Source organism: Misgurnus anguillicaudatus, chromosome 24 (genome assembly GCF_027580225.2).
Source record: "Misgurnus anguillicaudatus chromosome 24, ASM2758022v2, whole genome shotgun sequence".
NCBI lineage: Eukaryota > Metazoa > Chordata > Actinopteri > Cypriniformes > Cobitidae > Misgurnus > Misgurnus anguillicaudatus.
Genome location: NC_073360.2, coordinates 22,746,303 through 23,899,735, shown reverse-complemented (window position 1 = coordinate 23,899,735; position 1,153,433 = coordinate 22,746,303). Strand labels below are relative to the sequence as shown.

General features: G+C 38.5%; 24 protein-coding genes and 4 long non-coding RNA genes across 60 annotated transcripts in view; 19 read left to right on the top strand and 9 right to left on the bottom strand.

Annotated features, from left to right (window-relative positions):
- The window catches only part of myo1cb (myosin Ic, paralog b), a 61,845-nt gene extending 56,340 nt beyond the window's left edge, over positions 1–5,505 (bottom strand). Inside the window, exons 1-2 of one of the 2 annotated variants that reach the window (XM_073862564.1) lie at positions 5,368–5,505; positions 5,089–5,267 (exon numbers count right to left, since the gene is read on the bottom strand). In XM_073862564.1, coding sequence (XP_073718665.1) covers positions 5,089–5,181 — 93 coding nt within the window. In that variant the 5' untranslated portion in view covers positions 5,182–5,267; positions 5,368–5,505. Of the gene's footprint in view, positions 1–2,676; positions 3,035–5,088; positions 5,268–5,367 lie in introns of those variants that run through there. The other variant, XM_073862566.1, reaches the window with a different exon arrangement.
- A 2,781-nt stretch (positions 5,506–8,286) lies between these two features.
- On the top strand, positions 8,287–20,820 carry prpf8 (pre-mRNA processing factor 8). The gene is made up of 42 exons (XM_073862561.1): positions 8,287–8,445; positions 9,041–9,169; positions 9,274–9,442; positions 9,524–9,688; positions 9,777–9,995; positions 10,072–10,284; positions 10,368–10,493; positions 10,579–10,684; positions 10,766–10,956; positions 11,053–11,175; positions 11,270–11,576; positions 11,661–11,795; positions 11,906–12,035; positions 12,109–12,305; positions 12,415–12,621; positions 12,711–12,874; positions 12,956–13,082; positions 13,187–13,379; positions 13,515–13,702; positions 13,827–14,065; positions 14,155–14,301; positions 14,380–14,590; positions 14,675–14,791; positions 14,896–15,143; positions 15,278–15,457; positions 15,540–15,675; positions 15,757–15,926; positions 16,013–16,142; positions 16,230–16,376; positions 16,571–16,737; positions 16,873–17,058; positions 17,526–17,763; positions 17,844–17,972; positions 18,100–18,213; positions 18,341–18,514; positions 18,623–18,820; positions 18,921–19,156; positions 19,236–19,375; positions 19,464–19,606; positions 19,719–19,858; positions 19,948–20,150; positions 20,299–20,820. The coding sequence occupies exons 2-42, from the start codon at positions 9,049–9,051 to the stop codon at positions 20,451–20,453; spliced, it is 7,029 nt and encodes a 2,342-aa protein (XP_073718662.1). The 5' UTR covers positions 8,287–8,445; positions 9,041–9,048; the 3' UTR covers positions 20,454–20,820.
- A 171-nt stretch (positions 20,821–20,991) lies between these two features.
- rilp (Rab interacting lysosomal protein) lies at positions 20,992–30,243 on the top strand. Its single transcript, XM_055196689.2, has 8 exons — positions 20,992–21,701; positions 22,215–22,338; positions 23,907–24,028; positions 26,696–26,890; positions 27,972–28,132; positions 28,376–28,498; positions 28,587–28,688; positions 29,032–30,243. The coding sequence occupies exons 1-8, from the start codon at positions 21,357–21,359 to the stop codon at positions 29,171–29,173; spliced, it is 1,314 nt and encodes a 437-aa protein (XP_055052664.2). The 5' UTR covers positions 20,992–21,356; the 3' UTR covers positions 29,174–30,243.
- A 1,352-nt stretch (positions 30,244–31,595) lies between these two features.
- On the top strand, positions 31,596–35,956 carry LOC141361766 (uncharacterized). 2 transcript variants are annotated; one of them, XM_073863542.1, is made up of 7 exons: positions 31,598–31,919; positions 32,298–32,356; positions 32,532–32,633; positions 32,815–33,349; positions 33,545–33,763; positions 34,103–34,206; positions 34,288–35,954. In XM_073863542.1, the coding sequence occupies exons 1-7, from the start codon at positions 31,819–31,821 to the stop codon at positions 34,317–34,319; spliced, it is 1,152 nt and encodes a 383-aa protein (XP_073719643.1). In that variant the 5' UTR covers positions 31,598–31,818; the 3' UTR covers positions 34,320–35,954. The 2 variants fall into 2 exon arrangements, with proteins under 2 accessions (XP_073719642.1, XP_073719643.1); XM_073863541.1 differs by having other exon boundaries at positions 31,596–31,919; positions 34,103–35,956.
- Positions 35,957–37,248: 1,292 nt separating this feature from the next.
- scarf1 (scavenger receptor class F, member 1) lies at positions 37,249–42,752 on the top strand. Of its 2 annotated transcripts, XM_073863539.1 has the most exons (11): positions 37,258–37,738; positions 38,107–38,165; positions 38,934–39,035; positions 39,171–39,702; positions 39,908–40,126; positions 40,357–40,485; positions 40,590–40,693; positions 40,778–40,886; positions 40,978–41,102; positions 41,227–41,355; positions 41,565–42,752. In XM_073863539.1, exons 1-11 carry the CDS (start codon positions 37,638–37,640, stop codon positions 42,626–42,628), a joined length of 2,673 nt encoding a protein of 890 aa, XP_073719640.1. In that variant the 5' UTR covers positions 37,258–37,637; the 3' UTR covers positions 42,629–42,752. The 2 variants fall into 2 exon arrangements, with proteins under 2 accessions (XP_073719641.1, XP_073719640.1); XM_073863540.1 differs by lacking the exon at positions 40,357–40,485 and having other exon boundaries at positions 37,249–37,738.
- A 337-nt stretch (positions 42,753–43,089) lies between these two features.
- Positions 43,090–47,227, bottom strand: vtna (vitronectin a). 2 transcript variants are annotated; one of them, XM_055196687.2, is made up of 8 exons: positions 47,073–47,227; positions 46,493–46,612; positions 46,094–46,414; positions 45,743–45,882; positions 45,414–45,570; positions 45,179–45,331; positions 44,666–45,097; positions 43,090–44,587 (listed from the first exon to the last, which is right to left on the bottom strand). In XM_055196687.2, exons 1-8 carry the CDS (start codon positions 47,125–47,127, stop codon positions 44,466–44,468), a joined length of 1,500 nt encoding a protein of 499 aa, XP_055052662.2. In that variant the 5' UTR covers positions 47,128–47,227; the 3' UTR covers positions 43,090–44,465. The 2 variants fall into 2 exon arrangements, with proteins under 2 accessions (XP_055052662.2, XP_055052663.2); XM_055196688.2 differs by lacking the exon at positions 47,073–47,227 and adding an exon at positions 46,765–46,946.
- Positions 47,228–49,440: 2,213 nt separating this feature from the next.
- sarm1 (sterile alpha and TIR motif containing 1) lies at positions 49,441–60,913 on the top strand. Its single transcript, XM_055196685.2, has 8 exons — positions 49,441–50,529; positions 50,703–51,321; positions 51,488–51,700; positions 55,215–55,306; positions 55,427–55,753; positions 55,908–56,097; positions 56,397–56,518; positions 59,927–60,913. The coding sequence occupies exons 1-8, from the start codon at positions 50,075–50,077 to the stop codon at positions 60,045–60,047; spliced, it is 2,139 nt and encodes a 712-aa protein (XP_055052660.2). The 5' UTR covers positions 49,441–50,074; the 3' UTR covers positions 60,048–60,913.
- On the top strand, positions 56,532–57,843 carry LOC141361765 (uncharacterized). Its single transcript, XR_012367950.1, has 2 exons — positions 56,532–57,253; positions 57,614–57,843. It is a non-coding gene; the product is annotated as an uncharacterized lncRNA (long non-coding RNA).
- Positions 60,914–61,636: 723 nt separating the features above from the next.
- slc46a1 (solute carrier family 46 member 1) lies at positions 61,637–67,520 on the top strand. Its single transcript, XM_055196684.2, has 6 exons — positions 61,637–62,070; positions 63,463–63,854; positions 63,946–64,406; positions 65,456–65,539; positions 65,619–65,775; positions 65,888–67,520. The coding sequence occupies exons 1-6, from the start codon at positions 61,777–61,779 to the stop codon at positions 65,940–65,942; spliced, it is 1,443 nt and encodes a 480-aa protein (XP_055052659.2). The 5' UTR covers positions 61,637–61,776; the 3' UTR covers positions 65,943–67,520.
- A 15,040-nt stretch (positions 67,521–82,560) lies between these two features.
- foxn1 (forkhead box N1) lies at positions 82,561–89,815 on the top strand. The gene is made up of 8 exons (XM_055196679.2): positions 82,561–82,851; positions 83,853–84,167; positions 84,503–84,610; positions 85,245–85,372; positions 86,377–86,473; positions 87,522–87,729; positions 88,085–88,528; positions 88,682–89,815. Exons 1-8 carry the CDS (start codon positions 82,723–82,725, stop codon positions 88,957–88,959), a joined length of 1,707 nt encoding a protein of 568 aa, XP_055052654.2. The 5' UTR covers positions 82,561–82,722; the 3' UTR covers positions 88,960–89,815.
- On the bottom strand, positions 88,811–104,422 carry unc119a1 (unc-119 lipid binding chaperone a1). 2 transcript variants are annotated; one of them, XM_055196681.2, is made up of 5 exons: positions 104,195–104,422; positions 94,467–94,580; positions 94,189–94,288; positions 93,761–93,933; positions 88,811–88,950 (listed from the first exon to the last, which is right to left on the bottom strand). In XM_055196681.2, the coding sequence occupies exons 1-5, from the start codon at positions 104,307–104,309 to the stop codon at positions 88,919–88,921; spliced, it is 534 nt and encodes a 177-aa protein (XP_055052656.2). In that variant the 5' UTR covers positions 104,310–104,422; the 3' UTR covers positions 88,811–88,918. The 2 variants fall into 2 exon arrangements, with proteins under 2 accessions (XP_055052656.2, XP_055052655.2); XM_055196680.2 differs by lacking the exon at positions 88,811–88,950 and adding an exon at positions 92,615–93,545.
- A 6,881-nt stretch (positions 104,423–111,303) lies between these two features.
- Positions 111,304–114,526, bottom strand: crybb1l3 (crystallin, beta B1, like 3). Of its 4 annotated transcripts, none has more exons than XM_073862641.1 (6): positions 114,266–114,526; positions 113,707–113,780; positions 113,435–113,550; positions 112,800–112,932; positions 112,584–112,724; positions 111,304–112,148 (listed from the first exon to the last, which is right to left on the bottom strand). In XM_073862641.1, exons 2-6 carry the CDS (start codon positions 113,770–113,772, stop codon positions 111,978–111,980), a joined length of 627 nt encoding a protein of 208 aa, XP_073718742.1. In that variant the 5' UTR covers positions 113,773–113,780; positions 114,266–114,526; the 3' UTR covers positions 111,304–111,977. The 4 variants fall into 4 exon arrangements, with proteins under 4 accessions (XP_073718742.1, XP_073718743.1, XP_073718741.1 ...); XM_073862642.1 differs by lacking the exon at positions 114,266–114,526 and adding an exon at positions 114,134–114,210; XM_073862640.1 differs by lacking the exon at positions 114,266–114,526 and adding an exon at positions 114,032–114,086.
- A 1,164-nt stretch (positions 114,527–115,690) lies between these two features.
- On the top strand, positions 115,691–118,118 carry cryba1a (crystallin, beta A1a). Of its 2 annotated transcripts, none has more exons than XM_073862638.1 (6): positions 115,691–115,845; positions 116,412–116,478; positions 116,574–116,692; positions 116,949–117,090; positions 117,199–117,344; positions 117,677–118,118. In XM_073862638.1, the coding sequence occupies exons 2-6, from the start codon at positions 116,440–116,442 to the stop codon at positions 117,819–117,821; spliced, it is 591 nt and encodes a 196-aa protein (XP_073718739.1). In that variant the 5' UTR covers positions 115,691–115,845; positions 116,412–116,439; the 3' UTR covers positions 117,822–118,118. The 2 variants fall into 2 exon arrangements, with proteins under 2 accessions (XP_073718739.1, XP_073718738.1); XM_073862637.1 differs by having other exon boundaries at positions 115,737–115,840.
- A 1,264-nt stretch (positions 118,119–119,382) lies between these two features.
- On the top strand, positions 119,383–121,845 carry dhrs13a.3 (dehydrogenase/reductase (SDR family) member 13a, duplicate 3). The gene is made up of 5 exons (XM_055196671.2): positions 119,383–119,601; positions 119,739–119,857; positions 119,934–120,057; positions 120,411–120,737; positions 121,180–121,845. The coding sequence occupies exons 1-5, from the start codon at positions 119,475–119,477 to the stop codon at positions 121,437–121,439; spliced, it is 957 nt and encodes a 318-aa protein (XP_055052646.2). The 5' UTR covers positions 119,383–119,474; the 3' UTR covers positions 121,440–121,845.
- A 72,603-nt stretch (positions 121,846–194,448) lies between these two features.
- LOC129438109 (uncharacterized) lies at positions 194,449–247,467 on the top strand. 2 transcript variants are annotated; one of them, XR_012367580.1, is made up of 5 exons: positions 194,449–197,439; positions 203,991–204,055; positions 242,715–242,904; positions 243,001–243,122; positions 245,157–247,467. It is a non-coding gene; the product is annotated as an uncharacterized lncRNA (long non-coding RNA). The 2 variants fall into 2 exon arrangements; XR_012367579.1 differs by having other exon boundaries at positions 242,996–243,122.
- Positions 247,468–351,030: 103,563 nt separating this feature from the next.
- lhx1a (LIM homeobox 1a) lies at positions 351,031–358,771 on the top strand. Its single transcript, XM_055196670.2, has 5 exons — positions 351,031–351,907; positions 353,238–353,461; positions 353,987–354,261; positions 355,884–356,049; positions 356,885–358,771. Exons 1-5 carry the CDS (start codon positions 351,738–351,740, stop codon positions 357,262–357,264), a joined length of 1,215 nt encoding a protein of 404 aa, XP_055052645.1. The 5' UTR covers positions 351,031–351,737; the 3' UTR covers positions 357,265–358,771.
- A 28,607-nt stretch (positions 358,772–387,378) lies between these two features.
- Positions 387,379–481,772, bottom strand: LOC129438107 (uncharacterized). Its single transcript, XR_008642443.2, has 3 exons — positions 481,651–481,772; positions 480,887–481,030; positions 387,379–388,982 (listed from the first exon to the last, which is right to left on the bottom strand). It is a non-coding gene; the product is annotated as an uncharacterized lncRNA (long non-coding RNA).
- Positions 481,773–482,448: 676 nt separating this feature from the next.
- Positions 482,449–600,273, top strand: brip1 (BRCA1 interacting helicase 1). Of its 7 annotated transcripts, XR_012367904.1 has the most exons (25): positions 482,449–482,607; positions 482,918–483,043; positions 483,202–483,313; positions 483,660–483,860; positions 486,324–486,469; positions 486,551–486,688; positions 492,640–492,942; positions 496,504–496,725; positions 496,882–497,081; positions 499,457–499,589; positions 499,667–499,821; positions 500,251–500,419; positions 500,518–500,658; positions 500,869–501,030; positions 509,262–509,433; positions 509,503–509,624; positions 515,865–515,977; positions 516,095–516,177; positions 516,475–516,765; positions 517,386–518,087; positions 520,567–520,722; positions 521,516–521,614; positions 521,693–521,781; positions 521,861–521,917; positions 599,957–600,273. XR_012367904.1 is itself a non-coding variant. In XM_073863460.1 (24 exons), the coding sequence occupies exons 2-24, from the start codon at positions 482,951–482,953 to the stop codon at positions 599,984–599,986; spliced, it is 4,032 nt and encodes a 1,343-aa protein (XP_073719561.1). In that variant the 5' UTR covers positions 482,449–482,607; positions 482,918–482,950; the 3' UTR covers positions 599,987–600,273. The 7 variants fall into 7 exon arrangements, 6 of the variants coding, with proteins under 6 accessions (XP_073719561.1, XP_073719560.1, XP_073719559.1 ...); XM_073863460.1 differs by lacking the exon at positions 521,861–521,917; XM_073863459.1 differs by lacking the exons at positions 521,861–521,917; positions 599,957–600,273 and adding an exon at positions 551,208–551,339 and having other exon boundaries at positions 520,570–520,722.
- On the bottom strand, positions 554,449–576,591 carry tbx4 (T-box transcription factor 4). 2 transcript variants are annotated; one of them, XM_055196668.2, is made up of 9 exons: positions 576,172–576,591; positions 569,947–570,092; positions 569,515–569,609; positions 561,021–561,140; positions 559,371–559,518; positions 556,089–556,241; positions 555,911–555,999; positions 555,605–555,840; positions 554,449–555,501 (listed from the first exon to the last, which is right to left on the bottom strand). In XM_055196668.2, exons 2-9 carry the CDS (start codon positions 570,088–570,090, stop codon positions 554,852–554,854), a joined length of 1,635 nt encoding a protein of 544 aa, XP_055052643.1. In that variant the 5' UTR covers positions 570,091–570,092; positions 576,172–576,591; the 3' UTR covers positions 554,449–554,851. The 2 variants fall into 2 exon arrangements, with proteins under 2 accessions (XP_055052643.1, XP_055052642.1); XM_055196667.2 differs by lacking the exon at positions 576,172–576,591 and adding an exon at positions 573,741–574,141.
- Positions 585,329–593,343, bottom strand: tbx2b (T-box transcription factor 2b). Its single transcript, XM_055196666.2, has 7 exons — positions 592,411–593,343; positions 591,310–591,577; positions 590,018–590,164; positions 588,960–589,036; positions 588,655–588,821; positions 587,374–587,975; positions 585,329–586,755 (listed from the first exon to the last, which is right to left on the bottom strand). The coding sequence occupies exons 1-7, from the start codon at positions 592,770–592,772 to the stop codon at positions 586,312–586,314; spliced, it is 2,067 nt and encodes a 688-aa protein (XP_055052641.1). The 5' UTR covers positions 592,773–593,343; the 3' UTR covers positions 585,329–586,311.
- Positions 600,274–600,800: 527 nt separating the features above from the next.
- On the bottom strand, positions 600,801–890,280 carry bcas3 (BCAS3 microtubule associated cell migration factor). Of its 4 annotated transcripts, XM_055196654.2 has the most exons (25): positions 889,854–890,274; positions 889,114–889,202; positions 888,909–888,963; positions 888,548–888,623; positions 886,407–886,513; positions 877,234–877,315; positions 873,566–873,644; positions 853,884–853,991; positions 853,677–853,753; positions 851,268–851,344; positions 850,647–850,730; positions 844,880–845,050; positions 840,678–840,771; positions 820,809–820,942; positions 816,589–816,853; positions 796,017–796,167; positions 787,773–787,817; positions 777,023–777,147; positions 776,476–776,641; positions 775,932–776,032; positions 768,707–768,807; positions 765,278–765,474; positions 764,622–764,719; positions 621,020–621,187; positions 600,801–602,536 (listed from the first exon to the last, which is right to left on the bottom strand). In XM_055196654.2, the coding sequence occupies exons 2-25, from the start codon at positions 889,182–889,184 to the stop codon at positions 602,388–602,390; spliced, it is 2,781 nt and encodes a 926-aa protein (XP_055052629.1). In that variant the 5' UTR covers positions 889,185–889,202; positions 889,854–890,274; the 3' UTR covers positions 600,801–602,387. The 4 variants fall into 4 exon arrangements, with proteins under 4 accessions (XP_055052629.1, XP_055052630.1, XP_055052631.1 ...); XM_055196655.2 differs by lacking the exon at positions 787,773–787,817 and having other exon boundaries at positions 889,854–890,265; XM_055196656.2 differs by lacking the exons at positions 600,801–602,536; positions 621,020–621,187 and adding an exon at positions 704,438–705,702 and having other exon boundaries at positions 889,854–890,280.
- An 8,403-nt stretch (positions 890,281–898,683) lies between these two features.
- On the top strand, positions 898,684–923,654 carry ccdc9 (coiled-coil domain containing 9). Of its 7 annotated transcripts, none has more exons than XM_073863467.1 (16): positions 898,684–898,948; positions 900,992–901,048; positions 903,479–903,588; positions 903,817–903,961; positions 907,789–908,109; positions 908,252–908,335; positions 908,424–908,591; positions 911,133–911,314; positions 911,547–911,605; positions 911,780–911,827; positions 913,670–913,784; positions 914,927–915,056; positions 915,285–915,744; positions 916,671–916,793; positions 916,928–917,023; positions 922,358–923,654. In XM_073863467.1, exons 1-16 carry the CDS (start codon positions 898,841–898,843, stop codon positions 922,360–922,362), a joined length of 2,211 nt encoding a protein of 736 aa, XP_073719568.1. In that variant the 5' UTR covers positions 898,684–898,840; the 3' UTR covers positions 922,363–923,654. The 7 variants fall into 7 exon arrangements, with proteins under 7 accessions (XP_073719568.1, XP_073719565.1, XP_073719564.1 ...); XM_073863466.1 differs by having other exon boundaries at positions 898,685–898,948; positions 916,925–917,023; XM_073863464.1 differs by lacking the exon at positions 922,358–923,654 and having other exon boundaries at positions 916,928–917,253.
- A 7,556-nt stretch (positions 923,655–931,210) lies between these two features.
- Positions 931,211–960,579, top strand: kiaa0753 (KIAA0753 ortholog). 2 transcript variants are annotated; one of them, XM_073862718.1, is made up of 18 exons: positions 931,211–931,608; positions 931,873–932,175; positions 932,256–932,469; positions 932,536–932,643; positions 935,701–935,762; positions 935,840–936,061; positions 936,135–936,324; positions 936,414–936,583; positions 937,417–937,547; positions 937,629–937,766; positions 939,725–939,814; positions 940,057–940,144; positions 940,355–940,396; positions 940,493–940,663; positions 942,386–942,461; positions 942,661–942,778; positions 954,283–954,501; positions 959,367–960,579. In XM_073862718.1, the coding sequence occupies exons 1-18, from the start codon at positions 931,492–931,494 to the stop codon at positions 959,503–959,505; spliced, it is 2,598 nt and encodes an 865-aa protein (XP_073718819.1). In that variant the 5' UTR covers positions 931,211–931,491; the 3' UTR covers positions 959,506–960,579. The 2 variants fall into 2 exon arrangements, with proteins under 2 accessions (XP_073718819.1, XP_073718818.1); XM_073862717.1 differs by having other exon boundaries at positions 931,212–931,608; positions 940,490–940,663.
- A 2,197-nt stretch (positions 960,580–962,776) lies between these two features.
- pitpnm3 (PITPNM family member 3) lies at positions 962,777–1,089,943 on the top strand. Of its 4 annotated transcripts, none has more exons than XM_055196646.2 (20): positions 962,777–963,127; positions 982,535–982,630; positions 1,002,626–1,002,730; positions 1,026,983–1,027,053; positions 1,030,326–1,030,540; positions 1,050,598–1,050,787; positions 1,052,870–1,052,977; positions 1,055,623–1,055,795; positions 1,061,575–1,061,732; positions 1,062,565–1,062,735; positions 1,069,830–1,070,030; positions 1,072,328–1,072,476; positions 1,075,776–1,075,892; positions 1,082,134–1,082,250; positions 1,082,502–1,082,650; positions 1,082,908–1,083,057; positions 1,083,417–1,083,600; positions 1,085,324–1,085,452; positions 1,085,556–1,085,920; positions 1,087,691–1,089,943. In XM_055196646.2, the coding sequence occupies exons 1-19, from the start codon at positions 963,103–963,105 to the stop codon at positions 1,085,874–1,085,876; spliced, it is 2,829 nt and encodes a 942-aa protein (XP_055052621.2). In that variant the 5' UTR covers positions 962,777–963,102; the 3' UTR covers positions 1,085,877–1,085,920; positions 1,087,691–1,089,943. The 4 variants fall into 4 exon arrangements, with proteins under 4 accessions (XP_055052621.2, XP_055052620.2, XP_055052623.2 ...); XM_055196645.2 differs by having other exon boundaries at positions 1,030,323–1,030,540; XM_055196648.2 differs by lacking the exon at positions 1,002,626–1,002,730.
- On the bottom strand, positions 1,007,223–1,011,217 carry LOC129416302 (uncharacterized). The gene is made up of 3 exons (XR_012367948.1): positions 1,010,843–1,011,217; positions 1,010,075–1,010,107; positions 1,007,223–1,009,948 (listed from the first exon to the last, which is right to left on the bottom strand). It is a non-coding gene; the product is annotated as an uncharacterized lncRNA (long non-coding RNA).
- Positions 1,089,944–1,098,969: 9,026 nt separating the features above from the next.
- Positions 1,098,970–1,111,156, top strand: LOC129438095 (multidrug and toxin extrusion protein 1). 2 transcript variants are annotated; one of them, XR_012367485.1, is made up of 17 exons: positions 1,098,970–1,099,751; positions 1,099,914–1,100,015; positions 1,100,211–1,100,279; positions 1,102,756–1,102,904; positions 1,105,082–1,105,124; positions 1,105,307–1,105,351; positions 1,105,535–1,105,632; positions 1,105,775–1,105,872; positions 1,107,350–1,107,463; positions 1,107,712–1,107,779; positions 1,107,932–1,108,040; positions 1,108,188–1,108,263; positions 1,108,344–1,108,413; positions 1,108,620–1,108,687; positions 1,109,028–1,109,122; positions 1,110,639–1,110,735; positions 1,111,014–1,111,033. XR_012367485.1 is itself a non-coding variant. In XM_055196642.2 (17 exons), the coding sequence occupies exons 1-17, from the start codon at positions 1,099,611–1,099,613 to the stop codon at positions 1,111,022–1,111,024; spliced, it is 1,518 nt and encodes a 505-aa protein (XP_055052617.2). In that variant the 5' UTR covers positions 1,098,973–1,099,610; the 3' UTR covers positions 1,111,025–1,111,156. The 2 variants fall into 2 exon arrangements, 1 of the variants encoding a protein (XP_055052617.2); XM_055196642.2 differs by having other exon boundaries at positions 1,098,973–1,099,751; positions 1,108,620–1,108,752; positions 1,111,014–1,111,156.
- Positions 1,111,157–1,111,315: 159 nt separating this feature from the next.
- On the top strand, positions 1,111,316–1,140,199 carry LOC129438096 (multidrug and toxin extrusion protein 1). The gene is given in 17 exon segments (XM_073862652.1): positions 1,111,316–1,116,059; positions 1,116,231–1,116,332; positions 1,118,126–1,118,194; positions 1,119,228–1,119,376; positions 1,120,605–1,120,647; positions 1,126,141–1,126,185; positions 1,126,341–1,126,438; positions 1,126,576–1,126,673; positions 1,128,993–1,129,106; positions 1,129,361–1,129,428; positions 1,129,622–1,129,730; positions 1,129,872–1,129,947; positions 1,135,214–1,135,283; positions 1,136,992–1,137,124; positions 1,137,393–1,137,487; positions 1,137,862–1,137,930; positions 1,138,023–1,140,199. Coding segments are annotated over 17 exon segments (1,782 nt in total). The 5' UTR covers positions 1,111,316–1,115,918; the 3' UTR covers positions 1,138,326–1,140,199.
- A 1,711-nt stretch (positions 1,140,200–1,141,910) lies between these two features.
- On the top strand, positions 1,141,911–1,151,963 carry slc47a4 (solute carrier family 47 member 4). 2 transcript variants are annotated; one of them, XM_055196638.2, is made up of 17 exons: positions 1,141,911–1,142,201; positions 1,144,538–1,144,639; positions 1,144,738–1,144,806; positions 1,147,425–1,147,573; positions 1,147,686–1,147,728; positions 1,147,828–1,147,872; positions 1,147,962–1,148,059; positions 1,148,159–1,148,256; positions 1,149,690–1,149,803; positions 1,149,891–1,149,958; positions 1,150,292–1,150,400; positions 1,150,509–1,150,584; positions 1,150,754–1,150,823; positions 1,150,906–1,151,038; positions 1,151,131–1,151,225; positions 1,151,316–1,151,420; positions 1,151,498–1,151,963. In XM_055196638.2, the coding sequence occupies exons 1-17, from the start codon at positions 1,142,061–1,142,063 to the stop codon at positions 1,151,795–1,151,797; spliced, it is 1,815 nt and encodes a 604-aa protein (XP_055052613.2). In that variant the 5' UTR covers positions 1,141,911–1,142,060; the 3' UTR covers positions 1,151,798–1,151,963. The 2 variants fall into 2 exon arrangements, with proteins under 2 accessions (XP_055052613.2, XP_055052614.2); XM_055196639.2 differs by having other exon boundaries at positions 1,142,061–1,142,201; positions 1,147,456–1,147,573.
- The last annotated feature ends 1,470 nt before the right edge of the window (positions 1,151,964–1,153,433 follow it).

The window sequence follows — 1,153,433 nt, the reverse complement described above, 5'->3', positions numbered from 1 at the left end:
TAAACCTGTGTCAGAGGATCTCAGATGGCTTAGAGATGATCTAACACAATCAGGTTAATCAGTATGTCGGGGTAAGCAAAAACAAATCTCCTGAAACAACTTGTCAGCACAAAACCTAAAGTAATGCGAGCAGGTAAATCCTACTTTGCTCAATATATGAAAATCAGGGCTCCAGACTAACTTTTTTCACTAGGAGCACAGTGGCCCCCAACTGAAAATTTTAGGGGCGCAACCAGAAAATTTAGGGGCACACACCGTAAATCAACATGCTAACCAAATAATCACATTTCTACTATTATCCACTGTATTACAAATAAATACTTTGATGATAGATGCAGAAAGTACAATGTGCTGTTGCAAATTCAGTGTCACATCACAAAAAAAGCTCAAAGTTACTGGTCGGACATGTGCGACTGGATGTAAAATTCAGTGGCACACTCTCAAAATTTGGTGGCAGTCTGGAGCTCAGAAAATGTTTTTCACTTTTCTTACCGGTTCACTTATTTTCTTCTATTCTTTTTTGGACAAGGTACAATGTTGATATATACAAGTATGGACTAAAGGATTAATACAATAGACATGCACCACAATGGTAAAACTTTGAATACCCTGCTGTAGTATGTAAATATCAAAAATCCAAAGCACACGAATGTTATATCATCTGATCCTAGCACACTAGTCGTTTAGGGGTTATTAAAAAGAAATTAGAAATACTTTATACTAAAAGCCTTTAGTCTGGCTTTGCATTTTTCCTGATATGGAGCAGAATGAAGGCCAAGGGCAGGGCCCTCGATGGGAAATTTGAAGTGGAAAAGCCACAGCTAAATTAAGAAAAACTGCAGATCCGACAATGAGCTCATGACTCACCACAGGGCAGAAAGACATTTACTCACACAAGACCAAATTCTGAGAGTCTTGTGTCCCCTCCGACCTCCAACTTCCTCCAGTTCTCACACTGAAAACGTTATGAGAGCAAAACTTGCTGTACTGTAAACAAATACAATGCCTACATGCATGTATAGCACGAAGATCATAATATGCAAAATTTTTACATTACAGAATTGCTTTGGGCCTTTTTTTACTAATATCACACACAGACAATTTTTCTTTGTTTGTGTGATGCTATTCTGAGAGTAACACAAGATGTTTGGTGTGAAATGAATACAAACTTAGTGTACAACTTAATATTATATTTAACTGACAATAAAACAAATACATTAATAGCAGCCATAACAGTAATAGTTAGGTTTAATGCCTAATAAAGTAGACACCCGTTTATTTGAATGCTTGGTTAGCCCTGAAAACTTCCTGTTCTGAGAATCACACGCACAGGTGTATCCCCTATGAGAAGATCTCCGGGACATGCTGACAGCTGCTACTCGACAGACCAGCAATAAGGGAAGGGCTGGTGTGCACAAATGCACACATTGCACAACCACAATTGTCACCAACCCTCCCAGTCTGAACCAAATATTTTGCCACCTCATATCTCAACACCATAAACAGATGAAGAACACAACAGTGATCGGACGAATGCAAAACAGACTACACAAGAAGTTACTTCTGTTGGCATACGGCATACTGTACGTTTTATTGCTGGATGGAAAAGACTGTACAGTGTACATGGCTCAATAATGACAGACACAAAGCTAAGCAGAAAGTTAACTGTCTGGGGATGGGGAACAGCTGGAAAATTGTTTAAGTCTCCCTGCATTTAACCAAAACCCAGTTGCTATAATATGCTCTTTTTTGGAGCTCTACCTCAAAGTATTTCACTTTCACCCAGAGTGGCGAATCCATCAGTTTATATGAGAAGCACACTGTTCTTGGAAATGTACTATACAACCACTCTAAGTTTGTTTATAGTAATAATTCACCAAGGCATCCACCTACAAGCCTACTCAACTGGAAGCAATTGTTGTCAATTATAGTAGTTACACCACAACAAGTATTGCACAATAAATACATTTGCAGCCTCCTCCTGCGGCATTTCATTCTGCACATGTTTTGCAACACATGGATGGAGACATACTGTATCATGCCTTTCGGGTCACGACTACGACCTTAAGATATCACTAGCATACTTGTACATGCACCCTGACAAAGTACAGTATAGCAAAGTCCGCATACACACACAGTGGCATCTCTGATAGGAGGATTGAGTGAGGTTAGTTTGCAATGACAGATAAATACCAGCTGGTCTCCTTCAACTCAATTCTCAATGAGTGGACTGGAAAAAATGTGGTCAATCAAATCACTTCCAAATTGAACACAAAGTCTAAGCTTCGGAGATGAGGGTTTGTTTATATAGACGTCATTCATTTGAATAATCATCAGTGAATAAAAAAGGAGTGGTTGTTTAGATCTGTACGAGTCGTAGTAAAAATTAGCTGATCAACATGACACAGTGGTCGTGTCAAAACCTAGTGAGCCGCCACGCGGTATTGATTCAAAAAAATGATGCCTAGAATAGATAGAGATCTCACTTGGTTTAAACAAAGCGTGTTTCCCAAAATGAATATATCAACAAATGACATTAAATATAGTAATCGTTGAAGAAAGTCAGCACGCTGACACTCAACAAACACGCGTGGGAAATGTAAAGTCGCACGTCATAAAGGTTAAAATGTCACGCGTGCTTCGATTCAAACATAAAATGAATGCCGCGTCACTTACCTTGTTTAAACTACAAATCCAGAAATGTCCCAAAGCAAAAGTGCTTTATCACTGGACCACTGCATTCATTCCCGGTCAAATGCAGTTTTAGAGAAAGTAATTTGCTCTCAAACTCCGTCTTCAGATGTAATCTGGACCTTTGCCTCCTTTCTTGAATCTAACGACCAAAGACACTGAAAAGTCTAGACGTCCAATCTCTTAGATCACTTGGATTTAGTAAAAGTATCAGCACATTAATGTCTTAAATTAACAGGTAGTCATGCACTAGTCTAATGTGTGATCATGTATGCCATGATACACTGAGTAAGGGTGTTTGAAATATTACCTCCCTCCCTCGTCTCTTACTGACTCACGAAAGACTGTACCAGGAAGTTCCCGGCCAATCCCACGACTAAAATCACACGTGTATCTTTTTACAATTTTGCTTAACGCATTAATTAATATGTGTATGAGCGTTTTATGAGAATGAGGCGGTCATTTTGAAAGAAAAAAAAACTATTTTTAATTTAGTAATGTGCGCTGTTAAAAGCAGTTATTGCAGTTGACCTGCTTCCTCACTGAAGGAGTGCTTATTTTTAACAAATATGCTTGTTTGTGAAAATACGTGTGTGATTTTAATATAAAATAACTTCGCTTAAGGTTTAATACGCATGTCTATGATTATAATTATGTCTTTTAAATGTTAAACCAAGGTAAAGAAGGCGTTTCTCATAGGTATGCTTGGGTAACTGCGCACTCTACAGACAGTACTGAGGTATTGCACTACAGGGCTTACGTCGCAGCATCAACGTGAATGACTGATGTGCATTACGTCATTGCAGAAGAATCCACAGTGAAGCTACTTTAATCTGCTGAGGATTTTACCTTGACCTTCTACTTTTATTTTGATAAAATCAACCATTTATTTGAAAATGTTAGTGTGCCATTAAGTTCAACTATAAAAATGTGGTGTTGTTTCAACTCATTGCTAGGTCAAAAATTGTCATTTTTGGTTAATTTAACCTAAAGATTGGGTTTGTCAGTATTAAACAACCCAGTGCCTTACCGAATAAAAGTACAGTAAACCTCTGGGCATCTATTACACACATGGAAAACATGCCCTGTGAAAGTACAGCATTACATTTTATCAATGAACACTGCTGAAACAAAATCCCTCGTGTCAAGGTGACCTGTACCGTGTGTGGTACTGTAGGAAGGGGGTGTGATCAATTCTGCTCTCGGTTTTGGTCCATAAAAACCCTTGACCGGCACATTTTTGCAGACCAGCTGAACAGGGAGGAAAGATTGTATCCTGTTGACAAGGCAATGTTGGACAGACAGATTGTACTAAAGGGTGTGTCTATATCTCCTGTCACCGGTTGGGTGGAAATGGGCATTACGGCAATTGTTCCCGTTTTTATCAGTGATTTAAGTACAGCTTATCCTTTTTTTGTTAATGTATATAACGCTCTCTCTCTCTCTCTCTCTCTCTCTCTCTCTCTCTCTCTCTCTCTCTCTTTCCCTTATGCACTCACACACATACACTTCAAGGGTCATGTGACGTTTGGGGAATGTCAGGATGCCTTTATGGAATTTCAGTGTCATTTCCTTAACCAAAGTATTCCATTCAATCTACACTGAACTCAAGTGGTTCTCAAACATTTAGTCCTGTGAAACTATTGGATGATTTGAGATGACTAAATGGACCATGAAGTGGTTGAGTTAAAAGAAAAGTAGTGCTTACAAACTAAATAAGAATAGAGAACAAAGCATAGTTGACTTAAACGGGTGCGACATTGGTAGTCAGCCAACTTTTTCCTTTTTGCCAACCAGACTAGAAACATGTGGGGCTTATATAACAACGAAGTTCTACAAAATAACAAAAAAATAAAAACTGACCAATACTTGCAATACAGCACTGACTAGTACTTGCTTATTTGATTATTTTTTTTTACAATTTAAGAATTAAAAATTCATACAAAAATGTATGCATGAAAAACAATTATTCACAATTATTCGCGGTTTTTGTATATTCATGCTTTTTTCATTCATTTTTGCTTAGAATTATTATATTCATTATTTACTGCAATGAATAATGCACTGAATAATTAACACAGAATTGTAGTTTGGTATTCATCCAATTATCTTGGCATCACAGCATTTGTTTCTTTTGCTGTAGACACCCTGGATTCTCATTATACTATCACAGCAAGAGTTGCTTTTTTTAACATTTATGTGCTGACAATCAAAATCTTGTTTACAACAAGCCTCAGTTACAATAAAAAGCTTTGCTAAGTAAGCTTACAAAAAACCTTGATAGCAGCTATCACAATAAACAATTTGTTGCAGTTGCATTATTTGTCTGTTTAGTTATGCAAATTGCTTCCTGTATTGATAATATGAAGTAGCACCCAAAACACAATCTGCTCTTACCTTGGTGCAGCATTGACAGTAAACCTCTCCATTTTTCCCTGGAGGTAATATGATTTCTCCAGTAGGTATCAACTGAATCTGAAGCTCCATCATGTTGCCGGTGTGTCCCAATGTCTCTGTACAAGTATATTTAGCCACTTTGCATGAGGGAAGCTTCAACCCTCACTGGCACTCCTGCTCTATGGGATTCATGAGATATGATGAGCATCTAAGGTGTAAACAATGATAGCAAGTGAAGATGAAAATTTTTACCTGTTGCAGTATAAAGAGAAAAAATACCTTTTTGGTATAGATGTAAGCGGTGTGCAAAAATCGTCCCACAGCCAGACATGTGCTTTATTTGATGTTCCCTGCTTCTGAGCCGCTCTAAGCACTGAGAGTTTGCCGTCAGGGTTTCCTCTAGGCTTTAGCATCCTGTCCTCGACTTTCCTGGGATAAACACCGGAGGAGCCCACTCCATTTCCCCTGCACATACTAGAAGTACGTTGTAATCTATAGCGAAAGGGTGTGAATTTTCTATGAATTTTAACAATGATGACAAAGCATGAACTTATTGACCTTAGCATTCCATTAGGGCCCTATACAAGAGACACACACACAATAGTATCCTCTTTTTTTTCCTAGAGGGTTTTTAATCCCAGGGAGAGTCAGCCAACTTTGGCTTAACTTAGCACTTTACAGTATACGTTACATTATTAATATGCTCGCTTGTACGGTTTAACCGCTTTCTCTACTTCTTATATTATCTATTGATTTTCTGTGTTCTCCTCTACATCTTCTCATGTAAAGCTGCTTTGCAACAATTAACACTTGTGAAAAGCGCTATATAAATAAAATTGAATTGAATTGAATTTAAGCTGGATCAAGACAAAATAATTAATTAGAAAATATTAAATGCTATTACAGTCAGTAACACTTTAAATTTTAAGTAACACAGTTTAAACTTCATAAGCAATGAGTCCATAATAACATGCCATGCTGAGAATGTAATTATGTTGCGTGAACATTATAAGAGCATTACCAATGCTTAAACATTTGTATATATGGTTGCCAGAAATGTGATTGTCAATTGTAAATGTGTTTGTAAAATAGAGATTGTTGGGGGGGGAAATGACACAGACTCACATCCTCTGACCTGTGACACTAGCTGAGACGTTCATGATTTCTGGGCATCAACAGGAAAAGTGGCCTTGGCATATTCCCTTTGAATGGTCTAAATTTGGATAAAGCCACATAGTGTATCATGTACTGATATGCTGCAAATAGACCCTTGGAGATGTTATCTAATAACAGATTGTCAGACTGTTAATAGTTGAGTAATGGTATCCTGTTTGTAAGAGAGGGAAATCATGGAATGGGGAGGCTTATGGTACTGGATGTGATAATGGGTGAAGGGTAAAATAAGGTTGAATGGATTTCATTAGTGTTATTGGTGAAAGTGTCACAATGGTTATGTAAGAGGCCATTTAGAATAGCTCTCCTAAATATACAACATTTGAAATGGATCAAAAAAGTTTATCAAAATCCTAAGACAAGAATGGGTATTGTTCAAATTTATTTTTTATTTCGAACCCGTCTCATAAATTATCATAATACAATTTGTCCACAGAAAACTATTTATATCAATAAAAGTTCATATAATTCCTGTTAACAATATCACCTTTGATGAAGCAGAACATTTTAAAACAACTTTTCTGAAAAGTTTTGATCCACTTTAAATGTTGACTGGTGTGCATCTGAGATGACAATAACTGCTTTAACCTCCTAAAACCAGAGCTTTTGCTTTCACTTTAGATTTCTATCAGCTATTTGGGGTTAGGAAGGAACAATAAATATAATAACCAATTTTTTTTCTTTGAACATGAAGCAATGTAATTGACCATGTTTGTGTACAACAGGTTCACAGAATTAAGTATTATGGTGCAAACAACAAAAATGTGATGTCCACATATGTGGACAAACCAGGTCATAAGAGGATAAAGAAAAAGAGGAAGGACCAGATATTTCTGTCTCTGTATTCTATACTATTTTAAAAGCTTCTCTTTGCTATTTTAAAGGGATAGTTCACTTTAAAATGAAAATTCTGTCATCATTTACTCATCTTCATGTTGTTTTAAACCGGTATGAATTTCTTTTTTCTGATGAACACAAAAGAAGACATTTTGAGAAATGATGGTAAACACACAGCAGATAGTGACCATTGACTTCCATAGTAGGAATTTTTTTTTGGAAATATTGTGATAAATGATGAGGAAAATATTTTGATAAATGATGGTAAGCACACAGTTAATGGTACCGATTAAATTCCATCATATTTTTTATTCCTACTATAGAAGTCAATGGTCACTGCTGTGTGTTTACCATCATTTCTCAAAATATCATCTTTTTTCTCAAAAAATTGGATGAGGATGAGTAAATGATGACAGAATCATTCATGACAGAATTTTCATTTTAAAGTGCACTATCCCTTTAAGTGCATATTTTCTACAAACAGTGCTGTGACTACATCAGGAGCTAAGTCCATGGATATATTGTGACCCACTACGTTTAGAAAAATGTTGCACTATACATGTTTGTTGTCATGTTATATCTGAACACAGTAGGTGGGTAAAATTGGCAAAATTTAGGCTATTAAACTATTCTCCAGTTATCCACTGCAGCACCACCTGCTGGCCGGGTTGTTTTGTTTAGAACAGTGGATTTAAAATCTTTTGACTTCAAGGCCCCCTATCGTCCACAACATTTAATGCACCCTTCACACTTCCAATTTCACAAAAATGTAATAAAATATTCTAGAGCATTCTTAGCATAACTTGGCCGATGTAGCCTATATTTATAAAACATAATATACATTATAAAATGAATATTAATAAATTAACTGAATATATAAAATTCTGTCATCATTTAATCATCCATGTAGTTACAAACATAAACAAACGTATTTGTTCAACTGAACAGAAACGAATAGTAATTTTTTCTACTAGGAAGTCAATGTTGCTTCTGTTTCCTTCTTCATTACAAATATCTACAAATAGTAAAACTGTAAACGGCCCCTTTAATAAAACTTGAACTGCACCCTCCATACCAGAAGGTGGTGTAAAGGCAACTTAATCTGGTTTGCCAAGAGCCTAAAAACACAAAAGAAGAAGAAATCTTGCCCTGCGCATTTCCGTACGTCCTTTGTCGTAGCGACGCGGCACTTCCGTTTATGCGGAATCGGGAACATGCGTAAAGCGTATCTGTGAATCGAAAGCCTTTACGCACAACGTGCACTGTCGTTTAGTTGTGCGCCATTCCGCAGATCCAAACCAGCAGAGAACCTCATTCACTGGATTAAATTGTTTCAAGTCAACGAAGGTATTTTCTTATACACATACATCGCGTGGTTTTATTTGCCAAATCTAAAAATCACAGTTTTACTTCCGGTATTTTTTGTTTGCAGATAACGTTGGCTTGTTGTGTAATCTAAGGTTAGGCTAAGCTAAGCTAACATGCATTGTTACAACCGCAGAAGTTTAGCTACACAAGTATCGCAATTATTTGTTTAGTTGAGTTGCAGAATATCTAAGTGTATTTAATATTAATTTGAGCAGGAAATATGATCCAGTGTAACTTAAAAACATAACGTTAGGCCTGCTTGGTGCTGTGCAAAAAGGAAACAGTTCGGGCGCCACGGGCAAGTTAGAGATTTGTTGTAGTTTATATGTTTACCAATACTTGTATGTAATACGTAACATGATCTATGCTTTTAATTTGCAGTGTTGCTTTTTTGTTTTTATGGCGTGTTTTATATACAGCTTTTGTGGTGGTTGTTGACTCAGTGGTAAAATTATTTTCTTTATCTGTAGATATTAAACCAATTAAATGCTGTGACCATTTGCAAATCAATAACACGGTGTTGTAAAACCGTGTTTTTCCCTTTAATCTCACATTTTTTTGTTTTGTTTTGTAGAGGCTGCCATGGCAGCTGCGTTCCCTTACAGAGGTGTTCCTGGGCCGATGCCTCCAGGTGTTCCTCCACCACCTCCTGCTACTACTCAGATACCAGATTACATGACTGAGGAGAAACTGCAAGAGAAAGGTACGTGTACATGATTCTTTGTCACATTGCACCCCCTGTTTAAATAGTCATATGCATGCAAGTTGTGTTATGTTTGTGTGACATATACGATGCCTCTCTTGTAGCTCGAAAATGGCAGCAGCTGCAGGCGAAGCGCTACTCGGAGAAGAGGAAATTTGGCTTTGTGGACACCCAGAAAGAGGACATGCCGCCCGAGCATGTTCGCAAAATCATCAGGGATCACGGTGACATGACGAACAGGAAATTTCGTCATGATAAGAGGGTCTACCTTGGGTAAGCAGGCACATTTGCAGTCAAATTATCCAGGTTGTTTTGTTCGTAGTTTCATAAATATCTAATTTGACTTTTTTGCAGGGCTTTGAAGTATATGCCTCATGCTGTGCTCAAACTGCTGGAGAACATGCCCATGCCATGGGAGCAGATCAGAGACGTTCCTGTACTTTACCACATTACAGGAGCCATTTCCTTTGTAAATGAAATCCCATGGGTTATAGAGCCAGTATACATTGCTCAGTGGGGGTAGGTGATCACCAGGCCATCTTATAACGTAATCTGTTTTATGTTGCTATCTTATTATGTCAGATATTAATTTTTTCTTTTTCACCAGTTCGATGTGGATCATGATGCGACGTGAGAAGAGAGACAGGCGACACTTCAAACGCATGCGTTTCCCCCCATTTGATGATGAAGAACCTCCGCTGGATTATGCAGACAACATTCTGGATGTGGAGCCTCTGGAAGCGATCCAAATGGAGCTGGATCCTGATGAAGACTCTTCTGTTGCAGAGTGGCTCTATGAGCATCAACCCCTGAAAGATTCTAACAAGTGAGTTTTGGTGACAAGTATAAAAATATGGTTTCCCCGTTCCTCTTTGCTCATTATTTATCTTTTCCTTTCACAGATATGTGAATGGGACCACATACAGACGCTGGCAGTTCACTTTGCCAATGATGTCTACTCTGTACCGATTGGCCAATCAGTTGCTTACAGATTTGGTGGATGACAACTACTTCTACTTGTTCGACTTGAAGGCTTTCTTCACCTCTAAAGCTCTGAACATGGCCATTCCTGGGGGCCCCAAATTTGAGCCCCTTGTTAGAGACATGAACCTTCAGTATGTATTGTCTATTCATTCTGTAGCAAAGTCAGTTATGTATTTTCGGTACTCCGGAGGTTTAAAGTGTTGCGTGTTTGCAGGGACGAAGACTGGAATGAATTCAATGACATAAACAAGATCATCATCAGGCAGCCAATCAGGACAGAATATAAAATTGCATTCCCTTACCTGTACAACAACCTGCCACATCATGTGCACCTCACCTGGTATGAAATGTTGTCATATTTAATGCTCAGGTTTTGTTTGGTTAAGGTACTTGTGCTAAGCTACTGATTTGTGATTACTGTGTAGGTACCACACACCCAACGTGGTGTTCATCAAGACGGAGGATCCTGATCTACCTGCGTTCTACTTTGACCCTCTGATCAACCCCATTTCTCACAGACACTCTGTCAAAGTAAGTACAAGATTAGGTGGCTGTAGGATACATAATAATATCCATCTTTCCAAAAATGCTAATTAGGCCTCTTGTGTACAGAGCCAAGAGCCATTGCCAGATGACGATGAGGAGTTTGAACTACCCGAATACGTTGAGCCGTTTCTGAAGGAGACGCCCCTCTACACCGACAACACGGCTAATGGAATTGCATTGTTGTGGGCACCCCGTCCATTTAATCTTAGATCAGGAAGAACCAGACGAGCCATTGATGTTCCTCTCATCAAAAACTGGTTAGTGTTGAAAATCACATTTGGCCTTGTTACCTGTGTGAGGTCTGTTTTTGGAAAACTGAAGAATGAAAGACTTATGTGAGAGTTTGTGTTTAGGTATCGTGAGCACTGTCCTGCAGGTCAGCCTGTGAAGGTGCGAGTGTCCTACCAGAAGCTTCTGAAGTACTACGTGCTGAATGCATTAAAACACAGACCCCCTAAGGCACAGAAAAAGAGATAAGCAATGACATAGATGTTCAATTTCAGTTCAGCATGTATGGAACCGTTAACTTTGGAGTCTAACAATGCATATGTATTCATGTTTTACCAGATACCTGTTCCGGTCCTTCAAGGCCACCAAATTCTTCCAGTCTACAAAGCTGGACTGGGTGGAGGTCGGCCTCCAGGTGTGCCGACAGGGCTACAACATGCTGAACCTCTTGATTCACAGAAAGAACCTCAACTACCTGCACTTGGACTACAACTTTAACTTGAAGCCCGTCAAGACCCTCACAACAAAGGAACGTAAGAAATCCCGATTCGGAAATGCGTTCCATTTGTGCCGTGAGGTTCTTCGTTTGAGCAAGCTTGTGGTGGACAGCCATGTGCAGTACAGACTTGGGAACGTTGATTCTTTTCAGGTATGTGTGTAATGAATGCAGTTCCTGTGAAGCATCTCAAAATTCTGTTTTTCTAAAGCAATCTGTCTTTGTCTCTTGCTGTAGTTGGCTGATGGGCTGCAGTACATTTTCGCCCATGTGGGTCAGCTGACAGGCATGTACCGCTACAAGTACAAGCTCATGAGGCAGATCAGAATGTGCAAAGATTTGAAACATCTCATCTATTACCGCTTCAACACAGTGAGTACCATCCAAATCCTTTAAACATGTCACAATGCATCACCAGTACGCGTTACTATTTTAGAATTGGTGCTATAGCTTGTATCTAAGGTGGCTGATTATATTCATAGGGCCCAGTTGGAAAAGGTCCAGGTTGTGGATTCTGGGCTCCAGGATGGAGAGTCTGGCTGTTCTTCATGAGAGGCATCACGCCTCTTCTGGAGAGGTGGCTTGGCAACCTTCTGGCCAGGCAGTTTGAGGGTAAATTCTTGCTTATTCATTTTTACATACTATAATTTAGAAAGGCATGTAATAATTGGTTTATGTCTTTCAGGTCGACACTCCAAGGGTGTTGCCAAGACTGTGACCAAACAGCGTGTGGAATCTCACTTTGACTTGGAGCTGAGAGCTGCTGTGATGCACGACATCCTGGATATGATGCCTGAGGGCATCAAGCAGAACAAGGCCAGGACCATCTTGCAGCATCTCAGTGAGTCATGGAGATGCTGGAAGGCCAACATCCCTTGGAAGGTATACATTCATTGCATGACGTACTATCTATCCACATCATAGGATGCTTTTGCCTCATTATAAAATGTAAGCTTTTATTATAATAAAAATATGTTGTTCGTCATTTCAGGTTCCAGGTCTTCCAACCCCTATTGAGAACATGATCCTCCGTTATGTGAAGGCCAAGGCTGACTGGTGGACCAACACGGCTCACTACAACCGTGAAAGAATCAGGCGAGGAGCCACTGTGGATAAAACGGTGTGCAAGAAGAACTTGGGCCGTCTCACTCGACTCTACCTAAAGGCAGAGCAAGAGAGGCAACACAATTACCTGAAGGTATTAATCTTAAAAAGTTTAAGTTTTTAAGATGCGTTAACATTTTTATGAAAGGACACAATAAAGAATAATCTCATTTTGTCTTGTAGGATGGGCCCTACATCACAGCTGAAGAGGCCGTGGCCATCTACACCACCACGGTGCACTGGCTGGAGAGTCGGAGGTTCTCCCCAATCCCCTTTCCTCCTCTCTCGTATAAACACGACACTAAGCTGCTCATCCTGGCTTTGGAGAGACTCAAAGAGGCTTACAGGTCAGCCATGGCAGGTTCAACAGATATACAATGTGGGAAATTTTTAATTTCTCTGTCTGACTTGGCATTCTCTTTATTTAGTGTGAAGTCGAGGCTTAACCAGTCACAGCGTGAGGAGTTGGGTCTGATCGAGCAAGCCTATGACAACCCTCACGAGGCTTTGTCCAGAATCAAACGTCACCTCCTCACTCAGAGAGCCTTCAAAGAGGTTAGCACACATGCAGTATTTCAGTATATTTTCTAAAATGACAGTGGCCCTCCTAGCCTGTTCCTGGTCCTATCTTGCATCTAAAGTGGTGCTTTCCTTTGTAGGTGGGTATTGAGTTTATGGACCTTTACAGTCACCTTGTACCAGTTTATGATGTCGAACCGCTGGAGAAGATCACAGACGCGTACCTGGATCAGTACTTGTGGTATGAGGCAGATAAACGTCGACTTTTCCCACCCTGGATTAAACCAGCTGATACGGAGCCTCCTCCACTGCTGGTGTACAAATGGTGCCAAGGTCAGTGTAGATTTCACACTGGCGTACATTGTTTATATATAGAGTACAAATAGCAAAACTTGAGATTTTTGTTTAGAACGTGACCTAACTGTTAATATGTGTTTAGTAATTAGTAATTTTGATGGTTCCTTACAGGAATCAACAACCTGCAGGATGTGTGGGAGACAGGAGAGGGCGAGTGTAACGTCATGCTGGAGTCTCGCTTCGAGAAGATGTATGAGAAGATTGACTTGACACTGCTGAACAGGCTTTTGCGTCTCATTGTGGATCACAACATTGCTGATTACATGACAGCCAAAAACAACGTTGTCATCAACTATAAGGTTTGCTTCTTGCACATACTTTATCAAACTTAAATTTAATTTCTGTGCACTTGTAAAATTGAATTGCATAGTTTTGTTTATTTGAAACATGTTTGATTTAGCCTGCTGCTTTTTCTCTTTACAGGACATGAACCATACCAACTCTTACGGTATCATCCGTGGGTTGCAGTTTGCCTCTTTCATTGTGCAGTACTACGGGCTTGTCATGGACTTGCTGGTGCTGGGTCTGCACAGAGCCAGTGAGATGGCTGGACCTCCTCAAATGCCCAATGACTTCCTCAGCTTCCAGGACACGGTCACCGAGAGTGCCCATCCCATCCGGCTTTATTGCAGATACATAGATCGCGTTCACATCTTCTTTAGGTTGGAACTGCATACTGTTTCAGTGCTGGAAACTTTTTTATTAAAAGCTGAAAGTGTTTATGTTGATATTTTGGTTTCTTAATACTCAGGTTCTCTGCTGATGAGGCAAGAGATCTTATCCAGAGGTACTTGACTGAGCACCCCGACCCAAACAATGAAAACATTGTGGGCTACAACAATAAAAAATGCTGGCCCCGAGATGCTAGGATGAGGCTCATGAAACATGATGTGAATCTGTAAGCACTTCAGATTTTCATTTTATGAAATATACTACTGAACTGTATGTTCGAAATTAAACGTGATTAATCTATCAGGGGGCGTGCTGTGTTCTGGGACATCAAGAATCGCCTTCCCCGTTCTGTGACCACAATTCAGTGGGAGAACAGCTTTGTGTCAGTCTACAGCAAGGACAATCCTAACCTGCTGTTCAACATGTGTGGCTTCGAGTGTCGTATCTTGCCCAAGTGCCGCACCAGCTATGAAGAGTTTACACACAAAGATGGTGTCTGGAATTTGCAGAATGAGGTAAATAGGATACCACCCTCAAATTGAAGGCAACACATTTGTGTCATGAACTGGAGATAACTCTGTGCGTGTTTGTTTTTTTAGGTAACAAAGGAGAGGACAGCACAGTGTTTCCTGCGGGTAGATGATGAGTCAATGCAAAGGTTCCACAACAGAGTGCGACAGATTTTGATGGCCTCTGGGTCCACGACCTTCACCAAGGTATGAGCTGTAAAATTTTGGAAGTATCACCTTGTTTATATTAAATTGTTATTAATGGTGTTCCCCGTTTCTGCACATGGTTTACATAATATTAATTTTCATAGATCGTGAACAAGTGGAACACCGCTTTGATTGGTCTGATGACCTACTTCCGTGAAGCTGTGGTCAACACGCAGGAGCTGCTTGACCTTCTGGTGAAGTGTGAGAATAAGATCCAAACTCGTATCAAAATTGGGCTGAACTCAAAAATGCCCAGTCGTTTCCCCCCTGTGGTGTTTTATACCCCTAAAGAGTTGGGAGGACTGGGAATGCTTTCAATGGGTCATGTACTGATTCCACAGTCTGACTTGAGGTAAATCAATGGCTTTAATAAGTTTACTATTATGTCTAATTCAGCATTATGAAAGTATAACAAAATGGTATAAAATGAAATGCCTGAATTTGTGGATGTACAATGAAGCAAAATACATTTGTGTGTCCTCTTAGGTGGTCCAAACAGACTGACGTGGGCATCACTCATTTCCGTTCTGGTATGAGTCACGAAGAGGATCAATTGATTCCTAATCTGTACCGGTACATTCAACCATGGGAAAGCGAGTTCATTGACTCCCAAAGAGTTTGGGCTGAATATGCACTTAAGCGTCAAGAGGCCATTGCTCAAAACAGGTACTGTACAGGCAAAAATCTCCTTAGGTCCTCCAATGTTTATGTATTCAGCCATCCTAATATGTATTTGATTATCATACAGACGTTTGACACTGGAGGATTTGGAGGACTCTTGGGACAGAGGCATTCCTCGTATTAACACCCTCTTCCAAAAGGACAGGCACACGCTTGCCTATGACAAGGGTTGGAGAGTCAGAACAGACTTCAAGCAGTACCAAGTAAAGACTATTCCTTTCATGGAAATCAATCTTTGGGCGTTAAAGTGGTTCTAGAGATTATAGATATTTCTTGGTGTTTAGGTGCTGAAGCAAAATCCTTTCTGGTGGACTCACCAAAGGCATGATGGAAAACTGTGGAATTTGAACAACTATCGTACAGACATGATTCAGGCACTTGGAGGAGTAGAGGGCATTCTCGAGCACACACTGTTCAAGGGAACCTATTTCCCCACCTGGGAGGGTCTCTTCTGGTAAGCCTGTTTATTGTTCACCTATGTAGTCTGGGTTTTTTTTGGCAAAATGTTTTCTTACGCCGTGTTACTTGAATCTTCTTTAGGGAGAAGGCCAGCGGTTTTGAGGAGTCCATGAAATGGAAGAAACTCACCAATGCTCAGAGATCTGGTCTGAACCAGATTCCTAACCGACGATTCACTTTGTGGTGGTCGCCTACCATCAACAGAGCTAATGTATGTCTGCCTGATGCAGTAGAGCTTAGAAAATAATAGCAAACAGCCTGTATTTATACAATCAATTTCTTTTTTATGACTTTTTAGGTGTACGTGGGTTTCCAAGTGCAGCTGGACCTCACTGGAATATTCATGCATGGTAAAATTCCAACCCTCAAGATCTCTCTGATCCAGATCTTCAGAGCTCACTTGTGGCAAAAGATTCATGAGAGCGTTGTCATGGATCTTTGTCAGGTAAGGATGTGTCCAGGCAACTTTTAAACTATTAGGCAAAGAAGGTTGCCAGTCTTTATTTAACCAATAAACTCTGTTCTTTGGAGGTGTTACTAAAGTGTTACATGGGTTTCAGACTTTATGCTAAGCTGTTATACAATTGAACTGTTCAGAGTTGTGATGCCTGTCAGTAAGCTTTTGTTTGCTGTGTGTAGGTGTTTGACCAAGAGCTGGATGCTCTGGAAATAGAGACTGTCCAGAAAGAGACGATCCATCCCAGAAAGTCGTATAAGATGAATTCCTCCTGTGCTGACATTCTGTTGTTTGCGTCCTACAAGTGGAATGTCTCACGCCCTTCACTTTTGGCAGACTCCAAGGATGTCAATAAGAATATGTGAAAGTTGATATTAAGTTACATATATTTCAAGTTTTATACCCTGGCATCAAGTGTACATGCCAGTTAATATCCTGATTTATGGTATGATAAATAGATTCTTGTGGTCTTCTATAGGGATGTTATGGACAGCACCACCACACAGAAGTACTGGATTGACATTCAGCTCCGATGGGGTGATTATGACTCCCATGACATTGAGAGATATGCCAGGGCTAAGTTTCTGGATTACACCACAGACAACATGAGTATCTACCCATCACCCACTGGAGTCCTGATCGCCATTGATCTGGCATACAACCTGCACAGGTCAGTGTCTTAAAGGGACACTCCACGTTTTTTTTGAAAATGTGCTCATTTTCCAGCTCCCCTACAGTTAAACATTTGATTTTGAAAATAGTCCCCTTGGTAACTTTCAATAGCAGGGGACTATTTTCGGGCACTACATAATATCATTGCGCCTCCTGCAGCCATGTTACATCAGCAAAGTCTTTGATTATTACGGCAGAACGTTAAGTTTTAAATAGGAATTGTATCGAAACTCTTTGGTTATTTTTAAGTGTGATGCTAATGGTCTAATCCGATTCAATGGATTGTGCTAAGCAATGCTAAAAGTGGTACCGCCAAGCATATTTTCAAAAAAAGTGGAGTGTCCCTTTTAAATCATCAAGTGGACTATCAGTTTTAATAGCTTTTTCTGTGTAGGAAAGAGGATGGGAATATCAATGTCCTATTATTACTTTATTTATATATTTTTTCTTTCACTTTGATTGCAGTGGTTATGGAAATTGGTTTCCTGGAGCAAAACCTCTGATCCAGCAGGCCATGGCGAAGATAATGAAGGCCAACCCCGCTCTGTATGTGCTGAGAGAACGTATCCGAAAGGGTCTGCAACTCTACTCTTCAGAGCCCACTGAGCCTTACTTGTCTTCGCAGAACTATGGAGAGCTTTTCTCCAACCAGATCATTTGGTTTGTGGATGACACCAATGTGTACCGAGTCACCATCCACAAGGCAAGTAAACGCAACATATATGTTAAATGTCTAATCAAGATTGATGCTTATAAAGGTTTGTTTCTCAATACCCGTTTTAGACCTTTGAAGGCAACTTGACCACGAAACCAATCAATGGAGCCATTTTCATCTTCAACCCCAGAACTGGACAGCTTTTCCTGAAAATCATTCACACATCTGTATGGGCAGGACAAAAGCGTCTCGGACAGGTCAGTCTAATTCCTCCGTCTTCTTTGATTTCTCCATATGGTTGCTTGTTTTCAGGCAGTGGTCTGCACAAAGCAATGATGCATGCATTTTCAGAGTTATGCATTTTTAATTGGTGTGCTTTTGCAGCTGGCTAAGTGGAAGACTGCTGAAGAAGTGGCTGCTCTTATCCGATCGCTGCCTGTTGAAGAGCAGCCCAAGCAGATTATTGTAACCAGGAAGGGAATGTTGGATCCACTTGAGTTAGAAACCCCCACCATCATCAAACTGTGTTATATAATTGGCAATTATCGGTTGGAAACTAATTTGCTAACGTACTGAGAACTTACTTTAACGTGTTAACGGTTGTGCGTTTACTTTTTTTTTTTAGGTGCACTTGCTGGATTTCCCCAACATTGTAATCAAAGGCTCTGAGCTACAACTGCCTTTCCAGGCCTGTCTGAAGGTGGAGAAGTTTGGGGACCTCATTCTGAAAGCCACAGAACCTCAGATGGTCCTGTTCAATCTTTATGATGACTGGCTCAAGACTATCTCCTCTTACACTGTAAGTGCAGCGCTTTACTATTATTTGTTCCTTAATCAAATTTAGACATGTAGAAGCTTCTGAGGGCCATTACTATGAAGTCTTAAACTAGTATCTTCCTCCTTATAGGCATTCTCTCGTCTGATCTTAATCCTGAGAGCACTTCATGTGAACAACGACCGTGCTAAAGTCATCCTGAAGCCTGACAAGACCACCATCACTGAGCCTCACCACATCTGGCCCACTCTGACTGATGAAGAGTGGATCAAAGTTGAGGTGCAGCTCAAAGATCTCATCCTGGCCGACTACGGCAAGAAGAACAACGTACGTATTGACTTTGCAGACAATTAAACACGAATATGTCTTTTATGTGGGACCTTAAATGTGCCCGTGTTCTTAAACTTCATTTTGTTTCATTCACAACGTAAACGTGGCATCTTTGACTCAGTCTGAAATCAGGGACATCATCCTGGGTATGGAGATCTCTGCTCCATCCCAGCAAAGGCAGCAGATAGCCGAGATTGAGAAGCAGACCAAGGAGCAGTCTCAGCTAACGGCCACACAGACACGTACAGTCAACAAACACGGAGATGAGATCATCACCTCCACCACCAGCAACTATGAGACGCAGACATTCTCCTCCAAAACTGAATGGAGAGTTAGGTATGGATGGCTGTTCTGGTCTTTTTAGTTATTCAGAATTGCTTGGCCATCTTTCTCAAAATGTCTACTAATCTCACAGGGCCATCTCTGCTGCCAATTTGCACTTACGAACCAACCATATCTATGTGTCATCGGATGACATCAAAGAGACCGGCTACACTTACATCCTCCCCAAGAACGTTCTGAAGAAGTTCATCTGCATCTCCGATCTGCGTGCTCAGATTAGAAGTTAACATGCTTTCTGAGCGATGTATGCTCAATTGGTAAAATGTTAAGCCTTTCATTGACATTTGACCTCTTGCACTTTAGATTGCTGGGTATCTATATGGAACCAGTCCTCCAGATAACCCTCAGGTAAAGGAGATTCGCTGCATAGTGATGGTGCCGCAGTGGGGTACACATCAGACCGTTCACCTCCCCAACCAGCTGCCACAACATGAGTACTTGAAGGTCAGTATTCAACGACTTTATACACAAAAACAGGACTTGTGTTAGATTTAGGGTCAGCACTCTCTATCATCACATCTAAAATAAGTCTCTTTGCCATGTTGATCCTGCTTAGGAAATGGAGCCGCTTGGATGGGTCCATACACAGCCCAATGAATCGCCCCAGCTCTCTCCTCAAGACGTCACCACCCATGCAAAGGTCATGGCTGACAACCCATCCTGGGATGGCGAGAAGACCATCATTATTACTTGCAGGTACACCTCAAAACATTTCTATAGAGTGTTATCTTTACATATCATTTGATATGTGGATTCACACTTAAAAATTTGAATTTGTTGTCTAGTTTCACACCTGGTTCCTGCACTCTGACTGCCTACAAGCTGACTCCTAGTGGATATGAGTGGGGCAGGCAAAACACAGATAAGGGTAACAACCCCAAGGGTTACCTTCCTTCGCACTATGAGAGAGTACAGATGCTCTTGTCTGACCGTTTCCTCGGATTCTTCATGGTGCCTGGACAGGTTTCCTGGAACTACAACTTTATGGGTAAACACATCAATATTATTTAAATATTATTCAGATGCATTTTAAATGATTTAGACTTCCTTTTTATACTTCAGTGTTAACCTTGTGGAAGTTTATCAGATGACTGTTGGCACTAAGCTTTTTTTAACCCTTTCCATCCTTATTCTAGGTGTTCGTCATGATCCCAACATGAAGTATGATCTGCAGTTGGCCAACCCGAAAGAGTTCTACCATGAAGTTCACCGACCATCTCACTTCCTTAACTTTGCCTCGCTGCAGGAGGGTGAAATATACAATGCTGACCGTGAGGACATGTACGCATAATACCACAGACTATGACTGTATGTTGAACAAGCACCCAACAGGATAAAGCAATGCTTTTGTACTGTATTCTTTCATCAAAACTTCAGTTTGCAGTAATGCAAACAGTTTAAAACTATGAACTTGTCAACCTGTTTATTGCTTTAATGTAATTGAGTTTGGTATCGAGTTGATTTTTCACATTGCTGAAAGCATACTTTGTAAGATGTTAGCTTAAACTATTAATTCTAATCTTGGAAACATCTGAACTTTTTTTCATTGTGTTTTTATAAATCTGGAGTAATTTGTCTGTACCCTGTCACTATGTTGTGCATCTGTTGTACATTGTAGTTTGGGTTTAAATAAAGGTTACAACTTTTATAAGAATATACTCTTATTGTCATTTCAGTCATTTCATAAAATGAAGTTAAATGTTACCTAAACGAGAGAGTACAGACAAACTCGATCTGCATGCGCCTCAGTCATGAGCACGTGGTGCCTTTAAGCTCTCATGTTGCATTGGTTAGAAGAGGAGGAGACAACAACCATGGCAAACAAACACTGTGGGCTTGTCATAAATGTACCTCTGTTATGCTATTTTCTATGAAGCATTATGCAAACATACCCTGACCAACTTCCCACGCGTTTTGGTGCGGTGGGTGTAGACTGCTCATCTCCATGTCAGGACACGCAAAGCTTAGCACTCGCTAAACATGTCTGCTTGCTTATAATTCGCTGATATTTACTGAAGCGTATTAGCTGCTCGTCACTGTTATATATGTCGTTACACAAACAACCAAGGGCGAAAATGCGTACGCTTGTCAAAAGCGAAACTGAGAAAAATCTGCGTTTGGATTGAAGCGCGAGCGACATATAACGTTAGATCTGACTTCTCTACTGACTTTCGATTGTCGCGTGCAGATCAACATGGAGACCTGCGTCGATCAAAACCAAAATGACACCATCAAAACAAATTCGTGTTTCGAGAAGACGTTTTCGTCCATGACTGTGGACGATGTGTATGAAATCGCTAAAGTGGTGGGATTTGAGGTGGAGAAAATTATCGACAACTATGGCAAGGAAAGCGTGGAGGGTCTGGTGACTCGGATAGTGAAAGTGCTCGAGCTTTTGGAAAGTTTCGCGGCGAGGAATCAAGCACATAAATGTAAAGAAGAGGAGCTACTGAAGGCCTTTGAGACGATACACGTACAACAGCAGAAGAAACGACACGTGAAGGATTGTGATGAGACGAGCACCACATCAGACAGTCGGGTAAGAGTAGGAAAACATGATCGACATAGCGGTTGTAAAAACCAGCAAATGGTTGCGTAGTGATACATATTACAGCGGTGTTCGCATTAATGCTTATGAAATACGATTGTTACATTTTGTATATAATTTAGAATGCACAGACTACTATAAGCGATTGTAGCTGACTCCTGAATCCGTTTAAATACTCGTTGGCCGATTACGTTATAAAATATGTTTCGTTTTGTGTGAGAGAAACGTGGTGTATTAGTTTTATGCAGCTCTGCGCAGACTAAGCGGCGAATGACATCAAACGTCCGCGAGAGCGATCAAAAAGATAGGATTTTCATTCGCTCTCGCGGTACTTGGATGTGATCATTGTCATTTAGAAAGCATCATGGTTTATCAGCACACATAAACTCAAAACTAGTTTGCTGTCAAGTGCTGTTGTTAATATGGCATGGTATTGTTGTTAATGTTTTTATATCCGTGTGATTTATTAAACAGTTTAAATAAAACAGTTTTGGTTTGTTACAGGACTGGCATCAGAAAGAGCAGAAACTGAAGCAGACTGTTGATGGGTTGCAGGCTCAGGTGCAACTGCTAAAGGACGAAAACCAGGAGCTTCTGAACCGCTTGCAATGCACGCACTCGAAAGAGGGTGAAGTCATATTCGTTACCCTCCCTGTCTGTGAAATCCATGCTAAAGTCTCATCTAGTTATGAGATTAGGAGCATTAAACTTTGATTTCACTCATTACTTTCAATCGATCTTTGACATGGCCTTCTCGGTCAATATTGAAGATATTCAGGTTATTTTCCACAGAATTTTCTTTTATGGTAATGTTTAATGATTGTTTGTGGAAAACTGTAAATCACAAAAAATGACTTTAGCTGGGTTATCACAGACAGAGTCACATTAAACATGGTACAATTCCGGTATCACATGTAACTACCATTACTATTACCAACAACGGTGTAATAACATTGATTTACCATTTTAAAAATACTTGAATTACACTATATTGCCAAAAGTTTTTGGACACCTGCCTTTATATGCACATGAACCTGAATGACATCCCATTCTTAATCCATAGGGTTTAATATAGAGTTGGCCCACCATTTGCAGCTATAACAGCTTCAACTCTTCTTGGAAGACTTTCTACAAGGTTTAGGAGTGTGTTTATGGAAATATTTGACCATTCTTCTAAAAGCACATTTGTAAGGTCCGACACTGATGTTGGACGAGAAGCACTCGCTCGCAGGGTCCGCTCTAAATTTATCCCAAAGATGTTGTATTGGGTTGAGGTCAGGTCTCTGTGCAGGCCAGTCAAGTTCCTCCACACCAAACTTGCTTATCCATGATTTATGGACCTTGCTTTGTGCACTGGTGCACAATCATGCTGGAACAGGAAGGGACCATCCCCAAACTGTTCCCTTAGTTTGAAGTTGGGAGCATGAAATTGTCTAAAATGTCTTGAAATGATGAAGCATTAGGAGTTCCTTTTGTTGGAACTAAGGGGCCAAGCCCAAGTCCTGAAAAACAACCCCACACCCTATTCCCCCCTCAACCAAACTTTACACTTGGCACAATGCAGTCCGGCAAGTGACCTTGACCTTGGTTATGTAAGGCTTGGATGCAGCTGCTCGGCCATGGAGGTCTGTAGTATTGACTTCTGTGCACTGTGAGCTCTGTGATTTTATTTGGCCTACCACTTCATGGCTGAGTTGATGTTGTTCCCAATTGCTTTCATTTTGCTATAATTTTACTAGTCTAACAGTTGACCCTGGAATATTCAGTAGTGAGGAAATTTCAGGAATGGACTTATTTAACAGGTAGCAACCTATCACTGTACCACGCTTGAATTCACTGAGCTCCTTAGAACGACCCATTCTTTCACAAATGCTTGTAAAAGCTGTCTCCATGCTTAGGTGATTGATTTTATATACCTGAGGCCATGGAAGTGATTGGAACACCTGAATTCAATGATTTAGAGGAGTGTCCCAAAACTTTTGGCAATATAGTGCATTTAAAAACAAATCATAAATGTTCTCAATGGATGGATTGGGATGGAATCGTCATTTAAAACTTGACACTTTTGCATGATACCGTATGACACTTACTAATATAGTTTCATAAAAAAACATGTAAAGGAGTTGGTACTTGTAAGTCCTCACGTGAGGTTTCTGACAATAAAGAGTGACATTTCTCTCTTCATTTTTCTTCCAGATCGCACACAGCGGCAGGAGCGAGAGGTGATGCTCAAGCTGAAGGAGGTGGTCGATAAGCAGCGTGATGACATACGGGCGAAAGTTCAGGAGATTTCCAACATGTCCAAAGAGATCGAAGCTGTATGAATCTGCCTTTACATTACAAATGCATTGAGAGTCTCAATATCTCATTCATTCTTCATAAATCATAACTATGTCTATAGCCTTCAACCTATAACATGTTTGTAGACATAGCTTTTTGCAACATCAAGGTTATGTTTGTTGAATAAAACTGTGTCAACAGTGTCACCCACACTCCACCTGTGACACAAAATAAACATGCAAAGCTGAAAAGACACACCCTTTGTCGCAGCCAACAATATGTTCCTCATGAAGTATATTGAGCCTTAAGGCACTCTGGTTTTCAGATGTTATCATTTAAAACTGATATTTGTTTTACTTTGGTTATGAAACTGGTCGAACCTGCACACAGTGGACTGTTTCAATAAAAAATATTAGCAAAATCATTATAAATAACCATTTAACCCAGGGGTGTCAGACTTGGTTCCTGGTGGGCCGGTGTCTCTGCAGAGTTTAGATCCAGCCCTAATCAAACACACCTGATGCAGCTACCGGTAATCAAGGTCTTCAGGATTACTAGAAACTTCAAGAGGGATGTGTTGGGGCTGGTTGGAGCTGGACTCTGTAGGACACCAATCCTCCAGGAACTGAGTTTGACACCCCTGATTTAACCCATAGGCTGCGTCCAAATAACCACACTTGCGGTCTTGGCCACTTGAGAGCGCGTGAACGCGACAGGACTGTCCCATGTCTTAAAACTGGCAAAGTGCAGTGCCTTTAAAGGAATAGTCTACTCATTTTCAATATTAAACTATGTTATTACCTTAACTAAGAATTGTTGATACATTCCTCTATCATCTGTGTGCGTGGCGTAATAGCACTTTTGGGAGTACTTCGACTCGCCTGAAAAGTCCGCTCCCCTTCTCCCTCTCATAATGGGAGAGGGAGGGTGTTACTGCGTCGAGTCGAAGTACTCCCAAAAGTGCTATTACGCCATAAAATATAGTTCCTCTTTTAAATCTGCTTAGAAAAGCACAACGTTTTATTTTGTACCACCAAACTTGCTCGTATAACTACACGTCTTAAATAGGAAAAACGTTGATGTGTTTGGTCACTTCTAACTTTATTCTCTGATTGGTACCATTGAATGAATGGGGCTAAGCTAAATGCTATCGAAGTGTCGCAGCGCGCTCCAGCGCTTACGTGCACGCACACAGATGATAGAGGGATGTATCAACTCTTCTTATTTAAGGTAATAACATAGTTTAATATTGAAAATGAGTAGACTATTCCTTTAACGCACACTAAACCCACACTTTCTCGAAATACCGCTTTGGAGCGGTATTCAAAGCTAAGCGTATCCCGTCATGCAACATATTCAGGATGTAAATCATGAGACTTTTGCCCAAATCTCGCGAGATGTCGTGGAAACTTTTAATTGTAAGTTAATAAATGTATTTTACATATTTTGGTAGTGTTCCACATTTTATTGGTGCAAACATTATGTATTTTGTAAAACATCTGTAACCGGTTTTATAACATTAAAACTACATTAATGGTGTCGTTTATTCAGGGACTACCACATAAACAATAAACTTTAATAAAGCTACATGCACAAAATTAAGAGTTTTTTTACATGTGCAAAAAAGTGTAGATAATATTCTTTAAATGTTCATTTATTTATTCATTTGTTTGTGTTAATTTTATTTAAAGCAAACCTTAAAATATATATATTTTAAGTAGCCTAAATAGCCTAAATAAAAAATTAACACATTTTGGTGCAAATTGCTGCCACTGCCTGGATTGACATCTTAACACTTGAATCATTTTTACATGCATGCTTGGGATCTTTACGCCCACTAGAACACTTGGGCAAAATGCAGAAATACAGGAAATACGTCATGTAAGTATTTAAGCGGTCAAGTGCAAAGACCGCCAGTGTGGTTAAGTCCCCATTAAATCAAAACTAACAATTCGTATTTTTTAATGTAATATTCAATTTATCTGTGTAAGTAAAAAAATTCACGCACCCTCATAAACTTCAAAATCTGAAAATGGCAATCATTCTCTGATGATGTCAGCAAGACGGCTTGGGCGGGAGCATCCTTTTACTCCACCCCCTTTAACTGTCAGTCTGCTTCCATTTTAATTTCTGAATGAAACGCCTACTTTTCTGTATTCAATCGAAGGACTTAAATAGGGACTTGCAATCTACTTGATTACAAACTTTGGCTGCGTCCAAATAACCACACTGGCGGTCTTTGCACTTGACCGCTTAAATACTTACCGTTTAAATACTTACATGACGTATTTCCTGTATTTCTGCATTTTGCCCAAGTGTTCTAGTGGGCGTAAAGATCCCAAGCATGCATGTAAAAATGATTCACCCGATGGGACACAGTGGGAAAACACAAGCCACACCCACTATTTTCCACTTGTGACATTCTGTTTCAACACTGAAGTCGGTCGCGACTTCCGGTTCATGGGGACTTTAAAGTTCAGTTTAGTTTAGAATGTTAATAATTTATTAAAATTTTCATTATAAAATAAAAATATTGCATCTATTACACAAAAGTGTAAAGTTTTGAAAGAAAAAGTGAGTGGGCCTAATGTTTGAGAAGTGCACAAACTGTATTATCTTATTCACAACATTTAGTATTAAGGGAAATAAAATAAGCAGTTGATATTATGCAGTATCATTGAACATGTTTGTTTTGTGTTCTCCAGCTCCAGGAACAGCAGGATCGGTTAATAAAGATTAACGCAGAGCTCAGACACAAGCAGACCATCATACAGACACAGCTGAAGACTGCAGTGGAGAGGAAAGCTGACATGGAGGCCGACCTGTGTGAGAAACAGAAGGAGATAGAACGACTGATTTCACAGATAGAGAAAGCCAACGTCCATACTGCTGCTAACACGGTTAGCCATCAGCTTCCTCTGTGCACATTTCCTTTTTTGTTAGTCTAACTAACCAGCTAGCAAAATGGAATTGGGTTTGTGGTTTGCTTGGGTTTCTGTTTGCTTACTTCCTCAATGCTGGGTGGTATTAAGACCTCATTTTCACATAGTTTGGTCGGTATGCAAATATAGGTCATGTTTGCCTTCAGAGTAGTGAAATATGCAGCTTCCTTTCAGCCTAGAAAGGGATGTTTGATTCTGACATTTAAAGGGGCACTCCACTTTTTTTTGAGAAAAGGCTAGTTTTCTAGCTCCTCGTGGAGTTGAACGTTTGATTTTTGCCGTTTTGGAGTCCATTCAGCTGGTCTCCGGGTCTGGTGCTACCACTTTTGGCATGGCTTGGCATAATCCATTGAATCTGATTGGACCATTAGCATTGCGCTAAAAAGTGGCCAAAGAGTTTCGATATTTTTCTCTCTCTGTAGTTGCATCGTGTGCTAAGGCCAATGGAAAATTAAAAGTTGCGTTTTTTTTTTGCTGATATGGCTAGGAGGTATACTCTCATTCTGGTGTTATAATCAAGGACTTTGCCTAGAAAATAACAACTTTTAATTTTCTGTCGGTCTTAGCGCACGATGTAACTACAGAAGAGTCACATTTTAAATAGGAAAAATGTTGAAGATATTTGGTTATTTTTTGGCGTGATGCTGATGGTCTAATCAGATTCAATGGATTGTGCTAAGCTATGCTAAAGGTGGTACCGCCAGACCCGGGGGTCGGCTGAATGGATTCCAAAACTGTAAAAATCAAATGTTTAACTTTAGTGGAGCTGGAAAATGAGCATATTTTCAAAAAAAGTGCAGTGTCCTTTAACTTTGAATTGTGATCAGTGTTCAAACCATGAAGTATTTAAATGCATCATTTTAATTACATTTTGGAGCTAGTTATAATAACACCATTAAATAACATAGTATGTAATGTGTGTGTGAAATCATTCATACGTAATGTAATAGATCAGATCATCAGCTGTTTTTAGAAAACTGTTAAACATTTAAAGTGTATGACTCACACACCCATATATTTTCACCTTTGCCTCCATCAGAAAAAATCGGCCATTGACCTCACAGATAAGATGATCATTGACTTGAAAGATCCAAATCGGCCATGTTTTACCAAGCAGGAAGTACGGGACATGATTTTTGAGAGGAACGAGTTGAAGGCCAATCTCTTTTTAGTGAAGGAAGAACTTGCGTATTATCAAAGGTGAGACAGAACAAAATATAGGCTAACCCTGTCTGTGAAATCCAGGCTAAGGTCTCATAATTATCAATATAAAAGTTTTATTTAAATTTCAGTATAAAAAAAATCTGGTATATTTTCAATGGACGTTGTTTTAATAAACAGTGAAGCGCTATAGTCAGTCATATAAGCACTTCCTGTTTTAAATCTGTCACTTCCTGACAACTCCCTGTCTCAATCGGTACATGCGTTTCTCTGTGTCCTCAGGGAAATCCTGAATGACGAGAGATGTCCAGGTTTCTTACTCGATGCTGTGCGCTCTGCCATTAAAAAACAGAGAACTGTCATCAAGTCTAAAATGCTCGGCATACCTGTTAGCGAATGTAACGCGTAAGTTAAACAAAAGCATCCTGCATTATGGAGTGGCAAGTTAGTATGTGATCCTGTTTTGAGCACCTGTGCTTTTGTGGTTTTACAGTGATGAAACAGATGGTCCACTGTTTGAGACGAGCGGAGAGGAACATGAAGATAATGACACTGATAGCACAAACAGACCCCAAGAATCACGCATCAGAAACCTGTAAGTTCATACAACAGTACAGTAGGGCTTGCTTTTGTATAAAATTAATTTAAAGCAATTAAATAATTTAGTGATCCTAAAAATACTCAATTGTGAAACTATAACAATGTTTAGACAGATGTTTGTCTACTTTTAACGTACTAAGACCAAAAATAAAAGTTTCATTTCCACATATCGGTTTATTCTTTCATTTCACAGTAAATGCATAAGCGTCCGGGTAGTTTTGGAAATGCTGAAAAATGTTTTTAACAATATCATCCAGCCCTTGTAGAGACTGCCCTAGAAAATCCTCTTGTTTCACAGATTTTGAAACGTTCTGATTTCTTCTGCCTCAACCCTTTAGATTTGGCTTTCTTACGCGGTCCAGTTTTTCCCGGAGCACTGAATCCCAGTCTTCCCTCCCGACATCCAGCTCCACCTGGGAAATCCTTGAACCAGAGGAGCAGGAAAATGGGGAGGAGACACAGATCCTTTGCTCCTCCTAAACAACCTCACTTGTCACAATGAGAAGCTCTCGTTATCTGGGTGTGATGAACAGAAGATTGTATTAAAAGATTAAGGCAAAATCTTGGACTGATGGTCATACGAGAGGCAAGCTGAGATTGTCAGACCAACACTCACACACTTCCCATTATTGTGCGTGCAGTAGCATAATTAATTGGGCTTTGTAGCGCTTTCATAACTTTTACTCTGTTTAAGTGGTCCAATTGATCAACCAGAGGTGTGCATTTAGGGTGGGACTGACTGTAATAAGCATTGAGTGGGAGATTGGCTAGTTCATTTAACCAATGGCAGATGGGTGCCTGTGTGCTTGGGAGTATTTCTGTAATTATAATATATATTATAATTTTAGCAATTCAAGTTGTTGCAATCAGTGGCACACTAATTACTTCCCTTATAATGCTGCAGACCTGAAGCACTTATAAACAATGGAAATGATATACAGTATTTTAAAATTAGTACTCCATTGACATTTATTCATTTTCAGATGCTTAATCCAAAGCGACTTAACAGCCAACAGTATACAAAGCTATACAAACTTTACCTGGCGTTAGTACATGATAGACCACAGATGTCTAGGTAGAATTTGTTTTCAATTTGCTCAGAAGTGATACAGAATTTTACTAGGTATTTGTTAAAGAGAGTATATTTTATATGCTTTAAGTTTTAACCAAAGATGCTAATATGTATTGACATCATCTGAGATAATCGCAGTGAACCTTTTATGTCACAAGAGGGCATTCAAGTGTTTTGTATTGTGTTTTTTTATTCGTAATATGCATCCCTATGAGTATTTTACCCTAAAAATCTGTTTTGTACCCATTTTATAGTTTTTCAGTGTGCCTATACTATATGTATAATTCGATAAAAACAAATAGATTTAAAAATATTTTTAAATTCATGAGTAGGTCACCATATCTGTATTCAGCATTTAATGTTATGCAATATCAGTGGTGTGTCCATTTTTTAGTCCAAACACATGTCAACCTGTTGTTATAAAGCAATAAATGGTGTAAAAGAAAAGAATAAAATCCTTATAGGATTAAAGTGTTAATATAGAGTTTTTTTTCTACATTTTGCAGGTATTTGAATGTCATGCCAGTGCACTGGTTTTGTTTAAAAAGACAGTAATATTAAGTGATCTCTTAAAGGGATAGTTCACCTTAAAATGAAAATTCTGTCATCATTTACTCATCCTCTTGTTGTTGTTAACCTGTATGAACTTCTTTTTTCTGATGAACACACAAGATATTTTGAGAAATGATGGTAAACACAGCGATAAGTGACCATTGACTTCCATAGTAGGAATAAAAGAATATGATGGAATTTAATGGGTAGCTTTAACTGTGTGCTTGCCATCGTTTATCAAAACATTTTCTTCATCATTTAGCATAATACTTCCAAAATATTTTTTTCCTACTATGGAAGTCTGATATTTCTTTTGCAAGGACTTCTGGGTTGGTAGAGTGCGCGAAGCCTGCTGCAGTGCGGGCTTTGCCGAAGACCGCATCAAGGGTTAAGACTCGTAGACTAAGCGAGCATGCGCAATTTAAGGCCACGAGACCGAAAGTCCACATGAAGTGCGCCTTGTGGGTTTCCACAGGTCCTTGAAATCCTTGAAAGTTTGTGAATCTGGGGGGGGGGGGGGGTTATCAAGGCCCAGGGAAGTTTTTTTTACATACATACATACATAGATACAGGTCATTGAAAGTGCTTGAATTTATTTTATAAAAGAAGTTTTCTGGAAAAAATTCATATTATTCCCTGTGTAGTGTAGGATAATATCATAACAATTCTAGACTTTTAAAGCACACGTGCTAAACTGTTCACTTTAAATGCTTATATCTTCTGCATACGAATGTTGATTCATACCAAAATGCTTTTTTGCATAGTTGTGTTTGACACATGAAAACGTCTCGGGTTACGTATGCAACTCTTGTTCCCTGAGAAGGGAAAAAGACGCTGCGTCTCCGTTGCTATACTTTCTGCATCCCTGTAACGCTTTCTTTGGCAATATTTCAGATAGCGAAATACTTCCTGCTCCCTGTCTTTGTTGTTAAGCCTCACCATTGGTTGAATTTGATATACACATTCAGATGCACTTACCACTGGATGCGTCCCCAAAGTGTCAGTGCAGTGACGCAGCGCGAGTTCCCTCAAAAGGGAACTGTAACAAAGTATCTTAAAAGGTAATACGATGTAACCTTGCTCTCACTTGAAATGTGTCCCCACATTTAGTCCTTGAATTTGAAGGTATTGGACCTGGAAAGTCCTTGTAAGGTCCTTGGATTTGAAGTTAGCCAAGGTGTGGGAGCTCTGTTCCTAACAAACACACTTGCCATTAAAACACCCGGCACCTCCCTCCCAGAATTTTGGCCCTTGATTTTTGTCATTAAACAACCAGTGGCTTATTGAATTAGAGGAAGCAGCCTTGTCTTCCTTTGGAAACTTTCAGAGGAAACAAAGGGAATCGGGAGCTTATTTTACTACAGACCCGTAAGACAGAGACTGGAGAGGGAAACGAAGAAGTACCGGGTCTGTTCTGTTCCATAACTACAGAACCAACCACTGTACTGGTGCGGTGGTGGCAGAGGGGGTCCGATTTTGATTGGTCCTGTACAAAGCCAACATGGACATTTTTCTGACCTCATTTGGACTGATCCTCGTGTGTGTTCAATGCTCAGCTCAAAATCTCTCTCCGACAGGGAAAAATGTCTGCTTCAATTCCAGGTACTGATATCTAATGTTTTTTTTTTACATCTTCTTTATTTACTTTACTTGACTTGTTACTGGTTCTGTGTGTGTGTCATTCTAGCGATTTTGTCAGAAAACATGAAAGACACAAAGTTAATTATGAAGTATAAATGTTAGTCAATAAAATGTCCTTAGTTGTTTTTATACATTTCATTTTATTTGAAATGTAATAGGGTGAGGTCCATGCCAGGGGATTTAATGCAGGTTCTTAAACCCACATAGCCAATACAAAACAATTGTATTATAAAGTTTGTACTGAAAACATTTTAATGAAGTTAGATAAATGCAACATTTTCACTGGAGGTCTACAGCTTTTGGAGCACACATATATTTAATGATATATTTACTCAAGAGAGACTCTTCTCCAACATGTTGTTCTGGATGGAGCCAGCAGGGTGATGAATGTACAGTGCGTAAGTATTGTACATATAGTTAAATACATCCGTCTTCCATCCATGTTTGTTGTATTGATGATGCAGAACAGAAAGGACTTGTTTCCTGTAGGCCTGTATACATCAGTAGTTTTCTAGTTTTGTTATGGTTTTATCATCAGGTTCAGAAATCAAGATCTGTGTCTTGTTTTCTCAGCACTCTGTGAGGAAGAAAGAGCTTGTCTACAGGATGAAGTGTGTGTTTACCCTGGATTCTGCAGGTGCAAACCTGGATATTTTGGGTACCAGTGCACAACTCGTAAGTGAAGTTGTTGGTTTCAGGGTTTTGATCCTTCCTATGACTTTAATTACTGAGCGCCTTAATGTATGGTTCAGTTTCTTCATTCTTCATAATTTTTTCTTCTTTGATCTTCAATTCTTTCTTTGACATAAATGCATTTGATTACAATGCATCTACATTAATATTTTTTTCTTTGTAGCGTGTCCTCCTGAGTTTTGGGGGCCAGATTGTCGTGAGCTATGTCCTTGTCACCCTCATGGGTCATGTGACCCAGTAACAGGCGAATGCTCGTGCTTCCCCAACCGCTGGGGCAACCTGTGCCAAAACAGCTGCAAATGTGGACGTCATGGTAAATGTGACCCAGTCTACGGCAACTGCACCTGCGACGAGGGGTGGTGGACGTCCACATGTACCAAACCCTGTCAGTGCCACCCCGGCACATCCACCTGCGACCAAGCCACAGGCCGCTGTCTGTGTAATGACAACCTCTCCTGGGGCCAAAAGTGCAGTTTGCGCTGCAATTGTTTCGACTCTCCTTGCCAGCAGCACAATGGGGAATGTCAGTGCATCAATGGTTGGTGGGGTCCAACCTGTGACCGCCGTTGCAACTGTGATCTCCGCCATGCCGACTGCTTTCCGTCGGATGGCACCTGTTTGTGCCACCCTGGTTATAAAAGTCCTTACTGCAACATACCCTGCAGTGATGGAAAATATGGTAGAGGTTGTGAGAAGAGGTGAGTGCTTGGTGAGGGTGTGAAAAGCAAAGATTAAGGAATAGTAAAATTTTCCTCACCCTAATGTAATTACACTTTAAGTAGATTATATGGCATGTTTGATTATTCATATTAACGAAGCATAAATTTGTTTACCTAAACATACCTTATGTTATGAGGTTATTTGTGTTCTCATCTGCATGTGTGTATGAGTAGCTGTGGACACTGTGAGGGTGGCAGACCTTGTACTAAACAAGACGGCCTCTGTGATGCCTGTGAACCAGGATGGAATGGCACTCGCTGTGACCAGCGCTGTCCTGAAGGTTACTACGGTCATCGTTGCCAGGACTTATGCCCACAATGCAGAAACAAAGAACCATGTGACCCAGAAACTGGAGAATGCTTATCCTGTGACCCTGGTTGGACTGGACCAAGGTACAGATCTACCCAATTACTGTCATTGGGAATCTTCCCTATTGTACCCTGTTGTTTTCTGGCAAAATTCCCAGACAGGGATTAGCTTAAACCAGGACTAATTAGGAAATATAACTAGTTTTAACAAACATGCCTTACTTAAAACATTAATTGTGCGCCTTTTGATGCAAAACAAAGGGCCCTGATGTAAGATATGTTAGTGCAAGTTGTTGTCAGTTTGGAAAGCTCTTACATTTATTTTAGTCCAAGACTAGTCTAATCCCTGTCTGGGAAACCGCCCCATAATGAATTATCTTAAGTTTCACATTTGATTTCAATACAAATCACTTACTGTTGCAGCTGTAACAACACGTGCCCTCTTAACTCATATGGTGTCAACTGTTCTTCCGTATGCGACTGTGGGAATCTCGGCTGCCATCCCACCACAGGGGCTTGCCCAAACAGTATGTACAGACGCTACATAACATTAACACAGCTGGTATCTGCACACCTCTTATCTTTTTTTGTATCTGTGTGTTTACCAGGTAGCAGGGCAGGTCTCTTGGCAGACGCTTAATCCAAAGCGACTTAAAAGCCAACGGTATACAAAGCTATACAAACTTTACCTGACATTAGTACAAATAAACCACAAATGTCTAGGTAGAATTTGTTTTCAATTTGCTCAGAAGTGATAAAGAATTGTACTAGGTATTTGTTAAAGAGAGTATATTTTATATGCTTTAAGTTTTAACCAAAGATGCTAATATGTATTGACATCATCAGAGATAATCGCAGTGAACCTTTTATGTCACAAGAGGGCATTCAAGTGTTTTGTAATCATATCCTTCCCTATGTGTATTTGTCCCTAAGAAGAGTCTGTTTTGTATCCATTTTATAGTTTTTCGGTGTGCAAATATGTATAATTCAATAAAAAATAGAGTTATTTTTTTTTTAAATGCATGAGTGGTCACCATATCTGTATTCAGCATTTAATGTTATGCAATATCAGTGGTGAGGGGTTCTGTGTCCATTTTTTTTAACATATGACAACCTGTTGTTATAAAGCAATAAATGGTGTAAAAGAAAAGAAGCAAATGCTCATAGGGTGATTACAGTGTCAAATAGTGTTTTTCTACATTCTACAAATTAATTGATATCGTAAGCAATCCAAAAATGTTAAAAAAGAGAAAAACACCTTAGGAGAGAGAAAGATCCAACTATGAGAATGCCAAAAAGTTCAGATCCTGCTCATCCAAGTGTTAAAAACATTTAGTTCTTGCATTTGACTTTGTCGATTTACTCAGCTCTTTTGTGAGGTAAAACTTGTACTCAAGTGAGCCAGATTCAGATGGACTAGACTTTCTCTGCTATAACAACTCCTGTTGAATGTGTTTCTAGTCAAAGACAGGAAAACATTACTACTCTTTTCTTGTTATTGCAAACCTTGAGTTTGCATTATTGGGGACTTATCTACATGTGTATCATCTGTCAACTTGAAAAGACAATAAAACACCTAAGATGAATAGAAAAATAGGAACTATACTCTCAAACTGCTGTAATAATCAAGGACTTTGCTGCTGTAACATGGCTGCAGCAGGCGTAGTGATATTAAACACTGCCCGAAAATGGTCCCCTTGGTTATTTTCAATAGCAGGGGACTATTTTCGGGCCAGTGGTGTAGCCATGGGTGTGCCAGGGAGTGACGGTGCCACCCACAGTGGCAGCTTGCACACCTAAAAATGGATGGAGAATAATTTTTTATAGTTTTAATAAAAAAGTTTACTAAACTTGTGCTATTGTTGTTTCCTTAGAATATATATATTTCAACCCCTTGTCAGTTAATATTTTCAGTTATTATTTTACCCGACCCCTTGTGTCCATGACTATGTATCATGATTGTCACGTGACACGTCGCAGCCACAATAACTAACAGATGTATGCTATTCGTTTTATTTCGTTTTTCCTTTTTTTTATTAAAAATATTCACAAATTTGCTTACCATGTCAACCATCTGATATTCCGATTCTTCATTTAAAAACCTTTATAAATTATCTTGATCTATAACGTGATGAGCGCTGCAGTTCAGAGAGTCCTGTTAACTGAATTTACAGCACCTGAATTCCCCAGTTTCTCCCAAAATACATGACAGTAAGTGTCTGTTGAACTCGGAAAAGAATAGAGTATCGTTAGACTTTATAGTTCCGCTATGTGAATAAAACAGGTTGGCAAATTACATTTAAGATTGTTTTTTCTGCTTCCCTTCCATAGACATCCGTGTGTATTTTACAAACTACAAATGTATTGTTTTACTTGCACTTATGCGTATTTAAATGTCTAAAACATAAAATAAACATTATGTGGTTGGTTGAAAACACTGCATATTAGTTGTGATATATGACAAGCGCTGGCCGTGTCTGTCTCTGGCTCAGTGCCAACCAATGGCAAAAGCATTTGGAATATTTCTAATTCCGATACTGACCTTTGCCTGGCTTATTTGTCTAATAAATTGGTGCATTTGGATCTGCCTCTGCCTTCTCACTCATAACATTATGGTTATAGCATGGTTATATGCTTATGGTTAATAATTTTGCACAGTAATATGACAATAAATGTGGCACACCCAGATTTTCAGATGCACACCCAGAGTCACTTTTATGGCTACGCTACTGTTTTAGGCGCTTTGAATATCACTATGCCTGCAACAAAGTCTTTGATTATTACGCCAGAATGAGAGTAGTTCCTAGCCATATCTGCCTAGAAAATCACAACTTTTAATTTTACGTCGGTCTTAGTACACCATGTAACTACAGAAGAGCCAAGTTTTAAATAGGAAAAATATCAAAACTCTCAGTCTAATCAGATTCAATGGATTGTGCTAAGATATGCTAAAAGTGGTAGTGCCAGACCCGGAGACCAGCTGAATGGATTCCAAAACTGTAAGAATCAAACGTTAAACTCTAGGGGAGTATATTTTCAAAAAAAGTGGAATGTCCCTTTAAACTATTATGTTAGTAACTAACAGAAGTAGTAAAGGTTAGTATGTGTAAGAAAACATGAATTAAATGCAACACACATTAATTTTATTTTGTTAACTATAAAAACCTTGGTGGACACACATGCATCTTTCTATGGTTTAAGTCTAGTTGAACTTGTATGAGTCTTTAGGTGTTTTCTGATAGAAAGGAAGACTATGTTTCCTCCAGAGGAAATGAGAGATAATGGGTGCCCGTGTGCCTGTTAGGGTAATGTAATTCCAAGATCATTAGTTGTCTGTGACTCATCTATAATTGTAAGACCTTAAGAATGAAAAATTATCCCCAGTTGACCTTTTCTCTATTATTAAGTGTATATTATGTTTGTAAGTATGTTTGTTACTGAAACATAATGTAAACCAAAATAACCTTAAGGTTATAATGTCAGTTTGTTAGTGTGACGGTTCACCACAGAAGACCTTTTCTGCATTCTTCACACAGCTAGTCTAAAGTGATAATAATTAGGACATATGTTAACATTAGCATTATATGTGTTTGACAGATAAAGTAATAGTGTAGAGATAAAGATGAGATCATGCTTCAAAACAAACACACTTGCCATTAAAACACCCGGCACCTCCCTCACAGATTTCTGGGCCTTGATTTTTGTCTTTAAACAACCAGTGGCTTATTGAATTAGAGGAAGCAGCCTTTTCTTCCTCAGGAAACTTGCAGAGGAAACAAAGGGAATCGGGAGCTCATTTTACTACAGACCCGTAAGACAGAGACTGGAGAGGGCAACAAAGAAGAACCGGGTCTGTTCTGTTCCATAAGTACAGAACCAACCTCTGTACTGGTGCGGTGGTGGCAGAGGGGGTCCGATTTTGGTTGGTCCTGTACCTCCCTTGATACGAGACAGGGGGATGGACATTTTTCTGACTTCATTCGGACTAATCCTCGTGTGTGTTCAATGCTTAACTCAAAATCTCTCTCCGACAGGGAAAAATGTCTGCTTCAATTCCAGGTACTGATATCTCATGTTTTTTTTTACATCTTCTTTATTTACTTTACTTGACTTGTTACTTGTTCTGTGTGTGTCATTCTAGCGCTTTTGTCAGAAAACATGAAAGACACAAAGTAGATTATATGGTATATGGTATATAATTGTTAGTCGATTAAATTTCCTTAGTTGTTTTAATACAATGTTTAATTTTAAATGTTATATTCCAGGGGATTTAATGCAGGTTCTTAAACCCACATAGCTAATACAAAACAATCGTATTATAAAGTTTGTACTGAAAACATTTTCATGAAGTTAGATAAATGCAACATTTTCACTAGAGGTCTCCACCATTTGGAGCCCACATATTTAATGATATATTTCCTCAACAGAGACTCTTCTCCAACATGTTGTTCTGGATGGAGCCAGCAGGGTGATGAATGTACAGTGCGTAAGTATTGAACCCATCATCATACATATAGTTAAATACATCTGTCATCCATGTTTGTTGAATTAATGGTGCAGAACAGAAAGGACTTTCTGTAGGCCTGTATACTAGTGATGTAGTACTTGAGTCCGGTCCCGAGACCGATTTCTGCTTTTTCTGACGCGTCTCGGACTTGTTCCTTCAAAGACTCTTGATTCGGTCTCGGACCTCAGTGGGAGGAGGACTCGTAATTTCAGAACGAGTCCTCGAGACCAAGGCATTTTTTAATGTTCATATAAAAACACCACACAACACATTACAATAATAATAAAATGCAATGTTGACGGACATTATTTGAAAATGACATCCCATTTTGCAATGCAAAGATACTGTCATCAGAGTCGTTTATCTCTAAAAATAGGTAGCAGATGATGCATGTGGTAGGGATTTTTTAAATGATAGTTAAAGCATAGTCCATATTAAGATGTTAAGACAGCTCCCAATCTAGCTTAGTCTGTAGGCCTAACTCTTGATTATTAACTGGGGTGATATCCAATCATGAATATAAAAACTGACATGTTTTTATGGTCTTGGTCTTGACTCGACCTGAACTCCTAAAGGACTCGTTCTCGACTCAGACTTCTTCCTCAAAGACTCAGTCTCGACCCTTCAAAGACTCGGCCTTGACTCGGCATAGGCGGTCTCGTTCCCATCACTACTGTATATATGTCGGCAGTTTCTATAGCTTTATCTTTAGGTTCAGTAATCAAGATCTGTGTCTTGTTTTCTCAGCACTCTGTGAGGGAGAAAGAGCTTGTCTACAGGATGAAGTGTGTGTTTATCCTGGATTCTGCAGGTGCAAACCTGGATATTTTGGGTACCAGTGCACAACTCGTAAGTGAAACTGTTGGTTTCAGGGTTCTGATCCCTCCTATGACTTTAATTACTGAGCGCCTTAATGTATGGTTCAGTTTCTTCATTCTTCATAATTTTTACAATGCATCTATATTAACAATTTTTTCTTTGTAGCGTGTCCTCCTCCATTTTGGGGGCCAGATTGTCGTGAGCTATGTCCTTGTCACCCTCATGGGTCGTGTGACCCAGTAACAGGCGAATGCTCGTGCTTCTCCAACCGCTGGGGCAACCTGTGCCAATACAGCTGCAAATGTGGACGTCATGGAAAATGTGACCAAGTCTACGGCAACTGCACCTGCGAGGAGGGGTGGTGGACGTCCACATGTACCAAAGCCTGTCAGTGCCACCCCGGCACATCCACCTGCGACCAAGCCACAGGCCGCTGTCTGTGTAACGATTTCTACTGGGGCCAAAAGTGCAGTTTGCGCTGCAATTGTTTCGACTCTCCTTGCCAGCAGCACAATGGGGAATGTCAGTGCATCAATGGTTGGTGGGGTCCAACCTGTGACCGCCGTTGCAACTGTGATCTCCGCCATGCCGACTGCCTCCCGTCGGATGGCACCTGTTTGTGCCACCCTGGTTATAAAAGTCCTTACTGCAACATACCCTGCAGTGATGGAAAATATGGTAGAGGTTGTGAGAAGAGGTAAGTGCTTGGTGAGGGGTTGAAAAGGAAAGATTAAGGGATAGTTTACCCAAAATAAAAATTTTTGTCATTATTTCCTCACCCGACTATAATTCCGAATCCATCTGTGTTTGGTTACACTTTATCCCCCAAGCATACATTAGTTTACCTAAACATACCTTATGTTATGAATTTTGTGTTCTTATCTGCTTCTGTGTATGAGTAGCTGTGGACGCTGTGAGGGTGGCAGGCCTTGTACTAAACAAGACGGCCTCTGTGATGCCTGTAAACCAGGTTGGAATGGCACTCGCTGTGACCAGCGCTGTCCTGAAGGTTACTACGGTCATCGTTGCCAGGACATATGCCCACAATGCAGAAACAAAGAACCATGTGACCTGGAAACTGGAGAATGCTTATCCTGTGACCCTGGTTGGACTGGACCAAGGTACAGATCTACCCAATGCGTGTCATTGGGAATCTCCCCTATTGCACTCTGTTGTTTTGTGGCAAAATCCATTGTAGTCTTTTAACACTTAACAAGACTTGACCATGAGTTATCACTATTGTGCGTTGATAATGACCAAGACATGTAACCCTTAATTTATACATGTAACTCAATTTTGGATGAAAGCATCTGGTCAATAACTATGTCTATTCCATTTTCATGTTGGACAGATGTGACAAACCCTGCCCAGATGGCACTTACGGAGATAAATGTCTCTTCCTCTGTAAAACCTGCTTTCAGGGCCACTGTGATCATGTGACAGGAAATTGCATGTGTCTTCCTGGCTTCCAAGGGGAGAGGTGAGATTACAGTGATATTTATAGGTTGTTTTTCTTGGTGAAAATAATAATGAATTATCTAAAGTTTCACATTTGATCTGAATGCAAATCACTCACTGTTGCAGCTGTAACAACACGTGCCCTCTTAACTCATACGGTGTCAACTGTTCTTCCGTATGCGACTGTGGGAATTTCGCCTGCCATCCCACCACAGGGGCTTGCCCAAACAGTATGTACAGACGCTACATAACATTAACGCAGCTGGTATCTGCAGCACACCTCTTATCTTTTTCTGTATCTGTGTGTTTACCAGGTAGCAGGGCAGGTCTCTTGGCAGGGCTTTTGATTCCTCTGTTCATTTTAATATTTGCCCTGTTGTTTTGTTGCTGCTGTTGTGGAGGGTCAGTCGAAGGAAAGGAGAGGTATGAATTTGTCATTTTAAAGTTGTAGAAATAACGTGTTTTATTGTAATAAGCCATGAAACAAGCAACCTGTGCTTAACTCGTCCTCCAGCGTGGCGGTTGGGGATGGAGGTCCCGCAGTCCGCATGAAGCATCACGTGTACACTGTGCTGGCCAACGTGGGTTCAGCCATTCCATGTATCTCCATGTGGTCATCTGGTCTACCTAGGATTACAGGTGATTTTGTCTCTTTATTCGGTGTATGTCTGTTATGCAAAACGCACTACAATTCAGCATCATGTTAATTGTAATGTTTTGGTGAGCAGTTAAAATAAATGACTAATAAATGTCCTTATATTAGTGTCTCATCATGATCCCGAGCTTACCTTCAACCACAGCTTTATTGATCAGCCATCGTCCGGTTGGGTGACTGATTCATTTGAAACTGACGATGAAGGAGAGGCCATCTACTGTGAACCTCCTCGAGAAGGTAGAAGACTTGTTTTTATCCTAAAATGGCAAACCTATGGTCATATGTGACCCTGTCTGGAAATCCAGGCTTCAGATTAGGAGCATCAAAGTTTGATTTCACTTTTAGTTCTTTGACATGGTGTAACTTTTTCACAGAATGTTCTTTACATTATGTAGGATGATTGTATGTAGAAAAGATTAAATGTTTTTCTCTTGTTCCCAACTTAGATGTCGTAACTGTGGCCGGCGGCGAGCTCCAGGAGCTGAACTCCAAGTGCAACTTCTTCCTTGACCCATCAAACTTCAGCTCTGAGGACATGTCACAGGACTTTGGTATCCCACGTACCTCCAGCATAGCCAAATCCAAGCGCCCTTCGGTCTCCTTCGCGGAAGGGACAAAGTTCAGCCCTAAAGAGCGCCGCAGCTCCACCCAGGATCTGTCCGGTTCTGGAAGAAAATCCAAATCTTGGGGTGTGCTCATGCTTTCAGCTCTGCAAGGAGGTCAAGGGAACCATCCTGAGGTAGAGGCCGAAAAGACAGAGGATAAATCTGACACGAATATCTCCTCTGAGGAGCAAGGTGCTACCACTGAGACATCAGAAGCTGACACCACAAGGTACAGTTCTGGTCCCTCAAGGACTCACCTCAGTGTTCCTTGTGGGAGGCGACGAACCCTTTCCACCGCAAGAAAAAACACCCAGCCGCAGAGCTCCTCCGATGGGGGACAGGACACAGATTCAGAAGCAGAAAAATTGACAACTGTGTATGTGACTGTAGGTAAGATCGTTAAGCAAGAGCTCAGCTCCGAAGGCCCTGTGCAGGCAATGCTGCGCAGACTGGGTAGTCTTCAGAGACAGAAAGAGGTGGGCGTCCAGCCCAAAGGCAGGGGGCAGGCGATTACCAAGCCTCCAAGGAGAAAGCTGGGAGCACGGGCTAGCGCGTGGGAGCAAGCCACAGCGTCGGGCCAGACGGAGGTGGTTATGAGAAAACCTAGTCGCAAGAAGCACAGCTCCCTCAGCTCTCCATGTATAGCGGGGGCAACAGACTCTCCTCAGGACAACAGCGCACCTAAGAGGCCACTGTCCTCTATTTTGAAAAGTGTTCCTGAGAGTGGCGCGCATAGATCACTGATGGAACAAGACACTGAAACAAATGCTTCAGTAGAACATGAATATGAGACCGTTGCTCCATCAGATGGGGTCTCCACCTCTACTGAGGTTATTATCAATGAGACAGTTGTGGGTGAAGGAGAAAACGAACCTAATTATGAGAATGTTTATGTAAAACATTGATGTTTATATCAAATCTTACTTGCATTTTAAATATATATATGAATTAAATGGAAATAATTTTATTTAGGTTGTACGTATGTTGGTTTTGGAATTTTATAAACATAACTACACATAAATAGACAAACATTGTGAGAGTTTTTTTATATATTCCCATTATAGTTAGAAATTACATGTTTTTTATGCTTTTAATAATTTAATTTATAAAATTACATTTCAGTAGACAGTATTAAATCCCAGTTTTACTGAGAAAAGTTAATAAATCACTTTTGCCAAAGTAGTAATTACTCTAGATATTGTATAAGAGCTTAAAATGCTGATGTTAAAAGAAATTATGATCTTACACATCAAAATCCATTGCTTTTTTAACGAATTACATGAAATGTAAAATGTATAAGCCTATGTTTTTTGCAATGAATCAGTTTATATATATAAAATGCTACCTTAACAAATCACCACATATAGATCAGGGGTTGAACTTAGTCCCTATTGATTATGCTGACTATCTGTGACATTGACCTGTTCCTGAGATAAAAACAAACAGCTAATAATTTGAAATTGGATGGTGTAGACCCATGGTTACTCAATGGCCCAGATTTTACACCCCTTATGAAAATGAACCCTGGTTTTATTATAGTAAAAGTGTAGAACCATTGTTTTTGCCAAATTGATTATCATTTGTAAAGCCATGGTTAATTTATGGTATTCATTCATAGTAATCATTTTTTTTGTTTTATTTGTTGTAAAATCATGGTTGATTTTCTTAAGGGATCAAACATTACTTGGCCCATGCTGTCCACTTTCCTTAAAGAAATGCCCTGCAACTTACTGGATGTGAGCCACGAGTGTGTAATGGTTTTATCTTGTGTTCTGTTGCTTGGGTCTTTTATTTTGAAGTCTTGTTTCTGGTCTTTCATCTTGTAATCATGCCATGTCTTACTTCACCATTCACTTCCTGTTTGTTAGTATAATGCGGGTTTATTCACCAATGCACATTGCAAAGTATTGCCAGTGTAACACCTGCCTTACCAAGCGTTCATGGGTTTTGTAGTTTGTCTCTGGTTCATGTTTTTTTTTTGATGTTTTAGATTTTTACCTGTTGCCTGTTTATTGGATTACGTTTTTAAATTGCCCTATTTGGCTGTGTTTGCCTGCCCTTTGTCTCTCGCTCTTTCTCTCGCTTAGTGTAAGCCATAGATATATACACTAGATGTCGCCTTGGGGCTCTGAGCATGCGTCAACCGCCGCCATCTTAGAACAGGGGTCTTGTCATAGGAAGTATCTAGGTAAAGCTGCAATGTCCGCCTGTACTTTGAATTCATGGACGATGCCAGACTTTTGTGCTGCGCATGGATGAAAGGGCTACTAGCACTATGCATTACAGTTAGAAAAAGTAAATTTTCATCAAATCAAAACTTTTATTTTTTCCTGTACTAAATGCTAAATACATGTCTGACTGTTGAAACGAACCAAAAGAAAACCAAGAAAATCGCGTTCGTGACGATTTATGGTGATTTTATTTCCGTTACACCATTGCCTACAATGACTCTGATGCGGGATTCCCCTGTTTCAAGATGGCGGCTCTGTTTGACGCATTCGGTCCAATGAACTGTCGTAGCCAAGGCGACATCTAGTGTACATATCTATGAGTGTAAGCAGGCCCAAGTTACAGAATACTTCGCCTTTAACCAGAAACAAGACTTCAAAATAAAAGACCCAAGCAACAGAACACAAGACAAAACCATTACAGGTGTAGATTATATTTGAGAACAAAAAAATTATTTGATCACCCATCACTAAGACAGCTTATTTCTCCTCATATGATTCATATAAACGCCTCTCATCTCTTTTCTGCTAAAGATGTGTCTTTGCAGCCGAGCCAGTATTTGGCAATAGGTCTTGGGTATGGAGGGTTTGCAAGGTCAACTCTCTTGGTCCGTAGATTCACTCTGTAGTATTTATCTGTAAAGAGGAAAGTTGTCATATATGTATAAATTAAACAACATTCTAAAGCTGTGAAAATCATGTAAATTACAATACCTCCTCTGAAAAAATAGACACTTTGTAAGGGCTGTCTCCTGCGTAGTATGTCATAGGCTATATCTTCAGAAGGGTTGTATCTATCTCCATAACCATAATCGTTCCGTCTATTATGATACTCCCTGCGTCTGTCCTGTTCTTGCCACCTGCCCTGCTCAAACCTTTGAGCGAACTCCTGTCCTATTTTGATGCCCCTCTCAGCCCAGGTTTCCCAGTGTGGAGATCTATTCTGCCTTCGCCTGGATCCCCATTGTTGGCCCCTTTGCTGGCTCCATTGCTGGTCCCATTCCCTTCTGTAATTTCTGTCCTGTCGCCACCTTCCAGGCCATCTCGGAGTGACGTAGAGTCTGCCAGCTAGCACAGCATCCACAGGAGATTTGATGCCAATCCAGTCTTTGTCAATGAAATGATGGCCACCATGGTGCAATTGAGCTGGACAAAAGGAATCAAAATGTATATGTTTGTTTAATGCGTAGTTCTCATATTTATATTGCTCTAAAAATATAACTGTACCTCCACCGAAAAGCTGATTGAAGTGTTCAACCCATCGGTTGTAGTAAATATCAGTATATCTGCTGAACAGGGTTGAAGGAGATGTTAAAGACATCCTAGCACACTCCTCATGAGATGGCTGGTGCTTGAATTCATACTGGTAATACTGGTCTCCTACAAACAGGGAAGACGGTAAAATTAAATCAACATAAATCTAAATCTTGGGGTTAGGCTAAAGTTTTAGGTTAGGCCCAACCTTTAAAAAAATAAACCTTCTCTTTGCCACGATGGCTGTGGGCAGGAATGGCAAAGGCTGCATCCAGGTGGTCTGGTATTGGATCAAATCCAACAGATATATTTCGAGGGTAGTCTTCATCTAGAACACCATCATCAAACCTCCAGTATTTATTACCCTATCAATAATATGATATATGGTATAATATAATATATAACACCCCATTTACACAATATGAAACAATATATTTTACATGTATAAACTACAGTACATATTAATACTGTAGTACAGTTAAACATTTCACATTGTGTTTGAATATCTGAACAATATGAGTGTGAGTCCATCCATACTTTGAAGATATATGTCTTTCCCTGGCAGTTTATGCGAGTGAAGGCCGCGTCTATTGGACCTTTAATTCCCCAGACGTCTTGGATGAGCTTTGGATAACCAGGCAAAACTGATTTCTCATCCAGTTCGAAAAAGTATTCTCCTGGTGAATACATATCACAACATTTAAGGCATTTTAATTCTTAACTAAATGGGGTATAACAAGTACTAAAGAGAAGAATAAATATTGAACCATCATTCCTCCACACCACATAACAAATAATACCAAAAACACCATCTTTCACTTAGCCTACATTTTTAATATTAATTTACATAAACAAATTTCAACTTTACATGTGCCGTATGCCACTCACCCCTGAAGGCATAGATAGAGCCATTTTTGAGATGCATGAAAGCATCAAAAGGTCGTCCACTGCAGATCTCAGCATCAGGGTCTTTAGCTTTTGTTGGTGCTGGGTCTACAGTTGTGGGTGAGCTTGCAGTTGTGGTAGTACCTCTAGTTGTGATTGTTAAATTTGCATCAGTTTCGTCCAAGATTAGTGATAAAGGTCTCAACAGCCTGGTTGGTGATGGGGTCACAACTGTGTGCGGTGATTTAGAACCTACAGACACCTCTGTGCTGTTTGTGTCTTCATCATAGTCCTCAGGATAAGAAAAAAATGTGTCTCCACGAGCTACAAAAACAATGTTCTTGTTAGTTTTGATAGGATTTTGTAAAACTAGCATTACTTACTTGAGTGAGTTAAACTTACTGGTAATACGACAAATGGCATCATAATCCTCGCAGCAGCTTCGGTAGTATGTGCACATAGAGTCACACTGGCACTTTTTGGTGGCGTCAAAACCGTTTTCACATCGTTCCATACACGACTCTAACAGAAAGCATTTTTGAGATAACAAAAAACACACATTTTCTGACTGAAATCAATCAATGTATTATTAAAAGTATCAAGTTATTAAAAGTAACTTCTGCAATTCGTAACTAATTGGTTAAAATATAACCAGAAAACAGTTAATGTCTTACCTTACCCCGAGTCACAATGCTAAGCTAACAGTTTTTGGTTTCCAGATTAGCCAGGATGGGTTTCTTAACATAAATTTAACATTCCCTTTAGGTTCCCAGAATGTTACATGAACATTTTTGTTTTCTGGGTTTTGATAATAATAATTTGAGCTGCTGGTGTGTATGATTTGGCGGCTAATATCAGCATTTACTTCTCACGAAAAAGAAATAACTCCGCTAGTAACTTGCAATTTTATGATTCGAACAGAGATGGCGATAGAGAGACTAATATAAAGAAATGCAGTTTTATTAAACATATCAATCCATACCTTCATCCGCATATGTGAAGGTAATGAGCAGTCCCAAAAGCAGGATACACCTCATCCTGACGAATCTGATAGAGAAACTGGAGAGCTAAGACCACCAGGGCTGAGTTAGCATTCACAGATCAATACTGAGGGGTCGATTACCCTCTGTTGTTTACTTGACATGTTTGCAACATGTATTCCCACACGTGATTTGACTTGTATTATGTAACTGTGCGATTAATGGGAATGTATAAAACATTGATAATGCATGATTCAACTTGCATTATAGTCTATATCAGTATGTATCTAAAGAGTACCAATATTCTTTTCAAGAACAGCATGGGAGTGCGTTGGCTTGTCGCAATAAGCCTGACGTCTGCAAATAGTTAATGATTAACACAACAACTTGTCTACAGACAGACATTATAATGAATATCTCTGTCATTCTCAGCAGCACACATGCACATAAGACACAGTCTGAAACACTTTGCCCCTTTTGCTGTACCAACGTGATCGTCATTGCCATTCACTGTTCGTATAAAATTATAAATATACGATACATTGGCTATTATGGCCTCTGTATGCAATATAGATCAGTGGTTCTCAAACTTTTTCTGCGTGCGGCCCCCCTTGTATACGGTGCATTCCTTTGCGGCCCCCCCAAAGAAAAATTACTACGAACACAGTTCTAAAATGTAACATTTTAATTAAACAAAACATATTAAATTGTACAAAGTAGTGATGTTGGTGAGTATGCTTTTTTTGGTTTAATAACACAGAACTTATGATAAATTAATGTATTTTATAAAATGTCATAAAACTGGGGCCCCCCCTGGCACAGTCTCGCGGACCCCAGTTTGAGAACCACTGATATAGAATAGATTACACATGGCTTTAAAGTCGCCATGAAATAGAACAAGCAATTGTCCTATTTTCCCCTTGGTGATATTCGAGTAAAATGGCTTCAGAAATTAAAAAAGGTAGGGCTGGACTTGAATTCGTCCATTGAGAACTGACTGGATCGTTTGAAGTTGGGTCATTTGCTATTTGCTGCGATCTTTCCCGGACCATACCATATGACGGGAACTAAAGAGAGATCGTTTAAAAGAGGGAAGAGAATTCAGGTTTTTGAATTTTTTTTAAATAATGAAGCTCACAGATTAAAGTCTTTTGTAAAAATACCACAATATTTTAAAACAGTTTTTCTTTCAATTTCATTGCCACTTCAACATTTTACATCTTAAGGTTCGATTTACGATTTTACATTTCCTGTGGTGTGTAAGTGTGTATTAGTACATGTTAACGATATGCAAAAGCTACAAACCATAAAGTAAACTATGACGCGATTTATCGTCTCCACGTTAAATCTCTTTTCTTGTACAACAACAAACACACGGATTGTAGACAACAGTTTACTTCCTGGGATTGGTGATGTAGAGAAGACCGACATTATCATAATTCCTCCCGCTTCAGACTCACAGCCTGTAAGTTAACTCCTGTTAGCATTGCATTGTGTGCAAATCTTTCAAAAATGGTAAGGAGCGTCGCATTTCCGGCTGACGTCAGAGGTATTCAGGCTAATCATAACGTACAGATTAGCTGGCCAATCAGGGACAGTTCTGTACAAAATCCGTGCGTTTAAGGAAGACATGGAAATCTGGAGCTACAAAAATATACGTTATGTGGAAAAGAATTTTTTTTTACCATAAACCACGCGAACACATTGTAATACAAAATACACAAAATAACGTTGTTTTTTAGCAATGAAATAGGTGCTCTTTAAACAATTTCCGTTACGTTTATTTGTCGTCTTCCCTGCTGAAAAAAACAGCATCAAACCAGCATGGACCAGCATGGGAATTATGCTGGTCTATGCTGGTTTAGCTGGTGGTCACCAGCATACCAGCACCAGAACACAACATATGCTGGTATGACCAGCATGGGATGCTGGTGCTTATGCTGGTTTAGCTGGTGCTAATGCTGGTTTGAGCTGGTTTAGCTGGTGCTAATGCTGGTGGTGATGCTGGTTTAGCTGGTGTTCACTAGCAAACCAGCACCAAAACACAACATATGCTGGTCTTGCTGGTATGCTGGTTTTTTCAGCAGTGTTGAAATGTTTTCAGGCCTTCTTTGCCTGAAAAAATATAACCCAACAGCTGGATTTGTCCACATTTGACCAAACCATGAGTTGAAACAACCCTGCATTTTTAAGAATGAAAAGATTTATTTTCTTGAGAAATAAAATTCGCTTTTTAATAACGCCAAGTTGTTTTAATGTAAAAGTGCCATAATTTTTAACAGCTGACATGCTGTGTTATCATCATTCTCCAGCAGGAGGAGCTAAGCAGTGCACTACAGTGATGCTGAAGCTGATTCAATCTCCACAGCGCGTGTGTGATACACTGGGCGGGTCTTGACGCTGAGGATGACTGGGGAAGAATGCGCTCTATTAATCTTGGTTTATTTCTAATATAATAACATCGTTTTGCTTTAGAATAACCTCAAGGGGCTTTTTCGTAAGCGGCAACTAAAATATCTGCACACGTGACTAAAGGAAACTGAAAATACTCAACAAAACCGAATCCACAGACGCGGTGCATCAACACAACTAAACCGGCTGATGTCATTTAACCGTTTAACTCCTTTTTGTGTCTTATTTTCTTCTACGATCACACGTTTGTTAAAAGTCTTACATTGATAATTCATAACACCTCGATGGTTTTTTTTTCAAGACATGGACTCCTAAATCGCATTTTAAGTGGAGTAATAACGGCGCTTTGTCAAGGTTCTGATGTTTGTTTGTTTTTTATTTGTTGTGACGTCAGCGCAACGATACAGTTTGGTTGTTGCTAATAAATCTGATCGTTTTTGGCGCATCAGACAATAATGCTTTGTTTGGGAAGAAGTTCAAAGACGCAGGCCAAACCAATTTCTTAACATAACATAAACAAAGAAACCAGAGAACTTCTGTGAACATTCACGCAAAGACACTAAAGCAAATCGCATTCAGAAACAGCCAGTAGATGTTTTTGTCCGTCGTTGTTTATCTCAGTAAGATTTGCCGGCATTTCTCCATGTTTAGCTCAGACAGACTCACGGTTCCTGCATATGTCGGTCGACTGCATAACCGGAGGACGAGCTCTGACCCCAAGGCCGTCTCCCCGGGCATCAGTACCGATGTGCAGGCCGTGCTGGACGACACTCTTCCTGCACTGCGCTCCGCAATGAGAACATTGAAGTCTTCCAGAGATACAGGTGACGTGGACGAAACCCGTCGGGCCATCGCTGAAACTTTCCAGCTGGTTGAGGAGGCCTGGGTTTTGCCCACAGTTGGTCGACAGGTAGCGGAAGAGATCTGCAACAGAATACGGTTGGATGGAGGACTGGAGTTGCTCCTCCAGCTGCTGCAGACGCCTGCAGTGGAAATCACATACGAGTCTGCCAAGCTCCTTGAACAGATACTGGTCACAGAAAACAGGTTAGAAACATCTTTAATATTAAAGTGTATTAGTCATTTGACTTCAAACTTTTATTGTTTGGACAAAATAATTTGGCGAAGCACAACATAGTAGGGAATCTGGGTTTTATTCGAATATACAAAAATGCATAGAAAACTTAAAATGCTTAATTTTTCTTCATTATTCTTTTCAGGGACTACGTTGCACGTATGGGTCTGGGTGTCGTACTCAACCTGACCCGTGAACAGGATGATGCCCAGCTGGCACGAAGCGTGTCGGGTATTCTTGAGCACATGTTTAAACACACCGAAGAGACATCTGCCCAGCTCATAACCAACGGCGCTCTGGACACCTTGCTGTACTGGTGCCGTGGAACGGACCCAACCGTGCTGCGGCACTGTGCCGTTGCCCTGGCTAACTGTGCCATGTATGGTGGTCACCGCTGCCAGCGTTTGATGATCGAAAAACAGGCGGCTGATTGGCTGTTTCCTTTGGCATTCTCTAAGGAGGACGAGCTGATCCGTTTTCACGCCTGTCTTGCCGTGGCTATTTTGGCGGCTAATAGGGAGATAGAGAAAGAGGTGGTGAAGTCTGGCACTCTGGAGCTGGTGGAGCCCTTCATCGCCTCCCTAGACCCTGACGAGTTTGCACGCAACCTGCTGGACAGCACCGACAGCATGCAGGGCCGCACAGCCGCAGACCTTCAGCACTTGCTGCCCCTACTGGATGGTACACGTTTGGAGGGGAAATGCATTGCTGCGTTTTACCTTTGTGTTGAGACCAGTATCAAATCACGGCAACGTAATACTAAGGTCAAACACATTATAACTTTTCTAACATTTCTAGTGATAATGATGCTCGAAATCATATGAGTTCAGTTCAGATCTTTCTAATAAAATAATGATAAAAGAGCCTGAATGAACTATAGGTAGCTTTTGGCATGAATGTAAGTAATGTATTCTGGACCTTTTTACACAGATATTTCATGAGATTGGAGCTGTTCAGAGTCTTAAGAAAATCGTCATGTACTCCAGTAATGGCACTGTCTGCTCTCTGGCTAAGCGGGCGCTGAAGATGATGGGCGAGGACGTTCCGAGGCGAATCCTGTCATCCGTTCCCAACTGGAAGGTTGGAGAGGTGCAGACCTGGCTACAGCAGATTGGCTTCAGTTCATTCAGTGACCAGTTTCAGGTTTGTACACATTTTCCATTTCACGTCGAGCTGAATAGCCAACCACTCACTGTACCTTCAAAAAAGTCCAGAATGAGATCCAAATAAGATAAAATTATCCAAACAGTCTAAAATGCAAAAGAAAGCCTGCACACTCCAACAATATGAAAAACATGAGATGCAAGATATCAATGATATTCCCACTGCTTTCCTGGAAAGATAACAAAGTTAATGTGACCTTTCTCAATGCCTGATCACCTTTTGGGTAAAAATGACCCCAGTAATTAAAAGAGTGATAACAAAAAATGTATACATTTTTAATGACACAAATAATATAATATTTTTTTGTTTACTTCCCATCTATACATTAATGCTGTGTTTTGGGAGATATAAAGATTAGCTTACCTGTAAAATATAATTTTTTAAATAAAAAATTCACATAAATTTTTTGTCTAAATTTGATTTAAATTGTTTTAAGATATTGATCTAGATGTATGTGTTGAATTTGGCCATTTGGTGTTTAGAAAAAAACATAAAAGAATTACAATTTAGGAAAAAAATCATTTCGACCAGCAGATGCCCATAGAGACCCATTCATTTCACTGGATGTGGCCAACTGCTCAACATCAGTACTTTAGTGAAACATTTTGGGCTCTATCTTACACCCGGCGCAATGCGTGACGCAAGTGTCTTTTGCTAGTTTCCACCCTGCGCAATTATAATTTTCATGTTTAGTGCCGCGTTGTTTAAATAACAAATGCATTTGCACCCCTTTTTGCGCCCATGGGCGTTCTGGTCTGAAAACGAGGTGCGTTCAGGCGCATTGTTGGTGCGTTGCTATTTTGAGGCAACTAAAATAGACTACGCCATTGAACAACAAAAACCTGCTCTAAAATCAATGGAGCAATATATGTTTTTAGGGCCCTATAATTTCGGAATCGCGGAATTGGCTAATTAACACGGAATCTGGTATTAACGCGGAATTTTGCGGAATTTTACATATTTTGAATAAAATTATGTTTTTGTGTGGGAGACGAACGTATGTCTGGGGGAAATGCAGACCAGGGGAAGTAAATCTGGGCGACACGCCCCCTCGCGTCGTTTCAGACCCCCTCCAAAACACTGAAACCATGGCGAAGCGGCTCTCCACGACTCTGCTTTAGTCAGCGAAAAAATTAAGAAATTCGACCCTAAGCACTTAGTTCCGAGCAGGTCTCACATGACTTTTATGTGAACGGAGAACTGTTATTTTGGAAGTTTTGTCAACACTCTGTTCACGGTGAGCGCAAAGATACATGCACTCTCTCATCCACGTTTGTCTCACTGTACCTTGTTGTAGCCTCCTGCAACAACACTAAACAATGCATTGAATTGAGTTGTGTGTGCGCGCGCGTGTGCATGTGTATGTGCGTGTGTAAATGCATCTTTTATAGTCATTAAGTAATCCTGTTATCCAGTTTTTCCCCAAATCATTTACATTTTAATCATTAACATTAAAGGCACACTCTTTTTATGACTAAAATAAAAGTAAAGGGTAAAAAATATAATTGCCAAAAATTTAAATGGATAAAACGGAATTTGCAAAAATTAAAACGGAGAAAACGGAATTTGGGAAAAAATAAAACGGAATTTGGGAAAAAATAAAACGGATTTTATAGGGCCCTATGTTTTTTTCTTGTTATTTAAAGAGCGCATAAGTAATATGCGCCTAAACAGGACAACAACGCGGGTTTGCTTAACACATACATGAATGCGCAGCAGCACAAAAACGCTTTTAAATATGAAAGATTAAAGGATTGAATGTAAAAGATTATTATTGAGTCTCTTGGACATAAATGAGGACTAATTATGAGACGTTAGAAGGCACAAAGAGCTGCTTCACCTGTAGCCTGGTAAGTAAATAAATGCTTTGCTTCAAACAAATGCATCTGTTTTTAAATGTTTTTAAATGCTACCTCACGGATTTATTGTATATGATGACTCAGTCTGTACCTGTGGATATGGTGAGATGAGAAACATTTTTAAGTAATGCTTAAAAAATCTGATGCTGTCCAAGTGCTGAAACGTGCGGAGAGCCGTTTTTAAATTGTTTATCTAGTGTTTGTAACAAATAAAGTATTTTTACAGTAAAAACCTTTTATTACATACTTGTAAATTATTTTTGATGATATTGGATAGCCATTTAAAGCAATTAAAAGCCTGCTTTTTTACTTCCATGACTAAATGAAAACGGGTTTTAAAGGTTTTAATGAAAAAATAACAATTTCAATATTTAACATTAATCTTAAACTGGGGATCTTCTTCCTCCGCTTAGTTTTTCAGTTTACAAAGTCCGTCATCTAAATAGGGAATATACATAGCGCCAGCGCGCCTTTAAAAGGGGATGAGAGCTGAGACTCTCATTGGTTTATTGCAAGTTACGGCCAAATTACTCCCATTAATCATTAAAAAAATAGGACCAACCCTATTCGACCATGCGCTCGGCGCACAAACTATTTTTCCTGTCATTAAATTAGCAAAAGTGGATTCGGACACGCCCATTTAGATGTTGCACTGTGCGCTTTAGACAATGCGCTTAGATTGTTAAAATAGGGCCCTTTGTGTTAATTTATGTTTCTATAAACATTAGAAAGGACTTTAAAAATAAAATTATTTCAAATAGTAGAATTTTTTGTAGTTTTTGATGCATGTTGAAGTCTTTTGTTACAAAATGCCACAGAAATTTGAATGAATTTAAGTGTGAGAGTGTGTCTGTGTGTGTCTGTCTGTGTGTGTCCATATGTGTGTGTGTGTTGGTGTGTGTGTGTGTGGGTGTGTGTGTGTGTGTGTGTGTGTGTGTGTCTCAGAGGGTTTGTGTGTGTGTGTGTGTGTGTGTGTGTGATTTATTCTGGATGCATTGATTTTTTTTTGGGACAAATAATAAGGTTTTTTTTGCATTTCCCATTAATTTCATTTTTACCCCCAAAGGGTCTCTTTTGTTGAATTTTTTTTACACCTCTTTAGAACGACCGAATCAAGCGCAGTTTTTTTTATATATGAATCTTGACAGATAATCTGGAAAAGTCTCAAAATCTTATTCCACTGAGATGAAGGGAACCAAGTTTTTAAACTAAAGAAAAGTGGTTTGGGGTAGGATTGACCCCAAGGGACTTATTAGGGTTAAAGTTCCAATGTACCGTGGGATGGACACTGCATTATTTGACAGAAAACTTCATCAAATACAACAACGCAAAAACAAAAAGCTAAACATTTTACATATCTTTGAAAGCTGAGATTCTTATGATTCGAGTGATTAGTGTCCTTTTTTTTTTGCCTTTTTCAGGAATGCCTAATATATTTTTCTATTTATTTATGGGTTTTTGTTCATTTTTCTAGATTTCTTTTTAGTGTACAGCGTGTTTAGTAAACATTTAGATCTAGGTACTAATTTGGATCCCTTTGGTTTATGGTATAGGCAAATAATAATACTAAAAAAAGTTTGCAAGACATTTTTATCACTGAAAAAATTCATTGGTTTATGCACTGTGTGGCTTAGGAGCTACAGGTGGATGGAGATCAACTGCTGAATATCACAGAACAAGATCTGATTCATGACCTAGGCATGAATTCTGGGCTTACTCGAAAGAGGTCAGTAATTTATAATATTTAAAAATTTATGTTGACCACATTTACATAATTTCTGAAGCATTATTCCAGTTTTGCATTATATATTTTGTCATAACCTCTGGCATTTCTACCACTGTTCAGGTTTTTAAGAGATCTGCGTGTGCTAAAGACCTATGCCAACTACTCCACATGCGACCCCAATAACCTTGCAGACTGGCTGGCCGACATAGACCCAAGATTTCGTCAGTACACCTATGGGCTAGTTCAGTCTGGAGTAGATCGGAAATGTATCACCCATATCACAGACCAGCAGCTTCAGTCTGACTGTCACATAGAGAACGGTATACATCGTGCCAAGATAATTTCTTCCGCTCGCCGTCCTGTTAAACCCAGTTTAACTGATTCCCAGCCTGCTGGCCCTGATGTGTTCATCAGTTACCGTCGCACCACAGGTTCACAGCTTGCAAGGTTAGACAAGAACCTTTACAGAGCTGCCATTGTTCCATTTAATGACATTTGCAAAGGGATTGTGTTTTTATTTTGGTTTTAAAGGTACATTTGAATGCTCTAGCTGTAGCAGAAAATTAAATTCCTAACCCCAAGCTATTCGATTTTTCTGCAGTCTGCTCAAGGTGCATCTACAATTACGTGGTTTCAGCGTCTTCATCGATGTGGAGAAGTTGGAGGCCGGCAGGTTCGAGGAGAAGCTGATCACGAGCGTGCAGCGTGCACGTAACTTCATCCTGGTGCTGTCAGCCAATGCATTGGACAAATGCATGGGGGATGTTGCTATGAAGGACTGGGTGCATAAGGTATGATTTTTGGAGCCTACAGTACGGAGAACGATCTGTGAACAAATGCTGCAGTTTTATTAGACAACATGATAATGATATAATTTATAAAAAGTGTCACCAAAATTGGTATAATAAAATTTATTCTTAGAACAAGCCAAAACATCTCCCAACACCAAATAACAGCTAAAGTATTAAGTAATTAAAAATGTAGTCTATAGTTATATTTATGCCTACATATATGCATACTGTTACATCTCATTCTACATGTATGATATCTGCAATATAAGTGTTAACATTTTGATGTATATTATCCACAGGAGATCGTCACTGCTCTAAATGGAAAGAAAAACATTGTTCCTGTCACTGATAATTTTGTATGGCCTGATCCGGCCACTCTTCCAGAGGATATGAGCACCATTCTTAAATTTAACGGAATAAAGTAAGTTAACATGCTGTCTGACTAAACGTGTTGCGGTGAAGTACTCTATAGACATTTGCACATTGGCACATGCTTTTAATTTTTAACCTCTCTCTATTATGTTTCTGCAGTGCCTTGTAGTTACACCAAATTCACATTCAATAGCAGCCTTAAGGCGGAGTCCATAGCCGTGTTTGCACTATCGGGCTTCAAGCGGGCGTGCCAGTGCCTGCCGAGGCCTGTCGCGTTTGCATTGTCACTTCCGGGGCATGATCGTGCTTCACTGGTGCTTCGTTGGTGCTTAAGGCCCCGCTTTTCTGGCCCGCCGAAATCGTTGGGCCAAAGCGGACTTCTCGGGGCTAGGGGAGTGGTAAAGGTCTAAGGCGGAGTTTATCTGAGACTCTGGCAAGATGTGCATCCATCTGTCTGCAGATTTAAAACTTTAAATATAACCGGGATCACCAGTAATTGACTGTTTCACGGAAGATGCCTGCTATGTTTGTACTTCGAACTGAAGAAAATGATCTGCATATGTAAAAAAAAAAAAAAAACACGCGTTACAACGCCGAACTCGCCATGCTAAGGATCCGGCGCACACCGCTACCGGTTCGGGAGAAGTTTATAAAGTTTCGGGCACAGAACAAAGTGTTTAAAGTGCAACAGTGCTGAGAAATTAAAGATGTGTGTTGAATCATCATTTCATTGTCCATCACTCCATGTATTAAAGCGATCGAGTCACGATGGTATCTACATTCGGTGAGTTAACATGCTACATAACGTTTGCATACAAAACACTTAAAATACAAATACAAATGCTACATTACGTTTGCATACAAAACACTTAAAATACAAATAACGATTGCAGAAGTGTCTTACATGGGTCTTTGTTGTGTTTTTTGTGTTATAGTGTCATCTCTGTTGAATTTTTTAGTCAGCCCTTAGAAAAAGTAACCATGGTCTTATTATAGTCATAGCCATGCTTTCTGGTATTTTGGAGATTAATTAAACTCTTATATGAATGTAGCAAACTTTATATGTCGGTATACTGTATGTGTATTTACAAACCCTTTATACAAAACGTCACATGTGCTGCTTTCTTTTGTGTCCGTTTTACAGAAAAATTCCAACGTAAAGCTTTCAGTTTGTCATCCAGAAGATTTTATTTTGTATATGAGAGATGACACAGCAACAAATGCAAGAGTAGGTGATGAAACGAAGATGATGATGATGATGAGACGACAGGAGCCATGGATGTTGAAATCAGTCCGGAGGAGATGTCTTTAAATACACTGTTTGTGCACTGATATAAACTTCATATGTAAATAAAGTACCGTGTTATTACTACGGCTGCTTGTCAGTTTATTGAAAATGATTGCTTAATAATCACATCTGAAACACAGAAATGGTAAGATGCCACAAAATGGTAAATATAACCATCATTAACTTAACCACTGTAACATAGCTTTTTAAATACTTGTGTATATTCAGAGTTGATTCTTAACGAGTACATTTTCTAATGATTTCTCAAACGTTTTGATTTTTGAGATGCAAGTAAAGTGATTTTCAGTTCTATTCAGCTATTCGAGGCAGTTCTTTATAGACAAAAGTATTTATTGATTGACACATTATTGAAATAGCTATTAGACAGTTACCTTGTGTTTTATGTGATGCTCAACTACAAACGTTTTCATGATTAAAGATATCACACCTCTTATAATGTGTAAGTATTTACATCGCCATAGAACTATAATTACAAACGTAACGTTACATATTTAGACACGTGCATATTTTAAAATAAGATTATTTTACATAAATGTAAAACTAGGACTCGTTATATTCTTTAAAATATTGTGTATAGGCAATAGTATAATGGCACATTAGGTAGATGAACGCTTTATTTGTAATTACCACTTCATAAAGTTTACTATTGCTTATTGATCTGATATTGTCTCGTCGTGAGATCGCTCGTGTGCAGCCAACATAAACTTCCAAGAGTAACACCGCGGATGAAGCAAACATCTCTATCTTCTCATCTTGGCTTTCACCGTGCAAACAGCCGCCTCAGTCATTTTTCATTATGTGTGTTGTATGATGATGCGATCTCACTCCCGTCTCCTGTCAGATTGAAGTGACTTCCTCACGGTAAAACAGGCGGAGTTGTGTGACGTTACATCCAGGTAGGCGTATTAAGGGCGGGGTTTTCTGAACCGCTGCGGCGCTATTGGCTTGACAATGCAAACGCGTCGTGATTTTGGCTACACAGCTGGAGGTCTGAGGCTATTGGCTCCGTGAGGCCCGTTTGAAGCCCTGGCTCGCACAGGCCCGATAGTGCAAAAGCGGCTCATGATGTTTGAAAGCCAATGTTGATATTTGAAATCACCTAAACAAACACGCCCCTACCCCAATAGAATCTGGACCTTCTGTTGATAGACCCGCCCCACACATACGCAACCCGGCATTTGATTTGATTTGATTGGCTATAAGTGTGTTTTGGTAGTCGTCCCGTCTCCTTTTCCAAAGCGTTTTTCAAACTTCGTGGACTCCGCCTTTGGGGGGATAGTTCACCCAAAAATGAAAATAGTGTCATTGGTGACTAACCCTCATGTCATTCCAAACTCGTTCGTCTTCGCAACACAGTATAAGATGTTTTGTGTTTGGTCCGGGAGCTTGTTGACCCTTCGTTGGGAGTCTGCGCACGGGATACTGTCCATGTCCAGAAGGGTAATAAAGGCATCAGGGTGGTCCATGTGACATGGGTGGGCCAGTTGGAGTTTGTTGAGGCATCGAAAATACATTTTGGTCTAAAAAATAACAAAAATTACGACTTTATTCAGCATTGTCGTCTTTTCGCGTCTTTTGTGAAGCGCATGCGTGAGACTGAAGTTACTTGACTGCAGTGACGTGGATGACGTGTTATCCTCAGACATGTTTGCGAAGTTTGTTTTCCCCCCAAACTTACAGCGTGCGTCTCCATCAGACTGTAAACGAAGCCCGGGTGCACCAGATAAGACGTCAGCCGCGTCGTACATGTTGAACGAACGTTACGTATTTGTTGAAGACAAGTCGTAATTTTTGTTATTTTTGGACCAAAATGTATTTTCGATGCTTCAACACATTCTAACTGACCCACTGATGTCACATGGACTACTTTGATGATGTTTTTATTACCTTTCTGGACATAGACAGTATACCGTATGTAGATTTTCAATGAAGGGTCAACAAGCTCTCGGACTAAATATAAAACATCTTAAACTGTGTTTGAAAGATGAATGGAGGTCTTACGAGTTTGGAAAGACATGAGGCTGAGTCATTAATGACATTATTTTCATTTTTGGGTGAACTGTGCCTTTAAATGTGAATAGTCACATTTGTTAATTGTGCAGTAATCTGATTGGATAATGTGTTTCTGTAAATGTCTTCATTTCACAGGTGGTCTCACGAATATCAGGAAGCCTCTATTGAGAAGATTTTGCGTTTCTTAAATGGATGCCCCAACCGGGATCAACCAGATGCAGCAAAAACAGATAAAAAAGACCCACAGAAAAAATAAGACATTTATTGCCTTGTAAAACAACTTGTATGTATTTAAACAACTAATATATAGGCATTCTCAATGGCTGTCGTGTAACCAGAACACAGCCATTGTTTCTTTTGCTCGTATGCATGTACAGACGTTGGTCTACTGACTAATACAAAGGGACATTCATAGTAAGGTTCTGTGTTATTTACAGTAAGTTGTACATAACATGTAATGTTATTTGAAGCTACTATAATAACTAAAAATGTCCTTAACATATAATGCACTGACTGTACTCCCAAAATTGTGTTGGACGTTTCTTTAACTCAGGAATTTGCATTTCTGCATTATTAATTGACAGCATACTCACTATCCGGTGTTTGTAAATGGCGAAATCCTTGGTTCGGTTTCATTACTGATTAGACATTTCATTTACACAAATGAAAAAGCATTTTTTAAATATAATTTGCAATAGGTTATATAGGGGTCTGGAAATTGAAGTAAGCAGTTAATTACACCTGATTGACCACAGCTATGTCCACAAGGTAAAGAAAGGTCAATATTCAGTATATCAATGCCGTTTAAAAACAACTGATATTAACATGGTCATGCATCACCTCATACAGTATTAGAACATACATGATTTTAATAGTAACATGACTCTAAAGATGACTTTAGATGTTTTTTTAGGATTTGCCAGACTAATATGCAGCTACAATCTCACAGTAAATAAGCAGTGAAACAATACAAGTGAACTTTCACCAACACTTCAAGCTGTGCTCAGCTTTATTCCCAAAAGCTCCCTACTGTTGCCTTATGATGTTTGTCTGCCACGTGAAAGTGTTTAGGTATGAAATCTTTTTCGGAAATAAACGGCAATAAAATGTGTTTTGGAATAATCTCTTTATGTTTGTTTTTGCAAAAATTGTGCACGTTGCAGTGAATGTAAATGTTTTCTGATGACAAGTTCAGCCAAACAGGAAACATTACATTTTATTTTGGTCTCACATCCACATAATTCTCATTTGCTTTGCAGATTTTACTTCCACTCATGTATCATGAGCTTGCAGTATGGCTTTGAGATAAACAAAATAACCACACAGAAAGATAAAACATAAACATCAAAACCACATGATGCTGTTAGTGATCTAAGTGATTCCCAGCATTGCTGGTGTTTTACAATCACATTAAATTCTTATTAAAAAAAAGTAAAATATGTAATTTTATGTAGCCTACAGCTTTTTACTGAATATGTTAAGAACAATATGTATTGGTAAAACAATAGAAAATCAAATCTTAATAAAGACTTAAAAAATGTATTTTTAGAGGTTTTGCAGTGTCAGGATATCCCAGAATTGTATCAGTTGAACTGATTCAGTTCCTCTTTTCTTGGCAACCCAAGCCCCTGTACAAGTTCTGAACAAAATATACATAACCTATTAAACACGTATTTGTTTTGTCTTTATGTCTAAAATGGATATAAGCCTTAACATAATGTATCATTACGTCAATACGTTGATCAGAACCACAATGAGAAGCACAATGAGAACCCTTTTTATTTGACCAATATATTCAGTTACATGTGCATTCCAACAGGGGGTGCCAATAACACGGCCAACTTTTCTAACGCACGTGACGTCGGGTTCCGTAAATCACTTTCGGTTAGCTGTTTACGATGCATTGTTCATCGTACAGCTTTTATCAGTTATAATTTTTACATTTATTTAATGTACGCGTTGTGATAGGGTCAAGGGCTCACATCATGGAGAGTTCAGACACCAGCGCTATTCTTCCGGAGGACTCTTCAGATTCGGGTCAATCTAGCGAAGTCTGTTGTTGTTGTTTAAGGGTGCCCGAGGGTGCCAAACCTCCACCTTGCTCGTGTCCGTTTTTCGTGACCGTGGAGCCCGTTATGTTCTTGTCTATGTTCTCCATAGTTCTCCAAACGCCCCTATACATGCAGTACCTGTGGGATCGTATAAGTGAAGATGTGGGTTATAATGGATCAAAAGCAGGAGGGTGTAATGCTTCGATTATTGACGACCCTTTAGAGAAGGTAAAATCTTCCACTCAGATCCTCTGTCTAAAGAAAATATGTATTTTTAAATGAGGCATATCTTTGAAATAAGGTCTATACTCACAATCTAACCACTTTATTGACTAATCGTTTGCAGAATAAAAGTTTTTGTTTACATATAAAATGTGTATGTAATGTGTATAATAATTATGTATATATAAATGCACAAACATGCATGTATTTAAGAAAATATTTGCTTGTGTATAAGCATTTATAAATGTACATATATTTTATATAATATATAAATATTTATTATATCAATATATTTTTTCCTTAAAATTATACATGTTTTTGTATTTATATACATAATATTTGTTGATGTACTGTGTATAATAATTATTTAAACAAAAACTTTTATTCTGCAAATGAATAGTCGTGACTAATCATTAGACAGCATACATCTCAGTGTGGTTGTAACATGCAGGTCTGTAAAACTCAAATAAGGGTGATTCTCGCGAAATTAGAGGTGTCATGAAACATTTTGATAAAAAAAGTAAATGCATGTATCAAAATAAGAAGCATACGGTTACAAACATCTCTTCATGTACTATTTTGAACATGATTTTAAATGACATCATACAAACCAATTTTGCTGTTTTTTCCACATTTAAGGGGAACATTTTCATTACCGCAACGTGTCCATGACTGGATTTTGGATTCTTTGACATGGAAATATTTATCATTAAAAAAAAATAAAAAATAAAAAGCTTCAGTGCATGTTATACTATAAACATTTACATTAAAGAAACATGTGGTATTTGGTGATTATTGGTAAATGTAGAGACAATAATAAGGAATATAAATGTGTCCAAGACCAATTTTCTCATCCTCCGCAACTATTTTCAACCATTGTTTAAGCCCTCAAGGAACTAACATTTAAAAAATAAATTGTTGGAAGGGACATAATTGACTGTGACACCCAAGATGGCTACCAGGTAAGCAACTTTTTAGTTCTCATTACCGAAACATGAGTTTGTAAATGCATATATTAAATGTAATATCATGTTACGGTAATGATGATTTTTGATAATGATAATCAAAAAATGTAAATAAGTCTATAGGAAATATTTTCTAAATCCTTTAAAAATAATGGTTATAGTAAGTTCAGACCTTAATCTTATATGTGCAAAAACAAAAAAAAAAAACCTTCAAGGGCTTTTTAAAAATTCTGATGCTGGACACCTTCTAAATCTGGATTTTGTGAGAATCACCACATGTATTTTAAAACTTTTAACAGTGCACAAATGTTTTTGACCCTACATCATACAAAAAAGCAAACATTTTATAATTTATTGTTTTTAACTGTTGCAAAGTAGATGGACATCATTGCCACTGACAATAAAGTTAATGTTAATCATTTTCTTCATCTAGGAAGTGGAGACACTGACAGCCCACTGGAACCTGTATATCAATTTGGGTGGATTTCTTGTTGGCCTGTTTACTGTGACCTTACTGGGCTCATGGAGTGACCACGCAGGTCGGCGTCCGGTTCTGATCATCCCTTCCTTAGGCTTGGCTGTCCAGGCGGCTGTATATCTGATCGTAATGTATTTAAAGCTGCCCGTGTACTGGTTTCTCATCGGACGGATTTTCAGCGGCCTATCTGGGGACTTTAATGCCATTTTGGCTGGATGCTTTTCTTATGTGGCCGACATTAGTGGCAGGGGCTCACGCACCTTTCGCGTGGCAATACTAGAAGCTTGTCTGGGAATAGCTGGCATGTTTGCCAGTATCATTGGAGGACATTGGCGTAAGGCGCAGGGGTATCAATAAACATTTTATCCATTGCATTGCATCACATAAAATTTCAAAATATATACAGATGTTTTAATAGTTCACACTGTTTTCCTCTAGGTATATCAACCCTTTCTGGCTTGTTTTGGCCACAAACTTAGCAGCGGCTCTGTACGCCTACCTCTTTGTGCCTGAATCTGTTACCCCTGACCCAGATGCAAAACTCCTCTCCACCAGGCATCATCGGGCTGTCTACCGCCTCTACACATCTAATGAACAGCAGGGACGCAGGACTAACCTGTGGCTTTATACTTGCTGCTTCTTTTTGTTGGTGTCTGTACATTTAGGTTGCAGGGAGCTTTACGTGCTCTATGAATTGAGCGCTCCACTTTGTTGGGGTTCAGAGCTGATTGGCTATGGCTCTGCAGCCAATAATTTGACTTATCTCACCAGCCTGATTGGTCTCAAGCTTATGAAGTACTGTTTAAAGGACTTCTGGGTGGCTTTAGTGGCCCTTACTTCAAACATCACCGGCCTGATTGTAATTTCGGTCGCAAACACCACAGCTATAATGTTCACAGGTAAATCTCATTTTTTATCCCTGATAACAAATACTGTGTTGGATTTTCAGGTTAACATGAATTTAATCTCCATGTTGTTTTTTAAAGGAATAGTCTACTCATTTTCAATATTAAAATATGTTATTACCTTAACTAAGAATTGTTGATACATCCCTCTATCATCTGTGTGCGTGCACGTAAGCACTGGAGCGCGCTGCGACGCTTCGATAGCATTTAGCTTAGCCCCATTCATTCAATGGTACCATTTAGAGATAAAGTTAGAAGTGACCAAACACATCAACGTTTTTTCTATTTAAGACGAGTAGTTATACGAGCAAGTTTGGTGGTACAAAATAAAACGTAGCGCTTTTCTAAGCGGATTTAAAAGAGGAACTATATTTTATGGCGTAATAGCACTTTTGGGAGTACTTCGACTCGCCTGAAAAGTCTGCTCCCCTTCACTATTGTCTCATAATGGGAGAGGGAGGGTGTTACTTAGCCGAGTCGAAGTACTCCCAAAAGTGCTATTACGCCATAAAATATAGTATCTCTTTTAAATCCGCTTAGAAAAGCACTACGTTTTATTTTGTACCACCAAACTTGCTCGTATAACTACTCGTCTTAAATAGGAAAAACGTTGATATGTTTGGTCACTTCTAACTTTATCTCTGATTGGTACCATTGAATGAATGGGGCTAAGCTAAATTCTATCGAAGTGTCGCAGCGCGCTCCAGCGCTTACGTGCACGCACACAGATGATAGAGGGATGTATCAACAATTCTTAGTTAAGGTAATAACATAGTTTAATATTGAAAATGAGTAGACTATTCCTTTAACGATTGTAGGAGATTTCAGTTATCTACATTTACAAAGCAATAGTCACGAATCATTTAGCATACATGCTTATCTAGAGAGTGGACTAATGTGTTACCATTTAGATCTTACATCACAGTATAAAGGCCACTGTGATGTGTAAAAACATGCTGATGCAGCACCACACTGCCGCCCTGTGGCTACAGCGGTAAATATGCATCTAGCAGCTGAACTTGCCAATGTGTGTCTTTTTCCAGGATATGGTCTGTGTTTCCTTTCCATGGCCTGCACTCCGGTGCTGAGATCTAAACTGTCCAAGCTAGTGGATCCTTCAGAACAAGGTGAACCCGATAGCTTTCATAAATAAAGTTATAGACTAAATATAAAGTTTGTATTTAATAAACATTTGCTTTGACTCAGGGGCTCTTTTTGCATCGGTGGCGTGTGTTGAAGGTCTGTGCTCACTAGTGTCTAGTGCAGTTTTTAACTCCTTGTATCCGGCTACCCTACACTTCATGAGGGGTTTCCCCTTCCTTTTTGGGGCTTTGGTTCTCGTCATTCCTGCTGCAGTGATTGGGTAAGAATCTCTGAAAGGTTCAATCCAAGACATTATTTTAAGGTTTATTTACATTTTAGACAAAGACAAAACAAATACGTGTATTTAACTTTGTTGTTCAAAATGTGTACAGGGGCTTGGGTTGTCAAGAGAAGAGGAGGAACAGCGAAAGCTCTGGTACATCCTGACACTGCAAAACTCTGAAAACTGAAACTGAAAAGAAACCTTTTTTTTTTTTTATTGTGTTTTACCAATACGTATTGTTCTTGAGGGACAGGTTCGGTGTTTTGCACTTGGGGCCCGGTTTTCGGATTGTTTGTGATGAGGTGGAGCGGTTTTGACTGAAGTTTGGACGTGATGCTGGCCCGGGAGTTTTCGGGTGTTTGTTGTATCACCTCCCACCCCCACAGGGGCTGCGTAGGTGCACGGGAACAATCCTTCCTAAAATGCATTAAACTTTCATTTACAAAGACATGAAACTCACCGAGTGGTCGGGGGTGTTCACTGATGTGCTCACACGGGGATTGCTGCAAAAGATGCTTTCCAACAGTTGTTTTATTGTAGTTTTTGTCCAACTCCATTGACTTGTATTAGATGTACTGTGAGGTACGGTATTACTCCGCCGCCAGAAACAGAGTTGTTTGTATTCTTGCAATTGGCAAAGGCGGATTATCGGCACCACCTGGGCTGGAGTGTCTATTATTCAAGCTCTCAGCGGAAGAATATACAGGTGTGAGGCGTTTGGAAAAATAGGTCCACAAGTTTACAACGAATGCTACAACACCTGTTGGAGGGCATCTTTTGCGGTGATTTTTGTGTGGGCGTGTCGGTGAGCACCCCTGGCCGCTCGGTGGGTTTCACGTCTTTGTGGGCGAGGGTTTGGTGCATTTTGGGAGGGATTGTTCCAGTGCACCTGTGCACACATTGTGGGGGTGGGGGGGAGGTGGTGCCGCAGGGGCTGAGGATTCTCGGGCCAGCATCATATGTCCGGGTTTCGGTCGAAGCCGTTCTGTTTTATCGTGGACGGTCTGAGAGCAGGGCTTTGAGTGTGGAATACCGAACTTGTCCTTTAACATATTCAGTAAGGGGGCGTGCACACCAACGCTTTTACACCCGCGGCTGAAGCATGTTTTCAATTGTTTTCAATGGAAGCTCAGCATTTTTCAAATAAGCCAGCAGATAGCGGTTTTCTTCCGCGCTGAAAACCGGCGCCCGGCGGTTTTTCCGCACTCAGCGCTGGGCACCGAGAGTTGAGAAATCAAGTTCAACTTTGGAAGAAAAGCTCAGCTCGTCAATGTCAGTTCTCACGCGGCCGTCCAATCACAGTGGAGGTGGGGCGGGACAACTATCACAGCAACCAACCGTCTCACAGCCGACGTATCAGAGCTACCAAAGCGCTTAGCTGAAGAAAGCTGGCACTCAGCTGAAAAACAGCTGGCATTCGGCGTTGTCCAGGCGTTTTCAGCCGCGTTTAAAAGTTTTGGTGTACACAACCCCTAAAAAGCTGTACGAATGTGATGCATTGATAGTGATTGTGAAACATCAGCAGCAGTGGTTATTTTGTTTATCTAGAAGCCATACTGCAAGCTCAGGACACATGACCACATGGGTTGGGATTCAAGACATGAACTGAAATGCTTTCCCACTCTTCAAAAAATGTAAAGATGAAGGGATTTTTCTAAAACTCATTTCAATACCGTTTTTGTATTTCCGAAAAAGAAAATTTCATGGTCATTGTACATAAACATTTGACCTGTTCAGATTTCCATTTTCTACTTTGGCTCTTTTTTTATCTGTTTTTGCTGCATCTGGTTGATCCCGGCTGGAGCATCCCTTAAAAAATGCAGAATCTTCTCAATTAAGGCTTCCTGATATTCGTGAGACCACCTGTGAAGTTGAGACATTTACAGGAACTCATTATCCAATCAGATTACTCCACCATTAATAAATGTGACCATTTATTTAATGCTGCTTTTGAATGTGAATCTGATGTAGTCACTGAGGAAACATAATTTGGCACATGGGCCAAAGTGCAAATGTCTATAGAGTACTGCTGCAAAACTTCTGCATCAAACCTTATGCACCCAGTCCTTCACAGCAACTTCCCCCACAGAATAAACTTTTTTTTGACATTTAGCTTTTTCCTTTACGATAAATATATAAACAAACAAATAAATGAAGAATTCTTCTATCTCAGTTGCCAACATTATTTTGATATTTTCCCCAGTGAAATAAGTGGATCTTTTCATTTGAATTTCACCGTAATGGGATTTTACATGTTTGTAGCTCTGTATGCAAAAATGTAACCACATATTCAAAATCTCAAATCTCATATCAGTCAGCCACTAATCTAAGTATTTACAACAGATCATAATCTAAGTAATAATAGGTTTACAAAAGAAATCATTTTGTGGGGAATGTACCTGGTTTAAACTCTCAAATAGGATTTTTTTAAATACAGGTTTTATTGCTCACAGGAATTTAGAAAGATAAATGACTCTTCATGCAAACCAGTTTCAAAGTAGTTTGCTTTGTACTAATAACAACTAGAATTAAAAAATAAAGTAGTAAATGGTTTGCTATGTTCTATAAATTCTCAAGGAATATAACCACTGCATGATGAACAACACTTTGTATACACGCATTTAGATCTTAATGATTAATGGTAAACGAACTTGGCCTGCTGTCCTCGAAGGAAGCTCTGTACCTGAGCTGTGAACCTTCAGAGAGAGCGAACCTGAGGCCGGGACTCGGGGCCCAAGTTCAACCCCGTCTGCAACAAAACTGCGCAGAGGAAGAAAGATGGGGAGGAATGCCGGACAAATTGCAGCTGGACCCGGAGGCCGGAAGGCTGCCTTATATACGCCCATAATGATGATTGAATGTTTAGGCTCCTCTCGAACTACGAAAAAATAAATACATTTGCAGTTCACTATAGACGGTTTTAGCAGTAACAACATAAACACGCATATTTCGTGGTCATCACGGAACTTCCGGTTAACTCTGCGAAGAATAAATAACAACAAAGTCTTTTTAAAGTAGTTTATATAACAAGCAAAATAAACAACACGTAGATTACATAGGAACCCAAAACATTTGTTATTTTCGACAAGGTATTTGTTTAAGAGTTCAGTTTCAGCAACTAGTCAGACCATTAAACAAACAGAAACCGGAAGTAAAGTTCAGACCAGACGCTTTTCACGTCACCGCACGTGCGCCCGATGAAACAGTCTATACACCGACATGACATTTGTTTAATGTTATACTCATATCTTGAATATAGCTAGCACTTGTCTTCACTCGTTATCAAACACACTCAACTAGTTCAGATTAAACAAATGACTTAATGATCATATGAAGTCCTGATCCACTACTGTAAATATGAAGGTGTCTGTTTTTGTAACTTGCTGCATTAAAAATAAAACTCACAAAAAAAAAAAAAGTGTTTACATAAATTTAACAGTAATTTTTTCAGACTTTTTCTGTCCTTGTCAAAAAAATGTTTAACCCCACCACCCCTCCTTTGCTCCACCCAAGCTGTCAGTTTGTAACAGTGGGAAAAGGGCACTGTAAGTATGCCTGAGGCATTCTCATTTTACTTACTGTCTTTCATCTTTGTTGTTGTCTCTATAAATGTGAGCATTGTTTAAAAAATCTGTTAGGGGTTTGGCTTTTCGATATATTCTATATTTCATGTTTTTTATAAAACTTTATAAATCTTATATATAGGCTTAGTTTTAACAAGACTATAAAATCTGGTATAGGAGACAGGGAAACTGGTTTTAACCACCTAGAACAAATCTCATCTATGGACGGTTTCGGCAGTAACAACATAAACATGCGGCTTTCGTGGTAATCACGTAACTTCCGGTAAACTCCAACAACAAAAAATAACAAAGTCCTTTTAAAGTAGTTTATTTATATAACAAGCAAAATAAACAACACGTAGATTACATAGGAACGCAATACATTTGTTATTTTCAACGAGTTATTTGTTTAAAAGTTCAGTTTCAGCAACTAGTCAAACCACTAAACAAACAGAAACCGGAAGTAAAGCTCGGACCAGACGCTTATCTCGTCACCGCACATGCGTTCAATTTTCTGTAGCCGAGACCTAACTGTTAAAGCCTAGCCTGTGTAATACGCAAAAAACTAGCTTGAACTCAACCTCCCCATATCATTAACATTGCAACTATTTGCATTTTAAAGATGTTACAGCGTGAAACTGAGAAGTCATTCAAATATGCAACAGTCTTTTTGACCAATATTAATCTTTTAGTTGTGTTTTAAATATGACGTGGAACACAGAGCGCCTCCAGTGTCTTGTGTCTGTTTATGAGTGGCATTTGAAAGGAAACATCATTCAACATTTCCCTGAGGGTTCTGGTCTACAGTGGTCAGTCCTGTTAGGCACCTTTTCTCTTTCTTACTTTCTGCTGACTTTAAAACAAATGCACACTCTGTGGAATATATAGAAACCTTCTGCCAAAGCAGATAAACCTGTGGCTTTCTATAGGGATGAGCCTGAACATGCGTTGCTCTGCCAGCGCTGCCCAGCGCACACACCCCGAGGGCCTGATTGATGACTGAGATTCACATTAGGAATCAAGCGTGTCTTCACATTTCTGTTCATAAAGAAATTTATATGCTATATTACGTCGTGACAGGTTGTAATTACATTAGCCAAGTTTTTTGAATGGGCTATTATGTGTTGTGAATGATGGAGCTCTGTTTAGGGTCAACATCATGACTTTAAGATCATCTTCCATATGTTCAAGTATACATGCATGCTCGCAAAATGCTTGTTGACACAACATTAAAGTAAGCAAGTAAACAAAAAATAAATACAATTATAAATTATAAAAGAAAAACATTGATTTATATTCGTGTGCTGTGCTTCTCGTGCATTCAGCAGGTCCCGTCCAAATCCATCCCATAGGATTAAAACTACAAAGATCTTGATTGATTTGGAGCAAATGGAGGAAACAGGAGTCAAATCCTTTCATTCAGGGAGATGAGCTGGAGGTTGAGTGGATGAGGAGCGTGGGTGGGTGGACTACAGGCACCGTTAACCCCCATGACCTCGACTCATCTGGTCTGATCCACAACATCTGAGCGAGTGCATGGGTACATGATGTCATGATGATTTCTCTTAGAGAATGCTGGAGCCACACCTGGCCATTTATCATTATTCTTTAAAGTAATTATGCACTGCAGTGTTTATAATGTAACTTTTTAAGGAAATGACCTTGCTTTACATCTAAAGGCGAAACGGCAGCTGTTAAAACACGGTCATGATACATGCAAAATTATATTGCTATGAAGTTCAGCCAAAAGTGAATACCCACCTTTATAAGGCCAGGTGCTGCAGATGTTTTTGGGATTTCTAGTAATTAATCATCTTGGTCAGCAGAATAAAATATTAAATTAATACATATTTGCACATTTGTTTATATATATATTGATCACCCATAACATTATTTATTTATTTCATTTATTTATTTCATTTATTATACAGGAAAGAATAAAAAGTAACACCAAGGTACAATTTAAAACGGGCCTGACTCAGTTTAAAAACTGGTTTCCAGCAGGTTCCTGTTATGACCTGCCTAATATTGTGTAGGTTCCTCTTTTGCCACCAAAACAGCTCTGACCCGTCGAGGCATGGATTGGACTCCACTAGACCTTTCTATCAGAACCAGCATTCACTTTTTAGCAGTTTCAGCTACAGGAGCTCATCTGTTGGATCGAACCCCACGGGGCAGCCTTCGCTCCCCACGTGCATCAGTAAGCCGTGGCCGCCCATGACCCTGTCGTCGGTTTACCGCTTTTCATTCCTTGGACCACCTTTGATAGGTATTTTTAAAAGTAATGCATTAAAATATTAAGTTACTATCCAAAAAAGTAACAAATTGCGTTACTAAGTTCCTTTTCATGGAAAGTAATGCTTACATTACTTTTAAGTTACTTTTAAGTTACTTTTTCTTAATTTGCAGGTGTTTTTTTATGACTACAAAGTTCATTTTCATCGCAAAAATGTCAAGCTCTGGTCTGCCATCTCCATTTCTGACTGAAACTGTTCACGCATAGAGTGTGTAATTCTACGTTAATACATTCAGTTTAATGCAGTACATGTTTTTTTTTTTACATCTAATTAAACTGAAAAGTAATTTGCATTACTTTAAAAAAAGTAACTAAAATATTAATGTGTACATTTATAAAGTAATGCGCTACTTTACTCGTTACTTCAGAAAAGTAATATTATTACGTAGTGCACGTTACATAATTTGGACTTTGTTGTTTTTCCTACTTCTAACACATCAACTACACTTGTCCTTAAAGTTGATGTGTTAGCAGGAAAAATGGGTCTATTGGGGTCCATGCCTCGACGGGTCGGGGATGTGTTGGTGGCAAAAGGGGGATCTACACAATTATTAGGCAGGTGGTCATAATGTTATGGCTGAACAGTGTATATATATATTATTGGGAAACATATTTAATATAGATAACAAAAATAAACAGTGTTTTTTTTTAAACCATAAAGGAGTGTAATCTTGCCGGTTTACAGTCAAACCGCATACTTGTCGCAAATTGTTGTTCAGGGGCCTCATTTATAAAGCGTGCAGTTCTCACGCAAAGGTTGTGATCTATAAAATACAAACTTGACGGGAGAATGGGCTTACAGGGTGGGATCTGAGGATAAATCATATACGCACACTTGCAGGTGATCTGTGATTTATAAAGGGAACATTGCTTTGTTTTTTAAGTTTTAATATTTTTTGGCGTATGCCATTTTTGGGTTTTGTGCGTACGTAGACTTTTAGTAAGGATCCTACGCACAGTTTTACGCACAGACCCCAGGACACTACTAAACCCTGTCAAAAAATAAATAAATAAAAGGTTGGTTCAATTTAAAAAAGTAAGTTACCTGGTTGCCTTAATATTTTGATTTAATTCAACTTAAAAATATTAGTTGACAACATTTTACTTTTTTTACTTAAAGGTGCAGTGTGTAAATTTCAGCGGCATCTAGTGGTGAGGTTGCGAATTGCAACCAACGGCTTAGTCCACTGTTCACCCCTCGCTTTGAAACAAATAGAGAAGCTACTGTAGCCACCACCGGACAAACATGTAATTGTCGGAGACAACTTAGTAAAAAAGTTTGTCTGTTAAGAGCTTCTGTAGAAACATGGTAGCACAAAGTGGCAGCTTCCATGTAAGTGGACCCTCGGTTTATGTAGATAAAATCGTCTCATTTTAAGGTATTAAAAACATAATGGTTCATTATGAAAGGTCTTTATACACCCCTGATAATATAGTTTTGTATATTATTTAGCATTTCTGTCAAGAGATCCTTCTTAAAATCACACACTGCACCTTTAAATAATATTTTAATTAACTCAACATTTTTAAGCAACCAGGTAACTTCCTTATTTTATAAATTGAACCAACAAATCTTTTTTTTACATTAATGAAAAGGCTAATCTTTATCTCTGTTGACTTTGCATGAGCTGTAATACCAAACCAGTGAGCAGGAAAAGACAGGCTGCCATGTCTCTGTCAATTGTGCTTTGTGGTGCCATGTTTTGGTGCCAAACTATTCACTATGATCAGTTACCCTATCACAACCTCAAGGCATGTTATTTTAGGGGGTTCTTTGCAGAGCACACTACAGCAAGAATAATCAAGAAAGATAACTTGAAATATAATAGTGCAATGTAGTGTAATGTTTTGAAAAAGTGTTGCTGGAACATGTTATGGATTAAATACGACGTGTTGGAGCAATTCTGCACAATGTCGAGTTTTTAACAAGACACACGGATTCCATGGTCATTGGATTTTTTGTGTGCTGTCAACGATTACGATTTGCTGTTCCAAGCCTCACTGATTTATTAACACTGCTTTTTACCATACCATGATTGTGCAATGCAAATAAAATTTTAATTTTATCTTAATATTGTGTAATTGTGCCACGGCTTTGGTTTATAGACGGTTTTAGCAGCAACAACATAAACAAACTTTTGTGGACTAAACGCAACTTCCAGGAGACTTCCACATCAATAACAATAGCAATCTACATAAATGACAAGTAAATTACCTTCATTCATATATTATATATTATGCTTATCAACTATTACACTGAGCTAACGTCACTTTGTAAAATGAATGTATACAATGTTAGCTACAGGTCATTGAATCCTTGCCTGCCTGCCAAACCTCTCCGCAAAGCTGTGATCCATGCTCGCCGTCTCCCTTCGTCTTTAGCAGTGTTGGGGGTAACGCATTACAAGTAACGTATATTACGTATTATACCACGGGTCTGTTGAATGCTGCATTCTGTTTGGCTGAGAAATGTTCTATGGGTGTTGATTATTTTTCTGTAAACCGCACACCTAACTTGTCAAATGTCTTAAAAATAGGCACCAGAGCAATTTTTGTGGTAGCCGTGGTATAAGCGGAATAATTGACTCCGGTCCTTTGAATTATTTGAAAATAATGCACACCTCCGCTTTGCGTCGTGCCGCATTACCACCTTGGTGTGCATTATTTTCTTATAATTCAATGGCCCGGAGTCAATTATTCCTTACATAATATTACTTTTCTGAAGTAACGAGTAAAGTAACACATTACTTTTTAAATGTACACGTTAATATTTGAGTTACTTTTTCAAAAAAGTAATGCAAGTTACTTTTTAGTTTAATTAATTTGATAAAAAAACAATTATGTACTGAATTGAACTAAACGTAGTCACATTATGCACTCTATGCGTACACACCTGTGTGGGAACCGTTTGAGTCAGAAACTGAGATAGCAGGCCAGAGCTCGACATTTTTAAGATAAAATATATGAAATTTCCAACCCAGTCTCAAGGCAAGTCGTGTTATAGTAACGAAAATTTTGATTAATTTATTCGTGTTTAATGACACGAATTTCCGCTGTTTTTCGTGTCTCTGGAGACTAATGTCTTTTTCGTCCTTCCCAGCACGAATTTCTCAATGGCTGTTCGTGTCTGTGGCACGACTTTCTTAATCGTGTCATTTTATATATTTTTCTATTTTTTGACCATTGTCGCTTGGGGTTTGGGTTAGAATCACTTTCTGCCACTTCCTAACCCAAACCCCAACTCTAACCCCAACTCCAGGCGAGAATAGTTTTAAAAGCGGACGAAAAACATGTAGAAACAAATGCATAAAATAGCATCCTAACGCAAACCCGGAATCTAACTCTAACCCCAAACGACAATGATTTAAAAATAGAAAAGAACGATGAGAAAACAAAATATAAAATGACACGATAAAGAAAGTCGTGCTACAGACACGAACAGCCATTGATAGAAATTCGTGCTGGGAAGGACGAAAAAGACATTAGTCTCCAGAGACACGAAAAACAGCGGAAATTCGTGTCATCAAACACGAATAAATTAATCAAAATTTTCGTTACTATAACACGACTTGCCTTGAGACTGTGTTGGAAATTTCTGAATGCAGAAAATCGGTCATAAAAACACCTGCAAGGCCTGAAAGAGATCAAGCCCCAGCCAAAAAAAAGTAACGCAAAAGGTAACATAAGCATTACTTTCCATGAAAAGTAATGCAATTAGTTACTTTTTTTGGGAGTAACTAAATATTGTAATGCATTACTTTTAAAAGTACCTTTCCCTAACACTGGTCTTTAGCAAACCAAAATGTTTAATTTTTTTAACAAGGTATTTGTTTCGGAGATCAGTTTAGCCACAAGCCAGACCAATAAATAAATACAGACGGGAAGTTCGCTCGATGAAACCATCTATATAAAAACGAATGGCAAATACAGCCACTTCAGGTGTGCATGGATTACGTCACAACGATGATGGACGTTTTGACTGAGCACTGTTGAAAGACCTGAGAGCCATCTTTCACCACCCCCTTGTTCTCCCTAATTTTGACTGCCCCACATGAAAAGGCCCAGAGCTGGCCCACCAAGGAGCATAACATAACATTTTCAATTCTCTTCCACTATCACTATTTGCATTTCCCTCCACCTGGTTCATCCCCCCTTCTCATTAGAATATCATTTTAATACGGCAGCTTAAGAGAGCCTTGTTTCTGCCTCCCAGGTTCACTAGAAGGGTAGGGGAAGAATTCACCTGTATTGACATTCAGTTTCCCTCCCTCTCTGTCGCTCTCTCTCTCTCTCTCTCTCTCTCTCTTTAGATATTGGTCTCAGTTGTTTTTCTAGTCAGTAGTCAGTCAGCATAAAGGCAACATATAAAGCAAGAGATTTTTGGAAACATCTGCAGCCAGTTTGCAGGTACCTGTGTGGACTCTAACCGTCTAGATTTACGACAGTTTGGGCCTGGAAGCACCACACACAGTGGTAAGTTAAACTCCATGGGGCAGATTTCCAGACAGGGTTTAGATTAATCCAGGACTATGCTTTAGTTATATTAGGACATTTAAATATATATATACAAGTGTGCATCTTGAAACAAAACAGCAGCACTGATATATTTTATATATATGTCAATGTGTTTTTAAATTAAGCCAGCTCAAATATGCATTTCATTTTGGGACAAGGATAAGCCCTGTCCAGGAAACTGCCCCTATATGCAATTTGAGATGTGCACTATACAGAAATTTCTCTGTGCAAACTATCGTAACTTATAAATTCATATTAGTATATGTTTCTGGCTCAACTTTTATTAAGTTTTACAAAGAGCTATTCTTGCATCTGCGTCCACACACATGTAAATATTTGGTTTCTTATTAATCGACTTCTCCATCAAACACAGACACTATTGTACCACTGTATCCAGTTTGGCATTAATAAATAAGTCATCAAGAAATGTCCCTGAGGCTTCTTGTAAGACTGCAATATGTCTAAAAAGGAGAAGAGAAAAACATAGAGAGATAGAAGGCAGGTGCAGGGTTGTTCTCCTCTGGGTGCTAAATTTAGGCAGGGTGCCCATTCTCTTTAGGATCTGATATGGATTTGACATAAAAAAAAATGTTCTCATTAGTTTTGAGAGGCTCCCAGCTGCCAGTGACCTCCGCAAGATGCAAATGTGTGCGCACGTGCATGTGTGTGTGCATCAGAAAACCTGTTACAGCAGGTCTCCATCCCCACGGGTGTACGACGCCCACAAGTTGGCTTGGGGCCAAAGGGACTGAGCCTTTTAAAAATTCTCAGTTGAAAACATCAGTGCTGAGCCGAGATTTAATTTTACGAGGCATGACATGATAAATGCAATTCATTATTTAACAAGTCGTGTTATAAATACACTCTAAAAAATGCTGGGTTGTTTTTAACCCAGGGCTGGGTCACTATTGGACAGAACACACTGCCGGGTTAAAATGACCCAACTGCTGGGTTGTTTTAACCCAATTGCTGGGTTATTGTCAATCAACCATGTTGAAACAACCCAGCAGTTGGGTTAAAATAACCCAGCATTTTTAGAGTGTACATACCCTGGTGAAAATAGTGCCCCAAAATACACTTTATTTAGGTACACTTAGTACTGTTTTCATCCATAAATTTTGTACTTATTATATAAAAATGTTTCAGACACTTTTTTTAATGCACTAAAATCATAAGTGCACCGAAGCACTTACGTAGACTATATATTTGTAGTGTATAACTTTTAAACGTTTATTTAGCATAAAAAAGTCAAATGTAAAAATGAGACCCTGGACAACAAAACCAGTCTTAAGTCACATGGGTATATTTGTAGCAATAGTTAACAATTGTACGGGGTAACATTTTATAATTTTTCTTTTATGCAAAAAATAATTAGGATATTATGTAAAGATCATGTTCCATTTCCTACTGTAAATATATCAAAACTTTATTTTTGTGAGTGGACTTTATTTAGACAACTTTAATGGTGATTTGCTTAATATTTAGATCAATGGAAAGATTTTTCATTCAATTTTCAGATGATACATAAATCTCAATTTCATTATAATGATCCTGGTTTTGAGGTCCAGGGTCACAAATGTACTTGTTGGTATTTAAGTGTAGTTTTAGTACATTCAAGTATACTTAATTTTTATGGTTTTCAGATGCTTCACTTGTTCTAGCAAGTAATACCTTACGCGTTTAAAAGTAGTTCTTTATTTGACATGGAGTTCTTGAAAAAAGATTTATGTTTTAGTTATTAATTTGTACCGTAAATGTCAGTAAAATACTGCAAATGGTTAAATCTTGCATATCTTTCTGTTAAGGACAGTCATTAAAATCACATATTAGATATGACAGCTGTATTTAAAGTACATACTGATGATGGTCCTAAAGGTATGTTTAATGATAAAGCCGCAAATACTAATACTGGAAGCACATGTAATGCAGCAGGAAGATTTTATTGCTGGTTTTAATATCTTAACTATGAAGGCAGTGCTGGAAGGCTTACATTTCTGTCAAGTACAGGGTTTGGCACACATAGCTGTTTTTTGCACCCTGTCAAGACTATTGCATTTCATTAATAACTGCATTCAAAATGTATTTCATTGATATTATTTATTATACATGCACCGAAAAAGTGAAAAGTTTGATCAACTTGAAAAATTACTTCAATTGGTAAGTTAACTCCTAAAAACACATAAAAAAGTTTTTCCAACTAAAATTTTTCACTTAAAGTTTTTTTACATATAAGCTGAAATTTTTTACTTTTTTATGAGCTTCTAAATTAAGTAATTTTTAAAGTTGATCCAACTTTTTACAGTGTGATTGTTCTAAACTATAGATTAACTTCTAAATGCTACTTTAACAGGTGCATTGATAAATTAGTGGCTATAAGCAAAAGTGTGCTCCAAATACATACATATAACACATTAAGGACCATATTTTAACAATTTAAGCGCATGGTTTAAAGCGCATGGAGCACAGTCGTAAAGGGTGTGTCCAAATCCACTTTTGCTAATTTAACGCTGGTAAAAATGGTTTGTGTGCCTAGCGCACAGTCTAAAAGGGTTGTTTCTATTCTCATAATGAGTAATGGGCGTGGTTTGGGCATAATGTGCAATAAACCAATGAAAGTCTCATCTCTCATCCGCTTTAAAAGCTGGTAAGCGGGAAGCGGGTAAGCGGATTAAACTGGTTCAGCCGGTGGTCGTTGGTCACGCATCAGCTGGGCATCACGTTGAAGGACAGCCAGTAGATCAGTGGTGCGATGACCTTCACAGCAACAGGAACTGTTTGTCTCATTGTCCTCGGGGTCGAGGACGAGACAGGGAGACAAAAACAGAGTTCTATTAGCGTAGGGGCCGTTCGCATGTAATGCAAGTGTCATATATTATAGTGGTTTAAAAGTCAGCTCGGTTCCAGACGGCTAACTATTGCGGCAATAGTATATTACCCATATGAGGTATGTGAGTGCTTTGTTCTAGACAAACTAACTACTGCGGGAAAAGTACATTTACTGGACATTCGACTGTGTCTGATACTCGAACATTATTTGGTAAATCATTCCAGAGCTTAGGGGCCAAGTAGGAAAAGGATCTACCACCTTTCGACACTTTTAATAGCTGTAAATGTATGGAGAGGAGTTAGGAGTTAACAAATGTGTGGAGAGCCAAAACGTTTCAGCCCTCGGACACCACTGTGACTGTTTTAAAAATCAGTCGCTGCATTGCGCCGGATGTATGATAGGGCCCAAAATCTTGAAGAGGATTCTGCAACTTGATCACCTTGGTAAAAATGGGAAGTGTTGAGATTTGCCAAATGTACAGATTTTTTTCTCAGTGATCTGTGATGAAAGCCCTGTGTAGATAAACGGGAAGAAATCTAACCAATTACTTTTTGGATGAAGGCGTAGGAAGATGCACAGTCCATTTGAAACGCCACTCATGTGTAATGAGAATGGTTCCAGTGGGTGGGTGTGGCTGTATAGACATGCATGAGATCAGTTGAAAGTAAGATAAATGTTGATCAATCGCAAGATCAATCAATCTTATGAGAAAGTAGGGTATACTTTCAAAAATATAGAATTACACTTTTAGCTGACAGCACATTATAATCTAATACTTTTCTTATTTTTGCATTAGTGGATGGGCTGTTTCAGTATGTTATGTAATGCAATGAAGTTCATACATTTATTCATTTTACATGATTTGGCCCTACTGTATGTGCATACAAACAAATACATGTAGGTGAACTTTATACACAGATGAAAGACCTAATTCCATATGAGCAATAGATTTTGTTATCTTTAATTTTGGATGATAACTGTCATTTAAAAATATGATACTGGCACACAAAAAGCCTCATGCAGGAGACTATATCAATGAGAGCATTCCCATCTCTTCATTGTGTCAAATGCAAGTATAAATGTATACATTCAATACTACACTAAGCAAGCCTTAACTATCACATATACTCTGAATATATTTATACACTCACTGGGACGGTGCCTTTTAAAAAGGTCCTAATCTGTACCATTTTAGTACAGATATGTACCTTTGAGGTATGCACCTTTAAGTGCAAACGTGTACTTATTGAAAAGGTACATCCCAGCGACAACTTTTGTATCTTATTGTACCTTTATTGTGAGAGTGTATACTGTACAAAATGTAAGGCTTACAGATCATATATTTCAGCATGTGACATAAAGCTGGGTTATTACACTCATTTAGCTTTTAAACATAAACCCCATGACCTCTATACTCAGCAGTTTTCCGTTTTTCTCTCAGGAGTGGAAATGGTTTGGATATCGACCATAACAGGTCAAACTCCCTTTCCGATACTGAATTACACTCTATGTTTCAGATGGAGCAAAACTCCCCCATCTCCATTTCATTTCACTAACACACTTCTGCTTCTCCTTCATGGTTTGTTGGTGATTTTAATGAGTTTTTGGCCCTGACAAAACAGTTTGCTGACAGTAGAGCAACTTAAGTTTCCAGGAACAACTTACATTTTTTGTGGCTTTATGTTTAACCTGTTTATGATCGGATTGCATGGCAGTGAGATACTGTAAAGCAGTTCAGGCACATCTTAGAGAACATCGCTGTTATTGAAAATGCTTAAGAGACGGTTAAAAAGAGATTCTGCTTACAAGAAGTTGCACAATCGCCGCCCGTTAAAGTGTAGGTTTGCCCAAGGGCAAAATTACAAGAGCAACTGAATAACTGGACACATCAGAAATACCATTGTAACATATTATAAAAACTAGATATTGTTGCACTTGAATAAATATTTACTCAATTTCTTCTGTAAAATGCAAAACAGAGAAACTAGGCAGAATGTTAAAGGCTGAAAGCCTCAAGCCCCATTCACTTTTATTGCAGGCCATGGCTATTCAATTTCGATCCTGCAGGGCTCCACCAGAAGAAGCTAATGGAAGTCCACAAGATTATTTGAAAATTATTGATTAGGGTCGGAAGTAAACTCTGTGGGACACCATGCAAGCCTCCAGGACCAGATTGAATAGCCCTGGTATAGACCAATGAAATTATGTTTGTTGATAACAGATTTTAAAGGGGACATTCACATGACTTTTTTAAGATTTCAAATAAATCTTTGGTGTCCCCAGAATACACATGAAGTTTTAGCTCAAAATATCATATCGATCATTTATTATAACACGTTAAAACTGCCGTTTTGTAGATGCAAGCAAAAATGTGCCGTTTTGGATTTGTCCTTTAAAATGCAAATGAGCTGATCTCTGTACTAAAAGGCAGTGCCGTGGTTGGATAGTGGAGATTAAGGGGCGGTATTATCCCCTTCTGACATCACAAGGGGAGCCACATTTTAATGACCTATTTTTTCACATTCTTGCAGAAAATGGTTTACCAAACTAAGTTACTGGGTTGATCTTTTTCACATTTTCTAGGTTTATACAAGCACTGGGGACACAACTAGCACTTAAACATAGAAAAAGTCTAAAAGATTTTCATGATATGTCCCCTTTAAGGGTTCGAGGTGTCATGTTTAAGCATGTGGGATCTCATTACATGTTGCATCCTGTTTATGGGTTGTAACAGTAAGACCCCGAATGTACTGACAACTGCGATTAATAAAACTTTAGTATACAAAACAAAGTGTTTATTTGTACGTTTACATTTATGCATTTAGCAAACACTTTTTTCCAATTCAAGGTACACTTTTTATTAGAATGTGTGTTGAAATTGAATCCATGACCTTTGTAGTGCTAGCACAATGCTCTACCAATTGGGCTATATGGTAGAAGAATGTCATTTTGTGAAAGACTGTGATTGGCAGCACTAATGAATCCATTCATTAACCTACACATCAATCAATATGACTCATTTGATTAATTCATTGATTCATATGGTTAATTTCCAACCACTTTGGAATCTTGATCATTTGATTCTAGTTGGATCAAATGCCAAATAGCCCTGCCGCATGTTATTATTAATTTGAAGAAATCCCTTTAAATTAACTGGCAGCAAAATAAATGTTAAAAGATGTTGTTGTTATACATATAGAGCAGTGGCGGCTCGTGACTGCTCTTCCGAGGGGCGCAAATTCAAAAATATGTGTTCGGATTGTCATGTGTGTTTCTTTTATTTTCAAAATATGTGTTTGTTGAGTCATGTGAACCATGTGCATCACATGTTTTGTCAAAATAAGTGCCTGCTGCACACGCGTCAAAACAGTTTATGATAAAAGAGACGCTCAAGTTCACAAAATACACGCAAGATACTCCCTTAACAGTAAACTATGATTACGCATGAGATTATGCAAGCATCTGGCAAACGTAAGCGTCTCTTCTATCACAAACCCCTTAGACACGTCTGCAGCAGGCACTTATTTTAACAAGACATGTTATGTACACAGGTTCACTCGACGCGCAGAAAACATATTTTGAAATTACGAACCACACACATGACGGGCTACATACATGTTGGGACGAACTTCACATCGTGCACCCTCGAAAAAATAAGTCACCGGCCGCCACTAATATAGAGCTGATAAAAACCCTAATGACCCCATTTTGTGCTGTTAAAAAAAAGAGGCAGGTTAGGGACGATGTCCTCTGAGCCCCAGGGCCTGTCTTTCCCATCCACAAACTGCAGAAGCTCACCAATACCATCTCCAGGCCATCTACACAACTTTAACCACCTAGGGACACCCTGCTTCCAGATGCCAGAATCACAGGTATTTTTATGTTTTTGAACATCTGATAGAAAAATAAATTGATTGATTTAAACAATCCTTATGACACTTTATCTTCTTCTGATCTTAGATGAAAGAAACTGATAACACGTTGCTTCCATACATTAGTCACTATACAACAGTCTAGACTTTTCTATAGTTGCCGCTTTTAGCCTGCCAGCTGCTCTCCTTACGACACATTGTCAGAATTATTACAGTTTGATGAGTTTGTGAACCCTTGCACAAGGCACCATTCAAGGACACAGACCCTGCGGCAGAAATAAATGAAATTCATCCTGCCTTACATAAAATATTTTTGATTTAATATTAATTAATTATTGCCCACAGGGAAGGCTGCATGTTGCAGGACATGCTTTCATAGATTGTAAGGCAGATCAAAGATCTCTACATGCTTCTGCATTTCCAATGATTTATTTAAAAAAGTGCATACATAGAAATAAAGTAGAACATCGAATACTGTGATACTAAAATTAAGATGCGTAAAATGTTCCACTAATATTTCTATAGTTTTTCAAAAAACATATGCTTACAATGCCAAGATAAGGTAGTTAAATATTCTTTTGTATAAAATAATTATTTCAATTTTGCCCGCTCCATCTCAACATGCATGACAGCGTAATGGCAAATCAAATGGAAAAATAGATGTAGAGTGTTGGAGGGGCTCAGACTGTCGTATATGTTTTTTGGGGGTGTAGGGTGTTCAAGGATCAAAGGTTGAGTACCACTATAGCATTGTTGTGAAGAACCTTAAAGAAGTTTTAAATAGAAAAAAATATTGAAACTCTTTGGTCATTTTTGAGCTCGATGTACTGCCAGACCCGGATATCAGCTGAATGGATTCCAAAACGGTATAAATCAAATGTTTCACTCTAGGGGAGCTGAAAAATGAGCCTATTTTCAAAAAAAGTGGAGTGTCCCTTTAAGAGTGATATATTTTATATTTACATGTCTGCTCATGTAATATTTTGTTGCTCAATCTACAGTGTCACCAGAGCAATCTTGGGGAGGGATTTGCACCATATTCTGAAATAAAAAGCACTCCCTACAGGCAGAAGAATGCTATTGCAGAGCGCTTTCGTAGACACAGTGTAGATGGATCCCCTATCGGACAGGAACCGGGTCTGGCAGAGAGACGTCACTTTTATCCATATAGTCGCCAGTGCAGTGAAGGGACCGTTCCTCAGTGTCATCCCTTAAGATGTCTCAGGTTGGCTGGTAAACTCACTTCAGCTGTTGGACCGGAAGAACATTCACCTTGGACTCCATCGAGCTCTGATGTGGACACCTCCAGTTTTATGGTAAACCCAAGCAAGCTGTCTTTTAGTGCCGTTAGCACGTCTGCTATTGCTGAGAATTGATTAAAAATGTAAAGGTGTGCAGTAATATAGTTATCAATTTGGTGAATAGACTTAAAAAACAATTAGAAGCAAGGGCAAACAAAAATGAAATATCAAGAAAACCTTTATACATTGAACACTCATGCCAGCACACTTGTGAAGCCAGGGGCAAAAGACATGAAAGATGAAAATCTGCCAGGCAGATGTGCTAGCAGATGGCCTTATTAGACTTTCTAAAGAAGCATTAACATACAATATGTCAGCACCAAATAGATCATGATCTGCTCTTGGGGCAGGGAACTCAACAAACCTATAATGAGCCAGAGATGAGATCCGAAGAACCTCCCAGCTACACGTCAGTTACCCATCAGACGTACTGCACGCTCAGTCCTTTAGAACAACAGGTAAATCTAAATCTCAATAGACAGAGAATGATTGCAAATCTACATTTACATTTAATCCAAAGTATATACTGTGCAAAAGTCTTAGACCACCATGCCAGAATTAGATTTGGTGTTTTTGCAATGTTATAGTGATCATATATAATTGTTTCTCAGTCTCTTTAATAGAATACATCCACAAAATACAGGAAAATAGTATTAAAACTGTATGAAAATGTAAACTGATGTGTTTTTAGGGTAAACTCTCCTTCCACTTGAGTAATAGCAGGAAACTGCAGGATCTCTTAAACCTAAATAAAATTAAATCCTAATTTCTAATTTTAAAGAAATTTGTCTTTTTACTTCATTATGCTCAAAAATGCTCAAGAGAGGTCACAGTAAACACAGACGATCAGTAAAGACGACATTTAGTGAAAAAATTACATTTTTTATTTTTTGTACATATTTCCTGTATTTTCTTTTTGTCTCTTAATAAAATAGATTGAAAAATGAATATGGATGGACATTAAAACTTCTAAAACAACAAGTCTGGTGGTGGTGGCCTACTTTTGCACAGTACTGTATATTTAATTTGTAGATAAGTATATTTAACTTGGTCTTTAATGTGTCTTTCATGGTTTTTGTATACCATCTCCAGTTTTCAGGTGTGTACACCTCAAGGGGAATAGACAGTGTTTCTCAATATTGTAACCAAGGCCTGTCTTCACAAACATCTCAGGACAGTTCTGCCCCGCCACCGTATCCTAAACCTGTTTACTCTTATAGGTAAGCCTTTTCCTTTTTTTTTTTATTAAACCAACCATCATAATTACAAAATTGAACTAAAACAAATCATAAAAATAAACGACACTCCTTAAAATAAAGTACCTTAAAGGATTTTTTTGTCAGGTTTTATAAGGGATAATGGCAGCCAGTTGTTATCGCAGAAATCAGCCTAGACAATGTGATCACACTGAAGGGGCTTATGTAAGGAAAAATTGACGATGGACCATTAAATTATAAGAAAATAATGCACACCCATGCGGCACGACGTGAAGCGGGGTCAATTATTCCTCTTATAATATTTCTCTGGTGCCTATTTTTAAGACATTTGACCAGTTAGTTGTGCGGTTTACAGACAAATAATCAAAACCCATAGAACATTTCTGAACCAATCAGAATACAGCATTCAACAGACCAGTGGTATAATTTGCGATAACAATTGGCTGCCTGTACATTATTCCGCTTATTACACGGCTATTTACCTTATAAGTAAGGAACATTAAATATTGACTTAAAATATTTTATTTGCTTATTTTTAATGAATGCAGACCTTCCGCAAAAACTGTTTACTTTCGGTTTTAAGATAAGAAAAGACAATCAAATGTCACAAACATGCTATTTGGTTTAATCTTTGTAAATTTAATGTCATCTATGTTATTAAAATACATTTATATTTCATTTTTTTGCTATATTAAACTGCACAGATTTGCAGCATCCGGGTTACCGTGTGTTATTAGTTTTGAGCGGTTGTTATCTGGCAATAACAAATGTCGCCACTGGCCAATCAGAATCAAGCATTCCAACGAGCCGTGTAAACATGCAAGAACCTTTCTGTTGTGCAAAAGCTCCTTTGTAGAGTAGAAAGGTTCAACAGATTATATATACAGTATGAGAAAGAAGTCTCTTTTAAGATCCATTGACTGTACCAAAAATGGTCCAATTACTTTGCTTATTAAGCTTCTTTATTTTTAAAGGATACTTTAATTTATTGGGATGTTTCTTTATAGTATTCTCATCTTCCTGGCTCTAAGAAACAGCAAAACAGGCAGTCTGCCAGTAAGTGAGATCTACAGCTTTATGACGGATCATTTCCCCTACTTTAAGGTACATCCTTCATTATTTCATTCAAAACTGTTTATACATCTAATATACATTTATATGTGAAATATTGATATCCTCGAGGAGAATGCATGACTAATTTAACAAATAAAAAAACCATGCAAACACAGAGCTATGTACCCAAGCAATATAACCTGCAGGCATCGTGAAACATACCAGTCATGGCACGATTTCTATATGCCTGATGGTTCATTTTACTCTGCTTCTGGGGCTTTGCTGGTAGAGGAAATTAAACTGTAGGTGACATTATGTTGGCCCATCAATAAATACAGAGATCTGTATGGATTCCTATAACTTCTATTGACTTCAATGAAGAGATGTGAAGAAGCAAAGATGAAGGCACATTGTGTTACAGTGCCTATAGCATACTTTTCTCTATTTAAAACTTGACTCTTCTGTAGTTACATCGTGTACTAACAGCGACTAAAAATTAAAACTATAATCTCAAGCTGCCATAATCAGTGACTTTGCTGCTGTAACATGACTGCAGCAGGCGTAGTGATATTACACACTGCCCGAAAATAGTCCCCTTGGTTACTTTCAATAGCGGGAACTATTTTCAACCGCTGCGTAATATCATTGCGCCTGGTGTAGCCACATCAGCAAAGTCCTTGATTATTACGCCAGAATGAGAGTATAGTTCCTTGCCATATCTGCCTAGAAAATGGCAACTTTTGATTTTTCGTCGGTCTTAGTACACGATGTAACTACAGAAGAGTCAGTTTTAAATAGAAAAAATATCGAAACTCTTTGATTATTTTTTAGCGTGATGCTAATGGTCTAATCAGATTCAATGGATTGTGCTAAGCTATGCTAAAAGTGGTAGCGCCAGACCCGGAGATCAGCTGAATGGATTCCAAAATGGTAAAAATCAAATGTTTAACTCTAGGATAGCTGGAAAATTAGCATATTTTTTTAAAAAGTGGAGTGTCCCTTTAATCCAGATCAATTCCAGACTACATTCAGAACATTCAATTGTTGTCCATAACTACTATGACGTTTAGAGTCTCATATTTCATTTGTGGTTCAACAGACAGCGCCCGATGGATGGAAAAACTCTGTCCGACACAATCTCTCATTAAACAAGTGCTTTGAAAAAGTGGAGAACAAGAATGGGAACTCCTCTCGAAAGGGCTGCTTGTGGGCCCTGAACCCAGCCAAAGTGGAGAAGATGCAGGAGGAGCTACACAAATGGAGACGTAAAGACCCCATCACTGTACGGCGCAGTATGTCCCGACCAGGTGCGCAGAGGGGGCTTTTTCACATTACATTCATATTTTCGGTAGAATTAGGGAGCAATGTGGGCAACCTAAACTCTGATGCGTCTATGTTAAGATGTCATGTGAGGTCTTTGTTAGTTTAGAAAGTCCCAGATTATTCTAATTCACCCTATACTATATGTTACCCTGCATGTGAAAAAACATAGCTAAAGTCACCATTTGCTATAAAAGAATATATAACCTTAATATCTTTTAATATTGACTGAGTATGTTTATGTCAAATCAATGACTTAAATGAAATTTGGATGCTCCCAATCTCATAACTTTAGTTTGGATTTCACAGAAAATGAAACTCATTTTATGCTCCATATTTCAGAGGAGTTGGAACGTCTGCTTGGGGAAAGACCAGAAAAGTTAAAGACTCTTGGTGCTCACTTCAGTCTACAAAGCAGTCATACACATTCTCATCCATTAAGAGTTGGCATGTATCCATCCTATGGACAGCCACCTGTCCACGAGTCCAGTATCCAGCCTCAAAAGTCTCCCTACAGCCCCCTGTCCCCTCAAACAGTCCACCCACCTCCGCCCTACGTATCCCCAGAGCATTTAGCTTTCTCTTTCTACTCTCCTCTCTCCCAGCTTCCCTGCGCTAGTCATCCTCTGGATTCCCCCTTACCAGCCCACACCCCACCGAGCTACAGCACCGCCCTGCAGGCCAGTCTCGGTACTGCAGGGGGTATGCAAGAACTTCTGCTGGAGGGGGAAATGAGTAATGACGTCGATGCATTAAATCCTACCCTAACAGACCTACAATTACATGGTAAGGAGCTTACAGTGTTTATGTTTCGATGATGACATTTTAATAAAAAATTATTTGTTTGAATTCCACTGAAAAATTTACATTTTTCATATAATCTAATGTGTGCAGTGGTTCTTTCATAGTTTTATAGTTTCTCCTCATCTTTCTTTTAAGGACATCTTTGGGAGGAGCTAAGGAATGACAGCCTCGCTCCAGATTCCCTGGTAGTCATGGACACATCTCCATCACCACCTCACCTGAGTCCCACACAAGGTGGTGTAGAGTTCTACGGTCCTCCTTCTGGGGAGTTAGGGTCAGTGGGGAGTGAAAGTGGGGTGCAAGGCAGCATTTCTGAGCTGTACCTTGGGCTCTACACGACTTCTTTTTCCAGTGCAGACAGCATGCCAGGTCTCATCTCCACCTCAGGAAACACTCCCATTCCTCTGTTATGAGAATAAAACCTTCTAGGTTAATTTGTATACAGTTAATACAGTAATTGAGTCAATCCTGTATGAATAGGAACATTTAAGAGTCACACTTGTTAGCAAATAAGATTCTCAGTCCAAAACACTGACTTTGTGAATGTCAGTTTATACTTTTGATTATATTTCTATGCTAAATATTATCTTCAGTTGCTATTTTGGTCAATTTGGCCAAAACACCTGTAAGTATTTGCAATGCCTAAAATCACTTTTAAACAGGAAACTTGTGTAACAAGAATGTGGATTAAACTGTTAATGTCTTCATAATGTTTACTTTTTGTGCAAATGATATTGTTTTTCCCTATGATGTTTTGGTTGGTTAGATTTCAATGAGGCATTTCAGGCTTGCTGTGATGAATGAGTAGTATAATTTTTATAGTCAGTATTGATTTTTATGTTTGCATTTGCCATGGCAACCACAGGGGTGTGTGTGGTTGTCTATTTTTCTACCGTTTTCCCATATAAACGCATGGAAAGACATTAACAGCAAGTTAAAACAGCACTTCTGAATTGGCAGCAGCATATGTCACATTAATATCAGTGTGAGTTTGTCAAACAATCATATGCATCAGAAAAAAATCCAACAAAGCCTACTACGTCAATCTGGTGAGCACTTCTGATTTATTGCACTAGCAGAGTCAATATCAACACCAGATCTAAGTTATGAGGCTTTTGAGAAAACATCTGAAATTGGTTAACTACTGTATGCATTTTTCTCTAATCTATGTATACATAAATATATGGCAAATGTATATTACTGTAATTTATTTCTACCCTTGGTTTATCATATATTGTACCTTTATTTGTCTGCAATTTTAAGTATACTTTTTTAAATACAATTTTAGGTTTAAAGTATTATTTTATCTGAATTTCATTCTTATGCAAGAGTTTTATGAATAAAAAAACATCTCAACCTTAAGAACTTTTTTATTTTTCTCTTTTTTCCCCATTTTGACACACACAAAACATTTGACATAAAACTTTTCTACCACAATCTCTGACATAAGATGCTTTTAAAAATAAAGAAGATATTTTGATGCTATTAAAAATAAAGGAGATATTTTGATAAATGATGGCAACCCCACAGCTCACGGCGCCAACCGACCTCCATTAGTAGCAAAAACAATACCATGGAAGTCAATGGGTACCGCCAACCGCGCGCCCACCATCATTTATCAAAATATCTTTGTGTTTAACAGAATAAAGAAACTCATACAGGATTAGAACAACATGAGGCTGATTAAATGATGACAGATTTTTCCTTCAAAATGAATGTAACAGTATCTTAAAGGGACATTCCACTTTTTTGAAAATGTGCTCATTTTCCAGCTCCCCAGGAGTTGGACGTTTTATTTTTGCAGTTTTGGAGTCCATTCAGCGGATGTCCGGGTCTGGCGCCAGCACCCCCAGCATAGCTTAGCACAATCAATTGAATCTGATTAGACCATTAGCATCGTGCTAAAAATAACCAAAGAGTTTCAATATTTTTCCTATTTAAAACTTGACTCTTCTGTAGTTAAATTGTGTACTAAGACTGACAGAAAATTAAAAGTTGCGATTTTCTAGGCAGATATTGTTAGGACTTAGTACACGAGAGTCAAGTTTTAAACACTGAAACTCCTTGGCCACCCCTCAGCGCGATGCCAATGGTCCAATCAAACTCAATGGATTGTGCCAAGCCACGCCAAACGCGCCAGCATCAGACCCGGAGATCAGCCGACTGGATCCCAAAACGGCAAGTACCAAATGTTTAACTCTAGGGGAGCTGGAAAATGAGCACATGTTTTTTTAAAAAAAGTGGAGTGTCCCTTCAATATTATAATATAAATAAAACAAACTTCCTTATTCTTAAGGATTGGCCCAAACTCTAAGAATCTAAAACCCCTCTTTATCTCTTTACATAAAGACCAAATGGGTGATTCTCACAAAATCCAGACTTAGAAGGTGTCCAGCATCAGAATTTTTAAAAAGCCCTTGAAGCCAATTTTTTTGGCACATATAAGATTAAGGTCTGAACTTACTTTAACCATTATTTTATAGAGAATTAAGAAATATTTCCTATAGAATTATTTACATTTTTTAGATTATCATTATCAAAAATTATCATTACCGCAACATGCAATTGCATTAAATATATGCATTTACATGTTTTGGTAATGAGAACTAAAAAGTTGTCTAGGTACAATGACAATTTTTTTTACTTTTATCTGGACAGAAAAAAATAATAACTGCTTACCTGGTAGCCATCTTGAGTGTCACAGTCAATTATGTCCCTTCCAACATTTTTTTTTTTGAAAATGTTAGTTCATTGAGGGCTTAAACAATAATTGAAAATTGTTGCGGAGGATGAGAATTTTTTTCTTGTACACATTTATATTCCTTATTATTGTCTCTATTTACCAATGATCACCAAATACCACATGTGTCTTTACTGTAAATGTTTATAGTATAACATGCACTGAAGCTTTTCATTTTTTTTTAAATTATAAATATTTCCATGTCAAAGAACCCAAATCCAGTCATGGACACGTTGCGGTAATAAAAAATTTTACCCTTAAATGTGGAAAAAACAACAAAATTGGTTTGTATGATGTCATTTGAAATCATGTGCAAAATAGTGAGATAACTGTATGCTTCTTACATTGACAGCATTTACTTTTTTATCAAAATGTTTCAAGACACCTCATAAGTCTAATTTCGCGAGAATCACCCAAATGGAAGAAGAATGGGTGCAATGTAGGACTGCATGATATTAAAGAAAAATATTATGTGAAAACTTGCAAAGTTTCTAAAACCAATTAAATAATAATAAAGTACCTTTAAAAACTGAAAATATATCTCACTTAGCTTCTAACAGAGTTCTTCCTAAATGGTCCAAATGCACTGCACTGTGTATTGTACTGTATCTATAAATTGTTTTGTTTGTTTTTTCGAAACACATACACTGATTCAATCAGCGCAATCAGTTTGACAACAAATGGCAGTATGTAAATGGAGGTTCATCCTGTAGAATTACTGGCTTTGGTCTTTAAAATATACACAAAAAGACTGATCCTCCTTTAAATCAACATGCAATAAATGTGTACCTGCACGCTTATATACTTGAAAATAAACACAGTTTAAAGAGAAACTGTTTGTCTATAAAATACTCTAAAATGATTCTAAAAAACTGTGCACAAAATCAGAGACGTCAGTTTGGTTGAAAAGTGGTGGGGACAAAAGATCAGATGAAAAACATTACAGCAGGACAGGGAAAATATTGAATGACGGCGCAATAAAAATGGGCATAGTGTAGGCTGATCAACAACACAAAAATACCCTCAACGATGTCGAATCCACATGTAACAGTCCCTGCAACACCAGCTCAACCAAACAGTGCCAAAGCACCATACCATAACAGCAGCATGTTAAGTCAATGATTACAATAAAATTCATTACATATGTAAAAGAAAACACACTATAAGCACACAACGCAACATATGTGACCCTGGACCACAAAACCAGTTGTACACTGCAAAAAATATGATTTTCAAGAAAAAACGTTCTTAGCATTTTTATCCTGTTTTCAGTAAAAACATCCAAAAACTCTCAAATTAAGCTGCTTCTTCCTGATAAGCACAATGACCTAAAAAATAAGTCTAGCCTTTAGACAAATGTAAGTGATTTTGTGCACAAAAAATCTGCCAATGGGGCAAGCAAAAAAATCTTGAAAAATTTTCTTAAATACTAAATTCAAGAAAAAAATTGCTTACACCATCGACAGATTTTCTTGCTTGTTTTATGCACAAAATCACTTAAATTTGATCTTTTTGTCTAAAAACTAGATTTTTGCTCATCAAGAAAAATCATCTTAATTTAAGAATTTTTACAAATATTTTTTTCTTGAAAATCTGACTTTCTTACTTCGAATTTTTGTCTTGTTTTTAGTACAAATATCGACAAAAACTATACAATCCAAGTGAACCCGCGACTAAAACAAGCAAAAACATCTGCCAATGGGGTGAGAAAATTTTGCTTAATTTAAGTGTTTAAGAAAAAAGAAATCTTATTTTTAGATTTTTTTTCTCACCCCTTTGGCAGATATCCCTGCCCGTTCAATCACAAATTCACCTAAATTGTATATTTTTTGTCTAAAAACTTTCTTACGTCATTTTGCTCATCAAGAAAAAGCATCTTGATTTAAGGATTTTTTTATATTTCTACTGAAAACAAGACACAAATACTAAGTAAGAAAGTCATTTTTGCAGTGTAAGTTGCACATGTATTGCTTGATTTTCAGAACATTTTAACCAAATGCTTTCAAAAAGTTCCAATGCACAAAATGCACACCTAATATAGGGCCATTCTGACAACTTTTCTCATGCATGCACACTTACGCACGCACATGCGCACATGCACACACACACCCTGAGATCGGACTTTGCTGTGTCAGTCCATGTGTTCTTATGATCCACCGCTGTAGGAATAATCTGCCTTATTGTGCATAACAAGCTTGTTATCCACAAAGTAAAAGCTGTCAGACTGTGTCTCATAGGGGTGACGAATCATTTCGTGCACTATGGAAAGATGTAAGAAACACAATGACAAATATGTAAATCAAACACCAGCACATTCCCACACCAAGTATCATCCTATTACGTATGTGACATTTTTACATCTATGAAAACCATACATTAATGTGAATGGGTATTACATTTCTGTACATCGATTGGCTTGAAGGAGTATATGATGTCTGTGCATCTCAAACCGAGTGACCGCTAAAGACACTTACTTATTTCTTCAGAAAGAGGTGGAAACTTGTAGATGTGTTCGCATGTGTTTTTACTGCTGGGGATGCAGAAGCCAAACTCAAAGTCAAAGCTTTTTAGCAGCTGTCCACGAAAATAATGTCTCTCGATCATTCGAAAGTTATTTATGGGAACATCTCCTACAGTGAACTCCACCCTTTTAAAAAGATGATTTAGAAAAATGCAGCAACAACATTTAAACTTGTGTCTGAAAAGAGATGAGACCCAAAACATGTTTAATAAGCAGTTATTGGCATATACAGGTGAAGTATTGGCTAGAACAAGTCTTTATTTCACGGCCAGAATGCTGCCACTTAAAAATGTATTAAAGATGAAATCAAAATGATTTGAGTTTAACTTTATGAAGATCAAGTGTAATTCAGACACTGATTGCAACATACTTCATACTTACGTGGCACCAACCTGCCGTAGTCGAAGGAATGCAGGGGTGAACTGGTAACGCACAAAGCGTCCAGCGTTAGGGTCAAAGTCTTTTGTGTCCTCGGCACTCTCTGTGAATCACAAAGGCCATGGTGAATGAGCATTTGAAGGGCTCTTCTGGAATGCACTGCATCTAAATGGAAATCAGGGCTTTGTGGGGAAAATGACTTGCATTTAAATGAACATCCTATTAAGTTGGAGTGATGATGGAGATAGGATTGAATTTGAGAGTCCAGGCCTATGCGTTACCTGTGGCTGGGGGTTTGGAGATTTCAAAAAGGACTGTGCCGGTCTCCATGTCTCTGATTTTGAACCTGGTGAAGTCAATGCTGTGTACGTTCTGCTTCGGACCGCAGAGGTAGTCTGTGGAAACAAAACCGACTCTATGACATGCCCACTTCACCCGCATTATACATATGTGTGCATGCGTGCTGGGGATTGATAATGAATTGAGATTCACGCAAGCTAGCGTGCCTTCATCTGACGGATGCAAAAGATCAAATCCAGTGCGCAACCATGACAGCCAAAATTTATAGATAATAAAATATGAATGGAACTACCAGTTGTGGGGTTTTCTCCAGAGTACCATCATTTTGAAACACTAAGCTAACCATATTTTTATGACATGTATCTGTGTGACATGCAGTAGGTCACATGCATCAATAGAGCCATCAAACACATGCCTCAAGGGTCGATGAGAGCCGTACCTCGTGTGAAAGACTGCAGGGACAAAAAGGGCTATTTCTCTGATGTTGTATGTAAATGACATTGATGATAAGCACGTGACATCACTTACAAAAGCGGATACCATCCAAGCATTACAGATAGGGGTGTGCTGTCAGACAACACAATAATATTGATAAAACACACAAACAGCTATATTTTACAATTTTTTCATGTTTGGCCAACTCTAGTGCATGCATTAGTGACAAGTAGAGCAAGTTAAAATTATATAAAAATATTAGAATTTTTTTCCTTAATAGCATTTATATTCTGTGGCTTAACAAATAACACTCCTAAAAGTTCTGTTAACCCCTAAAAAAAAACGCCTAAAAATACACTAATTGTACCTGCTGTGTTGATTGTATCTTAAAAGGGTTTACATCATTCAATCAAGAATCTCAGCTTTCCAAATATATGTGACATGTTTAAACTGTATCCTTGTGTTTTTTGTGGCAGACTACCAGAAGAGACTTTTGAGGTATAAGAATCAGCTGTGTTAGCCGTCCTCTCCCTGTGCTGGACTTACCCTAAGAGGCTTACATTATTCACCACCACATGCAAGATGCTATAGGGATACTTTAATCTTTGAGAGAACAATTTCTATTCAGATAACATTGATGTGAGCTCATCACTGCAGACACACACACACACACACACACACACACACACACACACACACACACACACACACACACACACACACATTCTGGTTTCCATGTTTTGTGAGGACATTCCATAGACGTAATGCATTTTATACTGTACAAACTGTATATTGTATTCCCCTAACCTACCCCATTCCCTAACCCCAACCATCACAGAAACCCTTCTACTACTTCACATTTTCAAAAAACATCATTTTGTTTGATTTATAAGCTTGTTTCCTCATGGGGACATTTTGATGTCCCCACAAGGTCACAAAAATACTGGTATTCCTATCTTTGTGGGGACAATTGGTCCCCACAACGTGATAATTACCAGGTACACACACACACACACACACACACACACACACAAACACACATATATATATTTGTTTAATTTCTAAATACAGTAATACATATGACTGCAAAGTAACATTATAGGCCTAAACAAGCAGTCCCATTCACAATCCCAAGCTTTCTTTAAACAGATGGGCCAAGTGGGTTTAGCCACTCACTTGAGATATTTTTAGCTTATCTGCCTTTTAAGTGTGCAAGGCAGAGACAAAGAAAAGTGTGTATCTGCTAAGGAACGTTGAAACAGAGGCATGTTGTTGTTATTTAATAAAATTCTGTATTGCAAGTCTGATTCATGGTTTACACAAAAAGTGCAGTGGATAGACACAGTAAATAAAGTTAGCCTTATAAAATGCTGTGTTAACACTAAAACTTAGTTTCAATAATAATAGATTTTTATATATAGATATTTATATTAAACATGTAAGAAAGTATTATTTGCATACAAGTTACTTTTTACTGTCAGGACCATTGCTAATGTAGTATATATGAAGAGTTTGGTTCCAAAACCAGATAATTTTCAAAACATGTTTATTATTGTTATCATGTTTTTATTTTGTTTATAATATACTGCATTATAACAAACATATTATGATTATGATTGATCCAACATTATTCACCAACCACACAGGTTTATCCAGATATATCAGGCTTAACGTGCACATCTAAACAAAAACGTCTTTAAGAAGAAATGCCCAAAGCTTTAAGAGCAGTTAGAGTAAAACATTTATCTCATTTTTAATAAGAGAAATTAATAAATGATAACAAAAGCAACTTGTTAGTCATTATTTCATGAATCAGCCGCAATGCATATAGAAGTTAACCTTCCTTTACATCGCTGACTTTAACTCCTAAACATAATCAGCTGTGATGTTATTATTAATCCAATGTTTTTTAATCCAATTCATTAGTCAGACACCTGAATGTTTGACATAAAAAGAAAATCTGTTAGTGATGTCTCAGCATTAGGGTACTCTTAATGTACCCTTATACATTTGTATTTATAAATGTAGTAAATGTGTATAGGCTACTAACTAAATTTGCAATACTTTATTATTATTCCCTAGTGAAATATTCAATGTTGATTTTTATGGACTTGTGCCATAAAAACTGCAAAGTCATGTGATAAATGTAACAGTAATGCAAATGTTTTTCAGTAAGTTGTGGCGGTTTTAAAAGCCAGTTTTTTAAAAACTGTTCTCATATTGATGAACTGAACTTATTTGGTATCCGGCATTTGCATTTAACAGATTTGATCTCTGAGTGCCTTTGTTGTAGTGCCAGTAGTATTTTCATGTAGGAGGAGCAAAAAGCAAAAATTTGATAAAACACTTTTAATTTTTCTTGAAACTTGAATGACTGAATAAAGCAAAGACTTTTCATTATTGTTTCATTACAGTTGCACAACACAAATTCAAGCATCTGAAAAATATGAATAGCCTGCCTCTAGGTTTTAGAAAAGAAATACTTTTACACCATATGATTAAAACACCTGTTGATAAGCAATAGTACAATGAAATATTACTTCATGTAAAGGGAATGCATTTTAATATTATATATTTAACTGAGTAATGATCCTTTCAGCCCTACACTGTGACATCAATCAATGAATAACGATGTAAATGACCACAAAATATGTATGTGTGTGTGTGTCACTTTAAATGTGTTGTGTGCGCGCACGCACGCTCTTTACGTAGCGCAAGCTGTAACACAGGTAGAAGAGAGAGGCGCAGACGAGGAGCACATGGTGGTTCCCACATGCTGTTTATTAAAGTTTGGAATATATATTGTAAAAGTGGATGCACTTTACATTTTGGTTGATTTAGTACCCTTTGGCAAGCGGAGCGAGGTATGTGTCTTTATTGTGTGTTTTGCATGTTATATTTTAAAGTAATATATAATTTCGTATGTCACGTGTTATTGTCGAGCTCCTTTGGTTAATATCTCATGTATGTAATGATTTATTTGTCTTTTGGGTATCTGTAAATGTGTATTTGTTTAAATAATCTGTCATTTGTACATAAGTTTTGTATTTATGAGTATATTGTTTCTTTATGTAGTTTCACGGTGCAACAACGCAACGTTTCTCGAAGGCACGGTTAATGGCGCTCAAAGCGAGCGAAAATAAAAAGGATTAAGCACCCGTCGAAACTCTCTGTCTCGTTTGTCGATGCCAAGGGGCTGCTACAGTGAAACTCGACGCTTATCTGGACTGCATCACTTCGCTGCTGCCCTGTTCGAGAGAGTTCATCACAACGCCGCACGAGGATCAGCACGGCGCTGCGGACGTTTGCGCAGACACAGCAGATCGTGACGTCATTATAACTGCTTAAAGGGAAAGATCGCAAGGTGGTGGCAAGGCACCGTTTAACATTACAGATGAGATTGAGACTGTGAGTTAAATCGTTTTCCCACGTGAGCTGCATCCGTTCATTGGAACTCTGTAAGTTGACATGTTCAAATGAAATGGAGAATATTTTTTGGACTATTAAATTGAAGGATAAAACTACAAGAGACATTTAAATTGAATAAGTAAAATCACAAGTAAATATTCAAGTTTACTTGATTATTTAAAGACTATAAAAACTTGTGTGTTAAATTTGAATGTTGATTGTTGAAGATTTATCTTGGACATTTAAAAGGTCTTACACAAAGGTACAGTTAATTTTATTACTGTTTGTAAACACTGAAATTTCTGATCTATTACTAGGGACATATTTAAATGTTAAAAGTGTTTACTGTTGTGCATTTGTGTTGATTCTCCTTGCTAATATTTTTGAGTGCTTACATTTTAGAGGTCTGATGGAAATGGTATCACTTATAGCTTAAGTTGCCCAGTTTAAAGAAGTAAGCAAAATTGAAGAGGCCATGGAAAACCCACCTGAAAAGGAAGTTAAACAAGTTGAGGAGATGCCACTTCCAGCTGAAGAAATAAGCAACCAACCAGTGCAACAGATCAGAGCAAGCTCACGTGAAAGAAGCTTAACAGAGAAAGGTCGAGAGATGCATGAGCTCGAAGCAAAGAAACAGGAAAAGTCCTTCCATAAGACATATGAGTCCTGGAAGCAGGCTGCAAGAGAGGCTAGATCAAATTTGAAAACATTCTGTACACGTGAAGACCTGGATCAAATACAGCAGGACATTCAAGGCAGACATGATTCAGTCTATCAGCGATATGAACCAATTCTGCGTAACCACACTACCACTCCAGATATTGTTAAACGTATGGATGCCTGCGCTGCACTAACTGCAGAGATCACTGATCTTGTCAGTAAACGACTGGAAACATTTAATGAAAGTTACAACGAAGAGCTTGTGAAGGAAAGAGTAAGGCAGGTGCTGAACAAGGATGAATATGGATCAGTCTTTGGATGCACAGTAACAAACACAGTCGTTTCAGAGTCATCACTGGGATCCGATAACCAATCAAAGACTTCTAAAGTCTCAAGTAAGCGTGCTGATGCACAGGCAGAATTCGCAGCGAAACTGGAACAAGCTAAAGCTTTACAAGAAATTCACAATCAACAAGCTAAGCTTGATAAGATGGAGCATGATTGGAAGCTTTGTGAATCGAGAATGTTAGCGGAGATAAAGCAGAAAGAGGCTGAAATGCAGTTAAGGCTAGTTGAGGAAAAGAAACGGCTACAACAGCTACAAGTTGACAAAGAAGTTAAAGTTGCAGCAGCTCGTGTCAAAGTGTATAACGATTTGGAAGGCAACCTTCATCGCTATGAAGATGACGAAGGCCCTAGCATTCACACTGGCTGCCAAAGAACAGAGCTTACATCTCAACTGAACCCAGAAGCACAGTCGTTCCTACCTCAGCAAGCATCATGTGAAGGATATGAAGTTACATCACCTCAGGAAACTGCAAATCTAGCTCAAGCAATAGCAAACTCACTAAGCACACATCGGCTGCCAGTTCCAGAACCCACTGTCTTTGTCGGTGACCCTTTAAAATTCATAGATTGGAAGATGTCATTCATGGCCCTCATTGATCGAAAACCTCTTCCTGCTGGTGAAAAAATGTTCTATCTGAAGAATTACCTTGCTGGGGAAGCTCGCAAAGCAGTGGAGGGATATTTCTACAGAAACTCTGAGGATGCGTATCAAGGTGCCTGGAAAGTGTTACAGGAAAGGTATGGGAACTCGTTCGTAATCCAAAGAGCATTTCGTGACAAGCTGATGAGATGGCCCAAAATTGGAGCAAATGACCCACTGGCATTACGAGACTTCACAGATTTCCTACAAGGTTGTGTCGAGGCAATTCCTCACGTAAAAGGATTAGCCATCCTAAATGATTCTGAAGAAAACCACAAGCTGTTAAAGAAACTCCCTGAATGGATTGTGAGAAAGTGGAACCGAATTGTGGTGGAAGAGCTGGACACATCAGGTGACTATCCAAGTTTCAAATGCTTCACAGAATTTCTGCAAAAGGAAGCAAAAATAGCTTGTAATCCTATAACCTCTGCACTATTTGTGAATCAAAAGAACACAGATGAAAGGTTCCCCAAGCGTGCTAAGGCTCTCAATACAAAGGTTCAGGTGAAGGAATTAAGCTCAAAAAGACCAGAGACGTACAACTCTAAGCCGAAGACATCGTGCCTTTTCTGCAAGGATGAAAAACATCACATTGCTCAATGCACTACATTTGCTGGAAAGACTACTGAAGAAAAGAAAGCCTTCATTCATGAAACCCACCTCTGTTTCGGATGTCTCAGAAAGGGACACATGAGTAAAGACTGTAGAAGACGACATACATGTGGTACGTGTGGAAGAAGTCATCCTACCTGCTTACATGAAGAAAGGGATAAAGCTCCTTCAAAGGACCCTAAAGGGGCATCTACGAATGTTCAAGCAAGTGAGGAAGTTCATAAAGTCATGACCCACGCACTCACTCAATGTTCTCCTGCTACTTCCAGCATTGTGCCAGTTTTCATCTCTACAGTGGACGAACCCCAAAGAGAAGTATTAACGTATGCTCTACTTGACACCCAGAGCGACTCAAGTTTCATCTTGGAAGATCTTCTTGAAGGTTTGAATGTTGTCTCACAACCTGTGCAATTGAGGCTCAGCACCATGACAGCTGCTGACACGATCACTGCCAGTAAGAGAGTCTGTGGACTTAAAGTAAGAGGACTACAATCTGCATGTTCTATACCACTACAGCAAGCATACACAAGAGACTTCATTCCAGTGGACAAGTCGTATATTCCCACCAAGAACACAGCCCTTCAGTGGAGTCACCTCAGACACTTAGCAAGTCAGCTGTCACCACTTTTGAACTGTGAAGTCGGACTTTTAATTGGATTTGACTGCCCATCTGCTCTAGCTCCCTTGGAAGTCATAGTAGGTGGTGAGAATGAGCCTTTCGCTCAAAGAACTGTGCTTGGGTGGAGTATTATAGGCCTGTCTAATCCACACCTTGACCGACAAGGAAATCAGAGCTTTGTCCACCGTGTTGCAGTAAAGGAAATACCTGTCCCATCGCCCAATGATATCTTGAAAATTCTTGAGTCAGATTTCAATGAGAAAGCTTATGAGGATAAATGTGTGTCACAAGAGGATGTTCGTTTCATACAGCACCTCAGTGCCAATATTCATCAGAAGGATAATGGACATTACGAGCTTCCTCTCCCATTTAAGTGCAGTAGCCGACCCTCACTACCCAACAACAAAGGGCTAGCAACTGCTCGACTACAACACTTAAAGAAACGGCTCAAGTCCAATAAACAATATTATGATCACTACAAGGCTTTCATGGATGAGATGATCATCCGAGGTGATGCCGAACAAGTTCCAGCTATATCAAGCGGAGAGACGGTGTGGTACATCCCACACCATGGGGTGTACCACCCTCAGAAACCAAACAAGCTGAGGGTAGTATTCGATTGTTCAGCAAAGTTTCGTGGTATATCTTTAAATGACACTCTTCTGACTGGGCCTGATCTAACCAATTCCTTGGTGGGAGTGCTGTGCCGTTTCAGAAAGGAGCCTGTTGCAGTTACCTGTGACATAGAGAAGATGTTTCACCAGTTTCTCATCCCACCTGATGAACGCAATTACCTGAGATTCTTATGGTGGGAGGGTGGAGACTTGGAGAAAGAGCCTCAAGAATATCGCATGGCAGTCCACCTCTTTGGTGCCACGTCTTCACCTGGGTGTGCTAATTTCGGCCTAAAGTACCTGGCACAGCAGCACAAGGTTGACTATCCTTCAGCCTCAGCATTCATTGAGAAGAACTTTTATGTGGATGATGGGTTAACCAGTCTTCCCTCAACCAGTGAAGCCAAAGAACTAATAATGCAAGCTCAAAGAGTGTGTAAACATGGAGGTTTACGGCTTCACAAATTTAACTCAACTAAGGAAGACGTTCTGAGTTGTTTAAACCCGTCAGAAAAGGCAACAACATCAAAGCCTCTTGACTTTAATCTTGTAGCAACACCAGCTGGACGTGTACTCGGCATTCAATGGTCAACGAAGGATGACACATTCAGTTTCAGCATTGACCTTAAGGATCAACCATTGACTCGCCGTGGTATTCTGTCTGTTATAGCCTCTCTATATGACCCTCTTGGGTTTGTCGCCCCATTTATTCTACAGGGAAAGTGTATCCTACAAGAACTGTGTCGTAGAGGTACTGAATGGGACAACGAACTTCCTGATGACTTGCGTCCTCAATGGGTGGATTGGAAAAACGATCTCCTGAAACTCAAGGAAGTAGTAATAACAAGATGTTTTCACCTACATACTTTCAGTGACATAGTCAGAGACGGAGCAGACATCTTCAGTCGCTTAAGTCGATTCTTTTCTTGGTCTATGCTTCTGAGGGTGGTTGCAAGAACAAACAGATGTACCACAGTGATCATGTGACAGTTGAAGAACGTGAGAGAGCTGCTAAGGCGAGTCAAGTTGCAGTTAGGGGAGCGAAAACAAAATCAACGCTCCAAGCCCACAGTCATTGAAAGGCCCATACAAAAATTGGTGGTACTTATTGAACATGAGTAATCAGTGACTGCTTTGTGATACCATTGCATCAGACCAGGTAATTAAGTTCTATAAAACCTAACGTTTTAGACTTTACATGCATATAAACAGTTTGAAGGCGGTCATATTGATGTTCAGAAATCATGTTCTGATTCATTCACAGTTTGTTCTGTTCTTTCATCATCTCATAATTGGTGGGAGTGTAAATGACCACAAAATATGTATGTGTGTGTGTGTCACTTTAAATGTGTTGTGTGCGCGCACGCACGCTCTTTACGTAGCGCAAGCTGTAACACAGGTAGAAGAGAGAGGCGCAGACGAGTAGCACATGGTGGTTCCCACATGCTGTTTATTAAAGTTTGGAATATATATTGTAAAAGTGGATGCACTTTACATTTTGGTTGATTTAGTACCCTTTGGCAAGCGGAGCGAGGTATGTGTCTTTATTGTGTGTTTTGCATGTTATATTTTAAAGTAATATATAATTTCGTATGTCACGTGTTATTGTCGAGCTCCTTTGGTTAATATCTCATGTATGTAATGATTTATTTGTCTTTTGGGTATCTGTAAATGTGTATTTGTTTAAATAATCTGTCATTTGTACATAAGTTTTGTATTTATGAGTATATTGTTTCTTTATGTAGTTTCACGGTGCAACAACGCAACGTTTCTCGAAGGCACGGTTAATGGCGCTCAAAGCGAGCGAAAATAAAAAGGATTAAGCACCCGTCGAAACTCTCTGTCTCGTTTGTCGATGCCAAGGGGCTGCTACAAACGAAATGCAAATTTCACAGTTCAGCAGTCACAGACAGCCCAAAGTTAACCGGAAAATAACCGACGATCGCATTTATTTGTCAACTTAATACATAATTATCGTCAATCAGGGGCTCAATATATAGAAATAGCCATTCTGTTTATTTGCTGACGACTGAACCACATTATTGTTGTGATCCAACGCCTGCTGCATGGAGCGCTGTCGCTGTGCAGACCGTCGGAGTATGACACAAAAATACCGCGAGAGCGATTTGAAAGCTCAGCTTGCGCGATAGTTTGATGTCATACACCGAGCGGTCTGCGCAGCGCCACATGCATTCGAACACCGATTACGCTCTAATAACATTTCGTAGAATCACGGCGGAGGACAAAATACGCACGAGGCAAATCTGCCTTTCTCACTGCCAATGTGCAGTTGTGTACGTTTGCAGATATTTGCGCGTCAGCTCGTGCGGTTATATCATTAAGCTTTTCAGATATTTAAAGCGCGCAACTTACTGTCAGTGATTTTCTGCAGCCCCAGTACATCCTCCGGCGTGATCACTGAATGTTTTACCAGATCCTCTTCAGTCGTACACGGGACACCTGCGTCGCAGACTTGCTTCACTTTCATCTCTAAATGCGCGTTAAAATGCCACGCTGCCGTTTCCTCTTTCGCACCCACCCAACCTCTCTGGCAGACGCTGTTTGTTTGTTTCCTTTATGCTGCCTGGCTGTACGGTTATAGCCAATCAGGGACGTACTGGGACTGAAATTCAGCCCGGGACTTTAAGATGGAGAGGCCTTTTACGCGAGTGCCCTTGGTGCACGAGCAGGATTTTTTGCAGTTATTTTAATTCTAGTAGTGTTTTTATGGTATGAACTTGAAGAGAATCAGATTATGCTGAAGACCTAAAAGAAACTTTAGGATAACACCTGCCTCCTCAGGTTGTATAAGCAAGTCACCACTGCACTAAACACAACCAGGTCAGCAAAACCTAATCTCGAACACATAAGTCACAGTATACTGCTAACTACCAGCATGTCATGTGTACAGTCAGTTGGAGTGATAAAATTGTTACAATTACTCACACATACCCACTCAGATAATCAAAAACTACAATACAGTCCCATAAAATAGAGATTGTGTGTGTACATACTCACTTTCAACTCTCCCTGGCTCCACTTCCCCTGTGCTGGACCCTGCCTCTGCTTACTGATTGTACAGCTACATATGCATGAGAAGAACATCAGTAATAAATATGACTAAGAATAATTCCTTTTTTTAATTCAATCTGTGCTTTAGTCAGGTTATAATCTAGTAAGTGGAACTATTGCATTTTATCCTATATGTAAATATGTAATATTGTGCTGTATTTTTCTATTTGTGTGTCCTTAATAAAGCTTTGATTGATTGATATGCCTGCCCTGCTGAAAAAAAACAGCATCAAACGAGCATGGGAATTATGCTGGTCTATGCTGGTTTGATGCTGGATTAGCTGGTGGTCACCAGCATACCAGCATCAAAACACAACATATGCTGGTCTTGCTGGTATGCTGGTTTTTCCAGCAGGGTAATATGATTGCCTACCCAGCCCTGCACACTGACCCATCACTGTTTTTGTACTGGTTCCATTCTCCTCCTCCTCTTGTTCTGCTTTCCTTCCTCCTCCTCATCAATATGACTGCAAGAGTCATCATCAACCTGTCTCTCTCCATCAGTGACCTTAACAGCTAATAAACAGACATACAGGGATTCCTTAGACCATTTTACTGTTTGAACACAATGATGACGTGGAAACGTATGCACGCGCATGTTGGCAATGGAAGTATGGCAAGAATCAGCAGTGAAGCAACACAGACAGAGAAATATATATTTAAAAGTTGACTTTATCAAGTTTTTCAACACAGCTACCAGATCCGTGTACTATAGTGGAGTGAATAGAAGACGATAGCAGATGGCCAAATATAAAGTGACCATATATACGTATATTAGTATATTATTAGTGCAACCAAACGCAATTACCAGACATTTTGATGCTGGGAAACTGTTGTAAGAGCTGAATGGTGGTGCCAAACCCTGACAAAAGGTATTTCCTGAAGCCAGCAACAAATGGCTGAATCCACAGGAAACCGCTTCCTAATTCCTTGTTGAATTATCATCTGAAAACCTCCACAAAGAATTCACATCTACCCCCCAAGACAGTTACCCCATGGTGTGGGACAGAGTCACACCCGACCACACTTTCTTGTCCCCCTCTCCTCATGTTTTATAAAAGCAATACATTCTACATGTACAAAGAATGTGAAACTGGTTTTGTTTGGTGTTATATGAAGTGTTTTAATGCAAGTGGTACATTTGGGTTTATTAATATGACAACAGGATTCAAGGTTAATCTGTGACAATAAATAAGTAAACTTTACCTAATGTTGGGAGACAACTCCTAACTTAGACATGTTGACCAATCACCCACTGTATGTATATTAGGCTACACCCCTGATTTTACAACAACCAATCAGTACCAAATTCCTATATGCTTTGTTCTCTGGTTATTTAAGGAGATGTGTAGAAGATTTAGACGGGACTTTCAATATCTAGAAATGCACCCCCATGATGCTGTATCTTTGATATAGCATCATGTATTTTTATTTTATTTTGAGGAATCTGTAACCAGATCTTCATCTCCTTACCAGGTATGCAATGGTTTTTCGTTTGTTTCGTATATGAATTGGATTGTAAATTGGCTTCTGAATTATGTTTTACCTACCTGGTTAATAAATTGTTACGTTTTGCATTCATTCTAATTTGCTCTGTATTATTGACTCTTCTAAGTTACTATAAAGTATTACGATATCCTTTGTTACCACATATCTTTGATCGGAGTTAATTCATGTTAATTAAGTTCTACCTCTAACTAAGTTGTTACGCAGTCTTGTTTATATGTGGGCCATCAGGGTGATGAGTCATAACCTCTAATCATTGCCTTTACTTTGATTAAGTTGTATATAGTAATACTATATTCGGCTAGACGGTGCTATGCCCGAACCTCTGGTCATTGTAGAGCTTGAATTAAGTTGTATATAACAGATTGTGTGAGGCTATATGGATACGTTTTAATGAGAGTCCGTACACATGAAGCGGTATTGTTAAAATTGCTTTAGTCATGAACCTCTAGTTATTGCATGGTAGATTAATTATTTAACTTTCACTAAGTTGTTGGGTAATCGTATTTGTATGTGGGCTATCGAAGTGATAAGTCATAACCGCTGGTCATTATTTCTGCTATAATTAAGTTGTATATAGTAATATGATTGAACTATATTCGGCTAGATGGTGCTAAGCCTGAACCTCTGGTTATAGTGTGAATTTTGTACTAAGTTGTATACAAACGATTGCATGAGGCTATATGTGGACTTTTAGCAAGAGATCGCGGGAGCGGCATTGTTAAATTGTGTTAGTCATAACTTCTAGTACGGTCAAATATGTGTTCGGAATCTGCATAACGGCCGATGTGGACCGATACGACATGGGTAATCGAATGAATGAGTTCAATGTAAACATGAGGAAATAGAATGATCAAATGTTTATCCACATTCCACAATTACATCCATTTTGATTCATATTACAATACGTTTTATATCTTTGGAGTCAGATTATAAAGTTGCGTAACGTTAATTTGTCTTTATAAGCGCCGGAAAAGACCGAACGCGCTATAAAATTCGTTTGGATTCCGTCGTTGGGCCAAACGGATGGATGGGGCCATATTTGTTCCCCTTACACTGTTTTGATAAACTTACTGAGTTGCTAACACGTTAAAACCACTGGGGAACAACACCACTTCTGTTGCCAAAATACGCACGCAGGCTATTTCATCAATTTCATAAGCGGGATAATGTAGAGCGAGCGGTTCTTATAGCGAAAACAACCAAGCTCCGCTTTGCGTGGGGTCCTGATAAGCCTGTCGGGGTTGAATTCGCTATAACAACCGCCTCGCTCTACATTATCCTTATATATGCCTATATTTAAATGCAAATATAAATGATTTCAGTGTATAATAGATGCATCACTAATTGTGCACCTGTCCTGTCCATGCTGCTGGTCCTTCCTCATCTGCACCTCCTGCCACAGCGTCCTTTTGACTGCGAAAAAGGACTGTTAATTTGGCGCATTTAGCTGCCTCTTGTGCCAACATTTTTATGTTTTAGGCCCCACCCATTTCTTTCTCTTCTTTTCGCAATTTTTACCGTCTTGTCTATGTTGCATTCACACGAATCCAAACCTGACCAAAAGTAAACTCTTTTGATCGGCGCCTTTGAGCCAATCGGATGTGAGGAAAACCGAGGATCAGTCCAAGTTGGGAGGGGCCGCTCTTATCTCCCCTCAAGATTTGAAGAATTGGTTTGGCCCGGTCTGAAACAGACACAGCGTTCCGCTGCAGCTGAGCGCCTGGTCAGGCATTAAAAAAAAAAAAAACTTTTTGACCTCCGGCCGGTTCGGCCTGAAATGGACCGGCCGTTCGGGATTGCTCCCGGAACTCCCGATGGCCAGTCCGCCCCTGTAGCCAATTCACCTCCCCCAGCCAGTCTTCTTAACATATACACTGTCTACTAAATGTAGCCTATTTGAGCAAGTATGACTCGCTGCAGCCTGCGGTGGACATCCAACCCTGCCCACATCCAGGTGTCGCGCCAGATGCCACGCCCACGTCCAATACGTCACCGCGTGACTCCCATATATGGCAAAGCGTGCGTTCCCCACGGAAACCCGTTGATCCAATCGAAGTATGTTAAAGCAGTTTATTGCAATCTTAGAATCTAAATAAAAGGTTATATTTCGTTTTAACAATACACGTATTCTTATATTTGTAAACGATATCCAAACTAATATGACATAAATTAAATCTAGGCCACCCTCCCCCAATTTCATAAAAACATTATAAACGGAGCTAATTTCATTGGTTAAACAATAACATGTGCTTGCTTTACCTTATTCCTTTACAGCATGTAATGATATAAATTCCCATTTAATATGATCGATTGTAACATAGCCAAAACAAGTTTACATTTAAGTGGACATTACTTTTTAGTATTGTAAATTTAATGCTTAACATATTTTCATGAGTTTATTTTCATTTAATTTTCTAAACATTTGTTCCACTTCATCATAAAGTCTAAATATGTCAATTATAGGATCAATATGCAATAGCATACACAATATACATACATATAGACTAAATAGAGAAATTACTTGTTTTGATAGATTATATAAGATCTTTATTTTCACTGTACATTTGCAATGACATTCTGGTGGAGCAAGCTTCAGATGCCTTCATGATAAATACAAATATATATCAGTTTTCATGTTTAAAACTATACACAAGTTTCATACACTAGACTAGAAGCACTAAGCATGACTGTACAATTTACAATATTCACAACAATATTACAATATACAGTATAATCACAACGAAGTAGCCAATATAGTATAAAACACAACATAATACAGCATAGAGCATAAATGTTCATAGATGTAAACATTGTATGTTTCATTGTGCAATGAAACACAAAGTGGTTGTGTTAGAATTGACAGTGGAGCATAGACGCCAAATGTTAATAATGGAAACATTGTGTAATGAGACCAAAAGTGGCATGTGCTAGAATGTCATATTGCACTTTAGTAGAAGTTTAGTAACATGGCTTTGACTCTCAGAGGTTTTGTTCTTTAACAACCAGATACTTAAAGATAAATTAAAAGACACTTCTTGCTTCACTGGGCATTTCTTATATTTATTATTGAACAAGAATATTTCATGGCCCGTACAGGCCTTGTTCCTCATAACAGTTTGAAATAAACGTGTTCAGATCCTCCAGATATTCGAAAACAAATCCATCTGGAGAAAGACAGGCTCCATCACCTCTCCAAGGAATATCTTGCTGTGACTCTCTACCCCAGGACCATGCTGGACCAATGTTCCTTATGAACTTCCACTTTATGTTCTTTCTGTAATCCTGTAATAAAAAATAAATAAAGGTTTATTTGTGGAGCATGCAGCTACAGAGGGAGCTGAAGATGCCGTAAGTTCTTCTGTCATAAAGCATTTGGCATTTCCTTGCGTACTACAGTCTGGCTGCAGTTCAAACAGTAAAAATGGGATGTGGTCCTGCACAGTTCAGTTCTTTTTTTAGATAAAGTAACCTGTAAGAATGTATCAACAAATTTATCAACACTGTTGAACGTTAATAACGTGCATGTGTGAAGTTCAACTAGGCATATCAAGCTGTATGTGCATAAACTACACAAATGACTCACAGTTTTTAAGTTATCAATGTTTTACATTTTAACAATTTTTCAAAACAAGCTACCATTAAGTTTTATTTTACTTTGGCTTGACAGATATCTGATACGTAAAGTTAACAGCAGCAAAAGAGGTTACGTGCACCACAGTACAATCCTTGTGAATATATCGTATGATTTTATCAAGCATAAATATATGTATTAATATAAATAAATTTTGGAATTACATTAGGCTTTCGAAACAAATACTTTTACTTACCGACGTGGTAAACAACTTTAGTACTTCAACTTCGTGCTTTCTCTCTTCTTCGGGAAGCACCACATAAGGTACATTATCGCCATCTACTGTGTTGGAGTGAGATGTGAATGGACGTGGTAACTGACGTCACGCCTGGATGTGGGCGGGGTTGGATGTCCACCGCAGGTTGCAGCGAGACGCTACTCAATGGACGTGGTAACTGACGTCACGCCTGGATGTGGGCGGGGTTGGATGTCCACCGCAGGTTGCAGCGAGACGCTACTCTATTTGAGCAACCACTTGAAGTAAGCAGAATCAAAAACAGTGATGAACAGCATCCACTTAAAGCGAAAGGAAGTGTACAGACCATTCTGTCAAGTTGCTATTGTTTTAATATCAGTGACTCACGATGCCCTTTTCAGGATCTCAGGATGTGAGTTTCTTAAAGGGGACATTTTACCAGATTTAAAAAAAATGTCAAATAAATCGTTGGTGTCCCCAGAGTACAAATGTGATGTTTTAGCTAAAAATACCCCATATATAATTTATTATATGTTAAAATTGCCACTTTGTCGGTGTGATCAAAAATGTGCCGTTTTTGGGTGTGTCCTTTAAAATGCAAATGAGCTGATCTCTGCAATAAATGGCAGTGCCGTGGTTGGATAGTGCAGATTAAGGGGCGGTTTTATTCCCTTCTGACATCACAAGGGGAGCCTATTTTTTCCGCATGCTTGCAAAGAATGGTTTATCAAAACTAAGTTACTGGGTTGTTCTTTTAACATTTTCTAGCTTGATAGAAACACTAAGGACCCAATTATAGCACTTAAACATGGAAAAAGTCAGATTTTCAGGTCCCCTTTAAACTAAATCTATGAGTGTATAATATCTGAGAGATGAATGAAATTCTGACTTAAGAGTTTAAAAATACTTTTGGATTGTATTTCACGTTTTATTTACTTATTCATATGTATTTACTATTTTTTTTTACAATTTTGTAATATATATTTATTTATTTATATCACTTATTTTTCCCATTTAATAGTAACCATGTTTTAAATAGGGTTAAGAGGAATTAGAATGGTGCATACATAGAATATCTTACAACAATTGTGCTTTTAAAATTGTTTATTTCTGGTTGTTGGAAATGTGTTAGATGCCAGCATCCCTGAGAAAAGTGTGACAGGATCACCTCTATAGTCAGAAATAATGTGGGTTCAAAATGTGTTTATGGGAGGGATGCAATTAAAATGCAGTACTTCCTCTGTAAAGGATCATCACATTTATGAAGTGTAAATGTTAACAACTAGAAGCAGGTTGGGCTATGTTATGTCAAGTGAATATTTCTTAAAAAGGTTGGATTAAGAAGGAGTTAAGTTCCTTTATGGCAGGTTTAAAAATCATCATTGGATCAAATAAAGGTAAAATAATAATAAAGTTAAAACAGATCTAAAAAAATCATAAAAGGGGGTTGAGAAAAGAAAGGCTGTATAAATTAAAGTAAAACTATTAAACAAAGCATCGCATTAAAGCTGCACATAAGAACTATTCTCCTGTTTGATGATTTTACTATAAGAGGTTAAACATTAAATGTCTTTGTAAATAAGGTTGTGCCTTGTGGTAAACACATGCATGCCATAACACAACACAACACATGCTAATGGAGTTCATCATCACTGAGCAGCTCTTTGAAGATTATATTTCACAATGGTTCTTCCTGCAGGACTTTGATGTATCCACCTGTTTATGCTGTTGTAACTTGCTGTTATTGTTTATGCCTTCATCTCAAAGCATCCTCTGTGATGCATCTGCATGTCTCTTACTCTACGCACAGACTGGATCTGGGGGAAACTGGCGCCCCATTCGTTCCAGTGCTTATAGGATCCACACTCAAGCAGGTACTGGTATCCACGGTAACCAGGGTACTGATATCCAACCCACGTGGGTATGAAAGTAGTGATAAGTAATTCCACTAATGTGTAGCTTGAAGTTGATTTAAAAGATGCATAAATGTAAATGTTGAAATACTAAATTAAAGGGATAGTTCACTTCAAAAAATGAAAATTCTGTCATAATTTAATTACTCTCATGTTGTTACAAACCTGTATAAATGTTTTTGTTCTGATGAAAACAAAGGAATATATTTTGACTAAACTGATCAGAAGCCCCATTGACATCCAGGAAAAAAATAATACCATACAAGTCAATGGTGCTTCTGATTGGTTTAGTTACAAACATTCCTCAAAATATCTTCATTTGAGTTCAACAGAACAAATCAATACATACAGGTTTGTAACAACATGAGAGTGAGTAAATGATGACAGAATTTTCATTTCTGGGTGAACAATCCCTTTAAGGGGATGATAAATGACTTACGTTCCACCATTTACTTGGACGCTTGCTACTTTGTCCTGGAAGCCATAACACCACAAACTTGGGACATCCTCATCAGAAACCTCCATCTTACGACCATCAAAGTTCACACAGTCATACAGACAGATGTTATGATCTTTCGGGTCCTACATGGTGAAAGACGACGGAATTGTAGTGGTCATAGGTTCTTCAAAGCAATTTATAAAGACTGTTTGACCTACCATTCGAACAGGACGCACAGACATCAGGTGATCAGAGCGGTAACTATTTGACCAAGTGTCCCAGCGCGGATATTCTCCTTTCTCCAAAATGAACATCTCACCAGACATTTTCTGTTGATCATAACCTACCCATCTGCAGTATGAAGGACACTCATATATGGTCATATATACTTGACATCTTTAGGCAATGAATATAAAAGGAATTGTGAATAGAATTATGTCTGGGCAAAGATTAATCACGATTAATCGGATACAAAATAAAATAATTTTTTTTGCATTATATATATGTGTGTATTGTGTGTAATTATGTATATTTAACCACACACACACACATACATATATTCATTGAAGAATTTTTTATTTATATATCTTTTTTAATTTAAATTTTATGTAATATATAAAAATATAAATAAATATATATACACATGTAAATGTTTCTTAAATACATACATGAATATGTGTTTTATATATACATAATAATTATACACAGCACACATTCATATATTATGCCAAAAATCACTTTTATTTTGTATGCGATTAATCGTGATTAATCTTTGCACGTTATGATATACAAGGCCAATTTGAAAACTCTTATTTGTGTAATTGAAATACTCTTAAAAATAAAGATTACTCACGGCCCACACTCCACTCTGATGGATCCCACTCGGTTTAACCCCTCACAGATATTTTGACACTCTCCATTCAGCTCCATCATGCGACCTTGGAAATTCTCGTTCTCAAACAGATAAATCTGATCACACATATCGAATCAATACAACCAAAACATAAAACAGGTGTATTTTATATATTTCCATTGTTATGGAAGCTTGCTAAAGCATATGTTTTAGATATTAAATGAGCATGAGCATGATTAAGGCAAGAGCATCATGCGATAGGATTGACTTACTCTGTGTGAGCTCATTCCAGTGGCAAAACGACTCCCCATGCTTCCCTGTAGAGCAGTGTGAGACATGGCTAAAGCTGTCAGGACAAAGATAATAAAATCTTGTTTGTTACAGTCAGCTATGCCTCAAAAATGTTATTCAGAATTGAGCTATAGAGAAGTAAACACTGATGATACTCTTATAGGTAAATTGTTCGCCAATTGTCTATTTTAGTATCTGTTTATTCACGCAATCAAGGTTAACCCCCACTTATTTAAAGGGTAGGTGCAACATATACTTTAATCATCTCTAGAAAGCCCTTTCCAACTTAATCTTTCAAAACCGCACCAAAATAGTCAGGAACAGAGGTAGGGATGCCAAAATCCGAACGTACTTCGGATGGGTTATATATACATATATATATATATATATATATATATATAGCTGTACCTCTGGGGCAGAACGAGAGACAAGGCTATTGGATAAAAATGCTGGCTGTTTGGAGTGCAGGCTTATCTGTGTGACCCAGCTGACTATGCTCATTGCTTTGTTCCAGGCCACGGCTGGATGTCTGATGTCTACCTCCATCAGCAGAAAGAGCACGGCCCGTATCTTTTCAACTCTTTCCCAGTCTCTCATTCACTTTCTGTAGCACAGCCAGTAATGTGCTGACTTAGTAGATTGGCCGCAGCCCTCTCCATTGAGAGCAAAAGGGAGACTCGTTGTTTGGTGCAGTTTCAGCTTTCGTTGTATGAAGATTCAGCATTTTTCTGTCTGAATACGAATCACAAAAACTGGGGTCTTAACTTGGAGTGAAGTTTTTTGTACCCTATAATGACAAATGCAAAGAAAACATAAATAGTGCTTAACCCACACAGTGCCAAACATTTGACTATAGTACTGTGCAAAAGTTTTGGGCCACCACCTACAGACTTGTTGTTTTAGAAGTTTTAATGTCCATCCATATTTATTTTTCAATCTATTTTATTAAGATACAAACAGAAAATACAGGAAAAAAATTTAAATTAAATTTTCCGGACTAAATGTCTTCTTTTTCAGTGTGACCTTTCTTGGCACTTAACACATCTTGAGTGTTTTTTGAGCAGAATGAAGTAAAAAAGACAAATTTCTTTAAAATGAGAAATTAGGATTTAGTTTCATTTAAGAGATCCTGCAATTATTGCTCAAGTGGAAGGGGAGTTTACCCTAAAAACTTCACATCAGTTTACATTTTTATACAGTTTTTAATACTACATACAACTTTCCTGTATCTTCTGGATGAATTCTATTAAAGAGACTGAGAAATAATTACATATATAACATTGCAAAAACAACTAATTTAATTCTGGCATGGTGGCCTAAGACTTTTGCACATTACTGTATTGTATATTGAAACAACATGTATCTTTAAGGAAAAATGCAGTCAAACCTCCATGCAGCTATGCTTAATTAAACTTGTTCATTTATTTACAATTCACACTTCATTTCACCATGGTCCTCAGTGCTGCACCAGATCCTTAGCGCCGGCACATGCTTTGCATAAAGTCAAAGAAGTGGGCAGGACATGCATGTTGAATAGATTTGCTTGTACGGGCCTATGCATGTGTATGCATATGTGTTGGACAGCATGTGTGTGCGGGTATGTAAAGGCAGGCGAAAGCGGGTACCTTAAACAATCTGTGGCTGTCACAGCGTTGAGATAAGAGAGTAAGGATGACTCTTTGTGTAGCTAAAAAAAAATGAATTTATGATTATTTCGTTTCTTGAATATTTAGGGTTATATTTTAGTTCTAGTCATATTCTTACATCTTTGCTTGAATGGTGTCAGATTTAGGCAGCATGTTTGTGTCTCTGCAAGCATGCGTCGGTCACTAGTCATATGTAAAGGTATGCATGAAATCATTGTACCTGGCATGCACCCCAGTGGCAGATGCCAGTAGGCACAATGCCTCCCTGGCTACGGCAGATGGCATTGTGAGCAGGGTAAAGCCAAAGGCTCAGTCCAAAACAATGAGACCTGGGGCAAACTGCTGACTCCTGCCCGCCCTGCGGCCAGTTTTCCCATCCTGTCATGCAACATATAAATAGAGCCCCTAGTTGGAGGTCTGGGGACCGTTGTGTGGAGCCCCTGAGCACTTACAGCTGTTTTTTGCATAGGTCAGGTAAGCCCTTCATGTAAGCCTGTTCATTTTAGTCAGCTGGGAGGAACAACACAGCAGCACACAAACACCATTAAAGACCAAAACATAGCATAGCAAGCAAGCATATTTAGCATATGTAGCATGCATCTTTAAAAATATACTATAGCATATTTTGTAGAGTAACATGTGTTTAAAAAGTGCTTTGCATAACAACTGCGATTGCATTCTGTAACTACATTAAGAGATTTTAACATACAAAAGGTTCTGGGCTAAAGCTGATAAAGCATCTAATCTAATCTGTGTATCTGTGTAGATTTGCATGTTTTCAATGTGCAAAGTTTTTATATCGAATTCATCTTTTCACCCATAAATCATTTTGTCAACCATAAGTCTTTTATACTTAAATGAATTAGAAGTATCATTGTTATGTTTGGACGAGATCCTGTAAATCAGCTGATAAACTCAGTGATTTATTTTCTTTGGTTATGATACCGCAGCACCAATGACATTTGGCAACTACTGTTCCCTGTTTCTCTGCCTCAGGCTTTTCATACAATTCTCATAAATGAAATTCTTGTGTTCTTCAGGTTTATCGGCATTAAAATATCTTCTAGGATGGCTCTGCCTAATCCCATGCCAATGGGGCCATGGAAGGCAAGTAAATGCTTGATGATTGTAACAACGGTAATCAAAACATCTTGACACGAACGACAAGATCTCAAATAAACATCTCAATGTTTCTGGTGTAGCTCACAGTTTACGATCAAGAGAATTTTCAAGGCAAGCGCATGGAGTTCACCTCCGCCTGTCAGAACATCATGGAATGTGGCATGGACAATATCCGATCTCTAAAGGTGGAGTGTGGCGCGTAAGTCACAGACACACTATGTAGGCTATAAATCAGTGATTATATTATCGCAGGTACATGGTGTCCAAAGTCATTATTTTGTCAAAAGTATTTTTTTTAATAATTTTATTTCGTACATATTTCCATGTATTACAAGATGTTAAAGGCTATATTTTTAAGTACATTTACAAGTATAGCCAGTTCTGTATGCACACATATACTAAGGTGATGTGTGATGTTCTGCAATGCTCTCCAACTGTGTGTATGTTTTGAACAGCTGGGTGGGCTTTGAACACTCCAGCTTCTGCGGTCAGCAGTTCATTTTGGAAAGAGGAGACTACCCTCGCTGGGAATCTTGGAGTGGCAGCAATGCCTACCACATCGAGAGGCTAATATCCTTCCGACCAGTCTGCTCTGCTGTGAGTATGAGATAATGCCAGCTGATCCACGGGCTTTGACATTTCGAAAATGTCTGCATAGAAATCCTGTTAACTATCAAAAATAAATACAATCTGAATGTCATGCAGAATCACAAGGAGTCAAAGATTATCGTTTTTCAACGGGAAAACTTTATCGGACACCAGTGGGAGATGACTGATGACTACCCCTCCCTCCAGGCCATGGGCTGGCCCAACAATGAGATCGGATCGATGCAGGTGCAAAGTGGGGCCTGAGTACCATACTTCTCTCTCTTTTGTCACTTACATTACATACAAGCTATAGTTTTTATCAGTAGCCTATGTGTGTTCCCTGGGAATTAATCCCACCCTTAGGAAAATTAAACATGGTTTTACTACAGTTTAAAGCATGGTTACCACAAAATAGCCATAGTTTTGAAAACCATCGTTTAAAAAACCATAGTTAAACCATGGTTACTGTATTAAAATCATAATTTTACCATTAGTAATCAATACACACACAAAAATATGGTTACTACACTTTTACCACAATAAACATGGTTAATTTTCATGCGTTTGTCATGTGTCCTCTCACTATCTGTAGCTGGGTTTGTTACCAGTACCCCGGCTACCGTGGTTACCAGTACATCATGGAGTGTGACCACCATGGCGGCGAGTACAAACACTACAGGGAATGGGGCTCCCACGCTCAGACCTTCCAAGTTCAGTCTCTCCGCCGAGTTCAGCAGTGAGGGCGGGCCGCCCGCCTTCCTTCCTCCCTCCCCCAATTCCTCCTCCTCCTCTTCTTCCACCTCTTCCTCACCTCCACCCCTTCATTCTGATACCGTCATGCTCAGCTAGACCTGAACGTCTGGTGAATTCAGCAAACGTTTACAGTGCTTTCTTCATGCCATCGATTGAAAGAAAAGCGTGTCAGGAAGAACTCAGACGGGTGGCGGAGTGAGGTGACTCAAGCTTTGCTCCTCATCGCTGTCATGATGCAGTCTGTGCAAAAGACATCAATAAAGGGTACAAGCATGATAACAACCCATTGTGAGTGTGCTTATTATGCAGTGGGACATTTCACAAGACTTTTTTAAGATGTGAAGTAAATATTTGGTGTCCCCATGAAGTTCTAGTTCAAAATACTCCATAGATAATTTATTATAGCATGTTGAAATTGCCACTATGAGCATAAATTTTGCCGTTTTTGGGTGTGTCCTTTAAAATGCAAATGAGCTGATCTCTGCACTAAATGGCAGTGCTGTGGTTGGATAGTGCAGATTAAGAAGTGGTATTATTATAATAAGATCCTCTTCTAACATCACACAAGGACAGCCAAATTTCAATTAGCTATTTTTCACATGCTTGCAGAGAATGGTTTACCAAAACAAAGTTACTGTTATTTTTTACATTTTCTAGGTTGATAGACGCACTGGGGACCCAATTATAGCACTTAAACATGGAAAAAGTCGGATTTTCATGATATGTCCCCTTTAAAGTTGTTTAACAACAGGCAAACGTGTTGTCATTAAATAATATTTTATTTACTGATCTGTAAACACATTGTTAACTAGGCCATATATATTTTTAACAGTTAGTGCTGTAAAATTACAGTACATTTATATATGAGATCTCTTTAAAACAGTGTGAAAAGAATCTGAATAAAATCTTTTTTCTTTACTGCTGAAAAAAAGACAATAGAAACCATCATTGAAATTCTGTTGCATTTAATTGTAAAAGATAAAAGTAGTATTTTTGCTAGATTAAAATCTGTACTGTTTTATAGCAGGGTTTCGTTTAAAAGGAGCACCAACAATAACAGCAGTATAATGATTTGTTATGAAAAATATATTTATGTTCGCATACATTTAAGTTATTTAGTTAGGTTAATGTATATATTAATATATTAATACAGTATGCACACTTTTTTGTGCTATAGTATACAGTTCACCAATTTAGCCTAACTATGCCATCTAGCGTTTTTAATAAGTAAGTGCAAAGACTATTAGAAAACAAACAGACTCTTACTATGAATGGGAAAAGTGCAATGCAGAGTACGACCGCTCTGGACCGCTCCAGGAAGTCCTTTGCGTACACGCAGTACATAGGAGAGGGAACCTAAAACAACTTTACCTTAAAAACAAAATACAGTTCTAATCAATTTTAATATTTATGAAAAAATATAATGTTTTATTGTGATCTTAGACTGCGGTAAAAATACCAGTCTTTCAAAGACATGACTTGGTCTTGTATGACTGAGCTAACTGCCCGGAGGCGGCGCAAATTTGCCCGCCGAGTGCGATGACTTTCTTTAAGGGAGACCGGAAGAAGTTGCAGACAGTTATGTAAACAAACACACGTTGACAGAAGGAAGTAGAGGACTAAACACGCATTCAATCGAGATGTCTGTATTGTTAGCCGTGCTGGCAGGTGTCATCGCTGCATACATACTGATTTATTACAGTCTGTGTAAAGGAGCCAGATTTAAGAGCAACGCAACGCTAAAGGGAAGGACGGCAATTGTTACAGGTTTGATGTTTTTGATTTACAATATGATTTATATACGTATAAAGAATGTAAAACATACCTGATTTACGATATGTAAACAAACGTAAACACATGTAAACATGTATGGTTAATAAAGCGACATCAATGTATGAATGCAGGGAGTAACACAGGTATTGGTAAAGCAACAGCTTTGGATTTGGCCAGAAGAGGAGCGAGGGTGATTCTGGCCTGTCGCAACAAACAAAAAGCTGAAGCGGCTGTGTATGACATACGAAGGGTAAACTCATTGACCCCAACTTTATTTCAGGTATCATTGATATGGGTTTCTAAGTTAGATGTTTTATCTCCCACAGGAAAGTGGAAACTCGGAGGTGCTGTACATGCATTTGGACTTGGCCAGTTTGAAATCTGTTCGCAGTTTTGCGGAGACTTTCCTTAAAAGTGAACCACGACTAGACTTGCTTATCAACAATGCAGGTAACACTCTTCAAACCCAATATATAAATTGTCTCATATATATTCATCCTTATTCCACCCTATTTGTATGAGTTTTTCTTCAGTTTAAACTTAATTTTTTTAAATTAAAAATTCTGTCATGTTATCTTCTTAAAGGGGTCATAGCGTGAAAATCTAACTTTTCCCTTGTTTTAGTTCTTAATTGGGTCACCAGTGCTTCCTCAAAACCTAGAAAAAGCACAAACCAGTAACTTTGTTTTGGTACCCACATTGGTGGTGCTTGAGAAGAATCCCCCTCAAGATGTTGAGTGCTGCAGAAAAGCGCTATATATTTATTGTTATATACTATTATTACTATTGACTTTTATTTCTAGGTCTCATTGTATGCGGCAAAACAGAGGATGGTTTTGGCATGGCATTTGGCGTCAATCACCTGGGTCACTTTTTGCTCACCCTGTTGCTGTTAGATCGTCTGAAGGAGGCGGAGCACAGCCGTGTAGTCAACGTGTCTGCCTTGCTTCATCATCTGGGGTCTCTGGATTTCAACCTTCTCAACACACAGAAGGATCTGGTCACCGGCCAGTCGTTCTGGCACGCGTTCAGAGCTTACTGTCACAGCAAACTGTGTAATGTGCTCTTTACGCGAGAGCTCGCAAACCGCTTGGAGGGGACCAGCGTCACATGCTATTGCCTGCATCCGGGTGTGACACTCCTCAGTTATTGTTTGGGACGTTAAATCCTGAAGGTCATTGAAGCCCTAAGGGGATAGTTAACTCAAAATTGAACAATTCTGTCATTTTCTTATCCTCATGTTGTTACAAACTCGAATAGTTTGAAAGAGATGCATAACTTTATAAAGGTGTCAGTTTGAGGTAAGGTAAAGTCTTTTGAAGCCATACGTTAGTTGTATGGACTACTATAATGATACTTCAATGGTTAGGTTAGTATCTTATTAGAAGTTAAAAAAATTATAATTGACCATGTGCTTTTAAAATTACAGTCAATAGATGATGTCAAAAAATTTTTTGGGGGGGTGAACTATTTTTTCTTAAACATTATTTTTCCTAACTACAGTAAATTTGGGTTTTTATAGGATGCCATATGCAGTTTTCACCAATGTTTTTCTCTTCATTGTCTCATCAGGTGTGATCGCTACTGAGATTGGCCGGTATATGAGGCTGTGGCAAAGGCTGCTTGTCCTGCCCCTGTCAAAGCTGTTTTTCCTTGACGCTGAGGGTGGGGCGCAGACCACCCTTTACTGTGCTTTGCAAGAGGGCCTTGAGCCTCTGAGCGGACGCTTCTTCTCCTCCTGTGCGTTGCAGAGTGTTAGTGCTCTGGGGCGGGACGATGCCCTGGCAAGGAAGTTGTGGGAAGTCAGCGAGAGGCTGTGTGGCCTGTCGTGAGCGCGATCTTCCAGGTTTGTGCGACAGTAGAACTCTAAACCACAACTGTCAGCTGTTCATCTTAGTTAATTGGGTACATTTCTGGCCTCTGGGTAAATAAAGTGTAGCTGAATTGGATGGTTTTTATAATTCCAATATAATGCTATATGCAATAATATCGTTTATAATGGACACAAGCAACAAAATATGCTTGGAGAACCTAAGCTTTCATGTCTCTATGATATCTCATATTAATTGACATAAACTAACTAAATAACTTGTAAATTAAATTAAAATGAGTAGGGCTGGAGTTGGCATTTATATTCACTTTGGATAATTATTTTTGTATAATAGTTTTATATGTTATGTTTGTCATCAACTTTCTGTTTTACTCTTTTACATATAAAAGATGTCATTTATCGTCACACTTAAATAGTCTTATTCCTTCTAGTGTTTTATTATGACATTGCTGAGGATCCTGCACTTGTGCATTATGCTATTATGCCATCGGTTTCTTATGACCTGGACACTGACTTTACTGACAATAATGTCATGAATTTGTCCCAGCCTCTTAGCTTTGCCACGGCACTGAAGTATCCTTTTGGGACACTGGGTGGCAGTAGCGCGCCACACTCGGCAGTTCAACTCTGAGCGACCTGAAGAGTCTACCGAGACCTCTGTCAAGATAAAAATCATGCGAATAAAGTAGGCTAGATTACACTGAGAATTGCAAAAGTAATTTCATGTAATATTAGAGTTTTCCACTGAATGAAAGTGGGCGCCAGGGGCTACGGCCATTTATTGTGACGGCACAACCAAAATGAGTGGTTGTTATGTAGACCCTTACTTACCCATATTTATACTTCCTTGATGGCCCTGCACTAGTACGCAATAGTATATGTGCAAATATGTTTCTTTGACTGTTAAGTCAGTGTTAGTGTATTCTGTCTATATGGACTATAGTGCATAAGGTTACAAGCAGGTGTGCTCTGTATTCGCTTCTTGATGCCTCCAGATATCACAGATCTGTTCACTACAGTCGTATCGTAGATTCCACCTTTATACAGTGCAGTTGAGACATTGTGGAATATTGGATATGTTTGTTATTGACTATTTTGAATATGTTTATAAGCCAGCCAGAAGGTTTGGACTGGACACATCTCAGCCTCGTGTCTTGGTTGTAATGCACAGCAAGTCTGTAAGTACACAGTCTCGTTCGATTTGTTTTGTAGAAGCAAAACACATTGATGAGTGACGGCAGGTGTTTACTTTGGACGCACTCCCGAGCTCTTTGGCACAGTACTTAACTACTGGATTAGTGCATCAATTAGCAATCACTGCATGGGAGGAGCCTGATTGATCGAGACTGCTTCTGCTAGCCTGGGCGTAGGGCATGCTGGGGCACGTGAGTGTGAGCAGCTGTGTGTGTGTGTGACTGCACAACGGCCGGCTGCATGAGAATCAGTTCAAACTGCATGATAGCAGAATACATGTCCCTTGTTGACTTTGCGAGGCTAACATATCTTTTGTGTTGGCCATTGATGAGTACTATTTTATCAGTGTTTTAAGAGTATGCATACTAGAAGTCATACGGTTGATTTCCATGAGGAGTGTGAGTAATGAACTTTTAACATTGCTCTGATTGCTTAGGATGCACCATTGGGGTGTAACTATCTGTTTGACCATACTGTCTTTCACGTCACAGCTCAGGATAATTAATATTAAGGGGTTTGGAATTAAATCAGCAAATGGGCATTATTAAGATGCAATTTTCTGGGGGGATTGTCACATGATATTTATGGCTGACGTGGTTGGTTGACAACACATTTCTAAAGTTAAAATGTCTCATTCATGTAGCTCAGTTGGTAGAGCATTGCAATGGTTGTGGGTTTGATTCCAAGGTTACAGAAATAGGGGAGAGCAGGGGTGAAAGTACAGTTTTTCAGAAAAATGTAATTTTTAAAGCTAATGTTTTAGACAGAGATATATTTTTTTGCTGTGGTCAATAACTCACAAGTGTGGTCTATCAATACCAGGTAAAATTTTGAACAAATGTAAAACGACTTCAGTATAATTTCACTTTGAACATAAGTAGCGCATTGTTACTTTTGACCCTGTCAGCTGGGACGAAAGTAACACACTGGTGGGTCAAAATTAACACAACAGAACATGATCGATTTTTGTGTTACACTTGTTTTTAGTAAATATACATGGCTATGACCTTATTAATATGTAAATGCAAAAATTATGCAATTACCAGTACATTTTTATTTTAACTCTTTCACCGCCAGCGTTTTTAAAAAAAGTTGCCAGCCAGCGCCAGCGTTTTTCATGATTTTCACAAAAGTTTAATGATTTCCAGAAAATGTTCTTCTTCAAATATATAAACATACTATATACCAAATGAAAGAACAGACCCTCTGCTTTAAAAAACAAAAAACGTTTCATCCTACCTTCAGTAGTTCTTTTGTAATCAGCTTTTGAATATGGGTAGGTTTCTGCAAAAACACCACATTTTGAGCAAAAAGCAGAGATAATTCCATTTTTGTGACGGACTTTTCATAGAGATCCCATTCAGAGCGATCTTTAAAACAGACACGGACATGCAGCAGCTTGCCCATAGGGCAATACTTCCGGTTTTAAAAAGTTGCGGAAGGGCGCACCTAGTGGATAATAGCGATATTGCGGAAAGACGGAAATACTCGTCATTGGCGGGGAAGCGTTTTCTCTTGATTGACGAGATTTCTCGTCAATGGCGGGAAAAGAGTTAAATTTCACTTTTTTCAAATGTTTCAATAGCAACCTGACAGTACAAACTTAATAAATTCAAAATATTTTTTTTTAACAGTATGTACACTATGAAAATGAAATTAAATCAAATTAGGATAATATAAATTTTCAACTTAATGCAACAGTATAAGAAGCCGGACAAAAGTAACTTTTGTCCCGACAGGAACTCCTGACAATAAAACCGGATTTACTTTTATGTAAGTGAAACTTCAGGATGTCTTGCAGCACTAAATAACCTGTAGATTGATCAGTATTGTAACACATGAAACCAGAAACACAACGCGTTATAAGAAAAAAATGAACCGCTTTAGGAATTTACTTATCACGGTTAAAAACAGCTTTCTGGACCTATACGCGCAAAACGGTGATGAAATAATGCAATATTTGTCAGCTCTGTCAAGGGTTGCGTGCTAAAGATGCTGTCATAGTTTGGAATGCAAATGTAGTCAGGGTTCAGAGAAAATCACTTTGTTACTTTCGCCCCGGTTCTCCCCTACTTAAAAATGTTTACTTTGAATGCACTTAGATTTACAAAGTGATTTAAAGTTTTAGTAACAATTCCCTAAATGAGCAGTCGTTTAAAAAAAGTGTTGCCTGGTTTTCTGTGCAGCGGGTAGCAGGTGGTCAGGGGAGCAGGGATCTACGATCTGCATCTGAGGCGAGAGTGAAAGTCAAAGTGATGCTGGATCTCACTTTAGAGTAGCACGTGAGGTGTGAAATGAGAGGAGGGGCGGATGACAACATTCTAGAGAGCCATTCAAAATACAGCCTCCTTGTGTCACAGGCAAAGCCTTCCTGTTTTTCCTTTTCACCCTCCCTGTACGGAAATACCATCTGAAGGCGGTAAATAGAAGCATCCTTTGGGTCATGTTATTTCCACAGGTGCAATTAACACCCCCATCTGCTAATCTGTGATTAACGATGTTTACAAATATGCTGCACATGCCGGAGAGTGTCAGAATAGCAGCTCACACCTTCCGGTTGGTTCTTTCCTCCCTCATCACTCTTCCACCCCGCTATTGTGTTTTTGGGGTTGTAATTGCAGTTTGTGGTGGGAGATGACAGAAGGGTCCAGTGGTCGTGTGCATCGGCATATGACAAAAAAGGGGCTGGGATAAGAGCATATAGCATAAAATATTGCATATAAAGTGAATTGCATATTAGATATCTGATTATCTATGATAAGATTTGAATCTTTGATAAGATTGTAAACAACAGTGTTTCTGTAATCTACCAAAAACTTTCATTAGCGGTGCAAAAGTTGTGGGTTTGATTTCCTGCGAACATCACTTTGGATGAAATTTTCTGCCGAATACTTTAACCCCTTCAAATTTCAGTGTACCATGGGAGGGACACTGCATTATTTGACAGAAAACCTCATCAAATACAACAACTCAAAAACAAAAAGCTAAACATGTTGCATATCTTTGGAAAGCTGAAATTCCTGTGATTCGTATGATGTAACCATTTTAAGATACAATGAACACAGCAGGTACAATTTGTGTCCTTTTTAGGCATTTTTTAAGCCATTTTCAGCTATTTTAAATACTGGTCTTTTCAATGTAATGTTATTTATGCTTGATTTGAGAAAAAAAGAGCCTTAAACCTATCTGTTGCTTTACACTCGTATCACAGTTTACAGGGGGGGGTTAAAGCTATTTCCTGCATTCTTACTTATTAACATTGTTTAAGAAAGAGATGGATTCCTCATGCTAAACCTCAAAAAAGCAGTTGGACGCATGACAGAGTATTTCTGTGCCGAAAGTTTTTCGAACATGTAAGATATGTAACAATCTTGCTATATTTCGTTCATGTGCAATTTCAGTGCAGGAAGTACAGTGGAAGTCCTTATATGGGCACTTTAACCGTTTTGTGTTTGCTTCTATTAAAATGCAAATGAGCTGATCTCTGCACTAAATGGCAGTGCCGTGGTTGGATAGTGCAGATTAAGGGGTGGTATTATCCCCTTCTGACATCACAAGGGGAGCCAAACCTATTGCAGAGAATGGTTTACCAAAACTAAGGTACTGAGTTGGTCTTTTTTTGATAGAAGCACTGGGGAACCAATTATAGCACTTAAACATGGATTTTTTTAAATATGTCCCATTTAACACTGGATTTAATTGAAATGGGTCGGTCCCAACCTGGTCGTAAGTCGCAGGCGGTAAGTAAAACTGCATCAGATGTCTGTGTTTCGTTGGCAATCGGCGTGTAAGCGCATGTACTGTAATGTAAACGTCACAAACATGTAGTGAATCATAAGTTATCCAGAGATAGTGGGATGATGTTTTGTGTTTGTTGATCTGTTTTAATAAATATGATAAAACGAAAGACTTTTTGGATATATGCAGGATGTAATACTACTCGATTAGGTACTCAAGATTAACATGAAATTAACAGTGTGTATTATGTGAGCTTTAGCACTTATTTTTTGTCCCTTGCATGTGCACACATTTACCCATAGAAATGCAAATCTAATGCTTTTTGCACAGGACTGTTTTGTGCATTTTGTAGAAATTAATTAACTTGACACGTCAAATTTCTGATTGGAATAAGATTTAAAGATGGGGTAACAAAAATAATCTAAACGCATATTGTGTCCATGCACATCAAGTGGTTTTGCCACCTACACTAAGCCTAAACACTGGTTTCATTTTGCTATTGCTGACTTTATAAAAGCGATAAGCTTTTCATGAGAGATGATGCGTTACTGCGATTTTACAATGCGAAACGAAGTACCTAAAATCCGCTTATTATAACGCTTTAGTATTAGCTTGCCCTTTTGGTTTATGTTCTGTAGAGGCTGTGGAAAGATGCAGGGATGCGTGGGGTCAATACCTGTCATATAACGTTGAAAACTTTCCAAGTGATGCGCTGGTTTTAAGTACCCCGTTGATCTTTGACTGCGCCTGGAGACGGCAGCGCATTAAAACACAGACAAGCAAGTTATCGCTGGATTCATAAAAGCTTCATAAACATACATTCATTTACACCATTTAGGTAAATGAGCCCATTTTCCCGTTTTAGCAATTTGCTGTAATCTAATGAAGAAATGTAGCTTGCTGTGCGCTGCTCTGAAAGCATGCTGCTGTGTACGCCAGCCTTCTAAACGCTATCAATTAAACCGATGCAACAATGCTCCGCAATTGTTTTACTAATTGCCAATTAGCTACCTTGGAATAATGCACCTTTTTTGCTCGATTTCAGAGATTTACAGTGCGATTACTCATTTTCAAATGAGTACAAGATTGTTGCATAAAAACATTAGCTGTTTCCCAAAGGTGGAATTTGATATCTTGTGCCGTTATCAACACGGGGGACGAAACTGCATGCAGAATCAATACTACTACTGTATGTTTGCCTGCATTTATGTTTGTCTGAAGGAGGAAAGTCACTGTTCATCATAATCATAATCAATCATAATCACACATGACTGAAGCATTTATGAGCAATATTGACTCTCATTGTAATCTGTCATACGTCTGAGAATACGTAATGTATTGCCAAACAGCAGGCCGTTTAATAATTAGCCAGGAGGTCTTAAAATTTAATGGGGGCTTTGGTTAAATATGGGGAAAGAAATACTCTTCTGTATTATAATCACTAAGTCAAATCGTGACAGATATTCATTACTAAGCATCTTTAGTATCTTATAAATCACAACTAGAGCAACAGTCATGCTCTCTGTTTTTCACATGTTTAAGAATGCAGATGTCAGCCTTTAAATTGCAGCATCTCGAAAAGCTTTGTATTGTTACATAGTTACATTTTCTTTTCAAATGCCTGGTCAATTGCGGATCGGCCGGATATTCGCAGGTGATGAAAGAATTTCAATTACACTGAGACAACTTTGGTCGAAGAACGTGCACACGTAAAGTTGGTTTGTGGGTAAACAAGCAGGAATTTATTGACTGTTCAAGGCTTTCTTTTTGTTTGAAATCCACAGAAAATTGATAGAGAAATTCACAGTAAGCGTCATTATTGATCGGATACTAATTGTACTCCTTGTTGGCAAGCTGAAGAAAAACATGCTCCTCTTGCTGGCCAGACGGATCAGATGCACCTATCAGTGCACTAGATTCAAATAAGCAAACTTTGTATTTTACCCCATTTAAGCTCTTTCGAAAAAAGGAGTGTTTTAAGACAACTTAAGAGGGTCCTTTTTGATTGTATGCAAGTGGGTTTAAATGAACAAATATCATGCCGACTCGTACGCCAGGGGATTGGGGCTTTGACAACGGTGCTTTCGAGCCATTTTCTCAGGGGGGCTTAATCTGTTAATTAATGAGCACGGTGAACTAACTCCTCTTGGCTCAGGCGATGGCAGAAACATGCCAAAGCAACAAACACAAACAGATGTGCGAGGCAATGGGACGGAAAGCGAGATCGGCATCCCCTTCTCCGAGATGTGTGCGGCAAGTCGCGCGTGCTTCCGTGCCTCTCCGTGTCGTATTTTTAATTTCCCGTTAATGGTTTCTAATTGCTGCAGCTGCTGTGGTCTCAGTCTCTGGGTCAGTGTGCCTTGGCGCTGTTGCGAGGGTCTTTTATTTAGGGGTCCGAATGTGAATCGGGGGGACTGCTTTTAATCGCTAGCAATTTATCTAATAAGGTGGAAGATCCTTAACCACATGCGGCCGAGGTTTGTGGCACGGACTCCGAGCTGCGCGGGGAGCGTGCTCCCTGTTCTGAATCAAGAGTAGAGCTCAGGTAGGGTTTTAATTACGGTTCCCTACTTCCCTAGGCTCTTCAGATGCAAACCAGCGAGCCACTCGCAGCTGGGGCTCTCCTGTCCTCCAAACCCCCTACCTGATGCTATTGAACCTGAGAGGTGCTCTCATGCAGACAAGCGCAACATTGTTGTTTTACTACTCAATGACGATCAGGTGAGATGTACTGATTGGATCTGGGGGGCTCATTGATCTCTGCTCAACTGTGCATGTGGGCTTCCATCGCGCTCTTTGTGGTTTTTGGAGGGGGGGTTGATTGACCGTGTACGCAACAGCGGTACAAACGCAGATGCTTATATAGACATCAGTTTCGACAATGCAAGACTACGATCAACAAGTGTGGTGGGGAGGGAGGGCTGTGGTCCTGCTACCCACTTGACGAGCTTCTGTGGTGCAGGCAGCAGACGGGACAGAGTTATCAATATAATTGATCGGCTGTATTGATCAGGATGGGCAGTGGGGCCAGGGGAAGGAAAGGCCCGTTGGATCTCATCGGAGCAATTGTTTAGGGTCACTGACAAATTCAATTGCCTATCAGGGAGCGATCATGGAAACAAACGGCTGCTGTCGATGCAAAGGCCGGACCCTGTGGTAGCTGTCACTCAGCATTACTCCTGGTTTGGGAAAGCGCGAGGGGTTGTTTGCGCACATACATATGTCAGTAAGGTTAGTGGGCCACGGGAGGGCAAACTCTTGCCCCGACTGCCCACTTTGTCCTGTGTGTGGCCAGCAACTCTAAAACTTTATTCGTAAGCCAAATCAAAAGGGATTTACTCTGAACGGCCTCCAAAAAACACATGTGCCCTATTGTGACATTTGCAGAGTATGTGAGCGTTGGCTGGCACTGGTGACTGTAGTGTCAGATACTTCATTCGAGTTTCATGTTGGTGTATTTTAAAACTTTTATTAGAGTATTTGTTGAGTTTTAGTTGACTGTTAGCGTAAGGGTAAGGGTTACAATAGGTTGACGTGTACTTCTGTGTACTTATAGTCAGTCAGTACAATGTTTGTTATGGCATTATGACAATAACATATTAGTAGATATTTTGCACAGTCTACTAATGACAGTTCTTGTCTAAAGGGGGCATCAAAAGTGATACCTTATTTATACACTACGTGAAAAGCACGTCAGTTTCTGTATGGTCGTGTGACCTGCTGTTAAGGGCACCTGCTTTCTCTTCTCAGGGTGATAGACAAAACTCCTTGCAAGGTCCTAAATAGAAAGAGTGGCTTAGGGCTTTTCGTTAGCTAATTACGGAAAACAGGAGCTCCCTCCTCCTCCTCTCCACAGTAAGGTTTTTTGAAGGGGGGCGTTTTTGATAAGGTTTGCACTCTTGTCAACAAGCTCGTATTTAATTAGTGTTGATTGTTGTTAGCGTGTTCAATAGTTATTAAGTAGAGCTGGGAGGGGCCGTCACTAGATTGCATGCCCGGAGCTGTGACATCTTGTGCTGTTTCACACTCTGTCATGACATGGCGCAGAAAACGTGGAGGATGAGAACAAAATGGTTGTTTCCAAGAATCAGGAAACACGTAGATAAAAAGAATTTGCTTTTTATTGACAGGCCGAAAAGAGCTATATTTTCTTTATATTTATATTTATGCATATGGCAGACACCTTTATCGAAGTGTTTTACAGTTTATTGAAGTTATACATTTGATCAATATGCATGTCCTCAGGGATTCGAACATATGACCTTTTTGCTGATCGCACAATTGAATTTACCAATTGAGCTAAAGGAACACTGTATTTATAATTAACATAATAAACTTTAAATACTTCACACAAGTTCAATGTGCAGCATCAAGCCACTCTCAGAGCAATTGCAAGTCCTTGGAAGTCCATTTTTTACAGACTAACGAGAATGTTGACAGTAGCGCTCCAGTACTGGAAGTCTTGCTTATGGACTCTGTAGGTTTCTGCCTTTCTGCACACAACACATTACGTCTCGGTCCTGCTCGCGACCAGACGAGTACGCCTCTGCTTTCATTTAGAAATGTTGCACAAACCCGCAGACATGCGGATGAGGTTTGGCAGAAAATTATTTCTATATGTATGCATATTTCACTATATACACGACAGAGATGGACTAAAATATATCATTTTCTGTCTTTGTGCACCAGGAATTGTCTTGAGGTTCATTCTAAACTTCTGCTGTGGGGTGCATTTCCCGCTGTTCAGCTGAGCATATACCCTCATTCGAAGTCGGCGCGAGAAGCTCTGCCTATTAAAATGTAAATTCTCTCTCGGTGCAGCAGGCCCAGACTGTGGAACTCAGCGGGTGAAGAGGGTGTGTGTGTGTGTGTGTGTGTGTGTGTGTGTGTGTGTGTGGCGAGCTTATTTTCCAGCTTGGTCTGCTCTCTGGATGGGCAGGATTTGACAGTACAAAAATAGATGTGTTCGTTTTCTGTTGATGAATGCATAAACACCATTCACATGCTTTTCCATTAAAACAAAATGAAAATTAACTACCGTTCACCGTATAGCTATGCCACCGCTTTGATAACTTAAAAAAAATAAGCAGAAAAATATTCTGTATGTCACTGCCTTGAATATCTAAAGGGTTTTGTTTTGATACACATTTACATAATTACAAACAAACAGAATAATTTTGTAGTATAAATACATATTTATTTATTCATTCACTGTTATTCAATGTAAAAAAGCAATCGCTCAGGCATTTAGGGCAGTATTGTTAATGATCAGCTTTTTAAGCTAATATGCACCAGTTAGGCACACAAATGTAAACTCATATGCAGTCTTTAGGTACAAAAGTGTACCGCCCCAGTGTCACATTTAGTACCTTTCTTCTGAATTTTATTTGAAATAGCATAAGCACTGTGTGTCTTATTGAAGCTGATATTTGGTTAATATTTAAGTCCATAGAGAATAGACTTAAAGAACATACTTTTAAATAAATAAAAATAATAATCAATCTTTTGTGTAATATAAAACGCATTACAATCATATGTAGTTCTGCCAGTACCATTGACCACCATTTGTTTCTCCACTAGGTGGAGCTGTGATCTTTTGGTAGAGGACCACTATATGTGATGTGTGAGTGTGTGTGCGTGTGTGAAAGAGTGGACAGAAAGAGTTTTTTCTTTTTATATACCTGGTAGGCAGTGTGCAATTGCAGAGGCATACTTCCGTGACCCATTGGGTAATTAGAAATAATAGAGCGTACTGTGAAAGACCCAACATTCAGAATTAATCGATTACTCTTGTAGTATTAATGTATGACTGTGATTTGTAGTGTGTCCAAACCGAGAGTCACATGCGTTGCATTGGAGACCACACTGCGAAAGCCCCTATTTCAAAACAGAAGAAATAAAGTTACACATGCCAACGAATGCTAATATTGGGAACCAACTAGGTTTTAATTTGTAATACAGCATTCAATCTTTCACCTGACATGGCCTCCAAAGATGTTTGTAACAAAGTGAAATTGTACTGTTGGTAAATACATTTATGGCGTGGACATGTTAACACTGTCTCAAATTGTAGTCGATAGGGTTGTGGTTTCTTAATTTGTTCCTCTGCAAGTCATACTGCACCCGAATGCATATAGTAGTGTTGATGTTTGGATGATGCATTCGATCACATGACACAATATGACTTGATGACCTCACTTGTTGAAGTGAGCAATTCCCTGCAAACCGACATCACACACTGTGACAATACATATTAGATTAAGTACTTATTGACCGTTAAAACGGTACGTTCTATATACAGTAGTATAAATATGGGTAGCGTACATGAAATTCGTACGTACTGGTACAACCACCATGTTGATGCATAATGTGACATGTCGTCATAACAACAATTGAGATGTACTTCTATTCTGTTAAATAAGTGCAATTTAACTATTAAGAACAGCTGTTTTCCTTACGTTTTTAAATTTTAATATAGCCATGTTACTGCTATCTGTCATTTTTAGTATGACAACACCTCTTCTTCGTTGGGTGACTCCTCTCCTGGGGTAGTAAAGTGTCCATTGAATGCATACTTCAACATCTTGTACTTTTCGCATACTGTTTTTTACTACCCAGTCAAGGTTTCGTGATAGTCACGTAATTTTTTGATTCTTTTTTCGTGATATCACGAATTCCGTGTTTTTCGTAATCGTATAATGAATTCCTGTTTTCGTGTGATTATCACGTATTGGTTACTCAACTTCTTTTTCATATTTTTAAATCATTGTCACTTCGGTTTAGGGTTAGATTTGATGTTTGCATTAGAATGTTACTTTGTGTATTGGTTTATACTATTTTTTCTGATTTTTTTTATATGTCGCCTGGCATTAGGGTTAGAGTTGGGTTTGGTTAAGGATGTCATTGTATGTAAATCTAACCCTAAACCGAAGCGACAATAGTAAGAAAATGGGACAAAACAGTTGAGTAACCAATATGTGATAATCACACGAAAACAGGAATTCGTTATACGATCACGAAAAAATTCGGAAATTTGTGATAATATCACGAACAAATAATAAAAAAATTAAGTGACTATATAACGAAATTTCGTGAGACTGGGCTGGTTTTTTAATGCTATGAAATCGGACACACTACTCGCCTTGCTTACTGCTTTTCACCTGCTATGTAGTTTAGAAGTAGCCGATTTCGTTTACAGTGATTGTGTTCACAGAATTGCTCAATAGATCTCACAGAAACTTGTGTTATAGTCACGAACACTGTAGTCCATGGGGTTTTTTGTCGTGCCTTGAGCACGAATGTCTTTTTCGTGTCACTTGCACGAATTTCTAGAAATAGTTTTTTGTGTCAGTGGCACGACTTTCTTTTTCGTGTCATTTTATGTATTGTTTTCTCTTTTTTTCCTATTTTTAGATCATTGTTGCTTGGGGTTAGGGTTAGATTTGGGGTTTGGGCTAGGATTTTATGTTTTGGTTTCTACGTGTTTTTTTCTGGTTGTAAAACTATTCTCGCATGGAGTTGGGGTAGAGTTGGGGTTTGGATGTCTAAAAATATAACAGAAAGTGATTCTAACCCCAACCCCAAGCGACAATGGTAAGAAAATAGGAAAAAACTATGAGAAAACAATACATAAAATGACACAGAAAACAAAAAGACTTGCCACGTACGTGAAAAAATATTTATAGAAATTTGTGCGAGTGGCACGAAAAAGACATTCGTGCTTAGGGCATGAAAAAAGCTGAATTTCGTGCCATGGACACAAATAAATTAATCACATTTTTCGTGACTATAACACGACTTTCCGTGAGATCAGTTTGGATTTGTTTTTGATTGGACGGCACTGTTTGGTTTGTGCTCCAGTAAAAATAGGTGTTATTGCATACCAAATGGACACCAATGCAGTTCACCAAAACGAATGTTTCGATGTCTTATATTTTCCATGAGTCCTTGTTAAAGAGCGACAGGAATAACGCATAAGCTCATTTTAGATGCATTGCTGTCAATTGTCTCACAATAATTGCCATTGATTTAGCAGTTAGAATCTGATTTAGTCAAGGTTCTGTCAGTAATGTTCTTCAGGCTTTAGGTGCTGGAGCCTTTTCTTAGACATTGATAGTAATTAATCCGAGAAGATCTAGATAACGGGAGATTGTAGCCGCCTTATCGGCTGACTTTGCAAACTGAATATGCACCAAATGACCACATATACCTAAAAAACAAATAAGAGTTGTCACAGAATAGTTTAAAGCATTTTATAAATCTCTTTATTAGTGAAAATTACAATGTGCTAAAAATGTTTGTTTCTCTGCATAAAAGTTTATCCTTAAAATGATCTGTTTTGGATAAACTTTAGAGAGAGATAGACATAAGAGAGATTCATCCATTCACAGACCATCTAGAACAACCTGCAAAAACCATTTTCAGGCAGACTGAAGTGGAAAAAAAGAAATTGTTCGGCCATTTATTTGCGATAAAGTGTAGAGTGCGGTCCAATGGTGAACACGTCATAATTTCAAAAAGCCTGATCTTTTATGTAATTAGAGGTCATTTTAAGGAATAGCACTGTAGCCTGTTTTGAACAAGGCACCGTTCAACCTCAATTGTTGAAGACTGAACATCCAAAACTGAAAAAGTGAGGCCGAATGATTTTTTTTCAGGCCTTTTGAACCCAGACTTCAAACATTATTGTTTGCGGCTTTTGCTGAATGGAAGGCGGCAAATTCGGTGGTTATTGCTGATTGAAAAGGCACAAGCACCTCATAAAAGCAGTGAAGTACCCTAGAAAAAAGCGATATAAAATATTCCCCTGTCTGTCTCGTCAGAATACTGTCAGACGTTTGCTGTTGACGGCATCACCGTAACTCGACGACTTCATGTCCAGAAAACAGAAAAGATGTGACTTTATTGGGATATGATTTAATGAGGTAACTGATTTTTCTATACATACCTGACTGGCCTTGAGTCCTCATGGGGCTCTGTGGATGTTTCCAGAGCTCGTAATATTGTCAGTTTGTAACAGGCCATGTTCATAAGGTCATTTTAAATGGGTTATTGATTCAGTTTTTCCTGTTTACTATGTGGTGGCCATGAGAACTAATTATGTTGGATGTGTAAAGGTGTCTGTACACATAAGTGTAAGTATGTAATCACTCTGTTTAATTACTGATCTTTTAAACATCAGTGACTTGGATGTACAGTAGGAATGTGAACTGTGCCACATGTTATGTTTACTGTATAAATGTTTACTTGGCAGACGCTTTTCTATATATTACACTCACCTAAAGGATTATTAGAAACACTTTGTAATACTGTGTTTAACCCCCTTTCACCTTCAGAACTGCATTCTACGTGGCATTGATTCAACATTCTTTAGAAATGTTGGCCAATATTGATAGGATAGCATCTTGCAGTTGATGGAGATTTGTGGGATGCACATCCAGGGCACGAAGCTCCCGTTCCACCACATCCCAAAGATGCTCTATTGGGTTGAGATCTGGTGACTGTGTGGGCCATTTTAGTACAGTGAACTCATTGTCATGTTCAAGAAACCAATTTGAAATGATTCGAGCTTTGTGACATGGTGCATTATCCTGCTGAAAGTAGCCATCAGAGGATGGGTACATGGTGGTCATAAAGGGATGGACATGGTCAGAAACCATGCTCAGGTAGGCCGTGGCATTTAAATGATGCCCAATTGGCACTAAAAGGCCTGAAGTGTGCCAAGAAAACAGAAATCGAGACTCATCAGACCAGGCAACATTTTTCCAGTCTTCAACTGTCCATTTTTGGTGAGCTTGTGCAAATTATAGCTACTTTTTCAATTTGTAGTGGAGATGAGTGGTACCCGGTGGGGTCTTCTGCTGTTGTAGCCCATCCGCCTCAATGTTGTGCGTGTTGTGGCTTCACAAATGCTTTGCTGCATACCTCGGATGTAACAAGTGGCTATTTTAGTCAAAGTTGCTCTTCTATCAGCTTGAGTCAGTCGGCCCATTCTCCTCTGACCTCTAGCATCAACAAGGCATTTTTGCCCACAGGACTGCCGCATACTGGATGTTTTTCCCTTTTCACACCATTCTTTGTAAACCCTAGAAATGGTTGTGTGTGAAAATCCCAGTAACTGAGCAGATTGTGAAATACTCAGACCCGCCTGTCTGGCATTAACAACCATGCCACGCTCAAAATTGCTTAAATCACCTTTCTTTCCCATTCTGACATTCAGTTTGGAGTTCAGGAGATTGTCTTGACCAGGACCACACCCCTAAATGCATTGAAGCAACTGCCATGTGACTGGTTGATTAGATAATTGCATTAATGAGAAATTGAACAGGTGTTCCTAATAATCCTTTAAGTGAGTGTATATCAGTACTGTATGTGTGCTCATTGGGGATCAAACCCACTACCTTTTGCACTGCTTATGCAATGCTTACCATATAATCTACAGGAACACAAAATGTTTCTTTGCATTTTAACACCTTTTATTTATTTGTCAAGTTGGAAAGTGTATGCCCAGACAGATAATGCATACTTTAGCTCGACGGCGCACAATGAGCCGCAATATACGAGTAACAAAACATCATCGTTTACCCCAAAACATTCACTATTATTATCTTATTTTCTCTGTGAGCCATTACGCTTGTTTGGCGTGCGTTATTTTCGAGAGAGAGTTTAAAATCAGTGTGAGGTGAATTTCAGAATGTGCTTCCTGATAATGACCTAAGATTTCTCCAGTCCTGTTTTTCAGACGCTTCACGCAGAGCTCGAGGCCCTCCGCTTCTCGAAATACAAAACAAACACCCTCACGCGCACGTAGAAAAAGACGAGACTCCGGCGGGCTCGGCGCAGCTAAACGCATTGTGATTTATTGTGCTTTAATTTGGATGGCGTCTATTGTTTGTGGCTTGCGGAGGGTTGCCTGCTGACAGTAATTTCAGCGGTTTGTGTGGATTCTGCTCGAGCTAATAGCACTCTCTTTTACTCAGTGTTTGGCCCCGGTACGACAGAAGGAAACAGGAAATAAACAGCAGTTCCTATTTACCCTGCCAATTTCACTTGACGGCGCGCTGCGTATTGAAATGAACTGGGCAGCCTTCTAGTGTTACGGAAAGTATGGAGCCGGCAGTGGCAGAGATAGATTGTAGCAGGCAATTACGGCGGTCCGGCCTCTGATTAGAGCGTTGCCTGCTAGCCACTCAGCCTCACGGCCGCCTCTTATCATGATGAGGCCGGTATTGGTCCGGACATTGTTTGATTGCTTTCAGACACATTTACTAAATCCAACGCTCGCAACGTTTCCTGTTTCTTCATGCGCCGCTGTGCTCGCAAACTGCTTGGAATGTTAAACTTTCACCCTGTCGCTTTTCACGATCTGCTTCTTTTCTCCCTGGATGGCAGAAAAGAGATCTTCTCTTCCAGATCGCTTGCATTTTTGTGTCTGATTTATTTTCTGCTCTATTCTGCGTAGGAGAGGGGTTTAAATTGTCAGACTGTATATACACTTTGAACAGTGCCTTGCTACAAGAAATGACAAATGGTGACCAAACTGCAAACAGGGTAATAAAAGAGATTCACCAACTCTTTTTGTATCCTTACATCTCTCTCTCTCTCTCTTCTCTTACTAGACTCTGAGCAATCAGTCAGTTAGTTATATGCTGTGAAATAACAGACTGCCTTTGGCCAGCTGCTGTCTGTTTGCTGTAGGTTCTGTCTCATCTACATCATGTGTGCAAATGATGCAAAGCTTTCGATGCAAAGCTCATTTGAACGTGACCTCTCCAAATGGGTTTAACGCAGTGTGCTTTCACGTTATTGCGGCGATAGTTGCAGCGAAACGTTCGCTTTCTCATTGCCTAAGGGGTAACTAGTTGCTGGCTGCTTAAGTGTTTTGCATGCAGCGAGTTCTGGTTGAAAACTGTGCTAGATAGATTAAGGGAAAATGGCTTTGAAATGGGAAGTTTTAGCCTTTATGTATTTTATTTATTTTAGATTTCATTAGTGGTGGGTGATATAGAAAATTTATGATGATTTTTGCAGGATATAAAATTAGGAAAAATCGTGAATATAACATTGATTTTAATGCACATTTTATTTGCTCATTAAGCTGCCTAAAGACTGTGTCATTAGGATGGAGACGTGTCTTTGGTAGCAAAAATGGCCCCAAAGTCATTTACGAATAACTTCCTGAATCGGTTTTGTCTGATTCAATTTGTCTGTTTAAATGAATCGATTTAAAATAGACTCCACTACATGTTTGCGTTTTCAGTAAAGGAATTACTAAATATGTGAAGATGTGTAGGTATTGCTGTTCACATTTTTTTTTAAATGAAAAACTCATGCAAAATCCTCTAAGTGTGCCTGACCTGTTTTCTTGTAAATAATTTTTTTCATCAGTTTCAGTATTTAGGTTCAGTAGTCTCACTGTGGCAATGAAAATGTTATTAGTCATTAAAGGCGGGTGCGTTATTTTTGAAAAACACTTTGGAAAAGGGAGTCGGGCTGACTACCAAAACACACTTTTAGCCAATCAGAAGTAAGGGCCATGTCTACTAACCGACATTGTTGCCTGGGTTGCGTATATGGTGGGGGGGGTCTATCAAAAGAAGGTCCAGATTCTATAGACCCCTTCAAAGTTTGTAAACATTGAATGACTATCGGGTGCGCGCGCAGCATGGGGTCAAACTGTTCATACCATCCAGGCTTTATAATGTAATCTAACAGGGCTGAAAAATGATGACTTACCTCAAATGAAGTGAGCACTACAAACACAAGCCTCTTTGATATTTGTATTGTTCCAGTCTGCACGTTAATTGCTTGCAGCTGCAGATGTTGTATTTTTTTTTGTTTTTGAGATTCTGCATGAATCGCAAAAACTTAACGGAAGACCTGTTGCGATTTTCACAGCCCACAACGTAAGTAGGCATTTTTGACGATACCGAATAATACGCAACTCTATCTGCTGTAATGAATTTTCTGACCCTGACATGCGCAGTGAAAACTACCTGTGACGTGAATCGTGAAGGGGTCTATTGGGGTATGGGTGTGTTTGTTAAGGTGATTTCAAATGTCAACATTGGCTTTCAGAGATCATGCACCTCGCCTTTAATTGAAATGCCTTTTCAAATGTTACTTAAGTCATTTAATTGGAATTTAACACATTTGACTGTCTTTCGTTTTAAAACCCTCTAAGTGCATGCAAAAATCTTCTATGCACTTAGAGGACTTTGCTGAAAAATTCATGTAGTGTGCGTTTAATGGATTCTGCTAACAAACCATTTCTAAATGGCCCGAGGCCGGGATTAAGCAGATTTGAAGCAAAAGTTATTCATTAATTATTTATTGGTTCCTGAATTAAACATTTTTTTTGGTGGAAAACTGTTTTGAAAACAAGCCTCAATTATTTTAGCTTGTTTTTATTATATTGCCATTCTTGACATAAATACATATACTTAACACATGACACTTTCTATTTCACCTTAAGTTTACAAACATAATGACATTATACAACATTATGTTGCTTTATAATACATGTCTTATAATACTACATAATAGCTTATAGCCGTTTAAGAGAAGTCCTAGCATTGGTTACTTAAAACCGAAAAAGACCACTTAAAATTATTATTACATTATAAATAGGCTACATATAGCGTTGTGTCATATGGAGGCAATAATACAAAGGTGTTTATAACCAGATAATAAGTTTTCACTATTTTAAAACAATACCTGTTGAGAGAAAAGAAAGAGTTAGTTTAGGTATTGAAGATACAATGTCTCCCGCTGTGGCAGACTCCTCACAGTATGGTTTAGATAAAACTAGGATAAGTCACTGGCCGGTGCATATTTTTGGAGGTCGGCGCCCCGAATCCCTTACAAGAAGCAGAGTCCCGCCCCCGACTAGTGGGCTTAAAGGGGACATATCATAAAAATCTGACTTTGCCATATTCAAGTGCTATAATTGGGTCACCAGTGCTTCTATCAACCTAGAAAATGTGAAAAAGATCAACCCAGTAACTTAGTTTTGGTAAACCATTCTCTGCAAGCATGTGAAAAAATAGGTAATTGAAATTTGTCTCCCCTTGTGATGTCAGAATGGAATAATACTGCCCCTTAATGTGCACTATCCAACCACAGCACAGCCAGTTAGTGCAGAGACCAACTCATTTGCATTTAAAAGGAAATACCCAAAAATGGCACATTTTTGCTCACACAGACAAAGTGGCAATTTTAACATGCTACAATAAATCATCTATATGGTATTTTGAGCTAGAACTTCATAAACATATTCTGGGGACACCCAAAGATTTATTTGACATCTTAAAAAAGTCTTGTGAAATGTCCCATTTAACACTACAAATTGATAACCACTGAGCGTCATCAAAAACCGGTGGAGTAAGGGAGTAACTCCATTTCAGCATCTATGGCTACATTCATGGCCAAAACCAGTTACTAATCATGGTAACTATTAAGGGGGTCGCACACAGGACGCGCAGTTCTAAAAAACTCGAACACATTGCTTTCTATGAGTAAAAGCACACCGGCGCCGACAGGTGGCGCCTGTCCACGCCGTCCAGCTACGACTCAGGAAGTTGCTCAAATCCCTGTCGCACTCACATAGTTTTACATTAAATAACACCATTTTTGTCCCAAATCATTAACCATTAACATTGGCTGGTAACGTATATTTTGCATTTTGAAGTAGACGCTATCTGACGAAGCTCGCGCTATTTATGTGCACTTCCGGTTTACGATACCTCCGAGTTGTCCTAGATGCGACGCTAAGCTGCCCGGCCGGTGTGCGACCCCCTTTAGAGTTTATCAACACTCTAAAGCGGCACCCATGATGGGTAAATATTGGACAGAACACACCACTAGGTTACAATTGACCCAATGTGGGGTTGTTTTAGTCTAAACTGCTGGGTTACCAATGGTTGCATAACAACAACCCAGCACTGTGTGAATTGTTTTACCCAGCATTGGGTAATTTTAACCCAGCATTTGTTTTGTCCAATATTCACCCAGCATGGTTTAAAAATAACCCAGCCACCAAGGCATTGCATTAAATGGATTAGGAATGCCCCTACAATGCAATATAAACACATACTTCATAATAAATGTAACCACATATTTTTATTTTTAGCTATATCACTTCGCTGTAATGTTAGATTGAATTTTTTAAGAGAGATTATTATAAGAGACGTCATGGCTGTACCCATGAAGCTGCTTGTTCTGAAGTTGGCCCACCATCATCCTTACTGAGAAACTGTTAAACGCATGAACTCCCCGCGACAAACATTGCTCAAAGCCTACTGTCCACTCCTGCTGAAAAAGCAGTACGGTCAGGCTGATTTTAAACCCAGCCATGCCACAGAGTGCTGCTCCATTAACTACACTACCCATCTGCACCCTGCAGAAACAGTTGGGTATGACTGAGAAATAAAAACAGCTCACATTTACATTCACAAACCTCCCCGATAGGGTTGTGTCATAGGCCTTGTGCTCTGAATGCTCAAACACACAGTGGTAATATGCTTTCTCTTTATTTACACACGTGAACACGTGATCCTGCATGTTTCCAGACGATACAGCCAAGCTTTGCATTGGATATGGAGAAAAAGGAGCAAAAGATTTAAATTTCTTATCATATTGTACATGTATGTTATTATTGCCTAAATGCTTTTTTAAAGTAACACCACTGACTCCAGACCCCAGTCGCAGTCCCTCCAAAAGAAGAAAAGTCACCGTTAATAAACAGACCATGCAACACCAGCATATCGTCGGCACGGGTGGAGAAAGCTGCACGTGCTGATCCCAGCTGCGTATTCACCGCCACCCAAATTAATCCCAAGCAATTTTTTCTGCACCACTTGTGCTCCTGATAAAAAAAGCTACCATATTCAAATAACCAGGTCCCTGATGGCATTAAGTTCTTACAGTATTGGCCTATGGACTATACGGCATATACGGAGTAAAAAAATAACGACACGTCCCCAAAATGGCCTGTTGCACGTTTCTTGTTTCAATTTCAAGCATCTTCGAAAAGTGCTTGTAAAACTTCCTTTTAATAATCTTATTAACTCTAATTCATAAAGAATTATTTAAAAGCCATTGCAGTTCATTAGCTCTAGGTTTTCAGGTACAAAACAAGCTTTTAATAGTGAAAAGTATTTGAAAGAGGTCATAAGGGCCAGCAGTTACAGAGTGAATGGAGATATTAACAGTCAAGTAAATGAAATTAAACAGGTTAGCATACAGACTTGTTTCATTGCCGTCACAAGGTGAGAGTGTTGGCGCGGTATTGAAGGCAATCTTTTGTCTCATTGGCTGAGAGCAGAATGGTCAAGGCAAGGTGTCTCCTAATAATGAATATCACAGCTGCTTTAGATATAATGATGGGCACTTGGATGGGAAGCTGCAATGTGCAGTGCTCAGACAGAATAAGTATAAAGGCCACTTGAGTATAAAAACCCACCGTCCTATTATAGCCAATGTGCTGAAGGAAATAGTGTAATGATGACTGTCTTCCCATTTCAAAGATATAAAAGTCACCAATGAATAACACGACCACAAAAATAAATTTCTATCTGATGTGTTTTTTAATGCTTTTGTTGGACAGAATGGACCTTTTAAACAGGCAACCCAAGACAAAGCAGGACATGGGTTGTTTTCTAAATTCTATCAAATCTTTCAATGAGGTTTTCCTTGATCTCATTAGAAGAACTTCACAAAAGATCCAAAGCAAGCAACTTTTGAGTTTACCTGTACTGAATTCTCCCATTCTTTTTTGGTGGCATTCACAGCATAGGCTTTAACTAATGACTTGCCTTGAACTCTGCTTTTGTTTAATGTTTGTTTAGTAAACAGCGATTCAGATGAGCCCAAATGAAATTTGTCTTTCAAAAAGTGTTGCAGTTATATGTGGAGGCCATGAATCACCATCGCCCTAAAGCTTACAAGATAGGATACCAAAGATAGAGAGAATGAACCTCAAGGATGAACCGCATCACCCGTTCAGTCCAACGTTGGTTTTTGATGTTTGTCCAACGTTAATTTATGACACCAACCTGACGTAAAAGCTTGATGTCAGTCCAATGTTAATTCATGACGTCAACCTGAATTAACCAAGGTTATATATATCCAAGGTTAGTTTATGACGTCAAGCTGTTACATCAGGTCAGTCCAACGTTAATTTATGACGTCAACTTGATGTAACAGTTTGACGTTAGTCCAATGGTAATTTATGACGTCAACCTGATGTAACAGTTTGACGTTAGTCGAATGGTAATTTATGACGTCAACCTGACGTAAAAGCTTGACGTCAGTCCAACGTTTGTTTATGACGTCAACCTGATGTAACAGTTTGACGTCAGTCCAACGTTAATTCATGACGTCAACCTGACGTAACAGCTTGACTATAGTCCGAAGTTAATTTATGACGTCAGTCCGACATTAATTTATGACGTCAACCTAATGTAACAGTTTGACGTTAGTCCAATGTTAATTTATGACGTCAATTTGACGTAACAGCTTAACGTCAGTCCAACGTTAATTTATGACGTCAACCTGAATTAACAGCTTGAAGTCAGTCCGACATAACAGCTTGACGTCAGTCCAATGTTAATTTATGACGTCAACCTGAATTAACAGCTTGAAGTCAGTCCGACATAACAGCTTGACGTTAGTCCAATGTTAATTTATGACGTCAATTTGATGTAACAGCTTGACGTCAGTCCGACGTTAATTTATGACGTCAACCTAATGTAACAGTTTGACGTTAGTCCAATGTTAATTTATGACGTCAATTTGACGTAACAGCTTAACGTCAGTCCAACGTTAATTTATGACGTCAACCTGAATTAACAGCTTGAAGTCAGTCCAACGTTAATGTATGACGTCAACATGACGTAACAGCTTGACGTCAGTCCAACGTTAATGTATGACGTCAACATGACGTAACAGCTTGACGTCAGTCCGATGTTAATTTATGACGTCAACCTGACGTAACAGTTTGACGTCAGTCCAACGTTAGTCTATGACGTCAACCTGATGTAACAGTTTGACGTCAGTCCGAAGTTAATTTATGACGTCAACCTGATGTAACAGTTTGACGTTAGTCCAACGGTAATTTTTGATGTCAACCTGACGTAAAAGCTTGACGTCAGTCCGACATTTTTAATTTATAACGTCAACATGACGTAACAGCTTGACGTCAGTCCAACGTTAGTTTATGACGTCAACCTGACGTAACAGCTTGACGTCAGTTTATGACGTCAATTTATGACGTCAACTTAATGTAACAGTTTGACGTTAGTCCAATGTTAATTTATGACGTCAATTTGACGTAACAGCTTAACGTCGGTCCAACGTTAATTTATGACGTCAACCTGAATTAACAGCTTGAAGTCAGTCCGACATAACAGCTTGACGTCAGTCCAATGTTAATTTATGACGTCAACCTGACGTAACAGCTTGACGTCAGTCTGATTTTTATTTATGACGTCAACCCAATGTAACATGTTGACGCCAGTCCGATGTTGGTTTTCGAAGTCAACCTGACGTAAAAGTCTGACGTCAGGTCTCTAACAGCTTGGTCTCTATCTTAAGGATCCTTGCATCACAGGTGATGTCTGTCTTAAGCATGTTCATTATAGGGTTGTAAAGAAACCGGCAAGGCTTCGATGAGCAGCCACCTCAATATGAATTCAGAGAGGGTGAGATGAAACTTTCGGCCAGGCCTTGAAATGTATGGGTTAGAGGCAACACTGATAGCCCACTTGAGGGAAAATGAGCCAGCTCTTTTAAGGGAAAATAGTGATAGCACATCGATTGGGTCTGGAATGGTCTCTTGTGATTATTCAGATTGGCGTAACACATTCTGAAGCAGCGTTTTGGTCATTTCAACAGCACCTAATCATATAGCCTGTGTTTCACCCCATGTCGTTTCTATCTCAACTGGCTTTCAGAAGCCAAACACTCAAAAAAAGGTTACGCAGAATATTTTAACCATGGCAAGGCATTTTCTGTCTCATTCCCAGCACTGGACATTTTTATGTTCTCCAAAGTACAAATCTGTATGGAACGTATGCATATGGATGGTCACTCAAAAAAATGAAATGTTGGGTTTAATTAAAAATATTATGTCAACAGGTTCCACACAATTTGTTTAGGTAATCCCAACAAACAATTATTTGAGTTAATTTTACAAAAGAAGTTTAAGTAAACTTAACAAACCTTAGTAGAGTCAACAAATAAAAATTGAGTTAACTGTACATATTTTTTTATTAATGATGACATAAAATTTGAATAATGCCATTTTATAAACTCTTACCCTCTTAATTAGAATTTAAGTCCACTTCTTTATTTTATTACAGTTTATCAAACATATCACAAACATACTTGAAATGCAATGTAACATTCCAAACCGTTTGTTTGCTTGTTTGTTTGCTTGTTTTGTTCTTGACTCATATTTGGCCACTTATTACTCACGTACCTATCTAATGGTGCTACACTTCTGCAAGAGGGTGCAAGAACAACAATTACCCATAATACACTGCAAAATCCTCAGCGAGTGAGATGCAAGTCTGTATTGGGTTTTATCTGTTACTTTTATGCAACAATGTTATGCTGGCTGAACATATCATTTTTAAGAAAAGCTGATAAGTTACACTTTTTTGTTGAATGAACTAGATTAAATTAAGTTCACTTTGTTAAATAGATTTTATAAGTTATCACAACATGAAAGAATTAAGTAAAATTGGCAAATGTGAAAGTTCATTTTTTTAAGTGTATGCTACTTTTACTATTTTTTAAAACATTCATAATGCAGCAAATCATTTAGAGTTGTATAAATAATTTAATTTAATCAGTTAATTATATGTATATACCATTAATTAAAGAATTCATAGCATAAGCAGCCTAAATCAGGATTTTTAAACTGGGGTAACTGCAAGGGGTTCGGGATTTGATGAAAAAATCTAAGTTAAATCATAAAATGTTAATAAATAATTTAAAAATAAAAAATCTAAATAAAAACTTAGTAACAAAAAATATATTTGTTAATCTTCATGCCATGTGACCATTACACAAACAATAGGCCTATATCAGAAAATGGAGAACTTGTGCAAAATGGACAGATGAAGTCTAATTACAGATAATGATAACAACCCAGTAAATAACTACTGATAAAAAATTTTAAATGGATAAAAAATGTATTTTTATAATATTATTTATACTATTACTTAAAATTGTATGGGGTATATTATATATTATTTATTATAAGCGTGTTCGGGTGACAAAAATAAATAGTACACTTTTAAAAAATGCGGGGACAAAAAAAGCACAATCCCAGTCATTGAGTCAAATTAATCAAGAAAATTTTAATATTTTGACCAGCATATTGGGTTGAAACAACCCAGGTTAAATTTCAACCAAAAGAGTTGGGTTCATCCCCTTTTTACTTAATTCTGGGTTGAAATAACCCAGCATTTTTTAAAATTGTATTATTCTTGATTTAACACTTCATTTTTTGGATATTATTTAGTCATCTTAAAAATTAAACAACTTTTAACATTTATTTTAAAATATATCAAACATTACAAATGCCACGTAACGCCAAATCAATACGTTACATTTCGTGAGCAAGATTCTTTTAACGGCGTATGTTTTTATAGCCTATTTCTGCTGATAATACAAGCAGTACCAGATAACAGTGCCAAGAGGGTCAGCAGAATTAAGCAGCATTGGCAGCATTGGCTCTAGAAATCTGCATGAGAAAGCCTGCTGCGGATGCCGGCTTTGACAGAGAAGCCCACCTGAATGACATTTACAAATTACCCCGCTGAAAGTGCTCTGTCCCCTGACCCCTGCTCCTGTGTTCTGCACCCTGTGAGATTTGCTGCATTTTGTCATATAATTATGGTAACTCCCCTGAAAATACTGCCTCCCCACCACCTCACACACACGCGCGCACACAAAGCTGTAGTGAATTGTAATGCGTGATGCGATGCTGTCCGCACTGCCAGTCCTCTTGACAAGCTCGAGGGATTCAAAACCACAGCGGGGCAGAAAATAAGTGCAGAGAGAGAAAGTGGGAGAGTTGAAAAGATGGGCTGTGTGTAGGTGGGGATGAATCAGAGAGCAATAGGAGTAGGACCTTATTTGATCTGTATGAAACTAAAATATGTGTCCTGTTTTGTATTGTTAAATTGTTACCCTGATTCCTACCTCTTACAAAAAAGTATAATTTTATTGCTATATTTATTTATTGTTTTGTGGCTATTAAAGAACAGGGTAACAATGTTGTATTTGTTAACATTAATGTGTTAGCTAACATGAACTGAACAAAACGTCCACAGCATTTACTAATTTTAGATCTTCATGTTAATTTCAGCATTGAAAGATATTCAGAGATTGAAAGGAAATAGGGTCATTATTATAAATGAATAGTCAATAATAATAATAATATGACAATAATTTCAAGAATGTATATTAAAAAAAGCATATGGGTTAAGTATTTATTGCCTTTAAGGCTCTGTGCGGTTCCTATATCACATTCCAGGGATGAATTGTTGTTTCAACAGTCACAGAATCTGCCTGCCAATCGCGTTGGCTTTGCTTGCTTGTCATTCTTAGTTCTTTCTCACACGTCGCTTTTCTCTTGTTCGTCCCTTATATGTGTGTATGAGTCTGTGTGTCATTTTATTTTGGCGGCGTGTGTGCGTCTTGAATGTGTCCAAGAAAGAAATGAAAAGGATAATCTAATTGAACGACTTTAAAGGGCCTTGACTGTTTCATGTAGTCCTTTGGAACGGACGTAATTTGAACGCCGTTACCCGCCCAAGTACGTCTGCAGTGAAGGTCAGCTGTCTGCCAACGGGAACATGCAGAAAATGTAAAATGCATCTTTCTCTCTTTACCCTTCCTTGTCCCGTGGAGATAAGACTCACATAGACGAGTAAACATTTTGAGCCATGCAAGTAAACATTGCATTCCTCCTTGCTATGGAAAATCTTTCATTATTTTGGAAGAATCCACAAAATCATATATTTTATTCATCTGACAACGTGAGCTGACAAGTAATATACCTGATGGTTATTTTCAATTAGCTGTAATATTTACAGATGACTGGACCTTAGTGTAGCACAGAAATGTTTAATCAAACTTGATTGTGTGGCCTAGAGGCACATTTATACTACCAAAAAATAAAATTATCCGTTATCTGCATAGTTACACTTTTGTTTCAGATCTGACTGTCTTATTTATTAAACACATGTTTATTAAAAAAAATTTCATGCAGCATTTTTCCACATTCAGCCCCTGCTCTTTTTGTAAATACAAAGTCTTATGAACTTAATATTTTATGTTTCAAAGAAGCAAGTAATTTTGGTGGATGAGGGTACGAAAACGATGATAGACGTTTCATTTTGGATAAACTATTTCTTTAAGACACTCCAAAAAATATGGGTGCCTAAGACAAATATTGATTTTTACTCTACACTTTCATTAGCCCTCAGTAGCTAGTTCATCATGTGCATTAGTTACACTGATGGCTGACCTGTTTGGCCACTGTCAGTCTGTAGCTCGCTTGTGACTCCATTCTGTTGGTAGATTGGTTTCGTTTTTCTGTCTGCTTGTTGAGGGCCCGGAAAAGTGATGAGAATGCATAGGTGTGTGGCCCCCTGCCTTTAATATGCAGGGCGAGCCATTGGTGCTTATGTGTGCAATGCATCACTGTACCACAGTGGCCCTTTAAGTTCATTGAGTGCCACTTTGAATAAGACCCCTGCATTCACACAGTAAGCAAGATCTGCCTGAAAGATGGAGGCGTTTAAAGTGCTGAAAACTGTGATGGAGTAATACTATAGATTCTGTATTAAATCCCAGTCAAGTTCAGTTTGGGTGGAGGTGCTGACTGCTACTATATGCGATATACTGTTGAGAAAGCTACTTTGTAAAATAAATTATGAGTATTTATTTGTGCATTTGGCAGACATTGTATCCAAAGCGACTTACATTTTTTATCACAGTAGTAGGTGTGTTCCCTGGGTTCGAACCCATGACCTTTTGCGCTACTAACGCAATGCTTTACCAACTGAGCTATACAGGAACATCTCTGGGTATATTTAAATTACGAGTATACATCATAGTAAGGAAAGATACCATCAAGCGCAATGCAAGGAAATATGCGCAAAGATGCATTTGAGGTGAATTGTGCGTGTTTTTTTCGCTGCAATTGGGCAACCCACTTCACGTCATTCGCATCGCCCAGCGTGAGTTTCTTTTTGTGGGCCCTATTTTAACGATCTTAGTGGTCTAAAGCACACAGTCTAAACAGGTGTGTCTGATTCTACTTTTGCTAATTTGACGATGAAAAAAAATGGTTTGTGCGCCAAGTGCATGGTCAAAGAAGTTGTTCCTATTCTTGTAATGAGTAATGTGTGTGTTTTGGGCGTAACTTGCAATAAACCAATGAGAGTCTTATCTCTCACCCCCATTTAAAAGCCAGTTGCGCTGGCGCTATGTCTAATCCCTATTTAGATAACGGAGTTTGTAAACTGAAAAACTAAGCGGAGGAAGACGACCCACAGTGTAAGATTAAATTGTTATTTTTTGGATTAAAGCAACACTATGTAGTTTTTTTACCTTTAAATAATGTCTCTAAAATTATTTCAGTGATAGAACAACTTTTAACTGGACAAATAGCACGGTTGCTACAACCTGAGCAGCCTCCTAGCTGCTACAAGCACACTCTGAAAGTGGCGGTGGAGGGTAGGAAACACAGCCCCACCCCTCCCCCTGCCTGCAGAAGAGTGTCTGATACCAGGCACTGTTGCGCTTTTCAACCACATGGGGGAGCTGTAAGTCATTTTTACATGGAAACTACATAGTGTTGCTTTAAAACCTTTAAAAGCCATTTTCTTTTAGTCCAAGAGACTCAATAATAATTGTTTACATTTGAATCCTTTAATGTTTTATATTATAAAAAGGGTTGTGTTCTGCTGCGCATCCATGGGTGTAATGAACAAATACATGTTGTCGTCCCGTATTAGGAACGCGCTTATTAAATAACAATATTGCGCCATTGACTTTTTTTGTTGTTCAATGGTGTAGTGCAGGGGTCTCCAGCCTTTTTATGGGCAAGGGCTACCACAATGGATAAAACAATCTGGAGGGCTACTGTTTGATATAGTCTACTTAAAACTTTTTTGTTTTACTTGTTTATTTTATTTAATTTGACTTGTTTATATGTTTTAGTATTGTTTAAAATTTTAACATACTTAAACTAAGCCAAGCTAATATAGAAAAATATGTAATGAATAAATATTACAGTTGAGACTATTAATAGAATGTGCCACATTGGTGACCCCTGGTGTAGTGTATCTTAGTTGCTTCAAAATAGCAATGTGCCAACAATGTGCCTGAACACACCTCGTTTTCAGACCAGGACACCCATGGGCGCAAAATTGGGTGCAACAATGTGGCGCTAAACATGAAAATGATCATTGCGGCAGGTTGAAATTGCAAAAAACACTTGCATCGCGCATTGCGCTGCATTCCGCCGGTTGTATGATAGAGCCCTGTATGGTATTTACTCCCGCAAATCATTGAATTCTCGTTTGGTTTGTCCCTCCAATATGAACAAATAGTTAAACTACCAAAAGTAGCTTACTAAATTGTAGTACTTAAGTGGCCAATATCTCTTCTAAATATATATTGTTACTCTTCAATGATTTACTTTATTATCACATAAGGTGATAATAAATGTGATGTAGCATTATTGCATTTCACTCATAGTTAAATTAGTACATGTTTATAGTAGTAATACTAAGTGTTTTTAGTTAATAAGTTGCTATTTTAGTACAGTGTTGAGGGAAAAATAGGTTAAAGTCAACTCAGATTTTCCCATTAATTTTAAAAACATATTAATGGATAAAGTTGTCCTAAAGCATACTGTTGAATCATATTAGATCTTTTCATGAGCTACATGGCAAGTTTCCACTTCAACAGTGTCTTGTTCTTTCTAGCATCAGCATTTCTAAGTTTGATTTTCAAGGGCAAAAACTCCTAATCATCCCTACCCTGCTCTGAACAATATCTCTGATTCACAGCCCAAAACCACAGAAGAACAAGACCATTCGAGGAGCTCATGCGAACCTCCTTTTATCTCGTAGTCGTTTAATTTTTTTGACGATATTGTTTGAATGCTTTTCGTATTTCTCGCACGGGTTTATAAGTAGTTCTTTGATCTATTTCTGTCTTTTTTCTTGAGATGAAAAATACTTAAAGCTGCTTCGCCGACGAATTCCATTATTTGTTTTTACATCAAAAGTTTCATTAGTTATTCCATTAATCGAAGCTGCGTAAAAGGCTACAAAGAGTCATTGGGGAAGGAACAGTACGCTTTCGCTTACTTGGCCCTGCTCGGAGGAGAAGGGGAAGGTGTGCGGACAGACTAGTTAAAGCCCAGGAGGGGGAATGGAGGAAAAATCTAATATGAAAATGAAAATGTAAATGCGGGGGAAGCAGCGAGCGGTTTCTCCAGCTGGCCTAATCTTGCATCCGCGGGGCTCAGATAGCGATCGCTAACAGGAGGGCTCGCGCTGTGCTCCTTTGAAATGCAGAACGGCTCCGTGTGTAAATTGGAGCCACCGCGATGGTGCCATAAGATGACACGTCGAGCCGCGACCCTCTTGCCTGAACGGGGCCATATGCGGCAAAGGTAAATCTTGCACATCAGACAATTTCATTTTCAGCACAGAGGGGATGAGCAAGTCCAATGAATGGATCTTTTCAAATGATACTGCCCCCCTTAGAGGCATATCATCATTTATGATTGTATTCTAGTCAAGTAAACTCCCTCCGGTTAAAAAGAAAGACGTTAGTTAGTCTTTTCTCAGAACCACCTTGGCTGTCGTAGTTAACAACGGCATATATTGTATCAGCCTTATAGAGCCTGTCGCATTTCTGATCATGTTAAAAGTCTTCGTGTCTCCTTAAGTCTCCGGGTCCTAAACTTGTCCACGAACACACTCCGTAATCCATTTATCCAGTGTGCGTCGTGGCTTATGTGATGGGTTTTTGCATATGCCACTTTGTAACAGATCCCCTTTGAGCGACTCTATTTCACGGCTGCTCTTGCCATAACATGTGTAGCCTGTGAGCACTGCACTCATTGTATTTCACACTGGCTTACATACATCCGCACACATTGGCATGTCTTTTAGCAACAGCGGTGGAACTTGCTGATATTGAGCAGGCACTGCAGTTCATCCACACAGTTCCCTGCCCCCCGCTCTTCTCAGACAAATAAAATCGACAGCCTCAGCATTTCAGAATGCATTGATGAAGTCTCTGAGCATTTAGCTGCCGGTGGAGATTTCTAGTACCAGGGGCCTAAATTGTCAAATAGTAGTGTGATCTTTCAAATGACAATTTTGTTCTGACAAGGTACATAATAATTGCTTATGAACATTTTTTAAGTAAACAGAATATTTTTGCAATTATTTAAAATGCAAATTATATTTGTGAACCTGTCCAGTCCAGGCTAAAGTTTCATAATCTAATTATTATGTGATTTGGAGCATCAGTTTCATCATTGATTTCACACTGATTTCAAGGTTATATTTTCACAGAATTTGCACTCGCAGAAAAAAACGGTACAAGAAGGTACAAAATTTGTCGGTACCTTTTCAAAAAGTACCTAAAGGTGCATACAATTGTATGCAAAAGTTTGGGCACCCCTGACAATTTCCATGATTTTCATTTATAAATATTTGGGTGTTTGGATCAGCAATTTTATTTTTATCAATCAAATAACTGAATGACACACTAATATTTATATAAATTATATATATATATATATATATATATATATATATATATATTAGGGCTGTCAATAGATTAAAAAAATTAATCTAGATTAATCGCATGATTTCATGAGTTAACTCGCGATTAATCGCAAATTAATCGCACATTTTTATCTATTCTTAATTTACCCTAATTTAACACTTTTCAGGTTTTTAATATTCTAATCATATATACATATATAGATGCTTTATGCAAATGTATGTTAACAACAGCCTGTTTGCATTTTTAACAGAATCACCAGCCATTGTTTTGTATATGAATTTTCCTTTCAGAAGATTTTTCTTTCTCCATTTTTGTTTGCTGCTGCATCATTTGTGACCTGTGCTGGCAAGTTGAGTCAGAATTAGCAAATTTAAAAAAAATAGTTGTTCATATTTTGACATTCTCTATTAAAACATAGAACAATGCATGATTTGTTGAAATATAACAAAATATGACAGAACTACACCTGTTTGAAGTTGAACGTGTCAAATTACCACAAAAATTACCACAAAATTACCACATTCATACATTAAATTACCACATCAATACCTTAAAATCACTGGTAAAACTAATAGATTTAGCTCACACAAAGCAAAAACATCATCAATGTATGTTCAACTTTTTTTCCTTTTGTTTGATTGACATTGAGACAGATTGCTTAAAATCTAAGTGATCTAATATCATGTTACACATCAGATATTTTTACCCAACAGTTAACCAAACATTTACTTAAGACATAACAGATTATAGATCCTACCTGTGTGAACTCTTATCAAAACAGATATTTTTAAAACTGTAAGTTTGTGTAGATGTCTATATATCCGGGTCGCGCACTCACGCGTCTGTGTACACGCGCTTCAGATGTCAGGAAGTCAGGGTGAGGGGATCGCTTTTGAGTCTTGTCGCTCTTAATAACTCTTTAACAGTAATCAGGTACCGAACTTTATCTCTCTGAATGACTCTTTTAACATCACGCAACTTAAGTCCTGCAGTCTATTTTCTAAGTCATGCATAAAAGCGAAACAAAAATGAATTGAGACGCATCTTTGTATTAGATTAAGCATTAGGAGGACGGTAACGTTACACACCTCTCAGACATATAAATAAAGATCATTTCAGATGTCCAACGAGCATGTAGAGCATTGGATTTGCTAGACGATTTGCTTAATGTTCTTATTTCTATGAAAACCTTCGACTCATTTAGACAGGTTCACATTTGCCTGCGTCTCTGTTCATTCAACTATGGGCTGGACCAAGGGTCAAACAGAAATTGCGCATTGTGTTAATCGCCGTTAATAAAATTTGTTGCGTTAAAATGAATTTGCGTTAACGCGTTATTAACGCGTTAAATTTGACAGCCCTAATATATATATATATATATACACAGTATATATATATATTATAAATATATATTATAAATATATCTATATATAATATTATATATATATTTTTTCCCATATATATATATATATAGTTTAGATGCAAAACCCTCTAAGTGCGTAATGACCATTTTTTCAGGCGTTTACGTTTAGATTGATGAATTTCACTAGCTTGGCTAACACCAGACCAGTCTCATAGAGAATGAGACGTGGTCTGGGAACCATATGCTAATTTTCTCATATTTGAGGCGTGGTTTACGAATGCCCAGAGCCGTTTATTGGGCGCTACGAATGTCTATCAAATGCGTCTGTATGTAGCTCATAGCTAATCGTTTCAATTATACCAGATGACGTATGTAGAGCAATATCAATTCAAACGTAAACGACTTTTATCGGTACGTGTGCCCACAGCTGAAAGCTATGCAACTAAACCGGTAGCTGTATATTGTTATGAAAAGCAACACAACTTAGTGGCACTATGACAACCACAGTACAGGCATAAAGACAATATGATATTAATAAATACCACTTTTTTTATAAGTTTATTTTACTTTGTCGACGACGATGCCTAGCAGGATGGTCCTATAAAACTTTGTGGTTATCATGTCTTGCCATTTACAAACATCCTTCTTAGATATGAAGTTGTTTAACGCCAAAGTTGCTCTTTTTTAAATAATCTTGCGTTCAAAACTACTTAGAACACTATCTAAGGCTGCATTGAAAAGTAACTTTGCGTCTGCTGCCGTGTTATAACAAATAACAAAACTGCTTTGGTGTGTCGCATAGACGTCCTCATCGCCTTGCTTCCATTCTAGACTTGCAACGTTAATAAATTTGCGTGCAAGGCAGCATGGGGAAACCTAGGCTAGAATTTCACTTTAATGGGAATTAAAAAGTTTTTAGTCAGTAACTGAAATACCTTATTTTTCCAAATGTCACTTTAGGCATTTCATTGGTATTTAACCAATGTATGAAAAACCCTCTATTTCCTAAAAAATGAATAAAGGTAAAAGTCTTGGTCAACATGCTCATATATCTTTTAAACATCCTTTAACCGGGTAAAAAAAACGTGCACCTTGATGTATACGCATCGCAGTATTCAATTGTTCTTGTGTGCACTTTGCTGAAAGTCGTTCTGACGTTTAGTGGATTCTGCCAACTAATTGGTATTTTGCTATTATATACTAATTGCTATTATATACTAATTGGTATATAATACGTACCGAGAGCATTACATTGATTTTTGACAGAGGTGTGGTTTAGCGACCTATTCAAATATTCACTTGTGTGACAACTAGCCCAGTCTTCCCAAATGTTTATTTGACAGGGACAATACAACACTGTTAGACTTTTTATTGTATATATGCGGTAACTCACTAGCAACGTGTAACTGCCCCATTACAGTACCATAACTATACATGTTTTTTACAGTATGATGCCTTTACCGCAGTTCCATTTTACAGTATTATACCCTTACTGTTACCTAGTTTTAAAAAATATATTGCCTTGTAGGGAAATCAAACCTGGGTCGCTAGTGTCATAGGTCCGTAACACTACCACAGTGCCACAGAGTCACTTGATAAAAGTTACTCGCTACACTCCCCAAGTAGCCTCTTCTGTCACTCTCCCGACACTACGAGGAGCAAAATCTTGGCGTCACTAGTGTTTTAAAGTCTTAAGGTCAAATTCAAATCTGACGGTCAAGCATTTATCCATAATCCCTTTCTTGTTTCTATCTACAATTCTCAATAAATTGTTTACACTGCTGAAAAACAATTCACATTTAGAAATTTGCTTCACTGCTAAAAGCATAACAAATAAAATGTATTTCATTTCATAGATATATTTTATTTTTCCATTTTATATGCTTTTATAACAGTTTTATTCAACTACAGCAGTCTACCGCAAATTCAAAACATATAGTAAATCACTGTAAATTAAATGTTAATACCCATAATGCAATGCATATTACAGTAATGTACTGGAAAAAAAGATGGTATTTTACTGGGCATTTTGTGGTAAGTAACTGTAGAAATTACAGTTAAGTCTAACAGTGAAGATAAAACATGTATTAAATTCCACACAATCTGTGTCTCTGTGTTAATAATATATAAAAAACCCAAACAAACCGAAATATAGATGGTAAGAGGGTGAAATCTGTTCACAAGTTTTATTTTTTGCTACATGTAACAACATGTTCACACAATACATGTCATACTTTGGGTTTCGCCTTAACTCACTAGCGAAGTCCATTAGCACTTGACACATAAACTGCTAGGATGATTCCAACTGTGTCATCACATTTTGATAACAAGGCAGAGTCCAGCCCGTGTTAATGATGCTTTTCTCATTGGCCACTCCACCGTCACATTAATAAAACCCGTGCGGAGGAAAACAGCCATGGTGGTGTCCAGGCCGACCCCTCCTCTTCTTCCAGCCGCCGCGGTGCTGTGATGGAAAGTGACACTGTGATTGTGTGCGGGGCTCAGGCGCGCTGAGATGAGGGTGTCACTTCTGCCTAGTCTGATTGCCACTTTCGCGGTGCTACACGGAGGAGTTAAATTGAGGCAGAAAAGGTCAGAAGCCAGTGGTCATCTGCTCTCCTCTCTCCCAAATTACTTGTCCTCTTAGAGGGGAATGAAAACAGACAGGGCCGGCTTGGCTGCCAAGTGGAGATGATCCAAGAGCGGGCCAAAGGAATGCAAACTAGTAAAGGGGGGAGTTTGGGGGAGAGGTGCAAGCCGAGTGAACGGGAGAAATAGAATGGTAGGCGGAGAGAGAGAGAGAGAAAGAGAGAGGTGGGTGGCTGCACTGCGACGGAGCTGGAAAGGGCACCTGTGAAGGTCAGGCTGCACTGAGGTGTGGATGGTTGTGTGACTAGAGAGCGAAGTGAATCTGTCATAACCTGTTCTTGAAATAACTATGTAGAGCATTACGGTCATTGGGAGTTTTTTCAGCACCACGGACAGCAACTCTTGATCCCATGTGCTCGAGGTGTGCCCTAATGACTTTTCTGCGCACCCTTTCAAATACATTTCAGGTCTTGTAGGTTAGCTGGTTGTGCATGGTGTCTTTGACAACAGGGACATGGGTTTAATTTGCACATGTTACCTACATACTGCTGAAATGGATATTTGTAAGTTGTTTTGGATAAAGCTGTATAGCTTAATGGTAGAGCATTGCCTTAGCAGTGCAAAAGGTCATGGGTTTGAACCAAGGAGACACATACTGATTAATCTGGATAAAAATATCTGCCAAAGGCATAAAATGTAAATGTGAAAGTGTTGGTAACAATACAGTAAGATTCCATGCATTTACATTAATTAATGCGGTAGCTAACATGAACTTACAGTGGCCAAAAAAAAAAGAATTTCAGTATTTTTTGTTCTTTGTGAATTTTAGTTACTACCAATCAGAGGCAGACACTACTTAAAGCAACACTAAAGAGTTTTTTTTACCTTAAAATAACGTTTCCAAAAAAAGTTTCAGTCGTTCATCCACTCGAAACAGGGTGAACGGCACTTTCACATTCACTTTGCAGCCCTCTATCGGCCAAAACCGCGAGTGAAAACTACAAAAACTTGCTTTACGGCAGACCTACAATCCAATCAGAGCCAGCTTTGCTGCAGTAGGCTAAATTATTTACGACATTGGTAATGGACAATTTTGCTTCCAACCTGTAGGGGGAGCAAAGAGCAAAAACTCTTTAGTGTTGCTTTAAGTATTTTTACTTTCTACATAAAAGTACATATTTAAGTATTCATATTTTTTCAGTGTTTTTCTTTGGAAAACATGCATTGCGAAGCTTATTATCATAATTTTTACTCTACTACATTTCATAATTTCAAGTTTTTGGTTTATTTTTAATATGTAAGTACATTAAATATCTAGTATATTTTTTACTTTTACTTATGTAAAAAGTACCTTTACTCAAGAAAAGTAAAAGTACACAATTTTTATGTAATTGGGTATTAAATCAAATTTAAAATGCAATATGAAAGGAATACACAGTATGATTCTATGCTTTAGAATGTAGTGAACATTTTTAGTAAGTAAATTTTTTCCCAAGACAAACACTCTGATAAAGTACAAATGCTTGTAAAATGTACTTAAAATACTCAAGTAGTGTCCGCCTCTGCTATCAATAGTATTTGTCATTGTTTGCTTATTATTATCTGTGCATTAACGGGTATAATGTTGCAAATAGAACTTGGAATGACTAGACAGATGTTTATTCGCTACTAAAATGGCCAAATTTGTCCAATTTTTAATAATTTTAAGTCCTTGAAGCCCCCTTGGAAATCTGCTGAGGCCCCCCTGTTGGTCCCCTCAAACACTGTATAGACGGTTTCATCGGACGCACGTGCACTGACGCGATACACGTCTGGATCCGAACTTTACTTCCGGTTTCGTTTTTTTTTAATGGTCTGACTAGTTGCTAAAATGATCTCTTGAACAAATGGCTCATTGAAAATAACAAATGTTTTGGTTTATTACGTAATCTATGTGTTGTTTTTTTGCTTGTTATGTAAATAAACTAGGTTTAAAGAACTTTGTTGTTATTTATTCTTAGCCGAGTTTCGTGCAGACCACGACAGCCGCTTGTTTGTGTTGGTACTGCTGAAACCGTCTATAGAGGAATTGTTCAATGTTAAGTCATTAACTAGTGTAGTTAACAAATGAAGAGTTTCGTTGCAAAACGAGATAAATCCATTTTTTAACATTTTTGTCAAAACATGTTTATTATGTTATCATGTTGTTATTTTGTTTTTTGGTGCTACTTAGCTGTATTTTTTAAGTTGTGAAGGTTTAAATAAAAGCAAACCAACTGCAGTTGAATTGATATTAATTGGAATGCACAACCAAAAAACAAGATTTCTGAAAAATAAAAAAAGTTTTGCAACGAAACTCTTCAAATAGAACCTTATTGAAAAGTTTTACCGAAGCAAAATTTACAGAACTGTGCAAAAGGCCACCAAATTAGATTAGTTGTTTTTGCAATGTTATAGTGATCATATATAATTGTTTCTCAGTCTCTTTAATAAAATACATCAAGAAAATACAGGAAATGTGTGTATAGTATTAAAAACTGTATAAAAATGTAATCTGATGTGTCAAGTTTTTAGGGTACACTCCCCTTCACTTGAGCAATAGCAGGAAAATGCAGGATCTTTTGAAACCTAAATAAAATTAAACATAATTTCTAATTTTAAAGAAATTAGTCTTTTTACTTCATTCTGCTCAAAACGGCTCAAGATGTGTTTGGTGCCAAGAGAGGTCACACTAAACACAGACGAAGCCTAAAGAAGACATTTAGTCCTGAAATTTTAATGTTTTCTTTTTCCCCCTGTATTTTCTGTTTGTATCTCAATAAAATAGATTGAAATAGAAATATGTATGGACATTAAGTCTTTTGCACAGTACTGTATATATACAAATAATTTATACATAATTCCTATATGTATCAGCAAGCGTTCATGAGCTTTTTGTTGTATATTCTTGCATGTACAGGCCAGCTGTCTGTGAGGTTAGTCATCAGGACAGTGCACAATTAAACTTTCTCCCCCTTCTGTGATCTGACAGCCATTGCAACTCTGGCAATTAACCTGCTAATACACGACAGCCTCTCCACAGACGGCCCAGGGACCGGGGAAAGCCACTGGATTTGCAAAACAGGGCCAATTTTTCATAATGGACCAACACAGTGGATAAAGTAATATTCATATTTTTGTTTCCCAGAAAAGAGCTAAAATAGCCTCTGTTTTGAAGAGAAGCTGGAATATTTGATAAAACCGTGATGGCTGTTTGGTGTAGACAAACTCACTCGGCACACAATCACTTCCCACAAACCTTCAGCGGTTCTTGGTCGCTGAATTGTGATCAAGATAGCAGATAGGCCAGCCTGCCTCTGTGGTCTCTGTAGACCAGAGCGAATCTCCGGGAATCTCTCTGCGAAATAAAACACGGCTCAGAGTGAATTTGCTCGAAATCTCTAAGGACGAAGGAGGCTTCATCTTTTAGATCTTTGAATCGAAAACATTAAATTGTTTTCATGAGCAACTTATCAAATATGTGCATAACATACCCATAAGATACTCGCTATGCACCTTGCACTGGATTTGTGTACTGTGAATAGTAAAGGTTTAATTGCTGTCACTTTATGTTTCATAAGGCTGAACTGACTTTTCATTCTGACCTTGAATTCTTCGAATAGCAAATAAAAAAATGCCACAGACCTTGTGAATGTATGTTTATGTTGTGTATGTGGCAGGCGGATAGGCCAAGTAAAGGGGCAGGGCTGCATTCATCTGTGTTTGTGTGCGTTCCTGTGTGAGAATGCCCATCTTTGTGCACGAGTGTGTTTGTGTGGTCTCTAAAGCAACAAGATGGAGAATAAATATTTACCATCTGTGTTGCTCCCCCCTCCTCCGCAGATTCCAGCGTGTTTTATCGGCTCTGGAGTTCAGCCATGGGCTTTTTTAATTTTCTGCTTTTGTGTTTTTAGCCGAGATTGACAGGCCGCTTGCTCCCTGGAGCATTGTTCTATTAATCTGTTTAATATGCTACAGAAACACTTGAGCGCAGGAACAGGCAGTCTGGTAATGGAATCACAGCAGGTAAGACAGACTCGCCCATCCGATGGCGGCACGGGGCACCGTCCGCGTTACGCCGTGGCTCCGTGCAGGCGTGGCACCGTTCCGGGCATCGGAGGGGGTGTGCCACCCACCCCCCGCAGTGACCCTCTGCGGAGACAGACAGACGGACAGATGGCGGAACTGAGGGGGCCCTTTCCCGGAAAACGGCCACCTTCTGGGCTCTCTCCTGTTCTGAAAAGACCCCTTTTAATACTCTCTGTCCTTTTGCCTGTGTGCTCCAGGTCGAGGCATTTTTTTCTCTTCGTTCAGCAGTATCTAATGACCCACTTTTGGCAAGACGTTGGAATGGCATCAACTTCTTCGCAGGGCTGTTGAGTTGGTGGCAAAGCACTTCAATCAAGATTACTGCATATTAACCAAACTGCAAATTGGATTTGGGGTTTAGCTCATTTGCACGAGAGAAATTCCCAAACTTATCCACGGTGTTCGCAGTTGCATGCAGGTTGTTACGCATAAACTGTCTGTCTGGTATAGGAGGCAATTATTTGAAGGTTAAAGTAGTTTGTCAAAGCAAAACCTAACCAGCTGGGTTAGTCATCATAAGTCTATCAGATGCCGCGTATCGCAGCGAGCTTTGTATTGCCATGTCACATTATATAGTAACAATGAAACCCTGACACGTTATCAAGAGGCTCCTGATCTTTTCACTGCCAAGTAGAGATTAAAACCACTCATAGCACGCGTGGCCCCTGCGAGCCCGAGCGCCGTGATTGATACGGAGCCGATGAAATTAATTTAATACCGCTGTCTTTAACCCAGCTTCCAAATTTTAATCAGGTAATCAGAACTTGGATGCGTATCTAATCCCGCCGTCCGTCTATTTAAATGCGGCGGACTTTGTTTTTGAGCCCCGTCTCCGGGGAGCGGTCGGAAGCGGCGCTGTGTATTTTGACAGTATTTGTCAGTGCGCTCAGTTAATATGTCAGGTCGTATCTCCCCCCCAACTGAATGTGTATCAGTGGAATAAGGAGTGAGCCAAGACGAAATGAACCTCTAATGAAATGAGATCCCGGGAAGCCCGAGCAGTGTGAAGTGCGGGGCCCGAGATCAAAGAGAGCCACTGGTAATTAGAATACATGCTGAAGAGGAAGCCGGTGAGGAAAATCAGCATTTTGCTGGAAAATTACCTGTTGAGCTGTTAAATAAATTAGAAATGTCTGGGGAGTGATGGACCCCAGTTTCACTAAGCCAGACATTGGGAGCCGCTCTCATCTCCCTTAGGCGATACTCTATTCGCAAATATCTATTGCTCTCGCTGGATCTAATCTGAAGTTTTGTCATTTCTGCCTTCGGCTGAAGTTTTTATACTTCTCTACTTAGACTTGAACAGTGTGCTGCTAAGTTGCTCGCTAATGTTGATTAAAATAGTTTGTTGCACTTGGCATATGGGTAGTTAACGCATACGTTTCAGGAAAAGATTAGAAGAAAGATATATTCCCGTGACTGTTTTTTTAAATTATATTCTTTTGGCCATTTTTGGCTTTATTCAAAAGTAAGTGAGAAGAGGACAGGGAGGGGTATGGGATTCACAAATGACCACGAGCCAGGAATCGAATTCGGGTCGCTGAAAGTACGAAGCTCCACATGTCGGAGCACTGACCACTACACCATTGGCTCCGACTGCCTTGACTGTTTTTAACCAATTTATGTCATTGCTAGTTTGTTTTAAATGTAATGCTTTCTGATAACGCAGTTAAAAACAGGGTAAGGGAAGGGGTTAGGGTTAATAGAATAAGGGCCAATCTCATTTCTCTGTCTTACCCCTTCCCCTTTGCCCCTCGAAACCGAGTGAAGGGGAAGGGGTTCGTCAGATCGTTTGTCTAAAAAATGAGACACCACTCGAGTACCGTTTGCGTCACCTTCCCTTGCCGCTAACTGGCTGCTACGTAAACAGACAAGCGTTGACATAAACAAAGAAGATGCCGTAGTCTAAGGTTGTGGTATCGATTGCCTGAGCTGAGCTCAACAAATAGCACATAACTTAGCTGCTAGCTAGCGCCTTAACTAGCGATTCAAAACAAAAACATTACAATTAAAACCGCATGAACATTTTATTAGAAGTATCATAAAACATGAGTGTCATAATATAATCTCAATTAAACTGCAGAAAATAACGTTACTTTAATTTATGCGACTCCTTGACAGTTCGACGCTCAGCCATAAAACATCTCGATGCCGGCTCTCCTGAAAAATTCCTACGTTGATGTTTACCCTTCTCTTTCAAGTGTGGTCCTTATCACACTTCGTTTCAAGGGCTATGTATCCCTACCAATCGTCTCGCACAAGCCCTGAAAAGTGAAGCCAAAACGTCTCAATTGCCCCCAGTGACTGGTCCCAGTATAGGTCATAAACCCTGCCTCCCCATGTTATTCAATGGGACTTGAGACCAACTAAAAAAATGAATTACACTTCAATTATCTTTTTTCCGAAGCTGGTTTCTGTCATTTACTGTCGTTTTATCACGCTGATGTAAATTTAAATGTTTGTTTATAAAATAAGTTTATGTTTAGTTAGTTATTTAATGATATAAAAACGGTGGTGTCACGTCATGATTGACAGCTGTGATATCGTGTGATATGCGCATTCTTCGAGAGCGAGGGCGGGGTTTTGACTTCGCGCCTTCCCTTCCTGCTCACTACTGCGCATGACTGGTCCCGAAATCGCTATTGCGCAGACTCAAGACCGAGATGTCAGCGCCATATCGGGACACTGGCGGCTTCACTTTTCACAAATGGAAGTGAGCGAACAGGCGTCGTCCATCTTTTTTACAGTCTATGATCCCTACGCCTTGGCCCTAGCCCTTGATCAAACTGAGAATTGAGACGCCACTTCGCCTCACATGAATGCGCAAAACCGAGGGTAAGGTGTAAGACAGAGAAATGAGACGCACCCTTAGTTTGCCTGTAGTTACTTATATTAAGTTAAATGTCTGTTGGTACCAACACAATAAAATATTAGTAGATAATAAGCAGGCAGGCTACTAATACAAATTTTGTAGCTATTTGTCAACTGCCAGTCATTATAGTTAGTAAAATGTCTAAAGTGTTACTATACACTGTCAAAAATAAAGGTACAAAGCCGTCACTGGGGCAGTACTTTTTAAAAATGTCCTAATATGTACCATTTGGGTACAAATATGTATCTTTGAATTACTAATATGTACCTTTGAAGTACTAATATGCATTTTTTTGGGTACAAAGGTGTACCTTTTTGGAAGGGTACTGTCCCAGTGACAACTTTTGTACCTTTATTTCTGAGTGTTTATCTTGCGCTGTGACATGTTGGTAAATGCATATCAGATGGTAGATTATTGCTATAGGATGCATGGGAAAGATCATGGGTTTGAACACGGACTAATATGATGTATACCTTGAATGCAGTGTAAGTTGCTACGGATAAGTGTCTGTCAAATGCATGTAGCAAATAAAGATTTAATGTTTTATCTGAATAGAGATGAGGTCAAAAACGCATGCATCATAATAATAAAGAATCAGTAAAATGCTAAAATTGTTACTGACTATATTAGACCATACTGCAGGAAGGTCAACTTCTGAAATGTATTTCTACACAGACTATTATCTTAGATTGCACAATTGTTAATTTATACACCAGACTATATACTGCTTGCTTTCTTTTTAGTCGACAATGTTGCAGTATTGAAGGAAAATGGCTGCTAGCGTGAATTGACTTGTGTTTGCCTCCGGGGCTCTGTGCTGTCTGCTGTAGTGGGCCGGGCGACACGGTAAATGTCACTGATTGTCAAGCGTTCGTGCAATGGCTGCCCTTGCCAGAAAAAGTGCCGAGGTGGCAGATCCCGCCTTTGATTTAGACACTAAAGGCAGCCGAACAGCTAAAGCATTGAAGCATGAAGGTAAATTCTCATAATTCACCGCTGAAAGGTTAGCCAGTGGCTGACTCCTTCGTGGTGTGGGTAGCTAACAAATGTCACCTGATTGAAATAAGTACACCTGCCTATAGGGCTTTGGTGCCTTTACTTTGAAACTGATATTTATTTACAGCTTTTTTCTTTTTTGGGGGGATTACATTTAGACTGAAGCCAGAGAGATGCTTACTGAACGAACCAGACTCCTTTTTCTTCTCTGCACACAAGCTAAGGGGGTTTTGTTGTTGGCCATGCAAATAGATTGCTTTGGTCATTTTGAAATACTTTTGTGAAACTTGTATTTTGCCAATTTTGTGAATCGACCACTTGATAGTTACAAAAGAATGTAGATGGGTTTATATCCCGGTTTATCCTCTTTTTTTTGTCTTAGACATTGCAACTTGCAATCAAGCGGCTTGACAAATGAAATAACCTTGTGGCATCAGGTTATTCATATTCAATAGGTAGTCATATCTTATTGGCTGAAAAAGCAAACAACGATAATTAGGCAGGAGCCACTTGCTCCTTACAGCTCACTCTTGTTTAGGTTTTGCACAGGCTTCTGTTTGAATTTATAATAGTCATTGTGTGATCTGATTTTTTTTTACAGAATTTTTAAAGAATATTTTGTGTCACATATTAAAAATACTGCATAAATTTAACACAGCAGATATGACTTTTTCTTTGTTTACCTGATAATTATGGACCTTGAGTTTATTTGATCATTAACTCAATGTGTGAAATGTGTCATGAATTGAGATGCTTCTGTTTGATTCTGTAATTAGGAAGAAGACGACTGCTGTTACACACCTCTCATTATCAACTCATTTGTCAAGACAACATCTATTATTTATGTTTCGATTCTTATTTCCCCACACTGCATGGGGTCTTAAACCTTAGTTGATGTTGTTTAGTCTGGTCTAAGGCAAAACGTGTGTGCATGTGAGCCTGTAGTGGTTCGACTGGGGCTTTGGAGAGCCCAGCTGTCAGGTGGAAAATTTTGGAACTCTGTTTTGACATGGCTGTTGGTATGTGTACACCGATGTTTGGGCCAAGGCTTTATCAATCTCTACATGAAAAGAAAAGGCTTGGTGGAGGCTTTTCTCCCAACTATCAGACTTGCAAATCTGCCTCTGAAAACCCAGACCCCTAGGTGAGGTGACCTGGGGTGCTCCTCGCTCCTACATCCTGCGACCCGGAAATCGATCGAGCTCCGCCATATTGCAGCACAATGTATCTCAATTCTTTAATTGCACCACGAGGAGGTGAGGAACGACGAGTAGGAGGCTTTTTGAGGAGTCATGAGCGAGGATACACAAGTGTATCCTATGTGGAAGTGTTTTATCAACTAAACCTTACGCACGAAATCTCCTCCACCTTCACATTGTCACGTCTTTAAACACGCATAGATGTTGCTATTAATCATTAAATTATTGTAAATGTAGACTAATTTCAGAAAGTATATTTAATATTGATGTATAGACCACCGATCTATATCAGTGGTGGCCGGTGACTTCTTTTTTCGAGGGCGCTCGATGCGAAGTTCGTTACAACATATATATGTAGCCCGTCATGTGTGTGGTTCCTTATTTCAAAAAATGTGTTCTGCACATTGAGAGATCCTATATGCATCACGTGTTTGGTCAAAATAAGTGCCTGCTGCAGACGCGTCTAAAGGGTTTATGATAAAAGAGAGACGCTTGCGTTTGCCAGATACTCGCATAATCTCATGCGTAATCAGAGTTTACTGTTAAGGGAGTGTCTTGCGTGTATTTTGTAAACGTGAGCGGCTGTTTTATTATAAACGTTTTTTACGCATGTGCAGCCGGCACTTATTTTGACAAAACACGTGATGCACATGGTTCACATGACGCAACAAACACATATTTTGAAAACGCAAGCAACACACATGACACTCCAAACACTTATTTTGAATTTGCGCCCCTCAGATGAGCAGTCAGGAGCCGCCACTGATCTATACCACTGATTTACTGTACTGTATATAGAAACATATAATAATTTTAGAGCACTTTTAAGAATGTCTTTATTTTAATGTAGTAATGAACTCAAGTATGTATTTAACTTTATTTATTTTTTTGTTAAATATTTGGGTTTTTTAATGCACTTGATAATTTGATTATAATAGAGGATGCCATTTGACTTAATACTTTGTCTCCTCCGTCCTCGCGTCTTTCCTCGCTTGCATCCTATGAGGGTGGAGCTAAGACGCGATGAAAGAAAGCAAGGAAAGAAAATGAGGATGCACAAATAAGAACTGAGAAGCACCCCTGGGCTGGATGAAGGGAAATACTACGATAGCTTAATAACTGAGTGTTTGAAGAATTATATCAACATCTTAAACTGATGTGATGCATTTTTTTATTTTTGTCAAACTATGCAAAATTGCTATTACTATTATTACTATGATGAATGTCTAGTAGTGAAGTTTCCATTGCATATTATACACAACAATTATAGGGCCAATGCAATAGTTTGGTTTAAAATATAGAACCGTTTTTTCATAACGTTTTTGGACTTTTGGTAAAAATATGTTAATCTGAAGGATATCTATGAACTAGCGTGGTCAAAAACACAGATGAAATTAGCATTTTTCAAAGATAAAAGCATTCAAAACTTTCTTCCAATAACACGGATCAATGATTTTTATGACATCAGCCTGCACTTCAGCTTCTCATGAGATTACAAGCTGTGAGGTAAACTAAACGCTATTGCCTATTTTAAAGAGGAAGGAGCCACTCAATATGTCCCCCGTTCTAACTTCCTGTTTCAGTGAAATTTACATTAATGCAAAGCTGTGCATTTTACGACACCTCAGGGCAGTGGCGGATGCAGAACTTGACATATGGGTGGGCATGGATTAAGTCCGGGTGGGCCTGAATCTATGGGTGTCACTTTTGAATAAGAAACTATAACAAGTCTATAAAATTCGTCAAAACTTCAGAACACTAATTTAAACAGCATACACACACACCCGAACTGCACGTCACATTTTTGACATTATTGATACTTTAAATTGTAATGCAACGTGACATTTATTAAGCCTTTTTGGTAAAAAAAATATTGGGCTCTCATAGCCTACAAAAAAGAACCTGCACACAGTGACAGGAAATATAAATGAACCCAAAAAAACCTTATACTTTTTTAAATAACCTATTAAAGTGTTTTAATAAATACGGCTACTAAATGCTTAAAATGAAGCTTCTAACATCATATTCTCTTCATGCAAATCACTAAAAATATATTTTCGTTCTCACATATTTAAGTTAACTTACTAAATAAAGAAAGAAAAATGGAATTGCTAGAATAATGTTAGACTCTGGGGTTAAACGAAATGACAAATAAATAAACATTTAATATACTTTTTGATGAGCACAAGAGCAAGCCTACTCGTGAAGAGCGGAGCCGAGGAGCGCGCATATCAGACGTGAACGAAAGGAATAATGGATTTAATGCTTTCACTTTATTTCCTGACAGTTTCACTTGTTAGTGAGGATAGTAATGGCTAACAAGATTACGCCGAATTACATACACATAATTACCTAACTAAATCTGAGAGAATGCAAACACATTACAATATTTTTTCCTCCGCCCGACGGCCAAGGCGCATCATTTTTTTTAGCCCGACAGGAATTCGCCATAGCCGTAATGGACGTCGGGCAAGCGATTTTGCGAGGTTTGTTTTGTAGAAAGACTTTCTTTAAAGTGAATTTCGTTTTGTATAAATTGTATCTTAATATTAATCAATGTTTGATCAAACAATTGCCTCGATTTAATAAATAAGAAGCAAACCAAGAACGTCTGTGGTGTGGATTGAAGTGAACCCACTATATTTCCGCAGCCTACGTCTTTCTGCTTTAATGCATTTCTTAAATTAATGTCTCAATTACACAGTAGGCTTATAGGTTGTTATGATAGGCTATTTGTTGCTTAAAAGCAATAGGCTATATTGTATAAAGTGTAGCAATAAACGTGGCGTGACTTATAGTGCTGCTATATCGCTATATCAAACAACATCACTATGATCAGATGTTTTCTTTCTATTTTTACCCCGCTGTCATATTTGTTGTGTGTTTATGTTATTGAGAGAAAAGCGCGCAGCACATATTTATAACGTGTTGTTATTCAAAATACGTTTTCTACTTGCTTGCAAAAAAAGTTCTCAAAGTGATCATGGCTGAAAGCTGCTTGGGAATATTTCATTATAACGCAACATTCAACTGCTTTAATAGTTTTTAAATAGTTATCAGGCTTACTTATAATTTTACTGTTTTTAACATAACATGCAATAGATAAATTACACCACATAAAGTAGTATACATGTCTAACTATACAGAGTAGTATTTTTTACATTTCTGATTGGGCGGGCCAGCTGTCAATCTGGGCGGGCCCAGGCCCACCCACGCCCGCCCATAGCTCCGCGCCTGCCTCAGGGCTCTGGAAATACTAATAATATTGCACCTTTTCATATAATGTTTTCTTTATTAAACTTGTTTAGTCTCGTAGATATACTCTTATCTTTGTTTTGTAGTTTGTGTCTTAGATTTCTTCAGTATGTCAGAATACACAGTATTAGGGCTGCACGATTATACCGAAAATATAAATACATATTAATTTTGTAATTGTATTAATTATTGCTGATTAATAGATTTACATCGAAGTTTTGAAATGTTTTATTACTTTCTGTGAAGCAGCTGCATGATAAAATCAAAACATTCAAAACTAAATAATATAATGTAGATAACAAATAATTATAGGAGTTATGTTGTTGGTAAAAAATCCAAAACAATTTATAAATTTTAAAATCTCTGTTCACCACTGTATTTGGTGCCGAAACGCACAAAAATGAGCACAAATGGCCTGCTGTAATTAAGGCGTTTGGCAATTATGTAATTGTTTCACTCGCAATTGTAATCCTGATTAGTTTTTCGATTAATTGTGCATCTCTACACAGTATTTCTCTTTTCACGCCGTCACATACTCACAAACACGCACACTCAGGCAGCGTTGTGCACATGCAGAGCCAGTGAGGTGAGAGGTTCAATCCCTGATTGGTGGCATGCTCCACAGCCAGCCTCCATTGCCCCAGGCGAGGTAAATCCTGCTAGGCTGACAGAAAATTACAGCAGGGACCTGGAACAACCTGGGCTCCCTACAGACCTTAGTGTGCTAGGCGGATCTACCTCTGCAGCCAGGGTGAACCCACATGTACACACACACACACATACCGGCTGCATAAATGTGTGATACCCACAGCTTCATGCCTCATGGTATACAAATAAACAACGGCAGGCGAGAACAGTCTTCCACACCATGCAGTGAACCTACGTGCTCAAACATCTGTGATACTGAGAGCTCTCACTTTCATGAGGCAGCCAGTAAAATCTACACACTGTTTTGTGATATTTTTGATGTTTTTCCAAAATATAAATATTTACTCTCATGTCTTTTCAGGGCACATTTTAGATCCATTGATGCAAAGTGGTGCTGGATACTTTTTTAAGATTATTCGTATTATTGTCATCTGTTCCTTGCACAGAATTATTGTATGGCTTTAAAGGGATAGTTCACCCAAAAATGAAAGTAATGTCATTAATGACTCACTCTCATGTCGTTCCAAACCTGTACGACCTCCGTTCATCTTCTGAACACAGTTTAAGATGTTTTATATTTAGTCCAAGAGCTTGTTGACCCTTCATTGAGAATCTATGTCTACTGTCCATGTCCAGAAAGGTAATAAAAACATCATCAAAGTAGTCCGTGTGACTTCAGTGGGTCAGTTAGAATGTGTTGAAGCATCGAAAATACATTTGGTCCAAAAATAACAAAAATCACGTAACTGCACTAACGCAGATAACATATGACGTAGCTGATGTGTTATCTGGTGCGCCCCAGCTGTTTTTTTTTTGTGCGCCCGGGCTTCGTTTACAGTCTGAGGGAAACGCACGCTGTAAGTTTGAAAAAAAAAAAAACTTCCCAAACATGTCTGAGAATAACACGTCATCCGCGTCACTGCAGTCACGTGACTTTAGTCGTGTGCATGCGCTTAACAACAAACGCGGAAGAGAATGTTGAATACAGTCGTAATTTTTATTATTTTTGGACCAAAATGTATTTTTGATGCTTCAACACATTCTAACTGACCCACTGATGTCACATGGACTAGGGGAGAGCGGGGTAAGTTGTCACACGGGTAAGTTGTCACACTGTTCATAACTCCAACACTATAGAGGCTCTGTCTCAAAAATCAAATAGCCACTTTATGTGACTTCTTCTTCTATAGTCAACTTCCTGTTCACATGTGGTCAAGATCACTGTAATCTGAGGTTAGCACAATTTTCTTATTTTTCTGCTTAAAAAGTAAAAAAAAATCACTTTACATTTTATGCAATACAACTTTGTTAGGTGTGAATGTTTAAAATGATTATTTTGCACAAAATAGAGGAGACCGTAAAGTGTCTTTTGATACTTTAGCTAAAGTGATATGATGAGCTAAACTTGAGATTTAGACAACATTAGCACACAAGTAAGTATGGGGCAAGTTGTCTCAATGACTTTGGGGCAAGTCGTCACATCTGACAACTTGCCCCTGTACAAACAAACACATCGAACATGCTCAGAAAACATGATATAGAAAAGAATAAGCCTCAATCTAGCAAAAAGCTGTTTCAAAAGAAAGGGAAGCAGAAATCTGGACCTATGAAAAACAAGGCAGCTAAAAGAAGAAAAATCATGCAAGAGTCATCATCAGATGATGAAGAGTGCTTCTGCCTCGTCTGTGTAGAGCCATTTTCAAAGAGTCGTCAAAAGGAGACCTGGGTAAAATGTGTAAAATGCAACAATTGGGCCCATGATGCTTGCACCTCAGGCCAGGCAATTTATGTGTGTCAGAATTGTGATTCTGGAGATGAGTCCTATTAGTCATACAGGGCATCTGTTTTGTTCAGAGGTTAAACATGTTAAGTTAAGCAAGTTATCTGCAGCGTTCCATTCAGTTATCTGGTTTTATGTGAAAGCCATAGAACATTTGAACCAAAGTTCAAAGTAAAGTGGTCTTGCCACTTAATTGAAATGTGCATTAGTTGGATTGCAATAATTGTTTTTCCAGATTCTCCAGGCACGGATGTTTATATGTCCAGTTTGGTTTGAGTTTAAAAATTAAAATCAATATTCACAATTAAGTAGTTGTGTTCTTATTTTTAGATAATCTAGTGTGACAACTTACCCGCCCTAGTGTGACAACTTACCCTCCGATGGGGCAAATTGTCACAAGTGCACAGTCACTATTCAACAGTCTACAACTCTGTAATGAGATAAGATATAAAGATGTTATGAATACAACATATGTGCCCAAGACTTCCTTCTTTCATTTGGTATGAGATTTATACCATTTTGATGTATGGTGCTCAGTAAATGTTAGACAGTGTGAAAAGTGTGACAACATACCCCGCTCTCCCCTACTTTGATGATGTTTTTATTACCTTTCTGGACATGGACAGTATACCGTACATAGATTTTCAATGAAGGGTCAACAAGCTCTCGGACTAAATCTAAAACATCTTAAACTGTGTTCGGAAGATGAACGGAGGTCTTACAAATTTGGAATGACATGAGGTGACATTATTTTCATTTTTGGGTGAACTATCCCTTTAAGACTTGTAATATAACATATCATGTAGCATGTTAGATTTTTTTGGCTATATGGGCACATCTCAAACATTTTTATTTGTTGTGTTCAAATGCAAAATATTGTATAATAATATATTTTTTGAATTGTACTGTAAATAATAATGAATTTAGCCCTGACCTTGTTTTTACCCTAAAATCATCCCTAATCTCTGTTTTAACAATGACAGTTTAGTACACACATGTTCAGCCTCGCTCAAGCAGCTATCAAAAAAGACAACAGAAGAAAAAGACCCCAAGTCTTGTTAGCCTATTTGTTCCCACTTTTCGCTCTCACCGTTCCTCCCTCCCCCTCGTTTCCGCTGTCCTCTGTCCTGCACGCTAGGGACATTAATCCAGAAATCTGCATATGCGCTGCGCGCCTCGGGAGCCGGGGCTGTCCAGACACGCCGTCGTATGATTTCACATTGTTTTGAGCAAATTGCAGCTTCTGATGATGGGAATGTAATTCCCACCGAGCGGGTATGTGAAGGGGAGGAGGGGGAGAACCGTTGCCGAGGCAGCAGTCATCCCGTGGCACGGTGGTGCGTGTGCCTGCGTGGTGCCACTCATGCACACACTTCCTCACGCGCCCGCGTGCATCAGGGAGGGGGCGTCCAAATGCACCAAATTGCTTATACACATGTAAGCAAATATCCTCTCAAATTACTTTCTCTCTTCAGGCCTAAGCCCGCAATGAGGCTTGTTATTTAAGAAAGCAAAGGATGTGATTTTGTTTTTGCTCTAAATAGGCCTCTAATTTGAATTGCCTGCTGAATTACAGAAACAGGACACCAACCCCTCACGGGACCCGCGCCACCTCTTCTGCCAGTTTTTTTTGTCACGTTTAAATTTAGCTGATTTAAGGACAGATGTGGTGTGCAATCAGAGGCACCTTCAGTTTATTTCTGATGAAATTGGACTTTGCGCTAAGAGTGTTTGCATTTTGGGGTAAATTGCCACGTTTATTGGGGTCTTGAGTGCACCATCGTCTTCCATTTATACGGCAGGCGCGCGCACACATGGGACCGAGGGAAGCAGAGCCTGATTTGTTTAAACGGTGACTGTCTTTGGAAAATGATGTCTGTTTGAGTGTATAGACTCTGCGTGGCATGTAGGCAATCCATCCAGACAATTAGCAGAATGATTTAGACCACGGCAGCATGGAAAAAGCCACCAGCTGTGTGCATCATTCCAATCAGATGCAAAACACATTGGAGAAACAAGTTCGTCCCTCTTTATACACATCGCTGCTTGATATATTACTTTACTATCTGTGTCCCCGGACAACCATTTCATTCTAGGTAGATTAGTAACAACATACTGTATTACCATTCAAAGCATCGTTTTCAGTTGTTGCCTTTGCACTAATGTTATGGCTCATAATGATCCCCTTTGGTACATTTAGTGAAAGTGATACTGTAGTTAAACTACAATATTACTATTACAATATTATTATTATTATTATTCTTTTAAAGCAATCAGATTTTGCAAACACACATGCATTTTCAAAGTATTTTTTTGTAAAGTAAGTATACAGTAACTTAATATTTTATGCAGACGTATGGTAAGACTATAATATAAGGTGATCTTAGTTTTTTGTGTTTCCAGCGAAGAGTATGTTGTCTCCAAAATAATGGCTAAACCCAAAAGGCTATATAGCATCACATTAGGTTACTGTAGTAACCTTAAACAGGCTTATATAAGAGGAAAAATAGAAAATGGTAACCAGAAAGAAAGAGAGGGTGGGCGAAGTTGTCGGGCGGAGTGTGTGAGCTAGCCAGATGATAATGTGGCATGACACTTCTGAAATGAGACACTGGTTGCCATGGCAAAGAGGCAGGAGGGACAGTCTCTCAAGAGACCCAAATAAAACAAGCTGTAAATGATGTTTGATTAGAATTTAGATCATGTAATCGTTCGGGACAGGCCTTTTGTCAGCTGCTGTAAAGCCCAGGCTTTTGCAATTCTTCACAGAACGGCTTCTGCCACGGCACAAATACTCTCCAGCTCTTCCCATCTGTATCTCTTCCTCTTTTTCCATCTATTATACGCCTCTGTTTCTCATTATCTCACCTGTTTAACACATTGAAGTGATACACGTATATCTTCTCATGTTAGACAGCCACAGTCAGACGTAGAAAACAATGAATAATGAAATATATTTCAACGTACTCTAATGGAAAAAAAATGTGTAGAAGTAATTTTACGGCAATATTTTTTGTTGTTGTGTGGTGATGGTCTTATGCACAAATCCTTTATTTTTAATGTAACATAATATGAAGAGTTTGGATTCAAAACGCAATAAATCCATTTTGACTAATTTCGGTAAAAATGTGTTTTCTATAACAAGAAAGTGAAAAGATGAAAACCACTATTTTCTGTTATAAACTTTGACATAGCATCTTTAGGTTATAAAAACATAAAAAATTCAAATCCATAACTTGATTTTCAAAGATTTATTGTAAAAACTAATGATTTTTCCACAAAATGCAATAAATCCATGAAGTTTATTTTTTTCAAAATGCTATAAATATATTGAATCAGTATATAAATGTGCATTTATCTTTGCCATGTTATATTCATTTAGTTGACTAGTGGTACACACTGATTAAAAAAAAACATTAATGGCATTAACCAAATCCCTTACTTTGTCATAGTCATTGCTGCGGTTATACTTGGGACGTCGTCGTTTTTCACAGTGATCAGCTGTAAATTGTTTTGGTCCTGCTCGATTTTCGTTGACTTCAAGTAAAATTATGGAAATTTTTTCATAAGATCCCCTGGGATCAATGTGTTAGCATGACAGAAGCTTCATGCTGTCGGGAGAACAAGCAACCGGCTCCCGAGTGCCTCTCGCGTAAATTATTAGATGTTGATGGCTTACGTTTCTTTACCGTCACAGAAAACAACCACAGGTTTATCAATGCCATTAAAGTATTATTTTGTTTTTGTTTGTTTGTTGATCACGAAGTAAAAAAGTAGATGAGGAAAACTAGGTTTCCGTGTATTCAATGCGCCACCCACCATTGTTGTTTACAATGCGTGGAATGGTGCGCTGTGATTGGTTAAGCTGATTTATTGCATTCTGCAGACAAGGAGGAGTGGCGTTTATTGCGTTTTGTGAAAAAAGGAAGAAAAGATGACAGAATAACACGGCGGATATTGGATTTTGCGTAAAATTAAGAATTTACTTTTAAATACTGACCTGATATAATACTGAATTTGGCAGTAAACATTTTTTTAAAATGGCGTTTAACGCGTTTTGGAACCAAATGTAAAGCTTTGGTCAGTATACTCAGTCTTCAGATCTGGTTTGGTGACTGAATATAGACATTCAGTACTATACAGCTTCATTGTTTATGTTAAAGTCACTGCTTTCAATACCCGCTTACAGCAAAACTAAGCATCTGCGTGTTCTCCAAATGAGAAGGCTTAACATTCAAACTACATTCAAAATCCAATGAATCATTATTCATCCCCGATGCTATGCATGAAATAATTAAACTCTTACAGCAAGGTCACTCTGAATAGCGTACTATCATGTGCCAAACAAATTGTGCATAAAAACATGTTTTAGTTTCATAGAAACCCTGTAACCTAATACATGATGATGATATCAGTGATCAAAAGATCTCTTAAGGTGAATTCCTGTTGAAAAACTTCGATTAAGATCTAAAGAGTAATAACAAGGCACACCACTAAGCACCAATTAAACATCCAGGCTGCTGCATCAATTCAGCAAAAGATGATGTGTGAATATACATATCATGAAATCAGTCCAGGTCATGACCCTAAAGCCAAAAGTTTTATGCTTAGTGTTAGAATTGACACATTTAAAGTCTTTATAGATACTTTAGCCACAATACAATGACGAAATGTAAGATTATCATTAGATTCTCAAAAAGATGCTTACTAGAACTGCCTTCATAGATCCAGAGGAAAGGTCCTTGTGACACAATGATAGCTAAAATGTATAGTTTAAGGGAAAACACCACCATTTTTTATATTTTACTATGTTCTTACCACAACTTAGACAAATTAATACATACCAATCTTTTTTCAATGCGTGCATTTTTAATCTTTGTACAGCGCCTCGTAAATGTGTTAGCATTTAGCCTAGCATCATTCATTCCTATGGCTCCAAACAGAGATGCATTTAGAAGCCACCAAACACTTCCATGTTTTCCCTATTTAAAGACTCTTACATGAGTAGTTACACAAGTAGCCTAAGTATGGTGGCACAAAATAAAACTTTTTTTTGGAGCAATAGGAATGAATGGGGCTAGGCTAAATGCTAACACTTACAAGAAGCGCTGCACAAAGATTAAAAGTGCATGCATTGAAAAAAGATAGGTATGTATTTATTCATCTAAATTGAGATAAAACATAGTAAAACATTGAAAAACTGTGGTGTTTTCCTTTAAGTATCCAAAACTTTATGGGGCCATATCCTATATATAACAAAAATAGGATTCCATATCTGTAATTTTAAAGTAATTCTCAGAATGTATGTAACAAACAAAAATGGGACCCCGTCCATGAAATTTCTCCTCATGTCTTCTAAGGGGTTCAAACCCTCTAGCCCCACCCCACCGCCCCCAGCCCAGGAGTAATGAACTGCTTACCAAGCCTGAACTAATCAAGTCTGACTGCTCTCTGTCATTGTCAATTACACAGCAGCCTTCGCCAGAGAGAGCCTAACGGAGACTTAGCTACAAATTGAAAAGTAATGTGTGGAAAGGATGAGGTCGGATACAAACCCCCTGTGCTGGGCTGCCTTTTGTTCTGTACCGTGTTTAAAGGCTGTCCTCACATTTAAATGTTTTACACCCAGGACAGTTTTTTTGTTGAAAGTTTCCATTTTTGTAAACTTTGCTGAGTGTTATTGATTTGGGGTTTGGTTTGTCGAGGCTCTCGTGAAGGTACAGCGAGCCGATGTGTCCGCGACATGTTTACATTAGGTGTATGTACTTGAGCGACGAAGGATCTGTAGTGGACTCTTATGTGTAAATATATAAGCTCATGGAGAGCCGTGTTGGTCCCAGCTGTGTGTCTACCGTTCTCACTGTGTTTGGCTAATCAATGGCAGACATCATCAGTAATCACAGCAGTGTAGCTAAGTGACAATGCTTGCCAGGATAGACACGCACGCATACACACACTGATTTTTTTGTAGTTTTGATTAAAAAATATGTTACAATTCATTTTTATTGTTTATTTTTATTGATATTTAATCACCATGAAAATATACAGATTATGTGCACCATACATTGGCAGGAGTAAGTTGCTTTCTTAAAAATAAGTGAGGCTGGTCAGTTACATAAAAATAAAAATAAAAACCAGACAGATTAAACATAAAATGCAGCTAGATATACCATAAATATGCATGTGCTGAAGATTTTGGGAATATGTATATGGTATTCCAAACATCAAGAAACAAAGCATGCATGCCCATTTGCACATGTACAGTAGGATTAGCAGCATAATATTCAATTTTTATATACTAATTTCTTTGCAATATATAACTCAGGATTGTAGTGCTGAAAGAGTCCACACACACACACACACACACACACACACACACACACACACACACATTCTGGTTTCCATGTTTTGTGGGGACATTCCATAGACGTAATGCATTTTATACTGTACAAACTGTATATTCTATTCCCCTAACCTACCCCATTCCCTAACCCCAACCATCACACAAAACTTTCTGCTACTTCACATTTTCAAAAAACATCATTCTGTTTGATTTATAAGCATGTTTCCTCATGGCGACATCTAAATGTCCCCACAAGGTCACAAAAACACTGGTATTCCTATCTTTATGGGGACAATTGGTCCCCACAACGTGATAATTACCAGGTATACACACACACACACACACACACACACACACACACACACACACACACACACACACACACACACACACACACACACAGATGTTTCAATGTAGCATTAGATGTATAGCAGTTATATCTCCAGTGAGTGAGGCTATTGTGGACTCTTTTATCTTGTTTTATCCAATGGTGCTGTCACTCAATTCTATGTGTTCTGGGATTACAGAACAGGAGGTCATGATCACACACCTTGGCTAATAATACGAGCCGCTGGATTGTTTGCAGTGAAGCTCATTGCTTCATATTCATTTGCGGTGTGTGCGTGTATGTGTCCTTGGCATAAGTAAGAGAGATTTAATGCATATCTGGAATTTGCCCGTCCATGAAATCCAACAGTAGGGACAGATACCCGCTCTATTCATTACAAGCGCCCTGAGAATAAAGCACACCACCTTTCATCCGCTCCCAGCGATGTTATTTCAAGTAATTAACCTTAATTTGCCGAAAAGACGGAAATCTTTATTAGACCGTTACCACTTAACCAGACCCAGAGCCCACCGAAGTCTGTCTCCCTTTGCTCCAAATGGGGCCTCCATTTAATCAAAATTCATCCATCAGAATTCGATGTTGAATCATCTTTTAATTGGAAGTTACAATTCTGGTTAATAGCCTTATAATTCGGAGGCTACAGTAGTGGGACCATTGGGAGCCTCTGCTCTATTTTCAGAGGCTCCGCACCTTTGCATGGAGCCCAAGAGCTCATCCACATACAGTACCAGCCCACGGGGGCAGCAAAACCATCACTGACGGAGACTTTAAAAATTGGGTCAAACTGTCAAATCACGCCCACAACACAAGCGTCACACATACACTTGATTGGTTGCCTTTATGATGCTGTACCTGAACGTACCGAGTGGGGAAAATGTTTCGGTAGTCTTGTGCACTTTAGATATTGCTAGAACAATGTGTGTTGCGCGTGCGTGTATGCGTCAGAGTTAGAAGATTACTTAGCAGTTTGGGGATACATTTATCACATTTAATAGTATATTATTTTACTTAAATAACACTGAAATATACAATCATAGAGGATAAAAACTAAATTCTGTTCTAAAATGTTTAAGATTAAAAGATGACCTTATGAAACAGGCTTGTGAAGGAACAGTATTAGGTACTGACCTGGTACTGGCCACTTATATTCACATTATTGTTAACATCACTGTCTGAGTTAATAGCAGCGATAACGCTGCTTGTGCTGGTACCTGTTAGAACCGCAGACGCAGGTTTGCTTATGTACAATGTTTACTTTATCCTGGTGAAGTTCTGACTCACACATTCTTGGTCACCCCCATTCAAATTAGAAATGAAAACTTCCTATAGACGGCTATTATTCACGTGATTTGTCGAGATGATAGATAAATCAGAAAATTTACTTAGTGACCCCTCCCTGTAGCGTGATGTCATTACTATTAATCACCCATTCACTGACGCTTTGACTCGGGGATGCACAGTACCGGCAACAGGTGAGAAGTGCCGGAACGCAAGACAAATTCAAGCAATGACCGTATTGTTTGAATAAGTACCATGTTGCTGCAGAAGATGTGCTTTACAGGAATATTTAAAAGATTTTAGTTAAATATGAAAATTAATATAGTGAAATATAGGAATATTGTTTTGGGTTCAGAATACTTGCAGTATAAGGCAAAACCCTAAACATTCCTACTATACTTTTTCTTTATTATTAAAGTCGCTAGGAAAATAAAATGAAAAACTGTAATTTGTTTTGGAATATTGTGGTGTATATATATATATATATATATTTTTACAAATGACTTATCTGTGAGCTTTATTATTTTTTTTAATTCATTTGCCCTCATAATCTTTAATAAAAATTGCAAATCTCCTCCCCTCCTTAGACGATTTCTCTTTACTTCTGGTCATATGGTATGGAAGGTGGGCAGGGTCCGGGAGAAGATCCCAGCGATTAGCAATTAGCAACATGACCCAACTTCAAACGATCCAATCAGATCTCAATGGACAAATTAAAATCCAGCCCTGCCTTATTTCATTTCAGAAGCCGGTTTCACTCGAATATACGTCACCATGGGGAAAATAAGGCAATCGCTACTTCCGTTTTATAGCGACTTTAAGATTAACACTTCAGAAATATAATACGATTTTACGACACAAATGGAAATATGAGAGATATGACCACAAATAAAAAATAACTGTTATTATATTTTCCATTCTACATTTACTTAAAGCAACACTATGTAGTTTCCATGTAAAAATGACTTACAGCTCCCCCATGTGGTTGAAAAGCGCAACAGTGCCTGGTATCAGACACTCTTCTGCAGGCAGGGGGAGGGGCGGGGCTGTGTGCTCTACCCTCCACCGCACTTTCAGAGTGTGCTTGTAGCAGCTAGGAGGCTGCTCAGGTTGCAACATCAGTACAATTTGTCCAGTTAAAAGTTGTTCTATCACTAAAATAATTTTAGAGACATTATTTAAAGGTAAAAAAACTACATAGTGTTGCTTTAAGCTATAACCTGCAGATTGCTTCAGGTCTTCCCTATGTCTGTCCAAAAATGGTCCCTAGCTGTCACTGGGGCAGTACCCTTTAAAGAGAACATTTCACAAGACACTTTTAAAATGTAAAATAAATATTTGGTGTCCCCCGAGTATGTATGTAAAGTTCCAGCTTAAAATACCATATAGATAATTTATTATAGCATGTTAGAATTGCCAAAGCACTGGGGACCCAATTATAGCATTTAAAAATGAAAAAAGTCACATTTTCATGATATGTCCCCTTTAAAATAGTAGCCTACACATTTGCTCCTAAATGCAAATCACCTCAGAGGTACATATTGGTACCAAGGAGTGCATATTAGTACTGCAAAGGTACCAAATATATACATGTACCAAATGGTACACATTAGGACCTTTCTAAAAGGTCTTGCACCAGCACATTTGTCTACAATGTAATTTCAAGCATAAACCTTTAGATTTAAATGTCTTTGAGAAAACACACATTCAGCCAAGTGTGTCCAAACTTTTGACTCCTATTATATACAAAGTTGTTGTCATGTCATGGTTTGAAGCATCGCTGCTGAGTTTACAGATTTTCAGTAAAAAAGGAAAACAGCAATAGATGTTTGCCTATGCCATCTTGTTTTTCCTATGTGCTACACGCCACACGATTCAGTCAAAGAAATGGCAGATGTAGGAGCCCAACAAAGGGGGTGAGGTCAAGACCAGGTTCAATGTCAGGAAGTCTTTGGCGAGGGTCCTCACTGTGGAGGGGTGAAGTGAAATCCAGGAGGCCAGCAGAAACATGATATGTCTGCAGACCAACAACATTCTCTCTTTGTTTGCCTCTATCTTTCTTCTTCTCTTGTTCCTTGTGTCTACCTGATTTAGTATCGATCGGTTGGGGTTCGGCCAGTCAGAATGTGGCGTTTCAGAGGCCAAATGTTCAAGGCTGGAACTAGCATTCTGTCCATACATGTTTTTACTCTCCGGCTTTTAATTACCTTATTGCACAGTATTTGAAGGCCGGTGAGCGAGGAGGCAACAGCCCAATTCAGCCTCCACATTGTTCTCGGCTGTGGTAGAATAGAGAGAGAGAGAGAGAGACCTGACAGGACTGTTTGCTTTCAATTTTTTAGCTTGTAATTATCATATAATAATATATATCAGTCATAGTATATTATAATATTATATAATTATAATTATAGCATATGTGATAATTGTACATGCATAAGTTGTTTTTGCCACAATGGCAAAAACTTTAAGGGGTCCTACAAGCAGTTTAATTTTTTTGTAAAATATAAGTGCTTCATCATTCTTTTTTATTTTGAAGTAAAATGTGCCTTAGAAATTTTTATGACAGGTTATGTATGATGCAGCAGCTCCCATGTTGCATGGATGTCTCAACAAAAGTGTTTGTAAGCAGATGTGTGGGTGTGGAAATGTATGACAGAGTGCTATATATATGTGTGTGCATTTGTGTGTAAGTGTGTTTTCTTGTGCATGCTCTCTCTCTCTCTCTGTGTGTGTGTGTGTGTGTGTGTAGAGAGCTATACTCGTCTGCTGTAGGGTAATCTTTTACACTAGGCAGAAGAAGGCAGTGGAGGGTGGAAATGAGCTTTTCAGTCTCACTCCCTCCCGTATTCCCCCCTCAGACTCGCTTTTGTACCCGGTGCCCTCTTTGCCTTCTACCTCCATTCTTTCCACTCTCTCACCTCCATTGTTTTGCTCCCTCTCTCCCTCCGCGTGCATTCGGGCCGCTATCTGTGACTGTGAAATCGGAGCACGTGGCGTCACCGTACGCCGCGGCGCTGTTTAAAGCAAATCGGCGCTTGATCATTTGCTTGCCTGCTTTTCCTCTCATCAGTCTCTGCTTTGCTAAAAAAGTTTTCTTTTTCATATTCAGCTCCCCTTTCTCCGGTGACCTAGGCTTGCCCTCTAGGGGCTCAGGCGAATCACTGCAGCGGCACAGACGCCCTCATCGAGAGCGTGCCGAGGCGTCGGCTCCAGGAGCGAGGTCACAATGGGCTGCCTCCGACTCCCCCCTCAGAAGCCTCATTCAGCTCTGCACATATTAGAATAGTTCACAGGGTGCCCCTGCTTTCCAGGTGATAATGAAAGGCGTTCCAAAGAATGCTTTCAACACGACGGTTCCTCTTCACTGCTCCTCGCAAAGTAGCACACATTGGGGTATGAATATACCTCAGTGTGAGCAGTGCTTCTTGTTGAAATTCAATTTCCCCGGTATATTTCTTTAAGTGGACCGAAGGTCTATCAGAAAACTATCAATGCTTTTACGTCTCTCTGTTCTGGAAATGTCACTGTGTTTGTGCACTCAAAATGAAGGACTATTCAATTATAAGAATGGGATCTAATGAGAGAAAAACACAATGATGAAATTCATCTTTTAGGTAGGAAAAGCATACAGAACCAATTGTACTTTTTAAAGTTTTTTTTTAATGCTCGGATCCCTTATATGTTGGGCTTCTTCATAACAATGGCCTCACATTCTGTACTGCTATAGTTAACATGAAGAATAAAGTATTTACACAGCAGGGTCCGAACATCTATAACGCTAGGTAAAATGCATTTTTATGTATTTTTTCAACTAAATGGTTTGAAAGAGATTTGATTGAATTAGCATTAACATTAAAACTTAACATTTTGGGGTATGCTTATTTACTTTATTTATAGTCTGCCCTCAAGACAATTTAGGGTTCAATTAGGTTAAAGGGATAGTTCACTTTAAAATCAAAATTTTGTCATCATTTAGTCATCGTCAAACCTGTATGAATTTCTTTTTTCTGATGAACACAAAAGAAGATAGTTTGAGAAATGATGGTAAACACACAGCAGTAAGTGACCATTGACTTCCATAGTAGGAATAAAAAAAATGATGGAATTAAATGGGTACCGTCAACTGTGTGCTTACCATCATTTATCAAAATGTTTTCTTCATCACAATACTTCTAAAATATTTTTTTCCTACTATGGAAGTCAATGATCACTATCTGCTGTGTGCTTACCATGATTTCTCAAAATAGCTTCTTTTGAGTTCATCAAAATAAAATAAATTCATACAGGTTTAGAACAACACGACGATGAGTAAATTATGACAGAATTTTCATTTTAAAGTGAACTATCCCTTCAAGGTTAGATGATTCATTTTATCCCAGCATGATTGTTTCAGAAAGCATCTTGTGTGCTCCAATAGAGGAACAAAACACTTTATGCACAAATTTGTTTATTTGATTAGTAACCTACTGTATAAACAGTGTAGAACCTTCACATTTATCCTAAATATATTGTATTGAATTGAAATATATATTATTTTATGCAATAAAATGTACTTTCAACATTAATTTCACTGTAAAAAGATTTGGTCGAAATTACAGTATTACTGGCAGCTGGATGCCAGTAACTTACTGTAAATTTAAATGTATGTTATTTACTGGAAATAGTTTGTTCAAAGTTAAATGAACATTAAACATGAACAAGTCTTTGTCTTACAGAATAAAAATATAAAATAACAGCCTCATGCAAAGCATTCTGGGAACCAAAAATCCTCATCAACATTTTTCTGTTGTTTTTCCTTCAGATTTTGTTTCCCAGAATGCTTTGCTTGAGGCTGTTATTTTATTTTTATTCTGTAATGATAAAGACTTGCTAATGTTTAATTTTCATTTAACTTTGAACAAACTGTTGCAGATAATTAACATAAATTTAAATCTACAGTAAGTTACTGGCAACCAGCTGCCAATCTTGCCATCTTGCGTTTGAACCGCACCGAATAGTTTTATTTTAAGTTCTAAAACATTTCTAAAACATCTCTACTTTCAGCATACAAGTAATTCCTGACAGCTGAAACCCATCTTTTACTTATGACACTGTGGGCTGCTTCTGTTCTCTGAGCAGCTTCATTTCTCTTTCTGTCTGCTGTCACCAGCACCTCTTCCATCTTTTCATTTGCTTCCATCAGTGGTTCTCTTGCTCTGTCCATCTCTCTCTCTGTCCATCCCCCCTGTACTCTGTCTCCGGTCTGAGAGCGCTGACATGGCTGGCAAAGACAAAGTGCAGACGTCCAGCTTAAAAAGTGACCGCCCTGTCCTGCAGCCGCACAGCTGGGGAGCTGCGAATCTATCATGGCCAACTGCAGCCTGCCAGCCAAACACGCATACAGGACTTTTTTTGTAGGAGGGAGAAAGAAATGAGAGGAAAAAGAGAGAGTTGCCAAATAGTGTTGGGCCTGATTTACAGTTAAGTGGCACATGTTTATTTCACCGCCGTTATTAACAGCCTACAGCATTCATGCTGTCTGCTTAAACTGCACGATGCGCCATAGCAGAACCATGCTGCAAATGTATTTGTTGATCACGACCTGTGATCATTTTTAAATTGATGACCATTATCAAAGAAAAACAATGTTGTGACCTAAAAGTCTACCTATTTTTAGGTAATTTGGTATTAAATCTTTTTTGAAAATATGCTCATTTTCCAGCTCACCTAGAGTTAAACATTTGATTGGAATGTTTTGGAATCCATTCAGCCGCTCCGGTTTTGGCGCTAACACTTTTAGCATAGCTTAGCACAATCTATTGAATCTGATTAGACCATTAGCATTGCGCTAAAAAAACCCAAAGACTTTCGATATTTTTCCTATTTTAAACTTGACTCTTTTGTAGTTACATCCTGTACTAAGTCCGACGGAAAATTAAAAGTTGCGATTTTCTAGGCAGATACGGCTAGGAACTATACTCTCATTCTGGCGTAATAATCAAGGACTTTGCTGCCGTAACATGGCTGCAGGAGGCGTAATGATATTATGCAGCAGTCGAAAATAGTCCCCTTTGTATCTTTCACTAGCAGGGGACTATTTATGGCTGCTGCGTACACTGTATAACAATTCCGTAGAAATAACAATGTTATTGCAGCTGGGTTGCCGGTAATTTACCGTAGATTTAAATTTGTTATTTACTGGCAAGAGTTTGTTCAGAGTTGAATGAATTTTGAATATTGACAGGTCTTTGTCTTTACAGAGTAACACTATATAGTAACAGTCTCGTGCAAAGCATTCTGGGAACCAGAAATCATCTTCAACCTTTTTCTGTTTTTTTGCTTCAGATTTTGTTTCCCAGAATGTTTTGCTTGATGCTGTTTTTTTTTGTTTTACTCCGTAAAGACAAAGACTTGTAAATGTTTAACGTTCATTTAACTTTGAACAAAATGTTGTCAGTAAAAACATAAATTTAAATCTACGGTCAGTTACCGGCGACCCAGCTGCAATTTCTATGGAATTTTTTTTACAGTGAATACACAATGTAACTACAGAAGGGTCAAGTTTTAAATAGGAAAAAATATCAAAACTCTTTGGTTATTTTTTAGGGTGATGCTAATGGTCTAATCAGATTCAATGAATTGTGCTAAGCTATGCTAAAAGTGGTAGCGCTAGCCCCTGGAGTTCAGCTGAATGGATTTCAAAACGGTTAAAATCAAATGTTTAACTCTAGAGGAGCTGGAAAATGAGCATATTTAAAAAAAGAAAGAAGAATGTCCCTTTAAAGCACAACATAAGCCTACTGTATTCTGTATTCTTCCTACCGTATTGCATTTACAATGCCAAGGTCATGGTTACGATTCCCAGGCATCAGAAATACTGTAATACTAAACATGAAATAATGCATTCTAAATTTTGAATGCAAGTTGTTTTGGAGAAAAAACATCTGCCAAATGCATAAATGTAAATGCATCACTTCTGCTCTGCTTCTTTCTCTAAACATCCAAGGTTAATTTTAACCCAACAGTTGGACTCCCAGTCTGTAAAAGTCCAGCGAAAGGGATTTTCGTGATTTACTGTTATCTTCATAAAATCATTCTACATAATGTAAAGAACATTCTCTGAAAAATATAACCTTGATCTTTAATATTGACCAATTAAGGCAATGTCAAAGATTAAAATCAATGATTAAAATAAAATTTTGAAGCTTGTAATCTCAAATTGTATATTATAAGACTCTACCCTGGATTTCTCAGGCAGGTTCACATATTTGTCCAAACAATGGGTTAAAAACCCAGCATTCAAAGGCTTGGCTGAATCTTTAGCAGATCTGGACAAGAAAGACCAGTTTTGAGGAGTGTTCATAAGCAAGGGGATCATAGGTGGGTGTGCGGGGTGTGCTAGAAAGAGGCCGTGGCCGCCTTGTGTCGGGGACAGAGGGGGGGCATTAATCATTATTGGCGCACACCTCCGTCTATGCCGCACCCTGACGGCTCTTCCACCCCTGACATAAATCATAATTCCTCCACAATAGATCCCCTCTCCAGCATGCTGCGGAAAAGTCTGCTACTCTTATTGATTTTCCCTTTTTCCCTCCTCTGCCTTCCCTATCAGCACCTGCACCCCCTCCTCCATGTCCACTGTCACCTCTGCCAAGTCATTAGGAAACATAACTGATATGATATTCATAGAATACTAAATAAACTTTACGAGGAGACGGCGTTGCATGTTCTGCCTCCCCGCACCCTCACCCAACATTTTGATGCATGGGAAGCAAGTGTGGAAAAACAAAACTAATGATATAAAAATTACAAAGCATGCTCTGTGCTATTACACCTCTATTGATTTGTTTTTGAGGTGCACCTAGGCTTATAAAAGTTGCTGGAGGAGATGAGAGAGAGAGAGAGAGAGAGAGAGAGAGAGAGAGAGAGAGAGAGAAAGAGAGAGAGAGAGAGAGAGAGAGAGAAAGAATATGCCAGAGAATATGCTTTGTTCACAGACCTGGGCCAGAATTACAGAAAGAGTCAGTCTCTGTTGTGAGTGATACCAGGATTGCCTGTGGTGCTTTGGCCTGTTGATTTATTAACTTTTACCTAGTGACCACTATGATTAACCTTACAATGCATTGCATAATTTTGACACTTTGTAAAGTATTCCCAAAATATTGGTATTTATAATAAATATAAAGAACACGTTTTTTCATCATTTGCCGCTTTATTGAGATATTACTGAAAACCAGAGTATGTGGAATAGAAACCACTATGGGTTCCACTATTTTTAATAGGTAAATGAAAAAAAGACATGTAACAGAATGAATAAATAAATAAGCTTAAAGCAAGAATCAACAAAACATTTAACAAATAAATACAATGTTTCATGCAGGTGCAATACCTGTGGATGACTCCAACAAAATACGTTCAGCTTTTATATCATTGCCACGTTCCTAAAAGCATCCCCCAATCCCTGTTTTGATTTCTCTGCAGGCCGGATCCATGTGGATGTTGCAAGCACTTGACATGGAAGCAATTCAGGCGGTGCGGGCCGAGGCCTGGCCGGGATTAAAGCTCGGGTGGAGGGATATTAATGTGAAGCGGAGGGGACAAGGGCGCTCTCGTCCAATTACTCCGTACCTAGTCGCCACCATCCGGTCGCAAAACAACAGAAGAGGAAAGGATTAATTGCCTTGGACTCTGCCCCCACTACAGGCCCAATTACGGAAACATATTGGTTCCCAGCGTTGCCACAGACACTGCTGTGCTGGGATATTGTGTGAAATTTCGAACCGTTTCCAGAGGTCAGGACAAGTGGACTGAGGCAGAGGCTGAGAAAAGAGGTTGTGTGTGCGCGTGCCTGTGTGTCGTCTCGGGTAGCAGGTTGTTGATGTGACCTGTTATGGGTGGGCATAGAACATTATGATGGGAAGTTAAACAAACATAATCTGAACTATTTTTGCCCCGAGAATTTTCGGGTGTTTGTGTTTCACCTCCCACCTTTACAATGGGTTAAATGGTGCACTGGAACAATCCTTCCTAAAATGCATTAAACTTTCGTTTACAAAGACATGAAACTCACCGAGTGGTCAGGGGTGTTCACTGATATGCTCACACAAAAATCGCTGCAAAATACACATTCCAACAGGTGTTTTATCGTAGTTTTTGCCAACTCCATTGACTTGTATTAGATGTGCTGTGAGGTACGGTATTACTCCGCGCCGGGAACTTTGTTTGTATTCTTGCAATTGGCAAAGGCGGATTAGTGCCACCAACTGGGCTGGAGTGTCTATTATTCAAGCTCTCAGCGGAAGAATGTACGGGTGTGAGGCATTTGGAAAAATAGGTCCACAAGTTAACAACGAATGCTAAAACACCTGTTGGAAAGCATCTTTGCAGCGATTTTTGTGTGAGCATATCAGTGAACACCCCTGACCACTTGGAGAGTTTCACGTCTTTGTAAACGAAAGCTTAATGCATTTTGGGAGGGATTTTTTCAGTGCACCATTGGACCCATTGTGGAGATGTGGGGTGGGGCACAAACACCCGAAAATTCTCAGGGCAGCCGCACATGTCGAAATTTCAGTCAAAACCGTTCTATTTCATCAAAACAATCTGAAAACAGAGCTTTAAGTGTAAAATACCAAACTTGTCATTTAATCTAATAACCCTTTCAAAGTCTCATTTGTGTTGCTATTGATCATACTTAGTGTTATAGTTTCAACAAACCCCAACCCTAAGGAGTGTGTACACCAAGGCTGGCCGGCCTATGTTTTCGACTGTTTCCAATGGAAGCCCCGCACTTTTCAAAGATGCCAGCAGCTGGCGGGTTTTGTCCGTGCTAAGCGCAAACGCTGGCCGTCTTTTTCCACACCCGGCGGAATGACTGATATCATAGCAACCCAAGCGCTGAAAGAAACCCTGGCAAACGCCCACAGTTGGCATCCGCCTGTCGTTTATAGCTACCCAGTCTCACGAGGTTTTGTGATATAACGTATCACGTAAGTTTTTGATTCTTTTTTTTTTTGTTATTATCATGAACTTCCGCGTTTATTCGTGATTGTGTAGCGAGTTCCTGTTTTTGTGTGGTTGTCGCGTGTTGGTTGCTCAGCTGCTTTTTCCTATTTTCAAACCATTGTCTTTTCGGTTTAGAGTAAGATTTGGTGTTTGCAATAGAATGTCACTTTATGTATTGGTTTATACATTTTTTTATATGTCGCCTGGCGTTAGGGTTAGATTTCGGTTTGGGTAGGGATGTCATTTTATGTAAATCTAACCCTAAACCGAAGCGACAATGGGAAATAGGACAAAACAGTTGAGTAACCAATACGTGATAATCACACTAAAACAGGAATTCGTTTTACTATCAAGAAAAAACGCGGAAATTCGTGATAATATCACAAAAAAATAATCAAAAATTTACGTGACTATATAACGAAATTTCGTGAGACTGGGCTGTTTAGAGCAACGTTTAAACCCTTTGGTGTATATGCCCCTAAGTGTATTATTTTTTTTCAGTTACATCATCTTCACACATTAAATCTACAGTTTAATTGTGCCCCCTACCTGTACCGCCACTTTTATCTTTCAATATATATATATTAATATTGTGGTATTATTAACAAATGACTTATCTGTGAGCTTCATTATTTTAAAAAAAATTGTGTGTGCTCATAATCTTTAATGAAAAATGCAAATCTCCTCCCCTCCTCAAAACGATCTCTCTTCACTTCCAGTCATAAGTATGGCAGGTGGGCGGGGTCCGGGAGAAGATTGCAGCGATTAGCAATTAGCAACACGACCCAACTTCAAATGATCCAATCAGATCTCAATGGACAAATTCAAATCCAGCCCTGCCTTATTTCATTTCAGAAGCTGTTTCATTTGGATATCACCACGGGGAAAATAAGGCAATCGCTACTTCCGTTTCATGCCGACTTTAATATGTACTGTAGTATGCGAAGATTTATGAAATGAAAGGTCTACTGCTACACAGAGATTTCTCAGTATACTTAGATGAACACTTTTCTATCCCCACAGACGCTGAGATGCTGGCAAATTCAAAAAGTGAATAAATTAAAAATACCCGAAAAATGTACCCCAGCGTTATCTCGTCAATTAAGAAAAAAAGCTTCCCTGCCTATGACGAGTTTTTCTGGCAACCCGCAATACTGCTATTGTCTTCCGCAACTTATAAAACCCGGAAGTATCACCCTAGGGCAAACAGCTGTATGTCCGTGTATGTTTTGACGATCGTTCTGAATCTGATCTCTATCTAAGTCCTTCACAAAAATGGAATTGTCTCAGCCTTTTGCTCAAAATTCTAGGATGAAGGTAGGATGATTTTTTTTGAAAGCAGAGGGGCTGTTCTTTCATTTGATATATTGTATTAGAAGAACATTTTCTGGGCATTAAACTTTTGTGAAAATCTGAAAAATTCTGGCGCTGGCTGGCACCTTAAAAAGAAATGCTGGCGGGGAAAGAGTTAATATGAAAAAATCATAAAGCCTCAGGGATCAGCTCATTCAGTAAGTAAATATATATATATTTTTAAAATCTTTGTTTAACCATTTTTATTTGGTAGCCATGCGTACAACTATTCATTTAGTATATTTCGTTCCACTCCTAATATATCGATACATTTACTCTAAATAGTGCCAATCTTAAGTGCCTTCACCTTTTCTTTAATCTGTATTGATGGGAGAGGAAGACATTTCTCATCTTCAATAAATCGAATTAAATGAAGCCATTATACTATTTCCTAATCATGTTGTACTTGATCTGATAATAAACACTGTTGCCCAACAAATAGAGGCCGCGTTGAACCCAGTGGTATCAGTTCACCTAAAGCCAAAGTATGGCAGACTCTGGTGACCTCCTTAAATCTTACTTCCATGACGTGACAGTGATTCATTCCTGGCCTTATCATACATGCTGCTTCAGCAAATATGCTCAAGTATGAAAACACAATACACACAATACGCTTTAAATAATGTATTGATGAAAACATCATGGAAGCAATATGACAAATTGATATGCATGGCAAATTCGTGCAAAGGCAGAACATTTGCACCAGCCTTAAAATACAATAAGTGCAACAAGTCCAAAGATAAATAACACATATATTTTTTCATAGCAAGCAAATTAGACAGCTATATTTAGCTATTATAAAAACATGTTAAAAGCTAAGTCTGTATGATAAGCTTGACTTACTCATACTCATTACTGCTTGTGCCACTGAAGACATTGAATTGTGTGTCCCTTTATTTTTTATTTTAGTGGTCCAAGCAAACCATCAGTGAGCAGATTAAGTGTTAATATTGTTTGCCAACAAGGAACGCTATTTGCACTACTGTCTGCAATAAAATATCATTTTGCATTGACCTGAGCAGGCAGCCACGGTATGGCAGCCGCCACCCCCTGCCATACCCAATTGACGCCCCTGGTTGAACGCACTTCACTTGGCATGTTGACTGATGCAGAGTCCATGAATCCTGAATTAAATTGGATCTTGATTAATCTGAAATGTCCTTTCCTGTTTCAGAGCAATACGAATCTAATGAAACCCAAGCACTGCTCAAATAAAGCCATACATCCCACCCAGAACCACTGGATGGGTGATGGGTGAGAAAAAAATTACTGCAGCGTGAGAAAGTCGTAGCAGGGAATGAGAAAGACCAGGAGATGAAGGAGAAAACGCATAGCCCGGGCTGTGCTGCATTAGGCCTGTCCTTTAGTGTGCGTAGGAAAATATTGCAGGGATGAGATCCCTGTGTCGCCTCCGTGCCTTCAGCTCATTGCGCACACGGGTCAAGCCCAGAGTAAATCAGCCTGTGCTCCCCAGGCCCAATTTCCCCCGAGAGCTCCATCCTAGGCCCACTCAATTCAAGTAGGCTGTCCGACTTTCAAAAAGAAAATCAAGGAGACTCCGCCGCTGTGGACAGCCTTCCTCTCAGCAGAGTATAATGGAATTTACTGAACTTTTCTGTTTATCTGTCGCAGGAAATGCACATTGTATTTTCTCTCTCTCTCGCTTTTATAGAACACAAGCCAATTGAGTTGCAACGTGCCCCACACCTTAACGCGCGGAGGAGAGTGAAAACGTTATCATTGTGGCTTGGGGAATTGATGTTTGCGCACCTGCAGAGCTATGAGGTGTGCGGATGATGGCTGCCGTTCAGGCACGCTTCCAGCGTTGCGCCGCCGCGGTGACTAAGCACCCTCCTCTCGCTCTCTCGCCCTCCTCCATGCATACCCTAATGTGAATAATGTTTCTCCTCAAACTCCTCTGTTATAAATGGAGTGCCACTCCGCACAATGGCAAAGTCAGGGCTCGTATTGATTAACTCTCGTCATCGACTCCCACTTCCATGATTTATGATTGTCTGTTATTTTTGCATTAGCAATCAAATTCATCTTGTCTTTTTTTACTAGGGTCTGGCTGAGCAAACAGTAAACATTTTTAGCTTGCATGGCAATGCTCGCAGTGCTGGTCCATTAAACATGCTGCTTTCAAAGACTGCTCCCGAAGGGCCCTCAAGGGCCATTCAAGGGCCAAAATAGTACAAAAAGTACATTTGGTGAGCTCTTTTTTTCTGTGTTTAATACTGAACAAATATTGCTAGTGTATTATGGTGCCTTTATTTGAATTACAAAAGCATATACAACACTTCTTAAATGATAATGAAATGGAAAGTAATTCTCTTGTTTGTTATTGTAGCGCTCTAAAGCATTGTTTGGTGTGTATGGTTTAATCCTTTTGAGATTTATTGTTCTCTTTTTACATGATTTCCTCTGGGTTATGCTATTCATTTTATGTAGAATTACATATATTATTAGCCTAGTATTTTTCCGAAATTATAGGCCATCCTCTCAAAAAGGCATGCTAATATCAATTCATTCATTCATTCATTCATTCAGTTTCAGTGCAAATTTTTTGTTTAATGGTCAGCTTCCACTGAAAACAGCTGTTTTGTTTAATAAATGGTTGATATGTTAGTTCCTGCCTGATCTCATGAGAAGTCATACATATTTTACGAGTTGGGTAATTCATATCAATTCATACGAAGTTAATCGTGCAAAATCGTAAGTTCTAATGAAAAACAACAACAACGAAACCGAACCCCTAACCCCGGCCCTAACCCGAACCCCGAAAGGGGTGGAGAACACAAAACAAGAGTTATTGAAATTGTATTATTATTATTATTATTTTAACCCCCCACCCACTCTTTTGCCTAAACCCAAAAAACACAAAACAAGAGTGATTGAAATTATATTTTTAACCCCTTACCCACCCTGTGCCTAAACCCAAAATCTTGTGACCACAATGTGTTTATTAAACTTTTTAACCCTTACCCTAACCCTTTTCAAAACCCAACTCCTGGAACCCTAACATAACCCATTTATTCCCTAAACCCAACCCCAAGTCTTATGTTACTGAAACCCAAATAAAATTAATTACATCCCTTCTTTATTTTAATGTATACTTTCTTTTTTCAAAACCCAATGTACGACAGTTAAATAAAAGAACGCCTCCTTAATTTTTGGACTTTGTTTTTATTATTTTACTCTTCCTGTATAGTGTTTGTTGTTTTTATTAGAATTAAGTGTTATGGAGACTTTTTACTATGAGTAAGGTTTAATTTTATATTTGGTTGTACATTTTCTTTTTCCTAAACATAATATTTTAAAGTGTACCTGTCCCTGAGCCAGCCTACGAGGCGTTCAGTTCCCCTAACAACATCACAGGGGTCAAAGCAAATCGCAACAAAACTTACGAATGTGGTCGTATGGATTAGTACGAATTGGCCGGCTTGTGAAGTATGTACGAATTCTTGTGATTTATCGTTGCTGCGTTCACATGCAATTCTTAGGTTTTACACAAAAATAACGTGCAGTACTGGTAGCCTGTATGCATTTTTTATGCTTTAAGTGGTAAGACCACATTTTACACCTACAAACTACATGCTGGATCAGTTGCAAATTTGCATGATATCTGTAAAAAACGAAGAAAATGGTATTGAAACTGAAATATGGTTATTTCTTTAAAGAAGACAAAAATTACACTCCTAGAGACGCCTGTAGCCCAGATATATATAGTTTGTCTGTCTATTCGTGATTCAGGCTTTTAAAATAAAATAGGAGATGACTGCAAGGCTACGATCAGAGATCAGTTTAAACACAGTGTCCACTGCTGTCAATTTGGAAGACTGCCTATTTCCCTCCAAACCAGATCTGGAAAATGTCAAGGTACACAGTGATAAGTAATAGTAACCTCTTTTCTTCTGTGCGTTTTTCCTTCTAGACACCCAGCTCTTTAGCCTGTGGCTTGAAGCGATAATAACAGCTGTGAGTGAGGGGTGTCCGGGTGAAGGAGGGTCCCTCCTTGTAATGGGCGAGGGCTGTCTGATCCCGTGGACCCTCGGTTCCAGCTTCATTGAGATTCCATTAGGAACGCGAGAGTGTGCTGCCCCCCCGGTTCGGCTGACACTTCCGTGGGATCACGACAAATTGGCTCTGTCATAGTGGACAATTTTGAGATGAGAAGTAAATTAAACATGTAATCACACAAGGAGGCTCTTTGTGAAGTTCTGGGCCCTGCGCAGCCATCAGGGCAATCCATGTCTCGCTTTCTGTCTTCATTGCCTTCAGACTGTTTGTAGGAACCAATGTCAGAAACAGAAGCAGATGGAGTGCTGCACTTGAACCCCAGTAATGGCTTTGAATTGCGTTCAAAACTCTTTGCTGACGTTTGATTTCTTGATATAGACTCTCTAACTTACGATTGAGCAGGTGCAACAGGACAATATCAGATGTTGGACCGTGCTTACGATGTATCCGGTATTGTACTTGGCTTTTGTGCTTTAGTTCTTTCGTGATTCAAGGCCAGATCCTGTAATCAATGGCTTTACCTCGCTGGAGTGCCAGCAGCACAGCGCTGAGCGTGTTTGCGGTGAGTGGAGGAAGCAGCAGGAAATGTTGTGGGCCGCTGAAAAATTAAGTCCCGTCGGTGTAATTCAGCAGCGCGCTGATAGCATCAGGCTTCAGTTGGCTGTATCAGGCAGGTATTACCACCCACCGACTGTAATCACTAATGAAGCCGGCAGTGAGTTTATAACGCGCTAAATGATGCAGTCCACTCCAGATAAACACATCCTAAATAAACGATTTGGGTGGTAATTGCACTCTGCCAGGGCCCAGTTAATAGAGTCAACTCGGCTGATGAGAGGGTTAACTTCTCCTCCGAAGGAGTCTCTCGCTGGCTCATTGCACTCTCATTTCTAAGGAGATCTTGGCATTCCCCTGGTTATCAGTGTACTTAAAAAGAAAACCTAATTAGACCAAAAAAGGCCCCTTTTTTCTTTTTCTCTAATTAGGTCCTTAACATAATTAGCAGGTAATGTTAATAACCCTCTTTTAAACTCTATTAAAAGGCTGTTTGAGAGTAAGTGGTTGAGGAGGATGTCCTGCGTAGAGCCACGGGTCCCTCGGTGGGTGGAAGCAGGAGACCGGAGAAGCATGCTGGGACTTTAGTTCATCAGTGTTGGAGTGCCACTGCATTATAGCTCGGGCCCCACGGGGGCCTCCTCATCATCAGACTCGGGGCCCAGTGCATTAATATGCACCCCCACCCCTTCCTTTTCAACGCCGGGTCTTCATCCGGGCTGTCTACGAAACGGAATGAAAGTCGGCGATTGAGCTACGTTAACAAGATAGTCGCTGATGAAGTATGGGAAGAATTCGAATCCACCAGGGGGCATTGTGTCTTCAGTAACAGACAGAATTGGGACCACTGTTGTTAATGCCACTCCAGTGAAATATTTATATGGGTTTTGGGAAGTGCTCTGGGTTCCAGTGAGTGGTCTGTTGGCTTCGACGAGGAGGAGGAGGATGAGGAAGAACCTGCCGTCGACCAGAAGAGCCCAGTCCTCGTCTTTAATTAAGTATCTGAAACATCAATTTAAATGTAAATATCGGTGGTGCAGCTCCACTCATGCGTAAATTAGAGCGTTGGCCCGGCACATTGCTCTCTCTCTCTCCCAAGTCCCCGCTCACTTACTCTGACATCTGCTCACATCTGCTGGGCCCCGGGCTTTCCCCAACACACACACATACACACAATTAAAATTGGACTCATTCTTGTGTAAGTATAAGCAGTTTGTATTCACAAATATTGTATATATTGTATTCTTCCCTGCTTAAACCAACATATACAGTATGTGATGTGATGTGATGTCATAGCATATTGTGATTTCTATTGGAAGTTTCGTTTTTTTGTGCATATTCTGCAGATTTATAGATTTTTCAGTATGTAAAAAAATCTGTTATAGTATATACGGCATCAAGCACACAGAAGTCAAGTGACATCCGTATTTAGCCTCATACGTATACGCGGCCTCAGAGAGACTTCACTACCTGACTGCCATTATTATTCTGATGACACTAGTGGTTCACCATGGAGCTGTCTCATAACCTGTCCCAGTGAGTAAGTATGTGCTCTGTGTCATTTTATAGTGTACTTCATTACCAGTGTAGTCAAAGCATAGTATGTCTTTTTATCTGACTGTTGGGTGTTATTGTCTGAGCAGCTATAAGTTTTATTTTCTGACTGATGAATGGTCCTGTTTTCTGTCTGGGATGTGCACACGGTCCTATTTCTGAAGCTGCCGTTCTCTGACGTGCATCTACTGTTCGCTGTGTGTAGCTCCTTTATGGCGTGTAGTCATGTTTCTGGCTGCTACGGTGGTAAATATTTTGTTAACTTTGCTGTAGTGCATGGGATTTTGGCTGGGCAAATGCCCTGCTCATGTTTTGGTGTAGGAATATTGAGAAACAAGATAAAAGGTTTGTCCTCCTGGCTTGTCTACGCAGGTTGCCAGATCCTCTTAGAACCTGTGCCATGACTTTTTGGCTCAAGCGTGAAGGCTGTGGATTCAAACAGAGAGAAAGAGAAACATATCACCTCCAAACACAGTAAAGTACTTGATTTATGGTGTAAATCCAGCGGATCCAGCGGAAAGACATATGTTCTTACTCGTGACAATAGTAAAGTATCCTTAAAGGTGCAATGTGTAACTTTTTGAATGATCTCTTGACAGAAATGCAACATGATATGCATAACCATATTATCAGGGGTGTATAAAGACCTTACATAATTAACTGTTATGTTTTTATTACCTTAGAACAAGTTGTTTTTATCTACATACACAGAGGGTCCCCTTACATGGAGGTCGCCATTTTGTACTGCCACGTTTCTACAGAAGCCCTTAACGGACAAACTTTTTTACTAAGTTGTCTCCAATGATGATATGTTTGTCCTGTGGTGGCTGCCGTAGCTTTTCTATGCATTTCAAATGGTGAGCAGTGGACTGAGCCGTTGGTTGCAATTTGCAACATCACCACTATGCCACTAAAATTTACACACTGCACCTTTAAACCTAATTTATACCTTTTCATCTGAGGCAAACCTAAACAAACATGTTCCGTAACATTTGTTCAATTAATTATCAATGCTCTCAGACTAAGCAAGTTTTCCAAGAATTTCGGCTATGTATGGACTGGAGAAATGTCACCAAACACCCAATTAAAAACATAATTGGCATCCCTTTAAAGCCACAATATGTGAGATTTTTGTAATATAATATCCAAAAATCACTTGCACAGTTTGATATATTTAATGCAGTTATGTAATTAGATTATCTAAAAAGTTCCCAAGGATTTGTAAATCCGTTTTAAATAATGGCTTGTCCCCTTTAGTGACTTAATATCCGCACTATCCTCAGTTTCCGGTTGTAGAAACTCTGGCAACATGAGTGGACAAATGTGGAAGTGGTTATACAGCATCTAGCATCTTAAAGGTCCCGTTCTTTCTGTGTTTTTAAAGCTTTGATTGTGTTAACAGTGCGCAATATAACATGTGTTCATGTGTTACGTGTAAAAAATGCATTATTTTTCACACAATTTACTTTTCTGTATAGTGCTGCTTTCATTGTCCTCAAAACAGGCTGATGTCTTCCTTGTCCTTTAAAGTCCCTTCTTCTTGAATACGTATCGAGTTCTGATTGTGTAGTCTGTTTAGTGTGTTGTGATTCGATAGCAGCTTAGCTTGCCGTTAGCTTAGCTTGCCGTTAGCTTAGCTGGCGACTGACGTATTCCTGTGGGCGAAGTTTAGTCAAAAACTGTTCTAGTGACGTCATTAAAGCAGGAAGTGGAGGACTGTAGTCCACACCGGCCGTTCACTGTAGGAAGGTGAATTCTGTTATAGAAAATATATCGCCTGGCAGTGAACTTTGAGTTTTATCATTTGACAGGTATTATTTATGCTATTATAGCAACAGTACACACTAACTAGGGTTTAAAAAATGGATCAGAAAGAACGTGACCTTTAAGTTTCACCTTTGTTATTGTGTAATAGGGACCTCTAGTGGTGAAAATCTACATATAGTGGCTTTAACCTTTATTCTCCTGGACCATTTCTGCTTTTCTTAGACAGCTTTCTGATGCTTTATCAGTGGCACGGCCGGCCCGCCTCTCCCTGTCTGTTAGGCCATTAGGACACAGCTCATAAAGACCAGGCAGGAGAGGATGTAATGATTTAATGGGGCTACAGGGGACATGCGGCTGTCCTTACGACCCCCCGAGGACCCCCCCTCGCCCTGCCCGTGTCCCTGCGTCCTAATAGCGTAACACCGGAGGCTGTTCCACCTCTAAGTTTCCCCTAACCTGCGGCTGAGCTGATTAAACGGCTAATATTCAATCGTCTGAGAGGAGCCTGCAGTGGAGAAAAATGGAAACTTTGATTTAAAGTGGGGAGGGGGTTCATAATGATATCTTTTGTGCTCCTTCTCTCGATCGCCATAATCTCCGTCATCTCATTAACTGGTGACACTCTTGTAATGACTTAAGAAAATCTTTACAGAGCTCACGGAGGCTTGACATTAAGTCAGTGCCACGCTGCACTATATTGAATGGGTCTGTGTATGACACTGAGCTGCTAGTCTGGTCTAGAGTTAAGGGTATTAGAATGACACGTACACTCTGAGGAACAATGAGGCGCTGTCTCTCAAAGTGGAGATGTCATATCATCTGCAGCTCTCTCATAATGTTGCGCTAATTCTGTGACTGAGGTTCAACAGCTTCTCCGGCCTTTTCATTATTATGCTTTGCTACCACCTGACAGGAGATGACAAAAGAAATGGCGTACGCTGGCGATCGACTGCTTCCACAGGCTGCCAAAACTGAAAATGCCCGCTTTGGCGTCGTAATGTCCTCCGTGGCCTTGTAATGAGAGGATAAGGAGGCCGGAACCGGGATAAAACAAGCAAAAAAGACATGTAGTCAATTTGCAACTCCATTCTAATGTAATAATTTGAGAAAATCCGTCCTAGCTGGGAAATTGGCATTGGCGGGCGCAGGGTGAGTTGGTGGAGAGAGGTTTCCGATGTTGGGTGTGCCAGCCTTATATTGGTGCCCATTGGCAGAAGAAGATGCTCAATGTGGACCACCCTGGCATTGTGAGCAATTCCCCTGTGTACTCGGCAGACTGAGCTCTTTGCATTCTGGCATGGCTCCCTGCACTCATTCTTAGTCAACAGGATTAGGTCTGCTTATTGCTGGCTCTCCGGGATCACCTATACTCTGCATTGTACACGCACAATGTTAGCTCACCAGTTTGGCCCGCGACACGAATGTCATTTTCATTTTTTCTCTAAGTCAGTGTGCTGATGAGGCTGGAATTTTGATAGACTGAATTCATCCCTGCATGAAATGACATTAGGGTTGAGTACATTTGCCATGCCATTTAAAGCATAAACAGAAACAACTAAATATTCTCCTTTGGTGCTGATAAAAACCCCATTTTAATTACATGGTTATTATGTGCTGCTAGCCAAACACAATTTTTTTTATTACTCTTAGAGTGTCAGCTTTAAGTTTTGATTGGTATTTTTAAAGATCCCATGAAATCGCAAGCATGAATTTCTTGTGACTTAGAGTATTTAATGCTGAAACAATACATTTTGGATTACATTTAGGGATAGATTAAAAGTGGCAGATCGCGAATTTCCGTGGGATGGTCGCGGAATTTTTTGCTGGTTTTTCCGTGGCGTTCTCACAGATCTCCGCATTTTTCAGCCACGGACTTTCTTTTCCGTGGCATTCTCGCGGATTGGTTCAACTGTTTTGTCCTGTTTTCTTACCGTTGTCGCTTCGGTTTAGGGTTAGATTTACATAAAATGACATCCCTACCCAAACCCAACTCTAACCCTAATGTCAGGCGACAATTGTTTAAAGTTTAGAAAATATAAAAGAATAAATCAGAAAAAATAGTATAAACCAGTACTTAAAGTGAAATACTAACGCAAACACCAAATCTAACCCTAAATCGAAGCGACAATGGTTTGAAAATAGGAAAAAGCAGTTGAGTAACCAATCCGTGAGAATGCCACGAAAAAATGCAGAGATCAGTGAGAATGCCACAGAAAAACAAGCAAAAAATTCCGTGACTATCTCACGGAACTTTGTGAGATCATGTTGGGCAGATAGGTTTTAGTTATGTCATAACCACAAACTATGATTTGCTAGTTGATTGTAAGTGGTATTGGGGAGTGTGTGTTTAGGGGCGAGACTTTTATAGAGACAAAATTCAGTGCAGGATGATAGTTTTGATAGTTTAGGCATTTATAGTAGGAGGACATTAACGTATAAATGGCGTCAAATATTGACTAACAGCCACCAAACGTTTCCCTTGATTTTATCAGGGGTTTTATAGATGGTTTCAGCAGTAACAACGTAAACAAGCGGCTTTTCGTGGAAAACACGCAACTTCTGGTAAACTCCGCTAAGAATAAATAACAACAAAGTCCTTTTAGAGTAGTTTATTTATATAACAAGCAAAATAAACTACACATAGATTACATAGGAAACCAAAACATTTGTTATTTTCGATGAGGTAATTGTTCAAAAGTTTAGTTTAGCAACTAGTCAGACCATTAAACAAACAGAAACCGGAAGTAAAGTTCCAACCAGACGCGTAATCGCGTCGCCGCATGTGCGTCCGATGAAACCGTCTATAAGGTCTTAAAATAGAAGCCATCAGCTGAACATAAAATGTTATTTTCTGTTAGAAGTAGGGGTGAGCGGGGCACAAAGTAACGCGGGGTTAATTGTAATACGGCTACTTTATACAGGGCCGAGCAATCTGTGCTTTTGGTCATCTTCTCTTACTGTCAGAAGATGATCTTCTATGAATTAGTGAAAAGTTTTGATGTGTTTTGGTTAAGATATTGATTAAAGAGTGTTTTGGAGGCATAAAAGTAAATTTCTTCATATTATGTTTTTTTTTTTATTTCTGAGTTGGGTGTGTAAGTCACCACCACTCTCTTGTTACCTAAAACATAACAACACCATTTTGAAACATGTCAGGAACTCCTATATGATAGCTGGGATTAAAAACATTTTTTTACACAGCGGGGTTAGTTACACAGCGTTACAATTAAGCCTCAGGTATACAATGATAATGAAATGAAAACAAGTAAATACTAATAATCAAAATGATAACTGTTAAAACAATATCAGGGGAACTAACCCACAATTATGATGAATTTTTTTGTCTAAATTGTGCAGCCTTTAAAAAAATCTATTTATGCATTGATATATAATACAAGGATGGTTAGATGAAGGATCATGGATGAATCTGTAGATATCTATCTATTGACATATATATATATATATATATATATATATATATATATATATATATATATATATATATATATATATATATATATATATATATATATATATAAACAATATTCACCTTTAGTATATTGATGAATATCAGTCATGAGATATTTTACGTCATTCCAGTTGCCTGCCGCCATCTTGAGTACCTACCGAGTACCAGTAGGCTACTGACAAGCATTGGCTAGCTTGCTACGATTTACGGATTTCTTATCTTTTACTGTCTATGATTCTTACGGATACGGGAAATTGCTACGAAAGACAACAATTAGCAACTTGACTGTCATGAAAAGAAACGCTACTTAAAAAATATCTTGGTTAGGGTGTGATGCCTACTCGATCCCTGATGCCTTCTTCCAGCCGCTGTGCACTGCTACCGAACCACCACTATTTTTAGAACACTAAGGCGGCACGACACAACATTAAACTTTGCTCGAAGTATTCCCTGGATCTCTACACATGAATGCGAGCATTGAGAACATTGTTTGTGTACACAGTTTACTAAAAAGAAAGGTTTTGAACAACTGACTTTGGCTGTTATGGTGTACGCTCGCCATCTTTGCCAGATATAAATAATCGATTTCCGAATGCGAATGAATGAATCTCATATGACGCTCAACTAGGAGGTCAATATTGTTTTATATTTGCGACAAAACAACGAATTATCCATGCATTTATATGGAAGTATGCTTTAGGAGCTATCCATCTTTACTCCTCGGCTGATATTCATGAATAGGCAGAATTTCATTGAATTCTTTGTGTTTAAACATCATTTTCTAGCAGGTTTTAAAACAAACGATCTGTTTGTTACAATTAACCCCACCTATGGGGTAAGTTGTAACATTTGCACTCCTGTCACTTTCCGTGTAATTGTACGGTAACGGTTGGTTCCACAAACAAACTTTAAGTGTTCATTTGTAGCAGAGATGTGTGCGTTGATTTTGTAAAATGCATATTGACAAACCCAATCGTCGTGTTTAAATTCCACCTCCAAATTCTGTGTTGTTTCAGCACATGGTTGGGGGGTCAAATATGGACATTTTCTACAGTACGTTAATTTAAACCAATAGTTGACTTTTTCCATATTTTATTCAACCATGAGTACAATCCAGCATTTCTTACAGCGAGTGTACCATGAAAGTAAGTTTTGTAGAGCACTTCACAATTACTATATAATTTTGAACAGCTAGACTTTAAATAACACCATTATAAGAGCAATAAAATGTGTTAATACTGCCTCTCTTTGCTGCACTGTGTGTATGCTGGAGGTAATAGGTGATTTTTTTTTTTTTGCAGGGAAATCACTCTCATGGAAATTGACAGCCCTGGGAAGTTGCAGAGCAGGACTAACCTTTGTTTTGGTGAGCACTACACCTTTCCTCTCATTGCATATGGACTAAATTGTATTGAATAGCATTTGTGTCACATTTAAAATGTTAACAGTACAGAATGTCATTTGTGAAATCGGGGCATTTGCTCCTGAAAATTAATTCGGTTTACCCCCAGATCTAGGCTGCTGTCTTCAGGCCAGTATTATGCTACCCTTTTGACAAAGAGTAATATTTAATGAATAAGACTATTAATAACGGCAGGGTCTCGAGGGGATATGTCTCAGTCGCGGACTAGATTGCATATATGGAAGGGGGCATTGTTAAGGTTTGGATTGTTTAATGCATCCTACGAGGGGAGGATGTGCTGTATTTTGAGCGGGCGCCACAGTGCAGTCTTCCAGCACTGTATATTTATATTCTCTCATAAAAATACTTCTGTATTGTTGCTTTCAGTGTTTTTTAAATCACTGTGTTATGGCAGGTGCTCTGCACAACGTAATACCATTTTTGTCTTATAGGTATGTGTTTGTGTGTTTGAAAGACGGAGAGAGAAAGAAATGATGAGAGCCTGTGTATTGTACACCCAAGTCTTTTATTATGTCCACGAGCACATGTCTGCCTGCGCGCATTTCCATGTGTTCGTTCATCTGTGTCTGGATGACGATAATAATGATCACGTGACTCAACTTAATGTCCCATGAAAATAGCAGAGAGCAGTTTAATTATAGACTACAGGAGAAATGAAGCCAGTGAACTTGTTTTTTCTCCTCATCTATATATTTGACAGAATTTCTCACTTTTAAAAATCTAATAGGATGTTTAGCACAGACAAGGAAAATACAGACTGGTTTTGTGTCACGCCAGTGTCATGCGCTAAACAAATTTTAGGGTGCCGTATTCCTATAAGTAGGTACAAATATCATCTTTTCACTGTTGCATGCAGATGTCCCTCTCTTTCTCTCGATGGGGTAGACATCATTTCTCCCTTCTAATTTTCTGCTCCGCAATTGATTTTGATGACATCTGATTGTAAGTGGTGACAGCGTTGAGCGATATTAAGGCATCCGTGCCATAAGGCGAAATACTCTCATTTGGCGATCACATGAATTGAAAACACTATCTGCTGTCTAGACGTGCATGAAAATATACAATGTGAAACCGAGGCTCGCTTTTTATTTTTAGCCTGGCTTGAGTCACAGCATCTTGTTTAGTCACGGTAGCGGTCGCTGACCTCCGTGCGTCCTTCACACAAAAGTGAAGAGCACCTTATAATTGCAGCGGGCGGCAGCTTAAAACTGCCAAATCATAAAAGCCAGAAGAGATCCAGTGAATTACGAGGAAATATGGCCTTCCTTTACAGCAAGGGCTGTGAATGAAGCCATTAAATTATGAGCAGTTTTTATGATGGGCCATTGAAAGGGGAATGCTTGTATATTGATGGTTCACAGGCTGTATCCCTCTTTCCCTTGTGCTGGGGAAGAGCTGACTAGAGGCCCCTGTGTAACTATTTTTCATGCATTTAATATATTAATTATCCGGTAAATGTTCCCCAGGCAGTGCTTGGGATACTGGAGACTGACAGCTTTTCGATGAAGCTCCCCCACCAGCCCATCATGCAGCAGTGTATTACGTGGGAAAGGTCGGCTTGGGGTTAATGTAACTTTTTATTTGCTGATTTTTCATAGGCTGGGAGGGAAGTGAGGAGCAAGGCTAGTTTGGAAAAATGAGAGAGAATGAGTAAGAGAGTAAAAGAAATGCTCCAGGACGACTGTGGCCGAGGATATCAGCCAGGAGAGCTGTTCTTCTTTTGTACTATACTGTTGTGTTTTGACTTTTTCTTCTTCAGGAAAGGAGCCCAGCAATAGCAAATTATGGGAAATCTGTCCAGAAAATGTCCGATTTTTGTATTTTACCCCAAATTCAAATTAAAGAAATATATACGAAGAGTTTTGTTGCAAAACGAGATAACTCTGAGAAAACTCTGTTTTTTGGTTGTGCATATCAATTCAACTGAAGTTGGTTGGTTTTGATTTAAACCTTCATAACTTAAAAAATACAGCTAAGTAGCACCATAAAACTAAATAATAACATGATAACATAATAATAAACATGTTTTGACAAAAAATTAAAAAATGGAGTTATCTCATTTTGCAACGAAACTCTTCATATTTAGATCCAGAAATAATGAGGCACATGCACATTTTGTGTTATTTTAGCTGTTTACCTAAATGTATTCTAGTTACAGATATATAATAATTACTGGCTTAATGAACAAACTCTTAGCTTTATTTACAGGGTATTCACATTCAAACTGGATGAAGAATTTAGGAATTACAGCTGTTTAATATGTAGCTCCCCCTTTTTAAAGGGGCCAAAAGTGATAGTTGATTTAAAAGCTGTTTTATAGACATGAATTGTCTATTTGTTTGCTATTGGTTGTGCTAAAAAGTCAGACACGCTCTAAAAGCTTTATTTAGAGAGATAAAACTAATATCAACCTGAGAATATGAATAAAAATGATGGAGAAGGCTACAGTAGGAACATCTCATGATATCAGCAGACAACATCTTCATAAAAAGTGTGATTGCATTTCCATACATGGCTTAATAAAGCGCTCGGCCGCTGGTGTTTTTTGGTGATGTAAAGAACCCAGAAGCGTCCTGATTCATTTTTTACTTCTCTGGATGTTGTGAAGGAGTTTATCTTTATCATGGGGAGGATAATGCGATCATCCACCACTGTTATCTTATATGGGCGTCCAGGATGTTTTTGTTGCTGAGCTTACAAGTGTGTTATTTTTTAGTCAGAATGTACCAAATTGTTGCTATCTCTTTGAAGGATTTGTTGTGTTTTTGAAACCTACCCATGGTCTGTATCACTTGTATAAAGATGTCCCTGAACCACATGATTTGGGTTTACAGCCACAGCTTTCAAATGCAAATGCCACACACACTTAGAATCACATTCTTTATTTATGAGGAAATTATTTAACAGATGGACAATTCGTGTCCGTAGAGCAGCTTTTCAGTCACCTGCCCATTACTTTTGGCCCCATGAAATATTTCTATTTTTGGTACCATTAAGGTTTATGACAACCATTCTCATTACCATTAGGAAGAAACCTCATTCTAATTACCATAATGTGAAAAAAGATCATATATTTTGTTGCATGTGACAGTACAATGTTTGGCCGAGGCACAACTTGGCAAAAAAATATTGAGAAAATCTCCTTTAAAGTTGTCCAAATGAAGTCCTTAGCAAAACATATTATTAATGATAAATACATTTTTGATATACAGGTGTACATTTTTACATATACATGTATTAACGGTAGAAAGTTTACAAAATAATTGAAGTTGAAGTTATTTACAACATCATTCGCAGTGATGCAGAGGCAAACCAGCCTCTCACTGCCACCTATAGAGCAGGAGGGTAAATGGCGCATCCTGTACTTTATATCCTTTCTGTGAAACCGAATCCGCTTTTTCACTCATTCCCTATTTTCTATTTAGCGCATGACAATTGAGTCCACTATATGGGGAAGCAGTGAATGAAAATTAGTGAGCGATTTTGGACACTGACATAAAAAATATGCATCAGAGAGCTGTCGCAGAGATTCGTCATAAATCCTTACACCTGTGTGGCTTTATGGATTGTACTGTGAAACAGTAAAGTTTACTTTCTTACTGTTTGTCACATTTTTCATGTTTATTGTATAAGTTGATAATTAAGAAAACAAAACGACTGCTGGTCATATTTCTTAACGATTATGTTTATTTATTAAATTATATTTAAAAAAAATGTATCACATTTATTTTTAAGTTGTTTATTTTTAAAAAGTAGAAAATAGCTGACAACAAGAGCTAACAAGTGTATATAAACGTAAATTTGTGGGGTTTACTGTCAGTATCCTTCAGCTGATTCTAGCTAGGCGTTCATCTCCCGTTATATCATAGGAAATAGTAAGTGAGTGAATGTACATTGAATGTACCAAAGACATTATATATGTAGATGCCTCATGACATGCTGGAACGTAATCCAGTGTCGCCGCCATATTGGTTGGGTCTCCTCACTCTACGCTAGCACCAGAATCAATCGAAGTCAACGGAGGGCGAGCAACTATGCCCATATTTTGTGCTGCTTATGGTTGCAATAACTAGGGCAGTATTGATACCAGATTGCATGGGATTACCTTTCACAAATATGATTGAACAATAATTTTGGCTATTTTACCATTTATAATATTATGTCATCGTAACGTTTTACGTTGTACTTACGTTCATTGTATGTTTATTGTACTAACTACGACTGTTGTAGTTGGGGATACACCTTACTCAGGAGAAATAAATGGGGGGGGGGGTTGATTTGGGACCCATCCAAGATGGCGGCCGCACTGATATGTCAGCTCCAATAAGCTGCGATAGTATTAAAAACTGTATAAAACTGTAAAGTGATGTGTCAAGTTTTTAGGGTAAACTCCACTTCCACTTGAGCGATAGCAGGAAACTGCAGGATCTCTTAAACATAAATAAAATTAAATCCTTATTTGTAATTTTAAAGAAATTAGTCTTTTTACTTCATTCTGCCCAAAAACGCTCAAGATGTGCCCAAATTGGTCACATTAAACACAGACGATATCCTGTATTTTCTGTTTGTATCTTAATAAAATGGATTGAAAAATAAATATGGATGGACGTGAAAAATGCTAAAACCAAAAGTCTGGTGGTGGTGGCCTAAGACTTTTGCACAGTAGTGTGCTTTACCCTCCTGCTCTATAGGTGGCACTAAGAAGGGTTTGACAACCGCTACCAAACACCACAAGAAGATCGCGGTCATGTTAGAAGATGCTCGTCCTGGTAATAATGTTGTAAATAACATTAAATTTTGTGCAAAAAGCAATTGATTGGCTTTACAAGACAACATGTCATGAGTCATGGAGATTACTTATGCATGCGTAAATCTGGTTTTTGAACTCTCAAAGTGGCGGAAATCGTTGACTTGCATTATATGAATTACAGAGCACTGGGGTTTCTGCAAAAAATCTTTTTTTATTGTTTACCCAAATATTTTTAGGTGAATTTTCCTTTAATTTATGCTAATTTAAATAAAAAACACAAAACAATATAACAGTGATCTTTTAAAACTGTAAAGTATTCTGTATTACAATAACAAGTATCTAGTGAATACTAAAAAAGCCAAAGATCTGTAATGAGAAGTTGGAGGCAAAATGTGCTTAAATGTTAGAAGAAACCAATGGTCCTAAAATAGGCGTTATTTCGTTTGTTGTTGTTTTGCTTTTGGGATAAAATGCGTTAATGAAATTTACTAATGCTTTTTTATAGGTTGGCTTTAAGTGTACAAGTGTTGAAAGCTGAGAGTTTTCGTTTTGTTTGAGAACACTGTGAAAATCCCCTAAACCACCCCAAGTGATGCAGCATGTAATGTAACCATTAGTGTAGACCTCTTCCATTTTCTGACAATTAGGATGCTGTGCTTTTTGATGGGAGAATCAGCTTTTTAATCACCATATGTAGCTCTGCTAATTCAGCTGCTCTGAAGTGCTGTCAAGAAACAATTGAGTGAAGGGGGTCTGAAGTGATCAATTGTCTCTGGTCTCTAGGTGAACTTCTCATTTTCTGCACATTTCAGCGTCTGTTTGAGTTAATTAGGCTGCCCTACATTCAACTGATTGGATGTAAACATTAATATGGCAGAAAATGACTTTGTCGATGTTTACTGTTATGTTTTGGAGGTACGCTAAATTGATCGGCTATAGAAAGGCGGACGGCCGTGATTTGATTCCGGTCGGAGATAGCGAGAGCGGAGCTGATTTTTTGCGTGCCAATTTTTCATTATTTTGATTGTTATTATTTTCGTAATAACTCTAGTGGATTTGATTTGTCACGGTTATTTTGAATGTATGTAATTTGACTTTTAAAAGTGAGCCTCGAGAAATATTTTGATGAATTTTTCCTCTTTCTGTGAGTGAAATATAAGCCCATGGATCTGGTGGTCGTAGTGAGAGTGTCTTATAAATCACAGTGTGACGGACTGCACGGTTCAATATCTCATCGCTGCGCTCTAAACTCAGGGTTTCATGCATTGAGGCAACTCTAGGCTCCCTGAAAGTAAATACAGCACATCTCTGAGCAAAACAGACGTCCATCCTATTTACATCAGCCTGCAGTAAGGTACGAATTTCACCCCCTTGACTGATGGAGAATGCGTTAATGTTATTTTGGCTGTAGTAGCATATTATGTTAGTAGTGGTTTTGAGAGCTCGTGTGTGCCTCTGTGTATGGGGGGTTATGGGGTATCAGCTGGGTTGTACAGTGCTTTATGACTCTGTCCTGTTTAAAACCGTGTGCCCTCCCTTCTCCTGCCCCTTCCCTGGCACCCCAACGCAGATAGGGCCCATTAACCCCCGGATGCCTCTCACCGGGGCCAGTGTGTGCTTAAGCATCGACGTTAGCGTAAACGATGTCCTCATGCCTGGAATGAGCTTTGCACAGTTTAATAGAGGTCTGCAGGTCCACATTAATACAGTGGTGCTGAAGAGGGCAAAGGGGCCGTTCCCTATGATGGGCTTCTGTCATATTTCTGTATTGGTGACACATTCAAGTCAACACTGAATTCTGAAATCTTAAAGCGCCAACACTACGACTCTTCTGCTAAGCCGCATGCTTGTTCTGTGAGAACAAAACAGCAGCCTTTGGTTTAATAAAATATATGAGTTTTAGTTTGTAGCTTGTGGGAATTTTAAATGTAGCTTACAAATTGTTGAAACGAACCAAAATGCAGTCATGTGATAACAACCACATTACTCGTTGACCACTTGTTTTTGAACGTATTTCCTAAACTCCTTTTCAATTGGTCGGAATCAACATGCGGGAAATTCCAATGGAACCCCGGAAGTAATGAAAAGAAGAGGAAAATACAGCAGACATCACATCGCTGTTTATATTGTATGGAGAGACGACTGCACTTTCTGATTGTATTCATGGTTGTTTTAAGCACTATTCGGAACGGGATTAGTTTTCCAAACGACGTTTGAGTTTCAACATGTCCCCCACAACGTCTGTGATTTTATGTACCGATTCAGACCGGATTAAAATTCTCAGGCTATTCCAGAGATGGGAGTGTCTGTTTCATGCGTTTGGGCGTTGCAGAAGAGCACGTGCTCTGGATACGCGTGTTTGTAAGGTTTGGTATTTTGCTTTAAAGGCAAAATTATTACAGAACATTAAAACATTCATTAAATTTTAACAAATCAAAATAGCTTACAAATCCTACTAAAGTAGAATATGTGTTTTATATAACTGGCTGTTTATAATAAACCCAACGAAATGAAGAAATAATGATAACAATTTATTATCTTATTTAATTAACATACACCATTCCAGAGTTGAACAAAATAAGGTTGAGTTTACCTTATAAGTTACTGATATTACAGTGGCCAGTCTTAACAGTGTTTGATATTCAGCTTGTCTGGATTTAATTATTTTATTTTGCCAGATAAAAAAAAACATCCATATCTGAATGAATGGGACTCAGGAAGTACAATATATGCGCGTTAGTAAGAACTTACGGCAGATCACGTTAAGGTAAATCGCTCTGGAATTCTTACGGAGGTCGTCAGAGAAAAACACAGACATGGCCGATTCGGACGGGATTAAAAACACAGAGGACCTCTGAGAAGCACGATTTTCTCAGAGGTCCCCCTGTAAAACGAATCCTGTCCGAATAGGGCTATAGACTACATAAGCACTATTCGGACGGGATTAGTTTTCCAAACGACGTTTGAGTTTCAGCGTGTCCCCCAGGACGTCTGTGATTTTGTGTACCAATTCGGAAGTGATTAAAATGATGCAGGCTATTCCAGAGATGGGAGTGTCTGTTTCATGCATTTGGGCGTTGCAGTAGCACGTGCTCTGGATACGCGTGTTTGTAATGTTGAATATTTTGCTTTAAATGTAAAATCATGACAGAACATGTAATTTATTAATTTAATTTTAACAATTCAAAATAAAATATACAAATCCTACTAAAGTAACGTTAGCCTACGTGTTTTATATAACTGTCTGCTTATACCAAACACAAAGTAATGAAGAAATAATGATTAATAAAATTTAATATCTTTATTAATTAACATTACCATTCCGGAGTTGAACAACTTTGAACGGAGTTTCTTATAATGTTAATGATATTACAGTGTTTAGTCTTAACAGTGTATGATATTCAGCTCGTCTTGATTTAATTATTTTATTTTGCCGAATACGTAAAAACATCCATCTGAATGAACAGGACTCAGGAAATACAATATACGCGCATTAGTAAGACCTTACGGCAGATCACGTTGGCCAAAACACGAAATGAACCGCGTTTTCAAAAGATATTGCAGGCAAACACAGACATTTGCATCCGGACGGGATTAATTTCTCAGAGGACCTCTGAGTTCGGCGGAAAAACAGTAGGTAAATTGCTCTGGAATTCTTACGGAGGTCGTCAGAGAAAAACACAGACATGGCCGATTCGGACAGGATTAAAAACACAGAGGACCTCTGAAAAGCATGATTTTCTCAGAGGTCCCCCTATAAAACTAATCCCGTCCGAATAGGGCTTTTGTTTGCATATTCATTTTGAAAATGAAGCGCGGCTGTTTTAATGCACTGCAAACGGCGAAGTTTGTCCGCAAGTTGCCATCTTTCTCATTCCACAGCGCAACTGATAACAGGTGGATTAGTTCAAATGCGGAGTACTTTTTGTAGTTAGGGCTGTTCAAGGTCGGGTCTCGTTCTCACCACAAACGATCCGCTCCAGAGTTTGTTTAAAAGCGTACAGAGATCACCTCTTCAAGGAGGTCTTGGTCCGCTTGTTTGGTCCACTTTTGGTGTTACCCGAGTTCAATTGCTGAATTCTCACCTGCCCAAACGAACCGCACCAGGTGAGCTATCAAACTCTGGTACGATTCAACCAAACTAAACAAGGCAAGTGAGAAAGCACCCTATGAATCACTTTTGATTTCAAATCAAAATGAGTAGTAGGCAAGAAGTACTTGAAATATTCTGTGGTATGACATCATAATATTGATGACATCATAATAATTGTGAAACAACATGGAATGTAATATTTCAAAATTCTTCTGCCTTTTTGCAACTCTAACTATTTGTGAGGCTCTCCCATTGCTTCCAAACTTCCACAGCTTAGCTTTCTGTACTCTTTCTCTCTCTCTCTCCCTCTCTCTCTCTCTCTTTCACGCAAACACACACACACACGCATTCTCTCTCTCTCTCTCTGTGTGTTTCTGGGCTTGCACAGCCGTCACTCTGAATTATTTTCAATGAGCTCCTTTATAGCCTGCGCCAGATCTCAGCTCCAACCCATCACCAAGCGCCATGCCACAGAACGCGGTCTGCATTTCTATCAGCCCTGAGCCTTCTGTGTGCTATTAACCTCTCTCTCTCTCTCTCTCTCTCTCTCTCTCTCTCTCTCTCTCTCTCTCTCTCTCTCTTTCTCTCTCACACACTTTCTCTTTTTTCTTTTTCAGCACCTCTATTTCTGTTTCTCAATCTTTTTTCTCCCCCTCTCCACCTACCCCATTTCGTCTCTCCTTCCCCATGTTTTCTCTCCATTCTAACACGCCTTCACTTTACCCCTGTGTGCTTCTCCATGACCTCTCTTTACTCTCTCTCTCTTTTGCTTTAGAGCTGTTGCGTCTGTTCTATACAGAATTGCTTCCATTGAAGGTAAAGCTAATTCAGGACATTTGTCCTGCTATTGGAGATTGGGGTTTGTTGTCACACTTTTTCTACAGCAAATATATTTTTAAAACATTTTGAATAAATGTTTTCTGTTTTCTGGCTAAAAGTGATGATAAACATTTTCACCATTATTATCTTATATAAAACTTGCAAAATAGCATGCCATGTTGGCATATCACTGTTTATCTGATTCGCATTACAATAAAAATAATATATATTCAGCATTTTTAAAAAATTGTGAAAGATTTTAAATCAGTTAATTGTATAAAACTGAGATTGGCAAGATACATTTCAGCTTCATTAATTCTGTACACCGCGTCTTAATTTATACAATAGTATGATTCTATTGTTTACACTAGAAGTAAAAATCTTTCAGAATTCACAAACGATTAAGACATTTTAAAAACACAATACAAATTTGCTGTTGTCTTTATAACATTTGTACTTTTCTAACACTTCCTTCACTTTTCCATCAAACCGAGAGCCAGTATACTGAACTTAACTCCACACTTAAGTGTTGGTGACAGGCAGCTTTGCTAACTGTTTTGTTACCCCGGGGCAGGATTTCACTTTGTAAAGTTTGATAGTCAAAATAAGCAAAAATGAGAAGTTCACTCTTCTTCTATTGTCTGCAAGGCTCCCGGGGTCATTGTTTTCTCTTATCAAAGCATTTTTAAATGAACAGAGACAGGGTGCCACACAACACAATTAGCCTCTATTACAGATGTACATTACTCTCCCCCTGTTGCAGGCGTATTGTAGGTAATCTAGAACACAGTCACTGTTATCTGTTAAATGTGAAAATACATCTCCTTATGGAACATGTCACGCTGCCCCAGGACCATTCAATTTCATCTCATCTGCGTGCAAGGCAGTAATCCTATTCTGTGCGCCACCCCATTTTCACAGCGAAAAATTGAGATTTTACCTGATCTTATGAAGTTAATTAGTTTGACAATATTTGAGATTCCTGTCATCACATATTTCTCCAATCACGGTCTACCCTAGAGGCCTCCATTACTGTCCATAGACTCACCTGATTCTCCATGCTCATATGGCTTTGTGCTATTTCTGCTGAGAGTGCTTTTAATTATGTATTTTTACTTTTAAGAAATCTTCAAAAGTGCACATCTATAGACTCGTGTATATTTAAGAACTTTGTTTTTCATTCTTGTCCTTTAGTTTTAACAATCTTTCTTTTTTCCATCTAGGAAGAAAGTATTTTTTAAAAGTATTGGAGAGGCTATAAATGGATAAATCACATGAGATCTTATTTAATATCTAAAAAAATTCTAGACATCAAAGAGATTTAAAGAAGAGCAGATGGAAACTTTTTGGTATATCTCCTGCATCTCAGATTTTACCCTAAGAAAAAAGTTGTTAGTTTTAGAAAAGATTTAGACACATTTGGTCACAAACTGAGCTCAGATTTGCCAAGTCTGCAAAAAGTCAATTTTATTGAACATTTTATTATGAACTCAAACATTTCTCATCACTTTTACCCAATTCCAGACTATCTTACATATCACCGATGCCATAGAAGAACCATTTTTGGTTCCCCAAAAGAACAATCCAGTAAGGTTTTGTTTTTCTATCAGCAGATAATTACTATTTTTAACATAAACCTCACTAAATGTATTACTTTACCCTTCTCTCTACCCTTTTAAGTATGTTTTTAGCTCGGTATTGCCTTTGATAAGGATGTTAGTGTTAAGAGACTCTAGAAAGACAACAAATACAATACATCCACCTCTGCATGTTTAGGCACTATTATTTGTCTTTTGTCTTAAGCAATCGTTGTCCTCCATACGTCTGAATCAGTTTGTCTTTGTGAGCGATGGCACAAGGTGATTGTCTTCCTGTCATTTCCTCTTGAGTTATTATTTGTTTATCTGTTTGTAGCTTTGACACTACTATTGTCGTATATGAAGTCCAAGGCACATATTTATCTGTCTAAAGCAGGGTTCAGTACATTAGGATCTGTCAGGCTGGTTGAGCAATTTGTCTGTTCAAGAGCAGAGCTCACATATAAATGCGGTGGGAAAGGATCCTCTCTGTCAGCTCTGAACAATATCAGTCAATACTGGTCGAAAACATAACATTGAAAAAAATAAATGCACGGAGGTTAGGTTTTACTACCGCCACCTATTTATATCCATAAGCGACGAAAGAAACGGGTGATCCCGAGACGTGCCAAGGTGCAGGAAATTATAGAGTACACAAAAGACAGAGACGACAGTGAAGTCTCTGTCAATAAAGCCAGTCGTGATTATAGCAGATAGTGATAACTATTGCATATAACACTCCTCTGTGTTAAAAGGGCTTTTCTTGCAAAAACAGTTTACAGAGAAACGCAGCACTGATACATAATAGCTGTGTTATAATTTGCTCTAACAACTCCAATTATGCCTCTTATTGATTCGGCCACATATTTAATAGGAATAGAAACACCTTTTGCATTACAAGTCATTAAAGGTGTTCAGCAGTGAAAATTTTAAATTGTGTCCTCCTCATCCAAGCTGGATGTGTCCCTGACAGCATCATTTTGTCAGCTATTTGGCCACCGTAAACATCACACAACAATCATTTTTCCCGAACCCTTTCTTTCTCTCACAAAAGCAAAACAAGCAATGCCAGTGAAATCAAAACAACAAAAAGGTAGAGATGCTAGTTTCTGTTGACTGTATTTAAGTGGGTCAATTTCTGTACGCCCCCCCTTCTTGCTCCTTTCAGAGTGTTGGTTAGTTATAATTGCACTACAATCTGTGCTGTTAGCTTGCAGTTTTACACTTTACATCTTACCTGCCTATTAAAATCTTATTTTGCCCCCCTTTCTGATCCTCACACACTTTGGTTGGATAATGTGTCATTTATTTTGTCTGCTGTTGGCTTTAGCTGTTAGTTGAACTGTTTTCAGTGGCTTTCTTTAAAATGTGAGATGCAGGGTTCGGAATTGAATTTTGGTTCCAATTCTGGAATCGGATCCATGAGAAAGGAATCGGATCCTTGTTATAAAATTATAATTTCGATTCCACTTAACGATTCCGGACCGTACAATCACGTAATTTTCATGTTATCTGCCAAGACCTGAGTCACCTGACCTATAGTCATCTGCGCACAGTACGCAGGACCTTCCGCTCGAATACTGAAAGGTCAGTTTACAGGAGACTGTCCTCTGATAATAACGTCCTCATAGGTCGTTTATACAACATAAAGTGACGTATTAAGGGATTAGTGTCCTCCATCGGCAGTATCTTATACAACTTGTTGTTACGTTTTAGGTTTTTGCCTTATACATCAGACACATTTAATTTTATGAATTTGTAAATACCGGTTTCATAAACATTTATGGTTTTAAAGATATTTTGGAGTATCCAACCTCACCGTCACCCTTACCCTAAACCCAACCAATTCTCAACCATATAGACGGTTTCATTGGATGCACGTGCGGTGATGCGATACGCGTCTGGTCTATACTTTACTTCCGGTTTCAGTTTTTTTGTATGGTCTGACTAGTTGCTAAACTGAACTGTTGAACAAATTAATCATCGAAAATAACAAATGTTTTTGTTTCCTAGGTAATCTACGTGTTCTTTATTTAGCTTGTTATATAAATAAACAACGTTAAAAGTACTTTGTTGTTATTTATTCTTAGCGGAGTTCACCGGAAGTTACGTGTTGACCACGAAAGCTGTTTGTTTATGTTGTTACTGCTAAAACCATCTATAAAACACAACACGCAAGTAAAAGTACAGTCACAGGTACTTATTGCATAAAGCAGTGTAAAAGTATTACAAACCATTTGCGTTGCAAACCTTGCGAACTGAAGCCGTACGATTACATTATATGAAGAACTCTGTGATCAAAACGCACAGTCAGATCTCATTCAAACATAAACCAGCATGGCGTAGTCGGTCACAAGAGCCAATAGCGCTTCACATTCTTAGCTAACGTAATGATGCAATCGGTCACCTGACACACGAGAGCCAATGTCTTTACACAATCATAGAGGACGTAGCATTGCTTTTTCTGGCGGCAGTTTTTGAATTAGTGTACACCGGATCTGATATTTTCAGTGGATTGTCATCACTTTTTCTTCAAAAAAATCGATCATTTGACCTCGGTACACTTGGAATATTTTAAGTACTTTTTTTAATGTTTTGTATGTTGTGTTTATATCATATAATAAATAAAGGGGTACGTTATTTGCCCTAAATGCCTGAATAGTGTAATGTGTAATAAAATACAATTAATCCGTGCAGTTTAAATTGAAAGTTTTATCACAGTATTGTCATCATAGCAAAATTATACCCCGAAATATATTTCATACCCTTATATATTAAGTTTCATCTGCTGCCGGTAGAGGCGCTAATTGAGTAAATGCATCTATTGGTCGTATTTGATGAAATGGACAAACGATCGAAGCAATCGTATGGGTTGGAGAATAGGTTGGTTTACACGATGGACTGTGGTGGATGGCACTCTACAGTGTGGCTGCATTTTGCAAAATCAGAAAAAGACAAAGCTAAGTGGAACTATTGTGACAAACTACAGTATTATATTGCAAGATGGGTGTCACCAGCAATATGGCAAAACACCTGCTTTTGGTTCATCATATCAAATTAAAAGAAAGCACCCTGTTGCGCTGCGCATCCCGAAGGCTGACTCTGCAGAGTGCTCTTCATTAGTTGTTGGCACATGCTACATGTGAGACTCTCTTTTCCCTTCTCCTGGAAATGGGTTTGACTATATGTTATCCTGCCTGTGAAAAACTAGCTAAAGTCTTCTTTTGTGATTTACTGTTTTCTAATAATTTACTCACCACCATGTCATCCAAAATGTTGATGTCTTTCTTTGTTCAGTCGAGAAGAAATTATGTTTTTTAAGGAAAAAATTCCAGGATTTTTCTCATAATGGACTTTAATTGACCCCAACACTTAAAAGTTTTAATGCAGTTTAAAATTGCAGTGTCAAAGGACTCTAAACGATCTCAAACGAGGCATTAGGGTCTAATCTAGCTTTTGGCAAGAAAAATAAAAAATATGCACTTTTAAACCACAATTTGTCGTTTTCTCCGGTCCTGTGATGCGCCAGTGTGACCTCACGTAATACGTCATCACATCAAGAGGTCACGGATGACGTATGCGAAACTACGCCTCAGTGTTTACAAGTGTGAAGAAAGAGGACTGTTCAGACGTTGTTGTATGTCGAATGATACTAATTTATGCATGTCTTTGTGTCAGTTTATTGTTTAAAATGTTCGCAAATGTGCGTTTCATATATGTAACATGTGACCTTTCCACCGCATTACGCAATTGGCGCGTGACAGAACCGGAGGAAGACAAGAAGTTGTGGTTTAAAAGCATATTTTTTATTTTTCTTGCCAAAAATGACAATCGTTTCACTAGTTAAGACCCTTATGCCTCGTTTGGGATCGTTTAGAGTCCTTTGAAACTGCAATTTTAAACTGCATTAAAACTGTTAAGTGTTGGGTTCCATTAAAGTCCATTAACATCCTGGAATGTTTTTCTCAAAAAAAAAAAAAAGTCTTCTCGACTGAACAAAGAAAGACATCAACATTTTGAATGACATGGTGGTGAGTAAATTATCTGAATTTTTCTTTAAAAAAAATTGACTAATCCTTTTATATAATCAAAGATTAAAATTAAACTTTGATGCTCCTAATCTCATACTGTACGTAGATCATGAGAATTTGGCCTGGATTTTACAAACAGGCCAACATATTTATAGTTCTGTGTTGATCAGCAATTGTACCTCAAACAAGTTGTAAGCTCCATTCCAGAGAGCTGATTCTTTCCTTTGAACTGACCATTCAGCTTTGTAAATCCTTACGTCACCCCCACAAGCTCAAACACCTGAGCCGCAGGCTAAACATATGTTTTATGTTTTTCTATTTATTATGGCACAGATGTTGTTTATATTCCTTTTTCTTTGATTTGGTGAGGTTCTACTCATAACACACGCTGGAGCTATGGTGTGAAGTGTGTCTTCAAGCCCTGGCAAGCTGTGATCAGCTCCCCTTCACAAATGCACCTCCTGTAGTCTGTTTACCCCATCAGCCACTTGCCATTGTGTTAGCAGATACAGTATCTGTCACATTGGTGGGATTTGGGATGTCGGGACGGACGCGCGTCTGGGCGTGAGTGCTTCCGAGCAGGTGTGTGAGGATAGGAGAGCTGGCCTGTGTTTGGTCCAGCTGGTGGGGTGATGTTAAAGGTATGACAATTGGGTGTGAGAAGGCTGTTCGCACATGAAGGCACACAGAGATCTGCCACTAAACCCCACAAACAGGCCCAGCCTCAGATGGGCAGGGAGGCTCTGTTTAATTTTCAGCCAAGCCATGAAGTTAAACAGCATTGCCAGGGGTCAGTAACACAGAGGTCTCATTGCAGATGGATGCAAGTGAACAAGCAGCTGCTGTTTTTTTATCTCTATCGCAAACCACACGCGAAGGGTGACAGGATCAAAGGCTCCAAATATAAATGCTCACGTTAAGCCGCAGGAGGGTCTCCGAGAAGGGTGGGCTGAACACAGGACAGCCAAATAGGCTAGAAATCAGACATGGAATAAAAGAACAAAGCCTAGAGAATATGAGAGAGAAAGAGACCTATATAGTCAATATACTTCTGAAACGCGCAGGGACTTTATGGTGGCCACTGGGCTGTTGAATCCCAATAGTTGCCCAACCGAAGGTCAGTGGGGCAGATAGAACAGTTAGAGGCCTGGGCTTTCGGTGGATAAATGTCTTCCTCGTGCCACTGCACCCAACAACCCTCTATCTTTAATCCCCGCTGCTCCGAGTCAACTATATAAACTATTAACTTCACATCCAGTAAATCCCGCTGCAGAAAAGGCTGTAAAATTGCACCCCCCTAGCAAACATCACAGTAAAGTGCCCTGGCTGTATAACATGATGGGGGCCAAAAACAGTCATTTCCCTCTACAGGCTTCTCAAATTGAGTCTTATCCAGTCTGGCGATGAGGTGCTCCCCACCACACCCACCGCCCCCAGCCTCTCTTTTCCTTAAATCGTGCTTTCATCAGCAACCGGTGAGACTGGGTGGAAAGGGCTGACCTTGGAGATGGAGTCTTAGCAGGTTTAACACCACTTGTCCTACAGACAGTCAATCTGGTCGGCCAGCTTCATTATCCCAGTGATGAGCCCACAGACCCCTACCATGGTTAACCTCTCACCTCCAGCGGCACCTCTGAGCACCGGGCGTTACATGATAAGTGTGACTAGGTGGAAAGTTAAGGGGGTTTGGCTTCATTTTGATTTTGCTGTGCACTTCTTTTGACTCGAGACAGACACATTTGACTGACCTACAACATTTCTGGGTTATACACTGTATACATTAGTGGCCAAAAGTGATGTCCAAGGGAAGGGGAATTTGGGTTTCTGGGTTTTATTGACATATGAAAAGTTTAGTTGCAAAACTTTAAATTTTTCAGAAATCTTGTTTTTTGGTTGTGCATTCCAATTAATATCAATTCAACTGCAGTTGGTTTGTTTCGATTTAAACCTTCATAACTTAAAAAATACAGCTAAGTAGCACCATAAAACAAAATAATAACATGATAACATAATAATAAACATGTTTTGACAAAAATGTTAAAAACGGAGTTATCTCGTTTTGCAACGAAACTCTTCATATACAAAAAAATGCATGCAAAAGGTCATGGGTTCGAACCCAGGGAACACATAAACAGATAAAAATGCTTAATGTACTGTAAGTTGTTTTGAATAAAAGTGTCTGCCACATACGTAAATGTAATGTCTTTATCAAATTTGCACATGCATTTTTTTGCCAAGCCTATACATTTTTTTAAAGCATCTTTTAATAAAATATTTGAATAAACATTCACGTTCAAAGTTGGAAATCAGCTTTGCCCACTTCTGTATATACTATACTATACTATACTAAACTACTACACTATACGACACTATACAGTACTATACAGTACCATAGTATAGATATACAGACAGACGTAGGTAGACATAGATATGTATGCAGACAGACAGACAGATGTAGGTTTAGAAGTAGATATACATATTTGTTATTATTTTCACTTACAGTATACTGACATTCATTAAAAAGTAAAATAAAAATTTACATAAAATCACCATATATAATCAAACACATAATTCTAAATAAATTAAATGTTATTAAATTAAAAATGTTATAAACTAAAAATTTCTGAGCATTCTAAATATCCCAAATGAGTGCCATATACACTACACACTACACCTACAGCAATAAGGATATTTTGTTTGTATGTACAGTATATAAATACTTTAATACTATATACTGTCTTGTACTCTGTGGACAGGAATATGAGATTTTCATTCCTCATTCCCAGATGAACCTCCTGCCCCTCCCACATTTGTCATCCACTACATGTCCAGCCAGCAGGGGAGGTAAAATCGCATTCTCTGTGGTTTCTGTTGCTGACCTGAATACAACTGCACTCTCTAATAACAAGATTGCAGAAATAAAGATGTAAAAATGAGCAACAAAAAAGCAAAACTGCTCAAGGAAAGGAAAACTACTAATACATACTGGACAGGAGACGTGTGATTCTGTAAATGTATGATGGCTGGATATGAATGCTCTGCCAGTCTCAGTGCTGTTCAGCCCCTTAGTCTGCCACCTTGTCCTGCCCTATCACCTCTATGATCATATCTGGTCCAGAGCCCACTGACAGAGTCCAACCTCCCCTGACTCACCTCTATTAGACCTTATATCGCTTCCTGTAGTTCTGGCCTGTGCTTTTTCTCATATACCTGCTGTGAGAAAAGATCTGTGGACACTGTTTTCATCACTAAATGAAGTTGTTTTTATTATGGTTGTGCAACTCACAGGAGGTGATGGAGACTGCTATCTTCCCTGCAAATGGGTCATCTCAGGGGGTCAGAGGGATGTGAAGCCAGGGACCTGGTCCATGGTCTACAGCATTTGGATTAATTTAATCTTCTACTGGTTGGTGTCAGGTGACCATTCAGCTTACAGTATGTGTTCATCAGTCTGTTGGCATATCACTCCTAAACTCTTTTACTTCTCTGTGTGTGTATTTTTGGTTGGTATTTGTTTGTATATTTGGTAACACTTTACTTGAAGGGGTGTTCATAAGACTGACATGACACCTTCATAATCATTGCATGACACGTGTCATGAACATGAAGGATATTTTATGCACATTTGACAACTGTCATTAAGTTTCATTTGTTCAATTATGTCATTTTTTATGCAAAGATGACATTGTTTGAGATGTCTTTGTTATGACAACTTGACAACCATTATCATGACATAGCAGAATAATTATCAAACTTAAGAAACTACCTAGCTTTTTGGGTTAATGTTACATTAAACTGTCATTAAGTGTTAATTATATGTCAAATAATTTTAAATAACTTAACAAAATACATAAAAAACTAACGACTAACAGAGCTCTTCCTCACACAGAGGGTTCTGACATAGAAGAAAAAAACATTTAATTAATTAAATTAATTATTTGAATGTAAATAACTGTTTTTCCAGCTATATGGACCCAACACTGCATGGCTTAACCCATTATTTTACTGTTTTTATTTAATTTTAGGTGAATCGGTCTCCAAATGCAATAAAATATAATTTTACAATTTTAATTATTATTATTATTATTGAATGGTTGAATTTATTTGTTAAACACGTGGGGGAAACAAAACATTATGAACCGAAGAATATTCATGACGTTGTTATAAAACTATTTGACAGAGTATTAACACTTAGTGAATTTTAATGACAAATTCAATTTGTATCACTGGTAAAAAGTGGTCAGTTATGTTGTCTTGGTAATGACAAGTTATCATGACAAGTTATAATGTATTGGTTAATGTCAAGTTGTCATAACAAAGACATTTCAAACAGTGTCATCTTTGCATTAAAAATGACATAACTGAACGAATGACACATTTGTCATAAACATGCATAAAATCTCATTTTCTTGAAGCTTTTGCATATACTTGTATACTTGCAGGTAGAAGAGCAAAACGCTTAGATGACAACAACTGCTAATGTAGGATATATTAGTATTATTTTTTAATGCGGGACTTATCAAAGGGTGCTTGAAGTAAGATATGATAGGCCATTCTCTTTAGACTTTTTATACTGTATGGTATATTATATTGTAGTCATGTTACTAAAGATGCCAAAGCAACCTTATTATTAAGATAATAGAAGAAGCAACCAATTATAAAGATTATATTAGAATTAGTATTCATTGTGATCAATATAATGCTCCATTTTGATCAATTTTGCTCCATTTTAATCAAGTTTTTTTGGATTTTCATATGTTCTCAGAAGAGTAGTAGCTTCCTTCATTTGGTGTCTAGGGAGTGATTGTCCCCCAAAAATATATGTTATCTCACTATATTCCGAGTAAGATATGATAGGCCATTCTCTTTAGACTTTTTATATGGTATATTATATACCTATTATTAACAAAATAATATTAGAGTTATAGGGCTCTTTCTTACACCCGGCGCAATGCAGCGCAAAGCGCGACGCAAGTGTCTTTTTATAGTTTCCACCCTGCACAATTATCATTTTCACGTTTAGCGCCACGTTGTTTAAATAGCAAATGCAATTGCGCTCCCTTTTGCGCCCATGGGTGTTCTGGTATGAAAACGAGGTGTGTTCAGGCGCATTGTTGGCGCATTGCTATTTTGAGGCAACTAAAATAGACTACGCCATTGACCAACAAAAACCTGCTCTAAAGTGTAAAGTCAATGGCGCAATATATATTTTTTTGTTATTTAAAGAGCGCATGTTAGTAATATGCGCCTATGAACGGGACGACAACGCGGGTTTGCACAAATACGCTTTTAAATATGAAAGATTAAAGGATTGAATGTAAAAGATTATTATTGAGTCTCTTGGACATAAATGAGGACTAATTATGAGACGTTAGAAGGCGCAAAGAGCAGCTTCACCTGTAGCCTGGTAAGTAAACAAATGCTTTGCTTTAAACAAATCTTTTTTTAAATGTTTTTAAAATGCTACCTTACGGATTTATTGTAGCCTATATGATAACTCTGTACCTGTGGATATGATAAGATGAGAAACATTTTTAAGTAATGCTTAAAAAAATAATGACGCTGTCCAAGTGCTGAAACGTCCGGAGAGCCGTTTGTAAATTCTTTATCTCCTGTTTGTTACAAACGTACATACTTGTTAATTATTTTTTGATGATATTGGATAGCCATGCATTTAAAGCAATTAAAAGCCTGCTTTTTTACTTCCACGACTAAAAGAAAACGGGTTTTAAAGGTTTTAATAAAAAAATAACAATTTCAATACAAGTGAAAAACAACACAATTATTTAACGTTTACCTTAAACTGGGGATCTTCTTCCTACGCTTAGTTTTTCAGTTTACAAAGTGCGTCATCTAAATAGGGATTAGACATAGCGCCAGCGCAACTGGCTTTTAAAGGGTATGAGAGCTGAGACTCTCATTGGTTTATTGCACGTTACACCCAAAACACACCAATTACTCATTAAAAAAATAGGGCCAACCCTTTTCGACAATGCGCTTGGCGACAAACCATTTTCCCGTCTTTAAATTAGCAAATGTGGTTTCGGACACGCCCATTTAGACGTTGCGTTGTGCGCTTTAGACAATGCGCATAGATTGTTAAAATAGGGCCCATAATATTTATTGTGATCAATATAATGCTCCATTTTGATAAATTTTGCTCCATTTTAATCAAGTTTTTTGGATTTTGCCATCTTATATGTTCTCATACAGGTAGTAGCTCCCTTCATTTGGTGTCTAGGGAGTGGTTGTCCCCCGAAAATACATGTTATCTCACTATATTCCGCATTTATTGAAATGCACATCAACTCCTTGGTGCATTGCTATTTCACATTCTGCCTATTACATTACAACATTAAAGTGAAAAAAATGACAGCACCAGGTGACCCGAATGGACTACAGAAGTTCGGTGTTTCTTAGATGGTTATTATGGCTTGAGAAATATAGAAGTCTGTGCTCTCATCGCAGCAAAACTTGCACTGAGGGAGCAGCACAACAGCCGTCTGTGAGTGGCTCCTGGTATATGATAGGCTATGAATTACATTACATCTCTAAAATGGGCCCCAGAGCTGAAGTAGCACTACATCTTAAATTTCAGGACACTGGGTGAGAAAGAGTGGCATAAAAAGAGAGAGAGAGCGGGAGAGGGAGGGGGAGCTGCGAGAAAAAAGAAATCAGATTCAATCTTCAAGCGCCTTACAAATGTTTGCGTCAGTTTTCTTGTTTAAAAGAGAAGCCACTGAGAAGAAGAGGTAGGAGAGAAAGTAATGTCCACGACTCGTTTTTTTTCTCCCCGTTCTTCGGTTTCCCCCCAAACTGTAGTGAAAAGATTAAATTGTTTACGAGCTTGGAGCCAGGCTGGCTAGAGAGGATGAGCCAAGAGCGACAGAGATAGACATTCTAATTCGTGGCTGTACTTAGCGCCCCGGCCCCTCTGTGCAACCACTAATTCTTTTATCTAGCTTCGACACTCCAGGCTTCAGCCACATTCATGAAAAAACGCGAGTGAAAGAGGCAAAAATGACTGTTTTATACGGCATACAACTGATAAAAAAATCTCTACTTGAATACTTGATTTTCTCTTGCTTCTGTTCTTTCTTTTTACTTTCCCCTCATCTCACAAAGAGACAGACCGACTGTAGTCTTTAACCCTTTATCTTGACTGAGCAGAAAGACGTTCGTTGCATCCCCACACTGAGGTTTCACCACTGGTGTGCGAGTGCGCGTGCATGTCTGTGTTTTTATGTGCATGGTGTGTGTTTGACAGGGTTTGGTCAAGGAGTGAGCGGCTGAGAGTTGATTTTGGTGTTGGGTATTGGGGGGCGGCTGGGGTTGGGGGTCTTGTGTGTTGTGTGTGTGTGTGTGGAGGGGGGTTTGAAAATACGGCATAGAGAAGAATTACTGTTATCGGCGAGGCAGAAGAGGAAAATGGGAGATAAGAAACTGCAGCAGCCGGCAGAGAATAAGGCGCGCGCGAAGCCGTGTTTCAAGGGGTCCCGGGTTGTAAATTCACTGGATATTCAGAGCGAGCCGGCCCTGGTTGTCTATCACATGGGGTTCAGGGGTTTTTCTCTCTCTCTCTCTCTCTTTGCTCTACCATCTCTTTTTTCCTGAGGTCTGCTTTTCCGATAGAGGTATTGTGCCGGCTCCACTGTATAGAAAGCTCATCAGCTGCGTTTGCCTCTTGGGTGTTATCAACCAGTAAGGTAACTGCGCGCTTATAGACTGCATACAGATAATAGTGGCAGAATAAAGAAGATAAAGGGGGACCTCTTCTCATTAACAGCTATCTCAGCCACTGCAGACACTGCCAGTATTGAGTGCTTAGTATGCCGAGCATAAATTTAAAAAAAGGACAAAGTATAAAAAGGGTGGAGAAGTGAAATGAATGAGGAAGGCAAATGGGAGGGACGGCAGCCATGGTCACTTTGAGCGTATAAGATGAGATGCTTGGACGTGGATAGATGCAAATGCACACAGACTAAATAACTCAGATCAGAGTCTTTCTGAGGAGATGGTATTATGGCTGCTTTTTTGTAAGCTTGCTTCCTGTCAACTACAGGACTTCAGTCTGAGAAGAAAGTTTATGAGTCTTATTATGCAGAATCTTGTTGGATTGTGTCGCCTTTGTAATATCTACATATCCCTCAGGAAGCGTCGGGAAGAATTATAAAGAATTATGGCATCAAATACTGTAGGTTGTTTACAGGGAAGATATGTGCTTTTTAAAAATGTATTATTATTAGGCTACTATTAAAGTCACAATGAAGGTTTTTTGAATAGTGTGGTATTTTTTTGACAAAAAAAAATTATCTGTGAGCTTCATTATTTAAAAAAAAATAATGTGCCCTCATAATCTTTAATCAATCTCTCTTTACTTCCGGTGGCAGAATATGGCAAGTGGGCTGGCCCAGAAAAAGATTGCAGAGATTAGCAATTAGCAACATGACCCAACTACCAACGATACAATAAATTTTCAATGAATGAATTCGAGTCTAGCCCTACCTTTTTCATTTCAGAAGCCCTTCCACTTGGATATATGTCACGACTGGGAAAATAAGACAACACTACTTCCGTTTTATTGTGAATTAAATTTTGGGACATTACTGTTTTTTCTGGCTCATTCTGTCACTCAAAATTATACATTTATTTCTATCTGTAGTAATTCTTTGTCTATTTTTTATGGCGGTGACCGAGGTTCTAATTCATTAATTAATTTATGTATTATCAAAGCTGTATTGCCGTATATGCCTTTTTGTTATCTTTACAAAATAAGCTTTGGCATTTTGATAACCTTTTGCGTTTCACTGGACAAAAGTAATATGAGTTTTTACAACATGAGAGTGAATAGATGATAACAGAATTTTTAATTCAAAGTAAATTATCTATGGATATTTCCATTTAATTATTTTAGAAGTTCATTCAAAATCCACTCAAAGCTACCCCATAGTTTCCACATAATGCTTCTCCAGCCTTATCTCATGACTATTTGTAGGCTAACTTTTTTACGAGGTGGCGAATTCGTATTTGTATGATGTAAATTGTGCAAAAACATATAGGGCCCTATCTTGCACCCAGCGCAATCGACTTTGTCAGTGACGCATGTATCATTCGTATTTTGCACCGGCGCACAGCGGGTTTTTCCCTCCACAGACGCACGTCGGCAAACTAGAGGATGAACTTGCGCTCCCTGGGCGGTTCAGCGCAAAAAAGGAGGCGTGTTCCGGCGCAAACCATCCCTGATGCTATTTTGCAGTTTCAAAAAACAATTGCGCCACTGACCAAAAAAAAAAACAAGTCTAAAGTCAGTGGCGCGTTGCGCGTGGTTAATTATGCTATTTTAAGGGCGCATGCTTGACCATAATGTATAGCGTGCACAACGCGCGCACACTTGCTTATCTAATCTACACAGACGCAACAGTTATTTTTGCAAATCATAAATTGTTACAATAAAAAATATTAACACATGAGATAAGGGAAATCATAGTGGTGAGCATTGTGGTGATAGTTTTTATTTATTGTTTGGCTGCGTTAAAAAAATCTCATGCAAATAACGATTAAAATATTTTCATACGTTTGTTGTGTGGCTGTATTACGTTTATTTTATGTAAATAATAATTAAAATGTTTTCATAACCTTAATGTATATGAACTTGATTTGTAAGTGTACTTTGGGGTTGGACCTTGTTTGCGTTTCTTGGGTCCGATTTCAAAGCCCCCAAACCCTTTCAGCGGTGAGGGTGGATGCAGCGATGTCCTCTGCTGGCGTCAGGTCATGTGTAGAGGCAGATCCACCTCCCGTTACACGGCGTGCCCGATTTATGCTGGCAAACTTGGGATTCCCCCGTCTCCTGACATCATTGTAGAGCTTGGTGCAACGATGGGGATGCCAGCTGATGAGACAATTGTGGCTATTTCCTCTCACGCCTGTTTAACTTACGCTGATTTGGGCGGGTTTCTCCCATCCCCATACAAAACAACTTTTCTGTCTTTGACTGCTCTTACAAGAACGTGGGTCTCCTCGGCTGTGAACCGCTCCTGGCGTGCGCCTGGTAAATCCGTCATAATAATAGCAACCCGCCAAACTTGCGCCCTTGCGTTTAAAGGGAATGTTGGATAGCGTTCTGATTGGTTTATTTGACGTTATGCCCAAACCACACCAATGAATAATGAACATACTTCAGACCAACCCCTTATTGATTGGCGCCTGGCGCAAGAGTTATTTCTCCCGCCGGGAAAATAGCAACAGCGCCCAAGATCCGCCCACAAAGTCACTTGCGCTTTGCCCTTCGCACTTGCGTTTCAGATCGTTAAAATATAGAGGCGGTTTCCCGGACAGGGATTAGATGAGTCCTAGACTAAAATAAATGTAAGAGCTGTCCAAACTGAAAACAACATGTACTGACATATCTTAAAATACATCAGCGCCCTTTGTTTTGCCTCAAAATGCACACAAGTAAAATTGGAATTTTTTGTGAGGCATATTTGTTAAAACTAGTTATATTTTAAAATTAAACTTAGGTCTAGTCCTGGTTTAGGCTAATCCCTGTCTGGGAAACCACCCCTTAGTCATTAGAAAATAGCAAAAGTCAAGCCCCACCCCTAACCCTGCCCCTAAACCTAAGTGGGGCATAATTAGATCATAGTAAAATGCATAAATGAGATCAGAAGAATTTATATAAGTTAGCCACTACATGAAATAGCCAATGAAGCCAATACGGAAGTGATTTATACTGCAATTCATCAACTGGCCGCTAGAGGCAGGCTCCAAAAGGGAGTCAATTCCCAAAGACCTCCATGTTAAAATGGCCAACTTTACAGTAGAAAATAATATGTTTACAGCCTGGTACAAAAAGTGTTTTTGGTCTGTATAGCTAAGTTTGCCCTACATGACAACTGTGAGGGGGGTGAATTTGTTTGTAACTGATCCGTTTAAATTATATTAAGCCTTAAAGTTCTGCATAATTAAGGGCGTGGTCACTTAAGTGACTGTTGAACAGCCACTGCCGTCATTAGAGTTGAGCTAGGCGGGTGTGGTTTCAGCAACCAGTCACCTCAGCTTCACCCGCGTCCTGCCTCTTTACCCATTTTCGGATATTCGCGAGTGATGCGCTGTGATGCGCGGCCAAGATAGCGACGGCAGGCAATGCCTACTTTCAGCTTCAAATATGATATAATATAAACATGAGAATGTGCTGTTTTGTTTGTGCTGCCTCTTGCTTTTTAATATAAAATTAAAAATAGTTAAATTTTATAGTTTTAATAGGTTCAGGTGAGCACCTGTGCATCCTCAGCTAAACCAATAAGCTTTATTATTAAAAAAAAATCCCCATTGTGCCCCAAAACAAGCCTTTTCCATTGAAACCAGAGGGGTAGCAGGTAAAGTTGCTTGTCTATAACAGCACACACATACGCACACGCACACACACACACACACACACACACACACAATCTCAGTGAACAGTGCTGGCGGATTAGAGCCGTTTCTGAAATGCATGGTGCTGTCTTTCTCAGAAAAGCCTTTCAACAGTTACCACCAGAGTTACAAAAAAAGAAAAATCTTGAAAGGTGCAAAACAAAGCATTGACTATGCCCCTCTTCCCATAGCAGCCCCAGTTACAATTAAGAGAGAAAATGACCAAATTGGACAGCAGAAGTATGCATTATCTTGGAGCCTCTGCGTGAACGTGTATCCGTATGTGCGTTTGTCTTGAGCTCCGAGAATGACCAATGGGCTGTAAATAAAACAGAAGCCCCCCCAGCCTGCCAGTTAAAGCAGACAATCCTATACTGCTCAGGCAGACGTGTTCCTGATAAACCGTTGCTCTCTCGCAGGCTTTACAAAAGGGCCTGGATTCATTTGCATGACACAATTGGCTTGCTGTGCTGATGTGTTGCGGCTAGACAAGTGTAGCATTACGAAGAACAAGTTACCATGGGGAAGGTTAATGCAGACAATAAGGGAAGCAGATAATGGGAATTGGGTTCCTGTTTTTCAAACCCCTTATCTGAGAGACGGGGAAAATCAGCTTGCTTTGAATACGGGCGACCGCTTTAAAGGGCCAGTCCCCCTCGCCCGGCTGCCGTGTTCGCACAAGAATTAGGAATTATAATTTATTCATACGAGGGCATTTACATATTCACACATGGATCTGCTGAAGGGTACATTCACAATGCGTTTCAGCAGCTCAATTGGTACAGCATTGCTTCAGTACCTCAAAGGTCATGGGTTTGTTTCTAAGAAACACACATACTGATAAAACATTTACACCTTGAATGAACTGAAAGTCACTTTTGGATAAAAGCATCTGCATAATGCATTAATGTGATATGGGGTAGGTGTGTGTCATGTACATAATGTATTTTTGTCTCGTATCTTTGTCTTACTGTAGTTTCTGTCCTGTATAAGCAGTGCACAGCAGACCTGTTATAATGCAAGGCGTTCTTGTTACATCACAACTACAATGGGTTAATGAGACAGCATGTGTCCCTTTAAATGTTGATATTGCTGTGTAGGACTTCAATACCAAGCAAGCGATTTTGCATTTAAAAACGTCCAATAGCCGCTCAAAAACATAGAGACCTAGGCTAAAACAAGGCAAAATTTGGGCTCTCAAAATATGAACATAGTCCAAAAATAAATAAATTAATGAAACCAAACACCTTGTAATCACTGTCAGCTTTGCTTACATGATGGAATATTGTACAACGTCATGTAACCACATTCAAGTTTATTTCGGCTAGAGAGTGGGTTACTCATTGCCGGACTATATCGTAAACCTAGATGTTGAAATGATGGCTATTGCTTGATTTTTTTGGCAAGACTGGACACTAAAATAGAGTTTTTATATTGGTGAGATATGTTTGTACATTTGTTGATCTATAACAAATACCAAATAGCTCAGTGTGAGCACATCAAGGATGGTATAAGGGTGGTCTCCAAAAGACCTGCCCCTTTATTCAGCATTCACCCGGTCCACCCAGCAGGTAAAGGCTCAATTACCATCCTTCAGCAGACCCCTAACAAGGCGACAAAAGGCCCTAATTTTTAATTTAATATTTGGGCTGCTGAAGAGAGGGTGCAGAACAGGGAGGAGGTTGTCTGTCTGGGCGGAGCCTCCCACCGTGGCCTCCAGATGGGCCAGGCTGGCAGAGAGGTTGTTAAGAGGCAGGATTGAGTACCTTACATAGTGAATTAAGTTTGAACCCTGGGGTGTCTGGGTTCTACAGAGAGAAACGCTGCCCTATTTCAGCTTAGCTCTGCTTCCCTGTCAAGTTCTCTTCAACCCCCAATATCATGACATTTAAACTGTTCATTAATTAGATGCATGCATGATGAGCTTTTCTCGGTTGCTCGTGTATGGAAATAAATAAAACAGAATGTGCCCTCTCCCTCGTCTCTGTCTATAATGATAAAGCATCTTGAGACATTTTACAACGGATCATGGTGAGCTACATTTCTGTATGACAAGGCAAAGGTTTCCAAACGAACTATTGTCTGTCTGTCTATCTAGAATATCTGTCTCATTTCTAGAAGACATTGGTCTCAAGAAAACTCAATGCCATATCAATGCCATAACTATTTTGGCTGTATGGTTCCATATAAAACCTTTAGCATTAGATGAATATTACTGTTGCACAAAGGTTTTTTTTATTGGATAAAGGTTCAAAAGGTAGGAAAGAAATGCTTATTTGAGGAACCTTGGATTGTGACATTTTTAACTCATTCCCCTGCAGCCATTTTTTGAAAAGTTGCCTGCAAACATTTTTTGTGATTTTCACAAAATGCATTTTAGGAACATTTTCTTCTACAAACATATAAACATACAAATATATCAAATGAAAGAACAGACCCTCTGCTTTCAAACAAACAATAAACAAACAAACAAAACGAGAAAAAAATGTTTCATCCTATCTATATTTTTTTCTCTGCTTATAAACTCTTAAATATGGGTATTGTTCTTAAAAAAGAATTTTTTTTTAGTAAAAAGCTGAAATTATTGCATTTTTGTGAAGGAATTTTGTAAGAGAACAGATTCAGAACAATAATCAAAACATACACAGAGTTTAAAATTTGTAAATATTTTTTTGCTTCATTTTTTTTTATAAATAGTGGATAACTGCAGTATTACAGATTAACATAAAACCTCATCAGGAACACATTTTTTATGCAAACGTTTTCTCTTAATTGCCGAGATAACTCGTCAATGGCGGGGAAAGAGTTAATAGTAAAGCTGTGATTCATACATTTACATTAGACTTATAAAGTCACTTTGATAGAATTAAAGGGACAGTTTTTTACTTTTACAAGATGTAATTTAAGTCTCATGTGCAGTGTTGGGGGTAACGCATTACAAGTAACGTGCATTACGTAATAATATTACTTTTCTGAAGTAACGAGTAAAGTAATGCATTACTTTTTAAATGTACACATTAATATTTGAGTTACTTTTTTAAGAAAGTAATGCAAGGTACTTTTTTATTGTAATTAATTTGATTAAAAAAATATGTACTGAATTAAACTAAACGTAGCCACATTACGCACTCTATGCGTACACGCCTGTGTGGGAACAGTTTGAGTCAGAAACTGAGATGGCAGGGCAGCGCTTGACATTTTTATGGTGAAATATGCACTTTCTGAATGCAGAACTTTTCAGTCATAAAAACACCTGCAAGGCCTGAAAGAGATTAAGCCTCAGCCTTGAAAAAGTAATGCAAAAGTAACTAAAAAGTAACGTAAGTATTCCTTTCCACGAAAAGTAACTAAGTAACGCAATTATTTACTTTTTTTAGGAGTAACGTAATATTGTAATGCATTACTTTTAAAAGTAACTTTTCCCAACACTGCTCACGTGTGCCGAGAATGTGTCTGTGAAGTTTCAGCTCAAAATACCACACAAATCATGTGTTATAGCAGGTCAAAAATGCCCCTATTTGGGCAGGAGCAAAATGTGCTGTTTTCATAATGTACCTTTAAATGCAAATGAGCTACTGCTTTCGGTTATAAAAAGATCTGATTCCTTTTATTTTAGTCTGGGACAATACAGTATCTTTAGCCACATTAGTGCTACAACGTTCTAACAAACAAATTTAGAAAAGCTTTTGGGTATGTTAACTAGCCAGTCAGTGGCTGTGGCTTTGTTAGAGTGACATCACATTAACAAAAGAATCAAAACAGCATCTCTAATGAGACTGCTCTGGTTTAATGGGGTTATAAAACGAAGAGTGGGTGGATTTTTTTCAATGTTTGGTTTTTGTGTTCACACACTGCCAACAAACATTTATGTCTAAACACCTTGTAAAAGTGGATTTTTAATAATATGGGCCCTTTAACTCTGATCAGTATGTAAGCAAATAAAATAAACCATTAATGTTATAATTTTTCTACAGTAAGTGTTTCTCAGGAACTCTGCACCCATCAATCAAGAATTGGATAACGGATAGCTAAAAATAGAAAGGGATATATTTCCACCTTGGGTGACACCTCATTTGTTTTCATTTTGTAGATGGTTGTTCATAGCAGATTACGTGCTTTTGCCCCTTCTGCAGGGCTGCTCTCTCGTCCTCTTACCCCCCCACCTTCTAATAATGCACCCCCTAATATTCCCTAATGGATCTAGGACAGAAACAGTGACCTACTAAAGACCAGACAGAGAATTCACCTTTGATTTATCTATTTACTCTCACACTTTCTGCCATAGTCAGGGGCACAAATCATCTGTTAGTTTCCAGTTGTGGTGTGTTAAAGCCAGCTTCACTTCTCCAGCATTTGAACCCAGGTGTAAACTGGTTCACACAAGACATGGGTGTTTACCCGTATTTACATTTAGCTGATTAAAACCAAGAATCTATAGTTAACATATGTGCTTTTTTTCTCTGAATTGACAATGTTTATACATGTATTTTACACATAAAGAAATATTAAGGTATACTTTAGTTTTTACTATAGTACATTTTATATATAGTGAACTGGTGGGCTGTTGTAAATACTGTAGTATACTTTTAATATGTACTACTATGCATACTTCAAAGACACTTTATCATCTAGGAATTTTACTACAGTTTGCTTTAGCAATTACTTAAATATACTATAGTATTTTGCATCTGCTTCAAACGAAGAAAGACAATCAGGTGCCGCCAAGTAAACCTCTTTTATCTGCGCGCAGACGATCTTCTTGAAAAGCAGCGATTTTACAATGTTTTATCGGAATGCTGATGTCTGTTTAGGATAAAGTTGGTAGACTTTTAATTTAAAAGGAATTTAATTAAAAAGCGCAGCTGAAATAAATGTGCCGATATAAAACTGCCAGCAAATGGATTCCTCAAACCCACTGGAGGGAAACCGCACAAGTCACTTAGCAAACGAACAACTTTGCTTCTATTTTCACTTTCATATCACAACCGAATGTATTATTTAACGCACGTACTTTGATGATTTTTTCCCTCCGCTTGTTTTGCCTCAGCCGATGTGGCGCTGGCAGAGATTGCCTTGTTAAAGATTAATAAGACTGCTGGCTTGTGATTGTTTTAAGGTTAGAACCGGCACTGATTCCGTCTGCTAACGCTATGTGCGTGTGTGTGTTTATGCTGGTATGTGTGAGCCTGTATGCTGTCTAGATATTGATCATCTGCGTGCGTCTAACCAAATGGCATTTGGTTCAGTCATCCAGCATATAAGGCAGAGGAAAGATGGCATGGTTGGTTTTGCTGCCCTTAGTCTGGTCTCTGACACCCACGTGTATTTTGGCCATATTAGCGTAACCATCCTCCCATGTTATGCATTTGGATGACGCTGTTATCCAAAGAAACTTAGTGCATTATTTTTCTAATTAGCATGTATGTTTTCTGGGTTCGAACCCTTGACCTTTTGCACTGTAAATGCAATGCTGAGCAAACACATGTTGATAATATAGCTTAGCATGTATTCACATGTGTGCTCCTTTTAAACTTACCATGCTAATCACAATCTGCCATTGACACTTGACAGAGATATAGCGCTAACTACTAAAGCCGCTTCATGACTGGACGTCACTGCAAAGGCCAGATTGTGTGTCTGACTCACATAATTCTTCCGTTTTTATAACGCTTCCCCAGGGAGCTTAGCATTCTGGCCTTGACCCATATTGACACTTTTGAGCCATTGTGAGAAGCATTGCTTTATGGGTAATGCACGCATGTAATGACCTCAATTCTCCCCACACCGACTCACTCAACCTCTTTTTTTTTGTTGTTGTTGACAGTGATTCACTTTAAAAGACGCTCCCAAATGTACAATTAGCATACTACCTCTTACAGAGGTTATACCCTATCACAAGTTATTGACCATTAAGCTGTCAATTAACCCATTGCTTCTACTTCCACGGGCAGGCTCTTTCTTCATCGTCCCAGACCATGAATGGGCTGATTTATGTCACAATCTCATTTCGGTGTGTTTTTATATGTGCATTGTAAACCTTTAACGGCTAATGCATTAACAATATCCCCTTCGATCAAACCCACCGCAAAACTCCTGGTTGCACGCACAACATTGCTATCGGATTAATGGAGTCTTGCTGAAAAATCGCTATACACTTGGGAATAGCTGTCCTTCCAATTGGAGCAGTAGTTAACACTAGAGGTTTAGGGGCTATTTTATCTCAAATTTATCTGGAGGGAATTGGGCAGAGGTCGTCATCAGGTGGCTGCCACCCTTTTGTGCCGGCTCTATTGTGGTTGAAGATAAAGTGTACAGGCTACAGTGCTCCTCTCTCCAGGCTGTGAAGATGAGGTGCACAGTGCATTTGCTTCAAGTATCGAGACATGGAAATGCGGTGTGGGTGAAGACCACTTCCATCATTGTGCTCCAAGATAAAAATTGTTATTTTAGACATTTTCATAGCCTGTTTAACTATCCTTGTTCCCTTTTTCTAATATCGCTTCTAAATTACCATCTCAAATCCACACACGATTGCCACATGAGACGTCTGCCCTGGAGACGAGCCGTCCACCCACCATCCCTGTGGCATTTTACAAACCAGCCACGTCCTCCTGCAAATTTCCCCGGATTAGATTTGTAAATCAAAAACCAATACATAATATGCAAGAATTAATCTGTTTTATATACCTTGGTTACATTTTTCCTGGTGCACATTTGGAAGATTTAGAATGTATTTGCGCCTGCTGGTTTCAGCCATTATATGCTTCAGTTCATACATCTATTTGTGAGGCTATAAAACAGGCATTGACTACCCATGTAAATTGTGTTCCCCACAATAAATTATATGCATATTTGCGAAAAAAATACACGACTGCTGTCGGTCCTCCCCCATGTATCCGGAATACTAATAACAGCTGGGTGAGACACATATGCTTCCTCTGTGTTTGTCTATCGCAGCGTGATTTGGATTGAAGTCGGAGTTTTGAGCATTTCGTTCCAGTACGCCCCTTCTCACGCATCTCTGCGTGTATAGCTCCTATTTATTTAAAGACAGTGTTGTTCTGACTATAGCGGGGTGGTTGAAAAGGCCATTGACCCACATGCGTACACGGTTTAGCAGCTGATTTCTGTAGAGCTGGAGACGTTTCTGTGGCTAAAGCTCCCAGCATTCCTTTCTCACGGAAAGTCGTGTTATAGTAACAAAAATTTTTACTAATTCATTGTGTCCATAGCACGAAATTCAGTTTTTTTTGTGTCTTGACCACAAATGTCTTTTTTGTGTCGGTCGCACGAATTTCTGTGGATGGCTTTTCGTGTCCGTTGCATGACTTTCTTTTTTGTTGCATTTTGTGTGTTGTTTTCTCATATTTTTTCCTATTTTCTTGGTACCATTGTCGCTTGGGGTTGGAATTACTTTGTTACATTTTTACCAGTGCCGGCCGGTGACTTCTTTTTTCGAGGGTGCTCGATGTGAAGTTTGTCACAACATGTATGTAGCCCATCATGTGTGTGGTTCCTTTTTTCAAAATATGTGTCCTGCACGTCGAGAGATCCTGTCTGCATCAACGTGTTTTGTCAAAATAAGTGCCTGCTGCAGACGCCTCTAAAGGGTTTATGATAAAAGAGACGCTCGCATTTGCCCGATACTCGCATAATCTCATTCATAATCAGAGTTTACTTTTCAGTCCCTCAATAAAAATGCGATTGTGCGATCGCGCGATATATTGCATAATCAGCCAAAGTCCGCATATTTATGCGGGGCTGCATTTTTTCCAAATACGATGCACTTTCGCCGCATTAATTACATATTTCCGCGCACAAAATATGCGGGGCTTGCATGATTTCATAATCTCCGCATTTTCGTAGCAAAAAGTCACATATATATTAGCAGAAACTTGAAAAATGTTGCATTTACTTCTCAAAAGCCCAGCCCTGTCCTCTATTGCCATGGGAACGTTATGAAGTGACGTGATTATGTGACGTGAACATCATTGCAGCTTTTGCAAGTTCCGCAATTTTCGAAAATTTCCGCAATTCCATCGCATAAATTGCATAAATATCCCGCATATTCCATCGCATTTTTTAAGAAAACGTGCCGCAAAATCGAGGATTTTTGCCCGCAACAATCACAAAAAAATTTCGCGTATTTTCAAAAAACACATGATGCATATGGTTCACATGACGCAACAAACACATATTTTGAAAACACGAGCAACACTCGACACTCCGAACACTTACTTTGAATTAGCACCCCTCGGATGAGCAGTCACAAGCCGCCACTGATTTTTAGACATCCTAACATGTAGAAACCAGCCCAGTCTCCTGAAAATGTGTATAAATAGCATGAAGTGTAAAACTCGTGCAATACATACGCCAAATTCCACTTTGGCGTGCATATGATACGCAAGTCCTTACCATTCACTTAAACGGTGCATCTTTTTTTGTTGTTTTATTTATTGGTTTCTTAATTTTTTTGCTATTTTTTACCATTTTCGCTATCATATGAACGCCTAAAGTGGAAGTTGGCGTATGTATTGCACGAGTTTTACACTTCGTGCTATTTATACGCATCCTCAGTAGAAACCAATACATAAAGGTACATCCTAACCAAAACCTCAAATGTAACCCCAACCCCAAGCGACAATGATTTAAAAATAGGGAAAAAATGAGAAAACAATAAATAAAATGACACAAAAAATAAAGTTGTGCCACGGACACAAAAAACTATTTATAGAAATTTGTGCGACTGACATGAAAAAGATATTCGTGCTCAAAGCACAAAAAAAACCTGAATTTCGTGCCATGGACACGAATAAATTAATCAATTTTTTGTGGCTATAACACGACTTTTCGTGATATCATGTTGTTTTGAGACATGTTTGCTAACAATGTAGCCATGTGCAATATTTCAACATACTGTCAAGATGACTAGTAATTCATGCTAACCAACAGTTAAGGGTGACATCTGGTCAAAACACTTTTTGATGTGAGAGATTTTTCTTCATACTAATTCAAAATGCCTTTTTTAAATGACTGGCTAAAATAAAGCAGTGTCATATTGGTTCTTGGGTTTCACTGTGGGAATGCATCATAAATCTACAACAGCTGACTTTTATATAACCCCACTGATAAATAAGATTGGGAACTGATTGACTTCAAATTAGAAATAGTTCCCATCTTTATTCTGCTTATGATGACCATGGCTATCTGATTCGCATCATCTTTCAAGCCATGATGTCACCAGAATTACCACTGGCAGATTATGGGCTTCTTAGTGAAACCACACACAAGCTTTTTTGGATAAGCTTTTTGGCTGTTTGGTGCCAACCATAGGCTGTGTGATGAATGTATAAACTGAGTAATGAGCCTCGCTGGCTGATGTCTAGCTAAGATCTAGAAAAGCTTTTACATGCATTTTTCTTTTTGTGTTCACAGTGCTACTTTACAAATGAGGAGAAGTCTGTTTATAGGTATTTTGAGATGTCAGATTGTGTAAAAAGTTTCTTAGGAAAGCTTAAAATAAAAAGTAAATTTGATAAAAGTTTAATTGATTTCACATTGATTTCAATCTTTGACCTTATCCACTCAATATTGAAAGGGACACCACTTTTTTGTGTGAAAATTTGCTCATTTTCCAGCTCCCCTTGAGTTTTTATCTTTTTTGAATCCATTCAGCTGATCTCTGGGTACCACTTTTAGCATAGCTTAGCACAGTCCATTGAATCTGATTAGACCATTAGTATCGCGCTAAAAAAATAACCAAAGAGTTTCAATATTTTTCCTATAATGATATTACACACTGCCCAAAAATAGGCCCTCTTGGTAGCTTTCAATGGCAGGGGACTATTTTCAGGTGCTGCACAATATCACTACGCCTCCTGCAGTCATGTTATCGCAGCAAAATCCTTGATTATTACGCCAGAATGAGAGTATAGTTCCTAGACATATCTGCCTAGAAAATCACAACTTTTAATTTTCTGTTGGTCTTAGTTCACGGTTTAACTACAGAAGAGTAACGTTTTAAATAGGACAAATATTGAAACTCTTTGCTTATTTTTTGGCGCAATGCTAATGGTCTAATCAGATTCAATGGATTGTGCTAAGCTATGCTAAAAGTGGTAGCGCCAGACCCAGAGATCGGCTAAATGGATTTCAAAATGGTAGAAATCAAATGTTTAGCTCTGGGGGAGCTGGAGAATGAGTATATTTTCAAAGAAAGTGTAGTGTCCCTTTAAGATATGATATTTTTCTTATATTTTCATGGAATGATCTTTACATTATGTAGGATGATTTTACGTAGAAAAAATGCCTTTAGTTGGGTTTTTCACAGACTGGGTCAACAAAATGATGTTCATACTCACAAGTGTAATAATCCCCCACCCCTATTGCTTATGTCACTGTTATTGCTAACCCTAACCATTTACCTTCAGCAGCTGAATGCACACATGTGGTGTAGATATAAGCCTGTTATTCTGTGTCAGACAGACTTGGGTGCTTAAATTCTGTTTCAGTCCTGCTGTTTCTGGACATCGGGCAGTAGAAATGCGATTGTAGATGAGCTTAACCGAACACTGGTGCGTCTTATGCTCCACTGAGGATCTGTATGGAGGTCAGAGGTCATCACCCCACTCCATATCCCCTCTCTCTTCCCCTCGCCCGCAGTGCCGTGCAGAAAAGCCAATAAAATTGCAAATTTCCCCATATTTTCACAATACCCTAAATAAATAGGAGCCAAGCACACATTCCCTCGGTCTGCATCAAATATTAATCTCGGTGTGGCTACAGCACCATGCGGCAGTGCCGGTCGTCCCTCTCTGGGTAAACAGTGGGAAGATTGCTATTCAGGGGCTCTCATCCGCGTGCCGTGCCGGAGAGCATGACAAATTCGCTTCCTAATTACAAGGCGCTCTGTGTGCTCTCCAGCACTGTAAATCCACCCCACGCTCGCTCCTCTCCAATTCTGGATTAGGTCTTCACAGTCCCCCTTTATTATAGCTTCAGCTCAGGTGAGATGTATTCAAAGTGGGGGAACCGGTGTTTGGGCGATGTCAAAGTGGGGGACGTTTAGTAAGGCCTTTTTTTGAAGCTGTATATATTTAAAGAGAGCAAGTGCCATGCCTATTACATGTGGCACATTTTTGTCACAGCTTCCCCCCAAAAATGAAACATTTCTTAAGTCGGCCTTTTTTGCATTAAGCTCAATGGGTTGAACACTGTGTTAGCCGTGCTGAAGTGGGTTCAATCGCAGGGAACATACATGATCAAGAAATGTACAGATTAAATGCACTGTTAGTTGCTTTTGTCTGGCGTCTGCCAAAATGCATAAATGTAAATGATCATCGGGGGTCAAATTTAGCTGCATATGTATAAGTAAATATATAAATGGAAAAGGTTCCATTTATTTGCATTAGTTAACATAAAAAAACAATTGCATTAACATTAGCAAAGAATAATACTTGCTGTAAAAGTAATGCTCATTGTTAGTTTATTGCATATAATGCATGCTACTTTAGCCAATGAAACCATTGTAAGGCTTACAAAAATACCTGTTCAAGCCTATCAAAGTTTGTCCATCTCTAAACTTTACCCTCATCCAGCTCCTTTCTCATTTTCTTACCGACCGCATCTGAGCATGCCCTTTACTGCTGTCAATTTTCACCCCCTCCTTCTCGCCAGCAGTCCTGTTCTTTTCCATGCCATTGTCTCGCTGTTTTGCAAATGAATGTAATTATCGGGAAAGTAATAAGAGGTCCCTGCTCTGGTTGAAACCGAGAAAGAAAGTCTAAATGTCCCTCTGGAAAAAACTCTTACAAGAAGCCCGAGTAGGTTGTCAACAAGACATTCCCGATATGCCTACTGCAGCCACAAGGGGCAGCAAAGTACACTGCATACAGATATCTTCTGCCCTTCTTTCCAGCTTCATCTTTGATGATCAAGAGACTTCAATCTTCCATTTCACAAAAAAAAGAGTCATTTGGATGCTGACTTTAGGGGCTTCAGTTCAAGTCTAAATTCACAAGCTACTCAACTGGATCAGGAGATTTGAGTGAAACTGGATGGATCTGTCATTAAACCATAAAAGCTACCACTTCCAGGTGGTTCAACAGGTACATTTCTTCTGTATACACTCACTCTCAGTCCTTTATTAAACACCACCTGTTGTTAGCTGCTACATGGCTTCTGTTTGTCTCTCCAAAGCCTAGACAGAAATGAGAGGAAGTCGCTGACACGGTTCTCTCTGTCTTTCCTTAATCTCACACATCCCACTTCCTCACCTGTTCCAGCAGCGCACGCAGTCATTTGGTCCAGCAGAGCGCTCCTGCAGGTAATTGGGTCTTCTGATGTTCCCTGCGAATGTGGGGTGTTTATTGAAACTGCTGGATCAGATATCACTCCCTGTGGCTCTCTCTACCTCATGTACCCTGTGTCCAGGTGTCTCTTGCATTAGTCTCATAAGAACTTTGTGTTCTTGGCACTCAGCCATGTCTTTCTGCATATGTAAGAACCTGGTTATGGAAATGAATATATCGATGTAGTCCAACCTTCTACATTATAGCCATTATAAGTAGTTGAATTGTTATCGTTATGAGGTCGGGTCCACAGTGCAACTTGTTTTGGCCAAAAATGGCACAGCAAGATGGGAAAGCAACCACAGGTTGTTTTTTAGCATGATGTTTAACCCTCAAACGGTCCTTGGGGTCTATATGACCCCAAACAACATTTCATAATTTAAAACAAGGTTCCCTTCATCTCAGAGATATACAATTTCGTGTCTTTTCCTAAATAATCTGGGCTTGATTTGGTTGTTCTAAAGGTAAGGATTTTTTTTATTAATCTGTCCCTTGGGGTCAATATGACCCCAATTGAAAATCAATGGGAAATGCAAAAAAAAATTTTTTTGTATTTTTTTTGCATTTGTCAAAAAAGAAATATCAATAAATCCAGCATCAATCTGAAAATGTTGATACAGAAATGAAGGCCTTGTACTTGTGCACAAATGCAATGTAGAAAACACATGCGCACACACACACACACACACACGCACGCACGCACGCACGCACGCACGCACGCACGCACACACACACACACACACACACACACACACACACACACACACACACACACACACACACACACACACACTGGATTCTGGTTTCCATGTTTTGTGGGGACATTTCATAGACATAATGCATTTATACTATACAAACTGTATAATTTTTATTCCCTTCACCTAACCCAAACCCTAACCCTAACCATCACAGAAAACTTTCTGCTATTTCACATTTTCACAAACATCATTCTGTTTGATTTATAAGCTTGTTTCCTCATGGGGACATCAAAATGTCCCCACAAGGACGCACACACGCACACACACACACTTACACTCAGTCAAATTTCTGTGGCATTTTGTAAAAACTGACATTTCAAAATGCATCAAAAAACTACAAAAATTACTATTTGAAATAATATTTATTTTTAATGTTCTTTCTAATGTTTATATAAAAATTAATTCACAAAATGTATCACTAAAGTAGTGATTTGAGCAGTTGGCCACATCCAGTGAAATGAATGGGTCTCTATGGGCATTTGCTGGTCGAAATGATTTAATTTCTAATCTGTAATTCCTTTATGTGTTTTTTTCTTCTAAAAACAGATGGCTGACTACAACACCTAACACATAGATCAATATCTAAATACAATTTAAATCAAATTTAGATAATTATTTATGTGAATTTTTTAAAAAAAATATATTTTTCAGGCAAGCTAATGGTGTGGTTAAGGAATTTAAGGTACAAATGTACTTCAAATCTCTCAAAACACAGCTTTATTGTATAGATGAGAATAAACAAAAAAATTATATATTATTTGTATTATTGAAAATTCATATTTTTCTTACAATTAAGCTTTCATTTTTAGGGTCATATAGACCCCAAGGGCCAGTAGTGTAACAGAAAACGAGGAGCGTTTGAGGGTTAAGGAAGAGGCAGGGTGAATATGAAATCCGTTTTACTACAATAATAAACCAGTGAGAAATAAATAGCAAGAGGGTTATACAGAAAACAGAGGCCAAATGTAAACGTGAGTAAATTGCACTTTTTTAAAAAGGGTACCGCCCTATGGACAGCTAGGGACCATTTTTTTGCCAATTTGTTCTGACATGTTGGAGGACTTATCAAATAAAGGTCTTTATTTGAGAGATTAAAAGATGAATGTATTCAATGAATTACCAAATATTAAGGGAAGACATTCCAATAAGTCTAATAATTTTGCGCATTATTACCTGTTTTTATGTTGTAAGGCAGGTTTGCATGTCAGATGTTGCACTGATTTTCCCCTTCCTCCTTCATTTCCTTGCCAGTGATCAAAGGCCATTTCCCGGTCCTCCCTCAAGCACGTCTCTACCACCCCCTGATCTACACGATTGTCTAGCAGGCACGACGAGGACACCCTACAGCGGGGGCCTTCTCCACCCCCTGTGCTGCTGACGTGCCGGGATCGGTTATCTCTGTCACAGTGTGTGATTGCAACCTCTGGCTGACCCCTATGCAATATATATCGTCACAGGTTATCTACATAATGCAGGGGGAGAGGGTGAGAAAGCTATCAGAGAGATAGCGTGGGGCAATCAGACCTTTCCTGTAGACAATGACGGCCGTTGTATGACTGGAAATGTCTTTGAGGTGACAGTAAATGATTCAGGATGTGTACGACGCAGGTGACCCGGTTCGGTGACTCCACATCTTCTGATTGACAAGCGTAAGTGTGTTTGTCACGGACACACCAAGGATATAGCCGTGGAGGAGTCACCTGCTAAAGGTTCCCTTGGAGCGCCGGTGAATGGTGGATAAACGGAGGCCATTAATCGATGATGCATAATCCCTCCCGTAATGTGTCTTTCATAATCATCATGACAGGTCCCAAGAATGCACGCGGATAAAAAGCAAGCCAGGGAAGGAGCGAGCCAATGAACATGTTTTTAAGATGCGGGCTATTACGAGACATTTGCCGTCTTTTTATGATATCAAATGATCAATTATCCAGATGGCTGAAAGAGGGAGCCTTGCCGACAACTGCTTTTCATTGTTTTTTGTTTTTAGTGCAACCATAACTGTGCTTTCCCTGCACATGGCAATAAACAGATGTTGGCATTGTTTCGCTTTGAAAGGCAGGTATTCCACCGCACCACAGTTCCCTGACCAGCCACTGAGCAGCTGAGACTGGCATCTGCTGTACTGTTCGAGCAGGAGGGACTCACTGTTGGTAAGTCGCTGGTAACTTGGCAATAAAGAAGAGCCTGGGAATATGAAGAACTATGATGCGCTTGATGTGTTTCAATCATACCATCTCATCAGGACATTTTTTTTATGATCATGATGTTGGACTGTTTTACCAAACAGGCAGCATGGCTGGGGCAAATATGGCTGCGGGCGAAAAAATCTGACATTGTTGTTAAATTTCAGTATTTGGTTTTTGGTGGGCAAAGCTCATTATGAACAAATTATTCGGTATTCAAGATATAGTAAAATGCAGTATTGAGAAGACAAGTTGATGGTGGACCAGGCCACCATATCCATGTACACCAGAAACAAATACTGCGCAACCAACCAACATTTAAAGGGGTTGCTCAAGAGACATTTGCAGTTTAAATTAGTTTACAGTACCAGCACACTTACACTACTTCCAAAACCCAACATGGTGACATTTCAAAAATTATCCTCATTTTAAGTTTTGCATACAAAATGTGTCAAGTGAAAAAGAGAAAAGGTTTATAAACAGCATAGTCAAAGTCAAAAGCTTTTTCTCTGTGTAGTCTTTCGCCTTTAAATGCCTCGCAATGTGTTTTATAGAGCCAAATAAACCTCATCTGATGTTCCTTTGACAGGAAATCACCTCCATGCACAGGAGCATTCTGTCAACGGGGAGTCGCCATTTTCGAAAATTCCCTCACTTTATGGGTTATGCTGTGCAGAAGGAAAACAATTCTTGTATATTGTGATGGTTTTCATGTTTTATTGTTTGTTTTTTGCCTTTCAAGTCCCAGTGGAGGTCGCGGGCTGCGATTTCAGATGTGCTTCACTGTTAAAGCATAATGTGTGTGTCATTTTAGGAGAAAATGGTGCATCTGGAGACGCAGGTTGTGAAAATGGCACCTGATATGACCTCCATTTTAGAGAATGGCGGAGGGATAATGGAAACCCCGGGAGGTAAAGAGTGCTGCCTTCTCCCCTGCCCTGCGACGAGACCCTGGGCCAGGCATTAGAGAGGATGAATGACAATACTGAGACCCCAGCCGATGCACTGCTTGTTTATGTATGTATGGGTGGATGTACAGTCATGCGCATACGTTTACAGTACGTGGCCCTCGCAGAACCTGCAACGTCTTTGTTTCCTTTTTAAATCGTAAATTGTAATGAAACTGCTTGAAATAACATATATGTATTACACAAAGTGAAATGATGATTTGTGATAGTTATGCATGAGTCCTTTAGAGATGATGTCTCAGCTTGCTCTTCATGTTTTAAATCTTTCCACTACCACTTTCCCACAGTTGTAGAGTATATGATGTTTAGATCAAGCTTTGAAATTCAAGACAACTTAGAAAAGTATCACAACAGGCTGCAAGCCAAGCAGTGATAGATACTGACTTTAAAAAAATTACAGTAACTGTGTTTCCATTACCCTTCAAATTGCACAAATTAAAGAGCACCTATTTCAATGCTAAAAACAATGTTATTTTGTGTAAAAATAGCTTAACCCATTGGCAGATATTTTTTTTTTTTGCTTGTTTTATGCACAAAATCACTTACATTTAACATTTTGGGTCTAAAATTATACTTGTTTTCATGCTCATTAAGAAAAAGCAACCTAATTTAATATTTTTACTGAAAACGACAAAAATACTATGATTTTTTTTTCTTGAAAATTTTTTTTGCAGTGTGCAGTGTACACTAAAAATGAATCGGACAATAGGTGCTCTTAAATATTGCGAATTAAAAACTCCCAGATATCGCTCGCATGAGGTGGTTTTTCAGGCAATTCAGAAAAGGTGCACTGGATACAGGTTATTCGTATTTTTAGGTCACTTGATGCAAGTAAGTCAAATAATCATTATTTGAAGATGACGAGGTATGTACTAAAACCTTCCAAAAACACCTCAATATGTGTCTGCTCCCAAGTTTAAGAGACTTCCTTGCCACTAATGTTTGGATAACATTCTTACGTCTTCTCCTGTTAAAAATAATGGCTACTGCGGTGGATGTGATATTAGTAAACCTAGCAACATTAGTCGAAGTGATGTGAATTACTTGTCGAAAGATGAAAAACTATGTTTCAGTCGCATAACACCGGATAATGGAAACGGCATCATTCGTATTTTGTTGAAAATACAGCTAAATTTTTGCGCAAATCTGTAATCGCAGCTAGTTTGAATTACCTTAATGTTGTCTTGTGGGATATACTGTATGTATATATTTGTAATGAATTTTTTTCGGGGCAGTATTTTTTGTTTTACACTATATTTACAGATTCTGTAAAGAGGATTTAATATTATAATCTATATGTAACTGTGTAGTGTATTTGATGTTCTCTCTGCAAATGTTATTTTCTGTGCACAATCAATGATTGATGTTTCCCTATCAACCCGTGCTATCATTTTTCTCCTTTAATTAACTACGACACCAAAAATCTACTCCATCTGTCAACACATAAACAGAACACATTATCTATGCTTTAAAAAATAGCATATTTTAGTCTGGCTGCCGTTTAATCAGTCTTCATGCGCCTGTAGCTCTTTTACAGTTCTCGATGATCTCCGGGTGTCAGGCGCACGGATTCATTTCCAAACTGGCTTTCAGGAGTCGCCACAGTCAGACTCCCCGCTGTGCTAAGCCATCAGCTTTATTTGTTGATCTGTATTTCTCTCCCTCCCTCTTGCTTCAACGAGTAAAAGAAGCCTACTCGTGGGTTACCATTAGAGGCAGATAATCTGCAGTGATTAGATAGGTTTTTATGTGCTGGTTGAGGCCTGAGAGGCAAGAGAAGAGTGTCTTTCAGTTGAGAAGAATAGCGCCCAGCGTTCTGCCAACCTCTCAGAACTCATCGGCCAGGGCAGCTGTCTATTCACACAACCCTGCCAATTAAGCACATTCAGCGGGGCGCTGCAGAGACACCCAGCCGGAGGTCATCAGAGGATTGGTCATCTCTCCATCTCTCATAATTTCTCTTTTCTTTCTACCTCTCCTCTCTTTTTTACCCCTGCACACTTGTTTTTTTCCTGCTGCTGGTGTGAAAATGACCAAGTGAGAGTTTCCTCCGCTGTGTCTGTGCTTGTCAGGGAAGCTAGTCCTCTCCACATGCAATGTTGTTGTGTAACATTTGTGATCTTTATGACTCTTAGGGAGCTCTCAGGGTCCTTTGTAGTGCATCTTGTGGACGTGCAAGGTTTTGTTTAGGATCTATCAGGTAATTTAGCAATTATTTATCAATTGCAGATTTGATTTCATGTTATCTGGAATTTAGGTACACATACTCAGACACTTAAATTTTGTGTAGAATTGTACCAACACTGTAAAAAAAATCAGTAGAAATTGCAGCTGGGTTGCCGGTAACTTACCGTAGATTTAAATTTATGTTATTTACTGGCAACAATTTGTTCAAAGTTAAATGAACATTAAACATTTACAAGTCTTTGTCTTTACAGAGTAAAACTAAAAAAAACAGCATTAAGCAAAACATTCTGGGAAACAAAATCTGAAGCAAAAAACAAAAAAGGTTGATGATGATTTCTGGTTCCCACAATGCTTTGCATGAGGCTGTTATTGTATAGTTTTATTCTGTAAAGATAAAGACTTGTTAATATCTAAAATTTACTTAACTTTGAACAAACTCTTGCCAGAAAATAACATAAATTTAAATCTACGGTAAATTACGGGCAACCCAGCTGCAATAACATTAATTTCTACGGAATTTTTTTACAGTGAAGTTACTGTATTATAATGGTACCAAAGATTCTTATACAGTACGGTCAGAAAAATGGTCAAAACTGGTCCCTAGTTATCTTAGCTGGGACGGTACCCTTTCAAAAGGTACACATTTGCACCTAAAGAGTTCATATTAGTACCTCATAGGTATTGATATCAAACTAGAGGTCTTCTAGAGTCACTTTTTACCTGAACCTGACTTGCATAAATATAAAAAAAAGACCCGACCTGAGAAACCTGAGAAAATTAGGGTGTTTTCACACACGTTGGTGCAAACTGTAGTGCGGCCTCTGCGCGCACCAAATTACAGTGTATATTTTTTCAGTTGTTTTTACCGTATTCGAAACGCCGCAATGTACATCATGTGACAAAGGTCAGCGCTGTCATATCTGACAGCTTTTACCCCCATGACCACCTCCCACGTTTCAACGACAACCAGCCTGAGAGGAAGAGCGAGGCTAGCAAGATATGGAGATAAACAATGCACGTCTTTGCGAAGTTTCTTTGCTTTTAATGTGAAATTGCGCAACTGTTCTATTAAAAGCCCTTCTCACGGAGCCATCACTATTTGTGTGTGTGGAGGACAGCTATGCATTTATAAAATCATTAGCTCAAACGTCCAGGAGGCAGAATCTCTGCAACGGATCAAGATTGCCTTGTTTGTTGTTAACCCACAATATAACACCCGGCTCACGTCACGACGGAAGCCCAGTGGCTCAAACATGTAGAGAACTTCCTGTATTTGGTTCGGCCCGAGGTCGTGCAGCGTTCACACCAAAGATGGGTTGCAGCAGAGTTTGGCGACAGCCGCTCCGAGACCACCTGTTAAGAACGGTCTCTGAGCGTCCGTTTAGTGCGCACCAAAGTGCGGCTGTTGTGTCACACTGACCCAAACGAATCGTAATCGGACCGACACGTCATTTGGGCCGACCTAAACAGTGGATGTGTGAAAGCACCCTTAGTCCCGAGTCCGACCCGAACCAGTGGCAACTTTTGTAACCCGACTGGACCCGAATGTAAACGTCACCGACGTGTGTTCACTCTGCAGCCCCACACGCAGCAGTCAGACATAAAGAAACCCCAGTGGCCTGGCAAACAATTTGGGCCGCTGCTCCATTTATTTTACACCACTAAAATGCACTTTTAAAATCGACTGACATGTATGTCTCAACAAAAATTATCCTACTGCCAGCCACACAATATTGCAAATGCTCTCGTGGCAAACAGTGGAGGGGTTTGAAAAGGACATTGACACACACGCAAGATAGTTTGGGTCATCTCGGGTCCGTTCGGCAAAAACGCATTCATTTTAAATGACCCGAGACCCGATGCCGCTAATATTATACCCGAGGCACACGTAAAACTTTTAGACTCAAACCTGCTCGGGTCGGACCTTGGGTTTTCAGATCTAAGTGGACCTGTGAAGACCTAGATCAAACCCAGACAGCAGACGACTCCGGGCCGGATCTGCGGAGTTGTCACTGGGACAGTACAGTACTCTTTCAAAAAGTACACCTTTGCACCTAAATACAGTAGTTCATATAAGTGCCTCAAAAGTACATATTGGTGCCAAATGTATGCAAATCTCTATGTAAATGGTACTTTTTTAAATTGTACTGCCCCAATGACATCTAGGGACTATTTTTGACCATTTCCTCTTACAGTGTAATAAAGTATGAGCTAGCCCCTCCTGGTGGATGATGTAACTACAACATTCAGTTTTATAAAGCTTTGTGTCTCTGTTAGTGGCCATTAGGAAGCTGTTGTGTATTGTTAAAAGATTTCCAGGTCAAAGCTCACGGTAGTCGCTCTGTTACTGCATGTTACTGTAGTGCCGTCAGCCAGTCATCATGTCTTTTGTACTATAATTTATTAATTACATCTAAAGCTATTGGCTCAAAAATTTCAGAGCTCCCATGAGCAAAAATGTGATTCTTTTTTAAATCGTGTGCTTCTAGTTATTAATGCACCAGCTGAGCTACAGCCGTTGAGATGAAGGGGAACGCAAATGGATAGCTTTCTCCAGGTATTATAGATCTCCTTGATATGTGCACACACATACAGCTCATTCGGTCGACATACTGTAGACACACACACACATTTCAGGGTTGTAATAACGGTGAGCTGAACAGTCATTAATACTCTGAGTGGCAAGAGCACCATGGGCTGGGCAGCCAGTAATGGATGCTGTGACCAGTAATTAGGGTACAGGCTGGTGTTAAAGAGTCAAGACTTTGGGAAACCGATTTGTGGAATAATTAGTCTCTAACAGTTTATTGATGGCACTTTCATACTTTTCCAATGTGTTCCTTCTGGCCCCTCAGCCCACATTAATGACCCTCTGGCTCTCCCCAAACAGTCGTCCCGTCTAATTAATTGAAATTAGGGCAGATCAAATGCATTTCAAGTTTCTCATATTAAAATTACCTGGGGGAATGAATTTCCAATTTAGAACTTGGGATTTCTGTCTTGTTAAATGGTGCTAAACGACGGTCTTAATATGCACAAGGCACTAATGCAATAGACTAATGGCTGCTAATCTAAGGCCATTGTTCTTGTTGCCTTGTTGATACCTCTCAATTTACAGGAACTCATTGCTCAAACCTGCTATTTAACATGACGTGATTTAGCTATGAATGCGCTTATAATAAAAACAGACAAATTAAGTCATGTTTTAATTTAATATGTATTATAATGATTATTGTGGTTAGAAATGCACATTTTGTGTTTAAATTATGAACAGCCATTAAAACTCTTACAGCCTGGCTATGTTTTATCCCAACACCCTAAAAAATGGTGCTAAAAGCTTATAATTATAGGTGAACAATATAGCACCTATGAAGAACCATACAGGGGTGATACTACAGCACCACATTTGGTTCTACATAGTACAATATGGTTCTACACGGGTGTTACATAGGTGCATGCACTTAAAATGGTTCCCCTATAATTACGAGCCAATGAACCACTTTTAGTGCTATTTAGTATCAATTGTTTTTATTTTTGATCAATTGAGTCTCTGGTTGTGTGAGTATCTATTCATCTCTCATGGACGTCTGCACTGTTCCAAAGCTTTGTTGTTTGTACTTCAGGAACCAGGCTTGGATCTGTGCTTGATATAGACAAGCTGTTCCATTTAACTCTTGGAGGATTTGGTCTTTGGGGGCAACGGTCCCGTATGTCTCCCAACAAAAGTCAATTTTCCCCTCTTGTGTACTGATTACGAGGCCTTATTGGCATTTACATCTGTATTAACAGCGCCACACATGACCCCGCGTGTGTCCGGCTGAGTCTGGCCCAGCAGATTGATTAACAAAGGATGCCGCTTCATGCTTTTTACCGAGCGTTTGGGCAGGGCGACTCTGGGGCCCCAACTTGTCGGGACCCTGAGGGACTACAATCCTTTGGTGAAGCGCTGGACCTTGGACCCTCCCCTTGCCCAGCATGGCCCACTGCTTCAGGGGCCGGATTAACCCTGCAGAGCCACAATAGATGCACATGTCCCTTTGGCTAGGGCCAGCCCATTCAGACCTGCCTTACTTACACTATAATAAGGATTAGGCTTAATGAACTGGAAGAAGTTAACAATAAATGAAGAAACCCTTTAAGCAGGATCTAATTCCATTTTGTGTCGCCATTCTCTCCTGACTCTATTTGAACACAAGGTGTAATCCTCTTGAATATCAAAGATGGTAAGGAGTATGAATTTAGACTTTCCTCTGCTGGTCCTGGACCAATTACAGATCCCTAGTGAGTGATGCAACAGTCACTTCCCATCTGCTGTCAAGATGCATGACAAATCTTTTTTTGTTCGACTGTATGGGACCAAATAATACATTTCCCATCTAGATTGATCAATAAAATCCGTATTACTCATTGGGTCATTTATCTGACAAATAAAAATAATAAAAATAGTGTAATTGTACGGAGAAGATGCAATATCTGTCCATTTACTCTATAAGTGCATTTGTGTAAAAATGACTTTAATAATTAAGAGGTATACACTGCAAAAAAAAAATACTTTCTTCCTTAGTATTTTTGTCTTGTTTTCAGTACAAATATCTAAAAATTCTCAATTTAAGATGTATTTTTTTGATGAGCAAAATGGCCTAAGAAAATTAGTATATATTTTGGACAGAAAAATATAAAATGTAAGTGAACAAGAAAAAATATCTGCCAATGGGGTAAGAAAAAAGAATCATAAAATAAGTTTACTTTATTCTTAAACACTTAATTCAAGAAAATTTTCTCACCCACACTGGCAGATTTATTTATTTATTGCTTGTTTTAAGCACAAATTTACTTAAATGTTATTTATTTATTTTTTTTTAACTAGCATTATTTTGTCCCTGGTTGTCTTGAATTTTTAGGTATTTGTACTGAAAACATATTAAAAAATTTAAAAATACTAAGTAAGAAAGTCATTTTTTGCAGTCTGCAAAACTGGGCCATAGTGTAATTTATTAACCCTTAAACAAATTACTTGTCTAAAGTTTTTCAAAAATTTTAATTTTACACCTGATCAAGGTGGAATATGCATTGACTTCATAGAATTACCTGATAAAAAATAAATCTGAACGAATCTATGGAGATGCTCTTTACATATAACATCGGGGCATAAAGCACCGTAAGTGTAATTTTCTCTTAAAGCAACACTATATAGTTTTTTACCTTTAAATAATGTCTCTAAAATTATTTCAGTGATAGAACAACTCTTAACTGGATGAATTGTACTGTTGCTGCAACCTGAGCAGCCTCCTAGCTGCTACAAGCACACTCTGAAAGTGGCGGTGGAGGGTAGAGCACACAGCCCCGCCCCTCCCCCTGCATGCAGAAGAGTGTCTGATACCAGGCACTGTTGCGCTTTTCAACCACATGGGGGAGCTGTAAGTCATTTGTACATGGAAACTACATAGTGTTGCTTTAAATTCGCCCTTATGTTTCCCTTAAACTTAAGGCTGTTGGAGAAAAAAGTTTTTTCTGTTGCGTCTCCATGGCAACAATAGTATTTTATAACGGCAAACCTGTTGTGAAACACTTAACGATTATCTTTACCTAAGAGAACCGTTGAAAGGATTATATGCAACACCCTTAAATTATTCTCTTAGGTAAGGGGAATTTACCCCTTAAGTGTCATACTTAAGGGAAAACTCAAGGTGCTTTATGCAACTGGGCCCTGACCCTGAAACCACATGCCTTGAAACATCATGTACACCAGAAAACATGAACATGTACCATAGACTGATTCACAACCTATCCTTAAGTGTAGTGGCCATTTCACCGTGAGGTTTGACTCGATTTATTGGCTTTTCATTCTAAGGTGAATCCTTTCATTTAGAGTGGTGACGTTACACTGAAGAGGCAAGCACCGTTTGCTGTGGAGAGCTATCCGAAGGGCAGGAGGTTTCTATCGTCACGTTTTTTGTCGGTCATTCAGATCATACTCAGATCTCCAAATGCAATTTTACAAAACACTTTCCCAAAAACCATATTCTTGACATCAAAACAGCCACTTACAGATGGCCCAAGGATTAAGAGCTTCTAGGTCTTGACTTAGAGTCAAGAAGCAACAGAACAGCCAGAGGAAAAGAAAGACACAGACCCCGTTTACTTCAGATGTTAAGATTTTTTTTTAGGGCGAGCTGATCACAAGTGAGCAGCATTAACATCAGACAAACCACATGTGGCAGTCCAAAACACATGCAAAATAGCTTTTTGTTTTGAAAGAAATGTTTGATTTGTTCCAGGCAGCGGCAAAGGCCCACCTACCAATCTGCCAATCAACTATTAACCTAAAACAAAGTTTTCAATCTTTGTGAGTTAAAAGAAATTACCAATTGATAAGAAATTTGGTAAAAGCCAATGCACTTACTTTCTCATTTTTAATGACTTTTTCAAGGATTTTGTGCTTTATAAACATGCAGTAATGTATGCTTGATGTTCTGATAGTACAGACATTGTAACACTCTGTTTATACCGGGTATTAAGATGCGTTTTTGTTGATCGGATCACAAGTGGACGGGAGAGCCATTTTCCAAATCAAACCTGGTGTTTTAATCCGTCTCAACCACTTCTGTCCCAATTTCTTTAAGGGTATGGTCTATGGGTGAGTCATTAAAACACGAGCGGGAGAAATGACAGGCTTAGTTGATGTGCACTATTTCGGAGTCTACTGCTTGTGGTGTTAGTAAACATGCTGCACAAAGTAGAGGTGCACCTATATATTGGCCGATGATGCTTGCTATGCTTCTCAATCAAATTCCCTGAAATGCCGCTACATCCAAAAGCCAGAGGGCGCTCTCGTGCAGAAACTCAATATGGGACACAGAAGAAAAACCATACACACGCAGCTATGACACGCAGCTCCAGGTAATGGCTTAAGCATATATTTATATTGCTGTTCTTTAAACCTTTTCAAGTATTTTCATGATAATAAAGAATATTTATAATGCTTTTGTTTGACGAGTGTTGTTTTTTTCAAATACAGCTTATAAACGACTCAAACTAACAGTGATTTTAGATCGATATGGACTTACTGATCAAAAGCCGTAATACATGAAAAAGCTGTGAATAATATCGGCTGTGCGATTCAGAATAGTAATCGGCCATGTATTATTAGTGTATAATTTGTATACTGTATGTATATGTGAGACTTCAAAACGTTTACGTCTCATTTACACCTGCATTTAACGTCGTCCACCTGTGATCTAATCGACTAAATCGCATCTTAATACCAGGTGTAAAAAGCCTGGTCTAACCAAGGATCACCCACCAGCAAATATTCTCAACATGGCCTGGCTGGTGGTTGGGTATTGATGACTTGACACCGATGTCAGGGTTGATGTTGAACTTGGCCCCTGGCTGTCATTCTTTTGGCATGTATCAGACCAGGGTCCAGTGAGTTTCACATTGCTCCCTTAGACATTCAGCTCAAGGCCATTTTTTATGGTGTTTGTTGTGTCACTTCATAAGACCCTGCAATTCAAAGTCAATTACATAGAAACTAACGTGGGGGTCTCTGCTGGTGGCAGATGGGGCAAACAAAATTCACCCCTGTCTCACATCATCGATGGCATACACCTGTAGATTCTGGCTAGCTCTAAGTCTGATATATCTTTCCCTTTCTCTCTACTTTAGCTGAACAACTACTGAACTAAGAGAAATAGTATAGAGGGTGATGCAGTTCTCCTACTGGAAACAGAAGTGTGTTCACAAGGTACCTGGCTGATACAATGAGCACTTTTTTAGGGAGACATCACTGAATTTGTCTGATGTTGCAAGGTTAGTGGCAATAAATCATTAAACAATGTTCAGAGTTGTGCTTAAGACACGTAGTAGTTAAATACACCCAACACATTTTCCCCCATTTTTTACCCTAGTGGGTGATTCTCACGAAATTAGACTTATGAGATGTCATTAAAAATTTTTTCTCTCCAGATAAAAGTTGAAATTTTGTTTGTCATAGTACCTAGACAACATTTCAGTTATTACCGAAACATGAGTTTGTAAATGCATATATTTAATGTAATATCATGTTGCGGTAATGATAATTTTTGATAAAGATAATCTAAAAAAATGTAAATAATTTTATAGGAAATTTTTTTTAAATCATCTAAAAATATAGGTTATAGTAAGTTCAGACTTTAATCTTATATGTGCAAAAAAAATTGGCTTCAAGGGCTTTTTATAAATTCTTATGCTGGACACCTTCTAAATCTGGATTTTGTGAGTCTAGGTTGTTTTGTTTACATTTACGCATTTGGCAGACACTTTTATCCGAAGCAACTAACAGTGCATTACAAGAACCTTTTGCACCGCTAATTCAATGCGCTACCACTGAACTATAGGAGCATTTTCAACTTTGTTATCTGTGATATTTCTGCAGAATAATTGGTATTTATTTATTTGAATGAAAACAAACTTTTAATACAACAACCTCACAAAATGTCACTCACATTGATCCCTTGTTGCCTGATTCATGGCCTAGTGAAAAGAGACGCCTTCTGGTGGGTGGTTAGCTCAGCAGGTGGAGGTGTTTGCAGGTTCAGAAGGAACTGTTTGAGATCACACACAAGGTGCAGGTTGAAGGTCGCCATCATCGGGAGCACAGCCGAGCGAGCGCCAGCATCACTTCCTCATTGGCTTTCAGGCCAATCACAACATGGCAGGTGTGACATACGCCCAACCACAGAGAGAGTTGCAAACCTATGGGGTGCCCTGGCATTGTGAGGGCCTAAAAAGAGCTCAGTGAATGGTTTTGTGTGGGGATTATGAGAGCTGTAAACAGTCTTTCAGACTCAGAGTGCCTTGCTGTTCTTCACAAACAAAACATCAATTACAGATTTGTCGATGTTGAGCATGTTCTCAGAATGGTTGTCACTTCATTTCTAAATCAATCATTTGGAGGGGTTTGAAGTATTGGCTGGAGACTGTTTTCCCTGGATGTTGTTGTTATTTAAATCGTCAAAGACCATAGTTGAATAAGGCATTTTAATGACCACTTGGCCTTAAAAACAAACATGGTAATACCAACGACAGAGTCAATAATCAAAAGGAACCGGAATATCAAAAGTTTACTTTCCATATGTACTTTTTATCTGACTCCTGGTTCAGAAAGTCAAACCCAGAGTCCGAGGTGGCTGTTCTGCTAATTTCTCAGATGTCTAATGGGGGACAAACCCAAATCAATCCCAGCTCACAACACTGTCGTCCCAGGTGCGTGTGAGCGGGGAATGCATTTACATTTATATGTATATGTGTATGGCATGCCCGGGGGTGACATGTAAAGACGTTGACATAGTAATCACAGGGCTGCGGAACGCCACCTGTCCGGTGCTGTGATGAGCAGAGGCGAGCTGGACGTGAAGAAAACGAGTGGCCCTCAGATAACCGCCTGAGCCAGCCGTCACTCCAATGACAACACAGACAATATTATGCAAATAGGTGACTTGTGTGATGGCAGTCTGTACTTCGATGTCATTGTAAAACAACCCTGCTGCTTACTGATCAACCTGTGCTGTCTACATTCTCTACCTTTGGCACGCCTCTTTTACTTTTTCATTTAATTTCTTTCTATAAAGAGACCAGCATACACTCTAATAAATGCTAGGGGGTTTTCAGCACAGCATAGGGTTATAAAAGGACAGACCAGAGCTTTGAACCAGAATTTTTCCCCAATTGGTTCGTTCCGAACAGAAACAGTATTTTAACGTTTTCCGGTTTTCGGTTCAACCCTAAAATTGACGTTGCTGAACCGGTTTTGGAAAAAAAGAAAGTTCCCGAACCGGTTAATAACGTTTCATGTCAGCTGTGGGACATACAAATGAGTAGGCTGATCATAAGGACATTAAACTTAAATTATTAAGTGAACTTAATGCAACACTATGTAGTTTCCATGTAAAAATGACTTACAGCTCCCCCATGTGGTTGAAAAGCGCAACAGTGCCTGGTATCAGACACTCTTCTGCAGGCAGGGGGAGGGGCGGGGCTGTGTTTCCTACCCTCCACCGCCACTTTCAGAGTGTGCTTGTAGAAGCTCGGAGGCTGCTCAGGTTGCAGCAACAGTACAATTTGTCCAGTTCAAGTTGTTCTATCACTGAAATAATTTTAGAAACATTATTTAAAGTTTTAAAAACTACATAGTGTTGCTTTAAACACGCGCGCACACACACAGACGGAGGGCGAAGGCCAAACGGCGCTTTGGGAAGAAGATGCAGCATAAACAGTCGCTCCACATAAAGTGAAAATTACGTTGTTTTTCAGTGCTTTATTAACCAAATTTTAATGGACTATAGTATGAGACGCAGTAGCTCAACTCTCTCTCAAGTTTATACATCAAGAGTTCTGATCTTTAAAGGGCTGAGTTGGACCGGACAAATTCAACCGCGTGTGCGTCTGTGCGTACAAAAAATTCCTCACTTTAGCATCTTTTTGCGGTTAAATTGTTTAAAATCACTTAAGTGTTAACATTTGCAAGCCTTTGAAACACGTGCAAATGATCAACTTTCATCCTATTTAAATTTGTGTATTAATCCGTGAATCGCATGCGAGCCGAACCGTGGGTTGTGATCTGTACGGATCACAGATCAGCTGCGATCCGTTACACCACTAGTTAGTATTTAAAAAACAAACATCTTGAGATACTTGGTAGCCTACAATATTTACCTCTTTTGAGCATTAGAGACCTGAGCTTGAGTAGGCTACTTGCTGCTGGCAAGCTTCTCATTTTTCTGATGAGTCAAAAACGACCGGAAGTGAACTTCACCGAGTATTGCACAGAAATCTTGTCAAAGAACGAAAAAAAAATAACGGTATTAACCAGTTACTATTATTTTAAATAAACGTTTCTGTTCCAGAACATATACTGCCCACCTCTGCAAACTGGCCAGGGCCCAGGTGCGAGTCAAACGAACCAGGCTTTGGGGGTCAAGCGTGCCTGAGCATGGTTTGGTTTGAATAGTGTTAGTGCGCCCTTAACCAGCAAGATTGCTTTGTCTATCATCTTCAACCAGAACAGGAATGCAGGGTGCCCAATGCAGTTTTGCAATTTGTCCACAAGCTAGGTCAAAAACAAACACTAACCAGCATTAACCAGTGTACTGTAGAACAGCATGGACATTTGGCTGCTTGGTTACATAGAGACCTTTAACATCCACAAATTCTGTGCAGCTTTGGATCTTTTGGTATTGGAAATAAGTTCTGCAGATAATAAAATGAAAAAAGTGGTCTCTAAAGACCCCTTAAAGTTCTTGGGAGAACAAAGTTGTTCTTCTATGGTATCACTGCAAAGAACTAAAGGTTTGGATCTAGATTCAACACAATATGGATTTTTACATGGTTTGACATGGACCATTTTGGTCACTTTGTCTGAGATGTTTTTCTAGGTAGAGCTGTGCTTGGAAAATCTAATGAGTTCATATTCAAATCTCTCTCAAATCTGAACACAATTTGAGACATTGTTGAGGTCTCTTGTAAAACTCTTGAAGAGTTTACTGGAGTTTTCTTCTCAAGGCAGGAACCTAATTCTTAATTTTTTCTTTATTTACTATCTAGACGAAGTGATCTTAACTGCAGCTGCACTTTTTTCCTAATAGGATTCACTTCAAAAACACTGATTCTGTTTTTCCTATACACATTACACTGTAACTCATTTTTTGTTTTGTTTTGTTTTGTGTGTGTGTATCTGTACAAGTGTAAGCCAGGACAGATGAGGAGTTATAACACTTGGTCACTATGGAGTCTCACAGGTGCTGATTTCAAAGAAACACCCAAAGTCTCACCTTTGACTCTGTGAGGACAGCTGATTGTAAACACACCCAAACTAACTAAAGCTATCATAACACAGTTGCCCTTTTCCTGCGATGCTGAGGGCCTGTTACTCTAAAAACAAATATCAAAGAAATAAATAAACGGGGTCCCTACTGGAAAATCCAGCTGAGACCAGCAAAAGCTGGTAGCTGGTTTTAGCTGGTTTATGGTGGCAATAGCTAGTTTAAGCTGGTCCTCCAAGCCTGGCAAAGCTGGTCAAGCTGGTGGGTCAGATGGTCTTCCAGCCTGACCAGCTAAGTCCAGCTAGACCAGCTTAAAAGGTGACCAAAACACAGCTAGACCAGTTTAAAAAGTGACCAAAACAAAGCTAGACCAGCTTGCTACACCAGCAATACCAGCTAAAACCAAGCTGGAAGACCAGCTAAAACCAGATCACCAGCTTATGCTGGTCTTAGCTGGAATTCTCAGTAGGGGTAAAGTCACTGTGTGGGAACAATGTCCAATATATAGATGGTTTCATCAGATGCATGCATGTTGATTTGAAGTAATTTACTAGTTATTTGTTTTGCTTGTTATTAGAAATAATCTACTCTAGAGGGACTCTGTTGTTATTGATTATGCATAAGTCTACCGGAAGTAAAGTTTGGTCCACAAATGCTGTTTGTTTATGTTGTTGCTGCCAAAACAGTCTATACCAAAGAATCTTAAAATACACTAAAAGATATCCAGTGGGCTATTATAAGGCCTTCCTATTGAAATTGCGTACAATATTGCACACAGCTAAATCCTTTTCCACTTTCGTGTCCCGTGGTTGAACTGTGCTTCGAGACAAGCAGCCAACATGCGATTGTATCTGTCCCAAATGCAGCCGGAAACATCTATTTCTTATTTTTATTATCACATTTGCCCTTTCTCATCATCTCTGACCACACTAAAGACCATTTAAGGCACACTTATTAAACATAATCTAGTGAAGTTATTAAAACAAGCCATCTTACAGAGATCCCTGCCACAATTCAATTACCTGTGTTGCTGGAGGGAGAGCCGGGCAAAGAAAATGACAGGACTTCCGCTTTTATAGAGCAAGCGAAGAGCATCGTTTCTGTGGCTTCAATTAACACAATGGGGACAGGGCAGTAATGAGCTCAGGGAGGATTTGACAAAGTAAAGTCGAGATTCGTGGCTGTCTGCCTGCAAGCGTTAAGGACATTTTTGGGGCCGCGCTGATTTTTTTACTTTCCCGGTTATCATAGCTTTGTGGCTGACTTACATTCAGACTGTCAAACATTTTGTATTACTTTAAGGCTTTAATCTCCATATGGGCTTTTTACTCCATGATTTTTGGTTGACCCATTGATGAAAGTATATTTCATAAATATAATGTAATTATAGTAAAATCTGTATTATAGTAACATGCTTGAAGGGGCACAATAACTTTTAATAAATAATAATTAAACAGCAACATTAATAGGACAATGAAGTATTTAAGTATTTAGTTGTATATAATTGGAATAATATAATATAATATAATATAATATAATATAATATAATATAATATAATACAATCTAATAAAATATAATATAATATAATGTAATATAATGTAATATAATGTAATAAATATGTTGTTAAAATAATAAATAAACAAACAAAGTATAAACTATTACAAATAAATATAATAAATAAATAAATATATAATAAATATAGTTGCATGGTTCATTAATAATTCTTGTGACTCATAACCTATGGCTGTTAAAAAATATTTTGTAGATAAAAACAACAAACATATTGGTAAGTGTATAATATAAAATAAATATGCTAATAAAATGTTCAGTGGTTTGGTTTGTACATCCCTACCTCAAACTATACATACATTTACATACTTTCATTTGCATCAAATTTTCATCAAAAATCCCATTCTCATTTCTACCTTTCTGCACATGACCCTGCATTTGAACCCAACTTAGGGTGCTTGTTTCTGATTGGTCTAAATCTCCAGTATCTTTTCCACCTCAGAGGGTCACTGGGCTATCGATGAAATTGGATCACTTCCCTGCCATGTTGTCGCTCTGTTTGTTGATAGCTCTCTCTTTAATTTCTCCTTTGTCTTTAATCTGCGGTAGCTGGCCCGGGTGCAGTAATCCTCTCAGATAAGTGGCAGACAGATTGTATTTCCTGGAAGCAGCAGCCAAACACGGAGACCTGTTTATAAGCTCCATGTAAATATGGGCAGACAGTTAATAAAGAAAGCAGCTGTGCATTTGTGTCAGACACCACAGAATACCTCTATCTCAAGAAGAGAAGTTGTGTAACTTTTTGCCAGGGTCAGGATTAAAGGCATGAAAGGTGTTAAGGTCTCTCTCCTGGAGCTTTGACTAAAATATACCAAAGAGCTAAATGTGAATTTTTTATTATGGCTATATCACACTGTGACTGCTAAAATATTTTGTCAGATTAAATAAATAGTACTCAATTAAAGCAATAAATATTTTTTATAAAGGTGTTAAACTGCAGTTTAATATAAATGGTCACCTTTATATTATATTTTTCTAAGCAACTTAACACAATATATATATTAAAAAAAGACTTAGCACAATAAAAAGAAAATGCATTTCTGGTCATTTAAGAGTGGATGTACAGATCACACTACAGATCACACTGTTTTTAAAATGACATTAAAAATAGTGGATTTTGTCCAGCAGGTGCTATAAACAGCATTGATTTTTTTTATAGATAAATATGTTTTGTTTTTATCAATTCCGTTTTCGAATAAACCTTGTTCTGTTATTGTGTAGTTGAATATGTTGAAGCGACAAACAATTATTAACACCAGCATCGCCCGGCCACTTGGTCCTGTCTGTTCGGAAAGCACAGACATGACATCATAAAAATGATGTAGCAGACCTCATTCAGCTGTCTGTGATTGGCTGAGAGTAGATCTGTTATTACTGGTGATGTCATTGGACACTGGCTGACCCTCTTCTCATCAGATGTTTATCAGGCTGTTTGCGTGCAGAGACGATGGGGTTTTAGGTGAAGGATTTGGCCCTGACACCTCGGGCACGTAGCTGTACTACTCTGGGAAAAAAAAGGAAAAAATTGCAGTGGGCCCAGCTTTTGCTGGGAAAGCTCCTAATTCAATTAGGGGAGGATGAGGCCATCGAGAGTGATTTCACATGCTCTGCAAATGCCTTGAGATCTGATACTTAATCTTGGCAGGATCCTCTGCTGTTTTAAGCCAAGATATTAAAACCATTCTGTGTCCAGACATATGACAACCATCAGCCAGCTGGGGGAGTTTGTGTCCTGGGTCTCCATATAGGACAAATCTGATAGAAGTGCTAGAAGTTGATAGGGATATGATCTTTGTGGAGTTGCTCATTATCGGTTGTGCTTTAAACACTGCACATTAAAGAATACTTGGTTACCTACAGTAATAGTTTTAAGACAATGCGGCCGCTTTGAGATCAACCAAACACTCTTAACCCTCGTAGTGTAAATTCACTGAATCAAAATAAGAGAGTTAAAGCAATCGAATGCTATTTTTTTCTATATATGAACTACAGTATATGTTTTACAACTAAACACAACATCAGATTACGTACTGAATTTAATCACAATTTTTTTTAGGAATACATTTATCATTTAATGATGCTCAGATGCAAAAGCCACTAAATGCCACGTCAAAAATGAGATAATGATATTACTGTAACTGAATGCTCTCAACACATATTATACATTCATCAAATACTTTCACTTCAAATTTGCTTAATCCCAGCCTCAGGCCATTCAGAAATAAAGGTTTGACGGCAGAATCCATTACTGTAATAGTAAAAAAAAGGCTAATTTACAAGAAAACATGTCAGGCGCACTTGTCAGGGTTTTGCATCCTAAATCTTTGTTTTAATTACTTGGCTACTATTTCAAGAATTTCATCATACTATTTTATATGATAAACATGGCAACATTTTTTAACAAAAAAACTATATTGTCTAAATATAATACAGCTTTGGATTGTTGCAGAAATGAAACATGTTATTTCATAAATTAAATTCCATGTAAATTTTTATAAAGTCTGAACTTTGGGTACACTGTAAAAAAATTCTGTAGAAATTACAGTATTAATGGGTATTACAGGCAACTAGCTGCCAGTAACTTACTGTAGATTCTACATTCACGCTATTCACTGGCAACATCCTGTTCAAAGCCAAATGAACATGAAACATTTTCAGACTTTATCTTCTACAGTAAGTTACTGGCAACCAGCTGCAAAATTACAGCAAATTTTTTACAGTGAACACTTTACAATAAGAGTCATTCAAGACATTTCTGATTTTTTTTAAGTTAGATTTTTGCATAAATGCTGTAGATCTTTATTTCAACGAAGACAGCAAAGAACTTGATAATTTCAGCATTTACTAATATTTTTTTTTAATAAAAAATGAACATGAACAACTGTTTTGACATTAACCGATATTAACAAAGGTTAATTAACGCTGAAAAACCATTGTTAGTTGTTAGTTTGTGTTAGCTATCAGAACGCTCTACTGTCTTCAATAAAATAAAGTTCTACAACATTTATGCATAAATCTCCCTCAAACAAATCTCAGAAATGTATTAAATGAATATTACATGAACCGGAAAACAAAGCCCTATGGGAGAATTTCTGACACATGAGCAATGATTGACACTGCGATGTTGAGGCTCTCAAAAAGAAATGTGTGAGATATGGATTAACCTTGTGTTTTTAAGGGCAAAGTGTAGGATCATTCTCATTCACTGCATGGTCTCACATATCAGATCCTTGTTTCTCTTTTATCTCTCTCACTTTTTTCAATATGCAGAGGACATTTTCTAAAATTTCTTCAACTGAGTTTTTAATTATTACCAAAATGTTTTATTATTATTATTATTATTATTATTATTATTATTATTATTATTATTATTATTATTATTATTATTATTGTCATTGTCATTGTCATTGTCATTGTCATTGTTGTTGTTAAGAAGTAGTTGGAATAAACTACAGTATCTGATGCATATAAATATAAAATAATATGATATAATATATGTAAGTAATAATTGACTACAAGCCGTTGAATTATTTAAAAATAATGCACACCCAAAGTGATAATGTGGCAAGATGCAAAACGGAGTTTTTTTTTCAAAAAAGGACCGAAGTCAATTTTCCGCTTTTACCACGGTTACCACACATTGCTAGGGCATTGCTCTGGCAGTTATTTTTTAAAACATTTGACAGGTTAGGTGTGCAATTATCGAAGAATAATGCATATCCGTGGAAAATTTCTCAACCAAACAGAATCAAGCATATATGGGCGGTTTCCCAGACTGGCTTATCCTAGTCCCAGACTAAAATTTATGTTTGAGAGCTTTAATTTGAAAACGTCTTGCCTTGACATATCTTAACATATATCAGTGGCATTATTTTGTCTCAAGATGTACACCAGTATTGTTTTTTGTAAGCTATGTTTGTAAAAACTACTTAAATGTCCTAATATAATTGAGGACTGGTCCTGGGTTAATTTAAACCCTGTCTAAGAATCTGCCCCATAATCATATAAATATTTAATATAAAAATAAATGAAATGCTAACCTTTTAGAGGTGAAAGTGTTTTTTGTTTCTGACTCAGCAGATTCGTCTCAGCGTGTGATTCAGATCACAGTGAGGAGCTGCCGTCTGTGTGCTTCCTATGGGGACTGCCTGTTTGTCCTCTCTGTCTCTGCCGCCGGCAACTCGCCGCTGTTTATTTTAATCAGCTTTCTGTTTGCCAAAGAGCTGCTGCTTTCATCTCTCCTGGAGATGGCAGTGCTTGTGTTTTCCTCTGTGTTGCAGGTGGAGCACGACAGCAGGAACGGACCGTGACTTTTCCCAGTGGGCCGGTCCACTTTTGTGCCGGATGTCGAAACCAATTTGAATATACAAAGACTTTAAATGAGGAAAAAGTTTTTTCCTCCTCAGGCCAACCCATTTAAGCCACACTGGTGGATCCTGGCACAGGAGACACAGGTAAATGCCTACAGCGCCAGCTTTCTCTAGGGCTCTTAGATGTGCACTCTACTACTTTTATTTTTATAGCAGATTTGCCTCCCTCCACACTACACACACACACATGTAAAATAAAGACGGACAAGACATAAACATAAATGCTTCTATACATTTAAGTATATGGTTTTATTAAATTACGTAAACTGGGAGGTCATGGCCGGACTTTTATGTTCTGATATTTTGATGACATCTTTAAGTCTGTGTTCTGTGTTTATTGAGCTCGAATTTCCTCCTCCTCGTTTGTTGTCCGTTTTCCAGTGACTGCCTCTCAGATTACTGGCTGCAGTACCTTGTCATCTGGTAGTAGGGGAGCATCCGTGTGCCATTGTAGCAAACATCAAGGTGATTCTCACTGGAGAGCTTCGATCTCATCCAGCACCCTTTTGGTTAATGCCACAAAGTTTATTTATCCGTCAGCTGTCCCGCTAATCTTTCCACAAACAACTGGGCCAAACCTGAAGTGTGCCAACCCAGCATCCTCCACCCCGCATCCATCTGGTGGTTCCACAGTTTGATGTTATACGCGGGCCTATATAATCCTTATCTTCCTTTCTTAAGGCAAGCTTTTAGCCACATTTTAGCACACAAAGCCCTTGCTGCCGCTTTTGTAGCCTGAGCCTCTATTTAGAAGAAGGTACGGGGACAGAAATCAATAATGCGTTTGGGCTCTCAATCTTTCCGGCCAGAAGAGAAGGTGTTTTTTGGAGGGGGTGGAGAGATGTTTTTGTCATTCATAAGCTTCACTGACAAATCCCTGACATCATTTGTGGATTGTATCGATAACTTCTTCCTTTGCAGCAGAGGACAAATAGGAATCATTTATCTGCCTTTGCAAGAGGTGAAGCCCACGGAAACAAAAGCCCCTCTGCCAACTGGCCATGACATTGGCAGCTGAGGGTATTAGCACAGTGTTCAAGGTCAAAGATCACCAGAGGACAAGCAGGTTGTCCTTGGTTTGTCCCTGCTTTTAGAAAGAAGACAGCTGTAGGTTCTCACGAGACAGAAGAGCATGCAGATGTTGTCAGATATTGCGGTCTACACAAAGAAAAAATATTTGTAAAGCATCTTCTCTCATATTTTCTATGATAACAAAGAGGCTGCATAAATTGAAATGAAATTGTTGGAATTGCTGCTTCCTTGTTCAGGGTGTCACAAGTCAAATCACTTCGAAATAGTCATCATATCTATGTATTTTTATGTAATTACTGACATTATTGTGCCACATCTGTGTGTTTATGTAAAAATATTCAAATGTTCCATTGGAGACCCTGGGCATTTTTACACACAAGTTACACACAAGACATTTTACAGACATCCAATATAAAATGCATTTGTGGGTTCAAAAATACCCTTTTCATCTGCCTAATGTATTCTAGACTTGTTTGGTCTCTTGACACTAAAAGCAGTGTGGAGGTCTAAAATATGCCTTGCCACAACTCCTTATTCATGATTTGAGGGGGCTGGGTCTCCATCAACAGATCACAGTGTGGGTAAGGACGAGGGGGGGGGGGCGTGTTATTCCTTTTCCCTGTTTTAACAGTTGTGGGAGTCAGGGGGAAAGTTTAGTCTCTTAATACCTTATTATAAATGGAAAAAAATGTGCTTCTGAAAATTTCACACACGTCCACTTCTGGTCGGATTCACCTGTAAATGAATTAGACACTGCATTTAAGGTGACTCTAATTAATTATTTTAAAGTAACTATTAATCACAGATGTGAATCGTGTTTTAAGGGAAATATCTTTAAAACAACATATTTTAAAATGGCATTTCGTAACCTTTCCTGGTTATAACAAAAATCAATTATTGAGCAAGTGCATAAACAATCAGGGTTCAAGACTGTGTCCTTACCTTAAAGGCGCTCTAAGCGAATCTGTGCAACGTCACTTTTTGTTGATGTTTGAACAGTTTTCAAACAAGCGGAGCGTAGCTAACTCCTCCCCCTCCCTTCCATGCTTTCATGAACGCGCCTAACCCCCACCCCCAAATCCTTCTTGTCGTTTATTGGCTGGAACACTTTGTTATGGTTTCTGTTTGTAGGTTTGGCCACTTTGTTTATATTGCAGTTTGTGGAGCCTGGGCTGTCTACAGAGATCGCGTTTTTTTTAGCAAGCAGATAGTGAGGAGATGTTTGCTGTATATGTAACAAAAAATGTTTTATGGTCTAAAACGCGTAAATTCGCTTAGAGCACCTTTAACTTGATTCACAATGATAAGCTCATAATAATGATTTATAAAGCGTTTGTAAGTTGAGCTGGGCTGGATTTCACAGAAAATGAAAGTTGTTTTATAACAAACATAAATGTATGTAAAGTAACCAGCAATTTTATGTTTCAAACAGAGATGGCGATAGAGGGGCAAAAGTTACATAAGTGGAGCTTTATTTATTTATTTATTAACGCTTTTCCAGTATTTATGGTTACGGTCATGGTAATAATGGTTAATATACATACAAGTTACGATCTACACACAAGGTGATCTAGACACAAGTTAAGGGGAAGGACAATTTTGGCATTTCCAATTCACCTAGCCTTCATAAATTTGGACTATGAGAGAAAACTCTGAATAAACCCACGCTAAAACAGGGAGAACATGCAAACTCCTCACAGAAAGACCTAAACCCAGCTGAACATGTATACGAACATACCTTACAAAAAACACTACAGGTGTGCATCTTAAGACAAAACAATATGAACAAAATATCTTAAAATTAAACAGGACAAGGTGTTTTTAAATCAAACCATCTCAAACATACATTTTAGTCTGGGACTAGGGTAAGCCCAGTGGTGGCTCGTGACTGCTCTTTTCAGGGGCGCAAATTCAAAATAAGTGTTTGGAGTGTCGTGTGTTGCTCGTGTTTTCAAAATATGTGTTTGTTGCGTCATGTGAACCATGTGCATCACGTGTTTTGTCAAAATAAGTGCCTGCTGCACACGCGTCAAAACTGTTTATGACGCTCACGTTCACAAAATACACTCAAGACACTCCCTTAACAGCAAACTCTGATTACACATGAGATTATCCGAGTATTTATCATCAATCTTTTAGACGCGTCTGCAGCAAGCACATATTTTGAAAATACAAACCACACATGATCGGCTACATACATGTTGTGACGAACTTTGCATCGTGCACCCTCGAAAAAAGAAGTCACTGGCCGCCACTGGATAAGTCCTGTCCTGGAAACCGGCCCTATATGTATTTGTTTGGTCTAGCGCAAGAAGGATAATCAGAGGATCAGACAACAACAATTAGAAAAGATGCTCATGTTGGCGCTAATACCTTAAATTTCCACGACCGACAGCCAGGACCATTTTTTAGACAAGCTTGTAGCTGTATTTAGAGAGAAAGCCAGACAGTGTTAATTGTGAACTATGTCCTGGGCAAAGGTTTATTTTTAAAAGTCTATTTGAGGATCTGAATTGACAGATTAATTGGTGTTATCCATAGTGGACCAAACAGAAGGTCACGGTTCATTCTAAATGAACCGTTCGTGATCAATCACCCATTTGTTCACTTGCCTCTCCATTTCTTGTGAGCCTTTTCTTCACACCTTCTGCACGGGCGCCAAAGTCTGCATGTTACAGTCATCAGATGTCTTGATAGTTCCTCTGTTGTTTTCTGCAAAATGTTTCTAACACAGAGAAACTGGCGGTTCCCTCAGAAGCCATGTAATATTCTTCAAAACTCTCTCTCTCTCTCTCTCTCTCTCTCTCTCTCTCTCTCTCTCTCTCTCTCTCTCTCACTCTCTCTCTCTCTCTCTCTCTCTCTCTCTCTCTCTCCCTCTCTCTCTCACTCTTTCCCCTTGTCTGTCTTTCCCTCTCACTTCTACCCTGCTTAAATCCTGTTGTGTTGGCTGTGTGGCAAAATCCAAATTCAAGTGTTTAATTTTCTGCCGTTCCCTCCACCATTTGGCGGTAACATTCCATGTTAATGCCGCTCGGGATAGAGAAAGAGATATTAAGCCTCCTGCAAGCATCCGTTGAACCACCACCTGCCAGTTTTGTGTAAAGCCCGAAAACGTACCTGTTGGCAGCTGCTGGTGCCTTCGTGATAACACATATACTAGCATCTCATTAACTCCAAGCACACGCGGGAAAAGGCAGGGGAGGAGCTCAGGAAATATCAGCTGCTTTCCTGTGCTTCACAGAGGATGCTACAAAAGCAGGAATAAAAACAAGACAGAGGAGAGGCGAACACAAAATGAGGACAAATCTGTTGCTTAATTGATGTCATTAGCAAGGAGAGGCAGGTCTAATTCCACTCGTGTTTGGGATTTGCTGCTAAGTCATTTCATTTAGTCATCAGTCAAATCCTTACACAACCTCACAGCTATTTTCCTCCACCAGCTGTTAGTTTTCTTTTTTCATTCGTATTTTTAACAGTCTTATGTATGTGGACGCTAACAGCAAATTCAACCTAGTAATTTATTAAAATCCTAAAAATTTATTTTTGCCCTTTTCTTGCAGGAATTTTGCATCCACTTTTTGCAGATCCTGTTTATGTTGTTTAAGCAACTGATTTACTAGGAATCATGTATTGTGGTGAACGCAGACACCATAATCCTTCATACAATGTTGGGACTTTATAGCACTACACCACTGCCATCCAGGTCTTAAAGAGCACCTATTGTCCGATTCACGGTTTTTAAGTTTCCTTTGATGTGTAGGTGTGTATTAGTACATGTTAACGATATGCAAAAGGTACATACTGTGAGGGTTAGCAGGAACAGATGAACCCAAACGCAACGATGTCGGGGAAAAACAGAAAACATTTTTACACTTAACAAAACAAAGACCCACGAGGGGGTGCACAACATGAAACATAAAACTGACAGATAACACTGAGACTGAGACTATGACTATGACTATGACTAGATAGCTTGACTAGAATGCACACGAAACACGAGCACACAACACAATGATCCTGCACAGAACTAAAGATACACTGACATTAAATAAGAAAACCAAACAAGATAACGAGCGGGAACAGGTGATGGGAATAAACTAATGATTACCAATAAGCAGGAGAACGAGGGGGCAGGGACAAAAGACAAGACACCGGAGGGACATGCCAAACACAAAAACTAGGCATGAACCTCCACACAAGGCCAGGGACTGCCAGAACTCTGCCACCATGACAAAATACAAATTTAACAAGACTTCAAGGCAGAGTCCTGACACATACCCAAAAGTAAACGATGAAGTGAGTTATCATCTCCAACGTAAATCTCTTCTTGGACTACAACAAACACACGGATTGTAGGCAACAGTTTACTTCCTGGGATTGGTGATGTAGACAAGACCGACATTATCATAATTCCACCCGCTTCAGACTTACAGCCTGTAAGTTAACTCCTGCTAGCAACCAAATCTTTCAAACATGGAAAGGAGAGTTACATTTCCGGCTGACGTCAAAGGTATTCAGGCCAATCACAACATACAGAGCTGCCCAATCAGGGACACAGAGCTTTTCAAATCCATGTGTTTCAGGAAGAGAGTGAAATCTGGAGCTAGAAGTGTAAAATAATGTGTTTTTTGAACCATAAACTATGCAAACACAGTGTATTATGCCAAATACACACAATAACATTGTTTTTTAGTAATGAAATAGGTGGTCTTTAAATATTTTTATTCTCAAAATTATTTGAGAGATATAAGTCCAGTTATGATATTTTCTACATCTTAAATTAGCACATCCACTTGAAAATGCAAAATATCCCTTCAAAGAATAAAATATAACTTGCTGACTATAGGCACTCTAAAAAATTGGGTTGTTTCAACCCATAGTTGGGTCAAATATGGACAAACTCAACTGTTGGGTTTAAATAACTCTATGCTGGGTTGTTATTACCCAACTATGGGTTGTATCAACCCAGCATTTTATAGAGTGTAGAGGAATAGGTCCGAACAAACAGACGAATCAGGTGGATCTATTAAGACCGTCAAGCACATAAGGCAAAGTTGTAAGTGGCAAGGACAGACACAAGGTCAGGGGTTTCCTCTCGAAGAGGAAAAGAGCATCAGGTATACGAGCCTATTTCTCCACACCATTGTTGTGCCTATCCTCTTGTGCATCCAACTTCATTTCCACTTCAATTTTTAGCAACCTTCTGCTCGTCTCTCAAGGAGATACGATACAAGCTCTGACACGAATTAGCCCTCAGATTGACTGATACTGCAACGCCCAGGGGACGCTGGGTAAAAACCTCCTGCCTCCACCCCCCCTACTCTTTTTCTCTCTAACTCTTCCTCCTCCTCTTGTTTTTCCCTGGTGCCTCCTGTCAGTCACCTGTCTTGGCGACATCACCCTCCCCTTCACAGTTGACAGACAGGCGCCGCCGGGTTCTGACGGAGTAATTTGCTCCAAATTTACAAAACGCTTGGCATCAAAGATGGCAGCAGGGTCGTGGGGTAGTGATTGCATTAAGAGCAGAGCCGAGTGGTCTATTTCCACTCATCAGAGCCACTGACAGTCCCGGTCAACTGACATTTAGGATTTTCCTACAAATTTTTTGCAGTTAGCAGGGTCGGAGGCACGGAGACCCCTTTGCTGTTGAGTATTTGCTTCTGAAAGATGCCACTTCAGTCTCAATGAAATAAAAAGCATGTTTATTCCATCATCCAAGTTAGCAATTCACACAAATGTTCACGTGGACACACCTGATATGATCTCCAAACATTTTCATCTCTCTTCAAGATGAAGTCTTCAAGAAACATCTGATGATGCTCTGGTGACACTGATCTCATGCATCATCGCTGCATTTTAATCAGATCAAGTTCTTCTGAAAGTGCTGTTCTGAGATCAGACGTACGTTTTGTGGGATACATTCGGAGATTATTATCGCTGGAGGATGAGAGTTTGTAAGAGCCCCTTTGGACTGGGAGGTAGCTGAATGCTGATCTGGCCCAGAATCTGGAAAGGACCAAGGGATTCGCAATCATGTATTGATGGAAGAGTTCGGCCTCATCTTTCCCTGTCCTGCGACAGGGCGATTCCTCACCGATAATATTGATTTCTGCAGTGAGCTCATCTATTACAGGCTGACTATGGTCAGATCAACTGGGCTTTATTGCTGAGCAGGGGCATTCTTTACTTGTAGTGCCACTCCAGGTCAATTTCAGGCCCTCTGCATATTTAAAATGCGCTCAGTGTCTGCCTCATCGTTATTATGTAATACAGATTTCTTCTGTGGCTTTAAATGAATGTTTGGCAGTTTTCGAAAGGCCTGATTGACTCCATATTGATGAGTGTGCTGTCCATAAATGTTTTACAGAGACCAGCACTGGTACTGTTGTCACCAGCATACAGGGATGCTGGTCACTTATAACTAGCTTAATTAGAGGGACATATTATATTTTTTGGCTATTTAGTCAGTCAGTCACCTTATTTCTAAGCATGTCAGTTTGCTGTGTTTTGTCGCTTCAAACTGATCATATTAAATTCATACCCAAGGCCATTTTTTCTGTATATGACTCGCCTGGTTTTCAGTCAGGTGATCATCACCCTGTCATGCGTGAGCGATACGTATCGTGTGCTGTGAGGACTTAATGTTTTTCTCATGGTACAGGTGCAATGACCTCCTTCACCCCCTCTCCTCAGACGGACCAATCCTGCACATAACACGCAGCTGTATTTCCCCTGAGATGCTATCAGAGACCATGGAGTACATGCAACAATTTTCCACATCACATGCTACATGTCTCCCGATCCTAAATTTATAGGGGAGAGTATAGGGAAGGTTGCGCCACAATATACCTTAAACCAATTTCTTCTTGACTATCTGACAATTAAATTAATAGTCCAGATTTATTACAAAATTTCTGCCATGAACATAATAAAATATGGCAAACATATGGTCACCTGAGAATACACAGCTTGCTATGTTAAGCATTTAACAGAATCTTAGGTTTGAGAGAGCATGCAGGTTCTTGCTATTGCTCAAGCGCAAGGGGAAGTAAATACAAAAAAATAAAAAGCAATTTCTTCAATACTACATACAAATTTCTTGCATTTTCATGTTTAATTCTAATAAAGAGACGGGAAACCATTACAGTATATATATAGTATGATCACTATACCATTGCAAAAACAACAACTAATGGTGGCATGGTAGCTTAAGACTTTTGCACAGTACTGTACTTGCACATGCATACACAAACATCCATCCACACCTCTTAATTTTTAAGTATAGAGTGATTTAAATGCTATTTTCTGTAATCCAGAATAGAATTCAGTTGACTGCATTGCATTGTGCGGGGCAACATTAGATTTGGCCTTCACAAGGTTAATTTTCTCCATTCTTTTCCCCCTTCCTAGGCACAGGGAAAGAATGACTCCTGCTTAACGATAAAATAATGAATGTCATTTTAAGGCGGCTGTCGCTCGAGTGGGTGGGGCTTTGGAAGGGGGGCCCTGTGTTTTAGTGCATTACTTGTGCCGCTGAATTTGCCCGTGCCAAGGAGTAAATCTGAGTGAAGCCGTGCGATGTGACATCATTTACTCAGAAATCCCTAATTTGTCAGCATTAATATTTCAGCCCCACCATTGCCTGTCACTGAGTGCCAGCGATGACTGATCAATCTATAAAACGGCTGCGGCTAATTTATTGAATATTTATGTGCAATGTCATGTGCGGGGTGTGAGCGGAATTTATTTCACTCGCTTGCCTCTCTGCTTGAGAACTTTTCTAACTAATCTGACTTTTTTTAAGGAAGGGGAAAGATGCATAATGATAATGGGATACAGAGACTGTGCTGTCGGGGATTGAAGTGGCTTTCCTCACGCCGTTGAAAGCCGCTCTCAGATGTATTCCCATGTCTCTTGCTGTGTGACAATTCCGGTCAATGAATTACAGTGCGTTGCCAGTGTATGATTGGGTTGCGGTGATTCACGGTCTTGCGTGGGGTGTTCCGAACGGTTGTAGTCCATTATAGTTGTCATCTTCTCCATAATTCCGGTTTCATTGTCTGCTGTGTGCAGCGTTCCTCACTGACGCTCTCTTAGAGGATAATGCGTCTGTGTGGGTATGTTTTGTGTTGTTCTTTACCGCCATACGTGCCCAGAGGAATGTGTTTGTTTGTTAGTTTAGAGTGCACAAAATAAGGGTTGGGCTCTTTATGTCTGGAGAAAATCTCAAAGTGAAATTGTCCTTCAATACTCCCCGTGAAGGGGAATTTGTGAAAATGGGTTCGAGTTAGTGTTTTGTGCGGACGCTGTGGGTGTGATGTTTGCGTGTGGATGTGAGTTGAGTGTGTTTCGGATGATTCATAGCATAAGATTCATATCTTGGCCAATAGTTGCATCTTATACAAAATCTTTATAATACAGTGAACAAATCTTTTCCTTCCCCACACCCTCTCCAATACCTTCATTATACCCCCACTAATTACAAATTCTCAAGTCAGTGCCAGGCATTAAAATAAGACAGTGCAGGAAAGCATATGGCATAATATCCTATTAATGAACACTCTAAATTCAAACCCAGGTCAGCTGCTCGTTTCGTGTGCGTGTCACCGATCTAAAGGGGGAGAAAAAAAGTGACCTTCTTTTAAAATGCACAGACTGATTTGAAGAGTCGGAGGCCTCGGGCAAGCTCATTGTTTTACTTGTTTAATTTTTCCAGCAATTATTGATATAACATTGTGAGGGTGTAGCGTAAAAGTTTTTTCTGCTTTGAAGGAGCAGAGAAAGCGACAGCTTTCTCGTCGACCGGATGTGTCACTCTTCTTGCTTTTCCCATTCTGTTTCTTTCAATCTCTCTTGTCCTCTGACTCTCTCGAGGAAACCAAGGCTATTTGCATTGGCTGTCACAACAGTTTTTCGTCTCCAGCGTGCTTTCCTCGATTGCAGCTTTTTAATGTAGACTGTCAAACACCAGAGAGATGAATTTCTGGTTCCTATTTAAAAGGGAGATGCAAATAGACACGTTTAGCATGCCGGTGTCTCAGCTTGATAGATGCGTCGATGGCAGCTTGGTTGGAATCGAGTATTCAAAGTTAATCGGCAGCGGCGACCCTGTCGGCTGCGATCGGGAGTAGCAGAAGGAAGTGAATAGGAGAATCTTCCTCTGACTTAGAAAGAATACAAAACCTCACCTTTCTTTTACTATCATTAACCCATAAATAAAATGAACACGACATTATAAGCCAAGATCACACACTCGAACTCTGCCTTTCTGTGTGTTTCAGCCACGCGGAGGTTGATTTATATTGACAAGGACACAGCATTTAGGTTTTGTCTCTGTTAGGCCGTCTCAAGGGAAACTCTCCTCCGGGAGAAGGGAGATACTGACAGGGCTTAGGGTTGGACCCCAGCCCTGGGCTTTGTGGGGCAGATTGGGGAATAGTTTGTTTTAAAGGCTAAATCCCCCAGAACAGCTGTCTTAAATCAGGACTCAGATCAGTGGTGCAGGAGATCAGAGACAGCTGCAGGTGCATGTCTGGGTTGCATGTGGCCTCTGCAAATATGCTTGTGAATGTATGCATGCCCAAATCCACACGAGAAAGCAGCAGTGAATTAGAGATGAGGATTTCCGAAAATCTCATGGCAATACAAACCTATTTTACATGGTGGCTAATTTGTATGAATTCGCATCTCTTTTGTACGGTTTAGTACGATCTGCTTTCGCGCCAGTGACGATAAAGTTAGGGGTGGGGTTTTATTTGTGCTTCTTTCGTATACGTTCTTGTAGAAATCACAACATGCAAATTCATATGAATTTGAATATAAAAAATAGATACGCTTAAGTGAAATAAAAAATGTGTCCCTTGAGAAGAGGTCGGGAATTCTAGTAAGCAAAACTGAGATTAGCCACGAGAAACCATGGAAAATGTTGGAAAACGGAAAATGTGTTTGCATGTTCTCTGTTAAATTTTTTTTACAGTTTACTCACCACAATAATAAAACCATATACTATACCATTTTATTAGATAACATTTTTACATGCAGAGCATTTGTTCAAAATTAAATGTAATTCATGCAATGGGATTTTTTATTTTATTTTTACTTTTAGTTATTTCTTTTCCTATTATACTCTTTGTATATTTAGGCTTTAAATACTGTATACATCTGTTCCTTAGACAAAGCTATCACCTATCACCTAAGGTGGACAACTCTCATTGAGCTATTTCCTATTTTGGAGCAGTCATGGTCACTCTGATGTCTTGCTGTTTTATTCCAAAACACAATAATTTAGGTAAAAACGTGTCTTCTATACCAAGAAAGTGACAAGATGAAAACCACTTTTTTCTGTTACAAACTTTCACATGGCATCTTAAGGTTATAATATCACATAAAATCAAAATCCATAATTTGATTTTCAAAGATTTATTATAAAAACTGATTATTCTGATTATTCTTTTCCACAAAATGCAATACTTTTTTTTCAAAATACTATAAATCTATTGAATCAATATATAAATGTGCATTCATATTTGCCATGTTATATTTATTTAGTTGACTAGTCGTATACGCTGATTAAAACAATAAACATTAATGGCATTAATTAAAACACTTTGTCATATTAAGAACACTGTCATTGCTGCTGTCATCTTTGGGACATCGTCGCTGAACTTTTTTGACAGCGATCAGCTGTAAAATGTTTTGGTCCTGCTTGATTTTCGTTGACTTTTTTGAGTAAAAAATAAATAAAATTAATGGTAAAAAAAAGAAAGTTTTTCATAAGATCTCCAGGGGTCAGTGTGTTAGCATGACAGAAGCTTGATGCTGTCGTGTGAGAACAAGCAACAGCCGACATTTTTCCGTTTCCCGAGTGCCTTTCGCGTAAATTATTCCATTTTGATGGCTTATGTTTCTTTCCCGTCTCAGAAAACCACCACAGGTTTTTCAATGCCATCAAAATTATTATTTTGTTTTTGTTTGTTTGTTGATCACGAAGTACAAAGTAGATGAGGAAAACTAGGATTCTGTGTGTATTCAATCCGCCGCCATTGTTGTTTACAACGCGCCGCCATTGTTGTCTACAATGTGTGGAATGGTGCGCTGTGATTTGTTGAGCGGATTTATTGCATTCTGCAAAGAAGGAGTACTGGGGTGTATTCCAGAAAGCAGGGTTAACTTACCATCAGATTAACCCCCGAACTTTGGGTTGATCAACCCCAAACTTGCTTACTCGGGGTATGTCGGTTCCAAAACACAGTTTAAGAGTTAGTTCAATCAACTCGCTGAAAGTAACCCAGAGTTAACGCGCGCTCACGGTAACAACATAAAGGCATTGTCAATGGATCGCAGATTTCACGAGTCACCATGGAAACGTCAGAGAACTTAAAAGTTTTTAAATGAGAAATAACATTATAAACTAATATTTTCTGGCAAAATCAACGTTTTATAATCGGCTTAGAAGTGCGTGATTACAAAACAGATCAAATTAATTAATTAAATAATTAATACAAACCCATTTTACCCCATTTAAGTCCAATATTATATGTGTCTCAACGAAAATACACACAATTTTATTTAAAATAATCTAAAACAATCTAAAATAATTAATATAGTAAAAATAATCATAGATTTTATATATGATTGTAAACATATGAATTATGAATATATTTTCCCCTGTGAAAAGTAACAATGGTTTTACTACAGTAAAACCATGGTAACCACAAAATAACCATGGTTTTCAAAAAACATAGTTAAACGATGGTTAGTGTAGTAAAACCATGGTTCTGCTGATAGTAATCAATCCACAAAAAAAATTACAACTATTACAACTGTTACTACAACTATACACCAATAAAACCATGGTTAATTTCATAAGAGTTGTGGCACATAAAGTGCAAATACGTCATAAGGCTTATTTAAAGTTTTTTTTTTTTTTTTAGATATGATTGTATTGTGTAGGCATAAAATGCACTATGATAATATTCACTATATTGTACTTATTTTACTTCTGCTCCTTTGGGTGACCCTGTTTAGTTTTAGGACTTTCCTTGTATGACACTGTGTCACCATCTTTTTTAACATTTACTGATAGCTGATAGATTAATGCACTCTCTTTTATTTGTAAAGCTTCCTTACAGTCCTTACAGATTTTCAATAATGTTGTGTAATGCTTTTCATTACACTACACTAAGAATGATCATTCATTTGCATTGGACCATTAGGATCTGCTGTGACAGAATTGGAGAATAGAAATGTTACATTAGTGTCAATAGTAACATGTTGTAATATATGTCCTGTATCATCTAATATATGCAAATATCTCAATTTCCCTTTGCTCAAAAATGATAGCTCTGGAGAGCAGCTACAAAAGGTCAATTTTAAAGAAATAAAGGTGATTTAGAAAAACACCAACTATAGATCAAATGTAGAGAGGGCTAAGGATCTGAAGTGCATGTTTAAGAAATAAATATTATACTATAAAATATATGTTTATAATTTCATTTCATTGTGTACATGATTCTAACTGATATACTGACCACTATGCCATGTCTGTGATTCAATGGTGTTTCACCTAATGAAGTCTGTGCTTCACCTGTGTCATTCTGTGGGTCAGTGTTAAATCGTGCCTGTGCTTCATGGGTGTCATTCTGTGGGTCAGGTTAGATGCACATGCCTATCAGAGACTGCAGGCAGGGGTAACTTCTGTCCCTCAGTAATTACTATTATGATAGGCATCATGTGTTTCTATTTGTTACCCATTTACTGTAACATTGCCACATTGTCACTTAAGTAACATAGGTTAAGATTCATTAATGACAATGTATTTGCACACACATTTATTATAACATTATATTCATCTCAAATTATCTAGTAAGTGAAAGATGAGGAATTGACAAAATTGATATGGAAATGTACTTTATTGTTAACATTAATTAACTGATGGAATTGTGTTTCATACATCCACTGATATTTGGAGATATATTAATAATGAACATAATTAAATGTATAGTATTTAGTCCGAACACAAATATGAATAAATTTTTAATTAAATTTAATTAATAACAAAATTTATAGTAATTAGTCCAATCACAAATATCAATCCATGTTATTAAAAAAATAGTTTATTTAAAAAAAATTCATATCACACATTTTTTAAAGACAGCAATAAATATTCGCGACTGTAAATGTAATAAAATAAAATAAATGCTTTAACATTGTAATATTATGCAAAATATATGCTTCCACGCCCGCTGTACGCTCGTCATAAGTGCACGCATGCGCAGACTTCCTCCGAAGCCTCGTTTTATTAACTAAAATGAACTTACCCTGCAACATAACCTGATCCGGAGCAGGTTATCTTCAGAGAGTCAGTTGCTATGGTTACATAACCCGAAAGTTACCTCCGTTTTTGGAACCGAAAGCAGAGGTTATCCGCTTACTTACTCCTAAACTTACCCGGGTAAGCCACATAACCAGCTTTCTGGAATACACCCCTGGCGTTTGTCGCGTTTTGGGAAAAAAGCAAGAAAAGATGACAGAATAACATGGCGGATATTGGATTTAGCTTTAAATTAAGAATTTACTTTTTAATACTGACCTGATACAATACTGATTTTGGCAGTAACTCATGTTTTTTTTTTAAATGCCGTTTATCGCGTTTTGGAACCAAACTCTTCAAATATTGACAACAAATATTTTCAGATAAAATATTCCTTTAAGAGACTATGGGCTGTTTCTCGGACAGTGTTTAGATTAATCTAAGGCCTTAGTAATATTAGGACATTTAAGTAGTTTTTACAAACAAACCTTAAAAAAACAATACCAGTGCATCTTAAGACAAAACAATGGCACTGATATACAAGGTGTTTTCAAATTAAAGCAGCTTAAAAATGCATTTTAGTCTGGGAAACCACCCCCCTATATATTTTTATGGTTAATGTTTCAGCATCTATGCTTTAATAAAAACTGAGGTAGACAACGAGTAAGACGTGAAGGGGATCTGTGCAGCTTACAGGAGAAGTACAGGGGCAACCTGATAAAAACAGGTCAGTCATGTCCCGAAGCTGGATTTATTATGTGCAGTCTGAGCAATGAAAGACTGATAAAAAATGACCTCAACAAAAACAGCAGTGCCTATGCAATATGCAAATCATTCTGTAGAGGATGGGGCCGGAGTGAGAAGGACCCACATAGTGTGTGATGTCTTGGCTATCACTCTTTGTGCCAGGGTCTTTTATATACCCTCCCTACAGATAAGAGCCAAGAGAGGGCACCTGCGTAGGGTCACCTCTGCTGAAGGTGAGGGTATCTCCCTTCCACACCCTTCCCCACTGGACTGAATCACAAAGCCTGGAACAACATGATGACCCACACACATAGAAACACAGTTATAAGAGATCTGTAAATGTGTGAATTATGTGTTAATGGAGGTTTTTACATGATTTCACCTTGTATATTAAACACTTGTAAGGAAAAATGTGCTCTTTCTATCTGACCCTTGAGCAAAGATCTCACTTGTCTCACCAACATCTGCTGGTCATGCTATATTTAATCCAAACTGATCTCACGGAAAGTTGTGTTATAGTCATGCAAAATGTTATTAATTTATTTGTGTCCATGGCACGAAATTCAGCTTTTTTTCGTGCCTTGAGCACAATTTTTTTTTCGTGACACTCGCACGAATTTCTATAAATAGTTTCTTGTGTCCGTGGCCCAACTTTCTTTTTTGTTTCATTTTATGTATTGTTTTCTCAAAGTTTTTTCCTATTTTCTTACCATTTTCGCTTGGGGTTGAGCTTAAAATCACTTTCTGTTACATTTTTAGACATCCTAACCCAAACTCCAACTCCAGGCGAGAATAGTTTTAAAAGCGGAAGAAAAACATGTAGAAACCAATACATAAAAGTACATCCTAACCCAAACACCAAATCTAACCCAAACCCTTAAGCGACAATGATTGAGAAAAAATGAGAAAATAATACATAAAATGACACTAAAAAGAAAGTCATGCCACAGCGGACACAAAAAACTATATATAGAAAAATACATTCATGCTTAAGGCACGAAAAAAGCTGAATTTCGTGCCATGGACACAAATAAATTAATAAAATTTTACGTGACTATAACATGACTTTCCGTAAGATCATGTAGCTTTAATCAACTGTCGAGTTAATAGTTTTTAAGGATTCATATCTGTGCTGTATTGATGCAATGTAGCACACAAGTTAACATAAAGTAATGTGAATATAATGAAATTGCCATAATACAGCCAAACCATGTTCTTTAAATGCTTATTTTTACATTTACACATTTGGCATACTCTTTTATCCAATGCAACTTACAGTGCAGCACAAGATATATTTTCAAGCACTTTGTTGATACATGTGGCTACTAAAGAAACCCGCCATCAAATCCCTAATAACAGAGATTGGCCCATTGTGTACAGCCGAAGAGGTGCAAGATGAAGATTTGAAATTGGAAAACAATTAGATTTACGCACAGGCAAAGCAGCACAAATTCACTAAGGGTGTGTTGCAATGTGGGCAGACCCTGGCACGCTTACTTGGCACATTGGTCTGCCAAGTTGTAGGATTTACCTCGAAGCCTGAGGGTTTCGACATGAAAAGACTTTATCGGCTGGAGAGGGCCCTATGGAACGCTCTGGGGAGGCTGGCCTTGTTGTGACAACGGAGGAGAGGAAATGCAGGATGAATGGGAAAAAATAAGAGACAAAGAGAGAAGACAAGTGGTCCAAAAACCACAGCCAAGTCGCTGAAACAGAAAGAGAAGGAGAGAATAGGAGGATGAGAACAATGATGTAAAACCACAGCGTGGAACAGCTGCCTCTGGCATTCACGACAACAGCAGCAATAGGATGCAACGCAGTCTCACTTTTGTGGAGAGGCAGCACACACACCAAAACAAATATACACACATATTGAGTTTATTATGTAGAGGTATTGTTAAAGGAATAAGGCCTCGTTGTACTAGATGAGTGCATTATTATTTCACCCCGTGTTTGTGACCGACTTTCACTTACAGCGTCAAATTTGTCCCTTAATTTTAGACACACAGCCCGGTGCATGAATGAGGAGCGTGCGAGGTTTATACACGGAGAAGGGCGTGCGGTTGAGTGTGGCTTCTTCATCAACATGAGGCTGCAGGTGTGTGTCTGCTCGATGGAGGAGAGCTCATGCGCTGTACCAGGAGCACATGGTCAAGTGGTCAGCAAATTGAAAATGGAAAATTGCTGCCACTTGTACTGGCCATTGAAATGTGTGCGTCTGTGTGTGACAGAAATGCCCAGGTCACAATAGATGGCCCAGATTTTTAGGTTATTGATAATTTAGTAGAATGCTTGAATCAAATGGTTACCGCTGCTGTTCTGCTGTGCTTTTCTAAAAATGAATTAACTAAACGTAAAAAAAATCTGTTCTATTAAAGTGCAAATATTTTGAAGATTTGGGTTAATTTAAAAAAATATATAATTTTTTTTTTCAATTATATAGAAAGTTTAAGCACGAACAGCATAAACAAACAGCTTTTGTGGACTGAGAGCAACCTCTGGTAGACTTCCACATAGTCCTTCTATAGTAGTTTATTTTTGATAACAAGGAAAATAAACAAGTAAATTATTATCAACATATCAACTATTACACTGAGCTAATGTTACTGTCTAAATTTAAAGTATACAATGATAGCTACAGGTCCTTAAATTCTTGCCTAGCTGCTAAACCTCACTGCACAGCTTTGATCCATGATTGTTGTTCCCCTCGTCTTTAGCAAAGCAAAACATTTTATTTGTGACAAGGTATTTGTTTTAGAGATCAGTTTAGCCACTAGCTGATAAATAAATACAATCCGTAAGTTTACTTCGGTTCAGAAGCGTAACCAAGACGACGCGGGTGCATTAGATAAAACCTATTCATGAATATCAGCTGACGTCACTCACATCTCAAACTTGTCTTCCGCCATTTTGAGTACCTGAAGTGGTCGCAAAAGAACTAGAAGCTATGCCCTTAATATGTTGTGAGCATCAAAATCGCTATTTTTACAATACTAAGAAGGCTCGACACAACATGATACTTTGCTCGAAGTATCACCTGTGTCTCTACACATGAACTCGAGCATTGAGAACATTGTTTGTGAACACAGAGTTTACTAAAAAGAAGGTTTTGAACAACTGACTTTGGCTGTTTTGGTGTCCGCTCGCCGCCATCTTGCCAGTCAAGATGTATCAATCTCCGAATGCTACGTAAGGAGGGAGGAGAGTAAAGATGGATAGCTCCTAAAGCATAGTTCGATATAAATGCACGGATAATTTGCATTTTGTCGCAAGTGAAAAACAATATCGACCTTCTAGTTAAAAAAGGAGCCTTATATGAAATTCATTAGTTCGCATTCAGAAATCGATTTTTTATGTCTGGCAAAGACGACCGGCGGACACCATGGCGGCCAGGGACAGTTGTTCAGAACCTTCCTTTTTGGTAAACTCTGTGTACACAAGCAATGTTCACAATGCTCGCGTTCATGTGTGGGGATGCAGGTGATACTTCGAGCAAAGTTTCATGTTGTGTCGTGCCTTCTTAGTGTTGTAAAAAATAGCACAATGTAAAAAATACGTTGCTGCCTTAAATTTTTTTGTTAAATCAACTCAGATTTACAAGTCATGTCAGGAGATGAGAAGTCACAACTTATAAAATATAGTTGAGAAAAGTCACCTGTAGTTATAACAACTCATCTAGTCAAGATAAATAATAGTAAGTCGTAAATCTGAGTTGATTCAACAAAATTTTTTTTAAGGCAGCAAAGTATTTTTCACAGTGCAGCAGACAGTGGCTGGAAGAACGCATCAGGGATCGAGTAGGCATCACACCCTAAGCAAGATATATTTTTAAAGTAGCATTTCATTTCATTACAGTCGAGGTACGAAATGTTGTCTTTCGTAGCCATTTCCTGTATCCGTAAGAATCATAGACAGTAAAAGATAAAAAAAAAATCTGTAAATTGTAGCAAGCTAGCCAATGCTTGTCAGTAGCCTACTGGTAGGTACTCAAGATGGCGGCAGTAAGCTGAAACAATTGGCGAATGACATAAAAGGTCAAATGACTGTTAATCATCTATAGACAGTTTGTATAGACAGTTTCAGCAATAACAACATAAACAAACAGCTTCAACAAAACATGAAACTTCCAGAAAATTTAGCAAAGAATCAATAACAACAAAGTCCTTTTAGAGTGGTTTATTTCTGATAACAAGCAAATTAAACACAAATAGATTATTTTAATTCAAGTCAAAGCTAAAGTGTATCGTTACATGTATGCAATGTATGCAAACTACAGATCAGCTGCCAAACCTCCCATCAAATAGCGGTAATCCATGAACGCCGTCTTCCCTCGTCTTTTAGAAACCAAAACATTTGTTATTTTCAACAAGGTATTTGTTCAAGAGTTCAATTTAGTTTCAAATAGTCAGAGCATTAAACAGAGACTGGAAGTTAAGTTCCGCTCAGACACATAATCTTAATCAATATTTTGTCTTGTTTTCTAGGGGAAAAAATAAATATCATCAAACAAACAAATACATTTATATCAGATATATATGAGATTTTTTTAACAGCATAAAGGTATTTGAAAGGTGAGTAAAGTATCCGTTTTTATTTTTTGGTAATCTACTCCTTTGCACGAGTTCACTTCTGGTTCATAAGAAAGATCTTCACATTACTACTGTACATTGAATTTGGCACATGCAGAGTCTATTAATTTCAAAGCTTTATCCTCATTACAAGACACATTTGAATTACTTAGATATTTGTCAAAACATAAGTGATGTCCTGAAAAAAAGCAATAAGCTGAATTTAAAGGATCACACTTGTTGACCATTGCCCAGCTGACCCTACAGTATACACGCATGTTGAATACAGTAAATGTAAAATCAGATATGTTCCACAGTGTAGCTTTCAAAAAATATTTACTCCAAACTGCAGTGGTAATAGTGTGTGAAGCATATAGCACACTCATTTAACCTCCATACCTTTAATCACCAACATTTTCCAATTCATTTCCTTACCCTCTCACCCAAGCCATGCACAGCATGATAAACACTGAATATTTACTTAGACATGCAGCTAAAGCATATTAATATCACTTCCATCCAGGACGAGTGGAGATGTTCATATTCATAGTGTTTGCCTGTATTTATGCATTTATGCATGGGCAAATTTATTTCGAAGTGTCTCAGATGATTTGAATTACAAATTATTCCATGTAGATTCATGTCTGCATTGATTAAAGTAAAAGAAACCAAATCATTTATATTTTAAAAAATAAAATACGTATATGCTTTCTAAAAATAAAAGTTGTTTTCATTTATGACCCTGTCTGTGAAATCCAGAAAATCATAATCTAATTCTGAGATTAGAAGCATTAAAGTTTGATTTCAGTCATTGATTTCACATTGAATTTCAATCTTTGACATGACTATACTGTCAAAATTAAATATCAAGATTATATTATCACAGAATGTTCTTTACATTATGTAAGAGCAAACAGCAATAGACTTTGTTTGTGGGTTTTCACAGACTGGCTCACATTTAATCACCTTCATGTTGTTTCAAACTAAATGTTTACTCTCCATACAATGAAGGTGAGAGGAGGCTGTCAGTCATTAACAGTCATCTTCACATTGTTTGTGTTGGACGGAAGAAAGAAAGGTTTGGCATTACAAAAGGGTGAGTAAATAAATAAAAAAGTGTCATTTTTGGGTAAACTATTCTTTTAAAGTATGTGATGGTTTTAGGTAAGGGAGGTTTGAAAGAGGGATGAGAGGATAGATAAGGTTATTGGGTTATGGGCGAGAGGCATATGGAGAGTCAGTTCTTCTGTCAGCGTTTTGTAGAGGTAATGGAAGGTGCCCCTCTCCACAGGGTGGGTACAGTGATCTCTCTCTGACACTCCTGCTGTGAATCAGACCTCTCGTTCTCCCCCTTGACCAAACACTGGAAACACAACATCATCCTCTCTGAACAGAAAACACTACTGCAGTCTGTGGTGACTCTAAAATGCTGTCATAGAGAGATGACAAATCATCAATCAATACTAGAATACAATTATTATCACCTTATTTCTCTGTAGATGAAGAAGAAACCACTAATATATTACATAAAAATGTATGGTAACACGTTAAGGTTCAATTTAGTACAGTAGTTCATTCATTAGCTAACAGTATAGCAGGTCTACTGTAAAAAAAAGGCAAAATGAAGTTAAAACAACTTAGTTTTGCAAGTCAATTCAGTTATAAGATCTTATAAAAACAAGTTGAAATGGTTTAACTTAGTTTTTCATGTTACTTTAACTCAACAAATTATGTTGATTTAACAAAAATGTTGCATATTTTTAAAGTGTATGGGATGGAGGGTTTTTTCCTAGTCCCAGACTAAAATGCATGTTTGAGCTGCCTAATTTTAAAACATCTTGCCCTGACATATCTTAACCTACCCAGTCTCGTCCGTACACGCAACACCAAATCTAACCCTAAACCGAAGCGACAATGGTAAGTAAGTAGGAGAAAACAGTTGAGTAACCAATATGTGACAATGACACATAAACAGAAATTTGTGATACGATCACTAAAAAAGCGGAAATTCGTGACAGTATCACAAAAAGAATCAAAAATTGCGTGACTATAGGTACGTAATTTAGTGAGACTGGACTGATCTATCAGTGCCATAGACCTTTCTCACAACTTCCGTATTTATGACCGGAAATACGCAATCGTCACGGAAATCTACTTCCTCCGCAGTCATTGCAATGTAAAAAGCCGTATCTGTTCCATTAATTCCCTGTTGATGGTGAAGTTAGACAGAAGTGGATTCAGGCTATCCGGCGAGATTAAGGACCTAACTTCACCATAAGAAAGGGGAGCACTTATGTATGCAGCAGACACTTCACTTAAGACGACTACATTTTAGGGCTCACTGGTCGCCGCTTGCAACCAAATGCTGTCTCTACCCATTTTTCTTGGAACGAGTTCACCCCGACACACAAACATACGATCACAGACATTACCAGACAAAAATGTTAACTGATAATGATAGCATCCGGCTAACGTTATTTTTGCTACACACAAGACGTTCACTTGGACAACCATAGGCAGTAATTGAAGGTAATTGGTACCATAATGCTTCATTCAAAGCAGACTATAATGTTTTAGTAAGGTAGTCTATATCATCTACTATACATACATTATGTGTAAGTGGACACGCTACTAATAATGTGTTGTTTTAGTTGACAGTTCAGTAACAGTTAGACTCGCTCTCTACTTACCTTGATATTTATAGACAAATTCTTCATGGAAAAAGATTTCCTCTATTAGTCGTGTCACATCAGCAAATGTAATGTTTGGCAAATCCGTTAACGAAGTTGTGTAGACTCTTTGATCCATTTTAAACTTGCCCGGGTTTGTGTTTTTCTAGTGTGTTGACGCTTGACAGGAACACCGCTTTCACGACGATTACGTATTTCCGGTTACTGTGAGAAAGGTCTATTGTTTTGTCTCAAGATGCACACTCGTATTGTTTTTTGTAAGATATGTTTGCTAAAAGTACTTTAATGTCCTAATTAAGGCCTAGTCCTGAATTAACTTAAACCCTGTCCGGGAAACCACATATGTGTTTTTAGCAACATGATCTCACGGTAAGTCGTGTTATAGTCACAAAAAAAAATTATTAATTTATTCGTATCAAAGGCACGAAATTCAGCTTTTTCCGTGCCTTGAGTAAGAATGCCGTGAAATCTCTATAAATAGTTTTTCGTGTCTGTTGCACGACTTTCTTTTTTGTTTCATTTTATGTATTGTTTTCTCACCTGAAGTTGGGGTTAGAGTTGGGGTTTGGGTTAAGAAGTCTAAAAATGTAACAGAATGTGATTCTAACCCCAACCCCAAGCGACAATGGTTAGAAAATAAGAAAAAACTATGAGAAAACAATACATATGACACGAAAAAGAAAGTCGCTTCACGGACATGAAAAACTATTCACCGAAATTCGTGCAAGTCACACGAAAAAGACATCCGTGCTCAAGGCACGAAAAAAAGCTGAATTTTCATGGCATGGACACTAATAAATTAATCAATTGTTTTGTGATTATAAAACAACTTTCCGAGAGATTAGTCTGTTTTTAGCATTTTTTCCAAAAATATTTGTAAGCTATTTAACAGATGCAACCTTACAGTAAAGTATTTGTACTCCAGCAGAGAGTATACTTTAAAACCTTGGCTACAAAACAACAACAACATCTATTTTATATTTCCATAACAAATATAGTTTTGTCACACACATTGGCAACATGTAAAATTATGTAAAAATGTCAATCCATTGTCTTTGCCAGTAAATATTCTAATCAATAAAATTGTAAACATTTGTAACATTTAAAACATAACATGTGAATGTTACCTAAGAGCCAAACAAAATATATATTTTGTAATAGATCTAATATAAGATGATTTTCAAGTAGTTGTATTCTGTATTCAAAATTGTATAGCCCTTATGACAACTTACTTTTGTAACAACTTGTACAACATACATATATAATACAGCTCATTCCGTTATTGAAGCTTGCTACAGCCAATATTATATTACAAAGAAAAATGCATTAAAATCCGTATGAATTTACCCAGACGTTTCATTTCCATTAGACACGACATTCCATTTCTGCATCTGTATTGTCTAGGTGGGTTTAATTTACAAAAATATTAGAAATAGTAACACACACCAAATTGTCCTCTTTAAACTAGACCATGAAGAACAACTTTGAATGCCTCGTTCGATATCACGCCTCGTCCCCATCCCTGTTTTCCGTCTTGTCTTTAAACACCTGCCATAAATAAGAATGAATTAAAAATGAGAACCATGCAGAATGAGACCCATTGATCTCGCCGTGAGGAGCCCACAGTCGCCTGTTTCCTTGATTGTCACACTTAGTGTGAATTATGTGGAACATGTGTTGAATTTACAAGATAACGGGCTGGAACCAGATCGCTCTAGACACTATTAGAAGTGAGTGTGATAGCTGCTTTGACAGACAGGATGAGCGTCGCCACTTCTTACATTTTTTTTCCTGTTGGATTGTGTGGAAATACGTACAATTGGAACACAAAGAAATGTATAGCAGGGCTATGTGATACCTCCTATCTGTTGACATCATCTTAGATTTATTCAATATTCCAAATAATGTAAAATAAGACTTTATTTAATGATGTTTTTGTGTATTGCTCAGGCGTTTACTGTGTGTGAATTTTGGTGTGTGCAGCATCTCTAAATGAAGTACACGGAGAAGCAAAATACTGCAGTAGAAGTTCTTCATCATGAATTCTGAGGACCTGAGAGAGAGAGTAAAATAGGACATTCCTTAACCCCTCATGTGTCTGCTCAAGTAAAGAAGATACATGTGGATCACTATTTGTAAGCCCACATCTCATTTAAAGTTTCTAATTTGCTATGTACCCACTGATATTAAATAATCACATTGTGTGCGTGCGTGCGCGTGTGTGTGTGTGCGTGTGTGCAAGCTGCTCTGTGATCTAAGGTTTCATCTCACCGCTCTTCTGTATAGTTTACGGGTGAAATCATACATTTGTACTTAGATGTTTCCACACCCTCTGTAACCCCCACCCATCACCCCCCGAAAACACTATTACTGACTCCGTCTTCCTATGGGGAAACAAACTTTATAAAATTCTCCATAACCCGCCAAGCGGAACCTATTTTCCTCTCAATGCAATTAACTGCACCAACATTTACAATAATATGATTACAGCCACTTTGGAAACAGTCATAGAGGGTGAGAGAAGGAATATTAGGTATCAGCAAGGGGTTGATCGTGATGGTCGTATTTTCAGGAGAGTCGCATTTTCTTTGAGCAAATAAAGAGCCACTAAATTCTCCTTAGGCAGTAAAAGCCAATGCAGTGGAACCACGATAACAAACACACCATCCACTTTTCCCCTCTTGCTGCTCTTGTTTTTTCCTTTCGCTCTCGATCCGGGTTCTTCTCGTCTCTTTCCGCTTCCCTCAATTAATTAGGCCTGTCACGGGCATGTAATTAGGAACATTACCAAGTCATAAAATTGCCACCAGCCTCTAAATTATGTGCAGGCCCACAGCAATTTGTTAGTAATTCCTTTTTTTTGAAGACATTGACACCACTGGATCCAAAACATCTTCAGGTGCCCGCCGTGCCTTTATGACCCGCTAAAGTATTGTTGATAGCCAAGGTGTGCATTTTGTACAAATGCATGCCGTTTTTTTTTTTCTTGGAAGGCATGGATGGCGCCAGGATATAGTGAAGATCTTGTTGCAACGCGCGTACGGCATAGAAGAAGAACGCCTTATTTTCATAGTTTGTTTTAGATGGCTAATCTAAAAAGTATGGATATGGGAAAATTTCATTATTTCATATAGTCTAAATTGCATTTTTTAACTAGGCGGTTTATCGTTGGTTCACCGCAGAAATGAAGGAGATGGCAATTTGGACAACCCAAGCCACTATTTTTATCTGCACATTGACTCTTCCAATTTCATGTCTGTGGTAAACAACCCTTTCCAATGAGGCTTGAGAACCGGAGGACAATGAGCGGCCCCATTGTGCCTCTTGCTCATAACGGATTACAGAGAGAAGAAAGTGACAAATCCAACACTCATTCTCTGGCTGATGATCCTGGCTTCCACCACATTGAACATAAACACTAAAGCAGGGGGGTCCGGGAGGGGGGAAATTGAAAAAAGAGGACTAGTATTGAGTTTTTTTGAGCGGCGCATGGCATGAAAAGGCTAAAGGCATCAGTAGAGTAAAGCGCTGGGGTGATTGTAACACAAGAACCTAATCACAAGCTCTATCAGCTGAGCCATCCCTGACCCTGTCATAACCATATTCCATTGTTTCTGTTTACCGGCCAGGAGAGGAAAGCAAGAGGAGAAGAAACCCAAAGGCTGGCTATATTGATTCCTGTCCCCTCATATTGAAACCAGATATTGATTTTCTTTCTTTTTTTAAATAGGAAAAAGTGCATTGTTCAAATGAAAGAGATTTCTTGTGGGATTTGGCAAGAGAGGAGCTAAAATGAGCATCCTTTGGAACATAGTCTCTTGCGGATTTGGTACAGGAGCTGGTAATTGAATTCTGCAAATGGGCTCTTGCATTTGGTGTGAGAGAGTTTTTTTGGGGCTAAGAAAGGAAAATGGGTATACTTGCCCAACTATTCCTCTGACAAAGAGGATTTATTCTCTTCCCCCTATCATATTTCGCCTTAACAGCCTTGGTTTTTTGTTCGGTACTGTATTAGTCAAGATTGCCCCAATGATATGACTCCGTAATGGTTATGACATCACAGTGTGTGTTACCCCATCACGATGGCCGCCTGCCGTCACCATCTCTTGATTAGCCCGTCGACATCCGCGGACAGGACTCTGCGTCTATTTCGCATTCAGGGGGCGTGCGCTCGTCTCCCACTCAATTTGCAATTAAGACAAAATTTAGACCACTGAAGCCTGAAGGCAGGTGGGTGTCCTCAAAGCACGTTGCTTAGCAACTGTCATAGAGCAGCACCTGTGCAGCAGGGGGCAGCGTGGTGAAGAAGTGGGGGACGAGGTAAAGCCTTCGTCTCGGATGCATCTGAGAAGCTGAGATATAGGAGTCGGACTTAAGGCTCGTGGGGGGAGAGAGGCTTATCTGAGCCAGGCATGGTTGAGCAGTATCAGACAGACGGAGCCCACGGCTGGAACCCCACCCCTCCTCCAGGCGGGGTCAGGGCCGAAGGGGACTATAGCCCCGGTACGTAAGTTGACACAGACCGACACTGTTATCCCCCTGATCTCCTGGGAGCTGTATTAGTGTGAACGTGCAATGTGCAGGGAGAGGGACAGGGGGCACTGATGCTATCGCTGGTATTCGACTCAGTGTTGAGTCCTGAGGGACTGCCTGGGCTGGAGCTGATCAAATCCTCCTTGGTCTCCGACAGTGACCTCCATTGGCAGGGGGTTTTGTGCTTGATGGACTTGATAAATCCGAGTTAAATTATGATCTGTGTACGTATTGTTTTATGTTGCATTGTAGCACTTATGTGTGGGCGACACAAGTTCAGTTAATTTTCTGGTCCAACCCTTTTTACTTTCCTATTACACGTTGTCATATCTATAATAAATGGCAAAAATAAATACATGACTTGAGTTTTTATCACGTATCAGCTATTAGGCTTTCTAGTGTCATGAAGCTGTAGAGGTTATGCGTTCATGTGTAGCCGTTAATGCAGCAGTTATGTTTCTTCGCTATCATATCTTTGATAATATGTCATGAGTGTGGTGTAGTTGTTGTTTATACCGTTGTCCTGTGGCATTGTCTGGGACAACTGTAATTGGCACAGGAGATGAGTGTTTCGCTCTAAACATCGTGCTGTCCTGACAGGAAGGTTGACTCCAGGCCACTGGCCTTCATTTCCTTCATGTCTCACTGCTTCGCTCCACTACCTGCACACATTTCCGCTATGGCCCAGGAGCGACACCTAGATATAGAGCAAGAGGAAGAGACATTAAAAAACTAAGATCTGCCATGGATCTTGTAAAAGTCACTTGTATCAGTATCATTTAGATTATGGGAGTTTGTACCTGGCAGTACTGAGGGGTAACTTAAACATTTAAAACATTAAATATTTATTACAGTAATATATCAGTTGAATTTAAACAAGTGGAAAAAACTTTTTGCCAACAAGTAGCCATGTAAGACCAAATTACTATCTCAATGTCACATTGTTTGTACTTAAATAAGCCAAATATATATTAGAGTGTAGTGGATTTTTTATTTAATTTATCTGCTGAAGTTTATCACATATAAGTAAAATGTTCATAATATAACAACAATGGTTTACAATAAGAATGTATTTGTTGACATTTAAAATCACATTATGTGTGCTAACATTAATAAATGCATTAGCAATACAGTAGTTTATTAATGTCGTTTTTATTAGATTCTTTTATGTTAATAAATGCCAATACAATTGTCTTGTTCGTTGTGTATTAAGTAATGATAACAGTAACAATTTCTGTATCCGGTTGCATAAACATGGCCATAAAGTTAAGACTGTGTCTTAAAGGGATAGTTCACTTTAAAATGAAAATTCTGTCATCATTTACTCAGCCTCATGTTGTTCTAAACCTGTATGAACTTCTTTTTTCTGATGAACACAAAAGAAGATATTTTGAGAAATGATGGTAAACACACGGCAGTAAGTGACCATAGACTTCCATAGTAGGAATAAAAAAATATGATGAAATTTAATGGGTACCATCACCTGTGTGCTTACCATCATTTATCAAAACATTTTCTTTGTCATGTATCACAATACTTTCTAAATATTTTTTTCCTACTATGGAAGTCAATGGTCACTTACTGCTGTGTGTTTACCATCATTTCTCAAAATATCTTCTTTGTGTTCATCAGAAAAAAAATTAATACAGGTTTAGAACAACATGAGGATGAGTAAATGATGACAGAATTTTCATTTTAAAGTGAACTATCCCTTTAAGAACTAGTCTGACCAACTAACAATTAGTTAGGGCTAACAAGTCTTACTATTTGCATTTAAATTACTGTATTAAATTATTTTAAATTGTATTAAAAATGTTTCAATAATTAAATTATTGTAAAGTGTTACAATTATAATAAAATATTACCCTTATTGATTTAGTTTTAGAAAATGACTTACACATTAACTGTTTAATGTATTTACTTTATGTTAAATTTAGTGTCATTTTATGTGCTTTCTGTCACTCTATACTTTATTTTGTTTCTACATTTTGAAATGATAGTAAACCCATCAATATTTTATGGAATAGCACATATTAAACTAAGGGAGTGATGTTCAAAATCCTAAATAAACCCATACTATGTTAGATTTTTTAATTGTACAGTATACAGTTATGGTGTTGACATCATGGGTTTTGAAGATTTAAAAAATAAATGCTAGCTTTGGTATCAAATGAAATATGTGCCAATGTATTAATTTAAAGTGTGCCAATATACTACGCGAAAAAAGGCTGGGTTATTTTCAACCCAATGTTGGGTAAAAATAGGATCTCCGGAAATGTGACCTATATACTGGGTTGTTTTAACCCATTGTTGGGTCATGTATAAAGATTTTGTGGGTTAAATTAACCCAACCCAAGCTCATCCCTTTTAGTTCCAATGTTAGGATGAAAATCATAATAAAGAGTAATATTTAAGCACACTTACATTTGTATATTGGCACATGTTCCAGTATAAAAAATTAATTTCAAATATTTAAACATACACATTGAGATTAAAAAGGGTTTTAAAGTTAATGCAAAACATTTCAATCAAATGACCCTAATCTTTTGACCGGCAGTTTATATTAAAACAACATTGACCCTTAGGTCGCACCCATGTGGTTTGAATAATATCGCTCAACTATTTGTTAGTAGCATTTATGTAAATTACTGCTTTCTTAAGAGTAGCTTGACTACTGGTTTTCCTTCTTCAAATTATAAGCAACTTATAGCTTGGCAAGCTACTACATCAAAGAAACGTTTCCAATGATACCCAAGGAAGTACAGTCTTACATGTTGGCACTGAAACGTGTTGATTGAGCGGCTGTGATCACGATGCGCTGCATGTCACATTGTAATTGCATGGCAAATGACAAACAATTTCAAAACACCTCCAGGTGGCATAGAGCCTCATTTATACCTCATGCCTTTACAGTCATTAGGTCACACTCCAGACAAGCTCTCCAGAATCTTCTTTTTATGGTAGCCCTTCAAAAACCGCACTGTTTGGAATAGTTTGCAAGCTGTCGTAACGCAAGCCGCTGTCGCCCGGCAAACATCGGTCGATGTATTTGCATGTGCTTGGATGCTGGGAACAGCAAATTGACTGAGCAAATAGCCATATTACCACACAGTAGGGGGAGTCATGTTGTATTCCGCAAACAATGGAGAGCTCTCGCAATGGTCCTCATGTGGAGAGGCACATGCATTATGAACACTTGGAGATGTGAAAAGCAGAGATCCAGTAATAATATGCACTCATGAAACAGATTGAAGAACAAATATCAATGGACTCCGCTGCTGTCGAGTGGTTGTGCGAAGAACCATTAAAGCTCCGGTGAGGGAGTGCAACTGTGGTCAAGTTAAAGCACATAATCATAAATGAGGATCGTACCATGACAGATGAGTTGCGGTGAAAATAATAGTGAAGTAATGAGTAGTTGTGAATAGGCCACGGTGCGGTTAAAGGAAATAAGTTAGAGAGCCAACTTGTAAGATACAGCATGGCTGATATCTGTGAGTAATGAACATAGATTTCATTTGATTGCCTTGGTCAGTGCACATCATTGTGGTCACAGTGAGTTTTAAAGGTTTGAGGACAGGCTTCAGCAAACCCGGTGCACCCTGGCTACTCTCCGTGCCTTAATGCACAGTGGCCGATATGCCTCGGTGTGGATGTCAGTGCCATTGAAAGTCATGGTGGGAGAAGTCACTGTTGATTATGATATAATTCTGCTTGCCACAGTTTTATAAAGCCACCCCAGCAATGCCCTCCTAGCCGCGGGGCCAAGCCGGGCCACGCAATGTGTATTAGAAAGTCCTCAATTTCACACATGCTTACTCTTGAGTGAGTTTCGCATAAAGGGATTAGGAGGGAGGAAGTGCAAGGGAAATGGGATGTTAGACACCCTGCTTAATGGACTGACGGGCGCGGGCCAGTGTCCTTTCTATTTCCACCCCCTCCACACACACATCTCTGCTCTAGTGAATCCACGCTTTAATCCATACTGCTCACTCTCCATGTACATCCGGGGTAGACACTAGTGTGTTGGAGGGATTGTTTTTATTTTATTTTAAACAAATTTTTCTTTTTTGATTTTCAAGCAATTCTGAACACATCAAGAATGTTCCTTCTTCACATTATTTGTCTTGTGGCTTATACTGTGTGCATTTCAAGGTTTGTTTTATAGCTTCTAAGCATTATTGCTCTGGCAGGTAGGGAGGCATCCTATACAGATCAATGGAGGACCCCTATCTGAGACAAGTAAACAAACGAACGAGCCACTTTGGTGGCTGAGCGAGGGGACGCTCGAGTAACTGCTCATTCAGATGCTTGACGAGGGCTTTGATGAATGTGTTTTCTGCTGATAAAGAGAGCCACGTCTGGGAACTTCATAGTTGGGAGGTTTCCTCAGCCGTGCTTGTGAAATCCTCCCGTGCGGCGAGCTGTGGGACGTGTCCTGGGAAAGGATCCGGATGAGGGACTCTGCGCCCGTGCACGGGATAAATGTGAACGTGAGACGACCTGCTCAGAGTCGCTGGGGCAGCAACACTGTGTCCTCGTGCTCAACATCCCTATCTTCCCCTCCCCAAATCTTCTTCTTCTTGCTTGACTCTTTTTCCTATTTCTCATCTGTCGCCATGTCACTTCTATCCTGTTTTTCCACTTTCCTCTGCTCTGATGTGGAGGGAGGTTAATCATGGCAAGGGGTCTTGACAAATTGTCTCCTCAGACCTGTGGAGATTGAGCCACCTGTGTCCCTCTATGTGAACCCCTTCACCCACATACGCACACAAAACTTTCAAAAAAAACTGTTTGTTGCATCACGACTGTCCAAGATTGTGTGATGTGGACTTCATTTGTGTATGTAGCTCAAAATCAACATGATCTCACGGAAAGTCGTGTTATAGTCACACAAAATTTGATCGAAGTTCAGCTTTTTTACGTGCCTTGAGCACAAATGCCTTGAAGACAATTTTTAATTCATTGTCGCTTGGGGTTAGGGTTAGGATGTACTTTTATGTATTGGTTTCTATATGTTTTTCTTCCGCTTTTCAAATTATTCTCGCCTGGAGGTGGGGTTTGGGTTAGGATATCTAAAAATGTAACAGAAAGTGATTCTAACCCCAACCCCAAGTGACAATGGTAAGAAAATAGGAAAAAACTATGAGAAAACAACACATAAAATGAAACGAAAAAGAAAGTTGTTCAAGACGAACGAAAAACTATTTATACACTGCAATAAGGATTTTCAAGAAAAAAAAAATCTTAGTATTTTTGTCTAGTTTTCAGTAAAAAATATCTAAAAATTCTTAAATTAAGATGCTTTTTCTTGATGAGCAAAACGACCCAAGAAAATACGTTTAGTTATTAGACCAAAAATATCAAATGTAAGTGATTTTGTGCATAAAACAAGCAAAAAAATCTGCCAATGGGGTAAGCAAAAAAATCTTTAAAAAAAAATTCTTTTTTTAAACACAAATTCAAGAAAAATTAGCTTACCCCATTGGCAGATTTTTTGCTTGTTTTATGCACAAAATCACTTAAATTTGATATTTTTGGTCTAAAAACTAGACTTTTTTTTGGGTCGTTTTGCTCAAAAAGAAAAAGCATCTTAATTTAAGAATTTTTAGATATTTTTACTTAAAACAAGACAAAAATACTAAGATTTTTTTTCTTGAAATTTATTTTTTGCAGTGTAGAAATTTGTGCGACTGACACGAAAAAGACATTAGTGCTCAAGGCATGAAAAACAGGTGAATTTCGTGCCATGGATATTGGACACAAATTTTGCGTGACTAAAACTTGTTCACAGGAGGTGAAAACAACTTTCTTACTTAGTATTTTGTCTTGTTTTCAGTACAAATAGTTAAAAAATCTTAAATCAATCATCATTGTCTTGATGACTAAAATTACCTAAGAAAATAAGCCTAGTTTTTAGACAAAAAATATACAATTTAAGTGAATTTGTGCTTAAACCACAAAGGACATTTTTCAAGAATTTTTCTTGAATTAAGTATTAAGGGAAAAAAATCTTTCCCCAATGGCATATTTAGTATTTACATATTTATTTATTTGCTTGTTTTAAGCACAAATTCACATAAATTTTATGTTTTTTTTTTTGTTTGTTCTTAGGCCATTTTGCTTATCAAGAAAATGCATCTTAATATAAGTCTTTTTTAGATATTTGTACTGAAAACAAGACAAAAATAAGTAAGAAAGTAATTTTCTTTTAGTGTATCTTGCATTTCCTCAGAATCGATCCTGTGACCTTGGCATTAACAGTGCAATACTCTACCAGTGGAGCTACAGTAAAACTGAAACTGGGAATGCCTGAGATATATTCAGTTGCCAAACAATCATGTATATTTAATTAAGGTCTTAATAATTGTCACTGAGCACCAGTTAACTTTTAATAAAACATGGCTTAGAAAGATCATTTACTTCTGTTGAATCATATTGTAAGAGACCGAAGAGGTAATTTTTAAACAAACTGCATAATTAACTTATCCTATAATCAGATAATTGGTCACTTAATAAAATAAGCATTTGTTAGCTTTATAAATGTCAATTAACACCAGGAGCAGCTGGGCCTTTTAAAGTTTATTGTTGATGGCAGGAATGTAACTGCCGTCTTCCTGGAGAGGCTTGAAATTCACAGGGAGCGTTTCAGAATTTTTGTGGCTCAGCATGTGCTTGTTTATAATGCGATATCTCCTGATATACGAGATGGGACTGATAAGATAAGGCGAATTCTTTTAACACGATTTTCATGCATTTACGAACTGTATTCAATTTAGATCTTGAGATAATGTGCCTTCTATTTATCTATTTAAAATAGAGTCATTTGAAATGCAAGTATTTACATAATTGTGTAGGCTATCTTACACGTGTCATACGTTTTGTGGAATGCACCGTGATCTGGCCCTGAACTAAGCATTGTGTTTGATTAAATGTGAGCATTTAGAAGAGGAATTTGTCACAGATTTGGTCACACAGTAATGCAATCGATTGGGTAATTTACTCTCTAGGTCAGAAGTGTTTGTATTGGCAATAGTGAGAGGTCTGTTTTCATCTCCACGGACTTGGCCTGGCTGATGCCGGCCCACCATGAAACCCTCATCTGTGTGCCAGACAGCGCATTTTGTGCACATTACTCGCCGTAAAAGTTTATAACCACAGTCTTGCTGGCAAAACCAAATGAATTATATGTTCCGCACCTGGAGACATTGTGTTTTGTGTCCCATCACAGAGGAAATCAATGACAGTGAACTAATGTTGACTTTGAAAATGAAGCTCTGTTAGTGGCTTAAGGTGGTTTAGGAGGTCCTTCATGCTGTAGATGTGGTACATTGTGTTTGAAGTGTGTATGTTTGTTGCTGTGTATCTGCCAGCCTTTTCTTCCTGCACATAGTATAGCTGAAGTAATGAAGAATTCCAGCTGCCAAGCAGAGCCGCACCGCTTGGACAGTGGGCATTTTTCATCCTGTAATGTGTGCATGGGTCATTAATTGCGGCTTGCCATGGGTCCAGCGGGCTTGTCATTTGGGTATACCACACCTATACATCTGCTCTCACCCTACCCCATCTCTGCACACCTCCCCTGGGTCTGTCCGTACTCCTCTGTGGCCTGCATCTCCTCTGAGATCCCTGCAGAAACAGTTTGACCCATTTTCTCAAATAAAACCACAAACAAAAATGAATTCTGTTAGTTACTTTAAATTTGAACTGTAATTAAATAAAACCACATTGGTATGCTTTTTCCTTTTAATTCATGTGTCACTTGAAGGAATATTCAATTTTCTTAAAAGAAAAATCCAGATAATTTACTCACCACCATGTCATCCAAAATGTTGATGTCTTTCTTTGTTCAGTCGAGAAGAAATTATGTTTTTTGAGGAAAACATTGCAGGATTTTTCTCATTTTAATGGACTTTAATAGACACCAACAATTAACACTTAACTCGTAACAGTTTTTTTCAACGGAGTTTCAAAAGACTATAAACAATCCCAATCGAGGCATAAGGGTCTTATCTAGCAAAACGATTGTCATTTTTGACAAGAAAGGTAACAAATATACACTTTTAGACCACAACTTCTCGTCTAGATCCGGTCCAGCGCGACCTAACGTAAATGCGTAGTGATGTAGGGAGGTCACGTGTTACATATATAAAACGCACATTTGCGGACCATTGTAAACAATAAACTGACACAAAGACATTAATTAGTATCAGTTGACATACAACAACGTAGGAACGGTCCTCTTTCAACACACTTGTAAACACTGGGGCGGAGTTTCGCATCTGCTTCTGTGACCTCTTGACGTCATGACGTATTGTGTGGGGTCATGCTGGCGCATCACGACCGAAACTAGACGAGAAGTTGTGCTTTAAAAGTGTATATTTGTTATTTTTCTTGTCAAAAATGACAATCGTTTTGCTAGATAAGACCCTTATGCCTCGTTTGGGATTGTATATAGTCCTTTGAAACTCCATTGAATAAGTGTTAATTGTTGGTGTCTATTAAAGTCCATTAAAATGAGAAAAATCCTGCAATGTTTTCCTCAAAAAACATAATTTCTTCTCGACTGAACAAAGAACGTTTTTACCCAAATAATTCAAAATGGATTTATTGCGTTTTGGAACCAAACTCTTCGGCAAACTCAACCAGTATTAACCTATGCTAGGTTGTTTTAATTTCATTTTTAGGTTTGTTTAAAAGAACTGTTGAGTTTGTCCTTGTTTTACCCAACCTCGGTTGAAAAAAACAGCATTTTATCAGCTTACTATAAAATACAAATATTCCACATGACTCTATGTAGTATATTCCAATTTTTCTTAAGTGGTATGATAGCTTTTTGAAAGTCACATTTATTCCAAAAGACATACTAAAAGAGAAAAGGTGACAGAATTTTCATTTTTTAAATCTAAAGTCACTTCAAAGGGTCAGTTTTCTGGATGAATGTGTGTATAAGTAATAGCCCACGGCAGCCCTAAGGCTTATGTTGCTTGCCCGAGGCAGGCTGCTTTCCCGCCTTTATCAGTGTGCCGTATTGATTGGGGTTTGTCTGTGTGTGCGTATGTGTAGATGTAGGTGGGAGACGTTGCAAAGAGTGGCTGCTGTCCTCCATCTTGGCTCTGAATGAGACCCCACAGCAGGAGGGGAGGAGTCTCTATTGGTGCGATGTGTTTTGTCAGAAGCATCTGTTTGGTCACAGGACGTGGCATAATCCTCGACCTTGAGCGCACCAGCCGAGACTGAGCATAGTGCTCAGCTGTGGCCCTGCGTGGGCCCATTAACACCTCTCACACACAGGCTCAGGTCCTGTGCTGACATCAGAGCCTGCACACCTCTCTACACAGCACCACAGGCCTCTGCAATTTTTAGACCACAGTTTGGCAGTGCTGCTGATTTTTTGCTTTGGCTTTATTTTAACTCTGCAGTTTTGATTGTCGGGTGGGTTTGGAGAAAAGTGGGGAAGCGGTTTACATGCATAATGGAACAAAAGTGTAATTAAAATATAAATAAAATGTATTGAACATATATAAAATATAAAGTGTTAAATTCGTAAATATTTATATTAATATAACTGTAAATTATCATGTCCTATTTTTAAACAATACTTTATTGTGCTTTTCTTACAAACAAAGTGGTTTTGAGGTGGGCAGTTGGGTGTTGGGGTAGAGGGCCTAGGTTTAAGAGGCATGGGGACACACTGGACGATTTTTATATCTTAAACAGTCTTAAATCCATGGGACACCACAGATATAGGGACAGTCATTGTCAAACTAATTTTACCACATAATCCTCAGAATCCACACACTGGATGATTCAAAGATTTCAAAGTGACGCATGATCTCACAAAAAAATTTGAGATCAAACGTGACTTGAGAAAAACAAATGTTGTGGTAGTTCTTGCATAACACATTATAAAAGCACTTGCCATATTGTACAAGTCAGTATTCTTTCTCAATACTCCTCTTTCATGTCATGTTTTTTGGTGTCTTTTTCAGCTATAAAAGCATCCAACATCCAGTTGAAGCTTGTATGCTCTCATTGGCTATTGCAGGTGTCATGTCACAGGCCACCAAGTATCACGAAATTACGTAATCACATAAATTTGTGAGTCTTTTCCGTGACACCGACACGTTTTTCCACCTTTTTGCGTGAACATGTCACGTATTTCTGTTTACATGTCATTGTCATGTATTTGTTACTCAACTGTTTTGTCCTATATTCTTACCATTGTCGCTTCGGTTTAGGGTTAGATTTACATAAAATGACATCCTTATCCAAACCCAACTCTAACCCTAATGCCAGGCGACAATGGTTTAAAATCATAAAATATAAAAAATAAATCATGAATAAAAGGTATAAACCAATACTTAAAGTGACATCCTAACGCAAACATCAAATCAAACCTTAAACCGAAGTGTCAATGGTTTGAAAATAGGACAAAACAGTTAAGAAACAAATAGGTGACAATGACACATAAACAGAAATACATGACATGTTAACGCAAAAAGTCGGAAAAACGTGTCAGTGTCACGGAAAAGACTCACAAATTTATGTGACTATTGGTACATATTTTCGTGATACAGGGTTGCAGAGGCAGCCCGATCAAGAGTCGTAAATATCAAACTTGTTTGGAACAGCAAAATAATCACAATGATACAACACATCAGAGGGTTTTTTTAAAACACAAATTGGGTCACGCCTTTCGATCGCCGAGGGTGCAAATTGGGCTTAAAATCTTCACGTGTGTGGCCAGCTTTAGATAACTTTCCTCTCTTCTTTATTTTGCTTCTAGTCTGTTGTGCGAGGCGTTGCTTTGGACGGCAAATGCGGGGAGAGTGGGATCATATGCCTTCAATGCTATCATGCTAAAGTTAGCATTTTCCAAATTACTTTGACTCCACCTTTAAGTTTTAAGGAATATGCAAAAATGCTATTTTTTATGCAAATACTTTGTAGAATCGTTTAAACAGCATGTGGTAAATTTATCCGGTGTATAATTTGATTTCTGTATCCTCCATGTCTAATTTACAGTGATTAAAATTTACAGTGATTTACAACTGGAGAGGTAATGTGCCGAATAAAGGGGGCTGTAATTACTCTGTAGTTAGTTTTACTGTAAGAGAGGCTTCCACACCAAAACTCCCACTCCACCATTAAAGTTCAAACATCTTTTTCCTAATTATCTCCAGTAAGAATCAAACAGGCATTTGGCTTAAATGATATTTTTGAGAATAAAACACACATAAGATGCCTCTCTCAGGCCCTGCGAGCTGTGCCGCGTGGGTATGGCGGGTAAGGGGAGCGGTAATCTGTGTTTCCGCGGGTGGGTGATTATAGGAGGAGACGGCAGTGCTTAGATCACCGTTAAGGGAGGTGCGGTGAACATCTGCACAGCTATCTTCTCGGGGTCATCTCACTCCAACTCAACGAGCCCATCCCCACTGTGGCCAATTAAACAAATTGCCGCAAAAAGAGCATTTTATTAGTATTTACCCGTTGCTCTCAGTCCATCGCCATAAATTCTCCTCGAGGCGCGCTGGAAAACAAATTGGCACATTAACTTGTGAATGGCTAAAGAGGCACTCTGGCTGCCCCTCAGGGGCTGCTGGGTATCAAAGTGTCTGCCGTTCTGAGCAATCTGTCTGCTTTATCATTCAGCGTGACAGTGGGGCTGAGAGAGCCAGGCCTGCCGCAGGGGCTGTGCATGAGGTAGAGCATTAGCTCGCTTTCCCTTGGCAGGCCCAAGCTGTTTGCCATTGTATCCTGTCTATTTATCTGTTATTACATTGGAATTGGCAGATCAAAAGCAGGGGGTCCTTCTGCCACAACTACGTTGGCTGCGTTTCTATTTCTATTTTTCCTTCTCTGTCGCGCGCTTCTGTTTTGCTGTCGTTTTCGGTCTCCTTCTCAACCTCACTTCTTCTGCTTGCATCATTCAGCACCAGCTGGCTCTCTCGCTCCCTCCCTCTCTCTCTCTCTCCCTCTCCAAAGCCCTTTACTCCTTTTCCTCTTTCCTACCCTCCTTCCTCTTCCCATGCATGGCCATTGGAGTTTGTGCCTCTATAAATGAACGAATGAGAGGGGTCTCATATCTCCTGGCTAATGGGAAGTGTTGTGTTTTGGCTGCTGTAGTCGTGTCCTATTCTACAGGGGCATCAGTTGGATTGCTTTGGTGGGGCTTTCCAAGTTTTAATGAGGATTACCATGTTTGTGTTTGTATGTGTGTCATATAATCCTTTTAATAATAAGTCATTTTAAAGAGCAATAAATAGGCTTGTCCTGAGCAACCCCACAAGCATAGCTCTGATAGGTGGTTTCTTATGCTTTTTGTTAGGGTTAAGTGTAGTTTTACAGAGGCACACATTAATTGCTATACAGAACAAACATATGAGAGGTCATGCTATATTGTGAATAATGTTAAAACACAGATTTTCATAAAAATGTTATTGATTAGGCAAAGTGTCGTTAAAGGATTAGTCAATTTTCTTAATAAAAAACTAGATAATTTACTCACCACCATGTCATCCAAAATGTTGATGTCTTTGTTCAGTGAAACAGAAATCATGTTCTTGAGGAAAACATTTCAGCATTTTTCTCATTTTAATGGACTGTAATGGACCCCAATACGTAACAGTTTTAATGCAGTTTCAAATTGCAGTTTCAAAGGACTCTAAACGAGGCATAAGGGTCTTATCTAGTGAAACGATTGTCATTTTTGACAAGAAAAATAAAAAATATGCACTTTTAAACCACAACTTCTCGTCTATCTCCGGTCCTGTGACGCGCCAGCGCGACCTCACGCAATTCGTCATCACGTCAAGATGTCACGGATGAAAAATGAGAAACTACTACCCTGTGTTTACAAGTGTGGAGAAAGGGACCGTTCCGACGTTTTTGTATGTGGAATAATACTAATATAATGTCTTTGTGTCAGTTTATTGTTTAAAATGGTCCACAAATGTTCATATATGTAACACGTGACCTTTCCACGGCATTACGCAATTACGTGAGGTCGTGCTGGCGTGTCACAGGATCAGAAATAGACGAGAAGTTGTGGTTTAAAAGTGCACATTTTTTATTTTTCTTGTCAAAAATGACAATTGTTTCGCTAGATAAGACCCTTATGCCTCGTTTGGGATCGTTTAGTGTCCTTTGAATCTCCGCTGAAAGTGCATGAAAACTGTTACGTATTGCGGTCCATTAAAGTCCATTAAAATGAGAAGAATCCTGGAACGTTTTCCTCAGGAAACGTGGTTTCCTCTCGACTGAGCGGGGAGGGACATCGGCATTTTGGATGACATGGTGGTGAGAAAGTTATCTGGATTTTTTAAAGAAAATTGACTAATCCTTTAATCTGCAAATACTGACAAACTGCGCTATAACAGCACCACATATTATGTATATCAGCACATGTGAAAGTCCTATTGACCAATAAGGATTCAGCACCAGTACTTATAAAAGGAAGGTAAGACACGTTTTATTGCTATTTCTGCTAAATATAACACATAAATGACACATTAGGCCTGCACTTAATTCTGTATTTTATTAAATGCAAACTACATACAGATTATGCCATTAAAAAAAGTAATGCATTACTACCATGCAAGAATACCTTAAACACCTAAAATAACTTATTAACAGTAAAATTTAATGAGGGGTGACAATAGCTGTTTACTACGATTACTACATTTTGTAAAAAACAGACAATGCTGCCTGGACTCAGACCAGTGATGCTGAACTGCTCTTACTTCTTATTATTTTTTTCTCACTCTGTTTTGTTGTCTGTCTCTCAGTTCATCTCTGCAATACGGCTGCCTGCTCTGCCAGCCCTGCTGGCCCATCAAAGGGTGATTTTCCACGCTGGCAGGCCAGGAGACTGAGTGCTGAAAGAGAGAAAGTCCTATGCCGTAGCCAGGGACAGGTGGGAGGCGGGGCCCTGGCCACCGATGTGCCAAGGTCTCAACTCGGGACAGTGAGTGAGATCTGGGCACGGGCCAGTCAGTCACTGGACTGAAAATAGTCATGCCCTAACACCCTGATTGTGCCGGCCGAGTAGACAAGGCCAGATACTGAATAGCCAGTGTTGTTTGGCTGAAACTGTATGCTTGTATAGTACAGGATGTTGGTAAACAATCCATTTACATTTATGTATTTAGCAGACACTTTAATGCAAAGCATCTTATTGTTGAGGAATACAACAAGTGATTCTTAAAGGGATAGTTCACCCAAAAATAAAAATTCTGTCATCATTTAATTTGTTTTAAACCTGTATGATTTTTTTCTTTTTCAAAAGAAGATATTTTGATAAATGATGGTTAGCACACAGTTGATGGTATCATTGACTTCCATACGATTTGTTTTTCTTACTATTGAAAGTCAATAGGTACCTTCAACTGTGTGCTCATACCATCAGCTCCCCTAGAGTTAAACATTTGGTATTGAAGTAACCAAGGGGACTATTTTTGGGTGCTGTGTAATATCATTGCGTCTGCTGCAGCTATGGTAGTAAAGTCTTTGATTATTACTCCAGAATGAGAGTATAGTCCTCGCCATATCTGCCTAGAAAATCGCAACTTTTCATTTTCTATCAGTCTTAGTACATGATGTAACTACAGAAGAGTCAAGTTTAAATAGAAAAAATATCAAAACTCTTTGGTTATTTTTTGCGTGATGCTAATGGTCTAATCAGATTCAATGGATTATGCTAAGCTATGCTAAAAGTGCTAGTGCCAGACCCGGAGATCAGCTGAATGGATTCCAAAACGGTAAAAATCAAATGTTTAACTCTAGGGGAGCTGGAAAATGAGCCTATTTTCAAAAAAAGTCCCTTTAAGAAAAGAGACATAGAGTCAAAGGAGTTTACGATATACATGGGTGTGACAGTGCTTTTACTTGTATATAACATATATAAAGTGTCAGTATACATAGTGCTGTGTTGTAAAAATTAAAAGCTGCTTTTTTTCAGTAACCATATGACATGAAGTATTACATCACTGTTTTTATATCACATTGTTTGCGCACACAGATTTGTAGCCATGCAAGGTGAATAATTCAACATGCTTTCATGTTTCTCGTATACTGTAGCATTACATTTATATTTGCATTTGGCAGATGCTTTTATCCAGAGCAACTTACGGTGCATTTTAAGGTGTACATTTTAATCCGTATGTGAGTTCCCTGGGATCAAACCCATGACCTTTTGCGCTGCTAACACAATGCTCTACCAAGTGAGCTCCTGAAATATGACATTGGGTGGTCCAATTAATTGTAGTGAATTGGTTCATTCACAAATCAGGCAGTTCACAGAAACAGTTTGCCAATTCATTCATTCAAGTCCCTATGTAGAAATGCCTGCAGTTTGTATCAAACCGACCTAACTGCAAAAGTACTCCGCATTTTGGACTAAACCAGCTGCCGTAGTCAGCTGCGCAGTGCATTATCGGATGAGGAAGTGTTTGTTGAGAGTTTCTATTAGCAATATTAGCACAATGACAGGTCACGGACATAACTAGAGTTGCGAGGCGGAGCCTCAGAAATGTGGTGTCTACGCCGTTTGTAGTGCATTAAAATGTTTTCAAACCCCATCCGCGATTCATTCTGGAAATGAACAGTTTGTCTAGAGTGCTGTATACAAACTATGTCTAACAACCACAGACATAATTACAGCGCACAGCCGTCTGTCCATGGTTTTGCTGTATTTTCCTCCTTTTTATTTACTTCCGGGGTTCCGTTGGAATTCCGCGCACGTTGATTTTGACCAATCGAGAAGCAGTTTAGGAAATACGTTAAAGTACATGTGGCCAATAAGTTATGTGGATCTTATCACATGACTGAATTTTGGTTCGTTTGGTGCGGACCAGAGCAATCAGTGTGGTGTGAAAAGGAACTAAAACTGCTGAAAAAAGCTACATTGTATCATTTTTTGCTTTTGGTCCGGACAAAATGAACCGAACTACAGATGTGAAAACACCCTAAAACTCATCTTTGAGCATGATAAAAACATATATAAAAGTTCGTCACAGTAATTTCTTCATGAAAAACAGCCTAATTGTAACTCTACACCCTTGCCTCATTAAGTATACGCAGATCTATGAATATGCAAATTTGTCTCCACCTCTGCTCTTTCGCAGACCATATATATATATATATATATATATATATATATATATATATATATATATATATATATATATATATATATATATATATATATATATATATATATATATATATATATATATATATATATATATATATATATAAATAGATGCTACATTCGGCAGTTTCAGACACATAACCAGACGTTCAGCTGTGTTAATATGATTGGTTACATGTTTGTGACGTTGGAAACCAAGGCGATTTTAGACTGCGGGTATGAGACTGTCTCTAATTTTTTGGAGAAAATACTCAGCAATGGTCTTAGATGATAAATTTTGCCCATGGCTTGTCTTAAAACGTATTAAAAACACCACATAGACATATAAACAACAATAAAAACCCGATTTTCCCCACAATGGGACTTTAAATAGCTTCCGATAGTTAACAAGTAATAGCTGTAATGTATTTAGCTATATAGTAGTTTGTATTATAAATATAGTAGCTTGTATACAACTATAGTATAATTATTTTAAATAATGAACTTGTAACTTTGGAAGCTATAGAACCAAAGTGTCTTGAATAACACTGGGGTAACAAAAGTGTGAAAAAAACAGAATGCAGTTCTGGACCCAGCAGTCATCTGGCCCAATGCGGGTTAAACTGCACTACCGTTACCGTTATTTCTCCAGTCTCACCTTAACCGTATTTCAAAATTCCTCTGGCCAGCGCTTTTATTTAGGCTCAAATGAGACCCCACAAAATCTATATTACATCTTTAAAACGAAATAACTCTCCCTCTCTGCAGTGGCATTGACCTCGGTAGGGCAGTTCTGGTTCAGTGCACCGGGCCCTCCGGTGGCAGGGAAGGGGGAAACGATTTAAGGCCCCGGGGCCACGCCGGACCTCAGGTGCGCCAAGGCAAGCAGTTAAATTTCATCATTACCCTTTCTTCGGCGTGTTAGCTTTTTATAGGCCTTTTACTGCTAGAACGGACGGAGACGCACTGGTCCCAGTGGTGCAGAATGGAGAAAGGAAAAGAACAGGGAGATGTGGACAGAGGGTGGGGAAACCAGGCGAAAAGGCAGGAAGAGGAAAAAGAGAGAGAAAGGGAAGGGACATCACTTGTCAAGTTGACTGCAGGATGATGTAAAAACAGCGGCGAGGGCAGGGGATAAGAGAAATGATGAATGGGCTGTGGACATTCATCCATCCAGTTGAAAGATTTGCAGCACAGGAATTGTGTACAGACGCTGACATGTGTGGGGGGGTGGTGAAGGGATGCTATCTGAGAGTAAGACAGAGCGCTGGTGATGTGAAGTGATAGGGGAAGAAGGACGTAGTACAATAAGATGCTTGCAGACCTGAAGTTGGATGTATGAACACAGCAGTCAGAGCAGGTGCCACTCAAGCGGTCACCGTGACAGGAGAATTGGACACTGCTACCTCTATTACAATGGAGCGTACAATGCGATCGCTGTCCTTTGCATGACTTCCTGTTCTCAAATTCCTTCAAGTGGGTGATGAATTACATTTATGTATTTATCCAAACAGAATTAAGCATTTTTTAGAATGTGCATTTCTAGATAATGATCCCATGACCTTGGCATTGCTCAACATGCTCTACCAGTTAAAGGTGAGTGTGTAATTTTTAGTAGGATCTCTTGACAGAAATCCAAAATAATATACAAAACTATATTATCAGGGGTTTATAAAGACCTTTCATAATGAACCTTTATGTGTTTATGACCTTAGAATGAGACCTTTTAATCTACATACACCGAGGGTCCCCTTACATGGAAGTCACCATTTTATGCCGCCATTTTTCTACAGAAGCCCTTAACGGACAATTTTTTACTAAGTTGTCTCCAACGATGATATGTTTGTTTGGTGGCGGCTACCGTAGCTTTTGTATTTGTTTCAAAAGTGATGGGTGAGCAGTGGACTAAGCCGTTGGCTGCAATTTGCAACCTCACCACTAGATGCTGCTAAAATTTACACACTGCACCTTTAAGCAGTAATATATTAACGGCGCATTCACACGGGGCGTCAGCGTTAACGCTTCCCATTCACTTTTAATGGGTGACTTCATGCGTTGCCGAACTGAATTGTGGATCCATCTGCACCGCGTCAGTGCCGTTGTTCGCGGCAGAAGTTGAACATTTCTCAACTTTTCAAGTGGCAACGCGTGCGTCAGCCAATCAGATCGCCTTATGCAAATAACTTAGGCAGAGCCAGCCAATTACGTTTATGGAAGAACGAAGCATGTGTAGCGGCCACTGTAATTGGCTGTTGGCCACGTTCAGACAAGCCTTCCGTTAAGCGTTAACACTTATGCCCTGTGTGAATGCGCCGTAACAGTTTATGCATTTGGTATATACATTTTCCAACCTTGGCCAATTAAGCTTAAGGTAATGTGTGTTCCCATATGTGATATGTCAAAAAATGTGTAAAACACATTTTATTTTAACCACTTGCACCAAAAGACACCTGTTTGTTTCGAGCCATTAAGAAATTCACATAATCTAGATTAAAGTCCCAGACTCTTGTTGTCACTTTGAATGCGATTAGCGCAGGGTTAAGTACTTCTTTTTTTTAATCCAGTAGGTTCGTGTTTGAACAAGCGATGAGAAGTGAGATAGGCATTCAGAAGGTGGTGTTCTGTACAGTGTTAGCAAGCTGTGCCAGTCTCACCGGGCGGGCATCCACGTCCCGATCTCCGTCGTGCAACGCAGAGGCTCCACAAACTCACCGCATATGCTCCGTATGGCTCAGACGGTCCGTCCAATTTTCCACCATCTGCTGGGCCTGCACTTACGCACCACAGAAAGGTCACCGTCAGCTCCGCTTGACTCGTAAAAATTCAAATGACACTGTGAGAAACCACCGTGATTGTTGCCATCACCAGCGTCACCTGATGAGACCGGGGCCTTTCAATATGTGTGTGAAACAAGGAAGCCAGCCAAGAAGGTTAGTGCTGTGTCAGTTGATTCTTCTGCACATAGCAATGATGTGTAAGCATAGAAAGCCCAAAAGAGGCAGAGAGAGCCAATGAAAAAAACAGGACGTGCATGTGGACTGTCCGGCACAGGAATATTATGTGAATGCTTTATTTACAGAGATTGAGAATCTCTGACTGATATCTTCTGCTTGTAGATGGTGATACACAATGAGATTGGGTCAAATATGGACACTTTCTAGGTTCATTTAAACCACTTTTTCAAGCATGGTTTAAAACAACACACAATTGTACTGAAAAGAAAATGCACTAAGCAGCACACTAATGCAATTAGAAATTGTGATGTAAGAAGACAAATGCAGTTTGTTTCACTCTCTACCAGCGCATTACTACTTGCATGCTGCCCAAGTGAGTAGAGCGATAACAGCGCTGTCCATGGTCCTAAATCCAGAGTCTTGCTCCACACGACACTTTCAGTTGGATAAAGCCTCTGTAATGATTTGCTTGTGCTGTCAGTTATTATGTATTGTGTATTCATCCAGTCTGCATTGTTGCCTTTAAATGTTGGAGTGACTTTGTATACATCAAATATGTGTTCATCTGTCTGTATCTGACATTGGGGGAGGCATACACGTGTGCGCGTCTGTGGGTGCGTACGCGCATGTGTAAAAGCATTCGTGCGTGTACGTGTGTAAATGTGAGAGGAGACACAGGGGTGGGCGGGAAGGAAGGAGGGGTGGCTTGTTCTAACGGTTTTTTGAAAGAGATAAATGGCTTACAGATGGCCCAATCAATATATTCAAATGAGACATGTAAAGTAGCAGGGCAGCCGTCAGAGATCAGGCTTGGGTTAACTGAAAGGCGTGCATCCAAGGAGACTAATGTCTTATACTTTACCTATCCTTTGCCTTGTTTTTGATATTTTGCTGTTGAATTAATTTGGATTTGATGCTTTGGAGTTATGGTAAAATTCACAATAAGATTTAGAAATATTTATTTTAAGTTTTTAGAAAATATGGTTTCCTATTAAGCCAAATACAAAGAAGGTTTCAAGAATGTACTTGTGGTTATGCATTACGTGATGAAAAGCATAGTACAACCTTGAAAAGTTTTACCTTGAAATGTTTTAGACTTACGGTTAATGTGGTACGATTGTGGAATAACTTGGAGATGGAGATGAAACGATGTCCAAATATCAACCTGTTTAAATATAAATACAAAAAAAGATTTTTGTTAAGTATAAAGAAAATGAAATGATTTCCCATTAGGAGTATTGTTACCATGATCAGTGTATTAAGTGTATATAATCCATTTTTTGTTTTATTTACATATAGTTTGTTTTGTTGGTTGCTGATGTTGTATCGTTGTGTTGTTGCTTTTGTATTATGGTTTTTTGCACTATTGTAAAATTAAAAATTTTATTAATTTGGGGGGAGGGCGCCTATAAGCTCCTTTGCTTCGGCCCACTCTTTTTGAGCAGAGTGGTTACTGCTCAAAAAATAAATAAATAAATAAATAAAATCATTGATCTTAACATCACTGATAAATGATTTGTTGAAATTATAGTTTTTCTAGATACAACCAAAGATCCTAATCTATTTGTATAAATGTAACGCTATATTATCGCAATTTTCACATATTTTTTAAGGTGACTAAGTCTTAAAGGTGCAGTGTGTAATTTTTTGTGGCATCTAGTGGTGAGATTGCGCATTGCAACCAACGACTTAGTCCACTGCTCACCCCTCGCTTTTGAAATACATAGAGAAGCTACGGTAGCTGCCACTGGACAAACATGTCATCGTTGGAGACAACTTAGTAAAAAAGTTTGTGGCTTCTGTAACATGGCGGAACAAAATGGCGACTTCCATGTAAGGGGACCCTCGGGGTATGTAGATAAAAACATCTCATTCTTAGGTAATAAACACATAACGGTTCATTATGAAAGGTCTTTATACACCCCTGATCATATAGTTTTGTATAATATTTTGCATTTTTGTCAAGAGATCCTTCTAAAAATTACACACTGCACCTTTAAGTATTAATTCATACGACCACATTCGTACATTTGTGTACGATTTGCTTTTGCCCCTGTATTGTTGGGGTTGGGGGGGTCGTTATTATGTTTTATGATATGTTTGTACCATGTACTTATGCTTTTGTACAACCCACTTTGTATGAATTCATAGGCAAACTTGTAAAATATGGACTAATTCTCATGAGATCAGGCTGTATAAATAGCTTTACGCATTGTATACCATTTATTAAAAAAACTATATATTACACTGTATACAAAATACCCCAGCTGTCAAGGGGGGTACCCTTTAAAAAGGTCCTAATATACTGTAAGGTAAAGTATGCATACATTTGGTACCAATATGTACATTTGTGATACTATAATGTATCTTTGAACTCTTTAGGTGCAAAGCTTTTAAAAGGGTACTGCCCCAGTGACAGCTTGGGTACATATTTTGACAATTTTTTTCTGACAGTGTACCTACACTAAAAAAACGGTGCTAAATAGCACTAAAAGTGGTTCACTGGCTCGTAATCATAGGAACCATTTTAAGTACCATATAGCATCTATGTAGTACCTGTGTAGAACCCTATTGTGCTATATGGTGCTATATCACCCCTGGATGGTTCTTCATAGGTGCTATATAGGACCAAAATAGTTCCCCTATGATTACACTTTTAGTGTTATTTATCACCAATTATTTGTGCTAAATAGAAAATCTGTAATTCTGGGAAAACATGTTTTCCAAGCTGTCATGAATTGGTTTTGCAGAAAAGGTGCTGTGTTTTGAATGTAATATAATTCAGGTTGCTAAAATACAATTCAGTTGTATTTCACAAATTATGGACGCATGTTATTAGGTAATGCACATAAAGATTAGCTTAGTGCATGTGTGTGAGCAGGGACAGGGTACGGCCCCTGGGCTACCTCCAGGAGAAAAATGTTCCCCAGACAGAGATAACATCCAATTCCTCCCCTGTGAAATGCAAAATTCCACCCCGACATCAGTAAAGTGTTTTATCATCCCGTATCAGATCCGGCCTGCCTTATCGTGTTGTTACACACTTACACGTGAATGTCCACTTCCTTGAAATGAAAAATTATTTACCAGCACAATAATGCATCCAAGTGACGGCTGGTGCTGTCTTTGTCTAATTATAAAAAGAAGTGTTGTTATGTTCATGGGAAACATTAAATCATGTCCCGATATGGAGCAAATTTATTTTATTAGGCTTAGCCTACTTTAACAGAGGTAAAGCTTTTTTCTACTTCTCTACTTTAAAAAGATAAGCAAGCAGACAAGATATAGAAAGTGAGATGACAGGGTGAGACAAAAGTGTGTAAGTGCTGTTAAATATAAGCACCGCTTATCCAATCAGATTAGAGATTTTTAAACAAAACATCTGTATATTACTTTAATATTTACAGTATCTGACAGTAACATCCATGCATTCTGATATTGGAAAATAGATATTAGAGCAAAAGTGTTGCCTTCTGTGTAAGGACCCCATCTTGCCCTCTGTCTGGTAACCCAGTAAAAGGGTACTTGGCCTATTAATTGCCTTGACAGTGATAAAGGAAACATAGGGGGGTGCTATTTGTCTTTAATGCAATACCTCGCATATTACCTAGAGACAAATTGAAAGTGTTTCCCAACATGAACTGCTCTCATTTTTCTCCAAGCCTTTGAGAAGGTGAAAGAGAGAGGTCACAGGTAGAGACTTGAGGGTGTTTGGGGCTACTGGGTGTTTTTTGTACTGAAGATTTTTGCACTGCAGAGAAGGAGACTTGAATATGTGTTTGTCATACGTACATGTAAGGCCAGCACCTGTGAGCTGTCAGAGGTTAAATGTCAAGGAGAGGGCAGGCCCTAAGTGGCTAGTGGGTCTTGTGGGTGTTGGAGACAAACGGTTAAGAGAAAAGGGCCGTTCCTTTGTGAAATGACCATTGTTAATCCGGCTGGCGACACGTGGCCCCTGGTCCACTCTACTGTTTGCGAGTCCGCCTCCTGCCTCGTGTCTCACAAAGATGCTTCACTCAGCTGCTGACCTTGGCTTGCCCTGCCTCACAAAAGCTACAAAGATGAATGCCTATTTGGTGAGTCCCTTCCACCATTATCTTCCATACTTGTCATTTCCATGAGTGCTTCGTCCTAACGTGACCTACAATGAGTCAGGCCTACCCTCTTTTCTTCTGTATAATGTTCACATTTATTACTCCTTTCTGCACCTGAATTTTTTATATTGATTCACTGTACAAAGGAAATGTTTTGTAGTGGACCATCCGTTGAGCTTTATGGGGAGCTGGGAGGCTCTGAAGTTTGCTAACATCTCATCTCTCCTGCTCAGTCTTTGAGTGTTGACACATTCAAATGTTTAATTTTCAGTCAATGAAGATGAACTTGGAAGGCAGGCCTTTTGTATTTCTCAAATTTTGAGGGGTACATTAAAGGGACACTCCACTTTTTATTAAAGATGCTAATTTTCCAGCTCCCCATTTGATTTTTACCATTTTGGAATCCATTCAGCTGATCTCCGGGTCTGGCGATACCACTTTTAGCATAGCTTAGCATAATTCATTGAGTCTGATTAGACCATTAGCATCGCGCTAAAAAATAACCGATGTAACTACAGAAGAGTTAAGTTTTAAATAGGAAAAATATTGAAACTCTTTGGTTATTTTTTAGCGCAATGCTAATGGTCTAATCAGATTCAATGGATTATGCTAAGCTATGCTAAAAGTACCAGACCCGGAGATCGGCTGAATGGATTCCAAAATGGTAAAAATCAAATGTTTTACTCTAGGAGAGCCGGAAAATGTGCATATTTAAAAAAAGTGGATTGTCCCTTTAAGCTTAGATGTGGATAGTATTAATATGCTGCAATTGTTTCACAGGATATACTTGCAAACTGATTAGCATATCAGCAAGACCAGACAAAGACATGAGAGTGAGAAAATAAAGAGCGCACTGAATCTCTCTCTCTCTCTCTCTCTCTCTCTCTCTCTCTCTCTCTCTCTCTCTCTCTCTCTCTCTCTCTCGCTCACTCTCTCTCTCTCTCTCTCTCTCTCTCGCTCACTCTCTCGCACTTTCTCGCTACCCACAGTCTGCACACACTTTAAGTTTGTTAATAAATCTTTTTATTTTAAGTATTTGTGCTAGTAGTTGGACTAGTAGTGTGCTAGAATAATGTCTCTAGTCACCAACCTTCATGTTTTTAGACCATTTAAAGCTGCATGATTGCAGGACATTGTCTGGTTCTTGTGATACCGGACTTGTAGATAAAGTGGTGTCTGTCAGTGCATCTGTGATCTCTGTATCTCCATGTTGTTCTCTGTACAGTCATGCATCTATCTGTCTCCACTTATGTCGTATTGGCTCCCTGCTGTCGATACCCACAGTGAGGTGTCGTCCTGACTAATGCACTTCTGTTTAGTGCATACATCATTGCCAATTGCAATTGCTGTATTGATTATGATCATCCCAGAAATCTTACATCACACAGACTAATATCAGAGGAGAAATGCTGGCAACACGCATTCCCGCACAGGTGGTCCGACTATGTCTGTGTGTTGGAAAATGAATGCAGAAAATATTCTTTTATTACGCTCGGACCACCCTCTGTGTTTGTATTCATTATACTTTACGGAATTTCCATATTTTTCAGTTCAATTTTAGACGTTGCAAATCTGTTTGATAATCAGCCAGAAACAAATGCAGACATGGTGCGTTGATTAAATCAAATAATAGTTTACGTAATGTAACGCTTTCAGTACAGGAGCCAACAGAGTAATTATATGCAGTCAACAGCCATTAGTCAACATTTTGCTAGTTGTCACCCAAATAAATAGCTGTTTACATTCTGAAATGTTTAGACAATCCAACCATAAGCCATTGCATGTCTCCATTTTTTAAATGTCTATTTTTATACTGTACTATAAACGGAATTTTGTGCATACAAAATTGTGCATACCCACCACAACATTGTCAAAGCAATCCCTGTATACATGCATCCGCGAAAATGACTGAAATGTTTTATTATGCATGCTAGGCCAGTACTTGTCGATTTTACTTTGTAAAAAAAACTCATGACACACCTGAGCACATCACAATTTAGTACAGAGCGATATCTACAAACAATCAATATGGCGAAAGCATCGAGTACTAGTTTTGTTTGGGTGAAGGATGAGGTAGGTTTTTACTATAACACATATGTGACCCAGGACTATACATCAGAAAATTGTGTGAACTTTGTTACAGAAACGTTAATTTAGTATCTTGAGCAGCACAAACACAGTTCTATAGACCCCTTCAAGGTTGTAAACATTGAATGACTATCGGGTGCACGCGCAGCATGGGGTCAAACTGTTCATACCATCCATGCTTTATAATTTAATATAACAGGGCTGAAAAATGATGACTTACCTGAAATGAAGTGAGCACTACAAATACAAGCCTCTTTGATATTTGCATTGTCCCAGTCTGCACGTTAATTGCTTGCAGCTGCAGATGTTGTATTTTTTGTTTTTGAGATTCTGCATGAATCGCGAAAACTTAACGGAAGACCTGGTGCGATTTTCAAAGCCTACGACGTAAGTACTGTAGGCATTTTTAACGATACCGAATAATACGCAACTCAATCTGCTGTAATGACTTTTCTGACCCCGACATGCGCAGTGGGAACCGCCTGTGACGTGAATCGTGAAGGGGTCTATAGACGCCATTATTTAATGTTTTTATATCCTACGCATGCATCCCTGTGAATTGTAGAAGTAATACGTAGTGGCATGACTTTTATCATTTACACAGAAATGATAACGCCACATTTTTCAAAAGCCATTCTTAAACGTTTGTCTTTTCAGGCCTCTAAAACACTGCTGTTATGTAACGAAACAGGCACAATTCATAAAACGCACAGCTTTGCAAAGTATTTATTGTACATGGACGTTCAACGCATGCGCATTGCAACAAAATGCAATGCATCTCCTGAGCTGCATACTACTGAACATTCTCCTGTAGCTGTATGCGCAACCCAACCAATAGACGGTTTCAGCGGTAACAACATAAACAAGCGGCTTTCGTGGTCAACACGTAACTTCCGGTAAACTCGGCTAAGAATAAATAACAATAAAGTACTTTAAACATAGTTTATTTATAAAACAAGCAAAATAAACAACACGTAGATTACCTAGGAAAATAAAACATTTGTTATTTTCGACAAGGTATTTGTTCAAGAGTTCAGTTTAGTAACTAGTAAGACCTAGCCTGGGTGCCAGCCGATCTTAGCCCCGCCCACCACAATTTGGAAAACGGGGGAAGATCGGTCTGGGGACTCACCGTTGAGGAGCTACTATGCGAATACCAAAACCGCCCGACGAATCAAATTGTGAGGGCGGGCTTTATACGATGATGGACAGATGATCAACAGTAACGTATCAACCACGTCACCAAAGAGCGTGTGTGTTCAATCTGTTTACAATGAAATGGCTGCCGCTGGTGAATTCAGATGTGTGGATTCTGACATTGAGTCTGTTCTAAAAGATATCGACAGAGCATTGATTTAAAAAGAGGAACAGAGAAACGCGATCAAGGCATTTGTTTATGTTTTCGCCGTCCTTGCTATGGAGGACAAAGTTAAAGAAGCAACTGAAATGGGTATCACGGCGATGCAACTCGGCGTGCACGACGAGATGGATATAATTAGCGGTCGTTGCCAGCTTCTTTTCGGAAGCCTGGAATCGTGACTGCTGAATAAGTGGAGGGACATGCTAGGCTCCGATATTTTTCAAGCCAACGTATAGCTATCGTCGTGGATGAAGTTCACCTAACGTACAAATGGTAAAAGAAAGTCTTACTGTATGACTTAGTAAATACTTAATGTTGTGATATAAATGAAATGTTGTAAACATAGTAGGTGTTGATGTACCTTCGCTAACTCAGACTTAGTATAATTACAATGATGTTAGTATCATTGTAGCGAAATTACTAGGAGTTCGGTCAGGCTGCTAAAGACGCCATTTCAACATCACACACTCCGTTGCTCTGATTGGTCGTATGTCTATCCAATTGAGTGCAGAGGCATTTTTCGGTTGAGACACGCCTCATAATTTTTGCTCAATGGAGCGGTATCAGACTCAAATTCTGACTAGAATTGAGTATGACAACGTCAGGCTAAGTAAGACCATTAAAAAAACTTAAACCGGAAGTAAAGTTCGGACCAGATGCGTATCACGTCACCGCACATGCGTCCAATGAAACCGTCTATACAATGTATGTAGGGTTTCAAAAATCCAATCAAGCATACAGTACGCGCGCACTCTACTAATGATGAAAATTGCGTCACACGCAGTGTACGCGGACCCTTGCATGCGCGTAAAAAACTGACCATACTTCGGCCGTACACACAGTTCCTCGGACACAAGCTGCTTGCTTTGTGCTGTGTGGTGTGAAGTCTTCCACTGCTAAGAGGTTGCTTGCAAATGCTCGACTCAACTCCATCAAGCATACGTGATTTTGTCAACTGTGACATCTAACTCGAATGCGAGCACAAATGCGGCCCCAGAGGATATCAAACCTCCGATACGTGAGTCTGTAATTTTCTGCTTCCACGTGCAGGATGCCATGATAATCAAACTAAAATGACTTTGTAAGTACCCCATCTCCTTTGTACGGCCTCATTCATGCCCACTGCCCTAATTGAATCAGCACAGAGTCACTGTATCAATTCTAACTTTGGTATTAGGGTTTAATCAGGCATGCTGGGGACCAGCTTGGTGAGGTGAGGGGGCCCTTTGTGTGATGCCCATCTGCTTGTGACACAAGGCCCAGAGGGTGCAGCCAAGACAAAAAAGCTTGAGAAACACAAGCAGACAGATACCCTGACACCCTGTTTTAAAAGGGGGTGTGTCCAGATTTATGTAGATGTGTCTATCTGTGCAGTAGATAAGTCCACCGTATCGTCTTATGATGCAATCAGCCAGCCAACTCTCCCTATTGCCTCTTCTCACTGCTGGCTCCCTGCCTAATATTTTCACATGGCAGCTCATCGGATCAGTGATGTAGATATTGCAGTGTCTGCTATTACAGACCAGTAGGGGAGGCCTGCTTTATTTCTACCGTCAGTCGCAATTGATTGTGACAGCGGTGTTGGCCCCCGCTCCGCCTATGTGGGTGGGTGGGGATGGGCGGTTACGTTGCCTCCAGTTCCATTCCTCCATCACTCAGCCGGGGTCATGACCCCACTGTAAACAGGGCTGAATGCGTAGGTTGGGGGTGGGAGGGGTTCACCTTAGTGAAGGCCAATACCTGATGCTAGGGTGAACCAAAATGATCAGCTAAGAACATACTCCACCCCTCCTTCCCTGCATTGGGATGCTGAGTACATTAGGCTCAGCAGGTGCACCCGATTATTGCACAGGGCCACAGCTCAGCCTCAACCCAAAACAAATGATGTTGCAGGCTCCCATATGAATGTTGACTTTTTTCATAGTAATGTGGGTTCATGTGTCTTTTTAAATGTTTTACGAGGATTGCTTCATTTTATGTGGGTCAAAAACAAAAATAGAAAAAATAATATAGCAAAAATAAAACAACAACAGGACGCTATCATTCACTAATGGTTATGTGCGTGTGCTTTTTCTTCAATTTTTCTACATTTTTCTTGCCCTAACATGAATCTGGATTATTCTTAATGAGGAAGCACTTGCCTGCAGTTAATAATTAGACTAATACACGCCCAAACCATAACTATATAAGAGATTTCCCAACAGCCTCTCATGCCATTTGTCACTTTCATCCTTGCTGTATTTAAAGATGCACTGTCGCCGGAGAGAGTAAAGCTAAGGTTAAATAAACCCCTGTTTAATATAAACTGTGCAGTAATGCACATCATTTTGTATTACTGTAAATAAGAGCTGTTACATATTTGGCATTTATGTATTTTGAGTAACTTGGTACTAAATAACCACAAACATATTAATAATTATTCAAAATGTCCACACACACATTTTAGGCACAAGTATGTGTACAGTTAGTGAATATGACCCATTATAAACATATGACCCATTATTTTGGCTTCTGATCTGGCAACATAAAGTCTGTGTAAAGTATACTGTATATACATGGTGTTGAGTACTGCGCACAGTAGATCTGCACATCAATCAGTAAAATGTTTACACTGGCAAGTCTCGTTTTCATGTTTGCACATTCCCTCAAGGCAAAAAGCTTCTTCCACAGACTGGTGATAGTTAGTCACAGCTTACTGCCAAGTCCGTCGAGGGTTATGTGTCTGGAAAGGTTAGTATGATGCTTTTCCTTTGAGAAGCTCTGGCATAGACAGCTTTGCAGATGGAGGGGATGGGTGAATGTCATGGGCCCACTTGAGCAGTGGCTGATGTGATTGTGGGTGTGCGTGCATAAGTGTGTTCTGAACGTGTGCTGAAGTAAATATGAACAGCCCAGTACCCATATGCTGGGCCCTGCTCCCCTTCAGCATGTCTCTGACCCCTCCCACCCCTCCTCCTGCTCTGCTCTCGCCGTCTACACTGGCTGCACAAATTAGCACAATGTGCAGGCAGGGCTCCTCAGCTGGCCTCCACACCCCACTTGACATGGGCCTGACCTCTCCAGTGTGTTCCTCTCAGGCCGGCTGGGCCCTCTCAGACTGCCTGTCACTCTCATAGCCTGGCCTGGCTTTGCCAGCCAAGGAGGCGGAGTTGGAGGTGGGGCACAGACTGCCAGGGCTGGGTGAGGAAGTGGGGAAAGATGGGAAGGCGAGGGGTGGTGACCGTCAAGGGGGGTTGCCTGGTCAATTAAATTCACATTGTATATAAATGATTTGCAAATGATATACAAACAAGTAAGTGTCTCGTGCTCGGAAAGATATCAAGAGGTCTTTTCTCATGGCCTGCTGACAGGTGAACCAAAACCAAGGCTCATTTTCTGATGCACTATCGATCGCCATAGACATTTAAAAACACAGAGGAATAGACTGGTCTATCAGTGCCTAAAGCTGTTGTATGTCATTTTTGCAGCACTATTGACGCCTAATGAAAAGACAATTTAGGCCTACAAAGAAATGAGTAGCCCTCCAGCAGTTTGCCAATACTTGTTAAATCACATTCATATTCACATCCATTAGATAATGAGATACATTAGCCTAAACTTGAATTTAGGTATTTTACAAATACTTAAAATCCACAAGCAGTATTTTCATGTGATGCACTATATATAAGCCAGACACACACACACACAAAACACACATGAAAGCATTCATCACACAGACACGCTGCAGTCTTGAGGGCGTTTACAGCGGGATGAGTGTGTGTGCGCATTCATGTGCTTGAGTGAGAGGCGTGTAAGAGTCCCTCTGTCTGCTCCCCGAGGAGTAGATGATACTAAAGACACTAAACGGGACCCCAGCAGTGAGAGAGAGGGGGGCCGCAAGCCCTGTGCCATTCTGCTCCTTTACAACTTTACAAAATAGGCTTTTAATTTTGCTGAGCGGCTGGGGCGTGTGTGTCCTGCCTGCATCAATCATCATCATGGGCTGGAGGCACGGGGCGGCTCCCTCGGGTCTCCTTCGCTCCTGCAGGCTGGAGCTTGCAAAACGCACTCTCTCTTTCTCTCTCGGCTTCTCCGGGGCCTCGTCTGCCCACAGCGCCGCTTTGCGTCGCACCGTGGCTGATTCAAGAGCGAGCAGATACCTGAGCAGTTAGAAGTTACTTCCTTTGTACCCAGCAGATGACCTGTCTGGCACCCTCATTTACGATTACAGTGTTTTTCAACGCCTAGATTACAAGTTTAAGGAAACTGAAAAAACTGTACTCAGATTAGCCAATAAAAAATATTCTAGTCTAGTCTAGTCTAGTCTAGTCTAATCTGGTCTAGTCTAGTTTAGTCTTATTCTATTCTATTCTATTCTATTTCAGTCCAGTCCAGTCTAGCGTATTCTAGTCTAGTCTAGTCTAGTCTTATTCTATTCTATTCCATTTCAGTCTATTCTATTCTAGTCTAGTCTAGTCTAGTCTAGTCTAGTCTAGTCTAGTCTAGTCTAATCTTAATCTAGTTTTATTCTATTCTTTTATATTATATTCCAGTCCAGTCCAGTCTAGGGTATTCTTGTCTAGCGTATTCTAGTCTAGTCTAGTCTAGTCTAGTCTTATTCTATTCCAGTCCAGTCCAGAATAGTCAATTCTAGTGTATTCTTGTCTAGTGTCTTCTATTCTAGTCTAGTCTATTATATTTCAGTCTAGTCTAGTCTAGTCTAGTCTTATTCTATTCTATTTCAGTCCAGTTCAGTCCAGTCCAGTCCAGTCCAGTCTAGCGTATTCTTGTCTAGTGTCTTCTAGTCTAGTCTTATTCTATTCTAGTCTAGTCCAGTCTAGTCTAGTCTAGTCTAGTCTAGTCTAGTCTAGTCTAGTCTAGTCTAGTCTAGTCTAGTCTTAATCTAGTTTTTATCCATTCTTTTCTATTATATTCCAGTCCAGTCCAGTCTAGGGTATTCTTGTCTAGCTTAGTCTAGTCTAGTCTAGTCTAGTCTATTCTATTTCAGTCTAGTCTAGTCTAGTCTTATTCTATTCTATTCTATTCTATTCTATTCTATTCTATTCTATTCTATTCTATTCTATTCTATTTCAGTCCAGTCCAGTCTAGCGTATTCTTGTCTAGTGTCTTCTAGTCTAGTCTAGTCTAGTCTAGTCTTATTCTGTTCTATTCTATTCTATTCTATTCTATTCTATTCTATTCTATTCTATTCTATTCTATTCTATTCTATTCTATTTAAGTCTATTCTAGCCTAGTCTAGTCTAGCCTAGTCTAGTCTAGCCTAGTCTTAATCTAGTTTTATTCTATTCTGTTCTATTTTATTCCAGTCCAGTCTAGTGTATTCTTGTCTATCGTATTCTAGTCTAGTCTAGTCTAGTCTTGTCTTATTCTATTATATTCCACTCCAGCCAGGCCAATCCAGTCCAGAGTAGTCTATTCTAGTGCAGTTTTTCCCAACCCTGGTCCTCGGGCACCCCCTCCCAGAAAGTTTTAGATGTCTCCTTATTTAACACACCTGATTTAACTCATCAGCTTGTTAGGGACACATGTTTACCATTTTAGAAGGAGGCTGATGAGTCGAATCAGGTGTTTTAAATAAGGAGAAATCTAAAACTTTCTGGGAGGGGGTGCCCGAGGACCAGGAATGGGAAACACTGTTCTAGTGTATTCTTATCTATTCTATTCTATTCTATTCTATTCTATTCTATTCTATTCTATTCTATTCTATTCTATTCTATTCGTCCAGTTTAGTCTAGTCTTATTCTATTCTAGTCTAGCGTATTCTTTTCTATTCTAGTCTATTCCAGTCTAGTATATTCTATTCTATTCTATTCTATTCTATTTCAGTCCAGTTCAGTCCAGTGTAGCGTATTCTTGTCTAGTGTCTTCTAGTCTAGTCTAGTCTAGTCTAGTCTTATTCTATTCTATTATATTCTATTTCAGTCTATTCTATTCTATTTCAGTATAGTCTAGCCTAGTCTAGTCTAGTCTTAATCTAGTTTTATTCTATTCTGTTCTATTCTATTTCAGTCCAGTCCAGTCTAGTGTATTCTTGTCTATCGTATTCTAGTCTAGTCTAGTCTAGTCTAGTCTTATTCTATTATATTCCAGTCCAGTCCAGAGTAGTCTATTCTAGCGTATTCTTGTCTAGTGTATTCTATTCTATTCTATTCTATTCTATTCTATTCTATTCTATTCTATTCTATTCTATTCTATTCTATTCTATCTTAAGTCTAGTCCAGTTTAGTCTAGTCTTATTCTATTCTAGTCTAGCGTATTCTTTTCCATTCTATTCTATTCCAGTCTAGTCTAGTTTAGTCTAGTCTTATTCTATTCTATTCTATTCTATTCTATTCTATTTCAGTCTAGTCTAGTCTAATCTAGTCTAGTCAAATCTAGTCTTAATCTAGTTTTATTTTATTCTATTCTATTTCAGTCTAGTCTATTTTAGTCTAGTCTTATTCTATTCTATTCTATTTTCTTTTATTCCATTCCATTCTATTTCAGTCTAGTCTAGTCTAGTCTAGTCTAGTCTAGTCTAGTCTAGTCTAGTCTAGTCTAGTCTTAATCTAGTTTTATTTTATTTCATTCTATTCTATTTCAGTCTAATCTAGTTTAGTCTAGTCTTATTCTATTCTATTCTATTCTATTCTATTCTATTTCAGTCTAGTCTAGTCTAATCTAGTCTAGTCAAATCTAGTCTTAATCTAGTTTTATTTTATTCTATTCTATTTCAGTCTAGTCTATTTTAGTCTAGTCTTATTCTATTCTATTCTATTTTCTTTTATTCCATTCCATTCTATTTCAGTCTAGTCTAGTCTAGTCTAGTCTAGTCTAGTCTAGTCTAGTCTAGTCTTAATCTAGTTTTATTTTATTTCATTCTATTCTATTTCAGTCTAATCTAGTTTAGTCTAGTCTTATTCTATTCTATTCTATTCTATCCTATCCTATCCTATTCTATTCTATTTCAGTCTAGTCTAGTCTAATCTAGTCTAGTCAAATCTAGTCTTAATCTAGTTTTATTTTATTCTATTCTATTTCAGTCTAGTCTATTTTAGTCTAGTCTTATTCTATTCTATTCTATTCTATTCTATTCTATTCTATTCTATTCTATTCTATTCTATTTTATTCCATTCCATTCTATTTCAGTCTAGTCCAGTCTAGTCTAGTCAAGTCATATTTTATTGTATTCTATTTCAGTCTATTCTATTCTATTTCAGTATAGTCTAGCCTAGTCTAGTCTAGTCTTAATCTAGTTTTATTCTATTCTGTTCTATTCTATTCCAGTCCAGTCCAGTCTAGTGTATTCTTGTCTATCGTATTCTAGTCTAGTCTAGTCTAGTCTAGTCTTATTCTATTATATTCCAGTCCAGCCAGGCCAGTCCAGTCCAGAGTAGTCTATTCTAGCGTATTCTTGTCTATTCTATTCTATTCTATTCTATTCTATTCTATTCTATTCTATTCTATTCTATTCTATTCTATTCTATTCTATCTTAAGTCTAGTCCAGTTTAGTCTAGTCTTATTCTATTCTAGTCTAGCGTATTCTTTTCCATTCTATTCTATTCCAGTCTAGTCTAGTTTAGTCTAGTCTTATTCTATTCTATTCTATTCTATTCTATTCTATTCTATTCTATTCTATTCTACTTCAGTCTAGTCTAGTCTGATCTAGTCTAGTCAAATCTAGTCTTAATCTAGTTTTATTTTATTCTATTCTATTTCAGTCTAGTCTATTTTAGTCTAGTCTTATTCTATTCTATTCTATTTTCTTTTATTCCATTCCATTCTATTTCAGTCTAGTCTAGTCTAGTCTAGTCTAGTCAAGTCTAGTCTTAATCTAGTTTTATTTTATTTCATTCTATTCTATTTCAGTCTAATCTAGTTTAGTCTAGTCTTATTCTATTCTATTCTATTCTATCCTATTCTATTCTATTCTATTTCAGTCTAGTCTAGTCTAATCTAGTCTTATTCTATTCTATTCTATTCTATTCTATTCTATTCTATTCTATTCTATTCTATTCTATTCTATTCCATTCTATTTCAGTCTAGTCCAGTCTAGTCTAGTCAAGTCATATTTTATTCTATTCCATTTCAGTCTATTCTATTATATTCTAGTCTAGTCTAGTCTAGTCTAGTCTAGTCTAGTCTAGTCTAGTCTAGTCTTTATTTTATTTTATTTTATTTTATTTTATTTTATTTTATTTTATTTTATTTTATTTTATTTTATTTTATTTTATTTTATTTTATTTTATTTTATTTTATTTTATTTTATTTTGTCGTGGTCGTGGTCGTGGTCGTGGTCGTGGTCTTGGTCTTGGTCTTGGTCTTCGTCTTGTTCTGTTCTGTTCTAGTCTAGTCTAGTCTAGTCTATTCAGTTCTATTCCGTTTTAGTCTAGTCTAGTATAGAAATGTTCTAGAAATGGTCTAGAAAGCTATGTACAAACATTGGCTCATTCATCAAGTTTTCCCTTGTGTTTGTACATACCACATTATAGCTGACTGTGTTGTAAGACTTCGATGTAAAAAAAATGTAACACATAAATGTTTAGCATTTGGATTAAGTGTCCTTTTGGTGTCCGGGTGACACGAGTTACTGTACTGTTCACAAAGGGCAGATGGAGTGGCAGAGGGCACGCTCCTCAGGGCACAACTGATCTGGGACACTGGCGAGTATGCGCTTCTGTTAGCAAACAAGATCACAAAGAAATACGTGTGCTCCAGGTCAGAGAAGATCCATAACAACATTCATAAATTTAACCAAATGAAACATGCATGAATTTGAAACAATCCACAGTAATTGTATCATACATTTTGCAACAGTCTCCTGTTTGACACAAATACAAACATATGAAAATGGTTCAGATTAGAGCCAACAGCATAAATCTCTTTAAGTACGACAAATGATCCATGATGAATCTGTATGCGTGGGTACACAACATATGGCAGTACCAGTCGGTAGCGAAGGGTTTTAGTATTAGATTATACGCAAAATGGGATGGAGGATGTTTCAATAAGTGAGCCAAACATGGAATGAACTTGCCACAAGTCTACAACTGATACGCTGCCTAATTAGGTTACGAGACTAATCTGTGTAGATTATTTTGAAGCTGGGATTTGCAAACTTATAGCCATATGTTTAGGTGTCTGAAGACAGCGTAATGTAAATCATTAGCCGGAGTTTATTTTTAGAAATAAAAGAAGTAAAACCAAGGAGGGGCATAAAAATCAAGTGGCAGAAAGACCCCACCTTCATTTAGACTGGTAACGGTAATTCAGTAACAGCATGAGGCAAGACTCTGATTGCGAGACAATCACGGGCCACGCAGTGAAGTGTGTAACCAGTCATGTTACACATCCTAACTGTACTCACGCTTGACATGGAACAGAATGTGGTGTCTCTTCTCCCCTCCATCTCTCTCTCCCTCTCCCTCTCTCTCTCTCTCTCTCTCTCTCTCTCTCGTCTTGTACATTTTCTTTGACTTTCCTATAAAACCCCCATCAACCCCAAACCCACTTTCTCTCTCTCGTCTCGACTGCCGGGGGCTCTAATCTGATAAAGTGAGCCGAGAGGTGTGATAAGGGTGAGCCGGGAGCAGGCGGCCCCCCTTGCCGGGCCGTTTAGTATGCATAGACCTCAGCTATCTGCCCCGCTGCACCTTGACTCCCACTGATCAGCCTTCCTGACAACAACCCCCCCGCCCCCTCTGCGCCCCCTCCGCACATGCCCCTAACAGCACCCTCTTGCCCTGGGGGAGAGAGAGAAGGGAGGGGTGAGACACAGGTGGAGGGGAAGGGAGGAGACCCGGTCTGTAGCGGACCGTAACTCAGACATACCCTTTTCCCTTTTTTGTTACATTTATGTTTCTATATAACTTCTGACATCAAAGATATCCTGTGATTTTATAAAGATGCTAAATTTGATGTTTAAACAAGTTGGGAGTAAAACTTACAATTCCAATTTTATGCATTTGGCATTTAAGCTTTTATCCCCAGCGATTTACAGTAAGTAGATTGATCAGTATGTGTGTTTACTGAACCTAAGACCTTTTGCACTGGTAATGTTTTATTGCACTGCTAAAATCAGTCTTTCCTAATATATCAGAATATTGGTTTCCTTAGTCGAGCAAATTGATTGCTCTGCTTTCTATGTTTGTTTCATGTTGGCACAGTGCTTTCCAATCATTTAGCTTTCTTTCTCTATTTCTCTCTCTCTCTCTCTCTCCCGTCCTGTATCTCCTCGTCCCTGTGCTGCCACTCACCTGGGAGATGTGCTGCTCAGTGATAATGGCAGTGGGAGAGCCAGAAGCGCCTGTCCGCCTCTGGTGATGCCGAAATGGGATTTGGGCCGCGTTCGGGCAGAGGAGGTTATTATGGATCAGGGGGGTCTGGTTTTGAAGGAGAGCTGAACTGGGTTCGCAGTACGTCTGGAACCGCTGGGATGTCTGTTAGCTTTCCCCTCTATCAACGGCAGATAAGACAAAAGTGGTTGTTTGTCGTCCCTCACTTACACACCTGCCCATTAAAGGTGTGCTGTTATCTGATAAGCCGTGAGGAGCGTGATCACCTACGGTACGCACACAAACACACGCTTCCACTTCTGACGCTCCGTCATTCAGTTCCCCGCATATGACCTCAAGCCCGTCCATGACGAGGGGTTACGGAAAGTGAGAGAGGGACTAGGGTTGTTTTGCTTTTTTCTGTTGTTTTGTTCCTGTTCAAGGGCTCTCCTGGCTTATTTTCCTTTATTCTTATCGTTCCATCTGGCTGGTAGTCACACATTAATCTAAATTCCAAACAGGGTTCCTCCAGTGGTGTTATCAACTCACTGTTGATGTGAGCGTCAGCCCAGGAGAAGGGGTGCGGGGGGACAACACACAGCACAACAAATTGATGTGGAGAGAGAGAGAGAGAGAAAGAGAGAGAGATGCATGCTTTACAATTGGGCAAAACTGCATCATAATACAGTTGAAAGAGTTAAGGTTTAAAAAATATAAAGAATGTTCCTGCTGAATGCCAATTAAAGGGATAGTTTACTCAAAACTGAAAATTCTGTCATAATTTAATCACTTTCATGTTGTTACAAACCTGTATAAATTACATTGTTTTGATCACATTTTGATCACAAAGTTATCAAAAAAGATATTTTCAGGAATGTTTGTAACCAAACCAAAGCGTTGACTCATAATAGGATAAAATGAAGAGGTTGGTTCCAAAACACGATAAACGCCATTTTTTTAATTAGTTACCTCCAAAATCAGTATTGTATCTGGTCAGTATTAAAAAGTAAATTCTTAATCTTACGCAAAAATACAATATCAGCCATGTTATTCTGTCATCTTTTCTCCCTTTTTCTCAAAACGCGATAAACGGCAGTTCTATAAATGCAATAAATCCGCTCAACAAATCACAGCGCACCATTCCACGCATTGTAAACAACAATGGTGGTGCGTTGTACTTCGTAATCAACAAACAAACAAAAACAAAATAATACTTTTGATGGCATTTATACATCTGTGGCGTTGAAGAAACGTAAGCCATCAAAATCTAATAATTTCCGCGAGAGTCACTCAAGAGATGGAAAAATGCCGGCTGTTGCTTGTTCTTCCGACAGCATCAAGCTTCTGTCATGCTAACACATTGACCCCAGGGAATCTTATGAAAAACTTTCCATTATTTTACTCGAAGTCAACGAAAATTGAGCAGGTCCAAAACATTTTACGGCTGGTCGCTGTCAAAAAAGTTCACCGACGACGTCCCAATGACAGCAGCAATGACAGAGTTCTTAATATGACATCATGTTTTGATTAATGCCATTAATGTTTATTTTTTTAATCAGTGTATACCACTAGTCAACTAAATGAATATAACATGGCAAAGATGAATACTCATTTATATATTGAGTCAATAGATTTATAGCATTTTGAAAAAAAACTGGCATGGATTTATTGCATTTTGTGGAAAAAAATCATTTTTATAATAAATCTTTAAAATCTAATTATGGAATTGAATTTTTAATGTTATTATAACCTAAAGATGCTATGTGAAAGTTTGTAATAGAAAATAGTGGTTTTCATCTTGTCACTTAAAGAAAACACATTTTTAACGAAATTAGTCAAAATGGATTTATTGCGTTTTGGAACCAAACTCTTCAAATAATATTATGGTAGTCAATGGGGGCCTATGATTGGTTTGGCTATAAACATTTCTACATAAAAAATTTTACAATTACATGGGAAGCTTGCTTGTAGCAGTGTCAAACATTCTCCATTTTATTACTTATCATGGTAATAACAGGATCATATTTGCTCTGGGCTGATTTGATAATGATGTTGTATTGCTTATTGTAATCACATAATAAACTTGATTACAATCCAGAGACAATCCAGAAGTATAATGCAAAAGTTAAAGGCGGGGTGCATTATTTTTGAAAAACACTTCGGCCGAGTACCAAAACACTTGTAGCCAATCAGCAGTAAGGGGCGTGTCTACTAACGTCATTGTTTCCTGGGTTGGAAGGTGTGGGGCGGGTCTATCAAAAAAAGGTCCAGATTCTATTGGGGTAGGGGCATGTTTGTTCAGGGGATTTCAAATGTCAACATTGGCTTTCAGAGATCATGCACCCCGCCTTTAACAGCACGTATGTTTATATTACTGCAATCTTTACTATGTCTGTGCATTTCAAGTATACGCATAGATATACACAGTTATTCAGTGTATGTCTTCCCTTTATGTAATTAAATTAAATTTGCATATTGATTGAATCTTTAAGGCATAGTTAAATAGCCAAACAATTCAAATTCTGTCATCATTCATGACTGATATTGTCGTAAAAAACTTGATTAAAAAGTAGTCAATTATGAATTTTAAAACGAACACTTTAAAATAAGTATTTTGTTATTTTCTTATTAATACATTTATTACAAGTTGGCTAATTCGCATGAATTTGTGTGCAAACACATACGATTATCATAAAGAACAATAATGGAACCCCTAACCCCAACATCACAGGGGCAAAGGCAAATCGTACAAAAATGTACGAATGTGGTCGTACAAATCAATACGAATTAGCCACCTCATAAAATATGCACGAGTTGCCTTAACATAGCATTCAACTATTATAGTAAAGGGCTATCGTGAGAACAATAATCATAACACATCTGAATATCTTTGCACTTGTTGTATGAATTTGCAGAACTGGTGTCTTAGGATGCAAAGTGAGAAAGGCATTACCACATTTAACGAGGGCACCCACGCTGGGCTGGGGCTAAGCCGAACTGCCCCTGTCCTGTCTGACACATCGAGCTGATAAAGTCCCCCTGGAGCTACACCATATCCTCAAATTAGTCTCTGCTTGTCTCCCCATGGGTTTTGGCTCAGGTAGCAATGCCAGGGGGAAGTTCACTGTAATCTACAGATTTAGCAGCAGGGTGCCGCACGTTCCCTGCCAGTGCAGCGTGGGTTGAATGGGACCTCTTTCCTGTTCCCTGCATACCACAGACCTCTGTGTCTGATGTGTCATTTCACACTCATTTTGCATAGACAAAACAAACAATTTGTCAAGAACGTCTTTAAAATTAACCCTATTGTTACTGGTTTGTTTGCATATAGATGATTTTTAGTTTGTTTGCATTCTTTTCCTTTGTTCTGTTACCATTTGGGTCAGAGCTGGAATAATTAGGGCTGTACTGAAAACTAATAATGTTATGGATTAATGTGGGAGAACTTGACAGAAGAACATCATTGAGTGGGACAAATCCATGATATAAATTGGCAGACAAAGCACAAGACAGTCAATACGGATTACAGCTAAGCCTCTCTTCTTTGCTGCCGTTTGGACTGGCATTGATAGGCTCTCACAGGTCTGCGAGAACGCGTTCTGCCAGGCGGAGCCGCTCGGCGGGGACAGGGGAGCTGGGGTGGCGGGTGCGGAGGATTGGGCGCGGTGCCACGTCACCCTAACACCCCCTGTCTCCACCCTTCAGTCCCTCCACCCCCACACAAACACACAAAGCCTAGAGCCCATACCCCAGGCACCGTGCTGGCACAACCTTGGCACGCTTGCGCCAGCTGGGCAAACACTCCAGTCATTGACAAAATAAACACCTTTCAAATAGAGGCAAAACAAGAACAGTCTGACATACACACAACAGACTAAATAAATCATAAGTGTGATGCTGAATAGATGACAGTAGGAGAAGAAAAACTTCAGAAGACAGACAACTAATGTCTGTGCCCAATTGTCAATGCACTGTTAATGTCAATAAACATAACTAAATGTATACATGGATTGCATTTATTTTTGGCTTTATAAGTATCTAATATGAATTTTAATTCATTTAACACTTAAAAAGCTGTGGTTTGACTATATTTGTAATGGTCACATCTTTATTTATAGGTTTAAATAGGAAAAAAAGTATTGGAGAAGTCTTAAAGGGACACTGTACTTTTTTTGAAAATATTTCCAGCTCCCCTAGAGTCCCCAATGATATTACACAGCGCCTGAAAATAGTCCCCTGCTATTGAAAGTAACCAAGGGGACTATTTTTGGGCATTGCATAATATCACTAAGCCTGGTCGCCTGCTGCAGCTTTGTTACAGCAGCAAAGTCCTTGATTATTACGCCAGAATGAGAGTATAGTTTTTTAGCCATATCTGCCTAGAAAATCGCAACTTTTAATTTTTTAGTCGGTCTTAGTACACGATGTAACTACAGAAGAGTCAAGTTTTAATTAGAAAAAATATTGAAACTCTTTGGTTATTTTTATACGCGATGCTAATGGTCTAATCAGATTCAATGGATTATGCTAAGCTATGCTAAAAGTGGTACCGCCAGATGCGGAGATCAGCTGAATGGATTCCAAAATGGCATGACTTGCATCTCTTCACGGGACTATTAGGTTGTTCAGCAAATAGATAGATAGATGGGAAGAGATTTCAGGTTTAAAAACAGTTCTTACTTTTGCAATTCCATGTGAAATTACACCTTTCACCTTTAACTCTAAAATATTAAAGAATCAAGCACAACTCACCATTTATTGCCTCTTTCTTCTGCCATCTGTACGTGTTGCCTGTAAACACATTCACAGCAAATAAAGGCAATTAATCCAATTATGAAAGAATGTGGCAATCCTCCACTTTGTTGGATAAGAAAGGACGCAAAACTGATTGGAGTCAAGGCGAGTGGACAGTTCTATTCATTGAATTCATACCTCATTCATTCGAGCTTGTTTTATAATTCTTTAATTTTTATGTTAATGGCCGTCGGTGGCTGAATGAGACCGTTTTGATGACATATCTCCAGTCTCGATCCACGGCCAGCTTAGCGGCTGACGGAAATAGCGGCAAAATCCCGAGAATAATGGGGCTTGGGAGGATTTCGTGCAGCTGAGGCTTTGCATTCAAATGGGTGGCCATCTCAGCCGAGGCCCTGTGCAGCTTTATCATGTCTTTACAGCCAGCAGCTTGTTTATGAATAAAAAATGTGGCATGAAACCAGAGGAGTGAGTTGTCTTTGTTTTGTCAAGTGTGCTGAGACAAAATGCTGCCCGCTCTTCTGGGTCTCTCCGTCTCCATCTCAAGGGACCTGCAGGGGCAGCTGAACCCCTAGCCCCCTACCTGACGAACTGTTGCCATGGGAATTGCTGTCCCTTGGTGATCTTTTGATGCTGCCCACCCAACCCCAATCTCTCAAACAAACCACGCGGCACACAAACAGGGTCCCAACGCTCACCCACCCTAGCATCTTCTGATCATTCCAACAAGTTCTGTTAAATATTCATGATGTGTGACTACAGGAGGGTTCGAACCCCCTCACCCCTCCATCACCCTCAGTCTTTGTTTTGAGTTTTGATGTCCAGCCTTTTAAGTAAAAGCAAGGGTAAGATGACAGGCGGTCAGCTTTTGATGGATTTATTAGACCTCACCGGTTGTCTTTAAAGTCAGCAGTGTAGGGAGCATAGAGCAATGCCTTAACTTTAGTATTATGCTTTGCTAGGTCAGCATAGTGCTTTGATATGCTTACGCTATTCTGTATTACATTAGGGAATATCCATGCAATTGTTTATTTGATAAAAAGCCTTTTCTAAAAATTTTAATAATATGGGTCAGGTTTCTGCTTACTATTCCCCATTACAGGCACGGCTAGTTTCACACGTGTTTGATCCACACAGAAGGCTACGCGTGTGTCTGGGGGTAAGATGATTAGCAGGCTCAGTGATTCGGGCAGGCTGGTATATGTAAGATGCTGCCCCAGGGCACGCGGGGAGGCTGAGGGGCAGGTGGGTGGCTGGCTGGCTTTTCTTGGTGTTACCTGGGTGGCGCAGCATGTGGCCTGGGCTAAGCCCCAGCTCTCCTTGCCTGAGTGGACCGGCATGACTGTGCCAGCTTTGCTAGCGCGTTCAATGCCAGCTTGCATGCTGCACCATCTGACACACATTCACACCTTTCCCTACTGGGCACCATCGGCCTCTGCCACCATGCCTGGGCGCTCGAGGCTGCTAGCACACCGACACCGTGTGAGACTCTTAGCATGTAGCACGTCCACAATGTTGCGTATTTCATTTGCTAGTCAAAAAAAGTTACACTGTGATGCATTTATGGTTGATGATCTCAAACCTTTAACGTGCCATGCGCTTTTCACTTTGAAGGAGAAGGGAGTGAGGAGCTTTGTTGATGTCAGTGGGAGCACAGATACCTGCCAGGCCGCTGTTTTCATATGTTTGTGTCAAAGTCAGCACAGGACTCTAGGTCCCTGACACAGGTTACCAACCCAGCAGGACAAGCGCCTCTTCTCACTCGATCTTTCGCCCGACTGGGAATCACCTGCCCTTGCCGGCCAAAATCACTGACGTATTAAAACCCTCCAACAGTCTGCCTGCCCATATGCCCATATTAACTCAGGAAAAGACACTTTAGGCATTGCTTAGTTATTTGCAAGGTTGAAAATGTCTACTGCATACTATATATTCATATCGGTAATTACGCACAGCGCCCTGCCACTTTCTGACCCTGTTTGTGAAATCCAGGCTAAAGTTTCATGATCTAATTATGAGATTAGAAGCATCAAAGTTTGATTTCAATCTTTGACGTGACCTTAGTTAATATTAAAGATATCAAGGTTATATCTTTAAAGAATGCTCTTTACATTATGTACAATGATTTTATGTTATAAACAGTAAATCGCAATTGTCTCTTTGTCTTTCTTCCTACCTCATTCCTGACAGCTTATGGTTCTTACCATCTATCCCATTGTAGCGCCATCTCTTTCTCGTTCTTTCTGTCCCCTTCACTTCCTCTTCCCGTCATCCCCTCCATATCTGCCGGTCTCAGCGGTAGATCCTCTAATCCCTTGCGCTCCGGCGGTGCAGCACACGCCGGCCCCTCATGGGCGTACAGATGCCCTCTGTCTGTGGGGGCACTTCCTGCGCAGGTGTGCTATGGGGCAGCACAATACACCATACAGCCGAGCCAGGCTGAGCGCTTTGCCGCATCCTCCCCATTTCGTCACCCAAACAGAACCGGTCCAGATGCTACTTCAGATGGTCATTTCATCCTGAAAAGTCTGACTCGATCGAATTTTGATAGTTGTACTTTTTTCTCATTGCTGGCATCACTTAATCAATGTTAATTGGCTCCAATTAACATATGTTAATTAATGATATTTACCTCAAATTAAAGGTATGAATGGTCCCAGAGGGTTTCCTGTTCATCCAATTAGAACCAATTAGCTGCAATTAACACGTGTAAATGAGACGCTATTGAGTCCAAAACAAACAGTGTGTAGCCTGCGCGATTCCCATGCAGTTTAACCTGAGCTGTGTGTGTGTGTGAGGCAGCATAGTGGCGTGAGCTACTCATTACACACAACACACACAAACTCTGTTGAATACACACATATACAAGCTCTGTTGGGCAATTTGGCAAGTCCACGGCCAGGATTTCAAGCTTAGCCATCTGACACATCTAAGCAGATTGCCTTTATATGCATGTAATGTGAGGGGTCATGTGACTCCTGTTATCTACAATACTGTTGCCTGCGTTAGGAAAAACACTGAATTTATGTTTATACTTTATGTAGTACATACATTTCTTTTATACGTATATTGTATTACTTACATATATAAGCTAGACTGATAATTCATTAAAAGTCTGAAGCTTTTGTAAGAAACGGCTGTGTAAAATGGGATTCTTTTAAAATGGCTATTGATTCAACAAGGCAAAGTTATGTGTGAAATAAATAAGGATTTTAATCTGGTGTAAACAGGCAATGATAGCTAAAACGAAACATAAAGCAAAGCAGCGGTTGTGTATGTATGTATTATAAAAATATCCCACCTGCATAGAGATAAAACTTGTTATGGTAAATGCTTGCCACAGGTATTCCAGAGGTCTTTTAGCCCGCTTTACTATTTACTTATTAAAAAAAAATACCTGGGAAATAAGACTCTGGGGAAACCATTTCAAGCTTCTTTTCAGTCCAGCTACAGAACCAAGGTACCAATAAGCATGCAAAGTTGACAACAATTACCCCCATTTACCCTCTATATTTCTCAATAGATGCAGATTATTTCATACTGGGGTTGAATAAGCAAGTGAACCTTTTGAAATCGGCCTTGAGACCAGACTCTAATCTGAGTTTGCCGTTTTTGGAGAATGTTGACAGCAATCTCCCCCAGCGTGGCGTGGTTGCGTTGCATTAGTCTCTAGGTTTAACAGTGGAAATGGAGAATGCCTCCGTTACTTAACATTGTAACAATTGGGGGTTTCTGAGCTTTTCGATGGAGGAAGAAGCCGCTTTGTTCAATGATAAGAGCAGAGGGGAAATATGAGCAGAAAAGCAATCCAAAGGGCTGAACAAATCGGGGAGCAGTATTATGGGATGGTAAACACATCTGCAGCTAAGAGGCAGCGGATTTGCCTTTTTTTTAAGACGTGCTGTATTTGGAACGGAGCACAAAGGGTGTAAGGGCATCCTGGGGAGGAGGGATCAGGGGATGTTTCTTGTTTGAACAGGCCAAAAAAGGAATTTTAAACCTAAATATGAGCAAATTGAACAGGTGATGTTTTTTTAACAACTTTTAACCGCTGTTCTCTTAATATTTCCGAAAGATGCAAGCAGGTATGTGGTCCTGTGTGGTATAAGCACTACTCACATACAGGACTCTGTGCTGTGGCTTGCTAAAACAGCACAGTGCGGTAGGTCATATATGGGTGATCTTTACATTTATATATTTCGCTCATCGCAGTAGATCAAAGCATTTTATAATTGTTCAAAATTTACATTAATAATCTATTTTTGTGCATTTCCTTGTAAAACAACCATATAAAATGTAACTTTTGAATTATGCAATAAGTGAGATTTACAGAAACACTACAGACAAAAAGAGACACTTGGACCAAGTAATGCATTATATTTATTAAAATATAGTCAAAGAATTTACAACCCTAGGATTTGTCCTTTGAATGAAATTGTCTATTTTTGCCCTATTTGGTAGGGTCATGAATAATAATATTGAGCTCTGCTCTGAGGCTCATGCCCGTAGCTCACATTAGTAAATAGACATTAAATGTTTAGCCTGTATCAGATGAAAATACAGATTTTGAGCAATAATCAAATTTGGAGATTGTTATTGGGCGTTTCTAAGTGGTATTTTTTGTTTTAGTATGAACCTGCCAAAAGTAACTGTAACTGTTAATAGTAGAACTTCAGCCTCAATGCTAACATATAGCATTAATTAGCATGTAGCGCTTACTCAGCAGTTAACAACTTTTAAATTATTTAATGTGTGATTTAATGTTGGGGTGTACATCTCGACTGTGACATCACAGTCGGTGTTATGTTGAGATTGGCCTGTTTGTCTTTTGCATGCACACGCTGTAAAAAAATTTAGTAGAAATTATAGTGTTACTTGCAGCTGGTTGCCGGTAACTTCCGTAGATTTAAATTTATGTTATTTACTGGCAACAATTTGTTCAAAGTTAAATGAACATTAAACATTTATAAGTCTTTGTCTTTACAGAGTAAAAGTAAAATAACAGCCTCATGCAAAGCATTCTGGGAACCAGAAATCATCATCAAACTTATTCTGTTTTTTGCTTCAGATTTTGTTTCCCAGAATGCTTTACTTGATGCTGTTATTTTAGTTTTACTCTGTAAAGACAAAGACTTGTAAATGTTTAATGTTCATTTAACTTTGAACAAAATGTTGCCAGTAAACAACATAAATTTAAATCTATGGTAAGTTGCCGGCAACCAGCTGCAAGTAACACTATAACTTTTACGGAATTTTTTACAGTGCAAGATTTACGTAAAAATGAGGAAACAAATGCGTTTGAGACTCACGATATGTCATTATCTCTATGTTCAGAGCTCTTATTATTCATCTATGCCTAGGTAAATACAGTTTTTTATTCTATGGCTCCTTTAACATACTTGCATATCTCTTTTCTTACATTGTTCAATTTTGCCATAACATTTGGGAAGCTCTTTGGTAATCATTAAAACTCACGCAAGTCAATCCACTCACAGTTTATTTACAGCTAAATCCATTTCTATCACTGATGATCCCTAAAATATCTCAGAGAAATAGTATTGTATATAAGCCATTTAAAAGGGGAAAATCTTGGAAACATACAATTGTGCAATATCAGATTGGTGCTCACATGTTTTTTTGTGCTATGTTAACTCTGCCCTCCAACTCCTGCTTGGAGCATAGAGGGTCTACGGGATCTTTTCTGTGTGTGCAAAGCCGCTCTGCCACTAATATTTTCAGTGTCTCAAGCTTACAGAAAATGAACTCTCACCCCTCCCCACTGCTGCCTTACAGAGATAAAACTTTCCACTTTCCTTTTTTCAGCAGAGAATTACAAGAGGAAGTCGATAACACAGCCACAATCAGCTTTTACACAGAGGATTGGGCTCAGGTGAATAGCATGGGACTTCTCTCCAGGCTGACAAACAGACAGGAGCACACAGCACACCTGTGGGACTCAGGAAGACCACTTCATTCCATTGTAGACATGACCAATGAAAAGAAATATCCTATCAAGCAGGCTTTTGTCTGTGCAGTGCTACAGGAGAGAGGTATTTGTCTGGCTTCCCCATCGCACTGAAGCTAGCTCAATTACATTATCGTGTGCCAAAGGTAGTTCCAGGGCATTCTGTCGGCAATCAATCAATCAATCTATCTTATAGTTGTGATCTTGATGTTCTTTCCGGGGTCTGGAATCTTGGAGAGCAGAGAACATCACACGCCCAATCCTTTAACTTAGTGGTTCCCAACCTGGGGTCCGGGCCCCCCTTAGGGGGGTGCCAGAGTTTATGGGGGATGCAATATTTTAATAATACTAATTGACCTACATGAAATGTTTATGGAACCAAGAAGAAATAATTAAGAAGGTATTCATTTAGATATATAAAGTTGTATAATTCAGTATGCAGGATGCTTTAAAAAACATGCAAGACTTAAACCACATAAAACATGCTGGAGTTAATCAGACAGACCATGTAACCCACAAGCCACAGCATCTTTCCATTAGACTCTTTTTTTATCCACACAGTGCAATGTATCCACAGCAATGCAATTGCGAAGATAGTGCCCCAGTGTATTGAATAGAACTTGATTCACTGGTTGCAACACCCAAGAAACTCTTGCATCTGTCTGTCCATCTATCTTTCGCAGATATATAGTTATCTAGAAATTGAATGTGTATTTATGTTCAGGCTAATGCACATGCTGCCTGGACTAATTGCAAATTTGTGAGGCTGGTTTAAAACAGGGAGAGACTGTGAACTGTGATGCTCTGATAGGGGGCTCCTGCAAACCTGATTAGATCTAGGGAATGTTTGTCTTCCAGTAACAAGAATTGCATGATTTGTTAGGAGGCCAGGCTTCCAGCGGCATATGAGTATTAATTCCCATCCACACCCTGAGGAGAGAGCTCTCTCTCAAGAGCAGGGAATACATATTAAAGAGCTGGGATATTTCAGCAGTCCATATACCGGGAGTGTCTGATGCATAGATCTTGTGCAAGCAAATTGAAAAATGGTGAGCTGGGTAAAATGTGCAATAGGTTATTTTTTTCACCGTAATATTTTTTCAAACATTTTTTGCTTGCAAATATAATTAAGCTTATAACAATAAAATGCCTCACTTGTGCTGTTTATAACAAAGGATAACTCTTAATTTAAACTGTAAACCCTAAAAAACCTGTTAAATGTATACCGCGTATACTCTCAGAGTGCACAATAGCAAGTGCCAACATTTAATTTATGTTAAATTAACTAGATGGTTAAACATGGAGATTTGTCTCATGGCAAGTCATTTTATGCGTCGTTTCATATCATAGGTATTGATAAAATTTAGATAAAGCTTTATCACTGGTGGGACTTGTCTTTTCTGGTCCCCGCTTACAATGCAGTATGTTCATACATTAGAATTCCTGGGGAGCAATTATTTTTCAGTTGATATTTTCAGACTAAGGTCTGCTCCAGCGGTCCCTGCCATCTGGACCCAGCACACTCGCAAGCAGGTCAAGGTGGGTGCCATTCCCATGGCTCCAACCGCCTGTCACCATGCCAGTGTGCTAATTTACAGCCAGCAACCCCCCTATCCTGTCCTCCCTTGCCAGCAGCAACTCAAGGGTGTGAAGATGCCAACAGCATGCTCTGCTGAAGACAAATCAGCTCCAGTCCCTCATAAAACACCCAGAGGTCGTGACCTCTTCACCTTTTCAACCCATCACCACCACCGTAGCACCTTCCCCATCCCGGAGCCCTGCCTCCCGCCATGCTTACCTGATGACCCACTCAGGCACGAGCAAATGGGAGAAAAACAGCTCCAAACAAGGTAGCTGTCTCATCTGAGCTCACCGTACAGAGAAAAACTATTTGCATGCCCACCCTCTGTTCCAGCTCTTGGGTCACAGTAGGAGGGAATATGAAAGTCTGTAGTCTGTGAGTAAAGCAGCCCAGATATCTCAACACACTGTATGACATGCAGAGATGAACTGCTGGTGTACAGTGGAGCAGCGCCTCATTCAACTAATGGCCCTAGAACAACAGGAGGCCAGAAGCAAAATGGGTTTGTCTGGCATTCTAAGCAGCGTATTGGCTTTTGTTGTCTGCTGAAAATGAGTACGTTTTCTTTCCAGTGCAACGTGCGCTATTTTCTTTTCGCTCGAGTTTTCTTCCATTCACTTCAACGTTTGTCCATTTCAAAACCAAAGAAATTGAAAAGATAGAAAAAAGTTCACTCCGCTTTACAGGTGCAGGGATTGGCCTTAAGAGTCTCGACTTGGACCCCGGTGTTATTATCTAACAATCGTTCTCAGCACTCTCGATCGGGAACAGAGAAGCCACAATAGACACTTTGCTTTATACGATGTCAAAGCCCAGATGAACCTGGAATGACTGCCAAACCAAAAGCCTGCATTTGGCTGCTCCTTGTTGAATTTGTGTGAGCACATTCTCTAAAATTTAAACATTTGATTCATGGCCAAAGTTAATTTTACTGTTTCAAATTTTGGATTCATACCTGACTGAGTGGATGGACACATATCCCATTGTGGATGCTCAAGGTTTTGTGAGCGCAGGCAGTGATACAGCCAGAGTCAAGGAAGTTAATCCACTCCCTAAAATAAACTGTCCCATTAAAATAAAATGGTGCCTATATAACGAATTGAAAACGCTTGTTTAGACGCTGCATAATTCGAAGGGGATCCTATTCAGGATAAGAGGCTGGTGCAAAATATGATTATTTACAGTGAATTATAATTTATTCAGACCAAGCATCCTTAACGAAACCCGGAGTGAAATGCATGCTCATTATTTATATGCAGTTATTTATAAATTACTACCGCGTATTTCGATTCGAACCCCTCGCTGCTGCGGTGGTAATGACTAACAGTGAGGATATATGGAGGATGGCAAGGAGCCCCATTATAAATCTCTTTAACTATTACTTTAACGCAGGCTGTATTGGTTTAAAAATGGTACTGTAGGCATATGTATCTCTACTCGTTGAGAGCATCGCGCATTTATATGCTCGCGCTCAGTCTCGCGCTCGGCCCTAAATCCCGACAGCGCGTGCTGACGTGAGGCATGCTGGGGCGAGCGCGTTTTGCCTATGCATTAGCCATTCATTTCGTCCGTCTGACACCTCTCCAACATAAAACCGTACGGCGGAGGTAAAATATCTCTCTCCTGGCGAAAATAAAGCTTTGTCTCCCTGCTGATCTATAGGATATAAAATAAAGCCATGGCTTTGATGGTGGCTTTACCTTATGCAAGGCTTGCTTTTTGTGCACACAAAAGCAATGAAGATGAATGAGGTGGGATTGCCGAGGCCTTGTCTCCTGTGGTCCTTTAGGATCACCCCCTTTGCCAGTGTTCAGACCCTCGGAGAAGTTAGTCAGGTGGCTTTATTATATTGATCCGACTGATGTGAGAAGTGATGTATCCATATTACATCTATGGCCATTGTAATGCTGATTCTTTTTTATTACGTTTTTTTTTTTAGGTTATTAAACTATGTTGATGATGATTTATTTAGTTGGTTTGTTTAATAAAATCCCTCATAAATAAAATATTGTAGTATACTTTAGATTATTACTGTATTAAAATGTCTAGATATTATTTAATTGTTTTTATCTTACCATAGTAAACATTACAATATACTACAGTATTTACAAGTTTATTCATTCACTAGTTTATGAAGTAGCCTAAATTATACATTAACAAAGTGTATATATAGCCAACAACTTAATACAGTAAACACTAAAGTATAGGCTAATGCATATTTTTTATATATAATTGAAACTGAAACATGAAATTAACAAAAAAAAGGCAAACGACACTATATGTCAATAAAATATTCTTTATTAAATAAATTGTAATGTAACATTTGCTATACAGTCCTCACTCTTGTGATTTTCTAACGATTTCAACCATTTTGCAAGTTCATCCAAAGGTAGCTGATTATATGTGTATTTCACATGGCAAGCTTTATGGTACTTATCTTCATTCCGAGGTAAGTCTAGTAGTTTTCTTACGACAGAAAAGAGACTAAAATAAATCTTGGTTTTAAAAATGTTCAGCCATTGTAGACGTTTTAAATCAGTCCTGGGTTGTTGATATCAGCGCAAAACAGGGCTGCACTTGTGCGCGCTCCCGTGCCGAAATCTGCTCGTGTTTAGTAGCTATCTACTGATTTTCAGCCCCGCAGCCTGTCCCTCGAGCATTGCCCACTGTGCGATAATATCTCAAAGGGAGTGGTTATCACCACACATTATATTATAATCATTAGTGATCCTGGCCCTTTCACCCGCACTGCAGAATAAGCGCTGGGAACCATTAATCTAAACTAGAGCGACCACTCTCAAAGACTGCTCGTTTCCATTCCTGCCCAGCGGGGAATAATATCATCATTCGTCGTCACTGCTCTTTGGTTGGCTTTCTCTAATGAGGTAATGACGTACATTTTTTGTAGTTTTTGTTGCTGTTTAACTGTAATGGTTGTCTTTTATAAAATATATTTAAATGTTATAGACGTTTATTTAATGATGATTTTATAGGCCATCTCTTTACATTGGAAAGAAAAAAAAACAATATTTGCTTTTTTCACTTTAATATTTGCAAATTAGGTTTTTTTAGCTGACCTTAAAAATACGGTTCTAAAAAGGGTTCTTTAGTGACGCCATAGAAGAACCATTTTGGGTTCCCCAAAGAACCTTTTAGTTCTTAACAGATCAATATGTTTATTTTAAAGTTTGTAAACAATTTTTGTTCACCAAGGAATCTTTCGTGCAAAAAAAACCCGGGTAATGTTCGCTATGAAACCATGCAACCTGACAAACGTCTCTTATGAAACCTATAAGTTGTGGATAAAAAATACAATATTTTTTATTTTTATTCTGACCAGAAAGTTGTAAGAATATAGTCATCGTGCAGCTGAATTATAAAAGAACGGTTTTGTTAAAATCCTGGTCTGGAATGCCAGTCCGGTGCCTGTCTGTGTTTGATTATCGGCTTTAGGAAAGAAATAACAGCTGTTCCAGTGATGGGACAGGAAAAGATCTATAACCTCAATCGAATTTCTCTCGTCAGTCGTCGACAGAGTTGGAAAGTCAGGAAAATGTTTATGTTAAGTTGTTGGTCAATATTGAAGCCATTGGATTATGTTTGCTTTTTGGACTCAAAAGAGCAACTCAGTGGATCTTATTTTGATGTGGACACATATGGACTGATATTTATTCTGATCAATTGTAGTTTTAGGAGTTATCGTTTATATTTTCTTGTAATGTTTAAAGTGAAGACTGAAATGGCCATTAGGGTTCTGCTGTAAGGAATATAATTTACAGTGGTCTTGCTTCATTCTTCCCTGCCCCCCAATCGGTTTGGACATGCTGTGGGTCCGAGTTTGGTCGCTGCACATCACCTCACTGAGCCGCAGAGCAGAATTGATTGACACAACGCCGTCCTGAAGCGCCACACGCCCATTGTCCACACTGCGAAAATAAAGACATTCTCATGAAAGCAAAGCAAGACACGCGCTTCATTGCACTCATATTTAAATTGATCTGCCACACACCACAAGTGAAAGGATGCTATGGTATGGACTGTTCTGAGGGGCAGTGTGTTTTCATTTAGTTTATGCACTTCTTAAGTATTGTCCTCTTGAACAAATTATTGGACATTTATTTCGTGAACAGATTTATTTCTGATATTTTTTCTAATTTTATTTTCTTATCGTTACTCTGTTTATGAGTAAAGAAATACTAATTTTACTGTTCTTATTTGTAAGTGCTATATTTGGTTGTATGGGCACCATATAAGTTACAACAAGGGCCTGTGCTACAAAAAAGAGAAAGAAACGCCAATGCACTGTGATCGTAGAAGATAACGCATCTCAATGGCAATAAAAACTAAAATGGAAAACCATGCATCTAGTCTATAATATATGAACCATAATATTTCAAATATGTTTTTTTTATTTAAAATATTTATCATCTAAATACATGGTCGTTCTTCTGTGTTCTGCTTTTTGCCCTTAACCCCTTGCAATACTCTGCCAGTTTTTTACTATACTACAGAGCATGTTACTATAACAGTCATTCCAGATACCATGAATAAAAACGTGTAAATAAACAGGCAGCGGTGCAGAGCGATATGGAGAGGGGCCTGAGGCCCATAGCCCCCCTTTACTCGAGCTCCTGGCGGTCCCAGTGCGCCAGCTGATCAAAGCCCGAGTAAGGGGTAATATTTCTCACTTTATTACCGGAGTCACAGCGTGTCTGTATGGCCAACGATCACACACTGCAATGCCCACTGCCTAGCCGGGTTAATGTATCGTAGCTATATAGGATGAATACATAGTTTAGAGAAAAAAATCCAACAACAAATACACTTAAAACTAAATTAATCTATATTAAATATATATTACTAAAAGTAACTATGGGCTTTCCTTGACATTTTATTTTCAGAGCATTTTAAAACATTATTTTGCTGCATTAAGCTATTTGCAGAAATGGCCATTTTACGACTTAATAAAAACAAATCTGTATAGGTCCATATTAATAAACAAATAATTCATAAAATAAAACTCCCTAAAATATGTCAACACTTTTGTATTCTATTCTATTGTGTTAATAAAAGTGAATTTGCTGCTTTCACTACATCTAATTTTTTACAAATATTGATCATGATCTTAACAACAAAGGACATCAAGTTTTTGCTTTTTAAAAGTCGCACATGGCTTGCTTATAAAAAAACCAGGAAGCAAAGATTGAATAAAGCATAACAAAATTTGTTTATATGACCACGACATTAAAACATTTCTAACATATATAAAACGTAATAATACTTTAATACTCGTTTAGGTTATTTGAAACTTTACCAAATACCTGGCGCTATGGAGCATGCGTAATGCAACGAGTGTATTTAACAGGCAGTTGGATCTCAGTGGTGAGAATTTTTCGATCGATAGCTCCCTCTAGCACTGGCCCACCTCCAAACTAGCCGGCTCTTTTAGATCGGGCATTTGTCCACCTGACGATGCCACTGACTGAAAACGTCATTTCCATCATGGATGAGTCAGCATGTACGATTATCAGTCCTCTAACGGAATCTATACATTTGTAATTATGCTGGATTTTCAGCATGTCTATATATGATAGAATATATTACAGCAATAATAACTATGACAATTAAGGTTTAGCTCAATCTGGACTTAAATTTACCTCAAATTAAATGTAAAATTCGATTTTTTTTTATAAATAGCCTAATCACCCAACGAAAAACGCTGATAAATAAAAATGATACAATTTTAGGAAAATATAAAATAATATTATTAAAAATAAATCATTTAAAACCACGAAGGCAAAATCTGCAAAACAATAATTAACTGTATATTTCATAGTAATAAACACTGATAGATAATAAAGACAATGGTGTTGATTATTATTACTGTTAACTAAATAACAAAAAGTATTATGATACATTACAATATAAAACGAAATATTAAATTTTATAATCATTTTGTATAATTACATAAATAAAAAATAAATAATGAGAAAAGGTAAATTATTATTGTATTTTATTTAATCACAAACTTTATAGATTTTTTGCGCTCGTAGCCTATCAACAGATAAATTATTTATTCAGATTCTCAATGAATTCCTCCAACGCTAATATTAGCTGAATTAGCAGCAGATTTTGCATACTTTCCTTAAGAGGTGAAAAGCCTAGATAAAAAGGAGGGGTAGTGGCCGCATGGACGTCTGCAAAAGATGGAGTGTGTTCATCTTTTATCTGTTATTCTTCGTGAAACAACACATGTCATCCAAGGGTCCCATAGTCAAAGAGGAGCACTCCCTAGACGCTCTTCGGCAGCTGTTTCTGTGTGTTTGTAAGGCCTTGTGCTGCCGTAGCGTGGACCAGCCCCAATATGCCGCTTTACATGAGAAGTGGCCCATATGCACAAAGTTGCATGGTATTGATTCCAGATTCCAGACTGGAACGTTTGCACAATATATGCTGACAGAATATAAATAGCTGAGGGGCGCGTGAGCGTGTGTGAGTGCGCGCGAGTAGGCATAGAAAGAGAGAGCGTGTATTTGCCAGGAGTGAATGTCAGTGTAATACATTAAGGCAAAGATAGTCTACGAGGATTGTGATATAAGATTAGAAAATCGTGTTTTTATTTATGTGAATTATCATTGATACAAATGGCCTATACTGATTGTGGGCTTTTACCAGCAATATTATATTTGTAAACATAAACAAAGAAATGTCGCCTTATTATACAGTGTGATAAGGCGACATTTCTTTGTCTATGTTTTATCTATGTCTATGTTTTATTATTCAGCGTATTTTAATGTTCAAACATTCGAGCAAGATTCCATAATTGCCGACAAAAATATTGTCCATCTGTAAAATAAAAGAACCCACATAACCTGACACTGATGTAAACATTTTGGCCCTATAATCCTATTTTTATTTTTAGAGAAATGTAAATATTGACACACTTGAAAAACGCAGTGTATATTGCAAAAAATCTGAAGAACGGACTTAACAGATCTAACTAAACACTATAAGGTGTGTGGGCCATTAGAAGCTACTGAGGTGATTTAACATCCTGTAAAGTTTAGAGCCTTTCTGTCTTTCACTTTATCTCGTTTAACAAAAGACCAAAGAGACGCCCTGAAGTGTCTTTTCGTTGATTTAATAAAGTATTTAAAATGTTTATCTGCTTTATCTAATCTCGTTACATATAATTTATACATGTGTATATATTTATATTAAAATTAGCTGTTTTAAAAAGACTCTCGAGTTAGTCTTGTGAATTAAATGTATCAGTCGAAAAGAAGAAGAAACCGTTACGTTTTGACTAATGAAGTGCACGTCATAAAATAATAGCAAACATCAATAAACATAAAATTATTTAAAACAAGTGTAGTACGTCATTATTTTATATACTTCGTGAAGGTCTCAGGTAACATTACGTTGTCATAGCAGTATATATTTAATCCGATAAATAATTTTATGCTTGCGAAGTTATTAGTTATTAGCCTACCTAATAAAGAGAAAGTTGCAACTGAAACAGCATCCTTGCGGTACACATCCCTTTAAGAAATTTACATAAAACACAACCACATAACTTTCACAACCATACAGTAGCTCTTAACTCAGCTTTTCCTTACATAAAAAATAACATATACCGATAATGCGTAAATTATCAGATGTGTACCTGATCAAATGGTTTTCTTGATCCACGGCTCCACAAGAACAGATGATTATTGGAAAAATATGAAAGAAAAAAAGACTATCGGAATACGATGGTCTGTTTTCTGACTCTTCACATTAACTAAGATATGACAGTTTCTGGGATTTTTGACAATTGGTGTCTTCTGTTCCCTATAAATAGCGCAGAGTGTGCCGGTAAAGCGGTGAGGGGATAGCTAATGGTTACTTGAACGGAAAGGCGCTGATTGGCCTCGGTGTGGCGTTACGTCACGAGGCTGTGAATAAGGCTGGCTTGTGTGCTTTCAGGAACATGCAGAACACCGGAGGCTGTTCGTGGATCGTCATCAGTCCTGCAACGAGATGTCACACGCATTGTGTTGTTCACACTAGCATCTTTCACCTCTTCTGTCTTGTCGAGGAAACAGCACATTACAGAAGGAGACGCACTTTTCTATGCGGTTGAAGATTGCATCTTTAAAAGGGACCTAAACAACAGTGGATACGTGGAAATGGTAAAGTGCATTCAAATGTGTCTGGGCTCGCTTGTCTCGTGTTCTATCCAAGACCGGTTGCATTAGATGCTTGCTTATGACAGACTTTAATGCACATCATCACTAATGCTTCACCTTGTTGACAACGGCGACGTGCCTATCCGCAACGATGCCCTCTTTGTAGCCAACGAACAGTTGGTGTTTTCTCTATGCTGGCTTCATTCATTCATCTAAACATTTGGTTGTGTGGAAGATGACTGACAACTGAAGCACTACCTCATGAGAAGATTCCCTTTAATCATCTTGATTTTGGACCGCTACAGGTTTCCTCGCTGACCATTTGCATACACAAAAGTGGTGAATATATTTAAAACTTTTTGATCTTTTCGAGAAGACTTTCAAGGGACTTGGAAAGGAGCGTCTTTTGGTTTTACAACTCTTTCCCCTCTCTCATTTGAGAAAGAGAAAATAGGAACTGACTCTCAGGTTGTGGTCACCACGGCAGTAACTGTGGGAGCAGATCCAAAGACGATGGTCCACTGTGCGGGCTGCGAAAGGCCTATATTGGACAGGTTTCTCCTGAATGTTCTTGACAGAGCATGGCACATAAAGTGCGTACAATGCTGCGAGTGCAAATGTAACCTAACGGAGAAATGCTTTTCTCGAGAAGGAAAACTATATTGCAAAAACGACTTCTTCAGGTAAGTCGAATTCGTGTATTCGGCTCATCAACATTTTCTTCTGTGGATTTATTGTTTTGAAAAATGGAAATATAATAGTTCCATTTATGTGCTTCAGAGACTGGTAAAATTGTCTAAAATTGTACAGATGTAATTTCATTTTGCGGTTAAGATACGTTTTTTATTTGATATCCCCATAACACATTTTAAAATTAAAATAAACCAATTAAAATAAACTGCACTTTTTCATTGAAGGTTTCGTATTCTGGGAATTAATTGAAGATAGAAGGCCTCAAATATAAAATTCTGTATTTTTTATTTTTATACAACATACAATAATGTTAACACAAGTTTATTTATGGTGCTACGTTTATTTGTATTGCTTAAACCGTCTGAAATTACCTCTGCATTTAGTTTAAATATAAAAAATCATTGTATTTGGGGTTTCCATGGGGTTTACACTACAGTTTTTTCCAAATCTGAATTCTGGTCTTACATTCACACTAACATCAAGTGTGATCCCTGTATTGTCAACACGACTGACTTGTTTGATTCTTTGATTAGGACGCCCATTAATTAAATGCTTGTTAATTTGAATTGTTATGCAAAATGGCGAGCAGATACACTAATAGACTGTGTACTCGTCCGCAGCAAGGGTTTTAAGGAAATCACACTTTGTTTACAACGAATGGCAGCCAGGGAAGCCGCAGGGATCAATGCTTTGCCAGGGTAGTTGAAAGCGTAACGCGGCCCTGTGGCAGGCTGTCTGCTCAGTCGCGTGTGTTTGCAGTGGTTCGAGTTAAGATGTGATAAGTGGATTTGAATAATAAACGACTTTGAGAAGGTAACCCTCAGACAATGTAATCACAGACTCAGAATCAACAATCTGTACAGAGAATCAGAATACACATTATTTGTCACAGTTAAGTGCTGGGTATTTACTGCAGCAGTGTTTGTGCACAGAATGTACATGTCCTTTTGTTACGGGTGATTATTAATGATCTTTTAATACACATTAAACGCACCCTCACTGTGCACAAGTTCTCAGTTGAATGAACACATCGCAACTATTTTATTTTTTAAAGAATAAATAATGCATCTAAAATCTAATGCATCTGTTTGCATTAATATTGTGCTCACAACAACAACTTAACAAATAATTATTGTGATAACAATATTGTTAATAAAATAACAGTGTTGATAATAATAATCTACACATTATTATATTTACGTTGTTACCCTTTATCATTGGTTCAAGCCAAGGCTATAATCATAAATAATTTTACGCTGTATTTTCCCGTTGTTTATGATAGTGACCTTATTTTTCCCTTTTTTATTCCTTCTTTTTCAGGCGATTTGGAACAAAATGCGCTGGTTGTGCTCAGGGGATCTCGCCGAATGACTTGGTCCGGAGGGCACGGAGCAAAGTGTTTCATCTGAACTGCTTCACATGCATGATGTGTAACAAGCAGCTATCCACAGGGGAGGAATTGTACATCATAGACGAAAATAAATTTGTCTGTAAAGACGATTATTTAAGCAACACCAACGGAAAAGACACAAATCTTCTTTCAGGTGAGAAAAAATTAAAAGATATAAAATCTGATAAAAATATTTTTATTATTATTATTTACTTTGGGCATGCGTTGTAGTTTTAGTCTCATAGTATATATATACATTTGGATTTGTAAGGTTCGTTAAATATATATTTATATATAAGTTCGATTTTTATAGTCTTATAAAAACAAATATCGATGGGTCTCCAAATTGGTATACACTCTTAATAATAAAATATTCTACAGACCATGTCAACAACATTGTTAAAACTCGCTTTGAAATACGGATTTTGCTGCATAAATTTTGTGGCCTATTGGAGAGCCTTGTACAGTTCTAATATCAGCGAAAAATATCAGGATTTTATTGTTAATTTCTTTGTTTTACTGATTCGTGTGTTTCTTTTTTCTTTCTTTCTTTTTCTTTTATTATTTGTTTATTTTGCATTCCATTGTTTAGTGTCTAACACTTCTTTGGTCCCCATGTCTAATTCTGAGATTTTTATTTCGACTCCTTGTTCCCGACGCCCATTCTTGCCGTATCCAGTCACAGCCTGCAGCGATCCTAGTTTATCGCCAGATTCTCAAGACCAGCAGGACGATGCCAAGGATGCGGAAATCGCTAACCTATCGGACAAAGAAACGGGTAATAATGAAAACGATGACCAGAATCTCGGAGGGAAACGAAGAGGACCGCGTACCACTATTAAAGCAAAGCAACTGGAGACACTAAAAGCTGCATTCGCAGCGACCCCCAAACCAACGAGACATATCAGGGAGCAATTGGCGCAGGAGACGGGGCTCAACATGCGAGTTATTCAGGTAAACCAACAATTCCTTAAGAAAACATTTTACATAACAGTACGGGTTTCATTACATGTAAATATAAACCATTTAAATAGTGGGTTAATAATACAAATTTAAAATGTATTTGTTCATACTCCGCTTTGTGAAGTTAATAATGTTGTTAACAAACATGAGCCATAGCCTACATGATACAGATATTTACTCCGTATATATGTAAACTCTTATGTATGAGCAAAAGTTTGCTGTGGTACAAGTTTCTCTTGGATGCAGTCTCAATATATGATGAAAACCGGGAAAGCGCATCTTCTTTGTGCGTCTTCTTTCCAATCCTTGAGGCAAGGCTATTTGAATAAAAATGAGGACACTTTTGCTGGCACCTGTAAATATTTGGAAGTAACATTTATATGGTTAGCCTTTTTATACTTGACTCGAGAGATGAAAAGGCACGCCAGCTGGCATCAGACTGGTGAGAACGATAGGAGTCTTGGCAACGCAGTGCCATCACGTTTTGCGACCACATTTAGACATGCTGTGACGGTTCTCAGTCAAGTGGAAACGCTGAAATCTGTCCCTGTGTCTGTCAAAGTACCTCATACTAGGTGGTTTTCTCTGAGAAATTGAGAATCGATCCTTGTTTTTTGTAGACGGAGTGCTGGAACAATGAAAGCACAGCCAAGGCGCGCGGTGCATTGGCGAATATGTGCACACTAGTGTAACTAACCACACGACTATAAAGGATTTGTCAGCATCAATTTAAAGGCACACTATTTAGTCATTTGTTTCGGCGTGAACGATCCAATAAAACACAGATAGACAAAATCATCGTTAAAAACCCTATAATAGATTGATGCTGTTGTTGGAATAATGTCTTAAAACAAGAAACTGAGAGAGAAGGGGTTTTGAGATTAATAGAGTAGCGAGGTTGGATATTTAAGACCGTCAGAGTAAACTGTAATTAGCAAAAGGATTTCAAGGGTGGATATATAGATTACGAAATAATAACGGCATATAGCCGGTTAACATATCGGTAACAACCCTCCTATTAAGTATTAATTAGATATTTGAAGTCCCCGCTGCTGCCCCCTCAGTCGGAGTAAATGGAGGGTTAAAAGATCATTAAAGTGAGGTTAGATTCGACTCTCCAACAGTGGCGGTCATTAGGAGTAATCTTGTAACTACAATACGAATGTATTTAGGTATTTAGTCACTCACTTTACAGGCCTACCTCAGCAGACGGTGAATATAGCACCGAGACTGCAAAAAAAAAAGAAAAAGTAAAGTTAACTTGTAAAAATAATGCTACAGTGACGGACTGTTACAAACTACATTAATAATTATTTAGGTCTAATAAAAATCCATGTTTCACGATAACAAAATGTTTCACATAAATAGCATTGATATCACGAAAACGAGTTATTTTGACATTAACAAATTTACTTGATAAAATGCGATTTTGTCTGTTGAAATTAAACATAATTCGCATTAGGCTACTAGATTTACTGTGTATTTACATTGGTAAAAGTAATAATTATTTTGTCCATGCACATACAAATGACATGGACAATGCGCACTGAATCTTTAGTGGGATACATTTTTTGATCAATTAAAAAATGGAATCATTTGTCTGTGTGCACCAGGTTTGGTTTCAGAACCGGCGGTCCAAAGAACGGCGCATGAAACAGTTGAGCGCACTCGGCGCGAGGAGACACGCGTTCTTTCGGAGTCCGAGAAGAATGCGAACGCTGGTGGACAGACTCGAACCTGGAGAATTAATTCCCAATGGCCCGTTTTCATATTATGGAGGTAAGATCAAACGTTTCACTGTAGATTTGTCTCTTTCACACCTTTGTCTGACATGTGTGTTTGTTTCCAAGTGTTCGCTATTTTATTTGTTATATTATGGAACGCCTTTGATGATAATTAGAAATGAGTTATACGATGACATATAGGCTATTTTTTTTAAGTTTTAAATGTTGAGCAAATATACATTTTGTATTTAAACTTACTACACTTAGACTTTTTGTTTTGGCGTTTCTGCAAATCCCAAAATCACACAGTGAATAAATGTAGGCCTTTAGCCTACTAAAACAGACTAGTGGTCCACTGCAGATTGGATTCACTTAAAATATAGCAAATTATATAAAATATAAATATTATTTTTGTGTTAATGTTACAGAAAAACGTTTGACAGTTACTTAGACATTTCGTTTATTTATTTAAATAAAATCCGCAATTGCGCGCATTTTCCTATAGTGTATTTATATTTTCTATTATAATCTACTGTAACATTTTACATTATTCATGTCTCATTATTCATGGCAGGAAATCACTAGTGTCAAAGAGAGGTAGAAATTTATTTTGCCCACTTGTAGTAATGATTATGCCTCATTGTATATACTCCCCTTATGTATAAAAATGTAATTAAGCTCACATATTAATAACTGCTTGTTTTATGTGTATTCAGCGGTTCAGATTAAGACGTTTTTTTCACTGTAGTTAGTTTTAAAATCTGTTCTCAACACCCAGCTACATTTGTTATTCTTTTGAAACACTATTGTGAATAAATGTTATATATTTTAGACAATATTTTTTGCTCTTTGTTTCTAAAACTAAAACACTTTTCTCAATCAATTTTTAGATTATCAAAGTGAATACTACGGTCCAGGAGGAAATTATGACTTCTTTCCCCAAGGCCCACCATCTTCACAGGCCCAGACTCCTGTAGACCTCCCCTTTGTCCCATCATCAGGACCCACTGGCACCCCGCTAGGGGGCATGGACCATCCTATCCCTGGCCACCATCCATCCAGTGAAGTACAGCGCTTTTCAGATATTATGTCTCACCATCCTGGGGACTCACCCAGTCCAGAGCCAGGGATACCTGGACCACTGCACAGTATGTCCTCAGATGTTTTCGGACCCAGTCCCTCCTTCACATCTCTCTCTCTCAATGGCAGCGGATACAGCAACCACCTCTCTCACCCTTCGTCAGAAATGAACGAGGCCACAGTCTGGTAGCTTCTGTGAACTGATAAACAGAGGAGTGAGGATGGGAACAGGGACACCGGCCACACTTGGTTATCATTTTTGTCTTTTTCTTTTTCCATGTCATAAATGTGGTGGGACAGTTCAGAAAGAGCAGCATGGCCATTGACATTTACCTTCTTGAACTTATTGTGTTGATGTTCTGTTTCCTTCGGTTTTGTTTTATCCCTCTGAATTAAAGTCAGAACTCAAGAATTGATACTGATAATATTGACCTAGTCGCTGTTTGAACTCTGCTATGAGGCTTAGCACAGCAGTGTCCCTCCAGAGGCTCAGTACGTACCACTGGTTAAATCATCACTCTTAAAACAGTGATTGCAACATGTTAACGGCGTTAGCTACTGTCAAAGACTTGTCAGCTTTACAGAGAAACACCAGAGGCGACTGATCTAACGCTAACCTGCAACGTTGACTCCAGGAAAGATCTAAGCCGTCAGACTAATTTATTTATTTGAAATCTCCTCAGACCTCCTTGCCTTTTCAAGGCTCTGCCATACTGACACTTAAACAACCTTTTCAACACTAAATATGTTTCTGAAGGCCAGGGAGAAAAAAGCTTTCTCTTGTTCTGGACATCCTCTTTTATTCCCAAGAATTCCACCAAATCCGAAGAAGTTAGCCTTCAAAAGGCAAATGTTACAATTCGTGTGAATGGTGAACCCTTTATTTAATGGAAGATAACTTGAAATGTTGATAAATGAAGTCTACCTTCTAAAAGTATTTTAACAAGGGTCTGAAAGGGGCATAGAACAGTCAACTGTTTACGTAATATATTTAATTCAGGAGTTAAAAGTATCAACCATGATTTAGAACCTCTTGATCCAGAAAAAAATGTTTCAAGCAACCAACCAAACTTTTGTATTAATTTTATTTATATTGTATGATGAAAACAAGTTTGCTGGGGTTGTGGTTCACTGTGCTAGTTTGTACAAAATGTTGTTTACAAAAAAATGGAAAAAGGAAAAAAAAACAAGTAGACAGTTGCCAAATAAAAACATAGCACAAATACTGTAAAAGTGCTTTGCACCATTATCTGCAGAACGTGTTGAAACAAAGTGTAAGTGTTTAAAAAACAATAAGAAGTATTTACTTCTTAATTTTTTTAGTCTGCTGAGAAAACATTCATAAATTGTTAATATAACATACTTAGACCTACAAGTTTTATTTTTGTGTCTTTAAAGGAAAATTCAAACTATTGAAATTGATGGTCAAATGTGCAGCTAGCAGCTGCTACTTTCTTTAAATATCAAATTCTCATGGTATGTCTTTTATTGTTCTAATAAACCTAAGCTTACGTGACCTCCAGTGCATATTAGACCATTCACTGTATAAATACAACATGTTGAACAAATTTGTGAGTTTTTAATAAAACTAGAAAATATGAAAATTGGATGATAGGTGCTTTTCATTGGACTAGCTGAGATTTGACTACACGATTGCGCAACAGGGGCATTATATTTTAATATGCTTTTCTTTAGCATTTAAAGGTTGTATTCCAAAAATGTTTACCACTACCTCACCAAAGCAACTCTTGATAAAAAAAATTATTTGTTTTTCTCACTGAATACAGAAAAAAATCTTGATCCTGTTGATCCTGGCTGCCTTTCTTTAAATTCTCTTGTGAAGTCCAGTATAACAAGATTTACAAACCATTGTAACTGCACCTCTGCTGTGTTAGTGTAATATATTTTCATACATTTTCGACTGTGTATTGGACTGTGGTACATTGGCTTGTGTTCTCTGATGAACATGCAATTTGACTTTAGTGAAAGCGGATTAGAAGTAAAGCTTGTTATTGATTTACTTACAGTCCTATATTTAATATAATTAATATACTTGGTAATTTTTATTTCAAACAAAAGCATTTCAAAGGAAACAAAATGTATATTTTTCCAAATATTTAATTATCATTTCCATAAAACAATGTTGCTTCCAATTTTTTTTAATGTTTACATTTAGATAATTTCTAAATGTAATTGCAAAACTTAATACTTAATAGGCAACATAGTGTGCAACACCATAACTCACCATGCAAGACAATAGATAGGCTATAGAAAGAAATTCTTAAACTCATATCATATCTCTATCTGAAGATGATTCAATGATTTAAATCTCTTTGGGGAGAGTTTATGGGTTACAGTAAATCTTTCACAGGTTCAAGGAAAACTGGCATCAAATTCAGCTTGCTATCTGTGGGAAAGACCTTTATCTCATGCAATGTGTGGTTTTAGCGTGAAGGAGCCCGAAGTGCCCCTGTTGCACCTAGCACATAATCCACTATGAATTAATCATGGTCCTGAGAGTTAAACAGGCCTGCGGGCCCTCCTGAGCCTGGGGCTTAACCACAACGCTGACTCCATACTCTGTCACCCAGGAGGCCAAAGCTCTTTAAATTCAAATCTCATATTGATTGAACATCGACTATTGGTTTGGCCTGACCTTGTCGATACATTAAATATAAATGTTTTGAATGTTTATAAATGCAGCTTTTAGGGATTTAAATATAGACATGCATCCCATGAATGTTGGTTTGTACAGGCTAGGTGAGTGGTGGCCATTATATGTGTTTTTATTACAAAGTTTTTCAACACACTGTATTGGTATCATACAGTATAGTAAAAGCTGACAAATACTGGCAATGTAACCAAAACAAAATTATTATTATATGTCAATGACCCTAACACCGGCACTGTTGCTTTTATCACACAATGAAATCAAAGGCATATTTTAAAATGCCTTTTAATTTTCATTCTGGCAAAGATGAAACGACAGAAAATCAATAGATTTTTAAATTTATGACGTACAGTGAAAACATATATCTCTGGGCCTGATCTTAACTGCCGTCTTTTATTTTCTTAATTCACACACACAAACAAGGAGTCCCTCTCTTCTACAGTCAATAGGTTCTGCACGAAGTACAATACACAGTTCTTACAGTATTTTAATTCATGTATTACTCCAAGGTAATATTAAAATTAGCTTTAACCTCCTAAGACCTGGTGTGTCCAGATACGTGGACATTACATTTTTTTTGCACCATAATACTTAATTCTGTGTAACTGGAACCTGTTGTACACAAACATGGACAATTACACTTCTTTATGTTCAAAGAAAAATATTTGGTTATTTAATTTAGTGGTTCTTCCTAACCCCAAAATAGCTGAGAGAAATCTAAAAAAAAGACAAACCAAAGCTCTGGTTTTAGGGGATTAAACTTATTCAATGATATATTGAATTACTATGTTGTATATTAAAGAAAGAGATGCTACTGGACAGGTTGGAGGATTATGTGGGACACACAAAAATATTTTTCAATTTTTCAATCCAATTAGGTCTTCACCTACATTTCTAAATATTGTCAATTTAAGAAATTATGCATTATGAACAATGTAGTTTATGATTTTGCTATAAGGAAACAAAAAGAAATTTAAAACAGACAGAATTTATGTTTTAAGTTTTTATTTTTACTACACTCTAAAAAATGCTACCCAGCGGTGAGTCAAAAAGAGACAAACACAACGTGATGTGTTGTAATATAACCACGTATTTTGTTGGCTAATTTGTATGAATTCATATGAAGTTAATTGTGCAAAAAGGTACAATTATCATAAAAACAATAACGAAACCCCTCCCCTAAGCCCAACATTACAGTAAGGCAAATCGTACAAAATGTACGAATGTGGTTTTATGAATTAATTCGTTTTGCCACCTCGTATAATACGTACGAAATGCCATGAGATAGCGTTGTATGAATATATTGGATTGTTTCAGCCCAAAATGCTAGATTGTTCTAACCCATTGTTGGGTCAAATATGAACATTTTCTGGGTTAATTTAACCCAACAAATTGGGTTCGTCCCTTTTTGCCCCAATCTTGGTGAAAACTAACCCAGCATTTTTAGAGTGTAAGTAAATGAGATTCAGAATATACTAGATTATAATTATAAAGCATAATATAATCTGATATCCATTTGCCCTTGTGAAAAATTATTTCTCCATATCTAATGAAAGATGAAGAATGATAAGATAACAATTATTTTACCTGTTAATCGTATAAATGTATCAAACCATGGCAAATTATACTTGTTAGGCTATGGGGCATGGTTACATTGTACATTGTCAGGTAATTGTTTTGTTTTTGTAATTAACTATTTAATTATGGAAAGTTTGTACAGTAAATATGGATATCAAAAGAAATATGACTGACTGCCAAAGTTGGTCTGGACAGACCAGAATGATTCTAGTTATATTGATCATTTCAGTGAGGAATTTGTGAAAACCCATAGCTCATAATAAATACTAAATAAGACCTGAGTGACACAGTATTTTTATGTTTTTTAACTTGTACACAAAAGTCTGTAATTACTAATTTATTTTTTATGATACGGGATGAATGCTATTTACAGAATTCAGAGAACTATCACTTGTGTTACATCGAAAAAGTACTGATTATAAAACCAAAGTGTTATTGCAAATCACTGTAATACACCTAATCCGAAAGTTATTTTTTAGATTAAATATGTGTACATACATTTCTTTAAACAGTGTTTGTGGCAGATCTACAGTCATATTTATTATTAGAGTGGCGCCTTTCCGAAGATGTCCAGGTGGCCTTTGAAATGGGCAGTAGTCACCCAAAACAAATGTGGCCTTTTCTTGGGAAAAACCACCATCATGAATATTTTTCACATTTTTAAACATTCATTCCAATTAAAGCAGCCTTGTGCGAGTGCAGCCATGCGGCACTGTTATTCAATTCCATTAAAATGAATGAAGCAGTGGCATGCAACCATGCAGTTAACAGGAATTAAAACTACAGGCGAGATGACAGATTACAGAGGAACTGAGTGGCGTGCATGGGTGAATGTGTGTCTCTTTGGCATTGTATTTTTGTACCTGTGTGTCTGTGGTAGAAATGGTGCATGCATGCATTTGTACATTGGTTGTATTGACTGTTTATTGACCAAATCCAAAGTAAAGAATGGTATTAAATTAAAGCTAGAATTGAAAAATAGTTATCTTATAAGCATTCTCTAAAGTTTGTTAGAATGTAATATTTGTGCAAAATTCTGCTGAGTGAGCAAAAATATATATATTTTATAAATAAATATATAATAAATATGTTAATAAAACTCATCCACACATTTCACCACAGCTCTCACTGAACTTCTAAATATATAATAAATATGTTAATAAAACTCATCCACACATTTCACCACAGCTCTCACTGAACTTCTGGAAGATGGAGTAGCCAAGCAATTAATTAAAAACAAAAGCTGGAAACAATTAATCAGCTTGGAATCCCCTCTTCTTTATAGACCTTATTATGAGGAAGACTGGATAAGAGAGATCTGTGAAATGTAATTTATGAACACAGAGGCTGTGGAAGCCAGAAAGATGAATGGTATAAGTTTAACTCCAATGGTCCCTAATTTTTGCAGAGCTTAAGAGAAAACTCAGACTAAAAAGCAATGACAGAATTAAATCTAAGTAATTCAGATCTTCTATTTGCTTGTGCTACCCAAGGTCACCACACAATGGCACTGTCCACACCTTTGTACAGGGAACAATACAAAGTAAAGCCACAGCACATAAAAAACACCAAGAGCATCTGAAAATCTCAACTAATGAGACAGATTTTCTTCTAGCTTTCTACTGTATGCACTGTATGTGAAGTAATCATCACTCCTAATTTACTTGAAAAGGTGCTGAGCGATGTGATGATCCAGTGTGTTATTTTAAATACTTGTGTTTGTTTATTTCTATTACAGACATTAGGCAAAACCACTCCAGCCTGTGATAACACGGATTCACGGGCTGTTATTTGTGCTCTGATTAGTGCCAAGTGGCTAAGGAGAGCTTTGTGTGAAGCACTTGGATGCATCTATTGGTCTTTAGGGTAACATGTTGTTGATATGTGTGTTTAAAGAGCTGAAATAGAGGAGAAGCGGCCTGTGTTTAAAAGGATGATTTCAGGAAGCATTTCATTCGACTGCTTTTTCACCTCCGTGTATCAAACAAATGAGTTTTCCTCTCTGCGTGATTTGCCGCCATCATGCAGTCATTTATATTTTGCCTTGAGAAAAATGTTTAAATATTAGATCCAGACCCTGACCCGAACACTGCTGAGAGAAACGGAGTGGGTAAGTGGTATAAATGCTATTTATACTCATTCTCCTGTGTTATTGTTCTCAATGAGCTGTTTTATATATTAGAATGGAGGTCTTTATACTTTGTCAGTTTGGAAACGAGAGGAAAAATGAAATGTCACGAAAAGCAAATGGCTAGACACTCAGAAAAGACTGATACTGCCACATCAACACAGTGGGGGCGTAACTACGCTTCGTGAGATAACGGTAAATAAATCGGCGTCCGTGGTAATGAATGGGGGTTCTTGTGAAATGATCATTTTTTAATGATTTCTTCTGGCTGCTTAGTAAAATTAGTAAAGTATGAAGATACTACAGATGAGTTTGGAATTTTTATTGCAAATTAAATAAGTAATTTACTTGGTAGTTTACCTTTCGGCATACAGTACTGTGCAAAAGTCTTAGGCCACCACCACCAGACTTGTTGTTTTAGAAGTTTTAATGTCCATCCATGTTTATTTTTCAATTTATTTTATTAAGATACAAACAGAAAATACAGGAAATATGTAGAAAAAAATTCAGGACTAAATGTCTTCTTTAGGCATCGTCGATGTTTAATGTGACCTCTCTTGGCACTAAACACATCTTGAGCGTTTTTGAGCAGAATGAAGTAAAAAGACTGATTTCTTTAAAATTGGAAATTAGGATTTAATTTTATTTAGATTTAAGAGATCCTGCAGTTTCCTGCTATTGCTCAAGTGCACTGTAAAAAATTAGCTGTAATTACACTGTAAAAGATTTCTGCAGAAATTACAGTATTACTGGCAACTAGGTGCCAGTAACTTACTGTATATTTTACATTTATGTTATTTACTGGCAACAGTTTGTTCAAAGTTAAATGAACATTAAACATTTTCAGGCTTTACCTTCTACAGTAAGTTACTGGCAACCATCTGCATAATTACAGCAATTTTTTACAGTGTATGCAGCTGGTTGCCAGTAACTTACTGTAGAAGATAAAGACTAAAATAATGTTCATTTAACTTTTAACAATCTGTTGCCAGTAAATAACATCAATGTAAAATCTACAGTAAATTACTGGCAACCAGCTTCCAGGCATACTGTCATTTCTACAGATTTTTTACAGTGGAAGGGGAGTTTAACCTAAAAACTTGACACATCAGTTTACATTTTTATACAGGTTTTAATACTATATACATATTTCCTGTATTCTCTGGATGTATTCTATTAAATAGACTGAGAAACAATTATATATGATCACTATACAGATCTAATTCTGGCATGGTGGCCTAAGACTTTTGTACAGTACTGTACATTGTTGGTAAACTGTATTTAAAATCATTTATTAAAGAAATAAATTCAAGCCCCTGACAACTAAAGTGGACACATGCAGGGATGGTTTCCCGAATAGGGATTAGATTAAGCCAGGACTAGCCTACTGTAAAAAAAAATCAGTAAAAAAAACAGTAAAATTCCGGCAACTGGGGATGCCGGAAAAATATCGAAAAATAACGGGAACAATAAATTACAGAAATTTTCCGTTATACAAAAATACTTTTTTCCTGTAATTTTACAGGTTAAGCATCAATAAAGTGTTTCACCTCAGCCTAAACCCTTTAGTCATTGCTGTACTATAATAATTCTGTTTTAGTATGTTATTATGTTTGAATGACTGAAGAATTAAAACTACTAACTAAACTACTAAACATTAGGACATTTAAGTAGTTTTTACAAATGAAGAGTTGTAATAGAAATTGCAGCTGGGTTGCCGGTAACTTACCGTAGATTTAAATGTATGTTATTTACTGGCAACATTTTGTTCAAAGTTAAATGAACATTAAACATTTACAAGTCTTTGTCTTTACAGAGTAAAACTAAAAAAACAGCATCAAGCAAAACATTCAAAATCTGAAGCAAAAAACAGAAAAAGGTTGATGATGATTTCTGGTTCCCAGAATGCTTTGCATGAGGCTGTTATTGTATAGTTTTATTCTGTAAAGATAAAGACTTGTTAATATTTAAAATTTATTTAACTTTGAACAAACTCTTGCCAGTAAATAACATAAATTTAAATCTACGGTAAATTACCGGCAACCCGGCTGCAATAACACTGTAATTTATACGGAATTTTTTTACAGTGTTGCAAAACGAGATAACTCCGTTTTTAACATTTTTGTCAAAACATGTTTATTATTATGTTATCATGTTATTATTTTGTTTTATGGTGCTACTGAGCTGTATTTTTTTAAGTTATGAATGTTTAAATCAAAACAACTGCAGTTGAATTGATATTAATTGGAATGCACAACCAAAAAACAAGATTTCTGAAAAATAAAAAAAACGAAGTTATCTCATTTTGCAACGAAACTCTTCAAATATAAACTTTAAAAACATTATTAGTGTGCATCTTATGACAAAACAATGGCACTGATATATTTTATATGTCAGTGCAAGATGTTTTCAGTTAGGACAGCTCAAAACAAGCATTTTAGGGAAATCACCCCAAGTTTATGTCTATGGCAAAATGGACAGCAAATGCTCTCTTTCACCCCTGTTCCATCAGATAAATCAAGATTGATTAGCATCTGGATTCTGCCATATTTCTCTCTCTCTCTCTCTCTCTCTCTCTCTCTCTCTCTCTCTCTCTCTCTCTCGTATTACTGAAACACTATTTTAGTATGTTGTAGCAGCAGAGGCTGTGTCCTAAAGCAGCCAGTTCTGGTTGATGATTTACAGCAAAATTGCTTGTAAATTGAAGAAGAAACTGTTTTGCAGACCTGGCAGCTTTCAAGCCCTGCTCCCATTTGTCACCCAGCATTTCCTTTTGTGTATAACACAGGAATTAATTAGCTGGTGCTGCCGGAAAAGTTTATGGCCATTATTTATGGAAGATGAAATGTCTTGGACAGAACCCCCCCTCCTCTCTCTTTCTCTCTCTCTCTCTCTCCGGTCCTCTATTTTTTTCTATGTTGTGGGTGTTTTTAAACTTTTGTCTCAGGACATCAATTTCGATGTTGTCAGCTGTAGGTTTCCTCTGACAGGTTCATACTGGCGTGTCCATAAAAGTCACTCAGTGATTACTGCACAACATTTGCCTGGCTAATACTGACATACAGACATATGCAATGCAGAAATACACACAGTCAGATCTAGCTTCACATTAAAAATACAAAACAACCGAGCTTTAGAATTTGTGAGTTTAACATTCACATGATTTTATGCACAATTTCAATTCCACTTATAAGACTTTGCTTGTTTTCACTAAAAATCATTTAAAGCACATTTTAGCACTTTAAAATGTTTAGGCGAGTTTATCTTAACTTTATGTTTTTATCTACACATAAAACATCAGGCAATATTCTGCAATGGATGACACCAAAAAAGAAAAAGATTTTGTTATCTATGATAGATAGCAAGTGAGTTCAGTGGCAACAGAGTAAACATTCACAGATCATGCATATCCACATTTCTACATCTTTACGTCATTTATCACAAGACTAGTTTACAATTAAATCTATACACTAACTGCATTCGGCCATTCGCCTCACGCCCATGTCAGGGATTCTATTGTGGCTGTGATATGTGATAATCTGTTCTTTTTTCTCCAAAGCGCCCCCCTCGCGGTACGGCGCGTAGCCCGCAGCATTCCCGATAATCACTCATGCCTCTTTGTAATCAATGCCCACAGAAATAGGATTCCTTTGGCCGATGGCAATTAATAAATTCGTGTCCTTTTTTAACACTAGTGAGCTGAGCTTGAAATTACCAGTGACTGCCTTCTCCTCATTTGCATATTTATTGCAGCGGAAGAAAAAAATCCTCGGAATGATTGATGTGGTGCCTGCCTACTGAATCCCAAACAGCATATTATTATGGGATGGGGGTTAGGGGGGAATGCCAGCGTACAGTTGATTAAAGTTGAAGACGGTGAGATCGCTCGCCGCTACTTTTTTCTTCCTCCTTTTTGATTCCCCGTATGATTTTTTCCATATCTTCAGAGATGGCAGCGCAAGAATTAAAATCGTATTTTAATGGATGTTGACAAGAAGTGAACTAACAAAAGCTCGAGCAAAGGATTTGCTTGAAAAGATTCAATCAAACATGTTTGCTGGGATTAATTGTGGATGGAGGCGGGAGACGGCGGGCTCCGTGTGGAGCCTGAATGAGGCCAATTGTTTCTGAGGTCACCTGCGACGATTCCCTCTGTCATTTTGAGTGATAATTTGGAAATGTCCCATGATTGTAGCTGAAGAGCTAATCCTCTTCGTTGCACGCACCCTTCATCTCCATCTTTTTTATAGAGTTAAATGGTGGGTGGGGTTAGAGCAAATCCTTACTTTTCTAATTGGATGACGCCATCTAAACAAATGTATGCATTCAAAAGCTGTACTATAAGGTTTTGTTGTGTATAATACATCCATTTACAGTAAATACATTTTAATAGTTTGACATGTACATCCATGCATACAGAGCGATCTCTTATAAAAGATGAATATGTGTATGGTGTGTGTTCACCGAGGTCTTCTGGCCACGTGCTGAAGAAGCTCTCTTCACCCATAAAACTTCCTCAAAAGTGCGCTGCAAAGTCGGATTTGTGCCGGTGAGTGCGTGCGCAGCAAATTGGCAGCTACATCAAATTATTCCCGCATTAAGGCCTGCTTGCCGTAATCCACTGCAGGCTCCGTCGTCCCTCCCCCAACTTGTAACTTTTGTCAACGTAAACTGCAGATTTCATGCTCTGCCATTAATCTGTCGGATTATGGGTGCAGTTCAGGAGGACTTATATTTTAATGAATTCCTTTCAGGCTTAACCAGAGGGGGTGGAGTTTGAGAGTGAAGGGGGTCCTGTTGGACACAGGTTGGTGCCTCATCCTTCAATAACAGCCCCCCCAGCAACCACCATGGTGTGAGCATGCATATGCGTGCATGTGTCCGCCTGCGAGTGTAAGCACCCCCCCGCTGTCACCCCCTCTCAGCATCTGGAGTGCTGTCACGCAGCGAGACGTAGGAGCACTCCATGGTGCTGACACCTCCTCACAAGGAGACGACACTCCTCCGTGCCACAATAAATTGAATGTCTCGAGAAGCGGCATTTGTAAAACAAGACAAATAATGAATTATTGTTACAGCAGACTCTTCAGCCTTTCTTTCAGCTGCGCCTCTGCATAGCTGCGCTACATTTCTGTTTGTTGGTTCTCTCCCTCGCTCTCTCCATCCATCTATGTATCTCTCTATCTGTCTCACCATACTGTGCCTCTCTATCTACATGCTGTCACAGTTTGCTGTAGTCTCTGTCGTTGGCTGCCGCTATCTATGTTGTAAGTCTGCCCTGCAGCACCCCTCCCCTTCAGTTTGTCATTGTACAACCCAAACAAATTAAAGACCATCACAGAAGTATACATGGGGAAAGAGGCTTATCTTGCTTTCTGAGTTTCTCGAGTTACTCATCAGAAAATAATAAAACACTATATGTTAAATACTACATGTGTATATAACCCCTTCATTGATGTTAAAGAGGGCAATACACAGTATTAAGAACTGGGGTGTGTAAACTTTTGATCAGGGTCATTTGAGGGTGGTTTGTTGTTGCGTCGACCAAAGCGCTCACGCCGCAGTCAAAGTTCAAAATAGTTTTACTTTTGCGCTGCGCTCTGTGACCCGCGCGACCAATAGAAACGGGGAGTTCAAACAGGGTATCCATCTTGGCTGTGCTGAACCCATCGGCGAGCTCAGCGCACACCGCGTCTTATGAAAGCCGCATCACGTTTCTTCACCATCTTAGAAAACCACCACAGGTTTATCAATGCCATCAAAAGTATTATTTTGTTTTTGTTTGTATGTTGATCACGAAGTACAAAGTAGATGAGGAAAACTATACTAGTCAACATTTGAAGTGGATCAAAAAAGTTTATCAAAGTTGTCCTAAGACAAGAATAGGTATTACGGATTGGTTTTATGTAAACTTTTTTGAATGGTTTTGATCCACTTCGAATGTTGACTAGTGTAGTTTGCAATGCATGGAATGGTGTGCTGTGATTGGTTGAGCGGATTTATTGCATTCTGCAGCAAAGGAGGACGGGTGTTTATCGCGTTCTGGAAAAAAAGGGATAAAAAAGGACAGAATAACACGGCGGATATCGGATTTTGCGTAAAAATTAGAATTTACTTTTAATACTGACCTGATACAATACTGATTTTTTTTAAATGGGGTAATGTTCACATATATCTGACATGAAATTATTATATACACAGTTACAGGAAATTGAACTACTGAACCCTAAACAGCATATTATTTTGGAAAAACTGCGAAGGAATTTGTTTAGTTTTCTGGCATAATTTAGGAATTTATGTTGTTTTATGGCTTTAATTCCAACATCAAAAACACCTAACCTCCTCCAGGATTAAAATATACAATGTGCTTCAGTGTTTGACCAAAAAATACCCATTTTCTCCTCCACCAAGCAAATATGTGAAACTCCAGTACCCGGGCATTTGACACCCTGCCGCTCGACGCCCAAATCAACACAGCGAGATATACTGCTGGAGGACATTGCAAATTTGCATGCAACATCTCTGACTACTTAATTCTGCTTTGATCTCTGTTTCCTGAAGAGGGGATTGTCTGCTCTGCTGCGTGGAAACACTTTTGTGTGAGTCAGTGTGCTGTACATCATCCACCCTATGAAGAATCCCAAGCTTTGCCTGTTTCTAGTCACTCTCTTTTTTCCATCTCTCTCTCTCTCTCTCTCTCTCTCTCTCTCTCTCTCTCTCTCTCCAGCAGGCTTTAGCGCCTTTTCTTCAAGGACAAGCATCTGCTCGACATCATCTGAATGAGACTTTGAGTCAGCATGCCCTCCCGGGGCTTAAGTCCAGCCGAATGCCCCTTAGGCCAGTTTTATCACCAGGCTACTTTTGTCAATAAATATTAATATTGGAACAGAGTACAAGCAGAAACATCTATTGTGATCTTCTGTTGGTGTGACAGTGGGGAAAGCTTTTGCATAGCAAAGTCATTTTGCAGTTGTGACAGTAGGCATTATAAATGTGAATGGATATAGTCGGCACCATTAGACAAGATAAAATATACAAATATACAAATATATAAACAATAAAAGAGAACTTGAAATGCTGAGTTATTTTAACCCATTCACTCTTAATAAAGGTTGCCTACTTCACGGTGCCATGGAGGAACCATTTTTGGTTGAATGTTTCATAAAGAACCTTGAAAGAACTGCAGACACTTTACAATAAGGTTGTATTCCACAACTTTGCCTTTTAACAATTTAGAGACATCTGATACCTAAGGGGCTGCTGAATGCTTTATTCTGATTGGTTGAGAAATGCTTCACAGGTATGCATTATTTTTTGATGAACGCACACCTGACTTGTCAAATGTCGTAGCCTCTTATGAAACGGCTGAAATTCCACAAGGGGGCATATTTATTCCCCAGACGTTGCACAATAAATGTGACACCCGAATATATAACTATAAATCGTGAATGAAAAGTGGTAGTCGAATGAATGTCCGGTAGTGAACTAATTGTTTACAGTACTTATATCGTAATTCAGTTAGAAACGTCAAGATTGTGAGGCGAACAAATCTTTTTGGATTAAAAGGATTGGATATTCAGTTTCCTTGGACTTTTGGGGATTTATGAACAATTTGTTTTGGACTATTTCACCGAAGCGGAAAAAGGGAAGATTTTGAAGGTAAGTAAATATCCTAAATCGGCGCCACCCCGGTTCAGGTAACTAACAACTAGATTAGAGTTTTATGACTGCTTTAAATCATATTATGCTTTGTGTGTGTGCTTAATGGAATCCTGAGAGTCTAAGCTTTCAAACGATGTGCTGCATGACCGTATATTTTGGAGATTTAATGCTTCAAACTTACAATGACGTTTATGCAGCCTCAAGTGCAAGGGAGGGGGTGTGTCGTGTACGCCGATCCTTATCAAGTTAAAATAACCATCAGAGCAATGACTGTGGTGGTAACCGTGGTGTAAGTGGAATAATGGACTCCAGTCCTTTGAAATATTTGAAATTATACCACTGGGCTGTTGAATGCTTGATTCTGATTGGCTGAGAAATGTTCCATTGATGTTAATAATTTTTCTGTAAACCGCACACCTAACCTGTTAAATGTCTTAAAAAGAGAAATAGACACCAGAGCGATGTTTTTGTTATACGTGGTATAAGCGGAATAATTGACTCCGGTCCTTTAAATTATTCGAAAATAATGCACTCGTGTCGTGCCGCATTACCACCTTGGGTGTGCATTATTTTCTTATAATTCACTGGCCCGTCGTCAATTATTCCTTACATAATGCACACCCGCGCTGTAACCATCAAGTGTTTTGTCTATAGCTGGATGTAACTGGAATGGTGCTAAAAATGCAGAATAGTACACCACACAGGTAATGTAGGATAAAAACATTGTCAGTGATAACCCAAAGCACACCATGCCAACGCAGATGACACATTACACAGCAAATCAGCAGCTCGCCAATAAGCAAAACACTCTGCTCAGCCAGTCAGCGTAGCTCTCAGCCTCGGCACACCGGAGACAGCGAGCTGCTTCACTGTTCAGCAGACTGTGGCTGCTGTCCTCAGTCCTGTTTCAGACTGCTCTCTGAGCCAGATTCATTACCACTTGCAGCAGGGGTATTAAGATATGGCTGTATTAACAAAGTTGTCCTGTATCTTAATTGAATCTAGCCCTGGTGCACAGCATCTGGATTATGTTTACCTGAAATATAAGCAGCTCGGCAATGGAACACGGGCCCGCTGATAAAACACTGGGTTATTCGTTCCAATCCTAATCCCGACTATAATTTGTTCCCGGTGGATGTATCAGCCTAGTGTAAGCTGCCGATTCGTTGCAGAATGGAAGCATTTGCAGATAGGTTAATATTTTACAAGGCACTTTCTCCCTAGGTGAAGTCACGATCCTTTTCTTTCCACAACACTATAGGTCTACATGGTGCTGCTGTCTAGTTAGAGATCAAGGATGTAAAGTGAAACTGATTCATTTATCTCTGTTTTTTTACCTTTGAACTTAAACACACTTAAAGGGACAGCTAAAACATTTTTTTCCTTCTTATTTATCTTATGTTGGTCCAAACCAAGTGTGCCGTACAAGCCCTGAAAAGTGAAGCCAAAACGCCTCGATCGCCCCCCAGTGACTGGTCCCAGTATAGGTCATAAACCCCGCCTCCCAGTGTTAGTCAATGAGACCAACTACACAATTTAATTACACTTCAATTATCTTTTTTCCAAAGCTGGCTTCTGTCATTTACTGTAGTTTTTATCACGCTGATGTAAATTCAAGTGTTTGTTTTTAAAATAAGTTTGTTTTTAGTCAGCTATTTAATGCTATAAAAATGGTGGTGTCACGTCATGATTGCCAGCTGTCATATGCGCATTCTGCGAGGGCGGAGCCTTGCTTTCGTGGCTTTACTTCCTGCTCATTACTGCGCAGGACTGGTCCCGAAATTGTTACTGTGCAGAATCAAGACCCAAGATGTCAGCGCCGTATCGGGACACTGGCGGCTTCACTTTTCACCAATGGAAGAGAGCGAACGGGCGTCGTCCATCTTTTTTTACAGTCTATTGTCCAAACCCATATAACGCATGTTAGAGGCTGTTTACACCTGGCATTCAAAACCATGTGTTTTCGTTGATCGGATCACAAGTGGACGACGTTAATGCCAGGTGTAAACGGTGTTCAAAACGTTTTGAGCTCGTCCACTTTCGACCACTTTCAACCACATCCAGAGGTGGTCGAAACCACTTTCGATCGGATCGCTTTGGAGTTGCGGAACGCACATGTGGTTGAATGCGTTCGAACAGCCACACGCGACCGCCTTCTCTCCGCCCATTTATCTAATCTGAGGTATTAAACACAAGTTTTACGTCTTTTTTTACTTCTGTCGTTAACATTCGGTGAACAGTGCTATTTTTAGCCTTTCATTGATAAAACTAAGCGGCTGATCTCCGTAGTTTCGTTTTGAAAGCGTGTGAAAGTTGCGCGATCCTATTTCATCAATTGCGCTGAAAATTCAAAGAAAGCTCTTACATACTCATGTACAAAACACTGTGCAGTATGTTTACTTGCTACTGTAAACAAGCAGTGCACTCCGACATAATATTAGTTTGCGTCCATATAAACTCATAATTACTCCCGCTCGGGTTTGAATGACGGCAGAGAGACTCGCCCACCGTCTCACAGACCGCCCCCTCATAGTATTGAGCACAGAAGCGGTCGAAAGTGGACAAAAGAGACGGATTTAAATACCAGGTGTAAACGTAATGTGTCTCTCTCGTCCACTTGTGATCCGATCGATGAAAACACATCTTAATACCAAGTTTAAACAGCCCCTTAGATGTTAGGTAGAATGTTAAGAAAACAATCTATGTTTGCAATATAGAAACAGATGCAATAGAAGTGAATGGTGACCCAAACATTCTGCTCGATGTGTTTCATGAAGGAAAAAATAAGTCATACAGATAAATAATGATGCCGGTTTTAGGGTGATGTATACCATTAGGTGTGTTTTTGGAAATTTAATTTGCAATAATATCTCCATTTGCAATTTTCAATAATTCAACTTATAAAGCTCACACTAATAGGGCGAAGTTGTGTGGCCACTTATTATAAATCCAGGTACAAGAACCTTGATCAAGGGCAAAGCCTCACGGGATGTGCACCTATCACCCCTCCGTTTGAACCTTGGAGGTGCGGTCGAACTGAGGTGAATGTTCAGGTGGTATTCGAGATTAGGAGGGGGGCTGTATGAAAGATGGCTAGGTGCAAGGGCTCACGGCACTGCCGTTTTGTCCTTCACAGAGTGACATAAACGTAAGATCCTATGGAAGGAAGTTCCTTTTTTTCTACCAGATAGGGAACTTGTGTGTATATCTATGTGTACTTATCTATAATTTGGTGACTAAAATGTCCATAATAACTAAAACCTCCCACTGGAGACATTTGGAGATGTCTTTCATTTAAAAAACATGTTTTTATATAGTGTTAGGGTAAGTTTATATACATAATAAATTATTTATATATAAAATATTAAGTCTATCCTATACAGTCATTTAGAAAGCTATGAAAATGTACAGTATGTGACCATTAAGAGAAGGTGGGCTGAGGTGTGCACTGTGCAGTACATGCTGTGTCGCCAGTCCTGAGAACATTTCAGTCAGCAAGTCCTCGTGTGTGTCATAAATCATGCCTTAGCAGCCAAGGGCACACTGCATTTTCCTACACAAACACACCCGGCATATACACACACAATCTACACACGTATGATAACTCCTGCCGGTTGTCACTCAAACCAGCTTCCATCTGGAGATGAGGAAAACAAGTCAGAGGGACAAATGCATGATGTAACCTCTTCTCTGCCTACGTCTGCCTCACTCACTTCCTGGTCTGGTTGGTGCCATCTGACTGCTAAAGCCACGTTCAGATGAGCACAGGAAGGTTTTGGGTGCATCAGGGTGTAGAGTGTGTACAGGTGACTCAGCCCATGCAGCACTCTCTCTCCCTTTGCCCCGGTTCCCCGGTAACAGATGCCAGAAGCGTTGAGTGCACGTGTGCTGGGGGAACGGGTTAATTGGGGTAGTAGTGGGGGTTAATTTCAATTAAAACTTCAACTAATGGAGGTCATGAAAGAGTCTGCAAACACATGATTAAAACAAATGGTCCTGCCAGTCAAAACTTTATCTTGGTCACCCCCTGACGGGAGAGTCCCAGCAAGGTGGATACGGGGGGGAGGCACTTGTTAGCAAAGCATCTGCTGGGAGGAACTGAGAAAAAGAAAGAGAGAAATAGTGTGTGGAAGAGAGAAAGAGAGAGAGTTTATTCGGGGAACACGTTCCCAATCAGAACGTAGTCTTGCTGTGCTGACTGCTGCCTTCATGCTTCTCCATGCGTTCCACAGCAGTTCCTAACATCTGGCAGGGCCCTGGAGGTGTGCACCCGGCCCGGCACCCCGCCGATGCTAAATATGGCGCGGGGTTAACGAAAAGCTCCCTAATCACTTAGCCACTGTCTGGCAGATCTGCTACCACTGCTTCTTACTCAACCACAGACATCTGTGATGCCGCTAGCCATCCTTACACTTTCTTTTACTGTGTCTTCTCTCTGTACACTTTAACTTCAATGACCAATCTGTGTGTATTCCCTTGCTGTGTTGGTTATTGATATACTTTCATAACGGTTCCTAAAAGGTTCTCATTAGGATTGTATGGTTCCATAAAGAGCCTTAAACATCAACAGAACCTCTTTAAAAAATAATAATAATCTTATCAGTAAACAAACACACATACGTGCTTATACCAACTGTATGCTATATTTAGTTTAAAGTGCACCTAATTCATTGTTAAAAAACAATGTTATTTTGTGTATTTGGTATAATACAATGTGTTTGCGTGGTTTATGGTTCAAAAAACACATTATTTTTCACATACTGTACATTTTTGTAGCTCCAGAATTCCCTCTCTTCCTGAAATGCACGGATTTTGTACAATCAATTTTAAAAATGCTGTGTCTCTGATTGGCCAGCTAATCTGTATGTTGTGATTGGCCTGAATATCTCTGACCTCAGACGGAAATGTGACGCTCCTTACCATGTTTGAAAGATTTGCTTAAAATGTAATGCTTACAGGAGCTAACTTACAGGCTGCGAGTCTGAAACGGGAGGAATTATGATAACATCGGTCTTGTCTGCATCACCAATCCCAGGAAGTAAACTGTTGCCTACAATCCGTGTGTTTGTTGTAGTCCAAAAAAATTACGTTAGATATGATAACTCACATCATGTACTAATACACACTGACACACCAAAGGAAATGTAAAATTGTGAATCGGACCATAGGTGCTCTTTAAAGCCGCTCTATGCAATTCGGCGTTTTTGTCAAACAGCGACCCCTAGAGTCACTGGAGAATACTTGCAACTGTCGTAATTTCCCACTCTAGTACTCCAAAGATAATGACCAGGTAATGTTTCACAATTTCACACAAATATTAGGCTACTGCATAGTCTACTAAACTACAGATAATGGTAATAGGATAAGAAGTTTATTCCAAGTGTAAAGTGCATATAATAATAAAGTACCGCGTTTGCTAGCTTATAATGTTTTTACATGATTGCAGCTAAATCACAAGTAAACATAACAAAATGTCATGACAAAGTTAGCTGTGTACGTTGCATTATCTCATAACATTGTTCGTTATAATGTCACTGTACATGATTATTGCTATTTATCATAATAGTTTGCAAATTGTGCATGTTTACACTATTTACAACCTCTAGGCTTATTTATGTCCTGATAATTATGTGAGATATTGACAACTGTCAATACTACATACTACAAGCAAGCGCAACAACATACAACATAGACCGCAAACAAGTTTACAAATAAGAGATTTACTTACTAGTCCATCAACAAGATCGCCAGATCAGCATCCCTCCAGTGCTGTCTTTTAGCTCACAACAACGAGTAAAAACCTGACCGAGTGGGACTCTTGTCCGGTTCCTAACGCGGTTAGATTCTCTTTTCCTTTTCCTACTCACTTCCGAACGCGCTTTCTTAACTTTTAAATCGTTTAGCCTCACGTCTCACGTGTGTAGTTGTTGTCATGGGCTTGATCGACTTCATGCAGCGCTGCAAGAACCGACAGCCGGATGACGTCAAAGTGCCGTCTCGGATCATTCTCACTGTACTTTAATGTCATCCGGCGGTCGGTTCTTGCAGCGACACATGAAGTCGAACAAGCCTAGCGTGTGTCACGTCATTGCCGTAAAGCAAGTCGTGATTCTCACGAGATTTGTCAGGGGCGGTTCTCTCAAGCTTGCATTGCTGGTTTTGGTAGCGGCGTCCTCCCCGACTTTCAACAGGAGGATGATTCGCCTTACTATGACTTTGTTTACCACCGAAATAACTTTGAAGCTGTTATATTAAGGTAAAATAACTGCATAGTGTGTCTTTAATATATATATTTTTACTTTACTTAATATAATTTGTGGCACATATTAACCTTGATATATTTTACAAAAAAGTGTATTTATGTTAAGAAAATCACTAGTAAATAACTATTTCTTAGGTAGTGCGAAGGTAGTGCGAAGGTAGTGCGAAGTATGAATGTTGTAAATTGTTTCGACATGCTTCAGACAGAAAGCAGACGCATATTTAAACATGCGCACACAGTTAAAATGTAATATCAAATCAACATATATGTTTATGTTACTTTAACTTAACAAATTAAGTTAAACAATCTCAACTTGTTTCTTTAAGTTATGTAAACTTATCACAAGTAAAATCTTAAAAAAGTAGGCTAAATTGACTTGCATAATTAGGTTGTTTAAACTTCATGCTGCGTTTTTATACAAATCATGTTTCCAGTATGGATCAAGTAGCAACAACCTTACAAAGGATACAAACCGAGATTCTTTATTTCGCTACACCACAGAATGAAACGCAACTAGCAAAAACTACCACCAAAAAAGATGTTCTGTGTGACGGCAAGCTGATGCATTACGAGTACAACTATAGTGTGTATATACACGCGTGCAGGTGTACCTCCAGGTCTCTGTGCTCATGTGTGGCAGCTGAGCTGTGGTCCCTGCAGAGAGCAGCGAGTTTGGTCCATGAGAAACCAGAGCTTTATTGTGCTTGGCCCCAGGCAACCCTGTTTACTGAGCCTGCCACACGTCAGCTTTACAATGGCGCAGATGTGTGTAGTAGCGGATTTGGAGCTTGTATTTAGCTGCCAGGAGTGACGGTGATGAAGTAGCGGTGATAAACTGATAGATTGGCCACCGCTGAAATTTTGGGAATGGGTCAGATAAACACGGCACAGGAAAAGCTCTCTGTGTTCTGGTGATAATAAACTTGTCGTTCTACGGGTGCATTAGATTCCAGACCTGAAGAAATTACAGGGGAAGGAGAGAGCGAGCGAGCGAGGCAGGAAAAAACAGTAGCAGGGGTGAGCAAGAGAAAGAAAGTGAGAGAGAATGGAATAGCTTCTCTGCCTGAAATTACAGCAGGCTGCCAACACCAGGTTTTAAGGGTAGCCCTGCAGACTGATGGGATTTGGGATTGTTGGCTCACAAATCATTAGCTGATGTCACTGTATGGTGTAGATATGTTTGAGAAACTCTCTCTTTAGGAAAATATATGGCGGGGAAGAAAGTCTGCAGTCTACGGGCAAAACAGCTTCGTGGTCTAATTTACCAGAAAGAAGCAACCAATGATCTATTTCTCGAGTTTTCACCTTTATTTCTCTCGTAGATATCATTCACAATATATTCACATTGCAGCTTTTTCATTGTTGTTATGTGCTTATCACTATACTGGATGAACACAAATTGCTAATGTTTTCAGACTCCACCATAACCTCCACAATAATCCAGCCTGCATTAAAAAAAAACTAAAAGCTACTAAACGTGACAACAGAATCAGAAATATCAGCATCACCCCTCCACCCATTTCTCACCTCTAGCCACCAGCAACCACAACTGATATGGCATCTTGGATTGTTGTAATGTAAATCTGTGAACACGTGAATCCAGCAATTGAATACAGGAAATACTGTATATGCAAGTAAACTGCTGTCATTTAGAAAGAAGATCGAATTTATGTATGAATCGAGGTCGTGATTCTTTTTTCGAATAATTGTGCAGCCCTACTGTAGTCCAAACCGGCCATTCTCTATAGTCCTTGAAAAGCTAATTCTGTTAAAGAAAATATATCACTTTGCATTGAACTTTTATTTAAAGCATTATTTATGCTCTAACAGTAACATTACACACCAACTAAAGTTTAAAAAATGGGATCATGAAAAACATCTGCTTTAAGGATCTTTTGTGTACCTTAAGGTACAATTAACAGTTTTGTACAGCTAAACTTTAACTACAAAAATGTTCTTTAAAGGTACAGTGTGTAAATTTTAGCAGCATCTAGTGGTGAGGTTGCAAATTGCAACCAACAGCTCAGTTCACAGCTCACCCCTTGCTTTTGAAATGCATAGAGAAGCTACGATAGCCAACACAGGACAAATATGCCATCATTGGAGACATCTTAATAAAAAAGTTTTTCCGTTAAAAGCTTCTGTAGAAACATGGCGGCACAAAATGGCGACTTCCATGTAAGGGGACCCTCGGTGTATGTAGATAAAAATGTCTCATTCTAAGGTAATAAAAACATAACGGTTCATTATGAAAGGTCTTTATAAACCCCTGATAATAGTTTTGTATATTATTTTGCATTTCTGTCAAGACATCCTTCTAAAAATTACACACTGCACCTTTAAGGTAGGGGAGAGCGGAGTAAGTTGTCACACTGTTTATAACACCAACACTAGAAGCTCTATCTTGAAAATCAAGTAGTCACTTGTGTGACAACAACTTCTATACTCAACTTCGTGTTCACATGTGGTCAAGTTCGCCCTAATCTAGTGTTAGCAGAAAAATATTCAACTTTGTGTGAAAACCCCAGCTCTTCAATGTCAGTTCTCACATGGCCGTCCAATCACAGTGAAGGAGGGGCGGGATAAACATCACTCCAACCAAGCGGCGCATCATTCAACGCATTTTCAGCCGTGTTTAAAAGCTTTGGTGTGCACACCCCCTTAGGGTCTAATATTGTACCCCAAAAGGTACCACGATGCCATAATAATCTGTTATTTGACCTGGAATAATGAAGTTGCCATGTGGATGTTGATGAGAAAATATTTAATTATTTCCTTTTCACAATTTAGATTTAAGACGTAACTCAAAAATGCCTTTCCGGAGTAACTGCGAAAGTGTGCTTGCTCTGGTGCCGCCGATTTAGTGTTTTATCTTGTGCATCCTCACATTGGAGTCCCAATTTAATGTACAAAGTTTGGTTTCAATACGTTAAAACGTTCCTGAGATATAAATGACTTCCTGTTTGGCAGCGTAAAATTTTAGAATTCTATAGTTTTTTTATGTAATGCATCCTCAACTTGGAGTCCCAAGTTTGTGTATAATGTTTGGTTTCAATACGCAAAAGCGTTCCTGAGATATGAAGACTTTCTGTTTTGCCGGCTACGCATCAGATATCATTTGGGCTGTGACAGGCAAACACTTCCCAAAATCCTTCTAGTAACTTTTGTGAGGCTTTGTCCAAGGATCATGTACGTCCAGTTTCGTGAAGTTAGGACAAAATTTGTGACCTGTAAATCTTTTTTTTTGGTTTTCTGTTCAATCCAATATGGCGGAAGAAGACATGGATCCGTGACGTTATGTCTTCAAGCAAGTTAGACTGGCACTGCCCGAACGTTTTAAAGTTTGAACGGGGTCTCTTTGTCAAATGGCCTTGTCGCAGGAGCTGGCAAAAATTAGGGTGGAACAATAATAATAACAACAACAACAAGAAAACTTATGAAGAACAATAAGTGTGCTTTTTGCAAGCACACTTAAAGGTGCAGTGTGTAATTTTTAGAAGGATCTCTTGACAGAAATGCAAAATAATATACAAAACTATATTATCAGTGTTGTATAAAGACCTTTCATAATGAAAAGTTATGTGTTTATTAACTAAGAATGAGACCTTTTTATCTACATACACTGAGGGTACCCTTACATGTGAGTCGACATTTTGTGCCACCATTTTTCTACAGAAGCCCTTAAAGGACAATTTTTTTAACTAAATTGTCTCCGATGATAACATGTTTTTCCGGTGGCAGCTACCGTAGCTTCTCTATGTGTTTAAGGGGTGAGCAGTGGATTAAGACGTTGGTTGCAATTCGCAACCTCACCACTAGATGCTGCTAAAATTTACACACGGCACCTTTAATAATGAAAAAAACAAAACATTGAAAAAAGGTAACAATTCTTCTTTAAAAAAAATATTTTGTTTTTATTCATGTTGCAAGTAAAACGACAACAATTGTTCCATAGTTTTTCTTTTTCGATCTGAAAACGAACAAGGCATGAATGGAAGATATGCCGATTAGTCACACATGCAATAGAGAGAGAGAAAATGAACTTGTTCATTTATTTGCGGCAGTAGATAAACACGGCCCGCTAACGCATTATGTAAGTATAATTAAAGGGTAAGCATTGCCACTCAAGGTGAGAAAGAACATTTAAATTCTTTTCCCATGAGCAAGAACTGCTCTTTTAATTTCCCCATCTGAAAGGTCACTGGCAGTGTTCTTGTTTTCCTCCTTAATTGATTCATAGAATGCATCGCAGTGAATCGTGTAGAGTTCAGCAGCAGTGATTCAGCCCCCTTCACCGCAAAGGTAAAAGTTGAATGAATGTTGAACACCTTATAAACAATGTTATTTTGCAGGAGCCCTGTTAAATGTCTTTTCGAAGACCTGTTTTTATCTTACCAAATGCCTGGCACGGTATTGTTTCTACCCACCCCCTAGCAACACTTTCAAAGGTTGCATTCACAATAAAGATGGCTTCTGTTTTGTTGTTATTTATAAATAACAATTATTTGTAATTAATAGTGTGCAAATAATCATGTTACCTGATGATGTCATAATGGGGTGCTTCTATCCATTAAAGCTGACTGGCATCATAAAGGGTGAAAGGGGATAATAAAGGCTAAATCTCTTTCATGTGCATGTATGACCCCCATCTATTCGGAGCACTGTTTATATAAGATTTAAAAAAAAATAACAGAAAAAAAATCTGTATAATACATTTCTAAGCAATACAGAGATGTTAAAGTTGCACTTCCTTTGTATTTTTGCACTTTTGAACTAGAAAACAATAGCTTTTAGATTGAGGAGCTTCATTGTGAGATAAATGTTTCTCATTGCATGTCAGAAAAGCAGACTATGTCTTCAGACTCGCACACCAAAGGTTTATTAAATGGTTATTGGCTTTAATTCATTTTTACAACCACAAGGTTAAACCTAAAAAGTCAATGTGTCCTTGATGTATTCCAAAACAACAGCATTCAGGCAGTTTGCAATGCCTCTGCATGCACTAAAGCAATATAAAGCATACTGTAGTTAGCAATAGGAAGAAGGTCAATGGTTTTCTATCCAGCATGAATTGTCTTTACATCTGAAAGAGAAACTTCTGAATGGCATCCACAGTGCAAAGTCACCCAGCGTCCCACGACCCACTTTCATCTTTCTTCAGTATTACATAAACCAAAAGGGCCAGACTGAATTCAGCTGCACTTGCTAACCAGAACAGCATGAAGGATAACAGCCAGTGAGAAAGGGATTAATCCTGTTCATCAGGCGATCCACCTGCCTCTCTTTTCCACAGCCCTATTCCTCAGCCTTCCATCTCTTATCAGATCTCCATTCTTCTCAACCGTCAGTGCTCTGTCACTGCTTCGGTCCGCTGTAATTTTTTATACCCCAAAAGATGTCTCCCTATATACTGTACGCTCCTATCTAATACCCCTCCCCTGAGAGCGGACGTGCCTTTAGGTAACTAGCCGTGAACTCAGCGTGCAACTTATTGGACTCCACGAAATCACCTTGCTGGCATATGGTTTGTTCTTACTGAGGGATTTTTCACAGCTGCACGGCTGCTGTTATACCTTTAGATTAATGATACGTACATGTAATAAAAATACATTTAAGCTAATGACCTACATCACAATCGGTGCATGTACCGTTTTAATTAATCAAATAGATAGGAAAAGTGGCTTACCACGTGCTTATGCAGGACATGCATGTTATACCAGAGTGGAAATAATCAAACTGGATATGACTATTTTTTCAAGGGCTACTACAGGAGTACTGATTATTAGTACTGATGGGGGGGAGCAGGGGTTCTCTCTCAATACTGACAGATTTCAGGTGATCTTCTGGCTTTCTATGCCATTTTGCACCTTGTTCTCTTCATGTGTTCAATACTTATTCCCTGTGGCATTTCACTTTATTTATTATGACTCAACTTGTATACTTAAATGTTCTGATATCTTTTTATGAATTTAATATTTGGTTTGATGGCTACATCTGGTGGAAAATAATAATACTGATAAAATGCTGATGCATCAAATACTTATTTTACAAACTGTATGTATATACATCTATATATCATTTAACTTTTAGTTTTAAACTATAAGGCAAATATTCAGATACTGGTGGTTGTTCATTACAGGGTTTACAAAGACTCCTAATACAGTATACATTACAAAGATTCCTCATATCTTGTGCAAGATCTGCCTGCTATCATACATGTCTCTTGGTGGTACCCTGTTTGAAACATTACTCTTCCATAGGGATGTTTTATAACAAACATGGTCTACAGAATACAAATTAGGCCAGTAATATATTCATAAATCATAGCTGCTGGCATGGCTTTAATTCACTTTGATTAATAGTGACATGTGGTGGAGATAGACAGCAGTGTTTGTGAGGTCTCCTGTTGTCTTGGGTGGTTCAGGTGATTTCCAGGGAAATCACAGACGAGGATGTGAGGATATCACACTAATAGTCACGGTTCGGTGAGAATACTTCAAGACAAACAAATACATGTATGCACCTGGACACACGTGTGTAGCTTTGCAAAACACCTGGATCTCTTTATCGCATGCACTTATTCTCATCTCAGTTTCTAAAAAATAACCACGTTGTAGTCCAATGTATCCAACCAAACAACAGATACATATTCGCTCCTTTAATGAAGGCTTTTGAGTGGGCAGCACCATGAAACTGTAAATCCTCTCAAGTGGACCAATTGTTAAAAAACAGAACCTCTTATCAGACTTCAAGGTCAATTGAAACAGATGTGGTATCATACAGGTCATTCATTCCACTCTTACATCTAAAGTATCCGTCACAAGTAGCGTGCATTTATAGAGAAAACACAGCTAATAATATCTTGAGAGATTTTTATGTCTATGACAGAGCGATAAAATGATACTGGTTGTGTTGCTTAATGATGACAAGAGCATAAAGTGCTACTTAGTTGACATAAAATATGAACATTTATATATTTTTTTTTCAAATGATCAAGATAACAGACAATACCTTTGTCTATACATTACATTACAGATTTGCGCAAAACTTTTGCCGTATTTTCGGTAACACTTTATAATAAGGTTGAATTAGTAAACATTTATAAATGCATTAACTACCATGAACAAACAATAAACAATATAGGGCCCTATTTTAACGATCTAAGCCCATTGTCTTATGCGCACAGTGCACAGTCTAAACGGGTGTGTACGAATCCACTTTTGCTAATTAAACGACTGGAAAATTGGTTTTTGCGCCTAGCACACAGTCTAAAAGGGTTGTTCCTATTCTCGTAATGAGTAATGAGTGTGTTTTGGGCGTAACGTGCAATAAACCAATGAGATTCTCAGTTCCCATCCCCTTTAAAAGCCAGTTGCGCTGGCGCCACGCCGCTTCCCTATTTAGATGACGAAATTTGTAAACTGAAAAACTAAGCGGAGAAAGAAGACCCCCAGTTTAAAATTGATGTTAAAAAAATTGTGTTGTTTTCATTTGTATTGAAATTGTTCGTTTTTGTATTAAAACCTTTAAAAGTCATTTTCTTTTAGTCATGTAAGTAAAATTAGCGAGCTTTTAATTGCTGAAAATGGAAGGATAGACAGATATGGCTAGGAACTATACTCTCATTCTGGCGTAATAATCAAGGACTTTGCTGCTGTAACATGGCTGCAGCAGGCGCAATGATATTACGCAGTGCCTAAAAATAGTCCCCTGCCATTGAAAGTAACAAAGGGGACTATTTTCAGGCAGTGCGTAACATCACTACGCCTGCTGCAGCCATGTAACGACATCAAAGTCCTTGATTATTACGCCGAAATTAGAGTATAGTTCCTAGTGGCTGTTTACACTTGGTATTAAGACGTGTTTTCATCGATCGGATCACAAGTGGACGAGAGAGACACATCACGTTAACATCTGATATTTAAATCCATCTCTTTTGTCCACTTTAGACCGCTTCTGTCCTGAATACTGTGAGGGGGTGATCTGTCAAGACGGTGGGCAAGTCTCTCCGCTGTCATTTAAACGCGAGCGGGAGTAATGTTGAGTTTATATGGACGCAAACTAATATTATGTTAGAGTCCACTGCTTGTGTTGTAAGTTAACATGCTGCACACTGTTTTGTACATGTATATGAGCAATTGATGAAATAAGATCTCGCAACTTTCGCACGCTTGCAAAATGAAACTGCAGAGATCAGCCGCTTTAGTTTTATCAATGAAAGCCTAAAAATAGCGCTGTTCACCGTGTGTTTGTCAGAAAAGACGTAAAACATTGTGCTCAGTACCTCAGATTAGATAAATGGGTGGAGAGAAGGCAGTCGCGTGTGGCTGGTCAAACATTCAACCACATGTGCGTTTACACTTCAAAAGCAATCTGAATGTGGTTGAAAGTGGTCGAAAGTGGACGAGCTCAAAACGTTTTGAACACCATTTACACCTGGCATTAACGTCGTCCACTTGTGATCCGACTGATGAAAACGCATGTTAATGCCAAGTGTAAACAGATTCCTAGTCATCAGTGGCGGAACTAGAATTTTTTTAATGGGGTGGCCAGGGGGTGGCCATAGCTACTTTAGGGGTTCCATAGTCCATAAAAGAAAATGACATGTAACCATGTATCAAGAAAGCATAAATGAATCTTTTGATCGCATTAGATGTAAACATAATAAGGGTGAATTTTAAATCTTTCTACTTTATTTCTTACATCTGATTTACTGTCTGTTAAAGGGATTCACCCAAAAATGAAAATTCTGTCATCATTTACTCACCCTTATGTTGTTCTAAACCTGTATTTTATTTTAATAAACACAAAAGAAGATATTTTGATAAATGATGGTAAGCACACAATTAATGGTATATCCATTGAATTTTGACATTATGAGCATTTGTCCGTTTAAGCCAAAAAGACGCAAATATGAAGTCATTTAAGCTCGGAAATGCGCGTCGCGCTTTCAAGTTCAATGTGGCAATCCAGTCGAATTAACAATCATACAGTAGCCTATAAAGATCACGTCAAGAATGAAAACTTGGTGCTGGGTTTTGTTGTAAAAAGAATTGGCAATCTTAGATTCAGTCCACAAGACAATTACCACACTTCCAGCATATACGGTGAAAATAAATCATGTAGTATTAGCAAAATGAACGACTTCACTTACATCATTTGAAAGATTCCAAGCATTATGTAGACATGACATTTATCTTCTGATGGTATGAAAAGTATTCGTTAAGTTACAGTAATTTTTCTGACGGGTTTTTGAAAAGACGTCACTGATGGAGAGATAACAGAACGCGCATTATGTATATTTTCTTAATTTTGTGAAAAGCACAACATTCAGTTTTATAGACACACAAAAAAATGACACTTGAACGTTTTAAATGATGTATAAATCATATCTGTATGTCCAAAATCAGCAGAGTAATCCAAGTCTCTGCGCAGTGATTGAAAAATAAAGAGTTTGCGCCGCGACCGCAGGGAGGGTTAATAGGCCTATTCATAATGTTTGTTTTTAACAATGTGCTGCGCTGCCGCACGTCGAAAATAAACATAGCGATTAAGTGAAGGTAGCGCATTAAATTTGGGGTGGCACACGGGGTGGCCAGTGACATGTCAAGGGTGTCCAGTGCCACCCTGGACACCCCTCTGGCTCCGCCACTATTAGTCATGTCACGTCGGCCTAGAAAATCGCAACTTTTAATTTTCTGTCGGTCTTAGTACACAATGTACAAGTTTTAAATAGGAAAAATATTGAAACTCTTTGGTTATCTTTTAGTGCAATGCTAATGGTCTAATCAGATTCAATGGATTATGCTAAGCTATGCTGAAAGTGGTACCGCCAGTCCCGGTGATCAAGTGAATGGATTCCAAAACTGTAAAAATCAACACTATTAACTTCATGCGGCATTTTTACAGTAAATAAAACCCCCTTATACTTTGTAGTGGCCAGATATAAGGTGTTTCTGTGATCTTTAAAGAATTATCATGTCATTTTTTCATCAGGTCAATATGCAAAACAACTGGCAAAAATGCATTTTCTCATAAACAGTCAAAGTACAGGGCTGTCACAGGGGCAAAAGGAAATCTGTCTCTGTGATATCAGACAATATGGACTAAAATACACTTTTAGGGAAGTTTGTTATATATATTCTTTGAGCAGAGGACAAAGAAACAAAGGTCTAGGACATAAATGTCTTGACATCAAGATGGTGGGTCTGAGTAACAAGGGGGAATGAATTCAAATGGCTGTGTGATTGATTGAAGTGGGCAGGGGGCAGTAGTGGCAGACAGTGTCCTGTGCCATGGCAGTGGAGATGGAGTGTAGTTCCCACTGTCTGTGTCCTCTCAACCGGGCATCTGCTGAGAACAGCGCTGACAGGAAATCAACTTCCTTCACACTGCCAGATCTACCACAGAGACTTACCACAGACTCACTTACAGCCAAACGATATTTTACTACAGTGAAGTTCATTTTCAAAAGCATGGTGGCAGCCCATATCTCAGTTTAAGTAAGCATTAAGCAGAAACATTTGCAAGATAATGACGAAAATGTCTGTTTCCCCACAACTTAACCTTTATAAGAATACTGCACAGTGAAGGATTTAGATGGTAATACCACGGTAACTTTCAATAGACTATTGCACTAAATGATTGTCATATTTATAGACTATCAACCAAAAACTATCATTCTTTTAGTGGTACGTTTTGGCAAGCGTTAATAATGCATGCAAATGCAGACACTGGAGCAATGCAAAACAAATATAAACAATTAACAGAATACAAAAACATGAGATTACAATCTCTCCCTATTATGATCTCAGAGATATTAAGCAAATTAAATATTAACCAGAAACAACACACGGCCTGACCTCAAAGATCTTTATCGCTGTTTAAGCAAGCAAATGCGAGATTTCACAGTCGATGTGTTTAGACAGCCAAAACTAGAACAGCGGCGACAACCCACATTCTGCACGAAGCCTCGCTACCGACCCTGCGCAAGGTTAGCCTCATTTGCATACGATCAATACACTACAGTAATAATTGTGATCTATTGCGTAAATATTGCAGCGGTCATTGAACTGTCTGAGCGAGAGAGGCCGAGCAGATGACCCGCGGGAAGCAGCTGGAACCTCTCAGCACATCTCATTGGGGGCGGGCATAGAGAATGACACGGCCTACTGGCTCTATGAATGCTAATGTCCAGCCAGGGGACAGGGGACGAGGGCCCTCTGTGAGATTGCACGGTAAGGAGGTGATGTTCGACCTGGATGGCACATGAATACACAAACACACACGCGCAAGCACGCACTCGCGCATGAAATGCCTCTATCATAGCTTCTTTTTTGAATGTGTCAGATATTTGACAGATAGCACTCTCAGTGTTGTGCGCCTCGGGTTGCTCTGGGATCTGAGTGAGGACAAGATGCAAAAGGAGATTGAGGATGTGAAGGTGCCAGCGCTGTGGCCTGAAAGACTACGTCAGCGGGAAAAGGCTCTAGGACCGGTCTATCTCTTGATCTTTCCTGTCCGTTCTCATACTTTCCTTCTCTTTAATGTGGTCCTCCCCGTTTCTTTCCTCCAGCTCTGTATTCAGGGATGGCGGTATGAGGCACTCTGTTGGAATAAGAATGCATGAATTATTTGATAATCAGAGTTTATTGTAATCCTTGACCCTGGCTCTGCATTTCAAACAGGGATTGAGGATTAGAGCCGTGCTGGCTGGTTTGACAGCCTGACTCCTGTGTCCTCAGGGCAGCTCTCCTGTGTGTGTGTGTGTGTGTGTGTGTGTGTGTGTGTGTGTGTGTGTGTGTGTGTGTGTGTGTGTGTGTGTGTGTGTGTGTGTGTGTGTGTGTGTGTGTGTGTGTGTGTGCGTGCGTGCGTGCGTGCGTCCTATATGTGAAGGCAGCTTTCTAACCGTTTTAAAGTACCTGACCACAACACTGAAGAATTTTAATACGCAAGGCACCATGACATTGTCAAACACATACCATGTTAAAGAATGAACAATACAGAAACCTGGTGATGCTGTAACTTTACTAATTTGCATGAGTAAGTTCCTAACATTCACAATCTTGGTGTAAATGCAGACAGTCTACTGAATAGTTTTTGTACTAAACCACCACATCATCTCAAAATAACCACATAACTATTGTTTTTAAGACACTGCAACCAGATCTTACTTTAAAAAAATATCTATTCATGTAATGACAAATTTGTATGAATTAATGTAAAAATAATTGACTTTAAGTCTTTGGGATTTTGCACCTGATGCTCAGGGGCGTCATGCACCAAATATTTTTAAGAGGGCACAGTGTGCACAGCTACCATCATACTGTAATTATAATTATTAATGTGAATTAAACATCAAAACCTTTTATATTCAATATTCTTATAGACTACACAGACAAAAAGAGAAGTGTTTATGAATTATTTTATATTGCTATTTTAAATCCCATGCACTCAACAGTCACATCTGTGATTGGCTGCAATGATCAAGACTGCAAAAACATTAAAGAAACCTTTGATGCAACGTAAGCAGATCTAAATGCTGAAATCTAAATTTAGCGTTTTATTAATTATTTAATTGCATTAAAAGCATATGATTTTTTAAAAACTAGCTTATAAACACATTGGTTACACTTGTAGATGCATTAACTAACATGAACAAACATTGAACAATAGAGTTTTTCAACAGGTATTCATTTTTGTTAATGTTATTTAATGTCAGTTCAGTTATTTTGTGTTAGTTAATGCAATAGTTAATGTCAGTTATAATGTTTAATTTTATAAATGTATTAGTACAGTAAATGCCAAAATTTATATAGACTAAGCATGATCTCATAGCAAGTCGTTTTATAGAAAATGTTATTAATTTATTCGTGTCAATGGCTCAAAATTCAGCTTTTTTCGTGGCTTGAGCACTACTCAGCACAAATTTCTATAAATATTTTTTGTGTCCGTGGCACGACTTTCTTTTTCGTGTCATTTTATGTATTGTTTTCTAATTTTTTCCTATTTTTAAATTATTGTCGCTTGGGATTGTGGTTATATTTGGGATTTGGTTGTACTTTTATGATTTGGTTTCTACAGTACATGTTTTTCTTCTGCTTTCAAAACTATTCTCGCCTGGAGCTGGGGTTAGGGTTCAAACGACAATGGTAAGAAAATAGGAAAAAACTGAGAAAACAATACATAAAATGACACGAAAAAGAAAGTTGTGCCACGGCCACGAAAAACTATTTACAGAAATATGTGTGACACGAAATTCGAGTGCCACAAAAAAGACATTACTCAAGGCACGAAAAAAAGCTGAATTTCGTGCCATGGACACAAATAAATAACATTTTTCATGACTTTAACACGACTTTTCATGAGATCAGTCTGAAACTAAGATTAATACATGCTGTAAAAGTATTGATCATTATTAGTTAATTTGAATGCATTAACTAATTGTTAACAAATACAACTTTATTGTAAAATGTTACCAACTGTATCAAATTATTATAGCAACGCATTTTTGCATCATGAGCACATAAGATTTCGCGCCCCCTTTAGTGGTGAAGCTACATATAAACAATAAGAAATGGACTTTGAACTATCATCTTTGTACAGTTAATCCGTGACCATGCATAATGATGGCGCCAGTGCTGTTGCATATGGGTTTGTAAAGTATAATTCATTAATAAGAGTGTGATTAAAACACAGAAAATCACAAAAAACCTTGCTGAAAAAAACAGCATACAACCAAGACCAGCATATGTTGTGTTTTGGTGCTAGTTTGCTAGTGAACACCAGCTAAACCAGCACCAGCATTAGCACCAGCACCAAACCAGCATTAGCACCAGCTAAACCAGCACCAAACCAGCATAGCACCAGCATCCCAGGCTGGACACAGCATATGTTGTGTTTTGGTGCTGGTATGCTGGTGACCACCAGCTAAACCAGCATCAAACCAGCATAATTCCCATGCTGGTTTGATGCTGGATTTTAAAGGAGGGAAGTGAAGCATTGATCATATTTTGCCCATGAAACAAAGTACTAACAGATGAAAATACGCTTAGTTTTTGAAGTTGAATGCAAAATCCGAGGGTGCATGTTTCAATAGGCATGACGCCTCTGCTGATAGGGGTGATCATTTGAAGACGCATACATTGCATATGTATGCGATAGTGTAAGGGAAATGGAAAAACAAGAATACTAATCTAATAGAGGACATGTACAGGTTTGTGCTTGTGTGTATCTCTAAACTAAATCTGTGTATCAGTGTTGGTTATTACAGGTAGCTCTACCAGCCCATTGGCTGCTGAGCCGCAGTCTGTGCAGGGTCACTGAGCTCTGCGTGTTATTTACAACCTCAGGACTGAGCAAACTGAATAGGCCCGAAAGCCCTTCATCTGACCTCGTCCACGCACACCGTGAGCCAGAGACAACAGAGCAAAAACAAAAAGCGATGAAAGCGAGAGATCGAGGTAGCCGTGTAAGGGAAAGCTACGGCACCTGAAGAATATCAAGGTCCTGGGTGTTAGCATGCTATTGTGTTTCAAACATTCACTTATACACCAGATTGATTAAAAACTGAGAAAGAACTGGGCCGTACAACCCGAGCGACGCTGCTACACGAGTATCGCCCTATTAAAATAGACCTGACAATACATGTTTCGGCTGCACACGTAATGGTTTCCCAAATGTTCGCACCAGTTTATGTTATTTCAATAAAAGAGTGGCTAATAACAGCATTCCCAATTTCCTTTGTCTTTTCCTCTGTCCATTTGTCTGACATTAATGACTTAAATTATAGAAAAAAAACCTTAGAAATGTGTTGTTTGCCGTAACGTCACAGCGGGAGTTCACTCGTAAAAACCAATGAGTGTGAAATAAGTCTTTAAGGCCTGCTGGTGTTAATGAGAGATGCTGAAATATACTTTAACACAAAGAAAGAATTTTACAGCTTTTAACACGAAGCATTTACAGGTTCTTATATTTTGGAGAACCCCTGTGGCGATGCATGCAGTCTTGAATAGTCACATTGTGATTATTACACGGGTTTATAATACTGATAATAAGCCTTTCCTGCTAATTTTTACTTGACAAGATTATTTATAGGAAGTGCAAGAAGAAATAAATGAGTATAAATATATTAATAATAATAAAACTTCCAACAATGCAGCTGTCAGCAAAATAACCTCATTTTGTTACATTAGAGAGAAAATGCAAGGTTATTATGACATTATTCTCAAAAATATAAATATGCACTGCCCACATTAATCTATATACTGTAAGCCTACACACGCATAGGCTACACCTGCACTGCACACATTAATCTTTATTATCCGTAAGGAACAGTTAAATTGACTAGGCATAAGCCTTTCTTCTATGTCCTTAACGTCCTGGTATACATAACCACAATTGTTTACATTTACAATATAGTTACAATATAGGATTGATGGTTTAAAGGTGAGAGCACATGTGTGCAACACTGCCATCTAGTGTTCACAACAGCACTTCAATAAACTTCATACACACACACATCAAAAAAGTATGGTACGATATTGTAGGTGTAAATGTACTGTAAGTGCACCGAGCTCCGTTTTTGCTTGAATTTTGCTGAAAGATTACTACCGCACATTACAGCTGTACCATATAAACTAGTAATATGATGGCCATTTAGTTTGACCTTTCCACCAGTGAACTGCATGTGCGTGATGTCAAGCACACTGAGAGGTGTAGAGGAGGACCAGTGGATTAAAGCAGTGTCACAACATGAGCCACTGACCCGGGCTCAGATGCCCAAATGAGGCAAACTCTGGACTTTACACAGTCACTGCCACTGGCAGAATGCTCAGAAAGTTTTAATTAAATGCTCTGTGGACTTTCAACTGACCCAACATCCCGACGCTCAGCCGCTACCTGCTGTGTGAGTGTGTGTGTGTGTGTGTGTGTGTGAGCAAGTGTGTGTTAGGTTAATTAGAATGAGTGGTCAGACGGCTGATCCTTGACTTGTGACTAATACTGAGCAAAGAGAGAGAGAACGAGAAAGAGAGAGAGAAAAGAGATGATGGGATTTGGTGGAGGGTCCAGAACAAGGATCTTTCGGCATGAAACAGGAGCGTTGCTAGACATAAAGCTCTACTGGGGCATTGGCCCCTCATTATTTTCCCATGACTTTTTCTTAAATGTCTGCTGCGTGCAAGAAATGCGCAACACAATGAACTATACAAATTATGACTATTTTTTATACTGCAACAAGTACTAGGAAAGTAAAAAATGTATGCATTTAAAAATATTTAAATGTTTTCATCATACTTTACATGAATATTATTATAATGTTTGAAGACATAGATGCCATATAATGTGTGGAAATAAACAAAGCAGAGAAAATATTGTCTTATACTGTATGTATTTTACATCACACAATGATAACAATAAATAATAACAATAATATTTTTCTTAATAATTCATGGTAAATAAACTTGGTTTGCGGTCCTCGAAGGGAGCTATGAACCTGAGCTCTGAACCTGAGGCATGAAGTTCAACCAACCCCCCTCAACCCGTAACAGAACTGCTGAGAGAGAAAAAAGAGAGCAGTAAAGGAGGAGATGCCGGAAGAATTGCCCCTGGACACGGAGGCCCGGAGCCTGCCCTATATACGCTCTAAATGATGATTGACAGGCCTGAAAGTTTAAGCTCCATCCGAACCTATGTTTATAACTTAATTTCAAGAAACCATTACTAAAATAATCTCAGTCAAACTGCCAGCTGTTTTTGTAGTGTTTTCTTGAACTAAATATTAATTTAATATCTGAAAATACAGAACAAATACATATGTTGATTTTCTCAGCAACAATGCAATTCTACAGACTTGACAGAGGATTTCCTGAGATTTTTTTCCTAGATGTCTGAGATCTGACTGGATGAGGATGCAGTTTGTCTTATCTCAAACTTATCATCTCTCCTTCCTGTTTAAAATGATCTTTATTATTTAGAAACTTTTTTTAGTTTTATTATGTTTAAACAAGCTAACTCAATAGCGTGGCGTCACTTAAACTTGAGGGGTGTTTCCACACCTTAGTTAACTTCATATTCAAGGACCTTTCAAAGACTTTCCAGGTGCAATACCCGAAAATTCAAGGACTAAATGTGGGGACATATTTCAAGTGAGAGCAAGGTTACAGTACATCGTGTTACCTTTTAAGATACATTGTTACAGTTCCCTTTTGAGGGAACTTGCGCTGCATCATTGCTGTGACACTTTGTGAACACCTCCAGGGGTAAGTGCGTCTGAATGTGTATATCAAATTCAACCAATGGTGAGACTTAATGACAAAAACAGGGTGATGCGGGAGCCAGGAAGTAGATCGCTATCTGAAATATTGCCAAAGATGGTGTTACAGGGACGCAGGAAGTATGGCAAGGGAGACGCAGTGTCTCATTCCCTTCTCAGGGAACAACAGTTACATACGTAACCCGAGACTTTTTCATGTGTCAAACACAACTATGCAAAGAAGCATTTTGGTATAAATCAACCTTCGCATACAGAAGATATAAGCATTTAAAGCGAAAGTCTAACATTTTTATGATATTATCCTATACACTACTAAGGGAATAATATGGATTTTTTCCAGAAAACTTCTTGCATAAAATAGATTCAAGCACTTTCAATGACCTGTATCAATGTATGTTTATTTTCCAAAAACTTCTCAGGACCTTGGATTTTTTCCCACAGATTCACAAACTTTTAAGGATTTCAAGGACCTGAGGGAACCCTGAAATTTACATTGGGATTCCTGTCCCACTAATAGGGGTCTAGCAACGCCCCTGGCATAAAGCCATGGTTTCCAGACTTTTCTTCCGCTTCAAAAAATGAACTTTTTTAACCTTCAGAGAGTGTTTAAGTAAATACTTTTGTGCACATGGTAAATGTAAAAAATCATAGAAACACAGAATCAGCAAAATGTTCATAATTAAAAAGATAAAAATAATAAGAGGGATCATAATAGTAGTATTTTGCCTTTATTTTAGTACTGTCCTGAATAAGCTATTTTCAGTAGATGTTTACATATAGTCCACAGCACAAAATCATAACTGAACTTACAAAAATGACCTAGTTCAAAGGTTTACACACGTTTGATCCTTAATATTAATTGTTGTTATCTGCATGATCAGTGGCAGGTTTTTTTGTGATTTCATGTTTTGTCCTAAAATATTAAACATCACAGTAGTCTTCAGAAAACAAATCATCCATGTCCTCCACATTTCTTTGGTTTTATTCATCATCTTCTGCATATTTGACCCCTTTACAACAGTGTGCATGATGTTGAGATTCATATTTTCACACTAAAACATTTATTACAAAAGCTACAAACATTCACTTATGCTAAAAGCCAGATGTATGTAAACTTATGAGTAAACTGTATGCAAAATGTATTTATTTAAAAGACAAATAACTAGTCCTGTTCATCCTAATTTCTTTTACTATTACACTTGCTTTTGTTAACTGCAACTGCAATTACAGTAAATAAACAGTTAACATTTTATATGTAACATACAAATACATTTTGTTTGAATTACAGATACATTCTTTTGCAAGCAGCATGCTATGACTGTTCTACAATGTATGATAAATAAAATGGCAGATCCATAACACACTCTCTCACCCCAGCAGATACCAACCATACAAGCAGACATAAAACAAAACGGTCTTATCCCTCAGCGAAAACCTCCTCAGGAAAAATCCACCCAGCTGATTAAAATAACTTTGTGTCTGTCAGTCAGAGCAGAAGTATTTAGAAATAAATATGACCCCCAGTGAAATGATGTGCTCCTAGGTCTTGATGATGCCCTATCTGGATCCCTATTTCCTTGCCTTTATCATGGCTTGACACTTGTGCAGCCTGGGTAATCAGAGCGCCCGGCCGCCATAAAGAGAGCCTGCATTCTAATCTCAACTGTTGCATATCTAATACTAATTAGAATCCTGCAACTGGGTCACTGTCATTGTTTTTCAAGTACTGTCAAGTCAAGGGAAACATATGAAACTGAAATGATACCCTGCCGAAAGCGCCTGATTGAATCCTCTCCCTACCACTGATGTGCTCTCATCCATCCTATTAAAATATTCAATCTGCTGTCCCCCATTCTGAAGGGCTGAGTTGGGAAGGGCAGCTGCCAAGGGGCCCTGGTGTGTCTCTCTCTCACTGTATAGTTCACAACTGTGCCAGTGTTTATGGAAGAAGCCCATTCTAGGGTGCTTTTCCTGTCATCTCTGGGTCTGATTTAAATTAACTATTCAATCCTTGTGCGGTCAGATTTGATTCAACATGTTTGTTTATGCACATTTGCAGCGTAAGTCTCCCAGGGCAATCAGATTACAGATTAAAGGAAGATCGTTTTTCTCCCAATTCCTATCAGCCCACATGCACGCAAAACGCACACATACATGCAATTTAATCTATGCTGGATAGGGCCTTGAGCTTGGATATGAAAAGCAGAGTCAAATGTTTGGCAGCAGGCAGTTAATTTGCTAAAAAAATGAGCTTTAAAAAAACTATTTAAAAAAAACATAACTTTTGTTGACAAAAAATGAAGAGTTTGGTTCCAAAACGCAATAAATCCATTTTGACAAATTTTGGTAAAAATGTGTTTTCTATACCAAGAAAGTGACAAGATGAAAACAACTATTTTCTGTTACAAACTTTCACATAGCATCTTTAGGTTATAAAAACATAAAAAATTCAAATCCATAAGTTGATTTTCAAAGATTTATTATAAAAACGGATTATTTTTTCCACAAAATGCAATAAATCCATGACAAGTTTTTATTCAAAATGCTATAAATCTATTGAATCAATAGCCTATATAAATGTGCATTCATCTTTGCCATGTTATATTCATTTAGTTGACTAGTTGTACATACTAATTAAAAATATAAACATTAATGTCATTAATCAAAAAACTTACTTTGTCATATTACGAACCCTGTCATTGCGGTTATACTTATTGTCGCTTAACGTCTTTCACAGCGATCAGCTGTAAAATGTTTTAGTCCTGCTCGATTTTCGTTGACTTTGAGTAAAATTATGTAAAGTTTTTCATAAGATCCTCTGGGGTCAATGTGTTAGCATGAGAAGCTTGATGCTGTCGGGAGAACAAGCACCCGTCTCCCGAGTGCCTCTCAGGGAAATTATTAGATGTTGATGGCTTACGTTCTTTCCCATCACAGAAAACCGTCACAGGTTTATCAATGCAATTAAAGTATTATTTTGTTTTGTTTGTTGATCACAAAGTACAAAGTAGATGAGGAAAACTAGGACTCCATGTACTCAGCGCGCCGCCATTGTTTGTTTACATTGCGTGAATGGTGCGCTGTAGGATTTATTGCGTTCTGTAAAAAAGGGGGAGTCGCGTTTATCGCATTTTGGGAAAAAAGGGAGAAAAGATGACAGAATAACACGGCGGATATTGGATTTTGCGTAAAATTAAGAATTTACTTTTAACTACTGACCTGATATAATACTGATTTTGGCAGTAACTCATTTTTTTCAAAAATGGCGTTTATCGCGTTTTGGAACCAAACTCTTCATATATAAATTGTGCTAAAGATATTACATTATCCCCCAAATAGTTTTTATTATATTTAAACAATTATTTCAAGTGGATGATGAAGTTAAATACTAAAGAATACCAGTGGCGGCCAGTGACTTCTTTTTTCGTGGGTGCTCGATGCGAAGTTCGTCACAACATGTATGTAGGCCGTCATATGTGTTCTGCGCGTCGAGCGATCCTGTGTGCATCACGTGTCTTGTCAAAATAAGTGCCTGATGCAGACGCGTCTAAAGGGTTTATGATAAAAGAGACGCTCGCTCGCGTTTGCCAGATACTCGCATAATCTCATGCGTAATCAGAGTTTACTGTTAAGGGAGTGTCTTGCGTGTATTTTGTGAACGTGAGCGTCTCTTTTATCATAAACGGTTTGACACAGCAGGCACTTATTTTGACAACACGTGATGCACATGGTTCACATGATGCAACAAACACATATTTTGAAAATGCAAGCAATGCACATGACACTACGAACACTTATTTTGAATTTGCGTCCCTCGGACGAGCAGTCACGAGCCGCCACTGAAGAATACTAAAGAAAAAGCAGACAATAAGAGCCCAGAATTGGTACCACTAGTAAGATTTTGCTTATTCTATTTCTAGCAAAGGGTCACTACACTGCAGATGATAACATATCTATACGGTTTGATTTATTTTGCAAGTCACAAAAAATACCTATAGTTACATTTGTGGTATTATATAATTTTCATGAGTTTACCATTATTCTCTAATGTTTGAAAAATGGTACACTCTCAGAAACAAGAAACAAAAGTTGCCACTGGGACAGTACCCTTTATAAAAGTCCTAATATATACCACTTAGGTACCAATAGGTACATTTGAGCTAGTCTCGCATAGCCAGACATTCAATAGCCCGCCCATGAAGCTGTTTGACCGACATGTCAAACAACCAATCATGGACATTGGACGTCTTTTAGAGAGTCTATGCCGTGAACTTTGCATATTTTTGAGAATCCAATGTTTAGCTGATCATGATAACTGGTCATTATTAGCCACGTGAACACGTCTGATTCTCTTCCTCAATGGAACGTCAGAGCTTTGTTTTCCAGGGACCGAAACTAATCGCGACACTCACGGAATCGTGGAGGGACATGCTAGGCTTGGATATTTTTCAAGCAAACGTAATGGGTATCCTGGAAATCTGGTATATTTTAACAAATCAAAAGAGGACTTCGACATTCCCACAGGGTTTCCAAAAAAGTGTACGATAAACATCAGACGTTTAGCCAACATTCTGTGGGCGTGACGTCTGAGGCTGATACTACCTTTGAGGTACCAATGTGCAACCTTTAGGTACAAAGGTGGGTACCGATCCAGTGACAGCTTTTGTACCTTTCTTCCTGAGAGTGTGTATACACGTGTGTGTGTGTGTGTGTGTGTGTGTGTGTGTGTGTGTGTGTGTGTGTGTGTGTGTGTGTGTACCTAGTAATTTTCACGTTGTGGGCACCAATTGTCCCCACAAAAATAGGAACACCAGTAAATTTGTGACCTCGTGGGGACATTTTGTAGCCTGACGTTGTCATACTCAATTCTAGTCAGAATTTGAGTCTGATACCGCTCCATTGAGCTATAATTATGAGGCGTGTCTCAACCGAAAAATGCCTCTGCACTCAATTGGATAGACCTACGACCAATCAGAGCAACGGGGTGTGAGACGTATGTTGAAATGACGTATTTGCAGCTTGACCGAACTGCTAGTTATTTCGCTACAATGACACACAAGTCTGAGTTAGCCAACGTACATCAACACCTACTATGTTTACAACATTTCATTTATATCACATTAAGTCATACAGTAAGACTATCTCTTACCATTTGTACATTAGTTGAACTTCATCCACGACGATACCCATTACGTTTGCTTGCAAAAATATCCGAGCCTAGCATGTAACTCCACGATTCCGGGCTTCCGAAAAGAAGCTGGCAACGACCGCTAATTATATCCATCTCGTCGTGCACACGAGTTGCATCGGCGTGATACCCATTTCAGTTGCTTCTTTAACTTGATCCTTCATAAGTGCGACAACTTTTGCCGAATCCCGTAGGAAGGACGGCAAAAACATCAACAAATGCCTTGCTCGCGTTTCTCTGTTCCTCTTTTAAAATCAATGCTCTGTCGATATCTTTTAGAACAGACTCAATGTCAGAATCCACACATCTGTGCCCGGTTGCATAAAACTCCTTAAGTGAGGGTTTCCCTGAGGGAGAAAAGATCCCTGAGGTAAGGGATTTTTTTAAGAGCGTTGCAACAAAGGTCTTAACTGTCACCCTTACCTAAGTGTTTATACTAAGTATTTTACGGTAGTCTCTGCCAAAACACGGCAGCGGAGACGCGGTTGCTATGGTTACAAAATCTCACAGCGGTAACAAATCAACGCACGCAGCTCAACAGACGGCGGATTTGTGTACAATGAAACATCGCAAATAACAGACTGTAAAGTGCCGCATGTATAAAACCTCAAAGTAATTCAAACTGGAAACACTTTAGATTGACGGACGATCAAACCGCGATTCTCCTAATAAATGCGCATCTTTTTCTCTAGGGATTATTTCGATCATTAGAAATGCACGTTGGTACTTCATTTTCTTAAATAACCATAAAATCAGCCATCGCGTGTGACGTTAAGGGACCTGTTATAGTCCCTTAAGTTTTTAAGGGAAAATGTGACTTAAGGACTTTGTTGCAACGCATAGCAGAACTTAAGGTAATACTTTCGCATTTAAGGGTAAATACTTATTGACAGCCTTAAGGTTCACTTAAGGGTTTTCCTTGCAACCCATTTTTTATTAAGGGCACCCTTAACCTTATATTTAAGGGATTGCAACCGGGCACTGATTTCTACCGCGGCAGCCATTTCTTTGTAAACAGATTCAACACACGCGCTCTTTGGTGACGTGGTTGATTTACGTTACTGATCATCTGTCCATCATCGTATAAAGCCCCCCCTGACAATTTGATTGGTCGGCCAGCTTTGGGTCGAGCATAGTAGCTCCTCAACGGTGAATCCCCAGACCGATCTTCCTGTTTCTCAAAATGTTGTGGGCGGGGCTAAGACCGGCTGGCCCCCAGGCTAGACATTTTGAGGTCCCCATGAAGAAACAAGCTTATAAATCAAACAGAATGTTGTTTTTTTGAAAATCTAAGGTAAAATAAAGTTTTCTGTGATGGTTGGGGTTAGGGTTTGGGTTAGGGAATAGAATATACAGTTTGTACAATATAAAAAGCATTACGTCTATGGAATCTCCCCACAAAACATGAAAACCAGAATGTGTGTGTGGGTGTGTGTACGCTGCATAAAGACTAATATATTTTATATTTATGTAAAATTATATAAAATATCAAATTGAGGATTACTTAGTGACAAGTCAATATGATATTAATGCTCAGAGTGCACTGATCTGATTTAAAGCTGGTGTCAAAAACTCTTTAATAAGTTCGGAGGAGCTGTGTTTAGACAGCTTGGTCAATCTGACCACTAATAATGAAGGATTCTGAAATGTCACATCATGTGAGCATCACACACACATACTGTATGTACAGATGAAACACGTAGGGGCGGTTTCCCGGACAGGGATTAGAGTAGTCCTTGACTAAAATAAATGTAAGAGCTGAACGAACTGAAAACAACTTGCACTGACATATCATAAAATACATCAATGTCCTTCGTTTTGCCTCAAAATGCACACATTATGTTTTGAGTAAGGCATGTTTGTTAAAACTAGTTATATTTCCTAATTAAACTAAGGCCTAGTATTGCTTAAAATAATCCCTGTCCGGGAGACCACCCTCTATATGATACTATCAACAATATCTTATATCAATAGGTTTTAGGCATTTTCCTAAAACACATTTGTACACAGTTTATTTTACACTTTAAAGTAAATCTTAACTACACTATACTACATTAATACAACAGTTGATTTTAATTCGATGTGTTTTTCTGCTCTATTTGAAAAGATAATAACAATGATAATGGTAAGCATAATCATAACAAAGTCAGCAGTTTGTATCGCCTGCTAATCTGATAAAAACATGAATTGTACTTATTAGTAAGTTTCTCTTTTCAAAACATCATTACCATTTAGGAGTTCCTTTCAAATGACAATAACAAACAAGAAATTGCACAAAAGAACGTGACCTCACGCACTTTTCTTAGTCTATCTCAGCATGGCCCCTGTTCTTCTCAACACTGAAAATGGTATTTGGAGACAAACAACTTCATTCTGCTGTGCGTCTGTAATTAGCTGTGGAATTAGTGGCGCTGGCGTGCCTCTGTAGATCAGCAGGGCCCTCCAGGGAGGCCGCCGGGACCGCGCAAGCCGCATTTCCAATTATTGTGTTGAATTGCTAATTTAGTTATTGTGCCTCCCGTAATTGTGATGGGTATTGGGTATGCGATTCAATTTGTTTTAAATATTTGTGGGCTGGCGGATTGGTAATAGAGCTGACCTATCTAGCGGCCCGGTATAAAAGTAGAAGAGAAAAAAACAAAGAAAACGACTACAAAGATGTTCTCCCTCTCCCCTACTCTCATTCTCTCGTTTTCTTCTCCTCTCTCATCGTCTCAGTTTGATCTGTCTCATCCCTCTTAAGACCGTTGAAGTTAAAAAGCTTGAAATTTAGAAAATAGTACTTTGATCAGCTTCAGGAGGGAAGCATCAGGCATTAGAGGACAGAACATTGAGGGCTTTGGTTTGAAGATAAGCAGGGAATACCTGCCTCCCTAAATATTGCAGCTTTTTAATGGGGGGGTGTTGTGGAGGTGTAGCCAGTGCCCAGGCAGGATTAGGCAGGATTAGGCAGGAGGTTTAGGTGGCTCTTGGGACCAGGCTCTTGCATACACAAACCTCTGATATACTATGTCACGAGTATGCTCTTATTGCAAACCCTGGTCTTCTCAGAGTCCTGGTGGATCTGTTTAGGGTGGCACAAGCTGCATGACATATTAAATCTCCTGGTCGTCCTTCAACGTGATGCCCAGCTGATGCCTGACCAACGATCACCGGCAGGACCCGCTTAATCTCCGCTTAATCTCCTTATCCGTTTATATGTGTGTATATACATATATATCTCCCAAGGGTTTTTCCCTCCTAGGACTTTTTTTATTTCCTCGGCTAAACAACCCGGGGTTTTTGTTTTTTTTCTCCTAGAGGGTTTTTTAGCCCGGGGAGGTAGCCTGCTTGGGCTTAACTTAGCTTCTTCTTCTAGACATTACATTAGTAATACGCTCGCTCATAATGTCGAGTCATAGCCGCAGCAAATTTGACTGCTTATGCTATTGTGTATTATGTTGTGCTATCTGTCGTTTTTCTGTGCTTTTACTGCTTCTATTAATGTAAAGCTGCTTTGAAACAATTAAGTATTGTGAAAAGCGCTATATAAATAAAATTGAATTGAATTGAATTAAATAACAGAAACATTGCAGATCTTCCTAACCAGAGGTATGCAGACCCCAGGGAACATTACTGGGGGTAAGACCAGTGGCGGCAGGAGAATTCAAAATATGTGTTTGGAGTGTTGTGTGTTACTCATCATGTCAAAATATGTGTTCGTTGCATCATGTGAACCATGTGCATCATGTCTCTTGTCAAAACACGTGCCTGCTCCACACGTGTCTAAAGGGTTTATGATAAAATAGACGCTAGCGTTTACAAAATACTCGCAAGACACTTACTTAACACCAGTGTTGGGGAAAGTTACTTTTAAAAGTAATGCATTACAATATTAAGTTACTCCCAAAAACGTAACTTTTTGCGTTACTTTTCATGAAAATTAATACTTACAGTACTTTAAAGTTACTTTTGCATTACTTTTTCCTTACTTGGCTGAGGCTTGATCTCTTTTAGGCCTCGCAGGTGTTTTTTATGACTGAGATGTTCTTTGTTTAGAAATTGCATATTTCCATTGCAAAAATGTCAAGCTCTGGCCTGCAATCTTCGTTTCTGACTCAAACTCAGGCGCACAAGCATAGAGTGCATAATGTGACTACTTTCAGTTTAATTCAGTACATATTTTTTATTGAATTGATTAAATTGAAATGTAACTCGCATTACTTTTTTTAAAAAAGTAACTCAAATATTAATGTGTACATTTATAAAGTAATGCGTTACTTTACTCGTTACTTCAAAAAAAGTGATATTAGTACGTAATGCACCTGCACGTTACTTGTAATGCGTTACCCACAACACTGCTTAACACTAAACTCTAATTACACATGAGATTAAGTGAGTGTCTGTGAAACACGAGCGTCTATTTTATCCTAAACCCCTTCGAAGCGTCTGCAGCAGGCATTTATTTTGACATGACACATGATGCACGTAAGATTACTTGACACGCCGAACACATATTTTGAAATGATGAGCCAAACACATGACGGGCTACATCCATGTTGTGACGAGCTTCACATCGTGCGCCATCGAAAAAGAAGTCACCGCCGCCACTGGGTACGACCCAACAAAACTGAAATAGCATAGATTAAAAGATGATAAAACAACTAATAAATTAAAGGATAGATTAAAAAGACAACTAATTGTGGTTCGACTGAGGGTTTTTTCATTCCATTTAATCATTTGAAAGTGACTTATAAGGTTAATAATAATCCTAAATGATATCCGGTATCCAGAGTTATACAAAGTGTTCTGAAATGCTTGATTTTAATTGGCCAGTCGCAACATTCAGAGGTTTGTTATTCCCAGATAACAACAGCCTGAAACGAATAACATTTTGACAGGTTAAATTAAAAACTCATATAATATAAATATGCTTTTACGCAATTATTAAACCAAATGCATCGCCTTTTTTAACTTTGAACTTGTTTGAACGACTGAAATATAAAGTTTATCCTTGCGAAAGGTTTTAATTTCATACAAATAATCTAAGAACGTCTTCTTCACATCAGGGTCTTGATCACCCTGTCGGGATTTATTCTCCGATAACAACAGTCTGGCTGTGCATTATCCTTTTCTTAAAGAAACACATTTCCAGTTTGTGTCATTAAGGGGTCCATAACTCTGATGGGTGCACTGCGAGTAAATAAGACAAAGAACATAAGGAAACACTGCCAAACTGAATTCATGATGATGCTAATGACTGTAAAGTGATAATAAATGCAAATTAAAATTCAGAAAGGAAAACCATAATTATTATTTACACATGAAGGCATGAGTGGCTAGATCCAAAGCACACACTAGTTAACTTGCAGACTTGCATTTCTAAAACATGAAAAGTAATGCAGAATATATTTAATTAATGTATTTTTATATTAATGTGTTGTGTGGTTTCCACACCATAATGTAATAGCACTCCAGCTCAGTAAGGATTCTGAGAAGCAAAATTGTATATTTGACATTTAGGTTTTTATTTGGATCTCTATTTTTAGATGAAGAGTTTCGTTGCAAAACGAGATAAATCCATTTTTTTAAATTTTTATCAAAACATGTTTATTATTATGTTATCATGCTATTATTTTGTTTTATGGTGCTACTTAGCTGTTTTGTTTAAGTTATGAAGGTTTAACTCAAAACAAACCAACTGCAGTTGAATTGAAATTAATTGGAATGCACAATCAAAAAACGAGATTTCTGAACAATTAAAAAAACGGTGGTTATCTCGTTTTGCAACGAAACTCTTCAGATGCTACTACTACCATTTTTTTTATCACAGCTTTTTAAAGTTCACTGAAAGCAGTGTGACAAATGAATTTTTAAAGTACAAAAATTTAATCTAGTCAATAAATGTATATATGAAAATAAGGTATAAATAGAACACAAATTCAAAAATTTGAAAATTGCTATTTAAAGTGAGCTTATAAGTCAAGCGTGAACCTATACATTAAAGGGGACATGAAATCTGTGTATGACCTTCCCCTCGCTCACGGTAAGTGCTCAGATCGTATGTTAAAGGTGGTACGGTTGAAACACTGCATTTTTGTTTTTCCCCAATCTTTTAAAGGGGGCATTTCATGAAAATCTGATTTTTTTTTCATTTTTAAGTGCTATAATTGGGTCCCCAGTGCTTTTATCAACTTAGAAAATGTGAAAAAGGTCAACCCAGTAACTTAGTTTGGTAAACCATTCTCTGCAAGCACATGAAAAATAGGTCATTGAAATTTGGCTGCTCTTGTGATGTCAGAAGGGGATAATACCGCCCCTTAATCTGCAACATCCAACCACAACACTGCCATTTAGTGCAGAGATCAACTTATATGCAAAAACGCCACATTTTTGCTCACACCTACAAAGTGTCAATTTTAACATGTTATAATAAATTATCTATATAGTATTTTGAGCTAGAACTTTACATATGTACTCTGGGGACACCAAAGATTAATTTGATATCTTAAAAAAGTCTTGTGAAATGTCCTCTTTAAATAATAAATATGTGAAAAAATTCAGGCTGAACAATGTGAACACCAATTTAATGTGTCCCAAAAACATAAAAAATAACATAATTGGCATTACAGTAAATGCGGATGCAAACAACTGTGTGGCAGATGCATGCCATGTAACCAGGCCCTCACCGGTACTTCACACCCCTTCATACAAAGCACAAAATGGGTCTAACAATGACCTCTTGTTGAATTAGCATCACCTCAATTATGTTACATTGGCATAGCAGATGCATCCATCATGATATAATATTTGTAAGGAGATTGGTGAGCGAGTATGCACACTTCAAAGTCGGTGACCAGCATCTTGAATAACATTCTCATCTACAATAGTTAAGTGCTTGTTTCATAGAAAAAACATAGCACAAAAGCATTTTTTATTTATTAAGATCTAAACAAAGAAATCGAACACACAAAAACAAACATGCAAGTTGGATAATTGCAAACTGATTCTGTCTTTCAGTATAAAAGATCAAGGTTGATTTTTGTTCAGATAAACATGTCAAATTTAGACGTTTCCAAATGACACCGAATAGCAGGATGCACAATACGTGAAACCGGTTCACCAAATGAGTTTAATTCAGCTGCAATTTTCCTGCACTCCTTGTGGTACGCATATTTAAACAAACCACAAAATGTGTTTGTGAAAGGGCAATTTTGTCTCATCTGGTATTTGTGCATGTGCAAATGTGTTTTGTGCTTGTGTTTGTCGATTGTGTGTGAGTGTGAACGCTCTGTGAGGTGAGAGGTGTGTGCGTGTGTGATTTCAGTCTTTCATGTTTGTTTGAGAGGGTGTGTGTACAGTTGTCCAATTCTGACCCCGGAGGTCATTTTGAAAGGCTTTGCCCTGAATGAGGACTCTCAAGCTCTCCTCTCTGTGCTTTGATAGCTCTCTCTCCAGCGCTTTCACACACACGCGAACACTCTCTCTCAAGCCCGCATGCAACAGCTATTTACACCTGCCGCGTTTGATCATCAATTAAGCACTCATTCTGAAGATGCATGAATCCCTGTGTACGAGTTAACCCCCCCCTCACAACCCCTGATCAATCCACTGCAGTTATTGATGTCTAGTTTGCTAAAGGCACTTTCGAAAAAGCTGAGCACTTTCTGATAGAAGTGAAATTTAATCGTGTCTATCTTGACCATCTAATATCTGTTTGGTCAGAGGAGGGAGTTTGTAAAAAACTTTCAGTTTAAGACATTCAATGCTGGCTAGTTATTTACAAATTCGAGACACGTATTAGACTGATATTATTGTAATATTGTTACATGCATTGTATACTTGACAAGGTTGCACACATGCACTTTAACTAGGTTAGCTCTGTGTTGATTTTAAGTAGTTCAGTGTCTGTGTGTAGCTGTAGAAATGTTGTCTCATTTCACTATGTATGACAACAAAGCTTCTTGACTTGAAATAAGAGGATGGTGATGCATCTGTATAGTACTGAAATCAAACACTCGCTCTTAAAGTTGTGAAAATACTGCCCAGAGCCATATTGGATGTGCGTGGACATGCTGACCCTCAGCTAAATCCAGGCAAGCGCTATCATTAAAACCCCCTCTGCCACCTAACATCACACCTTAAACAAGCACACACACACTTGTACACACACATCTGAACACGCCTCCCAGCCGCAGCCTCCTGTTCATGTGTGTCCATCATTAATCTACAGATGATTGATGACTGGCATTGAAGAGAGAACAAGCTGTGAAGGAGTGAACGCATGAATGCCTCCATCTCTCCCCGCCCCCCTCCTTTATGATTTCAAACTTCTTTATAATTCATCGCCTCCTCTATTTTCCCCCCATTCTTTTCCTCACCATTTCTAACCTTTAACTTCCTCACTGACTACATTCCGGTTGGTTATTAAAGTTTTTCGTTCATTTGAAGTTTTACTTTATTTTTATTTTGTAATGTATTTTTGCTTTCAATTTAAGTGTAGTTTTAAAACCGCAGGAATAGTGTCTATGTCACTTGCTTTTTTACATTTGTCAAAATAGGTTAAAATTAAAGAAATGGTTTATTTATGAAGCTTTAAGTAAAATTAGATTCTTTGGGGAACCAAAAATGGTTCATCTAATGGCATCACTGTGAAGAACCCTTTAAAGGTCCCGTTCTTTCTGTGTTTTTGAAGCTTTGTTTGTGTTTACAGTGCGCAGTGAAACATGAACACATGTTATATGTGTAAAAAAGCGGTATTTTTCACACAATTTACTGCTGTTTTCACTGTCCTAAAAACGGGCTGATATCTTCCTTGTTCTGTGAAGTCCCTCCTTCAGAAATACGTAACGATTTCTGATTGTGTAGTTTGTTACGTGTGTTGTGATTCGACAGCAACTTAGCTTAGCAGAGCAGGAGATCAGCAGGAGAAAAGTACGTATGTAAACGCGCAAATCGTAGTATTTTCTAAATCGGATGCAAAAATACCTTGTGCACATGCACAGAGCATTTGTACTCCAAGTTCACGTCTTATATTTACCTCTTATATCACATGATTCTCGTCACAGAAACACGCAATAGCACGCAATTATTAAGGTAACGTTAATGGGGTCACCCGCTGTACATGCGATGTACTAAATTCTGCTACTTTTAAAACATTAGGCTACTTAAAGTAATATAATAGCGTTGTGACTTTTGAAAAGTGTGTTTTCATTACTTATATCTAAAAAAATTCTTAAAAACAACTTTCTCCAACTCAGTTTTGACTTTTATCCAGAGATAAAGCGTGAACTCGACGAGAGATGCTGTCCGCAGCGTAGCATTGCCAAGTCCTCTGCTTTTTCGAGTTTAGATTTGGCTGTTTAAACTGTTTCCACCAGTTGATTTTTTTTCTGTGGGTTAAAGATGAAATTATTTTCTTGCTTAGTTATTGGTATTTGGGCTGTGAATAGTCATTGAGGTGCTTTTGGGCTAGTTTTGAACGTCCATTCAGATGGTTTTGATTAGGGATGCTCATATCAGTTAATTTTCCCGACCGACAACCGTAGCTTCTAAACTGAACATTAACCATTAACTTATAAGATTTTAATATGAAATTGTCATTGAGTAAAAATACAGTTAGCGAAAAAATACAACAAAACATTTAATTTGAACGTGCAAACAGCAGCGACAGATCAACAACAGAATCAGGATTCATACATTATCAGATATTCACGCAACATTACCTTATTAAAAAGCACGCGATCGGTCAAGTGAATTAATATCCAAAGGGCAGATTGTCTCCGTTTCATCTACCACAGTGGTCATTTCTAAAGCAGGACGCTTTTCAGAAAGCTTTGGTTTTGCGTCGTCTTTCTTCGTTTCTGCAAAAAGAGCTAGATGTTTATGGTCAGGGTCAGAGGCCATCAGCAACGTCTGTCCGGATGTGCGCGAGACGGACCGCGTCATCTTGCGCGGATACGCACGCGTCTCCGTTCAGCTTCCAAACATGCATACAAATGATTTCTCATACAAATGATTACTTTATCAGACCGTCAGGGCAGCAATTATTTGTGTCATTTACAGGAAATTCACAAATTAAAGATAGAAAAGTGGCGAAATGTCTGTCGGCTTTGAGGCAACCATCATTTATCAAAATATCTTCTTTTGTGTTCAACAGAATAAAGAAACTCATACAGGTATAAAACAACATGAGGGTTAGGGTTAGTAAATAATGGCAGAAATTTAATTTTGTATTAGCTTTTCCTTTAAAGGAACAGTATGTAAGAAATGTATATAAATTAATCATAAAATGGGCCTGATATGTCACTAGACATTAAGAAATCATTTTCATTTCAAATACTTATATCACTCACAACAGTGGTACGGCCAGGATATTGTCATTTAAAAGTGGAGTTGCAGCCCTCAACTGATGTTTATGTTGTCATTTTGTGTATTGGCCACCATTTGTGTGATTGCAGTACCAGTTTTAGCCACAAGTTTTGTGATTGCAATACCAGTTTTGGCCACAATCCTACATACTGTTCCTTTAAGTACCATTTTAGTGTTTTTTTATATTTTTTTTTCTGCATTATTGCCATTCTGCCCATAATGACAAATACTAAACCACATCAAAAACTATACCATACTCAAAATATTATCACCTATTGGTTAATGATGAATTGTGCTATAAATACATGTTGCTTTTTATTATGATCAACATCTACTTCATGTTTCATTTGGTGCAAAATCATAAATAAGAATGGAAAGAATACACTGATTGTCAGAGGTGTGACAATTTTTGTTAATTTAGTATGATACAATGTGTTTGCGTGGTTTATGGTTAAAAAACACATTATTTTCCGCATACCGTACATGTTTGTAGCTCCAGATATCCTGGCCTTCCTAAAACACACTGATTTTGTACAAAGCTCATCGATCTGAAAAGCTCTGTGTCTCTTATTGGCCAGCTAATCTGTACGTTGTGATTTGTCTGAGTACCTCTGATGTCAGCCTAAAATATGACGCTCCTTACCATGTTTGAATGATTCTTTCACCATGCAATGCTAACAGGAGATAACTTACAGGCTGTGATTCCAAGCAGTAGGAATTATGATAATGTCGATCTTGTCTACATCACCAATCCCAGGAAGTAAACTGTGGCCTACAATCCGTGTGTTTGATAAAAAGGATTTACATTGGAAACATGCGTTGTAAACTCATGGTTTACTTTGGGGTATGTACCTTTTGCATATCGTTAACATGTACTAATACACACTTACACACCAAAGGAAATGTAAAATCTTGAATCGGACCATAGGTGCTCTACTATTAGCATTGACTGAAAATGCATAAAATAAATCATTTAAATTTGTGATTCAAGTTAAATTTCTTTATTTAACTAACCTTTTCTAAACTTAATAAACTCAAAACCCAAAAAAACCTTAACAGGAACATGGCCACTTAGACGAGGAATCCAAAGGAAAACGGAGGCAGGAATGGACGGCTGCAGCACACGGGTGCCACAAATGAAATCAATTTGAAAAGCACTCGGGTAATTGGTTTCTAAACAGAATTCTGTCATGACCGTCTGCTACCTGTTTCTATTTGGCACCAGAGTGAAAATAACTCCCCGTACAGAGATGACAATAAAAATCACCTTGTTCATAATTCCTTTCTCCTTTCCCCAATCAGCCATCTCAGACAACCACACCGAATGGTGTTGATTTGCATGTCTGCATGCACACACACACACCTACACAGAAAGGACATCAGACATTTTCCATTTTGTCAGCTAACATAGTCTGACAATCTCCTGTGAAATTATTCTTAGAAATCATTTCAAACCTACACATTTCTAAATAAAATTCACTGAGTCATAAGAGTTTATTAATATTCAGTTTGCACAGATTTATTATTTTCCCTCAAAGCCAATTTTCAGGGGTCCAATTTCAATAAACACATCTGCGAAAGCCAATCGCTGATACGCACGCTATATCGTGTTGCTTAACGTCTGTGTCATTTTATTAAACGCGATCTGCAGACTCTTTGTGCGCACCAACAATGACAGAGACAGACAAGCTCACACACCACACAGATAATGAATACACACATAATGACACGCAAACACACAAAATTCAGACACGCACAAATACACACATCCCTCATGTGCCTCCCACTGGCGTATAGGGCACCCGGTGAGGAGCAGGTTAATGAAGCAGACGGAGGCATGAAAGAAAAGCGCAAACGTCCATATCAAAAGTCAACAAGTTTCACAGCCACCAAACGCCACAGCGATGCCTTTTTGACTCTCTGTGATAGAGAAATGCATATGCATGAGGTAAGCAACTTTTGATCCCAAACAAAGTAAAGCTCTGGCTTATGAAGATTGTGAGAGCGTTAATGACTTCTTCGTTTTAAGCCCGCATAAGAAAGGCAGATTCCCCATGCTTGTAGTCCATGAGAATATTTAATACCATTATTAATCATTTTTAATCCGTTTGCTTTTAATTAAGAAACAGCATGTTGCTGTCCTATCAGCGCGTGCCAGGGTGCAGATTAATTGTAGCTTAAGATAGCTCGCCATGATTGGTGTAATGTATTAGCTAACAAGACGCCGGCTTCTAAAGATACTTGTACACTACCTTGGGAACTTGGCTCTACTCCAGGGTTTCTTTCCCTGCCTCTCTCTCTCTCTCTCTCTTCCTTCTTCCACCCCCCTCCCTTTTCCTTCATATCTTTTTTGTAGCGCCGCTCCCATCTGAAGGCGAGTCTGGAGTACTGGGCACGCTTCTATCATCTCAGCATGCCGTTTTATTTGCGCCTTCATTACCACGCTGCCAGTCACTGCTCTAAAAGCAAAGGAGCTTATTCTGCTGACAGACATGCGGGGTGGACCTGGCCAAGCTGGGTTTGCCCTACTGAGGCTCCCGGGGGTAGGACACCTAAGGGAAGGAACTGGGAAGGGGTAGCTAGAGTTCATGTGAGGTATCAGGTACATCAGTCATTCATCTACACCTCAGCAGGAGGTGGGGCTAAAGAGCCGCAGCCTCAAGGCATGGTGTTGCAGCTGGTGGGCATCAGCATTAGGCCTGCCGAAGTTGAGATGTTGCGAGACGGACAGGATAAGGTGCCTTGGGCCGAAGAGACTCTCAGAGGAGCAGGGGGGGCATCTAAGGCTTTATGTATGTGACAAAGGGGTATGGGGTTAATAGCAGCTACTTATTAGTGCAAGGAAATTAAATGGTTTAATGTTCAGTGGAGGATATTTCGATAGTGGCCCGCATTCAGTCTAGAGCCATTCCTTCGCTCTCTATTTGGTCAGATTTAAAAATGGAAATGCCAGAATGTAATTACTTTGTTATTACATGTTAATAACAAATAAATTAACCAGAAGATGTTAGGGAATGTCTTAGAAGAGGTAGATCTACAGAAAGAGTAAAACATTATTATATTTATAAATTCGGCAGACATTTTTTAATCCAAATTGACTTACTATGCATTTCAAGCTTTACATTTTATCCTTTACATGTGTGCTCCCTGGGATCAAACCCATTACCCTTTGAGATGCTAAAGTAATGCTCTACCAATTGAACTACAGGAATACAAGAGCCTGTTATTCTGTTTGAATAACACTTGCACTTACCTCACCTCAACTTCATCAGCATCCATCACATTTGCTAAATTATAACTGTCAGGCTTGCTGACACTATTAAACACACAGACGCTATGTGAAATTCCCATCCTTTGTGCAGAGTAAAGCGCTGACTACTTTGCATGTGACAAGTATCGCACTATAGGAATGGTGTTTTTGCATCCTCTCCGATCCTATGTATTGCTCGCACTACTTACCCCTCCAATAAAGATGGGTGCAAAGCAAATTTTATCATTCTTTAGGATGATTGTGGGACAACAAATTAAGGTTTACAAGAAGTTTTGAACCACTGGTCTAGATGAATGCAACAAAGAAGAAACACAACACACAAGAGCATGACTCCAAAGTTTTAGGCCAATCTGGTTCCAGTGTCCATGATGGATGGAGGTACAACCTCCTTGCTTACCCAGAGATTTATTTCATTGCCTGGGTTCTAGAGAGAGCTCTATTGCTTTGGGCAGGCGATGCATTCCTATCATTCTGATCAATCAGAGAGTAAAAGAGATCAGTGTTCGCGGACGTGAGGGGGGGTTGGTAATTTGGTATATGAATGAATAAATAGATTGATATTTCCAGCGCTAATCTCTCAGATGACTAAAATACTTCTCTCGTGTGAAGAAGCCCATTGTGTGTGATGAGAGTTTGATTGGATGTCTCCCCTGGGGTGCGCTCTCCATTAGCTAAGGTGATATAACAGGTAATCAGGAGATAATTAAAAGGCTTCACTAGTGCGCACGCCGTTGGGAGGGGCAGAGTTTGCCAGGGAGCGCTCGTAGGGATCAAGAATTGCGCGATGCTCTCTCGTTGACCACAGTCTCGAATCGCAGCCTACAGAAGAAAAGTCCATTAACTAGTTTAACTAGACTCTTAAAAATGCTGGGTTGCTTCAAACCAAAATACTGGGTTGTTCTGTGTTAATTTGAACCAGTGGTTGGGTTGTGCATATTTTACACAAAAACAGTAGAGAATATGCACATCCAAAATATATTGGCCAGGTATAAGATCAAAGAAAATATTTACTGATATTAACATTGCCAGTTGATTTTCTATATAGTAAAAGTAATAAGAACATTGTGTGGATCTCAACCGGCATGTTGAAATGTAAAAGTTTGGGAAAATCCAAACAGAAAAATCTTTAGGGAATTTAGGGGTTTGGAGTTTGGATGTAAGTCAAAAACAATAATGATATTGCATATCTTTTGGTGTCCTATAAACAGAGCTTTGACAAATATGCAATACAGTATACATTTATTTAATTTCTTCAACTTACTGTATTTTTATTCACTTTGTTTGCTGCATTTGTTTATTGATTGACAGTGAGGCAACTTGCCAAAATCTGATCTGTCCTAAAGTGAGATAAAATAACAAATAGTAACTGGATGCACAGCACTATGCATGGATCTTGAATACACTGTAAAAATTGAATTGTTGGAACTTAAATAATTACTTTAATTGGTAACACCTAAATTTTTTTCAAGTTAAAGCAACTTTTCACTTTTTACAGTGTAATAAATACACAACTAATGTTAAACTAAGTTCTTTCATCAACAGCATGGCTATGCAACACTGCTATGTTGGCTAAACCGTGTTCGGCCAACCAAACACCCCCCTTGGGCTCGCGGTGTGTGAAGAGAGTGATTCTAAATGCCCTTTAAGTATCTAATCGGCTCAGTAATTACTTAAATGACCTCAGGCCTGAGGATCACTTGAAATAATTATGAATTAGGAAGCAAAGAGAGGAGTCCTCCTTCGGGGAGAATCGGGAAGGGAAATCTCTTAGTTGGAGGCAGTCCTTCAAAAAGACCCACTGGGGCACAGAGAAGCCAGGAGCACACAACTATGCTGCCACACAAAACTCTGCTCACTCTCATTTTGCAGAGATGTCTGGTTACTGTTTTTTTGGATAGTGTGAGGGTGCAGAATGTGTTTAGTGTCTATTTGTTGTATTTTGTAGAGATGACTGGTTCACTTCTGGAAGGTCAGATGTGTGTGTACACCTTTGAAAGAGTACACCTTTGCACCAAAAAGTTTATATTGGTATCTCAAAGGCACATATTTGTCCCAAATGTATATATATATATATATATATATATATATATATATATATATATATATATACACATATACATATACATATACATGCACACACACACACACACACATTAAAATGCTTTTATTTGGATCTAAAAGACATTATCAGTATCATAATTAGGACCTTTTGAAAGGGTGCTGTCCAAATGACAGCTTGGGACTATTTTTTGACTATTTGTTTTGACAGAAAACCCAGAAAACTTTTTACCAGTGACAGGGTAGCTTTTCTAGTTATGAGCTACTTCTCTCAACAGAAAGAAAAACAATGTAATTTTTACTACGTTTTATAGCACCCGCAGGTTTCTCATAGAATAATTAAATTAGTCTCTTTAATTGCTTTAATGCAGTTTGTAACATTTTTAGCACTTTTTGTGTACTACCCAGTCCTTTCAGAGTTTTTTGTGTTTGTTGCGGGCAAAAAACTTTGATCTTGCGGCACATTTTCTAAAAAAATGCGATGGAATATGCGGGATATTTATGCAATTTTATACAATGAAATTGCGGAAACTTGCCAATTTTTTTAGTGATTGTTGCGGGCAAAAATCCTTGATCTTGCGGCACGTTTTCTTAAAAAATGCGATGGAATATGCGGGATATTTATGCAATTTTATACAATGAAATTGCGGAAACTTGCCAAATTTTTTTGTGATTGTTGCCGGCAAAAATCCTTGATCTTGCGGCACGTTTTCTTAAAAAATGCGATGGAATATGCGGGATATTTATACAATTTTATACGATGAAATTGCCAAAACTTGCCAAATTTTTTTGTGATCGTTGCGGGCAAAAATCCTTGATCTTGCGGCACGTTTTCTTAAAAAATGCGATGGAATATGCGGGATATTTATGCAATGAAATTGCGGAAACTGCCAAAATTGTGGAAACTTTTTTTTATTGATGTTCACGTCGCGTAATTACATCACTTCCTAGTATTCCCATGACAACAGGGAACATTGCTAAATGCAACATTTTTTAACTTTATGCTAAGATATATATGACTATTTGCTACGAAAATGCGAGGATTATGAAATCATGCAAGCCCCGCATATTTTGCGAGCAGAAATCTGCAATTTATGTGGCGAAAGTGCGGCATATTTAAAAAATATGCAGACTTTGGCTGATTGAATCATGCAATCGCATAATCGCATTATTCTGGAGGGACTGACTACCTTTTCAAATGAAAACCCTCCCATTGACTGATTATTATACCAGCCAGCGCCAATTATTGCAATTGTTTTAATTTAAAATGAGCTTTACGCAAACTACACTTTTAATGAAAATCCGGTGTTACCCAAATCTGGGTGTTTATATTGAAATCAGGCACAACAACATATGATCTCCATTAATATGAGATGGGTGAGATGGAGGTTGAACATGAAAACGTGAAGTAAAGTGTAGTATCAGTAACAGTATGTGTATGTGTGTGTGTGTTTTCTATCAGCATTGGCATCGATGAGTCTCTCTCACTGTTATGTGGTGCAGACCGTCAGCTCCCAGAATCCCTGGCCCATCAGCTGTGAGATTGATCTCTGTCAAAAGCAATTCGTCAGCCTGCACACAGTCCGCGGTACACACAGGCCTGACAGCAGATGCCTATTTTCAGCTGAGAATAAAATCAATTGGTGGAGAATGAAGAGCATAATCAGCGGCTGATTGATCTGCGGACGCCTAGATTGACACGTTTCCCCGGGGAAGAGCCTCTAAAGGGTTACAGACACCACAGGGAGGAGATGAGCCAGTCCAAGCCACGTACACAGCATATCAACACATCCCTCAAAAAAATTTTTTTTTTTGCTGGAATTCAATTAAATCATAACCAAATGAGAATAAAAATAGACTTTGTTTGCATTCTTACTAAAAGTCCCTGGTTTAGTTGTATGTAACGCATAAACGTGTAAAAGAAATTACTTGTTCTTATTTATTTGAAACTACAAGGTCAGGGAAAAGTAACATTAACGTACACAGAGTTTTTACTGTTTTGCCTCAACGGATGCCTCAGTGTTTTATAAGTTTGGTAAAGGCGCCACCTGGTGGATAATAACGCAAATATAAATTTCCATAAAAACTCGTAATTGGCAAAGAAGCGTTTTCTTTTAATTGACGAGATAACTCGTCAATGGCGGGGGAAAGGGTTAACCAATAATAACACCTAACAGCCTAACATGCAATGATCCAACCAAATCCATTTACTCCCTACATTGTGTCCATCTAAACATTCTGTTTCACTGTTCCTCTAAGCTGCAAATGTTTTAATATTCAAAACACATCCCGTCAAATGCTTTTGTTTTAGCAAATTCATAATAAAAAGCCAACCACTGTCATTTTGCCAGGACAAATACATACTAAAGTTCAGTGGAAAAAATACTTTCCATCAATGCAAACGACTGGGGTCCTCAGCAGTGCTTCTCAGTTGCATGTGGAGCACGGCTGCACTAATCTTAATATGTTGTACCATGTCCATTTAGAGACCTTTGCTCGTCTCTAGGTGTGTGTTTACCCATGGTCTATTTGTGTGCAGGTTTGTGTGTGTGTGTGTCTGTGTAATGATAGTGGTTGTGGCGGGAGATGCTGGCGGGATGCTGTTGGAGATGGGAGGGTTAACCTGGTGAGGCCCTCTGTAATGAGTAAGCATTCAGCGGCCGGGGCAAGATAAATGGAGCCGAGGTTCTTCTGCAGCAGTCAGCAGGAACCAGGGCCCGCGGCTTGTTTGTAGCAAATGGAGTGCGCAAAATATCAAAGGCCAGCGATCCAGAAGACGCCCTGGTTTGACAAATTTTAAATTAGCCAGAAAGAGTTGGAGGGGGGTTGTAAGCGAAAGAGAAAGAGAGAGAGAGAGAGCGAGAGAGAGAGAGAGAGAAAGAGAAAGAGAGAGGGTTCAAATTATGCAATCCTTTGTGTTGCACGACACAAGTGAAATCTATACTCTCCCTCCCTCCCCCATCCCACCCCATGTTTTTCCCCTCTATCTTTTGTAATCGTCTGCTATTATCGCCATTATGAAAACTGTTATTATTCCGACTGCCTAGATCCAAGAATTGCTGTGGGTGGTGACGAAACTCTGGGATCACTGGATGTTTACTCCTTCAACTGCTCTGGAAAACATGGACCCCTTTCAGCTGTCTGACAACACAGCCCTTCAGACAGAGGGGGGGACACAAATGTCAAAGGGAGGGAGTTTTGGACCATCTTTGCTGCCCGTGTGGCTACCTTCACCATGAGAAGCCTTGGTCTCACATAGTCTGTCATAACATTCATTATCAGAGTTGCTGCTGGCGTAGTCACTTTCAAGAGATTAAAGCAAACAGAAATTTTCAGTAACGACAGAGCCCGGTGTGGAAACCGTAATGAGTGAAGCAAAGTATCTTCCCTGGAGCATCTCTTCTCCTCACACACATACAGCAGGCAACTCAAATCTCACACATTTTGCACACAATTTCTCACACAGTCTTTTCACTTAAACAGCACGTGTTAACTCTTTCAATACGTCATTTCTTCTTTATCCAAGAATGGCCTGTATTATAAAGGCTATAGTGTCATTTATAGTCGTGCGCAAGTTCTACCCCATAGGCTATACATAAGGCTGTCCCGTAGCTCTGCATAGCCTAAACAACGCGTCCAATCTACGCTGACCGCAAGCACTGTGATTGGTCCACTAGAACCCCTCCTGTTGAGTAAAAAATATCTGCGTCACATTCCTTCATAGGCATTTCCGCTTGCGACGGTAAGAACAAAGATGGACCAAGTTGAGGAGTAATTTAACTCAAACTGCAACAGAAGTCGCGGTTTATTTACCTACATCACTGCTGGACTTTTCAAATCATACACAACAAGCTGATGCTTCTTCTTCGTTTGTGGGTTTACTGGCCAATCTGCTTCTTTTTTTGACTGTTGTCCTGTTACTGTGGGTTACTAACATAGATATTGCCTACTAGCGGTCTGTATGTGTGTTTGCACGTCGATGCAGACGACGACGCAGAGGTATATACAACCGACGCGTAGCCTACGATATGCCGTAGGACCTATATAATGCACAACTATAATGACCCCATTAAAAAGGATAACAGCTACTACAGAAATTACACACAGTTTCTTTTTAAATTTTTAACCTTTAAATTAAAAAGCAAAATGTTTAAGTAAAAAACCCTTAAGTTTTTTTTGGCTTTTAGTAGGGATGCTCTGATCAATTCCGATCTCCACTAATAATACGTGGCCGATCACTATTCTGAATCGGACAGCCGATCTTATTACATCCATTTCATGCACTACGGCTTTTGATCAGTAAGTCCTTATTGATCTAAAATCACTGTTAGTTTGAGTCGTTTATAACATGCATTTAAAAAAGCAACACTCGTCAAACATAATTATTAAACATATTCTTTATTATCATGAAAATACCTGAAAAGGTTTGAAGAACAGCAATATAAATAAATCCTTCAGCCATTTCATGGAGCTGCGTGTCATCACAGCTGCGTGTGTATTGTTCTTCGTTTACAGCGCATTTTGAGTTTCTGCACGAGAGCGCCCCCTGGCTTTTGGATGTACTGGCATTTCACCGTAATTCATTGAGAAACATAGCAAGCATTATCGGTCGATCGATCGGAGCATCCCTAGCTTTTAGTATAAATATGTTAGAATATCTATACAGAAGTGTGCTTCAAAACATTAAGTCACATTTAGAAAGCATTTAAAACAAAGCATTTTCACCAAATGGCTCAACGATTTTATGACATCATTCTGCACTTCAGATTCCAAGCCATCAGGTGAACTATCACAACTGAATATTTTCAAAAAGGAAGGAGCCATTCAATATGCCCACCCTAACTTTGTCAACGCATTATGTCAAAATTACACATTACATAGAAATTATGTCAACACATTTACTCTTTCCCTGCCATTGACGAGATAACTCGTCAATTAAGAGAAAACGCTTCCCTGCCAATGGCGAGAATTTCCGGCTTTCCGCAATAACGCTATTATCCACCAGGTGGCAACTTCCGCAACTTATAAAACCCGGAAGTAACGGCTCACGACGTTAAAGAGAAAGAACTCCGTGTATGTTTTAAAGATCACTCTGCATCTTATCTCTATCAAAAGTCCTTCACAAAATTGAATTATCTCAGCTTTTTGCTCAAAATTGGGTGTTTTCGAAGAAACCTACCCATATTTGAGAGGTGATTTGAAAGCAGAGGGTCTTTTCTTTCATTTGAGATATTATTTGTGTATATATTTAAAGAAGAACATTTTCTGGAAGGCATTACACTTTTGTGAAAATCATGAAAAATGCTGGCGCTGGCTGGCAACTTAAAAAAAAAAAGAACGCTGGCGATTTTACATTTTAAGCCACTTCAGTGGGTCTTTAAAGGGACACTCCACATTTTTTTTTGAAAATATGTTTATTTACCAGATTCCCTAGAGTTAACCATTTGATTTTTACAGTTTTGGAATCCATTCAGCAGATCTCCGGGTCGCTTAGCATAATCCATTCAATATGACCAGACAATTCGCATCGCGCAAAAAATAACCAAAGAGTTTGGATATTTTTCCTATTTAAAACTTGACTCTTCTGTAGTTACATCGTGTACTAAGACCGACCAAATATGGCTAGGAACTATACTCTCATTCTGGCGTAATAATCAAGGACTTTGCTGCTGTAACATGGCAGAAGCAGGCGTAGTGATATTACGCACTGCCTGAAATAGTCCCCTTGGTTACACTTTCAATTAGGGGTGGAACAATACATGTATTCGTTTCGAACCGAATCGGTACGGGGGTCACGGTTCGGTGCATGAATTTAAACGGAGAATACACGGTATGAAAATAAAAAAAAACTTGCGTGCAAAATAATTAATGTAATGCGGAACTACTGTTAGATCCGCGGGTTCTTTATGGACAGCTAATCTGTTGCCCCGCTTTAGCTCTGAAGCTCTGATTGGCGCCGATGCAGCCGAGCTCCGCCTATGTATGCGCTCTATCAGAGACCGTCTACATTCTGTCACTCTGCAGTTTTTTGTCAGGTTCACGGTCCAGTGAGTGAAATAGCAGCCAGCGACAGCGAGTATGGCAAATGGTGGTGAGGATCCGCCGGCCTCTTTAAGATCGCAAGTTTAGCAAAACTTCAGTTTTCCAGTCACAGTAGTACAGACGAGAGAGTGGTGGAAAAGACGAGGACTGTGCGTCGGCGTTGTTCAGCAGTTGTTAGGTATGTGAGTGGAAATACATCTAATCAGGGCTCTCAAGTCTCACGCATTCACCTTGACAAACACGCATTTCAGTCAGTTCAAATGCCACACTTTGTATTTCTCACGCTGAGAAGTAGGAGATAAATTGTCCTGCTATATACAACAGGCATACGCAGGGCAGTTCTGTCGAGTTCAGCTGCTTGCAGTATTTTAAGTGTGCTAAACTTAACGCAGCGCCATCAGCGTCAGAGTACCGCGAGAAATCTTGCGGAGGAGGCTGATTTCAAATCGCTCTCGCGTTACTCTGACGTCATCCACTTGTCGTTTCTTGCAGCGCCTCGTGAAGTCGTACACACCTATTAATTCATCCTACAAGCCTATTTTTTGTTCTTTAGTACATTAATATGAAATAAGGCCAAAAATGTAATTAAAAAATGTATTTAGGTAACACTTGTAATACATTTGAACCCCTATTTGTATGAAAGATGAGTACAAGATTACTTAAAGTGGTATATATTTTTGAAATACGAGATAGTATGTTAAATGCATTTCAGTTCATATTCATGACATCTCAAAATAACACTGATAAGAACACCTATGTTTTTAAGATTAGCTTAAAAAAAATGCCTTCTTCATTTTTGTTTTGCTTTTTTCCTCCATTGTACCGAAAGTGAATCGAACCGTGAAGCCTGAACCGAGGTACGAACCGAACCGGGACTTGTGTGTACCGTTCCACCCCTACTTTCAATAGCAGGGGACTATTTTCAGGCACTGTGTAATATCATTGCGCCACCTGCAGCCATTGTACAGCCGCAAAGTCCATGATTATTACGGCAGAATGAGAGTATAGTTCCTAGCCATATCGGTCTTAGTACACAATGTAACTACAGAAGAGTCAAGTTTTAAATAGGAAAAATATCAAAACTCTTTGGTTATTTTTTAGCGAGATGCTTATTATCTAATCAGATTCAATTTAGTATGCTAAGCTATGCTAAAAGTGGTAGCGCCAGACGGGGAGATTCCAAAACGGCAAAAATCAAATGTTTAACTTTGGAAAATTTGCATATTTTCAAAAAAAAGTGGAGGTTCCCTTTAAGAAACAGACTTTCTGTTAAATGGGCATCTGACCAAATACTGACTGGTTCTTTTGTGATTAGGAAGGTAAATAGCCAAGGTACAAAGTAATGTGCAGTGTGCAATTTTAAAACTTTTATGTCCTTGACAAGAGAAGTCCAGGTGAAATTGTTTTTGAAACTCTAACATTCTCTTAAACTGTGTAACAACAACTGTATGGCTTGGTTAAAAAACATTGTGAGTAGGCTACAAATGTGGCCTTTTAGGACATTATAGGCAGACATTTTTTGGAAATTTTGATGCAAATCCCACATAATAACTTAATGCATTGCAGTAAGCCTAAAAAACAGGCACACAAAAAGTTATCCTTTTGTTCAATACTAAAAAATACAAAGCTTATTGTATTTAAAAATAAAATAAAAACTTAACCAGTGGCAGTGTGTGCTAGGTATTTTAATGCATATTTAACTCAAACTCAAAAGAAATCAATTATAAGTCAAATCTCGTAAGCACATCACATGGCACAGCGGCTCTCTAGGTTTTGGATCAGAGTTTATCTCTCAGTCTAAGGCTTTAAGTCAGAGAGTGAATGCATAGAAAACCAACGGTAGAGAGAACAAAAAAGATGAGGAGGAAAGAGAGTCAATGTACCATAACGCTCCGAACTGAGCACCTGTGCAGCAACAAAACAGGAGTGCACAGTGTACTCCACTTGCAGTGGTGCATGGTGCCATGCAGAGACCTGGGTGTTCATTTCCACTGCATTTCATGCATGACTTCCTCTCGGTTTGGGTCAGAGGCATCAGCCGCTATCACAAATAACACTACTGGAACAACAAAGCAATCTGCCTCTCTCCACAGCTAATCTGAATCTGCATTATGCCATAGAACTTTGTAATAAGATTGAAGCAAAATCAAAGGCAAGACAACACATTGCAGCTAAATTGCTCTTTTTTTTTAAATGTTTGTTTTTCCTTATTTTCTTTTTTAAGGCTTATTTCCTCTTACTCTTTTCTCTTATGGACTAAATTAGCGCTCTGAGCCCGCCTGGTAAAGAGTTTTCTTTTACTAATGTCAATTTACAAGCTAGCAAGAGCTGCGTCTAATCTTTTCCTACTCATTACACACAATTTCCAAGTCGTTTGGCCGACACAGCGATTGGCTCCTCATGGTGTGTGCAGCGAGGGGTGCTGTGATTGTTTATTATTTATTTACCCCACACCTCCCCTCCCTACTTTCACAAGCCCCCCAACACAATTTTCAATGAATAATCAAACAGAGCCGAAGAAACCAGCTCTCGTAGTCTGCCCTGTTCCCGTACAGTACAAATACCCACACACAACACAAACAATACGCAAATAGAAAGCAATGTGCACTTGCAAACATATACACAAACATACAACGAATAAGCACAGACATCATACAACCACACGCTCAAACAATTCAGTGCATCATAAAGCACAAATATGCATATAGGGCTGGACACAATCATCAGGGTTCCCACACCTTAGTTAAATTCAAATTCAAGGACCTTTCAAAGACTTTCCAAGTCCAATAACCTCAAATTCAAGGACTAAATGTGGGGACACATTTCAAGTGAGAGCAAAGTTGCAGCGTGTTACCTTTAAAGATACATTGTTACAGTTCCAATTCGAGGGAACTCGCGCTGCGTCACTGCGGTGACACTTTGGAGACGCCTCCATGGGTAAGTGCGTCTGAATGTGTATATCAGATTCAACCAATAGTGAGGCTTAACGACAAAGACAGGGTGACGCGAGAGCCAGGAAGTATAATCGCTATCTAAAATATTGCCAAAACCGGCATTACAGGGACGCAGGAAGTATGGCAAGGGAGACACAGCGTCTCGTTCCCTTCTCAGGGAACAACAATTACATTTGTAGTCGGAGATGTTTTATGTGTCAAACATAACTATGAAAAAAGGATTTTGGTTTAAATCAACATTCGCATACAGAAAATATGAGCATTTAAAGCAAACAGTTTAGCATGTGTGCCTAAAAGACTAAAAATGTTACATTATCCTACACTACACAGGGAATAATATGGATTTTTTATTTTTCAGAAAACATCTTGAATAAAATAGATTCAAGCACTTTCAATGACCTGTATCTATGTATGTATATTTTCAAAAACTCCCCCAGGATTTCAAGGACCCGTGGGAACCCTCAATCATACATGTTTGTACATTTATTTTTCAATACAGTTTTGATTAAAAACGTTTTTTTTTTATCTTTTAGTTTTTACCTTTAAAAAACATCTAATATATATTTGATACCTAATAAATTGAGATGCATGCATTTGCTTTTGATAGACATTTTATCCAAAGTCAAGTATGCACATTTTATAAGTATGCACATTCCTTGGGAATCGAATCCAAGACCTTTGTTTTTCTAGTGCTTTGCTTTACCAGCTGAGCTACTTTTACGTTTTGGGGGCTTACACACTAGATGTGATGCTGACATTCTTGATCAGATAAAAATATAAATCATTGACGTATGAATACATGACATGAACTCTCACTCTGCTGGTTATTTGTTGCACTACATACAGACACATACTGACCCTAAAGACAGTCCAATCCCAGCATGCAACAGTTCTGCCTTCATTCTGTCTGTCTCTACCCAACGGGGAGCCCGGCAGCCCGTAACTATCAAAAGCCGCACAGGACAAACAAAATTAATTAAACAGTGGCATGTTTGACACCTAGCTGTCTCCGTTTAAAAAGCCATTAAAGCGTGATCTGACACGCTGCCTCGACGCACACACACGTACGCACACACTTTCTCTCTCCGCCTGTTCCGATGTCACACACCGCTGTCTAAAATACATGCAAAGTGAAGGCGAGAGAAAACAACAGGAGCGAGAAATATTGCTTAACCTTCAACTAGGGGTGGGCGATACAGCCTCAAAATTATATCATGATATTTCAAGAATATTTGCGGTAAATGTTATTTATGACGGTATGGGCAAAATATGGGAAAGGAAGGGCATTTTCCATCCAATGAGCTGTCATTGATGACAGACTGCCTAATTCGAAGTGTAAATCCATTGTATGACACAGTCACACAGCATGAGTCAAATTTAGTGCACTTTTGTTCGCATAAACATCAAATTAATAACATTAACATTAATCATTGCACATTTGAGTTCGTGAGATAAATGTTCATCTAGTTCAGATAAAACACAGATGAGTAAATCAGATTTTTATATAAACACAAAACAAAATGGTATGTCGAACGTCATGTGACCAAACTGAAAAACTGGGTTGATCGCTTGTTTTTGTTATTGTAGTATTATTATTTGTGTTATGTTCTTTTTTATTCTAATATCTGAATGTGTGTGCGAAGAAAATGCCATTGTCAAAAGCTATAAAGTATAAAAAAAGTCGGTAAAATTTCTTTTACTTAGGCAGGGTTTTCACACCTTCGTTAACTTCAAATAACTTTCAAGGATTTTCCAGGTCCAATACCCTCAAATTCAAGGACTAAATGTGGGGACACATTTCAAGTGAGAGCAAGCTTACATCTTTTTACTATTTAAGATACATTGTTACAGTTCCCTTTCGAGGGAACTCACACTGCGCCACTGCGGTGACACTTTGGGGACGCCTCCAGGGGTAAGTGTGTCTGAATGTGTATATCAAATTCAACCAATGGTGAGGCTTATCGACAAAGACAGGGTGACGCGGGAGCCAGGAAGTATATCACTATCTGAAATATTTCCAAAGATGACGTTACAGGGATAAAGGAAGTATGGCAAGAGAGACGCAGCGTCTCATTCCCTTCTCAGGAAACAACAGTTACATACGATCCAGAGACGTTTTCATGTGTCAAACACAACTATGCAAAAAAGCATTTTGGTATGAATCAACATTCGCATACAGAAGATATAAGCATTAGAAGACATAAGCATGCTTAAAAAGTCAAGAATTTGTATGATATTATCCTACACTACACAGGGAATAATAAGGATTTTTTTCAGAAAACTTCTTGCATAAAATAGATTCAAGCACTTTCGATGACCTGCATCTATGTATGTATATTTTCAAAAACTTCCCAGGGCCTTGAATTTTTTCCCCAGAGTCAAAAATTTTCAAGGATTTCAAGGACCCGTGGTAACCCTGTTAGGAACCCTGTAGATGTTAGCGATCATATCCACTGGACATTGGTTATTTTCGTCTTTGATAGCTCCTTAAGGCTTAGTTTATGAAAACAGCACCATGTCAGCGTAGAGCACAGAACCGGAAGCGATCTACTATGTTTAACAAAAATGCTGAAGTAAGTTGCGCATATACCCTAATCATTAAGTCATCTGTCTGCTTGTGAGAATTTAGGTGTACTTTAGGACCCAGGAATAAAGCTGCACAATGTGCATGACCAATGTGATTGAACAAAACTGTGTGGTGTTTAGGGTTACATATAGACCAATCCAATCTCATCACAATTCTGTTTTTTTGTATTAAATAGTATGACCACATTCATACATTTTTGTATGCTCTGGTTTCACCCTAGTGACTTTAGGTTTAAGGGTTGGTTAGGGGTGAAGCTTCATTTTTGCTTTTGTGATAATCATACTTTTTTGTAAAATACTTATGAGATCTGGTTGTATAGACAGATCCAGCAAATCAATTTTTTATCTCTTCGAGTCATGTTTACATCATCTGACCAGCCTGTTTCTAGCTCTACATGAAACTGGGAAGGTTGACCGAAGTCAGAGGGTTGTCAAGAGGTCAATTACAGCTCTGCAGTATCGCAGTGGATTACAAAAGAGTGTTTTGGGTGAAGGTCAGGCAGGTTAGCACAGTCAGCTGAGACTGATGTGTTAACAAATCTGGTTTCCATAGTAACCGCATCAGTATTTCACCAAATCTTTGGATAACAAACAATAGACCATGTAATAGGCTTGCTCCAAAATCTAGTGACCTGTCTAGGTAGGCTGCACCTTCATCAAAGGAACGCTCCTGGTGCAAAGGATGTTACAAAAGGTCGCCAGTATAATTATATCTCTTCTTGATCAAAATCTGAGAAGGAGATCCCCAAATAGCACTGCGACAAGCTCAGTAAACAATCCATCCAAAATCTATCGATCTGACAGTAAGACAGAGTCAATATTCTGAGACAGATTAATCTGGATACAAATATGCCAATTACAAAAAAACTATTCTGTAAATGAAGTAACAAATACTGATGTCGAGAAAGTTTAAATTCAGCTGTCCCGAGCAGGGCCTCACAAAACTAAGCTAAGAGGAGAAGAGTCCATCTCTACATTATCTAAAAAAATCATTACCTCAACCAATTCAGTGGGCTATTCAGAGCATTGAGGTAATTGTCGTGTTTTTCATTAAAGGGAAATGAGTATCCGGAGATAGAAATGAAATTGGCTCATCAAGACCAGTGAAGTGTTTGTGCTGTGCTGGGACAGTGTCTACGTATGTGTATGGACGAACCAACACGCACACGAATACACACACACACAAATATCCCATACAGGACTAAATTGTCCCTGTTGCTATAACTGCAGGCTCTCCCTTCTGCTATTACCAAAGAACATTGGAAAAGAAAGTGTCCAGGAAAGAAAGAAATAGATTATGGGATAAAGAAAAAAACTGAGAGAGGGGAGATGAAGAAAATGAAAGAGAGGAAGAGTCTAAAACGAGGACCATGATGAGACTGCAATCCATTCAGCTTGGAAGAGAGTAGAAAATAGGAGAGCAAGCGATGAGTAAGTAGAAAGAGAAGGGGGGGGGGGTGAGGACAGGGAGCAGGACATCCTGATATTGAGGGCTGTTGTTTGTGAAGTCCATGGCAGTGGCAGGACTATAAAAGAAATGCAGAGGGCTTTGGTGTCCAAGCAAAGGGTTCTGGGGCAAATGACAGGGCTGTGGCAGGGGAACGAAAGAACCAGATTTAATGGGCCATTTCATATTTGACTGTTAAGGGGGTCGCACACCGGCCGCGCAACTCAGCGTCCCGTCTAGGACAACTCAGAGGTATCGTAAACTGGAAGTGCACATTAAATATTGCGAGCTTCGTCAGATAGCATCTACTTCAAAATATACGTAAGCAGCCAATGTTAATCGTTAATATGATGTTATTTAATGTTAAACTAGGTGTGAGTGGCGCGGCAGTGATTTGAGCAACTTCCTGAGTCGTAGCTGGGCGGTGCGAACAGGCGTCACCTGTCGGCGCTGGTGTGCGTATACTCATAGAAAGCAATGTGTTCAAGTTTTTTATAACGGCGCTGCGTGGCGCTGAGCTGCGCGTCCTGTGTGTGAACCCCTTTAGTGTTCGATCAAATCATGAACATTTTATACAATGTAAAAAAAAGTTGTGAAAAAGACTATCAGTAACTTTCTTCTCTTTTTATATTTATTTGTATTGCCATGGTTAAGCTAGAATATTCGTTCCTTTGACTTCCATTCACACACATGCAAATGTGGCGGGTTGGAAACTCAAGCACATGCGAAAACATTCACATTTCGGCACATTCTAAAGTTCAAGTTTGGTAACTCTGACCTGCAAATTTGCATCATCAGGTGAAGATGTGTGACCAATACACTGTAAAGATTTGTTGGTTCAACTTAAAAAGTTACCTGGTTGCCTTAACATTGGTTAAAGGGGACATTTCACAAGAATTTTTTTAAGAAGTCAAATAAATGTTTGGTGTCCCCAAAGTATGTATGTGAGGTTTTAGCTCAAAATACCATATAGATCATTTATTATACATGTAAAAATTGCCACTTTGTAGGTGTGAGCAAAAATAGGTGTGTCCTTTTAAATGCAAATGAGCTGATCTCTGTACTAAATGGCAGCGCTGTGGTTGGATAGTGCAGATTAAGTGGCGCTATTATCCCCTTCTGACATCACAAGGGTAGCCAAATTTCAAATACCTATTTTTTCACATGCTTGCAGAGAATGATTTACCATAACTAAGTAACTGAGTTGATCTTTCTCTCATTTTCTAGATTCATAGAAGCACTGGAGACCCAATTATAGGATTTAAACAGGGAAAAGGTCAGATTTTCATGATATGTCCCCTTTAACTTAATTTAACTACAAAAGTTAAATAAACTCAAAATTTTAAGGCATCCAGGTAACTTTTACAGTGAAGATGACCGATACGTCACTGGAACTTTTCAGGTCGAGCAAAAACAGAAAATAACAGTATCGCACAACCCTATTTTGTAGAGTACAACAATAACAAAAGCAACAATAAGAATGTCAAAATTCATGATGGGTGAATAAAAAAATCAACACTTTTGTATGTTATATCATATCCGATTACAGGCAGGGCTCAGTGCAGAAATTTTACATGCTGAAAGTAACCATAGCATAAAGCCGCATTCACGTTATAAGCGACTTTGTCGCTGTGTGTCGCTTGTCTCTTTCAAAAGAGGCGTTTCTATATCTGGTTGTCATAAACAAATGAGTATGTCCACTCCAGTAACTGACGAGAGACGGTTGACGTGAACTCCCCTGCTTAGGTCCCATTGGTAGTCGCTCCTGAATGTCGCTCATAATTTGCATAAAGTTAAACCTTTAGGTACATTCACATTATAAGCGACTAGCAGTAGCAGGTCAACGCAATCTCATTGATTTCAATGGAAGCTCAGCGGCATCCGGCGACACAAGCGACAATGACCGCTGACGGCTGGAGGGGCGTGTCCAGTCGCGCGACAAAGTTGAGAAATGTTTAACTTTATGCGACATTCGGGAGTGACTACCAAAGAGAACAAAGCAGGGAAGTTCACGTCATCTGTCTCTCGTCAGTTACTGGAGTGGACGGTACTCATTTGTTTATGACAACCAAATATAGAAATGCCTCTTTTAAAGAAGACGAGCGACACACAGCAAAAAAGTCGCTTATAACGTGAATGTACCTTTTCTCAAATTGGTCGCGCTACTGGTCATGGTTACTGTCGCTCGTGTAGCCGGAAGTCGCCAAGCTTCCATTGAAATCAATGAGATCGCGCCACTTTACTACTGCTAGTCGCTGCTAGTCCGAATGCAGCTTAAAGGTACATTCACATTATAAGCGACTTTGTCACTGTGTGTCGCTCGTCTCTTTCAAAAGAGCCGTTTCTATATAAAAAATGAGTACCGTCCACTCCAGTTACTGACGAGAGACTGATGACGTGAACTCCCCTGCTCCTTCTTATTGGTAGTCGCTCCCGAATGTCGCTCATAATTTGAATAAAGTTAAATATTTCTCAACTTTGTTGCGCGACTGGACACGCCCATCCAGCCGTCAACGGTCACTGTCGCTCGTGTCGCAAGGATGCCGCCGAGCTTCCATTGAAATCAATGAGATTGCGTCGCTCTGCTACTGCTAGTAGCTTATAATTTTAATGTACTTAATTTTTGAGTTGTAATGCAAAATAATTTATTAGTCACTATAATGTTTAATATTTAATTTTGCAACTATAATGTCTCGAATTGCTGATTAAAATTTGGAAGATACTACTGTAAAAAAAAACTATTTTTATTCTTTAATGAATTGATATGACCTACAGTACAGTATAACTTTGCAACAACATGCAAGGGGAATCTGAAAACATTTACGGTTACATTTATGCATTTGGCAGACGCTTCTATCCAAAGCGACTTACAGTGCATTATAAGGTACATTTTTATCAGTAGGCTGTGTGTGCTCCCTGGGTTTGAACCCATGACCTTTTGCACTGCTAACGCAATGCTCCACCACTGAGCTATACAGGATCAAAGTAGAATTGTGTACATGAAGTCGTGATGTTCATGGGTGCTAATTTGGAGAGCAGGTCCATGCTTTATAAGACACATGAGCAGCAGAAGACAAGGGAACAGCCGAGTGAGCAGCTACGCTCAGCACTTCCCATCTCTCTCTCTCTCTCAGCTGTGTTAGCACAACACTTCCAGAGGTTACCATTCAATTAAGCTGCCTGCTTGTCTAAGGCCAGACAAAGACCTCTCATTCCCCCCACACCCCTCTCCACATCTCTCCTCCTCACCAAACTTGTAATTACAATGTTCTACACTCTGCACTGCCATGACCCACTGTAAAATATGACCATCAATTCTGCCATTATCTCTGCATCCGGATTCCGGGCCGATGGCCGTGATTGGGCGGCTCGTGCCAGGCTTCAGAATGAAGAATATCACGCCACTATCTGCCGTAATGAATTACTTTAACTTTTAACCTCGCAGATCTAAGCTTGAACTTATCGGCACAAATCATCACCTTTTTACTTTTTCAGTCTTCTCGCTCTTTCACTCTCGCTCCCACTCCCAACAGCAAACACTAAATTAAAATATGAAGTCACTCCATTTAAAAAGATGCTGCTGCAGCATTTGTCTGAGAGGTGATATGGAGGTAAAATTGACCAGATATAATAAAAAGGAATGATCTACCAAAAAAAAAAAAACAATGGGAGTTGATTACATCGTTGAAAACACAGAAAACGTTCCTTTAATTCATGCCGGCAGATTGTAGGGTGTTGTATGTACCAAATTTTATTGAAAAAGAATGTATCTTTTATGCATCTTTAAGAACACACATGTGAATGTGTTCTTGCATGTACACGTCTAAGCCTTTTCCTACTTCTCCTAAAACCTTGACCAGAGCTGAATTTTTTGCTCATCATAAAACAATATGAAGGCTTGGTGAGAGGACTGACCATCACTGAAGGTCATTTAGACGAAGGTGCAGTATTGTTCAGCACACATTTTCCTGCGTCTGTGTCCTTGGTCTACATTGCATCGCTGAGAGCTTTAGATTCACGCATTTGCTGGCTGAAATGCTCACGGATCCCAGGAGCGAATCGGTCTGAAGCGGCACTTTTTTCTCCCCGTGTAAGCCGAATTCAAAATCCTTTTGTTTGCAACTATTTTTTATCCTTGAATGAGCTGACAGGATTTTTAATGGCATGGTAAAAATGCAAGGGCCACGGGGTCACCGGAACCCCGGATGGAGAGTGATGAATGGGCAATGGGGCCGGTGGAGCTGTCGGGTGGCATCATGACCAGGGCATTCTGCCAGCAAATTGTAAGGTACAGTACCTTAGTAAGCACAAATTTAACCAGACGCTTATTAGGGTCTTTGGGACAACAGTGGGTAAGCACACACATAGCCCGGGCTTTCCAGCCTGATCTCACAGGAATTTGTATGTATTTTACGAGTTGGCTAATTGAATTGATTGAAGTGAATCATATAAAAACGTATGGTTGTACAAATTAATACGAATTAGCCACCTCATAAATAGCCACTGATTTAAAAGGAACACTCCACTTTTTTGAAAATATGCTCATTTTCCAGCTCCCCTAGAGTTAAACATTTGATTTTTACCTTTTTGAAATCCATTCAGCTGATCTCCAGGTCTGGCGGTACCACTTTTAGCATAGCTTAGCATAATCCATTGAATCTGATTAGGCCATTAGCATTGCGCTAAAAATAACCAAAGAGTTTGTAAATTTTTCCTATTTAAAACTTGACGTAATAATCAAGGACTTTGCTGCTGTAACATGGCTGTAGGAGGTGCAATGATATTACGCAGCAGCCAAAAATAGTCCCCTTAGTAACTCTCAATGGCAGGGGACTATTTTCGGGCAGCGCGTAATATCACTACGCCTGCTGCAGCCATGTTTCAGCAGCAAAGTCCTTGATTATTACGTCAGAATGAGAGTATAGTCCTAGCCATTTCGGCCTAGAAAATTGCAACTTTTAATTTTCTGTCTGTCTTAGTATATGATGTAACTACAAAAGAGTCAAGTTTTAAATATGTAAACTTTTTGGTTATTTTTTAGCGCGATGCTAATGGTCTAATCAGATTCAATGGATTGTGCTAAGCTATGCTAAAAGTGGTAACGTCAGACCCAGAGATCAGCTGAATAGATTCCAAAACTGTAAAAATCAATTGTTTAACTCTAGGGGAGCTGGAAAATGAGTACATTTTCAAAAAAAGTGGAGTGTCCCTTTAAAAAAAATCACGTATTGCCATTAGATTGCGTTGGACTTTCTAATTTTCATGTCATTTCGTTTAGATGTCCTCAAAGTTATTCACTCTTTCTTGTTGGCAACAAGATTATTGATGCACGTTCTGAGAAACAGAGAAGCCATACGAGTTTCAAAGCGTAAGGGTGTCCCACTCTGATGAGGTCACAGGGGTGGTGATTGTGTGATGGTGGTGTTACTGTGGCGAGAGCCCCTATGCCCTTTCGGTGCCACCCTGGGAGCGCAGCTGCTCGGACATGCAGCCTCCATATGCCTGCAGCAATGGGGAGCCAAACACCATCAGCACAGCCGATCAATCACACCCAGAGTCAACTTCAAACTTTCCCAGCTCAACTCGTGCCCTGAGAGCGCGAGTCGATGCCATGCCAAGCCGAGCCAATGAAATAATAAGCTAAGAAAAACACAACAGTTTCAAAGTTATTTGCTTAGAATTTTAAGTTCTGTGCATTGAGGTTTGTGTCAAGTTTGAAACGAGCCGGCGTGTACTCGGCAGTCTGTTCTGGATCAGCAGCTCTTGACCCAAACCTCAGGGAGCTCACATCAACATTCTACATACAGTAAACCTGCATCAGGTAATTAGAGATCTACAGTCATCAGACGCCGAGTGCAAGCAGGTGTGTTGGTGCTTGAAATTGAACAAATAGTGGCATGGAGGCAATTCTCTGAAGACAGACTTACAAGATGCCAAATCATATAGCAATGTAAAATAAAAAACAAACTTGTTGCTTTGTTGTTTTTATCACGTATACAGTATGTTGCGCAAATTTTGTGTTTTTGTAAAATGTGAAGTATTTATTGTACTAAAATGTATTTCTGTATTGTATGGTTTTGTATTGTATGCCTGACTGCTCCTGTAAATCAATTTCCCCACGGGGTAAAAAAGTATCTATCCATTCATCCATTTAAACATCTATCTATCTATCTATCTATCTATCTATCTATCTATCTATCTATCTATCTATCTATCTATCTATCTATCTATCTATCTATCTATCTATCTATCTATCTATCTATCTATCTATCCATCCATCCATCCATCCATCCATCCATCCATCCATCCATCCATCCATCCATCCATCCATCCATCCATCCATCCATCCATCCATCCATCCATCCATCCATCCATCCATCCATCCATCCATCCATCCATCCATCCATCTCTATCCATCCATCCAAACATCTATCTATCCATCTATCCATCTCTATCCATCCATCCATTTAAACATCTATCTATCCATCTATCCATTTCTATCTATTTATCCATTTATATTCATCTATCCATCCATTTATATCTATCCATCTATCCGTTTTTTATCCATTTATCTGTTTTAATCAATCTCTATCCATCCATCCATCTATCTATCTGTTTCTATGCATCTATCCGTTTCTATCCATCTATCTGTTTTTATCCATCTATTCATTTCTATTTGTTTCTATCTATCCATTTCTATCTATCTATCTATACATTCATTTCTATCTATCCATTAATTTCTATCTATACATTCATTTCTATCTATCCATTCATTTATATCTATCCATCTATCCGTTTCTATCCATCTATCCATTTCCATCCATTTATATCTAACCATCCATTTATATATTTCCATTTACATCCATCTATCCGTTTATATCCATCCATTCATTTCTATCTATCTCTATCCATCCATTTAAACATCTATCTATCCATCTATCCATTTCTATCTATTTATCCATTTATATCAATCTATCCATCTATTTATATCTATCCATCTATTTATATCTATCCATCTATTTATATCTATCCATCTATTTATATCTATCCATCTATCCGTTTCTATCCATCTATCCGTTTCTATCCATTTATCTGTTTTTATCAATCTCCATCCATCCATCCATCCATCCATCCATCCATCCATCCATCCATCCATCCATCCATCCATCCATCCATCCATCCATCCATCGTGAGGGATAGCAGGACGAATGAACCCAATAGCAGACGATGTCGGGGAAAACAGAAAACACTTTATTTCTTTTACAAAAACAAAAACCCACGAGGGGGTACACAACATGAAAACATGAAACTAACAGATAACACTAAGACTTGACTAGATACTTGACTAGATGCACACGCAACACGAGCACACAACACAATGATCCTGCACAGAACTAAAGATACACTGACATTAAATAGAGCAAACCAAACAAGATAACGAGCGGGGAACAGGTGATGGGAATAAGTAATAATTAACAATAAGCAGGAGAACGAGGGAGCGGGGACAAATGACAAGACACCGGAGGTACATGCCAAACACAAAAACAAGGCATGAACCTCCACACAAGGCCAGGGACTGCCAGAACTCTGCCACCATGACATAATACAAATTAAACAAGACTTCAAGGCAGAGTCCTGACAGTAGCCCTCCCTCAAAGGACGCCACCTGGCGTCCAAAAAGGGAACACACAAGACAAGAACACATGACTGATACTAAACATGACAAGACTATGAACACATCAGACTATAAAATAACAAAAGGTGCAAAACAAAACTTATCAAACACACTGAAGTCCACAAGACACTAAAACAGGACAGTCCACGGGGGTTTGGGGGTTCTATCTATCTATCTATCTATCCATCTATCCATTCATTTATATTGATCCATCCATTTATATCTATCCGTTTCTATCCCTATCCATTCATTTATATTGATCCATCCATTTATATCTATCCGTTTCTATCTATCTATCCATATCTATCTATCTATTCATTTCCATCTATCCATTCATTTCTATCTATCAATTCATTTCTATCTATACATTCATTTATATCTATCCATCTATCCGTTTCTATTCATCTATCCGTTTCCATCCATATATCTAACCATCAATTTATATCTTTCCATTTACATCCATCTATCCGTTTATATCCATCCATTCATTTATATCTATCCATCTATCCATTTCTATCTATCTATCCATTTCTATCCATTTCTATCCATCTATCCATTTCTATCCATCTATCCATTTCTATCCATCTATCCATTTATACCCATCTATCCATTTATATCCATCTATCCATCTATCCATTTATATCCATCTATCCATTTATATCCATCTATCTATCCATCTCCATCCATCTATCCATCCATCTATCTATCCATCTATCTATCCATCTCCATCTCTCTATCCATCTCTCTATCCATCTCCATCTATCTATCCATCTCCATCTATCCATCCATCCATCCATCCATCCATCCATCCATCCATCTCTATCCATCTATCTATCCATCTCTATCCATTTATCCATTTATCCATTTATCCATCTATCCATCTATCCATTTATCCATCTATCCATTTATCCATCCATCTATCCATCCATCTATCCATCCATCCATCCATCCATCTATCTATCCATCTATCTATCTATCCATCTATATCCATCTCTATCCATTTATCCATTTATCCATCTATCTATCTATCCATTTATCCATCTATCCATCTATCCATTTCTATCTATCTATCCATCTATCTATCCATTTCTATCCATCTATCCATTTCTATCTATCTATCCATCTATCCATCTATCCATCTATCCATCCATCCATCCATCCATCCATCTATCTATCTATCCATTTCTATCTATCTATCCATCTATCCATCTATCCATTTCTTTCTATCTATCTATCTATCTATCTATCTATCTATCTATCTATCTATCTATCTATCTATCTATCTATCTATCTATCTATCTATCTATCTATCTATCTATCTATCTATCTATCTATCTATCTATCCGTTTCTATCTATCTATCTATCCGTTTCTATCTATCTATCCGTTTCTATCGATCGATCTATCTATCTATCTGTTTCTATCGATCCATCTATCTATCACTGGATTACATCTAACCTGCAACTTAATTTTCAACTTTTCCAACAACTTTGAAGCACTGTCTACTGCCTCCATCTACATCAAAAATGTTTGAAAGTAATATCAAAAAGACAACCATGAACTAAACAGGAAGTTGTTCTTGCAAAAGAGTCACACTCTGCTGCATCCGCATGCACATCAGATGAGCCCGTGTGTTGACCTGCTGGGTCTGCTATCTGCCCCATGGGTTGTAATCCCTTTCTTAATCTGTACATTATGGAGCAGTGAAACTGTGCATGTCAACAGGGCTTGGGTCTCAGTGCTTTGGATCAATAAAATCATATACAGGGGGTGGTTCCGCAACCTCTGTGGGCCTTGTGTAGGGAGGGGGACGTCAATACTGTCGATTGGGTATTAAAGAGCACTCTGTCAGCCAGCGGTCACAGAGGGCCCCAGCACACAAGGCCCCGAGGGGGTGCTGGGTAACCTCAGTGTGTATTAATACCGGGACCCTTCCCGGCTTGACACACCATCCCTCCTGAGTATCGACAGGTGAGGTGACGAAGAACCTGCTGGGTGCTATAGTGAGACAGTGCTAAAGGAAAATGAGAAAAGGTGAAGGACAGAGAGAGAGAGAGAGAGTAGTAAGGGACATTTGTTAGAAAAAAGTAAAAGATTTCCTCTACATTCAGAATGCTATTTAATATGCTGTCATAGTGACACAAATATATTTTGATACATAATACTGAAAAATGAAGTTTTGTGCCTCAATTCACCCACCACTGGCATGTCTAAAAGGGTTAATTTGGTACATTGTTCACATGCACCATATATCATTATCTTTTTTTACTGTCTTTAAAAGTATTTTGTATGCATTAAAGAAAATCTTAATAGCCAAAACCTTTTAGCATTCAAGCAATACTAAGAGTTTTACTATAAGTCCATATTCTGTATAGACTATAAGTCACTATTTTGTCTACACTACTGGTCTAAAGTTTAGCATCACTTATGGCAAATACTACTTTCTTTAAAAAATTATTTGCTATGATCTCCATTGTTCAATTTCTGTCTCATATCATTCGTAAATGCAGGAAAAATATTAAAGAATGAGTAAGTAAACTTTTGACCTGACGTGTAAATGATGCGGTAAGTCTTTGCGTCTGTATTGAGGGTTATAAGTAAATACAAGTGCGAGTGTGTGTAAGAGAGGTGAGAAAGGTCTGTGAATAATAGCTCTGGGCATGGCTAACTCATTTCCACTCCTGCTTTGACCTTATGGCCTCCAGGGCTCATTAACCTCCTTTCCCATAATGCCATGCTGCAGAGGCCAAAAGCTGAGTGGGTGAAGGGGGGGCAGGATGTTGAATGGAAGCGATCTCTGTGGTAAAAGCAGGAGAGGTGGCCATCCCAACCCTTGTTTTAACCTCTTCAACCATCATTTATTCTTTTATTGCCTCCATTGGTTATGTGCATGGCTACAAATCTCCAGCATGCTCCTAAAGCTGTCAGGGCAGCCCCAGGCCTGTGTCAGCCAGCACGGTCACCTTGACACCGGTGAGCTAAGACCAAAGGAGGCGACACACAGTCTGTCACACGAAGATGCAGGTGCACATGCATATACACACATAGCAAGCACATTAATATTCTATCCAGGGGATGAAGGAAAGTAGGGGGTCATCTTTTCCACGTATGTCTTTTGTCTTTAGGTTGTTCTGCTAATGATACAGCGGTTGTATGATTAGCCACTGTCAATTCGGCAAGTGGATTAAGTGACTCCTGCGATGCTTACTGGGGACACCCCACTCGTCTACCGCTGTGCCGGTGTGTCTGAGAGATGCTGGGATGCTCATGGGCACAGCAGGACAAGAATAGAGAGGCACCCTCATGGAGGTGTGAGAGAGAACGGGCTTGTCTGCCCATCAGCTCAATGACACAGATGCACAGTGACCTCCACAATAAGCTGTATATGAGATAATGCTGTAGCAGGATTTATATTTTATTACTATGGTAAAGCCTAGCAAAACTTTCTTCTTTTACAACTGTAAAAAAATGCTTTATTATACACCTGCCTATATGGAAAATACATTCGGTTTTTAAGATTTGTAAAATTTATATATCTGAAATGTGTAAGTAATAAATATGACATTATAACAAAGCAAGAGATTAATGCAAAGATCATGTGCCAAAGTAAAGTCTATTCTTCTTCAACTCTCTCCCTCTCTCATTGTCCTCTCTACATAGTGGAGCTTGTTGTTGTGCCCCGCTGTGTACAGTAGGGTGTTATGTGCTGATCGTGTGCCAGCAGGTCCGAGGTAGACGCTGGCACCGTCTTGGCACGCCATCCCATGCCCTGTCTAACCATATCAGCCACACCAGCACTCAAATGCCCAGCATCAGCATTGCGGGCACAGAGGGAGAAAGTCACCTAATGCCAAGGGCACTCTGAGAGGAAAGAGTCACAGCCCAACATGAACACTAACACACACACACACACAACAGCAGATTAATATCACACTACCACACACACTACAGTATTCTTGTTCATGTATTTATCTTCTGCACATGTATGATTTGCTGTTTTGCTAAATCCTCAGCATGTGTGTTAGATATGTGGTAAAAATGGTTGAAGGCATTATTCGGAGTAGATGCCAAGATGAATCTGATGCTGTGAAGGTAGAAATTAGGTACAGACAATACTTTAAAAAGGCCTGCTAAAACACTGTAGGACCTACAGTGTAGGTGATATAACATACCACAAATAGTGGACAAGAAACTCCCCAAAAACATGTCTGTTTATTTATTTTGTGCACCATTCCAGCATCTATGGTTATATTCATGGCGAGAAGAAGTTATACACAAGTTTTGAAAGGACAACATGGGCTGTTTCTCAATTCTAAGAACGCAAAGAACGGACTTGCGTTCTCGTGGAGACTGGTCTTGCAAGGCGACCTTGGAAGAATGAACTCAGAAGGTCGCGAGAACACAGAACGCACTTGTGAGAATTGAGATTTGTGCGATCTTCCTGTTGGTCACCTGACTTTCGCCATCGTTTTGCCACAATGACTTCTGGGGCGTAAAGCGTGCAAGTCTGCACTCGATGCATCCTCGATATCAAGAACTCATCCGGGTATTTTCACGCGTCCGCTGTACTTGCGTTCTTGAGAATTGGAATTTAACTTCAACTGTTAATGATGACGTAGGGCGAGGACACAAGATCGCTGAAGAACGCATACTGAGAAACAGCCATGGTGTCTCCAATTCACATCCAATTTATTTAGTAGGAGGAAACCAGAGTACCCGGAGTAAACCCATGTTGACATAGGGAGAACGTGCAAACTCCAAACAGAAAGGCCTCCTGACACAGTTGAGGCTCGAAGCAGGGACTTGCTGTGAGACAACAGTGCTATCCACTAAGCCTGTGCCACCCAAAAAGCATGTGTTGTGAAATTAGATAGCATCTTGGACCTTAAAAGTGCTCTAAGCGAATTCACGCGTTTAAGACCATAACATTTTTTTTGTTACATACAGCAAACATCTCCTCACTATCTGCTTGCTGCCTGTCCGCTGATCAAACTGTAGACAGCCCAGGCTCCACAAACTGCAATACAAACAAAGTGGCCAAACCTACAAACAAAAACCATAACAAAGTGTTCCAGCCAATAAACGACAAGAAGGATTTGAGGGTGGGGGTTAGGCGCGTTCATGAAAGCACGGAAGGGAGGGGGAGCGGGAGGAGTTAGCTACGCTCCGTTTGTTTGAAAACAGTTCAAACATCAACTAAAAGTGACGTCACACAGATTTGCTTAGTGCGCCTTCAAGAGTTTGTTTTACCCATACACAATCTGACAGGTTTCCAGCGAAAGCCAATTGGTTTATCCTGGGGATGTCTCTTTCAGTAAATGTTCCCGATCGACAACCGTAGCTTGTTTACCGAACATTAAGGGTTAACTGATAAGATTTAATATTAAATTGTCATTGAGCAAAAAGACAGTTGATGGTTGTCTGTGACCCGGTAAAAACAATACAAACATTTTATTTAAAAGATCAACAACAGAACCAGAATTTATACATATCAAAATTTCATGCATCATTACATTATCAAAGAGCATGCGATCAGTCCAGAGGATTAATATCCAAAGAGGGTGGATTGTTGCTTTTTCACCTACCCAGATGGCCATTTCTAAAGTTTTGCTTTTGCGTCTTTCTCCGTTTGTGTAAAAAATGAGATTTTATGGTCAGGGAGCATCATCTTGCGCATACACTTGCATCTCCATGCAGCTTCCAAATCATATTCAAGCAGGATACATATGCAGTAAATGATTTCTCATACAAATGATTACTTCACCAGACCAGGGCAGCAATAATTCACATTATTTACAGGAAATTCACAAATTAAGAATAAAAAAAGTGGCAAAATGTCTGTAGGCATGTGTTAACATGCACCGTGCGTTAACAAATATTTTTTTTCTTTTAACTGATAATATTAATATTATCAGTCAAAATTCTTACCTCTGGTTAATGGTTAACCAGTCAATATGAACTTCCCTAGTTTATCAATATTAAATGTGAAACTGATTGGCTGTAACAATGTGCAACGGAGGCTATTTGATGTTTACTATATAAAGTTATATGGACTGAGTTTTGGAAAATTAGGTCTCTTAAAGGGCACCTATGGTTTATTATTACATGTTAACAATATGCAAAAGGTACAAACCCCAAAATAAACGAAGACGCGAGTTATCGTCTCCAACGTAAATCTCTTTTCTTGGACTACAACAAACACATGGATTGTAGGCAGTTTACTTCCTGGGATTGGTGATGTAGACAAGACCAACATTATAATAATTTCTCCCGCTTTGACTCACAACCTGTAAGTTAACTCCTGTTAGCATTGCATTGTGAGGGAATCTTTCAAACATAGTAAGGAGCGTCACATTTCCAGCTGACGTCAGAGGTATTCAGATCCATCACAACATACAGATTAGCTGGCCAATCAGGGACACAGAGCTTTTTAAATCAATGAGTTTTGTACAAAATCCGTGTTTCAGGAAGAGAGGGAAATCTGGAGCTACAACATTTTTTCGGTATGTTGAATATAATGTGTTTTTTAATCATAAACCATGCAAACACATTGTATTATACCAAATACACAAAATAACATTGTTTTTAGCAATGAAATAGGTGCGTTTTAACGGGCAGTAATGCAAACATTAAAGAGCAACTATGGTCCTATATATGGTCCTAACTATGTTTTTTACAAAATCAATGGGTTTGAGGAAAGCAGTGTATCTGGAGCTATGTAGTAAATAATGTGTTTTTTAACTATAAACCACGCGAACACATTGTATTATACCAAATACACAAAATTACTATGTTTTTAGTAGGGCTGTCAAAATTAACGCGTTAATAACGCGTTAATGCAAATTCATTTTAACGCCACTAATTTTATTAACGGAGATTAACGCAACGCGCAATTTCTGTTTGACCCTTAGTCCAGCCCATAGTTGAATGAACAGAGACGCAGACAAATGTGACTCTCTCTAAATGAGTAAAAGGTTTTCATAGAAATAAGAACATTAAGCAAATCGTCTACCAAATCCAATGCTCTAAATGCTCGTTGGACATCTGATATGATCTTTATTTATACGTCTGAGAGGTGTAACGTTACCGTCCTCCTAATGCTTAATCTAATACAAAAATGCGTCTCAATTCATTTTGGTTTCGCTTTTATGCATGACTTATAAAATAGACTGCAGGACTTGCTTGATGTTAAAATAGTCATTAAGAGAGATAAAGTTCGGTACCTGATTAATGTTAAAGAGTTATTAAGAGCGACAAGACTCAAAAGCGATCCCCTCACGCTGACTGACTGATATCTGAAGCGCGTGCACACAGACGCGCGAGTGCGCGACCCGGATATATAGACATCTACACAAAATAACAGTTTTACAAATATCTGTTTTGATAAGAATTCACGCAGGTAGGCTCTATAATCTGTTATGTTTTAAGTAAATGTTTGGTAAAATGTTAAGTAAACTGTTGGGTAAAAATATCTGATGTATAACATTATATTAGATCACTTAGATTTCAATGTCAATCAAACAAAAGGAAAAAAAGTTGAACATACATTGATGATGTTTTTGCTTTGTTTGTGCTAAATCTATTAGTTTAACCAGTGATTTTAAGGTATTGATGTGGTAATATAATGTATGGATGTGGAAATGTTTGTGGTAATTTGACTCTTTCAACTTCAAACACGTGTAGTTCTGTCATATTTTGTTATATTTCAACAAATCATGCATTGTTCTATGTTTTAATAGAGAATGTCAAAATATGAACAACTTTTTTTTTTAATTTGCTAATTCCGACTCAACTTGCCAGCACAGGTCACAAATGATGCAGCAGCAAACAAAAATGGAGAAAGAAAAATCTTCTGAAAGGAAAATTCATATACAAAACAATGGCTGGTGAATCTGTTAAAATGTAAACAGGCTGTTGTTAACATACATTTCCATAAAGCATCTATATATGTATATATGATTAGAATATTAAAAACCTGAAAAGTGTTAAATTAGGGTAAATTTACAATGGATAAAAATGTGCGATTAATTTGCGATTAATCGCAGTTAACTCATGAAATCATGCGATTAATCTAGATTAATTTTTTTAATCTATTGACAGCCCTAGTTTTTAGCAATGAAATATGTGCACTTTAAAATCAAGAAAAAATGCTTTTCACGTTATACTCCTGCCTCTGTCTCATATTTATTTTTATATTAAAAAGTGTACTCTGTCTAATGTGAATCTTTCAAATAAATAATTTAAAAAACAAAAACATATACAGCCATTACATTTCATTTTAAATTGACATTCATGCATTTGGCAGACACTTTTATCCAAAGTGACATACAAGTGTAAGTGCACACAAGGTATACATATTAAATGTATGTCTGTACCCTGAAAATCAAACCTACAACCTTTTTACATATAGCTAACGCAATGCTCCATCACTTGAGTTACAGGAACACTTTTGCCCTCAGCTCTGTAAAGTTTAGAAAGAGAAAGTTTTGACAACACACTATAAGCTGTGACCCTGGAGCAGCAGCGACTGTGTTATCTGGGTTCCTGTGTGTGTGTAAGTATGTGTGTGTGTCTGCATGCTGAACTTTTGCAGTTCAGCGACAAAGGCAGACACACCGTCCTACTTCCTACAGAGCCTTCCTCATTCTGAGCTCACGCTGGGCTGGTCGGAGAGCTGCCCGAATAAAAGCTCTGGCACAAGATGAAGTATACGGCCAGCTCTGGCTTTGACACGCGCACACATACACAATGGAAAGCAAACAGCACGTCCCGGCCCACTGCAGCAGGCTCCCTATTCAGCAACAGCCTCAACCCGCTCTTCTATTACAGCCCGCAAATTGAAATTTACATGTTATTGCATCCTGGCATGCAGCGATTTGCGATGTGTCATCTAATTTTAAATCGACGCACGTTAATTCACCATGGGGGCAAGAGGACGGGGAGGTGGGGTGGAAGCGAAGACTGAACAGGGAGATGGGTGGTGGGGGTGAGAGCGAAAAAAGGGAAAAAATCTCTGCCTCAGCAAAAGTTTTCATTAAAATTTTAGACAAATGATCTCTGTGTCCTTCTCCCAAGCTGCCTGGGGCGTCATGCTATTTCTATGCAAATAACAACCTCATGCCTTTCTCCTATCATTTCTACTCGTGCCGCTGTAACATGACCTGAGACAGAGAGAGAGAGAGAGAGAGAGAGAGAGAGAGAGAGAGAAAGAAAGAGAGAGACAAGGAGAGAGAGACTGTGTAGGCACAAGAGACGAACGCTAGCAAGACAGAAAGAGAGAGAGATATGTTGCAGGAGAGATAGCACAAGCGAAAGCGAGCAAGACATAGAAAAGGAGTGATAGAGAGAGAGACAGAAATTAAGTGGGGGAGAGAGAGACAATAAGCATTGGGACTATTCACTCAGGTGTGAAAATATATAACTCTAAGAGTGTGAGAGAGAGAGTATACCAACACTAAGACACCAGGATAATTTGTTTCTCTCTGCCTCCCCTTTAATATATGACAGCCCTCTTCCAGCAGACTGCTTCAGAGACTGCTGCTGTTTAACCACTCACACCTTCAACCCCATCAGACTCCATCCCATTCACTGCCGTAATTACACAAATACACAAAACCTATCAATCTGCTTCCTCTTTGTTTTGGTTGAAGACAACTTAAGACTGAAAAAAGAAAATGTGCGCACATTATATTGCACAAGCAGATAAGCATGTAAACACTGCAGTATGATGTGGTTTAAGAGACACTTTACAAAAGTTCAATTTGTTACTGTTAGTAAACTACATTAGCTAAGTTCATTTCAACATTTACCAAAAGATGTTTAAAATCCAATTATTATACAAAAATTGTACTGGGAAATTGTATGGTGAAATGTAAAATGATTTCAAAACAGAATGAGTCATTTAATTTATTATGATTAGACATTAAATGGGACATTTCACAAGACATTTTTAAGATGTAATATTAATCTTTGGTGTCCCCAGAGTATGTATGTGAAGTTCTAGCTCAAAATACAATATTGATAATTTATTATAACATGTTAACATTGCTACTGTGTGTCTTTTTAAATGCAAATGAGCTGATCTATGCACTAAATGGCAGTGCCATGGTTGGATAGAGCAGATTAAGGGGTGGTATTATCCCCTACTGACATCACAAGGGGAGCCAAATTCAATGACCAATTGTTTCACTGATTTTTCATGGTTTACCAAAACTAAGTTACTGGGTTGATCTTTTTCACATTTTCTAGGTTGATAGAAGCACTGGGGACCCAATTATAGCACTTAAACATGGAAAAAGTCAGATTTTCATGATGTATGCCCCTTTAATTTTAAAGATCCCCTATTTTCCTTTTCTTTTTTTGGTGTGTGTGTGTGTGTGTGTGTGTGTGTGTACCTGTTAATTATCACGTTATGGGGACCAATTGTCCCCACAAAGATAGGAATACCAGTGTTTTTTTTTGTGACCTTGTGGGGACATTTTGACATCCCCATGAGGAAACAAGCTTATAAATCAAACAAAATGATGTATTTTGAAAATGTGAAGTAGCAGAAAGGTTTTTGTGATGGTTGGGGTTAGGGAATGGGGTAGGTAAGGGGAAAAGAATATACAGTTTGTATGGTATAAAATGCATTACGTCTATGGAATGTCCCCACAAAACATGGAAACCAGAATGTGTGTGTGTGTGTGTGTTTGTGTTAGTACATGTTAAAGTAGGGCTGCACGATTTGGAGAAAAAATCTAATTGCGATTTTTCTTATCAAAATTGCGATTCGCGATTTAAAGTGCGATTCATTATTATATAATAAAAAAGCTACATCCAGGTTTGTTGTGGTGGTTTTAATAGCACCAAAGAAAGATGCTGTGCTACTGTTTATTTAAGACCTCTTAAACATTGTACCAAGGTGTCTGCAAGACTTTGCTCTTCTGCAGACACACTTTTTTTTAAATCTAAGAACATTAAACAAAATACAGTTTAACAAATATGTATTGAAAGTTTTTTTTTTAAATAACATATAGGGCTATATGCCAATGTATTTTGGCTGTCACTACAACAATGCTTCTGACAAGCAAATGTTTAGTTTTTTCTTTTAATCAAAAGACTAGACATCTTGTTTTACTTTTCAGGCATCTGTAATAAATGTAAATATATTAGTTATTAGAATCTATGATTTAACATAAGCAAAAAATACAAATAAAACACTGCACAGTCCTCACTGTACGATTTTAAATGTGGAGCTGCAGAAGCTTGTTCAGTTAAGAGTAAGGACTGATTTTTATTTTTGGTGTGTAATAAACATTTCTGACACAGAAAGCACCAGGTTACTGTCACTTTAAGACACAAGACAGCTTTAAAACTGCTCTGCTTCAATATACTGATAAACATCCAGCTGTTTATGTTCACTTTGACAAGAAAGAAAACTTAAGTTTAGTGATCACGCGTGTGCTGAACACTTGCTGTGTGCGCGCTTCATGAACCCTCATGCATGTAAATATACTTTCAAAGTGGTGCGGATGTGTGCGTGCAAGAAAGTATAATGTACCTCTTTCGTCTGCTGTGTTCCGGGCTTTAATGAAACCTGCTTATCGTCTGATGAGGCGCTTGTCATTGTTTGCGATGCATGACGAGAAACGGACGTATATAACGTTACACCTTAAGTCCAACATTACACAAAAGGGAAATGTTTTCGCGCATTTCTGTCCTCTCATTTGCCGGTTAATGAGTTATAATGGGTTTTAAAAATGACTGAATACAAAATCTGCCAGCTTCCATGACATTCCGCATTGTGCAGTTAATTCCATTTGTATGCATTTAGCGATTCTGTCCGTGTTTTCCGCATCGCGGAAATCATATGGCCGTACACTTTGTTGGGGAGTTGAACTGCTGCTCGCGCAATGGCGTTATCTGACGTTCAGTCAGCACCTCAGTGTTAATGCCCTTTATTGGTTTAAACTGCATCAAACGTAAAATGCGCATGAAGCGAACTGTCAAAAAGGCGTACTAGATGATTGTTATATTTGATAAAACTGAATCGAAATAATCGCAGCTTTTGCGATTCGAAAATCGCAGCCATCCAAATCGCGATTTCGGTTTAAAAACGATTAATCGTGCAGCCCTATGTTAAAGGTCACGTTCTTTCTGATCCCATTTTTTAAACCCTTGTTAGTGAATAATGTAGCTATAATAGGGCTTATTCGCAAACACCGGAAGTAGCTAACCGCGGCCATATTGTTGACATGACATCTGTCCTGCTCCTAGCCGCACGTAGATTTGAGTTGAGGGGAGCAATAGCCTAATGGCTTTATCTCGTCTGTATTAAGAGAAGATGAGCTTGATTGGTGTGGAACCATATCAAATAGACCCAATAGCCTTAAGTAAAGATCCGTCCTTATTGCCAGCCGTAACTTATCCGGATATTTATAACCATATCGTTTATGCAGTATCCGCATGTAATACACAGCCGTGTATTACACCACACACCATCACGCAGTTTTAAAAAAATTACATCGATAATACCATGCATAATACCCACGCTGCCTCGCTTGTCAATTGACAAACTGACAGTGAATGGCTGGTTTGGACTACAGCCCACTATGACGTCAGTAAAACGGTTTTTTTTTTTTTACTAAACTCCGCGCACAGGAATACGTTGGTCACTAGCCTTGGCTCAAATGGCTCTGCCAAGCTAAGCTGCTATCGAATCACAGCACACTAAACAAACTACACAATCAGAACTCGTTACGTATTTCTGAAGGAGGGACTTCACAGAACAAGGAAGACATCAGACCATTTTTAGGACAGTAAAAGCAGCGCTATACAGATAAGTAAATTGTGTGAAAAATACAGCTTTTTTACACGTGAAACATGAAATTTGCCAAGGTTATCCCAAATCCCAAAGTCTACGATAATGTGAGTTATCGTCTCCAACTGAAATCTCTTTGGACTACAATAAACGCAAGAATTGTAGGCAACAGTTTACTTCTGCAGCCAGTTGACGTGGACTCGATGCACATAATCATAATTCCAACTGCTTCTGACTCGCAGCCTGTAAGTAGTCTATGTTTTCATATTTAAACATTTTGCTATGACTATTCAAAACACAAGTTTTGAGCAGTGTAGAGTAGAGCTTTGATGTTTGTCGCTTTTACGATCACGAATGCAGACATGGTTTTATGTTTTAGTATCCTTACCCATTTGTAATGTTTTGTTCAAGTTGTGCTGGCAAAGTTGATCGATCAGCTTGTTCATCTGCATTACCGGGATCAGATTTAGGCTCATACTGATAAGATAGTAAAGACGATGATCACAGTTCATATATGTGTGGGGAAAGATAAGCTATTAGAGTAAAAATATTGCGTTAGGCTGCTTCATGAGGTAATAAGAAAAAAGATTTTACAATTCCTGCAAATGCAGTGATGAAGTTCATGTTGATTTATTGAAGTTCTTATGATTTATTTTTATGAATTACAATGTTTTGAAATGTGCCGTGGACAGAGACGCATTCTTTTGTTTTCTCTTTCGCGCAGTTTATGTTTTGAAAGACGATGTCCTGTAGCTCAGGCACGGCCCCACTTTTCAACAGGCCCACCTAACCCCCCCCCCCCCCCCAAAAAAAAAACAACAACTTTTACTATATTCTAATTTTGTCAAGAATTATGAAAAAATTGTCAATAAGCTGCTAATTTGTGCTAAAATAGTCTAAATGTTTAGTTTTAAAACCATTTTAAAAAGCTGGTTATATTTTGATGTTTCTGCGCAAGTTCAGCAGACAGTGAGGTTCGGGTTTGTTCTGATCAGAGCTCATGAGCAGAGTGCACATTTCTGAATATTAGTAATATTTTAATTAGAAATATTAACTCTTTGCCGCCATTGACGAGATATCTCGTCAATTCAGAGAAAACGCTTCCCAGCCAATGACGAGTAAAATGAAACAGTTTTTTTTGTCTGAAAGCAGAGGGTCTGTTCTTTAATTTTATATATTGTTTGTTTATATATTTAAAGAAGAACATTTTCTGGAAGGCATTAAAGTTTTGTGAAAATCATGAAAAACACTGGCGCTGGCTGGCAACTTTTTTAAAAAACGCTGGCGGGGAAAGAGTTAAAAAAGAAATTAATATTATAATGGATTTTTGTTAGGTCGGACAATGATTACCAAATTTCTCTCTCATATTGCTCCTCATAATCACTGAAAACAGTCTAAAAATATCGAACCAAAAGTCAAATTATTATGGACGAAAGTTAAAAGTGGTGGGTACAAAATGACTCATGATGAAATCGACGCCTATGTAAACATCCCCCCTCTGTTTTTTTCACAAATCGCACCCTGCATACCGCATATCACATTTATTAAGCAAGTTACCACATATAGCATTCTTCTTCAATATCGTGTACACACTTACAAGCAAGCTTACATGCCTTTGTGGGATCTTGTGATACAACCCCAAATCCACGACCCTAACAAGCTAAACTCTTTAATGTCTGATATTTCACATTTACCTAATTTCTAGGGTAAGTACTCCACACACGCACGCACACACACACACACACACGCACGCACGCACACACACGCTAAAACCAAACTGTTAAGCCATCAGTCAAAACAATGGTCTGATTAATTGTTAATTGCAGGCGTCTCCATATGGACCCAAAAGACCTCAGACAGAATCAACAGAACTTACACAGACAGGGTCAAGTCCAAACCGCTCATGCCACGACTTCAGTTATGATCAATCTGTGTGTAACGTATAAACAGAAGACCTAAAAATACCCCCTATAGTCAACACCCTGACACCCTGTCACCTGTCTCACACGCACACACACAAACGCAGTCACATTCAGCCCCTCCTTTAAGATTCATTGAGGCCAAAGCGACAACACTCAATCCATCTGCTCCACATTGTCATTTGCATTTCATGCCTCCCGGCTTTTTTTGAAGTGGCAATACTTTGATGCAGTCAGAGGGACACATTATCATTATTTCAATTTCCGTGGCAACCCAACGCAGCATTGTGGAAAGCAGCAGAGGCTCGGCGTGACACGGTGCTGGTTTCTACAGATGCACTGAATGGCAATGGGATATGCACACCTTGTCTACAATTCTGTTTGGCACAATTCTGTGTACCATTTATATACTTTCAGGTGAATGTTAACACATATGTAGAGTCATAAGGGTAATTTTGAAGCTGAATAAATAAGCTGATTTGTATGTTTTTTAGGACAATACATTTTATTCTAAATAATTTCAACAAATTGAACATTTGGAATCTAAGGGTGCAAAAAAATCAAATATTGGGAAAATTGTCTTTAAAGATGTCCAAATTAAGTCCTTAGCAACACATAACTAATGATATATCAAATTAAAAAATATTTATGGAAGGAAATTTACGAAATATCTTCATGGAACATGATCTTTACTTAATATCCTTATAAATTTAATCGATACAATGTATTGTTGGCTATTGCTACAAATATACCCGTGCAACATATGACTGGTTCTGTGGTCCAGGGTCACAAATAATATAGAATTTCGATCAAATATTTGTTTAAAACAAAAAACTATGACTAATTGCTTCTTACAGCAACATGTTGTGATGATAAATGTGGAGCTATACATAAAAATAAAAGGGATCTCAGGTTCAGTAAAGAACTTTCTTACCAAAAACCAACAATTCCTAAAAATTCCTAAAAATAATAATAAAATTAGTTTATGCGTTGCTTAAAGGGCCGCTAACGTAGGTGTTTTCATCAAAATTAAAATAGTCTCTGGTTTCCCCAGAAATGTGTCTTTCAAGTTTCAGCTCAAAATACACCACAGATCTTTCATTATGAGATGTTGAACATGAAAAACGCGTTGTTTTTGTGTGCGTCTCTTTAAATGCAAAAAAAGCTTCTGTTCCCCTCCCCATATGCAAATTAGGGGGTAGAGCGCTTACACATGTGCTTTGGACTACATCAAAACATGCGTCTCTGGCAGAAAGTTGAACTATGTACTCATAAGGCGGAGTCTGTGAGGGGTTATGGTTGGGGCAGTATCAATGTGACATCACATTGATAGGGGATCCCCAACAGCCTGTTTTGTGTGACTTTTGCGGTTTAAAAGAGATTACACAAAGAAGAATAGATGGATTTGAATAACAACAGGATGTTTCTGCCCACACACTGGTGACTCATTTTCTGATAGAAACACATTTAAAAGTGCATTTTTTTAGGGTAGGGTTTTTTTAAAGCACAATAAGATAGTTTTCTAAAGATCTAGGGCGAAACAGAAAACTCTGGAACTCAAAAAGTTTCTCATTAGACATCAAACTTTTAACTCATTTTGGGTTTATTGGATTTTAATGTTAGTGGCCATCCTACGAAACAAACACATCTGCACAGTCACAGTATTCTCCACTACTTCATCTGTATCATCTTGAACACTACAGTGCCAGACACAGGAAGGAGCTGTCAGAGTGATTAAAGGTTCCTTAAGCTGATAAGCAGAAAACAATGGCAAGAACATTGGGATCTGCTGATATCTCTCACCTGGTCTGCTCTTCAGCATCTACATGATAACACTACACTCAGTTTGGTGCTGACACCCACTAAAAGTGAGACAACTTGTATTGTGAAGGAGGGGACGACAGGGTGCTCCTTGCCAAAGCAATGCGCCTGAGGAACTTTGTGCCAGCACTCAGTGTCTTTCCCCTGCATAAATCCACTCGTCCACTTAAGATAAGACCCTGCTCACCTACATGAAGGCTTGCCACCTTGCAGGGGTTCAAGGGGCATCTGGGTTGCTTCCAGAAACAAAACAGCTGACTGACCGCAGGACAGAACTTGCCACCCCTCTCCACCTGCATAATTTAAAAGGTAAATGAAAGCGTACTTTATCTACTTCACTACTTCAGGAAGAGAGGAGCCTGTTGAAAAAGGCTTTTACTGTACTTACTGTAGTATGAGTAGGGATAAATATAAGAGAATTACAAGATTGTTTTATTGTTGGTAAAACCATAAAAATCCAAAAATAAAAATGACTTCAAAACTAAACCTAACTAAACCTATGAATTATATACCGTATAAGAGCTACAGAAATTAATTTTTTGTTGAAAATACCAATAGATATAAAATCACTGGAAGACATTAAAGGGATAGTTCACCCAAAAAAAAAAAAATCATAATCTCTCATCCTCATGTTGTTCTGAACCCATTTAAGTTTCTTTATTCTCTTGAATACAACAGAGCAGGGCTGTCACAATGATTAAATAATCGTCTCTTCGCAATTGACCTTTTGCCGGCCTCTCCCCCAAAACGGCCATTATCCAATTACACATCATAGCAACCGTTACTATTTGAGCAGGTCCGACAAACAAACACAACATGAGCGGTGCCTACAATGGACGGCCCCACTCTCAGTTAAATGTATCGAACATTACGAAGCATAAATACGTCTCCTCAAAGGTAAGGCTTAAGGGCGATTTATAGTCGTGCGTAGGTTCTACGCCGTAGGCTATCCGTAGCCTGTGCGTAGCTCTGCGTAGCCTGACGCGCACCTCACAAAATTTTTAACAGCGCGTCAGTTCTACACGGACCGCAAGCGCTGTGATTGGTCCACCAGAACCCCTCCCGTCAGGTAAAAAAAACTGTGTCTTAGGTATTTCCGTTTGCGACGGTGAAAACAAAGAATGGCCAAGTTTAGGAGTGATTTAACTCAAACTGCAACAAAAGTCGCTGTTTATTTCCATGATCCATCATTGCTGTTCTTCTCAAATTATATACAACAAGTTGCTGTTTCTTCTTCGTTTGTGGGTTAACTTACCAAGCTTCTTCTTCTTTGGCGTTCGCACTGCTACTGTGGTTACACGCGTGGTTACTGCCTACCAGCGGCCTGCGCGCGTGTTTGCACGTCGACGCGGACGACGACGCAAAAGTATGAATGAAAACCGACGCAGAACCTACGCTGTCGCGGCTACGCCGTAGGACCTACGCACGACTATAACGAGCCCTTTACAGCTAACTAGTTACAGTGTTGTTTAGATCTACTAACTAGAGGCAAGAACACAAATTGGACCAAAGTTATGATTGCCATGAATATAATTGCCAGAATGTTAATCTACTCTCTAAGCTAAGTTTAATGAGTTCTTTAGCTAACATTAGTTAACATGTTAGCTAACGCTTGCTACATTAGCTGCTGTTGTGTCATAGATATATACACTAGATGTCGCCTTGGGTTTCTGAGCATGCGTCCAAACCGCCGCCATCTTAGAACAGGGGTCTTGTCATAGGAAGTATCTAGGTAAAGCTGCTATCTCCGTACTTCGAATTTATGGACGATGCCGGACTTTTGTGCTGCGTATGGATGTTAGGGCTACTAGCACTATGCATTACAGTTAGAAGAAGTAAATTTTCATAAAGTCAAAACTTTTATTTTTTCCTGGACTAAATTCTGAATACATGTCTGACTGTTGAAACAAACCAAAAGAAAACCAAGAAAATCGCGTTCATGGCGATTTATGGTGATTTTATTTCTGTTACACCATTGCCTACAATGGCGCTGATGTGGGGTTCCCGTTTCAAGATGGTGGCTCTAGTTGACGCATTCGGTCCAATGAACTGCCGTAGCCAAGGCGACATCTAGTGTACATTTCTATGCTGTTGTGTTAGGACTTTCAGCTCCCCAACTTTATTTTTCGTCAGTTTACGACAAAGTCGAAACATAGCGTCCTAACAAGCAACTTTAAATAATTTTGTTTTTATATTTCATGTAGCATTTTATGAACGGAAAACCTATCCCTGAGTTTCCCAATCCCGTAAATGCTTTGCAACTTTATTTTATTATGAAATTTTATTAATTATATTACTTGTTCTGCAACTTTTAAGCCAAAGCAATTTCCTATTTGTGAATTCTGTTCATCACGAAATGTTAGTTAGCTTTGAATGGCTTTGACGCACATGTAGGTTTAGCTAGCTAACATACCCTTGTATTTTAGCAAAACAAGTTAGCTACTCGCAATAGACATTAATAGACCATAACCATAAAGAGAACTTACCCGGCAGTGCAAGAGCATGATTGGTCCACAAGGCTGTGCTGGTTGCATGTGAAGTACAGGTCATGTGGTTTTTCCTTTTTCGCTTGAGGTAAGCATTAGCCTCGATAGTTGTCGTATCTCTTTCATTGCGTATTTTTATATTTTAAATATATCCCTCCACTGCATACTGTAACCCCCTTTGCCTCGATCTGGAGGATATCGTGGAGGTATTGCTTCAAAAAAGGTCACTGACACGCACGGGTATACCTCTTTCCGTCATGGCAATCTGTCGCACTGGTCATTTGTTTGTCGGAAGTAGCAACAGTAACTAAGGGGGGGCGGGGCTCGGCGAAAGGCTGATTGTTTGACCTAATCGCAATGATTTCAAATCACCGCAATGATTGCACATCTTTTTAAAAAACACAAGGGGGAGCTGAAGCACCTGTATGAACAAGACTGTATGAGATGGCGCTCCTTAACTAACAGTGTAACGTGATACATTGGAAAAACAGCATTTAAAGAAATGCTGCAAAATTTTGATAATTAGTATATAAACTGCCAGGTACAACATACATTTCCAAAACAGCAATTCCAAATTTAGGGAAGTGAAGGATGCTATTCTTAAGGATCTGTAAGGAATTGCAGCCACTACACCACGTGGTCCAGTACTAATATGACCTTTGTAGAATTGGCTAATATTTAAGGCCTGTTCTGTTATAGTCAGTTTATTTTGATTGCATTTTTATTTTCAGTTATTTTTTAGACACTTTATTGTCTTTTTTTCTTATGAAGAATTTTCAGTTTTTGAAAGATATATTTGTGTGAAAATTATTTCATGAACAAACTAAAGATTTATGAAAATTAAAGGCCAAAGCAATAAAACAGACAATTAACCGTTAGCCAAATTTCATAACCGTGACAGCCCTACAACAGAGGATACTTTGATACATGATGGTAAGCACACAGTTGACAGTACCCATTAACTTCCATAGTATTTGTTTTTCTACTATGAAAGTCAATGAGTACCATCAACTGAGTGCTTGACATCATTTATCAATATATCTTTTTTGTTTTTATCAGCATAACAAAACTCAATACAGGTTCAGAACATCATCAGGGTGAGAAAAAAATGACAGAGTTTTAAATTTTTGGGGAACTACCACTTTAGCCTGGAAAGCTGTTTTTATGTGTAGGCGAACGTACGCGCACGGTCAAACGTATAGTCTTGCAAAGTATAGTTTATTCAACTTGTACGTCTTGCATGCGCATTGTGACAAAATGCAATGCATCTCCTGGTCCACATACTACATTCACCTGTATGCGCAGGTTGCGCATGCGCATACAATGTATGCAGGGTTTTAAAGGGGCCATGGCATGAAAATCAGACTTTTTCAATGTTTAAGTGCTATGATTGGGTCCCCAGTGCTTTTATCAACCTAGAAAATCTGAAAAAGATAAATCCAGTAACTTAGTTTTGGTAAACCATTCTCTACAAGCATATGAAAAAATAGGTTGTTGAAATTTGGCTCTCCTTATGATGTCATAAGGAGCTCTTATTAAAATAATATCACCCCTTAATCTGCACTATCCAACCACAGCACTGCCATTTAGTGCAGATAGAAAGAGAGAGAGAGAGAGCGAGAAAGAGAAAATAATTCACAGCACAATTGAGTTTCAATTGCAACAAACCACCATCATTGCTCATTTGCATTTTTAAGGACACACCCAAAACGGCACATTTTTGCACACACCTACAAAGTGGTAATTTTAACATGTTATTATAAATTATCTATATGGTATTTTGAGCTAAAACTTCACATATATGCTCTGGGGACACCAAAGACTTATTTGACATCTTAAAAAAGTCTTGTGACATGGCCCCTTTAAAAATGTGGCGATGCATGTACAGTAGGCTCTTCTGAAGATGAAAATTGCATCATGTGCACTGTACACGTAAAAAATTGACTATACTTCGGCCTTTAAACATTAACATTTTCAAATGATACAAAATTATAGTAACCTTTTTATTTTGAAATTTTTGATACCTTTACTTATAGGGACAGTTAGAGATTAGAGATTAAAATAATATGCAGAGAAAGGAGGGTGGTGGTGGGTTTGGGAAATAGCCAGATCTAAACCGTGCAACCAATATTAACACCACGATTCTAAGTCACAGCACAAAACCTGTATAACTTTTAACAAAAAAATAAATGCAAAATGTATGCTTATGAATTAAGTTTGAAGCACGAACAAAAAAGCTGCAATATTTTATAAGCACCATGCCAACAAGTCCACCGATTCCTATAAAATCTGTCTGGCCATCAATCAGCTAAGATACAGATGTAAGCTGTTATTTATTATAACTGTCTCGATCCATTAAAGTGCATGGGATTAACCTCCTGCCTTCCCCTCTCGCTTTCTGGGGTTAATGTTAATGATGGCCATAAAGAGACGTCCCCTGCTCAATTCTACATTACTTTCTTTTGGGTCTCCAGCATATATTACAGTAAATACAGCTGTGTGTGTCCAGACACACAGAAAAGAGCAATCACCATCAGAGAGAAAAGATGCACTGCTAAACATTAACATACGCTTGTAACATCCTCCAAATTTCAGCTCTCCGCCCAGACGCTGTATTACACCTGTACAGCCTTGCAATTTACCAGAAAATGAGAGTCGCTCGCATCAGTGGACAGCCGCACACAAGAACGGGCAAGATTGCTCTCATGCACGAGGGACATTATTATGGCCGCCTGAATTTTTTTTTGTGCCTCACACCTCCAGATCTTGTACAGTCCAAAGGGTCTGTGTCCTGAATGACTAGAGAGATGGGCTCTACAGTTTGTACGATACAGCCGTTCTGTTTTCTGAGGAAGAGTGCAGAATCAAATGAGAGGGACAGATACAGTTCACAGCCACATCCAATACTTGGGAAGAAAAAGAGAGACACCTGTGGGTCACTCTGCGGCACTGCATGAAGAAATGTTTATCATTTTATATTGTATATGGCAATAAATATTTCAGAATTAGTTTTTCCTGTTCACTGTGTTTTCTTTATATTATTTGGATAATGTGGGTAAACATTTACATTAACTACATTAATGCATTTGGCAGACACTTTTATTCAAAGCAACTCATAGTGAAATCAATATACTGTATACTTTTTTCAATACACTCTAAATAATGCTGGGTTATTTTTGAAAAGGGGACGAGCCCAGTCATTGTGTTAAATTAACCCAGATCATTTTTATATTTAACCGAATAAAGCAATTTGGGTTGAAACAACCCGCATACCTTAAATTACAACCTGGTTGAAAATAACCCAGTATTTTGTAAAGTGTAGTTGCTCTGCCAATGCAGTCCTTTACCAATTGAGATACTCAAACATGAACACATTTCATTTAACATTCACATGATTTTTTATAGTATGTTTTATACCGTGTACTGAAAATGTATAATAAAAGACTTTGGTACATCCTATGTGGAATATGTAAAGTAGCATACGTAATGAGTATGTTTTGGCAATGGCACAACCTATTCAGGTGAGTGAAATATGCTCCTCTATAGCTATTACATTAGCAGCGCAAAAGGTTATGGGTTTGAACCCAGGTACTGCAATACTCATAAAAATGTAGTGATGGGGATGAGACCGCCGAGTCCGAGTCAAGACTGAGCTTTTGAAGGGTCGAGAACGAGTCTGTTGGTTTTCAAATACAGTCGAGTCCAAGTCAAGACCGAGTCTTTGAGGAAGCAAGTCTGAGTCGAGACCGAGTCGAGACCAAGACCATAAAAACATGTCAGTTTTCATATTCATGATTTAATATCACTCCAGTTAATAATCAACAGTTAGGCCTACAGACTAAGCTAGATTGGGAATTGTTTAGAGGAGCCGTCTTAACCTCTTAATATGGACTATGCTTTTACTATCATAAAAAAATGCATCATTTTCTGCCTCTTTTTCTAGAGATACTGTAAATAAACGGCTCTGGTGGCATTATCTTTGCATTGCACCATGGGATATCATTTTCAAACAATGCCCGTCAACATTGCATTTTATTATTATTGTTATGTGTTGTGTGTTTTTTATATGAACATTAAAAAAATGTGTTTGGTCTCAAGGACTCGGTCTGAAATTACAAGTCCTTCTCCTCCCACTGTGGTCCGAAATTGAGTCAAGGCCGATCTTTGAAGAAACGAGTCTGAGAAAGCAGAAATCGGTCTCGAGACCGGTCTTGACTCGAGTACTACATTGCTATAGAAATGCATATTATCTCATGATGCACTGTAAGTCGCGTTGGATAAAAGCACCTGCTAAATCCATGAATGAAAATATAAATAAAAATGAATAGATAAAAAGCATTTAAAGTATCAACCCACACCACCATAAAGAAAAAAATATTTAATTCAATTAATATTCAAACTGTTAAATTGCTTTGTTTTGTTGATACAGTTGCCATACATTATTTATGAATGCCCAAATGAAAGACCACACCTCATAACTCTGGGTACACAGAGTTTGATGGACTTTGCAAATGACTCATCCAGAGTTCACAAGCAGACCCGCCAGACACACGGTAGAGTCCTCAGATAAACAGTCTACTTCTCCTAAAGCCAAGACCAAAGTTACTTTGACAAGCAACAAGAAAAAACAACCTAAGAAGAGCGGGAAAGAGACATCATTGTCCTGCAAATGTAATGGTTCCATTATAGAGAGGCAAGAATGAGCTTGTCTTATATCTATGTGGAAGTGTTAATTAACAAGAGTGAATACAGTGCCCTGCAACAGGATCCTTATTTAATGCTGTCTGGCAACTCTAAATAAGAAGAAAATGAAATCCTCCCCTCTCATCCCCACTTCTCACTACATCCACTTCTCTGGTTATAGAACCAGAATTACAAAATCACATTACTTTTTCCAAATGTAAATGTGTTATTGTGTAATTGCAATGCCTGCCTCAAAATACATGTGTTAACAGATGTATTCATGCATGTTTCACAGGAATAAAACAAGAAAGTTTTGAGATCAGTCATTTTTTAAGGAGTAACAGTGCAGAGTGACAATATGTAGTTTGAATCATTCAGCGCAGCCGCAAAACATAAAAAACTTATTCTGCATAACAAAGTTTGCACAGCACCAACTTGTGAACTCTGTTTCAGCCTTCACATTCATTGAGCACCATTAATGCCATTTCAGAAATAACTTTTGGAGACCTGCCATAGAAATACAACTGCATATTAAAAAAGTTGCAAACGGTCTTTACAGAACAGCATGCCGGCCTTCTGATAGAAAAGGGTATTGACTGTTTGAAGGATAAGGAGTTTATTGAGATGGAAAATGGCCACAAGTGGAGTGTCCAGGCCAAGTAAATGAAATAAAGGGCAATCACATCTTATTAAATGAGATTCATTCCTCAAAGCAAGGCAAAGTAATTATAAAGTTCATTACAGTAATGAGTTAGGCCAGGAAAAGGCCAGGAAAGAGAGAAAAGCTATCATTGATCAAAACATCAGGCTGCTCAACCTCATAGAGGCCAAAGAAAGGCCTTAGGCAGGACAGGGAATGACATCATCACTTCATTTTTATTGTAGCACTATAATACTCTACAGTAAATGGACGAAATACAACTGGATTCACTTATACATTTTCCCACAAATACATTTCACTCAGTCAAGAAATGAATTTTTAGGCATCTTGAAATCTGCCCAGTCCAGGACATGCACTGTAGGTACTGTAATCTACAAATAAAAAGCTTATATTAAAAAAAAAATAAAAACATTAAAGGATTAGTCCATTTTCTTAAAAAAAATCCAGATAATTTACTCACCACCATGTCATTCAAAATGTTGATGTCTTTCTTTGTTCAGTCAAGAAGAAATTATATTTTTTGAGGAAAACATTCCAGGATTTTTTCATTTTAATGGACTTTAAAATGGACCCCAACACGTAACAGTTTTAATGCAGTTTAAAATGACTCTAAACGATCCCAAACGAGGCATAAGGGTCTTATATAAAATAAAAAATATGCACTTTTAAACCACAACTTCTTGTCTATCTCCGGTCCTGTGATGCACCAGCGCGACCTCATGTAATACTTCATCACGTCAAGAGGTCACGGATGATGTATGCGAAACTACGCCCCAGTGTTTACAAGTGTGGAGAAAGAGGACCGTTACTATGTTGTTGTATCTGGAATGATACTAATTCATGTCTTTGTGTCAGTTTATTGTTTAAAATGGTCCGCAAATGTGCGTTTCATATGTGTAACACGTGGCCTTTTCACAGCATTACACAATTTCGTGAGGTCGCGCTGGCGCGTCACAGGACCAAGAAGTCTTGGTTTAAAAGTGCTTTTTTTGACAAAAATTACAATCGTTTAGCTAAATAAGACCATTATGCCTCGTTTGGGTTCGTTTAGTCCTTTAAAACTTCGTTGAAACTGCAATTTTTAACTGCATTAAAACTGTTAAGTATTGGGGTCCATTAAAGTCCATTAAAATGAGAAAAATCCCACAATTTCGTGAGGTCGCACTGGCGCGACACAGGACCAAGAAGTCGTGGTTTAAAAGTGCTTTTTTTTGTCAAAAATGACAATTGTTTAGCTAAATAAGACCCTTATGCCTCGTTTGGGATCGTTTAGTCCTTTAAAACTTCGTTGAAACTGCCATTTTTAACTGCATTAAAACTGTTAAGTATTGGGGTCCATTAAAGTCCATTAAAATAAGAAAAATCCTGGAATGTTTTCCTCAAAAAACATAATTTCTTCTAAACTGAACAAAGACAGACATCAATATTTCGGAGGACATAGTGGTGAGTAAATTATCTGGATTTTTTTTTTAATGAACTAATCCTTTAACACCTTTTCTCAGTGTCTACTTATTATTGCTTTGCATCTGGTGTGTGTATGTGTTGCTTTGTGTACACAGGTGGCACAAAAAGATTTCTGCTGAAAAATAGCTTTTAATTGTTGGTTTAATTGTTTTTGCTTACCAGCTTGGTCAAGCTGATCTGTTGGCTGATTTATTTGGGCAGGCTGAGACAACAACTGAGCAACATACCAACTGACTGTCCTACAAAGACCAACAAACTAACCAACATATGTATTTAAAGCAGGACTAGGTCTCCTAAAGATGGTTCAAAGAAATACATCAGATGACGACAGAGCAAAGAAATGAAGACTATTTTAAACTAACCATTTAAAACCACTTCTCTCTATCCTATTTCTTTTGATACTAATTTCATCCTCATTACTAATAGACATTTACAAAGTAGAAGAGAAAGACGGAGAGAGAGAGAGACGAATAGGAGAAGAAATAAGTGTACCAGGGCAAGTGGGCCCCGCTGGGCAATAATCTGATCAGCGTTATGGAAACAATCACAATAATTCCCTGAAATTAGCCCGATGCGGCACCCCGCCAACCAGGAGATTGGAAAGTGATCGCAGAGAGACTCATCCTAATATGAGCGCTAACTACCCAGCTAGGGCAGAAAATTGGGTGCCTAACAGTGGTGAGTTTCTAATTGGCAAACACACGGTGCACAAATAAAGCACTGTAAATACAAGAGGTGATCTAGCGGAACCCCCCCCCCCCCAAATGAGTCTTTGTGATTCATCACATTTTTTGTCTTCTTTGGCTTAATATGCATTGTAGTGAGGATAATTTTATATTATGTGACACTTTTCATTCATTACTCATTTTCAGTCATTACCCACAACATGAAAACCGCAGACAATTGCAATAGAGCGTTTGAAGTAGCAATAAATGAGTTGCTTGAAAAGTTGCAAAACCTTTGAGCTTTTTGTTTAGGGGAGATATTAGTTTGATTTTTTGTATGTAGACATATATTGTGTGTAAAAAAGCAGCTGGTGGAACTCAGCGATGCTTAGCGTGATTGTGTGAATGATTTCTCGGTAACAGAAAGCCCAACTGCTCCCATCTTCTGCAGCGACACGGCATCTAACAGGCGAGATCCACGATCCTTGTCTGCAAGGCAGCAATTGAGCTTAAATATGTGGCGTATCTCTGGCACTTTAGGCTCTGTGGCTCTTGGCTTGATTTGACAGCACTACAGAAATAACACACTGCAATTTTCATTAGCATGAAAAATTCTCTGTAACAAACCCCGCACGTGGACGCCAGCCAATCAACGCTTAACATTCAGCAAAATTTGCGAGGTGTGGCAACAACGCGTGGAGGAGGGGAAGAAAACATAATCCACTTTTCACTCACGAAGGAAGCGCATGCAGCTAGATTCTTTACACAAGCCAAACAAAAACAACTGCATGGAGAGTGAAGGCTAATTTAATGGGATTTAATTCAGAGAGATGGCTGGTGAAGGGGAGGGAGGCGAGGGGCAATTGAAGACAGCACCTTTTCTGTGTGCGCCACGAACACCTTACAATTGCAAAAGGAGGGACACAATGATGCTGGTGATTACCTTTGAGAGCCACAAAACAAATCTGCCTTTTTGCAATCAAGGCCCTGGGTTGTCGAATCAAATAAAGGCAAAAGCCAGTAATCCTACATTAAAGAAGCAAAATGTTGTCATCCATCCAGATCCACAGCGGAGAGTGAGCAGCAAATGTAAAGCACAGCAGTGATACCAAATGAACCCTATACTTACAGAGGTACCGTTGGTGGAACAATCGGATATCGGCAAAAATCCATACCGAAAGTTGTTCTGAGTTGTGTCCGTTGCTTTATATCACAATTAAGTAATTCATTTGCTGACTAGATGCTGCATTAGAAGAGAAACAACAGAAGGAACCAGACAGGACGCTAATAATAGTAGTTCCTCAAACAGTTAAACAAAAATGCATACAGATCAATCCAACCCAAATGTCATGATTATTAATATATATTTGTATTAGTTTATATCCAGCTAGTTTATTCTTGATTTAGTCGGCTAACCTGTATATTTTAAAGGAGCCATAGTATAACAATCTGACGTTTTCTATGTTTAAGTGCTATAATTGTGTCCCAAGTTCTATCAACCTAGAAAATGTGAAAAAGATCAACCCAGTAACTAAGTTTTGGTAAACTATTTTCTGCAAGAATGTGAAACATTAGGTCATTCAAATAAAACCGCCCCCTAATCTGCAGTGTCCAACCACGGCATTGCCATTTAGTGCAGAGAGAAACAGAAAAAATAATTTACAGTACAATTGAGTTTCAATTCTAACAAATCACCATCATTGTGATCGGTGTTTGCATTTCATCAACTCATTTGCATTTTAAAGGACACACCCAAAAATGGCACATTTTTGCTCGGACCTACAAAGTGGCAACTTTTACAAACATGCTATAATAAATTATCTATATGGTATGTAGAGCTAAAACTTCACATATGTACTCTAACCCGGCCCACCCTTCAAACAGCGGGAGACGCTAGAACTTACAAACATCACATCAAGCGACAGCTTTGTTTAATTTCAAAACTCAAAAATGGCATGAAAGAAGAAGTGTGTTTTTGGATGTAAGTAGAAGAAAGCCAGCCTTATGGAAACAATGGATATAGTTTATTATCCGGGGTAGCAGCAGAGTTTTGCGTGTGTTTGATGCGCTGGTTTTCTTTGAAAAGTCCAAACCGGGTCATGAGTTGCATGCAGTAAGTAAGACTTCTGTCTTATGTTGGAAATAGGCGTGTGCATATTATATAAATGCCACGAACATGAAGTGAATTATAAGTTAAACAGTGTTGTATAGTGTTGCATGACTCGTACTCGCTCCTCCCGCAGTAGTAACTCCTCCTTCTTCATTTTTTTTGTACGTCATCAGAAAGATTCGGTAAAGCTAATCATTCTTTTATAAATCTGATTAAACTAAAGACTCTTCAGAGATATGAAGGATGTAATACTACTCTATAGGAACTCCAGATTAACATCAAAAAATGCAGAAAAGGCGTGTGTTATGTGAGCTTTAAAAAGTCCCCTTTAAGTTAATAACAAACTATAATGTAACACATCCAACAAAAACACACACACACACACACACACACACTTACTTGGCTATCAAAGGGGAATATGCACACACACACACACACACACACACATACACACACACACACACACACACACACACACACACACACACACACACACACACACACACACACACACACACACACACACACGGCTATCAAATGGGAATATGCCATAGGCATTAACCAATAGCCAAATAGCTATTTTAGCCATTTTAAGCTACTGGACTGTAAAAGTCATGTTGTTATAAGCATCAAAGTTGAAATCCTTCGATCATTGATTTCAAATTGATTTAGATATTTTACACAAACTAACAAGACATATGCTACTCAGTGAATATAAAAAAACAAGGTTATATTTTCACAAAATATTCTTTACACTAAGTAGGATGATTTTATGAAGAAAACAGTAAATCACAAATAAATGACTTTAATTGGTTTTCAAAAGGCTTTCTTTCTTAACGGCTATCATCCCATTAATTGTATTATCATCATATCCACAAGTGCTATATAGATGCATACACATGAATAAAAAAACTCTCGGCCCAAGCAAGCCCCATCAGGGCATGAATGACAGATAATAAAGGGTGTGTGGTTGTCTTCTCCCTGTCTGATTTAGAATCAGAGCTCAGGTTCGGAGGGCCAGATTAGGTCATCAGCTACCTGCAGTGTAGCCATTTCATCCTACACCTCCTACAGTACTGAAGAAGTCATTCACAGCGACATCAACCATATCATCTATAGAAGAACCCAGCAGGCCCAGTCACCGCTCAAAGTGCATTTGTCTTATGTGGTCTGCACGATGCACATGCTGCCTTTACAGTAAATTCATTTTTTTATTATGTTTCTCCTACAAGCCCACTTTTCATACTGACACGGACGGTAGGAGAGGTTTTCCAGGGGATGGGAGCTGCCCTGCTACATTGCACAACATAGTATAGGCATTAAAAAACACACACAAGATTAAATAAAAAAATTGCTTACAGGAGTATCTCGCCACAGTGACAAAACAATACACTGGCTGCTTTAATAAAAAAGTACTTTTTATTTATCCTCTTTGTGGTGTAAACTTTAGCACAGCAATGCAGTTTCTCATTCAAACCTGACACAACCTTGTATGCAGAAGATTTAGTCACGGCAGCCAAGATCACAGCTTTAGAAAAATATGAGTTTATGGCACGATAAAAAGAAAATCCAAAACGAGTAAACGCTTTAAGAGGCTGAGACTCCACGATAAAGCATGATGCGTGCTTCTGGAGGAAGGGACGTGGTGGGAAAGACACATGTACTTTGTCAAACGATGTCCCTTTAGGATGTTCTGGGCAGGGATATACCTTCAATTTGACTGTTTTCTTTTAGCAGCTTCTCTTAAGCCTTCAATTAAATGACGGCTACCTTTAACATAGAGGCCTACCCTTTGCCATGTGCAGTCTCAGCTTCAAATACATAGGAAGATTTGCAAATGCTGAGAGCCGAATCATCCTTCTCTGCCCTCTACAGGGTCGAAGCAGGGCCACAAAAGCATGCAACTGCAGACTCAACAGCACCCAAAGTCATATAGATGTGCTTGCAAAACTCATATTTAACATGTTGACAAAATATGGCAACATGCTTAGTGTAACACTAAATATTAAAACGTGCCATGTATACTACATACCAAAAATATACACTGACGCAAAGTCACATTAAAATGAAGAGACAGAGCGTGTGGGTGCCAAGCCTGAGGGATTTGGTGATTGTAAGACAAGTTCACTTGACCATGTTCGGCTTGTGTCATTCTTTTCCTCTCAAGACCATTTCAGCGCCCATCTGCCTCCACTCGAAAGAGGAGAAAGGGCAACTTAAGACTAAATCTCACTACGTCTGATTGGGAGGACTCCTGTTCGCTGCCTCCGCATGAAATTGCTCTTCCAGCTCCTCTACAATTTTGTAAATTTGAGTAAGGAAAATTACCATTGTTAAATATTTCATTTCCTCCAACGTTCCAGCTGAAAATTTGGTTCTATTTACGTCTCAAATTCATTTGAGAATGGGAAATGGGTGGGCCGCAGAAATTACATTAAAACTACACACATGCATCTTGGTGTTCTTGTAATAATGGGGTTTTATCAGTGCTGGTCAGGGCAGGGGCATTCAATGGACTTCAGGAAAAATAATAGTAGATTGAATGAGGTAGGGTGGTAGAAAATACCTTTTAATGCTCTTGTTATATGAAAAAAAAGATGGGACTGAATTAGGCTTACAAATGCAACACCTTAAATCTATATATAATGTTGAGAATCCCACAACTGTGAATATACAGGATTTTCTGACAGATGACAAACTTTTGTAGAGCATTGCATGTCAAGCTATAAAAAACTGCAAGCTGTTAAAAAAAGAAAGAAAAGAAAAACAACTTTTAAATAACAAAATTTTGTATTAAAAAACAGATTAATAAAAAAACAATGACTTTGAAAACTCAAAGCAAGTGAATTTATATAAAATAATTATAAATATTAGAGATGCACCAGACTATTGGCATTGGTATTTGCAGATATCAGTCTAAATAATCGCCTATCGATATTGTTGGAAAAATGTAATATCGGTGAATCTCTAATAAATATGCACCGATGTATTGGCCTTTAATCGGTATAGGCAGATAAAATACATGTTTTTACTTATTATCAGACATCTGACAGGGCTCCAGACTAACTTTTTTCACTAGGAGCACAGTGGCCCCCAACTGAAAATTTTAGGGGCGCAACAAGACAATTTAGGGGCACACACCATAAATCAACATGCTAACCAAATATTCACATTTCTACTAATTTCCACTGTATTACTAATAAATACTTTAATGATAGATGCAGAAAGAATAATGTGCTGTTTCAAATTCAGTATTACATCACAAAAAAAGGTCAAGTTTACTGGTCCCACATGTGCGACTGGATGTAAAATTCAGTGGCACACTCTCAAATTTTGGTGGCAAAATGCAGCACTGTAAAAAATACTTTGCTGCCTTAAAATTTTTTGTTAAATCAACTTGGGTTTACAAGTCATTTCAACTTACTATTACTATTAAAAAATTTAAGGCAGCAAAGTATTTTTACAGTGTGGAGCCCTGATCTGATGATTGTTTAACAGCCATCAGGGCAGATTATATTCTGCCAATCAAAAGGTGTGTAAAAACCCAGACTGTAAAATAAGATGGACGTAGTATCCATGACGTCACCGATAGGTTTCTGAAGATCGTTTTTTAAGCCAATAGTAGGCGGTGCCTGCCGTCGCCATCTTGGCCGTGCATCACTCACGGATATCTGAAAATGGGCAAGACGTGGGTGAAGCTGAGGTGGCTGGTGGCTGAAACCACGCCCGCCTAGCTCGACTCTAGTGCAAGCAGTGGCTCTTTAACCGTCACTCAAGTGGCCACACCCTTAATTACACAGAACTTTAAGGCTTATTATAATTTAAACGGATGAGTTTCAAAAAAATTCACACCCCTCACAGTTATCATGAAGGGCAAAATTAGCTATACATACCTAAAACAATTTTTGTACCAGGCTGTAAACATATTATTTTCTACTGTAAAGTTGGATATTTTAACATGGGGGTCTGTGGGAATTGACTTCCTTTTGGAGCCAGCCTCTAGTGGCCAGTCGATAAATTGCAGTTTAAATAATTTCCGTATTGGCATCATCAGAGAAATCGGAAGGTTGCCCCTAGGTAAAAACACATCAAAACTCACGGTGTGTAATAATTTTGAATTGGGTGAAAAATAACAACAAAAACGCGGTTTGTACGTACACCCTACACACATGATTCTCGCAAAATTAGACTTACGAGGTGTCATGAAACATTTTGATAATAAAAGTAAATGCTATCAAAATAAGAAGCATACAGTTACAAACATCTCTTCATGTACTATTTTGCACATTATTTTAAATGACATCATACAAACCAATTTTGTTGGTTTTTTTCACATTTAAGGGGAAAATTTTCATTACCGCAACGTGTCCATGACTGGATTTTGGGTTATTTGACATGGAAATATTTATAATTAAAAAAATCTAAAAACTAAAAAAGCTTCAGTGCAGGTTATGCTATAAAAATTTACAGTAAAGAAGCACGTGGTATTTGGTGATCATTAGTAAATGTAGAGACAATAATAAGGAATATAAATGTGTCCAAGACCAATTTTCTCATCCTCCGCAACAATTTTCAATCATTGTTTAAGCCCTCAAGAAACTAACATTTTCAAAAATAATTTGTTGGAAGGGACATAATTGACTGTGACACCGAAGATGGCTACCAGGTAAGCACTTCTTATTTTTTCTCTCCAGATAAAAGTTGAATTTTTTTGTCATAGTACCTAGACAACTTTTTAGTTCTCATTACCGAAACGTGAGTTTGTAAATGCATATATTTAATGTAATATCATGTTTCGGTAATGATCATTTTTGATAATGATCATCTAAAAAATGTAAATAATTTTATAATAAATATTTTTTAAATCCTCTAAATATGATGGTTATAGTAAGTTCAGACCTTAATCTTATATGTGTAAAAAATGGCTTCAAGGGCTTTTCAAAAATTCTGATGCTGGACACCTTCTAAATCTGGATTTAGTGAGAATCACCCACATGGAATTCACAACATAATATTTTAAGGAGTAAAAAGCAAAACTATCGGTATCTTTTGGTATTGGAAGATCTCATTCTAAGTAGGGCCTAATTTAATATCGCTATACTTTGTATCAACATTTTGTATTGGTGAATCCCCTAAATATAAATACATTTTAGTGGGTGTAGGACCAAGTCGTTTTTTTACGTGATAAAAGCATTTTAACATGACTTTACATGACCACAAAATCTATCGGGCCAGCTTTAGGCTGTCCAAAGTCTATGTTGATGTCACATGCTGTGTCATTGCCCAAAGCACAACAACAACTTTCCTCTCAAAAATGACATTTCAAATAAGTTCTGATTACTACCTTGTCCTGTTATTGTCACGTTGGACACTACCTGCTGTATCTCCAGTCCTAGCACTACAGTCCTAACAGCATCCTGCCAAACTGAGAGCAAACATAGCATCTAGAGACTAAATCACTGCATACTGAAATGGGCCAAACCACAGACTAGGAGAGAAGGAGGTGGGATGATGAAGCGTTAAAACCGCAGCGACTCAAAAAGCTGACGTGGGCTATAATCAGAAACATTCATGCCTTTAGGCAGTCACCCCAAACTCTGAGCACTCAGGGAGTTTAGTCTTGGTGACGAGCATGAAGACGCAATAAAACCAAACCTACATAAACGCTTCTGTCCTTTATATCAAAGTGATGGACAGAGAGTAATGCGGGAGGTGAGGGGGGTAAAGGAAGTGTGAAAGAGTGTAAATAACCGTAACCGGTGACCTGTGCATATTTGGGAGTGGAAGATGTGGAGATGAAGATCTGGGGCAGTGACACCTTCTCACAACTCCCTTTCCTTCTACGTGAGGAACACAGTTTGACTATTTCTGCAAAGATGATTTCGTGATAATGGTCTATATAAATAAATCTTCATGAACAATAAATCAGTAAATCGTGAGTAATGGAAAACTGATTACAGAAAATAAAGCAATTATTTTTTAAAACAGTGTTTACTGTCTAGATGGCAATGGATATTGGAAGATAATAAAAATAAAGGGTTTAAACAAACCAATCAAGAGAGAAGAAAGCCATTATCCGTCAATATTACACCCTCTCATGTGCCAGGGCAAATTTCTTAGACTTTTCTAAATCGCTTTCCATTTTCCTCATTCCACATACATATCATTCAAACATTACACTACATGATTAACACACAATAGCTGCTGATTTGCAGTCAATGTGTCAAAATCAAGACATAACCACAGTCAGATTATGTATATGACTTATTTCCAGCTGTCCACTTTTAATCAAAAACTTATAATAGGTTTGAGATGAGTGTCTCCTTATTTGTTGTGCTAAATCACTTCTGGCCGATACAAAATTTAAGTCATCACTCTTGTTTGACTACACCGTAAATACCACAGAAAAATTTCACACATCCATCAAAGTAATCAAATGCAAATAAGTCAGTATTGATTGAAAATGGCCAAAAAATGTCTTACAAACTTGTTTAAGAAAGGGGCCCATAGGTGGTTTCCACTTGTTGATGTAGAAAGAAGATGACTTTAAACTTTATAAACTTAGTGCTGTGTGCATGTACCGTTATTTTTGTATGTAATATTTCACTCTTTTAATTCCTGACAATATTTCGAAATTCATGACAATATGTGCCAAAGCAATGGCTTTGAACTAGTGCTGGAAATAATTCAATAAAAATTTTCACTATATAATTTTCCCTGATAATGACCGTTCGACACATGATCAATAATGTTTGTGCAATGCTGCACAGGCATTTTGCAGACAGCACTTTCGTATGCCGCACGCGGTCTTGGTTTACAATCACAGTGTCACTCACTCAGTTAAACTTGGAGAAGTGAAGTAATAAAAATGAGCGACAGTAGCTGGGTTTCCATCCAAACGTGAAATTAATATTTTCAAAATTAGCAAAAAAAGAAAAGCAAAATGCGAATAAGGTGTGTTTCCATCAAGTTGTTTGAGTGAATGACGATGATATTGGTAACCTAGTAACCGATAGTAAACAAAACAAGGCACGCTTGGAAAATGGAGACAGGACTGCATGTAGTCACGATGGGCCAAGTTATTAATTTATTAGCCGTGCAGCTTGTAATTGCCAAACTAAATGATGTGCACAGAAAAAGGAATGCAGCATTTTTGAAGCAGGCACTAGCAGCAAGGGCATTTAGACGACGTTGTGATGTTGATTTTACTAGTAATAATCTAATCTGTATTATACCTCAATTGATCACTTGCTTGGAAAGTATTTGAAGAGTTTGGTTCCAAAATGCAATAAATCCATTTTGACTAATTTGGGTAAAAATGTGTTTTCTAAAAAAGTGACAAGATGAAAACCACTATTTTCTGTTACAAACTTTCACATAGCATCTTTAGGTTATTATAATAACATTAAAAATTCTAATCCATAATTAGATTTTTAAAGATTTATTATAAAAACTGATAATTTTTTCAGCAAAATGCAATAAAGCCATTAAAAGTTTTTTTTCAAAATGCTATAAATCTATTGAATCAATATATAAATGTGCATTCATCTTTGTCATGTTATATTCATTTAGTTGACTAGTGGTATACACTGATAAAAATAAACATTAATGGCATTAATGAAAACACTTACTTTGTCATATTATGAACAATGTCATTGCTGCTGTCATCCTTGGGACGTCGTCACTTAACTTTTTTGACAGCGATCAGTTGTAAAATGTTTTGGTCCTGCTCGATTTTTGTTAACTTTGAGTAAAATAATGGAAAGCAATTTTATGGCGAAGATCCCTTGGGGTCAATGTGTTAGCATGACAGAAGCTTGATGTTGTCATGTGAGAACAAGCAATAGCCGGTATTTATGATTTGTTTGACAGATTTATTGCATTCTGCAGAGGAGGAGGGCTGGCGTTTATCACGTTTTGTGAAAAAAAGGGAGAAAAGATGAAAGAATAACGCGGCAGATATCGGATTCTGCGTAAAATTAAGAATTTACTTTTTAATACTGACCAGATACTGATTTTGGTGGAATTATTTTTTAAATGCCGTTTATTGCGTTTGGAACCAAACTCTTAATTTGTCTTGTTCTGAATGAAACCATAGTTAACTGTCTGGTTTTTATTTTGTAACTTTCATTCAGTAGCAAAAATCTGCCTTTAAATTTGATAGAAATAAAGATTTGTCATTTATCGCGATAATTACTGTTACCGACTGATCCGAAAAAAGAAAAAAATTGGGCCATATCGCCCAGCCCTACACTGTAAAAAAAAACTTTGCTGCCTTAAAATTTTTTGTCAAATCCTTTTTTGTTAAATCAACTCAGATTTACAGGTCATTTCAACAGAGATGAGTTGTCACAACTTATAAAATTAAGTTGACTTTTTTCAACTATATTTTATAAGTTATAACAACTCACCTGTAGATAAATAATAGTACGTTGAAATGACTTGTAAATCCGAGTTAATTCAACAAAAAAAATTAAGGCAGCAACGTTTTTTTACAGTGTTAAACCATATGAGTTCAAATCCAGCTTGCGCTCTTTCCAAAAAGTGCTACTTCATAACTTTATCATCTGATTTAATTAAAATAACTATTCGGCCGAAAATAGACATAAACACATAAAACTTTTTCTTTAACGAACAATAACCTTTTTGATGACATGATCAAAAAGTGTTGAGAGGCGCGTTATATAAATGCAGCAAACATGTTGGCAGTGTGAAAGCATTGTAATGTCTCAGAGAAAGATGTTATGTTTCTTTTCTCGGCCGAATAGTTTTGGTTGCCAAACATTCAGTGCATCCCTAAAACCTACAAGATGGCTAAACTAATAAATATTATACCAAAGTAAAGCCAGTGGCACCATTAAAGGATTAGTCCATTTTCTTAAAAGAAAAAATCCAGATAATTTACTCACCACCATGTCATCCAAAATGTTGATGTCTTTTTTGTTCAGTCGAGAAGAAATTATGTTTTTTGAGGAAAACATTGCAGGATTTTTCTCATTTTAATGGACTTTAATAGAGCCCAACATTTAATATTTAACTCAACACTTAACAGTTTTTTTCAACGGAGTTTCAAAGGACTATAAACAATCCCAAACGAGGCATAAGGGTCTTATCTAGCAAAACGATTGTCATTTTTGACAATAAAATAACAAATATACACTTTTAAAGCACAACTTCTCGTCATGTAGATCCGGTCATGATGTGCCAGCTGACCCCACGCAATACGTCATCACGTCAAGAGGTCACTGAGGACGAACGCGAAACCCCGCCCCAGTGTTTACAAGTGTGTTGAATGAGGACCGGTCCTACATTGTTGTATGTCAACTGATACTTATTTATGTCTTTGTGTCAGTTTATTGTTTACAATGGTCCGCAAATGTGCGTTTTATATGTAACACATGACCTCCCTATGTCACTACGCATTTATGTTAGGTCGCGCTGCATCGGATCTAGACAACAAGTTGTGCTTTAAAAGTGTATATTTGTTATTTTTCTTGTTAAAAAATGACAATCGTTTTGCTAATAAGACCCTTATGCCTCGTTTGGGATTGTTTATAGTCCTTTGAAACTCTGTTGAAAAAAACTGTTAAGTGTTGAGTTATGTATTAAATGTTGGGCTCTATTAAAGTCCATTAAAATGAGAAAAATCCTGCAATGTTTTTTCTCAAAAAACATAATTTCTTCTCGACTGAACAAAGAAAGACATCAACATTTTGGATGACATGGTGGTGAGTAAATTATCTGGATTTTTCTTTTAAGAAAATGGAATATTCCTTTAAGTACCAAGGAAGAGAATATACTTCCTGCCTTCAGTCAATATAAAAATCAATGCCAAAAATAGCACAAACACACACTGTATGAAAACTGATCAACCTTAAACAAACCCCATAATTGCAACTTTTACACACCCTACTGCACAAAAACACACAGCCCTCCTTTTACTATCCATGCGCCGATGCCCCAATTAGCAGCAATTGACACCGGCTACCGAGCACCTGCATTCTGTTTCTCACTATAAAAGCATGGCCAGAGAGTATGAAGCTGATGATGAGAATGCTCCCTACCCACCCCAAACCTCCATATCTCTCAATGAAACATATGCAAGACAGCCAGGGAGCAGAGGTTAGCCATGTTTGTGTTTCTGCGTGCTTATCAGCAAGCCAATGATCACTGTCCTCTTTGTGAGTAAATGCCGCTGAAGTTGCAAAAGGGTAGACGGAGAGGTGCAGGCAGGGAGGTGCTACAGAAGAGAGGGAGGGGGACCAGATAAAAGAAACAGCTGTATACAAATGACAAGCATGCATCTCTCACCGCCTCCCACTGTGAGAGGGCCTTGTGCGGTCATTGAGCAGCTTCAAAGCATCAGAGCCGGACGCAATGCACGACAAACCTCAAACAAGCTCTTTCTCACACACAAACACACATCGTGCGCCAGTCTGCTGGCTGGAGTAGATGCTATAAGACGCTCTGCGTTTCTATGCCTGCCTGAGCGTGCCAACCTGGCATGATCATTTTGAGCAGCGGTGGATCAGAGGGCCCGTGGGAACTACCCGGTGGTCTGTATCTATCCAATTAGCATGCTTAGTAGGCCTATTATATATTTCCAAAACACTGGCATTTTTGGAAATTGTCAATAATGAATATCTTTCCATGATGTCATCATGAACTATTAACAAAGTTTTCACCTTTAGTTTTAATACTACTAGTGCTTAATGTGCACTAGTTACTTTTGCCAAACCATACACAGCCACATGGGATACAATAAACAAACCAACAGGATTCTCTAAATGTAGACAAGCTAAAACTGGGGTACCACCATGGCATACAGAGAGGGTATGCTTTGGGATGTCTTTTCAAGCACCAGACATATTTGAATCTAGTGCCCTCACCTGGGGCAGAAATGAGATAGGGGGGTGTTTACTGGGTGCGAGTGCAGAGGGACACGGGGAACCGAAAGCTGGGGGGTGAGTGTTACAAGAAGAAGGAATCGCACCTTCATGACACCCCATAGTAATTACACACTTGAGTGGCTGGACTGCAGAGGAAATTGAAGGCCTGAGCGGGAACCCAGCTGCCTCCTTCTCCCTCCCCATCAGCGCTGTCGTGATTGAGCCTGGCCGCTCGCCCCGCTTGCCCCCTCCTTCACTCCCTCGCTCAATCCTCAGAGGAAATGCCGCTTTGTGTCCTGGTAATGAGATTCTCACACACCCAACCTTATTTACCATCCCAGACAGAGAGAGGAGAAGAGGAGATGAGAGGAGTGGAAACGAGAGGAACCAAACACAACCCAACTTTCATCGTCATTAACAAAAGTACCCATCAAAACACAGCCGAGACTATGGCTCAGGTGTTCTGGACTTAAAAAACCTAGAGACACATGTGACCCTGGACATAAGTCGCAAGGATATATTAGTAGGAAAAACTAAAAATACATTGCGATTTTTCTTTTTTGCCAAAAATTATTAGTATATTATGTAAAGATCATGTTCCATGAAGATAATTTGTACACTCTAAAAATGGCTGGGCTATTTTTGACCCATAATGGGTAAATATTGGACAGAAAACATGCTGGGTTAAAATGACCCTGTGTGGGGTTAAAAATGACCCAATGTTGGGTTGTTGTTATGCAACAATGGGGTAAAAATAACCCAGCAGTTGGGGTTAAAACAACCCAGCATTTGGTCAATTTTAACAGCCATTTTTAAAGTGTACATTTCCTACCATAAATATATCAAAGCTTTAATTTTGTGAGTGGATGCAGCAACATCGTAAACAAAATTGGCCAGAAACTCGCCTACAAACTTGCTCTCGTTGCTTCCCTCTCTTTGGAGATTTCCCATTCATGTTTGGTTTTTATGTATGCCCATTCAGTCCACAAGATTATTACAGTGTAGTAGAAAGCGCAAAAACAAACTTTAGTAATATATGTTGTTAAAAGAACATGCCCACATTTTGGGAATTTAGCTTATTCACTGTACCCCCCCAGAGTTAGATAAGTCCATTTACATACCTTTCTCATCTCCGTGCGTGCTGTAACTCTGTCTGACGCAGCCCCCGCTAGCTTAGCTTAGTACAAAGACTGGAAGTGAATGGCTTCAGCTAGCAAACTGCTCCCAATAAGTGACAAAATAATGCAAGCATTTTCCTATTTATGTGTTGTGATTTGTATAGTCCTTGTTATTTGTACATGGTGTGACTATACAAATCACAACACATAAATAGGAAAATGTTCGCGTTATTTTGTCAATTATTGGGAGCAGTATGCTAGCTGGAGCCATTCACTTTGTGCTAAGCTAAGCTAGCGGGGTCTGCGTCAGACAGAGTTACAGCACACACAGACTTATTTAACTCTGGGGGATAAGCTAAATTTCCAAAATGTGGGCGTGTTCCTTTAACGGACTTTGTTTGGACTTTGAACTTTAAATGCGTTTTTCTTAATATTTGAATTTTTTTCACCTTCAGTTTACAGATTTTCAATGGATGATCTCAACGAAATATTGTCCTATCCTAACAAACCATAGACCAATGGAAAGCTTATTTATTTAGCTTTCAGGTAATGTATAAATCTCAAGTTTTAAAAAAAAATTACTCTTACGACGGTTTTGTGGTATGGGGTCACATAAATGATAAAGCAGTTAGCCATGAAAGACAGTATGTTACAGGGATTTTAACGCAGGTAAGGAGTGTTCTTAGGGAGAGTGCCAAGTATCTACTGTAAACTATTTAATTTATTAATTTATTAATACATACATTAAGTGACTTATGTATTCCCTGGGATGGATCTCACAACTTTGTGCGGTTAACGCAATGCTCTAACAACTGAGCTACAGGAACACAGTTTGTCTGTTAAAGGGAAGCCCCACCGTTTTTCAATATATTACTATGTTTTTACCTCAACTTAGACAAATTAATACATACCTATCTGTTTTCAGTGCGTGCACTTTAATCTTTGTACAGCGCCTCGTGAATGTGTTAGCATTTAGCCTAGCCACATTCCTTTCTATGGCCCCAAACAGAGATTAATTTAGAAGCCACCATACACTTCCATGTTTTCTCTATTTAAATATGGTTACATGTGTAGTTACACAAGTATGGTGGCACAAAATAAAACTTTTGTTTGGAGCCATAGGAATGAATGGGCTAGGCTAAATGCTAACACATTTAAGAAGCGCTGTACAAAGATTAAAAGTGCACGCATTGAAAAAGATCGATATTTATTAATTAATCTAAGTTGAGGTAAGAACATAGTAAAATATTTAAAAAAGGTGGTGTTTTACCTAACCGTATGCTGTTGGAACATAGAAAATTATTAAATGCCCTATCACTGTTGTGCATTTCAAACTGAAACTACATAAAGAGCTCAGATGCAAAACCGTCTGACATGTTTTCCTGTAAATGAGCATTTTGTATCAGGCTCTTATGTTTAGGTTGAGCATTTTAACTTTATTGGCAATGAAAAGGTTATTAGTCAGTATTGAAGTGCCTTATTTTCACAAATGTAATTTCATTGATATTTAACAAATTTGACTGTCTTTCACTGCAAAACCCTCTAAGTAGCCTACATGCAAAAATCTCAAGTCTTTTCTGTTTTTTCTGAATAAAGTAAGAACGTTCAAAAATATGGTCAATATTTCTAATATAATATATAGTCAGAGATGACTCAAGAAATCTTTTGACCTCAATACGATCAGCATCATGACCACCTACTCGTGTGGGCAGATCTAATGGCACATGTTGGCGAGGCCGTCCTTGTTCTCTTGGCACAATGTGAACATGTACTTGTCATAGTGGACTGGAAACGCACACAATTAAACACGTCGGCATGGGGTACCTGCCCTGAGCCGGCACCAACACAGCATTCACTGTCACGAAAAGGCAGCGCCTTGTGATATACACACAGCCACCAGATGACTGTGAATGTGTGTGTGAGAGAGACGGACAGATGATTAAGAAGTTAGTCTGAGCAGCATACAAAACAAAGCGTGACTGTGACCTCAATTTACACCATGCCGCTGTAGTGACACTCGATGTGGAATATTCAGAGCGAGCGAGCGAGCAGAGAAACCATTGGGTCTCTCTCTCTTTATAGCCCTGCTGTGCAGCCAAAACATTTCATCCTAAACTGAGTGGGTCACGGACAAACATGTACACATCCTCATCCTCAGGCCACGTTCATCGACATCTCTCCAAACATGTCCAAAATACATTTGTTTTTCTTTTAAACAAATTCATTTGAATAATATCATTATGATAAATAAGTGCGGCAATTAGGTCACAAAACTGGAGCCTGTCTGACAAAAAAAATCACTGACTGTTTTAATATCTGCTCTGGCAACCGTTCACAGAAGCAACGTTTCTCTGTTTGTGATGGAGAAGAGACAGAATTACCTCGATTATGTGCAAAAAGTCAATTAAATTAACTGTGAAAGGCTATTTATTTTAACCCGAGGATACATTTTTTTCTGTTCTTAGTAATTATAGAAAACAGCACAACATGTGTTGGCAAGAGAACAAAGAAAGCGAAAACTAAGGTATGTGGCTAGTCCTTACATCACACTGCCATCATGTGGTCAAATAGTTGAATTGTGCCAAAAAACAGAGACATTTGCAGTGTTGTGTAACAGTTTACAGATGCTGCAAGTGGAAATCATATAAAATGTGAACAGTCCAAAGAAATTGATTAAAGTTTAAAGTGCACATGCAAACTATAAAGCATCATGACTGAGAATTGTGGGGGTGGTGGTTAGGATATAGGCTGATAGGATGTTCACTACAACAGTAGTGTACTACACTCACCTAAAGGATTATTAGGAACACCATACTAATACTGTGTTTGACCGACTTTCGCCTTCAGAACTGCCTTAATTACGTGGCATTGATTCAACAAGGTGCTGAAAGCATTCTTTAGAAATGTTGGCCCATATTGATAGGATAGCATCTTGCAGTTGATGGAGATTTGTGGGATGCACATCCAGGGCACGAAGCTCCCGTTTCACCACATGTATTCATCTCATGTATTAATGAGAAATTGAACAGGTGTTCCTAATAATCCTTTAGGTGAGTGTATATATTGTATAGGTTTCACCTTCTATATTCTTGCCCTTTAAATCATGTTTCATTGTGTATGTCTTAACTTTACAAATCACATCACCAATATGTTACGCTGAAACAATGCCATGTTAAAAATAAAGATTAAATAGAACCTTTAGATTTTGCATTGAGTTAAGGGAAGTGATCTAAATGAAATAAGATGTGATCATGAACTACTCATGAAAGGCTTAAATAATTTCTGTTAAAGACAACTGCAAATATGTGTGCGTCTGAATGGTAATTAAATATTGCAATATGAAAAATGAATAAAATGAAGAGGAAATGCAAGGCAACTGTTGTGCATAAATCTAATTGTCACTAACTCTCAAGCCAAGCAACTCTTTTTTGTTTTTTTATGCGATTTTCAATGTCATGAGCACACCACAGACAGTACACCACATTTAAGATAAACTGCAAACAGTTCACTTGTAAATATAAAGACAGACATAGTAAACTTAGACATCAGTTATGTGCTGAATATTTTCAAACGGAGGCAAATGAACTGCAACTAACTAATTAATATGCATCTTAGCTGACCAGTGTTAAACATTACCATTACATAAGGAACAATGTTTGTTCCCTGAAATTGGCATTTTTTTGTCTTTATGAGGGTGTTTTGTTTTCTAACAATATAAAGCAACAAACGTTGGTCAAATACAAAGTCTCAATCTGAAGAGTCATAAAGGTTACCTACCTTTAACATTAACTCAAACTTCTAAATCAATTACGAAGATAAATCTGATATAAAACAATCACTCTGTTAGATTATATTTGAAATTCTTGTCCTGTCTCTGTGGTACTGTATTGAAAGCAATTGACTGCTTGCTGTGACAATTCAATAGTGCATGTGTCATTTTTGTATCTTTTGGTAGCATTTTTGCTGGTTAATTTTTAAACTGGCCTATCCAAAACATTAACTGCAAAAGATAATCCAGGCAGTTGGAATACATACTTTAGTAACATACCTGCTGGCAGGGGACTTGGCAGAGGATGTACAGTAGGTGATGTTGCTAGGTTGTCAGTGTTTTCTGGCTATGAATGTAGGTCAGGAGATCCCACAGGTCCAGCTGGGATAGTTGCAGCACTTTCTTCTTTGAATTACATGCCACCTGAATATACAAAGGGCTCTAGGTGAACTTGGAACATGGGTAATAGGCTACATGAAACAGAAACAGTTATATCTGTTATATCTTTTCCACAAAGTGAGGGTAAAGTGGCAAACAGTAGTATATACAGTATAAAATGCAAAATCTAATAAAAGCAGATCTAATTTCTCTATGCATGTCTGAATGCAAATCCTGCAGAAATATCACATCTGAAATGCTGAGTGATATGGAAATGAGGTTTACAGCACTCTGAGCATGTTAATAATGCTAATCCTGGGATTACGGGCACATTTTCAAGGTGCAATTACATCACCAAGCATCTTGGGATCACCATAATCATAGATTGTGCATAAAGCTTCAGTATAATCCTGTCTCATCCTTTTTAACTAGTTAGTGCCATCCAGAGTCCTGATAAATAACACTGTTTCAGGAGACTATGTGAATACAATAGGTAGTAGTAGTATTAAGTAATAACTATTTTTGTGTTATCAAAAGCACGGAGTTGTGTTTAAATTTGTAAGGCCACACTAACCATAACATGGCTATCTGCAAAAAATATAGGCCTAACATTATATATTATGTACTTTCAAAACTACTACAATCGTTTGTAGAGAAAAGCCCACCTACCAAAGCTTCATCGTTGCAGCTTTTTCTGAGAACTCCAGTACACAAACAATTTGCAGCGTGCGACACTTTTGATGCCATGAGGTGAACGTGGACACAATCTTTACTTACTGTATTTCTCGTGTTGGACTTCATGAAGCTGCGCAGACCGTTCGTAGTATGACATCAAAGTACCGCGAGAGCGAACCAAACTCTTTTGTTGCTCTCGCGGTACTTGTCATAGCAATTCACTTATTTTTTTCCAAAATATCTTCCAAATCCTTACAGTTACAAGAAATAATTTGTTACTATGAAGGCACAACTAATATTCCAATTAATTACATTGTTATTTTTTTATTTTATTTGGAATACATTTTATTCACTAACAAAAATGCTCTAAATAACAGTCTACCTTTCCACATTTCCTAATTGAAATTAAAATATTTCTAAAATACCTTAAATTAAATTACTTGTTAAAAACAAGTCAAATAAAAGATTTTTTAAATATTATGATGACTTTCTGTAATACCACTGATGCATAATGTTTTCTTATGCCTATGTCAGCTTGTTTATTTTTCATATTTTTTATTTACTTTTCTTATTGTATGTATTTATTTATCTTTTCTTTTCCCTTACTTTATTTTTATACTTATATAAGTTTTTATCAGAATACTTTTATCTACATTAACATATATACCATATTATTATTTAAGTTTTCATAGTTGGAGTTAATCTGTGAATTACTTTGATTTAATTATTTTTTTATTCTTTGATTTAATCGTTAAAACGAAAAATTTGTGTCTTTTATTATGACAGCTGACGTCTTGCTCTACGTCTCCGTGCGTTTTGCGTTGTGCTGCAGGGCGGGAGTTTCATTTTCTTGCCTCGTTTTGTTTACCCTAGTTTTAGCTTATAATAATGAAAAGTAATTCGCAGGTAACGTAAATTCGCCTGTCATCTTCTGCTTTACTTCTCAGGTAATAGACATATACATGTGTTGTTTCCATTCAATAATGGTCCGTGTAGTGTAAAGTAACGTTAGATTGCTGCGTTGTCCATTTGTTGGTTTATCGTCATAATAACGTTTAACGTTAGTTGTCTATCATTAGTCACGTAACTTAACTGTCAGATTCGAGATCAACCGTCAAACATCTCAGTCTAAATTGTGTTGCGACCCCAACACGCATATACATGACATGTGAGATCGTTAGGTCAAATCCTTATATTATGTGACATGAAATTGAAACGATCCATATTCAAGCATAAATAAACAACGTTGTTCTTCAGACTTTGACTTCCAGTAAACAAAGAAACATAAGTATGGCTGCAGCCCCAGTGGAGTACACCATAGGTGGTGTAAAAATAAACTTCCCATGCAAAGCCTATCCCTCTCAGCTGGCTATGATGAACTCGGTAAGATCTATTGCCTGTCTTGAATTGAGCAAGAGGGCTGAATGTCACACTTAGTTTAAAGTTACACATTAAAATTGAAGAGTGTATAACTTACAACAATAACTGTTATAATGGTCTCTTTTTTTCCTTCATCTGTCTTTTTAAAATGTTTTCTGTAGATTATTCGTGGACTTAATAATGGGCAGCATTGTCTATTGGAGAGCCCAACTGGTAGTGGGAAGAGTCTTGCTCTTCTGTGTTCTGCCCTCGCCTGGCAGCAAGCACAATTCAGTATGTAAAAAGCCTATAATATGCCACAATAAATAAAGAACACAACATTTAATCAATGTGCATTCAGAGCTGATGACATCATTTTGATATGTGATGAGTTTGAGATCTTTAAAAACCTGCCTTATTCAAGATAAACTCTGTTTATGATACGTGTTATGATATGTGTTGTTGCATACAAAGACATCTATATCTATAGATTCAAAAGTGTAAGGTTTTGATTATAAATTATGTGTTTGCACTCATCTGGCTGAACATCCAAAACCTCAAATTGGTTTGCATATTCTTCTAATATACTGGACAGATATACTGGACAGATCTCATTACATTTGTCTTTCTTAATGTTTAGGTAAGGAGCAGGATGCGAATAGCAGCTCTTGTGACAAAAAAAATGACTGTAAAAAAACAGAAGTGACAACTCCTTGTCAGTGTTTGTGCCATAGCCGAGCTGTTAATGGAACTTCCAGCAGTATGGCATCCAACCCTCTTGGGGTTAATCTTACTGCTGAATGCACTTCTGTTCAAGCTACAACCCCTGTTTCAAAAGGAGGTGAGTGTTTTCTGAAGCTTTTAAATATGATGCAGTGTTTCCTACAGAATGACATTAAACAAACATTTGACATAAAGCTAACTTGGTATTATACATTATATTACAATACAACCAAATAAATGTCTGTATGAAGGGCTCAGATGCAAAAACTGCTAAACACCAGCTCTGTAAAAAATTCGATAATGATATTAATCAAATGCTTTTGGCATGTAAACAATCAAATACTTTCCCTTAATCCCAGCCTCATGCCATTCAGGAATGCCGCCCTGGCAGAATCCGTCAAACGCCACATTGATTTTTCAGAAAAGTCTTTAAAGTTCACGAGGACAAATGTAAAGCAATTGTGGATCACATTCAATCTTGCATCTGCATACAACACGAATAGACCCTTTTACAGCCCACGTGATCAAATAGCCTGCGCGCGGATTTCGGCAATGGAAGTGGTGTTATTCCCCAGTGGTTCTAATCCATCCATCTCCATTGACTTTGTATTGCGAGAGGCTCCCTCCTTGTCATTTCTGGCTTATAACAAAAACAGAATAATGCATACAAGCTGCTGTGTGACAGGGTGTACAGCTTACATGCCAAAAAACCCAGAAATAAGTTTTTATAAGCTGTCGACCCCAAAAAACGAGCGTTTAAAGAAACAAAAGTAGATACAGGCAACGTTTCATAGTACTACTATTAGTAGATCTGCGCCCAATAGAGGGAAACATAGTCGGCAATCCACTTTTTTCTCCTTAAAGGCTGGGTTAAACGGCTCGACAGCTTATAAAAACTTATTTCTGGGTTCTTTGGCTTGTTAGCTGTACATATCGTCACACAGCAGCTTTTAGGCATTATTCTGTTTTTTGTTATAAGCCAGAAATGACAAGGAGGCAGCCTCTCGCAATAGAGACAGAGCGCAGCGCGTCATAACCTGAAAATCACGCCCACCGGGGGGGAAAGCAATCCAACTGTCTCCATTGACTTTGTATTGTGAGAAGCCGCCTCCTTGTCATTTCTGGCTTTTAACAAAAAACTGAATAATGCCTAAAAGCTGCTGTGTGACAATATGTACAGCTAACAAGCCAAAAAACCCAGAAATAAGTTTTTATAAGCTGTCGAGCCGTAAAACCCAGTCTTTAAGGAGAATAAAGTGGATCGCCGGCTACGTTTCCCCCTATTGGACGCAGTTTTACAAATAGGAGTACTATGAAAAGTTGCCTGTTTCCATTACTGTGTCTTTAAACGCTCGTTTTTTTTTAAGTTGAAAGCTTATAAAAACGTATTTGGTTTTTTTGGGTTGTTCGATGTACACCTTGTCACACAGCAGCTTTTAGGTATTAATCTGTTTTTAAGTTTAATCTGTAAATAAGTTTTTATAAGCTGTCGACCCCAAAAAAAGAGCGTTTAAAGACACAGAAATGGATACAGGCAACTTTTCATAGTACTTCTATTAGTAGAACTGCGTTCACTAGGGGGAAACGTAGTCGACGATCCACTTTTATTCTCCTTAAAGACTGGGTTTTACGACTCGACAGCTTATAAAAACTTATTTCTGGGTTCTTTGGCTTGTTAGCTGTACATATTGTCACACAGCAGCTTTTAGGCATTATTCAGTTTTTTGTTATAAGCCAGAAATTACAAGGAGGCGGCTTCTCGCAATACAAAGTCAATGGAGACGGTTGGATCGCTTTCCCCCCCAGTGGGCGTGGTTTTCAAATTTGCATAACTGCGCTCTGTCTCTATACAAAGTCAATGGAGACGGTTGGATTGTTTTCCCCCGGTGGGCGTGGTTTTCAAATTAGCATAACTGCGCTCTGTCTCTATTGTGTACACTCTCAGAAAGAAAGGTACAAAAGTTGTCACTGGGACAGTACCCTTTCAAAAAGGTACACCTTTGTACCCAAAGAGTGCATATTAGTACTTAGAACTGCCAAAATGTACCTTTAAAGCACATTTTTAAAGGGTTCTGCCCCAGTGACAGCTTCGTACCTTTATTTTTGACAGTGTACAAACCGTAAAAGGGTCTATATGACAGCAATATGCCTCACAGCGCTCCCTAATGTGTGGTTCAGTTTCTTCTATTTTACATTTTGAAGTGAACTTTCATTATTTGCGATGTTTTTAGTTGAATCTTTAGTGATTTGGCAACTGTTTACTACTAGTCCAAAGAAGTGGATTTTATCTAGAACTGGAGATTTCTCCCAAAAAGAAAACATGTCGGACGCACTTACAGGCCTTTGCATCTGAACTCTTCATATTTAGTACACTTGCGTCAGTAACAGCTCTGAGGGATTTAAAATTGTGTGTTTGTGTTTGCATACAACCAGTAAATGTGACACACTTGTAACTCAAAACCTGCTGTCTGTTTATTTTCTTTGTATTAATTTGCAATACCAGGGATTCCATCACATTTAACTCTGTATCTTATCTAGTGTCAGCTATTAAGGCATTCTCAGGGTGTATATTCTTTTTAAGCAGCCACTGGTGACCAGCCGAAAAGATCCACTTTGTCCTCTCGTCTCTCTGAGAAATTTCAAGCCTCCCTTGCCACTAACAGTGAACAAGACGATGATTTTAAGATGGACAGGAAGCGCATTCGTACACCAAGCACAGAGCAGAAGGTACCACTACAATAGCTTTGATTATTTAAACGCTATTCATTGGCTTATTGAGTCCTGACATCAAACTTTTTCTGTTCACAGAACAGCAAAAGGAGATGTCTTGAGCGAGGGGTCATTTATATTGATGATGATGAGGAGGAGGATCTGGAGAGACCTGGGCCAAGTGCACAGAGGACCATGGAATGTAATAGTGATGCATGGGCACAGCCACAGTGTTGTGTAAGTGCACCTCGAACACATTTTTATTTGTAGTTGTAATTTGGAACATATGATGTATCCACAGGACCACTGTTTGCTTTATCTCCATATTTCATCATCCATTTTGCAGTTTTGTAAATAGCAGAGATGGAATGTGTACTGAGGTTGTGTTATTTTTGGCCACTGGGTGGCAGTAGAGGTTTATAAGTGATTCCAGGAGTTAGTGGTCATGACTTGTCTGTTAGCAGACATTACCTTTGTTTAATTTCTAATAATCTGTCACTCCAGATGATTTACATGTAGTTGCTTTTATTTCTCTAACCTATTTTATAATTCATCTGTAGTCTGACACCCTTAAACAGATAGGGGCAGATTTTATTATGCCAAACAACAACATGCAAGGCATTTATAATAATTTGATAATTTTAATATGTATCAGAATGCAAAGTCGGCAACACCAAAGCTCCGAAAGTATCAAAAGATTTTATTGTTAAAAACTATTGCATAGCATGTAGGTAGGGATGGGACGATTACCAGTTTCACGATTAACCACGATAATATGTATGGACGGTTAGTATTATCGTTTAAAATTTTATTATCATTACAACCGTGTTTGATTACCGTGATTTTGAAAACTCGCTGTAAATCCTGTTCAGCCAGAATCAGTTTGACGCAGGCGTGCACATGCAACATAGTTTTTGCACAAGAAGGCACACTGCAAAAAAATGATTTTCAAGAAAAACAATTCTGTAAAAATATCTGAAAAATCTTAAATTAAGATGCTTTTTCTTGATGAGCAAAATGACCCAAGAAATTAAGTCTAGTTTTTAGACCAGAAATATCAAATTTAAGTGATTTTGTGAATAAAACAAGCAAAAAAATCTAAACACTAAATTCAAGAAAAATGTACTTACCCCATTGGCAGATTTTTTTTCTTGTTTTATGCACAAAATCTTTTAATTTTGATATTTTTGGTCTAAAAACTAGACTTATTTTCTTAAAGGTGACATAGAATGATTGAACGGTGTATTTATCCTTGTTCTGTGATGTGACATGTAGACAAAAATGTTTTTGTTTGGGTCTGTAATGCCTTAGAAGCTTCCTAAAAACCTCTCTCAAATAGGTCTATTAGCGTGGGGGAATTTAAACAAGTGGTTTTGCACCTATTTGGCTCCCCCTACTGGCTTAACTTGCAATCTCATTACTGATTGGCTGACTTTGCTGCCACTCTAAAAATCTAGCCAATTATTTACAAGTGATGGGGCAGGGAGATGCCTGTGATGTCATAAGCATCAGTTTTTCAGATTGGGCCGTTTTCTGGCTGACATTTCTAAAAGAGGAATTTCTATGAGACTGAGATGTTTAGAATGTCTAGAACTTTTTGTATGTTTGTGAATGCGGGTAGACTACCATTATTCAACAAAGACAAGGTAAAAATGGTTTTTCATTCTCTGTCCCCTTTAAGTCGTTTTGCTCATCAAGAAAAAGCATCTTAATTTAAGAATTTTTTGATATTTTTACTGAAAACAAGACAAAAATACTAAGAATTTTTTTTCTTGAATATCATTTTTTGCAGTACATTTAAGGGATAATGTATTGTTTTCATTCACAGTAAATGTATTAGACAGATTCGTTAATTTTTTTACCACAAAAATCATCTCATGGACATGAAATATTAAATTGTGATTTTCAAAAACAAAGCTTGTTCAAATGTTTTCAGTGTGTGTATCAGTTTTTTGTACTTGTACTTTTTGAACATTTCCATCTCACTTTAACAAAACCTTGATAATATCGATAATCGTGATAACTTTGGTCACTATAATCATGATAAGAAATTTTCATACCGTCCCATCCCTACATGTTGGTAACGTTTCGAACATGCCTGCACTTCATCCACTTTTGGAGCTTTGTTTTGCCGACTTTGCATTCTAATACTATTACGTTTTTTCGGTCAAGCACCCAGCTAAGATTGATATGCATGCTTTTGCCTGCTTTTTGTATAATTTGAATATGTCTCTGCATCTCCACACATTCAAAAAGACCTCTTAGATAATCTGATGCAATGTAACAAACACCGCAGGTATTCGCAAGGCCCGTGGTGAAAAGAATCTGTGTTAATGTGATCACCTGTCACACTGTAGGACATATTGCTTACAATTGGTGCCGTGGAAAAGGGAGTTACTTGTAACATGCGTTCTTTTAGGATTGGCTGACTGTTACCAAAGGAGGCGGGCACTAGCTTGATTGGCAGGGTGGGGGGTTGGGATATAGAGAAAGCAGGGCTTTAAGTTTCACTCTCTCACCTGACACCGTTCTCTGGCCCCTGCCAGCGCTGACTGACATCTTCAATGGGCTCTTTGAAGCAAGCTCCAGTTTAATTAAGAGGTTTGCCTTGCTTGGCAGTGATCTGTGAAAGCCTGGGATAAATATTGAATGGGGTTCACCCGCTGGTTACGGCGCTCCGGGGATAAACAGGTGCTTTGTGAGATTGGGGATTTGTGGGGTGGGGGCGCTCCAGGGCAGCTATCAGGAGGGCTGTAGGGAGTAAAGACCTCACTGAAATGCTTCACTTGCTGTCTCTGTCTCTCACCCCGCTATCTCTTTCTCTCTCTGTCCATCTGTACGGTGAGGGTGCAGTGGCCCGGGCAGGCGGACAGTGTGAGATTTCAGTCTCTCAGGTGTCGGGCCCTCAGAGTAAGTCTGTTGAAATGCAGTGTCTATTGTTCACGCTCACACTCAGACCTGCATCTTCCAACAGGGCCATTGTAAGGTGCAGACAATCAAGCAGCACCATCTCAAACACAGGAGCTGCTCTCTCCACACCTCACCTGGCAAACAGAAACGCCACTGTCTGAAGGAACAAACCCAGCTTTTATTATATTTTTCAGTAGTAAGTAACTGATAAGTACTTGGTGGGATCCACCTCAACGTCTAGTATTTGTTACTTTTGCACACCATAGAGTGACTGGTAGCTTGCTAATTTTATGTGTTTGTCCTATGTGTGCTGGCCCTGAACTGTAACTAGCTGTTAGGTCCCATATGAGCTGCCATTAGACACCCGCTCTGCTACAGACTTTTTCCTCAATATCTGTTCTCATTTATTGGTACCCGAACAATGCCCGCATTTTATTAGCAGAGCAATGAGCTGCTAGATGCATCTGCAGGTGTCTGCCCCTGACTGAAACAGCATGCTTGGGTTAACGCTCCCACACAATGCCTCGCACTGTTTTATTGCGAGCCGCTGTTGAGGTCTGGAGCGGGTCGAGGCGTAGCTCTCCGCTCCACTGATATTGGGGTCTCGCAGGGAAAGAATGCGCCACTCCGCCTGAATGTGTCTGTGGCGGCAGGTCCGGCCAATGAAGGCTGTTATCTGCATTCCAGGGGTGTCTCATTTGCTGTGTGGCAGCGAGAGGGGCCGAAACCGTGGCAGGCTGTGTGTAACGGATACCTTTGTGTCAGCTGTTTCCTGCACGACTGCTGACAAGGCCTCCCATTCACAATCAGCCCTTTCTCTCTCCCCACAATGAATAAGTAATTATTCCGTATAGGAGGCAGGATACTTGGACTGGTCTATTGAATGTGGCAGCAACAGGTAAGGTGATCAATAGGGCTGAGAGAACCAGAGCCCCAGCGCGTAACTCGTCCCGCGAAGCCGTAATCTTAGATGCTGCCAGCTCTCTGTTTATTTAGCACGTCGGATCTGTTCTTTGTCCTGTCGGGGGACAGGCTCACATTCGCATCCATTCTATCACTTACTGTAATATTTAATGGCAAACAAGGTTTGAGAGGCAGCTCGGGTAACTGGAGCCGGACCTCTTCAGTTGAGTGCAGGCTAAAGGACAGCTTGATCCCTGATGTGAAGGGGTAACACACGCCGTGACTTAGCATTTGTTTATGAGGGTTAATCTTACTTGTCGCTTTTAGGAAATAATGGTACTGTTATTTCGAAGGAGTCTGGCCACAGTAAATACATTTTATCATCATACCTATCAGCAGGCCCACCCAGAATCTTGCACAAAAAAATACTCTGAAGAATTGTAACTCCTGTCAGTTTACAAAGCTTTAGCCACCTCCCTCTTATTTAGGGTTTATTCATTTATGAAATGACAGCTCAGGATTCACAAACTGCAATAAACACAAAGTGGCCAAACCTACCATCAGAAACGATAACAAAGTGTTCCAGCCAATAAACGACAAGAAGGAGTTGAGGGTGGGGGTTAGGCGCATTCATAAAAGCACGGAAGGGAGGGGGAGGAGTATAGCTACGCTCCGTTTGTTTGAAAACAGTTCAAACATCAACAAAAAGTGACGTCACACAGATTCGCTTAGAGCGCCTTTAATATTTTTCCTATTTAAAACTTGACTCTTTGTAGTTACATTGTGTACTAAGACAGACGGAAAATTAAAAGTTGCGATTTTCAAGGACTTTGCTGTCCCCTATTGAAAGTAACCAAGGGGACTATTTTCGGGCAGTGAGTAATATCATTGCGCCTGCTGCAGCCATGTTACAGCAGCAAAGTTCTAGAAAATCGCAACTTTTAATTTTCCGTCGGTCTTAGTCAAATGTTTAACTCTAGGTGTGCTGGGGAGCATATTTTCAAAAAAGTGGAGTGTCCCTTTTAAGCTAATCCCTGTCCAGGAAACCGCCCCCATATTTGTTACCCCCAGGCAGTTGCATTTGATCATTATTATATCAGTATAAAAGTCTTAGTTACAAAAATAATCTTTTAGGAGTAAACAGTCAAAATTGCAATTTCTGACTACACAATACATGTCACATTTAAAATTACCAAAACACTTTTTATGTAGTTTCCCAGACAAGACTTAAGTCTAGTCCCAGACAAAAATGTATGCTGGAGCTGTCATATATAAAAACAGCTTTCACTTACATGTCTTAGGGGGGCGTGTACACCAAAGCATTTAACCACGGCTAAAAAGCCAGGCGGATGCTGACTGTGGGTGCTTGCCAGTGTTTTTTATCTAAGCTATTTGGTTGCTATGATACTTCTGCTTTGTTTATCAGTGGTTGAACAATGCGCCGGTTGGTTGTTGTAATATTTGTCTCGCCCCTGCTCCACTGTGATTTGATGGCGGAGTGAAAAGTGACATTGACGAGCTGAGCGTTTCACCCAAAGTTGAACATGTTTCATCTCTGGGCTCTCAGCCGGCCGCAGGCTTTAACGCTTTGGTGTACACGCCCCCTTAAAATATAACACTGACCAGTTATTTTGTTTTTTTTATATGTTATTAAGTTATGTTTATAAAAACCCTTATTTACTAAATAATTTATTTATTGATGGCAGTTAAGAATTTTCTTAATGTTTTGTGATTTCAATCCCACTATTGTAATTAAATGGAAGTAGATTGAATTGTAATTGGATGTACATTGAACCTTCTTATCCAGAAAGAGCAACTGTGGCCAGCTCTGAATATAGTACTAAATATTCAGAGATAGCAGTTCAGATAAAGTGTTAAAAGGCTTTTTAAACGTACGCCTTTATAGTTTTATAAATGCAGTATTTCAGTATTCAGACAGCACCGCTGTCTTCAAAGAATAAAGCAATGGCTCTCTATTCGTCACAGACTGTGTAACACATGAGTTGTGTGTCAGTCCCATGAATGAAAGGGGAAAGTGGGACACTTAAAATGCTTATACCATCTTCAAGATCAGTTTCACCACTGGAGCTGGCTGCAGGCAACCATGGCCCATTGTGTGAAAGCTGCAATTTAAGAGATCCAATCAAGGACCGGTAGCACAAACAATGGCATGGTCTAAAATTACAGTCTTGCTTGGGGTCATTCTGTCCTGACTTATAGCATTTCCCTGTTATGTGAACGATTATCTATATGACCGCTAATACAAAAGCTTATTCATGGGCTTGGCAAACAAGTGATGTTGTGTTGCTTCGAGTAGGTTGTTTCTCTTTGTAATGTTTGTGGTTGACTTGTTTTTCTTTTTTTCTGTCCAACAGTCTCCTGTGTCTTGTTCTCTGTGTCCTTGCGGCAGCCTCAAAGCAGGACAGAAAATGGTTGAAAAGGCCAAGGACAACGAGCAAGACAAAGAGGGAGGTGGAAGGAAAAAGATCCCAAAGATCTTTTTTGGCACACGTACTCATAAGCAGATAACGCAGATTGCACGGGAGCTAAAACGAACGCTGTACTCCAGCGTGCCCATGACCATCCTCTCCAGTCGAGACCACACCTGCGTCCACCCCGAAGTGGTACCTCATGCCAGTCGCAACGAACGCTGCAAGGAGCTGCTGGAGGCCAAGAATGTAAGTGGCCTCCCGTTCCCAGGTTACACTATGTGACATGTCAACCACCTTGAGCGTTGGTTCTTTATTCATTTGTCATCATTAGAGCCATCAGAGAGATAAAAGTGTTCACTAGTCCTAGACAAACTCATGGTTCACTGAGTTCAGGGTCTCTTATGAGAGCTGAACCTTGAACTCTGTTTGTATTAGCCATTATTCTGAAAGAAACCTTAATATTCTCAATGAAATGTAGTGGAAAAGGCGTAGATTGTCATAAAGCTGTTTCTTTTAGGGTCTCATTTGGCATTCAACATAAAATGGAGCTTTAAATTGGTGCTTCTTCCTTTTAGTTCTTCAATAAGTTCCACTAGAGGTCATCCGATGATATATTTAGCAGATCCCAGTAACTGTGGTGGAAAACAGCTGATTCTCAATTGGCCAACAATTTTTACAATCAACATATTTAATGAAAACATTAAAATTTGAAATCTCATATACTTGAAAAGTTAAAATCTCATATTGTCATCTACAGAGGGTTTAAAGCATGTTTAAAGAGGCACACATACATTCACATATGGGTGATTCTCACTAAATCCAGACTTAGGTGTCCAGCATCAGATTATTTTTAAAACCCCTGAAGACAATTTTGTTTTTTGCACATATAAGATTAAGGTTTGAACTAACTATAACCATTAATTTTAGAGGATTATATTTCCTATAGAATTATTTACATTTTTTGATTATCATTATCAAAAATTATCATTACCACAACATATTACATTAAATATATGCATTTACAAACTCATGTTTCGGTAATGAGAGCTAAAAAGTTGTCTAGGTGCTATGACAAACAAAATTTCAACTTTTATCTGGAGAGAAAAAATAAGAACTGCTTACCTGGTAGCCATCTTGAGTGTCACTAAAGCAATAAACCCCAAGAAGCAGTGGGTTACCAGCGCATTTTATAACAGCTAAGGGGCGTTGTTGGGCACGACGCGAAGCGGAGTGCCTAGACCCCCTTGGCTGTTGTGAAGTGCACTGGTGGCCCGGCGCTTCGAGGGGTTTATTGCGTTTATAAAACGGTTACTTCATATGCATAAAGTTAGCGGGATTTTATCAAATAAAACACAAATAAGTTGTAATTATATTAGTATAAATATTACTCTTCCGCCAAACAAAGTAGTTCCTCAGAATCAAGTGTGACTGAAACAGAGCGTAGTTCACAACCAACACAGACGCAGCAAAGACACAATGAAAATATGATTAAAGACGGTGGTGTTTATTTTATAAATCACCATTCATCTAATTTATACATTAACATTTATATTGTGCTGCTGAAGTGATGATCAAATATGCTTGTAAGCATGCTGAACTCTTTCCCGTCAGCGTTTTTTTTTTAAGTTGCCACCCGGTTTTAGTTTAATGCCTTACAGAAAAATTATCTTCTTTAAATAAACATAAATATAAAATGAAAGAACAGATCATCCGCTTTCAAACAACAACAACAACAACAAAAAGTTTCATCCTACCTTAATTTGTTCTCTTATCAGTTATCACCTCTCAAATTTTCAGCTAAAAGCGGAGATAATTCAATTTTTGTGAAGAACTTTAGTAAGAAATCATCAGATTCAGACATGAACAGTACTACACGGTGTTTTCAGTGAATGCGTCAGTGTTTAATTTGGGAAAGATCGCACCCAGTGGATAATAGCGGGCGTATGAACTTCAGTTATAAACTCCTCAGACAACGTTTTCTCTTTATTGACGAGATGACTCAACAGTATTTATTGACATTTATTTGGATATCGCCATTAATTGTGCAATTGTAGACAAATTAAAAATATGATTAAAGACTGTTGTGTTTATTCTCATAAATCAGTACGCAGCAACAGTGGCGCAGTGATACTTATGTAATGTGGTGTGAACCGTGAGGTTACCGGTGTATTTTATCACGGCTTAGAACGCGTTTCAACCAATCAGAATGAAGAACCAGAACTGCCCGTTTTATAAAGTCAATTATGCCCCTTCCAACAATTATTATTATTTTTTTTTTTTAAATGTTAGTTTCTTGAGGGCTTAAACAATGATTGAAAATTGTTGCGGATGATGAGAAAATTGGTCTTGGACACATTTATATTCCTTATTTATTGTCTCTGCATTTACCAATGATCACCAAATACCACATGTGTCTTTACTGTAAATGTTGAATTTTTTTTTTATTATAAATATTTCCATGTCAAAGAACCCAAATCCAGTCATGGATATGTTGCGGTATTGAAAAATTTCCCCTTAAATGTGGGGTAAAAAACAACAAAATTGGTTTGTATGATGTAATTTGAAATCATGCACAAAAATAAAAAAAGAGATGTTTGTAACTGTATGCTTCTTATTTTGATACTCTTGCGTTGCATTTACTTTTTTATCAAAATGTTTCATGAAACCTCATAAGTCTAATTTCGTGAGAATCACCCATGTATATGTAATTTCCAGATGCTTGTATGCAAAGTGACACAGTGCATTTACTGCAAGCTATATATTTATCAGTATGTGTGCCCTGTTTTATATTTGGGTATTGGGAATCTGGTAATGTAATAAATTCAAACCTTCACTCATTTGTTTGCCATTAAAAGTTATGAATCGAACGTAGATTGACCCAGTCTATACTGTGGAAACAAATACCTTGTTTCCTGATCTTCACAGTGGCCTGCAGGGCAAACAGCAAGTGTGGCACTTATCTGTGAACCCTCTTCTACTTTCACTGTAACACTGTCGTAAGAAAATGAGCCGCCTTTGGATTAATGACCTTGTAACAAAAAACCCTCACTTTAGGAGTTCACAAACGTAATCTCCGTCACCAAAGCTGTGGAAAGCATTTACACGCGATAATATCCCCAATCAGTCATATAGGCATTTTTCTTGTGCACCTTTGTCAAAGCTTCAAACGCACTTTGCTCTGCCCCAACCATCGGGCGGTTCACATAATAGTACCTATTACACTGTCACCACAGGTGTCCGCTCACCTCTCCACTGCGCGCATCCCTGCACATGAAAGAGGGAAAGACCGTTCCGACAGCCCCATTCGGAGAGATGAGAGAATGAGCTGTCAGTTTTCTCATCCTCCCTGGGGCTTTATCTGTAGTGTCCTCTTATGAGCCCCATCCCATGTCTTTATTCTGCTGTCCTGGCCTTACTGAATGCCTGAAGACTGTAGGCCTTTCAGGCTCTGGTCGTTAGGCTGCACACCCTTCAGCTCTGCCATCATCACCTTCATAAGAGTCAGAGGACAGGGGGATAAAAACGGCACGGTTCGGCTGACGTTTATCCCATGCACTCATTAAAGGCTAATACCTCTTTGAGTATGTATAGTGGAAGCTGCCATCGGCTTTTCAGCAGCGAGCTACGGGCTCCAGTGAACTATGACACAATCCACAGATGCTCCTTGTCTGCAGGGAGACACCTGCTTATATTGCAGTATTCATGAGGAAGCTGATAGCAATGTTACTAAATATGTCTTTTAATTGGCAAACATTTTGTCTGTAGATAAAACCTTTCTTTTTTGTTTACCTTTTCTTGGTATTTTAGGGCCGGTCATGCCGGTACTACCATAACGTGAATAAAATGCGAGATCAGAGCACTTTACAGTGGGTGCATGGGCTGCACCATGCCTGGGACATTGAGGATCTGGTGCGTCTCGGTGGCAAGCTGCGCTCCTGTGCGTACTTTGCAGCTCGGGAACTCATGCAAGAGGCCAGCATTGTCTTCTGTCCTTACAACTATCTACTTGACCCCCTCATACGTGAGAGTGTAAGTATCAGTCTATATGAACTAAGCTTTAAATGTGACCTTGAGATGATAATGTTGGAGAAAATAATAAACTCCAATGAAGTTTGAAGTCTACAAATGCAGTTGATGACACATTATTTGGGAGATATTAGGATTTTCTATATGTTTCTCTGCCAGATGGAAATCAATCTAAAGGAACAGATTGTAGTGCTGGATGAGGCTCATAACATTGAAGACTGTGCCCGTGAGAGTGCCAGTTTCACCCTGAATCATGCCCAGCTGCTTCTGGCACGAGATGAGATCGATGGAATGGTGACGCATAATATTCGCCGCGAACAGCATAGGCCTTTACTCGCCCTCTGCTGCAGCCTCTCCAAGTACATTTACATTGTTTCTGTAGTCCAAAAACAAGGGAGGTTGTACATTTATGTTCTGCTTAGTCATGAGTATCTGATGTCCCTTTCCACCAAAATGAACCAGATGTACTGTTCCTAGTTCAAAGTTGTTTTGAGTGATAAGCCTTCTAAGAACCAAGTCTAACGTCACTGTATACGTCTCATCTTTCCCAGCAATGTTAGCGCGGCAGCGGCAAACACATCATCAACAATGTCAGATGTTGCAATATTATTAATGGTCATTGGCTTAGCTTACCTACATTGGCATCCAAACGTGGCAAATCCAACATGTACGTCCAGCTCGACGTAATCTGTGGTTGCAATCGAGAATAACGGTACGGCCCTAACACATTTTATCATTTACAAAGAACAAGGTTAGCCTTAGCATGTAGCTACCCTTCTAGTATCGTGTCACAGTAACCCAGACCCAATCGGTTCTTCCTTCTAGACAAGCAATGTTTTGGTGCTACTTAAGAACCACTTTTCCTGGTTCAGACCTGGTGCTTTGGATGTCGAAAAAGAAATAACTGATTTAAAAATAGGCTCTGTGCCCGGTTGCATAAAGCACCTTACGTTTTTCCCTTAAGTTTGATTAAGGGGCGATTTCCCCTTACCTAAGAGAATAACTAAAACCGCACAGAAAACGCGACCGTCAGTTGGTTCTTGTCTCACATGACCTGCGGTGCGCTTGCGGCATTTGAAAAGTTGAAATGTTTTAACTCAATGCGGATGCGCCTGGAAAAAACAAGCGTGTCACACCACGTGCGGGTTGTGACTGGTCGCTTCGCCCCTTAGGGTCGCTTCCATTATGAGTGCGCCTACCGTGTGCCTACATTTGAAATAACGAACTTGAGTGCGTAAAAGATGCAAAATGTGAATCGCCCCTACGGGGGGAATTCATAACACTTATTAATAACACTAGTTAATTAGTGATTGTGCTGGGTAACATGGTCAAGATCTCCTTCCAGTTTGTTAGCGATGTTAAATATTGCGCATCGATCAAATCTGTATTCTTGTAACAAATTTTTATCGCTAAGATGGTCCTTCTATCTCTTAAAATTTGCCTTGGTAAAAATGATCTTCCCCTGGTTCTCTAAACTCTGCCATCTCATCTCATTTTTGTCCGTGTTACACTTTAGGTTACGTTTTCCAAACCTTAAGTTAAACTTGGGGAAATAATCGTATGGGGTTTTATTCAACACTTAACACCATTTAAGGGAATACTTAAAGGCACACCATGGAACTTTTTGGCAACTAGGGGATGCTAGACATGTATTTTTCACATCTAGCGCCCCCTAGAAGCCACAAGTGTCGCAGCACTGTCACAAAGGAAAAGAAGACTACTCTTTAGGTCACAAAGTCTGCCTTCCAGCATGTCATATGAATATAATTTCATGGGTTTTATTTTATTTCAAACGCCAAAAGATCGCGGAGCTCACGTTTTCAAGCCAGTTGTAACGGTGGTCGTTTGGTTAAATTTGATATTAAAAAAATGGCCTTAAAGGGGAATCGAACCCGGATCGCCCATGTCCTAGGTCCATGACGCCACCACGCCGCCACAATGTCACGTGATATAAGGCTCTCTCTAAACCCTCCAAGTAGCCTCAGGTAAAATTCACATAAAAAATAGTGTTCGGGCGCCAGACAGGTTTGATATAAAAGCAATATAATATTACTTACTAGTACAAAAGCATGAGGGCCAAGTCAGCATCGGTCAGAAACCCCTCCTCCTTCTTTAGATCATGCCAGTGAGCGAACGCTGGCCCAATATAATTGATCCTCATCCTTCTTTTTATTTTGTCACCGTTTTCTCTTTCTGGTGTCCTCTGACAAAACCTTGGGTTTCTTTTTCTTAGTTGCTGCTTCGGCCATGACAAAAACATCAGGAAAATAAATAGTAGCGCTCTCACGTCCGAATTTGAGGAAGTGGAGGAAGTGACGTATGCCGTAAAGCAGATTTTTGTAGTTTTTTGTTTTGTGCTCGGGTCACTACCCGAAACCCCAAGTTTAAAAGTACGAGTAAAAGCGTTACAGACCCCGTCAGGCTATGGTAGAAATGTCATTTAATCTATTTTAAGTTGATGTACCATCACAAGGGTCTTGAAAATATATTATGAAGGTTGAAGAATTACAAAGTGTTACTTTAAGTGAAAAACAGCTATTTAAGGGAAATTTCTAGGGTTGATGACGTTTCCTTTGAAAGTAATACTTAAGGGTTATTTTGTGCAACACCCTTAAGTTTAAGGGAAACACATGGACATTTTTTCAAAATCTTCTAAACAAATAAACTCAAATTGAAAAAAGTGTAGCTTATAAAACTTAAATTGAACTATTTTTGTGTCTATATGTGCTTATAGTTGGGTGCAGGAATGCTCCAGTGCCTTGGAGGAGCGCGGGTATGAGACATCATGTAAGGTCTGGACAGGGACAGAGGCTCTTGCTATCTTCCATGGCTTTGGCATCACCGCAGACACATTCTCATTGCTGCAGGTTTGAATCTGTACCAGTTGTTGGTTTCTGACAATCTTCTGTTTTTTTTCTTAAGTAAGTATGTATGTTTTGTGTAGAAACACCTAGCAGCAGTGCTGGAAAAGGAGGAACGGGCCGGGCTGGTGAATGGGAGAGAGGAATTGGTGCAGGTTCCCACCATTAGCTCCAATACGCAGTCAATGCTCAAAAGCCTCTTTATGGTGCTGGAGTTCCTTTTCAGACATAATAGCAGGTCATTATCATAAACAAAAGCTTTAATTGCTAAGACATAAACTTGAGAACTGTGTGTCCTTCCCAAAATTCAGTGTTAATAGGAAACGTAATCTCTGGAAACATCTCTAGCCTACTTGTAAAGCCGTTTCATGGGTTTATAAGTATTGTGGTTTGTTTGCCAATTAATAATTTTTTACATTTTCATTTAAATAATTGGTTTTGTTTTTCCTTTAACTTAATTTAAAAGTCATTACAGGTGACATATTTGCATTTCACCTAATGCTTTTTAGTGCTTGATTATTTTCTCAATAACTTAATTATTACTGTAAGCTATTATCAAATCTTCTTTTACACACTCCAGTAAGCCTCCTAATGACTCTTCAAAGTCCAGTTTTTCCACATTCATATGTTGGTCCTACTTAATGTCTCTGCTCACTGGTGTGTGCAGATTTGCAGGTGATTATCGTGTGGCGCTCCAGCAAAGTTATACGTGGACCACCCAGCAGGACCCGCCTGACGCTCAGGGTTTTTTTGCAAGGCCCAACCGTCGCCGACAGAGCACCCGCACAAAAACCTTGGTGCACACACTAAGCTTTTGGTGCCTCAACCCTGCAGTGGTGAGATCAACTGCTTGCTTGGGTGCAATGTCATTTGAATATTATTATGCCATTTACAAATCTTAATATTGATGTATTGGTGATGTGTCTCTTGTCAGGCATTCTCGGATCTGAGCGATTCGGTGCGAAGTATTGTGCTCACCTCAGGCACCCTCTCACCAATGGGTTCCTTTTCTTCTGAACTGGGCATCAAGTTCTCCATCCAACTGGAGGCCAGTCATGTCATCAGCAGGTCACAGGTCAGAATCGTGCTGAACGAGTCCTGTAGAGTTAGAATCAGCCTGCATTTTAGTTATATGTTAGATCAGTTTGAAAGTGAACCTGTGACCCTGCCGTTGTCTCTCCAATTAAGCTACAGAAACACTTTTATTGTTGCCCTTGCATATGGAGTCAATTGAAAGTAACACATCAATATAAATAGAATGGGTGTGTGTTTGTGCATGTTGCAGGTCTGGGTCGGTACAGTTGGTGCAGGCCCCCAAGGTCGTAAGCTTTGTGCCACATTCCAGCATGCAGAGACCTTTGCTTTCCAGGATGAAGTGGGGGCACTGTTATTGAAAGTGTGCCACACGGTGAAACGTGGGGTACTTTGCTTCCTTCCATCTTACAAGGTATGTACAGTCAGTATGCTCTAATTGTGCCATTTGTTATTATTGCTCAATGCTCATACAATAAGCTCCTAAAATAAGGGGTATAAGTGCATAACTTGTCTCGCACCATTTGTGCTTTGGACATGAACAATACAAGTTTTGTGATATCATGAAGTGTCCTGTTTTTTGTACACAGTCAGACTGAATGATTTTTCATTTTTGCAAGTACGAGGGATTAGAGGCGTATGTTGGAACCAAAATGTCATATAGATTTGGGGGTGGGCTCTTGACTTTGGCAAGTAATCGGACACCTTAGCAGCCACCCAGAACAGCATAGGAACCACACAATGCCTTGTTGTTTTGAGTTCATGTCTATGTTTTGAGTGGCTGTAGCTCTGTAAAGCAGCCACTGGGAGGCCTTAGAGACCACAGTTTTAAATATCTAAAGACGTGCTGATATTTTCTTCAGCACCATCATAAAAACGATGAATTAAAGTGGTTGCCGTCTGACATTCCGGTAGAGGAGCCGCAAAGCCATAATACACAAAGTACCTATTTCAATAAAAGGATTAAATAAGATCAGTCAGACAACAATCATATACTCTAATACATACATAACTGTAATGTATTATAGATAGTGAACAAACCTTTGAGTGCTCACTCATGGTTTTCCTGTCTCCTTTTTCAAGTTACTAGCTCAATTATTCAAAACCATTGAAAAATACTTTGTTCCTCATTGTTTGTAACGTTTAGGTCATGAATAATTCACTCCTATTCAGTGCTTGTCATGATTTACCCCCATGGGAGATGATTAAGTTGCTCAAATGTCTCTGTGTGTGCATGTATATGTCTTATTGTTGATGGGACAGTTTTACATTTCCAAAATATGGTTTAGGTCACCCTATACCTTGTGGAATAAATAATGTATTTGCTATCAGATTTAATATCAATAAGTATGTAGCTCAAAGATGTGCTTATATGTACTGTATATATTGAATGTACGTATATCATGCCTATGTATGAATGTTCCATGTTGGTTAATATTTAATCTGAAAATTGAGCAGTTTAGGGGCTTATTGGAGACTGGGGAGGTTTTGGAGCCTGAGAGTCCCGTCCGAGGAGAAGCAGACCAGAGCATCACCAGTCTCCAGGCACCTCTCAACCCTGTTGATCGCTATCTCTTCACTCTACTAGGGGCCATAACCTGTACATGCATGTGTGTGCCAGTGTATGTTCTGGTTGTGTGTCCCCATGACACCAATTGCGCTACATTATACCACTCTCGAGACCCCTAATACTATCATACGTAACGCGCATAGAGAGAGACACACACACGCGAGCCCATTACAGTTCTTGAGGTTTTAGAGTTTGCACACCCTCTTTGTTGCACCCCGGTTAACCACAGAGACCTATGTTGTCTGGCACGACCTCGTGACAAGAAAGGCTAAAACAAATGGGGACGGCCTGCTTATTAAATGTGGGTTGGCAAAGGTGAAAAGATCTTGTGGAAACTCAGGATGCTTTTAAGGCAGATTAAGATAAGGGCCATTAGAGCTGACGTCGCCAAGCTGTCTGTGTGAAGATGCATCTAAGCTGGCGCCTGCCGCTTGAGCTGGGGGTGGAAAGGAGGGGTGGTAGATGTATCTGTGCATCCTCTCCAATTTAAAGTGCACTGCAGGGGGTATGTACGGAGGTTATGAGCCCCCAAGGCCTCCCGGCATACTGTCTGTAGTCTCCTAGACATGGCCGTGAATGCATTCTCATCAGTAATGATAGGGATGCTATAGCAAGTGATCCGAGCTATTTCAATTACAGTGATGCTGTGTGTGTTTGTTTTTATTTAGTTGTTGTCTTGAACAAGACCAAACCTTGAAATAAATAAATTATTACATTTTAAGGTTTACGGACCATTAGGAATTGTTAACATTGAGACATTTTAAATTATTGTATTGTTGTAAAAGGGTGGATTGTTATTTTAATTAAAGGGGACATATCATGAAAATCTAACTTTTTTCATATGTATGAGTGCTATAATTGGGTCCCCCGCCCTATGCTTTTATCATCCTAGAAATTGTGAAAAAGATCAACCCAGTAACTTAGTTTTAGTAAACCATTCTGTGCAAGCATGTGAAAAAAATACGTCATTGACATTTGGCTCCCCTTGTGATGTCAGAAGGGCATAATTCCACCCCTTAATCTGCACTATCCAGCCACGGCACTGCCATTTAGTGCAGAGATCAGCTCATATGGGTGATTCTCGCGAAATTAGACTTATGAGGTGTCATGAAACATTTTGATATAAAAAGTAAATGTAAAGTAAGAGTATCAAAATAAGAATCATACAGTTACAAACATCTCTTCATGTACTATTTTGCACATGATTTCAAATGACATTATACAAACCAATTTTGTTGTTTTTTCCACATTTAAGGAGATATTTTTCATTACCGCAACATGTCCATGACTGGATTTGGGTTTGACATGAAAATTATTTATAATTAAAAAATCTTAAAAATTAAAAACTTTAGTGCATGTTATACTATAAACATTTACAGTTAAGAAGCACGTGGTATTTGGTGATCATTGGTAAATGTAGAGACAATAATAAGGAATATAAATGTGTCCAAGATCAATTTTCTCATCCTCCGCAACAATTTTTAATCATTGTTTAAGCCCTCAAGAAACTAACATTTTCAAAAAAAAAAAAAAAGTTGCAAGGGGCATAATTGACTGTGACACTCAAGATGGCCACCAGGTAGTTCTTTTATTTTTTTCTCCAGATAAAAGTTGAAATTTTGTTTGTCGTCAGTACCTAGACAACTTTTTAATTCTCATTACCGAAACATGAGTTTGTAAATGCATATATTTAATGTAATATCATGTTGCGGTAATGATAATTTTTGATAATGTTAATCTAAAAAATTTAAATAATTCTATAGGAAATATTTTTTAAATCCTCTAAAAATAATGGTTAGTAAGTTCAGACCTTAATCTTATATATCCCAAAAAATTGGCTTCAAAGGCTTTTTAAAAAATCTGATGCTGGACACCTAAGTCTGGATTTCGTAAGAATCACCCATTTGCATTTAAAAGGACACCAAAAAACGGCGCATTTTTGCTCACACCTACAAAGTAATCATTTTAACTTGTTATAATAAATTATCTATATGGTATTTTGAGCTAGAACTTCACATATGTACTCTGGGGACACTAAAGATTTATTTGACATCTTAAAAAAGTCTTGTGAAAAGTCCCCTTTAAAAAAATCATGTGTATTACTTTATTTAGTTAATTTGTAGATAACAGTTATAAAATTGCCATTGAGAATAATGAACAATTGCGAGCAAAAACCTAAATAAACGTTCCTTAAGTAGACTTCAGTTGCTATATCAGAGTTGTAATTCCTTACTAATCTTTTCCCTTAGACTTCGCATCTAAGATGACAACATCATAAAACACTTTCTTACTCCATTTCCAGTGTGGCCTTATGCCAGGCCTCTTGCCCACTCCGTGTAATAAGGCAGAGTTAGTCAATGCATTATTGCCATTACCCTCTTGAGCTGTAAATGAAGCGCAAACCGTGATACACAGCCCCATTAGCAACTAATAGTGCTAAATCTCCCCGCTTCCGTCCGTTTACTGGACCGAGTCCCGTACATGTTTACATAGTCGTAGGAGGAAGTGAGATCGATCCACTTGCTCTACTCAAACCCTGTTCATCGGTCACTTGGTTTCATATGCATATCAAAGTAAATGTTTTTGCTTTGCTGACGTCCCACTTCAAGTGCTCGACTCCGTTTCTATAAGCTGTCCATTAGTGAGGCAACCCCATATTCCATCTGTATCTCTTGACTAGATAAAACAAATCCATACTTCAACAGATCATGTGCTTTATCTGTGGTGTTCTGCTCTCACCGTTGGCCTCACGCTAATGGCCTGGCCTGCGTCAGCGCTGAGGAGTGTGGATGCTCACAGGCGGGTGGCAGGGGCGCCGCTCTGCCTCGTCCTTGGCGTGATCGTCACTGTGATATTTGACAGCTGAATTATTTACAGCCGCTACACGTCTTCTCCTGCCGCCACTAGGGCCCTATGTTTCATTCATGCTACCCTGCAACTAACTTTGTTCATTATTTAGAGGCCTTTTGCGAGGGGGAAAAACAGCAACGTGTCGCCATGTGACTGAGTCGCGTCAGTGTTGGAGGAAAATAGATGAGGAATGAAGGTGACAGAAAAAATAAGAGCTAGATAAAAACACAGACTGTTCTTGTGTCACCCTGCCACCACGTCCCCTCAGAGAGCTGCGTTCATTCGACTCAGTCTAGCATGATGGCACAAGCTAAGCGGTGCATACATTTAGTCGAGTAACAGGAATGCATTATTTACCTTTTGTTGTGGCTGTACATGGCTGTTTTTGGCTGCCCTGGTGTGGTAAATTTTCCAGGTGTTTAAAGTTCCGACATTTCACACAATTCATTGAGGTATTCATTTAGGTTTGTAGTGACCTTGTTATAAATCATTACTGTGGACTTAATCTGGTACCTACAGTGTTGAGTTTGACCTCTAAAGGCCGGGACACACCAAGCCGATTTTCAAGCAGTATTTAAGCTTTAGTTGGTGTAGTTGTGGTGTGTTCTGCACAGTGGGCACAAGGCGTCCCCAATGCCAGATTTTTTGCATGGTGAATTGGTGTTTGAACTGTTATTGTCCCCTCATGCATGCACAGAATGCACATACTCATTGGCTGTTGTGTTTACTTGTGACTTTTTGTTTACTTATATGCACACAAGGCAACACCACAGTCTGCGTAGTTTTTTGGCATGTTTTGCATTGTTCCAGCCTTAAAGGTCCCGTTCTTTCTGTGTTAGGCTGTACGTATGTTTGCCTACATGTAAAAAACTGACTACTGCGGGCTTTAAGATGTAGTTCTGGCGAGAATGTTACATTGATGTTTAATGTTATAATATCATAATATTTTGCTCCTTTATGTTCTTTAGTGCAGTGGTTCTCAAACTGGGGGCTGTCCAGGGGGGGCCCAGTTTTATAAGATTTTATAAAATACATTAATTTATCATGACTTCTGTGTAATTAAACCAAAAAAAAATAAGGCTACTAACCAACAGCACTACCTTGAATCATTTTATATGTTTTGTTTAATAAAAAATTTACATTTTAGCACAAATTTGTCATAAATTTTCTTTGGGGGGCCGCAAAGAAATGCACTGTACACAAAGGGGGCCGCACGCTGAAAAAGTTTGAGAACCACTGCTTTAGTGTATTCTTATCACTGTCTTTTAGTCAGCATTAATCTTTTAGTTTGATTTGCTTAGGATGATTTTGTGGTTTGTGCAGTTTGCTTGCTTGTTTTGAGATTGTATTTTAGTCAAATAGACATTGAGTGCACAGTATAGTGTTGTGAGGTAAAATACGGCTGTGTTTAAAAACTTTTGTACTGTAGTATTGGTTTACAGCTCATTGGACAGAAAATGCCCTTCCTTTTTCATATTTTTTGCTAAACCGTCATAAATATCATTACCGCACATATTCTTTAAATGTTATTCATGATATACTTTTGAGGCTGTTCACCCACCCCTTGTCTAAAGACATTAAATGAATACAAATTTGGAAGCGGAGGTGAAATTAGCTTAAAGGGGGTGTGTGTAAATTTTAGCGGCATCTAGGGGTAAGACTGCGAATTGCAACCACCACGTCACTCCTCAATTTCAAAACGCATATGGTAGCCGCCAACATATGTGAGATTTGGATCTGCTGCAGAAGAGTCCACATTAAAGGAACTGTATGTATGATTGACCTCTAGCACCTGGTATCACAGTCTAAATTCAAAATATTAAAGACCTCCTTCTCGCGTTGCCAAGCACATTCAGGACGCACCTGACAATGGAAGCATACTTTTATCTGCTAAATTTTATGTTTGCAATGTTTTTCTTAATTGCAAATTACAAACCCCCCTCGTATTTTTCTTGATTTAGTAAAGCCAAAAACTTACAGGTCCTTTAAGGCATAAGATGGGGTCACTACTGTCCCGAGCTCTTAGCCTTTGTGAGCATCGTGGTATTCATGGTGTCAAGCACATTATATGTTGACACTCTTACATGTAATGTTTTTTTGCCATGCACAAGACTTTTGCACTTTATTACATTAGCTTGATATTTACTGAATATTAGGTTGTGTTAATCCTTTAGTCTTTTTGATGTCTTAAAACATTTCAGATGGGTATCTGAGGTTAAATGCCTTTCATCATTTGTCGGAGTCTGTTTGGCACTAGCACACTCATGTCATCTTTTTGATGTTTGATGGCACTGTCAGTGACCTCAGAAAGGGATGGTGTAGGGTCACTTCTGCCGTGTTTGTGCACCTGAGCCTCAGCCAAGTGTGCAGATTGACATTTTCGTTCTGTTCTGTCCTGGTTTAGGCCCTGTGGAAACAGTCCTGCTCTTGTCAGATAATGCCCACGAATTAAGCATGAAGGCCATGTGCTCATCCCATCACCACCACCCACACAAACTCCCGTTCCTAACCCGCATCACGAAATGCAACAGCTCTTAATTTAACTGGGCAACGTTGGATTTTGTCTGTGTAATCCATTATTGTTGACTCTTTAATAAGTTCTTCAGTATGTGTGTCGATTGCAACATCTGTGAGGTGTTATTATCAGTTGCTTTGTTGAATTTGCTTAATAAACCCTTGCCACAGCAGTTACATTGTAAGAAAGATACACACAAGATCTTTGTTAGAGATGTTAAAGATTCCTGTTGTCTTTACCATTGATTGGCTGTCTTTTTTGGTTTTGAAATGGGCTTTTGTCTGTCAAATTGAGGCATGTGGAAAATGTGCCTGTAATGAAATGGCTGCATGGAAGCAGATATGGAGTGATGTTTACTCACAGTGTCTGTGAGATAAAAGCATTAGGACCATTACCCCTTGAGCCAAGGGACTCCTGGAGTGGCACTGTATTGTATTTCGCCCGCTTTTATAAGGCCTTACAAATTACAGCTTTGGGAATATAAACAGCAAGCTTATACAAGGAGTCTTTGTACTTCCATGTGTCTATGTTTTAAGGGCAAGCATTTTATTATCGGGTTACGCTTGGGTCATTATCAGGTTATACTTCAAACCCAGAAGAAATTAATAATGTTGACCCTGAAGGTAAACTCAAGATGCCGAATACAGTGATCCAACCCATTAGTTGTAGCTACCTAAACAACGGATATAGAATTTGCCCTTGCATTTTTTCTCATATTCCTTTTCATTTCATCAACTGTTTCTCAGAAATGTAATCTGGTCTGTCTGTTGAATGACCACATTAATAATTCACTTTATGTTCATGTTTGAATTGCATGGCAAGTAAATATTGAGTTGATGGTGCACCTTCAACAAAAGTGCAAAGCCTACTTTGTACCTATAAGCACAGACTTAACAGTAACAAAATTGTCACCTGTCTTTATGTCACCTTAGGTGAGATTTAATATTTTGTAGTTGTAACATGTCAACATTCTTAGCTCAGTATTACGTTTTCTTTTGTCCTTTTAAAGACCTAACACGTGTTTTAGTTCTAATACAAAATCCTTAGGCACTTTTATCTGAACAAAACCAGAGTCCTCCCTTATCGTAAGAAGTTTTTTGCTGATCATAAGAACTTTTTCTTGACCCTTCTAACACGTTTCCAAACCAGTGAAGATTCTCGATTGTCAAGACACGTCTATTCAAGAGGAAAATGTGCACCGCAGAGATGGGAGTTGCTCTCTGCAAAGGAGAGGGCTTTTAGATCAGTGTTCCTCTCTTGGGACTCGCTGACTTTTTGCACTAACCATAGAACTGTAACAGTGATTTTTATTATGTCTCACGGTTTCTCTGCGCTTAGTCCGAAGAACTAAACATGCAACATCCTGTGTTTTGCTAAGCGCCTTCGTTCTCAGGGGTTCCGTATTAAAAGTGTCATGGTTCATATTACACTATTCTTTAGCATCCAAGATGGTCCAACCAGCAGTTTATAATAAGATGAGGCCTGCATTTATTCAGCTTTGAATTACTTGGCATCCCAGGGTCAGACATTCCCCCCTTTCAGCTAAGTCTCATTTTGATTATAATGGGAGCCACATTGATTGGTGTAACCAAAACTTGGTTTTCATTATATGTCTGCTATTAAAAGCATTGCTCGATTCCCCTCTAGCTTAGTCATAAATGCACGAATGCATGGCTTGCGTAACTATGTTTCTGTGTGTTTATTTGATAAGATGCTGGATAAACTCAGGGACCGGTGGATAAACACAGGCCTGTGGGAGAAGCTCGAGGAGCGGAAGACTGTGATTACAGAGCCACGCGGTGGTGGCAAGGGTGACTTTGATGAGCTTCTGCAGACCTACTATGAGGCCATCAGTGGAACGGCAGCCAATGGTGGAAATCGAGGTTGGTGTGTTGACTTATTTCTCCGTCTTCCTAGCAATGTGTTTTGGTGATGCCGATTTGTTTTCTCAGATGGAGCTCTGCTGGTAGCAGTCTGCAGAGGGAAAGTGAGTGAGGGCCTAGACTTCACTGATGACAACGCCAGAGCGGTGGTCACTATCGGCATTCCTTTCCCAAATATCAAAGATTTGCAGGTAAATGCTACAAGCATATCACGACAATTTATTTGGTGTGTGTAGACAACATATTGTGTTGCAGGTGTGAGAAAACCACTTGGAAGAAAGTCCCATCTGCAAAGTCGAGTGATTGATTTTATTAAGATTTTCAAACTGCTTGGTCCTCAATTCTGTTGTGAAGTATAATTTATCCTCTTATAAACGCTCAGTAGTGTCTATACCTGACAAAATAGTTACTTAAAGGACAAAGGCTAGGGTATTTGACATGTTTTAAAGGGCAAATTTCACAAGACTTTTTTATAATATCAAATACGTTTTTGGTGTCCCCAGAGTACATATGTAAAGTTTTTGCTCAAAATATCCCACAGATAATTTATTATTACGTTAAATTAACACTTTATAGACACTTGAGCAAAAAATATGCTGTTTCTGGGTGTGTTCTTTAAAATGCAAATGAGCTGATCTCTGCACTTAATGCCAGTGCCGTGGTTGGGTAGTGCAGATAAAGGGGCGGTATTATTGTAATAAGATCCCCTTCTGACATCACAAGGGGAGCTAAATGTCACTGTCCGATTTTTTCACATGCTTACAGAGAACGGTTTACCAAAACTAAGTTACTGGGTTGATCTTCTGTACATTTTCTAGGTTGATAGAAGCACTGGGCACCCAATTATAGCACTTAAATATGGAAAAAGTCAGATTTTCATGAAATGTCCCCTTTAACAAAACTTCTCCTTTACTTTGAAACCAGAAAAACACAGCAGATCCCCTTTCTGTGATCCATAAATGAATTCCACAGCAACTCTGTGCTGTGTCTAGCCTGTCCTTAGCTGATAGGCCTGACCTTTAAGCTTCCCCCTCTGTCTACCTTGCTGTCAAAGTATGTTGAAGCTTCCCTAACTGGGTCTGTCACCGTGGGGATATGTGCAGATGATTGACACTTTCTAGCCCTTCACCTTAGCGGAAGCTGTTGGCGTGCTTGTACCCCTACCTCTGGGAAAAGGCTTTGATTTTTTTTCACTTCTGCTCCAGTGGAAGTCGATTGAGTTTGCCATTTTGGTTAAGATTTGAGTTTCTTAGGTAGATTTTTATGATGTGGCTTTTTTATTATGAGCAAACGATGAATTGATGTGCCAGAGGGGGTAGGATGGAAATGGGTGGAGAGTTTTGGTGCACCTGGCCAACCTTAATGGTTGGCCTTGTCTCAAATGCCACATGAAGTGGTTGACAGCACTCAAAACGTGTTTTTTTCTTATGCCCCTGATGTTTCCTGAGAATCAATACCACCCACCTATATAAGAAAAGTAAAGTAAAGGTTCATATCCTGTCTTTATAACCAACTGGGTTGAAAATAGGGGGTGGGGCTGACCCCTTTGGATAATGATTTCTAGGATATGACCCCATTAATGCAAAGGGAATAGAGGACACTGACACTAATTACTGGTAATGTGAAATGGTTTTGTGCTCATAGCCAGTCTGACATAAACACATTAATGTTAGCATTGGCGGTTCTCTTAAGAGATCACACACTTAAGCCTATTGCTTTCCTTTATACTCATTGCTAGTGTTTGCAAAGTCAAGCCTCACAATTGCTTTTGCCTATACTGTCGGCTAAGCGGCAACAACTAATCAATAAAAATCGATAATGACATTCGTTTTCAATTAATTTTATCATCAATTAGTTGGTCTGTGACGTCACATGCTCCTGCACCACCGTCGGAAAATGTGGAAACGCATCTGCTTCATACAGTGAGAGATGTGCGCTTAAAATTAAAGTCAGTCATATTTTCTTTATACAACTCGAGCTGCACATTTATTCATGCGGTTCTTCTCACCACGTGACTAGCTTGGTTAAAAGCAAGTTGTGAATTGAAATACTTTTAAACTGTTTCTGCAGGTTGATGTTTTACTGCAGGTTAGGGATGAAAGGATTTGATTCATTAGTTGTTGGTATTGGGATGCTTTTGGACTAATTTTGAATGGCCATTGGGCTGGTTTTGTTACGCAGATCTGGCAACCCTAACAGGACAATGACGGAAGCAAAAGCGCAAACGAACGCTGGTTAAAAACGGTTTAATTTCCTTTTATAAAAAGTGAGATTGTATTTGTTAAATCGTTGTTGGGTTTTTATAAAAATAGTATGAACCACAAACTAAGCATCTGTTTTAAAGTAATGGGGAAATCCAGGTTTTTATTATTGTTACAATGCATGTATATCACTTTCATCATAATTGCTTATTTTTTTGTTAATAATGAATAATGTTAATTCTCTCTAAACATTTTCATCTTCAGGTCTAAAGATGAAGATTAAAATGAATTTATGAATCTTTGGCCAAATTTCCTCAACACATCCCTTAAACTCAATTTGTCCAGTAATTTATACTTGGACATTCAAATATGTTTTACTATTTCATAAAAATGTAGCTGCTCAAACTTTTTATTTCATGCTTAAAATATCAAAAAAAAAGATATTAGTAAAACTCTGTAGTAGTGTGTGGCTTTTGCACTTTTCAATGTACACTTCTACATGTGAGTAGGAGTACCCTAATTTAGTGCTTTATTTAGCTATAAAAAGTGAAAAATCTAATTAAGGAAATATTTATGTTTTATCTGATTATCCGATTGATCGGAAAAAATAATCACCCGATTAATTGATTATGAAAATAATCGTTAGTTGCAGCCCTACAGTCTGCAAACCCCTAAGGTAGCGTGCACACCAAAGCGTTTACACCAGCATATGTTTTCAATTGTCTCCCATGGAATCACAGCGCTTTTCAAAAAAGCCAGCAGCTGGCAGGTTTTGTCCATGCAAAGCGCCGGCACTCAGCGTTTTTTCCACGCTCAGGGCTTAGCGCAGAGAATTAAAAATATTAAACTTTTGGTGAAAAGCTCAGCTAGTCCATAACATTCTCACTTGGCCGTCCAATCACAGTGGAGGAGGGGTGGGACAAATATCACAACAACCGGCACACCTTTCAACGACTGATAAACAAACCAGATCTACCATAGTAAAAAAAAAACCTGGCAGTCAGCATCCGTCTGCCGTTTTCAGTCGCATTTAAAAGCTTTGGTGTGCACATCTCCTAACCCTAAGCTTACATGTTTTTCTTGAATCAGTGTTTTTCAACCAAGGATCAGGGGTCCACTAGAGGGCCTCAACAGACTTCCAAGTTGGGCTGTCAAATGAAGTATTACAATTAATCACATACAAAATTAAAGTTTGAGATTGCATAATACGTGTCCGTATATTGTGTGTAATTATTATGTATATATAACTACAGAAACTTTCATGTATAAATTTAAGAAACATTTATCTTTTATATATAAATAAGATTAATTTATATTTAAAAAAATCTTACATTTATACCTGTATGTATATATGTGTATAAACTGTCTGCACACTTGAATCCTTAAAGGAACAGTATGTAGGATTGTGACCAAAACTGGTATTGCAATCACAAAACTTGTGGCCAAAACTGGTACTGCAATCACACAACTGGTGGTCAATACACAAAATGACAACATAAACATCAGTTGAGGGCTGCAACTCCACTTTTTCAATGACAATATCCTGGCCATACCACTGTTTTCAGTGATATAAGTATTTAAAATGAAAATGATTTCTTAATGTCTAGTGACATATCAGGGCCATTTTATGATTAATTGATATAAATTTCTTACATACTGTTCCTTTAAAGCAAATTTAATCACCAAGCTTTCGGTCAAACGACCATCCTCAGGGCATACTACTAAAATGAATACAACTAAAAATCAAGGTGGCTTATAGTAAGAAAATTGGTTATATTTGATAACAAATATACATATTTCTTATTATTCCAAGCCCTAGAATATTTTACACTTGTGAATAGGAGTTGGCTTTAAAATGTTGTTTGCTTTGAAGTCAAAAACATTGAGCTCCACTGCCTTAAATCTTGCTATTTTTTAATGTGCTTCACCTGGTGGTATAAATGATCCATGGGCCTCTTTTAACTTACCTCTTTTAACAGCGATTGTTTGCTAGGAAGTGGTTGTTAAGTAGTTCCTTACTCTCTTTAATGTAAAAATCCATTTCATAATTTAAGTTATGGATAGACATACTCTATTGCATTAATTTGTGAATAGAATTTCTTCTCTGTAGTAAGAGGTTTTGCTGTGTGGATTCCTGCACAGTATTCCCAGATAGACAGAACAGCTATTAAACAACCTCTAAAACAGAGTATCACGTTTACTGCTCAGTTATTGGTAGAAAGATCAAAGGTAAACTTTAAACAGTCTTAAGGATAGAACGGATTGTAAGCCGATGGTGCACTCATAAAATAGCCTCTGGTGAACATAAAAACAAGAGGAACATGTTTTGTCTCACAAAGAAAAACAATCTCAGATTTAAAAGGCAGTAAATGGGCTATTCAGGCTGATAGCACGTCTCTATGCCTAATGAACAGCTTGTGTGAGACGATGGAAAGTGTGTTAATTCCAAAAGGTTTGTGTGGAATGTTGTGTCTTTGATTTTCTTTTTAATTGAACATTTGAAAACTGTAAGCTGAGGATTTTTCACTGCATCCCCATCTGCTGTTTCCTAACAGGAACAGACTGAGCTTTTGGTGACAGGCGTAACAATGGCAGTGTTCTGCATGCCTCTTGGTCAAATGTCTGTTTTTAAGGATGAACAGGTATAGGGGTTGAAGCTGATGCGAGAGTGGGCTATCTTCTGACATTTTACGTAATCCCTTCCAGCTTGCGGTTTCTTGCACACTAAGATTTGGCTAGCAGCGAGAATTGGCTTTTTCACATATGCAAGCTGTCACGTTGGATCGAGCATTGACGCGGTACTCCGCAGCGAAGGGCCTTGATAGTGAAATAGAAGCTGATTGGATTTAGTTGACAGTCGGCCTCGGGGAAGCGGCCTTTACTTGACGACAGGATCTCTATACAGATGCTTTGACCCTTCCACTGGGTTTGAGATTGAGATCGCGCATGAGCTGACATATAGACACTTCAGCTTCGGTCACGCTTGAGTGTTTGCTCCTCAGTTCAGCTGCTTGTGTTCAGAAATGTGCTGTTTGTTTCGAAATATTCCCAGTTAAGGTGTGTGACAACATTGAGAGCGAGAATGATGGATTCAATTTTGTGTGTGTGCGATGCCACCGAGCTGATGCGCCCAGGCTGTACCTGTGTGACGGTCATGCCCACGCACAGGTTTGGCTCTGAGCAAGCGCGGTAACTGTCACAAATACTTAAAGGCATTTGTCGTCCTGTCCCGTTCAACGAGATTTGAACTTTTCACTTGTCAATTCAAAACAGGTTGGCATTAAAACCGTAAGGGCAGCGGGTGAAAAATGATGGATGCTTCCTTGGCATTTTTATGGCAAAGCTGATGCCTGTGGTCTTGTGGTTCTTTTCTTCCACCCCTTTAGAACAGATGAGTGGGCATGGACAGGCAAGCTTGACAGCACTACAGGCTTAGGGGGTGCAGGGTTTCCCGCAGAAAATGTGTTAGTTAAGGTGGTAGGGTTGGGCGAGTGGGCAGGGCCGATGAGCGTGGCAATCAAAGGGTCGGGGTGTACGCGTCACGATGAAAATTAACATATTTTTATTTAAAACACTCTTAATTTTAAAAACTTAATTTTGAAGAATCTATGACAGAAAATGAACACATACTAGATTATTAAGGAATTAAATGTTTTTTCCTCTAACGGGAATAGCTGTGTGATCAAGTGAAACTAAAGGGTTAATAAACACAAACTTTATCTCATTTCGGCGTGTGGCGCGCGTGCACGCTCGCAGTGTGAAGCGTGTCTGCGCTATTCTCCGAGATGTTTTATCAACTGGCTAGTTATCCTCCAGACAGTGACGGTCCGGACCACGTCTTTCTCATTACGGCTGTGTGGCGCGTGTGCCCCTCGCGGTGTGAAGTGCGTACGCGCTATTCTCCGGGATGCACTTGACGGCCTTTTGTGCAGCTAATTTTTTTTTTTTTGGACGACCTACTAAAGGCGGTAGGGTTTCATCCTGGGGTGTCATCTTTAGGGGAGCTTTGCAGATCTACCAGAACTGGCCCAAACTCCTGCCAGTGTTAATCTAATTATTTCTGTGCACTTCGGTAGGGTGGGCACACGCTGCCCTACTACCAGGACTGTTAGGCCCTTTGATAAGCTGTGTGTGTGTTTGACCAAAACTGGACACATTATTCGCTGTAAGACCCTCAGTAATAAAGTAAGTTTATGTTAACAGTTTATGTTTATTTTCCCCCAAATGCAGGTTGAACTGAAGATGAAATATAATGACCAGCATGCCAAATCAAGAGGCCTTCTGCCTGGTGGTCGCTGGTATGAGATTCAAGCATATCGGGCACTAAACCAGGCACTTGGAAGGTACAAGTTCCTTAGAGAAAGCCACAGGATGTTCTGTGGAAAGTTTTTTTTAACTTAAAAATAAAAATAATAAAAAATGCAAGTAATGCTTTGTGTTTCCTGTTCTGTTCTGCATAGGTGTATACGCCATAGGAATGATTGGGGGGCTCTGATTCTGGTAGACGACCGGTTCAGGACAAACCCAAACAAATACATCACTGGTAATTGACAATTGGTGTAGAATCTCTCACCCAAATGTAGTTCCTCATCTGTATCACTAGGTGGAGATGGTGACCTACCGCAGGGGTTAGACTGTGTTATACAAATGTTAGACTGTGGGCTGCGGCCAGAGAATGTGTACATAAGGGCTTGTCTTTTTTACATGTAACAGCAATGGGTTGAAAACATTCATTACTTGAAAAACTATACGCATAGACTGTGCTGTGGTGGAGTGTTATGAAAATAGTGGCTGTGTGGAGTGGTTACATGTTTGTAAGCGCTGCGTCCTCTCTCCTCAGGGCTGTCAAAGTGGGTGCGTCAGCTAGTGAAGCACCATGACACCTTCTCTGGCGCCATGCAGTCCTTGGAGTCCTTCTCTCATGACCAGCAGGGGGCAGTAGAGACCTTTGACGAGACACAATCTCAGGCTGCCCCTCCGTACCCCGTGTCCTCGCTGATCGGATCCACTGCTACCTCACCCCCTCCTAAGATAATCGGCCCCTGTAAGCTATCTGACCCTCAGCCACCACAACCGACCATGCACACTGAAGTTCAGGCTCCCAATCTGGACAGTACATCTTTTGATGCAGGTATACGATTATCACTTCGATTATTTATTTATTTAATCATTTTAAAGCCTTGTGTGTTTGATAACCAAAAATGTTAAAGTGTACATGGTGTTTCTAATTGTGACCATGGATGACATCTGTGCTGCACACCTAAAGTTCCTGCCGTTGATATCTCAACCATAAGTCAAACCATCTGGTAAGGGCATGTGTGTGAGTTATGTACATGTATGTGTGTATTTGCTCTTCACTCTTCATTGCTCCCGTCAGACTCTATGGCCCCCGACTGACTGAACAGCATTGGGATGAGCAGATGTCTGACTGTTGCTTTTAATGAAATCACTTTGACCTTTGTTTGTGGTAGATTGAGCGTGAGCATTTGCGCACACTTGAGAACAAATCAGAGACTCCTCATGTAAACACGCAATCCGTAGTGCAGACTCGCAAACAAAACCTACACAATTGTGTGTCCCATCGCCTCTCCACTTAATCAAAGCCGGCTTTGTGTTGAATTCTGTGGGACAATGCCCGACTGTATTGTTTTAGACCAAGATTCTGGTTTTTGAAGCACTCATTTGAGCCGGTATACACACCCATGGGTTTTATGTATTTTGTGATGTCTTTGTGTTTGTCTGTTTGAACAGGTGACCAAAACAATATACAGCATCCATCCGAACCAATCGCATCACCAGATAGGGAACGCAATGTTCAAACAATACAGTCTACGAGCCGTCTCTTCTCCTCAACTCCGGTCAGCAGCCAATTCAGGACCCCTATCTTTCAATCTCAGCGATCAGAGAAGATGCTTTCTCAGGATGCAAATTCAGTGGACAAAAAACAGGAAGTTGTGCTTCCTGTGGAACCAAAGCCCCAAACTAATAATACTCCTAACTTGAATAAGAGTTTGGTTGACCCTCTACATGAGCAACTACAACCCAATAAGCAGGACACGAGTGGAAATGATCTAGAAAACACGGAGGAAGATGAACAGAGCATCTTCTACAGCCCTGAGCTGTTTGAAGCCGATGAGGAAGAGGAGGCCGCTACAATAGATGCAGAGAAACCTCCTCTGAATACACAAGTCAATGATTGTACGTCTATAAGCAAAGCTGAAGGGCTTTCTGAGGATCTGTTTGCCTCAGAACAGGTCAAGAGGACATTGTCTGAAGGCCTGGTGAGCAGCGCAGAGCCAGACGATGCATTATTACAGCGTAATACAGAGCAGGCAGACAGCTCTAGTTCAGACTTTGAGAATAGGCCTGTATTACAAAAGGGCTCCAGCAGTAGCCAGGCACGTAGACTCTCCAGATCTAGGCAGAAAAGGCCCAGCATGGCAGAAACATCAGGTAAACTCACTAGCTACTTCAAATACGTCCCACCAGCCAACCAACCTAACATAATCACAATTGATGACTGATAATGTTTTAGCTTTGTGCATGGTGAGAAAAGGAAAGAAGTGAATGTGTATAGTTATTTTGGTGTAACATTGTGGTGTGCGAATCTGTAATAAGTTGGCAAAAACGTACCTTAAAAGAATTATTAAAATAAGCGACACACGCACGGTACTCTCTGACACGTGATGCCTTGACTGGGTTAATTTTAATAAGATTTCACTTGGCTAAAATGTTCATTTTACTCAGAAATTACAGCCTATTAAAGTTTTATTTGTGTGAACTCTGAATGTAAACAGGGGGCAGCTGTGTAGTGCTGGGGGCCGGGTAGCCATGTTTGAATGGCCAGCAGGTCTGTAAACAGGCACAGGAAGCTTTCTACATTTATCTCCCTTTTACTAAGCACTTTGAAAACAACAGCATCTAGCTTAATACGTTACAAAGCCACATAATTAATAATGTAGGAAAAATTGTAGTCATAAAATGTTTTTATTCTGCCTCGATGATGGTAGTAATACTTTTGAAATGTAAATAAAATGCCTTTGTATTGATACATCGTCTTATTTTGGATTTTAATGCGCTTTTATAGGACCTTCATACTCCACTTTACCTAAAGGTGTTTCCCCCACTAACTTGATTTATTAATTTATTATTACAATACATAAATGTTCAATACTCCGCGGTAAGAATTGGATAAACAAAAAAATTAGAAAAGGTCTTTACTGTACATTTATTTTATTGTATATTACTGTAATTTTATTGTAATTGATTGTAGCGCTGTTTATTAGAAGTTATAGGATCTAGAGATCGGTGTTGGGGAAAGTTTCTTTTAAAAGTAATGCATTACAATAAAGTTACTCCCAAAAAAGTAACTAATTGCATTACTTAGTTACTTTTCATGGAAAGTAATGCTTACGTTACCGTTTTAGTTACTTTTGCGTAACTTTTTCTTGGCTGAGGCTTGATCTCTTTCGGGGCTTGCAGGTGTTTTTCATGATTGAAAAGTTCTGCATTCAGAAATCGCATATTTCATAACTAAAATGCCGAACTCTGGCCTGCCATCTCAGATTCTCACTCAAACTGTTTTGTGTACGCATAGAGTGCATAATGTGACTACGTTTAATTTAATTCAGTACATAATTTTTAAATTAGAATTAATTCAACTAAAAAAGTAACTTGCATTACTTTTTTAAAAAAGTAACTCAAATGTTAATGTGTACATTTAAAAAGTAACTTTACTCGTTACTTCAGAAAAGTAATATTATTACGTAATTCATGTTACTTTTAATGCGTTACCCCCAACACTGCTAGAGATTCACAGAAATGTAGTCACGATATTCAATAAGATATAACTTGGATTACTTTTTAAAAAGTAACTCAAATATTAATGTGTACATTTAAAAGTAATGCGTTCCTTTACTTGTTACTTCAGAAAAGTAATATTATTACGTAATTCATGTTACTTTTAATGCGTTACCCCCACTGCTAGAGATTCACAGAAATGTAGTCACGATATTCAATAAGATATAACTTGGATTACTTTTTTAAAAAGTAACTCAAATATTAATGTGTACATTTAAAAGTAATGCGTTCCTTTACTTGTTACTTAAGAAAAGTAATATTATTACGCAATGCATGTTACTTATAATGCGTTACCCCTAACACTGCTAGAGATACACAGAAATGTAGTCACGATATTCAATAAGATATACCAGATGTATGAAATAAGTTTGGTGGTTTTTTAATGCCGAGTAGTAATGCAAAATAAAAATATAGACATAGTATTATCCAAGCTTTATCTAAGAAGACAAGGAAAATGCACTCAAAAATATGGTATCCTATCCATTCTGTTGCAAGCAACATATTAAATGTGATGTTTGTTTGATACTGTTTGTAGTTAGGCGGTGAGGAGGGGGCTCTGGCAAATTAACCACCATTAGCCTGACAAGATTTGTCTTGTTAGAGGAGCTTAAACTGTAGTGCCGTTAATGCGGGCGCTTGCAAAGAGCAGGGAAGAAAATTTTATTAAAGCTCATCCCTCTTCATCTGCCCTGTGTAGAGGCAGCCAGTTCGTTACTGTAATTGCACGGCGGCTTGAGACTTGGCCATTAGTATCAATCTGAATAAAGATGCTAAGGCGTGAGAACGTGTGTAGCTCAAGACGTCCTAATAAGCTGTCTGCATCCACGCAAGACTGCAAAACAGTTGGACCCTGCCCCAGTCAGCCATTTATTAAACTAATAAAATTAATTGAATTAGCCTAATTCGGCCCTTGTGTGGCCCGTCTGTCCGCAATTAAAGGGTTTTTGTATCAGTATGGCGCTGTAGACGAAAGCATTTTCCACCGTTTTAAGCATTGTTGCATTCAGGCATTATAAATGGTAGAATGATTTTATTTTAATGTTCATTCTGAAAGTGCATGTCCTTGATTTAGCAGGTCAAAGTTCAAATGGTCTGGTAAGGATCAGGAAGAGGGTGCCAGTAGAGTCCCAAGCTGAGAGTCTACAGTTAGATCATGGAAAAACCAGATCAAGGCCTCCAGAGTCACTGAATCAAAGCATAAAGCAGAAAATGAAAGGCCATGCCCTGGGTAAGACTTAAAGAAACTGAAAATAGTCACAAAGGCCTCTGGATGTCAAAATGGTAGTCATGGACAAAATGTAGTAGTGCCCACAGGGTTCCAATGGGTCCTTGAAATCCTTGAAAGTTTGTGAATCTTGGGGGGGGATATAAGGCCCTGGGAAGTTTTTGAAAAAAATACACACATAGATACAGGTCATTGAAAGTGCTTGAATCTGTTTTATGCAAGAAGTTTTCTGGGGGGAAAATCCATATAATTTCCTGTGTTGTGGAGGATAATATCATAAAATTATAGACTTTTTAAGCACACGTGTATGCTCATGTTGATTCATACCAAAATGCTTTTTTGCATTTTTTGTTTGACACATGAAAACGTCTCTGGGTTACGTATGTAACTGTTGTTCCATGAGAAGGGAACGAGACGCAGCGTCTTCCTTGCCATACTTCCCTGTAACGCCGTCTTTGGCAATATTTCAGATAGCGATATACTTCCTGGCTCCCGCGTCACCCTGTCTTTGTCGTTAAGCCTTACCATTGGTTGAATTTGATATACACATTCAGACGCACTTACCCCTGGAGGGTCCCCAAAGTGTCACCGCAGTGACGCAGGGCGAGATCCCTCGAAAGGGAACTGTAACAATGTATCTTAAAAAGTAACACGATGTAACCTTGCTCTCGCTTAAAAATGTGTCCCCACATTTAGTCCTTGAATTTGAGGGTATTAGACCTGGAAAGTCCTTGAATGGTACTTGAATTTGAAGTTAACTAAGTTCAAGATGGGTCTCCTATGGTTTTATCTGCAGAGAGGTTAGAGAGAGGGAGAAGAAACTGTCAAACAGATGTTTTTATAACAGCAGATCAATTGCATCCTACGCCTGGCAGCTTTGAGATGCAAACAACAGGTAGGTCTATCAGTTCCTATATGCTGAGACTCTTGCATGCAGCCATTTAGTGTTCTTTCTATGATCCCATGAAAATAGGTATCAAGGTTTTGAGGTCTTATTCAAGGAGGAACAGGCGACCAAAGAAGCTTAAAACAACATCTGAGGGCACACTTTTCCAAACACAGGTTAGGCCAAATATTTGCAATCAGAAATAGGTATTTAGTGGTTCAAAATTCCTTGAGTGACTTAACTTTTTGCCTCCAGTGAGTACGCAGTCGATCTGCCTTTTTCAGTGGACTTCACTGACATCCTTTTACCTGGGTAGGTGAAACGGGATTATTTTCAATATAAAGGACTCTTCAATCTGCTGATTTAAACTTTGGACTTACTAGCATAACTAGTTCAGCAGAGTTTCTGCATGTCATTGACAGTTTTGTGTTGTCTGCATGTAAAACATGGCCATGTTCCTTGTAGTTCCTCATAGCTTACTACACTCACCAAACAGGATGATGGCTGTAAATGATGCATTTTGCCTTGGGTTAGGTTAAAAAAAATTCTCTCCATTTCACCATTTGAAAAATATCAGATAGAGATATCAATGTGTATGTGATGCTTCCATACCTTACAACTGTAGTTATTTTATTTTGTTAAGTAGTTTTAGCCAAACCAAACTTTTTTCTGACCATCTGAAAATAGTAGGTTGATTTGATACTTAATGTATGCTTCATTTCAGTTTAAATGTCGAGATCCCCAAGATAAGATCAAATGGACACAGTGGTTCTCTTGTGCTAATCGGCAGACTCCCAGTCAATGAAACTGATATTTTGCATTTGGTTATTGCAGGTCAAAGAAAATGGGTAAACTATTTTTTTTTGTTTTATTTGTAATTGAGCAAAGGCAAACATATCCAGCATGTGCTTTTACAACAACATATGGGACAAATTCTTCAAATTGGATATAAAAAATCCTTATTGATCGAAGTCCTTGAGCTTTAATTAAACCCGATCCAGACAGGTACTTAGACACGAAGAGGAAGCCACGGACAGGAACAACACTACACATGAAGTTATGATTGGATGCTTTATTATATCTAGATTACAAATTGAAAATGCCACAATACTGTTAAGGGCAATCTGGTGATGGTTTTGTCCAATGATGACGCAAATCAGTTGAATGTTCTGTCAAGTATTGATTGAGATCTTACAAGTACTTATTGGCCTGTTGTTATTAGGCTATTACAAGCTGCACCCTCGCCTGTGAACATAAGTTTATTGATCCACAGAGTCTGCAGCGAGATGCTAGTCTTGAAGATCAGGGCGACTTTTTTGGTGCCTGGTGTGTCTGGCCTCAGTTGACCACATCGAATACAAAAGTTTTATAATGTCAAAACACTTTTCCTTCCGATGCACAACTCATTGCATAAATGTTTACATACAGTGGTGGCCAAATGTCATCTGGGGGGGTACAATATTTGCTTTTAATACTCCCTCTGGATAGATTAAACTATCAAAATATGAGGGTTATGGTATAAAATGGACAAAACAGTAAGCTTTTAAGGTATTTACTAGACAAAATTATTTAGCATAAAGGCAAACCTGTGTATTAATGAATTTGGGTTTTTATTAGGTTATACCAAAAACTACATCAAAACAAAAAGCAAACAGGTGATAAAGCACACATTGACTACATTTTTATTCTTCTTTGTTGATCATTTTATGTGATATATTTTATAATCATTGTCCCAGGCTGTCTTTATAAATTTTACACATGTTGTGTGTAATTTTTGCCAAGCCTCCTTAAATTCGTCTCAAAGCTGAGCTTTAGTTTATACTCCAAAGATATAAATGCAACATGCATACACATTTTTTTAACAAATTTTATACATAATAACATTTTAGTGTGTATATTTAATAAAATATTTGAATAAAGATTGTCAGTTGGTCACTATTGTACATACAGAACTGTGCAAAAGTCTAAGACCACCATGCCAGAATTAGATTAGTTGTTTTTGCATGTTATAGTGATCATATATAATTGTCTAAAATCTATATATAGTATTAAAAACTGTATACAAATGTAAACTGATGTGTCAATAGCAGGAAGCTGCAGGATCTCTTCAACTTAAATAAAATTAAAACCTATTTTTAAAGAAATTAGTCTTTTTACTTCATTCTGCTCAAAAACGCTCAAGATGTGTTTAGTGCCAAGAGAGGTCACACTAAACACAGACGATGCATAAAAAAGACATTTAGTTGTGAATTTTTATTTATTTTTTATACATATTTCCTGTATTTTCTGTTTGTATATTAATAAAATAGATTGAAAAATAAATATGGTTGGACATTAAAACTTCTAAAACAAAAAATCTGGTGGTGGTGGCCTAAGACTTGTAATGTATGAATATGTTTAGATTGTCTTGGATTATAGATGCTACTTACATTTTGTTACTGTGCATTTTAGAAAGATTGTTATGAAAATAATTACATGTCTAAAAAAATTCCAATATCTTCATCACAGTCTACCAGCAAAGTTTGCATTTATACATTAGTTTTATCCAAAGCGATGTACAGTGGACGCGTTCATTACGTATTTTACCATGTGCACTCCCCGAGAATGGAAACTTTGACCTTGCCGTTGTGAGTGCCACGTTTACCCATTTAGCTTCAGTAAAGCATGTCCATCTTTGTTTTAACTGCACCTGAACATGGAGTTATTTGACTATGCAAGCACGGCACGCCTGCTTTTAACTCAAGCTGCGGTCATCTCTCGTCACCCTGCTGGTTTAGGCTCATCCTAACAAATCTTTCACCCCTCCGGTCTGACCTCTGGGCGTGTATCCGACACGCTCCCCAGAGGTGTCACACCACCACTATCGCACCATGTTAATCACGCCCTTTACTGGTTTCTGCTGCCGTCCGGCACAGTAATCCCTGCTGCTGGCCCAGTTTCCCCTGCTTGGCCCATTGTCTTTGCCTCTCAAAGGTGTTAGTCTCAGCCGTTGCCTCTCAATGCTGTCCAAACTTTACTTCATAATGGGTCAGGACACATTAAATAATTGGTTATTATTCACAGCCTGTAGGGAGCTTCGCACGCACGGCATAGTTAGACTCTGACCTCATTATAAAGGTTAACGTTATATTTGTAATTAAGCTGGATCATTTTGTCTCATAAGAGGAAATTATTACGCTTCATGAAATGTGACCATTTGGAGAGTTTTCATCTCAGTGATTTTGGGATTTGCTCATATTTTTTAACGAATGTTTAAGCTCTTATGATATTGTTTTTATTATCCTTCCCTGATTGGCGCTTTTATCTGTTTTCTGTGCATATGTGGAATGATATATACAGGATACATGTACAGTACTGTGCAAAAGTCTTACGCCTCCATCACCAGCTTTGTTGTTTTAGCAAAGTTTTAAGAGTATTCACTCTTTTTTTAAGATACATACAGGAAATATGTACACAAAATTATAAACAAAGCAATTTTCAGAACTAAATGTCGTCTTCAGGCATCAGTCAGTATTTAGTGTGACCTCTACTGGCACGAAACACATCTTGAGCTTTTTTGAGGAGACTGAAGCCCTAAAGTCATTCGATTAGAATTATAAATAAGGATTTCATTTGTTTAAGAGATCCTGCAGCTGCCTGCTATTGCTCTAGTGGAAGAGGAGTTTACCTTAAATACTTGCCACTTCATCTTATACTTTTATACTGTTTTTAATACTACATACATATTTCCTGTATCTTCTGGATTTATTCTAATAATGACACTGAGAAATAATTATATATGATCACTATGCAAATGCAAAAACAACAAATCTAATGGTAGCATGATGGCTTTTGCACAGTACTGTATATGACCAGGGTGTGATTTCAGGTTGACCACTACTGTATATTTGTCCCCCAGGCCTCACATCACGCAGAAATGGAAGCTGTTAGCCAGAAGCTGTGATAACATTGTTGGAAACGGTGGGTGGGGTGGTGTTTGTAACTGCTGTGTTTTTGGTTTAGGTGCTTTAACTAGGAGTGGCTTGTGGACAGGTGGTTGCCTAGTCACTGAATGTTTGCCTCGATAAATCCTTATTTTATAAAGAGGGATGCGACTAGACAGGTGAGGAGTAATCTATCTATAATGTAATGGATAGCTAATCCTCATTTTGGTTAATCTGTCTGTCATGCTGCTATCTTGGCCTGGCTCGGATGCCAGTTTTTACAGCTCAGAATCAAAATAAAAACCCTTATGGGCTGGATAGACTCCGTTAGACCTGTAATCTCTGACAATACTGTAATTAGCTCATAAGGAGACAAGTGTATTAAGGAACGCTGCAAGAATAAGTCTACATATGTCGCTTGCATTTAGTCAATAAAATCAAAGTTGTTTAAACTATTTTAAAAGGTGGCAATAGCAGTTATATCCCTATACAAGTTGGAGTTGCATCTACAAATATGTAAAGTTTATAATCATTATTATGTTATAAAGAAAATGGCACTATCTTAAAGTGTTATTGGTACTATATGTACTGTAGATTTACTTTAATATGTGTGTTTTATTATAGAGATTGTTAAATGATGCAGGTGCACTTTATGTTGTTCCTACACATTTTACAAGATCATTATCAGTGTTTATTTCAACACAATGCGAACATAGTGATGGAGTCTATAGGGGCTGACGGACTATTCTGATCATCCTAGATCTTAAACATCCTCTGAGTCTGTCTGAAGGCACAGCTGTCAAATCTTGGCTTGGGTTATAGTTTTGGAGCTCCTTGAACAATAAATCCGGATTTCTTTCAGAGGTTTATTAAGAATTAGACACTTAATCTGACTTAACAATTTGATAAGTAGACTGATCTGGGTATAGACATTCTTTGTTATGGTTCATCCTCTGTTGTTTACGCAAAGCCTTTAATACATTTTTGTCGTACGTAATCTCTTTATATCAAAAAGTAGTGGTTCTCAAACTTTTTTGGCGTGCAGACCCCCAAAGAAAATTTATGACATAAAACATGCTAAAACAAGTAGTATACAAAGTATACAAGTAGCCTTATTTTTCTGAGGTTTATTTACATAGAATTTATGATAAATTTATGTATTTTATAAAATGTTTTAAAACTGGGGCCCCCCTGGCACCATCTTGCAGCCTCCCAGGGGGTCTGTTTGAGAACCACCGTCATAGAGGACAATTGTCATTTAGGCAATAGGGTTTGTGTACCTGGAGTGTACAGTTCGGTTTATATCTCGATGCTGGGTTCGCTGTTCGATACACATCACGGTATTTTGAGCAAATAAAAACTGAAATTCAAATAACAGATTTATTTTGGTAATATTAACAATTTGTGTAACTTTTTTGTTTTACATATTTTGTATATGTACAACATATACACTCACCTAAAGGATTATTAGGAACACCATACTAATACTGTGTTTGACCCCCTTTTGCCTTCAGAACTGCCTTAATTCTACCTGGCATTGATTCAACAAGGTGCTGAAAGCATTCTTTAGAAATGTTGGCCCATATTGATAGGATTGCATCTTGCAGTTGATGGAGATTTGTGGAATGCACATCCAGGGCACGAAGCTCCCACTCCACAACATCCCAAAGATGCTCTATTGGGTTGATATCTGGTGACTGTGGGGGCCATTTTAGTACAGTGAACTCATTGACATGTTTAAGAAACAAATTTAAAATGATTCAAACTTTGTGACATGGTGCATTATCCTGCTGGAAGTAGCCATCAGAGGATGGGTACATAGTGGTCATAAAGGGATGGACATGGTTAGAAACAATGCTCAGGTAGGCTGTGGCATTTAAACGATGCTCGATTGGCACTAAGGGGCCTAAACTGTGCCAAGAAAACACACCATTACACCACCACCAGCCTGCACAGTGGTAACAAGGCATGATGAATCCATGTTCTCAGCCAAATTCTGACTCTACCGTCTAAATGTTTCAACAGAAATCGAGACTCATCAGACCAGGCAACATTTTTCCAGCCTCTTTTTCCTATTTGTAGTGGAGATGAGTGGTACCCGGTGGGGCGTTCTTCTGTTGTTGTAGCCCATCCGCCTCAAGGTTGTGTGTGTTGTGGCTTCCCAAATGCTTTGCTGCATACCTCGGTTGTAACGAGTGGTTATTTTAGTCAAAGTTGCTCTTCTATCAACTTGAATCAGTCGGCCCATTCTCCTCTGACCTCTAGCATCAACAAGGCATTTTCGCCCACAGGACTGTCGCATACTAGATGTTTTTCCCTTTTCACACCATTCATTGTAAACCCTAGAAATGGTTGTGATCCCAGTAACTGAGCAGATTGTGAAATACTCAGACCGGCCTGTCTGGCATCAACAACCATGACACACTCAAAATTGCGTAAATCACCTTTCTTTCCCATTCTGACATTCAGTTTGGAGTTCAGGAGATTGTCTTGACCAGGACCACACCCCTAAATGCATTGAAGCAACTGCCATGTGATAGGTTGATTAGATAATTGCATTAATGAGAAATTGAACAGGTGTTCATCATAATTTTTTAGGTGAGTGTATGTTCTACATGTCACGTATTGACTGGTCAACGAATAAAATTAAAAGAACGGCATATTGTATAAATATCCCCATTATGCTACAATACACATCGTGTCTTTTTTGTATCTCAAACTATTGTACTGCGAACTATCGTATAAGTAATTTTCTGTGATTTTGTGTGTTTTTATTGCTGTGTTGCAGATATCTGTCTGTCTTAGTTGGGTTAGCAAACACTTAACTAACATGTTTATTTTCATATTTAAGGAAAGAAAGGTTGACTTGCGTAAGTGAATCTGAAGGGTTATTCACATGGATGGCTCTTTAATTTTGTGCTGTAGTGCTTTAGTGGCCATTAGTTGAATCAGTCAATGACTTTTCAGTCAGTCATTGTCATTTCCATTTAGTAGGAAATTGATTTCCTATTTATAGAAGATGGTAATTGTGTGTTTGTTAATAAATACTGTTTAAAAACTCCTGTTGACACGCATCAATTAACATTAGTTGATCAATAAAATTGACTTTTTAATAGAGATGCTGATGGACCTTACAGTGTATTGAACTACAGTGTATCTTTTCTCTGTCTGCGGGGCACTTAGATCTTAGTACCATCTTGGACCCCGCCTTTAGATGTTTTCGTTTGGGTTTTATCAAACTAATCATGGACAGTAGCAACAAAGCTTTGTGTGTATTTCAAACTTTTTCTCCAGTTAAATTTTAATTTCTTACAGGTGCTCTATTTTTTTTACATTTATACCATACTGAGGCATCATAGACTTCATTCTTTCTGCATGATTCAGGTAAAATGAGTTTATCAGTTCAACCAACAACAGCTTCTCATTGGCCTGTTCCTCCCTTCTGTGGTATTGTTAGACTGCTCATATATTACCTCACATTCCCCTTTGTTTTGTGATGTCTATAAAGTTGTCTGTTTCCACCATGTGTTTCTGATTTCAAGTAGTCTGGGTGCAGAGCTTGTGAAGTTCACCTCGCTGGGAGAACTGCCTTCTCTGTACTTGACCATAGCTGGGATTACCTGAGCTATGAGCTTGGCTTGTTTTTATGCCATGTTGTAAGCCCCAGTCTGGCTCCTGTTGGTGAAAAGATCACTCCTTTTTAACAAAGATGCTAAATAACAGTGTTTCACTGGGAGCGTCCCTGTCCTTTAGATATCAGCAAAGAATGCTGAGGGGCTGAATTTGATTCCCTTGCTGCGTTTAAGAGTAAATCATCATCTCTGAGTCTTGCTTGTAGGAGCTTCATGCTGTTCGTGATTTGCTGCCTTCTAAACCCTGCAGACAAGCTAGTTTTTCTGATATCAATGCAAGTCATAAATTTACAAGGGGCCAGTTTATTCTTTCATATTCCCCTGTGTGTACTGTATGTGTTTACATGTTTTTGGACTATGTTCAGATTCAGACTTCAGAAGATGCTCGTCTTGTCTGTTTTGTCTTACAGGTATATATCTGTGTGTTTTTATGTACAGTAAGTGATTGATGCGTGCTTTTCCTTGGTGTAAATTTTGTCCATTCAGGGAATTGCAAGTTCAACACTGTTAGACTTTTTAATTGTATATATGTGGTAACTCACTGGTAATGAGTTACTGTAACTGCCCCATTACAGTACCATAACTGTACATGTTTTTTACAGTATGATGCCTTTACCCCAGTTCCATTTTACAGTATAATACCCGTACTGTAACCTAGTTTAAAAAATATATATTGCCTTGAAGGGGAATCAAACCCGGGTCGTAGGTCCGTAACACTACCACAGTGCCACAGAGTCACTTGATAAAAGTTACTCGCTACACTCCCCAAGTTCTGTCACTCTCCTGACACTCCGAGGAGCGAAATCTTGAGTCTTGAGGTCAAATTCAAATCTGACGGTCAAGCATTTATCCATAATCCCTTTCTTGTTTCTATCTACAGTTCTCAATAAATTATTTACACTGCTGAAAAACAATTCACATTTTGAAATTTGCTTCACTGCTAAAAGCATAACAAATAAAATGTATTTCATTTCATAGATATATTTTATTTTTCCATTTTATATGCTTTTATAACACAGTTTTACTCAACTACAGTAGCACTACTGCTGTTGTTTTACAGCAGTCTACCGCAATTTCAAAACATACAGTAAATCACTGTAAATTAAATGTTAATACCCATAATGCAATGCATATTACAGTAATGAACTGGAATAGAAAATGATGGTATTTTATTGGGCATTTTGTGGTAAGTAACTGTAGAATTTACAGTTAAGTCTAACGGTTAACTCTTATTCTATACAGCTTTTTGGACATACTACTTGCTAGTGTCTGTGCAGAATTTGCACCTGAAAGTGGAAATCTACAGATTTTCATTGTACACACTTATACTGTGATGCTTATAAGGTTGCTTTGTAGCCATTGGTTAACCATAATTGTTAAAATCAACTAATAGTCAAATAAATGTCAAATAAGTCTTTGGTGTCCCCAGAGTATGTATGTGAGGTTTTAGCTCAAAATATCATATAGATAATTTATTATAACATGTTAAAACTACCACTTTGTAGGTGCGAGCAAAAATGTGCCGTTTTTGGGTGTCTGCTTTAAAATGCAAATGAGCTGATGTCTGTACTAAATGTCAATGCCGTGGTTGGATAGTGCAGATAGGGGGCAGTATTATCCCCTTCTGACATCACAAGGGGAGCCACATTTCTATTTTTTCACATGCTTGCAGAGAATGGTTTACCAAAAAGTTAATGGGTTTACTAATACATTTTTAAAATCAAATGTTGTGCATTTTCTCCCTGTGTCAGCATGAGTTTACTCCTGGTACTCCGGTTTCCTCACACAATTTTAAAGATGCAGGTTATTGGTAAATTGTAGAGCCAAATTTCCTTTTCCTCAACATGTATAGACCAACTTGTTTGGATTATCTTGCGTATACTGTAGATTAACCTGTTCCCACCATGAATACACTGTCAGAAAAAGGTACAAAACGAACTTTTCTATCACTGGAGTGGTACCCTCAAAAGTTTATTTTTGTACCTTTATGGGTATATAACACATTGAAATGTTGTACCTTTTCAGATATTTACAGTGTATAGCCGTAGATGCTGGTATGGCAATAATAATAAATAAATAAAATGTTTCTGTTAGCATTATTTAATGCACTGTTAGTATATTCACAATTCTTTGCATTAAGTAAGGAATAATTGAAGGCGGGCCATTGAAAATAATACACATCTGAGGTGGTGACGAAGCGGAGTGGCCGTTACATCTCGGGTGTGCATTATTTTTCAATAATTCAACGGCCCGGAGTCAATTATTCCGCTTATACTCTGATTACCACACCTCACAACATCGATCACATGATATATTTACAGGGATTCGTCCAGTTTTTGTACTTGAATCGCTATTGTGAGTAGGACTATTTCTTCCGCGTCTCATCCAATGGTTCTTTTGCTTGTTTCAAAACGTCATTTTAAAGCTGGCAATGGAGGCTTGAGCCATTGATAGCATTCCAATGCAGTTATTAATAAAGTTATTAGAAAGAGAGAGAAAGAAAAAGAGAGCGAGAGAGATTGTGTGAATGAGGCTACCTCTTTGCATCTCTAAACAGCCCTGTTATTGACTCGGAAAATCGTCTGTCATGTTGTTTTTGTTAGTTCCTTATTACAGTTAACTATGCGAAGAGATATGGAACTGTAATGAGGTCAAGAGAGCTGCCTGGAACTACGTTCGCCGTGCATTTCCCAGAAAATAATTGCACACCTCAGAACGTTCATTAGCCAATCAGATTCAAGCATTCAATGGACCTGTAATATAACTAACATTAATAAACGATATAAAAATATATTCATTGTTAGTTCATGGGAGATAATGCATTAACCAATGTTAATAAATGACATCTTTTTGTAAACTTTTTCCAATTATATCACATTTCCTTATCATTAGTTTTAATATTTTGAGTAATTTGTCTATTCAGCTACCAGTGAGTGTAGTACTCTGTGTAACACTTTTAATTCCAGAAATTTAATAATACATATTTGCAAACGTAATAATAATTACAATGCCAGAGACAATCCCTATGGTGTCCACTTCCATGTGTAGTCTCTCCATGACTGTGTGCTAGTGCACCAAGAACCATTCCTAAGTAAACAGCAAGCATGTTCTTAACAAGTTGATAGATTTCATCAGAGAAACCAATCAATCGTCTACTGTTTAATCCAGCTGCCAGCCCTCAGAATGATGGATGTCACGTCTGTTTGTAGAAGTTTGTGTGGAAAAAAATGCGTGTGGCTGTGAGAGAATGCGTGACTCCTCCTTTCTCTGGTTAAGTGTCAGAGCTTGCAAATGAGTGAAGGAAACTTAAGTGAAAATTGAATGCTTTAGAAGTGCCAGGAGTGAAGGGTGTATGTGTGCCTGCAAGCGAATTTGTGTGCTCGCTAGAATGTAGGTGGTCTCTGCCTGTGTAAATATTGGAAGCTTTGAGACACGGTGTGTCAAAACACGCAGGGCTTGAAGTGCCACGCTAATGAATAGGGGCCACATGTGGAGTGCCATGGCGGTTTGTTTAAGCAAATGAGCTCTGCTGACAGACATCTGCCCTAATGTGCAGGCTCAGACAGCTCCGATGCAGGATTTGTATACAGACGCGCATGCTAACACCGCAAACATCGGGTCTGCCGCATCCTCTGTGTCGTAGGGGCTTCTTAGACTTCTCGGAGTGGCGGCCGACCGACAGAGGCTGTCGCTGACAGACAGACTGTGCAATAGACTTGGGTTGGGTAAATTTTGCATGCTCAACATTTTCCTTGACTCATCACTACACAAGCATCATGGGAAAAGCAACTGTTTATTTAGCACGCTAATACTGTTGCTTTAATTCAACCCACTCACTGCAGTCCAAGTTTTTTAGCTTTCATTTTAAATTGATGAATCCCTAAACCGGTTTAAGGCCTAGGTGAGAGATTAGCATGTGGGCACAAGCCAATAGTGCCGAACATCTTGTAGTTTTCAAAGGATTCGGCACAATAAAGACAGAATGAGTAACGAAGGACCGATGAATTGTCATCGGAAGCAGGACGTTGTATAGAACAGCTTTCAGTGGGAATTTAAAGTGTTGAAGTGCTTTTTGCCGAGCGGTTGACTTTTATCTTTACAATTTCATTGAACCGTGGCTCGTGGCTTTATTCAGATGAATCGGCCAATAGACGTGCACTTTTACTGCCGCAATGATATTTAGCTTGTTTTGCTCAATAGCTACAACCTGAGGCAGGTGTTTATTACATTAATACAGAATATACAAGCTGAGCAGCAAATAAAAAGATTGGTGTCAGAACAGCCCCAAGCCAGAATCATTGCAACAACAGAGGTGATACCTTAGAAACTGTGAGTGTTTGTGCGAGTCTTGTCATTTTCCAAATAGATGAAAGCTACTTATGCGGTGAAAGGATCAGCGCTCAGAAGTTTGTGTGCTTTAGCGAGGGATTAGTTATGTAAAAGAACAAGAGGAGGTGTCGGCACAGGTGCCTCTCGCTGTTGAGAAGCTCCACTGGCTAACGTCCAGACGCACTCACGCATCTGAAGCTCCCCTCCCTTCCTCTTCGTGTCAGCGCACAAAGCCCATGGGCTTTCTGACAATGAGAGCATCGCTGTCGCACCAGGAGAACACCTCGTAAGCAAACACGGTCATGGCTGGCCACAAAAGCAGCCAGGGAGCGATGCACTTTTATGCCCATGAGTGCCTTGTTAGGGGCACAATGACTCGCAGGCCTGGACAGCAGGTGTTACATTAAAGCGCTGCTCTGATGTATTGTGGCCGTCTATCCGCGCTAGGATCCATATTTGCTTTCTCTTTGACTTTCCAATCACACCCAACAAAGCATTGTTTTTGAGTGCACAGGAAAGTGCTGTGTTAAGCTTTGTTATCAATTATGTTTATAGAGATCGAGGTGCATTCATGCTCGATATCTCCCTTTCTTTCGGAACTGAACCACTCAGTATCTGTTTGTGTTTGGGTGTGTCTGTCTGGGGATATGATATTCATTTTACATGCATGCATGCATATTCAAATGTATAGCTCTATATTTACAACTTATGAGGAAATGCTTTAATTGTAATATTTTATGTTATAATAATTATATATTTTTATATAAAAAAGTGTTACATACTACATATTTACTGCATAACAATTTTAGTAAATTGTTAAATAAAAACAGGGTTCCCACGGGTCCTTGAAATCCTTGAAAGTTTGTGAATCTGGGGGAAAAAATTCAAGGCCCTGGGAAGTTTTTGAAAATTATACATGCATAGATACAGGTCATTTTATTCAAGAAGTTTTCTGGAAAAGAAATCCATATTATTCCCTGTGTAGTGTAGGATAATATCATAAAAGTTCTAGACTTTTTAAGCAAGTGCTAAACTGTTCGCGTTAAATGCTTGTTTATTCTGTATGCGAATGTTGCTTCATACCAAAATGCTTTTTTGCTTAGTTGTGAAAACGTCTCTGGTTACGTATGTAACTCTTGTTTCCTGGGAAGGGAACGAGACGCTGCGTCTTCCTTGCCGTACTTCCTGCGTCCCTGTAACGCCATCTTTGGCATATTTCAGATAGCGATATACTTCCTGGCTCCCGCGTCACCGTGTTTTTATCGTTAAGCCTCACCATTGGTTGAATTTGATATACATTCAGACGCACTTACCCCTGGAGGCGTCCCCAAAGTGTCACAGCAGTGACGCAGCGCAAGTTCCCTCGAAAGGGAACTGTAACAATGTATCTTAAAAGGTAACACGATGTAGCCTAGCTTGAAATGTGTCCCCACATTTAGTCCTTGAATTTGAGGGTATTGGACCTGGAAAGTCCTTAGAGGTCCTTGAATTTGAAGGTGTGGGAACCCTGAAAAAAAATTATAATAATTATAGAACATTTATAGCTCTTTTGCTTTAACAACAGCTGGCAGTCGACCTCTACACGTTTAAAACCGGATGTTTATCCCAATATGATTTAAGAAAGGAAAATGGTTCCTTGTGTGCATCAGTGGTAGTAAGGATCTAAACCTGGTCCGTGTTGACACTTGTCGCTTATTTAATTGATGAACTACAGTAACCTGTGGCAATCATGATTCATTATTAGCTTTTGAATAGATTTTAAATCACAGATTTTTTATGTTGGCTCAGCCTCAGACCACACTGTACTGTAAATATGCTATGAATTAAATCTGAACTGTTCATTTATTGTACAGTTGAAAGACTTTGCATACAAGGCCAGTAGATGTCAGTATGCACCACACTATTGTCTGATTTAAAAATATACACAATCAACACGCTGACCTTCATAGCCAGTTAGACAGATGTCTTTTTGACACACATGTGTGCATATGTCTATAAAAGAAATCTTTTTTTCTCCTCAATCATATTATACTTAATCACTGCTTTAAGATGTGATGCCTTTTTGATGTCAACCTTAAACTCCAATGTCAACTAAACCTTTGAACTTATGAACTTTCTCTGTATAGCATCGTTTGGTTTGCTTGTGGTGTTGCGATCAGCAGGACATACTGTAGTAGTTTGTTCCTCTTGTACAAGCTTGGACTGGCTGAAGAATTGAGCTCTCCTAAAGCCCCTATAGAGGGCTGACGACAGTACTGTCATCAAGCGTAGTGCTGCAATCCTGTCTTATACCATAAATGCAAATATTAACACATGGGGTCGGAGAGAGATGAGGGATTGCCATTGGAAAACAGAACATGTTTATAATTGCCGTACAGTGTTTCCTGCTGCCCTGTTGAGCCGCGTGCCTTTGTGGAGGCCGTTTGCAGAATTAGGAGTGAGACTGAGGCGTTAAAGCTAGAGATAATGAGAAGGCAAACAGGATTATTGACAGAAAGGGAGCTTTAGAGTTGTCTCCACCAGCTGTGTGAACAGGGAGGTACATACGATCTGGTTGAAGCTGTTAACCCTGTCGGGTTCGAAGGGATGCTTTGCACGCTTTGCATTCACGTTATATGTCATGACCCAGACGTACCCACCTTTTTTGTAATACCCTCATTTATACAAGGTGCTTTTTTTGAATGCAGTGTCTTCATCGGTTAATTGGCTTTCATTCATGACCCACTTTTTGCCCATGAGGCCTCTGCTCCCCGTTGTGCATCTTCTGTCATGTGTCCAATTATGCAGTGAAGTGGGCAGGAGGAACGCGGCATCCCTAAGTTTGCCGACTGGACCGTTGGGCCATCTCTAATTACCCTCCTCTTTTGGTGGGCCAAAACGTCACCGCATCACACGTTTCTTTAATGGTAGTTCTTTTATTTGTAAATAGGGGGCGCTGTCCGCCAACACTTCTGTATACCTGCCCTTTACCTCTGGTAACGGATGGACGCTCTTGTTTACAATCTTCCAAAGACTTGGTCGTCTCTAAATGACATGTAAGTATGCCTGTTTTCTTGGTGGTGTGAGGACATCTGTGTCTGGGTCTCTTCCAGTACCGGCTTTGCCAAGCTGTTCAAACTCATGGAGGCTTTCGGCAATTAACAATGCAAACGCAAGCAAATATCTCTCCTTTGTATCAGGCAAATAATTTGTCTGGCCTAGCAGTTTTCACTGAAAATGCTTTGTGTACCGAATCAAGCTATTGTATGGGATGTACTTGGAAGGATTTGGGAGTTTTAAAGCGTAAGGGAAGATTATGAGGGCGCCTAGGAGAGGCCAAGAAAATAAAAAAGCACACACACTTCAGACCCCCCAAAACTAATTGAGTGTCTAAACCAACAAGGTTTCCCAGGGGACTTACAGCTCGGTACACAGTGACCTGTCAGTGCCCATCTCAGACCATCACGACCTTTCGGTCCTAGATTCATTTAATAGCTTTTTATGACATGGCAGAAAATTCGATTTTATATAGTTTTTATATACTCAATAAACATTAATGACAAGGTGCTACTGTTTAGAAAATGTGACATCACATTTTCTTCACACTGTCGGCTTTGCTTATCTTAGACTTTCAATAGTAAACATTTGTCGTTTTCCAAATGCCAAAAGAATAAAAATGAATTTGAGTCACGCAACGCTGGGTCATTGGACGTCTCCTCTGCTCCACTTTACACAATCGTCTGGCTTGAGAGCTTCACTTAATCTTTCATGAACAAAGAGTTTAATTGCCAACAGTCAATATTTGCCTGGCCCACAGTTAAGCCACTTTTAAAAGTTTAGAGTGCTGTTTCATATAAGCAACTGGATTGCTAATGGCAGCAAGGGTGTTACTGGTAAAGACAGAGAAAGCTTAAGGATTCCCCTTCTCACACATGCTATCACATGAACAAAAGACTTGTGCTCTCTCACACTCTTATATGCTCACAGCACATACACAAACATACAGCACAAAGACCAATAGGATCACAAGCTATACGAGTAATCCAACAGCAAACAAGGGTGGGGAAAAGGAGATGTGAGTGGGACAGTGAATTTGGGGATAGGCTAGATATCTGTTGGTCGTTTGTACAGTATATGAGAGGAAATGTTTTATGCGGTTTATTAAAAGTGTTTTTCAGGTCGAGATTTGATTCATGACTTATAATTTTGTCAACATTTGGTAACAAGGTAAATATGAATAAGTGATTTATCACAGTGCCTGATCCCTTTCGCTAACAGTACTAATAATACCTTTTATCACCAATAGTGTTTATATATATAATCCTAGCATCATTCATTTATTTTCAACAGCTTGCGCCAGGTTTTCACTTGTGAGGGATTTTTTGGCACATTTTTTTTTGCTATTTTGGTTGATTCACAAACATTTTATTTATACTCTTAGTTTTAAACAAGCTTAATTTGATAGCATATTTATAGTCCACGACATATGCTTATTTAGTCATCTTTATCCACAACACGATTGTTTGGCATGCATGTTTCAGATGTTGACAGGATGTCAACTAAGCTGCACTTTAGACACTTTGCGTTAGTCCGCTATCCACTCTTGTGACACAAGGATGTTTGTTGGTTTAGTTTGGATGAGAATGAAGAAATTAATTGAAGACGACAGTCTGTTGCGTCAATTGGGTGATTGAGAACTTGACTCTTTGCCTGTAAGCTCATTTATAAATGAATTAAACTGAACTAGGCCTAAAAAGATAAGAAGTTTTGCTTTTGTTTGTTTGTTTATTCTTAACGCCATTCCAGTATCTATGGCTATATTCATGGTGCGAACTGGTTAATCCATATACAAATGAATTCAGAGTAAACAGGGAGAACATGCAAACTCCACACAGAAAGGTTTCCTGACATAGCCAGGACCGGTTTTTTGCTTTTGTGTGCTATTTTCTGCATCACTATGTGAATAATCAAGTGGTTTAGTTAAAATTGAATTTTTGCTTGATAAGGGCAGTATGGATAGTGCTGTATGTGAATGTGATTTAATAGCGCCACTTATTATTTCATTTTGCTTTTCTTTCACTAAATGTAACACAAAATTGTAAACAAGAGATATCCAAAGAAGGCTGAAATCAAACTTAAAACATTCACACACAAGACAGAATTAAAAAATAAAATTGTTATAGTAAAAAAAGATATATTTAAAGGATTAGTCTATTTAAACAAACAAAAAAAAATTTACTCACCACCATGTCATCCAAAATGTTGATGTCTGTCTTTGTTCAGTCAAGAAGAAATTATGTTTTTTGAGGAAAACATTCCAGGATTTTTCTAATTTTAATGGACTTTACCCCAACACTTTACAGTTTTAATGCAGTTTAAAATGGTAGTTTCAAAGGACTCTAAATGATCTCAAACAAGATGAAAAATAAAAAAATATGCACTTTTAATCCACTACTTCTCTTCTTCCTCGGCATTGTGTGATGAGCCAGCATGACCTCACGTCATTGTGAAATGATGGGAATAGGTCACATGTTACATATACGAAACGCACATTGCAGACCATTTTAAACAATGAACTGACACAAAGACATTAATTAGTATCATTCGACATACAACAAAGTCGGAACGGTCCTCTTTCTCCACACTTGTAAACACTGGGGCTTAGTTTCGATACGTCATCCGTGACCTCTTGACGTGATGACGTATACGGACCACCGGCACATCCGGGAACTTGACTGTAAATTTCGTCACTGCCCCTTTTTGGGGGGAAAAACAGACCCTCCATTGACTTCCATTCAAAATAGTGGAACAAAGCAACCTTCGTACACAGCCGGCAGGCGTAAATAACTTATGAAATCACTCAGATTAAACATGTTGAGTAATTATCTGTCCACCCTGTCGGCCACAGAGCGCGAAAGATAAATTAACATATTTAATTTGGTCAATATAAAAACATGTCTCTTTCATTCTCCCAGCATCAAATTTGTGTAACAACGCCATCCAGTGATTGCTGGAAATATCGCTAAGCCAGTTAGTTGTATGACTCGACGGAAAAGTGCACTCATTACTCTAAATATAAAGACATAATATATGAATACGAAGTAACTTTCAAATACGAATTAAAATCATTCACTTGCTTCCCTGTTGACTCGATGAGGTACGAGTAAATGTCCAGGTAAGACACCTCTGGCCAATAGGGAGCGTTGTTACACAAATTTGACGCTGGGAGAATGAAAGGGACATGTTTTTATTATGACCAAATGAAATATGTTAATGTATCTTTCGCGCTCTATGGCAGGCAGGGTGGACAGATAATTACTCAACATGTTTAATCTGAGTGATTTCATAAGTTAATTACGCCTGCCGGCTGTGTGCGACCGTTGCTTTGTTTCGCTGTTTTGGATGGAGGTCAATGGAGGGTCTAGTCTGAATCCCCCAAAAGACGGCGTGAACCTGTTCAGAGACATTCTATGACGTTGCGCCGGTAGTGCGTATTGCGTGAGGTCGCACAGGCGCATCACAGGACCGAAGGAAGACGAGAAGTTGTGGTTTAAAAGTGCACATTTTTCTTGCCAAAAATGATAATCATTTCGCTAGATAAGACCCTTATGCCTCTTTTGGGATCGTTTAGAGTCCTTTGAAATTGCAATTTTAAACTGCATTAAAAACTGTTAAGTGTTGGGGTCCATTAAAGTCCATTAAAATGAGGAAAATCCTGGAATGTTTTTCTCAAAAAACATAATTGCTTCTCAACTGACCAAAGAAAGACATCAACATTTTGGATGACGTGGTTGTCAGTAAATTATCTGGATTTTTTTAGAAAATGAACTAATCCTTTAAAAAAAGACATCATGGAACCGGATGGTCAACCTGTCTCAGCTAGTGAAACCAGGTCAAGCAGTCTTCATATAAAGGGATCCATAATTTATCAAATGTTTTGCTTTGATGTTTTAATATGTCAGTTTTCTCCAACCACCACATTTGAATTTGCACTGTCAGATTTCCACTTTAAAGTAATACACACTTCAACCACACTGTAAATCACCTGACATGCCTTGCATTGGTGGACTTGGTAAGATTACAAAATAAGGACCAGAGTTACACTGTCTGATGAAATGATAAAAAATGGTCCCCGGCTGTTACTTGTGCGGTACCCTTTCAAAAAGTACACTTTTGCACCTAAAGAGTTCATATTAGTAACTTAGAGGTACCATTAAGTGCATATTAGTACCCCAAATGTAACCTTAATATTAACCATGGTTTTACTACAGTTAAAACAAAAAAAAACATGGTTACTGTAGGGCTGCCTAACAATTGGTTGTGACTAATCGTTTGCAGAATAAAAGTTTTTGTTTACATAATATATGTGGTTGTACTGTGTATAATAATTATGTATAAATACACACACACGCATGCATACATATTTAAGAAATATTTGGATGTGTAAATAAAATTTTATATTTATATATAATTTATATTATATATAAATCTAAATATTTATTATATAAATATATTTTTTTATTTAAATTATACATCCATGCATATGTATTTATTTGTTTATACATAATTATTATACACAGTACACCCACATATATTATGTAAACAAAGACTTTTATTTTGCAAACGATTAGTCGCAACCACTGATCTCTATAAATGACTGGACTGCGCATGACGTCACAACTGTGAAGCCACCGCGCCGCCATGTTGGTATACCCAAACGTTCCATTAAATCAATGGACGCGATCAGATTTTAATGATAAAACATCACTTTACTAGTCTTCGTTTTTATATCTGAAGTTACCCTGTACATTATGACAACACAAACGTCCTAAGCATGTACATAGTTATTTACTGAAAGTTGTACATTTTAGTTTTTAATCAGTAATTATACATTCATATTCATTACGGTAATAGATCAGCAGTCAGTCCGCAGCATATTTAGTATTAATGACAAACGTGCTCATTCTGAAATCTTAATAAATGATCATACTTTGTACCGTATGTGCATGCAATAATTAGCTGGTTTTATGTTATCTAAACTTACAAGTTACCTAAACTTATTAAGAGAAATAACGCTGACCGTGTAGCTGAATGTCAAAAAAACTTTATTTATACCCGTGTCATTAACAGAACGCAGCAGACACACTCACCTTAACGGTTTTTTATAAATCTATTTCCTGCCCGATTAAAGCATAAACATTACAAATAACACCAGAATTAACAGTTAATTTACGTACACATATCCTTAAAATAATCTTGCGTGACTGATACGCTGTAAAGCGGGTGAATTTAAAACGTGATTTTGAATGGAAGTCAATGACGCCGTCTGCCGGTTGGGTATACCAAGATGGCGGCTCGAACTCTGCGCTGGCTTCACCTCACGCTGTTACGTTAAGCGTTCTATGCGCAATCCAGTCATTTATATAGATCAGTGGTCGCAACTTATCATCAGGCAGCCCTAGGTTACTGTAGTAAAACCATGGTTACCACAAAATAACCAAAGTTTTGTAAACCATGGATTTCAAAAACCATGGTTCCTGTAGTAAATGGTTTTGCTAATAGTAATTAATACAACAAAATATATCATGGCTACTACACTTTTATCACAAAAAAACATGGTTCAAATTTGTAAGGGTACTGTACCTAAATTGTACTGTGGGCTACTATGTGAATTTTGACTGTTATGTATTTGACAATCAAGTGTTTACTTTTACTACACAGAACTGTTTTCTGGTTGAAAATAACGATTAAAATGCTTGCCATGTGTTTTAAGGTTTAACTTGGTTTGCCCCTCCCTTTCTGCTACATGAGCGCATAAAGTGTCCTACTTTCCATACATTGTTTTATCGGTTGAACAAATACATCATGCGGGTACTCGTACTGCAGTGTCTGCTTTAATGTAGTAGAATCATGTCTACAAGCAGAGCAGAAAAATGAAACTCTTGTATCTATATCAACAGAAAGATTAGCAAACTAAGTGGGAAACAAAAGTCCATGTGAAACTAGAGGAGAGATATTGCCTCTCTGTTTCCTCTCTGTAGTCCTCGCTCTCTAGTGCTTTTAGCCTGACCTGATTGGGACTCTTTGTCCTCGAATTCTCTTTTAATTAATGGCAAAAGACTGTGTAATTGGATTTCTTTGTATCTGGTTTATTCGGGGGATTGGCGTAGTGATGTTTATTAAGCTTAAGCGGTGTGTCTTCTCATGCCTTGTCACTTTCAAAATGTCTTGACATCGAGTTCAGTTTTACATTCAGCAGAAGTCACTATGGTTCATTTGACCACTAAAGTAGCATTCTTCTGACAAGAACAACGTGTTTTCATGCGGCATACAGCTTGTCAATCATCCAGATTCTTTATAAGATATGCAAACATGTCGCTGCATATACCAAATGAGAAGCAAGCTCCAATGAAGAATTCATTGTTTGGAATTAAAGGTGGCACCTTGCTGTATCATGAGGTGCATGGTTATACAATACCCTAGAATGGGACCAAAGGTGGCCAATGAATGATCTGAATGGGTATTTTAAAGTTAAGTGATTGATTCAAAATGTTATGTAACAACATGCACTCTTTATAGACGGTTTCAGCAGTAACAAATTATCGTTTATCCTTTTTATTAGTGGATGAGAGAAACACATTCCATTTACACCTGGTATTTAAATCTGTCTTTTTTTGTCCACTTTTGAAAACTTCTGTCCTGCTTACTTTTTGATGGGGTGGTCTGTGGAGACTGTGGGTGAGTCCCTCTGTTGTCATTTAAACGCAAATGGAAGTAATGATGGGTTTAAATTGACGTGAACTATGTCGGAGTCCGCTGCTTTTTTTTTTTTAATGGTCTGACTAGTTGCTAAACTGATCTCTTGAACAAATGCCTCGTCGAAAATTAGGTAATATATGTGTTGTTTTTTTGCTAAATAAACTACGTCTAAAGAACTTTGTTGTTATTTATTCTTAGCTGAGTTTACCGGAAGTTACGTGTGGACCACGACAACCGCTTGTTTATGTTGTTACTGCTGAAGCCGTCTATATGTATATGTAAGAGCTTTCTCTGATATTTCAGCGCAATTTATGAAACAAGCTTGCGCAACTTTCACACGCTCGCAAAATGAAACTAATGAAAGACTAACTGCGTTAGTTTTGTAAAGATGAACATTGTGCTTGATGCATCGATAAATAGGCAGAGAGTAGACGTCTTTTGTGGCTGTTCGAACACATTCAACCACATGTGCATTTATGCCACAAAGCAAGCCGGTCGAATGTTTTTTCAACTATCTCTGCATGTGGTCGAAAGTGGACAAGCTCAAAACTTTTGAACAATGTTTAATAATTAATTAATAATAATTCGTTACATTTATATAGCGCTTTTTTTCTCAGTGCTCAAAGCGCTTTACATATGAATGGGGGAATCTCCTCAACCACCACCAATGTGCAGCATCCACCTGGATGATGCGACGGCAGCCATATTGCACCAGAACGCCCACCACACACCAGCTTATTGGTTTACACCTGTCTTTAGTGTCATCCACTTGTGATCCGATCGACGAAAACACATGTTAATACTTTAGAAGGATCTCTTGACAGAAATGCAATATAATATACATAACAATATTATTTGTGTAAAAAGAGCTTACATAATGAACTATAAATTGTTTTAATTACCTTAGAATGAGCCGTACATACTAAACACACAAACCGTTCTACGAAACGCTTCGTCACTACGTTGTCTGTCGATGATATGTTTGTCTTGGCAGCTACCGTAGCTACCGCTCTATGCATTTCGAAATTGAGGGGTGAGCTATGTACTGAAGGGCTCATAGTTGTGTGTACGTTGATGTAGCCACGATGGCGTAGGATACGTGTCGGTTTTCATATATACTTCTACGCCGACGTGCAAACACACATGCAGACCGCTGGTAGGCACTATCCACCACAGTAGCAGCGGCCCATCTTTGTTCTCACCATCGCATACAGAAATACCTATGATGCCGTTTTTTTTACCTGACGGGAGGGGTTCTAGTGGACCAATCACAGCGCTTGCGGTCCTGCGAAGAACTGACATGCTGTTAAAAATTTGGCGAGTTGCACGTCAGGCTACGTAGATGCTACGGATAACGGATAATCTCACCACTAGATGTCGTTTAAGTAAGGACATTTAAGTAATCAAAATTTTCTAATTCACTTTTTAAAATTCTTTTTATATCAAGTTTTTATTCTAATTTAAGCTAAATTCTTAACTTGAAAGTAATGTCCAGTGTATCAAATTTGATGTAAAGGTTTTCTGTTATGAAATGGAAATATTTAAATCATCTTCCTTATTATAATAAGGCATGTCTGCCTCCCAGTGCACTGTTTGTTCCTATTGTGAATCTGTGTCCTGCCTTCCTAATGTTTTCCACGTGTTCAGGTGTTTTCATTAAGTCAGTGAGAAAATCTGGATACATCTCTGTGAGTGTCAGCAAATAAGCCACATAAAAAAGCCTTTCTTATTTTGCAACATCTCAGTAATGAACTGAATAACACTTGGAAAAACATGTAAACGCGTTTCTTTAACCGAAACAACATTTGTCTGTTTTCTCTGGCCTTTATGTCTCATTTAAAGTGGTCATACACCAACGGCCTTGTTTGCATTGGCCCTTTACAAACATACAACGACCCATAGCACAAAGGGTGTGGCGAGTAGAGCCAAAAACTGTAGGGACATGAACTAGATCATATGTGCATGGACACACATCGTGACAACATGACCCGTCTAATCTTGTGACCTTTCATACATTTTTTGCATTCCCACCATTCCCTCTGTGTTTCGGCAGTGTCCAAGCGTGACAGGTGAAAGGTGTATCACTCTTCCTTCATTGGTGCTTTTTATCTATTTGCTTGGCTGCAAATCAGAGTTATGCAGCTGTACTACAATATGTCTTACCTTTATCTCCTTTATTACTTCTAGAGGAGTTCACAACAAATTCAGGGCATGAAAGGTCACCAAGGCTGAGCAGAAGGAATTAGCTTCTTTGTTAAGCTTTATGAATCCACATTTGGCCGACCTCACTGTTAGAAAATGTTTTACTTTTTAAAAGGTCCAACTATGTACCCTTAGGTACAGATATGTACGCATTTGGTACCAATATGTACATCAGAGGAACTTATATAAACTCTTTAGGTCCATATCTCAATGACAATTACCCAAGATTGTGTTTAGCGTAAATATCACACATTTTTGGAATACAATATGTTTATTGTAACATTTAGAAGATGACCTTGCTAACCTCCACAAGCCTGCTTGTTGTTCAATATGTCAACTTAAAAAAGTAGACACCTGTCCTGACCACGATGCAATATCAGCTCAGGACAGCTTTACGTAAGCCAGCAAGGATGAGCTTCAAATCACCTGTAAAGACTCTTTGAGCCTTAACTGAGGACTAATCCTCTAGTTTGCCTTCCATCTCGGATTTAGTGCACTTCCAGTGCCACAAGTTGGCAAAGCTTTTGGGCAGTGACCCCTTGAAAGGCCATTTATCCTTTAGCAAATTGAAAAATGTTATTTTGTTGAAATGTTATACTTATACAATTCTCAATTCAAGTCTCTAGGTGTTATGATTTTCTTTTTTTACTTTGTATTAAAGGTGACATTTCACAAGACTTTTCATGATGTAAAATAAGTCTTTCCTGTCCCAAGAGTACATATGTGAAGTTTTAGCAGATAACTTATTGTAGCATGTTAAAACTGCCAATTTGTAGGTTTGTGCAAAAATTTGCAAGTTTTTGGGTGTGTCCTTTAAAATGCAAATGAGCTGATTTCTGCACTAAATTACAGTGCCGTGGTTGGATAGTGCAGATTAAGGGGCGGTACTATTCTTTTCTGACATCACAGGGGGAGCCTAATTTCAATGAGGTATTTTTTCACATGCTTACAGAGAATGGTTTACCAAAACTAAGTTACTTGATCTTTTTCACAATTTATAGGTTAATAGAAGCACTGGGGACCCAATTATAGCACTTAAACATGAAAAAAGTCAGATTTTCATGATATGTCCCCTTTAAGCAGATTCTTGAACATAACTCTTCTTCCTTCACCAATAAAACTGGCTAATTAGCAATACAGGCTTTGCTTGGCAAGGCGTGCAAAATGACAAACAAGGTTGTATTGTACTCCTTCTCCTGCTTTAGCCAGGTAATCACTTTTAGATGCTCTTATCCTCTCTGCCAGTCTCTGGTGGCCTGATCTTCCGTAAGCTGTATTTGTCAAACTAAACACTAGATCTGCGTTCAGGCCGGAGGTGAGGTCTTGGGAGGGAAATCTCTGTTGGGATTTTAAAAAGGACCAATGTTTTAGCACAAGGCTTTTCATTTGCTTAATCCCATAGTGATTCCTTCACAGTATATGGGATTGAAATCGTCTACTAGTAACAATAGTGAAGTGGCAGAGGTGAGACTGAAATAGACACTGGCCTGGACATGTAATAAATAGATTTATGCCTTTTACAAATATTTAAGTTCTATTACAGTTTGATCTCACAGCAGTACAATTTCAAAGTAAAGAAATATGGATGATTCCTACGAAATCCAGTGTCCATTCTCACGAAATCCGTCTCCAGCATCAGAATAAAAAAAAACTTGAAGCCAATTTTTTTGCACATATAAGATAAAGGTCTGAACTTACTATAACCATTATTTTTAGAGGATTTAAAACATATTTCCTATAAAATTATTTAACATTTTTAGATTTTAGATAAAAAAAATATCATTACCGCAACATGATATTACATTAAATATATGCATTTACAAACTCATGTTTTGGTAATGAGAACTAAAAAGTTGTCTAGGTACTATGACAAACAAAATTTCAACTTTTATCTGGAGAGTAAAAATAAGAACTGATTACCTGGTAGCCATCTTGAGTGTCACAGTCAATTATGTCCCTTCCAACAATTTTTTTTAAATGGTAGTTCCTTGAGGGCTAAAACAATGATTTATTCCTTATTATTGTCTCTACATTTACCAATGATCACAAATACCACATGTTTCTTTACTGTAAATGTTTATAGTATAACATGCACTGAAGCTTTTTATTTTTTTGATTTTTTTAATTATAAATATTTCCATGTCAAAGAACCCAAATCCAGTCATGGACACGTTGCGGTAATGAAAAATTTCCCCTAAATGTGAAAAAAAATTGGTTTGTATGATGTAATTTAAAATCATGTGCAAGTATGTGAAGAGATGTTTGTAACTGTATGCTTCTTATTTTGATACTCTTACTTTCGCATTTACTTTTTTTATCAAAATGTTTCATGACATCTCATAAGTCTAATTTTGCGAGAATCACCCATATACAGATAAGCATATAAATTGTGAAATTGATTTAATGGCCAATGTCCTGCCAGTCTTGAGAATTGTCAACCTTCTGGTTGCCCGACTCTCTAACCACTAGGCCATGATTGCCCACTATTGCATTTGGATGTGATCTGCACAGATACACAATCGCTGAATAAGCTCAAAATATTCATAAATAATCTTTTTTCTTACAAACATATAATTTTGCTTTAGAAGACACCATCTTGGATGACATAAGGTTGAGTAAATTATAAGAGAATTTTCGTATTTTGGTGAACTATGCCTTTAAGTTGAATTTGCATGGGCTTGCAGTAACAGTATTCAGCCAGTAGAGGGGATTGACACTCCAGATGGTTGAATGTGCCAAACAGCCAATCTCTCTTCCTCTACACTAACCTGTCTATACTGTATATGAATAGACCTGTCCCTGTTTGTTATGTCAGTGTAGTATCCACTCCAGGTAGCGCCCGTTGAGTCTTTTCTGTCAAGTATTAAACGCGTTCATTGGTTATTTGGATGAAATAAATTAAATATGGGCTGTAGTAACATAACTTGTACATGTAAGGTAAGCCTAAACAGTGCCTTGAGCTAAAACAAATTGGTTTTCCGCTTCCTTAAATGACTAATGCCTTTAAAGGAATTCTGTTGTGGGAGTAAAAGACTTGGATTGCTGTTGTAAACACACTCACTATGCTGTTATATTCTTGATGTGAGTGCAGTTAAGACATCAAGGACTGAAGTTTTGTAGTAGAAGTTGCATCAAGATCATTTTTAAAGCACACATGCTAATCTTGTTCTAGCTTCAATGCCACTTATGCGCCTGGTCAGATGACTTTGAATCTGATCTCTTTTCCTTTGACCTGTATAGTAGCTCTGCTACAGATAAAGACAAAGGCAAGCAGACTGAGAGCTAGTTTAACCACTGATTGGTCCGTCTGTAGGTCACGAGTTTGCTTCAAGAATCCTTTCACTGGTTGGTTTACACCCTGTAACACTTTAAGCATTCCCTCTTGTTCCTTCACATGCTAGGATGCTGTATTAGGATTGGGGGGCTTGAGAAAGGGGCAGCCCTTGGTGTATCAACACCTGATTGGCTGAATAGAAATCCATTGCAAAGAGGTGGAGTAGTGGACATTTGAACGGCACGAAATATATCACGCTCATTTACTGTCCAAAATCTTTCCTTTCACATGCAGATTCACACGCTAAGCCATTAACTGGCTTTCATAATTGCAACATATGTGACACAAAATGAAGTCATTCGAACACTATGCAGTTGCAGTCCCCAAATCCCACCGCAACAGTTTTTATAATGACATCCTGCTATGTACGTTTTTGATTCAAGTTTGAATTTGGATGTGGGTCAGCATTGTTCGCGTTACAAAGCTTTGTTGTGAAAGTTAAATGCCAATTTATAAAAATAAGCCTACAGTGGATTTTTTTGCCAAATTTGAGCTTGTTTTGTTGCCTGTGTTCTTTTGCCATTTCAGCACACAATATTTCAGCCTCAGCAACCTCTGTTTAATCCAGGGAATAAAAGATTAATCCATCCTGCATTTTCTTAGCAAACTCTAATCCGTGGTACGTATATAATGCATATTATTAATTTTTATTGGTCCTTTTATCCAAAGCCACTTAGTCATGTTGGATCCCAATATTCTACAGTTGGGTTTATGTTTAATTGGAGTCAACCAGATGTACCTTTTGATCATGGGATACCGCCATATTTCCACTACGCTTTTCCATTTCAGAGTACCCCACGGTTTGGTTTGGGTCAGGTCGGGTCGGCTCACCTCACTTTGCATTGGTTAGCTTTTCCATCGAGTTTAGTAACACTTCAGAGTGGGAGGGATTATAGGCGTGTTGTTATATTTGCGCTCCCTACTGCTGTGACATCATACATGCTTCCATACATTCATTTATTTCTCAGTCCGCCACAAAATTAAAATTGACCACCACAAATAGATGTTTGCAAATCGCGTTTATCACTATCTCTGTTTCACCTAGATAACACCTAGAGTTTTTGTACAAACACCCGTGGCGTCAGTCGACGCGTTCTGCTAAGCCTCATTTAAGTTGCATTTAAGCATACATGCGGACGTGCACGTCACGAATGTGCTGCCACAAACTGCAATTCTCAAAAAAACTGGTATGGTGTTCCTGATTCACAACCTGTGGATGTTTTTCATTGCTAAAAGGGAGTTTGGGAACTTACAGCAAAGCCCAAATGACAACAGGTTTACTCCAGACAGTGCAAGCGAGCATGACGGTAAAGCTAATCTTTTACAAACCGATTACGCTGGTAGTGACGATCCTCTCAGACCAATCAGTTATCTACAATGTTTTCGCGTCACATTTTAGTATCAGCTTGGGTTGCTTGGGACCCCAACTGAGGTGGTATTAAAAAAAGTATTGGGTACGGCACCCAGTGGAAAAGCCCCAAAAGTAAGCTGACCCAAACCGTGGGGTACTATGCAATGGAAATGCATCAATTGTGCCTGCTACAATGTGCAGGTGAGTCAAAAAAAGAGGAAGTTGAAGGATTATGTGGTGCCCCTCCCTTTTCGGTCGCCCCCTTTTCATCCGGGAAGTGTTGGCGGGATCTGGAAAGCTGTCCGGATGTGGCCGCATGTGGATTGAATCAAAATTATCCACTAATTGACTATTTACTGTGCTCCAAAAAGGCCATAATGGAGTTGATATTAAATCTCCTCTAAGTATTTAAAGCACGCTTCTGAGTGCTTCTTCGTAGACCTGGTTCCACATTTTACAAGCAGTAGTGGCTTAAGCTTTTGGGTCAAAGAGTCCCTAGCCTAGGCGGCTTTCAGACGGGATTTAGGGACGACAGTGGGAAGCTGCAAGAGAGAGGTACAGCTAGATCTCCTCCAATGAGTTCCAGATGCCCTCCGGTCCTAACATCGATAGATACTACAAGCTAGAGTATTCTATGTGAGGCTTAAACCTGGATCTCTTTTAATGGAGATGGACTGCTTTTTATGTGAAAAGTTAAATCGCATGAATTTTAGAGGTCCAGTTTGTCTTTTTATGTGATACCAAAGCTTCGGTCGAAAAAAGAAACGGCGGCTAGGTTTTGATCAGATGACAATGATGGTTCTTTTTAAGTGATCCTAGATTTATCAGATGGGATTTGGTGAGGCAGTGTTTTTCAGTTTTAAAAGCATATTAAAGTACTTCCTGTACTTTAACCTACTGAAAACTGCACTTCACAACATTGAAGTTATGTATAAAACAATGGAAATTTATATCGTTCTCGTGTGTCTTATGACTCGGTTGGTGCTTTATGGGATCTTTTTTGGATTGTGTAAGTCACTTATGTGAATCGAAATACTTTTGGAATGTTTCAGAGAGATATCTCTGATGTTCTTGTACCCCTCCTTCTCCTCAGATCGGGATGGTTTATCAAGCGTTCCAGTTGTGCTCTACAATCGATACCCATGGGTCTCATTATTCAGAGGAATGAATTGCATTTGTCATTTTCTATTATGTTCCTTTTAATTTTAATCAAAGAAATTAATACATGTTTGTTAAAGTGTAAAAACACGTTCTTTGTTCATAATAAAGTCAGAAATCACAAGTGCTTCACTTCTCTTCATTAAATAAGGGATAATATATAGGCAGCCGTTTGTTGTCGCAGAAATAAGCCCCGTCCGTGTGATCCGGACCTGACGCGAAGCGGTGGGTCTTGTATCACACTGAAGGGGCTTATTTCTGTAATAACAACTGGCTCCCTGTACATTTTTTCCACTTATTACACGCCTATTTAACCCATTAAGTAAGTTAAGGAACATTAAATATTGATTTGAAATATTTTATTTGCTCATTTTTAATGAATCCAGACTTTCTGCGAGAAAAACATGTTAATTTTGGTTTTAGGATAAGACCTTCAAATGTCACAAAACACTATTTGGTTTAATCATTTGTAAATACACTGAAAACAATTATTCATTCAATTTACTTCATTTTTTAAGGTAAGTGATTGCAATCAATTTATTTAAGCTACATTTAAACAAAAGTTTTATATTCTATTTTAATTTCCTTTTTTTATTTAAATGTAGCTTAAAGGTGCAGTGTGTAATTTTTAGAAGGATCTCTTGACAGAAATGCAAAATAATATACAAACTATATTATCAGTGGTGTATAAAGACCTTTCATAATGAATCGTTATGTGTTTATTACCTTACAACAAGACCTTTTTATCTTCATACACACTGAAAAAAATGATTCATTGAATTTAATAAATTTTTTTAAGGGAAGTGGTTGCAATCAATTTATTTATGCTACATTTAAACAAAAGTTGTATATTTTATTTTACTTTACTAATCTTTTTTGTTTAAATGCTTAAATAAATTGATTGCAACCACTTACCTTAAAAAAATTTATTAAATTCAATGAATCATTTTTTTCAGTGCACAGAGGGTCCCCTTACATGGAAGTCGCCATTCTGTGCCGCCATTTTCCTACAGAAGGCCTTAACGGACACATTTTTTACCAAGTTTTCTCCAACGATGACGTTTGTCCTGGTGGCGGCCCCCGCAGCTTCTCTATGCGCTCCAAAAGCGAGGAGTGAGCAGTGGAATAAGCCGTTGGTTGCAATTCGCAACCTCACTAGATGCCGCTAAAATTTACACACTGCACCTTTAAATAAATTGATTGCAACCACTTGCCTCAAAAAAATGGAGCAAATTGAATGAATCAATTTTTTCAGTGTAGGCTATAATGTTATTAAAAGACGTATTTTTTTATGTGATATTAAACTGTACCTGTCAAAATGACTTTAGTTTTAAGCGTTGTTATCTGGGAATAACAGACCTGCAAGTGTCGCGACTGGCCAATCAGAATCAAGCATTCCAACGAGCAGTGTAATAATGTAAATTATTAACTCTCTATTTTCTGCATTGACTTTACACATATTTTTCTTTAATTTATCTTTAAAGCCTGTTTTTAAACAAATTGAAAGTATTGAGATGCACTCAATTTAATTATTTGTTGGTTTATCCTTGCTTATTTGTTTAGTATTTAATTAGCTTTTTACAAATTGATATCTGTCATGATGACCAATATTATTATTTATTTTATAAGCATGGCATTAACCTCTTATTTAGCATTAATCACTCTTTATATTCATCACTATTTATTACATGTAATTATGGGGTTAAAAACATTAAATAACATTTAGGTAATACACAAGTATTTCTTACAGTCAGCTCATTGAAACAGCTGTGATAGATCATGTAATAGATTCTTCAAGAGCATGGTTATATTGTATACCCTCGTTACGGCATAGATGTTCGAGTAACACGACAAACACATCTCGAAACCACATGACCAGATAACAGTTCATGGCTCAGTCACAAATGTCACATATTGTGTGACATGATGGAAAATAGGGCAGCTGCACTGTTATGTATCTGCGTTATGTTTTTCTCTGTCTCACGATTAGTGATTTGACTTATGTAATGGCATTGACTTCACATAGCTTGTGTTATATCATTAAGAAGTTTATGTACTGTACGTTAATCTGCTTTCTACAGTAAAGTATGTTTAAACAGGAGGCCTTGGCCACAGTGCTACATAATGAACTCATCATGGGAGACCAGAAAAGGTAGAGTTTATTCAGTTGGTGTGCAAAAAAATAACTTGCCATTTTGTCAAAATTCCAAACCTAAATAAGATGTTAGTGTTAGTAAATACACAACCATATGCTCCCTTAACACATCTCATTTTCCTCATTAGAACCGCAGGCTCACCAGTGATGCCCCATTCTCTTTGATTTTGGCCCGTGGCTGCTTGCCTGCAGAGCCTGTTTTACATTTTCAGTCTTGTAAGGATTTTCCAGCTCATCCAGTTGGGTTTTAGACTTCGGCTGAAGTCTCTGTTTTTCTCTGTTCTTCTTGGCTTAATGATGGTTCTTAAGCTCCCATCTGGTGGCAAGGAACTTCTCTGATGTCCCATTGCACTAAATGCACATATTGAACAGTGGAACAGTGGTGCCAGACTTGCAACACTAACTCTTTTATTGTAACCCATGCAAGTCCATTCAGAGACATAGTCCATTAGTAATGGAGGAAAAACATAGGAGCGAATCCTAAAGATTTTGAGGAATTATTTGAGTCAGCTTTACGTTTAGCCAACTGTATATTGTTTAAAATGTAAGAAACTGTGTTGTAAAGGAGAGCTGGAAGTCTGGTTTGTTTGCTTGTCGGTGCAATAACACCCTGCAAAGTAACTCCAACCATATGTTTGACACAGGTTTTGCATATTCTCAGAAGGCAACCTGAGTTGTAATTAAATGTTTTAATTAGTGCTGGGCAAAGATTAATCGCGATTAATCACATACAAAATAAACTTGTTTTTTTTTTTTGCATAATATATGTGTGTGTACTGTGTGTAATTATTATGTATATTTAAGCACACACACATACATAATATTCATTTAAAAAAATTTTATATATATAATTTGTATTTATTTATATATCATATAAAATATAAATAAATATATATACACATGTAAATGTTTCTTAAATACATAAATGAATGTGTGTGTATTTACATATACATAATAATTACACACAGCACACACTCATATATTATGCAAAAAATCACTTTTATGTTGTATGCGATTAATCGCGATTAATCTTTGCCCAGCACTAATTTTAATATAATTTATTGAATCATTTGCATATTTTTTATGGATCTAATTGGCATCTTTTCAGTTAGCACATTTTGTGCTTAATACACAAAGTTTTACTGAACAGCATATATCTTTAATGCCAATAATAGTGCATTAGGTGCCCTGGCTTCGCCACCTGCAACAAGTCATGTCTCAATTTCAAATAAATACAAATAAATTGCCACAGATTGTGGGCATCCCATACTATGAGCCTAAATACATTATGGCTTAGCTTTGATTTACAATTTAGCATCATAGCTGTATGAAAAATAATGCAAAAATAATTTTAATGCAGTCTGAGAGAATATATTGCTCCAAACTAAAGACTATAGATACAAATGATGTCCAAGTGTTACTCCTTAGCTGTCCGTCCAGTGGGGTCCGACACTGCTCAATCCTGTTTGGTACTGATAGGTTGCTTCTCGTGTTGAAGTGGGGCTGTGGGTTGGATAAGCTGTGAAATCCCTTTGTGAACACAGCGGGGACCCGGGCTTCCTGTGATACAGGGCAGAATGTGCAGCTCTGTCACGGGGGGCGGGGCCAGAGGGGGAATTCGATGATGAAGCTGGTGTGGAAGGCAGTACCCGCTGTGTAGCGAAAGTGACCAGGTCAGCTGATGCCGGATGCGGCCGCTGCATGGACAGAGAGGGGTGGGGAACCACAGAGGCACCGGTGGCTGTGCTGCTGAAGTGGGCAGTGAAAGGTTGGTATTGCATGGCCTCCACAGTCTGCATGCCATAGCGAGGGTAGGGCTGCACCGATGCCCACATGTTGCAGTTCAGGGAGGGGGCTGGTAGATCATCCGTACCCACTGTACCGCCCGCCTCTCCCTCTATTCCCCCATACATGCATGCTTCTCTAGAAGCCAGTGCCTCGTTGCAATATGTATGGGACAGCAGGGGTGGCTCGTAGGAAGGAGGGGAGCGGAAGTAGTGGTCTTCTGAAACCGCAGGGGCTGCTGTGTCCAGATAGGGTCGTTTGCATCCCAGCTCCAAGTGTCTTGTGTTATCTTAAAGGTGAGAAAGTTTGAAAAAAACATCTGTACGGCTAATCAAATTTAATAGTAATAAAAAAAGTAATTAGTGCATAATTTGGTTGTCATAGCACTCTACCTCTATGCTTGAAGCAATGGTAAAGAAGGCTTGACTCCCGGCTTGAAGGGAATGAGTTGGAGAGCGATTCCTGGGAATCAGGGTTTGGCAAGGAAACTCCACTGTCATACTGATAGTGAGAAGCCACCTGCGGATGGCTACTCAGCACACCTGCACCCAGTTTTCCTGACAGATGGCCATGTGATGAGATAAGCCGCTGTCGGACCATGTTCTTAGAAATCACTGGGTAATCTTTCCTAGAAAAAAGGACTCTTTATCAGTAATATATCTGTATATGATGTACTGTATTTTAAATAAAAGTCTTACCCTTGAAGTCTGGACACACGCAAATCACCTTCATCGCTTCCACGAAAACCTTTGGCAAACGGATTGTTCTCGATTTTTAACTGTGTGATCTATTAAACACAGAATACATTTGGAAGGTGAGTGTTCCACACTATTGTAATACTGTATGTCTGTATCTTAAGAGATGTTCTGTTGGTACCTTATGGTTCTGATAAGATGTAACCGAAATAAAAGCTGTCTCGTGGAAGACATGAGTGCAGTAGGCCGTGTTTTTAGAACCGAAGGCATTGTTCTCATCAGCTTTCACTATGTGTAGCCTGGGCTGGTATTTGTGCATGGAGTTCAGAATTATCTGTGGGGAAAAAAACACCTTTTCGTTGTTTTTTGTATATGGCTACATGTATACGTATCATTTACAGTAGGTTTATCCACCACATCACAATCAATAAATATGTCAAGAGCTTTTTGTGCTGTGTTGCATGCAAGTCCAATTGCATCTTTTGTGAATGTGTGTCTGATTGTACAGTACTAGCACCAGTCTGCTCATTGCATCTGTGTGTTTAGTGAAGCATTTAGTTTGGGTCATAGCTAACACAGTTCTGTCAGGGCCAATGAGCATCAAGGATTTTCCTTTGTTATGCCGACTCTCAGACAGAAAGTGAAGCTGCTATCCTCTATATACCACACTTTTATAAGGGGAGTCGGGAGCAATAGTGCACAGAGGCCAAGCCTGGGTCAATCCCCACCATCCACCCCCTCATTGTTTGTGCACGTAGACGGTAGCCACAATCAAATGAATGGTTTGGGTGGTTCATTGGTTGAGTGCTGACACATGTGACCTTTGCCTAGTTGGCTGGCTGGTGTCTCTGGGTAATACCATGTGATACACGCTGGACTAGTGATTTGGATACAGGCATGTCTACTGTCTAAGTGTATTAATCAAGAATCTTTCTTAGATCGGTGCAGGTTCCGAGGCTGGCCGGTGCCTTTTATCTCTTTCTGTACCTTTTAGATCTGTTTTGGAGGGTTAAATATGTGAGCTGGCGCTCAGTGTACAAGCTTGTAAATACCTTTGGGTGTTGCGTGTCTGTGCGGTCAGTGGCGTAGTATTTGCAAAGGAAATAAAAGCTTGGTGTAGTGGAAACAGTAATGAACTCGAACCGCATAAAAAGTGACTGCAGCAGAACACCAAAAACAAAGGCGTCTGAATTTAATCATGTGACCAATGGCACACTGCAGTGATGACTTTATTTCACATCGTTGTGGTGTGGCAGGGCTTGTGTGACGTGTGTGGTTTACGCTAGCTGGCTGCATCGGAGCTCACAGTTAGCCGCAGTGTCCCGCTGGTGTGGGCGTCAGTCGAGCTTAGCAACCTCTTGCCGGGCTCATTACTCGCCCTTATCACTTCCTAGGCATTCAACTAATCCTGACAGGCCAACTTTGTGTCATTCTGACAGGTTATGAACCTAATGAGCTTGATTCTGATGTGATCACCCTAGACAAGCCAGGTCCACATGGTCCTTTTGGATAGATGTGGATAGCCTCGGTTGGACTCCTCAGTTCTCACTCAGACTCACTGTTTTATTTACCATGAACCATACCATAGTTATAGTAAGCATACTAAGACCCTTCTTAATTGATACTGAATAGACAGTTGACTGAATTAAAATTCAATCATTTTATATACTGTGCATTCAAGAAATATTCAGACCCCCTTCAATGTTTTTAATTTTGTTTTGACAAAATGTATCTACAGTCATTACGAATTGAAAACAGAATTGTATAAATGTCTGTAAATTTATTTAAAAAAAATAGAAAAAAACAAACAAAAACAAAACCATGATGTAAAAGGAACTGCCTGCAGAGCTCAGAGATACAATTTTTTTACAAGGTACATATCTGAGGAAGGCTATAAAAAAATGTCTGCTGCACTAATCCTTCCCAGGAGCACACTGGCCTCCATAATTCTCAAATGGAAGTTTGGCATAACCAAAGCCCTTTTCAGACAGACATTCCAGAAAATACACGAAAAATGCGCCCAGGATTTTTCCGGGATCGTTTGTTTTTGGTTCATTCACAATGCCAATGATTTGCCAGAATCTGTGTGTGTGTTCACAGAATGTCCCGGAAAGACACGTGATGTGTTTAAAGTCCTGCACTTTCTTCTCCGCAGTGTCTAAAGTTTGCTTATTATTTATTATTTCTCTCTCCAGAAACCACTCGCATGCATTTTTGTTTAGGATAAGATTAAATCTTTCATTATAAAGAGCTGAACCATAATTTTATTGTTGTGATGACATGCACGTCCTCACTATGACACGCCCATTACGGCATTGTTTTCTGCATCTTGTTCAGGTTTTTCTGGGTATCTTACAGCAATGTTACTAGGTCCTCTTTTAGGGAACGCTCCCAGAAGATTTACGGACTTGTTTATGTTCACACAGAAGCTTGTCTGCCAATTTTACGGGTATTTTCTGGGACCAAAATGTGGGGAATGAGGTTCAAGAGCTGGTCACACGGACAACCTGAGCAATCCGGGGAGGAGGGCCTTAAGAGAGGTGACCAAGAACTGGATGGTAACTCTGACTGAGCACCAGAGATTCGGTGTGGAGATGGGACAAAGTTTTAGAAGAAGAACTGCAGTCTTTATTGATCTTGGCTTCTATGCTTAGTGCAAAACACTAGATTCTAGATTCTTGGTTTGATAAAACCAAGATTGAACAGTTTGACCTCAATTCTAAATGTTATGTCTGGAGGTAACCAGTCACCGTTTGTTACTTGCCCAGTACTATCCCAACACTGAAGCATGGTGGTTGCATCATGCTGTGGGGGTGTTTTTCAGCAGTAGGGACTGGGAGACTGGTCAGGGTTGAGGGAAAGAATAGGGCAAAGTACAGAGATATCCTCACTCTGCTCAATGAGCGTTAGGACCTCAAAATGGGCCGAAGGTTCACCTCTAACAGGACAATGATTCTAAGCACACAGCCAAGACAACACAGATGTGGCTTAGGGACAACTATGTGAATGTCCTAAAGTGGCCCAGCCAAAGCCCTGACTTGAACCCTATCGAACTTCTCTAGTGAGACTTGATAATGGCTATCCACTGACAGTCCCCACACAACCTGACCGAGCTTGAGAGGATTTGCAAAGAAGACTTGCAGAAATTCCCCAAATCCAGGTGTACGAAACTGTTGCGTCATTCCCAAAAAAACTCAAGCCTGTAATTGCTGCCAAAGGTGCGTCAACTAGGCACTGGGTAAAGGGTCTAAATATTTATGTAAATGTGATATGTTCCTTTATTTTTTTATTTTTTTACAGACGTTTCTAAAAAACAATTTTTAAGTTTTATGCCTAGTCTGCATCAATTTCTTCCTTTCTCCACCATAATCTTAAATTAGTCAAAAGCTTCGAATTTGGTTATATAACAATTGACACACGTTGTTTTACATTTGGGAAAAGGGATTTGTTTTTGACCACTCACATGTCCAAATGGATCAAGGTGATTGTTTGTGAGCTTCAGCTTTTGAAACGAGACCAGCTGTCTCATCCAGTGGGCTCCGGTCGCTGGAGAGTCTGGGTGGACGTAGAGTCTTCCAGGCATCGCAGGTTCTGCTTTACCAGCTACCATCCTATAGTAAAGAGGGAGAGAGCAATTTAACAGTTTTATAACATTGCAATATTTCCAAAAATACAAGAGCTGTAGCTTACTAAGTGCTGTTGTTTAGTGGTAAAGGCTCAACTCAAGGAACTGCCTGTTTGCTGGTTTAGTTTTTTCCCCACAAATAAGTAAGCCATAAGCATCAACATATATCTCTTGAGAAAGGCCCTTAAATGCCAGGTGCTCCAGGCAGGATTGCCCGTCCTGCCGCTGTATGGCAACATTTTGTGATTCTTTTGGTTTCAGTCAAATGGCCATAAGCCATGTAGCCCTACTGTACATTGCTTTCCGGCACCTCTTGAATTCATGCCACAGTCATTCTGCTTTTTTAATGGAATGCTATTTTTCAAAGTCACTTTCACAAAAGGCTTGCTTTATGCAGAACATCTGTACATTAATGACAGAGCATGAGTGGTTATGTCCATGGCATTATATGAGTTATTCCCAAAGACTTGGGATGGCTGCTTTTACCATAACATCACTGCTAATTGTGTGCGTCAAAGGTGTCGCTGAGGTTTTCCAGAACCAATACTGGCAAATGGTGGAAATCCACCCCATCCCACAGATTTTGAAAAATGCTCATAAAATACTGGTTCTGACAGTTTGAGATTTGCTTTTTTGTTTGTTTCTGGAAATGAGCCTTGATATGATTTATTTGTAGTTCCAGTTGTTGCTTAGTTGCATTTGGCAGATAGTGCCAATATCTAGTGGCATAACCAGAGGCACAGGGTCACAAAGAGGACAACATGCATCACCCAGCTGTTTAAAGCCCATTGGTTTTGACAGATTGCCTGCTGTGGCCTATAGTAATTAACTGTGTGCTAATGACACTCCACAGCCAGAGCAAGCATTGCATAAACTGCTCTGATGTTGACTGCAAATAAATGTCTTTAAAATATTGACATGTGTAATATGTTTGCTTAGATTAATGAATTTTTATATCACACCAAAATATGGTATATATGATGGACTGAAATGAAACTATTAACAAATTGTATTATTTTATTAGCAGTTACTAAATATTGATTTCACTCATTGATAATATTTATAGTTTGTCAGTAATATATAAAGTTAATCAAATACTAAACAAAAACTTGTAAAAATATTTTATAGTGTGTACTGCTGATTGCAGCATCTGTTTCACTTGAAACCATAAATAGATATGGAGTGGAGTAGAGTATAAATATACTAATTTCTGTCCATTCATACTGCAGCTACTTTAAGTCAGTGGAGACCAGCTGCCTCAAGCAACCAATCACAGTAATGCCCTGTATTTTTTAAACTACATAATCACAAAAGACTCAGAGTACAACAAAATCACAAAAAGCTCCCAGTACCAAATAATTGTAGACAACTCTTGGGTATCTTTAAAAAACAGAATCACAGAAGACTCAACTAATTTCAAGACCCAAATATTGTCTCTATTTCACAGTATCCAGTCATTTTAAATTGACAAAGGAATGTTAAACTCACCACTTGTTGTCACAAAACTTGTACCGATGGTCATCAGCTGGAACAATGTCCGTTAAAAGGATGTATTTGGTCTTTGGGTTCATCCCCGTAACTTTCACTTTGTAGCTGGGGAACATCCGCCTAAATTGAGTGAAAATGAAGGTATCAGATACTCGGCAGATACTTTCATCCAAAGTGACTTACAGTGAATTCAAAGTACACATTTTTATCAGTATGTGTGTTCTGTCGGAATCGAACCCACAACTTTTGCATTTCTAATGCAATGCTTTACCAGTTGAGCTCCAGGAACATACAGTACAGTAATTATCAGTGTTGGGGGTAACGCATTAAAAGTAATGCGTATTAAGTAATTATATTCCTTCAACGAGATGCCCAGCCGATGCCCGACCAATGACCACCGGCGGAACCAGTTTAATTTGCTTACTCGTTCACATACCCTGATAGTATTTATATATATAAATACATATGTATCTCTCTCAGGGGTTTTTCTTCCCTGCTAGGAGTTTTCCCCCTGGACTAGCCAGGAGGGTTTTCTCCTGGGGGGGGTTCATCCCCTGGAGAGTCCGCCACCTTTGGCTTAACTTACTACTTTACTGTATACGTTACATTATTACTATGCTCGCTTTTCTATGCTTTTCCTACATCTATTAATGTAAAGCTGCTTTGAAACAATTAACAATAGTGAAAAACGGAATATAAATAAAGTTGAATTGAATTGAATATTCCTTTTTTGAAGTAACGAGAAAAGTAACCCATTACTTTATAAATGTACACATTAATATTTCAGTTACTTTTTAAAAAAAAGTAATGCGGGTTACTTTTCAGTTTAAAGGTACAGTATAGCGGAAGATTTTCTTTTTCCGGGTGGATCATCAAGACTATTGGTCATCCCAGTTGTCAATTATTCTTATGATATGTTTACATAAGGCCTTCGTACGTGCTCGTCCCTAGGTTCGCTTTCTGCGCATGCGCCCTTTCAGGTGTATATGTGTGGTGGGCTACGGTTTCAGCCATTCATTGAAGCTTGCATTCTCACCGTGTTTTTTCAAAATGTCTGAGGGTCGCAAAAGAAAAAGTGTTTACGAATTGTATGACAAGAAGAGAAAGGCGTCTGAAGAAAGAAACAAGACCAGAGAGTTTTTGAGAGAATATTTCACACTGAGGCCTCAGTCGCAAAGTTTCTACTCGACAGCTAAAGTTTGTCATGCTATTTGGAGAAATCCATTTAAAATCACTGCTAGTAAAAGTTGATGTAAGTTATGATTAGCCATGCTAGCCCTGGCACAAGTCACGACCGCGCAGACAAGGTAAACAACTCAGTGTATGAGCCATGCCGGCAGCAACTTGTAAACAGAGCAAAGAGAAGAACTAGGCTCATGCATGCTCTCTCTCGTGCACACGTTAATAGGTGTTCCCTCTCGGGAGGAGTTAGAGTGTTGCGCATGTGCATTTTTTTAAAAAGTGGAGGGGTGGTTCTTTTAAAAAAATCGGGAAAATCTTCCGCTATACCTGTAATTAATTCAATTTAAAAATAAAATAATGTACCGAATTAAACTGAACATATTAACGTAGAATTACGCACTCTGTGCGCTTGAGCAGGAACAGTTTGAGTCAGAAACGGAGATGTCAGGCCAGAGCTTAACATTTTTGCGATCATAAAAAACACCTGCAAGGCCTGAAAGAGATCAAGCCTCAGCCAATTAAGAAAAGTAACGCAAGAGTAACTTAAAAATAATGTAAGCATTACTTTCTATGAAAAGTAACTAAGTAACGCAATTAGTTACTTTTTGGGGAGTAACTTAATATTGTAATGAGTTACTTTTAAAAGTAACTTTCCCCAACACTGGTAATAATATAAATGATGTTAATGATGTCACAATAAAAATAGATGACTTTAAACTTTTATGTGCTTGGTTCGTTACATATTATATATGCATTTATAAACATAAGAGAAGTGAAGCATTTGCAAATATGGTAACCCATACTTGGAATGTGGATATCCCTACAGTGCCCAGGAGCAATGGGGAACAGATGCATTGCTCAAGGGCACCTCAGTCGCAACCTGCCAGTTACGAGACTTGAACCGACAACTCTCGGGTTACAAACCCAACTTGCTAACCACTAGGCTATGACTGCCTATGTTATAATATATAAACTTGATCTCAAATCCATTTCAGTTTACCTTAAAAAGCAGTTGTTAATACGCTTTACCCTTGCTGAGGTCACACTTGTCTCATGTGTGCATTCAGTCACTCAAAGTTGTCTTCATTACTGATTACAGTAGCAGATTTTCCTTCAAATGACCTAATGAAAATTGGACTTAGGCAGGGGTGCGTGAGCAACAGCTCTGCGCTGACGGTAAGCATGGATGAGACGGTCTTATCGGCTCTTTCAAGGGTTTAAACGGGCCTTAAGTGCAAGAGAATCAGGGGAAGTGATTGTTTTGGAAGGATAAGTTCACGATTAGTGATCGGATAACAGCTTAACCTGTTTTTAAGACAGATTAGTTAATCTCCAAGAAGGCTGAGAACTTCAGCATCCCAAGACAACCTCTGCCAGACAGCACACAGACATGGCTCACTTCAGCATACAGTCTACTATCAATGACTATAATTTAAAAATTCATAAAAGGTTGAGCATAAAATAGATCTGTTATCCTCAGCATCCCCATATATGGGGCCGTGTTCTGTACCTGGTACTGATTTGCTTTCAGGCAGATATATACATTTGAAGATTGATTCTGTTTTAAAAGAGCAGCTATGTAAAATGTGGGAACTCATTTTGCTCAAATACCGACATGACAGACAGAATATGCTAATATAGCAGACGTGGTCGTAAAACACATCAATGGAGCTACCTCCAGTGACCTCTTCACAAGATATACAAGCTCTGTTTTTATCTCATCCACAAAGTTGCAGAAAGATCAAGCCCCCTTGCTTTTTCTTTTTAATGAAAGGTCTTTTCAATAACAGATCCACAGTTCCAGCATGTCATGCACACCCTACTCCCCCAAGACTAACACTTCAGAGCATCACGTTTTTGAGGCTTTCTAAATGGTTCCACTAGCACTCGTAAATTTATTTATTGCAAATAAATGTGCCCTGTGCTAAATCATTTCATTACATTTGCAAATGCAGAACTTCAGAGGTCTCCAACATGTAAGAAGGCCCTAAAAGCACTAATACCCAGTGGGAGAGCTCCGGGCAGAGAGCTTTATCTGGGCCAGGCCTGCAATCCAATCATGTAAATCATTCTGGGTAAAGGATTGCTAAACAGGTGCTTTAACTTGTTCACCAAGCTATGCTCTGAGAATACTGTGTTTTCTGTGCAAAAACTTTTTTCCACAAATTTATTTTGCTTTTGGTTGCAGTGTTGTCATACAGTCATAAACATTAAATGGGACATATCATGAAAATCAGACTTTTTCCATGTTTAAGTGCTGTTATTGGGCCCCTAGTACTTCTATCATCCTAGAAAATGTGAAAAGAACAACGCAAGGCTATAACTTAGTTTTGGTAAATCATTCTTTGCAAGCATGAGAAAAATACGTCATTGAAATTTGGCTCCCCTTGTGATGTCATAAGGGGATAATACCGCCCCTTAATCTGCACTATCCAACCACAGCACTGCCATTTAGTACAGCTCATTTGGATTTAAAAGAACACACCCAAAACGGCACATTTTTGCTCACACCTACAAAGTGGCAATTTATTATAAATTATAATAGTTATAATAAATTTTCTATATGGTATTTTGAGCTAGAACTTCACATACATTCTCTGCGGACACCAAAGATTTATTTTACATATTAAAAAAGTCTTGTGAAATGTCTCCTAAAATGCATGTTTGTGCTGCCTTAATTTAAAAACATCTTGCAATGGTGTATCTTAACATATATCAGTGCATTTGTTTTGTCTCAAGATGCACACCTGTATTTTTTTATTCCGGTACACTGTAAAACATTTGCTGTAATTTTGCAGCTGGTTGCCAGTAACTTACTGTAGAAGATAAAGTCTAAAAATGTTTCATGTTCATTTAACTTTGAACAAAATGTTGCCAGTAAATAACATAAATGTTAAATCTACGGTAAGTTACTGGCAGCTAGTTGCCAGTAATACCCAGTAATACTGTAATTTCTACAGAAATTTTTTACAGTGTATGTTTAAAAACGATTAAATGCCCCTTAAGGGACAGTTTTCCAAAAAAGAATGTGAGATTTTATGTGAGGGTCACATAATACTAAGGCATGGTCCTGACTTAATCTACGGGACCCCCCCCCCAAATGTTTTAAAATAAAATGTTGTACTTAAAACATTACAAAACATACCGATATCTTAAATACATAAATTGTGTTGAGAAAATATAGTTGGGAAAAATTCTCTTTAATGTTTAATATGATAATAGTGAAAATCTAATACTAATTTTCTATATGCAACATGCACATGTATACAGAACTCTGATGGGGATATTTAATGCTCTGTCCATTTATGCTACACTTTTACATAATGGCTCTCACAGTAGATCACATGGCATGTCTAATAGGGCCTTACACAGTGTTTTCTGTTGCTTTAGTGTCACGTTGTAGTGTTGTCCTGAGCATGGGAACACGTACACACATGCTGCTTTGCTGTGTAGTCTCCTTATTTTTTCTAAATATGTCAAATCTGTAGATTGCATGAAGCTTTTCTTTATTTATTGTCCTGGTTTCACAGACACGGCTTAAACCTAAACTCCCAGATAAAAAGGTTTAAAACTGTAACTGTTTTGTCACTGTGGTGTTACCTTTATGGGTATACAATAGTGTTGTAGTCAAGATCACCTAAACCGAGACCAAGTCATGACCAAGACTGGCCGGGACCAAAGACCAGTGCAAGTCAATCCATTAAAACACTTATGATAAAATGTGGAATATGCATATAATTAGGCACTTCTCGTATGTGCGTGCGTGTGTGCGTGCGTGTGTTTGCGCGTGTATATGCCATGAGAGAAGTTGATAAAATAATAAAAAACAATAATAATTTGGCACCGTAAAAATCAGTAAATTGTAATAATTATAATAATTAATGATAAAATGATAAAAAAAATAATTTGTGATATGCCAGTTGTGGTCTTGACCGGCCTTGAAATAAAATTTGGAGTCCTCTTTGTCTAAGACCAAGACGAGACCAAGAAATGTAAAAAGTCTGATCTAGAGAACTACAACACTAGTATACAATGCATTGAAATGTTGTACCATTTGGTTTGGTTTACCCTAAGGACTTATTGGGTACTTTTCAAAAAACTTGTATCAGTTAGCTGTACCATACCAACAGTACACAATTAATGTACACTAATGTCCCCAAACGGTACAACATTGTATTATGTTTTGTAAACCTGCAAGGGTACAAAACGGAACTTTAGGGGTACCACCCCAGCGACCGAAAAAGGTACAGTTTTGTAACTTTTTTTCTAACAGTGAAGTCCCAGACTTTTGTTAAATGCATGTTTGAGCTCTCTTAACAGAAAACAACTTGCCCTAACAAATCTTAAATATATCAGCTCCATTGTTTTGTCTCAAGATCCAGTCCTGTTTTTTCTAGGCCATATTTGTAAGAGCTATTAATGTCATTATTTAACCAAGGCCTTACCCTGGCTTAATCTAAGCCTCAGCCTATATAATGTCATTTTGTAATTCAGTAAAGCATCATTTAATTTAATTAATTCATTGTAGCATCACTAAACCCCGCCTAACAGTGGATTGTGCATGATATCAGCCATTGGATTGTGCATGGATCTGCACTTCAAAAAATAACAGAACATATACTGTACGATTCGGGACAAACTTATTCTAATTACAAATACTATTTAGGATCGATAGCATGCAAATCTAGATGCAGGGATTATCATGGTAGTGGGCCTACGGTGTATTTTAGATTGTAATCTTAGTGAAAAGCGCTGTGTTTACAGGCCAGGTTGGGTGGTAATTTGGCCTCTGCACTTGAGTGTATATGTGTGAGCTATGAGAAATGGAGAGTTTAAAAGTGTATCATCTCGGTGTCAGCATGCACATAATGCCAGCTGTTTCTTTTAGCACTCTTGCGCGCCTGCTCTGTCAATGATTCATGCTATCTGCTGATCCTGTTGCAATCCTTAGATCAAAAGAAACTGGATGATAAAGCAAGAGGGGTCTTTTAGGGCCTGGGAGACTCCATCGAACAGAGCGGCGTGTTTCTCTCATCAGCCTCGCTGATGTTCACTCTGACGGGCTGTATACAGTTCACACCAGCCGGCCGCTTTCAATAGTCATGTTTAGTATCGGGCCACAGTCGTGAATGCTCAATAACAAGCCAATTGCGTGGGCTTTACTGGAGATGTAGTAGAGTTCAGCTGTGCTGATTCTCTTGCACAGTGTCTGTAATGCACACAGATGAACCACTGCTGTGTATGACCCACTTTCTCTGAATAGCCTGTAGCGGTACTCATATGGCTGCAGAATCGTTGCACATTGTTTACAAAATAAATCACTTTTTATTGAAGTTATTAATTCATCAAAGTAAGCTTCAATTCTTGAGGCATGGAAAGCTACAGATGAACTGACAGAAAGGCTTCAAAATCATAGAATTTAAATTGGGACTATTTGGACGTTACGGCCTCTGATTTGTGTCTTACATTTACTTATCCAAAGGTTTTCATGCAGCTTTTATTTTCTTGTTTTTATAATTATTTTCAATGGAACACTTTATAATCAAATAATTGGTTTTAAATGCACATTCTTGCAAGGATCAGTGATCTGGACTTGGCACCGCATCGGTAGTGTGTTTTCAGTTATTTGTTTTATTCAAGTTTTTATTTTATTTTTCACAGTTTTAGAGAGATAAATGTTTTATATAACTGTGTACTCTTCTTTAGTGAAAACCTATACTGTCAAACCGCATAGACCGTGCTGACATGGCTCAAGCCCGCTATGTAACACAAGACCACGATGAGAATCATCGCATGAAATTGGCCTCAATTTCGTGTAATGGGAGCCATTGTGAAGAAACCTGGCGAGTTTTCCCAAGATTTACAGTTCGGTGAATGGCTGCCTAATGTCCTACAAGTCATGTCCTCCCCAGAAAATAAAATAAAACGGTGAAACGTTCTTCCTGCTTCATGGCTCGATTGACATATTGAGCATCTTTAACAGAGCCTGGTGTCCATTATACACTAAAGTATGTAAAATGAAATGAGCCCATCTGCCAGTGAAGCTACATGGAAGTACAGTCTCCTGTTCTGTGTGCAGCTGTGCGACTAAACATTGCTTAGCTCTTCAAAGGGTTTAAGGATTCTTGGAGCACTTTATCAGTTAGACAGGGGGAAGCCCATCTCTCACAATGTTACAGCATTAAAGAAAAATTGTGGTGACCTTTTGCATTTTCCACTGAGAAGCCCTGAGAAACTACTTGCTAAGACTGGCAGATACCATTGACTCATTCTCTGCTTAATATCCAGGGTCCTCCTCTTAATCCATAGGGCACATTAAATCTAATACACCGGCCAGGCGTTTGTGTTTCCAATTAGATATTTGTATGCGCAGGAATTTAACATTGCTTTACCTTTGTAGCATAGCACTTTAGAAACATCCTCGTAAAAACTTTCAGCATTTCATGAGCTTTGTGTTAAGAATTTAATTTCAGATTAGACTCTCAGAAATAAATGTAAAACCTGTAACTGGGACAGCACCCTTTAAAAGGTCCTGAGGTACAGATATGTAAATATTTGGAACCAAAAGGTACTAAGATGGACTCGTACATTTTTCAACCATATTTTTGCTTTTGATAAACCAGCTTACAGAAAAGACCAGCCAAAACCACTCACCACCTAAATCCAGGTGACCAACCAGCTTGACCAGGCTGGAAGAGCTTTGCCAGGCTGGGAGGACCATCTTAAACCAGCTAAGACCAGCCAAACATCCAACGCTATCTCATGAGAATTCACACATATTTTACGAGTTAGCTAATACGTTTTAATTCATACGACCACATTTGTAAGTTTTGGTATGATTTTCCTTGACCACTGTGACGTTGGGGTTAGGGGTTCGGTTTCAGTGTTGTTCTTTTAATGAGAAATGTACGATTTTGCACGAATAACTTCATATGAATTTATACGAATTAGCCAACTTGTAAAATATGTACAATTTCTCATGAAATCAGGCTGAAAAATCTTAGCCAAGCATCCAGCCTGGTCAATCTGGTTTAAGCTGGTCTTCCGGCCTGACCAGCAAAGACCATGCAACTAAAACATGTTTAAAACCACTATAAAACCTGCTCGCTACACCAGCTAAAACCAGAAGTAGACCATCTTAACCAGCTTTGACAGGCTGCTAGGACCATTTTAAACCTGCTACTTCCACCTTAGACTAGCTAAAACCAGCAACCAGTTTTAGCTGGTCTTTTCAGTAGGGCAGTTTCTCTCAATATGTCTTGTTTAAATCTTTAAAGACAAATGTGTATAAAGGAAATGGCGTTGATCTTACCTGCCTGCTTTGGTAATGATCATCTCTGTTCCAGCCTCGTGAAACTTCTTCCACATTTCTCTGTCATGAAGAACCACTTTGATGTTTTCAATGTTCTAAAGGTACACATACAAAAATAGAAATAATTTGGTTGAGGTAGTGTATTTAAGAAAGGAAACTACTTAAATTACAAAATATCGAAAAAATGCTCCAATTCTAGTCCAATTCCATTTGGCATTTAGCATTCAATTTGTTGTGTTCCTCTAATGTGTTATTTTAATAATAATAAATAATAAAAATTGTGAACAAAATGATCACTTTATATTTTATCTAAAGAATCAAACATAGCATATTTAACCTCTATATCTTCCTATGTTGTTATATTACATCTCATTCACAGACTTGTCATTCTAAATTCTGGAGTCATTAATAAGATTGCAACTCGTTGACTACCTGGTCAGACTCATTGTTCTGGGGAATGCTGGGAGTTGTAGGCAGACCCAGATGTGAAGAATCACTGGTTAGCTCAGAGTGGCCACTGGACCGGGCCACAGTCATGCTTTCATCAGCCACAGTTGAGGCCTTCTCCTGTAGCATTTCTCATAAATATTGTAAAAAAAATTGTTAAACATATTTTAGGATAAGGATCTTATTTATCAAATGAAGAGGTTTATCACTAATGTAATATATATTTGAAAAACTGACAAAATAAAAACTTTAAATCACTTATTCAAGAAAATACTTTCTCTAGTTTAAATGATAATACTGTAAAAAAGCGGCATGAATTTTTCCATTTTTCAATTACTTTTAAAGGCAATGTAACCTTCTATTTTAAATTTTGGCTTGTGAAAAACTGACATTTTGTCTGTATTTTTTTACAGTGTACACACAAATGCATAAAAAATGTCCGAAATTATATTTTTAAGGCATTTTAACAGCAAAAAAATTAAATGTAACATAAAATGTTGAAAATATTATTAAAACACAATAACTTTTGTTACTAATTTTCATAAGTTTGATCAATTTTATTTAATTGTTATTAAATTGTAATTTATACATTATGTAATATATTTAAATGCAAAGTCGGCAACACCAAAGCTCCAAAAGTATCAAAAGGTTTATTATTTAAAAAGCTATTGCATAGCATTAGTAGTGACGTTTTGAGCACGCAGGCGCTTCATCAAATGTCAGAAACCCTTGATCAGTCACGTTTCGAACACGCAGGCTCTTCATCAGATGTCTGATGAAGAGCCTGCATGCTCGAAACGTCAATACTAACGCTATGCGATAGCTTTTTTAATAATAAACCTTTTGATACTTTTGTAGCGTTGGTGTTGCCGACCTTACATTTAAATATTTTCCACTTGTTTTTTGGTCGAGCACCCAGTTGAGATTGATGTGCGTGCTTTTGCCTGCCTTTTTACATATGTACACTGTAAAAAATTAGCTGTAATTATGCAGCTGGTTGCCAGTAACTTACTGTAGAAGATAAAGACTGAAAATGTTTTATGTTCATTTAACTTTAAACGAACAGTTGCCAGTAAATAACATAAATGTAAAATCTACAGTAAGTTACTGGCAGCTAGTTGTCAGTAATACCCAGTAATACTGTAATTTCTACAGAATTTTTTTACAGTGTAATATTAAAATAAAGTATAGCCATTTACACACATTATACATACAGGACATGTATAGTTCTCATTTTAAATAAGAAAATTATAAAAACTATAATCTCATTCAAGATCTCTCTAACCATTAGTCAATTTTTATTCATTATTATGTAATACTATAAAAAAAGAGAGCCTGTGATAAAAACAAGCTGAAAAAAAGAATCTTCTAAGCTTGATTTTTAAATTTAATACAAGCTGAGAAGGAACTATAAATATATAGATAATGAAAATACCATACATGCCTTTGTTGCTCTTTGTACTTCCAAAGTCTGCTGTAATTAATTATATACACTATATAATTGATTATATACACCAACATATTTTGGACTGCAAAATATGAGACATAACCTACATTAACATTTACATTTGAGGGGGGAAAGTCTGTCATCTCATAACATGACCCGGCCAATTAATTTCAAGGAAAGGGTCGAGATCTGTTTGTTCTAAAGTATTGCAAGATTAAATATTTACACTTCCAGCATTTGGGTACCTCAGTTTTATGGAAGGGTGCTAAACACTGCTGATTCCATTAAGCTAGGTCACAAACTTAGCCCCGCTCTCACGCCCTTCTCTGCTCATGCTCAGACATCACACGAAAGACACGGCTCGCAATGAGTATATTACAGTACCGCTGTATTGCTGCTTGTGTACATGGCAGACACCAAACTACTCTCATGGTGAAAGCCGCTCCCTCCCACACACTCCTAATCTTACGCATGTAAACAATGTGAGTGTGTACCCTTCAGATAAAAGGGGAAGAGCGAGATTTCGTGTAAACTTGGCCAGACGTTTGCCAAAGCCAATAAAGATAAAGTCTGACAGGCACCATGAGGCTACAGAAAGTCAACCCTGGACAACCCTCGACTAAAATGTGCCTTTCACTTACACTGTTTAACTAAGTCCAGTGAGCGAGAGCTCTGTTTACATCGCTGTCACCCCAGACATATAATCCGCTAAACTATTCCTGGCAGATTCTCCTCTATGAACACTGGGGTTGGTTGGCTATTTCCAGAGCCATGTTGTCTAAAATGTTAAATGGTGGGCAAGTTTAAGTATATCCCTTTTTCTAAAATGTAGAAAATAAAATAAATAAAGTCATTTTGAGGATGACTTAAAGTATATTGACTGTCTTCTTGAGGGCAGAATTTACCATAGAAATTTCTTTTGAAACCCTAAAGCTGTTTCAGGTAGCTATGTTAAACAACTTGGATGCCTGTTGTCATAGCAGCTCAGCATCTTTTCCGCCATTTTTTCTGTTTCAGACTGGGTACAATGACTATTTTGAAGAAAACTGTCTGGTTGACTGAAGACCCAGCATTGGGTTTTTCTAATGCGAGTAGAGGGATCTTTCTTTAAAGTTACTAATATGTAAAATTTTCCTTTCATTGCATGAATTCTGTCACTATTTTTGCACCATTGTGGTATATATACTGTAATGGCGCTGTTCAGGTGTACTTATAATGTACAGGCCTTTACAGCTGGAAAACCAATAGGATTTGGATTTCGCATAAATTCTAATACAACTGAATACACATCTAATACATTTGAGATACAACGATTACATATTTGCAGAAAATAACTTACTGATTACAAGTATAAATCTTGTTATTTGTACTAATCATTGTATTTTTTGTGTGTGGGTTTAGATGTAGTATAGAGAGTGCAGTTGTAGTTGAAATGTGCTGATATGTTTTAAAATTCGTTTCTTTAATACATAATGGCAATATTTTCTATAATTGTTTTTCTTGGTTTAGTTGTTAGAATAGCTTTAAAAAATTAGACTTAAATTCATTAATTTTTTAAACAATATTTCAATTTTAAAATATGGCGATTGTAAATATTTGTTCTTTTATTTTATAATTGTATCGCCACATTATCTTGCTCTATTTCGTTGACTACCGACACTAGTCTCTAATGCCATTTTCTTCTTTTTTATTTCGCATGTTGTCATATAAATATGAAAATATTTTAATAATTTAATTATTTTCAAGCAATGTGCTGTTGCTATTCGAGTGAATTGAGATGATGCTGTAAGGCCTTTATCTACGTCATCCCTGTCTGGGATTAAGAAACGAACAACATCAAATGTGCTGTAAATGCGCATTATAATATAAAAAATATATAATATCCTGTTCTTTTTAGCGATTAATTTAAACTTCAGTAAGTGATAATATAAATGTGCTTTTTAATAGAAATCACAATCAACGCATTAATTCCCTGTAAAAACAAAAACGTTTTAATGGCCCATGCTCTTGTTTTGCCTTAAGACAATTATGCACAGAATAGGACACCCAGTTTTAGCTACAGTAACATATAAAATAGGCTACATGTTATGAACCTGAAATTGTAGTATTTAAAATACACCTTACTTATTTGCATATAATTTCAAGACAGTATTCAGATAGGCTATTGCTGTGTTTTATTTATAAACCGTTAATTTAGCAGGATAAAGATCAACTGCGTTTAATCGCATTACCACCCCTATGGGCATCTTAAGAGTACTTAAGTGACGTTCATTTCGATACAAGGTTTTTAAAGCAGCTGTATATGACCTACTGAGAACAAATTTAATGTTACCTCATAAAACAATATTATGATGTGAAATCCTCCATATCATTCCAAACCGCAATCATCTGTCCAAAGCGACATTACAGCATGAAGTGTCGTTCATTTCAGTTCAGTGCACTGCTCAGCATCCCCTGTACCGTAAGTATGTGATCGTGAGATGAAAGAGCTGCTTCCGTTCAAATAGCGCCGGTACCCTCGTGGCAAAACCGGAGAATACTCGTCTCAGCGGGCATACGGAGGAACTCAGTGCGTGGAAACAGAGTATCCGCAGATTTGATATGTTGAAAAGACAGGGGTGAATAACTTGGCTCATTCCCTCCTTCCCCCCAGTGCCTCATCGCTGACGTTGCTCTCAATAACTGCAAACCCGAAACAACCAGATGCGCAGTGTTGAGGTTCACTATAGCCTACTCCAAACGAAAGGTCTTCTCACAGGAAACCAAGTGGATTCTTAAAAATAAACGGTACTAAAAGGTTTTCTAAAAGGCTGGTTGGTTTCATAAAAAACCTTTAACATCCACAGAACTTTGCTGTCACATAAAGTAGTGGGAAAGGTTATAAAAATACTATTATAACTATTATTAAAGGTAAGAAGGAGATGGGCAGAAATGGTTCTTGTAGGAACCTTTGAGTTAGAAGTTCTTTTGGGAGCTAAAAAACGGTTCCCCCATAGCACTGATGCAGAGAACCGTTTTAGCACCTTTATTTTTAAGAGTGTATTATTAGTAAAACATGACATCCCTCGTTTCTTGAAATAATATTTGGTAGATGGTTTTTAGGTTATTAATAGCTTTTCTATTGCTAGTTTAAAATGCAGCTACTAAATATTATTTCAAATATCTACAAAAATAATCTTTATTTAATAATATTTGACGTATTGTGATTTTTCAATGTTTTTTTCAAATACACAACACTAATACAATATTTTGTTATAAAATATTTGTTTAGCTCGTGCTGAGGATAAGTGTAATTCCCGTCTATAACAATGTAATATGTGTATGTTGTATGCCATACGTTTTCTATCAATTTCACAGTTTAAATTTTCGTTTTCCCCTCCAGTTTGTTGTGGTCTTATAAGCAGGCGTGTTTGAATTTGAAATCTGCTAAGGATTTTGTTTAAATGTTTTAGCATTTCCAGTGAAATATGGTTGCGGTTTTAGAGTAAATGGTTCGAAGCATAAGGTTGAAAGATCAATAAATCACCTGGATTCGTTTGAGAACCGTGGGGTTTTTGACTTATACTGGTGACAGGATCAAATAAATGACAACAGCCAGAATATGTCCATCTCTAAGCTGTTTATCATTCGCACAATTGTAATTTTCCAAACAGGTCATGTTATCTGATCAATTTGGCTGATAAGATTTAACGGAAGAAAAGGGAGGGATGTTTTTTCGGTGTCAGGAAAAAGGCTTCGGTCATGGGTCAAGTGGGTTTTTCGAAGACTTGTTGAGTGAAGTGTGAATAAATTGCGAGTTTATCGCTTATTGTTGTTTTTTTATTATCTACACTAAGGTGAATTCGGACAGAACATATATGCTTTATATTTTATTCAGAATGTTCAATGATTTATTACCCTAACATGTATGTTTTTTAAAAGGCACTGTTCATGTTTCTGAATTTCATCTAAAGTTTTAGGTTGATTGTATAATTAGGCTAAATCTCGTAACGTTGTATAGAACATTGAAAAAATTAAAATAAATAAAACAACGAAATAATAATAAGAACAATCTAATAATTAATCGAAATAAAAAGCTAATAAAATCATTGTTTTTTAAAAACAAATGAAAGGTATTTTTGCAGTTCAAGCCAATTGCGGTTTTTATTTTTAAGAAATTGTTTTGCATTGTAGCATCTAGAACATTTGTGACCATTTAGTAAATACTTTTTCAACAAAATACGTCTGTTACTAAATAATTTAGCAATATCTCATAACGAAATAAGGCGCAGCAAATGTATGCGATTTATACCATTAAAATAAATTCGCCACAATGTCGGCTTATGTTTGACGTGAAGGCCCACCGGCCTTATCTAATGCGCTAGATAAGTCAAAACATTATTAAATAAATAAATAAAATATAATATTACAGTTCTGATAAACTGGAAGTTTACTTTCAGTACATTTCAAAACTTTATTGGGGGCTTGCACTTAAAAGTAATATAAATAATGCAAGCGATTCTAGTCTAACTATCTTTACTGCGACCCATGATAAGATCAGTGATTTGCTATAGATTAGAATGAAAATGTTTGCCATATTTTACACCAAGATAACTGTTAGGAGCCTGCTCAATACCAACCGAGGCCTATGGCTGTGAAGACAAAAATATTCCCTTGATAAATAATATTTTAAGATAGAAATACTATAGCTTGCTAGAATAAAAATTTTCGAGCAGCCCCGTGTTTTACCATAATCACACGTGATTAAAAATAATGAGTCTTACCTCCACCTCAGTGGTCTCGATGCACCTTCAGTGTGTGTGTACTTCAGGATATGACTCGTTCAAGATGGGCGCGTTCTTGCCTATTTTCAAGTTATACCTTAGCGTGGCATATAAGATGTCGCTATAAAAGGGATGATTTTTTATAGGGGATGAATTGAGCTGCCTTTCTGAAAGGGAATTTAAACTTCACTCACTCCCACCATCACGTGGTCTTGAAATTAGGAACAGGAGTAGGGCTAGCTTATGTAGCCTATACTGAGGACAGGGTGTTGCCGAATTGAGCGATGCTCTCAAATCTCACACATTACATTGATGCTTTACCGCCAAACGTAACTTTTTTTCGTTTATTCTGTCTTACATTAAATATTGACGTTAAACGGACCACTTCCAAAATTATGTGGATAGAAACCTCAGTGCTTACATTAGATATAAATAATTCATAACATCATGATCCGTCAACGTTCACCTTGTTACCCTGATTGTAAAATTAAATATTTCCACGTCGTTCTGTGTACTGGCTTGTAGGTTACCTTTGGAAAAATAGCCGCCATATTTTACCCAGTGTTTCAAAAATTAGGGTGAAACATTTTTTTTATCCAATTTAGCATCAAAAGAATATTCACCCTTAAAACGCTCCCCGTTTAAAAATACATTTTTCAATTTTATGACATTTATTTACGACTTTAAACACGTCATCTTAGCTTTTAACAGGCTACATTATTGTGTCTTCTCAGTTTTCATGGTGTTAAATCCACGCTGAAAATATGTATTATGGGGTGGGGGTAATGCTTTTAACAATATTGTTATGGATAGATTTAAAGTTTTTAGACCTTTTACTTACTCTATTAATAGTTAAGATATTTACACATAGTTTTACAAATGTAAAACCCCTTGTTTTAAAACAACTTTTACAGTTAGGTTCAGTATGGGTAATTTATTCATGTCAGCTAAAAATGTACTTAATGAAAAATATAACTTATTATATGGTTATGATTATTATTATTATATTTACTTGATGATCCTTTATGTCAAATTTGACACAAAATTTTGAGAGTCAGTGTGTTGAGTGTTTTTTTCAAACCATCGGTGAATGATTAATGTGTATAGGAGTGCAGGCTCTTTTTCTTACAAAAACATTTGCCTGTATAATTGGTCATGGGCAAGGGGGCTCTCAGCTAATAAACAACAAAAAAGGAGGTTGATGGGGGCAGAGAGAACCTCCTCTTCCTTCATTTATGCTGCTACTCTTTCCCTCCCTCTCGTTTCCCTGTTTTCATCTCATAGAGCTTTTCATGTTTTTTACCTAAACCCATCATTATATAATGGTCTGAAATATTTCCCAAATCCTCCTTATATATGTGCGTATCCTGCAAAGATCGATTGGCGTGAAGGTATAGAGTGAGGATGTTTTCATCTCCTGCCATATTTCTCAGCAAGGCATTATGTGCATTTGGCTCTACACATGCACAATGTCACACCCCGCTACAGATAGTCAGTATAGAGCAGTGACATCACAATGGCCTCATAGTAAAGACCAGCCACCCTGGAACCAGCATAACCCCATACTGCCACAGTCATTAGCTCAGATGTCTGTGTGCAGTCGGAGTGTTTAGCATGCATGCTGGGTCTTTTCTTCCACCATTAGCCCTCCTCCCATAAGCACCCTTTCTGTACAGTGAAAGCTTGGGAAGATTTTAGTACACACATCGAGCTGGCCTGGTTACAAAATTAAATCTGGAAGTGCCAGTGTTTGTCTTTCAGAAAGTAATGTGAAACCTATCTAATGCATGCTTTCTAATGATTCGGATTATTTTTTGATGTGGAGATGAGTTTTGACTGCCATATGTTTTCCATCAATCAACTTTTATATCTTTTGAGTCATTTCACTGGCTAGTTTCCAATTTATTATAATTGGTGTGATAAACTTATATTGAAATAGTGATTGAATAAATGAGATGTAGTGGGGGGGTTTAAATTTATTTCATGTAATAGGTTTTGCTTACACCAGGTAATATCAAATATATATTAACAGATTTGCAAACATACCAAGTTGTGACATTTTATCATTAATGTATGACCAGCAAACTATTAGTTTGTATCTGCATTTAATATTTTTTATATTAAGTTCCCCAACTTTCAAAGACATAATCCTGAAACATTACTATTTTAATTTAAAGTATTTTAATTTTAAAAATGTTTTACTTTGAACAAATCTTAAACTTTATTATGCATAAAAATGTTGAATATAAATAAAGATAAAATGAACACAGTTTTAAGTAGATTTTATATGTGTATCTGATTAGTTTAATTGATTTTATTTTTGATTATTTTCAGAAAAAAAGGTTTAAAACTGTACCTTTTCTGTCACTAGGGTGGTACCCTCAAAGGTTCAGTTTTGTACCTTTTATAGGTATACAATACATTGAAATATTGTACCTTTTGGGGAACAATATTATACCTTAAGGCCCTTTTTTGTACCACTAACATTTATCTGGTACAAAATTGGTCCTTAAAGGTACACAGTAGGTCCTTAAGATATAATATTTTACCCCAAAAGGTAAATTTTTTTAATGTGTTGTACACTCATAAAAGGTACAAAACTGAACCTTTGAGGGTACCACCCCAGTGACAGAAAAGGTACAGTTTTAAACCTTTTTTTTCTGACAGTGTGTCATAAATAATCTGCATGCTGTTATTCACACTTGGCTCTGCTCAGATTTTTCGGTTACAGAAGATAAATTGCATCTCTGTCTTTGGACTGATCTGCTAATACAACACTGAAAATCCAGCTAACCACAGATGGTTTGGTTCTGCCTCTGACACGAGAAGTATGGCATTTTCCTTAAACAAATGTATTTATACAGTTCTGAAAACTTCCACACAAACAAGTACTGAATGCCAAATTAAAGTAAAGAGACTGTATCTGATTAATCTAAAGAAACTGCATCCAAAACACTCTGTCGCAATTTTAATCACCCATTTATTATTATTTGTGGTATTTCTATATAATCAAAAACATTTGAAAATGGTCAGGTCACATTTACATACAATTACATAAGAACTATTATAATGAATTCTTTCAACCTTTTATCTTTTGAATCATTTTGAATTTAAATCATGCAATATTTTGTGCCCTTACATAATAAATGCCATTGTTTACCTTTTAACCTCTGAGTTATCAGAAAACAGTCAAACTAATAGCACTTTATGACATCAGACTCTGCTTACACGACACATGGCAGCATTTCGTGGAAGAAAACAGACAGTTTATAAACAGAATTTGGTGTTGTTGAAAGCTAACAAAACATTGGCCCAAGGCTGTCATTAAGCAAAGGTGTGGTGGCACAAATGTATTCTTTATGTTGGCACATTACAATAGATACATTTTTGTTTAAGGGCAACATTTTTTATGTTTAGAAAATGAAACTATCCTTGCCCACTTCTGTGCTTCACTTATTTCTACTTACAGGATCTTCTTAGTTCTTAGTTTTGCACAGGTGTAGGTCTCAAATGTTTCAGCACCTGTCAACTACAGACATAGTCATTTATCTTCTGACTCAATATTTGAATAGAGCCTAAAGGGAAACGTAGCACATGGCCCATAGGCACCGTTGCTTTCAAACAACAAACATTTGTGTATTCCTGCAGAATTGATTTGCAAAGCTGAGAAGTGAGTTGTTTTAAACACCCATGCGCGTGGAATTTGCTTCCTGAATTTTCATCGAAAAATACAATGAATACAAATCTGAATAGTTTGGTAGATGTCCAGCACAAGCCAAAGCAATACAGTTAGTAAGAAAATAAAAAAAATCACAAGTTCAAATTCATAAAACTCTTTTCTAATAAAACCACTTTTTTAAAAAAGATTTTACAGCATTGTGTAAATAAATGACAACTAAATATATGCATTACTTTTAATTTTTTGAATTAGTTTGCAACAGCATCTGTTTATTATGTTTGTCATAATGAATTGCTTAAATAGTCATTAATTGTCTTTTTCACATGGTTGATATGCAGCAATGCTTCGTTATAATCAGCACCATTATGGTCCTCTGATCATGTGACATTGCACCAAGTTTGGCACCAAGTTTAGCTTTGCTGTAATTTGCACAGTGGCCCAAAAAACCCAGAAAGCGTTCTTTAATGGGTGTGTTTCTGCTTTCAGTACGAATTTTGACACCACAAGGTTGCCATACTTATCATTTAAGGGAAACAAAACGTAATGTTGTTTTACAGGTTCCCAGTTCCCTGACCACAAGGTATAGTTTATACGTGACCAATGGTTTAACATGTAGCATGATTATACTATTATCATTTCAGAGCCATATAATTAAACAGTTTTCTAAGTTGTAAAAAATGGAAGAATTCATGCTTCACAATACTCAGATTTCACAATAATAAGCCCATGCCATACTGCCTATGTTTTACATCCTGTAATGCACAGTTAAATGTCCTGCATTTAGATTTACTGGTTAAGCGTATTGTACCTGTTGGCACTAATTTAATTTTTAAACTTTAAATAATTAAATTCCTTTATAATAAACACATGAAACCTGACCATTGTAATGTTATGTGCCCACTTTTTCGGATTTGTTTTTTCTATATATTTCAAGGTGATGATGGTTTTCTATTTAATATTGGTTGTGCAGATCCTGTCAGGGTTTGCGGGACGGGGCAATGTCTCTCCATCCTACACCAAAGGTTTATATCAGTTACAAACAGTCATATCAGGGAATATAATCCTAAAATAAACAGAGACCCTTAAAATGACCCTTACCGTTGAACTTCCAGCCTCTGCTTGCACTAGTGGTTCTGTATATTCCCACTGCAGATTCACTTAAATCCTCTCTATGCACAGAGGTCATGACATTATGATCTTTGACAGGCATTGACTCAGGGAAAAATTCAAATCACCATTAAAAAATTTCCTTTACATTTACATTTGCTCTGAAATCCAGGTCAAACAGAACACATACTGTTCCTCTATCTACCACTGTATATTAACAGGATCACTCTGACTCTTACTGAATCTGAATGCATCGTGGCGATTTAATTTGTTTTTGTTTTATTTATATATATATATATATAAATAAATGTATATGATGTATGCTTTTTGTGAATTGCAAACCAATGATGATTACAAACAGTTAAGCTTATAAAAAGCTCTTAAAGTAGTTATATTATAAACCATATTAAATATATTTACCAACCAGCAAGACAAATGTACAAGATTAGTACCCTAATAATACATTACACTTCCACAACTTTGTAATTTTTTCATAGAATTTGCCCTGGGCAATATCCAGAGGTGCAAACACTGTACCAAGTGTGAGGTAACTGTGTGTTTTTATCCCTGTCTTAACGCCACGTCATCCATCGTGATCAACTGTTAGTCTTTAGTGATCCTTTTCTGTGGCAGGACCTTAACTGGAGTACAAAGACCAAATGATTTCTGCATGGTCAGACATGAAAATCCCTCTTTAATATCTATTGTGGTGGGACTCTGCAGACTCCTGTTGTCTGAGTCTTTCTGTTGGCTTAGAGGTGATGTTCATTGTTAATAGAATAACATGGTGTTATTTATTATTATTTTTATTTAAATGATAATAATAATAATAAATTTGTCTAATTCAGCATAATGTAATGCTGAATTGATGTGTTCTTTATTAATAATTGTTGTTACAACAAATCCATGTATATGCATATGTATATATGTATATGTATGTATATATGTATATGTATATGTATATGTATATGTGTACATATGTATATATGTATATGTATTTTTTTTTTCAGCTGGAAGTCTTTATTATGCATCACTACAAGCTTACATCGTGACTGGAAAATTGTTGAGGTCAAATAGTAAATCATGATGCAGTTGCATGTGCAGTTACACAAAATTAGGGACAAAGTTAGTAGGTTATTGTGACACCTAGTGGTTCTTTTGTGTACTGCGGAAATGCAACAGTTTTTGTCACGTTGACAGTTTACTACAGGACGACCTGATTGTGTTGATTGCATGACAAACTTCAATTTCAGATATTCACAAAGAAAAACAAACAAGAAACATCTTAAAAGTTGATAATATGGCAAAGTGTCAATTTGACATCAGTTCGTGTTTTTATTTTTTTCCTCATTAACACGATAATTGAACCCGTCTAATTTTTAAACTAAAAATGTATTAATTATTAATTTGTGTAGACCTATTTTTGTAACCCCTAGTTTTTCATGTAAAATCTGTAGAACTACAAATACTGCTTTGATTTTTATAATTTCGGTATTTCTAATAAAAAAAATAGTAGCTCGGGATTATAGGCTGCTTCACAGCCAATTTGTGTATTGTGCTTCACGTGTCCTCAGCTACCTTTGTTGATAACTGACACTAATATTGTCACGATTATTAGTAATCATTATTTTAAGTTGCTTTGAAGGAAAGCATGTGCTGTGAATATAAAAATATTATTATTGCTTATTTGAATTATTATGTCCAGGAGGTGGCGATGGATCACTTTTCCGATTTTTACTTGATCTAAATTATTAAATACTTATCTCGTGCACTGTAGTAGCTATTGTAGCCTAAACATGTATCCATTAGCTTGTCCTGGCTCACCTGATGCAACTCGGCACCAACATTAATGGAAATTGTTATGAAAATCAAATGAGAAAAAAAGCTAAAGCATGTTTGTAATTATAAATAGATATGATTTTGTTAGTCATCAAAAAAAGTTGTCACAAGTTTTATGTCGAAAGTCCATGTGGTTTGGTTGGTTGGTTTTAAAAAATACAGTTCATTATTCCTCTTTAACTGGATAAAAGGTTACATAAGGGTATATTTCATAAACAAATGGACACATTTTATGGGGTTACATTTTTTTGTTATAAATTGTTAATATTATTAGCATCATTTTAAAGAGTTATTTTATATTTTTGTATGTTACCTTTTTTTGCTTTATCATAAGAGTAAATGTATTTCATAATTGTTCCACTATCAAAATGTTACAAAAGAGAGATGACTGACTCATCTTTATACATCAAAATATCCAAATGTTTCCTGGGAGGCTCTGTGTACCTGTGTGAGAAACTGATTGCTCACCTCCATATATGATGATAGCCTATATGATTCAATATATAAATAATGTAAATTATATATTATACACACACACATATAGTTATAGAGTAACCAACATAAAAGTACACCCGTGAGAAAAGTGATATTATTTGGAAATATGAAACTTTCATTACAATTGTCTCTTTAACGTAGAACTGTTATTATTTAAAAATATAAATAAATCTAAAAAGTGTCTTTCTTTCTGTCTGTTCAATATACAGAATTTCTGCATGGGTTTCGGAGAATTAAATGATATCAGGAACAAGTCATCTCAACCCCTCAGTGCCTTCATAGATTTTCAAGCTTCCCAGTGTTCAGTTTCAGCTCGTGCAGATAAAGAGCTGAGCAAAAGGACTGTGAGAAACCACACACTGCCAAAGCTCCTTTGTCTAATTTTTCATTAAGATTGACGATTGGTAATTGGCTACCACACTTAATAATTTGCTTCAAATGTACTCCGTCTTACCGATTTTAGTTGGCTTGATGCTAAATATATAAACACTTGCTTGTTTGTCGTACAGCGGCACCGTAATCGCTTTTCGTGGCAGTCTATTGATTGATTGGTCATTGACTGATTAGTTTGGACAAAGAGTTACTTCACGTTGTCCGCTCTGTTAATTGAATATAACAGCGTTTAACAATGGCCCTTTAATGAAAAGGAGGGCTTGTGGTCATTGCAGGAGAAAGAAAAGAACCGAAACAAGGGGGGATCTCTAATTAGGAGCTGTAACTCTCGGGATCTGTGCCTTTGTACGGGTGTGGGGAGGCTGCATGGCCGGCAGGCCGGCGACAGGCGCCGGTTGCTGGACAAAGGACTGTCTGCTGCCAAAGTGGCTGCGTCCAAACACTCATCCTCCCTAACCTTCGAGCTGCACCACTTAACCCTTTCACTATAACATGAAACTAGTTTTCCCGAAAATGTCACCTCTGCTGTGCCGCATATCAAGTCTTGTAAGATGCACAGAGCGCTTGCGCTCAAATGGTTAAAGGGCCGAGAGCGCGCAACATATTTGGGTCGTTAAAAAAGAATGAAAGAAAAGCGGTGGGAAGGGTCGACTGTATTTATGATTTGAACTTTGTCTATAAATATTCGTACATTACAGCTCATTGACTAAAAATAGATTTAAACAACACAATAGGTGACATTATACTCCCCAGGAAACACTAGAAACAATAAAGGACTCTAATGTAGACCTCTGGTCTCTGTACGCAGATGTTTTTCGTTTGATAAAGAACTTAAACACTGTTTTAATAGCAAATTATTATTATTATCATTATTATTATTATTATTATTATTATTATTACTTATAATAGAAAATGTTTTAGATAAAAGCGAAATTAATAATAAATATAACACTGTTGAAGCCTTTATGTTTTGCAATTGTTTAAAATGTTAATAAAATAAATATAAATCATGCAAATGCAATAAAATACAACTAACGTTGTAAAGTGTTTTAAATCACAATACAATGTCATAGTGAACTGCACTGCGGAGTGCACGACAGAGGGCGCAATAGCATTTGCCTTGGCTGGTCCATTAGACCAAAGTTCTTGCAAACCCTGCTACATCTTCATACATTAAAAAAAATCTTCAAAAAACGTGTTTCTTTACCGGTGTATCCAAACATCAATATTGTGAATGTGGAGTACTTTCATTATTTGAAAAAAAGGTCTACACTTAGTCTAGATGCTGCGTAAATTAGCTGTAGCCTTATTATGCAGCTGATTGCCAGTAACTTATTGTAAAAGATAAAGACTAAAAATGTTTCATGTTCATTTAACTTTAAACAAACTGTTGCCAGTAAATAACATAAATGTAATATCTACAGTAAATTACTGGCAACCAACTGCCAGTAATACTGTAATTTCTACAGAAATGTTTACAGTCTATGTTACTAAACATCAAGTACACTGCTTTCTTGTTTTATCAGTTCCTTTTCGTTACATAAACTGTGTTATTACAACATATGCTTACTTTTTACAGTGTATATTTTATGTCCGTCATTAAATGAGGTGCAGTTTATCATTAATGCAATGCAGTGCAATACATTTAAAATATTTAAACATTGAATTTTTTTATTGAAATTGTGAAAGAATCCTACAACAACAACAACAAAAAATCCGGACAGCCAGCAAAACGTGACACGTTCATATAGTATTTCTTTCTATAAACTCAAGAAGAGGAATGTCGGTCCCTTCTGTGTTAGAGTACATTAACCTGAGGCTTTCTAAACCGCATGAGTCCCGCAGATAAGTTTCTCCGACGTAATAAGTGTTTATACAGCGGTTGTTACAATGCAATGATGGCACACGCTTTCATGACGTGTCACAGGCAGATTAAACAGCATCACAGATTAACACCTTCTGTCTCCAAACAACAAACGCTATAACTTTCATTTACAATAACCATTGTGGGGAAAATGCAATGAGTTAAACTCTAAATATTATGTACACGCAAATGTACAGCTTTGAATAAATTAATACCAATTTGCATATTCTTAGGTCCTTGTAGCTTATTTACAGAATTATGTTTCTTTTAATAATAATTACATTAAATAGTTCAGGTATAACTGTCCGTCGGATTTAAACAACGGTCCAACTAACTGTCTTGACAATCCCTTTTAAAATATCCTTTGTAATTCTTTATTCGTTTCTTTTTTGTGTGTGTTTAGTTTTTTTCCTTTTTGGGATTTAGCTTTGTTGTTTTCAATATACAGATCACCATAGATATTGAAGTGATCCTATTGACAATACGCAAAACTTTATTCATTAAATCCTTTCCTTCTTCTAATAGATTGGTGTGATCTTGTCAACAGGTTCTTGAAAGAGTCCATTATACCGTAGATTGTCTTCGCAGCATAAATCTCCACCTTAAGAGCATCAAGTCCAATTTATGCAGAATTATTTTACTTCTTTTCCACTTCAGTCACCCATGCGCAAAACAGTACATAATGAAATGTGTCGCAGAGAATCACTTAATAAAATCCTCTGGCAATTCAAGTCATGCCCTGGATAGGTTTAGGGTCGCTTGATCACTTTGGGGAATCCCTTGGAGAGGAGGTCTCCCTCTGACTCTCTATGCCGCTCACTAGTCTCTGTATGTTCTGAAGTTCATTGATGGATTCCTTCATTGTTATTTTAGGTGAGCCGTTTCTCTGACTCGCTCCTGGTTTATGGTTATGTTGATCAGGCACAGGACTCGTCTCCCTGCTACCGCATTTTGATGATTCGGATGAGGGGTTTAGGCCGCTTGGCAATCCGGTGGTAAGCAGATTTGTGCTTGGTGGGATAGACACGGGGAGCTGGTAAGGGTTGAATCGCAGTCGCGGGCGAGTGGAGCCGCTCAGGAACGGGTTTCTGGAGAGCGAGGAGGCCGCGCTGCTGCTCGCTGGAAGGGCGGAGGCCGCTGCAGCTGCCGCGGCCATGTAGGTGTACGGGTAAGGGAAAAGTCCACCGAAGGTTGGCATCGGAATGCCCTGTAAAGAGAGACACTGGTTAGTTCACGGAACATGCAAAAGATTGAAGAGCTCAGAGAGGATCTGCTAAATGGCATTTTTGTAAATGACGTTATTTGCATATAATTTAGACCAAAGGGCACAGAGTTAAAGGCAACTTAAAATGATTACTTACTAATTGTTATATGGGCATTTCGAAATGACTAGGAATAATCATCTTACGCCACCATTTTCACAACGCTTATAGACATTTTTTGGTTAAAAGATTTGTAATATAATTTCTGTTTAGGCCTATAGATTAATATAGATTTGCAAAAACATTTAAAATTTGTTATACGTATAGGTTTATGTGAAAGGTTAATTATTATTTAGCTTTATAATCCATTTTATTTTATTAGAACAATATATATTATAAGTGTATACATATAGTCAAATAATTAAAGTAATTGTCATAGAGTATGATACAGTTTGAAAGGCAAATATAGCCTATACTTGATTTACGTAATCCATAAATTAAAAAATGTCCTTTCAAATCTATTCCAAGCTGCAATTTATAGTCTGTTTTATTCACGTGTTAACATAACCAGACATGGTGTATCATGACAACGATTTAAATTTTAATGGAGAGAGTTTGCTTACCTGAGAGGCGAGCATGTGTTGAGACAGATGAAATGGAAAAGAACTGGGGCTGCTCCCGGTACCCTGCAGACTTCCATTCTCTAGCCCACCAGTTCCTGATACTGAAGCTAATAGATGTCCCATACCCATGGCTGAAAACGCTCCAGGTGCCATGGCAAACTGTCCAGGGTGGAATAATAAAGGTTGTCCGGAGTTTAGTGGGTTAAAGAACTGTTGACTGTGTAGGCCGGAGAGCGCCAAACTCTGAAGGTGCCCTGCCCCAAAATGTGAAGGGCTCTCTGTCTGTACCATTAGAGGAGAAAAGCTGTCTTTACTGCTGCTAAGACCTCCATTTTCAATGTCCTTTTTTGACAAGTCTGTGTCTTTTCTTTGCCTGCTCTCTGGTTTGTCTTTCTCCAAATTTCTTATGCTAAATATGGAATCGCTGGATTTTCTGGACACGGGGTAATCGTCTTTTTTCTCCAAAACAGGCCGCTCGCGTCCACGGTCCTCACATTTCGATCTGAAAGGAGATGGAGGTTCGGGTCCAGGACTGCTTGAGCCACCACATCCTTCATCTTGGTGGTCCAGTTCGTGCTCACTGTCAGTGCATGTTTTGTCTTCTGTTAAGGAATATTTTATAAACAATTAGGCACAGACGGGTAAAAACAGTAAAGTTTAAATTACAAAACAATGAAAAGCAAAAATAAATAACTAAAGCCGCTTCATTCCAGTTTCGTAGGCCTACCTAGTTTTTACGCATAACACCTAAACACATTAACAAATAAATAAAAACACGTGGCCAACTTGTTTAAAATCGACAAAATGTTAAAAGTTTAAATACAATTAGCACCTATTACATTTATTATTAAATAAAAACTAACTTGTAATAGTATGGAGCAGACAGAAACGGATTAATATGAAAATAAGGTACACCTCAGAATAAATCAGAATTTGACAATGGGATTAAATTTAGTCCAAACACAAATAAATAGAGATTAGATTTGAATATTAAATGGTTGTCTCTATAACAGAAGCTAATGTGTTTGTAAACGAAATATAGTTCATGGAAAAACTTGTGTCCAGACTGTTTAATCTTTTACTTACTTGTAAGAAAATTAAAGTGGTCTTATTAGCAACATTGCATTATTGATTAAATTACATTATAAATTATAGAAATAGTTTTAAAACCACTGAAAGCATAAGGCACCGTTTTGTGAATTAGGCTATATGAGTAGGCCTGTTTTCTCTCAGTGATCATGAAGCATGCCAAATATAATTTATTCATAGATTTAGATCTACCTCTGCTGCTCCGGTTAAATGTAAGTGGGCTTGAGACCGGTCCTGGTGAATGACTAGCATCTCTGCCGGTTGTAGGTTCGCTTGAGGAAGCGTCAGAGTCCCCGCCATCACGGTCCACTTTGCATTGATCCTCATACATGCGTAATGATGGAAGGGTCAGCTGTTTCCTGTGACACAAACAATATAATGTCCAATAGTCAAAAATACAGAAAACATGATATAAAGTTGAAATAAGCCATGAATCATTTCGCAAATGTATGAAATGCAATAATGCATGTAAGCTAGGCTAAACGTGCCAGGCCTACCTTTTTTCTCTCCTTCCATTCCCTGTGTCTCTGAAGCCTTTGGCAAAAGGGTTGTTATCAATCTTCAATTGTGTTATCTGAATACAAAGAAAATGTCATATGTACGTTATTATTATTGCAGTATTATCATTTGTAGTAGCGGTCTATTGATATTTGAATAGCAGCAGCATTGCAGTATTGTTGTTGAAAATGTTACGCTGCAGTACCAACTTTTAAACGACAAATTGCTCATCATTAATACAAAATTTAAATGGATAACAAAGTCTATTTGTGTTGCGTTATCGCCACTTATCATCCAAACCCCGTTAAACACGCTAAACATACTTCTTGTAGTGATAATTTAATTATTAAAAATGTTTAATGAAAAAGAGATCTCATCACGGCCCCCCTGAGAAAATTCCACGAGTAAACATTTTCCATTTGTCAGACTGTTATTCTCTACAGCACAACGGAGACAACAAGAGAGGCAAACTAGATGAGTGACGCCGGCCTGCTATTAATAATTAATAGTGCGGTCTGAATCATTGCCAGTTTTTACAAGTTCCCTGAAAATACAGAGCGATGTAACAGAACGATTTTCGTTTTGCCCAAGTGATTTGGACGCTGCAGGCTATAAGTTCAGAAGAAAGCAGGGCCTCGACGTCCATAGATCGCCATTGCTTTTTACGTTTTGAAACTGACACGCTTTGATTGCTGCGTGTAGCTCCCGGACAAACCGGCGAGCTTAAGTGCCTGCTAATCGATTGTGACTCTATGTCATAAACTTTACGATACAGACAAGCTCACCAGGCCCCTCGGACACAGACGACCATTAACATCAGCAGTAGCTGAAAGTACCACTAAACATATGAGGAATTTGAATTGTTTTAAAAATGCATTTCTGCATCTAAATAGCCTACTAGAAACAGAAAACTTGACCAAAAGTCGCAAAACATCCAACAAAATTGTGCATAAATTATGAATATCCAAAATGTTAAAAAAAATAGTAGGTTTACACTGTATGCCTATATCGTGCACAGAATTAAAGATTTGGTGTTCCTGAGAATAAATGTACATACCTTGTCGTTTTGATAAGCTGTGACAGCAATAAAATCGGTCTCGGGAAAAACATATGTTCTGAAAGTACTGTAAGGAAGCTTCAGGATGTCGTTGGCTCTCACAATGTGGAATCTGGGCTGGTATTTATGCATTGAATTCAGGATTGTCTGAAAAGGAACGGGAATGGGAATAATTAGTGCTTGTCATAATAATCACCACCAGTCAGCAGTCATTAAAATCTTTTAAAATAATAAATGACGAATATTTTTTTTTAGTTATAGAAGAAATATTAGTCTTGTAATTTAATATGCGGCCTAAATCACATAACAACAGGCCTCTACAACAGGCCACTAGCAAATAGATAGATAGACAGAAAAAAATGATCGACCAGACAACATGACTGCTATGGTGGCGCCATCACTGCAACACAATTAAATACTATTTCATATCAATTAATAAACCAGAAGTTCCGTATTTTAATATTTCAAAAAATATCTCAGTTGTAGATATAAACAAATAAACGATACATTTTCTAACTTATAGTAGGCTACATATATCAATGTTTGTGTCATAAGTGTAAATGCTCTTTTTTTGGCCGATTTGTTTGCACGAGAGCACACGCTGTATTTTACTGCATGCTTGCAGCTATAAAGTACTAGTAAGCATCGTTGAATTCGCCTTAACGTTTTTTTTATTGGACCCAACCAACACTTTGGAGACTGGACAGGTCACTCAGCCTATCCAGACTGTTTCTGTGTTCACTAGACTGTGAGACACAGTAAGAAAACGTCGAATTTCACATTGTATGCCATTTACTGTAGACATATTCAAGGTCCGTTCATTTGACCTCATTTTTAGGCTACTTCCACCCTCTCGTATAAGTTATAGCGATCTTCGCCATTATCATAAATAATAGACGTTACCGTAGCCAAGGAAAACTCAGGATGAACTATATTTACATTGCATAACCGGGCTGACAATGTCATCATTATTCATAAGAAAGCAAGTTGACTGAAACGCAAATATCTGCTTTGTAAGTCTAGCGAGGAAGGGACATAATATCGCGGTATGGGCCAATGCACAAACTCTGCATGGGCCACAGAAATTGTGAAGTAAGCTAAATTAAATATTTATAGTATTGACAATTCTCACCAGACAAGAAGAAATATCGATATTTATTTCTGGCAAAATATAATCAATCATTATAAGTGTAAAGCATGCAGCCCACAAACGGCAGTAAATTTATAGATTGCAAATATAATAGGCCTGCATGCAATACACACAAGTTTACTGAGTGAAATAGGGTACTTACAAATCCATGTTTGTCCGAAATGTTGTTGGTTAACTTTAGTTTATGAAAAGCAACAGGCTTAGCCATCCATTGTTCCCCAGTAGCTGGGCTATCCGGATGTATATACATTCGCTTTGGCATCTCCGGGTCGGCCTTCCCCGCTACCATCCAGCGAGAGTTGTGAAACTTGTAGCGGCAGTCGTCGGCAGCCACAATATCCATTAACAGAATATACTTGGCTTTTTTATCGAGTCCATTAATGCGGACTTTAAACGGCGGAAACATTCTCCTGTTGAAAAGGTGACATGTGTTAGAATATGTACCGAAATCAGAATCTTCACACAAAAAATTGTTGTTGTGTTTGCATACAAGCAAATGTAGGCAAATGTAAGCTTAACGTTTTTACAACCCAACCAAATTATCCAAAGAAACGAACAAATATTAAACTTTTTTAAAAAAATATGTTTTAACTTAACAACTAGGTTTCTTGCACGAAACAACTGCATTCCAGACAAAAATGTTTCACCGAAATTCACATTTCACCTTGGCTGCAGATAATTTAGTTCGCCGCAAGACTTAAATCTTCCATGAAAGTGACAGGCTATTTACATAAAGTAGTTTGCTGTCACCTCAGAACATAAGCTGAACAAGACATATTTCTCTTTTACGAAATAAATTAAAGTATGACTTAAGATTGCCAACGCCGTGTCAAAAGAAGGTCAATATGTGTTAATACTGATAAGCAACAAGACGTTTTTTTTCTTTTTGTTTAGGTACAGAATATGCATTGCTGGTCCCTTTCCCATCTCGTTTTCATTAATCAAATGAGAAGATTAATCATTCAGGTGTATACGTTTTGACAGTAAGACGTTCACTTTTGAAGTCTCCTTGACATAATAATTAGGTCAGCCAATTCAAGGCACGAGACATTCATTGAAAAATAAAGATACAACAAATGATTTGACAGCGATGCGCAAATGACAATGATTCAATAAAGTATTTTTTTGGAAATTCCGAATTACACGACTAAGCTGTTATCAATAAACATTTTTAATGCATTGTAACATTTTCCATAACACCGATACAAAAACTAAAAAAGGCAAATGTGAAACGTGATCTCACCTGCCAGATTTCGTAATAACCATTTCTGTTCCTATTTTGTGGAACTGGTCCCACAGATCCTTCGCTTCCAGTGTGACTTTTGGATCATCTTCCACTTCTTCCTCCGGCTCCATGCTCTTGAGAGTGCGAAGATGAGCTGCCTGATGATGATGACTCAGAGCCGCATGGAGTCCAGGCTCCGCGGCTCCGACCAGGGTATGGTCCGGGATCGGCTTTGTTAGAGCCCCGGGAGGCAAGGTCAGCGCCGGGAAGAAGGAGGGTTGCGCGGCCGCGAGAAACGCTGACATGGGAAAGTCGGTCGGCCGGTGAGCGTGGAAAGGGTGGTAAGCCATGGCAGTCCCCGTAAAAACTGGATCTCTCATCGGTGCATCCAAAAAATCGTAGTGAAAAATATATTTAGTGGTGTTCTCTGGCAAAAACAAACGCGTATCCAGAAAAAAATATTATCTCAGTACGTGGAGAAAAAGCACAGCGAAGCAGTTTTGTATGAAATGTGAATCTGAGAACGCGGTAGATTGACGTTTAAAACGAGCAAAGAAAGCGAAGCTGGATCTTCCACTTTAACTCCGTATCTGCTAGTTTCCACGAAGTCCCCGTAATAATATCAGTCAAAGTGTGCGCAACGACGCTTTCAAGGCAGATTTGGGGTTTCCTGTTCTCCAACAGTTGCTCTCATAAAAACAAGGTTACTCTTTCGATGCGGATGTCCATTCAAGCGCAGTCATTCTACACAGACACGGAGATGAAATGGTTAGATCTTTCCCTGTCCACTGTACAACTGTAACTATCTCACATGTCCTTCCTGCTCTGATCCCAACACTAATGAACCAAGCCCCCTTGATTGCTGATTTTACGCTTTCTGGACCAATTGTGGGCCTCTATAGGCGTGGTTTTGACAGCTCCGGCCAGGCTCAAGGAGAGGGGGTGGACAAGAAGGTGTCGGAAGCATTAGCAGTAAGAAAACATGTCAACAGAATAAAATATTAACCAATGACAGAAAAGATCGGGAAATCCCACCCCCGTCTCCAAGCCAAGCACCGGGTCAGCCCTCAGTGTTTAGCCGGTGGAGACAGCACCACGGTCGGCTTGCGCTTTATAATTACGATGAAACGATGCTTCCTCGTTTGAGGAACCAAACTCCCTTTAGGAGACATTTAGATGATCGATTTATAAATGACTGCGATCGCGTCCATGCAAAAGTGCAAATTATGTTTAGTAAATATATTATTAACCAGCGTAAAATATGAAATGCGCATTCTTTTTGTTTTAAAAAATTATGAATTCAGTAGAATTATTCGCAATGATAAATATAAATCTTACATACACTTCAAATAGTTTATCTATTCGCTATATACGTGTAAAAACGCGTATGTCGGTAATAGTAGGATATGCTATAACACAGTACACGCACAGTTAAAGCGTATAAATTGAATTCAGCATTGCACTGTGTGAATAACTATTTCCGTACTTCTTGCGTGTGTCGCGACTGACTTCATGTGAGGAACGGCAGCCAATAACCGGACATTGGTACTTTAAATTCAGCCCCGGGCCATTTAAAGCACACAGCCACGCGCTGTACTGAAGAAAGAGGAAGTTCAACCCAAAAGACCAATATAAAGATATTTCTGGTGAGTGTTGCATATCTCTTAACTGTTTAGTTTTATGAAATAGTTGGTAGGGTGAAGATCAACATCTGTGTTGTTAGCTTTTGTTTTACTTTACGAATGTGATCAAATATATGTTGCATGTAGTACATTTAGTGTGGGCAGCAGTATGTTTAAGGAACATAAAATGTAGGGCATGTAACAGTAAAGTCCATGCATTTACACAAATGATCTTGTATTTTATTTGAGTGTGCTCAGATCATACATCTGAATGTTTTTATGAAACGTGCTATATTTGACGTTTAGGCGAGCGGATAAAATGTGCTTTTTTATACTCTCTCGAGATAACATTTACATCTCAGTTTCTCACGGATTTATTGGCAGCGTGTAACCAAAATGTTCGCCATCTACTTTCGACCTGTAGTATAGATGTGAGTCGAGCCATGCGTGTAGTCTATACCTTTAAGAAATCTACTAGTGGACTCTAGATTTACTTGGATTGGGGTTGTTAGATAGCCGCTTGGCGCCAGTCGGCTGACGTACCACAGTAAGAACCGTCTCTTGTCAGTTCATATTTACGCAAAAATCCTCTAACAGTGCACTCCAATCCCTTTACCATTCACGGCAAAGTTATTACTTGTGCTTAGCGTCTTTGTCTGAAAATGATTTGTGATTATATCCTGGCATGTAAATGTACACTTTTGATCAGCTGTCAGAAATAAATAGCAACCAATATTGTAAAAATGCATCAATTTCCAATCAGGTTTTTTTGTGCGAACGAATTCAACCGGTTGCGGAATGTTGTCACTTTTACACTTCGATACAAATCTGCACAACATGATGACAGGCTATATGTTTAACCCTTACCTCGCCAGACAGAATTTAAAACATACACACACTTTTCTAACAAATGCACTATAATAAAATGCGCAATTTAAATGCAAATGAAACGTTACTAAGTCAAAATATGAATGTAATGTCGTCCATTGTTGACAAAACGTATGTATTTGCTGTTTCTATTTAAAACGGCAAGTTGTTTTGTTTTTAGTTTCCTGATTTAAGATATAGTTTCTAAATAAATTGATTTAGAGAGAATAGCTTATAAAGAGTTAATGGTTGCTGATTGCGTCATTAAAGCTTACTTTAGTATAGCTAGATAAATCTTTGTAAAGGATTTGCTTTTCAAATTACAATCGAACACGGCAAATACTGACCTCGTCCAAAGTGTGAAATATATTTTAATTTAGTAATTTCATTAAACGTACTATATATTTGCTACATAGCAAAATACGTCGTTAAATCGCCATCTTAAAGAAGGAAAACATGTATACAAAGCAAACAGACACTTGTTGCTGTGGCCATGAAGGAAACCAAAAGAAAGAGTTTATATTTAATAATAGTATTCATATACTTTATAAAATAGTCTATGAATTCGATTCCTTGTATCATATATGTATAGTTATGTAGATTAAATTAAATACGATAGCCATGTCTTGTTGTTTAAAATGTGAAAATTATCAAAATAAATGTATTTAACAAATTAAGCATGTTCACCTTTAAATCACTGCTGACTGCAAAAAATTGGAATTTAAATTCGTTTATCTTGTTCTGCTTTCAGAAATAAAGCTAGTTGAAATGGACAATTGAAATGATAAACATCAAAAATAATTAATACTTAGCTTTTAAACATTTTAAAAGTCATGCAAAACTACATCTGTTCGTTTTAAATGTCTGCTTAGAACACATATATATATATATATATATATATAATTTTCATTTAGTCGTTTACAATTATTATGTGTAAATTCTCTTCAAATGCGTATATGTCCATTGATTAATTAAGTTTATTTCTGTTGGAAATCATTATACAAACTTACACATTGAGCACACGAATCTACAATATGTTATAACAAATCAGATGTAAATGGTGAAACATAAACGTTTTAATTCTTAAACTTATTTGTTCCTTGGGACTAAAACGACCATTTCTGCGGTTATTCAACAGGCCTACCTGGTGGATTTGGTGTGAATATTTAAGACAGTTGAGAATAAAATAAACATTTTTTTGTGTTTTAGTAGCAGCAAGCTGTTGAAATAACGCTCATCAATAGTCTTTGTGCTTCGACAGGGAGTAATTTGGATTCGGAAGAGATTAACCACACATGGGAATGGTAATGGTTTTCTATGTATATACTTAAGGAAGTAATCACATCAACAAAGTCTCTGCAATTACGCCAGATTTATTTTTCCTGCTATACACATCTAAACCGACAAGAATGTAATCTTGCACTGAGCTTTTATCACACATGACTAAAAAATCGTTCATGCTGGAAAACTTTTTTACTGCCCTTCACTGTTTACTGCCAAAACAACCAGGCGTCGAAAAGTGATGAGCACTTTTATTCAGAGGGATTTTAACGATGAAAACTTCCTGACTTCCTGTTGCACTTTTGAGAGGCGTCTCTTTGTGCAAGGATTTGACCAGAGGAAATTTTCATTAGTTAAAAATAGCCTGGCGTCAAAATTTCATACGTGATCTGCTTCTGTCAGATTTGGTGTCCTTGAGACGGTGTCCGCTGTAAGACAATGTGTCTAATTGTGTTTCCAGGGCTCTAAGGAAATTAATATGTTCCTGCAAAAAGATAACGCAAATCTTTTCAATACCTTTCACATATATGTAACTAGAGGATCCTCTAGGGCTTATCATTAAATGACCGGTGCTTTTTTCTGCTTTTACATTGTTGCTCCTTTTCATCTTTTCATCATCTCTTCTCATCTCTCTGCATCATCTCTCCTGCTATATTTAGCCAGTAGACTGAGGCCTTGGCGCCAGACCGTTTAAGACCTGTCAAAGTCCCTCATATTTCCCCTTGTCACATGTATACCCAGCGCCTCCACCAGCTTCAGCCCCCTCTCTCCTCCGTCCAACCCAGCTCTTTCTCTCTCTCTCTCTCTCTCTCCTCCATTCATAAGATCCTGTTTGATTTTCTTCATATCTTCTTTTCATTTAGTTCATACAATTTGCTCATCGCATAGCCCATTTTGTATCACCAAACTGAGTCCGTACAACGTCTCGCGCCATTACCTCGTGGCCCTACTTTATATAATTGATGTAAAACAATTTTACTGACAGCTCTGGTGTAACATAACTGTATACACCAGCCTGTTCCTTAACCACCATCCATCTGCCCAGAGGCAAATTGGTGGACTTCATAGATATTTGGTCAAATAATGCAACAGTTTTGCCAAACCTATACAGCCAGTTTACAAATTACTATTTTTTACAAGACAGATGATATAAGACTCGTAATGCAAAGGGAAATAAACAGTAAATCACAATATTTTGTATTTTTTCATTCAAGACTTGTGCTCTGTGGAAATGTTTAATTATTTACAAATCATTTGTGTTTTACATCTTTTTTACTTACAGGAAATCATTCAATATTTTTACCATAAGACCTTCAGGTCATAACTCTCTGAATCTACACAAAACACAAGTCGAGAAAAATCAATTCATAAAAACAAAAATATATGGGTGAGCATCATTACCTTTTTCAGGTAACAGGTGGGGGCGCTCTAATAACTTTACCTCAGAGAGCTGTGTACCTGCATCTTCAGTGCCATGTAGTGTAACAAATCACAAGTTAAGGTCTATTAAAGAAATCAAGTAACACCATTTAAGTGAACGTTTAATGCATAGACAGGACACATTGATTGTCAACCTATTTTATAATAAAATAAGTTTAGTTTAGTACACACATTTTAATTGTTATGTGAAGGGTTTCCGCAGAGGACTACAATAAACTTCGATATGTTCGTTGTAAAATGCAATAAAATGTAGTGTAATAATATACTAGTATAATATAGTATATTAGCCACGATGCTTGTCAGATTCCGTGAACTGTTAAAGCCCGCATAGACTCTTTAAACCTGACCCTGTATTTATTTGTAATTTATATAATTTATTTTTGGTTTGTTTGATCACACTTGCTTTTTTGTCCCCCTGATTATGAATCATGCGCAATCTTGCATGCAACAAGTGCTATGTGCTTACAGTAGATATTGCCTTACTGTAGTATTTTTTCGTTTAAAAAAGTTGATATACACTATTATTTGATACAGGTCTAGACATTTTAAAAGGTTTTTTTCAATATTATTCAGTAATATTAATAATAATAAAACATAGAAAGCCTTTTAATTTGTTAAATAACAATATTGATTTTATTTCATTGTTTGTTCTTGCAAAATTATTCATTATCCAAAAAAGCATAACAAATACTATAGAGCTTAGTGCTAATACTTACCTTTTAAATTTTAATTTAAAAATCTGATTTGATAATCTTATGATAATATTTAATATTTGTTGTTTCAATGTTATTTTATTTTATGTTTGAATTTAATTACAAGGTATACTAAAATGTTTTCCGATAAAATAGTTTAATAGTTTTCAATTCTAAAGAACAACAACAACAAGCGACATCTTAAAATCTGTCTGGTCGATATTCAGTGAGAATGAGACGGATAAGGGAAGAATGCTCTTGTTGTATCGGTTTGTATTTGTTTGAGATGCAGCACATATAGACGCCCATCTTAAACAAAGTAGCCTAACTGATGAGACGCAGGTGAGTTTAGGTGTTGGGATTTATAAGATAACTTGATCAAATCGAGTCTATTCAGCAACTAATGAATAAAGTGTTTGCGCGGCACGCATTAATGTCAACACCGACCTTTATAATCCACCCCGGAGCTGTTAGATATTTCGTCTGCTGTCTTTTAAATAGTTTTGGGTCGCCTGATAAGAAATATTACAACACAAAGCTATATAGAGTTGTGCTATCTGGAGATTGATGTATAGTCTATCAACCCCAGCGCCATACAAACATTGTAAACGCGTAAATAGGCCTATAAAAGCTACCTACAGCTGTAAAAAAAAAATGCAGCCTGAAGTTTAAAAAACTTGAAAATTCAACCTACTATTTTAAGTTTTGGCTTATGAAAAGTTGACATAACTTTTAAAATCAAGTTGAAATTGTTTAACTTTTATTTTTATTTTACTTTAACTTAAAAAATTATGTTGATTTGACAAAAATGCTGCATTTTTTTCAGTGCAGCTACGGACAGAAGATCATGATTCTTTCTTAGCACCATACATTGATTTTATAAGCATTTTATAACTGCGTAAAATAACATTATATATGGCAACTGTCAAACTTATGGCATTAAATGTATGCTAAGCTGCAGACAATGGTTAGCAGATTTACTTGTACACTTGTAAATATTACTAAGATGCGTTTGATTTCATTTTTCTAGGATGAGCTCTTTAAGGATGTTGTGATAACCAAAAGGCCTGGTTATCAATAATTATGTTTTCACCTGAGGTCTTACTTTCAGATTTTGGTAGAAAAAAGTCCCACATTTTGGGAAAAATGTTAAATTATTGCACATTTATTACATTGACTCCATATAAAACATTATTTACTGGAGAGCTGTAACACTAACAAAAGCATTTTTACACTGTAATATACAACATTTTGAGGTGGTCAAAATACTTTTCTTCTAAAAAGTCTGGTTTTATATGGTTTAAGAGAAGCAGTGCAATCACTTGATGGTTTATTCAGTAGTTTTCAGAAGCAAGACCTCTGCAAGTAGGGATAGACCAGTAGCTGTGCTAGAAAAGAGACGGTTATTGAATAAAGTGTGTGGACGATTCAAGTAGTGTTTTGGAACAGCCACAAAATCTTAAATGGATTTCTAACAAGCCTTGAATTGACTCATTGTAGATTGTGTATCAGTGTCAACGCAAGACACGGCAGACGGTTTATAGATTGTTTGTTTAACTAAACGTACAAATTTGCACAACAGCCTTCTGACACCAAAGACACGAGGAAACCTTTGACACCTCTCATTGAAATCTCTGCTCTATCTTCTGTTGGTATTTATAGGATGACGCTCCAGTGATAAGGTGGCACTGATGGTCTGGAGAGAGAGAGAAACAAGGACTGAAGGTGCGAGGTCTGCCACCAACCACATCACATTGGCTTTTGAAACATTTTACCCTGCTTTGCTGAGTGTGTGTGGGTTTGAAGTGTGCATGGGACATTGAGGCTTTATGTCTGTGGGTAAGAAACACCTAAAAAGTTAAGTATTTTAGTAATGCTTAAAAAAAATGTATGTTCTGATATATCTGCTTGTATTGCACAACCTAATAAAGCTCACTTTAGTGACACAACAATGGTTTTGTCAGTGGTTTTGTCTGCCCTGTGGGTGTCAGGTCAAGTTGCATACTACTACTGTAAGTTTTAAGCTTCTTCATGAATCTGTTAGCATTATTTGAGTACAAATACTCCAAAATAACAAGGAGAAATGAACAGGAGTATTTTGAAGCTGAATTAATGCTTTGTTAGAGCTATGCATTACTTTTATCAATTTACATGTATAGATAAGTATATTTATAAAACATTAGCTTTGGGGCAGTTGAGAAATATCTGAGGAAAGTTTACTTACACATTCCGGTCCATCTGGAAAATGTATTTGATATTATAATGATACAAAAATTAAACAAATTAAATTAAGCAGCAACGGAAGAAATCCCAGCCAATGTCCTGAAACTTGTAGATTGTTATTATTATAAATAAAACCATTTACTGTACAAAGACAGTGATTTAGATTTTAGCCTCTTGCTCAGATTCATATTTCATGAATTAAATGCATGTCTTGACAAATATATTCTGAAGAGATTATTGAAAAGAGAAAGTACATTACCAATCAATAAACAAAGAATTGTGAGAAAGTCAAAATGCATATACTGTATTAAGCAAACACACTTGCATAAATTTCTATTTCATAATCAGATTATTACAAAAAATATTCCATACAAAGCATCTGCATTGCATTCAGTCCCAAACTCATTCCAACTGTAACTTTGCCTATTATACTGTAAATTATGGTAAACAACACACAGATTTTTTCGGTAACACTTTACAATAAAGTTGTATTAGTAAAAATTAGTTAATGCATTAACTAACATGAACAATATAGTTTTCAGCATGTATTAATTCTTGTTAATGCTAGTTAATGTCAATACGCTTATTTATGTTAGGTGCGTTAATTAATGTTAACAATTTGATTTTATAAATGTATTAGATAATTACAAAATTAACATGAACGGACATTAATAAATGCTTCTGAAGTATTACTCATTGTTAGTTTATGTTAGCTAATGCATTAACTAATGTTAACAAATACAACCTTAAAGTGTTACCATTTTCTCAGCTATTACATGCACTTATTTAAAGATTTCAGCAAAATAATAACTAACATTAATTTCCTTTAGCATTTTCACAGCTCTTGTATCAGTTTGGCTGGAATTTAGTTCAGTGTGATTATGTGTAACAAGTTTCATCCAATCAAACTGAGTTTAGATACTATTAATCTAATTTCTAATTCAATTCACCAAATAAAAAGAAAATACATAATGATATATCAATGAAACCATAATGTGTGTAAAGAAAGTTTGGGTAGCCGTCTGAATCACCTGCATGAATGTGCTGTGGATCCTCGAGACCCCTGTTGCTTAATATCAGCCTTGCACACATCGAGGAAAAAAAACGAATAAGGACACATCTGTAAACGAACATCCCTTCGAAAAAAAAGAATTCTGAATTCATAAAGTAATAAACTTGGTCTAAATAACATCAAATATACAGAACACATGTGCTGAATAATAAAACACTATAACGTAACGCAACATTTCGATCATAAACATAACCAAATGTCATTAATTATCAAATAAAACCTGACAGTCTAATAAAGTTTAACTGTTAACTACAATACGCTTCTACTAAACATTAAAACAATACGGCAGTTGTGTTCTTAAAAAGGAAATGGTTTCAATTGTGCAGCAATCAACAGTTTGATGATGCAAGTGTCAGACTCGGTGTAATGCTGTATAACGTTAGGCTTAAACTCATCTAATCTGAACACACAACACTCATACACAAAGAATAAAAGATGCACACTGGACACTGATAATAATATAGGCAATATGACACTTCATTGAGAAAAAGTGGTGACCCATCTACAGTACATCAGACCAGTCCAGGTTCATATCCAAGCTCTCTTCTCTCTGAAACGGTGGCTACATCACTTAAACTTTTATTCAGGGAAAATAAAATTAGATTAGGGGGTCTTATCTGAGAATGGCTGTATGACACCCTCTTAATTCTTCAAACCTTTTTCTGTTTGATTAAAAGAAACTCATAAAGATATGAAGCTGATGTGGCCTTTTTAATAGGGTACCATGGTGCGGGTTTTACTGTCGAGATTGTTTAAAGGCAGGTGGGAGGCTTTCATGGGTCTGAGATCAGAGCTGGTTTAAGGAAATACGGTGGTGTAGAGGCTAAGGGGTTGGCTCTCATTGGTGGGGAGTGGAGAACGGTAACCCTCGAAGTTCCTGGGAATGCTTCCACTGGTTGAGCCGGAGCTATTGCTGAGCGTCTCGATGCTTCCCTCCCTCTGCAACTCTGTTACAAGACAAAGAGAAGAGCGAATACGTAAGGGATAATGTTATGTATGGGCAACAGGTTGATATTGCAGAAATAAGCCCTGACAGTGTGATCAGGTGTGATCTTGTATTACACTAAAGGGGCTTATTTCGCGATAACAACTGGCTGCATGTACATTATCCCACTTATTATACGGCTATTTACCTCATTAGTAGGGCTGGGTATCGATTCAGATGTTCCAGATCGATTCGATTTCGATTCTTGGTTCGATTTAGGGATGCATAACGATTAATCGGGATTAATCTATAGCAGAATAAAAGCTTTTGTTTACATCATATATATGTGTGTGAACTTTATATAATAATTAGGTATATATGCACACATGTATAATTTTAAAGCAACACTAAAGAGTTTTTGCTCTTTGCTCCCCCTACAGGTTGGAAGCGGAATTGTCCATTACCACTGTCGTAAATAATTTAGCCTACTGCAGCAAAGCTGGCTCTGATTGGATTGTAGGTCTGCCGTAAAGCAAGTTTTTGTAGTTTTCACTCGAACTACAGGACCGCGACCCGACGGCTGGAAACTTCTTTAGTGCGGTTTTGGCCAATAGAGGGCTGCAAAGCGAATGTGAAAGTGCCGTTCACCCCGTTTCGAGTGGATGAACGACTGAAACTTTTTTGGAAACGTTATTTTAAGGTAAAAAAAACTCTTTAGTGTTGCTTTAAGAAAAAATATATTTATATATTAAGTACTTATATTTAATATAAATTGAACATAAATATACAAATGTATATGAAGAGTTTTGTTGCAAAACGAGATAATCACTGTTTTTTTAATTGTTCAGAATTCTCGTTTTTAGGTTGTGCATTCCAATTAATTTCAATGCAACTGCGGTTGGTTTGTTTTGATTTAAACCTCCATAACTTAAAAAATACAGCTAAGTAGCACCATAAAACAAAATAATAACATGATAACATAATAATAAACATGTTTTGACAAAAATGTTAAAAAATGGATTTATCTCATTTTGCAACGAAACTCTTCATATGTACATGTAAACATTTCTTAAATATATACCTGCATGTGTGTGCATTTATCTATAAAAAGTTATTTTACACAGTTCACACACATATATGATGTAAACAAAAACTTTTATTTTGCTATAGATTAATTGCGATTAATCGTTATGCGTCCCTAGTTCGATTCTCGGATTGATTTTTATACCCGATTCTCGATTCAACTCAGTGAATAAAGATTTAATACAAATACTGTAATTATAAAAAAAAGAGATCGTTTTTGAATCGACCACGTTTTAAAAAACAATTAATATAAAAGATAGATTTTTTTTGCCCAGCCCTACTCATTTGTAACATTAAATATTGATTTGAAATATTTTTTTTGCACATTTTTAATGAATGCAGACCTTCCGCGAAGAAAAAACACGTTTAATTTTGGTTTAAAGATAAGAAAATACGTTCATATGTCACAAACACACTATTTGGTCTAATCATTTGTAAATATAATGCCATATACGTTATTTAAATTCATATTTCATTTTTGTGTAATATTAAACTGTTCCTGTCAAAATGATTTGCAGCATCTGGATTACCGTGTGTTATTAGTTTTAGTTGGTTGTTATCTCGGAATAACATATATTGGAATGTCACGACTGACCAATCAGAATCAAGCATTTAAGAGTGTCGTGTAATAAAAACACAATAGTAAACACATTAAACTTGTGATTCATGAAAAAAACTGCATAAGGATTCACTGCAGAGATTTGTGTTTCAAAAACTTTTAAAAATGTGTAAATTGTGTTACTTAAATGTATACATTATAAAGCAAAAATACATGAGTTTAGGAAGAATGAGACCCAGAAGTAGGTTATTGTTAATCAAGAATACATTAGACAGAGTGACTGTGTTGTACACACTGTTTATAAATATTTATTACCTCTTTATACCAAACAAGGAAACTTGACTAAAAACCAACAGTTCCACTGTAAATTCAAAACATGAAGAGTAGAATGGTGTAAATGCACATTTTGGAATAAAATATACGTAACATATGACTTGGTCCAAAACTCACCTGACATCTGATGTTAATAAAACTATGACACAACAAACATTTGTTGATTTATTGTGCAAACAATCACATTTTATAGTGTGATGTTTCAGCATGATTCGTCTTGTATATGTTGTTAATGTTTTTAAACATTGTCAGTATATACAAAACCTCACAACAGCACAGAGTCAATAACAGCTGTGATATATACAATGTTTTTAACATACGTCAGACGCAGCCTGCTCGTGTCCATAATTTTCAAGTTATTATCTGTTGTGTATACACACAATGTCTGGCATACAAACACACACGGTGCGGTGCTAAAATGATAGCGGGACTGGGTGGCCACATTTCCTCTGATGATTTGCGCTCGTGGGGGAAGTGAGGAACTGTTTGTTTGCTTTGCGAAGTGTGCACATACTCTTCTGACAGGTGCTCGTAAATCCAGTTCTGCAGGCTGAAAGTGAAAGCAGCATGCCAGGAAAGAGATGGTAGCTATGTTTTTCCTCGTGTGCCCGCCTGGCAGATAGCACAGGCACGCAGTGTGGCAAGGTCTGAACCTGCTCACACGCACGCAGGTATGCGCAAATAAATGCAGGTTGAATGATGCCACGAAGCCTTGTAGCAATTACAGACAGAGCACAAGCGGTCAGGGCTCACACCTGGACCGGACACTGCTGATGTGGACAGCCTGCGGCGAGTGTTTGTTTGTGAATCTGTGTGTAGGAAGAGCACCAGCAGTGATACATTTCCGCTGGAACTGTGCTGTAGTGTGGGACAAATAATGATGTCACACACGTATATGGGGGGTGAGGTCGGGTGGCTTAAAATTGCATCATACATCAAAACAAATGCCTTACATTAAATTAAACGCAATCTCTCACTACATCTGTATTTTGATCCATACACAAATTACACACACTGTCAAAAACTTTCTGCTCCCCTCTCTGGATCAACGTAGGCATGTCTGATTGTTTTGTGGCCCCTGTGGCTGCACCACGGCTGCCAGGTCTCCAGCAACAAGGCTCCAGCCAAATACTATTAAACAAGCTGTTTTTAGGCAGTAAACACCAGTACACCATGACACAGAGACATTTGAAGATCCCGTTTGCTGTGGGAAACCAGCACACGCTTACTCCGTAAAGAACACGACTGCATGACGGAGAACATCGGTTTTGGTGGCTTTGAGTCAACTGATCATTAGAAGGACACAAAACTTGATCAAAGCACATAAAGAATACTTAATCAGAATGATGTGTCAGTGTACATGCCAATGAGAGAGTGGGCACAATCTGTACCGCCATTATAAGGGAGAGATGCGGGCAAGAGGGACACAGGGCACAATTCGTATGTATTTAACGAGTTGGCTAATTTGTACGACCACACTTTTATGTACATTTGTGAGCCATTTGTTTTTCCCCTGTGACGTTGGGGTTAGGGGCGGGCTTAGGGATGGGGCTTTATAATTGATTTTTTATGATAATCTATAAAAATAATTAATTTTGTAAAATTCATACAAATTAGCCAACTTATAAATTACGAATTCCAGTGAGATCATTTTTTTTAATTGTATATTTTGTTTTTGTCTTGAGGACTAATGTTTATAAATATGAAGAGTTTCGTTGCAAATAGAGATAATTTTTCAGAAATCTCTTTTTTTGGTTGTGCATTCCAATTAATATCAATTCAACTGCAGTTGGTTTGTTTTGATTTAAACCTTCATAACTAAAGCAATACAGCTAAGTAGCACCATAAAACTAAATAATAACATGATAACATAATAATAAACATGTTTTGACAAAAATGTTAAAAACGGAGTTATCTCGTTTTGCAACTAAACTCTTCATATAATGTTAAATTAAATAAAATTATTATTTTTAATTCATCATAAAACATTTATTAATATGTACATTATGTGCTGAATAATTAAAAAAACTATACTAACCCAGAAGTTAAATAAAAACAATATTAAGAAGTATCTGGAATTTATTTTAGATATGGGATTAAAAATAAAGGACAAAAAAACATGCTTGGGTGCACAAAACATTATGTGATCAATAAGTAATTATTTTAAATTACTTTATAATCATAAAGTGAAAAAATAAGTTAAAGTCATAAAAGCTTCTATATAATATAATATATAATATCTATAAGTAGTCAACATTTAAAACAATAAGATGAAATTACTTTGTTAGATTACAGGCCTAACTAAATATTTAAAGGAAAATATTTACACAATTTTTCATTTTTTTACTATGTTCTTCCCACAACTTAGATGAATTAATACATACCTATCTGTTTTCAATGCGTGCACTTAATCTTTGTACAGCACGTCGTGAATGTGTTAGCATTTAGCCTAGCCCCATTTATTCCTTAGGATCCAAACAGGGATAAATTTAGAAGCCACCAAACACTTTCATGTTTTCCCTATTTAATGACTGTCACATGAGTAGTTACACGAATAAGTATGGTGGCACAAAAAAAACGTGGTGAGTTTTTAAGTGAATAAAAAATAAGAACTATATTGTATGGTGGAGGGGCACTTAGTTTGCAGCACAACATCATCACTCCGGATTACTCTTCCTCTCCGTCGAAGTGCTGCAAACTACGTTTTCTTCCATCATACAATATAGTTCTTATTTTTCATCTGCATAAAAAATTGCCACGTTTTATTTTGTGAAAACATGGAAGTGTTTAGTGGCTTCTAAATTCATCCCTGTTTGGATCCTACGGAATGAATGGGGCTAGGCTAAATGCTAACACATTCACAACGAGCTATACAAAGATGAAGTGCACGCATTAAAAAAAGATAGATATGTATTAATTTGTCTAAGTTTAGGTAAGAACATAGTAAAATATAAAAAAACTGTGGTGTTTTCCTTTAAGGCAGGAACTTTTTTTACAGTGTTGTTTAAATAGTATATGTACTCCTCATCTACATCTCTAATATGCAAACACACTACTAACACATTCTATGCTTATTATTATATGCAGTTATATGTTATATTTAACATTGCAAATGGAGGCGCATAAACAAACCTTATTGACAAGCACGTGTAAGTGCGCACACAAATACACACACACACGCGCGCGCGCACAGTTAATAGTTATTTCACAGCCCCTCTGAGATTATCCCTCAAATGAAAAGCTGGCATTAAAGAAGTCATCCTCTTTAAAGACGGGCATTAGCAACACCCCAGCTGAGGGGCTTTAGAGGTATTGTGGGAACACATGGGACACTATTGCTGTGACAGAGCCTCATCCTGTATCCAGTTTACTTATTCTGTCTGGACTATTATTAGCATCTGACCCCTTTCCAGACTGGATGCAATGAAAGTGGCTGGAGTGCAGCTCATGGCCCATGCTAAGCACACAGACACATCTCCAAAGTCTCCATATTTCATGGTCATTACAGAATGCGGTGCAGGTAAAGGTGGCAGGCTTTCATTGTGCTTTCAATTACCAAGTAATGAAAACCTACTGTTCCCTGCCCCTACACATACCATACCCGAGCATAAACACCCAGCAAGGGCACATTTTTCATTCACTCATTAGAGACAGAGACGTACTGTCGGTGGAGGGCTTTAGACTCGGTGGGTATGGGAAGGAAGGACTTGTGGGAGTAGAGAAAGTAAGAGTAGGTAGATTGTCTAGGCAGGCATCACTGTTATTATTGCTCATACTTTTGTAATCAGGGATTCATTTTTAACCCATAAGCCCCAAGTATTAATCTCTGGCACGTAACTTATCTTTCCCTTTTTGCGCTATTGCCAAAGACGGTGTTACAGGGACGCAGGAAGTATGGCAAGGGAGACACAGCGTCTCGTTCCCTTCTCAGGGAACAACAGTTACACATTAAACGACCAGAATATCATCGATTTTTTAAGTGAGCTATTTTGGACACAAAGGAAGCAAATACCCTTTACTATTAATATGAAGGGTTATGGGGTTTGTTCAGATCCGCCTATCAATCACCCTAGCAACACCTTAGCAACCATCCACACCCCTTAGCAATGTGGCAATGAGTTCTGCAGAGTCGAGCATCACTCACGTTTTGCTTCGGAAAACTATTCATGAATCATGCACCGTATGTCTCCGGTGAGTGCTAAAAAGTAGGACTGAGTGATGTTCTCGCTTTAAATTGCCAGACAGTAATGCAAGTAATGAATGATAAAACTTACAGTCATAAAAAATGAATCAGACTTCTGACCACGACCACACACAAAGATTTATCCGTCAGAGGCGGCAGAAAAGATTGTGATGCTCTGACTTTGCTGCCTTGTTTCTTACACAATAAAAGCATATTCATGTTCCTCTGTGTAATGTATCAACAGCTGTACTGTAGCATTAAGACAAAGGTGTGAATGCCACTTACTCACTGCACATTTACTTAAAGGGTTAAATTATTTAAAATGAACTCTGTCTGTGAAATAACATGCTATCACCTTCATGTGTTACTGCGCTGGAAGAGCGAGAGGAAATGTTTCTAGGAAATGTGAGAAGAAATATTATCCTCTCACACACAATGTTAGCGTGACCCATGTCTGTTAAAACTGTGGCATGAGCTGAAATTAGATTTGTACATCTTCTAAAGAAATTTTGAGTGGTGTTTGCTTGTGGAAAACTCATTAATTTGAAGCATATGGGTTGCTGTTCGGAGTGATTTTTCAGATTAGTCAGAATGGTTTGTTTTAATCTCTAACATAAAGTTTAAGCAATAATAATCGTGATGTTTATCATTAGCAAGCAGCAATAATAACAACTCTCAGGCCTCCGTAATAAATTTGGTTTATTTAAACGGTTTCTAAATGCAATATAGTGTTAGCAAACTTTTCAAACGTGCTAAATGAGCTAAATAGGACCGAAATCCATTAACATAACAAACATGAGTGATTCTTTATTTACCAGACTGGTTACGAGTAGACCACAGACTCTTAATAAACCCCCAGTCAAACAAAATCGCTCAGATTCAGTGAGCATTAAGAAGGTCTATTACTGCTACCAGAGTAATTGGTTAAATAGTTGCTCAAGGCGCAGGTCTCAAATTTAAGCCAGTGGGATGGAAGGCTCCTGCCATTTACAATTACAAACCACTCAGGCTGGTGGCTTAATTTGAGTTTTGATTCGATTACTTGATTTAATTGCTGTCCATATTACTTTAAGTCTCCGTGATTGATGGGCCCGGTCAATGTGACGGCCGTGGAGCTGAACGTCATGCCATGCATCTGAAGGACTGAAACCCCGAGTCGTGTAGCCAGTACACACACACACCCACACACCCACATTCTGGTTTCCATGTTTTGTGCTTTGTGAGGACATCCCATATAATGCATTTTATACCGTACAAACTGTATATGTATTCCCTTCCTCAAACCCTCAAAACATCACAGAAAACTTTCTGCTACCTTAGATTTTCAAGAAACATCATTCTGTTTGATTTATAAGCTTGTTTCCTCATGTGGTCCTCAAAATGTCCCCACAAGGTCACAAAAATACTGGTATTCCTATCTTTGTGTCCCCACAATGTGAAAATTACCAGGTACACACACACACACACACACACACACACACACACACACACACACACACACACACACACACACAGAGTGAGGTTCATTAAAGCACTGCAATCTGAGGATGAATATCGAACTCGGCTCAGACAATACAGATATATGGAATAGATGTACATCACATGTGACCCTGCCTGTGAAATTCAGGCTAAAGTCTCATTGTCATTTTGAGTCAAAGTTTGATCTATTGATATCACTATGATTTCAATTTCTGACATAGCCTTGTCTCAGTCAGTATTAAAGATATCAACATGATTATACATTATGTTGGATAATTTTAAAGCAGTAAATCACAAAAAAGACATAACATATGTAGAGTTTGGTTTCAAAATGCGATAAATGCCATTTAAAAAAATATATATATATATTTACGGCAAAAAAGTATTGTATCAGGTCAGTATTAAAAAGGAAATTCTTAATTTTAGGCAAAATTCAATATCCGCCGTGATATTATGTCATCTTTTCTGCCTTTTTTTCCAAAACGTGATAAACGCCACTCCTCCTTCTCTGCAGAATGCAATAAATCCGCTCAACAAATCACAGCGCACCATTCCACGCATTGTAAACAATAATGTCAGCGCGTTGAATACACACAGAATCCTAGTTTTCCTCATCTACTTTGTATTTCGTGATCAACAAACAAACAAAAACAAAATAATACTTTTGATGGCATTGATAAACCTTTGGTGGTTTTCAGTGGTGGGGAAGAAACGTAAGCCCTCAACATCTAATAATTTACGTGAAAGACAATCGGAAAAATGTCGGCGATCGCTTGTTCTCACATGGCAGCATCAAGCTTCAAGATTTATAGCATTTAAAAACAAAACTGTTATGGATTTATTGCATTTTGTCGAAAAAATAATCAGTTTTTATAATAAATCTTTAAAATCGAGTTATGGATTTGAATTTTTAATGTTATTATAACAAAAGATGCTATGTGAAAGTTGTAACAGAAAATAGTGGTTTTCATCTTGGTATAGAAAACACATTTTTACCCAAATTAGTCAATATGGATTTATTGTGTTTTGGAACCAAACTCTTTATATACAGTATAACATATATATTAATTAATGGATTTCACATATATTAAAAGATGTCACATACATTTACTTTTGAAATACTAGAATATTTGAAATATATATCAAATATGACACACATTAAATCTGTGTACATCTTGAATTTCTATGTCATAAGACTGTAAGTGAAACACCTACATATGCATATATACATACATATATATGAACATATGTTTACATGTGGCCCCAGATCAGATTCCTGTATAGTTACCATTTCTCACTACCCCAAACATGTGTATGCTTAACACCACCACACTGGTCAACTTCCTTAAGCTTTCATCTACCAGCCACAAACACATTAGCAATAAACAGCAACACATGAAATCTGCTTTGCATAATTGCCATTTTACTTTGCATTAGTCAGATCATCACTAAGTAATGAAATAATAGTGGTAAAAGATGTTGTTCTTTTTAAGCGCACGATGCGGGAGATCACCTGCAGGAGGCGGGACGCTTTGAGAAGAAAAAAGGAAAATGTTTATTCACAGCACAGAGGGCCGTGTGCATGAGTGCTTTTTTAAGTGTGAGGCCATTAGAGGCAACAGTGTTATGTGTGTGTGTGTGTGTGTGTGTGTGTGTGTGTGTGTGTGTGTGTGTGTGTGAGGAACAAACGCAGTGACAGTCACACTCTCTCTAGCATGCTTCGCTTGCTCTCTCCTCTTTTCACTTTCCTGGAAAGTGCTACAGTCAGGTCAGTGATCTCATATGGGCAGGCAACGCCTGGACCGTTAGCGCTGTAACGCCTTTCAGCTGCGCCTTCAAGAAACTCATCCATTATGTTCTCTATCACTAATGCATGCAACCTCCTTTAATGATATAGTGATACAGAGCACATGTGCAGATGTGATGAGAGACAGAAAGGATGCATTTGAATGTCTGCATTTTAAGAGTATGTACTGAATTAAATGAAGAACTTGCTTCTTTAGTAACAACAAACTATTTGTGACCTTGTCTGTGAAATCTAGGCAATATTATTATGAGAACAGGAGCATCAAAATTTAAGTTTAATCAATTTTTGACACAGCCTTACCCAGTCAACTGTAGATGAGTTTTCACAGGCAGGGTCATGTGCAGTATAAAACATTACATATAATGACAACTTAAAAAAAACAAAACAATGATAGTAAAGTTTTTCCCAAATACACCGATCAAGTAGCAGGTATGATATTTTATTACGTGTTGTTTGCAGGGGTCTCTAACCTTTTTGTGAGCAAGGGCTACCACAATGGATAAAACAATCTGGAAGGCTACTTTTTGATATAGTCTTCTCAAAACTTTTACTTGTTGACTTTATTTTATTTTAATTGTTGATATGTTTTTATCATTGTTTAAAATGTTAACATACATAAAAAGCCAAGCTAGTATAAAATATGTAATAAATAAATATTAAAATTGAGGCTATTAATGGAATCTGCTTTGGTGGGCAACTCACAGACATGTTGGGACCACTGTATCGTGAATACATAGTAGGCTATAGACATCCTACACTCTTAAAACAAATGTGTTAAAATAAGACATCTTGTGTCTAGTTAAGGACAACACATCTAGTGTCTGTGTTATTTTTGGAACAACACACTTTGTGTTGTTTTAACACATCTTGTGTTGTCCCTTTTATTTATTTGAACTCACAGTCAACACGAAATTACACATAATAACACAAAACAATGTGTTAAAATTAACACATCCTTTCTGAGAGTGTACTCATACAATAGACTTTAATGCATGCATATGAAAAATCTCTGAACAAATGTTTAGTCAGAAAGAAAATGTGCACTAAATGATAGTTTTAGACTGAGGTATTTAATAATAAACTATAAATCCGCAGTTAGACTAGCAGTGACTAGCAGTAGCAGAGCGGCGCAATCTCAATGATTTCAATTGAAGCTTCGCGACTTCCGGCGTCACAAGCGACAGTGACGATTGGCGGCTGGATGGGCGCGACAAAGTTGAGAAATGTTAACTTTGTGCAAATTATGAGCGACTTTCGGGAGCGACGGCCAGTGGGAATGAAGCAGTGGAGTTCACGTCATCCGTCTATCGTCATTTACTGAAGTGGGAAGTACCCATTTGTTTATGACAACCATATTTAAACACGCCTCTTTTGAAAGAGACGAGCGACACACAGCGACAAAGTCGCTTATAATGTGAATGTACCTTTAGAGAGTCTAAATGCAGTAAAAGACCTAAAAGTCTAGATCATTTTTGTATTCACAGCTCTGAAGCACGCAGCATGTCTCACCGACACCTGCCTCCAGCCTCTATTTGTGGTGCTCTCAAATGCCTGACGCTTTCGTCATGTTTCACCAACACCGTGTCTAGACATTCTGGAACATCTTTTAAAAGTGCCTTTTCCACCCCCTCAGGTGTCCTGCTTTCTTTCTCTGTCTTAGTCTCTTTTCTTCTCTTTCAGGGATGCTACTTACTGACTGTCGCTCCCTTGAGCAAGCTGTTAAGTGCAGTCTCAAAAAAAGTCACAAAAAGCCCATTTACTGCAAGCTGGGATCCAGTGTGTAGTTGTGACACTGCACCGCTGCTGAATCTAACACGCATGCAATTATTTTTAAGCTGCTGTTTTGCTGCATTATTCTCGCTGTGAATTTGTATAGTTAAAAATACACAATAAATGCTATTTAAAAATGTTAACCTACATTGTAATTGTTTAGCAATTGTTTGTTGTACTAATTGTGGGGTTGGAAAAATGAAATCTTCCAAATACTGTACCTGTAGCTCAACTGGGAGTATTGTAAAAGTGACACAAATCTCATTGGTTTGATCCAGAGAACACACATACTGATAAAATGTGTAACATGCACTGTAAGTTGCTTTGGACAACAGCTTGTACCAAATTCATAAATGTACACTGCTGGTCATCCTATTAAGATGGTTCATCCCAAAATTCTGGCATAATATCCTCACCCTCATGTTGTTCTAAACCTGTATGAGTTTCGCTATTCTGTTGAACACAAATGAAGATATTTTAAAGGTTACGTTCTTTTTGATCCCATTTTTTTAACCCTAGTTAGTGTGTAATGTTGCTATAATAGCATAAATAAAACATGTAAAATGATAAAGCTCAAAGTTCAAGGCGCTCTAAGCGAATTGAAGCATTTTAGACCATAAAACATTTTTTGTTTCATACCGGAAACATCTCCTCACTATCTGCTTGCTGCCTGTCGGCTGATCAAACTGTAAAAAAATGTGATCTCTGTAGACAGCCCAGGCTTCACAAACTGCAATATCAACAAGTGGCCAAACCTAGCATCACAAAACAAAACAAAGTATTCCAGCCAATAAACGACAAAAAGGATTTGGGGGTGGGGGTTGGGCGCGTTCATAAAAGCACGGAAGGGAGGGGGAGGGGGAGGAGTTAGCTACGCTCCGTCTGTTTGAAAACAGTTTCAAACATCAACAATAACTAACGTCTCGCAGATTCGCTTAGAGAGCCTTTCACTGCCAGGCGATATATTTTCTTTAACAGAATTCGCCTTTCAAAGCCTACAGCGAATGGCCAGTTTGGAATACAGCCCTCTACTTTCTGCTTTAGTGACGTCACTAGAACAGTTTTTTGACTAAACTCCGCCTACAGTTATACGTCAGTCGCCAGCTAAGCTAACGGCAAGCTAAGCTGCTATTGAATCACAACACACTAAACAAGTTACACAATCAGAACTCGATACGTATTTCTGAGAAATAAAACAGGGTGCCAAATACTTTCATGATATCCAGACCCAATGTTTCACTGATGGATGGGGAGAGAGTCCAAGAGAAAAGAGAGGCTGTTACAGGGGCTCTTACTGTAGGAATTATTCTTCATCGTCTCACCCTGGTGCCGCACATTATGCTCAAAACCCTTGGCTGGACTGAAAAGAGTGACCGTGGAATGAATGGGTGACCGCTGAGGGCAGGAAATAATGATTGTGTTCCTATTTTCACACTTCACTCCCCTGCTGGTCACTGCCCTATGCAGCCATGAACTAATGCCACCTTGCTTTCAACTGTCTTACCTAGTCTCTTCACGGCCTTTTATAACCACAGCATGACTGAAGCAAACATGAGACAAAGTGATCATGTAACACTGTTCTTTCCAAATAGTGTAAATGTGGAGGACATGGTCAGCAAATGGCACGATTCCCGTGCCAAAGATACCCTGGTCGATCTATAAGCCGGCTTGAATCTTCTCTTTGTGTTTGAAGGTCTTTCTGTCCTGAATATATAAGATCTAGATGTAACGGCAACATCCAAATTTCTATCACTATTTACAACATAGCAATCTGTACTTTTTCTAATGCTTGTCATAGCATTACCCTCAGCATGCAGTCCCATATATAAATCACAACAATGTCTGCTTCTTTCCTACTACCCACAAATGCATTGACTATGTGTGTGTTTTAATTTAAAAAAAAAAAAGACATATGAATGTGATTTTGCACATACAAAGCAATACTTAACACATCCACATATAACAAGCACTGTAATGGTGCATTCCCACCAGCCACGGTAGAGGCGGCAAAAATGCTCTATTCGCGCGTAGTTGGACGCTTGAACATTTGAGTTCACTTGCTTCATTCGCACGTGAAATTCTAGTCATGGGAGGGGCTTCTGCGACTCCGCTGAGACTCCGCCACTCCGCTTCCTGTAATCATGTCACTACTACAGCAAGGTTAACCAAGGTGATTGGTTAACGCTGCGCTTACCACGTGTACCGCGCCGCATGATGCCTAATCATGCCTTTGCATTGACTTCACATTTAAATCAGTCACGCTTGTCACCTCTACCGCGTCTGGTGTGAACCCTGCATAAAGCATCTAAACATGCACTCTCAATGTACTGAATGCACTGTAAGGGGCCAATCACACCAAACACATTTTTAACGCTTGGAAAACGCATGCTGCCTTTTTGGTCACTTTAAAAAAAGAGCAGTGCGGCGTGGCTTTTATTTTGCTAGGCAACCACCAAGGCAGGTGTCCTGTCAATATAATATTGAAGCGTGAGCGCTCTTTTGCTGTTAACTGTTATATTAGCAGAAATTTTAAAAAGAGGGCGCTTGCTCTGACCTTGACCGAGGGTGTGAGGTGCACAAACATGCAGGAGAGAGTAAAGGGCCAGGTATACACTTTTTCTGCATCCGCCTTCAGCTCACGTGCACACTAGAGTTCTTCTCGGGCTCAAAGAATTGTACCCAACCCGAAATTACCCGAATCACTTTATAACCGAACCCGATGTGCATAAGTGCAAGCACACTTTGCAAACAGATGAGAGGTTTGAATAGGACATTGACGCACACACACGAGAGAGTTTGGGTCTTCTCGGGTCCGTTCGGCAAAAACACATTAATTTTAAATTACCAGAGACCCGATGCCGCTATAATTGTACCCGACCCGTGTCCGAGGCACATGTGAACTTTTAAACCGAACCTGATCGGGTCTCGAGTCGGACCTCGGGTTTTCGGATCTTAGTAGACCCGTGAAGACCTCTAGTGCACACATGTCCGTATACGTGGACATCCCTAGTAATACCTTCGGCTTAAGTGAGTGCAGTCCGGTTGTTCCAAGCAACTGTAAACTTCCGTCACCACACCAAGGCTCGCCTCTCCCCTCATTCGATTGGACAATGGAAAAACGAGAACAACGACAGACGCATTTCCGCTTCGAGTGCTCCTTCAAAAAGTTGTTGTGTGGCAGGCGGCACAAACAGAGCGCATAGCGCTCACTGCCCATAGAAAATCATTCAAAATAGGCAGCTGCAACTGCCATAAATGCTTTTGGTGTAACCTTCAAAGGATTAAAGCATCCACCAAATGCACAAATGTAAATGTGAACACTCCTGAGCAGACCAAGATTAGCACTGGGTTTGTTTGCGTAATCCATCGTCCGTGTGCCGAGTTTAGGTGGCGGATGATTGATTAGCGGCCTGCTAAGTCCTTTGCATTGCGGGTGGCTGGACCGCTGTGCTTTCAGCTGTGCCTTGTTGCTCTAGCGATGGCTATCTCTTGCCATTAAAACGAGCCGTGACATCAAGGCACGAAACGCTCTCCCTGATAATAGCCCGTGATTTGGCCAATGAATACTCGCAACTCGGTCCAAATTAAACAGCGAATATTACTGTCATTAACCAGGTAAGCAAACATTGAGGGTTTTTGCGAAGCCAGGAATGGCAAGTGCGCACTTGGTGCAATGAGAAGTAGCTGGTGGGACTCGGTGTGTGTTAGCATTAGTATAGGCATTGAGATCAATTCGAAGGGTCAGCATAACACAGCGTTCGGCACAATGTGACAATTTTCCAGCAAGTTGGACACGGTGCAGTGACTCTCAAAACATCAACTCTGTCAGTCAACAGGGAAAGCTTGTTCTCACCAGCTGATTAAATCAATAGATCTCTTTCAGACGCAAAATACAAGAGGTATTAATTAAACTTAAATTGGCGGTTTCTTTGTATCCTTAAGATAAAATCTCACTGGACCACATCCAAACACTACTCAATGGAAGCTTGGTCAAGTCCAACAAAGCCATGCAGTGATAACCAACTCCTGGTCAAATAATAATGAACTTAATCATAAAGGCACTTTGACAATTTTATAAACCGTTCCACAATTATAACAAGCTACTTTGCTTAGGCTAGAATACCGAGTGATGAATGTTTTAATGACTTCTGGGAGTTTGAAAAACAAACATCCTGCTTCACGACTTAACAGAGCCAATCGAGAGGAAGACAGATTTTTGGCGCCCTGGAGTGTCTAGCCATTGAGAAGTATGTTTAGAGACACAGAGGAGTGTTACTGGCGGACATAAGTGCATTGTTCCTAGTTTCGTGACAAAAGCTCTAATCATCGCAAATTCGTCCGGTCACGCTCAGTGGTGGCCACAGCATGCGTGTGTGTCGATTTATATTGGGGAAAACCAAGTTTGCGTGCATGCGTTCTTTCACCAGCATCCAAGCATGACTGTTTGTGGGGCAACTATGTGTATAGTTGCTTTGGTTTGTGTGTGTGCGTATTTGTGGTCATTAGTGGCTGCATATGTGTCCACTTGAGAAACTTTGTTTGTATTGGAGTGGGTGCATGAATGTGTGTTCGACATGCCGTATGCATTTGTGTTCCACTGACAGTAAAGATCTACCCCGAGGGTCGAACTGAATACTCAGGGATGTCTGGAGAGTGAGAAAAAAGAAAAAGAGAAAGCACTTGAGAGTTGTCACTAACATCTTCCTCACATTGAAGCTATTGTGGGGTATCCGGTGCGGGCTCTTCATCAAGTTCACAAAACCCCATCGGCCTTAATGATTTTATATGAACATGTACATTAAATAGAGGAGCTATATAGACAGGACAGCTCTTAACTTTCACACTGCCATTCGCCTTTATCTTTCGGCACTACAATTCTGCTTATCTAATCGACAACACAAAACAAATACCGATGCACAGAAATGCTCTTTCTTAAAGAACTGCTCAGTACTGAGAGCTATTCATATGCGTTGTAGTATACGTTTTACGAGTATGTCTAGGCAGGCAGGATTTGAGCACGTGCTCTTGTGCCCTCTCAGCGCTGTAGGCTTAAGAGGGAAACAGATATAAATGTGTTTTTTGGGGCGGCTGCAGTAATGAGAAATGACAGACACATAATCCCTGCGTGCAACCTCAATAAACACTGGAGGCAGTGGTGTGGGGTGGGCCATGGTGGATGACAGGGTTGAGCCCTGTCCTCTTCCACTCGCTTAAATGCAATTTACATTGGGTTAGCACCAATGAGAAAAATCCAATTTGCAACATTATGCTGCTGGCAAAATCGAATTTTAAGATGACTGCATTTGAAGAGTTTTATGTTATGTTAGGAGTCCTGCGTTATGACTTTTCATTGCTGAGAGTCTCTAAGAGTGCCACCCAGTTAAGAGTTCCAAGTTCGTGAATTTCCAAATAGCATTTTTTCTTCCTTGCTAATGGCTATCACGGTCAACCATGCCATGTTCAGTAGATGACTGGCAAGACACCAGGTGTGTGGAGTGAGTGAAAGAGATGAAATGAAAGATGGAGAAGTAGTTAGCAACTGATAAAAAAAGAAGAAGAATCTAAGTTGTCCCCTGACACTAGAATCTTCTTGTGAAGAAGTGACTGTGCGTGAGGAGACACTAAGTGCTGAACCATCTGCTTTAGCCCTTCAAAGAGTCTCTTGACTGAACCTGCCTTATTAAATGGGGCGTCCCACATCTACAAAGAAATCTGTTCAGGTATTACATACACAGATGCACTGGCTCACCCATAATTCTCAGACACGATCCCACACTGATTTACAAGCCAACAGATTAATTGCACACCAGCTGTAGTGTCAGATCTAGACAGTAAATGTTGTACTGGGAAAATTCTCTGGAGATATCCAAGGTCAAGGTTTAGGGACAGGTTGCTGGATGACTACCGATAAACACTGTGTATTTTGTGTTTCATATGAGCCTTGAAGACTTCACAGATTGAGCCATAGTCATATGACAAATACAGAGAATCTTTTGGATGAATATACTCCATTCATCATTTCCGGGCATTCCTCTTTACGAGCAACCTAAACAAGAATGGCTTAATCTTTTATAGTTTAGGAGTGATTCTTAACTGCAGCCGTGAAGTCTGGGTGAAAACGACACAGACTGACGTTACTGATGGCTGGTGCTCATCCCAGGCTCCAGAACAGTGTCCCCAGCCACCACGCTGCTTATTTAGAGTCGTTGCGACAATCCATTTTTCGTCTGTTCCCTTGGTTTCCTGCTTCAGGAGAGGCTTAACGTTATGTTCATCCGCCAGCCCGTAGGGCCAAAAGTTGAGTGTAATGTGATCAGTAATGAATTTTGTGTTACATTAGGCTGTATAAATGGACGGACAAGCGCAGACTACAAGTGTCCGGGAGTCGGGCTTAATCTAATGATGCAAAAATAGAGACAGAACCAATTATGGAGAGGGCCAACTCGGTGCTGCTGCAGGGACTGCAAATGAATAGGTACAAATCAAATTAGTGCCTAATAGACGCGCTACGAGAGAGGGGCAGTCGATGCTAAATGCATTAGGGCCTTGTGACCTCGCTGCTCCAAGCGGCGGCGTCCAGGATCCAACCTCCATCTTCTCCTGATATCAAAGAAACTCTTGTTTGGAGGCGGGGGAGGGACAGAGAGCACCAGCTTCCTAAATGAGTTAAACATTTGGATTGTCAGGAGTGGCAATTTCCCCCTCATTCGGTTCGGCCTTTGCTTCGTTGCGAATGACCTCATTTGTTATCGTAAAACCTTTGAAATGTGCATTTTCAAAGACGATCAGTACGACAAATCACGAAAATACATCAGGACCCTGTCGCTAAAATTAATTCTTATCTTTGCGTAATTCAAAGAAACGGACGTTCAGCGAGCACGTTCTTCAGTAACTGATTCCTTTAGTCACTGGAGGTATTAGCGAGAGTCAAAAATCGAACAAAATACGGTTTACCACTTAAACCTCTGACAGAGTTAGTTTGCTTTTCAACTTGGCTGATGGTCCATGTTGGCAGATCTTAAACGAAAAAGTGAGCATTTACCAAGCAGAGTTATATATTATTAAGTATTCATTTGCAGCGCATGATTTCAAACACACCTAATAATCCACAACAACCCCATTGCGCATATCTTTAGATCATTTAATGATGTAAGCATATTCGGAACAGATCATAAAATGCAGTGTGAGTGTAGACATGTGCCGGGGGGTACTCGGGTACCATTCGGTCCAGTTAAGTATAATGTGAGTGTGCATGTGTAAAACACTGTGTGTGTGTATCGTATGTGCTCACCTGTCCCAGAGCTCACAATGTCTCTGCTTGGCGACTCTGACATGGCGTCTGCAAGCCTCTCCTTCAGTCCCTCTTCAGTGACTTCCACAGAGGACATGTGACGTAGCCCGAAACTTTCAGGCCAGCTGCCGCACACCTCCAGCAGGGTGACACTGCGGTCAAATGTGCCTGCAGAGAGAAAACACAACAAGTTCACTCACATTGCATCATTGCTCATTATGATTTCACTTTTATTACTAAACTCTGTTTTCTCTCCTAAGTGTAGGTCTCATGAATGTCCATTTAAGGCAAGTTAGTTTACTTGGCAGCCATATTGGGTGTCTCTAGGCCCTGTACAGCTACTTACTTACTTGGCAGATGCATTTATCTAAAGCGGTATCTAGTTCAATGCAAGGTATACATTTTATTAGTATGTGCATGTGCATGTGACCTTTTGCATTGCTCTACAATGCGTTGCACTACCAGTTGCTCTACTGTAGGTTTTTTGGCAAACTTACAACTCTATGTGAATGGGAAAAGACATAACTGCTTGTTTTGCTATATTGGGCTTTCACATATTTATTTTTTAAGCTTAGGTCTTACTCAGTAAGAACATACAATCTCTGTCTATGGTTATGTGGGTTTATATAGCAGAAACTCAGGGGTCATAACAGCTATCTGTATTTTATCTGGCACACATAGCAGCTCGAGACCCCATCCGACTCCCCCTTCTTCCTCTGACAGGGATAGCAAAGAGGAAATGAGTGACCCTTGAAAAACACCACAGTGGGCCAATATGACTTCAAACGAAAACACTGGGCCGTTTTCTATTTTTTCCTCTCTTAACGCCAGTAAGCGCCCAGGCTAATAAAAGAGAAATTGCAAAGGAGGGGGGTGTTCGAGGAAAAGAAAGGAAACAAATGCATCTCTTGTGATGCCGCATCAGATGTGTGAGACCAGGGTGTTTTTCTATTGCAGATACCTGCTACATGAAATACATCTGCTTTATCAGAATGGCCTGTAGGGAGACTCTTTGATCTACAGGCCAGCGCCTATCTGCCCTCGTCTCGGGCTCCTCTGCAAACCTTCAGCCACACTCGAAGCCTCTGACAGCCGCTAATGCGCGGGCGAGAGAGGAGCGCGGGCGGCCGGTGGTGCTACACTGATAGGGAAGCAAGGGGCCTGCTGTTATCTGCTGTAAAACACCAGCCCGGCCAGACTCACAGACAGCAGATAACTTCATACCACTTCATAAAAAGCTGTTTGTCCTGTGTCTGCCATTGACTCCTCAAAGCGCTGTGATCGCCGGAGTCAACAGGCCCGCCATCAAAGCAACAGCTATCGCTGCCCACCATAACAACAAACACTACAGGATATATCATAAGGGGACAAAGCTATCCGAGCTTATGGTGTAGCAAACTGGGCAAGTGAACATTTTTGGAGGATAACGAGACTTTTATGTCATGCCTATAGGTGTACATGTATGCATTTGGAAGATGCTTTTATCAAAAATGATTTAAAGTGTTTACATTTTATTAGTATGTGTGTTCAAACCTACATCCTATTGCGCAGCCAACGCAATGCTCTACATCTGCAAGTGGTATAAATATAAATACAATTCATATGCATGCCAAGTGCACAAAGTGCATACGAATGTGTTTCTGTGTATGGGCATCATGGCAGGACTTACGCAAGGTTAAATCTGGGAATACGCTTGTGTTTATAGAAAACAGTGCTTGTCTGTCTGACTGAATGAGTGATGTAACTATGATACATAACAAAACACAATAATAAGCATTTAATCATTTAACCTTATTCCTGATGCTGATCTTAATGCTTACTTGTGCAATATTGCTTTTCTCGTTCACAAACAAAAACAAAACATCACCTGAGTGGAGCAAAGTGCACGCTAAAAGGTTTTCATTCAACATTAAATACAAGAGATCAGGGTCAGGGTCATAGCCTTTGAAAGTCACAAGGGCACTTTTAAATAGGTTTGAGAGGCTGTTACTCAGCTGGACTGCTCATGCTGGGTGCATTACTGTGAGTCAGGGCAAAAGACGGAGATAAAGGCACAAAGGATGTGAGGTCAGAAGTTCATCTTCTCCAATAGGAAAGATCTCTTCATCAGAGTGGCTGACAGCTGCCACAGCCCACATTTCACATTATTCACACCCACCAGAGCTCACACAATTTTAATAATATAACGCCTGTCCCGTTCTGGATGGTCACACGTACACAGTAGGATGAAAAAGACACAAACGTCTTGAGCGGACCCACGTGGTTCCTTTCCATGGCCCCTTTAATTCTTCATTTGGGAATCTTGTCTGAGCTACTGATATATGAGGACACAGTGTTAACATTTAACAGGGAAGGGAGAAAACGCTGTTTCTCATCATAATAACCCCCCCCTCGGATTAGTTCTCAGATGTTGGCAAATGCAAGGCTACTTATCTCACACCATTGAGATTTTCTTTATTTAATTCAGAAAGCATTCACCTTTACAGCCTCGGGTTACAGCGGGCTTACTGAGGCATGCGAGGGACAGACATTATCCTGTTTCTGGGCTACGGGGGAACCGTAAACACCTACATCAACATCACCATCAGGCAGAGGTGGGACTAATTCAATTAGGTTTTATAAGGGGCCATAAGTAAAATTCAGCTAGCAAGCAATTATCCCCAGTAATGTGTGTTAGACTTGCGTAATGCTGGTCACTTGTATGTGAAAACAAACAGTCTACTTGTGGAAAATGGGTAGGGTGTAAATCACACGTTGTCATTTGTCCAAAAAGGCATCTGCTCCATCTACCTAAGATGATATTTGGCTTTCAGACCTTTAAATTAGACAAAGCTTGGTCTAGGGCCGGTAGTTAGCCAAGTAAACTTTATTATCAGCTGATTATGGACGCGCTTGAGTGAGTGTCCTCTTTGAAGAGATCAAGCCATCCAACTCTCCAGATAAGAGCGACAGTGGGCACTCAGGCCGGCTTTATTTCCTTGCCCTCCAGCTCTTTGGTGTGCACCCTGCTTTCACTGGCTTTCAATCAGTGCTCACTTTAAAGTGCTGCCAGTATACAGACACACACACAGCATCACCCGCTCCTGACAGAGCTGTAGACAAGCACACCGCAGCCCGAGCGATACGAACCCAAAAGCTGCCGGAAGCGTTTAGCGGAGGCGTGTGAATGTTAATGTAAGCTCTGAGGATTAGCAGTCAGATACATGGCCATAAGAAAGCCTTTTCCTCCACCTTCAAGGGCCCTACCTCATTACATTACACGTTCTTTTAAATCATTTACTCTCCCCTCTATAGCTGTGAAAAGTTAAGTAATCCCATCAATACCCTCGCCGGGCTTTTACTCTCTCTTTCACACAATGGATTCCGACTTGCACAGCCCGCATCTCCATCTCTCTTTCTCTCTGACCCGCTCTAAAAGGCACGTCTGAAAACATAAGACAACACAACACCATCTGACAATAAGCCTTAAACCTTTAATAGCAAAGAGCGCAGTGCAGATCTGAAGCGTCGTGTGTGGCGGTCTTCTTAAACTGTCAGTGTATTCAGAGATATTGCGTCTCCTGTGCATAAAAACGCCTTTCGAGTTTTTTCTATTCTTGCTAGGGGTGTGAATCAGTTTGAGGGATCAAAAATGAAGGTTAAATCCGTGATAATGCCACTAATTGAGATGATAAACCTGTTGTGTCCTGTGGAACACAAAAGGGTTGTGAAAAAATCATGGATCAGAATGATGGCCGCCTCTTTTAAGCTTGCCTAGGCTTAAAAACACCCAAACACTGCTTTGATAGGTTAATAGAGGTCTATGTCTTTTTAATGCTTTCATATGCATATTGTATTGGTCATTTAATAACATATGGTTTAACAAAAATATTTATTTTAATAAAATGAGAAGGAGACTTCTGACTTGGCAAAGAATGCTGAAAAAACACCTAGGGCTAAAACACATGAATTACATTTACATTTATGCATTTGGGAGAAACTCTTTTATCCAAAGTGACTTGCGGTGGATTCAATTATCACTTGATTCTTCTTTTCATGAGTATGTGTGTTCCCTGTGAATCAAAACCAAAACCTTTTGAACTATTAAAGCTGAGCCTTAGCATTAAGCCTGGAGTATGTGTTTTTACGTGAACGTACACGCACGGTCAAATGTACAGCCTCGCAAAGCATAGTTTATTTGCCTGGTACACAGACGTTCAACGCATGCGTGATCGACATGTACAAAGTACGCACAGTTAAGGGGTGGACGATAAACCGGTATAAAAGTGATTATCGGAATTGTGTTGCTCCATGATATGAATTTGCAATACCGTTGATACCGCATTTATCAGGGTTCCCGTGGCGTTTTAATAAGCCTAAAATTTTGAAAGTTTAAGGCCTTAAAAAGGCCCAGATTTTAATTCTAGTAGGTCTTAAATTTAATTTACCCAAGTATTAAAATTCGTACCTCTGTTTATTCACAAGAAGCGTTGTCCGAGCCCCGAGCCAACAACAACGAGTCAACTTTAGTAGCCTTTTAATGGTAAATTTCATTTTCTTAATGCAGATTCATCCATTACTGTGTAATTAGAGATACAGGCTACTAAACGCAATGACAGTACATATGAAGAGTTTCGTTGCAAAACGAGATAACCACCGTTTTTTAATTGTTCAGAAATCTTGTTTTTTGGTTGTGCATTCCAATTAATATCAATTCAACTGCAGTTGGTTTGTTTTGAGTTAAACCTTCATAACTTAAGAAATACAGCTAAGTAGCACCATAAAACAAAATAATAACATGATAACATAATAATAAACATGTTTTGACAAAAATGTAAAAAAATGGATTTATCTCGTTTTGCAACGAAACTCTTCATATGCATATTTGTGTTGGCACAGTGATTCTGCTGGGTAATTAAACTAAATGATATAAAATAATTTATTAATAACTTGTATTTTGTGTTTTTCAATTTCATGATAAAGTAGGGGTTTTAAAGAAAGAAGGTTTAAATCAGACAGTGACAATATGCATAACAAGATGGATCTACCCATGCAACACAGTGGCACTTTTTGAGTAAAAATGAGAAGAAAATCATGTGTATGTCCAATCCCCCACATTTTTAGTTATACAAGGTTAAAAATACATATTTTGCGAGTAATTTAACTAAGGTTTACTACAATGTGATTCCAATATGTTTTTTCCTCATATGACAATATACTGTAAAACCAATATAACGTCTGGAAAGTGGAAAATACCTTGAAATGAATTTTAGCTCATACCGCCTACCCCTAGCGCAGTCCAAAAAATTGGTGACGCGCGTACAGTGTGTGCATACTATTCTGATGACAAAATTTGCGTCACTTACAGACCCCTTACAGACTATACTTCTAACTCTGATAAGATTTCAGCACCTAGTTTAAATTTAAAACCATAGCATGACTCTGTATGAATGTAACCCTACTGCAGGCACAATCACATAAACCATACAGCAAACAATAACAAAACCTGGTCATAAAGAAGAGCATGTTCACATACTATTCATCACATAGTGGTGTATGAGTGTTTACACTTCCGAAACAACAGTGTAACACTACAGAAACATACAAAGCCATTGCTCTCTAAGCCCACATCTGTTATGGAGTACACAGGTGCTGTTGCTCTGTGTATGTTGCTAACGTAAGAGGGGTTTTATTGCATTCATGATTAAAGCAATAGGGGTGATGTTGTGATTTGTGAGGGTCTCATCAGTGCTGATGCCCACAATATCAAACCCAAAGGTCCACTTGTACGAATATGAGTCCAGGCAGGAGTGTGGCTGAACTCCCTTTCACCTAAAATTCCAAGTCAATCCTCTCTTCTAATTGGGTCTCAGAAACCCTCACAAGGCCATAACTCAACATCAAACATCAGCATTAGCGAATAACGTGGCTGCCGCAGTCTTTGTGGTTTTCGCTCGCCATTCGGGCAGCAGGTTTGCGATTACAATAATGAATGCGGGCAGAAATGAGCGTGACCTTGCTCGGGACAACGCTGCTCTGTCTTTTTCCCCGGCACCCGTTTCTCACTTCGAAATCGGGGGTCATGAGCATTGCACGAGCGCTTGGGGCCGGGGTCTAACGACATTAATAATGAAGAGCGGCTTGGCCCCGGCTATGATTAAAAGAGAGTGATACGCTTGACACAGAGCAGACCTGCAGGGTGTGTTTGCTGACAAACTGCCCCTGCTTTCTGACAGCTCAGGCGAGGAAAACGGGCTCCAATTGCCTGATTTTGAGTTTTGATCAGTTTAGTCTTTCAACAATCACGTCAAAGTTCAGCATATAAGTGTTAGTGTGTAATATATTATTCTCGTTTAAACACAGATAGCATAATATGTACATTTGACGTTAGCCTGGGGCTTTTCTTAAGTCCCCTAATAAATGAAACCGCCAGAGTCCATGTAAACAGAATGTGGCATTAATGATGAAGAGCGCACGAGTGTGAAACAGTTCGCCGAAAAGGCAGAGACGCCTAATTGATATGGAAGAGTATTGTATTACGCTGTAACTTAATGAGGTAGAGGTCTTGTTTATGCTGAGAAGCTAATGTGTTTCACAGCTACTTGAGTGCATTTATTTCTCTGACAGGCCGGAACATATATCGAGTCCCTCCCGTGATCAAGGAAGCCAAACCCTACGGGGCCAAACTAATCCAAGAACAAAGCACGTGGTGCCAGGCAATACAGGGTTTTACACTAAAAACACAATTCAAAATCCCCATTGAAAATCAACAACAAACACTGTTACTTGGATGTAAGCTGCTCATGTCAATAACGCTGAGCTTGGCTGATGTGTAACTACATGGCAAGAGTTCACAGTCACAGGTAATCGCCGCTGTTGGCGAAAGGCAATACTGGTAGACACTTTCCAAGAATCAGTCACTCACATGGGCACGTGTTTGCTCAAACAGGCAAACTGAATTGTTTCAACTCAGCTGATCATGAAACAACAACTACTTATAGAAAAAAATGCCCACGCGTACATTCGCACAAACCTAGGGTGTCGGCAAAGCATTTTGTGTGTGCGAGTACTGTAGTCTCAGATCTTTGAGGCGTGTGAAATCTGGCGCTGGGGGTGAGTATCCACATTAATCACAATACAGCCCATCCCAACAGACCCCATCCATCAGACCTCTGTTGCGGATGGAAATCCGAGCCACTGGGTCTGCCAACTCGCAGTTGACGGATGAACATGGCCTTAATCCTCACATAACACAAACACACACCTATACTTTCTTTCATTTAAAAGCCACAGTCTCACACCCGCTCGCTTCTTAGAACTTCAAGGCGAACGACTCAAACATACATTGAGGTTCATGCAACATACTTTTGGAAGGTAACGTCTAGTTACATACTGCATATATGCAACAACGTAAAGCGTTATTTGTCTTTGCACTATATACATGCTGCAAGATAGCAAAATGTAGTAGCACTATGACTACTGATAAAGAATTGAGATGCAGACAACATGCCTAAAACTACTACTTAATACCATCAGCCAATCAGAATCAAGCATTTAACAGAGTTATGCAACAAGTCAGACATACATCTGCGGGCTCTTCTGTCTTCCAGCATTTATTTACGGTGTTTGCGTTCCAAGGGTCTCGATAGTTGACACTTACAGTTGGGAAATGACCCAAGTACAAAAATAAACTAAGGCAGCATTTTGTTTACTGTTGCCTTAAAGCTGGCTGAATAAATGGCAGCACATTATTTAGATATTCTCATGCAAGCAGAAACTGAAAGTCAAGCTCGGGGCCCTCAAAGGGCTTCGTGATCTCATCGTAATGAGGAGGGACGCTCAGACGGACATGGCGACGGTGATTCCTGGGCTCGCTCGGATAACCGAGTTAGGATCCCACGGCCAACAATTTGTCTGGTGTCCACCAACGGGGGAGGAGAGAAAACGAGTGAAAGTGAGAGAGACAGAGAGTGAGTGAAGACGTGCAGTGGACAGAGGTCTCAGCTGGTTGTGAGATGTGAGGTTAGCGCTCCAGCATTCCCCCTCACACAAACACGTCTACAGGGCCCTGGCCTTGTCAGATGACATTATCTATCAGAGCGCTGATGTGCACCACAGAGGCGGCACTATGGGAGAAAGTGATCTGATTGATTCAAGGCGGTGTTACACCTGACTGGACCAATGGCCTGATTGGTCACCCGGTCTGAGGTTCTCATACTGAGTTTGACCACACTGCTTCACTTACTGCACCATCTGACGCTTGACTAAATCAGATAATGTTAGAGAAGACCTGTGTACATCAGATTTATAAAAACAGATAGCCTTGGCTCTCAAATTGGATTGGATGAGCCATGTTAAAAAGCTACTGTAATATAGCCACTTTAAATCAAACAGGTCCAGATCTATAGTCTGATTGGTTGAGCAGTTCGCCAAGTTGATAAACTTTGATACTTGGCATCCAAAATAGCCTACTACGTTACTTATTCTGATAGCTATCGATAATGTCTTATTGCTCTTTTAAATCAGTGACAGTAGCAATAAGAAAGTTTGTGAGTTAAGCCCGGTGCACACTGTGAGATTTCAGCCACAATTTTGCTGTCTGAGACAAATTTTGAAATCCTTAAAGATTCCTGAAGATTCCCATCTTTGATCGCTAGTTTGACATGTTCACAGACATTAATGATTAATGACCGTTACAATCAAAATTATTGAGTGTCAGAAATTTCGAGACACAATCCTGCTGTGTGACATCTCCTACGACAACAGGCAGATCAAGAACCAATAGAAGCATAGAACCCGATGACGCAATTAATGCGACAACAAAAAAACAAAAACCAGGTGGACATACGCCCTGGAAATACAAATGCCAGGTACTTGTCTCCTTCTTTTTTTCTTCTTTATATGCTCGAGGCAAGTCATGATTAAAATGAACCCTAAATGTTGTTTTGGCTAGCTAGCCTTCGCTTCAGCATGTGTTCGCCCAGCCCTCGCAAATCGATGACGTAAACTAAGGACACGTTTGTTTGCGTGCGTCCGATTTTTAAAAGTCTTTAAACTTGTACAGTCTGACATGGATGGAAACTGAAATCATACAGTGTGACATGGAGTTAAATACGATCTTGATCGCACAGTGTGGCAAGCAACAATCCAAAAGGACTATTTAAAATTGCACAGTGTATACTGTGCTTTAGAGTGAGTTTCAGCAGTAACAACATAAACAAGCGGCTTTCGTGGTCATCACGTAACTCCGCGAAGAATAAATAACAACAAAGTCCTTTTAAAGTAGTTTATTTATATAACAAGCTAAATAAACAACATGTAGATTACATAGGAACCCAAAACATTTGTTCTTTTCGACGAGGTTTGTTTAAGAGTTCAGTTTCAGCAACTAGTCAGCCCATTAAACAAACAGAAACCGGAAGTAAAGTTTGAACTTGCCGTTTATCGCGTCACCGCATGTGCGTCCGATGAAATGGTCTATACTGTCTTATTGGATTCGCCAATGCAACCCTAAACCTTTGGCCCTGTTAATATTTTAAGGCCTTTTTTGCCTTTACTATATAGGAAAGTGAAGCATAAACTGTAGAGTATCAGTTGAGAGAGTAAGTTTAGGATCGGCACATGACCTGGGACGGACTTAAACTAGAGTCCCTTTGAGCCAACAGGTCTTATGTGTCTGGAGTACACAGTACAGCTCAAACGGTCCTGCTATTCTATTCAAAGACTGTTACAAGTGAAGCAAAAAAAACAAGCTGTGGGGAAAATTAAAGGCCCAATTCAAAGAAACATATTACTTATAATCACTTACAAACACTTCTTGCGCTGTGCTGTGAGTTTAATTACAGGTTTAGTGGGAGGGTAGCGTGCTCTCACTACAGCTGAGCACTGGGCCGCTAGGTTCTGATGTGGTGGCACAGAGCAGAGCCTCCTAAAAGTAATAACAGTCCAGATCGCCAGCCTCCCGGGCCGTCCAGAGTCAGCACCACCCGTGCTGCCAAACAATCCAGGCACTAGCTACAGTAGGGGAAGTCATCCATCCCGTGGGTCCAAGCAAAGGTCACGGCCCACTTTGGCAGCAAAAAGAGCAGGCAGAGAGGATTTTCAATTGGACATGGTGCACAATCTGTCACAATTCCATTTGATAATGAGAAACCAGCGCCTAATGTGTCTTTAATCCAAGCGTTCTGGGTTATTATGCAGACAGCAAGAACTGTTTTGGTCCCGTGCAGCCACAGTTATATTTCCGATGTCATCAAATCAAAACCCTTTTAAGTGGAAGTAAACTTATTAGAGAGGCAAAGGAAGGTAGAAATGACTCATAAGTCATGGGGTTTAGGTAGGAGAGGGACTTTGTATGTTTAGGCTCTGGCACTACAAAGCATCTGATAGTATGATTGTGGTCAAATCCAGTCATCCACCTGGGACTTCACTCATTCTCTCTTTGCAGCTTTCAAAGCTGCTTATTTCAGCCACAGCAGTCACTCAAAGTCCAGGGTCTCTGGTGGGTTTAAAAAAGTAATCTGGAAAACCTACTGTTAGTTACTATAGCTGAAATGGTAAGAACTGTTTCCCGGTGTATAAAAAAAAAAACATTCCTAATTGGTTATTTCAGAAAAACATATTTTAAATTTACTCAAGAACTTTTTAGTAATTACGTCTTAAATGCCTTTTTTTTTTTACCGCACTGGCAAAATGTTTTTTTCTTGCTTTAGACTTTTTTTCTTAAGATTTTGTTAAATGTATATTTAACCTATTTGTGCCTGACGCTGCCCGCCGAAACTTTACATCTACCGCCGGATACTTTTATTTCATGTTTCTAAGTGCTACAGAGGCTTAGATATTAAGTTTTTGGTAGACGTTGACAATTCTTAGTATTTTTTCTGAAAAACCCTCAGGAGATAAGGGTATTTATCCTAGAATAACACAGGTTTTAGGCGTTTTAGGAGTAACTGGGTTAAAAAATAACAGCAAAACAAAAAATAAGAAGAGCTGAAACTGCACTAAAATTAGATAATGCTATTGAGCGAATGCTCTCAGCACGTATTGTACTGTACGTTCATCAAAAATTTTCACTTCACATTCGATTAATCCCAGGAATTGGATGAACGACAGCACGAGTACGTCATTAAAGGAGGTCTACAGAATATATTAGGATATAGATTTTTGAGCATTTTACCTTTATTTAGAAGAGACGGCGAAGGGGTTTGCATCTGAGCTCTTTATACAGGGTTCGGACCTTAGTAAACTTCAAATTCAAGGACCATTTAAGGACTTTCCAGGTCCAATACCCTCAAATTCAAGGACTAAATGTGGGGACACATTTCAAGTGAGAGCAAGGTTACATTGTGTTACCTTTTAAGATACATTGTTAAAGTTCCCTTTCAAGGGAACTCGCGCTGCGTCACTGCGGTGACACTTTGGGGACGTTTCCAGGGGTAAGTGCGTCTGTATGTGTGTATCAAATTCAACCAATGATGAGGCTTAACGACATAGACAAGGTGAAGTGGGAGCCAGGAAGTATATCGCAATCTAAATATAGCCAAAGACGGCGTTACAGAAATGCAGGAAGTATGGCAAGGGAGACGCAGCGTCTCGTTCCCTTCTCAGGGAACAACAGTTACATAACCGCGATGTTTTCATGTGTCAAACACAACTATGCAAAAAAGCATTTTGGTATAAATCAACATTCACATACAGAAGATATAAGCATTTAAAGCGAACAGATTAGCACGTGTGCTTAAAAGGCTAGAAATTTTATGATATTATCCTACACTACACAGGGAATAATATGGATTTTTTTCCAGAAAACTTATATCTATGTATGTATATTTTCAAAAACTTCCCAGGGCCTTTAATTATTTCCCGCAGATTCACAAACTTTCACAAAAGATTTAAATGACCCATGGGAACCCTGTTTATAAACGGTTTTAGGAGCAACAACATACACAAACGGCTTTTGTGGACTACTTTTGTGCAACTTCCAGTAGACTTCCAGACAGAATTAAGAGAGTCCTTTTACAGTAGTTTATTTCTGATAACAAGGGAAATAAATGACAAGTAAATTACCTTTGTTCATATATTATATCTAACGCGTATTAACTATTACACTGAGCTAACGTTACAGTGTAAACTTAATGTATACAATGTTAGCTACAGGTCCTTGAATTCTTGCCTGACTGCCAAACCTCTAAACACAGCTGTGATCAATGCTGGTCGTCTCGCCAAAACATATGCATTATAACTAATAGCATAAAAAAAATTCAACAAGGTATTTATTTCAGAGATCAGTTTAGCCACTAGCCAGAGCGAAAAATAAATACACACGAGAATTTCACTTTGGTCCAGGTGTGCAAACGCAACAACGTGCTTGCGTCCGATGAAACGGTCTATACTTAAAAAAGAGATTTTGCCAGTGGTGGAAGAAAATTGTCTTAATATTTTATGTTACTTTTCCATTGAATTGACCTTGCTTTAAAAAGGTAATTAGCTTTGTTCTGGAAAAATAAACAAAACAATTTTGAAAAAAATATTTTTAAAAAAAAGTGCTACATGATGCCATTGAAGAACCATTAGTGCCTGTATGGTTCCATAAAAACCTTTATCATCTTAAAAACTTTCTGTATCACAAAAGGTTATTTGTAGTAGAAAAATGTTCTTTAAGTTATAAAAAGGTAATAAAGAAATAGTTGTTTGAAGAACCATCAACTAAAAGGTTCTTTCAGGAACCAAAAATAGATGATCTGTGGCATGGCTGTGAAGAACCTTTTGTATGATTGTTATTTTAAGAGTACAATGAAAAAAACAGCAATGCTTAAATGTGTGTGATCGTGTGCGTGTTGCTATACAGGGAGGATTAATGCAGTGTGCTTGTGGTTAGTGTGGACCAGATTTTTACACCAGCCCGACTGTCACAACCCCCCACCCAGACACACACATCTAGTTATGATGAAGCAGAACCAGATCATAATCTGTTTATATCTGATTGAGTTCATACTAACAGCTAGTCAAATTCACTTGCCAATACCACACAGCTGACGTTGTGTGTGGTCAATTAAACCTGAGCCAGTGTTTGCTATAGAATGTGACAGAAAGATGTAATCCACCATCATAAGGGTCCATTACTAAATTAAAGCAAAGTACATCAATCCACTTGGAATGCTGAGCTGAAAATAGTTTAACAATAGAGGTTCACTCAGAACTACAAAGGGTCAAGGACTACCAACAGAATCAATGCTAAGCGACTTAAAATTAGATTTGTAAACAAAAAACGAACGGTTTAAGTCTGAAAGCAGCCAAGTCCGCATGGATATGTATGAACATGAAGAAACACTGCAAGTAGACAGAAAAAAGTGAAAGGAGTAAAACAGAGCGGTAATGTGTGCAATGACATCTGGGACTGTAATCAGCCGGACGCTTTCAAGAACTGCCAAAGCAAACAAGGCAATAACAAATCCACTTTACAGATCATTGATCTGCCTCGGACCAAGCCAAGCCAAACACGTCTGCCTTTCAACCTGCGGAGCCGGGTCACTCTCTTTCCCTGACCCTAAAAGTCCAGCATCCCTCCTCAGCATAGTGTCACAGCATCCCACCTACTGTCACATATACAAGCACGCCCTGTTACCAACCTAATCGTGAAAACACCTGCATACCGCTGTTCAACAAACCCAGACACTTGGATTTTTTCGGCATTAAATGTTCTGTTATTCGTTATCTATTGGCGCTCCTATGTGAAAATGAAATGAAAAAACACACAGCTTTGATGTAAAAATAGATTCATGAAATTACACACCCTGGTTAACATCACATCATCCATCTACAGTATCTACATTTGGCAGCACTTTTCTTTGTAAAAAGTGCATAAACAACTAAACAAATATTGTTTTTGGAAGAACGGCATATTCACAAAAGCAAACGCTGTACCTGTCAATGATAAAATGATTCCAGATGGTAAAGAACAATAAATGAAAGACCAAGTAGGTTGTTTTATGGATGGCTGGGTGCAGAAACAAGGCTCACACACAAGCATTTGTGTCTGGCTCTCACGAGATGGGGCGGAAAATGGAAGTGAATTAATCTGATTTGAGAACAGACCAACCAGCGGTGCTGAAGCTGCTGCTGAAGCCAAAATAACAGAGCATGGGTGCAAAAAATCCTTCCTGTTGTTTCTCCAACATATTTGTGTAGGGCAAACAGCTGATAGCACAAGTTTCCAGTTAGGGTTAAATACAGTAAATAATGTGTGTCTTAAATCTTAAGGGATACAATGCACAATTTTTGGATTTTGGGGTCGACTGATTCAAGCTGATAGAAGAGCAACTTGTAACCACTCGTTACAACTGAGTTATGGAGCAAAGCATTTGTGAAGCTACAACACGCACAACCTTGAGGCAGATGGGCTACAACAGCAGAAGACCCCACCGGGTACCACTCATCTCCACTACAAATAGGAAAATGAGGCTACAATTTGCATGAGCTCACCAAAATTGGACAGTTGAAGACTGGAAAAATGTTGCCTGGTCTGATGAGTCTCGATTTCTGTTGAGACATTCAGATGGTAGAGTCACAGATGAGAACATGGATCCATCATGCCTTGTTATCACTGTGCAGGCTGGTGGTGGTGGTGGTGTAATGGTGTGGAGGATGTTTTCTTGGCACACTTTAGGCCCCTTAGTGCCAATTGGGCACTGTTTAAATGCCACAGCCTACCTGAGCATTGTTTCTGACCATGTTCATCCCTTTATGACAACAATGTACTCATCCTCTGATGGCTACTTTCAGCAGGATAATGCATCATGTCACAAAGCTCAAATCATTTCAAATTGGTTTCTTGAACATAACAATGAGTTCACTGTACTAAAATGGCCCTCACAGTTACCAGATCTCAACCCAATAAAGCATCTTTGGGATGTGGTGGAACGGGAGTTTCATGCGAGGGATGTGCATTCCACAAATCTCCATCAAATGCAAGATGCTATCCTATCAATATGGGCCAACATTTCTAAAGAATGCTTTCAGCACCTTGTTGAATCAATGCCACATAAAATTAAGGCAGTTCTGAAGGCGAAAGAGGGTCAAACACAGTATTAGTATGGTGTTCCTAATAATCCTTTAGGTGAGTGTATAAGGCCCTAAAAAGGAGGTTCACCCTGATTCCCCAGCAATACATCCGTCTATCATCAGAAACAGGACAATTTCAGTAAAAAAAAGGGAAAGATGTGCTGTACATTAGCATCACAGGCGTCTGACCACCTAAGAACAATATGAAATCGATAGGATGTGCAAATGGAAACCTGATTTTTAGTTTGTGAATGAGACGTTTGTTAGTTTGCAAAAGTAGAAGATAAATGGCCTGGTCAGCTCACACCACACATGATCTTCCACTAGTTGAAGTCAATCCCATTGGCAGGAGCTTCTGTCTCCACAGCTTAAAACTAGAGCTATGATTCACTCGCTGAAAAGACAAAGCCTGCTCAAAAGCAAAGTAGAGAGACACACACTCTTCTCCATACAAACACAACCCCCAATACCCAGCAGTAGGAAAGAGTGTCAGAATTAAATCTGATCCACCACAAGGCAACCCGCACGAGAGCCTGGCTTTCCCTGATCAAAGCTTTCGGATTTCCTCCGTCCAGATTACAGGCAGCAGAAGCGAATGAAGGTATAAGCACGATTGCTCTTTATCAACACGCATGAGGTGGACTTTGAACATCTAAGCGTGAAAAATTAGCTAAGAGGAGTTTGATTCTTCAAAGCAAAGAAAGGGAACAGTTTGTACTATGCAAACTTTCCAGGGGAGCAGAAAGATGTGAAAAAACTGAAAGCCACGGCGTCTACATGGATTCTTTGACGGACAATGGGCTCTGAGCTAACGTCTGAAACAGCGACTTCTTTGCAGAAACCACAACCACATCATCTGAGAGCGGAAGAGGGAGAAATAGACAGGGAAGCTGGAACTGCCTCATTATATCGGCCTGATATCATCCTAACCACGGACTCAGCACCACACCACTACAAACAGAGACACACGGAGACTGATGAGTGTGTGGAGACAGCACTGTGATGTGTTTAAAGGGAAAGATGCTGGAATAATCCATTGCATAGGTGGACAACGTGAGCCTGCATTCTTTATGGTTCATACCATTTTGTGACTAAACGGCTAAACTAAAAGTAAAAACTGTCAGAACCAAACGAAGAGATACTGTACATATTGTATGAGAATACGTCTTTTTTTCATTACATTATTAAGGGAAAGAGAAATGTTTATTGTAAATCTTAAATGGTTTGTGTTTGATTTTGGTCCGAAACATTACCCAGACATTTGTCTGTGAGATTCAACCAAAGTATCGCCATATATCAATTGAGATAAAAGTACACCCTTATGCCATTTTGTATTTGGTCCAACCACTGTCAGTTACAGAAGAACAAAAAAGTAAAGAAATTAAGATAGAAACTCAATGTGAATCTGAGACAGCGAGGGTCACAGATCAATGGATATGAGAGAAAACGACAAGAAAAGAGTGAGAAAAGAGAAACAGAAAGAGGGATGAACCGAAGTGCTGGAACAGTAATATAAGGGTAACTAAAGCCAGATGGGCCAGCGAGGCAGAGTGAGGCAAGAGGGAGAGAGGACTGTTTGAGAAAGAGCAGACGGATGCGCGGCTGGCGCACCGGAGGGAGGTTGATATTCTCTGGCCTTCCTCCCCCTGCAGCATACACATCAAAAAGCCTAGGGCTCGGCCTAAAGCCTGTACTGCAGCCATGAGAGAAAAACAACAAGAAGCGAGCAATAGAAAATCACTGTTAGATTTGGGCCTGACTTTGCCGAACCCCTTCCCTGCTTCTATTATATGGGTCAAGATGCCAGCTACTTAAATCTGTGCATGCATACGTTTCGAAAAAGCATCCACATGTTGTTTTCACCCGGCCGAGGGTGAGCGAAAAGTCGTAGCCCAGCTGTTGTTGCGGTTCTGGCCCAAGATTTATATGTTGAGGGCGTTGATGAAACTGTTGACTGTGAGCCACACACATCTCACATATACACACATGAAGGAAACGTGGCCGTGCCGAAGCCTTCGGGATCTTAATTCCAGAGGGCTGACTTCACACGTGCTCGACCGCTACCCATTGCCACCCATTTATTTCGGGGATCTGTTTCACAGCCTTCACAGACAGTATTTTTTACTCCCATGACTTAATTCGTACCGCAGTCCACCAACCTTCTGCAGGGCAGCGAAACTATTAATTAAAGCACCACTCAGAACTTCAAAGACTAAAGCAGAAATAGATGACGGGAGAATAAAGGAATAAATAAAGGGACTTTTGCTATTGTAAAAAAAGGAAACAGAAACAATGTGCTCTTGCAAGAGGAACTAAAAAGGGCAATGCTGAGATTTGTAAGATATGTTTTAAAAGCAGGTTTGTAGAGAAAAACTGTGGCCTTGACACTTAAGATGTGCTGCGTTTAAGAAGTTAAAGACGTCACATAGACATCACACAGAGATCACAAATATTCCACATAGTCTCAAAAACTCAATAGTGTGCTTACAATAATTGCTAACATGTTATGACAGCTAGTAAATTACACATTAGGCTAATGTTCCATTTATGAAGTTTTTGAAGAACACACAAATGGGTGATTCTCGCGAAATTAGACTTATGAGGTGTCATAAAACATTTTGATAAAAAAGTAAATGCAAAGTAAGAGTATTAAAATAAGAAGCATACAGTTAAAAAACATCTCTTCATGTACTATTTTGCACATGATTTTAAATAATATTATGCAAACCAATTTTGTTTTTTTCCACATTTAAGGGGAAAATTGTCATTACCGTAACGTGTCCATGACGGGATTTGGGTTCTTTAACATGGCAATATTTATAATTAAAAAAATCTAAAAAATAAAAAGCTTCAGTGCATGTTATACTATAAACATTTACAGTAAAGAAACGTGGTATTTGGGTGATCATTGGTAAATGTAGAGACTATAATAAGGAATATAAATGTGTCCAAGACCAATTTTCTCATCCTCCGCAACAATTTTCAATTATTGTTTAAGCCCTCAAGGAACTAAAATTTTCAACAAAAAAAGTTATTGGAAGGGGCATAATTAACTGTGACACTCAAGATGGCTACCAGGTAAGCAGTTCTTATTTTTTCTCTCCAGATAAAAGTTGAAATTTTGTTTAGCAAAAACAAAGAAAAACTCATAGGCACTCTCTAAAAAAGTAAAAAGCCTTTATTAATACGGCTTGGTCATAATAAACCTATAAAAACTCCAACGCGTTTCGACAAACAAGCCTTCATCAGGAGAAACGCGTCAGAGTTTTTATAGGTTTATTATGACCAAGCCGTATTAATAAAGGCTTTTTACTTTTTTAGAGAGTGCCTTGGAGTTTTTCTTTGCTTTTGCTATACCATTATTCTCCTTTCCAAAGAGCACCTCGATTTTTACAAATATTTTTTGAGTCCAGGAAGCGCTCCTTTTTTTTTGATATTTGAAATTTTGTTTGTCATAGTACCTAGACAACTTTTTAGTTCTCATTACCGAAACATGAGTTTGTAAATGCATATATTTAATGTAATATCATGTTGCGGTAATGATATTTTTTGATAATGATAATCTAAAAAATGTAAATAATTCTATAGATAATGTTTTTAAATCCTCTAAAAATAATGGTTATAGTAAGTCCAGATCTTAATCTTATACGTGCAACAAAAATTGGCTTCAAGGGCTTTTAAAAAAATCTGATGCTGGACACCTTCTAAGTCTGGATTTCGTGAGAATCACCCATATGTAATTGCTGTAATTCGCAATGTCCAAAGTCAAGAACAAGAAATCTTAAAATTCAGCTGAATGACGATTAGAATTGAGTTTTCCTCTAAACTAAAGACATTTCCTGGCATAATAAACACAGAGCACAGTGGCTCTCTCTAGTTTGTGGTTTATCTAGCGTGTGTGTGTGTGTGTGTGTAACTGGGCAGCTTCTCTGGTGCTTTGCAGCCCTCTGCACATATATCAAGCCTCCCGCCGTTCTGTGCCTCCTTCCCCGCTGTGCAAATTTGTCCAATTAGCCACGGCCCCACAGGGTGGAATTCAGTGTGAAATGGGCCTGCCACTGTCCACAGATTAACCAACAATAAAAACCATTTCACAGACACGCCCATTCCCAGACCGGCTAAAGCAGCACTGGTGAGTTAGGATGCGGCGTAACCTCCCATTACCCTAAAACCGTGACTAAACAGCCAAATGGCCAGCCAATGGACATCTCTTGTGTCCAGGTGGCTATTTTTCCACCTTTAACTGATCACCTCACACTAATGGCACCCGCGCATGACATAAAACCCCGCGAACAAGCTGGATTAGATGCATAGCGTCGATAAACACATTATTAGAGACTAGCCTATTGTCATTGTTCATTTTTTCAAACTCAGAATTAGTATTAGTATTGAGTTATAAAATATGTATGAGATCATTAGCAAAAAAATATTTTAACCTTTATTTGGCATTATTTAATAAAAATCTTTTTCAATATAAATTTTAGTATTAAAAAAATGAAAGTATTAATTGTTTTACAAATTTTTGCCAAAATGTTTAATGTTCTTTCATGTGAACATCCATTTAGGAAAAATAATCTGCTAAATACATAAAGGTAATGTATTATCAATGTGAGATAACAGAAAAAAGTTAACATGGTCAGTTACATCTTAAATAAATGCAGATTTTTTTTCGTCATGATCTTTTTTATTTTAATTGTTTCATTGATAAAAAACAATATTATTTTGTGTATTTGGTAAAATACAATGTGTTTGCGTAGTTTAAGCTAAAAAAAACATTAACCACATTATTTACCATACATTTTTGTAGCTCCAGATTTCACTCTCTTCCTGAAACGCACAAATTTTGTACAAAACTAATCGATTTGAAAAGAGCCGTGTCCCGTATTGGCCAGCTAATCTGTACGTTGTGATTGGCCTGAATAACTCAGCCAGACGCTCCTTAACATGTTTGAAAGATTCGCTCACAATGCAATGCTAACAGGAGTTAATTTACAGACTGTGAGTCCGAAGCGGGAGGAATTATGATAATGTCGGTCTTGTCTACATCACCAATCCCAGGAAGTAAACTGTTGCCTACAATCCATGTGTTTGTTGTAGTCCATGAAAAGAGATTCACGTTGGAGATGATAACACGCGTCATCGTTTACTTTGTACCTTTTGTATATCGTTAACATGTACTAATGCACACTTACACACCAAAGGAAATGAAAAATCATGAATCAGACAATAAGTGCGCTTTAATGATAAAAAAATTCCTCATGTTTAACTTAAGAATCAACTTTCAATATAATCTCATTTTGTGGCCCGGACTGTATAATTGGACACCTTCTCAAATATCATAATATATGTAATCGTACCATGGGGCTGTTGAATGCTTTATTCGGTTGAAAAATGTTCCACGAGTGTGCATTATTTTTTAATAAACGCACACCTGAACTGCCAAATGTCTTAAAAATACCACCAGAGCAATGTCGTAAGCAATGTCTGTGGGACATGAGGTATAAGTAGAACACTCAAAAAAATGCTGGGTTATTTTTTTTATTGGACAGAAAACACTGATGGGTTAAAATTACCCAACTGCTGGGTTATTATAATGCAAGGTTGAGTAATACAAACCCAGCATTGGATAACTTTTAACCCATCAGTGTGTTCTGTGAAATATTAACCCAGCGTTTTTTAGAGTGAATAATTGACTCCAGTGCTTTGAATTATTTTAAAATGATGCACACTTCGCTTCATGCCGCATTATCACCTTGGATGTGCATTTTTTTCTAATTCTTCAACGACCCATTGTCAATTATTCCTTACATATGTAATACATTTCTTTACAACTACACTTCTTAAAAAAGCTGATTTTGTATCAATCTGTTGAACAAACAAACAAAAAAAATGTCTCATTGTCTTAGCTGCACATCTGTACTAAGAGTGCCATTAATGCCGGAGAGCACAGTGCATCAGCGATGACTCAGTGATAAACAGAAAACACAGACACTGTGTACTCGCACATAACAATTCTCAAGAGTGTTGTAGTACGGCTTAACAACCCTAGACATGACTAATCAAATGAAGAGAAACAGTCTGAGGCAGAGCTGATTTCCAGTAAGGTGCTCAGGTGGTTTAATAAGCGTTTCTGATAAACAAAAGAACATCCATTAGACTTGGCTCTAGCACATAATGCTGCACTTACATTATTCACAATGATGATATCTGTACTTCAGTTGCAAAGCTGGGAGATACCAAAAAACTACATGCAAAAAACGCCAGAACTGGGTCAATGGGTGACTGCTCAAACAAAGCCTGCAGCTGACAGAGCAGGATTACCCAAAAACCTTGAGAAATCTCCTATGCATGCCATTATGTGAGGTTAGCAAGAAGACGGAGAGGGTCAGAGGATGGCGACGGGAGTAGAGATTTTGTTTCTGCGTCTGCTGGTCTTCCTCATCTGTTTTGACAAAATCTGGCAGTGTTATCTGGTGAGGTAAATCCGGCTAAACCTGGTGCTAATGTCTTTGAAGTGAAAGAGATTAATATGTAACCGTTCCAAAGGCTTTAGTGTGTGGTTAAGATTCTTAACCTATTTAACCTCTACTGGAGCGCAATCAAATCACGACATACTGCAAGAGACCCGAACGACTTCACATCTATCACATGAGATTTAAACGGAAAAATGCAGAGAGACCAAAGTCAACGCTCTTGAAGGAAAGGACTTCTGAGCATTGCTAAACATTCTGCGGCAAACCCACAGGTGTCGTGTGATTTAGTGGGAGCAGATCTGTTTCTCATCCCGCTGATAGCTTTCCTTGATTTACACCGGTGTATTTTTTCTGCTGTGGGCGCGTTGATGTTGTTTTGCCTTTCGTCTTTGGCAGAGCTGATTTTAGTAATCTAGTGCTAAGAGTGAGGGGCGGGAGGCGGAGGCCTCTCCTAACGCTTCAGCACGGCGACTGTTTGATGTGGCCTGCATGTTTTTGTTCCAGGAGCGCCGTACATAATGAAACATCAAAGGCCCGCCGTGACCCTTATAGATGCCGGGCAGAAAGGACACTTAAATCATCCAGGCTGCAGAGGTCCAACAGCCATCAGCCCCTCACTAGCCGCTCTAATGAAGATCAGCCTCCGCTCACTCTCGCTGCTCAAGAATGACCACTTCAGCTTCTCCTGATCTGCAAATGTTCTTAATCGCATAAGTCAAACCTCATGAGGCAAAGTAAAAGCCGAGGGGCGATTCGCCATGCTATTTCATCTAGCTTTACAGTGAGCGCTTGAATATTAAAAGACCAAAATCATGTTTACGAGCTTGGGAGCTTAAAATACGCCCGTGCGCTGAGGAACATCAGTATGATGAAAGGTTTTCTAGATGGAGTTAAAGGCTGTTTGTGGATGCAAATATGATGATTTTATAGTAAAATATATCAGTTTTATGTAATAATTTTCCAAATACTACTAATAATGAAAATAATGCATCCGACAGGTGACTCGAAGAAAAACGATACAATCGATATATGCTCTGGTGCATGTAAAGATTGTGTTCATCAGTATCGTGAAGAGCCTGCCAACATGCTGACAATGTTAGTGGGTAAACACATATTTTAATTCATGTCTGTTTCCTCTCCGAGCCCAGACTCAGCCATCTATCCCCGTCCGCCATTATGACGTGCAGGCATCAGGCTGGCGCTCCGGTCTAATATTTCCTTAATGTAATGGGGTTTGATCTGGGGTGTCGGATGTCCGATATTGTGCTGTTTTATTACTGTAAAGAGTGCTGAGGGACTCTCGGGTTGAGGCTGGCAGGACCCTCTCCCCACCGCTCCGGCATTAGACATCGTTGTTAAAGCTTGTCTATACGGCCCAATAACCACAGACGAATCTCCACTGCCAGAGTCTTATGCAAACTGATACACTCCCTTTCAAACACTGCCTCCGGCCACTGGATACTTATGGAGAGTATCAACGGCAAACCCTGCTGGACCACCTCACCCCCAACATGTCAGCAACAAACGCATGTGTCAACAATCACGCAAGATTGTATTCAACTCTTTAGAGACCACATATAAAGTGCGCCCACAATATAATCTAAAACACCCACATATGCACTCAGATGCACTCTACATGAAAGCATAAATATAAAATATCTGCTAAAGGGAGGAAAGGCAGGGTTTTGAGTGCTACCAATCCCAATGTATTAAAAAATGTAAGAAAAAACATGCTGCATGGTATTTGCATAGTTCATGCGCTATGGGAGGTTCTAGAACTATACTTATATAAATAATGTTATGCAAAATACAATTATTAAATGAATTAATATTAATTAATTGGTATGAATGAATGTCTTATCTGAAATTAGATCTTACAATGATAATAAACACATTCTGAGATCTCATTTTATTGTTGAGATGTAAAATATTAACCCCAAATATGGAGAGCTCCTGCATCATGCTTATTTTCATATAAAAATGTACTAATTCATTTGTTTTTGATAGTGACTTTCTCCATACATTCATTGCAATGGTTGGGGATAGCAAGGTTAGACCCCAGTGATCTTTTATTCTAATGTAGCAATTTACAAAGCTTATTATTGACTTTGATGTTAAAACTATCCGGGAGAAACCGTTTTATTGATCGATCAGAGGGAGCACTCAGCATCCTTATCCTCATGTACGGCTCATATTGATCTATGTAATATACTCAGCTCCACGGCTTAAACTATGAAATGATTCTACATTGAAATCTATTTTATATTTGCCAAGTATAATGCACAGTACCAAGTGAATCTGCTTGTCACGTAGTGTTGTAATCTTGATGTTTATGCCAAAACCAAGTTCCTGGAAAGCTCCAGAGATCTACAATGCCAAGATACTCAAGCTGTAGATCAAGGTAGAGGCTGGGTAAATGACATCTCCAGATTTAACCATCAGCTTCCAGACAAAACATCCTGTTGCAACAACTTGTGCTGTCATTGATCAGCAGAGCTAACGCTTCAGACAGACAACCTCCTGCAATGATTGATGATGCTGTGACAATTTGGTCTAACAGAGATGGACTGATTCATTCACCACTAGCAGGGTTGTCTGAATACACCCTGACCCACCTCCTGCCCTGTCTGTGGGCCTGATAGGCAGCAGCTACACCGTGGCCATGTAGTGTCAGTGGGATAATGGATGGGAGGCTGGAGTGCCGCTGACAGCTCTGGAAACATGTGGCCTAGATTTTTCAGGGGGCCGGCCGTCAGCACGAAGCAGCCCCATGACAGCAGAGCTCTGTCACTGCCACACGGATCCACCGATCAGCATGCGCCAGAGCTACCTGAACCAGCCGCCACCTGCCCCGACACTTTACCCTGATTGGGACGACAACTGCAACAGCTGGCTGGGGATTAGGTGGGCAGCGCCAGCCTGCGCCGGCAAGCACGGAGGGTCACTGCGAGCCAAAGCCTGGCCAGGCACCTGTCACCGGCTCAGACCCGATTCCATCCCCCCTCGATTAGTGTTGATGCCTAATAGGCTCGCATACAGTTCCCTGATCCAGGCTACCGTGGATCAGTGTTGGCCACTCCTCTCTCTACTTGATATTATAGTGGTGATAGGAGAGATAGTCATTTTTACATGATGGAGCTTAGAGTTCCCACACTGGAAGGGATCAGTGGGATATTAATGGGACTTATCAACACATGTGGGTGCAAAGGGGCCGGCAATTTTACGCCCTGATCCGAGGGGGTGAAGGCCAATCCCTGAGAGAATATATCGGCAGTAGCGCAAGCACAGGCAGCTCTCAGCACCCTGTCTGCCCATGCCTGATGACTCAATCAGAGCATACAAACATATGAACAGATGGCAGTACATACCATCTCCAGCTGCAACTGATACAAACATGCAGTCATAAAACATACGTAAACAAAATCAAACTTAAATGTTTATTTGAATATATTTTATAGCTTTAATAACCATTAGGAGAGTGTCATATTATGTGTGTGTGTTTACATTTGAAAACATGTCTATTTGATGACCTGTGTTGTTTGGGCGAAATGTTAGAAGCAAACAGGTGGCCAAAGATAATTGAACTTGTAGTGACCTCAGATACACAAGTGTTACATTAGATCTTGACACAAGAGATGTTCCCAAGAAAGTTCATCTCTGACATCCATCTCTGTGTATGTAAAAGAGAGAGAGAGTGTGAGAGAGAGAGAAAGCGAGAGAGAACGTAGTTAGAAAATAGGAGCTAATCCCGCTGATGCCCTGCTCATTGTGACTAATGTTAAGAGGTCATAACCAGGCTCTTTCAAATGGGCCATTAAAACCGAGAAACGCAAATATTGGTTTGATGACTCTGCTTCCATTCACTTAAGTGACACAAAACAGAAGGGTTTTGCTGCTGGTATTAGAACGAGTTTTGTCTTTCGACATTCCTAGCCATCCAGGTCATCACAGTTTGTCCTCCTGAAGAACTTTACAAAGGGGCATCTGGACACATTTCCCTGGTCTACTACTGATCTAATGGACAATTAAGCAGCTTGACAGCTTGTTTCTCCTTAAATAGGTTCTCTCACTGTATACCAGCTGAACACAATGTCAGGATGGTTATTTGGTCGTGTTGGGTTGCAACACAAGGATCTGCAGACTCCCAGGGCAGGGGCTGCCCTGAGTGACAAGAAGCAGACCTGTTTCTTTGCCTTTCCTCGCCCCTTGCCCCGTCCCAAGCGACGCCACTTTTAACAGAGGAGTCTCTTACACATTACGGCTCCAGCCACTCCAGGCCTCTTCCCGAAGTTAGATTGCATTACACCTTGGAGAGAGAACGAGAGAGAAGAGAAGAAAAACGTATGCAGTCCCTGCTGTTCTGCTGCCATAATGGCCGTCATTAAGTGAAAAACGATAACTCAAGCAGATAAAACATTCTTCTGGCCATGAGATACACTCTCCTGGCATTTTTCAAAGGATTTTTCTGTGAAGTACTACGCCATGGAATGGGGGCACAAAGGAAAAGGTCTGTAAACGGGTAGGCTGTTTCAGGGACATATTCATTAGGAGCATCATACCTCAGTAGCAAATTTCACCAACAAAGTCAACAGTCCAAGTCATCTGGCAAAAGCATCAGTAGCCCTTAAAATTGTACAACTTAAGAACTCAAAAATTAGGCTTATATAAATTGACGAGGAGCATTATGGGAACACAGAACATGCATTATCCTCAGAAGCATCACTTCCCATTACTTAGTGCCACTGTTTATACACTTGAGCTAAGACATAATGAATATGGATTGAGGACGTTCCTTTCAGGCCCGGACTCTGAAGAATACCATAGATTCCTCCTGTCAGACTTCAAAGGCTAATAGTTACTCGCAATTACAGTGAGTGAAGGCTTGTTGGATAGGCAACAGTTAGATGCTCCATTCAGATAGTAGGGAATGGTAAATGGAGCCCTTTACCTTCAGCCACCACTGGTCTGCAATTATTTGGCCCATCACAGATGATCTCTCGAGGTCTAGCATACCTGGAGAAACTGCCAACCTCTGCTTTTACAGCTTTATTTAATATCTACTCTGTGGATTACATCAGGCTAAAATGGGTTTAATTGGTCTTTTGAAAATGAAAAACAATATTAATTGTATTTATATATTAATATTTTAAGAACTACCAAAAATAAAATGTTCCTGACACTTTTCACCTCATATATTCTACCCCACCTTGCTGCTGTCACACTAATGGCTAAAATTAGGATCAACATTTTGCAAAGAGAAACACAATCTAGCAAATGAGGTGAGAACTGGCCCACTGTCTCAAACTGAGGTGAGAGAATCAATAAATAGCATCATACTACTAATAAAACACTGTGTAATATCACACATACAGTAGTATGTCTACAGCTACTAAGTCCAGCCAGTAATAAGTTCCACAAAAACAAACTTTTGTGGTGACTTGAGCAGTCTGGGCCATTATGAACACGGGTACTGTAAACAGTCGATAACATGTCAGATATACAAGTGTTATTCGTCTGAGAAGGAAGTCTACCAGCCAGTACTTCTTCACACCACAAGTGGTTCTGCTCAGCAATGGAGAGCCAAATTGATTTATAGATTATACTGTAACACTGTTGGTTTGGTGTCCCAAACAAAGCCAGATATAGTTGACTGTAGACATATTGAAACCCTTTAAAACTATGCAAAAACATTTACATTTAGGCATTTGGCAGATCCAAAGCAATTTGGGCATTCAAAATATACTTTAGGTCATGGGAATCCAACCCATGACCTAGTGTTGCTAACATGAGGCTATATCAATTAACTACAAGAACACAACTAAGTAATATTAGAATTAAATGCAATGCTTCAAGTCCTAATCAAAATGTATGAAGAAATTGCCTACTAATAAAAAAGCTAATTTTCCTTAATTTTGGCACTGACTGTACATCTAATATCTACATTTGATCCTAAGCCAAACTTGCACAACACAGGCCTTGTTAATATTTGTGATGGACTATAGTAGCACAAAACTAATGGTACATTTACACGGGACAGAAGCGTTGACGCTTGACGGAAGGCTTGTCTGAATTGTGTCCAACAGCCAATCACAGTGGCTGCAACACATGCTCCGGTCTTCCATAAACGTAATTGCCTAGGTTATTTGCGTAAGGCGATCTGATTGGCTGACGCACATATTGCCGCTTGAAAAGTTGAGAAATGTTCAACTTTTGCAGCAAGCAACGGCAGCGGCGCGGTGCCAACGGATCCACAATTCAGTTTGGCAACGCATGACGTCACACATTAAAAGTGAATGGGAAGCGTCAACGCTTACGCCACATGTGAATGTACCATGAGGGCTGTCACTTAAAAAATAAGATGCACTGGGACAGCTAAAATTATGAAGTTGAGCTTGTATGGGAAGGCCATGCAGTCAAGTGCCCAAAACAAAACCCCCAGAAGCCTTACAGTTTGACCTCTCTTTATACAATCACCCTTTCTAACATGAAGCAGGCCAGCTGCTAAGTCTGGTGAATGGCTCCACCAACATCTACAGAGGGCTGAGTCACCAGCACCTATCCCCAGCAGCAACGCTTGGGTGGTCTCAGCCTCAGGCCACCGTCTCACACAAATCACGGGCTAATTGTTGTAATTCTACACATGGTGACAGTTTTAGACCGTGAAGCGTGAGGAGCAGTGCCACTGAATCAGCTCGGAGGCGATGTGAGGCCCTCCAAGTGTCAAAGCTTTCTTAAGGGCCACACCACCCGAGACTGCCATACATCATCAAAGATCTCTCTCTGCAGGAGCAAGAACAAACTGCTTTGAACAAGTCATTAACACAGTTTGTTGATGAAAGAGGGGGGATAGTGTCGGACGGTGGAAGTATTTGGTTTATTTCAGCCTTGAGAGAGCGGAGCGAGAGCTGGGCAGGTGGGGTTGTTGCCAATAGGTGTTGAGAGCTCCCGAAAACCCTGGTTACCTTGAGGATTGTGAGATCACCCCATCTCCATCTCCAATACATCGAATGGGTGCATCTTTTGCCTTTTAACAGACCTGATGTAATAAAGGACTTTTAGTTGAGCAAAAACACAAATTTCTGTCATTGTTGATTCGTTTTTATGTTGGTGGTGAATGGTCTTTAACATGTGATTTTGTTTTATGAGAAACAAAGAGTTAATTGGGCTACTCATGATTCCTACACATCAGACTGGAAGAACCACTGACCAACAACAATTTCAGCCAAGCTGGAAAAGTGCTTATGGAAATCAAATTTGCTGTATTCGTGCTTGACTTCAAATGGACCTGGTTTTTCCAATCTGTCATATGTGCCCTCAATGTTAATAAGTGCCTGTTTAATTTAGCTTAGCAAACATCACTCTCTGTAAATGATTAGGGAAAAGCTTTGCCTGGGTGTTTGTAAAATGATGTCAAAGTTAAATGTATTAGCTGCTGTGGCGTAAGATGTTCCTGCAATGTGCGGTACAGTAAAAGAAGAAAGTGGTCTGGCAAAGCCAACTGCGATATGCACAAAACATAGCCAGTAAGGAGCCCAATAATCCTACTTTCCGACCAGTAGGGTGACAGTGCCTCTGAAGATTAGCCGGACCACCTTGAAGTGGGAAAAATTACTGCTCAACTTATTTGATTATTATGTCTCTGCTGGCTGCCAGAGTTATATTTAAGCATTCCCATAAAGGCTGTCAGAAATAAGACTTGGGAATGGTCTGGCCTTAGATGGTCTGTGTGTGTGTGTTGACAGAGGAAGTAGCGTTTCTCCTCAAACAGCTCAGTTTGTGTTTAAGGGCAGCGCTGGTCAGAGCTGTCACACACAGTGGGATAATAATAGGATGTGTTACGTCCATAACGCAAACACTTTTCTTCCCACGTTACGTGGGCTGGTGTCACTTGGTTTATTTTATGACATTTTTTTCATTTGTGCTTAAAAAAACTTTCTCCTTGAGAACTTCTGTCAAGCATTTGCAAGGGAAAAAACTGAAAATAAAAACAAAGCAGCAAACCTCCCCCCATCAATATGGCTCCCAGGCATATGTGCATTCCTTGTTTATCTTCAATTATAAATAACTTTGGGAAGTTGTGGATCAATACTTTCCCTGTGACGTGCTGAAGTGGGGGAGGGGTGTAAGCAAGACGATTTTAACAACTTTTTTTGACTAATATCTCTGTGACTTCACGCGATGCACAGTTCCCATGGCCCTTCAATGTGAGTATACTGATAAATATATCACAGTCACTACAGCCCACCGCAAGTCAGAGAGAAAGATACAGATGTAGAGAGCGTTTCAATGACTATAAAGACAATGACGAGAAAAGGCATGAGGTTAGAGCTACTGTTGTTTTCATTGGCACGGTGTCACTTTTGAAGGGTTTCCTTCAGTTTCAGCCGAATATACCATGCTCAATATATTACATTCACAAGCTATCATTAGGAGAGGGGTGGAAACTGTAATTGGATTTTGATGGGGAAAAGTTGTCAAAATATAATTATTTTTAAAATATGGAGAGAAAATCTCTCAGAGCCAACACAATGATACCGTTCAGCTCTGTTACCAAAAATAGGAAAGAACAACATGACAACCATTACTTTATGTTGAGAGCTTTTGCTGGAAAATTATGTGACCCACAATTTCTATAAAAGATGGATTGTAAAGTAAAAAAGGAACATTGTATTCAAGCTTTGTTTTATCAGCATGTGTGTTCATTGGGATCGAACCTATGGCCTTTGCACTACTAATGCAATGCTCTACCAATTGAGCTACAAAAACACAATAACATATAAAATATATTATTTTTTGTTTTAAATGTGACTCTAGATAGCCTGAATACACAATGAAACCCCATTCACACAGTCCCCAAAAAAAAAATCGCAAGAGTGCCTTCTGTGTAAATGCAAACACGTTCCATAATTGTTTTTGGGATTGCTTCCGTAAAGGGGACCTAGTAACCAGTGTTGTGCCTGAACGAGTTCATTGAACGAAAGTTCATGAACTAGTTCATATTTTGGGCGAATGTGAACTAAACGCACTGTATTACTGCCTGATGAACGCAAGGTGAACTCGTTCATTCTGGGGCTTGTGAACGGGACGCTCTCTCTCACTTTAACGTCATTCAGTAGGGTGCCAGTTTTCTATAGTCTTCCAGGTGAAAACCCATCTAAAACACACTGTAAACAGGCCTTAATGTGTAGCGGAAAAAAACCCTAATCTGGCAACACTGCCACCAGGCTGCATACGTCATCAAAACAACACTGACTAGACGCTGCTATCCAAATCCCTGCCACGCCACGTACATAGTTTAACATTATATAACATCATATTTATCTTAAATCGTTAACGATTAACAAAGGCTGCTTACGCATATTCTGGATCTTGAAATAGACTTTAAAGGCTGTTTCTCAATTCCAAGAACGCAAAGAACGGACTTGTGTTCTCGTGGAGACTGGTCTTGCAAGGCGACCTCGGAAGAACGAACTCAGAAGGTCGCGAGAACACAAAACGCACTTGTGAGAATTGAGATGTGTGCGATCTTTCTGCTGGTCACGTGACCTCCCCAGATTTCGGCGCTTAAGTCTGCACTCGATGCATCCTCGATATCAAGAACACATCCGGGTATTTTCATGCGTCCTCTGTACTTGTGTTCTTGAGAATTGGAATTGAACTTCGGCTGAATCCCAAACCGCCTACTTCCATACTATATAGTATGTACAAAGGGCTACTTTGCGTACTATATAGTATGGAAGTAGGCGGTTTGGGATTCAGCCCCTGTCTGTGGTTCTATATGGGCTAAAATGGCAATATTTTTTTTTTAATAATATGGTGAAAAAGAACTATAAATTAGTTCATTTTTGGAACTGTGAACTAGTTCAAAATTTGGAAATATGAACTATGAACTGAACTAGTTCATTTTAAAATTCGTGAACTGTGAACTGAACTAGTTCATGTAGAAAGTGAACTTTCCCAACACTGCTAGTAACATTGCGGTTAGATTTGTGTTAAGCGTACTCTGTGAACAAAAAGCAGAAACAACACGGTAATGGTGCGTTCAGACCAGCCGGGGTAGAGGTGTCAAGCGCAAGTGAATTCAATGTTAAGTCAATGTAAAGACGCGTTGACGCGCGTCTGGAGGTCCCGCAGCGCGAATGAGGCATTAAGCACGGCGCAGTAGACGCGATTCTGCTTCATTCGCACGTCTAGTTCGCATGAATGGCGAATTGAACGTTGCCGCTGGAAATGCACGAGTTGAAAAATTTTTACTTTGCTGTTGCCTTAACCAATCAGGAGCTTGCTCTAGTAGTAACGTGATTACAGAAAGTCATCGGAGCCGCAGAAGCCCCTCCCATGACGTGAATTTCCGCATGAATGTCTTGATAAATAGAATTTCACACGCAGCTTTCACGTGAGAATGAAGCGAGAAAACAACTCAAAACGTTCAAGTGGCAAACAAGACGCGGTAGATGCAAATTTGACACCTCAAACGCGGCACAGTAAGGCAGTGGTTCTCAAACTTTTTGGCGTGAACCTCCCTTGAGTAGGTTGCACCCAATTTCACCCCCTTCAAAGAAAATTCATGACATAAAACAATGTCAAACTTAGATTTTTAATTAATTTAAATAAATGAAATGATACAATGTAGTGCTGTTGGTTAGTAGCCTTATTTTTCAGAGGTTTAATTACACAATTTATGTTAATAATGTATTTTTTAAAACGTCGTAAAACTGGCACCATCTTGCGCACCCTAAGTTTGAGAACCTCTGCCATAAGAGGTGTGTGGTAGTGAGGATGCGTGTGTGATTGCAACAAGAAGTTATCATTTAGATCTTTGACACTGGGATTTTAAATGGAGATCACCATTCATGACAAGAAATGTCTTCAAACGGGAATAAAGCTGAGATTAGTTTGCCAGCATAATAGAGCAGCATCAAAAACAAAAATTTGGATAACAAGCAAACTTAAGGCGCTGCGGATAAAATCCACCAAGTACACGTTTGCAAATACAATGCACGTCACATGTCTTTATGACATCTTTACGGGATGTGTACGAAAGCATGCACAGATTCGGGAAAATCATTGGCAGTGTGATGAAACCAAAGATGATACCTGGACAAATATTCATAATAAATCCATAATCAGTGTGTAACACTGTATTACAGAACGTGGTAAATGGAGACAAGGTCTCTCCACAGTGTGAGCATTAGGAAACCCTAAAACGAAGAATGCACTGTCATCACAAGTGAGGTCCATCTGCCCCGGAGTCTTCCGACACCAGAGCTAATAATAAGGAAAACACGTGGTACCTGATACTGGCAGCGGGAAATGACAGAGAGAGTTTATGACAGAGAGCATTTGTCTGCGAGCGTGAGAAAAATCATGTGTGTGTGTGTGCATCAGGTCAGGGAGACGGACAGAGAATGTGTGTGTGTGAGAATGTGTTGTGTGACGCTGCATTTCCGCACAGACACGAAGGGTCCTTTGTTCAGCCAATGCGAGTAAGAGCAGGATAACTATTTCTCTCCCCGGGCTCAGATTAGTCTCAGCTATCTAACACAACAGATACTTTGTAAATCTAGTGGCTGTTACTGGAAAGCTCATCATTTCTGTCCCTCCCCGTCTCATCCTTCCTATTTCTCTCTCGCTCTCCCTTTGATTTTCGAGAGAGAGCAGATTTAATAAAACGCGAGGAGAAAGGCAAAGCTACAGAAGGCTGTTTAAACCATCCTCTAGAGCTCTGACATTTAGCAGCGCAGTCTGCGGAGCTCGGCCTTGCGGCCCCTCTAATCTGGCCTGATTTATGGAGCGTTCTTCCTGCGTCTGTGCTGGTGGGGAGCGCCTCAGATCCTGGAGACAGCCTGGCGTCCCCTGCTACGGACACTTCACATGCACGCTATACCCTGCCCTCCAGCCAGTCCTACACCAGGATGTCTCTCTCTTACACACACACACACAGTTTCAGTACAGTACGTTTACACACAGTCAGTGTTTATATCACATAATCATACACAGATGATGATTATGATGCAGTTGTAAACTTGTACGCACAACCTTCCACCCCCATACGCACACACACACAAACAGATCACAAAACATGCGTATGCTTTGTCGAACCTCAAACACTACAAGACACATCAGCTGACCTCTACGCCTAAGCTATTTAAACTGATGAAACGGTTATCTACTGCCAGAATAGGACTTATGTGGAATCCAGAGGGGTAAGGAATGAATCATTTAATGCCATGATGCACACACACTCACACATTTTTAGTTTGGTGATAATTGTTACTCCCACAAGTCAAAGGGGAGGAGAACAGACACAAATCGGCCGCTGACGGGCGGCTCTGGTCATTCATTTTGAAGAGATTGTGAAATATAGCTTGATAAATGTGAGAAGGATGTGCTATCTGCTCGCTTTCCGTGGCACTGCACGATATGGCAGATCCCATTCATCAGAATTTCACCGACATCTTAATGCAACCCAGCGTCATTCGCCTTTCTCTCTAAGCTTCGTCTGCCACGAGAGAACATCAACGAAATATGTAGATACAAAACATATTAAAAAAACACTCTACCCTTTTTGGATGTGTCTTTTGTGTCTTACTCTGAGCACATGTGTGATGTAATAAGAACTAAAGTATTTCTTGGCAACTGACTACGGATTGAGTAATACCCCACTATGTGTTTTAACTCACTTGGTTCAATTGTTTGTTTGTTTATTTGTTTAACAATCTGTTTTATTATCCTACTTCAAATTACACTTTCGTTTCAGCTGAAGTAATTCTACGCCAAATCACAAAAACAGTAAAAAAGTCATTCAAGTTTTTCTTACTTTCTACGGAGCCAGTAATAACACTTCCAATACCCTTTAAGCCCATTTAGTTTGTGTGTTCAATTTCATTTCAAATATTACCCTACAGACTGCAATGAAGCCGCACCATATGTACAAACCAAACTTGCTAGCTAAAAATCGATCTGGGTTCCAAAAAGCCCAAGCAAAACGCTATACTAACAGGTGTGAAAACACCCTTATCTTGTTTCGACTTTGGAAGCTAGCACACCTTAGAGATGGCAACAGTACATTAACACCAAACTAGTCCATTGGGCTTGCTTTAATGAGGATGGGAATCATCCGTCTCCATTAGGTCGGCGTGTCTGAGCGGCAACAGCCATTATCTCCTCAAACTTGTCTAAACACACATGCTGACTGGCCTCACATGCATCGATCCTCCACACACACCCTCTTACTGGAAGCCCAGTAGAAGCCTGGCCCGGACCGGACTGGTCAATAGCACTTACACCGGGAACCTCAGAGAAGGGTTTCCACTTTTGTGGGCAAACACTCGCTTTATTTAGGAGCATTTGGGCACATTAGTGATGTTTGGATTAAGAATACACGAGCACCAACGAACTGGGAAGCTAGACTGACTCACACCTTTAAAACCAGCTGCTCAACCGTGTATTTTATCACGAAATCTAGGTTTAATGTAACAGACGATGACATTTAACATTAAAATGAAAACCTATGCTCCTGGTCAGTCTTTGATGAGGTGCCAGTGTGCGTACCTGTGAGTGATTTGGGATGACTAACATGGGATAGCGTGAGCAGAGGAGGATACTGAAGGAAGAAAAACATTGTTTTAACCAACAGGTTGGCTTCGATGTGCATCTGGCCCTCTTCAAGAGACAACAGAGAGTATTCTACAGATCGCCCCTGCTGGGTTTTAATTGCTTCAGATGGCGACTCCGGCATGATTCAGCTTCTAAAATGAAACTGGCGTCGTAATAAAGCAGAAATCATTGAGTGGGGGTTCAGACAGAGTTCAGTGCTGAGCTCCACTCCCAAGTACGGAGTCAGCAAAAGCCCCGTCATCCCTTGCTTCTCAGCGTGGAAAATGGATAGCATCTCTAACTGACAGAGAAGAGTTACTGTGTGAAAACCACAGGCTTTATCAAATTTTCTCGTCCTTAGAGCTGGGTAAAATTTGACTTTTGAGAGAGGGAGCAGGGAGGCTTCGAGTTCAACCAGAGAGACTAATTTTAACCTGCCACTGTGAGATGGGCTCGGCCGGGTCGGTGGGAAGCTGTGGAGGGGACCTGACCCTGCGGCAGGAAGAGAGCCGGTCGCCTCTGTGTGTCTTTTCGTCCGAAGCTCCCGCGGGAAGAGAAGCCTGGCAAGACACTGCGCCTCAAGTTCCCACCCCTCTACACTCTGTAGAGCCACTGGTTCCCAGGCTGTACCAAATTTTCCAACCCAAAGATTAGGCCAGTCTGTTTTGTCCAGAACTGTGAATTCCCCATTATAAGGCTATGAGTCCGTAAGTCCAGCATTTATGCGAATGAGACCAAAAAGTGTATTTTGTTTTCAGTGCATTTTTAGAGATGTAACCCAGGGCTGCGCCTGACTACAGGCTCTGCATCATCAACCTTCTGATCAAATCACTTTAATGAGCCATCCAAAGGAGACGCCCATCCTGCCCGCATGAGTACAGGTACGTTGACAGGCGCCGTCTCCCATACTGCAGTGCAGGGTTCTCGTGTGTATGACTGTATTGTAATTATGAAGTGTGACACCTCGAGTGAGTGAACAGTGTTGATTGAACCCTGTGCCACACTGAGGGTGCTCATGTGTAAGAACTGAAGGAGACAAGCCAACCTCAGTGCCACACCGGCGAGCGGAGGTGTCACAAACACTTTCTTTTCTTTATTAAGGGCTACATTCATGCCAGCGGCAGTGGCTAACGCACACGGGCACGTGGAGGAAGGGTGAGGATGGACTCTACAAAAGCAAATTAAAGTGCAAATAGTGTGAGTCTATCAGGCGAGACTGTGTTGAGCATCTGAGGAAAAAGGGTTGAGCACCTTGGCACAAAAGAGAATTCTGGGTCACAGAAAGACCATAAGCATGTTAATCAGATGAGGCGGTGGGTCTGACACACTTTGGGTAGTGTATATGTGTGTGGTCCAGGGTGTCACTATGTGCCTCTCATCACAAGTCTATACTATGATGGTTTCTGATGGCCTGCCAGGCCAGGACACAGGCCCTTCTGGTGGTGAAGGCAACAGAGGCGTGTGTGTGTTTGTCAGGGGTGGCCTTAATTCCATTCATAGCTGACAGAAGATGAAAAGTGTAAACACTATTCCATACCTCCGGCCGACAACACTCGCACACAGAGACCAACAAACTAAAAGTGTATAACTTACAGAACAGGCCATGGAGCAGCTGTTAAAGTTTGTCTTAAGTGCAGAGACCTACTAAAGCCTTGATGTTCTACATTTAAAATGCTACAGACCTTCAAAGCCCAAAAAGAGGTCTCTGTGTGAGAGGCACATGAAGACTACATAAACACAGAAACCTCAAATACATGAAAGCAGCAGTTAGGGATGCAGATAAGCCCTCAATGATACAATGCAGACTAGACGATCAAGCTTTATTTATGAAACAGCAGTAGACAGGGATTTTTGGAAATATTTGAGACTACAAACTTTAATCTTCTCATCCTGCTAAAGGTTTCTGAACCTAAATAAGTGGCACAACCAGTGCAAGTGTAACCATGTCGGCAATGAGTTTATGTACATGTTACATAAAAACATGGGATGAAGCACGGTGGTCCCCTTCATCATTTGACCATGGAGAGCTGATTAAAGCACAGGAGGCCCCAATGGGCAAACATAGCCATTGGAAAAATTCTGGTGGAAAACTCCTGGTTGCCGGGAAGGAGAAGCTTGAGCTTGGTGTGATTTATTCAGGGTGTCATTCATATCTGGATGTGAGGAATGGAGAGTCCTGACCCCCGCAGAACAGGCCCAAATGTGGCAGAGAGAAGAGCTGAAACTCATGCTTGGTTCCCATGCAATCTTATTTACCCAGTGCTATTTTGGAAGTGCTTTGCGCTCCCTTAGCATATTGCAGCCTGACTCTTTTCTTCCCCTTCAGAATTTCGGGTTATGTGAAAAACTGAGGAGGACAGAGGAGTGCCATGCTGATCGATGTAGCCCATCAGGACTTCCTCACACAAGAGTTATTTTCTACAGTGAAAAAATGGGTGCAAAACAAAGACCAAGAAGCTTGCAATTCTAAGTAAAATTTGTAAGCATATTTGAATTTTTTCTTGATTTAAGTGTTTAAGAAAAAGTTTTTTCTCACCACATTGGCTGATTTTTTTTGCGTGTTTTAACCCTTTACCTGGCTTCACCCTTTTTGAGTGATAAAAAAACATGTTTTGGTCTAGAAGCCTAATTTTGGTCTTGTTTTAATAAAGAGGACACTTTAAAGTTATTTACGGAAGTGCCTGGAGGTGAAAATATTAAATAAGAAAAAATTGATATAGCAGTTTACATTTATTGTAATAAATAAAAATAATGCAATATAGTATTATTTTATACATACAATTATCAAATAAAATGAGGTTTGTGTTGGTTTGCTGCATACTCATCACAAATTAATAAACTACAGTCACTGCATTATTATTACCGCTAAAAAGTTTTGAAACATGAAAACCACATTGTTAGACCTTTCCAACAATACATAGTTCATCATGATAAAGATTTTTTTTATGTAAATGTTAATCTTAAGCCGCTTTTCCATTGCATAGTACCCAACGGTTTGGTTTGGGTCAGGTCGGGTCAGCTTACCTCACTTAGACTTGGTTAGCTTTTCCATCGAGTTAAGTAACACTTTGGAGTGGGAGGGATTATATGCATGTCGTTATATTTGCGCTGCCTACGGCTGTGACATCATCTGAGTGCGTCGATGTACATAAATGAACATTCATTTATTTCTCAGTCTGCCACAAAATTATAATTGACCACCACAAATAGATGTTTGCACATCGCGTTTATCACTACCTCTGTCTCACATGACAGTTTCTGTACAAACACCTGTGGCGTCTGTCGACGCGGGCCGCTGAGCCTCATATATGTTGCATTTAAGCATATATGCGGACGTTCGCGTCGCGAATGTGCCGCCACAAACTGGAAGTCTGTTATGGTGTTCCTGATTCCCAACCTGTGGATGTTTTTCATCCTAAAATGGAGTTTGGGTACATAGATGAGCATAGATTACAACATGTTTACTCAAGACAGCGCAAGCTAGCACGAAGGTAAAGCTAATCTTTTACATTATAGCGATGACGCTGGTAGTGACGATTCTCTCAGACCAATCAGTTATCTACAGTGTTTCCGCGTCATGTTTTGGTATCAGCTCGGGTCACTTGGAACTCCAACCGAGGTGGTACTAAAAAAGTATTGGGTACTACATACTGCACCCAGTGGAAAAGCTCCCAAAAGTAAGTTAACCCAAACCAAACCGTGGGGTACGATGTAATGGAAAAGCGCCATAAGTAAAAATGGGGTGTCCCGCTTACTAGACAGTGCCAGTTAACGGATTTAAGCACAAGTTTACTTAAATTTTATGTTTTTGGTCTTTCTTAGGTTATTTTGCTCATTAAGAAAATACTTTCCTAACTTCTGAGTTTTTTTTTGATATTTGTACTAAAACTAATAAAGTCATTATTTGGAGTGTGAAGTTGGTGGTCCTAGTGGTCTTGCTGGTTCAGCTATAATATAGGCAGGCTGGTAAGCACACCAGAATATAAGTGGGTAATCAGCTATGTTGGTCTATACAGCAAGCTGAATGTGTATATCTAAATATGACTTGGTCAAATATTTCTTTCTGATTTTAAAGGGCGCAACCTTCTCCCCCATTAAGTAATATAGCTTAAAAATAAATTAAGCTTACAAAAGTTTAATTGCGACTGAGAGCTTGGCAAATCTGAGCCTTTTTACATCCATCTACCTTTGAAAAAGTTCATAGCACTGTTGATTTTTCCCCCTGGCTGTCAGTGCATCTTTTCTGGTGACTCTGATATCTTGAAGAGTTGCATGTTGCTTCCTGATCAAAGCACTCCACAATCTTCTTTGCTAATTGCACAATTATCTCCAGAGTGCCTCCAACAGCAAAGCCCCTTTACAGGACTCTGTCTAATGGCAGCGGCTATCAAAGCGTAGCTCTTGTTTTCTGATGTATGGCCACAGGCTTGGCTTTTAAGGGAAGCACAATCTGTGAGCCTTTAAAAGATGTATCTGTTTTACAGAGGCTGCAAGGTTAAACCCCTCTAAATAATCTGGACAAATGGAGCTGGTTAGGTGGTCTGTGGGGCCGCATGCACAAGAAAAGACAAAAGTGAAAGAGAAGCAATCAAAATGAAAATGGCAGGAGACGCTGTCATAAGCTGTATAGGTCAATAAACAGAGTCACTTTTTATTACACCACGCAAACCTTTGCTTGTTTGGATAATACAACTGCACTGATCTGATCATTATTACCAATCTGCGTTTATGAAGCTAAATGAAATACAACACTAGTTACACAAAACCTTTCCAGAAAAGTTGTAAACGTGAATGCCGATGACTTCCTGCTTTTCACAGCCTCAATGACGGTCCGATTTGACACACACCAAAAAGTTCATCAGCATCCAGAACATCTGTCTTGTCAAAACACTCTCAGGCCTCTCAAACACAACAGCAGCAATCTCTGCAATTCCTTTAGCAATGCACTGTTCTGGGATGAGACGGCTCGTGACACGGTGGCTAAATTCCATACATAAATCAGTAGACTGGCGTCAACCTGGCACATCAAATAATGAAACTAAAACGGATACAGGACATACTTGGTATCGTGAGAAAATAAGAGTCTGAGGCAAGGGCTGTGAATCCATAGTTAATTATTTGAAGGTCCAGAAAAAGCTTACACTAAGCACCAGAGCCAGCAAAAAGGGTCTAAGGCACAGAGACGCACACACGCACTGTGACCTGTGGATTTGTCACACTAATTTAGTCCTTCTGTAGGGGATTTAACAGGTGAACCTTAATTGTAAAGCATGGTAGCAGCCAGCTGGCTTTTGGCTGGGAAGAAATGCGAAGGCGCCTGATTTGGAGCTCCATACCCCATCCTGTTCATTTAATACCTTTATAACAAGCTTTCAGTGAAACAATGACACATTTTAATCTCTCGCTTCTTTCTGTTTCTTCTCATGAAGGGCCTTGTTATAGACAAAGTGGATAGAAACAGGCACAATAAACTCTAAGGTTAATCCTTTTCATCCTTGTTTTGTGGCAGTTCCGGCTCACAACGCGTCCAAAGCAAGATAAGATATGAACATAAAAATGAACAACTTAGTAGTTTTTAGTGTACAGTATGTATGAAATGTTACAGTTTTCAAACAGCATACAAGAAGACTGGGGTTCAAACCCTGGCCTTTTCTTGAACCAAGCTATTTGAACTTGACAGACAGTGAAGGTGAGACTAAATTGGACTGACTAAAGTCAGACCCGTGTGAAAGTGTTATTTTTACCACAGTGCTTCAGACAAACACTTTTTAAATCCACCAAAAAATGTTGGTTAATTAACAAATCCAACAAGAATTTTGTATTTTAAAGGGGCCATATCATGAAAATCTGACTTTTTCTATGTTTAAGTGCTATAATTGGGTCCCCAGTGCTTCTATCAACCTAGAAAATGTGAAAAACAACAACCCAGTAAGTTTTGGTAAACCATTCTCTGCAAGCATCCCCTTGTGATGTCAGAATGGGATAATGCCACCCCTTAATTTGCACAATCCAACCACGGCACTGCCATTTAGTACAGAGAACAGCTCATTTGCATTTTAAAGGACACACCCAAAACGGCACATTTTTGCTCACAAAGTGTCAATTTTAACATGTTATAAAAATTATTTATATATTTTGAGCTAAAACTTCACGTACGTTCTCTGGGGACACCAAAGATTTTTTAACATCTTAAAAAACTCTTGTGAAATGTCCCTTTTAATGTCCTGTATTTTAAAATTCACGTAGCCTAAAAATCTCAGTGAAAACATGCTCCCTTAGTATAAATGCACATGACCGTTTTAGACATTGGCATGTTAAACTAAGCATGTTTCATGTTAACATTAGCAGGTTCGAGGCAGAGGTACATTTAACAATTAAACTGTCAGATTCATTCATCTATTGGTTATAAAATTGCAGACTTGCATTACCATTGAGTTCCTGTTGCCTGTTCCTGATCAGCGAATCATGCCACCCTGTCACATCCTAATCAACTTTGCCAAATTTATTCAGGAAATGTGCAGGATGTGGCATTTCATCGGTTTAAAAGCGAACACGACGAAAATAACACTGCGACTGACTGAAATGGCTCCCAACCATCAGAAGAGCTCTTTCCAACACATCTCTGTTCGCCAAGAGCAGCGCTGGTCGTACTGTCCCGGGTGCAATTAACTGTAATCCATCCTGCACGTTAACAAAGCCCACGTGTACTTTTATTACATAATTGGGGACGGAAAAAGCTAAAACCAAGACAGGACACCACCACTTCGTTTATACCAGCTCATCAATGTGAGCTTTGACGTTACGACTACTACAGTAGTTACATATGCAGCACCTTTTTATATTTTCATGGACGTCGGTCAAATGCAAAAGGATTTGCTGCTAATGTTGGTGACAAAAATAAAAAGTCGATAAAATACAGAATACAAGAGGAGTGAGTGGTTTGTGTTTTCCTCTGTGTTATAATTAAGATGATTTTAAAAGCAAAGACACAGGACACAGTCACATATGGCAGATGGATAAGAGCAGAGAAGAAACAGACTTTCCGGATGAATATGAAAGGGTAAGAGGACGGAGCGAAAGCATTAAAGCGAGAAAAATGCACCCTCTGTATCTCTCTCAGCGTCCTCGGGCCTTGCTAATGCTTTGCACAGGCCAGCTTTTGAAGGTCATCCGATAGCTGCTCACCCAGCTGTTTTAATATTTAGTTTCTGCATCTCTGTTTTTTTCTCTTCGTCCTAATCTGTCACACTCCTGTAGATTATCACCAGAGGCAAAGATTACCAAAAACACGACAACAAAAAAGAATTAAATAAAGAGGAATCTGCCAAGCTCTTAATCCTACGGACGGACAGCGGAGCGCCATCTCCGTGCAGCCCGAAGCGTCCTCAGCTAACCATATCAGCCAGTGTGGCTAATGCACAGGAGGAGACTTTTAGCAGGGATGCAGAGAGATTACAGCTGGGCTCAGAGGTGTGACAATAGCGCTAGGGGCTGTAGACTCTCCTGCTGTTGCTACTTTGACTCTGATTTACGACAGGCCTGAGGGGAGAGCAGGACTAGGCCGTGAACCGCAGGGGTATTTGGTTACCGGTCACCCTGTGCCAACGAGCAGGGTCACAGCCCACCAAATGTGCCTGTTTGTCGGTGATAGAAAAGTGGCTGCACTTCTGGGATTGACTGCATGAGGTGATTTGCGCAAAACACCACACGCATTGTTGAAGCGAATGCGGGCGGTGTGCTTTCGGGGGACCCCAGAAGGTTTGCCTTTGGGCCACACGCCCAAGTAGAATGGGCGCTTACCAGTTGAGACCCTACAACTCAGAACCGTTCCCTCGTGCCGAGAAGAGGCGCATCTTCATCTCACAAATGCCTTTCCTCAGATGCGCATGCCAAAATGAGTGCCGTCCACCTTTCAGCACCATCTAGGCCGCCTTTGCTGACGTCTTTCTATCTCTCTCTCTTCCGTTGCACCTTTCCACTCTATAAACAGGCCGGTGCTGGGTGCTGTCGAGAAGGGAACGGTAAACACACGGAGAGGGTTTGAGAGAGGGCGAGCACAGCGTGCATGAGTCCTGATGAGACCGAAGTATTCACACCAGCCCCTGACCGCCAGCTGACCCTCGCCGACCAACAGCTGCCGCGTGTTTGAAGTCCCCCCTCGACAGCTCACGTTTCATTCAGGGGCTTTTTCTGACAATATTATTCGAGGGAATAATCTGCGCAGTTAGATGATTTTGTAACACCCAATCTAATGCGACTGCCACTGAGCATCGGTTACCGATCCAAGGGCCTCTACAAAAACCGACCATTCCGATTACTAGGAAAGACTCAGCTATTTCTGTGAAGGTACAAAAATAGGTCTGTCGGTTGCAAACGCATACATGCACTCAAAAACATAAGCAGATGGAAAAAGATGTGTTAGAATCTGTACTCGACTTTATGGCATGATCGAGATGAGGTGTGCTCAGATCTCTCAGGGGTTCTTCAATGCACACTAGCACACCCCCTTCGTATGTGTGCAGTCAGTGAAGAGTGATATGAGCAGATTCCCCCTGCAGCACTGCCTAAGGCAAGAGAGCAGCTTTAGTCATTTAGCAGAGCGTAAGAGAGCGTAAAGGAATAATGCACATCTCATCTCAACACACACCACTTCTGACCTCTCTGCAATACGCATAAAAACACCTGAGAAAAAATCTGATTAAATCAATATGAGACATATTTCATCAGTCAATTCAAACTATTGGGCTAATCACACCAAAAGTGTTTATGGCAGTTGCAGGCGCCTTTTTTGAATGATATTCTATGGGTAGGACGTGTTTGCGCGCTGTTTATGCGCGCCGAGCGCCTTGGGGTTTTTGCCGCCTGCCGCGCACGCGTTTTTGAAGGAGCGCTGAGAGCGAAAAAAGCGCCGGACGTCATTCGCGTCTTTTCATTGTCTAATCAAATGAGGGGAGATGCGGGCTTTGAAGAACTGGACCTCACTCCTTTACTCTCTCCTGCGTGTTTCTGCACCTCTCACCCTCAAACCAGGTCAGAGCAAGCGCCCTCTTTTTAAAGTTTCTGCTAATATGACAGTTAACAACAAAAGAGCGCTCACGCTTCAATATTTGATTGACAAGACAGCTGACTCTGTGGTTGCTTAGCAATATAAAAATCTGCGTCGCGCCTTGCGTTTCCAAGTGTTTAAAGCGCGATTGGTGTGATTAGCCCCTAACAGACCTACGGTATGTGTTTTGTGACACAAATACAAAAAAATCCATGTCAGCAATTTTAAAAACGTTAGTGTCTACACTCTCAGAAATAAAGGTACACAAGTTGTCACTGGGACAGTACCCTTTCAAAAAGGTACACTTTTGTACCCAAACAGTGCATATTAGTACTTCAAAGGTACATATGGGTGATTCTCGCGAAATTAGACTTATGTCATGAAACATTTTGATAAAAAAGTAAATGCAAAGTAAGAGTATCAGAATAAGAAGCATATATTTTGTTGTTTTTTCAACATTTAAGGGGAAATTTTTCATTACCGCAACATGTCCATGATTGGATTTGGGTTCTTTGGCATGAAAAATGTATAATTAAAAAATCTAAAAAATAAAAATCTTTAATGCATGTTGTACTATAAACATTTACAATAAAGAAATGTGTGGTATTTGGTGATCATTGGTAAATAGAGACAATAATAAGGAATATAAATGTGTCCAAGACCAATCAACAAATTTCAATCATTGTTTAAGCTCTCAAGGTACTAACATTTTCATAAAAAAATTGATGGAAGGGACATAATTGACTGTGACACTCAAGATGGCTACCAAGTAAACAGTTATAATTTTTTCTCTCCAGATAAAAGTTGAAATTTTGTTTGTCATAGTACCCAGACAACTTTTTAGTTCTCATTACCGAAACATGAGTTTGTAAATGCATATATTTAATGTAATAACATGTTGCGGTATTGATCATTTTTGATAATGATAATCTAAAAAAATGTAAATAATTCTATAGGAAATATCTTTTAAATCCTCTAAAAATAATGGTTATAGTAAGTCCAGACCTTAATCTTATATGTGCAAAAAAATTGTCTTCAAGGGCTTTTTAAAATTCTGATGCTGGACACCTTCTAAGTCTGGATTTGGTGAGAATCACCCATATTGGTAGTTCAAGATACATATTTGTACCTAAATGGTACATATTAAGACCTTTTATAAAGGGTACTGCCCCAGTGACAGCTTTTGTACCTTTATTTTTGACAGTGTACACAACCCAAAAATTTGGATTGTTTCTTTTTATGTATTTCCCCCCAAAAACATTCACTGCAAAAGCATGGCATAAAATCCTTCTTTCATGTTTGAAAACGTCACAAAGGGGTCATAAATCAGACATTACTTCACAAATATAAAAACAATTCACTTCCATTTATGGATACATAAATAAAACACACATACAGACACGCAAACACATACTACAATAAGTCACACAACAAGTTTAACAAACCACACTTTCTGCCTCATTACTGCCCGAACTCGGCGTATAATCAGCCTTTGTCTGAGCACAAGGAACAATTTTAACCCTTAGTCCTGTCATGCAAGCGTATTACCCCAAAAGCACGTAGAGGCCAAAAGCCCAAATACACAACAGCAGGATTAGCTAATCTACCACTCCTGCTAGCACAACAGGCACTCTATGCAATGACACAGCCCAAAGTTTAAGGTCTTTGTCTCATAAATTCAATGTTTATGAAAAATCTGCAATCATGTTTACCTGTATGTGTATATAATAAAACTGCAGTTTGTATATTCTGTTTGTGGACAGTGCAGCTGGTGGTCGTGATTTTTCGGTTTGTCACTCTTTCTGCAACTTTCCAAAAGTTCAAGTAAAGTTGAAAGGTGAGGAGGTCAAGGCGGTTGCGGAAAGCTGGGCTATTGGAAAGGGGGCACAAACAGACATGCAGTCTGGACAGTGTGGTGTATGAGGGGGGAGTGTGTACCCGTTCCCTTTTCTTTTAATCTCTCACACCAGAAACACATAAAACCGCAAACACATACTGTACATGCATACACATTCTCTCTTGCTTCACACCCTCACATATGTGACTAAACATACTCAAAGTGTGGCCAGATAAAAAAAAAAGGCACACAAATCATTTAGTATTTGAAACGATCGCCTAAAGTTTACATTCTTTCTTCGAAGAAAGAAACAAATATGAATGTGTGGATTGATGCTTCATTTTAATGCATGTGAAAAGTGCACGCCGAGTGCTGTTGAGTGCACACTTACTAATGCGTCTAAAAGCCATACTGTACGCCTACTGAAATAAAGATGGAGTAAAATCAGACCAGAGTTAGGCCAATGTAACCCATCAAAGGTTACTGAGTTACATGTGGTGCTAAGCTCCAGGGGGAGGACTGCATACCCCTCCGCCTCTGGCCTTCTTTAATCTGGGGTCCCGAGCTGCTGGCCCTGGCTTATTCCTCTCAACACTCTCATAAAGATGACAAAGCCCTGATCAAAGCCAATGGCTGGCCCCTCGGTTTATTTGAGAACAGAGTCATTCACAGTGCAGAGCAGAAACGCACACATATACGGTCTGGTCTCGCACTCGGACAGGACCTCGGCCCTCGGCCACGGTGCTGAGTCGAGGGGAATCGTTTAAAAGCGACTCAGCCTGAACGAAAGGGACACCGAATTGCCACAGCACTGAGAGGAAGATGCCAAAACAACAAGATTTTAGCACGTCGGAACAAAAATCGCTAATGGAGAAGACATGCTAGTTGAGGGTGATAGCTCTGCGAAAGCCATTAGCTGGTCGGACCCCTGACGATCATTTCCAAGTCGCTGTTTTTCCCCTCTTCTCCTCCTCTCATCAGTCCTGTGGTTGGAGGAGGCTCGTGTTTCTCATGGGGAGAGGAGGTGTGAGCGGAGGACATCTTCGACACCGAACTTGAACGTTTGAACCCACAGCTCTCAGAGAGCTCAGTGGGGAAGAGGGTGAGATAAAGAAGTAGAGCAGAACGTGCGAGTGAGATAGTTCAGAGAGCCTTTGATCCACAAACACTGCTCTATAGACGCAGTTTTTACAACGATTTGACGGGGATAAAAGGAAAATGCTGAGTTTCATCTGGTCGTCCTGAGTTAAGAATGACAATGGCCACATGGTGAGAGCGAAATTATTGGACTGAAGAAAAAAGTCAAATGAGTACATGGGCGGAGCTAGAGGTGGGTTTACGGGCTTTAAGCCCAGAATGTTTTGGTAAAGCACTGAAAGTTACGCTTTTCAATCCCTTGTATTTTTGTCACTAATAAAATATTTGCGAGCTGCATGTTCTGCTCTATAAATCAGACAAAGTGACACAAGCCACATTTTTTACTATTTTGCACAAAGTGTGGCATTTATCTGGCCACAGAGTAAAAGCTCATTTAATTACGGCCGCAGCTTTTCCATTCAGACGACAGCACTGAAGAAATTACAGGAAACTGTGTTGTCTTTGGCCCATCCAGATGCAATTAGCAGCAAATAATTCAAAAACATAACTAAAAAAACGAAGTCGAAATATACAGATGTGTTCAAGGAAACTAAAAGGCACAAAATTTGCTACATTTTAAATAAGACACCCAGTGAGCTACTAAAACAAAACTGTTACATGGATAAAATGCGTGTTAGACTACAGAAAGCAAGAGACTAAATCTTTAGTTTAATCTTTTATTTTTGGTAAAACTTTACAATAGAGTGCGGCAGGAATTATGTATTTTTGTAGGCTAACCAGGAAGTTAGTGCAATACTGGTTCCCTTGGAAAAAAGACCATACAGTTTTCCTACAAACTTTTGGATTATAGACCGTTTCATCGGACGCACGTGCGGTGAAGTCGGACTTGTCTGGTCAGAACTTTCCATCCAGTTTCTGTTTTTTTAATGGTTTGACTAGTTGCTGAAACTGAACTTGTAAACAATGTAATCTACGTGTTGTTTATTTTGCTTGTTATATAAATAAACTACTTTAAACAGATTTTGTTATTTCGTCTTAGCGGAGTTTACCGGAAGTTACGTGTTTTCCACGAAGGCCGCTTGTTTATGATGTTACTGCTGGAACCGTCTATAGCAAAAAATAAACTCTTGTGTCCAACAAGTAAGTCAAAATATGTATTTCAAAGTAAAAATTCGGCTTTTTATATTTCTTGTAAACGCATTTAGACTTCAAAATTCATAAAATTTGTAAGATTAACTTGATGGAAATAACGCGTACAGTAAGTGTCTTTAATGTTTGTTAAACACAGAGCTTATTTTTTACAAAAATCCAAAAGTCTATCGAGAAAAAGGAAAGGGCTTTCTGGTGAGAGAACCAGTGTCCTGCTAAAATCCAGGTTTAGCCTACAAAATATGTCATCTCTGCGGAACTCTTTATTTTTTATTTTCTCCATATGTATATTTATTTATTTACTCCTTATTTTGCTCGATTGTTGTTATGTTTTTTTAACCTCTTTTTGTGTTTTATTTTTCTAAAAATGCTCTGTTTATTAAAAAGTTCAGTAAAAAAAGAATAGGCAAGTAAACTTGTGAAACAATGAAAGTAAATACAATTCACCAAAATATGGCTCTACAGGTTTATTAAAATAAAGCCATTATTAATTGTCCTAGTGTATCGGTCTTTGCTCTTAACTTCCGTGTAAATCATTTTACATTACGCAAAGAAGGATTTTCAGCACTATGTGCGTGTAACATACGTAGGTATATGCAACACGTGAGTCTGAAACGGGTCCGCAATGGAAAAAAGGTTGGGGACCACTGCTCTATTAGATCGCATTTGCCGCCATGAAACGAAAGTAGTGATTGTCTTATTTTCCCAGTGGTGACGTATATTCGAGTGAATCGGCTTTTGAAACTGATTGAATGGTTTGAAGTTGGGTCATGTTGCTATTTGTTTATTCCTCCGACCTTTTCCCTGACCCCACCCACCTGCCTTACCATATGACCAGAAGTAAAGAGAGATTGTTTTGAGGAGGCGTGGAGATTTGCGTTTTTGATTAAAGATTATAAAAAATAATGAAGCTCACAGATAATTCATTTGTAACAAATACCACAATATTCCAAAACAAATTACAGGTTTTCATTTTGATTTTATCGCGACTTTAACATTAGTAAACGCATTACTAAACATGGACTTAGAATGAGCAAATAATCTTTGTTAATGTTAGTAAAGCCAGTACAATTGATTATGTTAGTTCATTGTGCATTAAGTAGTGTTAACAGCAACAACTGTATAAAAAAATTAAATGTATTAAAGGGAAATTCCACTTTTTCCATCAGTGAAAATAGTCCCCTTGGTTACTTTCAATAGCAGGGGACTATTTTCGGGCAGTGCGTAATATCAGTACACCTGCTGCAGCCATGTTACGGCAGCGAAGTCCTTGATTGTTGCGCCAGAATGAGAGTATAGTTCCTAGCCATATCTGCCTAGAGAATTGCAACTTTTGATTTTCCATCTGTCTTAGTACATGATGTAACTACAGAGGTGTCAGGTTTTGAACAGGAAAAATGTTGAAACTCTTTGGTTACTTTTAGCACGATGCTAATGGTCTAATTAGATTCAATAGATTATGCTAAGCTATGCTAAAAGTGCTAGCGCCAGACCCGGAGATCAGCTGAATGGATTCCAAAACTGTAATAATCAAATGTTTAACTCCTGGGAAGCTGGAAAATTAGCATATTTTCAAAAAAAAGTGGAATGTCCCTTTAAAATAAAAAAGATATATTAGTAAATGGTGCAATTATCATAGACTAAAATGAATAAACGCTGTAGAAGTATTGTTCATTGTTAATTCATGTTAATGCTTTAAGCTAATGCATTAATTATTGTAAAGTGTTGCCATAATTTTTATCTACCAAGAACTTACGGAGTTTTAAACATACAACTTTCTGACCTATGCATGCTACTATGACTAGTAGTTGCAGTGCCAAAAATATCCGAAACGGTAGATCTTTCATCATTTGCTTTAGATGCGCACACACGCATGACTCATCCCTCAAGCTTTTTGACAGGCTAAAAACAGACCCAGCGACACCTAGCTGAGCCACACAGGAGGGCCTGTTATGGAGCTAAGTTTTCAGGTGTTAGTTCACTGCCTGAGGACAACAGCACCTGTCTAGCTTACATGCGTGCATCTGTGCCTAAGCGAGGAGGTGCCTGACTCTGCACTGCTATTGACGCGCACACACATAGCTGCTGAAGAATTAAAAGACGGCATGCTGTAAATGAGAGGGGCTCTTCATGAGAGAACAGCAATTATCAGCACAGATATCACAAGAGCATCACAAGATGCTGTAAAACAGCTGTGGCCATTAACCGTACTTAGCTAATGCAGTAATGCCTCTAAATGACATGATCACACTGTTGATCTGACTGGAGTTGAAACAAGTGTTGTTTTCATTCTGTACAGTATGTGTCTGTCTGGGTGTGTTTAGTATGTTTACATATTTGAGCTTGTTTTACAAGAATAGATAATAGAAACACACAAACAGATTTCAGTCACTAAAAATCCTTAAAAATACCAGTTTAATTATATTTTCTATACTGCTAGCTCCCCAAAAACACTGTAAACATAGTTTGATTTTAAGTAATATAGCCACCTAGAGAAAGGTCTTGTGCTTAAGCCCATTGATAGGCTTTTAAATGTCAATCGCTTAATTTACTGAAAACATGTACAAACTTGCTACAGCCTCATAAATTTGAGCAGCAGGGCTCTGAGAGTTAATGAACAGCTTGTAAAACATGAATGAAGGGGTCAGGGCATTACAACGCGTGATATTGTGAATGAAAACCATGTGAGAGGTTGGAGGATTGTTGGCTTTCTCCCAACCCATCTGACCAGCAGACCAGGAGCAAGGTACAGATGGAAAGGAGGTGGAGGGAAGTCAAAAGACATGAGAGAAACCGAGAGAGAGAGAGAGATGAGGTCAAGACATGAGATGCTTAACAACTGAATACAAAGCAGCACACACAAATCAACATACTGTACAGTACAGTAGCCCCAAATGTATTTGGACATTACAGTAACACTTAAAAATGCCTGAACGTCACTGAAATAACAAACACTTGAGTTACTATTGTATAGAGGTCTGGACATCATGTGACCCATTCTGTTTACGCCACCATACTGGCAGACAAGGACAGCCGGGAGTGAATATGAAATGAATGGCACCAGCAGCAGTTTCATGGCAACAGAGTTCATTGCGCACTTTAATTCAAAAGATATAGATATGTACATGCAAAACTTAAAGTAAGAAACATAACAGATTCCTAGAATGCCTTTAACGTGTATCAGCCCAGCTATTTTCCACATTTTAAAGATGCCAGAATGCAAATTAAATTGTTCTTTGATTTTACATAGGAACTTTATTAAGTGCAATAATTATCCAGAAACGTTTTTACATGTCCATGTACAACCCTAGGAGTTGTCCTCTGAATGAAATGGTCTATTTTTGCCCTATTTGGAAGCTCTGATTGGCTCTGCTCTACTCTGAGGCTCATGCCAGTAGCTCACATTAGCAAACATGTTGGGGCGTACATCTCGACTGTTACATCACAGTCGGTGTTATGTTGAGATTGGCCTGTTTTCCAACAGTCTTTTGCATGCACAAGGTTTACATAATATTAGAATGAGGAAACAAATGCGTTTGAGGCTCACACTATGTCAGAACTTTTATCATTCATCTATGCCTAGATAAATACAGTTTTTTCTTCTATGGCACCTTTAAAATCTTTCATGTCATTTCAGGATTACTATTAAATAGGGATGCACCGATATGGAAATTTTGGCCGATACCGATAACCGATAACTCTTTATATTTGGGGGCCGATAACCGATATATATATAGGCCGATAAATATTCATATTAATTTCACAATGAAAAACTCCCAGACCGCGGACATCTTGTCTTTGCGCTAGACTAGCATGTCATCTTCGTGCTATGTCACAGAAAGCACCAATCAAAACTCCACATGGCCAGCAATGAGCAAGTGAAGTGGTTCAACAAACCAAAATAATCCATCATTTATCGGCTTTCATTTATCGGCCTAATTTTGCTATCAGACTGATAACCGATAATATTAAAATTAAGCAGTTCTCGGCCGATAACGATATGTCGGCCGATATATCGTGCATCCCTACTATTAAACATAAAACCCTTATACAACATGTTGAAATAGTAGGGTTTGTAAGGTATAAACAGTCTGGTTTAAAATTATTGTTTAACCACTATCTATAATGCTCAAGCGCTCTATGATTGTGTGCCAAGAGGGTGGAGTTTAAGATGTGTGATGTCAACCGCAGGAGCTCTATTTCAGGGGTCTCCAACCTCTATAGCCCTTTTCACACAGATATTCCGTAAGATACATGGCACCGGCATCCTGGAATTTTACGGGACCGCTTGATATTTTATTCATTCACACTGCCAAGTTAACCCGGCATATGTGATGGTCCCGGAAAGACACGTGACCTGTTGAAAGTCCCGCCCTCTCTTCTACGCAGCGTCTGAAGTTTGCATATTATTTATTATTTCTCTCTCCAGAAACAACTCGCGTGCATTTTTGTTTATGATAAGACTACAAAGGAGCGCGTGAACGCACAGTTCTATTCTGGTGAATGATCTCAGCTTCTGAGTGGATATTTGACGAGCTCCCTGATTTCTGCTTTGATACAGTTTTCAGACATTTCTCATCGTGATTGTTTATATGCATTTAAAACCCGCATTTTGAGGAGCTGAACGATATTATCTTGTTGGGATGACGCGTGGGTATTTTCGTTTAATATCTGATATCTGCTTCAGTCCAGTTTGCTGCCATTTCTCGTCGTGAATGTTGTAAATCCCTCATTTTAAAGAGTTGAACCAACTTCATGTTGCCATGACACGCGCGTCCTCACTACAGCATGTGCGTCATTGTTTATGCGTCTCATTTATCATTTCTGATAACTGCTTCAATCTAGTTTGCAACATTTCTCGTGGTGAATGTTTATATGCATGTTATCTCTCGTTGTAAGGAGCTGAACCATTACTTGTGTTGTGATGATGACGCGCGCGTCCTCACTTCGACACGCCCATTACGGCATTATTGAGGCTTCTTGTTCACACAGAGGGTTACCCGCGTATCTTACTAGGTCTTCTTTCCGGCAACGATCCGAGAAGATTAACGGAACGAGTTTTTGTTCACACAGACGCTTGTCTGGCAATTTTACGGGTATTTTCTGGGACCAGAGGTCTGTGTGAATGGGGTTTAAGTAAGCAGGGGCTACGACAATGGATACAACAATCTGGAGGGCTACTTATTTTGATGTAGTCTACTTAAAACCTTTTGCTTTACTTGTTGATTTTATCTTACTTTACCTGTTAATATGTTTTATCATTGCTTAAAACGTTAATATAGATAAAAGAAGTCAAGCTAATATAAAAAATGTAATAAATAAATATTAAAATTGGGGCTATTAGTACAATGTGCTTTGAAGGGCAACTCACAGACTCTATGCGGGCACCACATTGAAGACCACTACTCTATTTAATGTAAAGGAAAGCATACCCAGGTGAAAAAGTAGTACACTTCCATAGTCTACTTAAAGATCATTTAAGTTTACTTAACTGTGCTATTTTGAGACACAATGAAAATGAACTAAAATGCAGTGTGAGTAAAGAGTTTTTCCCTTCAATCGTTTTAAAATAATAAGTGAGAAAAACAATAAAGCAATTTGTCTTAGGCAAATAAAAGTTATTCTGTTCAGGATAAAGATGGACAGTATATGGGCACTTTAGTTGAAAAATTATAGTGGAACATGTCTGTGGAATATATTACATTTTTATTCAGTCTACCGTACTTCATACATCACTAAAAATGACATCTGGACCTTTTGGTTAAAAGTAACTGCACTTAAATTTCACAAAAATTTCACATTACTCATTTGCACCGTGTCGATTTGTTTAATATTCTGTTATCAATAAAAGTTCATCTAATTCAGAGACTTTAAAGAGCGGCTAAAGTTTCCAAATACAGGTGTCATGTTTAGCTAGTGTAGTTTGAGTACATTGTGTTCTTAATCCTTGTACTGTTGTATGGAAGGGCTGACCTTTTAACTTTAAGAGGCAAAGCGACCCACACAAAGGTCAGCCAATCAGTGTCAGGGACATAAGGGCATAGGAAAGGATGTATAATTAACTCAATCAGCTTAATTGGTGGGGGAGAGAGCACGGCCAATGTGCCGAAAGCAGAGGAGCAAAGGAAGCAACACCCCCTCAAGCACTAACACACATAAACAAACAGAAGCACACACTTAAAAACAAATGAGGTAAGGCACGTACACACACTCTTAAACCTCCACTTACAGCGAAAGCAATCATTTTAGTTGCCCAGCCCTGTATGTTTAGAAAGACAGACACTTTCCTGTATCTGACCCAACTATCACCTACTCTCTCTTTCGGTTTGAGCCTTATCATCACAGCCCAGCGCTCAGATTTCACAATTTGGTACGATTGCTTTAAAACTGACCCACACTCATACAATGAAGCTCAGTTAAGAGAAGATGGGAAACATGAAAGCCCCCTGTTGATGTCCTACAATCCCCCCTCCCCTCCGGCCTGACCGCATACACCCTTCGCTGCGATCAAAAGCAGGAATTTGATTAACAGAGATAATGGAAGACGATGGGGTGAAAACAAACTTTCGCAGCTGTGCCACCTCGGAGGCAATGAGACTATGACCGAAATGTGGTAAGGCTTCAAGGTGGCCACCCAAACAGATGACAGCAAAGACGTGGGAGATGATCCTAACAGTATTCCCAAAGTTCATGGGAGACTGAACCGTTTGCTGCTTCTTTACACATGCCTGTTGCTTTTCATCACAGATTATGAATTTTGGCTAGACAAGACGAGAAGACGATAATCAGGTCTGATCTGTTCTGTGTGGTTACTTTATGTTTGAAGAGGCGAAAAACATGCACTGCATAAGCAGGACTGTGTGGCTATGGGTGCATACATGAAGTCACAGATGCTGTGAAGTGTGGTGCGCAGGATGATGGCCTTTATGACATTTACATTTATGCATTTGGGAGACACTTTAATCCAAAGTGACTCTGAAAGGCATACACTTTATCAGTATTCATGTTCCCCAGGATTAAAGCAAACATACTTTTGTGCTTCTAACGCAATGGTCTACCATTGTGCTATACAGGAAACTTTTATGACATCACAGGAAGTGAACAGTTTGTCTATTAAACAACTCTCAACTAACACACACGCCCTGCTCATATACTGGCACCAAATTTGTACCAAACATATTTAATATCAACAAGATGCGTCACTGGTATTAATATAAATGGGGAAGATTGCAATGGTTAGAATGGCCACTCTAGTCCCGCCTCCCAGTAAAAAGAGCCAATCGTCAATTAGAATCCCATGGGAGAGGGACTTTGCACATGTGCAGAATCGACTTGTTTGTCTTGTTCTTAACAAGGAGGCGTTGCAAATATGGTGGCGGAGTGACGCAACTTCCGTAAAAGGACTTTCCTTGTACTCAACAGAGCAGCATAATTCTGTACAGCACAGGCTGAAAGCTGAGCAGTGACCATGAGAGCAGTGTGGCCGCTGAGAGGTGTCAGCGTGGAGCCAGACCCTGAGCCTACATTCATGGCTTATCTATTGTGTGGCAACAAGCAAACTCATTCAGGGGGTCTGTGTGTCGCCAAACTCTGCTAATGAGCGTAGCCAGCAGGGCCACGCTGCAACACAGGCCCCCATTCAGGAGCACAATGCAGGGACCAGGTTTCCACAGTGGGCAGTTGGAGTAGGGGGCTGGCAGGGGCGGTGAGGGCACTCAGCCCCTATCAAAAGGGCAAAGCACGATCTCTGTCAGCACACACTTTAATGACCAGCCATTAAAACAAGGACAGTGGCAAAGAGAGAACGTGTGGACAGAGTGAAGAAAACAGACAGAAGCCACAACAACTTTCACAATTACACCAATGGCTGGAATTTAGTGTCATTCCTTCAATGGCTCCATTTCTTTTTCTCATGAAAACCGGTAACTGTGTTGTACAGCTAATAGGGGGTTGTGTCACGTTACGTATATGTATATACACAACCATTCAGAAGTTAAAGTCGCTCATTCTTTATTTGTACACTTATCAAAATGATTTACATTTATGCATTTGGCAGAAGCTTTATTCAGAGTGACTTATGGTACATTTACACGGAACAGAAGCATTAACCCTTTGACGAAAGGCTTGTGGCCGCTACACATGCTCCGGTCTTCCATAAACGTTATTGGCTGACTCTGCCTAGGTTATATGCATAATGCGATCTGATTGGCTGACGCACGCGTTGGCGCTTGAAAAGTTAAGAAATGTTTAACTTCTGCATCGAGCAACGGCAGTGACGCGGCTCCAACGGATCTACAATTCAGTTCGGCAACGCATGACGTCACCCATTAAAAGTGAACAGGCGTCAATGTGAATATAAGGGGACATGCACACCAAAGCTTTTACACTGGTGGCCGGCATATGTTTTCAATTGTTTCCAATGAAAGCGTGCCATTTTTTCAAAAAAGCCAGCAACAGGGGCGTTTTTTCACGCTCAGATTCAACTATAGGGGAAAAGCTCAGCTCGTCAATGTCAGTTCTCACATGGCCATCCAATAACAGTGGAGGAGGGGCGGGACCAATATAACAACAACCAACTGGTGCATCGATCAACAACTGATAAACAAATCAGAAGTATCACAGCAACCAAAGCCCTCATCTGAAGAAAGCTGGCAGACAGCTGAAAAAAAGCTGGCATTCAGCGTACGGCAGGCGTTTTCGGCTGCGTAAAAAAGCTTTGGTGTGCACACTCCCTTATGTGGCATTCACACTAGAAACCCACCCATAAACATGATGGGCCTCATTTATAAAGCATTCGTATGCACAGATTTGATCGTAGAGTGTGCGCAAGCAAAAATCCACCGCAGCGTTCACACGTTCTCGTGGAAAAGTGCTTAGCGCCACGTAGAGCCTGAGCAGACGTACGCACTTTTGCTTGTCCGATGGCTGCAGGTTTTCGGAAATATAAGCCATTCTTGCTCCTATTAGAAAAGGATTTATACATTGACAGGTGCTCTTTATATGTCGATGACATTAATTGGGCATCGTAAAAGCCTGAGATCTGAAACTGTTGAGTTCAAGATCATTTTTGCGATTTATAGATTTTACATCTGAAAGAAAGAAGTAAGCACGTTTTCTGTGCATACGTTTGTTCTATGAATCACACAAGTTTTCTTTGAGAAATGAGACATTTAGGATTTTATAAATGAGGCCCCAAGTAACTGCTAAGCAATGTAATAAAAACCACCCTGTAAGTTTGAAAATATAAATTTTTACGACCAAAAAAGTAGTGCCTTCCACAATCCTCTTCCCATAGCTGACAGGAAAGTAGTAGTAAAAAAAATTAGAAAAAAGACATCTAGATGTTCCCAGCAGTTCCGATGCAAGAGTCACGTGACAACGGCGACTGTAAAAGCAGGCCATGTCAGCTCCCATCAGCCAAAGAGTTTTTTTCACAGCAGCTATTTTCAATGCTCCCAGGAGCAGAAGCGGCCGGCCATTAAAACCCTGTTAAAACACTTCTGATGTTGTCAGCGGCCGCGAGGCGGAGTGCCCGGCCCAAACACCGAGATGCTATCTCCCTCCAGCAGTTGTCAATACTGTGAGCAGGAAGGTGCAAGATGAATAACAACCTAATTTGGGCATCAAAGTTTTATGGCGCTTTCTCCAAGTGAGAGCGGTGAGAGGTGGGGCTTGTGCTTCAGCACCATCATATGACCTTCACTCGTGAACCTTTTAAAACCTTTTAAAACGGCCAGCTAACACTCAGATGTATTAAAAGGATAGAGAAAAAAAGAAGAGAGAAAAACATGCTGGTCTCACTTTTACAGTTCCAACCTCAGGCTGAATTACATTTGCAGCATTTAGGTGGATAATAGTTACTCTCTCAGCACGCCTGGTTGAACTTTCAGAAGCTTTTTGCTCAAGAGGAACTTTATTTATTCACTACATCTGCGGAATCGCAGCAAAACCCATAACGTGACTCAGAGAAACATTTCGGCAACTCCACTTCGCTTTTTAACACTTTTTGCTACGAGGAAGGAAACACCTCAGGAGGGAGAAGTCCAGAGAGATGTCAGAGAGCTTTTTATTGAGATCTCAGAGGGAGGTGGTTGAACCTCGGCCTTAGACGCCAAATCTCTGCGGATGTGCAGGTTTTTTATTATGTTGAATGCGTGGGACTTGATGATGTCTGTTACTGGAGCTCTGATTCTCTGAAAGTGCTGCACGCTAAACCTTCAGGAATCAATATGCGCTTTAAGTTTTCTGGTAGGACACGGGATGAAAGCTGCAAATGAAATGTGCTACAGCAAACAAAATAAAAAGAGTGCGCCTACCAGCTAAAGGCGAAATGCTTCGTCCTCCACCGCAACAGATGGTTCCAGTGTAAACAACCATTTCATTGATTATAATTCGAGTAATTTAGTTTGGACACTCATGTACACTTTGACACATCTTTCTTTACTATCCATCTATCAGAGTGGCTTGGACAGTCACATAAGACCAGGAAAGCACAATATGACGCCATGTAAGACCACAAACACAGCCGCAGATATGACACGAGCCGTAGTCAGCGTTGTAACCATGTTTTGTAGTCTGAGTCCCTCAATGACGCTGTGAACTCGAGCCAAAGCCTATAAAAGCTTCAACACAAAGACGTGCATTGAGCAGGGTGCTGGGTGACTGCGCGTCTCTCCACAGTTCTGAGGACAGATGGGGCAGTTTGACATAATTCAGACGAGCCAATGATGCAGCCTGAGAGTGTGGCGCAACCAGATGAACTTTTAAGACGCGTTATTGGCGGCTTACGGTCGCCTTTTCTGGGAGACATCACGCAAAGTAAACAAACAAGTCAAACAGGGCTGGAGAAATGACTCCTGTAAAACGACCGCAGTGACAGGCAAACTGGCGACTGACATTCTAGTCTATGGTCTGGCTGGGGGTGGAAGTGTGCATACACTGTGTTTTTATGTGTCAGGAAATTACAAGTTGAAATGTGGTGTACATATAGAGTAGTGGCCAAAAGTTATGTCCATCATCGTCTCTTTATTTAAATTTTTTATTAAAGATGGATTAGGAATTTTGTATGCTTGTTGCATCGGTGCATTTGTTGTTTAAAGGATTTAAACTTCGTCTCATGCAAATTTTTCGCTCGAGTTCAATATTTTCAACTTGGGCGAAAACGCGGTTGGGGCGAATAGCGCATGTTTTCGCGGCAAATGCGCTGCCCATATCGTGTCATTCACATCGCCCCACGCGTCTAATCGCGTCTTTGCATTGACTTTGTGTGTAGTCTACTCGCGCAAATTGTTGAACTCGCATCTGGTGTGAACTCACAGTAAGAAACAAATGCATAAAGTTTATAAAGACATCATTTCAAATTGAGCTCTTAAGGTGTCCCCAGAAAATTTCAGAGAAGACAGACAAAGAAAAAATTGTAACAACTATATAACTAATTATTTGGAAATAACATGTGGTCTTTATAATATAAAAATAAAATCTAACAGTTTATTTTACACAATATATATATAAATGGATATATATTTTAGGATGTGGTACCCTGCCATAAGGTTCATCATATTTGGAGGTCCTTGTCTTCATAAAGTTTGAAAACCCTTGGCTAAGACAATGACTACAAAATATTATCCAGGGTTCCCACACCTTAGTTAACTTCAAATTCAAGGACCTTTCAAGGACTTTCCAGGTCCAATACATTTGGGGGACACATTTCAAGTGAGAGCAAGGTTACATCGTGTTACGTTTTAAGATACATTGTTACAGTTCCCTTTCGAGGGAACTCACACTGCGTCACTGCGGTGACACTTTGGGGACGCCTCCAGGGGTAAGTGCGTCTGAATGTGTATATCAAATTCAACCAATGCTGAGGCTTATGGACAAAGACAGGGTGACACAGGAGCCAGGAAGTTTATCACTATCTGAAATATTGCCAAAGACGATTTTACAGGGGCGCAGGAAGTATGGCAAGAGAGACGCAGCGTCTCATTCCCTTCTCAGGGAACAACAGTTACATACGTAATCAGAGACGTTTTCATGTATCAAACACAACTATGCAAAAAAGCATTTTGGTATGAATCAACATTCGCATACAGAAGATATAAACATTTAAAGTGAACAGTTTAACATGTGTGCTTAAAAGGCTAGAAATTTTATGATATTATCCTACACTACACAGGGAATTATATGGATTTTTTTCCAGAAAACTTCTTGCATAAAATAGATTCAAGCACTTTCAATGACCTGTATATACTGTATGTATGCTGTATGTATATACGATTCACGATTTTACATTTAATTTTGTGTGTATTAGTACATGTTAATGATATGCAAAAGGTACAAACCCCAAAGTAAACCATGACGCGAGTTATCGTTTCCCACGTAAATCTCTTTTCTTGGACTACAACAAACACAGGGCTTGCAGGCAACAGTTTACTTCCTGGGCTTGTTGATGTGGACAAGACCGACATTATCATAATTACTACTGTTTGGACTCACCGCCTGTAAGTTAACTCCTGTTAGCATTGCATTGTGAGCGAATCTTTCAAACATGGTAAGGAGCGTCACATTTCCGCCTGATGTTAGAGGTATTCAGACCAATCACAACTTACAGATTAGCTGGCCAATCAGGGACACAGTTCTTTTGTGTGTTTCAGGAAGACAGTATATTTGGAGCTACAAAATTGTACGGTATGTTGAAAATAATGTCTTTTTAACCATAAACCACATGTTTTTAGCAATGAAATAGGAGCCCTTTAATAGTTAAATCTAATCTCATGCAGTATTAAAATCAAATACTGTACAACTTTTCACCCTCCAGACATCATGTTTGGCCACTACTGTACAAAGATAAACCCACCAACATGCAATACATCACTTGTCAGGTTATCTCAAATTGCAAAATAGACCAGCATAAAAGGGCAACTTTGCTGATGTAAAACAAAAAATGTATTTAGGAGCATATCTTCTTTTAAGCAGGACATTACTTTATAAGCTTTTAAAGTAAAAATTCCACTCACAAACTATTTTACTTCCGTGATGACGCATTTCCCAAATAAGACAAAAATATTCAACAAGAAAAGAAAAGCAAAGCATTTCACTTTATCCATTAAGAATTGGATTCTGAAAAATAGTTTCTACATAACTAGTGATTAGAGAGGAATGTCTGAAAAATGAGAAGACTTGATGTCAGCCGAAAAGGAAAGGCATTTTAGAAGTGAAGCACATTGATCAAAGTACTAATGTACTAAAATGAATTAAAAATATTTCCTAGACAATTTTTTTGTGGGGGCCAAAAAATGCAATAAATAATTCACAAAAAAATAATATATATATATATATATGTATGTATATATGTATGTATGTATAAAGTGTATGAAGTGTCAATTTCATGATGACCGTAACTTTTTTATTAAATGAGGTTTTATGAAATGTGGTCCACTGTATAAAGTCTAACAGGTACTTGAAGCCGATGAGTGTACACACGGAGCCGTGGTGTGATCTGGACATAGTGTTTCATAAAAAAACAGATCCAAAATAACTGTGTGATAAAAGAAGGTTTAAGGAGGCTTCGTCTCACTGAACCCTTTCATGGCTTTTATAAGACTGTTCTCAGGAGGCAGGGAGGATTTGTGTGTACGTGTGTGTTTTCCTCGCTCACCTCTGCTCTGTGTTCGCCCCTGCTGAGCAGGAGTTTATTCACAGGAAATGTGCGGGGAGCATCACGCCTGGCTGCCTGATACAGAGTGACATGGAGTCTCTTTTGAGAGGAGAGGTTAGCATGTTGGAGAGGTCATCGGAGGGCACATAGACGGTCAATAAAATATTCAATATGTCCCTTTAATATCATGGCTGGAATAACACAGAAAAGCTGGGGTTTGAAAACGATGTGAAAGATTTTCTCAATTACGATCTAATTGACTTGCTCGCCCCGCGTTAACATCATGGGAAGCAGCATGGATTTTCTCCCAGGGCTCAGTAAAAGTTCAAAAGTGCATGGTGACCTCTTGGAAAGATTGTGGCCATGCATGCTGCACAATGGAGGAGAAAGGGAAGATGTCTTTCTATCCATTCAGGATCGTTTCTATTTTTTGTCTTTCCTCTGGCTATTTCTCTTCTACCCTTTTTTTCTTGTATCCTTCCTGCCTCCAGGCACACAGCTGACCTCATGAGCTTGTGTCTCGCTATTGTTTCAGTATCACTGTGGCATACGGCCCACTGCTTCCCATCACTACAACACAGAGTCAAATATCTGTCGTCAATTCAGAGCAGCCATATGGCCAGATCACATTAACTCTACACTGACTCTATGGAAACCACTCTGAAGGCAATTAGTGTTGTTTCACAATAATGACTGTAAATAAATTGAATTGAAAGTGCTTAACAACCAATTGTAATAGGCTTGCTAAATACTTCACTTGAAGTAGAAAAAATTTATTATGTTATATTTTTATTGATAAAACTGGCACAATGCAACAAAGGGAAAGCTGAATGACCCATGCTGACACACAGAGCATTTTGTGCCCATTTTATAACTAAAAAAGTAAATACTCATTAAGCTACATTGACTACATGAGACTACATTGCAGGTTTGGTTTCTGGCCATTAAACTAAAGCATGTGTGCACACCTGTCGTCTATTTCTGTTAAAAGCATTCACGCACAGCTAAATAAAAAGTGATGCTTTGATGGTTTTTAATTAAAATCAAATGAAGTTGAAATTAGTTTTGTAAAATTATTGTGCTAACATCCAATTTCATATTTTCACAAATTTAAATTTAATTACTATTTTTTTAAATGAATGTCCAATTAAGCGAATAATTAGGAAAAAGCAGCCAATAAGATAACTATATCTATAAAAAAAGCATCTTTTGTCCACTTCTGTCCTTATTACTTTGAGGGCATGGTCTGTGGGCGAGTCCGTCTACTTTTGTTTGGACGTGAGCGGGAGAAATGACGGGTTTAAGTTGATGCACACTAATAATATGTGAGAGACCGCTGCTTGTGTTGTTAGTAAACATGCTGCACAATGTTTTGTATATGTAAAAGCTTTCTCAGATATTTCAGAGCGATTAATCAAATAAACTCACGCAACTTTCACACACTTACAAAGTGAAACCAAAATGGGGCGGAGAGCAACTGCTTTAGTTTTATCAACGAAAGTCTTAAAACAGTGCTGAACACAGTGGGAGTTCGTGATAAAAGTCAGCAGGGTTTCCCGCAGAAAATTTGTTAGTTAAGGTGGTAGGGTTGGTAGGGTAGGCGTGGCTGGGGGACGTGGCAATGAAAGGGGCAGGGTGTACATTCATTTAAAACACTCAAATAAAACTTCATTTTGAGGAAACTATGACAGAAAATGAACACATACTAGATTATTATGAATTCAATGTTTTTAACAGATACGAAAATAGCTGCTTGATGAAGTGAAACTAAAGGGTTGATAAACACAAACTTAAGCAGATTTGTAGAACGTCTGGCTAACGATGATGGATAGCGCGAAGATTGTAAAAACTGATTTTTTCCCTCTATTAATTACATGATCTTAAAGGAGTGTAACTACGGTAGCATGTAAATAATGCACATAAATAAAGTGAGCAAGAGCGCTCAACAATTATATCGAATCAACAGACATGTGCAACCTAGCTAGGAGGTTGCTCAAACAACAAAAATCACCAGCTAACTAACTTTAAATTTGAAGAACTATAGACTAATACAATAACAGGCTTAAATAAACCCAAAAAATAAGTCCACTTACAGTTCTCACGGACACGCGTTTTATCAACTGGCTATCCTCCAGACAGTGACAGACCATTTCGGCCATGTGGCGCACGTGCACGCTCGCGGTGTGAAGCGCGTCCGCGCTATTCTCCGAGATGCACTTGACGGCCTTTTGTGCAGCTAATTTTTTTGGGTTTTTTTGGACGACCTAGTTAAGGCGGTAAGGTTTCTCAGCTTAGGCGGGCCGCCCGAACTGAAAAGTGCTGCGGGAAACACTGAGTCAGGTGCGATGTAAAAACATTGCGCTCAGTAAGTCACACATTAGATCGGAGAGTAGGTGGTCTTTTGTGGCGTCTACTCCACAAAAGCAATCCAGTCAAACGCGTTTTCGCCTACTTCTGAATGTGGTCAAAAGTGGAAGTGCTCCAAAACAGTTTACAGTAGATCACATTTTACACCTGTATTTAGCATCACCCACTTGTGATCCGATCCACAAAAGCACATCTTAATTCCAGGTGTAAACAGCGCATATACTGTACATAGCCTAGACATTAAAGATCACGTTCTTCCTGATCCAATTTTTCAAACTTTAGTTAGTGTGTAATGTTGCTGTTAGAACATAAATAATACCTGCAAAATGATAAAGCTCAAAGTTCACTGCCAGGTGATGTATTTTCTTTGGACTACAGTCCTCTACTTCCCGATTGAATGATGTCAATATAAGAGCTTTTGACTTAACTCCGCCCACAGGAATACGTCAGTCGCCAGCTAAGCTCAAACGGCTCTGGCAAAGCCAAGCTGCTGTCGAATCACACTAAACAAACTACACAATCAGAACTCGATATGTATTTCTGAAGGAGGGACTTCCTAGAACAAGAAAGGCATCAGCTAGTTTTTAGGACAGTGAAATAAGTGCTATACAGATAAGTAAATTGTGTGAAAAATACTGCTTTTTTACACGTGAAACATGAATACATGTTATATTGCGCACTGTTAACACAATCAAAGCTTCAAAAACACAGAAAGAATGGGACCTTTAAGGCTAAAATAAGCCAAAATTTGGTATGTCAGTGAAAAGTAGACATCCATATGGCGCCCATACATAAATAAAACAAAATAACTAGATAAATAAAACCAAAAACCTTGTAATCACTGTTGACGTTGCTTACATGATGGAATAACATACATCTAAGTTATTTTGGCTAAAACGACATGTAACCAAATGTACGTTTATTTTGGCTAGAAGAGGGTTACTCATAGCTGAACTATATTGGGTGGCTATTGCTTTTACATAACAAAGTTTTGATTTATTTTAAATGTGTACTTGTTTACTACTAATAGTTTACTACTATTCTAAAATGTGGAAAAATAATAATAAAGACAAAGTATGTGACCCTTCACATTTGACTGGTAGTGTATCTGTTGTAAGATCTCTTTATCGCCCAGCTGTACACTATAATACATCAGAGAGTTCGGCAAGCTCCACAGCTTTCAGATACCTATAAATAAATGTTTTTTACCGTCATCTCAGGCCTGTTCTGTTGCATGGTGGCTAAACTCACGCAAACATCCACTGATGAAAAACATTCGGTCACTAGCAACAACATGAGCAGTAACAAGAAAGAAAAAGAAAAGAAAGAAACATTTGGTTTGAATATAGACACTCTTCTCTCCTTTACCACCATTTTCACAACAAAACAACTTGCAGGACCTCCCACGACTACCGGCCTTAAAGAGCCAAGGGCTAAAGGAGACAAAACACACAAACACGCAAGCGGTCTGTCGCAAAATGCTCTGTGACACAAACACTCAACGGGGCACAAAACAACACACACGGGGGTGGGTTAAGTAAAAGAGAACATGATCGTGATGAAAACGAGTCCACCCTCCTCCTCCTCGACAGAATTCTTCAGATGAAGTTAATCCATCGAAGGAGGGGTGAACAAAATGTGAGTCTACAAAGTCACATACTCGAAGAATGCTGCTGGTCTGGAGATCTACAGAGCTGACATTCAGGACAATGGGGCATATTTTACTAGATGCAGAAAGCCGATAGCACGTGTGCCGGCGTTACAAAGGGGCGCCTCTTTTTGCCCGTTGTGGTGCCGTGAGAAAGGCAAGCTTGTTGCGTACATTAGCACAGGAGCCCGTTTCATTGACGGCCATTCATTACCATCTTAAACACGCCATCTCGTGAATGAAGCCAGGGCCTTGGCATATCTCGGCCTCCCACTCATGAACGCTCAGAGCTTTGGATCTCACACTGCACCCCATCCCGTCGGCTAGAGAAGACGATGACTTGGAAAAGTGGCAACATTTGTTTCCACTTAGGTTATATGATCTCTAGAGGTCTAATTTGAACAAATCTCCCACTACAGCTGCAAATGTTACTCCTCATGTAAGATCTGTGACACACAGGCTGGAGCTAATGTTGCGCTAAAGTAAACATAGTACTGGGTCCAGATAGCAGCGTGGCAGAGCTGGCATGGTCAAGGCCTGAGCTGTAACGCTTCCTTCTGATTACTGCCAAGGAAAGATACTTGAGTAAATGGAGCTTCAGAACCTTGTCATTTAGCAGGAAAGCCCGGCACTGTATCTATAAAAAGCCTTTTTTTAACCAACACATAAGTGTGTGCAAGAAACAAAAAGGTGTGAAAGGTCTTTCTTCTGTAAATTTACCTACCCCGTCCAATTAGAAGTCTATTCAGTGCTACTCTTACTATACTGAGAGGTAGGCGAGCCCCAGGCAAGGCGGTGTCTTGGAGAGCAGGCTGGTGAAATCTTAATGACTTGTCCTGTTCAATCTTCATATCTCTGGCCAAGGAAATGGGACTTTCTTTCTCTCTGTACATGATGCGCTCAGGTCTGGCGAATTCATCAGCAGCGTTTTCTGCCCACACCATTAAGTTTTCATGTTAAATAAAGAGCACTAGGACATGGCTCATGTTTGTGTTGTCTTGAAGTAGAAACAGCTTCCTCCTGTCAGCCCCTTTACCCCTGGGAGAGCTGCGGTCCTATTAAGTAACAGGGAGATGTTTAACCAGATACATATTAGGGATGTGCAAAACTACAAGTATGTTGTGTGGAGTGTTGCCAGATACTCAAAAACAGCACTGCAGACTGGTTTGCATAAAGCATTAAAAGAAAAGTCATGTATTGTTTGTCATCATTATTCCCGACATTTTACCATAACAACAAACCCATCCAAACTTTGGAATAGCAGAAATTGAATTATGGGAATAATGCTGTGAAAAATACAAAAGCTATGATTTATTTTCGCATCTCTAAAGTAGCCACCCTTTGCCTAACGTCTTCAAAAATACCAGTAATTTGGGCATTTCATTTATTAATTTAACATTTTGATGCATTGATTATTCACCAGGGGTCGGTTGCACCAACTGTGTGCAAGTTACAACGTAACCTAGTTACGACGTAAAATGGAACTAAGTTACAACTTACGTACTATTAAATGTTTTTGCGTTGCACCATTAAACTTAGTTTAAACGTAACAATACTTTGTAACTAAATATTTACGGAAGCCTCTGTCCATAAATAGCGGTTGGAATAAGATGTCAGCCAGATTAGATCACATCGATGAGCTCGTAATTGATTATGATTAAGAGCCGCAAGTTCGTCAACGAGTTTTCAATAACTTTTTTGTTTTCTTTGTATCCATCAATTAAAATAAGAATTTCTTCATGACTGAATTTTTTCTTATTGTTTATTTTCTCCTTCATATGTGGGATAAAATAAAAGTGTAATGTTTTGAGTTCGATAACGTTTGCTTTAACGTCTTTTTTAACTTTCAGTTTAGGCCAGTCAAGAATAAGTTTGAATTTACGTACTGTTCAGACTATTTCCTGTTTACCTATTAGAAGGCTTGTGATTGGGTTAAGAAAAATAGACGTCATTCTATGCGACAACGCATTACTTTCAGAGAGCTTACGACCTACTAGCTACGTTCTGCCTTAAAGCAACACTAAAGACTTATTGCTCTTTGCTCCCCCTACAGGTTAGAAGCGTAATTATTCATTACCACTGTCGTAAATATTGCAGCATAACTGGCTCTGATTGGATTGTAGGTCTGCCGTAAAGCAAGTTTTTGTAGTTTTCACTCGAACTACAGGACCACTACCCGACGTTTGGAAACTTCTTTAGTGCGGTTTTGGCCAATAGAGGGCTGCAAAGCGAATGTGAAAGTGCCATTCACCCTGTTTTGAGTGGATGAACCACTGAAACTTTTTTGGAAACGTTATTTTAAGGTAAAAAAACTCTTTGGTGTTGCTTTAAGAACAAATGGTGCAAACGAATAAAGTACAGAGTTATAAACTAGCTAGTAGTTACTAAGCCTCTAGTTTGGACTTTACGTCCCAGTTTAATAAGAAATTACGAAAGACTGGTGCAACCCTACCCAGTACTAGAGGTCCCATCTATTATGTGCTCTTATTCGCTGTTTTTATTTATTATTGAAACATTCTTCAAAATACAATTTTGGTTTACACATTACACAATCATATGCTTTCCTGCAAAACTTATTCCAAATATTTCATCTTAGGGCGTTTTCACATTAGCACTTTTGGTGCGCACCCGGGTTCGATTGACATCAGAGTTCGGTACATTTGGATGATGTGAACGCTGTCTTCCGAACTCGGGTGCCCACCCACGAAACGTACTCGAGTGTGCTTAAAAAGGGTGGTCTGGGGTCCGGTTCATGTGAACTCCAGATCGGTTCGCTGCTGATGTGAGCGCAATCGTACCAAATCGTGGAAGTGAACCGTTGTTAATTACGTATTATATGTAATGTCCCACCAAAACAGACGTGTGTGTTTGTGTGCGTGCACTTACCTTGACAACAAAATGCATAGAATGCTTGCTTGACTTTTGTTCTTATTTTTTTTAAACCTTTGGTTTTGTTTTCAAATAAATAATACAGAAACACACTTGCGTCTGTCTGCCCCAAACATAGTAAAGTTGTTTCGATGACAACGGGCTGTCCGCCGACGTCAATTTTTGCGGAGGCATTCAGAAATCATTACTCTGCTTGCAGTTCGCCAATCGTGTTTGTCATCTTCTCGTTTACAGCGGTTGTCAAGCAACATGAGAATGCGCCGGCTGCAGCTTGATGATGCAAGCGTACCGCGGTTCGAATGCAAAAATAATATGTGAACACAGTCCATGGGGGGCATGGGGAGGGGGGAGCAATCGAACTCGGGTTCAGACCAGGCAATCGCACCAAATGTGAAACCGCCCTTACACCTTCAGATAAAATAGGTTTTTAGGGATCAGAAAAAATATTTATCCTGAATAAATTCAAGATAATCCAAAACGTTGCACCAGTAAAGTAGCCTGGGTAGCCAGACCTACATCAAGATGTAAGGTCTGGCAACTCTTCACACAAACGGCTCAATGCAAGGGGCGGGATATAAGGTTGTCCCTCAAAATGCCTCTGTACGCAATAGGATAGCGCTATGACCAATCAGAGCAACGAAGAAGGTGACGTATGAGTCCCCTGCGTTTCCCCACCAGTGGAGCTAATTGGTATATCAAACTTTAACCGTAACCAGTCGGCAAAACTCCAAACAAATCTTTATTGCTTAAAAAGGACTTCAGTAGGGTTATTTGCTCTTCTCTCAAAGAAAAACATAAGTCTAAGTCCTCCAGAGTCGCGGCCAAAGCCGCTTCAAAAGAAAGCTGTTCGCCAGCAGCAGCAGCAGCCATTCTTTGTTTTCAAGTAGGAACCGTCGCAGGCAGCTCTGTCGTCATCATGTTAAGCCCGCCCCACAGACGCTACACACGATGTGATTGGCCTGACCAAATTTAGGTTTTTGGAGCTGTTAAGTGTATTGTGAGTGCCTAGACTAAACCCTGGCAGCAAATATATTTTGCGGCCGCTAGGGTGCGTCTAGATTTCTAGGCTACCAGTAAAGTATATAAAAACAAAAAACATGCATATCATCCCCGTATTTCCCCAACATTTATATAGAAATAAAAACACTTCTGAGGACAACCGCACTGCGTCCCATTCGCTACCACTGGAGGGTGCGGATATTCACTTTAAAAATTTGATTGCCAAAGCTGAATGAGCAAATGCCAATGCAGTAAGTCATACACGCAAAGAGGTCAATCCAAAAAAGAGGTGGAGGAATCTGGTTGGGGAGACGCGGTGAACAGGGCAGGCAGTCTAATGTCTGGCAGATGACAGATCCCTAAATTCCTTCCTTGCGCCTACAGGACAGAAGGCAATGTGGCTGAACAGTGTGGCTTTATGTTAATGCTTCACTCAAGGGCCCGCCGCTGATTAAAATGCTGGCAAAAAAATAAAACTGCCCACTGAAAGGATGAGCCTGAGGTCCTTGTCTGAAATCATATTTTGCAATCTTGTACAGGAACAAAATCGTCCAAGTACATAGATTTTTTTTATTTTCGTCACGTTGCACAAAAGCTGTCCCTTAAATGCACCCTCGCAATGCTGGCCCCTTAAGACTTGTGACTGAAAACTGCTTTGTGCCGCCCCCTACATTGAGGGTAAGTGTAAGCCCCTATTTTCAAGATTTTAATCAAATGCAAAGCAAATAATGCAATTCAAACCCCACACATGGTGTGTTTTCCAGACGCCCCTTCTTCGCCTACACCGTGACCTGACATTTACGTCTGCTGCCCGTGACCTCACTTGTTTTTGTGTTGTTCCCTGAAAATTGTCTGATGGATAGTGCAAGAGGGTCCTCTAACCAGCTAATCGCCTCAATAATTGCGGTAATGACGCTTTATTAAAATAATGACAGAGTGGTGCTGGGTTGCATGGAGAGAGTGTGTGGCTGCCTCGGATTTCGTAGTTAAGTGTAGGGTAAGGACCTTGCATGTGCACTTCTGGGTCTAAACGGAGGAACACGGACTTCAAGCTGGGCTTTCACTCAGTACCTAGTGTCCTAGAAAGAGCTATGGCCAAATGAAATAATCAAACGCCCATCTTCATGCCTCTTTTATATCATTTACATCTCCACAGGAAGCCCAATAACAACACCACAAGCTCTCTGCCCAACTACCCCCCCTCACACACACAAGACTTTGTCTAGTTCCTCTACCAGCACATATGTCAGGCTGAGATGTGAGCGAGATCCCGAGCGTCTGCTTCCGGAGGTCAGAGACGGAGCACACAGAGGAAAAGTGAAGCGGCAGACAGCTCGCTGCATCCCTCTCGACACCAGGCATTAGAGACGAACATTTCAAGAGGCTTCTCAATGTAACGGTGACTGTGGTGACTCTCAACACTCCAAATATTTACACTCGATGGAGCCTCGGTCTGAGAGCCCTGTTAGAGTTATACATATCATTTTACGGGCCCTAGGGTTTCGTAATATATAATAGGCAGAGAAAATGTACACTGATGATGATGGGAATGAAGAAAGAAAAGGACAAGTTTACATTATGTGTTTTATGTTTTTATAAAGTTAATAGATTAATGGGCAAATTCTGTGTGGTAGCTACAAGTTACTTTTCAACAACTCTATGGAGTTTATAATTTAGCAGCTGGTTGTATTTGTTGTACAACCAAGTTAAAAAAATATGAGTAAATGTTTTAATATGTTTTAATTATCTGAAATGAATTCAGTCCTGAAACGGCTAACACAGAGTTCATTTATACACTGTCAGAAAAAAATGAAAAATGGTTCAAATATGTACCCCAGCTGTCATTGGGGCAGTAACCTTTTAAAAGGATAGCTTAACGAAACCGATCATGAGCCCCATTCACTTCCATAGTAGGAAAAGGATTATATGGAAGTCAATATCGGTCATGAATGGTTTGGTTACAAACATTTTCATTTTTGGGTGAACTATCCCCTTACAAAGTAGAGATTTGGACACGTACAGTTAATATTAGAAGCTGAGAGGTACATATCGGTAATAGAGATCATATAAGTACCTACCTACATATTGGTACCAAATGTATACATATCTGTACCCAGTGAAACATATTAGGACATTTTTAACCTCCACAGAGGCTATTTTGGGGATTTTCGCCTGGATTTGGCAAACCCAAATTCTAAAGCTTCCCATACCCACATGCAAAGGTGTACATACAAAAGTTTGGTATCATTTAACATGAAACCCTTTGAAAATACATAAAACAATGTTGAAAGTGCTAAATATGGTTGTATGTGTGTCAGTCCTCTAATAAACACAAAAATAAAAAGGCGCTTTTTGATTTTTTTTTAAGTCTGCATTTGAAAGTGTATAACTCTGGTCCTGTGTGCTCCAGCAACCCGCAGACAGTTTTCTTTGATCCCAGCTGATGTCCTTATAGAGGAAAAAGGAAATTTGTCTCTATCATAATTTATGCTAAAGTTATTTTATTCCAACAGAAGGGAGAAATAATAGCCTTTTTGTATTTAAAGCAACACTATGTAGTTTCCATGTAAAAATGACTTACAGCTCCCCCACGTGGTTGAAAAGCACAACAGTGCCTGGTATCAGACACTCTTCTGCAGGCAGGGGGAGGGGCGGAGCTGTGTGCTCTACCCTCCACCGCCACTTTCAGAGTGTGCTTGTAGCAGCTAGGAGGCTGCTCAGGTTGCAGCAACAGTACAATTTGTCCAGTTAAAAGTTGTTCTATCACTGAAATAATTTTAGAGACATTATTTAAAGGTAAAAAAACTACATAGTGTTGCTTTAATGTCCGCCTAAAATATATGAGGTGTCTGCACTGCCCTCAGCACTCAAAATGCAACAAACAGCACTGACTTTAGTATTTTGTTGCATATTGACATGCGTATGCATATTTCATCATTTACAGCTGCCTTTTACATAACATTTGGACTCTTGTGTATAGATGATAAAACCAAGATGTATGCAAAGTGTACATGATAAAAAAAATCTCATTTACACAGAACCAAAGTGTTAAACATTATTTTGCTTTTATGAAAGCACTGGATAATTTTTTTCTTTCCACCACAATGTAATTTTTAAAATAACTTCTATATAAACACAATAAAAATATAATTTTTCAAACAATGCTCCACTGACCAGCAAAACCAGAATATTTGCTTATAAATCGGCTTGCCATTTACTTTTATTATAGACATTCAACCACAAAGACACATTTGCTTATATTCTTTCTAAAAAATTATATTTCAACAAACACTGATGCAACAACAATTAAGTGAATCAACTGAGACACCTCTCAGACAATATGACATTATGATACAATTTTTAATTATGCGCTAAAATTTGCCAAAAATTTACTCCCTCCTTGCACATCTGGAGCACAACAACCGATTTAATTGCGATTTTTCCAGTCCTGCTCATCAAACTCTACCTCATCCTCTGTAAGCTTCCTCACTTTAATCAAATTCAGCTCTGCCTGCATTACACATTTTTCACATAGTTAGTGATAAGAGACAGCTACTTATGCCCTAGGTCTGTGTATGAGAGAGAGACAGAAAGGCTGCCTCAATGTGCGTGACATTTAACACGAGTAGCTGGAGTAAACATGTGTCTCGCTCTGGTCAGGCGGCGGGTGGACAGTTGGAGGAGACAGCATGGCGTTTAGGTTAAGTGGATGTTAGAGTATTAGAGGAGGCGGTATAAAAGTACACAATCTTGAGAAGAGAGCCGTACATCAAATCTAGCCATGCGGATTCAATAATTGTACTTTCCCCTTCAAAGCCGCAGCGAGATCCTTATGTTCTGTCGAAGATCCACCTCTCAAACCTGAGCTGAAATCCATCATAGAAATACAGAAACAACTCGGTAATCACTTGCTGCTGGTAGGCCAAGGTCCCTAATTTTAGCCGGATTGAAAGTCTAAGGGGGTTGGGGGGGATCGCGGCCCAGCATTAGGCTGCGGAAACAAACGGGCTGTAATTTGTGAGCCTCTGGTGTGTATTGGTGATTGCATACAGGCCTTCATTAGAGAAGTGTTGGCAGTGATGATAAAGCGAAGCTTGTTTAGGAGTGATGATCAGAGAGCGGGACAGCGAGAGCACAGAACAGAAAAACCACATGCAGGATATTAACAGTTCTCTTGATGCATAATTAGAGAGAGAAGAGACAGAGCGATGCTGATTTATGCCCGCAAACATGCAGCTGCTTTGACTTCTCGTGTGCCGAGAAACGCATGTGCGTGCTGGTTATGAACCCACAAACAAAACTAACCCAAACCGTTACACACAATTTCAGGGCTACGTGACCTCGGAATGCTCTGGGCCGAAAAGGAGGATCCCTGTACTGCCCTACAAAGGCAGAATACCTTAAAGGGATAGTTCACCCAATATAAAATTAATGTCATTAATGACTCACCCTCATGTAAAACCATTCCAAACTCGTAAAACCTCCGTTCATCTTCAGAACACAGTTTAAGATGTTTTATATTTAGTCTGAGAGCATGTTGACCCATTGAAAATCTACGTACGGTATACTGTCCAGAAAGGTAATAAAAACATCATCAAAGTAGTCCATGTGACATCAGTGGGTCAGTTAGAATGTGTTGAAGCATTTTGGTCAAAAAATAACAAAAATAACGACTTTATTCAGCATTGTCTTCTCTTCCGCGTCTGTTGTAAAGCACATGCGCGAGACTAAAGTCACATGACTGCACTGAAGCGGATGACTTGTTATCTTCAGACAAGTTCCCAAAGTTTTTTTTCAAACTTAGACTGTAAACTAACTCAGACTATAAACGAAGCTCGGGTGCAAAAAAAAAAAACAGCTGGGGCGCACCAGATAACACGTCAGCCGCGTCATACGTCATCCGTGTCACTGCAGTCACGTGACTTTAGTCTTGTGCATGCACTTCACAACAGACGCGGAAGAGAAGACAATGCTGAATAAAGTCGTAATTTTTGGACCAAAATGTATTTTCGGATGCTTCAACACATTCTAACTGACCCACTGATGTCACGTGGACTACTTTGATAATGTTTTTATTACCTTTCTGGACATGGACAGTAAACCGTACATCGATTTTCAATGAAGGGTCAACAAGCTCTCGGACTAAATATAAACCGAAAAAAAAAATCCGAAGGTCTTACGAGTTTGAAACGACATGAGGGTGAGTCATTAATGACATTATTTTCCTTTTTGGGTGAACTATGCCTTTAACTCGCTAAAGAGAGGAGCTGAGAAAAAGGACTTTTTAGTAACTTTAGTGACGTTATTTTCTTCTTGGCAGTTATTTTTTATAAACAAATGAAATTGACTCAATATACTTAACATGATAAAAGAGGTCTTGAGTGTACCAAATCAATGATTTTCGACCAAAAATTAAGTTACTGCCTTTTGCCTTTGTAGGACAGCTTTAACTAGCAATTTTATATCAAATCATTTATATTAATAAGCAAGTATAATATGTGCGGTATTAGTAATTTTATATCACGCAATATAAATGATAAATGTTTAAACTATCACATAGTAGGGCATCAATACAAAACCAGCTTCACATAATGCAATCTATCATGCTATAATGTTAAAGTAGTTATAAGTCAGTATCAAAAATATTGTATAATTACCAAAATACATATGACGGCGGTGCCTAAAAAAATACCAGCACAATTTAATGCCAATTCGTATTTTATGACATGGCTAATTTGCATTCATTGGCACAACAAATCTATAGGTTTTGTATAATCTGCTTTTGCCCCAATGACATTTGGTGTAGGGGGTGAGCATTGCTTTTTTCTAATATTGTAAATGTTTGTATGAATCGCATGAATTCAACTGATCCACCTCATAAAATAGTTATGAATTCCTGTGAGGTGAGGCTGAAATAACCCACAGGCTAATCCCTAAACGCATAATCTCCGCTAGCTAATACATTTCATGGTATATTTCATTGCATGGTTTGTAAGTATAAAAAGATGTTTGTGATAAGTGAATTTGTGATCACTTGGGCTATCACAATTATGAAATTTGGCTGACGGTTAATTGTCTAATAAATTGTGCAATTATGATGATTATTTGCCTGTTTAAAGGCTTTGACGATTATGGCGATTAATTGTCTGTTTTATTGCTTTGACATTTAATTCTCACACATTTTTTTTGTTTGTTCATGAAATAATTTTCTCACATTGTTGTGATAATTTAAATTAAATATTTTGCACAGTTTACCTGGCAGTAATTATGAATACACATAACACATTTAAAAGTAATTAATTCATGAATATTTCTTTCAGAAATTGAAAAGTCTTCAGGTTTTGCAGCATTTCTTTAAATGCTGTTTTTCCAATGTATTGCATGGCTTTGCAATGTCACGTTACACTGTCAGTTAAAGGTGCAGTGTGTAATTTTTAGAAGGATCTTTTGACCGAAATGCAAAATAATATACAAAACTATATTATCAGGGGTGTATAATGACCTTTCATAATGAACCATTATGTGTTTATTACTTTAGATTGAGACGTTTTTATCTACATACACGAGGGTCCCCTTACATGGAAGTCGCCATTTTGTTCTGCCATTTTTCTACAGAAGCCCTTAAAGGACAATTTTTTTACTAAGTTGTCTCCGACAATGACATGTTTGTCCGATGGCGGCTACCGTAGCTTCTCTATGTGTTTCAAAAGCGAGGGGTCAGCCATGGACTAAGCTGTTTGTTGCAATTTGCAACCTCACCAGTAGATGCGGCTAAAATTTACCCACTGCACCTTTAAGGTGTGTCATCTGATATGGTCTTGTTAATGCAGCTCCCCCTTGTGTTTTTTAAAGAGATGTGCAATCATTGCGGTGATCTGAAATCATCACGATGAGGTCAAACTATTGCGGTGAGACGATTATTTAATCATTGTGACAGCCCTAGTGATCACACACAAACAAATGGTCCGATGGCCGCATTTGGTCCATGTGTAAGAAACACATTATATATTCTATAATATAGGCAAGTTTATATGTGACAAATCCAGTCTCATAATCTAATGATGAGATTAGGAGCATTACATTTCATTTAACCTTACTCAGTCAATATTAAATATATCAAGGTTATTTTGCACAAAATTTTCTTTACATTATGCAGGATGATTTTATTGAGAAAACAGTACATCACAAAAAAAATGTTTTACATGCAGGGTCACAACAAGAGCAACTCCTTAGAGAAACAAGAAAATTCAACACAAAACACAAAAGATAATTTTAAGTTTTCTCTGCCATGACAAACTTCAGACAAAACATTTAAACAGAGAAAGCTTGCAACCATCCCTATGTGTATAACTTCAACTTTATTTTAAGACATTGAGATGCTTTCTTTAGATTAAAGCAAAATAAATCACTCTGGTCTGTTGTTGGGTACAAATAAGCCGTAGAGCGTCGATTTAAAAATAAAAATTTGGAAGCGAACAGATACGCTCTTCCTGTGGAGCTTTCCGGAAAGCCAGTAAACACAACAGTGTCTGTCACTGTGGGAGTCTGGTCGAGTCATGGCCGAACCGCAGGAAGGGGTAACACAGACCTCGGTGAGTGTGTGTGTGTGGGTGGAGGGGTCAGTCTCCTTTACACGCAGACCCGTTCTGTTGCCAAATGCCCAGCTGCCGGTAGGTGTCTGTTTACAGGGTAGCCCAGTCTGCGAAGGCCATTGGCTGCACTTGTACTCAGTTTCTTCTTAACACACAAACAAAACAGCATATCCAAGTGCTGGCCTTTTTACTCCTGGTGGGGATAATATCTGGTGCCGTATTCAAATGAGCATCCGATTTCATCTGTCTCTGATCAGGGAGTCGGTTCGAGCTCAGCGTGAGAGCGAGTGGTGACATTTTTGAGAATGAGAGTTTGATTGAGAAAGCGCAGAGCTCTTTAGCCTAATTCAACGTGAACATGGAGGGGAACTGCTTTCTTTCATTAAAAGGTGAGGCCCTGTCATTTCAAACACGCGAATGGGGAAAGATCGGTGGCCCCAAAACTCACCATCTTGTGTTACACGGGACTGTTATAGTGTGGTTGCATGCCTGTTTTATGTAATATAAGTTGATGGCAAAATTGCAAACCACACAGCTAAACTCTGCGATTTCCCCCCCATTTTTGTTCGTGTAAAACATGTCTAAAACCGTACTTTAAAGTAAAGCATATTTTTAAGTGCCATATCGTATTTCTCTAAAGTGGACATTTCTGCTTCATAAGCTCTAAATATGTGGCCGATGGCTTAATACAAATCTTGTCAAAATGGATAATGACAAAATAGTCATCCTGACACTAAAGCCGCAGTAATACTGTCATGCAAGTCAAAACATTTGTATCCGATTATTGACATACAACTTTGTTTTTATCTGCATGTAAATCAGGCAGATCATAAGAACACATTGTGCAGCGAGAAAAATCATTTAAAGAAACAAACATAAATCAATACGCAACGGGAAGAGAAAAACAGAAATGTGTCGTGAGTTCACATCTGTGCATTAAGCTTCACAGCATTAATCTAAAAACTGTGATTATCAGCAAGTACATAATGACACAAAAACCACACGCACATTACCGCAGTCACTTCCACCCATGAGCGTTCAATTGTGTGCATGTGAAATGTGATGATAGCTTTTCTCTTTCCTGTCTGCTTCTCCCACTCCCCCCATTCAGTTCATCTTAATTATGGCACAATTAGGCGCTACAAATGGCGTCAGAGCGCATGCTGGCCGTGTCTGAGCCGGGTCAGTGTTTCTAATTTCCTGCAGTAATGGGCTTGTGATGGCTGCCCCTGCTGTCCTCCACCCTGACCTCACCAGGCTCGGAGGTCATGACCCCTCAAGCTCTGCTGGTGTGTTTAGAGCCCAAAGGGGTCGATGGCCGGTGGCTTAAGGGGGTGCTGGGTTACCTCGAACAGGCCCAGGAGAAACACTGTGTGTCTCTGATAGACAGAACGTAAGTGTGTCATTAAATAGTCACACAAAATAAATCTCTAAAGGTCTTGTGTTTAATGTGCAATGGCAACGTGGACAGTCATCACTCACTTGTGAGGATTCAGTACATTAATATATATATAGAATCATATCCATAAAGGGCCTATGGTGAAGGTGATGGCAAACCACTGATCTCAATTGCTTTTACACATGTGCGCATTTAATACTAATAACCGAGCCACCGGCTTCATACGGAAAGTGCGTATTAAAAAAAGATCCGAAGAGCTGTTTCATTTCTAAACAAAACACATTATTACCTTCTCATGGAAAGGGTTTGAATTGGAGTTTTTCATACAAAGAAGTGAATATGACATCTGCTGGGGGGCGGTTGAAACTTGGCATACGTCTCGGCTGTTTCATTGATTAAATCCCTTCAGAATACATCGAGCCTAATACATCAGCAGCCCGGCTTTCTAGTGGTAAATTTTCAGAGTCTCCCTCAATGAATATCACATGTACTCTTTAAAAACGTTGTCAGGTTGTGTGGACCCCGTGTCAACTTCCCGGCGTGTCTTTCTCGAGCCACTAGCACTTGACACCGGCTCACACAAGATACGCATTACGCGCCGTGTCGAAGATCCGTTCCCAAGCCTTTGGTGCGTACATTACCGTTATTAAGGGGCAGCTCTTCGTCCAGTTCTGAAGTTCCCTGATGCAATCGCTCATTTCCAAAGAGTTACAAATCAAAACCGCTGTAACGTAATATCCACACCAGGACTCTGCTACTTCTGTGCTGCGTGGACTGTCGGATCAACAGAAGACCGGGGAAGGTCATCAAATTTTATTTAAGACCTGTTTCATACCATTATTTCTTATTATTACTTGAAAACGACATGGGCTGGCTATTCACTTCCACGTTTTCCGAATTTCCCAGTGGCTCAATTTTTAATAAAAACAAAGTAGGAAAGCTAAAACATTACAAGTAAGAAAAGGACCGCAAATACGAAACACTGCGAGAGAGAGGATTTTAAAAACAAACAACTCCGAGTATGCATAAGTATCAATAAACACAATTCTTCCGTCTCGGAAGCTTCCTGCTTTATTTGATTAAGCGGGGCGAAAAAACAGAGCAGTCATGCTCATTGCTTTTCTTCCTCTTCCCTTCCCCTGCAATCTTCTGTGTGCCTAATGGGAATCGGAAGTTTAAGTGAAGCTGCCTGGCTAGCCTTGGCCTAACCTCTCCATCTGGAAGGGAACTTGCCAGCCTTGGGGCTACTCCCAACCCTTCCCAGCTGTTGAGTTTGGGGCTTTTGTTTTTGTGGGCTTGAGAAAGCATATTTTTATAAATGATTGCCATATCCACCACCAGCTGCTGACCCTGCGCCTGTCCTCCCCGCGCAGGGGCATGGTTCTCATTTCAGCCGGGACTGACCCTGACTGTCCGAGGGTACGGGCCTGTGACCGTTTTATTGGTGCGGTGAGGTAAGCGAAGGGAGGGAATTATTTTTTTTTTTTGGAATGCGATTGGCTCCACACCTTTATCTTTTGCTAAACAAGTGTAATTACCGGTCTGATTGACATGAAGAGCGAGTTTGTCTGCAAACGCCGAAATGAGATTTGATTAGAGATTTCGGAGTGGCCGGGGCATCTGCTGCAGGTCTGGTGTGTATGAGTCACTAAGCATGTGGTTTGTCTCATCACTACCCCTTTCTTTCTCTCTCTCTTACTCACTCACTCTCTCTCTTTGGTTTAATCAAGGCCTTTGTAAAAGGGAGGAGTCAACCTCCTCCTTCACAGAGTCAACTGCCAATGATGTGTAACTTTAGTTTCTATGGAAGCCTGAATAATACGACTCCCCAAACTTACAGTGAGGGCAGCATATTAAAAACTATCTCTGAATGACTGACGTCCCTAATGCCGTTGCGATGACCTGGTTTGGCTTTTCAAGTGGAAAATATGCTTTCTGCGTGGTCGAATTGTGAAAATGTTAAAGCCTGTGCGCTACCTGCACATCAGAAAAAAACGTCACCGACCTCTGCCGTGTTTACGGCTGCTGTTAAATGAAGCAGGAAAGCTCAGTGTAAATTAAATATACATTGGCCGTTAACGCGTCGGTGGTGCCAATAGGCTGCGTGTTTGCGCTGTTGTTGCAGTATTGATGAGGCTGCAGGCGCTCCATAATTCATCAAGCCTGGCCACCGTGGGTGAGGGCCGCCCAGCACGCAAACACGCACAAAAACCGAAACACACTTACACATACACATGTAACATAAAAAGCACACTACAGGTATATCAGTAAGGTCATTTAATAGACTTTCAATGATTTTATCTAATGATATCATCTAAGCCAACCTCTAAACCTAAAGGGGCGGTTTCCCGAACAGGGATTAGGCTAATTCAGGACTAGGCCTTATTATTATTAGGTCATTTAAGAGGTTTTTACAAACATATCTTACAAAAAAACACTACAGGTGTGCATATTGAGACAAAACAATGTCACCGATATATATTAAGATCAGCCAGGACAAGGTGTTTTTGAATTAAAGCAGCTCAAACATGCATTTAAGTCTGGGACTACGATAAGCTCTGTCCAGGAAACTGCCCGAAAGAGTTTATTTTTGGTTTATTTAGTGGAAAGCAGTAAAATGTCCTCACAAGTTTGTTGTCATAATATTTTACTGTTAGTAAGGACATGTGGCCCTCACATATATAGCTAAAACTGTACACACACACACTTTTCTGTGCACTTTCTCTGCTCAGCTGCTGTGTGCAGTGCACCGCTGGGTAATTGCATGGTAATACTTCATTATGGCAGCACTGTAATTTGGGCACTGGACACTTCAAAGGGAGGCAAAAACCTCTTCACAGACAGCGCAAATTACTGCGAGTCCACATAACCCGTGCTTTGTTTTGACTGGTATTGTTTTTGGCCAAAGATCCCGGTCCAAAATAAACACGCAGAGCAATCAGTGCATATTTTTGATCATATAATCATCGCGGCCGATCACAAAGCACAGCGGCGCGGCGTGAAAGAGTTAAAAATTGGATTTCGCCATCATGTAAAGCCAAGAAGAATAAAATCCTATATATCAAAGGTTTATCCAAACAAATGTCAGCTTCTGAACGGTGGGGCTGCGGAGCAGGCCGGGACGCGGGTCGGGAGGAGGGCCGAGCAAAGGTACTGCTGGACCCTGAACAGCTGGATGGGCTCCATCTTTGAAGCATAATCCACAATCACAGGCTGCTAATTTTTGTTCAATTCAGAGAAGAAATTCACACTTGTGGTTGTTGACGAAGCATGCAGTGCTGTGCACCGCTAAAACTGTCATTGTACTTAACAAAGTGTAATAAAACTCCTTTGAAAATATGCAAATAAAGATTTGATCAGATTCATCAAATGATGATATATGAATGTTAGATGCAGGGTTCCCACACCTTAGTTAACTTCAAATTCAAGGACCTTTCAAGGACTTTACAGGTCCAAGACCCTCAAATTCAAGGACTAAATGTGGGGACACATTTCAAGTGAGAGAAAGGTTACATCGTGTTACCCTTTAAGATACATTGTTACAGTTCCCTTTCGAGGGAACTCTCGCTGCGTCACTGCGGTGACACTTTGGGGATGACTCCAAGTGCGTCTGAATGTGTAGATCAAATTCAACCAATGGTGAGGCTAAACAACAAAGACAGGGTGACGCGGGAGCCAGGAAGAATATTGATATCTGAAATATTGCCAAAGATGGCGTTACAGGAATGCAGGAAGTATGGCAAGGGAGACGCAGCGTCTCGTTCCCTTCTCATGGAACAACAGTAACATACGTAACCCAGGACGTTTTCATGTGTTTTTTGATGATATTATCCTACACTACACAGGGAATATGGTAATATGGATTTTTTTCCAGAAAACTTCTTGCATAAAATACATTCAAGCACTTTCAATGACCTGTATCTATGTAAGTATATTTTAAAAAACTTCCCAGGGCCTTGAATCCCCCCCTCCCCCAGATTCACAAACTTTCAAGGATTTTAAGGACCCGTGGGAACCCTGTAGATGTCACACCGAGAGAAATTAAATCTGCTGAGTCTTTGTTGGCTAGTAGTAAAATCACATGAGGTTCACTCTTTTCATTATTTCCTATTTCTATTTGTCTATTGTAGACGGCAAACACTCTCAAAACAAAAAGTGTGCAAAAATGTCACACTGGGTGTAAACATTTCACATTCATCAAAATATACAAAAACACCCTTAAAGTGGGTACAAAAGCAGCAGCATACAAACTGACAAGCTAAATGTACACATTTTGTTAAGTCTTACTTAAATTAAATGCTTTTCATTGCTGGATTTTGTAAGAACTAAGGTGAACCAAAAAGGAAACCGAAACACATAAATACATACAGTAAAGGAACAAAATAGCTGGCCAGGTGACAGTAAAGTTCAAATACGGCAGGATGCACACACAAACACATCCTTACTTATCAACACACTGATATAATGTATAACTTGAATGCAATGCCAGTCGCTTTGTATAAAATGCATCTGCCGAATGCATACATTTAAATTTGCATTGTTGTGCAATCTTATACACGATGCACACAGTCGGTGGCGTCTGTTATACACAAGTTATGTCTACATCCTCTTTCAAGTTTAAAGGGTATAACTCGTATTTACAAAATAACTTGTACACTCCAAACATGCAGAGATAAATGGATAACTGGGTCACAGAATCAGAAACATCAAACAATTCTGAGCATAAATATTTCCATTTTTTATTTGTCTTTTCCAAGCTAGGACTAAATATACACACCAGTCGAACACATGGCATTAGTAACAACATCACAGCACAGAACAAACAGCCAGGGGTGTATTTTTCTGCAAATTTTAAGCAGATATTTGTACGACACAATAAGCAGCAATACTGGAAATTCATGTTTCGAAAAGCTTATTATTCAATTACAGCATCGATCGCTTGAGTGTGTGCGGTTGCCGTTTTTTGTGCGTTTTGGTGGGAAAATCGGGTAAGGTAGAAAAGCCTGTATCAAAAAAAAAAAGAAACTGTTTACACCTTTATTTATATAGCTAAAGCTATGTTTAGTATTCAGATAATATCACACAAACAAACAAAAAATCACTATAGTAAAATATTCCAAAGTCTGCATATTTGGCAGCGGGTGCTTGGCACCCATTCAAGCTCCACTACAGGTGATAAATGTTACCATTAGAGAAGCTAATGAACAGATCTTTTAGGATGGCTTTAGGGCTATCCCTTTTGTGCTTTATCGTATATTAGATCCACTTATTTAGTAACGGTCCAGAGTATATCTGTCATCCTGCTAAGTGTATGTCTGAACATAGTGAATTCGGGATCATCCTTAACTTAGCCGAAATTCCATAGTGCGCAAGTCTCTAAGGCCCTTTAAAAACTACCATCACCTACCAATGTCTGCACATTCCCTGTCCTTAAAACATTTGTTCATTAACTATTTTTGTTATTGCTTTCAGTAGATCTGGTACTCTCAGTTATGTTAAGCACATCTAAATCCATTCATCTGATTATCCATTGAAATCATTGCCGGTTTCTGTAAAAAAAGAGCAAAAAGTCCAGATTCCATCTGAGAACAGTTTGTCCACATTTTGCACTAGCGCCCCTATGCCTCGCATCACCGGTGACGCAGGGTGTTGCGGTGGACTGCGACCCTCCAACTCTCCAGTCCTCTCCACTCCTCTCCCTTCTTCTTCACTCTTACGCACAACAATGGCAAATCAATAATAATGAAAATGAAGGGAGGAAATGAGGATGAAAGGGGAGGAGTGATCGAGTGGATGTGCATGCTTTAAAAAAGAAGGTCAAAAATAAAAACATTGATATTAAAACGAAAAAGCAGTAATGATAAATGGCAGAAAGATCGTCCTTTAGGATACACCTGCAGAGAAACAAAAACACAAAGGAAGAAAGGAAGAAAAAACAGGCGCGTTTAATGTCGGGTGGACACTTTTTCATGCGTGCAAGTTACTCTATCATTCATGAGTGAGTCTATGTGGTGTGGGCAAAAGAAATGCACACTGGGATAAAGTCAACATATTAACGCTCATGGACCTGTCAAGAGGCTGTGCTATTACTGTAGCTTATTAGAGTCATACTGGCGAATCCTACTCAGTCCGGTAAATGCATTAGCAGGACACGCAAGCTGTACATTAACACCGGGACAAAAAATCCTAAAAAAAAAAAGCTTGGGTTACGGCTATGAAGATTCAGAAAACATAAAAGCAAAGCACAACGGGAGTAAAAACGAAAGCAATGATGTGCCTAAATCACAAGAGAAACACGTGTGCTTGCTCTACTTGTCAGAAGAGTGAAAGCTAGTAAGTGATGTGTGAGTGGCCTGTGTGTGTGTGTGTGTGTGTGTTTGTGTGTGGATGCTGAGTGACGGTAATGATTGTGCTAGCCTGCAGACCCTTTATTTGCCCATCTTAACTCAATTAAAAGAAAATAAGGCCGTCGTGACCTTCAGATGAACTGCTTTCTCTGCTGAAGTACCAGCCTGATTTCAACAAATTTTGAACGTATTTTACGAGTTGGCTAATTCGTATGTACTCATATGAAGTGAATTGTACAAAAACATATAATTATCATTAAAAAAAATAACGAAACCGCATCCCTAACCCAAATGTCACTGGGGAAAAAGCAAATCATACAAAGATGTACGAATGTGGTCGTAAGAATTAATACGAATTAGCCACCTATGTACAAATTGCCATAATATAGCATTGGAATTGAAGTGCGACTCCAAAATTGATGTTCACAAAAAAATGTCAGTTTGGGATCTTGCACACCCACAGGTATATCTACCATATTTTTCGGACTATAAGCCACGTTTTTTTCATAACTTAGCTGCGTCTTATAGTCAGGTGCGCCTTGTAAGTCATTATGAATTAATTTTGACATTTATAAGGCAAGAGACATCATTACCGTCTACAGCCGTGAGAGTCCGCCATATGCTGCTCCTGTATTTATGTAATTCAATGATGTGGAATGACGAGTATGCGAACTTCACGCTAGTTGGCTCGTTCACTTAATTTAGCCTATTCAGCCTCCCAGGTAAGTTTTGCATGTTATGGTTTATCGTTTAAATAACTGATAATATTACTTTTAACGTACAGACATCAATTCAGCCTGCTGTTTTGTCTGCTATTGTTTAGTTGAATAACTTGCCTTTCCAGATCAAATGTGTGTTCTTCAGCTGGGGTTTTGTGAAAAAAAATTCTAAATAAACACGACGTATAGTCCACTGCAACTTATATATGTTATTTCGTCTTAATGACGCATTTTTGAATGATGCGGCTTATACTCCGGTGCGGCTTATAGTCCGGAAAATACGGTATAACTCATGTACAAGAGCAACCAAACAACTGATACAGTATGCAGTTATTTTTTAAAGCCATATTGTACGCAATATGTCTGTTTTGCTTACTGTATATATAATATTAAACTGTTGTATACCATAGTTAGATAACCTGTGTTGATCATTTAAAGGCGGGGTGCATGATTTTTGAAAAACACTTTGGAAAAGGGAGTCGGGCCGAGTACCAAAACACACTTTGAGCCAATCAGCAGTAAGGGGCATGTCTACACTGTTAAAATAAAGTACAAAGCTGTCACTGGGGCAGTACCCTTTAAAAAAGGTCCTAATATGTACCATTAAGGTACAAATATGTATCTTTGAACTGCCGTTACGTACCTTTGAATTACTAATATGCACTCTTTGGGTACAAAGGTGAACCTTTTGAAAGGGTACTGTCCCAGCGGCAACTTTTATAGCTTTATTTCTGAGAGTGTACTAGCCGACATCGTTGCCTCGGTTGCGCATGTGTGAGGCGGGTCCAGATTCTATTGGGTTAGGGGCGTGTTTGTTTTGTGTGATTTCAAATATTAACATTGCCTTTCAGAGATCATGCAACCCGCCTTTAACCAAAACAACTTTGGTTAAATTACTGCTTTTGATGAAAACGTTTCAAATGAAAACATCCAATGGACAAGTAAACGATTAGGATTTTGTTTTTGTAGCAGCACATAAAATTCACCAATACAAAGTCATACAAAGCAAACACATGTTCCTCTGTGACAGGTCAATGTTTTGAATTAAAAAATTAATAAAGTTAAAATATATATATATTGAAAAAAGTATAAAAATGGCATAAAAATTATCAGAAAAATGGGAATCATAAAACATAAACAAGTCTGACTCTGATTAAATTGGCATGTGAATATACTAATAAAATGTAATGCCTGAATGCACTATAATGCCAAATTCATAAAAATTAAAGAAAGAGAGAGAGGGAACGGAAGTTATCAAAATGTTAAAAGCTAGCAAAATCACAATAAAATCACAAAAAGTAACTGTTAGATAATTTGAAACATTACATATATTAGTCACTGTAGATCTAGTCCTCAAAGATATATAAAAAAAATAATTTTAAGGATTTTCATCATTTTGGTAAATATTCTAATTTAACTGAAGTCCGATTAGGGAATATTATTTAATGCAACCCTCTTGCCCGGAGGATGTATGAAGTACAGTATATACATGGTTCTGAACTAAACAAATAGTAGTAAAAAAAAATAGAACAAAAGGTAGTCAAAGCTGCCCTCTACCAGAAGTTATAGAGAGGGGCCGCTTCCTCAGGCTCAGAGACCAGGATAAAAATATCTCAAACCTGTTTGATATGCAACTACACGGAGCAGGAAGAGGAGGAGTGTGGCTGAAGTGAGGGCAGGAAACACCAAGCGCTGCATAAATCTAGAATGTGCAAAGCCCTGCTGAGAAGTAACACCCTCCCAAAATATCAACCAGTGTCTGACGCAGATGAACCTGTGCAATAAGGAAAGTGTTCCCTGCAGTTTGAGTATCATGGGTAGGGGCCAAGTGTGCATCAAATATGACTTATTATTCCTGTACTACACATGATCAGAAACGCTTACCATGCCACTCCATTCATATGAGTTTAAGCAAGCTTTCAGCAGTAGACTGAAGCCAGGGGTCTCTGTACCCTGGGATTGATAATGCGGTCGAGTCATTCTGAGCCCCCGTGGGGCTGCAGTTAGAGCCGATGGGTTAATCAAACTCAAAGATTAAAGAGTTAGTAAAGCTGTGAGATAAACACAGATCAGGGCGCTATGTGAGAGTACATGTGTTTGAAAGTTCAGTTCCGATGTGGATCAAAATATGCCTGTAAGTTTAGCCAAATATAAAAAGGCACACAGGTGTTAAAAAAGCCTAATCACTACAAATACTGTGTGCATATTTACAGTATCTAATTCATTAACTAGGGGTGCGCTACAGAGCTACAACATTTTTAAAGGTAGACTTAAGACTTATTTTTTTAAATTAGCATTTCATTGTTGATTTTATTTTATTATTTGAGTTTTGTGTTCCTTAGTTTGTGTACAGCACTTTGAGAAGTTTCTTTTAAAGGCGCTTTATAAAATAAAGTTTATTATTATTATTATGAAGTAACATTACACAAGATTTTGATGGTCTGGCATTGCACATTTGTAAGGTATTGTATGGCAGATTTGAATCAATAGCTGCAAAATGCACATTTATAAAGAAACAGGGAGGGTAAGAAAGAGAACACAACAGCAGACCCCCTCATCTCCCCTCCACACTTAATCGGAGACAGACAGACAATCCCGTGTGCACAAGTTGAGGACAATCCCTGTACTGTATTTGAGAAGGTGTCAAACAGGGTAAATCCCCTCGGCCCACTCCTTGCCATAAAGCACAAATGCATGCAAAATTAATCTAGAGAGGAGCAGGGGTTAAGCCTGAGGGACAAAACCGGGTCAGTGCAACACAACAAGTCTCCTCTTCCCCTTATTCAACGCACACATACATACACGCAACAAAGAACACACAGACGCCCAAGTCCGACAAGAACAGCTGTTTATGGCTGCCCATTTTCAGCTAATTGCCGAAACAGATTTAAGAGGCGGCGACCTTATTTGCATAACAGTCAAACACGCACACAACGGCATCCGGATGCATTCCTTACCCACCCTTTCGATGCTTAAAATACAGTAAATTAACAATTAATGTTTCCAGTATTGTACACATTCATGCAGTGTAACTGGAAACAGTGGTGGGGTTTTACTGCGAGTGTGATACAGTAAGAGCTATATTCACAGAGACTGACCGTAAATTAGCTCGCTGCACTTACTGTATGTTGATGGAAGTGATTCACTACCGTTGACTAACATCGCAAAAATGAGCCCTGACCGAACTGTTTATATCTTTTGTTATTTTCATAGCATATATCCAAATGTAAATGTCACCCAAATAAGCAGAAAAATTACAACAAAAATATGGTGATGATAGGAAAAGGTGAGCAACCGAATCTTCTCCACACTGTTTATATATACTGTGCCACTAAATTAATTTTGTGACACATTTGCAATGCCTGCCTTCATTCTGTGGTATTTCCTCATACAGGACCGTGTAACAGGAATTAAAGCATAGTTCACACAGACCCAAAAAAACACCAACCGCCAATGATTGTTGTCTTTTCATGTGTTTACACCATAGACTGTAAAAAAAGACACCTGTTCGCTCGCTTCCATTGGTGAAAAGTGAAGCCGCTGTCATGAGCAATTCGGTCCCCCCTGGCAATTCGGTCTCCCCTAGGACCTCGATTGGTATCTAGCACTAATGCCTGTTCAAAAATTTGTAATTGCGATATCTCGTCTGCGTTAGCGGACTAGCAAGCTAATTGTGTTGTACAAAATAGAAGCATACAATTTTTTAAAATAAAAGTTAACAAAAAAATAATATAATAAACTAATATTTATGTTGCAGACACGTCAGTACTTTTGTGGCATCATCTGCTTTACAAAAACAATACTTTTTTTGTAAATTATTAACATATCTTACAAAATGCATTTTTTAAAACGTCTAAAAGTGTAGTAATCATCGCTTATAAATTATAATTTTAATGTGTGATTCAGCTATGTAGTAATCGTGTTTTGTATAAGTAATTTATTAACTTTACCCAGTACAAAAGTGGAAAGGGTACAGTATAAAAATCTAAATAATAAAATTACACAAGCAATGTGTAGATCTCCCAACTATAGCCTTATTTATATACTACTATATGAAACATATCATTTAAAAGACATCAATTGTAATTTTAACAACGTTCTAACTACATAAATCATAACGCGATTTTGTAAGGCGCTAAGAAAACTACCCATGAGGAGTTTTTCAGCCAATGGAATCACGCGGGGGTCCTAGGGGAGACCGAATTGCCAGGGGGGACCGAATTGCTCACGACACCGCCAGTGTCCTGATACGGCGCTGACATCTTGGGTCTTGAGTCTGCGCAGTTGCGATTTCGGGACCAGTCCTGCGTAGTAGTGAGCAGGAATTAAAGCAACACCAAAGAGTTTTTTTTACCTTAAAATAAAGTTTCCAAAAAAGTTTCAGTGGTTTATCCACTCAAAACAGGGTGAACGGCACTTTCACATTCGCTTTGCAGCCCTCTATCGGCCAAAACCGCACTAAAGAAGTCTCCAACTGTCGGTTAGTGGTCCTGTAGTTCGAGTGAAAACTACAAAAACTTGCTTTACGGCAGACCTACAATCCAATCAGAGCCAGCTATGCTGCAGTATTTACGACAGTGGTAATGAACAATTACGCTTTTAACCTGTAGGGGGAGCAAAGAGCAATAAGTCTTTAGTGTTGCTTTAAGCCCGTGAAATCAAGGCCCCCCCTCGTTCTCGCAGAATGCGCATATCACAGCTGTCAATCATGACGTGACGCCACTGTTTTATAGCATTAAATTACTAACTAAAAACAAACTTATTTTAAAAACAAACACTTGAATTTACATTAGCGTGATAAAAACTACAGTAAATGACAGAAACCTGCTTCGGAAAAAAGATAATTGAAGTGTAACTAAATTGTTTAGTTGTTCTCAAGTCCCATTGAATAACATGCAGGAGGGGGGGTTTATGATCTATACTAGGACCAGTCACTGTGGGGCGATCGAGAAGAGTTGGCTTTACTTTTCAGGGCTTGTGCGGCACGCTTGGTTTACACCCTGTTGGTGTTTGTAAAGGCAATTTGAATTGGGTTTTAATTCCCGCTACAGTTGTACATTTCCAGACACTTTATAAGCAACAGCCAATTTAAAACTTGGTGTTTGTTGAGACGGCGGGAATCTGGCTTAATTCTGCGCTATTCACACCAAGTCTCATTTAGTAGATGCAGTAAGTTGAGCGATACGCTCACTATAAGTTTGGAACAGTGTAAATAGACAGGAAATGTGTTAACTGCCGTGTTCCTTGTAAAAACTAAGAATAAGACAGCCAGACTGTTACGCTCACTCCTCTAAATCTCTTTTTCTCTTCTATTCCTCATTCTGTAGTTTATGCCCCGTGGCTCCCAAGCCTTTGATACAGCAGAAGCAAAGCTGCCGTCCGAGGGTTTTTATTGAAAACACTGAGTCTGGGAGGACTGGCGCTGCTCTCCCCAGGTCCAAAGACATGAGCGAGGCTGCTGATTAGAGAGACGAGCCCCAGACCCCTGTAATGAGTTGCAAGGCTGTGCGTCACGGTGCGCTTTGCCAAAACGTAAAACAAAACAACAGAGTAACATTCTTTCGCTGTAACCTGGCTGTGATATGCAAGATCATGGCTGGCCAGGTAGAAGTAATGTGATGGAGATGCTTGCCAAGGCATCATACAGATGTGACTCAAGGGAGAGTCTCAACTTTCTGTGTTTCCGCTCCTCAGGGAAGTAGATTTCCTTAAAGATCTCTCCCGCCTGACACTCTTAAATATGGGCTCGGGGTTAGATATTTTTTTGCTGAGGAACACTGATGGTGCAGTTAGATGACAATCTCACGAGCTGGAAAATAAGGAGGGGACTTTTTCATAGCAAAACCATCACTTGTGTGTGCAGCGTTCTCACGTAGCGCTTCGGTCTCGCGTAGATTCGGCCCTCTGGATGGGAGGATGAAAGAGGTGTTTGTGTGCTGTTAAAATCAAAATCGAATCAAATGAGAATGGCGCAAAAAGAACTGGCAGATCGACACGCAATGCATCAGTCACTACATGAAAATGAAATTAAATGCAGCGAGCGTTCTGGGGTATTGGCTTTGAGTGGCGGGGCTTGAGATGGCAGCTGAACACAGCACTCTTTTTCTGTACAGTACAGTATGTGACTCTGGGTTTGATTTGAGTCCAGTGCATTAAGTCAGCCTCGCATCTTAAACAGCGGACTATGTGGAAGCTGTTAGTTAAATCAAGTTAAGCCATTTCCGCACTTAAAACAACTTCCCCCCTTTACCATGCGCCTGCAGGAAGATCAGAGATTTGATGTAAAATCGTGTTCGCTCCAAATGTGCTTTAAAGACCACGCTTCTCCTCTGCAGTCCAGGCTGATAACATTCTGCTTTCCAGCCTTTTCCTATCAAAGCTTACTGCTGAGATAAATGTGACTCATGTGCAAGCCCAGACCAAATCTGTGGACTCCTTCCCACACTGATTTTGGCGAAAATTCTGCAGAATGGATTTAAATATGGTACACTATAATGCATTGAGTTTAGACATCTAAAGTTTTGGGTCAATTATTATTATTATTGTCACACATACAATTTTAACATTAGTCAAACTAATCTTCAAACGTGTAGGGTTGCTTATGTTTTTACATTTTTGTTACATTTTATCATAACATTTTAACATTAGTCAAAACTAGGGCGGCACTGTATTGAAGAAAGTACGATGTGCGCCAACTTCCTAAACGATGCAATAAACGATTATGCAATATTGAACTAAATAAAAAAACCCTGACAATTATATAACAAACATAGATGTTTCACATTCTTGCTGATCATTTATCATCCTCCACAAGTGCACACACTTTGTCTATCTGCTAAAAACTTTGACTATACACTGTAAAAAGTTATCTAAAAAAAGTTATTTCAGTGAAAAACACTTTACATGAAAATTTTAAGTTAAAATAATTGTACCAACTAGAAATTGAAGTACAATTTTAAGTTTTTTTAAGATGATGCAACTTTAAAATTTTTACAGTGTACATAAAAATCATTCAGTTATTGCAAACTATTGCGATAGGTGCATATTTCCATATGCATATCTGCGATATTACTGTTATTATGATATATTGCACAACCCTAGTCAAAACTATTTAATATAAGTATGGTATCTATTATATAATGATTTTATAATGATTATAGTATATATGTAAATTAATTATTAATGATATTACCTGATTTTATATATGAACATTACATACATAATTTTATTTAAGTATTAATTAAATATTTTTATTATTATGTGGTTCATTTTATTTATTTTAAAAGTATCATTTAACAGCATTTTAGTGTTAAAATAAGTGTAAATTATTTAATTTAAGCTGCAATTAATAATTAAAAAAAGTAATTAAAAACAAGTGATATGTTGGCATTATATTTGTGTTTATAAATAGTGCTGGGAAAAGATTAATAGAAATTAATCACATACAAAATAAAAGTGATTTTTTTGCATAATAAATAAATAAATAAATAAATAAATATATATATGAATACACGAATGTGTGTGTATTTATATATACATAATAATTACAGACAGCACACACTCATTAATTCTGTCTAAAATTACTTTTATTTTGTATGCGATTAATCACAATTAATCTTTGCCCAGCACTACTATAAAACTGATTTAAAATAAATAAACACACCATTCTGGAAAATATGTTTAAGATTATGCGAAACATTTAAGTTGAGTGACACTTAACAATCCTAGAGAAGTAGTATACATTCTGGTTGTCTGTCAAAGCATCAGTGCAGGAGTCTGAAAATGACGATTTTAATTTAAATAGCTGCATTTATTTCAATTCAACTTGATTTAGATCACAGATTTGCAAAGCAGCACACACACAGTGGAAAAAACAAAATAAAAGTTGTGTAATTATTTGTAAAGATATTTATAGGACTGTTAGATATGTGACATAAACAAGCAGTGAGCAGTGTCTCTTTGTGAGCAAGCTGAAGGCAACAGTGACAAGTAAAACTGTAAGAGACTATATATTATATTATTTAATTACAAATTAATTTATGCCTGGTTGTCTTTGGAGTGACAGAACACGACCACACGGTCTGCTGCATGTGTTAAGGGCCCAGCATGTACATTGCGTTAGGTTTACACGATGAACATGTTTGCGCAGGCATAATACATTACACCCAACACAAACTTCCCCCATACTCTCACATCTTAGTTACCCAGGGCTCAGCCATACGGGAGATGACAAGATTTTACACTCAAGATCTGACCAAGTCCTGTGGCCACAGCCAGATGCCGTGCACTTTCCCAAACGCGTGACAGCCAGCATCTCCACGACAGCTGCCCCCCACACCTCCATATTTCCACTCATGGACAGATGGATGAAAAGGTGGAGCACGTCATGCGTAAAGCGGACGGATGACTTGCGGAGTGGGGGGGAGTGGTGTCAGCTCACCCGCTCATCGGGTTCAGCTTATCCGTAAACTATTAATCAGTTCTGAAAGTCCCAGACCTTGGGAAACATTGCAACTAACCAATAAACCACGACACGCTCACAAATCATAATTTACGCTTCGGCAGCGCACCCACTGAAGTCGGTCCAAAGGCAGGTGAAAATGATTTCAATGCAACAAAGTTGACCGTTGCATGCGAGTGTTTGCGAGAACATGCGTTGTGTACTTGTGTGTGCTGCCAACCCAGGCCAAGCTTCTCAGCAGAATTTAATGAACTGAGAACGACCTTGATCAGTGATTCAAAGCTGGGATTAGAGGGCATTCCCCTCCTTTGCCAGGCTCTGCTCTCACATTCATCAAGTGTGTGTTTTGATCTTTCAGGCACATCCCATGTGTTCCCCCAACCAGCGCCAGCAAAGCAAACTCCCATTGACTCGGGCCGTTCTGCAAATTACCCACACACACTAGCAATAATGAAGCGCCCTAACGTCGCCCAAGGCACATCCTACACTGAATCCTTAACTTTTGATTAAGCCTGGACGTTCTTCAGTCCTAATACAGCGGAGAGGGGCAGCTGCAATTAGACTGTGGGACAGCCTGATTGTTTCCACTAAGTTACTAGTAATAACCACAGTGGACTGGCTGCAGAATAAGGAAAACTAATACAGGAAAATTAATTAAGGCAAAGAGAAAATTATCTTAATCACTCTTTCTTCTTATTAACTTTCTCTAAAAAGTATCTTTTGGCAATCATCCTACATGAACGTCCCATAATTTGTTACTGTGAATCAGATTAAAAGAATGCCAGTGTAAATCAGCAAATCTGGAGTTAGTCCAGCAAATTTTCTTTTCAAAACTCTTTTAATGACTGTGTTGCACATTACTGCGCAGAGTTTGTCATTTTAATAGAAAAAACATAATAATGTAGAATCTTTAAAACAAATTATGACAGCTGTAAAAAACACCACAGGCCAATGGCAAAAACAGGCAACACCCATAACAATTATTGAGAGATATTTGATAATAAAAATGCAATTTTTACTAGACAAGCCCTTCCTATGAACCCATCCTGCTAACTTCCTACAAAAAAACTCGCGACTTTCCTTTTCATTTCATGTGGTCTCTAAACTTCAAGTAAAAGTAATGAGCTAATTGTGGCTTTTGATGTCAACTCGCTCGTCTCTCTCTTTTTTAAAACGGCGTGTTATTCTTCGAACTCCATAAAGCATTTCAAACCCTTTTGCAATCGTGGTTTGGGTTTGAGGAAACGGAGAAAAAACACTGGAGTTCATCTAAGCCGGTGTAAATGCAAGGTATTAATTATGCTGAATAGAGGAAGAGAGAAAGAGAGAGCTGGCTGTTGCGCTCAATTTAAAATATGATCAGTATAATCAAGCCCTGCTTAGTATGAACTGAGAGAGAGAGAGAGAGAGAGAGAGAGAGAGAGAGAGAGAGAGAGAGAGAGAGAGAAAGAGAGAGAGAGAGAGAAAGAGAGATTAAAAAAGCTGTATCAACAACAGACACAGTCAGGGGTGACTAACTATTAACGTTGAATATTTAAGCTTTTTGTCATAATAAGAAACTTTATATAAAAATATATGTGACCCAGTCAGTGAAAACCAAGCTAAAGTCGCTATTTTGTGATTTACTACATAATATCGTCCTACATTAATGTAAAGATCATTCTGTTGAAATATAACCTTGATATTTTTAATACTGACTAAGTAAGGTCATGTCAAAGATTGCAATGAATGTGAAATCAATGATTAAACTAAACTTTGATGCTCCGATTCTCATAATTTGATTATAAAACTTTAGCCTGGATTTTACAGACAGGATCAAATATTCATTAAAAAGACTTTAGCATAATGTTTGTTGCATAAAATTTAACTTTTACTCTGATTTGTTACAATGAATAGATCACTTTTTTTAGTAAATAAATGTAAAAAAATATACACAGTATATATATATATATATATTTATTACTGTACTTCTTTTAATGTGTGTACATGTGGAAGTGACTTTTACTCTGATTTGTTACAATGAATAGATAATTTTTTTTAGTATATAAATGTTTTATATATATATTACTGTACTTCTTTTAATGTGTGTACATGTGGAAGTGAGAGAGAGGAACTCTTCAATCTGCGCATCTGATGTCAAATTATGAGGTGTAAACAACTTGAGCAGCCTTGATATATTCAGTTATGTAGCATAATAACTATATGACATGGATCTGCTACAGGAACGCCAATCAACTAAAAAAGACAGAAAACACATAACCTACAAAATTTCATGGAAGTGAGATGACTGAAAAGGAGAGAGAGAGAATAGCGGTGGAAGTGGCACTGAAGGACAATGAGAGGGAGGGCGGTTAACAGGAACAGGAATCGGAATGAAAGAGAAGCCGGACCCGCGGAGCATCGAGGGAGTTGTTTAAGGAGAAACAGTGTCCGTTTGTGGCCGGTGATAATACTTTCCATTCAACAGGGCTCGCAGCGCACTGATTCCTCTGATTGCAGCCTGGCGCCCTGCTGGCGAGGCTTTGCGCTGAAATTAAATCCACTCTGTTCAGTTATAAATTATAATACTCTATAAACAACACCCCCACTGGGAAATGGAAGAGTGGGGGGAGAGAAAGAGATAGAGAGAAAGAAAAACAGAGAGGAGAAAAGGATGAGAGAGGATGTGATCTGTTTCCTACATAACAAAGCGGTTAATGACAAACTAAATGAATCATTCAAATAATTGGAAAACTCGGATTACAGATTATAACACAGGGATTGTACATTTTAGATAACAGTGTATGTGTATTTTCCTCAAATGAATTAGGTTCAAACAGGAGTTTACAAAGTGTGGGTTGCCAGTGGGATAAGGTGGGTCATGCAAAGTCATTGACTGTTGCAGTAAATGATACAAAAACATTGTCCTGGTAGTCATAATGTTTTTTAAGATTGCAACTTACATTTAATTCATACAATGACAATAAAAAATATAAACTAACACATATTTTTTATTCTTAAATGTGTTTTTTCTGTATTTTTTATTAAAAATATTTTTGTGGGACTAAAATAGATTATACCCGTCATAGTGAGACACTGAATTAAACGTTTGAGAGCCTCTGGGTTAAATAATTATCCATCAAAATAATAGCAAGACACCCAACTATGAATTCTGCTCCGGTTGAGACTTTTTCACACAGTCTTGACAAACAATAACAAACCCGACAAGCTCTAGTTTTGCAATATCAGTGTTTGTTGTTTTTGTCTGTGCATGCAGCATGAAAACATGAAATAGATTTTCAATGTATCATTGTGACTCCCACACTGTAGTCTGAGTAATTTCTATTTTAAACCTAGGAAAAATTAAGTTTTGAAATATATTAATACAACAAAAAATACTTTTTTATACAAACAGATTTAAGAGGAATACCAGTAAATACTAAAGTAAATGTTTTTACTGTGTTACAAAAATTTGACCATGTCTATAAATTCCAGGCTAAAGCTTCAACATCTATTTATGAGATTCGGAGTGTTAAAGGATAATTCTGGTATTTAACACTTTGAGTCTCATTTCTGGTTTGTTTTGGATGAACTACAGTGATGGACATAGAAATTTTGACAATGGGTCGTGTCTTGACTTTTCGACTCATTTAGAAGCGTCTCTTGACTGCTTCAGAATGGAAGTCAATGACCATGCACAAACATGTCATTAAAACAACACTTAATGTTCATTTTCAAAACTGTACTACTCACCGAGGGGTTCGTGGTGTTCGTTGATGATTAAAAACAAGTTGTGTAGCGAAATACAGTTTCTGTCGTGTTTTATTTGGCATTTTGTAAAATTCCATTGACTTCTCTTGGAAGACTCATTGCTCGCTGATATATCACTCCGCCGCCGGGAAAAGTTTGATTTCAAGCGTTGAAATGGTCTTACTCAGTCAATATGAAAAATATCAAGGTTATATTTTTACTAGGGCTGTCAAAATGAATGCGTTAATAACGCATTAAAGTAAATTCATTTTAATGACACAAATTTTATTAATGTACGATTAACGCATCGTGAAATTTTTTGTTTGGTCTAGCCTGTTGTTGGATAAATTAAGACACAGCCTTATGCTACGTACACACCAAACCCGGGGCATCGCGTTACTCGCTCTAGATTACTCGCGGGAGAACTTCGTGTTTTCAACTTGGGCGAAGACGCGGTTGAGGCAAATAGCGCGTGTTTTTGCAGCAAACGCTCCGCCCATATCGCGCCATTCGCATTGCCCCACACGAGGACATGTCTGATCGCGTCTTTGCTTTGACTTTGTATGTAATCTACTCGCGCAAATCGTTGAACTCGGGTCTGGTGTGAACCCACAGTTAGTAAATAGTAATCAAATGTCTAAAAGTTTTCTGAGAGGTGTACCATCCTAAATGCTTAAAGGAATAGTCTACTCATTTTCAATATTAAAATATGTTATTACCTTAACTAAGAATTGTTGATACATCCCTCTATCATCTGTGTGCGTGCACGTAAGCGCTGGAGCGCGCTGCGCCACTTCGATAGCGTTTAGCTTAGCCCCATTCATTCAATGGTACCATTTAGAGATAAAGTTAGAAGTGACCAAACACATCAACGTTTTTCCTATTTAAGACGAGTAGTTATACGAGCAAGTTTGGTGGTACAAAATAAAACGTAGCGCTTTTCTAAGCGGATTTAAAAGAGGAACTATATTTTATGGCGTAATAGCACTTTTGGGAGTACTTCGACTTGGCGCAGTAACACCCTCCCTCTCCCATTATGAGAGTGAGAAGGGGAGCGGACTTTTCAGGCGAGTCGAAGTACTCCCAAAAGTGCTATTACGCCATAAAATATAGTTCCTCTTTTAAATCCGCTTAGAAAAGCGCTACGTTTTATTTTGTACCACCAAACTTGCTCGTATAACTACTCGTCTTAAATAGGAAAAACGTTGATGTGTTTGGTCACTTCTAACTTTATCTCTAAATGGTACCATCGAATGAATGGGGCTAAGCTAAATGCTATCGAAGTGTCGCAGTGCGCTCCAGCGCTTACTTGCATGCACACAGATGATAGAGGGATGTATCAACAATTCTTAGTTAAGGTAATAACATAGTTTAATATTGAAAATGAGTAGACTATTCCTTTAACTAATACAAATGATGCGTGTCCATCCACTTGCACGTCTATCCACTTGCATTTTGGTTTCAGTTTTAAAACATGCAGGAATTAGAAAATAAAGTGCAGGACTGATGTTAAAATAGTTATTAAGAGAGGTAAAGTTCGGGACCAGATTTATGTTTATTAAGTTATTAAGAGCAATAAGACTAAAAAACGATCTTCCTCGGGCTGACTGACACATCTGAAGCATGCACACAGGCACGACCCCGATATATGTATACATATAAGGAATTATAGTTTTAAAATTATCTGTTTTGAAAAGAATTCACACAGATATAATCTGTTAAGTCTTAAGTTTTTGTATCATTAACTGTTGTGGACAAATATCTGATGTGTGACAATATATAAGGATCAAGAATTATAGTATTAAATATATTAAATATTTTAATCGATTGACAGCCCTAATTTTTATAGATTGTTCTTTTCATTATGACTTATTGTAGAAATCAGTAAATCAAAATAAAATCACTTTAGCTGGGTTTTCACAGACTGGGTTGCATATCTGAAAATAAAATAAATAAATGTCAAAATGACTTTCGAATAGCTCCATAATCAACCATGAAGGTGAATTGTACAAGTAAAAGGGTTGTAAAGAGATAGTGAGAGAATAAAGAGATTGTTGTAAGTTTCAGCTCTCGTTTGAGCATCAACACTGTGTGTGTTGCTCACTGGGGGTTCTGCGCCTCTCTGTCGCCACTTTTGTCTTTAGTCCAGTCCAACGTCTGCAACCCACACAGTGAAATTCAGCACGCTTTGAACCACTAACACACACACTCGCATGCCCTTACTGTTTTTTACTAACACCCACTGTATATGCCTCAAACCAGCCCTGAACTGTTAGAGGCCTGAAACCAATGTCTAATTTCAACATCCATAATTAATCAAACATGCAGTGTTTCAAACCAGTGGAGTATGACTTAAAGCTGGATTAAAGTCAAACCAATTTCAATTACAGAACTGTGTGAGAGTGACCTATAATTAGTTCAGTCGTACACCCCTACGTGTCCATGCCACTGCGAGGGCACTGCAAAAGCCTTTAACTACTAATCCTAAATCTTTAACTATGAGTTCTGTGACTTCTTAGTAAACAGCGGCAGCAATGAGTCGCTCTCGGATGCTTTGTAGAGAATCCAGAAGCAATAAGTGTGGCATGATTTTTCAACATAATGGCATTCTCACACACATACTGTACACAAACTAGATGCTTTAAAACAGCACTGTAAAGTTGAGCTCATAAGTTTACATATTCCTTTCAGAATTGCATAATGTAAATATTTATATTGTTTAGTACTAAGCTACTTCACTAAACAGATGTTTACATAAAGTCCACAAGACAGAATTTTTAACAAAAGTTAACAAAAATAACCCAGATCCAAAGTTTACATATCTCTTTAATGGTGTATAATGTTACCAAAACAATCAATGACTGTTTTTATGTTTTGTGATAAGTCTCTTGTTTGATCTAAGCCATTAGACTTAAAAAAAATCATTCTGGTCCTGCACAATCTCTGCTTTTTCAGGATCTTCCACATATTTGACTGCTTTCCAACAAAGTGATTCATCTTTTCACACTGAGGACAACTGAGAGACTCAAACACTACTATTACAAATAAGTGCATACATTCACTGATATTCAATAATACTAGGGATGCACCGATACCACTTTTTTGGAATACGAGTACTTGCATTTCAGTACTTGCCGATACCGAGTACTTAATTTAAAAAATACATGATTTAAATTTACAGATAACAGCTTTAATCATATAATTTAACAAAAAAACAACGGACTAGTTTTCCAGTTTGTTGTAAACTCTGCCTTTTTGGACAACATTAACCCCTTACACGCTGCTCAAACATAGACATTTCTCAGACCGTGGTATAGATCCCCGATATCGGGGGACTTTTAACGAGTACTTTAGAAAATGTGGTATCGGTATCCAGTATCGGTATCGGTGCATCCCTAAATAATAATACATAAAAAATCCAAGGGTATGTAAACTTTTAAACAAGAATATCAGTTTTAATGGTTGTTAATGACTTAATAATTCAATTAATTTTGTGTTTAAACAACTCATAACTTAGAAATGGTATTACAGAATTTCTTTTTACATTTTTAAAACCTCAATATACCTTGAAACCATTAACCGGCCCCTGGCTATATCCAACATGTTGTGATTCATAAAAAAGAAAATTTTATGTCCATATAACTGTCTACATACTAGGCTTAGTTTGTTATACTCAGACAAAAAATCAAATAATTCAAAACATGTCTTCAGCAGCAATGAGAAATGCAGGTGTTGTTAATTTTTAACCTGGAAACCGTACTGTCAAACCAGACACAAACTTGGCAAACGTAAAACATAACAACAGACACAGAGTTTCAAATGGGAGGTGAGCGACCGTAAATGTCACCATTGTCTTGAATTTGCGTCTCGGGACGGCAATCTGACAAAGAGCTGAGGAGAAAGTTTCCCAGCCTGGATGCTAAATCTAAGTGCAACCAATGAGACTCATTCATCCTCTACGCTACATTTGAAACCTGTTGCTGGGTGAGAGAGAAAGAAAGAGCGAGAGAGCTCTCCTCTTATCGACTGTGCACAGAACAGCATGCGTACGGAGCAGATAGATGTCAGAGGTATAATTGCTAACGTCTGTCTGGTAGCATACTGTAAAAATAGCTGCAGTAACCGGTCCATCCGTCCAATCACAACGCTGCTCTCGTTCCCTGGCCAATTACAGCGCGATTGGCAGAGCAAACAAAGACTTATTGGTTGTTAAGTTGGCCTCTCATCTCCGAAACGCCCTCCCCTCTCCCGTTCGGCACACAACATCTGCAAACACCTGATACGCATCCAGCGCCCCGCTGCCCTGCACTCTTGTTAAATTGTTACCACCTTTCGCTAAGCCAGCTCCGACAATTAACAATACTGCTCTCCACTTCAAAGGGCCACTGGGCCAGTAGGTTTAACCTTGGTGCTCCTAAAGATTTGTTTTTGATTTTCATGAGATCCCAAGACACTTTCAACTTTGTTCTCGCACTCTCTCTGCTGAGTCTACGGCCAGGCTTGCTGCCAGACTTAGTTATATATTACAAATCTCAGGCTTAAGGTAGAAAAATACAGAAAATCTACTGTGAAAAATGTGGAATTCAAAATCATTAAATTTAGTGGGTGAACTGCCCACAATAACAACTTAATTCTGTTTGGCTTGTAACATATTATATCAAGCTTTTCAAATCGTTTACAATTTTCTTATCTTTTAAAAGGTTATTTTGCCACTTATTCATATCGATACAAAAGATAAAAAGAAACTAGAGAGAGAGAGAGAGAGAGAGAGAGAGAGAGAGAGAGAGAGAGAGAGAGAGAGAGAGAGAGTTAAGGGCCGTTGACATTATAACGATAACTTTAATGTTAACTCCAGCAATAACTGGAAATGCGTCCACACCACTAGACTATAATGATTACTTTATGCTTATTCACTTGCGCAAATTATTTACCTTCAGTGGCATTTAAAAGGACACTCCACTTTTTTGAAAATATAATTTTCCAGCTCCCATACAGTTTTTTTACCGTTTTGGATCCCATTCAGCCGATCTCCTTGGTACGACAGCAAAGTCCTTGATTATGATTCCAGAATGAGAGTATAGTTCCTAGTCATATTAGCCTAGAAACTAGCAACCTTTAATTTTCTTAGTACACGATGTAACTACAGAAGAGTTAAATAGGAAACATTTTGAAACTCTTTGGTTATTTTTTTAGCGTGATGCTAATGGTCTAATCAGATTCAATGGATTATGCTAAGCTATGCTAAAAGTGGTACCGCCAGAACCGGAGATCAGCAGAATGGATTCCAAAACGGTAAAACTCAAATGTTTAACTCTAGGGGAGCTGGAAAATGAGCATATTTTCAAAAAAAAGTGGAGTGTCCCTAATATTGCATATTTCCTTTACTAAAATGCTTGTAATTGTTCACGTGCCATTGAATGTGTAAATACGCTCTTCTCATTGCATTTACACAGAGGGAAAACCAGCAGATGTCCTCAACATGCTGTGTTTCGCTTAACTCTAAACAGTGAATCTAGTAGTTTGTGTAATTTAATACCTTACCTTTTGGCATAGTCAATGTAGTAGAATAAAAAGCATTACTGTACGTAGTCAATTTCACAGCAACTGCATTAGTGCTCGATACCTGACGTAATTTTATCTTATGGACCTCAGCAATGAGCTTCTCCACAGTGTCATCTGTCTTTTCAAATGCGCGTGCACTTAAAGTTCAAAAAGATTTGATTGGCTGTCAATGACTTATTGTTCATCAGTTACAAAAAAAGAGCTCAAAAGGTGATTCCAACGATATGGTTCATTGTATCTTTATTGTTATATTTGTGGTGTGAACTTGGCTATTCTCTTTAATATAAAAGGATTTTTAAAACTATATTCTTTATAGTTATCGTTATAATGTGATGGCCCTTAAGCAATGCAAAGGTCATGGGTTCGATCACAGGGAACAAACATAGGAATAAAAAATGTATATAATGAATGCACTGGATAAAAGCCTCGGTCAAATGCATAAATGTAAATATTTAGATGGTTTCAGCAGTAACAACAAAAACAAGCAGCTTTCGTGGTCAACACGTAACTTCCGGTAAACTCGGCTAAGAATAAATAACGAAGAAGTACTTTAAACGTAGTTTATTTATATTACAAGCAAAATAAACAACACATAGACTACCAAAACATTTGTAATTTTCGCCAAGGTATTTGTTCAAGAGTTCAGTCTAGCAACTAGTCAGACCATTAAAAAACTGAAACCGGAAGTAAAGTTCGGACCAGACGCGTATTGCGTCACCGCACATGCATCCAATGAAACCATCTATAGAGGTGGTGACGGAACCGAAAAATGTTGCAAGCCAGATTTGAACCTCAACAGAGCTGAATTCTCAGCACGCAGGCAGCACAAGTTTAATTTTACACTTAAGGAGTGACAGATGAGTCTAAAATGAGAATAACATTAGAGCATTAGATTTACAGCGTAAGTTCACTAAAGCAGCCTGCGGCTCGTGGTGCAGCTGCAGGCCTCTCCGAGCACTCGAAACGTCCAACTGTGTCTCTCTGCTGCCGAACAGAAGCACACTTCACTGAACCGTCCGTGCAGCACAACACTCACTGTACGTGTCTGCAGCCGTCTGTTTTTCATCGAGTGCACTTTAGCACCGCGCGAAGCGCATTCGGGCGCCCCCTCCCAGCGTATCGCCACAACCCCATGAATCCCCCCTCAGCAACAAGAGTGAACTGGAGCAAATGCGTTTATGAATTAATACCGGGGTGCCGGGTGAAAGTGGGCGGGTGTACAGTAAATGTGTGCGTCAGGGAAAGAAAATGAGAGCATGGAGGGGCGTAGGGGGCTTTGTTAGGGTGTGTGCATGCTCTGTTGCTCTTTTTCAGTGATCCAATCCCTGCTGCAGCTTCAGGATGTGAACTGTCACTTCACATAGCTGGTGATGAGGAGCAGAGCTGTCAGGAAAGGTGAAGACGGCCCAGCAAATAGGAGCGAATGAAGAGGGAGACTGACTGACTGGTGGAGACATTTTAATGAAAACTGCTCGAACGAGATGAGGGAAGAAAGCCAAGTGATGCAAAGTAGAAGATTTTCTCGAAAGATGAAAGAAGAGAAACATCTAGAATGACAAATGAACAATGTGTGTGACTACGCTGTAATTTAGAGACAAAATTGTTTTTGATGGATGCATATTTGCTGTAAACTTATATTCTGTCTCTATCTAATAAAACCTCCCTTTGGAGACATCTGGGAACATTCTTAATTGGGAAAATAAACTATACTTAAAATGAAAAAGGGTATTTTTTAAAAGTGGTAGGATACGAATCAGGCTAGACGCCATATTTAATTTCATTCAAGTGAGAATGAACGGTACTTTTGTATATTTTGGAGTGTGTGTGTGCTTTCTTGGCTATAGACGGGGACAAATCTGTCCTCAATAGTTACTCTTTAACATAATAAATGTTTTCCCCTTTAAAAAAAAAAAATTCCCTTCAAATTTAATATATCATTCAGCCTGAATACGGTCTATACAGTATACCATAATATAATATTTACATTTATATGAAAACAATAGAAGTCTATAATGACCTCATTTAGTCAAGCAGTCATGTGTGTGTACAGTATGTGTGCATAACCAAGTCACAGTTTAGGGCTCCAGTGTCCTCAAAACGGTTCACAAAATTTACTGGTTTTGTTATGTGGTTGGGTGTTCCAGATGTTAAAACTTAATTCAAAAATTAGTTAAGTATTACATTTGGCGATATAAAGTTTTAATGCTCCATTCCACTGACCGCAAACATCCTCTTCATTGGAGAAAACTGAGAATAAAAGACATAGCTGTTTGCACCTCCTTACTTTCAAGCCACAGTCAAATTGCTCCACGTTTGGACATGCAATAACCATTATTACATCTTGGTTGCGATTATGGTAATATCACGTATTATTTATCAATATAAGAATGACACGGAGATACTGAAATGGCTGCCAGCGGTATGAACATATGGAATGGGAATGTTTTCTGAGGTTCAACTTGGTAAGTAATTACAAGACAGCTATAGAGATAATAATGGTGTGATTTTTGTGTGGTTGTCTTCTCCGGAGATAAAATCAACAGTCTCAAACAGAAAAAATGTGTAGCTATCAATGCCATTGTAGAAATATCCTAGTCACAGCTGAACTTATCATGCATTATTTATTAAATGCATAACTAAAATCGCCTAAATAAAAAGTAGTAGCAGCTGGTCTTGTGATCTCAATATGGAATCTATGCGAGTTGTGCACCCTTATGTGAACTAAAATCACTTTTTCTAATAATCAACTTTGAGTATTTAACACATGCACAGACACATTTTTGTGTCTTATGTTATGCACAGGGTTCCCACACCTTAGTTAACTTCAAATTCAAGGACCTTTCAAGGACTTTCCAGGTCCAATACCCTCAAATTCAAGGATTAAATGTGGGGACAGATTTCAAGTAAGAGCAAGATTACATCGTGTTACCTTTTAAGATACATTGTTACAGGTTTCATTTGAGGGAACTCGCGCTGCGTCACTGCGGTGACACTTTACCACCTCTAGGGGTAAGTGCGTCTGAATGTGTATATCAAATTCAATGGTGAGGCTTAATGACAGAGACAGGGTGACGCGAGATCTAGGAAGTATATCGCTATGTGAAATATTGCCAAAGACGGCGTTAAAGGGACGCAGGAAGCATGGCAAGGAAGACGCAGCGTCTCGTTCCCTTCTCAGGGAACAACAGTTACACACGTAACCCGAGACGTTTTCATGTGTCAAACACAACTATGCAAAAAAGCATTTTGGTATGAATCAACATTCGCATACAGAAGATATAAGCATTTAAAGCGAACAGTTAAGCACGTGTGCTTAAAAAGTCTAGAATTCTTATGATATTATCCTACACTACACAGGGAATAATATGGATGTTTTTTCAGGAAACAGAAAATAGATTCAAATACTTTCAATGCACTGTATCCATGTATGTATATTTTCAAAAACTTCCAAAGGCCTTGGATATTTTCCCCCAGATTCACAAACTTTCGGGGATTTCAAGAACCCGTGGGAACCCTGCAACAAACCACTGCCTTATACAGTATAAAAAATATTGTTAAGTAGAAAAAAACATTTTAAGGGTGCTCATTGGCGAACTTATTATTTCATGATTAATTAATATTCAAATATTATTTTAATATTCAATAGTAAGTCAAAATGACATTTAAAAATGTAATAATCAGTGCACATCCTCACTTTAGATCTACAGTTGGAGAACTGAAAATAAAAGAAAGACCATCAATCCTTTCAATTGAATGCTGTACTGAACACAATGTGTTGTGGCATGGCACACTTTGACTGTAAGGGTGTTGCTGCAATTGGAAATCTCTTCAATATGGAGGTCGGAGAGTTGCATCCAACAGCCGTTGTGAGATCAGCTCCATATGTGAATCTCAACCAATCACAGATTACTCCCATCTCCTCTCTAGCCAATCCAAAGCTAAAAATACGAACACGGACATAACAGACTAATTACAGTCGGATTAACTTCGACATGATGATGTCTTCACGGCCTCAGCGAAGATCCAACGCTATACTTTTCTCCTACGGTTTTTGACTTCACCTCCACAGAATTTGAATGTTGGTCAGGTGCTTGAAATTCAGATGAGCTCATGAGGTTTCTAAAATGCGGGTTTTACCGTCTGACTCATCGACAAGCTCCCAGTCCAACGTTTGACCTTAAAGCAAAGCACGCCGCAGCCCACAAACACATGGCCTTGAGAGACTCCTATATATTGGCTACGAAAAAGCCCACCACTAATTTAAGCCATTGAAGCCACTTTAAAGAAGGACTTATTTAACTTTGATGAAAACGGAATTGCTCTTCACAATGTGTCATTCGGTTCGGAAGTTTAACGCACTGCTAACCAAACGCTCCAATAAGGACTGTGGGATGAAGATCTTGTAGCGAGAGGATGGCTTGATTATTAAAAGGCGTAGTTTTTAAGGACTACGCCTGTATGGAGAATAAAATTTGTTTGTTACATAATAACACGTTGTCAGATTGACAGCACAAGAAGTCAAAAAGTAATTAATTATTTTATGATTGAGCAGTAGACGGTTGTCCCCATTCTACCACAAAGCAAGTTCTACAATTCAGCATAATTGAAATGTTCACACTAGATCAAAGTACTCATGGTTACACTGGTACCGGGAAACTCTACTGGAGCCCCCTGGGGCCGGGGGTATTTTTATTTTAATGTTAGACGTGCCAGCGCTGTGGCTGTCCACATTAGAATTACATTACTGCCCATGTTCTCTAGAGAGCAGTGATTCATTTCAATATCTTTAGCAGGAAGCTTAGGTAGGACACGATACTATGCAAGTAATTATGCAACGGTGCAATGCTAAGCCTCTTACACACAGCATCATTTGCAAATTCATGTAGCTCACGGCACATCTCACCCATAACAATCTGTCAGTATGATCTCATAGCACAACCAAAAACATCCTTAGTTATATCACATGTCTGTTGAATGCTTTATTCTGATTGGTTGAGAATACCGGTATGCATTTTTTTTATAAACTCACACCTGACCTGTCAAATGTCTTAAAATAACCACCTGAGCAATGTCTAATGCAGGGTTCACACCAGACGCGGTAGAGGCGGCAAGCACGAGTGATTAACATGTTAAGTCAATGCAAAGACGCGATTAGGCATCCTGCAATGCGATAGGCCGCTGAACTTCGGAGGATTTCCACGGCGCATTACCCAATCAGGACCTTGCTGTAGTAGTGACGTTATTACAGAAAGCGAGTGGAGTCTCAGCGGAGTCGCAGAAGCCCCTTCCAATGACGCAACTTTCTGTGTGAATGTCTCGAATGACATGTTTAAGCATCCAACAATGCACGAATAGCGCGTTTTTGCCACGTCTATGTGTAAATGAACCATTTGCAATATCTGGTATAAGTAAAAAAATTGACTCTGGTCCTTTAAATTATTTGAAGCACAACTCCGCTTCACGCTGTGCTGCATTACCACTTTGTGTGTGGGTTATTTTCGAATAATAATTTAACGTGGTGTTGTCAATTATTCCTTACATCTATCACACTCTTTCTTACATTACGTGACGCCTGCCTGATTCACTTCATTACAAAGCTGCAACTGATCACATTTTTTACAGTCGTTTCAAAGACAATAATTTTTAAAAATGAAACATCATAAAAAGTTTAAGGATGACATCGAAGAAATAAAATTAATTAAAAAAAGGTTAAGGCCCTTTATAACATCACTTTTATGTCTTGTTCTCTTGATGCCACATAAAACTCCATTAGCGCTTGGAATTATGGGAACGTTTTAAAGTGAGTGCAGCTTGAAATGAGGAGGGTAAAATAAGTACTCAGCATAGGCAAGAATAACAGTCTGGCCAAGCTGCTTCAGAAACATCTGTGTCTTATTACAAACATCCTACCAAAGATCCACAGACACAAGAACAACTCAGGCAAAGCTGAGCGTCAAATTCAGGTTCTGCTAAACACTTATGTTATTTTATTAGGATGGTTTTCAGGAAGCTATTCCTGGGGTGTCTGATGTTTGTTCCCTAAAACACCAAACAAAAGCACGCATCGTTTTGCCAGCTGTGAACCCTAAAAACTGAAATCGGCCACTCCTCCAAGTACATGTCCATGCGAAACAACAATACAAGCCCATGTGGAGAATGTGGGGCTTTTTACCGAAAAACAGCATAAGCATGCTATTCTTAATTTAGTTAAATAACGAACAATGCTGACTTCAAAAGATTTTTTTCTTTTTCCTCTCTCTCTCTAATTTTCTTCATTACTTGATTGGGATACGAGACCGACATGCAGACACACATAAGCACGCACATGCAAACACGAAATGACCATTAGTGTCATACCGCGGCATTTGCATGCCTAGCGTCTGACTTTAAACTCATCACGACATGGCTGGCGAGTGACAGTGCTGATCAATGTCTGTCATGGTGAGTTTATAAGTGTGGGTTACGATGGGAATGATCTAGCGTGGTGGCAGTGTGCTTGTGCGACGTGACCGGCCCGGAGCCATGCTTTTGCACCAGCTTGTCAGCTGTCCATTATCCACAGTGACAGGAGTGGCACTGAGACAGCTTTCTCGCCGATGAAAAGAAACATCATGTTCTCCCTAAGAATTTAAATGTTTTAACCAGGAATAGAAAACCAAATGTGCATTCGTAATATATGCCCTGAATTGCACTTTAAGCACTGAATGCTTAATGTGTGTTTTAAGATCATTAACAACTGTGTCAGGTCTGCATAGTGTCTCTTCACAAGAGAGACCTGTTAAAACAAAATGAAAATAAAACCCTATTTTAAATTACAAAATAACATTTTAGGCAAAAAATTAAAATGAAGGGATCCACAGGGCATCTCATGCCCAATTTTAAAACCTTTATATTTTTAAAAACACATCTCTTCCAAATATACTTGACATAGGTATTGAGCGCATTTCTTTCTCTTCTCCATTTTCAGTAAAAAAAAAGTTATTAATGCAATTATCTAATCAACCAATCACATGGCAGTTGCTTCAATGCATTTAGGGGTGTGGTCCTGGTCAAGACAATCTCCTGAACTTCAAACTGAATGTCAAAATGGAAAAGAAAGGTGATTTAAGCTATTTTGAGCGTGGCATGATTGTTGGTGCAGACGGGCCGGTCTGAGTATTTAACAATCTGCTCGGTTACTGGGATTTTCATGCGCAACCATTTCTAGGGTTTTCAAAAAATTATGTGAAAAGGGGAAAACATCCAGTATGTGGCAGTCCTGTGGGCGAAAATGTCTTGTTGATGTTAGAGGTCAGAGGAGAATGAGCCAACTGATTCAAGCTGATAGAAGAGCAACTTTGACTGAAATAACCACTCGTTACATTCGAGGTATGCAGCAAAGCATTTGTGAAGCCACAACACGCACAACCTTGAGGCGGATGGGCTACAACAGCAGAAGACCCCACTGGGTACCACTCATCTCCACTACAAATAGGAAAAAGAGGCAACAATTTGCGCAAGCTCACCAAAATTGGACAGTTGAAGACTGGAAAAATGTTGCCTGGTCTAATGAGTTTTTTTTTTCTCTAAACTGGTATTGTTTTGGAATAGTAACAAATATCTTGTTAAAGCACCTTTTGTACTATTGCCTCCCGATGACACATCGCTTTTATTGCTTCCTAATCTTTGTAAATCGCTTTGGATAAAAGCGTCTGCTAAATGCCTAAATGTAAATGTTGTATTATTCATCTTTGTACTTTGATGAAATCAATAAACTGTAGCGTGCATGCCTCCTTATGCTTGGCTGTTAGGTCCAAGGGCATATGCTTTAAGCTCAGACATTCGCAAATGATTTAAAAGCCAATTATGCAGTTGTTGCTGTTGTAATTACCCACATACAGATGATAGTTCTGTGGTCCAAGTGATCACAATCAAAGCATTTATTTCATGGAAGGCACAGGGCAACATACACTGAGGGAAAAACTGAAACATTTTTCTAAGTGGTGACAAACATCTTTATTTGACCTCTTCTCTTGTGCATCTCTTTATATACATTTTTTTTATGCAGAGGCATTATTGAAGCATAAACAAGCTGTTGTGAAAACAAGTCGCAAAGGGTTAAAGTCATCATGAAAATAAAATATAAAACTGTAATTTGTTTTGTAATATTGTGGAATTTTTTACAAATGACTTATTTGTGAATTTATTAACTTTATTTAAAAAAAAAACATGTGCCCTCAATCTTTTATCAAAAACGCAAATCTCCTCCCCTCCTCAGACGATCTCTCTTCTGGTCATATGGTATGGCAGGTGGGCGGGGTCCGGGAGAAGATCGCTGCAATTAGCAATTAGCAACACGACCCAACTTCAAATGATCCAATCAGATCTCGATGGACAAATTCAAATCCAGCCCTGCCTTTTTTCATTTCAGAAACCGGTTTCACTCGGATATACGTCACCACGTAGAAAATAAGGCAATCGCTACTTCCGTTTTATGGCGACATTAAATGCAAAATGGTGCATTTGTGACATTTTGCTTTAAAGAGACACTCCACTTTTTTAAAATATGCTAATTTTCTAACTCCCCTAGAGTAAAATATTTGATTTTTGCCGTTTTGGAGTCCATTCAGCTGATCTCCGGGTCTGGCGCTATCACTTTTAGCATAGCTTAGCATAATCCATTGAATCTGATTAGACCATTAGCATCGCACAAATAAATCACCAAAGAGTTTCAATATTTTTCCTATTTAAATCTTGACTCTTCTGTAGTTACATTGTGTACTAAGACCGACAGAAAATTAAAAGTTGCGATTTTCTAGGCAGATATGGCTGAAACTATACTCTCAAACTTGCGTAATAATCTAGGACTTTGCAGCTGTAACATGGCTGCAGGAAGCGTAATGATATTACGCAGCAGCCGAAAATAGTCCCCTTAGTATCTTTCAATGACAGGCAAATTAATATATTTTTAAAAAAGTGGAGTGTACCTTTAAGGTCACCTATACTGTATGTTATCTCTTTAAAGTTGACAAAATTATATATTAGCAGTGGTCATGAGGCTACAATTACAATTACAATGTAAATATCTTACAGCCCTTAAAACATAAGATATTTACATGATTCCTAGTACGCAAAATGATAATTTCGACAAACCATTATGTTCTTCTGTGTAATATATTACTGGCTTTTAATGTGGTATTTTCGTTTCTTAAATATCAGAAATGTTTACAGGCTTGTAATAGTTTTGTATCCCTCGCAAGAAAACTCAAATGTGCCAAAAAATTGGTAATTGGATCATTTTCGTAATCTGTAAATCCATGTTACGAATAAATCTCTCAAACTTTTTTTAAACAACTACTGTAATTTATAAAGCTGTAACATATAAAATAAAATCTGCAACAGGGCTCAACCAAGTGGAACCAACCAAACATGTTGGCAGAGCACAACTGTACTGCCTCTCTTTGTTGGAAGTGGACTAACAATATTGATAACTCATCCAGTACCAATTTTTGTCCGAACAAATACCCCTAAAGTCAGATAGGCCCTGGAATACCTGTGTAGATTACTGTGTCTGTGTTTTCTTAATGTGGCTCCACCAGCTAACAAGAACACCCATGGTGCGTAAAAGACGCTTGAAGAAGCCCTTTCTCTGTTCGAGCTGCTCCTGTGAAGTGACATTTACCTAATTCAGCTCTAAACCTCATTGTAATTAACGGGCGGCTGATAGTGATGTAAGCTGACTCACTCGGGCAGCGGCACAAAACTAGTTCTCACACACCACAGTACACGCTTAGTCCAGAATGCAGGAGCTGGAAGGCTGCAGCACGCTCCAATAAACAGCCGCGTTTGCTACTTGCCCGCGCCACGTTCTTGCGCCTCGCTTCACCCCCTCCGAACACCGGGGTCGAGCCTTAATGGACACTTTCTTTTCGGCTGTTGGTGACTTTTTCCAACTGCAACTGCCAGGAGACAAGCTCCGTAATTACATCTGGGGCTCCGGGGAGAAGTGACGTGTGGGGTGTCCGACTTGTTCGAGCTCGACAATGGATTAGACCAAATCAGTGAAGTCTGGACAAAGAAACACACTAAGGCCTACACACAAAAGGGTGCGCGAGTTATAGTTTCATGCCGTCAGCAAAATGGATGCCAAAAGCAAGAGAACCAATTAGGAGTTGACTGCAAGGCTTTCCTGTGACCTGATTTCTTTCCTTTCTAAAGCACAAATACTATAATGTGGCACTATTGTACGGAGCCATAGAAAGCCACTGGTAAAACATGTTAGGTGTGTGGGTCTTTCTCTGAACGTTACACATGCTCCACATATCATACTATTCAATTTTACCAGAGCTGCAGTCGGCTGATGTAAATGGGTGAGCTCAGCATTTGGATGTCATCTTTGGGGTGCAACCTGCGTCTTTTCATGCCACCATTATATGGCTTTCAATGTAAGCTGACACAGGGTACCACAGTGTGAAACCAAAGTGAATTGAGCCAGTGACTTAGGTCAAAAGAAATATATTGTGGACGCAGAGCTTAATGGAGATGTTGTGTGGAAGGTTTTCTGTTAAAAGGGTCACTTGGAGTAAAGCTGGGAGTTTGTTGAAATGAAAAAACCTGTTGGGAAACAGGATGTGAGAGGTTAATTGGTACCCTGTGTGAAAGCTGTTAACAACTGAAAAAGAGGAACACCCATGATGCACTGGGACGTTTCAACAGTGCCATGAGAAATAAACGAGTGAAGGGAATATTTCCTTTGGCCTCAGCATCATCCTTTCCAAACAATATCTGTCACGCCTGTAAGCTGGACCGCGTTAACATCGTCTTGCCGCACCTCGCCGATTCATGCTGTTGGAGAATTCACACATTTACTCATGTGGAGACACACAATCGCATATAAATGGGCAGCACCTCTTGTGGTTACACGCTGGTTCCATAAAGAGGTGATGAGACAGGAGACGGTGATGCAGAAAAGCAGCCAACATAAAGGCCTGGTTAATCCAGAGGCCGTCATCAGCCTGAGGCCACGGCAGGCATCTTAATCACCACTTTAATGGCACACAGAGTCTTTCTTATTTCCAAGCAGCGTGCCTCAGGTCATCTCACCCATTCAGCTACAATCAGTGTACCACTTTCAGCCACTGAACAATGGCCAATAACAAAAAACATCTTATTCTACATTTCACTGATCCATCATTTAGGCAAACATTTAGACAGGTCTCCTTGCTGCTACACCGATTTAAAGCTAAAAATAAAACAAGCTTCTTTAAGTCAGGTGACAGCCCAAAAGAGGCACCCGGTCCTACCTTACTATGCTTTGAAAATGTGCAGTGCTCACTCAAAAGACAGCTTGTTCGGTCAAATTATATGCTTCTTGCGCTGTGTGTCGCCATGGACGACAGCACATCATCTCATCTTGCATTGCGCCTGCTGTAGCGCAGCTCTAGAGTAACAAGGTGTTTCGCACAAGTGACAACACTTAAGCCTTTTACCCTTTTACTCTGGAAACAGCCCTGCTGCAGTTTTACTCGAGTATAGGTCCGCACCTGACAAAGGCAATGATGCATGAGCAATGGTGTCATTGCTTTCTCTTATATAATATACTGGATTAAATGAGATACTGCTCAAAGGTTTAGGGTCACTTACTTATTCTACGTTTTTTTTCCTCCAAATTTTAAAATAATAGTAAACTCATTGAAAGTAAAGAATAACACATACTATGATGAATCATAACAACATTTGAGCATATTCAACATCATGGAATCAAACCTTTGCCAAGAATTTGCACAAATGTACTTCTGGCATTTATTCAACTAGGGTTATAAAAGCGTAAGTCATTCATTTCAAAAACACATTTTATGTAAATGTTTAGTTTTGTAATAAAATAATTTGATATGCTGGCACAATTTATTTTTTCATTTCGTAAAAAACTCATTTCAAACATTTAAGTATGCTGTGAGGTCAAAAGGTTTTAAAGATCATGAGATACACTGCAGTCAGCTTTTAAATGATAGTGTGTCTGAACATTTACATGCAACCAAATAATCCGCTTATAATTGTATTGATGGCTCAATCGGATTGAAAAACCTTCATGCAAACACCTTAATCATTACAATTGAGGTCGATTGCTGGAAAATTTTGATCGTATTGAAAGATGTGGTGTAGTCTGATTTGTGATCTGATCATCAGGATAAGAACATGTAAACGCATGAATCGTTGTATTTTCTCAATCAGATGCAAAAATACCTTGTGCGCAGAAGAATTGTGCTTAAGTTCATGTCTTATATTTACCTCATATTTACATGATTCTCGTCACAGAAACAATGGCAACACACATTATAAAGGTAATGGGGTCACTGTGTGCATGCAGCGTTGCCAAGTCTTCTGCTTTTTATCGAGTTCAGATTTGGGCTACTGTTTAAACTGTTTCCACAAGTTGTTTTCTTCTGTGGGTTAAAGATGAAAGAATTTTGTTCATTAGTCATTGGGATGTTTTTGTGCTAGTTTTAAATGTCCATTGGGATGATTTTGATATCTGGCAACCATGGCAACCATGCGTAGGGATGGAACAGTATGAAAATTTCATATCATGATTATAGTGACCAAAGTTATCACTAGGGCTGTGTATCGCCAACAATTTCCCGATACGATACGTATCCCGATACAAGACAATTTTGAATTACATTTTTGTTCAGAATTAAGTAACATTATTACTATTATTGTTTAATGTACATTGAATAAGCAGTGTTGTAACAGTTGTCTTTTTGCCATTCATTTATTAGCTTTTGGTGTAACTCTTAGAAATTCTTAAAATCTCAGAGTTAATACTTAACTTATGTTTTTTTTTTAAACAGTTTTACAAAGAAAAAGTGTCTTACTCTAGGCATTATATTTGTCTCTCATTTCGTTATTGTATATCTATGAATATATGTGTAAACATGCAGTCAGACTTAATATTATATAATAGAAATCAGATTATTACTGTGACAGCTATAGTTTGAACAGCTATACTAGAGCTCTTCTCTAGTACATCTAGAGAAGAGCTCTGTATCTCTTCTCTAGATGTACACTTTTCACATGCAAATCTTTGTCGTGTTTCTTCTCTAATGCGTTAGTACTGTTTTATAAGAGATATTAAGTATAGGCTAAGATATCTGCGCTTTCATACTGAATTGATTTTAAATACGCGAGCGAGAGAGAGAGAGAGCGAGAGAGAGAGAGAGAGGGAGAGAGAGAACGCGCCTCGCAGCAACGTGCACCAGCGAGACAGACACGTAAACTGAAAGGTACCCCGCTACCTTTAACTCTACGTACTCCGCGGGACACATGCGTCCTTTCCATATGGATCACGCATCAGCAGCGATTGGTCACGTTACTTTAAAAAGTGCATCCGAATCGATACGGAAGATGCTGTATCGATGCGCGCATCGTCAGGTGTCCACGACGATGTATCGTCGTATCGATATTTTGAACACAGCACTAGTTATCACGATTATCAATATTATCATGGTTTTGTTAAAATGAGATGGAAATGTTAAAAAAAAACTGATACACACACTGAAAACATTTGAACAAGTTTTATTTTGAAAATCACAATTTAATGTCCCTGAAACAAATCTGTCTAATAAGTTTACTGTGAATGAATGTAATACATTATCTCTTAAATGCCTTCTTGTGCAAAAAACGATGTTGCATGAGCGCGCCTGCGTCAAACTGATTCTGGCTGGACAGGATTTACCACGAGTTTTCAAAATCACGGTAATCAAACACTATTGTAATGATACTGTTATTTAATTTTAAACTATAATACTAACCATCATTTTATCGTGGTTAATCGCGAAACTGGTAATCGCCCCAGCGCTTGGGCAGACTTTTGGTTCATATTATATAGAATGCACACGTAAATGCAAATTTTTTTATCCAGATTGCAATGTTTTGGGTGCATGTAAACTGTATTGTCGTAACCTGCAATCGGATTAAATTCGGATTGACAATTTTTTTAAATTTAGCTAGTGACAGCTTCAAATAGCTTACATTAATTCATAAATGCATAGCATCCATAGCACAAGTAAATAAAGAAACAGAGAAAATATTGGTGGATTAAGTGTTTAACATCTGGCAGCCTATGGCTTATCTTATCTGAAGTAGGGTTGCATAACAATTAATCGCGATTAATCTATTGCAGAATAAAGGTTTTTGTTTACATCATATATGTGTGTGTATTGTGTATAATAACTTTGTATAAATAAAAACACACACATGCATGCATATATTTAAGAAATGTTTACATGTGTATATACATTTGTATATTCATGTATAATTTATATAAATATAAATACTTATTTTTTCTTACAATTATACATGCATGTGTGCATATTTATATACATAATTATAATTCACAGTTCACACAAATATATGACGCAAACAAAAACCTTCAATCTGTAACAGATTTATTGCGATTTATCATTATGCAAATAAAATCTAAGGAGAAATTAAAAAATATGACAATCATCAATTTTTAAAGGGAAGCTGGACATGTAAACTAAAAGTTATGTTGTGGTCTTGATATCCAAAAAACAACTGTCGATCTTAAATGACAGTTGTCACACGGTCAAAGCACAACTATTAAAAAACTTGCATTATTAACATGTACAATCTCGTTGCATCCGATGTTGTGGCACCAGTTCCAATATTAGTTACACATGAAATATAAATTCTAATATTACCAGTAATGCCAGACTTAGTACTGTTGCTAAGTGCATCAAAGTTCAAAGGTTGCACCCTGAGTGAGAGGCGAATGTCAGAATTGAAAATAAGCACATTGTAGTTCTGAATAAATTCAATTGGACAGAAAAGCTTGCTACCTTTGGTTTAACTTGACACAAATCTCCCACCGACAACAGTATTAAGCAGCTACTGCTCCCATCTCATTACATAACAATGGCAGAACCTCCACAAGGTCAAAACAAACACAGAGGATGTGGCAGCACATTCACACACAAACTAGAGTGGCAACAACCCAGAAAGAAAAGGTATTTTGATATTAGCTTTTTTTGCTTTTGACCCCCTGACCTTTACGCTGCAAGCACTGTGCTTTTGAAGACATCTCAAACGGTTTAAAATTGTGTGTCTGTGTCTCTTTTTCACACCGTCCCTCCCTTTCCCGTCGCTCATCTGCCACAAGCTAAATGATCCTTTCATTTCCTGCCGGGCCACTGGGCCCTGAGGTGCCGGCTACGCTCGGACTCAGCGGCTCTGCTCCCATGTGAAATTCACTGCTCTTCTTCTTATTGGCTGATCTACTATCATAACAGAGCTTACCATGGCACTTCCTGTCTGGGACAGGATCGCGTGAGTTATGCCACGTCTCACCAGACACATTCGGTTATGTGAGAAGAATAAGTGGCTGAATGTCCAGAAGACAAACTTGCCCCTGTAATTAAGTAAAAAAATGAACATACCCAGATCTGTGTAGCTACAAAAAGACCAACAATAAAAAGGAAAAGACAAATATGTTAAACACATACACGCACAGGTCCACAGTCCTCCTCATGCCCAGTCCACAGAGACCTGACTCCGGAACTGACTTAGGAAGTAACTTAATGGTTACCAAACCTTTTGGGGGACTGGGCGAGCGGCGCAGGGCTAAACATGTGTTTAGAGCAGACAACATCAGCAATCACCACTTGACCTCTCAGCAGAGAAAGGGTCACATACCGCACCCCCTTTTAAAAGCGCTGAAGGAAAAAACGAAAAATGTTTAACAGATAATATAATCAAGTGAAAGCACTAGCCTGTTGTGAGGGGACTGTGAGCATGCTGACTTCCATATGTCTATAATGCACAGAGCGCCGTCAAAAGGCCCCACTGGGGATTTCGCAAAACTCAAAGGGGAAAAAAAACACACGTGCACATGCACACCCCAACACATGTAGTCATCCTTTACACAGCAAAAATGCAATTCCTTGCAGCTGTCAAGAGAAAAATGGAGATCTTCAGAAGAAACTACAACTAACTTTCTGAGGAAACAATGAAAGTGGAGCAAACCCGTCTATCATGATGACATGATGAGTGTTGCTATGTAGTTGCTAAGGGATAGTTCACCCAAACATAAATGAGCACACAGCTGAAGATACCCATTGACTCCCATAGTATTTGTTTTTCCTACTATGGGAATCAATAGGTGCACTGCAAAAAATGCATTTCTTACTTAGAAAATAAACCTAGTTTTAGACAAAAAAAATTGTGCTTAAAAAATCAGCCAATGGGGTTAGAAAAAATCCTAAACTTTTTCTTAAATACTTAAAAAATTCTTGCCCCATTTTCTGATGTTTTTGCTTATTTTTAACACAAATTCACTTAAAGATGACCTATTTTGTTGCTAAAAAATGCTATTTCGTGTATTTGGAATAGTACAATGTGTTTGTGTCGTTTATGGTTATTTTTTTTCTTTATTTTCCACAAATCGCAAATTTTTGTAGCTCCTGATTTAACTCTCTTCCTGAAACTCATCGATTTGAAAAGCGCTGTCCCTGATTGGCCAGCTAATCTGTATGTTGTGATTGGCCTGAATACCTCTGACGTCAGCCAGAAATGTGACGCTCCTTACAATGTTTGAAAGACTCGGTCACAATGCAATGCTAACAGGAGTTGACTTACAGGCAGTGAGTCCAAGTGGGAGGAATTATGATAATGTCGGTCTTGTCTACATCACCAATCCCAGGAAGTAAACTGTTGCCTACAATCCGTGTGTTTGTTGTAGTCCAAGAAAAGAGTTTACTTTTTTTGCAGTGTACCATCAACTGTGTGGCTAACATCATTTATTAAAATATCTTTAGTGTTCAACAGAATAAAGAAACTCATACATGTTTGAAACAGCATGAGGTTGAGAAAATGACGTCACAATTTTCATTCTTGGGTGAACTTTCCCTTTAAAGCCTGTTGTCATGCTTTTGAAAATGTTGTAGATGGTTTCTATAGTGTTTAGGGGTGTAACGGTACGTGTATTCGAACCGGACCGTTTCGGTTCAGGGCTTTCGGCACGGTCCACACGTGCACCGAAAGGCCGAATGCATTTTGTGTGCGCCTGTGCGGAACATAATACGTGCGTTTCCGCACGAACATATTAAGTGGCGGAAGTCTCCGCGTTCAGCGCAAGTCTTCTGTCAAACATATAACATAATTCGGCCCGCTGAAAGATTTTTATTTACTTAGTTGTATATCCGTTTGATTATTAATGTAAACGTTTACGTGTCGTATCTAAAAGCGCATGTTAAACGCGTGTCAACGCGCTGCTTTGTTCTTTCAATGCGTGAGAGGATGCACGTCTTTCGTTGCTACGCATTCATGAGACGCACTTTCTGTGACAGCGAGAATAAGGAATGCGTGATCAGATTTTTCATCTGCACCTCACATCAATCACATCATTGTCACAATGCGATCAGCTGGTCGGGACAGAGAAGAGCTGTAACCTGGGCTTACTCAGCTGTTACTCAGCTGCGGAGGGGTTCGTTACAGCTTACATTGACGACACAAGCAAAGATTAGGAGAAACATGCAAAAGATCAAAGATGGCTATGTATGCAACTCACTAATCTCAAAATGAGTGTATAATAAGTATATCATCATGTTGCTTGCTATGCAGTTACACATAGAGCAGTAATATTATTTTTATACAGAGATGGTACATAGCCAATTCAATACTGTGAGTTAAACAATCCAAAATAAATCAAAACAGAACATTTTTGGTGGCAAAAATGTAGGCTAATAGTTCATAAATGTATTCAGGAATTGAATTTGTTAGTTCAAGGTTTTAGTAGAAAAAGTTTAAGAGAAGGGTAAGAAAAGAGTTACCTTCTGTTATAAAATAATGTAAAAAAGAACTTTGCAGTAGTATTTTATTTATATTTTTTTCATTTTATATATATTTTATATGTTATATTTTAATAAAAAGTGTTTAAAAAAGTGTAAACAAATTGTAAAAAAAAGTTTATAGTAATAAACAACCTGCAGTTTAATGTTTGCATTTCTCCCTTACTGTACCGAAAATGAACCGAACCGTGGCTTCAAAACCGGGGTTTGCACCGAACCGTGATTTTTGCGTACCGTTACACCCCTAATAGTGTTGCTTGGTGGTCCAAAAGACCCTATCCTATCCAAGTCCTCAGACTCATGTTCCCCCCTAGCATTTGGGGGTTTGATCTTTATATCTCTGACCCAAAGCATAAACAAGTGTAATAGTGATGCTTGTTTCAGCAAGCAGCACAAATTGCTTGTGCCTGTGTTTTCAAATGTGTTGTGTGAATGAAAAAATCAAACAAAAGTGAAGTCATTCTTTAAGTATCCCTCCATTTCCTCAGCCATTACAGTAAGTGACCCAACACCTCTGGCTCCCCTGGGCTCATTTATAGCAAATGAATCAGAAATCTGAGAAAACTATGCCCAGTATCCCTAACTGCTTCACATTAGGACTACAGAGCGCTCTTATATACCCAACTGCAGCCTGATTTAAAAGAGAGGAGAAATACAAAGAGCTGGAAACCGTGTGATCTGAGGTACTATACAGAAGACAGGCAAGAAACGTTCACACAAGACACATTTTTTACCATCAGCCTTGTTAAAAGCTTTAACAGCCCAATGGTCCAGATCTTAAATTCTTTGTTTCCAGACAGCGGGTTGTGGTGTTCTGGATATATACAACTGAAGTTTTATTATGAATGGAGAGGAAAAGGAAACAAAAACAATGTGAGAAAGTACCTATTATATGACATAATATGAGGCAATAAGAGAGCAAAAACTGGTGGGAGGACAAAATGCAACTTCAAATACCTTTGCGGGCACAGTTTCATTTCATTGAGCGAGGGTCTGGGACACAGAGCTCAGGTTTCCCTGCAGACTGCATTAAAATGCCAGAGGGGTTAAAAGTGGGTCCAATTGGGTGCAAGACGCCAAAATAAAAGAATTAGCGGCGTGCTCTGTTTACATCTGCGAAGAGGCTGGGGTGACGGAGCTCAGCATGATGTGTCTCAGACACAACGATTGAAAGCCAGAGGGAGGAAGAGCGAGAAGTAGCGCTCTTTAAAGGCCACATTTCCAGAGTTTTCTTAGGGAGTATTGCCAACCTCCTGAAGAAAATGCATCTGCCAAGAAAGCGGTGACAGAGCCGTGTAAAAATGCCACAGCTAGGAAAGGAGGTTAATGGGTGGAAAGAGAGAGAGAGGGGCATTGTGCAGTGTGTTAAAGGTTAGAAGAATACTCATTCTTTTGAAATTGGTAAAAAAAGCTACATAAACATTCTGCCGGATGTAATTTCGAGTGCACGGACACATTTCCCAGTAGAAATCATCAGCGAGAAGGAAATCGTTTAGTCTCCTTAAGTGCCAAATTGTATCCTGATTTTCCTTCCCCAGCTGTCTGAGCAGAGCTGGAGGGTGGACCGCTGACGTTTCTCACCCCTAGACAAAAAAAACACTTTTAGACACGTAATCCCACTGTGGCTTGACTTTCTATAGATTATGAGACACGGCATGTTCGGCGACCACGTGAGAGATATACATAGTCATCCCTATAGTAGTAAGACAAAAAAACAAGAGTTTTTGGTGTTAACATGAGTGAAGGAGATAGGGGTGGAAGAGAATGGAGAGGAACATGTGGAGCTAATTTATTAAAATGACTCAAAATGCTTGCCGCTTAATTCAAGTCATTGTGTTTATTAGAATTCACAACAAAGCCTCGCTGGAAATATTTCCTGGGGTCAAAGAAAGACGTTGTCGGCAGGCGTTTTCCTTGATCAGAGTGACTGTGCTGCACAAGAACAAATGAATGCACAAATAGAGCTTCAAACCGAAAACACTGCGGGCAGGACGATGGTTTGCTGGTAGAAATTGAAAGAGAATCATTTATACATACTTGTAGCTTGAGTCACAATTGTTTTGGCGTCATTTGCTCACAGTCTCTTGTTGTTTCCTTATTTCTGTTTTCTGATTGGCTCAGAGGCTTGGTGTTGTATTTAGTCCAACTAATTTACTGGATTATGTTCCGCTTACCACTCAGCCAAGTTTGGGGCGACAGAAGCGCGGAGAGACACTTGGTGCCCAGGGCTTTGGACTCAGGCTGGTATAGTTACTGTTTCTCCCAACTAGTCAAGACAATCAACACCTATAATGCAACCTTGCATTATACTTCTCACTTATTTGTACAATGCATGTTTTACTGTATATTTGTAAGCAGGTCTCTACTTTCTCCAGCTCATAACTTTTAAATAAATTCATAAAATATTTTATTTACATTATCAATAAAACATCACTTGATGTCACTTGAAATGCGTCACTTGATTCTAAAATGCTTTTTTTCCTGATTAAATGTAAACAATTAATTTAGCCAATTAAAGGATTAGTCAATTTTCTTAAAAAAAAATCCAGATAATCACTCACCACCATGTCATCCAAAATGTTGATGTCTTTCTTTGTTCAGTCGAGAAGAAATTATGTTTTTTGAGGAAAACATTCCAGGATTTTTCTCATTTTAATGGACTTTAATGGCCCCCAACACTTACAGTTAACTCAACACGTAACAGTTTTTTTCAACGAAGTTTCCAAGGACTCTAAACGATCCCAAACGAGGCATAAGGGTCTTATCTAGCGAAAACGATTGTCATTTTTAACAAGAAAAATAAAAAATATGCACTTTTAAACCACAACTTCTCGTCTATCTCCGGTCCTGTGACGCACCAGCGCGACCTCACGCAATACGTCATCATGTCAAGAGGTCACGGATGACGTATGCGAAACTACGCCCCAGTGTTTAAAACTGTGGAGAAAGAGGACCGTTTCGACGTTGTTGTATGTGGAATGATATTAATTAATGTCTTTGTGTCAGTTTATTATTTAAAATGGTCCGCAAATGTGCTTCACAGGACCGGAGATAGACGAGAAGTTGAGGTTTAAAAATGCATATTTTTTATTTTTCTTGTTAAAAATGACAATCGCTTCACTAGATAAGAACCTTATGCCTCGTTTGGGATCGTTTAGAGTCCTTTGAAACTCCGTTGAAAAAAACTGTTAAGTGTTAAGTGAAGTGTTAAGTGTTGGGGTCCATTAAAGTCCATTAAAATGAGAAAAATCCTGAAATGTTTTCCTCTAAAAACATAAATTCTTCTCGACTGAACAAAGAAAGACATCAACATTTTGGATGACATGGTGGTGAGTAAATTATCTGTTTTTTTTAAAGAAAATTGACTAATCCTTTAAATTAATTTAAAAATAAATATATATGAAAAACTTGAACAGTGCACAATGAAAGCAAAATTGAATGTAATCTAATCTAAATGAACCGCACGAGAGTGCTCGCACATTTGCATTGCCTGTGGGTCCACATTAATGCTCGTGCACTCCAGTTGTGCACAAGAAAGCGGCCTGAGACCTATAGTGGGTGCGAGGGGGGTTCAAGCATAACTTCAAAGGCATTGTTTGTACAGGAGTGGAGTACACAGTCCAGACCGAGTGTTGACTGCTAAACCATTTCCACAAGTCAGGCAAAAGAAAGCGTGCACTACCTTCTCAAGGCTTCCAAAAATAACTGAGGTGACTCCAACCTGCCAGCCAGCTTTTCTTGACGGGACTGTAATTAATATGACAAGTCTATCCAGTGCAGAATAAATTATTCTGTACGCCTGACCACCGCTTACATGCGAGCAGTTTGGGGAGTTCATTGGAAACACATGTTTCTGGGAAAGGCCGCTTTGCGTGTTTCGGCGCTCCTGAATACATTTCCGCTCCCATGTGACTGCGTTACGGCTGGCAGTTAAACGCAACAGAATGGGTTCAATGCTGGCTTTTAAGGAGAGAGGTGCATTTGGATAAACCGCAGTGGATGTCAATCAGCAGGGAGCCACTGTGGAGGGCCAGCAATAGCGTCCCGGTCTCATCCTGGTGAGCAGACAGTTCACAGTGATGTGCGCAGGAATTCTGAGAGCAGGGGCCTAGCTGGCAAAGAGCCCTTTGGCCCGAGGAGGGACACATTTTGAGTTCATTTGAATGGCGTTACGCACGGGGGCGCATGGAAGGGAGGACAGTCCACATGCGGAGTCTGTTCGGAGAGCCTGAGGAATATTAATGAAAGCATTTTTCATATTTTCACACAAACTCACATTCTGTAGGCCTCTGAAACAAGAAAGGGAGGGAGTGGGGAAAGAAATCCATTAGAATGATCTGGAAATGATACTTTCCAGCCCTGTGCTGAGACAATGAGGTATAAATTACTGTGATAAGATCTGGGCAAAGTTCAAATCAAGCGAGATTTTCACATCTGGTCCTGTGCTCTTGTCGTCAAATTAATGGATTCTTCTAAAGCCGCGCGGAGCAAGAATGTGATAACTCGTGCTTCCTGTTCTACTGATAACATTCCCGGGGGAAAGGGAGGCACGGAGTCTTCTGAAGTCTACACGGCAGTGGACAGCGAACCTCACGCACTTACTTCTGTAGCTGCACAAACCAACGCTGACATGTAAATGTGTCAAACAAATCGACTTTAATTCAGACCACAAAAAAGGGAAAAAGAACACAGAAAAAGCTCAGTCTAAGAAAACTGTCAAGACCTTTTTGATGCTCCAAAGCAACTTCTCCGGCTTGCACGGCCTGCCAAAACAGATTGTGAGGGAAATGTGCGAGGTGTGCGCTTTTTGCCTTGCATGCGCTCTCTGCTGATGATGCCAGCGCACCTCAGCACAGTGAGACCAACACAGAACTGACATATGTAAAAAGAGGAATAGAGAGAAAGGACAGAGTACATAATAAACAGCATGTTTACATTTTCTGAAGAAATGTGCCGCTTGCCCATGCAATACTCACTACCACAATAGAGACTCTTATTATTACCTGAAGTAAATTAAAAAGTATCGCCAAGCCTCCAAGATATTTAACATTTGCGTTTATTTATTTAGCAGAGGCTTTTACAAAAGGAACTTACAGTTTAGGACTACAGCAAGCGATTCATCTTAAAAAGGTGGTAAGTCCCAGTAATACACTATGTGCGACTGAAACCTCCTTATTTTGGTCCTCATGGGCCAGGCGAGAAACACTTACAATGAATATCACACCACTCCTCAACAAGCTGCACGCTGTGAGGTATAATAGTCATTGAGGTTTGCAATAGTTTCTTTTTTTGCATGATCAACAGTTACAGTGGCAGTAAACAATAACGCTTAAAAACCACTAATGCATCTCTGTAACTCAAATGGCAGAGCATTAAAAGTTGTGTAGCGTAAAAGTTGTGGGTTTGATTTTCAGTGAACTCACAAACTGATCAAATGTGCACCTTGAATGTACTGTAAGTCGCTTAAGATAAACATCTCCCAAATGCAAAAAATGTAAATTTAGTTGCCTAAGCTGCATGTTTCTCAGGGTTAACTGGCAAAGTCCAGCCCAGACATTTCAAACGTTCCTGGCTGATTGGAAACACGCAGGGGTAAATGACCAGACGTTTATTTTCAGGTGAGGAGAGAGAGAGAGAGAGGCTCCTCACCTCTTTCTCTGTCTTCTGGATATCGTTTCCAGGAAGGCCCGCCGGCCGGGGTTAATCTACGGCGCTAAATGAATAAACAAAGGATGGCTCTGTGGGCAGGTGAGCTGAAATCATCTTCCCACACAGAAACTCATCTGCACAGGAAATGACCCGCAGCACCTCACCTCCACACCTGGAGAGAGGAGGGGCCGACCAGGACAATCTGACCATGTCACATTACCTCACCTCCAGAAGAGGAACTCTCCTCTCACATCTGTCAACAGCCCTCCAGTCATCCTTCAACAGCAGCTCATTCCAGCAGCGCGCGCGCACACACACACACACACACACACACACACACACACACACACACACACACACACACACACACACACACACACACACACAAGAGAACATGCCCACTCTAGATCAAAATTGGGTCAATATCAGATTCAATATGCAACTGAAATGATCCTAATCCTGTTACACAGATAAAGCAAAAATTACTTTACAAAAAGGTTCAACACTTTAATTTAAGCTGAAGTATTAGGTTTCATAAACTAACAATCATTTTCTTTTAACTCCTTAAAGTTCTGATGTACCTGGGAGAACTGATGCTAAAGTATACAACCTTGCGTTATTATTGCAGAACGTAAATAATATACAGGGTTCCCACACCTTAGTTAACTCCAAATTCAAGGAGCTTTCAAGGACTTTCCAGGTCCAATAACCTCAAATTCAAGGACTAAATGTGGGGACACATTTCAAGTAAGAGCAAGGTTACATCGTGTTACCTTTTAAAATACATTGCTACAGTTCTCTTTCGAGGGAATAAATATTGCCAAAGACGGCGTTACAGGGACGCAGGAAATATGGCAAGGGAGACGCAGCGTCTCATTCCCTTCTCAGGGAACAACAGTTACATACGTAACCCGAGACTTTTTCATGTGTCAAACACAACTATGCAAAAAGCATTTTGGTATAAATCAACATTCGCAAACAGAAGATATAAGCATTTAAAGCGAACAGTTTAGCACGTGTGCTTAAAAAGTCTAGAACTATTATCCTACATAACACAGGGAATAATATGGATTTTTTTCCAGAAAACTTCTTGCATTAAATAGATTCAAGCACTTTCAATGCCCTGTATCCATGTATGTATATTTTCAAAAACTTCCTAGGGCCTCGAATTTTCCCCCCAGATTCACAAGCTTTCAAGGATTTCAAGAACCGGTGGGAACCCTGAATATAAATAAATATGAACTATATAATTTGCACTTGACTAATGTAATAGTATACATTCTTGAAATATACCGTATAGAATGCTGAATACAACTTCTAATAATGACCAATCTAAAAAATATTATGAAAGTATTATAAGTTTACGTTAGCTATCATGTTAACTAATGCTGGATTATACAAGCTTGCGATAAATCTATAAATGTTATTATTGGGCAACGTGAGAAATGTACACAAACATTAACTACATCACATTTTGTGTTAACTAATGCTAAATTATACAACCCTAAAATAAATCTATAAATGTTATTATTGCAGAACGTAAGAGATTTAACAAACATGAACACATGCACTTGACTAATGAAATAGTATACATTCTTGCAACGTACAGTATATAATGCTTAATACAACTTTTAATAATAAACAATATAAAAAAAGTAAAAGTATTATTAGTTTATGTTAGCTATCATGGTAACTAATGTTAGATTATACAAGCTTGCGATAAATCCATAAACATTATTATTGGGCAACGTGAGAAATATACACAAACATTAACTAATGCTAAATTATACAACCTTGTGATAAATCTATAAACATTATTATTGGGCAACGTGAGAAATATACACAAACATTAACTAATGCTAAATTATACAACCTTGTGATAAATCTATAAACATTATTATTGCGGACCGTGATAAATCTAAACAAACATTAACTACGCCGCATGCACACACACTTGGACTCTTAAAAACATGCAAAACAAATGCGACAGACTTGCTGTCTCCCATCTGGAGAGCAGCGATGAAGAACTGGGCTTTGATGGAAAGCTTTCTCAATTTTCATCCTCTATTCATTTTTAACAGCTCTCTCTGCTCGCAGCCGAGCGCTCGGCGTAACGAAAATGAAGTGGCGTACATCAGGCGCCGGCTCTGAGGTGTAAAAAATACCATTGCAGCTGCCCGATCAATACATTATGGAGTGAGAGTGCATGCTGGGAGAAGATAATGCAGCTTAGTGTGGAGACGTTGTCAGAGTTCATTAACGTCTGGAGGGGTGTGCTGGGAGCGACGGGCATATGTTGAGTCGCTGCGGCCCACACTTCAGAGCAGAGAGCTTTTGTTCTTAGCTTTTAATTGTGGCCCCACCTTGGAGATAGTCTGTCACTCTGAGACCCCTGTCAGAACCCACTTATACGTTCGGATGTGGCAGGCAGGGACAGTGGGACCAAATCTACGACTTGTGCTGTACAGTGGCTGTCAGGCGGGCACACACACACGTACGCGCGCAACAACAAAAATACACAGCGGGGAAGATGGAGACAGAACACACTGCGCCTCAAGCAAGTATGTACTTTCACTGGCTGAGGCGTCCTAACTGCTGTGAGAGGAATGGGAAGCATTTTAGGACCATGAGACATACAGGGTCTGAAATTACCTTTTTGTCACACCGGCAAGGTATGAAAAGTGGGAACATTTAGTAGCCATAACATTTCACCTAATTTATTTTTGTATATATTACATAAGCGCATGCTGACTTTAGGCATCCTATATAAACACACCCTACATAAACACGAAGTAAAAGTTTTTAGAAGACACACGAGTTAAGCATCGAGCATTGATTTGAATCATTCAACCAGCTCGTGTTAAAAAAAATTATTTTTCGAGTTTGCAATATATATAAAGAAATAAACATCAGCCAAATTACATTTGATGTTAGATTGAAAAACTGCATTTATGGTGGGATGGGTCCATATCTCACTGCTGTTTGCCATGATGGCTTTAAGGATCCTAATGGCACATGAATGGCCAAAGTCTGCACATCACCTCATCAAACTCCAACATCTCACCCCACTTGACCAGATGTGCCCCAATAATGCCACACAAAAAACCACAAACACAATGTTCAAGCAAACAAAAGTGGCTGGAAACCATCCAAAAGACTCTTAAATCACAACTCAGATACACAGTCATTTATGGAGGATGAGGAGGGGGTTCATATGTGGACTGTATGGTCGCTCACAGCAGAAATAAAAGCTTTGAGAGAGTACACAGCAGATGCCTGACACATTGGTGTCCATTCGGTTGCTTTCACGAGCAGCTGCTCCTGCCTCTGGCATTACACACACACACAAACACACACATACACGCAAAGATGCCCTCAAATCGCACTTATAGTAGTATTATAGTGACAGCTATACAAATACATTTTTACATTTTTTGAAGAAAACATGTAAACCGTCACAATGCTAGGTGTTTTTGGACTTCGCAATCTTCTAAGTGTTTTGGTTGGAAGGCGCTTAAACAAATTATTACACTATTGCATTATATACACAGACACATGCAAACATAAACTATAGGCAGAAAGACCGTCGCAGTAATGAGCATGTCCATTTCACTACACATAAAAAAGACAATGTGTTCAAACCATTCTGCTCTCTCCTAACAGACAATAAAGACACAAACACTACTGAGACAAGTGATGAATGATTTACAATAACCACAGAGAGAAGTAGAGTGTACACTTAATACACTGCATGAAATGTTTATATTGCATGTGAAATTAGGAGAGCCAAGGAAATATGTATGAATATCTGAAATGAGTTGATAATATGATTGTATCAACATGTACATTTCTTACAAAATAAAAATTTTACTTAAAATGTTTTTTTTTAATAGATTACTTGAACTGTGCCGATAGACAATACTATTGTGTATCGACGAACGTAAAACATATGGCAGACGGTGGGCTTTCATGACGATAGTCGGCGATAGTTATTATTATTATTATTATTATTATTATTATCATCATCATCATCATAGTTTCACATTAACATGTGCATTGCATGCTTTTCCTCGCATGAGAGGGTGGGCTTCACTTTGTTCAAGGTAGCTTGTAATGTGCGCGCATTCGAAAAGCAGTAGGCGAGGCGAGTAGTATGTCCGAATACAAAGTATTCGAAAAACAGTATGCGAAAAGTACCCGGATGACCTACTACTTCCGGTTAGATTTTGAAGTGTGCATACAATGGACACTTCACTATCCCATGATGCCCCGGGAGAGGAGTTATCCAACGAAGAAGAAGAGGCATGTGGCTGTTTTTGCACTGGAATGACATGACGTGATGACAACGTATGTCACGTGATGTAGCAACATGGCGGATGTAGTACGTCCGAATGTAATTCATACAACCAAGATTCCTACTATACAGTACTTACCGTTTTAACGGCAAGTAAGTAGGTACTTCATCTTATTCAGTACCTACTCTACAGTATCCGGTTTCAGACGCAGCCCTGGACTTAAAGGCGGAGTCCATGATGTTTGAAAGCCAATGTTGATATTTGAAATCACCTAAACAAACACGCCCCTACCCCAATAGAATCTGGACCTTCTGTTGATAGACCCGCCCCACACATACGCAACCCGGCATTTTATTTGATTTGATTGGCTATAAGTGTGTTTTGGTAGACGGCCCGTCTAATTTTCCAAAGCGTTTTTCAAACATCGTGGACTCCGCCTTTAATGCGAGCGTCTTGGACTCTTGCTCGGCCTGAACGCTCGCGTCTTGGACTCTTGCTCGGCCAGAACGCTCGCGTCTTGGACTCATGCTCGGCCAGAACGCTCGCGTCTTGGACTCATGCTCGGCCAGAACGCTCGCGTCTTGGACTCTTGCTCGGCCAGAACGCTCGCGTCTTGGACTCTTGCTCGGCCAGAACGCTCGCGTCTTGGACTCTTGCTCGGCCAGAACGCTCGCGTCTTGGACTCTTGCTCGGCCAGAACGCTCGCGTCTTGGACTCTTGCTCGGCCAGAACGCTCGCGTCTTGGACTCTTGCTCGGCCAGAACGCTCGCGTCTTGGACTCTTGCTCGGCCAGAACGCTCGCGTCTTGGACTCTTGCTCGGCCAGAACGCTCGCGTCTTGGACTCTTGCTCGGCCAGAACGCTCGCGTCTTGGACTCTTGCTCGGCCAGAACGCTCGCGTCTTGGACTCTTGCTCGGCCAGAACGCTCGCGTCTTGGACTCTTGCTCGGCCAGAACGCTCGCGTCTTGGACTCTTGCTCGAATTTTCTTACACTAGAGAAGTTGTTGGGCACACAGGGGTTTAAAACCAGCAAGTTTTTTGTTCCTACTCCTTGGCACGCAGAAAATTTCAGAGCGCCTGGCCTTTAATGACGCGACTGAATTAATGGCATCAGTTGCCTCTAGAGTAAATAAGCTTCTTTTTGTCCACCAATCAAGTGACTTGTCACAAATGAGTTAAAAATTAACAAATAAATAAATGAGTAAACTATTGTCCCGCCCCTGACACTATGTGTATCGGCGATCTCACAGGCTGACGATAGGACAATCTCAAAATGGGGCATATCGCCCAACACTAGACTGATTCATGAACAAAAAGCAGCCCACAATAGATGAACTCCTTCAATACTGTTTTTAAAAGCATCCCAGGGTCACATCTCAAGAAGCAGCTTAATAAAATGGCAAAAAAATCTGCAAATTCTGAGCTAAGGATGGCTCCTTCAAAGATGCTATAAAAGGTTTGATATAAGTTTACTATTAATTTGAAATGTGGATGTAAAGGTGACCCTAAAGTTGTGTGAATATTTATAATAAAGCCAATGCTTTCAAAATGAAAGAGAAAGAGAGAGAGATGGGTAGAAACAGGTGGGAAAAGATGAAAGTGGGAGATAAGAGAAACTAGGCCTCTGATTCTCATACTGCAGGTTGATGATAAGAATGGCATCTTTCACAGTCAGATCTTCCAATCTGGCCAGGCGTCCGTGGCAGCCTCTGTATTGTGGCGGGGACTTCCAGGTCAGAGGCAGAAGAATAGAGTCAGTAAGTGTGGCGTAGAGGGGGCCTGGGGCAGGTGGCGGGCCGCTATTCAAAGAGACAGGCTAGGGCGGCAAGCAGATCGCTGGGTCACGGGAACGATCCCCCCCATCTATAGGCGGCTCAAAAACACCTCTCATTGTTGAAGGAGATCATGTGGCACGGGGTCCTCCTTGAACCGCGTCAGGATCCTTCTGGCCTGAATGTGTGCAGTATCTCCAACAACAAGCCACCTTTATGCCCATCCAGGTAATTACAGACCACGGGTGAGGATCCATTACTGCTGGATGCAGGTAGTGTCCAGGTGCCTGGTCTCTGAGCGCTCAGCCATGCTAGGAGAGGAAACCAGGGGAGCGCTCAGGCCTGGCTCACTAGCCTGAAGGCATAACCAGCAAAGGGGAGTATACTATACTGCACTGAATAACACACAGAGATTGCTTTGTTTTGCCACTCACTCACACACACATACAGCTCTGCACCTGACTTGAGGGCTGTTTGAGGGGTGGTAGATAAAGACACATAGCAGCCACACTCTGGTGATGATAAGTATCGGTGAGAGCAGTTTTATAGTCTCATTGTGATAAAGGACATCAGCACATAAGCTTTTCAGAAACTAATGTACAGTAGATTAGTGATGTACAAAAAAATCAAAAGTTAACTTTTAATGCTAATAGAGGGTAAACATAAAAGCAAATATTTGTTAAAATGCCCTAAAAACCAGACGGTTGTGTGTTCAAGCAACATGTTCAAGCTTGCTTTTATTTTGTTTTAATGTTTATTTTGTCAATCATTTAACATAACAAAAATGTATTAACTTGAAAAATTGAAAAATGAGAGGTTAAAAAAGGAAAAAGTTGAAAAAACCTTTAAATATTAAATAATCTTCAAAAATGACACTGAAAAAATTTGGCTGTTGTTGACGTTGTCATCCCTGAGTGAGGCGAACAAAAAAGTTAAATCCCACTAGTAATCTAGAGCAAGGAACAAGATGCAAATATCAGTTTCGCTTTTGGTGTGTACACAGCATAATAAGTCACTTTGATAAGTGTAAGGATAATGTAATGTAAATACAGTAATTAAATCAGTTCAAGCTACAGTACTTTGCAAATTCACATTAGCATCTATTGCATTTGTGTTAAATCTGAACCCTGGCAGTGCCCCACCATAACAAAATATACACTCACACGGATGAGCACAAACAAAAACATGTGTCTTCACCTCCGATACAACAAGACACGCTTGCAGCCCTCAGCAAAGCTTCCTCAAGAACATGATAGCGAAATCACAACACGCCTGCATCTTTCGTGCACTGTCGCCCACTCATCTCCTGATCTCCGACAGGCCCTGCCACCCCACCATGCCACACACATATCAACTGGGCCAGGAAGGAAAAGTGCTCTCGCTGAACAAATGACAGGGTGTTTCTGCCACTGAGTCATAACAAAATACAATCAAAAGAGACTTGTGTAGCTGCTAGCTTTATCGTAGGTTTAACTAGATTAAACGCCTCCTGTCTTTCCTCGCACAATGCGCTGTGTAGTCTAGCAGGGCCAGGGTGACGCTCCGGGGACCAGATAGGTGTATCGATAATGCCGGCTACATGTCCGATTGATTTTGGGAAGCTGAGACACTGTCTCTTGATATGCTGTGTCAAGCAGATAGATTCTGCTTATAAAAGGGTTTAGTGTCAGCATCCGGTATCGAGGGCAACACAGAGTCCCGACTCCCTTAGGGGTGGTATATAACACAAAGGACGCCACAAACACACAGTGGATGAGCAATCATTAAAACATAGCATCCAGTAAAGCTGATATTGTGATCTTAAGTATTTAGTTTACAATGTAAAGATCACAGGTCTGTTTTAAAAACTTATTGAACTTCCTGTACTTACTAGGGTAACATCACGCTAAACAGTCATTGAATGTAGCTTACAGGAGACTTGCAATCGATTTCAATTAGGGATGTCAAAAGATTAATCACGATAAATCGCATACAAAATAAAAGTTTGTGTTTGCATAATGTATGTGTGTGTGTACTGTGTGCGAATATGATGTATATATAAATTCACACATACATGTATGAATTTGAGAAAATGTTATGTATATATTTTTAAATGTATATATATTATATAAAATAAATGAATAAATAAATAAATAAAAATTAGTGCTGGGCAAAGATTAATCGCGATTAATCGCATACAAAATACAAGTGATTTTTTTGCATAATAAATGTGCGTGTACTTTGTCTAATTATTGTGTATATTTAACCACACACACATTCATATATTCATTTCAGAATTGTTTTACTTGTATATAATTTTTTAAATTTATTTTTAATATAGAATATATAAAAATATAAATAAATATATATAAACATGTAAATGTTTCTTAAATACATACATTAATGTGTGTGTATTTATTTATACATAATAATTACATACAGCACATACTCATATATTATGCCAAAAATCACTTTTATTTTGTATGCGATTAATCGCGATTAATCTTTGCCCAGCACTAATAAAAATATAAATAAATAAATAAAGCCGAGTGTGCAGAGTTTTATTGAAAATAATGCACACGCGAAGCCGAGTGTGCATTATTTTCAAATAATTCAAAGGACCGGAGTCAATTATTTGTCTTATACCACGGTTACCACAAACATTGCTCTGGTGCCTATTTTTAAGACATTTGACAAGTTAGATGTGCGGTTATCTGAAATGAATGAACATTTCTCAGCAGAATACAGCATTCAACAGACCCGTGGTATATGTAAGCAATAAGGTACGAGAGGCTGTGCTGTATCGTGAATAAGTAACGGCTGAAGGGCGTTGTTAGGCACGACGCGAAGCGGAGTGCCTGCAACCCCTTCAGCCGTTACTTATTCACGATACAGCACTTGCCTCGAGTACCTTATTGCTTTTATAAAACGGTTACTACACAATATTAAAGTAAAACAAATATTAGTGCAACTTTCATGAAGTTAAATCAATAAAAGCATTCCTTCCCCTAGAAAAAATAGTCCCTGACTGCGAACAACAACATGAAAGCTCAAATAAAAACAACAAACTGTTCTCTGACTTTGTCTCATTATATGTTTATGTGTTGCTAAGGGTGTTGCTAAGGGCGCAGTGATATTAAATAAAACCGTTGGGTGAAGCGGTCATAGCAGTGTTTTATCGTGTATAAAGCACACCTATTGACCAATCAGAACGTCTCGGTTACTATCGTAACCTCGGTTCCCTGAGAGACGGGAACAAGACATTGCGTCCGCTGACGCTATGGGGTTAACTCCTCCCACTTCACCAGACACTGAAATCTTATTGAACAACGCCATTGCAGGGCACTGGCCAATCGTCGCCGACCGCGTGACCGCTAGAAGCGTATAAAAAGCGGTGTTAGAGCGACGAGCGCCAGTATTCTCGACTGAACGAAAATACGGATGGCTAGCCGCGAACTCGGCGCGTAACGCAATGTCTTGTTCCCGTCTCTCAGGGAACCGAGGTTACGATAGTAACCGAGACGTTCCCTTTCGAGAGCGGTCTCTCGACATTGCGTCCGCTGACGCTATGGGAACAGTGTTCAAACACGCCGAGAGAGCGGGGAGCCAGCCCAGCAACGCTACGTAGTAAAGAAACAGCCAATAATATTCTGAAACGCAGCGGCCATACCCTTAGGGGGGCGTGTCTGACCAATAAGGTAGCGATATTCCCGAGGTATGAAATTTGCATATCTCAACCTAAGGAACGTGAATCCTCATCACTACACTGCTAGGGTAGAAGACAAGTAATTTGGGTGTAAATACGAAAAGTAAATAACACGCGAGTAGTAAATAGCACGGCTTTGCCGGGCAAATTGCAGTTAATGTAGACTCACAACACAGAGTTAACGGCCTTAGCGGTAACGCCGTGTATGCGAGCGTCGTCTTTGCAAAGACGACCTGGTGGAGCGCAGGGTAGAGAAATGCACAAGCACGCACATACCTATTATCCACCGAATGACGCAGGCATCTACGTAAAGTCAAGACGACCTGCGAGAACACACTGCTGCCATTACATCGAAGCATAAGAGTGGTCAGTACTCACCGACAGGACTTTTGCAGCTAGAGATTGCATATTTAGCAAATAAAACCTTGCAAAGGTGTTATGAGAAGCCCAACCCGCTGCACGACATACATCCTGAATAGTGGTACCTTGAAACCAAGCCCATGAAGAGGCGATAGCTCTCGTAGAGTGAGCCCTGATGTTGAAAGGGGGCTCTAGTCCACTGCTCTCGTAAGCGAGCGTAATAGCCTCCACTACCCAGCGCGAGAGCCGCTGTTTAGACACCGCTCTGCCTTTAGCAGCGCCGCCGTAGCAAACAAACAGTTGATCCGACGCTTTAAATTCAGCCGTACGGTTCACATACATTCTCAGAGCTCTGACCGGGCAAATCACCTCTCGGTTAGTCGCATCCTGTGATGTTGCAGGTGCTGCAGATATCGCCGTTAGTGATATTACCTGATCTCGAAAGGGAGTGGAGAGAGATTTGGGAACATATCCAACCTTTGGTCTTAGGATAACATTACAGTCAGCCGGACCGAAACGCATGCAGTCCTCGTTGACAGCGAGCGCTTGTAAATCCCCAACGCGTTTCGTTGTAGCTAGGGCGAGAAGGAGGGCTGTTTTGATGGTTAGATCTTTGATAGAGCTAGACTCCAGCGGTTCAAACGGTGCTCGAGAAAGCGCATTCAGCACTATGTCTAAATCCCATGGCGGTACCGAAGGGGTACGGCGTGGTCTTAATCTTCTCGCGCCTCTTAGGAATCGAACGACGAGCGCGTTCCTCCCTATTGATTGTCCCTCCAAGGGGGGGCGTAACGCAGCAATAGCAGCCACATAGATTTTTAGAGTCGACGGCGAGCTGCCGGCGTCCATTCTATGTTGCAGGAAAAGTACAATATCCGACACAGGGCAATTAAATGGGTCAATGCTGTTACTATGACACCATCTTTCGAACACTTTCCACTTAAGGTCGTACAAGCGTCTTGTAGACGGAGCACGCGCCTCAGTCAGCGTGAATGCCGCTCGACGCGAGAGTTCGCTCGTGTTATCTACGATCCTCTCACCTTCCAAGCGTGTAGATTCCACAGTTCCGGGCTGGGGTGCCAGACTGAGCCCTCTACCTGAGACAGCAGATCCCTTCTCAATGGAATCTGCCATGGGGGGCTTATTAGCATCTCTCTCAGGTCCGGATACCATGGTTGGTTCGGCCAGTCCGGCGCGACTAAAATCACCGTAGCTCCTTCTTCCCTGATTTTGCACAATACTAGCGGTATGAGCTTTATAGGAGGGAAGGCATACAGACTGACTTTCGGCCAGCGCGACGTCAACGCTTCCCCTTGCAGCGGGGCGTCCGTGAGCGAGAAGAACAGTGGGCAGTGCGTATTCTCGCTCGTCGCAAAAAGGTCTATCGAAGCTCTCCCAAACTGGTCCCAGATCAGCTGAACCGAGTCGGGATGAAGCCTCCATTCTCCGTGGGGAAGGCCGTTCCTCGATAACATATCCGCGCCCTTGTTCAAAGCGCCTGGAATATGCGCTGCTCTGATAGATAGCAAGTGACGATCCGCCCATTGTAGGAGACTGGCTGCCTGCTCGAATAGGGCTTTCGAATGAATACCACCCTGGTGATTTATGTAAGAAACCACCGTCGTGTTGTCCGTCCGCACTAGAACATGTTGACGCTCGAGTTGCGGTTGAAATGCCCTGAGCGCTAACATTACCGCTCTTAATTCCAGCCGGTTTATGTGCCAATCTCTCATCAGGTCTGACCACGTACCGGACGCGGGTGTGCCCTGGCAGACTGCTCCCCAACCCGATGTCGACGCATCCGTGGTGACCACTAAGCGAGAGGCTATCTGACCTAGGGGGGCTCCGATACTGTAAAGGGTCGGATCGCGCCACGGTTTCAGAGTGTTGACACAGCTGTGTGTCACGTGAACTCGCATGCACGTCGATGCCCACATATTCGGCGGGACTCGATCTTTTAGCCACATCTGTAACGGACGCATGTGAAGCAATCCTAGATGACAAACCGGGGCGGCTGACGCCATTAGACCCAAAAGCCTCTGAAACTCCCTCAGGAGGACAACCCGGCCGGGTCTGAAGCGACGCAGATACAGCGTTAATGTTTCTACACGTTGTTGCGATAGATGAGCACGCATCGATGTAGAATCCAACAGAACGCCCAGGTATGAAATGGATTGACTCGGAACGAGTTTGCTTTTCTGAGCATTGATTTGCAGCCCTAACGACTCTAAGTGGGGAAGCAATGCTTTTATGTGACTGATCAACAGATCGCGCGATTGAGCCATAATCAGCCAGTCGTCCAGATAATTCATAATGCGCATCCCACTCGCTCTGAGGGGGGAGAGAGCTGCATCCATGCATTTCGTGAATGTACGAGGGGCTAAAGCTAGCCCGAACGGGAGAACGGAGTATTGATAGCTCGTGCCTTCGAACGCAAACCTCAGAAAACACCTGTGGCGGGGGGATATCTGAATGTGAAAGTAAGCGTCCTTCAGATCTATCGAGGCGAACCAGTCCCCAGGGCGAATTTGCGCTAGGATCTGTCTCACGGTTATCATCTTGAATGCACGTTTGCGTAGCGCGCGATTGATGGGTCTCAGATCTAGTATCGGCCGTAATCCGCCGTCTTTCTTGGGTACTACAAAGTACCGGCTGTAGAAACCGCTCTCTAACTCGCTGTGAGGGACTCGTTCTATCGCTCCTATTGCGAGTAGGTTTTGTACCTCTTGTCTCAGGATTGGGGCATTTTGAGGTGCTGTTAATGACGATACCACGCCTTTGAAACGGGGCGGTCTGCGTCTGAACTGTAGAGAGTAACCGTGCTCTATTATGCTCAATATCCACTCTGACACGCCTGGGATAGCTTTCCACGCGTCTAGAAATTGGCTGAGCGGGCGAAGCGGGCGGTGCGTTAACGCATGCAACGTGTTTGCTACGTTCGCGCCGTACCTTTGCAACGTTAGAGGTGTGGGCGGAGGACCGGCGCTTAGAAACTGGTTCTCGTTTAACGGCTCGTTGGCGGTGTTTGAGTTTGATTGACAAGCACTCTGTATGTTTTGCAAACTCGCGCTGCCTTCCGGCAGGGCATCCGTCTCTGCATAAGGGCTGTGAGGAGGAAATAGCTCTTTTTGTGATGATGTTTGTATCTTTATTACATTTGCATTCACACAAACAACATTTACATAATTGAACTTGTCGCCCACAGGAACAGAGGGGGGCAGAAGAACCCGTCGCGTTGACGCTTGCCCCTCCACGAGCAATCTCCTCCTCTCCGCCTTCTCGTCAGGAAGAGGGCTTCCTCGCCTGAGGCTGCCCGCCACCGCGTCGAGGGCTCCGACCACGTCCGTGACGTTTCCTCGGCTGGAACTGCCAATCCCTCTGTCTCACGTCAGGCTCGGTACGAGCGGGCGCGGTGTAGCCAGCCTGAGGTTGCTTAGAAGGACGCTGCGCTGATCGCGGGGCAGAAGTAGAACGCGATCTGGCGGTCTCTTGGTAAGATGAGCGTCTGGGGAGCAGCTGGCTCATAGCTCTCTCGAGGGTTTCTGCGCCTCCGAAAACGCTCAACAACGGACTCCACGGCGTCACCGAAGAGGCGGGCGGGAGTAATTGGAGCATTAAGCAAAGCCTTTCGCTTGTTGTCCTTCAGCTCAGCTAGGGTAAGCCACAGGTGACGGTGAAGGACCACTAAAAATCCCATGGATTTTCCGATGGCTTGAGCGGAGAGCTTCGTGGCCATCAGCGCAAAGTCCGTGGCAGCGCGGAGGTTGCGGACCGTATCCGCATCGACGGCGCCGTCCAGCGACTGTAAAATCTTCGCCTGGAAGACCTGGAGAATGGCCATAGCGTGGAGCGCCGCCACCGCCTCCCCGGATGACGAGTAGGCTTTTTCCGCCAGATGGGCCGTCATCCGACACGGCTTCGACGGCAGTCCGCGATCAGCGCCGAGCGTTGCAGAAGCAGGACAGAGGTGCGCTGCCACGTTCTCCTCGACAGGGGGAATGCGCACGTAACCGTGGGCTTCACCCCCATCGACCTGGGAAAACATCCCCCGAGCATGGACGCGCGCCGACTGGGGCGCAGACCACGATTTAGAGACCTGATCATGAACGTCAGGGAAGAAAGGTGTCTTCCTCCTCGGAGCAGCCTGCTGGCGGCCCGATTGGAGAAACCAGGAATCCAATTTGCACTTAGCCGGCTCGTCGGGTGAGGTCCAGCTAAGATCTAACTCCTTTGCCGCCAACTCCATAATTTTGGAAAACTCTGATTGGATGTCCATGTGACTCGGACGCTCAGGCTCCGCCTCCGACCAGCTAGTCGACGCCGACAGGGACATGTTGTCGTCGTCCTCCTCCGTCACTCCAAAAGAGACGGCCACATGAGAAGTAGAAGGGGGGCGGAAAGCATCCTTCGTGAAGACGACGGGAGGTTTTGGCGGGGGAACGCTGCAAACACAGCTACCGCCGTCATCGTCCCGACGCGGAGCAAAGGAAGTAGATGGTGGGGGACCCGCCGGCGGCACAGAGGCGGCGGCGGGCACATCCCCGGCGAGACTTCGAGCAACGGCTCTCCTAGTCTTGAGCACTCGAATCGGGAGGTCGGCGCAGTGCTCGCATGTAGAATCCTCGAGCGCCGTCTCGGCGTGCGCCAACCCCAAACAGCCGATGCAGTGCTCATGGGAGTCCGGCTGCTCCAAAGGTCCCGCGCAGAGAAGACAGGTAGTCGATTTTGTAGTCTTGATAGAAGATATCAGTCGAGAATACTGGCGCTCGTCGCTCTAACACCGCTTTTTATACGCTTCTAGCGGTCACGCGGTCGGCGACGATTGGCCAGTGCCCTGCAATGGCGTTGTTCAATAAGATTTCAGTGTCTGGTGAAGTGGGAGGAGTTAACCCCATAGCGTCAGCGGACGCAATGTCGAGAGACCGCTCTCGAAAGGGAATCAAGGATTGGAACTAACCGTTTTAAAATATATATATACACACTACATACATGTGTGTATTTCAAAATATATAATAATTGCACACAGTGCACACACATATATTATGCAAAAAATAACAACACAATAAACTAATAATATATTTATACACAAATGTTGGGAAAACGTATATTTGCGGTTTAGGAATATATTTAATAATGAATATTTCTGCTAAATACCTATATGCCTAACTGTAGGTTGTCCTTGCAGGCATAAAACTATAAATATAAAAGCAGTGCACATATTTAATGTTTTTGAAAGCACATACTGATCAAGTCAAGCATGTCTTGCATATATCAGAGGCAAAATAAAAACAACCAAATAAACTTATTTAATCTCAAATAACCATTTGACCTTCATTAAGAAAGTAAAATAAGATCATTTTTAAATGAGACTGGGACACAGTCCTGCAAAGCTGTATCAGATCTTTTAGGACAGCCTGAACTGAAGAGGGACAGTGAGAGAGATCACGGCAGAGGAGGCACATCTGCGCTCCGTGGGACAAACAGGGCCGCGCAGCCTTTTGAAGGCACAAAGACAAAGCGATGAGCGCTGATAAGAGGAGGCGCCACACTGCTCGAAGCCCTGAGAGCTGAGCAATCACACAGACTGATAAGCATCGGCCCATAAAAACGACTCCTGGAGCTCTTCTCCAGACGAGTCGGAGAGAGAAAGAGAGGGAGGGGAGGTGCGTGTCGTGTGATAAAGATGGTTACTTTCTTTCTTTTGGAGGTGAGGGCTCGAGGAGGAGCTGCTGACGAGACAGTTTTCCTGACGGGAACTTGCTAGATGCGAAAGAGCAGCAGGTACGTCTGAAGACACCGCTAAGAGTCAGTGCTATCTTAAAGATGAAAAATACTGACAGCGAGATGCAGTTAATGCCTGCCATAAACATCACAGCAGTCAACACAAACTACCTTCCACTGACAAAGAGCTCGCCAAACGCAGATGTGCTTTGATTTCATGTGAAACACTATGGCACGCATACAGTGGACGCGTGAGCGTACGCAGCAAAATATCACCGGCACGACTGGAAAAGAGCAAACAGTGCAGTGTACTTTGATTTTCTGAAATTGATTTGTTTGGACTGGATCTCTTCACACACACAATATAAAAGCAGAAAAAAATGGGAAATATTTCTGTTGACCGGATTATTCTATCACAATAACTGGATGAAAATACAAACAAAGATGAAGAATCTAAATCTTGTTAAACGACAATCTAATCTTATGAAAAGGTCACACAAAAGCCTACTGCTTAAAATCTGACCAGACTGGTTGTTGTTATTCAGGCGGCCATACGAATATCAAATTGATAATGCCCAGTATATGTATACATATCAAACTGATAGCTGTCCCAATCAACAGATACGATTCTTGTTAAAAAAAGCTGAAGATTATCCAGTGGTCTTACCCGAGCCTGCATCTATGACTGTGGATTGGCCTCTGCGATCGGCCACAAGGCGAGAGGATCCAGGCATGCTGACAGGCTCTGAGCGAACCGGCTGGATCCTGTGACACAAGAACGAAAAACATCATCATAAATGGCAGTGTCGTGGTTGGATAGTGCAGATTAAGGGGCGGTATTATCCCCTTCTGACCTCAAAAGGGGAGACCAATTTCAATTACCTATTTTTTAACATGCTTGCTGAGAACGGTTTACCATAACTAAGTTACTGGGTTGATTTTTTTCATGTTTTCTAGTTGGGGACCCAATTATAGCACTTAAACATGAAAAAAGTCAGATTGCCATGATATGTCCCCTTTAATTCAATAAGCCATGAGATGTATACATTAAGTGAGGCTTTACTGTTGTGGTTTTAATGCAATATGATACAAAACACTAATGTACAATAAATAGCAGTAATTGATGATAATGATTGAAATAAACAGTTCTTCCGCCAAGTAATATAGTAAATTATTGTAACTGCATGCTGCTTACGGTTACAAGAATCATTGCTTGCCGTATTAACGTACTGTGGTCATGGTGTATTTCTGTGCTGTGGTTAGTAACACGAGTCTGAGTGAATTCAGTATGAATGTGTGTGAATGCATGTTTGGCATTGACACCTAAGGCTGTGGAGGTCCAGATCATCTGTGTCGAAATCAAGAAGCGGCTGCTGGGTGTCGCTGGGCCCTTGGGACTGCAGTACAGAAGAGCTGGAGGAGATGACGGTGGTCTGTCCTGATGGATGGATGGTTTTGAACTGAAACTGAGGGCCCATCCACAACCTTCGGTGCGGGCCGGTGTGAGTCACAATCTCCACCTTTTTAAATATACAGTATATAGAATAGGATAAATATAACAGCCTTATATAAAGTGACATACTTACCTACAGAATGATTTTAATCAGGATTTTATTGAACAAAAACTATAGAACAGTTAGAAACTATAGTATGTTATGTAAGAGATAATGTATAGGCAGCCGGTTGCTATCGCAGAAATAAGCCCTGGCAGTGTGATCAGGTGTGATCTTGTATCACACTGAATGGGCTTATTTCACAATAACAACCAGCTGCCTGTACATTACAAGGCTATTTATTACAAAGCTTATTACAAGGCTATTTACGTCATAAGTAAGATAATGAACATTAAATATTGATTTGAATATTCATTTTCAATGAATGCAGACATTCCGTGAGGAAAACCCATTTACTTTCATTTTTTAAGATGATAAAAGACATTCACATGTCACTAACACACTATTTGGTTTAATAATTTGTAAATATAATGTTATACACTCACCTAAAGGATTATTAGGAACACTTGTTCAATTTCTTATCAATGCAATTATCTAATCAACCAATCACATGGCAGTGTATTTCACAATCGGCTCAGCTACTAGGATTTTCACACAAAACAATTTCTAGGGTTTACAAAGAATGGTGTGAAAAGGAAAAAACATCCAGTATGCGGCAGTCCTGTGTGCGAAAATGTCTTGTTGATGCTAGAGGTCAGAGGAGAATGAGCTGACTGATTCAAGCTGATAGAAGAGCAACTTTGACTGAAATAACCACTCGTTACAACCAAGGTATGCAGCAAAGCATTTGTGAAGCCACAACACGCACAACCTTGAGGCGGATGGGCAACAACAGCAGAAGACTCAACCTGTTACCACTCATCTCCACTACAAAGAGGAAAAAGAGGCTCAAATTTGCCCGAGCTCACCAAAATTGGATAATTGAAGACTGGAAAACTGTTGCCTGGTCTGATGGGTCTCGATTTCTGTTGAGGTATTCAGATGGTAGAGTCAGAATTTGGCGTAAACAGAATGAGAACATGGATCCATCATGCCTTTTTACCACTGTGCAGGCTGGTGGTGGTGGTGTAATGGTGTGGGGAATGTTTTCTTGGCACACTTTAGGCCCCTTAGTGCCAATTGGGCATCGTTTAAATGCCACAGTCTACCTGAGCATTGTTTCTGACCATGTCCATCCCTTTATGACCACCATGTACTCATCCTCTGATGGCTACTTCCAGCAGGATAAAGCACCATGTCACAAAGCTCGAATCATTTTGAATTGGTTTCTTTAACATGACAATGAGTTCACTGTGCTAAAATGGCCCCCACAGTCACCAGATCTAAACTCAATAGAGCATCTTTGAGATGTGGTGGAACGGGAGCTTTGTGCCCTGGATGGATGTGCATCCCACAAATCTCCATCAACTGCAAGATGCTATCCTATCAATATGGGCCAACATTTCTAAAGAATGCTTTCAGCACCTTGTTGAATCAATGCCACGTAGAATGAAGGCAATTCTGAAGGCGAAAGGGGGTCAAACACAGTATTAGTATGGTGTTCCTAATAATCCTTTAGGTGAGTGTATATGTTATTAAAATACATATTTATATTTCATTTTTGTGTAATATTAAACTGTACCTTTCAAAATAATTTGCAGCATCTTGGTTAAAGTGTGTTACATTAGTTTTGAGCGGTTGTTATCAGGTAATAACAAACCTGCAAATGTTGCGACTGGCCAATCAGAATCAAGCATTCCAAAGAGACGTGTAATAATGAATAATATTATTTGGTCAGCAGTAAATTATTACACTTTAAGCATAACAAACAAGATATACAGTACACTAATATGCCACTCAGCATAACATACTGGTCACTGTGGTATCTGCTTTAGACCGGCACTGTTAGTCTAAATAACAACGTGTGTGTGTGTGTGTATTAGAGAGAAGAGGAGTGTAATGTGTGTTAGACAGATGCCACTTTTCCTCCCCAGTGGACCACATTTACTGGCACAGAAAGAGACACCATAATCATCACAAGGTATGAACTGAGACAAAAGGAGGAACGGAGATGCATCTCTAAAATGATCCTTATCCTGTCACATTTCTATAAATGAGGCCAGTGGTATGTGTGTGTGTGTGTTTTGTCCGCAGTTAACACCATCGGTGTCGTACAGCCCTGAGAGAAACAGATGCGGCACTAGCGCCGAGGCTAAGGCCAGATGTTGCCCCCTTGCTGCACTTTGCCTTGAGTCTAACATATTGCCTTTACTTCACACTAACAGGACTTACTACACATCACTATGCGTCTAAGAGAACATGCCGTTTCTCATGCTACTGTATGTTGCTATAATACGCAACAGTCATGCAGACTACGTAATTGCAATCACATATGTAAGGAATAATTGGCGACGGGCCAATGAATTATAGGAAAATAATGCACACCCAAGGTGCAATGCGGCACGACGCGAAGCGGAGTTACACCTGTTACACCGCGGGTGTGCATTATTTTTAAATAATTCAAAGGACCAATTATTAAATTATTCCTCTTATACAAACATTGCCCAGGTGCCTATTTTTAAGACATTTGACAAGTTAGGTGTGCAGTTATCAGAAATTAATGCATACCCACGGAACATTTCTCAGCCAATCAGAATACAGCTTTTAACAGACCCGTGGTATAAAAAGCCAATAAATAGTGTCATCAAACAGGATTTAGTCTGTGCTTAGCCAATAAATGCAGTGGCAAGAGTGTTAATGGTGTCATTAGAGACAGGCTGGACATTATGGGGGATGTACGCTGTCGCTAATGCTGGTGCATTAACAACTTTAAAGTTTAAGAGCTTTGGCTGGGACCACAAAGGATTGCTAGACACACGCGCGCTGGAAATACTGCATCTGCATTATCGAAAGCAGAGTATTGAATTATAAAACACACATGATTTAAGTTTTCAATTTGATTGAGCAAAATTTCAACAGATCACGAATAAACATGCTATGCTTCACTTTGGATACAAAAAGCTAAAAGGACAAAACATTTGAAGATCAAACTTAACACAGTTAATAATGGGGCAAGAAATTATTCATGACTTATGCCGGGAGCATTTCTCAAACAGAATCGCCGGGTGATGCATTATCACTGAAAGTGTTTCCCTGAAATGCATGACGTGTGTGTGGCTTGAGTGTTGTTTATTAGGGATGAAGTTGAGCTAATGTAAAGTGGAAGGCTGTGGGAGGAGAAGTTAAGATTCGTACTCACCTGTGACAGCCATTCCTCATCCTCCTGACCACTGTGATCGGATGCAAGGCTGTCATATGACTCGTGCCGGGTGATGGGGCCGGGACTACCAGGTGGTACCACTGCAAGAGAGATTGACAATATTTATTTCTTCAGAATAACTTTTGCCCATCTGTCAAAGTAAAATCATTTTTTGTGATTATTGTTTTCTAGATAATTCTGTGAAAATATAACCTTTAAAGAGGACATTTCACAAGACTTTTTAAAGATGTAAAATAAATCTTTGGTGTCTTCAGAGTACATATGTGAAGATTTAGCTTAAAATACAATATAGATAATTTATTATAACATGTTAAAATTGCCACTTAAAATGTGCTGTTTTGGGTGTGTCCTTTAAAATGCAAATGAGCTGATCTCTGCATTAAATGACAGTGTCGTGGTTGGATAGTGCAGATTAAGGGGCGGTATTATCCCCTTCTATCACAGGGGGAGCCAATTTATAATAACCTTTTTTTTCACATGCTTGCAGAGAATGGTTTACCAAAACTAAATTACTGGGATACTCCTTTTCACATTTTCTATGTTAATAGAAACACTGGGGACCCAATTATTGCACTTAAACATGAAAAAAGTCAGATTTTCGGGATATGTCCCCATTAATATCTTTAATATTGTATGAGTAAGGTCACATTGAAATCAATGAGTCTGAATTTTACAGACAGGGTCACAAAGATATAAAAAAAAGGCTTGCCTACACAGTGCATGACTGAAATCACAATAAAGGATGTACAGGTTGCCTAGAGGTAAAAAAATAGGTTGTAGGTTTAAATCCCATAAAAGCTGATTGTTATGTTGGCACCCTTTAGCAAAGCACCAAACCTCAGTTTCTTCATGGTGACCATCTAATTTGTACAATTAACATTTTGTGGATGTGGAAAGCCAGTAAAAATGTGTATGCTTGGGTATGTGCATGTGAGAGACAGAGAGACAGACAGATAAAGAGAGCATGAAGCTGTCAACAGCAAAGGCAGCACAGGCAGAGACAGATGGAGCACTCGGAGGCTTCACTAAACGGGCGCCAAGTATTCAGACAAATGTGCACAATCAGTGGTTTCCCTTCCCACCTCCAGGCAAACACATGCTTTTGTTAGCAATGTACATAATACAGCAGCGAATAATAAAGTTGTCAAGCCCTCATCTGGAAGACACACATTCAAGCGCCCGTCATCTTCTTTTCCTCTTCTTCCTTCTATCTGTTTTGCCGACGTGCATGTTCACACGCCAGGTGTTCAGAAACACTTGAGGAGTTGTTCCTGTCGGGTGTACCACAAATGCGAGTAAAAGATACACTGACACCTCCATTTAAAGTGGAAATGTGCTCACTCAATCATTAGCCACTACCAAAGCACAGCCTCCACTATCCCAGCATGCTCCATTATGACGATATAAATCCCAGAGTGACTTACTGACCTCCGAAGGGTTTGAACAGAGCCGGACCATGTTACCTCTTAAACACAAGCTCTGCCTGACGTTCCTACCCCCTTTCTAAAGCCCTGGGGAGCAATAAGTGTTGACTAATAAATAATTGAAGCATAAGAACAGTAGCTGGCTCTGTAGATCGAGTTACATTGGGTCCATAATGGCCTGGCTTGAGAGGTCGACGGCTCCTGGACTGTTAAGAGCAGTTTAGAGTGGGGGAAACCGAAAGGCAGGAAACAAGGACTGACCGCATCAACCTGCATTATTACAGTGGCAACCTGGTTATGAAATTTGTTTTGGCCACCAACACACTAACCATACGCCAACATGCTAACAAATGACCTTTCAGGTAAATGATGTTTGTTCAGGTGCATAACGGTGTATGCATTTACACCTGGTGACAGAATCGAGGCAACAGAATCAATGTTGTCATTACTGGAGTTCATTTTGTTCCCACTCTGCCACTTCAAAAACAACTAATGGAATCATGAGTGTTGGGACAAAAAAGGCCACAAAACCAGGAAAAAAGAAGAGATTATGTATGAAAGTATTACTTTGGATTTGTTAAATAATAATCAAGGATGCTATTTTCTCACAAAATATGCTTTTAAGAAATATTGACAAATCTGATGGTGAATGAATTGAATTTTAAACTGATATTGAGCTGCATCTACTGAAGAAAATCTTGAACTATATATTGCATATCGGACACAATAACAACCATTTTGCTTTTCCATAGTTGCACAGTTATTGATAGGACTTATATACACTGGGATAAATTATCTTAACATTCATAAAATGTATTAACTCCTTCAGACCTGATTTTCCAGTGTTAAATCAGTGTGCCTTATTTGGATTGGTTGATCAGCATTTTTATTGGTTTGAACCACAAAACATGTGATGTCTATTCCCGTGGACGCAGGATCTGAAGGGGTTAAGTTGTGCGGTAAAATCTTATTAAACAGGATTTCTTCTTTGCAAGCGATAAACAAAATTACTGTTTCTATAAAATATATATATTAAGAGTTCAATACATCAATTTTCACTAATTTCGGTAAAAATGTGTTTTCTATACCAAGAAAGTGACAAAAAGAAAACCACTATTTTCTGTTACAAACTTTCACATAGCATCTTTAGGATATAATAACATTAAAAAATCTAATCTATAATTTGATTTTCAAAGATATATTATAAAAACGGATTATTTTTCAAAATGCTACAAATCTATTGAATCGATGTATAAATGTGCATTTATCTTTGCCATGTTATATTCATTTAGTTGACTAGTGGTATACACCGATTAAAAAAATAAACATTAATGGCATTAATCAAACACTTACTTGGTCATATTAGGAACACTGTCATTGCTGCTGTCATCCTTGGGACGTTATCGCAGAACTTTTTGACAGCTTGCTCGATTTTCGTTGACTTCATGTAAAATAATGGAAAGTTTTTCATAAGATCCCTGAGGTCAATGTGCCATCAAAATTACTATATTGTTTTTGTTTGTTTGTTGATTACTAAGTACAAAGTAGATGAGGAAAACTAGGAATCTGTATGTATTCAAAGCACCGCCATTGTTGTTTAACACATGGCGGATGTTGGATTTCGCTTAAAATGAAGAATTTACTTTTTAATACTGACCAGATACAATACTGATTTTGGCTGTAACTAAATTTTGTTTAAAAACGTTGTTTATCGCATTTTAGAACCAAACTCTTCATATATACATTTATGCATTTGGCAGACCCTTTTATCCAAAGTGACAAGGTAGCCTATAGACGTTTCATCGGACACACGTGCGCTGACGCTATACACGTCTGGATCCGAACTTTACTTCCGGTTTAGTTTTTTTAATGGTCTGACTAGTTGCTAAACTGATCCCTTGAACAAATGCCTCATCGATAATAACAAAATTTTTGGTTTCCTATGTAATCTATGTGTTCTTTTTTGCTTGTTATATAAATAAATTACGTTTAAAGAACTTTGTTGTTATTTATTGATTCTTAGCGGAGTTTACCGGAAGTTACGTGCGGACCACGACAGCTGCTTGTTTATGTTGTTACTGCTTAAACCGTCTATACATGAATGCAAAATCTGCTAAATGCCACCTCCGTTAAAAACGAGAAAATTATACTGACTGCATGCACTCTGGATATATCATCAAATACTTTCGCTTCAAATCTGCTTATTCCCGGCCTCAGGCCATTCAAAAATACAGATTGGAGGTTTACCGAATATATTGGGATATTGACTGATTTTAGCCTTTTAACTTAAAAAACAAAACAAAAATTACAGTGAAGAGTTATTGGAGTTAAGTGGAGATTACTGCAAATACTTTTTGCAGTGAAAGACTGCATATTTGTTAAATACCAATAACATGATTAAAGTGACATTTGTAAAAATAAAGCATTACAATTACTAATAACCTTCTCATTGGCATTAAAGTAAAATTGCTGAACCTCAACATGAGAACCTAATAAAAATGCAAGAAAACATGTCAGATACACTTAGAGGGTTTTGCATCTGAGCCCTTTACATTTTTATCAGCATGCGTGTTCACTGGGTTCAAGCCCATGAACTTTGCACTGCTAACGCAATGCTTTACCACCGAGCTATATAGGAGCACATATGTATGACATTATTAGCCAACACGGACGAGTGAAGATGTTTGGCCTCTGGGTTTGGTTTATAACAGCTTGGATTAAATATGAGATCCAGGTTTCTTTTCAAGGTGAATGACAGCAGGTAGAAAAGGTAGAACAAATGAGAACAAGTATGCATGAACTCTGCTGCAAGTCAGAGGTGTCTAAGTACACTGTGAATAGAGCTTAAACAAATACTGGCAAGAGGTGTTGGGTAAATTCTGCTAATTCTTAGCTATAATTGCCAAGACCTTCAAACCTACAATTAACAATTACTGTCATGCTAAAAGCAGGAAAGGGCACGAAGAACCTCAGTCAAAGGCTGGCGGTCTGTATGTTCCTCAGCTATGAATGAAACCCTCACACCTTGCCTTAAGAAATCCAGTCTCATTCATTAGAGCTCTCAGACACACAGCCGCCGATCTCTTCGCTAAACAGCAGCTAATGTCGCAAGCTGAGGATTCCCCAGATGGACAGAAGGAGCATCACTAGGCCAGTGTGTCCTTGTTATCTGCCCATCATCTGGGTATCATCAGCAGCGGCTGGGTAATGCTCTCTCTCCTGAGCGCTGCCAAAGCCTGGGCAGATGGACAGGTGGAGATAGTGACCAAGAAGTGGCGCCACGGTTGCTTTTATCACCAGTCGTGCAGGCTCCAGCTCCTCTGACCCTACCGTCCGCATGTTGCATTTTTAATCAGCCAGGTCATCCAATCTAGAAGCAAGACCAGAGCTGTCAATCAAACAACCCTGATGCTGCAAGCCTCCACGCTTTGCGGGTGAGAAGCAAACACCCCGCCCCTTTCTGAGACCGCAGAGCCTGGGAACCGTCCTTTATCTCTAGCTCTCTTTCGCCATCTTTCTTTGAATTCTCCTCTCTTCAGAGTGGGCATTTACAAAGTAATTACAAAGACAGCGTGATAACATTAGTGCCCATGGCAAAGGCCTTTGTGGCTTTCACTCTGTTCTAAAATGTTGCGAGTTGCCTCAATGCCTACATAGTGATGCTTTCAAGGCAGCACCCTAATGTCATGAAATAACAAAAGTGATCATTTTAAAAAGCACAATTAGGGTTGCCACACCTTAGTTAACTTCAAATTCAAAGACCTTTCAAGGACTTTCCAGGTCCAATACCCTCAAATTCAAGGACTAAATGTGGGGACACATTTCAAGTACGAGGAAGGTTACATCGTGTTACCTTTTTCAGATACATTGTTACAGTTCCCTTTCGAGGGAACTCGCGCTGCATCACTGCGGTGACACTTTGGGGACGCCTCCAGGGGTAAGTGCGTCTGAATGTGTATATCAAATTTAACCAATGGTGAGGATTAACGACAAAGACAGGGTGAAGTGGGAGCCAGGAAGTATATCGCTATCTGAAATATTGCCAAAGATGGTGTTACAGGGACGCAGTAAGTATAGCAAGGGAGACGCAGTGTCTCGTTCCCTTCACAGAGAACAACAGTTGCATACGTAACCAGACCAGAGATGTTTTCATGTGTCAAACACAACTATGCAAAAAAGCATTCTGGTATGAATCAACATTCGCATACAGAAGATATAAGCATTTAAAGCGAACAGTTTAACATGTGTGCTTAAAAAGTCTAGAATTTTTATAATATTATCCTACACTACACAGGGAATAATATTAATTTTTTCCAGAAAACTTCTTGCATAAAATAGATTCAAGCACTTTCAATGATCTGTATCCATGTATGTATATTTATGTATACTTCCCAGGGCCTTGAATCCCCCCCCCCCAGATTTACAAACTTTCAAAGGGTTTCAAGGACCCGTGGGAACCCTGGACAATAAAGGCATTGCAAAAATGTACACGTCCCACACAGATTTGTTTTCAGTAATTCTCATAATTGACTGTCAGCAATGCAAAGGTCATAGGTTCCTTCCCAGGAAACACATACTGATAAAAGAAATGTATAGATTAATGTATACTCCAAGTTGCTTTGGATAAAAGCATACAATGCAGAATGTAAGTATATAGATATAGCAATGTCGTACAGTAGCCCACTAGGTAGGAAACTGAACGGTTGTATTGAAATAAAGAAGTCCGTTTCTCCACACATGCGAGACGCCTCCTGTACCACTTCCTCTTTGCACTCACTTTGAATATGACTGTGGTTTCTGCTTACAGCCCAACACAATGCGAGGAAGAATTAAAGGTGGCAAGTCGTGGGCTGCCTGGCACACCGAGAGCCAGAGGCAATGGACGAACATCGCCACATGCATGCCCATATTCTCCCGCATGGCTAGATTATCAGGTTGGTGAGGTTCAGCTGAAACATCAGATCTTTGGTTTATTTTAATTGGACATTAACGTTAACGCGCTGAGCAAGCTCATTAATTCCTTTCGTTCCCCCTGCGGTGGGTGGCGTCCACGCCATCCTGCCATGACCTCTCACGCCCGGCTATTTCATCGCTCTGACACATGCATGGCGATTAAGGCAACTTCCTGAGAATATTCTACCCGTTAGGCCTTGAGCAGTTGGGCTTTAATGGCAGAGAAGAAATGTGAAGCTTGGCCGGAAGGACCCAGACAGCTAATTACTCATTAATGTTTATGATTATCCGGCTAACGCAACAATGCTCACTTATTCAAGATATATTAGATGTGTAGCCAACCGTGAGCTTTCTGCCCTCAAGTTGCGTTCTCCTGCCTTTCATATGTCAACCCAGAGTGCTCCCTTTCTCTGTATACTTATTATTAAATTACATGGGTTTAAAAGCACAGTAATTGGTTTAATTCCACGCAATGATGAGTTTCGACGACGTGACAAAGCCCTGATTCATGACACCACCGAATGAGGAAAATGCTTCACCGATGACCACGTCCACAGCAACCGTGAGGCTCATCTCCCGTGACCTTTATAAAAGCTGTGAGAGACTAAACCAGGGCAGACGGGAGAGATGGTGAGTTTACTGTGCATGATTTTTGTGTTGTGGTGTGCCTTAAAAAAAAAAAGTCTGGGTGAGGCACAGCATGCGGCACCATAACATCGAAAACAAACGGCTCCAGTGAGACAGCCAGTATTAATCAGCAGGTCATGCTATGTTACACTAAACTTTTTATGAGCTACATGCTCACCACCATACAGACACATACTTACAGCCGGCCATGAGGTATTGATAGTACTGCACAAAATCTGAGGCCAGCACCAAGGGGTGATTGCTGTTGAAAGGTGGTTGTAGCTCACTCCACTGCGGTGTCCTACGCAAAACAAACACAGAAATCAATTTAGGAAGCACAGATGTATATAACAGTCTCCATCTGAGCTGTAATGGACTCAGCTCCTTGCAGTCTTGCGGACCTTCCATTTCTTGTCTCATGTGGGCAGCATAAGCTATTCAGTCTAGTACACACAATCATTTAACATTACAATTAGATCAGAAAGCCATTTTATAAGGCAACCCCTGCGTCTTCCATTTCATGCACTCGGTCACGAGCGTTATTGCATTAGGACAGCGTCTGGGTCGGTGACAAGCCGTGACGTTAATCATTTGCTTGCCGTTGACGTGCCCTCATTAGGGGGCCGTGTAAGCTGTTTTATGTAAATGATATGATTACAGTGGGTTGTCAGGTGCTTGTGTCAGGCTGAAGGTGAAGTATAATAGCAGGTGAATAGGTGTGGTGATAAAGCCTCAGGGAAAGACCTGGCAAGATTCCAGCAGGCTCTCGGACAGGTGTTCAGCTCGAGGGGCGTGTCGTCGCCTATCTTCTGCGCCGTGCTGATTGGCCGAGGCTCTAGCACGTGCTCCACCAGGTTTCCGTAGCAACTCAGGATGTAGAGCGATTCAACGACCGCCTGGCGAGACTGATCTGACAGGGAGAAAAGTCAGAAACACGTTTTAAAATAATAAAATATTAACATGCTTACAGATCTTTACAGTTATCCGTTTATAGGTTGAGGTAAACTATCACAATTTAATGCGCAAAGACAACTATAAGCCCGAACACAATGAAATGGTGCTATATAAACATTGCTCTGTTTGTTTGGCAAGCCTTACAAGCCCAATATAGCACACACCCACATTGTGACTCATCAAATTAAGCAATTTTGGGACTCTGAATAATACTGGATGAATGATAGTTTGAAAAAACCATGTAGCTTCAGTTTGAATAAGTTAGCAAAAAATATTGTGTCCAAATAATGCTCATAATAAAATGTTTTATGTATATACGTTCTAAGCCATGTCAGACCTTTCTCTCTTTTCATGCTGGGGTTGGTGATGAACCAGGAACGAGAGGAGGCGAAGACTGCAGCCACACAGAACTCCCCACCAATGGACTTACTAGGTGAGATCTGAGGAGGCGGCTTGGCTTTGCTATTAAAAAATGGACACAAATGAGAGATCGTAAAAGAAAGAAATAAAGAAAAGAAAGAAAAAAAAAAGAAAGAAAGATAGATATACTTCAGAGTAATCTAACAGGAAATAAAAACACAGCACTGACAAGACTCACAGTTGGGATGCAAAATTTCCTGCACATGAATGATATCCAAAAACAAAACGTGAACAATTACATAATGCATCACACATTTCATGCACATAAAAAAATCCTCATCTCTTTGATTCCCAAAGTTTAAAAACTTACCATACTGTAATCTGTTTAACATAATTTGATTATTTACTTAACAAAACATTTTAATTAAATGTGCCAAAAAAGGTCACACTAAATACTGACTTTAGAAATGTAGTTCTGAAAATTGTTTTGTTTTTAATGTTGTGTACATATTTCCAGTATTTTCTGTTAGTATCGAGTAAAAAAATAAATATGCATAGGCATAAAAACTTTTCTAAAACAACAAAGCTGGTGGTGGTGGCTTAAGACTTTTGCACAGTACTGTAAAAAAGTATATACATAGAATTACTGCAGTGGTACATATTGCCATATATTCCCATTGTCGCAGACAACACTCTTAAGGGGGTCGGACACCGTCCGCTCAGCGTCGCGTCGAGTCTAGGACAACTCGGAGATATCGTAAACCGGAAATGCACATTAAATAGCGCGAGCTTCGTCAGATAGCGTCTACTTCAAAATTTAAATTATACGTTAGCAGCCAATGTTAATCGTTAATGATTTGGGACAAATATGATGTTATTTAATGTTAAACTATGTGAGTGGCGCTGTGTGGCGCGACCTACCTTCCTAGTCACAGCTAGGCGGCATGGACAAGCGCCACATGGCGGCGCCGGTGTGCGTATACTCATAGAAAACATTGTGTTCGATTTTTTTAGAACGCTGTGCGATCCCCTTTAGAAAGGATTTACACATCTTTGTGCATTAAGCTTTTAACACATTATGTGTAATTTTAACACATTATGTGTCATTTTGTGTTAAAATGTAACACAAGTTATGTTAAAAGTAACACATAATGTGTTATTTTATAATAACACAGAGATGGGTGGATTCTGGGACAACACATTTAAAGTGTGTTGTCCCAGAATCAACACTACTGTGTTGTTTTTAACACATTCGTTCTAATGACACAAATGGTGTTATATCCTAAATTGTGCCACATCTGGCTATTTTCTCTGCTGAATTTGTTTTAATAGTTTTAGAGGTGATGACACTTTAAGCCATTGTGCTAGCACAGTAAATATAGAAGTCATTAAAAAAATGTTTAGACAATATCTGGGTATCAAAAATAAAGCATTAAAAAGGCATGTCAGTATTGTACCCATATAACACATATTTTACTTGCTAATAATTCAATAAGCAGGTACTTAACTAAATACAGTACATATTGCCATTTTAGGTGATTTCGGACACAGATACATTTTAGGATCATATCTAAATTGTCCGAATTGCCTGTAGCTGAACAGCGCACATGTAACTTCCGACACATGTACAGTAATTGTTTGTAATGTAATAATGGCTATAATTTTATTTCACAGTATTTTCATTCGCAAATACATTTTTTCCACAGTTGACAAAATCAGAAAAACATAGCCTTAATGCATCAATGTCAGATTTAGTTTTTTACATTTCAATTTAGTGACTATAATGGTGCTGTTAAAGCTAAACACACACACGCTGCAGGCGTCTAGACGGTGCAGATACCACATAATGGCTGTCATTTGTTTATAAATCAGCTTCAAATGGAGGCTCTTAAGCTGCTCTGGAAGACCTCGCTTTGACTTGCCATTTGAAAAAAAAATTAGGGCCTATTGAAATTTTATTTATGACAGCACATTTTGATGAAGCAACAAGAGAAAATGGCTATGCACTGTGATAAGGGCTCACATATGGAATTCATCCTAGAACAGTAGCTGCACAGTATTATTGTCTGACTTATCAACACGGTAAACTTGACCTCTGTACCTAAAATGTATAAGAGACTGACTCCCAGAGAAATTAATACTGGCTGTCTGCCACAGTACCAGAATCTAGATCACTGAAAAAAAATTGTTCATTTAATTTACTCTATTTTTTTCAAGTGGTCACAATCAATTTATTTAAGCTACATTTAAACAAAAGTTTGTTTATTTTTTTCACTTTTTTGTTTAAATGTAGCTTTAAAAAAATGTATTGCGACCACTTACCTTAAAAAAATTGAGTAAATTGAATGAATAATTTTTTCAGTGATGCTATCAATCACACACACTCAAATATACACAAATGGATGTGAATGGGCTAAAATAAAATGCTTATGCATTAATGACATTATAAAAGCAAACACTGGGTCCGTTCATTCTGTGTTTTTGAAGCTTTGATTGTGTTTACAGTGCGCAATATAACATGTGTTCATGTTTCACGTGTTAAAAAACACGGTATTTTTCCACACAATTTACTCATCTCTATAGCGCTGTTTTCACTGTCCTCAAAACGGGCTGATGTCTTACTTGTTCTGTAAAGTCCCTCCTTCAGAAATACATAACGAGTTTGGATTGTGAAGCTTGTTTAGTGTGTTGTGATTAGATAGCAGCTTAGCTTGCCGTTAGCTTAGCTGGAGACTGACGTATTCCTGTGGGCGGAGTTTAGTCAAAAAACTGTTCTACCGTAGTGACGTCATTAAAGCAGGAAGTAGAGGACTGTAGTCCAAACCGGCCGTTCGCTGTAGGCTTTGAAAGGCGAATTCTGTTTAAGAAAATAAATAGCCTGGCAATGAATCGCCTCGCAATGAACTTTAAGCTTTATAATTTTACAGCTATTATTTATGCTATTATAGCAACATTACACACTAACTAGGGTTTAAAAAATGGGATCAGAAAGAACGTGACCTTTAATACATTGGTTAAAAATTACAGACTCTGCTCTTTTTCTATATAATGAAAGTGAATGATGACCGAGGCTTTCACTCACTAAGATTTTTCTAATATCTCCTTTTGAGTTTCATTGAAGAAAGAGAAAATCACAGGGTTTGGATCAACATGACAGTGAGAAATTAATACCAAATTAAAATGTTTGGCTAAACTAACCCTTAAAAATACTTTGAATACAGCAAGTCTGACCCAAACCTCCTGTTTGAAGAAAAGATGCATGAACACGGTACAAAAACTCCTCATCAAGCTATTTCATGAGGTCTTTACAAATAAGGGAACTGTCGATTGTAATGAAATCCTTCTATCTAGAGCGTGAAGTCTGGACTTGGAGTTAATGTGGATGGATTGTCCAGTGTTTGAACCGAGACTCTCCAGCCTTGCATTACGCTAATAGGTGTTGAGTGACCTGTTGCTTAGCTGCAATCTCACTCCGTAACTTCCTTTAAAACTGTCATCAAGTCGTAAATTACACTCAGGACGAGGAGTGAAGCTGACATCTTTGTTTAACCGACACCAGGCGAGGGTTCTTGGTTGGCAAGGATTAAAGACAAAAAAAACATACAGAAATATTGGGAAAGATACTGGCGCGTGTTTATTGGTGTTGGATGCGGGTTGGGCCTGCTTAACTAAATAACTACAGTGCGGTGCGTGCTGTTGACAGGGAGATATGAGCAGTTTGTCACTATATCACCTTGGCTGGAGTTACCGTGGTTCACGCTGTCTGTCAGTGTAAAACAGGAGATATAGTCCTGAACAAACACACAGAACCGCCAAAGGATGTGAAGATTTCAGTAGAGTAAAACACATAGTTTCCTTTTTTCCAAAAAAAGGCAGGATTCCCAAGCGGGCCTGATATAATGAGACAGCAGACATTTTTGATATCAGATAACTGTTGCTTTGGCCTAGACATCAGTGACCATAGAGAAAAAAAGTAGAGACTACCTCAAACAAACTTGTAAATCCTTCCTGCCATCTGCAGAGCTCATGGATGCCGGGAAAGTGAATGAGCTTAGCGGTTTTCCAGGCTGGAATGCTGGTGAATAGTTTATGTATTGAACAAAATGTAGATTATTATCTTTTACTGTATTTTACTGCTTACTTGTACTCAGGGTTCCCACACCGTAGTTAACTTCAAATTCAAGGACTTTTCAGGTCCAATACCATCAAATTCAAGGACTAAATGTGGGGACACATTTTAAGTCAGAGCAAGGTTACATTGTGTTACCTTTTAAGATACATTGTTACAGTTCCCTTTCGAGGGAACTCGCGCTGCGTCACTATGGTGACACTTTGGGGACGCCTCCAGGGGTAAGTGCGTCTGAATGTGTATATCAAATTCAACCAATGGTGGTGACGGGGGAGACAGGAAGTATATTGCTATCTGAAAATATTGCCAAAGACAGCATTACAGGTACGCAGGAAGTATGGCAAGGAAGACACAGCGTCTTGTTCCCTTCTCAGGTTACCCGGGACGTTTTCATGTGTCAAACACAACTATGCAAAAAAGTATTTTGGTATGAATCAACATTCAGATACAGAAGATATAAGCATTTGAAGCTAACAGTTTAGCATGTGTGCTTAAAAAGACCAGAAATCTAAAGTCTACAATTTTTTATTCTATTATCCTACACTACACAGGGAATAATATGGATTTTTTCCAGAAACTTCTTGCTTAAATAGATTCAAGCACTTTCAATGACCTGTATCTATGTATGTATATTTTCAAAAACTTCCAAGGGCCTTAAATTTTTTTCCAGATTCACAAACTTTCAGGGATTTCAAGGAGCAGTGGGAACCCTGTGTACTGCAAGTACACCAAAGCTTGTTCTGTAATTGGCTTTTTTAGGAAAAATATAAAGAATGTGCTCACAGCTGCTTTGAATAATGAAGGCAATGTGAATTCAGTGCAACTAAACATTCATTTCTATAAAATTACAGATCGAACCAAACTTCGAATACTTTTATCAATGCCTTAGTACTAAGTGCTTTGCATAATAGATCTGGAAATGACATTATTCTTAATATACATTTCAAGGTATATAATAACCTTGCAAGTACCAACGATGAGACCAAAAACATCAGCTAAAAGCCAGGCATAGCTTCAGACTCTCAGCCAAAAAAGCTGAGAGCTCATCTGCCAGTGGATTTCTGAAGCCGGCCAAGTATGGAAAAAGCTCTTTGAAGAGGCTTTGGTTAGAAGACGATTTGGTCAACATGTTCTTCTTTGAGGGCACGATGGAGATGGATGATGGTGTTTTTTGTGCCTTTTACACTGCATCTAAAATTCCTTAAACCAACCGCTGGAGTTTTTTAAATCACTCTTTCCGTCTTGGTCTCACTTAAAGTGGCTAGAGAACATGACTCGAGTTGCAGTGATTCAGCAGATCGAGTGAACGTATTATTCTAGATAAATATTGGCATGGCGAGTCGCTTACAAAAAACACATCCTAAAATCAATAAATTATGAAGCATAAACATATTTAGTTAGATTGAGAGAAGAGAAGACGGACGTTATTAAAGAAATGCTAAATTCATCCTTATCCCGACCACGTTGGCATTTTCATTGCTACTTCAAGAGGCTTTGAATTTTCCCCCTCTCTTTCTCTAATTCACTGAAAAGACTTCTTGCATGTCATTTCCACTTTAAATTAAACATATGAGAAATCTTGACTTGGGCTAATAGCTTTTCCTCAAGGGCATAATTTAATCTGTGATGTCCACTATCAAAGCCCCTTCACATTACAGTCCTGGTCACAGACGAGGCGCCATCGATGGTAAGGACAACCTCCATTTGTTTTCATAGCTTGCAGCAAACAATTCATGAATGCTCTTTTGCTCAATTCTGTCATTTATGGGAGCGTATAGATCTCATTCCAACTTATTAGAGGACACCAGTCAATTTTATAAAGAAACATTACGATGTTTTGTCCCACTGACAGTTTGTAGGGAACGCTAATCTACACACTTGACCATATGGTTGGTGTACATCAGGCAATGGGGTCTGCATTCTTGAAAGGGTCGCGCAGAACGTAGACATATCTCTCAACATGTCACATTTATTTTCTTACAGCAGCTTATCCTCGGATATGGCTAAGGGAACGCAGCCACGGCGCACACACGCTACCCCGCTTATCGCAGCCATTCGAGAGGCAGACATCAAAAACTAAAAGAGGAATAGAAACTTTTCCCCTCCATTTCCAGTGTTCCACCTCATTGGGATTTTGTTGAGGAAGGTGCATGATTTGGCTCGAGTTTCCTTTTCCTTAGAAATATGCTGGTAAATACAGTATGTGTTGCCCAGCTGTTTGTAAAAAATTCAAGCCAACAGGTTCAGAGGCTTGTTTATTCTTTTCTTTAAAATACTAAAAGGTTTACGTTTCATGGACAAAGGAAAACCTGTCAACAACGTTTCCATAAATCCAGATGAATATCAAACCTGAACTTTCTAAATATGTGCTCTTGAGAGGACTACTGTATTTCTCTAGTCTGTAAAACGTTTTTCGATAAATGTTTACACTTAGTTCCTTTGTGGGGATCAGTAACATCATAACTTTTCAAAGGGTACCAACCCAGTTTTTGTACCAAGAGTGTATGCTATTAAACGTACTGTTAAATATCACATTCTACAGTTAACTTTAATCAATCAAACATTCAGATGTGAATGTAGAGTTCAAGTTGCACCGCTCATTCAAGATGAAACCATGGGGAATATCTAGATTTATAACGTTAATGACGAGCCTTTGAAACACATACGACTTCTGAGATCACAGCAGAGCGGGACAGGAAAAAGATCTAATTAAAACGTATGTGAGGACACCACAACAAAAATTGAAACTGAAGCCGGAGGAGCTCTGGTAGTGCGTAAGGACAACAGCACATGTGATTCATTTGTTTTGGATGAGGGATACAGAGAGCTGAAGAGGAAGTTCGTTTTGCCAAGATCTTTGAGGCCACAACTAAAAATTATTTCATAATGATACAAAGTGTCTGATTTTGTCTGAATGAAATCCAAAAACTGTAATTTCAGTACAGTACATCACATAGCATATAAAACCTGATTTTTCAGCATAAATTCATCTTTTCTGCCATAAAGTAAAAAAATTGAAGCTCAAACTAATGTTTGCTGTAAGTACTGCATACTAAAACTAGATCTTTATGAAGCTTTATATCCCGCACAGGGCTTATACTAGTCCCAAACTAAAATGCAATTTTGAAAACAGCTTGCACTTACATTTATTAACATAAATCATTGACATTATTATGTTGTAAGGTATATTTGTAAAAGCTACTTAAATATAAGGCCTAGCCCCACTGATCTATACCTGTATAAATGACTGGATTGCGCATGACGTCACAATTGTGAAGCCGCCTCGTCGCCATATTGGTATGCCCAAACATTCCATTAAATTAATAGGAGTTATGAGATTTTAATCAAAAAACACTACTTTATCAGTCTCTGTTTTTATATCTGAAGTCTCACTGTTTATTATTATAACGCAAACGTCATAAGCATTGTACATAGTTATTTATTTACAATGGTATATTTTACTTTTTAAACAGTGAGTTACTAAACATAGTCAAACTAACATTTGCAGCAATATAAAAACAACACCCAATTTCGATGCCGCTGTGCTTTTAAAAAGTCATAGAATATACGTTTTTATTTAGAGAAATAACACTGACCGTGTAGGCTTTCAATGTCATCAAACTTTATTTACCCCTGTGTCATTACAACAGAATGCAGCGGCACCCACGCTTAATGTTTTCTATAAATCTCTTATCCTGCCTGATTATAACAATCATTGCAAATAACATCAGAATTAACACTAATTTACATACACATATACTTAAAATTAATCTTGTGTGACTGATACGCTGTAAACCGGGTGAATTTAGATCATGATTTTGAATGTAAGTCAATGATGCCCTTTGTCGGTTGGGCATAGCAAGATGGCCGCTCGAACTCTGCTACGGCTTCACCTCTCGCGGTTGCGGATTGATCTGAATGCCTCTGACGTCAGCCAGAAATGTGACGCTCCTTACCATGTTTGAAAGATTCGGTTGCTAACAGGAGTTAACTTACAGGCTGTAAGTCCGAAGCGGGAGGAATTATGATAATGTCGGTCTTGTCTACATCACCAATCCCAGGAAGTAAACTGTTGCCTACAATCCGTGTGTTTTTTGTAGTCCAAGAAAAGAGATTCGCGTTGGAGACGATAACTCGCGTCATCAATTACTTTAGGGTTGGGGTTTGTACCTTTTGCATATCGTTAACATGTGCTAATACACACCTACACACCAAAAGAAATTTAAAAATGTGAATAAGACAATAGGTGATCTTTAAGATGTTTAAGCATCTTTTATAGACATTTTTTATAGACATTTTATAGGCAGAAAAGACGTTGCAGAGATGTATCTTGAGAAAAATCAATGGCACTGGCATATTTTAAGATTTGTCAGTGCAGGATATTTTTTAGTTGCGACAGCTCAAAAATGTTTTTTAAGCTAGGACCAGCCCTAGTGCTGCGTTTACACCAACCGGGTTTAAGGCGTCAAAATTGCGTCTATAGCGCCTAGTTTGCCACTTGAACAGTTTAAATGCATTCGTGCGTCTAGAGCGAAGTAGACGCGTGGAAAAAAACAAGCATTTTACGCGTGTCAGAGGCGAAATCTGCTTCTTGTGGGAGGGGCAAGTGCTATGCGGTTGTTTGTTTGCAAGAAGGCTGATGTTGATTGTGCATTTATCGAGAGAGTTACCAGTTTGTATTTGGTCTATAGGGGGAAAATAAACGGCGCGGGTCGATAAACGTCACGTGACTCAAAAGTGAAATGTGTATTTACAACTTACCAGGTTGCCCAATATCCTCACTGACACTCTTCCAAGCGAGTTCCTTTTATTCCTGTCTCTATAGAAATAAGAACTTGTGTCGTATAGCTCCGGGTGTCTGCTCACGGACAATGTCAAGGTCCTGATTGGTTAAAGCGGTGCGAAAAACTAAGTTAACTAAGTTAACATCTTTCAACTCGGGGCGTCAGCCGCAAATTCGCATCAAACGCAAAATGCACAAAAGGCATCATTCGGGCGTACCACGGCAGACCCTCAATTCGCCCCATTCGTGTGAACTAGGCACGCAAATCAGGCAGAAACGCGTCTACCTTGCCGCGCTAAACGCCTCATTTGCAAGACCTCCAGACACTCGTTAATGTGTCTTTGAAATCACTCGCGCTCCATGCCTCTACCGCAGCTGGTGTAAACGCAGCATAACATTTAACTTAGTTAAAGTTATACAGTTATAGAGCTTTACACCATATTTTCTATTTCTTTACTCTCATCAAATATGTATATATAGCTTCAATCATTTTTAAAGACAATTATTAAAAACAATTATCCTATTAAGAGTGTAAAGTAGCCATTAGTTAATCTATTAAAACCAAATTAAATGTTCACATGAAGTTAAAGAGGCCATGGCACAAGACTTTAAGATGTCAAATAAATCTTTGGTGTCCCCAGAGCACATATATGAAGTTTTAGCTGAAAATACCCTACAGATAATTTATTATAGCATGTTAAAATTGCCACTTTGTAGGTGTGTGCAAAAATGTGCCGTTTTGGGGGTGTCCTTTTAAATGCAAATGAGTGGTTTGTTACAATTGAAACTCAATTGTGCTGTGAATTATTTACTCTCTCTCTTTTTCTCTGCACTTAATGGCAGTGCTGTGATTGGATAGTGCAGATTAAGGGGCGGTATTATTATAATAAGAGCTCCTTATGACATCACAAGGAGAGCCAAATTTCAATGACCTATTTTCTCATGTGATTGTAGAGAATGGTTTACCAAAACTAAGTTACTGGGTTGATCTTTTTCAAATTTTCTAGGATGATAGAAGCACTGGGGACCCAATCATAGCACTTAAACATGGAAAAAGTCAGATTTTCATGCAATGGCCCCTTTAAGGGGTAAAGAAAATTACTGACTGCAACTTTAATGCACACAGCACCAGCATCATCTTTTTACCCTTATTCCAAATGTCACTGGCCAATAAAATCATAATGACAATAACATGAATGTGAACACAAAGGCATTTTTGGATAAACAATCCTTGTTTTGGAAAAGCGAACCACTTTGAAGAGAAGGTTCGTTTAAACCCCAAGATGGCCTGACAAACACAACTCTGATGTCTAACATAGCAAAACACAATATTTTGTGATAAACGTCAGAAGAAAAACTCTTTCCTCTCTCGCAATGACACCAAAGCAGACTGTTCTAACTAAAACGTCTTAGATCTTCGCTTGTGACCGACAAATGCTTTTTATATAATTCACTAATGTGTCTACTTTGTCATTTAATAGAACATTTACACAACGGCCTTGCTTTCAACTTACATTACAGTACCATTAAACAGACAATCTTTTCAATTAAAACAAATTAGGTTAGCAATGAAAAATACACAAAAGCTTGTGTGGCCATAAGAAATCTGGCAGTACAGTCAAACAGCGATCCACATACACAAAGGGAACAAAAAAGGAACAAAAAAGCACATCTTTCAAATCCTCCCACAGCGTGCTAGAATAAACTGAAAAGAAACCAAGAAAAGGTTTTCGGAAATCAATGAAAGATGGAACGAACGCAGTCGTTTGCTGAAGCGATGGGAAAGCATGCTGGAAGTGAATTGGAAAAACTCACCATGGAGTTTTAATGGAAAAACATCCAGCCCCAAACAGGTAGGGTCTTCATGACGGAAAAGATACACAGAGATAGATGGAAAAAGCATTAATATTGATTCGACTGGGCAAACAACAATAGCAGATTTTAATGCAACTTATACTTTCGTACCAGAGGTAAACGTGTAATAATAAATCAGTTATTGTTACCTCAACTCTAGGTAAATATCCAATGTTTCAATAGACGGCTTATAAAGCTTGTCTTTAAAATAAGAAACTGTTTAATATTAAAGAGTTACAGTAGTACAGAGACAGAAAGTGGGTTCCTGATTTTCAGCCAGACCAATGGATGACCGTAAACATTTTACAGCCAAAAGCGTTTCCCAACAGCAATAAAAAGAAAACAAATTCAACTTTGTTACCCTCTGGCAGAAGTCGTCGTACATATGACAGCCCATTGAATGAGTTTACTATTTAGTAGGGCTGAATCGCTGTCTGTGAAACAAAACCTTATAGTTTAGCAAAGACATTGAATCTTTTCTACTTTATACTGCCAAACATAACTGATTTATAATTAAGAATTTCCCAAACCAAATCAAATGTGAGCGATCACTAAATAATTATGAACAATGTATAACATTATAAACAATGATTTACATTTATACACAGGGCTTAAAATACTCAAACATCACGCCACGGCTGATCTAAATCTAAACAATCAAATGGGTTGCTTGGTTGCATCTCAAGTGGAAATTACTGCTTTATATTTAAGCGAGACACTTCAGCTGAATGAACTCAGTAAATATCCAGCTGTGACAATGGATGGACGCCAAAGTTAAATGAATGAGTTTCCATGGAGACGGTTGAAACGCTAAAATTCATGTTTGTTTAGCTGCATTGATGATTGCTTTGGTGTATAACTGTGAAATAAGTTAAGTGTTACAAGAGATTACGAAAATGACATCTGCAGCTAAATAAGTAGGACAACACTGTATTATCTATCACAACACACTTGTGTATTTTTAACAGGCTTAGACCCGACTTCATAACAATAAAAAAGCAAGCCAAAAGCAGATTTCATCCAAATCCGTAGAGTGCTATGAGTGTACATCTATTGACAGGAAACAAAAAGAAGTCACATGATGACAGTATGTGGTCACCAAGAGCAACAACTTCACTTCAATAATCTTTAACAGGTTTATCTCTCTGCTCGCGAGTGTGTCGCACTTCCAAAGCCATTAACAGATTTGCGTAAACAATTTACGCCAAGACATTTCACATAGACACAGGCTCTTTACAGCTACGCGCACCGCCATTACTACATTATGAGACAATGGCCAAAAGCAGCTTACTTCACGTATTACACTAAGCCTACCAGTGAGGTAAGAGGAATCCCGAATACACTTGTGAATGATTGAAACATCCAGGCGCATTTTGCTATTAGAAAAGAACACCATCAGTTATAAGCTCTGGTGCGGTTCGGTATACGCGTGAAACCAATCCGACCCAATGGACCAACAAACAGACTATCTTATAGCTTTTTTTAACCGTGAACATACCTGAGAGCTCTTTGGTGATGAATTCTGGTGAGCACGTCAACGCCATTAAAAACCAAAGCGCACATGTTCCTTATAAAATGCCTTCTAACTGCTCTTTTCCGCAATGGGTACATGGTAAGAATATTGTCCCACCTAATTTTGATTCCTGCTCACAATAATGAAGTAATATAACCGCATTTACCCCCCAAAAAATACATAATAATCCCGCAAAGCTGCTGTCTGTCAATCTTGACCCACCTTAGCCATTTAAACCCCGGTTTTGATACAAAGCAATCGATCAACAGTTCTGAAAACTCTCTAATGCTGCGTACAGTACACACCAAATGCGTAGCATCGCGTTGCTCCCTCTAGATTACTCGCGGGATTTAGCTTTGTGTCATGCAAATTTTTCACTTGAGTTGAATATATTCAACTTGCGCGAAGGCGCATTTGAGGCAAATAGCGCGTTTTCGTGGCAATCGCGCAGCCCAATTCGCGTCATTTGCATCGCCCCGCGCAATATAACGTTAATGTTAAAATTTCCATTTATGAGCAGATCTCTGCACTAAATGGCAGTGCCATGGTTGGTGCAGATTAAGGGGTCGTATTATCTCCTTCTGACATCATAAGGGGAGCCAAATTTCAATGGCCTATTTTTTCACATGCTTGCAGAGAATAGTTTACCAAAACTAAGTTACTAGGTTAATCTTGTTCATATTTTCTAGGTTAACAGTAGCACTGGGGACCCAATTATAGCACCTACACATGGAAAAAATCGGATTTTCATGAAATGTCCCCTTCAAAACTTGCATGTCTACATATTTAAGAAATCACTGTTTTCTTCCTAAACTGTCAAATGAGAAATAGCAACCAATATTCACAGGACATTTTACTCACATCCAAACATTTGTTTAAAATTACTGCTACAATCAATGGGGTTCATGTCATTTTAGAAAGAACGCTTTAGTGTTATTTATACTAAATATGTCAGTAGGCATGGATCTCACTAAATTGGCTGATTTGACAGCTTAAATCAGGGGAACATAAAAGTTATGGGAACAGTGATTGGTAGAAAGATCACAAAACGACAGAAATTCACACCTATTATTGCCTCACCTGACAGGTCTATCTACTAATTAGCCTTGCATAAGTACTGTATTTAGCTGCTAGTGAAGTATTTTGTTAGTATACCTAATAAGAATATATTTGTTTTCGATTTCACTAAAATAATTTAAAAGTAGACATTCTAAGCATTATGTAGACATTTATCTTTTGTTTCTATGACAACTATTCGTTAAGTTACAGTTAATTTTTCTGACACGTCTCTGAAAGTACTCCACTGACAGAGAGAGAACAGAACACGCATTATGTTTATTTTCTTAATTTTGCAAAAAGGACAACATTCTGTTTTTATTGGGAATGGACAGAAAAAAACTAGACACTTTAACGTTTAAATTATGTATAAATTATATATGTATGTCCAAAATCAGCAGAGTAATCTAAGTCTCTTTGCGGAGTGATTGAAAAATAAAGAGTTTGCGGTGCAAGCGCCCCCAGAGAGTAAATGCTGCAATATACACTGTCACATAAAATGGTAAAAAATGGTCCCAAGCTGTTGCTGGGGCAGAACCCTTTAAAAAGTTCTCAATATATACCATTTAGCTGCAGATATGTGTTTGTTTGGTACCGAATGATAGTTTTTAGTTAGTTGACCTACTTTCTTGGTGGGCAAGAAAGCAGGTAATATACCATGGGCTCTACACAGAGAGGCAGCAAAAGCTGGTCAATTTTCCATCTGTTTCAAGCCACGATTATTTAAATAACCTCTTAAGAAAAGAAAACTTGAATAAAAATATGAACAAAAACTACACATTTTGGGCACTTATGATTATACAAAGCACCCGATTCCATATTTTATAGTCAATAAAAACCATCAGATTAATGACAGACCTCCACTTTGGCTGTGTTTACATGTATTTCGTGGAAAATTCCTCGCCGCCAGGATTACATTAATATTATATCATCATATTGTATTGTTTTATAATATATTGAATCTTATTAATGAAAAGCAATAAAGTTCAGTCTGAGCACAAGTTTATTACTCTTAGCACAACAAATGACCTAATAAAAGTGCAAAGAATTTGCAAACATTGCACTTTTACTCTTTAACATAAATGTAGCATTTTCACAAGACAACTCTTTAGCTAACTTTAGCAGTTAGTATAACTATTAACTATCCTTGGTTGCTTCAGTATGTGATAATCCTGGTAAGAAAATTACGCAAAGATAATGACTTATGGCTAAAATTACAATGATTAATATAGCCAGTGTTTACGTGAGGTTACTTTTGATGAAGTGGTCAATGTAAATACGAGTGTATATTGATGGCTGCCTGCCATTGTTTACCCTAACTGGGCACAGAGACACATACATTTATGACACAAAATTCACAACTTCCTCTTTTCTGTGTTTTCAGGATTGTCTCCTCGTTGCTTGTATTTTATTGCACTACAACCATTAAGTATTTAGGCTAAACAAAAGAAATCACTTACTTCTTAACCTGCGGTCAACGGCACATAGCGCTCTCATGCCCACCAGGGGGACGTTCCCCTAAGTGCGTAACGACACATGAAAACTATCAATATGTACCTTTTAGGTACTAATGTGCACTATTTGGTACCAATATGTACCTTTGATGTACTAATATGAACCCTTTAGGTGCAAAGGTGTACTTTATACAAGGGTACCACCCCAATGACAGCTTTTTTTCTGACAGTGTACTTGAAAAATATATTGAAAGGTTTGGATCAGCACATAAAAAATACTGAACAGGCTGTATTTACATACTTATAACTTTAATTCCATCAGGGATGAAGAGAAGAAAGTTTTCATGTAGCACAACTGGTAGAGCACTGCGTGAGCATCGAAAAAGGTTGTGGTTTCAATTCCCAAGCAATACAAATACTTATTTAAATGTATACCTTGAATGCACTGTACATCGCTTTGGACAAAGCGTCTGCTAAATGCATTAATGTAAAAGTGAGGTAAATGACATTTCATCTGTCCTTCAAATTTAATATAAAAAGCTTGACTAACTTTATAAAGTATTAAATTAAGGTCTAAAAACATAATTTACCATTATATAAATATAATCTATAACATAAAAAGCATGTTATATTTTGTACACAATATGTTGCTGGCCAAAGGCAAATGACGAAAGGCATCCTCCACCAAAAGTGAGTCAAATCAAGTCTAGGTTAAAACAGGTTTAGCAGCTGGTGTGTTTCACATACAATCCTCCTAACACAGATACGTTTCAAACAGGTATGAATGCATCGGACCTACGCACACTTGTGCACTAACACACCAAATAAATAATTAAAGAATCAACAAATACCACAACAAGACACAGATGGTGCTTTACTAATCTGAGCATGCCCAGTCGCACTCACTCTCAGGTAGAGCACTGCAGGGGGCTTTACCCCACACCAGAGCGGCAGTGCGATTCAGCTGCAATGCCAAATGTCCAACTGCATTAATACAGAGGCTCTGTTTGTAAGGTGGAAGGCCTCCCCATGTTCTGGCCGGGCCTTCTACCCTCAGATCAACAGCACTCAGAGCTGTGGCTGGGGAATGGCAGAGTTTTCTGGGCACGTTGACGGGCATAGAGGATATGAGAAAAGACAGGAGGGTGCAGGAAAACAGCTGACACACATAGACGGAGGAGCGCAACGTAGGCCTTCCCTCGTCAGCCAACACATATGCTGGCCTCAGCTAAGGAGAGAAAGAAAGACTCTGAGATAGAAATGAGTTGAACTGGGACTGCAATGTGAGGACAGGAGCCCACTCTGACGTCAACCCTGTCAGCACGATGGCACAACGTACAGTCTTCCACTCGGCATGCGAGTGGAAATGAGCCATTTAAACTGGGGCTGAGAGGCCGGGAAACAAATCAAACACCACTCTGAATTATTAAGACTCCAAACTGATGCACTCTGGATGCGCTGATGGCTATTTAGTCTCACACTGCATGTAACTAGACTGTGAAAAGCGTACTACAGTACGTGACAACAAACAGGAGGGCCTTGTACAGATCTACCACATCCACCCATTTGAAAGCATTGACCCGACCTGCCAGTGTTTCGTTAGCGAATTTCCTATTCAAACTTTTTATTTAAATAAAAATAAACAATTGGAATAAGTCATAATTATGTTTAGTCAGTATGTAAATGCGTACTGCAGTCATTGATACGGCAACCAGTCTTTACCGCCGTCTTCATATTACATAGAGTGACCGCATTCTACGTCCAGTAAATGTAATACATCTGGCTTTGGAATAATTGGACCGCATGCATTAAAGTTCCATATGCGGCAGAAACCAGGTTTGCATGTTTGTGTATATTCAGACAATCATCTGGCAAATGACGGTTTGATGCCACTTAAGTAAGTCCTGCGTAAGTGAGGAGTTCATGCAAAATCATGGTCCAACACGGTTTCGCAAATGAGAAAAGACTAAGCGATTTCACACGCAATCGTTGGAACATTAATACTCTTTATAAGTCTAGTGATTTAGAGCGATCATCGTGTCGTATTATTTTGCTATTCAAGTTGTTTTATACAAGATAGCGTGAATGATAACAGGGACGACCAAAAACTTCAAGAGAGGTACAGTAACAGAGAAATTATACAGATATACAGATAGATAGATACTATAGATAGATAGATAGATAGATAGATACTATAGATCAGTGTTTCTCAAACTTTTTCAGCCCAAGGACCACTTTTTCTTCCAATTTTTTTCTGAGAACCACCTAACAGAATCCCACTCTAACACGCCCCCCAAAAAACAACAAAATAGGAAGGATAAGCTAGTTTAAGTTTAATATGCAACTGTTTCAAGTCAAAAACTATTTTTTAAAACAAATGCAATGCTATGTTCAGAAATTATTATATGAATTTTATTTCATTTGAAAAAAGTAAATGTGAAATGAGTTGCAGCTTAATATGAACAACAAACTGCACATGTGAAAAAAATGCTTTTAAACATACTATAACAGCCTAGGTCCCACTTAATGTCATTCCAAAGAGCCATTTGTTTAAAACTGAGGTGGTGGGTATATGAATCTATGGATGTAACTATGGTAACAATAAAATACTGTTCCCCTTAATGTCCAAAATCACTGAAATTACAGGGTTTTTCACATGAAACAAAAACTAGTACATTATAAAACTAATAGATCTGTGGATTTTAGCTGCTTTCAGTTGACGCTTGATCTTTTCTTTTGACTCCTCTTTGGTTTAGCCACCGATCCATTTTTACGTTATTAAAACAAAAAGGCAAGAACTGATATCACAGTTTTGCAAGTACATTAAAAATCTACTTAAATAAGTGACGATTGTATAAACAGGTCATCTTTTGGTGGACCACTGGGGGGGTTTGGCGGACCACTAGTGGTCTGCGGACCACACTTTGAGAATTACTGCTATAGATAGATAGATGGATACAATAGATAGATAGATGGATACTATAGATAGATAGATGGATACTATAGATAGATAGATGGATACTACAGATAGATAGATGGATACTACAGATAGATAGATGGATACTATAGATAGATAGATGGATACTATAGATAGATAGATGGATACTACAGATAGATAGATGGATACTACAGATAGATAGATGGATACTACAGATAGATAGATGGATACTACAGATAGATAGATGGATACTACAGATAGATAGATGGATACTACAGATAGATAGATGGATACTACAGATAGATAGATAGATAGATAGATAGATAGATAGATAGATAGATAGATAGATAGATAGATAGATAGATAGATAGATAGATAGATAGATAGATAGATAGATAGATAGATAGATAGATAGATAGATAGATAGATAGATAGATAGATAGATAGATAGATAGATAGATAGATAGATAGATAGATAGATAGATAGATAGATAGATAGATAGATAGATAGATAGATAGATAGATAGATAGATAGATACTATAGATAGATAGATAGATACTATAGATAGATAGATAGATAGATAGATAGATAGATAGATAGATAGATAGATAGATAGATAGATAGATAGATAGATAGATAGATAGATAGATAGATAGATAGATAGATAGATAGATAGATAGATAGATAGATAGATAGATAGATAGATAGATAGATAGATAGATAGATAGATAGATAGATAGATAGATAGATAGATAGATAGATAGATAGATAGATAGATAGATAGATAGATAGATAGATAGATAGATAGATACTATAGATAGATAGATAGATACTATAGATAGATAGATAGATACTATAGATAGATAGATAGATAGATAGATAGATAGATAGATAGATAGATAGATAGACAGTATAGATAGATAGATAGATAGATAGATAGATAGATAGATAGATAGATAGATACTATAGATGGATAGATACTATAGATAGATCCTATAGATAGATAGATCCTATAGATAGATAGATCCTATAGATACGATAGATCCTATAGATCCTATAGATAGATAGATAGATAGATAGATAGATAGATAGATAGATAGATAGATAGATAGATAGATAGATAGATAGATAGATAGATAGATAGATAGATAGATAGATAGATAGATAGATAGATAGATAGATAGATAGATAGATAGACAGACAGACAGACAGATAGATTGATAGATAGTGTTTAGAAACCCACCCGGTACGCTTGGTGATGGTGCCCAAGGTCATAGGCTGCTTTATTTGAGCCAGAGGAAGCACGACCGTCAAACTGGGTAGCGGAGACAGGCGTGGGTTGCCCATATTGTTGTTGGTAAAGTTGTTGAAGGATTCTTGACTGGTAAGCTTGGCTGGAAATAAAAATGAAAAATTAAGAGGTATAAAAATAAATCCTTAAATTGTTATTATTATAGATATCAAAATCTTGGATATCTCTCAGCATTGAATTAAAAAGCTGTGACCCTACCTGTGAAAACCAAGATAAATTGTATTTGTTGTTTTACATAAGATCATCCTATATGATATAAAAAGCATTCAGTGAAAATATAACCTTGATATATTTAATATTGACTAAGTAAGGAAATGTCAAATATGAAATATCAAAATCCTATAACAATCCTATAAATGAGATTTTAGCCTAGATTTCACAGACAGGGTCACAAATGGTCTACATCTCACAATGTAACACAGCCTCTTATACTACATTGCTTATTTTTGAAAAAAACACAATTAAGATACATTATTATAAACTCTACATCAACAAATAAAAAGTAGAGCTGTCTAACGTTTAGTCGTGACTATCGTTTAAAGAATAAAAGTTTTTGCTTACATAATAAATGTGTTTGTGATGTGTACAATAATTATATATATATAATTATATGCACACACATGCATGGATATATTTAAGAAATAGTTGCATGTGTATGAACATTTGTATATGTACATATAATTTATATCATATATAAATATTTATTATATCAATATATCTTTCCTCAAAATTATACATACATGTGTTTGTATTGATATATACATAATATTTGTGGATGTACTGTGTATAATAATTATGTAAACAAAAACTTTATTCTTCAAACGAATACTCGTGATTAATCATTAGGCAGCCCTAATAAAAAGTCACATCCGTACTTTCTTACAATTTTAGATGTGAAAACAACTGATCCATGTAGTGCACGTTACACACGCTACACACACACACGCAGCCACGCACACACACACACACACACAAATAAGTACAGCTTTTTTGTTTTTCTAACTCCATTATTCTTTTTCCTTTCAACATAAAATTTTTTGGACCTAGCCAATAATCTCTGCGAACATTTTGCTTGCTTCTATTGTGATATCACAGGAAAGAGGGTATTCAGAAGGTAGAAGAAATACCTGAGACACAAAACAATGATTATCTGAGGGCAAAAGCACTGAGTGCAGCCGTGGCACAGTGTTGGAGGGGTTTTAGATCATTAGCCAGCCTCTCTGTCTCTCTCTAATACCCAGAAACGCTGTCATTGTGCATAACCAAAGAGAGGCCATTTAGGCCTCATGGCCCTCGATAAAGGTCTGCTTTGGCTGGAGACATTACACAAACCCCTGCGCCATTCCACACGGGGCCCGGATCTCAAGGGCCCTTCACATTTCAAAACCACTACACCCCAAGCGCAGCCACCTTTTGTGTGCGAGAGCAGCAGAAAAGAAAAGGAATTCGAACAGGAAGCAGCCTGAAAACCCATAATGGTGCTTCTGACAGACAAAGACTAGAAGTAGAGGAAGAAAAATCTTAATGAATTTAGCATCTTTCTAAGAAGGACACACTCTCTTGGTCTGCACTTCGTAACCCCCTCTAAATCAAAGCCCGACTTAACCCCGTACACGCACGTAAACAGCATCATGGCGGCGAAACTCAAGTCCTCAAAAGGCATACGCCTCGGCGAGACGGCATACATGCGCGGCGGGTGATGTGAAACCCAAGCGCGGAATGACGAAAACCCGAGTGTGGCAGGGCTTGGCCGAAAGCCCCAAGTATGGCACGTCCGAGAGAGGCAAGGCGCCTGGCTAGTCAAAACGACACTGCTTATGGAGCCGTCATTTGATTAATGACTCATGTGTGATGGCCAGCGCAGTGATACATGACAAGCCAATGGAAAGAAGATCTATCAATGCAAATCCACAGCCGTCGCAGGCCTAACTCCAAGAGGGCGGCTGGGTCACCCTGTCACCTGACCCCTCTGTTCAAGCTCACCCCGCCCCATTTGCATTTTCTTCTAATGGCACAAACCTGGGCTCCCTGTCACTGATATCTTGTTTTTCTCTCCCAAGCTGTTCTATTTGCATCTAATAAAGCAATGAACCCAACAAATCAATCTGGACTTAATGTCGTTGTCTGTTTGTTTGAAGGCTGTTCTGAAAAAAAGAAAAACCAACACATAGCAAACCATCAGTCCTTTTAAATTGCAAAAACATTGAGCTGAATTAAGAATTTAGCTACTACCAATTTATCAGTCAGTTTCCCAAATTGTTAAATAGTACTTAATTTAATTTTCACGAGCGCATTTATGAGGAAAAAACAACTGTGGATCTGACATTTCTGAAAGCTGCCCAGGTCAAAAAGTAGTACACTTCCATAGTGTACTCAAAGTGCTTTATTTTTGCACACTGATGTTGTACTTCTTAAGATGTTCTTAAGATAATCTAAGTGTACTTACTGTAACTGTGCTATTTTGTAGGCACCATGAATATGAACTAAAATGCATTTTTAACATACTATCTCGGTATTAAAAAATTTATTTAGTTAACACTTACTCATACAAAGATGGGTTCAAGTTTACTACAAGTGGTACCTAAATACATTTTTAAATACATTTTTAGCACATTTTAGTTCATATTTATGGTGCCTTAAAATAGCACAGTGAAGTGCACTTAGTTATACCACGGGTCTGTTGAATGCTGCATTCTGATTGGATGAGAAATGTTCTATGGGTGTTGATTATTTTTCTGTAAACCGCACACCTAATTTTTCAAATGTCTTAAAAATAGGCACCAGAGCAATGTTTGTGGTAACCGTGGTATAAGCGGAATAATTGACTCCGGTCCTTTGAATTATTTGAAAATAATGCACACCTGCGGTGTAACGGCTTCGCGTCGTGCCGCATTACCACCTTGGTGTGCATTATTTTCTTATAATTCAATGGCCCTTCGTCAATTATTCCTTACATAATCTTAAGAACATCTTAAGAAGTACTAAAGATCATTTTTTAGTATATTAAGTACAAAATTAGTGTGCGAAAATAAAGCACTTTAAGTACACTATGGAAGTGTACTACTTTTTCACCTGCGTGCACACAAATAAATAATTCGGAAAAAAAAGAAAACTTAAACAGAGACCTCACATTGGTATTTAAGACACTAAATATTAATATGAATAGAAAACTTTTGGTAAAAACTTTTTTCAAGGTAAAGTTGATATTTGCATGGAATTGCTCAAAAGATAAGATACACACAATTTTAAAGGAACAGTATGTAGGATTGTGGCCAAAACTGGTATTGCAATAACAAAACTTGTGGCTAAAACTGGTACTGCAATCTCACAACTGGTTGCCAATACACAAAATGACAACATAAACATCAGTTGAGGGCTGCAACTCCACTTTTTAAATGACAATATCCTGACCATACCACTGTTGTCAGTGATATAAGTATTTAAAATGAAAATGATTTCTTAATGTCTAGTGACATATCAGGGCTATTTTATGATTAATTGATATACATTTCGTATATACTGTTCCTTTAAGCAGAAGAGATGAACAAAATCAGAATAAAAAACAATAAAACTGCGCATGTTTACAAAGTTTTTATTGTGGCAAAGGCAGAAACCAATCCACTAATTTGTCTTAAAGTCACAAATTAATTGTTTTTAATATTGTGGTATTTTTACAATTAACTTATCTGTGAGCTTCATTATTAAAAAAAAAAAACAATATGCCATCATAATCTTTAACCAAAAATGCTAATCTCCTCCCCTTCTCAAAACGATCTTTACTTACGGTCATGAGGAATGGCAAGAGGGAGGGGCCAAAAAAATATCACAGCGATTAGCAATAGCAACACGACCTAACTTTCAACGATCCAATCAAATCCCGATGGACAAATTCAAGTCCCACTAAAAAAATGAAGAGACCACTTGAAAATTATTTTCTACATTTACTATTTTAGGTATGCGTGTAAGTAAAATTATAATTTTTGCTTCATTCTGCCAACTACCGACAACATTTCTGCCAAGTTTCTAATAAAAATACTGTTTTTATTTGCATTTATTTACTGAAACTTGAAACGGGTAAAACATTTTCCAAACAAGAAAATGTGTTTTCCAATCTTGAATACTACAGAGAAAACAAGTTCAAATTTATTTCTCAATAATAAAATGCTAATGTTTTTCATGTATTTTAGAAATACATTCAGAAATATATGAAGAGTTTGGTTCCAAAACGCGATAAACGCCAATTTTGAAAAAAATTAGTTACTGCAAAAATCAGTATTATATCAGGTCAGTATTTAAAAGTAAATTCTTATTTTTACGCAAAATACAATATCCGCCGTGTTATTCTGTCATCTTTTCTCCCTTTTCCCCAAAACGCAATAAACGCCACTCCTCCTTTTCTACAGAATGCAATAAATCTGCTCAACAAATTACAGCGAACTATTCCACGCAATGTAAACAAACAATGGCGGCGCATTGAGTACACAGAATCCTAGTTTTCCTCATCTACTTTGTACTTTGTGATCAACAAACAAACAAAAACAAAATAATACTTTAATAGCATTGATAAACCCAATAATTTACGCGAGAGGCGCTCGGGAGCCAATTGCTTGTTCTCCCGACAGCATCAAGCTTCTGTCATGATAGCACATTGACCCCAGGGGATCTTAAGAAAAACTTTCCATTATTTTACTCAAAGTCAACGAAAATCGAGCAGGACCAAAACATTTTACAGCTGATCGCTGTGAAAAACGTTAAGCGACAACGTCAGGTATAACCACAGCACTGACAGTGTTCTTAATATGACAAAGTAAGTGTTTTGATTAATTCCATTCATGTTTATTTTTTAATCAGTGTGTACAATTGTTCAACTAAATGAGTATAAAATGGCAAAGATGAATGCACATTTATATATTGATTCAATAGATTTATAGCATTTTGAAAAAAAAAAACTTGTCATGGATTTATTGCATTTAGTGGAAAAAATTATTCGTTTTTATAATAAATCTTTGAAAATCAATTTTATGGTATACTATAACCCTGATTTTTAACCGCATCTTTAATGTGTCTTTGTATCCACTCAGTCTTTTACATTTTACATTTACATCTCATGAGGTTTGCTTTGGACAGAAATAGTCGTGATACATGTAAATATGATGATTAAAGGCAAAACTGAAGTGGTCTCTTAATTGTATAATGATTTATTTGGGAATTTAGTTTTGTGTTGTAAATTTAGTAAAATGTAAGTATTTCTGTCGAGTAGTTATCTGCAATGGTGTAAAAAAAGTTTAAACATTTTATTAAAAAACATGAACATTATTTTGTTTCAGTTTTTTGGTTTACTGGTACCTTATTCAGTACTAGACTAGAGACAAACCCTAATTTTCACCCAGATCGGATTTTTAGGAAGACCTACATTCCTAAAAAAGAAAATGGCATTCTCCCAGTTTGGGAATACTTTAATATGTTCTGTTTCGGCCATTCATGTGTTCTGTGCCTGTCCAGGTTTCCCAGACATGCTCCTGTAAGAGAGTAGTTCACAGGAGGCCGGGATTAAGAAAGGAGGAGAGGGGGGAAGAGAGAAATGAGTGGAGAGGAGAAGAAACAATGGCGGTACCGCCGTGCTCAGGAGGAAGGCGCTGTCATGTCAAGTCGGCCTGTGCCAATTCCCAGAGCTATCATTATTAAAACACACACTTTCATAGGAGGAGCACTACAAGTGGAACGGGAAAAAAGGAAAGTAAAAGGAGAGGCCAAGAAGTGCCGGATAAAAGCAATCCCAGAGGATGAAGTGAAAACAAATTATAAGAACCATTATAAAACACAGATGCTGCAAAGAAAATAAACTTCACAAGATTTACTGTTTTTAGAAGAATCATACATCGGTGGAAAAGCCATCAGTAGCCATTTCTGGTGGACCGTGTTTGCCTCTTTCACAGCATCTCCTTGCTGCTATTTTCAGGCTTGCGGTGGGGTCAAACCAGCTTATGAGAAAATGGCAAATTGCCAGTCGTTTTCCCCAACCAGGGGTGAATGAGAGAGCTTTTAAAGTGACAGCAGAGGTTTTTCCCCTGCAAAGTTTCGGGCTCGCAATACACGCATTCACTTTAATGAGAAGAAACATTATATGAAACTTCCTGACTATTACCAGACTTTATGCCGTACAAGTAACGACGGCAGACTTCAAACTGCATTAAAACCCGTATGCTTTTTATTTGTCTCTATATTCCATATACTGATTTTATTGCAGCTGCCATCTGATTACAAGCCATTACATCATGACAGAAATAAATGCCTAGTCACCCAATGCGGTATAATACCGTAGCAAAATACTTCTCAAAGAAAGCCATTCAGGCACATAATCTAGTAAAGTACGTTCAAATATGAGTCTGTCTGTAATCAGATCCAATACTTTACAACATGTCAACATTTACAGCTCATCAGAGCAGCACCTTGGTGACAGTGGGAACCTACACTCGTCTGTGGTTCAGATAACAGCCTTACTGAAACCATATGTGAGCATGTTTGTTTGCAAGCCTATTGCATGCATGTGTGTGTGATGAGACAGCTCTGGATCTTTCACCTCAGACGAACAGACGCAGCAAACGGCGCATGAGAAGATGAACAGGAAGGCATCCGCTGACTCAATCAATGCACCTCGGCATGTGGCTCTGATCAGGAGCACGTAATTCGATCATGTCAATGTACTTATGGGTAAGTGAGGACCATATTCTCTGCTCCCAGTCGTGAACGTTGCAGTGTTATTTCAAAGAAACCCAATGCTGCTCTGTCCACAGGATAGGCTTGTCATACAAGTTCAGTCTAAGGAACCAGGATGTTGTTGATATATAGTACATCATTTATGCCTAATTATTTCACTGATGATAGAGGAGAGTGAATGTGAATTTAATATTAAATAATATTAATACTGTAAGTAATTCTCAGAGGAATTACTGGAGAGAAAATCAAAGCAATTGATGAAAATGTGATTTATAAATAGAAACCCCCAAAAAATGTAAACTTAGAATAGTAAATGTCTATAAAGACGTGAAACAAACACAACAAGAGCAGTACAGTATGACTGCAGCACTGTGGCAGCTGAACAAAAAGGAAACATAGCAGAATTTCCTGTTTCGTGTGCCATGGAAGTGTTAAACTGAATTGACAAATGATGTTTCCTTTAATAAATATCTAAAAAAAAAAAATTCCAAGCAGCAAAGAAAATAAAATAATCACAATTTCCTAGAACTAAAGTGCTCTGTTCCAATTCCAAACACCCGCCAAAGTGATAATCTTACCGTGCCTGAACCAATGACTATTTTCTAACTCATTAATGTAATTAAAATATCCGGTATCCAACTTCAACATCAGCCCGGCAGAACTGCCAAAGTTCATAATTACAACCAAAACCCAGAAACAAAGGTGGTTTTGACTGGTAGCAAACTGAAAGCAGTCTGCATTAAATAAAATTATCACGGCGCCTACAATAAGACATTTAACACTAGACATTTCATGATTACTAGTCTCGAATTAGGAATATGGCAAAGCATCTATAACCACCAGCTGTTTGAGTCATAAAATAAGTAATACAATCCATCCGTTTGCTTACCATAGAATTATATTGTACAAAGTGCAAAAATATCAATGCTTTCATTTGTTCAGTGCCACTTGTGGGTTTGATTTAAATTATACATTTAAAGTCTTGTAGGCTTAAACTTAACAGCACAATAAATTATTACAAAAACACTATATTAAAATAATTTTTCAAACTAAAATTGAACAGAATTGTACTTTAGTTCTGCTAGCATGGAGACGAGGAATGCTGCATTGCATCATGGTACAGAGAAAATTTCACTGTGGGACAGTACAGGGACTCAGGTCATGAGAAGTGTCAAAATCACATATCCTCACAGTGGGAAAGGGCAGCGAAATATCATGTCTGATAAAGGCACACCAGCCCACTTAAAAAGTTTTCACATGAGAGCGGGACCAACAAAAAACATACCAGACCACTCAGGCCAAACAACAACATAGCCTCAATGAGATGTTTACAATCACTGTGCCAAGGACAGGATAACGTTAGGACATGATATAAATATCAGAAATCATATAAAAATTGCAGTACACATTAAACATTAAAAATAGATAAATTATTGTTGTTGTTGTTGTTGTTGTTATTAAACTCTAAAAAAATGGTGATAATAAAACTAAAAGTGGTTCACTGTTTTGAATTATTCATGGGGTTTTAACAACAAAATGTATACAGAGTTTAAAAAAGTGGTTCACTGGCTCATAATCATATAGGAAAAACATTTTTAGTGCTTAACAGAACCTATGTATAATCATATTGTGCTATGTAGAACCATAAGTGGTACTATATAGGTGCTTCGTAGTGCTAAAATGGCTCCTCTATGATTTTGACCTTTAAGTACTATTTTTTTTTTATTAATTAGTGTTTTATTATTATTTGTAATAATATTATAATTATTATTTTTGTTATTTTTAATAATAATATGACAAATTTGTATTTTATTATTATTTATAATAATATTTTTTTTTGTTATTTTTAATAATAATTTAATAATAAATTAGTTTGTCAAAATAGTAGGTAAAATAAAAAGATTATATTTAAACAAAATATTTAGTTAAATTATTAATGTGCTCCAATAGCAAAGATAAGATTACAAAATAAATAATTATAATACTAATATAAAAAGGTCTTGACAAACGATGAAAACCATGCATCTTTAAGGCAGAGGCCGGAAATGAAACACTGCTGTTTGCTTTTAAGAGGAGGCCATTCATAAAATTCAGGACAAATTACGGAGTAACTCCAGCCCTTTTGCTGAATTAGATTCATATCAAGACAAAACATAGTGGGATGATTCAGGCCTAAGTATTTTCCCTCTCAGTCAGTGGTGAGGAAAAATGGAGTCATGACATTTGAAAAGTGGGCTGTAACAAAACTCTGAGAACATAGCGCCACGCAGAGGTCTGGACGAGTATTGCGTTCAGCAACAACGCAACACTTTGTAACCAGAGCAATAAATCTTTAAGATGGGGAGTCTGAATGAGACAGTACATGATGCCGGGCTGTGGTATGTTAAACGAGACCGGCTCTTTGATGCCCGGGCTGATTGTACGACTGTTTGGTGAACAGAGAAGCTCAGCTTTATCTTTAAGAGTCGGTGCGTTGCAGTAAGTTGTTTCTGGGATGGAATTTAAGAGTGTGTGTGTGCCACAAACAGGGGAGGAGGCAGACTGTGATTACAGACAGTGTTTTACCGGCCCTGCCCGTGTAGATCAGATCTGCTCATCTGGCTACATCTCTGACAGACACAGACACACACACACAAGTAAACAAAAGTGATTTGTTGATTGTAAATGATTTAGCACAGGACGCAGTGAATGTGACACATGCTGTCTGCCACCCTAGTTGATATGAAACGAAGGACAAAACGGTACCTAAAAGATTGTTTAATCCCATACTTTATTTGCAGCTGAGCATGAGATATCTGGTTTGAACGTTAAACACAAATAGAAGTTGCGTACTGTAAAATGGCAACTCACGCAATGGCAAGGATCTGGCTCACATAGCCATGTCTTCCTGGTTGGATGGCGTGCAGACGAAACAGGCGTCATCTGCAGGCACAGTGTTAAGCTTTCCTAAGCACTGTGATCTAAATATTGTGTCATCAGCTTTGCAAAAGCATCTATATTTGCCTGTGTTTTACTTTACAAAGATAAATGACACAAACAGGCGTTGTTACTGATAATATCAGTCTTAAACCCAAACAAGCTGTGTGCTGACATTAAATGGCTCAGAGGAAGCATCCCTTTATCCTTAGTTTAATAGCAGTGAATTAACTGTTTCCTGTTTCACATTGTTTATCCATTCAAAAAAAAAATTAACTGACTGACAATTTCATGTGGCAGTTAAGTTTAAAGGTTAGTTCACCCCAAAATGGTCCATGAGTAGTTCAATAATAATATTATGAAGCGACGAGAACGCTTGTGTGTGCAAAGAAAAGAAAACTAACGATTTTATTCAACAATTTGTTCTCCTTGGTTGTTCAGAGCGCGTTCACAAGCAGACTATGGCACCTGCTGAAGTGTTTGCCAGCGTACAGACACAGAATAGGCTGGCAAGTAATTTGCGCATTTATATGGGCTGTTTACAATGTTTGCTTATATAGCTTTAATCAATGGTTCCCAACCTTTTTCACTTCAAGGCCGCCTAGTTGCCCACAACAATATTTGAATAAGGCTGGGCATCAATTTAGATGTTCCAGATCGATTAGATTTCGATTCACAAGCTATCGAATCGATTAGATTTCGATTCTCAGTTCGATTTTCGATTCCGATTCTCGAATAAATTTTTATACTCGATTTGTGATTTAACTTAATGAGTACAGATTTAATACAAATACTATATTTATAAAAAAAAGAGGTTTACAAGTGGGTAATTAATAAAAAGAAATTAAAAGCCACAACACTATCGTCGTCGTTTTGCTGGTAAAATCTAAAATGCTTCCATCCCTCTGACTTTTTATGTGAAGGTGGCATCAACGTCGACGAAGCACCTGAAACCGCCATTTTAAGCAATGAATGAATGACAGGCTCGCCTTTCGCTCCTTGGTAACATCGCGCAAAGCAAAAAAAAAGGGTGACGTCTAGTGGAGAAGCCTATTAATTAGATTAATGTTTATCTTACGTCCAATGTTTGCAGAAATAAATATGGGGGAAAAGTCTATTTGTGGCCTTTGAGAATCAATTTTGAATCGACCACGTAAAAAAAACGATTAATTGAAAAATCAAGTTTTTTGCCCAGCCCTATATTTGAAGGCCCCCCCACTCACTCAATTTTTTCCACATTAAATTAAATAGAGCTTGAAATGACTAGACAGATGTATATTCGCTATTAAAATGTCCAAAAAATAAGAAACATCTTGATTATTTTAATGCTTGTTTTGTCCAATATTTAATACTTTTAAGCCATCTTGAGGCCCCCTTGGAAATCTGCTTGGGAAACACTGGCTTAAATAATAATGGCTTTAAAAAAGCGGAAAAAAAAACAAAAAACACTGGCAACTACGTCAGCAGGTGACATCAGTAGCATGCGCCGTAGTCTGGATGTGAACGCGCTATGAACAAACGAGGAGGAGAACAAATTGTTTAATAAAATCATTCGTTTTGTTTTCTTTGCAAACAAAAGTGTTCTTGTTGCTTCATAATATTATTATTGAACTACTGATGGAACATGGGCCTTTTTGGCGATGTCTTTCATTCCTTTCGGGAAACTGAATGTGAACGTAACTGAAGTAAATGGGACAGACAGAAGCCTCTCAGTTTTCATCAAAAATATCTAAAAATGGTTTCCGAAGACAATCAGAGCACTTGTTGGTTTACAACGAACCATCCCTTTAATGGTGACCGTAGCAGTCCAGATGTCCAGCTTTTCCATCACAGGCCTCACACGTCCAACAAAAAGCATTGCACAGCTACCAAATCCAAATGTCCATCTCTGTCTTTAACAAAGCTATAGCTCTCAATAAAAGAAAGGCATACAGCAACAGTGATGCCTAAAAAAAGCATTTGGCATTAACATTCATGCACTTTGCAGGAAGTTCGAATGTACATAATTTACGAGAAAAAGTTTCAACTACATTTGCAACTAACAAATGAATTACCAATCTGTTAGAACCAAGCAAAGAAGGTGTTGTTGAACTACCTAACAATACCATGAACCTAAGGCGGGGGATGTGGCTCCTAAAATAGAAAGGGAAAAATTAAACTGAGACAGAAGAAAGCCGACCGTGGTTTCTATTTTTACTAAGTGCCAGCTTTGAAGGATGTGTACAATTCTAGTTCCTTCCCAAAATCAATGAGTTGTCACAGGAGACAATTGCAAGTCCACTGTTGTGGCTACTGCAGGACAGCTTCTCTTATCAAACACTTCTTTCAGCCGCCTCCTTTCACGCTAACGCTCCCAAAATATTACAAAACAGACGGAAAAGCAAGCAGAAAGTCTGATATCTAATCTCCAAATATTAAGGAAAGGATTTAAAGTGCAACAACAACAAAAACAACTTTTGACTATTTATGGTGCAAAACGTTTCCTTTTCAGAAAATCAGGTTGTAAATACATTGTTTCGCAAGTTAAAAGTAGTGCTGGGCAAAGATTAATCGCGATGTATCGCATACAAAATAAAAGTGATTTAATATAATATATGAGTGTGTGCATTGTGTGATTATTATGTATATATTTAATACACACACATTCATTTATGTATATATTTATTTATATTTTTTTATATATTTTCTATGTTATATATAAACAAAAAAATGGGTATATATAAATAAAAATGTTCTGAAATGTATATATGCACGTGTCTGTGTTTAAATATACATAATTATTACACACAGCACAGATTAATCTTTGCCCAGCACTAGTTAAAAGTTTAATGTCAGCATGAATAAAGGAAACTAAATGGTAACACTTTACAATAACATTCATTAGTTAACATTAGTTAATGTCAGGCTTGTCAACAATTCAGAATTTCAGAATTGGCCTCCATTCAATTCATGAATTGGAATTTAAATTGAATTAACTCCGTCCAACAGGAAGTTGAATTTGAATTGGAATGACAGGAAGTGGAATTAAATTCATGGCAATTCAAAGAAATTCCACAGTCACACAACAGAAAGAATCTCCCAGACATTCAGTTTAGGAAAGTTACTTTGGAAAATTGTTTGGTAACCATTTTGAATAGTACTTGATTAAAGTAAAGCATTCTGGGAAATAAAGTCATGTTCCATTGTGTTCCACAAAATAACAATTACAAAAAAATCTAACTTAATTATTTGTTATGTGGATAGAGATTTTAACATTAAAATAATTTAAAGTAGTTAAAACAAATATAATTTATAGAATATGTAATGCAATCATATCTGACATATACTGAAAGATTCATTTTTAACACTTCACTTACTGTATAATATGTATATGAATTTCTTTGAATTTCTATTGAATTGCAATTCTGCTTCCTTTAATTCAAATTCAAATTGTAATTCTAGATCCTGTTTTTGACATCAATTCAAATTTAATTCAAATTCAAGAATTGAATTGGAATTTAGGAGTCATTCTCGGTCCGTGTACTTTTGCGTCCATTCATTTTTCTTTTTTTAACCAATAAATATAAAACGAAAAATGTGATTTTCTCTTTTTTTGTTTTCAAACTGGTGAAAAGATAATCAAATTACAACGTTATTCTACTTATGTAATAGTATTTTACAATTGAAAAGCAAATAATTTGATTTTTTTTTTCAGTTTTACAAAAATGCTAATTTTGGTTCTTGTAATTTATTTACTTTACTTACACAGATTTGCTGTTTCACATTAAGGCTTCTTCTGGCTTTGAATTCGCAGACGTTTATGCACGTGAACATCACATTCTATTCATTATGATTTGTAAATGTATGTGATTCTGGTCCTCTGGCCCAATATCTGCCTTTCTTACTCATTTAGACTATATTAAAACGCGTAGATTATAACTGGCAAGACTGAACATCTACAAAGATTGAAACTATAAATGTTGATTTATGATAATGGGCTCTATCTTACACCCTGCGCAATTATAATTTTCACGTTTAGCGCCGCATTGTTTAAATAGCAAATGCATTTACGCCCCCTTTTGCACCCATGGGTGTTCTGGTCTGAAAATGAGGTGTGTTCAGGCGCATTGTTAGCCCGTTGCTAATTTGAGGCAACTAAAATAGACAACGCCATTGACCAACAAAAACCTGGTCTAAAGTCTAAAGTCAATGGCGCAATATGTTTTTTTTTTGTTATTTAAAGAGCGCATTAGTAATATGCGCCGAAACAGGACGACAACGCGGGTTTGCTTAACACATACATGAATGCGCAGCAGCACAAAAACGCTTTTAAATATAAAAGATTTAAGCATTGAATGTGAAAGATTATTATTGATTCTCTTGGACATAAATGAGAACTAATTATGAGACGTTAGAAGGCACAAAGAGCTGCTTCACCTGCAGCCTGGCAAGTAAATAAATGCTTTGCTTTAAACAAATGCATCTGTTTTTAAATGTTTCTACCTCACGGATTTATTGTATATGATGACTCTGTACCTGTGGATATGGTGAGAGCAGAAACATTTTTAAGTAATGCTTAAAAAAACTGACGCTGTCCAAGTGCTTAACCTTGCGGAGACTTTGCAAATTCTTTATCTCCTGTATGTGCAACCCTATATCACGCAAATATGTGACTATTTCACGTATGGACCAAACAAATAAAGTATTTTTACAGTACAAACCTTTTCTTACATTCTTGTAAATTATTTTTTTATGATATATTGGATAGCCATTTAAAGCAATTAAAAGCCTGCTTTTTTACTTCCATGACTAAATGAAAACGGGTTTTAAAGGTTTTAATGAAAAAAAAAAATTTAAATACAAGTGTAAAACAACACAATTATTTAACATTAATCTTAAACTGGGGATCTTCTTCCTCCGCTTAGTTTTTCAGTTTCAACCTTTACCATTAACGGCTATTTTCAATCAACAAGCAGTCGGTGTTCATGCCAATTTGATTGTTTTAGATAGAGCCTGATTTGTGAAAATTATAATATATATATTATATATAAATCATATATATAAATAACAAACAAACTACTTTTTTTACTGTTTCAGACGGACGTCTGTCTTTTTTATACTGCATAATCTCTCTATTTTCGCACAGTCCTTCCCGTTCACTTTGAACATTTCTCGTTGTGAATGAATGTTGATTTGCGTTTAAATGCCTGTGTCTGAACCATAACTTGTTGCAATGACAGATGCGCACAGGCTGAATCTAAAACTAGTCAATTGTTTCTGACTGCAACACTGCATGTTCATTGAAAATAGCCGTTAATTATAAAACGTGTATCTGTCTTCTGCATTCACCGGCTTCCCAGCAAGCAATTTTGGCTAAAACAAGGCAAAATTTGGGTTGTCAGTGAACGTCTAATAGTCTAATAGCCCAAGAATAGACGATGCGTATGTTTACAACATGTAAAAGAAATTAAAGCAGACACCTTGAACACCCGTTGCTTACATGATGGAATACAGTACTTCTCCAAGTTATTTAGCCAAAAGCGGCATGTAACCAAATTCAAGGTTATTTAGGGTAGAAGTGTGTTCCTATTGCACATAGCCGGACTATAGAGTCTCGGTTTTTGCTTGCTGGGATAACATAATTTGACAAAACTTGAAGAAATTTACAAAATGCGTAGAATGAAGATGTTTACATGCATGAAGCAAAGCCCTGCGATCACTGCCAAAGAAGTCTGAATGTGAAATAGCTAATAATCGCGTTTTTTAATTTTAGTTTTAAATGTATAATAAAGGTGCAAAAATCATAAACAAAAATCTGAAAATTCATCAATATTTGTTTTTTTGGGGTAGAATGTTCTAAATACAATTATAATTTAAATTTTGAAATTTAATATTGCATTTTAAAAATACAACAACCGTTTATATTTTATTTTTCATATCATGGTTTATAAAGGAAAAATGAATGGACGCAAAAGTACACGGACCATTCTCAATTCAATTCTGAATTGTGCACAAGCCTGGTTAATCTATTAACTAACATGAACAAACCATGAGCAATACATTTGTTACAGTATTTATTAATCTTTGTGAATGTTAGTTAATAAAAATAAAGCTTTTAATTGTTTTTAATTGTTGTTAGTGCACGTTAACAAGATTTTAATAAAGTATTAGTAATTGTTGAAATTGACATTAACAAAGATTAATAAATGCTGTATAAGTGCAGTTCATTATTAGTTCATGTTAACTGATGTAGTTAACTAATGTTAACTAATGAACCTTTTGCAATTTTACCACATTGTAAAGTGTTACCAACTAAATTTACAAATAATAATAAAAATACAATTACTGCAATTCAATTTATTAAAATAATGCGTAATTATCTTTAAAAAAGTTCCATTGCCAAATAAAAAATTATATATTTTGTTTGAAATGGATGTTAAAAGTCCACAATGTTCAAATTTTTAACATCCAGTGTAGGATCATTTAATATTTAGTTAGTTTAATTAAATCTGTTAGATCATTGACAAAATGTTAATTGCTCTCTCATTTCTAAGTTGCTTTGGATAAAAGCATTTTCTAAAAGTAAATGTACTTATATGAAAGAATGGTTTGAAAATTAAAGAACTTGAATGTCAATGGCTGGATATGTAATTGAATGACTCATTACAGCTCCTAGTATGAAACTATAGGAAAGGCCCTTGGAACCACAGAAAAGTGCCGACCACTCTCTCTCTCTCCCGTCATACGGTTTCATCTTAACTCAAAAGCCACATCCCTGCTATCCTCCCATCTACAATCTTAAAAAAATTGGAATAATCCTTACGGTTATAAAATCTGGACGGTCCAAGGTTTCCTCTAAGACACGTGAACTGAACACCACTCCGGGCTGCTGTTTCTTAAATTTCCCCATCCTGTTCCCAGTCCAAAAAATGTCACCTCAGAGCCCCGTTGTCACAGTGGCTCAGCGAGCTGAAGCAGATAGGACTAATTGTTGACAGGTGGTTCTAATGCTGTGCTTTGAAAAGTGAGTCTGATTTACGACAGGGCTTTCTGTGGCCCACTTTCACGGCTGCTGGTAAGCATCCTTAGACGAAACGCCAAGCATTCCAACTCTGTGATGTCACAGCCTTGCTAGGCTCAAAGTGGAAGCAGACAAAAAGTTATTGATCAGAAAAGATGAGTTATGGGTAGGGCCGTCAACTGATTAAAATCAAATTATGATATGCAGAACTACATCTAATCACAAATAAAAGGAAAACCATGAAGCAGTTTACACAGGAAATATTTTGTATTACATCTGCAGCATTAGATTTTTCGTGGTCTGCGCAGACGTGTCAAACATGTCAGACAGGCATCTTTGGTTGCTGCGTCACGCCTCGCTGTTTTTAGCATCTTGCGATTGAAAACCGCTTTTTAAACATGAGGTGTGAAGTCACAAGTAGTTCAACATTGAAAAACAAGTTCTTTGCATTCTGTTATAATGCGTGAAAAGTTCATGCTCTCCATAAGTGTGATTTGATGAACATTCTTCTGAATCCCGCTAAATAAAACAGAATGTGAATCGGCTTCAGCCTTAGCGTGGTGTAGTTTGATAGATGACTTTGGGTGACAGAGTATGTGAGCCTCTCCTGAACTCTTTGAAGGGCTTTGCAAACACACCACGACCGACTCCAAGTGTGTATATCAGCGGGGTGTTTGCGGCGTGTACGGGGTATTGATTAATCAGACCTCTGCTTTGTGGACTGAGGAGTGCTGATAGACAAACAAAACTGACAGGCATGCCAGCTCCTGTAGCAATCAGCAAAGAGTTGAGAAGTGTGCGTGTGTACGTACGGTCAGATGTGGTCAGTGTGAGTATGTTTGCAGCCAGGGACAGTGTTTGACAAACATCACACAGTATTGTGACAGAGGTGAATGGGCACAACCACAAGGTCTGCTGGGGTGACTCCATTAACCCCCAAATGGCCAGAAAATAATATGCATTTTATGTATTCACATAATAAGAATGTTTATATTCACACTAAATGTGCACAAAAGTGTTAGTTCACTGTGGGTATATCATAGAAGAACCATTTTAAGTTAAAAGTCCTTAATAGAAGCATTTCTTTCTTGCATTTTCCTTTATGGCAATAAAAGGTTCTGCAGAACGGTACAAAAAATTGCACTTAAATTTTAAGTATAATCAACTTTACATGTTTTTTTAACTTGATTCATGATTTTTTTTCTTGACTAGTGAACAGTTGCTACAGTATAACTTATAAAATAAAGTTGAAATAAGTAAAGCTAATTTAAAATGTTAGCAGCAACTCATTACTAGTCAAGATTTAAAAAAAATCAAAGTTGAAATGCATGTAAATCCAAGTTGATTATACTTTTTTAAAAGGTTGAAGACAAACAACCAAACAAAGAACTTTTTAGGATTCGTCATGTTTAAGAGTGTGAAGAGTTCAGATGCGAAAGCTGCAAAAAGTCACCAGCATCAACAATGAGAAAATGATATTGACCGAATGCTCTTAGCACATAATACGTTCATCAAAAATACTTTCTCTTCAAATCTGTTTAATCGCGGCCTCGGGCCATTCAGAAATACCAGTTTGTTGAGCTGCAAGAGATTTTTACTCAGTTAAGGCAAGTTAACTGAATATATTAGGACATTAAAACTTGGGTTCCTTGTGAGTAACTGAATAAAACTGAAATGAGGAAGCTACAAGCAACACAGCTCTGCCCAAATGTGTGGTTCAACATTTCACATTTTTAATTCTGACTTTAATCATTGGCTGTTTCTAGTTGCATTTTAATTTTTTGTAGCTCTTTTTCTTCTTGCCACAACATTAGCGCACTTAGGTCTTAAGGGAGGTTTCCCAGACAGGGTTTACAGGGCTCAACGCAAATAATTTAAGGTTTTCAATTGCCCTGCCAAAATTTTCACTGGCCACAATAAAAAAATGTCTATCACATATTTAAAAATAATTCAAAAGTCAAATATAATTGTATACATATACAACAGACATGTTCCAACGAAAAAGGCTCCCAACTTTTCTGCTTTACCTGTAAACTGACAGCAAACTGTGCAAAATATTGCATTGTTTCTTTCGTTGCGTTTTACCCAAGTATATGTCTGCTTCAAAGATGTTAAATAATATACACTGATTAAAATATATTTTAGTGACTGAGGGTGAAGCACTGGACCGATCGGGCAAGTGACAATACTTTTTACTGGCCTGAACATCTTCCACGCTTGCCCCGGGCCACCGGGCAGTCCCTTATGTTGAGCCCTGGGTTTAGATTAATCCAGGACTAGGCCTTAGTTATATTACGACATTAAAGTAGTTTTTACAAACACACTTTGCAAAAATCATTACTGGTGAGCATCTTGTGACAAAACAATGGCACTGATATACATTAAGTCAGTTCATGGGGTTTTTAAATTAAGGCAGCTCAAACATAAATTTTAGTCTGGGACTAGAATAAGCCCTGTCCGGGAAACTGCCCCTTAAGCCCTTTTCACACAGACATTACGGAAAATACACGGGAAATGCGTCCGAGATTTGTACGGGATTGTTGGATTTTTAGTTCATTCACATTGCCAATGATTTGCTAGAATCTGTGTGTGCATTCACACAGATACCGTATATATATCGCGAAAAGACATGTGACGTGAAGTCCTGCACCGGAAACCATCACATGCATTTTTGTTGATCAGACTATAAAGGAGCGTGTGACGTGCCGTTATAGAAAGTTTCATCGGACGCACGTGCGCTGATGTGATATATATGTCTGGATTCGAACTTTACTTCCGGTTTTGTTTTTTTAATTGTCTGACTAGTTGCTAAACTGATCTCTTGAACAAATGCCTCGTTGAAAATAACAAATGTTTTGGTTTCCTAGGTAATCTATGTGTTGTTTTTTGCTTGTTATATAAATAAACTACGTTTGAAGAACTTTATTGTTATTTATTCTTAGCGGAGTTTACCGGAAGTTACGTGCGGACCAAGACAGCCGCTTGTTTATGTTGTTACTGCTGAAAACGTCTATAGTATGCTGGTGAATGATCTTAGAGTGGATATTTGACGAGCTTGCTTCAGTCAAGTGTGCAGACATTTTTCATTGTGAATGTAAGTGCGCATTTGAAAAAAAAAACTGTTTTGAAGAGCTGAACGATATATCTTGTTGCGGGAAGCGCAGACATTTTTGTTTATTATAAGCTCATATGAGCGCGTGACGCATTATTCTTTGCTATTATTCGGTGCTGAATAATCTCCACTTCAGCACCAAAAGTGACGAGCTACCAGATATCTCCTTCAGTCCAGTTTGCAGACATTTCTCGCGTGAATGTTGATCTATATGTAAATCCCTCATTTTTAAAGAGCTGAACCACGCACGTCCTCACTACGACACGCCCATTACGGCACTGTTTCTGCGTCTTGTTCATACTGAGGGCTTTCCGGATATCTTACGCCAATGTTACTAGGTCCTCTTTCCGGGAGTGATCCCAGAACAGTTGCGGGACGTGTTTACGTTCACACTGAAGCTTGTCTGCCAATTTTGCAGGTATTTTCTGGGACCAAAGTGCTGTGTGAATGAGGTTTTAGAGGGTTTTGCAGCAGAAGAGAAATATCAGTGAAATGACTAAAAAGTTAAATTTTTGAAAATAAGGCATTTCAATTACTAACTAATAACCTTTTCATTTACATTAAAATGAAATAATTGAACCTAAACATAAGAGCTTGATAAAATGCTTAATTTACAAGAAAACATGTCGGACACAGAAAGAGAAAAAGAAGAAACATAAAACAGTTTGATACAATAAGCAAATCAGTTTCCATTTCTGGACCCGTCACAAAAACTTTTTTTAGAATTTTGTTTCTCAAAAATACTTGTGTTTGCTCACCATGTAGTGGTGATCCAGATGGGCTGCTAGAAAGCCCAGGAATGGGGCTGCACCGCCCACCCTGCTTGCTGGTCAGCTCCTGCTCGATCTCCTCCAGGCCGGCGCTCTTCTGGAAACGGCTCATGCGATTGACCACGCGTGGAGACATGTGGGTTCGCGCGCACGGCGCTCCGCCGTACGGGTTGATGGGAAAGACATGCGAGGTTCCTCGAAGAGTACTGATCACCACCCAGCGGCAGTCATGGCTGAAGCAGATGTCCTGCACCTGGAAGAACAGACATCAGCTTTGAATCTGTACAACATTTGTTGTCATTTATATTATTCATTATTTGAATCAGTACAGCATTCGATATGCAAATTACAGAATCTCTAAACACGCATAAAAATCATTTCAATCATTTAGCGGCAGATCATTGGTTGTCTCTATATCAAAACATATTGCACACAGCATGCCTCTTTTTATAAATGCTTAAGCAATACAGCCTGACTTACAAGATGTCACTATTACATGTCAAGTCAATACTTGAAATAACAAGGCAACATAAGGTTAAGACGCATGGTTTCCGGTTAAGACGCATAGATAAAATCTCCCAAAAATGTGTCACGGGACGCTTGAAAAGAATGGGAAAGAGGTGTTGATAATCACGCTATGGTGCTGATCAACAGGTTTCAGTTATTGGCAGAAAAACCTGAACTGTTAACCTCACCTTTAAATTTACATAACATTTTACAACAAAACCACCAAAACACCAATGGCTGTGTTGTATGGTACAGTAATACAACAAACCTACAATTCTGTCAGTATCTAATAGTTATCGACCACAAGAAAGTGTCTCCTAATGTAGCTCTCTGAAAAGAAAGATCTGAATCAAATACGCTTGCACACTGTGTGTTTTCAGAAACCTCACTTTTGACCCTACCATACAGCAAATCACACCTAATGGCATTTCTAGCACACTTTCCTGGATAGCCATCAGCTACTGGAATGCATCCGTCTAAAGATCTGATCGATCTGATTTAAGCTTATTCTGCTATATCAGATCAGTCTTATGGTGAATACAGCAATCAAGAGATCAGCGAAAGAGTCAAAAACAGTGACCTAGCAATGCCATTCCTTAGTGTTTTTTACACTGTGCAATCTCTAAAAGAGATTTTTCAGGTAAGCAGCGCAACTTTAAATTAGTTTAAGACAGGCAGCAAACCAAATGAGCTATTTGGTCAGTCATGTGCCGCCCCGAACAGCTAAAACAGTGTATGGCCTCGGGCAACGCCAGCCGTCAGCAGCGAGTTATTTACCTTCACGCACACTGAGGTCATTCCTGGTAGTCAGAACAAGCACAGCCAAGCCAGATAAGGCCGGGTGCCTGCGTCCGCCCACGAGGCATTATCGTTCCTTTTATTTGTTGTGCTCAAGATAATGCGTCTCGGAGGGTGCTCGCTTTCTGCAGTTTGCGCTGTTTACAATGCCAGATCAAAGCCAACGCATGGCCAGGCAGCAAACCTGGCATGAGCCGGTGACAGATTAACCACCTTTCCCATTTGAGTAGAGCTGCGGGCCACCTCGGCCCCGTGCTCGGAGACGAGGGAAAACGAGAATGTTTTACACGCTCTGTTCCAGCTACCTGCCATGCCTGGAGGTGCAGAGACACCTCCTCAATAAGGAACAGTAGCACCTTAAAACGTCACCCACGGGGCAGTATTCAGCCTGCAATTTGGCATTTTTGACCCGGCACGGAGTGCATTTGAAGGGTAAAGGGACAAATGAGACGAAAAACTACTTTAATGGCCATTATGCTGTATAAAAAGGGCAAATCCTAAATATACACCTGACTTACGGTCACGTAGCACATGGTGATATAACTCTAGTTTTAATTTTAGTCTTGTGTTAATATTTGTAATGTGATTTAAACTAAGACAAATATGTCTGGCATGCTTTTAGAAGGCAGGCCGAGACAAAAAAAAGTGTCAGACGGATGTAAGTTCTACGAACTGGAGCAGAGAGCAGGCTTGTGTGCGTATCCAAACATGACACTACCCGAGAAAGCAAGGGTCTAAGCCCTTTCAGGATAAATATTAGTTTAACTTAAGCAAATAAAACCTTACGATTTGCCAACTAGAGGAGATATTTTGGTGGAGCAGCTGCAAGGCTAAATGGATGAAACGGCATTTGGAAGAAAAGAAAACTAATCGCTGTAGTTATTTCCCAAAATGATTTGTGCAATAACTTAATAGATCACAAAAGTAAATTAAACTTTAAAGCACCCAAGCTTTGGCAGACGCTAATGATCAGATCATGTCCTTAGATGTCCCCTTGAACTATTCAACCTGAAAAATGTTATTCAAACATAATAAAACCCTGCATACCCTTTTAAAAATGGCATCATTCTTAAAATAAAATAAAATTAAGGTACCCTCACAGTTGAAAGAAGGGAAAAGCATTATTTGGTAATGTCTCAATTGCATAATGGGCCGAGCTTGACATCACAGCAGCAGTACAAGCAGTTATCTTGCTCTCGGTCCAAATCAAAAGCCCAAATCTGTTTCATATAAATCTTTGTTGAGTCCGGATTTATAAAGCTATGCTGAAACAGGGAAATTATAGACGTTCTTCTGTGTTTTCAACAGCCTATTAACAGTGACTATAGAAAGAGATGTTGGACCAGCGGGAATGTCCTCTGGCTACGACCTCACAGCCCAAGATATCATAGGTGTTATAAGCCGCAAGCTCGACCCCGAGGTGCAACAGTAAGAGCTTTGGGCAGGAGCACAATCTAAGCTCTCACCAGCTGTCTGAGGTATTTTTAGCAACTTTTCTTGAGCAGTCGTGGAGATTGAAAACACATTGGCAACACTAATAGTTTCAGGTCTTCGAATTCCAGAGTGCAGAAAACTGGATGTGGTGGCCACAAATGCTCAGAGCATAAATATTTCAAGTAGATCCATGCAATATTGTTTTAAACTTGGGCAAATAATCTGAGTAAATACTAGAAATGACTAAAAAGCATCTATTAAAGCTGCTTTTAAAAATCAGCAGTTGTTCATACGTCACATATGTAAGGCAGTCATAAGGGTAATGTAATGTTTCAGATAACTAAATGTACAGCCCATAAATCTTGCCTGCACTTGCTATCTAACAAAAACTGGCCTACTTGAAGCAGCAGAGGAAAATGGTGCAGACAGGAGTGCCGTGTTTTGTTCTGTGTGCAGTTCGGTGGTACATGTCCCTTGACAGTATTTAGATAACACACGCAGGGATCCACAGACGATGAAAAGCATGTTCAAATTGCACATTTCCAGAAACGTACAAGCAGAGGCAACCATAAACAGTTGTGGGTGGCCCACAAAGACTTTAAATGATTATGCTAATGAATAAAAGAGTCCGCAAAGGCAATATTTCATCTCAATAACTTTCTTGGAGAAAAAAAACGTTTACATGTGTGTGTGTGTGTGTGTGTGTGTGTGTGTGTGTGTGTGTGTGTGTGTGTGTGTGTGTGTGTGTGTGAGCAAGCTTTGATGTGTGATTTCATATACCACACTGCACATGTATTACTTAACAATACAAGTATTTGTTGATACTTCCACCATTTTGAGGATAAAAGTCTGTGTGCGTTTGCTGTAGTTACCAGTATACCAAAAGGACAACAAATTATGGGTGACATACTGTAGCTGAACAAATGTGTATGTCTTTTCATTTCAACCTTTGCCAATTTAATATTTATCTGCACTGATATAGCTTAAACGTTTTCTTTTTTAAACATAATTTGAACCAGTAATAAGAAATAATTGATACAATGATTATTCAACATATCACCTAAGCACTTTTTACATACAAATTACGGAAAATACACGGTTTGGTTTATTTACATTGCCCATGAATTCCCGGATCTGTGCACGATAGCTCCCTGATCTCTGGTTTATTCCAACTTGCAGACTTTTCTCATTGCGCATTTAAAACCCCAGTGACAAAGAGCTGAACAATAAGTTCAAAACAAATAACTACGACACACCCCTTACAGCATTGTTCCTGCTTTGGTGTACACAGGACGCATTAGGTATGTTACGGAAATGTTACTAGGTCCACTTTACGGGAGTGATGCCAGAAACAACTCACACAAAAGGCACGTTGGCAATTTTATGGGACTTTTTTGGGATCAACATGCTTGTTAAATACAGTTTGTGATTTTAAGTATATGCATGTAAATTGCATGTATAGTTTTTACCTTAGCTTCAGTCTCTCCTCTGTGAAGCGTATACAGATGATGAACTGCACTCTGGGAAGACGCCCATGGGTGGGTGATGATTTGAAAAACATGAAAGTCATGGCCAAGTGTGTCTGCGGTCACAAGCAACATACCTGTAAATCACAGAAAACCGCTTGTTATTTGTCAATTTATTATAATCTCATTGCAATAAAAAGCATTAGCATTCACAATCTTTCAGAACTTCTGTATATTGGTCAGCACAATGTAGGCTAATATGGGGCGATGCAAGTTCACATCTGAAAAACAAATCTGGACCTGAACTTTAGGGGTGTTTCCAGAACAGGGTTTGGGTGAATCCAGAACTAGGCCTGGTTCTATTAAGACATTTATGTAGTTTTTTTTATAAACAAACCTTACAAAAAACAATACTGGTGTGCATATTGAGACAAAACAATGAAACAGATGTATGTTAAGATACAGTAGGTATGTGACAAAAAATTTTAACATGATTAAATGCTAAACTAGTTGTTCAGAAAAAAAGAGCTTGAAAAAAACTTTACAAATGACACCAAGACCATGTCTATGGGTTCAAGAATAACAAAATACTGGCCATTTGAAACTCGAAAATCATCACCTTATTTTGTCCCATTGTTTTCCATTTTGCGAGTGGCAAAACAACCCGTGTGCGTCATTCAAATTCATTGAAATTTCGTTCACTTGTAGTTTAGCAATTTAACTAAATGTATATTTAAATTTCAAGAATGTATTTACTCCGCACGTCGCCTGAGGTAATCCGAAGTTTCGTCGAGGGGGACCAAACTGACAGCTGCGACAGCGGAGATTGTCACGTATCTAGATACAGTATGTCAATACAAGTGGTTTTAAATTAAAGAGATAGTTCACCCAACATTGAAAATAATGTCATTAAAGCGACAGTAAAGAGTTTTTGCTCTTTGCTCCCCCTACAGGTTGGAAGCGGAATTGTCCATTACCACTGTCATAAATAATTTAGCCAACTGGAGCAAAGCTGGCTCTGATTGGATTGTAGGTCTGCCGTAAAGCAAGTTTTTGTAGTTTTCACTCGAACTACAGGACCGTGACCCAACAGTTGAAAACTTCTTTAGCGCGGTTAGACCGATAGAGGGCTGCAAAGCGAATGTGAAAGTGCCGTTCACCCTGTTTCGGGTGGATAAATGACTGAAACTTTTTTGAAAACATTATTTTAAGGTAAAAAAAAATCTTTAGTGTTGCTTTAATGACTCGCACTCATGTCGTTCCAAACTCGTAAGACCTCCGTTCATCTTTGGAACACAGTTTAAGATGTTTTATATTTAGTCCGAGAGCTTGTTGACCCTTCATTGAAAATCTACGTATGGTATACTGTCCATGTCCAGAAAGGTAATAAAAACATCATCAAAGTAGTCCATGTGACATCAGTGGGTCAGTTAGAATGTGTTGAAGCATCGAAAATACATTTTGGTCCAAAAATAACAAAATTTACGACTTAATTCACCATTGTCTTCTCTTTTGCGTCTGTTGTAAAGCGCATGCGCAAGACTAAAGTCACGTTAGTGCAGTGACGAGGATGACATGCCTCAGACATGTTTGCAATTTTTCTTTTTAACTTACAGTGTGCGTCTCCCTCAGACTCTAAACGAAGCCAAGGCACACAAAAAAAACTAGCTGGAGTCGCACCAGATAACACGTCATCCGCATCACTGCGGTCTCACGCATGCGCTTCACAACGTAAAGTCGTATTTTTTGTTATTTTTGGACCAAAATTATTTTTCGATGCTTCAACACATTCTAACTGACTACTACACTGATGTCACATGGTAGTCCATGATGATGTTTTTACTACCTTTCTGGACATGGACAGTAAACCATACGTAGATTTTCAATGAAGGGTCAACAAGCTCTCAGATTAAATATAAAACATCTTAAACTGTGTTCTGAAGATGAACAAGTTTGGAACGACATGAAGGTGAGTCATTAATGACATTATTTTCATTTTTGGGTCAACTATCCCTTTAAAGCAGGTCAAACATGCATTTTAGTCTGGGACTAGTATAAGCCCTGTCCAGGAAACCGCCTCCATAATTGCAAAAAAATGGCACCTAGGGTGCCTTCGAGGACCAAACATTTCATGAGACACGTTTACATGGCTGCAAAGGACAAACATGTTCCACAGCCTTTCCACTGCAATTTGTGCTCTAGAATTAACTACACGCCAAGATCTTCCTTTAGCTGTCAGAGACGGAGAGCATGCAGATCCGTTTTAAACACAACCGCAGGAGAACCCAAGTGGAACCTCTGATGACAGAGCCTCTCATTTTCCAACTTTTATTTGAAGTCAGTGAAACTACAGAAAGTCAAAGACCTTACTGTAAACAACACACTTACTAAACCACACCAAAAAAACTCAAATGTAACCCCCGTGAAAATGCATCTCCACATACAACTTATTCTTAAAAGCAGTGTTAGAGCACTACAGGCTATTTTTCCACACACATGAAAGACGGGTCACTACTGCTTTGGAAAATCTTTCCAAGACTCCAAGATATAAATGGATGTAGCCTCTGCCTTTCAATCTTACTGACAATAATTAGTGATTTTCCAACACTGGATCTTCAAGGGTGAGTTCATAGAGGGGTTTCATTTGTGGCGAGTCTTTATTGGGTGGTCTGACAAATCAGAAGATCACAAGAAACCGCAAACACATGCAAAGAAAAACCGACCAATGGGTGACAATAGAATAGAGGTAATCCTGAATGAGCTCATCCGCCCTATTTTTACCCACATGGCATTTTCGTTTTGACACTTAGAATTAGCAACTACTTTAGGTGTGGCTTTGTCATCTAACAGAGCGTCGGGACAGGAAGCGAGGAGGAAGGGATGCGGCGGCGAAGCGAGGGTCACGCTGAGATTGCGCCTACGAGAAAGAAAAACAGAGTCGGCCAGTGAATTAGACAGTGGTTAGCTATTTATGCTGTATCAGAGGACTAAACCAAGTTACGGCCTGGCCATAAAGTAACCCACGCCCCAAATGAGGTGCCAAGCCACAAGAAGCATTTGCGTCAACTGGGAATACATGGAAAAAAGTGCCTTCTAATTATAGAGGCTACAAACGGAAGCGTAGAGTGATTAGGAGTTTAGGCGCTGCGGTATGTTTATCTGGGAGCTTCCTCTCGCTCGCCCAGCCGCTCACTCGCTCTCGCGCTCACCCAGGCTTTGACAGACGAGGCTTGGCTGGCTCGCTGGGATGCGAGTTTGCTGATGGTACACTCTGTTCTCCAAAAAGCCAGCACGAGAGACTGGAAACCCAGCGTTGGGGCTTTTGTGGCCTTGTTGAAATACAGGGCCTTGCAGAGAGGCGTCAGTTGGTTAGCCTGTGGGAAGCTAAATTAAAAAGGGACCTTTTCCTTGCTGGTAAGATGCCATAAATTTTAGGAACCAGAGACGTTGAGGCAATTTTTGACACGTTCTATTTATAACACCTTGTCTAAAGTGTTATTTATGACTTTTAGCAAAAACCACACATATTCCCTGCACACATTTTCTGTCCCTCCATATACATCAATTTCTATACATATTATGAGGCTTAAAATGTGGTGGCTCTCTGTGTTGTTTTGTTTTCCCCTTAACAAGTCTTTGAACCCTGCTAAGTCCGATCAAAGCAACAGCACTGTTTTATTTCAAAAGTGTCCGATGCATTCTGCACGACCGACTCCGATGATCTCAGCAGCCCAAAAAGCGAGCAAACAGGCCTCCAACTTGGCAAAGTCGGAGGATTGAAAGAAAAGTATCCGTTTCAAATGAACAACACTTGCCAAAGACCTTTGAAAAAGAGGAAATCTCAAATTATAAACATGTGGATAAACCTTAACAGGGAGGATGCTGGGAATCGGGGTGTGCTAATACAAGAGACGTGAACTATTTTCACAATTTAACAAGAAAAAAAGAGCAAATAAACATTTCAATCACTTTCAAGCTTTGTCCTTGTGGTTGCCTGCATCAGTCGTAAAAGCACGACCCCGCGAGCAAGCGCCAGTGTGTGCGTGAGCTCGTGGGTCCTTTGTGAGTACGCTGGACGCCTCTCTCGTCATGCTGCACTTACGGAGGTGTTTATAAAAAGCTGTGGAACACACACACACAAAAGGTTGCACATCTCACATCAAAGCCACCCACTCAAGCCTGGAGCAAGCAACACTCACTTAGTCCAGAGGCCACCCTCACTCCAACCATCAGATAACAGTACTAAGGAGAGGAGGAGACCTGCATGGGTCAACATGCAGTCAATAACTTGTTAATCTTTTACAGACTAAGTGAGAACTTCTAAAAGCTAGACTGTTTGATCCCAACCTGAAGGGCGGCTTTTGTGCGTATGCGCTCGGAGCTAGGGATGGGGCGGGTGGCGTACCAGGGCCTGGCAAAGTGTTTCGCGGTGAGCCAGGCGAGATGTAATGCCATCTCCAGTTTCCATTCCTCTGGGTTGCAGGGATTACTGCTGCGGATTCCAGAGCGGGATGCAAGCACATCACGCAGCGCTGCACGGCCACGGATATTGTTTATCTAGGCACGTTGGTACCAAGGATATGCTTTTTAAACATGGTACACTGCTCATGTGGGCATGCTGGCTTGGAGAGACACTCAACGCTCTTAGCTATGAAACCACATCCACAATTCAATTGAGAGCTTTGAGGACAGGAGGGGGAAAAAGTGGGTGGGGGAAAAGGTGCCTGCGGTTCATTTGATCCGCATTCAAGCATAAAGAAGGAGAATGTTTATGTATTTGCTTTACAGCCAAACCACCTGTAAGCGCTTGAATATTAATAGATCATAAAGGCTTTTCTCGGCAAGAGGCAATCATTGCTTTAATACAACACTTCAACGAAATTCGGCTTCTATGGAATTGGTGTAACCAAGGTGACCATGAGGTCATGTCCACAAAATAAGGATGGATTAGTAGACTATCACTATATTTCCTGTGCTGATAGTAGGGGGAAATCTGTGGAGAGGAGTTAAATATAGTAAATTCTGTTAAACGAAATGTCAGCTGGAAAAAATGAACGAAATTTTTAACAAACACAAGGGGCGGGGAATGTGCAGAACATTGAATAATTCTTGTCGGAATTCTCTGGAAATCCGGAAAGCGCTTTCTTCAAAACCTAATTCGAGGACAAGAAAAACGTTTGTAACCACATAGCAACACCATGGACTAACAACAGCTCAAAACCTACAGTAGGCTACTGTGCAAAAGTATTAGGCCACCACCACCAGACCTGTTGTTTTAAAAATTTTAAGGTCCATCCATAATTATTTTTCAATCTATTTCATTAAGATACAAACAGAAAATACAGGAAATATATACAAAAAAAATTTCAGGACTAAATGTCTTCTTTAGGCATCGTCTGTGTTTAGTGTGACCTCTCTTGGCACTAAACACATCTTGAGCGTTTTGGAGCAGAATGAAGTAAAAAAATCTTTAAAATTAGAAATTAGGATTTAATTTTATTTAGGCTTAAGAGATCATGCAGTTTCCTGCTTTGCTCAAGTGGAAGGGGAGTTTACCCTAAAAACTTGACACAACAGTTTACATTTTTATACAGTTTTTAATACTATACACACATAGGAAATGTATTCTATTGAAGAGATTGAGAAACAATTATATATGAAGAGTTTGGTTCCAAAACCCGATAAACGCCATTTAAAAAAAATTATCAGGTCAGTATTTAAAAGTAAATTCTTAATTTTACACAAAATCGGATATCCACCATGTTATTCTGTCATCTTTTCTCCCTTTTTTCCCCAAAACGCAGTAAACGCCACTCCTCCTTTTCTGCAGAATGCAATAAATCCGCTCCACAAATTACAGCGCACCATTCCACGCATTGTAAACAATGGTGACGCATTGAGTACACGAAATCTTAGTTTTCCTCATCTTGTACTCCGTGATCAACAAACAAATAAAACAAAATAATACTTTAATGGAATTGATAAACCTACGGTGGTTTTCTGTGACGGGAAAGAAACGTATGCCATCAAAATCTAATAATTTACGCAAGAGGCACTGAGGAGCCGGTTGCTTGTTCTCCCAACAGCATCATACTTCTCAGCTGATGCTAACACATTGACCACAGAGGATCTTATGAAAAACTTTCCAAAATTTTACTCGAAGTCAATGAAAATCAAGCAGGACCAAAACATTTTACAGCTGATCGCTGTGAAAAATGTTAAGCGTCGATGTATGACTATAGGCCTATGACAAAGTAAGTGTTTTGGTTAATGCCATTAAATGTTTATTTTTTTATCAATGTATACCACTGTTCAATTAAAAGAATATAACATGGCAAAGATGAATGCACATTTATATATTGATTCAATAGATTTATTGCATTTTGAAAAAAAAACTTGTCATGGATTTATTGTATTTTGTGGAAAAAATAATCAGTTTTATAATAAATCTTTGAAAATCAAATTATGGATTTGAATTTTTTATGTTATAATAACCTAAAGATGCTATGTGAAAGTTTGTAACAGAAAATAGTAGTTTTCATCTTGTCACTTTCTTGTTATAGAAAACAAATTTTACCCAAATTAGTCAAAATGGATTTATTGCGTTTTGGAACCAAACTCTTCATATGATCAATATAACATTGCAAAAACAACAAATCTAATTCTGGCATGGTGGCCTAACTGTGGGTTTACACCAAACGCAATCGCGTTACTCGCTCTAGATTACTTGCGGGATTTAACTTCGTGTCATGCAAATATTTCGCTCGAGTTAAATATTTTCAACTTGGGCAAAGACGCATTTGAGGCGAATAGTGCGTGTTTTCACGACAAACGCGCCGCCCATATCGCATAATTCGCATCGCCCCACGCGAGGACGTGTCTGATCGCGTCTTTGCATTGACTTTGTATGTAATCTACAGGTTCCAGTTACACAAGTATTATGGTGCAAACAACAAAAGATGTGAACAGGTCTTAGGAGGATAAATATTAAAAAATACAGTTATCATTACTGTTGCTTAATTTGTAGGTTTACATTTATGCAGACATAAAATGAATAGGTTATCATAAGATCATAAAATGCAGTTGATGCCTAACAGCACTAGGATACCCATTTTACACTCATTGGTGGAAAGCGCAGTCTCATTTAAAAGCCTAAAAACAGGCCTTTGTAGGAGTTTTGTTAAAGCCCCAGATAAATGAACTAAATGGTAATCTCTAGATTAGAGCCCAACTTTAGAAATTAGGAGGATGGAACCGACCGTAATCCTTTCTCAGGAAAGTCTTTATAATTTCTGTGCTTCCTCTGCTCTTTTTGGTTAAAGCCTTTTGTTTGCCCATGAATCCTATGAAAATTCGCCATCACAAATAAGATTATTTATGCTGTGCTTCAGATAATGCTGTTAACTTGTGAGCTTACATTTTGCTCAGGACAATAGACGATTCATCGCACCTAAGGCGTTTGGAAAAGAAACATTGGATGCGCCTTGCAAACCTGGAGGAACTTTTTAAGGTCTAAAGCCAATCGGCTAACAAAAGCGTTGAAAGCCTCTGAGTGTAAAAGCATAAAGCTGTCAGCAAAAATGTGGTCCACACAGGCAATCTTTCCTACAAAAACAAACTAGAAACTGGTGGTGAACAAGAGAAGAAACCCTGATCAGAAATCTGTAAAGAGGAATGGAGGAGGGGGGTTGAGAGGATGTTTCCACCGAAGCCTTGAAACCAAAGCATCTGACCAGATTTTTACTGCTAAAAAACTGAAGGACAGACTTCCCATGACACTGCTTTTATCACCTTTTGGAAACATCATTAAAAATGCAGCCCCAGGCAGACTAGTTTTGTACTAACAGTTAATATGTCTGGAGCTGAATAATTTCAGCACATTAGATTGTCTTACATATGCATTCCTGTACTGTAGCTCAATTGGTAGGTTGTACCACAAAAACAGATGTATACGTGTATATACACACACACACACACACACTCATTTAAACAAACCTATTACTGTAACTTAATGTCAGTGAGTATACATTTTTCTTCTACAGTGCATCTCATAATAATACATTTTATTAAAATTAAATAAGTTAAAAAAAATTGTTATTATACATGATAAACGCAAGATTATGTCTATATCAGATTGTAAATCCATTACAAACACATTAAATAAAAAAATCCCCATAGCAATGTTGTTACGCTGAAAAAAATGATTTATTCAATTTACTACATTTTTTAAGGTAAGTGGTCGCAATCAATTTATTTAAGCTACATTTAAACAAAAGTTTTTTGTTTTGTTTTTCAAATTTTTTGTTTTTGTTTAAATGTAGCTTAAATAAATTGATTGCGACCACTTACCTTAAAAAAAAAAAGAAAAAGTAAATTGAATAAATAATTGTTTTCAGTGTAGCTTGTAGAGAGGAGTGGGGAGAGTGGCCAGGGAATTTTTAACAGCTATTGTATTTGTTAAAAAGTATGTTGAAGATTAGTGAAAAAAACACATTCAAGTATATATAGTAAATGCACATTGTCCGATTTCATAATGCTATTATAAAATAGAGCTCATGCCCAAAGCAAATTCCACTAATGTCCTGTGCTGTGCTTTCAATGTGCATTAAAGGGTAAAATCTCGGGTAAGGCTTTAATCCCTCGTGATTGTCTCACCGTGTTCAGACACAGCATAAAACCGAAATCTGATATAATGTCACAGCCCAATTAAAAACACAGAGTGTAAATCCTGACATCTTTTATCTTATAAATATCTAAATCTTCTAAAAACTACAGAAAAGCTTTTCAAAAAAGCACAGGAGCTCAGGTAAAGACACTCATTATTTCATTGTAAGCAAAAAAAGTAAAAAACACTATTTTCTAAATATTAAGTCCAAACTGAATGTACAGTGGGGTACAAATTTTCATTTCAAATTACCATCAATATTATATGATAAGTTCTTTTAAGTAACTGCTATTTTGATTAATGGGGATGGGGTTAGCTCCTGCATACCCCCGGAAACTTTGTCCCTGTGTAGGCCAATGATACATGTTAGCCTAGCATAGTTTGATAATGCTGCAAGGAGCATATTATGTGCTTCAATAAAAGCAAGGAAATCTGACCTATTGTACAAATCAATAAATGTGATCGACATAAAGCTGGGCAAAAAAAAATCACCTGCAATTCTTCGATTCTCATGCGGGTCACCTCAGTAAAGCCGTTCGGTGATTAATAGTAGATCGTCATCACCTGCTTTCAGATAGAGCTGCATTTACTACCATAAGCCAAATTTCACCAAGAAGATTGCAAGATCGCATTCATAATCATGGAATATCGCCTCCGATATTGTATGCAATTTTCCCTAGCTTCTCGGTGAAATACGGCTCTGTGTAGTAAATGACACTCCATCTGAAAGCAGGTGATGGCGATTTACTACTAATCACCAGCCGGCATTACTGAGGAGACACGCATGAGAATCACAGGAGATTTTTTGCCCAGCTCTTTGTATACATTTAGCAATATAGAAATAGTTTACACTATTTCTTTGTTTTAGATTTTTAAGAATCATATTTTCATAAATTTAAAAAACAAGACTTTCATTGTGGACAACTGTACACTGTCCGAAAAAATTGGTCAAAATGGTCCCTCTTTAGGAACAAAGGTGTACTTTTTAAATGGGTACAACACCAGTGACAGCTAGGGACCATTTTTGACTATTTTCTAACAGTGTATCCCACTGTATATTTAGCTTTAGCCAAGGAATCAATTAAGCTATTGAATCCCCTTAAGAATCTGTAAGCAAATGCTTGCCTAATATGAACAGGACTAAACTAATCTGCCTTGCGAGAGCAGATTCCTTGATGCTTATCAGTACCGTGATGAAATGAAATTACTGTGAGTCTCATGGGCCGTGAGATCTGTCCACCCTCATGCTACATGTGACCATACCTTTACACCAATTTTTTACTTCACTATCGATTAAGGTTTAAAAAAACAGGCAGTTTATTATTGGATTTAAACTTTCCAGCAACATCCACAAAGCAGAAAAGTGAGCAAAAAAAGGACAAGGAGTGATTAATGGACACTCTGGTCAAAGCATATTTTTCTGGCCAAAGTCCTGCGCACTGCCACTCGAAGCAACATCCTTTAATTACGAGTCTATGAATAGATCCTAAAACACCACAGCAGACGAGCCGGCCTCCCAACCAGTCACTGTTTTCTAGCCTTGACTTTCTGTTGTTGGTCCAACACACACTTTGTGACTTTGATTTCCTACATAACTTGTTTTTTGGTAGTGTTTTAACTCAATGCCGCGTTGCCACAGTTGTTCCTTTCTAAAGTCAAAACACTACAGATGAAGCAGCGGTTGTTTTAAGCCTTTCTACTCTTTTTATAGTCATTTTAGAAAGTAGCTACAGTTGAGTAGCAGAGGCTAAAGGCATCGCTAGTTAAAATGCATAGATATATACACTAGATGTCGCCTTGGGGCTCTGAGTATGCGTCAAAACCGTAGAACAGGGGTCTTGTCATTGGAAGTATCTAGGTAAAGTTGCTATCTCCGCCTGTACTTTAAATTCATGGACAATGCCGGACGTTTGTGCTGCGTATGGATGTTAGGGCTACTAGCACTATGCATTACAGTTAGAAAAAGTAAATTTTCATAAAATCAAAACTTTAATTTTTTTCTGGACTAAATGCTAAATATATGTCTGACTATTGAAACGAACCAAAAGAAAACCAAGAAAATCGCGTTCACGACAATTTATGGTGATTTTATTTCTGTTACACCATTGCCTACAATGACGCTGATGCGGGGTTCCCCTGTTTCGGGATGGCGGCTTTGTTTGACGCATTCGGCCCAATGAACTGCCATAGCCAAGGCGACATCTAGTGTACATATCTATGGTTAAAATGAAGCCACTGCTAGCCTAGCATTCCCTCACAGCGCTTATACGGCTTTAGTTTGCAAACCTGAAATGCCTGTCTTTGATAATGCGTCTAATGATGTCAAAAACATAAATTACAGATGTAAATTCTGCTCTTGAGGAACGCCTGACCTTGTTAGAGAGCATCTAGGCTTTTTGTCTGTATCAAGGACCAAGTTTTTCCTTTTTGGTGCCAAATAATTTCATAACTCAAAACAACTATTCCAGCCTTTCGATTTATGCCTAAGCAAATGAGGTGACAACAGACACATCCTATTATTTTTTGAATAAAGCTGAAAGGTGGAAAGTTAAACTGTTTGAAGTTTACAGCACCCCGCTGCTATCTAAAAAAGCGCCCAGAGCACTTGGCCCATAAGGGCAGAGGAAGTCTGAGAAAGGGCTGCGCTGGGGTCTTAGCACTCGAGGGACCGAGGCTGGGGCCTTTCTGTCCAGGGACAACAACACACCAATCGTTAACATGAGAGAGTGACTAAAAGGTTGTGATTCTCACACACACGTTAGGTCTCAACAATAAGCAATTTCCTGCTGGCTGAGTCTGGCCATTCATTTAAATCTGTACACAGCCTGAAAATATTTACACGGTCCGCACAATAAAAATGACACATTTGAACAACATTTGTATATGTGTCACAAAGAAACGTTCATTACAAAAAGAGAAAAGTTACAACCATTTATCTTTGGTTAATAAGCAATAATAGTTGGAAGAGCTTTATTGTATATCATTAATAGCTATGAAAGGGATAGTTTACAAAAATAAATTTAGTTCTGTCATCACATTCTTAAGTCCGGAGTAATGTCTGTTTTTTACGTGCATGCAAACGTATGCGCACGGTGAAACGCACAGCCTTGCAAAGTATATTTTATTTGACTCATACATGTACACAGACGTTCAACGCATGCGCTTTGCGACAAAAAGCAATGCATCGCCTGGACTACATAATACATTCTCCTGTAGCCGCATCCGCGACCTACGCTTACAAAAGTCCAGCAATGCACATACAGTAGGCGCGCACTCTTATGATGATGGAAATTGCGTATTCGTCATCATTGCATATACGTAAAAATGCATATACGTAAAAAATGGACCATACTTCGGCCTTTCCCTCATGTTGTCCTAAACCAGTTTGAGATCTACAAATGTAATCAATGATGGTAAACACACTGTTGACGGTACCCACTGACTTTAATAGTATTTGTTTTTCTATAAAAGTCGAAGTTTACTTTAAGTAGTCGATGGGTATCGTCAGCTGTGTGCTTACCATCATTTATCAAAATATCTTCTTTTGTAGATCTAACACTGGTTTAAAATAACATGTGGGTGAGTAAAAGATGACATAAATTTAATTTCCTTTAATTCATAAATACGATTTTGCAAGACATCTATGGCAAAATGTTGAATTGTTTAAATCCATTGTAACTCAAAGCAGCACTGGTCTATTAGTGTGAGCAACACTCCCTTTATTTGTCCTCAAATCTCCTTTACACTGGCTCTGGGCCATCATATTGTCGAGACCTGCATGTGATCATCTACTGACTCTCAGTAGCATTTCAGATCGACAGGACAGTTATTTGTAATTGGTTATCTGTTTATATTGGGACCTTCAACTCTGTAAGATCTAAGAAAAACACACAGAGATTTGCACTAATATTTGCACAACTAACGTCCCTGATCTCCTTTAGTGTTAGACCTTGACACCTTGTGTGTTTGCCATGTTCTCCATCCCATGGCAGTTTTCTAAACTGACTCATCAAAATAAATGGGCTGCGGTGCTGACAGCCACTGTGCAAGTGATCATGGATGGCAAACACTAAATTTATGTCCAAACTGAGGATTGCTTCACACATGCTCATGGGGCAAAGTTTGCTTGCTGCTATAAGGTCCAAAGGTTAAACAATAGCGCCACCTAGAGACAAACATACTATGTCCAAAGCCAGGTCAACTTAATTAGTCAGATTTTTTGCTTTTTATTTGCTCGGCTTCCACAGGTTCTTGCAAGGGCTTTAACCTTCTAAGATCTGGTGTGTCCAAATGTTTTGTTGTTTGCACCATAGTACTTTATTCTGTGTAAATGGAACCAGTTGTACACAAATGTGGACAATTACACTGCTTCATGTTCAAAGAAATATATTTGGTTATTATATTTATTGGTAACCCCAAATAGCTGGAAGAAATCTAAAATGCAAGCCAAACCAAAGCTCGGGTCTTAGGAGGTTAAGAAACAGAAACAAAATGGAGAGTTATGGTTTTCACACTTGTTCACTTATTCAGAAAACATGTACATGATGTAAAATTATGAAACTTCCTAACTTAAGGTTGAAGAGTGTTGAGTTTTTTAGGGAAATAACAAATACCAAAAGCTAACCAGCCCGGATGTATTTACATACAGACAAAAGCTCAGAGGTTGCTTTCAAGAGTCTCTTCCGTAGAAAAGGATATAGAAACATAATTTTCTCAATCACACTGCTGTATAAGATAGGGGTTTTTAAACGTTAGGGTTCCAAGGACCCCCGAATATGATTAACCTTTTGTAAGGGACCCCCTTTTTAAAGAATTCGGCCTTACGCACCCCAGTGAGTGAGATAAAGGGAACTCTTATATGCAAATGTGTATGTAGAAAGAAATTAGAGATAAAAACCTAATAATTTTTTTTTCTCTAAAAATTTCTTGGGACCCTAGAACCTCCTGGAGGACCCCAGTTTGAAAGCCCCCTGGTCTAAGGAAAACAACTGAGATATTAAGGAGATTTTTTTGTGATTTTCTATCCTATTGGTAAACCTTATCACAGCTTCCTAATGGACAACCATTATTCTTTCACCAATCATAACTCACTGTAGTCTTGGCCCTATGTTTATGCAACACATTAGTCACATTGATCACATCCCATATAAATTATATTAGTCACATCAAAGCCTTTAACTATCTAAAACCAAATCATCATTACATGTAATAACATAACTGGATCATAGCTCACATGTTGAGCGCTGTTTTATTATTCAGGGTTCCCACACGTTGGTTAAAGGAACAGTATGTAAGAAATTTATATCAATTAATCATAAAATGGCCCTGATATGTCACTAGACATTTAAAAACTATTTTCATTTCAAATACTTATATCACTGACAACAGTGGTCCGGCCAGGATATTGTCATTTAAAAAGTGGAGTTGCAGCCCTCAACTGATGTTTATGTTGTCATTTTGTGTGTTGGCCACCAGTTGTGTGATTGCAGTACCAGTTTTGGCCACAATCCTACATACTGTTCCTTTAACTTCAAATTCAAGGATCTTTCAAGGCTTTTTCAGGCCAATACCCTCAAATTCAAGGACTAAATGTGGGGACACATCTCAAGTGAGGGCAAGGTTACACCGTGTTACCTTTAAAGATACATTGTTAAAGTTCCCTTTCGAGGGAACTCGCGCTGCGTCACTGCGGTGACACTTTGGGAACGCTTCCAGGGGTAAGGGCATCTGAATGTGTATATCAAATTCAACCAATGGTTAACAACAAAGACAGGGTGACGGTGGAGTCAAGAAGGATATTGCTATCTGAAATATTGCCAAAGACGGCGTTACAGGGACACAGGAAGTACGGCAAGGAAGACGCAGCATCTCGTTCCCTTCTCAGGGAACAACAGTTACATACGTAACCCGAGACGTTTTCATGTGTCAAAGACAACTATGCAAAAAGCATTTTGGTATGAATCAACATTCACATACAGAAGATATAAGAATTTAAAGCGAACAGTTTAGCACGTGTGCTTAAAAGGCTAGAAATTTTATCATATTATCCTACACTACACAGAAAACTTCTTCATAAAATAGATTCAAGCACTTTCAATGACCTGTATCCATATATGTATATTTTTAAAAAGTTCCAAGGGCCTTGAATTATTTCCCACAGATTCACAAACTTTCAAGGATTTTAAGGACCCGTGGGAACCCTGATATGTGCTTAAGGGTATAGCATCAATCAGAATGGTTATCTTAAGACATGCAACATTTACCTATAATATTTGAGTAACACAATGCACAAAACGTCCATGAGTATATAAAACTCATATCCAATGAAGTCTACCATAATATACATTAATAAAGGACAGATCATTGAAAAATTTCACTGAGGGCAATGACTATGAGCAGCTTTCAGCACCTCCTTATTAGTAAAGCTGTCTACCTGCGACACACACACCTCACAATGAGCCATTGTGGCTGCTCTGGATTTCCGGAGAAACAAACATGAGTATATGTAAAATTGAAAAGTGATCAGATAACTGCCTAATAAAACAAACCAGAACGTTCAAGGTTAGGTTAAGGACAACACTGTTGTGGTATTACTTGTATTCATCCATAAAATCCATTAACTGCGGCCTAGCACTTAGTTCTCTAAACATGCCAGGTCATAGTGCTAATGCGAGAGACAGTTTTGAATGTATCTATATAGTAAGTGATGTATAACATCCCTGATGGTGTATAAAGTGTGTTGTGACATTGCTAACTAAATGTTCAATTTATGAGTTAGGAACTCAGCCCACGCCTTCTGAATAGACTGAGAACTTTTCATATTTGTGGGCTGAAACTGTACCACTTCAGTGCTTGGGGTATTTTGAGGGCTTTGTTGATCTCAGTACACTTCAGGGAAAAGATACAAGATCAATGAGCTTAGAAGAGTCTGTATGTGTTAAAGTGAGACAAGAGGGGGAAAAAGGATGGCAAACTGAGGGGGAAAATGACAGTAACTGATGTGCAAACATGGCAGAGTGTGCCTGGGGCAAGATCATCAGCAGATAACACAAAGACTGCTTTTTTGAACAATAGATCTCATATGATGATCTCTAGACAGTGACTCTTCGTGAACAAGATGAGGTTACATGCAAAACGGTGACTGACACAGTTATTTCTTTTTTTAAATGAGCCATTACATGTTTATAGCAAGTTATTCATTTATTTATTTTACTCCAAAAATAAAAATTTTGTTAATATTTACTTTCTTCCATGGAACACAAGAGCAGACGTGCTAGAGGGCACATAATATGCCCATTTTTACAAAATATGAGTCTCCAGTGTGCCCCAGAATGTGTCGTTGAAGTTTCAACTCAAAATACCCCACAGACCATTTTTATAAAAAGCCCAAAATGCACCTGTTTGTACATTTACAAATTAGCTGCTAGTTTTGCGCGATATGCCCAATAATCAGATTGTCCTATCGTCAGCCTGTGAGATCTCCGAAACATGATACCATCAGGGGTCGGGGCAATAGTTTTCATTTATACTTTTGCGTCGTCGTCCGCGTCGACGTGCGGGCACACGCACGACCGCTGGTGGGCGGTGTCCACGCGTGTAACCACAGTAGCAGCGCGACCGTCAGTGAAGAAGAAACCGGTCAAGTTAACCCACAAACGAAGAAGAAACAGCAACTTGTTGGGTATAATTTTAGAAGACCAGCAATGATGGAAGTAAATAAACAGAGACTTTTGATGCAGTTTGAGTTAAATCACTCCTCAACTTGGCTCATCTTTGTTTTCACCGTCACAAACGGAAATACATATGACGCAGTTTTTTTTAGCTGACGGAAGGGGTTCTGGTGGACCAATCACAGCGCTTGCGGTCAGCGTAGATCTGACGCGCTGTTAAAATTTTTGCAAGGTGCGCGTCAGGCTATGCAGAGCTACGCACAAGTCAATGACAGTGGGCGGGGCTTTATCAGTGTGATGTCATATTAACCACAGAATTAAAACAGCATGTCTAATGAGCTTGTTTTGGTTTAATGGGGATTAAACCAGAAAAAATGGGTGGATTTTTTTTCATTATTAAGTGGTTGTGTTCACACACTGCCAAAACACACATTAATGTCCAAACACTTTTTTGGATAATATGTGCCCTTTAAAATTTCTCTTTTATACAATTAACGTAAATGGTGACTGAGGCTGTCAGACTTCTTCTATAAACAGATGAATGAACATCACATGAAATGAAATTGAGTAAATGATGAGAGAATTTTCATTTTTAGGCAAAATATTTCAAAGTCTAATAAATACAAATTACTTCTGTTTTGACTGGCTAACCTTCACATTGTAGTTTATTGCATTTTCTTAGAACTAGTTAAGTGCCAAACACAGTGCGGGTGTTAATATATGAAGGGTCTAAAAATTAATTTCCTTATGGTTTTGACATCATGGTTTCTGAAAGACCTAAGAAAGACATTGGTCTAAAAGTCGTTTTCCATTGCCATACCAACTCATTGTGTAACAGGTGTAGGGCAGATAACAGCATCCTTTGGAATGTAATACAAACGAGTCACTTGTTGTCATGGTAATGCAAGAATTTACGGAGAGAGCGTAAAGGAGAATGATAAATATTTTTTTGTTTAATAGGACCAGTGGTGGCTGGTGCTAAAAAAATGGGGGGGGGCGCATACAACTTGAAATTAAACGTTTACTATAGTAATGCAGGTCTGTAAATAGCTGTTTATCAGATGATGAACGTCATTACTGCTTAGCTAAAATGCTGAAAATGTTACTGTTGAAGTCAACTTAATCATGAAATTTACTATGAATGTGTAAATCTGAGTATAATGTGGGTTTATTATCAGTAATGAACTAATCATGGTAATCATTCACACACACAAACACACCAGAGTTTGCGTTTAGACTATTTCATTTGAAAATCCCGACATGGTCAATTATTCGTCATTTCATGTTTTAATGATAATAATTGTTTTTGTTCACCTGTTCATTTCTAATCATGAACTTACAAGACGAGCATTCAAGTTCAAATGTGTTTATCTATTTGTTAAGAGAACAGATTAACAAAGACCGTGCATCACATATGTTTAACATCACATGAAGCAGATTAATAAATTATTTTTTCTCGCAGTGACAGACAGCTGAGGCGATAAAACACACGATAAAACACGCAAACTTTACTGAATTTACCTCAGACAGACGACGCAGTTTTACTTTTATTCTGGAGATTGTGTGCTCTTACACTTCGGTTAAAGCGATCTGACACACACCCGCAGTCTCGCACGCAAACACACGCACAGGCATGCACGCACGCACGCACACAAACACACACACACACAGTACAATTGCCTACTTACATACGTTTCAACAACGTTGACCAAGCCAAGGAAAATACCGGATTATCTGAGCATTATGTCCATGCAAAGGCATCTTAAATGCCGCCCAAAATTTCCCCAGTAAGTTATATCACACAGACTTATAAACAGCAAACAGGGAAATAATAAAATGCATTTGACTTACATAGCATCCAGCTAACGTTAGCCAACTCCGTTTGCCATAAATCCTGGAAAAGCATGTAAACTTGACCACGATCACTTCCTGCTGCTCAATCTGGTCCAAGCTCCTTAATCCTTTATTTATTCTTCAACTGAATGCCTTGTAAAGGGTGTTTTGTAAGCATAAAATCATATTTTCTTTAATCTCAAGGTATTTCACTTGCTTTCACTGATCAGAACTGTATCTAGCAGTTAAATGGCAATCTGCAGCGCGGTTATGAGACTCTGAAAACGATCCAATCACATGAGGTCAAAGACATAAAAAACTATTCTGATTCGCTAACAACATAAGTGGAAGGGTTTGGGGCCCGGGGCAGATCCAAAACCAGCCAATTAGAGCCCAGCCTCAGGTCACATGTTTTACCCTTTTTACTGACCTACATAGACACTCATTAGGGGTGCGCCCCAGACACACAAACATGACACACACACACAACGAACTCAGTTTTGATTTTTATTTTTTTTAAATGAATGGTAAAATGACTAACAGTGAAATAGTATAACTAAACGTTTTTATTTTGTATTAATTTGAATTATATATTTAACATTTTTGTAACATGTAAAAGTAGCTTTCTTCTCTGGCCAACTTTGGGGGGCGGCGCCCCAGCGCCTCCGAGTGACCAGCCGCCACTGGACTACATTTTACCTGGTCTTACCCTTACCTTGTTTTTACTTTGCTCAAATAACGCACTTTACCAGCTCCAATGAAAACCTTGTAAGCAAGTGACCAATCCGTAATGACGAAGTCAATACACGCATTCTGCAGAAACACAACTGTAACTGCACCTTACCGTTCTTAGAGCCGCTCAGCATCCCAATCAGTATAAACATAATAGCAAATAAAAAAGTAATCATCTAAAGCTGCATACAAGTATGCTAAAATTATGTAATTATCAAATTTTAAAATGTAATCCATGGAAGGTAAATTCTGTACTGTAGATAAATGTTGGATAGGCTGTTAATACAGAAAAATCTAGAAAAAAGGCCCTACCACTGATTTATTTTATTTTAGGACACATTCAGCATGGTCCTAGACTCTTTGATCCAACAGTATGTCCCCTTAACTATTTCCCTGCCATTGACAAGTTATCTCGTCAATAGAGAAAAAGTGCTTTCCTGCCAAAGACAATCCATTTTACAGCAATCCATATTTTCCGCTATTATGCACTAGGTGGCGCTCTACCCACCTTATAACACACAGATCAGTAAAAGCAGTAAATACTTATACTAATATACTTTGATCTTTGTTCTAAATCTGATCTCTAATAAAAGTCCTTTACGAAAATGCAATTATCTCAGCTTTTTATTAAATTTTGTAATTTTTTAAAAAAACCTACCCATATATGAGAGGTGATAAAAGAGAACAAATGAAGATAGGATAAAACTTTTTTGTTGGTTTAAAAGCAGATGGTCTGCTCTTTTATTTCATATATTGTATGTTTATATATTTAAAGAAGAACATTTTCTGGAAAGCATTCAACTTTTGTGAAAATCATAAAAATGCTGGCACTGGCTAGCAGCGGGTTAAGGGTTAAACAGCTATTACAAAAGCAGTACAGAAAAAATGCATGGAAATGCCCGCCGCCCAAGAGTCTAGAGTTTTGTGCTTTGGTAGGACCTACCGAGGCATCACTGTGAGGTGTTCACTTACCGCTTGGATTAAACGCCATGCAGGATATAGGCTTATCATGGGCTGGAAAATGTGCAATCACCCCCTCTCCATCAGAATCCTCACTAACTAGAACCTGAAAACACATACACACACACATATAAAAACACACAGTACAATTACAGTAACTTGACGGAGCCCCATAAATAAAGGCTGACTTCTTGTTTACATCATGTCTCAGTGTTTTAGACGCATAGTTGGTCATTGGCATTACTATGGTCTGTGCAATCTGATCTTCACAGTTACAAACGACGTAATCACTGTAACGAAGAACTGTTTCGGCATTTTGTTTAAACAATATGTGTTCCAAATTGTGTTCCACTTTACTGACCAAAAATGGGATGAAACATTTTCCATATATTTTTTATGAACGTATCCATTCCCCCACTCTACTGTGTGCTATTCAGTCCCAATCATGTAGAACAATATATCATGCACCTTTTTTAATCTACCCATCCAAATCTTGATTTTTGCTCCAAATTGCACATAATCTGCTAAATAGATTCATTTTTTTAATTCTAACAGTCGATCTTTAAAAGATAAATACACATCTGTGTATTTTATGGACACAGCAAAGATATAAAGACAAAGACAAATTTGATCAATGTGTGTGTATTCTGCCAAAGCCCACAATGCAACAGCTCAGTACAGGAAAGGATAAGTAAGTAATGTGTTGAATGAGTTAAAACACACTCACACAGCAGGAGGAAACCCTATAGTGTCTTTTAACTATTTGATTCACTAAGATTAATAGCTCCCAGTTAGAAGAGACCAAATGTGATTCTGAAATATTTCCTTTCACCTTTCAAATGTGTATGAGGGTTCAGAAAGAAAGAAAGGAGACACAGAGACAGACAGACAGACAGACAGGAAGAAAGAAAATAAAAGAAAGAAAGAAAGAAAGAAAGAAAGAAAGAAAGAAAGAAAGAAAGAAAGAAAGAAAGAAAGAAAGAAAGAAAGAAAGAAAGAAAGAAAGAAAGAAAGAAAGAAAAAAGAAAGAAAGACAGAAAGAAAGAAAGAAAGAAAGAAAGAAAGAAAGAAAGAAAGAAAGAAAGAAAGAAAGAGAAAGAAAGAAAGAAAGAAAGAAAGAAAGAAAGAAAGAAAGAAAGAAAGAAAGAAAGAAAGAAAGAAAGAAAGAAAGAAAGAAAGAAAGAAAGAAAGAAAGAAAGAAAGAAAGAAAGAAAGAAAAAAGAAAGAAAGACAGAAAGAAAGAAAGAAAGAAAAAGAAAGAAAGAAAGAAAGAAAGAAAGAAAGAAAAAGAAAGAAAGAAAGAAAGAAAGAAAGAAAGAAAGAAAGAAAGAAAAAGAAAGGGTACATAGAGACAGATAGACAGAAACAGACAGACAGACAGACATAAGAAAGAAAATGAAAGAGAGAAAGATGACAGACAGACAGACAGACAGAAAGAGAGAGAGAAAGAGAGAAAGAGAGTAAGAAAGAAAGAAAGAAAGAAAGAAAGAAAGAAAGAAAGAAAGAAAGAAAGAAAGAAAGAAAGAAAGAAAGAAAGAAAGAAAGAAAATTAAACACACACAGACAGAAACTGACACACAGAAAGAAACAGACAGAAAGAAAGATACAGAAAGAAAGAAAGAAAAAGAAATAAAGAAAGAAAACGAAATAAAGAAAGAAAACGAAATAAAGAAAGAACCAAACAAACAAACAGAAAGAGACAGAAAGAAAGAAAATAAAAGGAAAAAATGAAAGAAAGAAAACAAAAGAAAGAAAGAATTTAAATGAAAGAAAGAAAAAAAGGAAGAAAAACAGACAGGCAGACAGACAGACAGACAGAAAGAAAGAAAGAGACAGAAAGAAAGAGACAGAAAGAAGGAAACAGGCAGACAGAAATAGACGGAAAGAAAGAAAGAAAGAAAGAAAGAAAGAAAGAAAGAAAGAAAGGAGACAGACAGAAACCGAAAGAATAAGACAGACAGAGAGACACCGAAAGAAACAGGGAGACAGACAGACAGACAGAAAAAAATAAAAAAGAGACAGACAGAAAGACAAAGAACAAAAGAAAGAACGAAATAAAAGAACGAAAGAAAGAACGAACAAATGAATGAACGAACAAAGGAACAAACGAACAAAAGAAACAAACAAACAAACAGAAAGAAAGAGACAGGAAGAAAGAAAATAAAAGGAAAGAAAGAAAAACAGACAGACAGAAAGAAACAGACAGACAGACAGACAGACAGACAGACAGACAGACAGAAAGAAGGAAACAAGCAGACAGAAATAGACAGACAGAAAGAAAGAAACAAACAGATAGAAAGAAAGAAACAGACAGACAGAAACCGAAAGAATAAGACAGACAGACAGACAGACAGACAGACAAAGAACAAAAGAACAAACAAAAGAACGAACGAAAGAAAGAAAGAACGAACGAACAAACAAAAGAACGAATGAAAGAACGAAAGAAAGAAAGAAAGAAAGAACAAAAGACAGAACGAAAGAAAGAACAAAAGAACGAAAGAACAAAAGAACAAACGAAAGAAAGAACGAACGAAAGAACAAATGAACGAAGGAACAAAGGAACGAAAGAAAGAAAGAAAGAACGAACGAAACCGTCAGAAAGACAGACCAAAAGAAACTGAAAGAAACAGACAGATAGAGAGACAGAAACCAAAAGAAACAGACAGACAGACAGACAGAAAGAGACAGACAGACAAAAAACGAAAGAAACAGACAGACAGACAGAAAAAGACAGACAGACAGACAGAGAGAGAAAAAGAAAACAATAGAGTGTTGCTCTACAATGGGCTATTCTCTGGTCAGTGGCTGTCTGTTAGATTTGCTCATGAAAGAGATTATAACTAAGCCCAGACATGAGACAGCCAGAGAGAAGAGTGATAAATCTAACCGAGTGTTGCATTAAGGAGTAAGGCAGCTTTTAATAGGATCCAGTCCAAACAGAAAACAGCCTTGCTCTAAAACCCAGACACTTATTTCAGACTGCAAAAAAATGCCTCTGTGACACAAACCAGAACGCTTTTATTGGGAGCAAAAACAGACAATCTTGCTTTGTAGGGAAATATACTATTGCTTCAGAATAACATTCATGTGCGAATACCTCCAAATAAACTTACAGGTAACAAAAAGCTATGATAGGTGGATGATGAGGTGGATAATGAGGTGTATGGGCGTGTCCTCCGACACAGAGATCGGGAGAGAAAATAACACCAGAGACCACTGCTGGAGTCACGGGGGAAAAAGCACGGACAGTAAAATTCATAAAGCCCAGCACCACAATCTTGATTTTGTCTGCTTTGGGAAGAGCGAAGCTTCTTGTGAGGTTGGCTCCGGTAGGACAAGCTGTTCTTGATGGAGATATAAATGCAGGAAACCTCTTTTAAGGGATTAAAAAAAACTGTTGCCTCTGGCAAATTAAACGTTAGAGGTGTATAAATAAACAGTATAAATCACACCTCTGTATCATGTAGATTGGACCGCTGGGGAATAGAGGGTTTAACCATCACATTTTTAACAGCCCACAAAATGGGAGGATCTATTTACATGGGTCAGAATCAACACTGGAAAGAAGTATATTGAAACCTGTTCCAACTTAACCTCTTTCCAAGTAAAAATCCTTGAACAGGAGAACTACAAATAATAAAGCTAGTCTTTAAACCTAATGCTCTATTAAAGCTATGGTGTGCCAGTGACCTAAAATGATTTCTGCTCACCCATAACAGCAGGAGTAAAAAGACCCTCCTGCTTTTACACATATTCGGGCCTTGGTGAACCTTCCAATGACCTGCCTGTGATCTCATGCTAAAAGGCTACAGTTGTGCCAGCCAAGGGGGAAACAGCCACAGGAAGTGTCTAAATCATGAGATCAGGAGACTGTGGCCTGGCACGGAGTCTGCGAACGAACGGTGGAGCATGTGCTCTTATGACAAGGTGATGACAAAACCCTCTGGGCTATGAGAAGCTCTCATACTGAATGAGTTATAAATGGGATTAATGGATTATTTATCTCGGAGGAAAGGGGGAACGAATCTGGATTCTTCGGGATGAAGGTCAGACGGATGAAGTGTGTAATGTAAACGGAGCCAAGAGTTGTGGTATAGGTGTTGTGTCCAGTGTCATAAATCATTCACAGCATTGTTATCTACATCCCTGGTCTTTGTGAGACTATGAAAAACTCTCAATGTACGGATTAAGATGCAGAGGTCAGCATTTCATACCTGTCCTTCTCCTACAGTGTGCGTGTCTATGATGGTGACCACACCAGGTTGGTGAGGGCTGCGGCGGGTTCCGCTGTGGGCAGTGCCCTCCTCGTCGGGCACACCTGATGGCAGTGTACCAGTAAGCTGGGTCACAACCTTCCCCACCATGGTCAAGCCTGTCTTTAACGTCTGACAAAAATCAAGAGAAAGAAAAATTAGAGAAATTCAGAGAAATTGCTTCTAAGTGAAGCTTACATTGTATTAATACAACATAAATACATTCAGTATTAAAGTAGTTTATTTATATAACAAGCAAAATAAACAACAAGTAGATTACCTAGGAAACCAAAACATTTGTTATTTTTGACGAGATAATTGTTCAAGAGTTCAGTTTATCAACTAGTCAGACGATCAAAAAACCTCGAAGTAAAGTTCCGACCAGACGTGTAATCGCGTCACCGCACGTTCGTCCGATGAAACCGTCTATATGAAAGTATTTGATTTTTTATTTTATTACACAAATAAATAATATTGTTTTCACATTAAACCAATTTGGAGTACAAATGTGAAAATCACAATGAAACTGAAACCAAATTTTAATATTGTGGTATTTTTTACAAATGAGCTTCATTATTTTTTTTTAAGGGGTAACATGAGATTTTTTAAAGATGTAAAATAAGTCTTTGGCATTCCCAGAGTCCGTATGTGAAGTTTTAGCTCATAATACTCCACAGATACTTTATTATAGCATGTTAAAATGGCCACTTTGTAGGTGTGAGCAAAAGTGTGCCGTTTTTGGGTGTGTCCTTTAAAATGCAAATGAGCTGATGAAATGCAAACACTGATAGCAATGATGGTGGTTTGTTGCAATTTAAACTCAATTGTGCAATCAATTATTTTTTCTCTCTCCCCTAAAAATGGCAGTGCCATGGTTGGATAGTGCAGGTTAAGGGGCGGTATTATTGTAATTCGCCTTGCTACCTACCTCACAAAACAGGCAAAATATAAACAACTTAATTTTTCACATGCTTGCACAGAATGGCTTGCCAAAAAGTACTGTGTTGTTCTTTTTCACGTTTTCTAGGTTGATAGAAGCACTGGGGACTCAATTATAGCACTTAAACATGGAAAAAGTCAGATTTTCAAGCTATGGACCCTTTAAAAATTCGAAAACGCAAATCTCATCCACTCTGTGAAGCGATCTCTACTTCCAGTCACAGGCTATGGTGGGTGGGCGGGTCCCAGAAAAAGATTGCCGCGATTAGCAAATAGCAACACGACCCAACTTCCAATGGTCAAATCAATTTTCGATGGACAAATTCAAGTCCAGTGCTACCTTTATTCATTTCAGAACCCGTTTTACTCGGATATAGACAGTTTCATCGAACACACGTGCAATGATGCGATTACGCATCTGAGTGGAACTTTACTTCCGGTCTCTGTTCGTTTAAATGGTCTGACTTGTGTTTAAACTGAACTCTGGAATAAATACCTCGTTGAAAATAAAAGACGAGGGAAGACGGCGATCATGGATTATCGATATTTGATGGGAGGTTTGGCAGCCAATCTGTAAGATTGTATACATTATATTGTACACAGCAGCATTAACTCAGTGTCGTATTTGATACGCTTTAGCTATGATTTGCTATGAACTAAGGTAATCTACTTGTTGTTTATTTTGCTTGTTATCAGAAATAAACCACTCTAAAAGGACTTTGTTGGTATTGATTATTTGCGGAGCCCAACGGAAGCTACGTGTGTTCCACGAAAGCCCCTTGTTTATGTTCTTACTGCTGAAACTGTCAATACATTATGTCACAACAAGGAAAATTAGACAATAGCTACTTCCGTTTCACTGTGAAGGGATATATAATAAAAATTCTGGCATCATTTACTCATGTTGTTTCTTTATTTTGTTTAACACAAGTTGACATTACCCACTGACTTCCATAGTATTTGTTTTTTCCTACTATGGAAGTCAATGGGTACTGTCAACTGTGTGGTTACCATCATTTATCAAAATATCTACTTTTGTGTTAATCAGAATAAAGAAACTCATACAGGTTTAGAACAACATGAGGATAATGACAGATTTCAATTTTAGGTGAACTATCCCTTTAATTATCATGAAAATAATGCCAAAAAAAACAAAAACTTTAAAAATCCTAAAAATATTACAATAAACAATAACAGTGGTAAAATATAATCTTTTTATTTCTAAAACACACATTTCTTTGAAACATCTGTGCCGGCCAATCATAAGTGTTATTGCAACACTCCGATCAATAGTGCACACCAAGGTTCCCGCATTCAGAGAATTTGTGGGGCAGTTACAAGAAAAACATGTTTGTTTTTTTGTGTTACCTGAGGCAACGTCAACAGACAGGTGTTTGACAGCCACCCAGGCTAATATTAAATGTTTGAGCTCTTGTCTCTGTGTTTACTCAACGATATGAACTGAGACGTCCGAGCCCTGGCACAACAGGAGTCTGGAATCAGACTCGGTCGGTGCAGCGTCTGCCACCAGCCGGCTTCCCCCTCCCCTCGCCTCCACTGATCAATGGGGACTGTTTGGATTAGCACTAAAAACTCTAACTGCAGTGATTAGAAAACACATTAGTGTTGATCAATTAGGAGGCAAACGCTTCTCTTAATAATTGATGGGGCAAGGCAATTTACACACAGTCAGTTAGTGGGCTTGTCAGAGCATTCTCCAAAGGGCCCAACAAACACAGGCGCCACGAGGTATTGACGCTGCCGCTTGGCCTGAATGCCTGATTAAGCTCTCCGGGGTCCCGGCAGACAGATGCACGTACGCACACATGCAGAAACGCATACAAACACTTACCCGCGCACACACGCGGCTCACTCCATTAAGTGAGAACTCGAGGAGGCCCTGCTTAAGCTGTGCTATCCACTTACCTCAAACATAGTTCACGACTGCATAGGTTTGAAAACAGAGCCCCGGGGCGGCCCGCTCGCGGCTTTCTCTTTTTTCGGTCGGATCCCGCTCATTTACACAATCAGTGCCTTGCAAGAATTCAATTTTCCGAAAGGCTCCCTCCCCCATCTTTTTTGTGATTGGGTTACAGGATTGATGGGAGATGCCCCCCCGGCCCCCAGACGGCCGCACTCAGAGCCACTCAGCGCAGGGACCGTGTGTCAGAACGAAGGAGATGGTTATAAATCACAGTCCCGTCTGCAGACGCCCTGTCTGCGTATCAAGGCTTTTTTAACCTTGTTTTCCTCTCCGCTAACCTTTGCTGTGCTCCTTTTGATGTATACCGCCATTAAGGCTAATGGCACTTCTCTCACGTAAGCCGTTAGCGCTTGTTAGCCGGTGATCAGGACGGCGGCCAGGGAATACAGATGTGGGCTTAATAAATCAATTAAGCAAGCAGGAAAGTAGACTGGAACCATATGAAAGGTTAAGCACTAAGGTTCTGGCACCACTAAATGAACTCTAGTGGGTCTAGTGGAATCCCTACACTGAGACCACTCGGGTACTCCGATGCTATACGGTGAATAAAATAGGCAGCACTGTCCACATTATGAGCTTCATTAAGCTCAAAAATCAAAGAAAGTAAATGCAAGTAAATGCACAAAATACAATTACGAGAGCTGGCTAACATTAGATCCAAGATCATTCCTAAACCGCACAGTTAAGCTGCAGAGCTGAGTTCTTGCCAAGAAAATGTTTTTGAACAGAGGCTTTCTAATAATTGTGCATTAAAAATATAGATTACTGTATCAGAAACACAAAATGATTGTTTTAACTTTCTTTTAAGGTTTAAGGTTTTCAATACATGAACAAGTTGCTTAAACGAACAGATCATTTCATCACCATGTTGAACGATTTTACACGCTGTGGGGATCCTAAGCCAGTGCCTTTCTTGGCCCACCATGCCAATAGTTATAAATGTCAGATCGTAGCAAGGAATGTCTGGCTTTAATCTTTATAAAACAAAAGTAATAATGTTCATATGAATATGAACTCTGTGAGTAAGACAAGCATGAAATCGTTTGTGCACAAATCGCGCCGCAAGTTGTAAGACAGCTTGTGTTGGACAAAGTGTGGACAAAAGACAGTCTTTGTATGCCAGTGTGTTACGCACACTGGTCCCAAAAATGTATTTGGACATTTAAGGCATGCATAAAATAACTGCATATAATAACAATGTTTCATTATATTTATTACACGGCTCATTGAGATGCTTGATTCTGATTGGCCAGTCGCGACATTTCTAGGTTTGTTATTCCCAGATAACAACCACTCAGAACTAATAACATCCGTTGAACCAGATGCTGCAAATCATGACAGGTAGTTTAATATATAATACTGCATAACATTTAAATAAAACACATCTTTTAATAACAATACGTTTACAAATGATTAAACCAAATAGTGTGTTTGTGACATTTGATTGTCTTGTCTTATCTTTAAACTCCATTAAGTGAGAACTCGAGGAGGCCCTGCTTAAGCTGTGCTATCCACTTACCTCAAACATAGTTCACGACTGCATAGGTTTGAAAACAGAGCCCCGGGGCGGCCGGCTCGCAGCTTTCTCTTTTTTCGGTCGGATCCCGCTCATTTACACAATCAGTGCCTTGCAAGAATTCAATTTTCCGAAAGGCTCCCTTCCCCCATTACATATAAATTATTATATTATTATTATATAATTATTATAAAATTTATATTAATATTAAATTATTATATATTTATATTACATATAAATAGAAAAATTATATATAAATAAAAATGTTCTGAAATGTATATATGTATGTGAGAGTGTTTAAATATACATAATAATTACACAGAGCACACACACATATATTATGCAAATTTATTTTGTATGCGATTAATCGCGATTAATCTTTGCCCAGCACTAAAAATTACAAATTAAGAGTATCTAGGATGCCTAAAAATTGTGACAAATTAATGAAAAATTAATTGCAATAAGCAATTAAACCTTACACCCAAAAATACAAATCCAAACTGGCCCAGATTTAGCATAACGGGTAGTAGTGAGTGCGCCTATAAGTGTCTCATGAATATGTGATCACCCCAAACCCGGCATGAGTCTATTCCTGACCTCATCTCCCTTATTAACCCGTTAACTGGCGCTGTCCTAAGTTTACTTCAATATTTTTCATGTAAATGTTAATCTATCAAACAAACTATATATTGTTGGAAAGGTCTAAGAATGTAGTTTTCATATTTCAAAACCTTTTAGCAGTAATATTAAGGCAGTAACTGTAATTTATTCATTTGCGACAAGAGTATGCAGAAAACCTCACAGCAAACCAACACAAACCTCAGTTGTTTGATAATATTTTGTATTAAAAATAATACTATGTTGCATTTTTTATTAATTACAAATAAATGTAAACTGCTATTAAAAAAATTATATTTCCACCTCCGGACACTTCCGTAAAAAAAAACTTAAAAAATGTATTTTTTAAAACAAGACCAAAATTGGGCTTCTAGACCAAAAAAATGCCAAAGTTATATTTATTTAAAGGTGTACATCACCTTTTCACCACCCCCCACTCAAAAAGGGCTGCGCCAGTTAAAGGGATGAAGAGTGCATATTACTGTAGCACCGCTAAAGTACATAACGATTACAAATGTAAACATTAGGACCTTTCTAAGGAGTACATTCCAAGTGACAACTTTTGTACTTTTATTTTTGAGAGTCATCTTTTGTTTTACAATTTGTAACCTTTATTCAAACATGAAAACTGAAAACTCAGAGAAGACCAGTATCTGTGGAGTCATACTCACTTTAGCAGCACTGATGACAGTGGCAGTGTAGGACTGGGCATTATCTCCACATGCACCACCACGGGACTGATGACACCGGATCAGCTACACACACACAAACAGAGACAGAACAGAGTCACATTATCATCCAGAACCTTTCAACTCCCCAGCACTCATTAACCCACAGAGGACTGTCACAGCCCGCGCCAGGACGTCTGCAGGCGGGCACGGTGAGTAAGAGGATGCCATTAGGACGGCAAACAGTTCTTCAGGCCTATTCTGCGACGCGCACTCTCTAGGGCCTCCGTCCCAGACCTATTCAACACTTTGGTTGCCACTGGCCAGAAACTCATTACCCTTACCCAGACGCACAGCGTCCCATATGTCCATTATTAGGCAACAACTGGCCTCTCAGAGGCAGACAAACCGCACCCATTACATGAACGATGCTGAATTAAGGATCTACTTAATAATAATATGTCACATTACATTGTTACTTCATATCCATTTGACGTGAATGACGATGTGTGCAATTCGTAACAGAATACATTTCTGAGGCGACTGCAGTTTGGTCATTCAAGTTTTTCCGATAATTATTTGGCTTCATCTGGAGTCGTTTAAAATAAAGGGTGTTTGTGCTACCTTGTTCTCCGCATAGGCCAACCACCGGCCTCCCAGGGCTATAGGGTTGAGGTTCGGCCCGGGACAGGGGTAGCAACCTACAAAACAAAAGAGAACAGACAAAGAGGAGGTAAACTAAATGACAGCTTGCAAATAATCCATCACAGCTGCATCCTCCTTACGAAAGTATGCTGTTTTACGGTGTAGTGTTTTAGTGAAGCTTTGAAAGGGTTATGAAAGGGTTATGGCATTTTGTGACACAGGATGGCTCCTCGGCTTATTAACTACCAGACAGATTGACCCATTAGAGCAATACGGACACAGAACCTGAACGCCATCGTAACACAGCCCCAAGTCACTTGTGAGGCTTGTACAGACTGGATAAACATGCAAGCAAATCAGATACGGCCCTATTATGCTTTTTAAACCTCAGACTCTGTCCTTATAGGCACACACACACGAGGAAAGGTTACGCAAGTGCATATCACAGTGTGAAACCCACTGACAGTAATTTATAGCATGGAGTGAATATAAAATATACGCAGACAGTAATTTAGGGTGTAGAGTCAGGATCTGAAACTCGGAGTGAATGGGGCTTGAGGTAAGCCACAAGCGCAGTAATGCAAAAGTCTTTTGTGCCTTTCCAAGGCAGAGGGAGCCAATGCAGTGAGATAAAGTATGTTTAACACATCTTGTGAGGGTTTACCATTGTTCTGCGATTTCACATTCATTTCCAGAAAGAGGGAAAATACCTCACTCAACGCTTCGCGTGAAACCCTTAAGAAACATAAAAGTGAGGAGAAACAACAAACAGGCTGGGCGAAGCGCATGCGGTATTCAATGCCTCCGTTGAGACTTACTTTCTAGTTTGTATTCTTCAATGCCTGCTCTCTGTCATTTTAAAAAATAGGTCTAGTCTTGGTCTTTTTTATGTTGAGGAAGCTTTAGAGAAGCGATTAATGATGTAAAGGGTTATTGACCGCGCCCGTTTCCTGTGGCGCAGACGTTGACGGGGAAGTTGGATAGACAATGAGAGCCATTAAAACAACACTAATGGCAATTTACAACAGACGATTGCTTAAGTGGGCAGCAGAGGCCTGGTTTCACATGGTGACATGGGCTGTTTGTTTTTCTGAATCTCACAGAAACAGTGAAGAATGGTTGGGTACAAGTGAACTGGAAAAATGGGCCCATGGCCTGTGTGTTTACCTGTTGAATGAACGATATACATATACATTATTAGTGATACAGTAAAGATTTTGAGAGTTGTTTTTTGGTCAAAGAGCAAAGCAAGAGTATCATAAATGTTTGTTATCGTTTGAGCTGGGTAATGGCACTTCGACACAGACTGCTTATAGTAATACAAAAGCTGTTCATATAACAAGCAGGCCTGTGGAGATGTACATATGATAACGTACATCCAGCTGGTTGTTATTGTAAAATAATTAAAGGTATAGTATTGGCTTTAGGACATTACATACCACTGATAATACCCATTGGAACCCATTTAGCTGATCTCCGGGTCTGGCGGTACCACTTTAACATAGCTTAGCATATTCCATTAAAACTGATTAGACCATTAGCATCGCGCTAAAAATAACCAAAGAGTTTGAATATTTTTTCTATTTAAAACTTGACTCTTCTGTAGTTACATCGTGTACTAAGACCGACAGTAGGAGTGCAGGAGGCGCAATGATATTACGCAGCTGAAAATAGTCCCCTTAGTAATATTCAATGGCAGGGGACAATTTTCGGGCAGTGCGTAATATCACTAAACCTGCTGCAGCCATGTTACATCATCAAAGTCATTGATTATTACGCCAGAATGAGAGTATAGTTCCTAACCATATCTGCCTAGAAAATCACAACTTTTAGTACACGATGTAACTACAGAAGAGTCAAGTTTTAAATAGGAAAAATATCCAAACTCTTTGGGTATTTTTAGCGCGATGCAAATAGCCTAATCAGATTCAATGGACTGTGCTAACCTATGCTGAAAGTGCTAGCGCCAGACCCGGAGATCAGCTGAATGGATTCCAAAACGGTAAAAATCAAATATTCGCTCCAAAAAAGTGGAGTGTCCCCTTAACGGTTGTTTTTGGGGAAAAAAGACTTCAGAGTGTTATGACTGACCAATCAAGAACCCCAAAGAGACGTGTAATAAGCTTTGATATCGTATAGCCCTGCGGACTGACACGCGAATAAACGTCTGTGCTGATGTGACGGCGCATATCGAGATAACTCCTATAATGGGATTGTGTGGGGTTCTATAGTTTTAATGAAGTCAGTGTGTGAAGGGGATTAATCAAGACTGGGTTTCTTGTTTTGCGAAGCTGCAGATCAAAGAGGTAGAGAAAAGTTGTGTCGAAGACTGAAGAAGGTCAAGAAGGGTCAAGTTCGGCAGACACATCTGTAAAGTAAAGTACTTACTAGTGACAAAGAACTTTTTCGTAAAGGTGCAGCTGTCAAAGGCGGCAATCTTTTCTTGCAGACTAACGACAAGGATCCTGTGGCCACAAAGATGGAGATTAAGTATATAAATAGGCAGATAAAAAATATGCATGCCATTCAAAATAATTAATTTGTAAGATCACACAAATTGAAGATACTGTTGAGATAGGAGAACATGAAACATACCTTTTGTTGCAGTGTATGTCATAAATGGGCGTTTTAAACTGTATTGACTTCACCATTTCTCCTGTCCTCAGGGAATAAAGGTCAACACAACAATAAGGGGGACTTGTCCTGCAAAACAAACACACACACAGCAGTGATAAGTGCTAAAATACTTAACCATATTAAGTATAAACTTGGAGCTGTGACCTAGCAGTTAGCACACATGCTCCAGACACATTGAGCCATGGAGTTCATTTAGGAGATGTGGGTTTGAATCTAATCCATGCAAAGTATTTTTAAAGTGATGCTACTTCAATTGCTTTTGTAATGTACCTCTCAGCAATACAATACAGAGACTTTGTGAAGCATTATAGAGATCTGTGCTCTTGCTTTATCAATCAAAGCGGTGCCTGTTGCCGGTGGGAGGCGTAGATATTAATCCTCATTAGGTTTATAATACCATTTTAACATAGAGCTTCTGGTAGGATGCTGTGTTGGGCACTTTCTGTAGGAGATCACTTTGTGGATTTTGTTTTATGTACAACACCACCACTTTCCAATCTAGTATGGCTGGATCATAGGGCTGGGCCTATGTTTTGGTAATATCCAGTGGCCGCAGGTGACTTCTCTTCCGAGGGGCGTGAATTCAAAATATGTGTTCGGACTTCGGAGTGTCATGTGTGTTAGTCATCATGTCAAAATATGTGTTCATTGCATCATGTGTATTTTGACAAGATGCATAGTGGTAAGTAATAAGACTATGCTGTTTCTTAGGTAATTCTAAACAGTTAGATGCTGTTCCTAAAAATACAAAGCCTGGCAATCTACAAAAAAAGTTATGAGTATAACTACAAAGTAATCGCAACTGAACAGGAAGAGCTACTGACACTGGCTCTGAGCTGATCGAGCACTCCGCGTAAATGAAGATGATCAATAGCCCATTTCTTATTGACAAAACAATTGGCTATGGAAGCAACCACTAATGATTTGGTTGTGTCTGACTCTTAATTCGACCGACTGTCTGCCGCTTCACAAGGAGTGAATATTATCATTCGTCATGGATTAGCATTAATATACAGTTTGGCAATAACATATGCAGAGTAAGGGCGCCGTTACAGCTTTGGCTGCACTACTTATGCAGTACAGCTCTTGTAAATACTTTACTGTCAGGCTTTATTTTTGTTGATTGACTGGTGTCTGGTGTCAAATGGGACGCTATAAATGAGATAGTTCGGGTCCTGTATTCTGATCAATTAGAAGCTTGCTATAATGCAAAAAACATGTGTCATCTAGCCACTGAGCAGTGTTATAGGTCAGATACAGCAAATATAGACCCCTTAATCGCCTCAGTCACTGTGATGTCACCGCTCTAGCTGGAGGCAAAACATAAGTAGGAACTCCAGGCGCGCTAAAAGTTTGAGGTTTGGACTTTACAATGTCACCTTGTTGTGTTTTTGGCTGCCAGAATAGAAGGAACAGCACTTTTGATTCAAAACTAAAGTTTTACCGAATCCCGGCAGACATTCCTTCACAGAAATCAAGAAGACAATTGCGGTTTAATGCAATACGGCGTACAGACTAGACGGAGACGATCATACACAATGCTCTTGTTTGCAGTGCACACTTCATATAAGGTAAAATAATCTATGCATATGTACTGGTGTGTTGGTTTTATCTAGTACAAATCAGCAAGATTCTGTTTTATAGGTGAAAAGTCACCAATCCTCGGCGCTATTTTTTAGCTTAAATTTTAAACAAACATAGAATCTATGTTCAGATGTGTGTGCCATCCTTTGAATGGTCTCTTAAAATAATATACATTGGTAACCATAGTTAGTGATAGGTTACATAAGACAATAAGCCTGGACAAAATTACCCAAACCACCCGAAAGTAATTCATATGTCTAAGAAATATCCAAAACCTGGTTAAAATCGAGAGAGTTAATTTACAAAAATAGCTGTCACGGTCCCGGAGAATCAGTGACTGTACATATTCGGACAGTTACTAACCTTCTTCTGCATCCATGTTTAATAAATCCCCCCTAAAACGTGCTAGCTTACGCTTGTCAACATTGCGTCCGCGGCTCTTTTGCCTCCAGCTAAGCATCGCCCACCCTGAGACGTTGCAATGTTTACAAACTTTTAAGGGGTCTATAGACCCCTTCAAGGTTTGTAAACATTGAATGACTATCAGGTGCGCGCGCAGCATGGGGTCAAACTGTTCATACCATCCAGGCTTTATAATTTTATCTAACAGGGCTGAAAAATGATGACTTACCTCAAATGTAGTGAGCACTACAAACACAAGCCTTTTTGATATTTGCATTGTCCCAGTCTGCACGTTAATTTCTTGCAGCCACAGATGTTGTATTTTTTGTTTTTAAGATTCTGCATGAATCGCGAAAACTTAACGGAAGACCTGGTGCGATTTTCAAAGCCCACGACGTAAGTAGGCATTTTTAACGATACAGCATAATAAGCAACTCAATCTGCTGTAATTACTTTTCTGACCCCGACATGCGCAGTGGGAACCGCCTGTGACGTGAACCGTGGAGGGGTCTATAGAGACCAACTATTAACTGTACTAAGTATTATATGTTTAAGTCAGGCGCTGCGTCCGGAACCGCCTACTTACATACTATATAGTAAGTGAAAAGCAGTCGGCCAGGAAAGTAGTAGGTCCGAATTCTTTCTTTCTTTATTTTTCAGGCCATTCCAGCATCTATGGCTATTTTCACGGCGAGAACTAGTAAATCAAGGTTCCCACACCTTAGTTAACTTAAAATTCAAGGACCTTTCAAGGACTTTCCAGGTCCAATACCCTCAAATTTAAGGACTAAACGTGGGGACACATTTCAAGTAAAAGGCAAGATTAAGTTGTGTTACCTTTTAAGATACCTTGTTACAGTTCCCTTTCGGGGCCTCCAGGGGTAAGTGCGTCTGAATGTGTATTTCAAATTCAACCAATGGTGAGGCTTAACGACAAAGACTGGGTGACGCAGGAGCCAGGAAGTATGGAAAGGGAGACACAGCGTCTCGTTCCCTTCTCAGGGAACAACAGTTACATACGTAACCAGAGACGTTTTCATGTGTCAAACACAATTATGCAAAACAGCGTTTTGGTATGAATCAACATTCGCAAACAGAAGATACTGTATAAGAGCCTTGAATTTTTCCCCCAGATTCACAAACTTTCAAGAATTTCAAGGACCCGTGGGAACCCTGGGTAATCCAGGGGCAATTTGGTATCTCTAATTCACCTAACTTGCATGTTTTTGGCCTGTGGGAGAAAACCGGAGTACCCGGAGTAAACCCACAGTGACACAGGGAGAACATGCAATCTTCACACAGAAAGGCCACCTGACCTAGCCGGGGCTCGAACTGGGGACCTTCTTGCTTTGAGGCAACAATGCTTCCCAGTAGGTAAAAAAGTATCCAGATGACCTAAAAAGTAGAGGCGTTGTCATATTCAAAAATTTGCAGTGTCACAAATCTAAAATTTCTAAATTCCAAAAAATATTTAACTTTTTTCTTTGCTTTTTTATTAAAGTTTCATCCAAAACTTAGATGCAAGTAAGCACTGGGTAAAACATCTTGATTGTGTTGAGGAAACTTTTCCCCAAAACAAGACATATCAGTTTTTACAAACCAGCCAAGAAGACATCAAACCACAAATTGTAGGACATGGAAGTATTTAAACCATAAATGAAAAAAGCTGCGACGGGTCGTACCATTCTGTACTTTAGCGTTTAAATTCTATGTGATGAAGAGCCAGATGAGTTTTTCATTTGTCGTTACTTCTTTCACAGACAGTGAGTGATCTTCAAGTGAAAAAGGGATGATTGCCAATCCAACCCTTACTTTGAGTTGGTATCCAAACAGCTGCCATATGAGCCACTTCTCCTCTGTACTGTGGCTTGAGGTCAGGATGGACAGGCTGCACATTACGTTTATGAGATACGAGCAGAAGGCCTGCTGTGGTGTGATGGACGTTCACACAGAAGCGCATGTAAAAGGCTCCGATGTCTGGATGGAGGCCTGGGGTCAAGCCTGCAGCTGCAGCTCGGTGTCTGAGATTCATCTGTGATTGATGGAAACGCCACACATGTCTGAGTCCTGCCACTTGGCGGCAACATGCTGCAAAAGCAGCAGAGGTAAGACTGCGTGGCAAAACTGACCTGTGGTTAGTCTGAAACTGCAGCATTCTGCATTGTGGGACATTGAGTCTACAGCTTCAGCCAGAAGTAGATTACAGCCTGCGTGTAAATGACACAATCCAGGAATATGTAGCAGCCACCGCAGAAGTGCGAGCACGCCATCTGCCAGCCACAACCTTGTCTCTAGCCACATCGCAAATACACTGATTGAGCGTTTAGTTGTACAGAGAGACGAGTAAAACAACAGTAAAAATCTGTAAAAGCTATTAGTCTGCATTTCTATTTGCCATCGCTGACCTTTCACAGCTGTGGATCCTTAATGTCACGGGGAGAGAGACATGACTATCTACAAACAGATTATCATCACAGCTAAAACCCTCCCTGGATTCAGGCACAGAGATTAATAGGGGCATTTAACTTCTCAAACTTGTCTCAAAGCCACTATTCATTGATTTCAATATAATCTGGGTCAGATCAATCCAATTTAAAGCGTTTTAGAGCCAATGTGACACAAATGATATGCTCCCAGATTGATTCATGGGACAATGATAGCCCTGAAAAAGTATCATCAAATTGGCCGCTTCAATCGTTCGGCTTTTTGCATTGTAACTAATGGCCCAGTTCTAATGGACGCAGTGCACGTCCAACATAATAGAATTTCCTCTCACTGAAAATCGAGAGTTCGATTTGAAAGCGTCAGTAAATTTCAATTATCGTTATAAAATCATATCAGTGTTTCGGTGTAGCACACTTTTAGGTGATATTGAGCACAGATATTAAGACCTCCCCCGTGACTTCAGACATGCCATTTTATCTCTGTCACTTTTGTCCCGACCATTTCTTTAGTAAAGGGCAAGTTAATACATATCAAATTTGATTAAGATAAGGTCAAATAAAGTTCTTGGGTTATCACAATTTTTAAAAACGAACAGCAAGGGATTTTAAACAAATTAAGTTTTTTCTCTAAGACACTGACAATTTTGGAAAATGGCCACTAAAGACAAATCTAGAAATAAGTCTGTATTTTTATTTATTTTTATGTATTTCATTAATAGGTGTTTTACATAACAAATTGTTGGTAACCTTTGCTCACTTGCTAAATTTAACACACTAAATTCATAACCTTACAGTGCTTCAAACCCCAATATACACCATCTCAATTACCCGTTTAATAGCTGGGTACAAACTCACAAAAATTCAAAGAGGCGCACCTGCGAAATCCATCTCCCCTCGGTATGGTAAGACAATAAAAACTCTTTTTCGGTACTCTGCCTCCCTCATCTGACACCGTGACCAGATCGGAAAAGTGAAAGATTAACAGTTCCTCGGTTAAGGTTATATTTAACTATCATTGTAAACATCTGTGTTGCTACAATTATGCTCATTGCGTCATTATGTTACAAGCTGGCCAACTCATCACTTTTATAATCTCATAAACTTTTTCATATTTTAGCACGGCTCTGATGTAGGACTACATTGCGAGGTTTAAACGATTTCACTAACCTGAACGGAAACTGACAAGGGGAAGCACATATAAAATAGGAAGTCTGGAAATGAAGAGGAGTGTTAGCAAATAAATCCATTTACAAGGCGACGTCATCGCATTTTGGCTGCGGCTCTTTACAAGCTTTCCCAAAACGAACAGACAATTACATGCTGTGGAAATGCAAAACAAGTATCGCCTTAAACTGAAATCCCAGCTGTCCTGAGAAACTTACCACGAAACATAATGAGCTTAATTTGTTAACTCAACAAATGTGCCATAAATTCAATAGAATTAAATTTATTAGAAGTGGAAATTGAATCGCTTAAAACGATGATCAACTCGCATTGCACGAGATAAGGAAAGATATGAAACCCTTAAATTTTCCTCCGAAGCTTTCTGTGTTATCATTTAAGGAACATGGAAAGCAGATGCTGTAAGTGCGAGATATTTCTTTTCAAAAGGTGTTTGAGGAAAAGGAAAAAACAGACAAATCGCAGCTATGATCTCTGGACCGTGCCGAGTCCCACGAGCCAGCCTCGTATTGATTTATAACAGCTATTTCCAAGTACGGCAATGTAAAAACACAGATGAAAACAATTACTCTATTTTTGTAGGCAACAAGTGAGGTGGGTGGTAACTGAGACATTTTCGAGAAGAAAAAAACTGTCACAATTTTGCGCCCTCTCTCCCTCTGCCCCTGTCTTTCTCAAGCCGAGCTTCAACACACAACAAACGCTGGCCACATCACAGGCTTCGTGGGGCCTGAGGGGGCCCTTTGATTCCAGCACGCCGTGGGCATTAGCAGGAAAGTAATTAGGGTAAAAAGTTCAACCGCAGCTTCATGTCTGCAGCACTGCCAGAAATACATTTCCTCCCCTTTCACTGGGCTCTCCACAGTTTCGTATGCATATTGGAAACACATTGAAATGAGGAGCCTGTTGCAGGGGCCCTGGTGCTCTTGTGCTGGTGTTTACAGCGTTTAATTACTGAAGGATGAAACAGATGCTGGGAAGGAGACGGGATTGACTGTGAAGGTCAGAGTAACAAACAGACAGGTCTGAGAGCAGCTTCTCTCAAATTTCCTGATGGATCATAGATGTCTGTGTGGAAATGAGATTTCATTTTGACAAGATCCTAACCAAAGCTCCCGCCCCCCACAATTTCCAAAAAGGTCAAATGCATATCAAAGTTCAGTTTGGTGATGTTTGTTCTGTTTCACATAGTCTCTCAATTATTAGTTCATAAAAGCTGCATAATAATTATTTTGTCACTATTAAAGACTGCAAAAAGAAATCAAAAAGCTCTGTAAAAGTTTAAGTAAAATAGCAAGTGCATTACTCCTAAAGTTGCACAATCACGTAAACGATGATGTTACATGACCGCGTGCCTCCTCTGCAATTAATCGGAAAGATAAGGAGCTGTAAGCTCATGGAAAAGCGATCCGAAACAAGTGCCCTTGAAAAACAGGGAAAAACTTCAAAGCCACGAGATTCCCAGCCCCTGAGAACGTGAGTTATGTGGCCATCCAGTGATCATGAAAGAGCACACAGGGATGATCTGAGAGCCAATGATGCACCTGGCCTGAACTTTCCAAATAACTTGAAGGGTAAAGGATCCATCATGGGAAGGAAAAGCATTTATCTCTAACATGACTGTAGAGGTGAAGACTGTGTCTGTCAAATCTATCAGCAGATCATAATGCTGATATCTCAAATTACACTGAAACAAAGAGCAAAAGACAGATCTAGTAAAATAAGACGAATGTCTGAGGAGAAAGTGAATGAGGTAGAGCGCTAAACTTTAAATGTCACGTTTTTACTCCCTGAGCTTCTGAAATAAAGAAATAGACAACTCAGAAGATGCATGACCGCAACAGCATTTTATTTCATCTAATCTTTTAAACGTCTGCATAAGAAGCCAAAAGTAAACTGGTTTTAAAGCAGACCCACACTGTAAAAAAAAATGCAGCATGAAGTTAAAACAACTTGGATTTTCAAGTCAATTCAACCTACTATTTTAAAGGGCACCTATTATGCAAAATGCACTTTTACAAGGTGTTTGGACATAATGTGTGTTGGCAGTATGTGAACAAAACCACCATACGAAGAAAAAAAATGTACTCGCTCCTTGTTTTTTTGATCACCATTAAACCAACACAGTCTCATTAGACATGCTGTTTTGATTCTATCATAAATGTGAGGTCACATTGATAAAGCCCCGCCACTTACAGTCCTGCATTAACATAGTTTCCACCCTCAGCGAGTATTCTGTCCAACAGATACTACTGACTGATGATACTAGTAATCAGATTTATTTTAACTGAAAGCACTCACTGTCTGTTTGTATGGAAGTGTGGAGCTGTGGCTCATTTGCATTTAAAGGTACAGACATTAAAACAGCACATTTTTGCTCCCACCCAAATAGGGTCATTTTGGACATGCTAAAATCAATGATCTGTGGGGTATTTTGAGCTGAAACTTTAGAGACACATCCTGGGCACACCTGAGACTTATTACACCTTTTAAAAAGGCCATAATAGGTGCCCTTTAAGTTTTGGCTTGTGAAAAGTTGACATAACTTATAAAGTCAAGTTTAAATTGTTGATTTAATTTTTTTAAGTTAAAGTAACATAAAAATATGTGTTGATTTGACATAAATGCTGCATATTTTTTACAGTGCATGTATCATGTGCATCGGCAGAGAAAGGAGACAAAATGACTGACAAAAAAGACAATTGAGCAAGAGGCATGAGACCCCCATGCTACATCTTATATACAATTTGGATGTTTGTTTGTTTGTATAGCACACAACTACAGCGCTATGCTGCCCAAGGTGCTATACAAGCAAATTATATAAAAGAAACACATCATAAATACATCATAAATACCAAGGTAAAGATGTGCACACATAAACTTTTAGTGCTGAAAGACAAACACACACACACACACACACAGTGAGTGTGTTTACATGCACAGTTTTATGCAGATTATGCTTAATAAACTGATAATGTGTGGGGTCATGTAAATGCGTATAATGGATTTCTTTTATCAGGGAAAGCCCATAAACGGCATAAGCAAGAACCTAAAGGCAGAGGTAGCTCATTACCCCAATTTCACATTGCATGTAAACACCTTAAACAGCTTTCTCGCAGTTTTGTTCATGTGCGCATGTCTCCGAAAGTAAGAGCAAAGTAATGCATCAAAGTCTGCGCTTGACTCAAGTTTTAGCAGAGATACTGTGAAAATGAAAGCTCATGTTACATTGACAGGTTCTACAGACATTAAAAGAGATACAACAGTATAGCTTAAGAAGGCTTTTTGAATGACTATATGAAGAGTTTGGTTCCAAAACGCAATAAACGCCATTTTTGAAAAAAATGAGTTACTGCCAAAATCAGTATTATATCAGGTCAGTAGTTAAAAGTAAATAATAAATTTTACGCAAAATCCAATACCCGCCGTGATATTCTGTCATCTTTTCTCCCTTTTTTCCCAAAATGCGACAAACGCCACTCCTGCTTTTTTACAGAACGCAATAAATCCATTTCTGATATTACAGCGGACCATTCACGCAATGTAAACAAACATGGCGGCGCGCTGAGTACACGGAGTCCTAGTTTTCCTCATCTACTTTGTACTTCGTGATCAACAAACAAAACAAAATAATACTTTAATAGCATTGCCAAACCTGTGATGGTTTTCTGTGACGGTAAAGAAACGTAGGCCATCAACAGCTAATAATTTCCGCGAGAGGCACTCGGTTGCTTGTTCTCCAGACAGCATCAATCTTCTCATGCTAAAACATTGTGTTCTTACAAAGTAAGTGTTTTGGTTAATGCCATTAATGTTTATTTTTTAATCATTGTATACCACTAGTCAACTAAATAAATATAAAATGGTAAAGATGAATGCACATTTATACATTGATTTAATAGATTTATAGCATTTTGAAATAAAAAACTGTCATGGATTTATTGCATTTTGTGGAAAAAAGAATTAGTTTTTATAATAAATCTTTGAAAATCAAGTTATGGATTTGAATTTTTTATGTTTTTATAACCTAAAGATGCTATGTGAAAGTTTGTAACAGAAAATAGTGGTTTTCATCTTGTCACTTTCTTGGTATAGAAAACACGTTTTTACCGAAATTTGTCAGAATGGATTCATTGCGTTTTGGAACCAAACTCTTCATATGTAAAATGACAGAAAAAATTTACGCAAAATTTCTGTAATTTATTGTGCCCTTTATTTCACTGTATTTTTCCAGCAACCAGTTGCTGCAATTTTACAGTTTTTTTACAGAGGTTTTTTACAGTATAGGTTCCTGCGAGAAACCTGACAAATCTTTAAATCCCATGTAAACACAGTTTTCTGTATATCCGGTTTATTCATTCACCAAACAGATTAATCCAATATTATTTTCGAAAGTTGCTGATGGACAGTGATGCTCTTTGGTATACAACAAAAGTGGATGGTCTTCACATAGCACATCTGAATGTATATGAGTTTTTCTCAATTCTAGTTCCTGCGCCCCCCTCCCAGAATGTTTAGATGTCTCACTATATAAAAAACCACGTGATTCAACTCATCAGCCCTCTCTCAGAAAAGGCATGTGGGCTGGAAGTGAGAAACACTCATGTATGGAAATGTGAATGAGATATGGGAACTATGATGTAGGGAAAGATCATCAGTGAGTAAAGTGGCTCACCACAACTATCAAATGTCTTCAGCGCCTGGCACCTATATTTTCTTTGTATTAACAAAAGCAGCTATCTTCTGTCTCTATTTTCATTCTGTAATATACAGATTTAGGTAAACTATTCATTGAAATTGATCATGTACAGATTCACACATGATAAAAACATCCGACAACTATCAGATTCATTTCTCTAGTGCAGGTCCACTGATCTCTGCATGATTGCTTTCACTAAGCCAAAAGATCTCACAGTTCCGGGTGTGATGGCAAGAGAATAACAGGCTCATGGGCTCTAAAAGCATCACTTCCCAATCCTCTTTAATCCAGTGGCCAATACAAACGCACTGAGATTTATCATTTAATACACTTAAGAGAGATCCTTCACATCTCAATAAAATGCAATGAAAAGCACAGCTTAATAGCACAGTAGGCTTTGGCTAAATCGCTTTATAAAATAGTCACTGGAGAGAACTGGTTTTCCGCTCCTTTCAGCTATTGTGTAATTAATAAGCAGACAGTGGATGCCAGCAGGACTTCACATGGAGACAGCTTTAGAACAAGTAGGGCCATGGTCAAATAAATAAATAAATACACAAACCACTGATAACACCGGCTTTGTGTGGGGCTCAGTGGGACTGGACGGATTATAGCTTTGGGCAAAGGATGTGATAGTGGGCTGCTCTTTAGAAGCATAAAGTAGCACACAGGTTTCGCTACAATAATCATTATTCAAAACTTTGATGGAAAAGATTTCAAGCATCATACATGACTGATACATAGGGTTTCCTAAACTGGGGTACGCAACCTCTGTTGTTTCACAATGGAATTGCAGGGGGTTTGTGAGTTGAAAAACCATTAATTAATTACAATTAATTCATAAAATGTAAATAAATCAATTTAAAATTAAAATATCTAAATAAAGCACCTACTTACAAAAAAATCATTCTTTTTTTTTTGTTAAATCTGCATGTCATGTATGCTTGTGATGTAGTACTCGAGTCCGGTCTCAGACTCAAGACCGGTCTCGAGACTGATTTCTGCTTTCTCTGACTCGTCTCGGACTTGTTCCTTCAAAGACTCGGTCTTGACTCGGTCTCGGACCACAGTGGAAGGACAAGAACTCGTAATTTCAGACCGAGCCCTCGAGACCAACGCATTTTTTAATGTTCATATAAAAAAAAACACACAACACATAACAACACAACACATAACAATAATATTAAAATGCAATGTTGACGGGCATTATTTGAAAATGACATCCCATTGTGCAATGCAAAGATGCTGCCGTCAGAGCCGTTTATTTATCTCTAGAAAAATATGCAGAAGATGATGCGTGTGGTAGGGATTTTTTTAATGATAGTAAAAGCATAGTCCATATTAAGAGGTTAAGACTGCTACTCTAAACAATTCCCAATCTAGCTTAGTCTGTAGGCCTAACTGTTAATTATTAACAGGGGTGATATTAAATCATGAATATAAAAACTGACATTATGGTCTTGGTCTTGACTCGGTCTCAACCCTTCAAAGACTCGGCATAGGCGGTCTCGTCCCCATCACTAATGTGAGCATTATATCAGAAAACTAAAAACGCGTGCAAAATCGATATGTTTATGTACCGATAAATGAAAAATACCAAATGAAAATACAATAACAACAATGGTAACTGTAACTATGTAAAATACTACTGATCAAAACTTTAAAACGGATGAAAAATAAATGTTTTGGAAGTTAACTTGCATATGTGCTATCCAATTATTGAAATCAGTTCGGCTGACAGAAAAGTCTGATCTAGATAAACTAATATACCAGGATAAAGGCAGACAAAAGGATATGTCAAATGGTAGTAAATGTAAAAAAAGAAATAAAAAGAAAGCCATCAAGGGCCAGATTAACAAACAGCTGGCGCCTGTGCAAACACCTCTTTTGTTGTAAAAAAAAAAATACTGTCTACATGCAGTAAAAAATTAACGCTGAAAAGGTATGGACACAGATATTTTTGAGCCTGACCTATTTGCATATACATTTGTAGTGTAAGTTTACCTTTCAGACACAATATTTAAGTTAATCAATTAATCAAATTAAATATTTGCGCTATTATTTCTATAGTCTTAAATTGCATTTTTGTGCAATGTGCACTACGCTATTTGCGCTATTATTTCTATAGTCTTAAATTGCATTTTTGTGCAACGTGCACTAGGGAGGGGTGTGCCATATCATACCGTCCATGATAACACCTGTATAATTTTTACATGATAAAAAAGTCATTTTGCGATATATATGAAATAGCGATGCGATCACTTGTGTTTTACATGAACTAGATGAACATTTATCTCACATCCCCAAATGTGCCATTATGACTAATGTTAATGTTATTTATTTGATGTTTATGCGAACAAAAGAGCAATTACATGTAAAATCGTTTTAAAATGTGTAATTTTTTGTAATTTAGAGCTTCTTTGTAAGTTGCTTTGGACAAAACCATCTTCTTAATGCCTACATGTAAATGTAAAATCTAATTTTTAAATTATTAGCTAATGACTTAAAGGCGGAGTCCACGATGTTTGAAAAACGCGTTGGAAAAGGAGACGGGCCGACTACCAAAACACACTTATAGCCAATCAAATCAAATCAAATGCCGTGTTGCGTATGTGTGGGGCGGGTCTATCAACAGAAGGTCCAGATTCTATTGGGGAAGGGGCGTGTTTGTTTAGGTGATTTCAAATATCAACATTAGCTTTCAAACATCATGGACTCCGCCTTTAAGTTACTGAGATCTGTTGGGAGTGTATGGGAAACCAGTAGGCTTGCCGCGATAGTCGGTGAAACCGTGATAACCGGTGCTTCAGCCTCTCACCGGTTATATCACTTGCCCACCGCGACACCGTCTTTCACCGTCGTTTTGATATTTTAGTGTAATTAAATAATTTAGTTTCGTTAGAGAGAGCAAACACTTACAACTGAATGTGTCTGTTGTCTGAATTCAGCGGGGCTGAACGCGCGTCACGTCACAGAGCAGCCGCAGGTGTCAGATTTCATTTATTCCTGTCAGAGTTTGCAAGGCGAGCTGACTGACCAGATGATGACAGAAGCCCCGTGCTTTGCTCGTTTTTGTTATAATATACATATATGATGTTTAATATAAGCGAGATCGTTTTGTTGTTGTGTTTTTCATCAAGAAAAATAATAAACCCATCATTCAAGCAGCGCTTTTATGGAGAAGTAGCCGGTTGCTCTGCTTGGGACTGGCGGGTTCTGTGAGAATTACCTGCGCAAATTGACTCAAGCACTTAAGTAACTTAAACCAGCTGTTGCACTCACATTGCACGCAAATTCATAGGTGATTTAACACAGCTTAAGCAAACGATGCATTTAAACAGTGGCGTAATTCAAAAGTGAAAGTAAAATGTGCACGTCTGCATGCGCATTTATAAGCCCCTCCCATTCGGTGATACCGGGATCACCGAGTTTGTGACGCGCTGATTAACCGGTGGGAAAATTACGTCACCGCGGCAACCCTAGAAACCAGTAGAAAATCTGTTGTAGTGTCATAGTGATAGTAAATTTTTCATGCCATTTCATATCTAGTTTGTAATAATAATTTAAATAATGATTCCTTACTTTTCTCAGTACTCAAAGCGCTTTACATATGAACAGTGGAATCTCCTCAACCACCACCAATGTGCAGCATCCACCTGGATGATGTGACGGCAGCCATATTGCGCCAGAAGGCTCACCACACACCAGCTTATTAGTGGAGAGGAGACAGAGTGATATAGCCAATTAGTATGAGAGATGATTAGTAGGCCAAGGATGCCAGGGCACACCCCTACTCTTTTTCGAAGGACATCCTGGGATTTTTAATGACCACAGAGAGTCAGGACCTCAGTTTAACGTCTCATCTGAAGGACGGTGCTTTTTTGACAGTATAGTGTCCCCATCACTATACTGGGGTGTTAGGACCCACACAGACCACAGAGTGAGCACCCCCTGCTGGTCTCACTAACACCACTACCAGCAGCAACCTGGTTTTTTCCAAGTGGTCTCCCATCCAAGTACTGACCAGGCTCAGCCCTGCTTAGCTTCAGTGGACAAGCTGTCTTGGGCTACAGGGTGATATGGCTGCTGGTAAGTTTGTACTTTGTTTAACCTGATAAGGAACACTCTGTCGTACACATTCACGATTTATAATGAATATATTCGGATGTCACGTTTATTGTGCAACGTCTGAGGAACAAATACGCCCCCTTGTGGAATTTCAGCCGTTCCATAAGAGGCTACAGGGACAATAAGTAGGATTTACCCCCATCTAGTGGTGAAATTGTATTTTGCATTCAAATGAACAGTGCTCTCTAGCGCCTCGCCTTTCCAAATGCGTGTTGCAACTACGGTAGCCGTTATGTAATCACTGATCTCCTTGTCCGCTTCAGCTGGTTCACGTGTTCTGAATGAAAATGCGTTGTGGAAACACGTTGGTAGGCAAGTGCTTTTTGTCCCTCTCTGCTATTATAGTTTATCAATACAGCGGAACGACATGAAACCTTGGACTTACCCGTTCGATGTAAGTAAAGAAAAGAAATTCTAAGCTTACAAAGAAAAGTCAGATCACTGACAGAGGTTGTATGACAGCAACGAGGACTTATTTATGAATAAAGACATTGATTTTGTTTAATTAAACACTTAAAACCCTACTTACTGTCCCTTTAAGTTTGACTCATGCTGTGTAATCGTGCCACTACTATTGCACTTTAATGCTGCTTCTGCCACCTTATGACAACGGATTTACACTTCGAATTAGGTAGTCTGTCATCAATGACAGCTTTTTGGATGGAAAATGGCCTTACTTTTCCATAATTTTTTTATACCGTCATAAATATCATTACCACATTTTTTTTTTAAAATATCATGATGCCCTAACGTGCACCTTGTCAGTAAATCACCCACAGAAAATTCCACTCCCATCTGCACTATTTTGGAATTGCGCTCTCATACTAATTTGCCTTGTTTAGTAAATCTGGCACATAGTCTACTACATTTCCTTCAAAATGACAAAAGGTGTTTTGAATAATGTGAGTGTTTATAAAATTCAGCAGAATCTTACAGAATATCAAGTTAGGCCACGCTATGAACCTAAAGCTGTGCCACTATCACTGAGCCATACACCAGGTGGCAAATGTAGTCAAAAGTCTTTATAAAGTCAAAAAAGCCCGAAAAATCTTCTACTGAACCTCCATATGCTCCTGTCCCTGACACAAGTCCAGCTGTAATCTCCACACTGACAGAGGACTGCATTAAAGGATTGCAAAAAACACATCCTCTCCATGGAGATCTAGAAATTTGAGGGGAAGGAAGAGAGGGCACTGTTTTCTGCCTGGTCAACGACTTAATTTCTCCACAAAGCAGAGAACAAAAGCAAGCCTCTTGAGGGCTGAACTTTTACCCTATGCAATCATATTCTCTTTTTTGCTCTTAAATGGTTAAACACCAATCTTAAGTACTTTGAATACATCTTCCAAGAGCCATTTTCATTTCTTAATATAAAATACTATCTTAGGTTGTGCCGAAGGTTCTGTTTTAAGTCAATGGATTTTTTATATTGTTTGTATTTTTACGTTTCTACCCATGCTTTGAATTTTGCAAAGATCCTGTGAAGTCAAAATTAGATTTCGGGTCATTCAACAGAAGTCAACTTTTGTTAAGTTTAAACGGGCTTTGTTAATAAACAAGGCCTTGCGCTTCAAAATGTATTCGGTATGAGAAAGAACAGAAACCAAAATATATTTAATACATGTAGCCCTAATTAAAAGTCAAAGAAAATAATAACAAAGGTACTGTGGAAAATCGAATCCCTTCCAGATACAAGCGAAGGCCAACGGTGGATAGAATAGCACACGCATTCCTTGTTAATTCGCAGACCGTACCAGCACTGAAGCACCGCACGAAAGGTAGTGCATGTACTTTGCTGTCTGGAAATTCACCAGATCCATACATTGTTTGGACTTAAGGCATAATCCTTTCTATTGATAAAATTATGTCGAGTGTGTCTGGCTGGAATTCTTCAACGAAGGATTTAGCATACATGCTTTTTCCTCTTTCTGGTTTTCCTTTAATTTGCAAATCTTGTAATCTAAGCCTAAAGCTGAGTGAACCAACTTCTAAACCAGCAGCGCTGTGTCGGCCAAGGCTGCAATCTGTTTTCCATTTAAGTGTCAAGACAGCATCCACACTGGTGGTTGACAAAAGCTGTTATTTCGAAATGATTACATACTAAAAATCGTGTGAGGACTTTGGTAAGTTTATGAACTATTTCAGCAAGGGGAAAGATCCCAGAACACATCAGACTTTCAAAAAAAAAGAAAAAGGGGGGAATACAGAACTAGGCTATTTACCAAACACTTCTACTGGAACATAGCAGCAGCAGCAACACCATTCACCCGGAGGCAAACGGTTATGGTTTTCAACACAAGGCATGTTTTCAGCATTAGACCAACCGTAAGCAGTACAAAGCCAAACCATCAGAGTCTGTCTCCATGTCAGGGAGGACACGGTGCGTTTGGCTGCACGAGCAAAGCTCCAGTCTTGGAACGACTGTGATGGTGGTCTCCATCAAAGACAGACTTCCTTATTTTATTTCCTTGCAAGGAAATATTGAGTTAAGATTTTCTGCCTCAGAAAAGTGTTAGAGGTGGCAGATGTAGCCGAAGGGAGAAGATGAGCCAATAAGTGATGCGCCCTGCTCCCTTTCACTCCCTAAGGATGGTATATTTCTTACAGACTGGACTGCCACTCTGTCAAGAGTGCGAGGCTGCGTGTCGCTCTATGGAGCCGGTCGGGTCAGTCAGTCAGTAAGAGAGGTTTGGCTGTCTGACTGCAGACCACTCCCTGGCCCCTCAACTAAGGCTTTTGATGCAGGTTATATGTATAACAAATTACAGGTTTTCAAATGTACTTAGGATTTGTACTTCATAATGTCTAAATGTCACACACACACTGAAGGCTGTGGTTGGGTCTAACCCATACTTAAAACGGGAAAACGCCATAAACCAGAGGAATATTTTGTTAGCAAATGGACTTCACCTTGTGCAGTTTTACATGTTTCCACTCATGTTGTGAGTGCCAGCAGATGGATACATGCCTGTTTTATTCATTAAAACCATCTACACCTTTATACAATCTTAACTGGCCTCACAAATACAAAAAATGTCTTGCACAGCTATTCACTGTACTCTCCAAACAAATAGCATTAATCGCATACAAAATAAAAGTGAATTTTTGCCCAATATATATATATATGTGTGTGTGTGTGTGTGTGTGTGTAGTGTGTGTAATTATTATGTATATTTAAACACACACACACATTTTAGAAAATGTTTATTTATATATCCATTTTTATTGTTAATATATAATTAGGGCTGTCACAATTATGAAATTTGGCTGACAATTAATTGCCTAATAAATTGTGACATTATGATGACTATTGACTGTTTTATTCATTAAAACCATCTACACCTTTATACAATCTCAACTGGCCTCACAAATACAAAAAATGTCTTGCACAGCTATTCACTGTAAACAAATAGCATTAATCGCATACAAAATAAAAGTGAATTTTTGCCCAATATATATATATATGTGTGTGTGTGTGTGTGTGTGTGTGTGTAGTGTGTGTAATTATTATGTATATTTAAACACACACACACATTTTAGAAAATGTTTATTTATATATCCATTTTTATTGTTAATATATAATTAGGGCTGTCACAATTATGAAATTTGGCTGACAATTAATTGCCTAATAAATTGTGACATTATGATGACTATTGCCTGTTTTATTGCTTTGACATTTAATGAAATAATTTTCACACGTTGTTGTGATTTTTTTAAATTAAATCTTTTGCAAGGTTTACCTAGCAGTGGATATTAATACACATAAAATTTTTGATTAATTAAAAAAAGTTCATACTGCTTATCAAAGTTTTGCAGCATTTCTTTAAATGCAGTTTTTCCCACTGTATTAAATGGCTTTGCAATGTATCGCATTACACTGTCAGTTAAGGCACTGGTTTTCAAACTGGGGGCCGCGAGATGGTGCCATGGGGGCCCCAGTTTTATGACATTTTATGAAATACATTAATTTATCATGAATTCTGTGTAATTAAACCTAAAAAAAAATAAGGCTATTAACCAAAAGCACTACTTTTTTGTATAATTTAATTTTTTTTATTAAAATGTTGAGATTTAGAACAGTTTTTGTCACTAATTTTCTTTGGGGGGCCGCGAAGGAATGCACCGTACAAAAGGGAACCACTGAGTTAAGGTACACCATCTGATACTGTCTCATTTATACAAGCGCTGCAGCTCCCCCTTGTGTTTTTTAGAGAGATGTGCAATCATTGCGGTGATCTGAAATCATCACGATGAGGTTAAACAATTGCGATGAGACGATTATTTAATCATTGTGACAGCCCTACATAGAATATATAAAAATATAAATACACATGTAAATGTTTCTTAAATACATACATGAATGTGTGTGTATTTATATATACATAATAATTAAATAGCGCAATTTACTAATGTTTGCGCATGTGTTATGACTGGTATTTGCGCCATTATTTAACGGCGAATAAAGCACGTCTTAAATTACTTTGCGTTTGCAATGCCAAAAAGAGGCATCACAGAGAGCATGATACAATGCAAAGGATTGTTTTAACATGTAACAGTTAATTTGGGCTTTTTTAGTAAATACCCTGCAGATATTACCACTCCCAGTTTTTGGAATTGCGCTCTCGCACTAATTTGCACCGTTAAGTAAATTTGGCCCTAAATGTGTTCTAAGTTCTAAATTTAAATGATGGGAAAAAACGGCAAGTAAATTTTGGAAAAATAGGCTCTCAAGTGATAGGGCGTATCCGCTGTTGTTGCTAACTCCCGCCAAACCGTGGGACACCTGCCATCTCTCTCAACTTTCAAATACAAATAAAACCTGAATGGATTCTCGCGATTGTGTCAAGTGCGTCATCAAGCCAGCGTTTTAGGCACACACAAAAAAATCCTGAACTCAGAAATGGTGAAATTTAGTACTACATAGATTACAGTCTTTGTGTTTCAGCAATACATTTTTAACATTTATAATGTGTTTAGAAAGTATTTTCAAGATTGGCTTTACAGGGACTTTAACATGTTTCGATAATCAGTCATATTTTTCATAGGACATGCAAGAAAAAGTGTTGTGTCATCATCCCAACATGGTATTAAAACTGATTCAAGCCGGAAAACGACTAGATAAGAACTTGAAATCTCCAGCACTATTTGATGCATGCTAGGCCCAGCTGACAGTGGAAGTGATGTCATGGTTGTACACTCACCCTGAAGAACCCAAGCTCTTGCACACGCCGAGGAGGGGTCGTTTCTCAGCGAAGCTGTCAGTCTTGAGTGAACCTGCAGCTGGAGGGACAGAAACGGGAACATTAACCGCTGACCCACATAAAGGGGGACATTCATTAGCCACTTGCATGTGAGGCCTGTCATCTCTCAGCCAGAGACACCAACCGAACCCGACCCTCAAATGCAGCTACCGCAACAGGAAGTGTGTTCACTGCATTACAACAGATGCTCTGTAATCAAATTGTGCCTTGAAAATGGGCTTCAAAATAAAATACAAAAAAGCTTTTCTGTCAGTTTTGACAAGCACACGTGAACACCCACTCCGACCACAGAATAATGCCCTGATCCAAACAGAAACTTGCAGGGATCAAATGAAATTAAAATACCAGCATGCAAGACATTAACTGGAGACAGAGAGCAGAAACGCCACTTGGCGAAATGTGTCGAACACAAACCATCTCTCCTGGAGAAAGCCTTCAAAGCTTTAGGAGGAGTCTTTTGTCTGACTGGCTTTAATTTCGGGGGTTCTGGGGAATTACAGAATGGCAAAAGGCCGGTAGGCATAGTTTTGGTGGAGAAAACATGTCGCATTAAGTTTACAGATCCCATATTTATCTAATTCTCTTGATTTTAAAGAGAAGGAGGAAACTTCCATTCGTGTCCAGATAGAAGATGTTAGCCTTTGTAAAGCTGCAATTTGGGCGACCATGCCACAATGATAATCAGTTCCAGGAACGCACAGCCCCTGTGGCATGGCGTGAGTGCAAATGTGTCATTCTCGAACCCTTAACACTTTAAAGGGCCCCTTCTTCATCTTAACTGTCATTGCGACTGGTCACGATATCCAATCATAATGCAAATACAATGGTGCTTTAAAACACAACAGCTGCATTCGATTCCAAAGTACAGTTAAGAAACCACTCCTGCTTCTCTCTGCCTATAGCCGTGTGCCCCGACTTTGGACGTAGATACGTGTTTTTCATTTGTATTCAACTAAAAAAAAAAAGAATTGTTTGCCTGCTTTTAATTTAGGGCACAAAATATTGAAGGGATTGTTTTCTGGAAGACATAACAAATTTCCTGCATTTCAGTAAATAATACATTTAGTGAGAAGGGCCATTGGCATGTCCGCTTTCAACAAAAGGATAAATTAAAGCCAAGGGGAATGCACTGCTGATATAACAGCCTATAACTATCACCTGGACATTAATCACCACAACAACACTGTCAGAGGTCAGAAACGTAGCGGATGCATGAAATCAGTTTTCCTTTTTTTTTTTTTGAAAAAACAGAACTTCCTCCTTTATTCTGGGAAAGCTCCTGCCTTCAAAATGACACCTATTTTCAGGACTTTTCGGATCCGCCCACCCAGCTTAAACAATTACTCTTTTTAAATCACACTACAGTATGACACTGTTTGCAGCAAACAGATTGCAATCGGTTTCCCCACTAGTGCAATTCATTTGATTTAGCAGAAAACGCTCTCCTCATGTGTCGGCCGTCTGCTGCTTCTTATTATGACAATTCTCTTTTATCCCAGTCCAGCCTGCGCTCAATGCTTTTATTGTGCATTGTTGAAATCTGCCGAAGAGACAGAACACAAATTCTGAACATAAATGTCACACCACAATACCATTCAGTGCATTTCTTACTCTGTATTGTTTTTGTTAAGCTTTTTTTGCGTTTTGAATATTGCAATGCAAATTAAAGCTGCCAAAAGAACCACATTCATTAACTAAAGTCACAATAATACAGAAGACAGATAGATAGACAGACAGACAGACAGACAGACAGGCAGGCAGGCAGATAGATAGTAAAGTATGTAACAAATAAAACTTACATACATAATAAAATTGGGTTTTATTTTACAGATTTAGTCAGAAAAATTTGTGAATTAAAATGAACTAAATTAAAAATGGGATGGACATAATCATTACCACTCCTCATCAGGCTTTGTGTATTTTAGTTTAGACATAGCGTGTATTCTACTATTTTGTCCTTCAACAAATGGAGGCATTCGGTGGCCAATGAGTGAGCCGTGATGAAAGAGAAGGAAAAATCTCAAGTCTGCAGATCTTTTTTTGCCAGAGCGCTGCTAAAAGTCCAGCCAGCAGTCTGACAGCATGCCAACATAATCGTGAAAGACTGATTTTAATATTAGGATGGGAAAACAGCAGGGCTCTGGCAAGCTCTCCGCACTATTAAGAAACAGGAGGTAGTCTTTAATTTAAACATGATATATGGAAAAGCCAGTAAGGAAGAAAGACGTGGAACTTTATAAATTGTGCCACATCTTGGTCTGAATTGATTCGAAAAAGCATGTAACTGCTGAAAACTGATTTTACTTTCTGCAAATTTCGAGACAAATGACAGTGGCAGACATGACAGGAAAAATAATGTGCTGTTTATGCTACGTATGGCATGTTAGATTAACTTTTGCACTACAAGAGATCACGCTCTGTCAATGTATATTTCGAATACAAATATTTCAATACGGGGGTGGACGTTTATTCTTGACAAGCTGAAAATTAAGATGACGTAGAATGTGGAAGCTGTAATAATAATAATAACTCAGAGCAGCACAAGCAGTTTTACATAACCTAATGGAAAGACTAATGTAGAAAACTGCTTTATGAATCTAAAATGGTAGCAGGTATGTGTCAAAGCAAAAGCTTGTACCTATATTATTATGCATACATGGGTAAATAAAGTTTTTTTTTTATGTTTTTTTAACATTCCCCATCTCTTTATGTTGTTGACATTAAAGACCGTGTCTGTGTTAGGGATGCATAACGATTAATCTATAGCAGAATAAATGTTTTTGTTTACATCATATATGTGTGTGTGAACTGTGTATTATAACTTTGTATAGATAAATGCACACACATGCATGTATATATTTAAGAAATGTTTACATGTGTATATACATTTGTATATTTATGTGTACTTTATATTATATATAAATACTTAATATATAAAAAAAAATTCTTACAATTATACATGCATGTGTGCATATTTATATATACATAATTATTATACACAGTTCACATACATATATGATGTAAACTAAAACTTTTATTCTGCTATAGATTTATCAACCCAGTCTTATGGAGTTGCGTATAAATAGCACGAAGTGTGAAAATCGTGCAATACATACACCAAATTCCACTTTGGCGTGCATATGATACACCAGTCCTTCCCATTCACCTAAACGGCACATCTTTTTTGTCGTTTTATTTATTGGTTTCTCAATTTTTTGCTTTTTTTTTACCATTTTCACTTGGGTTTAGGGTTAAAACAACACTTTGTTATATAAAAATAACATCCAAACGGAAAAGGAAAATTTCTGTGGGAATAAAATCTTGATGTCTTTAAAATTGAATTAGTAAGGCAAATTTTAAAAGTGAAATCAATGAGTGAATTAGATATTAAGACTGTAGCATGGATTTCACAAGCCCGGTCACAAATGTTTGGCTGAAAAATTACAGTTCTGTTGTTTATGCATTACATATTATCCCTTAGCATCCAAATATTGTATCTTAAATACAGTTTTGAATTAAAATATATAGTGGCATGTGGGAGATATGCATAAAGCATATTGCATGAGGCAGTTTGAAATGTGTCTTCATACAGGATCACTGATACTCACTGATATGAGGGGCAGGCAGAATCCTGGCAGTCCGTACGGGCCCATGCCGGACCGAGAACAGCTCCTGTGCCTCCCCGTTCAGCTGCAGAGAGAAATAACAAACAGGCCAACCTTAAAGACACTTGAAAGCAAAATGGGAGGAGATGAACACAGTTCAAAGAAACAGAAAAGCAGATGTAACAGTGAAGACCAGATCTGTGATGATCTATAAACCTTGCAGGTGTCTATAATGACCATTTTTTAATTGTTTATCAGCTAATGCATGCGAGTCATAGGAATGCAAATGCCCTTTACACTGTGGCATAAATACACTTGTGAATCACGCAATGTTCGTTTTGGTCTGCTGTGATGTGGATTGATAATGAGTCACCCAACAACTGGAAGATAAACATCAGACATCTGTGGACAAACCAAAGCAAGCCACTTAAAACACACACACACACACACACACACACACACACACACACGTAATGTTATCTGCCTCTCGGATATAAAAGGATTAAAAAAAAGAACTCAAGCCACAAAACTCTAAACTAAATTTGACAAACATGTTCTTAAATGTCATCCATGCTGTTTAAAGCTGAAGTGTGTCATTTTTGAAAATGTTAAACTACTTTCTTCTATCCCAGCTTAGTATGCAGAGACAACTATAAGCATGTAATTTGTACGTTCATTTCCACAAAACATTGCGTAAACATTGTGGCATTACAAAAACATTGCTCTGTTTGCTTAAAAAACCCAACATAGCAATATTAGCTCAACCAACATCAGCTCAACCAATGGCAGGAGTGTAAGGCAGGACCCAAACCAATGGCAAACAGGGATAACAAATCTGTCTGATGATGCTAGTGGCACAGCAATTGCAAGATACACTATATTGCCAAAAGTTTTGGGATACCTGCCTTTATATGTGCATGAACCTGAATAACATCTTATTCTTAATCCATAGGGTTTAATATGGAGTTGGCCCACCCTTTGCAGCTATAACAGCTTAAACTCTTCTTGGAAGACTTTCTACAAGGTTTAGGAGTGTTTACGGGAATTTTTGACCAGCATTTTGGAAAGGTCAGACACTGATGTTGGACGAGAAGCCCTCGCTCGTAGTCTCCGCTCTAATTCATCCCAAAGATGTTGTATTGGGTAGAGGTCAGGACTCTGTGCAGGTCAGTCAAGTTCCTTCACACCAAACTTGCTTATTCATGTATTTATGGACCTTGCTTTGTGCACTGGTGCACAGTCACGTTGGAACAGGAAGGGGTCATCGCCAAACTGTTCCCACAAAGTTGGGAGCATGAAATTGTCCAAAATGTCTTGGTATGAGGAAGCATTAAGAGTTTCTTTCATTGGAAGTGATTCAATGATTTGGAGGGGTTTCCCAAAACTTTTGGCAATGTAGTGTAGGTGATGTTTTAAAGAATCTTGTGCAATATTATTAACCTTTTTTTTTTAAACAACACACATTCATATCCTGTTCCTGCCCTGCATGACGCCTGAATGATAAAGTGTAACTGTAAGCTGGAATAATCGGAATTGCTGATAAACTTGATGTCTTTTGGGGGCAAAACAGGAAGCGAAAAACAATGGGGATGCAAACAAAGAGAGATTTGTTCACACTGCAGGACAAATAATCAATGCCAACTGGAAGAAACAGGCTTCATATGGAGGACGGAGTTTGACTTGAGCCAGCAACTAAACCGCAAAACAAAAGCTACTATGCACCCCTTAAAAGCGCCCTCAAAACACAACAGCATGTCCGTGACTAACTGTTATAGGCCAATATCCAGCAACTACAATTTCCAGCTATGAGTTTGACTGAGATGCAGCCTTCTCAATGTCTCCAATCTCCTATTTCGACAACATACCAACCTGGTGGGAACCCAAAGGGAAGCAAAAACTGGGAGTGGCATATCACTAATGCTGAAATATTTTAATCGTCGCTTCAACTCCTACTGTCCTTTATTCTTACTTTTGCCTGTGTGTTAAATGTCCCTTATAACGTTACCAGCCATGTTATAATCCAAGTGTCCTAAGCAGATAAACCCACAGAGGATGATCGCTCTTTTGCACAATTAGTGGGTTTTTCGAAACAAAGCAGGAGAGCTGTGTTTTTATTAAAAGCGCTTGGTTTAGACTTTGTAGCTGCCAAGTGGAAGATTAATATGGCATTTACAACACAGTACATTTGAGGTAAGTACGAGAGAGAAAGGAAAATAAAAAAGAGGAAATGCACGTGGGCCACCATGTAGAAAAAGGCCACATAAAATCCCCAGCTGGTAAATGGGGCAGAAGAATAATGGAATTTAGCGGATTGTGAGGTTTACATTAATGCGACTGTCATTGTGCATTAGCAGACTGTTCATCCTTGCTTTACGCGGCTTTGCTGGTGGCATCCATCACCAGCCTCTAAGCTATTACATTACTATTTATCACAGCAATATGCAAAATTGAGGCTTTGTTGTTTAATGCGCCTAGTTTCTATGTCATTCACATGGATATGATATAGACGCTACCCAGAAAATCACTCTCAGTGACAGTATTCAGCGAATCACTGCTTGAATTCTTAGAAAGCAAAGAACATCTGAAAGCACAATGTTTAATTAACAAAGAACAATGTCATGTCCATATATCATAGCAACATAGATTAATGATGGCTCTTCTCTTGTTCTTGATATAATATTGATAATAGATATAAACCTCTGTTTTGATTCCCTGCAACAATTTAGTCTTTTCAAAGTCTCTGCTCCTGATAACAAATCAGATACAGAAGAGCTGTGCGATACTGACCAAAATTCTTATCTCTGTAACTGTGGGACAGGGGTGTGTGAAGTAGTTCACAGGAGAAATGCAATACAAATTTTGATTCATTTGTATTTATTCATCCGGTGCAAGCGCAAATAGCTTCCCTTTGTTTGGAAACACTATTTACATAAAACTGCCTTATAACTAAAAGTAAAGTTTAAAAGAATCTGTGTTTTGTGGAACTCGACCGTCTCTCGTTGTTTTTATCACATATCACATCAAAAAGCCATTTATTTTCAAGAAAAATTCAGAAATGTTGTAAAAAGTGGAAGTAACGTGCCTAAAGAGTGCTTATTAAGGGGGTCGGTGTAGGAAGGGCTTTTATTCTCCCAATAATGCAGCATTCATTGAATAAATATAATAATTTACACTGTTATTATTGCATCATGTTAATGTACAAAAATAAAGAGGTGCAAATAGTATCTGCCAAAGATAGATATTTCAGAGGCTGCACCTTTGCCCCAATCACAACTCTCAAAGTACACCACAAACTCTTAACAATTTAGCAAAATATCTATGGTGAATTTTATACGCAGACACTCAATGAATTGTTATTAATTCAAAGACGATATTAAAGGTCCCGTTTTTCCTGTATTTTCGAAGCCTTGACTGTGTTTACGTTGCGCAATTAACGTGTTCTTGTTTCGTGTGTAAAAAAAACGCAGTATTTTTCACACAATTTACTTATTCCTATACAGCTGTTTTCACTGTCCTAAAAACGGGCTGATGTCTTCCTTGTTCTGATTGTGTAGCTTGTTTAGTGTGTTGTGATTCGACAGCAGCTTAGCTTAGCTGGCGTATTTCTGTGGGCGAAGTTTAGTCAAAAACTCTTAAATTGAAGTCATATGTCCAGGAAGTAAAGGGCTGTAGTCCAAACCGGCTATTCTCTGTAGTCCTTGAAAAGCTAATTCTGTTAAAGAAAATATATCTCTTGGCATTGAACTTTGAGTTTTTTAATTTTGCAGGTATTATTTATGCTATTATAGCAACCGTACACACCAACTAAAGTTTGAAAAATGGGATCACGAAAAACGGCTGCTTTAACCTGATAAGGAACACTGTGCCGTACACGTTACACCCCCTCCCTTGCACGTGAGGCTGCATTACGTCATTGTAACTTTGAAGCATTAAATCTTCAAAATACGGTCATGCGGCACATCGTTGTAAAGCTTAGACTTTTGGGATTCCATTAAACGCACACATAAAGCATCATATGATTTTTAGCAGTCATAAAACTGTAATCTAGTTGGCGGCGCCGATTTAGGATATTTACTTACCTTCAAAATCTTCCCTTTATCCGCTTCGGTGAAATTGTCCAAAACAAATTGTTCATAAATCCCCAAAAGTCCAAGGAAATGGAATATCCAAGCCTTTTAATCCAAAACAATTTGTTCATCTCACAATCTTGACGTTTCTAACCGAATTACGATATAAATAGTGTATACAATAAGTTCACTAACGGACATTCGTTCGAATCTCACTTTTCATTCACGATTTTTTATGAATATATTATTCGAATGTCAAGTTTATTGTGCAATGTCTGAGGAATAAATACGCCCCCTTGTGGATTTTCAGCCGTTCCATAAGAGGTTAAAGATTTGCAGTGGTCCAGAACTCAGTGAAGTCATACCTGGATATAGCAATAAAAACTGCACCCTAGGGCTGTGCAATCGCCTGCAATTCTCATGCTCACCTGCTTTCAGATGGAGCGGCATTTACTACACAAAGCCGTAGTTCACCGAGAAGTAAGGCAAAATCGCATAGATTATCGGAGTCGATTTTCCTCCATTATGAACGTGATTTTGCCTGATTTAATACTAATCAAGGAACCGGCTTTACTGATGAAATACGCATGAGAATCGCAGTCGATTTTTTGCATACCGCACCCCAACCTAAAACATCTTCCACCCCCCTCGGATGAATGGTAATATGTGATAAATATTTTCTACAAAGTGGAATAAAAGCTTCAAACTGTCATCTTATGGATTCAATATTGGAAATCATCCAGTGTGTCCCAGGCCTTAGCCTAAAAAACCATCACACTCTTAAACGTATATCATAGGTGGAGCCAACTATGCTTTTCTGAGGGATCAGGATTCTCCAAATAAACACAAATCCAAACCAAACAATGTTTCCGAAGCATCACAAAGCTGTAATGTTTGCACCCATCACCTTTTTAAGCATGAGAAATCAAACCAGACAAAACCCATCCCTAAAGTAAACCCACTGGGCTGCCTTATTAATAACAGCAGAGCAGTTACACCTCCAGTGCCCCGCCTGTCATCCCTTCACTCCAACACCACTTCAATTAGCCCCATCTAATCTGCCTGCTATCTGCTGCCAGCCAGCAACACCTCAGTAAAAGATCCAGCTCTGCCGAGATGTTAATGCAGAGGAGAAGAGACACGGTCTTCCTCCTACCTTCAGCGCCATTACAGAGGGTGTCGGATTTGCAACTGTCACAAACACTTTGCAGGCAACTCATGGCCAGACACTGCGGCGCTTTCAACACGTTGAAAAAACCTGTGAGATTTATTTCTCCACAAACCTCATGTCTGTAATGATGCTCAACAGCATCCGATTTCATGATGTCATAAAAATGTTATGCAACTCTTTCCTCGGGTGATCACTGTCAGCACGTTGAAAATATATTTTTAAAAATTATGCAAAATAAGCAATCTTTGACATTGGGATTAGAGTCAGACATCATAAAACATTTTATAGACAACATGAACTTTTTGAGTACATGATTGAAAAACCAAGTCTATGAAAACTTCAAAGTAAAAAAAATATGTTTTTTGTATTATCTTAAATTGAACGTGTCTACATTTTCTCACCTAACACAGTACTGAAGTCTCCATTGTAAACAAGGTCTTTGCCTTTGTCTATGGTGACACCAAGTGGTGAAAATGAATTAAAGCATTACTTTGCAGTAAAACAATAAATCAAGTCAGCATCAGCAAGAGCACAATAGTATTTAAACCCATTAGTACAGATCCCAGCCTAACACAAAGGTGATTAATATTGGAAATCAATCATCCGGCAGAGTTTAGATCCAACTCTATTCAAACACATCCAGACAGTTTATAAATGTTTTGGGGTTCATTGTGCTGTAGCTCAACTATCGGACAGTTTTAGTCTAGTGGTTAGGTAGTCGGGCTTGTAACCCGAGAGTTGCTGGATCGAGTCTCACGGCTGGCAGGTTGCGATTGTGGTGCCCTTGAGCAAGGCACCTTACCCTAATTGCTCCCCAGGCGCTGGGATAGCTGCTCACTGCTCCATGTGTGTGTCTTCACGACTTGCAGTGTGTGCGTTTACTACTCACGGGGATAGGTTAAATGCAGAGGTCACATTTCGACAAGCTTGTCACTTTTCACTTTTTCACTTTAACTGGTAAGTAGTGTTGCTAGCAACACAAAGGTCAGGAGTTGATTACTCGGGAGTGCACATCCTCATAAAACGTATAGCTTGATTATACTTTGAAGTGCTTTGTGTAAGTATCTGCCAAATGCATAAATGTAAGTAGATGAAGAACAGGACTGGAGCTAAAGTCTGCAATAAGAAAGATCTTACAGTGAAACTACAAGTCATATCGGTCAGTTGAGTTCTCTTTAAAGGATTAGTCAATTTTCTTAAAAAAAAATCCAGATATTTACTCATCACCATGTCATCCAAAATGTTGATGTCTTTCTTTGTTTAGTTGAGAAAAAATTATGTTTTTTGAGAAAAACATTTCAGGATTTTTCTCATTTTAATAGACTTGAGCAGATTTAAACTTGAAGTTTCAGCTGAGTTTCGATAAACTGACACAAAAACATTAATTAGTATCATTCCACATACAACAACGTCGGAACGGTCCTTTTTCTCCACACTTGTAAACACTGGGGCGTAGTTTCGCATTCGTCATCCGTGACCTCTTGACATGATATTACGTGAGGTCGCGCTGGTTGTCACTGGACCGGAGATAGACGAGAAGTTGTGGTTCAAAACTCTATGGAGCGGTTTCCCGGATAGAGATTAGACTAGTCCTAGACTTAAACACTTTTAAGAGCTCTCCAATAGGGATGTGCCCGAAGCCGAATACGTTATTCGGAAGGGCACGGATAATAGCTTCAAAACGAATAACGAATTCATCCGAATAACAGAAAAAAATATTCGGCCAGACATAATCACGTGTTTACTGGAACAGCTCTAAATTATAAACCCCTTAAAGCACGAATAATATGTGTGTGAAATGAATGAGTGCAATCTATAAAATGACATTTTCGGCGCAACCCTTATTTAGAAACGCGAGCTGTTTTGGAATTAGTTTAAAATCTTAAAAACGCTGCTAATATCAAACTTCTTTTAACCCAACTGTAAAAATGACCCTTTTAGTTTTTTTTTTCCGTTTTATTTAATTAGACCAGAAAACCTTGATAAAATGCTGCACTCTGATAATAAAATATTCGTTAATAACTCCGTATCTCCGTGTGACTCCGGTAGATGATCTTTTAATTACTTCTAGTCGAAGCAAGCTTTATTGTCAATCTAGGTGAATATAAAATAAATAAGTAAATAGATAAAAATACGAAAATGTAACATTTTAAAAGCAAAATTTAAACTGAAGATTACTATGACATGAATTGCAATTAACATAAAAATAAAGTAAGCAAATAACAACTGAAACATTTGAATTAAATATTTCTAATTACATTATTGTTTTAAATCATGTTGCTGGTTTTGAACTAAGTCAAAACTGATTTTTAATAGAGCATACTGTTATTTGAAAATTTAAACGAATATCTGATTATTTATTTATTTAGATGAAGATTAATAAGAAAGTTTTTTTAACAATTCATTATATTCGCGCAAACGCTATATGGACATAAATAAAAATGAGCTCAGCAAGTTTGTTGTAATGCTTATTATGCTTTCGTAAATTCTTATCAACACAGATGTTTGTGAACTATTCTGCATACTGCGCCACTTGCGTGTCTCTGCGTTGCATTTCGGATCTGTCAGTCAGCGCGAGTTTGGCGATCTTAATAACTTTTTAACATAAATCAGTTCCTGAACTTTATCTGCCTTAATAACTCTTTAAACATCAAGCAAGTCCTGCATTTTATTTTCAAATTCCTGCATGTTTTTAAACCGAAACCAAGATGTCCCTCATGTCAGACATGGATATATGAGTTCATGGAACTGTGCTGACAGGCACAATAAACATTTAAAGGTGATGTAGCCTACAGTTTTGTCAAAGTGCTTTCAAGTTTGTTATTTTAATGCTACAATACAATGATGCATAGCACATAGGCACAATATGTATGAGGCTTTAAAAATTAGTTGTTTGCTTTCCATGAGTATTACTAACGAGAATCAAGTTATTTGTCTTTTTGATTAAAATTTTGTATTATTATTTTTAATAAATATTTACAGTTATTTAAGTTATAATTATAATAAAAAGCAAAAATGTATTTAAAAAGCCATTTTAATGTAATATGACTACCTTCCGGTTTAAGACCCGCCCACTTCCGGTTCCATCCGAATACAAATACAGATACAAATAATTTTGAGACTGTTACAGATACAAATACAGATACAAATACTGACTCCGCTGCACACCCCTACTCTCCAAACTGAAAACAACTTGCACTTACATATCTTAAAATACATCAGTGCTCTTTGTTTTACCTCAAAATGCACACAGGTAATGTTTTTAGTAAGGCATGTTTGTTAAAACTAGTTATATTTCCTAATTAAACTAAGGCCTAGTCCTGGATTAAGCTAATCCTGGTCCGGGAGACCGCCCCTATAAGAGTTGCGCTAGATAAGAACCTTATGCCTCATTTGGTTTCATTTAGAGTCCTTTGAAATGCCGTTGAAACTGCAATTTTAAACTGCATTAAATTATGTGTTGGGGTCCATTAAAGTCCATTAAAATGAAAAAAATCCTGGAATATTTTCCTCAAAAAACATAATTTCTTCTCGACTGAACAAAGAAAGACATTAACATTTTGGATGACATGGTGGTGAGTAAATTATCTGGATTTTTTTTAAATGGACTAATCCTTTAATATTGGTAGCCAAAGCATCCTACTGATGGACAACAACATTTTAAGACCTGCTGTCTATGGAAAGAAATTCTGAACGGATTAATGTGGAGTACCAAAATAAACTGCTACAATATACTAAAAACATTCTCAAGCAACTCAGAGAAATAATCTACAATATTAACCCCAATCTCCTTTGACTGGATAACTGTAAACTAGATAGAAATCTAAAATTTAAGTTAAAGTAGTAATCAATACACCAAAAAAAAACATGGTTAATTTTGTGTAAGGAAACAATATATAAGAGGGACAAATATAGTCTGATGAAGACACTGAACTTACAGATATGCTCCAGATCTGCATTCCATCTGTGTAGCCAATCATCAGACAGAGGGGTGGGTCAGTGCTGCCGCCATGCATCTCCTGAAACTCTGGTAAACGAGCCACATCTGGAGACATGACAAAAGAGGAAACAAAACTCAGTTAACTGATAAGTCACTTAATTCAATGACCAAAGCCAATCACAAAACATTTCTCAGGAGCCTTAAAGAGCAACTATTATCTGATTCAGGATTCAGGTGTGTAAGTGTGCATTAGTACTAGGGCTGTCAAAATTAACGCTTTAATAACGCGTTAACGCAAATCATTTTAACGGCACAAATTTTATTAACGCACGATTAACGCCGCACGCAATTTCTGTTTGACCCTTGGTCTCGCCCACAGCTGGATGAATTGAGACGCAGCAAGTGACCGCACGGTCTAGATGAGTCTGAGGTTTTTATAAAAATAAGAACAATAAGCTCTCGTCTAGCGAATCCAATGCTCTAAATGGTCATTAAACATCTAAAATGATCTTTATTTTTACGTTTTCTGTGAGGTGTACTGTCCCAAATCCATAATCTAAAGCAAAGTGTTTTCATTCACTTGATCGTATTTTGGTTTCGTTTTTAAAGCATGCAGAAATGATAGAAAATAGACTGCAGGACTTGCTTTATGTTAAACGAGTTATTAAGAGTGACAAGACTCAAAAGCGATGTCTGACGCAGACGTCTGAAAAAATGCATACAAACGCGCGAGTGCGTGACCCTGATTTAGACATCTACACAAAATTACAGTTTAAAAAATATCTGTTTTGACAAGAATTAACGCAGGTATGACTTATAATCTGTTATATCTGAAGTGAATGTTTGGTTATCTGTTGAGGAAAAGTATCTGTTGTGTAACATTATATTAAACCCTCGCATTAGCCTACAGTATCTTAAAGCGGTCTGTCTCAATGTCAAAATTAAACAATAAAAGAAAAACATATATTTAACAGGTGTAGGTCTGTCATGTTTTGTCAGATTCCAACAAATCATGCATTGTTTTGAAGATTTTTAATAGAGAATGTTAAAATATAAATAACTTTTTTTTTTTTATTTGCTCATCCCAACTCAATTTGCCAACACAGGTCACAAATGATGCCGCAGCAAACAGAAATGGAGAAAGAACAAGGTCTTCGAAGGGAAAATCATATATAAAACTAAGGCTGTTGTAGACATACATTTGCATATAGCATATATATTTGTCCAAATCCATGTTGATTAGAGCATTAAAAACTTGAAAAGTGTTAAATTTAGAACAGATCAAATGTGAGATTAATTTGCGATTAATCGCAAGTTAACTCATGAAATCATGCAATTAATCTAGATTAAATATTTTAATCCATTGACAGCCCTAATTAGTACATTAACAGTATGCAAAAGGTACAAATCCCAAAATAAACGATGATGCGGGTTATCGTTTCCAACGTAAATCTCCTATCTTGGACTACAAACACCCAGGCTATAAAACCAGTCTAAATCATACAGTTAGGATCTTGATAAAGTGTGTTTGAATTGGATGTGTGTGAGACACTTTGCTGGAACTGCAAACTACTGACATCCGATCAGAGAATATAACCACATTTAGGATTTGTATTACATCTCATTCAACTGCCTGTTTCTGTTTGTACCACAGGGCTTTATTGATCTGGCTATTTTTAAATGTGTGTTTTTTGTCTGATAAATGAGAGAGCTTTGTTTACAGCCACAAGGAGCAACTCCCTCGCTTCTCCTTTTCTTATCGTTAATAAGCAATTACTTCAGTTCCACATAAGTCACTTTAATGTTTCAAAAGCAGATCGGTAAGCCAGCCTAATCAGTCATTTATTTTATAATTACAAAAACATGTATTTAGTATGTATATTACAGACTCAAAGTGGTACTGCCTCCTCTATGAAGCATATTGTACATGTAAACTTCATGAGTGCACTGAAGATTTTTCACTCCCTGAAAAGACGTCAAACTTGTTTTGTAAAACTGCTGGTTTGAATCAAAATGGGGAATGAATTATAAAGTAAAGCTCTCAGACACAACATGCTGCTTTACAGCCCACAACACGCAGCATACATCACAACAAAACAGAACGATTCTTATAACAATATCCACATTAAATAAACTTACCATTGATGTCTGCTTTTTCAAATCGAACCCACACTATCTTTTCTTTCTCATCATTTGGAGGCGTCCCAGTGTATGCCTGTAATTTCAGCAATAGACACAAAAGCATTTTTTAAACACTTAATACTGTAAAATTGTTTATTTTTATTACTCTGAATGTCAAGCAGCAATTATAACATAAAAAGCACTGTCAAAGGGTGCCAATTTTAAACATTTTGCTCATATCATCAAATTAATCAAAATATAGTCTGTATAACAGGAAAGGATATTGGTCAACTTTACATCAAGTAACAAAAATTAAGCCAGAAAATTAAATGTGAGTCAGATATAATTTTAAGAGTAATAAGACACAAATAGTATTTACCTGAGGGACCACATCCTGCAAAAATGTCACTACACTTTCCATGTAAGACTGCTCTCTGCAAAACAAAAAATTGCTTCTAATGTAAAAAGAAAACAACCACACACATTTAAAATACCAATGTATGTTTATTTAGGATTCACTTTTCCAATGAAAACTCTCAAATGTAATTAACTTGTAATAAAAAATCAAGTGATTTTGCTCTTACGTTGCTGCCTGTGCTCGAACCACAACTCCACCAGCACAGCGGCTCGGTCTGCGCGGGGAGTCCGATGCCATTGCCAAACACTCAGTAACCTGGTGTGTTAGACAGATGTAAACATGTTAATTATTTTGGAGCATTTTTACCTTATTAACCCAAAATTGAATAACTGACATCACTAAAAAATGCAGACAAAGCCAGCTTAACTACACATCTCAGATTAATGTACATTATTAACTGCCTACACCTATGAAGGCAAAGATGTGCCTGCCTCAGTTCAGTATACAGCATAGGCACATTCTTCCTTATTATTTGCCCTGTAAAAAATATATCATAGAAAACATAAATTAAACAGATAATGGCAAGATATTTAGGCTACCAACTCCAGCAATATGTGCTTGTAAACTAAACCACTGCAGGCAAATACTTTTACTACAACCCAAAAATTTGGACTAGTGAGTGAGTTTGTTATATTATAACATACATTTGCCATTATTTTGGAGGATTTATTATCAAATGAAAGGTCGTAAAGGCAGCCTGCCTGTTTCAGTCAGCAATAAACATTTCAACATAACAACTACCTGCAGTCTCCCTGTTAGCTTAGCCAGTACCGCTATCTGCCACCATAACGCTTTACAAACAAAAACTGAACAATGACAGTAACTTACATGACTTTGTACAAATTATTTACGTAACGTGTGAGAAATATACAGTTGAATTTTTAATGAAGCGACAATTATACAAACCCAAGGCTTTGTGTTTTCAATTCGGATCAACGAAGGTTCTTACAAAACGCCACAGTACACAGTGCTGCGGAAACAACAGATGCCTCGACCAATCAGAGGAGAGCATACAGAGCAACGAACCAATAGAAATGCGACAAAGGCGGGCGCTGGGAAAATGTATGACAAATCAGAGTTGACGAAAGCTTTTTGGGTTTAAACTGTCACCGAAAATAAATTGACGGGTCCTTAAAATAAAACTCCACGCCATGGTGGTTGTTTGGGTGTCGCTCGTATGATCGCATTCATCTAAGAAAAATTGTATCCTTTCAAACTTACAGCCTAGAAAACATGCCAGTCATGTCATGCTGATGTGTTTATTTACATCGAAGTATCGCGTGATCGCCAGCCGAGCTAGTTCGTTTCATCTCGTCTTTTTTCGGAAAAAGCCGACCGACTAGCATAGATTTGAGTTACAGACAAAAGAGGACGGATGTTAATATAAGTATGCGACATTTCATACTTCTAATATATCAAATTTAACAGTGTAGTCAAATGTGAATTTAGCCATTATAAGCAGAATTACTTAACATTATATGCAAGCATTATCAACAAAATATAAGAACATTTTAATGCCTGACTTGGAAAATGCCATCAACTACATAGTAAAGAAAACATAACAGTGAAATATCAATGTTAAATTGTTTTATTGACCTGTTTAAACATAGCAGCACCTTCTGTTTAGAATGATAATTTTTCCCACCAAGGAAAAAACATTTGAGAAACATTAATATGACAATGAAAGCCTTAAAAATGTTAAAATAACTATTTAAAATCCAAAATGCATAATTCATAGTTCATGCTTGCATTCCACATTAATAAACACGGGGTTAAGATTTGACAACAGTGACAACAACAAATTATGTCCTTCTTTGCTTGTTCCATAAAACATACAAAAATAATTATACTGTTGTTTCAATGATATCATGTAAGCTGCAGGGAAAGATCTTCTCAGAAGATATGGTTTCTTTTTGGTCTTTTTTTCAACATCCTTTGTTTTTTTTCACAGTCCACCATAAAAAAAATCCCTCTTCCATAAAGACTGCACCAATTCAACATAAAGTGCAAAAATTCTGACTAAAACTCTTACTAAACTAATGCATAACAAATTTAAAACTGCATATACCCACATTTAGCTGTGTAAAACTCGTTAAAAAATTGAATAAAATAACACGTTGTCATTAGTATGCAAAATATTAAAAAAACAAAACAAAAAACACAAAACTATGGGTGTTGTAAATGGAGGTGACCTTTTGACATTGTTACTTGCTTCAGGATTTGGTTTCTCAGTAGCTTATATGAACTATATCAATCTGAAAATTCAACATGAATGTACAGTTTGCATTGTAATAAAAACTCAAATGTCAGCAAACACACACAGTAGTCTTCCCGTGCTGCTGAAGCAGAGCTTGGACATTTTCGGACTGTTTCTGGTCCTTGTCACTACTCCTGAATGAGGGCTGTTTTTGTGGGGACTCTTCATGAGGGGATTGTGGGGAACTACAGCGGGGTTTTTTTAGAGCAGGTGAGGAGGAATCCTCTAGCACCCGTTTGCCTATAGGCACTTGGTCACAGTTGGTCTCATTATCCGAAAAGTTATTACTGAGGTCAGTGCAAGGCAGGTCTTCAAAGTCTTTAAGGCTGTCAGCAGATGATTCAAGAATTCCACAATTGCTTGATTCACAGCTTTTGTTTTTCTCCTTCTCTGGTTGTTCTTCACTTGCAGATGAAGGTGCATCATGCAGTGAAACCTAAATAAAAAGAGGGAGCAATTTGAAGTTAATAGAAAAATGCCAGACTTGTAAAGTTAAGCAAGCCTGAATTTGTTTGAATTGGCAAAAAAATCTGTAGCCGTGCTAACCTGAGTGTGCAAAGAGCTGGGGCAAGATTGAGGAACAGAGCCAAACTTTGATCCCTGTAGATTGTACACAACCTCATATGGTGGCAAGGTCTCAGAGGATGCCCCGAATGGCTCCAAACAGATAACTATGGCACTGGTGTTATCAGCACGGAGCATGCGTTGACGCCATCTCAGCAAGGCATGGTTCACCAGCAAAACGGCACTGGAAACATTTCCTTTTTGGTCCTTTTCCTGAAAAGAAATGTAAGCAAACAAACTTAACATCAAGATAATCATACATAATCATACATTTTTTTTGTATTCCAGTCATATTTTGCTCACATTAGCCTTGTCATTCTCATGACAGATAGACACAGCCTCCTGTGGTGATACCATGTTCCATAAACCATCACTGCCCAAGATGACATAACGGTGTCGCTTCAAATCTAGCTTTATGACAGCAGTATCAGGTTCTGGTGAAACAACAAATTCTCCGCTGTAGAAGTCGTAACTCCACAAATCACCTGAAGAAGCAAAGATGTATTTTAGCAAATAAATAAAACAGATACAATATTGGATAAAACTGGTAAATGGAAGGCGTCACCAAATCACCAAAACTGGACATACAGCCGGTGAAATAAGTATCGAACACGTCATTTCTCTCAGTAAATTTATTTGCAAAGGTGCTATACATGAACTTTTCACCAGATGTTGGTAACAACCCAAGAAATCCATACATACAAAGAAACCAAAACAAATACATTCAGAAATTAAGTTGTGTGTAATATTTATGTATGTATTTTATAAGATACAAACGTTAGATTTGTAACAAGAACTTATATTGTACCATATTTTGTTTTTGTAATTGCTTTGTAAATATAATTTTAAAAAAAAGTGTGTAATAATGTGAAATGACACAGGGGGAAAATATTGAACACATGAAGAAAGGGATGTGCAAAAAGGCATGAAAACCAAGAAAAAAGCTGAAAACTGTGTCTTGGCAAATTGATGGTGAAATGATTGCGTTTTCACTTCCGTATGGTCCTAACAGTGCTTATTGGAATATTCAGAAGCTTAGAAATGCACATATGACCAATGCCATCATTATGTTTTGTAACAATTACGTCGTTGAGACAGCTCTTTGCTTTTACCCATCATAAGTTGTGTCTTGTGTGACACCTTGACAATGAGACCTTTTTGTAGGCCATCAGTTGGGACTGAACCAGCTGATATTAATTTGCTCTGACAGGGAGCTGGATTGCTTTTTAATTACTGAATCGATAGTTTTCAGCTGTTGTCTTGGCCTTCCATGCCTCTTTGCACCTTCCTTTCTTCATGTGTTCAATAGAGGGTATGCATTGACATAACTTTTCCATGTGACAATGCGGGAACTCGCCCTGTTGAGTGGAAAACGTTCAACTAAATGGCTGGTTTTCATAGCTGCTGCGGCGAAAATGCCAGTAAAACTGACTATTATCAGTTTAAATTGAATTTAGTTGGACTTGATAGCAAAGGTGGACAATACTTAGTTACTATTAGTTACATTTTCCAAGCATCTATGCTTTATTAGTATGTTTGTAATAAAAATTTACTTCACTACATTCTAAAGCATAGAATCATGCTTTGTATACTTTAAAGGTGCAGTGTGTAGATTTTAGCGGCATGTAGCAGTGAGATTGTGAATTGCAACCAACGGCTCACTCCACCATTCACCGAAACGCATAGAGAAGACACAGAAGCCGCCAAAGTACAAACATGTTGTTGTACAGTAGTGATAAAACGTAGGGGTGTGAAGGTTATTATATACCGACACTCTATAACCGACAAAACCGTGTTATTAAAATATTAAAAAATATATATCATAAAGAATGTTTAAATACTAATTAAAAACAATTGTCAAAAGTATGTGTTACACGCCCCACCATGTTATCACGTCACGCAATGAAAAATACAGAGAGGAGCAGACACTGACAACGCGCTGACATACAGGAGAGACCAGGGCGCTTTTTGGTTACTTAAACATATTTTGGTTAATTAAACATATTAAACAATGTCTCACCTTTCAAAGCATCTCTTCCTTCTTTTTAATTTATAGAATCAAATAAACATGACTGACCATAATATGTTTTAACCACGGAAAGGCTGCGTCCCGCTTCTCAAGTTCAAATCCTCCATGTTAATCTACAAACTCTCCTGAAAGCACATTCACTGCTAGTTGTCTTGCTGTTAATTGTAAATAAACGTAACACAAGTAGCTAATCAGTGTCTAGTTTATTCAAATGCTGGTTTCACATCGCAGGCATGAGCACTGCGTATGCGGAGAACGTTTGCCGTGCGTGGCCATTGTGCTTTTACACCGGCTGCGTTTGCAGCACATATGGCGCAGTTTAATAACAGTATCACAATCTCAAGTTCACATTACTTTATTTTACATGCATTTATGAGCAAAACCTCTTCAAGACGCTTTTTAATCCACATTGTTTTCGTGCTGTTCTGGTCGGTGTTATGACATTAAAAGCCCATGGCACAAATCTGTTTCTCTGAAGATTATTAAGATAATAATAGAGGATATCTACTGGGCAGAGAGTGACAGCGCAGTCTTCTGGCAACAGTGTGTTTTTTAAATATTTAATTCCTTTCTGTTAAATTTCTCAAAGTCATTACTGTTTAAAACACACTTGGCATCACATTCATGATTTTATGGCAAAATGACACTTTCGCGTCAATCCACGAGCATTTAAACAAGCAAATCCCCCCCCCCCGGACGGTTATGTGACGAACCGTCACATTTGACTCACGTCTTAACCGTCATCACCAATTCTGAAACCGGCACAGCTTTAATAAAACGCGCTCTGTACAGCAGTTTGTCCGTTTAGGCCTACTGTAGAAACATGGCGGCACAAAATCGCGACTTCCATGTAAGGGGACCCGCAGTGTATGCAGATAAAAATGGCTCATTCTAGGGTAAAAAACACATAACAGTTTTATGTATGGTCTTTATACACCACTGATAATATAGTTATGTATATTATATTGCATTTCTGTCTTTAGATTCTTCTAAAAGTTACACACTGCACCTTTAATATTGCATATTAAAATGTATTTAATACCAATTACATTAAAATTGTGTACTTTTACTTGAGTAAAAGTACATTAATGTACTTAAATATTGAATGTAAAACAAACATGTGTATTTATGGAATGTAATAGAGTAAAAATTATGATAATATGCTTTGTAATGTATGTTTTCCAAAGAAAAACACGGATAAAATACAAATCCTTGAAAAATACTTTGAAGTAGAAAGTAAAACCTCTGCTTGATAGTGACCCTAGCAACTTATCAACCCACCTGTAGTCTGTGGACGTTGGCATAAACAATCTATTTATTTCTCCTTTCTGTGTTTTTTGGCAGTCTGTGTAAAACAATAGCTCCGAAATCTTGTTAATCTGTAAGTAAAGTCTATCGCACAACAGCTGTTTTTCATTTAGACGCGTTTTTGCTGATTTCACACTGTACTCAAATGCTGCACCGCTGTCCTTTGCCACTCAGTGGGCGTAACCGCAGGCACTTTTGCCGAAGGTGAAGTCACGTGCATACCTATACCCTTTCCCTGTATCATTTCACATTATTACACACAACTTAATTTCTGAACATATTTTTTTTGGTTTTTGTCTATAGCACCTTTGGAAATATATCAACTGAGAAAAATGGTGACGTGTTCAATACCCATTTCACCTGCTGTATTTACTTCAGTAAAGGTTTGAAGCCATTAAATTTTCTGTTTAATCTTCAACCATCATATTCAAACACTCAACATTATTTATTTTTTGTGTAAAGCCATGTCAGCTTCTATGTTCATGGCATGCAACATTAATTTCAAAACTATTTCTGTGCTCCTGGAAGTGTTTTTCTACCCTAAATGGAAGAGCATTTTGGATAAAAATGTTCCACTATGCATAACTGTAAATGTAATCTACAACCGTACTGAACTCTGTTTACTGTTTAGTGTTTACTGTTGCTAAAGAAGGTTATCATAGGGGTATGTTGCAATTTGTCTACCCTGACCTGCACCTCTGTTTGCATAATCTCAACAGACAATGTATTTAAAAACTTACTGAACATTTTTCAGTTTTTTATTCAGGTTAGTTTCCGTTTTTTTTTTTTACTACTTTACCAAGAGCTCGGGCCACAGCAAGAAAAGGAATCTGATCGATGACAGTGCTTCTTCTTACTGGTCCATTGTGAGTGAGTCTGGGTCGCTTCCATACCACCCTATTAACTCCAGACTTTTTAATTACACTGAAAAAGAAATGTGACAATGATGGCAAATTGTATCATAGGCTTATAAACACATTTTGTTACGGACCTTTTCATCTTAAAAAAAAAACAAATCAAAAGAATCCTAGTTAGCAATTATATTATGTAAATGAGAACAAATGCTGTCCCACTTATGATCTGGGTGCATGATTAAAACTGACCACTGTGGATATATAAGGCTGATTCATGAAGTGGTTAACTGCTTGTACTTGCACAAAGTTTTAGACTAGTTAAGACTCACCTGCCACCCAGGCTCTCTATTCTCTCTTTTTCCTTCGGGAGGTCGGGTTTGTGGTCTTGTGTCATTTCTACTGCTCGGATGAACTCGTCAGAGGGGTGATCCTGCACACCCAACACCACAGCAGAGTCCCCTACGTGAGCCACATACATGCGGTCACGTCGTATCACAACAATACTAGCGGTAGTGCCTGATGTGCTGGGAAGTCCTGTAGCGGTCTTTGGCCATTCCGCTGCATATATCAGAAACCAGATTAGATAGTTTTCAAAACAGATCAGTAAAAAATGATTGACCGTTTCTCAAAAATAACAAAAACAAATGACAACCCAATCAGTTATACAACCTCTACTGAAAAAACAAAACTACTGATTTTCGTAAACATACTACTTCAAATCACATATAATCATTATATGCACCATCAGCAGTTTACCATATAAACCATTACAAAATTCCTATATGTGTGTGTTTTGGGTATTGTTACAGTAGGATTTAATTGTATTTAATGGTTCCTATCTGGCAGATAACATCCAACCAACAGAACCCGTCGCATTACCAGTAGCGACCCATAGGGTGTTTCACACTTGGTCCTTTAGTGTTTTTAACTAACTTACTGAAATCAGAGGTCCTCTGAGAAATGTAATCCTGTCCGAATGCAAATGTCTGTTTGCCAGCAATATTAGTTGAAAAAGCGGTTCTTTTCATGTTTTGTTTAACGTGATCTGCCGTAAGATCTTACCAACGCGCGTAAATTGTACTTTCTGCATCTCATTTATTCAGACATGGGCTGCGTCCAAAAGCTTATGCAGCTGACTTGTTGCCTTGCTCCCTCATGAGGCAATGACTTTGGCGGTATGAAAGCAGCTCCGGGAAACAGATTCGGACAGCCTTCATAGGCAGCTTAATGGATCTCAGTTTGACATATAAACAGAGAGCACCTTTGTGATAACTAATCCTTTGTGATTGAAAACTACAATACAAATTTATCACTAGAAATGCAATCAAAATGTGTATAAAGTGAAGATAAAACTTTATTTACACTAAATTTGTGCTCCAGCTGCTTTCTTGGCCACCATTTTATATTTTCGAACTCAACCAGGCTCGACCAATCACATTCCCCGCACCGCCGCAGACAGCATTTGAGAGCTTTCGGAAACAGCCATGGATGTTTTTCCATTCGGCAGAAAACAAAGTGAATCAAGACGAGCCAAATCTCGCACACTTAAGACTGGCCACAGAAATAGTGTCAGTATCAAGATACTCAACCTTATTTTGTCCACTCCGTATAAGTAAATAAATAAATCAGAACGATTATCTTTTGGTGTGTACCCAGCATAATATCACAGACGTCGTGGGGGACACATTGAAACTGAAACGTTGTTTGGAAAACTAATCCGTGTGAATAGAGCATTATGATTTTAGCTTCAATTAAAACCAACACAATCCCATTAACGTTATACCTATTGAAATTTCTATGACAGTTTCTAATATTTGATTCAGCAGAGGTTAAAGGGGTCATATTATGAAATTTTTTTAAGATGTAAAAGAAATCTTTGGTGTCCCCAGAGTGTGTATGTGAAGTTTTATCTCAAAATACTCCACAGATTATTTATTATATAGCATGTTAAAATTGCAAATTTGTAGGCCTGAGCAAAAGTGTGCCATTTTGACATTTAAAATGCAAATGAGATGATGAAATGCAAACACTGATCACAAGGATGGGGTTGTAATTGAACCTCAATTGTGCTATCAAGTCACCTATCTTTCTTTTCTAGGTTGATAGAAGCACTTGGGACCCAATTATAGCACGTACACATAGAAAAAGTCTGATTTTTCACGCTATGACCCCTTTAAGGAATTTTATCCTATTAAGTTTTTTTTTTTAATTATTTACTCAGGTACAAGTTTCAGGGGTGAGGAAAAGAGACATCGAGTGTTATAACAGCTAAAGCTAGCTGCTTCTTAATATAAAGTTTGAAACATCTCCGCTTGGACTGCGCATGCGCAACATCCCTTGGCGGGACGCATCTTTCACGTGTCCTCGTTCATTCAACATCGGCTGTTGTGATAATGTCCCTTGCAGATTTATTACAAGATTGCAGTGGTTTCTCCTATAATATATTGCACCGTTAAACTGGTCTAACTTGTGCCGCGAGGTTTAACCACCTCGCGATTTGCTTACCTATAAACAATGAAAAACACCATAAACTACTAGACCACCCGTATATGTTCAGTTACAAGCTCATTGTGAATACCATAACTTACGTAATTTCTTCCACATGGCATGATGACAAGATATGAATCCTTTTCGCAAAGCCGCACACACCTCGTCATCGTCATGAGACCAAAAGCCCCTTTGTTTTTTTATGTGATCCCACAAATGTTTGCGGGCGAAGCGCGCCGCGTCCGGACCACCGTGACCGTCGAACACGGCGAAGAAAGCCACAGCCCGCGGCCGACGAATGTCTTCTGAACGGCGGGCAGAGCGCATCGACGCCCGTCGAAGAGTTGAGACAGTATCATCGTCCTGAACATAAGTAACAGTTATAGATCCAGGGATGGAGTCTTGGATTAAGGCGTCGGGGTTTTGTCTTTGTGCTGCCGTGGTCTCGTCCTTTTCGGCTGCGATCAGTTCATCCTCACTCGGCTCATCCTCCCGACTCATCGTCAGTATATCCTCCATGTATTTTCTCCCGCCTTGGTCATAATAAATACTCGCTCGGCATGAAAATTTCTCATCCATTTTTGATCGAAAAGAAAGGCCGATAGAGGAGTAACGTTATAGCCGGTTAGTCTTTGGACAGAGGAGTCAGGCAGGCCGGGTGCGGGCTTTCCTCTTTGTTTACCTCTGATGTTGTGAGCATGCGCAGAAACACCGTGACGAATTCCGTGGTCCTTGGAAACCTTGAGTTATTTGACCCTTGATTTTGAATGTAATTACAAGCACATTGTGATCCTCCTATATGTATGCAATGTTCTTGTACTTTAATAATACAAAAAAAAGAATTTGTTGTGTGGCCAATGTCAAAAAAAGTTATTTGACCATTAATTTTATGGAGCCTGCTTTAACAGAATGACAGTCAAAATAATAGAGAGGATTAACAGTCAAGTTTGCAAGTCTCTCTAATTATAAGTCATTCTAATTATAAGGCCAGCAGATGGTGCAATGTTTTGTTTTAAAACTGAAGACCAACTGTAATGAACTTTTGTGATTTAACGTTACATATGTGTATTTATTTCTAGAATAGTTTATATCTTTGCTTTGAAGCTGCACACCTTGTGTGACCTTTTAAAGACTGAAATAAACTAATCGGGGTGCACACCAGTCCAGCCACATCATCAATTTTACAACAGTGCTTGCAAATTAAGTTGCAATAACTTTTTAAGCTCTAAACAATCTTGTCTATGGCATCATAGTCTATTATATGTTTACTTTAATCGCGGGTTTTTGTCGTTGAGCCCGTAGTAACTTATGATATTGGCTTATTATGCCGAATTTAGTTACTTTTATTTTGAAATCCCGCAGAACTTGAAGCTTATAACCTTTCCGGAAGTAAAAGCAATTATTAACGGAAGTAGATTGAGTGCTACTGCGCTCGTATCATTGTATCGCTGTAGCAGTTGGTCGAGTGCAGCTTACAAGACACTTCCACAGGCGCAGGACTTGTCTTGAGGTAAAACACGTGTTAAATCCCTGATGCATTAAAGTAAATAACCACGATTGTTTTTATCGTTGCGATAAGTGCGCCTTATTCGTGTTAGTTTCACTTTGCGATCTGAACTCGACCCCCGAATTGGCTCTTGGCGGCTCATTTGATGATACTGATACATTGTGTCTAACCATAATATTGAGTCATTGTTAACCATAACAAACTCTGTCAGTGTATTGAAAGCTTAATAAGTATCGTGATCTTACTATAACGAAATGTTTTAGTATTATTTTGTCTGTAATCCTAAAAGGGTTTGTGGTGATGCCAACCTTTACCATAATATTGTTTGTTTGTGTCGTTGAATCGTTCACTCAAAAACGAAAACTTTGTCATTATTGATTCACCCTCGTGTCGTTTAATCTTCTTTTGTTTATTTTTTAGAACCCAAACGCAGATGTGTTGTTTAGGGGTTTCTGGTTATTATGGAAGTTGATGGTGAACGCCTCTTCAAGGTTCAAAATGACCCAAAAGTGTTTTATAAAGCCAACTTGTATTTTAATTGTCTCGACGGCATACAACGGTGTCAGGTGATAAATAAACGAAAATATGATCCATCATTTTTGTACATTCTCTGTGCCGGAGTTATTGTTTTTTTAGGATGTGAAACAACAGCAATATCCACAACAAGAATGTACAATAGTAATTAAATGTCTTCAGGACACTTAAAATACATTTCAAAAATTGAGTTATTTATCCAACACGTTTGGGTCCCTTTGAAGCTTGAATGTTTTTCTGGTTTTCTGTTCAAAAGACACTAGGGTTAGTAAATAATAATCACAAAGTTTTCATTTTTGGGTGAACTATCCTCAAGATTGATTTAATTCATGCATGTAGATTTGTCCAAGTTAGTTTTCATTTCAACCTTATTGCATTTCTATTTTGCAGTATTGTGATTTATTATATATGTTTACAAGATCGTTCATAGATATTATAAGACTTTAATATTACCATGTTATTATTTGCTTTTCCCTCTGCATAATTTATCTTTGTCTGTTCTAGGTAGGAGGCAGAGTTATTTTCCACCGCCTTTTATTTCAGGACATGCTTCCAGCCATGGTGAGGCTCATTTACATTCATTTTGTTCCAACTAACTGCTTCTGTATGCTTAAAAAACCTTGGTTGAGAATAGCTGTTACCATGCAAAACACATCACAATAAAATAAACCCAAATAAAATAACGATTTAATAAATTATATGCTTGTGCGTTTATGTAGTGGACACAAAGTGTCAGTTTTTATCTATGAATTATTATAATGCTTGGATAATAGCATGCACATGCTAATTTTGGGCTGCAAGCTCCAAGTTTAGCCCAGTTAACGCATGCTGTCTAGGGGTGCTTAAGTACTAAAGTCTAAAAAAGTTCTTATTTATTGAGATATGGATATGATTAGGGGTGTCCTCGACTAAGGATTTACTTATTCGAATCAGAATTGTCGAATCTTTCCATAGTCGACCGATAGTCGAATCATATCTATGTTTGTCTGCATGGGTTGGAAGGGGGCCAGACCAGGTACAAATTGGTAACTTTTATTTTCTTTCACAAGCAGCACACATAAACAACTTTCTGTTAAAGTGACCAAAATTGTCTTTCAAGTGATGAACGAAGACAAAACTGACGATGCATTTATATATTTATTTTTTTAAGGTAAATATATAAGGCAACATTTGTTTATTTATTCCTCATAACATTTTAAAGCCACGATCTACAGAACATCACACAAAAATGCATTTTGATAACTAAACCTAAAAAATTCTGCCTTGGAAACCTCGGCTACAATTAAGTGTTTTTATTTAATTTGGAGATATAGCGCGTCAAAGCAGTCATGACCAAAAAAACCCCAACAAATGAGAAATAACAAATAATTTGTGATCGTTTCTGTAAATGATAAAAACTAATTTACAATTCATTAAACGTTAATTTATAACATAAAAAACACTGAAATTAATGATTTTATAGACACTATGCGTTATTATTTAGCACAGAAATACCTGCTTGCTTGCTCTGACTTCGATCATCTCTGTATTCACTTTAGATACAGAAAGACCGGATGATATTATTTATTTCAGGAATCTCTTTGCTATCATTTAAAAGTGAACACCAACCATAATATTAAATCACAAGAAAGACATTCGTGTCAGGCAGAAATTGGTTCGGTGCACTGCAGATACTTTCCGTTTCATCACCGAAATTTTAAAAAACGGCTTACCTGTTTTGTAGTTTAACTTTTGACAAGATAACCAAAATGTATGATAAATACATTTTAAAAACTTATACCCGTCAAAAAACATCCGTTTTTTATTGTTTAGTTTGATGAACTCCTAAATATGAGACGCAGAACACCTAGCCCGTTCGGCTAAATTACATGCGCAAGCATGGCCAGCACGCAATAGCGCAACATTAATACAACGAAAAGCTATCCAAAATTTACAGACTTAAATTAGATCAGAATTTACGTTTATAATAGATACATTTTTTTAATAAAATAAGGTCAGAAGTAACAAAGTGCAGAACAAATATGCAAAATGCCTCAAGTGCACAGAAACAAAACACAAGCCAAATAGTTAAATCAGACAACCCAGAGTGATTTATAAATAAAATAAAATAAATATTAAAAGAATAGAAAAGTATAGCCGTAATATAATTGCCAGCTTTGTCTTTTAAATGTAAAAACAAAGAGGCAATGGTAAATTAACGAAGAAACCTCCGTGTAGCCCGGTCACATGCAGGGGCTGGATTTATTAACGCATTTTAAAAATATTTATTGAAAGCTGTTACTTCACATATTATTTGCAGCATTATCATAATATGCTGTATATTAATATATTGTGAGAAAGCTGTTATATGTGAAATCAGATAATGTGTGCACCCATATACGGCCAAAATTGAATGATCCTCATTTCATAACACATCTGCGACGATTCGACTGTGAGATTGGTAGTCGAATCAGGCTTCTCCTATCGATGCATCGAATCTTCGACTATTCGGGGTCACCCCTAGATATGATATATTTAATGGTGTCTACATAGCCCATTTGATTTGTCATGTCACTGCATTATGTAAGGATTAATTGATGACAGGCCGTTGAATTATTAGAAAATAATGCACACCCAAGATGGTAATGCATCGCAGGTGTGAATAATTTTTTTAAATAATTTAAAGAACCAAAGTCATTTATTCCACTTAAACCACGTTTACCACACACATAGCTAAGACATTGCTCTGGTGGTTATTTTAAGACATTTGACAGGTTATGTGTGCGTTTATCGAAAAATAATGCATACCCGCGGGGCATTTCTCAACCAATCAGAATAATGCATTCAACAGCCCTATGGTAAAAATTCAAATATATATGGATTAAAAAACCTTAACAGATCTTTAAAGGTACAGTACAGCAATTAGATATGGCAGTTTGTTTTACCTATGTCTAATGTGATGGCTGTAAATGTGCACTTGTGTGTCATATTTTACTTGTTATTCTTTGTCAGTCTTCTGCGGTGGATTTAAAGACAAAGGAGGAGAAGGATGCCGAGCTGGACAAAAGGATTGAAGCTCTACGGAAAAAGAATGAAGCTTTGGTCAAGAGATATCAGGAAATTGTCTGCTGGAATTTGATATACTTCTACAACTTCACCTGTCTGCTTCTTTTGTGTACATTTTTACCTTTCAACAGATATTTTACCCTAAAGCATTGGCTGATGTGTTAATTTTTGCATACACATATTGTTTGTGCGTGTATTGCATGCTCAAAAGAAAGATTTTTAACTTGATCCGATTTTATTAATTCATTTAGCGTTCTTGTGTTTCGTTTGGGTCACCAGGAAATACAGGAAGATAAGAAAAAGGCTGAGCAGGAGGGCGTCGCCATCACAACAGCTCGCAAACCCCGCCCTCACGAGCCTGATTCGGAACGGAAAAAGACAGAGAAAGAGAACTTCACTGTGACTGTTGATTTGTCCAAACCGGCTGGGGTGAGACAGGATATTTTATAGCATCATAGCATTTACCCTAATGTACACAGTCGCACAGTGGGTAGCACTGTTGCCTCACAGGAAGAAGGTCCCTGATTCGAGCCTTGGCTGGGTCAGGAAGCTTTATGTGTGTAGTTTGCATGTTCTCCCTGTCTCAGCGTGGATTTACACCGGGTACTCCGGTTTCCTCCAACACTCCAAAGATGAGGTGAATTGGAGATGCCAAATTGTCTTTCCCAATTTGTGTAGTCCAACTTGTGTGTAGATTAATCGGTTCTCGGCATGAATATAGCCATAGATGCTGGAATGGCATTAAAGGATTTAGTCCATTTTCTTAAAAAACAAATCCAGATAATTTACTCACCACCATGTTATCCAAAATGTTGATGTCTTTCTTTGTTCAGTCGAGAAGAAATTATGTTTTTGGAGGAAAACATTCCAGGATTTTTCCTCATTTTAATGGACACGTGCAGTTTAAAATTGCAGTTTCAACTGAGTTTCAAAGGACTCTAAATGATCCCAAACGAGGCATAGGGGTCTTATCTAGCGAAACGATTGTCATTTTTGACAATAAAAATAAAAATTTGCACTTTTAGACCACAACAACTTGTATATCTCCGGTCATGTGTTGCGCCAGTGGACCGCACGCAATACGTCATCATGTCAAGAGGTCACGGATGACGTATCAAAACTACGCCCCAGTGTCTAATAAATGTCTTTGTGTCAGTTTATTGTTCAAAATGCTCCGCAAATGCGCTTTTCATATACAGTCAGGTCCATAAATATTGGGACAGAGGCACATTTTGTGTCATTTTAGCTGTTTACCAAAATTTTTTCCAGTTATAGTCATATTTTGACTATATTGGCTTACAGTGCACACTCTCAGCTTTATTTTGATTGTATTCACATCCAAATTGGCTGAAGGGTTTAGGAATTACAGCTGTTTTAATATGTAGCTCCCCTTTTTAAAGGGGTCAAAAGTAGTGGGACAGTTGGTTTGGAGGCTGTTTTGTGGACAGGTATTGTCTATTTGTTGGGTGATTTCCTCATGAGTGACAGATGTTGAAGGTCTGGAGTTGATTTTAAGTGTGGCAATTGCATTTGAAAGCTGTGGCTGTGAACCCAAATAATTTGATTCAGGAGCATCTCCATGCAAGTGATACAGACCATATTTCGGTTTCAAAAAGACAACAAATCCATCAGAGAGATAGCAGGAACATTAAGAGTGGGCAGATCAACAATTTGGTACATTCTGACTAAAGAAGAATACACTGGTCAGCTCAGCAACATAAAAATCCTGTATGTCTATATAGGATAACAGTGGTGGATGGTCGCATTATCCTCTCCATGATAAAGAAAAAACACTTTACAATGTCCAGAGAAGTATAAAATTAATCTGAATGCTTCTGTCTTCTGTTACATCACCAAAAAACACCAGCGATCCAGTGCCTTAGGAAACCATGCATGGAAATGCAATCCCACCGCCTGAACACTATTTTACTGAAAATGTTGTCTGTAGATATCATGAGATGTTATTTGCCTTCTTCATTATTTTTATTCTCATTAGTCTTATACAGGTTGATATTAGTTTAATCTCTCCAAATAAAGCTTTTTAAGGGCATGTCTGACTTTTTTTGGAGTCTAATCTCCCCTTCCTATTCTTGTGTCTTTTGTATCTTGTGGTGAACCCTCTGTATTTCTCCTTGTAATATCTTCTCTTTATTGTTTTGATTGACAATGACATCTTTACCTCCTGTAGAGTGTTTTTCATTTGTCTGGACATTGTAAAGGGAGTTTTCTTTATCATGGAGAGGAAAATGCGATCATCCACCACTGTTACCCTATATAGACTTACAGGATTTTTATGTTGCTGAGCTCACCAGTGTTTTGTTATTTTAGTCAGGATGTACCAAATTGTTGATCTGGTCACTCTTAATGTTCCTGCTATCTCTCTGATGGATGTGTTGTGTTTTTTAAACCTAAATATGGTCTGTATCACTTGCATGGAGATGTCCCTCCGAATAATTTGGTTCACAGCCACAGCTTTCAAATGCAATTGCCACACTTAAAATCAACTCCAGAACTTTAACACCTGACATTCATGAGGAAATTATTTAACAAATAGACAATACCTGTCCATAAAACAGCTTTTAAGTCAACTGTCCTATTACTTTTGACCATAGACTGTATAAAAGATGGACGACGCCTGTTCGCTCTCTTCCATTGGTGAAAAGTGAAGCCGCCAGTGTCCCGATATGGCGCTGACATCTTGGGTCTTGAGTCTGCGCAATAGCGATTTCGGGACCAGTCCTGCGCAGTAGTGAGCAGGAAGGGAAGGCGAAGTCAAAACCCCGCCCTCGCTCTCGCAGAATGCGCATATCACATGATATTACAGCTGTCAATCATGATGTGACACCACCGTTTTTATATCATTAAATAACTAACTAAACACAAACCTATTTTAAAAACAAACATTTTAATTTACATTAGCGTGATAAAAACTACAGTAATGACAGAAACCAGGTTCGGAAAAAAGATAATTGAAGTGTAATTAATTTTTTTAGTTGGTCTCAAGTCCCATTGAATAACATGGGGAGGCGGGCTTTATGACCTATACTGGGACCAGTCACTGGGGGGCGATCAAGACGTTTTGGTTTCACTTTTCAGGGCTTGTGTGGCACGCTTGCTTTTGACCCCTTTAAAAAGGGGGAGCTACATATTAAACGGCTGTAATTTCTAAATCCTTCAGCCAATTTGGATGTGAATACCATCAAAATAAAGCTGAGAGTGTGCACTGTAAGACAATATTCATAATATGACTGTAACTGGAATACATTTTGGTAAACGGCTAAAATATGTGCGTCTGTCCCAATATTTATGGACCTGACTGTATGTAACAAGTGACCTTTCTACGGCATTACGCAATTACGTGAGGTCGCGCTGGCGTGTCACAGGACCGAAGATAGATGAGAAATTGTGGTTTAAAAGTGCATATTTTTTATTTTTCTTGTCAAAAATGACCGAAAATAAGACCCTTATGCCTCGTTTGGGATCATTTAGAGTCCTTTGAAACTCAGTTGAAACTGCAATTGTAAACTACATTAAAACTGTTATGTGTTGAGGTCCATTAGAGTCCATTAAAATGAGAGAAATCCTGGAATGTTTTCCTCAAAAAACATAATTTCTTCTCGACTGAACAAAGAAAGACATCAACATTTTGGATGACATGATGGTCAATATCAGTTTTTTGGGTTTTTTTTTTTTTTTTAAGAAAATGACTTATCCTTTAATGAATAAACAAATAAATAATATGAATTTTGTTGTCTCAGAAAGGGTTGAGAAAAATGGTGTGATGGGACTGTGTGCAGACACATTGGAGTCTAAGATCACACAATCTCTAAGATTCATTATTCAGTTTAATTTTAAGTAACCTTGCATAACCTGTTAAACTTCGATCCATATTTCTAACCCCATTCCTCACAGCTCTGAGATTTTAATTTCCCACCTGGGGAAGTCTAGGACAAGCTGTAGTGTGTTTTAATCAATACCTGTAGAGATTCAGTGGAACACAGATGGCCTGTGCAGATTGATTGGACCTCCTATTGTTGTATGTGAAAAGGTCACCCCTTTCACTATCTGAAAAGTAAGAGATAAGTGAGTTGTACAGAAATATAGCTGTTTAACTAGACAGACAGACATGAGAATATCTCACAATGGGGAAAGAATAGAAATATTTTAATATCATTTCCAACTCTGTAACCCAGAAAGGACATCTAGCTTTTAAGTCACACACTGAGAACCACTAAACCCCATTTCTTAATTTCTAGGAGAAACGTGTAGTGAATGACAGAAAATCTTCCAGTAATAGTGGCGATCATGGCGTTGAAGAAGGACACTCTGGTCGGCCTCAAGGCGAGAGCCCCTCTAACAGAACCGGCTCGGGTCGGCTGAGCAGAGGTTGCTATCGTGGGGTCAGAAGAGAGCCTCGTCCAAACAAAGGTGAACCATGGCCAGACAGGCAATCGCAGGATAATGAAGGTGGAGATGGTCCTTCCCTTACCGAACGCTCGTCCAGAGGAGGGCGCAGAGGTGGAAGAGGTGGAGGCATATCTCCTCAGGGAGGAACTGGCTCAGACAGAAAATCAAAGGTGATTGTCATACTGCACATTAACATTTAACTTCCAATAGGAGTGAAGCTAGTGGAGCGTGTGTAATGTCTTTGCAGATAATGTTGATTCGGCTTTAAACGTGCATCATTTTAATTTCAACTGGTGTCCAATTTGTCTTCAGGAGTGGGAGGAGAAGAGAAGGCAGAACATAGAGAAAATGAATGAGGAGATGGAAAAGATTGCAGAATATGAGAGAGGTCAAAGGGTATGTTTTAGGCAACCCATCCTTAAAATTTGCCATCAGTCAAATCAGTATCTGTTTAAAATAAACACACATTATTTTCTTTTTGCAGGCTGAAAGAGAGAAGAACCCCACCAGGAACTTCCTGGATGACCCACGGCGCAGTGGGCCAGTCCCAGACACTGACCGCAAGGAGGGCAGCAGACGGCACGTGCGCAACTGGGGCGGCGTTGACTTTGACAGCGTGAAGACTGGAGCCGAAGTTGAGAGAGAATGGACGGTACCGAATCTGATTTATGAACAGGGTTCCCATGGGTCCTTGAAATCCTTGAAAGTTTGGGGAAAGTTTTTGGCCCTGGGAAGTTTTTGAAAATATACATACATAGATACAGGTCATTGAAAGTGCTTGAATCTATTTTATGCAAGAAGTTTTCTGGAAAAAATCCATTTTCCCTGAGTGTAGGATAATATCATTAAAATTCTAGACTTTTTAAGCAAACATGCTAAACTGTTCACTTTAAATGCTTATATCTTCTGTATGCGAATGTTGATTCATACCAAAATGCTTTATTGCATAGTTGTGTTTGACACATGAAAACGTCTCAGGTTACGTATGTAACTGTTGATCCCTAAGAAGGGATGAGATGCTCCGTCCCTGTAACGCCGTCTTTGGCAATATTTCAGATAGCGATATACTTCCTGGCTTTCGCATCATCCTGTCTTTGTTGTTAGGCTGAATAAATTTAATACAGGGAGTGCAGAAGTATTAGGCAAGTTGTATTTTTGAGGATTACTTTTGTTGTTGTGCAACTACAGTGCCCTTGGTCAATTTAAAATGTTAACAAACCCTCAAACCTGAACATTTAAGTAGTAAAAGTGAAATTTTGGCTTTCTTAAGAGAATATTTCTATGTACATCATTATTAGGCAACTATTACTGTGTAGAATTATTAGGCAACTAAATGAAAAACAAAGATTTTATCATCTCACTTGTTTTTTTTTTCACCTGTTAAAGTGAGAATAATAAACAAACTCTACATTTGCAAAAAAAAATAATAAAACAATAAAAAAATGGAGGAATATGTAGACTCAGTGACCAGTGTGGCTACCCTTCTTTTCGATGGCAGTCACGGGCCTTCCATTCACGGATTCGGTCGGTTTCTTGATCTGGTCTGGGCCAACGTTTTGTGCGGCCGCGGCCGCAGCCTCCCAGGCACTGTTCAGAGAGGTGCACGGTTTGCCCCCACTGCAAATGTCCTGCTCAAGAAGGGACCAAAAGGTCTCAATAGGGTTTAAGTCAGGTGAAGAAGGGGCCATGGCATTAGTTTTTCATCTCCAAGGCCCTTACACGCCAGCCATGCAGTGGAGCACTTGTGATGTATGTGATGGAGCGTGATGAAACTATTACTTGTTTTCTTATTCATATTTTGTTATTGTTTTGGCGAGAGGTAAAAGTTAATAAAACTATACTTCTATAATGTTACTTTTGGTTTCCCATTTACTCTTAACGCGATACGAGCACTCGCTTGTTATTAGACTTTGTTCTTGTCAGTACTATATAAAACAGTTTTTTTTATAAGTGTCAGAAAGATGTTTTTTGCATGCTGCTTATAAATATATCAGTGGTGATATCTCATAACGTGTTTTAATAGTCACGTCATGATAAAATAAATGATCAATGTCCACATTTAACAGCTGTGGTGCTTACCTGCGGTTCCACAGTGTTTTCGCGTTCTGAGGAGAGAGATCGCTCCAGAAAATTGTTTATTCCTCTTAAGTGTTAATCGTCCACACGATGTGACAAGACATTACTCCCATTAAGTTTATTGTAACATCCAAGAGCGCTGATCTTTGACGGAATAATAACTTCCGATTGTGATTCACACACTGATTCACGAGCTAGTGAACTAATGAGACACACGGAGAGTGATTCAAAACAGCGCGATTGTGTGTGTCCTTGTGTGCCTGGAGTTTTTCAATTCAGAGATGAGCCTGTTTAGAGGACCTCCATTCACTAGGTGGCGGAATGATATAAAATGGTGAAGCGGTTACTGTGCCGTTATCAGTAGAATATTGCACGCCTCTTAGCCAATCAGATTCGAGAACCAGAAATAACTTTTGTATAAATAAATAAATATAAATATATATATATATATAACCCTAACCCTAATTGTTTTATTAATTTTTTTTGTAAATGTAGAGTTTGTTTATTATTCTCACTTTAACAGGTGAAAAAACCAAGTGAGATGGTAAAATCTTTGTTTTTCATTTAGTTGCCTAATAATTCTGCACACTAATAGTTGCCTAATAATGATGTACATAGAAATATTCTCTTAAGAAAGCCAAAATTTCACTTTTACTACTTAAATGTTCAGGTTTGAGGGTTTGTTAACATTTTGAATTGACCAAGAGCACTGTAGTTGTACAATAAGAAAAGTAATCCTCAAAAATACAACTTGCCTAATAATTCTGCACTCCCTGTATACACATTCAGACGCACTTACCCCTGGAGGCGTCCCCAAAGTGTCACCGCAGTGACGCAGCGCGAATTCCCTCGAAAGGAAACTGTAACAATGTATCTTTAAAGGTAACCCGATGTAACCTTGCTGTCCCCACATTTAGTCCTTGAATTTGAGGCTATTAGACCTGGAAAGTCCTTGAAACGTCCTTGAATTTGAAGTTAACTATGGTGTGGGAACCCTGTATGAAGTTTCCTGTACCCTAAAAGGACAATACTGCAATACTCAAAATTCCACATGATTGGAGTAAGAGTTAGTGATCAAAAATAAATGCCCTCCTTTTTGCCTTTATTTTCATAACAGAATCGTAGGCCGAGTGGCAGAGGTTCAGTGGATATGACTCTGTCCATGACAGGTCGAGAGAGAGCCGAGTATCTCCGCTGGAAAAAAGAGCGTGAACAGATTGATGAGGAACGACTGGCTCGTCATCGGAATGCCACCGGCCAGTGGAGACGAGAGTGGGACGCCCAAAAAACAGATACGATGTAAGCAGACATGCACTCTACAATGATGCTCATCAGAATTTAGAGAGAACCTTGTGCTAGTCAAAAAAATTTGCAATTATTTGCATTTTGGGAGAACCTTTTCTGTAATGTTAGGATTTTATTTCTGCCAGAATGTTTTAAAGAAACGGAGGAGACGTAGTGGTTTTACAGCATAAATGAGTTATGGATGCTGACAGGGTGAGAATGAGTGACCCTGTAGGTGTTTTCACAGGTTCAAGGAGGATTCGGCTGTGGCTGGAGAGGGAACACCTGATCAGAGCAACAGGAGAGGTAAATTAAACCCACATGCTCTCACACCACCAGCTCAAGGTTGTATGTGTTTTCGATACAATACAGACAATCAATAGATATTTACCTGAATCACTTCTAGACATTTGATTGCATTTTCTGCTTTGATAAACTTGTGTCTGTGGCTTAGTGATGTTCTGTGCTGTGGTCTCTCAGCAGCTAGGGGGCGCAATGCCTATGCACAGCAACGCAGCGGACCCTCAGGTCAGCTTATGGCATGTGTGCATGTGTGTGTGGCAAAAGTCTTTAAACTCTAACTCACATTTGCCAGAGTCTCAGTGATGATAGCTGTTACTGCGATAATAGCTTCTAATTGTTTTCCACTCCATTGTAATTGGATTATCTATGGTCTATGATGAGGTTTTATTTTCCTGTAACATATCTTTATAATTGCCTTCTGCTTGTTGCACAGTCATTATTTAGACTTGTCTCCATCATTTCTCTGAGTGGGAAAAATGCATCCGGTCACTCCCTCTGTTCTCCAATTGTTTGAGCTTTGTCTCATACAGTAAAAGATGGTGTGTAAATATTAAAGGGATAGTTTACACAAAAATGAAAATTGTTATTTTTTTACTCATGTTGTTACAAACATGTATACATTTCTTTTTTCTAATGAACACTAAGGAAGATATTTTGAGGAATGTTTGTAACCAACCCATAATGAGACCCATTCACTTATAATATTCATATTCAGACTGATATCTACCGATGCCGATACTGATCGTTTGGTGGTTATATTTTCTTGCGTTAACTAAATTCTGAATATTTAAATTTTCTGAATTTTATTTATTCCTATATAATAGCCATTAATATTGAACTTTATACTAGTGATGTTTCTTTACATTTTCTATACACAGAGCTCAAATTGCATGTTTCTGTTCTCTTTTGATTGACAGGATATTTTGGGCATGACTATTGGCTGTTTTTTATCGGCTGGTTATTGGCCGATAGCATGAAAATTGCTTTTATCAACGATACAGATTATTGGATGATATATATGTACATATCTAGTTAATATCATTTTTGACATATGCGGTCTGAGCTTTTAAAATGAAGTTTTGTATTGTATTTGTCAGCAATACTAAAAGAGTTGTAGTTTCTTGTTGTTTTTTTTTCTCAATCCCGCTAAATATTTTCCAGTTTGGCTTAAAACTTGGAAAAAAAACATGATAATCTAAGAATTGAACAAATTTGATTATAATAATGATATTTTTATGAGTAGATTTTAGATGTCTTTGGATTGTCTTGAGAGTCTGGGTAGCAGGTCTCTGGTTGTGTGTGGATGTTGAAAACAAAACCTTAAAGGCGGGGTGCATGATCTCTGAAAGCCAATGTTGACATTTGAAATCACCTAAACAAACACGCCCCTACCCCAATATAATCTGGACCTTCTTTTGATAGACCCAACCCACACATACACAACCAAGGCAACAATGTTGTTTAGTAGACACGCACCATACTGCTGATTGGCTACAAGTATGTTTTGGTACTCGGCCCAACTCCCTTTTCCAAAGTGTTTTTCAAAAATCATGCACCCCGCCTTTAAAAGTGGATGTCCTATATGATTATATGACTTGCTGGTTGATTGATACTCATGATATTATTCTTTCCAAGACTCTAGCTAACATTAGACTTGCCCTTAAGATTAAGATTGCAATTCTTCGACTGTTACCATTTTTAACCATCTGAAGTTTCCCGTACCTCTGTAGAATGAAATGAAGACTTGCTATTTCTGACCCATGTGCTCTTTTGCCGATGTTTTTGCTTTGAGTGTTCAACGAACCCTCATAACCTGCAAATCAAGTCTTATTACCATACATTCAAATCAAGGGTAAATTTGTATGGTTTCTCTTATCCTTTCCCCAAGCTAAATAATGATGCATATAGAGGAGCAATATCTCAGAATGACAACAGGCCATCTGTTACTGTGAGCCCAGGGTCATCTCTCTCTGCTACAGATTTCATATGCACAATTGTTATCCAAGTTCTTGCTTATCCCTGTGACACATTTAATGGATAAATATTGCTCCTATCTTTCTTATGCAGAAGACAACAAGAGACCACCCAAGGAACCAACCTTCGGGGACTTCTTGGGGCAGGGCAAGCCCAGACAGGAAGGTCGTGGACGAGGGAAGGGTCGGGGTCAAGGCAAGAACTACAGGTATGCAATAATTAATATTCATTTCTCCTGACTCTAAAGGACTCGAAATGAACTTTTTAGTAGGTAGCACTGGTGCTCCTAAATTTAAAAGTTAGGAGCACCAGCAAAAATTTGGGAGCATGCATTGAAAATTGTAGAAGCACCACAACTTCATCCTGAAGATTAAAAGCTTGAGCAATTAAACTTGATCTTAAATTATTTGCCACACACGTGACTTGTGCATGGCCCATTTTTAAACAAGCTCTTATGCTTAAAATAAAAAAAATTTAAGGTTATTTTAAATAATTTATTTTAAATTAAGTTTTTTATTTTCACAATTTTTTTTTTTGGATTCTGTATTCACTTTTCATTTACTTTAATGGTTAATTACATTTGACTTCAAACAGTATGTTTAATAAGCTGAATTCACAAAATGTAAATCTTTTCTAAAATAATCTAATAAAAATAAAACAAATTCATTAATTTTTATTTTTTGTCAAAGTGCTGCATAACAAAACTTTGTTTAAATTAAAAATGAAAGTACAAACATTTTAAGGGTATTTTTATTACTTAAAGAATAATAATTTTTTATTTTTTATTATTTAAAAGTGTATTTTACTAAACAATGATAATATATTTTTGTAAATTTCATTACTTTTAAAAAACTTTTATTTTGATGGGTTTCAGTGTGTATTTGATATCTGCATGATATATGATATCTGCGTGAACTCTGACAGCAGCTCTGAACATGAACTTTACGTTTTCGTGTCCTCGGATGCTGAAAGAAGGCAAATAATGAAGTAATCCGTGTAATGTTTAATTGGTTTTTATAAGACGTTCACTGATTATTCCACATTATATGCAAACGTTTCATAAAGAAACGAAAACAGATCGCACCACAACAATCATTTGCCCTTGCACAAATTCTCCCAATTACATTTTAAGGTTGCACCAATTAAATTTCAGGAGCATTTGCAATTTCGAGCCCTGCCCACCTGCATTAGTCAGATCTTACGTGGTCTCCGGACTGCTGCCAAAGCGTGGTGTTTTGCCGTTTAAACTGGATAAGAGATGATGTTATCAGACTTTATAAATATAGTTTTTTCATTGGGTTATTTCCTGCATTGATGATGTTATTTTAAAATTGAAACTTTTTCTTAAAGCATGCATGATAATCGCTGGGAAGGAGAACATGAAGAGGAGAAAGGGAGGAAAGAGGAACAAGAAAAGGAGACGGAGGGAAAGGACAAAGAGAAGGAAAATGAGAAGGTCAAAACTCCATCCTCAGAGAAGGTAAAAGCATGTCAAAAGTGTTGACGCACCTTCTTTATGATTATATTTGCATTACAATATTAGTTAAGTAGTTTTATTAGTTTTAATATTACATGTAATAATACTGTAAATGTCATGTAAAGTTATGTTAAACTAGTATCAAAGTAATCTAAACTATGACATTAAGCAGTGTCCAAACATTGTTCAAATCAAAATTCACATTTTCGATGTATTTCTCCTGCTGTGAAGCAAACAGAAGATGGAGGGCACGCTGAAGAAGATGATGATGAATGGGAAGATGCTAGCGATGGGGAGGAGGAGGAGGAAGAGGTCGACAAAGAGGAGCATGAGGAAGAAAACAAAGATTCTCATAAAGATGCTAAACCAACAGAAAAGACGTCTACCTCTCCTGCACCTTCTACTCCCAGCCCAAAAGAGAAGAGAACTCCCAGACCCAAAGTCCACATCCCCTCCCCACAGGAAGCTCTCAGCACTCCCGAAGGGCCCAAACCACTCAGCCCTTTCTCTCTGCTGGATTGCCACCAGCCAGTGTCAGACTGGGGCGAGGAAATGGAGATGCTCTCTCCTAAGAGCAGTCTTGGTGAGAGCCCCCTGAGGCCCAGCAGCAACGAAAGCAGTCCAGCCCAGCCGAAGAACAATGAACGTAACACGGAAGACGAACCAGAAAAAAATGAAAGTACATCTACAGGTGGGGCAATCGTGTTCTTCAGGGGTGCTTTTTAGGAAAGCATACTAATTTGTAAACATTGCAATGTTATGTGCAATGTTTGTGCTATAGATATGAGAGAGAATGTGAAATAATGTGGCTTTTTAAAGGGGACATATCAGACTTTTTCCATGTTTAAATGCTATAATTTGGTCTTCAGTGCTTCCATCAACCTATAAAATGTGAAAAGATCAAGCCAGTAACTTAGTTTTGGTAAACCGTTCTCTGCAAGCTTGTAAAAAATAGGTCACTGAAATTTGGCTCCCCTTGTGATGTCAGAAGGGGATAATACCACCCCTTAATCTGCACTATCCAACCACGGCACTGCCATTTACTGCAGAGATCAACTCATTTGCATTTTAAAGGCGGAGTCCATGATGTTTGAAAGCCAATGTTGATATTTGAAATCACCTAAACAAACACGCCCCTACCCCAATAGAATCTGGACCTTCTGTTGATAGACCCGCCCCACACATACGCAACCCGGCTTTTGATTTGATTTCATTGGCTATAAGTGTGTTTTGGTAGTCGGCCCGTCTCCTTTTCCAATGCGTTTTTCAAACATCGTGGACTCCACCTTTAAAGGACACACCCAAAAACAGCACATTTTTGCTCACACCTATAAAGTGGCAGTTTTAACATGCTATAATAAATTATCTATATGATATTTTGAGCTAAAACGTCACATACGCACTCTGGGGACACCAAAGATTTATTTGACATCTTAAAAAAGTCTTGTGAAATGTCCCCTTTAAGGAGAGGTGTACAATTAGATTAAGATTTTAGCCTTGCAGACCTGAAATGCGTGAAAAGTCACTGACTGACTTTGTAGCCCCTTATCAGCATGGTGAATGTAGCTTAGCTCCTGTATATTAAAAAATCAAACACGGGTGTCTTTTTACATTCAGTTGTGGAATCGGCTAACTGTGAACCCCAACAAGACAATGTACCAGCTGAATCTGCAGACACTGCCATCTCAAGCAGCCAAGAGCCCATAGTGCCGCCCACCCCAGACAGCGCCAGGCAGAGCGGTACGTTCAAACTAAATGTTAATTTATTCAGTTTTACAAAATATCTTGAGGGCATATAAGAAGTTTATTTGTTGTTAGACTTTCAAAAATGAATAATTTTTATTTCATGCATTTAATGCCCCCTGATACAGAAGACAGCGAATCCCCTGCTACAGACCCAGATCAGAGTCAATTTGAAACCGAGGTTGAACTGGATGCATCAGTGGACCAATCAGAACAACCGCTCTCAGGTGCTGTTCTTATTACCAACTTTGAGACTGTGGCTTTTCGAAAGAAGTCCCTTACTTCTGCTGACGTCTAGCAACTAACCAACGCTCTCCCCTGTTTCTGCAACCTTAAGTCTTTGTCTCTCTCTCTCTCTACCCTGTTCCCAAAACTCATGTATGCCCCCCGTCCATCTGTCTCATGGCATGAGATGGCATCTGCACTCGCCCTTCTGTGTAGTCTTTGACAAATGGGATGCAACCACTGATCTATATAAATGACTGGATTGCGCATGACGTCACAACTGTGAAGCCACCGCGCCGCCATGTTGGTATACCCAAACATTCCATAAAATCAATGGACGCGATCAGATTTTAATGATAAAACATCACTTTACAAGTCTTCGTTTTTATATCTGAAGTTACCCTGTACATTATTACAACACAAACGTCCTAAGCATGTACATAGTTATTTACTGAAAGTTGTACATTTTAGTTTTTAATCAGTTATTATACATTCATCTTCATTACAGTAGTGTTATCAGATCAGCAGACAGACCGCAGCATTTAGTATTAATGACAAACGTGCTCATTCTGAAATCTATATAAATAATCATACTTTGTACCGTATTTTCATGCAATAATTTGCTGGTTTTATGTCATCTAAACTTACACGTTACCGTGTAGCTGAATTTCAGAAAAAACTTTATTTATACCCGTGTCATTAACAGAACGCAGCAGACACACTCACCTTAACGGTTTTTTATAAATCCATTTTCCTGCCCGATTAAAACATAAACATTGAAAATAACACCAGAATTAACAGTTAATTTACGTACACATATCCTAAAAATAATCTTGCGTGACTGATACGCTGTAAAGCGGGGGAATTTAAAACATGATTTTAAATGGAAGTCAATGACGCCGTCTGCCGGTTGGGTATACCAAGATGGCGGCTCGAACTCTGCGCTGGCTTCACCTCACGCTGTTACGTTAAGCGTTCTATGCGCAATCCAGTCATTTATATAGATCAGTGGATGCAACCCTCCTGAGGCTATGACAGGTTTTCTTTCTTCTGGGACTGATCGTTCTTGTCTGCAGCTTCGCATTGGCTGTCACATCCTCCTCTGTGAATCTTGCACAACTATCCTGCATCCATTCTGTTTTTGGATCAATCTCATTACCACTTTTTTTTGCACCTAGGTCATGCTTTGAATGTGGGTTCTGATTTGTTCCTCTTTCATGCATGTTACAAACTGCTTAAAAGAACAGTTCACCCAAAAATGAAAATTCTCTTAGTTACTTCACATCCCATCATGACAGTTTTAGAGTTTCACCATTTTGGAACCTATACATGTATGAAATTATGAATATTTTTGAGGAAAAACTAGCTAAGGAAACTCGTATAGACGGTTTCAGCGGTAACAACATAAACGAACATCTCCCAAACGTAACTTTCAGTAGACTTCCGCTTGGAATCAATAAAAAACTTCTTTCAAAATCATAGCCAAAGTGTATCAACCATTACACTTAGCTAATGTTACTGTGTAAAATGCAATGTTAGCCAAAATTTTCTTAAATTCTGGCTGCCAAATCTGCACAGCGGCGATCCATGCTTACTGTCTCTCCTCGTCTTTTGGAATCCAAAACATTGATATTTTCCACAAGTTATTTGCTCCAAAGGTCAGTTTAGTCACTCGCCAGATTGATAAACAAGCAGGAAGTTAACTTAGCGGTAGCGTGCATGCGTCCGATCTATACATCTGGGGATGGTTAATAAATGGAAAGAATTTCCATTTTTTTGGTTACCTGTTTTTTTAAGCAAATAATTGTCCTCCATCGTTTGATTCCAAGTGCAAAAGCATGCGTGTTTGTTGTCTTGTGTGCAAAAAGGACTGCAAATGAGAATTATCTATAGTTGATTCTGTAATTAAAGTTCACCCAAGAGTCCACCCTATTTAATCGCTGCTTAGCATCATTATCATTGAGGGAGAAACGCTTGGCTGTTCTCCCAGAACAGCTGTTAGGTAGACCAGGGTAAACCAAATAGGGTTCTAGTCAAAGTCGGTATGGCAGCTTATTAGATTTCAAATCATTTTAAAGATATCCAGGACATGGCAACGGTGTCTGGATATCTGAATGTGTTACTGTCCTATAGCAAGACATTTGGTGCTTTTCCGTTGGATGGTACAACCCGGTACAGCTCACTTTTGGGGGGTTTACATTGTGTACAGCAGTGGTTCTCAACCTGAGGTCCGTTTTATGACATTTTATAAAATAAATTCATTTATCATGAATTCTGGGCAATTAAACCTAAAAAAGTAAGACTACTAATCAACAGCACTACTTCGTATCATTTAATATGTTTTGTTAAATTAAAAGTTGAGTTTTAAAACAGTTTCTTGTCATAAATGTTCTTTGGGGGGGCCGCGAAGGAATGCGCCATACACAAGGGGGGCCGCATGCTGAAAAAGTTTGAGAACCACTCGTGTACAGTACCTAGTACCTGATAATCTTTTTTAGTACCACCTCGGTCGTGCTGATACTAAAACTTGATGTGTAACACTGCAGATCACTACCAGAATCATTACTAAATGCAAGATTAGCGCTTACCCTCCTGCGCCACAGAGCAAACCAACTATAAAGGGCTGTTCACATTATAACTATAACGATAACTATTTTAACGTCCACATCATAACCATAACTTTATGCTGATTCTCTCATGTGCAGCACTCGCGCAAAGCACCTTTAATAGCATTTACTAATATTGGATATTTCTTGTAATAAAAAATGTCACTAAATATGCAAATATATGCTGTTCTCGTTCTATTTACGGAATGGCTAACCAGCAGATGTCCTAAACCGTGAATCTAGTAGTTTGTGTAATAATATGTTACCTTTTGGCAATGTAGTAGAATAAAAAGCATTACGTAGTTAATTTCACAGCAACTGCATCAGCGCTGTATACCCAAGGTAATTTTATGTTATAGACAGGGTTCCCACAGGTCCTTGAAATCCTTAAAAGTTTGTGAAAATGGGGGGAAAAATTCAAGGCCCTGGGAAGTTTTTAAAAATATATACATACATGGATACAGGTCATTGAAAGTGCTTGAATCTATTTTATGCAAGAAGTTTTCTGAAAAAAAAAATCCATATTATTTCATGTGTAGTGTAGGATAATTTTATTAAAAATGTAGACTTTTTAAGCACACATGCTAAACTGTTTGCTTTAAATGCTTATATCTTCTGTATGCGAATGTTGATTCATACCAAAATGCTTTTTTGCATAGTTGTGTTTGACACATGAAAACGTCTCTGGTCTGGTTACGTATGTAACTGTTGTTCCCTGAGAAGGGAACGAGACGCTGCGTTTCCCTTGCCATACTTCCTGCGTCCCTGTAACGCCATCTTTAGCAATATAGCGATATACTTCCTGCCTCCCGCGTCACCCTATCTTTGTCGTTAAGCCTCACCATTGGTTGAATTTGATATACACATTCAAATGCACTTACCACTGGAGGCGTCCCCAAAGTGTCACAGCAGTGACGCATCACATTTACTGCACAAAGCCGTAGTTCACTTATCAGTAAACTACGGCTTTGTGTAGTAAATGGGGCTCAATCTGAAAGCAGGTGATGGCGATTTACTACTAATCAAGGAACCGGCTTCACTGACGAGATTGACTATCGCATGTAAATTATCGCGCATTCCTAGTTTATCATCGGAAAATCGCTCAGTACGTGACCCCAATGATATTGTTCGTTGTATATTTATCGTTACAGTCAACTATTCTCTTTAATATCAAACCATTTTCAAAACTATCGTTTTTATATTTATTGTTATAATGTGAACTGCCCTTAAGTCTTTAAGCCCCACCCACTCTAAAGCGGCACTAAACTGCAATGGAAAAGCAAACCGAGACAAAGTAAAGTGAGTGGAGCCGAGACACGTGGTACCGAGCCGCGTGGTACCATGCAATGGAAAAGCACCAATAGTTATACTGCAATTTAAGTATGTGTAAGATTACAAAACATTTGATCCCATTAGGATACAGTTCATTCTTAATTATAAAGTAAACCCCTTTTGAAATGCTGTCCGTAACTTTGATTTAAAATAAACAAACTTGGTATATCACTAAAAAGCTAGTTAATATGTATCTTAATTATCAAGTTCCTTTGACTGAAGTTTGTAATGTTTTTTGAAGTCCCCCTGTCGTTTTCATTTTATATCTTAAAACACTTTATTGATGATCAGAATGACATATTTAAATGTTTTTACTAAGCAATGATATTGAATGATGAATTTGCACATGGTTTGTCTTAAAGAATATTAAAAGCATCACATAGACATAAAAAAGTGTGCTTTTTAACACAGGGGGACTTTAAAGTTTGGAACTGGAATTCTCTCCCCTTTGTTTGTTACCCTATGTTTTAGGAGTTTTATACATCTTAGTATAATGACAAAAATTATGAATGTGCAGTTTGTACTATCATTACATTATGCTAGTCGCTGGAATGGCAAATAAATTATGTGCCGATTCGCAGATGATTGTATGTCTCAATTTCCCTTGTTTGTGAAGTAGAAAACTAATTCTTTGTATTTTGTTGTGATGTGCAATGCGCTGTAACCTGTCAATCACTCATTTGGGATCTTTCTCTTTTCCCTACCTGCTCCTGCTTAATGTCATTACATCATACCAGTCATTTATTATGAAATTAACTGTTCATTTATAACTAATGAAAGGATATGATTAAAATCAAGTTTTCTAGCTAATTCCAGAGATTGAAATTCGAATCACTGTCCACGTGTGCTCTAGAAATCAACAGAAAACCTAATGGATTATTAGCAGAATGATGGCCTGAGTAACAAGATTCTTGTATGTCTTTAAATTCGATAAACATACATCATTTAGCCAGTTTATTGGAAATAAAACCATTTTTTATTGCTTTAAAGCTATTATTAGGACACTGGTAGTGTACTTGATTGTCAGAGGTTGGTAATATAACCCAGAGGAAATTGAATTAACTTACTGTCTTCGATTGGTTTCACATTAGAAACACATTCATTACACTGTTTACAAAGACATTATATTGAAACAACACAGTTACAACCCATACTTTTTGCAGTACTGTTTGTTTCAACCAAACCAGCTAAAGTCGAATTAAAATAATCATTCTCTCAAAAATAGAGTAAGTATTTGTTTTCTTGTTGTTTCGACTTATTTTGTGAAACACAAAAAGAGATGATTTATGAGAATAGGTAACAAAATTTATTTTTTGCGTGAACTGTCCCTTTAAATATAACAGTGGGTGTTGTCTTTGTTAATATTTTATTCCCCTTGCTTTACATTTCTGTCCACAGGCTGAAGACTAAGAGCAATAGCTGAAAATGTCAGTGGTCTACAGTCCATGTAAGAGCTAAGAGTCAAGACTATAAATCAAAGGGGTTAGGACCGTTGAAGCCTCACCACATTTTCATCCAAACAGCCCATTGTATTGTTTAATTACCTCTTGTTGTTGGGACTCTATGCTGTTGGCAAGCTGTGCTCCTGGATCAGTATCCAAGACGTTTACCGTGGAATTACTCTGTAAAGCGTGCTATACTCAAATCATGAGGTAAATGTTTTAAAGATGCAAAGGTGTAAGCGCCACCAACGTCATTTTAAACATTTTTAGTCTACATCGATTACAAGAAAACTAATCTTTGGTAAAGGATTGTTGGCACAACCAACCAACTATCTTGAGCACATTTAAAGTCTTTCTTGAGGTTGATGAACATAAATTAAACTGCTACCATGTGGTATGTATTTATAACTGAGAAAGTCTTTAAAAATAGGCGTGCTTAACATGAATTGCAATACCTTTAACTAATTTTTCAGATCATTTTTTTAAACTTCATGTTAACATTACATTTTCACGTAACATAATATTATATGCATAAAGACAAATGGATGTTGAATTTGCCATAAATGACAGGTGCCCTAGATGTTATGAACATACTGACCAAAGATAAAAAAAAATGTTTAAAATTGGAGGAGGCTTGAATAAGATTGAACAATTGGGGCAACAGAGGTTGTGTACCCCAAATCTATATTAGTTTAATTTTATTGTTTTGTTTGTGCATCTTATGTTTAGTATTTTTATGCATTTACATCAGGTAATAATATATGCGTATGTGTTTGAATTTGAATGAATTGAACAGGAAATTAAAAAAAACTTGTAATATGTATAGATCTTAACAAATGACATTCCAATGCTTTGTGTGAGTGCGTCACGACATGCATTGTGTATCCTTGTTTTTTAATTTAGCTCGTGGAGCAGAACGAATCATGACATTTGTGATTGTATTGTACTTACTGCAGATAAAGTATCTTCCTGTTAGGGGTAGAAAATTTAAATATTTTACTTGGTTTGCTTCTTATAGGAGGTTTGGTTTGGCTTCTAAACTGTGCACGTAGCATGATACTGAAATGTCTATAAGAAGTTTTCATTTTTAGACTACGTCCAGTCCAGTTTTTGGTTTGTTTGTTTTACTCATGGAGACATTTTTGTTGCTTCTATCATCTTAATATAATGTGTGAAAATGAAGTGCAACTGTTTCTGTACTTTAAAAGCTGTCAAATAAATGACATATTTGCCTTATGCGTTATTCATCTGTATTAACTCTCCAGTGTTGTTTTTATTGTCATCCATATGCTTGCTTTGCTTACTGAATACGCTACAGTTTCATGAATTTCCATGTGTGCAAAAAGTCCTGTATTATATATTCAATTAACATAATATTATTATATACACTACAAGAAGTGAAAAGTTCAACTTATTTTTTGTAAGTATTTTTTTTACATAAACATATAAGTTGGAACAAGTTTAAGTTAAAGGATTAGTTCTTTTTCTTTAAAAAAATCCAAATAATTTACTCACCACCATGTCATCTAAAATGTTGATGTCTTTCTTTGTTCAGTCGAGAAGAAATTATGTTTTATGAAGAAAACATTCCAGATTTTTTCTCACTTTTATGGACCCCAACACGTAACAGTTTTAATGCAGTTTAAAATTGCAGTTTCAACTGAGTTTTAAAGGACTCTAAATGATCCCAAATGAGGCATTAAGGGTCTTATCTAGCGAAACGATTGTCATTTTTGACAAGAAAAATAAAAAATATGCACTTTTAAACCACAACTTCTCGTCTTCCTCCGGTCCTGTGACGCGCCAGCGCGACCTCACGCAATACGTCATGATGTCAAGAGGTCACAGATGAAGTATGCGAAACTCCGCCCCAGTGTTTACAACTGTGGAGAAAAGGACTGTACCGACGTTGTTGTATGTGGAATGATACTAATTAATGTCTTTGTGTCAGTTTATTGTTTAAAATGGTCCGCAAAAGTGTGTTTCATATATGTAACACGTGACCTTTCCACGGCATTACGCATTTATGTGAGGTCATGCTGGCGCGTCACTGGACCAGAGATAGACGAGAAGTTGTGGTTTAAAAGTGAATATTTTTTATTTTTCTTGTCAAAAATGACAATCGTTTGCTAAAAAGACCCTTATGCCTCGTTTGAGATCGTTTAGAGTTCTTTGAAACTGCCATTTTAAACTGCATTAAAACTGTTAAGTGTTGGGGTCCATAAAAATGAGAAATTTCCTGGAATGTTTTCCTCAAAAAACATAATTTCTTCTCGACTGAACAAAGAAAGACATCAACATTTTGGATGACATGGTGGTGAGTAAATTATCTGGATTGACTTATTCTTTAATACAACTTCGTACAGTGTAATTAATAATCTCAACTTTCTTGACTAGTGAGGTCCTCACTGTAAAAAATGCAGGATGAAGTTAAAATAATTTTGAAATTCAATTTAACCTTCTGTTATAGTATATTTATAATAATTAGTATAGTTACTATTATTAATGTTTTGACCTGTGATGAGTTGACATAAAAGTTTAAATTGTTTATATTTAAGTTAAAGTAACATAAAAATATATTTAGATTTGACAAAAAGTGCCTTTGCATGGATAACAGATTTGGGAAATCGGTTTCTCTTTAAAATGTACTCCCTGGCCTCCGTCCCCCACTGTGTGTCCTTTTTTAATGTACACCACCATTTCAATTCAAGCACTGTCCAATATTTTATTGTTCCACATAATTTTTCTCTTAAATGATTTTTCATGATTCATTTGTTGTACAATATCAATTTGGGGTCTAAAGGGTTTTGCTCTTCCTAAGAAAATTAATTTATAAATTTAATATATTTTTTTGCATTTTGATTACCATTTGAAGAACAGTTACAAAAAACAAGGTTAATATGTATGCTTGTTTTTGTAGTAAAACCATTGTTAATATTTCTAAGGGTCATGAATGAAATAGGATTAAAAAGGCCTTATTATGTATTCTTTAATTAGAAAGTTGTTTCATGTTATTTCATAACAAATCTAGTAACTGTTTTTATGTATTTTGTTTACAAAACATGGTTATAAATACATTATATTTTTACAAATAAGACAAAGGTTTTACAGAGTTATTTAATAATAATATACTTTTCTCTACGAAGATCACATTTTAAAAGTTGTTGTATATCTGTGCTGGGGATAAAGAGGTGGGAACTGAAGGCGGAGGGGTCGAGTAAACTCCGCCCAGTGCTTCATTTAAAACTAGTGTGCATCTCTGTAAAGCATATGAAAAGCGTCTGATCACACATCACTGCAGGACTTCAGTCGTCTTTATTCAGATCATTTACAACAGACGAGCTTCTGAGCAACTACCGCTGACAGTTAAACTTACCTCTGGAATTTCAAGCATCTCACACAATGAAAGACGACAAACCAGTAAGCACTGTCAGAACCAGCGAGGGACCGGAGGGGAGAACACGTTATCCCGGTGACCAGAGGCTGAAACAGGCCAACAGAGCCACGAAGATATGGGTGAAAGTGGCCATGGGTGCCGCTTACTGTCTGTGTGTTTCAATTGCAGCTTTATTCTTAGCCATCTACTACGTGTTCTTCTGGGTCCCAGATCCGTCCAGTCACAACAGCACGAGGACAACAAACAACTGTAGTAAGCCGGGATAGCGGACAAGGACAGAGACAAGCATCGCTGGACATTAAGACACACACACATGTGAACTAAAAGGACAGATGTTTTACAACTGTTTTTCGTGCACTACGCATATTGTCTTTACTTTAAATCTGATACAGCGCATTTATTACGTCACACTGACTTTGCTTATTTACGGGAGGCAACTTCTGGCTATGTCTTAATTATCAAGTTACTTATATTGTTTTATTTTTTATATATTACAGACTATTAAAATGTAAGATGGAAATAACTTTTTTTAAAGGAAAGTGTGACTGAAAGGTTCTTTAGGGAACAATGACATTACTGCGATGAATGTTTGCCAGAACCTTTATTTTTTATAGTGTAAATGACAACATTGGAACATGATGTTAGTGTTATAACAACACATAAGAAATTGATTTATCATCCTCTTGTCGTCATCGTCATGTAGGCCTATTTTTAATATCTAAAAGTGTATGCATTAGCCAATTGAGCACTAGAGACACTTCACTTGCTTAATAATAAAACTAAAGTGAAGTTGTCAGAACAGATTTGTTATCTCTCTGTGTGTCGCCAATTGCCTGCAGCAGCGAGACTGAGGAAGCCTAAATAAAGATGTTACAAAACACCTTAAGGTTACGGTATTTTACATTGTAGGATAAGATTTTATAAATTGCTAAATGTTAAATTCTTTTTGTACTCTACAGTCATATGAGCATGGTTTGAAAGTGAGTGCTTATTATTGTAATCATTTTAATAAGTGATATTATATGAACAAGTACGCAATAACTTCAGCTTATATTGTTTTCAGCTTTCTTAACTCCTAAATTGTTTTTTAAATAACTTTGGCTACTACATGCAGATTTGGCATATTCATAGGAATTTTACTCCAGTTTACTTTAAAATGCTGATGTATGCAATTGTATTTTTAATTTTTTTCTTTCTCTGCAGAACTGAGAAGCTGCAGGCTCATATAGGAAAAACCTCCATTGTTGTCAGAAATGTGTGAAACTGCATGGTCAAAGCCAGTGTGTATTATTTCTAATGTGATTCATTGTAGAAGACATAAAGTGTTGAACCCAATGCCTTCTTTGACACTGTGCACGTTCCTCAGTAAGTCTTTAGAATATTTATTACTATAAAAGGGAATCCAAGTGGCTATCCCCATATACTGGCTAGCCAGAGCTCCAGTGTGTGACACAACTACAAACCAAAAACAAACCATTCAAATGATTTAATTTTAAAGATTTTAATGTAAAACTCTTAGGGGCGGTTTCCCGGACAGGGTTTAGATTAAGCCAGGATTTGTCCTGAAATATGTTTGAACATTAAAGTTGTTTTTACAAATATACTTTACAAAACATATTACTGGTGTGCATCTGTAGCACTGATATATTTTAAGTTATTTCAGTGCAAGTTGTTTTCAGTTAAGCTTAAACAAGTATTGGAGTCTTACACTAGATTTAAGCCCAATATGGGAAAACGCCCCTTATACTGTACATCAGTTAATTATCAGTTAATTTTTGTTAAAACTTCTAATACTGTACATCTATGCCACAAAATGCACATAAATGTTTAGATTTACGTTTGTCTGACTTCCAAACTTTACTAATGGAGTCATTTTGTCGCTTTGAGAATTAACTAAATTAATAGAACTGAGACATGACCGGTTAGTTGATGTCAAATACGCCATTATCTTAGCCTAGCCATATGTTCTCAGAATGATAAATTATACATCTTGTGGTATGATTTGAGTCAGGGTGTTGAAAAAGGAAGATATGCAAAATATGCTGATTTATATGTCCATTAGACCAAACTGGAGTCCTGGGACAATCAGGGGTCCCAGAAAATTTCAAGAGAAAAAGAGAAATCGAAAATTGTAAATTAGGGCTGTCAAAAGATTAATCGCGATTAATCGCATCCAATATAAAAGTTTGTGTTTACATAGCATATGTGTGTACTGTGTATAAATATTATGTATATATAAATACACACACATTCATGTATATATTTAAGAAATATTTGCATTTAAATACTGTATATACATTTTGATAATTTATATTATATATTAATATAAATATTTTATATATAAATATAATTTTTTTTCTTAAATATATACATGATTGGGTGTGTTTTTATATATAAATAATAATTATACACAGTACACACACATATGTTATGTAAACACAAACTTTTATTTTGGATGCGATTAATCGCGATTAATCTTTTGACAGCCCTATTGTAAATGTCTTGTAAACAAGTTTAAGTTTGCTGTCTTTATATCACAGTTATTCATCTAACACAGTTTAAATGTTTCTTGATACAAAATATGGATATAAAATTTGGGGTCCCTTGCTAAAGGCTCATCATATTTGGGGGTTCCTGTCATCATAAAGTTTGAAAACTCCTGCCTTAGACAATAGAGGTGAGATCCACTGCTGTATTGTATGGCCTACTCCAAGTGGCAAGAAAAAACACAAAAAATGTATGTCTAAAGAAAATTCCTTGTGATTGTAGGTGATTGTACCGTCTGATTATCTGATAAAGCTTAAAAAAAAAGAATAAAGCAAAACGAATTTTGTTAAATAATAGAAATTATTCTTAAAACCACAAGATGGCAGTGTTCAATAAGATTATTACATTGGAGAAAATAATTTTAGTTTATTCTTAAAGCATATATGCCCCCTTGTGTTTTTTTTTTTTATTTGATTATTTTGCCAAAAATGCTCTTTATAGTTCATTGTAGTTTAGCTGTTTATTAAATCATGAGATTGTTACTGTCAGATTTTGTCTCTTATGTGTTCAATAAGAAAGAACACTAGCTCATACATGTGTCATATTTATACTGCTGAATGTCTGCAACAAGAAGTAAGTCTTGTGATTTTTAGCCTGCTATACCTGAATTTGTCCATCGGAGCAGAGAGAACACATCCTGACACTGAATGTGTTACAGTCAGATATGATTTCCCCTGTGTTTAATAAAAAGAAAGCTCATACCTTTGTCAGATTTATACTGCCGACTTTCTATCCCAGTACTCGAACAGAGACTGAAATCTCCAAAACTACTCTCTCTACCCGGCCTACCACTTGTCCCCTTGACCTCTATCTCTCATCTCAAGCAATCATTCTGTCACTTCTACCCGCACACGCATTATAAACACATCCATCACTACAGGAATCATCCCTATCTCATGGTTCTCGCTGTGTTTAATATAAAGAAAGCTCATACATGTGTCAAATTTATACCGCTGACTTAGTACCCAACATGAAACAACACATAAGTCCTGTGATTTTAACCTGCTCTCAGTAAATTTGTCCATTATAACAAGCAGTGGTATACGCACTTTTTGGGGGGGGGGGCAGAAGTGAGTGGGCACTTTCACTTAGATCCTGCACTGGCCTGCATGTTAAAATAGCATTTTATTTATTTAGATTTTAATGTTATTATTTTTTTATATATATATTTTTATATTATTTTTTATATATATAAAACAACCATTCCAATCAATAAAATATTGTATTAGTGCTTCCTGTTTTCTAAACTGTGGCCTTGTGAGGGTTTGGCTTATGCAAAAATGTAAAAAAATCAGTTAAAAGCACATGCATTTTATTGCATTATTCATGAACTGACCATGTACATAACAGATCATGTGTAATGTGTCTCATCTTCATGTTCTCTATTTCACAGGTGCATTTGCTTCTTTTTGTAGCAGAGCCTTGCAGCTGAGAGTTTGCCTGTTACCATGGTGACACGCTCCTTGACCAATGAGATCTTATTTGCGGATTTAAAAGCTGCATTGCATAGTGTACAGATGTGATATTATGTATGCAACATATGCTTTCTTTCTGTATATGACTTTATTACCTAGAGCAATGGTTCTCAAACTTTTTCCGTGTGTAGCCCTCCTTGTGTACGGTGCATTCCTTCGCGCCCCCCCCAAAGAAAATTTATAACAAAAAAAACGTTCTAAAATGTAACATTTTAATTAAACAAAACAAATTAAGTTATACAAACTAGTGCTTTTGGTTAGTAGCCTTATTTTTTTTAGGTTTAATTACACAGGATTCAAAATAAATGTTTCCGGACATCGGGTTTTCGGGTCTAAGTGGACCCGTGAAGACCTCTAGTCAGAACATCAGAACTGCAGGCATCATTCTAAAAACCATGGGTCTGAGTCTGAATAAACTAATTCCAACTAGTTGGCCCATTCCAACTAAAACAGTAAATGTTTATGATTTAATTTGAAAAAACGAACAAAATTCTACCGTATGTTAAAATTTCAGGCAAATATCTGATGAAATGAGAAAGTTACAAGCAAAAACATGTGAATAAGCAGCATTTTTGGTCACACACCTTCCAATGACATATATCTCTGATTTCTAATATTAATTAGCATGTAGCGCAAACTCAGCAGTCACAACTTTGTTTTTAGCATATTACCAACTTTGTAATTCATTTAATGTGTAATTTAATGTTGTGGGGGTACATCTCGACTGTGATGTCACAGTCGGTGTAACCTATTGAGATTGGCCTGTTTTTTTGCTTGCACAAGGTTCACACAAAAATGAAGAAACAAACGCGTTTGAGGCTCACTATATGTCATTAGCATGTACAGAACTTGTGTTATTCATCTATGCCTAAAGGTGCTTTCACACCTGCCTCATTTAGTTCGGTTGAATTGTACCAGAGTTCGATTGCTCACTTGGTGCGGTTCGTTTGGGCAGGTGAGAATGCAGCAGTTTAGGAAATACGTTTAAATACATGTGGTCAATGAGTGATGTTGATGTTATCACATGACTGAATTTTGGTTCGTTTCAACTGCGGACCAGAGCAATCAGTCTGGTGTGAAAAGGAACCAAAACTGTTAAAAAAGCTACAATGCATCATTTTTTGGTCCAGACCAACGAACCGAAGATGTGAAAACACCCTAAGTAAATACAGTTTTTTTTATTCTATCATGGCACCTTTAAAAACCTCCTCTTTAACTCTGTTTACTTCTACCTTCATTACTATTCATTGCTACATATCCTACTTAGTAAATTAAGCTTTGTGTACTGTCCTTATTGTTGTCTCTTAAGGCAAAATCCTAAAAGTAAATTAATGAATGTGGTCACGCTTCATTCAGGCCTGTAGAGGGCGACTGCGTACTTTACATCAAGTGCAGCAGCATCACAACCGAGCAGAGAGGACTCGAGGAAGTGTTTTGTTGTCATGGCGGTGTTTTAAACCATTTGACATTTGCTATAAACAAACTGGATGGGTTTTGGTTTTGTTTAACGACCAACTATCACGTGAAACACAATAGCAGGCAGTTGACGCTTCTACTCGTGGGTTGTCCGTTTACTGCCTGTTTTTAACGTGTAATGTGAAACGCGGAAGCATGAAGGATTTATCGAAATGATCGGTTGGTTTTTCATCTCAAATTTAGGATATTGTCAGGATGATTTCTGATTTTCAAAGGGGGTCTCCTATGACCATCGGCGAACTGGGCTCTGTGAACCGTGAATGGATTAAAAAAGGTCCATCTGTGTTTCAGATTCATGGTCTGCAGACGCAGGTACGGTTGGATACAATAATTGTTGTCCTTATAAAATGTATGCATGGTTTTACCGTTTTAATTATGGTATTTGTAATAAAACAGCAGTAACCACAAGTGTAACCATAGTTTAACCATGATTTTTGTAGTAAACTACAAACAATAGTCAGTCTGCCTAATAAACATGGTTACTATAATAAACAATGCTGGTACAGTGTATAAGAGACATTTATGCATATAGATGCATCTGGATTGTTTGTAATGCATTCATTGTTGTCATTCCAGCTTCAGTTCAGTGACACAGTGGCACCCAGTGTCTATAACCGAGCGACCCGAGTTAGACCTCCTTCACCTATCCTGATAGAGAAACTTGCACACAGGACACAGGGACAGGATGATGTTGAAAGCTGCACCAGCTCTTTACGACTCTCAGTCCTCTCAGAAGAGCGACTGCAGGCTGCGGTCAGATTGGCTAGGAGAGACCTAAGCAGAAAAAGGCAGGAATCCGTCAGCCGTTTGTCTCTTGAACCAGCCGAGAGATCACACGATACCAGTCCTCAGAGGAACAGTATGGACCACAGCTTTCAGGTGATTATATACAGACATTTTATAGTGTGTTGTGACTGTTCAGGAAAATGGTTAACTCTTTATGTCTCTTAACTTGTTAGGCATGTCCAAGAATGTCAGGTACGAAGAACCAAACAAAAAATGTTGATCGGGTGCTTGTGTATAGTCCTCCAAAGCACAATAGCCAGCCCAGACCGGGTCATACACCACCCACCAAAGACCTCAGTAATGAACAACAGCTCAGTCAGGAGATTCGCAAATTACAGAAGGAACTGAGCACATATGTTCAAAGGATAGAGCAGCTGGCTAATAAAGGTATGGAGAGTTACCATTTATGTTTGAGAAGTGCTGTTCAGGGTTTAAATGTGAAGTTTATTGCAGGGCACGCAGTAGAGGTTCAGGAGCCGGATGAGAAGCGCCGGATGGAGATCCGTCGGCAGGAGCAGAAAGCTCGTTCTGCACGAATCATCTACGTATTACAGCAACAGGACTGAAAAGCACTGCAGTTTATGTTCATAAAGACAGCACATATCAGTGGAGTGTAATATACCCTGTCTTTGAAATCCAAGATAAAGTCTCATAATCGTATTATGAGACTAGGAGCATCAAAGTTTTATTTAACTACTTGATTTCAATCTTTGACAGGGTTCTTTATCAAGGTTATATTTTGACAGAATGTGTAGGATGATTTTGTGTGGAAAACAATATAACAAAAATATATTAGACACAATACTGTTCCAAAATCACATGCCTGACTTTCAGTGTATGTTAAAATGTAAATGCAAAGTAAAATCTGGACTCTTGAGGACCTAAGGAGATTGCACCACCACTGTGAAAAGAGTATGTCAGTTTGCAAAAAGCAGAAATTTAGGCATTGTTTCTGTATGTTACCAACAGGGGCGGCCGGTGACTTTTCTTTTCGAGGGCGCTCGATGCGAAGTTCGTACCAACATGTATGTAGCCCATCATGTGTGTGGTTTGTAATTTCAAATATGTGTTCTGCGAGTCAAGAGATCCTGTGTGCATCACATGTCTTGTCAAAATAAGTGCCTGCTGCAGACGCGTCTAAAGGGTTTATGATAAGAGAGATGCTTGCGTTTGCAAGATACTCTCATAATCTCATGCGTAATCAGAGTTTAATGTTAAGTGAGTGTATTTTGTGAACGTCTCTTTTATAATAAACGGTTTTGACGCGTGTGCAGCAGGCACTTATTTTGACAAAACACGTAATGCACATAGGATCACTCGACGCGCAGAACACATATTTTGAAAACACGCAACAGAAACGAACACTTTTTTTTAATTTGCCCTCAGATGAGCAGTCACAAGCCGCCACTGGTTACCAACACGCCACAAATCTCTTGATCATTCTTTTCTTATTTGATAATGGGGTCAATGACATGCATATTTCTGTGTCCGGAGGCATTATGTACTATAATAATGATATATTTATGACGTGTCACTTTATTCTATAAAATTTAGTTAAAATACATTTTCACTTTTTTTTAATAATACTTACAAACACTAAAAAAATAACTTGTACAATTACCCTAATAAAAACCTCAGAACAATTTGCACAAAACCTTTTTTTTTTTATAAAATGTACTGCTTTAATTTGAAGTACAACTTACCTACCAAAATCAAATTAAATTTAGTTACATGAAACATTTCTTAACTAATTAAGTATATGTCACTTAATTATTTTTATTTTAGAAGTTAGATTTATTTGAATCGTTTAGGTAAAGTCTATTACTTTTTTTAAATACTGAAGCATTGCTGTCCTAAAAATATTAAATAATACTTTTATAGGGTAGATTGTATTTACTGTTTTTTATTTTCTTTTACATAGTGGTATGGACTTAGTTCACAAAAATGGACACACAATTCATGACTGACAAGTCACAAAATTATAATTTATAACAAAACAACATTAATTATTTAAGAGCTTAAACCTCTATGACATTTTTTTAACAAATATTTAAGTAGTTAAAGTTTTTATCATCTCTTATTCAGTGAAAAAGCTTAAATAATCACAATATTCAGGCACAAGGGTATTTCTTACAACATTAAGCAGATTTGAACACGCTAAAGTTTTTGATTAAATGGAGCTTTTTTTAGGACTATGTTTAGTTACTATAAAACAGTTTAAATATACAATAAGATATATACAATAAGATTTACTATTCCCACACAGTTCATTTTGTACATGAATTAATTGTGTATTTGTTTATAATTTTACTTTGGCAAATCTAGTTCTCCATAAATGTTAATATAATAATCTAATAGATTTTACTAAACCAAAAAATTTTTAAGTTTTGTTTTCTCAAACTTGTAAAATGGCAGGTGGGACAACTGTCCGTACAAATTATCTGTTTAAGGCAACTGTTAAGAAATTCAAATTAAGACACTCTGGCATTATTTAATTTAAGAAACCTTTCCTATAAACAAATTTCACAAATATCATTAGTTTTTGGGATGTTAGGATAATTGAAAAAACTTTTGTCCCACAATTTTTATGTTTTCAGATGTCAAGGTAGTACAACCTTGGGCCTTTTATTAAGTTAACAAGTATAAACAGTAAACATGATATCACATCACCCAGTAAACCACATGTGTTCTTTATGGCTAAATGAAAAGTTTGTAGATTTCTTTTAAATACAGAAAAATAGCTACTTTAATGTAAATTGGATATCACAGGCAAAAGCTTATACCAGCGTCCAAGTAGGTGCCAAGTAAATTCATTGCAGAGGTTAAGTGGTACAACAAAAAAGTCAAAGGGTGCAAATGCTATGAATGCCCTGAAGAAATAAAAAACATATAATTTGAATGAGCTAATAATTTAGTCAATAATTTTATTCTTTGTAAATGCAAGCTAAGGTTGTCTATAATTGTTATTATACTTTTTTAAATAATTGTACTTAAATTTATAGTTCTGAAATGTCAGTTGTTTTATACTTTTAAACTATTTTCAGGATTATCATTTTAAAAGCCACTATCAAATAAACAAACAATCAGCCTGAAACAGGCACCACATTAAAACTTATCTGGCAAATAGACAATGATTGGTTGTACCATTTTACTTTTTTATGGAGATTATTGTGAAAAAATATTGTGGAAAAAATCATTAAAAAGTACTGAAATGTTGTTCAAAAACAAAACTTTTTAAGCACTTTGTTCTGCAGGATGCATTACATCAATTTTTAAAAGATAAAAAATATACGTTTAGGAGATTGTCTTGTCATTGACACAATGATATCAAAGAAGTTGTGAATATTAAGAGTTACTCTGACAATTCTTATAAAATAAAGTGAACATGCAGATAGTACAGATGTTCTGTCTGTGAAACTGATAATTTTTTTTCTATGTCTTGTAAAGCTGCTTTAAAGCAATTGTATAACATTGTAAAAAAGGCGTTATACAAGTAAATGTGACTTAACAATAGGCCTGCACCAGTATTGTGTTTTTCAACGACCCATATTTGAGTCTCAGGGCTATGCAAGATTTTCTAGCTGGCCATTAACACCATGGACTGTATTTTTGTTTAGGTCAAAGAAATTCAGGAGGATCTAGACAAGCTTCGTTCTGAAAATATCAAACATACTAAAAAGGTACTAATAAAATGTAATAGTTTGATTTCAAGGATTTAATGGCATGATTTTTTAATAGTTTTGTGATGTCTTTAAAGTTCAAGGCAATGGACAGACTCGCTGCTGCTCACAGGGGTGCTGTAAGAGCCATGCAAGTGTTTATCAGTCAGCTGTCGGACCCTGCGGAGAGCAAAGTGCCTACCCACTGCAAAGAGCTGGGCCAGCTGATTCGCCAGCTCTCTCTCTGTTCTGCTAAAGTAGAGGTGCGAGAAGGATCTGCTGTGCCAGAGACAGCCCTCGATATCCTGCAGAAATTAGAGGTGCTTTGCAATATACTCACAGCACATTAAGAACATTTTATTGGCAATTGCTAATGTTTTGTTGTCTAAACAGACTCTTGACTCAGCGCTGAGTAAGCAAGAGGCATCCAGAGAGAAAGACTCACACCTGCAAAGTAACAAGCCTGAAGAAAAGGCTTCCTCGAAGGCGGGGGTTCGAAATATGCCCCCGGCTTATCCTATGAGGGGTCAAGCCAAAAAGACCTTTCAGAAAGTCTGTAAGCCTGCTGCTGGAAAAAAAACGGGTGAGTCATGACTAGTTTAATTTCCAAGAAAGCAAAAAAAATTAACATAGAATGAGCTTGTTGATCACTCATTTTTTATGTATATGCAGCAGGCAGACTGGCTGGGAAGCCCCACAGGACCTCACAGGTATTAGTGAATGAACGCAATGAAGTTCTGAAGGCAGGGCTAGAGAGCCTTATTCATCATCAACAGCGAAGAGAGACAGAACCAGTAAAACCCGACAAATCTGTCAGTACCATCAACCCAGGCCATGTTAAGGTAAGAATGAGGTAAAAATAAGCTAGTAAAATTTTTATACTGTATATCTTATTTCCTAGAACAGCAATCTTTCGATTAATAAAGATCATTGTCGGACATTATTGATCAAAATGTTGCCTCACCTGTTAAAAGAGTATTTGGATGTGCATACTTTTACTCTTTTAAGGTAAGAATGGGGCTCAGATCTGTAAAATATATATATATTTGGTAACAGCTCCCTTCATCATGAACAATATTTTAAAGGGACACTCCACTTTAAAAAAAAAAAGCTCATTATCCAGCTACCCTAGAGTAAAACATTTGATTTTTACAGTTTTAGAATCCATTCAGCCGATCTCCGGGTCTGGCTGTACTACTTTTAGCATAGCTTAGCATAATCCATTGAATCTGATTAGACCATTAGCATCACGCTAAAAAATAACCAAAGAGTTTCGATATTTTTCCTATTTAAAACACGACTCTTCTGTAGTTACATCGTGTGCTGGGACAGAAGGAAAATTAAAAGTTGCGATTTTCTAGGCAGATATGGCTAGAAACTATACTCTCATTCTGGCGTAATAATCATGGACTTTGCTGATGTAATATGGCTGCAGCAGGCGCAATGATATTAAGCAGTGCCCAAAAATAGTCCTCTTAGTAACTTGTATCAGTAACAGGGGACTATTTTTGGGCAGTGCGTAATATCATTGTAAGAATCAAATGTTTAACTCTAGGGGAGCTGGAAAATTAGCATATTTTAAAATAAAAGTTTTGTGGGAGTGGAGTGTCTCTTTAAGATATGAAATATTGTCAGTTATTGGTTAAAAAGAGATATATGCCTTATCATTCAACAGGCCAGTCATGTTCATGATAGCAGCTTCCAGCAGCCCACTGTTTCATCTCGGTTAAGGGAGAATCAGGTACCCCAGAGAGAGACCACAGTGCCTTGGATACCAACATCTCCTCACTCCCCTTCTCGCCAGCGGTCAGCACGTGCATCTTTGTAGCATGTCACACTACATTACTTGATTTTCATCTGCTTTCACTAATATAAATGTCTGTGTAGTGTTGTGTCTAGTAGGCCAGAACCCAGATGCCTGTTCTCCACTGTAAAGAGCCCAGAAAAGCAGGAGCCACAGACCTTGTCCACAAAGCATAGCCCCTCATCACAACACAGGAAACAAGCCCAGAATGAGGCTCTAAGGTCTGTCACTAAGTCTTCTTCATATTCCACTTTCATAAAAATATTCGGATAATTTACTTACCCCAATGATATCCAAGATGTTTATGTCATGTGTAATATATATATAAATGTGAATATGTGAAACACACGTTTGCAGACCATTTTAAACAGTAAACTGACACAAAGACATGAATTAGTATCATTCCTCATACAACAATGTCGAAACGGTTCTCTTTCTCCACACTTGTAAACACTGTGGCTGTAGTTTTGTATATGTCAGACGCGTGATTACATGATACATGATATGTAAGGTCATGCTGGTGCATCACACAGCTAGTGCATGGCGAGAAGTTGTTGTTTAAAAGTACATCTTTTTTATTTTTCTGGCGAAAATGACAGTCATTTCGCCAGATAAGACACCTATGCCTCGTTTGGGATAGAGCCCTTTGAAGCTGCGTTAAAACTGTAAACTGTTGAGGTCAAATAAAGTCTATTAAATTAAGAAAAGTCCTTCAATGTTTTCCCTTTAAAAACAATTTATTTCTTCTCAGTGGAACAAAGAACGATATAAACATGACATTGGGGTGAGTAAATTATCGGGATTTTTTAATGAAAGTGGAATATAACTTTGCGAAAAAAAAAATGGATTGGTTTAATACCCAGTTAAATGCTTTTGGTTCAACAATTGTTGATAGATACATATTTGGGGTTTTCAGATTACGTGACAGATGTCTATACTTAAGAAGATCACCTGTGTGTGTACACAACCACTCTGTAATGATAAAACCATTTGTTTTTTTGTTGAGCAAACTGACATCACTTTGCGCAAACCCTGCCCACAACCCTCCAGAGACCACAGTTAGGTCATCATTTCTATTTAAACTATTTCTTTACATAATTCATTATCACACATTCATTATTCATCAAATAATGAAGTAAGGTGATTGTCTCATTAAAAATGGTGTATGTTTTCACTATAGATAACAATAAGCGAAGAGGGATGCAGCTACTCATTTGCATTTAAAGGGGACATTTCACAAGAAGATTTTTTTAAGATATTAAATAAATTGTTGGTGTCCCCAGAGTACATATGTGAAGTTTTAGCTAAAAATATCATATAGATAATTTATTATAACATCTTAAAATTACACTTTGTAGGTATGAGCAAAAATGTGCCATTTTTGGGTGTGTCCTTTTAAATGCAAATGAGCTGATCTCTGTACTAAATGGCAATGCTGTGGTTGGATAGTGCAGATTAAAGGGCGGTATATCCCCTTTCTTGCATCACAAGGGGAGCCAGATTTCAATTACCTTAATGAACTTCAATGAACTTAAGTTACTGGGTTGATCTTTTTTTACATTTTCTAGGTTGATAGAAGCACTGGAGCCCCAATTATAGCACTTAAACATGGAAAAAAACAGATATTCATGATATGTCTGCTTTAAAGAGACACACACAAAAACACCACTTTCTCCTGCACACCGAAAACTGTGCCTTTTTTAACAAGGTAACTACAGGCACATTCTGGGGACACCTGTGGCTAATATTAGATCTTGAAAAATTGCCATATTAGGTGATCTTCAAAGTTCATGACAGAAATCTAAACCGCTAGATTTCATAATTTGGTTATAGTGAATTTAACTTTTAGAAATTTTTTGGTTTGGCAAAGACAAATAGAAAGCTTTAGGCTACAGGCTTGAGTTTGCCAGATTTAATTGCGCTCCTTAAGTGATTTAATTTCATTGTTAAATCTCAGCTCGCTGGAAAGTGCCTCTGTCTCTAACTAAACGATTATAAGTCTGCTTTTCTTCTAACTAAACGATTATCAGTTTAGATCCTCATTTATAATGTTGAAATGCAGACATTTACTGCTGAAGGCGCCATTTCCCCAGTAATTGTGTATGAAAAGACTGCAGAAGATCTGAGTAGGTGTGTTTGTGTGTGCGTGTGTGTGTGTCTGTGTGTGTGTTTGTAATAGGCAAGCCTGGCTGGAGCGGGTGACTGCAGAGAGATTGAGAGAACTGAATCGTCTGAGTAAAGAGGAAGCAGATCGCATTAATAAACTCCGGTATGACAGCAGGACCCTCATTATTGTAGCCAACGAGTGATTTAAAGACTCTAGAGAAATACTGTTTGTTCAAGTAGTTAAAATAATATTTTGTTGGCTATAAATGAAGACATGGTTTAAGTGTTTTGATAAATTAACATCAAGTTCAAATACTTAATTTCATCCAATTCTCTTTAATATAATAGTTAATAGAGTAGTTTTATTTATTTTCCAAGTGTTGTTATTTGTATGTGTGCATGTAGGAACACAGTGGGCTCTCCCACACAATGGGCGGAAAAAGCTGAGCGCACCGCTCGAGAGAGAATTCAACCTTTGCTGGATCAAGCACAGGTGAACATATACTGATCTGATGCTTTTTATGAAAGCATATTCACACATACTGCCTGCTACATTTTAGTAGTGTTAAAATTCAGTGTAAGAGCATATCTACTATTTTCTTCCCCTTTATTTGTACAAATTTCTTTTTGAGGCTTGCTGTGAACATCTGTGTATTGGCACATCTCTCTGTCCCTGTTTACTGTATCTTTCTGTGTCATACAGCGGGTTGTCTCTTTTGGACAACAGCAGAAGGGTGCAGAAAAGGTATGCAATGCACACTTTTTTCACTGCCAAATTTCTAGATTTGAATCATAAATGACAATGTACTATGTTAACTTGTTATGATGTAAATGACAGCAGCCTGCGGCGAGTGTAGACATGCGGAGCGAGGCAGTTATCGAGGATCTTCTGGAGGACACAGCTCGAGCTCCATGGGCAGCTGAGAGGCAACAGGCGGATGAGATTGATGCTGAGAGGCAGCTGCAGAGACCCACACTAGAGAGCATGCTGCTGAGGATGGAGGAGATGGAGGTCAGTTTGTGGAGGGGTGAAAGCATGTTTGTGGGGTCACATATTGAAATGTTATTGATTAAAGCGGTACTACATCCAAATATCAAAATTACCTTACTCACCCTCAAGCAATCCGAGATGCATATATCCATCATCTATCAGATGAACCCATTTAAAGTTATTTAAGTACTCTTCCAAGCTTACAATGGGAGAAAACAAGGATCAGGGAACACCTTCTTACTTTAAAACCCATAAAGGTGCATACATCCTTCACAGAAGTAACCCACCTGAGGGGTTAATAAAGGTCTTTTGCAGGTAATCGGTGCGATATTGTAAGAAAAATATCGATATTTTAAAATGCATAATAAATAATTACAGTTTATAAAGTTTGAAATATGAATTTTTTTTTTACAAAGTCTCATCGATTACCTGCACAACATTTTTATTATAAAACGGGCACTAATGGTCCTTCATTCTGATTGGTTGAAGCGCATTCTAAGCCGTGATAAAATACCCTGGTAACCCCACGGTTCAGACCGCATAAGTATGACTGTGCCACTGTTGCTGCATACTGATTTATGAAAATAAACACCACAGTCTTTAATCATATTTTTTATTTGTCTACAATTGCACAATTAATGGCAATATCCATATAAATGTCAATAAATATTGTTGAGTTATCTCGTCAATAAACACTGACGCATTCACTCAACACAAAACACTGTGCAAGTTTTGATCATGGCTCTGAATCTGATCTCTTACAAAAGTTCTTCAAAAAATGGAATTATCTCAACTTTAGCTGAAAATTTGAGGTGATAAGAGACCAAATGAAGGTCAGCGTCTGGTCTTTCATTTGATATATTTTATGTTTATTTAAAGAAGATCATTTTTTCTATAAGGCATTAAACTAAAACCGCTGATGAGGAAAGAGTTAAGCACGCTTCAAAGCATACTTGATCATCACTTCAACAGTTGCACGATATAAATGTTAATGTATATTTTAGATGAATGTTGATATATAAAAATAAACACCACAGTCTTTAATCATTTTTTCATTGTGTCTTTGCTGCGTCTGTGTTGCTTGAGAACCGCGCCCTGTTGCAGCCACACTTGATTCTGAGGACTACTTTGTTTGGCGGAAGAGTAATATTTGTACTAAAATAATTACAACTTATTTGTGTTTTATTTTATGAAATCCTGCTATGCATATGAAGAAACGGTTTTATAAAAGCAATAAGCCCTGCAAAAAAAGTGGAGTTATAGTGCATTTTATAACAGTTAAGGTGGTTTTAGCTGTTATAAAATAAAATGCTTCGCGCCGTACCTAACAATGCCCCTTAGCTGTTATAAAATGCACTGGTAACCCACTGCTTCTTGGGGCTTATTGCTTTATTAACCCCTTGGAGCCATGTGGATAACTTTTGTAAAGGATGAATGCACTTTTTGGGGTTAAAGTTGGTAGTTGTTCCCTGATCCCTGTTTTCTCCCATTATAAAACTTGGAAAAGCAAAGACATTTACTAAAATATCTCCAAATGTGCTCGTCTAAAAGATGATGAACATATGTATCTGAGATTGCTTGAGGGTGAGTAAATAATGGGGTAATTTTGATATTTGGCCGGAGTATCCCTTTAACGTGACATTTTAGTGTTTGCACAACACACACACACAAATCTCAATCAAATCTGCTCTTGGGACAAAAATAAGATTACGTTAGATCATGATGCATTATTTTGTTACCCAGAGAGACCAGGAGGAAGTACGCAGGCGTTTTGCAATGATCTCATACTCTGACCCTCTCACGTGGGATAAAGGCGCAGGTGAGTAACTTGACCCAAATGGACCATTCACAGTCACCATTTCTTGAAAGAAAGACAAACTAGTTATCAATTGTCCTTTCAGAGTTTTAAGATGACAGTGTCAGCTTCCTAGCACTTGGATGGTCAGAAATGTGTTGTGCAGTAATTTATAACAGTGTCCACTAGATGGCAACAGCGTCAAATCTTCTGTTTGTTGCAGATACAAGAAATATGTCCAGCTCAAGACCAGCCTCTCCTCATCCCATCCGAATGACAAAACCAGTCATGAACGCACCTATCTCAGTTGACATCCTCCTGCAAAGACCTGTGGAGACTGGGTGAGTGATTATCGACTCGATGCATTTTATAGTGCATTGACGTGTCTGTCAAATGAATCTATCTCCAGTTACTTTACAGGGCAGCAACACATTGGCCAGGTGTTTTCATACTGTAATATTTGTTTGTTTATGATATATTCAATAGCAGCCAGAAGAAAATCAAATAAGTTTCAAAATATCTACAGGCAAAAAAACAGTCTCTCTCTATCTCTCTCCATCTCCTCGTTGTGTAGTTCTGCCAATAGAGAGCAGAAGACAGTCATGGTGGCTCACTACATAAATGAGGAAAATGGAAGATAAAGAGAGATGGTCTTGAGGGCATGAGACCTGTCCAAAGTGAAATGTGCATGATGGGAAATATAGTGGAACAGGTTCAACAGATACATTAGGAAATTAAAATGCTTTTTCTTCATCGGTCTCACTCCACAATGAGGTCCTTGAGCTCTGTGTGAATGCAGAGTAAACTGCCAGCCTCCGCGCCCTCTCACTCGCTCTCAGCGTAGGAGCACAATGTCTACAAACATCAAAGCGCACATCTCATGTCTAATCTCAGGGTATTAGACTGATCTTACAGCAGTAGATACAAACCTTTTCAGCATGTATTCTGTCTGCTGCGTAGTGCTTAGTTAAAAATAATGTTTAAAAAATGCATTTTGCAGATCTGTTTTACCATACTGGCTAGAAAAATACAAGGAAGAGGAAACATGCAGGTATAATTATAACGTATAGCAGTTAGAAGTATTAGACATGGATGATTATTATATAGAGATTAATCATTATTGAAGAGCCCTGAAGCAGATGCCAATGGGCTGAAGTTGCCGCCTGCATTGATATTGTACAGTGCTTGGAGGGTTGGGCGTTTGTTCACTGGTCTCAGGTCAGCGCTCACCATGCTTCACTGGCTCTGTTTTCTGGCAGCGTGTTTCATGCACTTTGTCGAAATAAGAAACGGCACAGACTTCAATCTGGAACCGTTGCAGATTAAAAGGACGAAATGCTGTAATCCTTGTAGAATAATATTTCTAATATCTAGACATAAATATAATTAATCATCATGGCTGAATTGACAGAAAGTAGATTTGGCTGCAATCACAAGTTTATTTGCGTTAATGTCTCAGCCATTTGAGTTACAAGTTAAACTGTTGATGAACTGAGGGAGTGAAACTAGGTCAGCGTTTACATTCCAAACAGAGCACATGCTACTCACTTGACTTCTTTAATATCTTAAGCATTTGATAAAAAGCATTTTAGGCCCAATTTAGTCTTTTAATAATGGATAGTCCCCGTCTCTGCCTTTCTTCTCTTTCTTCTCCTCATATTTCAGTGCACTCCCAAAAGACATTTGGGCAAACATGGATGGCATGGGCTTGTGAGAGTCATGCTTGCTTTGAACTGGATTTATCCAGTGAAAACATTGGCTCTTAAATGTCACTGCACCCACAAACCTCACGTCTGTCTCTCCTAAGCCTTTGTTGGAACATGAGCAGTGACTGAGGCTACAGTTGAGATCCCTTCTGAGGAAATCCCAGTCTGCTCTGTGTCTGATAGTCAATGCAGGGATTGAGGATATATCAAATACACAAATGTATATCAGCTATGCAGGCTGTCAACCAACAGAGAATTCCAATGAAAACAAAACACTAATCTAGAGTTTCATATACAAGCTATTGTGCTTGAAATGAAGTAGGGCTGCTCGATTATGGGCAAAATCATAAAGACGATTATTTAACAAGTATTCTGAACACATTTATTTAACCTTTTTTTTTAAGTAAGTGTTGCAATAGGCTACACATGTCAAAGCAGTGGTGCCTTACAAACATATCGGGCCAGCAGCATGCAATTCATTTTTTAATCGCACACATTTTTTTTACTTTATTTTGTTTTTGTAATTGAATTGTTTGAATCAAATATTTTAATTGAAAATCAATGATTAATTTGATGAAAATTAAGTATTGTTAAGATGTTGTTAGTTAGTAAGGAACCATGTATTGGATGCCTTTTATTAAAAGCAACTAACAATGCACTTCAAATCATCAACATTAGTGACCTGAAAATAGTCCCCTGCTATTGAAAGTTACCAAGGGGACTATTTTTATAATCCTGAATGGATTCTAATGCTGCATTCACAACAAATGCAGTAGAGGCGGCAAAAACGTGGTATTCGCGCATAGTTGGACGCTTGAACATTTTGAGTTTACTTGCTTCATTTGCGCGTGAAATTCTAGTCATTGAGACATTCACGCAGAAATTCGCATCATGGGAGGAGCTTCTGCGACTCCACTCGCTTTCTGTAATCACGTCACTGCTAGAACAAGCTCCTGGACTGATTGGTTAACGTGCCGCTGTTTTCCGCCATAAGTTCAGATTTTTTTAAGGTCATTAAAAAATGAAGTGCATTTCAGTGCGTCTACCGCACCACACTAAACGCCTCATTCGCGCAGCGAGACCTCTAAACGCATGTAAACGCGTCTTTACATTGACCTAACATTGAAATCACTCACGCTTGATGCCTCTACCGCGGCTGGTGTGAACGCAGCATAAAACTGTAAAAATGAAATGTTTCACTTAAGGGGAGCTGGAAAATGAGCAGTGGAGTGTAAGTAAAAGACTTAAGGGCCAATCCCATTTCTCTGTCTTACCCCTTCCCCTTCCCCTACCACTTCGTCTTACCCCTAGCCCTTGTCCCTCAAAACCAAGTGTTAAGCGCTAGGGGTGAAAACATACCCCTATGAAATGAGACACCGCTTGGTTACGGTTACGTCATCATACATCGTTGTTTGCTGGCTGCAACATCACCAGACGCGACAAATGTTGATCACAAACTTCCAAGATGCCGAGTGCAAAGCCGTTTCTCAATACCAAGTACGCCAAACTCGGACTTGTGTCCTTCGTAGTTCGAACTTGCAAGTTCAGACTTGGAAGAACGAACTTCTGACGCGAAATGCATTCTGGGAAACTTCGCTGTCATAAGTCCACACAAGTCTCCTCTGATGCATCCTCGATAAAATGGGCGGATCAAGAACACCGGGGATTTTATGTGAACTTGGGCTTAATGCGAACTTTGAATTGGAACAGTACTTGGGCCGCGACTGATGACGTTTCACAAGTCCACAAGAACGCAAGTACAGACAAGAACGCATATTGAGAAACGGCTCAAGTGTAAGCGAAAGTGAATCAGCCGCCGAGTTTCTTCTGGCGTCCCTGTGTGATACAGGACGGTACGTAAAGCACGTACCGATGTCTCCAAAGCAAGTAGTGTTATGCACTGATATCAAACGAAATTCGCTGCTAACGTTAATGGAATTTAGTTAAAACTGTAGACAAGCATGCAGTCCATTCATGGCTAGTTAGAGAAATACGGGAATGTTGTGCAAATCAGCAAATACGGGAATGTTGTGCAAATCAGCAACGTAACGTTAGCGTAGCAAACTAGCGAAATTTTAAAACATTTAAATTAAGAACATAATTAAAATATATATGAACAGGACTGTGTAGAGCACAAAACAAGACGTTAGTAATTTTTAAATTAATTATTAAGCCGAAAATACTTACATTTATGGGACTCTCTGGACGCTCTGGCCGCCATTTTTGCCGGTTGCACAGTGTATTCTGGGTACCCCTTGGTTTCAAGTAAGCTCGCGGAAATTCTTGGTTTTAAGGGGTATCTACCACTTGCCCTTAGCCCTACCCCTTGATCAAAACGAGAATTGGGATAGCCCTTACTCTCACGTGAACGTGCAAAACTAAGGGGTAGGGGTAAGGGGAAGGGGTAAGACAGAGAAATGGGATTGGCCCTTAAGCCTCATTCACATTAGCAGTGACTAGCAGAGACGCAATCTCATTGATTTCAATAGAAGCTTGCTGACTTCCGCCGACACAAGCGACAGTGACCATTGGAGACCGAATGAGGCGTGTGCAGTCGCGCAACAAAGTTGAGAAAAGTTTAACTTTATGCAAATGATGAGCGACTTTGTTGCGACTACCAATGAGAGGGAGGCAGTGGAGTTTACATCATCCTTCTTTCATCAGAGTGGACGTTACCGATTTGTTTATGACAACCAGATTTAGAAACGCTTCCTAACAACCTCTTTGAAAAAGACGAGCGACACACAGCGACAGAATTAGATGATGTACCGACTCACTGACCGTTAAAACCGTAGGTCCAATATAGTATAAATATAGTTTGAATGAATTCGGACGTACTACATCTGCCATGTTGATACATCTTGTGACATACGTCATTATAACAACAAGTTAGTTGTTAACTGGAAACGAAAAACAAGCGCAATTTAACCACAAAGGACAGCCGTTTAATCTGTTTGCATTTGAATAGAGCAGCGTTAACACTTTCAGACATTTTTTTAATAAAACAATGCCTCTGTTTCTTCAAGGCTCATGGGATAGTAAAGTGTCCAATAAAGGATCTTGCCGGAAGAATAGGTCATTCGGGTACTTTTTGCCTGCTGTTTTTCGAATACTATGAATTCGAACATACTACCCATCTCGTCTACTGCTTTTCGCCTACTATAGTATGGAAGCAGGTGGTTTCAGACAGCATATGTGTAGACCAGAAAGTTTTTACATCATTCAGGATACTCATATGCTGTGGAAAAGTTGCCAGCTGGTGTGACTAATGTGATATTTTATTTCCTTGACGTGGGACATGGCTGTAACTACAACTTTTTGGTTTTACTGGACTAATTCATCCAAAGGCAGTTTTTGAAGCGCACTGCTTGCTAAATGTGATTACAGATTAGCAATTGCTGCTCTCTCGAGATCTTGGACCCTGGTTACAGTTTATCCAATCATCTCCCTTAATGACAATCTGTGACTCATTTTCTCATCCTCCATCATTAATTCTCTGCTTGTGCTACGGTTATCCATTGCATTGGTCATTTAGAATCGTCCTAATGGCTCAATCAAACTCTCATTGAGGGTTTTACGTCCATATTTTGTGGCTTATTCACATCAGAATGGATGATTATTGGGTGGATGTGAAAGAGAAAGATAAAACTCATGAAAATGAATTATTCAAAACATTATGGTAATGACTACAGCTTTTAGTACAGCAGCTAAAGGCCAAGGCCTAATGGAGGATTTATGATGAGAATCCAGTTAAAGTTTATATCTGTATAAAATATGCCCCTGGAGGGGGTGGAGTCTGGTGACTATGCATCAGTGTAGAGCAAACTCTTAGAAGGTGATTTTAGGATTGAGTCCAGATATATTGGCACATCGAGTTTCTTATTTGTTGTCTAATCTCTGATCACCTGACAAGAAAGCAAGGAAACAACAGCAGATGCAATCGTAACGCACAAAGCAAGTAGAAATTTAGCTAGACTGGTTATAAAGAATGTGTTATCTTTATTCAAAGAGCCGGTTTAATCGGTTGCGTGCCTGGCCTGAAGTTAACTTCTGTGCTTGTTTATCGGTCTGGCTTGTGACAAATCTGGCCTCTGGAACAAATACCTTGTGGAAAATTTAAATGTTTCAGTTTCTAAAAGACGAGGGGAGACATGGATCTCTGCCGTGCTGATATGGCAGCTAACATTGTATACATACACTTTATTGCAAATACAAAGCTACAAAATTAAGTAAAAACTCTTTTTCAACCTAGAAATTACTAGCTAATAAAAAATGATTAAACTATTGGCCTCTGGTGAGAGGCCATCACCAGCAGCAATGTTACTGCAAAAAGACCTGATTGAAATAAGCATGTGGACAGGGAGAAAGAAAAAGAGGGATGGAGTTATGACATGAAAGGTTAGAGAACAGAGAATCAGGATCAGACTGAAGACACACCTCTCCATGGGCTCTCCACTGATGTCTTTGAGCTTTAAATGAGCAGTGGGGATCAGAGACAGTCTCAGATGTGCTGGATACTCTTTCTATGGAGACCCCCCGTGCCCATAAGTTCTGTGCGGTCACAGATCATCAGCTATCACTCTTCAAAAGGTTGTAAATCTGAATCTGATCTAGTTTAAGGGAGCGTATTACATGTAGTGTAAGATCCAATGGTGTAGTACGTTCATGGCACAATAGCTATGTTTCCATCCACCTAGTATGGAGTATCACATAAAAAATGCTGGAAACGCCAAGATGTGCATAAATTCTAAAAATGTGAATAAATAAAATGTACGCACTCAATTAAGTCAGATACATTTCTTTTCCGAAAAGAAAACATGCGCATGAACTATGATGAAAACACTAAATAAATCGCATAAAAGTGATGTGATTAAAACAACTCAGCAGTTGGGTCATTTTAACCCGGCAATGTGTTCTGTCCAATAGTGACCCAGCTCTGGGTTAAAAACAACCCAGCATTTTTTAGAGTGTAGTCAGACCTTAAAACAACGAAACCGGAAGTAAGGTTTGGATTCAGACGTGTATCACGTGCATCCGATGAAACCGTCTATACTACTTTGTGTTCGGACGGATGCAAGAGCGTGTGCTCATGTGAGAAAGAGAGAGAGGATTTGTATCAAAAAAAAATAACAGAAACAGAATGCAGCATACTAATCGAATGACCTTGATTATCTTGTTTTTGCAATCGAAATGTGCAAAAATCGAAATTGAATAAAAAAAAAACTATTAATTACACAGCCCTAATTTATTATACGTTTATCTAATACCTTTGTTTAAAATTTGCTTTATTTAATTTCATTTTTTTTATATAGCGCTTTTCAAAATTATTTAATTGTTTTAAAGCAGCTTCACATTAATAGATGCAGGAGAAAACACAGAAAAATCAATGGACAACATAAGCAGAAGAATACAGCGGCTACGATTAAACCGTATTAGCGAGCGTAGTAATAAAGTAATGTATAGAAGAGGGTGCTAAGTTAAGCCAATGTCAGCTGACTCCCCATGGGTTGAAAAAAACCCCTAGGAGAAAAAAACTCCCAGCTTTTTTTAGTCAGGAGGGAAAAGTCCTAGGAGGGAAAAAACCTTGAGAGAGAACCATAGCTGATTCTAGTGGATATATTATATAATAGGTATGATTTTATACAATTTTATCGGAATTAAAACATTTTAAATACTATATATAGATTTTTTTAATATTATAAAATAATAAAATGATATTATTTTATTATTTGTATATTATGTCTATTATTTTAATATTATTTTTTAAAAATATTATATTAATAATAATATAAATGTAAAATATTTAAATAAAAAATATATATACATAAACATGAATAATCAGGTTATTCAGTAATACCGTTTTTTTTTTTTTGCAAAATCCGTTAAACGGTTTGGCGATTTTTTTTATTTATTTTTATTTATTTTTTTGTGCACGGAAGTACATGTGTGGTGCCTACATTAATTCATTCTTGATCTCTGCTCTTCTGAATATTAATAGCTGTGGTCATCCAGAATCTCATCCACTGGTGATCACGCGTGTCTGTGTCTGCTCAAGCTTATAGCTGCTGCCTCTCTTCGTATCACTACCGATCAAGGAGGTCTATAATGGGAAGATCTCATCTCAATGGCAGTTGCTCGGTTGGCGAAGAATCACTGGAAGTATGTGATTTGAAATCTGGCGTCTTTGCTTATTGGGTCTCACCCTGCCATCTCCGAGACATATTGGATTGCATGCACAGCGTAGTGTCTCATTTAATTTTCATGTTGAGCTCTGAGAGTTTGTTTTCTACTTGTGACTGCTGGAGCTGGTATAAAGTGCAAGAAAAATGTGACGACTTGTAGTGGGGAAATAGGCATGTTTTTACATTAAAAAGAAAGCCTTTGGCATTTGATTAAATACACGTCTATGTCACCTAGATCTGTGACATTATTTCTTTCAGCGCCTCGTATGACCTTACTTGTTTTAGAACCAAATTAACCGAATCTCCACCTCCTCATTTGCATTCCTAAATTAAACGATTACCTTGACCGTCCTTTCCACAGGTTCTTGCCGCCTTCAATTTTTTTCCTTGCATTGTGCAGCCACTTGAAAACTTGGATGATATTTTATTGGTTACAATGAATTTCACACTTCTGCAGAGAGTGCTACAGTCTGAAACGTACCTGTAGCTGTTAGCCGAAACAGTTTTCTATTAGCAGGACAAAGCGGTCGCCTTGTGGGAACAGTAAAGGGGAAGTGATTGCACAAAAGCAGCGCTGGCCCCCATAATGTTCCATTAGAGAATAAATGGCCCTTGTATGCTTTTGGCGGTCTTGAGCAAAAAGGGGTGGTTTCCTGGACAGGGATTAGACTAGTCCTAGACTAAAATAAATGTTAGAGCTGTCCAAACTGAAAACATCTTACACTGACATATCTTAAAAAATAAATCAATGCCCTTTGTTTTGCCTCAAAATGCACAGAAGTAATGTTTTTAGTAATGCATGTTTGTTAAAACTAGTTATATTTCCTAATGAAACTAAAGTCTAGTCCTGGCTTAAGATAATTCCTGTCTGGGAAACCACCCCTAAGTGTCTAGTCTAAGCTTGTGTCCAATATCCAGTGCAGTCTTGTTCGGAAATGGAGTGTGAGGTGTGTTTTAGTGAATGTGCTTCTGTTGCGTTTCATGTGCTAAATATGGTAAGTGCTTGTGATGTGCTGATTAACTTAAAGGGCCTTTAAATGTGATGAACCTTGGTGCTTTTAGGATACGTGCAGGATTTTTCTTTCCAGGAACTGTGTGAGTGGTTTACAGGAATGCTTTTAATTCCACACTCTTAAAAAAAGTGCTAAATGGGACTAAAAGCTTGTAATCGTAGGTCGAACCATTTTAGTGCTATCACCTATTAAGCACTTACGAAGAACCATCCAGGGGTGATATAGCACAATATGGTTCTACATAGGTGCTATATGGCACTTAAAATGGTTCCCCTATGATTACGAGCCAGTAAACCATTTTTAGTCCTATTTAGCAGTGCAGATTTAGCCTCATTTACAAATCATGATGTTAATTGAGAGTATTAATTTGTTGTGATTGTGTTTAGATCAGTGCTGCCTTACTTTGAATAATTTTCTTATTAGGAGGTGATATAGACATCTGATGTATGGAGAGATTAGACCGTTACCTGCTTTGGTAATTGAACAAAATGCTGTTTCATTCTGTTTTTCTATTTTAGCAGATATTTAGAATTATAAATATAGAATTATTTAAATTTTTTAGATTATCATTATACAAAAATATCATCAACATGATTTTACATTAAATATATGCATTTACAAACTCATGTTTCGGTAATGAGAACTAAAAAATTGTCTAGGTACTATGACAAACAAAATTTAAACTTTTATCTGGGAGAAAAAATAAGAACTGCTTACCTGGTAGCCATCTTGAGTGTCACAGACAATTATGTCCTTTCCAACATTTTTTTTTAAAATGTTAGTTCCTTGAGGGCTTGTTGCGGAGGATGAGGAAAATTGATCTTGGACACATTTATATTGCTTATTATTGTCTCTACATTTACCAATGATCACCCAAATACCACATGTGTCTTTACTGTAAATGTTTATAGTATAACATGCACTGAAGCTTTTTATTTTTTAGATTTTTTAATTATAAATATTTCCATGTCAAAGAAGCCAAATCCAGTCATGGACACATTGCGGTAATGAAAATGTGGAAAAAACAACAAAATTGGTTTGTATGATGTCATTAGAAATCATGTTCAAAATAGTACATGAAGAGATGTTTGTAACTGTATGCTTCTTATTTGATACTCTTACTTTGCATTTACTTTTTTTATCCAAATGTTTCATGACACCTCATGAGTCTAATTTAGCGAGAATCACCCAATTACATTACTTGTCATGTCAGTGGTCTATTGCGGGATCTTTATGGGATGTGCGAACGCATGCACAGATTCCAGAAAATCACTGTAAGTGTGAATGTTCCGGGATCGTATGATTTTGGTTCAATATCGGACACATTAGCCTTCCCAATTTCTAAGGCTGCGAACTTCTAAGGATTTATTCTAAGACCGATTGCATCACAGCAGCATGACTTAAGGCTAGTAAGGCCATCCCAATTCGAAGGATGCTTAAAATGAAGCCTCAAAATGCGTCCTTATTTCTCCGTGCTGTTAAGGATAGAACGAATGGATCCTTTACAGCATAGGCTATCCCAAGATGCATTGCATGCCTGTAACTGCTGAATATAATGGCTGAATATTTTAAAATAAACAATTAAACCTTTATTAAATAAAAGTGTGTATTTAGCAGAAAAAAATTTCTTGTCACTGATTTAGTATTGTAAGTTTATATTTTGTATTAATATTATTCTGTTTATGTTGTGTATTTTTAAAGGAACACGCCCACATTTTGGGAATTTAGCTTATTCACCGTATCCCCCAGAGTTAGATAAGTCCATACATACCTCTCTCATCTCCGTGCGTGCTGTAACTCTGTCTGACGCAGCCCCCGCTAGCTTAGCTTAGCACAAAGACTGGAAATGCATGGCTCCAGCTAGTATACTGCTCCCAATAAGTGACAAAATAACGCGATCATTTTCCTATTTATGTGTTGTGATTTGTATAGTCAAACCGTGTACAAATAACAAGGTGATATGAGACACAGCGATCTTTTAACAGTATACATACTGAGAACTATATTCTCTGAAGACGAAGCACTGCCGCATGGGCGGAGTGATCTGCTCGCAGCACACGAGAAGCCCCTGGTGAGGAGCAGAGAATTCGGTCAGAGTTGTGCAAATCACTCCGTCCATGCGGCAGTGCTTCGTCTTCAGAGAATATAGTTCTCAGTATGTATACTGTTAAAAGATCGCTGTGTCTCATATCACCTTGTTATTTGTACACGGTTTGACTATACAAATCACAACACATAAATAGGAAAATGATCGCGTTATTTTGTCACTTATTGGGAGCAGTATACTAGCTGGAGCCATGCATTTCCAGTCTTTGTGCTAAGCTAAGCTAGCGGGGGCTGCGTCAGACAGAGTTACAGCACGCACGGAGATGAGAGAGGTATGTATGGACTTATCTAACTCTGGGGGATACGGTGAATAAGCTAAATTCCCAAAATGTGGGCGTGTTCCTTTAAGGTTGATTAATTTGATATACTCTTGATTAGTTTAATCTACATCAACGTGTCATATTTTCTAAAATAAATTACAAAAATTCTGGTTCCATATTTATTTATATACAAGTCGACGTAAATTACTTCAGAGGCTACCACCTTCAAAGACCGAGTGCTCGCCTTTTAAGGTCACATCATCCTTAGAAGGTCACAGCCCTTGAATTGGGACACAGCTATAATCCTTGTATTTTCCAGAATCTGTGTGTGAAAGGGGCTCAAGATGTGCATTTTCTATTTTGTGCCCTACCCTTGCTATAGGACAGGTTCCCCAGAATACACTACTTGAAGATATATTCTCAACCAATTGAGGAACACCAATATAAAACACCAAGCTTTTCTCTAACGTTTATTCATTTGGCAAACACTCAGGCTACACATTTTATCAGTTGTGTTTAACAATGGTCTACCTTATGAGCGATTATAACCGTTTTATTAAAAATGACTTTATTTACAGGGCTGTGTCAGATACATCAATGCTGGATGAGGAGTCTTCACCAAATGACCCTGGTCATGCAGTCACAGCAGAAGTGAAGAGGACAGGAGGAGTTCATCTAAGTGTGCCGCCCAGCATGCAGAGGAACATTCAGAAATACAGGAAGAACCATGATGCCTTCCTGCAGCTCGTCTCGCATGACGCTGTGGGAAACTTCAACCCCTGGGTCATAGCAGACAGGTTGGAGTCTGATAATGTTACTCTTGATTTATTTTACCGCATTAGGAGTGAAACAGAACATCCCTTAATATCTAACGAGTTTAGCAATCACAATAGGAAGCCAACTGAAATCACTGTGGTTATTTAAAGGAATAGTCTACTCATTTTCAATATTAAAATATGTTATTACCTTAACTAAGAATTGTTGATACATGCCTCTATCATCTGTGTGCGTGCACGTAAGCGCTGGAGCGCGCTGCGACGCTTCGATAGCATTTTGCTTAGCCCCATTCATTCAATGGTACCATTTAGAGATAAAGTTAGAAGTGACCAAACACATCAACGTTTTTCCTATTTAAGACGAGTAGTTATACGAGCAAGTTTGGTGGTACAAAATAAAACGTAGCGCTTTTCTAAGCGGATTTAAAAGAGGAACTATATTTTGTGGCGTGGTGGCACTTTTGGGATTGCTTCGACTCGCCTGAAGGGTCCGCTCCCCTTCTCACTCTCATAATGGGAGAGGGAGGGTGTTGCTGCGCCGAGTCGAAGTACTCCCAAAAGTGCTATTACGCCATAAAATATAGTTCCTCTTTTAAATCTGCTTAGAAAATCGCTACGTTTTATTTTGTACCACCAAACTTGCTCGTATAACTACTCGTCTTAAATAGGAAAAACGTTGATGTGTTTGGTCACTTCTAACTTTATCTCTGATTGGTACCATTGAATGAATGGGGCTAAGCTAAATGCTATCGAAGCGTTGCAGCGCGCTCGGGCGCTTACGTGCACGCACACAGATGATAGAGGGATGTATCAACAATTCTTAGTTAAGGTAATAACATATTTTAATATTGAAAATGAGTAGACTATTCCTTTAACAGTGTGATGTAGGAATAGAGAGTTACTACTGGTGATGTACCAGAAATAAAGACACAAATGCGCTTTCAGTTAAAGGGAAAGTTCACCCCAAAAATAAAATTCTGTCATCATTTACTCACCTTCATGTTGTAACAAACCTGTATACATTTCTTTGTTCTGATGAACACGAAAGGAGATATTTTGAGGAATGTCCATTCACTTCCATAGTATTCTCTTCTCCTACTATGGAAGTGAATGCGGCTCATGATCAGTTTGGATACAAACATTCCTCAAAATATCTTCTTTCGTGTTCATTAGAACAAAGAAATTTATACAGGTTTGTAACAACATGAAGGTGAGAAAATGATGACATAATTTTCATTTTTGGATGAACTATCCCTTTAAGGGCGATTTCACATCATTAACAGCTAGTTCTTCAGTTTGGTTATAATTGTGAATTTGGTTGACAATACCTGAATTGTTCACAAGTGAATGCGTTTTGCCTCTGTATTGATCCACGGATATCACATCCTAATTAGCTCTCATTCATTCAGCTCCTAACGCTTTAGAATTCCCTGCCATATTTTCATTGATTTTGCTTGTGCTCGAGACACCATTATGGTTGTATAGATAGTAAAACTAAAGCTTTTCTATTTCACCACCAGCAATAACAGATTAGTCATGAGTCCCACCACGATTCTCAAAGCGAGTGAGTAGGAGTTGATATTGTTTACTGCCTCGCGGCTGTAACGATCCGTGCGCACGTTGCCATTTTAAATGTAAATATTAGCTGTGTTTTTCGAAAGGTGCTAATGCGGAGCGTGCTCGGTGCAAATAAGCGTCTTTGTTGTTCTGCTGGCACTCGCGCACGCCCACCCTGCCATTAGCATACTTAAGGGAATTTTTAAGTTGGTGCAGTACGATTGATATTATCACCCCCTCCACAGACAGTACACCTTTAAGAGTGGGAAGAGGAACAGAGAACCTCCTGTGATCATGAGGTCTGGTTTTGTTAGACTTGATCGTCTCGCTATGGGCTGTGTGGGTGGCGAGAAGAATCGAAAATGTTTACCGTTTAGAGAAATGAACCTGGAGGGTTGAGTTATGCACAAATAAGACACTGGTTATATGTTTGCAGAGGTCAGTGTTGCACCATTGAGATGGTTATTATTCTAGAGAAATAGAGAAGATGTGAAATGTCAGGACAATTAGCGCTGCTGCTGGGAATGGGTGCGGGCACCTGTCAGTCTGCAGTGCATTGTGGGTAATGAAAGCCTTAGAGGCGGTCAGTGCCTGGAGTGAGCAGAAATTGACTGGACTGTGGATGGCTTTGCTTTTTACACAGAGGGAGTGTAATTCTGCCTCAAAGGAGGGATTTAGAGTTGGTATGAATTGAGATAAGCTTGGCATCATGGGTATTCTTGTCCTGTCACAGACACAGGAAACCAATTCTGAAGTGCAAAAAAGAGGAAGGTTTCTAATGCATTGGAGCTGATTGAATTAAAGACTAAAGAATCTTTATAGATATTTGACATGCATTTTATGATGATGGGTTGTCAAATGGCAAAAAAAAGATAATTAAAGGTGCGGTAGAATGTTAAACTGTATTTTTCTTGGCATAGATGAATAATAACAGCTCTGTACATGGTAATGACATATGGTGAGCCACAAACATGATTGTTTCCTCCTTCTTAAACCTTGTGCATGCAAACAAACGACTGCTGGAAAACAGGCCAATCTCAACATAACACCGACTGTAATGTTACAGTTGAGATGTAATTTAACCTTACATTACACATTAAATTAAGTACAATGTTGTTACAGAATTGTGACTGCTGAGTTAGCGCTATATGCTAGGTAATGATATATGCTAGCGTTTAGGCTAAGGTTCTACTATTGACGTTACAGTTGCATTTTGTTAAAAAAACACAAACTTACCACTCAGAAACGTCCATTTCCAATCTTCAAAAAATTGATTATTCCTCAAAATCTGTATCTTCATCTGATACAGGCTTAAAGGGACTAAGTGTACTAAGACTGACGGAAAATTAAAAGTTGTGTTTTATAGGCCGATATGGCTAGGAACTATACTATCTAGGGATGCGCCGAATATTCGGCCGCCGAAATTTTTCCATAAAAGTCTTTCGGTCGAAAACCGAAAATGCTCTTTTGGGCCATTTTCGGCCAAAAGACTTTTATCACCGAAACTATACGGCCGAAATGTTGTGATGATGTAAACCGTGACCTGCACGTGCTTGTCTGAAGCAACATGTCTGCGGTGTGGACTTATTTCAGTAGGCCATTCCTGTGTCTCAATTTGTTCCCTAGCTCCCAAGGTTGTGAATCAGTAGGCTACGGATCACCTCGCATGTAATTCGCGGATGAATACGCAAATTTAAGTAGGGAAAGTTTATAATTTGCACGTGTTTCAAAGGCTTGCAAATTTTAACATTCAAGTGTTAAATTTTAAACAATTTAACCGCAAAAAGGCGCTAAAGTGACCAGCATTCTGTACGCAGACGCACATGCGGAGCAACTGTTTGCTGCGCTGTTTGGAATTCGCCCTCCATCTGTTTGTGCACGCGCGTTTAAGTGCCCTCAGTAGTGCATACATGGAGACACGAGTTTCAAAAAAGCAAACAAACATAAAATCTCTTGACAGGGCACATACAAACTAAATGATCTCCAAAATATTCTTTTTCTTATAAAAACATTTGTTTATGTTTTAAGTGTATGTATAGATTACAGTCAGAAACAAGTCTGTGCTAATTTGGTCTTAAAGAGAGTTAAGTCTGTGTCATTAATGTTAATCAGACAACCCAAGACAAAGAGAAAATTACTTCTGTAGCTCTAAAAAAAATAATAATAATATTTAATTTATACAATAAAGATTGATTCATTTAATATGATTTCTGTACCTAATGCTATTTTCAGACCTTATTAATGTGCAGCTTTGTTTTTTATTTGTATAAATGTTTGTAAGTTATTTATTTTTCCCACCACTTTTCGGAAAAATAATCCGATCCGTGCCTCAAAAATTGCATTGTGATCCATCACACCCTTAGTAAAGTAAGTTAGTACACAGTCATAGCCATAAATGAAATGGTACTAATAATTGGCATAATTTCTTTCGGTGTTTCGGTTTTTCGGCCTTGGTTTCCTTTTTTTCAGTTTCGGCCAACAATTTTCATTTCGGTGCATCCCTAATACTCTCATTCTGGCGTAATGATCAAGGACTTTGCTGCCGTATCATGGACAATGATTTTACGCAGTGCCCGAAAATAGTCCCTTTGGTAATTTTCAATAACAGGGGACTTTTTTCGGGCACTGCGTAATATCATTGTGCCTTCTGCAGCCATGTAACGGCAGCAAAGTCCTTGATTATTACGCCAGAATGAGAGGATAGTTCCTAGCCATATCTGCCTAGAAAATCACAACTTATAATTTTACGTCGGTCTTAGTACACGATGTAACTACAGAAGAGTCAAGTTTTAAATAGGAAAAATTTCGAAACTATGGTCATTTTTTTGCGTGATGCTAATGGTCTAATCAGATTCAATGGATTATGCTAAGCTATGCTAAAAGTGCTACCGCCAGACCCGGAGATCAGCTGAATGGATTCCAAAACTATAAAAATCTTATGTTTAACTCTAGAGGAGCTGGAAAATAAGGCTATTTTCCAAAAAAGTGGCGTGTCTCTTTAAACATGAGGTCTGTTTACACACACACACACACAAAGCTACTGAACTGACCTGCTCTAGGAAAATCAATCACAACAGAGCTTAACATTATTATTCATGACGCTTTCAAATAAGGTAATAATAGACCATAGCATACCTTCTATGTAGATATCAGGGAACAATTGTACATATTATTTCAATGCATTCTTTGGCACCTTTAATATAAATACACATCATGTGAACTATTGAATAGCAAATCTGTTTCAAGTTTACTTTTGAGGTAAACCATTTTTATAAAGTAAAGAGTAAGTGCTGTGTGACACTAATTCTCTCTTTCGTTGTTTCTCTTAGTCTGGCAGAAGAACTGATGGATGAGGCTCTTACTGAAGTAGCTGCAGAATTCCAGGATGTTTGTGAGGAATATGCGGAAGCTGTTTTCACTTCAGAATTCCTCCAGCCTGTCCAGTCCCCCACCACATCGGTGTCATAGCTACTTTTGCTTGACTAAATGAGACTCATCTTATAAAAAGTTTTTTTTACATTTTTAAACAGGTTTTTAACTGTACATATGTGACATGCCTTATATTTTTGTGTGTTATGTTTTTTGGTTTTATCTAAAGTTGAGTTCATGTTTAAATCAGGGATTTTATATCATTGAAAAGAACTCTTTTGTCTAAAAGACAAATATTTATGTGTAATATGACTCTGAAACACATAAACAGTTGTTATTTAGGGTGAAGCTGACACATCAATGTTACATCAATGTGCTATAATCCATATTGTCATCATCATACATTGGACTGTTGCTGTTGCTATGCAGCATTGACACAAGCCTAAGGGACTGCTACATCATCAATGAATTATGCAGGATTACAAGTTTTTTTCAGAATTACTGTAAATACTGTAAATTGTCTTTTAAGTTTACTAATCTCTCCAGATGTTGCCTGAAATCCTTATTGTGTTTGGATCAGGTGATGTATTTATAATGTGTGTCTAGTTCATGTGTCAGTGAATAGGCAGAACTCAGGCAGATGTTGAGCTTGCATGTTGGGAATCAAACAGGACACAGACTCTGTTAGTTTTAAATATCAGTTGCATTCTTGTCACATGGGCTGTGTGTAGAAATGCGCACGCCTACACCCCTTATATAACCAAGTAAGGCCAATCAGCATAAAGTGGCACAGTCATGTATTTTTACATGATATTAGGATCTGTGTATATTGAGGGTGTTATAAGTGTATTATTTGTCCCCTTTATATGAATTATTTTTGTGTGAATTCAGTAAACATGAGTTCGGGTGAATCTCTTAACCATCAGCCTTTAAAGTTGCAAATTGGGTTGCTTCCAAATGTTTAAACAATTCACTGCATTCACAAACAATTTCCATGCATTATTATTCAACAAACCATTCATAGAAAAAGGTTGTGACAGAAATACAAAGTGTGCTTGTGGTATTTTTATTGCTGTCAAGTCTGCACCATATTTATTTTTTTCCAATCATAGTAAATGTTTTGAAATGTGTACAAATTATAATTGTAATTCTTTAATAAATGCCTTGATGTTGCTGGCACATTGTCTTCACTTTTAAAGGATAAAGTTCAAATGAATTCACTTGGCCATTTTCCTTTACCAGAAAGGAAAACCAGAACCAGTCGGTGTAATCAATGTTAACCATATTTCTGCTTTTCAGGCTTGCATGCTGTTTCTGTTCTTACCAGAATTTCAGAAGTCTTTAGTCACTGGGTTAAACAAATAAGCCAAGTCCCTAAAGGAGGTGGTTAGTGCAACTTGGGCAGTTCCCAGGCATTTAAAATGGTTTCCTTCAACTCTATCAATAGATTGTAGACAGATTTATAATCTGTGGTGTGTGACATAATGGCAAGTTCTTGTAATGTTTCCAGTTGTAGGCTGGGCTGAGAATTGAATACAGCTTTGGTGGTGGTGTGTATGTTGGGAGTGTAGCTTTAATAAGAATTACATGTCAAATATTTGTATTAAATTATGTTAAACAACTGCTGCACTTTTTTCTCCAATTACTGTGTGACAGATACAACAAGGCTGATATTTTATCATGAATATAATCTTACATTAATCAACTAAACTGGTGTTGGATGTACTGTGACAGTGTTAGCTACCTAAAGGCCTGAAGATTGATCTTAACATCATAATTTATTAACACACTTACTTTTTGCACAGTCATCTTAACATAGGACTGTAGAGATATCAAGTCATGTTGCCCATGCATAGAATTGTGGGAACGGAAATAAACCAAACATTGGATTGAAACGAAGGCCGCATTTTAAGCTTTCGGACGCAGCCCATTTGTTGACTTGCCTTGGCATGCTCTTGACAGCACTTGATACCGGGTATTTGCCTGTTCATGTGGATGCGGAGGATCACCTGTGATGCCTCTTTTTATGCCTGTGTTATTAAGGCAAGCTTATAATAATATTTATATATAATCTGAGCTGTTGGGTGTGATTTTGTGGGAAATGTCAGTTGGATGTAATTTCACTTTAAAGATATGTAATTCATAAGTATTTTCAGAGTAATAATTTGGATTATGAAGAATATTATCCTATTATGCAGTTGTTTATTAGGAAAATACCATACCCTATTGAAAAATCCAACTAAGACCAGCATAAGCTGGTAGCTGGTTTTAGCTGGTTTAAGCTGTTTCTTTCAGCCTAGCAAAGATGGTCAAGCTGGTGAGTCAGCCTGACCAGCTAGGTCCAGTTACACCAGCATAAAAAGTGACCAAACACAGCTAGCCCAGCTTGCTACACCAGCAAAACGACTAAAAACCAAAATGGTCTTAGCTGGATTTTTCAGTAGCAAAATATTTTAAATACGACCTCGGCGCAGTAATATCATCACTCCTGACGTCTCCCCCTCTTGCTCAAACTTCTGTCAATGTTGCTGCGCCCGAGGTCGAAGTGGTGCAAACTAAGTGCTTTTCCTCCATACAATATAGTTCTCATTTTTATTCGCTTAAAAATGGCCACGTTTTATTTTGTGCCACCATACTTACTCATGTAACAGTCTTTAAATAGGGAAAACATGGAAGTGTTTGGTGTCTTCTAACTTAATCCCTGTTTGGATCCTAAAGAATGAATGGGGCTAGGCTAAATGCTAGCACATTCACGACGTGCTGTACAAAGATTAAGTGACGCATTGATTAAAGATAGGTATTTATTCATTTGTCTAAGTTGAGGTAAGAACATAGTAAAATATTTTAAAAAAGTGGTGTTTTCCTTTAAAGGCAATATATGTATTTTGTCAATTCTTTGTCAGTTCATGTTATTAATGAGACTATGTAATAGGCTACCTCTTAATCTTATGACATTGAATTAATAAAAATAAGCTGATAAATATCGGGGAAAACTAGTTTCAATTTTAACCTGCAATTTTATGTTTCAAACCGAGATGGCGATAACGAGACAAAATTTACTTATTGCAGCTTTATGTTTATGTCTATTAAATGTTAAGTGTATGTGTATTAATGCTACAAACTATCTACTACCATAGTGTAGCATCAGAAGACTTAATTTACCCAGAACAGAAGTCTAAAAAATAAGCTTACTTAATTTTTCCTGCCTGTTCAGGAATTTTGCTTTTTCCTTCAGTAAATATAAACCTAGTTGAAAATATAAGCACGTTGGAAATGTTGTCCTTGCATGACGTAAATAAATAAATAAATAAATAATGTGTGATGGGTGTTCCGAAGAGACCGCATTAATGCGCGTGGCGTTTTCCAAGTTCATTGCAACGTTGTATCACAAGGGCTCGAGCAGAGCCACTGGAGGCAGTCGAGCATCAGACCTCGAGCTCAACAGGAGGAGAGAGGACAACGGCAAAGTCTCTGTTTACTTCAGCACAAGGATTCACCTAAGCGTTTATGGATACTTCCACACTGTCATGTCATTTTCACGGTATCCTTCGTCACGAGACACCCGTACGTTTTAAATCGCTGCTCGCGCGTCCAGCCTCCCCGCGCGCACAGACAAGGACGGAGAGAAGAGACGTGCATACTGTCCAAACTAATATCAAACACACGCCAGGCATTTAAAAAAGCAAATTGGACAGCATGTCTAAAGAGAGCAGAGGAAAAGGTAAGCGATATCTGCATGTTTGTTTGAATGGGAAATGTTTGGGGTTGGAGTCAGTCAGTTTGCTCCGTTCACTTTGCGCGTCAATCTGTTGGAATGCGCGTGATGGTCAACGGTCGTCTCTCACTGTATAGTTAAGTTTTTTACCTAGACAACGTGTTTGGGGTTTTAAGGGTTCAAATCGAAGCACATTTGATGCCCCAAATCCTGTTTTGATAGACAGCTTACTTGTTTCTAGACAGCTCGTGCATGTTCTTGCTTTCAACCAAACAAGTTTGATAACTTCAGTTTATAAAGACTTCTTATTTTCAAGATGTTTATGGATACATGACGTAATATATTTTTTGTAGTGGTTTGTGAATATGTAAAGATGTATTAATCATTTGAATTAGAAGGAAAGTCAATGTTTAATATGTATGTTCCTTCTTGTATCCTGACTGTACCTGATCTTAACATTTGTTTCTATTAGACTTGTAATGGAATGTATGCTTGAGTCATCTTTCAGGATATTTCATCTTAGTTTGAGACTTTGCTTGGCCAAATCTTCGTTGTTTCCTGCTTTTATGAGGATTGAATGAAACTTAAAACTGGGAGGAACTTCAGATTCAGTCCAGTCACGTCTATAATGCACGCTTCATATGTCATTTTGTCATTCATGTGTGAAGAGGACCACATTGCATAGTTTGCTTCTCATGATGCATTCTCACTGGTCAGCTCTCAATGTAATGTTTACATTCTAGGTTGTGCATTTGTGGACTCACTAGGACTCACCTCACACAAGTGTTGTTTGAGTCTATGATATATCCTCTAAGACAGTGATACGGTTTCTTTGTGTACATGCTTAAGATTGATCCTGTCTGTATGTTTAAACCTTCTGTTGATCATTTTTTTACTGTTAACATCTTCAGATCTCAGCATGTGGCATCTGAGTTCACACATACACATGCTGAAGGTCTGAAATAATGAGGCTCTCTCTGATCTTTGTGTGACAGTTGTGCGTTTTTTTAATGTGAGTAGAGAACTTTCTATATGTTGGGTGGTGGTAACAAGACAGTTTATAATCTCCCTATGCATACATTTTATTGCCTCTATAGTTTATTTCTAGATCAAATGAGAATTTCATTATTGTGTGAGAAATGTGGGAAGTTGGTTTTTGTAGTGGTGATTGTGTTATCTAGTTTAGGTTTAGTACTAGTACTTTTTTCCAAAACACTATTGAGTTTCTTAGTCCCTGAGCTAGAACTGTTGTTTTTTTTGCTAAGTATGCATGATTGCATGCCCAGTGGGTCATTTAAAATGCGTCATACTGTATCAACATCACATCAAAGAGTTTGGTAATTTAGACAGACATAAATTGACGTATCTACTTTACAACAGATTCACAAAAAGTTCATCAAAACTGCATGGTAACTGTGCATATAAACAAGCACAGTATGTAATTGGGTTCATTTATATATGGAATATTCCAGGCATATTTATTGTAGGAGTGTTTTCTCAGTAGTTTATGTTTACATTAGTACCCCAATGCAAAGCTCAATAAGAAATCAGTTAGTAACTTGACTGTTAATTATTTGTATAGTACTTTAAAGTTCAGGAGGTTAAAATACACCCAGCCATTTCTTAGAAATACAAAAGGAAGAAGTTTTTTTGTGACATCTCATGCATGTGCATACTGATTAAATCAAGAGTTCAGAAATGCAAACCCCTCTGTTTTCTTGTAAATGAGCAATTTTTCTCAGGCTCTTATGTTTAGGTTTAATAATTTAAATTTAATGGCAATAAAAAAGTTTTTAGTCAGAAATGAATGCCTTATTTTCATGAATATCACTTTAATCATAATGGTATTTAACAAATTTAACACTTGCCTTTTTGCCTCTTGTGCATTTAAGCTTTTTGGAAAAATCTCAACTTCTAAAAAAACTCTCTATATTCACTATCCTTTCTGAATAAAGGGTATTTACTGTGTAAAACCTTTGTAGCTTTTAGGGGGCGTGCACACCAAAGCTTTTACGCCCGCAGCCGGCGCATGTTTTCAATTGTTTCCAATGGAAGCTCTAGCGGTTTTCTTTCCCCGCTTAGTGCTGAGCTAAGCACCGGGAGTTGAAAAATATTCAACTATGGGTAAAAAGCTCAGCTCGTCAATGTCAGTCCTCACACGGCTGTCCAATCACAGTGGAGGAGGGTTGGGGCATTACCACATCAACCAACCGGCTCACAGCTAAAGTATCACAGCTACCAAAGCGCTCAGCTGAAGAAAGCTGGCACTCAGCTAAAAAAACAGCTGGCATTCGGCGTCCTCCAGGCGTTTTGAGCAGCGTTTAAAAGTTTTGGTGTGCACAAACCCTTATGTGCACTTAGAGGACTTTGCTGAAAAAGCTGAATGTTGTGTTTAACGGATTCTGCCAAAAAAAAGAAAAAATTCTGAGTGGCCTGAGGCCGGGATGAAGCAGATTTAAGGCAAACGTATTTGATGAACGTATAATATGTGCAAAAGCATTTGGTCAATAACATTATCTAATTTTTGCTTTTGAGCTCTTCAAATGTATACATGTACCTTCACTGTAAGTTAAAGTTAGTTAATGCATAAAAAGTACGCATAAATGTAAAATGTAATTGTGCATTGTGAAATTCAGCCGCCTTAGTTTGCTTTGACCAAAAAACAGAAATAAAGTCTGTGTTTATTTCAAATGTTATTGACAGTTTTGGCATACACACTTTGTTTTATAGTAATGGGACCGTTATATATTATGATGTCACAAACGGTTAGGTTATGAATATTAAGTAGGTTGTTCATCAATATTCATGTATTTTATTGTTTCAGCCACTGTAATTGAACAGACTTACCCTAAAGGGCCTTGTGGACCTTTAAATTTAATTGAACACCATCATGCCATGTTTGTCTCAAGTAGCTTTACATGTTCTTGAAACTTCAAAGAGATGCTATTTTCCCCTGCACAAAATTCATTTCAGTGTGTGCTCAACCCATCTGCTTTGCCTTTCTCAAAAATAGGGCTCCCTGGAAGCTGAGGTTACAAGGATGCAAAGCATACTATTGTAAAATTTTGGAATGAACAGCAAGTCAGATTTTGCCAAAGGCTGGTAAAGCTCGATTTAAAACAGACCTTTACATGCAATGGAGCGAATACGTATATTGTTTCATACAAGGAGCTGAATGTTGCATGTATGTTGCTCTCTACATGCAGAAGTCTCTGTTCTTCATTAATAAATATTTAGTGTTGGACACTCAGGAAGTGACCTTTTATTGGCTGATAAGTAAGCAGCATTTGTGCGTTCTCGGACCTCAATAAGCTTGTTTTCTTGGCTTCGGTCTAGGCGAGGATAAAAACAGGGAATACTGATTGTGTTGTTCACAGTTGCGAGATTGAATTGCAGGTTTGCTTGTTTTTTTGCCAAACCAATTAACGTCACCTCAGTCAAGATGTTGTTTTTTTTATTGTGGAGCACATGTGCTTTACATTTAAATGAGAAATGTATTTTTTCCCGTTTTGTTTATACTGTTCACTGATTTGTCTACATAGTTGGTTTGATTGAAGCTATCATGACAACATTTCATTGCTAAGTCATTTTTTGGATGTCAAATGGAAAGACTCGGATGATCAAGCATCAGCTCACGGCAGACAGAGTGTTGTATTTACCATAGTTTTCATGTGTTCTTGTTTTTCGCTTTATTTTATTTCCAGAGAAAGTTATGGTCTATTTTTACCACCAAACCTTGTAATTCACCCACGGCATTTCGTGCTTTCTATTCCTGTTGAAAGCATTAACAAGCGGCTTGTGAGTCGTGCCGCAAGACAAAGCAAATGATTAAACTGTAGCCTTACTCTGCATATAGACTTCAAGGCTGTTGTGCCTTGGTATGTGTTAGTGAATAGCTGTTTCCTGAATGGGAGTACAACCATATTCTTAATTTAAAGATGTCTGCTTGTTAGGTTAAGTTTATTCGTGGCTCAAAAGGTCATGGGTTCGAACCCACTGTAAGTTGCTTTGGATAAAAGCGTCTGCCAAATGCATAGCTGTTAAAACGTCTAGATGGTTTAAAAGTTTGTGTTTTGTAATGATTTTAGTGTTTTTATGTTTTTACCTTGATAAACAGAGTCCTGTGGCCCACTGGTATACAAATTTAGATCTACCTCCATCCCCGACTTTAGGTCCTAATGCGCTTCTGATCTGATGAGTTAATTCATGTTTGTTCCTTTGACTCAAAATGGTGTACCTGTAGCTCGGCAGGTAGAGCATTACTCTAAGTACATCCAAATTATGTACTTATTGGGGTCCTCCAAAAACATGGATTACATTTATGTTTTGTAAAACAACTAATGCAAGTAATACATTTAGTCTAAAATAACCTAATATTATCAATAGATATGAAATTAAATATGTGGATATTACACAGTGTGCGTGTTCTCCGTACTTAATGTTTGGAATGTAAAACCATTTGCTCGTTTCTCTTAATTGGGTGTAAGATGAGAGCATTTTAATCTCACTGTATCAACAGGTGGAGACCAGCTTGATATCTATATCGTATTTTAGCCAATTCAAGATGTTGTTTCCATTCGCGACAGCACTCCCGAGACAAGCAATACAACATCATCTTACCTGTGCTCATGTAGCCTTAGGTGTACATAAACTTGTTAGAATCCACCTGACACTCACTCCATTACAAATGAAACAATTCACTGCAGATATCAGATACCCTTCATAATGATTGTGTACTAGCGAACTTGCACAATGATTTGGATAGAGCGCTGTGCTAAAAATAGCCGTGCACGAGAGGCAGCGACAGACTCGCTGCTACCCTGCGGTCCTGTGAGAGAGAGAATGACAGCCTTTCATGAACGTCTGTAATGATGCAGTTTGGCTCTCGTGTCTCGTCTGCATTTGCAGACAATTCCTGATTCCGTTTTTTTAAAAAATTTTTTATTCATTGAATTTATCAGATGTCAGAGGGTTGACATGCAAACTCACATCTTTAAATAAATGTATGTAGTTCATCCAAATTTTATTTATTATTTGTGTTCCCTGGGAATCAAAGCCATTACCTTGCATTTTCTAGTACCATGTTCTTTCAGTTGAGGAGAAGAGCGTTTCCAGATTCAGACAGACTGGATGTTGCGTCACATATCATCCCATCAGACCCATGCTTTGAGACTGGTTGTCACATTACAAATTGAGAGGCTTTAAAAATGCATCTTAAAACCTCTGCATGCTGTGCTGTGCGTAGCGCTGTGTAGATTTCGAATGCAATGTACGTGCATTATGTTAACATCCCCTAATAAATGCATCTGATCAGGGTCATATGAACCTGTGACCTCAATTATACAGGGATTTTTGAAAATGTGTGGTTTTGCACACCCTAGCTCATAAAGCATAATTGGCTGTTTTAACTACAGTAGGTTGAGTTTTGTTGTTATAGACAGATGGTGCTTTTTAGACAGCTGATTTATATAAGTCTGTGTTAATGTTTTAATTCAGATACATTGGCTGGTATATAAGGAGTATGAGCTGATGCCTTAAGTAACTTGTAAGCTGAATAGGTACAAATGTATTTAATTCAATTATCAATTGAATTATTGAGCAATATGCAATGAAAGTTGTGTGGAGGAGAGTAAAATGTTAGTTTCTTATTGGTGTTGTGATGTATGTTGTTTAGGATTTGGATTTTTCTTTGTTTGTTTGTTTGCCTAAGACAAATTTCTCCTAAGGGAGACAATAAAAAAGTACAAATACAAAAATAATAGTAATCTGTTTTTGATTAGGAATGCTCCTATCGGTCGGCTGATGATGCTTCTCAATCATAGACTGTAAAAAAAGATGGACGACGCCTGTTCGCTCTCTTCCATTGGTGAAAAGTGAAGCCGGCAATGTGCCCATATGGCGCTGACATCTTGGGTCTTGAGTCTGTGCAGTAGCCATTTTGGGACCAGTCCTGCGCAGTAGTGAGCAGGAAGTAAAGCCGCGAAATGTAGACCCCACCCTCGGTCTCACGATAGAGGAGGAACTATATTTTATGGCGTAATAGCACTTTTGGGAGTACTTCGACTCGGCGCAGTAACACCCTCCCTCTCCCATTATGAGAGGGAGAAGGGGAGTGGACTTTTCAGGCGAGTCGAAGAACTTCCTCTTTTAAATCCGCTTAGAAAAGCTCTACGTTTTATTTTGTACCACCAAACTTGCTCGTATAACTACTCGTCTTAAATAGGAAAAACGTTGATGTGTTTGGTCACTTCTAACTTTATCTCTAAATGGTACCATTGAATGAATGGGGCTAAGCTAAATGCTATCGAAGCGCTGCAGCGCTCTCCAGCGCTTACGTGCACGCACACAGATGATAGAGGGATGTATCAACAATTCTTAGTTAAGGTAATAACATATTTTAATATGGAAAATGAGTAGACTATTCCTTTAAATAACTAACTAAAAATGAACTTATTTTAAAAACAAACATTTAAATTTACATCAGCGTGATAAAAACTACAGGAAATGACAGAAACCAGCTTCGGGAAAAAGATAACTGAAGTGTAATTAAATTGTTTAGTTGGTCTCCCATTGAATAACATGAGGGAGGTGGGGTTTATGAACCAGTCACTGGGGGGCAATCAAGTCATTTTGGCTTCACTTTTCAGGACTTGTGCGACACGCTTGTTCTCAATGAATTACGGTGAAATGCCGCTACATCCAAAAGCCAGAGGGCGCTCTCGTGCAGAAACTCCAAATGTGCTGCAGACGAAAATCCATTACACACACAGCTATGACACACAGCTCCAGGAAATGGCTTAAGGATATATTTCTATTGCTGTTCTTCAAACCTTTTCAGGTATTTTCATGATAATAAAGAATATTTATAATATATAAATATGGCAAGCGCTTTAATGATTTAATGATTTTTTTATGAGCAGTGAGCGTTATGCGCGCTTTGACTGCCTCTAGCACCATGCGTCTTTTACAGGAGCACTCTGAGCGGAAAGCGCTCAACATCATATGTGTTTTTCCATTGTCCAACTGAATGAGGGCAGAGGCGGACCTTTCGTTGTAGTGACAGAAGTTTACAGTTGCTTGGAACAACCGGACTGCAGTCACTCATGGTAAATGGACTGCATTTATAGCGCTTTTTTAACATACCTATGGCCATCTAAAACGCTTTACAATTTGCCTCACATTCACCCATTCACTCCCACATTCATACTGTACACCGACGGCGGTGTCAGCCATGCAAGGCGCCAGCCAGCTCGTCGGGAGCAACTGGGGTTAGGTGTCTTGCTCAAGGACACCTCGACACTTGGTCCGGTGGAACAGGGGATTGAACCAGCGCCCTCTTTTTTAAGTTTCTGCTTATATGACAGTCAACAGCAAAAGAGCGCTCACACTTCAATATTTTATTGACAGAACAGCTTGCTCAGTGGTTCCTAGCAATATAAAACCACACTTCTTTTTTTTTTACTTCTTTTTTTTTTAAAGTGATCAAGAATAAATGCAGCACGGCGCTCCATGAGTTTCCAGGCATTTAAAATGCATTTGGTGTTATTGGCCCCTAAGGGGTCGTGTACACAAAGGCGTTTATGCCTGTGGCCGGCATATGTTTTCAATTGCTCGCCGTTCATAGTTGAAAAATGTTGAAATGCTCAGTTTGTCAATGTCACTTTTGACTTACAGTAGCTGTCCAATCACAGTGGAGGATGGGCGAACAAATATTACAACAACCAACGATCGCATTGTTTAACGATAAATAAACAAAACAGAAGTAGCAACCAAAGTGCTTAGCTGAAAAAACGCTGGCAAGCGCCCACAGTTGGCGTCTGCCTGGCGTTTTAGACACGTTTAAAAGCTTTGGTGTATACACCAATATTTGAGATTAGGACTAGGAGCATTATCAAATGTTAATTTCAATCACTGATTTTACTTTAATGTCAATCTTTGACATGGCCTTAGTCAATATTTAAGATGTCAAGGGTATTTTATGACAAAAGTTCTATTCGGACGGGATTAGTTTTACATAGGGAGGTGGGGTAAAGCCATTTTTTATTAGAGCTTCTCAGTGCAGTGTTTCCCACAGGATTTTGAGGAGACTGTGGTGGTGATGATGTCACCCGCTAATTAGCATATATGTGATGTCATCATGTCGTGTTTGGATTTGATCTGTGTTGGCACTTGAAATATGTTTCACTTCTACTCTTTGATCTGTATCTGTATTTGATCTGTATCATATATCAAATTATATTTTAAGCCGAATTAAGTAGTTTAATAGTGAAATAAAAATGTAAATAGGAATCATTGAGATTCTATTTGTGGGGGCCAGTGTTGATTCTGTGGTGGGCCACCACAAATAAATCAATGTATGGGAAACACTGCAGTGATTTTAGTCCCGTTCGAATGCTCTAGTTATCATTACAGACAATGTCATTAAAGATTACGGCGACTTTTACCTTCTGTAAAAAGGTCCAGAGAAATTACCTCAGGCAAAAATTAATCCCGTGCTAATGGACCAGCTGTAAATATTCACGTAGATTTTGTCATTTCCAGTAATTTTGCGCAATTTAAAGCGTAACTAAACCCCTGTTCAGAGCCTGATTCCACCCACTGGCAATATTTGAAAAATGCAAGAAAAGTGGGCAGATCCCAACAGAGATAGAGGGGACGATCTAAGCTCGTACCAAGCATGTGGTGAGATCGTAACGAGGGCGTGGTGAGCTTGAACCTGCTTACGTCACGAGTCATTTTTTGGACCCAACATCCAATAGGAAAATTCAACTGCAGTAGCCACCGTTCAACCTGAAGAGGGCAGCACTCAGACGTTTTTACACCATATATTGTAGTATTGAAACACTTTACATCCAAATGTCAAAAAAGTTACTAAAATCAATGAACAGCACTAATAAAGCCCCATTCTTACAGATCATTAACTAAAAAAAGTTGGTTTAGGGTTTAGTTACTCTTTAAAAAAAAATAGAAGCCCTTAAATAAGTATTTACTTGCATTTAGTGGCAAGTTAGTTCCTTCATACCACAACATAGACTTTATAAAAGGTCAAAATCACTTTTCAGGGGCACTGAATTGTTTCTGAAACTGACGTTCTCCCCAAACCGAAATTAAACACAGTGTTTCCTCCCTGACCCTATTTCAAGTTTTTCTCGTCGCCGTCATGTTTTGCACATGTGATATCAGGAAGCAACATAATGTGCACGTAACGACGAGGAAGGCAATGGGCTGTGTTATCGAGTTACCGCTCCCCAGTGTTGTTTTTGGCAGCCCTTTTAGTTTTAGTCTTAGTCTTTTGGACGAAAATGCTTTTTTGTTTTAGTCACATTGTCACTTATAAACTAGATAGTTTTAGTCGACGAAAACACAAAAAGGTTTTTGTGAAGTTTTAGTCGACGAAAACACAAAAAGGTTTTTGTTAAGTTTTAGTCGATGAAAACGCAAAAAAGTTTAAGTCAAGTTTAAGTCAATTTCAGTAAAATAAGTAGTCTTTAACAAATTAATTAAGGTTAAAAAGTGTGGTGTATTTAATACTATTAAAATATGCATTCCGTTTTTCTTTCTGATTGATTATACTGAAAGTATGTCCATAAATCATCTCGTCGTTTCCGTTTATTGGCGTCACCGCCACCGCGAACTTGCCACAGCCGCAGGTGTGTTGTTGTTGTGTGAAATCTGGTGCGCGGCATGGCGGTAGCCGGGTGCTGGGCGTACCCAAAACAAGCATAGGAAGTGGCAGCGTTGCTGATACTTTTTAGCTAAAAACAGACAGATTTCACGCAAAATAGGCAGAAATGACATGCATTGTGAACGTCAGACTTATAATCATTTTCGTTCTGTCTCGTCTCGTCAACGAAAACTCGAAAGCGTCTCGTCATGTTTTCGTCACCTTAGAGCCATTTTTAGCTAGAAAACAACACTGCCGCTCCCACTTCTGAATGTTTCTACCCCCCTAAAACCAATCCCGTCCGAATAGGGCTAAAGTATTCGTTACATTGCGTAGGATGATTTTATGTAGAAAATCACAAATAAATGACTTCATCTGGCTTTTCACAGGCAGGGTCACATTTTAACATTGCAGAGATGATGCACTTCACCGTTTAACAGTGTAGAATCTATGATGTGATGATAACAGAATAAGTCATGGTTGATCATACTTAACAAAAGGGCTTTGATTTCCTCAGAGATATAGTTGCTTTCAGAGCTGTGTGCAGATGTGCTTGGTTGAACAGCCTTTTAAAACAGATTAGAGCTTGCAAGCAAGATGGTAAGACTGTCTCATTAACAGAGCATCTCATAACACATTTGCGTCTGTCTTTGCTTTTTTAGGCGCAATTAACATTCGGCTTTCTGCGCTAATGCATTTTGCAGCATCACTCACTTAACTTTAGTTGAGCTTTGACTAAAGTGAGGACACGCAGCAAAGTGGCTCTGTTCCTACACTGCAGCTTTACTTTCTACTCTCTTGATGCTGTGACCCTGCATGAGGTGATTCGCCCACTGCAGTTTCCCCTCCTGCAGTGAGTTTGCACTTATCTTTGCACCCTTTGTGTCGCAGTATGCCATATTTCATTGACAGCATGTATTGCAGTGTTTTTGGTGAATTAATGAAGCAGTTTCTGATGAATTCTGTTGTGCTTTAAGCCTTTCATCTTTTGGCAGATGCAGTGTACAGTTTGTGGTGCCAACTAAAACTAACCTGATGTTAGAAAGAAAAACTACAATACATAATAGAGATTAAAATCTTGTGAAAGTTTCAGAAGTGTAGTTCGCCTGGTCAGTAGTTGGATTATCTGGTTACATCAGGTTTTGGGCTTGTCTGACAGTGTGTCACCAGTCTGCTTAGCAATGGCAAGTTAGTGTTTTTTGCAAACATATGTGTTGTTTCACAGCATGTGCGGCATGTCAAGCTGCCAAACGGAGGTGTTTACTAGATGCACTGCACATATGCTGCTGGATTAAATGCAAGCATGCATTTTTTGGTAATGCACACTGAGGGAAGATACTATTCGAGTGAGACGAGTAATTTAGTGCAATCACAAATATTGAAGGCTGATTGCTCTCTTCTTTCGAAAGGTAGACCTTAGTCCAAGGGTTGATTGTTCAAGTGTGAGTTAGAAAGAAATTTGTCTTTGACAGTATCAGATCCAGTATTACTTATAACTCACTTTCTAACTTTGGCTGTAGAATGAGTGGTGGGTGGTATGAAAAGTAGTTAACCTCTTGAAAAGCACCCCCACTCTAGCCCAAACCATGAAAAGACCTACTTTCCTAAAAGGGTTGTTTTTGCTAAACCATTTAGAGTATACGCATAACTATGGTCATTAGAAATAAGACACTTTGAGCTTCATTTTCCAGGTTTCAAAATTATTTTAGGTCAAAAATAAAAAAGTTAGAGAGGCTACACTGTCAAAAATAAAGGTACGAGGCTGTCACTGGGGCAGTACCCTTTAGAAAAGGTCCTAATATGTACCATTTAGGTACAAATATGTACCTTTAAAGGTACATTTTGGCGGTTCAAAGTACTAATATGCCCTCTTTGGGTACAAAGGTGTACCTTTTTGAAGGGGTACTGTCCCAGTGGCAGCTGTTGTGCCTTTATTTCTGAGAGTGTAAAGTACATTGGAATTAAAAAATGTTAAAAACATCTTTTTTATTACTAAAAACTTAATGAAAAATATGTGTGTGAAACCTATTGATCCCAAAGCCACAAGTCTAAAGAAGTTATGTTTCGTGTTTGAGGTCAATAGGCCCAAAAATGAGGTTCCTGCGAGGGTTTTTGTAAGGCTAGTGCCTATTCTAAGTGCCAGTCAGCCCCAAAATAAATGTGTTTGTTTACATGCATACACGTTCGTTCGTTCTTATTATTATTTATCCTTAGGTTAGCATATAAAATGCAGTTTCCACACCAGGAAATAAAACGTCACACAAAGATCGTTGGATTTGTTATCTAATTGGCTACATGTTTTGTCTACCAATATTTTCCATGAAGTCATTGGAGGAACGAGTGAGTCAAATGACGTCACGATTTTTGACAGCGCAGCGCTGTTTGAATATTATGTATTATACTCCCGGCTACTTTTAAAAACAAAGTTTGAACGCAGGTTTACGTGTTTACTAGAACTTAAAGTGTAATCTCATATACAGTGTTACGACGTAAATAGTCCTCAGATTGTATGTTATATTCAATTACAAGATGTTCATGCGAAATCTGATGTAAACAACAAACTATATCTATATTTCATGGATTATACGCATTTGTGGACAAAAATAGTCATTGGATTTATTCTATTAGACAGTTTTCATGGGTTATTTACACATCTGATTCAGACTAGATTCGACTCGCGATCGTTATATCAAAACAAAGGTAAGAAGTCCCGTTTATATTTTGCATGTTGTCATCTGGACTTTTTTCACAAAATACTACATTTATGATGCTAGAGCATCTGTATCTCATAACAGAGACCAAACACTGATGCTAAACCCGTAGACCTTTTAAACGATGTATAGTAATGTTAATATTATTAATGTTTGTAGACAGTAAGCTATATAGATATTGTTAGCAGCGTTAAAAAAAGCTGACGTCATCCCTCCCACTAATTGGTGCGCGTCGAGAGGTTAAATAAACTAATCCCTTTGTTGACAAGGAACATTTTTCTAGAGACAGCAAAGCATGAAGTAGAAATAAAAATTTCAGTAAAATTTTAAAGAAATCAGAATGTACTACTTTATTTCATTTATTATAAGCAGATCTATTGTCTATTGTCATCTCAGCTGCCTGTAAATGTAATGTAGTGTTGCGCGATATGCCCAATAGTAAGATCGTCCTATCGCCTGCCTGTAAGATCGCAGATACACAATAGTATTGAGGGGCGGTGCAATGGTTTACTCATTTATTTATTTGTTCATTTTTTACTCATTAATGACAAGCCACTTGATTGGTGGATAAAAAAGAAAGCTGATTTACTCTAAGGGCAGCTGGCAACATTGTCACGACTGCAACTTTCTTAAACTTGATGCCTTTAATCCGAGTGTGTCATTGATGCCCAGATGCTCCAAAATTTCCTGTGTGCCAAGAAGCCGGAACAACTCACTCGCTGGTATTAAACCCCACTGCGCCTAGCAACCTTTCTAGTGCAAGGAAATGTCAACGCATCGCGTATTACAAGCTCAGGTGCGAAGAAGAGGCAGAGTCATACGCATTACAAGTTCAGGTGCAAGGAGTCCATGCCGCATGCGTTCAGGTGCGAGCAAAAGTCCAAGATGTGCACATTACAAGTTCAGGTGCGAGAAGGAGTCTGTGCCGTGCGCATTACAAGCTCTCTTGCACAAAGAGAAGCCCACACGACCTCTCATGTGAGGAAAATCACGCAATGCAAATGTTAAAGGTATTTTGAAAGATTTTCCCGAATTTTAGAAAAAAAGCCCTCTCCACTTTTTGAAAAAAATGCACCTGCGCAACTCTCTACCTGCTCCCGAGAGGGAACGTCTATTAAACGTGTGCACGAGAGAGCATGCACGAGCCTAGTTATTCTCATGCACGCTCTGTTTACAAGTTGCTGTCAGCATGGCTAATAAAAGCCTACTTTCCAAAACATGCATGCAAGACAAAATGTCAAATGCCCTTTCCGTGTTTTATTTACTTATTATGCTGATCGTTTGAGTGAGGACTCAAGATATGATCTGCAAAGGAGAAGATGAACACACAAAGATGAATTATCGAAAATGAACACACAAGGTTTTAGAACATTTCAGCGTGATACCTTTTACCATTTGGTCATAAGGCTACTTTAGACAAATTGAGATGTTTACCGTGTGCCAGGGCTAGCATCGTAGCTTACATCAACTTTTACTAGCAGTGATTTTAAATGGTTTTCTCCAAATGGCATGCCAAACTTTACCTGTCCAGTAGAAACTTTGCGACTGAGGCATCAGTGGGAAGCCCAACCTGTGCTTTTAGCGCACGCCAGCCTGTAAGAAATTCTCTCAAAACACTCTGGTCTTGGTTCTTTCTTCAGATGCCTTTCTCTTCTTGTCATACAATTCGTAGACACTTTTTCTCTTGCGACTCTCAGGCATTTTGAAAAACACGGTGAGCTTCAATGAATGGCTGAAACCGTAGCTCACCACACATATACACCAGAAAACTACCTAGTAGGGGGGTCCTTATTTTTCAACTTTTAAAAGTGCATGCTCTCACCCCCCCCTATATGTTTGAATAAATAAATAGAAAAATTAATTAATATTAATTTATATTTAGAGGTTGCTCAAGACCTTTGAAGTTTAACACATTCACGTATTATGTGTTACTTTGTGCTAGCATGTATAATTTTGTAATAATACTTTAATGGCAGCAATGGACTTATTTGGCCATGCTCCATGCAATTAAAACTCCTGTTTAGTTGTGATATGTCTTTCAAAGCAAGAAAGCTTCAATGTGAATGAAGCACTATAGACAATATGCACTGAGACAATGGCAGAAGCAACACTAAGCAAGTCCGCTATATGGTTACTCGGATCAGAAGAGACTATAATAACTGGAACAAAGTTACCCTCCAATAAGCAAGTTTTATGTGTGTTGTGCGATTTTAAATGGTACATATTTAGAATCAATTCAGGGATTTATGAATCAATATTGCTTTGTTAAATTAAAGAGGTGGATTAAAGCAACACTATAGTTTCAATGTAAACATGACTTACAGCTCCCCCATGTGGTTGAAAAGCGCAACAGTGCCTGGTATCAGACACTCTTCTGCAGGCAGGGGGAGGGGCGGGGCTGTGTTTCCTACCCTCCACTGCCACTTTCAAAGTGTGCTTGTAGCAGCTAGGAGGCTGCTCAGATTGCAGCAACAGTACAATTTTTCCAGTTAAAAGTTGTTCTATCACTGAAATAATTTTAGAGACATTATTTTAAGGTAAAAAAACTACATAGTGTTGCTTTAAAATCAGAAAATCAATATCTTTTACCCAGCCCTAAAGCTTACCATATACCGTTTATGTACTTTTGAACAAAAAACTTTACAGATCTTAGCACATACATTTTCATTTACGCATGCGAGTTACAGTGCATTACAAGGTATATTGTTTATTAGCATGGATTCGAACACATGACCTGTTGCGCTGCTCTACCTCTGAGCTATACAGAAGCACTTAAGTTTGCTTTTTGAAATTCATATGTAAATGAGTGATTCATACCAACCCCACCAATTAGATTACAGAATTGTCAACAAGTGTGTTTTTAAGGACATACACAAACGCCTTAAACCATTGGTGCAGTGATCCAATGGGAGCCTCCTTGTGTCACAGCGGCATTTATCTCAGCACTCTCCTCCAGGATGGATTTAACATTGATACTAATGAGCAAATTAGTGAAGTGGTGGAGAAGATGTTTATGTATGTGGGTGACAGGATGAGGCCGAAGGAACAGGAATTACCTGAAGTTTGGGTTAAAATGATGGGGAAGAAGATCAAGGGAGGGACGTTGAGATATAGAGATTACAGAAGAATAGAGAGATTGCTGAAGGAAAGCGGCTCTATCCAGAAGAGATTATGTTTTTGATTAAGAGCCAGTCTCGATGTGAGTCGTGTCATGAGTGCATGGGAGAAAATGTCATTTTTGTACTGTGCTGCCTCCCTGGAGAGGGGACATATCACACCTCCAAATCGACCCTAATGACAGTCCCTACCATAGCGCTCATGACAATTTAAATCACATCTAAGGATTCGAAACATGGATTTTCACAGCTCATGGGTGCGTGTACTTCAAAAATCTACTTGATTGAAGTTGCATAATAGTCCCCTGTATTCCGACTATAGGGTGCATGAGGGCCGTCCTGAGCACTCTTTTGAAATCTAAAATGACAAATGGAACATATGAATGCATGTTAAGTGCCTACAATGAGACTGCGGGTTTGTAAAGTGTTGTTCAAGTATTTGCTTCTGTGTTCACTTACCCGTGTTTATTATAGCCATGCACTGGTAATGCCAGGCAAAGCTCTCACATACTGTATGTTTCTGGTCAAATGACACCACAATGGTTTGGTTTTAGTTGAATTGTAGAGTTTAGTCAAACCTCAAGAGCTCAATTTAAGTGACCACTTTCCTTTCAGTATGCATTAAATTTCACTCTAGTTGTTGGAGCAATTAAATGGAAAAGAAGGACACACGTTAGCCTGACATTGAGGAAGTTGGCCAAGTGATTGGTTCATTTGCTTTTAGGAACCAGAAAATGTGTGGTGGGATGTATCATTCATGAGACAGTGCCAATTTCATGGCTGAAGTTGATTGATTGTGTTCCTGTTTTAGTACACAAGCATCACCTGCACGGGTTGCCAGATTCCAGACAGCCAAACAATGCCAACTGTAATAAATCTGTCTTAGTTCGGCTCTGCAGTGATTTAGAATATCACTTTGATTATTGCTTGCATTACCGTGGCCGCTTCTGCTGGTTAAAGCTATTCATGGTTGCTGTGTTTTATGCCTCAGCCCAAAATGGAAACGTTTCCCCCTTCTCATTCTTCATGGATGAATTATGGAAGAATGCGATTAGATATGTGAAAACGGGGAGCGCTGAATAGGCTCAATTAGAGGTGCTTTAGTGCAGGAGCAGATACTAGAAACAGGCCTCGCTGGACTCCCACATTCACTCTAATCTAAATCACATTTTTATCTCCTTTGTGTATCTATTTACCTAAAGCTTTAAAAGCCATTTCTCAATGTTTAGACCGCATTAATGACACAGTCCCCCCTGCCCTGCTGGATCCCAAAGGAAAGCATTTACAACACAACACAATACATTATGTGTTAATTCATTTAATTACAATCGCTTATCTAAGATGATTGAGTTGATATTTATTAGTGATACCGTTATGATCATAAAGTGTATCTTAAAGGCACACGTTTTTTGAAAATATGCTCCCCTAGAGTTGAACACATTTGATTCTTGCCGTTTTGGAATCCATTCGGCTGATCTCCGGGTCTGGCGCTACCACTTTTAGCATAGCTTAGCACAATTCATTGAATCTGATTGGACCATTAGCATTGTGCTAGAATTAACCAAAGAGTTTTAATATTTTTCCTATTTTAAAACTTGACTCTTCTGTAGTTACATCTTGTTCTAAGACAGACACAAAATTAAAAGTTGTGATTTTCTAGGCAGATATGGCTAGGAACTATACTCTCATTCTGGCGTAATAATCAAGGACTTTGCTGATGTAACATGGCTGCAGGAGATGCAATGATATTACGGAGCAGCCGAAAATAGTCCCCTTATTAACTTTCATTGGCAGGGAACTATTTTCGGGCATTGCGTAATATCACTATGCCTGCTGCAACTATGTTACGGCAGCAAAGTCCTTAATTATTACTCCAGAATGAGAGTATAGTTCTTAGCCATATCTGCCTAGAAAATCGCAACTTTTAATTTTTTGTTCTTAGTACACGATGTAACTACAGAAGAGTCAAGTTTTAAATAGGAAAAATGTCAAAACTCTTTGGTCATTTTTGAATGCAATGCCAATGGTCTAATCAGATTCAATGAATTATGCTAAGCTATGCTAAAAGTGCTAGCGCCTGTGATCAGCTGAATGGATTCCAAACTCTAGGGGAGCTGAAAAATGAGCATATTTTTTTTTAAACAAGTGGAGTGTCCCTTTAAGCAATGTTATTTTATTTGACTTACTTGACAGATACTTTTTACATAAAACAGTGCATGTATAATAGTGCATGTACTCTGGGGAATGAACCCATAACATTTGCTTTTTTAACGCAATGCAGTACCAACTGAGCTACATGTGCAGCTTTTTTGTGAATATTCACATAATTTTTAAAGGAGAGTCTTGTTAAAGGAGAAACGCAATATATTGCTTATACTTCTGTCTTTAGGCTCCGATATGAATTATTCATTACATAATATATCATATCTGAGATTATATGGTGACTTATCGATGAAGACATTGGACAGTGCCGTTGTCTCTGTAAAGTCCGGACAAAAGCCATGGGAGCGAAAGTGGATTGCTGTTGATTCAGCTGTCAAACACGTTGTGATTTTAATAGAAAACTCTGAAGGTTGAGATACTCATCTCCATTGGGCACATTAATAGTGTCAACTTCTGACCTGCTGCTGGCTTTGTGGGAAAGATGAAAAGCTCATTAAATCCTACATGATGGTGATGCAGGGTTGAGCAGCCAAAGAGCCGGAGGGGGAGAATGAAAACAGTGGAGGTGCACTGATCCCCTGTAATGGAAGACGAGACCTCATTGTTTCAACAGGCTGAGCGGGACCGTTTGGAGGTCCAAGCACAAGACAGCAGGGAAAAGAGTAATTGACAGCTTAGGTGGCACGTTTTAAGATGCAATTGCCAATTCCTCACAGTAATCGTAACCAAATGCATTGTGGTTGCATTGGATCTATGTTTAAATGCTTGTATTTATATTTGAAGATGGTGTGTGCTTGATCGAAATGAAATATTAAAAGTATTACATTTGGAGTACTTTGTTAGCTTAAAATGTTTTTGGTTTAGTGCTCGTTTGATTTTTAAGCCATATGAATTCATTTACGGGTTGCTAAGCCTGGTTGAAAGAATAAATGGCTTTTATTGCTTATAACGGGAATTTGTTTAATGCTTTGAGTAGAGAGGCAATTGGCTGAGCTGCTGAGCTATAAGTGTCAAAAATCTCTCTCGCTATATGTTCACTTACACTGATGCAGATCCATAATTATTAAATCATAAACCACTTAATATAATTGGAAGCGGATAACTTTTGTTTGACTTGCGCTGATTGGTAATTTGTGTTATTGCTGTGATCTGTCATTGGGTTAGAAAGTTATTAACTTTATATTGGATCCGCCCAGGGCAACAGTGATCCTTGCAATGTGTCGTTACATTGGTCCTCAAAATGCTTTCGGCGCAAATCATTGGTTGGAAATAATTCAATGGAAAAGATTTTATGCCTTCCTTCTGTATAAATGAGTGCAGAAATGTAAGGAAATACTATAGCTGTCATAATAACATCAGTGGATGGGAATTTGTGTTGCTTAAGGGACCTTGAAATATTGCATTTAAGCAACTGAATGACATTGACGTTTGATGATTGCCAGTCACATCTGTCATTCATTGTAAAGAAAAGAGCAGGAAAAAAATGTATGCAAAACATTAACATCTGTCAAGTCTGTCTAAATCTGTGACATGTATTTTTACCTGTATCTTAGGTTTGAACAACACTTTTTATTCCTACTCTTTCTTAATTAAAACACATGCTATCAATTAATTCCCTGCCAGTCCATTCTGTGTGATGGTATGAAGTAATGCTGTCATCATGCATGTCTAACTCATTAGTCATACAACCTTCAGTAATTGCATGCTATGCTCGTGACCTTTGGTTTGATCATATCTTTTTCATCTTTTCCCCGTCTAGCGACCCTACGCAAGCACAGCGCTTCTCACTGGCGCATGCAGAACATTGCCCAGGAATCTGTTGACAGCTCAGATGATGAGTTTTTTGATGCCCGAGGTAAGTGTCACTTATTTCCCACCCTTGTAATAACCTGATGGTTTCAGCATCTGGGTCCGACTGTTTGCCATTTTCTCTTCCTTTCTCTCTCTCTCTCTCTGTGTCATCGACTGATGTAAATGACAGATGCTGCACACCATTAGGGAAGTATGCCTGAAGGAATAGTTCACTCAAATAGGGAAAATCATCTCAAAATATACTCACCATCATCGCAAATGTATAAGACTTTGTTTTTTAAGTTAGACGCAAACTAATAATTTTATATAAAAATATCATCATGTTATTATCTTATATAAGAGCCAACATAAGGAGACACGCAAGAACCAATGAGATTCGTTGTTATCAATGCACCACTGTAAAAAAATTGCAGGGTGCACCGTGCAGTTTAAACAACTTGGTTTTGCAAGTAAATTCAACCTACTGTTTTAAGTTTTGACTTGTGATAACTTATAAATACAAGCTAAAATTGTTTAACTTAATTAGTAACATATGTGTGGATTTGACATAATTTTTACAGTGTATTGTATTTTTTTATGGATATGTGACATATAATTTGCTTAATAAGCTCAAAAGATTAAAGGGGACATTTCACAAGACTTTTTTAAGATGTAAAATAAATCTTTGGTGTTCCCAGAGTACATATGTAAAGTTTTAGCCACTTTGTAGGAGCAGGCAAAAATGTGTTGTTTTTGTGTGGGTCCTTTGAAATGCAAATGAGCTGGTCTCTGTACTAAATAGCAGTGCTGTGGTAGGATAGTGCAGATTAAGGGGCGGTATTATCCCCTTCTGACATCACAAGGGGAGCCAAATTTCAATTATTTTTTTTGCATGCTTGCAGAGAATGGTTTACCAAAACTAAGTTACTGGATTGGTCTTTTTTCACATTTTCTAGGTTGACAAAAGCACTGGGGACCCAATTATAGCACTTAAACATGGAGAAAGTCAGATTTCCATAATATGTCCCCTTTCATTGTTTTCTCTAACAAACATATCGTGTCACTTCAGAAAACATACATCCATCTAAGAAATGCACATAGATCCATCTAAGAAGATAACATGAAAACATTGAAGTAAGAAATGATTTGTTTGTGTTCGACTGAAGAAACAAATTCATATATTAAGATGTCATAATTGTGAGTAAATGATAAGAATTTTCATATTTGGGTGAACTACTACTTTTAAAAGTATGCAACAGTTCTGACCTTGCAGAAAACACTGTGCAGGTCTTTTTTATTCAATAAAAAGCAAATTCTAAATTGTGGCTTTCTGCTATTGTGGATGGTTCTGTTGTCACATGATTGCTGTTATGATTGAACAATGTAGACACATCTGTCCTTCAAACAACTGTGAAGTAGCGGGCCTTGATTGCTAATGTTAGACCACTAATACGCTGCTGTTTATAGAGAGAGTGACTAAATAACAGGCCTTTCCCATTGGAATGATGAAAACTGGCAGCCATATGTGCTTGTCTCTGAACCAGCTAAGCGAGGAAGTCTTGTGCACTAAATAGGTTTGCCTTTTTAAAATGTCATCATTATTGAAAATCTCTGATCCAAATGGACCTGGCTTTAGTTTAATATTCTCCAGCTTTCCCATTTCTCATCTCCTGCAATAATTGTAGGACAGGTAGCTTACTTTGGTGTTCATGTATCACACACTGTAAATAATGATATTATATCAGCATATAATTTTTATGTTACTATAAAATAAAGTTATGTCAACTAATCACAAGTCAAAACTTTAAAAAGTAGGTTGAATTTACTATGCCTCATTTTTTACTATGCACCTTTTGGGCATTGAACCGACAAGTTTTTACTTACGGTATAAGATCTGTCATCACCTGGCTACTGCCCCACCCAAGCAAAATAGTTACTGTTTTTTTCCCAAAACAACCTGGTCATAGTCATAGAATGACATTCATACTGTAAAAAAATTCTCACTTAAATTTTTAGGCTTGAACAACTTAAACAAGTAATTTCAACTTTCTTGAGTATGGAGAAGGTATAAAACAAAAAACTAAAATAAAGAAGAAGAAGGTCTTTATTGTCACTGTACATGTACATGAAACTTTACAATGAAGAAGGTGCCTTCTTCATATTTGCAGATTATTGACCTTATATGCATAAGGCCTAGTCCTGGATTAACATAACCTCTGTCTAGGAAACCGCCCCAATATGTTTATAAAACACAACATGCATAGGACCCATATTACAGGGTAATAAATGTGCATTTATGTAAACGTGTGTGCGCTTACATGTATACATTATGTGTGCGAAAATGTAAACATTGTAATTAAAGGTGGGGTGCACGATCTGTTAATATTTGAAATCAAACACACCCCTAACCCAAAAGAATCTGGACCTTCTTTTGATTGACCCCACACATACGCAACCCTTGCAATGATGTTGGTTAGTAGACACGCCCCTTACTACAGATTGGCTAAAAGTGTGTTTTGGTGCTTGGCCCGACTCCCTTTTCCAAAGTGTTTTTCAAAAATCGTGCACCCGCCTTTAAGCAGAAAGTGGCATGCTGAGGTAGTGTAGTTCCGTGGTTCTCAAACTTTTTCGGCATGCGGCCCCTGTATGGTGCATCACTTCTCGCCCCTCCACAAATTTAAACCTTAAAATTTTTATTTAACAAAACATAATAAATTATTATTTTTCTGAAGTTTAATTACACAGAATTTTTGATAAATTCATGTAATTTATAAAATGTCCCCTGTGGGCCACGGTCCCCAGTTTGAAAATCACTGGTGTAGGTAATGTCTTGACCATGATAAATAACATTTAACCTAATGAAATATATTGCACTGTAAGGTACCTTCACTAAGAGTCAGTATGTGGGGAGTTGATTGAGATCACTGGGTCCATGTGGAATTTGGGGCGTTCAATAAAGTTAAATGGGCTTAAGTTATTACAACTTTATTTTTATAATTTATAGCAACTTCTAACTAGTCAAAAGAGTTGAAATTAATTCAAGTTGTTTAAACTTAAACATTTAAGTGCATTACATGCAAGGATTTTTTTACAGCCAGGGTTAGGATTTGGTTTAGGATTGGGGCTTCAACTACAGACAATTCTTACCGACCAGTCATTTCTTTGATTGTGTGTCATTTGATCCAATTGACTCAAAATAAAAAGCCACACACTTAATATTACGATAGGTTCCACTGTTCAAAAAAGAGAGCGCTTTACTTCCTGTTTTATTTCAAACAATCAAATTGTAATAACGAAAGTGTGCTCAGGCCCGGATCCAAAAACATGTGAGTGCAAGCCTGTGGGCAGTGGGGCGCGGCTTGGGCGCTGTTCAAGGCAACCGTGCAAAAAGTGAGTGTGCCCTTAGGTTGGTTACTAGTGAAGAGATGTTTGGACTAAGTTTGTTTGATGTGGTATGTTGTTTCAGGACCAACAAAAAATGTTTATTTAGGATTATTTCTTGCTTGCCAATTAATTCTAACCACTTAAAAGGTTTTAATTGTGAAAATAGTACACACAAATGTGTAGTTAGGACTGGTGGTTTATTATTCAGTTATGTGTGTTGTGTTGCAGCAGAAGGGATTCTCAGCTAACATTCGGTCAGTGTGATTAAGGCAAGTGTTCTCTATTAGAGGTGTCACTATCACATCCTCTCAAGTCTCGCAGAAATGCACAGTCATGCTTTGAATCACAGAAGTTACTTTTTTAATTCCCCTACGAAATTATTTTAGAAAGGAGAAGGTACAGGGCTATTTTCAGATTAGGTAATGGGTACTGTGATGGTTTTGGTGTTGTATGAAGCAGAGTTATATTAGTGTAATGTATTCTGTACTTAATCTGCATAGTTTATAATTCATTTCTATCGCGTGTTTGAGTAGTTTTGCTATCCCAAACATAAGTAAGAAGTTGTGTGTGTTCAGATAAGATTCTTGGCAGTGCATAATGTAATCAGTAACCTGCATGTTTCCACATCTATATTTCATGAGACATTTCGTATTCATTTTTAACAAGCCTCAACCCCCCAACACCCTTTGCCACACCACAGAACCTCAATTAAAACCCAGATGTTTGTGCCGAATGGAGTGCCAGATACTTTCGTGAAGTGTGTTTGGCTTTTTTCATCATCATTATATTTTAGATAAGTCTTTGATTAGGATTTGTTTAGATGAATTTGTTTTAACAATACTGTTGTAAACGTTATTGGTGTAAAGAGCCATCTTGAAGAAATAGATCTTTCTTCAACACACACACAAACTAATAGTTATATAGTTATGGTTCATTGGAATGCTTGATTCTGATTGGCCAGTCGTGACATTTGCAGGTTTACTATTCCCAGTTATCAACCACTGAAAACTAATTACACACGGTAACCTATATGCTGCAAATATTTTTGACTGGTACAGTTTAATTTTACACAAAAATGAAATATAAACAGTGTCTAATAATAAGATATATGACATTATATTTACAGATGATTAAACCAAATAGTGTGTTTGTGACATTTGAACCTTGTCTTATCTTAAACCGAAAGTAAAAAGGTCTACATTAAGCTAATAAAATATTTTAAATCAATATTTCATGGTCCTTACCTTGCATATGAGGGAAACAGCTGTGTAATAAGCGGGATAATGTACAGGCAGTGATAATTGTTATCGTGAAATAAGCTCCTTCAGTGTGATACAAGATTACACTTTAAGGCTTATTTCTGTGATAAAAACTGTCTGTTTAAACATTATCCCTTACTTAAAATGCTGTCATGTTATCTTCTTAAAGGCTCAACATGGCAAAGCCCCAAAAAGCACATACATCCATTATTAAAGTAATCCAATAACTCCAGTGGGTTAATAAATGTCCTCTGAAGCGAAACAATACATTTGTGATATTAAATTTGTATTATTTTGAGTCTTTTAATATTTATGACTTTCAAGGTAAACAAACATCTTTTGTGGACTAAAAGCAACTTCCGGTGGATTTCCACATAGAATCAATAACAATAGAGTCTTTTACAGTAGTTTATTTCTGATAACGAGGGAAATAACAAGCAAATTACCTTTGTATATATATTATATCTAACGCGTATCAACTATTACACTGAGCTAACTTTACTAAAATGGATGTATACAGTGATAGCTACATGTCCTTAAATTTTTACCTGGTTGCCAAATCTCTCTGCACAATTGTGATCCATACTTGTCATCTCCCGTCGTCTTTAGCGAACCAAAATATTTTATTTTTGACAAGGTATTTGTTTCAGAGATAAGTTTAGCCACTAGACAGACTGATAAATAAATACAGACGGGAAGTTCACTTCGGATCTGGGGCGTATAACCGCGACAACGTGTGCGCATCCGATGAAACCATCTGTAGTGAAGTTGGGAGTTAACATGTTACAAGTGAAATTGTGTAAATAAGAAAAACATTTGGAAAGACTTTTAGAAAAAACTTAAAGGCTTTGTGTTGTTTCTTGGGGCGCATCACAATGAATCTCCAGGATATTTATTTTTACTGCTACTGTATGATTAATCATTTCCCTTTCACCATAAAACAACCCACGCTTTAAAGCGGTATGAAATGTATTACACTGTCACAATGCATTACATGAATATGCTAAGAAGATAGCTGAGCCCGCAGGCAAAGAGGAACCAACTTCAGCTTGTTTGCCATGGATTATGCTTCCCAAATATTTCTACATGTACAATATCTTCTTTTCTTAAGCACCCTCAGGTGTATTATAAAAAGACAGACAGACAGAGACAGACAGAGACAGACAGAGACAGACAGAGACAGACAGACAGACAGACAGACAGACAAACAGACAGACACAGATAGATAGACAGACAGACAGACAGATAGACAGACAGACAGATAGACAGACAGACAGATAGACAGAGACATACAACATGGATAGACATACAACATGGATAGACATACAACATGGATAGCTACACACATAAATATGTACATAGGTACATACATACATACATGCATACATACATAAATTGATTGATCGATTGGTATAGATAGATAGATGGATAGATAGATGGATGGATACATGGATTGATCCATACATGGATTGATGATACATATATAGATAGATTGATACAAACATAGATTGATGTAGATAGATACATACATAAAGTACTGTGCAAAAGTCTTTGGCCACCATGCTACCATTAGATTTGTTGTTTTTGCATTTGTATAGTGATCATATAATTATTTCTCAGTCTCTGTAATATAATACATCCTGAAAATACAGGAAATGTGTATGCAGTATTAAAAACAGTATTAAAGTATAAGCTGAAGTGTTAAGTATTTAGAGTAAACTTCCCTTCCACTTGAGCAATAGCAGGCAGCTGCAGGATCTCTTAAACTTAAACTTATCCTAATTTCTAATTCTAATCGAATGACTTCAGTCTCCTCAAAAAAGCTCAAGATGTGTTTCGTGCCAAGAGAGGTCACACTAAATACTGACTGATGTCTGAAAAAGACATTTAGTTCTGAAAATTTTTTATTTTTATTTTTTTTTTACATATTTCCCGTATTTTCTGTATGTATCTTTAAAAAGAGTGAAAAATAAATATGGATGGACATTAAAACTGCGCTGAAGAAGACTTTTGCACAATACTGTATGTACGGACGGACAGACAGTCAGACAGACAGACAGACTTGTTTTCATCATCACTGAGTGTCATTTATATGTTTTTTTTTCTAAAGAAATTGTATGTACACATAGATGTTGTTTTATAGTGGCTAAGTGTTTTAATGGCAGGCACTTTTCGCAGAAGATCCATCATCAAGTATTTTGGCTCAGGTTTGAAGTGTGAATTGAATGGTTTTCTGTGTTTGTGACACTGTGTTTGTGACGTGTCTTGGGGTCTGTGTGGATACTCTCTGTGGCTGTCTGTTGTTGACTCCTCTTCACTGATCTGTGAGATTGACCTCTGTCATTCATTCAGTGTGTTGTGCAGATGATCAGAGCAGCGAGCTGCAGAGAGATCGAAGCTCATCATAGTTTCAGCTACAGTTATGTCATCCTGCTTGACACACCAACCCTTTTCAGAAGTATCATACCACTGGCCCAATCTTCTTTAGGTTGTATCATGAAGTGTTTGGCAAAAAATGTGTATTGGGTTTTTCTTTTAAAGAAAGAAAAACAAATATAGGTGAAAATGTATAATACAAATAAGAATGCATGTCATTTGAATAGGTGTCTATTCACCTTTATGTAGTTTATGGACCAGTTGTTTTTTTTTTTTGGACATTTGTTACCCTGTTTGATTTCAGTCATTGAGTTCAATCTTTGACATTGATTTACTCAGTCAATATTAAAGATATCAAGGTTATATATTACAGAATGCTCATTACATTTATATAGAATAATGTTATGTAGAAAACTGTTAATCACAAAAAATGACTTTAGCTAGTTTTTCACAGACATGGTCACAATTACACTCAAAAGTTGGCACAAAAAATTTCACTTGGGCGGTACCTTTTGAAAAAGTACCCTTTTGTACCTAAAAGGTGCATATTGGTACATCAAAGGTACACATTGGTACATACATACTGGTTCCATGGTGATATATAAATGTTATATATTAGAACCTTTGTAAAAGGTACAACTTTTGTACACTTTTTCTGAGAGTGTACCATAGCATTATTTGTACCATAATATATGTAAAAATGATGTTTTATGATAACTGATTATGTTAATTTTTAGATTAGAAAGTAAGTAAATTTAGTGATTTACAATTTAAATAATCAGGGTTTCCCGCAGAAATTGTGTTAGTTAAGGTGGTAGAGTTGGGCGGGGCCAGGGGCGTGACAATCAAAGGGGCGGGGCGTACACGTCATGATGACATTTATTAAAAACACTCAAATAAAACTTAATTTTAAAGAAACTGTGACTGAAAATGAACACATACTAGATTATTAATGAATTAAATGTTTTTAACAGATACCTCTAACGGGAATAGCTGCGTGATGAAGTGAAACTAAAGGGTTAATAAACACAAACTAAAGCAGATGTTGTAGAACGTCTGGCTAACAATTATAAATAGCGTGAAGATTGTAAAAACTGATTATTTCCAACTACTAATTACATTATCTTAAAGGAGTGTAACTACTGTTGCATGTAAATAATGCACATTAATATCGCGAGCAAGAGCGAATCAACAGGCACGTGCAACCTAGCTAGGTTGCTTAAACAACAAAATCACCAGCTAACTTACTTTAAATTTGCAAGAACTATAGACTAATACAATAACAGGCTTAAATAACCCCAAAACATAAGTCCACTTACAGTTTTCACAGACACGTGTTTTATTAACTATCCTCCAGACAGTGATGGACCACGTCTTTTTTCTCATTTCGGCTGTGTGGCGCGCGTGCCCGCTCGCGGTGTCAAACGCGTCCGCGCTATTCTCCAAGATGCACTTGACGGCCTTTTGTGCAGCGATTTTTTTTTTTGGACGAAGGCGGTAGGGTTTCCTACCCTGAATAATTTTATATTCAGCTAACATGTGAAATAAAAAGGCTATGGAATGATTCAACAGACATTTATCAGGAGATATGTCAACAAAACAGGAAAGAAAAGCGACTTCATTGGGTTGTGCATAGCTGTGCATAGCCTATAGTACGTTCAAGATAAATTAGGCTCACCCCAGCCTTGTCAGATTTTTTTTTACTGACATGTTGACAAATTTCTTATCCGGTTAATTCAGATGTGTTATTGGAGCGTATGTGTGTGAGTAATGTGATTTGTCAGAGTGTGTCTAAACAGAGCTTGGAATAAGATCGGACCTCATTTGAAACCATGATAAATTTTTGCTGGAGATAGATTGCTGTATTTATTTATGCTGTATTTACTCTCACTGGTTGATTAGCATTAGCTACAAAAGCGCTTTGCTTTTTTAAGTGTTGCATTGATTGTTCTATTACCCTTATGGTTGGGTTGCTCGGGGCTCAATATACGCCAGGTCAATTTTCACCTAGATAAATCAACTAAGAAGTCAAGCATTTCTAACTTGAATAAGATTAAAAGGCATTGCCTAATTCTGTTGTCATACAGCTTTAATATCAAGTCCTTGTTTGGTCATGTGAAGGTACTATCTTTTGATCAAGGGTGAGTTGCTTGATTTGCATTAGCAGCAGCTTGTAATTATGAATGTCTTGAGACATCTGAGAGCCGCTCTTCTGTCAGACTTCCAATGTTAAACATGAAAGAAGGTTTTTTGAGCAGGCTTCGATTTTACATTCGATTTTGCACCTTGCATTTTTATATGACCCTGTCTGTCTTATGATCCAATTAGGAGATTAGGAGCATCAAAGTTTGATTTCACCCATTGATTTCACATTGACATGACCTTATTCAGTCAGTATTAAAGATATCAAGGTTATATTTTCACAGAATGTCCTTTACATTATGTACAATGATTTTGTAGAAAACACACACACACAAAAATGACTTCAGCTGGGTTTTCACAAAATGGATCACAAGCTGGGTTTCCATAACCAAGAGTTTTTGCACATTTTTAAGTATCGCATAAGAAATGAGTGATGAAACTCCAAATTTCGAATAAAAATCCCTTAACGTTTTTAAAAAAAGTTGCCAGCCAGCGGCTGCATTTTTTATGATTTTCACAAAAGTTTAATGCTTTCCAGAAAATGTTCTTCTTTAAATATATAAACATACAATATATCACATGAAAGAACAGACCCTCTGCTTTCAAACACAAAAAGTTTTATCCTACCTTCATTTGATCTCTTTTTATCACTTCTCAAATATGGGTAGGTTTCTTCAAAAATGCCAAATTTTGAGGGAAAAGAATGATAATTGCATTTTTGTGAAGGACTTCTGATAGAGATCAGACTCGAACATATACGGAGTTTGAACTGTTTGACCTAAGGGAATACATCTAGGTTTTATAAATTGGGTAGGATTGCCACCTGATGGACAATAGCAGAAATACGGATTGCCGGAAACACTCGTCATTGGCAGGGAAGCATTTTCTCTTAATTGATGAATTAAATTGTCAATGGCAGGGAAAGAGTTAATTTACAAAAAAGATTTTACACTCCGCTGAGGTGGCTTTGACTTATGCGAAACAGAGAAACTGTTGGTTCACACCAGACGTTGGGTTCAACGATTTGCGCAAGTAGATTACATACAAAGTCAATGCAAAGACGCGATCAGACGCGTCTTCGCGTGGGGCGATGCGAATGATGCGATATGAGTGGCGCGTTTGCCGCGAAAACACGTGCTATTTGCCTTAAACTCGTCTTTGCCCAAGTTGAAAATATTCAACTCCAGCGAAAAATTTGCATGCCACGAAGTTAAATCCCGCAAGTAACCTAGAGCGAGTAACGCAATGATCCGCGTTTGGTGTGTACGTAGCATAACTGCTAATAATGGGAATGTAAACGCATTTGCCTAATAAGTTCTGACGTAGTGAACATAAAGCCACGTATCGTTTATTGCAACTGATCGTTTAGCTCAGGGGTGGGCATTCCTGGTCTTGGTGGGACTTGAAGTTTAGCTCCAACCCTAATCAAACTCAAACACACTGCTTGTCATTTCCAAGCAATCCTGCAGTCTTTGATTAGATTTTTTCAGATGTGTTTGATTAGGGTTGGAGCTAAACGTTACAGGACAGTGGCTCTCTTAGGACCAGGAACGCTCGCCCCTGGTTTAGCTGTATCAGCTGACATTGTCTTTATCTTATATGGGGCTTGATGTCATAGAAATTGCCCTTGCTGCTAGTGCCTTCATCAAAAATGTCTTCTTTTGTGCACATCATTTAGTTTGGCAATTACAAGCTGCACTGCTTGTAAATTTATAACTTGCCCAATCGTAACTAAATGCAGTCCTGTCTACATTTTCCGTTGTCCCCAAATCCAATTTTTTATATCATTAGCCCTGTACTTTTTAAACCCAAGTGGGTCAAGCATGTGATTCTGCTAAATATGAGCCATTTCTTCAAGAAACTACATATTTTACTGATTATGACACAGCAGAGTCTTATGCTGTTTATCTCAGACATATAATTGATCATATTTTGTTCATTAAAAAATATCTCTGCATAAGTGCTTCTAGTTTTGCTTTTTTATCTTTTTATCATATGCAACAAAAGTTTGCACTTGTATTTGCTATAATCATTGTTATGATGACCTAGCTCAAAAGAAAATAGTAAAGATGAATATAAGGCATGTGGATTTGTAACAACACAATGATAAGTAGATGAGAGGGTTATTTTTTAGCTTTAAGAAAAACATGCATAGGGCAATGCCGATCCTAGTAACAACAAACAAAAAGCGAAATAAAGTTGTGTGTCTTTGAGGAATTGTGTGACGTTTATTCACACAAAGGAATCATGTATTCCTGTAGCTCAGTTGGTAGAGCATTACATTAGAAATGCAAAGTTTGTTTGCCAAAACAAATAAAATGCAAAGTTGACTGATAAATTTGTAGACCTCATCTTTGACTTCTCTTTTAGATCTTACAATGAAAAGCAAAATACAATTTAAATGCACTTGCTTCCATTGGATTAATATTGTTTCATTTGAACAAAAAACAGCCTAAAATATATATTTTTTATTCTATAAGAGAGGATTGTTTCATGTTCACTAGTTTTGAATCCACACAGGCAGGCCTTTGAATTTCATCTTTGTCTTTCATACCCTTTGTATTTTAAGACTAAAGGAAGAGTTCAAGAATGTTAAGGGATACATTTTATGCCTCTATGAACTCAATGGCTGCTTGCTTTTTTTTAAAGATTCTCAGAATTCATATTTTTATTCTTTTCAAAGCCCTTTTATTTTCCATTCTTTTTTCTTTCAAAAGTGTTTCCTCCCTCCTGCTCTTCAAGCATGTCATAAACTGCCACAGTACTACCATGTTTTTGCTGAATTTGTTGGAGTGCCATGGAAATACATGAGTACATTTTTGATGTAACCTTGTCTGTAGTTTTTTTGTTGTTGATTTGCCGTTTTCTATCAAAAATCATCCTGAAATAACCTTGATATCTTGAATATTGACTAAGTAATGCCATGTCAAAGATTTAAATCATTGTGAACTTAACTCATTCCCCACCAGGCTTTTATACAATATATTTAAAATGAAGGAACAGACCCTTGCTTTTAAACAAACAAACAAATAAATAAATAAAAAAACAGAAAAAGTTTTATCTTATCTTCATTTGTTATTTTTTATCACCTCTCACATACTGTATGGGTAGGTTTCTTCAAAAATAAAAAAATTGAGCAAAAAGCTGAAATAATTGCATTTTTATAAATGACTTTTGTTGGAGATCAGATTCAGAGCGATGATCAAAACATACACAGAGTTTATAATGTTGTTAAATTAGCTGATGCTTTAGTTTTTTATAAATTGGGTAAGAGAACCACCTAGTGAATAATAGCGGAAATATAGATTACCCTTAAAACTCGTCAGGGAAGCGTCATTGGCAGGGAAATGTTTTCTCTTAATTGACGAGATAACTCGTCAACGGCGGGGAAAGAGTTAATGGTTAAAGTCAAACTTTGACGCTTTGATTTTGAGACTTTAGGCTAGTTTTTATAGACAGGGCCACATATCAGATGACTATGATGTTAATTTGATACCATCAGAGTACTGTGGTAGCTGCTGTACTTCCTGTAGGCTAAGTTTTTTTGGAAAACCAGTTTTCATCACACTATCAGACTTTGTACTCTTGAAAGACATCTTTTGCAATGCTGATCCTGTTAACCTGATCTGATAGCATAATGCCACAATTTTGCAGGGTTCTGTTTCCTCTCTTCCACTGAGTTTTCTAGTTTTATCTCCACTTTTGATTTAGAAGTGTTTTGCTCTCATTCTTTCTTCCAACACTTCTTGTGTTACAAGCTCTGTATTGTCTTATATTGTTTTATTTCCTCATAGGTGGTTGTCTCTAATTCAGGCACCAGACTGCTGTTGTTCCTTGTTCTTTGTGCTAAGCACATTTCACACTTCAGGAGATTTATGTTCTTACTGCTCCCCAAACGTTGTTCTGTTTGACATAATTCAATAGCTTTTTTAACTTAAAGCTCACATAACACAAGCTGTTTCTGCTCATTTCATGTTAATCCTGAGTACCTATAGAGTAGTATTAAATCCTTCATATCTCCAAAGAGTCTTTAGTTTTATCAGATTTATAAAAGACAGATCAGTGATTGTTTCCGGAAAAGCATAACATTTCGGAGGCGTCCAGCGGGAGGAGCGAGTCACGAGCAATCAACACACAAAAAACATCCCGCTATCTCTGGATAACTTATGATTGACTACATGTTTGTGTCATTTGCGTTATATGCACTTACAATTGTCAACAAAACACAGACATTTGATGTAGTTTTAAGGTTGGGTCTACCCCATTTCGCCAAAATCCAGTGTTAAACAAACACACACGCAAAACTCCGCTGCTACCCTGGATAAACAAACTATATCCATTGTTTCCATAAAGCTGGCTTACTCGGAAACCTGAACAAGGCATTTTTTTTCCTTACATAAAATCACGCTTCTTTTTTCGTATTATTGTTGAGGCTTGATATAAAACAACTCTCACTCTGACGTGTGGGCATGCTTTTCCAGGGAAGTGCCCATAAAAGGAATATGGGGTCACTCATATGTAACAGATACTAGGGCTGCACGATTAATCGTATTTTTATCATGATAACGATATGCGTGCCCCACGATTAATTAATGACAATCGTCGCGATTAATGTGCAAAGACCAAGCACAAAGCAGACGGTCTAGAATCAAGCAATGTGTTTGTTATATGCAGAGTCAGGTAAACGGAGTGTTTCTTTGCAAGCGCAGTCTGTGTTATGGTAGAAATACGTTAGCATCACAAGATTTACAGTCATTTTTGAACAAACATAATGGCAAAGCAACAAGAAGAAAGTGCAGAAATATGTATGTTTAATTCCCAAAGGATATTTCGGATTTGAGGAAAGTGATGTTGATCAGGTAAGTTACGAGTCTTGTGCAAACTGTGCTCCTGTTCCGTCCAAACGTGAAATATCAAGAGTTTCAAAAGCTGAAGACACAAGCCGCAAACAATAAAAAAATCCCCGACATCCACGACACAAACAACAATAACGGATCGCGTATCATGTAAGTTAGCCAAGGATATGTTTCCAATAAGCACCCTGAGCAGCAGGTTTAAAAAAATTATTGCCACATAAAAGACATATCATAGGCATTTTTTATTCAAAAATGTTTTGTTTTTATTTCAGTTTAATTCTAATTTGATATAAATATATATTAGAGCCCTGCATTTCAGCCTTTTTACGCCCCTCGGGTCGCGTTTCGGATCAATTTTAACATCACAGGCCTCTGGATTTTTTAGGCTTCTCCACCTTTTTATATTTTAATTTAATTAAAAGAAACGTTGAGACATTGATAAATTGTAAAAGAAAGACATTTAACCTGCACGAGTCCACTACGCACATTAACATGCACCTGTTGCAACAGTGTTTAGCGTCTCCGCCAGCAGCAGGACATTCAGCGCATCGGGGAATATGGAGAACTGAATTAAAACCTTAAATACTGCCCATAATCTATAAAAGACTGATGCATAGCGAATGTGTAAGGTAAGGCAACCTGCATGTTAATTTCGTTTCATGTTTATTTCGTTTTGCTTTGATTCATTATTTTTCTGCAGCTTGTCGCGCCTGCGAGCAACAGAGCTCCGCTTTTTTAAAAATAGTGTGTTGATAATAAACATTTAAACTAACATTGTTATATGCTGAAAATATATATTTTATATAGATGTTATTGTAGGCAAGTGAAGTGGTGATTTGAGAGGCCCATTTGATCAAACAAGTCGTCAACATGACGTTAGCTGTCGGACACCGTTTGGTCATTATCAAAAACCTTAATTTAACAAACAAAAAAGGGTCTAAAATAAATAAAAGATAATATATAATATAAGATTTTATAATTTTGACAGTTAAAACTGAACTGCTTTAATTGCTGCAATAGTAGTACAGCTGTAAGGAATCTGTGTGTAAGGAGTTATTTTGGTTATTTATGCGGATTTCTTTTGCAAAATCTATGCGGAATTTTGCGGAATTATTTTAAATGTTTTAAAAGAGAATGGGAGCTGTGGATATTACAAAACAATAAAATATTTTATAATATAGGCCTATAAAATGTATATAATATTTTATACATGGCTGTAAAGTGTAATAAAAATACTGAAGTAAATAAAAGTTCTTCACTAAAATAATGATCGTATTTTTAATCGTGATCACAAGTTTGAGCAAAACAATCGTGATCATCATTTTTCCTGTAATCGTGCAGCCCTAACAGATACCCATGTATGAAAAAAACTTTCTGAAACTTGTAGGAAAGAGAAGGCATGATTTTGGCCCAAGCTCAACTACTTTTTGACACTTTGCATTTATTTAGCAAGAAGTTTACAACTCTTTAACTATGTCAGAATGCATGAAATGTCATTAAACCCCCCTTCTTAAGTCCTCGTAGCTCCCTTCCAGTATGACTCGTTTAGGTTTCATGCAGACAAGTGGGCAGAAAGAGTGCCTATGCAAAATATGCACTACAATTATGACCTTGAAAAACTAGTTTTGTGTAGCCAAACCTTACTGAAGGCCTGGGAACCATGGCAGCTTTCAATGGCCAGGGACCGCCCAAGAGGCCATATGACTGACATGCAAAGGAACCAATGACGTTTCACTTTCATGTTTATAGGCTTGGAGATGTTACTATGATCAGTGTTGTAGTACTTGAGACTCGGTCTTGGACTCTGTCTCGAGGCCATATTTTAATGGACTTGGTCTCGTCATGGACTTGTGAGCATTTTGACTCGGTCTCGGCTACCAGATCCGTGTACTATAGTGAAGTGGATAGAAGATGTTAGCTGATATAATAATATAAATACAACAAATATATAATATAAAATATATAATAAAAATATACAAACAATAGTGCAACCATAAACTCAACAACTAGACATTTTGATGCTGGGAAACCATTTTGATAAACTTTCTTTTCACGTTGCTTACACGTTAGAACCACTGGGGAACAACACCACTTCCTTTGCCAAAATGTGCACGCAACTATTTGATCACGTGGGCCTGTAACAGGGTCTATTCCACCAATACCATAATAACATTTATGTTTTAATTTTAATTTTTAAATATAGCTTATTAGCAATTATCTTTATTTAACTAAATTATTATTTTGTTTAATAAATAATACATTTATTTGGCAAATTGGTATGCTGTGGTTTGTGTTCCAGTGGACTTGTGTATATTGTTGGACCTAATATTATAAAGTGGATTCAAGAAACATTAAACTGAGGGTGACTTTGACATTTTTAACAAAACATGAATTGAGTGAGATCAGAAATGCCATAGCACAGACTATAACCTTAATTCTTTTCTCAGACCCAACTTCATGTGGACTCGGTCTTGACTCAAATGAGCTGACCACCAGTGCTTTAAGTGGCCCAAAAGAGGTGCCGGTACTCTATTTTTTTTTTTTTTTGCTGACTCGACTCCTATATTGAAGGGGTTTTATATTCAGCAGACGACCTTGTAAAAAATAATAAATCCTTTTATAAGTTTGTGGATTTGCTTGAGCTAGAAATAGCTACTGAACATAGGGCTGCACGATTACAGGAAAAATGATGATCACGATTGTTTTGCTCAAACTTGTGATCACGATTAAAAATACGATCATTATTTTAGTGAAGAACTTTTATTTACTTCAGTATTTTTATTACACTTTACAGCCATGTATAAAATATTATATACATTTTATAGGCCTATATTATAAAATATTTTATTGTTTTGTAATATCCACAGCTCCCATTCTCTTTTAAAACATTTAAAATAATTCCGCAAAATTCCGCATAGATTTTGCAAAAGAAATCCGCATAAATAACCAAAATAACTCCTTACACACAGATTCCTTACAGCTGTACTATTGCAGCAATTAAAGCAGTTCAGTTTTAACTGTCAAAATTATAAAATCTTATATTATATATTATCTTTTATTTATTTTAGACCCTTTTTTGTTTGTTAAATTAAGGTTTTTGATAATGACCAAACGGTGTCCGACAGCTAACGTCATGTTGACGACTTGTTTGATCAAATGGGCCTCTCAAATCACCACTTCACTTGCCTACAATAACATCTATATAAAATATATATTTTCAGCATATAACAATGTTAGTTTAAATGTTTATTATCAACACACTATTTTTAAAAAAGCGGAGCTCTGTTGCTCGCAGGCGCGACAAGCTGCAGAAAAATAATGAATCAAAGCAAAACGAAATAAACATGAAACGAAATTAACATGCAGGTTGCCTTACCTTACACATTCGCTATGCATCAGTCTTTTATAGATTATGGGCAGTATTTAAGGTTTTAATTCAGTTCTCCATATTCCCCGATGCGCTGAATGTCCTGCTGCTGGCGGAGACGCTAAACACTGTTGCAACAGGTGCATGTTAATGTGCGTAGTGGACTCGTGCAGGTTAAATGTCTTTCTTTTACAATTTATCAATGTCTCAACGTTTCTTTTAATTAAATTAAAATATAAAAAGGTGGAGAAGCCTAAAATATCCAGAGGCCTGTGATGTTAAAATTGATCCGAAACGCGACCCGAGGGGCGTAAAAAGGCTGAAATGCAGGGCTCTAATATATATTTATATCAAATTAGAATTAAACTGAAATAAAAACAAAACATTTTTGAATAAAAAATGCCTATGATATGTCTTTTATGTGGCAATAATTTTTTTAAACCTGCTGCTCAGGGTGCTTATTGGAAACATATCCTTGGCTAACTTACATGATACGCGATCCGTTATTGTTGTTTGTGTCGTGGATGTCGGGGATTTTTTTATTGTTTGCGGCTTGTGTCTTCAGCTTTTGAAACTCTTGATATTTCACGTTTGGACGGAACAGGAGCACAGTTTGCACAAGACTCGTAACTTACCTGATCAACATCACTTTCCTCAAATCCGAAATATCCTTTGGGAATTAAACATACATATTTCTGCACTTTCTTCTTGTTGCTTTGCCATTATGTTTGTTCAAAAATGACTGTAAATCTTGTGATGCTAACGTATTTCTACCATAACACAGACTGCGCTTGCAAAGAAACACTCCGTTTACCTGACTCTGCATATAACAAACACATTGCTTGATTCTAGACCGTCTGCTTTGTGCTTGGTCTTTGCACATTAATCGCGACGATTGTCATTAATTAATCGTGGGGCACGCATATCGTTATCATGATAAAAATACGATTAATCGTGCAGCCCTAACTGAACATAAATAAAATGTGCAAAAGGATTTTGAAAAAATACCATTAGAAAGAGCTACTGTAGAAAGAGCTTTTGAACATAAATAAAATGTGCAAAAGGTAGATATGTGAGTAAAATTTCATCATGGTTAAATGCTAAAACTAGTTGTTCAGATAGAAAGAGCTTGAAAAAAACTTTAAAATGACACCAAGACCATGTCTATGGGTTCAAGAATAACAAAATACTGGCCATTTGAAACTTGAAAGTCATTTATTTTGTCCCATTGTTTTCCATTTTGCGGGTTGTAAAACTACTGTGCACGTCGTTCAAATTGATTGAAATTTCGTTCACTTGTAGTTTAGCAATTAAACTAAATGTATATTACAATTTCAAGAATGTTTTCTGCACATCGCCTGAGTAAATCCGAAGTTGCGTCGAGGGGTACCAAACTGACAGCCGCGACAGCGGAGATGATCACGTACCTACAAGGCTTGCGTCTGACCTGCACCAATATCATTCTGGCTTGGTGGGATGTCAGCCAGCGAGTCCTCTGATTCTGACCTTGTTCTTTTACTACTCAGAGTCTAAAACAAGGAGGGCATATTAAGTGTTCAGTGTTCATACAGCGTTTATTCGATCTTGATGAAGCATATACAGTTTAAACGTGAAGGCTTTCTTCTTCAATTGGACGTCTTTGTGTTGTTTAAGTGCGGAACGTTAATGATTGCGACACACACACACACATCTCCCGGAAATCCTGTATAATTCAACCAGTCAGAGGATGACTTTGAAATCCCCTGAAGTGTTTCCAGAAAAGTGTTTATTATGCATCAGCCGTTCAGCCAACAGTCTGTAGGCGTGACATCTGAAGCTGCGACTAGTGAAAACCCAGCTAAAGTAATTTTTTGTGATTTACTGTTTTCTACATAAAATCATTTTATGCAATGTAAAGAACATTCTGTGAAAATATAATCTTGATATTTTTAATACAGACTGAGTAGGATTGAAAGTGAGATCAATAAAAGAAATCAAACTTTGATGCTTTGAAGAGACGTTATCCTAGCAAGGTCACAACTGTTTTAGTCTCGTTCTAATTTACATTTTGAGTTATTCTAAACGTAAAACTTAAACTAATGATTATGTTAAATTACACACGCAATTGCTTGTGTAAATTCTGTATGTGCATACTTTAGAGAATGAATCATATCTGAGTGTGTTTGTCCTGCCTGTTCAAACAAACTGAAAGAAATACTAAAGTCTTGTGAACGGCATGGGACAAACACTGGATTGAGCGTGTGATGTGGATGAGCAGGCCTGACAGAATCGTGTCACTGCCGCTCTTTCACACTGACAAATTTGTGAGGGTCCCACATGGCATTAGACATGCTACATGCTGCGACACTGTAAATCTTACAGCCAACTTCTGCAGTACATCCACTCGTCTATCAGGCACTCTGGGGCTTTCTGACAAGGACCTGCGGAGTGCCTGATCACTCACTTTGTGCTCATTAGCCAGACATCACTTTAAAGCTGTGGCTGTATTTAAAGATAATTTGATGAATCTTAATGGTCTGCGATGTACTGCGGAGCTCCATGTGAATATTCTGAGTTTAGCATGAAATTAAATGACATTGCCTGGATTATTCTGACCGTGGTCTAAATGATTGACTGCTGGGTTTTTTCTGCTCATATCTCATTGTGTGTGTGTGTTCGTATTTGTTGTTTCACAGAGGTGCTGGAGGGGAAGACAGCAATGCTTTTAGGGATGAGTCAATGGAACTCTAATGATCTCGTTGAACAGATAGAAACCCTGGGCAACATCGACCAGACTCGGGGTAAGAACTTGTAAATTCATACTGCACTCCCAGAAACAAAGGTGACAGTATTTTACCACCGTGGTGGTTATAGCATGTGTGTGTGTGTGGACGCAAAGGCGCGGAAGCGCGTATGTGCACGCGCACATTGATGCATATAGGCTTATATGTAATGCATACATACATTTTAACTCTTTCCCTGCCATTGACGAGTTAACCTGTCAATTAGGGGAAAACGCTTCCCTGCCAATGACGGGTATTTTCGGCTTTACGCAATACCGCTATTATCGACGCAACTTTTAAAACCCGGAAGTATCGCCCTAGGTCAAACAGATGTATGTCTGTGTACGTTTTAAGGAACGCTCTGCATCTGATCTCTATCAAAGTCCTTCACAAAAATTTTATTATCTCAGCTTTTTGCTCAAAATTTTGTGTTTTTGAAGAAACCTACCAATATTTGATAAGTGATAAAAGAGGAATAATGAAACCTTTTTTGGTTTCAAAGCAGAGGGTCTGTTATTTCATTTGATATATTGTATGGTCATATATTTTAAGAAAACATTTTCTGGAAGGCATTAAACTTTTGTGAAAATCATGAAAAATGCTTGCGCTGGCTGGCAACTTAAAAAAAAAGCGCTGGCAGGAAAGAGTTAATAAAATGCAAACGAGGATCAGATATACACTCACCTAAAGGATTATTAGGAACACCTGTTCAATTTCTCATTAATGCAATTACCTAATCAACCAATCACATGGCAGTTGCTTCAATGCAATTAGGGGTGTGGTCTTGGTCAAGACAATCTCCTGAACTCCAAACTGAATGTCAGAATGGGAAAGAAAGGTGATTTAAGCAATTTGAGCATGGCATGATTGTTGGTGCCAGACGGGCCGGTCTGAGAATTTCACAATCTGCTCAGTTACTGGGATTTTCACACACAACCATTTTTAGGGTTTACAAAGAATGGTGTGAAAAGGGAAAAACATCCAGTATGCAGCAGTCCTGTGTGCAAAAATGTCTTGTTGATGCTAGAGTTCAGAGGAGAATGGGCCGACTGATTCAAGCTGATATAAGAGCAACTTTGACTGAAATAACCACTCGTTACAACCGAGGTATGCAGCAAAGCATTTGTGAAGCCACAACACGCACAATCCTGAAGCGGATGGGCTACATCAGCAGAAGACCCCACCGGGTATCACTCATCTCCTCTACAAATAGGGAAAAGAGGCTACAATTTGCACGAGCTCACCAAAATTGGACAGTTGAAGACTGGAAAAATGTTGCCGGGTCTGATGAGTCTCGATTTCTGTTGAGTCATTCAAATGGTAGAGTCAGAATTTGAATTTGATCCATCATGCCTTGTTAGCACTGTGCAGGCTGCTGGTGGTGGTGTAATGGTGTGGGGATGTTTTCGTGGCACACTTTAGGCCCCGTAGTCGCAATTGGGCATCATTTAAATGCCACAGCCTACCTGAGCATGGTTTCTGACCATGTCCATCCCTTTATGACCACCATGTACCCATCCTCTGACATCCATCAATTAAAAATTTTAGATTTGGCAATATGGGACCTTTACAAAAATGTACCATTTAGCTACAGATATGGATCTTTGAGGTACCAACATGTACATTTTAGGTACGAAAGTGTACTTTTTGAAAAAGTACAACTTTTGTATATTCATGTATCTTTTTCTGAAAGTGTACTAACTGTACACTGAAATATCAGATGCAGTTAGTTTTATATTAGATGGTTCTGTCACTTTAAATATCCATCAAAAAATCCTATCACATATCTGCAAGATCCAAGTAGACTCTGAAATGACATTTTATAACGCTTCTGATTATGTTTTACATTAAACTTCCATGTCAGATATTTCACCTCGTTTTCACATTTTTTATTTAACAGTAATATAAAGAAAACATACTTCAAACTGCATTTAACAGTGTTAGCTGCCAGCTGTCTATATTGATTGTTCTCACTCTTTGTTCTGATTCGATCTGTTCTTTTGATGGGAAGTATTAATAACACAGATCAATAGCGAATAGTGAATGTCTCTTTATTGATGCTAAAAGCAACAACGCTCTATTTCTGGAAATGTTCGCAAGCTTCACTTTTTATAATGTAACCAGATTGTAGCAATATGACATCTGTAATCATGATGTTATGGTCATATATGTGTGTGCTGTACCTCCGTGTCTCGGGTTGAATCCAGTCATGCTGATATATGGCCATATAATGCTTTTGTTTTATTGCTTTAATATCTCATGTGATCTGTGTGGTCTATACATATCAGAACCGTAAAGAGGCTTTTAGATTTACACATAAGTAGCTCTGCCGTGTTTCTCATTGGATGTTTTATAATGGTAGCTAATGTTATGGCTAGTTTTTGCATCACATATCATAAGTACAGCATGTAGGGAATATAGTTTAAATCTCTTTAGGGATTGATTGTGAACTCAATGATATGTTAAAACCGAAATGTCTCAGTGGCAGATCCAATTACATAGCAGTTATCTATCAATTTACCTTTTCATATAACAGTGATGTAAAGAAAATAATAAAATCGCTTCACAACTGCAGAAAATTCACATCTCACATTCACATCTGAGGTCTCATATATTCCACGTTTTTAATACTACCAGTCATCTTTTTCTGGAAAATGCCATTTTGCCTGTGCACGCTAGTATTTATTAAAATAATACTCCCTTCCCCCCATCAATTATTCATGTGACCTTTTCTCACATTTTTGTTGTGTTCCCCTGTGAAATACGATTGGTCTATTGGACCGCACGGACGAGGAAAAAGACTTAAGCCGATGCGACAGAGCGATAAATGAGCTAAGTGAGAGGCAGACGGTGACCCTGCCAATCCCCTATCTGCTTGATTTCAAGTGCCTTATACTAGAATGCTGTTGGCTTTTTCTGCAAGATAAAAGGGATGCTGGCTTTAGACCGTCCCTTTCCTGAAAATACTTATCAGGCATAAATGGATTTCTCAGAAATGGTGATGATTAATACCATGACCCAGTCAAATACAAATGGACCCAAAACTAGTATTGAATTTAGGTTTATTCTTGCAAGAGCTGGGCTTGCAAAATCTTCAGTAAATCTTAATGAAACTCTTAATACTCAAACTCTTGCATGCTTCTTTAAAAAAATAATAATCCTATAAGCCTGTTATATGAAAATGATGAATGTTGATCTTTGTATCAAACAGTGCTCTTGATTCTTACTTAATTCTGCACATATTTTAAGTAGATTTCAATTCAGTTGTGCCATTTAAGTATTTAAAGGGGGTGGGGGGGGGTAATGGTATGTCATGCATTCTGACTTAACACAGTTAAAGGAAAACACAACCGTTTTTCAATATTTTACTATGTTCTTACCTCAACTTAGATGAATTAATACAAACCTATCTTTTTTCAATGCATGCACTTTTAATCTTTGTACAGCGCTTCTTGAATGTGTTAGCATTTAGCCTAGCCCCATTCATTCCTATGGCTCCAAACTAAAGTTTTATTTTGTGCCACCATACTTACTCATGTAACTACCCATGCAACAGTCTTCAAATAGGGAAAACATGGAAGTGCGTTTGGCACCATAGGAATGAATGGGGCTAGGCTAAATGCTAACACATTCATGACGCACTGTACAAAGATGAAGTGGACGCATTGAAAAAAGATAGGTATGTATTAATTAGTCTAAGTTGAGGTAAAACATAGTAAAATATTGAAAAACTGTGGGTTTTACTTTAAAGACTTGGATTACTCATGCTAAACATGGGCAATTCTGTTCCATTTGGACATACAACAGAGTATTTCTGTGCCAAACTGTGCTCAAGTTTTGGAAAGTTTATTTTGACTGCGTAAACAGTGCAGGAAGTACAGTGGAAGTCCTTGTATAGGCACTTCACCTGGAATAGCGCAAGCACACACCTACCAAGTGCTAACACAAAATCAACATTACCAAAGAAGCGTACTGTTGTTTGTGAGGGAAAATTAAGCTTGTTCAGCTTCCCAATGAACCCAGCTTTATGGAAATAATGGATTTATCTTGTTTATCGGGGGTAGCAGTGGAGTTGTGCAGGTGGGTTTGTTTAACGTTAGATTTTGTTGAAATGGGCCGGTCCCAGTAAGAAAACAACCAGGGCTGGGTTTCCCGATAACGATTGAACTTAGCACTTAGGAGCGCTTTCTACGAGCTACTTAACGAACATTCGTTGTTCATTTACGTGCGTTTCCCAAAGATGCACGTATAGCGATAAGAAAAAAGAAAAAATGAGGCACTCCTGATAAATGTATAAAAGCTTTTAATCAAAAAATGGCTACATGCCTACGCGTTTCAACTACACAGTTTTCATCAGGGCATGCCAAACATACACAGGTGAATGCAATTATCAGGTAGAGAGGTATGGGAATGGTCACATGACCCAAGCCCCACCCCCAACCTTAACAACAACTAAGTAAAACTTATTTAATTATCTTCATTACAGCCAAACACACACTGAAAAAAAAAATCCTTTCAATTTACGTAATTTTAATGTGTACATCGGTCCCACATGATCCGATTGTTTAAAACCAAAATAATTTTCTCAAATTAATTTTTATGTGTCAGACCAAAACAATTTAATTACTTTAAGTAGTCTAATAGAAATATGTTGACTCAAAGTGCTATTTCTCTTTACTATAACACATTTATTTTGTAATGTTTAAGTAATTTTATTATGTAAGGGGACTAGATTTTCATCTCTAATTCCAACATGCTTTTTTAATGCTTATATTATGGGATTATGTAACTCTAAAGCAATTTCATTATGTCTCTGGCACCAGAATAATCATCCATAATTATCCAAATGTTATTTATTTTTTTTAAATACAAAATACATTTGCATTGGCATAAAAAGCAAAGAGTTTTGAACAAATGTTTAGTGATATTGAGGCAAACCACTGCTTTCAGATCATCAATTCAATTACATCATTACACATTAATTCATTAAGTCAATAACTATTACAACAATCAGCACATGCAGTACATACAAAGGGGCAATTTCCCAGACAGGTTGTAGATTAATCCATGACTAGGCTCTAGTTATATTACTAGGATATTTTTTACAAAAAAAGTTTACAAACAAACCTACCTTACAAAAACAACACTGGAGTACAATCTTGAGACAAAACAATGGCACTGATATATGGCATTGCAAAAGTCTGGGACTAGGAAAAGCCCCATCTGTGAAACTGACCCAAATGTTTAAAATAGTTACTATCACAGTAGATTTAGAAGTGCTAAAGCACAAACACTGCATTCCAAAGAGACATGCAAAACAGTAAGTACTATTATTTATAAAATGGATTTACAAACTGGAAAATATCACTCCTTCAGAAAGTCAGAGCTACAGCATTTATAAACTGTTAAATCAAAGATTCAACAAAAACAAAATACAACAACCATTTCCAAAATCAACTAGGAGCAGCAAACTGTTAATGTTTTAATAAGAGAAAACACTTAAAACAGATAAAAAATTCAAAAATGAGCAGCACAGTCTTTCTGATCCTTTCACTGAAAGAAACTGTTCGTTAAAGTTACTCTCAATGAAGTTTGGATTTCCTCAAAAATAAAGCGGAGATCAGGTTTAAGGCATACATCAGCTCAAACACGATGTTGCAACACCTTCATGGCTTCCAGGACTATACAAAGATCCTCTTCTTCATCACAAGAAGCATGTTGTTTGAGAGCACAAATCCCAACATTGGTGTCTTCAAATGACCTCACGGATGCTGACTTCATCCATGCCCTGTACAAAACAAACAAATGTAGTTAAAGAAACAGAAAAAAGGTTACTGTTACAATAAAAGTGTCATTGGAAATTAGTACAATGCAAACAAATATAAATGTAAGTATACAGACCCATGTGCATTGCCACAGCATGTTACAATTGGTAACAAATACATGGGTTACAAAGCAAGGCAGCTGCACTGTCCACTGCTCTGGGTGTGTGTGTGTGTGTGTGTGTGTGTTCACAAGGGATGCTCCGATCGATCGGCCGATAATGGCATTAACAGACTCGATCGGTGCTCGCTAAATCTGCCGATCTCATAAACCGATCTTTCTGTTTACTTTTGTCATCAAAAGGATCCTGAATGTGGCTGCAATTAAAGATATTTTTTTATGTAGCACGAGCATTTTTACAACCCTTTGCTCATGTGCGGCGTGCAGATTTGTATGTCTCTCTTTGCCTTTACAGAGATATGCGTATTTTCTATGAGGACATGCTCCGGTCAACAGCGAGAGGCGTGTTCACATCCCCATCAAACAGCGTATACAACACATATATATCACGGACAATTGCATCCTCATGCCAACAGTTTCTTATTTGCATGCGTTTTAAAGTTTTGAGCGTTTAAACTTTTATTTATTAAAGGCAACATCCGTGGTATTATTTTATCTAGAAAAAATGTAACAGTTACAGTCATCAAAGAGCTTGCATATCAGCTTTAAAAAAATCAGAATCGGTATCGGCCGATCACGAAGATTACAAATCGGTGATCGTATCGGCTGCAAAAATCCTGATCGGAGCATCCCTAGTGTTCACTACACTGGAATGAGTTAAATAAAGAGGCCACGTTTCGAGTGTGTGCTACCACACCTGACAATCACATCAAAAGTGAATTCTCTAATTTTCTCACTGTCATGTTGTTACAGACCTGTATAAATGTCTTTGTTCTGATAAACATGAAGGAAGATATTTATTTTGAGAAATGTTTGCAACCAAACTGTTCATGAGCCCCATTCACTTCAATAGTATTATTTTTCCCCACTATGGAAGTGAATGGGGCTTATGATTGGTTTGGTTACAAACATTCCTCAAAATATCTTCCTTAGTGTTCATCAGAACAAAGACATTTATACAGGTTTGTAACAACATGATAGGGAGTAAGTGATGAGAATTTTTATTTTTGGGTGAACTACCCCTTTAAATCTTCCCAGGTGTTTTAATGACCCGTGTGCCAAAAGATGTTGTAACTAAAACATACTACATTTTCTGTACTTCCAACAAGGTTTACACATTTTATGTCTATGAATCTATATTACTTACTTCTGTCATTTGATCATTAATTGTTTGAAGTCTTTTTGCTAGCTGTCATCCTTTCTGATAGAAGAGTTTCATCCGGTTTTTGGATTGGAGGTCCAGGTGACACAGGAACATAAGACAGTAGTGATTCTTTTAAATTCAGCATTTATCTGAAAACAAATTAACCAACCATTGTATATTTGAGTACTGCGAGTAAAAGAATAATAATTGTATATTAGTTACAAAAATAAGATATAGCTCCTAACAGCAGTACAAAAGTGAAAGAAATGACTTACCAATGCTGTGTAGCGCATGAAAGGATGATGGACCTATAAGAGGAAATATTCAGAGGTGAAATCAACACATAACCTCAATTGATGAAGGTCACACATACATAGAGCAATAATGAAATAAGTATTATATCTGTCATAGGACGCAATGTTGGACAAAATGAGATCTTAAAACAACAAGGTTCTCTTCTGAAAACGTCAGCTTTAAGGTGTGGCACTTCAAAGCGATTTTTTTTTCAGTTAATATAACATAAGTCACGCGAGACATTTAAAAAAGCTTTTTATAGTTGAATCAAGTGTTTCTCGTGGCGTAGCGAAGTCACGAATAACTGACGCGGGTCTGATAATCTGATTAAGCAGACCGTTTGTTTCATACGCAATGTCATTATTAATTTAGTCAATTGATATCATCTGGTAAATTACTTACATGGATAACGTTACTCTGGACAGAATAACTTTTGGTTAGCGTTTTATTTGTCCTGATACGTTTCCATAGAACAGCTGAGTAAAAAGTGCCTCAAAAGTCAACTCAAAGCTGACAGTTTTCAACTCGGATAAAACTACCAAACGTGAAATAACGTTAAACAGCTGACATTTTTAAAACGCTGTGTTTTTCTTTATGAGCTTGACTGACTGTTAACTTACTCCACCAACCTCCTCCAAACTAATATTTACTACAAGTCATTGCAATGGCTACATATTGTAAACAAAAATAGTCTATCTAGTGAAGATATATCACGTATGAAGCGAACATAAATAAATAATAGAACGTACTTTAATAACGTGGTGTCCGTCTGAGAGAGTTCTTCTGACTGACTGACTGCTGCTGAGTCTTCATTGACATTTTGGCGCCCAAAACAAACGATCTTTATTCTTCTTTTATGGCAATCGATGTCCTTCTCATTGAGCTATACTGCCCCTGCTGCTCAGGAGGTGCCGTTTTGTGTGCAAACCCAATTTTATTGCTTTAAGTATTCAATTCAATCTATTTTAATCAATGTGAGAATAATGTGTTCATTTTACATTCAAACAAAACATTTTAATCCTAATCAATTAAATTATGTTTACACAAGGAATATAAATATTTTGTGTTGCATATACATGTTTATTTTATTTAAATTCAAAGACCCACTAAGTCCATTTTTTTCAGTGCACTGAGCACGTATAACGATTGCTCGCAGCAGTGTTTTAAGTGCTACTTACGAGTCGCTATCCGTTTGTCAAGTGCTGAAAATGTCACCATTAGAATGACTCAAATTTGTAGCAGAAGCTTGTTTAGGCTAATGATCTTTAGCCGATGTGCATTAACATTTTTATAATATTTTTTATTATTGTTCAATGACTTTTTAAATGTTTTAAAACTGTTCATTATGAAATATTCTTTTCCGTATTTAGTTAGGACTCGTCCCACTGCAAAATGCCTTCTGTATTTTATATTATAGTTTAGATTATTATTATTATTTGTTGTTATTTATTATTATGGATTATTGCATTGTACCGTAAATATTTATTTGGTTTCTTTAATCAGATGCCATTTCCTTCAAAACATTTTTTTACTGTAGCCTAGATGAATTATAATAACAATTGGTAGGAACAATTATACATTTGCTAGTACCAACTTTTACCAAAATTGTACCAAATACGTTTTCCTTCTTTATTAATTTATGTTTAGTCATTTAAATTTTATTTTTCATTTGAATTTTAAATATATGATATTAAAGTAATTTAAACAAATAAACAAAGAAAACCCCAATAAATATTATAAATATAGCCTACATTTAAAACTTTACATTATCGTTATTGCAAGAGTGCAATTTGCTGGTTGTACTGCAGGTGACCTTGTAACACTGTTGTCTTACGATGCACTTATGAATTAACGATTACTCCAAACTACTCGTAGATCTACGATGATTTTCAAGTGCTACTTAAGCTACGAAGCTTCTGGGAAACGGCCCGTAATTCTAAGATGATTCGTACGATCGTTTTTACGATCTACTTAGCCTTACGATGCTTTTGGGAAACCCGGCCCTGGTCATGAGTCGCAGGTGGTAAGTAAAACTGCATCAAATGTTTGTTTTGTTGGCAAACGGTCCCTAAGTGCATATAATGTGAACAACACGAACATTTAGTAAATCATAAGTTATCCATAGATAGTGGGAAAATATTTTGTGTGTTGCCTGCCTCCACCCGCGGGGCACCTCCAAGAGATCAGCTTTTTCAATACGTAGCGGTACAGCTAATCTATCTTTTATAAATCGGATAAAACTATAAAGACTCTTTGTAGATATGAAGGATGCAGTTCTACTCAAGATTAACATGAGTTTGAGCAAAAACAGCGTGTGTTATGTGAGCTTTAATATTTGGCACCCACACTTCCTCTGCTTGTACTGTAGGAATCTGAAACATAGATTTCATTTAGAAACTTCAATCTTTGTAGTCCTTAGTAAATAAATCTGTTTCTAAACATAGCTTTAATTAAATTCAAGCACGAATCCAGGTGTTATTTCCCCATAGTCCATTACATTGGAGACATTTTATTGACAGGATTAAGTGTGTGCACAGGGCACTCAGGGTTTCAAGATTAATTAGACTGTCAGATATGAGGCTTTCTACCTGGTGTGTCAAAGACTGCAGTTCATTAGCAAACTGTGGTAAAGCTCCTCTCCAGTGCTGTTGGCTGGTGGTCTTCTCTTTCTCATTCAAGCGAGATTGATTTCAGCAGTGCCGTCTGGATGCTGTGTGATACTTTCATGGTTCCCAGATTCATCTGTTTAGTAACTATATAGTGAACTGTGAGAGCAGTTTTGCATTTACCCTTTTTTTGGATAAAGTCTAAGCTTTATATCTACGGAGTTAACTTCTAAATTCATAATTGAAGATTAGCCCTGCACGAGTTGGGTGGTGGGGGGGCTGACATTGTGATATTTACATTTTCTATGATGTAAATTACGATATGAGAAAAATCTGTTTAAGAGGAATTAACATCTGCCTTGCTTTTCTTGTATAGCTTACTGATGTCTCTTTATGTCAGAATTTCCTTGCCGGCAAATGCATTCAAAATAGTTTTCCTATGTGTTCTGCGATGTGACTATTGTTGATGTGCGCATTGCAATGTCGATGCTAAAACGATATTGTGCAGCCCTACTAAAGATGCAGTGATTTGAATATTTACAGCAAGTGAACAACTACTTTAACAAGAATTGTGAAAATCTCTTTCATATTTTCATTAATTAACACAGACTTGAGCTATTTTAGCATTTTTTTAAATCAAGCTATTAATTTTCATTTGGATGTCAGCTCTTATAAAATCTGTTATATAGCTGGTTAGAAAAGGACAACGATAATTATTTTTTAAACTCAAAAGTACCTGTACTTATGCTTTTTTCAGTCAAACCAGGTCTTTGTATCCTACTACACTCTTAGAACGAATGTGTTAAAAACAACACATTAGTGTTGATTCTGGGACAACACACTAACTGCGTTGTCCCAGAATTCACCCATCTCTGTGTTATTATTGAAACACATGTTGTTATATTTTAACACAAAATCAACACAAAATGACACATTATGTGTTAAAATTACACATAATGTGTTAAAAGCTTACCACACAATGATGTGTAAAAAATTAACACATCCTTTCTAAGAGTGTAGAATGGCTCATAAATGCACAGAGGTTGAGGGATTGCCTTAGTCCATCTATTATTCCTTTATCAAAGCAACAGGTACTTTGGATATGTGATTTATATATTATCTTGTCTACCATTTCTCATAGCTAGATTTTAATGATTCAATAAATCAATGTAATGGCAGCTGCTAAAGACCTTCTTCAAGTAGACACTCCAGTTAATTTCACTTCCTTCGGGTACAAATCTCATCAATCTACAGTAGAGATCCCCAAAGGATTGCCTGATTAACACCATTTTATGACCTGATTGATGACCTGATTATAGACTGTATGCATGACTGACAGCTGAAGCCACATCTGGCAATTCAGGGATTTAGTGATCTGTAAACACAGTTTCATCCTCATACAGCAGAGCTGGGCTAAGGTTTTGTTTTTGCTCATTTGCTTGTTCATGTAAATGCTTTTCGATCAGTGGCTTTGCTGCCTTAATGGGTGATTCTTACGAAATCTTGGTTTCAAGATGTCAGAAGATGTTTTAAGGTGCAAAGTACTGACAGGAACATTTATCTGACAGGAAGTTTCTTTTTATCAAAGTATGTGCGTGTACCATATTTTTCCACTGGCAGCACGACTAACATGGCATCTCCGGGATCAAGGTCAGATATTAAAAGTCTAGTCTAAAAAAGTAAAAACCGAGAATCGAACATCGACCTTAGAATCGAAAATGTAATCGAATTGAGGATTTGGAGAATTGTGACACCCCTAGTTAATACCATAGCAAGTTTTAGGCCAACAATCGGTATCTGTCAATAAAAGATTTTTTCACACTGTTGGCTATCAGAAATATCACTATAGTTTACTGTTTAAAATTAATGGTCATTATATGAATAAATGACATTTAGAAAACGTAATCTTTAGAATTTAGTTAAAGATTATCGGCATGCGCTTCAGCAGATATCAGTTCAAATAAAATACGATCAGTATCGGTGGAAAAATTTGATTTCGGCACATCTTTTTAAATAAATAATACATAATTAGCCATTTTAATAGAGAATTGTAAATGTAAATTTTTTAAAATGTGGAAAACTACCTGTATCGGTAATGAGAATAAAAAACTTGTGTACACGGGCGACAAGTGAATATTAAGCTTTTTACTAGAAAAATATAAATAAATCTGTTAACCTGGTAGCCATTTAAAAGTTACTGGCAGAAATCAAACTTCATGTGAATATCTCTTTCTCTGTGTGTGTAAACAGTCCCTTTAAAATATTACAGAGGATGAGAAGATCAGTCATGGACAATTCTTTTTTCCACTATTTCTTCATTTTTTAATATACATGAATTTTTGACGATTTATTTTCTTGGTCATTTTTTTGTCATTTGAGAATATCTAGTAGAGCGTCCAAATATCTTTTTCAGAATATTTACATTTTATGCTGTTAAAAATACGACTTGCACTCAGACATAGCAGGATGCATTACCGTAATGAGATTTTCAGCAGAAAAAGCAATAAATTCCAAAAAGAATTCATTCCAATGTTAATATTATTCTTAGTGGAAGGTAGAGAACACATTTATGTTTGTTATGGTCATTTTATGTTTTACAGAATATGTTTTAGCCTATATTTCATGATTCAGTAGTTTTGTGGGAATGGCCAATTGGGTGAGGTCATTTTTTAACCCTTGATCTCCTTGGAGAAGAGAAGCAAGGATGTCCATTGACAAAGCCTGAGTGAAGAGACCATTAAATAGCCTTGCTGTTTAGTTTGGACCTGCTGCCTATCTTATCTCTCTCTCACTGTCCATCTTTTTCCATTTTCCTCTCTGCTTCCCTTTCTGTTCTGTCAACCCTGTTGTTGGATCCAGGCAAATATCGTCAACACCTCAGAACTCCCTCTGGATAGCTCAAAACATCTGTTGCCAAAATTTCTTAGTCTAAAGCTGCCACTGTGCTGGAACTTTGGAAACAATGTAATGGGCATCCCCTGCCAAAACTGGATTTTCTCCAAAATGTCCACTCGATTCAAATTATCATGGGCATATAAGATTTTTAAAAAAGAGACTTTTACGATGCCAGTTTGCAACAGCAATGCAACCAGAAATGATTGATTTTCATTGAGAGTTAGGGATTTCACAGGCAAAATTTTTAGCAGTAAGAGAAATGATTTGTTGTGAGATTAAAATGACATTATCATTAATATGAGATTATACAACATAATTATTTTCTACAGCCAAAACATCCTATTTGTGATAAAAAAAGCTATTAGTAGTTGTGCAGACCACATTTATAGCTAATTTAGACATTCCAGCGATAAGATTGTGGTCAGTATGAAAGGGAAATAATAAATCTTCTGCTTTTCACATTAACGGTCATAAAACAGTCTATTGACTTTTGTTTAGTTTAGTTAGCATAATACCAAAAACAAAACCTTATTCAATTTTCTGTTCCTCTTCTCCTTAACATTTTACTCAAGTTCAAATTTTAATTGTTTGGTCGGTGGCATTGTGACAACAACAAACGCTGTTCGATATGCAGTCTGATTAGAGCTGGAGCTCAGGATGAATAAATTACAACAGACTTATTAAAACAGAAAGAAAGAGCCCCTGATCGAATCACGCACATTATCGGCTGGGCTTATCAGAGGAGCCGTGGTCGACAGATTCCCGTCCTCACCGCTGACGTGCGCTCGTACACACCTCATCTGTATTCACATCCACACAAACTCACGCCACTGCGACATATGCCTCTTATAGACATAATCTCCCTCACACGCCTATTCCGTTTAATTACTTTTCCTTCCTTTTCTTACTCTGCTAAAACATAGAAAGCCCCAAGCAACTGAAGAGGTGTAAAGCTGGGAACGATAAGGTGACACCACAGAGAGAAATAATGACAGAGAAGGGAGGAATAGGTCCATTATATGCAGATGATGTACATGTAGCACATAACAAGGGTTGAGTGGTTTTGTCATATATAGTATACGCGTATACAGTATGTGTGTAAATATGTATACACAGACATAATTGTACAGACCAATTTTATGATGAGATTTACAAAAGCTAGGATCAGTTGTGCAAAGAGATATGCATATATATTTGCAAAACTGCTCCTAGCTTTTGAAAATCTCATATATAAATGGCCGGGGGGGCGTGGCAATCAAAGGGGGGGGGGGGGTCATACGCATCATGAGGAAAATGAAAATGTTTTTATTTAAAACACTCAAATAAAACTTAATTTTGAAGAAACTATGACAGAAAATGAACACAAACTAGATTATTAATGCATTAAAGGTGCAGTGTGTACATTTTAGCAGCATCTAGTGGTGAGGTTGTGAATTGCAACCAACGGCTCACCCCTCGCTTTTGAAACAAATAGAGAAGCTACTGTTGCCACCACCGGACAAACATGTCATCGTCCTAGACAACTTAGTAAAAAAAGTTTGTCCGTTAAGGGCTTCTGTACAAACATGGCGGCCCAAAATGACAACTTCCATGTAAGGGGACCCTCGGTGTATGTAGATAAAACGTCTCATTCTAAGGTAGTAAACACATAACGGTTCATTATGGAAGGTCTTTATACACCTCTGATAATATAGATGTGTATATTATTTTGCATTTCTGTGAAAAGATCCTTCTAAAAATTACACACTGCACCTTTAAATGTTTTTACCTCTAACGGGAATAGCTGCGTGATGAAGTGAAACTAAAGGGTTAATAAACACAAACTGAAGCAGATTTGTAGAACGTATGGCGAACGATGATAGGTATCGTGAAGATTGTAAAAACGGATTATTTCCCACTATTAATTACATTATCTTAAAGGAGTGTAACTACTGTAGCATGTAAATAATGCGCATGAATAACGTGAGCAAGAGCGATCAAGAATTGTATCTAATCAACAGGCACGTCCAACCTAGCTAGGCCTTGCTATCAGGTTGCTCAAACTACAAAAATTACCAGCTAACTTACTTTAAATTTGCAAGAACTATAGACTTACAATACAATGACTTAAATAAACCCAAAACATAAGTCCACTTACAGTTCTCACGGACACGCGTTTTATCAACTGGTTATCCTCCAGACAGTTGACGGACCATTTCATCCGCGTTGCGGTTTGAAGTGTGTCCGCGCTATTCTCCGAGATGCACTTGACGGCCTTTTGTGCAGCTTTTTTTTTTTTGACGACCTAGTTAAGGCGGTAGGGCTTCCCAGCTTAATAGGCGGGCCGCCCGAACTGCAAAGTGCTGCGGGAGCAAAACCCTCTACTTGTATCCAATATCCTAGAATATTCGGTAAACCTCCTTTAACCAGGTAAAACTCCTGTGCACCTTGATGTACGTATACCGTCATTCATTCATTTCTTCTTCCATGCACTTGGATTTTGCTGAAAAAATGTTGTGGCATTTAACGAATTCTGCCAGATTTGATTTGATATGATAATATGTGCCGAGAGCATTTGGTCAATATCATTGCATTTTTTACATTTCTGATACACACAATTGTGTGTCAGTTCCAGTGTATATAACAGTCTCTCTGATAAAAGAGACCATACTTATTCAGAAAGGAGGCTGAAAGGTATCATTTGTCAATGGCATGTAGACACTGAAATGTAGTGCTGTGTCTGTTCCTGAATAAATGAGCTTGTTTAATATTAGCAGCACAGGCGGCTCATGTTGTGATGTGTGCTCTCTGGTCGATGTGTTTGGTCCATGTGAGGATGAGAGGTGAGGACCCTGGTGGACAGGTACTAGACCTAGACTCATCAATCCTGCAGTGAACTTGTATAAACACAGCGGGCCAATGTCCACAATGAGAGAGAGCGAGAGAGAGCGAGAGAGAGAGAGAGAGCGAGCGAGAGAGAGAGCGAGAGAGAGAGAGAGAGAGAGAGAGAGAGAGAGAGAGAGAGAGGGAGAGATGGGGTCATATTGTTGAGTGTATTTCCAAATATCATATTGCTGTCCATTGCAAATTTGATGTGAATCTGCTATTTTTAACATTCTGCACATGGGTCTTGCCTCAACCAGGTGTGATGGCTGGCAAGCAGATGGTCATAATGTCTACTGTGCTCTTCCTGAAAGCTCACACCTTGCGTTCACGTGTCACAATCAGACCAATTCATAGTAATAGTTACAGTCTTTTTTAAAACGTTTAAAAATGTCTGTAACACAGCATCTGTCCGGCCACTTCCCAGACTGTAGTTTTGGTATGTTACTGTATTATAGGGGTTGCATGCCAAAATCATGACCCTATTATTAATATTTATTCTGAGTTTGGCTGGCTATGTGCTTGTAGAATTATATCCTGTAAAATGTGGATTTTTGCAGAACAAAAACATGCTGTCTTGGGACACATGCAGTATAAACACAATGATGACAATCACAAACCACATCATTAAGGGAAGAATACACCACACAATATGTAAATCAAACACACACAACAATAATAGGGTAAACAACGAGGTGGTGATTTGCACGATTTATTCACTCTGCCAGGAAACAACATCCAGCACCACATAAAAAATCTACATCAAAATATGTTTATTATTGGGTTGATGTGGCGCAGCGATTTATAAAAAAAGGCACTTGTGAAGAATTTGCAGACCTCTGGCCTGCTATGAGATGAATTCATTTGCACGCAGGACTTCAGTTGACTCTCCGATGGAGATTGAAGAGTGTTGCAGTGCAGATTGAAACCAGTTTAAATTGATTAATAATTGAGCAGGACTAAGAGTGCAGGTTTTAATTTTGCTGATGTCTTTTCTTATTTCTTCAGAGGCTAAAGCAGGCAGATTAACAGTTTTCTTCTCTAATCACAGGTGATCTTGCTCTTTGATTTTTTGTGTGTTTACTAAATGCTAGGGATGTGCAGAACTAAATTTTTTCTTATCATTGTATTGCTTGAAGGAGTATATTGACTGCAGTAGTGAATAAATGAAGCCTTGAGTAGGTAGACTGGTGTTTAGATATTTTTCTCATATGTCGACAGATGCAAAAGCCGCTAAATGCCTCCTTCATCAAAAATGAGATATTGATTGTAACCGAATGGTCTCAACACGTACAATAGGGTTTTTTAAATACTTTCATTATCAAATACTACAAATGTTTATTAACAAGAAATCATGCAAAATGAGCTCTTCATGCATTACATTCCCTAAAATTCTGTATGTTGACGTATTTGAAAACAGTCAAATTTTTCAAATGTGACCAGAAAAACCTAATGTGTGGTTTATGTTTGGATTATCATCCCATCGCTAATACCTGCATAATAATAGCCTACCTGGTGTGCCATAAATGAAGTCTCTTCTGAGCTTGTACATTCACATCCACACCCCTCACTTTGCTGAAGGCAATGAACTACACATTACATAATAAGTAAGTAGTAACGTTGTCTGTTTGTCTGTGATGATTTTGTCTCTGGCTTCCTTTGGTTAAGTTGACTTTTTAGTGCTCTGTTCAGTCTCTGCATGATCTAAGCGGATCTGTGAGTTGAAGGCAGCTTGCGGGCGCTGTCAGCCCAGGTGGTATTTTTGGCAACACGTTCATGTTTATCTCCCTTTTCCGTGCAGTCCTGCGTTTCGTAAACGTATCCCCTTTTCTTGCCATATCTCTCCCTTCCTCTATCCCATTCCTCCTCTCTGTCTCTTTTTATTATCTCTCTGTTTTACTTAATTGATCCACTAATCCCACCTTAAAAGGTTACTTGCCAATCCAATCTTAGCAACGGTTGCTAACCCACAGATTTATCAGAAAAAGCATTTGCTCTTTTCTAACAGATGTGCACTGAATTATTAAATGTTTGGTTGGTTTTAAACACAGATTTTTGCTAATTAAGTAACTGTATTCATGGGCTGTGGAGCATAATGAAGGGTTAACTGTTTCAGGCTTTGAAGGTCTGTATTCATTGGTCATGTCAGAGCAGGTTCTCCCTGCAGAGATCTGTGTTTTGTTAGTAAATTATATGTTTGGGGTAAAAGGAGTGGAGAGGCTTGATCAATACACAATTCACCCTGCACAGGGAGTTCTGAATGGTTTTTCGGCTAAAAAATAAATGTAGGCCTTGCTTATTGCCATTTTGTTTGGGATTTGGTTCCCAAAGATTATTGAAAAAAAAGATTAATGGGTTTAATTCACTAAGCATGCGTACGCACAAATATTATGTGCATGAGATGTGCATACGGATGTTTTTACGAACAAATTGTGATTTAACAAAAACAACGGTGGACAGCACTGGCTTCCTCCAATGACAGCAAAACCTCCCAAATAAAAAAATTAAAAGCAAAACAGAACTTTAACGATAATAAATATGATCATGGATTTCTTTTCAATCTCTTTTGCTTCTATGACAAACTGCTCTAAAATGTTCTGTGGACCAGCACTGCACTGCGGAAAGCCTTTATATGGAGCTAGATTGGGCATGTTTTATGCAAATTTATTGTGCATGCGGCCGTTCATGTAGAACACTCCAAAATCACTAACGTAAGAACAAGTATAGACGGTTTCATCGGGCGCATGTGCGGTGACGCGATAAGCGTCTGATCCGAACTTCCAGTTTCTGTTTGTTTAATAGTCTGACTAGTTGCTGAAACTGAACTCTTAAACAAATACCTCGTCGAAAACAAATGTTTTGCGTTCCTATGGTAATCTATGTGTCGTTTGTTTTTCTTGTTATATAAATAAACTACTTCAAAAAGGACTTTGTTGTTATTTATTCTTTGCAGAGTTTACCGGAAGTTATGTGATGACCACGAAAGCCGCTTGTTTATGTCGTTACTGCTGAAACCACCTATGAGAACAAACTCATGTGCATACGCACGTGTTTTAAATTAGTCTGAACGTTTTTGTGAGAAGTTCAAGTGTACATATTTTTACGAAAAACTTTTTTGAAGCTGGTCTACTTGGTTGGTTCATTTTTCTTCCTCAGTTTTTATGTTATAGTGCACTTTCCACAAAAAATATATATTTTTTACAGCTAAAAGGTGTAATTTTTGTTAATTTGTATTGCTATTTTTATGTTTACTAATTTATCTGAAAGTTGAATGTGACTAAAATGTTATTTTTTCTCAACTTTAAGTCTTTCCAAAAGTCATTAAGACAGATGTTGATATACGTATCACAAGCACAGCAGTAGCCATTATTTTTCATTGAAGGAGACGCATGCATGTTATCCAAGCATTAGTGGCAAGGAAAGCCCCTTATACTTGGGAGCATTAATTTTTCAAAATTAACATATTTCCATTAGGTGTATTTTCAATTCGCAATTTAAATTTGTCGCTATTTGAAAGTAGGGCTGGGCGATGTGACCCAAAATAAAAATCCCCAATTTTTTTAACAAAACATCCGATTTACGATTTAAATCGATTTTCCCCCCAACTGAAAAATCATTCTGCAGATTGCAAAGAAATTGTTCAAAACAAGTTTTTAACTTTATTTCCACAGTGTATATGGGAACCATATCTTAAGCAATGTACATTGCGACTGCATATGTGATCATTTTCCAACTCCCCCCTTCTTAGCTGGATGGGTACTAGTGATGCGCGGGTCAGGATTTTTTCAGCCCGCCTGTGACCATTAAAATAGACATACTAAGCATGTGTAATGTAAACGAAAACAGGCTTTTTTCAAACTGACTGTACTTGTTAGTAGTTGTAGTGTAACCAACCATCCTTACAAGAGCAACTTGACTGCGATTTAGACAGTTTCACAGTTGCCCCCTTGTCCATTTGCATGTACCTATAAATCTTTATCTCTGTCCTTCTGTCTGTCATTCTCTCTCCATTACATATTTCCTTCATTCCTTCTCTGTTTTTACGTGCTCTCACTTGCAAATATTTTTCTTACCGGATGTCATAAATCTGAAGGGGTGGGGCTGGGTGACCTGGCTGGTTGAGGGAAATGGGGGAGAGGAGGTAAAACGGTGCCGACAGGCAACTCTAGAGCATAGTGAATAAGAACTAAATGTTCTTGTTAAATTTATGAAGGAGTGACATTCTTGAACAGAGTCAGTGAGGAATCAGAGGTCGGATCAATACTCTCCCTTTCATTTTGCTCTACGCCCACCTTGTCATTTCATTGTCCTGTCGTTATTGCATGTCTGCCTTTTCTCTCCATTTTTTCCTCTGACTTTCTCACCTTTTGAGTCCAATTGAATCTAAAGTGCTGCTATTCACTGTGGTTTGCTCTCAGCTCTGGTATTAGGCTCCTGCTGTGGAATTTTCTGTGCCATGAAGTACACTACATTACAGATCTATACTTAAAATAAACACTCAGACACTCTGTACCGGATTCACTTCATGCAAAACTTCCCAGTGCCTGCTGATGTGTATAATTAACATGTCTGTCTGTCTGTCTGTCTGTCTGTCTGTCTGTCTGTCTGTAGTATGTTTATCCATATCTATAGTGTCTGTATAAATACAATATCTATTGTGTCTTCCTATGCATATCTAAAGAATATACTAATACTGTGTTTGACCCCTTGTCGCCTTCAGAACTGCTTTATTTCTACGTGGCATTGATTCAACCAAGTGCTGAAAGCATTCTTTAGAAATGTAGGCCCATATTGATAAGATAGCATCTTGCAGTTGATGGAGATTTGTGGGATGCACATCCAGGGCACGAAGCTCCCGTCCCACCACATCTCTATTGGGTTAAGATCTGGTGACTGTGGGGGCCATTTTAGTACAGTGAACTCATTGTCATGTTCAAGAAACCAATTTAAAATTATTCGAGCTTTGTAACATGGTGCATTATCCTGCTGGAAGTAGCCATCAGAGGATGGGTACATGGTGGTCATAAAGGGACGGACATGGTCAGAAACAATGCTCAGGTAGGCCGTGGCATTTAAACGATGCCCAATTGGCACTAAGGGGCCTAAAGTGTGCCAAGAAAACATCCCCCACACCATCACACTTGCATTAATGAGAAATTAAACAGGTGTTCCTAATAATCCTTTAGGTGAGTGTATATGTACTGTAGTATATGTCTGTCTGCCTTTGTTTGTACCTATCCGGCTGTCTATCTGTCTGCAAATCCGTCTGCTTTTGAACCCTTTAAAATTCCAGTGTACCATGGGAGGGACACTGCATTGTTTGACAGAAAACTTCATCAAATACAACAACTCAAAAACAAAAAGCTAAACATGTCACACATCTGTGAAAAGTTGAAATTCTTGTGAGTTGAGTGATATAAACCGTTTTAAGATATAATCAACACAACAGGTACAATTTTGTTTTTTTAGGCAATTTTTTTTAGCCTTTTTCAGGAATGCTAAGGGGTTCGTCTGTCTATGTCTGTATAGTGTCTTGTCTGTATCTGCATATATATATTGTCTTTATCAATCTTTATCTATTATATAAGCCTGTGCGATTGCCTGTCCATGTATTTAGCTATATGCCTGTCTCTTTTTTGTCTGGAAATTTATATTGGTTTGTGACAATCCCTCTGTCTCCTGCTTTGTAGGATCTACATCTGTAGTTTCTGTCTATCTCTATATATCTATTTGGTTAACTATTTGTCTGTCTGCCTGTCTGTGAATCTATCTTCCTTTTTGACAGTCTGTCTTTCTTTCTGTCTGTCTATCTTTAGTATCTTGTCTATGTATTTATTTGTTTATTTAATAGGGACAATGTAAAATAACATTGCTACAATTTAAAGCATACATTAAAGACTTTTTTAGTGTATGTCAGCCTGTCTGTATTGATAGTATATCTGTGTATATACCTATCTGCCTGTATCTTTGTCTGTTTGTAAATCAATCTTGCTTTTTGACTTTCTGTCTGTCAGTACTGTATTAGGCTCTGTAGGCAGTAGATGTGTAATGGGTATTAGACTGTCAGTAACGCCCATCCATGTGTGAAGCTGAATTAGTATGTGTTGCTTTCATTTGGAGAGGCAGACACATAGGCGATTGTAGGAAAGTGGCAACCAGCCTGGTAATAAAGCCACTGATTGGCAGTGTGTACAGTGTTAAGCACTAGAGAGAGCAGCTCTGCTTCCCGGCTGTTTACTTCACTGACGCTGCTATGAACTGAAGCCTGCAGCTGGGATGAGCTTAGGCTCATAGGATGGGTTTTTGCAATTGGGTATGGCTTTCAATGAATACAATTGCTCTTTGGAGGCCCAGTGATTTGGCAGTGAATGAATATGCCATTAAGAAAGACTATCCGGTCTATCATCGGCACAATCTGTTTGATGTCATACTGGCTAAGGGTTGTCATGACATCATCTTCTTGACGGTCCACATGCGTTCCCTCGCTTGCTTGAAAAACTGTTTATTGGGAAACCGATCAATACTGTGTGTGGCTCTGTTTTCTCATTACGAAATTATAGGATTGGATTCAAGCTTTTGAAATGATAGAAAAAAGTGTTGCACGGTTGCAAAAACCGTATCTGGGTAACTGCTGTAGTTCACAGCATCTCAAAGCTTTTTTATTTATTTATTTTTTTTATTTGGTTTATTTGCACAGATACAAAAATATATACAATAAAAACAAAATACAATCCATATATTGTGCAGGGAGAGGCAAAAAACCCGAAGGGCTTTTTTAAAGCCTCCACCTAAACAAAACAACAACAAAACTAAACAAAATATAAAATTAAAAAAAGAATAATAATAATAAACATCAAAACTATATAGAGTAGATAAAATACATAAAACCTCAATAAACAAAAACACAATTACAAATCAGCAATAAAATTATTCTTTATACATCTTTTATAACTTTTTAAAGAAGAACATTTTTCTGCTAAATGAAATAAATTATTCCACAATTTAATACCCCTAAATCGTATAGAATATTGACCTCTACAACTAAGAATTTTAGGGAAATGAAAATCTGCACATTGACGAGTTAAGTAACTGTGAACCTGTGAATTAACTTTAAAATACCCTGTAAATTGCTCTGGAATGTTACCTTCACCTGAATATATTTTATAAATAAAGACACAAATTTGAGAAATGTTGATATCATAAACAGTAAGAACTTGAAGTTTAGCTTAGTATAGTATAATCTCAAAGCTTAGTATAGTATAACTTAGTAATTTAAAGATTTGAAGAGCAGGTTTTTATGGCTTATCGTGTCATCAAATTTTGTGTTATACTGTATGCTAAAAGTCCATTATGACTGCTTTAAACCATGGGCGAGGGCAGAAATTTTAAATGGAGTGGACCTTGGTAAACCTCAATGCCCAAATTACATAATTGTACAATATAGTGATATACAATAGATTACAAGTTTTTTGAGTCATGGATTGAATCATTTTCAGATTAGCAAAAAATGGATATAAGGAAAATAGAGTATACACACGGTATACATTTTTCGGCTCGCGCGCGCATATACCAGGCACTTACCTTCATGGTACACATCCCTTGTCGCATAGGTGATGTAGGCACAAATCACGATACAACAATGTTTCCAAAAAGTAGATCTTATAGACATTTTAATTGTTCACAATCAAATATCGCACACCCCTACTTCTGACTGGGTGGGCCAGCTGTCAATCTGAGTGGGCCAATGCCACCCTAGCCCTTACGTAGCCTCGCCACTGCTTTAAACAGTCCTATGTTGCAGATGGACTGCTTTTAATGACTTAACAAGCAGATAAGCACTTTTTTCAATTACACCTGCACACCGAGGCCAAGACCTCCATTGCACGACCACCCTGTAGTGTGCAAATGTCTAACATTTCCTGCAGATTCAAGGTGCAAGAAGGTTAGGGGACATGAGCTCACGCTCCATGCTGACATAGCAGCTGGATGTCCGCCAGAACATGAGTGTGAGAATGAAATGAAAGATCCGAGTGAAGAAGCTAGAAATGAAAAAACTCGAGCGTGCAATGGGGAAGGTGAGCAGTAATGACTTTGGCCTGAGGCCAGTGGAGATTTTAAGAAACTTAAAGGCGACAAGTGAGAATAATATTTTCTGCACCGTTCACTTCCTTCTTTGTGTTCTTGAAATTCATTATATGGCTTTGTTAAATGTTTGTGCCAAAACAGCAGGGTTTGTCTGATACAAATCGCAAGCTCTGTCTGCTGTATTATTGACTTGTTTTGAAGCATAAATGTGCCAGTATGAGTTTATTGATTATACATTTTCATTTACACATTTGGATTACTCTGTGTCACTGAATTAATAAAAAAATGGAAGTAAAATTATAAATGTAAGTTGGATGTGTGAGCTTCATGTGATCATTTGTGCATCAGTTTGATGTGCGTTTGTAATCATCTTGTCTCTTTCTCCATTTCTTTCATATATATTCCTGTCTTCTATCTCATGCACTTTCCTGATGGGTCCAGAGAGCCTGTACCAGCTGAGACGGCAGACACTTGTCCCGCAGACTAGCATTGATGGTCTAGAGGAAGCTGAGGTAAGATGTTCTTCAATCATGTTGTAGTGTAAGCTCAATTTTTTCCATTTCAGGCCTGGTTGTGTAGTTTCAAAGCCAAACAAAGAGTCCTGCTCATCTGTTCGAAATCTATTTCTAGGCGTTTAGGTCTGAGACCACATTGAAAATCTGGAATAAAACAGAAATATACCTTGAAACAGATTTGAAATAAAAAAATATTTGAGATGTTTTGAGAAATATTTGAGCTACATTTTCCTGCATATCTCAAAGCATGTGGGTTTGAATCCCAGGGAACTTACATACTGATTAAATAGAGAATATCTCTATCAGGGGTTTTTCTCCTCCTAGGAGTTTTCCCCCTGGACTAGCCAGGAGGGTTTTTCTCCTAGGGTTTTTTCATCCCCTGGAACTTAACTGTATACGTTACATTATTACTACGCTCGATCCTCTATGCCTTTCCTACATCTATTAATGTAAAGCTGCTTTGAAACAATTAACAATTAATAAAACATTAAGGCATTTGCCAGATGCCAGATGCTTTACCCTAATATTTCTATTAAAAAAACTTTTTAGGTGGGTTTTGAGATAGATTATCACTGTCTAGGGGGGTCCCAGATTCAAAAAGTTTGGGAACCCCTGATTTATATGTAAGGAATAATTGACGACAGGCCATTGAATTATAAAAAAATACCCAAGGTGGTAATGCGACTCAAGGCAAAGCGGAGTTGATTAAGACTGGTGGTTATTTTAAGACATCTGACAGGTTAGGTGTGCGTTTATTTAAAAATAATGCATACCTGTGGAACATTTCTCAACCAATCAGAATAAAGAATTAAACAACCATGTTGTATAATATCATAATATATTTGCCATAGTGTCTTCATTTACTTGGCCCACATCACAGGCACAACATGCTAAACATATTTTCAACAGCTACTATTGCAGAGAGAAAGAGGAGAGCCGTCAGCAGCTGAATTTCGGGGCTGCTGTGTTGAGTTGGTCTCGACAAAGTTGGATCAGCAAGATTTAAAAACTGCTGAATTTGCTGCCGTGGCAGGCAAATTTGATTTATTTTTATTGTTTTTATTATAGCTTACATAATAGCCAGGGGAGTAAAGCATTCATGGATAAAATACACATACACTAAATGGCTCTGTAGACAGTGCTGTCTATAATTTACCACACCTATTCGCTGTATAAAGCAGCGTTTCTATCTAGTGAGCTGAAGCGAGCAAAATTGTCACTTTCTGATAAATTGGTGCTAAATATCAGTAAGAAAAGCATAAAACCATTGTATTTAACCATTTTTATGTATAATCACCCTGTGCTGGTAAAACACTATACACCGGTTATCTGCTTTCGGATATGTATTCTTGCTGTTTGAGTCAAGAAAGACAGTCCTGTAAAATAATATTACCGAATAAATAATTATTTTGTTTCAAAACTTTAAAAACCACATTTTAGATGCTGTGCAATGAGTTCTGTATGCTGGTTAGTCCAATGCTGTCCAATGTGCAAAGTCTCATGAGATCTAGCGATTTATTTAGTTAAAGTGTTTTCATCGTAGTTTATGTGCATGTTTTCTTATCGGATAAGAAATGTATCCGACTCAATTGAGTGCATACGTTTTTGTATGCAAATTTTTTGAATTTATGCGCATCTTTGTGTTTTCATCCAGCCTTTTTAATGCGATACTCCAAAATGCACATAAAAATAGGTGGATGAACACATAGCTAATGATAGGGTATACAGTAGCTAAGAGTGGTCCAGACCAACCTTACGAACAAATGGCTGAAAGAAAGTAGGGGAGAGCGGGGCACAACCTAACGCTTTTTGGTTTGGGCTTAATCATAATATATTTGAGTTTGATTAATTATATTTTTACACAAGCAACACACACATCTCTGCTACAAATGAACATTTGAAGTTTGTTTCTTACTTACCATTCTTGGACAATTACACAAACGTGACAGAAGTGCAAACGTTACAACTTAATCCATAGGTGGGGTTAATTGTAACAGGCAGGGGGTTTGCTGGCAAACAATTCAATACTATTTGTCTATATACTTGAATTGGATATTGTTTATATATCTGTCTATAATAGACAGGTATCTACATTCAACCCTCATCTAATAATAGTTCAATTATAAATGGATACAAATGTCTAAATATGTGAGAAAAAGCAGCACAATTATGACAAAACATGTTTTTATATGTGACCCAGTCTGTAATAACCATACTAAAGTCTCAAAATCAAATTCTGATACAATGAGCATTTAACGCTGGGTCAAAATATTTTCAAGCCCGCCAAAAAAAGTTGCTAAGAGCTGCAGACATATTTCAAAATGATGCTATGTTTTAGTCCACAAGTCACTGATTAATATGACATAGCATTGGATTTGGTATCTTACACACCCAACTTCGAAACCGAAAAAAACACACTTACATGCCACCAAAACTCATTCATCAATAACTCTCTGGAAAAAGATTATACATTTACAATAATTTGCGGGAGATCGTCTTTTGGCAGCGTGAAATACGGAAAAAAATAGTCCGTGTTACAACCAACCCAGTGTTAGTTTTTGCCCCGCGCACCTCTATACTTTACTATGAATTTTTCGGGAAACATACAGCAAAATGTGTGAAGTAAAGCTTAAGAAATAAGGTACAACTTAAGAAAGACGGGTTAAGAAGGTTTCGGGAAACGCAGCCAAGAGCAATTTACACTCCAACAAACTCCAACAAGCGCCAACAAACTCATTCTTTTAAAATCAGAATGTTGTTGATGTTGGTTGGAGTTTGTTGAATCAGTGTGAATTGGCCTTAAGTTATTTTGTATTAAAGCATCTGCCAAATGTGTAAATATGAACTGTTTGTAGATTACTTTAACAATTTTATGTCAACCTTTTCATTAGATCAAAAAAGCTAATTTGTTGCTTTGACCCTGATGACCCTGAGTTTGGTTTGTACTAAAAATCAGACTTGCTTTCTTCCATTAAAGCACACATGGTGTTTTAGGGAACATTCTCATTACTCATATTATTCTGGAATGTCATGAATCCTTAGACTTTGTACAAACTTGTAGAGTTCATGTCAAGTGCAAGCTGTTAGTAAAGCAGAAGGAAAAATTACCAAATACCACATTTTCTAATTTAGTTTTGTACTTATTCCTATGCAGAAAATGTAATTAGCAATATTAAAACAAATGTAAAATATAAGCGCTACACTTAAATTTCACTTATATTGTCTATAATATTGTGGTTTGATCTTTTTGTGTGTCTGTACTCCAGAAGTGTCCGACCCATGTTCTGGTGTTGGTCGTTCATGGGGGGAACATACTAGACCCAGCAGGTGGAGATACGGGTGCAAAAGCCGCAGATGTAAACACCCTATCATCAGTGCTGGACAAAGTGTCTCAAGCTCATTTTCAAACTGCTGCTCAGCACGTGGTTATCAAGTTGGTGCCATGCCCTGCCGTCTGTGCGGAGGCCTTCTCCCTCGTTTCTAAGTAAGTAACTGCTGTAGTCCGATGAAAATACCATGGTAAATACAAGGGTTGATATAATACACATTACACAATCACAAATGTAAAGACTTGAAGATATGAAACTATAAAGAGATGAAATAGCACAGTATTCCAGAGTGGTGATCTAGTTACAGTAACTGGAGAGTTGTGAAATAAGAGTATGCTAAGCATTTACAGTACCATTAAAGCACCATTGTCTTACTTTTCTGTGGAAGCAACGCTGTTCTTGTCTGTTTTTGTAAGGGTTGGGCTGATTGTGTTTCATGGCTTGGTGTGTTATTTTCTTTTGTACATATACAAAGCCACATAAATACATGTGAGGTCATGTGAGCAGCCTAAGGGGAAACTGGCATGACAAACATTGTAGGTTGTTCATGAGAGCTAGTTATATAGCCTTGTTAGAAGATTAGTGAAGTTTAATATAAAGCTTATGTGTGTTCACAGTGTTCAGACAATTGTGCATTTCCCAGCACAATAAGCAATAGGGCTGTCACGATCCGCCAAATCCGTGATTCGATTACATTTTCGATTCTAAGGTCACGATTTGATTCTCGATTTTTACGTTTGAAAGCACAAAAAATGCTATGCTATTTTTAGACTAGACTTTTATGAAATATAATATCTGACCTTGAACCCGGAGATGCCCTGCCATGTTAGTCGGGCTGCCAGTGGAAAAATATACATGCACATAAAACGAATATACATGCACATAAAACGAAACTTCCTGTGAGATGAACATTCCTGTCAGTACTTTGCACCTTAAAAACGCGCTTTTATTACCGTCAGACAAGATTGTGAGACTATACCCCAATAAGTCATGTTTAAATGCTGTTTTCATAACTCTTAAGCAACTGAAAATAGTTGTTGTGTAACTTAAACCGATCTCAGTTCAGAGAAACGACCGCTGTTCTGCTGTGCACGCGTGCCTGCTCTGTAGGCGCTTGCTGTTTTTTGTTTCCCATGTAAAGAGCAGCTCGCGTGGTGTCTTCTGTATCTGCCATGCTATCTTTTGACTGACTGTAGCTAGCAAAGTTAGAGGAAGTTGACTCGCAGCACTAAATACGTGTTTTTTTCCTGTTTGGCAAGCCAATCGGATGTGACATGGGGACGTGGCAGCATCGACAATTCCATTTTTTTATTCAAGGTTGTGACTTAATTTCGATCTATTTCGATTTTAAATGACACCCTTAATAAGCAATCTTTGTAAACTGATTTCCCTAAAAAGTATAAACTCATGTGTCCCAAACAACCCCTAAATAGTGTGAGTTTGGGGTGGGATTGTTAGTTTACCGAACAATGAGAGACGATGGAGTGTTTAGGTAACCAAACATTAATAGATATTGAACACTTTACCTCAAAGAAGATTTTGCTGATTCATGGCCCTTTGGTACATATTGTGTAGATATTGCAATACAAATTATGATTCATCTTTCCATTAACGGTGTGAAATATTAAATCCACAACCTTTACGGCCACTGCACTTTTAAATGTTGATTTTCTAAGCACAATGCCGTAAGTAGAACTTATAAGTAATCCATAAATTGCTTTGCTTTCTTCATAACATCTCTTTATCCCTTTGAGGTAGAACAAAGTAAAGATAGAAAGCTTAGGCTTAGCCTGAATTGTTTGTCTAAGAAGACCTAATGAGTTTTGTCAGCCCTCTGCATTGTTATTCATTTCTGAGAAATGAAAACGAATAAGAGGAAAGAAGACAGCCACAAGTAAGCGTGTACTGCTAATGCTTTTCACATAAATCTGACTTTATAATGAATAGACTTCCTTTAAGCCGTGAAAGTGGATCCATCGCTTCAAGAGCCGCAATTGTACAGAGGCCTTTAGCGAATTTTTTTCTTTAGCTGTGGGTCTTTTTTTGTGCTTTTTTATCACCGCGGTGAAGATGGAGCACCATAAAGTCGCTGAGCAGAGCAGAGCAAACATAGACATATGAAAGCTTCTTTGATCACGTGATGGCAATCTCTGCCTTTTCCCACGACGCTGCAGCTAATAAAAAATGTCAATCACTCGGGTACCACAGAGATCAACGTGCTAAATCCTGTTCATAGGTGACATACGAACTGCATTTGTCCTTTCCGAGTGGTTTTATGCTTCAGTGCTCAGAGTGGTTGTAGCATCAATGGGTATTTACCAGAAGGAAACATAAATGCAGAGAACATGAGCCAGTCTGAAACTGTTTAGATATTAATACTTCACCTAACTTTGTTTCCTTCCAACACAGCCTAATGAAGGCTCGGATGAACAGTTGACTTACAGTAAATACAAAAGAAAATAGACTGGATAATTGTCTTGATCAGATTGTAGTTTGTGCTTCTTTGATACACTTTCAAAACATTTTTCATGAGAATATGCACTCCTACCCACCCTCAGAAGCCAATAATTTGTGTTTATCCACTTCACTTTTTTCTTTTTTTCTTCCCACACACCCTAATGGAGGTGTAGACGATCAGTTGATTTAGATACTTCGATCGGCATCTGCCAAAACAACATTAAGAGGCTGTGGTGCTCCAGGAAGAGAAGTGTGGTTGATTTTATCTCCTGCTGGTTTCTTTCAGCCTGTTGGACACAAGCAGTAAGTCGGATGAATCTTAGAAATGCAGTCAAGTACCTGTGCAAGTTATATTTCACCCTTGTAAAAAATCTGTAAAATCTTGCCCATAAAAAGAAATTTTATTCTAATTTTGCTTTTACATGACAGTAAGAGACATTTCATTGCAGTAATTTGTGAGCATTCTTGTTGAGTATTTTGATGGATTATGAGAATGGTGTTGTGGAATATCAATCTCTTTATGCAGTAAAAAGTCTCTCAGATAAGGGTTCTAGATGCCAAAAACAACTAAGGTGGGATGTCCCAAAACATCTAACCTCTGACTCACTTAACACTTTAAACCATGATTTCATCGTCACGTTCCCTATTCCCTGGCAGGCTCGACCTGCAACCATTAATTATTAATGCCCCATTCTCTGCTTTAACTGTGGTGAGAGCACAACTAGACTATTTTTAGTATATCATATAAAAGTTTCAAACTTTGTGCAAAATGCTCAAAAGTGCCTGCAGGTTATTCTTAAACGTGCATATATCACATCTACATGAATATGTAAGGAATAATTGACTACCGGCCATTGAATTATAAGAAAATAATGCACACCCAAGGTGGTAATGCGGCATGACGCGAAGCAGATTATATTTTCAAATAATTTAAAGGACCGTCAATTATTCCACTTATACCACAGTTACCACAAACATTGCTCTGGTGCCTATTTTTAAGACATTTGAAAAGTTAGGTGTGCGGTTATAGAAAAATAATGCATACCCATGGAACATTACTCAACCAATCAGAAAACAGCATTCAACAGACCCGTGGTATAAATGAAAGTAAACCTTACATATATAAAAATAAACCATAGTGGTTATGTATGGAAAGAAATCAGACTCAATATTATTAACAAATACATGCACAGTTATCTGTGAACTGGATGCATGTTACAAATGTATTTTACTATCCACGAACAAATGTCTTTAGATTTGAATATGTGAAATTCAGAATTTGAATGAACGTGTATCGATTTGTACAAATGTACAAATACACATGTTTTATTGTGTATTCAAATATCATAATTTGCGCGTGCAAAAAGGGAGATGTGCATTTGTGGATCAGATGACACGCGTGCATTAATCCCGCTCTGTTCATCTGTACACTGAGACCCTCACCTCGCCGCTCAAAGCACTTTATGAGCCAAATACAAACAACTATCAATGAATGAACCAAAAAGATGTCTTTGATTTTGTGTCTGCGAATTCCAACATTTACGTGAATGTGCATCGACCTGCACAAACAGAGACACACCTGCGAACCCAGTTGCCACACCTCGCACCACTACTTCACAATCCGTGCACGCAAAAAAGAGGATGCGCACCTGCGGACCAGGCGACGCGCGTGCATTAATCCTGTTCTGTTCATACGAGTTTTGAGACTTAAGTTGCGTGGTTTGCATTGAAAGATCCACGAGCACAGATGTGCTATGAAAACAGTCACCACTAGGTGTCAGTCTAACAGGGTTTCACACATGGCGGTGAATTCTGTTTTCTGTGTTTCCCTTTAGTCTGGTGTTTTTATAGCATTACGTTTATTATCTATATATATTAAATGTTTTAATGGCTTGGCTACTGAGATGTGTTTGTGTGTGCATGTATGTAATGTATCTTTATTGTCCTTTAATGGTAAGTCAATTATTTTTACAGTATAATTCACTTCATTTTAAAAAGTAATACTTTCATGTATTAAACTATACCATTTATTAAATATTTCATAATTTTCCTATCTTCCACCATTTCTTTCTACCCTATATATACAGCCCACGTGCCTGCTCCACAACTATTGTGTTACATCCATAAAAATTAATATGCCCCAGCCTGACTATATATAAACAACACTTCACATCATGGGTTTGTGCTATATTTATTAAGAATGTCCACATAACAATTATCAAAACAATTTTATTAAAACAGGTCACAAATAATACCAAAATAGAAAACTGGGGAAAGTATGAAATATTTAATAAACTGTATTATATAATACGTTAAAATTTTTTTTTTTTTGTATAAACCATTCAAATCTTTAGTCTTTATAAATATATAAAAACATACTGTGATAAAAACGCTACACTAAAGGGAAGGGAACAGACTTTGGCAGAGCACCGGAAATCAGTTGCTTTGCTTAGGAATGCTGGTATCCCCAACGCCAAACAATGTATAATCTGATATAGGAGTCTAAATTTAATTAAGATCCTAAATCAGATTATACGTTATTTAAGGTTATGTGAATAATAGCCTATATTTAAGCACTTATAGAATATTGTATTAACAAAGTACTTATACACACTTTGAAGTGCTGAACTGCTGATCGGTTCATAAATTATGAACGAAAACATGATTTATAAACGTACATAATTAGTATGATATAAATTGTAAAAAGTCTGTTGCCTGTTGTTAAAAGCGCTCCTCAGGCTTCGTCTTTGGGTCGTCAGAGGGATTACTCGCCCGAATATTAACATTTACTAAATTTCCCATCGGCCCGTACCTGAGACTGATTGCGCGCATCGCCTGTTCTTCATTTGGTGGACTTTATTTATTTCATTTAGATCTTCATTTAGATCTCACCAAACCTGTTCGGTGCGAAGTCTTGCTTTGCCATACGTTGCTGAGCGTTTCTTTGCCTATCTTTACTTGGATTTATATATCCCGACTGTTTATTGGATTAGTATAATCTAATAAAAATGTAATGTACTGTCACCCAGATCAGGAAAGGCAGTAAGGATCCTGATCTGAGTGACAGTACATTACACACACGGTAACGTTTTTTTATTAAGCTCCTAAATCAAATTACTGATTAAATTACAAATAATGTCACTGAACTAGTTTTGTAGCGGTGTCGGACTTTCCCTTGCGGTGATTTTGCGTGGCGCTGTATGCAATTTTACGGCCTTTATTTACTAAAAATATAATTTAAATCCAGAACAACGAGGTACACTAGAAGTTGGGTGCTATGCCTTAACCCTTATGAGAAGAAACACCATCAACACAAGCTACTATAGCTACATTTAAACAAAAATACATAAATAAATTAAAGAACATGGTTTAGGCTTGTTAAGTGCAAATTTTCAGAGCATCGGTATACAGAACACTGCGCTGTAAATGTACAAAACGAATGCAAGCACTGTATATTAAATTAGGCCATTTTCAATAATATATTAGTATTCTCATGAAATGCGTACAAGTGACACGCAGTTTGATTGTCGTGCAATACATGGGCTACATAAAATTACAATTTTGAGTGAATATGTTACGCAAGTCCTTCCTGTTCCCTTATGGCTCATCTATTCGTGTTTTTTAATAATTGGTTTCTCATTTGTTTTTTACCATTGTCTCTTGGGTTTGGGGTTAGAGTAAGTTTTTGTAAAATAAAATGATATCCAAACCCAATCGGCAATGGTTTAAAAAACAGACAAAAAAACAACGACACCAAACGATGCGCCATTTAAGTGAACGGGAAGGACTAGCATATGCACGCAGGGTGGAATTTGGCGTAGGCTATGTATTGCACGATAATCACACTGATTGCTATTCATACGCATTTGATGATAATAGGTTGATTAGATAAATTAATGTTTATCTATAAAGTATGAAAACGAATGAATCAGTATTTTGGCTAAATTAAGATGGATCATTTCAAGATCATTTTCAGTCATTTAGATTTTGTCATCATTTCAGAACAAGCTTATTCTATCTATAACAACTTACATTATATCATGTGTGTTTCTTGAATATATGTTGAAAATATATATAAAAAAGTACAAAATAAAATCGTTCAGCTCATGGGGAGTGAACAAAAAGACGTTAAAGTCTCTCCGCAAGGACGTGCTGAAACTGTCGAGTCGACAGATGATCATCATGCTTAAAATGTTTCACCCAGAAATTAATAATGAAAACTTGAATATCTAAATGCCCAGGTAAGAGTCAAGTGTTCAGTCAGTTCACTATAAAGAAAAAAGCCAACGACATTGGCTGCAGCTTCCTCATCCACGGGCGGATGTTGCAGATACACAAAGAAAAAACTATAAAGGTTTAAATGCTGGTAAAAAACGTCAATTATATTATGGCATTTTATATTTGTGTTGATAATTTAAAGTTATTTTAATCTTTAATACTGCATCTTCAGACAATCTTCAGAAAATCTGACTAATATATCATTCTATTATCTCAGTTTCACTTTCTCACGCATTCACTGTATAAAGACCCTGATTAACACAGTGAAGTGCCCCCCCCCAATATATTTTATTTATTTATTTATTATTTTAAACTAGTCATTCAGGGCTCTAGACTAACGTTTTTGTTATTAGGAGCAATGTAGCCCCTGACTTAAAATTTTAGGAGCGCTAGCAGAAAATTTAGGGCACACCTTAAATAAGCCTACAATGCAATATTTTGACATTTTCCCAAAATAACTGCATTACTGAAAAATACTAAATAGACTTAACTATGCAGTTGCTGCACATGTCATCATTATGCACAATTAATGAAACTTTCAGAATAGGAAGTTATGAATCAAAGATTCATACAACCCCCTTAACTATAGGCATAAGATAGGCTACATATAGGCTACAATAAGTTATATCTAGATAGCATACTTTAATGAGATGAGTGGCAGGGCAGCAGTTTACATGCTTGTATCCTTTACACGTTTCTCATCTTTTATCTAGTTTTCCTTGGGCACTGGTGTAGACCTTTATTCTCGTCTATAATGTTTTTAGTGTTAATGTAGGCTAAAAGTTGTCCGGCTCTCTTTATCTCTCATCGCTGTAATGTTTAACCGGCGCGGTTCTGAGTGCGATGTGTTAACTTTACCAGGGCTGCGTAGATCCATCGGTAAAATCAACCGAGCGCATGGTGACATAAAACGATATACGCGATTACGCGTCATGCAATTGAGCGGTTAAAACCCGATCGTGCATTCCGTAGTGCCCGCACATGCTCGAGAACTTGTAAAAACGTTTTGGCCGCAGTCTGGAGACCTTGGTGACCCCCTATTGCCTGAGGCACTCGCCCAATATTGACAATCCAGCCCTGGCTGTAGCCTGTGATTTAACGAAATGACCTCTTACCAATTTATTTGGCCTTCATTATACATGTATGATGTGAAAAACAAGAAGGTCATAGCTAGTTTCATTAATTCAATGTAAAAAGCGCCGTGGTTGCATTCATGCGGTTGGCTTGTCAGTGCGGTAATACAGGATTGCGTTAATTAGTAGGTCCAGGGCGGCTGGTTTCGGGTGTTCTGTCGGGGTCTGTTCCCTTCCCTTTGGTGTGGCGTTTTTGTCGCGGTGTGTTTTTGTATGTTTGTAGGGACTAGGGATTTGAATGGTTTATACTAAAAAAAAAAAAACAATAATTTAATGTATTCTATAATACAGTTTATTAAATATTTCATACTTTCCCCAGTTTTCTATTGTGGTATTTTTATAACCTGTTTTAATAAAATTGTTTTAATAATTATTATGTGGACATTCTTAATAAATACATAAATATAGCACAAACCCATGATGTGAAGTGTTATTTATATATAAACAGGCTGGGGCATATTAATTTGTATGCATGTAACAAAATAATTGTAGAACAAACTCGTAGGCTATATATATAAGGTAAAAAGAAATAATAGAAAATAGGTAAATTATGAAATATTTTAATAAATGGTATAGTTTAATACATGAAAGTATTACTTTTTAAAATGTTTTAAATTGTAAAAATAATTGACTTACCATTAAAGGACAATAAAGATACATTACATACATGCACACAAACACATCTCAGTAGCCAAGCCATTAAAACATTTAATATATATAGATAATAAACGTAATGCTATAAAAACACCAGACTAAAGGGAAACACAGAAAACAGAATTCACCGCCATGTGTGAAACCCTGTTAGACTGACACCTAGTGTTGACTCTTTTCATAGCACATCTGTGCTCGTGGATCTTTCAATGCAAACCACGCAACTTAAGTCTCAAAACTCGTATGAACAGAACAGGATTAATGCACGCGCGTCGCCTGATCCACAAATGCGCATCCTCTTTTTGCGTGCACAAATTGTGAAATAATGATACGAAATATGGCAACTGAATTCACAAATATGTCTCTGTTTGTACAAATCGATGCACATTCACGTAAATATTAAAATTCGCAGACACAAAATCAAAGACATCTTTTTAGTTCATTCATTGATAGTTGTTTGTATTTGGCTCATAAAATGCTTTAAACGGCGAAATGAAAGTCTCAATATACAAATGAACAGAACGGGATTGATGCGCGCGTGTCACCTGGTCCGCGGGTGCGCATCTCCCTTTTTGCACGCGCAGATTGTGATATTTGAGTGCACGGTGGGGCATGTGTATTTGTGCATTTGTACAAATCGATACACGTTCATTCAAATTCTGAATTTCACATATTCAAATCTAAAGACATTTGTTCGTGGATAGTAAATACATTTGTAACATGCATCCAGTTCACAGATAACTGTGCATGTATTTGTTAATAATATTGAGTCTGATTTCTTTCCATAGTTATGCCTAAATGGATAGTTCACCCAAAAATATAAATACCGTCATTATTTACTTACCCTCAAGTTGTTACAAACCTGTATGAATTTGTTCTGCTGAAGACTAACTGTGGGTTTACACCAAACGCGAAGCTTGCAATCGCATCGCGTTGCTCGCTCTACACTAAAAAAAATCTGTAGAAATTACAATGTTATTGCAGCTGGGTTGCCGGTAATTTACAGTAGATTTACATTTATATTATTTACTGGCAAGAGTTTGTTCAAAGTTTAATAAATTTTAAATATGAACAAGTCTTTATCTTTACAGAATAAAACTATACAATAACAGCCTCATGCAAAGCATTCTGGGAACCAGAAATCATCATCAACCTTTTTCGTTTTTTGCTTCAGATTTTGTTTCCCAGAATGTTTTGCTTGATGCTATTTTTTTAGTTTTACTCTGTAAAGACAAAGACTTGTAAATGTTTAATGTTCATTTAACTTTGAACAAAATGTTGCCAGTAAAAAACATAAATTTAAATCTACGGTAAATTACCGGCAACCCAGCTGCAATTTCTACGGAATTTTTTTACAGTGTAGATTACTCGCGGGATTTAACTTCGCGTCATGCAAATTTTTACCTCGAGTTGAATATTTTAATAGAAATGCGAATAGCGCGTGTTTTCACGGCAAAACATGTTTTGCTGTCAGACCGATAACCGATAATATTAAAAATAAGCAGTTATCGGCCGATAACGATATGTCGGCCGATATATCGTGCATCCCTAGCCCCACTCGAGGACGCGTCTGATCTCGTCTTTGCACTGACTTTGTATGTAATCTACTCGCGCAAATCGTTGAACTCGCATCTGGTGTAAACCCACAGTTAGAAAGGAATTATTTTGTAACCAGTTTTTGAGCACCATCGACTTCCATAGTATTTTATGAGAAAGGAGATGTTTGTTTTTGCCAGATATTCACTTAATCTCATGTATATTCAGAGTTTAGTGTTAAAGGCTCTCTAAGCGAATAATGTGAGACGTCACTTCTTGTTGATGTTTGAACTGTTTTCAAACAAACGGAGCGTAGCTAACGCCTCCCCCTCCCTCTCCTGTCCATGCTTTCATGAACGCACCCAACCCCCACCCCCAAATCCTTCTTGTCGTTTATTGGCTGGAACACTTTGTTATGTTTTGTTGTGCTAGGTTTGGCCACTATGTTGATATTGCCGTTTGTCGAGCCTGAGCTGTCTACAGAGATCGCGTTTTTTTACAGTTTGATCAGCGGACAGGCAGCAAGCAGATAGTGAGGAGATGTTTGCTGTATGTAACAAAAAATGTTTTATGGTCTAAAACGCGTCAATTCGCTTAGAGCGCCTTTAAGTTAGTCTTGCGAGTATTTTGTAAAAGTGAGCATCTCTTTAATCATAAACCCTTTCGACGCATGTGCAGCAGGCACTTATTTTGACATGACGCATGATGCACATAGGTTCACATGACAAATATTTTGAATTCCTGCCCCTCGGAAGAGAAGTCACCAAGCACCACTGCAATTAAAGTAATTTTTAAAAATTAATCCAACTTTTTACTTTTTACAATATGGAACACTGAAAATGTTTTTATGTAATTAAATGTTTAATATTAACAAAAGAAGTAAGTTTGTATCTTTACATGAAAATATCTAGATATATGAGATAGGGCCGGGACTTTAACGCGTTAATTAAGATTAATTAATTACACAAAAAATAACGCGTTAAACATTTTAACGCATTTTAATCGCACTTATTAATAGAGTCATTCGTAAATGCTGCAGACCCTGTTTTAGTTCGAGAACTCCGGGGTTGTGATGCAGTGTAAATAAAAGTAGACGGAACCTAAACGAACAGCTGATTTTAACGTGACAACGCATCAATTTCAAAGTAAAAATGATTTATTCTGGTAAATGGAGGTTTGCAACGGAGGTTTTGCCCAATAAACATCTACCAACAAACTACAGATTATTTTAACATGTATCCTAATGTCTGTTATATGTTAATGTTTGAGTATTGTTGGGTTTAAATATTGTTGTAATGTTGTTTTGTTTCAATTTAATTAGTTTATTACGAGTTTAATTTAAGTTTTGTTTGCTACTTTAAAACGTATTTCGTTTCAAATAATTTGTCTCGTAATTATAAACAATGTTTTGTTGTTAGGTTTTGTGAATATAAATTAAAAAGAACATTAAAAGCAACACCGTGCATCTCATTGATGCATATGCTACCGAATGCCAAAACATGCAGTGAGTAGCCTATATCACTTACTTTTCAAAAAATCAGCCTGGCAGTGCCCAGAAGTTAAATTTACACGCGCATTTAGAGCATAATGTAGCAGCACGTTTGATTTGCGGTGTGCTTAAGACTTTTAAAAATCAACTTCATATTAATTTTAATAGGCTACTTTGACGGAGGACACGCACAGAGAACAGCGACGGCAGGTAAAGGAAAAAAGTTAAATGATAGTTTTTCTGACGAATAGAGTCAGTTTGTAAGAACATTTTTAAATTGACTATAAGATCATCAATATGAACTCTGAACAATGAACTATTATAAACATAACAGCAAGAAAAGCTGAAGAGGAACTAGCAAACATTAAAGCAATAAGCATTTATGTAGGCTAAAGCTATATATCACCTCTTATTTTTTTTAATTTAGTTAAGTTTCAATGGTAACACTAAAGGCGCGTACATTATGCAGCGCTTTTCACATCCGAATCCCACTTAAGAAACCTATAAACGATGTGCAACTTAAAAAATATATTATGCACATTTTTATATATTTTAATTTTAATATAGGCTATATAGTATATTATGTTTTGTTGTTTTTATACGCGAGGTGGGGCATCCGCGCACATAGGTACCAGAACACAGACAGTCAAAACCTGAGAAGTCCCGAACCCTGCAATATTAAACAAACTACTTTAAGAAATGCGGGCCAGGAAGCGGGTCGGGTATAATATATATTTTTTTTTCTTTGCGGTCCGAGTTGCGGGCGGGTTGTTTATACATTGACCTGCGCATCATTGGTAAGCGTCGATAAGAGCATGGTTGTGTGTAAGATATGCAACAAGGAATTCACATATCACCGCAGCACATCGAGCCTCAAGTATAATCTCAATGCAAAACATAGGCTACAGCAGCTAGCGTGGACATTAGCCCGACTCCGGGTACAACGACTTGGTTGAACAAAAATAAACAATATTTTGTTAAGCTTATGTATTCAGTCATTATTCATAAAAATCCATGTAAAAATACTTCTTAATGTTCTCAGGTCAAATATTTATATGAGATTAAAATGCGATTAATTTAGATTAATTAATTACAAAGCCTCTAATTAATTAGATTAATTTTTTTAATCGAGTCCCGGCCCTAATATGAGATGCAAATTATATTTCAACAAATGGAAAATTGTAAAAGTTGGTACAAAGACTGGTCTTGTTTGATCTATGTAATAAAATGTATCATTTTTTTTAAAGTAAATCAAGCAGAAAAGAAAAGTCAGCCGTGCTTCTGCTTCCTGCTTGATTGCAAATATCGTTGTGTTCAGCAAAACACAGAAATCTATACAGGTTTGAAAAAAATTAAGAGTAAATAATGACAGAATTTTCATGTTAGGGTGAGTTATCCTTATAATTGTCATTAAAATAATACAATACAATGATCTAATTCGCCAAATATAATTTCTTGTATGCCAGGGCTCTCTGGCCTCATTGACAGACAGCACAGATGTAAACAGCCCTGTGGTGTTTCGAGCTCCTCCTGTATATCAAACACACATCCTCTGCCAATACAGCGTTTATGCATGTATGTTTCCATTTCCTCTGTGTGAGAGCATTGGGATTTGCCTTTGAGACCAGCGACCATCCTGCCAAGCTTTCATAGCCGATAATGAGTTCCCTCTTTTAATGAGGTGCTCTTATAGCCCGTGTTTGTGTAAAACTGTGTTTCAGGCATCACACACATACACTATAGTGTTTCTGGGCAGACGGAAGAGAGAAATGTTATAAACCTTTGTTTTATGCTTCCACACAGCATTTTCAATTAGCATCTTGGACAAAAAAGCTTCCACATTGATTTTCTATCTCCAAAACACAAAGCGCAATTCAATACCTGATTCCTGGAGTAAAACAATTCAAGGCTTTGTCTTAACTCGGATGGGGAATAGGTGGATAGATACTAATTTGTCTCACGAGGGCCACCTGTGAGGTGGACCTTTTAGTATTTCTCCTGTGGTTTTGGACAAGGCTAAAACATCGGCCCTTTTCATTTAATGGGAAAAATGCGGCAACCATAAAAAGTGAATATGAAATCAATATGGACCCTTTTTGAATACAGATGTCTAGTCTTATTCTGTATGTGTAGGATTCTGTAGTAAACTACTCAAAACTAAGTTTTTTCTTACAAGTAATTTATCCCTTAAAGGCAGGATATGCAGGAATTATCTAAAAAACTTTTTTACAAATTTATTTAAACTGTCTTTATATACCAATACATGAGTAAAATGTAAGTACTCTGAAAAAGAGAGTATAAAACTCGAGTGTCTGTAGACTGTTTTAAACACAGCTAATTATTTCCATTCGGGACGAAACAAATGATTGGCTTGCGCAACTATAACACTTTCTCTCGTGACCATGGCACCACCCCTGTTGCTACTGGATCTGCCCACACATCGCACAGCCGATTGATTTGAACGTGCACGAGGCACTCTAGGAAGACCAAAACTACGGCAGAGAAAGAGCATTCAGAACTCACAGTACCTGCATATCCAGTCAGCGAAGGCAAACGAGGCAAAAATATCGCGTGGCTTTTCCCCGAGTCGACAGTGCAGTAGCGGTATTGTCTCTGGAGTGTAGTCCTCTTCAGAGTCAACAATGCTTTCATCACGGAAACTCTTACATGCAAAACACCGTATGTTATGAATCTTCCACAGTGTAACTGATGGTAATAAAATAAACTTGTATCAATGCAATCTGTTTTTAGTTTTGTCTTATAAATATAACTAGCTCGTTTGTTATATCGTTTGTTATATATTTTAAACTTTACCAGTATCGATATGCTAGCTTGATAGTGAGTACTTAAAGCCATCCTATTTGTTTATATTCATAGTGATAAAGTTAGGTGTATAATTACATGTGATTGTGACATGATGTTACTACATGCACCGCGCTCCTTCCTCTCCGCTCGTCTGGTAAATGCTTCTCCCAGCAGAGCCGGTCAGCATTGCGCGTTCATGTGTTTTGGGGGCGTGGCTTTAGAAGAAACCCAGAAGGGAGGGGGTGGAGTGAATTGAAATAATTAGCTGTGTTTAAAACAGTCGTGAAAGGTCTGCAGACCCTCGATTTTTGGACTCTCTTTTTCAGAGTGCTTGCATTTTACTTGTGTATTGGTATGTGAAGACAGTTGTAAAAAAGTTTTTTTTAGATAATTCCTGCCTATCCTGCCTTTAAACTGATATTTTAGCATCGTAATGACATAAATAAAAGTTTTTACTACATGTAAAAGTAATTTCTTCTCATTTAGTATACGTGGATCTATAAATATGCAAATTAGCCTCCACCTCTACTTAATCGCACAGCTCTGACCATAGATATGAATATGCGAATTTGTCCCCACCTTCACCCTTTCATACACTTAAATAGATGCTAATTTCTGTAGTTTCACAACGCTTAAACTCTCACACATTTAATGTGTGACATAAAAATGTAATTAAAAATGTGCACACTTTATCTTGAATACTAATGTTCAGCTGTTAAACCGATGTGCGTTATACCCAGCGCGGCTTGCTATCTCCCTGACATCATGGAAAGGAAGAGGAAATATTTACCATTTCCAAGGTTAAGTTGATCGAGGGATTGAAAAATGCAGCTTACAAAGGCTTTTCAGATAAATATCTTTTATCTGACTCCTGTTGCTCCCAGGAAACAAGATGGTCTGAAGCGAGCACAAATAAGGTTTACAAATGAGATCTTGAGTAAGATTTTACACATGCAGCAGTGTTTGTGAAAGGATGCTTAAGTTTCAACTCGTGCTTGTGTTTGTGCAAAAGCTTTTTGGCAGTCTAAAGGTCCTTTATTGATCAAAAATCTTTCCTCTGCCCTTTCTCAGCTTGATCTTGGCTATTTCGATACCCGGCAGGCAGCCATAGCCCGTGGCGCAAGCTAGCTGGAAGTGCAGGGGTCTTCATTTGTGTGAGAGGGAGATAAGAGGTTGTATTTAAGAGTACTGGGGTCATATCCTTCAGTATTCAACCCCATTCACACAGCAGTTTGGTCTTAGAAAATTTCCGTAAAATTGGCAGAGATGCTTCTGTGTCCTGTAAATGGTCTAGAATTGTCCCCTTAAAGGGACACTCCACTTTTTTGAAAATATGCTCATTTTCCAGCTCATATTTCCAGTTAAACATTTGATTCTTATCGTTTTGGAATCCATTCAGCTGATCTCCAGGTCTGGCGCTACCACTTTTAGCATAGCTTAGCACAATCCATTGAATCTGATTAGACCATTAGCATCACGCTAAAAAATAACCAAAGAGTTTCGATATTTTTCCTATTTAAAACTTAACTCTTCTGTAGTTACATTGTGTACTAAGACCGACAGAAAATCTGCCTAGAAAATCACAACTTTTAATTATCCGTCGGTCTTAGTACACAATGTAACTAACTACAGAAGAGTCAAGTTTTAAATAGGAAAAATATCCAAACTCTTGGTTATTTTTTAGCGCGATGCTAATTGTGTAATCAGAAAAACCTACCAAATGCAAGACTTTAAATACGACACGTTTTTACTGGATCTTTACTGTGTGCGTAAATGCACGCGAAAATTATTGACAGTGTGAATAAACCAAAAATCCCGGCCAAATCTCGGACGCATTTTCCATGTATTTTTTGTAATCTCTTTGTGAAAAGGGCTTTAGTCATACAAATACTGCTAATGGTGACAGGCATTCATGATGTTAGGTATATGTTTACATCTGGTATGTTTTTGCATGCATATTTATGGTTGCATGTTTGTGGGTAACCTTGATGATCTCAGTAGAAATACGTATGCATTTTTGATGTTTTAATACACGTAGACATACACGTGTCTTACCCCTTCCCCTTTTGTCTTCATCTTCCCCTTGCCCCTCGAAACCAAGTAAAGGGGAAAGGGGTAAGACAGATTGTTCGTCTGAAAAATGAGACACCACTCGATTACCGTTTGCGTCACCTTCCCCTGCCGCTAACTGGCTGCTAACAGACAAGCGTTGAAAAACAAAGAAGATGCCATTGTCTCAGGTTGTGGTATCGATTGCCTGAGCAGAGCTCAACAAATAGCGCATAACTTAGCTGCTAGCTAGGGCCTTAACTAGCGATTCAAAACAAAAACATTACAATTAAAACCGCTTGAACATTTTATTAAAACTGTCATAAAACATGAGTGTCATAATATAATCTCAATTAAAATGCAGAAAATAACGTTACTTTCTTTTGTGCGACTCCTTGACAGTTCGGCGTTCATCAATAAAACGTCTTGATGCTGGCTCTCCTGAGATATTCCTTCGCTAACGTTTACCCCTCTCTTTCAAGTGTGCTCCTTATCACACTTCGTTTAAAGGGCTATGTATCCCTACGCCTTGGTCCTAGCCCTTGATCAAACTGAGAATTAAGACACCACTTCGCCTCACATGAACACGCAAAACCGAGGTGAAGGGGTAAGGGGAAGGGGTAAGACAGAGAAATGAGAAGCACCCTTAGTCTATTTCATTTTTTCTGTATTCCCTGGAATTGAACCCATGACCTTTGCATTTACATACTGCTCTATCAATTAAGCTAGGTTTGCTACTTACTTTGCATTTGCTATGGTTGACTTTTAGTCTTGCTAATTACTCTTGATAGCTTTTTTACATGTTTTATGCATTTGGCTGGCGCTTTTATCCAAAGTGACCTGCAGTACTGTGCATTCAAGGTATACATTTCATAAATATCTGTGTTCCCCAGGGAATCATACTTGCATCCTTTTGCACTGCTAATACAATGCTATACCAATTGAACTATAGGAAACGTCAGTTTGCATGGGAAGTCAAGTACACATGACACAGTGGGTATTTTTGTAAAGACTTTGTTCAAGCTTTAAATGGATCAAAGTTAGCCCGCTTGTAACAATTTAATATTCCCAGTGTTAGGGAGGGAAACCAGACAAATACCAGCATCAATATTTTATAACAAACAGCTCAGTTCAAAGTGCTCTTTTCTTTCTTCTCTCTTTATACTAATCTCTGGTAAGGTGTGTTGACGGCTGAGAATAAAAGCCTTTTTAATAATATATTCACATGTACTATGTTTTTATGTGTGTTAACACCAGCAAACAGTTTTTTAGTTTACATTTTGTACCACACTGTAGTTTGTTGTTTGCGGATGGTTTGTTTTTCAGAATCATTTCCTATCCAGCCATTTGAATTTAAAGCACATCCTTCAAGATTACACTCAGTGAGACAGCCATAAAATCTCAGAAAGGACAGTCATTACCTAAAATGACTGGTTTGCCATTCAGACTCGCCTCGTTTTAAATTAAACGTCATCGCCACTTTGCTAGCCAGTTAGATTAGTTTAGCCCTGCCCAGGAGGTACAACATCCTCAGCCATAGCACCAGCTGCTCGCATGGACCAAAAATTAATTACATGACTGTAAATAAATAATGAATGCTGGGTGAGGGGGCAGTTTGGAGGCACTCTTTGAACCCTCTCCTGCTGTGAACCGTGTCTAATTGGGCTGGCCTCTGGTCCACAGGCTTGTTACTGTAATGGTTTTGTCCTTCTCCAGCCAGTAGAGCTCATGTAAACACGACAGGAACTGTTGTTTTCATGGGATGATAGCGCATTAGCCTTGCCCTTGTCAGGAGTCAGAGGACAGGCCACCATCAGGACACAATTTGAGGTAAAATGTTTGGATAGATACAGCATGAAAAGTGCACACGGGGAGAGACAGAAAAGAAGAAAAGCCACCACTATACTGTAATTGTTAATGGGACATGAGTTTATGGATTCTCATAGATTTTCTGACTTCCTTCACATACCTACATACACTCACCTAAAGGATTATTAGCAACACCTGTTCAATTTTTCATTAATGCAATTATCTAATCAACCAATCACATGGCACTTGCTTCAATGCATTTAGGGGTGTGGTCCTGGTCAAGACAATCTCCTGAACTCCAAACGTTTGAGTGTGGCATGGTTGTTGGTGCCAGACGGACTGGTCTGAGTATCTGCTCAGTTACTGGGATTTTCACACACAACCATTTCTAGGGTTTACAAAGATGCTGCTAGAGGTCAGAGGAGAATGGGCCGACTGATTCAAGCCGATAGAAGAGGAACATTAACTGAAATAACCACTAGTTACAAGCAAGGTTTGCAGCAAAGCATTTGTGAAGCCACAACACGCACAACAACCTTGAGGCGGATGGGCTACAACAGCAGAATACTCCACCGGGTACCACTCATCTCCACTACAAATAGGAATAAGTGGCTACAATTTGCACCAGCTTACCAAAATTGAACAGTTGAAGACTGGAAAAATGTTGCTGGTCTGATGAGTCTCGATTTCTGTTGAGACATTCAGATGGTAGAGTCAGAATTTGGTGTAAACAGAATGAGAACATGGATCCATCATGCCTTGTTACCACTTAGCAGGCTGGTGGTGGTTTAATGGTCTGGGGGATGTTTTCTTGGCACACTTTAGGCCCCTTAGTGCCAATTGGGCATCTTTTAAATGCCACGGCCTACCTGAGCATTGTTTCTGACCATGTCCATCCCTTTATGACCACCATGTACCCATCCTCTGATGGCTGCTTCCAGCAGGATAATGCACTGTGTCACAAAGCTCGAATCATTTCAAATTGGTTTCTTGAACATGACAATGAGTTCACTGTATTAAAATGGCCCCCACATTCACCAGATCTCAACCCAATAGAGCATCTTTGGGATGTGGTGGAATGGGAGCTTCGTGCCCTGGATGTGCATCCCACAAATCTCCATCAACTGCAAGATGCTATCCTATCAATATGGGCCAACATTTCTAAAGAATGCTTTCAGCACCTTGTTGAATCAATGCCACATAGAATTAAGGCAGTTTTGATTGCGAAAGGGGGTCAAACGCAGTATTAGTTAGGTGTTCCTAATAATCCTTTAGGTGAGTGTAGTTCCCCAGACTAAAGGCTGATAATAGGGGCTTTACTGCTTTTCATGTCCTAACCACCAACCAGATCCATTTGGGACCCAGAGGTGTCGTTTAACAGTTCATTTATCACGGAGCAGCAATGCCACACTCCACCAAACAACGTTCTTCCTCCTGGGAATTCCATTGAGCCACTTCTTATGGCACATCATGGCCATTTTGTCTCGCACTTACACCAGTAGGTGGCATTTACAGCTTTTACTCCAGATCTTCTGGCTGGTCTCTAAGGAGGATGCACTCTCCTCCATTATAAACGGTCCTGCCCTGAACATTGCTGTCTCTTTGTGAGTGCCTTCAGGTTGCTAATTGCCATGCTTGATTGATAGCTCTGGGCTTAGCACAGATGTTCAAGGAGACAACGATGGAGGCAATCTTTCAATTTTTTCTGATGTAGAGTCATGCACGCATGAATGCACACTCATGCACTGCAGCATGATAAAGCACCTTGGTTTTCTCACCGGTAGTGAGTCTCAACAATTCCTCTTCGCATCTTTTTTATATCTGATATAAAAGGCTTGTTTGAATTTTCTTGCTGGTGCTGCTCTGGCTTGTGGACCAGCATCATAATGCTGTTTACCAGCAACAATACATGCTGGTCAGCCAAGTACAAATACTGAGAATGAGAAAGAGAAAGCATATATAAATATACAGATGATATAGATAATCAAATGATTTTCTCTTCCAGCTTGAATCCTTACAGCTATGATGAGAGTTGTGTGTCCAGCAGTGTTGATCATCTCCCTCTGGCCGCCTTACCTCTACTTGCTATAGCTGCTCCACACTACCAAGATGCAGTGGCTACTGTCATCGCACGTGCCAATCAGGTCTACCACAGCTTTCTGCAATGTCCAGAAGGACAAGGGTTCACAGGCCAGGTGAGTTATTGAGCAGCCAGTAACCTTTGTGTGGTCTTAAAGGAGTAAATCCGGATAATTTACTCACCACCATGTCATACAAAATGTTGATGTCTTTCTTCGTTCAGTCGAAAAGAAATTATGTTTTTTGAGGAAAACATTCCAGGATTTTTCTCATTTTAATGGACTTTAATGGACCCCAACACGTAACAGTTTTAATGCAGTTTAAAATTGCAGTTTCAAAGGACTCTAAACGATCTCAAACGAGGCATAAGTGTCTTATCTAGCGAAACGATTGTCATTTTTGTCAAGAAAAATAAAAATATGCACTTTTAAACCACAACTTCTCGTCTATTTCCGGTCCTGTGACACGCCAGCGCGACCTCACGTAATTGTGTAATGCCGTGGAAAAGTCACGTGTTACATATATATGAAACTCACATTTGCGGACCATTTTAAACAATAAACTAACACAAAGACATTAATTAGTATCAATTAACATACAAAAACGTCGGAACGGTTTCTCCACACTTTTAAACACTGAGGCTTAGTTTCGCATACATCATCCGTGACCTCTTGACGTGTTGACGTATTACGTGAGGTCGCGCTGGTGCGTCACACGGCTGGAGGAAGATGAGAAGTTGTGGTTTAAAAGTGTATATTTTTTATTTTTCTTGTCAAAAATGTTAATCGTTTCGCTAGATAAGACCCTTATGCCTCGTTTGGGATTGTTTAGAGTCCTTTGAAGCTGCAATTTTAAACTGCATCAAAACTGTTACGTGTTGGGGTCCATTAAAGTCCATTAAAATGAGAAAAATCCTGGAATGTTTTACTCAAAAAACATAATTTCTTCTCAACTGAACAAAGAAAGACATCAACATTTTGGATAACATGGTGGTGAGTAAATTATCTGGATTTTTTTTAAGAAAATGGACTAATCCTTTAACTTAGACCTTACAGTTGTAAATCATGTATTTCCATTTGATCTGTAGTGAACAAGTTTGACCTTGTGCAGGTGAGGGTGGTCCCAGATCAATATTCATTTTGTTTTAAAAAAAAGATTTTCATGATTTACCCATCCTTATGTCTGTGCCTTTTGTTAATAAAAATGCACCATAAAAATATCATAAAAGTGGACCATATGACTTGAAAGAAAGATTAGGTCTGCTACACACAAAGCTATCATATGACTTTGAAATATACAGTAGCATATGTGTCACGCTGACCTTTTAAAATAGTACTTTCTAAGTCCTTTGTGAGGTCCTAACAGCCTCAGTCCTTCTAATTCTTGACTGTGGTTACATGAAACGCATTGATTATTATAATTCCTCAGTATCTCTCCATTTGTGTCCCTACAAAAGCAATAAAGTCATGTTGGTTTGAAAAGACACGAGGGTGAGTAAATAATGACAGTGCTCATTTATCGATGAATTATTCGAGAGACAAACAGCATCCGGAGAAGTAACAGGATGGGTGTGTGAGTCTCTGACAGGGCCAGTGACTCATCACTGATGAGTCATTTTGGACAAAAACGATGTGTGTAGGGGGTGTCTTTCCACTTGCTTTACTCCATAATCTCACATGATTAATCCAATAACATTCTCCTGTCTATTCAGTACGCACAATGATCTCCTGAAGTGTTGAACGCCGGTTACGAGCTGTGTCAAGTGCTGATGCTCTGAGGAGTCTGAGCATTTAAATAAAGCCTAAGTAACATACAAGCCCTCTGATTTTGGAGTATAATATTGGGCTGCCGCTTCACAAAGCATTGCCTTGCATTAATCATTTTTGTCTTAAAATACAATGTGGCACAGTCTCATCTGTTGTTGCAAGATAATAAGACCTGTGGATTTGTTTGCTTGTGTCATTTATTGGTATTTGAGCCCACTGTGAAGAAACAGCTAATCATCAAACAAAACAGCAGACAAAATTTGATGAGTTGCAGCTGTGTCTTTCTACATTGTTTATTCAAAGTGTTGTTGACTGTCGTAATGCGCTGTAGGTTGAGTTATCATCAAGCAATCCTGAGATTTGCCTGACTGTGATGATTGCACATCATAATAAACTCATTCTTCTTCACTTTGTGTGTGTGTTTGTGTCCAGGTGTGTCTGTTGGGTGATTGTGTAGGAGGTGTGCTGTGTTTTGACGCTCTCTGCTTCAGTAACAGCCCAATCCACAACAGCCGATATAACAGCACAGAGAATTTAAAGGTATGTACTTCAACACACTAAATCATTCTCTGCAGTAGAATAGAATAGAATACAGGGCCTCCAAAAAATGCAATTATGCGATCGCATGATTCAATGCATAATCCGCCAAAGTCCGCCAAAGTCATTTTTTAAATGTGCCACACTTTCGCCGCATAAATTGCAGATTTCTGCTCCCAAAATATGCGGGCTTGCATGATTTCATAATCTCCGCATTTTCGTAGCAAAACGTCATATATATCTTAGCAGAAAGTTGAAAAATTTTGGATTTACTTCACACATGCACAGCCATAGAGACAGAGTGCAACGCATCATAACCTGAAAACCACGCCTACCGAGGGGGAAAACAATCAATCCGTCTCCAATGACTTTGTATTGCGAGAGGTTGCCTCCTTGTCATTTCTGGCTTATAACAAAAACAGAATAATGCCTAAAAGCTGCTGTGTGACAGGGTGTACAGCTAACAAGCCAAAAAACCCAGAAATAAGTTTTTATTAGCTGTCGACCCCCCAAAAAACAAGCGTTTAAAGACACAAAAGTGGAAACAGGCAACTTTTCATAGTACTAATATTAGTAAAACTGCGCCCACTAGAGGGAAACATAGTCGGCAATCCACTTTTTTCTCCTTAAAGGCTGGGTTTTACGGCTCGACAGCTAATAAAAACTTATTTCTGTTTTTTTTTGGCTTGTTAGCTGCACACCTTGTCCCAAAGCAGCTTTTAGGCATTATTCTGTTTTTTGTTATAAGGCGTAAATGACAAGGAGGCGCCTCTTGCAATACAAGGTCAATGGAGACGGTTGGATTGTACCCGATGGCATGGTTTTCAAATTAGCATAACTGCGCTCTGTCTCTATGTCCCCTGTTGTCATGGAATCTTAGGAAGTGACGTAATTACGCGATGTGAACATAAATGAAAAGCTGCAAACAGTTTTTGCATGTTCAGACAGTTTTTGCAAGTTCCCCGCAATTTTGGCAAGTTCCCGCAATTTCATTGCATAAAATTGCATAAATATCCAGCATATTCCATCACATTTTTTTAAGAAAACCTGCTGCAAGATCAAGGATTTTTGCCTGCAACAATCACAAAAAAACTCTGCGTTTTTTTGGAAGGACTAAATAAAATAAAATAAAATAAAATAAAATAAAATAGTGCTCTTTTATACACTGTAAAAAATACTTTGCTGCCTTGGAATTTTTTGTTGAATCGGCTCGGATTTGCAAGTCATTTCAACTTACTATTATTTATCTTGACTAGAGATAAGTTGTTATAACTAGGTGAGTTATTATAAATTATACATTTAAGTTTACTTTTCTCAACTATATTTTATAAGTTGTGACAACTAATTTCAAAAGATTTTAAGGCAGCAAAGTTTTTTTACAGTGTAGTAGTACTTTACATGTCTACATTAAAAACAGATGCAAATAGACATCTATGTTTTATTGCTAAATTTGCAATTTGTTTTTGTGTCATATCTACAGAAGACAGACACACTAAAACAAATGACAAAGAATAAACATACCTTACATGAATAAAATAAATGTATGTAAGAATAATTAGGGACAGGGCCATGCGCGGTGGCTTATCTAAAAAATAAGTTTTTTAACATTTATAATGTGGTTAGAAACAATTTTATTGATTGACTTTACAAGGACTTTAAAATAATATGTATGAGGCAAAATATCTGCAAGCAAAAATTTACAAGGCATATAGAATGTAATTACAAATACATGAAGTTGCATACATTTTATTGAATGGCTCTATCTTCTTAAATTCTTTATATTCAATGTTTACTGAGTGATTTCTGTAAAGTTAGAAAGTTTTTTTAATACCTAATTTTTTTCTATTAAACAATAATGAGATTAAAAGAGCAGTTTTTCTGCTTATGTCACCTGCATCTCAGATTTGATATATCATATATACAGTAATATAATAATTATTATTTTTCACAACAAAGAGTATTATGACATCTGAGTTATTATAAGGATAACATAACTGAGAATTTGTTCATTCTCTTGATCTATTAAGGAGCATAGACTGAGCAATACTGTTTTCAATCTGGTGTCATTTATCACAAGGCATACACTGTACGCTGTGCCTTCAAGCACTCAGATTTGATAAGATATTGTACTCTTATAATGCAATCCTATCGTGTGAAAGCAAAAGGCATACAGCACTGTGTAAAAGCTTTTTTGCAGTGGTAACCAAATATTAGCAGTGTTTACATGTCACGTTGTTGTATCGCTTAGAACCTCAACCAAGCGTCTACTAAAAAAGTATCGGATACACTGTAAAAAAAAATGCAGCAAAACAACTTTGTTTTTCCTAATCAAGTCAACCTACTACAACCTACCTAAAGTTTTGATATGTAATGAGTTGACATAACTGAGTTCTAAGTTGACTTTTAAAAACAAAATTAAATTGTTTAACTTAATTTGTTAAGTTGAAATAACTCAAAAATATATGTTGATTTGACAAAAATGCTGCATATATTTTTTTACAGTGTAGGTACTGTATACATTGGAAAATCCCCTAGAAGTAAGCTGTACCGAGCCGTACCGGGCCGTACTATGCAATGAAAAAGCACCATAAGACTTTTGCACGGTATTTGCTTATGTATAAATAGTAATTCTTATCCTGGCCACTCAGGACAACCCTGAGGTCAGTCCGAGACTGAACTCCAGCAAGCGGCTCAGCAGAAGCAACATAGACCTTTCCGCCCCAAGCGAAACCCGGAGCAGGAAAACCCCACTTAACCGCAAACAGAGCGACTCGTTCGATGGAGACTCCTCCAGCAGTCAGCATCACCCGTTCCTCAGCAGGTACAGCACACCTTCAAAAACACAGGGCACAGCTAAATAAGCTTGTTTAACCTTCACAGAAATGCTTTTTTCAACCATGTTGGCATCTATAGTCTTTCTTTTGAATGTTTTTCTTTTTGCAATAAGAAGACAGAATAAGATTACCCAGATGTGTCCTCCTGGCCACGCCATCCGTAAATATGTCATGCTTCGCTGCGTTTCTGTTTATCAATATTGGCTGTGTGATGGCATGTCGCGTCTGCCTGCCTGCAGTGCTATTAATAGACTGAGTCACAGTCGGTCTGCGTGTACACGAATAGGCACCGACAGAATGAAGCTTTTTCTGCAGAAGTTGCTCAATGACACAGCGGCACCAAGGACCAAGCAATCCACTTCTAATCTTTTTTTAATCATTATTTTGTGGGGCATTGATGTGACAAGTGCGATTTATTTGGTACGGCTCTTGTCGCAGGACTCCAGCAGAGCTCCTGTTTTGAAACAGCTCCTAGACTCCCTGTGTACTGAAGCGTCATGTCTTTGTCATCATTAAGAGCAAGCAATTGATTTTGTCATTGTACTGTTGTACAATGTCATTAAGCAGACACATTTATCCAGAGTGACTTACAGTAGGTCAGAGTGCCTTTATGATGTGACACTTTTTATCTATGTTGTCTTTTAGAAAGGGAATAAAGACAAGGAGTGAAACTGATTGGCTTAATTATAATTTAGGGTGTCTGCTGTCACCTAACTGTAGATAAATTATGTCAAGGCCTGCAATGTTTCTTAAAAAAATTATTTTTAAATGTCTGGTGGTAATGATGATATGGCTGGTGTTGCACAGTATTTAAAACCATAAACCAGACAGGAAAGATTTAATATTCACAATAAAGCTTTAAAGGGCCCGTATTATGCAAAATCCATTTTTACAAAGTGTCGGGCCAAATTTGTGTTGGCAGTGTGTAAACACAACCACCCTACAATGAAAACAATCCACCCACTCCTTGTTTAATTCCCATTAAACCAAAAAAGTCTCATTAGATATGCCGTTTTGATTCTCTTGTTAATGTGTTGTCACACTGATAAAGCCCCACCCACAGCCACTGACTGACTGGTTAACTTTGCCCAAAAGCTTTTCTAAAGGTGTTTGTTAGCACATTGTAGCACTAATGCAAATAAAGATACTCTTGTCCCAGACTGTATTCATAGAAATCAGATCTATTTTTAACTTAAAGCAATAGCTCATTTGCATATAAAGGTACACAGCACTTTTTCACGTAATCGCATTTTTGTAATAATATATAGTAGCAGAATAAATAAATCAGCATATTTTTTCAGCATAATATTAGTTGTTTTTAAACAATTATTGTATTTATTGATTACTGGCTAAAGGTTTTACTGAATTGATTTGTAAATACAGATCATGATTGCATGTGCGCCACATACACATTCAGTTCTTGTGCATATATTGTTGTTAAAACAAATGTTTTCCTGCGTTTGAATCAGCTATAATAGCAACCCATAACTGCACAAATTATGTTGGTCTTCCTGGATTTCATAATAAACATTAAACAGACAGTCAAAACGGCACACTTATGTCCTTCGCAATAGACTACTGTTAGCTTTAGTGGCTCATCGGAAGTCATAAACAGGAAAGATCATCAAAGATGGCGGCGCCCACATTTACGTCAAGAAACAGGCCCTTAAAAAGGCATAATATGTAATTTTCACTGCTAATGGTCGCAATAAATATAGCCACCGCAGCTTGACGTTATTAAAGAGTTTGAAACGTAGGGATTCGCCTTCAGTGTCTATAGGTCTCGATCTGAAAGGACTCCCCGGTTGTTGCTGGCTATAAAAGGCTAGGCTGGCATATATCCTGTGTGGGCAATATATATATATATATATATATATATATATATATATATATATATATATATATATATATATATATATATATATATATATATATATATATATATATTTGCATAAACTTACATTTAAAAACAATTTTTTTAACAAGCTGAGAAAGTTTATGAGTTATTATATTGCTTTTTTTAATGCACGAATGACTGTGAATAAATATAAAGAAAGCAAGGAAACAACACTGAAACACTCAATGACTCACTTCTGCTGCTATATGCTAATAATTTTTGACTTCACAGTACAATGAATCTCTTTATGCATCTGCACACTGTTGTTTATGATAAGTCATAAAAGGCACGGCATGCTTTAACCAAATTCTTTAATTGCTCCGAAAACCCATTTAAATGCTACTGATTGGCTATTACAGCCCCAAATCAGAAAAAGTTGGGACACTGTAGAAATTGTGAGAAAAAAATGGAATAATTTACAAATCTCATAAACATATTTTATTCACAATAGAATATAGATAACATATCAAATGTAGAAAGTGAGACATTTTGAAATGTCATGCCAAATATTGTCTCATTTTGGATTTCATGAGAGCTACACATTCCAAAAAAGTCTAGACAGATAGCAATAAGAGGCCAGAAAATTCAAATGTGCACATAAGTAACAGCTGAAGGACTAATTTGCAACTTATTAGGTTAATTGGCAACATGATTGAGTATTAAAAAGAGCCTCTCAGAAGTCAAGATGGGCAGAAAATCACCAATTCCCCCAATGCTGCAGAGAAAAATAGTTTTCTGAGTTTCTCAGAGAAAAATTGCAAAGAGATTAAAGTTATCATCATCTACAGTGCATAATATCATCCAAAGATTCAGAGAATCTGGAATAATCTCTGTGCGTAAGGGTCAAGACCGGAAAACCATACCGGATGCCCGTGATCTTTGTGTCTTAGACGACACTGCATCACATACAGGAATGCTACTGTAATGGAAATCACAACATGGGCTCAGGAATACTTCCAGAAAATATTGTCGGTGAACACAATCCACTGTGTCATTCGCCGTTGCCAGCTAAATCTCTGTAGGTCAAAAAAGAAGCCGTATCTAAACATGATCCAGAAGCACAAGCGTTTTCTCTGGGCCAAGGCTCATTTAAAATGGACTTTGGCAAAGTGGAAAACTGTTCTGTGGTCAAACGAATCAAAATTTGAAGTTCTTTTTGGAAAACTGGGACGCCATTTCATCTGGAATAAAGAGGACAATGACAACCCAAGTTGTTATTAGCGCTCAGTTCAGAAGCCTGAATCTCAGATGGTTTGGGGTTGCATGAGTATGTGTGGCATGGGCAGCTTACACATCTGGAAAGGCACCATCAATGCTGAAAGGTTTATCTAAGTTCTAGATACATATGATCCCATTCAGACGTCGTCTCTTTCAGGGAAGACCTTGCATTTTTCAACATGACAATGCCAGACCACATACTGCATCAAGTACAACATCATGACAGCTTGGTAGAAGGATCCGGACACTGAAATGGCCAGCCTGCAGTCCAGATCTTTCACCCATAGAAAACATTTGGTGCATCATAAAGAGGAAGATGCGACAAAGAAGACCTAAGACAGTTTAGCAACTAGAAGCCTGTATTAGACAAGAATGGGACAACATTCCTATTCCTAAACATTGGTCATCCTCCAGCTGTTCCTTATATGTACATTTAACTTTTCCGGCCTCTTATTGCTACCTGTCCCAACTTTTTTTGAAATGTGTAGCTCTCATGAAATCCAAAATGAGCCAATATTTGGCATGACATTTCAAAATGTCTCACTTTCTACATTTGATATGTTGTCTATATTCTATTGTGAATAAAATATAAGTTTATGAAGTTTGTAAATTATTCCAGTCCTTTTTTACTCACAATTTCTACAGTGTCCCAACTTTTTCTGATTTGGGGTTGTACATTTATCCGCTCAACAGGCCCAACTGTGATTGCTTGTAATGCTCAACGGTGCAAAAATAACACGTAAAAAGTAACCCGATGCAATGTGAACAGATCTAAATGTAATGCTGTCATCAACATTTTCATTTTTTTCACATTTTGATCATGTCTTTTTATCATGATCATGTTTAATTGTAAAGGGTCATATTGGCCCTTAATTGTCTTGAATTTAGGGGGATTTTTTATTCATCTTGGTAGCATTTTTGTCTAAAACTCTCCGACCATTAAGTAATTTCCGACCATGAGAAGCGAATAGGGCTGCACGATTTGGGCAATTTTTCCCATTGCGGTTATTGATGCTAATATTGCGATGTGCGATTGCGATTATACTCAGTGGTATCATGAGTCAACTTGATGGGTTTTAAGGAAAATCCACACACAGTTTAGCTAAAATGTGTATTTGTAAAACTAGAAATGTTTTCGTATTGCCACGTGATGTAGCAACTGCTCAGTGTCAGTAATCCTAAATCCAAAATCCCGCCATACAACAGACATAGAGTTTTTTTTTTAGCTACCAGAACACTGTCAACCTCCTCTGCATCCATCTTCGCTCTGGTATAACGACGACGCACACCACACACGTGCATGCCACACGTGCACTGCCTTTTTTGTTTGTTTTTCTTTCTTTTTTTAAACAGCAAGGAAAATCATCAACTGTTATCAGAAAGTTTGTGTTAACAAGTTCACACATTTATTTATTTAATATAATTGCAACATTTTGCTGTCATATAATCGCACAGGCTGACATCGCGATTGCGATGCGATTAATTGTGCAGCACTAGACGCGAACAGGCTAATCTAACATTAAATGACTGCTAAATGTCCTCAAATGACTTGGCTGGTGCACTTAAATTTAAGTCAAGTACACCTGGAGTAACTTGTGGTTAAGTGGCTTGTTTTAAGGTACAATGGTTCATTGCTCCTTGCACGAATGAATCTAGCAAGCTTTTCATTACCAACACTGAGCTTTAACCACAGCTTTAACTTTATACAGTCAAGTAAGACATACTAGACAATGATTTCCACACACGTCTGATAGCTCTGGTCCTGAGGGAGACTTATCACTTGACTCATCTATACACCTCAGCTCTCTCATGTCTCTAGCCCAATCATCTATCCCTGGGGCCCTGTATACCCTGCACACCCCAAAGTCTTTAGCAGCTTTCCTGTCATTGTGTTGTAGCGTGACATAGTAACAAAAGAATGCAAAAAGAAGGCGGAGATGTCAAAAGACAAATATTGTTGACTTGTTGTCATTTAAAGCTGGTCACTGTTTGTGACACCTATACAAACAGTACACGGTAAACATTGAATTTTAGAGAAATAATGTAGTATAGCACATACGTTTTATTGTTTTGAAACTGTTAATCTATTGGTAGAGAAAGGGAGTGTACAAAACATATCAAACTTGTAGTTAAAGACACATACATGGTTAAGTTACATTAAAGGTTTTTTTTGTTCCTCTATGATTATGTATGGCATGGCAATATCAATACTATAGGTTCACTTCTCAGTTTTGATAAAGTGCACACCTGGAATATAATGTAGGTCATGCTGTTTAAAAGTGTCTGTTTAATGCAAATGAAATCACAATTACCCTTCTGAGAAGAGCAGCAGCTAAGACCATTGTAAATGTTCATGCTTGACTACTTCGGTATGTCATTCTCCAGCTTGTGGATCAGCATAGTAATTAGCTGATAAATGGTAGCTACCAGCATGGTCACATCGACCTCAGAGAGCTAAGTTAGCTGAGAAGTACACAGGAGACCGGGAACATCACAATCTCATGCTGAGGACCAGCATTCATACAGCCAATGCTGGTGACCACCACTGATGCTCAGAACTGATAACCTTCCCCATACTCTTTGTCTTCTGTAGGCAACTTTTTTCTGAAGATGTCATATTTGTACTTATATGTACATATTTGTGTTTGCAGTCTGATACAAGATGGAACAGATCTGAGACCAGGCAGCGGCACCAATCTGGTATTGAATCCAGGTCGCTTTGACTTTGAAGTATCAGATTGTTTTTTTCTGGGCTGTCCTCTTGGACTGGTGCTGGCCATGAGACGTACCGTGCTGCCTGCTGTCCAGGGTTAGTGTAAATCACAGACTCCAATTTATGATATAGGGCACAATGTCCTGTCCTCTAATACACTGCTGACATTCACTGCCATTACTGCAAAATCAGTCATAAAGAAACACACCAGCTTTCCCAGCATTCTTAAAGGAAAACCACCGTTTTTCAATACTTTACCTTGTTCTTACCTCAACTTAACAAATTAATACATACCTATCTTTTTTAATGCGTGCACTTAATCTTTGTACAGCGTGTTGTGAATGTGTTAGCATGGAGCCTAGCCCCATTTAATCCTTAGGATCCAAACAGGGATGAATTTAGAAGCCACCAAAGTTTGTAGCACTTTGACCTCAGCAAGGAGGAAAATCATCACTTCCCCTTTCGCTCAAACTTTTGTCAATATGACTGCGCCCGAGGTTGAAGTGCTGCATACTAAGTGCTCTTCCGCCATACAATATAGTTCTCATTTTTTATCCGCTTAAAATCGCCACGTTTTATTTTGTGCCACCATACTTACTCGTGTAACTACTCATGTAAAAGTCTTTAAACAGGAAAAACATGGAAGTGTTTAGTGGCTCCTAAATTCATCCCTGTTTGGATCCTAAGGAATGAATGGGGCTAGGCTAAATGCTAACACATTCATGACACACTGTACAAAGATTGAGTGTATGCATTGAAAAAATAGGTATGTATTAAATCATCTAAGCTGAGGTAAGAGCATAGTAAAAAAACGGTGGTGTTTTCCTTTAATTATATGTGCATTGAATTTTGACAGTGCTTTAGGTCAAATTGATTTAACCAAAACGTTTCAATTTTTTTATTCCCCCACACATCCTCTATCCCGCAGTGTCTCAGCTCCGGCCTGCGTGTTCTCAAATCTTCAACCTGTTTTACCCCTCTGACCCTTCGGCATCTAGACTCGAGCCCCTGCTGCATTCCCAGTTCCACAAGCTGCCTCCCTTCCCCGTATCCCGATATCAGCGCTACCCGCTGGGAGACGGCCGCTCCAACCTAATCGGTGAGTGAAGTGTCCCATTGAGAAGCAATTAAACCTTTCAGCACCAAGCTACACACAGATTCAGCACACCATTTACTGTTTATTGTTTCGTAATTGCTTTGTCATAGTTTTACGCTTATCTTTGGTTACCAAATTATCTCCTGCTGTTTTAAGAAATTACAGTTGAGTTTAAAAAAAAAAGGTTTTCGGGGTAAGAAAGTACAGCCTTGTTGACTTTCTCTACAATATATGCTATTTATATATAAGCTTTAAAATCTAATGTTAGGATGAGAAATAAACATTGGGTTGTAATAATATCAATCTCTTTTTGCATGCTTCCTGCCATTTTCCAGATAACATCCTCTCTTCTTTCTCTGATTCTCTGGTGTATTATCATGTTCTGCACACTTGGGTCTCACTCTGTAATGAGCTCCTGATTTATTTAAAGCATATTTGATCTTGCTTCACCCACATGTTTGACTTTTATGTCGGCCATTTCAGGCTTGTCCCATTTTCTTGGACTCTAGGACAAATATTGTTAGATTGCATGAGCAAGCAAAGGTCATGGGTTTGATCCCCAGGGAGGAAGTACACATACAAAGTTATTTAAAGGGAAAGTTCACCCAAAAATGTATATGAATTTTTTTTCTGATGAACACAAAATAAAATATTTTGATAAATAAGCACACAGCCAGGCCTGGATTGGCCATAGGGAGGACCAGGATAATAACGCCGGTAGCGTTACAACAGCGGCCCTCGTGGCCAAAAAAACTGAGCGGCTGGTTGAAGGTTGCTGTCCATAGGTCGCCAGTACGAACAGCAGCCCCACTCGCATAATTTGCAGATGGGAGATGTCCGAAGTTGATGTCACGAGTCCCGACCACTTATTGAAATAATTGTTGCATTAGGGTTCATTAACGGATCTAGAATGCACGAGAAATGCAGTACGCGCTGTTTTCTTCTGCTTTTCAAAGCGCTCGTCTGTAAACACGAGTTTTGTAGACACGCTTATATTTGGGTGCACTTGCCGTGCGTCTATTTAAAATAAACTTGAGCGCGACTTGATACGAACGGCCTCTAACTGTGGGTTTACACCAGATGCGAGTTTAACGAATTCACGAGTAGATTACATACAAAGCCAATGCAAAGACGCGATCAGACGCATCCTCGCATGGGGCGATGCGAATGACATGATATGGGCGGCGCGTTTGCCGTGAAAACACGCTATTCACCTCAAACGCGTCTTCGTCCAAGTTAAAAATATTCAATTTGAGCGAAACATTCGCATGACACAAAGTTAAATCCTGCGCGTAATCTAGAGCGAGCAACGCGATGCGATTGCACGCTTCGCGTTTGGTGTAAACCCACAGTAAAAGAAAAAAAGGGTGAACAAATCATTTTTATTTTAAATCTTGGTCATAAATGTAACAATGAATCGTCTAATAGTCTTTATTCATCGTCTATTGCAAGAGTAACAAACTATTTGATGCAAAACTCATCAGTTTATTGGAAAAAAAATAGGTTTATGAATATGACGTTTTCTCAAATAAAACAAAATGTTGAAAGTCCATTATATATTTGTTCTTTTTTGACACAAGGTATATATGATCTAAGTAGGCTACTAAAAAATTAAGATGAGGATTTGTATTTTTTCATCTGTTTCCCCTACATACTTTATAAATCTTGCTTGTGTATTGTAAATATATGGGGTTTCCAAACCTTTATAACACAACAGGTAATCTCAAGACCCACCATTTAAAAAAAATACAAATATGTATTTGCATTAAATTGGAAATTTGAAAAATAAAATGAATTGCAAGGCTGCAGAGAACAGTGCACTATTGCAGACTTGTGTATATAGGCTACTGTGGATTTAATTATTTTATTTTAGTAAGTCATAACCTAAATGGGCCGGTCTAAGGCATAAAACTCCAGGGCTGAAAATGAGTCCCACTCCGGTGTCATATTCAATATGAATATGACACATGTACTGTGTGCCTACCATCAGTTATCAAAATATTTTTGTGATCATTTATCACAATACTTCCATATTATTTGTTTAACCTACTATGGAAGTCAGTGTGATAACCATCATTTATCAAAATATCTTCTTTTGTGTTCATTAAAATAAAAACAACTTTTTTTACAGATTTACAACAAAATAAGGGTGAATAAATGATGACAGAATTTTCATTTTTGATTGAACTATCCCTTTAAAATAAACCTATTCTTAAAATTAGTTACTGAAGTAAGAAGTGTGACAAATACCCCCCCTTCTCTTTTTGTACAGTAATGCTTGCACAGCTGCTGAGATGTCTGTCTCATAGGAAATATGACACTGACTTTTAATTATATTAAGTTCCACTCTGTCGCTCAAAGGCAGAGAATGACACAATATTTGTTAGATACTGAGGTGTGGATGTACTGTATATAAATTTAACACACACACACACACACACACACACACACACACACACACACACACACACACACACACACACACACACACACACACACACACACACACACACACACACACACACACTCACACACACACACACACACACACGCACACACACCCACACACACACAGTTTTAATGTAGCGGTTAATAATTGCCATCCTAATGGAGTATCTTTGGAGCAGCTTCCCATGTGTAGGGTTCTGCCATTATGAGTCATTACTAATTTACCCAGCGGGGCTTTAATGTGAGAAATGTTTCTGACATCCATCGGTTTTCTTGTTTATGCTTTTCCTGTGCGTTCGAATAAATTTATTTGATTTGGCAGCCGGCTAAAAACCCAGAGCCATTCATTTCGAGTGGCCAGAAACTGGGGACCGTGTCCTCTAAGCCAACGTGTGGATCCAAATCATGCAGTTCTTTTTCTCATTACACTGAGGAACAGCCAGTTTCTTTCTGCTCGACTCTCTCTTCCTCTCATCTTCGTGTTGGCGTCGGCCCCTCGTGCACAGAGCTCATATCCCCTTTCGCCCTCATCTTAAAGTCATCGTGCTATTCTACAGTGCCGTGGAAAATGCTTTTCCCTACTGTGCATTGGTCTTCATTTTTCTCCGGATCGCTTTTTCTGTCATCTTGAAGTCGTGCTAAGCTGGTATTTCAAAGGCGGCCTGTGTTGACATTCCTTTAATGTTTAGTGTGCTCATCTTTCATTTTGTTTGTTTTTTTAGAGCCTTAGGGTTTTTATATCTCAGAAACACTTTACTATAAGGTTGTTAATGCATTAGCTTACATGAATTGACAGTATACAATACTTCTACTGGGCATTAGTTCATGTGAATTAAACCATTTACTTATACATTTTTAAAATCAAGTATTTTAACCGTTAACATTAGTTAATCAATAAATGCTGAAAAACGGCTCATTTTGAGCCTAAAGCATTTGTTAATGCTTATCTTTCTTAACAGTATGAGTAAACCTTACTGATATTGCACGTCTAATTGCAATCTGCATGTGGGATGTCTTCTCCCAAACAGAGACACGGGTCATGTTGTTTTATCATCATGATCACACAAATAAATGCTTTTTTGTTGAATATTAGTTTTCAGTTCATCAGTTACATTTTATTTTAGTGTTTTTTTATATTACCTTAATAGTCCTGGAGTGTTGTGCCCTGTTTCCCATTTAGCATCTCTTAATGCCACCTTTGATTTCTCTGCTCATTGGCCGCATTGTCTTTTCCTCTCCGCCCCTGTCTTTCTCTTCTTCATGTTTCACTTTTCAATTAGAGTTGAATGGATGACTCATGAATTGAGGAAGTGGCTATTTAATTCTGTTTTAGGTTATCCACTTTAATGCATTAATGCTGCATCTGTGCTCTATTGGTGCTCACTAAGGTTTTGTTCACACTGCACACAAATTTGATTTGGATTTCAAATTCAATCTTTGGGACTGACTTTTTGCAAGTGATGAAGTCTGATCCATTGGTTCAGGATAGTGTAGTGTATGTACAATGGTTGCTCTAGTAAAGATACAGTGATGCCAGAAGAGTTTAGTTTTAGACTGGGCTCCAAATAATATCAATACTTTGTATGATCCTACATTAAGTGTCTTACACCAGATGATAAAAAACCTTTTTCAAATCTGATCCATTCAGACTGAGATGTATCTCAAAAAGTCTAAGATAGATTAGATTTAAAGGGACAATAAGTAGGATTTACCCCCATCTAGTGGTAAAATTGTATTTTGCATTCAAACGAACAGTGCTCTCTAGCGCCTTGCTTTTCCAAATGCGTCTTGCAACTACGGTAGCCATTATGTAATCACTGATCTCCGTGTCCTTTTCAGCTAGTTCATGTGTTCTGAATGAAAACACGTTGTGGAAACGTGTTGGTAGGCAAGTCCTTTTTGTCACTCTCTGCTATTATAGTTTATCAATACGGTGGAACGACATGGAAGCCTCCTTGGACAATGTTAGTAAAGAGAAAAGTCATTAGCAGAGGTCATTTGACACCAACGAGGACATATTTATGAATAAAGACATTGATTTTGATGAATAAAACACTTAAAACCCTACTTACTGTCCCTTTAAAAAAAGTTCCTTACTTTTGTAATTCAAGGATCAGATTTAATGTGTACAGTATTTCAATGAGTACCTTAATGTATTTGAGTCAAATTTGTTAAAAATCTGTCAGTCCAAATTCTACTGTATGTGATCTAAGTGTTAAACTGATGTCTCCTATTGGAATAGCTGAGATCACAAAAACATTATAGAACGTTTCAGCAGTAACAACATAAACAAGCGGCTGTCGCGGTCCGCACGTAACTTCCGGTAAACGCCGTTAAGAATAAATAGCAACAAAGTTCTTTAAATGTAGTTTATTTATATAACAAGCAAACAAACAACAACACATAGATTACATAGGAAACCAAAACATTTGTTAGTTTCGACGAGGCATTTGTTCAATAGATCAGTTTAGCAACTAGTCAGACCATTAAAAAATCTAAACCGGAAGTAAAGTTTGGATCCAGACGTGTATCTCGTGCGTCTGATGAAACCGTCTATATGAACAGTTTAAAGCGATACTCAGCCAAATATCAAAATTACCCCATTTAACCCCATAACTTTATAAACTATAAAAACAAGCTTCCGGTAACGGCACATCTTGGACGCAATGATATTACCCAGCACCTGAAAATAGTTCCCTTGGTAACTTTCAGTAGCAGGGGACTATTTTCGGGCAGTGCGTAATATCACTACGCCTGCTGCAGCCATGTTATGGCAGCAAAGTCCTTGATTATTACACCAGAATGAGAGTATAGTTCCTAGAAAATTGCAACTTTTAATTATCTGTTAGCCTTAGTAGTACACGATGTAACTACAGAAGAGTCAAGTTTTAAATAGGAAAAATATCAAAACTCTTTGGTAATTTTTGAGTGCAATGCTAATGGTCTAATCAGATTCAATGGATTGTGCTAAGCTATGCTAAAAGTGGAAACGCCAGACCTGGAAATCAGCTGAATGAATTCCAAAATTGTAAAAATTGAATGTTTAATTCTAGGTGAGCTAGAAAATGAGCATATTTTCAAAAAAAGTGGAGTGTCCCTTTAATCCCAATGAAAAGACATGTTGTAAAAAGGCCTATTTCTCACATAGACTGTTGTGCTTTGGTAACCACTGTATTGTTAGTTGATCTGTGTTTCTGCATAAAGCGCAGTCTTCTCTCCCATTTTCATCCAGGCTTGGGATAACAGCACCATCTGATTCCTGGCCACGCTTTCTCAAGCAAGCGTTCCTTCAAATTTATATTCTGCGGCCGGCTCCGGGGCCTTTAGTGACATGAGAAATTAAACAGCGCAGCCATGCAGCCAAGCCCGGGCAAAAACTCCCCGGAAAAGGTCAAGATGAGAGACCGCTGAGCTTAATGCTGCAAAACTGAATCCAGACAGATCAGCAAAACGCTCGGCTCTCCGAAGCTTGTATGAATTCTGGCTGTGTTTTGTACGGACATATGTGCATTCAGAACACGCATCTGCTCGGCTCTCAGAGATGACCGGAAGGCAATAAAATCGCAGGCTGGTTCTGATGACCAGCACTGATAACGCCGCCCCTGCTTTAAATTCACACCCGGTTTCCCCACCTCGCTCATCTCCCAGCCCTCCGTGTCCCCTTTTCAGACCCCTATTATAAACAGCCAATCATCATAATTGTAGTGACTGTCATAGCTGAAGCCCTGTCTGTACAGTATGATGCTGGCAAATGAGAGACATCAATTTGCTGGGATGATGTCAGGTGCACTTTGTCACCTCTAGTTCTGCCAGGGTCACACACACATGCATGATTGTGGTTGAGCCCGTGATGTGGCCAAACTAATGGGCTGTTTTGTACACAGGCTGCTTGACTAATGAAAATAGATTCAATCTGGCCCTGTCAGAAATAACAGGCTGTGTGTTTGTGAGGTATCAGCCGGAAGAGGGCGGAAAGAAGAACACTTAATCCCTGTCAGGAAACATTTACCGTAGGGCTGTTGCACAAACTTAGTTTGACATAGTGGTGTGTTATTATGAGAGTGAAAGGGATGCTTTTGTTGTCTTGGTTGTGCAATGGCTTAAACGGGAATCTCTGAGGATTGTAGTCTATAATTTATTCTCATTCTTTCTTTCTCTCAATTTCTCTATCTCTGTTTTCCACCATATTAGATAAATTGTTTTGACTGCAATGCCGTATGGGATTGCATCACCAGAAAGGATGAATGCTGTTTTATCATTTGTCCAAAACAAGGTTTCTTAAAGTGAGGCAGGTTTATTATGCAACCCTTTGGAATCAGGTTGGGTTCACCTACACGTATAAATCTATAAAATGCTGTATTGGTAGCTGACTAGGTTCTGTAACAAACTTCAGTCTGTATATTTAAAGTACAAGTGAGTTTTATTTATAGACATGCGTAGAAAACAAACAGATACACAGAGTTGTGCCTCACAGGTTGCAACCAATTTAACATAAACTTTCAGAAACATGACAAATGAACATAAACTAAACAAACAAATACATTATTTTAAACTTGGAGTAAGTAAAACACAGACAGTTCAAACTGACAATTGCATAAATGTCTTAACATATCGAACTCTTACCATCATACTTTTTGCATTTCCTCCAGTCGATGACATCCACAGCTACCCGGACGTGTTTCTGCACGGCAGCACGGTTCCATCGAGCGCCCCTCACTCCTCCACTTCCCAGTCTGAACGGAGCGCAGTTGGCCGGGTGGGTGGCGAGGTCCGCAGGTCCAGTTTGACCAGCATGGACAGCCAGTTGTCGGGCTGCTGGGAGAGCAGGCTGAGCAGCACCATTGCCAACAGTGAGTAGGCAACGGGTGGGCGAGCTCCAGGAACAAAAGTCTCTTAGCTTCCCTCCCGCACCAAGTGTTTGTCTTTGGTCTTTTGTGAAATTCGCTCTTTACACTGCACTGCGCAAACCTCATAATTAGTGATGCTTTTTGCTCTTTGGCCCAGAGGCCCAGTGTTGGGTCTCTGTGCTGCCAAAACTCTTAAACTAGATTATTTGTCTGCCACAATGGAGCAACATGCCATTATGGCCATTGTTAGTCTATAGAATGGTAGTTTTAGACATTTGCCTTTATACGGGTGATTCTCACGAAAACTTGGTTTTAAAAATGTCAAGCATGAAAATGTAAAAATTGCTTTAATTTACTTTTTTTCCCACCAGACATTGAAAAACAGTCTGGAGTAAATGGGAACATTAACTTTTACTTATCATTTAACACTTTTTGTAACATAATTTAAAAAATTAGTCCTAAAAAATCTCATTACCGCAACAGTCAGAAAACATCAACACTGACATATTTTCAAAATGACATGACAAAGCTGAAAGAACATAATTTGGAGATTCTGCACATGCATTTAAAATCAAAGTATTATGCTTTTATTAATTAAATTAACATTTAATAAGCATCTGTTGCGGTAATGATAATCAAAATGTCGTGTAAGCATTCTGACAAGACAATATTTCAAATTAACTGTAAAAAAATGATCTTACCTGGTAGCCATCTTGAAGTAACTTGTCCATGTGCTTGGTCACTCAAAATCAAACTTTATTAAAATTCTGTATGTGTGCTTAAACTGTTCTCAAAAAGTGTTGCGGAGGATGAGAACATCAGGCATGGACACATCATTTTCCTAATTTTTCTTCATTATTATTATACATGAATATTCAGTAAATATTTTTTCTGTCATCTAAAGTAGTCTAGCAAAACATCCATTTATTTTTTTTCTTAATATTTTTGTGTTAATTTGATTAAATTACAACCTAATGCATGTTCAAACACAGCCGGACACATTGCGGTAATGAGAATTTCAGCAGAAAATGAGATACAATTTACAATTATAAATTCTTATGTTTAAATCACATATTGTGCAAGGTAGAACACAGTATTGTGTTAATTCTGATGCTTTTTAATGTTACTATATTACACATTTTAAAGCTAAAATCATTAGTGCCGTGGTGTTTCAATGGTTTCGTGAGAATTACCCATACAGTGGTAATATGGAAGCAGGTGTGTTAAATATGAAGAGTTTGGTTACAAAATGGATGAAAATTAAAGATGGCTACACTGTCAGCAGATCGTGTCACGACCGGGAGAAGCAGGTGTGTTAAATATGAAGAGTTTGGTTACAAAATGAGATTTTTTAAATGTTTCAAATATCTTGTTTTGTGATTGTGCATTCCAATTGATAGTTTGTATCAGCATTTATCGTCGCATCCCTTAAAAAAAGACTTATGCGGCTTTCACATAGGAAGCGGTGTGCGCTACGCTCGTCGCTGGGTTCAGGGCAGCCAAGCGATTTGTGCTCTGCTGGCCAGACAAAAGTAGGCGGGTTTTCAATAACTTACTACAGTGTTTATATTTGCGTTAAATAGTCGATGAGGAATACAGAGACTGATGTTGCCCGTCTCCATTTCACGTAACTTTAAGCTGCCTACCTACAAGCTACTTGGCTTAAATTGCTTGAATTGCTACGTGTTTCCATGACACAGCTTTCCTTCCGATGTCTCTGTAGGAGCATAAACTTGTATTATAAAGCTCTGGGAATTCCGAGTATAAGCTTTTCGTCCATTTTGCTTGTTTGGATGCCCCGTTTCTATTGGACGCGCGGGTAATCGTCACAGAGCGCAGCGCAAAAGGTAAACTATTTTGAACTTTGACCGCGGCGGGGGCACAAGCTGCCCTCTGCTGCACTCGCGCTTTGCTCGACGCAACAAAAAACTGCCCTCGCGCAACGCAAGCCATTGAAATGAATGGGTTTCATAGCGCAGCACATACCGCGTCCTATGTAAAAGCCGCATTAAAGTCATACTTTCTGTGTGTATTGAATTGATTTAATACACGAGTTCCACAATTTGTATTGAATTACTGAAATAAATGACATTTTCCATGACATTCTAATTTATTTATGGGCGCCTGTATATAGTATTTTCCTATAGCTCAACTACCAAACATTGCAGTTCAAAGGTCATGGGTTTAATTTCCAATGAACAGACATACTGATAAAATGTGTAGCTTGAATGCAATGTAAGTCACTTTGGATATAATGCTGAATGCATAAATGTAAATGTGTTTTTGTTTTTATGTCATAGTCTCTAGCAGTTGGTGGGGCTCTAAGCGGTTGGATTACGCTCTGTACTGTCCAGATGTCCTCACTTCGTTTCCCACAGTGGCTTTGCCTCACCTGTTCCATGCATCATATTGGGAGTCCACTGATGTGGTCGCCTTTCTTTTGCGACAGGTACATTCAGAGTCTGAACTGTTATTGTGTTTAGTTTTTTTTATTGTGTTTTAACCAGCCTAATTTGGTTAAAGGGGCGCTCCACTTTTTTTAAAAGGCTCATTTTCCAGCTCCCCTAGAGAAAAAAAACATTTGATTTTTAATGTTTTGGAATCCACTCAGCTGATCTCCGGGTCTGGTGTTACCACTTTTAGCATAGCTTAGCATAATCCATTGAATCTGATTAGACCATTAGCATCGCGCCAAAACATAACCAAAGAGTTTCTATATTTTTTCCTATTTAAAACTTGACTCATCTGTAGTTACATCGTGTACTTAGATCGACGGAAAATTTAAAGTTGCAAATTTCTAGGCAAATATGGAACCATACTCTCATTCTGGCGTAATAATCAGTGACTTAACTGATGTAACATGGCAGCAGCAAGCGTAGTGATATTATGCACTGACCGAAAATAGTCCCCTGCCATAGAAAGTAACCAAGGGGACTATTTTCGGTCTGTGCGTAAGTAAAACACAGACAGTTCAAACTGACAATTGCATAAATGTCTTACATATCGAACTCTTACCATGACCGAAAATAGTCCCCTGCCATAGAAAGTAACCAAGGGGACTATTTTAATAATCAAGGAACTTTGCTGCCGAACCATGCATGCAGCAGGCGCAAAAAAATTACGCAGTGCCTGAAAATAGTCCCAACTGCAACTCTGCAACTTCACAAACTTAGTGCCGATCACATTGAAAGTTACCTATTTTTGGGCGCTGTGTAATTTCATTGCACCTGCTGCACCCATGTTACAGCAGCTGGAGCTGGAAAGTGAGCCTATTTTCAAAAAAAGTGGAGTGTTCCTTTAAAGATTAGACTTCTTATAAAACAAATTGGGTTAAAGCAGGTTAAAATTCACATACAGTGGATTAATGGAATGAATTGAGATCATAGAAACCCCCTGACAACCAGCCAGAACATCCTAGCAACTGCATCCCGCTACTCCTAGCAACCATTCTTTCTGATTATTGCTTATCTCATGCCAGAGGAATCAAATTAGTGTTACGTGACAAGACTGCAAGACTTGACTTTTAACACAAAAAGATTTTGAATGGCCAACCTCTATCTGTCCTTAATCAAACGAGTCTCACTGCATCTCTTTCTCTCTACCCACTCTTCTTGATATGTTCCTATCTTTTTTCTTTTGTGCCGAAAAGTTTGATGTATGCAAAGCAGGAGAATATCCGTTATAATATGCCCTTTATATTCACATCATTCGTACTTCGAGCCGGGAGACAAATAAATCTGACACATCCATTAATAGGCACCCCAGCTTCACTTTCAGAGATATTTGAAGATCAAATAGTTGATGTAGTTATCAATGCACATCTATGGAGTGTCATATTCAAATGTGCTTTTTCTATGACATTGATCCTTAAAAAGCTGCAGCATAGCAAAGAAGTATTCATTTTTTATAAGTATATCATTTAAAAAAAAATTCTAATCGTCTTTATCTTAATGGCAAAGAAAGATTGACACAGTTGCAGTTGAAGCGTTGAATTGAGGGGTTTCACACATGAGTTCAGTTTTAGGCTTTGCTTACATGTTATATTTAATCAGTCTGATCTGCTTAGTGTAGGATCAGTTTTAATGCATGCTGATAGGGTAAAGCTTAAAGAAGGATAGTGTAAATACATATTTTTAAGTTGGTGAGCATGAACCTGTGACATATTTATTTTATACAGGCAGTACACATACTGTACAAATACCTGTTATCTGTTCAAAATTGCCATGATTTTGAAGAAAATCCCCAAGTTCAACAGGCACCTTCAGAAAATCTCTAACCCTTATGAGTACTCGGTATGAAAGAGGGATAAACACTGTCCTGTTGATCCGGCTCCTGTTACAGCAGCAAAGAAGTTTCATCTATACCCAAATCCACTGAGCGATTTATTTTTCAAATACCAAAGGTTATAAAATCCATCTAGCATTCAGTTGTGTATTACTCATAGCAGTGCTTTATAAGACAGTGTGAAAAGAGATAAAATGATAGAAATGTTAGCTTAGCTTTTTTTACTTTGGGCAGATGTAAAATACTAGATGTTGTATTACATATGTGTTTATGCATTCTTATTTAGTTAAAAGTAACTGGTAAAATTATAGCTTTTGAGGAATTACAGTATGTGTTGTTATCCACAGATGTTTATCTTTAAGAAAAGTAGTTTTCTTTTTATCTGTGGTTGGATGAAAAACGGTTATAGGTAAAAGGTGTAATTTTTCAGTGCTAAAATATTCTCTTTTATCCCTGACTTTTTATCGGTTGATCCTTCAAAACGTGTAAACACTTTGGGAATATCAAAACATTGCCGTACTTTTAGGCTGCATTTACACTGTCACAAAAAATCGGATTTAGTGCTCACATCTGACACAGATCGGATATTGCAGCATGTGTGTAAACACAAGATCTGATTTTTTCCTATCCGATCTGAGCCACTTCCAAATGTGGATATTTATCGGATACATATCCGAAATCAGACATCCAGACTGCGTCTAAACACACATATCCGATTCAGCTTGATTATGATGTCAGTGTTGCACGACCTTTTGCACTGACCGTCATCATTTCACACCTGAAGTAAGGAGGAGTTAACACGCGGCTGCACCTGGATGCAATGCCAACGCAAATTAAAGAGCATTAAAGCTAAGTATTAGGAAGTTAAGGATCACAATTGCAGTATTCATGACAGAATGACTTGCCCATTTTATGAGCAACTGGAGCGAATTTTGAACGGTAAACCTAGCTGCCGACCCCTAGAAATTAATGGCGGTTTTTCAGAGGAAGACGTGATGACAGAGAGACAGTGTAGATGATGAGTATGCCGAAGGTAATCATTAACAATGGCCTTTACTTTAATAAATAATTGATGATGATATTAATGTTAGATAGCCAACACTATACCCAGTTAAGCTAGCATTCTGTCTGGGCAGAAGTTTAATGTAAACACGGACATTGCATATGAGGCCTGTCTAAAGTATGTGTAAACAGACAAGACAAAAATCGGATATGTTCAAAAGATCGGATCGGTGCTTTAAAATTTGAAGTGTAAATGCAGCCTTAGAAAATCCCAGCCAGCTTGACACATCAATGTTGATGTGAATTTTGAGGGAAGCCACCATTTTGTCCGACCAATAGTGTATGCAAGAGCACAATCATTGAAAACTATTCTTGTTAATTTGTTTGACATAGAAAATAAACAAAAATAAACAGCCTCACGGTGATTGATTGGTTGCAATTTTCCATGTGATTGATTGACAGGTGATGCACTGCGACGCTGTGAAAACCCAAGAGAATGACAACGCTGACTCCGCCCCCTTTTCACCTTCTAGTCCAAGAGAGAAGTGGCTACGAAGACGAACACATGTCAAGCTTAGGGTGAGCATGACATTATTGCCTCCACACTATTTCTACATTTAAATGCATGTAGGTTAATTTTGTATAAGGTAGTAGGAATGCAGGGCTGTTCACAGGTACCCGAAAATCCCTTGCGGTAGCTCTGCCACCATATTTATTTATGCTACGGTCAGCTGTTCTTCCACCTTCACTTAGCTCTCAATGTGATACATAAAGGGTTAATTTGGTTGGTTGTTGTCACATGAACTGCGATGTACCTGCTGCAACATCCACAAAAGTTGAGATTTTATAGATGGTATTGGTGCAATGTACGATAGATGCGCCTGGAAAAAAGGCGCATGGGTGTCTACATAGGGCTGTCACAATGATTAAATAATCATCTCATTGTGATTGTTTGGCCTCAGCGTGATGATTTCAGATCACCGCAATGATTGCACATCTGTTTTAAAAACACAAGGGGGAGCTGCAGCGCCTTTATAAGCGAGACTGTACAGTATGGTGCTCCTTAACTGACAGTGTAACGTGATACATTGCAAAGCCATTCAATACAGTGGAAAAAAACAGTATTTAAAGAAATGCTAAACTTTAATAAGTGGTATGAACTGCCAATTAAAACATACATTTCCAAAGAGCAATTCCAAATTTAGGGAAGTGAAGGATGCTTTTCCTAAGGATCTGTAAGGAATTGATTTTTTTGCAGCCACTATATGTGGTCCAGTACTAATATGACCTTTTCTGGTGTAGTCAGTATATTTTTATTGCATTTTTATTTTCAGTTATTTTTCAGACAAACTTTGTGTTTATTTCTTATGAAGAATTTTCAGTTTTTAAAAGATGTATTGATTAAATAATTATGTGTATTGATTTTTACTGCCAGGTAAACCTTGCAAAATATTTAATTTAAATAATCACAACAATGTGTGAAATAATTTCATGAACAAAAAAAAGAGAGATTAAATGTCGAAGCAATAAAACAGGCAATTAATCATCATAATCGCCACAATTTATCAGACAATTATCCGTCAGCCAATTTTTATAATCGTGACAGCCCTACGTCTACATTTAAAGGCGGAGTGCACAATGTTTGAAAGCCATTGTTGATATTTGATAAATCACCTAAACAAACACGCCCCTACCCCAATAGAATCTGGACCTTCTTTTAAAACAGTGGTTTTCAAACTGGGGGCCGCGAGATGGTGCCAGGGGGGCCCTAGTTTTATGACATTTTATTAAATACATTAGTTTATCATGAATTCTGTGTAATTAAACCTAAAAAAATTGGCTACTAACCAAAAGCACTACTTTTTTGTATAATTTAATGTTTTTTTTTTATTAAAATGTTGAGTTTTAGAACAGTTTTTCTCATAAATTTTCTTTGGGGGGCCGCGAAGGAATGAACCGTACACAAGGGGGGCCACACGCTGAAAAAGTTTGGGAACCACTGTTTTAAAAGACCCGCCCCACACATACGCAACCCAGGCAAGGATGTCGGTTAGTAGACACGCTTCTTACTGCTGATTGGCTACAAGTGTGTTTTGGTAGTCGGCCCGTCTCCTTTTCCAAAGCGTTTTTCAAACATTGTGCACTCCGCCTTTAAAATAACAAACTCGAGTGCAAAAAAGCGCATCATGTGAGCGACCTCATAGATCTCTTTACAGCTTAAAGACATCGACTGAAAATAACAATAGGAACTTTCATTCTTGTGATTTATTATATGCCGTAATTAATTGAATGCATACCTCTACGCATGGTCTGCAGGCAAACAGGCAGACAGCGCACACACATCCCTCCACAAGTAAACTGTGGACTGCAGCAGAGACCCGACATTGTACAGGAACTAAAAATATCCCACCTTTTCCATGGCTTTGAGTTTTTCAAACGCTTCACAATAGCTCTGTATGTGTGGGCAGAAATCTGCTCTTTACAAAAATAAGCATCATGTTTGACCTTGATTCACTGCATAGAGACACATCAATACAATTACCTAACAGTGCAAACGAAAACTGCTTCTGCAGGTTTGTTTCCGCGCTCACTCACTTCATATAAACACTATCCTGAAGAATTATGCCTGGTTCTTCATTGAGGTTAAGTATAGCTCACCGAAACACTTTGGCATTGCCAGTGCTACTTTCTCTTTTAAGAGTGAATGGTGTTTTGATCAGCCAGGACCTTGATCTAAAATCGCAGTTATTTCTTTCACCTGCGGTGCCACTCTAAATGCACTGATGGCCTCGGTGGAGTTTGATCAGAGTGCTTGCAAGCCTTTCATGTACATATGTTGTTTCCAAAGACTCTTGATGGGCTCTTTCAGACACTTAATGCCATGTATATGTGGAGTCGGATACAGAGGACTGGTTTTAGTCAGCAATGGTTCTTTTGAAGAATTTTTCATGTTTACATTTATGATTTTGGCACTTCACTTAGTATTTTTATGTAAAATATGGGCAGTTTCTCGGACAGGGTTTACAGGACTAGGCCTTAGTTATATTAGGACATTAAGGTATTTTTTACAAACATACCTTACATAAAACATTTATTGTGTGCATCATCATGAGACAAAACAATGGCACTGATATATTTAAGATGTCACTGTAAGGTTTTATCAGTTAAGACCATTTTTAGTCTAGGACTAGGCTTAAGCTGTGTCTAGGAAACAGCTCCATTTAGAAAAGTAAATAGATTACATTGCATTACATATGGCATTTTTCATTATGTTTCTTGTATTGATAATTTGACATCAGACTGCTGTGGGCATTACATGCACCAAGAAAACCTGTTTTTCTTTAAAACAGAAGAATGTTTCTTCTTCAAAAGCCATTAAATAATCATTGCTATGTTACTAACATTATTTACAGGAATCATCACTCAAAGCAAATGATATTGCATTTCCATATGATTTTTGGTCACACTTTACATTAGGTGTCTTTAACTACTATATACCTGCATAAGAAAACATGCATACAATCAGTGGCGGCCATTGACTTCTTTTCTGCTAGTTTCCACCCTGCGCAATTATAATTTTCACGTTTAGCGCCGCGTTGATTAAATAGCAAATGCATTTGCGCCCCCTTTTGCGCCCATGGGCGTTCTGGTCTGGTGTGTTCAGGCGCATTGTTGGCAAGTTGCTATTTTGAGGCAACTAAAATAGACTACGCCATTGACCAACAAAAACTTGCTCTAAAGTCTAAAGTCAATGGTGCAATATGTTTTTTTTTATTTAAAGAGCGCATTAGTAATATGCGCCTATAAATGGGACGACAATGCGGGTTTGCTTAAAACATAAAAACTGACGCTGTCCAAGTGCTGAACCTTGTGGAGAGCCGTTTGTAAATTCTTTATCTTCTGTTTGTTACAAATAAAGTATTTTTAGAGTACAAACCTTTTCTTACATACAAATTATTTTTTGATGATATTGGATAGCCATACATTTAAAGCAATTAAAAGCCTGCTTTTTACTTCCATGACTAAATGAAAACGAGTTTAAAAGGTTTTAATGAAAAAATAACAATTTCAATACAAGTGAAAAACATTAATCTTAAACTGGGGATCTTCTTCCTCCGCTTAGTTTTTCCGTTTACAAAGTCCGTCATCTAAATAGGAATTAAACATAGCGCCAGCGCAACAGGCTTTTAAAGGGGATGAGAGCTGAGACTCTCATTGGTTTATTGCACGTTACGCCCAAAATACTCCCATTAATCATTAAAAAAATAGGACCAGCCATTTTCGACTATGCGCTCGGCGCACAAACCATTTTTTCCGTCGTTAAATTAGCAACTGTGGATTCGGACATGCCCATTTAGACGTTGCGCTTTGCGCTTTAGACAATGTGCTTAGATCGTAAATCTAAAAAATGATGAGCAACACAGATGACACTCCGAACACATATTTTGATCTTAATCTGGGGAAACATATGGGAATTAATTGGCAAAATTAATATAGACTATATCATATACAAACATAAAATATTTTGTTTGGCCATAAGCAAACCTGGATGCAAGGTACAAATTTAATAAATGACGTTTGGTAAAAGGAAAGAAAAATATTACTCCAAACTTTTGAACGGTAATGTGTGAACTGCAAAAAAATGACTTTCTTACATTGTATTTTTATCTTGTTTTCAATAGAAATATCAAAAAATTCTTAAATTAAGATGCTTTTTCTTGATGAGCAAAATGACCAAAGAAAATAAGTCTAGTTGTTAGACAGAAAATATACATTTTAAGTGAATTTGTGCTTAAAACAAGCGAATGAGGCAAGAAAAAAAATCTTGAAATATGTTTACTTTTTTCTTAGACACTTAATTTAAAAAAAATTCTCACACCTTTGGCAGATATTTTTGCTTGTTTTAAGCACACATTCACTTAATTTTTTTTTCTAAAAAACTAGACTTATTTTCTAAGGTCATTTTGCACATCAAGAAAATACTTGAAAATACTATCTTGATTTAAGAATTTTTAGATATTTCTACTGAAAACAAGACAAAAATATGTATGAAAGTCTTTTTTGCAGTGTATTGTTACAAAAGATTTTTATTTTAAATAAATTGTGTTCTTTTTTTTAACTTATGATTTTTTTTTATTCATCAACGAATCCTGATACATGCACTCATCAAGCCTAGATTTTATTTTATCAAAAATCCTTCAGAAATCATTCTAGTAAGCAGTGTGCATGGTACAAAAATTATGCTTCAAGATTTTTTTTTAACTACATTTACATTACTCTTATAGGAAACTTTGCAATTTTTACAAATTCCCAGTTTATTCCCACTAATTCCTGTTAATTCCCATGGAAAGTTCCCAGCCATTAAAATTCCCAGAATTTTGCCACCCTAGCTGTACCCTTTCAAAAAGTACCCCTTTGCACCCAAAGAGCTTATATTAATACCACAGAGGTACATATTGGTGCCAAAGAGTGCATATCAGTATTTCAAAGGTACATATTATTTCCTCAAAGGTACACTTGGTACCAAATGTATACATATCTCTTATTTAAATTCTTATACCGTGTAGTGACTTGAATTCATTCCAGAGTCATGCATGTTTTATTTCCCAGTGATCTACTCCTGCGTTAGGAGCTGTTTTGTGGAATGCACTGTGACATTTCACTACACCTGTCAGCTGTTACAGTCTCATGGCTGTGATCCGTCATAGCCGATGAGTGTCTGAGGATCCGCTCAGGTGTGCAGCTGCGCGCTGTCATAACACATATGGCAATGTGATGCATGTTGCCTGTCTGTGCGTGCGTAGTGCATCCATACGTATTTGTTTGAAAGCCCTTCATGTGACAGTCATATATGAGCACATGCCAGGATGAATTTTTGACCGACTTCATCAACATGCAAATGTCTGCAAGCTGGGAAATGTTTGACTGCATCATTAAATGAAAAATCTGAGCCATCAGGCTTATTAGCTTGTGTGGGCTAATGATTTATGGGGCTGCACGGCTATGGGTGGTTTAATGGTGCCACGCTAACATGACAGCATAACATTAACAATGTCAAAGCACTTAGCGACTAAACGCATGGAAGTCATTTGTTTTACGTGAGTTTTAGCAAACAAAAACCAATAGAGCTGCTTACAGTTTAACTGCATGCAAATACAACCAAACAACACCGATGGTTCTTAGTGAACTGGTTCCTAACCACTGGTTTATTTGCTAAATGCCAGCAAGCAGTATTTCAAAGGTCACTGTTACACATTAATCTTACAGGATTAGACCTACAGTACAGCCTGGTTAAGATAGATAAGCTTCAATATCCTGTTAGATTTCTTCACCATGGTAGTTTGTATATAAGTGAAACACCTTGAATTGAGCACATATGAGAACATTTATAAATTCAAATGATGTAAAGCTTTGCCTTTCCCCAGTGGAGGAAAACCTTCTGGCATTTATCTCCCGTGTTTGCCCCCGTGGAGGTGAATAACTGCGGCCAGTTATTTGCGAAATTTGCATAGCTTTGCATTTTGGCTGCTTTAATTTTCCATTTAAGTTCAGCTGCATCAGCAGGCACCGTAAGGTTTATCGTCCCTGGGCTTTTTGTGTCACACAGCTTCTACTAAAATAAAATGTATTAAATGCAAAAAGCATTTAAACCTGACACCCTCTTGTGGATGGACTTACATGGGTATTATACTGCCACCTTTCTCATTTATCACGTATAGCGATATTATCAGTGTCATATTTTGCCACCTCATTATTTACATTTCACCATTGTTTTTCATAACAGATGCTCACCCTTTTTTCCCCCTTTTTCTCTCTGCAGAATGTCACCGGCAACCACAGAGTTAATGATGTCATCGCCACCGAGGACGGGCCACAGACGCTGGTTGGTCGCTTTATGTATGGACCGCTGGATATGGTGACCCTGACTGGTGAAAAGGTGAGAGAGATGGATTCACATATGCTGAAATACATTAATATAGACGCTAGGATTCATACAGTCACATAAAGCATTTGTGTACATGCACATGCAATTTGAAAAACACTTAGATTTGCACTTCCTGGGCAAAGTATCAGTTTTTAAGGCGTTAATGTAAACACTGTCTGTTGTGTGATGATAACTGAATGTAAACAAGATGAACAGAAATTGTGTTTTGGTGACATCATTCCTCTATATTTTTACCTCATCAGGTGGATGTGTACGTGATGACCCAGCCACAGTCTGGTCGCTGGGTGCATCTAGACACTGAAGTCACCAACAGCAGTGGCAGGGTGACCTACACCATCCCCAAAGCCAAAAAGCTGGCTGTGGGGGTCTATCCCATCAAAATGGTCGTCAAGTAGGTCAAAGCCCAGAGGTCTCTTTATTCCAAAAGGTCTCTGAAGATTATTTGTAATGTGGCAAAATAGTCACGCTCTCAGTGTTGTCTCAGCGGGAATCATTTGTGAGGATACTAAAGTGGGTTCAATTGGCACTCATAAAATTCTCGCCCTCAGGGTTAAAGGAAGACAACTCCGCTCTATTAAATAGATATCAGGCCACGTGCTTCATCAAGAAGTGAATCTTTGTGTTTCCCCTGATCCTTTATCTCTGCAGGGGAGACCAGACGAGCGCGGAGGCCTTCCTGACGGTGCTGCCGCGGGGAATGGACTGTGTCGTCTTTAGCATTGACGGTTCATTTGCTGCTAGCGTCTCCATCATGGGCAGCGACCCGAAAGTACGACCTGGAGCTGTAGATGTGGTCAGGTAACAGATTTTGTATGTGGCTGTGTATGAGAGAGAGAGAGAGAGAAAGAGAGAATCAATGGTTTTATTTGATGCCATAGCAATATTGAAAAGAACCGCTTCTCCAGTGAAGCACAATTGGATTTAATTTAATAGAGAGATAGCAAAATGCTGATATCATGTATCAGATGGAGTGTAGTATTCACAAATGGAGAATATTGGGTTGTCTCCCGGATTGTCCTTGGGAAAAATGTACTGCTTGTCAAATGCAATCTGTTGCTGGACTAGGCGGCATTAGTATCCAAGAATCAGTCCCCGAATGTTTTTCATCAAGCATCGCGGGATTGTACAGAGGCTGAATTAAAGTATTTTGTGTGTAGACACTGGCAGGACCTGGGATACCTGATTATTTACATCACCGGCCGTCCAGACATGCAGAAGCAGAGGGTGGTCTCCTGGCTTTCTCAACACAACTTTCCACAGGGAATGATCTTCTTCTCAGAGGGATTGGTCCACGACCCACTTCGTCAGAAAACGATCTTCCTCAGGAACCTGGTACATGAGGTAAGTCTTGTATTATAATAAAACACATACAGGGGCCGTTTCTCAATCCAAAGGCTGCAGCCTGCGGAGGTCGCATATGCAGGGTGCATACATCATCAAGCCTGGTTTATTTAAGTGAACTGACCATTACATTCCCAAGTCATAAGCATATTAAACAATTTATTATTAACTTAAAATAACAGTCAACTTTATAATTGTTAATATTCTGAAACAAGACAGTCTTGATGATGTATGCAGCCTAGAAATGCGACCTCCAGAGGCTGCAGCCTTCGCATTTAGACACGGACAGTGTCTGGGACCATTAGTGCATTATTGGTATAACATCCCAAAAGCTAAAGGAATATTCCACTTTCATAAAAAATCCCGATATTTTACTCACCCCATCCAAGTTGTTTATATGTCTTTTTTGTTCAGTATAGAAGAAATTATTATTATTTTTTTTTTTAGAAAAGCATTCCAGGATTTCTCTCAATTTAATGGACTTTATTGGACCTCAACAGTTTACAGTTTCTATGCGGTTTAAAATTGCACTTTTAAAAAATATTCACTTTCAAACCACAACGTCTCGTCTTGCACCAGTCGTGTGAAGCGCCAGTGCGACCTTGCGTATTGCGTAAGCATGCCAAAAGGTCACGCATCACATATGAAACATTTTGCGGACCATTTTAAACAATAAACTGACCCAAAGACATTATATTAGTATCATTCAACATACAACAATGTCGGAACGGTCCTCTTCCTCCCCACTTGTAAACACTGGGGCGTAGTTTTGCATACGCCATGTGTGACCTTTTAACGGCATTACACAATACATAAGGTCGCATTGGCGCATCACATGGCTAGTGCAAGATGAAAAGTTGTGGTTTAAAAGTGCTTATTTTTTATTTTTATTATTTATATTTTTTATGGCAATCATTTTGCTAGATAAGACCCTTATGCCTTGTTTGGGATCATTTAGAGCCCTTTGAAACTGCATTGAAACTGTACACTGTTGGGGTCCAATGAAGTCTATTAAATTGAGAAAAATCCTGGAATGTTTTCCTAAAAAAAAAACACTTTAATTTCTTGTCAACTGAACAAAGAAAGACAAACATTTTGGATGATTTTTTTTTTCATTTAAAAAATCCTGTTAATTTACAACAGGATTTTTTATGAAAGTGGAATATTCCTTTAAATTTAATTTAATAGCATTTGATCTTATGCAAAACTTATGCAAATTATGATTTCCCATGTATGCATATTTTAAGATTGCAGAATCTTTTGTGCTTTAATAAAAGCATGGATATGTTAACAAATTGTGTTATTTGTTTAGTGACCTACAAGTAGTAAATAATCTCTATACTCTCAGAAAAAGGTAAAAAGTTGTCACTGGGGGATGGTACCTTTTAAAAAGGTCCTAATATGTATTATTTTGATAAAGATAGTTTCTTTGAAGTACCAAAATGCACCAGGTACATTTTTCTGATATTGTATTTTATGCTTTAAATTTTTTAAAACGAATATTTTGTTTTCTGGTTTACATTAGATTTAAAATACCACTTTGTCAATGTGACATTTAGACCCTACTGTATCTTCTTCCCAGCGTTCTTTACTTCTTCCCTGGGTTCATTTCTCTCACGCTTACTTCCCCTGTCACACACATGAGTAGTCACAGGAAGTGAAGGTGTTCTCAAATCGTAACCTCAGGCTGTCCATCACACTTGCTCTTTTCTCATTTTGGCAGTGTCACATTAAAATCAACTGCGCCTACGGCTCCATGAAGGACATTTCGGTCTACAGCATGCTGGGACTCAGCCCCAACCAGATATATATTGTTGGACGGCCCTCAAAGAAATACCAGAATCAGTGCCAGGTTAACCAACTTTAATTCTTTTACTTTCATTTAACCTTGATATTGTTGTCTCCCATGTCTTTTTTGCTGTGTATCTGATCTCATCTGGTATATGATCCGACAGTTCCTGAGCGAAGGCTACGCGGTACACCTCTCCTCCCTGCAGTTCAACCACAGAGCCCGACCCAAGAAGACCTCTTCGGTGCGCATGGTGCTGCGAAAGGGGTCGTTTGGTCTGTCTGCCAAACCGGACTTCCTGTGCAAGCGCACGCACCTGCGTCGCACGATGTCGGTCCAGCAGCCTGACCCGCCCATTACATCCAACCCTAAACCGGAGCGAGCTCAAAGTCAGCCTGAGTCGGACAAGGATCACGGGGGTGGAGGAGGAGTGGGTCATGGGGTGTGGGGACGGGGGTCTATGCATCGTGGTGACACCACTCCCTGACCAAAGAGATGTGGAAATGGAGGAGATGATCTCTCAGTGAACAGGTGAGATTTAGTGCAGAACTGGATACTGTATATGACCCTGTCTGTAAAATGCAAAGTAAAGTCTTATAATCTAATTTTGAGATTTGGAGCATCACTCACGCTGATTTCAGTCTTTGACATGGCCTTACTTGCCCAATATTAAATATATCAAGGTATTATGTATACGGGTGATTCTCACGAAATCCAGACTTAGAAGGTGTCCAGCATCAGAATTTTTAAAAAGCCCTTGAAGCCAATTTTTTTGCACATATAAGATTAAGGTCTGAACTTACTAACCATCATTTTTAGAGGATTTAAAAATATTTCCTATAGAATTATTTACATTTTTTAGATTATCATTATCAAAAATCATCATTACCGCAACATGATATTACATTAAATATTTGCATTTCCAAACTCATGTTTCGGTAATGAGAACTAAAAAGTTGTCTAGGTACTATGACAAACAAAATTTCAACTTTTATCTGGAAAGAAAAAATAAGAACTGCTTAGCTGGTAGCCATCTTGAGTGTCACAGTCAATTATGTCCCTCCCAACATATTTTTTTTTTTGAAAATGTTAGTTCATTGAGGGCTTAAACAATTATTGAAAATAGTTGCGGAGGATGAGAACATTGGTCTTGGACACATTTATATTCCTTATTATTGTCTCTACATTTACCAATGATCATCAAATACATAATGTGTCTTTACTGTAAATGTTTATAGTTTAACATGCACTGAAGCTTTTTATTTTTTAGATTTTTTTATTATAAATATTTCCATGTCAAAGAATCCAAATCCAGTCATGGACACGTTGCGGTAATGAAAATTTCTTCCTTAAATGTGGAAAAAACAACAAAATTGGTTCATAATATGATGTCATTTGAAATCATGTGCAAAATAGTACATGAAGAGATGTTTGTAACTGTATGCTTCTTATTTTGATACTCTTACTTTGCATATCAAAATGTTTCATGACACCTCATAAGTCTATTTTCGCGAGAATCACCCATACGCCTATTATAAAAAAGGTGTGTTTTTGCTCTATTTCATCTTATTTTGCTTTGAAATAACAGGCTGGGGTTGGCAAAGCAGAGTTTAATGACCTCTCTCCTCTGTGATATTTTGAAATATGTGGCAGGTCTGTAGTTCAGATTTAAATTTCAAATGAAGAGACCCCGTCGAGCACAAATCCAATATTCTCACCACCAGTCCGTTGCATCAAAACTCCTGCAGTAAAATATTCCTAAATTGGATCTCAGCATCACCGAATTCATTGCCAAAATTTATATTCATACCCCAGAAAGACCCCCACAGCATTAGTCTCCGATGTCCCCGAATGATTTAGCCGTTTTGTTCCGTCAAATATGAAAAAGTGATTAGAGACGGTATCAGTGGCCCGACATCCTTCTGAAGTCTCCGGTTAAATCGGGGTACCACCCCAAGCGCCGTATCATTCATAATCAGGATGTAAAAAAGGCTGAGGGATTATTAATAGAGACTGAGCCTCCCACCGAACTTCCCTTCACGCCGCAGAAGTCCGCATGCAAATGTGCAATTTAAGGGCTCCACTGTGGGCCCAATGATCTGCAAATAGAGTGTACAGACATGTCCCAAATCCAGCTCCAAATAATGTTTGCCTGATGAGATAAATCCCAACAGAAGCCTTTCAGGCTCTTCGGGAAACGGTTGCTCAAATGATTTTCGTAATGAAATGGATGTTTAAATGTGTTTGAGTGTGACTGCTGTGTAAAGCGTTCTTTAATTCTCTTCTTCTCCATCTCCACAGCATCCTTGCATCCTTTCAGGCCTCTGCTGATTTTGACTGAAACACAAATAAGATCAATCTCGACTGATATGATAAAAACTGCTCAGCAAAGGACCCACGGATCTGGCATAGATTTATCGTTGCCTAAACCCTGATACACCAGCTCACTGCTTTTCTGTATTCAACAGCTGGAGTAGAGTTTGCGGGATTGTTTCTGAATCAATTTGTGAGCTGTTTTTCAACCAACTGTGAGTCGCTGGAGATGTAAGCAACGTTTTATTGTGATGCATTTTAACATGTGATGCATAATGGTCACAAAAATGGAAAGTTTACAAGGTGAAGGATGAGCTTTATACTAGATTTGCCAAAGTTTGCAAGATTATTACCGTCATATTGTAGTTTTGTTTAGTCCATGTAAAATAGTGAGCAACTAGCAAGCAAATCCGTAAATTGAATTTACTGTCCTTGGGTCAGAAATTCTGATCACAAGTCTATACACATCACATTAACAGTTTTTCAATGTAATTGTTTACCAACGACTCTGTGATACAATATATTTCCTGTATACAACTGTGGTTGGTCGCTTAACATGTCAGTCTGGTGGTATCTTTCTAAAGTGAGGCCTGATAAGGCGTCTAAAGGAAGATATTTTCTGATAAAACATCAAATTTCAAGCTTAAGCAATACACACCATGAAATAAAGAGAGTGTGTAACCTGCCGTTCGGACGGGTCGTATAGTGCTGACACCGGCAATAATCTCTCCGTTTTAATATTGCAGTCATTTATCTGCTCTATGGGTGGCTGTCTGCGGGCCGCTTGTGGCCAGACGGACTTGCAAACTGTACATTAACCTTGTGTGCCAGCGTGGCGACCCCTCGTGAACTCTGTCGCCACCGCTTATGTTCAGCCAAAACAGAGCCCGAGAGCGACAACCTGCTCCCACCATGCGTTCACTGATAGTAAATCTGGAAGATATTTACAACCGTCAATGGTTTTACTCGTGCCTGTCTCTTACTCGTGTTGTAAATATACGTAAGCGACACTTGAGATGAAACAAATATGTTTGATGTATTTGCATGTGGCAATAGCTGGCTGCAAAAACACACATCCTTATAACAAGATGCATTTATTTGAGAAGAAAACAACATGTGAATTAATGATTTACTTAAGAAATAACTAATCAGTCTTAATCTCGACATTTTTCTTTTCAAGCAAACCCTTTTGAGGAATATTTTCTGTTCACCTTTATATACCAAATGATCATTTTAAATTTGTATTGTACAGTGATCGTGGTTGTCAATATGTCGTCTTGTTAACCAGTTTAGAGGTTTGACGACAAACACTGATATTGTTTACATGTATCTCACACACGCACGCGCGCACACACACACATACACGAGTGGTCGCAATGGTCTTGTTTAAGTACATATACTATATTAGTATCTTCTACTTTACTTGAGGGAAACTTTGGTGTTACGGTAAACTACTGTGTTTGATCGAAGGACTATCAGGCTCACAATGCTGGCTTTTAAAATCACAGATATCCATAGTTCTTGTAACGTCCCATTTTTCTTTAATCGTTCCTGGTTTTTGGTATTTTGTATTGGGCTGTCTATTGAAAATTGTAATTTGCAGAAGTATTTATGTAATGGTATTTTCTTGTATATTTAACTGTAAATGTTTATAGTACTCTTAAGATCGTCTGTATTTACTATACGTGTGCGTACATATAAATATGCAAGTCTGTCCGTATTTTCAAACGGAAATGTAAGGTATCTTTTGTATTTATTGTATATATTTGTACTTCAGAAATCGTACTAGTGGCCTTTTGTTTCTCCACAAAGACCCTCCGATGTTTAAACGTATAAACTGAGCCTGTAATTTGTGTCAATGAAACCACGACAATGGAGATTTTATAGACAGACTTTATTTTTAATTCTTTCGTGTGTGTGTGACAATGTGGGGCAGTGTTTCTAATGAAGTCTTTGCTGATTCGTCGTATATACAGTATATGAATGTTTTCAATCTTACCACTATGTATATTTATTTGTCGAATATCTATATTCTCGGATGTTGAGTGATAAAGTACATTTGTATTTTTGAAAAGCTGTCAAGTGAGCGTAAAAACCGCGGAAGGTCTCTTGACTATAACAATTATTGTGGTTTATGATCCAGTTGGTCTATTTCAGTGGATTCACCTGTACCAAGCTGTATCAACAAATGTGTTACAATCTCACTTCAATAAACCAGCTAGTTAACTCGTCATTATTAAACTTGTCTGATATATTTATGTAAACTTTAGCTCTCAAATACATTGAACTGTTTTATCAAAGTTGTGAAAAGGTGACCTTTTCTCTGACACTTATCATCTCACACACACAGTATATGAGAGAGCTCTGTTATCATTTTAATTATACTGTCAGACTCTAGATGAACTATTTTATTCCTTAATATGTATGCAAATCCGAACCACCCTATTCAATCCCTGTTCTGTTGGTGTAAATGGTCTTTGAGTTATTTGAAACCACCCAGCTCATTCGCTCACATATTTTTCACCTTCCCTATCTGTCACTGGGATGGTACCCTTTTAAAAAATACACATTTGCATCTAAAGAGTTCATATATTAGTACCTCATATGTACATATTGCTACCAAAGAGTGCATATAAGTACCTTTAAGGTGCATATTGGTTCCAACTAAATGGTAAATACAGTACTGTGCAAAAGTCTTAGGCCACCACCACCAGACTTGTTTTAATGCCCATCCATATTTATTTTTTAATCTATTTTATTAAGTTGGCGTTTTTCAAACATCGTGGACTCCGCCTTTAAGATACAAACAGGAAATATGTCAAAACAAAATATATTTTGTAAGGAATAATTGACGACGGGCCATTGAATTATAAGAAAATAATGCACACCAACAATTAACACTTAACTCAACCGTTTTTTTCAACAGAGTTTCAAAGGACTATAAACAATCCCAAACGAGGCATAAGGGTCTTATCTAGCGAAACGATTGTCATTTTTGACAATAAAAAAAACAAATATACACTTTTAAAGCACAACTTCTCGTCTAGATCTGATCGTGATGCGCCAGCATGACCCCACATAATACGTCATGACATCAAGAGGTCACAGAAGACGAACGCGAAACTCCGCCCCAGTGTTTACAAGTGTGTTGAAAGAGGACCGTTCCTACGTTGTTGTATGTCAACTGATACTAATTAATGTCTTCGTGTCAGTTTATTGTTTACAATGGTCCGCAAATGTACGTTTTATATATGTAACACGTGACCTCCCTACGTCACTACGCATTTACGTTAGGTCGCGCTGGACCGGACCTAGACGAGAATTTGTGCTTTAAAAGTGTATATTTGTTATTTTTCTTGTCAAAAGAAAGACCCTTATGCCTCGTTTGGGATCGTTTATAGTCCTTTGAAACTCCGTTGAAAAAAACTGCTACGTGTTGAGTTAAGTGTTAATTGTTGGCGTCTATTAAAGTCCATTAAAATGTGAAAAATTAGGTGTGCGGTCCACAGAAAAACAATCAACACCCACAGAACATCTCCCAGCCAATCAGAATGCAGCACCCAACAGACCCGTGGTATAACAGGACTAAATTTCTTCTTTAGGCATCGTCAGAGGTCACACTAAACACATCTTGAGCGTTTTTGAGCAGAATGAAGTAAAAAGACAAATATCTTTAAAATGAGAAATTAGGATTTAATTTGATTTAGGTTTCAGAGATCCTGCAGTTTTCTGCTATTGCTCAAGTGGAAGGGGAGTTTACTCTAAAAACTTCATTTTTATACAGTTTTTTATACTATATACACATTTCCTGTATTTTCTGGATGTATTCTGTTAAAGAGACTGAGAAATAATTATATATGATCACTATAACATTGCAAAAACAACAAATCTAATTCTGGCATGGTGGCCTAAGACTTTTCTGGCAGATTGTTGAGTGGTTTAAACCAAGCAAGAGTAGCATTTATCCTTTAAACGGACAGATGTGAATGTCACAGGTTTTCAGTGAAATTTGCTTCCCTTTGCCCTCGAGGGACAGTTTACTACTTTCCGCTCATCAGATATTGACACTGGTTGTCGCTTTGTAAGTTGGTTGAACAAATGCTCTCTGTAGCTGTCGGTGTTAATGAATGAACCCTTCTCGTGATGTTGAAATGGTCCTTTAATCACAGTTCACACACTTTAGCTGATTAATGTTCTTGACATGTGTTGATAGGTCAACATGAAGAAAATGCGTGAGCCTTTTATTAGGATTATTGATGAGCTGTCTGTTACCCATTGGTTTCGGAATGCACCCATTAATGAAGAAAATATTTTTTTACGAATATGTCTATATCATTTTGGGTTCTAATGTGTCATTTTGACACTTAATATATGCAGTATCGTGGATTTATCAGAAAGAAATGAGCACTAAATTCCCTATGAAATCCAAAAAATCTTATTTTTTAAAGCAAATTGCAGTGTTTATTATAAACAATTTATAGTTGTAGTTGGGTGTGTGGTGAGGGTAGCGTCGGCATGGGGGAAAACGCAGCAAACATTGTGTGTATTTGAATGACAAAAATGTCGTATTGCGAGTCATTGACACCTGCCAACCAGCAACGGTACGTTGCAAAATTTACTGCAATAGCTTATGATTACCCTTATTTAATTATAAACTGGGTCAATGACCCAACCAAATGGTTTTCCCCCATGGGCTAAATTCACATCACGTGACGGGCCGTTCCCGGGGGCGTTCCCAGACTAACCGCCTGTATGTATAAACTTCAATCAAAATCTAAAATTGTACTTCCAGCCTCTTGTGGCGATCCGTCTTTGATGACGTCAACTAGACAGTTTGGCCGGGAGCATCCATTAACAGTCAGTTTGATGCCAGTTTCATTTCTGAATGAAACGCCTACTTTACTATATCCAGTCAAAACATAGTGGAAAACACAAGCCACACCCACTATTTTTTCTAAGGGAAAACACCACAGTTTTTCAGTGTTTTACTGTGTTTTTACATCAACTTGGTTGAATTGGTACATACCTTTCTTTTTTCAATGTGTGCACTTTTGATTTTCGTGCGGAGCTTTGTGGATGTGTTGGCATTTGGCCTGGCCCCATTCATTCCTATGACTCCAAACAAAAGTTTTATATTGTGCCACCATACTTACTCATGTAACTACTCATGTAACAGTCTTTAAACAGGGAAAACATGGTGGCTTATAAATGCATCCCTGTTTGGGGCCATAGGAGTGGGTGGGGCTGGGCTGAGTGCTGGCACATTCGCGAGGCCCTATAAAAAGATTAAAAGTACACGCATTGAGAAAGGAAAGATATGTATTAATTGATCTGGGTTAGGAACATAGTAAAATGTTGAAAAACGGTGGTGTTTTCCTTTAATCTTTTCATGAAGAAAATTTGAACACCTTGGATTTGTTTCTGATCTGATCTCAGCTCCATTTTTCTTTTTATAGAAAAGGAACGATTGGTTCTTACAGACAGGGGCCGTATTTAAACCTTAACAATGGAGCAAATGGGGCTGATGCCAGTTATAGCTTTGACTCGGTGGCTTTAAAAATGAATAATTACGCATTAGTCTCTTTCTCATCATTATGGATTGGTCCCAGAACAGCACCATCATTAAGTTACCGTATTTTTCTGTCTTTATAACAGACGGCAATCAAACACAATAGAGTAGCTATAGGTGTGATTTTTCGTAAATTGGCCCTTAGGAGCACTTTTACTTCACTGCTCTTTTAACATGAACATAGATTTCTGCGAAATCAGATTTATAAATACAGATCATTCTGTTCCCTGCTACTCAGCTTGCTTTTTTACTTTGTTAACCATTTAAATTTTGCTGCTGAACACCATGGCACTATACCAGCATTAACCTGGCTGAACAAACATTGATGTTCTTTTCAGCACGATTTATTATTAAAGAGCACCTATTGTCTGATTCATTATTTGAAATTTCCTTTGCTGTTTAAGTGTGTATTACATGTTAACAATATGCAAAAGGTACAAACCCCAAAGTTAACAAGTTGTCGCAAGTTATCGTCTCCAACATAAATCTCTTTTCTTGGACTACAACAAACACACAAATTTAAGGCAACAGTTTGCTTCCTGAGATTGGTGATGTAGACAAGACCGACATTATCATAATTACTCCCGCTTCAGACTCACAGCCTGTAAGTTAACTCCTGTCAGCATTGCATTGTAAGCGAATTTTTCAAACATGGTATAGAGCGTCACATTTCAGGCTGACGTCAGGGTATTCAGGCCAATCACAATGTACAGATTGTCTGGCCAATCAGGGACACAGTGCTTTTCAAATCTGTGTGTTTCAGGAAGAGAGTGAAATCTGGAGCTACAAAAATGTATGATATGTGGAAAATAATGTGTTTTTAACCATAAACCACACAAACACATTCTATTATACCAAATAAACAAAATAATGTTGTTTTTAGCAATTAAAAAGGTGCTTTTTAAGTGACTTTCAGAATTGTTTTGGAGTAGATGAGCAGACAAGCCAAGCTGCAAGGAGAATTCACCCGGAAAACACGGAGCTCATGTAAACAAAATGAACACACAAACTGTTACAACAACCATATCCTGCTACAGAACATTCTTCAGCTGTGGGGTCATGACCGCAAACCCCAGGGGTCTTAAATTTTCAGTCAATGTACTTCATGGGAAAGTCATGTCATCTAATCTAAGCTCACTTAAAGCAATGAAATGTCTATTAACTAGTGTTAATGCCCACAACTATTGCATAAGAGTTATTCTGTGACTTTTAGTTGTATGTGTATGTATTTTCCTAAAGCCTAACAGTTCACTTATACTGTATATCTTTATATACATTTATTATAAATTTATTATAAGTCTTTCTCTTCTGGGAAAACAGATTCAATTCCATTTGTCCGCAAAAAAGCATAACATTAGTAAAACTGTAAGAAAGAAGATAAGTGTATGTATTTTCTTACAGATAATTATAAATAGATTTTTTATGTAATATTGCTACCGAATCAGGCCAACCTGTAAAAGTAAAATTATACACAAAAAATGCAGCGTGATGTTTAAACAACTTGGTTTTCCAAGTCAATTTAACTATTTAAAGTTTTTACCTGTGATCAATTGACATAACTTATAAAAACAAGTTGAAATTGTTTAACTTAATTTGTTAAGGTAAAGTTACATAAAAATAAAAAAGTACGTTATGTGGTTGCAGAGTTAATTTGACTTAAATATATTAGTTGACTCCAAAAATTGTTAACTAATATTGTTGAGTTCAATTGACTTTAGGTAACCATATAACTTACCTTTTTAAGTTGAGCGAACCTTTTTTACAGTAAAATGATGTATGTTCTGCAAATGAAATGAATCCACAGTACAGACACAGTAGAAAAGCTCTTTGTTGAGACATACGTGCACCCTGCTGTCCTGAGACAGAATACACCTGTCCTCCAGACTCACATTGAAGGTTACAGTGTTCAGACTGACACATTTAATGTCAGCATCTTTCCTTCCAGACTATTAACCAGAAAACAACAGCCATTTTCCCTTAAACCAGTAATAATATCTTTACTGCAGTTTTTTATACTTTTCTTTTATTTAATATATAGATGTATAGCATTAATACATTATGATGGAAAAATAACTTTTTCTTAGCTGCCAACAGATGACATACTGTTAAAAGCACAGGAGAAGGTGAAAAATTGATCTGTATTCGTGTTATTTTCATTGCCGACTCTAAATGCTGTACAGAGGGACCAATACATTACACCTGACAGAAATAGTCAACAGTGGGCAGAGAGGGTTTTAAGAGCCCACTTTGTGTACAGCACCAGAAAAATACAAAACACTGACACATAGGTCACATACACTACACGTCAAAGCAGGTGAAGAAGTATTGATTTGGAAAGATAAGCTAAGGGTACCAGCGAAAAATAAATACAAAAAATACCAAATCGTCAGAATTTCATCAAATGAAATAGACTTGCTATATATCATTGTCTGTCACCTTCACTGCTCCCCAAAGCAATTAGTTTGTGATGCCTCTGTGGACAGTATACTGGAGAAATACTTTGTCTTTGTAAAGATAGTAAACCTCAAACATGCTGCAATGAATACAGCGAATAAATATTGGCATAATACAACAACAATGCTACAACATGTCAGCCTAAATCATGCATTTGGGTTTTCTCATAAACCACGACATCACACGGTAATCCCACGGTTACCATGGAGACCCAGGTCTCTCTCCTCACCGCATCCCATGTAATTAGTGGATGATCACACCTTGACAATACTCTAAATCTGATGGGGAAAATGAAATCTGCAGAATGAGGTGAATGTAAATGTCACATTAAAAACAATTAGAGAGGTTCACAGAAGAACAAACGTAAATAAGACTGATTAAACATAATGATTTAACTCTTTATGAAAAGCACATGACTAAACTAAACTAAAATAGTTTTGTGTGATTTTATTTTACACATATAAGGTTTTGAGTTTTTTCATTCTGTTTTGTGTTATAAGATCCTAAAGAACCTTCCACATCTTTGTTGTTGTTATCTAGACAGCAATGAGATAAAATGGAGAGAAAATTTAAATCTTTAGTTTCAGAAAATATCTCACCGTTGTCTTAAATTGTGATCAGAGTTACAAATCTCTACACCCTCAGAAATATAAGGTACAAAAGTTGTCACTGCGACTGTGCCTTTCAAAAATATCCTAATATGTATAATTTAGGTACAGATATGTAGGTACCAGTATGTACCTCTAAGGTTCCAATGTGTAGCTTTGAGGTACATTTTAGGCACAAAAGTGTACTTTTTGAAAAGCGTACCATCCCAGTGACAACATTTTTATCCTTTTTTTCTGAGAGTGTTCAATGAAATCAGAAAATATTGATTACGCTATCCACAAAAAGTCTGTCAACATTTTTTGTGTACCTTTATTTATCCTAACTTGTATTGAAAGTGCAGTGGTGTTATAACTTTTTCTTTGTCATACAGCACTTTCAATAACCTTAGTTGTGTAATTCAGAGTAAATCACATACTTACTGTAGTACTACTACTACTAATAATAATAATTCCAATTTGGTACTGTATCCACATACTGTACTGTAAATACGCTACTGTTTGTTAAGCTTGTCACAAATTATGTCAGGGATGGGCAACTTCGGTCCAGGAGGGCCAGTGTCCTGCAGAGTCTGGACTTCATTACCCATGATCCCTCACCTGATCGTCATTATCATCAGCACATCTGCCAGCTATTGTAATCAGTCACCTATATATACTCTGTTTGTCCTCCTCACTTTGTTGGTCATTGAAGTTCCAGTCTTGTCATAATTAATAAAAGTATCATTTGATTTATTACCTCAGTCTTCATCTCAGCTTTATCCTGCACCACAGCCTGACAGAATGACCAACCAAAACAAGATTACCAGCACCCATTCTCCATAGGACACAAAGATCTTCACCATTTTCCAGGATGGCTGGCCTCTGGAGGACTATGTGCTGAAATTAACGGACAATGCCCATCAGGTGAGCTGGAGGGATTCAGCTCTCAACAAAGGCATTAGTTTGGTCTTCAGTTGTTGGTTTCGTCCGATCTAATTGAAAATGTCCTTTATTGATTTCTTAAATTATGTTCTCCAATTAAACGGCTCTAATTAAGGGATTGATATTGTTCCTGAGAACAAATTGAATGTTGATGATCCAGTCCCAAACCAAAACCACCCTCCAGTTCACCACAGCCATCACCCAGTGCCTTCCACCTCATCCTACCTTCACCAGTGCCCTGTTCTTACCTCTGAGATCCACAAACCTCTTCACCAGATGGCCGTCACCACTTCTGCATCTGTTCCCCACAAGACAAAGACTCATTCCTTTGTTTCCCATGAGCTTAAGACTCGCTTATCAGTTCCCATCGAACCTGGTGGTCGGCATACTGCACAGACTCAAACTGAGCTTGATGAAATAGATGTCACGTGAGCAACCTGTCTGACATTGTAAGTCTTCTAATAGCTGTGCCAAGATAAATCTGAATCACCCATAGACAGTAAAAGGATCATTGTTGAACAATTTTGCCCTGTTGCTTTTATGGACTCTCTATGGGCTTCTTCCTTGAATTTATGCCTCCATGTTCACCCGATTGCCTCATAAACCGTAAAAGATTTCCTGCGAGCTTCTCATCCTGTCCATACGGTAATTTCTCTACTGTGCGACAAGAGCGTCGCAGGTTATGACGCAATCTTTAGCCTGTTTTTACAAAAACTGCTTCTACTGGGCTATAACGTAAGATACAAGGTAATGAAGCATTTTATACATTTTCGTGTTTCTTTAGAATGCTAACAGCAGGTGGGGGTCCGCTAATCAATGGCGGAACCCGGGGAAGCTTCAATAAAATATGAAACCCTGCCCCCCTGGTTCCCAGCGAGCTGAAGACTCACTTATCTCTGCCACGCAAGCTAAAGACTCGCTCCTCTGTTCCCAACAAGCTAAAGACTCGCTCCTCTATTCCCCGTGAGATGAAGCAGCAAGGCATGATGTCTAGTCTGGAGGATACTCCAATGGTCTTTGTGCAGACGGCCAGAATACAGAGTCCGGTTGGGTACGGTTCCATGTTCCCTCTTGCTTTGGAGGGATGTCCATGGCCCTGTGGTGTATGTGGTCTGAGTATTGCTCCTCAGTTTCCTGTGAGTACACTCAACCCAACAAACATGAATCGCCTGAATCACCTGAATCGTCTGTTTCACCTGAATCACCTGTTTCACCTGGTTCACCTGAGTCGCCTGTTTCACCTGGTTCACCTGAGTCGCTGGTTTCACCTCATTCACCCAAGTCACCTGTTTCCTCTGGTTCACCCGAGCACCCTGAAAACTCTGCCCAACCAAAGATGCCCGTTTTCGGACTCCTTGAACTCTCTGCCTGGCGCAAGATGGCCGCTCCCAAATTCCCTGAACACTCGGTCTGTCCCAAAGATTTTTTTTGGGGGGGGGGCATACCACTACGGTCGCAGTGACCGTGAGCTCTTCATGCTCACCTGTTCTCAAAGTCACGGTCACTGTGACCATTGGTGCCCTGCTGGCGCCTCCAGGACCTCCCATCCTGCTGGTGCCTCCGACGCCTCCTGTCCTGCGGGCGGCTCCAGCGCCCTTCTGTCCTGCCGGTGTCTCCAGCTCCTGTCAGCGCTTCCTGTCCTGCTGGCGCCGCCGGCGCTACATGTCCTGCCGCCGCCTCCGGCGCCTCTTGGCCTGCTCGGGCCTCCAACTTCTCCTGTCCTGCCCGCGCCTGGATGCGCCTTCCGGGAGGGTGGGAGTATTTTCACACCGTCATTCTCATTGCCCTCATGTTTTTCCTCTGTATTCACCATCTGGACTTCATTACCCATGATCCCTCACTCTCCCTCACCTGATCGTCTTTATCATCAGCAAACCTCCCAGCTATTGTAATCAGTCAACTCTGTTTGACCTCACTTTGTTGGTCATTGTTAATGTTAGTGTTATGTTCCAGTTTAAGTTCCAGTCTTTGCCATATCAATAAAAGTATCAGTTCATTTATTACCTCAGTCTTCATCTCACCTTCATCCTCCACCACAGCCTGACAATGTCTTTAGGGTATAATATTGTACCCCAAAAAGTACAGCATTTCAAGGTGTTGTATACACATTAAGGTATCAAACTGAACCTTTAAGGGTACCACCCCTGATGGGGTACCTTTGTACCTTTTTTCTGTCAGTGAGTAATGGTCTCTATTATTGTTTTTGGTTAGTCTTACAGTAGTTGCAGAATTTAAACTGAGCATTGCAGACTTCATCTAATCATTAAGCTTTTAAGATGGTGATACTTTGCCACAGTGACCTGAGAGAAGCACAGCTGCAGTGGAGGAGTCACTTCAGATCAGGTCTAAGGACGTAATGGATGTTTCAAGTCTCAGTACTGAAGCTGTGTCAATGGAGCCCACTTCCAAACTGTTTTGTTGTAGATTCATAAGGCGTTGCATCCCTCTGGTATATAGAGAGGAGCTTTACCACATCCTGTGCATGACTGGACCATTGGTATGAACTTTCTTTCTCTTTTTCACACATTTAAAACTATAATAATGATTATGCATAGTTGCCTATAAATTATTTTAAATTAGATTTAGATTGAAAAGCAAATTATAAAGAATGTGCTTATTTGTGTAAGTATACTGTAAATACTTCAGTCTGTCATTATAGGTCACGTCACGTATTCTGAATTTTCTTCTGCCATTTGTAATAACAATGTTTTGTGGTCGTCTGGGAAACACTATGCTGGCTGGTTATGGGATGGCTTCAGCTGTGAGTTTTTTATTTTTCCTCTATGTATTTGCACAAATAAAGCCAAAGCATCCATGTATAAAATGCATAAGTTAGCTCATTGTTAAAATGTTCAGACCATGAAAGTTCAGTTTTGAATGCTTTGACGTATCACACTGGTTTTGAAGTCGGGGTTTTGAAGTCGTTCAGAGTATAGCATTGTTATTCTTATTTCAGACTATAAACATCACAACAGCGGCTACAGGAGGAGGCCTGGCATTAGCAGCTAATACTCTAATATCTCAGGTAAAAAGAGTTATGCAAGGAAAAACATTTAAAATATGTTTATTTTAAATGTAAAATATATTTTGAAAATATATTTAGGTATATATTATAAGTATATTATTTACCTTTAGTAACATATACAGGTGCTCGTCATGTAATTAGAATATCATCAAAAAGTTGATTTATTGCACAAATTCCATTCAAAAAGTTAAACTTGTATATTATATTCATTTATTACACACAGACTGACATATTTCAAATGTTTATTTCTATCAATTTTGATGATTATAACTGACAACAAAGGAAAATCCCAAATTCAGTATCTCAGAAAATTAGAATATTGTGAAAAGGTTTAATATTGAAGACACCTGGTGCCACACTCTAATCAGCTAATTAACTCAAAACACCTGCAAAGGTCTTTAAGGGCTCTCATTCGAGTTCTGTAGGCTACATAATCATGGGGAAGACTGCTGACTTGACAGTTGTCCAAAAGACGACCATTGCACCTTGCACAAGGAGGGCAAGACACAAAAGTTAATTGCAGAAGAGGCTGGCTGTTCACAGAGCTCTGTGTCCAAGCACATTAAAAGAGAGGCGAAGGGAAGGAAAAGATGTGGTAGAAAAAAGTGTACAAGCAAAAGGGATAACCGCTTCCTGGAGAGGTTTGTGAAACAAAAATTTGGGGGAGATTCACAAAGAGTGGACTGCAGCTGGAGTCAGTGCTTCAAGAACCACTACGCACAGACATATGCAAGACATGGATTTCAGCCTTCGCATTCCTTGTGCCAAGCCACTCTTGAACAACAGAGTCAGAAGCGACTCGCTTGGGCTAAAGACAAAAAGGACAGGACTGCTGCTGAATGATAAAGGTAAATTTGCATTTGCTTTGACAATCAGCGTCCCAGAGTCTGGAGGAAGAGAGGAGAGGCGCACAATCCATGTTCTTTGAGGTCCAGTGTAAAGTTTCCACAGTCTGTGATGGTTTGGGGTGGTCCACTTTGTTTTATGAGGTCCAAGGTCAACACAGCCGTATACCAGGAAGTTTTAGAGCACTTCATGCTTCCTGCTGCTGCCAACTTTATGGAGAGGCAGATTTCATTTTCCAACAGGACTTGGCACCTGCACACAGTGCCAAAGCTACCAGTACCTGGTTTAAGGCCAGTATCCCTGCTCTTAATTGGCCAGCAAACTCACCTGACATTAACCCCATAAAGAACATCTATAGGATATTGTGAAGAGGAAGATGCGATATGCCAGACACAACAATGCAGAAGAGCTGAAGGCCACTATCAGAGCATATAACACCTGAGCAGTGCCACAGACTGATCGACTCCATGCCACGCCGCATTGCTGCAGTAATTCAGGCAAAATAAGCCCCAACTCAGTATTGAGTGCTGTACATGCTCATACTTTTCAGCTGGCCAAGATTTCTAAAAACCCTTTCTTTGTATTGGTCTTAAGTTATATTCAGATTTTCTGAGATGCTGAAGTTGGGATTTTCTTTAGTTGTCAGTTATAATCACCAAGATTAAAAAAATTAACATTTGAAATATATCAGTCTGTGTGTAATGAATGAATATAATATACAAGCTTCACACTGTAAAAAATACTTTGCTGCCTTAAAATTTTTCATTTTCAGTCATTTCAACTTACTATTATTTATCTTGACTAGAGATTGACTCTGTTATAACTACAGGTGAGTTGTTATTACTTATAAAATTAAGTTGACTTTTCTCAACTATATTTTATAAGTTGTGACAACTCATCTCTGTTGACATGACTTGTAAATCTGAGTTGATTTAACAAAAAATTTTAAGGAAGCAAAGTATTTTTTACACTGCACTTTTTTATGGAATTAGTGAAATATATCAACTTTTTCATGATATTCTAATTATATGACCAGCACCTGTATTTCAAAATGTATTCCAGGGGCAACAAATAGCCTACATTTCTAATTTTGGAACCCATATAGATTTTTTTTTGTCGGGCTTAAATATAAAACATTAGTGTATAAAGTTTAAGTACAAAATGTATAAGGAAGTATTAACTGCAAAAGTATAAGTATTTTGCAGTTAAAATATATTTCATTTTAATCTTTTCAAACTTGTTATGTTTTCATTGTAACATAAAATGGCCAAAAAATATATTGGTGAAAAATACATTTTTGTAAACGTATTTCAAAATGTATTTTCAGTACATATTATTTGGCTGTTTTTTGTATATTTTAAAACTATATTTAAAATTATATTTGAACATATATTTTTACCATATGGAGATTGCAGCGAAAACACTCGCTATGCACCTCAACGCGTCTTCGCACAAGTTGAAAACTCGAGTAAAAAATTTGCTTGACACAAAGTTCAATCCCGCAAGTAATCTAAAGCGAGAAACCCAATGCTTTGCCTTTGGCGTGTATACAGCATAAGTGACCATACAAGTGTGTGTTGGTGTGTGTGTGTATGATTTAAATAATACATTTGAGCCCCTGTTCTTTCAGACCTTTGGTGGGAAAAACATGTTGCGTGTTGGTGTCATCCTTCAGAGAAGCGTCTTGATTCTCCTACTTTTCTGTCTGCCCTGTTGGGCTTTACTCATCAACACCCGTCCCATTCTTCTTCTGCTGGGTCAGGACCCAGAGGTGGCCAGGTGACTCATTCATTGCTTATTCAACTAGAGATGTGGAGTTGCTAACCTAGATACAAATTGTATAGCTCAAAAATAAAGACAGACATAAATGTGTCAAGCAGTGGCGGATGCAGAACGTGACATATGGGTGGGCATGGATTAAGTCCGGGTGGGCCTAAATCTATGGGTGTCACTTTTGAATAAGAAACTATAACAAGTCTATAAAATTCGTCAAAACTTCAGAACACTAATTTAAACAGCATACACACACACCCGAACTGCACGTCACATTTTTGACATTATTGATACTTTAAATTGTAATACAACGTGACATTTATTAAGCCTTTTTGGTCATAGCCTACAAAAAAGAACCTGCACACACTGACAGGAAATATAAATGAACCAAAAAAAAAACTTATACTTTTTTAAATAGCCTATTAAAGTTTTTAAATAAATACGGCTACTAAATGCTTAAAATGAAGCTTCTAACATCATATTCTCTTCATGCAAATCACTAAAAATATATTTTCGTTCTCACATATTTAAGTTAACTTACTAAATAAAAAAAGAAAAAGGGAATTGCTAGAATAATGTTAGACTCTGAGGTTAAACGAAATGACAAATAAAGAAACATTTAATATACTTTTTGATGAGCACAAGAGCAAGCCTACTCGTGAAGAGCGGAGCCGAGGAGCGCGCATATCAGACGTGAACGAAAGGAATAATGAATTTAATGCTTTCACTTCATTTCCTGACAGTTTCACTTGTTAGTGAGGATACTAATGGCTAACAATATGACGCCGAATTACATACAACATAATTACCTAATTAAATCTGAGAGAATGCAAACACATTACAATATTTTTTCCTCCGCCCGACGGCCAAGGCGCAGATACATTTTTGTAGCCTGACAGGAATTCGCCATAGCCCGTAATGGACGTCGGGCAAGCGATTTTGCGAGGTTTGTGTAGTAGAAAGTCTTTCTTTAAAGTGAATTTCGTTTTGTATAAATTGTATCTTAATATTAATCAATGTTTGATCAAACAATTGCCTCGATTTAATAAATAAGAAGCAAACCAAGAACGTCTGTGGTGTGGATTGAAGTGAACCCACTATATTTCCGCAGCCTACGTCTTTCTGCTTTAATGCATTTCTTAAATTAATGTCTCAATTACACAGTAGGCTTATAGGTTGTTATGATAGGCTATTTGTTGCTTAAAAGCAATAGGCTATATTGTATAAAGTGTAGCAATAAGCTACCCAGTCTCCGTGGCGTGACTTATAGTGCTGCTATATCGCTATATCAAACAACATCACTGTGATCAGATGTTTTCTTTCTATTTTTTACCCCGCTGTCATATTTGTTGTGTGTTTATGTTACTGAGAGGAAAGCGCGCAGCACATATTTATAACGTGTTGTTATTCAAAATACGTTTCCCACTTGCTTGCAAAAAAAAGTTCTCAAAGTGATCAGGGCTGAAAGCTGCTCGGGAATATTTTTCTCATTATAACAACTGCTTTAATAGTTCTTAAATAGTTATCAGGCTTACTTATAATTTTACTGTTTTTAACATAACATGCAATAGATAAAATACACCACATAAAGTAGTATACATGTCTAACTATACACAGTAGTATTTTTTTTACATTTCTGATTGGGCGGGCCAGCTATCAATCTAGGCCTGCCCAGGCCCGCCCATAGCTCCGCGCCTGGTGTCAAGGGACTAACATTCGTGAGGATTTTGTATGTGCTCTATGATGACTACTGTACAACAGCTTTATGTAAAAAAAATGTATTTGTAGTTCCTGGTTTTTCTAGTTTTTCAGCTATGCTACTTTTCAAATGTTGTAAATGAATATAATAGATCATTCATGTTTTCACCTTAATGGTTTTTATGAGCACACAGATGTATCTCAGGAATAGACATTTCCCTATAGGAATAAAATAACATCTCTAGCCATCATCTCCATTTTATAAATTGATAGACAGAGTTGCTACATTCCAGGTAAATGAGGCATTTTAACGTGTCCAGACAGACACACTTCACACTTGATTCACAGTAGATGTCATACAGAATGAAATGAAATTTGCAGTGAAGATTTATTTCTGTTGTGTTATAATTCTTAAGATCCTCCCTTAAATTTTTTTCTGGGCACCTGTTGGTCTATTTCATGGTAACAAATGTGTTTCTTTATAGGATAGCTCAACTCTATGTGTTTTTTTACCTGCCAGCTGTTCCTGTGAGTCATAATAAATTGCATCATTTCCTCTTGTGTGCAAAATGATATTATTTACTTTATGATATATGATACATTACATACAGGTCAAAGACGAATAATGATAACTAAGATAAACACATGTGTCAAGCAATATTTCTCAATAATCAACTTTTGATAAATCTCTTTCCTGTTACTTTTCACAGGCTATGTTTTTATATCAGCTGCAAGTCGCCTATCTCCAAAATCAGGTATACAGTTTATGTCTTTTAATCGATAACCACCTCGACCAAGATTCCCATAATTATTGCTGTATGGCTCATCTTCACTAGCAACAATTTTCATAATGTATAGATTATGATGACCTATGCAATACAATGCCAAAGCAGTGACTGTTAACCCAAATGATACTTATGTCAGTTTTGGGCATGCAGGGTGTGATCTTGCCTCAGATGTATGCAGCCATTGTGGCCAATATTGCTAATGTTGGAACAAACTACATTCTTCTTAACTGGTTGGACCTTGGATTATAGTATGTATAAGAGACTTTCAGCCTGGTCATTTATTCACTGTATGTTTGTAGATTACCAGGGTACTGGTCAGGGTTCATCTGTTAAAGTACTGTACAAGTGCTGCATTACATCTAAAAGGCTTTTCTATTCTCTGGGTTTTAGTGGCTCCGCTGCTGCTAACAGCCTCTCCCAGATCTATATTTGTGGTCTCCTGTATTTGTATATTCGCTGGAAGAAGTTACACATTGACACGTGGGGAGGTGAGCAACAAACCGATAAACCAGAATGCAGACATGCAAGATCACGTCTATAATACTAATAAAGCAATTGATGTGCATAACACATTTTGTAAACATTAGACCACCATGTTAAAATAGCCGATTTTACCACAAAAATAAATATTTAGTTGAAAGTAGTACTACATTTAGTATAAATGTTTTTTTTGGTTTACTGTAAGGTGGGTGAATTTCTTTGTAACTTATCCATTTAAATAATATTAAGTCTTAAAGTTCTGCATAAATAAGGGCGTGGACACTTGAACGACAGGTTAACTGACGCTGCTGTCACTACCATCAAGCGAGGCATCATGATTTTAGCAACCAGGCACCTCAGCTCCACCCATGTCCCACTTCTTTGCCCATTTTTGGTTAACCATCAGTGGCGCATGGCGACGCGCTGCCAAGATGTCAACAGCCGGCTCCGCCAACTACTGGCTTAAAAAAACTCTGTATGGGTGACATCACAGATACTACGTTTATATTTTTTTACAGTCTATGGTTTCATTATAAACATAAAAAAAACATTATGTTGGAAATTTTCATCCAAGACATCAAATAAATATCAAAAACCAAACGGAAATATTAGATCTGAAAAAATGGTTTCAAGCTGTCATTGGGACGGTGCACTTAAAAAGGTCCTAATAACATTAGATCCTGTTAAGTACCAATTTTGTTATCAAAATGTACCTTTGAGGTACTAATCTGCACTCTTTGGCATTATTATGTACCTTCGTGACAAAAATGGTTTGGCAAGATGTTTTAAAAGCATGCATCAGGTTTACTTTAATGCACATTGTATTTATGTTAATTTTATGCTATATAATATTTTATGAAAGTTAAGACTGAATGGACCTAAAAAAAAAGGTCAAATGGTGTAACCGCCAATTGCCCCAAAGAATCAGAAATATTAAATATTTTATCCACCTTGATGGCAAGCGTAATCATCAAAAAAAGAAAATTCATTTAAAAATATAATTTTATTAGTTATTTCTAAATGTAAATTTCAATGCATTTTTGTAATATTTGCTGACACTGAAAATGGCTCTGTTTTCTAAATAATCTTTGACAGATGATGTAAAACTGTATGTAAAAAATCATATTACACTAAACTAAATGATTTTATTTTATTCCACATTTTTATGAATATATTTATATTTTTTACATTTAAGAAAAAAATACTAGTGACACCAATTGACACAGACCGGTTACACCACATTGACATTTTTGCAGTTATCCCCCAAATATTCTTTCAAAATGAAATAAAACCAGAAATTTTAGACTTGGTCCTCAAAAAGGAGAATGTTTGCAAGTAATCTGCAAATTTATTTTGAAATTTCATCTCTTTTACATTTAATTGAACCATATAGACACAAAATAATTAATGTCACATCATTGACCCATTTTTGATGTGTGTATGTGCAATTTCCGTATCTGCAATCTGTTTCTCTGTCTATTATAGGCTGGTCATGTGAATCACTTCAGGAGTGGGATGGATATATGAAACTGGCCATCCCCAGTACAATGATGTTCTGCTTTGAGTGGTGGATATATGAGGTTGGGGGTTTCTTAGCAGGTGCCGAAAATCATCATTTACATTGATATACAAAACTCTGACTTTAATTTATTTCTTTAATGCCTGTACAAACAAATAATAATGTCCTGCAGTTAAATAAATGTTGTCTTGATGGAGTTTTAGGTTAGTAATTGCATGATTGCTACAGGAAACTGCTGAGGTCTATTGTAAGCTTATGTGAAGGATTTAGGCCATTTCGATGTTTTATAATGCTATCAAACACATTCATTTGTGCCCATCTATTTCAGGCATGCTGAGTGAGTTGGATCTGGCAGCTCAACATGCAGTTATTATGCTGGCTTTTATAAACTACATGGTAATTAAACCCCCAATTTTTTCTTAATTATGAAGTTCCTCAAGGAACAGTAAAATGCCCCCAAAGACACTTAATCTGGACACATAATCTATCATCTATATAAAGCAATTTCACACAAAAAAATGAACAGAATTGATTTACTACACTTGCAGTTTCCGCTGGGGATTCAAGGCGCTGCATGTGTTCGTGTAGGTAACGCACTTGGAGCTGGAGATACTGCTGGTGCAATCCGCACCTGCAAGGTGTCGCTCACCTGCACAGGTTTACAAACCCTTCATTTCCATGGGTCAGGGATGGGCGGGGCATATCATAAACATTATTTCCTTGACTCATGAATATTAATGAGCTGAAATGAGGTTTGTTTTTAGAGTACCACGTACATTTTTAATCGTCCTGCTTCTTTTTCAGCTCTCTTGGCTGTTTTGCAAGGTCTTGTGTTAGTAGGGACAAAATCAGTGATTGGTTTCTTATTTACATCAGACAGGTAAATCTTTTCTCTTGTTTAATCAGATATATAGACATACTTCACACCTTTCTTTACTAATACATGTGTCTTATTTGTAGGCATATTGTGGCGCTTGTTTCCAAACTCTTGAATGTCTACTGTGTACTTCAGTTTTTTGATGGTCTTGTTGTAAGTATTCCTCTCTTCTAGTGCTGATCCATGTTGGTTTATGGTGGTTTGGTTCCGGTCTAACTTCATTATCAAAACGAAGTCCAGTTTAAACTTAAAGATAAAAAGCCTGGTAGACACCAGCACCTCAGCATCTCCCGCTATTAAAATTAATGCTATGTTATAATAGTTTGCTTAATTTTAAAATGCTTTATTTTCTCTTTAAGTGTGTCTGTATGGGTATTCTCCTGGGGTCGGGTCAGCAGAAGATTGCCGCTGTTGCTAACTTCTTTGGGTATTACTGCATTGGACTTCCACTCGGCATTGCTCTCATGTTTGCAGCAAAATTAGACGTTGTTGGTTTGTTGGTTATTCTTTATTTTTGCATTCAGTGATTAGTAATTCAAATAAATTGTCATTCAGTCTAAACTCCTATGACCTCTTCTTCTGGCCACAGTGTTACCATCTGCTTTAAATCATAATAGTGTTGGCCTGAAGCATGTAGTGAACATGAATGGAAATGGCACAGGTCCCTGTTGAGTTGCAAAAATGTATTAGAAACAACAAAAACAGTATATGTTTTTTGTTATGAGATAACAGCTGTCTGACAGGAGTGTCCTTTCTCACTATTACAGGCTTTTGGCTGGGGCTGCTCATCTGTGTATGTGTACAGTCCAGCTTTTTCATTGCAGTTATTTTTAAACTTAACTGGGAGAGACTGACTGAAGAGGTAGGTCGAGATTCTTATGAAGCTTGCGAAGAAGCACTGTAATATTTTTTTTGTCATTTAGTTTTCTGTAACTTTTACTTGTTTGTGTTTAAGGAAATATTTCAGCCCCAAAAGCACTAAATTGCAAAAAAGCTATCTACAGTATTTTTTTATAATTAATCTTATACCACAGGGCTGATTGGTTGGGAAATGTCCCACGGGGATGCATTATTTTTTGTTAAACTCACACCTGACCTGTCAAATGTCTTAAAATAACCACCAGAGCAATGTCTTAGCTTTTTCTGTGGCAACTGTGTTATAAGCTGAATAATTGACTTTTGAATAATTGAATAAATAATTTATATACATAAATAACTAATAAAATTATATTTTATTTTTATTTTATTTCTTGATGATTATGCTTACATGCAATCAAAGTGTATAAAATATTTAATATTTCTGATTCTTTGATGCAATTGGTGGTTACAACATTTGACATTTTCAGGTCCATTCAGTCTACACTATGTGCATTGAAATAAACCTGATGCATGCTTTTAAAACAAGTTTTTAGAGAAAGATTTTTGAATTTCTTACCTTGCCAAACCGTTTTTGTCACTGACCCAAATACCATTATATACTAATATATAATGATTCAATATATATAGTTATATAAGTATTCAATATATATATATATATATATATATATATATATATATATATATATATATATATAGTATTGTATTTACTTATACTTGTGTGCGCGTCTGTTATTATGTGCGTGTGAACATTATTCTGTACAATACAGTATTGAATCATATGATTATTAACTCATACTGGAATTTATTGCCACCCTTTAATGAGTAAATACATTTGTTAAATTGACCATTCACACACATGTTGTCTAAGCTTTATTTGTACACATAATATTAATATTCATCTGAATTTCATCAGCTTGTTGTTTCACTGACTGAGCTTTTTCCAGAAGCAACTGCTGTATGTTTTATTAACCAAAAGATGGCGCTGTTTTCGACACCCTCGTTGAGGCTTCGAATCATGGTTCAAAACAGTAAGAGAAGTATCGGTGCTTCATTCGAAGCTTAATTTCCCCATCACTAGTAAACTAATAAGACACACGGAGAGTGATTCAAACAGCGCGTCTGTGTTTTTCCATTCAGAGATGAGCCTGCTTAGGACCTCCATTCACTAGGTGGCGGAATAATACGAAAGGTGAAGCGGTTACAGTGCCGTTATCAGCACAATATCGTATAGCTCTTAGCCAATCAGATTCGAGAACCAGAAAGAACTGTTGTATAAAATTATATAATTATTCAATATAAATTATATAATTATTCAATTTAATTAAATAAGTATAAAAGAATTAAATAATTTTCAAAAGGTCCTTTGAATTATTTGAAAAAATTCACTTTGCGTCATGCCGCATTACCACCTGGGTGTGCAATATTTTCAAATAATTTAACATAACCGCCTCTACACAACGATTATAGTAAAGTGTTGTACATAATTCGTATGATTTCAGGCAGTGGAACGAGCTGGAAAGAGTAAAGTCTCTGACATGTCAACTTCAGATGTGACAAACAACCTCATATGTGCTGCTAGGACTACAGCGAGGCAAAGTGAGGTACATTTTTTTACTTTTGTCTTAACACAATGGGATGGTTTCCTGTACAAGGATTAAACTAATCCTAGACCTAGAGTGGTCCAAACTTAAAACAACTTGTACTGATATATCTTAAAATACACCAGTATTGTTTTTAGTAAGACATGTTTGTTAAAACTAGTTATATTTCCTAATAAACTGACTCCTAGTCCTGGCTTAAACTAATCCCTGTCTGGGAAACCGCCCCAATATCTGAAATGCTGGATCTCATGTTTTTCATGTGTCTTCTCTCAGAATGGGGATGAGTACACGGCTGTGAGTTCTCAAAATGAAGATGAAGGACACAGTACTGTGGTACATGATGGTTTAGGAGTGATTGAGGAAAAGGAGGAACCTACAGTGAGGCTCTCAACCTCTCAGATCATCATCAGGAGGGGTCTGACTACTTTGGCTGCTCTTCTTATTCTAGCTGTTGGTGTAGCTGTTCATCTCAATGTGCCTTTACCTGAAGTGTTAAATAAGGCAAATATTACTTTGGACTCGAACCTTACCACAACTTCCCCTTTTATAATCAATTCAACATCAGTCTTAATTTGATAAAAAATATTTTTTAAGCTTTAGTGTTGCTTGTAATAGATCTGATCTCTTTAGTATTTCATTTGTTTCTGCAAAACAGCAATGAGACTAGTGAAGGACTCTTGTGTCTCATATGAGGAAAATACCTCACATGTGTCTCTTTTAGACTTCCAGAAGAGGTTGCTTCAACATGTTAAACTGTTCAAATTGCACTTGCAATGCTTACTGATGTTTTTGTCAAGTTTGACTGAGCTTGTAAGGGAATCAAGGGCAACATTTCATTTTTCTCTCTCAAGATTTATGGTATAGAAAGTCATAGTAAAATTATAGGAAACAAGATAAGTGGATATGTATTTTCTTACAGATAATTATAAATATATTTTTTGGTTAAATTGCTACCAAATCAGGACAACCTATAAAAGTGAAATCATACACACTTAAAAAAAAAACATGCAGTGTGAAGTTAAAACAACTTGGTTTGGTAAGTCAATTCAGTTTAGACCTGTGATAAACCTGTGACATAACTTATAAAAACAAGTATAAAGCTTAATTGGTTAAGTTAAAGTAACATAAAAATATATGTTCATTTTTAAAAAAAAAATGCTGCATTTTACCATGCACTTAAAAAAACCAAGTTACTTGGTTGCTGAGTTGATTCGACTTAACCTCCTAAGACCTGAGCTTTGGTTTGTCTTTGTTTTTCAGATTTCTTCCAGCTATTTTGATGAACCAATAGATTTAATAACCAAATATTTTTCATTGAACTGAAGCATTGTCCATGTTTGTGTACAACAAGTTCCAGTTACACAGAATGAAGTATTCTGGTGCACACAACAAAAAATGTAATGTCCACGTACTGTTTGTGGACATCCAGATCTTAGGAGGTTAAATATAGTTGACTCTAAAAATTGTCAACTAATATTGTTGAGTTAACTCCACGTAACCAGATAACTTACCTTTTTGAGTTGAGCGAACCTTTTTACAGTAAAATTATGTATGTTCTGCTAATCAAATAAATCCACAGTACAGACACAGTAGAAAAGCTCTTTGTTGAGACATAAATGCACCCTGCTGTCCTGAGACAGAATACACCTGTCCTAACATTCAAGGTTACAGTGTACAGACTGACACATTTAATGTCATCATCTGTCCTTCCAGACTATTAACCAGAAAACAACAGCCATTTTCCCTTAAACCAGTAGTAATATCTTTACTGCAGTTTTTTATACTTTTCTTTTATTTAATATATATATGTATAGCATCAATACATTATGATGGAAAAATGACTTTTTCTTAGCTGCCAACAGATGACATACTGTTGAAAGGACAGGAGAAGGCGAAAATTGATCTGTATTCATGTTATTTTCATTGGTGACTCTAAATGCTGTACAGAGGGACCAATACATTACACCTGACAGAAATAGTCAACAGTGGGCAGAGAGGGTTTTAAGAGCCCACTTTGTGTACAGCACCAACAAAATACAAAACACTGACACATACACTCACCAAAAGGATTATTAAGAACACCTGTTCAATTTCTCATTAATGCAATTATCAACCAATCACAAGGCAGTTGCTTCAATTCATTTAGGGGTGTGGTCCTGGTCAAGACAATCTCCTGAAGTACAAACTGAATGTCAGAATGGGAAAGAAAGGTGATTTAAGCAATTTTGAGCGTGGCATGATTGTTGGTGCCAGACGGGCCGGTCTGAGTATTTCACAATCTGCTCAGCTACTGGGATTTTCACGCACAACCATTTCTAGGGTTTACAAAGAATGAAAAGAGAAAAACATCCAGTATGAGGCAGTCCTGTGGGTGAAAATGCCTTGTTGATGCTAGAGGTCAGAGGAGAATGGGCCGACTGATACAAGCTGATAAAGAGCGACTGAAATAACCACTTGTTACAACCGAGGTATGCAGCAAAGCATTTGTGAAGCCACAACATGCACAACCTTGAGACGGATGGGCTACAACAGCAGAAGACCCCGCAGGGTACCACTCATCTCCACTACAAATAGGAAAAAGAGGCTACAATATGCACAAGCTCACCAAAATTGGACAGACATTCAGATGGTAGAGTCAGAATTTGGCGTAAACAGAATGAGAACATGGATCCATCATGCCTTGTTACCACTGTGCAGGCTGGTGGTGGTGGTGTAATGATGTGGGGGATGTTTTCTTGGCACACTTTAGGCCCCTTAGTGTCAATTGGGCATCGTTTAAATGCAACGGCCTACCTTAGCATTGTTTCTGACCATGTCCATCCCTTCATGACCACCAACCCATCCTCTGATGGCTACTTCCAGCAGGATAATGCACCATGTCACAAAGCTCAAATCATTTAAAATTGGTTTCTTGAACATGACAATGAGTTCACTGTACTAAAATGCCCCCCACAGTCACCAGATCTCAACCCAATAAAGCATCTTTGTGATGTGGTGGAACGGGAGCTTCATGACCTGGATGTGCATCCCACAAATCTCCATCAACTGCAAGATGCTATCCTATCAATATGGGCCAACATTTCTAAAGAATGCTTTCAGCACCTTGTTGAATCAATGCCACATAGAATTAATGCAGTTCTGAAGGCGAAATGGGGTCAAACACAGTATTAGTATAGTGTTCCTAATAATCCTTTAGGTGAGTGTAGGTCACATACACTACACATCAAAACAGGTGAGGAAATATTGATTTGGAAAGATAAGCTAAGGGTACCAGCGAAAAATAAATACAAAAAATACCAAATCTGCAGAATTTCATCATCTGAAATATTGCTATATATCATTGTCTGTCACCTTCACTGCTCCGCAAAGCAATTAGTTTGTGATGCCTCTGTGGACAGTATACTGGAGAAATACTTTGTCTTTTGTAAAGATAGTAAACCTCAAACATGCTACAATGAATACAGCAAATAAATATTGGCATAATACGACAACAATGCCACAACATTTCAGCCTAAATCATGCATTTGGGTTTTCTCATAAACCACAACATCACACGGTAATCCCACGGTTACCATGGAGACCCAGGTCTCTCTCCTCACCGCATCCCATGTAATTAGTGGATGATCACACCTTGACAATACTCTAAATCTGATGGGGAAAATGAAATCTGCAGAATGAGGTGAATGTAAATGTCACATTAAAAACAATTAGAGAGGTTTACAGAAGAACAAACGTAAATAAGATTGATTTAGCATAATGATTTAACTCTTTATAAAAACTACACTAAAATGGTTTTGTGTGATTTTTATTTGACATATTTTTGAGGTTTTTCATTTAATTCTAACCTTCAACATCTTTGGTGTCTTTATCTAGACAGTAATGAGATAAAATGGAGAGAAAATTAAAATTTTTAGTTTCAGAAAATATCTCACCGTTGTCTTAAACTGTGATCAAAAAATATCATAATATGTATCATTTAGGTACAGATATAAACCGATATATACAGACATATTAGATCAATTAAAAGTCAAACTTAAAACTCACTTATTTAGAACCGCTTATCTTCCTTGATTACTTTGTGCACTCAAGTCTAGTAGCTTTTTATTCCTGTTTTTTATTGACACTGTTGTTTATTTCTGTTATTGTTGCTTCTTGTTGTACATTGACCTTGAGGCGCCTTAAATAAAATGCATTATTATTTTTATTATTTTAAGGTACTAATATGCACATTTTACATACAAAAGTGTACTTTTTGAGAAGGGTACCACCCCAGTGAAAAATGTTTTACCTGTTTTCTAAGAGTGTACAATCAAATCAGAAAATATTAATTACGCTATCCACAATAAGTTTATTATGCTATATTACTGCTCTGTCAATATTTTTGTGCACCTTTATTTATACTAAGTTATATTGCAAGTGCTGTGTTATTGTTTTTCTTTGTCATACAGCCCTTTAAACCACCTTAGTTGTAAATCACATACAGTACTGTACTGTAAATAGTAATAGTATTATATACTAAAAATTCAGTAAATGATACTGTTAAAGAAACAATTGTCTTACTTCAGACAGGCTGTAACTGATGATTCCAAACAAAATTTAGTTATCTCATGAGGTATTGAACACTGCCAGAATAAAAGGTGCAAAACTGCACATTTTCTGTCGCTGGGGTTGTGTTTTGTACCTGTACATGTATACTAAACAAAAAATGTTTACATGTTGTACATTTTTGGGTACATTGCTGTACCTTAAGGATCTAATTGTGTACCTTTAAAGGTTTTTATTTTTTATTCTGCATTAACATACAATTACAATAGTGTACCTTTAAAGGTACAGCTAACTGTTTTGCACCCCTGAAATTTAACTGGTACACAATGTGTCTTTAGGGTATAATATTGTCCAAAAAGTACAGCATTTCAACGTGTTGTATACCCATAAAGGTATCAAACTGAACCTTTAAGAGTACCACCCCAGCAACTGAAAGGGTACCTTTGTACCTTTTTTCTGTCAGTGAGTAGTGGTCTCTATTACTGTTTTTGGTTAGTCTATGCAGAATTTAAACTAAGCATTGCAGACTTCATCTAATCAGTAAGCTTTTAAGATGGTGATACTTTGCCACAGTGACCAGAGAGATGCACAGCTGCAGTGGTGGAGTCACTTCAGATCAGGTCTAAGGACATAATGGACGTTTCAAGTCCCAGTACTGAAGCTACTTCAATGGAGTCCACTTCCAAACTGTTTTGCTGTCGATCCATAAGGCGTTGCATCCCTCTGGTATATAGAGAGGAGCTTTACCACATCCTGTGCATGACTGGACCGTTGGTATGAACTTTTTCTCACACATTTGAAACTGAATATACAGTAATAATGATTATGCAAATATTTTGAAACTAATAAATTTGTGTTAGTTTAAGACTGGAAAGCAAACTATTAAAAGGGGGCTTATTTGTATTTATATGAGTATACTGTGAATACTTCAATCTGTCATTACAGGTCACGTCACGCATTTTGACTTTTCTTCTGCCATTTGTAATAACAATGTTTTGTGGTCGTCTGGGAAACAGTGTGCTGGCTGGTTATGGGATGGCTTCAGCTGTGAGTTTATGTTTCAGTCTTTTATTCTTCCCCTATTTGCATAAAGCATCCGTGTATAAAATGCATAAATTAGCTTAATGTTATAATGTTCACGGGTGTGCCAGAATGTGTCGGTGCCACCCACAGTGGCAGCTGGCACACCTTAAAATGGGTGCAGAATAATTTTTTATACTCTCACTAAAAATGTTTACTAAACTTTTGCTATTGTTGTTTACTTAGAATATATTATTAAAATCAACCCTTTTATCCGTTAAAAATATTTTAACTGACCCCTTGTATCCATAGCGACGCGTCAGGATTATCACGTGACACACAGATGTACGCTATTCGTTTTATTACGTTTTTCTTTTATTAATTCTTGTCATACAAACAAAAGATATGTCTATATAATGCTTGGAATGTCTACTTTTAAATGATGTGAGTGAAATTGCTAATATGATTTCAGCGTATATAGGCTGGAATGTGTGTATAGTAATTGGCTTGTGGACAGAAAAAAGTCTAAGATTAGCATTTCTTTTTACAACAAAACCCAACACAATGTTTTATTCTTGAAGTGATCTTCATAGGCTACTGTATGATTATTAGTAGTTTGGACTGGATTGCCACCTTGAACTTGAAAGTGCGACGCGCATCATTCCCACCGACAGCGCGCATGCACAGCCAGAGCTTAAACGACTTCATGTTCGCATCTTTTTGGCTTAAAATGCTCATATGCATAGATGTATTAGTGATTTTCATAGTAAACAATTGGTTACTTTATGTCTTAAACTGACTGACTAACTTCTGTAACTTCGTAATAAAGTTTTACTGAATTACTCCATGTTTATGTTGAGCTCTGCTATTTGAAGTAAGTTTAAAGAGTAACTAAACCTTAAACCACCTTTTTTTAGTTAATGATCTGTAAGAATGGGGCTTTATTAGTGCTGTTCATTGATTTTAGTAAGTTTTTTGACATTTGGATGTAAAGTGTTTCAATACTACAATATATGGTGTAAAAACGTCTGAGTGCTGCCCTCTTCAGGTTGAACGGTGGCTACTGCAGTTGAATTTTCCTATTGGATGTTGGGTCCCAAAAATGACTCGTGACGTAAGCAGGTTCAAGCTCACCACGCCCTTGTTACGATCTCACCACACACTTGGTACGAGCTTAGTTCGTCCCCTCTATCTCTGTTGGGATCTGCCCACTTTTCTTGCATTTTTCAAATATTGCCAGTGGGTGGAGTCAGGCTCTGAACAGGGGTTTAGTTACGCTTTAAGGTTTATCACGTAATTTAGATTTCCTGAAAAACTTTTACCGAATTACTGCAGTTAACGTTAAATATTTAGCTTGGAATGTATTATGGGGGTAGGGCATGGGGCCCATCATGACTGCCTATGCATAGGTCCCGAGATCTTGTGCAACGTCCCTGTGCATGCGCAAGCAGTGATGACGTCGCCGGGCAACCACGTCCATCTCTGGCTCAGTGCCAACCAACGCGCAAAAGCAGTTTGAATCTGGCTGGCAGTTTTGTGACATCCATCACTCAACATTATAAATCATATCTCAAGGCACAGAAATAGAAATCCACTATATTGTGCCATTATAGCATGGTTAAATGCTCATGGTTAATAATTTTGCACAGTAGGCTAATATGCAATAAATGTGGCACACCCAGATTTTCAGATGCACACCCAGAGTCTCTTTTCTGGCTAGGCTACTGGTTCAGACCATGAAAGTTCAGCTCTGAATGCTTTAAGTAGGGGTTTTGAAGTTGTTATTAACATAGCTGAGGGGTTTGTTATTCTTATTTCAGACAATAAACATCACAACAGCGGCTACAGGAGGAGGCCTGGCATTAGCAGCTCATACTCTAATATCTCAGGTAAACAGAGTTATGCAAGGAAAAACATTTAAATTGTGCCAAAATAGGATTTTTATAAAAACACAGAATATTAATAAAAATGTATAAAAATGACTATTAAAGAATAGCATTGCATTAAGCTTCTAAAGAACATATAGGAACTCTATCAGTACTGTTTAAAGAGCATCGCATGCCCCCTCAGAAATAGAGGTACAAGAAGGTACAAAAGTTATCCCGTGATGGTACACTTTTGTAACATTGAAAGGTGCATACTGGTACCTCAAAGGTACATATCTGTACCAAAATAATACATATTAAGACCTTTTTAAAAGGAACTGTCCCAGTGATAACTTTGTACCTTTATTTCTTATGAGACGTACACACCGAACGCAAAGTCGATGCAAAGACAGGAATTGGGTGCCGCAAAATATACCAAAATAAAAACATATATATATTTTTTAAATATATGCTAAATACATTTTATAGAAAGTAAAGCTTAATTAAATATATTTTTGAATTTGAAATATATATTATAAGTTTTATATAGTAACATATATGTATTTTAGGGGCAACAAATAGCCTACATTTCAAATTTTGCAACACATCCGGAAAAAATCAATTTTTCCTGGCCAAAATATGTAAGGTGTAAGTATCAAATGTATAAGTATGTATAAAATTGTAAGTATTTTTGCATGTTAAAAATATGTTTCATTTTAATCTTTTCAAACCTGTTATGTTTACATTGTAACATAAAATGGCCAAAAAATATATTGGTGAAACATATTTTCAAATGTATTTTTAGTACATATTTTCTGGTAACGCTATTTGCCTCAACGTGTCTTCGCACAAGTTGAAAATATTCAACTCAAGTGAAAAATTTGCTTGACACGAAGTTCTCGTAAGTAATCTAAGGAGAGAAATCCAATGCTTTGCGTTTGGCATGCACGCAGCATAAGTGACCACAAAATTGTGTGTGTGTGTGTGTGTGTGTGTGTGTGTGTGTGTGTGTGTGTGTGTGATTTAAATAATACATCTGAGCTCATGTTCTTATCAGACCTTTGGTGGGAAAAACATGTTGCGTGTTGGTGTCATCCTTCAGAGAAGCGTCTTGATTCTCCTACTTTTCTGTCTGCCCTGTTGGGCTTTACTCATCAACACCCGTCCCATTCTTCTTCTGCTGGGTCAGGACCGAGAGGTGGCCAGGTGACTCATTCATTGCTTATTTAACTACACTGAAAAAAATAATATGCTGGATTAAAAAAAATACAGTGCATAATTTTTGCATCATTTTTTAAAGGCTGTATTTACTTTAAAAAGTGCATGCAAAAATGATGCGCTATATTTTTAAGTAAAAACAGCCTATTATTTTTAGTCCACTGCCTAGATTTGCCCTGTCCCAAATGGCCACTCCGGACTTGTGGACTTCCTCAGAGTCCACACTTTGATGAAATCATGTAGTGCCGACTTTAGGGACCCTTGATGTGAGTCCATATGGGTGCACCGGAGTCGTATTTTGGGACAGACTCGAGCATCACGCCAGAAATACGAAGAGAAGTTGCCCCGTCAGTGTACTCTTTCGCAAGGACTTCTGGGTTGGTAAAGGGCCCAAAGCCTGCTGCAGTTCGGGCTTCGCCGAAGACTGCATCAAGGGGGCACTGATGAGTACACTTGCAAAAGGAGCAGATGTAATTTAAGGCCACGAGACCGAAAGTCCACATGAAGTGCACCATTTGGGACAGGGCCTTAGTTATATTTACTAAATTATTAATTTAATTTCCTTCTTACAAATTTGATACAATTTAGTTGAATTTACTAAATAATGTGTTAATTTAAAATTAATCACCTTTTTGTGTTATTTTTACTAGAATTTGGTTAAAAAACAAGAATTCTTTTTTTAAATAGAATTTACTAAGCCATAAAATCATTTTACAGTGATTTGAGTAGTGAAGTTGCTAACCTAGATACAAATGTTATAGCTCAAAAATAAAGACATATGCAAAGAGACTTACATTCATAAAGATGTTGTGTGTGATGATGACTACTATACAACACCTTTATGCAAAAATGGTTCCTGGTTTCTAGTTTTCTAGCTATGCTACTTTTCAAATGTTGTAAATGAATAAATTAGATCATTCATGTTTTCAACTTCATGGTTGGTCTCAAGAATAGACATTTCCTATAGGCATAAAATAACATAGCAAACATCTTCATTTTATAAATTGATAGACAGACAGAGTTGCTACATTCCAGGTAAATGAGGCATTTTAACATGTCCAGACAGACACACTTCACACTTGATTCACAATAGATGTCATACAGAAGAAAATAAAATTGCAGTGAAGATTTATTTCTGTTGTGTTAAAGATCCTCCTTAAATTTGTTTTGGGCACCTGTTGGTCTATTTCATGGTAACAAATGTGTTTCTTTATAGGATAGCTCAACTCTATGTGATTTTTTACCTGCCAGCTGTTCCTGTGAGTCATAATAAATTGCATAATTTCCTCTTGTGTGCAAAATGATATTATTTACTTTATGATATTGTAATGACTTGTAAAAGACGGAAGCAAACGCAGGTGTAAAATGAAACAATGTTTATTAAATATAAACAAAGAGAGAGTATTCAAAGTCAAATGCGGAAGTAATCCAGTCCGGTGTTGTTGTTGGCAATGGTGACGATGACTACGGTGGAAGTTGGTGTTTTGAGTGCGACGTTGGTGGAGTGGTGAGCAGTGGTGAAATCCAGGCTGACACGGAACATCCACACGAAGACGACGACGACAATACACATCCAACTGAAACACGTAATCCAAAGCACAGGGAACAACCAAGCAACACGGAGACTGAGCAAACAATAGAATCTGGCAGGGAACAGAAAGTCAGGTGAGTTTTTATGGAGATGATGTAATGATGAACAGCTGGAGCGAGACAATCAACACACAGGTGAAAGGAATCGCTCTAACGAGCACATGGCAGGGTAAGTGAACAACACACACACAAACATGACACGGAGGAAAACAATGGATTTTCCTACCGTGACAGTACCCCCTCCCCTAGGAACGCCCCTCGGCGTTCCCAGCCTGCTTTACCTGTTGATTGAACTCATCAATAAGGCGGTGATCCAGTATGTCCCGAGCAGGAACCCACCTTCTCTCCTCCGGACCGTAACCTTCCCAATCCACCAAGTACTGAAATCCGCGTCCCCTCCGTCTGGAGTCCAGAATACGGTTAACCGAATAAGTGGTCTCCCCATTAACGATACGAGGCGGAGGGGGAACCGGGGTATGCGGATTAAGACGGGAAGAAATCACCGGTTTAATTTTGGAGACATGAAAGACGGGGTGAACCCTCCTGTACGCAGGAGGAAGGCTGAGACGCACTGTTACCGGATTAATGATTTTGGTAACAGAAAACGGGCCAATAAATTTGGGAGCAAGTTTATTCGAGACGGAACGCATCGGAATATTCTGGGTTGAAAGCCACACTCTTTGACCGACGACGTATCGGGGAGGCTTCGACCGGTGGCGATCGGCCTTGGCCTTGGTACGTGACCTTGCCTGGAGCAAAGCTCTGCGAGCTCTGGTCCAGGTGCGGTGGCACCTCTGGACTAGTGCGTTTGCGGAGGGAACCGACACCTCGGAGTCAGTACTGACAAAATTAGGTGGTTGGTACCCTAAACTACACTTAAATGGAGACATGCCCGTAGATGACACCGGCAGAGAATTGTGTGCGTACTCCACAATTGAGAGTTGCTGACACCAGGACGAAGGATTCTTGGAAACCAGACATCGCAACACCCTTTCGACGTCCTGATTGGCTCGCTCGGTTTGACCGTTGCTCTGGGGATGAAACCCGGATGAAAGACTAACAGTCGCCCCTAGCAATTTGCAGAACTCTCGCCAAAATTTGGACACAAACTGGGGACCCCTGTCAGAGACCACGTCTGTCGGGAGGCCATGTATTCGGAAGACGTGGTCAATGACAGCTACCGCTGTTTCCTTGGCTGATGGTAATTTGGGCAAGGGAATGAAATGGGTCGCCTTCGAGAACCGGTCCACTACGGTCAAAATCACCGTATTACCCCTAGAGGGTGGGAGGGCGGTAATAAAATCTAGCGAAATGTGGGACCAGGGTCTCGAAGGGACAGACAGCGGTAAAAGTAACCCATCTGGAGGACGATTGGAAGTCTTACCAACGGCACAAACCGAACAAGCCAAGACGAAGTCGTGGACGTCACGAGCCATACCAGGCCACCAGAATCGTTGCTTGACTAGAAACCTAGTTCTACTAACCCCTGGGTGACAAGCAACACTGGAACCATGACCCCACTGGAGAACGTCTGACCGTAACCCTTCCGGCACAAATAAACGGTTCGGTGGGCAGCGAGCCGGAGGCGTTACCCCTTCTAAGGCTGTCAAAACCTTCGATTCGACCTCCCATCTGAGCGCAGAGATAATGATTTTCTCTGGTAAAATGGGCTCGGGAGTAGCAGTACGATCGGAACGCTCAAATAGACGGTATAAAGCATCGGGTTTGATGTTTTTGGAACCCGGCCGGTAAGAAAGTGTAAAATCGAAACGACCGAAAAACTATGCCCACCGAGCCTGCCTGGAGTTAAGTCTTTTGGCAGTTCTAATGTATTCGAGATTCTTATGGTCCGTCCATACAATGAAAGGTACACCCGACCCCTCAAGCCAGTGACGCCATTCTTCCAGTGCTAGCTTGACCGCCAACAACTCTCGATTGCCAATGTCATAATTAACTTCCGCAGGAGATAAACGATGGGAAAAATACGCGCAAGGATGAACCTTTCCGTCTGAGGATGCTCGCTGGGACAACACTGCTCCTACCCCCACCTCTGACGCGTCGACCTCCACTATGAATTGACGTGAACGATCAGGGGTTACAAGAATGGGAGCTGAAACAAAGCAGCTTTTCAGTTTGGCAAACGCAGCCTCAGCTGCGTCTGACCACCTGAACGTCAAACCAGGGGAAGTCAAAGCGGTCAGAGGTGCGGCTAGTTGGCTGAAATTGCGAATGAAACGCCGGTAAAAATTGGCGAACCCCAGAAATCTCTGCAGGGCCTTGCGAGACTCTGGGGATGGCCAATCTACCACAGCCTTAACTTTCTCAGGATCCATACGAACACCCTCAGTCGAAATGATGTGTCCTAAAAAAGAAACAGACTGTGCATGAAAAACGCATTTTTCCGCCTTGACAAAAAGCCCATTCTCTAACAACCGCAGAAGCACTCGTCGTACGTGTTGCAAATGTTCCTGGAGAGACGAAGAAAAAATCAATATGTCATCCAGGTAAACATATATGAACTGGTCTACCATGTCTCGCAACACGTCATTAACGAGTGCTTGGAAGACTGCCGGCGAGTTCGTGAGACCGAAAGGCATCACGCAGTACTCAAAATGGCCACGAGGGGTGTTAAACGCAGTCTTCCATTCATCCCCCTTCCTGATGCGAACCAAATGATATGCATTCCGTAAGTCCAATTTAGTGAAAACGGACGCTCCCTGCAACCTCTCGAAAGCTGAAGACATCAACGGCAAAGGATAAGTATTCTTTACCGTGATGTTGTTCAACCCTCGGTAGTCAATACAAGGTCGCAAGGATCCGTCCTTCTTCCCCACAAAAAAGAACCCCGCCCCCGCTGGAGATGAGGAAGGGCGAATGAACCCCGTTGCCAGAGAATCAGAAATATATTTCTCCATGGCCTCCATCTCCGGAACAGACAGAGAGTATAACTTGCCCTTAGGCGGAAACGTACCTGGCAATAAGTCTATCGCACAGTCATAGGGACGATGAGGAGGAAGAGAATCAGCCCGCGACTTACTGAACACCTCCTTCAGGTCATGGTACTCCGCGGGCACGGTAGACAAATCCACTGCTTTCCCCTGAAACACAGACTCAGACACAGAAACACAAGCAGAGACAAGACAGGACTTATGACACTCCTCGCTCCAGCTGGTAACAGAACCCAGTTTCCAGTCAATTCTTGGGTTATGGGAATGAAGCCACGGATGACCAAGAACTATGGGAGAGAGAGCAGTGTCAGTAATAAAAAATGAAATAGTCTCTGTGTGGTTTCCGGAAGTGATGAGTGTGATAGGTGCTGTGGTGTACTTGATAGTGGGTAACTGATGTCCATTGAGGGCGAAGGGCGCAATCTGGTGGGTGAGTGCAGTGAAAGGTAACTTGAGCTTACGTGCCAGTGAGCTGTCGATGAAGTTGCCCTCCGCCCCCGAATCCAGAAGTGCGTGCCCCGAGTGTGACATAGTGGACCACCGTAGTCTCACCGGAAGGAGAGTGGATGTAGTAGAGGTCTTCTGTGCGGAGATCCTGCCCGATAGTAGCCTCTGTTTTACTATCGGGCTTGGTCTTTTACCGGGCACCTCTGGCATTGGTGACCTGACTCACCACAGTACAGGCAAAGACCCAAGGATCTCCGCCGATTCCTCTCCTTCCAGGGTAACCGAGCTCGACCCACCTGCATGGGTTCCGGATCTGAGAGACCACCGGCGGAAACTTCGATGGGAGGATCCGTGGACTCCGCTTGACGTAGGGGCAGATCTTGAGTCTTCCCTCTGGCAACGGTAGACAGGCGTGCGTCAACCCGGATCGCCAAGTCCACCAGACCGTTGAGCGACTTCGGTAATTCCGCCGTGATGATCTCTCGATGGATCCGATCCGCCAACCCATGCAGGAAATGGTCCCACTGCGCTTCCTCGTTCCACCTGCACTCCGCCACCAGGGTACGGAACTCGATGGCATAGTCCGAGACCGACCGCTCCCCCTGCTGGAGATCCGTGAGGAGCCGGGCGGCCTCCCTCCCGGCGACGGAGCGATCGAAAACCCTCTTCATTTCTTCGGAAAGCGAGGCGAACGAGGAACAACAGCTGTCGTGGTTTTCCCATACCGCCGTCCCCCAGAGGGCAGCCTTGCCCGAGAGCAGCGAGAGCGTGAACGCCACTTTGGTCTCCTCGAGCGAGAATGTCCGGGGCTGTTGGGCGAAATGTAGAGAACAATGAGAGAGAAAAGTACGACAGTAGTTGGGCTCACCGGCATATTTCTCCGGGATCGGCAGTCTCGGTTCCTGGATGAAACTACCCCCTGGAGGTGAAGATGGTGCGGGCGGCATGGGTGGCGCAGTGGGAGGCGTGATGTTCGGAGATCGCTGAGAGAGCTCGGAAACCTTCGCCACCATTGCCTGGACGGCCTTCCGCATGTCCTCGATGGTTTGATCCTGATGATCCATACGAGCCAGAGATCGCTGGAGAAACTCCTCCAACGCGGAGATCGGCTGTCCACCTGCTGCTTCCATGTTGGCCAGATTCTTCTGTAATGACTTGTAAAAGACGGAAGCAAACGCAGGTGTAAAATGAAACAATGTTTATTAAATATAAACAAAGAGAGAGTATTCAAAGTCAAATGCGGAAGTAATCCAGTCCGGTGTTGTTGTTGGCAATGGTGACGATGACTACGGTGGAAGTTGGTGTTTTGAGTGCGACGTTGGTGGAGTGGTGAGCAGTGGTGAAATCCAGGCTGACACGGAACATCCACACGAAGACGACGACGACAATACACATCCAACTGAAACACGTAATCCAAAGCACAGGGAACAACCAAGCAACACGGAGACTGAGCAAACAATAGAATCTGGCAGGGAACAGAAAGTCAGGTGAGTTTTTATGGAGATGATGTAATGATGAACAGCTGGAGCGAGACAATCAACACACAGGTGAAAGGGATCGCTCTAACGAGCACATGGCAGGGTAAGTGAACAACACACACACAAACATGACACGGAGGAAAACAATGGATTTTCCTACCGTGACAGATATATGATACATTACATACAGGTCAAAGACGAATAATGATAACTAAGATAAACACATGTGTCAAGCAATATTTCTCAATAATCAACTTTTGATTCATCTCTTTCCTGTTACTTTACACAGGCTATGTTTTTACATCTGCTGCAAGTCGCCTATCTCCAAAATCAGGTATACAGTTTTTTGATTGATTCCCATAATTATTGCTGTATGAATGATCTCAGGCTCATCTTTACTAATGTATAGATTATGATGACCTATGCAATACAATGCCAAATTAGTTACCGTTAACCCAAATGATACTTATGTCAGTTTTGGGCATGCAGGGTGTGATCTTGCCTCAGATGTATGCAGCCATTGTGGCCAATATTGCTAATGTTGGAACAAACTACATCCTTCTTAACTGGTTGGACCTTGGATTATAGTATGTATAAGAGACTTTCATCCTGGTCATTTATTCACTATATGTTTGTAGATTACCAGGGTACTGGTCAGGGTTCATCAGTACCAGTCATTACATATGCAACGCTTTTCTTTTCTCTTTTCTTCTCTGGGTTTTAGTGGCTCCGCTGCTGCTAACAGCCTCTCCCAGATCTATATTTGTGGTCTTCTGTATTTGTATATCCATTGAAAGAAGTTACACATTGACACGTGGGGAGGTGAGCAACAAACCGATAAACCAGAATGCAGACATGCAAGATCACGTCTATAATAATAATAAAGCAATTGATGTAGATAACACATTTTGTAAACACAACATTATGCCTTTTATTCAAGGGGCAACCTTTCGGTCTCTATTGTAAAGCCAACACAGAAGTGACTTAAACTGCAATTCAGCAACTGGCTGCTTGAGAATGGCTCCAAAATGGAGTCAATTCCATAGACCCCCATGTTAAAATAATATTAAGCCTTAAAGTTATGCATAAATAAGGACGTGACACTTGAACGATAGGTTAACTGACACTGCTGTCACTACTGTCGAGCAAGGCGGACATGATTTCAGCAACCGGGCACCTCAGCTCCACCAAGTGGTGTAGTCTAGATTTTTGTAGTGAGTGATTTTTCCCTCTCACCCTTATGCTCACTCGTCCCAGCGCGACACCCCATAAGCAGCACCACACTCACAGATGCACACGTATGGATCTTCATGTAACTTAGAGCATTCTGAAAGTGTACTCATAAACACATAAACTGAATATGTTATCAACATGTCAGTTTATTATAAGAAAAAAAAAGACTTTAACACCCAATGGGTTTACAGCTGGGGAAACTGGACTGATTTTAGACTGGTTTAGTGTTAATCAACATTTAACTCAGGACCAAAAGTTATTAAAATTAAATTGTTTACAATCTTCAATCCGTGGCTACATGCATTGAAGGAGAAAAATATATCCACTCTTTCAATAGCTATTATCTGACAACTATTGATAACATTACCATGTGTAATTTAATGGTGTAAATGTTTTTAATTAATACACATTTAAGATGACCTTGAATTAACTCTAATTTGCATAGTCATTGATATAAAAAGCTTTATTTTTTGCATATAATACAAGCATTAAGTAAAAAATAAAAATAGGCTTTTACTTAATTATTATTACAAGACCATCATGTAGCCTAATATTAGACACCCAAACCAAAGTCAAGAAAATTATCTTTAATTTGCAAGTCTGAACTGAACATCAACGCAGACATGAATTTCCTCACAGAAGTTTAAGATCATATACATCTTGAACGTAGATATAAATGAACACAGAGAAGGAAGTTTAACACTGTGAAGCACAAGAAAAGATGCTGAAAGAGGAACTGAACGCAGCTAAAAACCATCATAAACACGGGCTTATTTTATTGCATTTGGAGCCTTACCTCCAGATAAAGTAATAAACTGGACTGATTATTTAAATTTTATTTACTCACATGTGCTTTGTTAACTCTCCGAATTTTATGTTGCAGCATTGCTCCACTCGTTCACTTCTCCACACGGACTGTTTGTTTGCAGTGTCGCGTGAGCAACTACACTGCAGGTTCGACTTCATTTGGCGCTAAGCAGACCTATTGGTGATGTCAAAGTACCGCAAGAGTGATTCTCCATGTGATAACTGGAATCCCTCTCGCGGTACTTTGCTGTCTCTCGCCTGTGGGTTCTTGTGGCGCCACACCAGTCTGCTCCCCAGTCACTTTCGCGCCGCTATAGTAATTTGATTTTATACGCCGATCGGACTGCGCAGTTCGGCAGGAAGTCAAACACACCAAATATATCGCCTAATATGTATATGCATTTCAAGTCGCTAAAGTAGCAAGTGTAGCATGCTAATGGTCAGTGCTTCACATCTAAATTATGACTAAACGTTTGAAATGTCACAAAACCATGCTTACGCACCCTCACGCTATTTTAGTGGGTATACGAAAATCCTTGACAATTCCTAGTGAGTATACGGCATATACCTAGACTATACCACTGCCTCCACCCATGTCCCGCCTCTTTGCCCATTTTGGTTATCCGCAAGTAATGCGATGCACTGCCAAAATGTCAACAGCTGGCTCTGCCAACTATTGGCTTCATAAAAGCTCTTCATAAACCTACTCTGTATGGGTGACATCACAGATACTACGTCCATATTTTTTACAGTCTATGGTTTCAAACATTAAAAAATGTTAATCCAATTTCCATCCAAAACATAAAATCAATATCAAAAACCAAATGGAAATATTAGATCTGAAAAAATGGTTCCATGCTGTCAGTGGGACGGTAAAAAGGTCCTATATTTAACATTAGATACAGATAAGTACCAATTTTGTTACCATTATGTACCTCTGCGGTACTGTACTAATATGAAGTCTTATTAGTTTTGGGAACAAATTTGTCCCCTTATAAATTCATGCATAACATCTGTATGTAAATCATCAGGGAATTTTTATGTGTGTATGTGTGTGTGTGAATTTTCTGTATCTGCAATCTCTTTCTCTGTATATCATAGGCTGGTCATGTGAATCACTTCAGGAGTGGAATGGATATATGAAACTTGCCATCCCCAGTACAATGATGTTCTGCTTTGAGTCATGGATATATGAGGTTGGGGGTTTCTTAGCAGGTGCCGGAAATCATCATTAACATTGATATACAAAACTCTGACTTTAATCTATTTGTTTCATGCATTTAACTGCCTGTACAGACAAATAATAATGTCCTGCAGTTAAATAAATGTCGTCTTGATGGAGTTTTAGGTTATTAATTTCTCATGCATGATTGCTACAGGAAACTGCTGAGGTCTATTGTAAGCTTATGTGAAGGATTTAGGCCATTTCGATGCTATTAAACACATTCATTTGTGCACATCTATTTCAGGCATGCTGAGTGAGTTGGATCTGGCAGCTCAACATGCAGTTATTATGCTTGCTTTAATAACCTACATGGTAAATAAAGCCCCAATTTTTTCCTACTTATGAAGTTCCTCAAGGAACATACAGTAAAAATGCCCCCAAAGACACTTAATCGGGACACATAATCTATCATCTATAGACAAAGCAATTTCACCAAAAGAATAAATGAACAGAATTTATTTACTATGTTTGCACTTTCTCCTAACACGCACACCTGGAATTGCAGTTTCCGATGGGGATTCAAGGCGCTGCATGTGTTCGTGTGGGTAACGCACTTGGAGCTGGAGATACTGCTGGTGCAATCCGCACCTGCAAGGTGTTGCTCACCTGCACAGGTTTACAAACCCTTCATTTCCAGTCAGGGGTGGGCAGGGCACATCATAAACATTATTAGCTTGACTCATGAATAGCTGATATGAGGTTTGTTTTTATAGTACTAGACACATAGACTTTTAATTGTCCTGCTTCTTTTTCAGCGGTCTTGGCTGTTTTGCAAGGTCTTGTGTTAGTAGGGACAAAATCAGTAATTGGTTTCTTATTTACGTCAGACAGGTAAATTTTGTTTAATCAGATACAGACATAGGTCTCTTTCACACAGTAATTCCGGTAAATTAACATTAATTTACCAGAATTAATTTACCAGTACAAACATGTGCTGTTCACACATGCAGTGACGTTCCTTAACGGCTTTTTTACCTGCTTTTTACCGTTAAGAAGACATCATTCACATATCGGAATCAAAATACCGGTAAATTTGGTGAGAAGCGGAAGTTACCTGTGGTGCGCCACAAGCTCAGCGTTGTATTTGTAAACAATCCACGTCCTTCATATCCACGGTTCGTATTTTGTTGTTTTCACGTCTGTGGTAATCGCTGATGGTTGCGAAGTTGCTCATGACCAAACAACATTGCATTAGGCGACTTAACTGAAACTGCGTTTTAAAGTGCCCATATTATGAAAAACTCTTTTTCTGGGTTTTGGGGTGTTATTTTGTGTCTCTGATGCTCCCACACGCATAAAAACTTGGAAAAAATCCATCCATGCTGTTTTGAGTGAGATACAGGTTTCTGAATGTCCTCTGCCTTGAGTCTCAGATTACACGAGTTCAAACTCAGCTCCGTTGTAACTAAGCGTTTCGTCACATTCAGTTTGAATTTTCCCGCCCACCACCCCACTCGCAGGTCTCCACCCACCAGGGAGCTAGAGAGAGCACAGAGCAGTCAGTCACTTCGCTGATACCCTGCTGTTATCATGTCCCACTGAAATAACAGCGCTATTCGGATATTATGGATTATACTCCCGCCTACTTTTAAAAACAACGTTTTAACGGGTGGTTATTGGAACCCGGAGTAATCTTATATACAGTGTGTTACGACGCAAATAGTCATCAGATTGTAGGCGATAAGACCTTCATGCGAAATCTGATGTAAACAATAGACTATGTATCTATATTTCACGGATTATACGCATTTGTGGACAAAAATGGTCATTGGATGTATTTTATTGGACTTTCATGGATCATTCACACATCTGAAACAGACTGGATTCGATTCGCGATCGTTGTATCAACACAAAAGGTAAGAAGTCACGTTATATTTTGCATGTTGTCATCTTCTGTCACAAAATACTACATTTATGATGCTAGAGCATCTGTATCTCAAAACAGAGATCATACATTGATGCTAATACTGTAAATTATACCTTTTAAATGTATAGTGATGTTAAAATTGGTTGTAAACAGTAGGCTATATAGATATTTTTGCAGGCTAGATAGTTTACAGCGTGGTTTCGAAAGTAAAACAAAAATTAACGGCTTTATTTTACAATTCTACAAGAACTAAGTAATAGTGCTTTGCCAAACTAAAAGTTTTTTGCCAAACTAACCGAGACCGGGCCTTACCGCCCCGGCTTTTCTGACGAGGCTAACCCCCGAGCCTCTTATAACTTTACGGTCCGGACCTCCCGCTAGCTTCTAGCAATTAGCACGTGGTCCACAAGCAGTATACATCCCCCACCGGGTCTTAATTTCTGTAATTTGCAAAAATAATGCTTTTGATAATGTTTATAACGGGAATATGTTAGTATTGTCCAGGGAAAACGAGTGTATTGTTGAGACTGCTACATCACAATTTACGCTGGAATCTTTGTGTGTCATGATGAGTCTGCTACACCGGGCCTTACCGCCTCGTCTTTTATGATGAGGCTAACCCCAAAGCCTCTTATAACTTTACGGTCCGGACCTCCCGCTAGCTTCTAGCAATTAGCACCCGGTCCACAAGCAGTATACATCCCCCGCCGGGTCTTAATTTCTGTAATTTGCGAAAATAATGCGTTTGAAAATGTTTTATAACGGGAATATGTAAGCATTGTCCAGGGAAAACGAGTGTATTGTTGAAACTGCTACATCACAATTTACTCTGGAATCATTGTGTGTCATGAGTTTCTTCTCCTGTAGTGTACTTATTAGTGATACTTTTCTGCATAATAAACCGTTAATAATTATAATATATAAAATAATAACACAGTATGGTCTGTACTGCTCACGATATCACTATGCACGCGCACAGGGTGCGATTTGTGAAAAAAACAGAAGGGGGGATGTTTTCATAGGCGTCGATTTCGGCGACGGTGGGTACCCACCATATTTCGTCATGAGTCATTTTGTACCCACCACTAGTTTTAACTTTTTTGACTGTTTTCAGTGGTTATGAAGAGCAATATGAGAAATTTGGTAATCATTGGCCGACCTAACAAAATTCCATTATAATATTATTATTTTTAATATATATTTCTAATTACAATATTTCTAATATTCAGAAATGCGCCCTCCGCTCACGAGCTCTGATCGGAACAAACCCGAAATGTCTGCTGAACTTGCGCAGAAACATAAAAATATAACCAGCTTTTTAAAATGGTTTTAAAACTAAACATTTATACTATTTTAGCACAAATTATGAGCTTATTGAAGATTTTTTATAATTCTTGACATAATGCGTCTCTGTCCACAACACATTTCAAAACATTTTAATTCATAAAAATAAATCATGAGAACATGAACTCAGTCCTGCATTTGCAGGAATTGTAAAATCTTTTTTCTTATTAACTCATGAAGCAGCCTAACGCAATATGTTTACTCTAATAGCTTATATTTCCCCACACATATGAACTGTGATCATGCACAACGAAAAAACACGCAAGAATTAAATCTTGAATGGCAAAACTATATGGCACAACGTAGTGTCAACTTAAACATAAATATGAACAATGTATTGATTGCAAAGTTAAACCATTACAGTAGAAACAGTTTTAATGCTGCTTTTAAAGTAATAACATTAACTTTACACCGCGATGCTGAGCTACAGTGAAATAATAGAGAAGTCAGATGCATTATGTGTTAGTCACTTAACTTAGCCTCATTTGCGCAAACTGGACGCGCCCGCGCCTCGCTAAACGCCTCATCGGCATGTATCATGTGTAACTTCAGCCATTCTCAGTGGTGTGACTGGGACACTAACTCCGCTTGTCATCATAAACAGATAATCAGAGTGTGATGTTTATTCCCGCTTTATTAATATGCGGCTGAATATGCTGCATTTCATCGTTTCGACACACAGCTCCATAACCATCTCGCAAGTGTTGATAGGCTATTACTCGGGAGGTGTAACCGGGTCTGTAACCAATCAGATAGCGCCGCGGGCGGGACATTGAGCAAGTCTGCAGAGTAGTGAATACAGAGAGGCTGCGCGGCAGCTATATCAGAGCCAGCCAAAGTAGTGCATTTTAAAACAAAATTGACTTTAATCAAACGATCCGTGATAAGTTTTGTGATCCGTCTCGCCACTAGTGTAGTAGCACTGATCACTTTGAGGGGGGGATAAATTTATCCCCACCGGGGATAAAAATAATTAAGCAGAGGCAGGGATACATTGACCAGAAAGGGGGAAATCCCACGCATCCCCCCCGGCAAATCGCACCCTGCACGCGCACATGACATTAGTAGTGGGGCGTGATCAAAGGAGCAGCAGCTATTAAATATGTAATGACTAGCTCAATCTGAAATGCCCTGAAACAGAGGCTCCTAGAGATGGGTAATAATCTTTTCCTACAAGCTATTTCGAGCAAACAACTTTTGAAACATGCTTTATGGAACTCATACACCTATTTAACTTGTGGAAAAGCAGTCATAAGATGGACACTTTAAACAACAGTACTGTTGTTTTAGCATTTAGAGGCTGAATTGTTGCCTTGCTGCCAGTGGCGGATCTAGACCATTTCAACTGGGGAGGCCAATCTGGGGCCAGTTGTACTGTTAGTGGGGCCAGTTACATTTAGACCTTATTCTTGTCATATCATTTTCTGCACTGCACTAAACGCATTAACAGGTCAAATACCATGTTTGTGCCACTGTTTAATTAAGGATGTAAAAAACAAAGATCGCAAAAAAAATTGTAAAAATAATTTCACACCCCACATTTAGGGGGGCCACAAGGGGGTCCAAGGTTGTTGTCACAGGGGCACTGGCCCCTGCTGGCCCCTCCCTAAAACCGCCACTGCTTGCTGCCTCATGAGGCATTGACTTCGGAGGCATGAAGGCAGCTAAGAGAAATGCTTTCGGACACACTTCAAAAGCAGCGTGTTTGAAATCTAAAAAGAGAGCACCTTTGTGATAACTAATCACATATTTGAAAACTACAATACTAATTTCTCACTAGAAATGCAATTTAAAGGTGTAAAAAGTGAGCTTTCTTGGCTGCCATTTTATTTTTTCGAACTCAACCAGGCTCGACCAGTCACGTTCCCCATGCGCGCACACGCATAGAATTGTGGGACAAGATCTCAGGAGTTAGGAAGTAAGCCTAACATTGAATTCAAATAAGCCTTGATGCTTTCCTGCCTTTGAAAGCTGCCGCAGAAAGCAGCAATTTAGAGTTTTTTTGGATGTAGCCTATGTCTTACAGCCAAACGCAATCGAGAAGTGACAAGGAAACAACGCGAGGTAGCGCGTGCAAGACTGGAGTTCTCTTATTAAAAATGGTAGCCCACAAGAAGCTTGGCATACAAACTCTTTTGTAGCGAAAAGAAAAAGAAAAGAAGCCCCTTTTCTTAACCAAATCCATGCTTGCTGATATTATGGGCTGTTCATAACTCCTCCCTAAACTTCCAGCTGCCCTGTATGTTGCTCTCTTATTGGCTGTATGGTCATCGCCGATGTTGTTTTCAGTCAGACCTCATTTCATATGGCATGATTTTGAATCGCCGACAGGTCCATACTTGCCGACTCGTCGGCAATTCTCACAGATTGCGTTTTTGATAATTCACACTGTGTGATTGTCACTCGCGTGCACGAGCACCGATTTGCCTGTGATTATGTGCATTTGTCGGCGATTTCTCAAAACCTGTCTGCGAGTCAAAATCAGGGCTAAAATCATGCAGTCTGAACTCGACACAAGTTTTCGGATGCAGACGTAGTTTGCTGACCGGAACAAAGTTGTCGGCGATTCTTCCTATGGTACAGTCATGCCGTGTGAAACCCCCTTTCGCCGATCCGTTGTGCAGTGTGAAAACAGCAGTGACTTAACGCTATCCCAGATAGTCATGCGGTATGAAAAGATCTGTGACCTGACTACTTTGAAAATCATGCAGTCTGAACTCGGCATTACTGGTAAAAAGACGGAACGTCACTGAATGTGTGAACAGCACATTTTTGTATTTACTGGTAAATTCATTCTGGTAAATTTATGGTAATTTAACAGAATTACTGTGTGAAAGAGGCCTATACTCACACTTTTCTTTACTAATACATGTGTCTTATTTGTAGGGATATTGTGGCGCTTGTTTCCAAAGTCTTAAATGTCTACTCTGTACTTCAGTTTTTTGATGCCCTTGGTGTAAGTAGCCCTCTCTTCTAGTGCTGGTCCAGGTTGGTTTATGGTGGTGTGTGCTGGTCTAACTTCATTATAAAAACATTGTCCAGCTTAAACTGGTTGACCATGATCAACTTTCTTGTTAAGTTAAAAAGCCTGGTACACACCAGCACCTCCTGCTATTAAAATCAATGCTATGTTTCAGAGATGGGACCAAGTCACACATGTGCAAGTCTCAAGTAAGTCTCAAGTCTGAACCTTCAAGTCTCAAGTAAGTCCCAAGTATTTTTTTTCTTGGGCAAGTCAAGTCAAGTCGAGTCACAGGCTATGTCAAGTCAAGTCAAGTCAAGTCCTGTAGTAGGTCAAGTCAAGTCCAAGTCAAGTCACCTTATTATTGTAATTTTACCTGCAGAATCTGATCTTAATAAAGTGAAAGGACAGATATAGAAAGTAACTATCAGGAAATTACAATAATTTGGATTTGCATGTTGAGTAAAATACATCATGGAATCAAACAAAATTGTAACTTTATAAATTATTAGTTTTTCACTTCTGCCAACCGTGTTTGAAATGTTTGAAATTTTCAACATTGAGTCCATAAAACAAATAACATCTTAACATCCAACAGAATCCTCTCTGAACACCTCCCTCTCTCAAACACAGTTTACCGACAACATTAAACTTTGTTACATTTCTCCTCTCTCTCACTCACACACACACACACACACACACACACACACACACACACACACACACACACACACACACACACACACACACACACACACACACACACACACACACACACGCTCTCTCTCAAACATGCGGCCAGAAAAAACGAGCGTGTCGCAATGCGTCTCTTCCATTCGCGCACCTACATTTGAAATAACGAACTTGGGCGCGCAAAAGACGCGACATGTGAACCACCCCTAACATTGTAGAATCAAGTCATTTTTCTTTGTGTGTGTGTGTGTGTGTGTGTGTGTGTGTGTGTGTGTGTTCAGGTGGCAAACTTAAAAAAGTAGCCAAGTCTCGTGCCGCTCAGATCAAGGGAAGTATTTTAAAAAATAAAAAAAAAATATTTGGCCCACATTTGTCCCCAACACAGTATGATGAGGGCTACTTTAGCTATTATTGCATTAGCAAACCACCAACTAACCAGATATTAACAAATTGACAAGCAGTTAATGGCATTCTACTCTGGGCAGAATGGTTGACGTCTGGCTGCCCGTGATTTTAATGTTGCATGTCTTGCAACACACTGTTCGTCTTTTGCCATCTTGTTGAAGCCAAAAGCGATGACCCTCTGTACCCCTCCGGCTGACATGTTGATATCTGATCTAAGTGGGCGTGGTGTGCGTAAGGTACGAGAGGGCATGATGGATGATAGTGTCGTTTTACATGACAACGCCATTCTCAGCCGGCGCTCCAGCTTGGTCAACTTAATTTTTTAAAATAATTTATATATTTTATATTCAAACTGAAAACATGATGTGATTAACACTCAAGTCATTCAAGTCCATCGTGTCTCAAGTCAAGTCAAGTCCCGAGTCTTTAACTTCCAAGTCCGAGTCAAGTCTCAAGTATTTTATTTTTTGTCAAGTCAAGTAACAAGTCACAAAAATAGCGACTCGAGTCGACTCGAGTCCAAGTCACCAAGTCACAAGTCCCCATGTCTGCTATGTTTTACCAGTTTTGACTTTATTTTAAAATGCTTTATTTTCTCTTTAAGTGTGTCTGTATGGGTATTCTCCTGGGGTCTGGTCAGCAGAAGATTGCTGCTGCTGCTAACTTCTTTGGGTATTACTGCATTGGACTTCCACTCGGCATTGCTCTCGTGTTCGCAGCAAAATTAGACATTGTTGGTCTGTTGGTTATTCTTCATTTTTTGTAATTATTTAGTAATTCAAATAAATTGTCATTCAGTCTATGACCTTGTCAGCTTCTGGCCACAGTGTTACCATCTGCTTTAAATCATAATATTGTTGGCTTGAAGCATGTAGTGAACATGAATGGAAATGGCACAGGTCCCTGAAGAGTTGCATAAATGTATTAGAAACAACAAATACAGTATATATTTTTTATTATGAGATAACAGCTGTCTGGCAGGAGTGTCCTTTCTCACTTTTACAGGCTATTGGCTGGGGCTGCTCATCTGTGAATGTTTACAGTCCAGCTTTTTCATTGCAGTTATTTTTAAACTTAACTGGGAGAGACTGACCGAAGAGGTAGGTCGAGATTCTTATGAAGCTTGCAAAGAAGCACTGTAATATTTTTTGTCATTTAGTTTTCTGTAAATTCCTACTTGTTTATGTTTAAGGGAATATTTCAGCCCCAAAAAATCACTAAATTAGCTAATTATTCTTTATTATTAATCTTATATGTTCTACAGGAGTGCGTTATTTTTCAATGAACCTACCTGACTTTTCAAATGTCTTAAAATAACCACCAGAGTAATGTTTTAGGAATGTCTAAAGTTCAGTCCTTTGAATTATTTGAAAATAATGCACACTCCTTAGATGCAGTGGAACAGCACTCTGCTTCGTGCCGCATTACCACCTCGATTATAGTAAAGTGTTGTACATAATTTGTATCATTTCAGGCAGTGGAACGAGCCGGAAAGAGTAAAGTCTCTGACACGACAACTCCAGATAGTGTGCCAAACAACCTTGTATGTGTTGCTAGGACTATAGTGAGGTAAATCTTAACACAATATCTCTACAACTCTCTGAAATCTCATATTTCTCATGTGTCTTCTCTCAGAATGGAGATGAGTACACTGTAAGTTCTCAAGATAAGAATGAAGGACACAGTACTGTGGTACACGATGGTTTAGGAGTGGTTGAGGAAAAGGAGGAACCTACAGCGAGGCTCTCAACCTCTCAGATCATCATCAGGAGGGGTCTGACTACTTTGGCTGCTCTTCTTATTCTAGCTGTTGGTGTAGCTGTTCATCTCAATGTGCCTTTACCTGAAGTGTTAAATAAGGCAAATATTACTTTGGACTCGAACCTTACCACAACTTCCCCTTTAATAATAAATTCAACATCAGTCTCAACTTCATAACAGAATGATTTTTTAAGCTTTAGTGCTTTTAGTGCTTGTAATAGATCTGATCTCTTTAGTATTTCATTTGTTTCTGCAATGAGACTAGTGGAGGGCTGCTGAGTCTCATATGAGGAAAATACCTCACATAAGAGATTGCTAAAATATGATAAACTGTTCAAATTGCACTTGCAATGCTTGTTTTTGTCAGGTTTGCCTGAGCTTGTCAGGGAATCAAAGGCACCTTATTTAATTTAATCTTTCTCTCTCAAGATTTATGGGATAGAAAGTCATATTATTGATCATTTTTGGTGTTTGGAGTGAGGATTGGGGTTGATTATGTAGTAATTTTTTATGTGTATAAATAAGTGACATAAGTATCATAAGATATTCTTCTTCCTGTTGCTTTTCTGTCTTCCGTTCATGCATGTTATGAATGAATTAAATGAATAAAAAGATTATAAATAGTCATTATCTTAAAATATTGTGGTCACCTTGAGGGATGCTATCTTTGTATAGTACAAATCAGGGACACTAAACCTGACACTAAAAGAATTAGCATTTCAGTGTTTTAAATAATGTAATGACTGCGTCCGAAACCGAAGGCAGCTGACTTGTTGCCTCACGGCCTCGTGAGGCAATGACTTTGGAGGCATGAAGGCAGCTCCGGGAAACGTATTCGGACAGCCTTCATAGGCAGCGTAATGGAATTCTGTTTAAAATATAAACAGGAAGCACCTTTGTGATATTTATTTGAACACTTCAACACTAATTTATTGCTAGAAATGCAATCAAAATGTGTAAAAAAAATGAAAATATAACAAAATTTGTGATCCAGACACTTTTTTGGCCATCATTTTGTTTTCAAACTCGACCAGGTTCGACCAATCACATTCATAGAATTGTGGGACAAGACGATGAAGGTAGTCAGGAAGTAAACTAAACATTGTATCAGAGCCGGCGCCAGACCATAACTAACAGGGGGGCATGTGGCTTCCAACGGGGGGCACGCAATTAGTAACAATAACTTGCAAAAACAAGGCATTAAAACAAAAAATCCAGTGCAAGCACACACTCATACAACTACAGACTGTCAGCTCATTTCCCGTATAAAGTGCAAAAGATCACAAACTATGCGCAAAAGTTAAACTATTTTGAACTTTGACCGCGGCGTGAGCACATGCTGCGTTCCGCTGCGCTTTGCTCGACGCAACAACAAACCGCCCTCGCTCGACGCAACAACAAACCACCCTCACGCAGCGCAAGCCATTGAAATTAATGGGTTTCATAGCGCAGCGCACACCACGTCCTAAAAGCCGCTTTACCAGAATCACGTCGTAATGCTGTTAACGGTCTATAGCTGCACTTCACATTTAAGCTTACGTAAATTAAAACAACGCTAACTTACCTTTAAAAAAGCTGAAGCCGGCGTGTACATACAAACTTCCTTAAAACAGTGTCCTGTAGATTTGAAAATTCCACCTCGACCTCTAATCTCTGAGTTTGAGCCAATCAGTGTTTGCATTAAGTCAGATGAAGCAGGCGATGCTGGTTCGTTCTAAATGTTCTAATATCTATATTTTACACAATCCATAAAATGGCGCGAAAAAACACATTGCTAGGATCAAGTCACAAATATGCTAAAGATTTAAAGACGCATCAGACGTCGCAATACAACCAATCAGAGAAACTGGTCTATTTTATTTAAAGAAAACGTATATCAACTATATTTTCCTCATTTGATTACATTAAAAGTCATAAAACTTTCAATGTTTAATTTATTTTAATGATTCTTGATATATATTAAATTAATAAAAAACTGTGTAGGGGGGCACAACAACCTGTTTGGGGAGGCACGGCCCGCGAATGCCCCCCCCCTTGACGCCGGCCCTGCATTGTATACGTACGTGCATTGATGCTTTCCTGCCTTGCAATGCTGCCTCCGAAGGCAGCATTTTAGAGATTTCGGACGCAGCCAATAAATTCAAAATACCTTTTACATGTGTTTTACTGAACATATGTAATACATTTGACATTTTATAACAATTTGTCTTGTTTTAGCTAAGAAAATTAATAGACAAACAATTGAAGAGCTCAGATGCAAAACCCTCTAAGTGCGTCTGACATGTTTTCTCGTAAATTAGCATTTTAATCTCTTAATGGTTCTGCCAACAAGTCTGAGTGGCCGAAGGGATTAAGTAGGTTTGAAGCGAAAGATTTAATCAACATATCATACGTGCTGAGAGCATTCGAAGAGTCAATATCATTATCTCATTTTTATCTGAGCTTCTCAGTTATAGTTTAATGATAGAAGGTAATAGAAGAATAGAAACCCAAAATTTGTTAGAAAGCAGATGTTACAACAACACATCAGTACACATTGTAAACATCACATCAGTTCAAAGGTCGGTACTGTTAATCTTTCTTTAATTCTCTTTTCTTTTATGTTGTGTGTCAGCACAAGTAATCCTTTATGCCACATCACATCAAAAATTTGTAAGATTATGCAACACATGAGGCTTTTCAACTAAGCGAAATAATTAACAGTAAAAATAAATGCCATTAAAACAGACAAAAGTATCAAATGAAAGATAGTATAGACCCAATGAGTGATGGTTTTAATAAAGAGTATAGTAAATGTTATAATGACAAGTAATATTGTTTGCTTTTTGATAGTCCCGAGGGGCGTTTAACATGTTTTAAAACAGAAAACTGTGTAAACTTTAAATGCTGCTGAAATAATAATTATGTACTATAAAACTCACATCTAACTGTTAGTGGACTTGTATCACATCAGACCCATGTCACAGATTAACAAATCAACCCGGTTATTTTGACAGATATTAGTTACTCATAAAAGTGATTCTTGGATTGATGATTCACTGATTTGTTTAAGCTTAAATCAAGTCAATCAAGTCTACAAGAGTCTACAATTACATTGACGACCAGTATCCAGTTTTAATGATCACCAAGTCATGTTTTGTGGTAAAAAGCAAAAGATAAAGTGCACTACTAAACTAGTAAACATTCCACCAAGCGGCAATGCAACAAGTAAACAAATGTTAACATTAGTGTAATGGTAGAGAAAACCTGCTACATGTTTCTTCTGCCAGTAAATATTTGAGTTGGTCCTATAAACTCACTACTAGAAATCTTTCAGTTAAAACTGGCCAAAAATTACAGTATAGTTAGATCGTACAACCAGTTGTGGTTTGGTTGAGATGTTGATACCTATCGAACTAGCTCATCCCTAGACAGCCAGGGGTGCTCTGTTGATCTTTGGAGAAGGAAATTTAGTTACGATATTATAATGAAACACAAAATTGGATCCAACAATTCTGGCTTTGGCCAGATACTACAATACGTTAATCAATGCAAAACGAGATTTTCATTTCTTTCTATTTTAAAGACCTGATTGATCTTAGGAAACAATCCCTTGTCCCTCAACTCTTTGCCAGTAGGACAAACAATCTCCTCCCATCCTGTGGATTAAATCAAAGCCTACATTGTCTCACCTCATGTAATGTTTAAGCCTTCAAAGGTGCTGAATGCAAACCTGAAGTATAAACAGCTGTAGACTGGACCCTTGCCTCCTGTGAAGCAGGATCGGGCCTCTTGCAGTGATTTTGACTGTACTAACAGCACGCCTACAATCCCTCCCACTCTGGAGTGATACTGAACTCAAACCGAGCCTAAGTAAAGTGAGCTGACACATGCAATGGAAAAGCGCCATTAGGTACCAAAACTGAGAAGGTCATGGATAACTCACGTCCAAGAACTGAAGCACCAGCATTGGAGCCCAGCGCCAAGCTGTTTTGCTGTGGTTTTATGAGGCGGTGCATTCCTCTGGTCTATAGAGAAGAACTGTACCACATCTTGCGCATGACTGGACCCCTGGTAAGATTTCTGCCACACTCATCAAGACAGTATGCTATGCTTATTATGAATACATAAAGAGAGAGACAGTGACATAGACACTCTGAAAAAACTTGCAGTGGATTACATAATAAGTCTGATTTTGTGTTGGGTATATTTTTAATTATATCTTCATGCATGTCCATTTATAGTCCATTTGTACATATACTTTAAAATGAATTCTGGATAAGATTTTTATATCTGCAGACTTAAGACCACATGTAAGAATGGACTGTACTTCGGCCTTAAGAGAAAAGGTACAAAGCTGTTACTGGGACGGTACTCTTATAAAAGGTACTTATCGAAGTATTTAGGTACCAATATGTATCTTTGAGATAATACGCACGTTTTAGGTACAAATGTCTACTTTTTGAAAAGATATTGCCACAGGGACAGGGCTTTTGTACCTTTTCTTCTGAGAATGAATACCTACAGTAACAAACTGAACTGAATGTTTTCATTGTCATCTTTTACACTGACAAAAAAAGATTTGTTGGTTCAACGTAAAAAAATAAGTTACCTGGTTGCCTTAAAATGTGTTCATTAAAGCTCACATAACACGCGCTGTTTCTGCATTTCTGATGTTAATCTTGAGTACCTATAGAGTAGTTTTACATCCTTTATATCTCCAAAGAGTCTTTAGTTTAATCAGATTTATAAAAGAAAGATTAGCTTTCCAATAACGTATGAAAAAATGAAGAAGGAGGAGTTACTACCGCGGGAGGAGCGAGTACGAGTCATGCAACACTATACAACACTGTTTAACTTATGATTCACTAATTGTTCGTGTCATTTATATAATATGCATGCGCTTATTTCCAACATAAGACAGAAGTCTTACTTACCGCATGCAACTCGTGACCCGGTTGGGAAAATCCAGCGCATCAAACACACATGCAAAACCGGATAATAAACTATATCCATTGTTTCCATAAGGCTGGCTTTCTTCTCCTTACATCCAAAAACACACTTCTTCTTTCATGCCATTGTTGAGTTTTGAAATTAAACAAAGTGATGTGATGTTACTGGGACGGTACTCTTTTAAAAGGTACTTCCAAGTATTTAGGTATCAATTGAAGTAATATGCAATATACGTCTCCCGCTGATTGACGGGTGGGCGGGGTTTTCCGGAGGAAGTGCCCATGAAAAGAAGTGACACATATAGAAACCCCTGAAACGTCAGCTGGACCCATAATCGAAAACTTGTACGAACCCTGGCGAAGTGCATTCGGCACAGAAATACTCTGTAAGGGGCCAGTCACACCAAAAGCGTTTTAAACGCTTGCAAACGCAAGGCGCGACGCACTGCCTTTTTAAAAAAAAGAGCAGTGTGACGCGGCTTTTCATATTGCTAAGTAACCACAGAGTCAGCTGTCTTGTCAATCAAATATTGAAGCGTGAGCGCTCTTTTGCTGTTAACTGTCTTATTCGCAGAAACTTTAAAAAGAGGACGCTTGCTCTGACCTTGTGTGAGGTTGAGAGGTGCACAAACACGCAGGAGAGAGTGAGCGAGTGGAGTTCGGTTCTTCAAAGCAACTGTAAACTTCCATCACCAGAACGTAAGGCCCGCCTATCCCCTTATTCGATTGGACAATGGAAAGACGCAAATGACGTTGGGCGCTTCTCCGCTCTCAGCGCTCTTTCAAAACACGTACGCCGCAGGCGGCAAAAAACCGCAAGGCGCTCGGCGCGCATAAACAGCGCGCAAACGCGCCCTGCCCATAGAATATCATTCAAAAAAGGCGCCTGCAACTGCCATAAACGCTTTTGGTGTGACTGGCCCCTAACATGCCCAACTGCTTTTTTGACACTTTGCCTACGTTTAGCATGAGGAAACAACTGTATAACTGTGTTAATAAGTCAGAATGCATGAAATACCATTGAACCACCCCTTTAAACATAAAATATAAAAACTACACTCTAAAAAAATTGCTGTAATTACGCAGCTGGTTGCCAGTAACTTACTGTAGAAGATAAAGACTGGAAATGTTTTATGTTCATTTAACTTTGAACAAACTGTTGCCAGTAAATGTAAAATGTACAGAAAGTTACTGGCAACCAGCTGCCAGTAATACTGTAATTTCTACAGAAAGTTTTTACAGTCTTATGTTTTTAAGTTGAATTAACTCAACATTTTAAGGCAACCAGGTATCTTTAACCAATTTTTAGCAATTTATAAAATTTTGCTTCATAAATGTATTTTGTAAACAGCTGTTTTGTTTTCATTCATGAGACTATGGACTTCCATAATTCTAATCACGTGAGCCCATAACTTTCATCTCCAAGTCTGCTAAATATTTCTTTGTTTGTATTTTTAGCTTGTATGTCGGTTCTTGAATTTCCTCCTTTTCTTCGTGGTGACAATGTTTTGTGGACGCCTGGGGAACACTGTGCTAGCGGGCTATGCCATGGCTTCGGCTGTAAGTTTGCTTTACTCTGAACTGTAGGCCATTGTGCAATGTTCCTTTATGCATTGGTTACTAATAACACTGGTGTCCAAAATGAAATTGTTTTTCAGACGATCAATGTAACAGCTGCAGCAACGGGGTTAGGACTAGTTTTGGCCTGCGACACATTGGTATCACAGGTGTGTTTTCTATACAAATACCACTCCATCTGCTTAATAAATAACACAAGAGACTGAAACAAAATATGAAGAGTTTCGTTGCAAAACGAGATAAATCCATTTTTTTTACATTTTTGTCAAACATGTTTAATATTATGTTATCATGTTATTATTTTGTTTTATGGTGCTACTTAGCTGTATTTTTTAAGTTATGAAGGTTTAAATCAAAACAAACCAACTGCAGTTGAATTAAAATTAATTGAAATGCACAACCAAAAAACGAGATTTCTGAACAATTAAAAAAATGGTAGTTATCTCGTTTTGCAACAAAACTCTTCATATAGCAAATATAAATCAAGTTTTTATTGTTGTTTATATTTCTATGTGATGTTTTTAATATGCTTTAAGACAAACCATTCAAATTCATCATTGCTGAGGATTTTATTCCTTATATCATTTTCCAAAGACATCTCATTCCTGCGGTTTAAAATCGATTTGTTTTGGTCACAAAGTCATGCCCACTTTTATGAAATTATAAGGCCCGGCCCAGCCCGCATCACTGTATTTATTTTTACAAACTGCCCTGCCCCATGACCATAAAAAAACATACTATTGTAATAAATAAAAACAGTTTTATTTCAGCCTAGTGCTTGGAAACAACAGTTAGATTACATCGTCTTGTAAACTGGCAACAACATACAGTACTGATAAGAACCATAAAAACAAGCATGGTCATATATATTAACACGGAAAAAGACAGTCCGTAGCAGGGCCACGGAAAAATGCGGAGATCCGTGAGAAAAAATGAACACAAAATTCCGTGACTATCCCACGGAACTTTGTGAGATCATGTTGATTAACAACAAGATACTAGATAGGATAATAGGATAATAATTTCTCCCGCACCTCTTTCATCTTTTATTCCTCCATTTGTTTTGTTGTTGTGACTGGCAGTGCGAGCTGCTTGGTGCTTTCGTGACGTGAGGCCAAAGGTTTTTACCCGCCCCAACCCGACCTGCGGGTTAACGCATTTTGTTACCAATCACATTTAAACTCACATGCAGTGTGCACTGAAAAAAATAAAGGCTGTATTTATTTAAAAATATAGTGCATCATTTATGCATGATGCACTATATTTTAATTCAGCATATAATTTTTTTACAGTCTGTAATAGTTTAAGCGCTGCTTTGCTCTGCTTAAGTTGTCCACCGATTTTTCTGTTTTCTTTTGCTTTTTTTAATGTTAAGCTGCTTTGAAACCATTAAAAATTGTGAAAAGCTCTATATAAATAATATTGAATTGAAATTGAACTGGTTAACATTAGCACCAAAAAACAATTAGTGCTGCAAACGCGCAGTCCACATATTCATTATGACAGTTATGTATGTTTATAAAACTACAGAAATAAGCATTTATTTATGCGTATGACAGTGTGGAGGGGGGACTAATTCTCATATTCTTATTTATGGTCCAGACTGTGCGATTAAGTAAGGGTGGAGACTAATTTGCATATTTATAGATCCGCTTATACCAAATGAGGGAATCGCATTCAAGCAGTTTAAAGCATGTAGGAATTACTTTTACAGGAGAAACTTTTACATATAATATTATGATGCTCAAAGATGAGTTTTAAGTGATAAAATTATTGACTATAGGATGACTTTATGACTAGTTTACCTAAAATGAAAACCCTTTCAAAATTTACTCAACCTCATCTTATGTCAAACCTGTATGACTTTTTTGGGGGACACAAGATAACCTTTTTTTCTAAATGAGTTTAATATATTATGTAAGAGTATTAATAAAAAAAATGTAAAACATAAAAGACTATTGTAAAGAATAATAAAAATATAAGTGTCCATAATAAAATCTGCATTTTTGTCAAATCAACATATATTTTTATGCTACTTTAAGTTTTAAACAACTTTAACTAGTTTTTATAAGTTATGTCAACTATTCACAGGTCAAAACTTAAAATAGTACGTTAAATTGACTTTCGAAACCAAGTTGGTTTCAATTCATGCTGCATTTTTACAGTGTATGTACACCTTTGCAAAGGTTGAAATATGAATTTACGTATATGATATGACTTTGTTATATACACAATTTTATGCAATGTCAAATTCTGCTAAATGTTTATTTTTGTGTTTCAATTAAATTAAAAGCTACATTGTAAAAAAATCCAGCATGACGTTAAGACAACTTGTTTTTGCAAGTAAGTCTCACCTAATATTTTAAGTTTTGACCTTTGAATAGTTGACATAACAAGTTGAAATTGTATAACTTAATTTTTTTATTTAAGTAGCATAGAAATATATATGAAGTTTTAAATGTAGGTTCAGGAGGAGCCTAAACATTTAGTCCTGTCAATCATCCCAAAAGCCTATTTAAGCGAGTCAGTCTCCACACCTTCACAGTGACGATTCATCCGCCATACCTCCTTCTCCCCAAATCTTCACCTTCATTTTGCTCATTTCTGACAAAAATAGTATATATGGAAATGTAACAACACTTTATTTTTTGTGTGAATTTTAGCACTGAATGTAATATCATCCATATGGAAACATACAGATACAGCAAGTTATAACCTTATATTGGATTTACTGTTAGTTTAAGTGTGTCTTGAATCTTGCCCTTAGACGTTTGGAAGTAAGAATCTTCTCCGTGTAGGTGTCATCCTACAAAGAGGCATCTTGATTCTGACGCTCTTCAGTTTGCCCTGCTGGGCTTTGTTGGTGAACACACAGCCCCTCCTCCTCCTGTTGGGGCAAGACCCTGAGGTGGCCAGGTGACTGATATAACCCACACTGACTAATCAGATTTTAACTGTTGAAATCCACATGTGAACTAAAATACACATTGATTTGCGATGACTAATGTTTAACCTCTGTCTGTCTCAGGATAGCTCAGATTTATGTGGTTATGTTTCTGCCAGCAATTCCGGTAAGATCCAATAATACATTCATGGATTGCATTTCTTTTGCAGATTATCTCATATCAAACAGTGCTTTATATACATTACTGTTCATCCTTATACAACAGGCCATGTTTCTATATCATCTGCAGCTGTCATATCTTCAGAACCAGGTACATGAAATGTTATTTTCATGCAAATTGAAATCTCCTTGAATTAAGTTAATTTGCATGCTGACTTTGTGGTCCATATGAATTCACAGGGTGTCATCAAGCCTCAGATGTTTGCAGCTGTAGTAATCAATATTGTAAATGCGTTAGTAAATTACATCTTGCTGTACTGGTGGGATTTTGGAGTTTAGTGAGTACATATTTGTTTTCCATTATTGTTTTGAACTGTACTGTATCTTGTTTTCATGATTTGTGTATATTATATTCATGCTGTCTGTATGTTTTTTAGTGGGTCTGCTGCAGCAAACACCTTCGCTCAGGTTTTCAGCTGCTTTTGTTTGTTTTGTTTCATTCGCTGTCAGAAGCTACATGAGAAAACATGGGGAGGTGAGTTAACTATGATTATATGTAATTCACATTTTTATCCTTCTCTGATACCATCAATCACTTTCTAATATGTAGTTTTATTTATGAAGAGTTTAGATGTAAAACCATCTAAGTGCATGTTTTCTTGTAAATGAAAATGTTTTATAAGGCTCTTATGTTTAGTTTCAGTAATTTCACTTTAATCAAACGTCAGTTTTGTCACTTCATTGTATTTGACTGTCTTTAGCTGCAAATCCCTCTAAGTGCATACAAGGTTTTGTAGCAAAAACTTTCACTTCAAAATCACTAAACATGCAACTAGAAACATTGCAAATGATGAAAGTCAAAGTATAAAAATGAAGAAACTAAACCACACATTAGGTGGCGCTGTGGCCCATGTGACTGCTTCATACAAGTTGGATTCAGGTCCAAGTACTCACAGGAGGCGAAAGTTTGAATCTTTTGCACGTCGTCATTCATTTAATTAATCTTTCGTGGACTTAGAAGACAAATCGATGCGCCGTTTGGTGGATTCTGCAAACAAACCGATGTGGCGTTTGGCGGATTCTGCCAACAAACCGATGTGGCGTTTAGCGGATTCTGCCAACAAATCGATGTGGCGTTTAGCGGATTCTGCCACCAAATCGATGTGGCGCTTAACGGATCCTGCCAACAAATATATGTGGCGTTTAGCGGATTCTGCCAACAAATTGATGTGGCGCTTAACGGATCCTGCCAACAAATCGATGTGGCGCTTAGCGGATCCTGCCAACAAATCAATGTGGCGCTTAACGGATCCTGCCAACAAATAGATGTGGCGCTTAACGGATCCTGCCAACAAATCGATGTGGCGCTTAACGGATCCTGCCAACAAATCGATGTGGCGATTAATGGATCCTGCCAACAAATAGATGTGCCGTTTAGTGGATTCTGCCAACAAATCGATGTGGTGTTTAGCTGATTCTGTCAACAAATCGATGTGGTGCTTAGCGGACTCTGCCAACAAATCAATGTGGCGCTTAACGGACTCTGCCAACAAATCGATGTGGCGCTTAGCGGACTCTGCCAACAAATCAATGTGGCGCTTAACGGATCCTGCCAACAAATTGGATTATGATAACAAAACGTTTTTTTGAATGGCACGAGACTGGGATTAAGCACATTTGATTAATTTTTATTTGATTAATATATAATACGCGAGAGAGCAGTTGGTCAATACCATTATCTATTTTTTTGACAGAGGTGGTGTTTTGCGACCGTTTCTGAGCCCTTTGTATATACAGTTAGTAAATTGTATTGAACAGCACTAAACACTTTATTTAACCAAAAAATATTGTTGATTTTAAATAGATTTTAAGGAATCTTTTTTCTTTTGATCTGTTCATATATCCGTCTGCTGAGCCAAACCGACTTATTAGAGGACCACTCTAATTCATTATTTTTCTTTCTGAAAGGATGGTCATCTGAAGCCCTGCAGGATTGGGGGTCTTACATGAAGCTGGCCATACCCAGCACGCTCATGACCTGTTTTGAATGGTGGATCTATGAGGTTGGAGGTTTTTTAGCAGGTACACTACTGATGCAAAAGGACTGAAAATGTGATTCATTTGATTATTGATTTTTTAACTGAATTATAATATGCTTGACTCTGGCAGGAATGCTAAGTGAAGAGGACCTGGGTGCTCAGCATGTGGTTATAATGCTGGCGTACATCAACTACATGGTGTGTTTGTATTATACAAGAAAATTAATTCACCCACTGCAGCCAAATCAATTAGGCCTATAAGATTTATTTTCACAGGTTTCTTTGTCCATATTTACCAAGGATGCCAGTAGTTCTGACCATGACTGTGCACATCTAAAAGCATTAGATTCAATGACAGCTTGTCGTGATTACAATCAGTCACCTGAGTTGTTAATACCATGTGAATAATCACTTTAGAGAGGAAAATAACACCTTTAAAGGAAAACACCACAATTTTTCAATATTTTACTATGTTCTTGGCAAGGGGTACTCTTCATGTTCTATTTGCTCACTTTCTTTTTCTCATCACAGATCCCATTAGGAATGCAGGGTGCAGCGTGTATTCGTGTGGGAAACGCACTCGGTGCTGGGGAAACAGCTGCAGCTATCCTCACCAGCAAAGTGTCTTTAATCTGTGCAGGTAAAAACATGAATCATATTTATTTCATAAAAATCCTAACTATAAATCATTCCTTTGACATCCTGATGCTACGTAACCTAATGTAAACAAATTAATTTTGTTCCCCAGCTGTACTGGCAATCTTTCAAGGTCTTATTTTGGCCTCAACAAAAACAGTGATTGGTTATATGTTCACATCAGATGAGTAAGTCACTTATCTCGGTATTTCAAGCACCCAAAACTAAATGTTTGTTGACATGTGTACACTTGAAAAAATCTGTAAACACTTAACTCTGTTGTTTCACTCTGAGTTTTGAAAGAAATACTGTAAACAACAGCTGTGCCTCAAATTTTGTCTCTGTGAAACTTGTTAGGACCATAGTGGAACTAGTGTCTGAGCTACTGAACATCTACTGCCCTCTTCAGTTCTTTAATGGACTGTTGGTGAGTTCTGCATGCACTTGTATTATACATAAACTTGATTAATAAAAACCTAATTATGTAATTTCTGTGTTTGTTCTTTCAGTGTGTTGCTATGGGCATTCTGATCGGCACAGGACAGCAGAAAATAGCTGCTATTGCTAACCTATTTGGTTACTATTGCATTGGACTCCCATCAAGCTTTGTTCTGATGTTCACCGCAAACTTAAAAGTTGCTGGTTCGCCCAATTACTGTTATAATGAATAACATAAATAATGACGCTTGACTATTCTTCATGTTATTAATGACCATGTATTGTCTCTCTCTCAGGCTTTTGGTTGGGTCTCTTCATTGCTGTGTTTTTGCTAGCAATTGTTTTCATAGTGGCCATCTTCAAATTAGACTGGAAGAAAATGACAGATGAGGTAAGAATATTAATACCATACTAATTGTGAAACTCATGAACATTTACATAAGCAATCATTGACCTATTTTTAATCGTTTTTTATTTTAAGGCAGTTAAGCGAACTGGAAATAGTGCAAATGGAGTATTACCTCCCAACCCTGAGTTTGGCTTGAACCACCGCAACAGCTTCTACCAGGCGGTCCTGAATGCAGAGGTATTCTCTACGAACCAAAACTATGAAAAATCTTGCTCGTAGAAAGACACATAATTACAAAATGTGTCCTCTTTCAGAACGGGAATGGATATGTGGTGGTGAGCTCTCAAGATCGAGATGAGGAACCCACCAGTACTGTGGTACAGGACGAGTCAAGAGAAAGTAAAGAGGAAGAGAAGCCCACAGATCTGCTGTCAACGTCTCAGATCATCTTAAGAAGGGGTCTGACCACCCTGGCTGCACTTCTTATTCTGGCTGTAGGGGTTGTTGTTCATCTCAAAGTGCCTCTTCCAGAAGTGTCTCATTGGGCAAACTTTACTCTGGACTCAAACCTAACTACAGCCACCACACCCATCTATTCTACCATTATAATTTGAAACCAGGACCTCGCTGTGAATGTTTTATATCTCAGCATTCTGTGGAGCATTTTTATTATTGAAATAATGGTTACATTTTACTTTGACATGTTACTTTAGACATGTAGGTGTAACAAAAGTAATGCTGCACCTACATGTCAACAAACTTTCATTTTAGTGGAGTATTAGTAAATAGGGTTAGTAGAATAAGTTGACATACTTGCAAAGTTACTAGTAGTCAGACGAGGACCATCAGGATAAAGTAATACTAAAAAATAGCTTTCAGCTTTGGTTACTAAATATTTTGGTATTATACCATCATGTCATTGGAAAACATACCATTATCAGAAAAGCAAGGATGAAGCAAGTAACCCTTATAAACCCAGTGTCACTTGAATGAAAGCAAGCCACAATAAAATGTATGTATGAGATTGTATAAATTCATTCAAATTATAGCCACCTTATAATTTAGTTACAAAGTGCCATGAGATTATGTTGGGTATGGCAGGTATATTTTTTGCACGTATTAACAGGACCAAGCGTTACATTTATTTTCTTTAAAAGAAGAAACTGACCAGCTTTGCAGACAGTTTGTCAGCTCACCAGTGACACAGGCCGTTAATCCTCTTGAGTTGGTCTTTTTTTGTCATGCAGCTGCTGGAGAAAACTGCCAAAAATGAGACATTTTACAAATACTGCTGTCATACTGAAAGACATGCAGAAGTGTCATAGCCATTCAAACTGACACAGAGCCACTCATATTTCTGAGCCAAGTGGATTTTGGAAAAAAATATATATACTTAATAAAGTTTTTTTTTTGCACAATTGGTGTAGGCTGAACGTTTTCTTAAAACATTGTGACAGAAATGGGGACTCTCCAATCGAGTTGCACTATTTGCTTTAAACTTGAAATGTCTTCATCTGCTGAACCTAATTTTTTACTTACAAAACACACGCACACACACTCACACACACACACTCACACACACACACACACACACACACACACACACACACACACACACACACACACACACACACACACACACAGAAAAGGAGATCAACATACATCCTGTGGTTAAGTAACGTGATCATCCTATACAGTATATGTATACACTCACCTAAAGGATTATTAGGAACACCATACCAATACTGTGTTTGACCCCCTTTTCCCTTAGAACTGCCTTAATTCTATGTGGCATTGATTCAACAAGGTGCTGAAAGCATTCTTTAGAAATGTTGGCCCATATTGATAGGATAGCATCTTGCAGTTGATGGAGATTTGTGGGATGCACATCCAGGTCATGAAGCTCCAGTTCCACCACATCCCAAAGATGCTCTATTGGGTTGAGATCTGGTGACTGTGGGGGCCATTTTAGTACAGTGAACTCATTGTCATGTTCAAGAAACCAATTTGAAATTATTCGAGCTTTGTGACATGGTGCATTATCCTGCTGAAAGTAGACATCAGAGGATGGGTACATGGTGGTCATAAAGGGATGGACATGGTCAGAAACAATGCTCAGGTAGGCAGTGGCATTTAAACGATGCCCAATTAGCACTAAGGGTCTAAAGTGTGCCAAGAAAACATCCCCCACACCATTACACCACCACCACCAGCCTGCACAGTGATAACAAGGCATGTTGGATCCATGTT

What these genes read in the sequence shown, in the direction of transcription:
- vtna (XM_055196687.2), bottom strand. Translation starts at nt 47,127, where the DNA reads ATGAGGTGTATCCTGCTTTTGGGACTGCTCATTACCTTCACATATGCG. An exon ending in TGCCATTTGTCGTATTACCA is followed by an intron (nt 46,415 to 46,492) that starts GTAAGTTTAACT and finishes TTGTTTTTGTAG; the next exon opens with CTCGTGGAGACACATTTTTT. An exon ending in GAAGGTTTATTTTTTTAAAG is followed by an intron (nt 45,332 to 45,413) that starts GTTGGGCCTAAC and finishes CCCTGTTTGTAG; the next exon opens with GAGACCAGTATTACCAGTAT.
- prpf8 (XM_073862561.1), top strand. Translation starts at nt 9,049, where the DNA reads ATGGCAGCTGCGTTCCCTTACAGAGGTGTTCCTGGGCCGATGCCTCCA. An exon ending in TCTGGCCAGGCAGTTTGAGG is followed by an intron (nt 12,036 to 12,108) that starts GTAAATTCTTGC and finishes TATGTCTTTCAG; the next exon opens with GTCGACACTCCAAGGGTGTT. An exon ending in GACAAAAGCGTCTCGGACAG is followed by an intron (nt 17,973 to 18,099) that starts GTCAGTCTAATT and finishes GTGCTTTTGCAG; the next exon opens with CTGGCTAAGTGGAAGACTGC.
- tbx4 (XM_055196668.2), bottom strand. Translation starts at nt 570,090, where the DNA reads ATGCTACAGGAGAAGGCCTCAACTGTGGCTGATGAAAGCATGACTGTG. An exon ending in AAGTTTTGTGACAACAAGTG is followed by an intron (nt 559,519 to 561,020) that starts GTGAGTTTAACA and finishes TCTTTACTATAG; the next exon opens with GATGGTAGCTGGTAAAGCAG. An exon ending in CATCTTATCAGAACCATAAG is followed by an intron (nt 556,000 to 556,088) that starts GTACCAACAGAA and finishes TGTGTTTAATAG; the next exon opens with ATCACACAGTTAAAAATCGA.
- unc119a1 (XM_055196680.2), bottom strand. Translation starts at nt 104,309, where the DNA reads ATGAAAGTGAAGCAAGTCTGCGACGCAGGTGTCCCGTGTACGACTGAA. An exon ending in GCTGCAGAAAATCACTGACA is followed by an intron (nt 94,581 to 104,194) that starts GTAAGTTGCGCG and finishes TTGTTTCCACAG; the next exon opens with ACTACCTCTGCGGTCCGAAG. An exon ending in ACCTCTTTCTGAAGAAATAA is followed by an intron (nt 93,546 to 93,760) that starts GTAAGTGTCTTT and finishes ATCTTTCCATAG; the next exon opens with TGCACGAAATGATTCGTCAC.
- dhrs13a.3 (XM_055196671.2), top strand. Translation starts at nt 119,475, where the DNA reads ATGTCTGTATTGTTAGCCGTGCTGGCAGGTGTCATCGCTGCATACATA. An exon ending in CTGTGTATGACATACGAAGG is followed by an intron (nt 119,858 to 119,933) that starts GTAAACTCATTG and finishes TATCTCCCACAG; the next exon opens with GAAAGTGGAAACTCGGAGGT. An exon ending in CTTGCTTATCAACAATGCAG is followed by an intron (nt 120,058 to 120,410) that starts GTAACACTCTTC and finishes TTTTATTTCTAG; the next exon opens with GTCTCATTGTATGCGGCAAA.
- sarm1 (XM_055196685.2), top strand. Translation starts at nt 50,075, where the DNA reads ATGTTTTTGTCCGTCGTTGTTTATCTCAGTAAGATTTGCCGGCATTTC. An exon ending in ACAGGTTCACAGCTTGCAAG is followed by an intron (nt 55,754 to 55,907) that starts GTTAGACAAGAA and finishes ATTTTTCTGCAG; the next exon opens with TCTGCTCAAGGTGCATCTAC. An exon ending in CTTAAATTTAACGGAATAAA is followed by an intron (nt 56,519 to 59,926) that starts GTAAGTTAACAT and finishes TTCATTTCACAG; the next exon opens with GTGGTCTCACGAATATCAGG.
- slc47a4 (XM_055196638.2), top strand. Translation starts at nt 1,142,061, where the DNA reads ATGGATAACTCACGTCCAAGAACTGAAGCACCAGCATTGGAGCCCAGC. An exon ending in ACATGAGAAAACATGGGGAG is followed by an intron (nt 1,148,257 to 1,149,689) that starts GTGAGTTAACTA and finishes TCTTTCTGAAAG; the next exon opens with GATGGTCATCTGAAGCCCTG. An exon ending in CGCAAACTTAAAAGTTGCTG is followed by an intron (nt 1,151,039 to 1,151,130) that starts GTTCGCCCAATT and finishes TCTCTCTCTCAG; the next exon opens with GCTTTTGGTTGGGTCTCTTC.
- lhx1a (XM_055196670.2), top strand. Translation starts at nt 351,738, where the DNA reads ATGGTCCACTGTGCGGGCTGCGAAAGGCCTATATTGGACAGGTTTCTC. An exon ending in TGCAAAAACGACTTCTTCAG is followed by an intron (nt 351,908 to 353,237) that starts GTAAGTCGAATT and finishes CTTCTTTTTCAG; the next exon opens with GCGATTTGGAACAAAATGCG. An exon ending in CCCGTTTTCATATTATGGAG is followed by an intron (nt 356,050 to 356,884) that starts GTAAGATCAAAC and finishes ATCAATTTTTAG; the next exon opens with ATTATCAAAGTGAATACTAC.
- cryba1a (XM_073862637.1), top strand. Translation starts at nt 115,755, where the DNA reads ATGCAACATATAAATAGAGCCCCTAGTTGGAGGTCTGGGGACCGTTGT. An exon ending in TGCCAATGGGGCCATGGAAG is followed by an intron (nt 116,479 to 116,573) that starts GCAAGTAAATGC and finishes TTTCTGGTGTAG; the next exon opens with CTCACAGTTTACGATCAAGA. An exon ending in CAGGTGCAAAGTGGGGCCTG is followed by an intron (nt 117,345 to 117,676) that starts AGTACCATACTT and finishes TATCTGTAGCTG; the next exon opens with GGTTTGTTACCAGTACCCCG.
- kiaa0753 (XM_073862717.1), top strand. Translation starts at nt 931,492, where the DNA reads ATGATTTCTGATTTTCAAAGGGGGTCTCCTATGACCATCGGCGAACTG. An exon ending in ATATCAAACATACTAAAAAG is followed by an intron (nt 935,763 to 935,839) that starts GTACTAATAAAA and finishes ATGTCTTTAAAG; the next exon opens with TTCAAGGCAATGGACAGACT. An exon ending in CACGTGGGATAAAGGCGCAG is followed by an intron (nt 942,462 to 942,660) that starts GTGAGTAACTTG and finishes TGTTTGTTGCAG; the next exon opens with ATACAAGAAATATGTCCAGC.
- foxn1 (XM_055196679.2), top strand. Translation starts at nt 82,723, where the DNA reads ATGTCCTCTGAGCCCCAGGGCCTGTCTTTCCCATCCACAAACTGCAGA. An exon ending in TCCAGATGCCAGAATCACAG is followed by an intron (nt 82,852 to 83,852) that starts GTATTTTTATGT and finishes CTCAATCTACAG; the next exon opens with TGTCACCAGAGCAATCTTGG. An exon ending in ATCATTTCCCCTACTTTAAG is followed by an intron (nt 86,474 to 87,521) that starts GTACATCCTTCA and finishes GTGGTTCAACAG; the next exon opens with ACAGCGCCCGATGGATGGAA.
- tbx2b (XM_055196666.2), bottom strand. Translation starts at nt 592,772, where the DNA reads ATGAGAGATCCAGTTTTTACGGGGACTGCCATGGCTTACCACCCTTTC. An exon ending in TTTCGGACAAACATGGATTT is followed by an intron (nt 590,165 to 591,309) that starts GTAAGTACCCTA and finishes GTTCCTTTTCAG; the next exon opens with ACAATCCTGAATTCAATGCA. An exon ending in ATTTAACCGGAGCAGCAGAG is followed by an intron (nt 587,976 to 588,654) that starts GTAGATCTAAAT and finishes ATTCCTTAACAG; the next exon opens with AAGACAAAACATGCACTGAC.
- bcas3 (XM_055196654.2), bottom strand. Translation starts at nt 889,184, where the DNA reads ATGGCATCGGACTCCCCGCGCAGACCGAGCCGCTGTGCTGGTGGAGTT. An exon ending in TTTTCCATTAAAACTCCATG is followed by an intron (nt 777,148 to 787,772) that starts GTGAGTTTTTCC and finishes ATTTTTTAATAG; the next exon opens with CAAAGCCAAGCCGCCTCCTC. An exon ending in TCAATACCTCATGGCCGGCT is followed by an intron (nt 768,808 to 775,931) that starts GTAAGTATGTGT and finishes TCTCTCTTGCAG; the next exon opens with TGGTACCACCTGGTAGTCCC.
- scarf1 (XM_073863539.1), top strand. Translation starts at nt 37,638, where the DNA reads ATGGACATTTTTCTGACTTCATTCGGACTAATCCTCGTGTGTGTTCAA. An exon ending in TGGGTACCAGTGCACAACTC is followed by an intron (nt 39,036 to 39,170) that starts GTAAGTGAAACT and finishes TTTTCTTTGTAG; the next exon opens with CGTGTCCTCCTCCATTTTGG. An exon ending in GGTAGAGGTTGTGAGAAGAG is followed by an intron (nt 39,703 to 39,907) that starts GTAAGTGCTTGG and finishes GTGTATGAGTAG; the next exon opens with CTGTGGACGCTGTGAGGGTG.
- rilp (XM_055196689.2), top strand. Translation starts at nt 21,357, where the DNA reads ATGGAGACCTGCGTCGATCAAAACCAAAATGACACCATCAAAACAAAT. An exon ending in ATGCACGCACTCGAAAGAGG is followed by an intron (nt 22,339 to 23,906) that starts GTGAAGTCATAT and finishes TTTTTCTTCCAG; the next exon opens with ATCGCACACAGCGGCAGGAG. An exon ending in TGTCCAAAGAGATCGAAGCT is followed by an intron (nt 24,029 to 26,695) that starts GTATGAATCTGC and finishes TGTGTTCTCCAG; the next exon opens with CTCCAGGAACAGCAGGATCG.
- crybb1l3 (XM_073862641.1), bottom strand. Translation starts at nt 113,772, where the DNA reads ATGTCTCACACTGCTCTACAGGGAAGCATGGGGAGTCGTTTTGCCACT. An exon ending in ATCAGAGTGGAGTGTGGGCC is followed by an intron (nt 112,933 to 113,434) that starts GTGAGTAATCTT and finishes TTCATACTGCAG; the next exon opens with ATGGGTAGGTTATGATCAAC. An exon ending in CTGTGCGTCCTGTTCGAATG is followed by an intron (nt 112,725 to 112,799) that starts GTAGGTCAAACA and finishes TTCACCATGTAG; the next exon opens with GACCCGAAAGATCATAACAT.
- slc46a1 (XM_055196684.2), top strand. Translation starts at nt 61,777, where the DNA reads ATGGAGAGTTCAGACACCAGCGCTATTCTTCCGGAGGACTCTTCAGAT. An exon ending in TTGACGACCCTTTAGAGAAG is followed by an intron (nt 62,071 to 63,462) that starts GTAAAATCTTCC and finishes TTCTTCATCTAG; the next exon opens with GAAGTGGAGACACTGACAGC. An exon ending in ATTCCTGCTGCAGTGATTGG is followed by an intron (nt 65,776 to 65,887) that starts GTAAGAATCTCT and finishes AAATGTGTACAG; the next exon opens with GGGCTTGGGTTGTCAAGAGA.
- brip1 (XM_073863458.1), top strand. Translation starts at nt 482,951, where the DNA reads ATGGCTGCAGCCCCAGTGGAGTACACCATAGGTGGTGTAAAAATAAAC. An exon ending in ACCCCCTCATACGTGAGAGT is followed by an intron (nt 496,726 to 496,881) that starts GTAAGTATCAGT and finishes TTTCTCTGCCAG; the next exon opens with ATGGAAATCAATCTAAAGGA. An exon ending in CAGCATGGCAGAAACATCAG is followed by an intron (nt 518,088 to 520,566) that starts GTAAACTCACTA and finishes TCCTTGATTTAG; the next exon opens with CAGGTCAAAGTTCAAATGGT.
- pitpnm3 (XM_055196645.2), top strand. Translation starts at nt 963,103, where the DNA reads ATGTCTAAAGAGAGCAGAGGAAAAG. An exon ending in TCAGGAACCTGGTACATGAG is followed by an intron (nt 1,083,601 to 1,085,323) that starts GTAAGTCTTGTA and finishes TCATTTTGGCAG; the next exon opens with TGTCACATTAAAATCAACTG. An exon ending in AATACCAGAATCAGTGCCAG is followed by an intron (nt 1,085,453 to 1,085,555) that starts GTTAACCAACTT and finishes ATGATCCGACAG; the next exon opens with TTCCTGAGCGAAGGCTACGC.
- ccdc9 (XM_073863462.1), top strand. Translation starts at nt 898,841, where the DNA reads ATGGAGTCTTGGATTAAGGCGTCGGGGTTTTGTCTTTGTGCTGCCGTG. An exon ending in GCTCATCCTCCCGACTCATC is followed by an intron (nt 898,949 to 900,991) that starts GTCAGTATATCC and finishes TGTCTGTTCTAG; the next exon opens with GTAGGAGGCAGAGTTATTTT. An exon ending in AAACTCCATCCTCAGAGAAG is followed by an intron (nt 915,057 to 915,284) that starts GTAAAAGCATGT and finishes CCTGCTGTGAAG; the next exon opens with CAAACAGAAGATGGAGGGCA.
- LOC141361766 (XM_073863541.1), top strand. Translation starts at nt 31,819, where the DNA reads ATGGACATTTTTCTGACCTCATTTGGACTGATCCTCGTGTGTGTTCAA. An exon ending in TGGGTACCAGTGCACAACTC is followed by an intron (nt 32,634 to 32,814) that starts GTAAGTGAAGTT and finishes TTTTCTTTGTAG; the next exon opens with CGTGTCCTCCTGAGTTTTGG. An exon ending in CCTGGTTGGACTGGACCAAG is followed by an intron (nt 33,764 to 34,102) that starts GTACAGATCTAC and finishes TTACTGTTGCAG; the next exon opens with CTGTAACAACACGTGCCCTC.
- LOC129438095 (XM_055196642.2), top strand. Translation starts at nt 1,099,611, where the DNA reads ATGGATGTTTCAAGTCTCAGTACTGAAGCTGTGTCAATGGAGCCCACT. An exon ending in TGGTTGGACCTTGGATTATA is followed by an intron (nt 1,105,633 to 1,105,774) that starts GTATGTATAAGA and finishes TCTGGGTTTTAG; the next exon opens with TGGCTCCGCTGCTGCTAACA. An exon ending in AGTTTTTTGATGGTCTTGTT is followed by an intron (nt 1,108,414 to 1,108,619) that starts GTAAGTATTCCT and finishes TTTCTCTTTAAG; the next exon opens with TGTGTCTGTATGGGTATTCT.